Source organism: Lissotriton helveticus, chromosome 6, assembly GCF_964261635.1.
Source record: "Lissotriton helveticus chromosome 6, aLisHel1.1, whole genome shotgun sequence".
Taxonomy (NCBI): Eukaryota; Metazoa; Chordata; class Amphibia; order Caudata; family Salamandridae; genus Lissotriton; species Lissotriton helveticus.
This window is the reverse complement of record NC_136067.1, coordinates 1,851,822,879-1,852,878,753: the sequence shown is the minus strand read 5'-3', so window position 1 is coordinate 1,852,878,753 and position 1,055,875 is coordinate 1,851,822,879. Positions and strand designations below refer to the sequence as shown.

Genomic DNA, 1,055,875 nt, shown 5'->3' with positions numbered 1-1,055,875 from the left:
TCAATTCTTTTTGTGGTCGACATGTTTCAAGCCTTACTGCCTAGCTGGGTCAAGGGGCATTTCTTCCAGACCTTTATATATGACCCTAATATCTTCTTATGTAGCCCTATCTCTGGTGTTAATGGCTATGTAAAATGTTCTGATTTTATATGTGTGAGTGTGCAAGTGTTTCCCGAATTTTAAGAACTCACATGCTCCTAAATAGGAGAAGCTGAATAACATATAAATAGGATTTTTTTATCCTCAATGGAAGAAAAAATAATCGAATGTCACATTTTTCCGTGATCACTTCCATTTTTACTCCATCTACCCTATAACATTTGTGGCAATTTCCTTCACATATGGTCTACCACTGATAATCCATCATTTTGCACGCCAACTGACTAAGCAAGAAGGAATGGGCCTAAGTATTTTGTACATCCGATCAACTTTAGGCAAGACGGAATGTTACCTAAAATATGCATTCCCTTTTCTGTATTTTTCTGCCCAGTATCACACATGAATATTGGGTGCTTTGTTTGGACAACCCTTGTAATGCCTAATTTTTCGACAATTTCAAGATGTCAATAACGTTTTTTGGTATCATTTGTGCATGCATGAGTAACTTCCATGACGTGTCTCATTTATGCATAACTTACTCCCCTGCGTATCTTACTCTTTCATGCATATTATATCATATGTACTTATGAGTCCATAAGATATGCATGAGTGAGCAACATTTTGCATAACGAGTTATATAATGGCTTTAAAAACTACAGTGTCAATGATATCAACACCTTTAGTAAAATAAGATAAAAAGTATTAGAAAATGTATTTTAAATAAATTAACTATAATGTTGGTTATATCACCCATACTGCCTCAACATTACATACGGGCTGTTACATAAATATAAAAATATAAACTGTGCCATGATAATTATGTTATCCATCAAGGATCCTTTTCTATGTTGAGAGCTACTTCCGATCAATGAATATCCTGGTGAGTTTCCAACGGGATATCAAATGTGACCTCCCTATATAGGATTATTGATCATGACCACCCCCTGCAGCCTGGCACTAAAGTCACTCTACTGCTCCTTCTGACAGGCTTTCATGGGGAGTGTTCATTATCACAGTGTGATTGATAGAGCGGACTTGCAACATGACCAATCTCTATGCAACTCTGCTAAACTGTGAGCGGATAAAGGTGATCATGATGCAGGCTGTCCCACTGCCTCGAGTTGTCATAGTATGTATGTGTTCGTGTGGATACCTGCCATTGGTTTGGCTGCCTACAACTCCAATGGTCTAAAAATGAGCACCACCTCCTCCTTCAATGGGCCTATATCCTCTGGGCTGGGTACCTTTCACAAGTCACATCCAGGTAGCTAATGAGCTACCAGTAGCTCCCAAGCAAATATTTATATATTTTATTGTATGTGTGTAGATTTATATATCCAGGCCCTGCCCATGGGCACGGGGAGATTACGTGATTTTCCCAGAATCAAAAGTTGTTGAGCCAAAGATGAGACTCGGACCCAGATCCCGAGCTCCTGAGTTGACTGCTCTGGCCACTGCGCCACATCCTCCCCCATAACAGGTGTCGGTGACAACTGTTATACATGAAAATGTAGCTAGAAAATTATGCTACAAATACATTGCGACATAAATATATCATGTATGATATTAAAGATTGTTTTTATATAACAACTTATTTTTAATTTATTTTACCAATTTAAAGGAGTGAGTTATGCTATAATGCATACATTACACATTTTCACACGTCTATTCACAAAACTTTGAGAAGACACTTACAAGCCTTTGTGAAAAACAAACCTTCTAAAAAACATAACTTTTTCACACTGAAGACACTCTTAAGTATGTTTTTATGTTTAGTGAATCAGTCCACTAGTTTTTTTTTAAAGTTAATAAGTAATGGTTATATTTTATTGGCGTACGGGCAACACGTAATTGCAAATGATGTGGCCAACCAGATGCGGGTTTCTGGCATTTGGCATGGCACTGTAACCTTGTCGCAAAATGCTGAGATTAAGTAATAAATTGCTTAAAGGCCATGTCCAATCAGAACTTGCAATGCGCACCCACGGTCTGTTTGCTCTGTTTGGTGCCACAGGTAAAAGGTGTTTTGGGTAATTTTTTGAGAATTGCGTTGTTGTTAGCAAAACGGCATATAGCATTAACCTCGGAGAGTTCTCTGGGCCCCCGTACTGCTCATTGGATAAAAGATATGATATATTGGAAAGAGACTCTTGAGTTGTTGGCGGCAGAACTTCCGTCTTTGTCTAAGCTCAAAGACTTCTGGGAGCCATTACGACAATACCTGATAGCAGAAAGTCAAGGCGAATCCATATCTGATGACCAAGAGACTTAATTATGTGCTGAGATCATTGCCTTGTGAATTGAGGTAGTATGTCTCTTTGTGTATAACTATGCAACAGGATCAATCACATTTGGGGTGTTGATTTCCTCTGTGTTTCTTGACAATTCTCCATTCTGCGTGGCGGCATTATGAGTTGCTTCTCTCGAAATAATAAAAATAATTTAAAAAAAAATGGTTAAGATCCTTTTCAAAACTAGAATCCACTGTTTCATTTAGAGGTGTGCAGCTATATTAGCTATCCCCAGGACAATAACAGATCCCTGAGGGTGAGGGGGAGGAACGGGTTTATAGATATGGGTAAGCAGCTGACGATGTGGTACTGGAAACCAGCGGTATAAGAATTATGTTTTACCACAGTTATGGTTGATTTTAGATACAATAGGAGGGGCATTTCCTTTGCTTACATTCTGGTCCATGATACACTTGCTACTTCTGTGGAGAGAGCTGGAACGGCATGGACCATTGTCCCCACCACTTACCATGTACATAGCAATCCCCTTCAGCTCATTATCTGTACAATGTTGTACAGACACTTTGATGAATTGGTTTGTTTGGTGAGGGTGGTAGAAACCGTGCTCATGAAGCAGCCACAGTCCCTGTCAGTGTGAACCATTTAAGTTACCAAATTAACCTGTGCTTAATCCTCTGGTAGCTTGGCACAAAAGCAGTCAGGCTTAACTTAGGGGAAATGTGTGAAATATTTATGAAGTAGACACCCCGCAAAACTAGAGTCAATTTTAATAAATTATTCTACACCAGAATGACAAAAATCCATTCAGTAGAAACGGAATTATTAATTTTGAAAGTTTAAGGTAAAAACAAGCGAATAAAAAAAATCAAAGCACCAACCATAGACGCCCAGTCTCGTGGAACGGGTCAAAGTTGAAAACTATGAGCGACTGTTGATGGAATGCATGCTGTCATTGTAAAGAGAAGAGCTGCAGTTCATCCCTGCACAACATGGCAGGCACCTCAAGGAGCCTGCCATGGGGAGAAGGGATCAACAGGGGGGCATGACCTCCAACTGGAGGTCGTGCTCCCATGAGTGCCCAGCTAGGGGCCCCCAAATTCAACTTCCGACAGCCTTTCTGTGTCGGAAAGGCCAGCACAGAAAGGCTGCTGGAATCTGACATTGTAATCTCTCTGGGGAAAAGATCCGCCTTGGGATTATTGGAGGCTTTCCGAATGGCAGATGGGCTCCCTGAGCCCGTCAGAAGCCATTTGGAAATCCAGTTTGGATTCTTTTCCGAATGACTCCATCCAAATGGTTTGGTCGGAAATTAATCCAAACAGCTGATTATGATGCCGAAGGAACGGCTCTGAACTAGGGTCGGAACTTTTTACTACGCCATCATAATTGGCCCCATTGTTTGTTTTTTGGAAGTTGAAAATCTTCATCAGGGTGGGGTTGGAGGCTATAGCCGATGAGGGCTTCACAAGACTGAATATGGTCGAATATGAGGCCAAATATCCCTACTCTGAGGGACCACAAGTTCCAAGTTTTGGATTTTAGCTATCTGGGCACCTTTACCACCACTCACCACAAGGGTCCAATAGTGGGAAGGCATCACCTGGAGGGTCGGGACTCACTCAGGTTAGGCCCATATGCGGTTTCAAGATGGTTGAATCGTTTTCTGTCCCTGAGGCTCTGATCAGGATGCCAACAAACTAGCCCTTTTTTCAGAGTTTTATATAGCGCAATCTTGAACCGAAGGTATCAGGTATCAGAGTGCTTTACATGAGCACCAGTTGTGTTACACAAGGACATATTCATTTTTGTTAGGCGCAGGGAGATTAAGTGATTTGCCCAGAATCACAGGATGTTGAGGGTCATTTCCGAGACCCAAAACGGTTCCCCAGATTTGAGATCACCTGCCCTACCCTTAAGCCCACATCCTCTACCCAAGCCCTTGGAGTCATTCTGGAGGTCCTTAGCTCCCAAAGTGGAACTGGGCTCAAGCAACAGTTCAGGACTCTGATGGTTCAAGACAGGTTTCAGGCAGCAAAACAGGGCTTGCAGGTGCATCAAAGCAGCCCCTTGAAGTACACAGAAGGCCATAGGAGCATGCAGTTCTCTAAAAGTTATTCCACAGCTCCAGAAAGTGAACTGATGAGTGGGTCTAAGAGTACTATTTTTATACCCACTGCCTTCTTTGAAGAAGAAGTTTCTAGAGGATTCCCTTTGAAGTGCTTGGAGTTTCCAGCCTCATCTATGCTGGCTCCAAGCTGGTTCAATGAACAATGAAGTGGTGACAAGACCTTTGCGTGAAGGCAGGACACAACCGATTGATTTGCAGTGGGGCTCTACCCAGCTCAGACGCCATCTTGTCAGTGATGACCCATCCAGGCATACCTAATCCCTCTATTGTTTGGCTGCCTGGGAGGAAAGTTCAACTGCCAACTACACCCTGTCAACTTCCTAAAAGTGGCATTTTCAAAATTGTAACTTAAAATCCGACTTTAGCATTAAAGAGGATTAAAAATTACAATTTCTCAGACACCAAACATGAACTCCCTACTTGCTACTAATCAAAAGTTAGCACTTATTAAAACCAATAAGGCAACCTAATATTATCCTATGGGAGATTAGTGAAAAACGAATTTAGGTGTTTTTCACTACCAGGACATGTGAACTTAAAAGTACATGCCCAAACTTGCAAGTACAATACACCCCACCCTATGGGCTAAATAGGGCCTACCTTGAGGATGACTTATATGTACTAAAAGGGGAGTTTATTACTTGGTAAGGGTCTAGTCTGCCAAGTTGAATTGGCAGTTTAAAACTGCATTTAGTCTGCAATGGTGACCTGGGACATATTTTAAGGGGCTATTTAAGTGGATGACACAATAAGTACTGCAGGCCCAGTAGTAGCAATTTTTTTAAATGCCCTTGGTAATATGGTATACCATTTAATTAAGCCTGGGCGGACAACTACACTACTCTTGTGTAGTTTGTGAAGTTTGTGCTACTTCGCACTACGCAAATTGCACGTAGGACATCGTAAACACGCGTAGCGTAGCGGTCATTTTTTGCTTGCCCGCGATCTTCAACGTCAAGTTGGTGACAGCGAGCAAGCAAAATGACATTCCGGCAAGACTTTTTCCTCATTCCCGATCAGCAACATCAAGTTGGCGATTGCGAGTGTGGAAAATAAATCTCCCGGCGAGATTCTCAATGCGGGGAGGTCAGGTTTCTCATTGTGAGTGGTCGCGTATGCTCGCGACCGCTCGTATTGAGAAACTACCAGTCCGTGTTGAGAAATCTGCCACTCAAGTAAAAATCTACTCGAGCGGCAGAAAATGATAGCTCGCACTATGCAAGATGCTGTTTTCAATGATTCCACAGTGCGGATAAGCATCCGGCACTGTGCAATCATCCCGAACAGTGCTCTAGTGCGAAGTGCACTTTGCATAGCTATGCGTATCGGTACTTCGCGAACTACGCCCAGGGTTACATTTAATAGGGAATTATAGGTAAATGTCATATTCTAATTGTGTGTAAGCAAATTTGACGGTGTTTTGGGTAGAGAACACAAGTACCATAATATTGGCTAGCAGTGGTAAGGTGCACAGAGTCTTAGGTCCTGTTCCAGGGATTCTGCTCGGGAACACAACTATGAATGGAACCATAGAATGTCAATATAAAGGAACTGAATCACCATACCACCTCAGTATCTATGAGTCCGAGTCTGACTAGATATAGTACCTCACTTGCCCTCCTACCTTTACCAGAGTAACAAGTTAATTGGCACCCCAAAACACAACACTCTTGACCCTATCAGAAATCGTGGTAACAGGCCGCACCCTTTCGCTTTCTCACTCCTACTCGTCCCCAATAAGTTAACCATGAGACACGAAGGAAGTTTAGAATATTTACTTAAACTATTGTGCTCTGAAATGCAGTAAAAAATGACACAATTTGAAAACAAGTTAATACTAAAAATACTATTAGCATGGTTAATAATCCATATATCGTGAAAAGCCCAGTTATTTTAATGCACAGCATAACCTAAACACCCCTCCCTTGCTAATGAAGCTAAATAATTATATGAAAGACCTCTTGGATTACTGGCAGACCCCATACCTTAGCATACACAGATGGAGGCTCTACATCTCAGCAGACGCAGTGCACTTGTCTCAGAACTCTCATTCCATGTGTGTGTTTTTGGCTTATGTGCTCATCTATATGATAGGACATGTGTGCACATACACAGCAGCTGCATTTCTATGTTCTGTCTAGGTACTCGTTCCAGGCCTGAACGACATTGTTTGGCATTCTGTTTTGTTCAGACTAAATCCCAACAAAAGAACAGAAAGTGAAAACATATGCAGGTTCCATTTGGAAGGGCAATGTAGCACAAAAGCAAACATGTTTATTTAGTAACATGTGCAAAGGAAAAATTAGGCCTACAACGTGCACAGTTAGGCTAACATAGGGAAAACTATAATAGGTCATGCAGGAAACACACGATAGGCCAACAAAAACAAATTCAGCAAAAACTAAGAGGGGTAAAATTAAAAAGGTTTTGACAGCTTATTAACTTATAAAACCAATTTGCAAGACAGTTATACACTGAAAGGGCAATTATTTTTGGGCTAGACATAGGCTCACATAAGAAAAGAGCATTTTTAAAATTTAGATTTCAGTGAGACAGAAAAGGGACAGGATTTTGGCAGGATGAGCCATCCTGCCAGGATGTTTGGGGCAGAGCTGTTTCCTGCACAACCTATATTTCAAATGTCTGCCTCTGGCTATAAAGGTACCTGACACTAGTCATTTGTAACCCCAGACTACTTGAAGCCTTGGGGAAGGGAAGAATTTTCCAGAACTAGAAGTGGGTGTAGTATAGGGAGTCCCCCCACTGCAAATGCACCAGGTATAAATAAATATTGGCCTCCTGAGCCACTCATCAGTACACTCCTGGACCTGTGGACCACAGAAGAACTGCCTTGTTCTCCAGAGGACTACCTTCTGAGTAAGTCCTGCCGATATTTTCTTAGAGGGAAGACTGGACCTGCTCCCTTCATCCCAGGTGACTTCAAGAGTCAGTTGGCTTACCTCCTGTTCTGAACTACACAGACACATGAAACTCCAGAGGGACCCCTTCAACTGGCCATCTGCACCTGCTGCAACTGGGCATGCCTGGACATGCAACTGGACCTTCCTGAGTACTGCTGGCCTCTGCTAGAGTACCTGATCCCCGAGAGGTGCCTCCCCAGGTCCTCAGAGGGCACTTACCTATAAAGAAAGGTGAAATCCCTACGTTTTTGGGCTCTTTTCAACTGCGAACAGGCTTGTTCCCGATAAGACTCTGCCACCCTCGATGACCGATATGAAGCTTTAGTGAACTCACCTCTTTGCATTACAGCAACTGGTAGCAATTCGAGATCTGCACTGCGCAATAGTGATGACTATTTGCAACTCCAGGTCTGCTCTTCACGCCACAGTGACAACCACCCATGGCGCTCTCCCTGCCCCTCACAGCCTCCTCCACCTCAAACTGGACTCTTCACTTTTTAGACGATAACTTTTTAAGCCGGACTAACCTGGTCCAGTCTGCACTCCGTCGTGGTCAGCCTGAACTTGTGACCTTGCCCCGATTTAGCATGCTCAGATGAACACAAATGGCATTTTGTGCTTTTATGCACTAAAATTACCTGAACTTTTTTTTTATTATATATCTCTGGTTCTACTGATTGCATTTTTGACATTCTGGTATCATTTTTATTTATTAAAATGTAATCTATTTTTCTAAAAATTGGATATTTCTGCATTGTGTTTTTACTTTGCTACTGTTTGAGTGTTGCATAAATACTTAATACTGTGGCTTTAAGTTAAGCCTTACTGATTTTGTGCCAAGCTACCAGAGGGTTAAGCACAAGCTATCTAAGAAGTATGTCGCATTCACTCAGTATTGAACTAGTGCTTATCCTCCACTGATTGTAAAACTCTTTACTCACTGTATGCACAGTGCTTTTCTCACACTCCTTATATACAAAGTACTTCACCCCCAGGCAGCCAGCAATGCTTCACCATCACTCATTCTCTAGTGAGAGCTTCTACCCTCTCATTATCTACATCATTAATTTCCTGCCCAATACTTCAAACCCATTCACTGTAATACGCTTCTTCACCCATGTCTGCACTGTGCCATTTTCCCCCACACCCCACTCATTATTTGGAGAGTTGTTTTCCCCATTATATATATAGTGCTACCCTCCTTATTCACTGTCTGCCCAGTCCTTCGTCCCCCTCACTGCCCCATATCCCTCACTCACTCATTGCCTGCTTAGTCCTACTCTGCCTACTGTCTTCTCAATGCTCATTCTCAGTCACAATCCAGCCTGTGCAAAACCAGGCACTTCTAAAGTCAGATCTCTTAAGGCTAGTATTCTGTTGAACACAAGTAATGACACAGGTAGTGAAGTGAAATAATGGATAGATGTCTTATTTGTCTCACTTGGTTTCTGCCTGTGTATTAACTGTTAACTGTCTTTTTTGTCTGATTCTTGTCTCAATGTCTAATTTAGTTTTTGCCTGTTTCCCTCGTTTTCTCCCGTTTCTGTGCCCCCTTTTCCTTCTGTATCCCTGCTTTGCCGTTCCCGCTGCTGCATCCCCTGTGGCTCCGCACCCCTGCTGCCCATTGGCCGCCCCGATCCCGCCTCCCAGCTGCTCCTCCCTCCCACCTCCCCTCATATGGCAGCTGCACGCAGCGGGCGTGCCGCTGGCGCATGGAAGACACGCCTAAGGCAAGCCCGTCTGCACCCGTCTGCGCCTGGACCACGCCCAGTGCCAGAACCCCTGGCCCACGCAAACGCCACGACACCGGGCTCCGCTACAATGCCAGCACCCTCCACGCACTCAACGCCGGACGATAACACACCTGCTTCCTGGCCGCCCCGAAGCGCACCCAAGGACCCTTCACCTCCCGGAACTGTAGCTTCACCAGCATCCGACCCGCCATTCCACCAACCACGACAGGACGCAACCACATCAGATGCATACTCCTGAACACCCGCTCCGCACGCAAACACGCCGATGAACTCTGGGACCTGCTCGACATATCCTCCCCGGACGTTGCCTTCCTGACAGAGACCTGGATGAACAACTCCTTGGCTCCCGACATCGCCATAGCCATCCCGGATGGCTACAAGATCACCCGCATAGACCGCACCAACGGAGAAGGAGGGGGAATCGCCATCATTCACAAGTCTACCCTCAAGGTCTCGACTAACTCCGGCGATACCCTCAGCACAGCCGAACACTTGCACTTCCAGATCCACACGGATCCCAAAACCATCCTCAAAGGAACTCTAATCTACAGACCCCCAGACCCTGGCCACAGTTCAGCGACTCCATCGCCGACTTCGTCAGTACACACGCCCTCGCCTCCATGGACTACATCCTCCTCGGAGACCTGAACTTCAACCTCGAGAACAACTACTCCACCGCCATGATCGCCAACCTCGCCAACCTCGGACTCAGACACCTCGTGACAACGCCCACCCACTCCGCCGGCCACACGCTTGATCCCATCTTCCCCGCAAGCTCCCACGTCTTCTTCAGCCACACCACTGAACTTCACTGGACCGACCATCGCTTCATCCACTTCACCTTCTGGAAACCCACCACGCACCACCGCACCCAACAGATCCCTCGCAGCTGCTGGAGCAAAATCACCAAAGACCAGCTACCCACCACCCTCGCCGGGAGTCCACCCGCTGACCCCACTGACCCCGCCACCGCCACACATAACCGCCCACCAACACCCTCTCCCCGATCAAGAGTCCCTCCAACAGTCGCACCAACAAGAATGCCTGCTGGTTCACCGCAGACTTCCAAACCTCCAAACAAAACTGCAGAAAACTGGAGAAGAAATGGCGCTATGAATATACACCGGAGAACCAAGCAGCCGACAAGAACGCCATGCGCCAACACCATCACCTCATCAGATCCACCAAAAAGACCTCCTTCAAGGACCGCCTCAACAACAACGCACACAGCAGCAAAGAGCTCTTCAACATTGTGTAGTACCTCTCCAACCCCAGCTCCAACACCAACGACATCCCACCATCGCAAGACCAGTGCAACTCCCTTGCCTCCTTCTTCCACCGCAAGATCACAGATATCCACGACAGCTTCGACAACAAGACCACCACAGCAGCCACCGACACCTCAGACCCCACTGCCACCACCCACAGCGACCCCCTGCTCTCCTGGACTAACATCAAGGTCGACAACACCATCAAAATCATGATCACCATCCACTCCGGCTCCCCGTCAGACCTGTGCCCTCACCACATCTTCAACAAAGCCACATCTTCACCATCGTACCGTATCTCCACAAGGCCATCAACATCTCCTTTGAGACCGCGACCTTCCCGGAGAGCTGGAAGCACGCCAAGATCAACGCCTTGCTCAAGAAACCCAAGGCAGACCAGAGGGACCTCAAGAACTACCGGCCCATCTCTCTGCTCCTGTTCCTGGCGAGGGTCATAAAGAAAACCATCAACAAACAGCTGACCTGCTACCTCGAGGAGAACAACATCCTGGACCCGTCCCAGTCCGTGTTCCGCAGCAACTACAGCACCGAAACGGCACTCATCGCCCACACTAATGACATCAGGGCCCTGCTGGACAGCAGCGAAACCGCGGCCCTCACCCTCCTGGACCTGTCAGCCGCCTTCGACACTGTCTGCCACCGCACCCTACGCACTCGCCTCCACGACGCTGGTGTCTGAGGCAAAGCACTGAACTGGACCACCTCCTTCCTCTCCGGCAGAACACAGAGCATCCACCCCCCCCTTCTAATCCAAAGCCTCCAAGATCATCTGTGGCATACCCCAAGGATCATCCCTCAGCTCAACATTGTTCAACATCTACATGGCCCCGCTCACCCACATCGCCAGACTGTAGGACCTCAACATCATCTCCTACGCCGACGACACACAACTGATCCTCTCCCTCACCAAGGACCCTCTCACTGTCAAAAACAACCTCCACGAAGGAATGAAAGCCATCGCCGAATGGATGAAGAACAGCCGTCTGAAGATGAACTTGGACAAGACGGATGTCCTCATCCTCAGCTCCACCCCCTCAGCCTGGGACGACTCCTGGTGGCCGAATGCCATGGGAGCAGCACCGACACCCACCGCCCACGCACGTAACCTGGGATTCGTCCTCGATTCAACACTCTCCATGACCAAGCAAGTCAACGCCATCTCATTGTCCTGTTTCAACACCCTCCGCATGCTCCGAAATATCTACAGGTGTATTCCCACCAACACAAGAAGAACGGCCACCCAGGCCCTCGTCAGCAGCAGGCTGGACTATGGAAGCGCCCTCTATGCGGAAGCCCCGGCCAAACTGATGAAACGACTGCAACGCATACAGAATGCCTCTGCACAACTGATCCTCGACATCCCTCACCACAGCCTCATCACACCCCACCTGAGAGACCTCCACTGGCTTCCCGTCAACAAGAGGATCACCTTCAAACTCCTCACCCATGCACACATGGCACTCCACAACACTGAACCAGCATGCCTCAGCAGACGACTCACCTTCTACACCCCGAACCGCCAGCTCCACTCGGCCAACCTCGCCCTCGCCACCGTCCCCCGCATCCGAAGAGCAACCACTGGTGGTAGATTGCTCTCCTACCTCGCTGCCAAGTCCTGCAACACCCTCCCTATTCTCCTATGGCAGACCGAAGACCTACTAACCTTCAGGAGGCTACTCAAGACCTGGCTATTCGAGCAGTAGCAGCAACTGCCCCCCCCCCAGCGCCTTGAGACCCTCACGGGGGAGTAGCATGCTCTACAAATGTCTTGAATGATTGATTGATTGATTTGCTTGCTGCATGGCAACTGTGAACTTTGCTGTGATTTTCTGCTACCACCCACATTCAATACCTGGCCTTCCCTTATTACATGTTATGTTTATGCAGAAATTAGTTGTTCTTTACAAGTTTCAAGACTTCTTTGAAAAGAGAACCATATTTCTAATCAGAAGTAAGAGAATTTTAGAATTCAAAATTATTCTAATATAGTTCACTCCTCGAAATTACATAGCTTGGAAAATGCTTCCACACCCAGAGACAGAAAAGAGAGCCAACTTGGAGGAAAAAGGAGTGATATCGCATGAAGGACTAAAAGCTGGCCTACCCTGGACAGGGGCCTGGGACATTATTGAAACACAAAAACCAATTCTCATTGGAAGAAAGGCAAGCAGTCAGAATTGCTCCAATAATCTTCTTTTTCAACAGTTCTGATTCGCTGCATTTCAAGAATTCGTAGGGAACCCAATCACTCACGATATTCTCTAGTTTGTGCACAAAACATATTTAAGTGGTTTACCAAAATTAGGGCCACATTTACAAATGTTTTTGCCCGTCGCAAATGGCCTGATTCACATACTTTTTGGGATGTAGAAATCCTTATTTGCGATTTCGTAACCTATCACCGAATCATAATTGGGTTTGCGATTCAGTATCCGGAAAGGTCATGCTTTTAGCGTCCCTTCCTAATACTGAATTGCTGTGGTATGTGTGAATGTTTTGAGACTGAAATGCGGTCACAAAACATTTGCAATATACCACCAAATTCAAATTGTTGGTCAACCATTCTCAAATGGGAATGGTTGGCCAATGGACACCTTCCCCTCTGTGAATGTTTGTAAAGGCATTTTTAAGAACAGGCAGTGGTCCCATTAAAGAAATAAATAGCTTTACTTAAAAATAATGACAGATATGGTGGTCTGCTGACCCCAGCAGGGCACCATCCCTGTGATTGTAGCTATTCCCAATGGGTCGCAAACCGAGACATACCTCTTTAATATTCATGAGATATGTCTATTACTCTGGAAATCACAAATGAAACTTAAAATATTTTCATACATTTGGAAAATGCAATTAGGAACTCACTATTTCAATGTTTCATACATGAGCCCCTAGTTTCATACACAGACAAAAGAAATCGTGGAGTCTTCTAAATTTTCATTTTGATGAATCTGACCTCAACTCACTAACATCATTATTTTGTGTTAGTTCTTTCGTAAATATTCTTCTGTTATAGAATCTTTGTTTATTAATTCTGCTTTTTAAGATCTGCGTGTATCGCCTTGTAACACCTTATACTTTAGTGTGCACTATAGCAATTAATAAACAGATTGAAACATAAACAATAATGGTTTTATATAAAAAAGTACCTTACACTTTTTTTTATTGAACAGATCATGAGACGTATGACAATGATAATAAATAACAAGGGGTATAAAAATATCATTTGATCAGAACATACAAAACATGAATAAAACCAATACCGTGAAAGTGCTAAAGTACACTGGAAAACCCAGAACAACCTATACTTTACGAGGCAAAATCGCTCCACGGAATATACCGAATTCCAGAACGTGGGCTTTTTTTGTTTGTTTGTTTGTTTTTTGTTAAGATATTAACCCCAGCCTTAAAATCGAGTTAATCCTGCTTAAAATATCGATAAGACTTCTATTCTGTCATACTTTCAAGATTCACTAAGTGTTTCCAAACCGCAGTAAACTACTTTGTAGTGCCCACCCGCCTTGCATCTGCTTCTATAAAAATCCTGGTTCGCTTCATCATGTTTAGCCAATTTGCATTTGGGGGTGCTTCCGCCGACCTCCAATTCTGGAGGATTAGGGAGCAAGTAACGAGGAAGGAAATAGCTAAAAAAGTCTCCTCTGCTTTTGTCAAGTGTGCCCTAAATCTGGTAATGCCGAAGAGGGCTACCTCAGCCTCTGGATCTACCCTCTTCTGGATTGCCCGGTTTATGGCCGAATAAATCTTAACTCAGAATAGCCCTAGACATGGACACGAAAAGAATATATGCAGCTAAGCCCATTCCCCTTTTGCCTGACAGCGAAAGCATCTATTCTCTACTTCTGGTTTACTCTTTCTAAGAATTTCTTGACCAGTGGAGATTCACTTTGGGTACACAAAAGGCGGTGCCAATTACCCACCCTTCTCACTTTTGATCCAAATAGAGTGGTCACCAGCTTAGTCGGGCGCCACTAGGCAAAGGATTATATCTATTTAGAAAATATATGATCTGTAAATATTAAAACTAAACAGGCTACTGCAGTCGCCGCATCTATTCTGAACCTCTTGCCACGGAATTACTCTGTTCTAGATTAAAAAGCTCCCCAGCTCTTCTAGACCACATTCCTTCCAATTTCCAAGGTGACTAGATTGGATTTGAAAACCCAAACTTTTACAATCATCTAATTTTAGATAGTAAAACCCAAAATAACCAGCTTGCTTAAAAAAAGACTTTAATGTAAGGGAATATTCCTGCAGAGTCTTATATCTGGTCCTCTTGGGGAGTTTAGATGTTTTTAGAAATATCGGATTGTGCAAACCAGATTCCTGCAAAATTTTATTAAACAACAAAGTTGTCTGATGAACCATTTGATGCCAGCAAACAAGCTGTTAAATCTAAAACTAAATCTAAATCTAAAAAAATCTCCCCACTTAAAATCTGCTTCAGGTGTTCAAATAGTTTTATCCTATTATTTCAATGTGCCAAAGCTATATTTCAACTTTGCATTATCAAAACTTGTAAAGTGCTCTGATACTCTTGGGTCCAACCAGCTCTATATCAAATGTTTTAAATAAATAAAATAGCTACTTCATAATATGTTCGAATTTGCGGTAATGCGTATCCAGTTGTAGCACCGAGAGTTTAACTCTGGATGCTTTCTTACTCCAAACAAACTCTCTGAGCATAGTTTCTAGCTCTATGAAGTAACTAGTATTAATTTGTATGGGTATATTTGTAAAAAGAAAGACAAGTAGTGGGAGTATGTACATTTTGATGAGGGCTACATGGCCTATCAAAGTCAGTGGTAAAAGCGACCTGTTATCCAGAAGTTTTTAAATTTGACCCCACATGACTCTGTAGTAGTTCAATTTATATAGCTGCCCGTATTGATTAGAGACATAAATCCCCAAATAGCGTATTGGATCCAACTTAAGGGCTTGATGTTTGAGATTTGTGAGAAGGAAATCACTATCAGTATTTAAAATTAGAATCTCTGTTTTGTTTTGGTTTATTTTATAGCCCCCAATTAATTCAAATTGACAAAATTCTGTTAAGACCAGGTCTAAATTTTGGCTCTCAGGACTAAGATATAAAATAATGTCATCCGCAAACAGCTTTAATTTTGACATACCAGGAGTTGGAGCTCTATTTGCTACATTGTCACGGATTTTAATAATTAGGGGTTTGATAAAAAAAAGTAAATAACAAAGGTGAAGCGTACACCCTTGTCTAGTCCCACAGTTTATATTTACTATCCCTGCACGGTGTGCATTTATCATCACCTGAGCCTGAGCCCCCTGATAGATATTTCAGAGCATTTGTGTGACCTGAAGGGGAACACCAAACCTACCCAAACCATAAAAAAGGGAGTCCCAATTAACCAGGTCAAACGCCTTTTCGGCGTCTACCATCATAATGAATGCCGGAGTACAATTATTATTTTAAAAAGTTGAGAGCCTGTATTAAAAACCCTGTATTTGGAGACATCAACTTCCCGGCGATGTTCCCAGACTGGTCTCTGTGAATCACTTCCTGAGCTGAGGGAGTAAAACGCTGGGCCCAAATTTTCCTTTAAATTTTGTAGTCAGCATTAAGAAGGCTGATTAGTCTATAGGAGTTGACGTCCTTGGGATTCTTACCCTTTTTCACAAAGCTAATGATTATAGCTTCTTGAAAGACTGATGGAATAGTGCCACCAGTCTTAATATAATTAAAAAGCTTTGTCAAGAAGGGGGTCAACTCCTTAGCAAATGCCTTGTAAAATTCTATAGGCAGCCCATCATTTCTGCAGGCTTTCGCTCATGTGATTGAATTCAGGGCTGCTAGAATTTCAGCGCCTGATAAGTCAAGTTGAATCTGTTCCACGCCTTTAAGCTGATTATAGTGCTCCATGAAAACTTGAGCAACCCCATCCTTATCCGTCTCTACGACTCTGGTCTTGGGATTTACGACCTCTGTGATTAAGGCCGCTTCCTGTCCGGTCTTATTTGACCCTGCTAACAGTTTACCGACCATTTGGCTTTCTTCATATACACGTTGTTGAAAAGTCAGGGAGCTGTTGATTTCTTCTGTTAAGAAAAATTCCCTTAATGCCTTTTTAGCCTTTTCAAGCTGACCCTATAGATGGGCATTTCTCTGATTTAGGGCACTATCAACTGCCTGCTGGAGTTCAGCTATTTTAAAGCGTCGTGTTTGGACTCAGCAGCCAAAAGTCGATCATTTGCCCACGCACAGCGGCTTTGAAGCCCCATACTGAGAATGGTCCAGCCGTCCCTTCATTGATCCTAAAATAATCAAGTATCCACTCTCTCAAGCCTACTACCTATTGGTGATCTTGGAGGAGGAGACAATCCATCTGCCACCTGGATCTCGTCCTTTTCCCCTCTTCAATTTCTAGATCAAGCATAATAAAAGAGTGGTCTGAAAATGAATTAGCCCCAATTTCTGCCTCTACGTAATTCAGGGACCGAGATGTTAAGAAAACATCAATATGAGATGCTGTCTGAAATTGACGGGAGTAGCATGTATAATTGCATGCAGCCAGATTGGCTTTACGCCATGTATGAATCAGCTGATAGTCGTGTATTATGGCTTCAAGGACTTTTTTAGTCTTTGGCTTCAGTTGTTTCTTATTTTTGTTGGAAGTATCTTTTCTCATGTCTTGGATGTAATTAAAATCCCCCCCAAAAACGATCTGACCGGGGGCTGATCCAGCGGCCTATAGAAAATATATCATAAACAACGCTACCCATCTTCATAACCTATAAATAAAATTCTATACTAAATATGGACCCATTTATAAACCTGACATATTTTGGGCCTACTGAATCAGGTGGTCAGATTAAATCTATATACACATTATCTACAAACTATATACATTTTATACATCTGTGAAAGGAATATTATCATTAGAATAAAACTTAACCATTTAGATGACCACCATTGGCGACGTGATCTAGCTAATAGTAACCTACACTCCTGAATAACCAAGACCAGCTTGTTTGTCAAAAGTAAGATTTTATTTACTAAATTATGGTATATAAGTTGATAGTTTTATAAATGAATTTTATTTGCAATAAAGCAAGCATGATTGTTAAGAAATATGAGAAAAATACAATTTAAGCAAGTGAATCAAAATCAAAATGAATATTTAAAATTTAGCATTTCTAAAACCTAATTCCCTAACTGAGCTAAATAGATAGAAATTAAAGAAAAGTTCTTTGAGGATTCTTACGTGCTCCACGCAAAGTCCGTCAGCACATCACCCTCATCGGAAAGTCAGAAAGCAGCAGCCAGCCCATCCCTAGGGGCATGACTTTTTATACCTTTCTACGCTAACTAAACTACGCAAAGGAAAGTTTTCAGAAATCTTCGACGTCCCATTGGCTGAGAGTGACAAGAGACATGTCACCCACTTTTCAAAACTTCCATTAAGTCATATTTCTTAGAGACCATTGTCCCTTCCGAGTGCAACCAGGAGCTTCCTTATATTGCAACAATTGTATAAAGTCATTCTCGCAGCGTCCATTGACTTTCAATTGACTTCCGCGGATGCCAAGTTAAGGACTGACAAAATGTTCTTTTTCGACCTTGGCCATGTCCGACAGAATGACGATAGCACGTTAGTTTTTGCTTTGTGAACGCAGCTTTTGACGAATAATTTATTTCAGAATGGGCGTCTCAGCACTTTTGCAGAAGTAAAATTCAGCATATTGTAGTTCGGGCAGACAAGGCCCAAAAGCAGACAACTTATGATTTCTAATATAAAACAAACACAAGAAAAGTATTAATGTAAGAAATAATGTAGATTCTGTATCCACCCCAAGATTTACTAATTAATTAACCCACCCGATTAATCAAAATGTTACCTAGCCAAAGCAAACAAATAAAGCAGCGTTTATATCTACCAGTCTCCGTTATTCCATGAGACTCATATGCACCTAAAATAGTAGAAATGACATCACACAGACAAGGAAAAGCAAAACAAGCACATGCTTCTCTTAAGTTTGCAGCAGTTAGTAATGACAAAAACGAAAACAATAAATTATTTTATTATTTTGCACGAACAGAAAAAGATGCAACAATTATGCACGTTTATGAGCACACATGTTAGTCCCCCCATGTGTAAAGTTTAATCTAAGTTGTATTAGCACGACATATCACAAATCATTAATATTATTATTCATGTTATGGAAATGTGACTTCACGAGATTAAACAAAATTTTGTTTTCTATCTCGCTCCATCAACTCCCTCATCTGGTGATTAACAAATCACCACACCACCACTCAAAATTTTGATAATTTAAATTTTTAAGAAATCGATTCAAATTCATTTGTATCAGTAAACCTAAAAGTCTGTTTCTGCATAATCTTTGGAATTAGCATAACGCTCTCTATGTAACTCCTGTAATTCAATCTCCCTTTCTTCTTCTTTTCTGAGTTTATAGATTCTTTTCTTCTCCTTCAACTGTTTCTTTCTTTTATGTAACAAACAACCTATTTTGGTCAAAATAAAAATGAATACTATTATAATCAAAGGTGCCAGAATCTTGCCAAGAATTGAACTTCCGATATTATGAAACCAGTTTTTAATTGCTTGAAACCTTTTTGAAAGTTTCCCTGTAAAATCATCTTCTTCTAAAGGAATTATCTCTGAATGCATTTGTGTAATATTCTTAATATACATTTCAATATTCTTACTTTCATCAGGTATATATGTACAACAATGTTGTACATGTAAAATGCCACAGACTCCTCCCTCTTTTGCTAGGAGTATGTCTAAAGCAAGGCGGTCTTGAATTACCATGGATCTAATTGCAATAACTTCAACATTCACTAATTGAAACCCATCAGCTGTGTCAGTTGATAATCTATCAACTATAGTGGACAATTTTCTGATTCTCCCTGCATTTAGGGTTATACCAACAAAAGGTATTACAGCTTGAAAAATATCTCCCAGAACTTCAGTAAAAGTTTCTCTTTTAACTCTATTTACATAATTATGAATTTTAAACAATCCTTCTGAATCTCTGTCAACATGAAACACTTTAGGAAAAACAATTCCCACATAACAAGTTCCATACCAGTGGTCTGGAAGGTTGTAGTAGGCTTTGTCACCACAAACAAAATAAATCCCAGGAAAGATAGGATCTTTTCCACCTTTAAATCCCCAACCTCCCAAAATCTGATAAGTATCTTCACAGTTACTTGCACCTACAAAATAATTATCAAAAAGTGTATTATCTCTTCTAATGCAAAGTTTTCCACTAACTGGTTTGTCTATGTGAATTGCAATATTTTCAAGCATTTTGCCATTTAATTTCTCATCCTCTTTCTGCCAGAAACCCGACTTAGTCTGCTTGACTAATTCATTCCTCTTATAAATTGCTCTTCTCTCCTCAACCATGTTCAAAAATTTCTTTCCTTCAGCACTTAATTTACATGTTAGATTATTCTTGTAAGCATACTCGTAAGTGAGTTCGTTAGTAACAAGGAAAAATTCTCTCATTTGTTTTGCTTTCTTATGCTTATTTAAAGTATTATCAATCTTAATATTTGCAAAAATTTCATCATAATTTGAATAGTAATATTCTAAACGTCCAGTTTGATAAAATAAACTAGTTAATACACTACATGTTACAGCATAAGTGAGAGGAAGCATATTATATGTTACTCCCTCAGAAACAGAAGCAGGTAACTTAACGCAGACGTAGCAGTCTTTTGCATCCATTACCTTAACATATTCACTCAATAGCTTTGTGAATGTATTACTTGAAAAATCACCAATTGATTTATCTTGATGAATGTTAGGCTGATGATCAATAACTTTTGCAGACGCACTATGTTTAGTTTGGCTAACCAGAGCTTTGCTTGTTAAGTTAACTTTGTGTAATTCTCTATTCATCTCCAAAGGGATAATTACAGCTAGAACCAACCAGAGCAGAACTAAAATGAGCAGACACACCAGAGTCATCTTACAGCATCTTTTAAAAACAGAACACTTTGAAGTGCTCTCCTTAACATAAGGCATTCTTGGTTAATTTTAGCTTAAAAATAAAATAAAAATAAATTTTAAAATTCTAAATTTATATTTACACCCCCCTTTTAAAATAATTTTTTTTTTTTTTTTTTTTTTTAAAACCCTAAACAAGATTTCTTCGACCTTATGTCATACATAAGTTTTCTTCAACTAAACAGTTTTTTTTTCGACCTTGTGTCAACTAACAAATTTTCTTCAGCCTTTTGCCAATTTAATATTTCTGTACCTCAATCATTGTCACTAATTTCTTGGATTTCGTTTTCTTCTTCACTACTATCATATATGTCAATAACAGGTGGAATTACTAAGTAAGTCCACTCAGGAGACTTGTATTTTTGGTTTGGTCTTATTATTCTCTTCCCTTTTCTCGATATCACTTCAATTTTTCTTCCAACTCCAACTTCTTTTCCAGGACTCTTTTGACTACTGATTTCTTCAACTTGTTCTTTTGGCTTTTTAATCAATCTGACTCTCAATCTTCCACCTGGCCAGTAGTCTGCTTTTCTCACGTACTTCTTCTTTGGTTCAGAATTATTTGATTCTGACTTCCAAGTCCTTTTCTTTCTGTTTTCACTTTCACCTTCCACGTCACTTTCTTCAGTTTCGTAGTCTGAAATTTCAATTGACTCAGGAACTTCTCTATTCGGCAATTTCACTCCTTCAGGAACTTCACTTTGTCTTCCATCACTGGTACTTGGTAATTCGTTTTCCTCCTCTTCCTCAATTACCCCCAACTTCCCAGATTTCGGATTTTTGTTCCTTACTTCAGAGTTTGTTCTCTGCCTTTCGATACTCTCCTGGTCTGAAACTTCTTTTTGTTCAGCTTCTTTGTCTTCAATGGAGACAACCGAATCTTCAGTTATCTTTCCTTTTAACAGATTCTCTTCACCTTCAGAATCTATTTCAATTATTTCCAAGTCTTTTCTTGTCAAATTTCCATTCACTGGCACAGTTTCCAGATGTCGACTTTCTTGTCGATCTTCAGAATCTGGAATTATTTCACCTTCTGTTTCGCCTTCTGCTTCAGAATCAGAATCATCTGTGGTATCACTTTCAACGTCAGAACTCTCAGGAGTTGGTACTGGAATAGTATGACTAGGATGAATCCAACGTTTCAATCCTCTGCACTTTACAGCATTAGTAGTGATCAAAATTATCTGCCTAGGTTTCTGCCATCTAGGAGCTAGACAATTCCTTCTCCGATGTACTTTCGTTCTGACCCAATCGCCAGGTCTCAGATCATGTGTCAAAACTTTTTCATCTGACTGAGCTTCAGTTCCCACCTGATTAGACACAGAAGTTACCATATCAGATAACCTTTTACAGTAATCCAAAATTGCACTGTCATTTATGCTCAACAGTTTACCTACAGGTACAAAAGCTTGCCTCATAACTCTTCCCATCAAAATTTCATGAGGACTCAAACCTGTCTTTTTATCTGGTGTACTTCTTAATGACATTAAAACAAGTGGAAGAGCATCAGTCCATTTTATACCTGTTTCAATACACATTTTTCTAATTCTGTTTTTAATTGTTCCATTTATTTGTTCAACTACTCCTGATGCCTCTGGTCTGTATGCACAGTGTATTTTCTGCTCAATACTCAAAGCTTCGCAAATTAACTTCATCAGTTTGTTATCAAAATGGCTTCCTCCATCACTCTCAATAGTGACTGGAAAACCATACCTTGGGATGATTTCTCTGAGCATTAGTTTTGCTACTGTAATTGAATCACAATGTCGTGTAGGGAAAGCCTCTACCCATCTTGAAAACAAGCACACAATTACAAGTACATATTTCAAACAATTGTGTAAGGGCATTTCAATGAAATCCATTTGTAACCTGGTAAAGGGACCACCTTCTCGACCAATTATTCCTGTCCCCACCACTGATTTTCTGTTTGGATTCATTTGTTGGCATGACAAACACCTTTGACAAAAAGATTCAGCAATAGTTCTAAACTTGGTATTGAACCATGTTTCTCTAAAAAGTCTAACCATAGAATCTCTTCCGAGATGTGCTGGACCATGATATAATCTGGCCATATCAGCAATCAAACAATTTGGTAAGACTACTCTGCCATCTTTGTAAACCCACACTCCATCTTCTTCACGTGGTCTACAATCTGATCTTAACCACAAGTCTTTTTCTTCATCTTCTGCTTCATTTTGTAAATCTCTAATCTCATGCCATGTTTCTACAACAGTTGTTAGCATTAATGAATTTGAATCAGTTTCTTTACTTCTCTCCCGATTATATGAATAATTTTTCCTTGCGCAGTATTTAGCTCTTTCATCTGCGAAGGCATTTCCCTTGGAAATATAATCAGTTCCTCTAGTGTGCGCTGCACACTTAACAATGGCAATTTCTTTTGGCAATTGTATTGCTTCGATTAATCTCCTAATGAAAACTGCATTTTTAATTGGTGATCCTGCTGATGTCATGTATCCTCTCTGTGACCAGAGTTGTCCATAATCATGCACAACTCCGTATCCATATTGACTATCAGTAATGATGGTAACTCTTATATCCTTTGATATTTCACATGCACGAATTAAAGCAATCAATTCAGCCACTTGTGCTGAACGAACTCCTTCAAGACATGATGCTTCTTCAACATCTACGACTGTACAAACTGAATATGAAGCTTTCAAGACACCTCCTTCGGATCTTAAGCATGAGCCATCTACAAAGTAGACAAAATCCGATTCAGACAAAGGTCTGTCTTTGATGTCTTTTCTTGGTTTAGTGCAGAATTCCATGACATCTAAACATTCATGTTCTGTTTCAATGTCATCAACAATTTCAGAATCAGGCAGTAATGTAGAAGGATTCAGATTTAAACATCTTGAAATCGAAACATTATCTGCTCCTAGTATGATTTTCTCATACTTTGTCAATCTGCTACTTGTTAAATGTTGAGTCTTACCTCTTGTCAATAATATTTCAACTGAATGAGGCACAAAAACTTTCACTGGAAATCCCATTATGATCCCCTCACTTTGTTCGAGGCTGATACTTGTAGCAGCAACTGCTTTCAAACAACCTGGTAATGCCTTTGCAATTGGATCAAGAACTGCAGAAAAGTATGCAATAGGTTTCTTTAAATTTCCATGTCTCTGAATTAACACAGATAATGCACATCCTTCTCTCTCACTACAATACAGTTCAAAATCTTTCTCATAATTTGGCATACCTAAAGCAGGAGCTTGGCATAAGCTCTTTTTCAGGTTCTCAAAAGAATCCATCTCAGCATCATTGAGAATAATTGGATCTTTTACATCTGACTTTGTCAGTCTTTGTAGTGGTTTTGCAATTACTGAAAATCCACTTATCCATTGTCGACAGTAACCAACCATTCCCAAGAACATTCTGACTTGTCTTTGTGTTCTTGGTGGTAACATTGCTTGAATCATTTTTATTCTTTCTATTGTTACTTGTCTTTTTCCCTTTGCAATTCTGTGACCAAGATATTTTACTTCTTGTTTACAAAACTGTAGTTTTGCTGGGGACACTTTATGTCCTTCTTCTGCAAGGCGATTCAACAGAATTATTGTGTCTGTTACACAATTTTCTCTTGTCTTTGCTGCTATTAACAAATCATCAATATACTGTACTAGCGTAGACCTACCAGGTAAGTCTAGGTCTTCTAATGATCTTTTTAACAATTCGTTAAAAATTGAAGGACTTTCTGTATAGCCCTGAGGGATTCTTGACCATCCGAGGGTCTTACCTTGGAATCTGAAAGCAAATATTTCATAACTGTCTGGATGTAAGGGAACAGTAAAGAATGCATTGCAAAGGTCAATGACTGTATACCATTCAGCATCATGTAGAATCTGAAATAGAATTACCGCTGGATTTGGAACCACAGGACAACATGGAACGACAATTTGATTAACCTTTCTCAAATCTTGTACGATTCTAAATGTTCCATTAGACTTTTTAACTCCCATAATTGGTGAATTACAAGAGCTACTCTCCATTTCTTTTAATACACCTTGCTTGATTAATTTTTCAATTATAGGTGTAATACCTTCAATTGTTTCTGTTTTCATTTTATATTGTGGAGTGTTTGGAAATTCTATTCCCTGTTTCAATGTAATTTTTACTGGATCTACGTTTTTCATTAGACCCATCTCATTTCCAGTAAAATCCCATATTTCTGATTTCACTGTTTCCTTGAGTTCTTCAGGTAAATCTTTTTCTTCAAATGCAGGAAACAATTTTGTTTCTTCTGCTTCCATCATCATCATTGTCATTCTATATAAACCATCTTCCTCCATTGTTTGTAACTCAACTCCATCAGGAGAACAATATATTCTACAATTCATTTTACATAGGATGTCTCTGCCCAATAGATTTACTGGACTACTATTACAAACCACAAATCTGTGTTTGTCTCTGTAATTTCCAATTTCAACTGGTACTGGATCAGTTAAGTCAGTTTTAATTTGCTGATTACTTACTCCGACAACTTGGATGATATCCCCAGAGAGAGGTAGGTTTTCAATTTCCACTGATCTAACAGTAGAACGGGTAGCACCAGTGTCCACTAGAAAAGTGATGTCTACATCATTAACTTTCCCGTTTACAAAAGGACCAGACTGGTCAACCTCAAGAGTGGCTCCAACAATACACTCTTCCTCCTCTCTCGGGCACCGTCAACAATAATCATCAGAATCGCTGTCTTGACTTTCTGCTAATAAAAATTGTTGTGAAGCATTTTGCATTTGAACCCTTTGCTGCTTTTGCTGTTTTTGTGGTTTTATTATCTGTTCACTTCCCTGAAATCCCACGTTTGGATTATATTTTTGAACTCCCCCACAATTCGGAAAAGGTGGTTGTGGCAATTGGTCTTGACGATTATTCACCTGTTGTTGTTGCTGTTGCTGTAACTGTCGCTGAATATTAAATTCGTTTAACCCCTGTTGTATCTGTAGCTGTCGCTGCAGGTCAACACCATTCTGCATCTGTGGATTCAATAAGGGATTCTTTAAGTTTTTAGGAGGATGAGGACACTCGTCTCTCCAATGTCCAATTTCGCCACAATTAAAACAAGGTAATCTTTGTTTCAACTCCTCAATCTTTGGGCTAAATTTCTTTGGGAAATTATTACTTTTAAACTTTCCTTGTATCTGGTTTGTATTTCCAGTTTGAACAAAATTAGTGTTCTTATTACCCATGCTGGCAATCTGTTGCTCAGCCACCTTTACCTGAGCCCACATGGCTTTCTCCTTCAGCTTCTTCTGTTTTACTTCTATTTCATCGCTACAATACTTTGCTTTTCTTAGAATATCATCTACAGATAGTGATTGCCATCCGACAATACTATTTCTGATCATTTCTCCAATTTCAGGTTTTAATCCATAAACAAATCTATAGACGAAATGGCTCATGTCTTTTTCATCTAATTTTTCATAACCACTGTATTGTTTAAAGATTAACAGTAGTCTTTCATAAAAAGAATGAACTGATTCTTTTGTTTCCTGTTCTGTTCTTTCTATTTTAACCCAATCGACTTCTTTGGGTGGAATTTTGTTTTTCATCCAAACAATTACTTTTTCATAAAAATCCATTACAAGTGGATTTGGAGCACCTGTTTCTTTGATTCGCTCAGGTTCTGTTTTTGGCCAACTAATCGATATCTTGCATTCTGTCCAAAGATCAGATGGAACAACAATATCAAAAAATCCATCTAAATCAATCCACAGAACTTTTGACACTTTGATAAATCTATCGACTTGCCTGTACCACTCAACTGGTTTTTCCCTCAATTTTGGAAAGTCATTTGTAAATAACAGAATGTCCTGTCTCGACCAAGGGACATGAACATATCCTCCACCTGCAATTTCTCTCATTGGAAATTGTTTTGACAATTTTTCCAATCTTTCATCTTCCTTCTTTTTCGTCCATTTTACTCTCCATTTATTTAGTTCTCCTAGCTTTTTGATATAGACAATCAAATCTTTAATATGAACTATTCTTCCCATTGAGTTCAAACTCTCAATGTCACTTTCTGAAAAGTCTAATCTGTAATGCTTTGCAAAATTCTTTTGTTTGCTCACATCAATTTCAAGTTCTGCTGCTAGATCCTCTAGTTGATCATATTTGTTTTTCGTTTTCCACTGTATGCTTTTACAAATGAACAATAGTTCATCATCTCGATAGTAGTTTAAACTATCTGGACCAATTGTTCCAATTATTAATTCTTCGATATTCGCTTTTAATTTGGCCACATCAAGTTTTGGTGTGGTTACCCTGGCTTCAGGACTCCCTATATCTGATATAGCACCCATTGGTGTTTTTGGAGATAAATCCTCATTAAAGGTTAAATCAGGCATTCTCGATTTAGAAGTGTTTATTTCAGATAAATCTGAATAAAATTTTTCAGCAGCCTTTTGAATTTCTGTATTTAAAGGAATAGTTAATCCAGTTTTGTTTGTTTCTTTTTGGTTAAATACGGGTTGAACAGGACCAATTGTTACTGGAACTGTCACAGCTTCCATGCCTTTTGTCATTCTTTTTATTAATTCTTCTTTTGATCTTATATATTCATTATAATCAACATCTTCAACATTTCTTGTCTCTCTTGTATAATCTTTTGGAGGTTCTCTTGCTCTTGGAGCCATTGTAAAATGTCTACCTTCATTTCGAGCATTCTCGAATTCTGGTCTTCTAGGAGTTTCAATAATTTCACAATTATTTGGATAAAGTTTAGGAGCTTCATTAATTGGAGGTGCACTCGGTGAAGATTCAGTAGAAACCACCGGAGTAGACCATGATCTAGGAGGTCTCAAAGGCTGATTCTTTCTAGCAGTTGTATATATTTCTTCCATTACTGCATCCTCAGATTCACTTTCCATAGATTTCCCCGTAGGAGTACCCATTACCATTTCATGAATTAAATACAATCCTTCACTCATGTTTCCCTGTCTCCACATTCGCAACCTATCTTCATGAGTTTCTCTTCTCCAAGGTGGATTTTTAGAAGGTCTTTTAATTCCATTAGCTTCTCTTTGTAATTGATACATCTCGTCTTCCCACTCAACTAAAGCTTCAAATTGAGTTGGTCCCGGTTTCGGAACAAGAGCATTCATTTTCTCTCGTAAATTTCTTAAAACTTTTACATTAAATGAACCATCATCAGGCCAAGTTAAAACGCCGTCGTTTTTAGTATAGCGTTTCCAACTATCGAACCATAATACAGTATGATATCCATATTCACCTTCCATATATGCTGCAGGTGTTTTATACTTATGAAGTAGTTTACCACCTCGCGTTTCGATTTTCTTGTCAGGTGAAAATAAATTCTTAAACTTCTGAAGTAATGTTGGCTTTTTCTCAACATGTTTAAAATGATAACTCATTTTTAAGAGTTAAAACTAATTCACAAAATCGTTCGTAAAATATTTCCGGGATGTTCCGAAAAACAACCAATCCGTGCGCGAAACACACCAACAAGCCAATGACAGTTGAGCTACGTCACTTTTCTGCTCAACCAATAAATTTGGAGTTTTTCCGAAAGACCAATCAGCTCACAAGTCGTCAGAGACTCAAGAGCCAATCAGAATATAGCTTGTGACGTAGGTCGCCCAATCCCAGCGCGGCTCTGTGACGTACACAGCAGCTGCGGTTTCTCGTTTCTCACTCCTGGTGCTTACCCCTCCTTCACAAAATCTTTTCACAGCGCCATTTTAAGAACACTTTTCAGTGTAAATTAATTCTTAACAATGACTATTAAGACAACATCTGTTCGTTTCACTATTTAGGATAGTTTACATACATTCAAGTATCCACACTTCGGAATAGACGGCGCTATTCACACTAAGGATAATATTCAATTGTCAGTAGAGTAACCCTTACCCCACCCTTCTAACACGTATAATTATGAACTCGCTTAGCTCTGAACCCACCGCGAAGTGAAAGTTCTAAGAGTTCCACTTGAACATAAAATACAATTCAAACTCGCACTTTCACACTGAAATTTCCCTAATTTCAAACACACATGAAATCCGTACAGGACTCTCACCTGTTTATAGAGATCATGCACCGTTAGCAAAATAACGACGTTATCCGTACAGGGCTCTCACCTGTTTATAGATATGAAACATGTACCCGTACAGGACTCTAACCTGTTTATAAATAATCATGCACCGACGCTAATTTACCCTTCACTCAAGCATGGATATAACTAATACTCTTATCACAGTGAGTTTTATGGAAGGCGCTTTGTCCCTATTCTCATGCTGCTCTAATTTCTTAGAAAACCCTCACTATACAAGATTCACACCTAGCCCTAAAACTGTGCTGCTCGGCGACAACACTATGGTACACGGCGATACCTCTTGTGATACTCGGCGATATCACTACAAACAGAACAGATGGCTTGCGTGACTAATTTCTCGCCACACAATCTATACCGGTATAGCTTACAGATAGCACGAAAAACGAACTCAACATGTGTTAAAACATCGATCCTATTTCCATACCATAACGTTTTAGTAACCCTTAGCAACCACCATATTACCTTGGTTACTCTTAGCAACCATCAATTTCTGCTACCAGAGAATTGATCCAGCGGCCTATAGAAAATATATCATAAACAACGCTACCCATCTTCATAACCTATAAATAAAATTCTATACTAAATATGGACCCATTTATAAACCTGACATATTTTGGGCCTACTGAATCAGGTGGTCAGATTAAATCTATATACACATTATCTACAAACTATATACATTTTATACATCTGTGAAAGGAATATTATCATTAGAATAAAACTTAACCATTTAGATGACCACCATTGGCGACGTGATCTAGCTAATAGTAACCTACACTCCTGAATAACCAAGACCAGCTTGTTTGTCAAAAGTAAGATTTTATTTACTAAATTATGGTATATAAGTTGATAGTTTTATAAATGAATTTTATTTGCAATAAAGCAAGCATGATTGTTAAGAAATATGAGAAAAATACAATTTAAGCAAGTGAATCAAAATCAAAATGAATATTTAAAATTTAGCATTTCTAAAACCTAATTCCCTAACTGAGCTAAATAGATAGAAATTAAAGAAAAGTTCTTTGAGGATTCTTACGTGCTCCACGCAAAGTCCGTCAGCACATCACCCTCATCGGAAAGTCAGAAAGCAGCAGCCAGCCCATCCCTAGGGGCATGACTTTTTATACCTTTCTACGCTAACTAAACTACGCAAAGGAAAGTTTTCAGAAATCTTCGACGTCCCATTGGCTGAGAGTGACAAGAGACATGTCACCCACTTTTCAAAACTTCCATTAAGTCATATTTCTTAGAGACCATTGTCCCTTCCGAGTGCAACCAGGAGCTTCCTTATATTGCAACAATTGTATAAAGTCATTCTCGCAGCGTCCATTGACTTTCAATTGACTTCCGCGGATGCCAAGTTAAGGACTGACAAAATGTTCTTTTTCGACCTTGGCCATGTCCGACAGAATGACGATAGCACGTTAGTTTTTGCTTTGTGAACGCAGCTTTTGACGAATAATTTATTTCAGAATGGGCGTCTCAGCACTTTTGCAGAAGTAAAATTCAGCATATTGTAGTTCGGGCAGACAAGGCCCAAAAGCAGACAACTTATGATTTCTAATATAAAACAAACACAAGAAAAGTATTAATGTAAGAAATAATGTAGATTCTGTATCCACCCCAAGATTTACTAATTAATTAACCCACCCGATTAATCAAAATGTTACCTAGCCAAAGCAAACAAATAAAGCAGCGTTTATATCTACCAGTCTCCGTTATTCCATGAGACTCATATGCACCTAAAATAGTAGAAATGACATCACACAGACAAGGAAAAGCAAAACAAGCACATGCTTCTCTTAAGTTTGCAGCAGTTAGTAATGACAAAAACGAAAACAATAAATTATTTTATTATTTTGCACGAACAGAAAAAGATGCAACAATTATGCACGTTTATGAGCACACATGTTAGTCCCCCCATGTGTAAAGTTTAATCTAAGTTGTATTAGCACGACATATCACAAATCATTAATATTATTATTCATGTTATGGAAATGTGACTTCACGAGATTAAACAAAATTTTGTTTTCTATCTCGCTCCATCAGGGCTCCCCTGAGCAGCTCATTAACCTTCATCAAAGCTGAGGGGTCATCCAGGACTGGGCAATAATAATTAACATAGTTCAATGTAATCCCATTTAATTTAGCCATGACCCATTACCATCCTCCCTGAGGATCTCTCCAGACTTGGACAAACTCCCAAGCCACAATTCTACAGAAGTAAATAGCTACTCCTCTCATAGCCAACCCGGCAGGCGCAAAAAAAGCATTCAAGAAAACTCTAGGAAGAAAGAGTTTAGATGAATTTGTTTTAAGGTGAGTTTCTTGGAGAAAGAGAACTTGGGGCGTAAAGGAGGCCAGCCATCTTATTAACCCTCCATATTTTTGTTTGTTTAACAAACCGTTCACATTTACCAACATAATACAACATTTACTAACCATTTCTATTATTTAAACAGTGACAATAATCAATCAAGTTCAAACCCCTATTTTCCTCTTCCTTGTGCCATGTGCGACTGCTCTTTTTAATGACATAGACCCCCTACTGCCTCCCTCCCCACCCAGGTGCCCCCCCAAGAAATGTGTGAATGCCTGCTGGCTACATCTCACCCCTCTACTTCAGTATGGGTTGCCCTGGATCTGCACCCTGAATTATCCCTCCCCCGACCCTGGAGACCCTTAGTGTCAAATTATACAAATTTTTATTTTGAGGAAGAGATCTCTTTCAGCAACACCTGAGCTTCATCTATATTGGAAAACATATGGAATTACCCTCTCACAAGCACTCAAAGCTTAGATTGCTGGGCTATTGAAGCCTGCGCCCCTTGAGCTTCAAAGAGATATAGTAGCTTCACAAACTCTTTGCGCCTACCACAGACATATCAGCAAATATCCAACATTTGGGGACCTCATTGATAGAAAATTGTCTCTGCTGTATTTCCTTAGCCATAATCTTCTCTTTAATGTGATAGTCAGCAACGTTATTGAAGATAGTACGTGGGATCTTTGAATTGGGCTGGGGACTCGATGTGCCCTTGTTATCATAAGGTCTCAAGTAAATTCGGGCAACACCTAATGCTTAATTAACAACTCAACCCATTGAAGAGTTTGAGATCCCTCACTCCCCTCGGGTACCCAAACTATAAATAAGTTCGAACGTCAAGAATGATTTTCAAGTTCCTTGAGTTTATTCTCCAGAACGATTTTAACTTTCACTGCATCATTCACTCTCAGGAGCATGGTCTTCATTTGATACTCCAACAGGGCGATCCTTGATTCAGCTTCTTGAATTCTAGCTGGAAAACAAGCCACAGCTTCCTCGATTTTCCCAAGACACTGGTGCCGGGAGGCTATCTCATTCTCTTGGGATTTTTTTATTTCTCTTATGTCCTCCAAGATAAGATTCAGCATGGCCTTTATATCGATCTTTTGAGTGTTAGCTCCTTTAGTCGATGATTCGGGCTCGCCCTGTTGTGACTTCCCATCTTGCTTCTGGTTCCTGACTAGCTGGCCTGAGAATTCCGAACCGGCATTACAAGGCATCTGGGGCTGTGTCTTGGGCTGTGCCTGATCCTCCGGATGCTGCACTATGATGTCTTTAGGGAGTATCTGAACTGGCACCAAGGCCTGAGTCTGTGGCGTTGATGATATAGTTTGACCATGCAGAGGTTGACCAGACTTTTGCGATACCAAAGCAACTGTAGAAGGAGCCTACCCAGGCCCCTGGGCCCATGGGAAAGGAAGAAAGAGACTGCGAGGGGCTAGTTGGTGTACCCTCTGGCCCCCCTCTATAAGTTGCTGCAGGTTTGCCGTAGATTTGGCCAGAGCCGGCTAAGGTGCTTTTTTAGAAAATAACAGAAAGTCTTTGGAGTTTTTTATCTCATCCTTGTTTGCCCCTGCTGTAGACTTGAATTAAGGTCAGGTCGATTTGGAGAATGTTAAGCTCTGGCCACCGATGAAACCTCTTTTGCCTGGGCTAAGCGAGTTTTGGCATTGAGCCCTGCCGCAGAGTCAACTTTTGTGATAGCATTCGCCTGCTTCAGATGTTTTCCCCTTTTCCCTTGGATCTTGGGTCTAGTTCGCAAGGTATTCAATGCCCCAGTTAATAATCAAAATTATTGCTTTACACCCAACGAACCTAGACCTGTGGGGGTAAGAGCTGCTGATTCTAAAACCATCAGATCCCCGAGGCTGACAATACAGACAACCCCTCAGCCTATTCTGGTAGCTGAGTCAACTGAGACAGTTATTGCCTGGCAGGCTCACCCCAGCAGACCGGCTTCATCCTTACTGCACCGTAGCCACTTCATCACTTCCAGACTCAGGCACTGAGATTGCCCCAATCACCAATCACCGCGGAGAGTTCAACTCTGAAGCGCCTCACCTCGCGCCAATCTCCGTCCGCTCGTCAGCCTCCAACCCACGGGAATCAACCACCTACAACCACGGTCTCCAACCGCGTCCACCGTCGCACTGCAGGCCCCTTCCGTAGTGAGCCCTGCTATGAGCAACTCAGGATGCCAGCCGTCGTCGAAAAAGCCAAAAACGCTAGCTGACCGAGACATCCGTTTCCATGTCGCGGATGCTCATGTGCAGGAATCGGCGAGCTCCATTACAGGGGGAGGAGCAGCGGCCACCTGTAGCTACGTGGAGGCGGGGTTCTCCACAGCCATCTGTATGTCCCCGTTCAAAGGTAACTTACACCTGGTAGTAATTTAGAGGTGCACTTTACTCTTACACTTTTGAGTAACTCTACTGCTTTTGGCTAGTCACAAAATCCGAGGATAAAGTTAGTTAAAAGTGTAGACTGGCACGTCTACAGCCCCTCAAAAAGGAATTGGATCAAAATAGCTTAAAATATAAAGAAATATAATTTAATGAGAAAAAATATATAACTAAAAACCCTATGAATTATTTAATTATAAAACATTTTAACAACCTTTTTGAATTTATAAATTAATGTTACTGTTAAAATATATTTAAAATACTTTAAATGAAATATATAAATCACATTGAATAAGTATTAATGCATAATAAATATAAATATTGATTTTACTTTATGTAGGAATTTATTTCCTTAATTTATACCTTGGGAAAAATAATTTTGTTTCATTTAATATATTCAAATTAATTAATTAATTATTTAATTAAAAATTAAGTTAATCATGCCGTAGCATTTTGTCTTTTCTTCTTCATTTAAAATGCATACATAACTAATTTACAATAATATTTATGATAACAATATGTTTACAAATTTATCAAAACGTGCATGCTAACTATTAAGGTAAATAAATTTTATATAGTTATATTCAATGTAGAAAGAAAAAATAAAATAAATGCTACAGAACTATTAACTGAAAACTGAATTTTGAATTACATTTTTTATTAATTTAATTGAAAGTTTTTGAAGTTTAAAAACAAAATATATTCCCATGAATAGCAAAGGATTTTTTTTTTATTATGCATCAATAAATAATAATTGTGGTGTATAGATTTACTTTTATTTTCAGGGGCCTTATACAGACTACAGCATTTCATTTGACCGCTGTAGTCATGGTGGCAGTCAGTGGACTGCAAGACTGGTGGTCTACCCGCCATATTCTGACTATGGCGGTCGGACCGTCACAGAACCAAAGCTACCACCAGGGATCCCGATCCCTAGCAGTCTTTCAGTGGTGTGTAGCTGCTAATATGCTGGTGGTGCAGCTGTGACACGGCCAAGCATATTACTAGTTTCCTCACTGACACAGTTTTTATAGTTGACCACCATGAAAGTGTGGCAGTGAGGAAACTTAGGTGGCCCAACTGTTTCCTCTGCACCAGGGGATGCATGCAGGTGGGCTCATGGTGTGCACGCCTGTATGGTTGTGCCCCAGTTCTAACAGGACATGGACTTGACAGTCCTTGCCCTGCAGGGAATTGCCATGGCATTCCAATTGCGGTACCTTGCTAAGGCTCACACATGAGCCTTAGCACGGCACTGCCGTGGGCCAGGTGCTGCAGGACCCCCCACCTGGATTCCAGTTGGAGACCGAGGTTGGTCTCATTATGGGTTTGACAGTCTTGAAGGGGGGCGTTGGCGTGACGACCAGCTCCAGGACCACTAAGCTCCTAATAATGCCCTTACACTTGTAGGTGAGTGAATAGCATTTTGTAATACTCTAGTAGCACTTTTGGAAAATGCAGTCCGTGAAAAGGCACCTCAATATTTAATATATATATACCCCCATTTATACTTAACTGAAACTGCGTTATTTTCTTCTTGGTATTACTTTTGTTCAATCTACTGTAGGATCAAAAATGGCCTTTGGGTGATGATTTTTGCTGGCTTTGTTATATATACAAGCCTTTTCTTAAAATAAACAGGGATCATTCTACACCGTTAAACCTTTACTTATTTTTTTCAAAACATAAGCAGCGTGATCCCTTCACTGTTACAATATTTATTTTTAAAATATTGCATTTGAGTTGCCGATAATTTATAACCCAATGGGTATTTTTGTGGTTCCTTTGTGGTTTGTATTTTCCCCGGCCTCTTGAGCTATTTAATAGTTACACCTTGTTTGTTCAAACTAGGTAATGAAGAGAAAGTGTGTTTTTACTATCAATGGAATTCTCTGCATAACCAAGACATAGTGGTGGTCATTTTTTTATGACAATTTCATGGCAGAGCTTAATAGAGGAAATTACTCTGCCATATCGATGAAATCTTCAACAGTGCCACATTAGAATGTTCCTCCGGTGCAGCATGTCACTTCTGGATTCTAACATTAGATGCAATTGGGTGTGAAAAGTGAAAGTTTCAAAGCAATGGATGTCAGAGTTGCTATTTATTTGAAAAAAAACTGCATTTCAAAAATAACCAGCAAATCAAATAAGTCTCACCTTTGCTGCTGGGCATAACATATTGGCTGTGCCTGTTCTTTTTCATGAGATGTTTTGTCATAAAGCATCCATTGCCACCTGACTCCTGTATACATGAGCGCAATATTGGTGCCATCTTGGAATGTTTCTTTTTACATTACCGATGACCAGGTGGAGACATTCACTTAGCCTGTTCTTGTGACATAAATAATTCAAACTCTGGCAAAGCCAAACGAAAGAGTATTGGGGGCCTCATTGGCTAGCAGGGAGAAAAGAGAGTGGCTTGTGGCTGGGCAATGTCTTGCACAAGGAGGTAAAGTGGAAGCTGCGGCACAAAAATCAGAGAAGGGCTTACTACATAGGAATACTTTAATTAACACCCAATGCAAAAGGTAATGGCAAGGTTGTGTAACTTTTCACGCAACGCGTAGGCTTTCAGGCACTCATTCACAACTACTTGCAACCCTTACAAATGCCAACAGTCAATGGCTGAAGGCGGGCTGACCAAAATACCCCCTTTCTCTGTATTGTACGTGAATGTTGCATTTATGCAGTAGCGTATTGGTAACATGAGTTCTCCGACAGCTGTCTGCAGGCAAACATTAAAAAAGGCCCTTTTTACAATGGAGATGGTAGGGCTTAACATTCCCTGATCTGGCCTCTATTTTTTGTGGGTAAAGCACTATTATGAAAACTGCACTTTGAAAGTCAGAGCATAAGAGAAAGCTTTAATATCACACCCCTAGTTATTATTTGAGAATACTTGCCTGCTCTATAACGCACTGCAGGTTTTATGTATATACACCGGCGAGCTAATAAGAAATGCCAGTGTGCTCTTAAACTCCTAAGTGCCATGAACATTTTCTGCTGTTAGGACAGAAAAGGGAAGGCACAAGCGATTCAAAACAAGATAAAAGGAAGACAGTCAGAGTTTCCATTGTAAAATGCATCTCTTCCGTCTTCTTTTGGCAGCTGTGTGTGTTTGAATGGCCAGATCTTAACTTAATAATAGATCCGCGTGATAGAACATTAAGAGGCTAGACGAGTCAAGTATTTATTTTAAATGCTTTTGTAACAAGACTTTTAAAACAAAAATATTCTGTCTGGGGAAACATTAGAACACACTGAGTTGGGCAATTCATTAATCTATCATTAGGAATGATTTTAGCACTTTAAATATTGAAATCAAGAAATGTAATTGAATGGGTTTGAGGGGTATATTCACAAGAAGGTGACCGCAACTCTCTCCAATTCAACTCCTCTAAAACCGAGGTTTTGTTCTGTCCTGCGAGCCGAATTCCTCGCCTTCTGCCTGTGGAGTTCTGGCCCCCGGAAAACCCAGATAATCCGCTACCTGTTGCCAGTGTTCGCAATCTGGGCGTCATGCTAAATAACAAACTTAGCATGGAAACACAGGTAACAAGAACAGTCGCCACCTGCTCGGCCCTTATGCGCTCACTACGTAAAATCCTGCCATTACTACCACCTCCGGCCCGAGCATTGATAGTCAGGTGTACTATTCTTAGTCGCCTTGACTATTGCAATGCCCTCCTGCTCAACTCTCCTACGGTACTGCTGGACAGACTCCAACGAGTCCAGTCGGCAGCAGCCAAATTGGCCCTTGGATGGACCAGGAGATCCTCGGCCACTGCTGCCTTAGCCGAGCTACATTGGCTTCCCTTGAAGCAACGAATTGCCTTCAAGGCCCTCTGCCTGGTCTTCAAGGCATTACACGGATCAGGACCTAGACCCCTACAACTAATGTTTACTTGGTATACCCCAACCAGAACTTTGCGATCCGCGACCGCCTGCCTTGTAACAGTACCCAGATTTAAGAAAGCCAGGATCGGGGGAAGATCGTTCAGAGTGGCTGCTGCAAAGCTCTGGAACAGTCTGCCTGCCGACATTCGCCAAACTTCACAGCTCCTGCCTTTCCGGAAACGAATAAAAACATGGCTCTTCCCCTAGCTCTCCCCCTCCACCACCACTCCCCTAATCAACTCCCACCGCTTCTAACTCAGGAGTAAGCTTCTCAGCGCCAGGATACCTGCCAGGTGACAGCTGCGCTTTACAAGTGTTTTAAAATAAAATAAAAATAAAATAAAGGTGTGCTATCTACCGCTAGAGTAGCGTTATGCAACTTTCAACATCGCAGTCCATTGCAGGAAAATAACCCTGTGTCAACATGGAATTCACAATGCGGTGGTAGCATGCGATAGACACCAGATAACGCGGCAAATGTCTGCGTGAAAATCAACTCCACGCCACTAAAATGCGGTACGCGAACGCAAAAAAACATGCGGTGAGGCCACAGGCCTGCAAATCCCACGCGACTGGTGGGACAATGCACCATGAAAACCATAGAAAATATACACCAGAAACAAGCCAAAGCACGTAGCAACATGGATGCACCCTGACCCAGTGCAGAGGCCAACTCGAATCCCACAACCCCCACAGACTACCAGCAAGGAGCAACAGGGTCGGGGAAGGCAAGGGAGAAGAGGGAGAGGAAGAATGGGTGCCGACCACAGGAAAACAAGACCAGCGTCACGGAGGTGACAGAACACTGCCAGCAACTGACACACTAGCAGAACACATGGATTTCAGTAGGAGTACTGAGGAGGTCAATCCAGGAGGCCAATAGGCGCCGGCATGAAATGACCACCTAAGCCAGGCACCAACCCGCTGCCAACAGGAAGGCAGCATCGGCGACAGGAGGGGCAGTCCAGCGCCCCCAGAGGAGTTGGAGGAAACCCAGGCCACAGTCATCAGTGTGGAGACGGTGCAAGGAGTAGGGAGTACGGACACAGCGCGAGAGGACCTGACACAACATCAACAGGGAGTGCAGCGAACAGGGACTGGGGGGACGGGGGGAGATGGGCACAATGGTATACATGCACAACGAGGAATAGCACAATGCACACCCACAAACACCCGGGATCATGTCCCAGATCCCCTTGGCACACTGCAGCACACACACATGCACGAACAGCACACCCACAATGACGAAAAGGTGGAACAATGCGCATAGCCGACACTGCAGAACAGAGGACACAACTGGCTCCGCACATGGACAGAAACATGCCCACTACATCTGACAGTGCTGGAAACAGGGAAATGGAAATGTACGCGTACGACCTCACATCCCTCATGTAGTCCAAATGTACACTGTCCCGCAGAAGAATCCATCACCCACAAACAATCACAATGTACATTGCCATGCAGTAGTCAAAAAAACAGAACAATGTGCCAACACATATGTCAACACATATCCCACACGCACTTCTCCTTCACATAGCAGAGGGGCACACAACATCTTCAACAGAGCACAGAACACAACACATCAGTGATGCCGGAAAGGACCACCACACCGTCGACACCGACGCCCTACAACAGGCCATGGATATCTCACATAATCCCCTACCAGGACCCAGCCTGCCAAGCAACTAAGGGGGGAACCCCGAGCCTGCAACAGACCACACAGCAGGAAGCACCTGCAAGCACATCTGGCTCACGACACTTCACCCACCCACACATGGCACCCCAATGCCATGTGTCAGCACGCCAAAAGGAGGTGGCCCAACAGGTGTGGGTGGGGGCCGAACCCATGGAATGCGAACCAGGACACATACATAGGGGTCTATCACCCTTCAGGGCCCACCCACAGCCCACTAAGGAGACCCACACTGCCATAGAGACACATGCAGATGCATATTCACAGCACAGAACCACGCCCAGGGGCGCACAAATAGCAGTCACACACCCATGTTGCCTGTGCGTACGATGGCCCTGGCCACTCCCCTCACGAATTGAGTGGTGATGACAAAGCTACATGTCCATGCTCCAACCCACTGCCTGCGGTGACATGTCTGCATCCGATGTACACAGCACAATGTAAAGTCGTAGGGCCCAGGGCCCACATGCATACTACAAGATCACAGGGTCACACACAGAGATCATGTTGAACTGTCTATGGGCACATGCGCCCGGCACCTTTATTTTACAGGGCCACATGTACAGTGACGCCTGTGCTGGATATGTGTGGCGTGAGTGTAAGCCAACCCACACAGAATGTCCGGTGCTGGCAACCACTTGAACATTGGACACCAGTGCAACGGAAACAGAATACACATGTAATAGAGTAAACTGCTGAGCATCATGGAGTGACCCAAGTAAAGTCCAGAGGATAGCCCACATGCCAACAGAAGTGTCCGTGAGTTGCAGTGCACTGGGCTGTGGGTACTAGAGATGAGCGCGCTCATGTGCAGAAAATATCTCGGATTGTGTCCCTTCGATATATTCCTGATGCAGATGCAGTGGGGTGTGTTAGACCTGCATCGTCTTCCCCAACAAAGTCTTAGAGCCCCCACAATGTTTGAGGTGACATACCTGCGCAACCGCTCCACAGCACAAAACACAATCAGCAACGGACAATGGCCTGCGGTGCACTGAGTCACTGGCACCTGAAGTGCTGAGCAGGGAATCAGGCCAATGATGGCATCCACGACAGGCCTGAGCAACTCCGAAGTCTGTCAGGACCACTGCTTCAACTCTGGCAGATGGCGTTTGGAGGTGGTCCTTGCGGTGGTGGCGTGTGCCTCCTGCCGTGATGCGTCATCGGGCCGGTCTGGACTCGCTTTGGTGTGTGAGGCCTGGTAGGACGTATTTGGTCCCGGAGGCTGTGTACAGCGCAAGGCCACAGAGTAATGGTGTTGATGACCCCAAGGCCCACGCCTCAGGGGCCAGCCTATGTCTCCAGAGAAGGGGTCTCGGACAGGACCAGCACAGAGTTAGTAGCCCAGATGCACTGCTGCCGACACAGGCACCCAGCCACGGGGCAGTGACTGCGGTGCAGTCAGATGGGCAAAGCGAACTGGACGGGTAACCATCAAAGTCCGAGGTGTATGTTTCGGAGTGTGTCAGGGGACAGTGGAAGGTGTCCTCCGGGGCAAGACGAAAAAAAGTTTGATTTTATCCAGAAGCAGCAAATGGAGAAGTGGAATGTGACAGCCTCATTGCCACCACCAATTCCATATCAGCTACATGTTGATGAAAACTCCCCTCTAGTCAATAGGCTCAGATGCCACCACTGTTCGACCAGAGAGTGTCCATAAATGTCGGGGAACAGACTTAGTGGCACCAGGGCTGAGTGGGGATGCAGACTGCGATGATGCCGGTACACTGATATGAACTCCGCCATTGCTGAATCATGACTCTGTGACCTACTGGACCACTGTGTAGGACATAGGCAGCGGTCAACATTGGCCCACAGCCATGTGTCGTTGGTTCGCGATGAACAGCGCAAGTGACACCAGGTCAGTTGTCGGTAGTGTACGTACACCTCCGTAATGATAATCCTCTTCTCTCCGCCAAGATGCAAGGTGTCAACCTCTTACACCTCTCCTTGCATGCATTGATATGTAATCTGCCTTAGCATACTCGATGTTCAGTTCCGAATGCAGAAAATGTTTAATTATGTGAAAATTGGTGCAACAGAACAGTCACATGATTCCTGTGGCCCTGCTCATACCCCCGACTAGGTCCAGAAGTGCTCTTCAGTGGTTCCTTTTTTTTTGTGTCTCATTGAGTTTATAGTTTAGCTTCTATGGAAACGAGGAAGACTAAACCTGAGGTTACCACTCCACAACACAGACTACAATACCACATAATTACTCTCCAAAACACATAATACCACTCCATATAATTCCTATACACTAAATACCACATATTTTCTATTCACATAATTGCACTGCACAACATACCACATAATTCCACCACATACAATGTACATCCACTCTACACCAAAAAACATTATTAAAAAACGTTTACATTTACTCGGCCAATAGCTCTAACTCTCGCAAATGCCAAACCTATACATTGCAAATGCTTCTTTAACTAGTAGTCGTGTTTGCAGAGTGGTGGAGAAAGTGTGCTGGGCCTCCCAACAGGGTTCAGGAATTCCGCTGCGTAGGACTTACAGGAGGTACCAGGAAGGCTTCTTGGCCCCAAAAGTCCCTCAGGAGTAAAGTGGACTTGATTCCCCATCTGGTGGCTTGCCAGGAGGCGCTTTTGCAGATTGTTGGAGAATGGCGGCATGGCCGCCAAAGACATTTTCGCATTCCCACTGTTTGGGACCTACTGGAGGTAACAAGAGGGGTAGTTGGCCATCCTTGGGGGCCAACTACCCCTCCTATTACCTCCAGTAAGTCCCACACAGCAGGATTGCTAAGTTCTCGTAGCAGCCACGCCCCCTTTGCCCACCACTGTGTAAATGCGCTCTCTGGCGTGCTCTTGGACGGGGATTGAAGTCGCCTTCACTGCTGGAGGTCCTTTGTGGCCAACTAGCCTACCTCTTACCTCCAGTAAGCCCCACACAGTGGGATTACTGAGAGGTGGACCCAGGCCATGCTCCCTTTCTCCACCACTCTGCAAACGTGCCTCCTGGCGTGCTCTTTGTTGGGGGATGAAGTCCCCTTGGCTCCTGAGGGTCCCTGGGGGCCAACTCGCCCACCAGGTACCTCCAGTAAGACCCACACAGCTGGATTGCTAAGACTGGTCCAAGCCTACGCCCCCTTTTTACACCAATCTGCAAATGCATTGCCAGCGCACTGCTGCTCGGGGATGAAGTCAACTTGTGTCCTGAGGTCCTCAGGACACAAGAGGACCTCATCGCCCCAGCAGCAGTTCACCAAGAGGCGCGTTTGCAGAGTGGTGTAAAAAGGGGCGTGGCCTCAGACCACCTTTCAGCAATCCCACTGGGATCCACAGGATTCAAGGGGACTTAATCCCCCAACTTAGAACGCGCCAGGAGACGCGTTTGCACAGTGGTGCAGGGAGGGGCAGAGCCTCCCGCGAGACACCCACCAGCTTTTTTTTTATTTGCTTTTTGGAAGGGGAGGTGCGTGGGCCCCTTCCCTTAATTGTTTTTGGGCCTGAGCATTTTCTTTTTTTTAAACAGGAAGGGGGGCCAGATGGCCCCCCCTTCCCTGTGCCACTATTGGATCCGGTGACCCGTCCTCAGGGGCATGGCCACATATTTCTTTTTTTTCTAAAAATATTTTTAAGGAGGGGGGGGCGTGTGGCCCCCGCCTTCCCTGGGCCACTTTTGGCCCTGGGGACCCCTTCTCTTGGGGTCAGCCCTCAAGTTGGGTACTGTGGGGGGACCCCAAAGCCCCCATGGTCCCTGCCGGCTCCCTGGCTCCTACGGGATCCGGCATTGCTTTTGGGCAAGGGGAGCTGCTGGCGTGCAGCTCCCCTTGCCCAAAAACAATCGGCTTCGCTTCATGGAAGCGAGAGCAGATTTTCTGCATAGCAAATGGCAATGTCCCAGGAGTGGGCACCCCAGGACATTGCAGTAGATGGCCCTGGGTGGTGGCGGTCCCCAGGGCCATGGAGGGCTCCAGGAGGGGGTCTGAGCGGCAACTCTCCCAACTTCAACATAGCCTCGGGGAGGTGGCGCTCCCCGGGGGTCCGCAATGGACCCGTGTATTTGCATAATTTGTGCCCTGGGGAGGTGGTGGTCCCCCCACACTCCTCTAATTCTATTGGAGCCCTGGGGAGGTGGCGGTCCCCGGGGCTTGGGGGGGCCCGCCTGGCCCCTGCCCCAATTAAAGCAAAGTCCCAGGGAGGTGGTGGGCCCAGAGCAGCTTGGAGGGGCAGGAGACCCCCGGATGCATTTTTTTTTAAAAAGCCACAGGGAGGTGGCTGTCCCTGGTGCTGCGGGGAAGCCGCATGCCCCCGCACATTATGAGCAAAGCCCCGGTGTGGTGGCGGTCCCCAGCTGTGGGGGACACCTCTTTGGCAGAGCGGCCTTATGCCACACGTGTCCACATTAGTGGAGTTTAAACAATGGGACTCCATAGGCATTTCCATGTTGGGAAATGTTATGCACGGTACCACAATGAGATCCTTTCAGGAGCTCAGAAATAAGTTTGCCATGCCACACACACAATTTTATAAGTACCAACAACTGAGACATGACTTATCCCCATATATTGCACACTTGGAATCTATCCCGGAGTTTAACCCAATTGAGGCAAAACATTTTATGGGAGATTTAGGAAATCATAAAGCTGCAAAGATATATCAAACATTGGTGATGAACCACTTCACGACTTTAGATTCACACTCGGGGGAAAATGGTAGACAGACTTGGGTCCCCTTGATAGGGATGATTGGACAGATGCCTTGGAATCCCTGAGATGTGCTGCCTACAATAGCATCTTGCCTCAAACTTATCCAGTTAAGTATTTGCATCATGCTTTTTTATCAGATACTCTTTGGAGGGAGGGACTGATAGATTCCCCTATGTGCCTGCGATGTGGCAGTAAGGAATGCACACTTCTGCATATGATTTCAGATTGTACCACACTGGGCAGGATTGGGAGGGGAGCTATTCGTTGTTTATCAGAAGTGCTGGGCTGGGACATACCTCTTTCTCCTAAGCTTGTTCTTTTGCATATCAAAGACGAAATTGGAAGAAATATCTATAAAATACACCTATTATTCTAGGGTTTTACCCTGGCAAAAAGAGATATAGCGAGGGAATGGAAGGATCTGGCTCTGCCTAAATTGGGTGCCTGGAAGGCTGGCCTTGACTGGTGTATGAGCTAGGAACAGCCTATTTTTAAGTACGGGGTGCCCGCAGAAGCACTTCAACATATGGAAACATTGGGCAGATTTCAGGGGTCTCCTTTTAGAGCCACCCCCACCACAACCTGCAGAAGTTGAAACCATATGAGGACATATCACAGTACAATAATGTTGCTACACCAGATTATGACATACATGGAATGGCTTGATGAGTACGATCAACGGTCTATTATGCGGTACAAGACACAGTTGTTTGTATTGCTAAGGGCTATCATTTACAGACCTGAATTGCCTATTTTTCTGTTTTATAAATGTAATATACAAGTCGCCTGCTCGAAAACTATTACACTGATAAACCTATACTTTTGCTTCTTTGTAACGAATGTGATTACTTTATTTGGTGACTCAATAAAAAAGAGTTTTGTTTTTGTTTCTTGTGGTCAAATTGAAATGTAGACTCTACATTTAGAGCTTGATTTGGAGGTGGGTTCCTTGTTTGTGGTATAGAATCGGGAACAAAAAAGTTACAAATCCATTAAGAAAGCCAAATTGTTTCCACAACATTTCTCCTCAGAAGAGCTCAGGACAGTAGGATGATTACAACAACAGAAGGAGGTCATCATTACAGAAGTGGATAAATGGGAAAAAGTGGTTTTATTACATACTAATGACTACATATTGGCGGCTACATGCCAACTATCTGATACAAAATGCTATCAAATTTTGGATTATGATCCAAAAGCCTACTAGAGGGCAGATATACGTGGGATTTACTGAATGATAAAGTAAAGAATTATCTTTTTGTCATGCACCCAACCATGCCCACAGTCTACCTGTTACCCATGATCCATAAAAAAGGCCATCCACAACCTGGTAGGCCAATAATCACAGGGATTAACTGTTTTTGAAAATGGGAGAATACATTGATAAACATTTACAACCACTCATGAAGGATTTTCCATTGAATATCTGAGATACCAAGGACCTACTAATCAAAGTGCAAAATATCAACAAGGAACCAGATTTTATTATTGTGACTATTGAACTTGTCAATTGATATACATCAATAAAACATGCTGATGGCATAGAAAAAACACTATGAGCTCTTTGGACAAAACCAGCCAACTACATGGATTCAAATTAGATGATATTGGACATGCTCACCTTCTGTTTTTTGCGAACAAGCATTCAGCTTTAATAAACAATACTATTTGCAAATTGTCGGGATGGTCATGGGTGCAAAATTTGTGCTATCATATGCCTGCATGTTCCTGGGGAGTGTGGACCAATTCTGGCTGTGGGATGATTAATTTTCAGATTACATTACACAGCAAAGAGATGAAGAACTGCTAAAAACCTTACTCAATCAACTTGATGCCAACATTTGGAACATTAAAACCTCAACGTTCTCCACAACTGAAACTGAATTTTTTAATCTTACCATCTATTACCATGATAATGAACTCCAAATGAGACTATACCGAAAAGAAAAACCTGTCAATTCTATACTTCATGTGGATAGCTGTCATTCCAAACACAATGTCCGGAACATTCCGAAGGGTGAATTATTACGCATCAAACATAACTGTAGTGAGGTTGAGGTCTTTTTGAAAAAAGGAGCAGAAATGATAACTAGACTAGAACACCAGGGCTTTTTTTCAGATCACCTTACAAAACATGCAAGAAATTGCTGAGATCAAATGTACTGAGACTCTTCAACATGTAGTTGAGACACCAAAGACAAATCAAGATGAGCTGTGCTTCATTATTGATTACCACAATAGCATTAGCGTGGGGGAAAAATCCTGAGATGGCATTGGCACTTACTGGCTCAAAACCCAAGAATTTTGGATTATATCAAGACCTTCCCCGAAATGGAGTTCAGAAGAGCATATGATCTAAAACTCCTATTGTGCGAATTAGAGATTGTGAATTAAAGAACCACTAAATCTACCTTTCTGGATGGACGTCCCGGTTTTCACATATTTCAAAACTGCAACATCTTCAAATTGGACTAAACAAAACACATAACCTCACTGTACAGACCGGTCAACAGGTAAAAATCACAAATTGGATTGACTGTAACAGCAAATTTACCAAATACATGATTTTCTGCCCATGCAACCAACCTTACATTGATAGTACGGTCAGACTCCTTCGACCAGCATTCAAGAACAGTAACACATTTGCAAAAGGGCACTCATTGATGGATCAATTTCATAATGTACACCTCATGCAGAAATAGAGATCATCAACAAAAACCCAAGAGGGTTGACTGTGAGCGTAAACTCCGCAGAACAGAGAATGAACTGATCCTTAGATACCACCCTGTAAAAAATGGTTTGAACAAGGATGCCAAAATGCATCATTGATGATATGAGGATTAATTTGGAATTGTCTTTATCATGTAATGTTATCTCTTATTGCCTTTTTACTGTCTGTCTAATCACTCTATAGATTACTAATAATCCTTTTTAGAAGGGAATATTAAAGAGATTATCTTTCTACACATAAAGGATTCTTTTCAATAAAAATACAACATTTTTACTTAATTTAATAAATAAAGACTTTCTCACGGTCTCAGTTTAAAGGGCAGAATTCTGCTTAAATCAACATGAATAGCTGTTCCTTCGTTACCCTCCAAAACTTGCACCCTTCACTGGTCCGTGATTGGCTCTTATTAATACTGATCAATTTGAACACACCCTCTACGGTTTTGGCCACTTAGGGCGACTGGAAGGGATATCTGAACTCCATTCAATATTTTACTCTTCTACCCCCGCACCCAGAACATCCCTGGCTTACAATTTTACTCTAACATGAACACAAACTTTCAATCACCCCAGAAACAGAAACATGGCACCCACCATGTGCTCAATGGTATCCTCAGATACCGAATAGCGCTATTAAACTTCTGAGCTTCCCCTTTAATTAATAATCATCCACATACATATTTTCACTTGCTGCCCAAGTACGAATCTGTCGAAAAAAAGCATTACACAATTAGCCATCCTCAGCTTGTTTTGACTGAGTTTAAATATTTCTAGTTCCTCCACTTGAAGATAGCAATACGCATGTGGTAGACCACAAGCTAATCTCAGTTTGCTTTGTTTCAAGTTTTAATATGTATAGTTTCCCCATTGTAAGATGTTAACACCAATGCTGTAGAATCACTTCCGGCTTTGGACCCTGCAGGTTACTTCCGGTAATATACAGACTATCTCAATGAGATGGCGCAAAGGCGTCTCATGGATGACCACAGTTACTTTTCATTGTGACCAACCCTGTGAACTGCTAGCGGCTCCACTCCAACCGACCTAGAGGTATTGCCAGTGATTTTTACTTGCCTTCACATTAAATTGGCACTTCTCCCCCATCCACCTGACTGAGACCTTTTTTTTTCTTTTGTTCCTGGCTTGGATTCCTGGTGGGCCATAGAGGGTTCCGCAGTCTAAGAGGATCAGGCCGTCCAGTTTTCAAGTAAGTAGTTTCTTGGCAATCATGGGGCTACCCACTCGTTTAGGGATAGTATCACCCTGACAGAAAGCTAAACAGCCTTCAAATATATTTTGACTAGGAGGGGTTTAATACGTATTGACCTAAGGATCTTACAATACTTGTGTCACAAGTTCCCTATAGTAAGACTGGTTATGTTACGTTAAACGCATTTTTAAAGTGCAGCGGTTACCCATGGGTGTCCTGGCACTAATCACTTATCCTGAAGGCAAGAATATGGAGGCAATGAGGTTTATTCAGCAAAACGCCAGGTCTTTAAGCCCATCCTAAAGTCTAGAAGATCTGTGGCATTCCTTAGGTGGAATGGCAGAGCATTCCATGCTTTCGCTGCACCAATGGCAAAACTTTTGCCAACCCACAGCGCTTTTTTTGGGTGCAGCACTTAGATCAGCTTAGCCCCTAGTTAGCATAGTGATCTTGTCGGTATATATCACTGGAACAGTAGTTTTAAAAAGTCTGGGCATGTGCCTTGAAGAGCTTTAAAAACCACACATAGCGATTTACAACGCAAACAACTCCTTAAAGGGAGCCAGTGCAGTTTGTTTATTTCCTTGAAGATGGGAACGAATTTGGATGTACCAGTGAGGAGTCTAGCAGCAGCATTTTGTAGCAGTTGCAATTTATTCATACATTTTTGCTGGATATTAAAGTACAAGCTGTTGCAATAGTGCAGCCTCGACAATACCTGTGCTGTGACCACAGTTTGCCCGCTACTCGAGGGTAGGAGTGGCAGTACTTTCCTCACGGTTCTGAACACATAGGCTGTTGTTGATGCTACTGCATTTACTTGCTCCCCAAAGGTAAGTCTCTCATAGACTATTACTCCCAATTTTTTTATCTTCTTAGAAGGTTGCGGGAGGCAGCCCATCGAGTCAGGCCACCAGCTCGGTGTCCAGAAGTTGGCCTCTTTTCCAAACAATAAAACGTTGGTTTTGCCTGCATTGAGATTTAGACAATTCTGTCATCCATCTATCAATTGATTCCATACAGGCTTGGAAGCGTTTATCCATACCCATCTCCTGGCCAGGTAACAGAGACACCACAATTTGGGTGTCATCAGCATACGAGGTGAGACCAAACACAAATGCTCTGATAATGGGGGCCAAGGATGAGACGTACACATTAAAAAGGGTCGGACTCAAGGAGGAACCCTGAGGGACCCCGCAAGGTAGTGACAGAGGTTTGGACTGGTAGTCACCCAAAGCAACAATTTGTACTCTGTTGGATAGAAAGGATCTTAACAGATCCCAGGCTTTTGAATGCATCCCACAATCCTATAAACTGTCCATCAAGATGTCATGATGGACTGTGTCAAAGGCCGCAGACAGATCCAGTAGGATCAGGGCCGCCCTTCTCCTCTGTGGCCTTAATGAGAGCGTACTCGGTACTATGTCCCCCTCTGAAGCCGTACTGGGAAGGATCCAAGCCCTGTGGTGCAGCTAAGAAGGCACTGAGTTGTGCGTTCATGATTTTCTCAACCAGCTTAGCTGGAAGCGGAAGACGCAAAATAGGGCAAAAACTATTAGGGTCCAGGCTTGGCTTCTTTAGAAGGGGCAATATGGATACCAATTTACTGCATGTCGGGAAATGCCTTGTTTCAAACATGTTGTTAAAAATAGATGCCAGTGATGATGCAATCAGATCTGGGGCCAATTTGGCCACCGTTACTGGGCATGGATCAAGGTTGATCCTGATTTGGCTGCCCTGTGAAGCCCATGGACAATGTCAGGGGATACTGGCATGAATTTATCAAACGTAGCAGTAGAGGTCCTTGTGGGTTTAAATTCTTTCCTTACCATATTCAACAGGGCAGCACTGGAGATACTGAAAGTCGAGAAGATAGTCTCTACTTTAGTCAGGAAAAACTTGCCGATGTCTTCACCCAGTTCCTGACTTGATTGAACTTTGGCTGGGGTTGGAGCAGCCAGGCTAGAGATGTTCTAAAATGTTCTTTTACAGAGTTTTTCGCTAGATCAATACGGGCAACATAGAACTTTTATTTAGCTGAGAAAAGGAGTTGTTTATATTTTTGCAGGCCGATTTTATAAAGATTTTTATCCGTTTCATTATAACCTTTCCTCCAGCTCTGCTATTGCCGTTTACAGGTGAGCTTGTGATTCCTCAAGTCTTCTGTAAACCATGGGGCAGATGGTTGTGCTCTTTAAGGAAAGAGAATTTTTTCGGGTGCTAGTTTTTCGCAATCTTTCTCCAGCCATTTTGTGTATACCTTAGTGGCCTCTTCCACTCCCACTGGTACCTGGTCGACTGTGGAGGTGACAAGTTCCTGCAGAGCAATCCCCTCAATTTTATTCCAGGCTCTGGTTACTATTCGGCTTTTCGAGTGGGGCTCATTTGCACGTTGCACCGTTAGAGTCAACCCAAATTGATAGAAGTTAAAATCTCCCATAATTGTGTAAGCATCAGTGCGGAGGCCTTCTTCCAAAAGGCCTCGGAGTGAGTTTAAAAAGCTATTTCTAGCTCCCGGTGTTCTGTATAAGAGCAAGCCTTGTGGATTGGCTCCTCGTCTCTGGTCCTGTTACATGATTGGGCACACAATATGACTTAATCAGTTCACGAATTACGTGGTTGATATCAGCATCATGCCATCACGCATGAGTTTGGGGCACTATGTTTACAGTCTTTAGATCGCTGACCTGGAATCATAGAATATACTCTCACCCAAAAGGCTCCCTTAATTAACTGAAAGTGCTGCATACATATGGGTAGATAATGTTTGTGCCACAGGGACCATTGTAGAAGTTTATTCAGAATTCTACAATAAGTTCTCTAACATACTTGATCCTCACATTCATTCACACATGACATAGTGTTATAATTTCTAGAACCTAGATGTACGAACCAATTTAGAAAAATATATTTTTATCTACTTTATATCCTCATTACCCTATTGTTGTGGATGGTGCAGTGCCCTTTGTGAATTCCTTTTGGACCCCCAACGTCTTATGTACAATTTATATTATTTTTGTACCTATGCATGCTTTTCTATCTTATCATCGTGATTTTTGTGTGATAATTATTAACCTCTCCATGTTAAGGAGCAACATGGATCATTTGTGATTTGTATTTTACTTCACCACAAGCTCTTTCTTTGGACATGAAAATAGGATATAATGATATTGTGTTGAGAACAATGCTCCCCTTTTCAAAATGATAATGTTGGCCGACCAAAATTATTGATTGTTCTCTCATTTGATTTTGGTGACTGTGATATCTTCCGAATGACTAATGGAATTTTAAATTGAATACTTGTCTATTTACAAACAAATTGATATTGAAATTCTTTGTTGAACTATAGTTGTTTTCCATTTGGGTTGTGCTTTCAGAATTCCACCTTGAATTTCTGATCCCTTCCTCTTCTTCGTTTCCTATTTCCGTGCCCTATATGCCAATGACATGATAATTTGCAGGTTACTCTTCTTCTATCCAGTTTCACAATTGTAATTTACATTACCAGCCTGAAGAAAGCCCCAGGTCTGCACGCAAAGAGGGGTCAATACATCTGTTGGCTATTTTCCTTGTTTTGCTCTAGAAGAACTACTTTGGACTGTTGAAAAATATTGAAAAAATCTTCAAGTTACTTTTTTGTTAATTTTTCCATATTATAAAAAAATAATAATAAGACTACTCAGCCATGAAGGTCTGTCCTTCATAATACTCATGTACTTTGCTACATTGGGTTAGGTGTTTCACATTTTAGACATCTGGGTATCATTTTATAGAACCCGCTAAACTAGGACGGACCAATCCTGGGACAGTTTACCCCTTCTAATATTCAAGTCTACAAAATTGGTAATGTTGTTATGGTTGGGTTCTTTTCAAAGTTTATCAGATATTAGAATGCTAGATATTTCTGCCATGGTGTTAATTTCAGGGCTGTGCTGAAATGGCGTAATTTGACTACATGGATTTTTATGGAGTCACATAAAAACTTTGAGAGATTTGCAGAGTTCCACCAGGGGGCAGAAATAGGCATGTTGTGCTGTGATTTAATGCCAGTAGCGCATTTCATGCTGAAAAATCTGTGCAAACTGCAGCACACTGTGTAAAAGAGGGTGAAGCTACTTGAGTTGATTTTGCTGCCACTCATGTAGATTTTCCATTTCAGAGGCAGCCTTCTGACTGCAAATGGTCGTGCCCACCTGCGACTGCCTGCAACAGCCTACATTAGAAAAATCTCACCGGATGTCTTCCGAACAACCAGAAATCACGCAAGGGGATGCCAAATCTTGCTCAAGCTCACTAATTTACCGTGTGACAATTGGTGTTATTTGGCCGGAACACTGCATTACATGGGTAACGTGGAGTTGCCAATATTCCGCCAATTGAATAGAATATTCAGCTTACCTCTAATTCATTTTAAAATGTCAAGACATACCAAAAATGCCTCTACTTCCATCAAGTTATCTGTCTTTTTCTACAAACTACGTTGTGTGATGTCAGATGTCTCAAGAAGAACAAGCATGAAGCGAACAGTTTGAGGACATCTCATCGACACTTTTTGTTATATTTTTGAAAGATATTTAAGCTTGTGCCTTCTATTATTCTTAGTTGATGGGTTAAATATATAATGGTCATTACTGCGATTGACACTGATTTTTTTGGGATTCCCGCAACAAGGGGTGCAATGGCTTTTTTGAGAGCTGAAAATTTGGTCAACGGTATTGCTGAAGCGGGATTCAGGTCTTAATTTAGGAGTTGTCGGTTTACAATCATATGGGCTAATTCCCGCTCTATGTTGTCTCTAAGGCACATTGATCTTTGCCGTTGTTTTAGAGAAGAGGAGTATCAATACAATCATCAGTCTATTTTCAATCAATTAAGGTTTTATTTAATCAAAACATTCATTCCATAGTAGATTATCTTTATTAGATCACAAAATTAAGTTAATCATGTTAATCATTAGAATCTTAATAGCAATATACTTTGATACTAAAGCAATAAACAGTAATAATTGAATAAAAATGTATTAATCATGTTCCATAAAGGAAAGAATACCCAATCTAAGAATAATGGGAGAATGAAGTTAGTTACAACTCATGGAGAGTTCTAGTTTGAGAGAGTGAGATAAAAGCATAAAGCTTCATTGTCAGAGTCATCTCATATATATCAAACATATTGAAGCAGAACTTCACATAAAGAGAGGTGGAAGAAACTCATCTGATTCTCAAAGTACTGTGAGCGTTGTTTAGGATAATTGGAAAAATCGCACGGGTCTGTAGGCTGGAATGTTCACGCAAAAAAAGACTCTCCTACTCTAGGAAAACACACATTTAAGGAAGACATTTTGTAAAGTTTAATAACATTTTATTTAATCCATCGTCTGTAAGCCAATCAGCGTTCGATGCTGTCCTGGGAACATGGTCCCTCCTTATCCTCCCAGTGAAAAATACAATAGCCCTTAGACAACGCTATTAAGTTTTCAACTTTATTATTGCAGTTATGACTTAACATAAGTCAGCTTCACATTCAGGTTTATTTTTTCATATGTTGCAACTACTTCTATCCTTCTAATATCAAGTGTTTAAGCAATAGTCTATGTAAAAGTTGAAACATCTCTATAAGAATAACAAAACATTTTACAGCAACATTTAATGAAAGAAAAAATACAACTTAGTTGAGAAATTGTCAAGATCATGTTTAAATGCTGATTCTACATGTGTGAATCCTTAACTTCCATATTAAATGACAATATAATAATTTATTTAACAGCAAGCTTTGTTTAAGTAGAAACATTCTGCAGAAATAAGTGAAATGTTTTATATATCATTGTCATGAACAGGTCAAGAGTTAAACTTTTTTGTGCTATCTGCATTAATCATTAATCATATTGGTTCTTGATCAAGAAATAAATATTTTGTGCTACATGTATCAAAGTTGTAAATTGCGAATACCTAATTGTGAACTTCTGAGAATCGCAATTAGGTAATCGCAATTTACAATGTATGTTTCAGATCGCGATTCCTAGGGGGGTAGCAAATCGCACTACCTCATTAATATTAATGAGGTAGATTGCACTTTGGAACACCCCTAGGAATTGCAAAAATAACGGGGATGGTGGCCTTATAGGTTCAGCAGACCACCATGTCTGTGGTTGCTTTTAAATACAGGAATCTCTTTTTTTTCGTAAAGCAGCTTGTTTTCCTTAAAGGAAAACGAGATGCTCTACAAAAAGAAAAATGAAAAGTTTTCGTTTCATTTAAGTTTTTAAGACCTGCTCTTAAATAATGCTTTTACAAACATTCACAGAGGGTAAGGGGTCCCCTTGGGTACCCCTTACCATTTGAGAATGGGTTACCACCTACTTGAAGTAGGCTTTAATATGCAAATGTTTCGCGACCGCATTCACGGTCACAAAACATTCATACATACCGTTATGATTTGGTATTTGGAAGGGACGTCCTAAACACGCCCCTTCCAATACAGAATTGAAAACCCATTTTGCGATTCGGTAACAGGTTACTGAGTCGCAAATTAGGGTTTGATACTTGGCAAGAGCATTTTTTGCGTTCACAAATGGGCTGATTCTGAGAATCACCCCGTTTGCGAATGCAAAAATTCTTGATACATGTGACCCTTTATGTGTGTTTAAGCATTCTAAGCAATCAATGTGTCAGGCAGTGTAATTTTAGCCATTTGAGGTCTAGTGCGTGTAAACATGGTAACTGTGTGCAGAATCTTCGCATTGTAACACATTTTGAGTTCATTAAAGCTTGTACGTTAACATTGCACATTCAATTAAACTATTTTATTTTTGGTTTATTTAAATCTCATCACAGTATCTACATATAAATCGTTCTTTTGCATCTGTATAGAGCACAGGGATTTAACAATATTGCGAAGGCTTGGAAGCTGTGTAATAGAGCTTCTTGCCTTGTAATAAAATTGCAAATTCGCCAAGATCATATTAAAGGAGAGTCTCGTTTTTATTAAAGAAAAAGGAGGCAAATATTATCCCACCTCCTATATTTGTTAGCCCTGCCAGTGGCTGATGGGAATATATCTGATTACTTCTAGCGCCAATCTCGACTAGCTAAGCAATGGTTTCAAGCATTTAGCCATCATCTGGTTAAACGATGGTGTATAACACAAGTTGAACACTTATCCAGGGAGGAAGATGACCAAAGGAAAGAAGTTCTGTGGCTGTTTTTTGGCTTTTTTTCATTTTTTTCGTTGGTTACCCTTTGTTTGGGTCAATAACTACCTACAGAGGTTGCAGGAGCATCATTGTGCTCCGCCTGAGCTGCAGTTTATAGGCACTGCAGTAACGCATGACAAGAAAATGTGCTTTGATCATGTATGAGATCTAGTTATGTTTCTATTTCAATAAGGAACCCCTGAAGGATATATTGTGAGCACAAATGGTAGGGTTCTCAATACATATAAATGTGGCACATTGCATGTTTACAGTAGGTATCATTGCAGTTATTGAAGGCATGGAAAATGCGTTTAGCATGTGGGCTCAACCAGATTTTCTATAAACTGGGCTGAGTGTGATTAAAATATCTAATTATACCTCTCCTCTTGGGCAAATGCTAGAGAAAACATTCAAATGTATTTTCTGTTTAGGTATCAATGTTTGACTGAATTGTGAAATCAGATATTTGATGAAGTTACTTTAATGTACATTGGACTGCTTGAGCCATTAAGGAAAAATGGTGCAGCCATCTAAAACGTAGGGCTTCTGAGAATTTCTACTGTAAAGCAGAGAGAAAATATTGCAAAAGGTAGATATTTGGTGAAAGAGCTGGCAGGATTGGGTAGGTAACATTCTCCAATCAGTGGGTAGTGCATATGATAAGACTGGCAACTCACCACCACCTCATTAGAACGCTTCTGATCCTGTGAATATTACACCTGAAGACGAATGCCAGGGTATCACCACAAATCAATCCCAGCTTCTATGTGACTTGGTGGCTATGAAGTCCATTTTTGCCTCACTTGAAGGTTTTGGTTTAAAAAAAAAACGGCTTCAATAAAGGTTTATCAACAACTCACTCTTTGAGGGACCCATCTTGTCTCAGCTATGGACCTCTGTGCTTTAATGTTACTTGTTATTTTTTGCCTTAAAACTTTGAAAATTCATGTCTCCAGTTTCCTTTAACCAACTGTAATGTTTTAGTCTCTTTCTGCTCATGAATTTTTCACTGTTTCTAAATTAACTTAGGAATTGTTTTTTTTTACTTTAAATTGTGTAGTACTGTTTGAACTTTACACAGATTTCTATGGGAGTTGCCTGCTGTGTGTGCCATAGCTACCAGAGGTAGAGCAGAGAGTCTCAAGGAACTGTGCTTTAATCCAATTCGATTGTGTTTTTTAAGTTGATAGGAGACACCCATCCTTAACAAAATACCAAATTTCTTACATCTATAGAATGTTCCAGAGAGATGCTTGATCTTCACACGGCTAATACAATGTCCGTAAGCACACAAATATGCATTCTATGGCAGTCAAAGTGGCAAACACCACAGAAGGACACCAGGCCCCACGCAGCCATGAAGAAACCCATCCTTAGCAGTTCAAAGAGGCACATAGAGTGGATCCATCTAGAGCTCTATGTGGGTAGTTCTAACCTCAGTCAAGTGTCTCAAAGGCACCACCTGCCCCAACCCAGAAATGACTAGCTCACCCAATCCAGAGCTTTTTCCATAAGTGCTGCTGCATAAAGGGTAGAAGCACTTTTGTCAGAACACGAGATGAACAGCTAGTCCTGTGTGCTTTTTGTGGGGACATTTCAGTAATGTTCATGCTCAGGGGCTCCACGATGAGTATGGCAGTCGGGAATTAAAAAATCTAAAGGAAATTATGTGTGGTGCAGGCCCCCCTGATACATGCTCAACAGTCAATGGAAGTGCCTCAGGTGGTAGAGAGGGTTAAGTTTCTGCCGTCAAAGATGACCCATTATCATCCAACTCTAGATGAGGCCTTTAGCCTAAGATGGATCGTTTGCTCTAGAAAACAATGTGACCTACAGTGTTACTTTTGTTATTATCTCCTGTCCCCTGCTTCTACTGAGAGACATGTTCAATTATTTTTGTTTTACACTACATTTAGCATATTAATTAGCATATCAATAGAGTTTTTCCCCATTGCATAAAGAAAACATTGCCACTTGGATAATCGCATCAGGTTCCAAAAAGGATAAGGAGCCGTGGCGGCCGCAACTACCAAAGGGTGGTGGTTGCGCGTGCAGGGGGGAGGGTGGCCTAATAGGAAAAATAATAAAACAGTTACCTAACGTTGCCGGCTGCCTCCTGCGTCGCATCACTCTTGCTAGCCTCTTTCTGGTCCCAGCAGCCCTTGGGACAGACTCCCATCCAATCACTGTGCTGCAGACAATCGCAGGGATTGGCCAGAGCAGGCAAGAAAGACGCTCCACTCAGGTCATGGAGTTTGTGGGGTTTCTCCAGCCCGGCTGCTGAATGCAGCCAGGCTGGAGAAACCTAAGAGCGTATGTGTGTTTTGGTCAGGCTGAGACGGCCGGCCAAACACATATGCATACTTAGGGAGTGCACAAGCACTCCTCCTCCCTCCTCGCATGCCCCACGCCTCCATGCACAAGTTGGCTCAAAGCTGGCAAACGAAAGGTAAAACGATGCTACAGCATCGTTTTATTTTTAGTTTGCTAGCTCTGCGCCAGGCAGTGGGGTGATGCTCCTCCGCCATTGCAGAGGAGCCACCACTGATAAGGAGCAAAGAAATTAGAACTGATCAAATCTAGAGAATTCATTGGAGCTTTAAACACATCTCATGTAGACTGTAGGGTTCTATAGGATTGTTACGAATCATTCCTGAACACCGAATAGGGTTCTCCCCATGTTTGTTTTCTGCATGTGTCAGTGTGGCTATAGGGTATGGTGAAAAGCAAAGCTTTCTTATGTCACCTATTTTTATTTTTACCTACTTACTTTCACTATTTTTTATTTCAACTAACAGTTTTTTGGGAAACCCATATACAAGCTATACAGTTGTTGAATTCAGAAAGATGCCTTCATTTCAGAAATGTATGCACTTTCCTCATTCACCAAAGCATTTAAGACCCCTTTTCCCCACAAACTGCAAGTGCAAAAATATGGAATATTGGTCTCCAATTTTGGGAAATGCAAAAACTGTTAAATAGTGTTTTTAACAGGTTTGCCTATTTCTAAAAGCTTGGAAGAGGGTGATCGTTGCACAGCAAAACATTTGTTGTTGATTCCCAGCACTTAACCGTTTTTTGAAAAACAAATGATGTTGAGATCAGTTTGGGTGCATACTGCTACCCTTGAAACCAACTGACTGACTTCTTGTCTGTATGAGCTGCCCTGTCTGAGAGCTGATAGTTGATTAGCACATCCCTCGCTGTATGCTCAACAAAATGAAGGGTTGCAGCAAGCATAGCTGTGGCTGTAGGTCTTGTGGCTAAGGTGTGAGGTGTCAGCACTGGCTGTTGTGATGAAATGTGTCCAGCACTTGTACCAGTTTCTGATCCATTTTTCACTTCTGGGAGTATATCTTCTGTATCAAATGCATGTGTCTCAGTCTGATCCTGTGCCCTAGGCAGGGTTCTCTGTGAGGGGACACAGAATTTGTTCACCTGAGGGTGTACTTTTCAATACAGAGTATGCATTATGCCTCCACCTGACATGTGGCATTGTTAGAAAAGTGACAGCCAATACCCGGATGCCATCTCTTCTGACCATTAAAATCAAGGATTTTTAATCAACATTTGGGTCAATATATTTGAAAAATGTGGGCATGGTGGGTCAGGCACAGAGGACATGGAATACATTACTCAAACCACATTGTGTTTGGTGTGCCTGTCACCCAGCATGCATTACACTACCCTTGACTATTGCTGATGTGCTATGTTTGTGAAATGATCTAGGGTCTTTTGAGCGGTAGTCAGATTCTGCATTCCCATGCCTATGCTTCACTTGTGCCAATAGGCCCACAACATATGTTAAATGAGTGTTTTGGGTTTCGAGGAAGCTTACCTGAAATGGAGGGTTCCCTTAAAACCTAAAAAGTTCTCATGTCTATGTTTGGTGCTACCCTTGGTGTTGGCGGTGGCTTATTTCTGGGTCCTCCATGTGTTGCACCTGTCTTCTGCCAATTGGTTGGAACATCTTTTGTCCTAGACTTAAGGTCTTATCAGAGCATCCTTGTTTCTTCCACACTTCTTTTGGTCACTCCTACAACATTGACATGGTCTTATATCTGTCATCAAATCTGAGTTTAGTGGCCTTGGGAATGGTAAGTGAGGCCTTCCTCAATATGTGTCATTATCTGCCATACAATATGTAACCAGGATATTAAATTCCTGGTCACTGCATTTTCTGTTTTTCTCCGCATCTTCTCTGTCTTGGCATTATAGGTGGGATTTCACTTTTTACTGCTGTGGTTGGGATCACTGCTCCTTTCCCAGGCTCTCCAGCACTGCCCCTGGGTGGTTTCCTGGGTGTAATGTCATCAGTTACTGCCTGTCTGATAATCACAATATGTGCTTACTGGTTCACAATTTGCGAACCCCGACTGAGAATCTGTGAATCCCTATTCATATTTGTGAATTCTGTAAGTGTGAGTCCCTATTATTTGGTATTTCTTAATACTGCATTCATATGTTGTACAACAGGCATTAGATTTCAAAAGGCGTATCCCTCCGAAGGGTCGAGGAAAATATCTTAAATATCTTATATTAGAAAAAAAAAATATTAGAGATTTCAGATTTCACTTTTGGAAACATATACCCGTTTTTGTATATAGGGATGTTTTTAAATCTGGTGAGTCATTGAATGCTCCAGCCTTCCATTATAGCTCCTATCTTATGCTCACTGATCTCCAGAAGACAACCCATGGAGCAGGAACAAATGTACAGAAATGTGCAATTCTACATGCACGTTTAAAAAAATACACAGAATAAAAAAAGCCTTGCAATCCAGTCGTTTTCAAATAACATATATGAAGGCTTTGAAAATTATGAAGGAATAGCGAATGTTATTACAGATTTGGTACTCTTCGTCGACTTCATGGAGCAGTGTCTCACACAAACAGAATGCTGTGGAAACAACTTCATGATTCACATTGCATACAAGGGCAATCCAAAAGCCCAGTAACTTTTACAATAATGTTCAATAGTTCATTTGCACCTTTATTTCTGCTCTGAAGCATGAAATGCGGCCCAGTTACATTGTGCCTTTGTATGTAGCCTGCATATATAGAGAGCCTGTCTGCAGTACCTTCCTCCAAACAGATGCTGCACACCGGAGCATCCTATCTAATAGACTCTGCATGTGGGTATATTATGAGAGAAAGCAATATAGACGGTACAAGCCCAGGCAGCCATGACGGTTGTGCAACTCCATAGGAAAAGAAATGGACAGAGTGCCATTAATTTGACCTTGCTAAAGTATACAAAACAGTGATGGATGGACTGCTTGAATTAGTCTCAGCCACTGGTAATTACTTGGGCCACATCCCAGTCCATTAATATTTTGCACATCATGCCACCTCAGTTTGGACCCAGGCATATGAAATTCAGTCTTGACCCAGCTCCAATGGCAACATTTCAGTTGAATTCAGACGCAGCCCTGTATAATTACAATGGGCTGAGATTAATTCGAGCATTCCATCTATCACTTTTTTGTATACTTTATTGTGTTGCTCTAAATGGGATGGGTAGGCGTGGTTCCTGTGCAAACTGTGTCACTGGAACCAAGATATACCTGGATGAAGAGCCCTAACTATGGGAAAACCAGTCCTTGGTTGCTTGTGCGCCTGTTCAGGGAGGGTTTGACCTGGCAGTCAGGCTGAACTGTTCCCATTGGAGCAGGGTCAAGACTGATTCGTATATCGCTGGGTCCAAACTGAGGTGGCATGGTGTGCAAAATACCGATGGACCGAGGTGTGACCATGAGTAATTACCAGTGGCTGAGATTAATTCAAACATTCCATCATTGACTTTTTTGTATACTTGAGCACAAGCAAAGGTGTATGGCATATGAATGTATGTGAGTAAGTGAGGCCAAAAAATGATATGTTTTTAAATTTGCGGAGAAAGGACTAACTAACAGAATCAAAGGCCATTTCAAATTCCAAAAGGATGCGAGCACTTGAGGATGATAGTTCATGTGCATGTGCTAGCACCAAGTGTAGACATCAGAGACAATGGAACATACTGTGTCCTGGCATGAAGCTGCATAATTTCTGCACAAAAAAATGGTCACTATCGTGCCCAATATATAAGAAGTATTTTAACTAGAACCTTACCTTTGGTGCTAATGAGTGATATTGGGCACAAGTCGAAGGTTCTTCCATGATTTGGCAGGACTCACATTTGTTTTGGTTTAAGTCTATTGCCTCTATTTGGCGTAACATTGTTCCTATGCTTGTGACCCTGGATTTCTGTTCTAGGGCAGCGAGTGCTTCCTCTAAGAAACCATACATTTTTTAGAAGTTTAATAAAAAAAAGATTAATGTGCCTAGTTCAACAGATTATTATTATTTGCCTATTTGCATAATAATACTTTGTGGTATATACACATACATGTACAATGAAGTATCCCCAAAAATTAAAATAACCCCCACTTTGGACCACCAAAGCTCTAATGACACCACGCAAGTGAAGCAAGTCATCATCGACCATGTGATGAGTGATGGAATGTGTGAGGTAATAAGCAGTGCATTGGGGGCGTACGTTATGGTTAGCTCAGCTAACTCTAACTGCTCAATTTCACTGGCTTTGTACGAGTGAAATCTGAGCCTAACTGTAACGTCCCTTTAAGCTTTGGTTTTTCAGTGAATTTCTAAGGTTTATTTAATTCTATTTCCTAACTATAACGTCCCTGTAACCTTTGTTTTTTTCTGTGAATTTCTAAGGTGTTTTAATGTTCTTTCCTAACTATAATGTCACTTTTTACCTATGGATTTTTTAAGTGCTTTTCTAAGGTTTTTTAACTTTTTTTCCTAAATATAACCACTAACCTTTGACAGTGAGTGTGTGCATAAATGTCTCAATGAGTCTGTGAGTGGGTGTTAAAGTGTCTGAGTGGGCCGGTCAGTGGATGTGTGAATGTCTGAGTAGGTCTGTGAGTGGGTGTGTGAGTGTCTAAGTGGATCTGTGAGTTGGTGCTTGAGTGGGTCTGTGAGTGAATACGAGAGTCTGTGAGTGAGTACAGTAGTGTCTGAGTGGGTCTGTAAGTCGGTGCATAAGTCTCTGGCTGGGTCTGTGAGTGGGTGCATGAGTGTTTTTGAAGGTCTGTGAGTGGATGATGGAGTCTCTGAGTGGGTGAGTGAGTAGGTGCATGAGTGTCCCCCCTATGATGGTCCTTCTGTCCAGCTTGCCAGTAGTCTGCTACCCTCAGCTCATTTCTGCACATTTTTCTGCTTCTTCTCTCCTTGCTCCTGCCCTCTACTTTGCCTCTTTCTACTCGTTCTGCCCTTTTTTGCCTCTTTCTGCTTACTAATTACCTTTATTTTGCCTCTTTCTGCTTATTTCTGACCATTATTCTGCCTCTTGCTGCTGGGTTCTGACCTCTCTTCTACATCTTTTTGCTCCCTTCTGACCTTTATTCAGACTCTTTCTGCTCTCTTCTGACCTATATTCTGCCTTTTTCTGCTCTCTTCTGACCTATATTCTGCCTTTTTCTGCTTGTTTCTGACCTTTATTCTGCCTCTTGCTGCTCATTTCTGACTTCTATTTTGCCTCTTTCTGGCCTTTATTCTAACTCTTTCTGCTTGTTTGTCACCTTTATTTTGTCTCTGTCCATCGTTGCTGACCTTATTCTGTCTCTTTCTGCTCGTTACCCACCTTTATTTTGCCTCTTTCTGCTCATTGCTGACCATTATTTGGCCTCCATTCTGCTCGTTGCTGACCTTTATTCTGCCTCTTTCTGCAAATTTCTTACCTTTATTCTGCCTCTTTCAGCTAGGTTTTTGACCTTTATTTTGCTTCTTTCTGCTCTTTTCCCCACGGACGTGGAATGAGGTTGAAGACCCCCGCTGACTTAGCTGGCTCTCTGCCTCCTGCAGGAGCCTGCATTGCTGCTTCATGGATGGAGTTGTTGGAAAGGCAGTAGCAATCATTTCATCTCCTTCCTTGCCCACATGTCTGCAGGCAGTGAAAGAGATGAAACTTCTGCTTCCAGTGAGTGGGAGCACCTAGAGAGCTCCCACCCAATGGAACTGGAATGTTTGGTTTAGCTTGGCAGGAGCTTTCACAGCTCCCGCCAAGCTGAAGCACCCTAGGACATCTGAGGAGCTGTCCCTGGGGTTGACAGTCCCTGGGGCCATGTATGGCTGCTTGAAGGGGGCCGTGTGGCTCTCCTTCTTCTGTTTGCATGGGTTGCCATGAGGAGGTGGTTGTCCCCAGAGCCAAGAACGGCTCTGGACTTGGAGCGCGTGGCCCCCTGCTTCTTTAAAAAAAGAAAGCCCCGGGAAGGTGGTGGATCCCGGGGCATGGGGGCGTTTGTGCGATCCAGCCGCTCCACAGGGTAGGTGGTGGTCCAATGGGTATAATCAAGCCTGCATGCCCCTGGCCTGACCCACCCGGGACTATAATGTAAAGAACCCAAGAGAACTTACTTTTTTATTTTTATTGTGCCACTGATTCTCAGCTCTGTCAATTTACTGCATCAAAATGGTATACCTACCTTGCCCCTGTTTCTTTAAAAAAACCTCTTTTTGTGGAACTCAGCTGAAGCCGAACCCCAAGATGACTGCCAACACTTCATGGTTGATGTGTTGGTAGCCAATCAGATCTCAGCACAAGATCAGGAGGGTTTGCAGAGCTTTCGTGTCCCTAGATGTCCACATTTGGTTTGTCTTTAATATCTTCCAAACCACTGAACAGAATTGCACCAATTTACAAAAATGTCACTTTCTTGATTAACAGCTACCTTTCTGCCAAAGTTAGTGCAATTCCATTCAACAGTTCAGGCTTTAGTCGAGTCTATTATCTCCTGCAGGAATTACCATGGAAAACACACTTTTGTTTCCCCCCCCTTCTTCTCAGCCCCTGCTTGACGGATCAACCCAAAACTTTCCATGCACAACAGGACTTACTGGTACCCTTATTTTGCAAACGTTCGTGAAGATTCGTCAAAGGGCACCAAAGATGTAGCCTAGTCAAAATACGCTTTTCTATGAAAACTAGGTCGTAACTATAACTATCTCCTGGCAACTTCCAGTAGGTAATATACACACACACACAGACACACACACATATATATATATATTCACTTAAAAAAACAAAGGTTACATGGTCGTCACAGTTAGGAAATAGAATTAAGAAACCTTCAGCAGTTCTAGTTACCTGAATTAACTATAACGTACACCCCACCATACACAGCTTATGACCCCACATATTACATCACTAATGACATTGTCAGTGACATCATTGATGACATCCCTGATGGCATCCCAAATGGCATCACTAATGACATCACTGATGACATCACCGAGTGAGTACAAGTGTTTTTAAGAGTTTATGGGTGTTAAACATATATACAAACCTACTACAAAAGTTACATTAGTATACTAGGTGCAGTACTAATGAGTGATACTGCTTCTAATATATATTAAGGGAGTGGCTGTGTGACTGCATGTATCCTTGTGTGTAAGGGTGTATAAGTGGTTGTATGGGTGTATAGGTTGGTGTGTGAGTAGCTGTGTGGATGAGTGAGATGATGTGCGAGTGGCAGTATTGGTAAGTGAGTGGGTATGTCAGTGGTTGTAGGGGTGAGTGAGTGAGTGGCAGTATGAGTGGCTCTATGGGTAGGTAAGTGGGTGTCTAGTCACTGTATGGGTGAGTGAGTGAGTATCTGAATGGCGGTATTAGTGAGTGAAGTATAGGTGAATGAGTGGCTGTTTGAGGGGGTGTTTAGTTAAGGGATTTGGTGTGTGAGTGGCTGTATTAGGGAGTAGGTGTCTGTGTGAATGGCTGTATGGGTGAGTGAGCATATATGTGAGTGCTTCTATGGATGTGTGAATGGGTATGTCAGTGCTTGTGTGGGTGTGTGAGTGAGGGTGTGAAGGATTGCATGGGTGAGTGAGTGGCTGTGTTGAGATGCTGTACTGGTGTAAGTGAGTGGGTGTGTGAGTGACTGTGTAGGTAAATAAGTGAGTGTGTTGGTAGCTGTATGTTGAATGTGTGGCTATGTGAGTGACAGGTTGTATGAGTGGCTGCATGGGTAAGTGAATGGTTGTGTGAGTGGCTGTATGGAGGTCTAAGCTGGTGTGTGAGTACTGGTATAGGTCTGTGAATGGGCAGGCGAGTGATTGAGTGGGAATAGGCGTACAAGAGGTTGTATGGGAGTGTGAGTAGGTCTGTGAGTGGTTCTGTGAATTATGTCATCGTGATATCTTTTGAGATGTCGTCAGTGATGTCACTGACCATTTCATGAGTGATGTAATATGTGAGGTCATAAACATTGCAGGGGTGTAAGTTATAGTTAACTCATGTAACTATAACTGCTGAAATTCACTGGTTTTGTATGAGTGAAATCCGAGCCTAACTAGAACGTCCCTGTAACCTTTGGTTTTTTAAATTTTATTTCCTAACTATAAAGCCCCTGGAACCTGTGAATTTTTAAGGTTTTTCAAACTCTATGTTCTAACTATAACGTCCCTATAACTTGTGATTTGTTTAAGTGAATTTCTATGTTTTTTTAACTAGCAGTTGCATTTGCAGAGAGATGGAGAAAGGGGGTGGGGCTTCTGGCCAGCTCTCAGGAATCCTGCTGTAACAGACTTACTGGAGGTAACAGGAGGGCTTCTAGGCCCCCAAGAACCCTCAGCATCAAAGCCAACTTCATGTTCCAACCAGCAGTGTGCCAGGAGGTGCATTTGTAGAGTGGTGGTGAAAGGGTGTGTGCCTCCAAAGACCCCTCAGAAGTTTCACTGTGTGGGACTTACTGGAGTTAACAAGAGGGCTTGTTGGCCCACAAGGACCCTTTTGAGCCAAGGGGACCTCTTCCCCAACCAGCAGTGCATTAGGAAGAGTGTATGCAGAGTGGTGGCATTGCCTCCGATAACCTCTAGGCAATCCCACTTTGTGGGATTTACTGGAGGTAACAGGAGGGGTAGCTGGCCCCCAAAGACCCTTGAGAGTCAAGTAGACTTCATTCCTCAACTAGTAGTGCGCTAGGAGGCATGTTTGAAGAGTGGTGGAGAAAGGGGGTATGGTGCAGCCCCCCTTCCAAGTAAAATCCTGGTGCACTACTAGTAGGGAGATGAAGTTGCCAGGTTTCGTTTTTTTTTATTTATTTAGGAAGAAGGGCTGCGTGGCCTCCCCTTCCCTGGGCCATTTTCTGCCCTTGGGGCCCTATTCCCTGGTGCCTGCCTCTTTTTTCATTTTTTTAAACTAAAAAACAGGAGGGGGCTACACAACCCCCCCAGGTCGATTTTGGTCCCAGGGAGCCCATCCCCCAATGCCAGGCCACGTAGCCCCCCTCTCCAAGCCTATTTTGGACCTGGGGACACCATCCAGCAACCCGTAATTTCTTATTTCTTTTTTTTAAACTTGAGGGGTGCCCCCCTAACGGGCTGTTTTTGGCCCTGGGGACCCCATCTCTTGCAGCCTGGCTTCCCTTCTGGGTGCCCTGGAGCCACCCAGGGCACCCACTTTCTGCACTAGAGGCTGTGGGGGAGCCTGAGGCCCCTGCAGTCCCTGTATGCTCTTGCTTGTTGAAAGCAAGCACAGTTTGCTATGGTTTGGTGTCAGCAGTGAAGCTGAAATCAAACCATAGCAAAAAGCAATGTCCAGGGGATGGGCACCCCAGGACATTGGGGGAGGTAGTGGTTGCCAGAACCATCTAGGGCTTCTGAAGGGGGACTGCAGTGCCCCTCCCCCTTTGATAACATTTGCCCTGGGGAGGTGGTGGTCCTAGGGCCTGGGGGTCTGCGAGACCCCCCACATAAATGTATTTAGCCCCAGGGAGGTGGTGTCCCCGGGCTGGGGGTCTGCAAGGCCCCCCCCCACATAATTATATTTAGACCCGGGGAGGTGGTGGTCCCCAGGGCAGGAGGGGTGCATGAGGCCCCCCCCCATATTGATTTAATGAGCCCCAGGGAGAAAGCGGACACCGCTGCAAGCCCCCCCCCCTAATTAGAAATAGCCCCAGGGTGGTGCATTCATTATCAAAAGTGTCCCAGGGAGGTGGCGGTCCCCGGGGCTTTTATAAGCCTTAGGAGGGGGGCCCGTGCGCCCCCCTCCTATGATTAGTATTGCCCCAGAGTTATTTTAAATCAATCGCGGGAGCTTTTTTTTTCTTTTTTGCCACAAATTCTTATATTAAACCACAAATAGGATTAGTATTCTTTGTGTATACATTATTTACAAGTGTTATGATGGCCGCCAATTATGAGATAATGGTGGAATTAAAAAGCATTCCTAGAATAACATTTTATTTTTATGTTCATGCACATTACTACTGAGCAAATGAATTCCCTTGTTATTTAAATATGAAATGGTGTTTGGATGCGCTGACATTGAGAAAGGCGTAGAGCCAAAACGCATCTGTCAGTGCTGCTGTGTGATTTTTGAATAAACGTTGAATATTATCAAGTTCCTGTATGTGCGCTCTGTTGGGCAAAGGAGAAACGATTGCTGCTAGCGATATAAATATACATATTAATCGGCTTAATCACAGAGAAACACAGGCATGAATACATATACAATGATTTGAATTGGATATAATGTATGCATTTTAATATCAGTTTAATTTATTATTTCCTTAATGGTGGAATTTAAATGAATTATATTGTTTCAAAAAATAAGCTGGGGAATGAACAAACAATACATTATAAAAGATCCATACTAAAGGGAAAAATGGTGGATTGAGAAATCGTAATCGTAATATGGTTTTGTATTTCAATCATTTTCCCTGAATTTTCATTGTAAAAAATAAGCATTGCACTGTTAAATTTGGTACTTGATTTACAAAGAGCAAATCATTATGATTCAATGAATGAATTTAAGTAAGGCGATGAAAACTACCAGTCTGTCTTCAGTATTGTTTTCATAGTAGTTCATACGTGAAACACACAAAAAATGTTGAAAAGTTGGCTGTAAACTATGCTTCGGCATTGGTGAGCAAGGCTGCTGGGCAGCCGAAACGCGTACAATGGTGGCCGACAATTAAAGTTCTAGAAAGCATCTACACGCGGCCTCGTCATCCTTTGGGAAAGGAGATTGGTGATTTAACACGGACCCTCTCTTGTGTGGTTCTGTAAGACGACGCGCCCTTTGGTCAGGAGAGCAGCGGGTTTTCTACGAGAGAAATACAGAGGAAATATGAGATGATAATGAAGATAGGAGAACTAGGAGATGATAATGAAGATTCTATCATTAATTTAACTAATATTGTTCTTACGGAACAGGACAAAAGGACACTCAAAATGGGTCTATCTTTCTGCCTGGAGGCAGATATGGATTACGTTCAAACAAGAATTTAATCTCCAAAGTTACTAGAATGCTAAAATTTAAATAACACTTCATTTAGTACCAAAAAAACGAAACAGCCTGAAACACCAACTACAACTATGATGCAACAAGGTGAACTAGCAGTGGATGATATGAATCTAATGCTTGAGTTGAGAGAATTGGAAGATGGAAGCACAAGAGAAGATGTGACTGGAGATGCAGAGACATTCGCACAAGAGTAAGGTGTTAATATTTCAGGAGATTTAGAACCAGTTCACGTTTCATCCCAGTCTCGGATAGCGATGCTACTGATATTTACAGTGATCTGGTGACAAATGAACTCAAGAACTTACACACTTGTACTAGTAATAAAAATCAAGTTTGTACTAGGCCTGGGCGGTGAACTTCAGTCCGTTTGCGGAGTTTGCATAGTTTTCTGCACTCCGCGGAGCTCGCAGAGTGCAGAAAACTCCGCTTCGCGATGGGCAGCGGAGTTTTTCCCCGCTCGCGATCACAAATGGAAACGTGTATTTCGAGGCAATTTTCCTTTAGTAAGAAAGGATCACTGTGCTGTTACTGCTTCAGGCAATTCCGAGCTTCAGCCTCTCCAATACACGTTCCTACATAGGATAATGACAATCTTCTAATGTTTGGCGCCTGGAACCCACTGTGGGGGACAATTCTTTCCTTAGGACCACATGTCCCAGCATGCTGTTCACTAGTGCATCAAGCACGGCCCACTGGGGGCAATGAATAAATTATTGCGTGCATAAAAAGCAAGTCCGTGTGGCACCATGTTTTGAAGAAATCAGCCCCTGATGAAAAGGCAGAAAAGCTTTGAAACGTGTAGGGCATTGTAAATAATTACCGTGATGTCGAGGCTCTGGGTGAACTGATCAATCAATCAATCAATCAATCAGAGTACTTGTAAAGCGCGCTACTTACCCGTGAGGGTCTCAAGGTGCTGAGGGGAGGAGGTGCCACGATTGCTCGAAGAGCCAGGTCTTGAGGAGTCTTCTGAAGGCGAGTGGGTCTTGGGTCTGCCGTAGGTGGGTAGGGTGGGTGTTCCAGGTCTTGGCGGCGAGGTAGTAGAAGGATCTGCTGCCGGAGGTTGTTCGTTGGATGCGGGGGACAGCGGCGAGGGTGAGGCTGGCGGAGCGGAGCTGGTGGGTGGGGGTGTAGAAGCTGAGTCTGCTGTTCAATCAATCAATCAATCATAACACTTGTATAGCGCGCTACTCACCCGGGAGGGTCTCAAGGCGCTTGGGGGAAGGGGTCCGCTACTGCTCGAACAGCCAGGTCTTGAGTTGTCTCCTGAAGGCGAGATGGTCTTGGGTCAGCCGAAGGTGGATGGGGAGGGAGTTCCAAGTCTTGGCCGCCAGGTAGGAGAAGGATCTGCCTCCAGCGGTGGCTCTTAGGATGCGTGGTACGAGGGCGAGGCTAGTGGATCGTAGCTGGCGGGTGGGCGTGTAGAAGGTCAGGCGGTCGTTGAGGTACTTGGGGCCCAGGTCGTGGAGAGACTTGTGTGCGTGGGTGAGGAGCCTGAACGTGATTCTCTTGTTGACGGGGAGCCAGTGCAGGTCCCTCAGGTGGCCGGAGATGTGGCTGCGTCGGGGGATGTCCAGGATGAGTCGGGCGGAGGCGTTCTGGATGCGTTGGAGTCTCCTCTGTAGCTTGGCTGTGGTTCCGGCGTAGAGGGTGTTTCCGTAGTCCAGTCGGCTGGTGACGAGTGCCTGGGTGTTCAGGTAGGCTGGTCCGGCGTTGTGGAGTGCTTTGTGTGGTTGGGTGAAGAGCTTGAAGGTGATCCTCTTGTCGACAGGGAGCCAGTGTAGGTCTCTCAGGTAGGGGGTGATGTGGCTGCGGTGGGGGACGTTGAGATCAGTTGGGCGGAGGCGTTTTGGATGCGTTGTAGTCGTCGTAGGTGTTTGGCTGGGATTCCTGCGTAGAGTGCGTTGCCGTAGTCCAGTCTGCTGCTGACGAGGGCCTGTGTCACCGTTCTTCTTGTTTCGGTCGGGATCCACTTGTAGATCCCGCGGAGCATTCGGAGGATGTTGTAGCAGGAGGAGGAGGAGAAGGCGTTGACCTGTTTGGACATGGAGAGGGAGGAGTCGGGGATGAATCTTAGGTTACGTGCATGGTCGTTGGATATCTGTTCTGTTCCCAGTGTGGGCGGCCACCAGGAGTCGTCCCAGGCTGAGGGGGTGGGTCTGAGGATGAGTAACTCCGTCTTGTCCAAGTTCAGCTTCAGACGGCTGTTCCTCATCCAGTCGGCGACGGCCTTCATTCCCTTGTGGAGGTTGGTTTTGGCGGTGTGCGGGTCCTTGGTGAGGGAGAGGATGAGCTGGGTGTCGTCGGCGTAGGAGATGATGTTGAGGTCCTGTTGGTGGGCCACTTGTGCAAGGGGGGCCATGTAGATATTGAACAGCGTCGGGCTGAGGGATGAGCCCTGGGGGACGCCGCAGCTGATGTCGGTGGCCTCGGATCGGAAGGGCAGGAGGCGGACGCTCTGGGTTCCGCCAGAGAGGAAGAACGTGGTCCAGTCAAGGGCCTTCTCTTGGATTCCGGCTTCCAGGAGGCGGGTCTTTAGAGTGCGATGGCAGACGGTGTCGAAGGCAGCTGACAGGTCCAGGAGGATGAGGGCTGATGTTTTGCCGTTGTCTAGTTGGCGCCTGATGTCGTTTGTGGCGGCGATGAGGGCTGTCTCGGTGCTGGGGTTTAGTCTGAACCCGGACTGGGATGGGTCCAAGATGTTGTTGTCTTCCAGGTGGCGGGCCAGTTGCATGATGATTTTCTCGATGACCTTCGCCGGGAACAGGAGCATGGAGATGGGCCGGAAGTTCTTGAGGTCCTTGGGGTCCGCCTTGGGCTTCTTGAGGAGGGCGTTGATTTCGTCGTGCTTCCAGCTTTCCGGGAATGTCGCTGTTTCGAAGGAGATGTTGATGACCTTCCGTAGTTGGGGTGCGATGGCTGCGTCTTCTTTGTTGAATACGTGGTGTGGGCACGGGTCTGACGGAGATCCTGAGTGGATGGAGTTCATGACCTTAAGTGTCTCATCGTCGTTGGACCAGGAGGTCAGGCGGTTGGCGCTGGTGGTGTTCGCAGGGGAGCTAGAGTCTTGCGTTGTCGGGGCGGTCGTGGTGTTGAAGCAGTTGTGGATGTCAGCGATCTTGCGGTGGAAGAAGATGGCCAGTGAGTCGCACAGTTCTTGTGAGGGCTGGATGTCGTTGGTGCTGGGGTTGGAGAGTTCTTTTACGATGCTGAAGAGCTCTTTGCTGTCGTGTGCGTTGTTATCCAGGCGGTCTTTGAAGGAGGATCTCTTGGCTAATCTGATGAGGTGGTGATGTCTGCGGGTGGCGTCCTTGTGGGCTGCGTGGTGGTCCAGTGTGCATTCGTGGAGCCATTTCTTCTCCAGTTTCCAGCATGCGCGTTTGGAGGTCTGGAGCTCGTCGGTAAACCAGGTGGCTCTCTTGCTGGCGTGGCTGTTGGAGGGTTTCTTTACATTTACATTTACATTTACAAGTGCCTCCTGGAAAGTTTGGGACTTTGGATAAAGAATTGATTACACGGCATCCCGGCCGTGCAGGAAGAGCACCATCTCAAGAATTGGAGAGGCTGAAGCTCGGAATTGCCTGAAGCAGTAACAGCACAGTGAGCCTTTCCTACTAAAGGAAAATTGCCTCGAAACACACGTCCATACATAGGATAATGACAATCTTCTAATGTTTGGCGCCTGGAACCCACTGTGGGGAACAATTATTACCTTAGGACCACATGTCCCAGCATGCTGTTCACTAGTGCAACAAGCACGGCCCACTGGGGGCAATGAATAAATTATTGCGTGCATAAAAAGGAAGTCCGTGTGGCACCATGTTTTGAAGAAATCAGCCCTTGATGAAAAGGCAGAAAAGCTTTGGGACTTTGAATAACTATATATATATATAGATATCCCAAAATTGTCCCAAGACAAAAGACGCACTCCTCATTCAGGTTTAACTTTTTAATTAAGACTACAAATGCGGTATTTGCATTGAAATAAATTCCTCTGCCTTTCGCATTTCGGACTTCCCAGTCCTTGTTCACAGGCTGCTGTGAGGCTTTGCAAGAATGCTCTCCCAAAACCTTAGTTGATATGCAAATTAATAATTGCTGCCCTTCGTTGGGCCTCCTCAAAATGCGTTTTTCAATTGAATTGCATGTTGGGATATGTGGTTCTGTGGCATACTGTATTATCCCTTCGGTGGGTTGGCGCTGCCAAACATTATCATTTTGCATTATCCGCATCCCTCCACTGGGACTTGCAAAGTTGTGTTGTGCTTTGATCAATTTCATAGTCCATTTCCAAACCTGACATTCCATTTTGTGCTATAAACAGTTCAACACGACTACTGACCCACATTCAAATACCTGTGATGGTGCAGTCGTGACCGCAGGACCGCAATCATACTATCTCTTCCAAAATTGTCCCAAGACAAAAGACACACTCCTCATCCAGGTTCAACTTTTTAATGAACGCTACAAACCTGGTTCTTGCATTGAAATAAAATACTTTGCCTCACCGTTTCTGACTTTCCAGTCCTTGTTCACAAGCTGCTGTGAGGCTTTGCTGCCAAAACCAAGTGAGTTTACTTAGTGTGGCTGCAAGCTTTGGCAGCATACTAGAGAGTACAACCTTCTCTTCCAGAAGAAACGAGTAGATGAATGTGCATAAGGTTTAAGTGGTGTCTGTGATGTCCTAAATGATGTCATAGAACGTCATTAGTAATGTGGGAGGTCATAAGCAGTGCCTGCAGGAGGTGTCCAAGTTATAGTTAACTCTGTAAATTAGAACTGGTGAATTTCTGTGGATTTTGAAGATCAAACCTTTAATGTTGTCCTGACATATTCACTTATCTACAATGTTACTTTAACCTTTGTTTTTTTCAATGAATTTTTAAGGCTTTTTTTAAAAAACAAAGCAGATCTTTCTATCACACCTCAACTATACCATTACTTTAACCTCTGTTTTCTTCAATGAATTTCTAGGTTTTTTAAATGTAAAGTAATATTTTATAAGCATGGGTAAAGTCAATCCCCAGCCGCCCAAAGCCTTCAGCTGTGTGTGGCGAGGGGTTGGCTGCAAGACCTAGCATGCGAACAGGCCCTGTGCCCAACCCCTCACAGGCTGCTAATCAGACTCTACACATGGCCTTTGCACAGCTGGTAGTTACCAACAGGGCCTGGTTTGAAGCCAGGCTCTCTGGCTCTACCCACTCGGAGGCAGCCAACCCCGCCCACAGACAGCTAATCCCAGGCTGCATAAGGACTGTCATCGTGAGGGGCATGGGGTTTTCTGCAGGCAGTCACCCAGGCACAGCCTCTGGTCGTGCGTGGCTTGGGGTGAGCTGCAGGGCCTGTCTTGCAGCCATCTCCTGCCTCCAACTTCCCGCAGGCAGCCAACTCCATACTGTGCACAGCCTTTGGCAGTGCACAGCGGGGTTGGCCATAGGGCTTGGACTGCCGGCAGGCCCTCTGGTCAAACCCCCAGCAGGCTGCCAGCCCCACACTGCACACGGCATAGGGTGTGCACAGGGTAGGGTTAGCCTGTGTGCCCCAGAGACCCCATCATCTGGGGGAAAAACATATATATTAAGGGGAGGCAGTGTGGGACCTCCTCCCTAACCCTTATTTGACCCCATTCCCCTGCTTTTATCCTCGCATATTAAACCACTCATTGACTACATTTATCACATCACTAATCACACCTGAATTGCCATCATTGTTGACAGTACTGTGCATAGTGGGGAGCAAGTTATTGTAACCTAAGGCCACAAGTTATAGTTACTTGAGTTAACTATAAATGGTGAATTTAAGTGGTTTTGCTAGCTTCAAATGGTAGATTTTAAATATTTTTTTAATCTATCTATAACATCCCTCAAGCCTTTTGTTTTTTCAGTGAATTTCTAGGGTTTCTTTTAAATGTAAAGCTAGATATTTTTACAATTCTCAACTAATGTTTCTTTAAACTTTAGGTTTTTTATAGTGAATTTCTAGGTTTTCTTAACATAAAGTAAGACGCCTATCACAATGCAATGAGGGGGGGGTGGTGGATTCAGGGCCTGGTCTTTCATTGTCCTTTACTCTGTCCCCATCAAAGCTTTCTGCCTCTGTTCCCCCCTTGCCCTCCATTGTCCAAGTCCAGCCCTGTTTGGCTACTATTCTACCCCTACCCTTCCAGCATGGTTCAATCAATCAATCAATCAATCAGGGAATTTGTAAAGCGTGCTACTCACCCGTTAGGGTCTCAAGGCGCTGGGGGGGGCAGAGGGGGGGGCTGGTGGGATCCACTACTGCTCGAAGAGCCAGGTCTTGAGCTGTTTCCTGAAGGAGAGATGATCCTGGGTCAGTCGTAGGTGGGTGTGGAGGGAGTTCCATGTCTTGGCCGCCAGGTAGGAGATGGATCTTCCTCCAGTGGTGGTTCTTCGAATGCGTGGGACAGTGGCGAGTGCGAGGCTGGCGGGTCGGAGCTGGCGGGTGGGTGTGTAGAATGTGAGGCGGTTGTTGAGGTATTTGGGCCCAATGTCATGGAGAGCCTTGTGTGCGTGGGTGAGGAGTCTGATCGTGATCCTCTTGCTGACGGGGAGCCAGTGCAGGTTTCTCAGCTGGGGAGTGATATGGCTGTGGCGGGGGGTGTCCAGGATGAGTCGTGCAGAGGCGTTCTGTATGCGCTGGAGTCTTTTCTGTAGTTTGGCTGTGGTTCCAGCGTAGAGGGTGTTTCCATAGACCAGTCGGCTGGTGACGAGGGCCTGGGTGACCGTCTCATGGTGTCGGTGGGGATCTACCGGAAGATCTTTCGGAGCATGCGCAGGGTGTTGAAGCAGGATGACGAGACGGCTTTGACTTGCTTGGTCATCGTGAGGGAGGAGTCCAGGACGAAGCCCAGGTTGCGTGCATGGTCCGTTGGCTTGGGGGCGGTGCCCAGGAAAGGGGGCCACCAGGAGTCATCCCAGGCAGAGGGGGATGTTCCCAGGATGAGGACTTCCATCTTTTCTTCGTTCAGTTTCAGCCGGCTGACCTTCATCCATTCTGCGACATCTTTCATTCCTTCCTGGTGGCTGGCTCCCGCGGTGGCGGGGTCTTTGGTGAGGGACAGGGTCAGCTGGGTGTCGTCTGCGTAGGAGATGATGTTTACGTTGTTGTGTTGGCATGCGATGGCTGCGAGGGGGGTCATGTAGACATTGAAGAGGGTAGGGCTGAGCGAGGATCCTTGCGGGACGCCGCAGATGACTTTGGTGGCCGCTGCCTGGAACGGGGGGAGGCGGACTCTCTGGGTTCTACCGGCGAGGAACGAGATGATCCACTCCAAGGCCTTTCCTTGGATTCCGACGTTGCTGAGGCGCTGTATCAGGGTGCGGTGGCAAACGGTGTCGAAGGCTGCTGAGAGGTCCAAGAGGATGAGGGCAGCTGTTTCCCCGTTGTCGAGCAGGGACCTGATGTCGTTGGTGGCTGCGATGAGGGCGGTCTCGGTGCTGTGGTTTGCTCGGAAACCGGACTGCGAGGGGTCGAGGGATCCGTTTGTCTTGAGGAAGGCTGAGAGTTGTTTGTTGACGGTCTTCTCGATGACTTTGGCCGGAAAAGGGAGGAGCGAGATGGGGCAGTAGTTCTTGAGATCCGTGGGGTCTGCGGTGGGTTTTTTCAGGAGGGCGATGAGCTCTGCGTGTTTCCAGCTCTCCGGGAAGGTGGTCGATGCGAAGGAGCTGTTAATGATGTCTCGGAGATGGGGTGCGATGATGGAGGCGGCTTTGTTGAAGATGTGGTGTGGGCAGGGGTCGGTAGGGGAGCCGGAGTGGATGGTGTTCATCGTGCGGATGGTATCTTCGGTGCTGACCGAGGTCCAGGTGCAGAGGGTGGTGGCGGGGGTTGCTGGATTGGTGGTTGGGTGCGTGGTCTGTGCGCCGAAGCTGCTGTGTATGTCGGCGATCTTGCTGTGAAAGAACGAGGCGAGTGAGTCACAGAGGTCTTGCGAGGGTGTGATGTCGTTGTTGCAGGCGCTGGGGCTGGAGAGCTCTTTAACGATGCTGAAGAGTTCCTTGCTGTTGTGGGAGTTGTTGTCCAGTCGTTCTTTGAATGTTATCCTTTTGGTGGTGCGGATCAGCTGGTGGTGTTTGCGGGTGGCGTTCTTGAGGGCTGTCATGTTTTCTGTTGTCTGGTCGTTGCGCCAGGCTTTCTCGAGGGTGCGGCAGGTTTCCTTGGAGTTTTTGAGGTCATTGGTGAACCAAGAGGCTTTCTTGCTGCCGTGTATGCTTGGGGGTTCTTCAGTGGTGCGAGGTCATCGGCGCAGTTGGTGAGCCACTGTGTGAGGTTGCGGGCTGCTTCGTTGGGGTCCGTTGTGTTGGTGGGAGGGTTCTGGCTGAGGGAGGTGGTGAGTTGGTCGGCGGTGATCTTGTTCCAGCTTCTGCGGGGCACCTGTTGCAGGGTGTGGTGGGTCGTGGTTCTCCTGAAGTTGAAGTGGACGCAGCTGTGATCTGTTCAGTGTAGTCCGGTGGAGTGGCTTAAGGCAGATGTGCTTGCTGGAGGAGAAGATGCGGTCAAGCGTGTGGCCGGCGTAGTGGGTGGGGGCGTTCACCAGTTGCTTAAGTCCGAGGTTGGCGAGGTTGTCCAGCAGGGCGGCGGTGTTGCTGTCCTTGTTCTTCTCCAAGTGGAAGTTGTGGTCTCCTATGAGGATGTAGTCTGAGGAGGTTAGGGCGTGTGGGCTGATGAAGTCTTCAATGGCTTCGCTGAATTGTGTGCGAGGTACCGGGGGTCTTAGATGAGGGTGCCTCTGAGGGTGGTCTTGGGATCGGTGTGTATCTGGAAGTGAAGGTGCTCAGCGGCGGTGAGGGTGTCGTCGGAGTTGGTTGTGATTCGGATGGTGTTTCTGTGGACGATGGCGATGCCTCCTCCGGTTTGGTTGACGCGGTCCTTCCGGGTGATCTTGTAGCCATCCGGGATGGATATGGAGATGTCGGGGGCTGAGGAGGTGTTCATCCATGTTTCTGTGAGGAAGGCGACGTCTGGTGATGTTGTGTCGAGGAGGTTCCAGAGTTCGACGGCGTGCCTGTGGACGGAGCGAGTGTTGAGCAGGATGCACTTGAGGTGATCGTTGCTGGTGCCTGGCATGGCGGGTGCGGTGCAGGTTCGGAGGCAGGTGAATTTGCAGGCTTGGCAGGTGAAAGGTCCGTGGGTGCGCCTCGGGGTGGCTCGGTGGCAGGCGGGGTTCCGGCCGGCGTTGAGTGCGTGGAGGGTGGCGGCGTCGTAAGTCCGTCGGGTGAGCTGGTGTCGTCAAGGTCCAGGGGTTCTGGCGCTGGGCGTGGTCAAGGCACGGACGGGCGCAGATGGGCTTGCCTTTGGCACGCCCACTGCGCGCGTCCGCTGCGCGCCCCTTGCGCGGCCTCCATATGAGGGGCAGAGGGAGGGAGGAGCAGCTGGGAGGTGGGAGCGGGCGGCCAATGGGACACCAGGGGGCGGGGCCGCAGGGACTCAGCGACGGGAAACGCAAGGTGACAGGGAGCGGGAAAAGGCGGACACGGGGTACAGACTGCAAACAGGGGCAACAAAGGATAACAGGGCACAAAAGTCACGGGGTACAGAACGGAAAAAGGGGCAACAGAGGACACAGGGCACAAGAGTCACGGGGTACAAGAAAGCAAAAGGGGCAACAGAGGGTACAAGGGCACAAGAGTCATGGGGTACAGAATGTACAGGGGCAACAAAGGACACAAGAGCACCCAAGCTGCAGGACGGAGCTTCGCCGAGGTGGAAGGCGGGCTCTCACGGGCGGCAGTGGCAGCGAGTCACCGGACACCCAGGGGGCTGCGTGGCGGTGAGGTGAGCGACCTGCCTGAAGACAGGGACAGAGGTCACTCTCTCAATCACTGCGCGGCCTCCATATGAGGGGCAGAGGGAGGGAGGAGCAGCTGGGAGGTGGGAGCGGGGTGGCCAATGGGACACCAGGGGGCGGGGCCGCAGGGACGCAGCGGCGGGAAACGCAAGCGGACAGGGAGCTGGAAAAGGCGGACACGGGGTACAGATTGCAAACAGGGGCAACAAAGGATAACAGGGCACAAAAGTCACAGGGTACAGAACGGAAAAAGGGGCAACAGAGGACACAGGACACAAGTGTCACGGGGTACAAGAAAGCAAAAGGGGCAACAGAGGGCACAAGGGCACAAGAGTCACGGGGTACAGAATGTAGAGGGGCAACAAAGGACACAAGAGCACCCAAGCTGCAGGATGGAGCTTCGCCGAGGCGGAAGGCGGGCTCTCACGGGCGGCAGTGAGTCACCGGACACCCAGGAAGCTGCGTGGCGGTGAGGGGAGCAACCTGCCTACAGACAGGGACAGAGGTCGCTCTCTCAATCACTGCACGACCTCCATATAAGGGGCAGAGGGAGGGAGGAGCAGCTGGGAGGTGGGAGCGGGGCGGCCAATGGGACACCAGGGGGTGGGGCCGCAGGGACGCAGCGGCGGGAAACGCAAGGGGACAGGGAGCGGGAAAAGGCTAGCTTACTGTCTGTACTCACCGCCTCCCTGTACTCTTTTTTTCCGAATCCATGCATCTGCCCCCACCACACTGCCCTACATCATTTGATGTGCTGCCACTGCCTTCCTGTTCGCTTTCTGTTCTTGTCTCTACTCCTATCCTCTGTTGTCAGAGTCTATGCACTGTCACTGCCCTCCTGCTTAGCCTCTGAGTTTAGCCTGATGTCCTTACTCTGCTTTCTCTGCCCTCTGATGCCAGCGCGCATGCCCCTGCTCCCTCATATTTGCCACCATGTACCATGGAGCAGCAACTGCCCCTCCAGTACTCGCTGAGCATTCAATTGAGCTGTCCCTGCCCAGTATGGTCAAATGGCTGTTGCTTGTCCCTGCTCCCTCCACTCCTGACTTCCACTGTCCGAGTTCCATGCCCCTAAACCCTATCTCCGGCCCTACATGTTCCGTTATGCTGCCACTCCTTTCTGCCCTCTATGCTCGCTTGTGTTGCAACTGCTCTTCCTGCCCGCTCTGTGTTGCTTGTTATGAAGCCCCTTCCCTTGCTTTCTGCTGTCTATGTCCAGCCCCATCCTCTCATGTCTGCCCTCCATGGTTCTTTGTGCATACCCCTGCCCCCTTCCTCTTGCCCACCATGGCTGCAGTGCTACACACCTCCCTTCCAAGCATGGTCTTTTATGCTGCCAATGCTCCTCCCAACTGCCCTGTCTGGTCAGCTTAATGCCCCTGACCTCTCCCATCTTCCCTCTGTTGTCCCTATGTATACGCTTAAAGGCTTCCTGTTGTCCTCCGTGGTGTGTTGTGCTTCCATTACCTATCCTGCCTGTCTTACAAGGTCAGCTTGTTGCTCCCTCCACACCCGCTTGCCTCCTGCTCTCTGATGTCCATGTGCAGGCCTCTACCTTCTCCCTCCTGCCTTCCATTGTCCTTTGTCATACCCCTGCCCCTTTCCTCCTGCCCTCCATGGTCCATTGTGCTGCAACGACCTCTCCTGCCATCCCTGTATGGTCAGCTTGCTGCCCTTGCCTCTTTATCCCAACCTCTGTTGTCCTTATGTATGGCCCACTCCCCTCCCTATTGCTTTTCATAGTCCATTGTGGCCCAGTGCACTCATGATTGCCCTGTGTGGTTAATTTTGCTGTCACAACCCTGATGCTTTCCCTGTAAGATGAGTTAGGTTCCCCACTGCCATCTTCCTCCTGCCCTCTAATCTCCCAAACCATGTAGATAACATTTCAAACTTGGTGAGAGGGAGATTTTAAAATGAAAATCGTGGGAATTGCTCAATGATTTTCCCCATTGACTTACATTAAAAAAAAGGAGTTTGTAAGTGGGAGACAGCTAAAATAAAGCCATTTTTGGCTTACAAATATTGGGAGTCTCCAGCCTGAATAAGGTCAGTTGGCATGTATGCTTGTACTGCCACTGCCACTGCCTTTCCTTTCTGCCCTCAATGGTCCATTGTGTTGCCACAGCCTCTCTTGCCTGTCCTGCATGGTTTGGTTTGCTATGACTGTCCACCTTTCCCCTGCCCTCAATGTTCTGTTGTGCTGCCACTGCCACTCCTGCCTGCCCAGTGTGGTCAACTTGCTGCCCATGCCACTTCTACCTGCTTTCTGTTGTCCATGTCCATGTCTCTGACCTCTGTCTCCCCATAGTGTTCTATTTTTTGTGTCATCAGTTTTTATTGAGACAAAATTTTACAACATGGGAACAATGTAGCAAAACCTGTAGTAAGCAACAAAAAGCATTACAGTAATAGAAGGGGGAAAGTAGAGAGGGGAGGCTCGGGAAGGAGAGGGGGATAGGGGGGTAGCATTGGCTGGGTACAGATTACCAGGAGGGTCTGTTTTACCAGCCATTCGCCCGACACTGGGCCCCGGGCGGCGGTCACTGGGTAGTGAACAACAAGCAATAATCTTGTTAGCAGTGATGGTAGGGCCCTGGGCCATGACTTCTCTGGATGGGGGAGAGGGGAGTTAAGAGTCTGTGTAGGCCGCCATGCGGGGTGAGGGGAAAATGGAAGGAGGCCATTGCCCAGGCCGTGGGGTGAGGTTGGGTAGGCTGCGAGACCTGTACCATGATTTAGTGGAGAAGCGAGGTGGGGTGTGGTGTGGGGGTCCTGTGTGTCGGACCGGGTGGAGGTCATCACATGCTGGCTTGGTGGGATGTATGGTGTGGGATGTCCCAGGTGGGGAGTTGTGCGATGGGTCATTAGTGCATGGAATTGGCTTCCATTGTGGAGGGAAGGTCCGCATGTCTATGTATCCGACGGGGGAGAGGAGAGGGAGAGGTGGGTGGGGAGGCGGGGAATAGAGGGAGAGAGAGAGAGAGGGCTGCCGACTAGAAGGGTAGGGGGAGCACCACAAGGAAGGGTGGGTGGGATCTGCGAGAGGTTTAGGAAGGGTGGATGTTGGAGGGGAGGAGGGAAGAGGGGGAGGAAAAAGTGTGTGGTGGTGGGTCAAAAAGGGGGAGAGAGACAGGGGTGGGTATGGGGTACCCTGGTTACTGCTAGGGGGCCATCACAGCACGTGGGTGCCACAACCAGGGGAACTGGGTCTAGGGTCACTAAATGAGGCGCTAGTGGCTATCAGCCCCCTTGGCGTGATGTCCTATATTTACAGCGGAAAGAGGGGGCAGTGACGACAAGGCCTACTTTAGGGGGCATCATGTAGGAAGGAGGCCCATGTCTGTGTGAACACCTCAGCCTGATTCTGTATGCAGTAGATAAACAACTCCTGGGACGCTGTCTGGATCACCGCCACCGTCTAGTCCTCCGGAGGGGGGATAGGGTATGGGTGATTGCCACTTGTGAAGGATGCAGAGCTTTACAGTGAACAGCGCCGTGTGTAGGAGGCGGCGTTGCAGACGGGAGGTGTCCAGGGAGTCTCTAAGATCATGCAGGAGGATCATGGGGGGGTGAGTGGCAGCTGAAGGGACATGGAAGCTCCCATCCTGGGACCACAAGAGCCAGATTGAGGGACAGTTGCATAGAATGAAAGTGAAATCACAGTGGGTAACCGGACATCCCCAACAAGTCAAGTGGGGCAGGCGGCCAGCCCTTCGCAGTCTTGTCGGGGTCCAGTATCACTCGTGGAGCATCCGAAGTAGGCAGAATTTCAAATGGACTTCCCGGGCACCTTTGCCCAGGACTTACAAGATTTCAGCCCAGTCCTCTTCCTCAATGGGGATCTGCCCATAGTGTTCTAATGGACAACAAGCTTGCTAACATTCTGTATTTAATTCAAAAGAGTGGCACACCTGCAGTCATCTTGCTGGAATCAAAACTGTAAAACCTAAAGTATTTGCTTTAGAAATGATAAAAATTAGGGTTTTTTTCCCCATAGGAATTATGGTTATTGCTATTCAAAACTAAAATGAGGACACATTTTCTGAGTTCTGAAATATCGACTAAGCACTTTTAAATTATTCACTATTTGCTATCTTTATGATTTTTATTCAGTTGATCACTTGAATATTTCTTGCACTGGGGAGAGAAGGATGTGGTGTTACAGCCACAGCTTCTTACTGTGAAACTGCAACAGCACAACATCCTGTGATTCTGGGCACATCACTTAGGGCCAGATGTAGGTCACCAATTACCGGTCGGTAACGGCCGATTTCGGCCGGTACCGACCGGTAATTGGTTTTCGAGATGTAGGGGCCAATATTTTACAGATTCGGTAAATTTACCGAAACTGTAAATTTACCGAATCTGTAAAATACAGAATCGGTTAATTTTACCGATTCGGTAAAACCCAGATGTAGGTAGCACTGTTTACAGTGCTACAGGCCTCCAGAATTCAGTATTTTACCACCCAATCCAATTGGGTGGTAAAATACCGAATTCAGGTGTGCATGCACATCTGTGCATGCACACCTGTGCCATGTGGCACACAGACATGCCCTTAGGGCATGTCTGTGTGCCACATGGCACACATGCCTGTATTTGGGGTGCTAGAGGGTGTCAAAGTGACACCCCCTGCACCCTTGCTGGAATCGGTATTTACCGAATCTGTAAATACCGATTCGGTAATGCCCATTGATTCCAATGGGCTTCAATGCCCATAGGAATCAATGGGCATTACCGAATCGGAATTTACAGAATCGGTAAATACCGAATCTTAACGATTCGGTATTTACCGATTCTGAAATACCTACATCTCCCCCCCTCTATTTTACCACTTCTTAAATACCGAATCGGTATGATTCGGTATTTAAGAAGTGGTAAAATAGAATTACCTACATCTGGCCCTTAATCTCCTCATGCCTAAAACCAAACTGAATGTGTTCTCATATAAAGCACTCCCATACCTTTGGGTCATGTCACACCATATACAACAGCAAAAATAAAAATAAAAAAGTACGCATTTTGCACATTTCTGTCATTGGTTTAGACCTGGGCTAGGGTTTGGGTGGTATTTGAGCTACATTTATGCCCTTTGTTCTCTAGTGGTTTTTTTAGACACTTTTTGTTATAAGTTCCCTAATTTCCTCCTTCACTGCAGTATCCACAATAGGATATGCTTCCAGTTGTCCACTTCTATTCCGTCAAACTGGAATTCAGATGTGCCACACTTTTGCCATAAATTCATAATGTTAGCACTCTGGTTGCTCATTAAAACTCTGTGTTAAACCTGCACCAGCAAGTCAACTGGCAGTCTGCTGCTGGTGTTGAATGTTAATGTTTTAGTCTGCATGCCGGAGTGTTTTACGTAAATACATGAAGAAAATATTTGAAAACTCATTTAAAATGTGTCCTAATATTTCTTTCTACAGCACTAAGCATAATTTCCATGATTAAGTGAACCCCCATGCCGTTCCTTTCGAAATGAAATATTTTATATTTTACCCGTTTGATTCAATCAAAATGGCTTCAGGATTCCACACTTTTGTCATAAGTAGGACTGTTAGTGCTCTAGTTGTTCTTTAGAACACTCTGGGAGGCTGAGGTAGAACACAGGGGATTATAATGAGAGGCTGCTGCTGTTGGAAGTACGTTTTACTGAGAATGTCAGACTTTACTCTTCTCACATGGCTGAGAAAAATAGAAAGAATTTACAGAAAATGTGCTCTCATTTTTGCTTCTTGGCCACTTTTCATTACCTCTATGAGAAAATCTTCAGGGGGAAACCAGTTTTCTCTCAGGCATGATTCATGAAATCCTAGCAGAGAGTCAGCATTTCTCACAGAGTAAAATCACCTTAGAACACACCAGAAATCCTTTAATTAATATGGTACCATCAACAAATGATTTGTAATGTAACTAAAATCTGTTATCAACCTTTATATGTGCTTCTTTTTGTGACACTCGAATCCAACCATACACTACAATGCATGTTAATAGGGACCATGTCCCAGAGTCATGTAAGTGCTGCCACAGCATGTTGTGGCCAGCCAATAAAGGGGGTCCCGTTAGGAGCCCTCCACATGCCATTTGGGGTCTGGATGTGCTCACCCTGCCCCCTTACATATTATTTGTATTTATTTTTAAGACACAGAGACGAAGTCTTTGAGTCTTGCAATAGCTGCCAAAACATATTGTTCACATTCTCATCGATCAATCAGGATTGACTAGTCTCCTTCAAACTGACCAATCGGAGCATATCTGAACAGCAACTATCCAGATGCAATTCTTTTTAAATGTTAATTTGTCGATAAAAATGCTAAACAGATTACACCAAACCACACAAACCACAATCTGAGGACCAACACCTAGCTTCCTGCCAAATTTGGTGAAATTCCGTTCAGCAGCTTTTGCGGTAGTGCTTCTTAGAAAAGTATATGGAAAATGCATGGGGATTTTCCGTTTTTGGACACCTCCTTTTCCTAGACCCCTGCTTAATGGATCACTCCGAAACTTTCCTTGCACAGACTTGTACATTAGGCAATAAAGAGCACTTTTGTGGAAGGTTTCATGAAGATTCATCAAACAGTGTAAATGTTATTAGCATAACAAAAAAAGGCATTTGCAATGACCACTGTCTCAAAGCTAAGAGTGAAAGATCATCACTGTACTTTTGTGCACGCATATCACCATTCTTTATTTCAGTCATGCATATAGCTCTATTTTCTCAATAATTTCAATAAACGATTAAGTGGAAAAATGACAGTTCTTGATTCTCAATTTGTTGATGACTTCATCCAGTAACGTAGTGATACGGACATACCACCATGCATCCAAAGACAATACATGAGCGCAGAGTTATGGAAATTATATAAACATAAAACCTGATATGAATAAAGAATCGAGTCTCATTTTCTTGCAACAGAAAGCTTAATACATTCAAGTCAAGATTACTTTCTTCAAAATATTTTATTCATTTCCATAAGCTTACTGCTCTGTATGTTTGATAGAGTATCATAACTCAATTTCAGACAAAACATTGCATGATAACAGAGCAACAGTCTATGATAAACATAAGACATTATTTATAGTCACAATGTAGGCACCTGGTGGTCCCATAGAGTTCCAGAAAATCAAGACCTGTGCTAATTGGAATTTCAGCATTAACAGAGCAAACATGTGTTTATGGTAAGCTGTACATATGTATTCTACCTCTGAAAGTGCACCGCCATTATTATGTGTCACAGGTACTGCAACAGAATTGGATTGGCTAAGCGGATGCTGCTCTTGGCATGAGTGCATTGAGGGCTGAACAACAACAGCTTCCAAATCAGAGGAATTACACACTTGAGAAACATGGTTTAGTCAGTGCTACATTTGGAAAGCGTTTTATTTTAGCAAAACATATTTCAAACTTACAGGAAAAAATGATATGGTATTGCTCTGAAGATACAGCTCCAGCGATTAAATAAAAAAAGTCGTATTGTCTTTTTTGCACCATACTTCTTCATTGAACGTACTGATAAACCAGAATGTGGCATAAGTAATTGTGAGCTCCACTATGTGCCTCTTACTCAACACATCCTCTTGTGCAATTTTGGGTGTGATGCTCGTGGGCTGTAAGTATTTGAATGGTCACAGATGTGCACAAGAGCATGTCTAGGTTAGTAGGCGACACATAGAGATACATTATGGGCTTATTTTAAATGACATTGCATTCATTTTGCATGTATAACGTGTGCTTCATTAGTGGTTATGAATACATGTAATATGCATGGCTTCTGCTTAATGATAAGTGGTACAGGCAGCCGTGACAGTAGTGGAAGAGGCAAGCATGTGTGGGAGGTGGCTTTATGAATGGTTCGCACACCATTATCTTACATCATTTGGCTCCTACATGAGAATAAGGAACTCCAGAGCACTATTTGAACTTGTTGGCTATGGGGTTGGTTTTTCAAGAGAGGAATGCAAGCGCCATGCTTCGGCAAATGAGCTTTGGTCTTTAGCCATGCATCTGATGTCGTCACCGACACATTTTAAAAAATACACCGAGGGCCTGATTGCGAGTTTGGCAGACGGGTTACTCCATCACAAACGTGACGGATATCGCATCCGCCATATTACGAGTGTCATCCTAGCCAATGGAACATAATGGAACTCGTAATAGGTATGTCGGGATATCCGTCAAGTTTGTGATGGAGTAACTCATCCGCCAAACTCGTAATCATGCATCATTTAAGTCAGGCAATGTATTGACTGATGGTAAGAGGTTTCAATCAATCTCTTATTCTTTGTACATATGATATATTGCATGATACCTTGGCGACTTCCAGTGCTCTGTGGATGAACAGCACATGACTTACATGAGGCATATCCCACAGGGCTCCACTCATTGTATATCTGCAGGGCCTCCCTTCAGGTGCAGCACTCAGTGCGCCCCTGATGGGCAATCTTGTTTTTTAAGCTTGTGTATCGCCTGGTGCTCCCAGGTCACGTCAACCGTGTACTCGCAGATGCATATCTTATTGTGCGGCATGCTGTAAACCACACCACTGTGTACCCTTTGCTGCACATCGTCCTGTGCCTTTTGCTACACACCATCCTGTGCTCCACGCTTGTACTGAGTACCGCCCTCCTGCACATGAATAGGTGTGCCTTCTAGCTTATGTTCATTGATAACCATTTGTCAGTAGTTCTATATGCATCTCTGTTGAAAATTATAAAAATGGGTGCCTGAGGATTTGTGTGCATGGGATCCTGAATGCTGGTAAACTTTGATAAAGTAGTTGTCTGAAGGTGTGTTGGATGGTGTACATTTTGCCTGCATGTTTTGGGCTTGGAAGTGCTTGCACAATACAGATGTCAAGTGCTTGCATGGTATGGAAGTCATACCTATTAGCACTTACAATGCTTGTCTGTTCTTTTGTTGCAAGCCTGGTGTCAGAATCTTTACATTTCAGGTATGTGTGCTATAAAAGGGATTGCTCATATATGATACAATTGAGCAAATAGTTGGACAAAATTCTGACTTGTAAATTAAGGTGTTTAATTTTATTTTTCAACTAAATGATTATACCCATATATGTAGAAATGCCTCTGTAGAGTTGAATTTTCTGTATATACCTGGTGGCTTTTTCTATGTCACTTGTGGCAGGTTGGTTACTGGTTAGGGATTTACTGGACTGTTGAGGGAGAAAAGAGAAAAGTGTGCAAGATAGCATGACATATAGAAAATGATTTACTCAGTTCTGGTTGATTGGTAAAGGCAATGAGGTTTAAAATCTTCAGCCATTCACCACAACGCTCGTCTTAAGGAGGGTTTACTAAATAAGGCTCCAAGTATATTAAATAATTGCATTTTACAACCTCTCCAAGCACTGTCCTGCTATATATTGTAAAAGTTTTTTACTCTATGGTTTTGGAAATGTGACAACAGTGGGGCGTGAGCATTAAGATGTTCTAAATTATTTGAACCCAAATAAAAAGGAATAAATACATTTGCAGTCATTTTTGCAACTCACACAACTGCATTGCCATTCAGACTGCAGGGATGCGAGTTGTCTTCGTGTCTCTTTATTCGGGCTGTATGTGTAGGGTCTGATATCCAAAGTCAAGCAGGCTTCCTTGCAGATGATTGCAAGGAAGAGGGGAAAGTAACACGATAATACATTTCTCATGCGAAAATAAAACATACAAAAACATTTGATGGCTTTGCAGTGGGTCTTCAGACTATAAGGCACTGGAAAACTTTTCTTAGGCAAAAGGCTGCATCAGAGTTTCTTCCATTTACAACAATGGTTCAGTCAGTAGAGGTCCGTCTTCTAGGCTCAGTTGTTACCTGAAAGATTAAGGAATGATCTCTCAAAGTTATATCATCAGCATTACCAAGGGTAATGCATATCTTTGTTATTCCTATGGCACGTTAGGAAAGAGAGACACTCTGGACACAACGAAGTCATTGAATATTGTGCAATTCCGTATTCATCGACAACTCATGCCCAATATGTCTTGAAGTGACTGATCAATTTGATGCTAACTCCATGTCCCAAGGTTTGTGGTTTCCTTTTAATTGAGCTCATGCACATATTCATAATGGAACTAGCACTGGTTATACGAAAAAAAGAAATCAAACAGTTGGCCAGTCAAAGTCTTGGTGATAAGGAGGCAGGGATCCAAAAATCAGCTCTACTTCATGTTTTCAATGATGGCAATCTCCTCGCTCGCACTGTGTGGCGTCAGGCCATTCAGGTAGATACTATCACTCTTGACGAGAGCTGGCAGCATCTCCTTTTCATTCGTGAGGTGGTTCACTGATAGGGTCCGCTTGCCCTGCGTGAGTTCTTGGGTTGGGCTCATGCCCAGTTCCGCAGAGAGCTTCCTTTTGACAGAGGTGGCCCGCTGAAACTTGTCGTAAATTTCCACACTCAGTCGCCTGCGGGTTTCTTTGAATTCTGCTGAGACGTTGGCTGTCCACTCAGCGGCATGGGCTCTGAACTCTCCCACCTGCACAGCAAAAGTACACAAAAACAGTCAGCATCAGTTCCCACTTACAAGAATTTAGACTTTCAGTTCACACAGACAATTGATTACAAAGTTGTTGTGTTTATAGGTATTAGTATGCTATGGAGTGGAATGTCAATAATGGAATGTGAGAAGGGGTGTTCTTATTACAGAAATCCATGGGAGTCAGTTGGTGACTGACTCCAGGAGCTGTTGGTGCGGATTGTCGCAGTGCTGTCTGGCATCTAGAGAATAAATCTACTTTACCAATATATTTGGCTCTGCTTTGTATCCCCGGCCACAAACCAGGTATCTGCAAATCTTCTGTTTGCTTAGGTCCTTGTGTACCGGTGATTACAAGCCGCAAGGTTCCCAGCACCAGAAATGCTTAAATTTCGGGCCTCTGCCTCGTCCTTTCCCTCGACCACGACTTCTTCCTCTCGAGGTTTGAAACTTCTGTCCAGGGGTCCATTGGCCTCACGGACATGTTTCTTAAAAAATTGGCTGTACAGAAGTGTAGAATTTCTAGATGGCAAATGAGTAGGACTGTTTCTGGGTTCAGAGTCAAGCCTCCGAGTTAAAAATGCCTAAAAATGTGGGAAAATGTTTTTGGTAATGGTGTCCTCTGTTCACAATTCTTCCTTTTTCGTTCTAGCTGCAATATTCGTCAAAGATATATGGGTAAGTCTTGTTTTTGTTGTAATTTCTGGTGTCCCTAGCTAATTTATTTAGTTGTTTCTCTTGTGTAAATATTCTGAATCCAGAAACAGATTTTTTCTAGTGCAGCCAAAGCTTCCTTAGCATTAATGAATGATTGGATATGGATGATTTCTTTCAAGAAAATCCACTATTTCCTTTTCCATTCCTTTCACGCGTTCTAAGGTGGTATCAATAGCTATAACCATCCAGCGACATGAGCAATTATTGCTGATAAAACTGAAACCCTTGTGCTACCTTGGATCATCAGTAAAAATTGGAAGTTAATATCCTAACCTGCAAATCCATAGGAATCGTGTAGGACTGTAAATGATGGATCATAAAACGACTCTGCAACTGGGTACAAATTACTATTTTGTTAAATTTTTCAAGCTTCTCAATCATCTGATAGAGAGTGTTATTAATTGGAATAGGTGTGGACCCTAAAAAAGAGGATCCCTAATAACATTTTTAATATATATTCTTCAGTATAGGTTTATTCGAGGTGCATGTTGCACGGTAACGTACCACTCCCAAGTCTTTCCATGAGCTTTAGGTAGCTTTTGTTGCTTAACACTATGGCTTCCGCAAAACATATTATGCACAGGTCACTTTGAATTTTGTACAGACTATTCTTCTGCCAGTTGAGTGCCTGTCTCCTGTTCTATTTTGCTTTCCTAATTAAGCTCTATTCTTTGTAGGTCATTTGTGTCATTTGTAGGACATCGGTCGTCCGGTTCCTTTTTCTAAACAATGCATTGACACATGCTACTCTTTCAGTAAGGTGAGCAGTATGTTGGTCTCATTCACGTTGATTACTCCTTTTTCTAATATCCTGACAATGCCTATGTCTCGTTATAGATTGCTACAATTATGTCCTGAGGAGGGCATTGTTAAATGATGTTAAGGGGTCAAAACGTCACTTCTCAGTCTTCACCATATTTGCATTGATTGCTGGACTTGGAGAAACCTAACCAATGTATTGTTCGTGGAGTTCTAATTTGTAATTGATGGTCTGATGTCTAAGGCATTTCTTGATTCTGTGCCCTGTATGGTGGTTGTTTTTTGTTACACATTGTTCACATATTTTCGCTCTTACTGCACCTCCACCTGTAGCACCTTTCCAAGTATTGTAATTTTCTTTCCACTCATGTAATGTACAGAAGAAATACATGTAAAAAAAAAATAAAGATCTGCAGTATGGTTATTATGACAGCAAGGTCATTCAGTGGGATAATCCCTGCAAACGTATTACATATTTTAGGGTGTGTGTATATATGACGTTGATTAGCCTAGTTCCAATGGAATACAAAGTGCCATGTGTTTTTCGTCCTGATTTGCCATGAAGGCAGCAGCAGGAACAGAAAATAAACATATCTCTTAAAACCATGTTTACTATCCATAGCTCTTGTTTATTAACCTTCCAGTAGCATCTCAGCAGTACATACGTTGCTTCTGAGGGACTAGCAGTCCCTGGGGGAAAGGGCCAAAGGGTGTGTGATGTGATGTCACTTCCGACACCATTGTCGTTTCTGTGTATCAACTTCCACGAGGGTAACTGTTAAGTGTTCGAACATTTTGTTCCACAGCGTTTCCATACAGTTTAATGAGTGCCTGCTTTGTTGATGCGAAATGCAGCCCTTTGTCTGCATTTGTGATAAGAACAGCCGTTTCGAGGATCTGAATGTCCTCGATACCAAGTGATCTTGGAAAAATTATTTTACATAAAATGAGAGATTAAATTATTCCAACACCTTGCAAGAAGAGTCTTCTTATACGTCATCCAAGTCATTCTTATTCGCAGTTTTTTTCCCCACATGTCCCACAATCCCCAAAGCCCATGTTTTACATTTAATTACTCTTGGCTTCATCGTGAACAATGTCCAGGACTGCAAGTTCCTTAGAAATGTAATACATTTTTTTTTTTTAGAATAACTCATTAAAACCACATCTGTGTTAAAAGTTTTTTGATTGTGTTTTGTCTATTCTTTCCCTATAAATAAAGACTACATAACCAGAAACTGTTTAATGGGGACCTATTTTACTGTATTTTAAACCACAAGGCCGATGTCTAAGTGGTTTTTAAATTTCACCAGGACCCTGAAGTAGCAAAATAAGACCATATTACACACATAACCTGTTGTGTATTTTTTTTATATTACATGTTTAGGCAGGCAGCATGAAAGAGCTGTTTCTTTAAAGGCAGCTAACAATGCGCAATGACTTGATTTAGTATATTTAAGGTGTATTAACCTTTCAGTAATATATTTTTGATAAACCAATGGACAATGCGAGGGTCAGTGGATTTATGTGATTCTGTGGCTACAGCATTTGCCACATAATTATGGATTTATTGCAACTGCCACAAAACGTGGCAGATAATTTGCATAATTTGCAGATTTCATAAAAATGTTGTTTTCTTGCTAAAGCAGATTAAAATGCTGCAAGTGAATGTGGCACATCATTTGCATTTTTACCACATAATTTAGACTACCTTGCTGCATATAGGTCTTCCATGCAACATAATCCTAGTAGCCTTGACAATGGTAAAGCTTTGTAGAGTGGTTTGGGTGCTGTTTTCATTAAGATTAATCCAGCATTTGACAGGGAACTTTAAAATATTGTCCATTGCCCAGGTCTCTTTGAAATTCATATGTTTATACCACTGCAGTTTATGCAGAAAAAGAACCAAAACATGCAATATTATTCGGTATGCTTCTGCTAAGACCCCGTGTGCATTTGTAATGTTGTCTGTTGTTTTCAGTAGATGGCTAACATTGCATTTACCCTGTTCTTAGAGAAAAATGACACACTCTTGAGGAAGTAGGCCACAGACAAAGCCTATATGCTTCTCTATTGATTGACAAGTTTGTGGTTGTGCGAATGGATGAAAGTGTGAAGGAGTCCATAGGTGAAGGGATCACAGGATGAATGGGTGTGAGCACATAATGGATCAATATATGCATCCATGCATGAATGGAAGACTGAGTGAGCGAACTGCTTTATGACTAGGTGAGTGTGTGCATGGGTGAATGTATGAACAAATGAATGAATAAATAGATAATTGTGCTATTGTTGTTCCCTCTGTCTGTCACAACTCAATGTGTAATTTGCACCATCACTCAGAAATCTTGACTGTGCACACAGATTTCCCCCTTCACTCAGTAAATCCGTGGGGCATAATATTCACAAGTGAAGCATTACTCATTAGTTCCAAATGTACGATCAGATCTGCACCTTCACTCAAATATCCTGAGTGAATGTTCAGATCTGTCTCGTTATTCCTAACTAGCTTGAGGGGAGTGCCACTGTCTGCAGTGCCATAGCAATCAGAGAGCTCCACTAGCCACCATTGCACAGGTAAAGGTACTGTAGCTCTTGGAAGCTGCACAGTCATACTTGCCTGCGTTGGAAGCAGAGTGGGAGCTGGTGCTGCACTGCCTGCAGCATTATTGCAGTCATGATTAGAATAGATGTATGCCTTTTGGCATCTAACTTGTGCTACACTTCACATTCTTCTTAAATATCTGAGCATTTGCTGCCATCTGATCGGGGGGGGGGGGCATCAGAGTTCTGGAAGAGATAGCAAGTTCATGAGTGAGAAAGTGTGCATCACTCAAGCTCTGCTGCTCCAGCTGACTCCCAATCAATGCCTGCTGCAGTAAAGCACTGTGCAGGGTAGCAGCACGCCAGTGGGAACAGAGCACCATAGCGGCTGCTGCAAAGGATTTTAGCACTCTGCATGCTGGGTGAGGTGCCCAGCGGGCAGCCGAGAAGTCATCTGGCACTCTGAATGGAAGGCGAGAAGTGGCAGTTTCTGCTTTAGGGCTCTGAAATTCCCACATCTTTTCTCTGATTGAGACCTCTGGTGTTGAGGTTGCAGGCAGTGCGAGTTTCTCACAGAGCCTGTCAGTGGGTTGGCCTCTCTGCAGAGCACGCAGCACACAGCACAATGATCACGTATTCCAGTTGCACTTAAAACTCTGTGTAAATGTGTGTGAAGGGAATGAACATATACAAAAATATTGACAAGTCTACCATAAAATAAAATGCTTGCATATGAGTGAGTGCAGTGTTTGTTTGGGGGTGGTGAAGTAAAGGAGATGGGAGGAAGTGCATTCAGGGCCAGTGAAAAGGGCGCCCAAGAGGAAAGAGATGAGGTTTAAGATATCCAGATGGACGAGATTTGAAGAGAAAAAGACATACATATCTAACAGAAAGTGCACATAACTAAAGACCGATACTCCTTCCGCAGGTCTCAATATTATTTAGTTGCATAATTTCAGATTTGAAAATCTTATAACATCAATTATTTACAACAAAGCCATTGTTGTTACTCATTTGACTTAAACAGCTAACAACCATTGACAAAGCAAATAGTCCTGGCAGGTTTTAAGTGCATGTAAGTCGTTGTTTTATTTATCTGGATGCAATAACAGAAGGCCAAGAGAGAAACCAAAATACCATTCGGGTGGCACACAATTGGAATTACAGAAATGTAGTCTACATGCGTAAGCCTCGCCCCTATAAGAGACCCACACTGTTTCATCACACTTATAGCCTTGTTTGCAAATATGTCTATATGACTGACTGCAGCCAGCAGCTGTGGGTGCTTCCCCAAGCCTGGTTAGAACATTTTCTTCCAAAGTCGAAGCCGCATGCAGTGCAAGACACTGGAAAAGCACACAATGCAGTAACTTTTGTACATATCAATGCAGCAAGATATAGGAAAGTCTTTAATGTGTTTTAATATTTCAAGACTACACATTCACAATTGCTGTATAAACCTTCTTGCTTTCTCGCTATATTCTTTATTAAAATTCTTTGAAATGCACGATTTGTCTTTCTTTAAAAAATAGATCGTGGGATGGTGGAACCCCGAACCCCACGTTTGTCCATCAATCTCGGTTGCTACATAAAAATGATACCCAAGTTTTACACCGTCACCACTTTCAAATATCACCATCCACCACTGAAGTAGAAGACAGACAAGATGGAGACTTGCCCAGTAGCAAGGTGTGAACTGATTGTCCAGGTAGCAGATTCAAGAAACGCTGAGCACTATACAGGTAAAAATGAATAGCCCTAGAAACAGTGGAGAAGACAACAGGTGCTTTGAGTGGAGGGAGGTCTGGTTCTGGGACGAAGCTGCCCACGTAGTGTGGCAGAAACTGACCATCCTGATGGTAGGTGCAAGCGATGCCATGTGATATATATATATATATATATATATATATATATATATATATATATATATATTTTTTTTTTAGTATTATTATTATTATTACATTTTATTTATATTGTGCATGCAAACCAAATGGCTTCCTTGTACTAAGACTCTAAAGTGGAAAAGCATCATGCAAAGTTTATCCCATAAACATCAACCACTTTAAAGCAGCCTTCAAAGCACAGCACACAGCCCAGTGTTATTCACTTTTTCTTTTTTTTTGTGTTCAATAAGTTTATTAAGTTTAAAAAGTATAAGAAGTAAATAAATACAATACATAGTGATACAATCAAAATCCATAGACATAGTACTTATGATTGAATCAAATACAAATAATTCCCGCAACCAATAAAGAGGTAAAATATAAGAAACTCATAAGGGGAATATCAATGAACCAAAATATCCGTAAACAGTATCACTATTATGAATGAGAGAAGTAGAAAGAGAGAAAAAAGGAAAAGAAGACAGAGGGAGAAAAAGTAGAAAAGGAGGTAGCAAGAAGAAAGAAAAAAGAGAAAGGGAAGGGAAGGAACTACTGCAGTACTACAAACACACACTACACAAATAGCAAACAGCAATCAAGTAGAGGACACAAAAGGATACTGGGCAACCAACCCCTTCGAAGGCAAATCCATATAAGCATCCCGAGCTTTCCAAACATAACTAGAAATCGTAGGGGTAAGATGAGCCACATCGACTGAAATGTGCGCGCTGCGTAAAAAAGAAACCCATGCCCACCATGTATGATATGATACGGAAGAAAAAGACTTCCATTCCATTAGGATTATCTTAACGGCAACTGTCAGTAAAAGATCAAGCAATTGCAAATCTAAGATATCCAAAGGCAAGGGCACTCGGGAAGCTAAAGGGCCCAAGAGGATCATGGGGAAGGAAATCTGAAAATCAGTATGAGAAATTTATATGAAATGTTTATTTATGAGATCCCAGAAGGGTTGTAAAAGAGAGCAGGTAAAGAACATATGCAGATAATTGCCAGTAGCCAGACCACAGCTCCAACAGAGATCATCGTCCTTCAAGTGTAACGAAGGCAAACGCGCAGGAGTCCAATGGAGAAGGTTGAGAGAATTTTTTTTAGATTGGGTTAAAGAAGGGGCGATCTTATCACGGAGAGAAAATTTGCCAGTCAGCTGCCAGGTTTCTGGCGAAATATGGTCGGTAAGATCCTTATCAAAATGATGTAACCACTTTTGTTGGGTAACAGTATGTAAGGCAGAGGAAGTGGAAGACAGAAATTTATAGATCTTTGACGCCACATGACCAGATCGAAGCCACAAGGAAAATAACATAACAGTAGGAGAATTGGGCTCCAGGCGTACTTTAGCAAGAGCCACTTTGATTTTTAGAAAAGTATAGAAGTCCAAATTGGAGAGCGAGAACTGTTGAGCTAAAGAGGAAAAGGGCAATGGATCATTATTGGAGTCATATAGATGACGAACTAAAGTTACTCCTTTAGAGGACCAATAAGGGATCAACGCAGGATCAATAACAAATTTTAATCGAGGATTACGCCATAAAGAAGACCACCTCGATTTATGGATCGGGGTAGCCACTTTCTTATCTACAGACTTAATCGCTGCAATAGTATCTAAAATAATGGAGCGTGAAAAAGGAATAGATAAAGTGGATGTGGTTAAAAAGGAGGAAAGTGGTAAGGGAAATGAGAGATGTTGCTCAATAAACACCCAGGAAGGCCTGTGTACAGGAGACGAGGAAAACCACAAAGCACCTTCGGAAGCCAAAAAAGCAGTCTGGTATCTTTCCCAATCAGGAAATTTCTACACATTCACAATTGCTGTATAAACCTTCTTGCTTTCTCGTTAAATTCTTTATTAATTTTTTTTTTAAATGCACGATTTGTCTTTCTTTAAAAAAATAAATTGTGGGATGGTGGAACCCCGAACCCCACGTTTGTTCATCAATCTCGGTTGCTACATAAAAATTATACCCAAGTTTTACACCGTCACCACTTTCAAATATCACCATCCACCACTGAAGTAGAAGACAGACAAGATGGAGACTTGCCCAGTAGCAAGGTGTGAACTGATTGTCCAGGTAGCAGATTCAAGAAACGCTGAGCACTATACAGGTAAAAATGAATAGCCCTAGAAACAGTGGAGAAGACAACAGGTGCTCTGAGTGGAGGGAGGTCTGGTTCTGGGACGAAGCTGCCCACGCAGTGTGGCAGAAACTGACCATCCTGGTGGTAGGTGCAAGCGATGCCATGTGATCTATATTTTATATGAGTAAACCAACAGGCAAGCTTGTGGAGAGGCTGGCCCAGGAATTGAACAGCTGCTGCAAGAAATGCTGGGTGTTCTGCATTTTAAATGAGCAGCCCCGCGAGTAGTAGAGAAGACTTCAGGCGCTCAGAAAGAAGTGGCAGGCTGGGTAAGGAGTGAGTGACATAGGAGCTGAGTAACCCAGCTACAGCCGAAAGAGATGACTGATCCTATGCATGTTAATTAGCATCTAGGTGAGCAGCAAAGAATTCCCTGGCTGCTCTGGATGGAAGAAAGGCAGGCCCAGGAGTGAGAGGCACACCAGTAGCAGCGGAGGTTGGCACCGATCGGTGGTGATGGGGCAGTGGGGGGTGGAGGGCAGGGGAGAAATAAAAAAAAATAAACTTACCTGTTTGCTGCGTCCTCCTTGCAGCTCCTCCTCCTGCTCACGTCTCTCCCCCTCCTGCCGGCAGGAACAGAAAGCAGCCTGGAAGCACCCAGGTTCCCCAGAGCCAATCACAATGCTGCCATGCAGCATTGTGATTGGTCTGAGTGCCATGGCTCGATGCTCAGGCGGGGCATGGGGACCTGGGCATGTTCTCCATCCAGGTGGTAATGCAGCCTGGGTGGAGAAAAGGCAAAGTGTGTCTGACTGTTTTGGCTGCCCTGAGAGAACCCAGCCAAACAATCATGTGCACTTAGGAGTGGGAACAAACCACTCCACGGCTGCTCTGTCAGCCCTGCCCGCCTCCCTCGCAAAGCTTAGCTGCCGTTCTCGAAAAAGGAAAAAATAAAATGAAAATAACTGGGTTATTATATATTTTTTTCTTAAACTGCTGAAAACAGTGGGACGACGCTCCTCCGTGTTAGCGGAGAAGCCGCCACTGACGTGGAGAAATGTGGCTCACTGGTTAGAGCGGCAGACCCTGATGCAGAGATCTGACCCGGGTTCAATTCCTGTCGCGGCAGGGTCTTGGGCTCAATGTCCGCAAACCCGATAATTCTCGCCTCGGTGCCTACTCTAATCATGAGTCCCACTCTGCAACTCTGGGCAATAGCTTGCTTAATCTCCACACCGGCCCTAATCGCTAAGGATGCCTGGCTTCACCTTGGGGTGCCCAAGAATGGGTGCCTCACAGGAACAGGCCAGGATGGGTTCCTCAGCGGTACAGCGCGGGGACACACTGGCTAAGTGTAACCAGGCGCTTTATAAGCTCAGTTACATACATACCAGTAGGTTATATGAATGTAAAGAAAAAGAAACACAGCTCACTCTATTAGAAGGCATATATCTTCAACTAAGATTGCTGCAATCATAGCATTTTCATGGTGGTCATTTTAGAAGAGATTTCCCATTTAATCCAGTGAGAGCACTGCATGCCTGTTCAATGAGGAGCAGTGGAAGTTTTTCCTATGCATTGCACTTGACGATTTGAAGTCTGGGGCTTCAAAGATCAATAACGATACTGTTTCACCTCCAAAGACATGCTGCCAGCACCAAAAGCAAAAACAACAATTGATGGACAGAATGCAGGACAATGTCATACATTCACCCCAGTACAAAGATCTGGGCCTAAATCCATCGTTTTTTTTTCTCACCATGCCATTCCAGTTTGGACCCAGCCATATGCAAATCAGTCTTGACCCTGCCCTGCACTGTTTCCGGTGCAGGGAGGACCTGGCTTGGCAGTTCTGTCTGGACTATTCCCATGAGGTACTGGGTCAAGACTGATTTGCATATGGCTGGGTCTAAACTGGGGTGGCATGGTGAGCAAAAGAACGATGCATTTAACCCAGATCTCTTGACTGGGGATGAATGTATGATTAAATCAGGATTCCGTCCATCATTTGTTTGCTTAGCACCAAAAGCAGCATACACAGAAAGTACTACAAAACAACTGTTTTCTTAGAGAAGGCATTAAAATACCTATACGATGATTACTTGTACCGCAGAACCAATTTAAGCTAGAAAGAACCACAAACGCCTTAGGCTGATCCAAGATGTGATGCACAATCCCTCAACCCATCTATTCAGTTCGTGAAGCAGAATAACCAAAAAGGCAAATGACTGAAAAGCGTTGACCTAAGGCCCCATTCGGTATATTACACGATGTTTGTTTTGTGTTGTGTGTGCCAAAGACATTAGATCTGGTGAAAGCCGTTTCTAGCCAGACTTAAAACGAAGGCACCCCGAAAAACCACGCCTTAAAGCAAAGCAAAACAAACTGTAGAACAAGCCCATAGTGGAAAATATAGGGCGGAAGAGCCATTCAATAGAGGAAAAGAAACAATCCAGCCCATACAGAAAAAAACACTCTAAAGAACATCATGTGGTACTTAAACTGAAATTGAGTTTGTTTCTAAAGCTTAAAGCCCATGGGAAGACTCCAGGTTAGGTGAGAGTACAAAAATAAATATGAGAAACTGAAGACAAATAAGAAGGGCATCAATGGAAGTGCCTGAACTACTTCCACCCTTTCCAGCAAGAGGGAAGAAGGAACGAGGAGGCAAGCAGGCCTCTCTAGGACGGCTTAAACCCTCTTAACTCCATGGGTCACCAGGTCCGTGGCAATAGCAGTCAGGTAGTGACTTGCTGGAGCAGGAGTTCAAACTGACTTAGTAACAATGCTCATCACTACTCAGTAATAGAGGAATTATTGTGTGAGGCTCACAAGAAATCTATTATCTTACATGTTGAGGAAAGCAAGATGGCGGTCGGCTAAGGCGATCACTCGCAATTGCTCGCAGCACTATGACCATCTGAGATCCTGACAACCCCCCGCATCGATAGAAGATGTTGCCTGACATATTATTTGCCCTACAGATGATGCTCAGCAAGGAATTTACTGTTTGCACACCCAAATGCAAGATTGCGTGAGGACAGCAGGTGTTGTTACTTGCCTGCAAGAAACTCTGCCACGCCTTGGGTCGATTTGATTGCTGCCATTCCGGGCTTCATTTACCCGCAGAGATTAAACTAAAGACTGCTCCAGGTACAGCGAGACGAAGAACGAGTGCAACTTCTCTCACCAGCGGCGCTAGGACCATGGATGCAGCGTCATGGGCGAGAGCGGAGGAGAGGGTCCTCCGCATCAGCCTGGGCGCTGATTGCAGACAGCGACCCGGATTGAGAATGCCTCAAAGAGGAAGGGAAGGGCATGGTAGTGCCCCAGCAGTGCCTGCCCGGTCCTACAGTAGCAGAGCTGCTCAGAGCTGTTAAACTGTCTTCTGGGCCTGCGATCACGGCGGAGCCCAAAGCTGCAGGAGGGAATGATGGGGTAGCCAGCGATAAACTTTCCACAAAGGACTATGAAGTTGAGGATAAAGATAAAGACACTCAGAAGGTAGCTCTTGGTTTAATAGACTGCTCAGGGGCACAGGTAAACACTCCCCCTACAATAGTAAACTGGGAACAGCATAAGCTTACACAGACTGCTAGTAATAGGGAAGTGGGTCTCACCATGGCAGCATTACTTTATACCGGGTAGGAGGACCACAGACCGTATCAGGAGAGTTATCTCATTGTTGGAAGTGGCTGAAGTTACAGGGGTGAGATGACTGTAATCCTCCTATATGCTGAAAAAGCCTTCGACCGGGTCTCATGGCAATATCTCTGGGGGGCTCTGACAGAGAGAGGGCTTGGCCCCCGACTTATCACCACTATCTGTGCAATGTATTATAAGCCCTTTGGTTGGCTACAAATAATGGGTAATGCATATGGAAAAATAGAGTTGACTAGAGGGACGAGGCAGGGTTGCCCTTCCTCCCCAATTCTCTTTGCCATGTATATAGACCCATTAATCAATCAGATCCCACAAAACAAAGCAATAAATCCAGTAACAACCAACGGATATGATACCAAGATCTTGGCTTATGTGGACAATATTGCTTTTATTATAGTAGAACCTGAGGAGACAATCAAAGAGGTTGAAAGCATGGCTGGGGAATTTGGGAGCAAATCCGGATAAGTCCTGAACAAAGGAAAGACTCAGATAATCTGCCCTAAGAATTGTAAATTCGAAGACCCTCGAAAAGCTGAATCGCCCATATATCTGGGGGTCAGAATACTCTGGACCATGAATGTGATTTGGCCCACTAACTTAGATCCGGTACTTTGTAACATAAGCACAGAATTAAGACGCTTAGATAAGCGGCATTAAACAATTATAGGGACATCCAATGTATTAAAAAGGATAGTCTTCCCAAAACTGCTATGTCTATTTAGCTATATCCCCCTTGAGATAGCAGAGGTAGCCATAGAAAAGCTGAATGCTTTGTTTACAAGTTTTTTATGGAATTATCAGAAAACCCGCCAGGCGCTAAAAGCTCTGATGCTCCCTCAGAAAAGGGCTGGATGGGTCATCTCAAATTTGCTTTTGTATTATTGGGCTGCTGCACTACAACAGATGGGTATCTTGCTTACAGCTGAAAGTACCAATCCTAATATTTTGCTGGCTATACCTGTGCGCTTTTGGATTGTCACTGCCAATTGAGCTGGCATTAAAGTGGGGGGGCGGGCTTGCTGTGATTTTGAGAGATAACAGGGAAATCTTGTGCAAGAGAATTGATAGCACTAGGATGATTGAAGCACTGTCGATTTGTATTAAAACCTCCCCTGCATCTTCCATCGCAGGACTGCTGGCCTATGGACCCCCAGATACTCTCGCCAGCCATCTGCTTGAGTTATGGGGTACTATTGCAGACCTGTCGTTGAGGCATGCCAATTTTATAGTCTTCTGAGACTTTAATGTCCTTATGGACAATTGTAACTGATCCCTGGCCACTCATCTGGCGGACACTCTTATGGGTGTGAATCTGGTTCAAAAGGTGTGTGCACCCACCCATAAGGCCGACCACACGTTGATCTCATTTTTCCGAATGATCCCACCTTGAAAGTGGAGGCTCCATTACCTCTAATCTGGTCGGACCATTGCTTAGTTCCTTTCAGCTAGACCGGCACTTCATGGCACAATAATGCCAGACCGATGTATGAGGAAAGGCGAGACTGGAGAAAGGTCTCCCCTGTGACTCTGGGTACTGCGTTACAGTCTGCCCACTTGAGCTGTCAGGGGACCCCAGTAGGGACGTATGTACCTTTAACTGTAGGGTCACCTCAGCACTGGACAGAGTTGCACAGAGTTGCCCACTTAAAACTATGAAATCAGCCAGGAAGAAACCCTCTGCCCCCTGGTTCACTTCACAACTCTGTGTGGAGAAAAGCTTATGTAAGAAGTTGGAGCATGCCTGGCGCAAAGCCTACAATCTGGAGGCAAAGTGCGCTTACAGAACAGCTTTAAAAAAATTCCATGGTTTAAAATGTAACACCGTCAGAGACTATACTGCCAACCAAAGTAAGTCCTCTGATAATTCAGTTAAAAAGTCTTTAAGTTTGTCCAAGACTTTATTAAACCGTTGCCTTTGGATAACACATTTCATCCCTTTGCTTCTTTTTGTGAGGACTTATCTATTTTCTTTCAGGAGAAAGTTCAATCGATTTTTCCTCTTTCCCCCTGGCTGGGTCTCCAACCATGCTAAAACGTACTCTGGACCCGCCTAGAATCTGGCCCGAGTTTTGCGCATTTGGCCCAGAAGCATCTCTGCTAGAATTGAGTAAATGTAAATCAGGTTCGCCCGGCGATCCTTGCCCGGCTAAGATTTTTAAATTGCTGGCTGATTGGTTCAATCAGCAACTTAACCCTATTTGGAACTCCCCCCTGATGACGGGCATTTACCCAACCACCTGGAAAACGGCCTATGTCTTGCCAATCCAGCGAAGCTCAAGAATTTTAGGCCTATCTCCCTCCGGCCTGTCCTGGCCAAAATTCTTGAGAAGGAACTCCACAAGCAATTATCTAACTTCCTTGAGTCTAACCACTGTCTTGATGACTCCCAATCTGGCTTTAGATCTGGTTATAGTACACAGACAGCCCTTTTGGAAGTAGTGGAAACTGTACGTGAAACCTTAGACCATGGCAGCTCTGCAATGCTTGTGCTGCTGGATTTATCTGCCGCATTTGACACAGTGTCTCATCGAATCCTGCTCGAGAGACTTGAGTACCTGGGAGTGACAGGTACTATGCTGGCCTCCGCTTGTTTTTAGAGGGCCGGGCTCAGCAAGTATTTCTTCGTCCCCAAGTTTCCTCACCTAAACCCCTCATGTGTGGGGTTCCCCAAGGTTTGGCTCTGAGCCCCACATTATTTAATGTTTATCTTACCCCCCTTGCTTCTCTAGACGAGTAGTGGTAGTGAAAGCTGTCTCCTATGCTGCTGATACTCAGCTGGTGTTCTCTTTTAGAGAACACTCTGAGGCAGCTTTCGACAACTTTAAGAACTGTCTGATCAACATCTCGGCCTAGATGATGGATTGCTGCCTGAAATTAAATACCGACAAAACGGAGGTATTGTTTTTCAATCAACCCTCTCTTCCGCTCTACAATCTCTGCTGGCCGTCGGAGTTAAACCCCCAACTGATCACAGTTGATTCTGCTAGGAATCTCGGGTTTAAATTTGACATGCACCTTTCTTGTAAAGCCCAGATCTGCCAAGTCTCCTCGTCGTGCTTCTGGAAATGAAAAGCCTTGCGGACATTCTTGCATCTCCTGCCTATGGACTGCAGTAAGACTGGGGTCCACGCTATGGTTACATCGAAGTTAGGCTATGCCAATAGCTTATACTTGGGTCTTCCAGCTTATCTGACTCTAAGACTTCAAGTTATTCAGAATGCTGCGGCCAGACTCATTAGAAATGTGCTGTTTCGTCACTGCATATCTCCCCACCTGCGGAGCCTCCATTGCCTGCCTGTCCAAAGGAGGATAGAGTTTAAGGCGCTAACTGTCGCCTATGGAGCTTCCAGGGATAGGAGTCCTGTTTACTTGCGACAGAGACTCCGGAAATATAACCAGACTATGGCCTTGAGATCCAATCTTCAGCAACTTCTTAGGATTCCCCGTATTTCTAAAGTCTGGATTGGTGGTCGAGCTTTCTCATTAAGAACTGCTTCTTTGTGTAACTCCATGTCGGACCACCTTCGTAAGTCAGAGACTGAACAAGTTTTTAGGAAAGCATTGAAGACCTGCCTGTTCGGCCGCTCGTAGTCCACTCCTTTTTTCTTCCTCTGCTGGATCCGCTGTTAGCGCCGGGACACCTGGAGGTAACCGTGCGCTGTATAAATGACCTATTGATTGATTGATTGATAGCTCAATTATTAGTGACTTAGATCTTCCATCCATCGATCACCTAGCTATTGAAAAAGAGGCACACAGGGCTCTCCTCAGACAACTTGAACCTAGTAACTAGAAGAAGACACGCTTCAAGTGTATAAAGGCGGCTTGGAAGATCTGGACGAGGGTTGGTAGATTGCTGAACATCTCAGGATACAATAGGTATATGCTTTTGTGGCATTTGCCGCTCTTTCCGGCTGCACATTATGACGCAATAGGCAGAAACTGGGAACAAGACAGGATTGACAGGATAGCAGACGTGTATAATAGGGCAGAGATCTCTTCATTTGTAGACTTAGTACAATGCTACAGGATAGATAATAGAACACAATTTAAGTATATACAGATTAAGGAATCTCTCATACGTCTGCTTACTGGGTCCTTCAATTTGGACATAATCACAATTTTGGAAATAATCAGCCGAGGGGACCGTAGGATTAGGAGCATTTACAAAATCTTAATTGAAACTGTTCCAGATGACTTAGAGAAAACTGAACTGAAAGGGTAGGGTAGAGATTGGTGATGCTGACCTACATATGTCAATCACGATGGGGATGAAGATCTTTTTATCAGCCAACCTGAAAGCACAGCACTACAAAACAATGTATACTATACATCTGCAATGCTATGTGATTGGGGCAAGAGGTACAATGATAACTGCCCTAGATGCCAAGCAGGGCCTGCTGAAAGTATACCTATGTTTTTCTCATGTAGCAAACTGCTGCCTTTAAGTACCGGCATAGAAGACTTCTGGCAATAAACAATTAACAAGACAATTCCTATTAGCCCACTCCTGATGCTATTGGGATATGATGGCCAGGTTAATTTAGATATGACACCAAGGAATTTTCATATTTATATCAGTTGCCGTGGCCCACTTAATAATTGCTGCTGCATGAAAAGATGCTGATCCCCCTTCGTATCTGGCTTGGTTTAATTGCCTACTGATCATTTATGCGCAAGAAACAACATTGTATAAATGTGAATAGCAGCTGAAAGATCTGGGGGTCCCTGATGACATGACTTAACTATAGGACAAGATAAAACGGGTAGCTCGAAGCCAGGATATCTGAAGAACTAGCATCTGGGCATATGGTCCGCCTCTAGGACCCAGCTCTGATCCTATGTGTTTATGCCTATGAGATATCCCTGAATCTGCGATACGATAGGCCCCAACCAATATGGTTATGCAGTGATCCAGCTAGTGGGATAGGAAGGTTTTAAGCAAAGGGAGAGGGATCCTGGGGATACCGCACTAGTTAACTGGCCGTCTGCTTCCATAGGCTTTCCCACTCCCTATACTTAGCACTTTTTATTAACTTGGTGGATTAAGGAAGCCATGTAGAGATATATGAATTTATGTAATATTGTATGAGGTGAGTAGCCAAATATCGAAATTAAAATATCGACCTACAATAATATCGATGTTTTAATTTTGATGATACAGAATATCGATGTAAATAATTTCGATGGACAGAATATCGAACCTAGGGTAAGTAATATCGATGTTTTTAATATCGAAGTTAGTAATATCAATATCAAATATATCGATTTTACTAATATCGATGTAAGTAATATTGAAGTTAGTAATATCAATATTAAATATATCGATGTTACTAATATCAATATTTGTATTATTGCCATGTATTTTATTAATAATTTAATATGTATATGTGATATGTTTTTTGTTAAGTGTACTGCTACTTTTAAAATATATGTATACATTTTTTATATGTTAATAATGTTTTTTAAGTTAATTTTGTGTTTTAGTACCGTAGCCAGTTGTGGGTTTATAGGGGAATAGGGTGGGAAGTAATTTAATTATACTAAATGAATTATTCATTTTTATGAATTATTAATATATTTTAATACATTTTTGTGTTTAAGTTCTGTAGCGGGTTGTGGGTTTATAGGGGAATAGGGTGAGAAGTAATTTAAATGTAATTTAGTAATAATGTATTTTTAATAATTGGTATTGCTAATTATATTATTGTTAATTATTAATTGGTAATTATTTTGTATTAATTGGCAATTCATTTGTATTAATTGGTAATTAATTTGTATTAATTGGTAAATAATTAGTATTAATTAATTAATTGATAATTAAGTTAAGTGGATTATTTCATTATCGGAGTATGTTGTGCGTTTATAATGGAATAGTGTTGGAAGTAATTGAAATTTATTATTACATTAATTGTTGGGTATTGATAATTTATTGCACATTAATTTTGAATTGCTAATTATTTAAAAATACATGTTTTTGTTTATGAATATTAATTTATTGTTGTTTAATCAATAATTGGCAATTAAATATTATTAAACATTATATATTGATATTTTAATGCCATTATTATTAAGTAATTTGTAATTGGTGATTCATGTTTAATAATTAATATTTTTGGGTATACAACATTATTTAATTGTTCAATATTTGTTAATTGGTAATTACTTTTTATTAATTAATATGTTTTTGTTATTACATTTTGTAATTGTGAATTACTATTAATTAATTATTATTTATTGGTATTTATGATTAATTTATTGTTAATTCATTATTCATTGGTAATTATGTTTTTAAATATTTGTTGGTATTAGTAAATAGTTTATAGTTATCTAATAATTAGTTCATTATACATTTTTTAATATTTTATTTATTTATATGTATGTTGTTTTTAACTTCTACGCTATCCAACATTTTCCCTACTGTTGCACTCTCTGGAGTTGGAATAGTAATTTTTACCCCTACGCTATTCAACACTTTACCTACTGTTGCACTCTCTGGAGTTGGAATAGTAATTTTGACCTCTACGCTATCCAACACTTTCCCTACTGTTGCACTAGCTGGAGTTGGAATAGTAATTTTTACCCCTACGCTATCCAACACTTTCCCTACTGTTGCACTCTCTGGAGTTGGAATAGTAATTTTGACCTCTACGCTATTCAACACTTTACCTACTGTTGCACTCTCTGGAGTTGGAATAGTAATTTTGACCTCTACACTTTCCAACACTTTCCCTACTGTTGCACTAGCTGGAGTTGGAATAGTAATTTTTACCCCTACGCTATCCAACACTTTCCCTACTGTTGCACTCTCTGGAGTTGGAATAGTAATTTTGACCTCTACGCTATCCAACACTTTCCCTACTGTTGCACTCGCTGGAGTTGGAATAGTAATTTTTACCCCTACGCTATCCAACACGTTCCCTACTTTTGCACTCTCTTGAGTTGGAATAGTAATTTTGAGCCTTACGCTATCCAACATTCTCTTTACTGTTGTTTTTTTGGGAGTTGGAATAGTACTTTTTATTCCTTCTGCTATTTAATATTTTTTGTATTATTTAGCTAATGTAGTATATAATTCATTTTGAACTAAATCTTTTTTTTTTTACATAATTATTTATTTAATATTTATGTTATTGTTTTGTGTGTATTGATGTATTTGTAATTTTTAATATTTGTTAATAATTTATAAGTTATTAAAATAACTATTAAATCTGATTATTAATTAAGTATATATTTGACAATATATGTATATGTTTAATTAATGTTTTATAAATTATACATATATTAGTTATTAATTTTAAACATTATAATATATTTATAACTATGTTAATTATATTTATAAGTATTATTTAGTTTATTTTACATATTTTTATTAACTAAAAATAAAACGATAATTTTTCTAATGATATTTTTTATATTAATATTTTTTTTCTTCGATATTTTTGTACTTACCTTGTTGTAGATAGGATGTCGATATTCTTGACATCGATATTTTTGAAACAATATTTTTGTAGGTCAATTTTTTGAGCTTCGATATTTAGTCAGTGATCCGGGTAAAAAAGAAATCTACTATCTTTAGTTCAAGAAACATATGCTCATTAGAGTGGACCAGGCAAGGTATTAAAAATCATCAAAGAGTCAGAAATGTGGGATAAGGCTTGTCCAATCCAAATAAAATAACCATGATTCCTACTCCCAGTTCAGCAGCAAGGTGATCTAGTTTCTGTCTTGGGTTTATGTTTTATAGTGACAACACTATTGCAGGGTACAATGCAACTATAATCTTAAATGATGAAACCTTGTTTAGCTGTAAGCACACCTCTACTCTTTGCACTCCCATCTCAGCCAACTGAACTTAAAATATACCCTCCCCCAAACTACCATTTGGTCCAAGCCGCCATTAGAAAATTGGTTTGCTCTGTCTCCTGGGTTCCTTCTGGTTGGGAAAGATGCTGTGTAAATATTTTCAGGCACAGATGTCACTTTTTGCTGTCCCCTCTGTCTCCTGTCTTGCTTTAAAGCAAGGGCAGAGAGGAAAATATGAACAAAGGCGAGCATGAGGTGTGATCAAGTAGAAAACCGTGTGTTCCTTTGGGATGTACTTCAGCTAAGCTCAGACTGAATTTATTTTAGATTTCCAAACTGCGGTAAAGGAAATAGAACTTTCACTTCAACATTGGTCATTTGATTTTTACACTATGCATTTGGTTTTCACAGCTATGTCCTCAAACTCTTTAAATGTAAATGTTACTGCATATTATAAAATAGCATATGTCTTGAACCAAGGCTTCTAATGATAAGTTATAATTTATAATCACAATCTAAGCTTTAGGAGTGGATAAAGAAACACATCCTCATTTTTTTACTCTCCCTACCTGTGCAGCTGCTTAATCATCTTGCTCACAGAAAGCTACCTTACAAGCATGACAGATCTGGTACAAAAATGGGACCCCCAAAAAACCCCAGTGTGTGTGTTCTTAAGGTAGTATCTTCTCCTTCACCTTGCTTGTTTCCTTATTCTCCATCATACATCACTATCATACTGTTAGATCCAGGTTGATACGTGCATGTCTCTTCACCATGATAATGTCGTTAGTTGGTCACACTTGTGTAATGATACCTCAGGGCTCCCCACTAGCAATAGCTATTGCACCTGACATGTTCAAGTACCTCACTCATACACCCAGGATATAAGCAGGAGTTTTAGTGTCACGTGATTTTTAATTCTTGCAGAACACTCTTTGGGGAAATATAGGGATCAAAGGAGACACATTCTATGCACAGGGGCCCTGTGGAATTAATTGCACCCATTTGGACAACAGTCTTCTTCAGCCACTCAACTCACTTCCTCCCTTTCCTGCCTTCCAACACAGTGCAAGTAGAACCAATCAATGACTGCATAGGGGGACAAGTGCTCCTGAAGCCACATCAGTAAGACTGACGACATTGCCTGTCCCAACCAGACAATCAAATTTCCCACTCCTTTTCCTGACTTTCCACTTACTGCCCATTGAACACACCCCAGTAGCCACCACGGTCAGTCTCTAAAAGTGAGATGTATCCACTAATCCAATAATTCCACCCCTTTCCCATCTTTTAAACGGTCACTGTCAGGGTTACTTTTGCCCGTACACCATCAGCAATGGGTGTCTGAGGTCTAGTTTGGGCCTGTTGGGGCCAGAAAGGATCTAGGGCCAAAAAGGCCTGGCCCCAGGGGCTGGGGTCCCCAAGACCGAAATCGGACGAGGGAAGGAGGGGCTACATGTTCCCGCTCCCCTAATAAAACAAACATTTTTTAAAAAGCCGGACCGGCAAAATTGCTAGAGGCCCCAACCCTTTTCACCACTTTCTGCAGACGCACTTCCTGGCACGCTACATGTTGAGGGATTAAGTCCCCTTGGAAGCTGAGGGTCGTCGGGGCAAAACAAGCCCTCCTGTTACGTGCAGCAAGCCATACACAGTGGAATTGCTGAGAGGTCTTCGGAGGCCACAAACCCTTTCTTCACCACTCTGCAAATGCGCTTCCTGGTGCACTACTAGTTGGGGGATGAATCCCCTTGGATGCTGAGGGCCCTTGGGAGCCAAGAACCCCACCTGCTACCTCCAGTAAGTCCCACATAGCGGAATTGCTTTGAGCCGAAGTAGAGCCTCAAATCTCCTCCTCTACCCTGCCTGGCCTACAAATGGCGGCCGAGCAGGGTCGGCCCGACCAGAAATTCCTGGGCTACATCCTCTCCAGAGGGCATCGTGAAACAGCCAAGGCGAGCCACGCCACTCTCTGATCCCTGGTGACTGCTCATTCCTCGACACTCGCCCCGAGCCTCCCATGCCCGGACACTGAACCTCCGCCTGACCCTAAAATGGCGGCCCTCCTAAGACAACTTGCCGGATAGTTACCGGCCACGCACTCTCTGGGGTCCAGGCGCGGTGGAATCGCACCCTCACCTGTCCGTGAGACCTCCTCCTGCCCCTGATCTATCCCCCAGCTGCTCTTGCTCCAAACCAGAGCAATAACCCCGAACCCTATGACCCACCTGACCAAAAAATGCAGGCCTAACAAAGACGTCTTCAACCTAAGGCTACCAGCCACAACCTCCCCGGGAGCTTTCCTAATCAATGCGATGGCTTTTTGCGCCGGACCACTCCTAGAGACTGCCTACTGGTTCCTGCCAGCTTGCCTCAGGTACTCTCTCACTGACCTGAAACCCTTCATCTGCCCTCTCCATTCCGCCTGACCTCATCAGGGCGGCACAACCAGGACTGCTCTCCTCAGATTTCCCTGCCATCGACCCCCTTGAGAGCTCCCCATCGGAGGCTCAGTCGAGCCATGCAGCACTAGAGACTGCCTCTTGCCCCTGCCCTCTCGCCCTGTTGCCTGCTCCTGAATCCGGAGCGTCTAGCTTTTCTCGCCTCCTCGCCCCGGACTCAACTTGGGCTGCACATCCAGCCTTGCACCTCTCAGTACTCCGCCTCCTCTCAAGGGCACCCGGAAGCCGGCTATGGAAAACCGCGCTACATCAGAAGCCTCCATTCCCTTTCCCCCCCTGTCCCTCACGACCGCTCCTCTTTTATCCCCTCTCTTACTTCTGGACTGAGCTCCCTCCCCCTAATCTCCGACCTGTCCCGGGCCTCCGCTAACAGCTCCGCTCCGCTGCGGCTAACACGCCACGATCCGTCACCCACCCTCCCATCCTCTCTCCGAAAGCAAAAAATCCCTCAAACATAAACTAATCAGACAATTCCCGGAATCCCTCTTTGCCGACCTATACCACTCCTCTGCCCTAGGCCAATTAAAAATGGACCTCATATTCCATACAACCAGACCCACCTAGTGGATATCAGTCCTGAGAGAATGCCAAATCACCAAAACGACTAAGACGACCCACAGCTGCAAACTATCCTTTTACGCCCCCTCCCCCTTACCACTCTGTGGGATCACCTCGGTGACCATCTACTCTAATGGCACAGTCCTGATCCAAGCCAACAATGCCAACCTGGAAGCTTTTGACCTCCTCTTCCCCTCTCTACTAACTATCAGCACCCCCACACTTCTCCCTTCCCTCTGTTCACCCGCCGCCTGGAAAGTCAACCCCCCTTAAGGAACTCCCACCACACTCCGCCTCCTGCTACCCCATCCACTGTAGCGCACCCTCTGACCATCGGAAACCCCCCTCCCTCCAATGTCGCACCCCCTGCTCTACCCCTTTCCCCAGAGCAACCTCTGCCGCGGATCCTCCAACATCCTGTGCTGGGCAACCCTCACCGCAAGCTTTCCCCCGTCATCCTCCCCCTAACAAGAAAAATAGCCCATCTCTCCCCGATCCCTCACTCCCCATAACCCAACCCATCACATCCACTAACAATATAAGTCATCCTAACTCCGCCAGTGCTCGCACGCGCCGAAGAGATAACCCCCAGCTGCAATCCACACCCCGTCAAGAATAGACGGATCGCCGCCTAGCCAATATTGAATGCCTACTCTCCACCTTACTTCAGGGCATGAGTCTCATCCTAACCAACATCTCGTCACTCCCCCTCCACACCTCCTCCAGCCCCTCCTCCCCCCCACACTCCCCTTTAGCCTCCGAATCCCCTGCCCCCGAAGCAGCCAGTCCCCCTCCATATCCCCAGACCCCGAGACCAAGGACGGCTTTAGAAGCCATGTCCCCGGAGGTAGCAATCAAGCTGGCCTCCTCCTATTCCTCCCCTCCAAACCTCGACCTGCACTACGCAATCCAGGTAATCACCGGGACCAGATCAGAGCTTCCTGTCCAGAAACCCCTCAGACCCCCTCCTCCCTCATCACCATCCCCAGGGAACCTATGAAAGAGACCCACCGCACTAACTGCATGCTCATAAATTGCAGGTCTGCCATGAAACACGCTACAGAACTAGCCAAATCCATTCTCACCCATGACATTGACATTGCCTTCATCACCGAGACCTGGCTCAATGACTCCTCCCCTCTGATCCTGGATATGCTTGTTCCTCCGGGTTTCATCAAGAAAGATAGGATAGACCAAAAAGGCGGAGGAGTGGCAATCATCCACAACAATAACCTATCGGTGTACGAAACAGATAACATCATATACAACTCATTTGAATGCCTAACTGCCAACATCAAAACCACCAACAATAACCTGGTGCACTGCCACCTCCTATAGCATCCCCCAGGCAACTCCGTCAGGTTCACAGAACACCTGTCAGACCTAATCGCACATTGCTCTCTCCGAGATACCAATAACGTCATTCTAGGCGACCTTCACCTCCACTGGAATGATAAAAACAGTGCTCTTGTACAAAGCCTAAATCACCTTCTCCTTTCCAACAACCTCACCCAGCACTGTTCTCAAGAGACCCACAACAAAGGAGCTATCCTGGATGCCATCATCGCCAATCATGACGCACTCACCATAGATCACATCCTGCCGGTCGACTGGTGAGACCATCACCTTATCCTATTCCACCTCCCTCATCAAACCTTGCCTCTGCCCTCCATCTCTATCCCCCCTTCATGGTCGAGAAACTTATTGCAGATCAACACAGAGGAGTTAGAAGAGAAAATATCCTCCCGCCTGCCCATCTCCCCAGAAGGCCTGTCTACTGAAGAACTCACAACCCACTACAAGGTTGCCATGTCCTCCATCCTTGATGAACTAGCCCCCTTGAAACTGAAAAAATCCAGGAACATTCCCTCTAGATCCTGGTTCAAAAAGGACATTAATGAGGAAAGAAGGCAACTTAGAGCTTCTGAACGTCTCTGGAGAAAGGACCCCTCCTCCAACCGTCTCGAGGAACTCAGAGCAGCAAGAAGAAAGTACAAACAACAGATCAATAACGAAAAATCAAATTTTTTCTGCTCTGCGCTGGACAAGGCCAAAAACAGACCAGGAGAACTCTTCAACATTATTAAAAAACAAACGTCCAAGCCAACGACAAGCCTCGTCCAGCCCTCAAAAACCTTATGCGCCAACTTCGCCAACTTCTTTAATGAAAAAATCCACTTGATCGAACTCTCTCTGGACCTTAACCTCCTTCCCCTGACAAAGACTGCTCTCCAACAAGAGAAATCTCCACGAAAAGGCAACCAGCAACAATCTAGTCTTCCTTTTACCCCATCTCAGAAGCGGAGATCCTCAAATGTATCTCCTCCTCCAAGCCATTGTCTCACAACCTCGACCCCATTCCCTCTCAAATGGTTAAAGAGCAGAAACTCACTCTGGCTCCACTTTGGCGCAAAATCATAAACAGCTCCCTAAAAACTGGCACTATTCCAGACTGGCTTAAAGTCGGCCAAGTCACTACTGAATAAAATAGGCTCAGACGTAACCGACCTGAATAATTTCAGACCTATCTCCAATCTCCCTTTCCTTGCCAAAGCCCTCGAAAAATGTGTCCTCCGTCAACTGAACAAACATATTGACAACATAAATTTGCTTGACCACCACCAATCAGGTTTCAGAAAAGGCTACAGCACCGAAACTGCAATCCTCAACATCATGGACGACATCTTCAACTCCCTCGACGCAGGCCACTGCTGTCTCCTCATCCTCCTAGACTTGTCAGCTGCTTTTGACACTGTAGACCACAGTCTTCTCATCAAAGCTCTCAAAGAACGGGTAGGTGCAGATGAAGCGATCCTCCAGTGGTTCTCCTCCTTCTTCCAAAACCGCTCCCAAAGAGTGAGAATCAAATCCTTTGCCTCCGAACTCGTACCCGTAAATAGAGGCGGCCCTCAAGGCTCCATTCTCTCCTTTCAACTGTTCAACATATACATGGAACCTCTCACCTCCATTCTGAAAAAAGTGATTATCCCCTTTCATCTATATGCAGATGATACACAGATCTACCTGGAAACCTCCTCCCTTTACGACATTCAAAGACTCAACAATACCCTCAAAGAAGTCCAAGAATGGCTATCAACGAACCACCTCAAACTCAATCAGGGAAAAACCAAGATCCTCCTCGTCTCCAACAAGGAAGAAAACCCGCAAATCGTTGAATGGTTGAAAGCCATTGATACCCTCAACGGAAATCTCACCCTGGCAACCTCGGTCAAATCACTGGGAATCATCCTTGACCACAAACTATCCATATCAAACCACATCAAGAACTCCGCCAAGAGCGCCTTCCTCAATCTGAAGCTCCTCAACAAAATCAAACCCCACATCACTCCCTCCGACCTCAAACAAGCCACCCAATCCCTGGTGTTGTCCAGACTAGACTATGGGAACGCAGTTCTCTCCGGTACAGCTCGTTCTCACCTAGCCCCGCTCAAAACCACCCTCAATGCTGCAGCCAGAATGGTCTCCGGAATCAAGAAATTTGACCACATTTCTCCTGCACTCAGAGATCTAAAATGGCTCCCAGTCAAAGTGCGGGCCAGCTTTAGAACTGCCTGCCTCACACGCTAAGTCCTGCACACAGGGAAACCGGAATACTTAGCCTCCAAACTCAAGAAAGCCAAACAAGCAAGAAGCCTCAGGAGTTCCAACTCCTTCCTACTCATTCCCCTAAAAACGTGTAAACAAAAGACTGCTGCCTGCTCTTTTGCAGGAAACGCTCCGAAAATCTAGAACGCCATCCCAGTCGACTTCAGAACCACTCCTTCCTTTCCAAAATTCAAATGCCTCCTAAAAACCCTCTACCTCAACCACGCCTTCCCGAACGCAATTACGTGATGCTCTCACCTCCACAGGCTGTCACCTGACAGCGCGCCCCCAAAGGACAGCCTTCAGTCATCAAATAACCACTACCCACCTCCTACCATCTCTCCGAACTCTTATCCCCTGGGTCGGCACCGCGAAGGGAACATTTCCAGCATCTTGCCTTTCCCTAGGATTTTAGCCTACCTCTTGACCCCTCTCCCTCATTGCCACACCTCGGCCTCCTCAACCTCTCTACCTCAACGGCGCACCTTTGGCACTCAGCAGATCTGTAAAGCTTCGTTTTGAACTTTTTCTTCCTCAACGGCACACCTCCGACACTCAGCAGAACTGTAAAGCTTCCTTTTTGAACTTTTTCCGTATTCTTTTTCCTACCATGCCTTTGTCTCCTCTTCATCATGTTGTAAAGCGCTCCGATACCCTTGGTCCTGGCTAGCGCTATAGAAAACCTCTAAAATAAATGTAAAAAAATAAGCTGATGGGAGGTCAAGCCCCCTTTCTCCTTCGCTCTGCAAGCGTGTCTCCTGGTGCACTACTAGTTGGGGGATGAAGTCCCTGGGATGCTGAGGGGCTTTGAGGGCCAAGAACTCCTCCTGTTACCTCCAGTATGTCCCACACAGCCCGATTACTGAGAACTGGTTGAAGGCCCACCCTATTCCTCCACCACTCAGCAAATGCACCTCCTGGTGCACTACTGGTTGGGGGATGAAGTCCTCTCGGATGCTGAGGGTCCATGGGGGCCAAGAAGCCCTCCTGTTAACTCTAGTAAGTCTGACACATCGGGATTTCTGGTTCCGGTCGAAGGCCTACGCCCTTTCTCCACCACTATGGAAACTCAACTACTAGTAAAAACCCATTGAAATTCACTTAAAAAGCCAAAGGTTACAGGGACGTTATAGCTAGAAAATAAAATAGAAATATACTTTAAAAACCAGAGATTACAGGGACATTATAGAAAGATTCAGATTTCACTCGTACAAAACCACTGAACGAGTGAGTGAGTGGGTGTGAGAGTGGCTCTATGGAGGAGGGAGGGTGTGTGAGTACTGGTATGGATCTGTGAATGGACATGTAAGTGGTTCTGCGGGTGGGTGGGCATGTGAGAGGTTGTATGGGGATGTGAGTGGTTATGTGGATGATGTCATTTCAGATGTCATCAGTGATGTCACTGACCATGTCATGAGTGATGTAATATGTGAGGTCATAAGCAGTGCACTGTGGGGCGTTAGTTAAAGTTAGCTCAGGTAATTATAATTTCTGAATTTCAATGGTTTTGTACGAGTGAAATCTGAGCCTAACTAAAATGTCCCTGGAACCTTTGTTTTGGATTTTTCATTGAATTTCTGTGTTTTATTTTAAATTATATTTCCTAACTAAAATGCCCCTGTAGCCTTTCGATCTTTAAGTAAATTTCTAACGTTTTCACATTCTATTTCATAACTATACTTTTTGCAGCTGGACGACTCCTTTAGCCTGCCCTCTTACTGATGAGCAAGTTGTTGCCACCCACTCCTACGTACCTTCTGAAGGCCTGTCCTTCTTGTGGTGATTTAAATGAATGGGGTAGAGTTAACTACACCCTGGGCCATTCCATAGATGCCCAAAATGCAACCATATGGAGTTCATGATAAAGAAAACCTGGCACAGCCCAGCACTTGCGCAGCCTGCCACCTTCAAACCCCTCACAACCCTAGAGGAAAATAAAACAGATTTGGTCCATTTTAACACCGAGCAGCAATCATGCATTTCTTCCCAGCTGCTCTGTGTTTTATCTCTTTTTCTTTCCTTGCCCCCAGACTACTAGGTCAACACCCATTACAACCATTAATACCAGCTGCCCCTGCAAAGTATCTTAAACCTCGTTAGTAAAGCATTGCAAGATCCTGCATCAAGAATGCATCACGCAAAGGCGGTTCCAAGGAGCAGGGGGACTGTGATGTGGAGTCCTGCATCACCGTCAAGGATGCAGTCGATGAGAGTCTTATGAATCCAAGTTCTATGTCAAGGATGCATCATACAGCTGCAGTTTGGAAGCTGCGGGTCTGAGTTGAGAAGTCCTGTGTCGTTGTCAAGGATACCATAAACAGGGAGCTTGCGACAGGAGGGCCTGCTTCAAGGCTGCATCGCACTGGTTCCAAAGAACCTGATGGCTGCCATGCAAGGGCAGGCATCAGGGAGGAATCATGCTGCCGCAGCTACCAAGTGGAGCTGTCAAAAGATGTGTCTCACTGCATTGTTTCTACCCAAAGGACAAAAAGCTGGGCTGGCAGAGCATCTTCAGTCCCACATCCAAGGGTCTCGAATTGGGGTGGCAACATGTGGGGTTGGACACACAGCAGACAGTGTTCAGGTGCTTTGTTCAAAGTGGTTGGAGCCTTTTCTATCTCTGATCAGAAGGCCAGCACACTAGCCCTTGGAGTCGCTCATGTGGTCCTGGGTTCAAGATGCAGGTCCAGACTTTCTCAGTCAGGCAGTGGGGCAATAGGGCAAATGAATATCAGTGCTTCTTGCAGAGCAGCACAGCAGTCTTTCTGAGTCTTCCACAGGTAAACAGGTGTGCTGAAGAGTTGGGTCTGAGGGTCCAATATTGACACCTGGTGCCCACTTTGAAGTATGAGAAGGTTCTAGAGAGTTCCACCACCAGAGGTACTTGAAATATCCTGCCTCCTTGCCCTGGCCCGAGCTTGTCTGTCATTACAAAACACTAGTGTCAAACCCTTTGTAAGTGTGCTCAGGCAGGGCCTTCAAGATGAGCAAGTGTGGTAGGTGACAGCTCATCCCCCTCAAGTCAGATATGGCCACCCTGCCGACCACTATGCCCTATGTCTTACTGCCTAGGAGCAATACACAAAGATCAATTGCCAGCTACACCTAATCATGTCACCCAGGATTCCGGCTAAAGGCACCAATTGGTTAGCAGAGAAAATTCCAACTTTCTAAACGTGCAGTTTTTAGAATTGTGACTTAAAATTCAATTTTACCATTAAAAAGGGGGTTAAATTATAATTCTCAACATTCCTACCAGCTCCCAATTGAAAGTTAGCACGTATTTGATGTGGTAAGGTAACACAATGTTATCCTATGGGAGAGGTAGGCCTGGTAGTAGTAAAAGTGAAAAGTAAATGTTCAACTTTTTAAATACACTCCACCAAGCCCTCTGGGCTAGTTATGGCCTACCCGAGGGGTGACTTATGTGTATTAAAAATAAGCTTTAGACCTAGCAAAAGGTTGATTTTTCCAAGTTGATATGGCAGTTTAAAAATGTACATACAGGCTTCAATGGCAGGCTGAGGCATGTTTAAAGGGTTACATAAGTGTGTGGCACAATCAGTGTTGCAAAGCCACTAGTAGCATTTAATCTACAGACCCTGGGTACATGTAATACCACTAGTGCTCAGGCATCTCTCTTTTGCTTCAATGCGAACTTGATCTCGCCTTGCCCTTCAAACTAGTGTCTGTCTCTTGATGTTTTTCGTTTTACCTGCTCATTCTGCCCCCGTGTTGGTAACTGCTCTTTCTTGTTTGGGCCGTCAGTTCTATCTGCCCACAGTCTCTGTTTAACTGGTAATTTTTGCATGCTTTGGTTCTCTTAACCCATTTCGTGCTCGCGTCGGCCAACGGCCATCGTGAGAACTACCTCCCTGGTGCTGCGCACGTCCGTTGGCCGGCGCAGCACTGTCCACTCATTAATTCCGCCGCACTGCAGGAGAATTTGCGCCGCAGTTAAGCAGTTAACTGGTCTCTTCTGTCAGTTGTTTCTCGCTGACTTGATCTGCAGATTGTGTTTTCCTACCTTGCTGATCCTGCAGGATTTTACCGCTCTCCCCACTGGACCTTCCTGCTATTTCTGGACATGGAGCCTGCACCCCCATGCTCCCCCAACTCTCTACTTAATGGCAAATTCTTGCCTCAACCTTTCTCATCACCAGGAACCCTCGTCCAAACTCCTACCACAGCTACACTGCCAACGAACTCTACTCGCTCAACCCTGTATGCCCCCACAAACGCTGCTGCAAAACCACACCTCAGTCCATGGTGGACCCATTTTCCTGCTTTCATTGCCACTTCACCTGCCTCCACACACCCACTACCACCACCCAAACACACACCTTACCCCTTACCAAGTCAGAACTCAAGACCCAAACTCACACAGCACCACACACCCACCCTGTACAACAACACTCACTTGCTTGCATGCTCCTGAACATGCTCACTCTGCAAGCACTTCATCGAGATTTGGGACTTTATTGACTCCAATTGAATCTCCCTCACCAAAACCTGGTTCAACCCCAAATTGGACATCACCGCAGCCATTGCCACTGGATACAAAATCATGTATCAGTACCAACTCCATAAACCAGGGGAAGGACTTCCAATCATCCACAGAGACACCATCAAGTGTACCTCTTACACTGACCCAGAAGCCACATTTATGGAACACCTTCACTTCAAGCTTCAGACGGACAGTAAACCCACTAATAAAAGACACCCTTGCCTACCAGCCCCAAGGACCTCGCACCTACATCAGCAAGCTTCTCACCAACCTCACTGCCCTCATAGCCATGGGCACCAAAGACTTCATACTTCTAAGTGATTTCAACTTTCATCTTGATGACCCCTTTGACTCCAACTCCACAGACTTGCTCAAAGGTCTGTACAACACCGTCCTCAGCTAGCTCGTACAAGGTCCTACCCACATGGTTGCACACCTTGGGCTCAATCTTCTCATCCAGCGACAATGTCGAAGTCAGCCACATCATTCAGCTAATAAGCACAGATCACTCCATTGTCCACTTCCACATAACAGGGCCACCAACCAGCCCTACAGACTCTAGCAACACCCTAGGCGGCGACTGGAAGAAATAAATGGCTCAACATCCTCCAGTTAAACTACCCAGATCGCACAAACGACTTCATCAACAACACAAAAAACGTCCACAAACGGATCATCACCTGCACCAATACCCTGGAGCCCCTGCAAAACAAACCCAAAAGATCCAACAAACAAGCTAGGTGGTACAATACTGACCTAAGAGAATCCATCAGAGTTTGGAAACCGCTCTATAGGAAATGGAGAACCACCTGAGGAACCATTGCAAGAAATACCGGCAAGGCCACACTTAAACACTATCACCTTCAAGTAAAAGAGACAAAGGAAAAGGCCCTGGCGCTGAGAATCGAATCTAGCTTCAACAACTGCACAGAACCATAAGCCATCGTCTAGGAATTTATCAACCAAATATCTGCAACCCAAACCATCACCCTACATAAGAATTCTGAAACAACCTCGCCAACTTCTTCTACAAAAATTCACCAGGATCTACAGCAACTTCGAACCCCACCCAACTCCTATTGACTGTTCCAGCCCGCTAATCTCATCAACCAAAAGATACAAAGCCATAAGAGGAACATCAAGTGCTAAGTAATGTTTCTGAACATCAGGTACAACATTCTACTCTTCAACACTAAAGGAGGGACAGGGGAAATACTAATTGGGTGGTCAGAATGTCCCTCAATGCATAACCTGCTGCCTCTGATGCTTGACACAGCCACCAAGCAGCAAGTAACAGTTCTTGCAAACTATTATTCAGTCAAACAATGAATGAGAACGTGCACAGTTTCCAAAGTTATGACCATAGTGAGTCATACGTTTATCTTCACCACAAAGTGTTTTATTTGGAGGAAAGCTTTTACTTAGACCACCAGTGACCAGACGGACATTAAAACCCTGTTCCCTTTATGACTTTCCATGTTGAAGGCTGAATCAAGTTTTTATAGGTCACATTGTAGAAGTTTCTCCACTGATTGTCAGTTGTATAGTGTCATATTTTAACAGATTGAGCTCAAGATGATGGTTGTTGGACTGACTTGCTCCCACAAAGTCACCTGAGGCATTCCAAGGGTAACAACACTGGGACCGATGCTCTGCAAGGAGCCGCAGTGTAGGCATACCACTAGAATACCATCCTGTGATCTTGAAGACTTGCCTACCATATTTATGGAGGAAACCATCACCAGAGGATGTAGTTTCTGGCTTAATAGATTTCTCCCCATGGCAAGAATTGCTCAGTTGAGACATATATGCATGAACAAGCCAGAGTTTTGTAAACCCCTATAGGAACCATACTTCAAATCCATGTTTTTTGGAGGTATTCTAGTGTACAGTGAACCTACCACAGTTTAACCTGTTCCAGTTGAAGGTCAGGAATCACTCACTGCCAAAGTAATGCCTTGATGCAAGTGACAGACAAGGTTCTCTTTGTGGGACATCTGAGGTTGCAAATGAATAACCATAACTTCTTCCATTATGTTTGCTAGCCCAGTTTAGAGATGTATACTGAGACATTGTTATAAACCTGCCTGACTTGACAGATTTCTAGGTACTGCCTGACTACCAATGGTAATACTGGCACTTCTAACAAGTGTGAAGCTATTGATAAAAAGTATGGAATGAACAAGCTTCCAGTTTCAGGCACCAAGTGCCTTCTTCTTATATTATTTCATTCCACCAGGAATTCCAAGGTGTTTTCCCTCACAGTGGGACTGCCTCAGACGTAGTTTAGCAATTGCAAGATCCCTTTTCCAAATTTGTTTCCCTTAAGAAATCAGGGAAAATCCTTACATTTATACACACATAGGTGATGTAGGTTGAATATAGACTTACATACAATTACTTCAGGTCTTACTACTCATGACAATCACAATAAACACTTTCATAGGACACCCAAAAACCGAATTGTCACGTTGGAGTAGGATGTCCTTCTCCCATATTTGCCTTTCACATATAAAGATGCATAATTTGCTAGAGCCTCTCCTTACCGGTTGAGACTCTCCTCTGTGTATGTTCTGACAGCTCTTCCTCCTAGAGTCTCCTAGAGTCTCACTCTATTGGCAAGTGCAGGGTCTAAAACTACCCTCCTGGGATCGCTATTTACTTGATAATTTCTAGAGTATCCACCTCCCCACGCCTCCCCTAGTGTCACAATCCACTGTATATGTTTTGATGTTGACCCTTTTCTGAACCTCACTCTATTTGCAGGTGCAGAGAGAAGCCAATTAGAATTTCCTTTCTGGGCTCTTCCTTTCTTGAGAACACAAAGCTACATAAGGTTTCCACACTATAAAAAATGGCAGTGGCCCAACTCCTTCTCAGTATTACCTATTATCAAAAGGGACTGGGGATACAGCTCATTCCCTGGATTTCTCCTCCTGTAAACTGAATCAGGAACGTTTCTCAAATACAGGAACTAACTCTAGGTAAGGGGTTATGGTATTTCCCTCTGCATAAGCCCACAATGCACACATACCCTTACTTACCTCTGCTGGGCTCTGAGAAAATAATTTCGGCTTTAGTGGTAGCCCTCTGTCTACCCCATGTAAGATGATAGCACAATCAAAACTCTCCTCTGTATTCAAAACAGATTCCCCCACTAGTGTGTCCTGGCTTACTCTTAAGCAGGGTGGTGTTCGCTCCCTCCCCCAGGTGCAGCTGGTTTTTACACTGATTTTTATTTAACCATCTCAAACCACTTTACCATATTTAAATAATGGTTTACGCCACCGATTCAGAAGGTGTGTAATTTTCCTTTAAATCTACATAAAGTTAGAACTATGCATTTTCTTTGTTATAGATTTTCTAATGGAAAGACATTACATTTCAACTAGAATGACATAATCCCTCCAGCTTACTGTTGTTTTTTATAGATATAATGCATCTTTGAATTTACCTCCTCTGATATAAATTCTCTCCGTTTTATGTGCAAACAAATCAGTTGGTATTATTCCCACACACAAATACTGCATTTACCAGTGTCTGCTAACTCATTTAAATAGCATACACAAGATTTGTATCTGAGCAGAGAGTCTTTCAGGCTCTTAAAACGTAATTGTATATCTGTGGTTTTAATATTTCATTGTGTATTTCATTTTCGTGAAGTCTATATGGCCAGCAGCCCTGCCAAGTACCACACATCAGGCATTAGACTAACGCATTTTAGTGTGGTGGTCCACATCACTGTACTAAAAAGCGGCGCTGAGGCAAGACACAAGCAAGACAAGAGCATCAGCCTTAGAAGCACTCAAACAAGCAGCATGGACAGCGTGCTGATCTGGCAGAGTCTACTCCACTGACTGCACACTGTGCAGTGCTCCCTGATACAGATGAAGTTCACTCATGGCAGTGGGTCGCGCCTGGCTCAACAGCGCTGGCTGCACTCATGGTCTTTTCAAAGCTGCTGGATGCTGAGAGTCACTTAGTCAGGGCTGGCTGTGTATGCATTACGTGACATGGCGTCACATAAGTACAATCACAACAGTGTTTCCATTTGCCAACAAGGAAAGAACGAGTGAGTGAGGTGGCAGTTAAGTTTTTTTGCCACACCGCTGCCTGTGCCACCAGTTTACTGCATGTTGTGCCTCATTATGCCCGACCAAACCTTGGAGGTCACAAGTCATCGCTGCAGAGGATCATGTTTGCAAAAGATCTGACTATTACTGCCTAAGTTACAAAGCGATGCTGCAAAACACTCAGGTCTGTGTTATACATAAATGACATGTAAAAATTAGTAAATATATAATCTAATGTTAGCACCCTGAGCCTTCAAGGATTGACACAGGAGATGATTAGCCCAGCTGAGGTAGTGAACATGGAGGCATAGCAGCCAAAGTTCCATATTGCTTATGTATGACACTTTCATAATTTCAGTGTAGTTCCAAGTGACATTCAACGACTAAAAGAGTGACACTTTCTCAAGGGCAAAATCAAGCAATGAAGAAAAGGAAAACATATAAATATACTAAATTACACCCATTTGAGCAACAAGAAACTCCAAGACAATATTAAAACTGTTGCATAGCACCAGAAACGGAAGGGAATCTTGGTGCCCGCTATGTCTGGCCATGAGATACTGTAGGACACAGTGAGCAAGCGTTTTGCCAGAAAATAACAAGAGTAAGATGCCGCCATCAGGATCCACATAAGGGCACTCCATAGTTGCCAAGTTCACCATTACTATGTGTGACATTTCCATGTTTTCAGGGTACATATGAGTGTCATTTTACCGCCAAATGTGCGACACTTAGAGTGACACTTTCACACGAGTAAAACAAAGTAATGAAGTTAGTGTGAAGAAAAACATATCAGAAAGTACCCCTACAACCAATAGAATAGGAAGCTCTAAAAAAAATTTAAATGTGCAGAAAACCCCCTGAAATGTCACTTACTGCATGCTGGAAAATGTTTGTATCCTGTCTCCCACACATTAATAAGCTTGTGTTTGTTCTAAGATTAGAAGTGTCACATGACATTAGGGCATGGATCTATCTGCGCCAAGTGGTTACTAAGTGCTGAGCTGTATTCCAGTAAGCCTAACTGTGGTGCACACCATTCCCGCTCTTTTTAGGCATGGTACAGAATTAGCAATCCTGAGGGATTCTGTACCATCCCCAGACCCCAGTTTCACATCTTGGCGGGCCCTTGCCAGAAGGTGCCCCTGAGAATATCATGATCCTCTAGACGAGTCATAAATAAGAATGCCTGCTTGTAGTGAAGTGGTCTTTTTGACATGGTCACCCCCTTTTTCGTCTGGGACACTTCGACTGAAAGCACACTGGTTCCTACTAACAAGGCCCCCAGTGTCAGAGCACTTTCCCAAAAATTTGCAATTGCCCCCCCCAATTGGCAAAACCTTTAGCACCCTCTGTAAGTACCTATTAACTGGTACGCTGGTACCTAGAGCCTGAGGTGCTAAAGAGGGTCCCTTGGAGCTGCAGCACAAATTGTCTCACCCTAAGTGACCCCTCACCGAGCACATGCACGACTGCCAGTGCAGGCTGCTTGTCTTGGTGAAGACAACAGTGAAAACATGAGATGTCCCAAATCCCTGTGTGCCATGTCCCCTTCCACGGCATATGATATTTGTAAGCCACCCCTACAGCAGGCCTGACAATCATAAGGTGGGTGTTTAATATTATTTGTGAAGGCCTAACTGCATAAGCAGATATGCCCCTGTGGTCGCCAGTTTGATTACTGCGAATGTAAGTGCGGAGGGAATCCATTTTAAAACATGTGCTGGCCACTTTTGGCAGGAGGACAGGTAGGAAAATTAACTTGATTAGGAGGAGCGCTCACATTCAGCCAGCACCACCCCTAGGGTGGAGCAGGTAATGTGGACCCCTCTTATTAGATTCCTCCATATTCTCTTGCAGAAAATTAACCAACCAGAGTCATGGTTATGCCCACTTCCCAACGGAAGTAGCCATATGAGGGTTTAGCCACCCTAAAGGTAAGTAGCTCATTAGCTACTACCTGGCACTCCCTCCAATGCCCCTAAATTCAGCATTCAGGAAAGCCCCTAGTACCAGAGGAGTAGATAAGAAGATGATGTAGGACCAATGTACCATGAAAGCAGAGAAGAGGAGAAGAGGCAGCTGACGTAGTCGCAGCCCCGCCAGCCTGTCTGCATCCCTCATCGAGAACTATACCAAAGTTGACTCGTCCTGCAGCTGGGACTCCAAAAGCCTGGGAGGACTGTCTGCCTTCAAAAAAGAACCAAGAGTCTCCCTTGGAGTAGCAGATCTGCTCCCCTGCATCCGGCAGGCACCCAAGAACTGCTACAAGGCCTCTGGACTGTCAAAAACCCGACAATGGAAAGCACCAGTTCACCCGTTTCTCCAAGCCCGAATGAAGTGGGCCAATGGTGGCAACATGGTCATCATAACCAGCAGAGACAAAGCCCGCATTGAACTTGTCCACTGTGGACTTTTCACAGCCTGCAGCCTCTTTGTGCAGGCCCCCTCAGCCGGGATCCTCCAGGTGACAAAGATGTGACACCTAAGGAACCTCTGCACCTATCACCCCTGGGCCCTGAAGTAGAGAACCAAATGTACCCTCATGTCCCTGGACATCACAAGAGTTGAGCCCCCTTGCTGGTTCAGCTTGACTGGTCCCCCAGTCCAAGCCAGCAGCCTCTTTGTGACTGGACTGATCCTCCATTGAAGTGATGGGTGCACTCAATGCTCTAATGCACCTCTTCACCTGGCCGCCCCAGAGCCTCCCAAAGTGAGCTGTTGGTGCTCCCTTGGACCTTGCCTCATACTCACATTAAGTCCGGAAGATTGGTCCCATAAGTCACTGCTAAGTACCTGTATGCTGCATGTGTTTTTCCTGCAGAGCTTAACATTACGCAGAAGACTTAATTCGCTATAAAAAAGCCCCAGAGTAATGGGCCCAAGGTGTCCTGTTTTAGAAATTTGGACGCTGAATCTGTCGTTTCCTTTTTGCATTTTGGTAATTGTATACCTGGACAGGGGCCTCTTGCATGAATGACTCGAGTCATTTCTTTTTTAGGCACATTGTGTCGTTAGATTTGAAGTTTTGTTTTCAATTGTGTAACGGACGATGAAAATGCGTGCTGGCATTATTATTTATGACTCGCCTCGAGGATCATGATAGTCTTGGGGGCACCTGCCGGCAAGGACCGCCAAGATGCGAGAGTGGGTCCGCAGTTACGCGAATTGGAAGACTGCTCAGCACTCAGTAGGCACTTGGCACAGACAGGTCCATGGCTTTATGTCATGTGACACTTCTCAACTTAGAACAAACACAAGCTTATTAATGTGCGGGAGATAGGACACAAACATCAGTGGAAATGCACCAAGTGACATTTCAGGAGGTTTTCTGCATATTTACATTTTTTTAGAGCTTCTTATTTAATGCTTGTAGGGGGTACTTTCTGAGATTTCTTATTTCACGTTAACTTCATTACTTTGTTTTACTCCTGAGAAAATGTCACTCTAAGTGTCACACATTTGGCCTTAGAATGATAATTACCCTGAAAACATGGAAATGTCACACATAGCAATTTGTGAACTTGGCAACTAATATGGAGTGCCCTCATGTGAATCCTGATGGCAGCACCTTACTGTTGTTATTTTCCGGGAAAACGCTTGTCTCACTGTGTTCTGCAGAATCTCATGGTCCGACAGAGCGGGCACTGAGGTGCCATCCATTTCTCATGCTATGCAGCAGTTTTAAGATTTTCTTAGAGTTTATCGCTGCTCAAACGGGTGTAATTTGTAATATTTATATTTTTCCCTTGTCTTCATTACTTGATTTTGCTTGCGAGAAAGTGTCCCTCATAGTTTTTGAATGATACTCATATTTACACTGAAACTATGAAAATGCCACACATACGCAATCTGAAACCCAGGCAGCTATGGACCAGTGCTTCATTTGTAAAAAAAAAAAAAAAAAAAGTTGCCGGTGTCCAAATTTATGCTCATAAGGCCGCGGCAGGCACTATCAAAGGTTGGGTTGCATTGTCTAGAATCCAACTCCTGCCGCTTTAATAGACCATCAGCCACTCCCTACCTTTTTAGGCCTTTCTTGCAGGTTGTTTTTCATCGCTGCTTTTTCTCTGTCACTGTCTTTCTGCCATTTTCATCACCTTTCTTTCCCCCATTTTTATTTATCTCACTCTTGCTCTGGAACAACTTGTTCGGATAAAAAATAACTGCTGTGTGCCAAAAATGAGTTTTAGAAGGCCCTACCTGCAAGCTCCTGCTCAAATCCATCACTGCATACCTTGCAAAATGAATTGATCAAATGGGTATATGCATGGAGCTTACACTGTACCTATAACTGGACAAACAATAGAGCGAATAATAACTGATGGTTTCATTCCTGCCCCTAGATGCTATTAACATACAGATACATGCATTAGTTTGACATTAAAGTAGTCTTTATCGGTTAAGGTATTCCTATGTATACAGTATAAGTATTTTCCAGAGTCTGAATCAGAAATCTACAATTCACATTCAGAAAGTGTTCAAAACCTAGAACATTACCTCTTCTTTAGTTTTCTTTGACAGGACCCGCAGCCAGTCTCCAATCATGCTCAGGACTGCAGCAAAGTATGCAAGGCCCACCAAAATCCAAAACCACGCCACTGGCTTGTATAATTCCAGGTACTCAATGTCCGAGTCCTCCCCTACAACAAAAGTCCTAATTAGGAGGGTTATTTTATGACACTTTAACAAACAGCTTCAGTCTACTTATATGACAATCTGGCTTTGTGATTATGTTAAAAAGGCAGCATTTTATTTACATGCACTTATGACTGTGCCATATGTTTTAGTTTTTTAGTAATTCAGTATTGCATGGCTAGGAAAACTGTCACAGTGAGGGAAGATTATGGAGAAGAAATCAGCACGACTAATTGAGCATCTCTTGAATGCATTTTTAATATTTTAACCAGCCCATGTGTTAGTGGTCATCTTTGAACTAGGTTTGCTAAACTAATACAAGCCCTTTTCTAAGCGTCCTTTGCATATGCATGCTCAGGTGCACTTGTGGGTGATCATCTAGAAAAGGGTTAAAAACATGTTTAAATGGATGCCTTTTGATAACACGACAGGTGCCAAAGAATGTATACAAATGTTAAATAAGGCTCGAGGGTGCGGTGGAAGTGGGACACTAAGCAGGGTGGGCTGGACAGCAACAGAAGAGCTGTGTAAAGAGATGGGAAAGCAACTGGCAGAGTGAGAGAGCAGTGGAAGTCTAGAGGGAAGTAGTGCATGAGGAGAGATCAAGAAACCACACACGCTCCCTCTGGAGTGCTTAACCCCTCCCATGCTCATGCCGCAACGTTTGCACGCAGGGCTATTTGCTGTGCTGAACGTTCTACAAAAACGGGTGTGGCCGTGACGAGCTCAGTTCATCATGAGCACACGGCCACCGTGGCTCATGACGAGCTGAGCTTGTCATGGGAATTAGCCCCGCAGGCAAGGGGTTAAAGTAAAATTTTAAAAAGTAGTTCTATGAATCCAAGGTAGATCAGCACTGAAAGAATACAAATCAATCAAAACACTGTGAGATTGAAATGCTCCTACGCAGAATTTACATCGACAAGGGATGAAGAGAATGATCTGTTGCAGGCCCAAGAGAGGTGTATAAAGACTTCAAACTTTAGGAAAACAATGAATGGCCGCCAAGTGAAAGTAGAGATTATCTGTGTTTCCTGTCCTATCCCTCATCATCTCCAAAGTGATTTGGAGTGGATTCAGTTTATGGAACCACAAAGATGACAACAGAAGACAGAAGGCAGGAAAGACCAAACAAGGACCATTTCATCAAGATCTAAACGTTTGTGAAAGTACTGATTAATTAAAAGTCCACAAGGACAGATATGCTAGAAGGAAATTCAATGCAACAAAAATTGCTATTTTCACACTGGGAAAAGGAAGAGAACAACAGAAGCAAAAACCAGCCTCAAGACTTGTAGAAGTATATTCCCGAAGTAGACAGCAATAAAACAGGGAGGTTAAAAACATTTCATTTAAAGATTTATCTACATACAGCAATTGTTCCCAAGGTGCACAGGGTGCTGTTTATAAAGTTGTATCAAACGAATCATGGAAGAAAAAGAGACATCTGCTTAGCGCAAACCCTTGATAGTGGTGTGTAGGAGGAAATGGAAGATACTTTTATGCACTGACCTCCACAATTTGCATACAAACATGTGGGACTACACTCTTATATAACTGAGTGGTTGCCTACCATCAGATCCCATTCAACTTACTCCTATCTCATAGTTAAACTGTTAACCAACAAAGAAAGGAGACCATGTGGTTCCAGCACACTACGAATATCAATATCAACGTACTAGCAATTACAGATAGGCGGAATCTCCCACCATTGGTTCTCAAAATGACATCAATGTGTAGTATCCTGTTCATGTTAATGTTCTGCCATTATCTCTCCTCCTGCTCAGCCAGTGTAAATGTGCTGTGTGCTGCATGGAATGTTGGAGTGATGATGCGTATTGTAACGTTGGGTGCCTGTGAGGTGAAGTGTGACAGTTGGAGAATGGGCTGAGCAGCAGGCAGGCTGCTCATGGTGGGGCTTCTTCACGCGAACATATCAACTTGTACCAGACGTCAATAAATCATCTTAATCGACACCCTACCTGCGTGGACCTCGTTGCTACATTATTTTGGTGACGAGGTGGTGACTAGCTACGTGCTACAACAAGATTTAAGGAACCAGACAAAAAAAGGAGGACCTGAAGATGGAGCAAACTACAGAGCCTACAGATGCTGGCAACACAAACTGCAGACGGAGGTATCCACAGGAAAGGAAAAACTCCAAAGAAGATACAAGGGAGTTCTACACAGAACAACAAAGACGTCTATAAGAAAGAAGTTCCTCACAGAAAAGCAAAGAAGTCAACAAGAAACATGTAAAGATGAAGCACTGTGCCTCTCAGCTCCACCAGTATCATCATCATCTGACAGCCCTAGCCCAGGCGCGCTGTGCTCATCTAATTTACTTACTTGGTACTTTGAATTTTACAAGCAGTGATTCTGTAACACAAGTAAATCCTATTGAGGTTACAACCAGAAGAAAATGGGATTATAGTTATCACATTTTGTGTAACAGTGAGCGCAAAGAAGTTTTATAGAGGCTACATGTTGGAGGAAAATTTGGGATGATTGGTATGACGTCATCCTCTACACACGTATCTGCTCCTCAGTCAACCATGGCTTGCGATTTTGTTTGGAAATCTCACAACGTTGTGCCATCAACATTGTGTCTTAAGTATCTATCAGCTCATGGTTTGTATACATTGCTGCTGACGCAGTGGACTACGCTTATGACCCATTTATGGCATCTTGTTCGATCCAGTCTACATGAAGTGTCATTCAACTACGGGGTTTTCTCTAATGTAAGTTTGAAAAGTTTACATCGTCACCAGAAAACGTAGGAGGCTAATTGTTATGTTATGCTTCAATCTGTGGTGAGTTTTTCTGCTTAGGTCTGGACTTTATGTCAACGTATTCTCGATTTAGAGGCCGGTTGATCTGTTTTGCAGCCTTTTCAAATTTCGAAAAGTATGCATGCATTTTATCTGACGCTTGAAGCCGCCCTAGTCACCTCAAGGATCCTCTGTGGTGACGCGTTCTTCCTTCACGTCAGAATTGCCTGAGTGACACAATTTGGCGCTCAAACTAGCAGAGAGCCACCCGGCACTGCGCATCATGCGTGTCGCCATTTATGGATCGTTCATTTACGAGGTCTGGTGAGGATGGTGTTGCCGTGTGGTGAAGGGGAGTGTACAACACTACTGAGGTATGTGGTAGGCGTATCGCCATTCACGAACTTCTTGTCTCTGACTCTGTCTCTGTTTTTGTTTCTATAACACGCACGCCTTAACCAGCAGGATGGAAGTCATTTCGTGTTCTTTGACGTGTGGCACTTCTCTGGGCTGGCGGTGCACATGTGTGCACAGCTTCTTCAGACTTGGTCACAACCGCACTCAGCAGCATATGATGGGCTGCAGAGCGACAGACTTTCTGTTTCATTTGTAGTAATGACTTTCATGCGTTTTGCATGTGTATTTTGGCCTTATTCCTTGTGCAATTGTGTCAAGTTGTGGGAAGGATGAGCTGATCCTCATGCTCGATGTTCTATTGCATTTTGTGTTCCAGTAAAGTCCCATTACTTGACATTGTAGGCATTGTACTAATTGTATTTGCCTCATGTTTACAAGGGTAATTAGAACCTTGGGGAAATTACTCTGTATCTTGGCTCAATATATTTGGAGTGTAGTTTTTATAGGAGTACTTGGCTGAGGGGTCCTTCTAGTTACTTATCCCTCACTGCTGCATCTAGTTTTAGCTTCTACTATGTTTTTACGTCACTCACACAGTACTTTTGACTTAATGTTTTGAATTCCATTATTTTCATGGGTATAACCCTCGTACAGGGTACCTGCTTAAGGGTCTTAGTCCCATTTATATGGATTTACATTGTCAACCCTTTCACAGGATATCTGTGAATGGGCCTTTGTCCCATTTACTTTGGTTTACCTCCCTTACGTCTCGGGGTAGGTTCTGGGTGTCAGTCCCATTCACATTAGCTTTACTCCCCTGTACCTGGGGGTAGGTTATGGGTTTTAGTCCCATTAACAGTTTCTTCGCTTCCTCTGTTCATGGGGTAGGTCATGGGTCTCAGTCCCATTTACTTTAGCTACCTCCCTATGTTGGTGGTAGGTCATGGGTATCAGTCCCATTAACATTTTTTCCCTCCCCCATGCCACAGGGTAGGTCATTGGTGTCAGTCCCATTTACATTAGCTAACCACCAGTAGCGGCTCCTGGGGGAGTGCTGCGGGCAGTGGGTTAGGGCAGGTGAACGCCAAATGCGTTGCAGAGCACGCAATTTAGTTTGTTTTATTTATTCATTTCTTTACCTAACTCCTACCGGTCGAATGCCGGAGTTTACTACCACCCACCCTCCCCCTCCCCCGCCCAACCCCACCGCCCGCAGCATTCCCACCAGGATCCGCTACTGCTAACCACCCTTATTTCAGGGGTAAGTCATGGTGTCAGTCCCATTTACATTAGCTAACCAGCCTTATCTCTGGGTGTGTTTTATGGGGTGTTAGTCCCCTTTCTGCTAGTGGTTATCCTTACACAAAGGTTGTCCCTATGGGTGTCATTCCCGTCTTACACTTTTCTCAGCACTAAACTTTACAATATCAATCCCCGGTTAGGGTACAGTTTATTCTGAGTCTACTCTTAGACTTTGCTGTTAATCAAATGCATTGCAATGCTTACATTATTATTTTGTCAATTTGAAAATGGGGGAGGATGAGTGATATTTTGTTCTCATCTTCTTTGTTTTCTCGCCTGTTCAGTTCTCCTCGTGATGTCTTATATTCTTTTAATCCTCGGAATCTGGCATTTATTTGGTTGTCAGTCTTCCTTTGTCCCGAGTCTTTCCCTCATTGTAGTTTTTTTGCTCTTTCTCCCCTTTTCAGGAGGAGATCCTGCTTTCTCTTCCCCGTGTGTCTGGGTGTAAGACTGGTGTTTAGTTTGTAGGATGCTATGTCTTTCCTTCTTGCATGCCTGCCTGGCCAGTGGGTATGTTTGGGGGTAGTTATGGTGCTTTTATGTATCCGTTACCTCGCTTTTCCTTGTTCCTTACTTTTGTATTATATTCTATTGGATGGGTTATTCTTCTGTCTGTGTATATTTATCCATTGCTTCCTCTTCAATACCTATCTGTGTTTATTTATCTATTGCTTCCTCTTCACTTACTCCCACCTAACTTTCTGCTCTCTTCTCTTTGTTCTCTACTTTGCATCTTTTCAGCTGCACTTGTGTTCCTCTCTTTTATTCCTTTTCTTTGTGCACATTGTTTTATCTTGTTTCAGGTAACCACACTTATGCTTCTGTTATATAGGAAAGGGGGATGTGTAGTATCCAGTTCATGTTAATGTTCTGCCATTATCTCTCCCCCTCCTCAGCCAGTGTGAATGTGCTGTGTGCTGCATCAAATGTTGGAGTGATGATGCGTATTGGAATGTTGGGTGCCTGTGAGGTAAAATGTGACAGTTGGCGAATGGGCTGAGCAGCAGGAAGGCTGCTCCTGGTTGGGCTGCTTCACAAGAACGTATCCATTTGTAACAGACTTCAATAAATCATCTTAATCTACATCCTACCTGCGTGGGCCTCGTTACTACACAATGTCACCACATCTATTTACAACAATTGCGTGAAAGACCTGCTTAATAACTTTGTCCCATTGAAATGTAAGAAGCAAAGCCCTGTGTCCCTTTGCTTTCCAGAGACTTATTCAAGGAAAGACAAATCTCTGAGAACAATTGACAATACATAACGACAATATCCCTCTTTCTGCAAGAGGATTGAGCTGAGAGTTCCTGCCATTGCTACAAAGATCACATTTGCCCAGCAAAGTCTTCTCACAAGAAATTGTTTTGATTGCTCCAAGAATCATTCTTAACTTTTGCATGAGGTTGTTTAACAACGCAGCTTCTGGTAATGTCCCAGATTCCCTGCGGAAGGATTCTGTCCAGTTCTTCACCAATAAGGTAAAGTGCATTGTACCCCCTCTTCCTCCATCAGACCTTCTAGCAGATTGTGAATTGAACCTCAATATTCAGAATCCTTTGTTCCAGTTCAGTGAAATCAATAGAAGTGAAAGAAAACCTTTGCGGATTCTAATGACCTCAGCAATTTCCATCCTGTGTCAGGACTCCACTTCATTGAGAAGATTATTAAAAGCTAAGTAGCCTCACAATTTTCTTACTACATACAATCTAAGAATTTCTTGATAACCTTAAATCTGGTTTCCAACAGGACTGCAGCACAGAGAAAGCCTATTACAAACTGTTGACAATGCACTCCGCCTCTTAGACTTAAGTAAATTCTGCCTCTAAGATCCGTTACTTGTCTTCAACACTGTCCATCGGATCCCTCTCATTAAGATCTTAAAAGAATGTATCAATATCAAAGAAGATGTGCTAAATTGGGTTTCTTCCTATCAATCCAAACTTAATGTTTAAAACTGAGAATTCCCTATCTACCAAAATTAGTCTGGAAGACGGGTTGCTTGAACGTCCATTATTTCACCAACATTATTTAATCTCTATTTCTGATCCCTTAAAGCCATCCTTAAAAATTCTAGGTTATTTTACCATCAATATGTTGTTGACATGACTAAGGTCCCACCACCAGCGATATTTCTCTGCTCTCCAAAATTCGGAACAGTCGTCCACTTATCGACTTCAACTGAATCTTTCTAAAACAGAGGGTTTACCTCTTCTATGAGTTCGATTCCATATTGATCCTTACACTCCTCTGGATGGAAATGGACTATTGTAGACAAATGCCAAAACACCAGCAGACTAAACCTACAAGGCCAAATATTTGCTACGCCCAAAAACAAATGTTCCCAACTCACACGTTCCTTGGGAATCCTGCAGTTTATATGAGGTCATGGCCTGAAGTCCCTTGCACAACCCATGCCCTCTCTATCCTCAATTAATGGAATTTGTTTCTTACTGCCTTCTAAAAGCCTTCACTTCCCCCTCTGAGTGGTGTTGCATGCAGCCACTCATTTTGTTTCTCAATTCAAGAAATGTGGCTTCCTCACTACCATCCTGATCATACCACGATGGTTCCCTATTTGAGCATGAGCACAATTCAAGATGGCATGCATCAGCTACAAAACCCTCCATACGTCTTCTCCCAGCCACGTAGGTAAGAAAATGAAAATCTCTAGTGATCAACAAGGGCTGCAGAAACCCTTCTACTGCACTCACCTTCATTAAAAATAAGAGTGGTGCACAAATACACTTTCTTGGGTAGGGCTACCAAAATTTGGAATTCTCTTCTACCAACACTTCGTATTATTCCCTCTTCTGAAACTTTTAAAAAGGAAGTTAAATGCCTATAGTTCCATAGGCAATTTGTTTGTGTATGCGAACACTGAATACCCACATTCATCTAACTGACACTAGTTTGCTGATAGCATTTTAGCTACATTGTTATAATTGTTTCTGGCTGCATTATTGTTAGTTAACCTTTGTGTTTGATGTACCAAATGTGCATATTTACTAATATCAAAAAACTTCTTTTTGCTTTGAAAAAATGCTCTGATGCCTGGAGCCTACTTAGCGCTATGTGAAGCTGCATAAATAAATACAGAATAAAATAAACCATCTAGGCCAACATATTCAGAACTATTGATGTGTGAAATGCCTATGCCCAGATTCCTGATAAACTGATTCATGGTCCTGACAAAATGTATTTCTCCACTTGAGGCTTTCCAGAACACACACATGCCATTTGTGTTGGTCTGAATAGTGGAGTAATCCAAATGTATATTTATAGGTCAATTTGTAACACATTTGGAGCATGACATTACAGTACAGGACTTCAGGCTCAGACACAGTTGTAAGAGTTTATAGGTTAGCTCCAATTTCCATTTCAAAGAATAAGCTGATATTTTTAATGAGTATGGAAACAAAATATTGAGTTTGAATTATTGTGTTACAAACATTTTGAAGTAGGCTCCATGCAACAATATTGACAACCACGTTATTTTCAAGGGAAGTATGCATTAAGCAAGTATAGGCAGTTATACATTTACTATACTTAATTCCATATCAATCAATCAATCAATATAAACATTATTTGGTTCATAAATAAACCATTAAAGCGTACACAATCATAAAATTACATAAAAGCTAACAATACACAATCCCAGAAAACATAAGAGCCAGGGATGCAGTGCCACCAAATACATTTGAAGATACACCAATAATTATATAAAACATATTTCACATACACAATACTAAAACCAGATCCTGAGATTAAAATATTAAAAAAGCATTGTGAATGACTCATTTACTCAAAGTGCATAGTGCCTCATGAGTTAAAATACAAGAACTGGTCTCTTCATCTGACAGTTGTTGAAGATAATGGTAGGTCTGAACACAATACCGAAAATTCCTACATTTTAGAAAAGGAACTAAATATCTCTTGGTGTAAATCCTATAAAAATCACAAAAAAGCGGAAGTGTAGCATTGATTTGCTAGAAGCATTATTACATGGGCATACCTCGCTTTCTAATTTTTGCTGATGTCCAAGGGAAAGCAAAGCAAATATTTACTCATGTCGGCTCTAAGCGGAACAATAATGAAAGCACCCAATATCCTCTAGTATTCCACAAGTAACTAGTAGGGGAAAGTTCAAGATTTAGGTGCAAAGAACTTAAAAATTGAAGTTTTCAAACATTCAGCATTTTCCCTATCCACTTGTAACTGAGATGTCAATAATGATTGCTTTAGAGATCCATGTCACATGCCAGTCATTTATTGTATCCGTAGTTAATGCTGCCTCCTTTTTTCCAAACAGAAAGCCACAATCGGGGTGGGGGGGGTAGTGTGAATGTAATCACTCAGATAGTTTACGCCTAATTCCTCGTGGCAAACATAGTGAGGGGTAGAAGGAAGGACAGCCAGAAATTTTCTATGAAAGCAATTTTCTTCCAGCTGCAGAGTTTCATGATCTTTTACACCCAAGATTTTTGCCCCACATGACGTTATTGGGATGCATTGAGCAGTGTAAATCTGCAACAGTGGGGCAAATGCCCTGCTCCAAATGAGAAGAGGAGACTGAGAAGGGATCCTACAGCTCTGGCCAATTTTGCTCTGCATATTGATACATGTGGAGCCCAGGACCCCGATGAGCTAAATGACACACCTATATAGGAAAAGTACCAATACTTGTTAAGTGACGGCTGCCCACTTGAATACTCATGCGTTTAGTGCTCTTGGGGCCACAGGTCCTGAAGAAACATTTGGCGTCATTTGTTGTTAATTTAAGATCAGCCATATAATTTACGAATGATTGCACTAACAGACGCATTACTTTGGGAGTACGAGCGATGAGTATGGTATCATCCGCATACAATGTGATGGATAGTGGAGTGCTTAAGATTAGCTATGGGGCAAGTTTGGTAATGTAAAGAATGAATAACAATGGAGCAAGCGTGTACCCTTGGCGGCCTCCGCAACCAATGCTAATTTGATTCAAAATCCTCACCATTTTGACCGACCTGAATTCTGGCGTTGGTATTAGTGTATAGCGATACAAGTAAGTGCACTAATTTAGCATTGCGCCCCATCTCAAAAAGCAACTGCCACATCTTTGACCAGCTGGCACGGTCAAAGACCATTGACAAATCCATAACGGTGAGGTAAATAGAAGATTACTTGCTCGCCGTGATTTTTCCAATAACTAGGTTCCGATTTAAGCATTGTTCTACTGTACCAATACCAGTGTAAAACCCGTGCTGACATACGTTTAAGATGTTACTCTCTTGAACCTATTCCAATATCCTCTTGTACAGAACTCCGCCAAGAATTTTGGTTGGAATATCTGTCAGTGAAATAGGGTGGTAACAGTGCGGATTAGAACGATCACCTTTTTAAAAAATTGGAATGACACTGAGCTCCCTCATGAAGTTGGTATGGACTGTTAGATTAAATTATTAAAAACGTTTGTCAACAGGGGCGCCTATAGTTCTAGATTACATTTAATTAAATCAATCAGACGCTATCTGGCCCTGGAGCTTTCCCCCCTTACTCTGTTATATGGCAATGGTTACTTCTTGCAATGAAACCTATACTGGTATCCAATGTTACTGCCATCATGGGTGATTCCATATATATAAATGTTCTTGATGTATGTATTTCGTTAAAGTACATAGATGTGAAATTAAGAATAATAATCTATACTTCTACTATATATATTAACTCTAGTGAATTTTGGTTGTCAATATTTTGCTACACTATTTCTATAGTACAGTATTTCTGTAATTGTAAGTGTGACATGCAACTGTTCTCATGGGCAGCAATATTTTATGATCATTTATCACACCAGCCTGATTTTGAGTGTGGTGGACAGCTACTCAATCCATTACAAGTGCTATATGATATGATGCACTTGTAATAGATATCGGTCACATTTGAGATGGAGTGTCCTATGGGGAACTCTAAATCAGGCCCTGAGCCTCTCAAATGGAAGTCAAAATCTTACAGCAGGGTAAGGTCCAAGGTTATCGCCAGTGAGAGTCCCAAAAAAGTCAGATACCTCACAATCGAGCTCCCCCTAAACCTGTTGGTTTCAGTCCAGAGTTTTACTTTCAGACTTTTTCATTCTTGTGTAAATCAAAATCTTCCAGTAGATCAAAGAAGGAAGCAATAGCTAGCCAGGGCTTGAGGGGGCTAGATACCTTTGCCACAAGATCTTGTTGAATCAGTTTTCATCATGGCATAAAGCTACGATTGAAGTTAACCTGGTTTTCTTGTCTGCCATGGGTAAAACAACCCAAGGCAAGCCTTAGCCCCCTGTCCCAGTTCTCTGGAGGTGGTTAAAATGACCATGTTCTGGAAAAGTTACTGTTGGCCACTCCTGCAGCTACTAGTTCTCTGAAAAGGCTTTTAGCACCAAGTCTTCTACATTTCAGTCTACTGCAAGGTTCAATCCTCTGTGCTCAGATGGCCTTCTTGGAGTCGTCAGTCGGCAGTCGTTCTGCTTTTTGTGTCCCTGAACCAGACAAACAGGAGGCCAACACTTGACAGTTGTCAGCAGGATTCTGAAAATCCTGAGTCATCGAGTCCTTTAGTGAGTCCCCTTTTTCCAGCAGGAATCAGGAGTCAGAAGTAAGGCGTCTTCTTCTAGTGGGACTTTCTTCTTCAGGCAGAGTCATCTCGGGTCAAGGAATTCTCTGAGCAAGTGGTGGATGAGGTGCCAGCTTTTTCCTGTGCACTATCCAGTGATTTGAGAAATTCTACCACCCACTCCTCAATATTGTCAGCACTGCATTGTTGCAATACTTCAGATATTACCCAGAAGTCCATTTCAAGATGGCAAAACCCAGCTACTACTAGACAGACCTGTCTCCAGCTCCTTAGCCACTCCTCTATTTAGATGAGCTTGCATCCCACCTGACATGGTCAGAACTGGTTCTTTCCCATGCTATACCTAGAACCTAGGAATGAGTAGGGGAAGGCCTCCTTTGCATATAAATATGTAATGCTAAAGCTGCTCTTAATTCTGCCAACAGTTCCTGTCCACTCCCAGTTGGCTAACCCGTGCTACGTGGTTAGAAACTAACATCCATTTGCTCTTCCTTTATACACAGCTATCCTCCTCTGTACCAGAAGCATTAACTCTTCCAGCCAAGGATGTGTGTCCCAGCCCTGATGGTGTTATGAGTGGCAAACTGACTTTAAGCCAGTTCTGGTCAGGCAGCCTAAAGTAAATGTTTCCAAAGTTAGTGTTCCACTTAAGATATTAGATATCTGAGTTCACCATTAAATCTGATTTTCAAAATTAAGTTGGAAAGAACAAAAGAAAGAAATGTAATTTACCCAAGCAGATATAGGAAGTCACATCTAGGTTTGTTCAGGGATAAATCTAGAAAGGCCTACCCAGTGAAATAACTTTTGTCTTTATTGCATTCAGAGAACTCACTAACCAAAAAATGTAGTGTGTCCTGGTTTTACATTTCAGCACCATGCTCTGTAGGCTTACAAGGCACATTTTATACGTGACCTATCAATACGCAAAAATATGGTTCCAATTTATAGTCAAGGCATGATTCCATGTCATATGTCATTGTAGCTCAGCCATATATTTTGTCATATATGTGGATTGGAAAATACATAGTGCAGCCCGCATTTGACTTTGAACCTACCATGTGATAGGTGCATTCTAGGCACCATTTGAAACAATGGAAAGACATGTTCGGGCTGGACTGTTCCCATGAGGCACAGGGTCAAGGCTGATTTGCATATGGCGATGTCTGAACTGGGGTGGTGTGGAGTGCAAAAAAACGATGGATTTAGGCCCAGATCTCTGTACTGGGTTGAATGTATGACATTGTTCTGCATTCTGTCCATCAACTGTTGTTTTTGCATTTGTCACCCCGAGTGGAATGGGTATGCTCAGACTTGAGTCCCATGCTCTCCACACCACAGGAGTCAAGTTATCCTGGCTGAAGACGGCTGATAGCCAGAAACCGGTCCTAGGATGCTTGATTCCGTTCCAGGAAAGACATGGCTTGGCAGTTCGGACTGTTCCCATGAGGCACAGGATCAAGGCTGATTTGCATATGGCCATGTCTGAACTGGGGTGGTGTGGAGTGCAATAAAAAGATGGATTTAGGCCCAGATCTCTGTACTGGGGTGAATGTATGACATTGGTCTGCATTCTGTCCATCAACTGTTGTTTTTGCATAGTTTGTGAATGCCCACAAAGTTGTGAGTTTGGAGGTATTCACAAACGTTTCTCCAACTGCATCCTAGAAACAGACAAAGAGTTACTCCAGAAATGGGTTAGACTAAACCCCCCACCCCCAGGTTGGGAAGGGGATGAAAATGGAACAGCCCCACACCTAACATGTTTGTAGGGGAACATACTTATCCATGCAGAAAAATGTTTTCCCAAAGGAGAAAAAATGACTTTTGCTGAATATGATGCCTTTCCCAGTACAGAGTTTTGCCCCGAGTATATAGTAAAGCTCCACACGTGATGAATTCTGTATTGTGAAAGTATTTTTCATGAAGAAGACGGCCAAAGTATTAGTACCCAAGAGCATCAGGTAAATCATGATCAACATCACACTTGAAGGACATATGGGCATAGACTTCACCAAAACAAGTGGTAGAGATAATTTTTTCCAGCCTGTGAAAATTTCTGTAAATTAATTTAGTTAGGAGTTGTGGAAATTAATCATGTAAAAATCCATCATCATTGGTATTGGCAACAAAGGACATGCAAAAGTCCATCAAAAGGCTATAAGAGAAAGTGCCACCATTTTGGTGGGAGCTGTGTCTGAGCTCCAATATAGCCTATACAGACAGTTTGACAGAGGCTTATAAGTCTCAGGAAGCATGTATTTGGTTTGTTTTAGGTAGCACGGCCAGAGAAGCAGGCAAACATGAGAAAAGGTGTGACAAGCCCGGCAACAACAACACAGTTGACTAAAAAACTGCCTTATGTTAGTCAAATTTTTGAGCCACTTCAAAAACTCATTTTTTGTGCCCCTTATTTTCACTACCACCCTGGTTGGACTTGAGGAGATCAGACCCACAAACCTTCTGTTCTCCATATGGCAATGTCGGGACACTCTAGTGCTATGCCACTAATCAGTGGAGTTTGAGTTCATCCAAATACCAATGCAAGTCTGCAAAACAGTTATTCAAGATGTGCTTTCTTACAATCATGTTATATAATTCATCTTACAGTTTATCAATTTAAGGAGTTCTGTGCAATACCTACCTGTACACACTGGGTCTAGTAGGAATACTTGGATCTGCCCTGTCCAAGATTTTTGTCCGTTACATTTAGGGTTTGTTATACCCTGTGTCTCCTAGTTCCTTGCTGCTCAGCCTGTCTGAGTGTGATGTAATAGAATGTTCATGAGGGCATGGTTTGGATGAGTGGTCAGTTGGAATGAGTGGGGATGAGCACTAGGAGGCTGTTCTCGGTGGGGCTGTACCATCTTACATGTAACTGAATAAACCTACATAATCTATAATACTGGCTACTGGACTAATTACCTACAATGACCCTACTTAGTTTACAAAAGTGGCGATGATTTTGAAAAGAACCACGCGTGAAGAGACAAGGAATTGCACCACAAACTAAAGGATGATTTCCAATATACCAGAGCAATGCCTTGGATGCCCCATCGGTGTTTTCTACAACAGGCAGCCTACACATTAGAATTTTTGGGCTTTGGACATTATGTGGCTTGAAACCTGTCAGCCTACAGAATTGAAGATTTGATGCTTGACATGTGTGGCTTAAACACAGCCAGCCTACAGGCAGCCTCCATATTTGACATGTTGGTGTATTTGATATAGATGATTTAAACTCAGACATCCTACAGAAGTATGTTTTGGGTACTTAACCTTAATGACTTGAAATCTGACAGCCCGCAGCCTCTGGCAGTTTCTGAAGACTTTAGTGCCAACAAGTTTGGAATAGCAAAAACACACAGTGCCCACTCCACAATTACTCATTCAATATTCAAGAAGGGTAAGAAACCAGTTTATTGTAACCACCCTTAGACAGCATTACTCAGTTTCTATCAATTTATGCTTTTTTTCAAATTTTCAAAAAATCATAACAGAATAAAGGACTACGTATTGGAATATTTACAAGACTAAATACACTTTGTACATACATCAAAAAACAAACATTATTTACACACTAAAAAACGTTTCTGCATCAAACATTACAAAAAATTATAATTACATCACAACCAACCAATATTACAATAAAAAACATGAAGAAATTTTTTTTCCAAGGGGGTATAAGCAACTTAATAGCTTGTAAACGCTTAAATACTGGACCAGCCGGTCCTAGTGTTGTGAAGTTGACAATTTATTCCACCCAAGAAAGACTGCCGACGCGTTTCAAGAACCAGGCACAAAGTCACTGGTCTATCATCAGGGCTGTTTATTCTTTGTATCTGAAAAGATGCAAAGACATTGTTTTACTTGAACAGGCACATTCATAGTGAGTGCCTTTCTCCAATCGTAGGGCAAGGAGTGATAATAAAGGATAGCTACATACCAAAATTGTTTTAAAGAGGGGCGTGATGGTTAATCTTCTTGTGGTCCAACCCGCTAGTTATTGTGGTGGCCAGACAGAGATGTCTAAAAAATATGGGAAATTGGTTTTCAATTTAACCCACTCGGGTCTTTTAATTATCAAGCTCCAGTCAAAGATGTAAAAAAAGGGGAAGCGTACCTTATTTTTTGTGAACTGCCGTAGCGCGGCGAATTTTGCTTGTCCGACATCGCCATCAAGGTGTAATTATACAACAGTAATGGCATAGGTTTCAATCATGTGGTTTTTTCAAAACATTCTAAGTGAGTGGATATAACTCACAGAAGAATTAGCCTACCTTACTGAAGTATCTTGTTCTTAAAGATTTAAAGGGAGAAACCGCAGTCACTGTCCTGTAATAGAACGAAACGCCGATTTCAAAAAAAGATCTCTCATAAATATTGAATGAATGCTCAGACCACGATAAGGCGGTGTTTGTAAATACCTGCTCCTCTGCCAAAGCACGCCCGCGCTCGAGTCTGCTTTCTTTCAATAAAGATGGCCGCCGCACTTTTCTGTTTGTTTTATACTTCCTGGTGCAAAATTGCATTATGGGACTTGTTTTGTACTTCCTGGTGCAAAATTGCATTATGGGACTTGTAGTCGCATTTAATCAAATCGCATATTCTAGGCGACTACAAGTCCCATATCCACTCACTTAGAATGTTTTGAAAAAACCACATGATTGAAACCTATGCCATTACTGTTGTAGAATTACACCTTGATGGTGACGTTGTACAAGCAAAATTCACCGTGCTACGGCAGTTCACAAAAAATAAGGTACGCTTCCCCTTTTTTTACATCTTTGACTGGAGCTTGATAATTAAAACGACCCGAGTGGGTTAAATTGAAAACCAATTTCCCATCTTTTTTAGACATCTCTGTCTGGCCACCACAATAGCTAGCGGGTTGGACCACAAGAAGATTAACCATCACGCCCCTCTTTAAAACAATTTTGGTATGTAGCTATCCTTTATTATCACTCCTTGCCCACGATTGGAGAAAGGCACTCACTATGAATTTGCCTGTTAAAGTAAAACAATGTCTTTGCATCTTTTCAGATACAAAGAATAAACAGCCCTGATGATAGACCAGTGACTTTGTGCCTGGTTCTTGAAACGCGTCGGCAGTCTTTCTTGGGTGGAATAAATTGTCAACTTCACGACACTAGGACCGGCTGGTCCAGTATTTAAGCGTTTACAAGCTATTAAGTTGCTTATACCCCCTTGGAAATCATTTTTCTTCATGTTTTTTATTGTAATATTGGTTGGTTGTGATGTAATTATAATTGTTTGTAATGTTTGAGGCAGAAACGTTTTTTAGTGTGTAAATAAGGTTTGTTTTTTGATGTATGTACAAAGTGTATTTAGTCTTGTAAATATTCCAATACGTAGTCCTTTATTCTGTTATGATTTTTTGAAAATTTGAAAAAAAACATAAAATGATAGACACTGAGTAATGCTGTCTAAGGGTGGTTACAATAAACTGGTTTCTTACCCTTCTTGAATATTGAATGAGTAATTGTGGTGTGGGCACTGTGTGTTTTTGCAATTTAAATATAAGGTCTAGCCCCCACTACGTGTTTATGGACTTATCCCCTTTTGGTTCTCAACAAGTTTGGAATAGGCATGTTCAAGATGTCACCTTTTGGCTATCATGCCTGTGGAGATTACAGCCTTACATCAGAAAGTTGTGAAGAAAACCGGCAGATGTGGCAGTATTTGGTTGCTTCAGGATGTTAGCAGTTTAAGTGGTGCATTATTTGTACATCAATATTACATTATACTGGTGCTGACTGCTGTAGAGATCCTATCCACGATAGGGTGAGTTAAACAAAAACATTGCGGTGATGCTGTGCAAGTGATTTTGTATAGTGCTCCCGCGCCGATGTGGAACTATTCTGGATGCTCTCTGGTGATAATTTCGTACCCCGGTGCATGCAAGGGCATTTGAAATCTTAGTGTTTACACCTTCGAGAATTTGAAGGACGCACTTGTGAAACATTCTACGGCCATTCTGGAAGCAGCGCAGTGTGTAGGGTAGTGTTTTAGGGTTTAGGGTAGTGCTGGGGGGTCATGCAGGGTAGTGTTTGAGTGTAGGGACCAGACTGGGGCTCGGGGGAGGGCCGTGCTGGGGTAGTGTTTTAGGGTAGTGTTGTGGTGTTTGTGTAGTGTAGTGTAGTGTTTTAGGGTTTAGGGTAGCGCTGGGGGGTCGTGTAGGGTAGTGTTTGAGTGTAGGGACCGGGTCGGGGGAGGGTTGTGCTGGGGGTAGTCTTTTAGGGTTTAGGGTAGTGTTGTGGTGGTTGTGTAGTGTAGGGTAGTGTTTTAGGGTTTAGGGTAGTGCTGGGGGGTCCTGCAATGTAGTGTTTGAGTGTGGGGACTGGACTGGGGGTCGGGGAGGGTCTTTCTAGGGGGCAGTGTTTAAGGGTTTAGGGTGGTGTTTGTGTAGTGTAGGGTAGTGCTGGGGGGTCGTGCAGGGTAGTGTTTGAGTGTGGAGACCGGACTGGGGGTTGGGGGAGGGCCGTGCTGGGGGTAGTGTTTTAGGGTTTAGGGTAGTGTTGTGGTCCAGTCTGCTTTACTCCACACAACTCCACTCCACTCTGCTTTACTCCACTCAACGCCACTCTGCTTTACTCCACTCTGCTTTACTCCTCTTCACTCTGCTTTACTCCATACCACTCTGCTCGACTCCACTCCACTCGGCGCCACTCTGCTTTACTCCTCATTCCATAACACATAGGTAAAAGACATTGCCATTTATAATAGCTCCAACCAGGGCTTTAAGTGAGCCGGGTCCTGCAGGTGCTCAACACCTGCAGTTCTTAAAAGCAGGTGCCAAGACGGGTCCCTCTCGGGCTCTCCATTTATACCCTTTGGGTAAAAATACTTAGCTCTGCAATAGTAACATCCATCACTGCTTTTGATGACACTTCAAATAGACTAATTTTTCAGTTTTATATAACGCAAACTTAGAGTGCTTCATATGAGCACCACTTACATTACACCAGGACATTTTCATGTTTTGAGTCACAAGATGTTGAACCAAAGTCAGGCGCATAGCTGCTTTCTCAGCTCTAAAGTTAGCAGCTCTAGACTTACATCACAACCTCGCCCACAAGATCGGAAGCATATTCAATAATATATACAACAAAGTCATAGCTGTTGCTGATTTATCATATGTAGTTTACAGCCATTGAAAAAGCCAATTGTTGTGGCTGTAATGTTACTTGTGTTATATATCTGGATGAATGGACAGACGCAGCAAAACACCAGTGGAGCAGCACACTATGCTAAGTACAGAGTTTTCGCTTAAGTGTTGTAAGGCACGACCTTAATTACATCGGCCACACCCCTATGAGAGACCCCCCTCCCCTCCTCCCAGTTTTTCAATCCCACTTGAAGCCCAGGCTCTATCACAAACAAATACAAGACCGATTGCAGTTTTAATATGCTTGTTTGAAAGTGTATTATAGAGGGTATCGAACTGCTTTGTGCTTTTTTTGTTCCTGATAGGTAAGGCACCAAAGCTTCTTTTAACACTGTTTGTATTATTCTAGGTACTTGTTTTTTTCATGATATAATACTTGCATGGAATTTTAGGGACAGACGTACTTGCCATTTGCACATAAATAAGCTATATAAAATATTGGACTCATTGAATAAAAATTTTGGGACATTTTAACATAATTGTGCAGAGCCTTTGCAACCTGATTCTGATGTGGATGTAGGCTGTTCAGTTTGGGAGGCAGGCAGGAGTTCCTTGCTGCATGAATAGCTCAAGCCCCTCCTGCCTCGGAGTAGCACTATGGGCCGCCTTTGGGCTTGTCTTGGTAGGATCCAGGCTACCATTCCACAGCCGTTCCTAACACTGGGTGGAAAGGAAGCGGAAGCCGAGTTGTTCTGTGGCCATCGGCCGAGTGAGAAGACTAACGTGCTGCTGCATCGGAGTGTGTGCACATGGGTCGGGCTGAGGGAAAGAAGAAAATTGCTCTGTTTCAATGGTATTTTGTTTGGTGGGGTGCGGGTGAGACGTGGAAGTGAGGTGGGTGTGAATTCCCGCCTCTCCTCCATTTTGGGGTACTCTGCAAGTGCTGCGCTTTTGTTTGGAAGGAGGGAGCCCGCATTTCTTTAAAATGCCCTTGAGAATTAAAAAAATGGCAGCGATAGCACAACCGTAATTGACCGACCGAAGGAGTTCCAGAGTAAGCCAGCTTCTGAAGAAGACGAGAGAGACTAAAATAGTGAGTGCCAACATATCCTGTCTTTTAAGGCTCTACCTAAAGTTTGCTACCGTAGTGATGAATCCGAAGGCATAACTTTTCAGAAGCAAAACACAGCACAAGCATAACGGACACGCTATTGATTGCCAAACGAGCCGCAGCGTTACAGTAATACATACTCGAAGAGTAAAACGATACATCGTAACAAGCAATATGCGTTCATCTTTTTAGTGCAAGCCATGCCGGAAACATAATTAACACTCTATGTTGGTTCTCCAATAAAATACTGCAACAAGGCAACCATTATTTCATCCACTGTTGCAGAAAATTAAAAATTTTAAAACAGGTGCTTTTAAATAAAACATGTACTCTAAGGCCCGGACGGGGTTCCAACCCGTGATCTCCGGTTTACGAAACCGATGCCTTACCATCTGGCCACCGCGCCGACATGCGTGATGCACTTCACTAGCTTTCTAGGGTGATGCAACATCCGGGTGCAATCAATGCTTTCTGTTTATATTTGCTCATGGCTCTCCTCTCCTTTTAGTTTGTTTGAGGGGTCATTTGTAACCTTTCTTGAATTCGTGACAGAGGTCCTGTAATTCGAACTGTACCGCCCTGTATTTCAGGAGCGTAACTTATTTATTGCACTTCTCGTGCAAGATTAGACAAACTTTAAATAGGACTTCCGTATTTTTGTGTATGTCTATTAAATGGAAACATACATATGTTATGATTGTTATGTGTCCACTTACAGACACCGTACCACTGCTCTCTACGTCACCAGCTGTCACCACTGGAATGTTGACAGTAAACAGCTGGTGGCCGGCAGAGCGGAGGCGTCCGTTGCGCTCGGAATTCCACGGAGCCTGTGTTGGTGCAAATTCAATGAAGAAGTTCTTATCAACTCATTAAAGGAGTCGGAGTATCTTTACAAATTATGGCGACGTGCACCTACACGTGACTCCACGCAGAGAAAGAAGGAATAACCAAATATAACAGAAAGAAAATATCTCACGAAAAGTGTGGGGGCTGACACCCCGTGTGCTTAGGGGGGGGGTCAGAACATACATGCGTGGCACTCACACACAGAGGGGACACACAGACACTATGCTGGTCTGGACGGAAAGTGCCGAGCCACTTCCGCCCGTTTATTTTATATCTCTCTGGCCACGCCTGGCCAGAGAGTGCAACAATGTGTGCTGGTGCTTCCGGGGCTCAGGAGAGACCCTCGGAGCACTAGAGCGCTACATCCCTTCCCAACTTGGATTTTTGAAAACTTGGATTGAAAACAAAACATGTATAGTTCAGCATCTGAAGTCAGCCAGCTTCTGGCTTGGCTTGGGATTAGGTCTAAGATCATACCTCCATCGTCCTCGGGCTGGTACCTGATCAGCTCTCGGGCTGGATGTTGAAATGCTTGCTTCGCCCTGGTCTGTAGTGTTCAGAGGTGTGGTTTCATCATTGGACCTTCCGGCCCCGGTCTCAGACTCGTATCCTGCTGGTTCTGCTTGGTCAGGGGTGCACTGTCGAGCAGCCGGTATCTGTTTAAACCAGGAGACATTCCTAGTTACCTCCTCTCCGTCCCGGCGAGCTGTGACTGCAGTGCCCCGCGTTTCTTTGACAACCCACGGCTCAGGTTCAAACATGGTGTTGAATTTCCCTCCGGGCCTTCTGGTCCGGATTAGTACAGTCTCACCCGGTGTCACACTTCGGGACTGAGCACGTCTCTTGCGGCTTGCTTTCTCATTTGTTCGTCTTCGCCGTTCCTGAGTGCGCCCAGGGAAGTAGGGTGTCGGTTCCCAGTTGTCAGCCATGGGAAGAAGGTCCCTTCTTGGTCCGGCAAACATCAGCGCCCACGGTGACTGTTGCGTGGTGCTGTGGGGTGTGCTTCTGTACTCCCGTAGAAACAGTTGAAGAGCTTCCTCTGGGTCTTTACCTTCAGCGGTGGCGATTCGCAGGATTTTGTTGGTTGTCCTCATGAATCGCTCCACCTCCCCGTTTGCTTGGGGCCATTGTGGCGTGATTCGGTGGTGCCGGATGCCCAGGTTGTGGAGGAACTCTCGGAACTCGCTTCCCTGGAATGGGGGCCCATTGTCTGTCTTGATGACAAGAGGAATTCCAAACATGGCAAAGGACTTGCTCAGGAGTGGTCGGATGTTGGCAAAGCTAGTCGAGGTGGCAATATCTACAATTGGGTACTTTGTGTAATTGTCAATTAGCACGACAGTGACTCTCCCATCTGGGAAACTTCCAAAGTCAAGACTGAGCCACGACCACGGCGAAGGGGCATGTTCTTCTGTGATGACGGGCGCGGGAGCGTCCGCAGAGCTGGTAATCTGGCATGCTCGGCACTGGCGCACCACGGTGTCGACAGCTTCTTCGAGGTTTGGGAACCAAACCTTCTCTCTCATCCTGGCCTTCATCCGGCGGGTGCCCTGGTGTCCCTCGTGCGCTAAGACGGTCGCCCTTTCCTGTAGAGTTTTGGGGATGATCACCCGGTGACCTCTGAGGATGAGGCCATTGCTTGCCCGGCTCAGATCATGTCGCACTCTCCAGAACTGTGTCAGGCGGGCACGGTCTTCCTCGCTCCATGTGCTGACATTTCGCAGGAAGTTTTCCCAGGACCCCGACTGTATGGCATCTGCCACTCGCTGGACGACCACGTCTTTCACATATTCAGGGACAATGGCGTCTGCTGTGAGGGCTTGTGGGCACGAGGCAGCCGACAGCATGTCTACAAAGTCTTCAGTGGGGCCTTCAAGTTCCGTGTGTCGGCACTCCTCTGGTCCGGGATGTCTAGATAGAAAGTCTGCGGGGTTCTTAGCCCCGGGGCAGTAGGCGAGGTCCATTTGGTACTGCTGCACTTGGATAGCCCAGCGTTCTATCCTCGGGGGTGGATGAGGAGCGGTGCCCTTGAACAAGGGTATCAGAGGTTGGTGGTCTGTAATCATGCGAAAGGGGTGTCCTGAGATGTATAAGTGGAAATGGGCACATGCCCACTTCACTGCCAGGGCCTCTCTCTCGACCTGTGAGTACCTCGATTCAGTCGAGGTCAGTGCTTTGCTCGCAAATGCTAGCGGCGACCATGTGCCGGGTTCGGTTTCTTGAGATATCAGAGCCCCTAGACCAACTGGGCTGGCGTCCACTACTATTTCGGTGGGTTTGGAAGTGTCAAAGTAGGCCATCGTGGTGCTGTCTAGCAGTGCTGTTTTTATCTGGTCAAATGCTTTGGCTTCGATCTCTGTCCATCGCCATGCGATCTCCTTCTTCGTTAGGTTCCTTAATGGTTCTGCAATTGTGGCTAAGTTGGGGATGAACCTCGCACAGTATTGCGCCATCCCCAGGAAGCTGCGCACTTCCGACGCCGTGGTGGGTGCAGGGGCGTTCTTGATAGCCACTGATTTGCGTGGGTCAACAGCGACTCCTTCAGATCCGAACACATAACCGAAGAATTCGATGGATTTTTTGAAAAATTGGCACTTGTCTTTGTGGAGGGTTACGCCATACTGTGCCAGTCTGTGTAGCGTCGCCTTTAGCCGGTGGTGGTGTTCTTCGCTCGTCTTGGCATGGATTAGGATATCGTCGCTGACGTTCAGCACCCCTTGCAGCCCAGAAAGGATTTCTTTGATAGTGTTCTGGAAGATCTCAGCTGCAGATGAGATCCCGAAATTCAACCTCTTGTAACGTCTCAACCCAAGGTGCGTCGAGAATGTTGTGATGTAGCGGCTTTCCTCGTCTAGCCTCAGCTGGTGATATCCTGCATTGAGGTCCAGTTTGGAAAACCACTGGGCGCCGTTTAGGTCAGTCAAGATGTCGTCGACTGTAGGTGTGAGGTGTCGCTCACGGCGAATGGCTTTGTTAGGGATCCTCATGTCAATGCAAATCCGGATTTTTCCCGGTTGCTTCGGTTTCTCAGCTATGACCATGGGGGACACCCATGGCGTCGGTCCGGACACCTTCTCGATCACTCCTTGTGTTTCTAGCAGGTTCAGCTCTTGTTCGACTGCGTCGCGCAGGTGAAATGGCACTCTCCGATGTCGTAGTGCAATCGGCTGCACCGTGGGGTCTATGTGGAGCTTGATGGGTGGGTGCTTGATGGTGCCAAGGCCTGTGAAGAGCTTGGGGAACATTAGGAGGATGTCTTCAACCTGCAGCGCCCGCACTGCGTTTGCGAAGGCAATGAGGCCTAGGTCCTCCGCCGTGTTGCTTCCGACTAACAGGTCGGCCTCTTTGTCGATCACGTGGAACGTGGTTGTGACTTCTTGGTCTTCTGCTCGGACCTGTACTACCATCTTGCCTCGCAGTGGGAGGGGATCCTGACTGCCATAAGTGAAGATCCTGGCTTTGGATGGAACGAGTGCGGGTTTCGGATTTAGTGCTTTGTAATGCTGAATTCCCATTACATTCACCGTGGCTCCGGTGTCGATGACTCCGATCGCTGGTGATCCGTGGATCTGTATCTGGCACCTGGGTTGCGGTCGTCGGTTTCTCTTCAGCTCCTTGACGAAGGACACGAAGTAGCACTCGTCTTCATCGTCTGTGGATGACTCATCATACTGCGATTGCTGTGATCTGTGTGACTTAGTGGAGCGTGATGTTGAGTGTTCATCCAGTGACAGTTGTTTGACTGCTCCTGCTGCTGATCGCCTCCCTGCAGGGTTCCGTCCTCGGGCTCCTCCTCTACACACGCTGGCAAAGTGGTTGGGAATACCGCATTTGGAACACGTCTTGCCACGTGCTGGGCAGCCATCTTGTGTGTGTTCATCCCTGCCGCAGTAGCCGCATGGCGTTTGGCGTCGTGCTCGCGCTGGCCCTCGACCTCTGCTTACTCGGGTCGACATGCGCACGGCATCCACCCGTTCCGTTTTGATCACTGTTCCTGTTTCACGGTGAGGGTTAAGGGCCGCCTCCATCGCGGTGGCGCGGGCGTCAGACAGCTCATGGGACCGCGCAAGGATCAGGATTTCGTCGAGGGATATTCGCGGCTGCCTCAGGATTAATGTTCGTAGATGTTTGTTTCGACAGCCCTGGATGAGTTGTGCCGTGACTTCTTTCTTTTCGTCGTCTTCGGTGCACGTGCTTATCAGATCTCTTAGACGTGCGTGAAACGCGTCCATTGTTTCCCCTTCGCGTTGTTTGGCTTGTCTGAATTTGAACCTCTCGTAGTGGGGGTTCAGCTGGGGGTCGAAATGGGCGTTTAACGCATTGACGGCGGCATCAAAGTCATTGGCGGCACCCGTGTCGGGGAGGTGTCTAAACAGCTTGTATAGTTCCGTGCCTCCGAAATGGAGAAGTAGGGAGCGCTTCACCTCATTGTCTTTCTCTCGGGTAGCTGTGAAATAATTGTTGAGCTGCCCTAGCCACACTGCCCATCGGGGCGCCGCTGTCCCTGGGTCAATCAGCTCGCTAAACGGCGGTAGTGCTTGTAGCTGTGCGTGCGCGGAAGGCGTCGGGACCTGAGCTATAGGGGGCGCTGCCACCTGTGGGGCACCTCCGGTGGCTCCTCCGGTGGCTCCTCCTTGGTCTTGAGACATGCCTGAGTGGGCAGAGCCTTAATTACAGTCCTGGTGTTGATTAGGCTTGCCTTGTGCTTGTTGGTACTGTGGTCGTGTGTGCAGTTGAACTGCCTTGTGCTTGTTTTGTGGGCAAAGCCTTAATTCCAGTCCTGGTGTTGATTAGGCTTGCCTTGTGCTTGTTGGTACAGTGGCCGTGTGTGCAGTTGAACTGCCTTGTGCTTGTTTTACTTTGAGTTCTCGGCGTCCCTTTGGACTGCAGCGTGCACGCTCCGTCGGTGCCTCTCCTCCGGCGCCTAGCGTTGCTGGGCCTGCGTGCTGCCTCGCTTCCGCTCGCGTGTTCACGCGATGCCGGCTTGAAGCCTGTGTCGGCCTCACTCGTCTGCGCATGCGCGCACTTTCCAGTCGGCCGGTCGGGCCTTCCTCCAGCGCTCTCTCGCTCTGCTTCAGAGCGTTGCCGGTGCCGGTCCCCACGCAGCTCCTGGCATATGCTGCTTACCGGTAGGCGATTTCTTTCCTTCTTCGTCGCTGGGTCCCTCGTGTTGGTGCTGGGCCGGCAGTCTAGGCCGCTTCAGGGTTCGGCGTCTTCGGCGCCTCCGTCTTCTTTCGTGGGATTTGAGTGGATCCCACCCTCGTCGCCAGTCTGGGGGCTGACACCCCGTGTGCTTAGGGGGGGGGTCAGAACATACATGCGTGGCACTCACACACAGAGGGGACACACAGACACTATGCTGGTCTGGACGGAAAGTGCCGAGCCACTTCCGCCCGTTTATTTTATATCTCTCTGGCCACGCCTGGCCAGAGAGTGCAACAATGTGTGCTGGTGCTTCCGGGGCTCAGGAGAGACCCTCGGAGCACTAGAGCGCTACAAAAAGCAGAAAGGAAATTCAGGAGGTCAGTCAGTTCAAGAACTCATAAGTTGTTACTGGAAGAATATTTACTTTAAAGAGCGAAAGAAATTTGAGAAATTGACATCTCAACATAATCTGAAAAATAACGAGTAACGTTTGATGGAGAAATTGTGCAACAAGGCATAGTTTAATAATATAAAGAACGTGAGGAAATGTTAATGAAATGAATGGAGATGATGTCCGAATTGCCTACACAGAAAGAATATCTACAGTGAAAATCTAGAAATACCGTTATAACTGTTCAATGGATCTTCAACGCCTCAGCGAATTGTCATATGCCACGGAATTCATGACGTAAGTTCCCAACTGATGAACCCTGACTCAGCTGATTACGTTGCATGTACTACAAGGAGACGTAACGCATACATAGAAGACGGCCACAGGGTCAGGATTTCAGTCTTCACACAACTTGTGACGTATCACGCAAGCTACGCGGAGGCCACACAAGAATTCTAATAAACGATCGGAAGAGGAGAAAATTCAAGACTGAGCGATCGAAATCGAGTGGCTAAGCAGAAATAACAGGAAAGGAAGAAAAATGGAACTAGGAGGTACAATTTCTAGCGTTTGCTAACAAAACATTAAGCTCATTAAAAGAGCACACTCAGCAATTTAAAGACTATAAGAACAAGGAGCATTGCAAGCATAAATTGAGGAGCACTTCAGCGCTTGCATTCATTACTATAGAATACAGACAATGAGTTGAATTAAAACATTAAAAAACATAATAAATAAGGGAAGACAAACCTTATTCATGTTGTGATAAATGAGGAAATAACTATTGAGCACTCATATAGTAACCTTGACACTGGTACAGGTATAAGCAGGCCATAGCCAGTAACATTTAAACAAATAGTGATAAAGGTTGAAAAATTAGCATGGCTTTGGGATACCTGTGGAACCTGACGCCTCCACAAGCATTCCTTCCTGGTAAAGGTGAACCGGAAATCAAATGGGAGGAATGAAAGTAGTATTTCATTAACTATATATCCAATTTTGACGATGATGATGATTTCAAAGTAGAATTAAAAGCACAAGATTTTGAAACATAGCTTAGGAGCTGGAGGTATAAAGATATATAATAGCATTAAAAGGAAGAATAGGGGAGAAGGTGAAGGAGACGTATTTGTAAATGCTACTGATGACGTAAATACCTATTACAAACCCACAGTCTGTGTGGGAGTGGATAGGTACAGGTTCTTCCACAGAAAACAAGGCAAGGAGGAATCAATAGATGACTATGTGCCAGCCCTCAATTGCCGCTTTGGGGATTTACATGAGGAGTTCCTTAGGGACCAGATTGAAATGCAAGGGTCCAACAGTAATATCCAAGACAATTTGTGGGCAAAGGGTGAGTACCCACTACAAAACATATTTAACATCGCGAAGAAGGCGGAACTAACTGGACGCAGTGCAAAAGCAGTCATTTCTGAAAATAAAGAAAAAAGTGAAGGAGGTACAGTAAACAAGGTTACAGACTCAAAAAAGATAACTAAACAGAACAGAACTTATAGAAACTACAAACCAGCACCTGAAAGAACACAGTACTCCAACAGACGGCGCTTTTACAGATGCGGAAGCACAAATCACATGGCAGATGACAAGCAGTGCCCTGCACGGAGTGTGAAATGCACATATTGTAATGTAGTTGGTCACTTCCAGAAGGTGTGTCACAGAAGGAATACTGGCAAAGTAAAAATAGTGACATTTGAGGAAACATCCAATCCAGACACATCTGATGAAGAAGATATAAACACGTTTGTGTTAAATGTAGATGACAAGTGCGTGTCAAGTGTCAATGCGACGGACAAGTCCAGGAAAAAAAAACCAATCTGTGACATGACGATAGGTGGAGTTGAGATTAGTATTGTAACGGACTCTGGTTCCCCGTACTCAATTGTAAACAATGTATGGAAGGAGACATTTGCTCCTCAACTTGGGGAACAGCTAGATAAAGCTGACATCACAATCAAAACATTCACTGGGGACCCCATAGACGTATGTGGATTCAGAAAATTTAATTTTGCCTTCAAGGGAAGAGAGGCAATCTGCAAACTCTATGTATCCGCAGTGGGACCTTCTGAGTTGGGGTAGATGGACCAAGGGGATCTAGGAATCAAGCTTGACCACAGTAGGTCAGATCCAGTCCTGGTTGTACATGACAACGAAGATTACAGCAAGTCCTTGTTAAACAAATTTCCCAGTGTTTTCAATGGAGAAATTGGCGCTCTTAAGGGATACAAGCACAAAATTCAAGTCAAGAGCAATGCTGTCCCAGCAGTGCATAAAGTACGCAACTTGCCATTTTCAGTGAAAGAAGAGATGAAGGCACAACTTGAAAAGCTTCTTCAGGATGGAATAATAGAACACGTCGAGGCATCCGAATGGGTAGCACCATTGGTCGTGGCAAAACAGCCCAACGGCAGCTTGAGGCTGTGCATCGACTTGTGCGATATAAATCGAAGCATAGTGGTTGAGCAATACCCACTGCCAAGGATCAATGAGATGCTAGCAAAAACAAAAGGTGTGAAATGGTTTACGACAATAGACTTGAAATGCGCATATTAACAGGTTCCTCAGCATCGGGAGAGCAAGAAACTTACCACGTTCGTAACGCCTTTCGGATGTTACCAGTTTATTAGAGTCCCTTTTGGCCTAGCCAGTACAGCAGCAATGTTTCAGAGGCTAATGCAAGACATTTTCGAGGGCATCCCAGATTTATTGTTGTTCCAAGACGACATTCTTGTCATGGGAAGGTCTAGGCAGGAGCACAACAACAAGGTAAACCAAGTTCTTGGCATACTTGCAGCAAAGGTTTTGACAGCTGAGTACAAAAAGTGCAAGTTTGCTTGCCGAAAGGTCAACTATTTCGGGCATGAAATAACAGGAGATGGTATATGTCCAAAGAAAGAACTTTTGGAGGACATCAACGACGCACCTGTGCCCAAGAACAAAGAGGAGCTATGATCCTTTCTAGGATTGGTAGAATTTTACACAAAATTCATAAAGAACTTCTCGCACAAAACTTATTCCCTTAGACAATTGTTAAAATTCATATGGGATGAGGATTCTCAGAACACTTTCAATTCTTTAAAAAAAGAAATGTGTTCAACTGTACCATTGCAAGGTTTTGGTCCACTACTTGAAAACATTATTACAACTGACGCAAGCTGCAGGGGGCTGGGTGCAGTTTTAACTCAAAGAGATGCTAGAGGAAAAGAATTTAGTATAGCCTTTGCCTCATGCTCCTTGACCGCGAGTGAGGAAATATTCTCAGTCATTGAGCATGAGGCACTGGCGTGCATCTGGGGCCTTGAACACTTCAGGCAGTTTGTCTGGGGATGCAAGGTTACTCTACGCAGTGACCATAAGCCACTGACAAAAGTATTTACCACTAAGGGATTTTACGCAGCGTCGCCTAGGCTAGCACGGGTATCGGTGCGATTGTTTGATTACAATTATGTTGTAGAGTATGTGCCTGGGGTAAAGAATGTTGTTGCAGACTTTTTAAGCTGCATGCCCATACCAGAACATGAGGAACATGACGAAAGTGATGAGCTGTGTATCGCTAGTGTAAAAGAGGAACTAGAGGGAATCTCTATAGATGAATGGATTTCAGAACAAAACAAGGATAAGATAATGTGTGAAGTGATTGACATGGTAACAAAGGGTTAGAGGTCAAGGAAAGCCTTTTCTGAAAAATCGAGACATTTCTGGAAGTTGAAACATGAACTCTCCCACGAAAACGGATTACTGTTAAGGGGGGAAGAGTAGTCCCACCTAACACGCTAAGAAGGAAAATACTCGAGATCTGCCATGAAGGGAATCTGGGCATCGCAAAAACTAAAAATAGAGTCAAGAACAGTTACAGGTGGCCCGGAGTAAGTCTAGCAGTTGAGAGAGTGGTCAGGAACTGCACCTTATGTCTCAATTCGGACAAATCACAAATGACCTTTAGACCCCCATTACAACCCATTCCCTGCCCATCTATGCCGTGGGAGAGGGTAGGAGTAGACATTGTGGGGCCCATAATGGAAAATGGGGAACAGGTGTATGTTATTGTCCTTATTGACCGTTTCTCAAAATGGCCCGAGGTCAAATTTGTCACTCAAACAGATTCCTTAAGTGTTGTAAAATTTCTAGACGAAGTCTTCACACGAGAGGGACTGAAAAAACCCATTATCAGAGACAACGGGCCTCAGTTCATGTCGGAAACCTTCAAGAGCTACACACAAACAAACAAAATTTGTCACAAAACCACCTCAGTATATCACCCTGCTGGTAACGGGGAGGTAGAAAGGTTCAACAGAGCCATCAAAGGCATTGTTCAACTGGCAAATAGCAATAAATGGGAATGGAAACAGGAAACACTTAAAACCGTGTGGGCGTACGGCCTCACACCGTGTGTCACTACTGGCCACAGCCCGTTTGAGCTGATGTGAGATAGAACTCCCTTGTCCAAGGACAATGTAGGCTGGAACAAGGCAGCCAAAAGGGTCAATTGGTCTACAGAGCAAGTTAGTAGTAAGCTGAAGGCAGCACAAGTTAGTTGTAAGGAAAGGTATGATTTGAAACATGGGTGCAAACCTGTCAAGCTTGGAATTGGGAACACCATCCAGGTTAAGAGAAGCGATCACATTAGTAAGGGAAATTAAGGATTCACACAGCCCCTCTCTGTACGCAAAGTGTACTGCAATTCTGCCTTGCTAAGTGATGGTAGGGTGTGGCACTTCTCTGCCCTTTCGCGGTGCAAAGACACTCCTGTTGACCTTAACAGTGATTCTCAAATCCATACACATGCCTTTGGTAGTATGTTCACTGGATTGTCAGACGAGGAAATGGACTGCGAATCTAACACCCATAACGCAGCTGGGCATTTCTCTCCAGAGCTAACCAATGCCTCTTCCATCCGCAGAGGGCCGTATACTACTAGTACGGGTAGAATGAGTAGAATGTTACCACCCACACCCAACACTGGTCCCACCCATGTCACCAGCAGGGCGGATAGGATGTTATTACCACCTGGTAAACTGGCAGACTATGTTTGTGAATAATGCGTTGGACAAACCTGTACCTGTTGTATTCTTATGATGCCTTATACTTACGTTTGCTTTCCTTCCTTCCTTTTCTTTCTATCTCTCTCTCTCTTTCTTTTTCTCTTTTCCCTCAGGGGGAAGATGTGTTATGATTGTTATGTGTCCCCTTACGGACACCGTACCACTGCTCCCTACGTCACCAGCTGTCACCACGGGAATGTTGACAGTAGGCAGCTGGTGGCCGGCAGAGCAGAGGCGTCCTTCGTGCTCCGAATTCCACAGAGCCTGTGTTGGTGCAAATTCAATAAAGAAGTTCTTCTCAACTCATTAAAAGCGTCAGAGTATCTTTACAACATATTTAGTTAAATTTAAGTGCAGGATTAGGAAAAATATTTTTCCGTAACCCATAAATTAGGGAACAAGTTGTGGCAGAGGAAAGAGGTGGAGTCATGCGGCGCATAGTCTTAAAAAGCGGAGTCCTCACAGTCAACGTATACATTTACATTTTCGAAAATTCGCTGTAATTAAGTTGGTAAGAAGGTCAAATGTGACCGTAAACTTGTTCTGCTTAATTGATTGGCCACAAAGAGCCTGTATTTTGAAATATTTTATGGGTTAAAACGATTTTGCAGAGATCTTTACGTGCCCATCAAATTTCAGTGGTGAATAATGCTCATGCTGGAATTAGCCGAGTTCTGTCTTGTCGCAGTGTTGACTCAGTTTTGACTCAGTTTTGACTCATACGTAGCATAGAGGGTTAAAGTACCAGCTGAAAAAAATCAGTCAACATGCAGGGCACAGATTTGTATTTTACATAGATAGGTAAATGGGCTACGGCTTTTGACAAAGAGATCCTTTTGTTACTTCAAGTTCACCTGTGTTACATTTCGAATCCAGACTTCGTGTTATCCCAGCCATGCCCTCTTAACATTAAATGTCAACAAGTATGGATTATATGTGACTCCAACACGTTATAACCATCATTGTCTTATGCAACATTCTCTGAACATTGATTTATACACTTGTATGATTTACTGTCTCTGTGTGTGCTGTAAAGGGCTCTGACAGGATATACTGAGATAAGAAGTGTAACGCTATCAAATAATTAAAAAATAAATCAATAAGTGGCACTTAAATTGTTATTTCTGTAATTACACATACACACAGATACATTTGGCATTCTTACCGTGCATGCACACAGAAGAGTATTCATTTCAGAAACACGAGAGGTAAAAAACAAGCCTTCCAAGTAAGTACACACAACTGTTGTTCACTAACAAGCATGCAGGTGCACTAATCAAATATCAGCAACTATTGTAAATGTATTTTACAGGCCCAGAGTGAGGTCCCCCTAAAGAAAGCACAAGAGTTCCAAACGCTTTAATCTGAGATTGCAACTTTCCATCTGGACAAACGTTTTGCGAAAATTCAAACGCTCAAGTAAGCCAACGTAAACATACTGTATATATATATATGTATATATATATAAACTAAATAACAATTTAAGGGTTGCAGAATTAGATAACTCATACCAACAATCCTTATTCCATAGGTACTTGAAAACCTAAGGCTTTTTTGATGGAAAGGCCAGTTAAAGCGATTGAAAACCCCCTCCAAAGTTCAGTTACATTAATTTCCATGTGCAATGACAAATATATGTAGAAAGAAGGAAGCTAATGGTCCTAAAACTACTTTCCCCCCCTTTTTTAACTTTCAGATTACACCGTGGTTCAGTCCTGACGATAATCTCCAAAATTCTTAGGGGATTCGTAACGCGTCTGCATTTTCTTTTTCCATCCATGAGGGATTGCAATTAATTAGGCCTGACAGAAACACCCAGACACCCAGTCTTCCCAGCTTTCTCTATCTCACAAACACTACCTAGTCTTCAGCTCTGTCTTTTCTCCTGGTAAGGTTTGAAGGTGGTGGGGTTGGGAGGGTAGAGAGTAGAGCAGGGACGGCTTCTCCGTAGTGGCAACGGAGCGTCGCCCCCCCCCACTACTAAAAGCCAGCAGATGAACAATAAAATGATAATAAAGCAATTTATCATTTTATTTTTCCTTGGATAGGCCAAGTGGCCCGAGTCTATGGCAGGGCCATCCTCTAGGGACAATAGCAGGGAGGAGGAATGGTGAGCACTGTTAGTTTGCTTTTTGGTTTGGCCGGCCAGCCTAGGACGGCCAGACCAACATGCACACTTACATTTCTCTAACCTAGCTGTGTTGTATTTCCAGGTAGAGAAAAGCCACAGTCTCATTTGCCTTAGTGAGTGTTAAACCAGTCCGCTCAGGCCAATCCTGGTGATGCTGTCATGCCGGGTAATAGCATGAGAGCAGCTTCGGGATTGGGTGTGCAGTCTGGGAGCTGGACTGCACTTGTGGAAGAAGCTGGACAGCAGCAGGTAAGTCCTTTTTTCTTTTTTTAAATATCCACTGCCGTACCACTTTCTATTGAAAGCAGCCACTACTGGAGTAGAGGCTTCTACATAGAAAGTTCTAACACCAAATATAATTGAGTTTAAATAGATGAACCAATACAAGATGTGTGTATGCTAACTGATACTGTCCCTCAGCAGCTAGCATTCTCATTTACTTCATTCTTCCTGATTGTCCTATCAGAAAGATTGTAAATGTTTACACGGGTGTGGAGTCACTCATGCTTTCATTCACAACTACAGTTTTCACATAACAAGGTCTCTCACCATTGCAGTGTCCAGTTATCCATGCACTCCCGCTCCTGCTTGCTGCTCTCATGCTCTCCTGTTTCAAACCCTCCCCCAGGCTGTATCATTCTCTCCCAGTTGTCTCCTGCAGTCTACCCAAAGGACTCACGTCCACTTCTCTCAGGAGTACTAATCGGGGAACTGCTGCTGTCTATGTGAGGGGGAAAATCAAGGCAGCCTGGAGCACCATTTGGCGTCATGACAGCAGTAAAAGGTAATCTAGAAAAACATTTAAGGCTCTGTGAACACCTGAGGGAGTAGTGTTGCTCCCATTGCCAACACTGGTGATATGCTGACCCTCACAGAATGTTTTTTTCTTGGGAGCTAGGCCACGATTGCATGATACCCAACCTTTGGAAAACTTTGGCCAAGTCACAAAAAGGGTAATTCTTGGCCATATGTGAGCACGCATGATATGTAGGCTACCTCTGGTAAAATGCTGGGTTGGGTATAATGGTAGGAATTCCTGTCCTGTTGTTGGCTTCCATGATATGATGGTGCCTGTCTTTCACATGTGCAAAGTGGTGATTGGCCGTATGGTTTTGTATTTTATTTTTTAATGTTTATTGGTACCACAGTGGCTACTGCTCTGGGTACCCTTGTACTAGGCACTGATACCGGGGTACCTGCAACCCAGTCTTCTCATTTTCTGTTTTTACCTGTTTTTAATTAAAGTGGGGTGTCCCAAACGCAAAGGCATGCCTATCCTGACCCCTATATGGCCTTTCATGTTTTTTCCTCCTTCAGGACTAGAGGATTGAGATGGCTGACCCAACATTCTCATTTTTGTGGCCAGCGAATCAGGGTCCCCCTTCCACTTTGAATGGGCCAATAGCAGGTTATCTGGCACCAATGGTTCAGTTATTTTTAGTTTTAACTGGTGTTTACCCTAAAATAACATGTACATTTTTAATGCACATGTTCAGCGAGAAGGTATCTTGTTGCCGCGGGGGATAACGGATGGGGACACTCTCTGGAATACCTTTTTTTTTGCATTTTTTGGTGTATGTGACACGGGAAGGTGGAGCGAATCCTCGCCCTGCTCTGCACGGGGCCCTCCGGCACTATGGGGAATGCAGGGAGCATGGACGCCACCCAGACGGACTTCAGAGCCCACAGCATGCCCCTGAAGCTGCCCATGCCTGACCCCGCCGAGCTGGAGGAACGCTTCGCCGTAGTGCTGCATTGCCAACTACCTTTTTTCCTGTCACTCCTTACACTAAAAACCCAGAGCGATGTCGGGTATCCCCACTTTGACGAATCTGATTCGCGTGAGCTATGCAGGATCGGTGACTTATTTTTCTTTTCCTTTTTTATTTTCACTTTATTTATTTTACTGGCCCTGTATGTATTTAAATGCTATGGACTCCTCAACATAGTTGTTTAATTTAAAATGGCCGCTTGCTGGTGTGTTCCCACTACGCTATGACAACTGAAAGAGGACCATAGTCCCTACAATCACTAAACAGAGTAATAGGACTCACCAATGCTGGACACTAACAAAGGACTATATATCCGGGCAACAAGTCATACTAAGGATTCGGCCATCTTCGAATGTCCTCATTACATTGCTTAAGACTGATCTCTCACATATGTACCCCAAAGACTAGACTTTTTGATCACCTCCTGATCCTCACTCTATTCTGGCAGAGTCCGAAATGCATACATGACCGACTCCCGGTGGAGCTGCTCCGACAGCTATAGGGGAGACTGGCTCTGGCACACCGCTATGGCCGTCACCGGACTTTAGATATTTGTCTCGTTTTCTTCCCCGCTGCTGTCTCCTCCTGTGGTTTACCAGCTTTCCCCGTTCTTTCTGATCTTGATTTTCATGTTCATCTGTTTTTTTTGGAACCTTATCTAAAGCCGTTGAGACGACATGGCCATTGCCCGGTGGAGCCGCTTGGTTCGGCTATAGAGGAGTCTGGCGCCCGCGGCCATCACCTACCCAGCCGGACATTGGTGCATGGCACTCCTCGTCCTTTCGCTGCTGTCTCTTTAAATCTTCCTCCGAGGACCTCCTCTCCCTCTCTCAGAATCCCTTTTCTTGTCCCCATCTTCCTTCTCACCCTCTCCTCTGATCCTGACCTGACATCTTGTTCCGTCCTTTGTCCGTTCCTTTCTCCCTGCTCCCACTCATTCCCACGTTTCCCTTCTCTTCTCCCCCTTTTCTCTGACCCCTATTTTCCCTCGCTCCCATTGCACCTTAATATCTTCTGTTTTTGTAATGATCTAATCATTAGATGTATCTGTATAACCTTGTTTTTCCTCTTCCTCGCAACGATCTTTCATGTAAATTTTGTAACGTTTGTAATATGCTAAATGCTAAATTCCTCATGTAACTTGTAACTGGTGTAATTCTACAATTTTGTGGAAACTTATGTAAAGACGTTGAGACGACATGGCCGATGCCCGGGGGAGCCGCTTGGTTCGGCTATAGAGGAGTCTGGCGCCCGCGGCCGTCACCTACCCAGCCGGACATTGGTGCATGGCACTCCTCGTCCTTTCGCTGCTGTCTCTTTATATCTTCTTCCGATGACCTTCTCTCCCTCTCTCAGAACCCCTTTTCTTGTCCCCATCTTCCTTCTCACCCTCTCCTCTGATCCTGACCTGCCGTCTTGTGCCTTCCTTTGTCAGTTCCTTTCTCCCTGCTCCCACTCATTCCCACGTTTCCCTTCTCCCTCTTTTCCCTTACCCCTGTTTTCCCTCGCTCCCATTGCTCCTTAATATCTTCTGTTTTTGTAATGATCTAATCATTTGATGTATTTGTATAACCTTGTTTTTCCTCTTCCTCGCAACGATCTTTCATGTAAATTTTGTAACGTTTGTAATATGCTAAATTCCTCATGTAAAGCGCTCTGATACCTCCGGGTCTAGCAGCGCTATATAAAACTCTTAAAATAAATAAAAATAAATAAAAATAAAATTGTACTCATTTTATCAACCTTAGGATAAAAGGCTGTGTGGATTTGGATTTGAACCCGTTGCAGTGAAGTCATGTAAAGACTCCTACAGTGAATTCTCCATGAAGACAAGAGACCAGCTCATCATGACCTCCATTTTGATGCTAATTTCTCAAAACTGGCTGAACAGATTTACACCAAATAACCAAAAGCAGGTTTTCTCTATAAAGTTCTAATATTTTGCTGATCAATTTTGGAATAATTTCTGCATAACATTCCATAATGAAGCCAAAGTGATAAAAATGCCTTTCCTATGGAAACTCTGGCCAAACTAGAACTAAACTATGGTGACTGTGTAATAAATGTATGATATTCACCACTCAACATGCCATAATATGGTGTATGGTTAGTGAAACCCAACCACACATTCTGTCTCAGTTTATGCTTAAGAAGTTGAATTCACAATGTTATGTGCCTATTTACAAAATACTTTTTTACATTAGTAAATCACTTATATTTCCTTGTCAATTATTACAACTATTCATCAGATTGCCCTGCTACTGGTCTGAAAAATTAGAATATTTCAAGGTAAGAATGGTTGCTAAAAAGGTAAGTGAAACTCATCTTTTAAAACCAAGTGAGTAGCAGCAACTTTGACCACATAACCCAAAACACCTAATTCTCTGGCACTTTCCCTTTGTACTCCTCACCTGCATATCTCGGAAATAGGTTTCTGTTTACCAAATGCAGACATAAAAAAAAAAAGAAGAAACGCCTACTGCATTGTAGGCCAGTTGAAGTACTAATCTGCAGTCATTAAAAAAAACACTCAATATCCCTCTCAGTTTTGCCAGACCCTACTCACAGCCACCGTGCTTCTTGCTTACTATACCATCACCCACTCCCGGCACATCCTAGTAACGCTACTCACCACAAAACATTTTTCTTCTTATTCGCTGCTGCTGGTAAATATTTGATAACCAACAGGCAACTGTATTTCCATTATCTTCAGAAATTGTCAATCTATGTAGAGGCCACTGGAATTATGCAGCTGAAGAGGACCAAATCATGGAGCATAGTTGACAAAATAATGTGGTAAGAAAAGGCACAGATGTAGATGAATGCAGCACATTTTGTGACATATTGTTGCATTTATTTTTTGGGCATTTTTATTGTTGTTGACACTGGCTTAGTGAAGGTTTTACTCCATTAGTACTACTTTCAAACTCAAATACAGCAATAGGCTACATAAAGGTGAACCATCAACCGTCACAAAAGGACTTCTACTATGCAGCAACAGATTAGTAACTCTACTCTATGCCACTCCACTGTACGCCACTCTACGCGACTCCACTCGGTCACTCCAATACATGACACTATCTGCCACTCCATTCTACAACACGCTATTCCACTCTTAGTAATTCCACACTGCAACAATCCACATCACTACTAGTGCACAACATGGCTAAAACATTGGCAAAGCCAATAGATCTTCCATAGGCAAATATCATTAAAATGTCATATCACACACTTTTGTTTCCAACGTCATTTCCTTTAAAAAAAAAATTACAAGTCAATGCCATAAACGCCTTGTACAAACGTGTTTAGTGAATTGTTTTTATAGGTTCTAACATTAATGGAGTCTTGTGGCCAATCAACACAGGAGGAAGTAGGACAATTACTTTTTTATCTGACAACTAATTGAATTTTGCACAATTGCTCATTTTGGGTAACCTGAAAACAAACGGTGATGATCCTGTCTTGTCATGGACCAAGTGGGAATTCAGTCAGGTTCTCGACAATTCAACTGGCTCTCTACTTGCAGGAGATGGGGTCTCCTGGTACAATCCTGTGTATGTCTGGGTTGGCTCCTTTGCTTTGTGCTTCTCCTAGATCTCTTGCTCTGGTCTTCTCACATACCACAATTATAAAATGCTTACTAAATGCATGACTAATGAGTTTGTAACAGGTGTATTCGAATCATTGACTCCCAAGATGGATCACTGACATAATATAGAATGACAAAATATAGACTTACCAAAATATAGTCACCAAAATATAGAATGCCAAAATATCGAATTCCTATCTACAAACAGGTAAGTACAAAAATGTCGAATCCAAAATATAGTCTGTAAAAAATATAGTCAGTCAAAATATCGAATTTTTTTAAATGTCTTAAAAGTAATTTAAAATTAATGAAATAATAAATATAATTAACTAAAACATACTTAAAAATACTCAAATAACCTTAAAATTAAGATATAATTAATTTAAGTTATTAATAAAAAATGTACAATATTTTACCGTCGGATAGCAGGAGGGTAACATTTAATATTACCACTCCAGTGAGTGCAACAGTAGGGAAAGCGTTGGATAGCGTAGGGGTAAAAAATACTATTCCCACTCCAGTGAGTGCAACAGTAGGGAAAGCGTTGGATAGCGTAGGGGTAAAAAATACTATTCCCACTCCAGAGAGTGCAACAGCAGGGAAAGTTTTGGATAGCGTAGGGGTAAAAATTACTATTCCCACTACAGAGAGTCATCCACGACGTTTGTAAGAGACCAAGGGTTCTTCAAAGACTGGTGAACTCAGTAAGTCATGTTTTTCTTTCTCGGGCTAACTTACCATGACCTGCCGACATTATCCTTCCTAACCGTAATTTATTTCCCCCAGAGAACAACTCCACAGGCGCGAGTCCCAACTCAGAAGGGACACCACTCGAACGCCTGCGCATGTAGGTACACCTTGAATTTTGCCCTGTTTTTAAGTTTTCAATTGATTCCATCTAGTGATACACATTTCTGTCTTCCTAGGTGCTCAATGTCACTGTTTTTAATTGTCCTGAGGAAGACCCCAAACTGAGGACTCACCCGCCCTTAACTTGGGGGTCGAAACGTCGACAACATCATCCACACATACACGCCCTACCGAAAACTAGCTAAACTCAGCTCCCGTGTATAGTGTATTTCTAGGGAACAACTGTGATCTGTAATATGACTGGAAATGTTCTGTGAATAAGACAGAATTGTTTATAGGACACAATTCCTTTTCTTTGTCCCTTATTCTTTTCCAAACACACCCTACCCTCCTTTAAATTCCCTTTCTTCTCTGACAATCACCGAGCACTAATTGTAGAATTATACGTAATTTACCATGTATTGTATGAATATGAAATATAGTATATGCGTAACTACAGGAAATCATTGCGAATAGTTGAATTAAATGCAATTTAAATGACACTTACTTTGTGGGTGTACCTTTATGTTTAAGTAATGATATGTTTAACTGTTTTGTAATCGACCACTCTTTTTATAACATTGTACTGACCCAGGTCGATGAGGTAAGGGTTTACCCCATTATTACCTACCACACTACAGAGAGTGCAACAGTAGGGAAAGCGTTGGATAGCGGGAGGGTAAAAATTACTATTCCAACTCCAGAGCGTGCAACAGTAGGGAAAGCGTTGGATAGCGTAGGGGGAAAAATTACTATTCCCACTCCAGAGAGTGCAACAGTAGGGAAAGCGTTGGATATTGGAAGGGTAAAAATTACTATTTCCACTCCAGAGAGTACAACAGTAGGGAAAGCATTGGATAGCGTAGGGGTAAAAATTACTATTCCCACTCCAAAGAGTGCAACAGTAGGGAAAGCGTTGGATAGCGTAGGGGTAAAAAATACTATTCCTACTCCAGAGAGTGCAACAGTAGGGAAAGCGTTGGATAGCGGGAGTGTGAAAATTACTATTCCCACTCCAGATAGTGCAACAGTAGGGAAAGCTTTGGATAGCGTAGGGGTAAAAATTACTATTCCCACTCCAGAGAGTGCAACAGTAGGGAAAGCGTTGGATAGCGTAGGGGTAAAAATTATATTCCCACTCCAGAGAGTGCAACAGTAGGGAAAGCGTTGGATAGCGGGAGGGTGAAAATTACTATTCCCACTCCAGTGAGTTTAACAGTAGGGAAAGTAATGATTTAATATATTATTAAAAATAAATTAAATATCAATACCAATAAAACATTAATTGAAATTAATAACCAATTTAATATTATGTAATAATTAATTCGAAATACAACTACATATTAGTTATTAAAAATTAATAACCCATTCATAATTAACAACTAATTAATTTTCAATAACAAAAACTAATTAATAATAAAAATTAATACCAATTAAAAATTAACAGTAAATTAATTATCAGTACACAAAAAGTATTTTTAATATGTAATTAATTACAATTACATTACTTCCCACCCTATTCCCCTATAAACCCACATCCCACTACAGAAAATACATTAATACAATTATCAAAATTATCAAATATTTAATTAATACAAAATATTTACCAATTTATAAAAAATGAATTGCCAATTAATAGAAATTAATTACCAATTAAAAATTAATTAACAATACATTTTAAATCAATACCAATAAATGAAAAATAAATTTACTTAATTACAATTAAATTACTTCCCACCCTATTCCCCTATAAACCCACAACCCGCTACAGAAAATAAATGTAGAAAATTAACATAATTAACAATTAATCAATTAATACAAATTAATTGGCAATTAAAAATTAATTACCAATTAAAAAATAAATTCAAAATGAATACCAATAAATAAATAAAAATATTGAATTAATTACAATTAAATTACTTCCCACCCTATTCCCCTATAAACCCACAACCCGCTACAGAACTAGAAAGCAAAATTTAATTAAAAATTAATAATAATTGCTAAAAATTAATATTTATTTTAATATAATTAAATTACTTCCCACCCTATTCCCCTATAAACCCACAACCCACTACAGAATTAAAGTACGCAAAAATTAAATAACATAAAATTCATTACTCAAAATACATTAAACATACATTACAACAATTAATATACACTTTTCACACATATACTAACATACAAAACACTTTAAAAAAATTGATATTATTAAAAAATCGATGTATTTAATGCCTATATTGTATACTTCGATATTTTGACTTCTATATTTTGAAAATCGATATTACTTACCTTAAATTCGATATTTTTAACCACTATATTGTGTCCATTCGATATTTTGTCCATTCTATATTTTTACTTAGATATTATGTCCATTCTTTATTTTGGAATCGATATTATGGCTGTTTACCTCCCAAGATATGTAACACATACAATTTAGTCCAAAAGCCATCATTTAAAGAAGCCTTGTGCAAGCAACCAAACTAATAAAATTGCAATAAATTAATCAGAATTAATGCGACTTGTGTTCAATTAACATTCAATTTGAATTCTGCTATAGTTTTACTTAACTCTTGGCAGTCATTGCCATTAGTCTTCAGATATTGCTCACAAGGATACCACTAATCTTCAATTAGCGGTCACAATAAATGAGACTAGCCTTAATTTTGCTCTTGAAATAGCACAATAGTGTTCAATTAACATTCACTTTAAATTCTGCTAGTCTTACCGGAGTCTTCACAATCATTGCCGTTAGTATTCAGATATTGCACACAAAGAACACCACTAGTCTTCAAACAGTGGTCACAGTCAATGAGACTAGCCTTCATTTTGCTCTTGAAATAGCACAAGAACTGCAAAAAACCCTAAAAGAATACTACTAAGCTTCAAATACTATTCTTCTAGAATACTACTAGTCTTCATTTAGCAATCAATTGAAGTGTTCATCATGTATTTGAAGGGTAGTCGAGTAGAACTAGTATTCCCTCATTTGCATATTTCGGCTTGTGGGCATACTACATAGTCTTCATGCATACTAAATTAATACTATATTTTAATAGTAAATGAAAACCGCTGCATTGTTAATGGAATCATACTGTTACATCAGTGCGTTCCTTCAGAACCGCACATTGGTTAACGAGGCCGTGCAGGATATTTTCTAGGTGATGATAGCGTTGAATCCTAGCGACGCAGATTATGCCGGCCTGATGTGTTGTTAAGTCAGCATTAAGGAGAGTTATACCCTGTTGCGCTGGAGAGTCAGTGGCATGCAACTGCACGGAGGTGATTTCGATCCATCACCATGAGGCGTAGTTACGCTAACGCTGATTTGAAGTCAGAGGTGAACTCATACTTTTGTTATTCTAACAGTGGCATCGGTGAGATGTTGCTCACCGATCACATGACTGTTATTAGTAGCTACTGTCATGTGGCACTATGTATATTCCTAATGCTATGCCTATACTTATAGTCACTAAGGTTTCGTTGTAGTGATTGTTTACCATGCTTAACGAGCTGCTGTCTGCTGTGGTGGTGTTGCTTGTGAGAAGTAAGTGGATGAGTTGTACTTTAGGATGTGTGCATATATTTTTTTGTTGGTATTACATTTTCTAATGCACAATGACTTTTCTTTAGGAGTACGGGTGTGTTTGAGTTAGCTATTACTTTGTGACTGTAGTGGTCACTGGATTGGAACATTGTATATTCTTCATAATTCCTTGTATGTGGGGATGATATGGGTTGGATGATACCCTGAGCGAGAGATGAGTCCCTTTTCTGTTGGGTTGGATGATAATCTAAGCGAGCAATGGGTTCCTTTTATGTTGAACTGTCTAGAGTTGTAAGATACCTATAATTTGCTGTAGTGTAAACATGTGTGTTCCTTTGTCCAGCATGATATGCAGCAGTGAGAAGATGAGGGTTCCCTGTCACTCAAGGGTTGTAAAATACCTAAAATTTGCTGTAGCGGGAATGTCTGTTCCTTTGTCCAGCGTGATGTGCAGTAGTGGGAACATGAGGCTTCTCTGTCTTGTAAGTGAGTATGCTGTAGTGGGAACACATGCGTTCCTTTGTCCAGCGAGATGTGGTGTGCTGTAGTGGGAACATTTGTGTTCCCACTACATTTGTGTTCCCTTGTCCAGCAAGATGAGTGCTATAGTGGGAACATTGGCATTCCTTTGTCCAGCCAGAAGACTGCTGTAGCGGGAACATTTGCATTCCTTTGTCCAGCGAGATGAGTGTGGAGTGGGAACATTTGTGTTCCTTTTTCCAGCAAGATATGTGTGCTGTAGTGGGGACATTTGCGTTACTTTGTCCAGCGAGTTTAGCGCTGTAGTGGAAACATTTGCATTCCTTTGTCCAGCGAGAAGTGTGCTGTAGTGGGGACATTTGCGTTCTTCTGTCCAGCATAATGGGTGCTGTAGTGGTACTGCAGCGTGTGGGTTGTGTGTCCTACAGTGTGTGCTTAAGCAATTTCATTGGTTATATACTACGTTATATATATATCTGGTGTTCTCTTTTGGGAGCCCAAGATATATGGGATCCTTATATGTGTGATCTTTCTTAACAATCTAAGTAGGGTAATATTTCTTGTATTTTATGTAATCCTAATTTAAATTCAAGATATGTAATGATTCATTCATTGTGACGTAATTTTATTTAATCTTTTTAATTCTAGGAATGATTCACGGATGTGATCTTTTATACCTTATTTTATTTTACCACCCACGGAATGGAATGAATAATATAATGTAAGGTGATCTTTCCTCTTTATTTAGGATTGGTTGCTTACATGTTGGACAGCTGTAAGTGCGTTATTTTCTTTAACTTGTGCTTCTTGTTGTTTTTAGATCAAGCCTGGCATTAGCAGCGCGCATGTGCTGCCCTCGCCATACGAGGGCTTCTTGGAATCAATATGGTTCACGTTGTGCTCCGCCTGTGTATCCCATTGGTGCGCATCATTTTGCATCACCAATTATGCTATACGTGGTGTTATTATTGCTCCAGAGGCTTTTTAGTACCTCCTGGTTCCACCCTGTCCGCTTTTGGCCCCGCCCACTGGGTTTGGATCTTTCACTTGTGGAGGGACACGGTCTCCTTCAATTACTCGGTAAGGACATGCGCAGTCCGCTTTCATTTTTGTGACCACGCTCGGTAAGCACTATATTTGTTACTTTTTGTAAGTTACATGCGCAGTCCGCACTCACTTTTGGGGCCGCAAGCACTATATTTGTTTTTTTAAGTTTGAGAGAGTGATATATGAAAGGTATGTCTGCTGATGAACAGATGTCTCATGGAGGTTAAATCTCAAAGGTCAGTTACTTATGCCCTGATCAGCATTTCCTTCGATTTTGTCAAGGTCAGACACATGGTTATTTTCTCTGACGTAAGACCCCTATTGTAATTTCCTGTGAAGTCATCACCCGGCCAACAGTCCAGTGAAGTCATTGCCAATTAGGAAGTAAATGTTATTGCACTGGCCACGCATGCAAATGAGAAAGATGTAGTATTGCTATGCATGTATGTCACAGCCGAAGCCCTTTAGAGCATCGGCTGCCTTAGGTGTCTATGAATATAGATTCGGAATATTATCTACATGCCGTGTTATAGGAATAGAAGCTTGGCAGATGTGGACAAATTTCTGATGCCTTACGTGACTCGGTGTGTCTCGCGCACAGGCCACCTGCTGCGCACAGCTTGAATGTGCCTTGCCATGGTTGCATCTTTAAGATTATGCCATTGAAAGTACCCAAATAATGTACATGCACGAACTGTAGCGGGCTTTCAGATCTGTGCATCTATGTTTAATCGCGTAGACCTGCGTAAAGTCATTGCATATGCATGCACATAAGTAAGTTATGCTTATAAAACGCCCCTCCTGCGAACAGTCCTAGCACTTCCACAGAACCTGGTCACCTTCGCTGCATTAGTTGGGAAACGCCTCACTTCCATGCGCCCTACAGATGGTGGCGCTGTCATGGCTTGGAAGAGTTTCTAATGGGAAACATGCAGCCATGAAATGGCGATGCCCGGCCAGGCACCCTCGGCGAGCCAGTCCGTCTAGGCCGAGTCTGGCCAGCCATCTCGTGTCCTTATTTCCGCTGTCTCACCCTGTGCAAACAGTGTATTTTATCTTAAAATGGATGCCTGCTTAGTGGGATGATTGGTGCGCTTTACAAATGCCTGCCTTGTTTCAAAGCAAACTCGGGAGTTAGGCCCTTTTAGGAACGTGGTCTAGGTTAGGCCATATAATAATCATTAAACATCATAATTACCTATCTCACAATATTTAGTGCTACCTTTATTCGAGTTTTTTGTCGAACACACTTTGTTTTGTTTGTACTGGTGTTTTATTTATACCTTCCAATTTATATTTTCTTTAGAGTTTCTTTTTGACAAACTTAATATATGAAAAGAAGTACCAAAGATGGATCAATACTACATTTAACAAACACTTACACGGTTGTTTACATCACCATTTTCACTAAACATTTTCATTATGACAAATTTTGCGCATTACATTTAAAAGTACAAAACTTTATACAAATAGACTTCACAAAAAGGCTTTACACAAGAAGAACAAAAAATGACATTTCGTAATACCACTGGATGAGTCCAAATTCAATTTTTCGACCTGTAGGAGTAGTTTTGACTAAATATTTCCTCAAAACCAAAATGTAATTCCCAAACAGTAAACTCCTATATTATGCCGTTTCGAATCTGGGAGATTCTTGACCCAGATTGTCATCAGGGCTTCCTTAATTTTCTGTACAAAAATGTAGAAAACAAAAGAAGTATTTACGTTCTTTGTATATAAATATAATTTTGAAGGTATAAATAAAATACCGGTACAAACAAAACGAAGTGTGTTTGACCAAAAACTCGAATAAAGGTAGCACTAAATATTGCGGGATAGGTAATTATGATGTTTATTGCCTTGTTCCAAAGGCACAAACAGTGTACTGGGCAGTTAATAAATTAGGTATGACTGTTTAACGGGGAGACCACGTATCCTGTTATAAAAAACAAGCATTAAAAATGCAATAGGTCTCGCCGTTCATTAAGTTAAAGCCATTTGCTTTGCTATACAATACCATTAGCGAAATAAATGGCTTTAACTCAATTAAAGGTGCAACCTATTGCATTTTCAATGCGTGGTATTGTTTCCTGAAGGAAGGAGATGTGTTATATCCTGTGTCTCCTAGTTCCTTGCTGCTCAGCCTGCGTGAGTGTGATGTAATAGAATGTTCATGAGGGCATGGCTTGGATGAGTGGTCAGTTGGAATGAGTGGGGCTGAGCAGCAGGATGCTGTTCCCGGTGGGGCTGTACCATCTTACCTGTAACTGAATAAACCTACATAATCTATAGTACTGGCTACTGGACTAATTACCTATAAGGACCCTGCTTCGTTTACAAAGGTGTTCTACTCTTTTCCAGCTTGAGTAGTAATCTTGTGATGGAAGCATGAAAAATAAAAGGAGGACATATGAGGTTGGTGAGGGACTCAGGCGCGAATGGGGCAGTGAAGAGTAAAAAGAGAAGAAAGGCATAGGAGAAGGACAGCGAAGAAGAGAAGAGCAGGATGCAAAGGGACACATGAGGGGCTGTATGGAAGATTATTGTGATAGGCTCACCTCATGTGAGGCACGTGAGGTATGGAGCTGGAGAGGGTACAGCAGTGCAAAAGGGTTCTGGTGACTAAGCACTAAGCAGAGGGATATAGAAAAGAGCTGAACTGAGTGCATACTGTGCTCATCATAGATCGCTGATACATTACTTCCAAACCTTGTGTGCATATGGGAACAGTAAACAATGATAAATCGCACAGCATCATTTAAAGATGACAGCTTAGTTTTAAAGCAATGTCTGCTCTTGATGCAGTACCCTCAAAATAATTTAAGGAGTAGCCAAGTACACCCTATTAAAACTAGGAAGCAAAACAAAAGAAATACTTTAAATTTCTACTTTTTGTTTATTTCACAAGGCCTGCGCTCTCTGTACTCTCCCACTTTTTAAACTAAAAAACAATGCATCATGGTCCCACTTCAACACTTACAATGAAGATACCATTCTAAAAATGCTTAACGCGCTGAAACCATCCAATCACTTCACTGACCCGCTCCCGGCTAACTACTTAAAAGACTTCACTCCTCTCTTACTTTACCTCTGGACCAAGATCATTAATTCTTCCCTTCTGCAAGGTTCAATTCCAGACACTTTGAAAACGGGGCAGGTCTCGCCTATCCTAAAGAAACCCACAGCGGATCCCACCGACCCTAATAACTATCACCCGATCTCCAACATCCCTATGTTAGCTAAACTCCTGGAAAAATGCGTTAACTTACAACTGAACTGTCACATTGATCGTTTCGACCTGCTGAACCAATTTCAATCTGGTTTTAGAGCAGGTCACAGCACAGAATTAACCATGACTCATATAGTAGATGACGCTCTGAAAATCCTCGACCAAAATGATGCCTGTCTGTTAATCCTACTCGACCTGTCATCAGCTTTTGACACCGTCAAACACGACAACCTGCTGAATCTCTTGAAACACAGAATGGGTTTATCTGGAAGTGTATTTAACTGGTTCGCCTCCTTCCTCCAAATCAGATCCCAAAGATTCAAGGTCAACCAATCCTTGTCCTTCCCATCGTCTGTCACTCTGGGCGTTCCTCAAGGCTCCTCCCTCTACCCCACCCTTTTCAACCTTTTCATGGAACCCCTCACTGATCTTCTCAGCCTCTCCAAAATCCTATTCCACATGTACGCTTGCGATACTCAAATCTACATCAAAATTCTCTCTCTGGAAGACATCAAATCACTCAACTCCACATTACAAAAAACCCAAATCTGGCTGGCCGAAAACCACCTGAAACTTAACTCCTTCAAAACGGAATTCCTTATAATCGCCCTCCCAAAAAAAGTTCAAACTATCACAGACTCGATGAAGCACCTAACAGCTCTAAATGGTCAACCACTCGTGGTCGACTCAGCAAAATCTCTGGGGGTTACGCTGGACAAGAACCTCAACATGCAGAAACACATCAGCGCCTCAACAAAGGGAGCCAACTTCCACCTAAGGACCCTACGAAAACTGAAACCCTATCTACCCGCATATGATTTCAAACAAGCTGTTCAAGCCTTAGTTATACCTCGCTTGGAATACGGAGCAGTAACCCTTTGCGGACTCCCGAGGTCTTCGACAGCCCCGCTGAGAGCCACGATCAACTCTGCTGCGAGACTCATCACAGGTTCTAAGAGAAATGCCCACATATCCCCAGACTTGAGAACCCTCAACTGGCTACCGTTTGAAGCCAGAATTCATTGAAAAATCGCTTGCCTGACACACAAGGCTCTCTACCACAACACTCCACTTTATCGAGCTCAGAAACTGGTGCTCTCAGCGGGCAGCAGAGCTTCCAGGAGTGCCAAGACTCTTCTCCTACAACCGCTACGATTTGCCAAGAAAAAAACGTATAACCGGTCCTTCTCCGGTATGGCTCCAAGGATATGGAATGCGCTGCCCAGTGAAACCAGAATGAACCCTTCCTCGGCCTCCTTCAAAAGAGAAGTCAAAGCTATCCTCATGGCTCAATCCGCATGAACTCTATCTATCCTCTGTACTTTATTACTTGTTTTTCACTTATATGCGTCCTTTGTTTATATTTGCCATTTTACACTAGCATCGCACTGCCTTTTTAATGTTCTTGAATTTTCTAGCACTTCCTTATTACGGGATTCACTATAGCGTGTTATATTCTGTATATATTTCTACTTGTCATGTAAAGCGCTCTGAAACTCGCAAGAGTCTGGTTCGCGCTATATAAAACCTCAAAAATAAAAATAAATAAATAAAATACCTGGTCTAAAAAAAGGTCAAAATGAATTTAAGCCCCTTCAAAAACTCATTTTTTTGGCCATTTATTCCCACTACCACCTTGGGTAGACTTATAGGGATCAGATCCACACACCTTCTGTTCTCCATACGGCAAAGTGTAGGGAGAGAGAGAGGAACCCCTTAAAACAATCAAGGGAATTGAGGTTTATCTAACCTGAAGAAAGGAATTATTCCCTTGAGGTCGGTATAACAAAAAGCTGAAACATAGCATCAAAATTCACAAAAACAGCCAAGAACTGTTGCAATCACACTGATATATAGATTATAACATATTTATTATACATCAAGAATTAAAAACAGAAAATTACATGTCTACACATAACGTAATCACAACGTCAATTAAAAAAGAGCAAACTGATGATAACATAGTCAATTATGACCTGCACAAATGAAAGGACAGACAGAAATAGTAAAACATCAAAATTGTAAAATACAGTTAGTACATCTGGGCTCCCAGATATTGTCACCTATGTATTACTTAAATTTTTTGAAAAAAGAGACTATTCACCCCCAGAGAGTGTCACGGGACTCAAACCTAAATCTACCTTTTTCCCTGGCCTAAATCAATTAGGTAAAAATATAAAGATCTTTGAACATATCGTAGAGGTAGACATTAAAGCCCTCTACAATAAAACCGCGAATAACAAATTTAATAACAACCTATCAAGTGAACAAAGGAAGGCTCTCGCAAATCTACAGAAATGCGATGATCTAACTATAAAGCCTGCGGATAAAGGTGGAGGAGTGGTGGTTTTTGATACCCCCAAATATGAGAATAAAATTCGAGATTTATTAAACGTAAAGGAACACTATCAAAGAACAAAATTCACAGAAAATAGAGGTCAATAACCTTCTAGTTAGGGGGAGAGAGGAAGGATTCATTAGCGATAATGAATACAAATTTCTCCTGAACAATCATCCAGTCACCCCAGCCATCTATGGACTCCCCAAGATCCATAAAAATATAGAAGACCCACCCATGAGGCCTATTATTAGTGGAATCCGCTCTATTTTGGAGCCTTTGAGCCACTATGTGGATTTATTCCTCCAACCCATAGTTAAAAAACAGAGATCCTACCTAAAGGATACATCACATGCAATCACAACTTTCGAAGGTAGAGGGTTCAACAGGGCGACCCAATTTCTGGTCGCCTTGGATATTGAAGCCCTCTACACCAATATCCCACTAAATGACACCTTAGAAGTGATTGCATCTATTTTGGATAGGGAAGATCTGAGAGGGGGCAATGCTCACTTCATCATGTCTTGCATCTACCTGATACTGAAGAAGAATTTCATCCTCTTTAAAGAGGAGCTCTACCTTCAGGTCAAGGGGACCAGCATGGGGGCCACATGTGCCCCAAGCTTGGCATGCTTGTACATAGGCAACTTCGAGGACAAGCATTTCTTCAATGAGATTGCCCCATATTTTGAGAACATCTCCTACTGGCACCGCTATATTGATGATATCATTTTCATCTGGAGCGGTGCCAGAGAGGAACTTGAGAATTTTTTTAAATGGCTCAACCGTGGCGATCCCAATTTAAAATTTACGGTACACCACAGTAACCAAAAAGTCGAATTCCTTGACATAATTATCAAGGAAGAAGAGGGGATACTAAAAGTAGAACTTTTCACAAAACCGACAGATAAGAACACATTACTCCTCTATTCGAGTAATCATCCCAAATCACAAAAAGACAATGTTCCATTTGACGAGCTCTTGAGACTCAGACGAAACTGCAAAAATCTTGAAGATTTCTACAAACACGCAGAGAATACCAAGACTAAACTGAAAAATAGGGGTTACCCCAATAATCTAATTAAACATGCACTTAAACGTGCACGGTTCTACGACAGGGATAGTGTGCTAGACCCACATAGAAACATGAATAAAAAGAATACACCCCTTGATCGGATAGTATTCGTCACACAATACTCCCATGTGAGTAATCAAATTAAAAACATTGTCAATAGACATTGGAAAATCCTGAACCACAATAGTGAAACCCAACTTAACAAACCGTTGTTTTCGTTCCGCAGGAACAAAACTATTAGGAACAGTTTAGTACATACATACATACAAACTTCCAACTGAGAGCCAACGTACCCTAACTGGCAGTTTGGCATCAGGTAACTACAAGTGCGGAACCTGTTTCATATGTCCTCAATGCATCATGGGCAATAGTTTTGAATATAATGGCAAGAAACTCACACCCTCAACATTTAACAACTGCCGCAGTCAGAATGTGGTATACTTACTATTGTGCCCATGTAATTTGGGTTATGTTGGGGAAACTACTAGTAGAGAATTGAGAACACGTGTCTTAGAGCATAAATCTGCCATACGCACCGATAAATACAATGCGCCAATAACAGTACACTTTAAATCAATGAACCATTCCTGTGAAGATATTAGGTGGTTCATACTAGAGAAAATCAGGATAAATAGGAGAGGAGGAGATATTGAAAAAACTAGGAAAGTCAGGGAACAATGGTATTTCTGTCATCTAAACACTATAGCAAAAGGTCTAAACACTAGGGAAGATTGGACCAAGTGTTTATAACTACCTCTGGCCTGTATATACGACGTTGCTCACATAAGTAGGGAATTCAGTTTGCAGATTTTTGCCGCTGTGTCCTACCTGCAAGCAGTCATCTAATAATTTGAATTAGAAACAGAGATACCAGTTTGTAGATCTTTTTCGCTGGGTCCTACCTGCAAACAGCCATCCAATAATTTGAATTAGAAACAGGATTTGGTATTTTCGCGCGGAGTAAAACTAAACCCTTTTTTCTATAGAGAGAACCACTAATCTGCTATTACTTGTCACTCTTGTAGTAATAGCACGTAATACGCCCTTTATGCATCCAATAACATTACGAGTGTAATGCCTGCGACAGAGACTCTAACCGATACCTCGTTCTTTAAATCCATAACCCAACCTCTTAACCAATTATAATTTTTCGTTTTTTTTTTTTTTTTAGAGATTTTCCTTTCAATTAACAGGCGTCATGCAGCTGATATAAAAAAACAGGCAGTACTATGTAAACATGACAACTGCGGACCAAATAGGCAACCGCAATTAAAGAAGAGGGAGGTTTATGGTACGCAGCCGTATATATAAAAAAACAGGCAGTATTACGTGAACATGAAAACTGCGGATCAAATAGGCAACCGCAAGTAAAGACGAGGGAGGTTTATGTCAGGTCCAGTATCGGGCCAATAATGGTTGAGTCCTAGTAGACGCTATATGTAAATCCTTTGGCCCTGGGCCCTCACTTTCTGATTGGCCCAAATTCTTTGCAATTTGGTCCAATCACGAGCCGCCAATGCATATTTAGAAACCGGCGGGAAACCGTGTCCTGTGTATTCGACACGGAATCTCAACTGGCAGCGGGAGGGTACTTTCGTTCAGAGGTAAGACTTTAACCGGGGCATTCACTAATAAAGCCAGAGTAGCTAGCCCTCACCACAATTTACAGAATAACTTTTTTAGCACGGGGACACGCTTTTAGCGTAACTATGCGCTCTATAAATCTCCCTTAATAATAATAATAATGTCTTTCCTTTTCCTTTTTCTCCTCTTGTACACATCAGGCTTTCACGTCCTGATCGAATTGACAGCTACAGCTAAACTAGCCAAGAGATTAAGGAAAGGACTATTTGAAGCCTTTCCTTTCCAGGTACGAATTTGCTTCAACCCTGGAGGCCCTCTAGTGTAAATATTTTCGACTAAGGGGGACAGAATAAATTCCTCACGAATATATGGCCTTTTGTTTTAAACCCCGATAGGCGTTTATCTCTACAAGAAGGAGAAGAAGCCCCCCAATTCCCTCTCAAATTTAGTGAGATTTTCCGTGAGCGCCGGCATAAGCAGGTATGTTATTGTAGGTCTCACAGTATAATCAATACAATTAGGCTAAAATAAACTTCTGACGAGCGTATGGCTCTTATTTATACTCCGCCAGGCTCTAATTTTGAAGAGAAGGAAGGGTTATCTCACCGCTCCGCTTCAACTTAATTCTGTGAGACTCCGGCAGAGCCCCGGCGAGAGCGGGTATGTCATTACAGGTGTGGGGGTCGAACATATTATGCAATGACACCCCTAGCTGTATTACAATTAACGTAATTTTTGACTCAACACTTCTCATATTTAATAGGAGAAGACCCAGACCAGCGCCGATATATGAGTTCACAAGTTAGATAACTGAAGAATGTGATTATCAAGAAATCCGTCCCTTTGATGGTGTACACTAGAAAACAGGTGTTAGTCTATACAGCACTGGCGTTTTTAACCAATAGGGCATACACATAAAATTAGGCAGAACATTACTCTAAGCACTCTCCTCTAATAATCCACAGGATTTTTTCTGGGATTCCCCGAGTTTCGACATTACCGCAACTACAAGAGCCTGAGCACATTAACAGCAGAGAGGCTCAGTCCCCCAAGACATAACCCCAAGGGTAAGAAAACCAATAGAGTTTCCTTTCAGCTGGGTAATTAGAACGATGAGGCAAAAATGTTTTAAGGTTTGCCTTAGGATGAAGGATAGAATCACATAGTGACTGTAGAATAAGTAGAGATTTGTATTGTAGATAATCACATAGAGATTGTTATATTTTGTATGGATAGATGCACAGTTTCATCTAGTGTGTTTTAACCTAGTGTGATGTTACCTAACTTAGTATAGGATATGTGGACCACATCGATAGATATACAGAAGAATTTGAACCCTGTGTAGTATAGTTATTGAGTGTACCCTTAAATGTACACCTCTTATGATGTTATCCAAAGACGTTACAAGATTAACATTTTAAATGTATAAACAATAGCATGTATAAATGTATAATTGCATGTATATTTATTGTAGGGAAAGTATACAGACCCTCCATTACGACAGACTACAAAGACAAGTCTTGATAAAGGTGGACTCCATTTACATATAACCACCGAAACGCGTCAACGCCTTTTCCACAGTACAATTTTAGTCACCTTCACCTATGTCGATATACAAGATTAACAGTTGTAATACATAGGTGACAATATCTGGGAGCCCAGATGTACTAACTGTATTTTACAATTTTGATGTTTTACTATTTCTGTCTGTCCTTTCAATTGTGCAGGTCATAATTGACTATGTTATCATCAGTTTGCTCTTTTTTAATTGACGTTGTGATTACGTTATGTGTAGACATGTAATTTCTGTTTTTAATTCTTGATGTATAATAAATATGTTATAATCTATATATCAGTGTGATTGCAACAGTTCTTGACTGTTTTTGTGAATTTTGATGCTATGTTTCAGCTTTTTGTTATACCGACCTCAAGGGAATAATTCCTTTCTTCAGGCTCCATACGGCAATATCTGGACACTCTAGTGCTATGCTGCTAGTCTGCAGAGTTTGAGCTCATCCAAATGCCACTGCAAGTCTGCAAACCAGTTACTCAAGAAGTGCTTTCTTACAATCAAGTTATATAATTCATCTTAAGAGTTTCTCAATTTTGGGAGATCTGCGCAATACCTACCTGTACTCACCTGGTCTAGTAAGAATACATGGATCTGCCCTGTCCCAGATTTTCCTCAGTTACATTTCGGGTTCTAATATTTTCCTGCATGAGTAGTAAGCTGTTGAGGGAGGGATGACAAATTAAAGGAGGAAAAATGAGGCTGGTGAGGCGACTCAGGGGGAATGGGGCAGTGGGGGAGAGCAGGAAGAGAATGGCACAGGAGTAGGACTGTGAAGAAGAGAAGAGCAGGGTACAAAGGGACACACAAGGGGCTGTATGGAAGAGCACTGGGATAGGCTCACCTCATGTGAGGCAAGTGAGGTCTGGGGCTGGAGAGGGTACAACAGTGCAAGATGGGTCTGTTGATTAAGCAGTAAGCAGAGGGATACAGCAAGGAGCTGAGATGAGTGAGTACATAAGGTATTAGCTATCTTGGATGATACATTATTGACTATATACAAACAATACCATTCCAAGATGGATGTTGGTAAGCACAGCACTGGATGACCATCTTGGAATGGCATTATGCATACTGTGCCCATTATAGATAGCTGGCACATTACTTCTAAACTGTGTGTGCATTTGGAAACAGTAAACAATGATAAAGCACACAGTACCATTCAAAGATGACTGCTAGTTTTAAAGCAGTGTCTGCTCTTGGTGCAGCACAGTACAAATAAATTAAGAAGCAGCCAAGGTCACCCTATTAAAAATATGAAGCAAAACAAAAGAAAAACATTTTATTTCAGTTTTGTGTTCATTTCATGAGGCTGGCAATCACTGCGCCTAGTTTAAAAAAGTTATGGCCACAATATTGTTTTATTTATTTAATGTGAATTTCTATAGCGTGAACATTACCCGAAGGTGTCAGAGCGCTTTACAAAAGAACCAGTTGCGATACATAAGGATTTAGGATAACATGCGCTACATGAACGATACAAACAGGAAACAAAATTGCAAATGTACAAATTGTAAAGTCACTCAAGGAAGATATACAAATTGATAAACTCTAAGAATCACATAGGAATGGTAGCGAGTACAAAGGTCTACTACATATACTAGTGGTTAGAGTTATCTCTATATACATATATATGCAAAGAGTAGATGTTCTCAGGATTCCATTTTACCAGCGATTTGGCTTGGACAAGTATATATCACATATTTACAGATTGAAAAGAGAAATAAAAAAAATAATTTGAAAAAAATAAAGTAAAAAGGGGTAGAGAGTGGTATGTGAGGGAGAAGAGTTGGAGGCTGAGATTGGTGAGAGGAGAGAGGGGGGCCTGAGGGGGAGATGAGAGATAAGGCAGTCTAACGTAAGTGAAATGTCTGAAGGTCAGCAGGATGGAATCCAAGGGACCAAAGGAAAGGACAAGAATCAACAAAATGGTGGACCCGGGTCGTGGGCATCGATGGAAACCATCTCAACGTGGCAAGATGCACCCAGGGCAAGAACGACAACAGGAGAGGGTTCCAAAATGGCGGGGCGCACACGAGTTCCAGTCCAAAAGTTACGAGGGCCAAGTCCAAAGAAAACCAGGGAGCCGACCCAACGCAGAAAGAACAAGAAGGGAAAAGGAGCCAGACAGTCAAAATGAGGGGCATCTTTAGTATTTGCACCTCCTTTCACCACTGCTGCACACACATGATTCCTGGTCTAAATGCTCCCACGCTCCTGTACTGGGCACCACAGTCCACCCGTGTCATTAGCTGGAGGGGTGTTAAAATAAATCCACATGTCTCCACCCAGCTTTAATGCTCGAATAAAAAAAACTGATGTCTATCTTGGCTCTCCCAGGGGGGCGTTAGCGGCTTCGTCATAAGTAGGGGGTGAGCCCTGTAGTTAAAATCCTCTCCCGGTCGTGTAACCTGTCCCGCCTCTCCGCTGTGGCCACGGGCCCCCATCCACACACTGCGGTCGGGCCACACAGGCGGATGGAGGCTGCAGATCCGGTGATCACAGGCTGCACCAGCTGCGGGCGCCCGCCGGGGAAGATGAAAGGGCAGCAGGGGGCCCACTCCTGATGTTGCGGCCCCCGCATTTGTTAACCACATGACCCGCAAACTCAGTTCGACTGGGTTCGCGGGTCATGCCAAATCCCCTATTATACGTTGTCAAGACTAATCATAAAGTGATACAATGAGCGCACAAAAAGTATAATTCAAGAGAAATATTAAACAACACCTTGCAAGGCATTTTCAAGGACAGGCAATAGAATTACACCGAATGAAATGAAGTGCATGAAGAATGCATCACCACAGATCGAGTGTTATGCTGGAAAACAAAATGTTTAACTCTATGTGGCCAAAGATTTTAATGAACGAACTGCAGCGTTTAACTTATATTTTGCACTGAATAATGCTTAGAAACTACATATGACAGAAGACATATGGCAGGCTATAACATTATTGTGAATTAAAAAGCTTATGGTCTACTCTGCAAGCAAGTTACTCATCCTGAATTTCGAAGACGAGAAATTTCGGGCTTTGGAAGCGATGGCATGGATATGGTTGGTATATTATCTGATTACAGTGTGGAGTTGAACATTTAGACTGTTTTGGAATCTATTCTCGAAGCACGTTCTGTTAATTTCATTTTTATGGATTGCTTTTTTTAAAATAAACATTTAACTGTGGCTCCTGAGGAAGTGTCATCACCGCCAAGTGTATTGAGCCAACAATATTATTTTTTTCCAGTAAAAATAATATAATCTGACCTAAATGAATGAATAAAAGCCCTAGATTTAATTTAAGTACAGTGAATATTTTGAATGATGAAACAATTACTTGAGTAGCAACGATTGTGGACTTCATTTGTTTAAATGTAGGTGCAAAGGGGAGTACTAGCCATGAAAAAGGGAGGCTTCACATGAATTAATCAGCTGTAATGCTTGGAATTAACACTTGGCTATCAACTGACTTTAAAACATACTCCTTCCCATAGTTTGTTTAATGTATTTAACTATAGGATTATCTTTACCATCCCTTCCTAGCCGTTATCTGTTGGACTGCTTTAATCTGCCACTTCTAGTAGATTGTCTCACAGATTTGCCATACTTCACTGTTTGCATGAACCGCTGCACAATAGTATCATATCTAAGAGCATCCTGAGAGCACCTAGTTTATTCTGAAACTACGAATAACAAATGCCCTTTTATCTCCTCGGCAATCTTACCCATAACATGGCCTTTTAATGAGGACATTACCCGCCCAATGATGCATCTTCGAGTGCTTTGTAAAATAAACGTGAGCGCAGAGACTTCTTAAGGAAGAGTGCTCGAGCTCAGTGTCTGAGTGGCAGTGTTCCCTCCAGCTGAGGACAATGTCAAATAAAAGAGTGGAGCTCCAATTTGCGTGAGTGCATCCTCTCCACGTGAGAATGTCACAAAAATGTCACGAGAAGGGATCCTGCCTATAATTATCCCTCTTTTGTTCAGGCTCCTTTTTCGCCAATAATCAATTTGAAATGCTAGGTAATTCAAAGGATTTTTTTGGGTTGGTCGATTTGTGAACATGGGAAGCTCATCGTTCAATTCATCCCTGAGATCTTGATACAAAGAAGCAGCTGGTGTTTCAGATTTAAGCTGAGTGAAGTAATTTGAATATTGTACTGTATTGTGTTGCAACTGCATTTATATAGCGCTTACTACCCCTGACGAGGCGTCGAGGCACTTTTACGGGCAAGCCGCACGCTACTCAGGGACCCTTAGAGGATTAGTGTTGAATTAGTACGGTGAAACAGAAAAGTAACTAATATATAACAAGGTCCTGCGCCTTGACTCTGTGGCTGTATCAGATGGCACTAAAAAGCCTAATGCTAATGCTGCCATGCACCGGTTATCTATAGACTCCACCTGTGTGGAATCTGTTTACTTTAATTATAGTGTCTAAAGGACGAGAAATCAAGCTCAGCTTGCCTAAGTCTATTTCATGCTTTCTTCCTTTTTGAATGTGACATTGTAATTTACCAGGTGATCACTGCTGCTGTTTTCTTGTTGAAATGGTAAGCTTTGCACTAGAAAAATAGACATTCCCAGCCCCACTGAACGAGATGTGCTTAATCAAGGCCAACAGTCTGTCCCAGACTGTGTTACATGCAATATATCAAGTCGTGTCACCTGAACAGACTCTGAGAACCTCTGAATCTAATGTACTAGTATTATGAGAGAATCTTTGAAACTTGTCTGTAGTTTTGGTGCTTATCCCACGAACCATGTACTTATGTAGTGAATTAATGAAATCCGTTGCCTAAAATCTCCTAAAAGGATTTGATTTTTCACTGGTGTGGGGCTCAACTTTTCCCACTTTTAGAAGGCTATCTATTCTGGATTTCCTATTGAACTTTACTGACTTCTTTGTACCTATGATTTATATGCTCAAATTCTAACTTGATTGCTGGTCAAGTTTATGGATTTTCATTGTATATTCTTTGAGTAAATCTTAAAAACGTTAGCCTGTATCTGTCATTCTTATTGAGGTTGTTACAGCTTTATTCTAATGTGTAAGATTTATCAAACTACCAACCGCTCGGGCAGCACCAAAGTCTGTACAGGGACTACTCCCGGTCTCAGCTGCTAGCCAGCATTGGACAAGTAAATGTGACACAGATTTGAACTGTGGCACCTGTACCACCAAGAACGGAACCCTACCCTCTTATAACTTAGTTTACGATGTGATGTTATTAAAACCCTGAAAATAATATGAATAGGACCGTCTTTTGACAAAAAGAATGAACTAGAAGTAGGAGTAGAAGTAAAAGTTGCACAAAATCCTAGAAGAAAATGGACCTTGACACACTTTGTAGGGATACAAATGTACATATTTGACTAGTATTAAAGGCAAAGGGGATGAACAAAGCTGAGATACTCCGCCTTCAAAGGGTGCAAAATGCAGCTGTTCGAACGTTACTTGGCCTGCTAAGAAGATGTCCCACAACCAGTGCTATTCATAGACTGCACTGGTTACCAGTGGCGGAACGCATCTAGATTAAAACCCTTTGTGTAGCTCACAGAATCCTAAATCAGCAGGCCCGGACATTTTGATGCATCTCGTTACATTCAATGCTCCCAGTCGGTGCCTACGTTCAAGAGATCAACACTTGGCTGTTGTTCCGAAAACAAGTAAGTTCCGAGCAGGATGGTGCTCTTTTCGTGCCCGAGCCGCAAAGCTTTGGAACTCTCTCCCCATGGGCATCAGTAGCATCAGTAATCATGCCCAATTCCACAAAGCCATTAAAACCTACCTCTTCCCCACCTGAGTGACTTGGGTACTTGCTATACGGTCTCTCCTTAGTGGTTATGCAGCAATTGCGCTGGGACGCCCCTTTGCTGGGAAAGCTGTGCGCTATACAAATGTGCTAACATAACATAACAACGCTGTCAAATGAAATTATAATGTTAATTTAGAAATATTTTCTCAGATTCCTTATAAAGAAAAGGTAGTTAGTACATCCTTACAAACGTAATCCAAAAATGAGGTAACATTTCTTCAGAGTAACACTGCAGCTTCTGTATTTAGTATTTGTACAATTTTTTAAAGAAAAAATATTTCTTCATTGTCATATAGAGGAAAAAAAGGGGGCAAAAATAAGTTACAAAATCAGCAAAAATAAATTTACAAAAATGAATTTGTTGGTGGGTCTAGAATTCCCAAGCTTGGTTAAATTGATTTTACAAGAACTTCTTACGGTGATCATTTCAAACTAGATTAGAAAATGGTTTGTACAATCCAAGGAGCAGGGGTTTTCAGCCCTTACTACTGTGGGAGAAGTGCAATGTTGTCATTTCCTGGTATATGTCTAACTCCTTTATCTGCTTGATATAATGCGAAGGCTCCAAAAGGACTGTGGTCTGTATCAGAAGGGGATTATAGCCTTGTAGGAGTTTACTAAGAGATCTACTATAAGAAAACGAACACAACCTGGGTGAGAGATCAAGTAGCGGGCAATTAAATTTACTTCTTCAAGGGTGGTCTCCACTAGGGATTAGGGTTGAGTTTGATGTAAGATTTACAATTTACAACCACTCCCCCTTGCCCACTACCTTTCAGGTCGGAATGGATGATATTAAATGTGAGCAAACTGTTTTGGTGGGTATATTGTGTTAATCAATATTGGTTACAGATATATAAATATATGTGCATTTATTTAATTTGCAATCTTTAATAAATATTATTTCATACTTAAATTGTTCAAAAACATTTCAACTGTAAGAATAACAAATAAGTGGATCTCAAGAAGTACTTTGAAAAGCAGCTGGTCACAATATATAATATGAACTACCTTGGTTTTAGGACATATTTGTCCAAAATTAACACTACACTCCTAGAGCAACAGCCTTGACCTTGCCAGCATTGAAATCCACAAGAAGAATGTTTGGTTGGGACCACAAAGCACAGTCAATAAATAAAGACTGAGGGGCAGATTTACGTTTCCTGGCGCATCCCACCAAATCAGCAGGGATGCACCAGGAAAATGCGTGACGCAAGTTTACCTTTGCGCCACCACAGATGCGCCGCATTTACAATGCGGCGCTTCATGGCGCAAGGATAAGCAGATGCGTGTCACATCTGCCGGCGTAAGGTTGCCCAGTGCAGGAATTGCATCACAGGCGCAACGCAACTCCAGCACTGATCCCACCCTGCCTATGGCCAACATGGTGCGCCAAGCATTACGGGTGCTTCAAGCAGGCGCAAGGTTTAGACGCAGCGGAGTCGGAAAAGCGACTAAGTAAAATCTTGTAGATTTCATTCAGCCACTTTTGCGAGGCGTTCCTGCGCCGGAACACCACCCCTGCTCCGGAAGCCCACATGAAACCTGATGCAGGTTTCATGTGGCGCCGGGCATTATAATGTGACGCATCTCCCTAGATGCATCACGTTGTAAATACCCCGCAGCATGGCGCTAGCTTTACGTCGCGTCACAGAAGTGATGCAACGGTGGCGCAAAAGTGGCATACGGGGCTTGTAAAGCTACCCCTTTATGACCACAGGCAGGATAAAGAGAATGTTACAGAAGACAGGATCTGCCCACAATGCAACAAGGTAGAGGGAAACACAAAACAGTGTACACCATAAGAACTGCAGCTTAATTTTGTTCGTTTACTCATTATTCATGTTTTATTTCTGGTTTTATTTTGGCTTCATGGGAAGCCGTGGTTGAGTGATATAGCAGTATAATCTGTCCAACCAAGTCATCTCCTTGCACACCATCTGCCACCAACAAGAAAGAATAAACAAATATTTGAAGTATTCACAGAATACACAAGGGAGAAAAAAACATCGCCTGATAAAAACATATATCAAGGAGATTTTAATTTTAGTTGGGCAGTCTGAAAGATTTAACAATCCACATTTGAAAAAATGAATAATTCATCGCTTGCAACACGTATGTGATCTACCCACGCAACTCTTCTAATGTAGTCCATAGGGACAAGGTAAAACTCAAATGCTCAATGTCTCTGGTCAAATGGTCTAACCACTGCACCATGTCATTGACGAAAATGCAGAAACACACAGAGTGCAATATGAAGAAGAGGAATTTGAATTAGCAACAACCAAAGCTGTTTCTATAAAATAAGCATGTAACAATGTTAACACTGTATTTTCACTGGGACACGATGAGGTATTCATTAAAAGAAAGGAGGAATTAGAAATAATATTTGGAAGCTGACAAAACCTCAGGGTGCCTTTCGTTCCTTAAAGATGCTAGGGAAAAAAAATGTGATATCATAAATGTTATTAAACAGCTGTCATCTCGGCTAGTGAGTTGGCTATTGCTATCAATTTTTTGGGGGGAGTTTTATATAGCGCAAACTTGATCTGAGGAGTTCAGAGCGATAACAGGAGCCTTACAGACTGACACAATCATTTTTAGGCATGGGGCGTTTGAGTGATTTGCCCAGAATCACAGGATGTTTGAGCCTCCTGCCAGGTTCCGCAGCTTCAAAGACAGGCTGCTCTAGCTGTTAAGCCACATCCTGTCGCATTTACATATGCTTTTGCTTACTTCATCACTCTTCCTAGTGATTGATTAATTGATCAAGGAAACATGCCTTAATGTTAGCAATACACAAATCCTGCAGCTCCATGTATTGAGAAAAGGTCAGGCAGAGGCTATTCCTGGTAACAAATGAGCAAAGAGCCAATGACGTGGCCAGGGTTGGAGTCAGAGAGATCACAGAAGTGTCACGACATTTGCAAGCCGTAGGCAAGATTACTGCAAAAGGCAGAACATTTCATACCGGAGATGTTTATGCATCGAAGGTGTAAAGTCCCTTTTTGACTTTTCTGAGAGACAACCTGCTGCCAAGAGGTCTGAGGTAAGTCAGTGAAATAGACAACAGTTGCAGTGACAAGAGCAGCTTTGTGCAAACAGGAATAATAGTAAGGGTAGGACTGCCTTAAGGATATTTAGGTGGAAGGAATTTGCACTGTGCACTCACAGGTGCAAACTAAGGGAGCAAAGGTTTGGATAAGGTGCGAGTAAACCATAACTACCAGATTCTTAGCAATGTTTATTTGGGCTGGAAGAGTACTCATACACTCAGTGAGAAATATGGTATGATTGAGAATTGAGTGATCACAAATGAGATTGACACTGAAAATAATGCAGAATTGAAAATGTATATTTTTGGTGCGATAAAGTTGTCACATCTATATATTATATGGATATTGCATGTTACGGGGGAGTTCTATGACCAGATAGAGGAAGAGGCAGAAGGCCGAGATTTTCTAACATACCTAGGTGCTCTAAGGTGACTTCCAATAGCCCTTCAGCAAACATCAAAGCATATTTTATTCATTAAAATATATGGTCACACAATTACCCTTGCCCTTAAACCTCAAATGCTAGGTCTTGTGTTCTTTCATTTGACAGAGATAGCATGTTTCAGATATGTAAAATGAAAGTAGAACCTGTATTGCAAAATTTAACATTATAATATGCAGCCCGTAATTTCCTGCTCAAACATAAGTCCTGTAATGCGAGTCAGTTTAAAGAAAAACAGTTGATAATGTGTGGTAATCCGAAGAAAGATTTCTGACTGATTGAAATAAACTCGAGCTATAAAAATAACTCACATACTGCCATCAATGTCTCCTTTCTGCTAATGGCTATTCCTTTAATGTAAAAAATTGTTCAGAAGAGCTGAGAAGCTAACTTTCCCAAACTACTTTTTGAACAGTAGTTGTAATTCGGCTACGTGACCTGCCTTTAACACAATCTGCTAGCTCAGGCAGCAGACATCACAATGCCATAAATCAATTGTAAAAATAGCTATATAATTATCCCATTATCGACGACTAGTGAAAGGACAGCTTTTAGTACGAAAGTTATACATATATTGCAGGCTCCATTTATTATAATAGCCTTATTTCACATTGATTGATTGATTGATACCCCATGAATTTACTTTGGTGACACTTGTATAACTTTACAATGCCAATCATGTAATTTATTCATAAGGCAGTCTGCACGCGTCCTTGCCCTTTAGACGCGCTTTTTAAATCGGCCCTTTTATCTGAGATGAAAACATGACTTTAGAATAGGTAGCATGAAGTATTCCAAGTTTTATGATTTTTTACTTCGGGGTAACTCAAAAGATAATAGTTACTGAATGACAAAATGTGCTCTCCCAACACTCAAAAATGAGTACAGTGGTCTATTTGTTGACATAAAGATGCCAAAATAGTCTCCAACAACACTGTTTTTTAGTATTAACTGTTGGAAAAGAAATTGGCCAGTGATGGCTGCTGGTGACCAGAAGTTGTGGGGCAGAGAGTAGGTGTAGTGTGTGTGTGTGTGGGGGGGGGGGGGGATGTGGGTAGATTTAAGTGGAAAAGTACAAATAAAAATCACTTACCTGTGTACGGCCGCCACCTCTACTCCGTCCTCTTCTCTTCCTGACTCCCGGCAGCAAACCGGAGCCCAGACTCCCATAAGCCATGATGCTGCTGTCATGCTAGTAATAGAATTACAGCATGACAGCAGTGTCGTGATTGGTTTGAGCGGCCTGATTTGCCACCCAGAGAGTGCCTGGGACTGTTCTCCATTCGGCTGTGAAACATAGCCGGTTGGAGAAATGCTAAGTGCGCATAATGGTTTGGCCGTCCTAAGATGGCTGGCCTAACCGTCATGCGCACTTATGGTGCCCACAACTCCTCCTCCCTGATGACTGCTGCTGTCCATCAGGATAGCAAAGCCCCTCTCACCCTGGCTCAGCACTGAAAAATAAAATGATAATCCCATTGTGTTATTATTATTTTATTTTTCCTTTTTGCAGTGGGGTGACGCTCCTCCCCCTTAACAGAGGAACCACAGCTGAGAAATCCATCTGCCCGGAAGTTTCTTTTTATTATTTTACTGAAGGTTTTGATTCATATCAAGTCACCCATCTTATTTCAAGAGTACATTCTTCACTCTGACTCTGGCCCACGGCCAACGGAACAATTGCTTGGATAGCGACAGCATTACTCAAGTGCACATTTTTTAAGTAACTCAGTGACAATGTACCCACAGTAAGTCCTTCTTATGAGGGTGTGTGCATGTGTCAGCACACACTTACTATAATACTGTTATCTGAATTCTCTTCCCTTGAGTGCTTCATTCTCTTCCCCTTATGTTATCAAGTGTTGAATGGATTTGTAAGGATTTGCAGCTCAATATGTTATTTTGGCACTGACATGCATGTGGAAATAATTCAGTGCATCAGTGAGCCAATTTCGCAAACAGAAAGGCCCATTCACTTTGCTGATAGTTCAGTATGAATGGAGTCAGCCTGAAATAACAAGTGGAACCCACATATGCCATTCCACTCCTCTTTCCCACTTATCACCAGTAATGTGACCTTAAGAAAGTGTGAGTTTCTAGTCACTAGAGTACAACCAATCCTCACTTACCTTTTCTCTCCTATTCTTTGAATAGTACAAGGATGGACCAAGTCTGCAACAAATTGTGAGACGTATATTGAAATTAGGAGAGGTTTTATTGTGAACTTGGGGGAGTTATGCGGCCTCCATTCTAGCATTTTGGGAAGTATCCTTGCCCAGTTGAGGTGTGGGTGAAGTGCTTAGATTTGGATCCCTACGTAATGATGGAGGCTGATTTTTGTTATGTGAAGTGACTGAATGGTTTACCAGTGATACTCTTGTATTCTTCTGGGGAAGAGGGTACATTTGTTATGAGTGTTGCTATAACACAGCAACATATTGGCATATTTGCCAAATTGGAAGCAGCTATTCTCAGATATTGTGAATTTTATCTAAAAAAAATCCAACATTTAGCTGTGTGAGGGGTTCCTGAGGTTAGGAGGCTTGCCCCTCTATCAGCTACTTTAAGATTTACGTTTGGATGCTTACTTAATCAACGAGAGTCCTACGTATGTGACTTTTAACTGATTGGTGTTACTTATGCATTATTTTTGCATGCAACTAGTCTGCATAGAAATAGCTAAGCTAGTGCTTGTCACCTATATTTTCATAGTATGTGGGAAGTAATATATTTCCAGAAAACATCAAAAAGATATGCTTTTGAAAGTCGCACTTATGCTCTCACAGAAATATTCCTATGTCTGTGGTAGATTTCTGAATTATTCTGATATTTACAAAGATTTTAAAGAGAACATATGGAAATCGAGGATAAGACTAGACATCTGGGAGGACTCTGATTTTCTAATTGTTTGATATATATTTGCAGGAGTAATTCTGCTGGACTAGTGTATTTGAACAATTATTTATTCACTCCCAGGGAAAATATTTTGCCCAGTTATGAATATTATTTCTCTGTTCCCTCATTAATTATAATGTTGGTTGTTTGTAATTGCAAATCATGGTAAGGTACGTTTGGGGTACATTTCCAGCTTCAGTTTTTGCTGGCCCTAAGACTGTGCATTTTACCTCTGCCAAACATAGGTAGCATGATTGTGCTCTCCCTCAAACATAGGTAAATTGGCATACACCTAATTGGCCCTTGGGTTCTACTTAAAATTCTTTAGTATGTGGTACTACATGGGCCTGTACACTAATTGCTACAGGTGGGCTTCAGTACTCATTGTGTCACCTACTACAGTATCACTACTAATCATGCCTCCAGGACTGTCCCTGCAGCCTGTGTGTGCAGTTTTAAACTGCAATTTCAGCCTGGCAAAATAAGCCATTTGCCAGGCCTAAACCTGCCATTTTAAAATCTGTGAGTCACCTCTAAGGTGGGCCCTAAATGCCAATAGGCCAGTGTGCATGGAATAAAAAATGTAGGACATATATATTTAATGTTCTACATGTCCTGGGGGGTGAAAAACTCCCAAAGTCGTTTTTACTGTGGCAAAGCTAACCCTCCCATAGGAAAATGCAGGAGTACATGATTATAACAACTTTTAATGCTTAATTTCAGATTGGGAGCAGTTAGAAACACGATTCAAGGGCTTACTTTAATAGTAATTTAAAATCCAACTTAATGACAAAGTCAGATTTTGTATTACTTAAAGGTTTGGGTGTGTAGCAGTGTTTTTTCCTTGAGCAGGATGTCCTGAGAGTTCGTGCCAGCCCTTTCCTGAGGTTCACAAAGTGCTTACCCTGTCACTGGCAGCTGTGGCTCACACCTATTCCGGCCTCCCTTTGTCTTCCTAGTCAGCTTGGCTCCAAACCCAGTGTGGGGGAGGCTGCCCATAAAATGGTTTAGAGTCATCAGAAGGGGGAGTTTGCCCATTATCATAGCCACACCTCTGGGAACACACCGGGAGCTCTGACCAGTGGAATAAAGGTTCGACCATGTTGGAGTTAGGTAGAATGGGGCACTGTGAAATAGAAACACACAGAAAGCCTTGCAAAAGTGGGTAGGTCCACTCCTGTGACCTTTTACCCTGGTTGTTAAGGAGTGGCCAGGAGTTTACCCACCCACAGGCTGGCGCTGGGCATAAATATGGCATCACCAATACCCCCCTGAGATCACTTTTAGAATGGTGGAAGAACAGAAGAAGACTGGTCCTGCTGGCTGTGACCCAAGAAAAGGCTTAAAGACAGGACCAGTTCTCCCTCTTATACCCAGGGCATAGAATTGGACTCCAATGATCATAATGCTGGCCTTCTGTTTGGGCTACAAATATATTGCCAAGGGCCCTACTTCTGGCATCTGCTGGACCCCCAAATTCTGTCCCAAAGCTCCTTGACCTTTGGCAGGTGTCAACGTGTACTCCACATGAAGTTTACTGAAACCTGGCACTAATAAACTTTTTGCCAAATTTTTGCCGATCGGGGACTGCGATCATCCTGTCAAGCCAATGTGATGAAGGTAGATGGTTGCTGGGCCAAAAATCCAGATTGCTCCTACTATGCTCTTGTCTGCAGTAGCAAATCTGTTTGAGTTGAACCTCGTGGAGAAGGTGTCTGGCCTCATAAAGCCCTCTTCAGCTACGGGGAACATCCATTACGACGCGGTGTTTACACCGCACTACCATTAAAACGATGGTTACCACGACTTGCGCTGGAGGGCGCTCTAGGCTAAGGAATAGTAGATTTTCTATTCCAACACCTTCCCTACTGTACGTAGGCTGGTGTTGGAATAATAAATCTTACTATTCCTAAGTCCAGCACCCTACAGCGCAAGTCGTGGTAACGACTTGCATTGTAAAACCAGCGTTGTAATGGTAGTGCGGTATAAACACCGCATTGTATTGACATACAACCTTCAGCTACAGCCTACTGCCTTACCCTACTGGGAAAATCCAAGCTCCAAAAAAGTGACCAAATTCAAAAGTAGAAATGTCCACCGGGCGAAGGCACGAGAAATATCCGGCCAGCAAGGGACTTTCTCTGGGCGAGAAATTCTCATTTCTCCTGCTTAGAGCTTTCTTGCCAAAAGTTAACGGCTTTAATCAGAACCTGTCCAGCAGCTATCGGATGACATGGAGCTCTCTTTGGCCACAACTTGCTGCCTTGTCCAATAAGGATTTTTTACTTCTATCCCAGAGAGTTACGAGCTGATATAATTATTGACAAATGGGGAAATTACAGCTGCCATGGCAGAGTAATTTGCTCTCGTAATGCCATGCCATGGCATATTACTTTACTTCCGTAATGGTGAGTGTCCCCCGCCCTTGCGGATATCTACAGCATTTCCAGGAACCACCATCACAGCGCTTTCTGGAAATGCATTGTAAATTTGACAGGCGGCTCCGTACATCAAACTTACTACTTTTTTTTCATTTACAAAAAAAACCTCCCAATACGGAATCTTCTTTTTGAAAATAAAAAGAACAATGACCACCCTCATCATGTGAGTATTCTTGCATGTCGTCTGGGTCATTTGAAAGTTTTCATTGTCCCTTACCACCAAATTTTTTCAGGACAGTGATGGGCAGTAAAACTGGATATGTGTCGTCCCAATCTAAATGTGGCAGGTGGACACAGAGTCAAACCTCTGACGGCTCTCATGCCATTGGTATGTTGGAGGTGTGCATAGGTGACTACTAGGCCGTCTAAACACGGAAGGTCCACCTGACTCAATGAGGCAGGTGGATATTCAGGTTAGCGGAAAACATAGTCCATTGCTGTTGTGACGGAGTACTCTTTCTGCCAACATTTAAATCAACCCCTAAGTCCTGAGGTAACATTTTTACACTGGGACAAATCTGGTCTCTGGATCTAACCCATGCTCCATTGGGGTCGGCCTTAACTTTTGACTTTGTCCCCATCACGTTCAACCAGATGACCATGGTGGTGATAACTACTTTTTAGGGCTATAAATATTTAGCACCCATACCTCTGGTTCTACTGATTTGTTCCATTTTATTTTATTTTCATTTATTAAAATGTATTTTTTTTTCTAAATTGGTTCGGAATTTTTCATGAGTTATGTTTTCACTTTCTTACTGTGAGGAACTGGAACCCTTTTTGAGGGGGTGAAGCAAGCAGCAGCCACAATTCCAGTCAGGGTGAAAAACCGCAAATTAACCAGGGCTTAACCCTCTGGTAGCTTGGCACAAAAGCAGTCAAGCTTAACTTAGAGGCAATGTGTAAATTATTTATGCAGCACAAACAGTAAAGAAGTGAAATCACAAGAAAAATCCCAAACCAACTAACTAAAATATAGTAAAGTTTAATAAATTATTTGACACCAAAATGACAAAAATCCAATGATCAGGATAGGAGACTTGTAATATTAAAAGTTTCAGTAAGAATAGTGCTTAAAAGCATAAAACGCCAACTGTGGTTATTTGGTAACGCAGGACCGGGACAAAGTCACAAGTTCAAGCCTACCACAATGGAGCGTGGGCCACTAATACAGGGATCAAATTAAGCCCCTTGAACTAAGTACCTTAAATCCTGGTGTTGTGAGGCCCTGCATTGAGGATGCTTCCCACAGTGGCGCTTCTGAGGAGCTTCGGGGCTGCGATGCACGGTCCGGCATAAGGGTTGCATCATGCAGCAACTGTTCCAATGCAGAGCTGTGAGGAGATGCATCGCTCTGTGTCGGTTCTGCTTAAAAGACTACATTTGGGCTGGAAGAGCAATTTCAGGCCGACCTCCAAGGGACCAGGACTGTAGTGGCACCACTTTTGTGTCCATGAGGCTGTATCCAGGAGGCCAAGCCAACTAGCCCTTGAGCCACTCTGGTGGTCCTAGGTTTAAGATGCAGGTCTAGTCCTTCTCAATCAGGCAGCAGGGCAGCAGCTTAGCAGAGTAGCATTGCAGCAGAGTAGCAGTCCTGCTTGCAACAGAGCAGCCAAGCAGTCCTTCTTCTGAGTCTTCCACAGGTCCAGGTGTGTACTGTAGAGGGTTCACTATTGATCACTGGTGCCAGCTTTGAGGTAGGAGAAGATTCTAGAGGTTTCCACTTTCGAAGGATCCAGGAATTTCCTGCCTGCCTGCCATGGCCCCAGCTTGTCTAGGGGCACAAACGACTAATAAGGAAGCCTTTGTGAGTGTGCTGAGTGAGAGTCTTTGTGATGGGCAAGTGTGGTAGGTGACAGTTCCTCCCACCCATCAAGTCAAAGATGGCCCATCCTGCCAAAGCCTATTACACCTTTGTTTCACTGTCTGGAAGCAATCCATCAATACCAACTGCCAGCTACACCTAGTCATGTAACCCAGGATACAGGCTGCAGGCACCAAATGTTTGGGACAAGAAAATTCCAGCTTTCCAAAAGTGGAAATTCCAGAACTGTGACATAAATTCCAACTTTATCATTAAAGAGGGTTCTTAATTACAAATCTTTAGAGCCCAAACTCAACATTCCTATTTGCTCACAACTGAAAGTTATCACTTGGGAGAGGTAGGCCTTGCAGTAGGAAAAATTGAATGTAAGATTTTAAACAGGACATGTAAAATATAAAAGTACATGTGTGACTTTTTAAATACATTGCTCCTTGCCCTCTGGGCTGTGTAGGGCCTACTCTAGGAGTGACTTATATGTATTAATAAGGAAGGTTTATTCCTGGCAAAAGGTGTATTTTGCCAGGTCAAAATGGCACTTTAAAACTGCACCAACAGGCTGCAATGTCAAGCCTGAGACAGGTTTAAAAGGCTACATAAATGGGTGGCACAATCACTGCTGCACCCCTAATAGTAACTTTAATTTACAGGCCCTCGGGACAGGCAGTACCACTTTACTAGGGAGTTACAAGTAAATTAAATTTGTCAAATAAGTGTAAGCAATTTTTACCATGTTTAAAAGACAAAGCACAAGCACTTAGTGCTGCCTAAAAGCCAACAAAAGTGGCCTGAGAACACAGGAGGGTGAAAGCAAAATGTTTGAGGATGACCCTGCCGGGAGGGCCATGTCCAGCACTTACTTTTTGAATACTGCATAAATACTTTACAATGTGCCTTTAAGTTACACTACCAGAACATTTAATACAGGTTTGTATAGGTACTTTTGTCTTTTGTCCCAGTCTCAAACATCTATTGAGTTGTTCACCTATTCACGCTCTTTCCTGCCCTGGAAGTTCCCTGTTATATTGCCACAGATCCGGTGGAAGGATAGCTTAAGTTGAGTATCGTCCACATAGGTAAATATATTCACACCACAACTTTGTGCGACTAGGGCTAAAGAAGCCAGATAGATGTTAAAAAGGGTTGGGATTAGTGATGAACCCTGAGGGACCACACAGGGGATGGCTCTGGACTGGACAGTTAAAGGGGAGTGGAAGACCACATGCTGTCTGTCTGCTAGGAAGGAGCAGAGCTATTTCAGGGCGGGCCCGTGAATCCTTTGTAAAACGATCTTGTGCGACACAGTGTTGAAAGCAGCAGAGAGATCCAATAGCATGCCTACCGCCTTCTGCCCTACAGCAAGGTTGGCTCTGATGTGTTCCGTGACTCAGAGAAGGGCTAATTCTATGCTGAACTTTCACATCAGCTCCTCACACAAAACACTGTGGCATCCCTTAGGAGTCCATTGTATCTCCTCTTTCATTTAACATGTATCTAATCCCATTACAAAACCTGATTGAATCATTCAACCTTACCTGTTAGAACTATGCAGATGACATGGACAGCCTGGAAGACCTTTACAATTTAAAACTTGATGACTGCCTTCAGGTCATAAATCTATGGTTACCAGAGATAATGACCTACAGGCAACTGCAAAAATACCAGCCTACCGCAATATGGCATAATGCACGAGGCCCCTCAAACAATATGCAAAATGCTGCTAAATGACATCTTCTTTGCCTTGATCCAAGAGAACAAATGACTCCAGTCTTGCAATCAGTCCACTTGCTACTTTTAGCTAGGAGGGCAATGCCCAAGGCACTTTACATTGTCCAAAGAGTCTCATGAGGAAAAGAATGTTATACCTACAAGAATAACAATACAAACATAACAGGACATTGTGCTCCAGACTTGCATCACAAGCATCATACCACTTTACTACCGAAATCAGTAGAAAGCACTGCTTTTGCAGTACAAGCCGCTAAACTCTGGAACTCATTACCAGCCAGCACTCAAAGCATCCAGGAAAATATATAAACTTCAGAAGACAGTGGAAAACATGGCTATTTCCAAGACGAACTACACCACCTTGCATCCCAGCAACAGAACCCAGAAACACAGTTGCACTCTTGAGTTCAATTTTCAGCTAACAATGCACAGATTTGAAATACCCCAACCAGTAGATCACTTTTGATAGGTAGGTATGTTAAGGAGAGTTGACCTATGGTTTATCAGGGTATTGTATTATATAGTATGTAATTGCATATGTAAAATTTTCGGCACACACTAATACCATAACTCTCAGTGGTTGGCAGCCAACAGTAACTTTCACCTCCTACATTCACATAAAACATATCTGCTATGGGTGTTGTCTGTCACCAGTACTGTACAGCCAATACACCCGCAATCAGCAAATGAACAGGCATGGAATAATTGAAATGTTCTGTCCCACACTGCTGGTCAATAGAGGATTTCATCCAGTCCACAACTGCAGGTCCCAAAAACTAATACACTACACTTCTTTCCATCTCTCAATGACACACTGGTATTGAATTATAATAACAATCCCACCCCAGCTGTTCTCTCCACTTCTCCTTCTCCAACCATGCCAGCTCAAGCTGACAACTTTAAACAAAATTTCATAAAAGGACCCACCGAGCTGCCAGCATATTGAAATCCATAAACTGCACTTCTGTGTCTCTCACACCTCATCATCCACCACACTGCTACATGATGCATCTTTGTTTCCATCGCACTTCAGAATTACAAAACAAAATGTGCTTTATTTGTGCTTTCATAACTTCTGATATATTTTGAAAAATTGCACCGATTATTTACAGGTATTTTATTTTTTGATGTATTAGAAACAAATTGAAATTCTACAGTCTTTGTCACATAAATCACTTTAAATATCCTCTCAATTTGAAGTCAGAGATAAGAAAAGTAAACAATATCACTATGAAAAAATGAGTAAGGTGCAATTTGTCAGAAGGCAAAGGGCTGGATTCAGAGTTCAGTGGACAGTGACTCCATCACAAACATGAAGCATTTCCTGTCTGCCATATTCCAACTGCCTGTGGTTATAATGTACTTGCAATATGGCAGAGAGGGGGTATCCGTCATATTTGTGATGGTGTAACCCATCTGCTGAACTCTAAATCAGGCCCATAGTCTGAATTTTAAACTCTTTAATCAAAGCAAATGTGGCAAGAGGAAAACACAGTTCAAAGTTATATACTTTCTGGACACCAGCATGGTTTTTTGTTTTTTTGGTTGTGCTGCAGCAGCCTTCCTCCCTACGCTTCTACTTCGTTAAACTGAGTTTTTGATAAATAGTGCCAGCTACCTTGGTCATTTGTGGGGGAGCAAAGATTAACATGGGCTGGCCCATCCCTCAAATGCTCTCCCCCATGACCATGACCTTGGGGCTATGGGTTTTGTCACAATGGCTGTGAGTAGTCAGCTACCTGCAATGCAGCTGCTGCCTAGAGCCCAGTTTAGGGGAGGTTGATCTTCATAAAGACTTGTGATGCCTTTGCATTTTAATGGATTAGGCAAAGTGGTGAAACTTTTTACCAATTTTCAGTAAGATTTCAAAGGACGGCAAAAAAGTTGATTTTAGTTTGGTGTCACTAAATATTTAGGTAGTAGTGACAGCTGTTATTTACCACACTTGCAAGCAGAACCATTATTCTTTTTTAAATAATTCTCAATAGGAAAGAGATTGATTGTGAGTGAATATTTGTTGCATTAACCATTGACGGAATGCATGAATCTGAAGGGGATTTTTAGCTTAGAACAAGCAACATGCACGTTGCATGTGTGAGAGGCAAGTTTTTCAAAGCTGTCTACTTTCCTGGTTTAGTGTTTTTCAAGACCTTTTGATTTTGCTAAAAGTATAGGTTCAATATAGTGATGTATGTACTATTTTGTGAGTTAGCAATGACGGAACTCTTATGGCTTCTGATAAACTCCATAGAACTACGATGTAAACATTAGAACTTAGCGAAATGAATGTTGAGTTCGCTGTTTAAAGCACGCGATTGAAGACGTGCTATAACGTGTGTGGCGTAGTCATTGGTGAGTACCAAGGCTACGGAGGATGCTACAATGTGTTATACTGTGTGTGGCGTAGTCCTTGGTGAGTACCCAGACTAGGGAGGATGCTACAACTGGTGGCGATAGATGATAAGTAACAAGAAAATCGACAGTGCTGTCCCAGAGTTTGCCGTGGTCCAGCAAACTGCTTGTGTGTGCAACGTGGGCCTCTGTCAAAGTGCGGAAATGACATTTGGTGTAAGTGGAGACAAAGCGCAACTCCAGCAAGTGTAAAGTATTTGAAGATAACAAAAGTTTCACTGAGAAGTCTACATATAGTTGATGGTAGTGGCTCCTCCGCCAAGGCGGAGGAGCATTGTTCCATTGCTCTTAGAACAGTGAAAGAGAGAAGAATAAAATGTTATTATCCCTTTTTCTTTAGTTGCTGCAGGGCTGGCTTAGGGCGGGCGGGCGTTGCTGGTAGCTCAGGGAGTAGGACTGGACTATGCACACTAAGTGCACATGTCTGCTTCGCCGGCCAGGCAGCCATGCACACTTTGCTTTTTCCCCAACAGTCTGTAATGGAGAGCCTAGTAGGGAATATGCACATGCTCGCTTTCCCGATCTGAGTGCCAATCCACGGCGCGCAGACCAATCACAACGCTGCTGCATTGCAGCATTGTGATTGGCTCAGGGGAGCCTGTGTGGAAGAGTCAGGAAGAGCAGAGAAGCGGATGAGAGATGCAGCCGACAGAAAAGGTTAGTCAGTTTTTAAACAATATTTTCAAACGCCCATTCATCTCCCACCTCCCGTCCCACCACCCTCATTCCCTACTGCAGTCACTGATAGCTGAGCAACAACCTGCTGGCAAGGACGTAAAAAGAGGTACCCCGCTACTATGAAGCCTAGATCTATACATCATATGCAGTGATAATGTTAAAGGCAGATGCAACCAGGTTTTGAAAGAGCAGCAAATAGTGACAGCAAATTGAAAGATAATACTGCGATCAGAAGTGCTGCAAGGCAGAGAACAACCAGGTGTCAGACAGTAGAAAAAGATGCCTTAAAGCAAAGCGATCCAGAAACAAGAAAGGAGCATCTGCTTACCAGCACCGATTGCTAAGAATCATCATACCACAGCGCTGGGAGAAGAAGTGCCTGGGGTTGTGTTGATGGAGCTGTCCATACCAGATGTGGCACACCACAAAAGCAGCTGGGTGATGGCTCAGAACAACTCCAAAGCTCTCCAGTAAAGTGAAGTGCTCCCATGGAGACCAAGAGGGAGATCAAGGTTCCACCGACTGTCCAAGATGACCCAGAAGTCAGCACAGCATAGGGCCTTAGAGATGGTATGGATGAAGCAGGCAATGTTGGAGAAAACTCCCCCCTCAGGCCGTGTTGGAGAAAACTCCCCCCTCAGTGTCAGACAATCTCATAAATGGTTACAAAGCCGACACTTTCTTGAAACCACCACCACCATTCTTTACCACCAAAAACCTGAATACTGGTGACAGATGGAGTGCTTTGATAGAGACATTTGAAGAATTCATTTATTCGATAGAAAAAGCAGATAACAAAAAGCTTATCACATACCTTAAGAATCTTGCTGGTGAAAGTGTGAAAGAAGTCATAAGAAAATGCCACAAGCTAACTATATTCTGTCAAATCAAAGCAGCTTTGAATCTCTAGTTCAATCCAATGCCAAATGTAGATAACAAAAGTTACATTTTCAGCAAAGAACAACAAAACTTTGGGTAAACCAACAACGAATTTGTTGAGAGACTGGACGCACTCATCAAACACTGTAATTTCAATTCATTTAATGAGGAAGCTTTACATCTCAGAATTATTGACAGGGGCCTGTCAGACTCATTCAGACAACAAATGCTGAAAGAAACGCTTAGTCTGGAGCACGTTCCCATACTGAGTCAGTCATGAACATGAATAGTAAGCCAAAGCACAAGGCAGAGGGACACAGAGGGATGTCTCCATGGAAAAAGAAGTTGTGTTTCAGGTGTGGACTTTCCTTTAGTTTCCACAGGAAGGTAAATGTCCCACCATTGGATAAATCTGCAAAGGCTTTGGGAAGGAGAACCATTTTGTAATGGTTTGCAAGGCGAAGGAAAAAGTAAGTGCGTCATGGCGCATAGACAAAATGGCTGCCTAAAAGTTCCAGAAGCAACGTTCGACACACGCCCACAAGGCCAAGGGACCACACCAGTTGAGGTAAGTTGACACCAAACGAAGTCAATCATCATCTAAATCATCGTCAAAAAGTTCCTCAGTGTCAATGTCCAGTGAAACTGATGAAGATGGATGTACAATGTTGATGTTTACCTTAGAGAAATGTGCGCATGTTGGACTGGCTGCATGTGAGGATAAATACAGGTAACACATTTTTTTCATAACTAAGGACCTAAGTCATTCGAACATTGTGCAATGGTTACACTAAAAGCTCCTAGTTGCTCAATACCTTTCATTATTGACATTGGTGCGTCAATAAACATTATGCCAGGTATAGAAATAAAATGAACTATCTCCATTGCCCTTAGTTACGCCATCAAAAACTAAAGTGTATACATGGGCTGCATTGACACCCTTGAAAAGTCAAGGTTCTTTTTTTAGCAACAATGGAACATAAGAATGGAAAAGTACAAGCACCCATTCATGTACTTTAAGGTACTGCATCAAGTACATGTTTATTCATCTTCAGTACAGCTGCTGATACAGGACTGATATCAGTGAACTATAAAGTGAATGCTCATGTCTAAATAGTAATTCACTTACCTTCGTTGTTTCATGGGTTAGGAAAACTGAAGACTATGAATATACATTTATTTTTTATTTATTAAATTTTTTATTTAAGCTTATAAAGCGCACAGCTACCCGCAGTGGGTTTCCCGGCGCTGAGGGACAGACTAAAGAAGAACTTGCATGCTGATTGTGCTAAAATGAGGCTTCAATTTACTGTTGAAAGAGCCAAGTTTTGAGTCCTTTACGGAAGTGAAAAAGATTGGTTTCTGTCTTTAGGGTCATGGGAAGAGCGTTCCAGAATTAAGGACCCAGATAGGCAAATGAGCGGCCTCCCATTTTTGCTAGCCTAAATCTGGGGATGGAGAAGTCACCATTCCCTGAAGATCTCAGGATACGATTTGACTTATAGGCCTGAATAAGGCCCTGAAGGTATTTAGGAGCGGAGCCTTGTTTAATTTTAAAAACATGACAAAGGGCCTTGAATTTGATTCTATTCGGGACTCTGAGCCAATGCAGGTCGTGGAGAGCTGGAGAGGCAGATGTTCTCCTGGGGACGTTGCGAAGCAGCCGAGCAGCTGCGTTCTGAACAACCTGGAGTTTTTTTTATGGTTGTCAGATCAGCTCCAAGGTATAGAATGCTGCCGTAGTCCAGGCGGGATACAACCAACGCCTGGAGTACCGTTCTTTGTGTGGAGGGGGACAACATCCACAGGATTTTCTGAAGCCATCTCAAGGTGGCAAAACAGATAGAGGCTACCTTTACAGCCTGCTGTCTCATTGTGAGCTTCTCATCAGTGAGGAACCCGAGATTGCGAACTACAGTTACAGGCTGAGGGGTAGGTCCCATATCATTGGGCCAATGGTGGGGGCCCCAGAGATCCTTACCCCTGCCAAGTATCCCAACCTCGATCTTGTCACCGTTAAGTTTCAAGAAATTGTTCTTCATCCACCTGGAGACACGAACCAGACCTTCTCTCAAAACCGAGGTATCAGTGCCCTCTGTAATAGAGAGAGAGAAGATGATCTGTTTTTCATCGGCGTAGGAGTATAAGGTAAGACCGGCTTCTTCTATGATAGGGGCCAGGGGTCTTACGTAGATATTGAATAGTAGAGGACTAATTATAGACCCCTGAGGCACGCCGTATGCCGATGAACAAATTGTAGATGAAGCAGAGGCCGAAAACACCTGAAAAGTGCGGTCTCTTAAAAAAGAGGCTAACCAGGCTAAAGCAGCGCCTTCTACACCCAGGGACCGGAGAGTGGTAAGGAGGATGGAATGAGACACAGTGTCGAACGCCGCACTCAAATCCAAAAGAATGAGGGCAGATGTTTCTCCACGATCGACACTGTGTCTCAGAATCTCGGTAACTCCCAGGAGTGTAGTTTCGGTCGAGTGATGCGCTCTAAAGCCTGACTGGGACGGATGTAAAAATCCAGTGCTTTCCACGAGGTGAGTTAATTGCGTATTAATATGCCGTTCCAGGATTTTCGATAGAATTGGAAGCAGTGAGATTGGTCTGAAGTTAGACAAGTTGGCAACATCAGCTCCAGCCTTTTTTAATAAAGGAACAATCATTGCATGCTTCCAGTCCTGTTGAACGAGAGACTCAGATAATTAAGAGTTGAGAAGTTGCATTAATACGTGACGTGGGCCGGGTTCAAGTAGTTTTAAAATTTTGGCCGGTACCGGATCCCGTGGGGAGCCAGATTTAATGCTATTCAGGCAGAGAGAGAAAGAAGTATCATCAAAGGGTAACCAGTTTGCAAGTCTATTCATGGCAAGAGGCATGTGATCTGGAATCACTGTTGATTCAGATTGAGGCTCATCATTAGATGTATAAGTACTTAGTGAGTCATAGATACGCTCTACTTTAGATATGAAGAATTTTGCAATAGAGTTACACTGAGTCTCATCTAGAGCAGGGGGGGCCGGCACCACATCTGCCCCTGTTAACTTTTTTACCACCGGAAAAAAAGGTACGAGGACAGTTTTGGGCATTGGTAACCATTTTGGCCATTTTACATTGATGGTGATAGTCCCTAAGGGCTTCCTTGTAGGCCGATTTACGAGAGGAAGAGTAAGAGCGCCTCCACTTCCTTTCAAAGTTCTTACAATTAGATCTCATGCGCTTTAAGTCCTCAGAGAGCCAGGGCGCAGGAGTTCGATGGGACATAGAATTTTTGGATGTTAGAGGGAGGAGTACATCAATAGTAGTGCTCAACCATTTAGATACTTCTGAGTTCAACACAGCAGTGGACATATCGGTGTTAGGGAGAGAGTCCATCAAGCGCCTGTTGAAATCAGAGATGTCAAGCTTGTTTCATTGACGTATAAACACGTCCTTACTGCCATTACCACTAGTTGGGGTTTTAGTCCGAAATAGGGAGAAATGTACAGCATAATGATACGACCATTCCAGAGGACGAGCAAGGGAGGAGCATTCAAATGATAGATTGGAGAGAACAGGGTCCAATAAATGCCCTGCAGAATGTGTGGGCCCTGAGTTGCATAACAGGATGCTTAAGGCTGCAAGTTCAGATAAAAACAGTTTGCTAACATTACATAGTTCATCTTCCAAATGGAGGTTCAGGTCACCAAGGATAGTAAAATTGGCGGCCTTCAAGGATAGAGGGGCGATGATGTCTGCAAAGGATGCCGTCCAGCCATTTGCGTTTCCAGGAGGGCGGTAAATCAGAAGACCTGACAAAGTAAACTGGGGGCTGACAAAGATTTTAAAATATCCAGCTTCACATCCGGGCATAGGAAGTGCATCAAAAGTACAAGTATATTTTGAGTTAAGGATTATCGCAATGCCGCCTCCTTTACCAGAGTCTCTGTCCTTCCTGACCATTCTATAGCCATCGGGCACCACCATGGCAATATCTGGCCCAGAGCTCTCACGAAGCCAGGTTTCCATAAGGAACACGGCATCAGGTTTTACATCAACTATACATTTACATATTAATGAGGATGTCCATCCTATTGCACAAAGATTCAGATAAATCGCACTTTACTTACAGGAAGCATTTGAAAAAGAACTCAAATCCTTACTCAAACATGATATCATTGAGTGTGCCACTGGTCCAATGCTAAGGGTTTCTCCCATAGTGGAAGTACCCAAAAAGGACAGTGAAGGAGCTGTACGTGTCTGTGTGGATATGAGTCAAGCAAACAAGGCAATTGAAAGAGAACGACATCCCGGTCCACACATTGCTGACACGATAACACAATTGAATGGTACAAAGCTATTCTTTCTCCTTGATTTTAATTCAGGCTATCATAAGGTGGAAATGGAGGAGAATTTCAGGTACATTACAAACTTTTATATATTTGTCCGTTCAGTTACAAATTACTAAGTTTTGGTGTGATATCAGCTGCAGAGCTGTGTCAAGATGTCATTCGAAGTATCATATAGATTCTCTTGAATGCTTTCAATTACAGTGATTACATGTTGGTTTTTGGAGCTACACAGAAGGAGCACAATAAAGCTCTCATGCAAGTGTGTTGTTTGCTCAATGATGCAGGTTTAACTTTGAATGCTGAGAAATGTGAGTTCCATTAGGAAAAGTTAAAATTCTGGGCATAACACCCAATCCAGCTCAAGTGCAAGTGCTGTCCACTGCTATTATCATGTATCCATGTTATATTTATTCCTTGGCATGGCCACCTACTGTACAAGATATATACAAAACTTTGTCACTGTAAGTGCACCGTTAAGAGACTCGACAAAAAAGAATGTTTCTTTTCATTGGTAACATGAATCCGAGCAAAGCTTCAAGAAAATCAAACAGGCTATTGAGAACACTATGGATATGGCCTACTTTGATCCAAAACTTCATAATGAGGTAGTTGTTGATACAAGACCCATCGGGTTAGGCGCAATCCTTGCACAGTACAGCAGACACCCAAATGCTCAACGACATATTGTGATATAGTGAAGCAGAGGTTTGTCCCAAACTGAACATGCTTATTCACAACCTGGGAAAGAAATCTTATCAGTATTGTGAGTGTGTGAACATTTCCAAACATTCTTATATGGAAAGCCTTTCATGCTTGTGACAGATAATCAAGCATTGCTGACCATCTTTGGCAACCCAAAGACAAAGATGCCTCCTCACATTGAATGTTGCAGTCTATAAATACAAAATACGACTACACAGTTTGTCCAGGGAAAGATCAAAACCCAGCCGACTACTTCTCACAAGTGCCTCTACTGTGTCATGGCAACCCTTCCATGTCATGGCACCCCTTCCTAGACGGCTAAAACGTACATACTCATTGGCAAATCAAGCACACCAGAGCCATTTTACTGGAACAAATTGTCACTGCCACAAATCAAGATAGTTGCAAAAACAATAGTTGATGGACAGAATGCAGAACAATGTCATACATTCACCCCATTACAGAGATCTGGGCCTAAATCCATCGTTTTTTGCTCGCCATTCCAGTTTGAACCCAGACATATGCAAATCAGTCTTGACCCTGTACCCCAAGAGAACAGTCCAGCCCGAACTGCCAAGACCGGTCCTCCCTGGACTGGAAACAAGCATCCTAGGACCGGTTTTGGGCTTTCAGCCCTCATCAGCCAGGTTAGCTTGATTCCAGTGGCATGGAGAGCACGGGACTCACGTCTGAGCATACCCGTCCCACTCGGGGTGACAAATGCAAAAACAACAGTTGATGGACAGAATACAGAACAATGTCATATATTCACCCCAGTACAGAGATCTGGGCCTAAATCCATCATTTTTTTGCTCACCATGCCATTCCAGTTTGAACCCAGCCATATGCAAATCAGTCTTGACCCTGTGCCCCATGGAACTGCCAAGCCAGGTCTTTCCTGGACTGGAAACAAGCATCCTAGGACCGGTTTCGGGCTTTCAGAATCAAGATAGTGACACGTTAAAACTAAAAGACATTATTACACATCAGTCTTGGAACCAGCACACTTGACTTCTTACCAGTGACAGTGAATATCAGAAGTTTAAAAATGTCAAAGATGAACTATCCGTTATTCAGGGAGGCATTATTGTAAAAGGTTCAAGAATTGTTGTTCCAGAGAGTCTGCGACAGCAGATAATTAAATTGGCACATGAAGGACATCATGGAGTCGTGGCCACCACACAAGCTCTCTGAGACAGAGTCTGGTTTCCACACTCGATGAGAGAGTTGACAGAGAATTGAAGTTCTGAGTTGCCAAAGTATGTATGGGAAAGAATTGCTGTTGACGTTTTTGGTCTTCCTGACAATGATCATCACTTGATGGTGACTGTTGATGAATATTCCCGTTTTCCATCGATAGAAGATCTCTCATCTATCACTCAAGAGTCATCAGGAGATAAGACGGCATCTTCACAACATCGGATGTTCCTGCAAATTTAGACTCTGACAGCGGTTCCCCTTTCAGCAGTCAAGAATTTTAGACTTTCTAAGTCATATTAATGTGAAGTATCAGAAGAGCACACCTCTTTGGCCATAAGCCAATGGCCTTATTGAATGCTTCATGAGTACTCTTAAGAAAGCTGTTCATCGTGCTGTTTTGGAAATGCTGGTCCTTGAAACTCTCTTGCATTCTATTCTTCAAGCTTACCATATACTCGTCTCTTGACCATAGGTGACAGCCCTGTAACTTTGATGTTCGTGAGAGCCATTGCTACCATGTGACCTCACTGGACCACCAGAATATCAAGTACAGAGGCAGAAATCCTTGTAAAAGACTTGGATCATGAAAGGAAAATGAAGATCTATGCAGACAAGCTCCGACATGCAAAAGACGTTATTTTCCCTAGATGAGATCAAGTACTTGTCCGTCAATCTAGAAAATGAAACTATGAGGCTCCCTTCAATGCTGAGCTGTTCCATGCTATAACCAGAAAAGAACTCATGGTGACTGACATTGTCCTGGGAACTTCATTACACAAGATTCCTTGCATTGCCAAAATGTGGTTCATCACTCAGGCGCTGATGTCAATGTAGAGACATGGTCTGAAAGGACAAGTGAAAACGCCCTGACTGCTGTTGTTCCCACATCGCAAGCGCAGGTCATGGGTACTTCTACCGCCTGTCCCCAGTTTCCGAAGACATGGTCGGGATGTGTGCTCAAAGCAACACAAAGACTTATAGAAGAACTATGATTATGTATATATTTGTAAACAATTAAAACAATTATTTAACACAGAAGGAGATGTAAAGTCATGTGAGTTAGCAATGACGGATCCCTTGTGGCTCATGATGGACTCCGTAGTACTGTGACATAAGTGTTAGATCATAGCAAAGTAAAAGCAGGTTCGTAATGTTGAGTTCGCGACCCCCGCCTGCCCCGACATTGTCCGTGGGTCCCCCGGAGCCTTACCTCAGCCGCCGCTCCTCCCCCGCGCTCCTCAGTTCACCGCTCCGCCGCTCCTCGCCGCTCGTCACCGCTCCTCCCGCCTGTCCGCCGGTCCTCACCGCCTGTCCGCCGCTCGTCACCGCTCCTTCCCCGCGCCATGTCCGCTGCTCCTGGACGCCGCTCCTCCCCACGCTCCTGACGTCAGCACGCAGATCGCGGCCGGCGCTACTTCGAAGGGACTACTTTTTTTTAAGGTAAATTATTTAAATAACGCATATTTTTATAGTTTATATAGCCTATGTCCATCTGCACACCCTGACGATTACAATGATGTATTGGGTGTGTGGATTGGCGCTGTGGTTCCTGAGTTTACCCGCCTCAAAGGTTCAAAGTTCTTGCTTTATAATAGTAGTATAGATATAATTCCCCGCTCACCCCCCCAACCCCAGATCGTCCAAGAGATAAAGCACAGTCTGTTAACCGGGATTTTATATCATTGCTAGTTTAATGCAGAGGTTCATGACTCAGAGCCCTATTGAGTGTATGTAACGCTGTAGTTATTGAACCGATATTCTCACTGTGCTAGATGTGCTGCTGGTTAAAAGTACTGTGCTGTTTCTGCCCGTGCTATCTTACGAACCCCTCCGTGAGTAAAAAAAACAAATGCAAGGCGCTCTGATGACCTAACGAGCTGAGACACGTCATAGAAAAACCACAACTAAATAAATAAAGCGGGCGTACGGAGGACGTGAAATATTTATAGTTCTTGCCCTCAGACAGGCAGGGGTGAAGAGCTCGCGCGAAGCGTGCTTACAAGTGTGCTCCTAGAGAGGGTTCAATTTGTGTTTTATTCGTGTCCCCGACAAGACTGACAAGTTTTGTGTAAATCATAAAACACATTTCCAGAGCATTCTCAGTCTGCCCGAGGAATCTGCGCCAAGATACCAGCGTTCTCAGTGACTTTAATTACTTTGATTCCCCATTTCTTACATATGTGTTTTCATGAATAACCATACTTGTGATCAGGGTTGACTAATTGATTTGGAAGCCCCGTGGTTGCTGTAACTCTATTGCTGTTATTTGGGCTGTGTTTAAATCATGAGCTAATTCTTAATGGACTTTTAATAGTCGGACAATGTTACCTTGATCACGTGTAACACGTCTTTCTATTGATTTGAATCTAGGTAGACGTTTAATTGTGTGCTAATTTCATCTTTGATCCCCATAACATTTACGATTCAGCTTTTAGGTGGCACTTGGATTCTTTCCGGCAAAATTATCTAAAGTTCTGTGCCACCCTTTTAAGTCATCAGGATATTTATTGTGCATAAAGTAGATGTTTTGCATGATATTCATATTGTGTTTGTTGCAATGGGTTTTATCGCCAGGATACATGGCATGAATATTTTGCAATAGCTCCTGGTTTATTTTGATGGGCACAAGCTGTTTTCCTTCTTGAACAGAGTTATTGTTCTGGGTCTCCACTTGATTGTGTGGTTTTATTTGCTGTTGTTTCTCCACCTCAACTGCTCCAGGCTTTATATTAATGTCTAATGCTTGTGTCCCTGGTTCTGAGAAAATTGTGACCACGAGGGACTGGTTCTGCAGTGCTCAGTGAGCTTTCATTCACATTTATTATTATTATTATGCGTTCTTATATAGCGCTCGATTACCCGTAGGCATCTCGGCGCTTGCCTTGGGAACCCGTGCTGGCTTCCCCAAGGTGAAAGCCAGGCATCCCGCCGCGGGGGGGCCGTAGTGGAGATTAAGCAGACTAATGCCCAGAGCTGCAGAGTGTGAACCCATGATTCGAGTAGGCACCGAAACGAGAATTATCGAGTCCGTGGATATTTGGGCTCAAGACCCTGCCGCGTCGGGAATTGAACCCTGGTCCCGGGTCTGACCTCTGCTTCAGGGTCTGCCGCCTCTAACCAGTGAGCCACACTTCTCCACATTTCAGTCCCAGGTTTTAACTTCCAGATCTGTATTTTCAGTAGATATTTTTTTCTTCTTCCCAAATATAATAAAAAGCGTTTATAGGTTTACCAATGGTAGTGGAATGCCCTCATGTTCAAATTTCACACAGCCTACTGGCAAGTACATTTTGTGACATTTTTGAGGGAATACACCCTCCTAACCAGGCTGTCCCCGCTAACTGTGGCAGGACAATGTTATTAAAAGGGTATAAGCATGAATGAACTTTAGTGAATGGCGGTGCCGTTTCAACACTCTATATGCCTCTTTAAGAGCTAGCTACATTCGCTGGCCACAGTGCAGTGTGACAATTATTTCAAATGTCACCAGCCGCCCCTGGTCTAAAGTGAGTCTCATAGCCTAAGACCAAGTCCCATGAATTTATATTAATTTGCAAATTTGAGTTCTGGCTTTTCATTAGCTCAGCCATAGCGAGTTAGGTGCCTAATTCCAATGTAAGAGGCATATGTTACTGTAACAGAGTTCTCATTGCCTTCTGCCTGGCCTCACCAAGAAGGTCACTCATTGCACACAATCTCTGCCAATACCATACCTATCCAGAGCTTCTTGCTCACTTCTTCCTGTCTTAAAAGCTTCAGCATCCCCATTGACGAACTCCATGTGGTGTGTGAAGTGGTTGTCTCTTTTGTTTTAGGGAGGAATTCAGCAGGCAGACATCACTGCTCCCATGGTAGGATTTAGTTATGTGATTCCTGATCTCGTAGAAGATTTTCTGTGTCACGTTGGTTAGATAGGATAAAAGCTTGCAGTGCAGATATGTAGTGATCCTTGAGGTGAGATGTTCTCCATTCTTTCAAGGTTGTTAATTTAAGTACAAATTAACTGTGTAATTGCCACAACTGTTCTTCATAGCACTTGAATATGGCAGAAGAATGGTGCTATGTAAAAAATAAGTTATCATTGTAACCGTGACCTAGTTTAACTTTCAGTTAGTTCATATAATCCAACTCCTAAGTGGTTTGGGGAAGGGGGATCAGGAGCTGTCTTTTATTGTAGTAGCTCACTACCATCCATTACTAATGTCCTGTAGCTAGATTGTGGGATTGTAGGACTAAGAATTTTGTCAATGTGTGGGGCTTAATAGATCTCTGGGGCGCTACATGGACTCTGTGGGCCAAATTCACAAACAGCACTTTACAGTAAATTTTGTAGTACTACAAAACTTACTACAAAGTACTATTCACAAGCTGCACTTTTGTAGTAACGAAAATGTTTGAGTAAGTTTACTCCTTTTCAGTATTTACAAACTGCACTTTTGTAGTAACTTGCAGTACCAGTGGCTGGCCATGTGTAGTGCTGGACTTGCTACAAAAGTGTAAGTGTCTTCAAAAATGCAGTTTCTGAATACTGAAAAGTAATAGACTTACTCAAAAGTGCAAACCTGCTCAAAAGTGTAAGTTACCTTTATGAATCATGCCCTGCATGCATACAGGTAAAATACGTATTCTGCGGCCTTTTTGTGTAGAGCAGGATTCGAAATGTGTTCAATTTTGCATTGCACTTAATCATATGTACCACAGAAAGCGTTCCCTCAAATGCATTGCTTTATACCTATTTTATTAGAATAATTACTATCCTAAAACGTGCAAAGGAGATATTGATGTATATTATTTGAAAGTTTAAATTCTACTGTTATCTTAAGCACACCACAGTCCAAATACATTTGAGAGAATTATGGGCAGTAGCATATGTTAAAATGGAAAAGCCTTGTTTGCATTTAAATAGAATTTATAATGCAGCCAATAGTTCTAGTTTTGGTTTGAACAGAGCCATTTCCCACATTTTGTATGAGAAAGACAAAAACAAAATTGAACTGCAATACCAATTGCAACTAGCTTTTCACACGCATGCCCCTATTACAATTTCCAATTAACTATTAATCTGAGAGAAAACGCCTTTCAACAAAAGTTCAACCATTTCCAAAAGAATCCTATAATTAAAGCATCCTTGTAGAAGGAATGGATGTTTATGGGGAAATGATGTTTTGCTACTGCTTACTCAAAGACGTTTTCCATGCAATACCGACTTTAGTGATGGTTTGACAAAATCAGTAAATTTTCTAGGCAGGGATTCAAGCTATCAATAACCCTATTCCTCTTACACAAATGAGACAATAACCTAGACTAGGACTGTTCAAAATTTGTCCGGGACGACCATGCATAACAAAAATGTATGTGTCTGCCTGTAACGCAACTGGTGCTCGTGTAAAGCGCTCTGACACCGGATACCTTGGGGTCAGGTTCGCGCTATATAAAACTCCGTAAGAAAAAAAAAATCCAGGCAGAATTGGCACGACATACACCTAAGATAGTGTGTACACAAAACTGATCTAAGTTAAACTCATTTACCTTTAATTGGCATTAAGCATTGCAGCATGGATTCGGCCCTTGTGAACTCTCCTGCTACCATTTATTAATTTGTAATTCTGCTGTTCTAAAAAGTTGAAAAGACATAAGGGACGTTCGAACCCAAATGCTAGTGTTAAAGACCCCATTCACAAACTTAAATTTACATGAGTAAATTTACTCAAGTATAGATCTATTCCTACATGTAGGTGTATTAAGCTACACTTTTTTAAATTGACTAGGTCAAGGTGTAAGCTTACGTCTCCATCCTCTCCAAACAGGCGGTGGAGACTCATAATACCTCATTTAGGAATGCAAAGTTGCCATTAGTAACTTGTCACCTTTTGATGGCGATCACCACTGGGGTGTACATCTCCCCATGGGAAAGTATAAGGACATTTATTGGGATTCCTATGAAGATGATTTGAAATATTTTAATGTATTACATATAATTTAAAAAACAAAAGCATATTTACAGAACATAAACTTTGCAATGTAATTGACAATTAAATAATGCATGGATGTATTGATGCACAATTGTTCACAGTCAAAGCAGTTATTGCACCATCTACACATGCTAGACATCCTTTTGTGGATATCTTAAATGCGTAAAGTTATAGTCATTTTCAGCCCTAAATGTGGGTTTTCTATTCTAAATGGTGTTTTTCGGACCGGGGACTTCAAATTTTCTTAGTCTGGCTGCCTTTCTCCAATGCTTAGTTGTGCCCAATATAACAACCCTGCATTGGGGAAAACGAAAAGCACATTACATTCTCAGTAGTGCACCTGGAAACATGAGCCTTCTGCAACTTTCTAAATCTAATACTAGGAACACATGTGCATTGTTAAAACATATAAATCTGCACTCAGGAATAGGAGTACCCTCCCTCATATTTTTATGTATGCATACCTCCTCTTTTGAATTTCTTGCTCACTGTATGACCCCATACAATCTCTGTTATGCTCATAATATGTTGCATAATAAAGAGCAACAAGCCAAGTCAATAACTATAGACACATTTACTACCACCTCTACTCTGATCCACCCTAGACTTCCTTATTACGTTTTAAAGGAGACACCAGCCACGAAATTGTGTTGTACGGCAAGCACACTGATGTACCAAGGGGTATGTGTTTTGTTCTATGCAAAAAGGCAATTGCATAAATACATTTAAAAAACCACATACTTTACAAGTATGTTTGGCGCCCCACTAAGGTATATTAAAAAAGCCTGCTATCCTGGGAGGAGCTAAACCCCAAAAAATTGCAAAAAGTTCAAATCAACCATTTTACCTGAATCACCCTTTAGGCATTTATCAACATTTGGAATTTATGTTTGACCACAATACGAATAACAAAAAAGTGGGGAAAAATATTTGCAACAGCTCAAAAAAGTTTCACCCTGCTAATACAAATGTTAACCTTTCCATTAAAGCCATCTTAGTATCTCACTCAGGCCAGAGAGGTTGAGTGAGGATCTTTGTATTAACATAAAGATACTTATTGGGAAAGTAATAAAGAATTAAAGAACAGGATGAGGAGAGAAAAAATGGAGACTTTTGATTTGGGAAGGGGTTGAGGAACGGAATTAAAGAGGAGTTTTTGTTGACATTTTACATCAGACATCGCAAGATTAGGAATAAAGCTCTGATACAGAGATGCATATGGACAGCATACCGAGCAGGCACTAGCCGCCCGAATAATAGAATAAAACTGGAATTTTCTGCTGTAATAACAGATGCTCAATGCTGCTACTTCGTCAAACACCTGCCACATTTGGTTATTCTACATTATTTTTCAGAGACGATTTGCCTAAATAGACAGACGAGACAGTATTAATTGTGCAATTTCATTTACTCCTTTAAATCTTTGGGAGTAGCTCTTCTTTCTTGGATAGTCTAGGGGATTTATTTCCTTAAATTTGATTCTGAATCTTGATACAGATAGGAGATTCTGCCAATACAAAAAAAGACCCCAAGATTGACCCGGATAGTTCTTAACCTATTTTACTGTTGACTGTATGTAGCAAGCACTTTGGGTAACTAATCCTGTGAGAACATCTAGCTTGAAAAAAACTGAAAGCTGAAAAATTTTACTCAAGAATTATCCCATCCCATCATAATTTGCCAAACTGAGCTAGGGGGCATCTGCCTTTGGGTCACATGATGCTAAACACAAGTCACAAACCCAGGCACACACAGTAGCAGCACTGGTTTCCACGAATGACATAACCACCGGGTGGATCCATATATTCATCTAGTCAGCACCCGGAAAACGCATTGCCCGACCCTATTAGCCAAAGTTGGCACAATGTTTTGGATGAAAGTTTGGATGGATGCAGGTTGCAACCTCGCCCTTCGGTATTTAATATGTTAGTTCACATTTGTTTCATTTGTTATGGCACATCAGCCAGATTACGAACCCACAAGAACCCAGCAATAATACACCCCCACTCTCTTTCTACATGGTTCCGCTTAAATGTGACAGACTAGCTCCCAAGACGTGACAGCTACCAGAACCTACTCCACCACTTCTATGACAGTCATTAACGTATGCACATGGAATGTCCGGGGATTCTACACACCTTCCCGTAGATACTCAATATACTCATACCTTAAAAGCCACTAGGCCCAAATAGTCCTTCTACAGGAAACACACCTCACAACTCCTGAAATAGCAAACCTGCAGAGGAGATGGCGAGGGCAGTTCCATGCTACCAGATACTCAGCCTTCGCTTGGGAAGCACTGATCTGGATCAGACCAGGCACCCCCTTTCAAACTGAGGAATCAGTGATAGACACAGAAGGGTGGTATATTCTTGTTAAGGGCCATCTGGATGGCAGACAAATACTATTAGTCACCCAACAAAGACCAGACATCATACTTAGATACATTGACTGGCAGACGTTCTAACTGGTGTGGAATACCCTGGTTGTTGGGTGATGACTTCAATTGTGTGTTGGATGTAACTCTTGACTGTTCCTTTTCCCCACCTCGCTAACACACCCATAAAAATAGCCATGAGGGCATTAAATGCCTGGATGGCAACCTGGCAGTTCATAGACGTCTGGAGACAAAGAAATCATACGGACAGGTTATACTCCTACTACTCGAGCTCCAATAGGCTACATGTTAAGTTGGGCAGGCTGCTCTGCACGAAAGAGATCCTAACGGTAGTGAACAAGACTGAATACTTGGGCAGGACCCTTTCAGATCATAACCCATAATTCCTGCAAGTGTCATGGGACACTGCCCATGCAGCCCTCCCCAGGTGGTGCTTACAACCTGAGACACTAGAAGATAAACCATTTCGCGAAGCTCTCAACACAGAAACCATTAATTACTTTAATGACAACACAAACACTGCCTCCTCATTCCTAACAGAGTGGGACGCCTTCAAAGTGGTAATAGGGGGCCACTACCTAAAAACACAAATAGGTTTGAGTAAAGTAATAGAAACAGACAACAGGAAGGTGGAAGATGGGCTACTCCACCTAGAATCTCAAGTGATAGAAGACCCCCTATTGAGACCACACCTCAAATAGAAAAGAACAGAGCATCACAAGTTGCTGGAGAGATTGAGATGCCTCAATCATAAGTCACACTTAGCAGGCATTCACAGTGCTGCAGACAGGGCAGGACGCCTAATTGCATGGCTTATCAGACAAGAGGATGCCCAGACGCCCATAACAGCGATCTGAGCTTCAGATAACACACTACTAAACACACAAAAAGAAATACACTCTGAATTTACAAGACATTACGCAGAGTTCATAAATCCACTACCACTGCATCGCCTAAGGAGATCCAACAAGTCCTTGCAGAAATTGCTCACCCCCAATCAACGATTAGAGTTGGATGCACCGGTCATCCCCAAAGAAATCCTAGCAAGTATACATGCTCCTGGTACAGGAACGTACCCTGGCCTGGATGGCCTGCCGCTCTAATTTTACAAAGCATATGCTACACAGCTTGTGCCTCAGCTAAAAACAGTATACGACGCAGCACTGTCAGCCTCCACACTTATGGCATCACAACAAGAGGCATTACTAATATCTCTTCCTAAACCAGACAGGGGTCCATCGCAACTGGGTTCATACAGACAGTTGGGACTTCTCAACACCGATCATATATTTTTGGCTAGGGTAATCTCGGCTAGGCTGGCACTGCTGGTACAGTCATTGGTGCATCTGGACCATAATATATGGAGATTCTTCTGGCTCCAAGAATATGCAACACATGTTTGGCCCAGCTTGGACTGCTTGGTCCTAGACCCTGAGGAGGTCTTTAGCTCTCTCCAATGGCCCTATCTATTCTCGGTCCTCCGCCAATACGGTTTCGGAGTAACTTTTCGAACCTTGTGAGGCTGCTATACATGTAGCCTCTCATCCGGATCCGCACAGGATGACAAATATCAGGGAGCTTTCCAATAGGCAGTGGAACTAGACAGGGGTCCCCCATTTTTCCTTTACTATTTTCATTGGCTATGGAACCACTTGCGGCACATTTATGCAGGAGGGGTAATGACTGGGGCATTTGCCTAGGTGATGGTCTACACATGGTGTCCTTATAAGCAGATGACCTACTACTATATATAAGGGGCATTGACAATGTGACGGACACCATAGTGGAGATTTTGCAGTGATTCGCTGGGTTGTCTGGCCTGAAGGTGAATTGGAATAATTCATGCCTCTATCCTTTTAAACATGAAGTGGAGGACCCAGGGCTTACGGTCAATGGTGTGTCTATTAAGTGGCATCCCTCATCCTTCTGGTACTTAGGTATACACATATATCACTCTGCAAGAGACATCCTCGATGGCAATCTCACCAGAGCCATATCATCCATCTGCTCCCAAATAAAATTTTGGAATACGCTGCCGATAAACTTCATGGGCAGAATAACCATGTCCAAAATGGTGATACTGCCAAGACTCTTGTTTTACTTCACAAATCCGCCCTTATACGTTCAGGCTAAAACTTTCTGTGAATTGGAACAATTCCATAGAGACTTCATTTGGAACAAGAGTAGCTCTATGGAAGCTATATGCGCCAATGAAAAAGGGGGCCTGGCAGTTCCCAATATGGAACTATACTACTTAGCTGTGCAAGTACAACAGGAGACAAAATGGCTGTCAGGACTGCAATTAGCTGACATGGCCACTGTACAACCACCCTGGTTGTTAACCAGGATCTGCCACTTGTCTCATCCCATCGCCAAGACCCCTACCTACCCCGACGCTGACCTCACTAGCCCTGGCTCCCCACTGCTACAGATGTAGCCTGTATCTCATCCGGCAAAGGACCCCCTATGCACCCGTGCTACTCCTTCTTGGTACCCTGAGTGGAGTGGGTACCTCAAGCAGTGTGCTAGAACCCAAGCATGCTGCTGGGGTACAGACGCTGGGGGACATATACGAAGATGAAACAGTATTATCATTTGACAAGTTAGCTCAAGACACAGACATGCCATAGGGCCAATCTACATTATGCAACTGTATGATATCTGCTCTGACAACGACCTGGGGGGACATGAGCATTGAGCCCCAATCCCATTTAGTAACACAATACCTGCATGTTATGGGAAAGGGCTACCTTGCAGTGCATAGGCTAATGGAAGCAGTACTAACTCACACATTAAGACCTCTAGAGACACTGCGCACCAACTGGGAGGTAAACGGAGGTAGGCCCTGGGAGGAAAAGGCGTGGGGCACGATACTGGCAAACGCTACACAAATTCAGCGGAATGCAAAATTCTGCATCCTTCAGTTTTTGTTATCATTCATAGAACCTATTTATCACCAGACAAAATAAGCAGATACTTTCAACTAACAACGGCAGCTTGCCCCCATTGTGATCAGGTCTGAGCTGACCTTCTTCATATGTTGTGGTCCTGTCCTCTATTACACAGATATTGGCAAGAGGTCGAGACCTGCTTGTCAGAGTGCACGGGCGGCCCACGACTCCAAACATGGGTGGAGTGCATACTAGGTGTGTTCCCCAGGTAAAAAAAAAAGCACAAAGTCACAACCAGATTTATAGATCTAGGCCTAATAGCAGCTAAAAGACAGATCACCCGGAGATGGAAGAATAAACATCCTCCCTTACCAGAGTGCTGGAAGTAGTATCTCCTGGTGTGGACCGAGGCTAATAGCGTAGCTCCGCACAAAGACCCCATAATACAGTACTGGGACACTATATTGGTGACATTACAAAATACGGGGCCAATGCAGGATGGGATAGCATCACATGACAGAGACTGAAGAAGAGATAATCAGTGGTTGCAAACAGACAGTATCAAAGCAGGCATCTAGCCTAGGGTTGCCACAAACCTACTTTGAGAAAAACATGGAGAGGACTGACGCATAAGCAAAAATAACTCATGACTTTGAGACATGAGGAGAAAAGCCAAAAAGGGATGGGAGAGGGTTAAACACAGTAGTAGATGCTTAAATGGCAAATAAGTTGTTTTATTGTGTTGAGTAGTTGAATAGTAAACAGAATCAGAATTGCATTGCAAATATCCAAGTAAAGTAAGCACATCATTACATGGGCTACACATATAGAGCGAGCCCAAACCAGTAATTTACTGTTAGAACCCAAATATGTGAACTATGTTACCGACATTCTTTCGTTATCTGTTAGTTATAAAGTATCAAATAAGAAATGCACAAGTCGAAATAATGGAAATGTAATCTGCCATATGTTGGCACTGATAATTGTGAATTCACACATTGTATTTCACAAGAAAACTATAAAATGCAAATAAAAAGATTTAAAAATAAATAAATAAAGGAGATAACTGAATCTTGTGCAATTATTTAGTGGTTGAACCTCTGGACTACTCAGGAAAGCCTTTTTTTTAACTTTAATCTTTAAATTTGTTTAAAGTATATCACTACCAAAAAAGAGTTTCCAAGCCCTAAGCAGAGCTAGACAGGACATCTCAAGTGAGGAGAGCAGTTAGGTAAGACAAGTTTTGAGAAGCCTACAGAAATGTCCCTCGTTAGGGCAGCTCCACAGTTGCAAAGGAAGGGATTTCGGCAGCTTGGCAGCCTAATATTGAAAAAACACCCACCTGCTCTGGTCCTGCTGTATCTAGGGGTCCGGGGCAGCAGAAAACATGAGTGATGAAGCTGTCTGGTATGACATTAATGACAAATTAAGTGTCAGAGGTAAGTATGGCCAGAATTGGACATGTCTCTGTAGGTGAAGCAGAGTGCCTTTAATTGAATACACCTAACAGTTGGGAACCAATTAAGGGGTCCAAAGAATGCCAGAGATATGGGCTCTGCCCTAGGCAGGTAACCAAGAATGTGATTCTGAATCACATGAATACTGTGGAACAGGGCCTTGTTGATCCCTAATAAAGCACATTACCATAGTCTAGGCAAAAGATGACAAAAGCCTAAACTATGTTCTTTGAGTAGCTATGGGAATCATCCAAAGGAGCCTCTATGACCAAAACATCAGGCAGGCACAGCATTGATCAGGAACACAAATTTGAGCTGGTTGTCAATCCAAAAAAAGAGACTTTCTACCACCTCAGGAGTAACCGGCACAGGGGTGAACTCCCCTGGCCACCATTAGGATCACAATAGGTTACGTTGGTAGCCTACCATTAAGATTTTCGTCTTATTGCCATTCAGTTTTAACAGTTGCTGTCCATGCATTTGGCGACTGCTTGAAGGCAGGTGTTAAGCTGCAAAGTTCCTTTGTCTGCGGCAGGTGATAAGTTGATGATAAACTGTGTATCATCAACATACAAGAAGATGAAAGGCGAAAAGTATGTGTGATGTCAGTGAGGAGTTGAACTTAGTTATTAAAGAACATCGGGCTCAAAGATGACCTCTGGGGAATACCACAGTGGATAGGCCGCACTGTTGAAGTAAAGGTTTTAGAGGTAACTTGAAATGTCATTTCAGCTAGAAAGGAATAAAATCACTACAGGGCAATGCCTGTGATGGTGCATTCCTTGAGTCTACCGAGGTTTGTGGAATGATATAATGTCAAAAGCAGCACTCAGGTCCAATGAAGCCTTGAGTGTGTCAGTGGCCACAAGGTGAGCGGACTCATTGCTGTGGCAGGGATGGAAACCTGATTGAGAAGGATGTAATAGATGGTTGGATTTTAGATAAAGAGAAGGAGTGACCTAGAGATGAGACGGTAGATTGTGGGGAAACAGAAGATTTGGTTGAAAGGTGAAGGGAAGACTGTGGGAGGAAGAGGGGGCTGGAGAATAATTACGGAAGAAGAGCAGAGAGTAAACCGTGGTGACCCGAAGGGAGAGTGAAGAAGCTTAGAATAAATAATTGAACACACGAAGGGAGAAATGACAAGGTGGTGAATTAGATGGTAACAGGGTATTTAAAATGTTACACTAAGGACATATTAGAATGGCACTTATGGATTATGTGCAATACAAAAACGATAGCGTTTAAAAGGAATTGGAGTACATGGTTTTAAAAGTTGGTTGCTAATATATGTTTCATTGTTATTTACAGCATGTTCCCTGACGAAGGACCAAATGGGTCCGAAATGCATTGGATAAATAAACAAACTGCTTGAAAGGAACCATGCTTTAGTACGTGTTTTTGGTTGAGAGGTTTGGATGGCCCGCCATTACATGAGAAACCTGGGAAATTCGCATTTGCCTTGCATGAGGAGGAGTTTGAGAAAGATAACTAAAAGCAAAGTGATCGTGCAGCGCATTACATAAGGATTAAGATATGGAGCGAAAAAGTTTTAGATGAAATAAAGGAAGCAGATGCATTGTTGAAAATGAGGCTGTCGCCACTGAGGTGGGGTTAAAGGAATGCCCCACTATTTTGGTGTTTATGTTTAACACGTGCAGTGTGGGCTTGGCACGAAAAACAGTGAGCACGCCACTCGGAAAAAATTGGGTTTAAAAGGACAAGTAAAATATGGTTGAAAAACGGTGTGCAACCCGTTTCTTATGTGAAATTGTCGAATTTAGCCCCCAGGGGTTAGCACCCAGCAAAAAAATTGTACTTTCTAAAAGAAACAAAGAGGACACATCGCACACTTCATGCGAGGCGGAAAATCTTGGTTCACCTAGCAAGTCTGTTTTGAAAAATAGTCAGTTGGAGATGTGAAATAATTACTTAATGTTGGACATATGACCTATTCACTGTGGACAATTTATTTATTAATGTCTTAATGAGACAGTATGTGCTGCAGAGGCCTGGTCACGCTGGAGTAGTGGCAAAATATATTCCGGTGTTTTATTATGTTAATATAGGGGATTATGGGAGATGTAGTTTTTCCTTAGAGCGTTCATCCAATCAGGTGTAAATTAGTGGGTATAATGAATGGACGGGTCACAGTCATGATGGCGGGAGTTTTTGTATTAAGAAAAGGGGGAGTAACGAAGAAAGGAGCGCTTCTATTTTCAAAAAAGAGAGGAGGATGTTTGCAGTCAAGCAGGTATGCTGAACGCGAAAAGCTGAGAGATAAGAAAGAGGGAGGTTAAAGAGAAGGAGTGACCTAGAGATGAGACGGTAGATTGTGGGGAAACAGAAGATTTGGTTGAAAGGTGAAGGGAAGACTGTGGGAGGAAGAGGGGGCTGGGGAATAATTACGGAAGAAGAGCAGAGAGTAAACCGTGGTGACCCGAAGGGAGAGTGAAGAAGCTTAGAATAAATAATTGAACACACGAAGGGAGAAATGACAAGGTGGTGAATTAGATGGTAACAGGGTATTTAAAATGTTACACTAAGGACATATTAGAATGGCACTTTTGGATTATGTGCAGTACAAAAACGATAGAGTTTAAAATGAATTGGAGTCCATGGTTTTAAAAGTTGGTTGCTAATATATGTTTCATTGTTATTTACAGTATGATCCCTGACGAAGGACCAGATGGGTCCGAAATTCATTGGATAAATAAACAAACTGCTTGAAAGGAACCATGCTTTAGTACGTGTTTTTGGTTGAGAGGTTCGGATGGCCCGCCATTACATGAGAAACCTGGGAAATTCGCATTTGCCTTGCATGAGGAGGAGTTTGAGAAAGATAACTAAAAGCAAAGAGATCGTGCAGCGCATTACATAAGGATTAAGATATGGAGTGAAAAAGTTTCAGATGAAATAAAGGAAGCAGATGCATTGTTGAAAATGAGGCTGTCGCCACTGAAGTGGGGTTAAAGGAATGCCCCACTATTTTGGTGTTTGTATTTTAGATATGCTCATAGCTGCATTTTAATATGCTTTTCGCGCTTGTTGGCAAAAACTGTAAGAAGGATGATCGGCCTATAATATTCAAGTTTGAAGGAGTCCAGTGAGGGTATCTTTAAAGGAGGGAAGACCATGGCATGCTTTCATGGCTGTAATTAAAGACATATTTAGCAGGTTGGTGATGGCTGAGAGAATGACTGAGCTAGCTTAGAAGAACATACCCCTCCCGAAGGGCTGTTCTCGTGCAGGCAATGTCATTTTCAGGCTGTATGTGATTTAACCCCTCGGATTACTGACCAAATTCAATATAACACTACACATATGGTCACTGAAACCATTCAGGGTGGGAAGAATCTGTTATGTAATATAAGGTCTCTACCCAAACACTACATCGAGGTTTGGGACCTTATTTCTACACATGAACCTGACCTGTGTTTTCTCACAGAGACATGGCTCAAACCCCACTCTATCCCTGTCATTACTCTTGGGATCCCGGAAGGGTATAAAATCATTAGATTGGATCGACCTAAGAAAGCAGGAGGGGGCATAGCGATCGTGCATAAAAGCAGCATTGCTGTTTCTATTGTAGATCAATGTTGCAACTCTGCTTTTGAAATGATGGTTTTTAAAATTGGTACGTCTGCCAAGTATAGCAGGACATCGATTCTGCCCTACTTAAATACGAACTTGCCATTCACACTGCGGTAGAACAGATTGCCCCACTTAAAATATTTAAAAGCCGTACTGCGAAAAAACAGGAATTCTGGTTTTCTGAAGAGTTGCGGTGGCTTAAGCGGACCGCCAGGAAATATGAGAAAGTCTGGAGAAAGTCGCACCTGGAGGTGGATAAAACTAACTACCAGATGGCAATAGGCACCTACCATAAAGCCATCCGAGCTGCACGTAAGAGCTATGTTACCTCACAATTGAAGGCGGCAGGTAATACTCCTAAAGTGCTATATCAAATTGTAAACACCTTTCTAAAACCGGTGGCGTGTGAAAGTGCGGACATGTCGTCCCAACAACTATGTGACGACATCTCAGGTTTTTTCACTGATAAGATTGACGTTATCTATGAAAAAATTGAGGCATCTATTCCACCTATAAATAATCATGGCATTCACACGCCGGTACAAGCAGTAGGTGCCAATCCTGACATATTCCTTAAATTTCCGAATATCACCCTCTTAGAGGTAGAGATATTGATCGATAACATCAAAAGTGGGAGCCCTTCAGATCTATTACCAGCGAGATCAATGGGAGTGGTGGGGAGAGTGCTTGGTCCGGAAATTCAGAGCCTGGTGAACCTCTCACTAAATACGGGACGTGTCCCACGAGAGTGCAAAAAGGCTCTAGTTAGACCTATTCGGAAGAACATCGCCGTTCCATGGACCAATCTGTCCAATCTTAGACCCATCTCCCTGCTGCCTTTTTTGGGTAAAATCATCGAAAAGCATATTAATAAGCATCTGTCTAACTTCCTGGAACAATCTGGAAGCCTTGATCCTTCACAGTCTGGTTTCAGGCCGAAATATAGTACAGAAACGGCCCTGCTGTCGATAACTGATGATCTCCGTATGTACCAGGACAGGGGTATTTCTGTTATCCTGGTGCTACTGGATTTATCGGCAGCGTTCAATACTATTTCTCATAAGATCTTGATCGAATGACTGACTGTGAATGGACTGGGTGGCAAGGCGCTGGACTGGATAAAGAGCTTTCTCTTCGACCGCACCCAATGTGTCACCATGGGTGAATTTCGGTCGGATGAGGTTAAGATCACCAAGGGGGTGCCACAGGGCTCATGTTTGAGCCCTACTCTTTTTAACACCTATGTGGCCCTCTTGGCAGATATAACGAGAGCTTTTGGTTTCTGTCCAGTGTCTCATGCTGACGATACCCAGCTGCTTTTTCCATTTAAATCTTTGACCCCGGAGGTTAAACAATCTTTCTCCGAGGGGATGAAAGCAGTATCCCAGTGGATGTCCTCCAACTTTCTTCAATGCAATGTTGGTAAGACTGAGGTGATGCTTTTCGGTGAGGCCAAGATACTATGGTCCCCTGATTGGTGGCCATTAGATCTGGGGCCAGTTCCCGAACCAAAACAAGTAATCAAGAACCTTGGGGTGCGCTTGGAGCCGGAGTTGACAATGAAACAACATGGAAACAATACGGTGGGGTCCTGTTTTCATGTGATAGGACTCCTCCGTAAGATATTCCCGCTCCTTCCGGATTCCATTAGAAGGACTTTGGTTCAGGCTCTAGTGATCAGCCGACTCGATTACTGTAATGGTCTCCTGGTGTCTGCCAATGAAGAGGTGTTGGACCGACTGCAGGTGATACAGAACACCGCAGCCAGGCTGGTCCTCAATGCTCCCCCTAGGTCTCCTTCCAAACCTCTGTTGGAAAAACTTCATTGGTTATCTGTCCGCCAAAGAGTGAAATTCAAGACATGCTGTATAGTACATAAAGGACTACATGACCTAGGACCTTTCTATCTGGCAAATAAATTTGTTCCATATGTTCCCATACAGACCATTAGGTCAAGTGATCAGCTGCTGCTAAGGGTACCCAAGATTAGCAGGACCAGACTGGGCGGCAAGGCTTTGTCAGTGGTGGGCCCTATTTTGTGGAACAGTCTTCCTCTCCAACTAAGACAGTGTTCTGATCATTTTGCTTTCAGAAAACAACTGAAAACTTTTATGTTTCAGGTCTAATTAGTTAGGTTATAAGGTAGTCAAATATCAGTTAAATGTGAGTTTTGGTCTTGTACTATTATTATTGTCCTGGCTCTTGCTTCTGTTGTCTCTGAGCGCGGAGATACTCCTTTGGGAGTTTATTCAAGCGCTTTATAAACCCGCAAATAAATAAATAAATAAATAAACAAGAGAGTACTTGTTCCAGTGGAGAGCCCGACTTGATGTGACAGATCTTGTCCTAAGGGGCACTGAGGATCATCCAAATGCAAATTAAGATTGTCCAATATGTTTAAATTAGCATATTTCAAGGTAAACAGAGAAATAGCATTTGCCAAAGCTGAACAGAAACTCTGTGACCAGTCCCAGGGAACAGTAAATAAAGGAGCCAGATAGAGAAAAATTACAAGACCCAAGGAAAAAATGATGGCTTCACTGTCAGGCAATCAGACATGTAAAAGTGGGTTTACAGATAAGTGCCACACCACAGCGCAATCTTGTTTAGCAATGCAAAACCCAGCAGGAAGGGCGACTAGTACATCAGGTGCAGAGCCAATCGTAAGCCGCGTCTCTGCAAGAGGCATCTAAGTTGTGATTATTACTGGAGTCAAATTAATGTTTAGGAAGAGATTGACAATTGAGACTAGCTAAATTATAAGTAGTGACGTGTTAAGTCATGGAAAGAGAGTCAGTAATCTGTGTGCATTGGTGGGTTTCCGCAACAAATTTAAAATGACAATGCCAACAATACTTAGTAGTATCAGAAGGTTGGAAGCTGTTGTTACAGTCTCTCTCTCTCTCCCTCTCGCTAGGTCAGGGGATACATGTGGTACGAGGAAATTAGGTCTCCGGCAAAGAAACAGTGAGACAGAAAGGGCTCTGCTGCCAGTAGAGCACCTGCTCCTCTCATTGGCTAAACATCTCAGAGATTAGACAACACGTGGAGGAGGAGGGTTCTAGAAGGATCACCCAGTCAGCACAGGTCATAGCTTGGGGCGAGCCTAATACTCATCCTTAGCTGGTGCTTCTGGTGTTTTTCTTAGAGCCTGCCAGCCAACAAAGCTACCTCTCTGAGACACATTGGGCATGCATGATGGTGCAATATGCGAGTCACCCAACACACATGCCTAATGTGTTCCTGTGTCCTGCTCTGCTACTCTACTACCTGCAGAGCAGGCATTGGGAGAACAACACACACATCGGTCAGTCTCCTCCTCTTCCCTCCTCCATGGCTGGAGGGGCAATGCCCTAAACGCCCCCATGGAAAAGCTGCCCCTGCTTGGCGCAAAACTCAGATTCTGGGATAAACAAGGCACCAATACTGTGGCAAAGTGGTTTTTTTCACCCAATTTTTCTAGGGAAGTCATAAGGAGACTGTTAGCAATTAAGGAATATATGATGAGCTGATGAAAAACACTATAAGGTCATATAGGCCCTGATGGGGGAGCAAACATGTGATTTTCCACTCAAACTGCGTTCACACTAGTTTTTTGCTCCAATATACCACTGCTTTGAGCTGGTCGTAGAAGAGGGCACGCTAAGTAGAACATCTGTAAAGGAGATCACTGAAATAGAAATAATGCATAAAAACAGATCTAGATGCCAGTAATGCATTTATTTCACAGTTTGTGCAAACAACAGACACAATCTTAGCAGAACAGCACAATTGGGAACTATGTAGCTCAGTTTTTGCAACTAACGCTTTTGAGACATGGTATACCTGACCCCCAAGACACCTTAAACATTTATTTAAATACAAAACTGTGAACAATGATTTTTCCTGCTGCAAATAGCACTGATCGATGTAGAACAAAGTAAAGTAAAATAACACGTACTAAATGTACTTAAGATATTTTAATGATTGGGCAAAAAAAAATTGTTAGGATCACAAGCTATATCTCTTTTATTCAAATGAAAAATGGAAAAAAAAATCAATGCCTAAAATGCAACTCTTTGAATAGAGTTATTGATACCTGCACACATTCATGTATTGGAATGTGGGAGCAAAAAGAAGATTTAGTTAACAGACCTGCGCAAGTAGATTACCTGGAATTATACCAAGAGTAGGGCATTATAACACCAGAATGAAATGTTATCTTTCAGTCGGTAAATAGCTGCAGCAATACGTGTCTGTGCGCAGATGTTTTTGCATTTTTTCCTTGGCTAAGTGTGTCCGGGGAAACCCTCAAAGCTGGAGGTTTTACAGCAAACACTCTCGTGTCCAGCCAAAGCAGGATTATTTGGAAACTGGAAATGAGAAACACTGCATGCCCTGTGCTTTCCTACAATGAGTCCATGGTAAAAATTCAATTATTCACAAGGAAACTATATAATCCTAACTCTACCCATCCAATAACTAGTTGACAGCAGCGGTCCGTGAAGGTGAGCGGGGTGGAGCGGGGAGGGGGGATGTTGACAGATGATGAAATAGGAATTAATTTTTTATTACAATTTCGCTATTCCATCATCTGTTGACTTCTCGCCATTCCGTACCCGCCCGCCCCACCGCCCCACAACGCTTACCTGCAAGGACCGCCGATGCTAGTGGAACCATCTGTGGAGAAATAACAGACTCAACAGTATCATGGTCCATAAATAAGAATCTCTAGATTTTAGTGTGGATCTAATGTGGTAAGAAAGAGGGGGAGGCCTTGTATGCTTTGCCAATGCGCTAACGCCTCCCTTCGTAATGACAGCACATGTACATGCATTGGAGATGAGCTCTTACCTGCAACATAATCCCCAAATCCAATGGTGGTTAGAGTAATGACCACAAAATAAATTGCATCTAATGTATTCCAGCCTTCTATGTTCTTGAAAATGACTGAAGGAATGGCAACAAACAGTACACAGCCAAATAAAATGAATATAACTGTTGATATGATCCGAATTTTCGTTTGGCTCACATTCCATTTCTGCAAAGAAAACAAACAGAACACCATCATGAAGGGAGATGTTTTTATAAAGTGTAAATTTAGAACAACAATGCAAATGATTATAGTTTGTCAGCAGGACTCAGTTTTACTATTATTAGGAAAATACAACCCCTTAACAGAAGTAGGTTTATTTATTGACACAAGTCACCACAAAACACCATGAGAAAAATCCTGTATCCCGACGAGACCGGAAAATTGTTATTTTCTTTGGCTTTTTACACTTGAAACAACAAGCTAAAGCATTTGGCTCATATATGACAAGCTGTGATAAGTTGCATTCAACGTATTGCCTGATTCAGTTAGATCTATCAGAGAAAAGATTTGTGATGTACTACAAACATTTACTTACTACATTCCAACCTTGTGATTCTCAAAGAGTGGACTATCACAGTGCTGCATGTCTATAGGTCACTGAAAAGTGTAAAGGAGCAGAAACGGATGCAGATTTCTTTGCACTTGTAGGTGACACCTAGAGAATGTTACTAGAAGAGAGTTAAGGGTAGTCAGGGAAATGTAATGCAATTAGAACAGCAACCATATCATCATCACTTCGTGGGCATTTACCCACTTTTGCAATGACTTTCTCACTTATAGAGCTACACCTATATGATCTAGAGAAAATAGCATGGGAAATCTGTGAAGGTCTTTGACAATCTCATCTTTTCACTACTTCTAGAATGCATTTTTTAAAAGATTAAACTACAAAACTAAATTTGATCTGTCTTTCAAATTGATATTGCTTTGACAGCAATTTAAACTGCGCAGTTCTACAAGTAACCAGTGCTTAATTTGAGCGGTGGTTTCTGGTGCTCAGCACCAGCACATCGCTTTTCATGAGCACCAGTTAAGGACATATACAGATTAAGTGATTTGCCCAGAATCACAGGATGTTGAGTCGACGCCAAGACTCGTACCTGGTTCCCCACCTCCTATATTGACAGCTCTGGCCTTTACGCCACATCCCCCATACACATTCCTGGTTAGTAGCTTTTTCTTTTTTAGGCGGCGCTAACAGGAGAAATGGGCTGGTGCAAGCTGCCTCCGACGAGAGCCCCGACACTTATTTTTTTACAAATTAACCACTGCAAATAACTTTATTTTTTTATTTTTCTGGTAGCTGGGGGTAACGCCTGGCACTTCAGTCCTGAGCTCAATCCCACGAGACCCAACTGCATACTTAAGTTCCTACTTTATGTTCTCCCTCCACAATAATTTGGTGGTACGTTCCTACTTCTGTTGAATGTACCCGGATCTCTTCTCGGATCTTCTTTTAGATCGGGGGAAAGCCTGCATAAGTTGTCTGAACTACCTCACGTAAAGAAGAAAAAATAATACAGAATTTACATAGAGAGGGTGTTTTGGTTAGCTCCTTTCAACCACTGCTTGTTGGCAGTGGCATTCACATTTTGGATCAGACCACAAGACAGACATTTGGTGTTGGAAGTGTAGGCCACTACGAGGGATGATCTTATGCTTCTCTGAATGAGTCCTCACAGGTATGGATGAGCAGCAAGAGGCAAAGGAGGATGCAAACATGGCACACTCCAGAATTAAACTTCAAGGAAAGACTGAAGTCAGCAACATGACCCTCACAAATTTAGGGTGACTGCTGCTTGTCACCACAACCTTTACCGGCTGACCTCTAGAGATTGCACAGCCAGGTCTGCATGTGCAAGCAGCTGCAGGGCTGGGGACCGATGTAATTGTAAGGAAAGTGTGTCAAGGTGCTCTACCAGTTTCCCTAAGCTCAACTTGGCTTCCTCTCTTCCAATGAGCAAAAACTATTTTTATATGGAACAGGTCATGCCAAAATCAAGAGTAACACATGTTTCCTTTTTGCAGAGGACACTTGTTTGGTCATATTGAGTATGTGTGTGAGTTTATTTTGAAGGTGTTAAAATATTGGTTGGAATGGGGCTGCAAAATGGAATTAGAAAATCTACAGCAGTGGTTCTCAACCTTTTGACTTCTGAGGACCTTCAATTAATCATTACTGGAACCCAGGGATTCCCCCCTCCCACACCAATCATTATTGGAGTTGGGGACAGTCCGAAGGCCACCCACTGATAAGGGCCCTAGCCCGAGCATTTGCTATGATTTGAACCACAAAAAATACAGAAAAAAATTCAAATACACAAATTACACATTGTATTTCATTTGTAACAAATATAAATAAAAAACAAATTGAATTCAATTAATTATTGACGAACAGACCTGGGTAGACCATTTCTCTCATTTGAATAAAGCCCCAGAATATACGGGGTCAAGTGAAAATGACCAGCCCTGGCTTTTTCCATGCACTTGCACTTTAGAGTTTGTTATAGGAGAAACTGAGCTAGCTATTAATATGGTTAAAAATGGTAAGGCACCAGGCCTAGACAAAGTCCCAGGCGACTTATATAAACACGAGATAAAGGTCTGGGCACCTTATATTAACCACCTTTTTAATATTCTAGTAGCGGGTGTAGATTTTCCTGATAGTTGGAGGGGCGCAGAAATTGTTTTAATTTTTAAAAAGGGTGATAGGAATGATCCGTCCAACTATCGCCCGATCAGTTTAATGGATATTTTACAAAAGATATTTGCCAGGCATATTTTAATACGTATGAATTCTTGGATGGATGAGAATGCCATAGTTACTAAGTTCCAAGCAGGTTTTAGAAGTAGTATAAGTACTATTGATCAAGTTTTTAGATTGTGTTGCCTCTGTTGGAAGTACGTTTATTTAAGGAAAGGGCACATATATGTTGCATTTGTAGACCTTAGGGCTGCATTTGATTTAGTTTCGCGAGATCTTTTATGGGATTGCCTGTATTCTCAGGGGTTGCCAGTCTGCTTACTTCAACAGATCATAAGGTTACATGAACATAACTATGCAAGAGTGCGTTGAGGACCAAACAGAGAATTGACAAAAGCTATCCCGATAATGCGTGGTGTCCGCCAAGGGTGTGTGTTGGCACCCACGCTTTTCTCCCTGTTTGTTAATGATATTCCAGCACACTTGGAGGACTGTAATAATGATTCCCCTAAACTGAATGGAGTAAGGGTCCCCGCCCTCTTATTCGCAGACGACACAATTCTTATTTCGCAAACACCAAAAGGTCTGCAATCCCTTTTAAACTCATTCCAACTTTACTGCAATAACAAGCATTTACAATGCAATAGGTCTCGGGTTAATTAAGTTTGAGCTATCGGCATTGCTTAATGTTGCAACACCAATTGCACCAAAAGTCTATAAATTGTAGGCCAAAAAAATGTGTATTTATTTTTGTAGCAGTGGTGGCATGCTGCGCTTTAGATGAATATGTTTGAAAGTAAAGTGCGCCATACTGCGATTGCTACAATAGTTATTTGTGGATGCGTTAACAATTGATGTGTGCACTGATGGCTGGTGGTGTGTGTGCCTGGTGGAAGTGTGCACTGACGGCTGGTGGTGTGTGTGCCTGATGGAAGTGTGCACTGATGGCTGGTGGTGTGTGTGCCTGGTGGAAGTGTGCACTGATGGCTGGTGGTGTGTGTGCCTGGTGGAAGTGTGCACTGCCGGCTGGTGGTGTGTGTGCCTGGAGAAAGCGTGTACTGACGGTTGGTGGTGTGTGTACCTGGTTAAAGTGTGCACTGACGGCTGGTGGTGTGTGTGCCTGGTGGAAGCATGTACTGACGGTTGGTGGTGTTGCTGAATGGTGAACGTTGCCGTTGAGGGCCGTTTAATGTGAGGGGGGACTGAAGGGTGATGGGGATAGTTTGTTCGATGTATTAGTGAAGTGGGATTTTTCAAATTGATGTAATGTTAAAGAAGTTCAACTTCTTCCCTGTCCGAATAAAGCGTCCATTTACAGTGATGGAGAGCCCAGTTATTGTTCCATATTGGCCGATAGAATATGTACATGGAGCAATCTCAAAGGGTTAAACACATGGAGAGATCAGGAAGGTTCTAACAACACATGATGATCTGAAAAGGAGTAAACAGATAGAAAGATCTGAAAGGGGTCAATACGTTTAGCTATCTTAACAAGAATAAACGTGTGGTGATCCTGAGGAGCAAACACATGGCTTTCTCTGACACTGCTGTGTTGGTGAAGGCCCACTGCTGAAAACCGTTGCAGTAAAGAGACCATGGCATCATCACTGGAAATAAACCAGATTAAAATTAAGCATTACAAAAACCTGAAAAGATGTGTGCGTAATTACAATTCTGTCACAGTAAGCACTTCGGAATAATACTCCTGCTGCAATTTCATTAATATCTCTCTCCTTGAAGGTGTCCGCTTGCTATGTTGCAGCAGAAGTAAGAACACCTCAAATCAATTCAGTTGTGCCCAATTACGTATCACTTCGTGAATTCAATGGGGTAAAAATCCAAATGCTAAATACAAAAGCTGATGCATTAAACGTTTACAACGATGACACTTCCATGCTAATGACTGATAGATCACAAATGTATGTAGCTCTATTCTGTTCGGCGGTCTTCAAAGTTTTTCTGTAAATAATGTTTGCAAGAATAAATTTGATTTAGTTAACACTGCCAATAGCAAGAATACCATACACGATGATACGAAAAATGCCAATGACTCGAGAAACGATCCAAGCAAAAATCAACTTGCTTCGAATAACACTTAAAACTATTAACAACTGTACTCGTTATGCTCATAAAGATCTTCCTGATAACTAAGATGTATTAGTAGAATTATGGTACGTATAATTTTGCACCAGCATGCCAGTGGCACTAAAAAGATGTCAGAACATGGTTTATTATTCAACAGTGCTAACTTTACTCACGGAAGTTACATTACCCGCTACCACCGACCAATGTAGGTACCAGGAGCTCATAGGGGTCTGTCCCCCACTGGTCAGCCTGGGCTCTAGGGGTTTTTAGGGACCACTACAGGGCTTCTCCCTAATGCAGCACAGAGCTCCCCTCAATGTCCCGGCCCCAGAATAACCAGTCACTTCTGGCCTTAGATATGTATGCAGCTCCCACATACCCTAAGCTGTTACTAAACTACCGACCAACACTGCACTTCAGTCCTACATACCCGTGCCTCACACTCATATACCCCTCCAATGAACCGAAATAAAAAACGCATACGGCATCTCTTGTCGATGCCCTAAGTCCATACATAAACACACCGACACTTGCCCTTCCTTCAGCCACCTCCCTTCCTATTCTTTCGTCAGTGCCTACCTACTCCTTATCCGGTTTCTATCTACGCCCTGGATACCCTTCGGTCCCTTCCACAGGTCCCTGCACCCACAGCGTTCGCCACTTCCCAAGACACCTTTGACCCTGAGCCTCTCTTCTGCCGCCCACCCCGGTAGCCCAGAAGTGCCGCTTCATTGGTCCCCCTCGACCCGGAGTACAGCGCGTTACCTGTGCCCTTGGACCGCTGCCGGTCCCTCTGGCCCCGCCTATAACCCTGCCCGGCACCTGCACTCAGCCGCCTCAGCAGCACGCGCACACGTCACGCCTCAGGTCTGTTGCCAGGAGTGATAGGGCGGTCGTTGCGTAGCCTTTCCCAGAGCAGAGAATGCCGCTTGCTGCTCCTAAGTGGTGACTGGCCCTATCAGTCACAGTTTCTTCCCACCTTCTTCCCCTACGATTGGGCAGCTTCCGCTGTCAGTCAGAAACCCCCAAAACACAAACTTTCTGTCTCCACACCGTCCACCTCCACCTGCAGCAGAGGGGGCGGCCACAGTTCGCAGACTGATGGTATTCGGACTCAATGAAAATGAACAAGGAAAGGATAAGCCCCGCCTTAAAACTGCTATTGGACACAATCCCGGTCCATCGCGTAATTTACCCCAATTCTCCATGGACAGGAAGGCGGACCTATGAAGGTTGCATGCCCAAACGAGGAAGTAAACAAGGGAGCGCGAAGACACGCCGAGACGAGGTAGGAAGGGGGGGTCTCTGTGTGTGCGTGCGTGTGTGTATGCGCCGGGGGGGGGTTCTGTATGTGCGAGTGTGTGTATGCGCTGCGAGGGGGGTCTGTATGTGTGTGTATGCGTGCGTGTGAGTCTGCTTCCAAGGAGCCATGGGAGACAGGAAGCGCGCGCGACCTGATCCCAGTTCCAAGGTTGCGCGTGCACCTCACTTGTCTCCTGTCTCCCTTGACTCCTTGAAAGCGAGAATGATCGCAATAGAGTCTCGGAACGACAGATCGCTTCGCGATCTGTTCGCAGTTCCAAGACCTAAAAAAGGCTTGGAGATCAATACGAAGAAAACTAAATGTATGGCCATAAACCCTCACAAAACATTTAGGGGGAATTTATTCATAAATGATCAAAAATTGGAACTAGTGTCGAATCTTACCTATCTGGGTGTTTCTTTAGATTCAAAGCATTCGTGGAAAACCCAAGCAGAGAAGAGTAAAATGATTTTATCTCAGAACACTTTACCGATTTTAAAGAAACATGGGGCGAGTCAGAGTAAGGCAGTATCCCCAGCATTAGAAGTGTTTAAGTTCAAGGCCCAGTCTGCAGCGCTATATGGCGCAGAAATATGGGGGCCAATAGCTGGGAATCTTTTTTTGAGAAGTGAAAACAACTTTTACAGAAGCCTTCTAAGAATTCCTAAACGAACCCCACTTTTACCCTTAATGTTAGACCTAAACATGAAGCGCACAGACCACTATGCAATCCTAAGGCCATTATCCTTCTGGGTGAGACTCTGGCGTACTCCAGAACTCGAAGATTATAGAGATGGTCTTCTTGAAATAATGAGATTGGATTTGCATAATTCTAATGCATGGTTGAAACACGTGCGAATATGGCTTTGTAGAATTGGGCTGGCCCATTTTTGGGAAGAACCTGGGCTTATATAATTGGCAATCTCCCAAATAACCATGCTGGTGGTTCTATGACAAGCAGTTTTTTGGCACGTAAGGATATTCCATACTTTGAGGACTTCTTAGATGAGGTCCGTCCACCTTTGGCCAAGAGCCTATATCTGAAATGTAGGTATGGAATGCTGAAAACTAATGTAAAGCAAGATGGTCTAAGTCCATGGGAATAACATCTACTGAGATATGCATGTGGTGCCAGAATTGTACTAAAGAAGATGATAATCATATCCTCTTTTTCTGTGCAGCATACGTGACGTCCAGGAAAAGATGGATTAAGCCATTGTGCAATGCCATAGGCGTACGCTCATATAATGAAGCATATAGGATCCTGAAAACAGATACCAGACAAGTGATTGTCTTTGGCGTCAGTAGATTCCTATTGGCAGTAAGCTTTGCACGTAAGAAAACAGGTCTGGCCCTATAAGTGTTTAGGAATGTGTTCGAGCACTCTGTATTCGATGGGGTGTTCCGATTTATGAATGGCTGTACAATTATAAATTTATTAGATGACATTATATTGGAACTGTTAAAATTGATTTTATAATGAATATGTTTTGTAATATTGCCTTTTTAACTAAATTATGAATTTTACAGTGTTTATTTCCTAACCCCATCCAACATGTATGTAAATCTGCTTATTCTCCTATCTACAAATGTGCTGTGTATTGCTGTTTCTATGTATCTTTTATGGCTCTAATGTGCCGAAATAAAGATTTATGAAAGAATCCAATTATAAATGTTGGAGCTTTTCTAAATGCAATTGAGACCACTCATCATCCATGCTATTTTCAGTTTGATGCACTTGCACTGCTCCACAAAACATTCTGAGGATGCACATTTTTATTTTTAGTCTCCAATTTCAAATTCCTACAGAATTTACAGTCAATGTTAAAAATTTCAATTGTATATTTAGCTTCTTTATTTATATATACTTTAATAATCTGTTAATAATATTTAATTTTCTAAGTAATTGCAGTCCCCTTAAAGAGGCTTCATGGACCCCCAGGGATCCCCAGACCACAGGTTGGAAACCACTGTTCTACAGACTTCTCTTAGATCACCAAGCCTCAGTGTCTCGCAAATATTGCTGTTGGTCTTGGAATTGGTCTGTATTGCATGCGATGTACACAAACAATTGCTTGCAGTCATCAGTTCAGTGTAATATGATGTGAGCTTCGATGTTTAGGCATATTTTGTAAATTAGTCCTAATACCGAGTTTTAATGTAACTGTAGGATACTCATTAAAGAGATGATTATTCCAGGCTTTCCTATCGAGTGCAAATGTGCTTTAAACGTAGTCTGATGTAGATCACCACATTTCATTTGATCAGGTAGTGAACATTTGCACTTGTACGGATACCACTGACAAAAGAAAATGCAACAAAAAAAGACTATAATTCAGAAAACAATTACTACTTCGCTAAAAGTGGCTCTTAGCTTCTTCATTTGTAAACGTAACATTTTTATTTAATAATCGGGGAGTCTGCTTGTGGATCATAGCATTTATTCATAGGTCTCTCACCTGCATATATTTTAAAGGGTGTAAGCAGAAATTCACCAGATGGAAAACACATCTTTAGATCCAAGAAAGGGAACTCATCTGGGTTAAATTAATACACATACTTAATATACATTTTTATACTTGGAAATTTGTAACACAGAACCGTCCCAGTACAGGCATTGGTGGCTCATCTAGGTCTAGTATTTCTCAGTCAGGTGCTTGTAGTAATGTAAGACTACATATACCAAAATGCACAGTAAAATAGTAGCAACAGGCCCTGGGGCCTATACAAAAACTGCATTTTCTAGTATGTGAAGTAGGACTAGAGGAATACTACTCATGTATTACAAAATGAAATCCACTAAACTATGTGCAGACACCTCCTTCTCCACCACTCCAAGCTTTTCTGTGTGTAAGTGCCAACTATGGGTATCTGGTTATGCTAGACTGAGTCAAAGTCAAAAGTTAAGGCTCACCATATGGAGAATAGGTTGGATACAGGGACCAAGTTCAACCAGGCGGAAAGTTTACCTTCTACTTAGTTCAGTTTCACACAAGAAGCTGTCGTGAATGAGTTTGTCGGCGGTTGGGCTGCATCAAGAGAGGGGCTTGTCGACAGTGGGTGCCGGTGTCCCAGTCTTCAGTCAGTACTCCTTTTTGCTGGAGGGCCCATAGGGCAGTTGTTATTGATGCTAAGAGCTGGTCAAGGATCGGAATTTCATGTTACCAGTTGTCAACAGAAAGAGCTCCATGTAGGCAAAGTCCAGGGTTTGTTGCTGACTAGATCTTGATGACAGTCGGATGTAATTACCGAGTTTGCCTCAGTCAAGTCTGTTCATGAAGGCGAGAAAACTGGGGACTGTTCTTTTCGATCTAAAAGACTCTGAATCTCTGGGTCTTCACCTGGAGTCCAGTGCATGTAGTTTTAAGGTTGGACAAGTACACTTCGAAACCAGCCAATGGTCCAGGACCTTAGGGTACATCTTGAGGGTCAGGACTAACTACAGCAGAGGTCAGCATCTGGGTCCAGGCAGGTCCACTGGGTACTGGCCAGCTATGCATTTGCTGTGAAAGGCCTCTAAAACATTGCTATCTCACTGTAGCTCAAACAGAAGGTAAACTAACTGATCCTGGAGTTATTTCTGGGATTCTAGGTTCAAGACAAGCAGGTCCAATCTTTCCGCAGGCTTCAGACAAGAGGTAAGTCCTTCTTCTTAGACACAACAGGTCCGGGAGTGGTCTGATTTCTCAGGGATACATTCCCAACAGTGATGGAGTGAATGAATAGATCAATTGGTGAGAGACTATGCACAGATGGATAAATGGATGAGTGAGTACATGCATGAATACGTGAGCAGAGACGGTGTGAAAAGAGAGCAGCCAACAATAGGACAATGGCAACCATCATCATCTTGACCTCAGCTATCCATCCAACGCTCTTCATATCTTGCTGCTTATCAATCCATGTGCACACTGTTATGTCCATCTTACATCCACCAAGGCACACACTCACTCATTCGTCCTTCTGACCATTGTTCCATCCACTTATGATCTGTTAGACATTCATTCTCAAATATGTTCATGAACTAAACCGCAGGCCACAGATCCGTGATGGGCGCACATCCGTTGGATACAAATAATTCTGCACCTTTAATCCCTCTAGAGCTTGCAAGTGAGACCGGGTTTATTTAGTCTGGGAGCTCTTGTCAATATAATATATACAGAGGTCAAGCAATAGTCATTGTCTCCCAGTGAAGAGCTATAAAGCTCTATGGTACTTACCGTGTCAACAAGTTTCTTAGTGTTGGAACCATACTCTTTTACTCCACTGGGTTTATAATCATCCAATGATCCACTGATTATCCGTGCAATATGTAGTAGTACTTGTAGGTTCACTAGTCAAATGCTCATTTGCACTTTGCCTTTCACGTAGTGCACGTCGGACGTCCAAGATGCAGTCCAGCACACCCTGCTTGAGTTCCAAGAAGAAGGGCTTTCACCCCAAAATTGGATTCTGATTTTGAAGCCTGGGAAGGATACAACTCAGTGCCAGTCATACCGGCCAATTTCATTATTAAACTCTGATTAGAAGATCTTTGCAGGGATTTTGAATGTCCGGCTTTGTAAAATCGTGGGGCCGTTAATTCATGAGGATCAAAAAGGCTTCCTCTCGGGCAGACAGATGTCAGACTTGGTGTACACCTTAATTAGAGCAGTTGTTTTGGCAACTACGCGCGCCTCCCTCTTTCAATCTCCGCCATCGATCCAGCTAAAGCCTTTGATCGAGTAAATTGACAATACTTAAGTAGGACCTTGAAGGCTTTTGGCGACGGTTTTAGGGAGGACCTTAGGAAAATATATAAAGCTCAGAGGGCTCGGATTTTGTTTAATGGTAGCCTTTCCCCTGTGGTTACGATTGAGCGTGGTTCAAGGCAGGGTTGCCCACTTTCCCCTATTCTTTTCGACTTATATATCGAACCCCTGGCCCAGAGTCTAAGGCAGAATGTAAAGATTACTCCCTTTGTAACAAATGGGTATACGAGGAAATTAGCATTATATGCTGAGGATTTAATCTTATTGTCCTCAAATGTTAATATCTCACTACTGGAGCTCCTACTGAAGTACAGGTTTTTGGGGAACTTTCTGGTTATGAAGTTAATAGTGATAAAACCGAGATTATGGCATGGAACATCACAGATAAGGGGGTGAAGTTTGTTAAGGAGCTAAGATACCTCGGAGTGACAATAACGCAAGATCTCAGAGAGACCCCAAAAATATAACCTGGAAAGAGTTTCTAAGGAGGTGGATATTTTATTAAAAAGATGGCAGAATATCCCACTATCCCACTACGGGAGGGGGAATCTGATTAAAATGTGTGCGCTCCCGAAGTATGCCTTTCTGTTTAACAATAATCCCCTGGAGTTTGGTAAAGGTTACCTGCTTAAAATACAGGGCAAGATTTCCTCCTTCATTTGGGCAGGTAGAGGGATCAGGCTCTTGTGGAAGGAATTAAGATTTAAACTTACACATGGGGGATGGGCTTACCAGATTTTCAGTGGGACTGTTGGGCCGGCCAATTAAAAAACTGTAGGATGCTGCTTTTTAGAATTTATGATCCTGTCGAGGTGGCGGTCGGCCTCCCATCCCTACAATGGAGGTGGTGCCTGCAAAGGCACCTTCATAGGGATTATGATGTTCCTTTCTGACATCCTTTTCATGGCAGTCCTACCGCCATGAAAAGACTGTCAGAAATGGACTTTGAGGGCCCCAAGCAAGGCCCCTGTCCCCCATGGGCACCTGTAAGTGGCCCTGGGGGCACATGTAGTGCCCCGATGCACATTCATGCATTGCATGCCAGGCACCACGTGGTGCCTAGCACAAGGTGCATGAATGGGCATAAACTGCTTTTTGAAATTGCAGCTTGAGATGTGGCCCTTTTTTCAGGTTGCCAGCACAAGCCACAATGTCAAAAAACACTTTTCCGCCCGCACATCCTAATTGGGCGGTCGGACCACAGACTATTTGTTGAGCAGTCTTCGTACCACTGTAATATCGGTCAGTGGTCAAACCGACCGATATCATAGTAAGTGCCAATGTGTTAGGGATAGGTGGTGGGCAGAGGACCCATTGTGAGAAAACTCTGTGGCACACACAAGAGTTTTCCATGTAAAAACAACTAGACATTTTCAAACCCTTCTTTCTCTTGCGCGTTACTTTTTTCACCAACCTGCAAGATTCCCTTGCATGTTATAGGTCAATGTTTTGCTTCCTTGCCCTCAAACTCTTAATCCCATAATTGAACAACAATTGCAAATTTGAATCTGGCAGTAAACGCTTCTTTGTTTCGAGTAGTGTCTTTCATATAAAAGCCCTCTGCTCCCATAACGTATTAAAGGTAAAATAGCATGAAAATGCTGTTAACCAACTTTAAATCAGTCTGCGTTTCTGTCCGCACTGTTCTACAGGCACTTTTATGCAATGAACCATCAATACCCACTAGTCAGTTTATACCGTGAAAGAAAGAGATCATGAGGGTGTTTTCTGCATGCACACCATTGGGCTGATTCTTCAGATGAAGCATAGGAGATCAAAGCACTTGTCCTATTTGAATATGCGATGGAGTCCCCATTTCTAGATGCTATAGTGGCTCCCTTGTGGGTGAATATTGCATACTTATATCTCCAGGAGAATTAAGATTGTTAACACAGTGATTATCTCTCCATTCTTGTGGTGGTTGGATAGGCAAAAATCCTGAGAGAGAAAAATCAAAAGCTCCGGGCTCACTTCCGTCGGCTACACAGATCTGGAGACAGATGCTGGGACGGATGGGGTGGTGGACCACACTGACCCGGGAGACTCCCCTCTGGAATAATGGGCACCTACCACAGCTGGCGGCCTTACAGGGCTTCTGGGGATGGGATAATATTGGCATCTCAGTTCTGGGTGATGCAATGAGGGGGCTGACGCTCAAATCCTTTCAGGACCTTCAGAAAGAATTCCTCATGCCGCAGTCCCAGTTCTATCACTATCTTCAATTTTGGCACGCCCTGTCTTCCAGCCTCGAAGGCATGGAGTCCTTGCCAGAATTCAGCCCATTGGAGGCAAAGGTTTTTATGGGGGACCTAAAAGACCATAAAATCTCCCACATTTATCAGTCCCTGGTTACTCATTGCTCTCACATGCTTCAGAAACTCCGGGGGGACTGGGAGGGAGATGTAGAGCCACTGGTGGAGGAAGACTGGACCGAGGCCCTGGCTGCTCCACGGGGGGTAGCCACATCCATACAACTCCACCTCATCCAGTTGAAATACTTACACAGGGTTTATTTTACACGAGCGCATCTGTGGAAGGCAGGGCTGATAGCCTCTCCTATGTGTCTTCGATGTAGTCGAGAGGAGGGAACATTTATCCACACGGTCTGGCATCGTCCTTCCCTAGACCGTTTCTGGAGGGGGTATTTACCTGCCTCTCTGAGGTCCTAGGGTGAGAACTCCCCCGCACACAGCGATTGGCCCTGCTTCATGTAATGGAAGGAGTAGGAGTCAATATCTACAAGCGGCATCAGATGCAACTGGGCTTTACTCTACCGAAAAGGGACATTGCCAGGGCATGGAAGGTGCCAAGGGCCCCTTCGGTGGCCGCATGGAAGAATGGTCTGGACTTTTGTATGGGGCTGGAACAACCCATTTTTGTTGCTAGGGGGTGCCCGCACAAACACTACAAGATTTGGAAACGATGGGTGGATTATCGGGGCCTGCTGTTGGATCCACCATCAGCAACAGAGGTTCACCCGTTGGGATAACTCATGTGCACATGTTTGAAGTGCGGAGGTGCTGTGTGGGGAGGGGTCCCGAGGGGGTAGATCCCCCTGCTACATTCATAAGCTTTGAGCAGGATTATGAGGACTCAGTACGATTGGTGGGGAGGGATGGGGGGAGGGAGTTGGGGCAATCTTTATATTGTTATTCATGCCTTATTATATCCACATGAAAAATGTCAGTCATGATTCTTGTATGGTCTGATTGTGCAGTTGTCTCTGGCGTACAGAGCCCTGCAATATATGTGCATCATGACAAATAAAATTTGTTTAAAAAAAAAAAAAATCGAAAGCTCCCCCACTGCATTTAAAATTATTCATTTCATTCCTTTAATTTAGGGGCTCATTTCCTCCCTAAAGGTTCCCCTGGAGATTGGTTGGCTAAACTCATAACTTTAACATTAAATGCAATAAGCCTAGAAAAGCATATCTTGTTTTGCTGTGACAGTTCATATCAAGTTGAGAAAATTAAAGACCCATATATCCCACATCAATCTCAACTACAAAATATATGCAAAAAAATGACTGCACGCAGATTGTTGCCAGTTAAACTGAGACTTATCTCTCCCTGGCAAAGTGGTTTCCTAAAGGGTAGACTCGCTGCAGACAACATCAGGTTATTTTGCCATGCATTGGATAAAGTGAAGCTCATTCACTCCCCAACAGATGCACTGGCACTGGATACGGAGAAGGCCTTTGGAAAAGTCTCCTGGTAATTTTTCCATGGCACACGATGCAAATATAATTTGGGGAAGAATTGTATTTGCATGACCATGGTGCTTTACTCTACCCCATAGCAAAGGTTAGGATTAATGGCCACCACTCCCAACTGTTCCCACTGTCACAGGGTACTCACTAGGGATGCCTGCTTTCCTCACTTCTCTTTCTGTTGGTTATTGAGCCATTGCTCTGGACACTTAGGTATTATCATAATATTACGGATATTAACTTAGGCTCTGGCAGGCAATTGGTAACTGCATATGTTGATGATGTCCTATCATTTACCAAGGTACTCATTGGCATCAGGCTGATCCTTTAACAGGGACAAGACTGAGGTCTTCCCACTAAATATCCACTGCACTCCATTAGTGATAGGCAATTTAAGTTTGAAGTAGCAGTAAGAAGTCCTTAAATATTTAGGTATCTGCTTCGGTAGGGACTTGAAAAACTCAATCATCATTAATGAAAATAAAACACTGGCCAAAATAAAAGATTCATTGAACACCTGGTCTCCCAAACATGTTACATTGTGGGGTTGGGCTGACACGGTCAAAATGATGATAGCTCCACCGGTTACCTCCCGTCCAGTCTGCTTCCAGTTGCTCTTTCCCCCTCCTTTTTAAAAACCATGGACAAATACATATTTGAATTCCTATGGAAGGGCAGAAGAGCCGGGTTCTCCAAAAATACTCTGAAAAAGAATAAGCCCAAAGGGGGCCTTATTCTTTCCGTCTTTCCAAGACATCAACAGGCTTTTCTGGTCTCTCAAGGCTCCCCATGGTTTAGAGCACAGGATGTCTGCTCCCCCTGGCTAGACATAGAGGTCCATTTGGGACACCCTCTGCCACTTTATCTCTACCCTCTCTATACTTAACATCGCAAGACTTCCACTGGAACACTCAAAGTGCTTAATGTAAGAAACAGTAATTGCCCTACTATTGATTGGCAAGCGGCTAGTCAAAAGTATGACTGGCTCGGCTATAGCTTCCTTGTGGCATAATCATAAGATTAAACTTGATGTGAAAACAGTATATTGGGAGTCATGGGCAAATAAGGGTGCAAATACCATAGGCGACCTGGTTACTGCGCTTAATCATATCCCGTTTTCTACTTTGCGCACAAACGTTGTCCTCCCTGATTTTGACTTTTACAAGTTTCTAAGATTAAAAAGCACAATTGAAAAATTGGCACTCCCTCCCTTACCTGTTCTACCTGGACCACTTGTAACTTTAGAAACTGGCCATTTGGAGCAACTTTTTTATGAATTACTAGAATCCTGAAAGAATACTTGCTGGGAGGCCTGTCACAGTAATGGGACACATAGAGCCAATCTGCACAGATCTCAATCCTTTCTTAAGCAACATGGAGAAAAACTTGGCAATCTCCCTTTGTAGCAAATATTTACCTCGCACTAGCAAAAAAACAGATTCTGAACTGCACATAACACATACTGGACACCTGCCCGACTCCATGGGGTTGGCTTGACCCCGACAGACACTAAATGGTCCTACTGGATTGGAAGTCAATGTCTGCGAGTTCCTTTAAAAAATGGTGGAAAATGTTATGCTCCGTTAGAAGTTCTAGACACCTATGGGACTTTCTTGATAAGTATTTACAGAAGAGCAAACCGCCTTAGGTAATTTCATGTACATGGAGCATACTAGCGTGCATAGAGCACGTTTTGGGTGGAGGCAAATGATGCTATGGATCGGCTTCAGATACTGTTGGTTCTGTCAGCTTCCCAGAGTATACTATCCTATCATTTTCTTTCTTTTTCTAGTTCTTTCTCTCTCTTCCTTTTTTGTTACTGGGGTTTTCTTTCTCTTTCTTTCTTTATTTTCATGCATATGTGTTATTAGGCACTGGGTTCAGATAATCCAGCATTTCGGGGGTGTATCTTAAACCTATTTTGGGATATGCACTTTTCTAAACCGCCCCTATGTTAATTCGCACATCCTCTCATTGTTTACCACACTGCAATCAGCGATGCTTGGGATGTTCTGGATTACAAATATTCTTTGCTCCCACAATTACCCCTTGTGTACTAAATTCCTTTGCAAAAGTGTACTGTAAATTCTTTTGCTATTGTTTTGACATAAAAACTAATAGGAATGATTGAAAACAAAAAGGAAATAGCGAATAAGGGCATGGGAAGAGCATATCTTAACATTCTTAACTCAGTGGCTTAGAGTTGGTGAAAGGGACTTCAGGTGGGCAGCGAGGCAGGCCTTTGGCACTCTGCTGGAGCTCTATACTCCTCCAGTTTTCAATTAATACAATTTGAATACTTCCATGGAGCCTATTGTCCGTCCCCGGCCACCAGGCTTTACTGAATGGCTAAAGCTCCCGTCACCTCTGCTTTTGCTGCAACATAGCAAGAGGCAGGCACCTTTATAGATGTTGTATGGGATTGATTGGTTGTCACGTAAAACTGAAAGCAGGTCCAGTCGCATCTGTACTTGCGCAGTCTATTGTTACTGATCTCAACATTGCCCTTTTAGGGATTATGGAGGCCTGGGAAGGATGCAGGCCAGCCCGTACTTTTCTAGGAATGAGATTGTAAGTGGCCAAGAAGGATATAGTCCGTAATCCGAAAGCTAAAGAAACCTGGGCAACAGAAGAACAGTGGGCCAGGGGGATGGATTGGTGTTCACAGACCAAAAACCCAGTCTGTAAAACTTGTGGTTATATGAGAAAGCAGCAGAAGATTTAGGGACTTGGCTGGAGTCATCACAATACATTTGCAAATTATCCTGTGTTTTTGTCTTATTCCCTTTGCTTGAGGACTGCAATAAATGACACGTGAAAGGTCAATGTATGCATGTTCCGTAAATGTGCCCCTATTTATAAAATTACTTAAAACCAGCAGTTCAAGCTTGCCTTATATTTAAATACATTGTACCTGTTTTCTATCTTAAAAAAGCAAAATAAAAATATGTATTTAAACAGTAAAGACAATTCAGCAAGAAAGAGTCAGTAGAGATATGTTGAAAGTGACTGGATTGCTAAAATTACATAAAATCACTTTAAACCACATCATTTTAGATATTCTTTGAAAACAGTAAATGAAAATCCAATGACTGTGGTAATCACACTGATTAAAATGTGTAAAACTGGAGTACCTATTATGCGACAAAACAATTTAAAATGCAAACACATGTGTTAACAATATTGAACAAATCATTTGCAATTAGATAACTGTTTCAGAGAGACTCAAAGCTCAAAATAGCACATAAGAGCTGTATTCAGCCGAGTGCTGGTGCTTTAACAAAATTCATATGCAAAATTGATTATAACAGGCTGTGTTACTCTCCCCTGTTTTAGCACGAATGTTTCTGATTTACTTTGTGGTCTGGCAGAAGTTGAAGGATTTCTCAGGGCATTAATGTATCATTATATGTTGATGATTTAGGAATTATTTCCACTGCCTTTTGACTCGTTAGCACTATAGAAATATCATATCCATACAAAAGTCCATCAGTAATCTTAGATCATACTCTACCAGGGTTACATCGTCAGCTGTTGACCTAGAATTCATTCTATGACAGTAAACGTACCGTTATTACTATTATAATGCAAATTGCTGTTTTTGAAAAACACTCAGTAAGTTTACTAGGAGACTTCTGAATTCTTTACTTTCATCTGTGGCCTCTTATTGATATTTGAGCATGACTGTTTAGAGTAATTTAAGCTAGGCTCGTTCTTTGAGAGCACCTAATATCCAACACTCTCACAAGAATTGTATAGGTCAATTCAATGTAATACCATGTATGGAAGCATGGTGACAAAAGAGATAATTAGGTCCTATTTTAAAAATAGCTGTTATTGCTTTGTTTGGAGTTTATCCCCTATGGTATGAAAAACATTTGATTGGACAAAACCTATAGGGTAAATGTTTGAAGCTATCACATTCTCTTTTACACTGTGTGGGGCTTAAATTAGTGCACTTGGAGTTAGGCATGCAGTCTCTTAATCATGAAGCTGAGATTATTGGGGTAAGTGTGTAATTGTTATTATTTTTGTATTTTTATATATTAAATATAAGACATAAGTGTTGAAATATAAAATGCACGTTTATTCATGCTAATAATTGTTGCAATGTGATAATGAAGTCTGCTATTCTGCTTTAATATATTCATATTATTGAACATGAACCAAATCTCAGTTCAGTTCAAATAACGTTATTGCGGCCATCAGGGCCATAAAAGTACAACAGGTTAAAATAGAAATAAATCAATAAAAACATAGATAAAAACATAGTTACAAACTATTAATTGTGAACTGAAATTAAAGATACCAAGTACGATATTAAAACACTGGTGTAACATAGACAAGTGCACATGGTGAAACAACAAGATAGCGCCGGATAGATAATCCACTCTGTGTCAAGCAACTACGGGGGAAAGAACCTTCCCTCTAAGCACCCGCATATCACCTAAGAATTTGACAACAGATATGGCGACAGCCGAGGGACTGTCCACCCTGAGAATACGAAGGGCGTCAGAATAGCTAAGTACACCTAGCAACCTACATATAGGAGTTAACCAGGTGTTGAGGGGAAGGCATACGCTGGACACACAAAGAAAACATGTGGAACACTCTCCTCTAGGGAGTGGCAAAAGGAACACACAGAGGTTCACCCACCCACTCACTTGGAAGTAAAACACCATGAGTGAGAACCCGGTCTCTTTTTCTAGTGACTGTATGAATGATACCTAACTTTCCTGGAAACTGATAACTGTGCTGCTCATTTAGTGTTTTTTAAACAAAAGCACAGTGCCAAGACCTTTTCTGACAATTGATTATTCTGAAAGACTCAATAATCAACAAATATGCTATATTAACTAAGACCAGAGAGTGAAAAGATACAGGGGACTTCGTACTAGAGACTCAGGATAAAACCTGTTCAGAATCATATCATCTTCCTTTGCAGAAGGCTGCAGGAAGATACACTCAGCCTTCACTATGTGGCCTTCTCTGCCTTCCTTTTAATGTAGACAAGAATAATAGATGTTGATATTTCACTGAACATTGGCTTAATTGGTCAGACAAGGTATGAGAGTGTAATCGCTCTTTGAAACTGTAATTAAGCCCTTTTGTGGTGCTATAACATTGTTTAGTTAGCCAAAGAAGTGATGGTGCGATTATAAAATATTATTATAAAGAAAACTTTCATGATTCGACAATATGAGTCAAAATTTATCACTGATCACAATCTTAGTAAACATTGTAGCTACTATTTTGCTGATTTTTGTAATAGTTATCATTCACATTGCATGCAATAGGATAGGATTCTCACTTTAAAAATACATCTTTAAGGTATATTCCTTGTTTCCTAGTGTTTTTGAGTGTGCCTTCGAAAAACACATTTCACTCAGATATTGGTCACTGCGTTGAGAGGTGTTTGCAGTCCAAATGACTGTCTCCCTTGAGTTGGCACATTGATGAAATCCTTAATGAGAGGTCTAGAGAGTCTATATTGAGCTATGTTCTCACATATTGATCCAGAAAACCTTCAAGTGGATTGTCCCGAAAAATCTTCCCTTGTATTGCAGGTCTCTGTCTGAAGCATTTTTGAAGAGGAGAGCATTCAAGGGCATGTTCAAGACTTGATACTTGAAGCAAGGTATATGCCAAAGATTAGCAAAATAGGCATTTGTATCTCTCATGAAAAGAACCAATCCAATCCAATCCAAAAATTCTTTATTTCGGTCTTTTAGACCATAAAAGATACAATAAAACATTCAACATTTAAAAGACATTCACCTGTGTAAAAAACATTGCATAAAAATACATTTCCTTAGGAGTCCAATCAGGAATGGGAGTTACATTACAGTTCATATCAATGTTCAGTCTTTTAGTAGATTTTTCCTAATCTGCCACATGGCCATTAAGAATTTGGCAACTGCAAAGACTATGTGGGGCAGAGTACTTGTTTTCAATATTCTGTACGAATACAAGTGACTCCTAATGCCCAAGTTCCTACATAATGGCGCAAGCCAATATTTCCTTGGTCTGTTGTAGGCTGGGCAGAAAAAGAGGACATGGATTTCCTCCTCATCATGATTACTGCATCCTGGACAGATTTTATCATCCCTCTTTGACCATTTGCAGGTAAAGGTTTTGATAGGCAGAGTGCCTAACCTCCATTGGATAAATAATTTTCTTGCTAAAATGGGAAAAATAATGTCCATAAAACCTTCAAATTGATAAGAATTTTTGGAATCCAGAAAGCGATCGGTTAAAATGCCGTTATTGGGTGCAGACATCAAAGAAGCTAGACTTTTCTCCTTGTATATTTCCACCAGTTTTTTACGAGAGACCCTTTGGCAGCCTTGTTCAGGAACCTCCCATAACTCAGGGAGTCTCAGGCGATACAGTTCTTTCTTTATAAAGGCCATCCACGGGATTCTATCACGCTGGTTCAAGTTCATTACATGAATGAGGTCTTGCCTATAGTGTGCAAGCTCACCGGTGGTCCAGAGCCTATGCCAGAATCTTAATGGCTTTAATTCCAAATCCTCGGCTATAGAAGGGAGACCCACATCTAGTCTTAGAGGGAGCAAGGGTGTGCCACGGGGGAGGGCCAGGAGACGTCTGAGGAAATTGTTTTCTACACTGACAAGTTCTGTCCCTGCCTTATACCCCCATAACTCACTACCATAAGATGCGGCCGCTTTAGCTTGAGTTTTATACATTTCTACTGCCGGGCTAATGGGTTTGAAAGTAGAAGTTTTTTCAACCCTCAAAATTGCCCCTGACAGTTGGGACAGCTTTAGCCGGGATCTTGCTATTTGGGGGTCCCAAGATAAGTTCTCATGTAGGGTTACCCCCAAATACTGGAAAGTTTTTACCCTTTCCAGTCTTGCTGAACCCAGTAATGGGTCAGGTCTAGTTTTAGGGGAAGGATTAAATATCATGAATTTGGTCTTTTCTGTATTGAGCTCTAGACCATGTTGTCTACAGAAAAGACCAAATCCATTTAAAATCTGTTGGATCCCCATCGGGGATTTGGAAAGCAGGAGGGTATCATCGGCGAACATGATGGCCGGTACCCTCCTGCCTGCCAAGAGGGGAGCGTCATTGTCCCTAACATTGTCGAGATGGGATATGACACTGTTAACGAAAAGGCAAAACAGGGTTGGCGCCAAGACGCAACCCTGCCTTACCCCTCTGAGAACTGGGAACCTGGATGACAATGCTCCATCCCTCCCACACCTAACTTGTGCAAAATTGCTGTCGTGGAGCCTAATTATCGCATGTAGCAGATGGGTAGGAACATACAGCTCCTTTAGGACCACCCATAATTTCTTGCGGGGAACCAGGTCAAAGGCTGACCTCAGGTCCACTAACACCTTGTACAGCCTCCCCCCCCCCCGATCCTCACAGTTTTCCAGTAGAGGAGAACGAGGCGGAAAATCTGGTCCATGGTGGACGTGTTTTTCCTGAAGCCAGCCTGGAGGGGACTCAGAATTTCATTATCCTCCATCCAGTCTAGAAGGTGGTCCAGGAGGAGGCGAGAAAATAGTTTTTGGGGGACATCTATGAGGCTGATCGGCCTGTAGTTGGCTGGGAGAAGAGGAGACCCCTTTTTAAAGATAGGCACTATCTCCGCCCCCAGCCAAGTACAGGGGATCTCCATACCTCCAGCGATGGAATTGAAAAGAATAAGGAGGTACGGGCCCCAGATCTCTGGATGGTGTCTAAAAAGGTCGCCGGGCAATCTGTCCAGTCCCGGGGCCTTCCCCATTGCCAATCTCTTTATTGCACTGACCACCTTGCTGAGGGTAAATTCTAGTCCAGCTACAGGATTGGATATAGCATCAGAGGCCACATCATTGGCAAGTTCAGAGGTATCTTGATACAATTTGCCAAAGTGGGCTTCCCTGACAGAAGATGCAATGTTTGGCTCCACTGCAGCTTTGGCTTCTCCTGTGCCAGTATTTACCAGGGACCAAAATTTTCTAGAATCCCTCGCTTCTAGTGCTAAAGAGAGGTCCCGCCATCTGTTCCAATCCCATTCCGACCTTGCCAGTGCCATGGCTTCCCTGTATTTCCGCCTAAGCTCAACAACCTTGCCCTTATCAGAACCTGCTTTTATTGTGGCTATTAGCTCTGTCTTAATCTTTTTACAAGTAGAATTGTACCAGGTTGAGGTTTGAGTCTTTTTCTTCCAAGAGGCTACCACTGGGTAGAAAACCTCGCCTAGGGCTCCCACTAAGTCTACATGGATTTGAGCTAATTTTTCGTTGAAATCTGGGGGTCTAGGCTGGTACATCCATTTCTTTTAGCCTAGGGAGTCCTATTTCATAGATTTTGCTTATACTCTCTTCTGAGTTTGCCAATCTCCCCCATTTTACCCTGCGTCTGTTGGAGCTGAGAACCAGATCCCCTGGATCTTCACTGGGATTGGCGGATAGTAACCCAACAGCAAATGCAGGCTGCGCCATATCTAATAAAAGTGCGTTGTGGTCACTGTCTGATCTTACAACTACCCTAAAATCCTGGACCTTGGACCACAAACCAATGTCTACAAAAATGTAGTCCAGCCTCGATTCATGGTCCTTCCTGTTAAAGGTACACAATGAAGGGATGTCAGAAGGAGTGCGTCCATTACAGGCCCTTAGCGCAACATTTAATGTTAGGACCATAATTTGCACTGCGAGAGGAGACCAAGATTTAGGGTGGGGGGATTGGCATGACGGAACACCCCAGAAGTCATCTTCGGCGGTAAGGGCACCCTCCTTTAAACCTTCCAATGGTTCAAAGTGACAATTAAAATCTCCGCCCATCACTATCTTACAATCAATGGGCAGTTGGCCCAAAAATGACGAAAGATCTTCCAGTGTTGGTGATTCCATGGCCGCACTGACTGGTCGAGAGTACACATTAATAATTGCCATATTTAAAGCATTGGGCCACTAGAGTAGAACACACTGTATGTCCTGCGAGAACGTAGGTACATTGTCCGCATTACACCCAATATGACTGGCTACCCAGACCGCCAAACCACCTGAAGGCCTCCCTTTACCACTCCACCTGGCTTGAATTTCAAAGACTGCATATCCTGCTCTACACAGGGGTTCCCTGGCCCACGTCTCTTGGAAAAGACAGATATCACTGCTGCCTATTAGGGAATCCCAGTCATTTGTGTATAATTTATTGGCAATACCCGCCACATTCCAAGAGAGGACCTTCAGGATTACGGCTGCAGGATTTAATCCCAGCCCCCCAGTTTTCTCTGGTGCATTGTCCGTTGATGGAACTACGGGCCCTTGCAGTGATGTTTCCAAGATAGATGGAACAGTGGGTGGTAAGTTAGGAGCAGGCGGGACTATCGATGTTAGGTTATGACCTGGTGGACTCTGGGGTAGGTCGCTTACTTGGCCCCTGGAGCTAATAGGAGTTAGGCTTTCCTGGAGGGATGCATCAAAATCTCGAATAATGATATCAATATCACCTCTCGCAATCCCCTGTCCTACAGATTCACTAACGATACTTTGGATGCGTCGTGAAGATGCACCCTTTTTGAGTCAATCGACCTGATCGAGACAACTGAATCTGTTGGGGTGTACGTAGTTGCCATAAGCAGAGATAACATTGTGGGTGGGCCTATATCTTGACCCATCAACTGCAAAGCCCACCCTTGTCCAGCCGTCGTCCCTCCTCACAGTTAAGTCACGTACACTAGGATAAAAGTATGACAGGGGGACCAATTCTATGGATGTATTTCCTAAACTCCCAAGCCAATTACAGATGTAGGTAGCAACCTGAGGATTCTTAAAGCTTACAATTATACAATCCCCCACACTTTTCTTAACGGTGTACCCAACCCATGGAACCCTTCTAACCATAAGAACTTCTCCTCTTAGATTAGATTGTAGGGGCCTTTGGATATTTAACCAGCTAATAACCTTATTACGTAGAGAATCATAGGATTCCACCGCGTCACTGGAAAGCTCTGGTACCCCCATCAGAATCACAGTATAGGCTGCCGCCTCTGGGGGCAGGTTAACTGCTTTTCGCCGGTTGTTAGAACTAACTAACCTGTTTGGGCAGTTGGCTGTTTCATTTAATGGTCTCTCCTGGCCAGGTAGGGTGGCCGAAGCAGGTGGCTTCGACCTCCTAGCAGTTGGTACCGGAGCAGTTGCCTGGGAAGGGGTACGGGGGCAGATTGTGGCACGGGGCCTGTGCTGGTGTTTTCCCGGGAAGGAGCTATTGGTAAAATAGGGGCCACAATAGTTGTAACAGTAGGGAAATGAGAAGTCCCAGCATTGTCCCCATGGGCTCCATATGTGCTTGCTCTTGGCCCTGGCTTATCGCCACCACTACCACTTAGTCTTTCTATAGCTAGAAGTCTAGTCTCTATAGAGTCTAATTTAAGGGAGAGAGGATCCAAAAGGCTTTTGAGGATACCAGTGAGTGAGCAGATGAGGTGCTCTGAGGTATTAGGAACAACCCCACCAAAAATTAATGGGCCAGTGTGCGTGGGTATGGGGGCGGAAGGTGGAGTACTCGCCATTTCCATGTCATTCCCTGTAACAGATGTTCCGGGGGCGCCCACGCTATCCTCAGTAGTGTTCATTATGGGATCAACTTTAGCCCTTTTGGCGCCTTTGGGCTTCCTAGATCTTTTCCTTTTCGGGGCAGCATCCTCTCTATGACCCATATATTCTATTGATGTGGGACCGTCCCCCAGAGCCCTAGATGGTACTAGCTCAACGGTGGGGGAGGGCTGCACATCATCAGTGATGCGTAATGAGTCTCTGTCCCTGTGAGAATTGGATGGTGTCCTTAGCTGTTGTAGGACAGACTCTATGGTTTGGTCAATACTATCCATGATTGATAGGTGCGTGGCATCAAGCAAAAATGATGACCTGACATTAGGTGATAACCCTGGTGAAGCCAGATGGGATTTTTCTATACCCTCCGCAATTTGTTTTTCCAACACAGTGAGTCCCTTATTGACCACAGTATTTGCCTTAGCAAGAAAATTGTCCAAAGTACCTGAAACCATGGAAACAGCCTTGCTTCTTGTTTCTCTAGTGGCCATTGTGTTACGTCTGAGCTTCTGTGCCACCAGGCGGATCTGTGAAGGTAACCTGAAAAGTAAGGCGTTGGGGGGGTGGCCCAGTCCGTTCTCTACCGTTCTCTAACGGCCTCAAACGGCCCGCCCGCGCGCGTCCCGCGATGCGCGACCTCGGGTGTGGTTTTGTAGCCTATGACCTCCGGGGGCGCGGCCAACGGGAAGAGTCACCAGGTGCGGCTGGTCAGCACGCCGCTTGGGGTCCTGGGACTCGCAGTCCCGCAGCTACGTCTTCTCCGCACTTAAAGATCCTGCAATCCCCTTGGAACAGGTGAGGGACAGCGAACTCCACGCAGCTCCTCGCAACTTCGAGCGGCTCCCGCGGAGCGGGGGCCGCGAGTCGCGGTCTTAAACACCCAGAGCGGGGGGCACGGGCAGCGGGAAGAGTCACCAGGTGCGGCTGGTCAGCATGCCGCTTGGGGTCCTGGGACTCGCAGTCCCGCAGCTACGCCGGTGTCTTCTCCGCACTTAAAGATCCTGCAATCCCCTTGGAACAGGTGAGGGACAGCGAACTCCACGCAGCTCCTCGCAACTTCGAGCGCCACATGAAAAGAACCATTAGGAGCACATTTCAATAGAATTAAACTAAGGAACTTTCCTTTAAGGATATCCTTCAATAAATGATAGCCACATGATAGATATAAAACCTCACTGTCCAATCCCAACCAGAAAAATCTTAAACACGAATCAGTTTGCTATTTATGATGGTTCAGGACCCTGCTACTAGGAGGTTCAATTTTTCGCTATTAGGGGATTCATACCCCAAACTTTTTACAGTAAAGGAGAAATTAGATTTGGTGCTAAGGCAAAAACTGTGTTTCCACATTTAAGGAACCACATAAATATGGCATATGCTTTTAATCTGCCAAAGAGTTATTGACGCAAGGAAAATCCATCTTTTATTTTCACCCTAGTTCATTAGAAATGTGAGATTATAATTTTTAAATTACAGGTTTTCACCTCCTGTTTGAAATTAAGTCTCTTCCGGTTGCTGTTGCTGTACGTGGATATGTAATTTTGTGTTGTGTTTTTCCTTGTTTTCAAATATAATCTGTTTATATGGATTAGAATTAAGTTGATAGTAGTTGGACTGCTTGCCACGTTTGGCCAGCTGAAGGGCACTAAGGTGTTTTTTGTAATTTCAATTAATCAATTTTCTAATTATTAAGAGGGAGGCAAAGAGTGGGTTATCTCTACGTGAATTGTTTTGAGGCAGCCATTAATGTTGTGCGCCCATCCATTTGGGATGCAGTTGGGTATAAACTGCCTATAAAAGGAATCAGATGCCATGTTTATGAGTGATCTTTGCCAATGTGGTAATATACGCTTTGAGGTTGAAAGGCATACATGGAGGAGCCTTTCAGCAGACTTTGGTGATGTTCAAAGAATATTATTTGCTGTGGCATATCCTTACAAATTGAATGTGATTAGAGAGGAACAATCTAAGCCGTGTTTATGTATTCCAGTTGATAACCTTTTAATGTTTGAGGCAATCCATCAGGGTGTCTGGTTTGGTTGTGGTGGGATTCACTATAATCAATTAGAAACAACACTGCAGAGATGTTCACATTTTGAGCCTTTAAAAGATCGTTTATGACATTCAGAAGAGCTATTCCTCTGTAGTGACAGCAGATGTGCTTACCACCTCCTTTAAGCTGCAGGCTATTAACATGCTTTGTTAATGACATTACAAATAATCACAGATTTTAAAGCTATTGGAAGTAGGAAATCATGGTTCTCTTATGCTTAAACTGATATGAGGCAGTCATAATGTTTGTGAATATTACTGTTTGTGCTATTTTGTTTCAGTTGTAGCTGTGTAGCACTTTTCATACTCTCAATAACTCACGCTATGCCTGACGATAGTGGCCAAATGGATGCCTGGCTGCAGCCTCAAATTTAATGGTGACTAAACAGAGATCAAGCTATTGGGCAACAGTCCTAACATTCAGTCCCTGTCAGGCTAGCCAGACTGTTTAGAAAATGCTTCTTCGTCAAAGACCCTTATCAAGAGCTTGGTGGTGTGGCTTGACAACACTCGCTCTCTGGAATCATAAGCGAGGAAACTTTCGGCCAGTTGTAACAGCCTTTTCCGAATGCTTAGGAAAATTCTATATTTCCTCTCCCTCTTTTCAGAAGGCTGGCTGTCCAGGCATTGGTACTATCACTAGTATAAACAAGCATTTGCAATGCAATAGGTCTCGCATTAGGAAAGTTTGAGCTATTGGCATTGTAAATGACAATATTTTTGTATGTGTTGGTTTTGAAAATGGATACATTAATAGCATTGTTATTTACAATCCCAATAGCTTAAACTTTTGCAAATGTGACACCTATTGCATTTGTAATGCAATATGTGTTGTGTTGAGAGTGGGAGAGCGGGACAGTGGGAGAGTGGGTGGGAGAGTCAGTGAGTGGGTGGGTGGGAGAGTCAGTGAGTGGGTGGGAGAGTGAGTGGGTGGGTGGGAGGGAGAGTCAGTGAGTGGGTGGGAGAGTGAGTGGGTGGGTGGGAGAGTCAGTGAGTGGGTGGGAGAGTCAGTGAGTGGGTGGGAGAGTGAGTGGGTGGGAGAGTCAGTGAGTGGGTGGGAGAGTCAGTGAGTAGGTGGGAGAGTCAGTGAGTGAGTGGGAGAGTCAGTGAGTGGGTGGGAGAGTCAGTGAGTGGGTGGGAGAGTCAGTGAGTGGGTGGGAGAGTCAGTGAGTGGGTGGGAGAGTCAGTGAGTGGGAGGGAGAGTCAGTGAGTTGTAGGGCTGGATTACATTCCATGGCTTCCAATTAAAATTACCATCGGACAATGAATCCAGCAAATAAGGACTTTGGCTAAACAGCTCCCCCATTACCTGTTAAGACATTTTTCATCAAGTATCACTTGGACGCTCATGGACTGTGTGCTTGTGGCAGCTGTATGGGGCATTTGTTATTAGCATGCATAAGCTACTGCTGAAGGTCTTCGAGCAGTTTCCGGTTTTGCTTTATTATGCCTGAACATTAGTATGCAAACTACTAAAGATATTTCAATGTGATTCTCTCGAGGCTCGTTAGTCCCTTATCACATCCCCAAATTCTCCTACAGACTTTACAGACTTTAACTTAGAGATTACTCTCCAGGTTAAGAGGGAAAAAAAAACTAAACATACACGGCGTTCCTGGCGATCAGAATCACGGCAGTAATGGTAACTGCTTTTGCTACTCGAAATGCGAGCCTTAGCGATTTTATTTAGGAGTGGCTATAATTAAACATAATGCATTTTATTTTTCTTGACTGCTGTACTGACCTGTGAACAAAAGAAACTAATTCTGACTGCCAGAAGAGAGCATCATAGTTGCATCCCAGAATCATGCAAGGTCAATAGCCACTGCACAGTATGCCTTTTACAGTAAAATAACAAGGAAGTGTCAGCACAGAAAAGCGGGCGAATAAAATAAAACACAACTTTTACACATATCGAAGTCCTATGTGCTGACGCGGTGCCCAGGGTGATGTGTCTACAGACAGGAAAGGGTTAAAACGCAAACTCACCGCAGCAGCCCGGCTTCAACAGGAAGCCAGGCAACCTTTGTTGGGACGGGGGCGGGGCCGGACACGCGACCGGAGCTTCCCAGGAGGCAGGCTGCAGTGGCTGGCGCATGGCTCCGGTGCAGAGAGAGGAGAGCCCTGCGTGCAGCCGGCGTCCGCCCGGGAAGCCAAGGAGCGGAGTGCCGGTGTCCCTGTGCCCGTTGACGTCGGAAGAGTCCTGCGGAGTAGAAGTCCCGGTGAGTGGGGCTGCAGCGTGTGTATGTGTGTGTGTACGCGCGCGCGCCTGTGTGTGCGTGCGTGCATGCAGAGGGGTGGGGGCTGGATGTGTCCGGTGAGTGGGGCTCCGTGCTTGCGTGTCTGTGTGTATGCAGAGGGGTGGGTGGGGGGCGGCAGCGTGTGTGTGTGAGCGCCCGCCTGTGTGTATGCGTGCATGCAGAGGGGTGGGGGCTGGCTGTGAGTTACTCTGCGCAAGCGCGGCTCAGACGCGCGCTCCCGCGGTCAAAACTGAGACTGCAAAAGCGCGCGTCTGAGTCGTGTCCACTCTCCTGAATACGGGTCACATTAGGTCTGTAGCAGACACTCTCAATGCTCACGCATTGAGAGTACGTCTGCTCGACCTAAAAATAAAGAGAGGGGGATAGGAGTAGATAAATGTCTAGTGCCCGTGCTTCTGAGCTGTAATAGAATCAAAACCACGGGGGTCACTGTTCCTGATAGAGGGGTGTGGAATGGTCAGAAGGGACAGTCAACTAGACAGTTTCTTGTTGCCCTCACACATCGCTAGGGACATCATGCTTCATCATCGGGCGGATGCTCCTCATCAGGCTCACGCTGCAATGCCCTACAGGTCCCCCGTATAGTCACTTTAGCGGAGATCTTTTGTTTTTTTCCTTCAGATGAGTGCAATATGGAGTGTAGAGTGGAGGGTAGTGGTGGTGGGTTAAATCTGGCTAGGCGATGTCACATACATCTTTACTTTTTAGACTCCCCTATCAGATTAAAAAAAAACAATGAGTGTTAGTGCCGCCTATAGGGCCATTAATGTACCTAGGTAGCATAGTGGAGTTGAGTGCGGTTCCATATGTTTCGTGCCTCTTTGGTCTATATAAGATCCGAGGCGCTTCTTCAGGACCAAATGCAAGGGTAAATAAGCTACCTCAGTCTAAATTCACAGATTAAGTCCCCCTATAAAGTACGGATGGTACCTGTGTGTGGTGATAAAAAGGATTGTTCCACTTAGAAGGAAAAGAAAGTATTGAGAAAAAGAAAGAATAATCATATTAAGCACATATCAATGTTAGGCCTACTGTGTGTGGTGTGAGTGTCCTTGCATACCACAAATTGTCCTCATGGGTGGACCATATGCGTGCCCAGGGTTAGGTCCCTGTCATTTCAAATGTACAGCGTCCCTGGTAAATATATGTATAAGTATACAATGCTCATTGTTCCAGCATAGTAGTCAATTTTGAGAGGGTTAACAAATAAAAACTGTATATCAGCGGAAAGCAGTTTTCTTAAAAAAGAGGTGATTATACACAGATTTCCATATTGTGACACGGGTGTAGGAAATCACATTGTGACATATTAGCATTCACCGTATGGCCGGCGCTGTGCTAGTTTACCCTTCCGGTTGTATAGTGAATCAATTACATGCAGTATATGTTAAGAGAAATGCAAATATTGGTGTTCACCCCAGTAGTCACGATGATCGAAGTACATAGCCATACCAGTGGATTGGTCCATTATGCTCTAACAGTCGATGCAGAGGACCCGCATAGTATGCGAGCTGTATATGCCGGTGTTGGGGGCAAAAGGAGACAAGGGGTTAACATAAAAGCGTTAGCCAGATCGTTTTTGGCAGTCGCTACTATCTGTTAGCAATCTTTGTGCACAAGGTACTCACGTATTCACAAGCGCTTCTGCTCCCATACACCTACCATGTCCCTCTGCTCGCCTGGGTCAAGGGTGAGCAGAGGGTGCTGTGTTGTTTAAATGGGTATCTCCGGTGTTGACGGAGCCAAACAGACAGCGCATGCTGGCGCCAAACATGTACAAGTATCAACCCATATCTTTTCTGGGACCTGCACCCATGTGGTATCCTGGATTTTCCGGACCACAACAACGATTCCAACCATTTTACCGACAACCCATCTCCCAACCTTTTTGGGGCAGAGGCCAGGGCAGGGGCAGAGGAAGAAGAAGAGGTGGACAAAAAAAGTACACTGGGAAGATATGAACACACAATGCCAAACTAGTGCCCTGATCACCCTATCACCCCAAGATCATAATAAAACCAGCCGACAAAGATGGAGCTATGGTGATAAGGAACTCCAGTAACTATGAATAAGAAATGTCTCCGACAATCGCCCAACACGTAATATCACAAAAAAAACTGGATCCCACCGACAGACTTATGACAGAAATAAAACATATGGTCTCAAGAGCAGAGACACAACAATTGATCTAACATGAAGCAGAGTTTCTGGTAAATAACTTCCCCAAGATACTTCTATGTATTACCCAAAATAGACAAGAATGTCCACCAGGGAGACCTATTGTCTCCGGCATTGGATCACTTCTGGAACCTCTTAGCCAATTCAGTGATCATTTCCTCCGACCCTTACTCGAGAATACACCATCCTTCTTGAAAGACACCAGGGATGTCCTCAACCTGACTGCCAATGTGGACCACCCAGAAGAGATCAACATTTGATGACCCTTGATGTGGAAGCCCTGTACACAAACATCCCACAGGATGCAACGATTGATGTGATTGATACCTCTCTCAGAACAGCAACACTGACTACCAGCACACCAGTTGACTTTATGATGAAATGGCCCTCAAAAATAACTTTTTCTAATACAAGTCACAACTATACCATCAGATACAAGGAACTTCGATGGGCAGCATATTTGCTCCAAGCCTGGCCTGTATGTAAATGGCCCATTTCGAATCCATTCATGAAAGGGGGTGGTGATGGACAGAGCATCTGAATTAAACAGAACACTCATACCCAGTCAAAAGATCAGGGCTTGATCCATCACCGTTTTTTAGCTCACTACACCATCCCAGTTCAGAACCTGGCTACATGCAAATTAGTCTGTCCCTGGCCCAGTGCATCATGGGAACAGGGCAGGCCAAACTACCAAGCCAATTCTTTACTGGAAAGGAAACAAGCTTCCGGGGACCGGTTTCTGGCATTGCAGCCGTCTTCGGCCCGGCTTGCTTGAATCCTGATCATGCAGTGAGCAAGGGACTCATGTTGTTGTTTGTTTGTTTGTTGTTTGTTTGTGTTATTTATAAAGCGCGCAGCGGCCCCAACGGGGCGTCCCGGCGCTGATAACTCTGACAACAGGAGGAACAGGGTCGGGATATTCGTTTTAGGAGGAAAAGAGGAGGGTTTTCAGGGATTTGCGAAATGTAAGTTCTGCTTGGCAGTTGCGTAGAGCGAATGGGAGCTTGTTCCAGTGTTGCGTGGCACAGACTTCAAAGGTTTTGCCGCCTGCCCGGGATCGTTTAAAACGGGGCGTTTCTAGGAAGAGTAGGGAGTTGGAACGTAGTGCCCTGGATTTAGCATAGGGACGTAAAGTGTTTTTCAGATGGGCCGATCCAGTGAGCATACCCTGCCACTCCTATAGTGGCCAAAACGATTCATGAAAGGGGGTGGTGATGGACAGAGCATTTGAATTAAACAGAACACTCATACCCAGTCAAAAGATCAGGGCTTGATCCATCACCGTTTTTTAGCTCACTACACCATCCCAGTTCAGAACCTGGCTACATGCAAATTAATCTGTCCCTGGCCCAGTGCATCATGGGAACAGGGCAGGCCAAACTACCAAGCCAATTCTTTACTGACTACCAGCACACCAGTTGACTTTATAATGAAATGGCCCTCAAAAATAACTTTTTCTAATACAAGTCACAACTATACCATCAGATACAAGGAACTTCGATGGGCAGCATATTTGCTCCAAGCCTGGCCTGTATGTAAATGGCCCATTTCGAATCCAAGCACATATTTGCTCCCTTTCTACCTATACCTAGCAAATATTACTAACTGGAAATGCTAAATAGACAATATCTGATTTTTGGGGAAAGCGGATCTCTCAAGATGCCATAATTCAGTGAGTGGGTGAACACCCTGAATCCCTTCCTGAAATTTACTAAGCTCAACTCTAACATACAACTACCTTTTCTGGACCTCCTCATTTCCATCGAACATGGTGCACTTCATACCAAACCTTACAAGAAGGAGACTGATTGCATTAGTCTCCTGAAGTTCGACAGCCACCATCCAAAAGCATTACATGAAAATCTACCTTTTGGGCATTTCTTACACATATGCAGGAACTGTAGTAATATGAGAGACTATGCTGCACAAGCCGAAACTTTGAGTAACAACTTCTTGACCAAGAACTACCCACCTAAAGTGATCAAGCAAGCGGAGAAAAGGGCCCGTAACAACAAAAACTTGAAGCACTTTTAGAAACCACGACCAGACCAACGGAAGATACAATGACATGTGTGACAACCTTTATGCCCTTATTGAATAAAGTCAAAAACATCACGATGAAAAACTAGAACATTCTAAACACAGGTGATATGGATCTGTATGCCCATGATTTGCATTCAACAGAATGCAGAACTTGAGTGGTACATACCAGACCCAGATTCAAAAGCAATCATACACAATATACTCTATGAGCACTACTCCCGTTACCGGACACTATCCATGTGGATCCTGCAGTGTTTGCCATTTTACCACAGAACTGATTCTGGCTAATAACTTTGTTGGGACCCAAAAACAGCACATATTGTAACACGAAAAACTGTGTGTACCTCATTACTCGCCAATGTAACCTTCCCTACGTAGGGAAGAACACAAGGGCCATTAAGACAAGAATTGATGAACTTAGAAGCACTATTTGGTGTACACGCAGCACAACCAAGATATGCAATCACTTCCGCAAACTAAAACAAACATCAGATGACCTCAGGTGGGCAATCTTCGAAGCTGATCCACTAAAGAGTGCAACATCGCAATTTAGAAGAGAAGAACGCTGGGTGTTCCAACTTTACACACAAAAACAAGATCTGAATGATGAGAGAACATGGATCAAACTGTGATTGAACATTATGCAACAGACAGAAGATAGACCTCGGGTATATGAGAGCTATCCAATCTAGACACCGCGCATATATAACTGACCGACGATATCCGAAATACCACAACCATGAACTTGAAACTGAGTAAACTTAACATGGTCTACACACCTCAACCTGTATCACACACCCATCCCTGCAGAGGCATGACTATTCATTACTGTGAGGGATAACTACTAGCACATACACATGAATATCCATGTGCCTTCCGCATCATATATACATAAAAAATCCAGAGATCACATAATCTTACTACCATGAGTAATTCCAAGTGACTGATACGATCACACCCACAGAAGACTGGCTCACAGGAGCCTATGATGTTTACATCGACAACACAATCAGGCAACAGCTCACAAACATCAGACCTCTCATTTCCATGTGTGAGACTCGTTGGCACAAACTCACCATGAGGCTAAACACTGTAACTTGTATGAGCACTACACCCAGTCCTGATGATATACTGTTATAACAATAAAATAGAAATATAACAAATAATATGGGAACTACATGATACGCCATTTTACCATTACAAGATGGACACCAGACATGCACTGTCTGTTCGGCTCCATCACCACCGGGGACTCCCATTTAAACCACACACCATCCTCCAATCACCCTTGACCCAGGCGAGCAAGGGACAGGGTCGGTGTACGGGAGAAGAAGCACTCATGAATACATGAGTACCATACGCACGAAGATTGCTAACAGATAGTAGCGACTGCCGCAAACTATCTGGGTAAAGCTTTTGTGTTAACCCCTTGTCACCTTTTGCCCCTGATGCCCACATATATAGCCCACATACTATGCATGTCCCCTGCATCGACTGTTAGAGTGTGTGTATATATATAAATATATATACATATATATATATATACATATATATATATACATATCTCAGGCGGAAGATGATTTACAATTCTGCCAAAATATGGGCATCTCAACATGGAAAGGAGGAGATAGTGGACTAAGAGCACAATCAATGTTTTGGGAATAAAATAGACCTATTCCATGAAATTGTGGTTGAAGATGTCAACAAACTTTCAAAATCCAAAAAGAACAAAAACAAATCATGGAACCTAACACCGGGGGAACACAAGGCCCTGAAAGAACTAAGAGATGATCCAAGAGTTATTGTAAAAGCCTCAGACAAAGGCGGTAACATCGTCATACAAGACCTTGATCAATACATAATGAAGCTAACAGACAGCTACAAAATAAAGATCATTATGAAAAATTGAATAATATTCTGATGGAGGTATTGACTCAGGAATACCATTTGAAATTACAAACATGGAAGGATCAGGTATTGATAAACTTTGAGGAATATATTTACTTGAAGGTTGACCATTCCATTATAGCAACCATATATCTCCTACCAAAGGTACATAAGTCAATCATCAACCCACCAGGAAGACCCATCGTAAGTTCGATTGGATCCCTCCTCAAAAAAACATCACACTTCATTGACATCTGCCTAATGTATTATGTAACATCTTTACCATTGTACCTGAAAGATATGACTGATTTCCTCAATAAAATCCGAGATACCCAATGGAACGATCAACTCATCATGGCAACAATAGACGTAACCTTTTTGTATTCGTCAATTTTCCATTCAGATGGAGTAATGGCCCTCAAACAGTTGTTAAAAACAAGGTCATTGAGCTATCTGGAACACTCTGATTTGCTCATTGAAATGCTGCAGTACTGCTTAACTCACAATATCTATTCAAAGGGGAACTGTTTCTTCAAAGGCAGGGGTCGGCAATGGGTACATCGATTACCCCCACATACGCGAATTTGCTCAGGGTGGTATGGGAAGCTAATGTATTGAACACCAAACACAAACCCAAAACCAAAATCTGGACAAGATTTATTGATGACCTTTTTGTGGTCTGGGAAGGAGAGCAATAAGACCTTGACATTTTCATCCAAACATTGAACAAAAACAACCATAACCTATCATTCACATCTACACTAAGCAAGAACCACGTTATATTCTTAGATGTCAAAGTGTTCATCAAAGACTAGAAGATTTGTACAATGATACATCAGAAACCAACTGCCTGCAATAGTATACTCCACACCATACGTGGGCATCCAAAACATCTAAAGTGGAGTATACCGTACATAAATGAACGACATCGAACACAATTTTGATGAAATGAGCACACGTTTCTTGGAGTGAGGTTACCTGTTGGAAGTTATAAAAACAGCTAGAGCAAAAGTCAAACTTAAACCAAGAGCAGACTTACTAACATCACACAAAGAAAGTCTAGAAGAAGACAAAGAAGAAAATGACATCACACGGCTGATTGTAGACTTCAATAATGAAAATAAAGAACTGAAAGGCATCATAAAGAAAAACAGGGGTTTCTTAATGCTAGATAAGAAATTGAAAAGAAAATGACCATCAAACCCAAGCATACCATACAGAAAAACAGCTTCCTGAGGAGACATTTTGACACATAGCCATCTTGAGATCAAGGAACCTGAGAAGTCCACTTGGCTTAATACCCCTGGATATTGGAAGTGTTCAAAATGCAAGGCCTGCAAACATGGTCAAAACAAGTTATCATATCAACTTCAAAATGGGAAAACAGAACGCATCATTGACCATATTACTTGTGAGTCTAAATATGTGGTATACATTCTGGAATGCCCCTGTAAAAAGCAATATGTGGGGAGTACGATTAATACATTTATTCTAAGAATACTCCAACATTTAAGAGCCATCAAAAATAAAGACTTTTCCTATCCAATGGCGAAACACTTCTCTGAACACCACTCAATAGCCAACTATTGAAATAGTTTGGCCTAAAGTATCTAATCAGGCGCCTTCAGATGGTCCAGAATGCGGCTGCAAGACTGATTAAGCGGGTCCCTTTTCGACATCATGTCTCTCTGCACTTAAAAGACATTCACTGGTTACCTGTTGCTAAAAGGATCGAATTTAAGGCGCTGACGTTGGATTTCTGAGCTACCCATGGCAACTGCCCCAGCTACCTGAAAATGAGACTACATGGTTAAAAGCAGACGAGATCGCTAAGGTCTAACTCAAAAAGCCTGCTCTTCATATCCCGTTTTAACAAGGCCCGCCTAGGAGGTAGATCCTTCACGGTTGGGACAGCAAAATTGTCGAACTCCCCGCCAGACGACCTATGCAACATTAAGGGAGAGCCCGTTTTCAGGAAAAAAATGAAGAGAGGGCAGAATAATGGGTCTGTGGCTATGCTTACTGGTTTTCCATCTGCATACTGTCGATCGCTAAGCACCGGGACACCTCTGTTTGAGGTAGCTGTCACTCTTTATAAGTATCTGTATTATTATTATTATTATCATTATTAAATATTGTGAGGAAGAAAGAACGAGGAGATAAAAGAACATTGGACCAAAGGAAAATGAAATCTCGATATATTCTATCCATTGGAACTGAGAGTCCATTTGGCCATAATCTGGATGCAGAACTACATATACACCTGCAATAATATCATATTTAAGAACTTTTTGATACCTAAACATCTGCATCCAGATTTGAAATGAACATTTTCCGCTAACAGCCACATAAAATATTGTACAGGGACAAAGGAAGAGAAACCACTTATCAGAAAAAGATTCATTCTGAATAAATTCATTGTAAGAAATCTGGGAAAAATGGGGAAAAAGGATAAAAGGGAATGCAAAAAGGCAAAGTTTTGCTTTGTAAAAAATCGTAAGACAGGTGCCATATGAAATACAATTAGGACTTAATCTAATGAACTTTTTTCTAGATTTTAAGTGGTCTAATGTTGAAACTTGAGGATTGTTCTTTATGAAAATATGTACTTTCTAGAAATGTTCATATAACAGTCTGCAAAATGGGAAAATTAGTAAATGCACTAAGCACTTTCGGTGACATATAGATCACATTGTTCCCCCTCATTTTAACACTTATGAGAGAGAAAAAGAAAAGAAGAAAAAGGAATGGCTGGATTTGATCAATCCCCATGAATTTGTTCATTGGTTTTCTTTCCCCTTATTATTCTATTAGAAATAATTGAATATTCTTTTAAAAGTCATCTGATAAGGATTTTATGTCAACAAACAGTTTGATTAACTAATCTAGTACTTTACTGTAATTAACTTCTTTGTACTCAAACTGGGCAGAATATTCACCTAATATTCATCGGCACATTTGGATACATTTTTAATTGCGAATTCTGTACATATGTTTAATCTTTTACAAATTGTATAAAATTACAAATTAATCATTCCCGGATTGAAATGAAATTATGCACTCACACTTTACTGCCGTGAAATTTATTGCTGGATGCACTTTACAGATAGTAATATGTGTAGAAAAAAGGCGGATAGTTGTCGCCATTATTTAAACATGAGGGGTAGTAGTCTAGTATTTGTACAATAGTAGAAACAGACAAAGGGATCTAAATGCATTCTTTCACTTTAAATTGGCAATCTAGACAACGGGACTCTATGGTCTAGTTGAAGGCGGAGAGCCGAAACGCTTAGACCGTCCATGCTCAGTACTATAGTGTATTAAATAAACACTTTTGTTATTTTAAAAAGCAATTTACTTGTGGAATCTACTCATTTGGTGCCGCGAAATCCTCGCCGTGTGAAGGTGTGGATCCTGTTGGAATATATACGAGGTGCCGCCATAGACTGGACTGTGGTTAGGGTCCCTGTTGATGTTTAAAAGGACATTGAAAAGGGTTTCCGGAGTAGCACATGAGGCGAGATTTTTGAATGCAGCACGCATTGGAGGCTACAGCGCACTACATGACCCAGCATGCAGCAAGTGGAAAGAAAGCTGAAATGCGGCGCCCAACAGAGGGTTAAAAAATGGAAGCACCACGAAATTCATGGTCGTGTGAGTGAGCTGTTATTGCCTGAACCTGCGGCGCCTCATCTCTGACGAAGGTCACAGCGGTGACCGAAATGCATTAGTGAAAAGAAGGTGCCGTTTTAAAAAGGAAATAAATATTTCAAACACCGGATGGAGTTTGCGACTCATTTCCTTTCTCCTGTAGAGAGGTTTGTTGAATATATATATATATATATATATTCCCAACACTGGGTCGAAATCATTCGAAACCTTTTTTGAGTGCACGCAACAAAGCCATCCATGGGGTCGAAGTAATTTTAAAGAGTCATTTTATTCAAGCGCTTCCTGCAGCCAGTTTGACAAACGCGTTTCAGCGTTTCCGCCTTCGTCAGTGTCAATCTGAAACTTTACTCATCTTTGTTTGAATAGAAAAAACACCAATCGCTATGTTCCTCGACATAGAAAGTTCCGTGCACTATTTACAAGTGAAACATCAAAAGAAAAAATGGACTTAAACATTTCAATTGCGGCGGCCATCTTTAAATGATGCGACTGGTTACAGTGTATTCTGTGGTTTCATTGTATATAATTTAAAATTCATGATTAATCTTAAATGCAATATCACATACATTCCTGTGTCGCATAGATATTATCTCTATCGCCTTTTAACACACCAATAGTACAATTTATGGCCATTTATCAATTGTTATTCGCATGTCAGTTGTCCAGTCTTTAAGAGCAAATCCAATAAAAAAACGGCACCAACAACATCAGAATCTGAGATCTCCGATGGAGAACAAAGCTTAAGGGTTGTTGAAGAGAGAGCTGGAGTCTCAAGTCCCACATCTTCCAATCCACCAGCCACTGAGTTGTCCCCTTTTGTTCAGGAATACGAACTAATGAGGGGATTGAGACAACGACCTGCGCAACAAGTGCACCCCCCAGAAGTAAAGGAAGGAAAACAAGGAGGGGCAAAAAAAGCCGTCACAGGGCGATCGACCCCAGTGGTCACACAAAGCAGACGAGGCAAACAATGGAGATAAGTGGCAGAGAAAATGAACAGACAGTGATAAATCTGTCAAGCAGAACATTGACAGAAACAGAATGGACCGTTCTCAAACTAGGGCTAACATTTTGTCCAACAGCCGCATATGACTATACACAAATGCGAATTGTATCTTTTCATACGAAAAATCAAACTGATGAAAGTGCATTTTTTACATCCTGGAAGAAAGACTAATGAAACAACGGGAGAAAAAGAATCGTCTGCTCAACTAGTGGGTTCGGATTTGGAAACCATACGTACACTGCATGATCTGAATACCACCTCGGAGGAGATGGAGAGGGGTAATACGCAGCTGTTAGAGGAAACTGGAATCAGTCAAAAAAGCTGCAAAAGCAATGTACGAAAAAAATCGAAAATTATCCCGAGAGCTCCATATGATGCTATAGACACTTTTCAAGAACTTGTGATTGAGGACCTAAAAAAACTGCAGACTGAGAAATTCAATGGTAACAAAAGAAATATGACGAAAAATCAATGGGAAGCAGTAAAAAAACTAAAGGAAGATGATACCATAATCATTAAACCCTCAGACAAGGGGGGTAATGTGGTAGTCCTCAGCAAAACACAATATGAAGAGGAAGCCCTCTCCCAATTGAGAAATAAAGAACATTATATTCCCATTAAACAACAGGAATATTTGGACAGTATTTGGAAGTTTAATGAAATGATATGCAAGTGGAGGGATGTCTTGGGGATGATTGTAGCACGTTTCACCACGCGCTGAGGAAGCACCTGTAACGAGTGGAGCAGCCCCATTACGCCTTTCGGTCCTCATGGGACCTTGATCACATGACACGTTACCAGGTACGATCTCCTCATTTTGAAGTGACAATGCTCAAAAAAACTGCTCTTCATCATAGACATGGAAAAAACATTTTGATATCACAATTGTTGTTATCATAGCAGCACTTTTTACCAACATTGTGCAAAATTAAGCAAAATAATATAAATGATATAAATATCACTAAAGTTCACTGTTAAACCCGGAAAAAAATACCTGGTAAAACCAAACTTTATCGACGCGCCACATTAAAAGGATGCCTCAAAAGAGATTTACAACTGAAATAACACATATACATAAATAATTATAAATATATGTACAGTACTTTTAAAAAATGCATAAGCTAGGAAAAGCATAAATATCGAAGTTTTCCATCATAATCGATGTTGCAGCATTAAAAACCTCAGTATTTAAGATCTTAATGCACAATCATAGACTGTATACAATGATACAAAGCCATGAATCAACAACACACAATAAAGCCAAAGTGGGCAATTATCCATTTAAACCAAGTCTTAGAATAAAGTGCTAGTGCATGAAAAGTGTCACTTAAAAAATCCCTATAAAACCATAATGTGTAAAACTGTGCAAACTGTATAAAAATGTTTAGTATAAAAACATTTCATGAAGAAGCAGCAGCATGGATATATGGGTACATTCTAATTAACAGATGAGGAAGTTACATATCAAAGATGCCTATAAAAATCCTCACTGAAATTTAACCCATTCAGAGTTTTTGTGTCCATTTCTAATATATATTTGGTTTCCAGTTTTCTCAAGAGAGCATCTCGATCTCCACCTCTCCTCAATGGTAGAATCGAGTCCACCACAAAGTAACGCAACTCACATGATTTTTTAGCATGCAATTCATCGAAATGGCGGGCAACAGGGTAAGATGTATCCCCATTGTTGATTGCCCTTATGTGCTGGAGTATCCTCCTGTGGACCTGCAGCCTCGTACTGCCCACTTAGCGCCGGCCACAGGGACACTCTAGCACATACACCGCAAACTCTGTTTCGCAGGTAAGATTTTTGTCAATCTTAGTTGGCCTGCTCCTAAATGGTGTGGTGTACTCCGTCTTACTCACTCCATGTTTGCATGCTTTACAGACTGCACATTTAATAAAGCCTTTGCTGACCGTCAGCCAAGTTGTATTCTGAAGTACTTCAGACTACTTGTGACCAATGAATTCCTTATCGAGCTCGCTTTTCTGAATATTAAATTGGGGGACCTTGTTAGTATGTCTCCCAGAACAGGATAATTTCTTACTAGTGCCCAGTTCTTTTTGACAATTTTTCTAATAGTTTGATGTTGATTACTAGAAGTCATAATACGTTTTGAGGGCTGTACTGTCTCCTGTGAGTTATCTTTAGCTGTTTTGATAGCCAGTGCCTGTGATCTTCCCTGCTCATTTGCTTTGGTCATGGCCTTATCAACTACAGTAGGAATGTAACCTCGTGTGAGAAATCTGGTACGACATTCAGTCTGTGCTTTAATGCATTCATCATCAGTGCTACAGATTCTTCTAATGCGCAACATCTCCCCAAAGGGGATGCTGCGGATCAGGTGCACTGGATGATGACTCGCTGCATGTAATCGCGAGTTAGCAGCCATAGCCTTCCTGTGCAGTTTAGTATGCAGCTGTGTGTTTTGATCAGAATTTCAACATCATAGAAAGCAGATTGTCTCACGACTCATCTGGCCTGTACATTTCTATTTATATATATCCCAAACACAGTTCCACCTAGGCAGCTGAACTCCCAGCGGGTGCATCCGTGGACGACAGGCGGATTCGTCTTGTTACAAAACAACTAAAGAGATCAGAGCACTCTCTGGGTTTTGCAAACTGATTTAATCTGCAAATGCATTTTGGTAGTTCACCTTCATCAGTGCTAAAAAAATCAGTCCTTCATATCGCACAGCCACGCACCCTTTTAAAAATTAGTTCACCTCATTGATGGGGCTCACACCTATCAGAAAATGGCAGTTGTATATTCGCTTCGGCATCTGTACTTGATTGAGACGGGCCTCGATGTCCCACAATGCAACTCATTAGTTGAAATCTTTTGTCACGGCCACCACTCCACTTGTACTTTGCCATTTTCTAGTGTAGCCACTATTTTCTGTCGTGGTCCGACTGTGCATCTCTGCCATGCTACCACTGACAAGAGTCCTGCTGGTGTCCCTCATATGGTTGGGGCACCACAGACTTGAATAGTCTGCGTCCCTCTAGGACATCAGATTCCAGCAGCGGCGGTTCTGGTCTGCCAATTTCATCCCAAACACAGTTCCACCTAGGCAGACCAACTCTCAGCAGGTGCATCCGTGGATGACAGGCGGATTCGTCTTGTTACACAACAGCTACAGAGATCGGAGCACTCTTGGCGTTTTGCATACTGATTTGATCTGCAAATGCATTTCGGTATTTCACCTTCATCAGTGCTAAAAAATCAGTCCTTCATATTGCATAGCCACGCACCCTTTTAAACATTAGTTCACCTCATTGGCGGGGTTCACACATATCAGAAAACCGCAGTAATCTATTCGCGTCGGCATCTGTACTTGATTGAGATGGGTCTTGATGTCCCACAATGCAACTCATTAGTTGAAATCTTTTGCCACCACTCCACTTGCACTTTGCCGTTTTCTAATGTAGCCAATATTTTCTCTCGGGGTCTGGTTGTACATCTCTCCCACGGTACCGCTGACAAGAGTCCTGCTGGTGTCCCTCATATGGTTGGTTGTCTGAACTGGGGTGTCAGAGTGGGCTAAAGAACGGTGATGGATTCAACCCAGATCTTTTTACTGGGTGTGAGTGTTTGATTGGTTCGGATTCTCCGTCCATCACCACCCCCTTTTGTACCGCTTTTGGCCAGCATAAGTGTGGCAGGGTATGCTCAGACGTGAGTCCCTTGCTCACTTTGCCACTGGATTCAAGCAAGCCAGGCTGAAGACGGCTGTAATGCCAGAAACCGGTCCTCGAAATGTCTGAACTGGGGTGGCAGAGTGGGCTAAAGAACGGTGATGGATTCAACCCAGATCTTTTGACTGGGTGTGAGTGTTTGATTGGTTCGGATTCTCCGTCCATCACCACCCCCTTTTTGTACCCCTCATATGGTTGGGGCACCACAGACTTGAATCGTCTGCGTCCTTCTAGGACATCAGGTTCCGGCAGCGGTCACCAGTAGGTAGTTATAGTTAGGACCTAGTTTCCAGAGGATAATCAATTTTTCTTTTCCTAATAACTTTGGTGCCAGTTGACGAATCCCGATGGCATTGCCCAATTCCTAATTTATAATTTTGGGGGCCTGCCCACAGCCCCAGGGACCGCCACCTCCCCGGGTCTATGTGAATAATATGCGGGAGGGCATGGGGACTTCTTTTTTATTAATCTGTGGGGGGTCCCCAAGGCCCCCCAAGTCCCAGGAACAGCCACCCTCCGGGGATTTTCTTAAATATTCGCGGGGGATCACGGCTTCCCCGCTGCCCCGGGGACCGACACCCCTCTGGCTTGTTTTTTAAAAATAATTAAATCTGTGTGGCGGACTTGAGCTCCCCCACATGCCCCAGGGACCTCCACCTCCCAGGGGCACCAATAATGTAAATGCAGGGGTCTTTTACGGACCCCCGAGCCCTGGGACCATCACCTCCCCGGGGCTATGTAAATAAAAGGAGGGGGCCGTCGGGCCCCCTCACGGAGCCTTCAATGGACCTAGGGACTGCCACCCCCCAGGGCCAGCTCCTGCAGTGTCCGCGGTGCCCACCCCCGGGACACTGCTCTTTGCTATGCAGGGTGGGAGCTGTGCCGCTGCCGCCCTGTCATAGCAAACTCTGCTTTGGATTTTGGAAGCGAGAGCAGATTTCCTGCTCTCACTTCCAAAATCCAAAACAGATTGCTTTTCCACAAGGGTATGAGGAGGTGCATCAGATTATCATTATGAAATGTAATAATGTGAGACTTGCTGATCTTAAAACAAAGAAAAAATAAAAACACATCTGAAATCTAAGATGAAAAAAGAACATCAAAACAGAAATTGAATTGAATATGTGAACTTTATTAAATCTCTCTGATAGAGAATCAAAAGGAGTGTGCAAACAGGGGGATGCAACCAAATATATTGGAAGCACAGTAGTACATTGAACAGGACGTCACGGGTGGACACATCACCCCAGAAGCACCCCAAAACATTACCAAAACCAATTACCAATTGGAATTGAATTGATAGGTTGTGCTCAAGCAAACACTGGGAATTATTCAAATATTGAATATGACATTTCTTACTAAGTGGACATTGTCCTTGTAATGACTGGGATGGTAGTAAACCCACTGTACAATATTTACAAAGATACATAGTAGTTATCCAATTATGCACACCAGGAAGCAAAACATCTATTCTCCCCTGTAATACCCTTGGTCTAGTTTGGCCTGAATGATTAAGATACAGCAATTAGTGTTTTTTTTAATCCATTTACTAGGCACAAACCTGGCAGAGGGCCAGTTGAGACCTCTGAGGGGCACAAGCTTCCACACACTTAAGAGCTATATAGCTTAAGAGTTCTCTTCAGGTCTACCAAGATTTCTAATACAAGAATTAATTAGCCTCTCATTAGTCCCCAAAAACTGATGAACCAATAGAAAAATTGTTGTTGACCTATAACTCTTTCTTGTGAACAGACATAATATCGAAGGAAAAATATAGAATGGACATAATATCGAGTGAAAAATATGGAATGGACATAATATCGAATAGACAGAATATAGTGGTTAAAAATATCGAATTGAAGGAAAGTATTATCGAATTTTAAAATATAGAAAGTCATAATATCGAAGTAAGTAATATCGATTTTTAAAATATAGAAAGTCAAAATATCGAAGTAAGTAATATCGATTTTTAAAATATAGAAAGTTAAAATATCGAAGTATATAATATAGGTATTTAAATATATCGATTTTTTAATAATATCTATTTTTTTTAAGTGTTTTTTATGTTATTTAATTTTTGCGTAATCTAATTCTGTAGCGGGTTGTGGGTTTATAGGGGAATAGGGTGGGAAGTAATTTAATTGTAATTAATTAAAAATGCTTATTTATTGGTATTTATTTTGAATTAATTGTTAATTAATTTTTAATTGGTAATTATTTAATTTTTAATTGGTAATTTGTAATTGGTAATGTATTTCATTAATTAATTAATTGATAATTATGTTTATTTTATTAATTTATTTTCCGTAGCGGGTTGTGGGTTTATAGGGGAATAGGGTGGGAAGGAATTTAATTGTAATTAATTAAGTATGTTAATTTTTTAATTGGTATTTATTTTGAATTAATTGTTAATTATTTTTCGATTGGTAATTTATTCGTTTTTAATTGGTAATTAATGTTTAATTGAATAATTGATAATTATGTTAATTTAATAAATTTATTTTTTGTAGCGGGTTGTGGGTTTATAGGGGAATAGGGTGGGAAGTAATTTAATTGTCATTAATTAAATATGTTAATTTATTTATTGGTATTCATTTTGAATTGTTAATTATTAATTAATTAATTTTTAATTGGTAATTTATTTTTATTAATTGATTATTTGATAATTAAGTTAATGTTATTAATTTATTTTCTGTAGTGCGTTGTGGGTTTATAGGGGAATAGGGAGGGAAGTAATGTAATTGTAATTAAGTAAATCATGTTTATTTATTAATTGGTATTTATTTTTAATGTATTAATTAATTGGAAATGAATTTGTATTAATAGGTAATTAATTTCATTTATTATTATTAATTTGTATTTGTAATTGATTAATTATTATATAATACTAAATTGGTAATTTATTTTAATTAATATTTTCTTGGTATTGATATTTAATTAATTTTTATTAATATATTAAATCTTTACTTTCCCTACTGTTGCACTCTCTGGAGTGGGAATAGTAATTTTTAACCCTACGCTATCCAACGCTTTCCCTACTGTTGCACTCTCTAGAGTGGTAATAGTAATTTTTATTCTCCCGCTATTCAATGTTTTCCCTACTGTTGCACTCTCTGGAGTGGGAATAGTCATTTTTACCCCTACGCTATCCAACGCTTTCCCTTCTGTTGCACTCTCTGGAGTGGGAATAGTCATTTTTACTCCTACGCTATCCAATGCTTTCCCTACTGTTGCACTCTCTGGAGTGGGAATAGTAATTTTTACCCCTACGCTATCCAACGCTTTTCCTACTGTTGCACTCTCTGGAGTGGGAATAGTAATTTTTACCCTCCCGCTATCCAACGCTTTCCCTACTGTTGCACTCTCTGGAGTTGGAATAGTAATTGTTACCCCTACACTATCCAACACTTTCCCTACTGCTGCACTCTCTGGAGTGGGAATAGTAATTTTTACTCTCCCGCTATCCAACGCTTTCCCTACTGTTGCACTCTCTGGAGTTGGAATAGTAATTTTTACCCCTGCGCTATCCAACGCTTTCCCTACTGTTGCACTCTCTGGAGTGGGAATAGTAATTTTTACCCCTACGCTATCCAACACTTTCCCTACTGTTGCACTCTCTGGAGTGGGAATAGTAATTTTTACCCCTACGCCATCCAACGCTTTCTCTACTGTTGAACTCTCTGGAGTGGGAATAGTAATTTTTACCGCTACGCTATCCAACGCTTTCCCTACTGTTGCACTCTCTGGAGTGGGAATAGTAATTGTTACCCTCCCGCTATCCAACGCTTTCCCTACTGTTGCACTCTCTGGAGTTGGAATAGTAATTTTTACCCCTACGCTATCCAACGCTTTTCCTACTGTTGCACTCTCTGGAGTGGGAATAGTAATTTTTACCCTCCCGCTATCCAACGCTTTCCCTACTGTTGCACTCTCTGGAGTTGGCATAGTAATTGTTACCCCTACACTATCCAACGCTTTCCCTACTGTTGCACTCTCTGGAGTGGGAATAGTAATTTTTACCCTCCCGCTATCCAACGCTTTCCCTACTGTTGCACTGTCTGGAGTGGGAATAGTAATTTTAACCCCTACGCTATCCAACGCTTTCCCTACTGTTGCACTCTCTGGAGTGGGAATAGTAATTTTTACTCCTACGCTATCCAACGCTTTCCCTACTGTTGCACTCTCTGGAGTGGGAATAGTATTTTCTACCCCTACGCTATCCAACACTTTCCCTACTTTTGCACTCTCTGGAGTGGGAATAGTAATTTTTACCCCTACGCTATCCAACGCTTTCCCTACTGTTGCACTCTCTGGATTGGGAATAGTAATTTTTACTCTCCCGCTATCCAACGCTTTCCCTACTGTTGCACTCTCTGGAGTGGGAATAGTAATTTTTACCCCATGCTATCCAACGCTTTCCCTACTGTTGCACTCACTGGAGTGGTAATAGTAAATTTTACTCTTTCTGCTATCCTACTATCCTACGGTTAAAATATTGTAATGTTTTTATTAATATTACGTTTATATATATATATGTATTAACAAATCAATTTGTATGTTTTTTTTACTTACATTAATTATTTATTAATTTTAAGGTCATTTAAGTTTAAGTGAATTATATTTATTATTTAATTAATTTTTAATTAATTTAAAGCATTTAAAAAAATTCGATATTTTGACTAACTATATTTTTTACATCGATATTTTTGATTCGATATTTTTGTACTTACCTGTTTGGAGATAGGAGTTCGATATTTTTGTATTCTATATTTTTTCCTCGATATTCTTGTAGTTCTATATTTTTGACATCGATATTGTTTCAGTGATCCACTCTTTCTATTGCACCAACTTTGAGGAGTAAGTGCATCTTGTCTGGGTGGTACCTGGGCAGCTCTAATTTGTGTGAATATTTAATCTGCAAATAATGCTCCTTCTTAAGAAGACCTGTTGCAAAGTGTCTAACACTCAAGATGGCATTTACTCAAATTACTACACAGGAGAATGTAAATGATTAAACCATTGTTTTCACTAGGATAACTCTCATTATGGAGTTTAGCGGACATGTACCAAAAAGATGAGATGCAAAAAAGTGGTTGGAAATTGTGTGCCAAACTTTTAATTACGTGATGCAAACTATGTACTCATAGGTTGCATCATAAAGGGTACCATCACACCCTGTTTAATGACGATTACTTAGGCAAGTAGCTATTTGCACCTCCTGATATTGTCTACAAACAAAGGCATGGTCCCCTGATCTACTGCCTGCTCCCTCTGAGGTTGCCAACACCATTCACAAAGGGGATGATGTGGCAAGCTGACACCTTCTCCTTTGTGAATCAATTACAGCGTCCTTTGAGGTGTCTAACTAATTAATGGTTGGCAAGCACAATAGTAGTCACAGACCATTGATACATACTATACTGGAATGCAATCAACAGGGTGGAGTTCCTTTCATGCCATTCTGCATGAGTCGTCAAACCCTTTCTCCATGTCAGAAATGCTTTTCAGACTGGCAAAAGGAGTTTAGTGTGCAACAAAAAACCTTTTGCAGTGCAAACCCTATGATTTTGCGAGTCACGAATTTTGAAAATGCAAAATGACTGTCGCATTGAGCCGTTTGTCATTTTGTGACATTGCCTCAAAAAAATGATCTTCTTCCCAAGGGCACCTTGTGAAGCCCTAAGGAAGCACTGTAAACTTGTCGCACTTACTGGGCAGTAGAAAATGCCATGAAAATCTACTGTGCCTTTATAGAGTACCAAACAACACTAATGATTTTGGCCATTTCTAAGTAGATCCCTAAGTGTGCTTCCAGCGGACAACCTTGGACTGAGAGATTCTTCTTTGTTTCTGTCTGCTTGGATATACAACACAAGTGTCCACTCTTAGATACCCAATGTAGAAGTCAACTGCATCCAAACGAAACAATTGCGGGGCTCATTAGCTCGTCTAAAACATATATTCATTGACCTAATATGTCACTTGTATGGCCAGAAGATGAAACAGTTTAAATGTAGATATCCTAAAAGGTCCCCTCATCAGGTATTTTGTTCTAAGTAGTTGCACAAATGAAATCAAACAGATAGCAAATATTCCATTCTCAGACGATAAACTTTGTTTTTTGACAGCCTTAACTATTATGTATTCAAGCAGTCTGTAGTTCATTTATGAATATATGCAGACCTTTGATTTCAATGTGAGAACCTTGGGCACCAAACGTAAGAAAATACAAAGTTTAATAGCACTCCTACTACCCCTCAAATGTAATCTTGGCTGAAGTTGTCTTGGCAAGGATTGGAATAGTAGAAAAGAAGCCCAGACAGTGTTTTTTTCTTTCTCTAAGGGGAGAAGGAAGGAAGGGGGAGAAAATATAGATTGAACTTAAAACTTTTAAAACTCCAAACTGCGGAAAGAGGGTCTGAGATGCTCCGTCTGACGCTGGTGCCTGCTGCTGGTTATTTTTATTTTATGTTTTTTATAGACTGCACACAAAGTAGCCAATATTACCATTTTGAAAACTCTGAACCGCTCGCTGCTTGGGACTCTGTTGGCAGTGCTAAAGGACCAGGAGTCCCACAACTCTCCACACCTGTGCCTGGCCGCCATATTACCATTTTGAAAACTCTAAATCGCTCGCTGCTTGGCACTCTGTTGGCAGTGTTAAAGGACCAGGAGTCCTACAACTCTCCACACCTGTGCCTGGCTGCCCGCCCGCCCACCAGCGCTATTTGACTTCTCGCGGCCCCCGCTGCGAGGGACGCACGCCGGGCAAAGCCCGGGCTAAGGCCCGTTTGAGCCTGGAGCTTGGTGGAGGCTGGGCTGGGCCCCCCTCCAACCCCCATGCAAGATTAGTTCAAAACTATCTAACTGGCAGTATGAAGTAATATTCCTTTTCTCTTAGAAATACTTGACTTAATTTGGCCCTGATGCCTGGTCGTGAGGGAAAGGGCAGGAAAGCCCCTTCAGGCGGACATGTAGCTGGGACTTTGGACCAATTCATTACAAGGGCCACCTCCGTCCTAGCCCACGAAATTGCTGTCACCGAGCGTCGTGTTTCCCAAGAATTAGAATTTGCTAAACGCTCATCAATGGGTGACTTGATGTTGGCACAAACCCCTGTGAGGGCGCACCGCAAGACAAAAGCTACAGGAGTATCGTGCCCAAATAGTAACTCTCAATCACAGGAGAGGGAACTTCCCTTGATTGAAGGGGATTCTGAACAGTCAGGGCCATCTGCACGTAACAACAAACTGGGACTAATGACTGGTGCCCAGGTAAACAGCAATGAACCAGTAGGGGTGTCCTCGAAAAGACTTGCCTAATCAACCTGCCCAAAACAGGGGGGCAATCCCAAAGAAGAAATGCACAGGGGGTACATTAAGGGGGAAAAACCCTAAAATGCCTAAATTAAACAAGCAAGGAGCTCCAACTACACACCCTAAGTAGCTCTATCAATATCTCCTTCTGCCTACCCTTTAATGCCAGCAGATGAGGTTTTCTGGTTAAAGATTGGTGGCCTTATTACCTCTTCCCTACAACCCTTATTGGACAGACTACTATTGATTGAGGAGAGCCTGCAGAAACTAGGCCATTTGACTTTAACCAATCAAGCTGACACCCAAAGGAATCCTCTAGTGACAGGTCCGGATAAGGCCAGAACAACGAATGGCAATAGAGGCACGGACAATATAAATAAGACTTCTGCCTTTCATGCTCCAGAGTTGAAGGAAGTAACTGTATCTGGGAATCAGGAAGCAAGCTACATTACTGAGAATGGGGGAGCTCCACTGGAAATTCGAGATCCATCTAAGGGAGGGAGAGACGGACTTCTACCATTGAAAGAGAACACAACTACCCAGGGGGGTACTAGAGGACGTTCTAACCAAGAGAATGTATTGACGCATATTGATTTGCCCCCTGAGTCAGTAACCTACGTAGTGGTCTTAGCAGGGGTCCCAGGTCTTTCTGAGGGTACTGTTGAAACATACACCCAATTAAAGAACACAACTATTTATTGGTTGAACTATCAGACCCCTCCCCTTAAATGCCCACAGCCAAATCCTTTTTAGTCCGTAGAGTAAGTTGGGTAGGTAGGAGGAAAAAAGATATAGCAGGAAATTGCATAGTAGTCAACTTTAGATATAGATGGGCAGTCCGCCATATCTGTGGGGGGCCAAACCTAAATGCAAAAACCTCCATTCAGCCACTGGACCTAACCTATTTTTACACAGACTCAACAACTGTGGAGTTGTTTGCTCACCGGGAAAGAACATGGGAAGGGCGACCCCCGTTAGGAATCCCTAGCTTCAGAGATGGCCTGGATGGCCTTGGATTTGTCTCGAGTATTCCCCTGAGAAACAGATACAGTGCTTTGGATATGGTTGACTGACTAGCATTAAATCGTACATCCCAACAGATTGACCCCGACCAGTTAGGAGACCCCATTGTGGCTATGGGGGCTGAGTCATTAGGACCACTCCCAGAATGTTGGGGTACATGGGGCTATAGATAAAGGAAGGGAAATTGTGAATCTGGAATTTGTGAGGCCACAGGTAAAATGGTTGCCGACTCTAAACCTAATAGTGTAACTCTGGGGGGGCAAGAATTGGAATTAGCTACCGAGGAAAAGCCAGAAGCAAGTTTAAAGGGCCTTAAATGTATGTCATGGAATATAGCTGGATTATTGGGCAAACTAGGTCAGCCGGATTGGGGTAACTTTGTGGATGCTCACGAGATCTGCCTTTTTCAGGAGACCTGGGCTCTAAATACCCTCCACAGAGCAGGCTATATAACTTTTAGAGAGCCGGTAGTAAAAGGTGTAGGAGGCAGACCGTCAGAGGGCTTCTGTATCTGGGTGGGTATACACCTAGGGTACACTATGAAGCGAATAGAAACTAATACATCAAATATTTTATGTATTCTTATCTCCAATATAGGCCAATTAGATCTGGCCATTATTAACGTATATTCCAGGCCAGCCAAACATGGGTATACATCTCCCACCCTAGACCATTTGGAAGACCTACTTGCATCACTTCCGGGGAAAGTCCCTCTTGTTATAGGTGGCGATTTCAATTGCCATTTCGAACATCTCAATGGGTTGTCGCTACCGATCATCTCCGAGGAAGATACTGCTTTATCTGTTCCCCTTTGGTCCTTCAAATGACCTCTTTAACACTCACCCACTCATTGAGGGCATGCAACGGACGCTTTCCCGATGACAATCCTGGGCAGTATACATTTAATAAAGTTGCCCAGGAATCCATAATAGATTATATTTTAGTCAGCACCGAAATTTGGCACAAAGTTGCTACGTTTCGTGTCCTCCCACGAGTGGAAAGCGATCATAATCCTCTGGTCCTGACATTAGAAGTAAAAGTATTAGAACCGGGGCAGGCCTCAGTAAAAGATCAATCTGATAATATAATAGTGGTAGATGGAGGTCGGCGTATTCGATGGGGGACAATAATACAGTCATCAGACATGATAATGGACATGTATTCTTCTGTCCTTCCTCTGCTGGAAAAGGCACGCCTTCTGACTCGAACTGGATCCTGTGAGGCAGATGATGTAGAGATGGGAATCGTACACCAGGAACTGGTAGTAACCCTGGCACCTTTTTTTTTATAGTAATAAACCTAGTGAGAATCACCGCCCAAGAGGAAAGAATCCTTGGTTCACCCCGGCATGCAGGGATGCAAAAAGAGCACTCCTGATGAGTCTAAAAAAGGGAGACAGCCAATGTATAAGGGATAGCAGGTGTTTGTTTGAGAAAACAAATTATACGCGAAAACAGAGTGGGAAACTGTAAGATGGCAGGCAATAAAAAGTGCTTTAGATCATAAAGACTCGCGGGCCTTCTGGAACTTAGTCCATACCGGCCGAGCCGAGGGTATAAATACCATCGAGCCTAACATTAGTGAGGAAGCCTGGCGTCTTCATTTTAAGGAATTGTACTCAAGCCCACATGAAGATCCAAATGTTAACGGGAGTTTAACCGCTGCCCAAATCTTATCTTCTCCCGGGGATTCACCAATCTGTACCCTGACAGAGGTGCTCACTGCTATTGCAAAGGTTTTACCTAACAAGGCCCCAGGGTTAGATAGAATCCCAGGGGATCTGTATAGAAGCGAACACGTAGTGTGGGCACCTTATCTACAATCGCTTTTTAACGCAATCCTTAATGGGCTGCCGCTAGCCTCAACATGGGCCGGGGCAGAGATTATACCCATTTACAAAAAGGGATCTCCAACTGACCCTATAAATTACAGGCCCGTTAGCCTTATTGACGTGTCCCAAAATATATATGCTAGGATGTTGTTAGGTAGACTCGACAAATGGATGGAGGACCAGGATATTTTAACCCTCCTCCAAGCTGGCTTTAGAAGTAAAACATCGACCAGTTGTTCAGGTTACAACTGATACACTGGAAGCATATAGTTTTGGAGGGTGGAAGTTTGTACCTCACGTTTGTGGACTTAAAATCCGCATTTGATATGGTGGATCACAAACAGCTGTGGGGCATCTTGTTAGATATGGGGGCCCCACCGTATCTATGTCACCAGTTTAGGCGGCTTCATGAGGGAACATTTGCCAGGGTGAGGTTTGGCAAAAATGGAAATTTGACATCCCCCTTTCCCGTGGAGAAGGGAATGAGGCAGGGATGTGTCCTTGCTCCAACCCTTTTTTCCATCTTTCTCAACGGGCTATTTAAAGACCTTCTTGCCGTTAAGGATATTGACCCACCCAAATTGGCGAACCGTAAAATCCCTGCACTGATGTTCGCGACGACATTCTGCTCCTCTCAAAATCCTCAATTAGGCTGCAGCGTGTCTTAGACGAATTCAGTAAATTCTGCTAGAGGAGGAACTTGGTGATTAATATCAAAAAGACCAAATATATGGTCTTTAACGTGAATACGACCAACTGCCCTGATCCAAGAATGGATGGTAGAACTCTAGAGAGCGTCTCCATTTTCGATTATTTAGGACTAACGCTTAACGACAAAATGGGGTGGGATTCACAAGTCAACGAGTCTCATTTGAAATTAACTCAGGCCATTGGAGGATTTTAAAACTCCAAAAGACCTCTGTTTTAAAGGCCATTAGCCCGCCAGTCGAAATCTTTAAAGTACAGGCTAGGGCGTCCACCTTATATGGGGCAGAACTGTGGGGCCATCGCCCTGCGAATGCCCTCACAGTAACAGAAAATAATTTTATGAGACAGATCCCAACTCTGCCTAAGAACACACCCCTAGTTCCTTTGAGAATGGACTTGGGCATCTGCCCTATTGCAGAGTTAATATCTGCACGCCCACTGATGTACTGGCGTAGGCTCTGGAGTACACCGGAATAGGCCCATTATAGGGATGACCTTAAAGCGGTATTGCCCAGATTGGGTGCAGGTAGAATCCCCTGGCTGGCTTTTATAAGAGATACCTGAAGAGCTATGGGCAGGGAAGATTTATGGACTACTCCCGAAATAATGTGCCTAAAAATGTGAAAAAAATGCCTATCAAGTGCCATGAAGGAATTTAATTTGTCGTGTTTAGTTCAGATGGTCGACTCCTCCAGTCTAACATATGGGTTCCTTGACTTTAAGTGCCAATAGAGGTTTGAACAGGCTGTAGATACCATTCAACCTGTCTTGGCAAAAAAACGTTTCCTCCAATTTAGGTATGGGACGCTTCCATTACACACAAGAACCAACAAGTGGGCAGGTAGCAGTGGTTGCCTCTGCCCTGGTTGTTTAGAGGAGGAAGAAACTGTGATTCACGTGGGGTACTATTTTGTCCGGCGTATAAGAGCCCTAGATCTAGGTGGGTGATCCAATTGTGCAGAAACCTCGGCATCAGAAATTACTTAGAAATTTTTAGGATTTTTAAAACGCATACAGACCCGGTTTTTGTTGTTGTGATCGCCAAATGTCTGTTTGCCATGTGGATTAAGCGTAGGCGTCTGCTTGATAATTGTAATGCAAATATATAACACTCGCAGTGCACCTACCTCCTCCCAAAAGTCTAGGCAGGATATGGCCTTCCCCCTAGGCATTTGTGAATCATACGATAGTTAAATGTCCATTGGTTGCTGAGGGAGATGTTGGGCTTTAGTACATTTTTTATGTGATTTTTATACTGTTTTTATCAACTAGATAAATTATACTTTTAAGATATTTATAGTACTTATATTTCCCACCCTGGTGCATGATTAATGGCCATTGTCTCTAAAAGTGAACTTACAATTGTCTGTGTAATTTGTATTCTTGCACTCTTATATCAATCATTTTTCGAATTTTTGTAAATTGATGGAAAAAATGTAATTTTTAAAGTGTGCTTTTATGGCTGTAATAGCCGCAATAAAGTTTCAAAATCAAGTCATCTTGGTGGCGAAATGTATTGATGGTTTTCTAAAACTACACCCAGAGTAAACAGCAGAGATACAATGGTTTTTGCACCTCTATCACAAGATCCGTTTACTGTTGTCAAACACTCCAATACTCAAGAGGGTAAATGAATTATTGGTGCACTTTTAATTTCATGAACCAGTATTGGTAGACAATCATATATTTAAACTTTTAGACACATTTCTTTATTCTAATTAAATATTTTAACAGAAAATAATCTTTATTTTCCTTCTTTTTAGATCACTGATCCAGGAACACCAATCAGGTTCGACCAGGTCAAAGATTTTACCTTTTGATTTAGTATCGGAAATGGAAGTCATAATCTTCCAATGGGACAAAGTTGCAGGGTGTATACGCTGAAGTTCTCTCGAAGCCAGATAGCCGCTAGATGAAATCCTGCTTAAGCCATTAGTGTGGCGAAAAAAGCTCCAAGCAGAAGAAATTCTTATTTCATGGCCGCAGAAATCCTTGCGTCGGGTGGATGATTTTTGCTCCTTCACATGTTAATGATTCTACCTTCTTACCTTTATTTTATGGAGCTCAGAATTCCCCAGCAAGACACGCCTGAAGCTATATCCGATTAAGTCCTTTCGAAATGAGACACTTTTTCCACAAGGTCCCGCTAACTCTCCAGAGGTCTTGAAGGTCCATAATTTTCTAAATCACAACTTTTCAGAGTTTCTGAAGCAATCCCTCTTGGTAACTTCAAAGGCTTTGAGTACCTCAGGGGCAGCACTTAAGTACCAAGACTCACCCCACCACGGTCCACTAGAAGGGGCTCATTATGGTCCGGTAGCTATTAGCCAGGAGGGCATTTCTGCAAAAAGTTTTCTTGAAGCTTGTTGTGTCCCTGTAGCCACATAGGAGGTCAGCCAACTGACCCTTGGAATCCACTTCTTAATCCTGGCTACAAGTAGGAGTAGGTCCAGCCCATGAGGTCTCCAAGGCTGGTCTCTCAAACAGCAAGTCCAGTGCTCTTCTTTTCTCCCATAGGTCCAGAGAATGCTCTGATGAGCTGTGGCTGAGGTGTCAGCTTTTGAGGTTTTAATAGCAGTGGTTTCAATAGCAAGCCCCAGACACTTCCTAGCAAATGACAATAAAAGTTCCCAAGGACAACCCTTCCCACTCTTGCAGCACATTCTGTTTTCCTTATTACAAGCTGTTCTATTGCAAGTGTACTATTCTGAGGCAAATCTAACATGGCAGGCTCCTTCTGCCCCTGAGGAGAGCACGTGTGCCAGCTAGTTGCGAGCCTATGGAAATGAGAGGACCCCTCCTCCTCAAATGAAACAAAATGGTTGTGAGACCAACTCCTCTCCCATTTGACTGTTGCCAAACTGGCCGCAGAGAGCTCGGGGACAAAAGGATTCTCTTCCCCAGGTCTCCCGTTAACCTTTCAAATAAATAAAGTTTGTAAACCATAGCAAGCTGTCCTTCCTGAGCTGATATATGCCTCATACCTCACACCCAGGTCTTCCTGTGAAAAGGCTTAAGTCATTGTTTCTGCTCTGAGAGCAGTTTTAACCACTAATTAGGGGAAGCACTGGCAGGGCCGTCTACCAGCAAACTGACACTAATTAACATACTGGAGGTTCAGGCGGATACAGTCTAACTTTTTAAAAGTCCCTTTTCCAAAAATTGTATTACAAATGTAACTTCACCCCTGAACCTGGACATTAAAATTGTCAAATATTCCAGTAGCTTGTCCCACATCTGAGACATCAGAGTTATGATTTTGTTCTGAGCTGTATTTTTGCTCATAGTACAGCTACACCCCTTTACAATGAAATAGAATTTAGGGGCCGGTCACTGTAGGTAAATGTCATCATTACATTTTTTGATGCATTCCTTTTATATACTAGACACCCTGCCTTGTGGGATACAAGGTCTACTTAGGGGTAACTTATTTAAAATGTAAAACTATGGACAAAGCTATACTCAGTAGAGTTCTAAATAGAGGTATAGCTTTGTCTAGACACAAGGGAGAACCCAGTATTAGTCAAAATATTACCCCTTCAGGCACAGTGGATGGCACTGTGATAATACTATGCTTACAAAATTTGATAGAAAAGCAGACATTTGAAGTGAGCACATTTAGAGTGTTGCTGTTGTTGAGAGTGCTCTATACTGGAGCTGCTTTCCACCTAAACTTGAGAACTACCCAGAGTTCTCTGCTTCTTTTTTTGCATAATTTATGCATCACTCTATGCCTGAAAGGGTATTGTTTTGAGATATATATATATATATATATATATATATCCAATCGATGCAGGTAGCACACAAACGAGGAAAAACTCTGGAAGTTAAATACGGGCTTTAATAATTTCGAACTCTTGCTAGCAGCAGCCCAACAGAAAACCGGCATTCTTAACAATTCTAGCCAGACGCGTTTCAGGTACGTAAGACCTTTCTTCAGTGGCAGCAAAGACTGGAAGTTTGCGCTGCAACACAACACTGTCATTTAAAACTCACACCTGCCTCAGTGGGCGTGGCACTCCTAAGCCTTCTGGTGCTTGTAGGCTGTGTGCTTCAGTATTCCCAAGTGGGTGCGTCTTTACATTCTTTGAAAATTTCAATGGTGAAAATATCTCTGCAGTGGGTGAATGCAGCCTTTCCTGTTTTTCCGCTGCCTTGCTTTACAGAAGACGAAATGCCCTCTAGCAGACGCCACCCTGACATGGGGTCTGCATCTTCCTCCCGATCATTCCCAGCGCTGTGTATGGCCGAGACGGGCCCGCCTTGCAGCAGTGGTCTTTCCTCAACGGCCGTGCTCGCCGTTTATAAATCCAATCCATGCAGGTAGCACACAAACGAGGAAAAACTCTGGAAGTTAAATACGGGCTTTAATAATTTCGAACTCTTGCTAGCAGCAGCATTCTTAACAATTCTAGCCAGACGCGTTTCAGGTACGTAAGACCTTTCTTCAGTGGCAGCAAAGACTGGAAGTTCGCGCTGCAACACAACACTGTCATTTATAACTCACACCTGCCTCATATATATATTGCCGAAACGCGTCATGCCAAATGCTTTTATTAAAAGGACTTCCCCACAATCCCCGCTGTGTCCTCTGACTTCTTGCAAGTGAAGTGGTCGTTGGGTGATATTTGATGCATCGGCCAGTGGCACATAAGAGGGCCCATCCTAACAAGTTGTCTGAGGCATTGCTGGCAACTGCTCTTTTTCTTCCAAGTGATTGGATTGCCTTGTGACCGCCTCAGAATCAGGACAAGCATAGGGCTGCTGCCAAAAAGCAGTCTGTGACTTCACGGGGTCGGCGTGATCATTGAATCTACGCCGCACAGCCGGGCGGACTCCTGATATTGTGGCTAGAGCGTCTGGGGACTTAAGGAAGCCCTTGATGAACGTTGAAATCGGAACTTTTAAATTTCACACAACCCTCTCTGACCAGGAATTCCAGCACCCACTATGGAGACATCATTTTCCCCGATGGAGTGCTTACCTGGCTGCTCTTTCTTTGGGACCCCTATTATTAGTCCCTTCATAGTTTCCATGACCATACTGAAACTATTTCTATGATGTAACTTCCTGGTGTAGTAAACACCGATGAAGGCTTCCAGCCAAAATGCGTCTGTTTGCGTTCCATTAAAGAAGCGATAACCAAACGTTCCCCCGTGTGAGTGCTGTTTATTCTTTGCCACAGGACTGGGGCGAAAATTTGAGCTTTATGTACTAGCAGACTCCCACAGCCGCTTGCCGCACCCGCCGAAGAGTGCTCTGTATAGAGGTGGGAATCGAGCGAAAATATATATATATATATATATATATATATATATATATATATATATATATATAAATCCGTTTTTTTGCACACACACAAAAAGTTCCTGAGCACTCCCAGCTCCGTTCACCAAAAACGACAATTTACTCCAAATATGCTCACTGTTATTTTATTGTCATAACAGTATCTCCGGCAATACTACTCGACGCGTTTCGCGGCACACGCCGCTTTTTCACGAGATGATTTGGCAAGGTGTTTGTGTATGTTTTAAATAAAGTGCAAGTTAAAAAAGTGATTGTGAAACAGGAAGTGACGTAATACATGTCACTTCCTGTGCCTACCGCTAAGCCTTATGGTATATGTAGTGCATACTTTTTAACCACCCAAATCCATTTTCTGATGTCGCAGTTTGATTCCCTCTAATGGGTACCATTATGTACTGGCGCAGCTGACCCGTTTTGTCATATATCGGACTGTTTTCTTACACCTCAGACAATGGATTTGGGTGGTTAAAAAGTATGCACTACATATACCATAAGGCTTAGCACCTTGCCAAATCATCTCGTGAAAAAGCGGCGTGTGTCGCAAAACGCGTCGAGCAGTGTTGCTGGAGATACTGTTATGACAATAAAATAACAGTGAGCATATTTGGAGTAATTGTCGTTTTTGGTGAATGGAGCTGGGAGTGCGCAGGAACTTTGTGTGCGCGCAAAAAAACGGATTCATTGTGAAGCAGCAAGGCTCTGCTGCACCTGAACTGCACCGCCAGAAGAGCACTTGGGAGTCCTGACTGGGGCCACTCAACTTGTATTTATCAATTGGGCTCAAGCGAACGCCGGCAAATTATTGGAAAGAGGACAGTCCAACCATAAATCGGAAGCCTACCTGCGGAGGAAAATGGGGGAAAACAGACCGGAGGGGACGCAGATCCCAGAATACCATCGCAGGGGATAGCCAGCTTATATTTATGCCTTCGGGGATTTGGAAAAGCAATATTGTCGTAAGCCGGTTGGTTTCAAAGATTGTGGGAAGTCAGCAAAATACACGGGTCAGAATACCCGGGGAATTATTTTCTGTGACTTATACTGACAATTTCCTCACAATTGAATCAGCTCCAAAAAACACAAAAACGAACTTAAGCTAACTAATATTGAAAAATTAACGATTGATTCAGTACAAAGAAGCTTTCCAGCACACTGATGGATAAACGGGAAGTTGACAGGAATGCTGTCATAGGAACATTCTTTGAAGATGGTACACTAACCAATAGTGATGGAACTACGGGGATCAGAAAGCCAGATGTAAAAAACAAATTGAGAACTTGGGAGAAATTATCCAAAAGAGAAATAAATAAATGGTGGGAGGTGGCAGCTTTAAAAAAAATACGTAGAGGTACAGAGAGTCCCACGTGGTTTACGAATTAACCTCATGCCGAACCACCAAGACACTAGCAATGAGTTACTAAGTGAATGGGGAGAATACATCCTAAAATCTTCATTGGGTCTAATGGCAATATTAATTCGACATATTGAAATATCGTTAACAAAAATTACAAAACAACTTAAGGATATGGAAAAAGAATTAGCCACAATTGACATGGATACAGACCTTAACAAATTCAAAGAAGAACTGGAACATTATATCAACAAACATGAGCTGACAGTCAAAACGAGAAAACAAAATAAATTCCAACGTGACAAAGAGGACTATCAGGAGGGCCGCATATTCACTTATGCACGCAAATTTGACCAGTTCAAAAACAATGACGGCTTAAACTGGGATAACGAAACTGGAGGCCTGTCATCATTGACATCCACAGATGCCAGTCTGAGTGGAGAGGAAGGTGAACAAAGGGCCAAGGTCTCTTTTTTAGACGAGATGAAGTTGGCGGTGCAACACAAAAATTGGGAGAAAATGGGACCAACCCCAAGTACATCGAGGGGCAGAGGAAGGGGCCGAGGAAATGCCCAAAGAAACCAACCAGGAGAGGGAAACGAAGGTGCAAGCAATAATTCTGGCACAGGTTGAGTGGTAACAACCACCCGAAGCATGCGGCAAAAATGGAATTAAAATCGGATGAATATCTAAATTCTGAAACGGAAAGGGGAGATACGGGTCAGGAATTGGAAATAATCAATCTCTCCAAAAAAATCCTCACGGAATTGGAAGTAAAAATCTTACAACGAGGTTTAAGTTTCTGCCCAACAAACAAGAAAGACATCGCAGAGACACGAATCGACCTATACAAATATGTAAGGAAAATGAAGCTAGCAAAATTGTTTGCTGAAAATCCAAAAATGGCTAAATACCAAAGACCGAATCCTCAGACAACCATGACCCTACCAGAAAGGATGTGGAAAGTTTCATCACACTAATGGAGCTGGATAGAGGCCCCCAAACTGAAATGGAAACCATTGAAACACATTCGCAACAACTTGGAGCAGGATGCAATAAGATGAAACCAACATCAGAATTTTATCCACAACTGCCCCCAGGTAACAAAATCGATGTCTTTCACGAATGCTTAATAAAATATCTTTATAAACTGTCAAATACCAAAGGAAAGGATAATTTCTCATTTGATGAACGCAAAGCATTGATCAATTTGCAAAATGACAAAACTATTGAAATAAAAATGGCTGTCAAAGGCGGCAAGGTTGTCATTTTGGAGAAAGACGCATACATGCGGGAAGCATATTCGCAACTTAAAAACAAGGATTACTACACAAAATTACAAGGCAATCCTACACCCAAATGGAAGGAGGAACTGGATATGAAATTAGATGGCTGGTTGAAACAAAATCTACTCAATAAGGATGAAATCAAATACCTAAAAACTACACATCCCAAAATGGCCACCATATACTTTCTTCCGAAGGTACATAAACATCCCACGAAACCACCAGGGAGGCCAATAATTTCGGCCAAAGAATCATTATTTGAACCCGTGGCCAATTACCTGGACATATTCTTGTTACCATACATGAAAGGACTAAGGTCATACCTTCAAGACACGGGCGATCTACTAAGGCACCTTCAAGAGACCCCTTGGCAACCAACATAGAAGCTGATTACCATGGACGTGGTATCACTGTATTCAAACATCCAAAATGATATCGGCCTACGGGCATGTGGACACTTCTTGGCGGAACGGAACATTCAGTACACCAACCACAATAAAATGCTCATTGAAATGATCAAAATGTGCCTAGAACAAAATGCATTCACGTTTGATGACCAGATCTACAAACATTTAGTCCATCGTACGCCTGCCTGACCATTGGTCTTTGGGAACAAGACGTTGGCGTGGAGTAGCAGCAATGAAAGATTTCAGAACAAAACTGTAATGTGGCTATGTTACATTGATGACCTGCTATTGGTCTGGGATGGTAGCAACGAAGAATTCAGTGAATATTTTAAGATTTTAAACAGCTCGGATTTCAACCTGAGATTCACCTATGACATAAGTGAGATAAAAGTAGTATTTCTAGATACGGAAATCTATATTGCTAACAATGAGATACAAACTACATTACACCGCAAGGCAACAGCTACAAATTCAGTGCTACACGCACAAAGTTTCCATCAGGCCAGCCTTATCAATAACATTCCCTAAGGGGAGTTCCTCAGGATTAAGCGAATATGCTCAGATGACAAAGAATGGCAGAAACTTCAGAAACAAGCAGTATTAAGATTTAAAAAGAGACTGTACAATCAAGGTATGATCGACACAGCCTTAAGGAGAACTGAATCACAAAACAGAACAGACTTGTTAAAAGAAAAAACAAAGGAAACTGAGGAGGAAAGCCAGATCAGACTAATAACAACATTCTCCACTGGAAACAAGCAAATAATGCATATCCTATGAAAAAATTGGCATATCCTACAGATGGACAGCACAGTAGCGAAGATTTTGGGCGATCATCCGAAAGTCACCTACAGAAGAGCGAAGAATCTGCGGGACAGAGTAGTCCACAGCCACTTTCAACTACCTAAAAAAACGGAAATCTCGTTGAAACCTAAAGGCTTCTTTAAGTGTTCAGGGTGTAAAGTTTGTGAAATTGCAGTGAAGAAAAAAGAAATCCAGATGGGCAACAAAAGAACATGGAAAATTGAACAGCTAATAAACTGTAAGAGTCAGTTCCCGATTTACATCATTGAGTGCCCATGCGCACTAAAATACGTGGGCAGTACTAAAAATGAACTAAAAAAACACATCCTGGAACATGTCAGGGCCACAGTGAACTGTGACCGGAGCAATGCTGTCTAAAGACATATGGAAAAAGAGCATGCCTGCAACTGGAAGGAACTAAAATTCTATGCAATTGAAACAGTGGGACCTCATCCGCGTGGCGGAGACCCCGAAAGAACTTTAAGACAAAAGGAGTCGAAGCACATTCTGAATTTTAGAACTCTTACCCCCATGGTCTGAACCAAGATGAGGAACTGCATTATCATCTCTAATATCCCTGTTCCACACTATGACCATCTGAAATCGGACATTTAATTGAAATTTGCTTCCCGATATATATGTAATTCACATTCACTACCTTATTAGGATACATAGCACACCGCTCAAATTAAGGCTATTTAATCTGATACTGAAATCACACATAACGAGTGACGAGTGAGAGTCACTCAGAGCCGCGCAGCTACAGGAGAAAACCACGTAGGCCATTGCCATAACACCCAATAGAGGGAAGAAGTAAGGTGACAGATGGGGACAAGCAATTACATCATTATGGTTTAAATATATTGCCACAGACACCGAATTCGGTGTCAGAACATAATGTATACCATTAGACCCACTGGAGGGAAGAGGTGTAAGAAAACGGTCCGATATATGAATGACAAAATGGGTCAGCTGCGCCAGTACATAATGGTACCCACTAGAGGGAATCAAACTGCGACATCAGACAATGGATTTGGGTGGTTAAAAAGTATGCACTACATATACCATAAGGCTTAGCGGTAGGCACAGGAAGTGACATGTATTACGTCACTTCCTGTTTCACTATCACTTTTTTAACTTGCACTTTATTTAAAACATACACAAACACCTTGCCAAATCATCTCGTGAAAAAAGCGTTGTGTGCCGCGAAACGCGTCGAACAGTGTTGCTGGAGATACTGTTATGACAATAAAATAACAGTGAGCATATTTGGAGTATTTGTCGTTTTTGGTGAACGGAGCTGGAAGTGCGCAGGAACTTTTTGTGTGTGCGCAAAAAACTGATTCATTGTGAAGCAGCAAGGCTCTGCTGCACCTGAACTGCACCGCCAGAAGAGCGCTTTGGAGTCCTGACTGGGGCCACTCAACTTGGATATATATATAGATATATATATATATATATATATGTGAAACAATGGCCCAGAAGCATTGAGGACGCACTCCCAGTCAGTGAAATCTTACAATTTAATAAAAGGACACCAGCAGCTTCAGTCCGGTATTTGGATCCATTTCTTTTGGATCCATCTCTTTGTTCTCTTCCTGACGCGTTTCGAGGCTTCAGCCTCTTAATCATAGGAAACTTGGGAACTGCACGGAGAGACTCTTGATGCTTTGATTATTTGCATACTTTTAAACCCTCAGTGGGCGGTGTCATTAGTCTTGCATCTCGTGACTTGTAGTTCATCACATGCAGAGGGAAGTGCTTTTTGAAAACTACTGCGCAATCCTTTTTACATGCCTGTGAACAAGGGGCTGCTGCCCTGAAACGCGTAAGGCTAAAGAATTTATTCTGAAGGGAAAATGCTCACTATGTCTCAATAAAGAATCGAAAGAATTCACCTCCCTTTGCGTGCGTCTTCGAACAGGAGGATACATTGCAAGCATATATATATTCACTGAAAAAACCATAGGTTTCAGGCCTTATATAGTTAGGAATTAGCATTAAAAAACCTTTAAAATTCACTCAAAAAACTATAAGTTTTAGGGGTGTTATAGTTAGCTGGATATTTCACTCATACAAAACCATTGGAATTGCTCCTATATAGTTAGTTGTACTAACTATATATCGCGCACCCGCAATCCACTGCTCATGATGTCACATATTACATAATTCATGACATGGTCAGTTACATCACTGATGACATCTCAAATGACATTTTGAGATGTTTATAGATCTATGAATCACTGAGTGGGTGTTTAGAAATTACTATTGGTGTGTCAATGGTTTGAAATATGGCACTTTCTATTTTACAGTGAGTGATGAAATATTATTCTAGTGTGTGATGAGGTGTATTTCATTGTCACATGGATGATGCCAATGCCATCAGTGATGTCATCAGTGATGTCATTTGAGATGTCATCAGTGATGTCATCAGTGATGTCACTGACCATGTCATGAATGATGTAATATGTGACATCATCAGCAGTGGATTGCGGGCGCACGAGTTATAGTGAGTACAACTAACTATAACGGGGGGATTTCAATGGTTTTGTATGAGTAAAATGTCCAGCTAACTATAACCGGTGTGAAACCTATGGTTTTTCGAGTGAATTTCAAAGGTTTTTTAAATGCTAATTCCTAACTATAACGTGTGTGAAACCTATGTTTTTTTCAGTGAATATATATCCACTCAAAAATAATTCGGAGGCCTGGGGCTGTACGTCGCAGCGGTCCTGTATGGGCTCTGGCAGCCCTATCATTCATACACAAACACGTCCCTTCGTACAGAGAGGACCAGGACACTCCGGGCTTTTGCAATATTTTATTCAGCTTGATGCCTCTTCACCAACACATTTCAGCTTTCGCCTTTCTCACAGTGAAATACTGTGCATTCCTGTCCTTTTCACCTGTGCCAGCGCACATTGGGCTGCTGTGCAGCAACGCGGGCACCTTCCTGCACAAAAACAATCACAAAAGGAGTGTTCCTCTTTTCATGTGTGCTGCAGAATGAACCAATTTCTGCATCAAAAGGACACATATTTATTAGGCTATAAAAAGCCACGTAACATGGCTTTCAGTGACCTTATAAATATGCCAGAGGCACATTGTGCCACTGGAACGGAAAAAAAGTGCGCAATAGTGGCGGTAACGCCACACAAATGAGGCCCTAAGTTGCAAATGCATTTATCCGGACAGGACAGGAAGTAGTTACAAGAGTACTATTTTTTGTGCTTTTATTCTTTTGTGAATTGGTCCTGAAACATCCAACTCACTATCAGTACAATTTAAATTAGGGCACAGTTCTTTCTATTTGTAATTCTATACAAATATAAACACCTCATGTTATTCCTATTTTAGATGTCTTGGGGCCAATTCACAAAGGCATGTAAGTGTATATCAATGAATATTACAGAGGTACTACTTTACATACTCCAAAACGCCTTTGTGAATAGCCCCCTAAGAGTAGAAATCACAGTACTTAAGCATGTTTCTGCTGCTGCCTCCGGACACCAGTGCTAAATACAGCAATGAAGTTCACACTAGATTTTCAGAAGTCAAAATTACTAATTAATCACAGTAAAGCTTTCCGTATGGATTTCCGAGAATGGAAAGTCACAGGGCAGCTGGGTCCCTAAATCAGAGAAATCTCAGGGTCCCTATAAATCAGTGCTCAAGGTACTGAATCAGATACGGAAAGACGGTCCACTTAGGCATCCTTGACTCACTTTGTAGAAATGAGTGAGAAGTTGAAGCCTTAACTCAAGGAATGGTGTGTGGTAATAATGGAATTCGTACGGTGTAAATATCAAGCCAAGCATTGTCTTTAGACAACACTTTTTATGAAAACACATGTATTAAATATATTTCCAATATAACAAACATGAAGTTAGTTGAAATCATGAGACACAATACACAACCTAAAAAAACACAAAGGCCCAGGCGAAATCAATGGTGTCCCACCAAACATCCAAGCCCCGTGTGCCAGGCACTGTGTGGTGCCCGGCAAATGGTGCACAGATGTTTGTAAACATGCCTTTTGCAATTGGGGCGTGTGCTGTGGCACTTTTCCAGGCCACAGCACAAGCCTCAATGGCAAAAAGCCTATATCCAACAGATTACACAGAGGTTGGATCCTAATTTGGCAGGCGGGACCGCTGACTACCTGTCGACCGTTCCGGTTCCCATATTAATGGCAGTTGGATTCTCATCCGACTGCACCTGTAATCAACCACAATGCAATGTAGTCCAGTCATGTAAATGCAACGACCATAAGATCAAAAACACTAAACAGATATGATAGTACCAGGACATGATCATAATCTTCCAATACTCATGTAGATTATTGGCCACACTCTTGAAGTTCTTGAGTGCAGAAACCAACATTAAGGATGCATGCTAATCTCAGGGTGTCGAAGTACAAAGGGGGATGGCAAAAGGGGTACTTGAATGAAGAAATAGCTGATCAACGAAACATAGCAAAGCAAACAGTTGCAAAAGAAGGGTGTGTGCTCACCGGCCTGAGTCAATACTGCATCAACTCGATTTGGAAGGGTGGATGTCTGAAGCACTCCATCTCTATCACTTATACATGAGGGGTACAAGTGATGCTTATCAACATTTAATTCCAACACAACTGATTATTTAGCAGCCTGCTTATGTCGCATGGTAATACACAGGTTGCAAGAAGAAGAAGTGCTGGACTTTTTTGTTTGAACATTGGGCAAGATCACAGCAGCCTCCTGGCAGGAAAGAAGAGCCTGTCTTAGTCCTCGCTGGGAAAACGTGGGATCACTTCAGTTCCACATTCTGAATTGCACATTCAGGAAAAGGTTGATTCTTGTCCACAGTCCTAATGATATTCAGTGAACTGATGGAGAGCTTAACATTTTATTCAAATATTTGGTGGAAGAGCCCTACCACTGAAATGTTCAGTGCATCTCACAATTGAGGGTGTTCAGTCGATCAGGATGCAGTCAAGTTTTCCCTCTTCGGAGAGATGTAGATAATAGGAGGAGCTGGTGAACCTTTTTCACCCAAAGGATGGATTTATTATTTATTTTTTCATTTTACAGAGTTTTATATAGCGCGAACTTGACCCGAATCGGATATCAGAGCGCTTTACATAGCACCAGTTGCATTACATGAGGACACATTAATTTTTGTTAGGCACGAGGAGATGAAGTGATTTGACCTGAATCACAGGATGTTCAGTGTCATTGCTACGACTAAAACCCAGCTCCCCAGACTCGAGGTCGACCGCTCTAGCCGTCAACTCCTCTCATATATTATGTGTATCTCCTTGAGACTGGGGAACAGGGGTTATCCTCTGTCAACATCACTCACCCTCCATCTTACAGCATTGTTACATTTTGATCAATATTCACAAACAGTTACGGGTAACCATTTAAGCAGGTACACTACTAATGTTTCCAAAGTCCTTTACCATAAATGATTAACACGAACATTCCTTAAGGGTTGCACCAGAGGTGGTTACATGTTACATTTAATTAAAAATATAAAAAAGGAGGGGCCCCATCTGTCCCTGGTGGCCAATAAATAACTTCTGTGGGTGCATTTAAGCACCCAAAAGTTATAACCCACAGCCACCTTCACACATGGGCGGAATACATGCATGCTCTCCCCATCACAGTGAACCTACAAGAGTGTTAAGTAGGAGAACCAGATCCTGTATTACAGATTGGCCTTACTGTTCTTGTTTGCAACACAGCATACCTTTGAGCAGGTGCACTGGGAGAAAATAGGGATGGTGTGCCCTATTACAATTCATTTGCTGCCCTCGGGGCAGCTGTGAGCCCTCACCTGCCCTAGGGGCGTCCTCATCGGTGAAATAATGACCAGCTGCTTATAAGCCGCATCATGTTTCACAGTGCAGGTGGCATGCCACATGCACTTTAAAGAGGGAAGAGAGATTTCCTCGCAGACAGGTGCAGTTAGTGACTGCAAGATTTGCAGGGTGTCCATGGGACCCTGTTTACCTCCTGCAGAGGGCTTGCCTCAGGTGTCACACTGACAGTGCACCACCTTTCTGTGGCTCATTTTTGGTGCACCTCCTAAAGGCCTGTTTGCCTCTGGCCCCGTGTCATTAATACAGGACCGGTGCAGCAGCAAAGTGATTGCTTCATATGCATGAGGCCATACAGCCACGGATATGAAGAAACACCCTCTGAAGATAGGGCTGGCACTACTTGTGCACCAGCACTATGAGTATTACAGAAGGGGCTGCACAAGCATCTGTTGCACCTTCTGTAATATCATAGTGCCCGCGGGGCACAAACAGCAGGCGCACACACGCGCACACCCCCACACACACACACACACACACACACACACACAGACTGCACCCTCCGGGCAGTGTGTGTAATACAGTCCATGATCTCTAGTTTATGGATTCTTTATGGATTAAGGCTCCACAGACGATTCCATTACATTATAAAAACGGGAAAAAGTTGAAGAAAATTAAAAAATGGACAGCGGTACTACCATTAGTGGACTTTATTCCTTCCGTATGACAACTACTAATATGTAAAGGGTTGAGACAGTTTCGGAAAACATTTTCCTAAAACAAAAGTGCGTTTTGGAGAGAGGTTAATAGCAACAGACTGCTATTTAGAGCAGGGTTCCAAAGCAATTACACGTTTTACTTTTTTTAAAATAATTTTTAAACTTGCATATTGTATTGTTGCCCTCATGCTGATTGCCAAACTGTATACGACGTTTGACTTACATACTTACAACAAACGTATCTTCAACTCTGGCAATTCCTTTTCCAAATATAGTACCTAGTTGATCTCCAACGCCAGCCAGAAGGAAGCCAAACAGCGGAATACCCAGTAAGGCATAAATGATGCAGAATATTTTTCCCCCTTCTGTACGAGGGGATACATTTCCAAACCCTAAAAAAAAAAAGAGTTTAAAGCATTTAATTTAATTTAATTCATTCCAAAAATTACACAATTTCATGATAAAAACTGCATTGTAGAACAACTAATATGAAACACTAAAATACTGAAGTTATACACATCCAAAGGTAAGATTGTCAGTATCCATAGAAAAATGGTAATCACAAGTTTTAGCTGCTTTCAGTGCCTCCAAAGAATGATATCTGCCAAACTCTAACGAGGAACATAACACAAAACTGACAAATTGCTTAGATAATCTCTACACAGCTGCCTTTAAAATGCACATAACGTGGTGAAAGTAATATGATACTGAAAGTCGTAAAATAATAATGACACATTATTATTATTATTATTATCTTAGAATTGGCACTTGAAACAATGAGAATTGTAAAGCTTCTGACTAGTGATATGTCCCGTAGGCTAAAGTATTCAAATGCACATGCAGCTTTCACCTGGTGCATCAATTGGGTATTCTCCTGAGTAGTAAAACCTGACCCTGGTATCCTTACTACGAGTGCCTCCGATTTCTTCCATGGTACCCGCCTCCCCAGAGTTACAGATACCAGGGGGTTACTGGGAATGCAAGAGGGACATTGAAGATCCAAAAAAACGAGGAATGCGGAATTTCAGGTTGAATCAATAATTCAAGGTTAAATTCCAATGGCAATACCACACAACGCCACCCCACTTTCACCTTGAGACTTTTCTGCTTGCAGCTGCAAGAGTCCCCCAGTGAAGCGTGTTATTCTGATAGGACTGGTTCCCTCTGCCACCCACCCTAATGGAATTTAAATGACACTCGTATTGAGGTCGAGATGCTTAACGCCATATTCATCTATCTTGGAGGCATGCTCATCCTGCATATCCTTCTTACAGAGCATACTTTGTAAGCTGGCTCGCTGCTCTTATTGTTGGTTAATGGATTCACTACTATATTACGATCACAAGGTCAGGTATTTCCATCAGGTAATCAAGCGAAGCATTACCTCGTTATACCTAAGTGTAGCTTTATGTCTAAGAGTGCAATATGACCAACACAGTGAGACCTTTTCTGGTTACCTGAGGTAGGAACTCGTGATCCAGAAACCTAGTACTACAAATATGTTTTCGCTAAACAAAGATAGTCCTGGTGGGCTATTTGTTTCTGTTTTGCAATGTATTTAAAGACAATAGACTTTATACCATTGCATGAGTAGAAGTGGTAACGGGTAATGGAGATATATCTTATACCTCAGAAGGTAACCCACCCCAACAAGCTCAATGCTGCACCAAAATTCCATCCTCCACTACTGGGGAAGTCTTGACCCTGCAAACAAAGTATTCTCCTCTATTACTGAGAATGCATCATCTTCCACCCTCACAGCATTCCTTTAAATAGTTACCTGTGCTAAAGAAGCAGTATAACCAATATGTCACCATTTATAAAGCGCACTACATACCCGTGAGGGTCTCAAGGCGCGAGGGGGGAAGCTGCTACTATTCGAAGAGCCAGGTCTTCAGAAGTCTCCTTAAGGTTAGAAGGTCTTCGGTCTGTCGCAGGCGGATGGGGAGGGTGTTCCATGTCTTGGCGGTAAGGTGGGAAAATGATCTGCCGCCGGCGGTCACTCTTCGGATGCGGGGGACGGTGGCGAGGGCGCAGTCTGAGGAGCTGGTGGGTGAGGGTGGAGAGGCTTAGTCGGCTGTTGAGGTACGCTGGTCCGGTGTTGTGGAGTGCCTTGTGTGCGTGGGTGAGGAGTTTGAAGGTTATCCTCTTGTTGATGGGGAGCCAGTGCAGGTCTTTCAAGTGGGGTGTGATGCGGCGGGGGATGTCGAGGATCAGGAGTGCGGTGGTGTTCTGGATGCATTGGAGCCGTTTCAGGAGTTTGGCCGGGGCTCCTGCGTATAGTGAATTTCCGTAATCCAGTCTACTGCTGACGAGTGCCTGGGTGACCGTCCTTCTTGTTTTGGTGGGGATCCACTTGAAGATCTTGCGAAGGGTGTTGAAGCAGGTGGAGGAGACGGCGTTGACCTGCTTCGTCATGGACAGGGTGGAGTCGAGGATGACCCCTAGGTTGCGTGCGTGGTCGGTGGGTGTGGGGGGTGCTACTAGTGAAGTCGGCCACCAGGAGTCATCCCAGGCTGAGGGGGTGGATCCGAGGATGAGGACCTCCGTCTTGTCCGAGTTCAGCTTCAGTCGGCTGTTTCTCATCCAGTCGGCGACTGCCTTCATTCCTTCGTGGAGGTTGGATTTGGCGGTGTGAGGGTCTTTGGTGAGGGAGAGAACCAGCTGGGTGTCCTCAGTGAAGGAGATGATGTTGAGTTTGTGCCGTCGTGCGACGTGGGCGAGCGGTGCAATGTTGACGTTGAATTACGTTGGGCTGAGGGATGAGCCTTGTGGTACGCGGCAGATGATCTCGGTGGCTTCGGAGCAGAAGAGGGGGAGGCGGACGCTCTGTGTTCTGCCGGAGAGGAAGGAGGTGGTCCTGTCCAACGCCTTCTCTTGGATTCAGGCGTCGTAGAGGCGTGTTTGCAGGTCTAGGAGGATGAGGGCCGCGGTTTCTCCGTTGTAAAGCAGGGTCCTGATGTCACCGGTGGCGGCAATGAGGGCAGTTTTGGTGCTGTGGTTGCTGCAGAACCCGGAGTGGGACGGGTCTAGGATGCTGTTCTCCTCGAGGAAGCTGGTCAGTTGTTTGTTGATGTCCTTTTCGATTACCTTCGCCAGGAACAGGAGTAGGGAGATGGGTCGGAAGTTCTTGAGGTCCTTGGGGTCCGCCTTGGGTTTCTTGAGTAAGGCGTTGATCTCTGTGTGCTTCCAGCTCTCCGGCAAGGTTGCTTTCTCGAAGGAGATGTTGATGGTTTTCCGGAGATGGGGTGCGATGGTGGTTCTGGCTTTGTTGAAGATGTGGTGTGGGCAGGGGTCTTCCGGGGATCCGGAGTGGATGTTGTTCATGATCTTGATGGTGTCATCATCGTTGATGTTGGTCCAGGCGAGCAGGCAGATGGTGCGGGTGGTGGTCATGGGAGCGGGGGTCTCAGCGATTGCCAGGGTGGTGACGGCATCAAAGCTGTCGTGGATGTCTGCGATCTTGCGATGGAAGAAGGTGGCCAGCGAGTCGCACCGGTCTTGTGATGGTGGGATGTCGTTGGTGTTGGAGCTGGGGTTGGAGAGCCCCTTCATGATGTTGAAGAGATCTTTGCTGTTCTGTGCGTTGTTTTCTAGGCAGTCTTTGAAGGAGGTCCTTTTGGTGGATCTGATGGTGATGTCTGCGAGTGGCGTTCTTGTGGGCTTTGTAGCTTTCCGGTGTTCGTTCACGGATCCATTTTTTTTTTTAGTTTTCGGAAGGTTCGCTTGGAGGCCTAGAGGTCTTCGGTGACCCAGCTGGCTCTCTTGCTGATGTGGGTGTTGGAGGGCTTCTTGAGCGGGGCGAGGGTGTTGATGCAGTCCTTGATCCACTGTCTGAGGCTATAGGCTGTGGCGTCGGGGTCAGTCGGGTCTGCGGGTGGGCTCTGGGTGAGGGCGGTGGTTAGCTGTTACTTAGTGACTTTGCTCCTGCGGCGGCGAGGCATCTGCTGGGTGCGGTGGCGTGTGCTGGGTTTCCAGAAGGTGAAGTGGATGCAGCAGTGGCCGGTCCAGTGGAGTTCAGTGGTGCGGTTGAAGAACACGTGGGAGCATGCTGAGAAGATGGGGTCAAGCGTTTGGCTGGCGGAGTGGGTGGGTGTTGTGACGAGTTGTCTGAGTCCGAGGTTGGCAAGGTTGTCAATCAGGGTGGAAGAGTTGGAGTCGTCGTTTTTTTTCTCGAGGTGGAAGTTCAGGTCCCCGAGGAGGATGTAGTCCGTGGAGGCGAGGGCGTGTGTGCTGATGAAGTCAGCGATGGAGTCGCTGAACTGCGGTCAGGGTCCGGGGGGTCTGTAGACAAGGGCACCTCTGAGGGTGGTGTTGGGGTCGTTGTGGATCTGGAAGTGCAGGTGTTCGGCGGTGCTGAGGTTTTCGTCGGTGTCTGTCAAGATTTTGAGAGTGTTCATGTGGACGATGGCGATTCCTCCTCCTACTCCGATGGTGCGGTCCTTGCGTGTGATTTTGTAGCCTTCCGGGATGACTATGGTGATGTCGGGTGCCGAGAAGGGGTACAGACAGGTCTCCATCAGGAAAGCGATGTCTGGGGCGTTGTTGGTGTCGAGTAGGTCCCAGAGTTTGATGGTGTGTTTGCGGGCGGAGCGGGTGTTGAGCAGGATGCATCTAAGGAAGTTGGGTTCCTCAGTAGGTGGGTTGGCGAGCCGGATGCTGGTGAAGCTGCAGTTCCAGCACGAGAAGGGTCCTTGGGTGCGCTTCGAGGCCGCCAGGTAGCAGGTGCATGATCGTCCGGCGTTGAGTGCGTGGAGGGTGCTGGAGTCGTAGTGGAGGCTGGCGTTGTGGTATTCGCAGGGGCCTGGGGTCCTGGCACTGGGCGCGGTCCAGGCGCAGACAGGCTTGCCTTAGGCACGCCTTTGGCACGCCAGCGGTGCGCCCGCTGTGCACGGCCTCCATATGAGGGGATGCAGGAGGGAGGAGCAGCTGGGAGGCGGGCAGAGAATGGGATTGCGGGGGGGACGGGCCACAGGGGACGCAGCAGCGGCAAAAGCGAGGCGGGGGTTTGCAGAAGGCAAAAGAGGGCACAAGGGGCAAAAAAGGACAAAAACAACAGCGCAAACTGTGGGATTGAAAACTGGCACGACAACAGTGCAGACAATATCATTATAAACGGGCAAGACAACAGTACCAGATACGGTGAGACAGACAATACCACTGACAGTAACGCTGTAGAATGAGCAGGGCACGAACCAGCTAGTGAACGGCAGCAGCGGGCTCAGGCACACAGGTGGAGCTGTGGGCAGCGAGGGGAGCAACCTGCCTGGTGACAGGGTCAAGGGTCGCTCCGATTGTGAGGTGAAAACCGGTCATTGTACATGGCTGCAAGGACAGAAACATGGTGAATGTTTGGTGCAGATGGTCTTGCCAAACATCAGGCTGGCAGGGCTTTCCCTGCTTATCGAGTAAGGGGTGATTCAATATGCCCACAGGACTTGGCACAGTTCTTTCTCAATTGTTGCACCTTCACTGGTGGTCATTTTCAGGGTTCCCATGAACCCTTCTGCTATCCCATTGGTTTGTGACAATGATCTGTTGGTGTTCAATGGCTAGCTGGGTTATGAAGCCTTTGAACTCTCCAGGTGAAGGGTGGGCCCACATCTGATTTGATGGTCTATGGAATCCTCCACATTGCAAAAATGTGATTCAGCGCCTGGATCACTTTTAATGCTTCAATTGATGAGATCATCTTGACCAGAGGGAGCCAAAAGTATTTGTCCACCAGATCCGGCAGGTACTTGCTTAAGGGCAGTGGCTTGAAGAGGTTGATAGCCTCAAGTTCCCATGTATTCTCTGGTAGGTCTGACATCATTGGTGGAAGTGGCTTCACTGTTGTGGAAAAGCATGTGCACACGTGACATGTCTGCAGCTCTGTCTCCACCATCATGAAGCCTCTAAATGATCCACTGAGGTGGCATAACTTGAACTCCGGCAGAGGGAACGAAAATGGTATAAGGCCTACCTTCCTCAAAACAGGGAATCTTTTATCCTCCAACTAAAGTCATACAAAAAAATGGTTTTACAGGCTAAATCCTCCATCTTTTCTAATAAAATACTGAAATCCAAAAACAAAACTAAAACCATTTTTGAGACAGTTGGAGAACTTTCCAACCCTGAAAGACTAAGCCTTCCATTGGTCCCTACTCAAAATGTATGCAATTATTTGAGTTCCTTTTTTACTGAAAAAATAAAAGTAATAAAAGATGGTATCCCACCCAGTACACAATCGTTCACCAATCCCACGCAGTGCACAATCATTCATCACCTTATCAGAATGAAGGAAAGAATTCTATTTCACTTTCAGCTTTTCCAGCCATCAGTAGCGAGCACCTTTTAGAGTTGATGGCTAGAGTTAAATCAGGCTCTCCAAATGATATCCACCCATCACATGTCAAAAAACCGATATTTTCCCAATTTACGGACACGGCCACTTCCTCTCTAAATCCTGCCCTCAATCAGGGTTGAGGGCCTCACTCATTCAAGGAGGCAGTTGTTGTCCCTCTATCAAAAAAAACACCAGGGAAGGAACCTGCCATATTAAAGAACTATAGACTGATCTCCCAGCTTTCCTATCTTGCTAAACTGCTAGAGACTCATGTAGCGCAACTTCTCTATTCTTTGTTGGATGAGTCTGGTTATCTCGATTCCCACTGGCTGGCTTTCGTCTTACCCACTCAATGGAGACTGTCATTCTCTCTGTGTTGGATGATATGAGGAAAGAGGCAGGCATGGCTCTACTCAGACATTGGATTTGCTTGACCTCTCAGCAGCTTTTGACATGGTGGACCATACTAAATTGGTTGAGCGTGTCAATATGGCAGAATTGCAGGGTATTGCTCTGGAGTGGGTGACTTCCTTTCTTAAAGATCAAGTCCAATTGGACAATATTCCACCGTTCTGCTCAGACAAGGCTCAACTCAGCTGTGGGTGCCTCACGGTTCCTCCCTATCTCCTCACTTATTTAATCTCTACATCTGCTCATTGATTCACTGCCTCCTGGAGCAAAAGGTGAAAGTATACAACTTTGCTGACAATATGCAGCTGATATTGACATTGACAACACCAGGAAATCTATGGTATTTTTCTAAATTCCATGACACTATTAGAGACTGGATGAATGGCCACCAACTGAAGATGATTTCAGACAAAACTGAAATTGTAGTCAGGAGAAAAAAATTACATCAATGGAATCTTTAATTTTGGTCCTTGCAGTTGGGACCCCAATACCACGCCCAAAAAAACAGTGAAAAGTCTTTGAATCGTTATTGATGAAGACCTATCCTTGAAACATAAGATAGGAGTTGTTAGTGTCTTCTGCATGCTTTTTCCAACTCAAGAAAAAAAGGAAAATCAGAAGATACCTGATGGGGCATGCTATTATCCAAATTCTGATGGCATTAGTGATAAGATATGCTAACGCACTCTATCTGAGTCTCCCTTCTGGCCTCAATCACAGGTTGCATCTAATTCAAAATCAGGCAGCCCGGTTGGTTTTCTGCCAGCCGAAACATTGTCATACTAAACCTCTAATGAAAAAGCTACACTGGCTTACTGTAGCTCATGGAACTATCTTTGAATCCGAATGCATTGCTTTTAAATCTCTTCACAGCAAAATCCCTGCCTTAGTATCATCCAGAATCCAGTGTTACACCTCAAATCCTCACCTCGGATCTGAGTATCAGAATCTACTCGCAGTCCCAAAAAGTAAAACAAAGAAGCTAGGAGGGGCTAGTTTCTATGCATTGGTGCCTTACACCTGGAATACTGTTCGCCCAGACATTAGATTATCTACCAATTACATGGGCTTCAGGAAGGTTTTGAAAACAAGCTTTTCAGGCAAGCCTGTGATTAATTCATTCTGACTGAGAGCTGCTGCCTTTATTACCGTAGCGCCCTGAGACCTATGGTGTATGTGCGCTTAATAAATTCCCTTTAACGTAACATAACATACCATAACATAGCATAACATAACATGCTGTCTAGTTTTGGGTACCATAATCCCTCCAATAGACTTTTTTGGGTGGCTACTCTCCTGCATTGGCCCTCATGTATGAATTCAATGATTTGATTTTGAGGACTCCTTGGGACGACGATGCAGGAACCCCTCAGTATGAGTCTATCTTCTGTTACGGCTAGCTCATCCTGGATATTGTAGAAGGTTTTGATCTCTTCAGTGTCATTTCCTGATTCTTTGCTGTGTTTCCATTTTTCTGTCTTGATCAGGTGTTTGTTGATCTTCAGGTTTTTATCCTCGTCTGACATCACAGTCACTTGAAAGATTGAGAGCATTGTGGGTATGCTGGTGCTGACTCTGAATTGAAGGTAGTATTCAGCACCTTACTGTACTGGTTTGGCTTGGTTAACTGTAGAGGGTGTCTCGAGTAGCAGTATGCAGGGTTGTGTTCTTTCCCTCGCTTGTGTACGATTGCATAGTTGTATTCTTACAGAAGTATGCCCCAGCACTTGAGTCTCAGTGGCAATTTTGCTTTGGGGTTTGCCAAAGATCATCAGCAGGTCTTGGTAGACTAGTAAAATGTGGAACCTTTTGCCGTTTAGGGACATGTAGAAGTTTTTGCAGGTCCAGACTGCTGCTATGATCTCCTTTTCAGGTTGTGAGTAGGCTCTTTCAGTATCTGAATGGCTTCTGCTTGTGTATGCTACCATCTCTCGCAGTCACTCTGTGTCATCTGTGTGTTGTGCTTGTTTGGCTACCAGGCCCCACCAGGCTGGTGTCCACTTTCACCTCTGTGTTTAGTCTGGTGTCGAACTATGCCATGACTGCTGTGTACTCTATTACTGTTTTGAAGCTTCAAATGCTTTGTACACACTCAGATGATCATTTGAAGTCTACATTTTGCTCGATCAGGTGCCGGGGTGCACTTATGGTGGCAAAGTCTTGTATGTATCAGGTGCAGTAGCTCGCCATGCCCAAGAAGGATTTCAGTATGCCTACATCTTATGGTGGGTTGGTAGCATGGAGGGCATTGACTTTGTCCCTGTCTGGTGTCATTTGAATGTGGCCAAATGGTTTCAGCTTGATCTTGTGAATCTCATATTTCCCAGTGTTGAGTGTGAAGCCCATTTCTACAAGTAGTCGACACACTCTGTGTAGGGCTGCATCATGTGTCTCCTTCGTGGCTCTAAGCACCAGCATGTCATCTTTGTAGCTGAATGTATTGAATACTGGCTGGATGACTCTGCCAATAAGTTCCTGAAAGATCTCTGCCACCAACAAGATGTCGAAGTTCAGCTGCTTGTATCGGAATGGTACATGGTCTGTGGGGAATGTTGTGAAGTGGCGGCTCCCCTCCTCGAATTCTATTTGAATATCTTTTCCATTCAGTTGTGTGATTATGTACAATATGTGCGTACCAAGGTATTGTTTTTGTTCTATTGCTTTGTTTGGTTGGAGCACATCGACACAGAGCCACACATCTCCAGGGGTGTCTGTTTTTGGCATGACTACCATTGGTGAGATCCATGGAGTCGGGCTCTTGGAGGTTTCAATAATGTATAGTTTCAGAATTCTTATGATTTTTTTCCCTCTGCTTCTTGGAGGTGGAGTGCCTTTCAGCTGTGGCCTTGAGCGACTGAGCGGATTGTCTGGTTTATGTGCAATTTGACGCTGACATCCTTCATTCATCCCAGTCCAATGATTAGCATGGGCAACTTTGGGTCACACCTTGTCTGGCTTGTGCATGGTAGTTAACAGATATCAGTCACATTCTGCTGCTCTGGCGAAGCTTAGGAGTCATATACCTGACACCTATCCTTGTAGCACGTGCTCAGTTGTTTCCATGGTAGATGTCTTGTGTCGTAGGGTTGTTGTAAAGAACCCTAGGCTACCTAGTGGCTTGGACACAGCCCATGTGTAGACCTGAACGTCCATTTGTTTTACATTCAGGGTTGGTTTGAGTTCTTTAAACCTCTCTATTCACATTACATTGAATGATGCTCAGCTGTCAATGATGAGCGGTATTGGTTTACCTTCATGCGAACAACTGGGCACTCGCTTTCTTCCTCTTAAATTTACTTGGTGTATTCCTTCTTGGCATGGTGTACAGTGAGTAGTCCCAGACTTGTTGCTTTGGCTAGCCACAGGACACCCATTGCTGGTGTGCATTTCTCTAATATATAGACTTCAGCATTCACTTTTCGTCTTTGATGCTTGAAGGTCATTGTGAATTAGCCTGTGCATTTAGGTTCTTTCTTGCCCATTTGTAGATTTTCTGATTAGTCTCGACAAGCTGAGGTTTGCGCTGAAGGTGTACTAGTTCTTGCGTGCCCATCACATTCATCGATGTGTTACTATACAACCAAACTCTTTTCCATGGTCCTCCATTGAGAGGTTTACTGTGGCAGTCGGTTTCTTTGGCCCAGTTTCAGAAATCAGTAGGAGGTATCCCACATCATCATTGTCACTGGATGCTGATGTGGTTGATTGGCTGAACAATGATGTGTAGAACCATCATCTGTACTTGGTCTTGATAGTTCATACTTGAAGGCGCTCTGTGGGCCCTATTCACTAAAGTAATCTGAGACAAAATCCTAACTTTACGACTTTCGGTATTCACAAAGCGCATCTGGAGTAGTAAAGTTAGGATTTTGTCTCAGTTAAACTTAAGTTTTGGTCTTAAGTTTAACTTAAGACCAAAACTTAGGTTTAACTGAGACAAAATCCTAACTTTACTACTCCTAAATGCCCTTTGTGAATACCGAAAGTCTTAAAGTTAGAATTTTGTCTCAGATTACTTTTGTGAATCAGGCCCTATGTCTTTATCTTTTGGTCTGCAAATGCCTGTGTGTGTCTTCTGTCTTTCAATTTTGCTGTGTTTCGATCCATTTACCCCGCCTGTCTTGCACTTAGAAGATGGACTTGAAATCGTTTTCCTTTCTGCACCTCTTGCATTTCTGCCCCATGGCTGAGCACTTTCCTTCATGTTGATAGGCCAGCAGCAGCAGTAGCATGTTCGAGCGGGACCTCTGGATGCCAAACTTGTCTGTCTTTGATCTTGGCTTCTTATTTCCTTGGGGCTCACCATTGCCTCCATGGTGGTAACCTTTCATTCAGTCCACTCTTTTGGGCTTGCCATGTCCAGCATTTTCTCCAATGTGTGTATTTCCGTAAGCATTCATCTTTAGAACAGTTTGGACTGTCATCCATCAATTTTCCTCAGTCTCATGGTTTCATCATTGCTGAAATCACTGAATCTGTAGTGCTTGAGGGGTGTTTATAGTTTCTTTGCAAATTCATTCATCGTTTCTCCTTGTTTGGCTTTGTTGAACCTTTCAGAGTCCACATTGCTTGTCGGATCAAACATCGTGGTAAGTGCATCCTTCACCTTCTGGTATGTGACTGCTTCTTCCATGGAGAGCTACTTGAAAGCCTATTTGACCCCATTTTGTGCCAGGTTTTGTAGATATGTGAATACCTTTGCATCTTCCATTTCTTCCAGTATTGAAATCGTCAATTTTTTGATCCAGTCAGCCTACTTGGTGCCAATGTTTTGGTTCTCTGCTGTGTTGAATGAAGGTGGAAGTTTCAGGAAAGTTGCTGTGTCCTACCTGGTCTTCCTTGGGATTTTCTGGTTTCTTCCCTGGTTGTCTGCCTTCTTTGTGTGCTGGGCATATGATGGGTTTCTTCCCACTTTTCAATGGCTGCCCTGTGTGCAGGTAGAGAGGCTCATCCTAATGCAAAATGGCCACCTCTAGCAGCTGCCACGTTAGTAAATGGTGGGTCTCTTCCCAACCCAAAATGGCTGCCCTCTAGGAGTATCAGGAGTGTTTTTCATCTGGGACCCTGCTTTGACTTCTTTAGGTTTTATTTGGTTGTTTGGCTTTTTGGTTTTCTTTAGCAGGTTGGCTGTAAGTCATGTGAGTGCCTTGTGGGTCAAGAGCATGGGCTGCTGGAGTGCACCACTCCTTTGTTTATGTGCCCACTCAGGTTGTGAAGCATTTGGACGAGCTTTTGGGGCATACCACTCATTTCTGAGCTGTGCGATCTTGTGCACTTGGGCTCTGGGTTCAGACACCACAGTTGCAGGGGTTGAGGTTATGCCCAGTTGGGATGGGGAGGGCTGCTTAACAGTGTTTGGGAGTCCCTGGACACAGATGTTGTCAGGGTGGTTCACTACCCAACTCCCTCCATCGCCAGTTGTGATGTCGTTGTGCTGAATCGCAAGGACAGGAAACTGGACACGATAGAACTTATGCAGCTTTTCATTATTCTCCTCTCTCCTGCACAAAGTAAAACTTTTTCACACTGAAGTTACTTCCACTTTCTTCGTGAGATCACATTGTGTGGTAACCTCCAGGCTCAGTCATTTGGAGTCTTAGGGCCTGGCCCCATAAACACATGTATGTGTGCCTTGCAACTGCACTAACTTCAAGCAGAATCCGGGCGTCCTTACACATGGACTCACCTGTCCACACCTCTGCACCCGGTTTCCATTTATTCTTAGCTGCACTCTTACAAGTGCAGACACTAAGGCTGCTGAAGTAGGAGCCATGGCTCTTGTCACCCATCCTTCTATGACTGCCTCTTCTTTGATATGCCCCTCAAGTTGCACACAGAGCACAATTTATGGCCAAGGGTTACTCACTAATCACTGCTACTGAGGTTAATGTATGCCTTGGCACTCTTAGTTAGTATTGTGCTTAGTGCTCACTTGCTGCATTTATATCAATGATGGTTCTCTCTTCTTCCTTTCCTATCTTCTTCCATTCCTACCGCCAGTCTGTACCAGTTGCAGCTCAATATTTATATTGTGCTTGAGTAATAGTGAACATTATGAAATGGGGGAGAAAGTGGGAGGAGCTGAAGCACTGGGAAACAAATGAGGGAAAGAGGGATATGAGGGAGGAAAGAAGAGGAGAGGAGATGACACAGAGAGAAACGGAGGAGAGGTGGGAGACAGCAAAAAGATGCAAACCCACAAGAGGAAAGATACAGTAGCTGAATAAATGCTATATAGAAGCATGCAAAAGGGAAACATTGTTCCCTGGTTTCAAAAGTGAAGGGATACAGTTCATCCAATGAAAAGAAGATGAAACCTAAGTACTCCACAGTAGGGAAAAACACAAGAATAGAGAGAAAAGCCATCAAAGCAGGAGGAGGGAAAATCAAATAGACAGGAATGTGATTGCATCTTGAGCAAGAGAGAGGAAAATAGCCCACTCTACAGATATGTCAAAGTATTTGTAGCAATACGTCTGTAAAACAGAATGATAAAACTGATTGTAGTGAGACCTAACAATTAGGCATTCCTACACAAAGAGTGTGACAGTATGTTACCCAACACCAGACCAAATGTATGGTGTTGTTATTACCAATAATATAGATTATAAAGGTGGCAACACGCTTACGAATTTACAGACCATAAAATTGCAGTAATTATAAAGGAAAATTATATATTAAAATGCAGTCCTTACCAATGGTGGTAATTACAGTTCCAGCAAAGAAGAAAGAACTTCCCAAATCCCAATGACTGTGGTTAGACGTGTTTCCAAGCGGCATAACTCCAGCATTGATAGCTGTCACTAAGTGCTGAGAAAAATAACAAAACACCATGAGAAAATTGAGAAGCTGAAAAGGAACATGCATCCTACAGTTATTTCTGCAAACTCATTTTATCATGCAGAGGAAAAATTCCCAGCACCAGTTATTCAATCCTTTTTTTTTGTTTTTTTTGGGAGGGGTTTGGAGGACTTAGTGAGGGGCAGGAGGGTGCCTCTTAGCTAGCTCTCGGCACCAGGCCCTACCTCCTCCAAGGCCCCACCCCCTCATCGCACGGTGGAACTATTTTGTAAGTAGGCAGGTATGCTATTTTGCAACAACTAACTAAGCTATGACAAGATAAAATACATATATGATGGCTGACCACTTTGAGATACACAAGATTAGTTTTAAATATCACTATGTCCGAAAATGCTATGTTTAATGTGGAAATGGATTCCAATATGACAACCCTCCTAACTTCAAACCAAAATATTATTGTTCTTCAGTCAATGGTTACAAACATACTGATTTTAACCTAAATTTCAAGGTAAAATCCTTCAATAAAAAAGCAACCAAAGATTGTGATATTTTGAATGATTATGGTGACTCATTTATTCGTATACAGATGATATGGAATTGTGTGGTTCATAAGCACTGACAAAATTAAACATCATAGATTGTGTATAGTGCATGCAAATAACAGCATCCTACATATGGGTTCGCATTCAACCAGACTAACATACATAGAGACACCTATTCACACATACAAATGGAGGAGCATGCATCTATAGACTCAGCCAACAACCATACAGGAATCCATGTAAACAGGTCTACAGATATATAGACATCCATGCAACTTACACAGAAAGACCAAGAGGTACAGAGGTAGTCACTCACATATAAGAATAAACACCAACATGCATCAGTAAACATATTACAGCACATAAGGAGACCAGGAACAGTGGAAGGAGCTTTAGTTCTCCAAGGAAACTTTGTTGCAAACCAGAACTCTCTGTATGCACTGAGATACATCTAGATGGTCCTACCTTGCCTTATGGAAGCTAGAAAAAATTCAGAAAGGACTAGGTACTCTTTTATGCAGCAGCTGGCCACACTCTGATCTGAACTGTGTCACATATGTGGGATTATGAGCTGTAACACTTCAAAATTATCAGTGATATGCAGAATGAGACATATATGATGGAAGGAAAGGATGAAGTGGGAGTCCTGTTACTCACTCATGTGACAGAGCGCAGTAGCATTCCTGGATGGCAGATGCAGTACCCAAGGAGCCTGCACTAATGAAGCACGCTAAAGTACTTTACACGCGCATCTGCTCTCATTGGTTTTAAAGTGATCATGTTTTAGAGACTAAGCAGCAAACCCAAGAAGGACACAAAATGCTGATCACACTAAAAAGCACTGTGATATCCTCTCATGAAGTCACTTCATATCTCTGACTGTTAGCATTTATCTCCAACTACCTCATCAAGGACCAACAGTGGGGAAAATGTCCTAAAAGCTTTTGAGATAACCCGAAAGTATGCTAAGCCTACTGTGTAAACTGTAAGGAAATTATCCGTGTGACAAGACCTGTGAATTTTTAGAGTACGTGGTAAGAGTAGTTTTAGCAATTAGAAGGGACTGCCCATCCTGATTGTTAGCATCCACACCTGGAGTCCTCCTGGGAGTGTCCTGGGGTTGTATTGGAGGATAAGCAAATGCCCACCTCAAAGAATGAACATAGCTAACTATATCAAGCACATGCCTGGCATGCACACTTGTGCTACAAGGGAACCTGCCCAAGAAAAATGAAATACAGTTCATTTAACTGCAGCAGTATCCAAATCTATGATAAAAAGGAATTAATTTAACATTTAAGAATGTCAGGGACAGCACAGTACTAACGTGGGTAGTTTCTCTGGAAAAGTCAACTACGTATGTGACTATAAGACAATTGCATACTTTTCCTTCAGGATCTCACAGCCTATTCAGTTATAGAAGGAATCAATATTCTTCTAGCCCTCAACGTTCCCTGTTTTCTATATGGCCAATACATAAACAGAGACTCATGCATACATCTAGGAGACAAAAAAGAATAAGCTCTTGCGCCTAATTCCGCCCATGCATTGACAGACATATTTTGTTACTCACAGGGATGCTTTCAATGTTTTTAATGTTTACACCTCACCTCTCTACAGTTAGTAATGCCAGAATACGTATCAGTAATTTTTATTATGATAAATCATCTTGTTCAATATGGAGGTCCTCCACTGAGAGAGACTAATCCTTGGAGACACAGACCATTCTGTGATGCCAGCGGAGTTAGTTTAGTTCATGAGGAGGGCTGCAAGAGGGAGTTAGCTCTTGTTTTTAATTTTGTGTTTGCATGGAAATGTACAGAGCAGTGACCTCTCAATTGCTTCAGCCACAATTATTTCATAAATAGATCACAAAAAGATTCTGTTAGACCCTCACATATCTTGCTCTTATTGAACAATCATGTGTACCATTCCAAACTCCCTTTATGTCTACAGGATAGACTGGCAAAGACAATTCCAAGGTTTCCAACGCACATCTCATGAAAAAAAACATGCCTCTTGAACCTTGATTAGAAAGGTCATCTTTTTCAAGCAGGCGATAATGTGCTTTTGCCAAAGAAATGTAATCACTGGCATGCTTTGGAACATTAGATAAAGATTGATTCAATTCTCATGGTGTCATGGTGTGACTGGAATTTGCATTTGGGGCCCAAATTGTAAGAAAGATAGGAATGTCAGATAAGACCCAGTCAACTGTCAACTTATAGGTTTCTATATTATCGTTTTCTGTTGGAGAATATAGAGTTTGAAGATATGTATTTTATATCAGGATTCACCTTCCACTCAACATTATGGGGGTCATTAGGATGGCGATGAACCCGACACTGACAGGCTGTCGGTGGCGGGTTCACCGCCATGGTGAGGCCATTTTCCGCCTGCCATATTATGATAGTGGACAGTACTGTGGCGGTCGTAAACATCAACCGCCACATATCCGGTGGGCTCCTTGAGGCCGCAGGTGCTGCGGAGGCCTTTAGCATGTAATACATGCTGGCGGTGCCTAGCAGGCATCGCCGGTCCGATTAGGATGCTGGATCCCCACCAGGCTTTCCATGGCGGTTCACTCACCATGGAAAGGCTGGCGAGGATGGCCTTTGAGGGCCTTTTGCGGGGCCCCCTTGGACAGGAGCAGTTTGTTTGTGCACTGCCTCCCTACATTTCCTTGCACCATGTGGCAGGCATGGCGTGGTGCCCGTCACGTACCTGCCTTTTCCCATTGCGGCGGGTACTGCAGCCAGCAGCACCCGCCGCAATGGAAAATATGCTTTTTGCGGCCGCAATGGTGTTGGCCGCATTGTAATTGCATATGTGGGACTGCTGCTTTATAGGCGGGCGGTCCCCATCCCCAGGACGATGGCAGACAGACAGAAGTCCATCCTCCATCGTAATCAGGGACTATGTCTTTTATTGAAAGAATACATATTGGGCACCAATGCATTGGTACACCAGAGGCACTGTGTATTGACAATAAGGGAGGAACACCTTAATATTAATATCAACAGAAACTGGTGTCACATTAAATGGTAAGGAATGTAAAATATTTTTGTACAAATGATGATTTTGTTCTTACCACAATCAAAGCAATCAAATCTAGTCCTATTGTCCCTATTAAGCGACATAGGTAACTTGGTATGAAATGCCTAACATATTATCAGATTTTATGAACAGGTACTATAGTATATTTGGAAACTGGTTACTACATTGGAAGGAGGCCTGTAAAATGCTAATTGGAATGTAGGAACTCTTTGATATCTCCAGAATTTTCAATTTGACTTTGCTCTATTGCAATTATACACAATAAATGGGCAGAAGACACACCATTAGGGTAACATAGCCGCAGTCAGCACTTTAATTCTTCCTAGATTTCTACAGATTAAAAAACAGAGTGTCAACAAATGACCATTTGCAAATATTTCCAATTGAACCCTCTTCCGTGCCTTTCTGTATGGTCTACAGTCAAAATCTGCCACCTCCCAATCCTAGATGCTGAGTTCCATATAGTCTTTATCTTACAGCTAAATAGATCAATGGATATTAACAGGCACTCCAAATTGGATACTAATAAGGAAGCTTCACAATAGCAAGCTTATGTATGAATTTACAACAATAAGACAAAAGAAAGACCAAAAACCTTGCTTTTGTAACAACAACAACATTTTTATGCAGATCTGTGGCTTGAAAAAAGAAGTTTGTCATAATTGAAGTTACAATCTACTGTGAGGATGAACACTACTGTGAATTGAAAAGTCTGTTGTTTTGATTTTGCACTCTACAATAGGCAGGCCTCATTAAATTATTACCACGTCTAGATAGAAACAGAATGTTACCCTTCAGTAGGATCAAAACAGTCTTTGAATTATGTAATGATGAACTTTGGGATTGTCTTACAGTCCATCAGAGTTTTGTAAAGCATACATAATTGGAATATAATTATATATACATTAATTTACTATCTTCATGACTCAAAGAACTGCAAACTCAGATCACAAGAGAATAAAACATTGAAGGTAATAAAAAAAGAATGTTTAAATAAATAATAGAGGAAGCAAGTACACTTTAGTATGCGAGAAAACAATTTTGAGAACACCAATGGCAGTACAAATATAATGCTTCCAGGAATGTATTGGTGTACTTTACAGTAGGCACATTAAAATGTCATGACTTGGTGCCAGATGTATGACTCTTTCATTAAGCGCCTCGCAATTAGCAACTCATTGCGAGTCGCAAATTGTGAGGCGCTAAATGAAATGTACCACAGTGTTATTACACTGTATTGCGATTCCCAATGGGGTTGCAAATTGCGAGGCTCATTAATATTAATGAGCCTCTCGCAATTTGAGAGCCCATTGAGAATGCCAGCCCTCCCAGGGATGGCGGCCTGCTGGGCTCAGCTGACTACCATGTCTGTGACTGCTTTTTAATAAAGCAGATTTTTTTTTAATGCAGCCCGTTTTCCTTAAAGGAAAATTGGATGCATTTAAAAAAAAAAAAACAATGAAACGTTTTCGTTTAATTTTTTGAATGAATGAATGAATGGCTTTATTTCGATATGAAAATATCATAAAAGCAGAAATACAACAATTTTAAGATCAATAAGAACAGTTACATTCTATTACACAGATAAAATCATATAAAAACAGATAATACAAGCATTAAATAGTCACAGAAAGCCTATTCAAACGAATTAACCATGCCCATTTAAAAAACTTAGACACACCACAAACAACCAGGGTGCGAGTGTCAGATTTTAAAATACGCAGCGCCTCTCTATACTGCCGGCTACCTAACTGTCTGCATAGGGGTTTGAGCCATCTCCGCCTTGGCAGTACATATGCAGGACATTCAAAGAAGATGTGGGGGACCGACTCTACACATGATGGGCAGGTCGCACAGGAGGAGGAGCGCAGGTGAGAAAGTTTCCAACGGGCAGTAATTTTTTAAGGGCAGGCAGTGGTCCCACTATTTTTAGAGACAGTCACAAAGTAGAAGGGGTCCCCTAGGGACCCCTTCCAAATTGCGACTGCATTACCACTCTCTTGAAGAGGGTGGTAATTTGCAAGTGTTTTGCAACCACAATTGCGGTCAAAAAACATTCACACATACCATTGCGGATGCAATTAGGAAGGGAACGTCCCTTCCTAATTGCGACTCGTAATTCCACAATAGCGAGTTGCAAATAAATTGCGACTCGCTATTTAGAAATTGTACATGGCCAACAGTGATTTTGCATGCGCAAATGGGTTCGCAAACCCATTTACGCATGCAAAATACATACCTGCATGAAAGCATATATAAATGAATGATTGAATTAATGAAAGAATGACTGCCCACTAAGAGGGACTTTGTGAACTGAATTGAATGAATTTTCTGCCATCTTTTGATCTGTTGTGTATTTGGTAGATGGGAGAGGTTGATTATGCAGAATGGCCTTATAGTCATGTGGGAACATAATGAGACACTCAGAGTAGGGAAAGACAGAAAATAGGATTCGGTGCTGGGTAAATAGTACTAGGCAGCTAAAATTATATGAACAAACTTTACACGGATACAAAAGATGACAATGCTTAGCACAGAATGTGTATATTATTGAATGACTGGGAGTAAGAAAGGGAAGCTCTGCAGAAACTTATTGGCACTACATCCCTGCAATTCTATCAGTATCCAATTTGTTTGTGATATTAACTTACTTGAACAGACCAGTTCTTCTGCCACTATACGTAAAGGTGTTGCAACATATTATATTTTCTGCTATATTTACATTTTCCCTTGTATTGCTATGGATACATATGCAAGCAAAATATCTGAAAGAACATTGGCACTAAACTAAAGAGAGACCTAAACACAAACCAGTGAAATCTATGCCTGAACTGCCAAGCCAGGTCCTCTCTTAACTGGAATACAAGCAGCCCAGGACTGGTTTTGCCCTAGTTATGGGCTCATCAGCTGGGTTTCATGTCCTGCCCTAAGTGGCATGGGTATGCCCAGACGTGGGTCCCATGTTCACTGTGTAATTGGAACCAAGCTGTACCCAGCTGATGAGCCCATAACTAGGGCAACACTGGCCCAGGTTTTGTTCTAGTAATGGGCTCATCAGTTGGGTTTTATGTTCTTCCCTAAGTGGCATGGGGATGCCCAGACGTGGGTCCCATGCTCACTGTGTAACTGGAGCCAAGCTGCACCCAGCTGATGAGCCCATAACTAGGGAAAAACTGGTCCTGTGTTGCTTGTGTTCTGGTTCAAGGAGGACCTAGCTTGGTAGTTCAGGCTGGACTGTTCCCAACAGGAGCAGGGTCAAGACTGATTTGCATATGACTGGGTCCAAACTGAGATGGCATTATGTGTAAAAGAATGAGGAGTTTGGATGCTACTCGAGCGATTGACTGTGGTTAGACAAATTGCAAGAATTCCTCCCATCACCTTTTGCATGTTACAGTTCAACAACGAACCAAACAGTAATATAACAATTACCCAATTAGTTCACAGAGATCATTTTACAAAGCTAAACAAAAATTACAACATTAATAACAAGCATAGGCCCATTACCTGCTTAGCTGAGTTGATTTTATTTTTCTAAATCATACAACACTGGTGAACACAACCAATCCTGAATTCGCAAGTTTCATAAAGCTAAAGCACATCAAGATGATTTTGAGAACAGGAGTTAGTACTACAGGAGTACTCTTTTACATACACCTCCATGCCTTGGTGAATCGGAACCACATTGTCCAACTTCGCCTTAGTGAAAGTGAAATGAGTCCTTTTCTTTTAAACTAATTGTAGATAAATATTCCCTAAATATTCCCACCGTACTCCGTTTCTAGATGTTTTCGGGCCAATTCATAAAGGCATGTAAAAGTATGTAAAAAAATACTACAGGTGTACATGCTTATGTACTCCAAAATACCTATGCGAACAAACACAAGATGTTTTGAGGTTAATTAAAAAGACACGTATGTAAAACAATTTTCCAGGAGTACCATTATACTTTTCCAAATTTCATTTGTGAAAAGTCCCTGTGTTTGGTCTAAGCCTTTCCCATTTACTAGAATTACTCCTTAAAGGGATGCCACCACTTTTTAGGTTTAAAATGTTTCACTATATATGTTCAACTTACATTATGAAATAACCTTTGCTAGGTGCTACTACCTTGCTTCTAAATCTGTAATTTAACATCTGGGCATAATACACTGTTTCAGAAGTAAAACTATCTCTACTGCTTTCTTAATTAAAGTTTTCATTTGGTTTGCTGTAGCACAGGCTCTACCCTCGTTTGGAATTCAAAGCATGAATATTTTTTTGTCAAGCTTATCAGCCATGCATAACTTATGAATTCGCTCTTCCAAGGTATTTTCAGAAGAGCCCAGGATTCGATAAACACCACCGTATGAAGTGGAGTTGCTGAATTGTGCCCTTCTCCGTCTTATGACATTTTTCTTACGCTTCATTCTATGGCAATTCAATGTTAGCACTTGATATGAGTTCATAGCCCCACTTATTTTCTGCTTCCCGTCTTTAATATCCCTTACTTTTTGCCCCTGCTTTCACTCATGCAGCTTGCTTACCTCTTCTTGCTCCCTGTAATTTGCTCTTGCTACCCTTCGCTTTAAGCTGCTCACCACTTCCCTCTCACAATTACCTCTTAATTCTATATCCAAGCTCCAAACACAACAAACATGGCTGCCCTTTACTGCCCACAGCTGTAGGTGCTGGTAGTATGAATCCAATACTTCAAGTGAGCATTTTGGAAAGCTATTTCTTTGTATTATTTAATATAATTAAACCGTTCCAAATTGGCCACCATGTTGCATCTATGAACAATAGAGTAGTTAACATGGATGGTAAAACTATGACAAACAATTTAAAAAAAATTCAAGATGGTGACCACAGTGAGTCATCTTGCATATAGACCCCATGTGATGCAATGTGGTAGCTATCTTGGGATTCTGTAATAAATAATAAAAACACAGAATTCCAAGGCGGCACTCACATTGTGTCTAAATGCAACAATAATTTACAACAAGGGGTGGTGAGGGACAGAGTCTCTGAATTAAGCAGAATACTCTCACCCAGTCCAAAGATCAGGGCTAGATCCAACACCGTTTTTTAGCTCATTGCACCATCCCAGTTTCAGAACCTGGCTGTATGCAAATTAGTCTGTTCCTGTCCCAGTGCATGATGGGAACAGGGCAAACCAAACTACAAAAGCCAATTCTTACACTGGGAAGGAAACAAGCTTCCGGGGACCGGTTTCTGGCATTACAGCCGTCTTCGGCCCGGCTTGCTTGAATCCTGATGGTGCAATGAGCAAGGGACTCATGTCTGAGTATACCCTTCCACGCTTAGGGTGGACAAAAGGGGTGGTGAGGGACAGAGTCTCTGAATTAAGCAGAATACTCTCACCCAGTCCAAGTGGAAGCTTGTTTCCTTCCCAGTGTAAGAATTGGCTTTTGTAGTCTGGTCTGCCCTGTTCCCATGATGCACTGGGCCAGGGACAGACTAATTTGCATACAGCCAGGTTCTGAAACTGGGATGGTGCAATGAGCTAAAAAACGGTGTTGGATCTAGCCCTGATCTCTTGACTGGGTGAGAGTACTCTGCTTAATTCAGAGACTCTGTCCATCACCACCCCTTGTTGTAAATAAATGCAACAAGACGCATTAAGGTTGCCATCCTTAAATTCTACTTTTTTTATTGTTTATTACAGTCATACTTTTTTAATTAGCCGCCATATTGCGGCTAGATGTGGTGGTTATTTTGGAATGGTATAACTATATTACACAATTCAACAAAATAGAATTCCAAGATGGCTGCCCAGTGGTATTGGCTTTTGCCTGTGATTTATTTATTTACTGAAAGTTTTCTATAGCGCGAACAAGACCGTTGGGTATCAGAGCGCTTAACATGACAAGAATATATGATATATATTACAGTAGAGATATTGGTTGGGAGTGTTTCCTCCCACGCTAGATAAAAGGAAGATAACGGCGATGTCAAATAGATAGAGTACAGTACATGTTTAACAAACGATTCTACAATGTTCTGAGGTAGGATAGGTAATTAATTATATTCTCCCGTACATGATGTTTTTAATGACTTTTTCATAGTCCTTTATGTTTTTCAGACCCAGAGTTAGTATCGCGTCGACCGCTAGTATCAACATAGAGTTGGCGAATTCCTATTTACTTCCCCTATGGTTGTAGAATAGTCATCTTTATGTCAAGGCTTAGATGATGAATTGTTTGTCTATGGAAGGAACTTGCTCATGAGAAAGATCTTAGCTTCCCTCTTAAATGTTGCGGTGTTTGGGATTTTTCTAATGATCGGGGGGAGAGAGTTCCAAATTCTTGGGGCCGCTCCTGAAAAGGCTCTATCGTAGGTTTTTTTCTTCTTGAAGATGGGTGGTCTCAGCATCAGTTCCTTGGCCTTCCTGGCCGGTCTGTTTCTTCCCGATATTTAAATTTTCTGTGCTAGGTATCTTGGTGTGTTGTCGTGAATCGCTTTGTGGGTAATACATGCCATTTTTAGCTGAATTCTAGCTTTGTAGGGTAGCCAATTTAATGCTTTCAGGTGCGGGGATATATGGTTAAATTTCCTCGTTCCTGTGACCAGTCTTGCTGCTGCATTGAGGCATGCTTTTAATGGTGCTGTGGAAATCTTTGGTAAACCTGCTAACGTTGTACACCCATATTCAATCCTCGAGATAACCAGTGATTGTAGTGCTAGTTTTAGATCCGTCTCGGTTAAAAATCATTTAATTTTTCTTAAGTAGTTCAGATGGAAACGGGCGTTTTTTGCCATTGCTTTGATGTTCGCTTTCATGTCTAGGTTCTCATCCAGTGTGATTCCAAGTGATTTCGCCGAATCAACTAGAGTGGGGGTGCAATTTAACGCTGTGATCATTCGTGACCATTCTTTCACTTCTGATTGGTTCTTTTGTGGCGAAATAAGTAAGACTTTGGTTGTATGTGCATTTAGCTTCAGATGATTGATAGTTAGCCATTTTAGTGTCATTTTGAGGGCCTCGTTCATTAAGATGATGTCTTCCATGGCCTTGATCTTGATGTAGATCTGCGTGTCATCCGCATACATGGGGTAAGATATTTTGAAATTTCGCAGAATTTCTGTGAGGGGTTCGATGTATAAATTAAATAGTGATGGAGATAATGTAGATCCTTGAGGTACTCCAATTGTGTTTGGACATGAGGGTGAGAGTGATTGGTTGACCAGGAATCTCTGACTTCTATTCTGTAGGAAGGACTCAAACCATCTCAGTACTTTGCCAGATATTCCCATTCTGTCCTGGAGTCTAATTTTTCATGGTTAACTGTATCAAATGCAGATGATAAGTCGAGGAGGATGAGTAGACAAGATCGGTTTTGATCTAGTGCTTGAAGTGCATCATCGACAATGTGTAGGATTGCCGTTTCCGTGCTGTGGCCTGTTCTGAATCCTGATTGGCAGTCATCTAATAGGGAGAAATTTTCAATATGTTGGCTCAGCTCATTCTGTACACATTTCTCTATTAATTTGGCCAGGAGTGGGATGTTGGTCACTGGGCGATAGTTGTTTGGATCTGTTGGGTCCACTGTAGGTTTTTTGATGATCGGTACTACTTGACCTGTTTTTAGGCATTCTGGAAGGATCCCCTGGGAAAGAGAGGCATTTACGATTTCTGTCCAAATAGGGATCACGATATGGCTGATTTCTTTTAGGCATTTTGAGGGTAGTGGGTCATTATAGTGGTTGTTAGGTTTGATGTCAGATAGCGTTTTAGCAATGTCGTACTGGTTCAATAATTTGAAGGTGTCCCAGTGTGCCTTGTTTTTTAACTTATTGTTCACATCTTTTGATTTAGTGTTGTAACATGATTGTGTGTGGTAGTCAGGGTTGTCTGCTGCCATATTGAGTTCTCTTTCCAGCTTGTTGGCCTTGTCGGTGAAAAAGTTGGAAAATTCTTTGCAGCTTAGTTGCATTTTAATGACTTCTTGGGCAGATTTGGCTTGCTTGTTTGCTTGTTGTTTTATGATCTCAAATAGTTTCCATGGTCTGTTTTTGGTGTTATGTAGTTCTATTCTAATAAACTCCTTTTTTGCGTTGAGGATCTTTTTGTTGTATTCATTTCTGATTCTTCTGAAGGGTTTCAGCTCAGGGGATGATGGGCGTAGTCTCCATTTTCTTTCCGCACATCTCAATTTTCACCTGTCTTCATTCAAAGACCCATTAAACCATGGGTTTTAATCCTTCTCTGTTACTCTTTTCAGTTTTAGCGGTATGGTAGAGTTGACAATTTTCGTTACTGAAGTAGTGTAGTGGTTCGTGAGCTCATCCACATTTTGCACGTTAACAGGTGGGTTTAGGTCTTTCTTGCACCTTTCAATTAGTAGTTCCATGTTCGAGTCTCTGGTATCACGCATCCATCTTTTGATTTTGATTGGTTGAGTAGTCTGTGTCTTCATCCATGTAGGTATCTGGAAGGTTATGGCATGGTGGTCTGACCAGTCGCAAGGCTCTATTGCGATATTTTCCTTTTTTAGAGATTATCCAGTCCAATGTTGCTCCTTTCGAATGCGTTGGTTGTAGACATGCTTGGGATAAGTTTAGTTAGGTTAAGAAGTCTTTCAGAGTGTTGACCTGTTTGTCGTTGTTGTCGTTCCAGTGGAGATTAAAATCACCCAAAAATATGTTATTAGCGTCAGAGTTAGTGTTAGCCGTGATTATCTCCATTAGCTGATCAATGAAGGTGATATTGTTGTTTCCCGGTGGGTGATACAGGGCATGTAGGATGCAACTTGGTTTGTTAGCTGATCTTATATTGAGACCTAGGTATTCGCATGACTCTAGAGGATCGGATTGTATTTGGCTAATTTCTAAGTCCGATCTGTGTATGCATGCTATACCACCCCCTATCGTTTTTTCCCTGTCAAGTCTCACAATGTTGTAGTGGGGGGGCACCAGAAGGTCCATGACTGGGGACGACGATTCAGATAGACATAACAATCCTCACGGAAACATGGCTATTTCCTGGTTAATAATGATGTCGGCTATGTCAGATGCATGTTTAGCTGCTGATCGACAGTTGAGAAGTAGGCATTTGAAGGACTTTTCTGTTGTACATGGGTTCATAATGTGCGATTCGGTGATCAGTTGGACTTGTTTTAGGTTGTTGAGATTGGGTTTCCTCCCATTCAGCTTTGACATTCTGTTGGCGTCTATCGGAACTCTTTTGATTTCCTCTCCTCCAATGTGGTTAGTAGGCCCATAGTCCCGGATTAGGGATAGGGTCTCTTCTTCAGTTAAATATTTCTGAATCCTATTTGGTCTATTTTGTCTTTCTGAAAGAGGCATGGCCTTCTTCTTGCTCTTGCATTGAGATGTATATAATAGTGCTCGACTTCTGTGTGAGTATTTTCCGTGATATCCCCTAGTCTTTCTATTCCTATGAGGGTGCTTAGTAAATCCTGTGATAGGTTGCTCATTTGTGTTTGGAGCTCTGTGATCTTTCTCATGATCCTGGTTGACGTACTGGGATTGATCATCCGTTCCTTTCGAGTTTCACAACTTTTGTTCCTTAGTTTTCGTTCTGAGCTTCTCATCTGGATCTTGTTCTGTTTGCCATTCTATCGGTAGTCTCTTTTACCATTGTTTGCCTTGTTTGAGTCTCTATCTTTGTTTTGTGCTCCTGAATTCTTGTTTGTGGAGCCTAACGTTCTAGGAGATCTTAGTGTAGACGTATTTAGGGGTATAGAAAGGGCGGCTCTTTCCGAGTTATCTATTCCTAAGTTTTCATTTTGTAATTTGCTCATATAAGATGTTTCATCACTGATGTACGGCATCACTTCTTCCCACTGGAGATTACATGTAACATTATACGCGTAACGTGTGGACATTTCTTTTCTCTGAGTAATGATCTCAAATGTTGGGCCTCCTGTTTTGCTAGTGTCTCTTTGTTGAGGTGAGTGATCTGGTTCCTTAAGGTCTCTAGTTAGTATGCTGTCTACGGTTGATTTTTCCCTCTGGGGAGGCTCTCTGTTGCTGATGGCACTTCGTTTTCTCTCTGAGTCATTCCATTACAACGAGACTTCTGTTCTGTTTGTATCTTCTGGTTGCGTGAATTGTTCAGGATCCCAGAGGTCTCTAGTCGGTGTGCTGAATGAGGTGGTAGAGATATAAGAGACTGGGTTATCTTCTGGCGGTCTCTGGGGCTGCGGTTGGTTTGTGTCTCCTATTTGCGAAAATTGTTCAGGTTCCAGGAGGTCTCTAGTTTGTGTCTTAAATGTGATGGCAATATCAAATGGGACTGGGTTGTCTTCTGTAGGTCTCCGATGTTGTATAGGGTTGGTGTCTCCTAGTTGTGAGAGTTGTTCAGGTTCCTGGTGGTCTCTGGTTGGTGTGCCAGTTGTGGTGGTGATGTCAGATGAGACTGGATTGTCTGCTAGCGGTCTCTGGTATTGTCTTGGACTTGAGTTTTCTACAATTATTTTTAATGTTAAGAATATCTTGTCGAATTTTTCCAATTCGTTGTTGGAAGCTTGGATCATCACTATTCCGTTCTTGAAGATAGTTATGCACAGGTCCGCTCTGATTCTAGGTGATGCTATGGTCATGAATTTGGTACCATGTGGGATATTAGTTGTGGATTTTATATTAAACATCTTTATAACGGCATTTTGCCATTTCGCTGTTCTTCTTGTGAAGAATATCATGTCTTTCGCAATGATGCCATTATCCGCGCAGAATGCAGTGTCTGAAATCAGGGTGTCCGGGTTTTTCCTCATAAGGTTGTGTTTGAATTTTTGGGCTGCAATCTTGGAGAGCTTGGCTGGGTATTTTATGATATGAGCGTTCTTGCTTACTAGTTCTAGGTAGTTGTCCTCCATATTTGTGGATTGCAAATGAGTCATATGACTTATATTAAAAATATTTGGGGTGCCCTCCTCTTGTTATTTCTAGTGACGGGGGATTAAGTACGCTCTCTAACATAAATAACTATAATATAGTTTATTATGTTTTATACAAGATTCTTTTTTCATTCATATATAGGCAAGTACTTTCAAGATGTCCGCCAGAATAGCAGTTTTTCATAGAACTGAGGTGTTTTTTCTCTCTTTCTATTATATTAATAGTCCTCTTTCCCTTGCCTTCGTTTGTTTCTGTCATGTTGTATAGCTCCTTTTTCCATTTTTACTCTTCTGCTTGTCCTATTTAATTTGCCTTGTTTCTTTCTGCCATTTTGGGTGTTTTCCCGGGATGTTTTCCTCTTGGAAGAGTCCTATCGTAAGATGGCCCGCGTTTTTTTGTTGACAAGTGCTTTCAGGATTTTTTCCTCATTCTGATGAATTCCTGATATAAGCGAGTCCAATCGTTAAAAGGCCCACTTTTTTCAACATTAAGGGGGTCATTAGGATGGCGGGCGGACTTTGCCCGCCCGCCATCCTGTCGGGGATTGGGACTGTCCGCCATAAGGGCGGGGGTCCCGTGGGGGGTATTAGGATGTGCCCGCCACAGTGGCGGGCACATCCTCATTTTAAGCATTGTGGCGGGCGGTGCTCTCTGCAACGCCCGCCACAATGATAAAAATGCATTTCCGCATTTGCATTTACAAAGCGGCAGGCACCGCACGGTGCCTGCCGCTTTGTAAATGCAAATGAAGGGGGGTTACCACAGGTACCCCCCTGTGTGCACCCCCCACCTCTCCTTCACTCTGGGGGCTCGCAGGGGACCCACAGAGTGAAGACCGCATGCCTTTCCTTGGCGGCATTGCCGCCACGAAATAGCATTGTTAAATGCCCATTGTAATATGGCTGGCGGTGTCTGATAGACACCGCCACCATATTCTTCCTTTTCCGCCCCGGCCGCAAGGCGACCGGGGCAGAAAAGCGGCGGACGGTCTTTCCGTCCGCCGAGGTCCCCCCCGCCATACTAATATGGCGGGGGGGAAACGAGTGAGGATGTCGGGCGGATTGCCCCCGCCAGGCTGGCAATCCGCCCGACATCATAATGGGCCCCTAAGTGTACACAACCATGGCCAAAGCCAATAAAGCATTAGCAAAGTGAATCGGACTGGCTATGCAAATGTTTGTTTATAATTTGGAAAAAGAACGCTGCCCTTCCACAAAGTGAGCACCACTTAGCTATTAAAACACTACTTAATAAGGGCCCTGTGGGCCGGTGTGAACAAAAAGAAAAAACCTACATCTAAAAACTGGAGGAGTACTGCCAGGATTTGATGTTTAATTAGGATGAACTGTGAAAATAACAGGGGGTCTTGAATTGGCCCTATTTGTGGATAGATGAAAATTAAAAATATCAAATTCAATTTGTATTTCAGTATTTGTAATAGAAGCGCATTAGTTAAGTCGGACTGCCTTGAAAAAAGACAAAACGGTTTTAGTCAGTGGTAGACAACCCTGCTACATTGTTTTAATTGAAAAAATGGGGCATGGGGGGGGGGGCTGGCCAGACTTACCAGTGAATTTGCTAAGTACGTCGAGTGAAGAATGAGGGGCTCATTAAGATATCGGGCGGATCACTACCGCCCGTATGGCGGTCGCGATCCGCCAGGATAAAACCACCGCCCGCAGAAGAATTCCCCCAGACACATTACCATGGCGGGGGGTGGCCTGGCGGACAGGAAGACCGTCCGCTGGTTTTCCGCCGATAGGCAATCCGCCCGATTGCCTACTGGCCGGACAAGCAGTTTAAATGGTGGCGGTGTCTGGTAGACAAGCCCCATCCATATTAGTATGGGTTGCCGCCACGGAAAGGCAGGCGGTTTTGGCCCTTGGGATCCGGGGCCCCCAGGGATTTTGGGGGGAGGGGGTGCACATGGGGGGTACCTATGGTACCCCCTTGCAGTTCCATGCACAACATGGCAGGCACCGCCCGCGCAATGTCAAGAATGCAGGATGCACCCGCCAGTGTGGCGGGCGCATCCTACTGTCACCAACGGGACCCCCGCACCAATGGCGGGCGGTCCCGTTCCACCGCCCGCCATCCTAATGACCCTCTGAGTGTGGCAGTGTCCATACTGAAAAAGATGTTTAAAGTAACGCACAAACCAAGGTGCCTTTTAAAAGGGCTAAAAAACCTGGCAACATATTTGGAACGCCTCCCTCGAAGAAAGATTATGGGCAAATTATATGGTTTTAAAAAAGGGATGCGAAAGAAGTTAACACAAAAATGGAGAAAAAAAATCATTTATTGTTTAACATGCTTGGTACAAAAAAGTATGTTTTCTGTGAAGAACGAAAAATGTCTAAGAGAAAGAAAGACCATAATGGTGAACCTTTATCGAGTGTTACTTAGTATCTCACGGCAAGACAAAGTTTTATAATAGTAATATATCATATACATGTCAACTTCAGAATCAGAATCCGAAAAATGCTTTATTCGATTTTAGCAGATTAATAAAATCATAAAAGCAGCAATTAGGATACACAAATTCATACAAATTTACATCAAAAAACATTCCATACAAAATATTAGTGCTTTTACATTTAAAAGTATCTAACAAGTTATAGTGTTCCGCTTCCTCAGAATACTCTTTAAAAGACCAGTAATAACTCCAGTACAAAATTAATTATCCAGAAGCTGTAGATATGAAAAAGCTAGACGACATTTCCGCCATGCACCCTGCTTCAAGTAAGGCTTAAACCATCTTGCACGTTCCCTAACATAAAATTTACAAAATAGGATCACGTGAATGGTGGTTTGCAAAGAAAGATTGTCGCATGGACAGAGCACTAGATCCCTCGACCAATCATTTTTAGTTGGAAAGGTTACTAGGCGATGGAAGGCCTCAAACCTGAACCTGGTCAAAACATATCTATCGAAGCCCCTTAAACAATAAAGCAAATAAGGTTGGATAGTATAACAGCCCAAGGTCATTTGGTGCCGAAACACAGTTTTTTAAATTAATTTCCCCAGCTAATCTAAGCAGCTGGAAATGATTCATGCATAATATTTTTAATTATTTTCTGGATATAGAACAGATTAACTCTGGCTTATCATAAAATTCTGGTCTATTTAAATCATTTAGTAAGTTTCTGACGTAATTTAGCCATGGAATATTACTAGCATGTCAACTTACAACTATGACTATCTGCATATACACACTGCACTTATAGATGGTCAACTTCTAGACTACAGCGAGCTAGCCGCTTTGGCAACTAATAGTAGTCAGAACAAGATAAAAATTACCATATCACATAAAGCCTGGTACAGTGGTGTCCAAATATAACAGGTGATTTCTATGTACAAATATTTGGGGGTCTTAGTTCATTGCACAGCTAGCCAGAAAGACCGCTATTGAGCACATCAAAATACCATGAAGGGAAGCAATAGTTCTGGCCGCTGCGTCAGATGCATTAAGGTACAGATGGATGATTAGCAATAATTTTCTCACTGTGCTTGGGGGTCACAGCTTGTTTTTTCTAGTCAGGTCCATTCTAGGCACAGTGGATTGGCAAAGAAAATTATTGACAGTCATCACAACCTAAATCGGGCAAGACAAAATTCACCGTGACCTGGTGATCCTGTGGCAGATGTGTTGCCTGGTCAAGGGTTTCCTACAGCTGAGCCATCCGAGGCTCTGCCATTGACAAGCCTGCAGTTCCCCCGATTCTTCAAATGTAGGGCAAGCTGAAAGGCTGTCACTGAGAGAGCACCGCGAATATATGGCGTTGCTCCCACTCTAACAAATGGTCTTAATTTGACACAATTTCACAATCCTCTAATGTTGCCGGCCAGGGAAATATCTTCATTCAAAATATTTTTCCCCCTTCGCACATCCATCCAGGGAAATGGTTTTGCGTATCTCTGGACAGAAGGATGTCAGCCTCCCTAGCCATGAAGTAAGGGGAAGCCTATATAAACTCCTGTCAATCTTGCACTGTTTCAAACCACTGAATTTGGAGCTGGTTCCTCCTTTTGGAATTATCTTCCAGCCTAACTGAGTTGCACAGTTTAAACTTCCACCAATAAATGGACAACCACCTCTTCCCCACCCATGCTCTCTCCTCTTCCGCCTTGGCTTCTTTTGGAATGCCCTGAAGCTCCCAACAGGTGATGTACTAGTGCATGTTTTATTAGTTCCCCATCCCACTCCATAAGACAGAGAAAAAAAAAATCCATACCTCTGAGTCATGAAACACTAACACCCCTCATGTTTTCATGCATTGCTTTATAATGGGCCCCTTGAGGTTCAAAACCACCTACTAATTCTAAATGCATGTCATTCTTACTGCTCCTGCACGTGCTGGCAGATACATAAACTGACATCAATATCATTTGATGCAATGTGTATTTAATATAATGTCAAAAAGATCCGACTTGATGAATATGACAAGTGATCCGACATTACACCCGGAGAAGTCGTGCTGCCTGAGCTGGGGGTTCACGGACAGGGCAGCGCATCAATCAGAGCGAGCAGCTGGTGATCCTGCTCGTGGCAGTGCAGCTTCAGTGCACTTATCAGAAAACTATATGTTAGCATTTAACCGTCACCACAGAAGCATGCACAACAGTTATCGACTCACACCGTGTGTAATACGTTCTGCGAGTTTTGGCATTTCAACCAAGAGCAAACTGTATTTTAGTTTTTGCAGTTATACATATACAATTGGGACTATGTGCTCAAAAATACACATATACAGAAGACTGGTGCGTTAAAAAAAGCTAGGACCGTGTCAAGGTGCCACATATAAATAGTGGATAGCTGGCAGCAGTGCTTAATTGTAAAATAATAAAAGCAGAGTCCCATAGATTTACTTGGGAGCCAGCTGCCGATGCTACAGAATGACTGAGTTTGGGGTCAGAATTGGGCAAGAAATAGGGCCAGTCACCAATATAAAAGTGGCCCCGATTAGCGACCCACATGGCTAAAAAAAATGGCCGACGTTTTAATATCAGGCAGGTTGTGAACTTGTAAAGGTATTGCAGGCTGCGTGCATTTGTGTTCGAAAGAGGGAAATAATAGAATTAATTGATGAAATAGAAGTATTATATGTTTAGAGGAGTTCTGACAACTTTTGTGCCAGGTGCAACTGAACCTGCTGCACCATTCAAATCATGACCCTATTGCCTACAAGGTAAATGCACCTGTGTCTGCCTGTTATGTAGTAAAATATTGCAATAGTTGGTGTTTAGAGGGGTTCCTAGAGCTTTGGGCCCTGTGTCATTGAACTTGCTGCAGTATTGAAATCATTACCCTGTTGCCTGCAAGGTAACTGCACTTGCGACTACTTATTTTGTAGTTAAATATAGCAATGTTTGTTTTTAGAGGAGTTCTGACAACGTTTGGCCCTAGTGCCCTTGCACCTGCAGCACCATTGAAATGATGGCCCTAGCGCCCACTAGATAACTGCACTTGTGACTGCCTGTTTAGTAGTCAAATTTAGCAATATTCTGTATTTAGTGGGTACCCTGGAGCATTTGGCCCCAGTGCCACTGCACCTTATGCACCCATCAAATCAAGCCCCTTTCAAATGCAAGATAACTGCAATTGTGTCTGCCTGTCTAGTAGTAACATATTACAAATGTAGGTGTTTACAGCAGTTCTGCCAACTTTTGAGCCCAATGCCACTGCACCTGCTGCACCATTCAAATCATGACCCTGTTATCTGCAAGGTAACTGCAGTTGTGACTGCCTGATTAGTAGTAAAATATAGCAATATTGGGTGTTTAGTGGGGTGTCTAGAGGTTTTAGTCCTGGTGCTACTGCACCTACTGCACCATTCAAATCATGACTTATGACTGCACTGCACCTATGACTGCCTGTTTAGCTGTTAAATATAGCAATATTAGGTGTTCAGATGAGTTCTGATAACTTTTTGGCCTAGTGCCACTGTTCTTGCTGCACCATTCAAATCATAACCCTGGTGCTTGAAAGATAACTGTACTTGTGACTGCCTGTTTAGTTGTAAAATAGGCAAAAATCTGTGTTTAGTGGGGTGCCTAGAGTTTTTGGGCCCAGTGCAACTGCACCTGCTGCACCATTCAAATAATGACCCTGTTGTCTGCAAGATAACTACACTTGTGACTGGCTGTTTTGTAGTAAAATATAGCAATATTTGGTGCTTAGGGGAGTTATGACAACTGTTGGCCCCTGTGCCACTGCACCTGCTGCTCCATTTAAATCAAGTCCCTTTTTACCTGCAAGGGAACTGCAATTGTGACTATCTGTATAGTAGTAAAATATAGCAATACTAGGCGTTTAGAGGAGTTCTGAAAACTTTTGGGCCCTGTGCTACTGCACCTGCTGCACCATTCAAATCCTGACCCTGTTGCCTGCAACATAACTGCACTTGTGGCTGGGTGTTTAGTAGTAAAACATAGCAATATTTGGTGTTTATTTTGGCCCTGGTGCCACAACTTAAATCAAGCCCCTTTCAAGGCAACTGTAATTGTGCCTGTCTGTTTGGTAGTACAATATAGCAATATTAGGTGTTTAGAGGAGTCCTGACAACGTGTCGGTCCGGTGTCACTGCACCTGCTGCACCATTCAAATCACGACCCTAGTGCCTCAAAAGATAACTGCACTTGTGACTGCCAGTTTATTTGTAAAATATAGCCCTAATCTGTGTTTAGTGGGGTGCCTGGTGCTTTTGGACCCAGTGCCACTGCACCTGCTGCCCAATTCAAATAATGACCCTGTTGCCTACAAGATAACTTTACCTGCGACTGCCTGTGTAGTAGTAAAATACAGCAATATGTGGTACTTAGGGTAGTTATGACAATGTTTGGCCCCAGTGACACTCACCTGCTGCATCATTTAAATCAAACTCCTTTTAAATGCAAGGTAACTGCAATCGTGACTGCATGTATAGTAGTAAAATATAGCAATAGAAGGTGTTTAGAGGAGTACTGACAACTTTTGGGCCCGGTGCCACTGCACTTGCTGTACCATTCAAATCATGACCCTTTTGTCTGCAAGGTAACTGCACTTTGGACTGCCTGTTTAGTAGTAAAATATAGCAGTTGTAGGTGTTTAGTGGGGTGCCTAGAGCTTTTGGTCCTGGTGTCATAGCACCTGCTGCACCATTGAAATCAAGTCCCTTTTAAGATGAAGGCAATTGCCATTGCGACTACCTGTATTGTAGTCAAATATAGCAATATTATGAGTATGGAGGAGTTCTGACAACATTTGGGCCCAGTGCTACTGCACCTTACAAATCATGACCCTGTTGTCTTCAAGGTAGCTGCACTTGTGGCTGCCTGTTGGGAGTAAAATATAGCATAGCTTTTGTATATCAAATTTATTTTTAACGTACAATGTTTATTACAACATAATGACCAAATAGATTAGGTTGAAAAAATCAATCCGATAATGCCTAAAAATTACAAAGAAAGGTATTGAGGCATAAATAGGAAATGCTACTAACGTTCTACGGCTAAAGCATCTGCTTTATACAACTAAGTAATAAAAAGCAAGCATTCCAGCATACTGTTAGAAGCTGTCTGCCTCTTCTTTGGGAAGAGATCTTATCTTTGAATTACTTTGCCGACAACACTCAAATCGTCCTGTCAGCCTTCAACAATGGCACCAAAATCGTGGCTCAATTCCATGACTGCATGCTGGCTCTCAGTTCTTGGATGAGTAAGCATTGCCTGAAATTAAACTCAGGTAAAACAGAGGTGGTTCTGTTTGGAAACAGCTCCCCATCATGGTTTCCCTCCTGGTGGCCTACCAATCCCAGTTACCAAGGCTAAAAACTTAGGAGTGTTAATTGATGAAACATTGAACTTCAGGCAGCAGGTCAATGCGATCACCTCCCCTAGTTTTTATCTACCCAAATCAATGAAAAAAATCCTGCCCTACATTCTTGTCCACTCCAAGACGACCGTAACCACCTTAGTCTTATATAAGATAGACTATTGTAATGTTCTTTATTTGAATACGCCGGAAAAACATCTTCACAAGCTACAGACAGTGCAGAACGCAGAAGCGAGGTTCTCCTAGGCATAGCCAAATTCCAATCTGTTACTAAGGATATTCAGGAACTGCACTGGCTTCCGGTAAGAAGCAGCATCACATTTAAGGCCCTGTGTATCACCTATATGGTCGTACGTGACACCAGCCCTCAGTTTCTCAGATAGTTCTTAAAATGGTTCTCCCCCAACAGACCCCTTGATCTGCAGAGGCAAACCTTATGCTGCTTCCCAGAATCCTAAAGGCGAACTGGCATGGCAGAAGCTTTACATCAGGACCCAGCAAACTCTGGAATAGTCTACCCAGCCGCATAAGAGCCCAGCCTACTTTAATCTCCTTTAGGAAGGAGCTCAAAACCTGGTTATTTATCAACTAGGTTGTTTCTTTCTTGCTCAGGACAGTTAGCACCAAGACATATTTGGTATAAGTGCGCTCAATAAATTGTTAGAACACAACATAACATAATATCTTAACAGTAAATGGGGCTTAAGCCGTGTGAACAGCTTTAATAGGAGTATCGTAAATGCCTGCAAAAGTTAAAAAAACAAAACCTTCCACACAAAAGCAAATGAACACAGTAATTTGGCGATGGAAACTGATAAGATATAAGATCTTGATTTCACAGCATGTCACTTTTGTCCATCTCCCGAAAATGTCTGACTCTTTGTATCACTCTTACAGATTAATTGCTATTCTTGCTTTCTGTCTGTCAGTTTTCCTTTCTCTCTCTTCCTCCATCTTTCCCCATTTTCTGCCTTTCTCACTTCCTCTGGGTCAATGTCTGATGTGCAGAATAATTCCAGTTCCCTAAAAAGGTGTCTATGTGCCCACCATCAGCACGTCCCAGCAACATTATGCTGTGGTTGGCAACTGTTGTGCAGCTAGGCAAGTCAGTTACATCTGTGGGGTACACAGACAAAATATCGAGTTTTAAATTTCGATATACAATTATATCGAAGTTTAAATATCGAAGGGACATAATATAGAAGGTAAGTAATATCGACACTCTTAATATCAATATTAGTAATATCGAAGTTTTAACTATCGATGTCAGTAATATCGAAGTAAATAATTTCGATGTTACTAATATCGATTTTTAAATACATTTTGTGTATATTATATTGTATTTATTATGTTTAATAATTTATTTTTAATGTAATTTAATTAAATGTTGTCTTTTAGTACTGTAGCGGGTTGTGGGTTTATAGGGGAATAGGGTGGGAAGTAATTTAATTATGTTAAATTAATTATTAATTAGTAGGAATTATAAATTATTTAATTGAGAATAATTTTTAAATAATTATAATTAATTGAATAATTGATAAATATGTTCTGTAGCGGGTTATGGGTTTATAGGGGAATAGGGTGGGAAGTAATTTAATTATGTTAAAGTAATTATTAATTAGTAGTAATTAATAATTAATTGAGAATTATTTTTAATAAATTTTAATTAATTGATTAATTGATAAATATGTTCTGTAGCGGGTTATGGGTTTATAGGGGAATAGGGTGGGAAGTAATTTAATTATGTTAAATTAATTATTAATTAGTAGGAATTCATAATTAATTAATTGAGAATTCTTTTTAATTCATTTTAATTAATTGATTAATTGATAAATATGTTCTGTAGCGGGTTATGGGTTTATAGGGGAATAGGGTGGGAAGTAATTTAATTATGTAGAATTAATTATTAATTAGTAGGAAGCATACATTAATTGTTATTAATTGGTAAATAATTAAAATTAATTGGTAATTATTTTTAAATAATTCATTAATTGATAAATGTGTTCTGTTGTGGGTTGTGTGTTTATAGGGGAATATGGTGGGAACTAATTTTAATGTAATTAAGTAATAATGAATTATTTTTTATAAGTATGTTATTTCAACCCCTACGCTATCCAACACTTTCCCTACTGTTGCACTCTCTGGAGTTGGAATAGTAATTTTTACCCCTACGCTATCCAACACTTTCCCTACTGTTGCACTCTCTGGAGTTGGAATAGTAATTGTTACCCCTACGCTATCCAACACTTTCCCTACTGTAGCACTCTCTGGAGTTGGGATTGTAATTTTTAATCCTACGCTATCCAACACTTTCCCTACTGTTGCACTCTCTGGAGTTGGAATAGTAATTGTTACCCCTACGCTATCCAACACTTTCCCTACTGTTGCACTCTCTGGAGTTGGAATAGTAATTGTTACCCCTACGCTATCCAACACTTTCCCTACTGTTGCACTCTCTGGAGTTGGAATAGTAATTGTTACCCCTACGCGATCCAACACTTTCCCTACTGTTGCACTCTCTGGAGTTGGAATAGTATTTGTTACCCCTACGCTATCCAACACTTTCCTTACTGTTGCACTCTCTGGAGTTGGAATAGTAATTGTTACCCCTACGCTATCCAACACTTTCCCTACTGTTGCACTCTCTGGAGTTGGAATAGTATTTTTAATCCTACGCTATCCAACACTTTCCCTACTGTTGCACTCTCTGGAGTTGGAATAGTAATTGTTACCCCTACGCTATCCAACACTTTCCCTACTGTTGCACTCTCTGGAGTTGGAATAGTAATTGTTACCCCTACGCTATCCAACACTTTCCCTACTGTTGCACTCTCTGGAGTGGGAATAGTAATTGTTACCCCTACGCTATCCAACACTTTCCCTACTGTTGCACTCTCTGGAGTTGGAATAGTAATTGTTACGCCTACGCTATCCAACACTTTCCCTACTGTTGCACTCTCTGGAGTGGGAATAGTAACTTTTACTCATACACTATCTAAAATGTATTTAGCTTTTTTATTAGTATTATGTTGTTATTAATTGTTATTTATGTGATTATTTTATGTATGTAAATGTATTAGTAATTTATTATTTTTTTATTTTTTATAAGTTATGAAAATAATTAATTTAGAGTTAATATTAATGAAAAATATATTATGTATTATATATTTATTAATATTAATTTGTATTACATTATGTATTAATTTTAAATATTATAGTACATTTTTAAATATGTTTATTACATTTTATAAGTATTCTTTTGTTAATATTAGATTTTTATTTAATAAAAAAAAGACAATATTTTAAAAAAACGATATTTTTGTCATTCTATATTTTTTTTCAATATATTTGTACTTACCTTGTTAGGGATAGGATTCCTATATTTTTGACTTCGATATTTTTGTTCCGATATTTTTGTATATCGATATTTGTGTTATCGATATTTTGTCAGACATTCCATCTGTGGACCTGGTAAACATCAGAGGAACTGTCTGCGAACCACTTGTGGGTCAAGGACTTCAAGAAATTTTAAATAGACATACTGGGATTGAGGAACATCGGCATTCATTTCTAGACCATTCTTCAGACAAAAACAGAACCATTTTAAGTAGATTTTGTTGCTAACTCACCATCTTTGGTATCAATATTGTATCATTTGAAAATAAGTGCAATTATTTTTCCCCTGTAAGTGTCAAGACATTATGAACACAAGTAGAGGGCTATTCTACAACACTTTTCAAAAAAGTAAGGAACAGGGTCAGAGCCAAATTATACCCTTGGGGGATACCTATATTTATGGGAAATTGAGATGTTAGCTCACCTTCCTGGAAATACCTTACAGTGGCAAGGTTGTATGTATTTAAGCTACTGTAAGGAGACCGTTTGGGAAACCCAACTCATCCATAAGGTAGGCTGTGGGACAGTTTCAAATGTTAATTTCATATTGATGAAAGTGCCAAATAAAGGGCTGTGCTTCAAGATTACAACTTTCCATATTAATAACATGTACCTAAAAACCTGATCAATTGCACTTGCATTATCTCTAAAAATCCACCTGATAATGAGATAACATTTTCGAGGCATTTGGCCACTGTTTTATCTCTCTACTACCAATCTTTTTTATATACTCAGGACACATATTGTGAACACCTTCTGAAGGATATCAAAAAATCTAATAGGTCTAAAGTTATTTTGATCTGAAAGGTTGCCTTTCTAATGAATCTGTACAATTTCAACCCCCAGCCATGATTGAGGAAGTCGGGCGCCAGCAGCTATTGTGTTAAAACCAGCACACAAATATGACCCAGCCTCTAAAATAATTTAAATAGACCACCAGGCCAGCACACACATATATGACCCTGCCTCTAGACTGATCACCAGGGGCCCAATTTATCACAGGAGCCTTCCTGGGCTTATCTAGATTATCTCATCCCATGATATCGGAGGGCGCTGCTTCTTTCTGCCCTGTGTTTCTTTCTGCCGCTCAGGTAGATTTTCTACTCGAGCGGCAGCTTTCTCAGTATGAGTGGTAGCAGCCTGGTGCAACCACACGCATTAAGAAAGCTTGCCGGGAGGCGTCCTATCTCTTGATTTTCTCACTGGCATTCACCAACTTACTGTAGGCGAGCCGCGTTCAAGAAACACCTCCACTATGTGGAGGTTGGCAACGTTTTTCTGAAATTCTGTGCTTTAAGCGGAGCATGGAGTGGGCGAAACTCTGCAAACTCTGCCAGAAGAGAAGAGTTTAATGCCCACCCCTAATTATATTCATTCATAAAATTATCAACTCAAACATCAGACAATACATGAGTCAGAAGGAGAAGTGGTCAATAAACTTTAATTTGCATTAACATGCCAAAATGCACATATATATTTGACCTTAATTGCGTCTAATAGAACAATCCATTGTTGCTCCTGGCATTTCTCCTGATTTTTATTTTATAATGAGAACTACTTCTGACCTGTTAAAATAGTCCTGAGCTACCAATGGTTTTGACCAATGTTCCAGCAATGACCACATCAAATACAATCACAATAGTAACCAAACCTTGGAAGATTGGAGGAGTGGCCGCAAAGATGTATGTCACAATATCAAGTGACAAAATAATGTCCTTTCAATATATCATATTGAGAATATTGATCAATACAAATCATGAAAGTATGTAAGTATAGCTGAATTATTCATACATCCACATATACATTTCTTGAAGATACATATATTTTCAAACTAAATATATGTGGTGTGAATTTAAATACATTTTAACCTACCTATGAATACCTTCATGATATTTTGGTAGTCAATATTCTGGACACCGTATTTTGTCTGGACAATATTTAACATGTGATAGTATAGTAGAACTTCAACCATTAAAACACATAAGACAGAGTTACTAACAGCTTAGTCAGGAAAAGTTTTATCAGTATAAAATGCCTCCACATGACTAATTAAATAACATCAAGTACCCAGTGGGACAAAGGAAATACACTGAAACAGTTATACATGTTTTCCACTTGGTTAAACTATCATTCAAAGACAAGCTTTAAATATGTTTTGTATTTCTAATCTTTTTGTTTTCAAACATCAACATATTATTTTCTCATCATATATGATTTTTATCAAATATGCACTTTCTATACTGGGCAAACAAACAGAATACAACCCTGAGAGAATCTCTTCTAAGCCCCTGATAGCCATGGCAAAAACAGCAGGCAATCCCCAGAGAAGTAAGTGCTAAGTTCAAAAGTACCAACTATTTTAAACTAATGAACACAACATAACAAAATTCCCCAAGAAATTTTGCAGAACAGAAAAATATTTGAAAAAAGACACCAAAAAGGTCAGAATATCTTGAGCGTAAATAGAGATAGAGATTTATGAAATTTTAAGAAAAAAGGGTCTATAAAAGGTAAGCACTGTGGAAAAACAATAATTCTCTATGGACCAGGATCCAAGTGCAATTTCAAGCTCACCGTGATGGAGTGGAGGTCAGATACACCTAGTAGGTTATCCCAGTCAAATATTTTATCTTCAGACTTAGCAGTTGATTTAATATTGGGCAGACGTCCCGTTTTTAGCGAGGGTGATGGAGTAAGTTACTCCATCATCATTGTGAAGGGGCCGCCCACCAAATTTATAAATGACCACAAAGCTGACTTTCATTTATAATGCATTGTCAAGGCTGTTCCGATCCATGTATTTTTCTCTTTCGTGAAGGGCTCCATCAGGGAGATGGAACCCTGTAACAAACATGTTCCTTTTTATATCCCCCCCAACAAATCCAGAAATGGGATTTATTTAATGAAAATAAAAAGTGCAATGCTCCCCTCACCATCAGAGTCTTCTCTCATGGCAATGGGAGCATTTATAAGTTTTCACTACCCCCTACCGCTAGGGTTTTCCTGGTGGTAAGGGTCAGTGAAAAATCACCTCTAATTCCATCCAACTAAATCAGGTGGGCGGAAATAAGGGTATGCCTCCTACGACAGGGCAGTCAGAAAGGTTTAATCAAGGCAGAGATGGAGTAGACTAGGCCATGATTAACCCTAAGGTCCACTCACATTTAAATTCATTGGCACACCACCTTCTTGGTGGTAAGGATAGTCCATTGCCGCTGAGACAAGTATCCTTACTGTGAGAATTGTGCTGCATAATATGGTATGGTTGTGCGACCTTACCGTGTAATACACTCCAAAAATGTCTTGTGTCCAGTCAGGCTCATTTTTAAAGCCTTTAGCTTAATACTGGAAATCTCTGGCTTTGAGCAGTAAGGCTTAAACAAGGGAACTAGTGTAAAGCATTTAAAAGCATCAAACAATGAAATAGGAAGGTGACACAACACAAAATAAATCTGACAACAGTTTCTGAAATTAGATTACACTGTTCTGGAGATATGGATTTTTAAGCAAAATGTAAATTTCAGCTGTTTAGTCCAAAGCAGAAAACAAGCATTGGTAACCATATAGTTTGGACATTTTTGAAACATTTGAAATCAGCAGCATAACAAAACTTGAGGGTGCCCCCCTGCAAAGTACATGCCTGGGGCTCCTGATGCTCTGAAAAAAGTTTGGAGCTCGCAGGCCAGGGACCAGCCAGGGCCAGAGGAGAACCCCTCAGAGCTCGGGGTCCCCCGCGCCGTGGGGTCTGCGAGGGCTTTTGTTATGCCAATGTTTAAAAGGGTTGTGTTTGGCTACGACGGCCTGATTGGGGCAACCAAATCTGACAGGGAAAAGGCAGGGGGGCCACTATGGAGTATGTAAACAGTTACATGGTCATCAAAGCAATCCCACGTCCAGTTCCACACTTTACATAAAAACTACCATAATCTTTAATGGAATGGTCCTGATGCTGGTATTGCGTATGCTGAGGATGCTGAAAGATGCTCTGAGTGCTGTGTAAGGGGTGGCACTTGGTTACTTTTTGTTCCCCAGGTAAGGTGGGGTGGCTTTAGCTACAGGGGTTGGAGTCAGGGTCTTTCGAATTTCTCTTTGAGCCACTTGAAGGCCAGCTGCAGTTGGGAAAACTGATCTCCGTGCACTGCTGGTCCAGCTGTGGAGGCTGGTGTCCCTATTGAGCGACCAATCTGGACTCCAATGACGCTCTTGGGTCGGGCAGACTCGGGTGCAACTTTTGGGTATTAAGGATTGGTGTCTTGGGGAGCCCAGCAGCACTCAGCAGATATTCACAGAAAGTGGCTACTTACTTGCCCGAATGTGTTTCTTTAGCTGTGATGGCACTGGTGCTAGTTCTAGGGGGCAAGCCAACTAACCTTCGAGTCACTGGACAGACTGGACAAGAGTTGCCTTTCCTTAAAAGTGACATTAAGTTTGACTTTGACATCTCGAGGCAAGATGGCGGCGTCAGGCTAGAACGCCGTTAGCAGCTCCTAACTGGCTCCAGAAGAAACACGCTGATACTGGGGGAAAATGAACGAAAAAGCCTCAAAATTTAACTATCGGCTGGGAATTTAAATAATATTCCGAGATGACCTCACGATGTCCCGGTATCAACAAAAAAATCAATAAGAAACAGAAATAATATCTAACGCAATTTTAAGTTGAAAGCATGTCGGCGCTGCAGAATAAACAGAGCACCGAGTTAGTAAACTCACCTCCCGGTTGCAAAGCTGCGGTGCTGAGAACGCAGCTCTCGTTGTTTGCCTCCCTGATCGGTTTCACAGTGATACGGCTTCTGACCGCTGGCCGCCCCTCTCCAGGTGTCCAGACTTCCCAACAGCGGCAGCAGCAAGTGGGAAACACGGAGGACGTCGCTTTCCTCGCTAGCATGGCTCCAAAGAATTCTGCCACGGTTGCAGCCGCCGCAGCAAAGACCAGAGCGGCGAAACAAGCTCTCCGTGACCAGGAGGCAATGAATAGACGTGGAGCTGCTCGCTGTGGTGGCAGCCCTGTAGCTGAGGGAACACCGGCTCGGAAGGGTACGACTAAGTCCACTGCCACATCGTCTCCTGCCCTGACCGCCCCGACTGTGATTTCACTGATGCAGCGAGCAGCAAGCCAGAAAGCCTCAGGTAAACACGCACAGCAGGATTCTTTGAAGGCGACCTCTGCTCCCGAGGCCTCTGTGCGGGTGGAGGATTGTTCGCCAGCTGGGACACCTGTTGAACGGCTGGAGTCTGCATCTATGGCAGAGTGTATGGAGGTGCCTCGAGGCTTGGCCCCTGTGGGGCAAATGGAAAGGCAAGGGGTCTCTGCGACGGCCACTCCTGAGACTCCTGGGGCTTCGAATCATGTAGAAATACCAGCGGAACTCCTGATGCCTCAAGCTGTGAAAGGTATGTTTTTAATGGGTGATGGCAGCGCAGTATCTAACACGGGTGCTGCAGTGGCGATAATAGATATCTCAGAAATACCTGTACAGACCCCCCAAAATATTATGGCTCCTCCTACTACTACTGTTCTTACCAGTGAGGGTACTAATGACAATGACAATAATGCCCAACAGAGAATGGAAGCACCTATTACTACACCTATATCCCCCCTGCTTTCACAAAACACCAATAGGGGGCTTGGTACTGATCAAAATACATCTGTTCAGCAAGGCACCATTCCCGAACAAGCAACCACCAAACTGAAGGTAAATGTAGATGTAGGAGTAAATGAAAGGGTCATGGCAACTGATAATGCAACAGAAACTATCGCGATCGATCTGGCTGAGATAATAGAAACAGATAAAGATCTTACAGATCCTACAGACTTCTACTCATTCTCGGAGGATATCAGCTGGTCAGGTGATACAGAGGAGGAGATCGACGAAGCAGAAGAAGATCCCGAGTCAAATAAAAGTTCAGAGACTGACTCAGATCCCCCAAAGGAGACGCGTGACAGAAGGAGGACTATACTCAAAAAGAAAAAAGGAGGACACTATGGGGCAAATGACCTGGCTTGGGATTATACCCCAACAAATCTGGGTTCAAACCAAAGTCCTACTCTTGTAACGCCTCAACCGCCACTCTTAATCCAAACCTCAACATCAGAGCAAACTGACTCGTCAGGAGCTACGCTAACACAAGTCATGGACACAGTACTACAAGCCATTGCATCCCATCGCGAAGAGACATCTAAGGATGGTCGAAAGGCACGAGCTGCATTACAAAAGGTCCAAGGTGTTGTGCGTAAGCTTTCTAAAACCGTAGGTGCCTTCACCGAACGAATTAATGACAGGGAAGATCGTATAGTATTGAACGAGACAGAGGCAGCAACGACTAATGAGCGAGTAGGAGCTCATGAAGCTGAGCTCCAGGACATAAGATGGAAACTTGAGGATTATGAAAATAGGCTGCGTAGAAATAACCTATGCGTCCTTGGCATACCTGAAAAATCTGAAGGCGAGGATTGTCGAGCATTTATTATACAACTACTGCGTGACACCCTTCCTGAACTCGCTAGCTGGGATTGGAACTACGAGATACAGCGGGCTCACAGGGTTCCTCTAACCTTAAAACCCACAGCTATGACAGGGAAATACCCACGAGCTGTTTTAGTCTATTTTGGGAACTTTATGCTTCGGCAGGCCATCTCTGATAAAGTTACACCAGACAAACACCGCAGTAAAGATACTATCTCGTATTGTGTACGCCCGGATTTCTGCCACTTCACAGTAGAAAGGAGGTGGCGACTCAGACAGCTAATCAAACCTTTTCAAGAGAAAAGAGCGGTGGTATATTTGAACAATCCAGCCATACATGGCGGACAAACAAAATTCTTTACATCAGAGATCAAAGCAAAAGAATACCTTGAAAGTATAAAATAAATTTAATTGTAGTTTTGTAGACTACAGTCTGTAGTCTCTACTGGGACTCTAAATAAACCAGGAAGATAATGATTGTAGCACTATATGGATAGAGAAGCTATGAAGACATCCTAATTACAGGATCGAATAGTCTTTCACTGAACGCAACAGTCTAGATTTAAATTAACATTTATAATATTTTATATTTCTCTCCTTCTTTCTCTTTTTTTTCTTTTCTCTTCCTTTTTTGTTTCACAATATTTACATATTTTTTTTCTCCCTTCATTCTATCTATTTCTTTTCTTCTTAATGTTGCATGCTTTTTCTGGTACTGGTTAGGCAGTGCTAATCCCTCATTATAGACTCTTATGGAGTCTAGCTACCTCTTTGGGGGTTGTAAGGGGGGAGGGGTTCGTTGGGGGTGTTGGGTGGGGGTGCGGGGGGGCGAGGGAAAAATGCAGTGTAAAATGAGCAGGTTAAAGGATACTAATATTACTTTGGTAAATAGCACAATTACTTTGGTTCAATGCACGAATTCAAATAATACTACATATCGTCTAAACTTTGAAATAATATTATGGGGAAGCTAAATCTAGGATGTTGGAACGTGGCAGGGCTTAACGACAGGGGGAAGAGGGCTCAACTGTATCAAATAATATATCAAAACTCATGGGACATTATATGTGTACAGGAAACCCATATTCCAATAGGCGAAATAGACCAACTAAAAATCCCTGGGAATAACATTCTGGTCTCAACTACACAGACCTCTAGGATCAGGGGAGTTATCATCCTGGCAAGAGTGACGCTGGGTAAACCAATACGCAAAAAGGCTGACCCACATGGCAGGTGGGCCATTGTACAACTTGACATAGGTATTACCATCTGCTCGATCTATGGCCCAAACCTTGATGATCCCACTTTGTTTATTGACCTAGAACTAGAGCTGGCATTATGGGCAGGCACGCTAATAGTATGCGGGGACCTTAATATAACGATGGGCCATACACAGAATAGACAGTCTCAGTATGCGTACACAGGACGTAAACCCAAAGTATTTAGGACAATACAGCAGTTGATGATTAGTCACAATCTAAGAGACATCTGGATTTTAAAGAACAAAGATGACCCTGGATACACATATTTCTCATATCCTCATAACCAGTATGTACGTATAGACTATATATTGTCGACTGCCGATATTGCCCTAAATGCCGTTATCTCTAAAGCCCCCAAGACGATATCAGACCACAATGCACTTTGTATAACATTTGAAGTTCCCAGGTATAAGAAAGTGTACTCCCAGTGGTCATTTGATCGTAAACTTCTTGCTAATCAGGACTATATAACGCATATCAGACACTGGACTAAAGAATTTTTTGATATTTTTGATATTAATCAATATAGTGCATCTAGGCTGAATGTATGGGATAGCTACAAAGCAGCTTTAAGAGGAGTTTAAGACTTTTGTAGCAACCTGCAAAAAAGAGCGTGATAGACTAATAAATGACCTAATGAATTTAGAACACCTACACGCCAATCAGATACATCACGTGGAAGACACCCTCCGTAAGATCTTAGTTCTTAAAGCCGAGATCAATAGTGACCTTACACAAAAAGCAGCGGAAATTCTCCAAGTAAATCGAAATAAAACATACGAAACTGGAGAAAATGTAGGGAAATATCTGGCTCTTAGAACTCGCCAGACACAATCGCGTAATTCCATCCAAAGTATCGAGTATGGGGGATCGGAACATACTACCCAGGATGGTATAGCAGCATCATTTCAAGACTATTATCAGAAATTATACCAGAATGAAGATAGACAGTCGAGATCTGATACTAAAGAATTTTTAAACAACTGGCTTACAGAGACAAATCTGGGTAAAACCATAGATGAAGCTACAAGAGAAGATCTTGAAAAAGAAATAACTAGAACGGAGGTAGAATTAGCTTTATCAGAACTAGCTACAGGAAAAGCAGCAGGGCCAGACAAAATTCCATTAGATCTTTATAAAATACTGGGTAACTTAATCATTCCATTTCTTCATGGTCTTTTTCTCGGGATACAATGGCATGGTAAACCCCCTGAATCATGGAAACAAACTAACATAGCCATTTTCCCAAAAAAAGATAAACCACCAGAACAAACAACTTCATACCGACCAATATCACTCATTAATTCAGACTCAAAGACCTATTGTGAGAAGTTGGCCTGGTAGGGGATGTTTCCAATTCTGGAACCACCTACTACCTGACCAAACAATCCCCTTATGGTGTCTGGTTGTAAGTCAACCTTATTAGACAAGCTATCCTAGGGGTAGCATGGACTAAGCAGCCTAAAGGCTTAACTTAAGAGGTCGTGTTAAGCGAGCTGTTTTACCACATACAATCCTGTAATACCAAATGAAAGGACACCACACAAGTATATATTATAAAAATATATGTGTTTACTACTAAAAACAATCCCCAGTATTCTTTATGAATAAAGGGGCACAAGCGTTAAATCAAAAGCACTGTTTAAACATACAAGTTGCACAATTATGGATGAGGGCAGGGGGCCACTCAAACCATATACTAAACAAGTGGTATAAGAGAGGCCACTCGAACAGTGGTTAGGCCTAGGGCCTAGGGAATCGCTGGGAGCAGTCAGGACAAGCAATGCTGAAGTCGGGAATGGCCCTCGGGATTCGGGAGATGTGCGGAAAGCGCACGCATGCACCAATGTTAACCAATGGTGCGTAAAAGTCAAATAGTTAAAGTTTAAGGACACTTCCGCTGAACCTAGAGGAACAAAACTTAACACACAGACCCTAGAGGTGTGCACCAGTGTGGGAACACCGGCGGAGCAAAGTTACCTCACCCACAGGAAGTGGGTGCACAGGGTCGAAGTGGCGTCGGGTTTTGACACGCAGGCTCTTGGTGCTTGAAGCTGAAAGGGCTGCAGGCAGGGTGAAGACGAAGTGTCCGGTGGAGTCCAAGAGTGGACTCAAGTTGTAGAGTACCTGAAAGCAGAGGGGACAGAGTCTGGGTCACTCAGCAGTGACCAGGGTGGAACCAGGACGGAACCAGGCAATGTCGGGCGCAATCAGGTGGTCGTCGAGGCGCTTCTCTTCGCTGTCACGTGGGCTCTGGGGCATCTGCGACGTCCAGGAGCAGGTCACGATCTGTCCCACGCAGGCTCTCACCGTCGGTGCAGTCGGCTTCCGGTTTGGAGCAAACAAGCCTTGGTAAGAGCAATCCACGCGGGATTGGAAGATGGCGTCTTACTCGGACCAGGAAGGTCAGAGTCGGGGCTCCCTTTCAGGGGAGCTGGTGTGGATCTGGAGCAACCAGAATCACGAGTCTTCTTTTGTAGTTCGTCGGCACAGGGACCACAAGCCAGCTGGCAAGTGACCGGGCCAACGCGTTGAGCCAAATCGTGCCAAAGGGCCCCACGCAGCACTCGTCGAGTGTGGAGGGCTGAACTTCGGCTCAGGAGTAGCTCAGGGTGGGGGCTTCTCAAACCCCGGTGTACAGCTTCGAGGGTCACTCGTGGGCTGCACGGTCAGCGTCTCGTGGTCACTTCAAGATGGCGTGCCCCACGCTTCCGGTCGCCTCCACGGGTCTCAGCTTTGCATGGACTGTGGATCGGGCTGTTAGAAGCTGGGCAGGCTTGATCTCGTCGATCTCAGTCGCTCGAGTTCCGGCGGGAACTGCAACCAAGTAGACGTCGAGGGCTGGATGGTGCCTGCTGCTGCAGGGTGGTCACTCCTTGACCACAAGGGAGATTCTTCGGGCTTCCACGTTGAGATGGAGGGCGAAGGGTCCAGAATATCGTTTCAAATGTTTCTTCCAGGAAATCTGATGTGCATTGGCACTGCTCCCACTCTTATTCGAATCTGGTGGGCGTGATTACCTGCTAGGTCCCCTCCTATGGGTGGGACCCAGGAAGTGGGTGGTTACACCCCCTTCCTTTGATCCAGGCCGCCCTGGCACGAGGGCTGGAGTGCCCCAGAACCGGTTTGGCCGGATTATGCAAGGGGCAGCCTTGTGCGCCCCAGGCAGTGTCTGGTTTCTTTCAAACCTCCCTGCTACAATACACTATCTCCTGTCTGGAGGGCGGTGACACCCTCCTGTGACAGGAAACCCTTTGTCCAGGACCCCCTTGACTGGGTTTCGGTCAGCTCCAGGGGTCCAGACATTTGTCTGTGGCAGAGGCATCCATTTTGTGGATCTTAAGGCCTTTGGAGAAATCAACCGCATTAAAGTGAAGTAACATGTCTTACCCCTCTAGAGGGGTGGAATGCCATCCCCGTCGCCAGAACTGGCGAGGGGATGGTATTCCAAAGCGTATGACACCTTACACGACATGTTTTGATAAAGCCAAACCAGAGTTGCTAAATAACCGCGAGGATTATAAGGCACTTAATAGTATATGGTATGGCATTATCCTGAAACAGCTTAGGGATTTGTCCCGACGGCTGCAGACAGGCTCAGCTCATGCTAGAGCTCCATCTCACATAAAAACCATGCACCCAGCCTCCAGGATTGGTGAGGCCTGTCTATAGGAGTGGCTCACAGGTTTACATGTGTCCAGATATAGGTTTAGACATAGGTATACTATATCTAAGCAAGGGGTGTGTACACCACCTTACCCCAGCTGAGTGATCAGCCAGTTGTGTCAATTTAAGAACCAGCCAGGGGTGGCAAAAGATATGCTGCAGCCCCTGGTAGGCCTTAGTGGCTCCTGTGCCCTGTGCACCTATAGTGCTTTCTACAGGGGCTGACAAGGAGTCCATTTCCAATTGGTATGTGCCTATAGCACATGTGTCATTAATTTAGTGAGAGAACAGCAGGCTGGGGGTCTGATCAGCAGGCCCACAGCCTCAGTAGTCGAAAACCAGTGAAGCAAAAAGCAAAAATTTGGGGTGACCATAGGATAGCAGACCCTACTCTCCTACACAACCCCCCCCCAAACGCAGGGACATTAAACTAACCTTGACCAGATAAGTCTTCATGTTCTAAGTGGAAGTACCTGGAGAGACCATCTGCATTACCATGGTCAGTCCCTGGGCGGTGCTCCACTGTAAAGTCCATCCCCTGTAGGGAAATGGACCACCTGAGCAGTTTGGGATTTTCACCCTTCATCTGATTAAGCCATAAGAGGGGCTTATGGTCTGTTTGCACCAGGAAGTGAGTTCCAAACAAGTAGGACCTCAACTTCTTTAATGCCCAAACCACAGCAAAGGCCTCCCTCTCAATGGCTGACCAACGTTTTTCTCTTGGGGTTAGCCTCCTGCTAATGAAAGCAATTGGCTGGTCTTGACCATCTTGATTAAGTTGTGAGAGTACAGCTCCCACCCCCAACTCAGAAGCATCTGTCTGAACAATGAACTGTTTGGAGTAGTCAGGACTCTTTAGGATAGGTGCAGAGCACATGGCCTTCTTCAGGTCTTCAAATGCCTTCTGACAGCTAACTGTCCACTGAACCTTTTTTGGCATCTTCTTGGATGTCAAGTCATTTAATGGTGTCACTATAGACCCATAGTTTTTCACAAACTTTCTGTAATACCCAGTCAGGCCCAAGAAGGCTCTGACTTGTGTCTGGGTAACTGGAGGAGCCCAGTCCTGTATGGCCTGGATTTTGCTTTCCAGTGGCTGAACCTGGCCTCCACCTACTAGGTGGCCCAGGTATACAACCTTACTCTGCCCTATCTGGCACTTTGTGGCCTTGATAGTTAGGCCTGCCTTTTGCAGGGCCTCCAAAACTTTCTTCAGGTGGATCAGGTGATCCTCCCAGGTGGAGCTAAAGACAGCAATATCATCCAGATAAGCTGCACAAAAGTCATCCAACCCAGTAAGGACTTGGTTCACCAACCTTTGGAAAGTGGCAGGTGCATTCTTCAAACCAAAGGGCATTACCACAAACTGATAATGTCCACTAGGGGTAGAGAATGCTGTTTTGGCTTTTGACTCCTCAGCTAGTCTGATTTGCCAGTAGCCAGCTGTCAGATCAAATGTGCTCAGAAACTTGGCAGAAGCCAATCTGTCAATGAGCTCATCTGCTCTTGGAATGGGGTGAGCATCTGTCCTAGTGACAGCATTGAGACCCCTGTAATCCACGCAAAACCTCATTTCTCTCTTACCATCTTGGGTATGAGGTTTTGGCACCAGGACTACTGGGCTGGCCCATGGGCTCTCTGATGGCTCAATCACTCCAAGCTCCAACATCTTTTGCACCTCAGCCTTGATGCAATCCCTGACATGATCAGGTTGCCTGTAGATCTTATTCTTGACAGGCAGACTGTCACCAGTGTCCACAACATGGGTACACCAGTCAGTTTGGCTGGGTGTGAGTGAAAACATTTGCCTGTGAGCCTGCAAAACTTGTCTGCAGTCCCTCTGTTGCTGGTCAGTGAGGCTGCCTGCCAAGGCTACTCCATCAACTGAACCATCATCAGGGTTCTGGGAAAGCAGGTCTGGGAGAGGGTCACTCTCTTCCTCCTGTTCCCCATCTGTGGCCATGAGCAAGCTCATGTCCTCCCTGTCTACAAATGCTTTCAAGCGATTCACATGGATTACCCTGTGAGGGCTCCTGGGTGTTCCAAAGTCTACCAAGTAGGTGACTTCCCCTTTCTTCTCAATAATAGGATAGGGTCCACTCCATTTGTCTTGGAGTGCTGCTGGAGCCACTGGCTCCAGTACCCATACCTTCTGTCCTGGTTGGAACTCTACCAGTACAGCCTTTTGGTCATGCCAAGCTTTCTGCAATTCTTGGCTGGCCTCCAGGTTTTTGGATGCTCTTTCCATGTACTCAGCCATCCTGGAGCGGAGACCAAGTACATAGTCCACTATGTCTAGTTTGGGCTTTTTGAGAGGTAACTCCCATCCTTCCTTCACCAAACACAATGGACCTCTCACAGGGTGGCCAAACAAAAGTTCAAAAGGGCTGTAGCCAACCCCCTTCTGTGGGACCTCTCTGTAAGCAAAGAGCAGGCAGGGTAAAAGAATGTCCCATTTCCGCCTGAGCTTCTCTGGTAATCCTTTTATCATGCCTTTAAGGGTCTTGTTAAATCTCTCCACAAGCCCATTGCATTGTGGATGATATGGGGTGGTAAACTTGTAGTTTACTCCACATTCCTTCCACATTGCTTTTAGATAGCTGGACATAAAATTTGTCCCTCTATCTGATAGTACCTCCTTAGGAAAGCCCACTCTTGAGAAAACTGCAATGAGGGCTTTTGCCACCACAGGTGCTGTGGTGGTCCTTAGGGGAATAGCCTCTGGGTACCTGGTGGCATGATCCACTACCACCAGTATGAATCTGTTCCCAGATGCTGTTTGGGGGTCCATTGGACCCACAATATCAATTCCAACTCTCTCAAAGGGGACCCCCACCACAGGTAGTGGTATTAGGGGGGCCTTTGTTGTGCCACCTGACTTACCACTGGCTTGGCAAGTGACACAGGAGCGACAAAACTCCTTGACATCCTCTGACATGTGAGGCCAGTGAAAGTGTGGAACAAGCCTGTCCCACGTCTTGTTCTGGCCTAAGTGTCCTGCAAGGGGAATATCATGGGCCAAGGTAAGGAGGAATCCCCTAAACTGCAGAGGTATCACCAACCTCCTGGTCATGCCAGGCTTGGGGGCTCTAGCCTCTGAGTAAAGGAGTCCCTCATCCCAATACACAGTATGGGTACCTTGGGCATCCCCAGCAGCCTCAGCAGCAGCCTGCTGTCTGAGGGGTTCAAGGGAAGGGCAATCTAATTGAGCCTGCCTCAGGTCTGCCCTTGAGGGTCCCCCTGTCCCCAGAAACTCAACCTGGTCAGGTTCAAGCTCCTCAGAGACAGTCTCCTCTTGGACTGCAGAATCAGTTTCCTCTGAAACCTGATCCTCAACCTGGGGCAAGGTGGAAGGCGAGGCCTTTCCTCTCTTGCTCCTTCTCTTGGGTTGTGGCTGGTCTATTGTCTCAAGATCCACCACTGGTTCAGGAAGGCACTTCTTAGCCTGAGCCCTTGTCATGGCAAGGACATGCTCTGAAATCCCTAGCATTTCTGCATGAGTCCTGTACTCCACTTCTGACCATGCTGAGCTTTCAAGGTCATTGCCTAACAGACAGTCTACTGGTAGGTCTGCACTCACCACAACCTTCTTTAGGCCATCAACCCCTCCCCAGGAGAAGTTCACAACTGCCACACTATGGGAGGTAGTGGAGTTGCTTGCATTGGTTACTAGGTAGCTCTCTCCTAGTACAATTTGTCCAGGGTCCACAAAGCCAGGGGTCACCATGGTGACACTAGCACATGTGTCCCTGTAAGCTTGAGCCAGTTTCTCATTTATTAAGGGAGTCTGCCTGTATTTGCCCAGGTTAGTGGGGCTTACTGCAGTGGGCAACTCAATGTCCACATCATACAGGAGAACTGCCTGTGTAGGGACTCTGACTAGGCCAGATCCTACTTCAATACCCAGGGTCAACCCAGCTACACCCTTGGACTGTGTTCCACCACTGCTTACTGTACTTGGGGTTGCAGTTGCTTTAGGAGCTGTAGTGGTGGGAACTGGATTTGCCTTGGTGCACTCACTGCCCCAGTGTGAAACTGATTTGCAGGTATTACACCAAGGTGTCTTTGGACCTTTGTTCTTCTTCTTCTTGTTACCATTTTGGGAACCACCCTCCTTACTATTAGTTTGGGGGCCTGAAGACTTCTGGTCTTTTTCTTTATCTTTCTGATTCTGATTACCACCCTTCTGGTCTGTTTTCTTCTGGTCACCACCTTGGTTCTGGGGTTTCTGCTTAATCCTTGTTCTGACCCATTTGTCTGCCTTCTTTCCCAATTCTTGGGGAGAGGTCAGATCAGAGTCAATAAGGTATTGATGCAACAGCTGGTTTGTACAGTTATTAAGGATCTGTTCTCTCATCATAAGATTGTACAATCCTGTATAGTCTGAAACTTTACTTCCCTGTAACCAACCCTCCAAAGCCTTAGTGGCACACTCCACAAAATCAGTCCAGTCTTGAGTCTGTGCTTTCTGGGTGTCTCTGAACAACAACCTGTATTGCTCAGTGGTTAGGCCATACCCTTCAATGAGAGCACTCTTCAAAACAGAGTAGTTTTTGGCATCCTCAGGTCTAACTGTGAGGAGCCTGTCTCTCCCTTTCTCAGAAAAGGAGTACCACAAAATCGCAGCCCACTGATTCTCAGGAACCTGCTGTACCATGCAGGCTCTCTCAAGAGCAGTCATCCATTTGTGGATGTCATCCCCTTCTTTAAAGGGGGGCACAATTTTGGTCAGGTTTCTATTATCATAGGCCCTGTCTTTTTCTCTTGGAAAATTGCTGCCACCAGTGACATCTAAGCCACTTAATTTCTGCTCTCTTGCCAAGGCAAGTTTAGCTTGAGCTAAGGTAAGCTTAGCTTGACTCAGGGCTACCTCCTCTCTCTCTATCTGGAGTCTGACAGCCCTCATTCTAGCCCTATGCTCAGCTTTCTGAGAAGCACTCATGCCTCTCTCTGATTCTCTGGAGGCACTAGAAAGATGAGAGTCCCCTGAGGGAGATCTCACTCTTCTGTTGCCTGGGAGAATCACATGTTGGGTTCTGGGGAGGTGCTGGCCCTCTCCATTCCCCAGTAGGTCCAAGTTGGCCTGGCTAAGCCTACCAACTGGAACCTGGCTACCCTGATCCTGTACTTGTGAGTCCCCACCATCTGAGTCCTCATCCAAGTCATCATCATCCTCCTCTTCAGGGGGATCAACTACAGGGGGGTTCCCTCCAGTTCCTGTATCTAGGGAAGCTGCTTTTGCCTTCTCTAAGTCATCCTGTTCTAGGATTTCTACCAGGATTAGGCAGGTGGGGCTTCTGCCCCTTTTTAACCCTCTTGCTTTGCACAAGGCAATCAAGTCTCTGCGGGTTAGTTTGTCATATCCAAAAGTTGCCTGGGTAGGGTCAACTGTCACAGGACTAGACCCTGAGGCCTTTCCTGTGTCAGACATGGTTACTAGTGAGGTGTAAGTGGTGCACTTACCTACACTAAGTGTTTTCCTACTGGACCTTGCTAGTGAGTTGTAGTCAGGGGTGTGCTACTCCCTTCAACCTACAACTACTAAGTTCAGTAGAACTTAATATGCTAAGCTTTTGATTTTATATGTACCTAGAGGTACTTGATGTGATCTTTCAATTTGATATAAAGATTGCAATGGTAAAACAACAGCAAGCTCAAATCCGCACCGCTGCTCACCAATGTGAGAAGTTGGCCTGGTAGGGGATGTTTCCAATTCTGGAACCACCTACTACCTGACCAAACAATCCCCTTATGGTGTCTGGTTGTAAGTCAACCTTATTAGACAAGCTATCCTAGGGGTAGCATGGACTAAGCAGCCTAAAGGCTTAACTTAAGAGGTCGTGTTAAGCGAGCTGTTTTACCACATACAATCCTGTAATACCAAATGAAAGGACACCACACAAGTATATATTATAAAAATATATGTGTTTATTACTAAAAACAATCCCCAGTATTCTTTATGAATAAAGGGGCACAAGCGTTAAATCAAAAGCACTGTTTAAACATACAAGTTGCACAATTATGGATGAGGGCAGGGGGCCACTCAAACCATATACTAAACAAGTGGTATAAGAGAGGCCACTCGAACAGTGGTTAGGCCTAGGGCCTAGGGAATCGCTGGGAGCAGTCAGGACAAGCAATGCTGAAGTCGGGAATGGCCCTCGGGATTCGGGAGATGTGCGGAAAGCGCACGCATGCACCAATGTTAACCAATGGTGCGTAAAAGTCAAATAGTTAAAGTTTAAGGACACTTCCGCTGAACCTAGAGGAACATAACTTAACACACAGACCCTAGAGGTGTGCACCAGTGTGGGAACACCGGCGGAGCAAAGTTACCTCACCCACAGGAAGTGGGTGCACAGGGTCGAAGTGGCGTCGGGTTTTGACACGCAGGCTCTTGGTGCTTGAAGCTGAAAGGGCTGCAGGCAGGGTGAAGACGAAGTGTCCGGTGGAGTCCAAGAGTGGACTCAAGTTGTAGAGTACCTGAAAGCAGAGGGGACAGAGTCTGGGTCACTCAGCAGTGACCAGGGTGGAACCAGGACGGAACCAGGCAATGTCGGGCGCAATCAGGTGGTCGTCGAGGCGCTTCTCTTCGCTGTCACGTGGGCTCTGGGGCATCTGCGACGTCCAGGAGCAGGTCACGATCTGTCCCACGCAGGCTCTCACCGTCGGTGCAGTCGGCTTCCGGTTTGGAGCAAACAAGCCTTGGTAAGAGCAATCCACGCGGGATTGGAAGATGGCGTCTTACTCGGACCAGGAAGGTCAGAGTCGGGGCTCCCTTTCAGGGGAGCTGGTGTGGATCTGGAGCAACCAGAATCACGAGTCTTCTTTTGTAGTTCGTCGGCACAGGGACCACAAGCCAGCTGGCAAGTGACCGGGCCAACGCGTTGAGCCAAATCGTGCCAAAGGGCCCCACGCAGCACTCGTCGAGTGTGGAGGGCTGAACTTCGGCTCAGGAGTAGCTCAGGGTGGGGGCTTCTCAAACCCCGGTGTACAGCTTCGAGGGTCACTCGTGGGCTGCACGGTCAGCGTCTCGTGGTCACTTCAAGATGGCGTGCCCCACGCTTCCGGTCGCCTCCACGGGTCTCAGCTTTGCATGGACTGTGGATCGGGCTGTTAGAAGCTGGGCAGGCTTGATCTCGTCGATCTCAGTCGCTCGAGTTCCGGCGGGAACTGCAACCAAGTAGACGTCGAGGGCTGGATGGTGCCTGCTGCTGCAGGGTGGTCACTCCTTGACCACAAGGGAGATTCTTCGGGCTTCCACGTTGAGATGGAGGGCGAAGGGTCCAGAATATCGTTTCAAATGTTTCTTCCAGGAAATCTGATGTGCATTGGCACTGCTCCCACTCTTATTCGAATCTGGTGGGCGTGATTACCTGCTAGGTCCCCTCCTATGGGTGGGACCCAGGAAGTGGGTGGTTACACCCCCTTCCTTTGATCCAGGCCGCCCTGGCACGAGGGCTGGAGTGCCCCAGAACCGGTTTGGCCGGATTATGCAAGGGGCAGCCTTGTGCGCCCCAGGCAGTGTCTGGTTTCTTTCAAACCTCCCTGCTACAATACACTATCTCCTGTCTGGAGGGCGGTGACACCCTCCTGTGACAGGAAACCCTTTGTCCAGGACCCCCTTGACTGGGTTTCGGTCAGCTCCAGGGGTCCAGACATTTGTCTGTGGCAGAGGCATCCATTTTGTGGATCTTAAGGCCTTTGGAGAAATCAACCGCATTAAAGTGAAGTAACATGTCTTACCCCTCTAGAGGGGTGGAATGCCATCCCCGTCGCCAGAACTGGCGAGGGGATGGTATTCCAAAGCGTATGACACCTTACACGACATGTTTTGATAAAGCCAAACCAGAGTTGCTAAATAACCGCGAGGATTATAAGGCACTTAATAGTATATGGTATGGCATTATCCTGAAACAGCTTAGGGATTTGTCCCGACGGCTGCAGACAGGCTCAGCTCATGCTAGAGCTCCATCTCACATAAAAACCATGCACCCAGCCTCCAGGATTGGTGAGGCCTGTCTATAGGAGTGGCTCACAGGTTTACATGTGTCCAGATATAGGTTTAGACATAGGTATACTATATCTAAGCAAGGGGTGTGTACACCACCTTACCCCAGCTGAGTGATCAGCCAGTTGTGTCAATTTAAGAACCAGCCAGGGGTGGCAAAAGATATGCTGCAGCCCCTGGTAGGCCTTAGTGGCTCCTGTGCCCTGTGCACCTATAGTGCTTTCTACAGGGGCTGACAAGGAGTCCATTTCCAATTGGTATGTGCCTATAGCACATGTGTCATTAATTTAGTGAGAGAACAGCAGGCTGGGGGTCTGATCAGCAGGCCCACAGCCTCAGTAGTCGAAAACCAGTGAAGCAAAAAGCAAAAATTTGGGGTGACCATAGGATAGCAGACCCTACTCTCCTACACCTATGCCAAGATCTTTGCCAATCGTCTGAGTCGGATCATCGAACAGCTGGTCTCCCCCTGGCAGCACGGCTTTATACCTGGCAAAAGTACGACAGACCATACTCGTAGAGTCATCGCCCTTTTTGACATCATGGGAGTAGAGGGAGGCCAGTTGTCGATGATCCTATTAACGCAGAGAAGGCCTTTGACCGGGTCTCATGGCAGTTCCTTTGGGAGATACTAGCTATAAATAACATCGGCCCGGTCTTTATAAAATCTATTAAAGCCCTTTATGTGGACCCTAAGGCAAAGGTCATGGTGGGCGGCTGCGAGTCTGAACATATCAACATCCAGAGAGGCACGCGGCAAGGATGCCTGTGCTCTCCACTACTTTTTGCCCTATATATCAACCCACTAATTCTTAAACTCATAAGAATGAGTTTAAGAATTAATTGAACCAATCAAAGTAGGTATACATAGCACTAAAGTACTCGCTTATGCTGATGACGTGGCAGTAGTAACAACAAATCCCACAGAGGCTATAGCTGAGATCGATGAAGTCGCTCGATCCTTTGGTTTATATTCAGGATACTCCCTGAATAGGGATAAAACGATGGTCATTTGTACTGAGAACACGCCTTTTATCAGCCAATATAGAGTCAATAGTGCAAAATATCTGGGGGTGAATATCTCGCCAACAATTCGCGAAATTAACCGGTTAAATTATGACCCACTTATTAACAAAATTAAAAAAGAACTACTTAGAGTTAATAATCTTCACCTCTCTATAATCGGCAGAGGAAATTACATTAAAATGAGTGTATTTCCAAAGATTTTATATATGTTTCGAGCAATTCCTCTTTTAGTTAACAGAGATACAATCAAAACGTTAGAGTCAGCAATATCTAGGTTTATTTGGAATTACGGAAAAACTAGGAGAGCGCTCCCTAAGTTGACACTACCATATTCTAGAGGCGGATTGGCAATTCCAAACCTAACATACTATCTATGGGCAACCCTCTTACAACAAATGACTATCTTGTTCTCAACCCGAAGCTATATGGACATCAGCCGAGACCTGATTATACCATCAATTTATGAATTAATGTTGGGTAGCAAAGCCAGGGGCTTACTGTTAAGACAAGTTGAATCATCTTATTTTAAAAAGATTAAATTCAAGATTCTTACAGATACTTTAAAAACTTGGAAAAGAGCTACCAAAACACTAACAATACCAAGATATACTAAATATACACCCTTATGGCATAGCTCAATAATACCACTCTATCTTAATGATAATACCTCTAGGCGGTGGGAGAGACTAGGTCTAGTAACAGTTGGTGATTTTCTTGGCAGAGAATGTAAAACTACCTTTGAAGAACTTTGTGTTAAATATCAAATCCCCCCTACAGATTATTTAAAATTCATACAAATCTCCACATCCCTTAGACAGTCGATATTAAATATAGACGTAAAATCCATACCACTTTTAGATCTCATAGGCAAACGTACAACCAGAATAGGCAATATCTACAATTTATTTATAAGGAATCATCCTGATGATCTCGAATATATCGAAACAAACTGGGTCAACAAATTGAATAATGCAAATATTGATATAGATATGTCTCTACATTTATCACCTAAAGTTTTGCTGGCCTCCAATTTAAAAGCCCAGACCTACAAAACAATATATAATCTATACTTTACCCCTTCTAAATTAGTCACTTGGGGATAAAGGGCACATGATCAATTCCCTAGATGCGCATTAGGACCAGCCAATCTCATTCACATGTTCGCGGAATGCCCAAAGCTTGACGAGATAAAAAAATGCATTGTTAAGTTTTGGGCCGAAATCTTCGGACATGAAGTAAGAGCATCATCAACTCTTTTTATCCTAGGATACGATGACTCCTTAGGTCATAGCAATAAAGAAACCTTGGCTATATATGTAGGTACGGCTGTCTATAGAATTATCCTGGCAGCACGGTGGAAAGATCACGACGCCCCTACCTTTCAGGGATGGCTGAATAGACTGCTAGGCATTTACAAACAAGAAACAGCAATTTATAGAACCAGAGGTAATAAATCGAGATCACTTGGCGAACAAATATGGGCTCCAATTACCACCTGGTATGAAAGTCAAAGGAATTAATATTTTTTCTAACTGGAAAACATTATACAAAAGTATTCTTTGTAGATATTCTTTCCTTAAAATTCTTGGGATACTTAAGAGCTTTTCTGAAATGGCGGTGAAATGAATTATGTAATGTTGCAGTACTTATTTAGCTTAATATATTTGTTTAAAACGGTAAATGTATCATAAGCTCTAATTTCTATTGTCCAAATCTATAATCATTCACTTTTATTTCCTATTTCGAACTCATGTTTGTAAATTCCTTATATATTTTTTGGTATTTCTCGTTTATGTATCCTGAAAATCGGCTCAAATAAAAATTTATATAAAAAAAAAAAAGTTTGACTTCGACATCAAGTCATGTTTAATGCCACAATTAATTTGATACTTTGAAGAACACATTTTAGTAGTCCCATTCAGAAGTTAGCTGGGCTGAGGGATCAGCTGGTAACTCTGCCAATGGGGCAACTAACTTTTACACATTAAAATGACAATTTGGAAGTGTTACTGTCAGGTCATATTCAAAGCATATGTCCAACTGAATAATATGCAGCTCCCTGCCTCAGGACTCCTTATGCCTTCCTTAGGGAAGACTTACATATATTGTTAAGTGAAGTACGGGCTTTGCCATTGGCTTAAATGGCAAAGTCGAACTTGCAGGTAAAAACTGCTTTTCCAGGATGCAGTGACAGACTGGGAGCCATTTTGTACTTTGTCCCACACAGGGTGGCACAGCCAGCGCTGCAGCCCTTGGGGGAGGAGGGGGACACTCTGTCTTACATGCCGCTACATGCCCTGGGCATCTTTGGTACCATATACTAGGGACTTATCAATAAGTCAGTTTATGCAAATTGGGGATAGCCAATTCAACATACATTTTGTAAGGGGGTAGAATACTAGCACTGAGATCTGGGTATCAGGCCTCAGTGGACTCTCAGAGTTGAAAGACCTTCAGCTAGTAGTGCAAATAGCAAATAGCGCGAAAAGTGAGGGGGCCTTCAAAATGCTTGTACCCTCACACTTACCACCAATAATTTAAATGAGCCCTTAGTCTCCAACTGTAGGAAAAGCTCCAGTTTAGTCATGCAGCACCCACCTTTTCAGGGTTTTGGGTTTTTTCAATGTGAAGTGGCACTAACTTTATTGTAGATGTACTCCATTTATATATTAGCACTCTGGCCTGTAGGCCTTCAGGGACAATGTAATGGGTGATTTCTGAATAAATATGTGGGCCTGTCTTCGCCAGTCATTGCCCAGAAGAGGCAGAGTCAGACCACCCCTCTTAGCTGCCAGAGTTTGGGCTGATTAATCCCCTACAAGCCATGGGAAAAAGGAAGGCCAATGAGGGGGAGGGAGCAATCTTGAATGTGTTTCGGACAAGAGCCGCAAATGTCCTGGCCAAGGAAATTGAACTTATGGAACGCCGCCTTTCCCTGGAGGAGGTAAGGAGAACATAGTGCCTTGTCTAGTGCCACTGCCAGTAACTGTAACTGTATCTTCGCCAATGTAAGTTGCTGCACTCAGTACGACTACTGATATATCTCCTAGCCCTTCCAACGTTGATAGCATGATTTTAACAGATTCCCTAGTAAAGAGGAAAAGGGAAGTCCCAAGAAAAATAGAGCCCGCATGAGTAAAAAGACTAATCTTGGAGGACAATCCCAGAGACAGGACGATGCTGTGTGCATTAATATGGAGCATACTGTAAAGTCATTACTGCAGCCATTACAGAATAGATTAGAGAAAATAGAAGCGAGTATCTCTCTCCTTATTACACGCGCAGAGTGAGCTGTAGTACGAAGGAAGATCAGGGCATCCAGAGAGAAAGTGATATCTAAATCTCCCATATAGCCCTTTGGCAGATTCAAAGGGAAGGTCAGGAATCAGAGGGAGATAGAAGGAGGGAAGGTGTGATAAAGCAAACCCGTCAAATTGACCTTCCACCTAACCTTTTAGGGTTTAGCCATTCAGTTCAGACTTCTGAGGTACAGACAATGACCTCTATAAATCCTGCACTAGTTCAGGTGAACAAGGGGTCAGATCTATCTGGTTTAAGAGGTAACAAAGGACAGTAGGTGAGGGAGGCAAGGGTGTCGAACAAGGCAAATTAAGGGGCCAAAGGTTGAATCTCCCCCCTGCGGCCTGCCCATATGTTTTAATATTAGTTAATACACTGGAACTAAACCACATGCAATCGGAGACCACGAAGCAGCTGATGACAAAAGTTCCTCATTCACTAAGTAGAAATGCTAGGGTGACCATGAACATATAATAATGGGCAGAAGAGTTTCATGGATAGGTACCGACCCCAAAACTACAGGTGGGGACTTTGTAGTCGTCAATGACAGCCGATTGTTTGAGGACTTGTTGAAAGTATTATCCCGTATTGTCATTACAGGCACACAGATCCATGTTCTCCCCCTGGGGTTCGTTTACCAGCCAACACCTCCTGGGATCAGAGTTAAGGGGTGGGCCAATAGCAGCAGTGCCAATTACTTTTTCCAGTATATACAGTAAAACACAGAATTCAATAGGTACGGTGTTAGGACAAGAAAGAGTTATGAGCGCCCTAGAAGATTTGGAAACTTGTGACTGACTAGATAGTCGATCTCAATTGTCAAAGGAACTTGGGTCAGATTAACCTATTTTGGAAGCACCCCGGGAGGGCCTAAACTGAGAGTAGAGAGTAACCAGAAGTTAAGATTAATTACACAGAACGTTGCCAGATTGAAACATAAGAGGGGTAAATCAGATTGGCTCAGGGAGGTAGTAGGGTTTGGTGTATTATGTATGCAGGAAACTTGGGAAACTAGTCAGGTTATTCTAGATGGGTACAGTTCATATCAAATGCTTGCCACTGCATCTAGAGCAGGAAGAGCAAGAAGGGGCCTTTTAAGCCTGATAGCCAATACAGCAAACGTAAAGGTCTTAAAATATTGGAATTTATCCCCATTTTTTCATATCTTGCTGTGTGAAGGCCGCAACAACTGGGATTGGATTTTAATTGGTGACATGGCAGAAGTGGTCGGAGCATAGGAAAAGGATATAGATTTGTTGGTTGAGGCTCACCCCAATAAGATTCATTTGATGTGGTAAAGTGATTTTAATGCCCATAGTTGTGATGTGATGTATAAACCATACTGTGGGTTAACTGATGAGGGGAGGTGATACCCCATTTTACCCACATTAACTACGGTAATGCACTTTATAGGATGCTAAACATTAAGAATTTAGAGATTCGTTCAGCTTATTACAAAAGATTTTGGTTGTCAGGAAAAGGATTCCACTGTTGATTACATAGTAACATCCAACATTGTGGGCTCTTTGTTGACTGAGGTTACAGTCTTGTGTCTAAATTTCAGTGATCACTCTGTACATGCTTTTATGATGAAATGGGAAGGCAAAAGTAAAATACCTCAGGATATTGTGACAAATCTTTCTTAGCAAGGAGAAATGGATTTACATGAAACTGAGAAAGAGTAGATAAGGAGGAGTTTTTATCTATTATTTTGGCCCAAAGGCAGATGGAAGTGATGGCCTGTTCGGATCCTAATCAAGAGCCGGCCACATTATTGGAAGCTTTCAATGTGCTCTTGGCTGAAATCAAAACTCAACTGGTGAGACAATGTTCCTACAAACCTTCTTCATGAGCAGGGTGGTTTGATGCTGCTCACAAGCCTTAAAATGTTTACACAATGCATTACGTGTGCAGTATAAGGAAGCACGGAGGCTGAGGGCGAGAAAGTTTGAGAAAACACCTGAGAGAATCTGAGATTAGCAGCACTAAGTGAAGATAGCAAGGAATTTTGGAGTTTGATAAAAGTCCCTTTTTTGAAAGACGAAAATGATCCCTCAACAGATGTTCTTGTTGAAGAAGAAATCTGTGTTGAATACTTTTCGAATATATTTGGGCTGGTAGGGCAGCGGGCAGCCTGGTCTTTGATTTGGCCTAGGTTAGGCGTGGATTAGGCCAATGTAATAGTGCTAAGGCTTCAGGACCAGACAGAGTCCCAACAGATTGCTTTTTAAAGCTCCCAGACCTTTGGGCCCCATTACTAACTAGCATCTTTAATTAATGCTATTGGCCCGTTGGGTCCCACAGAGTCACGGGCAAAAACTATACTGATCTCTATTTATTTAGAAGGATGACAAGGCTCTACCTTTTAATGCTGGATTCAGATAATAAGATTATGTAGATCAAACATGTCAAGCACACTTTGAAGGATATTGGTTTATTATATCTGTATGATAACCCCGCTAACTGTATGTTCATTTCTAAAGCTAGAATTAAAGAATTATTTGTCCAGAAAATGAAGTCTGATAGAAGGGACACCACTGGCAACAAAGTAACAGTAAAGCTGTATTTACTGTCCGACCAAAAATCCCAAACTCATTTATTCTTATTTAGCTACTGTGTCTAAGCCTCAGCATTGGTTTAGTCTGATGAGGTTTTGTTTAAATTATATCCCCTTGATGTTAGGTTATTCCAGTAATGTATTTGCCGCAGAAGATTTGACTTTATGTCCTTGTGATGGGAGGTCTTTAAAGAAAGATTTGCATATATTATTTTTTTGTTCTTCCTATCCTGCCCAGAGGAAGAGTTTTATCATTCCCATTTAACTTATGTTTAATGTTAGAAACTACAAACCTGCATTTCACTTTTTTCAAATGTGGGTTGACCCTTTGGTGTGTTCCTCACTGGCATCATTCCTCTAGGCTGTATTGAAAAAATGGCGAGCTGAGACACTTTATGACATCTACTCTCTTAGAGGTTCTTCTATTCTTTTTGTAGGATCTGCTAATTATGTAATTTTAATGACTGGTTTTAGGGATGAGATAGCTTTTTAATAATGCAAGACGATTTTTAAAGATAGTTATTGCTAGTTTTTATTGTTGGTTGATTCATGTTACTGTATCTGAGTTTTAATCTGAATTCTCTTCTTACTGTACTTTATATTCTATGAAATATAGAGAAATGAAGGAAATTGACTGACAAATGATTGAATAAAAAGAAATAGGCTTTTTGTACCTTGCCTAAGCATGTTTCCCTGCCATTTTTCATTACTGTGCATTACCTCCAGCCCTGCCAGAGAACAGTGGCGCTCCTGGTAGAACAAGATTTATGTAATGTATGCAGCTAGTAGGAATATAGACTGCTGCCTACATACAATATTTAGTTTCCTATGCCATAGGTGTACTTTATGCACCATTTATAATGGACCTATAGGGAAGTGAAATAGACCAAATATGGATTTCCATTGAAAAACACACAAGAAATGTACACTGTTCTAAGGGCAGTAAAAATAGCGTCCAGAAAACTGCAATGTGAGGTGTACGTGTAAAAAAGGTGAATTTGCTACAGTCCCGCAACGTGATTTTCCTAGTTTAAATGCATCGCATTGACAGATTTGTCTCCACCTGCTGAGCTATTACCAATACATTCTACAGATGCCCACCATAATGCCAAATATGCCTACATTATGCCAAGGATGCCCAGCAATTCATAGGGTTTCAAGGCTGCCATGGCTGCCCCCTATAATTCTAAGAACTAACACATTATTTCAGTCATGGACATTGTTATTCCAATGATGGCCACACTTATGTGATAAATGGCCATATTTAGGCCAAGCATACTCACAATATGGTAACTTGTGCCAGAGATTAACCTCTTATATTGGGGGCACCATATATATTAGAGGTTCCCAGACACCAGGATTCTACAGTAAGATAATTTATTTCAAGGAGGGACACAGTACTAGCCAGCCACATGCACAGCACATACTCAGTAGCACACACATGCATTCATATACATAGAGAAACTTTTAAACAAATAAACATACATAAATGCACAGGGTCTAAAACAAACAAAGTCATTACCTGTCTCTCAGTCCACCCTCTGCTCTCCTTCGTCCCGATTCACAAAGATAAACGTACACTTTTGTGTAGGTTTACTACTTTTCGGTATTCACAAAGGTACTTAGACCAAAAGTCTAACTTTACTAATAGTAACTTACCGATGTGAATACCAAAATGTAGTAAAGTTTTGAAAAGCAAGATGGGGAGGTAAATTCTTCCTAGTGGCCACTACCAAATTATGGAATTCTCTACTTCATCATGTTACGAGTCTGAAAAGGCACGTGGATTTTAGGAAAACCCTTAAAACTTGAATCTTCACCTTACAAAATGCAGGTTCTTGGAGGTCATGGGAAGAGAGTCTGCTCTGATCATCCGATCTAGCACAGTCTTTAGCACTTTGACACCTTTGGGTATTTGTGTGCAGCTATAAGTTTACTTCATTTCATACCGTGGCACTTGTAAAGTGACCAATCTCCATGTGAGTTTGGTAAATTGACAGTAGTCATGTTGATCGTGCCATTAGGTATAACGGTGATTTTTGTGTGTAAGAGAGTGGCCCTGACATTGGTTTGGCTCAAAACCACTCCAGCAAAATGGAAATATGCAGCACTGCCATCTCTAAAATGGTTAACCCTCTGAATTTCTGGGCTGCACTAAAGAGAGCTACTTCCAGGGTACTGGTAACCTGCCATTAGCCCCAAAAGCTGCCAGTTGTAGACCCCTACTATGCAAGCATGAAATGCTGTGCAGCTGCTTGGTTATCTGCATGTGCAGAACACTTTCTGCCTAAAAATATCCATCTGTGTATGACTTTCTTTATGTTTTATCTCTCCTAATGTGTGGGATTTGCTGCCCTTGTGAGGCTGTATGCGTGTTTGAGACTATTTATGTGTGTGTAGCTCTCCTTGTTTGAAACGCTATGTATGTTGACTCTCTTACTCTTTGAGAGGATCTCCACAGTGTTCTCACAGAATGCATTGTTCTGACGAGGGCACTCAGAACGAGGCACTAAGTGGAACAGTTAAAAATGACTTCTATTGTCATTGTTTTTCTAGCACAAATTAATGTTGCCAAGTGAAAGGTTTTTTTTGTGCAAACCTATATGCAGATTACGCAGTCTGTGTTATCCATACATATGTCTCCTGCACTAGGTCAGATATAAATTATTTTTATACAAGCGTCATCATTTATAAATCGTGAATATTGAGTCTTATGTGTTTTGCATCATTTTCGTTTTTCTTATGATGACACGTTTCATGTAATTTCAGGCTGTGGAAGTGACTGAAGCAGAAAATGTCTCTCTTCAACTGTTAAACTAAATATATGCAGTGCCAGGATGACATACTGGGTGATAGCGCGCCCTACAAATCTGCATAACATAACAGTGTCTTCATGTTCTGTGGTAACAACATTCCCTGTGTGACTTTAAAAACTGTATTAAAAGTACATTGAGCAGGTTTCTTATGTAACTATTGCATGTGAGGGCATACCTCAGATATAGTTTTAATACAGGCCGACAGCCCAAACATATTTGATGTAATACTTTCACAACATTTATGCATGTTACACAAGGAAAAAGTTGAGCAATTTTAACCACCCTTGTACTCGGCTTTCTTCTGCAGCTTCTGAACCTAAGACCCACGTAGGTGGAGCTTCATGGATACTAAAGCATACACTTCATACATTCAATCAGTAGTCTTATCAAGCCCAACTACTCACCCCTGAGGGTCTCAAGGCACTAAATGGGGGTGGGGGGTCTGCAGTTTAGTCAAAGAGCCAGCTCTTGAAGTCCTTCCTGAATTGCGGGAGCCATAGTGATTGCCTGAGGTGTGGATGCAGGGAGTTTCAGGTCTTCGCAGCGAGGTAGGAGAAGGATCTTCCTCCAGCCATGGTCTTGCGGATTAGTGGAATGGTGGCCGGGGACAGTTGGGCGGAGCAGAGATGTCTGGTGGGAGTGTAGAAGGAGAGGCGGTGGTTGAGGTATGCAGGTCCGGTGTTGTGAAGGGCTTTGTAAACACGGGTTATCAAAAAGGTCAACCTCTGACTGAGTTACTGTGTGTCCAGATGTTCTTGGAATACACAGTATGTGTTAAAATACTCCTCACACACCAAAAGGGCCCTTGGTGTCATGCTTCATCATCGGGGTCTTCCCGCCCCGCTGCGGGGCGGGGCGTGCTACGACAAGCGACTGCGCTGGAGCACCTTTCTTTTGTGGGTGCTATGTGAGTGTATTGGAGTGAGTGTCAGTAGGGTCAGGGGTGATATAAAGAGTGATGTTAAAATAATACCTGGCCTTGTGATAGAATTTTTTTTTAATAGTCACAGGCTGGTATAGTTAAAAAGAGTGGATCGGAGAGATAAAGCTAGTTACTGGGCTTACTCTCCTGTGCGGGTCAACATGTTTCGGGGTGCTCTGCCCCTTCGTCTTGACCGGGATCAGATCCCCCTGTCACTCCCTAATGTTTTACCACAAAATAGTGTATGTACAATGGTGTGAGATAAATCTATCAACGTGTGGCGATATACAACTGGACAAGGGGTAGTTAGAGGGTCCAATCAACCCAATGCAGGCTTCGCATCCTCCCTCGTCCGTGGCTTCCATATCACGGAAGCCACGGATGAGGGAGGATGCGAAGCCTGCATTGGGTTGATTGGGCCCTCTAACTACCCCTTATCCAGTTCTGGCTCATGGGGCACTGACTCCATCATTTGTCAGCTTATTAGATCAGAAATTCTGATTGAGCTAGGAAACTGTAGATATAAATTGTATTTCGCCACACATTGATAGATTTATCTCACACCATTGTACATACACTATTTTGTGGTAAAACATTAGTGAGTGACAGGGGGATCTGACCCCGGTCCTGACGAAGGGGCAGAGCACCCCGAAACATGTTGACCCGCACAGGAGAGTAAGCCCAGTAACTAGCTTTATCTCTCCGATCCACTCTTTTTAACTATACCAGCCTGTGACTATTAAAAATATTTTCTATCACAAGGCCAGGTTTTATTTTAACATCACTCTTTATATCACCCTGACCCTATTGACACTCACTCCAAAACACTCACATAGCACCCACAAAAGAAAGGTGCTCCAGCGTAGTCGCTTGTCGTAGCACGCCCCGTCCCGCAGCGGGGCGGGAAGACCCCGATGATGAAGCATGACACCAAGGGCCCTTTTGGTGTGTGAGGGGTATTTTAACACATACTGTGTATTCCAAGAACATCTGGACACACAGTAACTCAGTCTGAGGTGGACCTTTTTGATAACCCGTACTTACAGGAGAGGAGGATGCGCCCACCTAGGTGCCGTTGAGCACCACCTCTTCACTCCCCTTTTTGATACTATTTGGGCTTTGTAAACATGCATGAGGAGCTTGAATGTGATTCTTTTGTTGACAGGTAGCCAGTGTAGGTCTCTCAGGTGGCCGATGATGTGGTTGCGGTGTGGGATGTTCAGGATGAGTCTGGCGGAGGCGTTCTGGACGTTCTGCAGTTTTTTGGGGCGTTTCCATGTGGTACCGGTGTAGAGTGTGTTGCCGTACTCGAGTCTGCTGCTGACAAGTACATGGGTGGCCGTTTTCCTGAATGTGATGCGGCATTGAATTACTATTATTTATGACTTAGTCTTGTGTATCGTTAACATGTGCGCGGACAGCCGAGCATGGCCGAGGGACCGTCATCAGGAGAGGGAAGCCGGGTCTCATTGACCCAAAGCCCCTCTTACTGCAACCATGCACTGTGTTGCAACAAGTAGGTATATAATGAGAAGAAGGCCTGCCAGATTTCTTTATAATAAAGATAACGCTGCTACATCACTAGGGGATGCCAAATACAGTGATTTCTCTTACCCTGGTGCACTTTTACCGTAATATTACGCTCTGCAAATTTGGATGGGAAACCTTTTAAGGGCAGCGCGAAATGTTTGACCCCCAGCCACAAACCTAAGGTTTTGACTTGACTGATGCTGAACAGTTCTCTGGATTTCGATTGGCACGGTATCAGTTTTACAACACCTGTCCTGATAACGAATTTCTTCCTCACACCTATTTTTACGAACATTTAGGTCTTTTTTCCCTGCGCAAACATAAATTTAAATGTCACCATAGCGATATTCCATATTGCCCTTTCATGCCTTCTTTCATTCCTTATATGCACTATTTAATTAGAACATCTTTCAAGAGAAAGCTGAATGCGCTTAAACAACCGGACATAAAACAGTAATTGCATACACCAGCGATAATTTCGTAACTGAGCTGGTGGAAAACAGGCCTCAAAACAATATTTAAATTCGTAATCTCAAACGTCCTTTCATGACGTTAGACCCATTTGTTAATAATTTATCAAAAGTAGAAAACAAAATCTTTTACTTCACATGCCCTTTGGCTTGCATTAAATTTGTCTTGCAGAAAAGTTTCCCTCTTTGAAATATTTCAGTGGCAAAGCAGTTCATTTCAGTATCAGCTAAACTTGGTTGATGTTCTAAAACCCTAGCAAGTGTGCAATTACATATTGGTACATATGCACCAGCAAACTTATCATATTCACATGAACTATTTGTGAAGCCACCTATAGATATAGTACATTAGTTTTTTTTTTTTACATACAGTAGAAAATTGGGCCTGTTCGCATTACGTGTACTTTAATTTGAGCCTCGTCCAATGTACCATTATATCAAGCCCATTAATATCTACCATGAAAGAATATCCTCTCAGCTTTTTCATCAAAAACACGCACTCCGTTTCTTTAAGCATCTTTTTAATTTATGAGAGCCTACCTAAGGCACCTTTATGTGATAATTGTATGTTCTTTAGCCGAGGGGTTGATGGTATCAAAATCGACAAGGATAATACGAGCAGCCGTGTAAATTATGGACGAATCGTCTGGTTAATTTTTCTTTCCTTGTGCTTAAAGCACTTGCAAAATAGCATCCATATTTGCAATTTGGAAAATCATAAGATTATGTTTGCTAATGTGCCTTCTTTTTTCTGGGGCAACTGAATAGCAATTTCTATTAGCCTGGTGTGTGATTAAATAAGTACCCGAAAGAGGTGATAAGATGAATTTGAAGTTGGTTGAACTTAAATTGATACAAGTGATTTTCTTTTCCTTGAAAGTCTTTTTTAAGAGCTGTTATATGCTCAGGCATGGTTCAAATTTTAGTAGCATACCAAAAGGAAATACTGTTGGGTAAAAGACAGGGGTGTGTACAGTGGGTCCACTTGGGCTGCAACCATTTCATCGTATCCAATTAAGATACATTTGCATGAAAAAAAATCTAAAGGAATCACGAAGGTCTTACATGAATCCGGTCCTAGTGGACGTAGGTGAACACCTTTAGTTTAAATGGAGGATTTACACTATACCTCCATGTGTAAAAGCGAATATGACATGCCTGTATTGTGTATGCCACCCCCCCCCCCATTTTATTCAGCCATTTTGTTAATGATTTGGCTGAGTTCCCGTCTGACAGCAGAACAGATGTTCCTCAAGTAGGCAATGATGATGTTGTGTCTCTATTTCCTGTGTAGGAATGTCCTGGCCTATTGAGGAAAGTCTATACCAAGATACCATGATACTTGAATGGTGCGGCTGAAGGAAACCTGCCAGCAATGTAGGGTCAGTGTAGGGGAAACAGTGTTAATATCCAATTTATTGTTTAGTTTTCAAAACAGCTTGACAATGTAGAAACATATTTAAAATACAGCACACAATGACATATAAAAATTTAAAATACACTCTTCCTGCTCTTAAAATCACAGCTATTTCTCCCAGTTATAGGTTTCAATATAAACATATATTAATTTGAAGATGCTCTAACATTTCCTTATTACCAGTCTGTATTTCTGTACTAGTAGCTGAGAGATTTGATCTTGCAAAAATGTTCCCAAAAATTAATCTGATAGGAGAATATAATTGGCTTTGATGGGTTATTCGATCTATGGAGTCTATAATTGTATAAGTAACTAAACAAAACCGTTTATTTCAGCTCAGAGCTTGATGGTGCCAAATTCATGTGGTTCCTTATATCTCCCATATCGCAAATCAAACAGACAATTATCCACTAGCTGTATCAGTGGAATCAGGGAGGTTCTAATGAATGCATTCTACGTTTTTGCTATGCTACCATCAATGGGTTAAAATAGCAAATACTCTTCTCCAAACCTGATCATTATTAATACTTTTTCTTGTTTTGACGCACTCATCTATGTGCTACTAAATTATAATTGTTATCATCAGCACCACTTTGCCTTCAAATGCCTTAATGGGGTGAATGTATGACATTGTTCTACATTCTGTCCATCAACTGTGTTTTTTGCAATTTTCAAATGCCTTAAGGCACGGGATCACAGATAAACCCCTAAATTCTTGATCAAACTTTGTAACAAGTTCTATAGAAGCTAATGCCGCCAATTGTGATTTCTAAATGCATGTTTATATTCTAAGACAGTACTAGATTGTACCGAGGAGTAAATACGTTCATGCATCAACTGTCTCAAGATGAATGTACAAATAACCTCCAGATATTTCAGGTATAACCCATCTATATTTTGACTTAATTAATTTAGCCCCAAAATCCTAATTTTTTGTTGTATTGACCGTTAATTGATTTTGACATTGCATGCTGATAATAAGTTTAACTGCATCTGAAGCCCTTTTTCTGTCTAACCTATTACATCAGCAACATCTTATACATAAGCAGTAATCATTCAAAATAACCCATTTCAGGGATCCTGGGATCTTGCTGATTAACACAGGTGAGTAGAGCATAAGTGAAAATGATAGAATAGTTAGAGCCAATGCACAGCCTTATTAATGTAAAATCGATGAGCAAGAAGCCGTAAGTAACCTTCCCCTATGCCTGCCCCCAGAGGAGGGCAGGACCCATTGATACAAATTGGAGCGCTCTCCCAGGTTTCTGCATGCTAATAATGTGGAAGTCAGCCAGGATGGTCAGCCAGTCCTTGTTATTCCGCTAAACCGCTTACTGTTAAAACCTGCAATATTCCAAGTCAAAAACGAGTAAACTAAATTGTGTACACCCGAGGTGTGGGCCTTGGTGACCACAAAGGAAGGACCTAGGTCCGGACTGCTCAGGAGATCTGTGTCCCCCATTGAGAGCTGTGTATCACTATCTACCTCGGCCCCTAGACTCATTGTTCTGGGTGATGTCTGAGGACACTGGTTAATGACCAATTGTCAATCACAGGAATCCAGCCCTGAAAGTGGTGCGAACCTGTTGAATGTGCTCGGAAAGGTATGATTGTTAGGTGCTTGCCTAGTAGCGTTGGTGGAAGAATCTGGCACTGCAACTAATGCCCTATCCAGGTGGGATGACTTTTGTAGAAACAAACAAGGGAAACCGGGAATATCTTAGTTCCTAAATTAGAAGTAAATTGAGACTGGGAAATTAAATCACTAGCAAGGTAGGGACAATCAAAGTTTGAAACAAGACAGTCACCCTTGTATGCCTTAGGGCAGAGGTCTTCAAACTTTTGTAGGTTGAGCCCCCCCAGCTGATTTTTTTTAGATGTTGGGCCCCCCCACCACCTGACAGAAATTTCTGGGCTCGACCGCCACGCGCACATTCCGGGCATATTCAGCGAATAACATTCAATACAATAAGAGTGCTTAGTAAACTGCAGGTTTGTGAGTAGGTGGGTGTGATGAAATGACAGAGGCTTATTACACAGCTCAATATACCACTTTCCAAGATAAAATTGGGGGCGCATGTTAGTGAAGAGTGGGACGAATGAATGTATGGTTAGTGGTGGGCTTACTGGAGCGAGATTGCAGATTGAACAGTGAGGGGGACAGGTGAGTGAAGTGTCATGAGTGCAGGTTGAATAGTGTGCTTGTGTGACTGCAGGCTGAGGTACAGGGTGAAAAGCGCAAGTGCATTGTGAGTGCAGAGTGTTCACTGTGAGTGGAGGGTAAGTGGGTGAATGGTGTGAGAACATGGTGATCAGTGTGAGTGCAGGGTGAGCGGGTGAATGGTGTGAGTGCATAGTGATCAGTGTGAGTGCATTGTGATCGCTGTGAGTGGAGGGTAAGTGGGTGAATGGAGTGAGTGCATCGGGTCAGTGTGAGTGCTGGGTGAGAGTGAAAGTGAAGGGCGAGAATGAGGAGTGAGTGGTCTGAATGCAGGGTGCATTCCCAGACACTTGAAGTAATTCAGCATATTATTGACGGCAGCGTAGGGTTTCAAATGTGTTTAACTATTGATATTATGGCAGTAACTAGGAATCAGGGTGGAGGAAATAAATAATGTGCTGATCCCTCAACAAACTTCCAGTCTTATGATTACGGTTGCCAGCTCATTATTTTGATGTCACAGATGGTATACAAATAAGCAGTCACCTAAAGCTGTATTTTCAGCACTTGTCTGTGCATACTTTGAACAGCAAATATAAATAGAAAGAACTTTTAATTGATTTCTAGAGCTGCATGAATGATCCATGAGTGATAATAAAAGGGAACAAAGATAGAAAAGGCACATTACAAATGAATCGACAAAAAGAAGGGGGACCGGGAGCTCGTCAACATTACAAATGAATACATACTTCTTATTTATAATCATATTTAGCCATTTGAAAGCTGTTTAAACACATGGCTGGCTGGCATTTTGCGCGCCTGCCTGTGTAATTTTAAAATAAACTTTCAGGGACGTTTTAAGGATTTTGGGGCCTGTGGGCCAAATGTATTTTTGGGGCCCCTGTTCGCACCAGCTTTGATTTTATGATCTAGTCTCAGCTCTTTCATGCCTTCTTTGGTCAAATGCTAAATGTGTGTACATCGGATATTCAGGGACAGTGATGTGTGTTTTCAGTATGTAACACAACAGCAGTTCACTAATATTACTGTAAATAATGTGTCACCACCTCTATTTCTCATATGTGAGGTCATGTATTGATCTAAAATAAACTTTTTATATGGAAGTCGCAAGACACAAACACATTTTGTCTGCAAAATGTATGTAATAGACTTTAACACATTAAAAAAATTAATGATTGAAAAACGATATTTGCAACATTGTGTTTAAAAAGGATTCAAGGTCATGAAGGCAAGACTCTGTAGAATAGAGCGGCCTCTTTCAGTCCCCCCCACCCAACCCCTTTATTTATTTATTTATTTATTTATGCATTGTTATATAGCGCAGACTTTACCCGAAGGGGTCAGAGCGCTTCACAATAGGAACAGAACTGATACATGAGAACATTACAAGTGAACAAATTACAAAAGCAAACGCTAAATTACATGAGGCAAAAGTGCCAATCATGAGCAAACAAATACAAGAGGTAGCAAACGGAGCATTATGTCCCTGGAAACTTTGTCTCCGTTCTGGGAAGAGCTAACTCTCCCAGGAGGGGGTTAATTCACAGAGCTGACATGCTTCAGGTGCAGTGGGAGGCGAGGGGTCTCCTCTGCTAAAACCAAAAGCGTGTCCCACTGCAGCTGAAGCTGTCAGCTCTGTGATTAACCCCCTCCTGGGAGAGTAAACATAACAAAAGAACGGGCAGCTCCTGCCCCATGGATCTCCCCTCCCTCCCCCTTCCACATACCAGAGTGCTTCAAGAAGACTTGCACGGGCAGACGGACGATTACAGGGCACAAAGGTCAGATTGAAGTGGAGTGGCGCCCCCCCTGGGAAGGTGTCGCGCCCCCCCAGGGGGGCGCGCCCCACAGATTGAAGAACACTGCCTTAGGGGAAGTACCAACCCATGAGATTCTCTGTGCCATTAGAAAATGATTCTGAATTAGTTGCCCTAGCCTTGTGTAAGTGTATTACCAATGGTGCACTTTGGCCATGAGCTTGTTGGTAGATTCTTTCAGATGAGGTCTGAGTGCTGGGACATTAACCAGAATGAGCACGAACGGACAAGCCGCAGGTGGAAGGTTAAAGGTTTGATACATGGGATCCCTGTGCTGCGGCTTAGCTACAATGTTAGTGTAAGTGTGTGTTGTCTCTCTATGACCCTGCATTTGCTTATTAGGATCTAATGTGTTCTTGCATGAAGACAGGGGAAGGGTACCTGGAACAATATGCAATGGGTGCCCCCCTCCTAGCTCGGCAGTAGGTGCCGAGGCAGAACCAGGCATGCCCCACCTCTGAAGTGCTGCCCAGCTGAGGGTGGGTAAGCCCGGTAATGGTCGGGGTTGGTAGTGAAAGATGGAATGGGGTTAATACATGGGCTTGACTGACCAGAGGGACAATTGGAATTTATTATCTCCTGGAGTTTCAGCTCAATATTGTTCAGACATACCCGAATATTTAGCATAGATGAAAATCTGGAACAAATAGCCTCAATGGGTGCCTGGGACTGCAATAGTTTAAAATTGTCCGCATCTGGCTCAATACGGGATTGTGGAGGTGTCGATTTCCTTGACGTCTTAGGCTTGGAGGAAGAAGGTTCTTTATGGGGTCCTTTCTTCCTCTTGCCACGTATTGATAATGTAGAAGTATGCTTCGCTGCGCTGGGGTGGTCGGGGGCAAAGGAATGTCATTTGCAGGAGCTGATACAACTGGGGCCAGACTGCTGCATTCGCTATTGCCCTGACTAATGGATAAACCATTTGGCACATGAACTGTGACTGCAAGCATGACTTCAGATCTGTCAAACCTGTTATGGGATCCCTCCCCCACAGAGAGTCTGCACTCGGCCAAGGCGATCTCCTTCAAAATAGTGTTGGTCCCTTTGATCAAAAACGAGTCAGTGCTGGATATAGACAGCCCTGTGGGAGATGTAATGAGAGACTTCTTCTTACTCATCGTTGACAAGTTTTGGATGGCCCAGACCAGGTCTGATGTCAAAGTTTAGGGGGTGGCCTAGCTCAGCCTCCTCCAGGCTCCGACAGGCCTGCCCTTGGCCCAGGCTCAGGCCGGGCACGTCCCCACACATGACCGCACCGCGGGTCCACAGCACGCTTTTAAGCGCGTCAACCAGGAGTCAGGAAATGGCAGCAGGGGGAGATGGGAGTTGAAGCCCTCTCCCCAGCGGTGTTCGATGACAGTGCACGGCTCTCTCCTCCTTAGGCAGACAAACCTTTACAAAGAAAGAGGGTCCGCAGCGCGCTTTTAAGTGCGTCAAACAGAAAGAAGAAAATGGTGGTAGGGGGAGATGGGAGTTATGTTCTTTGCCCAGCGGTCCTTGATGGCAGTGCACGGCTCTCCCCTCCTTTGGAAGGCAAACATTGACAAAGAAAGTGGGTCCGCAGTGCGCTTTTAAGCGTGTCAACCAGGAAGCAGGAAATAGTGGCAAGGGGAGATGGGAGTTGAAGTCCTCTGACCGGGGGTGCTTGAAGCAGTGCACGGCTCTCCTCTCCTTAAGCTTTTAAGCGTGTCAACCAGGAAGCAGGAAATAGTGGAAAGGGGAGATGGGAGTTGAAGTCCTCTCCCCAGGGGTGCTTGAAGCAGTGCACGGCTCTCCTCTCCTTAAGCAGGCAAACTTTTACTTGTGAAGGAAATCAAAGAGAGGACAGGTGGTAATAGAAAAAGTTCACATGTGATGATAAAAGTTCATGCGCTGCAGAAGCTTAATGATAAAGGTTCACATGTACCACTAAAGGTTTTTGATCTGAAAAGAAAATCATCCTGTGAGAGATAAGGGAAAATAAAGGAGACAGTCTTCTTTCCACGTTTGAGGAGATGTGGGGAAGGAGTGGTCTCTAGGGTTTCAGCTATTATTATTATTAAATTAGTTTTGTAACGAATGCAGCTACCCAAAAAGGGTTCTCCTAGCACACAAATTGCTAGAAAAAGAGCAGTCAAGAGCCAAGTTTTAAGATTTCTTCGAAAGCTGAGATAGGACGGGTCATTCTTCAGGGACACCGGAAGAGAATTCCAGATGTTGGGGCCAAGACAAGAAAAGGAACGGCCTCCCATTCTTGCAAGTTTAAATCTGGGAATCACAAAGTCTCCGTGGGCTGTAGAGCGCAGGGGACGAGAAGGAATGTAAGGATGGATGAGCTCTTGGAGATACGCTGGTGCCACACCTTGTCTGATTTTAAAGATGTAACACAGGGTTTTAAATGTAATTCTTTGATCAATTCGAAGCCAGTGAAGGTCACGTAAATACGGCGAAATGGAAGCCTGTCTAGGAACTTGACAAAGAAGGCGTACTGCAGAATTCTGGACTACCTGTAGCTTTCTCAATACCGTTTGTCAGCTACCGAGATAGAGAACATTGCCGTAATCGAGGCAAGAGGTGATGAGTGCCTGGACTACCGTGTGTTGGGTTGAGGCAGGAAGCATCCAAATGATCTTACGAAGCCACCTCAAGATCGTGAAGCAGATGGCAGCAACACCCGCCACCTGTTGTCTCAGAGAGACTATCATCAATAATGATGCCCAGATTACGGCCATAGGTGACAGGTAGAGTAAAGGAACCCATTTCCTGACGCCAGTGGTGAGGGCCCCGTAGGTCCTTGTGCTTGCCCAGGATAAGGATCTCAGTCTTATCCCCATTTAACTTCAAAAAGTTAAGGCACATCCTTTCTGTCACTTGCCGTAGGCCGCACTGAAGGGCAGATGTCGTAGTGTCTTTAGTGGTGGAAAGCGAAAAAAGAATCTGCTTATCATCCGCATTTGAATATAGGGAAAGACCCGCCTTTTCCACAATCTCAGCCAGAGGTCTGACATAGATGTTGAAGAGCATGGGGCTTAAAAGCTATGGGAACGGTTGTATGACGTTACAACGAAGGCTATTACAACGCCTGCCTTTACAACGCGGTTTTTACATCGCAAACCTTTACAACGCATAGCGCTTAGAGGTGCTGGATAGTGATAAGTTTAATTTTCTATTCCAACTCCAGTCCCCGTGGACACTAGAGAAGGTGTTGGATAGAAAATTAAACTTATTCCCTATCCTAGAGCGCCCCCCAGCGCAATGCGTTGTAATGGTTTGCGTTGTAATGACCGCGTTGTAATGGTAGTGCGTTGTAAAAGTTTTGTTGTAAAGGTTGTTCACCCTATAAGAAGAAGGTGGATAAACATCAGTTAAGGGTGTTGCAGGAAGACATCTATTGGTGTAATGATTAGCTCGGGTGCTGGCTGAGAAAGTCCACAGGGCTCCTGCTGGAGCTCTAGAGAAGGGCCCGATGGCGCAGGCCGGGAGACTTCAACAGCACTTTAGGTGCAAATAAATAACATTTTCCTACTAGCCCGGTATTTTTAATTATTTTTCCAAACCCCCCAATCCTATTATTTTCTCATTTGGGTAGGTCCTATTATTATCAGTGCTCCCACGTACCCGTCCGTACAGGAGCTTGTTAGGGTTGCCACCCGTGATAGGACACTACCGCTGTATGAACTGTGTTGTGTGCCCTAACACTATGGACTTGAAAGAGATCGAAATCAATGGCCATATACACACGATGTGCACCCTTTCTAATTGTAACACCAAGAACGTTATTTATTTAGTGAAATGTCCTTGTGGCCTGGCCTACATTGGGCAAACCACACAAGCAGTTAAAATGAGGATTGGACAGCACAAATCACGCATTAGGTGTAGGTACATTGGGGCCCCTCTAGTACAGCACTACATGGAGGCAAACCATAATGAAGAAGAGTTGACTTGGGCAGTGCTAGTTACCATCATGGCGAAAAATAAAACAGAATTAGAGACCAAGTTGAACCGCACAGAAGCAAGACTAATAGAGAGGTATCACACCTCCGATAAAGGACTTAATGAGCGGGATGAAATTTGGGCACTGATCTGAAAACCTGGATCTACTTCATCGTTGATTTTACTCTGTATATCGCTTTAGCCAAGTGTTCTTTGGAATGAGTATGAATTTTGAGAAGGTGAGATATTGAATATTGAAATATATGGACATATGTTATTGTTGCACACATTGTACATATGTGGTCTGGTTTTACCTATACCATTTCTAATTATTGTGCTGTGCTAAACTTTATCATGAGGGATCTGTACTTTGCTGGACCCTGTTTGTAACTGGTCCTTCCATTGTGGGTTGGGCCTGAGATGTTTAGTCAAGATACCGTAATTAGAATGGGAACCCTATTGTGGAAAGGCATGAGCTACAATGGGTGTATGATATTTAGTGGATGACACTTTGGGACCTCTGGCTTTTTTGGTTTGTTTTATTTCTTTGCCTTTTCCTTTATTTGTTTTCACTTTATTTGTGTTTTTTTGCAATTTCTTCTTTCTATGGTCAATGTGACGTTGGGCAGTGACTTGGAATACTGCGAGTGGGTGGGTTGCTCGAGCGCCGGTGGATCAGTACCGGTAACACTCTGTATAGATAGTCCGTTGTTTGTGTCTCCCAAGGGTGGGCGCTCAGTCTGACGTATGACACGCATATTTAGAATGCGCGATGTCAGCCGGCCCGGATGCTCTGGAGTTCAACTGGAGAGGCGCTGGAGCTAATATTGAATATTGAGTGCACGAGCCACGGCCCCGGAGGAGAAATTGAAGGTATTTTTACCATGGTTCGCCGCATTTTTATGTGAGCGCGCAGTACGGACAGTGAGGTCCCCTTCATATTTGAGTAGAGCAGAATATTGAGGGGGGTTGGTGCCGACGACAGCGGAGTGAAGGATAGGCTATGCCCTGACTGTTCTTCTACCGCGAGAGGCTGTATTTGTTTATTTAGGATGTCTTAATTAGGCCAATACGCTACCTTTAACAAGGAAACTCTCTAAGTAGGGCATGGATGTACAGATGGGGATTTTTAGTGGCCAGTACCTTTCGGTTTTTGAACCACCGTGCACCGACACTATGCCACGTTTGGTGACTTGAATTTAGCGCCATGAGGAGATTGTTGTAGGCGACATGTGGAGAAAGGGCCTAGTGATTGATGATGTGTTGTTCCTGTCTTTTCTTTCTTTCTGGGGCCATGACACGACTATAGGAAGATTGCGTGACCCGAGCCATTTCTAAAAAGTGTTTTTCTACCTGGGTGTACATCTCGAAGATTCAAGGTAGGTGTGCCTTGCTGTATTTGAGAAAGCATGTTGGCAGTTAAGGCAGTGGGAAAATGATGTCTCCCCGTTTTTTTTTCTTTCCCCTTCTGGGATGGATTGATTGCCTCTGTATATGTCTCCCTCTTGCAGAGTACATTGGAATTGAGTATAGACGGTGGTCGCCACCCCACCCACTCCTGTGGTCGTGGTGGGGGGGCGGATGTTACCAGCCCGAGGTCTGACTGGGGCCTTTAAGGAATAGGTACTTTTCTTTGGACACGTACTGAGTGTTGATAGTATGTGGCATTTATATGCACTGTTAATCTAGGATATAAGGTGATTCGCTGGATTGGCACTAGCATTTATTATTTATTTTTCGTTGCACACTAGAGTTGTTCACGTGAAGGTGCGGCTGGGGTCTTTTTTGATAGTTTCTTTGAAGATTGATCTTCTCTTATTATTTTCATTTATTGGTGTTATTGTTTCTCTCTTTCCATGATTGAATCACCCATTGACACTGCATTTCCACATGTGGGGGAGACTAAGTTATTGTATTCTAGCAGCTGTAAATTGTGTTTTTCTTTTTGTTTATGTAGATAGAGTAAATATATGTATTTGTTGTTATTAGAGTACCCATGTCCTGATGAAGCCTATATCTTCTGGCTGAAACGCGACCGCGACTGCGTCGACACCTTATGTTCTGAACGGAGTCCCTTGTAAAAATTTAAGGAAGATTGATTTTTTTTCCAAGGCACACCAACACAAATCTATGCTGGGTTGATAAGTTACCCCCCTGGTGCTTCTTCTTTGTTTGGGACTACCATTTTGTTGTATACTCCAGCCCAAATTGAGAGGAGATACATATGTAAATTGGTGTATATAATTCTTGTTTTCTCTAGGGTACTGAGAAGTATGTTTGGTATTGTATAGTGTTTTGTGGATTTGTACATATTGTAGATGTGATGTGTTGTATATAGATTGTATCATTTTGTGATATTGTGCCTCTCTGGCTGTTTGCTCATATATGTGTTTATGAATTTACATATACTTATACTGCGTATAATTCGCATATCACAAGAAAATTCATTGTTTCTTGTTTGAGAATAAAAGTAGATTTATCCCTTTAGTACCTTTTTGTTGCTACTTTTTCATCCTTGGATGTCTCCTGCTCAGGTACGAGAGGGTAATGTGGGCAGAACCCCTAACCATTTCTTCTAGTCCGTCGTAGCACATTCCATTCCGCAGCGGAATGGGATGAACCCAATTATGAAGCATGCCACCAAGGGGTAACCCTGGTGGATGTGGGTTATTTAAAGACCTTTCTTTTCCTCTCAATAAATATCTGCAGGGGAAGGAAGAAAGAACAGAATTCACTTTTGACAGAGTGACTCCCTTTTGTTTTGAGCTGTAAAGTGAAGAACACATGCAAAGTTTGAAACATTTAGGAAAAAACCTTTTCTCCTACTTCACACCTTCCATAAGGAGGTTTTATTTCAGGACGAAGTCCATTTCACTTGTAGTATATAGGGCTTTGTGTCAAAAACCAAAGGTGGTGGCTTGTGATCTCTGATGTAGCATCAATGAAATGCACCCTTGACTCAAATTAATGCAATACAGCCCATAGCACTATGCTTTGTTACTTTTAAATAACTTTCTTGCACAACGTTTCGAACTGGTAAGTAAATAACAAATCAACAGTGTGTAAGTTTGAGTCTCTTTAGTGACTTTGCACCAGTTCATTGGTTTGATAAATCTGACCCAGTATGTTTTTCATAAACTAGGGCCCATCTTTTTAAAAGCGGAATACTTAGAACATTCTATGCGACCATATCAACCAGTTTAATACTGCACTGTTTACATAGATGAAAAGAAACATACCAAGCTACTTTCTACATAACCCTTCTGTTATGAACCACTAGAACTAAGCAACAGGGACAGACTGGAACATTTACCAAGACTTTATTCGTGCCTGCACAAAACACCTTCGACTCATGCAAAATGTTCCCACTAAGGGCCTTATTTACATCTCGTTGGAGGAATACTGCGTCACAAACATGACATATATCCATTGTATTACAATCTCCATAGGATATAATGTGATCGTACCTAGGGGCCGATTAAGATGGCGGACGGATCGCCACCGCCATGCAGGCGGTGGCGATCCGTTCGCCATCAGTGCCCGTCCGCCACCAATTTCCCCCCAGTCATAATATAATGGCAGGGGGGACCGCGGTGGACAGAAACACCGTCTGCCGCTTTTCCACCCCGGTCACCTTGCGGCCGGGGCAGAAGAGGGTTCATATGGCTGGCGGTGTCTTCAAGACACCGCCAGCCATATTACGATGGCCGGATGCAGATGCCTTTCCGTGGCATGGGCTTTGCTTTGGGTTCCCGTTGCGGGCCCCCAGGGTGAAGGGGGGGGGGGGGGGTGCACATGGGGGGTACCTATGGTACACTCCTGCGTTTCACAGTACAACATGGCAGGCACCGCGCGGTGCCTGTCATGTGCTGTGAAACGCACAATATGCATTTTTGACATTGCGGCTGACGGTGCTTTCAGCACCATCAGCCGCAATGTTAAAAATGCGGGATGCACCTGCCACTGTGGCGGGTGCATCCTAATTCGGGGCACGGTACCTCCGGCCTTGTGGCGGACGGTCCCTGCCTGGTCCCTGTCCCTGCCCCAGACAGAATGGCGGACGGACTTTGTCCGTCCGCCATCCTAATCGAACCCTTAATACCGCGGATGGGCTATACGTCACGTTTGGGGGTAGTATTCCCCTCCGCCCGGAAGCTTGTTTCCTTCCCAGTACAAGAATTGGCTTGGTAGTTTGGTTTGCCCTGTTCCCATCATGCACTGGGACAGGAACAGACTAATTTGCATATAGCCAAGTTCTGAGCTGGGATGGTGCAATGAGCTAAAAAACGGTGATGGATCAAGCCCTGATCTTTGGACTGGGTAAGAGTGGTCTGCTTAATTCAGGCACTCTGTTCATCACCACCCCCTTTTCTGAATCAAGATCTAAATCAGGCACTAAAAATATTTTGCCGCTATAGGTAATGAAGGCCAGGCTCCACACATGTAGTAGAATCAGCAAGGAAGCAAGCAGGAGTGAATACATTAGTGACGTCAGCATGTTGTCTGGGTCTCCAGCAATGAAAGACTACTCAATACAAGCCCTCAGCTTGAAACTGGCAGCAGCAACTCCTTCCTTGAAAACGTCCCGTGAGAAACAGTAACGAACGAAATCAATATTGTTTTTGGCCGAGCAGGTGCTAATTACGGCGAAATCCCTTAGAGCGACTGGGATATTTATCGGTGTGGAAGGATGCGGTGCGTGCAGCTGGCGCGTGAGCCGTGCAAGAGAAACATTTGCAGGAACCTCAAGGATGCATTTAGGAGATGAGGATGGACAGATTGCAGGGTGGAAGTGTGTGTGCAAAGGAGACTGACATGACTTGCCTTTTAAAATAACTGGGTGCGGCGGCCATGTAGGAAGACGTCTTAGAAATTGGATGCATGTGGTTCTTACATGCCACTTACATGCTTGATTCTTGCTGCCACTGCCAGAGGGTAACCGACATTGATAATGTGGACAGCGTGCCCTATTTTCAAATGTGCAGGTCTCGTTTTCTGTAGAAGAACCTGCAGATATAACAGCTCCGGAGTATAAGGTGGCGGCTTCATTGAGAGCCATTAATTATGATCATCAAAAAAGAAAAGTTCAGCAGCTCAGATGTTAACTCGCAAGTGTGCATAAGCCTGATAGGAACATATTTGAGAATCACAGAATTAACATTACTGCCACCTGTGACTGCTCTGTCTATTATTAATGCTTGTATTAATGCTGCCTGTAAAGGCCTTGTGCAGAAAATACATCTTGTTGAACTGTTTTCTTCTATACAAAAACAAAATTAATAGGCGCAATACAATCGGGAGTGGTAGCACACGAGGGTGTTGCTGCTCTGGGGACATTGCACTCGTGAAAGGCGGACAGGCTGATTGAAGCCACTGGTTTGTCTTTCTCTGTGTAAGCAGCAATCCAGCCTGAGTTCAAAAGGAAGGCATGGACCACTATGAAGGTAGGGCAGGGAGCAAATGCACTTGAGTGTAGTAGGATGCTTCTCCCCTCTTCTAACCGGCGCCCCAAGGGGCTGCACTGAGTTTGTGCCACTGCTTTTAATATAAAAAGAACCGTTGATGGAAGGAATGCTGAACAATGTCAAATATTCACCCCAGACAGAGATCTGAGCCTAAATCTGATGGTATTTTGCTCACCATGCCACTTCAGTTTGGGCCCAGCCACATGCAAATCAGTCTTGACCCTGAACCCTATGGGAATAGTCAAGCCCAAACTGCCGGGCCAGGTCCTCCCTGGACCGGAAACAAGCATCCTAGGACTGGTTTCAGGATTTCATCATCAAGACTAGCTTGACTTCAGTGGTCTGGGATTACCCGTCCAACTTAGAGTGAGGAATGCAAAAAGAACTGTTGACAGACGGAATGCTGAACAATGTCAACATTCACCCTCAGTCACAGATCTGGGTCTAAATCCATCATTTTGGTCACCACGACGGTTTCGGGGTATCACTCTTTATCAACCAGGCTAGCTTGACTTCGGTGGCATTGCGAGCACGAGACCTACATCTGGGCATAAATGTCTCACTTCAGGTGACAAATGCAAAAAGAACAGCTGCTTGTAATATGGCACAGAATCAAAGGCAATGGATTCACTCATGTGCCTGGGGCCACTGCCCCATGTAAATTAGATCAAGCACCCTTAGAATTGTTTCATTGCACATTTAGGACCTGTGTGAACAATGTTACAACCTGTTGCACCCTTAGCAACTTTCCATAATACAGTCCGAGGAAGTATACTTCCAGATTGTCAAGATAATTGACACACTATCTGTCAAGGGTAAGCTACCACTTACTCTTGTAGGTTTCTTCCAAGTCCTCCGACATGGCCACTTGCCGACGTGCCACGTAGTTCACGTCTGCATTCACCTATGTGGTCACATGCTGGCTTGAGCTGCAGGCTTCTTCTGCATGCTCTTACGCAGTTGTTCATCACCTTGCCATACAGATCACTTCTTCATCCTCCGATAGGGTTATTCATGGTTTCTGGGATCCGCTCTGGTGTTTTCTTCTACCTTCTCCCAACACCAATAGCTCTTACGTCAGGTGCATCCTGTTACTGAAATGCTGATCTGAATTTGCTCTGTACTCTGTTACTCCAAACTGCAGCAGCTTACTTTTCTTTTACTTGTTAAATTATAGTTATGACTCCGCATTGTGCTGTTCTGCTGGATCCCTTCACTATGATGATATGGAAATTATCTAGACATACTGGAACATTCCTTGGCCATGTGTTAAGGGCTCTTTATTAGAGAAGGAATTAGGTGATTAGTGAGCTATCTGATTCATCACAACTTCTCACTGTTAGCTCTGGTGCTTGCTCAGACGTTTTCCCATTACTTTTCTCTTTAATTCGCTGTTCTAAAGACCTGGGATTTTGATTGTTGCCTTACTGAGGTTTCCTCCGTTCCAGTTTGTTCCCTCTAAAGTGTTGAGATTTTCTTCAGTCTTGTGCTGATCCATTTTTTTCTTCACCGTGTTTCCTTTCCAGCATGTGTCCTGGACTCTGAAGTGCCATTTGGAAATGGAAGGTCATAATTCTACACCAAGAAGCATTATCCTTTCTTGCCAAGAAAACCAGCCCTAGACACACTCACCTCACCAATATCCACATAACATGCACATTTATATGAGAATTAATAATGACATCTCCATCAACCACATTCATTATCTTACGCAAATTAAAAACCAGATGACCCAATGACAACTTACACTGAACTAGGCACTCAACAGGCACTGGGGGTGCAGAAAGACAGGGGGGGCACACCATGTATGCACCACCGAGCACTGAGGCACCCCTTAGTTTCCTCAGCACCACCCTTTTCATGGGGGGCTCACCACCATGAAAAAGAGGGCAATGAGGAAACTCAATATGCTTGGCAGTGCAGCTGCTGCGCCGCCAGCATATTGTGGCCTCAGACCACTGCAAGCGTGCCAAGGATCACAGATCCCTGGCGGTAGCAGCAGACCAATGGCAGTCTGACCACCAAACTCATAATACGGTGGTCGGACCGCCGGTTCAGAGGTTGCCGCACCATCACCGTGTGTTTGGCAGTACATTGGGACTGCCAAAGTCATAATCAGACACTTAGAATAATAGAACCTTCAATAAATTATCAAAATCAGGAACCATTGACTGAAGACTAAACACTAAGATTGTAGTTACATTCCTGTATGTCCTTGAGGCTGTGTAATTGCCTGTAATTTGATATTATACTTAGATTTGTCACTCTTGTCTCCTGTGCCTAACTGTATCATTTATGATTGTTGGTGTTGTGGACAAAACATCATCTTAAAGAAAGTGGTTTTGACTAAATCTTTTTGAAAACTAATATTGATGATTTTTTTATGTTGGATGGTTGTTTATTAGTAGGGGTAGGTAGGTACCTACCACTAGTAATAAGGCCACTATCACAAAATAAGGTCCATTCAAAGTCTCAATAAATGATTCACTTGCTCAACCCCTTGGTAGCTCACTGTGTGCAGGCAGGCTTAACTAAGGAGACAGGTATGTAAAGCATATAAAAACATCAATACATTAAATAAGTAGGACACAACACACACTAAAATTCCAACACCCATTTATAAAAATAGGAAATATGTTTATTATTTAAAAAACACCAAAATAACAAACATCCAATGTAGGGAATTGGAGATATGAATTTCTAAAGAATAAACACTTGTTAGTGCCTAAATACCAAAAGTGCCACATTGGGACATCTGGTCACACTTGACCGGACAAAGTCAAAGTTTCAGGCCAACTGAGATGGTGTGCTGGTCAGATACACTTAGCGGTAGGACCGAGTCAGGTTTTGACCTTCAGACTTGGTCACTTTTAGGGAGCTTTTTCTCTTGACATTCAGCGAGGCACCTCATCAGGCCGGCTTTGGGTTTGAGGACGCTGGATTTGGGTTCAACGACGAAGGCTTGGCTCAACACAATGCCTCTGTCAACCCCTGAAAGACTTGTCAACGATGAAAAGCACCAGAGCTTCAGCGGGGAAAACCTGAATCTTAGGTCGCAACGTGGTTTGACATCGCTGGCTTGATTCTGGCGAAGGGTCGGACAACTTCTGGAGCTTTTTCAAAAAAATTCTCCAAATCGTGACAAACTTCTGGATCTTTTCTAGAAGGTCCTTTTGGGGTTCCAAAGTGTCCACGACACCATTCTAAGGATCCAGAAGCTCTGAGTTGCTACTTGGGGTTTTGGGACTATGTCACCCACAATGCATCTGGCCAAGTCCTTTAAGGTACAGCTAAAGGTAGTCAGCTGTTTTCTTCTAGCTGAAGATGATTCAGGTTGAGCTCTTTTAACCGGTTGCTTTCAGGGAGTCCACTCCTTTTGCAATGTTAGGCAAAGTCCTTAGGACTGCAGTTCCAAAGTGTGCAGCAGGTGCAGTTATTCAGAGTGCAAACCTCTTGGTACAGATCAGGGTTCCAGCAGGGTAGTCTGTCTTCTTCTTGTAGTTTGAGGCAGAGATCTGAGTTGCTGAGCAGCTCTGCCACATTTATCCGTGCTTCTGGAGTGACAAGCAGGGGGGCACCCCTCACCAATTGGGTACAGGGTGCCACCCTCATGTATGACAACTTCCTCCAAAGAGTGGCCTATTCTTGTCCCAGAAATCACTATTCTTGGCAACCAAAAATGGAGAAACTCACTCCTAGAGGTTAAGATGTGGCTGAGCCATGCCATTGGCATGGCTAACTTCCCCTAACATTTCCCTTCCAGCCCCTCTGTTAATTCAATCACAGGGGCTCCTGTCGGGCTGAGATTGAAAGAAGTGGGGCTGAGCCTGTGTCTTGTCCTGTCATTCCCTCTTTGAAGACCAGTTTGGCTATTCCGCCCCATCCTGCCTTTTGTTCTGCAGCTGCAGATCTCCTTCCACTAGATGTCCTTCGTCTCTATGCAGGCCACTTCCCACCTCATCAGAGCAGTTTGGCTCAGTCTGTCAAAGGCTTAATAGTCAGAAGAAGCGGCTGGAAGGCTGGATTTTGGTTAATCAGAAAATCATTTCTGTGATAGTTATAACAAATCTAAGCTTGACAAGTTGTTGGATTTAGTCTTTCATTTTTAATACCTTGAAGTATAATTTTATCTCACTCCTGTCAATAGCATATACAAAGTATTTTAAAATGTCCCTGCTTATAATTGCAAGGCACCCTACCACAGGGGAGCCCTTAGGGGTGATTTAAATGGAACAATTAGGACATTAGGTAGGTTAATACTTTGGAAGTACCTTTAAGTCCAAGTTCTATTTTGCATATAATTTAATTTTAAAAGCAGCCTGCAAAGCAGGGCTACCTTTAAAAGGATACAGGCAAAACAGCATTGCACATTTATGTGCATTAAATGTGCAGGACCTCAAGCCTTACATGCCCTACATATACCTGGGGCTTACAGGTGAATATAAATAGTAATTACACCTAATTGTCATATACTTTTTACACAGAGCACTGGACTTGTGTCTTGTTAGCAGAGCAGAGGGCACAATCAGATTCCATTACCACCAGTATCCGTCAAAAATGGGGGTCATCGGGGCAAAAAGGCTGACTTTCTGATATTTTTTATCAAGCATTGGTTTCATCAACCTAGTGAAAGCCTTATATGAAAAATAATCCTGTCTTAAAGCTGTTTTTGGGCTCTTTTAAAGGGAGACTCCTCCCATTTCACCCCCGTTCCTTTTCCCTTTTTTTTAAAGACCCTCTTACCTGCCTTCATGTTCCTTGTGATTCTCTCACTTTGCTCCATATTGATACAATACCATACTCCCTCTCCTATGTTACTTTCTTGTCTTTTACAAACCCCTTACTCTCGATTTTGCTTTATTACTGCTTTACTTCCTTTTTTATAACCCATTACACACCTCCTACTTTACTCCCATTTTTTACAAACCTCTGACTCTCACTCCTGCATTTACAACCTTTTTACAAACCCTTTTTTACCTTATTACCCATCCACTTGCTCACGTTTTTCAAACCCTTTTTCCCCTCCCACTTTACTCACTTTTTAAAAATTTGTTATTCAACTCCCACTGTTATCCTCAAATCAACTAAACAGGAAAGATCCTTAGACTACTCCCTGCTTCAGTTCTTTGCTAGGAACTTCTCAGATATTGCTGCATTAGTTCCTTCTCATAAATCCCTTGTGTAGCACAGAATAAGACTTGTGATGCCCCCAAGTAGTCAACTTATTCCTAATCATGCGAACAAATGCAACTTTAAAGTCAATAAGATGCGAGTAGAGAAGATCTTTGTCAGTGCAACTGTTGTACAAGAACGGAGTCATAATATGGTCTGCGGTTTTGAAAGAAATACAGAAACCAGTCTGAATGAAGTGTAACACGTTTTTCTCATTTACCCAACTCTCTTCCCATACAGGAGTAACTGCCTCTGGTTTTGGGAGTGCTGTGAAACAGTAATTATAGGGTAAAGTCAGAGAGAATTTTTATAGAGTATGTAAAAAGGAACCCTTCAATGAGTCAGGGATGTTTTGATGTTAATAAATAATTGTTATACAAGGGACACAGCCGAGGTGCCCCATAACTTGGATGATTCTTGAACAAAGCAGTGAGTAGCACATTTGGACCTGCAGCCCAGAAAGTCATGTTGGTCCTAAAACGACCTTCCCTTTTTTATATTTACCTCAAGGGCACCTTCTTAACCTCTGGTAGATGTTTTGAAGTAATCCCTGGCCTGTCAGTGATATGTAAAGAGTAGTTATAGTCCTTAAGAAAATTGAGTACTATAGGTCAGATATACGAAACACTGGCTGCAAAATACTGGTTGTAATTTTGTGTGACCTGTATTTTTGCAACCAGTGTGCTATTTTGCAAACCAGCCTCTGTACTATTAGGTCAGTTCCCAAAATACAGTTTCCTAGTAGGTTACAAATGGCCTACCTCATGAATGTTAATTAGGTGGGGCACAAATTACTACCCACTATGAATTAAAGCCATCACAGCAATAGAAGCCTGCTGAGCTCAGCACACCACCATATCTGTGATTGCTTTTAAATAGAGCAATTTAAAGAAATGTAGCCAAAGGGGGCCCTACATAGAAGCTATCTGAATTTGTGGATATATTTCTTCAACCGCTAGTTGTGAATCTACCCTCTTATATCAGAGATACAAGACACATATTGAACTTACTATGCCATATCACCTAGGAGCCAGGAATGACTATGGTGACACTAGATATGGTGGCCCTATACACTAGTATCCAGAATGATTTGGATGTTCAAGCCTTATGTCACTTCCTGGATAGGAGATCAGCAAGTCTGTGGGAACACACAGAGGTGTTAATCACCATGACTGAACTGATACTCCACAACAATACTTTTTATTCGAAGAAGACTAGTACAAACAGATACAGGGTGTAGCCATGGGCTCTAGTTCTCACCTTCATATGCCAACCTCTTCATGGGGTGGCTGGAGGAGGAGTGGATCTGGGGCCAGGTGGAAGTCAATGGAACAAGTCCATCTTATTTTGGGGATGGCATCTGGATGGGCTCACTACTTGAAATACAGGGTTTCTGTGACTACCTTAATAGTAACAATGCCAACATCAGATTCACTATCCACTCCTGCACGACTAAAGTGATTTTTTTAGATGTGGAAATTTACATCGAGGACAATATGATAAACAGTAAAATGTTCTGCAAACCGACATCATGCAATGCGGTCTAACATGCGGCTAGTGCCCATCCACGACACCAGATAAAATCAATACCCACGGGGAGATGATCAGGGTCAGACGAAAATGTAGTGAGGACCCTGACTGTTTTGCTTGCTTACAGGATATGGAACTACGATTTGTATAGAGAGGCTATAAAGCACATGACATAAAGAGGGCAAAGAAAGGAGCCCTAAAGACTAAACTGGTTACTACACTAAGACCCATCCCATCCAAGCAACAACTGACTACACAAGTTAGAATGATCACTGACTATACACATATATTGAATATACTACAAAAGAGTATGAATAAACACTGGCATATCCTCAAGGCGGACAAAACACTTGAGGGATCTATCACCACACAACCACATATCATAAGGGCAAAACACTGAGGTCAATTCTGAGCCCCAGCTAACCAAGAAAAGAGCCTCGGGCCAATGGATCTCCAAATACACTCATGGTTTCTTTAAATGTGGGCAGTGTGGGCAGTGCGGAACGTGTAAGTATGCCCCGGATAAAACCAAGGAGTTTGGCATTGATGCTAACAACAGGTATTCAATTCACACCAACATTAACTGTAACACCAAATTTGTTGCATACATGGTTATATGTAGGTGTGGAAATATCTATGTGGGCAGCACAATCAGATCTCTTAAGGACTACATCAGTGAACACATGAGGGCCCTGACGCATTGCGATGAGAGATATCCAATAGCTGCGCACACACAAAATTGTCATGCACAAGGACCTATTAAGAGTTTCCAATTTTTTGGTTTTGACCATGTTACCAGAAATCCGCGAGGCGGCAACAGGGAACTAACACTAGGGAGACGGGATGCTATGTGGATTATGCACCTTAGAACAGTGGAGGAAGGATTAAATATTGACCATGAGTTAAAATATTTTCTAGGTGGCTGACCCTATTCCTCCTCAGCTCCAATCATATGCGCCTGATATCCAGGGAGGTTCTACCAGTCCCTTTCCCAGTACCAGTTTTCTGGCTACACTCATATTTATCCTTGTCCATAAATCTCCTATACAGATATCTTTTTCTTTTATTCTTGTGGCTCCAGGCCGCTTATCTGGCCCGGCCTTATGGCACCCTACGTCTGACTGGATGGAGCCCTTTCTATCTTCAGCTTCTGAGCATCTCCATGCCGAAACTTAGACTCTTCAGGCAATTTTAGGAGTTATTACTTTGGCCCATTCTTTCTTGTCTTCTGTTCCTTCTCATACACCATATACCCTTCCATACACAATATGGCCTATTAACCGTTATTAAATACGGCTTTGTATTACCCTGCATGCACGACCACAGCATATACTTATCCCAAACAGAGCACCTTTTTTATGCAATTTCATTTTCTAAACCCATCCAAATATGGCGCCACTGTTCACACACTTCCGAGCCGCCTGCGTTGCTAGTCTGTCTTCCAGTTTACTGCGCATTATTTCGGCGGCTGGAGTTTAGCACTGGCAGCATGTGGATTGGTGCACTTGCAACTACAGTTAAGAGCTTACACGGGGCGACCTTTACCCCTTCCATGTGGTCTGGATGTGCTAACACCTATGACTCTATTCCCCACACAATTTGTATGGTTATTGGGTTCACGCTGACTGATATGATTGCTGGGGGCAGATTACAGGACCTTTAAAGGCACGTACATGCAGCCTAATAGGGGTGGCAGAGCAACAGTTATTATCAATCAGCTGTCATCTTTTCCCCTCACAATTTCTATAGTCTTTACATTTACGCGGTTTGATCTGCATCCATTCATTTGACATTAATCCTCTTGCGTGGAATATATACACTGTGCATGCAAAGATCTATACTGCTTTTATCCCCATTCATATCTCTCACTGAGACTAGTTCTACACAGCTCCTTAGCTTATATACTTCTCAAATTTCACAACTCCAATACTTTTCTATTTGCACAGGGTTATTATACCTCGAGTCCTGAGTATCCGTAGCTGCTTATTCTCCTACCACTACCCTCCTTTTCCAGATACACTAATGTGGCATTAGGTAAGTATCTGACATTACTTACCTCTATACCACGCAAGTACTGACTTATGTATGCCATATACCCATGATTAGTACTTTTCCCCACACAAAGGGATATCGTTCCGAGACTCACCAATGCAATTTGTGGCCATTGCTGACCTGTTACTACCATACCGCGTTCACAGGTCTCACTGAACTCTCATGCCGCAGAGGTCAGGCAGGAGGTAAGCTCTAAACAGTGATGCAATCTACTAGCGCATATTTTAACTCATGGTCAATATAATCACTACTATTAAATCTTTACTATATCTTATTTTGTCAATTTATATAGGTCTGTCCACTAAATTCTGTTTACAGACGAGGTACAATTTTCCCTTTTAGAGGGACTAGCTATTTACATTTTTGCTATACCCTCAATCTTGGGGAGTATTCTTTCACCTTTTTCCATTCATTTTTAGGGCTCTAAGGAATAACACCAGCATAGTCCACATATGCCACCTTCACCCTAAATATTTCCAGGATCTTGGACGCACATGCTTGAAATATGTCTATATGCTTGTTCACATGCTTGCGGTTGACACATTTACCATCCCATCACTCTACGCTCCAGTTTCTGTCAATTCTCGGAATGTATGTCACAAGATGACGGTTGCCTCTAACTGCGATTGTTACCAGCATGGGTTTCCACAATGTACTAGAATCAGGACTCATACAGGGTAGGATGGTGCCCTAAGTACTTTTATCTTCAAGCATTTACTTTATCTCTTATATGTATATTGCGTCAAAATATCATGGAACAGCTGTGGTGTTTGTATTACTTCTCTTTTAACCCTGATGAAATCGTAGGGATATTTCCCGGTATACGACGAAACACGTGTTGACTAAATGAAGGTCAGCAGAAGTTAATTAAAACACAAAACTGAAGAAAATAAAATAAATTCCTCTGTTTATTACCTTTATTTCTGTTTGTGATATAACCAAACTGCAAGTGAATTGAGTGGCGTGTGCTTCATATAATTAGTTACTGCTTCCAATCTCAGGATTGTATCAGGGGAGTGGAGTGTACCTCACCCCCATTAAATGTGCCGCGGGTGAAAACAGTGGTCTAACCAAACACGGCTGCAATTATTATATGAGCGCCCAATACCTCACAAACACCCAGCTCCGACGTTATTAATACATTTCAGTTCTATTCAGTATTTGGAAGGGACTCCCTAAACATGCCCCTTCCAAATAACTATACAAAAGGGGGTGGTGATGGACGGAGCATCTGAACCAATCAAACACTCACACCCAGTCAAAAGATCTGGGTTTGATCCATCACCGTTCTTTAGCCCGCTCTGCCACCCCAGTTCAGACATGGCTATATGCAAATCAGTCTGACCCTGCGCCTCATGGGAACAGTCCAGCCCGAACTGCCAAGCCATGCCTTCCCTGGACCGGAAACAAGCTTACGAGGACCGGTGTGGCAGGGTATGCTCAGACGTGAGTCCCTTGCTCACTTTGCCCCTGGATTCAAGCAAGCCAGGCTGAAGACGGCTGTAATGCCAGAAACCGGTCCTCGGAAGCTTGTTTCCGGTCCAGGAAAGGCATGGCTTGGCAGTTCGGGCTGAACTGTTCCCATGAGGCACAGGGTCAGACTGATTTGCACATAGCCATGTCTGAACTGGGGTGGCAGAGTCGGCTAAAGAACGGTGATGGATTAAACCCAGATCTTTTGACTGGGTGTGAGTGTTTGAAATGTTCAGATGCTCCGTCCATCACCACCCCGCTTTTGTACCGCTCTTGGCCGCCATAAGTGTGGCAGGGTATGCTCAGACGTGAGTCCCTTGCTCACTTTGCCACTGGATTCAAGCAAGCCGGGCTGAAGACGGCTGTAATGCCAGAAACCGGTCCTCGGAAGCTTGTTTCCGGTCCAGGGAAGGCTAGGCTTGGCAGTTCGGGCTGGACTGTTCCCATGAGGCACAGGGTCAGACTGATTTGCACATAGCCATGTCTGAACTGGGGTGGCAGAGTGGGCTAAAGAACGGCGATGGATTAAAGCCAGATCTTTTGACTGGGTGTGAGTGTTTGATTAGTTCAGATGCTCCGTCCATCACCACCCCCTTTTGTACCGCTTTTGGCCGCCATAAGTGTGGCAGGGTATGCTCAGACGTGAGTCCCTTGTTCACTTTGCCACTGGATTCAAGCAAGCCGGGCTGAAGACGGCTGTAATGCCAGAAACCGGTCCTCGGAAGCTTGTTTCCGGTCCAGGGAAGGCATGGCTTGGCAGTTCGGGCTGGACTGTTCCCATGAGGCACAGGGTCAGACTGATTTGCACATAGCCATGTCTGAACTGGGGTGGCAGAGTGGGCTAAAGAACGGTGATGGATTAAACCCAGATCTTTTGACTGGGTGTGAGTGTTTCATTGGTTCAGATGCTCCGTACATCACCACCCCCTTTTGTACCGCTTTTGGCCGCCATAAGTGTGGCAGGGTATGCTCAGACGTGAGTCCCTTGCTCACTTTGCCACTGGATTCAAGCAAGCCGGGCTGAAGACGGCTGTAATGCCAGAAACCGGTCCTCGGAAGCTTGTTTCCGGTTCAGGGAAGGCATGGCTTGGCAGTTCGGGCTGGACTGTTCCCATGAGGCACAGGGTCAGACTGATTTGCACATAGCCATGTCTGAACTGGGGTGGCAGAGTGGGCTAAAGAACGGTGATGGATTAAACCCAGATCTTTCGACTGGGTGTGAGTGTTTGATTGGTTCAGATGCTCCGTCCATCACCACCCCCTTTTGTACCGCTTTTAGCCGCCATAAGTGTGGCAGGGTATGCTCAGACATGAGTCCTTTGCTCACTTTGCCACTGGATTCAAGCAAGCCGGGCTGAAGACGGCTGTTATGCCAGAAACCGGTCCTCGGAAGCTTGTTTCCGGTCCAGGGAAGGCATGGCTTGGCAGTTCAGGCTGGACTGTTCCCATGAGGCACAGGGTCAGACTGATTTGCACATAGCCATGTCTGAACTGGGGTGGCAGAGTGGGCTAAAGAACGGTGATGGATTAAACCCAGATCTTTTGACTGGGTGTGAGTGTTTGCTTGGTTCAGATGCTCCGTCCATCACCACCCCCTTTTGTACCCCTTCCAAATACCAACACAGCAAGCCCAAATTGCAATTCAATAAATTGTTACCTAATCTCAAATTGAGGTTTCTACATAACAAATGCCCTTTTTCCTAGCAAATTGCTCGACTCTCCGTATCGGACCTTTTGCGAAAGGCGTTGTACATCTGGCCCACAAAGCGGTATGCAACTGCAAAATGACTTTTTGTGTCTACTAAATCTCATTACTTATTTGGAAAAACATTTTCAGCCATCAAAATGCATTTATAGATCCATTCTGAAAAGCAATTAGGAATAGCCATAAAACGAGCATCCTCTCATAATTGTGATTTGGAATGATACATTTCAATTGTATGAAACCACAATTAAGCTCGGTAACCATTGAGTAATTACCAACACTTCAAAAGAGGTGGTTACAGATTTATCCAACTGGAGCATCTCCCCCTTTAGAAATGGTGCTGGCGATCTGCATGGGACTGGACAATGCCTGATAGGACCTCAACCTGCTCATCCATATGTTCCTAAATATCTCTGTTTTAATGCAACACCAATTCATTTATGCTGTCCTTGTAGGCAGCCATAGCTATGTTTGTTGACAGGGCGTCACAAATGATGTTCCGACTAATTATTATTATTTGGGCAGGCAATGCTGCAAAAAAATCAAGGACTTCTTGTGATGACTCTTTTAGTACATCAGGCCCTACATTATTAGGCATATACATTGGAGTGCTCTAGATTGGTAATAAACCCCCAAACCGTCAGTGGGTCCTTTCTCAACACACTTCAAATAATTTCAGGCATTGCTTTTCTTCATAGTCCTTTTTGACAAGCCAAATTGCCAGCTTTTAAGTGTTTCTAAGCTTTCAAATGTGCCTTAACAAAACATGAAATACAGTCGTTCTGGATACAGAAATCATTTCCATCAACAGAATCAATGATCAAAGTTTTCAATTTTATTACTAAAATTCGAATTACCCCAGCCGGAATCATTTAAAAAAAAAAAAAAAACAATGAACTGAAACAAACAATGAGCACAAAAAAATGCACAAAAAACATTCACATTCCAGTACAATAGACAACAAATTTCCGTTTCTAGACTTACTGATAAAAGACAATGATGGGCAGCTGCGCACTACCCTATACTGCAAACCCACTGAACGAAGCACATACTCGCATGCTCAAGCTCTCCTCCCAGAGCACTGAGGGATTAATTTACGCACACAATTTCTTAGGATACATAAAAATTGTTTTTTCAAAGAGTATTTCTTCAAAGAAGCAGAGGTGCTCAAGACTAAACAGTTGACCAGAGGTTACCCACGCAAACTTATCAACAAATACATTAAGAGGGCATGGTACAGCCCACGTGAGATGCCACTCTCCTCTAACACTAAAAAAGCTCAAACAAAATGTTATGTGTGACCACTTTTTCACCAATTTCTAATGAACTCAAAAAAACGTTATTACCATACCCTAAATTGAAATGAATTAGCCATTAAACACCCACCTTTTGCTTTAAAAAAAGCAAGAACATAAAAAAGCACTTAGTAAGGGCATGCCTTCCTCCTACTAAGACAAATTGAACATTGCATGACCTGTAAGGATCCACACCTTTCCAAACGTGGAGAATGCAGTGTGTGCAAATCCACAATTGAAACAAAAGAGTTTCTTCACAACAATGTGAGAAATGTTTGAACAGAGTTTTCTAACTGCAATACCCAGAATGTTATGTATGTGATTATGTGTCCTTGCAAAATGAATTATGTTGGGCAAACCACGCAAAAAACACGCATCAGAATTTCCCAACACAGAAGTCGAATAAGATACAAGGTGGCCAATGCACCACTGGTGGAACATTTCCAATGGTGTGGACATGATGAGAATGACATTAAAAGGCAAGTTGTGAAAGTCATTAGGGCCCCTATGGGTGGAGGAGATATCTCAGCCATTCTCAACAAAATTGCACTAAAATGGATTCTAAAGAAAGATAGTTTTCGAATAGGACTAAATCGGATAGAGGACTCGTCTACGGTTGTGAGATCATAATTCAAATAACTACATTACTGGCTGAATGTGCTAAATGACCTTGGCGTACCTTCAAACAATATGATTGTGTTAGCATTATGTCCATTTGATTAATTTTGATTACAATATGTTTATTTGCATACCAGTGGAGATTATGATGACAAGCCAATGACTTGGTGCATTACTAGTAATCATTTGTTGCCAGGGCCAGTACCGGTCGGTGGTGGGAGTGCTGCCAGGTGGTGATGTGGGGCGGGGGAGGGGCAGGGTGGGTGGTAGTAAACTACGGAATACGGCCAAAAACTGGTAAGTAAACATGTAAATAAATAAAACGAATTTCGTTGCGCGCAGCAATCGCCAAATGCGATACAGTGTGCGCAACGAAATACATTTTATTTATTCATATGTTTACTTACCTGTTCAAAAAGTAACAAACAACAACAGCGGAACCTCCTAGCTGGCAGCACCTAACCTGATTTTTCTACTCTATTAATAAGTTGCCCACTAAATAAGGTGGGGGCTGTGTGCACACTGTTATAGTACCCACCGCCACAGTACTAGATCCCAACGGGATTTCAACAATTTATAAAAAGAAGCAAAGGTGCACCACCCAAGATCATTCTATCACCAGAAATAAGTCAATTGTCAGGACTTCTTCAGGACTGTTTGTACTTAACAGCCCATAAGAAGTCCTGTATATGGACGAAACGCGTCGGCTGTTCGCTTTGCTGTGTTTTTCTAAGAATAAAAAATAAAGAAAAGAAAAAAAGAGAAACACTGAAGACTTTTTCTGTTCCCTGGATATGGACAATTGACTGATTTGTGGTGACAGAATAATCTTGGGTGGTGCACCTTTGCTTCTTTTTATAAAATGTTTATGTACCTGTATTTGGCCGTATTCCATAGAGGCACCCTTACTCACAAGAATTCAGATCCACTCTAAGAGACCAGCAATAGCTGGGTAGATAGAGTGGATACCTGAGGTGTATCTTTACAAAACCAAATTGGACCACTGTATACTTTTTAACTGCTCATTCCCCATCATTATGCATGCCATACCCAAAAGCTCTGATCAGGATGAAGCCCGAACCTCTGGGGGAAATGTTCCCACCTAAATATGCTTTTATGTTGATATCTAAAATAGAGGCTAGTAGTGATGAGGATACAAATGAGTAAAAAAAAAAATGTCTACCCTAAATTTCCAGAGTAAGGTTTTCATATGATAAATTTGCGGTGCAGTAATTCAGAAGCTGAATTCAGAAGTATTATTTTTCTAAAGTGAAGTTGCACCTTCTGGGCTACCTTAACGTCTTCATCCATTTATCACCTAAGACTTGCTTGTTACATTAAGATGAATGTTCCCATCATTAATAACTCTGCATCACTATATGTCTCCAACACCCTACCGACCAGAACTATGAGTTGCCTAATCTAAAAAATGTGGTTCTTGAGAAAAGTATTAATTTAGACATCTATCCACAGTCAGGATTTCAAAAACTCCAACCACCAGCCTTCAAAAAACACAGACTGAACAAAGGAAAGATAAGGGTTCATGGTGACTATACATAGATTGATAATCCCCCCCAAGCATATTCACACTTTGCTACCTTGTTATGTTATGTTGATATGTATAGTGCACAAATCTCCTGGGAGGGTATCCAGGCACTTGAGCAGGTGAGTAGGCGTGTGGTCCCCACCGCAATATTCAAAGACCTTCCTTAGACGAAGAAACTGAAGATTTGTAAATGTTGGGGAAAATTAACCATTTCTAGACTTCAGGCTTCATGTAAGCACACAATATTCAATTTTGCACCTACTACGTTCAAGGCGAGAACATTGAATTTAAGATTGTCACTAATGTGCAATATAGACTTTATACATTTGTTTGCTTTGCTAGGTTGCAATTGCTTGGGTCAGTGGTGTGGGAGGTAATGGTAACACATCAAAACAAAGTCGCTTTACATTGCGAAATGGTTTTAAAAAAATGCAGTTATTTATTCTTCTTCTGCTGTATGTTTATCTGCAATGTCAAAGCGCACAATTTCTGTGTTGGTGTCATAATGGGTTATAATGGGTTATTCCAATGTATTACTGACAGATATGCTGTGCCGTTTACCTTTTATCTTGGATACTGGTGATTGACAATACGATTGCTGCAAATTATTTTTGCACAAATTATGTAGTGTGAAACAACTTGATTGATGTCGTTTTAGAGCATCATTTTCAACACATCAGTCAAAAAGCTACAGTCCTTGAGATTTATTCAGCCAAAGGTGTTAGTTCTGCTCTTTATGGGGCCGAACTTTGGGGCTCATCCATTACCGACGCTTTGCCAAGATCAGAGAATACATTTTGTAGAGCGATTATGTCTCTCCCGCAGGGCACCCCTACAGTCCCGCTAATGTTGGATTTAGGCTGCCGCCCAATTGATGACGTTGCAAAACTCCGTCCATTATTGTTATGGGCACGCATGTGGCGTGTGGAGGAACTCAGCAGATATGCCCAAGGCCTAGCAGAAATCATGTCACTACCAGGGTGGCATAAAATTAAATGGTTGAGGGATATGAAGATCCTGCTAACAAATTTGGGCTTGAATGAAGCATGGACGAATAGAACTTTACCCCTGAAGCTAGTTCTTAAGAAGCTCTATTGGGATTGGATCCTTTCTCAGAGGAACACTAGTACCACCATGGGTAGACTCACGGAGGACTTCCTGAAGTTCAAAGATCAACCCAAACGGGAATTGTACCTTGACATTATTGAAAAACCTTTTGACAGGGCTTTGTACTTCAGATTTAGAACAGGAACCCTTCCCCTCAATTCTTTCACTTCACGTTGGAAATCTCGCGTGCAAACTACAGAGCTTTGCCCAGCATGCCTTGATAAGCCAGAGACATTGGCACATCTTATGTTTGAGTGCAGAGAGTACACAATACCCAGGAGGGCTTGGCTCAAAAACTTATGTCGGCAGCTGGGCACTAGGAGCCATGCGGTAGCAATCAGGATACTAATATCTGACAGCCGTGCGACCTACGCTTGTGCCTAAGCCAAATTTTTATCATGGGCTTGTTCCATTCGAGCCAAAAGGCTAAAATTGACTGTTTAATTCTATTTTAAATTCATTGCTCAAATGAACTGCCTTATGAACTGCCTTGTAAATTTGTAAAAACTTAATGAACTAAAAGGCTAGTATCGTTTTCTTAAACTTTTTAAAATTGATTGCTTAATGCACTGTTTTGTCTTGTTTGTCAATCCTTTCTAAATAGGTTAAATCTTTATTGTATGTTTATGCTCGTTTTTAAAATTGTTCTATTGTGATTTTTGTGCTGCTTTTATGATAATTTTTTATCGAAATAAAGCCTTTTTGACTTGACTTGACTTGACTTTGCTACCTTGTTATGTTATGTTGATATGTATAGTGCACAAATCTCCTGGGAGGGTATCCAGGCACTTGAGCAGGTGAGTAGGCGTGTGGTCCCCACCGCAATATTCAAAGACCTTCCTTAGACGAAGAAACTGAAGATTTGTAAATGTTGGGGAAAATTAACCATTTCTAGACTTCAGGCTTCATGTAAGCACACAATATTCAATTTTGCACCTACTACGTTCAAGGAGAGAACATTGAATTTAAGATTGTCACTAATGTGCAATATAGACTTTATACATTTGTTTGCTTTGCTAGGTTGCAATTGCTTGGGACAGTGGTGTGGGAGGTAATGGTAACACATCAAAACAAAGTCGCTTTACATTGCGAAATGGTTTTAAAAAAATGCAGTTATTTATTCTTCTTCTGCTGTATGTTTATCTGCAATGTCAAAGCGCACAATTTCTGTGTTGGTGTCATAATGGGTTATAATGGGTTATTCCAATGTATTACTGACAGATATGCTGTGCCATTTACCTTTTATCTTGGATACTGGTGATTGACAATACGATTGCTGCAAATTATTTTTGCACAAATTATGTAGTGTGAAACAACTTGATTGATGTCGTTTTAGAGCATCATTTTCAACACATCAGTCAAAAAGTCAACCGCATTACCACCAGAAACATGCTGGCTCTAAATGCACAGACTCAAATATGAAGGAAGAAACTGTAACTGTGCTGCTGGGCACCTGCCTAGTTTTAACTTAGAAAACATTGAACGGGAAGGTAGGACACCATGAGGACATATTTTTTGCTATTTAGCCCTGCCTCCCTATATAACGAGCGTGCCGCATGAACACCAGGGTATTTCCTTTACTTTTATGCTACTGGATGTTCCACATTGTTTGAGTACTCTATTCTGCATTATTTTAACCTATGTCGATCCTCCCACAGGGGCGGTAGCCCACTGAAATGCTGAAACGTTGAACAGTGGGTTGGTTCCTTGTCCTTCAAGTCGATGTGAGGAGTCTTTTCTTAGTTGCAGAATGCATACAAAATCCTCACACAACTCTGCATAGTGTAGCAGAGTCATGCAATAAATGTTAGATTACTAGACGCAAATTTTACTAAAAAATACATGAAAAAATAACAGATGGCTCTAGGTTACAATAACCAATTAGTACAAATTTATTACAGCTCAAGTGGGAGACGGAAAGGCTCTATTTGATGATAAGTGGCAGACAAGGTACGGCTCAACTTCCCAGCCCTGCCAGCTTGTGCACTCTCTCAGACTTCTGCAGATGCTAGCACTGGTGAGGCTGAAGTGGGAGCAGTCAGACAGATGCTCTTCAGTCTCAACTCTCCTATAGGAGGACTGTCCCCAACAACCTATCTGCCAGTATTTGAAAGACCGGAATTGGCTCGAAAGATCCCCTCACGCCAGCAAGACCAATATTTTCAGCTGTCGTTTTTCATATAACACAACTCATCATTCTGCAAGTGGTATTCTGGCAATATGAACCTGCTGTCAAGGAGCTCGCTCACAACCAAACAAAGATAGAGCACGAGCTACTCTAGGCTAGAAATGATTTGTTTTTAACTGGTTTTTGTATGCCTGACCTTGCCCCCACACACGTACCACAAAATTCTATCTGACAGTCTTGACGTGTATTATTTCCTAACAGAGCATCACTCTGTAACACGACTTCTATGTGGCACACAGTATTTTGATGGCACTGTTTTCTCACACAACAGGGTTCTTATTTTTAATTGTATAATATTCCAGACGGCTATTATTACATTTTCTGACTCAGTATTTATCATGGGTATTACTTTTTGCCTTGGGTTTCAAAATGAGATGATTACTGAAATTAAACAAACTGGACGTACAACGTTTTTATCAGAAACAGGAAAGATTTTGGAGCTGCTGAGGACTAATGCATCGCGGAAATTGTCAATTTATAAATAATTTTTTCATGTTGTTATCAAGGCCGTCTGTTTCTCAACTATTTGGGGTTTACATACACATTGGTAGGAAACAGAATCGTGAGAAGTAAGAATTAGTATATCTGAACAGAATTATCCAAACAATTTTCACAATCCCAGCGGCAACCGCCAGAAGAAGAGTGCAGCTGCCTAAGGGTGGGGAGTGGTGGGGGCTCGTTTAGTCTCCTTAAATGCTAGGTTCCGCTAAGTTCGATTCCCTGGTCGAAGTTAACTCAGCCTTTCATTCTTTTAAAGATGATAAAAAGGAATATCAATATTCTTGGGTAATAACCACTGTACGTACCTAAAGCGCTTAGACAACTGCACAAAGGTAGGAAGTGCTACATAACAATAAAGTAATCAAAAGAAGCCTTGCCTACATGTTGCGATAACTTGTTAATGCTGAAGTTTAATGAATGGATGCATCCTTCACAAGAAACAAAGAGATGATACTCCATCCATCAATCAATCAATCAATCAATCAGCATTTATAAAGCGCAAAACTATCACCCTAGGAGTATCTGGGCTCTGTGTCTCTGTCGAAGAGCCAGGTCTTGAGTCTTTTTCTGAAGTCTGCCAGCAAGGGGGCTGTACAGAGCTGGAGGATCAGGTCATTCGAGGTCTTTGCAGTGATGTAGGAAAAGGAGCAGCCAGCGCTGCAGCTGTGACGGATGTGAGGTGTGCATGCAAGGGTGAGTGAAGTTGAGCGCAGGTGTCTAGGGTTGGTGGAAGTACAGTCAATGGTTGATGTAGGTAGGTCCGAGGTCAGGGAGGGCTTTGTAGGCGTGCTTGTGGATCTTGAACGGGCATCTCTTATGGATGGGGAGCCAGAGGAGGTCTCTCAGGTGGGGGGCAATGTGGGTTCATTTGGGGAGGTCCAGAATGAGTCTGGCTGCAGCATTCCGTATGGTCTGGAGTCTGTTGAAGAGCTGGGCGGAGATACTGGCGTGGAGGGCCGAGCCATAATCGAGGCTGGTGGTGACGAGGGCCTGAGTGACAGTCTTTCTGGTGTTTGTTGCGATCCAGCTGAAGATTCTGCAGCGCATGCAAAGTGTGTGGCTGCAGGAGGAGGTGACTGAGTTGTCTTGTCGTCCCATGGTCAGCTGGCTGTCGTGTATGATGCAATCTTGCATGCATGGTCTGTCGGGTGGGTCTGAGTTCTGTAGGCCACCAGCTGTAGGAGAGCCCATATCCATTTCGTTATTAAAAACAACCTGTGTCTTCTCTGGTCACCTGGATGAAAGCAAAGACTAAGCTACTAGGCTGTAATAACTTATTGCAGTTAAGCTCTGAGGTCACAATGTCTGCTGCCTGAGACAGTAGCCAGGCAAAAAGGCAGGGTACACAGCACAATTGTAGCCTCAGATTAAACAAGGAAAACTGAAAATAGATTTTTCTTCTGCTGATGTATTTTTTCTAAAAAATAAAAAAAAAGAGTGGTCAACAGAATGGGATATTTATGGTAACACGTTTATGTTTTCCCATGCTATACGGCATTTAAAGAAAGATAGCATTACTCAATGTTTCTAAATATCCTGAGCATTTCTTTACCCTGATTGTAATATCTTTTTGGAAGCATGTCTAGCTGGTTTTTGGTGTATTTAATTTCTCAGTTTAGATTTTTCTTTTAATCTTCTTGTGTACAATGAACATGAAAGAGCAAGACACTAAGGATTCAAGCAGTTACTGGAAAGGGTGAAGGTACGTCTGTTAGGCCTGATATTCTTGGTATAGTATTCACCCAAACTTTTTGTCTACACTCTTCCTGTTTGCTGAATTCAATTTTGATGCTGTTAGGACTCTGCACACATTACCACTGCTAACCAGTGAAAAAATGCTTGTGTTGTATCCCTACAGCATGGTAAAATTATACTAGTTGGCCTGCAGCAATCATTCTGCCATCCACTGAAGTAGTCTACTAAATGATGACTTCCATGGGTCAGCTGGCAAACCTCCTATCAGAGCTACAGGGACACAAGAAGTTCCAGAGGACTCCCTCCAATTGCCCAGCTGACATGCTGCACTGGACTTGCCTGACCCTGAAACTAGGCTTGCCTGGAGTGAGTTCTTAATCTCTAAGAGGTTTCTCTCCCAATCTGGAACCTGTGGCTGGCATCTGTTGAGCTCTGCCAGTGAAAGAAGGTGAAATCCTGAAATGTTGAGCTCTTTGCGATTGTGAACAGCCCTGCTTGCGCCAACATTCTGCCACCCACGACGTTTGCCAATGTGAAGCTCCGGTGAACTTGACTCTTCGCGCTACATTGACTGCCAGAGACTACCTGCTACCACAGATCTGCACTTCGCAGAACAGCAACAACAGCCTGCAGTGGCCACCCACACGAAGCTCCAGCAATGATCGCCTGCGTCCAGATCTTGATGCCACTGCAACGACCATCCGCGACACAAGGCCTGCTCTTCTTGCTAGAGCAATGACCATCTGTGATGCTCTCCCTGATCCTCATAGCCACCTTCTCCATGAATTGAACTCCTTGCTCTGGACTTTGAGCAGGCATCTGTTTCAGCAGGACTAGCCTGGTCTCTGTATACGACCTGCACTTCATTACAGCCGGCCTGAACTTGTGACTTTCCCCCGGTTGAGCCACAAGCACTACTGTGAGTAGCGCATTGTACTTTTAGGTGCTATTTTAACACAACATTTTAAAATGTAATATCTCCAGTTCTACTGATTAGATTTTTGTTGTTGCAGTATCATTGTATTTTTCTTGTGTTGTGTTTTCACTCTATTACTATTTGTATGCATAAATATTTCACACTTTGGCCTCTAAAACTGACTGGTGTTGTCCAAGCTACCAGCAGGTTAAGAACAGGTTAATGTTGTGCTTTCTGTGGCTCCCCTTGCCAAGGTTGTGGTTGTTTGAGTGGAGCTTCTATCCCCTCAACCAATAGCAGTGACCATGTATTAAAAACAGTAATATAACATATGCCATACATAAGGAGGACATTGCAAATCATCTCAGAGTTCCATAGCCTTATAAAGAAACTCTTTGGTGACTTGAAATATCATTGTATGTCCCATATATAATTGGCATGCTTAAAAGTGATAACCGCATATAGGCACAGGGAACTTGTACTACTCTACAAAAATGAAGACACAGAATATACCTGAAAAAAGACGTCATTATCATTTATAAATAATAAGCCAATCCTCTTTTTAGAAAATCTAGCAAGAACGCTCTTTTAAAGTAATTAGACTTGTCTGGTTCACTGTTTGTTTGTGCCCAAAAGGGACACCTAATGTTATTGCATAAAATCAATCTAATTTAATAAGCACAAGATGGGAGCACCCACTGAGAGAGCTAGGAGTGGATAAGTGACAAGGCATACTAAAATGTGTTTACCACATCAGTGTTTTTAAAGCCCTAACCCGTTCCATGTGTCGGACGACCAGGATCCTTCCAACGACACAGTGTGTGCTGGCGTCGGATGTATCCCGGCCTTCCTGGCAACCACCTACGGGGAAAGTACTGGTGCTCCCCATGTGCCACCCTTATTCATACCCGCACTGGGGATGGCAGCGCAAGAGCTTCCGCTGCCCCCAAACCTCACGCCATCTAATGACGTCAGCGTACACTTCGTGCTGACGTTATTAGAGGTTGCCAGACGCACTGAAAGCCATTTGCACTGGGGCTCCCCCATGTGCCACCCTTGCTTCCGCTGCCCCTAGACCTCAAGCCATCTAATGAGGTCAGCATACACCACGTGCCTACGTTATTAGAGGTTGACAGATGCACTGGAAGCCATTTCACTGGTGCGCCCCCATGTGCCACCCTTGTTCATACCCACACTGGGGATGACAGCGGAAGCCATCTAATGACGGTGCTCCCGCACGCACTGGAAGCCATTTGCTTCCAGCGTATCTGGGAGAAGGTGAGTTTTACCTTGGGAAGGGGAGGTTTGTAACAAAGAGGTATCGGGGTAAAGGAAAGGGTTTTCCTTTCCTCCGATGTCTCTTTGGAGCATTCCTGTGGCATGATAGCGCATTTCGCCGCGATCGTGCAGCAGGGATGTCCACTAGACACCAGGGATTTACATTTTTTATGTTAATGTTAATGTTAATTGGAATTTGTTGAGCGCTCGTACGCCCGAAGGCTTCATGGCGCTATAGGAAAGAACCAGGCAAGGCAGTCAATAGGTGGAGCTGTACTAGATCAGTAGTGAGCTTGAGAGAAAAGCCAAGTTTTCAAGGAGGTTCTGAAGCTGAGGATGTTGTCATTCAGCTTTAGGTGGAGGGGGAAAGAGTTCCAAAGAACAGCAGCAAGGTGGTCGAAACAACTACCTCCGAGGCGCTTCCTTTTGAATGGGGGTACAATCAAAAGTGATTTATAAGTGGATCGGAGGTGACGGGAGGGGCAGTATTTTTTTAATAAGTCTCTGATGAATAAAGGGCCAGTGTCATTCAGAGACCTGAACAGAATACACCCGGCCTTAAAGGCCACACGTTGCTCGACTGGCAGCCAGTGTAGCTGCTTAAGGCCAGATCTGATGGATTGCCTCCTGGGTATATTCAGAAGAAGCCTGGCGGCTTGGTTCTGAACAAGCTGGAGACGTTTGAGCTCTCCAATTTGGAGGCCGAGATAGAGACTGTTAGAAAAGTCCAGCCTGGACAGAACCAAGGAGATGACGATCTGTGTGAGGGCTGCTGAGGAAAAGAAGCGGGCGATTTTTTTTATTTTCTTCAATTGGAAGAAAGTAGAGGATACCACTGCTCCGACCTGTCTTTTTAGCGAGAGATCCTCGCTGATGAAGATACCTAGGCTCTTGACCAAAGATGACTTAGATGGGGGGGCGCCCATACTAGTAGGCCAGAAGCTAGGATTCCAAATAAGTGAGCTCTGTCCGGGCAGGACCAGCTCGGTCTTGCCCGGGTTGAGCTTCAGGTGATTGCAGCTCATCCAACTCAGTATGTGGGACATAGTTCTTTGAAATTCAACCACAGAGTCCTTGGTGTTAAGAGGAAAGATGAGCTGCAAATCATCCGCATAGTTAAAAATAGTTACCTTTGCATTCCGAAGGGAGTGCAAAAGGGGGCGTAGGTATACGTTAAAAAGCAGGGGAGATAACGAGGAACCTTGTGGTACCCCGCAGGTGGTAGGTATAGTGGGAGCAGAGAAGGAGCCCAATCTGACCGATTGTGTACGGCCCGTGATGAAGGAGCGAATCCAGCTCAATGCAGGGCCCCTGAGACCTGCCTGTTCGACACGGTCGACCAAGATGGTGTGGTCGACCGTGTCGAACGCAGCAGAGAGGTCCAGCAGCACAAGCGCCTGATGAATTCCTGCATCTGCGTTCCGCCTCAAAGTATTTTGCACCGAGAGAATGACCGCCTCGGTGGAATGGCAAGGTCGGAACCCTGCTTGATTCGGTGCCAGATACTCAGATTTTTCCAAAAAGCTGGAGATACTTTCACATACATGTGACTCCAGCAGTTTGGCACAGTATGGCAACAACGATATGGGTCTGTAATTGATGGGATCTAACGGGTTTGCTCCTGCCTTTTTTATGAGGGGGACGAGGAGAGCTTTTTTCAGATTGCATGGAACTTTGCCCTGTACAAGTGACCCATTCAATATAGAAAGTAAGCACCCAGGAAGATTGGTGCCCACTTCTTTCAGGATGTGGGGGGGACGAATGTCATCAGGGGAGCCAGTTTTGACTTTAGTTAAAAGTTTGAGTAAATTAACATTGCCTATGAGGGGATAGGAGTCTAAGGTGGCAGAGTTGTAAAAAGTGTCAACAAACAAAAGAGGGGGCTGAGTGATGGGAATACTTTGTTTGATAGTACAAATTTTATCAAAAAATAAAGAGTTGAGTGTGTTACAAAACTCTTGGGTGGGGACCATTGGAAGAGAGGTTCTATCGCTAGTGCTAAGATTTTCCACAATGTTGAACAGCTCCTTTGACTTGTTTTGGGCCTTAAATTTTTTTTCCGAGAAATAGTTAGTTTTACATTTTAGAATGAGATTTTGGTAATCCCTGCGAGCCTTACAAAAGTTGGCTCTGTCGTGTCCTGAATAGGCTGTACGCCACTTGCGCTCCATTTGACGAGCCTTAAGTTTGAGGGTTTTCAGATGAGGTGTAAACCACCTGTGAGCGTCATTGGGGCGAGAGCGAGAGAAGTTGATACAGGGAGCATGGGCGTCAGCTGCCTGGAGTAGCCACTCCGAGAAAACTTCTTCTGATTTTCCTATGTCCTGATCAAATGAGGGACAGGTAGAGGTTAGCGATTCAAGAAAGGCTGGGATATCAACATTCTTCCACATTCTTGCCTTCCCACCTTGTTGAAACACAGGTTTACTGTTTTTTCCAATGGTCATGATGAAGTTGATCAGAGAGTGATCCGACCAGATGCAGGGCAAGATGGAGTTAACGGCCAGAGAGATGTTTTGAGACCAGATTTGGTCAAGGCTGTGCCCTTTCTCATGAGTAGGGAGGTGAATGTGTTGGATGAGATTAAGGTCTAGAAAGATTTCTTTCAGTGTAGCTGCCTGAGAGTCAGACTCCACCGAGTCCAGCCAGAGATTAAAATCACCCAGCAGTACAATTTTATCATGGGAAATAATCAGAGGGGCAAGTTGTTCCGCTAGGGATGCAGCAAAAGTGGGCATGTTTTGAGGGGGGCGATATATGAGGATCACAAGAAGTGATCCAGTGTCCACATCCATTTTCAAAATTAAATTGTCTGATCCTGTCAGATCAAGAGATGGTAAAGGAGAGACTTTAAGGTTTTTGCGAAGAATCGCAGCAACCCCTCCGCCCCTTTTACCGGCTGGCCTGTCGACATGCAGTATATAGTAATCAGCGGGAACTGCCGCCAGGATGTCGGGTAAGGATGCCTCATTAAGCCAAGTCTCAGATAGACATAAAAGATCAGGTTGTTCGGCCTGGAGCAGAAGGAAGATGTCCAAATGGTGTTTTATCATGGACCTGGTGTTTAGATATAAACATTTGAGAGTGGTCTGAGGCTCATGTGGGGATAAGGGAGCAGACCGTAGTGAGGGCTTACAAGCTTTAGCAAGCATAAAATCAGGCTTTAAAATACCATACGTGGCGGCGCGCTTTAGAATGTGAGCGGGTGGGGAGAGACTGGCGCTGTCAGAGGGTCTTAATGACAGCAGCGATGCAGCGGTGTATTTGTAATTTTGACCAGGGGTTCTGGCCCCGGGCCCCGGTCTGCCGCGGACGGGCGCAGACGGGCTTGACTTGTGCGCGACTTCGGCGCGCACTCGTCGCGCCCGCTGCGCTCGTCCGCTGCGCTCCTGGATGCACATTGTTTATATGGCCTGCCTCCCGGGATAGCTAGACCGCTAGGTCTGGTCCGGCTACACCCAAGATGGCGGCGCGTCTCACCCTCCACACAAACGGCACCAGCCGCGATGGAACGGGGCGGACGACAAAAGAAACAACAATACAGTCAGTGAGTGGTGACAGGCAATACTTTTAGTGAATTTAAAAAGAGATTTAAAATTTTCCCTCGCGCTAGCGCCTTAATCGCGCTAGAGCGACAACCGCTTCAGCAGAGTGACTGCGCTGCAGAGAAATGCTCAACAAGGTTCACGAGGGCCAGGCTGCTGCCACCAGCCAAGCGTTCGAGTGGCCCTGATTCGAGGAATGTTTTATGGCCTGCCTCCCGGGATAGCTAGACCGCTAGGTCTGGTCCGGCTACACCCAAGATGGCGGCGCGTCTCACCCTCCACACAAACGGCACCAGCCGCGATGGAACGGGGCGGACGACAAAAGAAACAACAATACAGTCAGTGAGTGGTGACAGGCAATACTTTTAGTGAATTTAAAAAGAGATTTAAAATGTTCCCTCGCGCTAGCGCCTTAATCGCGCTACAGCGACAACCGCTTCAGCAGAGTGACTGCGCTGCAGAGAAATGCTCAACAAGGTTCACGAGGGCCAGGCTGCTGCCACCAGCCAAGCGTTCTCGAGTGGCCCTGATTCGAGGAATGTTTTATGGCCTGCCTCCCGGGATAGCTAGACCGCTTGGTCTGGTCCGGCTACACCCAAGATGGCGGCGCGTCTCACCCTCCACACAAACGGCACCAGCCGCCATGGAACGGGGCGGACGACAAAAGAAACAACAATACAGTCAGTGAGTGGTGACAGGCAATACTTTTAGTGAATTTAAAAAGAGATTTAAAATTTTCCCTCGCGCTAGCGCCTTAATCGCGCTAGAGCGACAACCGCTTCAGCAGAGTGACTGCGCTGCAGAGAAATGCTCAACAAGGTTCACGAGGGCCAGGCTGCTGCCACCAGCCAAGCGTTCTCGAGTGGCCCTGATTCGAGGAATGTTTTATGGCCTGCCTCCCGGGATAGCTAGACCGCTAGGTCTGTCCGGCTACACCCAAGATGGCGGCGCGTCTCACCCTCCACACAAACGGCACCAGACGCGATGGAACGGGGCGGACGACAAAAGAAACAACAATACAGTCAGTGAGTGGTTACAGGCAATACTTTTAGTGAATTTAAAAAGAGATTTAAAATGTTCCCTCGCGCTAGCGCCTTAATCGCGCTAGAGCGACAACCGCTTCAGCAGAGTGACTGCGCTGCAGAGAAATGCTCAACAAGGTTCACGAGGGCCAGGCTGCTGCCACCAGCCAAGCGTTCTCAACTCAAATTTATCAATTTCGTCAATGTTGTGGAGCGGCCCCTTGGGGACGGGTCGCTTCCCTCTAGGGAGCAAGTATTTTGGCCATTTCGCCCCCTTTTTTTTTTAACAACATATTTTATTGAATAAGCATGAAACAGTACAATAATGAATAACACAATAGAAAAATGTTCCTGAAGGAGTTATTCCATATTATTTTTACAATTTGTTAAATATTGTCACAGCTGTGAACATAAATTCCAAAGCACTCGAGAGATACATACAATTCATTAGTTATTCTATTGCATTATGTCAAATTGTATTTCATTTGCATACGTATAAATCATATGACATTCCATATACGGCAACATTGAATGCGCCATGGTTGCCCTCAATGAAAACTCTTTTATCTTTAATGGTGACTTTTATGGTCAAATTAAGGGTGTCGCAATGGGGGCAATTTTTGCCCCGGACATGGCAAACTTGTATGTGGCTGCATTTGAAGAGGAGGTCATTTATAAAAACAATCCCTTTGAACATCACATCAAAGAATATTTAAGATACATCGACGATGTATGTTTCATTTGGGAAGGGCCATTACAAAAGTTAAAGGACTTTCATGATTGGTTAAATGTACAAAACAAAAACCTACAATTTACCATAGAATACGACAGGGACAGCGTACACTTTTTAGATCTCAAAGTATGGAATGATGAAGGGAAACTATCGACGAGTCTTTTTACAAAACCCACGGAACGTAATACACTATTAAAATACACAAGTCATCACCCACGGAATTTGCGTGATAATCTCCCTTTTGGGCAGTTTTTGCGGATTAAACGAACCTGCACAAGACGAGAAGATTATTTTAAAGAGGCAAAGGTATTGCAGACTAAACTGTCTATGAGAGGCTACCCTTACAGACTAGTAAAGCGTTCGATGAAATGAGCGTGGTACTACAACAGACAAGCCCTATTGGAACCTAAGATAAAACAAGATGCCTTGGATGATTCTATTACATGTGTCACTACATTTGGATCAGAATCCAATCTGATCAAAAAGATAGTGACAAAGAATTGGCATTTAATTCAGAAAGTCGAACCTCAGCTTTCACTACCGCGTTTTGCATTTAAAAGAGGACGTAATCTGAGGGACTAGCTTGTGAAGGTGTGCAAAGAACCACCCATACACTCGCGTAGCTAGGGGGGGGGGGGGGGGGCGAGGGGGGCGGTCCGCCCCAGGCGGCAATATTTTGGGGGCGGCGGCCTTTGTAGTTTATTCTCACTGACTGTAATTGGCGGCTGGAGTGGCATTCGGAAGCATTCTCGCTTCCTTCCCAGCATTTCGCTTTAGGTACGAGGCGCACAGGCTCAGTAAACTATACCGTGTGCAGAATATTATTATTAAACTCTGACTCAAAAGTGAATAGTTCTTAACAATGCAGTGGGAAGCAGTGTTTGAAAGGCGTGTCAGTCCGACCTGCTTGCTGCTTTGAATATTTATAGACAGGTCGTTTATCAGACAGGAGTGGAGAAGGCGGATGGAACCTGCTGTCTGATTTACAGAGGGCATGGATTTCATATCACATACTTTATTGTAAAGTTAGATTTTGGTAAAGTCGGGCAGTGCTTCGAAGCCCCACGTTCGCTGCTGAGACAGCTCAGGGAGTGAAGTGCTTTTTGCCCCAGTGATGTTAGTTTCCCTGCGGTGAGCTCAGGCATTGTATTAAAGTTGTCTGATTCGGTACTTGTAAGTAATATTGTGTTTTATGCTTTTTTACTGCTGAATATCTGGCCATGAGATGTTAATGACACCAGATTGCCGACTCCTACACCAGGATGTGTCAGACAGAGACTGTAAATACACGCTGGCAGTCCTGTGTACATTAGGGGTGCCTATAGCTTACAAGCTCTCCTTTGCTGTAGACATCACGGGTACTCAAGGCTGTCAGTAGTTTCACTCCTATTTTAAGTGTGATAGTGTGTGTAGTGTCTGTGTATTGACAATCTCATGCCACCCTCTAAGGTGTGTGAGAATTTTCTGAATCAAGTGAGTGTTCTTCACAGCAGCTGGGCTCAGTAAATCATTAGTTAAATATCTGCTCTCTGGGCTGGAGCAGGCTGAGAGTGCTACAATGTAGCAAATATGCCCGGCAGGCGCCACGCAGCTTTAAAATGCACCACCACACTAAGACTGACTAGGAGGCCCGGTTTTAAATCCGGATGTGACGACCATAGTGCCTCGTCAAGTCTTGAAGGAAGAGGAAGTGAGGTAGGTCAGATTCGGCGGGGAACTTCAATCTGAGTCCGAGTCAAGTGACAGTCAGTCCTCTGTGCGCTGCTGACTGTCTGCGCAATAGAATACATTTATGAAAATGTTGCATGCTGCTGTGTGGCGCACTCTGACTCCTCTGCCCCAGGGTCAAGAGAGCCTCTCTCTGTAGCACCACTGAGGCCACTAACGTGGGAAAACTGTACTAATGTCTGCCTTGCGGCTGGTCGCCTTGCGACTGCCTTGTGCCCCGAGAGAGAGAGAGCCTCTTCCGGTGCCCCTGCCTTGCTATGGACGCCAGCAGCACTGAACCGAGACAACACGGAGAGCAGCACTGGAGCCATTCTGGCACATTCAGCGTTTCCCACTCTCTGGTAAGGTTGTTAAATACTGCCATACTGGTCATTTGTTCATGTTGATTTAAAACTTAAGCATGACAAAATTATTTCAAAAAACATTGTCTTCATAACGTTTATACTTTTTACATTGGACTTTGTCTTTATTTACTTTAATTATGAGACAAACTTCACAGCTTTAGAACACTGCAAAGTATGCACTGATGAGGGAAAACATCTCAGCTTTTTGTATGACCCTGAGCCAGGACAATACCATACCGATCATGCCAGTAAAAACAACAGATTGGTGGTAACCCTATAGTGACTGGTACAGGAGGACCTACCTGGGATCTACTGCAGTAACAGTGAGCAATAGTGAAGTGAATAATCCAAAGAGGCCAGTCCAACCCTGGTCAGGCTCAGGTTCTTCTTAATGGCAGGAAGGTGAAGCATTTTCTGCTGCTTTTGGGCCAGTCCAAGCCTGGTTGGAGCTTCTTATTATTGTGGTGGGGAAAAGGCTTGAAATTACATTTTTGTCAGAGGGTGGCTCTGAGTGTCACTTAACACCAAGTACGATAATGTGGCCCATCCATAGCTGCTTCCTGTTGTGTGTTTCATGTGATTTGTAACACTGTGAAACCTGATTTGTTAAGCCTAAACACTTTGGATGCTGAGATTAATAGTTTTCTCATTTCCTACCAGAAAGAATGCACAAACAATATCCACAGTACAAAATGCACCTAGTTATGAAATGCATATGTGTTGTGATCAATAGGAAGTGCTCTGCAGCAGTTTAAAGATCTTTTTCGAGTTTCTCACAGCTCAAAAGGGTATAATTTGTAATGTTTATCCATTTCCATGGACTTCATTGCTTGGTTTTGCTTGCGAAAAATTGTCACTCATAGTGGTTGAAATGTCACTCATAACTGCACTGCAATTTAAAAAATGTCACACTTAGCAATCTGAAACCTTGGCAGCTATGCCGACGTGGCTACCACACAGTGACACTTGCTGGGATAGGGAAGCAGTTGAGACTCGGACCTATGTGTGGGAAGGGGACACATTGCATTGGGTATGATGAATGCTGCGGTGAGCAGGATTTGAGGGTGACTGCACCCACCTGTGGAATTGTTCTGTGCGGGTGGTGGGGTGGGACATAGGCCGTTCGGCACATGGGTCGGGCGATGATAGATGGGCCCAGACTGTGGCGGGGTGTGGGAAGCCCTGGCACGATCTCAATTGCCTCGGGCCTATACCGTGGATTCATTAGAGACAGTTGACTCACGGACTCCGGCCGCTGCAGTGAGCATGTGCGTAATGGCATGGTTGCTGGGTGGGCCTTGGGAGAGACTGTGGAACGCGTGTGCCGATCACAGTCAGGCAGGCTGACGGATATGTTTGGAGGTATTAGGTAGAATCACACCGGCATAGTTGGACGAGTGGCCTTGGGGTGCTCTGCGGCTGCGAGTTCAGATGGTTGGCACTTGCTTGCACTGGTTTGTGGACCGGTGTGGAGCTGGCATTCCGGTGATACATGTGAGAAATATTTGTGCCCGAGGTTTGACAGTGGGGTGAGATCCGAAATTCCAGTCGAGACTTGGCCTCGAACGGTCACGGGACTGCGGATGCCAAGGGCGGCAGTCTGTGGGATGGCCCCGGGCGCCACAGGCTCTAGCTACGCCCCTGCACCCATAAGTACAATTCAGAGCATTTGGGGCTTAACGGCCGTAGTGGGACATTACCCCTGCGGATCCTGTATAGCATGTCAAACCACGTGTGTAACAAAGTCTTGCTGCATTAATGGTAAACATTGGACGATGAGACAGCATACAAATTGTTTGACCAAAAATGTTATATAGTGTATTAAATGCCCATGCTCCCTATACTACATAGGAATAACTACTCAAGAGGTTAAGAAAAGGATTATGCAACACCAATCGAGAATAAGGTGCAAAATTGAAACAGCACCTTTGTTGGAACATTATCTTAAAAAACAACATTCCCCATGTCACATCCACTGGTTTGTTTTAGAAACAGTAAAACAATCAAAAAGAAGACGGGATGTGGATCGTCTGCTCACAGAAAAAGAAAATAGGTGGATTTGGTCTGCCAATACTGTTGCCAAGGGATTAAATTCCTTTGTGGAATGGCAAGTATTGTCAACTCTCCGCTAACTTAGAACATCTGTCTGAACCCTTTTGTTATGAAAACTGAGGTAGATCTTGAGTACTGGATGACCTTATTTTGCGCAATACCATAATTTAAGGCAGTTTCTTTACACTGGTGAAATAGAGATATTTATTGCGGATAACCAGGCTTGGTTTATCGCATTTTTCATTTTTTGACATTTTAACAATGGTACTGTGGATTAATGGGCGGCTGCTCATGTTGACTTTACGGGCAATTGTACAATTCTATCATTAATTAGTGGTGTTGAATGCTGTGTCTTTGCTTATGGTTGTTAGAATATGAGTGAGGTCCTGACATGCGGTGAACGGAATATATATGCAGTTTCAATCACACGATTTAAATTGCGCTTTAAGCGTAGACTGTACATGCAGGCTGCCTGACCTCTAGGCAGTTGTCTATGGAGAGCCAGGCAGCATTTAATATCCCAATATGGCGGACACGTCACGCTGTAGCCCACGAGATCGCGAGTGCTAACTATGAACGCCAGGTAAACACCGAAAGCGGCTAGCGTTGGTTGCTGTTGTAACACGGAGGGTATTGAGGCGATTTGTTCGTTTAAAAAGAAGTAAGTCCTGATTACAGATGGATTTAAACATTGAAAAGCTTAGCTAATTCGGGGGTGAGAAACAGGAGATTAATGTGACTCCGTTGCTCCGTTTTACTACAGACCCAATGAGGAAGATTCATTTTACCTCTGTGACAGCTTATGAACTGTGAGTAACCAATTTTTTGGTGTACGAGTCTTATGCTTAAACGATGGATATATGAGTAGGTGACCTCATATTCTTTTATTTTATTTAGAGTATATTGTACAAAGAGGCAGAAGGTAAGAGTGAGTGTTTTGGAAATTCCTAAATGAGCAAACAACAAGTGAGACATGAACGTCATTAATGGATGGTTCTCTTATCGTTTCCTGTCATGTAGAAATAGAGAAGTAACACTGTTGTAAGTATTTTGGTGTAAATATTGAATTTATTCACTTGCGGTGTGGGTGCATGTCATTTTGGGGCATGACCACATGGTTATATCGGTGTATATAGGTGTATATATAGGTTTTTAATCCCTTGGCACAATGTTTTGACACTTAGTAGATTGGTGTGAGCAGACTATTCATATTGTGTTCTCGAGAGTATGTATATATATGTAATTCTGATTGGTTGTATATCATTTCGTGCTAGGTTCATGGTGCAACAAGTGTCCTGATGATGGTCTCGGTGATTTGTATGATACGAGACCGAAACGTCGACGATACGACACTTCTTTGTAAATAGAATCCCTGGACTTAAATGTGTATATAGTTGTCAAACAATGTGTATATATGGTAGATATGGAAATACTATCCATATTATAGACAAAAAGTGTCAGTAAGTACTGTACATGTCAAAGAACTGAGTAACAGTACATCTTTTGTGTTGCCGTATATGGAATGTCATATGATTTATACGTATGCAAATGAAATACAATTTGACATAATTCAATAAACTAACTAATGAATTGTATGTATCTCTCGAGTGCTTTGGAATTTATGTTCACAGCTGTGACAATATTTAACAAATTGTAAAAATAATATGGAATAACTCCTTCAGGAACATTTTTCTATTGTGTTATTGATTATACCCAGTTCCTTGGGAATATTGGGTTACCCTATTAATTTTGAAGACAGTACAATAATGAGCATCGCACCACATATTGCCACATCTTACCGAATCGCCCCCCCCCGGTGGGTAAACCTAGCGAGGATATAGCTGCCCATAACTGCCAGTAGCATAGTCTGTGGCGCGGATGAGGCCATCGTCCATTCAAAAAGTACTGTGCCCATAGGCCTTCAAGCTATCATTTGCAAAGAATACAAATCATACCAAACACATATACAACCAGGAACCTCCCCCCCACCCCCGTAAGGCTCGATAACATGAAATATTATACAGCGTAGTACATCATTGGCCTACCAGGAACCTCCCCCCCCCACCCCACCCCCGTAAGACTCGATAACATAAAAGATTATACAGCGTAGTACATCATTGGCCTCAGCCTAGCCCTTTTGGTGTCATCCATTGAATTACACATCATCCTCGGTCGAAACTGTAACCCTCCCGTATTGCCCGTAATGGTTGCACTTCAAACGGAGAAGCTTTCATCAAACACGACTTCTGTATGGGATCACTCCATAGTTGCAGGGCTCTGCATCCCAGGGACCTCTGCCGCAGCCCTGTAACAAGCACAGAAGGGTACCGAACAGTGGAGGACGTAGTCCAGACAACCAGGGCGCTGAGTCTAAAGAGCCATTATCAAACATAACTCCTCCCCCACCCCAACATGCGCAACCGTTCACTGGGTTCGAGTCACAAAATAAGGTAGGAACATAGGGCAAGAGTAGTAAATGCGCACAGAAGCCGGTCCACATGCCGCCCCTACCCATAGGCCCTGCCCACCCCCTTCCTCCCCCTCCCACCCTCTCCAGACCCCCATACACAGACCCCTGCCATCAACCCCAGGGTGTTCAGCAGGCGCAACCGGGGCATCCAACCACAATCCTCTATACTCACCCCACCTTTTCCATATCCTATAATGTTTGCGTGGGCAGCCACGGGCCAGGAAGATGGGTTGTTCCAGCCCCATATTAAAGTCGAGGCCATTTTTCCAGGCCGAGAGCGGCGGATCCTGGGCATCCTTTCATCGCCTAGCAATATCACGCTTTGCTAAGGTAAGCCCCAGGACCAACAGATGACATTTATATGCATTGCCCCCGACCCCTTCCATGACATGCAGAAAAGCAAGCTGTGGGGTACACGAGAGGGTCCACCCCAGGACCTCCGACAGGCACGAAAAGACCCCCCGCCAAAAGCGGTCCAAAGCGGAGCAGGACCACACCGTGTGCAGGAACGTACCTTCCTCCCGACCACACCGTAGACATTCCGGGGAGGCCACCATCCCCGCCCGCCACAGCCGGACCAGTGTGAAGTAGACCCGATGGAGATATTTAAACTGAATGAGCCGGAGACGCATGGCTATCGCCGCCTCCCACGGAGCAGCTAGGGCCTCCCTCCAGTCCTCCTCCTCCAAGGCATCCACATCCTCCTCCCATTTCCCTCGCAACCCCTCTAATGTCGGAGCACTGTGTGTGACTAGTGATTGATAGATCTTTGAAATGTTCTTGGTCTCTAGATCTCCCATGAAGACCTTGGCTTCGAGGGGGCTAAACTCCGCCAGTGTGTCTATACCCTCCAGACAGGCGGACAGCGCATGACGGAGCTGTAGGTAGCGAAAGAACTGAGTTCTCGGCATGCCAAACTCCCTCTGAAGCTCCGTAAAGGACTTGAGAGACCCTTGCCTCACCACATCTCCCCAGGTCGAAACCCCAATGGCATCCCATCCCTTAAAGCCCTGTAGAGCCGCTAGCCCTGGGAGGCGCCCATTGTGCCACAACGGGGTCGCCCTCGTCAGAGTATTTCACCACCCTATACGTTTCAGAGACTGTCTACAGATGCGAAAGACCAGCCGCGTAGCCGGCGGCAGATTCTTCTGCAGTGGGGCAGAGTAGAAAGTGGTTTGTATTGTGTGTGGATCCATCAGGTAGAGCTCTAGCGCGTATGCCGGGTCACCTCTGTCCCCATACCACCATTCATTCAGCACTAGGAGATGGGAGGCATGGTAGTAGGAGAGGACATCGGAGGTCGCAACCCTCCACAGTAGGTAGAGAGAAAAAATTTGCGTATTGCCACGCGCACCACTCCACCCCCCCAAAGGAACTGCCGCATCATCCACCAACGCCGGACTGCAGGACAGTGACCGCTGCTGGGATCTAGATTTCCTGCTACCCCGCCTGCGATGTCTCTGCAAGCCCTGCTGCAACCCTTCGCTCAAGGAAGAATCAGAATACCGACCAGGCGGCATATGGGCCCTCACCTGCACAGTTTCGTCTGTCCACTTAAAAACGTCCTCCGGGGTGTCAAAGAACAAGGTACGGGACTGGAAGACCACACGGAGGCGCGCCAGGAACAGCAGGGCATACGGCAACTTGAGCTCCCTCAGCCGTACCTTGGCAGCCAGAAAGGATTGGCGCTGCTGCTGCACCAGGCGTGTGTAGTCTGGGAACACCATGATCCGCTGATTGTCGTAGAGCAGAGGTTCCTTGGCTCGAGCCTGCTTCAGAATTGTGTCCCGATCAAAGTAGTTCAGGAGCCGCGCTATGACCGGGCGCGGCCGAGCACCCACCGGCGGCTTCTGGGCTAGGGCCCTGTGTGTCTGTTCAACCACGAAACAGTGGGATAGGGCATCCGGAGGGAGCCAGCTCTCCAACCACTGCGTAAGGAATCGCTCCATATTGCCAGATTCACATCCCTCCGGAAAACCCACAAAGCGCAAGTTGTTGCGCCTGGCCCTCCCTTCGGCGTCCTCAACCCGCAGCGCCAGGCCCTTCTGCGTACTCTCCAGCTTCGCCACCCTCTGCTTCAGGATAGTGACCATTTCGGCCCCTTTTGGGGCTAGATTTGCTAATTTTATTTAGGACTGTCTGCCCTACTAGGCCACCAAGGATGCGTTTATTTTTGCAGTGTTGGGCAGCAGACCCTTGGGCAAGGGTGTCTTCCCTTTTGGGAGTGAATGTTTTGGCAATATTTTTAGGGCTATCTGCCCCCCAGCTTGGCTGGTGGATTGTGTTTGGTCTGCCGTATTATTTACATATGTGAATGGAATGTTTTATTTCTCCTTTTTATTGTAGTGCAAAACTTTTGATTTTGTTGATGTGATTCCTGTTTGCGGTTTCAGCAGTGTTCATCTGCAGTTTGCGTAGTTGCATGTGTTTGGTAAGAAACACTATTTTGTCCTGTTTACTGTAAATGACTATCATTGTCATGAATGAATGAGTTTTTTGTAAATGGCATCATACTAGCAGCATACTTAGATTATGTTTTTTATTGTGTGTGGAATTCTCCATGGATTTGTGCCCAATGTGTATTGTGTCGTCTTATGTGTACTTTTATTTAGTTTTTTCTTTTTTAGTGAGATATGGTTGGTCCTACCTGTGTCTGTGCAGAGTAGGTGGTGGTGAGCCTAGTTGTCTCTGGCAAGTGAATGGTATCATTTTTTAGTATATAGGTCTTTATGATAAAGCCACATTTTGATTATTACATATTATAGAAGTGTTTGTTGTTGACTTGTTTGCCAAGTTACCTTTATTAGTAAGAATTATGGCTAACCACAGGAGTACTGCTCAGCAGGTTGGTGGTATGCTTTTTGAATCTTCCATTGACCATGATTATGAGACTGACACTGCATCTGAGGCACAGGAGGAAGTGAAAGATTCTGGCTGCAAATTTCCTGTCCAAGAAGAATCATCTGATTGAGGACTGGAGCCGCAAGGATTCCCATTGGAAGTGCCTGCTTTTAGTGGTGCTGTAAGGTGTAGAGCGAATTGTGAAAATGTTTTGCTTATAATTTTTTTCAGTTGTTTATGGACAATGTATTTTTGGAAGAGAATGTTGAGCAGACTAATTTGTATACTGAACTGTATTTGAGGGACAACAGGTCCAGACTTAGGCCCCGCTTGAGAGCTACCCAGTGGACTCCCAAAACTCTGGATGAGATGAAGACGTTTGTGATTCTTTTACTAAAATTTGAGGTTTGCAGGGGATTCTGGATAGGAAAACATTGTGAGATCCATGTAAGCCACACCTCCCTGGACTTCACCGGGTGTCTAGTATTCAGAAATGTCTGGGTTTGGTAGTTTTCTCTAGATTGCCACTGAGCCCATGACCAAATACACAGGTGACCCCCTTGCAAAACCAGGTTGTTTTCTGATATATAATATTTATGTCTCCACAATACGTTTGGGCCCTTCCCTGCTTGGCCCACCCACACAAGTGAGGTACCATTGTTATCGGGAGACCTTGGGGGAATGCTTGGTGGTTGGAAATTTGTGTCAGCCCAGTGATCCCACAACTTTCTCACACAGAAATGTGAGGAAAATGTAATTTGTTTACCTAAATTTGAGGTTTGCAGAGGATTCTGGGTAGGAACACATTGGGAGATCCATGCAAGTCACATCTCCCTGGACTCCCCCAGGTGACTAATTTTCAGAAATGTCTTTGTTTGGTAGTGTTCCCTAGATGCCCGTCAAGCCCGAGACCAATAACGCAGGCGACTCCCTTGCAAAATCAAGTTTTTATGTGACCGATAATTTTGAAGTTTCCACAGTACGTTTTAGGTAATTTCTTGTTGCGGACAATAGGCCTACGCACACAAGTGAGTCACCATTTTAATCATGAGACTTGAGGAAATACTGCATGGGTGGAGGTTTGTGGCTCCCCACCGAGTCCATGACTTTTCATCACAGAAATATGCGGACAATTTGTTTTTTTGGCAAACTTTGAGGTTTGCAAGGGATTCTGGGCAACAGAATCTGGTGAGAGCAGCACAAGCCACCCCATCCTGGATTTCCCTGGGTATCTAGTTTCTAAAAAGTACAAGTTTGCTAGGTTTTCCATAGGTGCCAGCTGAGCTAGGGCCCAAAATCCACAGCTTAACACAATGCGAAAAAAGTGTCCGTTTTCACTGGTAAAATGTGATGTGCCCACATTGCGTTTTGGTCCATTTCCTGTCATGGGCACTAGGCCTACCCACACAAGTGAGGTACCATTTTTATCAGAAGACTCGAAGGAACGCTGGGTGTGTGGAAGTTTATGGCACTACGCAGATTCCAGAACTTTCTATCACAGAAATATTCAGAAATGTGGTTTTTTTTTTACAAGGTTTGTGATTTGCAAGGGACTCTGGACAACAGAACCTGGTGACAGCCACACAACTCACCCCATTGTGGATTACCCTGGGTGCCTAGCTTTCAAAAATGTACAGGTTTGCTAGGTTTCGGCTGAGCTAGGGTCCAAAATCCACAGTTAGGTGCATTGCGAAAAAAGTGTAATTTTTCACTGGAAATATGTGATGTAGCCCAGTTGCATTTTGGGCTGTTTGCTGCTGCGGGCACTAGGCCTACCCACACAAGTGAGGTACCATTTTCAACTGGAGACATGGGGGAATGCTGGGTGGATGGAAGTTTGTGGACCCCCACCAATTTCAGAACTTTCCATCACAGAAATATGAATTGGGAGAATTAAGGGAACATAAAGTAGTAGAAAAAGTGTTATTACCAATTGAATTTCTATGCAATTCTGCCTTACAAATATAAGACAGTATGTAAAAAATAAGTCATTTTGAAAAATACCCTCTAATTCACATTTTAGTATGGGAACCCACAAATTCAGAGATGTGCAAATAACCACTGCTTCTAAACTCCTTAGGTTACTACCATTTAGGAAATACATAGGTTACCTTGATAGCTAATTTTCTCTCGTTATATTTTAGAACGTGAATTGCTGTATACCAGGCACACAATAAAAAATCATTGCAAGGCACCGCTCAGTTTTTGGTTGTGGGTACCTGGGGTTCTTGGTGAACCTACACGTCCTATATATTCCCGGAACCAGAAAGGTCCAGTGAACGTAACAGTATATTGCTTTCAAAAATCTGCCATACTTAGAAGAAGTTACAGGTGAAAATGTACGTACAAATGGCTGTTTTTTTCAACTCAATTTCAATTGTTTTTTATTTCAACTGTTACTTTTCATAGGAAAACCTTGAAGGATCTACACAAATCCAGGATCCATTATTGGTTTCACACCCATTTCTACCACTAAATAGAAAGAGGTTGAAAGCACAAAATATCCATGAACCCTGGGCACCTTTAGAATCTTCAAGATGCTGTTGGAAGAAAAGGAAACACATTTGGTGTTGGATACCTTATGTGGACAAACCATTAGGGGGACCTAAGCGCGACCTGCCCCAAATAGACAAAAAAAGCTTAGCACAGCTGGGTGGGGAGGGGGTGATAGGCCTAGCAGCGAAGGGGTTGCTGTTGTTTATAACAACACTCTAGCATTAATGGATGTTGCCAACTGACATGCCTTCTTCCCCTTTACTTTTGTTAACTGTAAATACCGCGTCCTTGCAATAGTTCAGTAATTTCACTTCACCTCCTACTTTATGTTTGGGTTTCCACAAGCATTGCTTTTCTTCAGCCTTAACTGATAGCTTCTCTTGGATCACAAAGAAGTAATAGCAAACTCATTTTAGCCCTCTGTTTCTCTTTCTCTTCAACTGTGTGTTAATTATACATCAGCTGTGAATTGCATTAACTGCCAAACTCTCACAGTGTTTCCACAAACCAGTAGCTTCTGGCAGTTTGTTTACAGCATGTCTTATTTTATTTAATGTGTCCAGTAACATTGCAATCTATGACTCCGCATGATTGAAGGGTGGAAATGCCCTCATTAAATGGTCACAGCATTTAGTTAATTGCACACCGCCAGCACAACATTCCTGCTTCTCAGGCGGTGGAAAAGAAAGAACCAGTGTGAGAAGTAGTTAGACTGCATATTCAATATTCTTTAAAACAGACAGGAATACAAACATGTTATACACAGCAAAAAAAATGGCGATTAAAAAAAAAAGTCTCCTTTCCAAAATATATTCAAGTGGTCAGGTAATATGTCTGCTAAATAAGAACCACATCTAATTCACAATATTTATGCTTCTAACAGAAGAAACAATTTAAGTTATGTTAGTACATTTTGGGATCTAAATTTTTTTTAAGATTTTGCATAATTATTCACTTTACTATTTCTTAGTCAGTAAATTAGAAAACTGTGCTTAATCAGTTTTCTCAAAAACAGGGAAAATTCACATGTAATATAAAGATGTAAATAATGGAATAAAATTAAAAATACCACACGCATTCCTGTCAACCGTTTTGTATGTTTAGTGTATGCCAAAATATCAATAGACTATTAATTAAAAGGCTGTCAACTTTATTTCTTGCTAATTGCATGCTTTATACTATGCTCAAAGCAGGTATTGTCTATGGTGGTAGATCCAGTTCGCAGTCTCATGATTCTAGGAACACTTAGCAGGTATTTTATGGTGTAATCAATCGTACACACTGTCAACTACTACTGCAATATAAATGAGAAAAAAATCCATACACTAATTTTAAAACAGTATTTTGGGTCTCTTTATTACATTTTTCCCTGAAGAATATACCTTTGGTCGATATTTAAAAAATCAAATACTAATTAAGGGTGAAGGTTTATCTTTAAAAAAAACAATGATAAATGCAGTTAAGTAGCCTATTTACATTGAGAGCAGCAGCTTAGAAACTAAGGAAACTGGGAAATTAGAGAGTTAACTGTAGGTGCAACTTAACATCCTCACTGTGGTCTCTCAATGACCATCTGATTCAGGGGTAAGAAGGACCGGGGGTGTCAATAAGTGTCTGCTGGTGAATCTGTGCGACGTCCCTCCCCCTTGTGTTTGATGAGTGTGAGGTAAGTATGTCTCTCCTTTGAGATGCGTACTTTCTTGGTGAAATGTGGGGAAACTATGCAGTCTATAATATTGTGACCTATACTTCACACATACCCCAAGGACTGTTAAATACAAGAATTCCCAAGATCTTGGTAAGGGCATACATAATAACTAAGCAGGATCAAAGCAGGATCTGGTGAACTCATTCATGGAGTACACTACAGCCTAATAATGTAGGGTTGTTGTGTGGCGTTGAAGCCTTGATTGATGGTGGTGATATCCTGGCCATGGCAAGCAAAATAGTGAATATGTTTCTGGTTAGTGCAGCTGCCTGTGCCACAATCCCACGAGAGAATTGAGGGACTAGAGATGGAAGAATGAGCTGAATAGCAACCATTTGATGGATTAAAGGAATGTAGTCTAGGGTTGAAATCAAAAGGTAAAGGGAAACTCTCAAGCTATCTCTCTGGGTAAATACAACAGATATGTAATTCCTGAAGCAGGGGTATTCCTCAGAGGGTGGGTGACTGACCTCCATAGACTTGAAGGAAAAGGGCTCCCCCTGGCCCCTTCCTGGCTAAGCAGAAGCAATCCATCAAGCCCTTACAGTATTTTTATGATCTACAAGTGGAAGTTAACCAATATGAATGACAATATGACAGCCAGAGGGCTCCCGGATTTCGATTTGAAAGTTGTGCAATCTAATAACAGTGAGGTCTCCTCCTCACCACATACAATTCAGATGTATGGCTGGCAGCAGTGTGTAGACTCCAACAGCACAAACGATTAGCAGAGGAACGCCTCATCTTTGGATCAATCCCTCAAATTCCAAGGCATGCCTCTGCAGCAGAGTTCTATAAGCCTTCAAGTACTTGTATTGAATTTTTTAGAAAAAGACAAAAAAAATCAGCCCACAAAATGCAATCACAAAAACTATGTTAAATGAAACACAGACATGTTGATTTTATTTTCATTACTTAGAACTGTATTAAACATTTTTATGATAATCAGTGTTATTAAACATTGCACTGTGTGAATATACATTTGATTAAAAATATTTTTGATTTTTGGACAAAGAAGATACATCTGCTTTATATGTGTTAAAACACTCAAACCTTGAGAAAGCTGGCATGGCCAATTTTTATATTTTGGTGTAGTGACAATTTGACAAATCAGTAAGTCTGCCTGAGTGTGGCCAGACCTTGTGTGGAACCTCATTGTGTGCACAGACTAATACTGTGAGCATCGGGTGTTAAGGTGCATGCAGGGGCTTGGGTGCACACACTGCGCCTGGACAAAGGTGTAGCATGCGTGAGGTTGATGAACACAAAGGGTTGGACGTAGGGCTTGATTGCAGGCTATGCCCTGCGGCCAACCGCACATAGCCAACCACACAGGGCCAAAGGCTGTGGCTGGCATTGGGTTGGTATTACGGATGGTAATAAAATATTACTTTATATTTATTAAGCCCTAGTAATTTACTGAAAAAAAACAAAAGTTAAAGTAACATTATAGTCAGGTGAAAAAACTTCAGTGGGAACGTAAAATTTTAAACAAAAATAAACCACTGAAATTCACCAGTTGTAGTTCTCTCAAGTTACTATAACTCGTGCTCCAAAGTAACTCTAACTCGTGTCCTCACCTTGCACTGCTCATTTCCCTCATATTACACCACTCATGGCATGATCTATGACATCACTGATAACCTCACCCAAGAGGTCATAAATGATGTCAAGACTGTGCATGGCAGGGGCGTGTTATAGTTACTTTAGAGCACAATTTAATTATAAATGGTGAATTTCTGTGAATTTTGAGTTTAAAACATTACATTGTCACTGACATTCTCACCTACCTATAACAATACTTTTTTTTTTAATAATCTTTATTCATTTTATACTCAAAAACACTGTACGGCTGTAAATATGGCATAGTACAGTACATATTGTAGTACATCTCCATTTGCATTATTGTGCCCACTAGGTGGGGGGTAGAATCGCCATATCCAACATTACAGGTAATCAATAACGCCATTAATTTACTTCATAGGCAGTCAATGAATGTTGATGTACGAAGCTGTAACAAAACATGATATAAAAAAATAAATATAATACCACCTAACAAGTGTGCCTGTCCTATGGTCATCATAAATATGTTACCGCTAAATGTGTCGCTTATGTCGAGAGCGAACTACCAGGATCCTTCTGTGGTGGGTGCTAAGATGGGAGAATAATAGTGGAGGAGTTGTGCAGCTGCTGTGCTATTCGAAAGTGCAGTTGGACCATGCAGAAAGTGTAAGACAGCTCTGTCTATTTGCCACACCTGCGTATGTGTAGCCCAGCATTCCACTCGTGTGTGCGCCTTAGTGTGGGTGCTTGGGTTATCTTAGGTGTGGCATCCGGTTGTGGCATAACTGCTACTGATACATCACCTGTTATCGTCTGTATCGTGGAGGCTAGCTTCTATAGTGGTTATGTATTGTTGCCAGTCTACAGGTTGCACCCGAGACATTGGGCGTGGGGCCTAGGATGCCAGTGTCTCATGTTCGGCCACCAGGGCATGTCGGAGCGCGGTCAGCCAATGCCTAGTGGAGGGGCCTGTTGGGGACTTCCAGGCCATAGTCAAGGAGCGTTTGGCCAGGACCTGCGCCAGGTCAAGGAATTTGTTTAGGTTCTTACAGCGTGCATTCCTTTTAGTATGTGGCAAGAGTTAAAATTGAGGTTCCCGTTGCAGCTGTCAGTATATCAGATACTTTCCCATAGTACGTTGTGATGCGAGAGCACGTCCAGACCATATACATAAAGTCAATGCCCGAATCATGGCACCTAGGACGGATATCAATGGAAGTCGGGTACATTCGCACCAGCCAGTGCGGGGTTACGTATGTGTGATGTAAATAGTTGAATTTCAGGAATTTCAGTCTGGCATTCATTGAGGTGGTCTTGGGATTTCCCATGCATTGTTTCCATTGCTTGTCTGATTTCGGTGGAGAGTGCCATTGTCCAGTATTCGCGTAATGGGGTTAATGAGGGGGCTGTGTCTGTTCTAAAGGAATTGTAGATGGCCGTGATGGCTTTCTTACCTGACCCATGTGTCAGTAGTGACTGAGGGCCTTCATAGGTTAATGGTACCGTGCTGATATCCCCGCAGATTCGCGTTGCCTGTTATGTTAGTGTCGTGTAGAGAAGAACATTCCAGGTGGTACACCATAGTCGTTCATCAAAGTGGCAAAATCGCATAGGGCGGAGTAAACAAATAAGTCTCCCCATGTTGTCAGGCTGTCTGGCTGCAATTCGGCCAATTACAGGTTTTTTAGACAGGTATATGACGCTGGTGACATCTCGATAGGGAGATCTGGGGCATACGGTGGAGTGCAGCGTTTGGCTATTACGTAGTTCGACCAGACATTGCGGGCTGCCCATAACAAAGTGCAGCCCACAGTCCTCTGGAGCTGAGTTTTAGTGCCTGACAGCCACTCAAGAAGATCTGATTGTGATAACATCATTGCCCAGGTATCTAGTTCAACTTCGTTCTTCCATTCAAGCCAGCGCATGGGCCACTGGAGCTGTGCAGCGCATAGTATAGCTCGTAATCGGGCGCTCCTACACCTCCCCCTGAGATAGGGAGATGGAGCCTTGAGAGTGCTACCCTTGCTCTGGAGTTGCTCCATATCAAAGAAACTAGCAATGACCATAGATCTGTGAATAGTTTCTGAGGCAGTCTATAAGGGAGAACAGTAAACAAGCATTTACAATGCAACGGTTTCGCCTTTTAAAAAGTTAGAGCTATTGACATTGTTTATGACAAATTTTTATCTCAACTGGTAAGCTCATTCTGCACATTAAGTGACTGCTGCTGAAATCTCTTGTGCCCTTATGGCAGGGCCAACTCAGCCCTTCATATTGCCAAATTCATTAAATTGAGTAAAGACTTTGCTACATTTGTACAAAGGCAATTACAATGATTGACAGACTCCATTATGGACTGGATAAATACAGTCACTTTAAAATAATAAATAAAAACATATGACAGCAGTGACATAAGGAAAAAAAACTAACAGATCAGCATCTAAACATCACATTTCATTTTTGTCAGCAACAATTAGAAAGCCTACAATTTTACATCCTAACCCCAAGCCTGTTGTCCCTCTTGGAGATATAATCTAGATGTGCCATACATGGCAATAAAGTGGCATTTAAGCTAGACCGGAAGACTAGATGTAATGCATTTCCCTTGGTGTTATCCGACTGGCAACTTGTCTCAATCAAGATAAACTTCAGTTTTCATCCCATCCCATCTTATATTTTATTTGCTTTAGAATGCCTCTAAAACGTCGTTTTTAGTGCTGGGCTGAGTTATGATCAACTGGCCCACATTGACCCAAGCGAGTTTGATAATAGGATAAGTGACACAATCATCTCATTAATTTAAGGACCTATCAGCCAGTGGAAGATTGGCACTGTCCACTTTTGCACCCACCGACAAGTCCAAAAATGTTTGCCCATGGTAGATATATAGGTCTTTTTTTTTTAACACCTGTTCATTAGTGCACATCGCTCTTGTACTAACCCTGTGCACTGCATCAACTATACAATATGTAGCCTGGCACCCGTTATTTACAGCACAGATGCACACACACCCAGGCACGCACCCCCACACAGATGCGCAAACATACACAGGCGCGCACACACACACACAGATGCGCACATACAGAGGCACACACACTCACAGATGCACACATCCAGGCACGCACCCCCACACAGATGCTCACACATACACAGGCGCACACACACACAGATGCGCACAGGCACACACACTCACAGATGCACACACATCCAGGCACGCACACACACACAGATGCGCACATACGCCCAGGAACGCACACACACAGATGTGCACACATACACAGGCGCACACATACACAGATGCGCACACACCCAAGCAGGCCAGGCAGGCACACACACAGATGCACACACACACTATACACAGATTCGCACATATGGACAAGAATGGAAAGTTAAAGAAAACAATGGGAAATAGGAAAACCTGCTCGTAGGCGCACGCACGCTTGTAAGTGAAGGTCATTTATGAGCTCAGCTGACGTACTACGTTGCACCTCGAAGGAGTGACTAACACAATTGGAATATTCCGAGTCATAATTAACCTATAAAGGTTCACTTCGTAGGACGTGGCAGCAATTGCAAATATTATCGATAACAGCAGTTTAATCAGCCTCTCATCTCATTGAAAATATATGAAATTGTTCACCCTTTTGTAGAGTCTCTGAAGTTCCCAGGTCGTGAGTGCACTGCTGCTTCATGAATCGATGCACTCTGCAGCAGCTGAGGACAACCACTCCTGCGGCTGCCGCGGTCCGAGGCTCTTTCTCAGCCTCGCCTCAAGTGTGGGGTCAGGTCAATCCGGTCGTGGAGCCTGGATAAATGTAATCAACAAATACTGCCACTGTGCGAGGGCCTCTCAATTTTGCTAGCACTTTCACAAGCGAAGACTGCCGCCGGTAGTAATGATAATCCCGCTTGCGGGATCATAAATGCTTCAGCGCCATGATTGCCCACTAGTGTAAACTCCAAAACATGTCACCTGTTCGCGCCGCAGACATTCGAAGTCTGCGGCGTCATTGGGCAGCCGGGCACAAGGCGCTGAATCGACGAGGTTTCTGTACTGCCGGGTCCGGTAAAAGTCTTAGTCAGTGGCGTCTGAAACCACTATGCTAGGGGGCGCCGGATTTTTTTTGCAAGCACTTTCACATTCATACACGTGCGTACTACTGGCTGCTCAGCACCAGCCGCCACACATGTGCCCGCCGCCCCCAAAAGAGGACCGTTCGGGCATCACACCCGCCGTTGTTTGCACCCCCATGGGGCAGACACACACTGCACACACTGTGCATTCACGCTACCCCTTTGCACCCGGCACTTAATGCACTGCACTTACAAGAACGCATGTGCACCTTTAACACTGTATCTGCCCCCAGCAAGGCGTGCTTTGCCACTGCCCCATTACAGGCACTAGCCCCCCAATCCTAAAGGCTCGACAAGTGCACAGAGAGCACTCGCCTTCTCTGGTGCCCCTTAGCGCTGTATGCCCGGTAAGCACTTTGCAGCACTTCGCGCTCTATGGCACTTTGCTCCAACGACACTGCCAGTACTGCACCCCCACCCCCACCTCCACCAGACCCTGGACGCACTCACCTGGGGTGTCAGCCAGCAGGCAGTGCAGCGGCAGCACGCCCAGCACCAGCAGCAGGAGGAGGGAGCCCCGGCCGGCTTCCTGGCTCCCCGGCGGCCGCAGCATGTTCCTCAAGCGCCGGCTCCTTCCTCCTCTCCCAGGCTCCTCCAGTGCTAACTTTTAGCCGGTCCTCCGCTCCTGCTCCCGTAAGCCCTCCACCCTCGCCCGCTGCTCCCTACTTCCAAGTGAGGCGGCCGGAGTGGCAGCACTGCAGGCCAGTCCCGCCTTGCTTCACCCGGGTGCTGCGGGAGTTCCTCTCTGGGCTCCCAGTCTGCTGTCACCCAGGAGCAGCGCAGACTTCCAGCGCTCCCCGTGGCTCCTCCTCTCGCGCTGTGGGCGGGAAACAGAAACACGGGGGCCGACCCTGCAGCGGCACTGAGCAGATGCTGTGAGCCCGGGAGGGAGAACCAAGGAGCCCGCGCACACCTCACCACAGCCAGACAGTGCCCTACCCACGCGCTCATCCGCCACTCACTAGAAGTGAGTATTACGCATTTGAGAGGGAGGCCCTCCCACCCATGGTGTGTTCACGTAGTCCCAAAATGACACTCGTTTCAGACAGTACCGTGCCAACCAAGCACGCCTCTGTGTACCGGTGCCGCCACATCAAAAGTAGCCACGTCTCTGATTTCAAAGAAATGTGAAAATCCTACTGTTTGTTTGAAAACGAATGCATTTATACTAGTGTTTTATCACCAGTCTCATGATGTTTGTGATTTGCACCATCAGCTGCCAGTCATTTAGCGGAAAGGCAGCAACTAAGAAAACAAGTCAGGTCCCGGGCCGCGCTGTGATTGGCTGACGTCACGGGGGTGTCCCGGCCGGCAGCCAATCACAGCGCGGCCCGGGAATGACGTCACGGGGGTGTCCCGGGCCGGCAGCCAATCGCAGCGCGGCCCGGGACAAAGGGGCGGGGCTTAAAAAAAGCACCAGAAACGCCCCCGAATCGCGTTTTCGAGAGAAAACGCGATTGACAGCCTCTGCCGCCCAATGGCTAGCCTCCATTTATGGAGCTAGCCAATGATAGGCAGAGGCGGGTCATCACCCCAGATAGAAATCAAGAGGTTTTGCTAGCGCATGCGTACTTCGTACGCATGGCTAAGGCAAAACCTAAAAAGTACAGGAGCCGAGGGAGGAGGAGCATCTTGGACATGGCTATCCAGCCCATGGAGGATGGCGAGAGGGCGGTCTGGCACTGGTGATCGCCTTCCCCAGGTTACCATCTATCAGATCAGACGAGGAATGGTAGACCTGGACTCCCAAGTATTTAAATGAGTTGTACGCTCTAGCACGAGGGGCATGAGGTTGTCGCTGTCGCTGTTCTATTGGGATGGGTGACATCGGGAATAAGACAGACTCATCCCAGTTGACTTTCAAGCCTGACAACCGTGCATGGGCTGCTAGTAGTGCAATTAGACCTTGGAGCCCCTATCTGATTGCATAGATAAATCAGTGTGTCATCAGCATAAAGGGACATGATGTGCCACTGCGTATGCACTCGTACGCCCCATTCCATGATGTGACTATGGAGCGCACAATCCAGGGACTCCATGACTAGGGCAAAAAGGATTGGTGAGAGTGGGCAACCCTTTCTGGTGCCGTGCTCGAGGTCAAAGGATGGTGATATAACGCGGTCCGTCTTCACCCGGGCTCTGGGGTTAGTATATAATATTTTCACCCAGCATATAAATTTGGGACCTATGCCGAATCGAGCCAGCACCGCCAGTAAGTAATCCCAGCCCAGAGTGTTGAAGGCCTTTTCTATATCAAAGGCTGCTATCCAGTGTTGCCGGGGTGCTGTTTGGGCCCATTTTAAGAGTTTGAACAACGTCCAAGGTTCAGTCCTGTGCTCCTGCCCGGAACAAACCCATTTTGGTCCATGTGGACCAGTAGGGGAACAGCCTCCATCAGCCTGCGGGCCAACAATTTCCCAAGATTTTATAGTCTGAGGTAAGAAATGACAACGCCGGCTATGAGTGCATTAGAAGGGGGTCCCAACCAGGTTTTGGGAGGACTATGAGCACCGCCTCACGGAGAGAAGGAGGCAGTATGCCTCTATCGAAAGACTCTTTAAATATAGTGAGCAACCTGGGAGCCAAATGGGTTGAGTATGCTGCATAGAATTCCGTAGGCCAGCCATCCATTCCAGGGGTCTTTAGGGCCGGACTTGTACTTCCAGGCACCGGGCAATCCCCCGGTAGGCTGGATGGGGTGGGGGCCGGTTTTCCATCAGGGGGCCGGTTTTGTGGCTGGGGCGGATTTTCAGTCCGTCCATGAGTGACGTGACTCACTTCAAGAGAGAATTCTGACTGACTGTCTGTCCGAGTCTGACAGACTGACAGACAGTCTGTGTGTCAGACTCAGACAGGCAGTCAGTCAGACTACTTCGAGTCTGCTCTCTCTGTAGTGTCTGCCGAGGTGCACCCGATCAGCCTCCCCGGTACAGGGAGTGGACACTGGACAGCCTGCAGCTGCAGTGAAAACAGCAAAGCCTACCCAATATTCAGGAGGAGGAGGAGGTGCTTCTGCGCAGCGCGCCGAATGATGCACTGTCTCCTCCTCCGCAGCGCGCATCTGCGCGCCTCTAGGTGTGCCTGATGTCATCAAGATTGTGCCGCATGTGCATTGGCCCTAGCGCAATTAAAAGTGTGCGTGACTGTCTGCCCTGCAGCATCACAAGTGACGACTGAGACACAGAGGCACTCAGGGCACTTGACCTGAGCTTTCGGGCCATAATTTAATTATTCCTAGGCCAGCCATAGCCCCCCCTGTGTCTGCAGCAAGAGCCAACATTAGGGGAGTTTTACTGGCACCAATTAATGATTCATGGTGATGGTGGCACAGTTAGCACTGGGCGAGTGTCGCGCCTCGCTCAGTGGTGGTGGATTTAATTTAATTTGATTGATTTGCTAACTGTGTTGTTGTGACCTCATGACTTGTTGTGAGCAGGGCGGAGGCAGTGCGGAGCGAGGTGGCCTCACTGGTCTGAGTTGCGCGCTCAGCTGCTTAGCCTGTCACAGGACCGTCGCAGGTGCAGGCAATAAATCAAAAATTGTAATCATGATGATGATTCAATCATGATCGTGATTACAATTTTTGATTTGGTGCACATGGTGCGGGTGGCCAGGCCGGCAGGCCTCAATTAAAGTAGGAGAACTGTTACTGAACTAAGCTAACAGAGCTGCCAGGGTTTTAGATAGGTATGTGTGACATTTTCATAATGTTAGTATCATAGGGACATTTCAATGGCTAACAGGGAGAGCCGAGCCAAGGGTCTGGCTGCTTGGTACCTAGTAGAGCCCGTGCATGAGCCGAGCCCGGACATCTTATTGCATGTAAATCATGCAATAAACCTTGTATGAAAATATTATAGTCACTGCATAATTCAAACAACTACACTTCATTAACACGCGGCAGTGTTTCACATTAGATGACATCACTACAGTGACAGGCTTTAATTAACAGGGACCACTTTTAAACCTGTAAGTAGATATGTTCATGTCCCTGCCTTGACGGCAGTGTCACTGGTGGGATGAGAGGCAAAGTACTTGTCACTTGCAGCCTATATGCCAGAATTCTGTTATCGTGCAGCAACACTACAGTGTATTCAATTAAACGCAAGCAGTTTTTGTGGCATGCTGCAAACACATAAATTTGAAGGTCTTCTCATAAGTGACAATGAAGGCGGGGTAAAATAAAGTATTTGTCAAGGGTCACAACATTTGGTGAAGCGAGGAACCTGGTATTGATTCCAGGATTTTTTGGCTCCACATTGTGGGGTTCAACCTCGACGCAGGCCTCTCTGTCTCTCGCCCGTCTTGCATCGAAGATCACTCTCCTGTGTTTAATTGCGGTGCATGAGGTTAGAGCCTGGTGGCAGGCAGAAGCCTCATGAGGGATCTGCTAGTTTTGGGCCCGAAGATCAAAGAGAACCAAGAGCTGAGCCGGAGTCCGTCATGAGTGACATTTTCTCGTGAGCAGATTCAAGCAAGGAAGATGAGGGAAACATATAATTATGACAAATCACACCCATTTGAGCAACAAGGGACTCTAAGAAGTTAACTGGTGCAAAGCACCTGAAAAATACGCAGCCAGGAAACAAGCATTCTGTGACATTCAAATACTTTGACTATTATATTTGCTGGGTGATAGCACAAAAACGTGTTTAGATTCAATGGCACAATGACACTCTTTCAGGCACTTCTTCAGTTGAAGTTCTCCGACGACTAGGATTGAAACAGGTTGGAGAATGAAACCTGTATGAGTAAAGAAAGAGTGTGGAAACCTGCTAGGGACAGGATCGATGGAAATGTAAACAAAAATGTAAACTTGCAGCAAGGTGGGGAGGGAAAGCTGCAGGAGAAAAAGAGTGGAACCTGAAAACGAAAAGGAGGGAATCCTATAACAGAGTATGGTATTCCTTTTCCTCCTTCGTTACTATGTTTTCCCTTTCTCTTCGCGGAATACCTCTACTCCTAACCTCTCTCTAAAGAACCATTGTTCGAACTCCGAACCCAGGTGGTAGTCTTATCTGTCCTGCACTGACTTTGTCAAGCCCCTGCTGCTCTAACTGGTTAGACGCCTCAATTAATGTATGCCTGCTACTGCTGGGATCTGCGAGTGCATGTCAGATCACAAACTGAGCCGGCCAGCTAAATTATTTATTGCTTCACGTGTCTTTCAAATATAGTTTCAAGTCCCTTGCTTCACTGAAGTTCTTTAACGTATGTCTCAAGTGCCCATGTTTAAGGATAATTATGTATGCCTGTCGTTGTGCGTTGCTGGTCTCACAAGTCGCTGTCTTCGAGGGAATTCCAGGTGTCATGTTAAAGTACATGGTAGGTGAAAACTAACCATGGTGAGGTGGCAAATAAAAATAACAGGTGTATAGTCGCGGAGGAGTCAGTCAATACACACTGTTCTCATGGGCTCGCTCGAAGGACAGATGCTGGCAACACAGCACGCATCATGCTGCATGGGCAAGGCAGCCTCAGTGAGCAGCTGACTGAGTGCGCTCTAAGCGCCAAAAAGCAAATCTATCAGTGGGAGATAGATTAACAGAGTGAGGCACTACACTCACACTAATTTACTTAGTTTGAAAGGCGAGCCACAGTGACAGCAATTGGTTGACGCCAGCCCGCCGCCGCCTCCTCATACTCTGAGTCAGGCCTTTTGCAATGCTGCATTCAGATTCACTCAGGCTCCGCTGAGCTGCAGTGTGTGCTTTGGGCTCCAACGGCCGCCAGCAATGCCCCGTGGAGTTGGCCGGTCTGGCAGTCATGGTGCTCACCATAGTTTTAATTTACGCCCACAGCTAGCAGGGTCTCCCTGTTTCTGCTTTCTGGACAGGCATAGAGCAAGTAGATGGCTCCCTTCTGTAAATGGCTGACCTTCTCACTGGAGGCGAGCCTAGAAAATCAAAAAGCAAAAGGAAAATAGCAGCAGTTGTTTTGCCCCAGGCAGAAAACCCAGTGTTCCGTCAATCGCAGCAGAAGAAAAAAGCTATTGCCTTTTGCAATATTTGTAGCCCTGCTGCACAGCAGCGTGACTTCTGTGCATCGAATTCATGGATGAAAATAGAGATGAAAAAAAGATTCATCGATGTAGCCTGTTGCTTGTGAGAGAGCAGGGAGGGAGACGTCTTAGAGGGAGGGAAGGAGTGCAGCATGGATGGCATAATGACTTCCACCCCTGACCCCACATTCCCACCATCAAAATTAAAATGTGATTTGCGGCCAGCATGGCTGCCCAAACTCACTCCACTCCACTGTGCAGCGCAGAACCAGGATGAATCAGCCAGGGCTGGCTGTGGTCTGTGGAGAGATGTTCCCATAACAGGAACCCTTTTCACAGGCAGGACCAGACCGGGGCTGTGGATAAATGTTCCCAGAGCATTAATAATCATTTCCACAGGCAGGGACAGGCCAGGCTGAGGTCTGATGGTAAAGTTGTGGCTGTGGTACACTCTGGGTGTGATAGATGTTGTTGTGACAGTGGTGTCTTCGGCAGCAACAAGTGTGTGCATGCCACAGATGTGTGTTTTGCTGTGATGAGGTCTCTGCTGCATCCCTGTGCTGTGTGGTGTCCATCACTGTCCGTGCTGCGCATCATGATTTATTTGCTTTGTATCACTAAGCATCCGCCCTGTACTGTGTGTTGTGTGACTGTTTTCTGTGCTATGTGTCATTGTGCTTTTGACCTGCGTTTCACTCTATCTGTGCTGTATGCTGCAGTGTCACCGTGTGCGTGTTTTATGTCATTGTGTCATTATGTATGTATTGTGTGACACTGTGTCTTTGCTGTGTGTCACTTTGGTTCTGTGCTGTATGTACATCTGATTGACAGCATGTGTTTGACTTGTATACCACAGTGCCATTGTGTGTGTTGTTTATACATATTCATAGTAAGTAATTTATTCGATCAATTTATGATCATTTACATCACCAGGTAAAAACATACTCGTAGAAATACAAATCTAAAAGAAACATTTTACAGCATCATTAATTTCATAATTACTATACAAAATTAAAAATAATTTTTACTATGTCATTAATATAAAATTCAGCTATACAAAAAAGACAATTGCAGTAGTTTCCAAACTACTTAATAGCCATGAGTGGAGTAGTTCTCTTGGGTAGCTAACATTTTACTTACTTAATATTTCTTGGGATATAACTATCACTGTTTTTCTGGCTGTGACATGTATGTGTGTCTATCACAGTGTGTACACTGTCTGTCTCTGTATGATTGCATCCATCTGGATTTTGTGTCTAGCTACATTGTGTCCTAAAATGGCACCACCATGACTGTGTCTGCCTCTGTCTGTGTCTTAATGCTTGTCTGACAGTTTCCATGTGTTTTAAATGTCTGATTGCCTCTTGTTTGCCTTTCTGCGCATGTGGTTATTTTTGTGTATCTGTCTGGTGCTGCCATCTCTGATTGTTTAAGCACAATTGGGTACATATGACTGGGTGAGTAACCTGGTTCTCTTTAAGGTCATCATCTACTATTTACAGTGCTTTGAAAGTTGATACAATTGAATAAGTAATGAAAAATGTGCTGTAAAATGTACCATTTCGGTCTGTCTTTTTCCAAAATTTTCTTGGGGGGAGAAGCCCCCCAAACCTCCCTAGTAGTGGTTAGGCTCACCCCCCAGTAAGTGGGTACCGAAGGGTCCCCAAGGAAGGCTGGGGTTAATTTCTGAAGGAATGTGGATTGCCCGTAGTTAGGTGCATAAAGTGAGACCATGGATAGTGGACGACCATCTAAAGAGCCTTCTAATTTTTCATAACGGCACTGAGGGTCAACACGCGTATGCATGATCTGTAGTGGGGTGCCTGTAGTAGGACTGTTAGCGCTTTAGTTGTTCTTTAGAACACTCTGGGATATTCTGTCATTGGGCTATACTTGGGCTACATCTGGGTGATATTTGGGCTACATTTGGGCTCTTTTGTCTCTGGTGGCCGTCTTGGGAGACTGCATGTCAGAATTTTTTTATGAAATAGAAGAGGATTTGAGAAGTCACTCAAAATGTGCCCTAATTTTTCTTTTTGCAGCACTAATAATACTTTCTATGGCATAATATACCCCCTCATTTTGTTCCTTTTTAAATTAAATGTTTTAAGAGTTACCACTTTATTCCCATCACGATGGCTTCAGGTGTGCTATACCTTTGTAATAAGTAGGACTGTTAGCGCTCTAGTTGTTATTTAGAACACTCTAGGAGGCTGCAGTAGAACACAAAGGAATCAACTGACAGTCTCTGTCCTTGTTGGATGTACATATTTTACTGAGAATGTCAGACTTCATTCTCACATGACTGAGAAAGATAATGTGAATTTACAGAAAATATGCTTTCAGTTTAGCTTATAGATCCCCTTCCAAACCACTGTGGGAAAATCATGAGATATTAGTTTTCTTTCAAACATGATTCATGATATCACAGCAGAAGGCTTTTTCACATGGTAAAATCACCTTAGAACACACCACAATTCCTAAAATGAGTATGGTACCATCAACAAATGATTTATAATGTAACTAAAGTCCTAAAACCCTCTATTAACTACAATGCATTTTAATGAGGTGCTATCATGTATATTGGTCCCAAGATGGCTGCCAACACTTCTTGGATGAAGTGCTGACAGCCAATCAGATCAGATGTGTGGTTAGGCTCCGCCCAGATATATATATTTTGTTGAACCTAAATTACTCAAAATCCACTGGAGCACATATCTTGAGGCATAGCAAAGGCACATCGGGCTACCAGTCCCTACAATTTGCCAAGTTTTGTGGAAATCCATTCAGCCGTTCGGACTAAAAGTGAGTCCAACCGCCCTATGGAAATTAACATGGGGAAAACACGTTTTGGGACCCCCCCTTTTATCTCGGCCCCGCTTGACGAATCCCCCCAAACTTTCAGGGAAGGAGCAGAGCGTGGCCTATTTCGAAGCATCTTGGTCTTCGTAGTTGCACCAATGAAAACTCCAGTGAGTCCAGCCTGAGTTGTATGTTAATGAAAGTTCCTTCACACGAAGGAGCGAGTATGCAGCAGGATGATTAGAAGGTGTACATCCCCCCACTGTGGTTTACTATGAATCAAGCATGCCTCACAAAAAACGGATTCACTGGAGGATAATCAGTGCAACTACAGAGACCAGAAGGCCTGTGAAGTGGCCACGCCCACAGGGGCGGCGAATGTCAAATTTAAGTAGCTGCACAGCACCGGCTTTGTGATGCATTTCAACTGCTGCCATAGAAGAAGGGTCTTATTGACTTGAAACGCGTCTGGCAAATTTGAGGTTTTATTTTATGATGACATCTCTCATCACCTGTGTGCAGCCTTCATGTGCAATAAAGAAGCAATTCAACCTACCTGAAGTGGCTCTTCCTCAAGGGGAGTAACTCTGTTTTGATACTTTGGCACTGAGGGTCAACACGCGTATGCATGATCTGTAGTGGGGTGCCTGGTGCCACCCAGATCAGGGAACCTCTGGCATAGCCTGAATAAGTTGTGCCTATTACTGTACCCCTCCATCGTTTGCAGAGCGACTGCAGTGTTTGTTACATTAAATGTGTATCTTGAAACGAAACTATGGCGATTTTGTATCTGTGTCAGTATTGATAAACTTTGTGTCGCTTGACACAACTGGCCAGGCTGCAAACATTCTAGGTTAGCAATAGGTAATTATTCCCATGCATTTACAACAATAAGAGAAAGAGACAGTAAATATACATTCCCCGCATGCGGCAAAGAGATGAATAGCACATGTAGGACAACTCCACGCGGACACATGCTATGGACTGGCATTTTGTGGTACACTATAAACCAACCCCCCCACCACAGGCCATATATATATATATATATATATATATATATTTAGATTTGCGCTGAAAAAGAACAAGTTAAAGTATTTTTTTAAGTAAGTAGTGTCCAAGATGGCACCGTGAGCGGACGCATATCCAGTTCACTCCGTTGCGACCACCAAAACATCCTGCATTTAATCCTCGTGGATCAGCCAGCGTCCCTCAAAATCACTGCAAGACACACACGGGCGTCCAGCAATCCAGTTCCACCCTTCGGAAGCAGCTGAGGTAAGGGGCAACAAAACAAAAAAGCAGAGACTTGGGCCCAGGATTGCGGCACTTTCCCCACCAGACCTCCATTGTGTGAACACCCGGCTGAGGAAGCGTGATCCGCTGAGGACGACCCTCCTCGATATTGCTTTGCACCCGCAGGCACGTGACTGCGGTGGGAGACTGACACGGCGGGGCACATCCTAGCTGAGTGCCCTACTATTTCTCTGATGCCAGGAGGGCTCCTGTATGCCACTTTGGGGACGAGCCCGACCATGGATCAAGGTAGGCCACCCGCATCTTGCACCCCCTGTAATACCTCCAACCTCGAGCCTCTCACCGGCAAGGGCACCTGGGGCCAGATCCTCATCAGTGGGCACCTCCCCATATCAACAGGCCTATCAGACTATTCCAAAAAGGACCGGGCCATTATTAATTAAACTGCGCACTCCTCTGGCACTGCAAGACCTACGAGGCCTGACCAACCTTGGCGCTCACTAGACATGCTGCGGATCGGCATCGGGCATGGCCCTGCGGCTCCTGTGCTGGGCTCTCTCGGCTGCACCCCTGGTTGCTTCTGGACTGGCAAGGCTCATTCATGCTCGGAGGAGGTATCGTGCCTCGGCAGTGACAATTTCCTGCAGTGCGCTGGCGCATAGTGGCCCTTTACCGCATTAGCGCTACTCTCCGTCATCATTAGGCCAGAGAGACCTCCCCTTGCCTAATGGTGAACAAGTAAGGAGGAGGGAGAAGGGAATACACAGCGACTCCTCAACTGGCAGGCTGTATTGCCCCAACGCCTACACTGGAGACACCCTGCTTCAAGAACCCGGATGAGGCAACGCACCTTTCCACTGCCCTGTAATTGACCTGTAATTGACCCCCACTGGACAATTGCTGCACAGGGCCGGACATTCTCTCTGCCTTGCCCTGCCACGCACTACAACAGACACCACTACTCAGTGCCTTGTCCCTGGTGCTACCCATTGGGGGCAAGGACCGCTGATATCTTCCCCTTGACCTTGGGTCTACCCAGCAGTGGGATGCAGGTGCCAGTATGCCCTTTTCCCTCCCCTTTCCTGGAACTAACAGAGTACAATTACCATCAAGATGGGCAAGAGAAGACCTGAGAGGCAGCAACCACCGACAACTGACTCACTGGGCCCATCATCTGGCGCTGTGGGCGCCGACCAGTCAACAGTGGGTCAACCGATACCACAGGCTGATCTTTCCCATCGCCTCTATGAGCTAATGGCGGCAGTGATGGACATTAAATCCACCCTGGTCCTTAAAATAGATACGCTATGTGCAGAGCTTACTTTCCTGCGAGAAGACCACGAACAGTTAAAAGACAGAGTAGAAGATGTGGAGTCCACAATTGCAACTGTAAAGCCCTCAGTTTCCGCAACCGTGGCCCAAATCAAGACACTGCAAGAGGAGGTGAATTACCTTAAAGATCGTGTTGATGACCAAGAAGGCAGGTCATGCCGGAATAACGGGCGCCTGGTGGGTCTGCCGGAACGTGTCGTGTATGGAGGTATACCTGGAAACCTGGTACTCGGATGCCATCCTCCAAGGCAGCGTATGCACAAGGGGGTATACCCATATAGAGTCACTGGGACCTGGGTTAGATATGTACTAGAAGGAAAGGGTCCCAGTGTATCAAGGGAACTAATTAAATCATTGAAACGTAATCATTCAAAAGACAAATGTATTCAGATCCACACGGTTTAATTCACAGTGGGATGGAGTATCATATACACATAATAGAATGCAATAAACTGTATTTAACGTCATACAGTGCCCCAAAGTAGGAAAAGGAACGTGATGGTGAGGATAACGTGAAGTGAAGGGATTAGGTGACAGTAAAATCAGTTGTTTAGGCATATATACGTGACACCAGTGTGGTGGCAACAACTTGTATATCACAAAATAACTCGTTTGAAAAACAGCATACTACACCAGGTACAACATATATACAATAATGGTGTGTAGTTGCCACAATAAAACCAAACAGTCGACGTTTCGACCCTCTTGAAGTTGCAGGATCGCTTTAACCTTGCTGTAGGGTCTTCATCAGGACCAGGGGGTGGGGGCAAGGGACCGCAAGTCTGTTGGTTGTGTGGCTCTCGGATGGCGAATATCGTAAGTTAAAAACAGGTGGATGTGAGCCGCATCATATGGCGGCCGTTCATCCGATGGCGCTGGACCGGATTGCACAGTCGGCAGTCGCAGGCTTAATGCTCTGCAGGGTGGGTCGATTAAAGCGGCAACAAAATTGCACAGTGATCGTAACTATTCAAGGTCGGTGAAGGGCTCTGTGTTAATCCATGAGCTGCATCGCGCTCATGGATTAACACAGAGCCCTTCACCGAACTCATCTCGCTTAGAAGCCGCCGACCTTGAATAGTTACGATCACTGTGCAATTTTGTTGCCGCTTTAATCGACCCACCCTGCAGAGCATTAATCCTGCGGCTCACATCCACCTGTTTTTAACTTACGATATTCGCCATCCGAGAGCCACACAACCAACAGACTTGCGGTCCCTTGCCCCCACCCCCTGGTCCTGATGAAGACCCTACAGCAAGGTTAAAGCGATCCTGCAACTTCAAGAGGGTCGAAACGTCGACTGTTTGGTTTTATTGTGGCAACTACACACCATTATTGTATATATGTTGTACCTGGTGTAGTATGCTGTTTTTCAAACGAGTTATTTTGTGATATACAAGTTGTTGCCACCACACTGGTGTCACGTATATATGCCTAAACAACTGATTTTACTGTCACCTAATCCCTTCACTTCACGTTATCCTCACCATCACGTTCCTTTTCCTACTTTGGGGCACTGTATGACGTTAAATACAGTTTATTGCATTCTATTATGTGTATATGATACTCCATCCCACTGTGAATTAAACCGTGTGGATCTGAATACATTTGTCTTTTGAATGATTACGTTTCAATGATTTAATTATCCTCCAAGGCAAGCACTCCAAGTCCTTCTCCGTAGAGCGAGCCTATAGAGTCCTGGGGGGCCCTCCTTGACCGGGCTCTCCCCCCAGGCCGGTGGTTGCACGCCTATTTAACTACTGTGACGGGGACCATATCCTGAAAGTCACAAGGGCCTGCGGCCCATGGATGATCAAGAATGCAGAGGTGCAAATATATCCGGACTACACGTTATAAGTACAGCGCTGCATGGCATCATTTATGAATGTTAAACACTGCCTCCACGAACATGAGATAAATATGCGCTACAATATCCAGCCTCATTGCGAATACAACATAAAGGAACCACGATCTTCTGCCATTCTCCTGAAGATGCCTTGAACTGGGTGGAACAGAATGGAGAGGCGCCTGTTCCGAGATCCACAGGGACTCACACCCGCAATGGAAAAAGGCCACACATTGCAGACACCGCGGCCAACCCCGTGGGCATCGCCCCACCAAAGCACAAGTAGCACAGGAAAGGGAGCAAGTTCTCAACAATGACATACAGCACGGAGCCGCCACATCCTCTCTCTGCTCAGATTCAGTAATGGAGGCATCCCCGGACCAGGTATATTCACTATCTGACTCACAGCAACAGTTGATGCTGGGTGACAGCCCCACCGTGACACCACAAACTTCAGATGATCTGAGTTAACCACTCGTGAAACTGAGACTCACAGGAACTGCGTAATCCATCCTCGTGGAACACTACATCTAAGCAGGAGGTGACCGCCGGATAAAGGATTTTACCACCCCCTGATCGGCTTATCCATGAACACTTTACTATGGTGGCCAGGAGGTAATGGCGGGCCTGAGCGAGAATCTACGCGCCCCACACACGATAAGTGTCTGTTATAGACTTCTTTTGAGTTCTGTGATTTATTGGTTTCTTTTTCTTCTTACTTTGCTGTTTGCATATAAGTGCATATGGCCTCTTGCCCGTTGGCAATTAGGCCTGTGGTGGGGGGGTTGGTTTATAGTGTACCACAAAATGCCAGTCCATAGCATGTGTCCGCGTGGAGTTGTCCTACATGTGCTATTCATCTCTTTGCCGCATGCGGGGAATGTATATTTACTGTCTCTTTCTCTTATTGTTGTAAATGCATGGGAATAATTACCTATTGCTAACCTAGAATGTTTGCAGCCTGGCCAGTTGTGTCAAGCGACACAAAGTTTATCAATACTGACACAGATACAAAATCGCCATAGTTTCGTTTCAAGATACACATTTAATGTAACAAACACTGCAGTCGCTCTGCAAACGATGGAGGGGTACAGTAATAGGCACAACTTATTCAGGCTATGCCAGAGGTTCCCTGATCTGGGTGGCACCAGGCACCCCACTACAGATCATGCATACGCGTGTTGACCCTCAGTGCCAAAGTATCAAAACAGAGTTACTCCCCTTGAGGAAGAGCCACTTCAGGTAGGTTGAATTGCTTCTTTATTGCACATGAAGGCTGCACACAGGTGATGAGAGATGTCATCATAAAATAAAACCTCAAATTTGCCAGACGCGTTTCAAGTCAATAAGACCCTTCTTCTATGGCAGCAGTTGAAATGCATCACAAAGCCGGTGCTGTGCAGCTACTTAAATTTGACATTCGCCGCCCCTGTGGGCGTGGCCACTTCACAGGCCTTCTGGTCTCTGTAGTTGCACTGATTATCCTCCAGTGAATCCGTTTTTTGTGAGGCATGCTTGATTCATAGTAAACCACAGTGGGGGGATGTACACCTTCTAATCATCCTGCTGCATACTCGCTCCTTCGTGTGAAGGAACTTTCATTAACATACAACTCAGGCTGGACTCACTGGAGTTTTCATTGGTGCAACTACGAAGACCAAGATGCTTCGAAATAGGCCACGCTCTGCTCCTTCCCTGAAAGTTTGGGGGGATTCGTCAAGCGGGGCCGAGATAAAAGGGGGGGTCCCAAAACGTGTTTTCCCCATGTTAATTTCCATAGGGCGGTTGGACTCACTTTTAGTCCGAACGGCTGAATGGATTTCCACAAAACTTGGCAAATTGTAGGGACTGGTAGCCCGATGTGCCTTTGCTATGCCTCAAGATATGTGCTCCAGTGGATTTTGAGTAATTTAGGTTCAACAAAATATATATATCTGGGCGGAGCCTAACCACACATCTGATCTGATTGGCTGTCAGCACTTCATCCAAGAAGTGTTGGCAGCCATCTTGGGACCAATATACATGATAGCACCTCATTAAAATGCATTGTAGTTAATAGAGGGTTTTAGGACTTTAGTTACATTATAAATCATTTGTTGATGGTACCATACTCATTTTAGGAATTGTGGTGTGTTCTAAGGTGATTTTACCATGTGAAAAAGCCTTCTGCTGTGATATCATGAATCATGTTTGAAAGAAAACTAATATCTCATGATTTTCCCACAGTGGTTTGGAAGGGGATCTATAAGCTAAACTGAAAGCATATTTTCTGTAAATTCACATTATCTTTCTCAGTCATGTGAGAATGAAGTCTGACATTCTCAGTAAAATATGTACATCCAACAAGGACAGAGACTGTCAGTTGATTCCTTTGTGTTCTACTGCAGCCTCCTAGAGTGTTCTAAATAACAACTAGAGCGCTAACAGTCCTACTTATTACAAAGGTATAGCACACCTGAAGCCATCGTGATGGGAATAAAGTGGTAACTCTTAAAACATTTAATTTAAAAAGGAACAAAATGAGGGGGTATATTATGCCATAGAAAGTATTATTAGTGCTGCAAAAAGAAAAATTAGGGCACATTTTGAGTGACTTCTCAAATCCTCTTCTATTTCATAAAAAAATTCTGACATGCAGTCTCCCAAGACGGCCACCAGAGACAAAAGAGCCCAAATGTAGCCCAAATATCACCCAGATGTAGCCCAAGTATAGCCCAATGACAGAATATCCCAGAGTGTTCTAAAGAACAACTAAAGCGCTAACAGTCCTACTTATTACAAAGGTATGGCACACCTGAAGCCATCTTGATTGGAATAAAGTGGTAACTCTTACAACATTTAATTTAAAAAGGAACAAAATGAGGGGGTATATTTTGCCATAGAAAGTATGATTAGTGCTGCAGAAAGAAAAATTAGGGCACATTTTGAGTGACTTCTTAAATCCTCTTCAATTTCATTAAAGAAATTCTGATATGCAGACTGAAACATGCACTTTGAATACCAGCAGCAGACTTCCCTGGTGAGCAGTAGCTTTACTACAGTGATCTAATGAGCAACTAGAGTGCTAACATTCAGAATTTATGGCAAATGTGTGACACATCTGAATGCCTTCTTGATGGAACCAAAGTAAACAAGCATTGAAAATGCAATAGATCTCGCCCCCGTTTAAGTTAAAGCCATTCTGTTTGTAATGAGGTGGCTTTTTAGCTTTGCTTTTATTAGTGTTTTTTTAAACTTTGATGTAAATAACATGCATCTGTATGCATATATGTATATGTATGCATGCATTTATATTTGTATTTATATAGATATACAGATTATATATGTTTATATATGTATGTATATACATACACATACATATATAAATGCATATGCATATATATGCATATATATATATGTGTATATGTGTGCGTGTAGAGAGAGGTAGAGAGGTAGAGGTGTAGAGGTAGAGAGGTAGCGGTAGAGAGGTAGAGACTAGACTAGTAGAGAGAGAAGTAGAGAGAGGTAGAGAGGTAGAGAGTAGAGAGTGAGTAATAGAGAGTAGAGAGTGAGTAGTAGAGAGTAGTAGAGAGCAGTAGAGAGAGTAGCAGAGAGTGAGTAGTAGAGAGTAGTAGAGTGAATAGTAGAGTGAGTGGTAGAGAGTAGTAGAGAGTAGTAGAGAGTAGTAGAGAGTGAGTAGTAGAGAGTGAGTAGTAGATAGTAGTAGAGAGTAAGTAGAGTGATTAGTAGAGAGCAGTAGAGAGTGAGTAGTAGAGAGTAGTAGAGAGTGAGTAGTAGAGAGTGAGTAGTAAAGAGTAGTAGAAAGTGAGAGAAAGAATAGTAGAGTAGTAGAGAGTGAGTAGTAGAGTGAGTACTAGAGACTAGTAGAGAGAGAGTAGTAGAGAGTGAGTAGTAGAGAGTAGTAGAGAGTGAGTAGTAGAGTGAGTAGTAGAGAGTTAGTAGTAGAGAGAGTGGTAGAGAGTGAGTAATAGAGAGTAGTAGAGAGTAGTAGAGAGTGAGAAGTAGAGAAGTAGAGAGTGAGTAGTAGAGAGTGAGTAGTAAAGAGTGAGTAGTAGAGAGAGAGTAGTAGAGAGTAGTAGATAGTAAGTAGTAGGGAGTGAGTAGTAGAGAGAGAGTAGTACAGAGTAGTAGAGAATGAGTAGTAGAGAGTGAGTATTTGAGAGTAGTGGAGTAGGAGAGAGTAAGTAGTAGAGAGTAGTGGAGAATATTCGAAAGTTTGGCACAGCACCACTTGCACAATATGTCCAATCAAATCATATCACTTAGAGTCCTTATTGAAGCGCTGAATCTTGGTGTATATTCAAATGCTTTTATTTTCCTTAAGTTTATGTACCACAGCCAGCTGAAACGTTTCATTCTGTACAACAGAACTTCTTCAGGGCGTTCTTATTTCCTTCAAGTTATGTCGGTATCCTGTTGTCATATAACTAGATATTTCTTCCAAATGTTAGACGAGACGTAAGAACATTATTATTCAAAGTGACTAGGTATCAATTTTACCCACACAATTCGGGCAGACTTGAGTAATTTATAGCATCCTCAAAGTCAGTCTTTCAAAAATTCCAAAGTATAGGACATGATAATCCAAATCCAAATGTTTCTCAAGAAAAGTCATTTTCAATCGTTCGGAATATCGGTGTATGGGCAGATATGACCCAGGGACCCCCAGTATGCAAGGGGAATTAGTCCCCCCTCTGCAAACGCGCCAGTGGCCTGGGTTGCAGAGGTGTAAAAAGGGGCATAGCCTCATTACAGCTCTGTGCAATGCAGCCCCTGGCGCATACTGGAGGTTCCAGGTGGCCCTCAGGGACCCCTAGTATGCAAGGGGAATTAGTTCCCCCTCTTCAAACATGCACGGGGCTGCGTTGCAGAGAGGTGTAAAAAAGGGTGTGGCCTCATTACACCTCTCTGCAATGCAGCCCCCTGGCGCATACTGGAGGGTCCTGGTGGGCTAGTTGGCCCCCAGGGACCCCCAGTATGCAAGGGGAATCAGTTCCCCCTCTGCAAACGCGGCAGGGGGCTGTGTTGCAGAGAGGTGTAACAAGGGGCATAGCCTCATTACACCTCTGCAATGCAGCCCCCTGGCGCATACTGGAGGTTCCAGGTGGGCTAGTTGGCCCCCAGGGGCCCCCAGTATGTAAGGGGAATTAGTTCCCCCTCTTCAAACATGCACGGGGGCTGCGTTGCAGAGAGGTGTAAAAAGGGGCGTGGCTTCATTACACCTCTCTGCAATGCAGTCCCCTGGCGCATACTGGAGATTCCGGTGGGCTTTCAGGTCTAATATAGTTAGGAATTAGCATTAAAAAAAACTTTGAAATTCACTGAAAAAAACATAGGTTTCAGGCCTTATATAGTTAGGAATTAGCATTTAAAAAACCTATGAAATTCACTGAAAAACCATAGGTTTCACACCAGTTATAGTTAGGAATTAGCATTTTCAAAACCTATTAAATTCACTGAAAAAACCATAGGTTTGACACCAGTTTTACTGACATAAAACCATTGAAATTCCCACGTTATAGTTAGTTGGACTCACTATAACTTGCGCGCCTGCAATGCACTGCTGATGACGTCACATATTACATCACTCATGACATGGTCAGTGACATCACTCATGACATCACTGATGACACCATCCTTGTGACAGAGTGACAGACCTCCTTTCAGTGTAATGTAACCCTTGAAACACATATTCAAAAATAGAAACAAAAATTTTCAAATAAATAGAGCTACCCATACCAGTTACAACAACCAATTCAGTAATACTACCATCTATATACACATCCACTCATTCACCAACAGTTCTATATAGTCACTCATACATATATTCACTCATCATATGTAGTGAAACACCTATACATCCTGTTACACACCGACAGTCACCCAAAAGTTACTCACACACATATTCACACATGCAAATAACCTATTCAACATCCATTTATTTGCATATACAGCTATACACACACTACCACCTTACTTCTAAGGAAACTTACACATACTTACTCTCTTAAACAATCACTTATAGAAACACATACTTATTTAAACAAGAACTCTTTCAATCTCTCACTCTCACATATACTCACTTATACACATCAATACTCACATATACTAGATTAAAACATATGTAGTTACTGATAAAGACACTAGTGAGACAGTCATTCACTTACTAACACACACATATACACACTCATCCACCCATACAGTCCTGCACATATGCTGTCTTCAAAACACATACAAACAGTGAGTCAGTCATTGATGCATCTATGTGCTAAGTAACACCCCCACCAAACCATACAGACACTCATACTGATACTAAAAAAACATCTAATAACCCATATACACACACATGTAGCTACTCACCAACCCATGCAGCCACTTATACACAAAGTGAAACACTGATACAAACATTTAAATATTTAAACAATACTCGCTAATATATGTATTCACTAAGATATACTTAAGCCTACAACCAATCAATTTATTTAAAAAAAAACATCCATTAAGACACTTATTTAAACATTTATTCTTCCATCGACCTTTACATATACATATATAAAACATATTTATTTTTCAGAAAGACACACATTCACTGGATGGTGTCATCAGTGATGTCATGAGTGATGTCACTGACCATGTCATGAGTGATGTAATATGTGACGTCATCAGCAGTGCATTGCAGGCGCGCAAGTTATAGTGAGTCCAACTAACTATAACGTGGGAATTTCAATGGTTTTATGTCAGTAAAATTTCCAGCTAACTATAACTGGTGTCAAACCTATGGTTTTTTCAGTGAATATATATATATATATATATTCATAGAAAAAACATAGGTTTCAGGGGTGTTATAGTTAGCTAGACATTTCACTCATACAAATCCATAGAAATTCCTCTGTTATAGTTAGTTCTGCAAACTATAACTCGCATGCCCGCAATGCACTGCAGATGATGTCACATATTACATCATTCATGACATGGTCAGTGACATCACTGATGACATCTCAAATGACATCACTGATGACATCACTGATTACATCATCCAGTGAATGTGGTTTAGTTTGAAATTTACATCTGTATTATATATATATACACCAATCTGTATTGAAGATTGAGTGGATATATAACGGTCTGGATGGAGGATTTAGTAGCTATCTGACTGTCTGTTTAAGTGAGTAATTACAAGTGTCTCACTTAATACATGGATTAGTAACTAAACTATGTGAATGTGTGCATCATTGTCTCTGTTGTTGTATAACATGCTGCATCAGTTGGTCACTAACTACATGAGTGTGTATATTAGTTGGGTGAGTATTTGTATGGGACACGGAGTTTGTGTGTGATTGGTTGGGGTGTGTGTAACTATGCATAGATGTGTGGATGGTTGATTGACTAGGTGCACAGGTTTAAGAGTGCATGTGGAAACAGTTGTTTGGGGGACTGAGTGTATTTATTTGTGTGTTGGCGAGCGAATATATGTTTTAGTTGTACATCTTCAACAAAGTAAAAAATAAAAAGCGTTGAATGTAAGAGTTCAATTCAATTCAAAAACTTTATTCGATCATTGATTAATGATCATAAAAGTACATACATACATAAGTGATAAAACATGAGGATATATCAAATTTTAAGTTAATCACATATCAAAAAAAGGTGCTTTTCCTCAAACAAATCGATTTTAAAATAAATACAGCAGTAAAAAAACAGATGTCCTGTGAATCAAGTCCAAATAAAAGCCCCATGGCCGATACAATAGTGGATACATTATATTTTTTGAAAAGCGGTTTCAGATATATTTTTCGGAGGTGAAGATAGAGAGGGCATAACAATAAAAAGTGCTCCGTACTTTGTTTTGTGGTCCCATCACACGGACAGGGGGCAGTAGTATAGGTCTTCATTACAGGATAAGCGACAAGCAAATGAACAATCCCCATCCGTAATCTTGTCAATACATATTGGTGGGATCGGATAGTGACCAATTTAAAATATCCTGAAAGCCCCATTTCTTCCTTAGTGTATCTGTCGTAAAAAACATGTGTAGAGAACTGGGCAATAGCTGCGTTACGCTTCCCCATGCTAACCCTCAAAAATTCATGTTTAAGCTCACTCTTCGGTATATCTAAAACACAAAAAGGGTTATCACGCACAGTAAGATTAAAAACATCACTAAATGTTCGAATAATATAGTTAAGCCAAGGGATGCGGGAACATTTGTCCATATGAAGACAGTCTAAAATAATTTTTCTTGTGAAACCAGTCTGTTCCTTAATCCATATAGATCTCCATACTAACAGGGGTCTTAATCTGATCAAGTCAGATAGATGTTCTAGACCAACCTCCTGATGGATCAGCTTTGTTGAGGCAGAAGATGGTAAACACAGGAGTTTTTTTACAAATTTGTTTTCCTCAACCTGGAGCATGTTGTTATTACAATGGCCCCACACTCCTGAGCCATATAGGGCCAGAGCAACACATTTATGGCGGTATAAGTACAACATGTCTGGTATCCGTCTTGAGCCTAACTTGGATGCGAACTTAAATATGCCAAAAGAACACTTGGCCATTTTGGCTCTTACATTAATCATTTCAGGTGTCCACATCCCCCCTCTGTTAAAGGTGATACCTAAATAACAAAATTTGTCCACCACTTTTATAGTTTGGTCCATAACTGTAAAGGGCCTTAAGTTTTTAATTTTCTTCCCACAGGGCATTATAAAAGTTTTTGAATTATTAATTTTTAATTTTCTCCCATTAATAAAATCTGCAAATTTATTCATAAGTTTTTGCAACCCAAGAGGTGTTTGTGAGAGCAGAACCGCGTCATCCGCGTAAAGCAATATTGGGATGGAAAGGCCATCAGCAGTCGGTGCATCTGCACTGATGGTCCGTAATTCCGACTCGATTGCGTTTATAAAAAGGGAGAAAAGAAGAGGTGCAAGGACACATCCCTGCCTAATTCCAGAACCTACTTTGATACTGGGTGTACACTCCCCCGATTGCCCGTAGCGTATCTTAGCCGTCAGATTACTATAAAGTTGGGCCAAAAAATAGATAATATCCTTTGGAGCACCCATGTCCAACAAGGTTGACCACAGAAGACCATGATCAACCAGGTCGAAGGCACTGGTCAGGTCGGCAAAACAAAGAAACAACGAGCCTTGTATAGCCCTTGTATATTTGCATATAATAAGATCTAAATTAATGCATTGTTCTATGGTGCCTAACCCCTTGCGGAATCCATACTGAGAATCCGCAAGGATCCCTTTATCTTCTACCCATTCCTCCAGACGACTCAGTAATACCCTACTCATAATTTTTAGGGAAGCAGTGAGGAGAGAAATCGGGCGGTAGTTTTTTGCCTCACCCCTCTCCCCTTTTTTATACACCGGGATAATGATTGATTCCCCCCAGATCTGTGGGGCCGCAATCATTGCAGCTGCATTAAAAACCTTTGTTAACAATGGACTCCAGATAGAAACCTCGGCTTTATAAAGGTCAACGGGTACCCCATCAGGGCCCGGCGCCTTTCCCCCCTTACTGGCCCGGATGGCGGCATCCACCTCAGAGACTGTGATATTAAGAGGTAGGGGGATAAAAGCCACGGTCTCCCTATCACCCTCTACAACTAGTCCTTCAGGGTTAAAAATGCTAGTAAAATGAGCCACCCATTGTTCCTCAGACACCTGAGCAGACATTACCGGGGCTTCTTCATTTTGGAGGAAGGGACTATTGACAGTGGACCAGAAAAGCTTTGCATCCTTAAGATCCACTGCCTTAGTCAAGTTGTTCCAGGCCTCTTCCCTTAGTTCCTGTTTTCTATCCCTCAGATGAATTGAGTATTCCCTTCTAAGGGTTTTAACTGCTTCCTTATCCCTGGGTTTACCCTTAAGAGCAGCTTTGAGTTTTTGTAAGGAGTTAGTACATTCCCTATTAAACCATCCCCCGTTAATCCTAGGGCCCTTTGGTTTTCTTCCAGTTAAAATTTGTGCAATGTTTTTATTAATGATGTCCAAGCTAGCTAGAATATCAGCATTATCCTTTTCGGGTTCAAGGCAGCATTCCACCTCGTCTATACAGGCAGACACAATGGTACATAGTAAACGTTCCTCATTTTGCCTACCCCATTTAATTCTAGGGCCATTAGGTCTATGTGGAACTACATCTGTCACTGCACCATGTGACGCCTTTACTTTATCCCCCCATAAGGAGAGATACATAGTTAGACAGTTATGATCGCTTAAGGCTGGGTCTACTATTACGGGTAAGGAACACAAAGCTGTAATACTGGAGGAGGCAATGAGGTAGTCGATAACCGTGGCACAATTCCTACCAATAAAGGTCGGTACCGAGTTACCCTCACTGTCTACGCCAGGTAACATAATGCATAGATCCATTTTAAGCATAAGAGTGTTTAGAGATTCCCCATAAACAGAATGTAGAAAATGGGTCTGATCTTCCCCCACCTCTCCCCCATACCCACACACCCCTTTGCCAGCAAATGGGCACATGTGAATGTTGAAATCTCCGCCCCACAGAATATCAAAAGACACATCACTGAGCCCATGTAGCCTTTCCACCTCCGCTTCTAGTTCATCAACCATATATGTTTTTGAATGGTTAAAGACATTGTTATAATGGTTTATTACTAAAACATTTCGCCCATTCCTGTGTTGTAACCACAACAGCTGGGAGTGCAGACCAACAATCCGGTGGGTTTTCACTCGAACCGGTAACCTCACAGAGAGCAATATCACCATCCCACCACTGGCTCTCCCCATGTTGGATGGCTGAGCATGGCAATTATAGGCAACATACCCATCAAGATAGACATCTACGGCCGCCCAAGTCTCTTGGAGACACAAGATGTCAAATTGGGTTATAAATTCTAACCATCCTAGACAATCTATCTTATTATTCCACCCAGCAATATTCCAACTCGCCATCTTATATCCCCGTTCTGTTAAACTAACAGCCTCCCTAGATGGTGGGGGTAGGGTATGGATGTGAATTACTTCCCCTAGCACGGGGTCTTCAGACAGTCGGGTCGGAGTTGTACTTCCATTAGCCGGGGTAAGAATATCTGAGTTACAATGAAGCTGCCCAGAATTACATGTATTACCCCCAGAGCTACAAGTAGCATTGTACCCATTGAGTTGGTTAATATCAGTTGAGCCTTTTTCCCCCGTGCCTGCACCCGTATCTCCCCCTGTGTCTCCACAGAATTCCTTACCCCCCTCCCCTGTGGCTCGATGGCATCAATCGCAGTCTTCCAGGCCACTAAACACGTCAAACCTGTTGGTGGTGTCTAGGGGTGTAAAAGGTTTAAGATGATCCATTCTCCTGTGTGTTAGGGAGTTGTACCTTGGTCCTACAGTATTCCACCCATACGGATCTACAACTATGGGAGGTTGCTTGTCGTTAAAAATAGATCCATTTTTGTAGACAGGTGGACGATATGGGTTTGAGAGCATTTGCCTCAATAAGGGGGGGGGGAGGAGCTCGCCTTGATGGATGATTGGGTGGAAACACCACTGAGCGAGGGTAAAAATATGTTAGGGGACGAGGGGTAATAGATTTACTACCGTGGTCAGAATGCCAGTTAAGTATAAAATGAACAGCATTCTGATCTCTAAAATTAATGACCACTATGTCTCCCTCAATATCTTTGGATCTTCCTCCCAGCCAAGGAAGGCGGCGGACATGGACAATTTCTCCATTGATATTATTTACAATAGGTCTGTGTAGACTTAACCAGTGCGATATTTTATTTTTCAGCTGGGCAAAGCCCTCCCGTTTGTTCTTCTCTAGCTCTGGTACCCCAGTAAGAACTACTACAAAGGGTACAGCTTCTGGTGGGAGTTCTGGAAGGGGGCCCTTATTATAGTTACCTCGAGCCGGCCACTCGTTTCCTCTAACTCTCGTCTTAATCCCTGGAGCTTGACCAAGGTTATTCGGCTGTCCATTAAACGTTACAGCCGGGGACAATGTGGGTTTACTTTTAAGTACAACAGGGTTACTCCCTGGTGTGCTTCCACTCATATTATTTGAAGATTGAGGCAAGATGGTAGTCTGAACAGGGGTTGGTATAGTAGTTATTGCGGGAATTCCTGGTGAGGTAAGTAAAATCGGAGTTGGTATAAGGGGATTAGGCATCACTTTATTAATCCCTATCTTGATTCCCAGTTCATGTTCTATCTTCTCAAGTCTATTTTCTAGTTTATTGAGTCTGTCTACGATAGCCAGAGTATGGGTCCTCAATATAGACTCTATACTATCGATCAGGGCACCATTTGGTGGTTCCTGTAGCGTCACAACTGCGGGGGGACTGTCGGCGGTGGAGATAACAGGGTCTATAAGGGGGGTTACGCATGAATGCGTAGGTGATATAACTATCCTTCCTTTTTCTGTTACTTTAACCCGTTCTCCCCTAATACTGTCGTCCTTTTTGATGCCAAAGTCTGCATGATTAATTTTCCTCTTTGGAAGGTCGGATTTTTTACGCCTTTTTGTCGGAGGAGGGCCATAAATTTTAACTGGTGTGACTTTTTTTCCCCTACTTTGAACTGCTTTAGATAGTTTAGGAATAGGGATAATTTGTGCATTGGTTATAACAATAGATTTAGTTGTACTAGGAGTGGTAGCAATAGTTGGCAATTTACTAGTAGTGCCTAAGGGTTCAAATTCACTCGTAGATGTTCCCTCTCTAAATATTAGAGGGATGCTGTCCTGCGAGGGGGTACAGATATTTTCTGTAAGAGTTCCGTCCCCCGTGGAGCTAATTAACACTGGTGAACCCGGAAATGGTCTATTCTTTAGGCTTTCAACCGACCGCCGTCGCTCAGCCCGAAGTTCTTCAAGGGTGGCGGTGGTTGGAGAATCCAAAAGAGTTTTCTTAAAGTAATTATCTAATTTCCCATTTATCAAACTCACAGGTTTCTCAGGGCCAACCAACTCCGGGGTTAGTATTTCAATTGACATAATGATTGATAATATAATATAACCCCGCAAGCACTTACACAAGAGTCCTAGGTCGTTTAGTAATCGACCAGGGATTATGGCCCAGTCCAGAGTCTTTAGGCCTCTGACGGCCGCAGACGGTCCCGCCCTTGTCCCGGGCTTCTCCCGGCGAGCTCCCGCGCGCTCCCGCGCAGCAGTATGCACACGTTAATAAATAGCTATTACGATGATCACCCGGTCGTTGGGGGCGGGGCGGGGAGGGAGAGCAGCCCAGGTGGAACGGGCGGGGTTACTGGGACTCCTGGGAAACGTAGTCCCAGCCCTCTTGCTCGCAGCCCTCAGCCCCTGTCTTACCCCAGCAGCAGCTATCAGCCCACAAAGGAAAGGAAAGTGCCCCTCTGCGAAGCGGGACCCGCGCAGCGGGTTCCGCGAGGCGTTGGAGGAGAGGCAAAGAATCCACGGGCAATCCGGTCAGCAAGGCAGGTTTATCAAGGTGTCCCACGAAGTGCAGTGAAAGCCGGTATTTGATCACCCGGTCGTTGGGGGCGGGGCGGGGAGGGAGAGCAGCCCAATGTAAGAGTTGGTGTATATAAATAAGTATATGTAAGAGTCAGTGATTGTGAGAGTAACTATATGAATGAGTGTACAATTGTAATGGTGATTTTTTAGAGGTGTATCAGATTGCCAATTGGATGATGTCATCAGTGATGTCATCAGTAATGCCATTTGAGATGTCATCAGTGATGTCAGTGATATCACTGACCATGTCATGAATGATGTAATATGTGACATCATCACCAGTGCATTGTGGGCGCACGAGTTATAGTTATTAGCAGAGCTAACTATAACGCCCCTGAAACCTATGTTTTTTTTCTGTGAATTTCTAAGGTTTTTTTAAATGCTAATTTCTAACAATAACGTCTCTGAAACCTATGTTTTTTAGTGAATTTCAAAGGTTTTTTAAATGCTCATTTTTAAGTGTAGTAGTAGTTATACCTATTTGTGTACTGATTTTCTAGTGTTTTAACTATTTATTTATAAATATTTTATTTATTAAATAACATTATATATTTTTTTGAAAATTGCACAAATTTCTTTTTTTTAAAATCTAACTGAAATATTGTTCAATTTTTTGTTTTATTTTTTTATTTTAATATATTGATATTATTTTCTATTTAAATTAATTTTTTTCCCCAAAAATTTCTGAGTCGCGCACCGAAAGCGTACACATCACGGTGGTTGAGCGGATTCTAGCCACCATTTTAGAAAAGTCATGAAGGATCCGCGTACGGTGTGCGACGGCTGCGTGTTTTTCAGTTACATCATATACATTTAATATTACGTGATGTGCGCGGTTGGTATGCGACCAGTCCGCAACTCAAGCTCCCGTGCATTCGTGACACATGCGCATTACGGTACGCGATGCTGGACTCCAGTGGCATGGAGAGCACTGGGAGATTTATTTGTTATGAAGTTCCCTAATTTCCTCATTTACTACAGTCTCCTCAGTAGGAAATACTTTCAGTTCTTTTACTTTGGTTCCATCAAGAAGGCATTCAGATGTGTCACACATTTGCCATAAATTCTGAATGTTAGCACTCTAGTTGCTCATTACATCACTGTAGTAACCTACTGCTGACCAGGGAAGTCTGCTGCTGGTATAAAAAGTGCATGTTTCAGTCTGCATGTTAGAATTTTTTAATGAAATAGAAGAGGATTTGACAAGTCAAAACGTGCCCTAATTTTCCTTTCTGCAGCACTAATCACAATTTCTATGGCAAAATGAACCCCCTCATTTTGTTCCTTTGCAAATTAAATGTTTTAAGTGTTACCACTTTATTCCAATCAAGATGGCTTCAGATGTGCCATACTTTTGTCATAAGTAAGACTGTTAGCGCTCTGGTTGTTCTTTAGAACACTCTGGGACATTCTGTCATTGGGCTATACTTGGGCTACATCTAGGTGATATTTTTGCTACATTTGGGCTTTTTTGTCTCCGGTGGCCATCTTGGGAGATTTATTTGTTATGGCGTTTCCTAATTTCCTCATTTACTACAGTCTCCTCAGTAGGAAATGCTTTCAGTTTTTTTACTTTGATTCCACCAAGAAGGCATTCAGATGTGTCACATATTTGGCATAAATTCTAAATGTTAGCACTCTAGTTGCTAATTAGATCACTGTGGTAAAGCTACTGCTCACCAGGGAAGTCTGCTGCCGGTATTCAAAGTGCATGTTTCAGTCTGCATGTTAGAATTTTTTAATGAAATAGAAGACGATTTGAGAAGTCAAAATGTGCCCTAATTTTTCTCTCTGCAGCACTAATCATAAATTCTATGGCAGAATGAAGCCCCTCATTGTGTTCCTTTGCAAATGAAATGTTTTAAGTGTTACCACTTTGTTCCAATCAAGAATTACTTTTGTCATAAGTAAGATTGTTTGCGCTCTAGTTGTTCTTTAGAACACTCTGGGACATTCTGTCATTGGGCTATACTTGGGCTACATCTGGGTGATATTTGTGGTACATTTGGGCTATTTTGTCTCTGGCGGCCTTCTTGGGAGACTTATTTGTTATGAAGTTTCCTAATTTCCTCATTTACTACAGTCTCCTCAGTAGGAAATACTTTCAGTTTTTTACTTTGGTTCTATCAAAAAGGCATTCAGATGTGTCACACATTTGCCATAAATTCTGAATGTTAGCACTCTAGTTGCTCATTAGATCACTGTAGTAAAGCCCCTGCCCACCAGGGAAGTCTGCTACTGGTATTGAAAGCACATGTTTCAGTCTGCATGTCAGAATTTATTTTAATGAAATAGAAGAGGATTTGAGAAGTCAGCAATTCAGGCTGTAGCTGCGACTAAAGGCTCATATGGGAAATTGCATGGAGAAAACACGTTTTGTGACCCCCTTTTTACTCAGCCCCCGCTTGACAAATCACCCCCACGACCCCCGCGACCGTTTTGGGCAAGTGTTGCCTGAAAGGAGTAACCAGGAATCAAGAATAAAGATTTAACTTTGCCTGCAGTTCCAGTGGTTCGTGATTCTTTTCATAGCAGAAGCGGTGACAATTGGCGCTGTGAGCTGACGAAGTATCTGGGTGATTTTTTCATATATATATATATATATATATATATATATATATATATATATATATATATATATATATATATATATATATCAAAGAAGTTTATTATTGTTAGACCTGGCATCCTTGGTCCCCTGACATTTTGCCTTCTGTCCTCCTGTTTAGCTGACTCCATTTTTGCTGGCTTTAGAATTCTGGGCAGTTTAATACTGCTACCCTTTGCTAAAGTGCACATTATCTATACTCAAAACATGGTAACACTGGCTTATCCCCAACTGGCATATTTAAGTTACTTAAAAGTCCCTAGTAAAGTTCACTATATGTGCCCTGGGCTTTAAATTAAATGCTACTAATGGGCCTGTAGCACTGATTGTGCGACCCCCTTCAGTAGCCCTTTAAACATGCCTTAGGCCTGCCACTGCAGAGCCTGTGTGTGCAGTATAAACTGCCATTTCGACCTGGAAGTTAACCTATGAGCCAGGCTAAAACCTTCATTTTCATTACATATAGGTCACCTTTAAGGTAGGCCCAAGGCAGCCTTATGGGCTGGGTGCAGTGTATTAACCCCTTCGGCGCTCATGACGAGCTGAGCTCGTCATGAGTCGTGCCGCTCGCACGCTGATGACGAGCTCAGCTCGTCATGTAACACAGCTTTTGGAAAAAAGCCGCGTGGTGCAAAAATAGCCAAAGTACGCATGCGGTTAAAAAGATAGGACATGAACTTTCAAGTTTTACATGTCCTGGTAGTGAAAAACTGCTAAGTTTGTTTCTCACTACTGCAAGGCCTATCTCTCCCATAGGTTATTATTGGGATTTCCCTAACACATTTTTTGTGTAATGTCCAATTGGAAAATGATTGAGATTTGGAGTTTGGTGTCTCTGAACTCACAATTCAAAATCACAACTTATGGTGAAGATGAATTTTAAATTGAAAATGCCACTTTTAGAAAGTTGGAATGTTCTTACTTTAACCATTGTGTGACTCTGCCTGTCTCTGAATAAACCTCTGGGGTGGGTGACAGCTGGGATGGGTACATTCCCTCTAGCTAGTCACTCCCCTGAGTATACAATACAACATATACCCATACTACTAGGAGGCAGCAGCACCCATTGTGCCACCCACTAAAGTAGCCCTTTAAAACATGCCTCAGGCCTGCCACATAGCCTGCAGTGTAGTTTTAAGCTGCCATTTCGACCTGGCAAAATAAACCTCAGGCCGAAACCTTTTTTAAACTAATGTCACTCCCCAAGGTAGGACTTAACAGGTTGCGGGGCAGGGTGCTAAGTATTTAAAAAGTTGGACATGCGGGTTTCAGTTTTACCTGTCCAGGCACTGAAATACTCCCAAACTAAACTCGTTAATCTCTGTTGCAAGGTTTACTGGCACTACTGATTTATTTTATTTAATAAGTGCTAACTACAGTTCGGGAATAAATGGTTCTGTCGGGTTTCGAAAATATTTCTTTAGGCAGTATAATTACTCAAAAACTTAAACATACAATGTAAAAATTTATTGTAATCCAAACACAAACCATATAGGGTATTTTAAGAGCTTTTATAAATTGCTTCATTCATAAAAAATACCCAAAATTACATTTGCAAGGCTGTCCAAGAATATATACATTGTGACAATATGTGACAGGCGGTGAAATTTAGTGCTCAGTGCTGTGGTGACTGTGTAATATATACAAAGGTGAAGGGAAAATGGGTGTAGTGGCCAGAGAACAAAATTATTTCAGACTACTCTGCGGACTAAATTAATAAGTCTCTTCGCAGGGTATCTTGACTGGTCCACAATTCAGATTGTCGACGTTTCAACTCAGGGTCTGCACTGTTGGGGTGTCAGTGCCGGTCTTCATCAGGACTTATACAGTGAAAGGACAGCCTAAATAAGTACAGGAGGGCTGATGGGGTACCACTGAGAAGACTTGTAATGATGAGGCTGTTATCCTAGCCGGAGCCCGGAGTCCCATTAACAATGTGAGGCTATATTCAGATGAATATAGCCTCACATTGTTAATGGGACTCCGGGCTCCAGCATTTATATCCTAATACGTGATTGCCCAGGTTCTGAGGGATACTGGGTTACCCCATTGTATATAAACAACTACAGTTCGGGGGCAGATAGGAAATTTCTGTTCACACTGAAATGAATTATAATTTAAAATCCTCTCGTGGGAACCCCTTTCAGAGGGCCAAAGGGCATACAGGGGCTAAAGGCCCAACCGTAGGGGCTGAGGCATTTTACACCTGATGCCCCAGGGCACGAGCAACTATGGATCCGAGGAACTAACTCTCAGCGGTAGCTGTGATCAAGCAGTCAAAGATCCATTATGAGGAGATGTAAATATAGGTCAGTGAACACGACTCATAACTCAAAGTGCATACAGTATGAACAATAAATCAATGTCCGGTGAAATACTTGCTTTTAGAAGAAAAAGTCGTATTTTTATTTCTAATGCTACAGATGCGAAGGAAAGTCATTCATTTTTATTTCTAACTGTAAACATGCAAAGGACATTCAGAAGAAATAACACAATCCCCTTGAGGTTGGGGTTCTAGTAGTTGTTCTAATTCCTGTTCCACCCTCTTTTGTGTAGCATGCTCATGGTTAGCCCCCATTCACTGGTGGCCACATCCAGAGAATGCTCAATATTAGGCTGTATTCAAGAATTCACCCTTGGCTCTTCAGGTTTTAGTCAACAGTGTCTATGGTGCTGCAGCACCGTTAGCAGCGAGTCCCCCAGGGCACATCAGGCTCAGTTCACTTCTTACCCGCTCTCTCTGCACAGAAGACTTCGGAATGGAAGTACTGGCTGGGAAGTGCCTAGAGAGCTGATGCAAATTAGTATCCAGGAGATTCAGGGAGGGAAAATGTAACTTTATGAAAGTCATTATTCCTATACATTTACCCTAACTTTACCATTAAATCAGACTTGTAATAAATATTGAAAATAAGGGTTGAATAATTTTTCTATCTGGCCCCAAACCAGAGACAGCAGAATTAATATTTTAACCTGTACTCTAGTTTTCTTAGGGGGCAGCTTGAACCTTTCACAGTGATAATAGTTTGTCGGGATTGCCCTAAAGGGATATGGTATCATTACATTTCTACATGTCCTACTTTTAAATACCTTGCAATTTATCTTTTGGGCTACAATGCCCACATAGAGGTGGCATATTACTATTTAAAAGGGAGGTTCCCCCCGGTTAAAAGGGTTATTTTGATAGGTTGGATTGCAGGTTTAAATTGCAGTATTCAAGTATTCAGGCGACATTGGTCGGATATGAGCCATGTTTTTACTAGTGGATGGCACACTAAGTGCTGGAGTCTACAGGTGAAATTTAACCTGCCTTGCCATGCATGTTGTCCCAGTTCATAAACTATGGCCTATAAAGTGAATTAAATATGTCAGTCAGGGATTAGCCAATTTTACAAGTTTTAGGGGATCAGAACACATACATTGTCACTGGACTGCAGCGCCCCAGTGTTAGGAGTCTAAAAACGAGCAATATAATTGAGTTGACCACGGATAAAGGGGCATTTTCTCACAACTACCAAAAATAAAAAGAAATACTTTGGGGAATTTCCATGTATTGCTGTATTAATATTGCTCAAAATGCTCTGTGCTGCTGTACAGTGTTCATATCAACGTTTCCCTTAAAATTAAAAAGCTGATATGTGCTGATATTTGAGGTTGTTTTGTAGAAGTCTACCTTTTAAAGTGCAGTATCTTTGGATTAACTGAATTATTATAGCTATATACCCCATGTTTACAGTATTTTGAAAAGTATGACAAAATAAATAAAACTTCTGATTTTGATTAGTCACACTCCTTATATGCACTCATATCACCTATGTAAACTTTATCTAGTGGTAGCAAAAGGCCTTTGCAGATATGTCTGCCACTTCTAGGCAATTTGCTATATTCATGATTTGTTAACCCTGAAGTATTGTCAGCTGACAAACTTCAAAGATTTGGAGCTCAGGACAACCTTCTCCCATACCAACCTCATAAATATATGTGAATAGTAACCTATGTATACAGGGAACATCTCAGCTATCGGTGAGCCCATTTCAACATGGGAAAGGGTGCAGATGTGTCAAGATGGGCAAAGGAAGCTCTGTGGCTCTATAGAGCCAGTAGTGAGCTTGCTTGGGGTAAAGTTTGAAGAGAGCTGGGTGAAATATTTAATGGGAGTTTAGAGCGGTCATCTTTGTTGGCTGTAGTGCCAAGCACTCTGAAATCCCTTTCATGGCAAATCATGTTTCTGAGTCATTAGCTTGGTGACATTGTGACAAATCAGAGGTGTAGAAATTGACACACCTTTGGTTTGATTTGTCTAGGAATTGTTGTCAATCACTAAGCACTCTTGAAGCCATAAAGATGACCAGACTACAACAGAAGAGAACACTGCAGGTTATTCACTGGTGGAATATCCACTGATCTGACAGATGACAGAAATGGACTGTGGGGAAAATGTTTCCCAAACTTAATTTGAATGTCTTAGACTGAGAAGCTCTGGTGTCTTAAAAGGAAAGACTATTGCTGACCTACTAGATCTAATGAATCCTGGTTCTAGGTATGGAAGGTTGCATGCCATTTGGAACTTCTCTGTGAAAGTGTGAGAGCTAAAGAGGTCATGAAGAAAAAGGAAGCTATGTCCTTGAGGAAAAGAACCAGCAGTTCAGTTGGACCTGTTAATTCGGTTGAGGTCTGGAGGAATTGTGAAAAGCCTTCTCACAATTTGAACCAAAGATATTGTGCAAATATTGTTTAAATGAAGTTTAGAGACCTTTGGAGTACCAGGGAAGGAATTATGGGATGTTTCTTCAGGAGGAGTATGAAGAAAGTGCCAGAGCTAATAAAAAACGCTGCAAAGTTCACAAGTTATGCTTCCTGATTTGATTATGAATTTCAAAGCTACTGCAGGACCATGAGAAAAGAGTTGTGTTCTCCACCCTTGCGGAACAGTGCTCAGCTACAACTTCCATCTTTAATGTGCTAAAGATTACAAAAATCCAGAAAAGTTTCTAAATGTGAAAATAAACTTTTTCAACCCTTTGCTTACCTTGGTCCATTGCAAGTTAAAGGCAAATTGTGCATAGGTTCTGGTCCCCTGTAACATTTGGAGTGAGGCAACTGCTTGGGGTATATTTACAAGGGGATAGCGTCACTTTTTACGACCTTCTGGTAGTGCCATGCCCGTCTCCATATTTACAAAGCCATGTTAAGAGGCGCCTTTACATGCATCACTTTGCATGAAAGGGGCCTGCAATGGGTGTTGCTGTGGGCGTTGCACCGAAACACCCACTGTTTTTGATGCTGCCCTAGAGTTACAAGGATCTGCAAATCTGAGGCAGTGCCAAAAACTAATGCCATGCAATAGCAGGCACGGTGCAATGAGGAGAAATACTTTTATTTCTCCTTGTTTTTGCTGTTTTATGTGTGCTGCATTCTGCATTCTGCAGCACACATAGAAAGAGCAAACTGTCATTAATGATTGTTTATGTGCCAGAGGGTGTCCCTTCTGGCACATAAACAATCATTAAATAATGACGATTGCGTGCTGAAGAATGTAACACAAACGTAGCAAATCGCCATTATTGATTGTTTATGTGCAGGAAGGGACATCTTCCTCCTCGTAAAAAAATCATACCCTTGCACTACAGACTGTCACCCATCCACGCCACCTAACCCCCTCCTCCCCCCCCCCCCGCTACAACATTGCTGGAAGGACACTTCTCTACTTCACAGAAAGTGAATGGTTTTGGCTTTGTGGCTCAGCATAGCATAACATTCCATCTTTAAGTAACTTTACAAAAAAGTAGTACAGACCCTGATCACTTGTAAGCAGAACCTTTACTGATGGGGGCCTGTATAATAATTTGTGTCCAACAGAATTATTTTTTTAACAATTGCATGATATAAATGTTACAGTTTTTCTGTAAAGCATTTAATAAAATATTCTTAATAGGTCCTGCTTTCTGAGGAAGCCCTCATTTCAGTGAAGAGGCCTGCATTAACTCTTAGATTAACATTGGCATCTATTGAGACAATATTCCTTGGTGTTATTAGAGGGTTATCTTAGAATTGTACCTTATAATTCATACAAAAACCACAACGATAAATAGTTATGATATAAACAACAGTTAGGTTATAATGCGATTAACAGAGATGTGTCTCCTATGCTCTAAACCGATGAAACTCTTTCAATGTTTATTTCTTCAGAAACTGCTTGAAGTACAGATGGAAAATGAACCACTAGGCAGACAGAAAAGCTCATCTACAAAAATACAGAGGCAATTTATTATTGAAATAGAAAAGCTCTCTAATGGAGTGTGCACAGTTAAGATCAATAAATAGCAGGTCGAGATTCGGAAAACTAAAATGTAAAAGGGATTTTGGCATGGTTTGGAGACACAATCAGGGCTGCCGTTTTTCAAGGTTGATATTTCTATTTTGCCTCCCTTGAACAGGAAACTTGTTATATATTAATATTTTAATATGGCATTCAAGTTATATACCTACAACACTTTTATTTAAATGCCCTTCATCATTGCCAAATATAATACGCTAGAATTGTTAGTATACTAAGTATTCATAGTTACAAATTTTACTTGATTAGCCATTTTGTTTCCGTTGCCTAGCCTTTGAAGTTCAGTAATTAACGCCAAAAACCCAATTTGATTATTTAGCCCCATACAGTATTTGGTACAGAAACCATCAAAGGAATATATGTTGTTCCATTGTTTTAGCTATTGCAATTTCATATTACATAGCAGGCTTTGAAAATTCGCAGGTGGATATTTTTACATGCATGGCAGTGTGACACATCCCTGATGCAGGACCACACAGCTCCTCTGCATCAATGCTGCCCAATGCTTCCTCAACACAGGACCTCACATCACAGCCCTGCAGCTCCTCGAACCGCCATTGCCCGATCCATCCTCAATGCAGGACCTCACATCACAGCCCTGCAGCTCCTCGAACCGCCATTGCCCGATCCATCCTCAATGCAGGACCTCACATCACAGCCCTGCAGCTCCTCGAACCGCCATTGCCCGATCCATCCTCAATGCAGGACCTCACATCACAGCCTGCAGCTCCTCGAACCGCCATTGCCCGATCCATCCTCAATGCAGGACCTCACATCACAGCCCTGCAGCTCCTCGACCCGCCATTGCCCGATCCATCCTCAATGCAGGACCTCACATCACAGCCCTGCAGCTCCTCGAACCGCCATTGCCCGATCCATCCTCAATGCAGGACCTCGCATCACAGACCCGCAGCGCCTCAGAACTGCTGCTGTGTGACGCATCCTCCACAAAGGCACTTGCACCAACCTCTGTGCAACGCATCCTCAAAGCAGGACCTTCCTATGCTCCACAATCCGGATTTAAGGTACTTTGCTTAGAGGTCTTAATCTGGTTCCTGTATCTGGCCCACACTGGACCACGGTCAGCCTGAACTTGTACCATTGCCCCGGTCTGCCGCAGCCAGATATCCACAGTTGGCACTTTGTGATTCTAAGCACTGTTTTCACTTAAATCTCTAAAATTGCATTTCTCCAGTTCTACTAATTGGAGTATTGTTGATTTAGTGTCAAATCATTTATTACATTTTACTTTATTTTTCTAAATTGGTATGGGATTTGGACTGTGTCAATGCGCTATACCGCACAATAGCATTTAAATTAAGCCTCAATCAAACATCAATGTGAAGTATGCCTGATATTTATTAAATATTAGAGACGAATGGAACTTTTGTTATTAGGTTAGAAAAGAAATGTACAAATCACTGATTCCCCTATCCATTGCTCATTGATATTGGGATCACATCCATTCCAACAACTGAATGTTGGCATTCTTCTTGCAAACTCCATTTGTGCTTTCACAAATTCCCCTCTTTTAAACCGAGTTCGTGGAGCCACAGGGCAGGAAGGAGATGCAGGGTCACAACTGTGGCTGTTGGAGGTGGTTGCCTCCAGGGTCGAGGGGCCAATCTACAATGGCTCTGCAAGTACACCTGTACACACTTGACTCCCAGAGTAGAAACGACTAGCAGTCATAGGCTTTAAAGGGAGGTCGTCAAGAGATGCAGGGTCTCAGAGCTGAAATGGTCAACAACAGACACAATAACTTACTATCAATCCCAGTGCATGTCTTTGGTAGAAAGATATTGCAGCAAAACGAAATACTGGACACAGTTATAGAGGTTGAGTGATAGAGTTCTACAAACACATTTACATGGCTCTAGCCAAGTGTGACAATCTTACACCATCTACAGTGTTCTAACACAGCTGCTATCTTGCCCACAACATCTACACTGTTTTAGTAGTGATCTAAGCATAAGCAAGAATCAGGCACAGGTGTAAACTTATTGCTAGGTTGTGCAAGCAACTCCTGTGCTTGGTAACCCGTAGGTCAGGTTGTTCAGTTCTTGAGCAAATGAGCTCCCGCTGCCTATTGTTAATCTTCCGAACATGTAAGCTTACCTTTCCAAGAAACAGTCTGTCAGCCTTTGATTTGAGGCCTCAGTTCTTTGTTCAGTGGGACGTGGCTTGGAATTGGGATTGGTGGAGCGCTCTTCATGGTCACACAGCCAACATTCTTAATGGCATGCACAGGCTCTTACCTGCACGGGCCGCTCCTGGACCTTTCCAAGCTCGGTTCAGCGCCAGTTACACTCTAAGTACAAAGTTGGCTTTTCTTGGTCCTCTACATACCCGAAACATAACTGGGCCTCTCCTCCTATACGTTCTCTCCTTCTGCAGGACCTGTCACTCTCCTTCCCTTTCTGAGCAGACAGGCTGGCTACTGGGTGCTAGGCAGACCCGCAGCTCTCCAGCAAGTTGCATGGATTTCCGGCAATATCTTCTTACCTCTGGAAGAGTGAGTATTAGCTAGACAGCAGCTCTTCAAGTACTATGTGGAGCAGTTCCTTCCTTGGACAAGGAGAAGCTGGAACTGGGATAGTTTGGATCTCACTAATATATTCATTCTCTTCACAGGCGATGTTGTGCCACTGTTTAGAGTCCAGGAACAGGCCAAAGTAATTCCATTTCAAATTAAATTTTGTGGCTGCAGTTCCGCCACAGTCTTTGTGCAAGATGATGGCATTCAGAGCAGGTAGTGATAATGTTTGCTTCAAACAATAGTGTCCAAGACATGGCACAAAGGAGTATGATGACACTGCATCTGGTTGCCCTCAGCCTTCCTAAAGTAGCAATCAGGCAAAGACAAAATGAATGTCCCTGCCTAGAAATCTCATTACTCACAACAAGAAACTCTGCAGAGTTACCTCCATTCTACCGTCAACTAAATGTCAGTGTTCAAGAAAGACTAATCAGCAACCCCCTTCTAAAATATTCTGTAACAATTCTTAAGAGTATCAGTGTCTCCATCTTCTCGCATTTCAGCATCTGTTGTTCCTTTCTTCAGCTCCAGGAATGCAGGAATTTCACTTCCATTGTTTGGGGACGCTCTATTCCATCCTGCATTGTGCTATGTCAAACCAGGGTCATTCCAAAACGCAGCCCACTGGCCCTAGCACTCCTACTCTCACCACAACACAGTCCTGCTACCATCCATGTCTTACATACAGAATGTCAACATGCACAAAGGATATATCCATGAGGTCTGAGCGTTACATCTAAGCAAAACTTTACACAAGTGGGGCCGGTAGGCACTGCACTCTTCCTGAAGCAGCAGAATGTTTGTACAATATTATGAATCTACATAAATTGGCCTGCTGCAACAGCTTGATATGAACAGTCCTGTGTCAATAGCGAGGTAACATGTAATGTGGGTCAGAGAACAGATTATTTACCTTGGATACATGGCTGATAGGCCTAGGCCTCCTCGCACATTCTAGATTATCATGTCAAATGGGCCAACAGAAAGTGAGATCACCAGTTTCACATACAGTTATGTCACTCATGGCAGAGGTATACACCTGTTTAACAAGTAGGGCCACATTCCTCAGTGCACATGCTAGATTATCATGTCATCTGGGCCAACAGAAAATGAGATTACCAGTTTCACATTCAGTGTTGTCTCTCATTGCAGGAATACACACTCATTTACCAACCAGGGGTCATACCTGTCCAATCATTATCAATGCTCTTCCCCTCTCTCTCCTTCTCTCTCGCTCTTTGTTGCTCATTCTCTGACTTTCCCTTTGTCTTTCTTTCTTCCTGGTACATTTGGCTATGTTCAAAATGTCAACCCACACAGGAAAACAGTTTCTGTAAAAGGTTTCTGGGATGGGTTTCTGAGTGAGGTATTATGTGTAGCCTCAAAAGGAAACAAGACAGTTAATCTGGACTGATTCTAATGAACTCAGTTCCATTATTGCAGGAGTCTGTGCTTAAAATCCCCTAGAGCTGAGGTCCTTTCAGATTCGCAGCCCACAGTTTACTGAGATATAATCTACTGGCCTTGTGCTTTCCCAACAAAAGCAGATATAAATATCTCTTTTGGCAAGGTCAACACACATGCATCCCCAATTCTAGAGTTAGAGGATGTAAAAACACACCATAACAAAGTTCCTCTGGAAGGTGGCAGAATGTCCTACTGTCACAGGTAGGTAGTGTATATTGTTTTCTGTGTGCCAAGCTGGTTCTGAGGCGTCTGTATTCCTTTCAATGGTTTTAAAAGTGAAACATAATACTATAGGCTGTAAAAGAAAGACTGTGTAACGAAATCTGCATAAAAGCTTCCCATGTGCCCCACTCCTAGTTTTGCCTATACCAGCCGATCCAGAGATATTTTGCAGGCCAAACCGTGTCAACATCCGACTTGAATAATTACACAAAGAAAGACCTTCGGTACAGCTAGTGATCCTAAAATCCAGCAAATATGGTTTTAACTATCTTCCCCCAAATCACAGTAAATTGGGAACACATAAGAGGTGAATGTCTTCTTCCACTGTGTTATTATGACAAATGTTTGTAATAATTATAACTTCTATCTGCCAGTTACACTCTGCAAGGATTCCAAACTTAGCATAATGTATAACTATCTAAGGGAATGGACATAGAGTCATCAAAGCAATCCTCTTTATCAATCAGTATTAAATAGTAGCAATATTGAACACCCAGCTTTAAATTAAACATCATATTGAATTCTTTAGTATTGTGTAGATAATAGTATCTCCTTTTAATTTCAATTGCTGATGATTTTACTAAACAGTCAGGGACTGGTTGAGATCTTGGAAGACAGGGTTACTCCCGTCCGTCAAATTAAAATGTCATTTTATCCTGTGGAACTTGTAATACAGCAGACAGGATAGAGTATTCCATCGGCCAAGATCGTAATCAGGCCCTCAGTTACATAACTGTCCCGTACTTAAGAATGCATTGCAAATATCAACCAACTAAGGAAACAACTCTGCTCCCTCAAGCCTCATTAGGTATTGTAAATCTCCTGATTAAAGACCACAAGTTATACCAAAAGACTAAATGTTTCAATGTTGCAAATTATTCTATGCATGCTACTCGGATATATGACGGTACAACGCGTACCGTCACAACGCATACCTTTACAACGCGGCCGTGACAACGCAAGTCGTTACCACGACTTGCGTTGGGGGGGCGCGGATTTCGAATAGTTTAATTTACTATTCTAACACCAGTCCCCGTGGACCCTAGGGAAGGTGTTAGGATAGTAAATTAAATATTTTTAGACCTTGAGCGCCCTCCAGCGCAAGTCGTGGTAACGACTTGCGTTGTCACAGCCGCGGTGTAAAGGTACCGCGTTGTGAAAACATCGTTGTAAACGATGTTTACAATGCTACTCCTAACATATTTCTTGAGGGTATTAAGCGACAAGAACTTGTGATTTTGGGCCCTTAAAATACTCTACTCCAGTTATTTCCATCTTCATTGCAAGCAACAGAACCTGTTCCGTGACCAAGTTATTTGGCGGGACAACCATAGGGCTAAATTTCTCTTTTCAACATACCGTAGCTCAATAAATGGAGCTAGACGCCACCTCATGTTAGTAAAAGGTGTTGATGGAAATATACATGATCAATACATGTGCTGTATACTTCACGATGTTTCCACATTTTTCACTGTGGGTGGTTCAGTTGCAACAAATATTTAATCTCAACCCCAAAGTCATTGAATTTGGAACCCTGCTCAAGTGGCACACCGTTTATCCTGAAAAGTCTTCTCAGAGTACGCTTCCACTTCAGAAGAATCTTGCTCTTAAAAAATTGAGTAAACTTGTTTTTTCTCACAATAGTCCTCAAATACAGCCAATAAAGAAGGCAGATATTTTTAATGGTATGCTGTTCATACTGAGCCATTTGCATACAATAAATACAGAATGTTAACCCTATTCATAAGAACACATAAGTGTTTGCTCTTAAAATATGGGAAAGTGGGTCGATGATACAAATATAAAACAGCAAGAGTGCTTACGTGGAACTCTGTCTGACACCTTTGTAATCAATCAATCAAACATTTATAAAGTGCAGCAAATCACCCATGAGACAATGGTTTGCTCATACGAACCTCCAGGTCGTGAGTTCTCTCCTGAACTGCTGGAGCAACTGTGTGGTCTTGAGGTGAAGGGAAAGGTAGTTCCCTACCTTGGCCCCCAGGTGCGAGAATGAGCGTCCTTTGCTGTTGGTTCAGTGGATTTGCGGGGTCAGTGAAGTAGAGGGAAGCACATCAGTGATGTCATTTGAGATGTCATCAGTGATGTCATGAGTGATGTCAATGACCATGTCATGAGTGATGTAATATGTGACGTCATCAGCAATGCATTGCGGGCGCGCGAGTTATAGTTACCTGAACTAACTAGAACGGGGGAATTTCTATCGTTTTGTACGAGTGAAATGTCCAACTAACTATAACGCCCCTGAAACCTATGCTTTTTTCAGTGAATTTCAAAGGTTTTTTAAATGTTAATTTCTAACTATAACATGCCTGAAACCTATGGTTTTTAACCCCTTCGGTGCTGATGACGGCTCCCGGTCATCATCAGTTATGGTGGGCGTGTGCTGATGACAACCGGGAGCCGTCATGACCACGCCCGCGATCGGAATGTGCCGCACAGGCGCAGAATTCCGGCCGCAGCCAGGAGGTTAAAGTGAATGGATATATAAATATATATATATAAATATAAACAAATAAATAAATATATATGTCCAATCCCACTCACGAGAAGAAAGGCCCGACACTTGCTCAGGGGCAAATGTGGTATTTATTCAAAGATATTGCAGTTTTGCGCATAGAAGTAAGTCTCCAGTCCGTGAAATGCTCAGGCAAATGCGTTTCAGCCATCTCAGCTTTCATCAGTGCCGGTTTCACTTGTGCGAGATGTTACACCTGGGAGCCTATTCAAAAGTTTGGATGTCCACTCCCATTGGATGGCATGCTAGGCTCCTCTGCTTTGGATTCACTCCATACGTGGCGCCAAACTACTCTGCATCGGTCTTTGCCTTCAGCTGCGGGTGTCCTTTAAGTAAAAGGGCACTAGTGCACCAAGTGGTACCCCAATCCTGTTGGCCTTGAAAAGCAAATCCGCTGCGGCTGCCTGCATGGGTGAATATGATTGTAGGTTCAAATGTTTGCCCCTTAAAGCAGTTGGAAACTGCATACTTTCTTCCCAGTAAAAACAATCACACAGTGGCAGTGTCTCTGCCGGGGGGCTACGTGCTGTGTTTCTCACTTCGCCGTCCAAAGTTTGCAAGCAGGCGCGTTGCTCCAGATCGAGAGTGCGTGCCGGTTGCCAGTGCCTGCGATCTGGCAACACATAGGTCCAATCCCACTCACCAGAAGAATGGGCCGACACTTGCTCAGGGGTAAACATGGTATTTATTCAAATATCTTGCAGTTTTGTGCATAGAAGTAAAAGTCTCCAGTCCGTGAAATGCCCAGGCAGACTCGCTTCAGCCACCTCCCTTTCATCAGTGCTGGTTTCACTTGTGCGAGATGTTACACCTGGGAGCCTATTCGAAAGTTCGGATATCCACTCCCAATGAATGGCATGCTAGGCTCTTCTTTCGCATTGGATTCACTCCATATGCAACCCCAAATACTACTCAGCACTGGTCTTGGCCTTCAGCAGTGGGTGCCCTTTAACTAATAGGGCACTCGTGCACCAAGTGGACCCCAATCCTGTTGGCCTTGAAAAACAAATCCGCTGCAGCTGCCTACATGGGTGAATATGATGGTAAGTCCAAATGTTTGCCCCTTCACGCAGTTGAAAACTGTATACTGTCTCCCCAGTAAAAACAATCACACAGTGGCAGTGTCTCTGCTGGGGGGGCTACGCGCTGTGATTCTCACACCGTCGTCCAAAGTTTGCAAGCAGGTGCGTTGCTCCAGATTGAGAGGACGTGCCGGTTGCCAGTGCCATCAGGCAGCAGTCAGAGCTCCTTTCACAACATCCACATGCACAGAAAGACACAGCACCTCCAAGGATGTAATTTTCAGGAAGCTATAATTGATTTATTTAACTATACCAGCACCAAGGTGCAAATGACCTACGTATTTCAGTCGTAGCCTTTGACAGGGCCATACAGAGATTGTGTAGAGTGTACCTTTTAAAGGGGCAGAAGCCCCTACCCACACCTCAACAAAATCGTTATTAGCACAATTGAGACACAAGCCAATATTATATACAGTTAAGCATTATAACTCAGAAACCATCCACTAAAGATGAAACGACAATCATTTCATACACAGGATATTGCTCCTATACCAATTATGTATCAGTTCATTTTTGCAATGTTCTATTTCTTATTTATTGTAATCGCAAATTTAGTACAGATCAAGTCAGGAGAGAGAGAGATAATTTCTGAAATGAGAAAAATAAAGAGAGAAGGGGAATGGAGAAGTTCCCATTTCTAAAAAGAGGAAAAGAAATCATTCCAATCTACACAGTTCTTTAATAATTTCTTGAACTTTATCTACTGTTTCAATGACATTGTTTTCAATGTTCTCCTCTCAAGTCTAGGCGCAAAAATGTTTATACCCCAATAACTGTTGCATTATTGAATTTAGAATCCACACTACAAGGAGCACACAAGAGTTCTTCTCCAATGTCATTAAGCGTGACGAAGGAGGTATTCTCAAGCATTTCTATTTAGTCTCCACTGTCAATTTATTTACATGGATTTTGCAAGCAATTGATTGTTACCCATTTCTGAAGTAACTGTCCTTAGAATTCAAAAAGTTCATAGTGCATGACCTCTTTTTCAAACATCCCTAGTTAGTAATAATCCCCACTATAAAATCGTTTCCATAAATATTTCAAGCCTCTGAATTTGAACCATTTCTGGAGTAGCTACCCTTAGAGTTTATAAAGTGCATTATGCATTGTCTCACTACAGTACATGATGCATAAACCATATATACTTCTATGATCTCTCTTCCCACCACAGAAAGATTTCACATTGTGCAGATTTAACTACCTATCATTCCACGAAACAATTGCTCTTACAATGTTATCAAGTGCATTGAAGTTGTTGCCAATTAAACCAATTTAAACTGAGATTCAAGACAAGTCTCAACAAACACTCTTCAATTAGAAATTATTGCACATTGCTCATAAGACAATAAATTACCACACCACAGTACTAAAGTAGTCATGAATTCTACTACCATCCAATGCACAAGGTTCTTGAGTAGCTGAAATATATTGCACCACATATAACCATTTTACAGTGTAATTAAGAGATTATACCAACACCCGAGTTCAATAAAGTGCCATGTGCCATGAATATCCACCAAAGGTCGGAAGACGAAAACAGTGCAAAGTATGACAGCCTCTTAAGTCCGTCAAAGTGCAATGAGCAAAATGATAAAACAATTTTCACATTGCAATGTGAAGCATGATACAGAGTAAGAAGAGACTTTGCATCATACAGAAATTCTAAAAAAAACAGCATATTACTCGAAAAGTTCATTGTTTCCATCTCATTTCTCTTGTCAGGATCAAAGACTCCTTCACCTATAAACTCAAATAACAAATCAACTTGATATAATTTCATCAAAGACACGTTAAGAAACCTTTCCCATTTATCGATTTTACACTATACGGGAGTGAGGAAAAGGAATGGAAAAGATGGGAGGACATTCTCCCTGATGTCATATTACACAATGTTCCATATACACTGCCATGGTTCAATTAAGGTGTACGTATAGCTCTGCATCTGTATTTAATGCCCACAGACTTTATGTGCTCATGGAAAGTATCCACCTTGATTTAGCTCTCCATAGTTTCATCTCCCTATCATCACCTCCTAGGTTCAGAAAGATCTGTTGGATTCCATAGTATACACATTTTTCAATATCCCCATAGTGAAATTCCCAAATGTGTTTTGAGATGACATATGTGCAATCTTTCATTGTAACAGCTCGAATGTGCTGCAGTACTCGTAGCTTAAGTTCACTGATTGTACTGTATACATATGACATCTCACATTTGCATTCCAGAACATACACAAGTGCACTCTCAAAGTGGATATGTTCATTGATCCTCCTTGGTCTTCCATCAAGCAATTTTACACCCTAAAATACACCAATACACCCTACCAACGTTCCTCTGGAAGGTGGCAGAATGTCCTAATGTCACAGGTAGATAGTGTATATTGTTTTCTGTGTGCCAAGCTGGTTCTGAGGCGCCTGTATTCCTTCCAATGGTTTTAAAAGTGAAACATAATACTATAGGCTGTGAAAAGAAAGACTGTGTAAAGAAATCTGCATAAAAGGTTCCTATGTGCCCCACTCCTAGTTTTGTCTATACCAGCCGATCCAGAGATATTTTGCAGGCCAAACCGTGTCAACATCCGACTTGAATAATTACACAAAGAAAGACCTTCCTTACAGCTAGTGATCCTAAAATCCAGCAAATATGGTTCTAACTATCTTCCCTCAAATCACAGTAAATTGGGAACACATATAAGAGGTGAATGTCTTCTTCCACTGTGTTATTATGACAAATGTTTGTAATAATTATACCTTCTATCTGCCAGGTACACTCTGCAAGGATTCCAAACTTAGCATAATGTATAACTATCTAAGGGAAGGGACATAGAGTCATCAAAGCAATCCTCTTTATCAATCAGTATTAAATAGTAGCAATATTGAACACCCAGCTTTGAATTAAACGGATCACTGACTAAATATTGAGGGACAAAATATAGACTACCCAAAATATAGATTCCAAAATATCGGCAGACAAAATATCAAATTCCTATCTCCAAACAGGTAAGTACCAAAATATCGACCCCAAAATATCGTTTATATATATATATACACATTATAAAAATATCGAATTTCTTAAAATTAATGTAAAATTAAAAAAAATAATAATAAATAGCTAAAATATACTTAAAAATACTTAAATTACCTTAGAATTATTAAATAACTCATTTAACTTATATAAAAAATACAATCATATCTGTTAAAACATATATATATATATATTAACATAATATTAATAAAAAATACACAATATTATTACCGTAGGATAGCGGAGGTGTAAAAATTACTATTCCCACTCCTGGAAGTGCAACAGTAGGGAAAGCGTTGGATAGCGTAGGGGTACAAATTACTATTTCCACTCCAAAGAGTGCAACAGTAGGGAAAGCGTTGGATAGCGTAGGGGAAAATATTACTATTCCCTCTCCAGAAAGTGCAACAGTAGGGAAAGCGTTGGATAGTGTAGGGGTAAAAATTACTATTCTCACTCCAGAGAGTGCAACAGTAGGGAAAACGTTGGAAAGCATAGGGGTTAAAATTACTATTCCTACTCCACACAGTGCAACAGTAGGGAAAGCGTTGGATAGCGTAGGGGTAAAAATTACTATTCCCAATCCAGAGAGTGCAACAGTAGAGAAAGCGCTGATTAGCGTAGGGGTAAACATTACTATTCCTACTCCAGAGAGTGCAACAGTAGGGAAAGCGTTGGATAACCCAGGGGTAAAAATTACTATTCCCACTCCAGAGAGTGCAACAGTAGGGAAAGCGTTGGATAGCGTAGGGGTAACATTTACTATTCCCACTGCAGAGAGTGCAACAGTAGGGAAAGCGTTGGATAGCGTAGGGGTAAAAATTACTATTACCACTCTAGAGAGTGCAACAGTAGGGAAAGAGTTGGATAGCGTAGGGGTAAACATTACTATTCCTACTCCAGAGAGTGCAACAGTAGGGAAAACGTTGGATAGCGTAGGGGTAAAAATTACTATTCCCACTCCAGAGAGTGCAACAGTAGGGAAAGCGTTGGATAGCGTAGGGGTAAAAATGACTATTCCCTCTCCAGAGAGTGCAACAGTAGGGAAAGTGTTGGATAGCGCAGGGGTAAAAATTACTATTCCCACTCCAGAGAGTGCAACAGTAGGGAAAGCGTTGGATAGCGTAGGGGTAAAATGTACTATTCCCACTCCAGAGAGTGCAACAGTAGAGAAAGCGTTGGATAGCGTAGGGGTAAAAATTACTATTCCTACTCCAGAGAGTGCAACAGTAGGGAAGTGTTGGATAGCATAGGGGTAAATTTTACTATTCCCACTCTAGTGAAAATAAATTAATATAATTCACATAATCAATTAATCAATTAATACAAATTAATTATCAATTAAGAATTAATTAATTACCAATAAAAAATTAATTCATACAAAATAAATACCAATTAATTAACATATTTAATTAATTATAATTAAATTACTTCCCACCCTATTCCCCTATAATCCCACAACCCGCTACAGAAAATAAATTAATTTAATTCACATAATTATCAATTAATAAAAAATATTTATCAATTAAGAATTAATTAATTACCAATTAAAAATTAATTAACAATTTAATCTAAATAAATACCAATTAATTAATTAACATATTTAATTAATTATAATTAAATTACTTCCCACCCTATTCCCTTATAAACCCACAACCCGCTACAGAATTAAATTACACAATAATTAAATAACAAAATTTATTACTTAAAATATATTAAAAATTCGATATTTTTAATAAACTATATTATGTACTTCGATATTTTGACTGTCTATATTTTTAAAATCGATATTACATTACTGACCTTCAAAACGATATTTTTGATGTCTATATTCTGTCCATTCGATATTTTGTCCATTTCATATTTTGGACTCGATATTTTGATTTGTCTATATTTTGGATTCGATATTTTGACCATTTACCGAATTAAACATCACATTGAATTCTTTAGTATTGTGTAGATAATAGTATCTCCTTTTAATTTCAATTGCTGATGATTTTACTAAACAGTCAGGGTCTGATTGAGATCTTGGAAGACAAGGTTAACCCCATACGTCAAATTAAAATGTAATTTTATCCTGTGGAACTTGTAATACGGCAGACAGGATAGAGTATTCCATCGGCCAGGATCGTAATCAGGCCCTCAGTTGCATAACTGTCCCATAGTTAAGAATGAATTGCAAATATCAACCAACTAAGGAAACAACTCTGCTCCCTCAAGCCTCATTAGGTATTGTAAATCTTCTGATTAAAGACCACAAGTTATACCAAAAGACTAAATATTTCAATGTAGCAAATTATTCTATGCATGCTACTCCTGACATATTTCTTAAGGGTATTAAGCGACAAGAACTTGTGATTGTTGGACACTTAAAATACTCTACTCCAGTTATTTCCATCTTTATTGCAAGCAACAGAACCTGTTCCGTGACCAAGTTATTTGGCGGGACAACCATAGGGCTAAATTTCTCTATTGAACATACTGTAGCTCAAAAAATGGAGCTGGACGCCACCTCATGTTAGTAAAAGGTGTTGATGGAAATATACATGATCAATACATGTGCTGTATATTTCACGATGTTTCCACATTTCTCACTGTGGGTGGTTCAGTTGCAACAAATATTTAATCTCAACCCCAAAGTCATTGAATTCGGAACCCTGCTCAAGTGGCACACCGTTTATCCTGAAAAGTCTTCTCAGAGCAAGGCTTCCACTTCAGAAGAATCTTGCTCTTAAAAAATGGAGTAAACTTGTTTTTTCTCACAATCGTCCTCAAATACAGCCGATAAGGAAGGCAGATATTTATAATGGTATGCTGTTCATACTGAGCCATTTGCATACAATAAATACCGATTGTTAACCCTATTCATAATAACACAAAAGTGTTTGCTCTTAAAATATGGGAAAGTGGGTCATTGATACAAATATAAAACAGCAAGAGTACTTACGTGGAACTCTGTCTGACACCTTTGTACTCAATCAATCAAACATTTATAAAGTGCAGCAAATCACCCATGAGACAATGGTTTGCTCATACGAACCTCCAGGTCTTGAGTTCTCTCCTGAACTGCTGGAGCAACTGTGCGGTCTTGAGGTGTAGGGAAAGGTAGTTCACTACCTTGGCCCCCAGGTGCGAGAAGGAGCGTCCTTTGCTGTTGGTTTAGTGGATTTGTGGGGTCAGTGAGGTAGAGGGAAGCAGATCAAATGACATCAGTGATGTCATCAGTGATGTCATTTGAGATGTCATCAGTGATGTCATGAGTGATGTCAATGACCATGTCATGAGTGATGTAATATGTGACGTCATCAGCAATGCATTGCGGGCGCGCGAGTTATAGTTAGCTGAACTAACTATAACGGGGAATTTCTATGGTTTTGTATGAGTGAAATGTACAACTAACTATAACGCCCCTGAAACCTATGCTTTTTTCAGTGAATTGCTAAGGTATTTTAAATGCTCATTTTTAACTATAACGTGCCTGAAACCTATGGTTTTTAACCCCTTCGGTGCTGATGACGGCTCCCGGTCGTCATCAGTTATGGTGGGCGTGTGCTGATGACAACCGGGAGCCGTCATGACCACGCCCGTGATCGGAATGTGCCGCACAGGCGCAGAATTCCGGCCGCAGCCAGGAGGTTAAAGTGAATGGATATATAAATATAAATAAATAAATAAATATATATGTCCAATCCCACTCACGAGAAGAAAGGGCCGACACTTGCTCAGGGGCAAATGTGGTATTTATTCAAAGATCTTGCAGTTTTGCGCATAGAAGTAAGTCTCCAGTCCGTGAAATGCTCAGGCACCTCGCTTTCATCAGTGCTGGTTTCACTTGTGCGAGATATTACACCTGGGAGCCTATTCGAAAGTTCGGATATCCACTCCCAATGGATGGCATGCTAGGCTCTTCCTTCGCATTGGATTCACTCCATATGCAACCCCAAATACTACTCAGCACCGGTCTTGGCCTTCAGCAGTGGGTGCCCTTTAACTAATAGGGCACTCGTGCACCAAGTGGTACCCCAATCCTGTTGGCCTTGAAAAACAAATCCGCTGCGGCTGCCTACATGGTTGAATATGATGGTAAGTCCAAATGTTTGCCCCTTCACGCAGTTGAAAACTGCATACTGTCTCCCCAGTAAAAACAATCACACAGTGGCAGTGTCTCTGCTGGGGGGGCTACGCGTGTGATTCTCACACCATCATCCAAAGTTTGCAAGCGGTGCGTTGCTCCAGATTGAGAGGACGTGCCGGTTGCCAGTGCCATCAGGCAGCAGTCAGAGCTCCTTTCACAACATCCACATGCACAGAAAGACACAGCACCTCCAAGGATGTAATTTTCAGGAAGCTATAATTTATTTAACTATACCAGCACCAAGGTGCAAATGACCTACGTATTTCAGTCGTAGTCTTTGACAGGGCCATACAGAGATTGTGTAGAGTGTACCTTTTAAATGGGCAGAAGCCCCTACCCACACCTCAACAAAATCGTTATTAGCACAATTGAGACACAAGCCAATATTATATATAGTTAAGCATTATAACTCCGAAACCATCCACTAAAGCTGAAACGACAATCATTTCATACACAGGATATTGCTCCTATACCAATTATGTATCAGTTCATTTTTGCAATGTTCAATTTCTTATTTATTGTAATCGCATATTTAGTACAGATCAAGTCAGGAGAGAGAGAGATAATTTCTGAAATGAGAAAAATAAAGAGAGAAGGGGAATGGAGAAGTTCCCATTTCTAAAAAGAGGAAAAGAAATCATTGCAATCTACACAGTTCTTTAATAATTTCTTGAACTTTATCTACTTTTTCAATGACATTGTTTTCAATGTTCTCCTCTTAAGTCTAAGCGCAAAAATGTTTATACCCCAATAACTGTTGCATTATTGAATTTAGAATCCACACTACAAGGAGCACACAAGAGTTCCTCTCCAATGTCATTAAGCGTGACGAAGGAGGTATTCTCAAGCATTTCTATTTAGTCTCCACTGTCAATTTATTTACATGGATTTTGCAAGCAATTGATTGTTACCCATTTCTGAAGTAACTGTCCTTAGAATTCAAAAAGTGCATAGTGCATGACCTCTTTTTCAAACATCCCTATTTAGTAATAATCCCCACTATAAAATCGTTTCTATAAATATTTCAAGCCTCTGAATTTGAACCATTTCTGCAGTAGCTACCCTTCGAGTTTATAAAGTGCATTATGCATTGTCTCACTACAGTACATGATGCATAAACCATATATACTTCTATGATCTCTCTTCCCACCATAGAAAGATTCCACATTGTGCAGATTTAACTACCTATCATTCCACGAAACAATTGCTCTTACAATGTAATCAAGTGCATTGAAGTTCTTGCCAATTAAACAAATTTAAACTGAGATTCAAGACAAGTCTCAGCAAACACTCTTCAATTAGAAATTATTGCACATTGCTCATAAGACAATAAATTACCACACCACAGTACTAAAGTAGTCATGACTTCTACTACCATCCAATGCACAAGGTTCTTGAGTAGCTGAAATATATTGCACCACATATAACCATCTTACAGTGTCATTAAGCGATTATACCAACACCCGAGTTCAATAAAGTGCCATGTGCCATGAATATCCACCAAATGTCGGAAGACGAAAACAGTGCAAAGTATGACAGCCTCTTAAGTCCGTCAAAGTGCAATGAGAAAAATGATAAAACATTTTGCACATTGCAATGTGAAGCATGATACACAGTAAGAAGAGACTTTGCATCATACAGAAATTCTAAAAAACCAGCATATTACTCGAAAAATTCATTGTTTCCATCTCATTTCTCTTGTCAGGATCAAAGAGACTCCTTCACCTATAAACTCAAATAACAAATCAACTTGATATAATTTCATCAAAGACACGTTAAGAAACCTTTTCCATTTATCGATTTTACACTGTACGGGAGCGAGGAACAGGAATGGAAAAGATGGGAGGACATTCTCCCTGATGTCATATTACACAATGTTCCATATACACTGTCATGGTTCAATTAAGGTGTACGTATAGCTCCGCATCTGTATTTAATGCCCACAGACTTTCTGTGCTTATGGAAAGTATCCACCTTGATTTAGCTCTCCGTAGTTTCATCTCCCTATCATCACCTCCTAGGTTCACAAAGTTCTGTTGGATTCCATAGTATACACATTTTTCAATATCCCCATAGTGAAATTCCCAAATGTGTTTTGAGATGGCATATGTGCAATCTTTCATTGTAACAGCTTGAATGTGCTGCAGTACTCGTAGCTTAAGTTCATTGATTGTACTGTCTACCTATGCCATCTCACATTTGCATTCCAGAACATACACAAGTGCACTCTCACAGTGGATATGTTCATTGATCCTCCTTGGTCTTCCATCAAGCAATTTTACTTCTGTTCTGTTATCTCCACATTTACAGGCTTTGCACTTTGTACATTTATGAAACCCACATTTATTGGGAAGTGTACAACCACTAGATTTTTCTCGGTTTGGTATGAAACTGTGACCCAAATGGTCACCAACAGAGTGCATTTTCTGATCTGATACGTTATACCCAGGTGATTGTGTACAATATCTTTGAGATCCCCATCTTTGTCCAAGTTCTTCCAGTTGCCTTTAATTAGTTTTTTACCTCCTTCTCGGATTTTAAGTGCATGATGTATCTGATTTTTTGTACCCTGACCATATACTTAAAAAAAACAAATGCTACAGTGATGTTATAATTAGGCTGACATTTCACTCGTACAAAATCAGAGAAAATCAGCACTTATAGATAAATGAGCTAACTATAACTCACTGCCCCGCAAAGCACTGCTTATGACCTCACATATTACATCACTCATGACATGGTCAGTGACATCTCTGATGACATACCAAATTATTAAATGAGAAGAGGAGCTGAGTGTCATCAGCATATGAAATAGGCGTAAAGCCACAGGTCATGAGGAGGTTATTCAAGGGAGCAACTTAGATGTTGGACAAGGTAGGGCTCAAACATGAGCCCTGGGGTACTCCCTTGGTCAGTTCCATCGTCTTTGACCGAAAAGGGCCTAAATTGATGGTGTGAGAACGGGAGGAAAGGAAGCTCGTCATCCACTGAAGAGCAGGTCCTCTGAGTCCAATGTCCTCCAATCTCCTGAGCAAGATCTGGTGGGACACGTGTCGAACACAGCAGAGAGGTCGAGCAGCACGAGAATCATTGAATGGCCGTTGTTTAAGGTCATCCTGATATTATCCGTGACCTCCAACAGGGCAGACTCCATGCTATATTTGGGCCTGAACCCAGATTGAGAAGAATCCAAACTACCAGAAGATTCGACATGGTTGGACAGATGTTTATTAATGTATTTTTCTAATACTTTGCTCAGGAGAGGTAGTAAAGAAATGGGTCGGAGATTGGAAAGATCTTCCATAGGGACGTTGGTGTTCTTACGGATAGGGATGGCCTGTGCCACCTTCTATTACAGAGGATGATAATTATCTCTTAGAGATAGGTTGAGAAGCATGCCTATGGGCGAGGACAATTGATTAGAAAGGGAGACAATGGCTTTAGCTAAAATGACGTCAAGGGGGAGCCAGATTTTACTGTGCTTAGTAAGGCTTCCACATCCTTGGAAGTCATAGGGGGAAAGCTCTCCAGCAGCTGTGTTTTTGCAGATGCCAATGGGTCAAAAGGCGTGGCATCCGGTTGGTGGCTCCCTGAGGGAGAGATCTTATCATAAATGAGCTGAATTTTCTGAGTGAAATACTGAGCAATAGCATCGCAGAGAACTTGGGAGGAGGCCTCAGGATTGTCACAGGCCTCGGGACTGGTGAAGGACTTGATAATCTGGAATAGGGTTTAAGGAGAATTCTCTGGACAGGCTAGCTATAAAGCAATAAGGCTTCCCGCACCGCCTTTATATTATTATGGTAGTTGAAGAGGGTTGTGCCTGGGTAGTGTCTGGGTGAATGGATGAGTGCAAAGGTAGTGCCCGGGTGATTGGATAAGTGTATAGTTAGTACGTGGGTGAATATATATATATATATATATATATATATATATATATATATATATATATATATATACACATACATACATACATACATACATATATATATATTCAACAAGCTAAAAGTAAGGTAGACATGACAGACAGACAGACACTACAAACAGAGAAAAATAACCAGACAACAAAAAAACAAGGAACAGGCATTGTGAGATTGATCACCAATTATTCGGTGGCAGCGAATAAGGTGAGGGCAATAATGCTAAGAAACTGGAGCATTCTGAAGTCAGATTCAGTTATAGGTAAGGAATTCTTAGATCATCCTACAATCACTTTTAGGAAAACGAGATCCCTGAAAGACAGATTGGTGCAAAGCCATCTGGCCAAAGAGAAATCACGAAAGGGACTACATACCATGCATGGGTCGTATCCTTGCGGCAAATGCAAGGCCTGCAGTTCCAGTAGGAGAGTTCTTTCCTATCAAGTACCAGATAGAACTTCGAAGACCAAGATTTCTAAATTTATGACCTGTTCCATGACCTGGGTAGTATACTGTCTGGAATGTCCATGCAGCTATCGCTATGTAGGCAGCACAGGGAATGCAGTAAAGAAACGAGTGTTGGAACATCCACGGGCCATTATAAACAAGGATGAGAATTATCCTGTGGCCCGACACTATGCTATCTATCATAATAGCGATAAAAATCTTTTATCCTTCTTCTGTCTGGATTGCATGCCACCTGACATCAGGGGGAGAGATTACAAGAAAAGACTAAGACGTCTGGAATCCAGGTATATAATCGAACTGCAGACAAAAGCACCTAAAGGGCTTAATGCGGGGGAGGAGCTGATATCTCACTTATAAATCCACTTCTTAACTTTAACTATGAGCAGTAACAGTGTCAGGGAAAGCACCATGAGCAACTCAAATAGTTCCCTATTAATTTAGCTGTACTGTACGACCAGGGATGGGATCCGTTTTTAATCACCTAGTAACTAGTAAGTTGCAGGGATCGAATGAATGTAATACCATTGGTGTTTTAATTCCTTTTTTTGCTAGCCCATTTAGGGCTTGATTGATATGGTGGATTTCATAATCCCTAACATGAGTTATGTTGAAAACAGTACTTGCGTGCAATTGAATTTAAATATATACCAGAAATGCGAAACATGATTTCAGAGTACTTCTCGAGGCGATTAATAATTACAGTTGATAATTGCCCATCCAGGGCTGAATAACATGACCACACTGTGTGTAAATGACGAAAATAACCTCGAGTACTCATGTATATTAGCATGGAAATATTTATATTGCACATTGATTCTATTGATTTTCGTTGTATTATAGTTTAGCCACTACAAGATGGCGCTTAAGGTTTGGACTTTTTAGTCCGTTATTTATGTTTTGTATTTGCCTTTATCAACTTCCGCCTCACCGACGCCAGTTGACACTGACGAAGGCAGAAGCTGAAACGCGTTTGTCCATTGTGCAATAAATCTAAATTGATTTAATCTACTGTGTGTGCTGGTCTGGTCAATTCCTTGGCCGTGGAGCGAGATATATATTAACATATATATATATGCCGCTCGTAGACGCGAGGAGGAGGAAGGAAATTGGACTCTTTTGTGCCCTGTATAGTGGAAGGTTGCAGCGGGAATACCAACATCAGCACCGGCATACCAGCGGGACTGCGAGTCCCAGGCTTCCAAGCGGCTGAGTAAACGCCGCACCTGGAGACTCTTCCCGGCTGGACACGCCCCACCGCCCTGAGCTGCCAAAACCGCGACTCGCGGCCCCTGCTTCGCGGGAGCCGCTCGTAGACGCGAGGAGGAGGAAGGAAATTGGACTCTCTTGTGCCCTGTATAGTGGAAGGTTGCAGCGGGGATACCAACATCAGCACCGGCATACCAGCGGGACTGCGAGTCCCAGGCTTCCAAGCGGCTGAGTAAACGCCGCACCTGGAGACTCTTCCCGGCTGGACACGCCCCACCGCCCTGAGCTGCTACAAAACCACTCCCACAGACGCGCATCGCAGGACGCGCGCTGGCCAAGCCCAGGCAAAGGGCGGGCCGTTTTAGGCCGTTAGAGGCCGGTAGAGACCGGGCCACCCCTCTGACGCCCTGCCACTTCACTTCTCTTCTCCCCCTGCCTGGGGTTCACGTTCTGAAGGCGCCCTACACAAAAATATTTTTAAAAAATGGCCTCCAGAGAATCCAGAAGCAAGGTTGCCCATTTGGTCTCTGGGACTATGGATACATTTCTCTCCAAGGCTAATGCTGTGGTCAACAAAGGACTCACTGTGCTGGATAGACAAATTGAGGAGGATGCAGATAATCTGTCCTTGGCTTCGCCGGGTTCCTCAATTAATGCCAGTACACCACTACTGCTTGATGCCACCCATCTGTCGCTTTTGGACAGTATTGACCAGACCATTGAGTCAGTCCTACAACAACTAAGGACACCTTCAACTTTGCATAGGGATAGACACTCATTATGCCTGTTCGGGGTTGTAGAGCCCTCCCCCAATGCCGACTTTGTAGAGTCTGAGGCAAAGGAGGGGGGACTGGAAGCAGCTTCAATAGAACACAAGAGTAGCAGAGGGGATCACGCGTCCAAAAGGAAGAGGTCAAGGAAGCCGAAAGGCGCCAAAAGGGCTAAAGTTGACTTAATAATGCCTACTCAGGATGACAATACAGACATTGTGGCCTCTCCTGGGCTATCACCCACGAGGAATAGGACGGAACCCTCCAGCCTTCCACTTCCCTCATCCTTATCTGTGTACACTGGTGGGGTCCCTTCCAACACTGCAGATCTGCTCACTAGTTCATTAACGGATATCACCAGAAATCTCCTGAATCCCATGTCCGTTAAATTGGACTCTATAGAGGCCAGATTGACGGTCATAGAAAAATTCTATACTAACAATGGTGCTGATTCTGGGTTGGGAGTAAATTCACATAGGGCCTCTATGGGACCAGTCATTCATCCCCCGTTCCAACCACCCAGGTCCCAAATCCTTCAATAGTCCCGTCGGGGGAAGCCCCCAATAACAGTACTGTATTAGTCCCCCAACCGGATCCATTAGCGCCCCTAATGATGAGGCCCCCGATACCTGCTCCCAGAAGGTCAAAACAACCCACTCCGTCACATCAACCTAGACAGGAGAGACCAGTTAATGGGCAAACTGGCTGCCCTTCTAGCACTAACACCAGGCGTAGGACAGTTAACTTACCCCCTGAGGCAGTAGCCTGTACCGCGATCCTGGTGGGAGTACCAGAGCTTACCGGTGGCGCAACGGAACCGCAGGATTCCCTACGCAATAAGGTAATCAGTTGGTTAAATATCCATAGGCCACTCCCACCCAATTTAAAAGGAGATGTTCTTATGGTTAGAAGGGTCCCATGGATTGGGTTTACTTCTAAGAAATGCGTGGGGGATTGTATAATTGTCAGCTTTAAAAGTTCACAGGTTGCCCCATACATTTGTAACTGGCTTGGCACTGTGGGCAATACCTCCATCGAACTGGTCCCTCTCTCATATTTTTATCCAAATGCATGCAATTCAGCTATGAGGAGGGACGAGGGCTGGACCAGAGTGGGCTTTGCAGTGGATGGCTCACGATATAGGCCCAAGCATAATGCTCTCCCTATTTATGGTAATTTTATCCACCCAAACAGATTCTCCTACCTTGATCAGGTTGATTGACCACAAAAGGGTGTTACCCCACAGGGTTCCCTAAAAATTGTCATCGGGGATGTAAGTATGGGGGTGGCGAGAGCCGCTTGTGAGACTAACAGCCGGGTGCAGGAATCCCCTGTAAGGAGAAGTTTATCACTTGGAAGCCCCAGGGGCCAAGTAATCAATTCACCAAAGAGTTTGACGGGCACTAATTTGATCTCGGTAGCCGTGTGTGCCCCGTCCTCCACACCAGTTGCTCTAGCTGTCCCGGAAATATTTGACCCTCCCATAGCCACTGCATCAATTACATCTGATGGGGTAGGATCTAGGGCATGCATCCAATGTATGAAGGTCGTTTCATGGAATGTGGCGGGGATTGTAAATAAGGTGCACACAACTGACTGGGATCTCCTGATAGATGGCAGTGATGTCTGCCTCTTTCAGGAGACGTGGGCGAGGGAACCCCTGAGTAGAACGGGCTACGAAATTTTTGAAATTCCGGCCAAGTGGAGTGGCAAAGGGAGGCCCTCGGGGGGCCTGGCGATCTGGGTAGCCAGTCACATTGGATGCCAGGCGGAAAATATGCCTACGCTCTCGCAGGACATCCAGTGTGTGCTGCTCAGATGGCCTGGCCCAATAACTTTGGCAATTATTAACGTATACTCGCGCCCAGTTGCTATGGCAATGGAATCATCTACTCTCGATGATCTGTCATCCTTTCTGGGTCAATTGCCAGGTGACTATAAGATAGTGATGGGTGGGGACTTCAATTGCCACTTTGAACCCTTAGAAGGATTAAAGGAGGGCGCCCTCACTACTGAGGACGATTTTTGGGGAGTTCCACCATGTTCATCTCCCCATCGCCAAACCTGGTCCCCGCTTGCAGTACAGATCATGTCCCTTACTTTAAATTTTGCAATAAGGGCCTGCAATGGGCGTACTCCGTCCGATACCCCCTCATTGTGCACCTTCAATAGGAAGGACCATGAGTCGAGGCTAGATTATATTTTTATAGACATTAGCATGTGGCCCAAAGTCCAGGATTTCAGGGTGATACCTAGAATAGACAGTGACCACAATGCGCTCCTACTGGAGGTGCAACACCCCGCACCTGTAGCTGGGTCTTCAACTTCCACTACTAAAGACGACCCTGGGAACTTGGTTCTCACCACAAATAGGCGTCGTGTAAAATGGGGGAAGCTGTTAAATGCGGAGGGTAGCATGAATAAACTATATGAAATAGCACTCCCCAGGTTTAAAGAAGTGGATGATCCTATAGATCAACTGAGACCCATAGATTATAATAAGAAACTAGCTCAAATTCATGCGGAATTAGTGAGTGGTCTTGCTGAGGTCTTCTATCCAGTGGTACCATCACGTAGGAAAAAGACTCGAAACCCGACCTGGTACAATTCTTCTTGTAAGAAGATTAAGACCGAGCTAATTGCTACTATAAAAGCTGGCTCCAATAAGGGTAAGGTTGCAGAACTTAGAAGGGATTACAAAGCGGCAATGAAAACTGCCAGGGCTGAGTGGGATTGGGACCGTTGGCATGACCTATCCGATGCCTTGGATGCTAAAGACTCTAGGAAATGCTGGTCCCTGGTGAATACTGGGACAGGGGAACCCAAATCAGCAGTGGAGCCTAATATTGCCTCCTCTGTCTGGGAGGCCCATTTCGGGACACTATCAAGACATTACCCTATTGTCTGATGTTGTGCCCTTTGAGGTCTCTGCTTCTTCTGAAGCGGGCCTGGAACTCACCCTTGGCGAGGTGGTGAGTGCAATGGAGAGATTGGCGATGGGGAAGGCCCCTGGTTTAGATAGACTACCTGGTGATCTCTTCAGACACCATCCTGAGATCTGGGGCCCGTACCTCCTTATCCTCTTTAATGCCATCCTAGGAGGTATGGCGATCCCCTGTTCTTGGCTGGGGGCAGAGATTGTCCCTATATATAAGAAGGGCTCTCCTCTGCTCCCAGCCAACTACAGGCCGATCAGCCTTATAGATGTCCCCCAAAAGCTATTTGCTCGCCTTATTCTGAACCACCTGCTAGACTGGGTGGAGGCCAACGATATCTTGAGTCCCCTCCAGGCTGGCTTCAGGAAAAATACGTCCACCATGGATCAGATTTTCCGCCTCGTCCTGCTTTACTGGAAGACGGTAAGGATAGAGGGGGGGAGGCTGCACATGGTGTTCGTGGACCTGAGGTCAGCCTTTGACCTAGTCCCACGTAAGAAACTGTGGGAGGTCTTGAAAAAGTTAGGGGTACCCGCTCGGATACTAAACATTATAATTAGGCTCCACGACAACAACTATGCGCAGGTCAGGTGTGGGAGGGTTGGTAGCCTGTCATCAAGGTTCCCTGTTCGCAGAGGGGTGAGGCAGGGTTGCGTATTGGCGTCGACCCTGTTTTGCCTCTTTATTAACAATGTTATATCCCACCTGGAAAATGTTAAGGACAATGATGCCCCACGTCTGGCAGGCAGGAGGGGGCTGGCAATTATGTTTGCCGACGACACCCTCCTGCTGTCCAAATCCCCGATGGGGATTCAGAGGATTCTGGATGGATTTGGTCTTTTCTGCAGACAACATGGTCTAGAGATCAACACAGAAAAGACTAAATTCATGATATTTAATCCACCTAAAAAAGCCAGACCTAATCCCATCTTGGGTACTGCCAGCCTTGAGAGGGTAACAACTTTTTTGTATCTGGGAGTAACGTTACAGGAAAATCTATCCTGGGACCCCCAGATAGTAAGATCACGGCTCAAGCTGTCTCAGCTGTCGGGCGCAATCTTGAAGGTGGTAAACACTTCAACCTACAAGCCTATCAGTCCGGCGCTTGAAATGTACCAAACCCAAGCCAAGGCGGCCGCAACTTATGGGAGTAAACTATGGGGGCACAAAGCAGGCAAAGAATTAGCAAGAGTGGAAAATAACTTTCCTAGACGCCTCCTGGCCCTTCCTCGAGGCACACTGCTCTTGCCACAGATTAGATATGGGCTTCCCTTCCATTGCTGAGGAGTTAGAGTCAAAGCCGGTGAGGTTCTGGCATAGGCTCTGGTCCACCAATGAACTTGTTCATTATAGGCAGGACCTTATTCATGTCATGAACCTGAATCAACGTGATAAAATCCCCTGGCTCGCTTTTGTAAAAAAAGAACTGTACTCCATGAATTTATCCGAGCTATGGGAGGACCCCGAACAAGGCTGTCGTAGGGTTTCGCGCAAAAGTTTGGTCCAAATTTATAAAGATAATAGACTAGTACTCCTGTTGAACGCACAAAATAGCGGCACTCTTACAGACCGGTTTCTGGAATCCAAAAATTCCTATGTATTTGAAAGTTTTATGAATTTTATTTTTCCCATCCTTGCGAGGAAACTGTTTGTACAATGGAGGTTAGGTACTCTGCCCACTAGAACATTCACTAGCAAATGGCTGAAGGGTATTGATAAAATTTGTCCATGCTGTAACACTCACGAGGAAGATGAACTTCACATTATGTTTGTCTGCCCTGCCTATAGCAAATCCAGAAAATATTGGTTAGCGCCTCTTTGCAGAAACTTGGGGTTTAGTAATTATTTACATGCATACAGAGTAATGAAAACCAGCACTCTCGCCCATATTGTGTTTGCGGTGGCTAAATTTCTAATGACAGTTTGGCAGATTAGGAAGAAAAAACCCTCTAATGTGTGGACATTGTTATGACCTGTTTTTAACCTCTTTTTGCCTTGATTAGGTGGGAAATCAGCTGTAAGAACTGTATGAAATGTGTTTTTAATAAGCTAAGTTTTAATGTGTTCTGTATGTATCTTTTATGGTCTAAATGACCGAAATAAAGAATTTTTGGATTGGATTGGATATATATATATATATATATATATATATATATATATATATATATCCAGCAAAGTCTCTCACAGTTCGAAGAGAAGATGAGTCGCACACAGTACACGATATGTTGACAGCATTTATTTTCGGAGCAGTCTGAGGCACCTAACGCGTTTCGTTTTTCCTGAAAACTTTCTCAAAGGTAACGCCCCAGTTGGTCGGAGTCTCATGTGGTTTGGGGGAAATGTTTATATTTCATCGCCAGCCCTCTGGTGGACGCCCACAACGTGGCGCTTGCTGGGTATGATGGTCCCTGTAGTCCCACATGATACTGTGCCTTTTGTGATTTTCCTGCACAGCGTTGGTGATTGTTTGGACTGTCTCCCTGGAACGTCTGAGCGTTTCCAATGTCGTGTAGCTCCCAATTGCTTCCCGTCATTTAGGGGATTGCAGGGGAACCATACCCGGCTCCAGTGTCAGGCGGCAGCCCATTTCCCCTTTGTCATCGGTTTTGCCGAGTCCTAGTCTGTTGTGGTCCCAGTCGGGGAAATGTGGCGCTCTGGCTGGTTGGTGCGTTTCTCTGCGACCGGACCAGGTCGCTATATATCCAGCAAAGTCTCTCACAGTTCGAAGAGAAGATGAGTCGCACACAGTACACGATATGTTGACAGCATTTATTTTCGGAGCAGTCTGAGGCACCTAACGCGTTTCGTTTTTCCTGAAAACTTTCTCAAAGGTAACGCCCCAGTTGGTCGGAGTCTCATGTGATTTGGGGGAAATGTTTATATTTCATCGCCAGCCCTCTGGTGGACGCCCACAACGTGGCGCTTGCTGGGTATGATGGTCCCTGTAGTCCCACATGATACTGTGCCTTTTGTGATTTTCCTGCACAGCGTTGGTGATTGTTTGGACTGTCTCCCTGGAACGTCTGAGCGTTTCCAATGTCGTGTAGCTCCCAATTGCTTCCCGTCATTTAGGGGATTGCAGGGGAACCATACCCGGCTCCAGTGTCAGGCGGCAGCCCATTTCCCCTTTGTCATCGGTTTTGCCGAGTCCTAGTCTGTTGTGGTCCCAGTCGGGGAAATGTGGCGCTCTGGCTGGTTGGTGCGTTTCTCTGCGACCGGACCAGGTCGCTATATATCCAGCAAAGTCTCTCACAGTTCGAAGAGAAGATGAGTCGCACACAGTACACGATATGTTGACAGCATTTATTTTCGGAGCAGTCTGAGGCACCTAACGCGTTTCGTTTTTCCTGAAAACTTTCTCAAAGGTAACGCCCCAGTTGGTCGGAGTCTCATGTGGTTTGGGGGAAATGTTTATATTTCAACGCCAGCCCTCTGGTGGACGCCCACAACGTGGCGCTTGCTGGGTATGTATATAAGCTAGATGCCCAAAAGAGATTGACTCGCACTCGCGGGGGGTTCAAATCCAAGTCGGATTTATTGCACAAGAAATCAAACGATAAGACGCGTTTCGGCGGTACGCCTTCATCAGTATCAGGCGGCCGCCATGACGCTACAGTATATAAACAGGATTACAATGAATGTTACTGCACAAAATCTCGCGGGATCTGCCCCATGCAAGCACCATTTTGGGATCAGGCCATCACAGTTAACGAAACGATGAAAGAAAATTAAACACAAAATAAAGTATTTACATTTTCAATGAATTAAGCCCTCAAATGGGCTTTTGTTAAATAGATGCTGCGGTAGAAAATTTCATTCAAAATCACATTAACCGCACAGATGTAGTTATTCACAAGTAAAACTGTACTTAATCAGTCAAAAAAATGGTTACTGCGATTAAATGAAGCAAAAGCACCCATTAAAAAATGCATATTTCATCGTTTCAAACCTGAAAGCTCAAAATGCAGCAAAAAAATGTCATGAATAAAGACAAATATTATATACAGTATTTACAGGTGTACTTTCAGTTCCTCCCCCATATTAAGTCCCAGAGGTGTTTTAGTTGCTAAATCAATGATATATCGAGACTCTAGTCTCCTTAAGCATTTGGCTCTGTCTCCCCCTCTGGGATCTCGAGGCACATGATCAAGGCAAAAATAACTCAAGAATTTGCGATCACTGTTGTGGTGAGTTAAAAAATTACGGGCTACTGGATAATTACTGTTGTTATTTTGTATTGCCCTCTGGTGTTCTAAAATGCGGATTTTAGCAGGGTGTATTCTGCTCCCTATATATTTAAGTCCGCACGGGCAAGTAAGACAGTAAACCACAAATGGTGTCAAACAATTCATAAATTTCTTAATGGCAACAGGATCGTGCTTCCCTGGTATGGAATAGCTGACAACTTTCTTGCTATCCGCGCAAGCCTTGCATTTATTGCAAGGATAGAAACCACCTATACCCTGTATGCCTCTGGCAGCAGGGGGCAAATGGCTCTGTACCAAGTGATCTTTAAGTGACTTGGTTTTGCGAAATGTTATGAATGGTTGAGCAGGAATGTCACGACCAATGACAGGGTCAGATTTCAAGATACTCCAATTAGAGTACATAATCTTATTGAGGCTCTTTGATGCGTTGGAAAAATTTGTGATGAGCCTCTATACATATATATATATGTATATATATATTCACTGAAAAAACCATAGGTTATAGACCATATATAGTTAGGAGTTTGCATTTACAAAACCTTGAAAATTCACTGAAAAAACCATAGGTTAGAGACCATATATAGTTAGCTGGACATTTTATTGACATAAAACCAATGAAATTCCATATATAGTTAGTTGCACTAACTATATATCGCGCACCCGCAATCCACTGCTGATGATGTCACATATTACATCATTCATGACATGGTCAGTGACATCACTGATGACATCACTGATGACATCTCAAATGACATCACTGATGACATCACTGATGACATCTCAAATGACATCACTGATGACATCATCTAGTGTCTGTGTGTTTTTGTAAAGTTTAAATATGTTTTACATATTGAAGAATGAGTGGATGTATGGAAGACTGAGTGTGTGTGTGGCTGGCTGGGAGGTGTGTGACTCTGTGCATATCAATGTGTACTTGTATCAGTGATTGTATAAGAGAGTAAGTATGTGTTAGTATATGTGTGAAAAGTATGGTGTTCTGTGTTTAACTGTATAGATGAGGAAATCGAAGTGTGATTGATTCTTCACAGGACTGACTAGGTGTATGAGTGCATATGATAGTGTTGTAATAATGAGTGACTGTATGTATGAGTGATTGTATGGGTGAATGAGTGAATGTGTGTGTAGACGTAGGAATCAGTGAGTGCGTATGTAGTAACTGGTATTGGTGTGTCATGATGTCATCAGTGATGTCATTTGAGATGTCATCAGTGATGTCATTTGAGATGTCATCAGTGATGTCACTGAAGTATGGTGTTCTGTGTTTAACTGTATAGATGAGGAAATGGAAGTGTGATTGATTCTTTACAGGACTGACTAGGTGTGTGAGTAACTCCATGGATGAGTGGCAGTGTGTGAGTGTCTGCATAGGTGTATGAGTGCATATGATAGTGTTGTAATAATGAGTGACTGTATGTATGAGTGATTGTATGGGTGAATGAGTGAATGTGTGTGTAGACGTAGGAATCAGTGAGTGCGTATGTAGTAACTGGTATTGGTGTGTCATGATGTCATCGGTGATGTCATTTGAGATGTCATCAGTGATGTCATCAGTGATGTCATTTGAGATGTCATCAGTGATGTCATCAGTGATGTCATTTGAGATGTCATCAGTGATGTCATCAGTGATGTCACTGACCATGTCATGAATGATGTAATATGTGACATCATCAGCAGTGGATTGCGGGTGCGCGATATATAGTTAGTGCAACTAACTATATATGGAATTTCATTGGTTTTATGTCAATAAAATGTCCAGCTAACTATATATGGTCTCTAACCTATGGTTTTTTCAGTGAATTTTCAAGGTTTTGTAAATGCAAACTCCTAACTATATATGGTCTATAACCTATGGTTTTTTCAGTGAATTTCATTGGTTTTTTAAAAGCTAATATCTATAGCTGTAAAATATATTCTTTATTACGTGACGTATCACGTAGCCACGTGAGACGCCTCATGACGCGTCGCATAACCGTGACGTATCGGTCTGCAGCGCAAACAAATTACTAATATATATTTTTTTTATGCAAATTTCAGGGAAAATGGAAAGTGAACAAAAAATTTCATTTGAAATTGTCCTTCCTGAGTCCAACACAGAAATCATTGATCCAAATGAGATTGAATTTATGGATGAAACTTGGGACCAAGAACTACTGCAATGTGTACAAGCAGTAGATAACCTCCTTGCAAATGAGGACATTTTACAACCTCAGAGACTACAATGTATATTCCATGATAATTATGAAATTTCTGACAATGAAATGTTAGAAAGTTTAATAAATTATGAAACACAATAAAAAATGCTTAAAAAATAAAAAAAAATAAAAAATAATCAACAAAACCAACAATCAATTAACATACAGCATTTGAAAAGTCTATCATTCATTTTTCATTGTAGTACGCTCCCCAGAACGCTTCCCGGTTCGCGTACCGGGCGCTAACCACGAAAAAAAAAAACAAAAAAAATTTTTTTTTTTTTGCCCCGCGGGACCTCTTTAAAACCTCCACATTAAACCTAGGGGGTCAGCGAGGATCTACTATGCCCCCTTATAGTTATTTCCCCCTTTGTTTTGGCCTCCTCTTGTCTCTCGATCCTACCGAGAGACAAGATGGCGGCCGCTCCGGACTGTTTAGAATGTTGACAGACACCGGAGAGCCAATCAGCTTCGCTACGCGAAGTTCCGTTACGCGAAAAGTACGCGAACCGGGGCGCTGCCTGGTCCGCGCTTACAGATATATATCTTTTTTTGACCGTTAATTTCTCAAAATCCACTGCAGCACATATATTAAGACCTACAAAAGGCACATCGGGCTACCAGTCCCTACAATTTTGCCAAGTTTCGTGCAAATCCATTCAGCCATTCGGGCTAAAAGTGAGGCTAACCGCCCTATGGAAAACTCAATGTTAAAAACACGTTTTGGGACCCCCCTTTTTTCTCGGCCCCCCCTGGACCAACTCCCCCCAAATTTCCAGGGGCTGCTCAGAAACAAAATGTTCCATTTTCCTGAAAATTTCAGCCAATTCCGTCCACAAACGCCAAAGTTATTAGACATAGAATTTTCAAAAATCCCATAGGGAAAAAATCCTAACTATATATACCTACTGGCGACCGCCAGTAGGTAATGAAATCTCGCCCCTTGATGTATCAACACCACACTGAAAAGTAGATCTCGGTGATCAAATTGTGCCTGGAAAATAATTTCTCTCTCTTTAACAACGCAACCTACAGACAAACACAGGGCACTGCAATGGGCGCCTGTTTTGCTCGCAGGTATGCCAACCTTATGATGGGGTGGTGGGAGCAGCAGGTCTCCAATAGCATTCAAGACTTCATGGCCCATGTTGTCTTGTGGTCTTGTTACATTGATTATTTATTGTCTGGAAAGGAGATCATGATCAGACACTCACATCCATTTCAGATCTGAATAACAATACATATAACCTCAGATTTGAGGGTCACATTAGTGACACCCAGTTGGAATCTCTGGATGCCCAAATGTCGGGAGTTGGGAACAGACTAACATCTACACTACATCGCAAAAGCACAGCAGGTAACACTCTGCTGTATGTAGAAAGTAGCCATCATAGGAACCTAATCAATAGCATCCCCTATGGGGAATTCCTAAGAGCACGCTGGAATTTCAGTATGGAAGAAAGCTTCCAGGAGGAATGTATTGTCATGAGTCAACGTTACAGGGAGAGAAACTATAGGGAGACTATCTTCAATACGGCTCCAAATAAAGCTAAAAAGGTGAATAGGGAAACAGCACGTTACCTCACTGGGAGATTCTTAGAACTGAGGCAACACTGACAAACATTTTGGAAGAAAGCCCTAAAGCATCTTTCAAGCAGAGTCCCTCTTTGAGTGATAAGCTATGCAAGAGCAAAATATCTGAAAGTAAGTCTACCGCCAGTAACGTGATAGGCCTCTTCACCGGTACCTCTTGTACGGCTTGTAAATACAGTCAAAATGTAAAACAAGCATTTTCACCAGCAATGAAAGCACACGGTTTAATTGATAAACATCTGTCCTGTAGGTCAGACTAATGTATCTATGTTCTCACATTCCCTTGCGAGAAATCTTATGTGGGCAGCACCATGTTTCCAGTGAAAAATAATAATACTGTAACACATGAGAGCTATCCAGAATAAAGATAAGCAAAATCCTGTGGCCCCCCACTTTGAAGAGAAACATGACAGCAATAGGAATCTCTTATGTTTCTTTGCCATATATTCCATACCTAAACTCAGCAGAGGTGGGGGTAGGGTGAGAAAACTATGCCAGTTAGAATCTAGGGGCCACATGTATCAAAATGGGAAACTGCGATTACATAATTGTGATTTTCTGAGAATTGCAATTGGGTAATCACAATTTCCAATGTATGAAACTCCATGAGTTTCAAATACTGATTCGTAGTGGGCTGCAAAATGACCTATCTCATTAATATTAATGAGGTACACAGCAATTTGTGGCTCCCTAGAATTCACAAAAATCCAGGGATGGTGGCCTGCTGAGGTCAGCAAACCACCATGTCTGTGAATGTGTTTAAATAAAGCAATCTTTTTTTTGAAAAGCAGCCCATTTTCCTTAAAGGAAAACAGGATGCTTTACAAAAAGAAAAATGAAAAGTTTTCCTTTCATGTTTTAAGAGCAGGCAGTGGTCCGTGGGACCACTGCCGGCTCTTGAAAAATGCTTTTACAAAATTGACAAAGGGGAAGGGGTCCCTTGGTGACCCCTTCCTATTTGCAAATGGTTTATCACCTACTTGGAGTAAGTGGTCAAATGCGAATATTTTGCAACCGCATTTCGCAAAACATTCAAATATACCGATGCGATTTGGTATTAAGAAGGGACACCCTAAACACGCCCCTTCCTAATACCGAATCGCAAAACCCAATTTGCGATTCAGTAACAGGTTACTGAATTGCAATTTGGGTGTAATGCATGTGAAAAGTCTTTTTTGCATTTGCAAATGGGCAGATTCAATGAGGCCCATTTGCGCACTCAAAAAGGCTTCATGCATGTGGCCCTAGATACGTTATAGAACTGAATAATAAGATACTGAATGGTTTGAATTCAGATGAAGAATTGTCTATACATCTAGGAGATTGAATTTGAATATGAACTCATTGTGTTCTGTCTCATCTGTTTGTCATCCTCTTTATTTTGCTGGGTATGTAACATCCTCTTTAGTCTGAAATTAATAAATTTTCTTTCTTTTTCTTTTTCTCTTTCTTTTTTCTTTTTCTTTTCTCTTCCCGTTCTTTCTCTGGATCTGGTTACAAGTTGATTCATGATCTTTCTCTCTCTTTCTCTCTGTTTTGGCTGCCTACTCCGTTCATCATATAGATCATTCCTTTGCATTAATATGTTGTTTACTGTTTTGACATTACTAATTTAACTTTTAAATGAATAGTTTTTCAACTCAAATTGTATATATTGATTTTAACAGGTTAATGTGTTCTGTTTGTTTCACATAGATCATTCCTTTGCATTAATATGTTGTTTACTATTTTGATATTACTGATTTAACTTTTAAATGAATTGTTTTTCAACTTAAATTGTAAATATTGGTTTTAACAGGTTAATGTGTTCGGTTTGTTACACATAGGACTCACCGTCAGACGGTTGACTGCATGTGGGACATACAGGGAGCACTGCACGCAATGATTGGCGCTGACCATCTCCCTTCCCAAAGTCTTGGAAGGCTCTAGGATGTGACCTCACTCAGCTTATGAGTTATTGTACACAATTAAACATCCAAACTGTATAGGACGGCTGTGAAAGCTTACCATCGTGACATCCTCCTTGAAAAAATGGTTTATTTTGCAAAGAGGATTGAGGCTGCCACTAACTCGTGCAAGGAGATTTTCACCATCGTGAGGGAATTTACAGCCCCACGCACTAATGTGACCCAGGCAGCTCCTTCTGAGCCGTGGGTAAGTGCCCTTGCCAACTTTTTTACCACCAAAATAAAGTTGATCCAGGACTCTTTCCCTCTGAGGGCGGCTGGAGTATCTCCCTGCACTGAGGGTGAATCAGATCTAACAGCCTGCCTGGGTCCTGTCCTAGTAGACTTTCCGCCACTTTCAGCTTCCTCGTCTTTGGAACTTATGGCCAAACTTAAATCTGGGTCGCCTCTTGACCCGTGCCCTTCCAAATTTTTGGCGAAAATGGCGGAAGTCATTAATCCGTTGGTGAACCCAATTCTGAATCTTTCCTTGAATGGGGGGGGGGGTGGTCCCGCAGGCCTGGAAGCAGGCGATGATCATTCCTCTTCTCAAGAAGCCTGGTTTGGATCCTGAGGCTTTGGTCAACTACAGGCCCATCTCTCTCCTGCCTGCTTATGCTAAGATCTTGGAGAAGCACGTGCACATTGTGCTCTCCAATTTTCTAGAATCCCACTATCTGCTGCATCTTACCCAATCTGGCTTCCGCGCCAACGTAAGCACCGAGACGGCGCTTTTGGAGGTGTCGGAAGCTATCAAGGAGGCACTGGATTCAGATGGCAAAGCTATGCTTGTGATGCTTGACCTGTCGGCGGCTTTTGACACCGTCCCCCATGAGGGTCTCCTCGCCAGACTTCATGAGATCGGTCTGAGGGGGACGGTGCTCAGCTGGTTCAGATCATTCCTGGCTGGCCGCCGACAAACGGTCTGGGCCTCTCCTAGCTCTGCCGTGATGCCGCCACTGGGAGTCAGAGTCCCACAGGGATCAGTGTTAAGCCCGACTCTATTTAACATCTTTATTGACCCCCCTGGCGGCACTGGCGGAGTCCTTTAGTGCCCAGATCGTATCCTATGCCGAGGATACCCAGCTCCTCTTTACGTGTGGAAAAGGAGCAGATTTTGATGGAGGGAGTATCCGTGGTTGCCTTGGGGCTGTTTTCAACTGGTTTCAGCTTAACAGCCTCAAGTGCAACTCGGATAAATCTGAGGTACTCTTCTTCGGCTGTCGGATGGATCCAGTTTGGCAGGAATGGTGGCCTGTCGATATGTTTCCTCCAGCGGCCTCTTCCCAGTTAGCCAAGAATTTGGGGATTAAGATCGATAATGGCCTGACACTGAGATCACAGATCCTGGGTCTAACAGGTACATGCTTTGGCCTTCTTAGGATGCTCCGTAAGTTTCTTCCCTTGCTCTCGGAAGATCATAGGAAGGTTACGGTGCAGGCCTTAATTGGCTCGAGATTGGACTATTCCAATGTCCTTTATCTCGGCCTGCCGGAGTATCTCTTGCAATGGCTGCAGGTGGTCCAGAACTCGGCTGCACGGGCCATTTTTGGCCTGCACGGACGAGCTAGAACCTCCGGCCTCCTGCAGTCACTTCATTGGCTGCCGATCCGGAAGCGGATTGTTTTTAAGGCCTTGACCTTGGCCCACAGGCTCTTCACGCTTCTGGAGCGAAATATCTCCAAAAGAGGCTAGCCTTTTACCATCCTGCTCGATCTCTGAGATCTGAGTCTTTGTTTCTTGCCGTGGTCCCGCGAGTAAAAAGGGCACGTATTGGGGGCCGGTCTTTCAGGCTGCTGGCGCCACAGCTCTGGAATACTTTGCCCTTGGTACTGCGTAGTACTTCCAATCTGTTGGCCTCCAGGAAGGGCCTCAAAACTTGGCTTTTTGCTCTTTAGTTACACTCTTTTTCTGCTGGCTGGGTCTTTTATTCTCCTTGCTGTGTTATCTGCTACAGGTCTACAATAAAAGCGCCGGGACACTCCTTGGAGTAGCCGTGCGCTATAAAAGACTTTTATAACATAACATAACAAACTGCCACCATAATTGACATATTTTCACCCTCACCTTAATCAAAGTCAAACACTAGATGTCCAAATACATCCTGCAATTTAACCAATTCAAAACGGCATCCATCCTGCTTGACACAGGTGTGCAAACATATTTGATTACAAAGTGACTGATAAACTCAAAGAAGAAGAATGCAACCCAACTCTGGGCACTTTAGTGATTTCAGTGGGTTTCATCCTTTGCCCTTCACATTATATTTTCCCACATATTAACTTATTTATTTCTTTTGAAATTTTATTCGGTGTTAATTGAGGAATTTCCTTTTCATGTCAATTTTTTCACTTCTAAATTGTATCTTTGTAGTACAGTTTAGACAATCATAAATCCAAGAAACTGTTACCTCTCAACTGGCTACATTGGTACCTTGCCTTAAAAATGTATTAGTCTTGAACTTACTATTCACAATATTATTTCTTTGTCTATATAAAGAATGTTTAATCATTTCATGGACAGTATCAAAGTAGTGTAAGAAAACCAATATTGAATTCTATGAAAACTTTCCAAATTCGGTTAACGTTATCAATATACCTAGCACAATATTTTAAGTGTTCCTTCTCTAGGTTAATTAAAAAGATTATTTTCAGATTCATTGGACCGTAAAGATGCTTCTTGCAATGACAATAATTGTAATGCATCATCATATGTATATATATAGTGCACTATAGTTACATCACAGGCTTCATATTTGAGAAATTAATACTCCTCTGCCTCGCTAGTTTCTGAATATATAATCTGAGTAACAGTACTTCATCTTCACTGTACAGACATTGACCATTCTGTGTAGCCTCCCTAGATATTGTATGATTTTATAAGCTGAATTTACTTGCATATTTTGTCTCTGGGCTCTGAAAGGCTGTTAAACCGCCCCACAGTAACATAGTAATAAAGACCAATTCCAATTGGCATGTCTACCAAGTTCAACAGTGACATAAACATTCAATGCCATATGTGGTGCAGTAGGGAATCACTCCACACACGAGCTACTTTAAAAGCATTGCTTCAGGACTGCCATCATGCCTAGCACTTGTCAAAATAAATATTTTTGACATGTTGAACAAGCCTACTATTAATATTAGTTAAGTCACCTATAAATAGTGCACTGGAGCTCATGAGGTCTGGTTGCATTATTTACAAAAGTGGGACATGCAAAGATGGACTAGATATGTCTATGCAGTAAGAGGAATCAAAAGTGTTGCTAACGCTGTCTTTCTATTTAGTTAGGGTTTATCTTAAAATAAAAATACAATTTACTAAGTTCACTTAGGCAAGAGCTAGCGATATCATCTTTGCAACATTGTGATAATTATACAATGCCTAATTAATTGGTGACATTCTGTAGATTATTGTTGCAATTACCACAAAGTAGGACATTCCTAAAAGCTGGTTATGTCAGGCCCCTGCTCTTGCACTGGCAGTAATTAGATTTCCCTTGCTTAGAGTAAGATATAAGTAGTGCCCATAAGTAAAACAAAGGGCCTTTGGGAGCAATGGGCTTTCTGGTAAATCTGTGGTAAGAAAACTGTGAGAAGGTAAATATAGGAACATATAATAATAGCTATCTAGGTTGTGTGGGGAGGGGAAACAATTATATCTTACAAAGGGCAAGCAGGAACCCAGTAAATGCATGTTTATAATAAACAGAACTCTCTTGTGAGCTTGCTATTGGAGCTTGTCTTCATCATAGTCAGACAGGCTTCTAACACATCAGGAGGTGCCCCGGGCCCAGACCAGTAAGAGTGAGATTCATGCTGGTAGGGAAGGGGAGGTTCTCACTATAGTAGGCGAGCTCCAAGAGTACTGACAGAAGTCTCCAATGTGATTCCATTGTTCTGCTTCTTTAAAAGAACAGCAGTATATGGATTTCTGAGATTGTTTGGCTGTAAAGTAAAGAAACCACTGCTAAAAGGGATCTACCACCATCACATTTAACACCTGTTGTGGATCTACAAGGTGAACAACTTAAATATCCCAGCATACTTGGCAACCAATGTCATGATCTCCAGTGGCTTACACAATAGCTGAAGCCACTAGAAAACACAGGAAGGAAAGGAAATCAGGCCTTCTAAAGCTATTAACATGGGGTCTGGAAATCCATGCTAGTGAGGCATTCTCCTTCCATTATCTATTCGAAAGGCGTTCAAGATCCACGCACGCAAAAAAAAAAAAGCTTAGGGCCGGAGGGACATTTTTTCCATTTCTCAATATTTTGGCACTATGATGGATGTACTAATCGATCACAGAGCATAAATGACTTTTGTAAGGATAGCCCATTGGTATTCATGAGAAAGGGATTTGTGGTGTTGAGTCTTTCACACTGTATTCCACGTTCTATATTCCTTTGCTAGAGGGTGTGGAACGGAGGGTGGCCACAGTCAAAGATCGTCATGTCTGGTGCATGCCTAATGACATGACCTGTCTGAGCATTTCTTTGAACAGTCATAGGAAATAATGATGACTTTTATATAACCAGAGAACTATCAGACCAGTAGCAGCAAGTTTTCCTTGTTGTTTTGCATTAGCTGTTGCCAAGACTGAGTCCACTGGCCCGTATGCACAGAAACCTTCAGCACAAGAGCAGAGGAACTGTCAGGGCGAGCCCGAGAGGCCAACTTTATTACATGCTGCGTGACGAGGCAGGTTCTGCAGATCAGCGCATGACCAGTTCGCATCTCCACATGCGAGTCATCCGTTCAGTCCAGGTCGTGGTCAGTGCATGTCCAGGCGCAAGCCAGCTGCTCATTCAGCCAGAGGGTGTCTACTCAGGTGTCCACGAGCACCCCTTGTGTCTTGAAGCAATGTCGTACAGTGACGTGTTTGAGAGTTAGATGCACACCAGGGGCTTATGCACATGATTTTGAAAATATTGAACAAATTTGGCATTGTAGCAAATTTTTAAATGGGTGAATTTGTAAAAAGTAGCATTGAATATTTAGGCATTGTGATATCTGAAAAGGTAGTGGAACCCTGAACTGGTCTTGTGGAAGATATTACAAAGGCGCCCTGTCCAAAGAGCAAATTGCATCCTTTTAAGGGGTTTGCAAATTTTATAAAAACATTCTCGGCCAAAATTGTACATTTGAGAGAACTGCTCAAGAAAAAGCAAGTGTTCTTGTGGAGTGAAGAGTGCCAGGATGAAAATGCAGCTCTGAAGAAAGACATAGTCCCTGATGAAGTTCTGGCACAATTTGACTCTACCAGGGAGTGCATCATCACAGTAGACACGAGTAATGAGGGCTTGAGTGCCACTCTTGCTCAGAAGAAAGAAGATGGAGGTGAATCAATGGTGGGGTTTGCGTCTAGGTCTTTTAAGGAAAATTAGAAAATAAAATTCTGCTATACAGAAATAACTATTGGCTTGTTGTTGGGTGGTGGAACAATATAAAGGTTTTATTTGGGGGGAGGAAGTTCATGCTCAAACCCAATCAGAAGTCATTTGTTAACATACTTGGAGGTTCAGTGATAAAGGAACACATCCCTTGGCTGGCCAGACTGAGCTCCACATTTTTGAAATGTAATTGCAAGATTGAGTGCCTTCCGGGAGTAAAAAACACCATAACTGGTTATTTATCACGTTCCCCAGGTCCGATCAGGAACAATCAATGAATTGGGAAGAGGAGGATGGGGAATATTTGATAGCCACAGTGGATGTGTGCCAGGGAAATGCATTTACTGAGGATGAATGGATGGTCGTAATGTTAGTTGATGAAGATCTCGAGATTGTCAAAAAATATATCAAACAGAGATGGCCCAGAAGGAAAGGGTTACCAGTGTCCATTCAGTCTTATTTCAAGGTAGCAGAGTTGTGGATTGAGAAAAATGGAATGTTAATGAGGGGTGACAAACTATTTCCTCCCAAGGGTTTAAGGGATTAGATAATATGCACATGAAGGATATATAGGTCAAACCATCACAAAATGGAAAATTAGGAACAGTGATAAGTGTCTGGGAATGGACACAGAAATCATTGCAAGCGCTACAGCTTGTGTTATATGTGGCAACAGTAACAAAGGGATGAAGACAGAGTCTGTACCATTGCAGCCTTGAAGTCTACCTGAGGGCCCATGGTTTAAGTTGGTAATAGATTTTTTTGATCCATTCAATATGCTACCACAGAGATGTAAATTCACTACGGTGGTGGTAGACTACTACAGCAAGTGGTGGGAAGTAGGCTAAATTTAAGAGCCCAATACTAATGTGGTGATAAAGTTCCTGAAGAAATTTTTTTTGATAGAGGGGGGTCCAAAAGAAATTGTATCCGACAAAGGAGTACAATTAGTTTTGCAAGAAATTAAGGATTTTCTTGAAGGCAATGCAATAAAATGTTAAATGTTAAATGTCGTATACTTGTAAAGCGCACAGCTGCCCCAGCAAAGGGACGTCCCGGCGCTGTATACCGCTGGGGAACCCGTCCTGGCTTTCCCTGTGGGATGGTCCCTACTGGGAGTCCCCAAGGTGGAGCCAGGCATCCCCGGCGTTGATGGGGCCGTTGTGGAGATTAGGCAAGCTAATGCCCAGAGTTGCCAAGTGGGACCCCAGGTTAGAGTAGGCACCAAGGCGAGAATTGTCGAGTCCGCTGACCCTGGTCCACGACCCTGCCGCGTCGGGAATTGAACCCTGGTCCCGGGCCGACTTCTGCTCCCGGGTCTGCAGCCACAAGCTCATTGCGTTATATCACCTCCAGGCCAATGGACTTGTTGAGAAAATGATTGGCATGTTGATGGAGTGCATTCAGTGGGCGGTCCAAAACAAAATTGAGTTGAGTGATGCAATAGAGAGTATGCTGTGGTCCCATCGTACATGTCCTTATGGTGCTAATGGATTATGTCCTTTTGAAATCATGAGGGGACAAGTCCCAATGTCAAAAATATGTCCTGCATGGTTGAGGGGTTTTCATCAGAAATCCGACCGTGCATTCTTTTTAGATAAGATTATGCGACCAACAGTTGAGAAGCTTCTAGGTAGAATGAAAGAAAGATATGATGCTAGACACTATGGGGCCTATTAGGATGGTGGTTGTATTTTTTTCGGCCACAACCGTAGCGGATATAGGGTCCGAACGCCATGCGTGCGGTGGTTCCGCCCATCGTATTATGATGTGACCGCCGCACACTTCCAGCAGTCCTGCCCTTTGTATTATGATCGGTCGGATTCCGCAGCGTTAACATTGAGGTGCTGCGTCACGAAAACTAGCATGTTGTGCATTTCACTGCACTACGTAGCAGGTACTGCACTGTGCCTGCCACTTGGTGCAGTGAAATGTAGGTGGGTACCCGTCCAGTGCACCCACACACCCCCAACATGAGGGGGGTCTGAAATGGGCCCCCAAACCCAATCCACATCAGCCTTTCCATAGCAGAGAGAGCGCCGTGGAAAAGCAGGCGTCTGCATGCATCCTAATCTGGACAACGGGAAAAGCTAGGCACCGGCACCATTTTAACAGTCCAGCTCCACGGGCGGATTGCTACTTGCGGAAAAGTGGCAGACAGATTTTCACACTGCTGGGGTCACCACCGCCATCATAATCTGACTGTGGTACGGAGGACTCTGCCGGCCCAGCGGTGGCGATCCGCCCGCAATAAGCCCTAAAGTGGCTGACTGCAATAGGGGCAGTTGGACAGCTGACAGGCCATCATGGGAGGTCTGACTGCCGTATTCTCATACTGGGGGTCAGACCATGAGCTGTCGGACACAAGACTGTTGGCTCCACCAGGATCATAGATCCCGATGGGGCGGTGGTAGGAGCAGCTGAAAGGCAGTTGCTGGAAAGAGATAGGGGTGGCCCCAAACAGGGCACCCTGCCATTGTAGGCCACTAAAAAGTGGCACTGGGGGGCACATGTTGTGCCCCCTCTCACCTCCGTTGATGTGCATGGCACATGGGGCACAGACATGCAGGAGGCGCTGTATGGCAGAGGCATGTGCTGCCGCACTTTTCCCTGGCCTCAGCATGCCCCAGCTATGGTACTGATGCCTTTCCTACCACCAGCCCAGTGGTCGAATCGAAATAAGGTGGTTGAACTGCCAAATGCTTGTCAGGTGGTCCTCTGACAGCCGCTATGGCGTCCAGCGGTCCAACTGCCCACCATCGTAATTGCCCCAAAGTTCAGGAGTGAGATTAACGAGGGGGATTGGGTACATATAATAGATTCCACCCCTGTTCAAATTCATATCTCCTGCAAGGGTGGATGCTGTATCCAAAAATGTTGTTCACGTGAAAGAATGCGAATGGTGGAACAAAAGTAGAGTAGTAAAGGTTTTTTCTTCTGGTACATAATGTGATGGTTTTGTAATTCAAGTTGACCATCCAAAACTTGATTCAAACCCTAGTGGACTTTTGTTCTTCATGCAAAAGCAAACAAAGTGAGGGGGGTGGGGGTCAAAATCAAAGACATACCATGGTGCCTAGGTTTTGGGCAAATGTTGGTGTCCTTATTCATGATATTAGGTTATGGTTAATATATGTTTTTGTATTGTGTGTTGTAGATTTTTCCACATGGAAATCTCTTGGCTTCTAAGCATTAATGAATCTTTTTATGAGTATATTTATGCAGGCGTTACGTTATTTATTAATGTATGTATGGCATTTGGTGTAATGTGTTATAACCACTATAGGATTTCTTCTGCATACCCCAACAAATGCCTACAATGCAGCAACAGAGGCTTGCGGGGGTTGCAGACTCCTATCACTGCATCTACATATGCACAATTCTGACACTGCAGCCCCCTACCACTTAAAGGGACGGGGCAATTTTTATAAATAGGATGTCAAGATACAAAAGATCATCGGGGTAGGGCATAAATCACTGTCTGCTCATCCAATGTCCACAACCCACATTCACAATGTGAAAGTTATCCATCCTAAAACCTTTTGAAAGGATACCACCTCTTTTGCGGTGTCACTATCCAATCAATGGGTTTGCAATCTCAGATAGCTTTGTGATTCATACCTTTAGCACATCGAGAGTGGTTTCTGAGGTCACAAAGCCTACAATTTTGCATGCCTTAGGCTTTGCAACTGCAAAACACTTTTCTTCTCCAGTCCCTAGCTGCATTGGTCTCAATTAATTAAAGAATATGTCCAGGAAAAATCATGCCCTCCACATTCTCAGTTATTATAGCTAGAAATGTCCGACTTAGTGCACTATCCAGCCCCCCTATTGCTGTAAGCACCCTTTCCTCCAAGCTGCCTTCTCTTTCTCTTCCCCTGCACCTCCTTTGATGGTGCTCCACGTTTACTACATACCTCTTCTCATGTAGAGCGGTTCATTGGTTTGTACATATGATTGTGTTAACAAAATCTTTATACATGCACAGCCACAGTTTTATTTACATGATATTAAGTCAATTGAAAATACAGTCCCATTTCCAACTAAAAGGGAGTTGAAAGATATTATTTAGAACTCTTTGGAGGGGTTTTGTAAGGTGCCACTATATGGTCTTCACGTTATTGGTGTTTACAAGTATTTGTTTGCAAGCAAATACATTTATCATAACTTATCTAACCAACAAAAAGTAGCACCTACTATATCCCTAACACTAGACCACATTCAAAAAGTGACCCCTCTGACCTGAGCCCAATTAAAAGAGAAGTTCCTCTTGCCCTGTGCAGCGTTCAGCTGTCTTATAGCTATGTTCGCACTTAACAAGTAAATATTGTTTTAAAAATATCGAGAATGTAAATAACAAAAATAATCAAAAAAACACATTGAACACAAAAATATAGTTTACATAAACATAGTTAAACATAGTAAACATTAAATACATTAACATTAAACAGTAATATAATGTAAATTAAATATATTTAAATAATGTATAATCATTTAAAATGTAATGCTTATTAATATATATATATATATATATATGTATATATATACACATATATATGTGTGTTTGTTTATTTAAACAAATAATTTAAAACTATTATTAAAATAATAATTAAAATGTATGTTACATTGTACAAAAATGTTAAAACTAAAAAAGAACAAATAAATATATATTTGTATATATATATATATATATATATATATATACCATGAATATAGCGGTATTGTCCATACAGGGCTCATTTGTTTACATAATTTGTCATGAATTATATGATGAAGGACTTTAAATCATGTATTGCGGGATAATAGTTTATTATTTAACTAATTTGATTAGTAACAGTGAAATGGTTGTCTTTTTGATTATATAGAAAACCACTTCAAAATGGCCGCCAAAGAAACAATGATGTTTTTGTCCGCTCTTTATGTTTATGAATTCACAGAGAAAAAAATGTGTGTAATTATCTTTTTGAACGCTTTAAATGGGGGCAACTCTTGTAAATCAGGTTGACACAGGGGAAAAGGCACGTTTGCCGAAACGCGTCCTGTTTGTGCAATAAACTAACTGTTTATAACCTTCTACGCGAGTGCGGCCGCTTCCTTCCCTGGTGTGGGAGGGGGCTTCTGGAGCAGATATATATATACGAGGAATTCCACCTGGCTTTGGGTGTCATGCACTGTCATGCACTGTCATTTCTACCCCCGTAGACATTTGGACTGCAGCACGTAGGTTGAGACGGTGCGGGGACTCGAGGAGCACTTTGCTGACATTGCAAGAAATCACTTTTTCCATCACCGCAATGCCTACATCCCGCCCATCCCACAGGGACCTCATTCCTATCGCCACTTACCTGGAACTTGCCCGTGCATTCTGGGTGTTGTAGTCTGGCGCTACACGGCAGGCAGCAACAGGTGGTGTTTCATCACGATAGGGGGCAGAGCCGACTTTCTTCTACAAAGAGGGCGGCAGGTTGGAACATTATGCAAAATTGGAAGCTGAGTGAAGTTCTTGGGCGCTGAAGAAGGCACGATTTGCCGAAATGCATCCGCCATTACTCTGCCAATAAAGCTGCTTCCTTGTTACTCCCCCGACGTGGCCTCTGCTCCTTTGTTGTTTTAAGGAGTTTACTTTATATATATATATATATATATATATATATATATATATATATATATATATATTCCGTCACAAATACCTCCTATTCTTGAAGTAAGCCAGGACACTCGGAATCCATATGTAGAATTTTATTTCTGCAGGTAAAAAAGTGAAACGCGTCGCACTTTTTCACCTGCAGAAATAAAATTCTACATATGGATTCCGAGTGTCCTGGCTTACTTCAAGAATAGGAGGTATTTGTGACGGAATTTAAAGGTCGGTCGGTGGCCTATCCAGGACCGCTCCTTGACAGCCCTAGTGCATGTACCGGCATTGGAGGAAAGAATATATATATATATATATATATATATATATATATATATATATATATATATATATATATATATATATATATATATATATATATATATATATATATATTTCCGCACTTGTGCTCCTGCTACCACGCCACGCCATCAATCCTCAGCCAACAAACGAGCAAGAACACGGAAGACCCAGAGTGCAGGTGAGTTTTATTTTGCAGTACACCACGCCAGGATAATATATATATATCTACAATAAATTGCAAACTGTAGCAAATAAACTGGATATATTTCTATACATCATAACAGTTTAATTAAGTAAACAAAATAAAAACCTAAAATGTTACTACAAATATATTGCATATTACAAACAATATAACAAAAGCATACAATTGTAGGAATAATATATATACTAATTCCACTCCAATCTCTGCAACAGTAGGGAAATCTTTAGACTCAGTAGGGGTAAAAGGTGCTATTCCCACTCCAGTCACTTCTCTCATACCCCTACAAATCTCACAACCTGCACCTACAACTTAATGTAATTTGAAAAAATACACAAGTAACATATTTATCAATTAAATAATGAATATAAATTAATTATTAATTAGAATGTATTTACTTTTCACCCTGTACCCCTATAAACTCCACAACCTACTACAGCACCAAAAATTCAAAAAAACTATTACATTTAATGTAAAAACAACTAAATATTTGCAAACTATAGCACAAATGATTAACAATAATTATACTAATAATTTATAGCATATACAATTAAAATATATAATAAAATACATCAAAATAATAAAAAAATTATATTTTTAACAAAGATCTTTTTGTAAACGATATTAAAAACATAGATATTTTTTAAATCGATATTAACAACATAGATATTTTTACCATCGATATTACTTACCTTAAAGTAAATATTCTTGTCAGCAATAATTTTGCACAGGAAGTTTGTACATCACGATATTTAAAACTCGATATTTCTGCTCCACAATATTTTTTTCGATATTTTGTCTTAATACCTTAGGAATCATCTATTGTTCATGCTTTATAGGCAAAACCAAAATACATAAAAATAAATTTCAACTTTTGGCACACAATGTAGTCTGAAGTAACAGAAACTATCTTAGCAGAAGGAGAGGAAAATTCTGTCTCACATTGAATGGCTTTTATCCTGGAAACTATTACAAACATTTCAGATTGAAAAACTTTAGAAACCTCAATTAGATTGCATGTTTACTGATTTTGGAATTGTTACGATAAATTCAGGCATCAATAAGAATAGTTGAATCAATAGCAAGAAACTCAATGCAAGCTAATCTGCAACTCGTGGTTCCAGTAAACCTTCCCAAGACAATCTATGCTTCAGACCTGAATTTTCTATGGCAGATAAAGTACGGCTGGTTGATGTAAACAGAAGTAACTTATGTCATGAGTACGATCAATAGCAAGAAAATCAATGCAAGCTAATCTGCAACTCGTGGTTCCAGTAAACCTTTCCAAGACAATCTATGCTACAGACCTGAATTTTCTATGGCAGATAAAGTACGGCTTGGTTGATGTAAACAGAAGTAACTTATGTCATGAGTAGGATACTCGCTTTCATGGGTGAAAAGTACATCTGCTTTATTTACAAATCTTCTTTGCTGAAACAGTGCCTGTTAGAAGACACAGGTGTTAAATGTATAGTATATTGCGAGAAAACATACAAATGTCCCCTATGCTTGTATTATACACATGTTTCAGGTTAGGATTTTGTATAATTTTTTTATTCAAATTTTTTTAGTATTTTTTTAGCTGAAAGGTTTTCCCTAATAAAGCTTTCCTTCTCAAGTATCCTGAAGGTGATCATGTATAGGCACTTAAGACTATAAAGGTGTCATCTCATTGTCCGCTCTACTCCACATTGAAGTGAAGTATGGTTCAATGAAATGCTTTTTCATAGAGGTTTCCAGCACTGCTAGACAGTAGTCTGCTTCACAGAACATTTTGCAAACATCTTGCTTCAATGTTCAGCACATTTATCTGACCGAACAGTAAGGCACTTTCCTGCATTGACAGCTCCTGAGGAACATCACACTTAACCTCGCCTGCCCTGTTCCCTCATTAAATCAGATGACTTGTGATCATGATGATTTAGCAAAAGTTGCACCTCTTACATATCATGCGTGGCAGACATCTCTCCAGATGACCATGAAAATACACCGGGTTTCATGACCACATGGTGCTTAAAATGGAGTTTTACTAGGACAAGAAGCCATTCAAAATTAACGTACAGAAAAACAGATTGAAACATCCCCAGATTACAGTCTATCAACTGGCCACACATTAAGCCAAACATCATGAACTAACAAACCAGTTATTTTGTACATATTCTTAAAACTGTCTCTCACAGTCAATGATTTCTTGTGCATGATCTATATGCTTACTTTACTACTTTTTCATACACTTTCTAGCTGATTTTTGAACTCTCTAAACAGTGGGAGTTAACAAGACATGAATTGACAAGAAAGGCGTGTGCTTCAATAGCATTAATCTTGAAGGCCCTCTTAGATAGACTGGGCTTGAGTAGCAGAATATGTCACCTCCTTTCCCTCTCAGTAGAAATTACAGCTGACCAATTAGAAATCGCTTCTAATGGGTACATTTGTGAGCTTGATGCTGGATCAAATACTCGCAGTCCAAAGATATGGCAAATTCAACTGGATAAATAAAAATTTAAAATGAAGCCACTAAACACCATTAGACCCTAATAATCAGTTCCAGGACACAATATGTCTCAACTGGAATCTTATCAATAATGCAGATCAGTGGCTCTTCAACACTAACTTTCACAAAGTGGATCTAGCAGAAATAATTTGTATGTGGTCAATTTAAAGTTTCATCAGAGCTATGCCTATACACTCCATTGTTAATCTGATCGTCATGAAAACCATCACAACAAACCTCTTACCCAATAGTTGCTACGTCAGCAGTCTGATCTGTGTTGTTAGTAGCCTTTTCAGTATAATTCAACATAATGAGTCTGTATAAATATCATAAGAACTCCAAAAATATCAAAGCAACAGCTGACAAACTTACTACCACCGTTGAAGGCCCAACATAAAATGATAACATGGCTGAAACACCATATGTTTCCATTCATTACCTGGATGAGCACCTCAAGTTCAGTGGTGTTGATACATGCGTGCTCCTCTACAAAGGCATGTTTTTGAATGAGAATGGTAGTCCTCTGTGAGCTCTCATGTGGTTGCTCCAGTGCTTTAAATACAGTAGCTCCAATGATAAGGTACAAAACGACCACCAGAAATATGGTTGACACTGTCTTCCATCTCATGACACTGGATATATCGCTGTCTTCAAAAGTAGACAGCACAATGGGCTTGGTAGAAAAGGAGAGTCTTGGCTTGGCGTTGTGAGTGGCAGATTTAGGATCCAGTAAGTCAGGTGCCGCCACTGAAAAAAAAGAGATTAGCATCAGGTAACAAGAACATGGACACTGAAAAGATTCTTCTCTTCATTCGTGTGGTCTGAACATAAAGTACCAAATAAATCAAAAGTAGTGCATTACCTTTGGTATCATACTCTTAACACATTCAAAAACAATTAGATACATATCGAAATTAGTGCAGCATGTTTTACTAAGACAGGAAAAAAACAAATATATCTACTTTTTCAAGATATTTTGTGGACTGTCCCAATAGTTAGGTAATAATAGATTTACATTAAATACTGTAACAAACACTACCGCAGAAAGATTTAAGTGTCGATCTCAGACAAAAAGACAAAGAAAAAGTAAGAAAAAAAATCTGATTGCAAAATAAAATATTAGAAAAAATGAAACGTAAAAAGACCTTAGTGCTTCAGATGTCATGAAACAAACATTTCATGAAGGATTTTGGAAAGGAAAAGTATCCCTAAAACATTTTCTCCTAAAAGTACTACTGAAGCATTGAAATTTGGTGGCAATCCTCTTTTTCCAATCATGACAATTCAATTGTTTCTTTTCTGCTCACTGTGTATTGTTCTGAATCTAGTTTAATGTATTTAAGAATTTTTTAGCAGCTTTGTATAACACAAGTAAGATTTAAACAGATGACAGAATTCTTACAATATTCATAAATTGCATATTTATAGATATAGAAATGTTCAGCATATACACGGTTGCATTAAGAGAATGCATGGGATGTTTACATTTAATGAAAGAGGAGAGAGTGGACAAGTTACATACATTTCTAGAAATGTAAATATGGTATTTAATTGCATTAAAACATGAGATGTACATAGGGGAGACGTTTGGTTGACCAGAGGACAGAGCAGTCAGCATACAAGGTGGAGGTAAAATCCACTATGAGGTTAGGGCGCTCATCAGCTCTTTCGGAAGTTCTTTTTTCTATTTATTTTAAATTCAATAATATGTAATTCATAAATACGTAATAAAACATGTTAACCTGTCTACAGTAGGACAACATTAATTTATGTAATAAGTAAAATCAAACATTTGAAAAGAGTAGTAAAGGTTATAGCTTAAAAAATATCCAAAATAGCTAACATTTACAAACAATAGCAAGGCGCACATGCCATTAGTACTGGCCATGGTGTCGAAGGTCTGGTACAATGGACAATGGACATTTTTTTTAACACGCTGGAAATTGCATTATAATAAATAACTATTCATCAAACAAATAACATTTAAACAACTGTGCTGAAGAGGGATGAAAAGGGGGAAAGGATGTCCTAATGATATTAATCTAATCTTTTTTATAAATTACGCATTATCTTACAAATCCAAAAAACATCATGCCATGCTTTGTGAAATTTTGCAAGATTGTTTTCACATCTAAAGTTCAGGTTCACTCTGGATGTTAACGCAGATAGTTCTGCTAACCATAACATATGTCTAGCTTGTTTCTCCTCTTTTAATTAGACAGAATAACTTTCTTTCCCACCATTACTGCTCTTACAATCCAGGCTCCTTTATCGGAATCCGTCAAATATACTTGTCTCAGATAATTAAATATAATGAATCCTCTTCAAGGTTGCACGAATAATCCAGTACTCAAAATAATTGTTTCTGAGCCCTACTTGAACACTGTGGAAAACTATAGAGCAATTAAAGATCAAGAGTGACAGGTTATGATCCGATGACCTGGAGTATTATATTTCCAACAGCTGCCATTATCATGATGGAGTGACCTATACATCTTTCCTGTAGACCAATACGATTGTCACAAGATTCTTTGTTATGTCAGTTTAAGATGGATGACTGGGAAAATGTTGTTCACACCTAAGCAATGTTGTAAACAGGCCATGGAATCTATTTCCCATCAAGTCTCTATAACTCGGTCAGACCGATATTGGGCATGCAAATTAATATCTTGCATACAGTATGCCGTATTTTTCTAAATATTAGATTCTGGCATTGGTTAAATGCAAGTTTCTGAAGCAAAAATTATTGCAGAGACTAAAGGGTCAGCATCATTTGCTCTTCTGTGAATTTACCGCTTCTCTTATTTGAGGCATATTTTCATGTTCTGAACTGAAGTTTTTGTATGAAGATAAAGTTCTGAGGAGATGTAATTCCAGACCCTGGGGGCACTTATTGATAAAGATGGTTTCGACTTGTTTCCTTCTTGAACTTCAGAGTTTCCAGCTGAAGGGTGGCTGAGCTGCAATGTTTTGGGTGTTACAGAACCATAATCGAAAACTGTGAAATAAATAGATAAATAAGGGAATTCTCATACTCCAAAAACTACACTCGCTCGCCCTGCACACCCACATCAACATCAAGACGAGCTTCATCTCATGCAGGCCACACGAAACAATGCCCTAGTATATTAGCCTAGAAAATAACCACATCACTAAAGGGAGTATTAGGAGTCTGGTGGTCCACGGACTGCCAGACTCATGGGGGGGGCTCGAAAATAACCTCACTTAGGGGCTAATTACGATTAGGATTGTCAGACTGCCATTCCTCCCACACAGCCACCAGGGATCGTCATTCCCTGTCGGTGTTGTGGCGGTCAGGAAGCCGCAATATGCTTGGCGGGACCGCTGCACTCCTGCCAAGCATATTACGAGTTTCTTCTCTGCTGGCAGTGTAATGGACAGAGAGGAAACAAAGGGGGCCATACAGGGCCCCTGGTGCCTCACGCCCTGTGGATGCACACAGGGGGGCACAACATGTGGCCTCCTGTGTGAAGGCACACCAGTTCCATCACTTTATAGTCCATGACATGCAGGAACTGTTTTTGGCATTCCCATTGCGGTGCCCTTTTTCTGTGGCACCACCGTGAGAACGCCAAAAACCAGCCCACCAGAAAGGAAGAAACTCCTAATCTGGCAAACGGCCCAACCATAGCTTCGGCAGTGCGGCGGCAGGGTGGCGATGTCATAATCAGTCATATAGTCAGCAACACGCAAGATGCTAGGTCAAAGCCACAATACAAACTAAAAACTGAAAAAAGGAAAATGGAATACAGGCTTTCTCCATGTAGACTCCCACAATCTGAAATATCATCCCAGTCAACATCATAACTTCTCAAACATCCTGCACGCCAGAGATGATGTAAAGACTCAACACTTCAGAGAACACTACATCTATAAACAATGGGAAACACTTGCTTGAATATTATGCCTTAATACAGGCTGCTGGTTTGAGAGAATGTTTTTCTTCATTGTGAATTTTCCTTTGTGATAAACAAGCAATTAAAATCTCTAAAATATATTGTAGATAGAATGAAGAGGCTGGAAGGAAGGCATACTGTTGCCTTTTTAAGTTAACAGAGATGTGATGGACTTATTGCAGGTAATAATCCATCTCACCACAATGAAGAATGTTTCAAGGGCATGCAAAACAAAAAACATTCAGGTTACAGCAGTTTCTCCAAAAAGAAAGATTAGAAAATGAAAATCAGCTCTTGTATGGAAAACTATTTTAAAAGCCGGTTCAAGTATATATTAGAGGACATGCCTTCACTTTAAAGTAAGAGAGGTGGAATTCAATGAAAAAATCTTATTATAATTGGCTTGTTTTATATACATTAATTCTAACTACAAATACATTTCAGTATTCGGAGGATTAAATAGGCAAATATTTTAAATATGATGCCTTAAACATATTTTGTAAAATTTATTTTTATTCAAATTTTTTGCAGGAAAGGAAAAGAGAGGAAAGTGAAAGAAAGAAAAAAGTCTCATACAAGCGACAATTTCGCCAGAAGTCCCTCACAGGGGAAGCTGTAGTGAGCACTCAAAGACATAAATGGGAAGTTGCAGGGTGGGGTGGCATGACATGGTAACAGAGTTCAGTTCGTAAGTTCAATGCATGCCAAGGAGTTCTTAGGCGTAAATCCATGTGTGGCCTGATGGCCGGCAGAGGAAAGAGCGCTGCAAATGATTCAGGAGTCCAACATCCCCTAGTAGCTAAGTAGTGTCGCAACAATTAACAAACCCCGTTCCCAACTAGTTCCCCCCCTCCCCGTCCCCCCCCCCTGGTGGTGGCAACAACAACAACACTGTCGCGCCATACAAAGCCTCAGAAGCACGCAATCTGATTAAACTTGGAACAGGTGAAGTGCGCGGAACGTAGGTGGGCATACTGCCGAAGGTAGGCCACGTGACAGGAAACGGACCAGAGGACCCCAACGGAACAGAAAGTTTTTAAAATTGCCCAGGAAGATGTCCGCCATTCTCTCCATGCTCAGTAAACCCCAAAGCCTCGCATGCCACAGTGAGGAGGCCGGGGCAAGTGGTTTCTTCCATGCTGCTGCCAACGTAAGCTTAGCGACCCCCAAGCAAAGCCACAAGATGCGTTTATCCGCTTTAGTTTGATGTTCCAACATCGGATCACGGAGTCCCAACAGGACATGAGCCATGGAATCCGAGATCGGATATCCCAAGATATCCTTGATGTGGGAAAGAATTTCAGCCCAGAAAGGGCGAATGATCGGGCAGTCCCACCAGATGTGGCGGAAATCTCCCAGTAGGCCACAACCCCTCCAACACCTATCCGAAGAAGCTGGAAATATTCGGTGGAGCTTGGACGGGTAAAGATACCAATCGTGCATGGTCTTTAAGTGGGCTTCCCTAAGATTCACCGAGTGATTGTGCGTCATAATGTCACTCCAAAGATGCTTCCATTCGTCGTCAGAGACGTCACGGCCCAGAAGGACCTCCCAGTGTTCCATGTAGCGGGGGCGTGGAGAGACCGCAGTGGCCAGCAGCAGCCCGTACAAGAAGGAGATTGTCCCCTTCATAGCGGAGGTGTGGAGAAGAAAGGACTCGAATGGAGAAAGCGGCCGGGTAGCGGCCTCGCACACCCCCGTTGATGTAGCCCAGAGGAGAAGTTGGTTGTGGCGAAAGCGCTCAGTGACCGGAACCCCATAGTCACGCATGCAGTTGTGAAACGTGAGTGGAGCCACCCCATGGAACAAATGCGTAAGCGCCCTACAGCCTCCCTCTCTCCACAGCCTGAAGGGCCCCTCCTGCAGCGCCGGCGGAAAGGCCGGGTTGAAGTGAATGGGGGTGAAGGGGGATGGAAACGTGGTCCAGCGGTCATCGCCGGTGACTGTGTCCCACACCTTCAGGACTGTGCTAGTAGGAGTGCTAATGTAGGCATTCTTAGGCCGGTCTACTTTGGGTTTCCAGATCAAGTCCCAGATCGACCTCCCAGCCACACTCCTATCCATATGCAGCCAGTGTTTCTCTGAGAGCTGCTGGGACCATTCCACTATCACACGTAGCTGCGCGGCCTTATAATATAAGAGCATGTCAGGGAACCCCACTCCACCGTCCTTTCTCGGTCGTCGCAGTGTCGTGAAAGGGATACGGGCCCGTCCACCCTGCCAGACAAATCTCAGCATCAAAGTTTTTAAGCGCCGAAAGAAGTCCATCACCATAGGAACGGGGAGGGCCTGGAAGAGATAAAGGAGCTTAGGCAGGAAGACCATCTTAAGGGCATGGATCCTGCCAAGCCATGAAAGGAATTTCGGTTTCCACCGGTCCAGGTCTGCTCGGATCGCAGCCAGCATTGGGGGGAAGTTAGCCGTGAATAAGGACCCCACGGTGGGCGTCAGGCGTACTCCCAGGTATAATAAGGAGGCAGATGCCCACGGTAAAGCCGTGAGCAAGCGTACTCGCTCCACTTCCGCTGGGGGGAGAGTCAGGTTTAGTATGTACGACTTGTCAATGTTGACCTTGAACCCTGCCACAGCCTCAAATTGGGAGAGCACCTCCTGAACATGCGACAAGGAGTGGGCCGGATCCCCCAGTGACAATAGCACATCGTCCGCAAAGAGGGAGATTTTGTGCTGCTCCTCCGTGAAGGGAAGGCCCTTGATCTGTTCCCTCTCCCGTATCGCAAGTGCCAGGGGCTCGATACTCAAGACAAAGAGGAGAGGGGAGAGGGGACAACCCTGCCTCGTACCACGTGAGTGAGGGAAGCAAGCAGACCGATGACCGTTAATCAGCACCCTCGAGCTAGGGCTGCTGTAATTAGCCCGAATCATTGTGAGGAATTGGCGCGAAAAGCCAAAGGCGGTCAGGGTGCGAAACATGAATCCCCAATCGACACGGTCAAACGCTTTCTCCGCATCCAGCCCCACCAGTATCGCCGGGATGCGAAATCTGGTGGCCTTCTCTATCAAGTGCAACACTCGCCGCAAGTTGTCATGTGTTTGCCGCCCCTTAATGAATCCGGACTGGTCCGGATGGATAATGGCCGGCATCAGATCCTGGAGCCGGCGGGCAATGATAGAGGAGTACAATTTAGCATCCACATTTAGGAGGGCTATCGGGCGGTACGACGCGCACTTGGAGGGGTCCTTCCCCTGTTTGGGGATCACGGTGATCATGGCCTCGGCCATAGTTCCAGAGGTCTCCCCAGTGGTCGCCATTTCGTTGAAAAGGGAGACCAGGCAGTCAACCAGTTCAGTCGCAAACGATTGGTAGAAGAAAGCAGTATAGCCGTCCGGTCCTGGGGCCTTGTTAGGCTTCAGGGCCTTAATAGCCTCTAGTACCTCTGCTCTGGAAAAGGGGGCCGTCAGCCATTCATTCCACGCTCCAGAGACCTGCGGAATGGGGAGGCCAGTTAGGAACGCGTCTTGAGCACCCTGATCCAGGGAGTCACCCTCATATAGTGCAGCATAGAACCGACCAAAGATGTCCGCCTTATCCTCATCCCGATGTCGCACGGATCCCCCCGGGTCCTGGATTCCCCCTATATATTCTTTCTCTCTTTTTTCACGGAGTTGACGGGCTAAATGCCGTCCCACCTTGTTCCCTTGCGAGTATGATATGCGCCGTAATCTCAGGAGGGTGAACTCAGCACGATTGGCGTAATGGGCCTTCAATTTCCCCCTGACAGCCGTCAGCGGCCGGAGCGTCGCTCGAGAGGGGTTCAACTTGTGCGCCCGTTCTAAGCTGTCGAGTTCTGCCTCCAATTTCTCCCGTTCCACCCTCCTCAACCGATTAAGGTTCGCATTGAGGGCTATGCAAGCGCCCCTCAGGGAGGCCTTGCAAGTGTCCCAATTATTGAACACCGACGTGTCCGAAGCCGGGTTGAGAGTCAGGAACTCCCTGATGGCCTTTCTAAGCTCCCGACAAGAGGTATCATCCCGGACAAGTGCCGCTGGGAAGTACCATTTCCGAAAGCCATCCCCCCTCACCGACCACTGCAGCATGAGTACCAGTAGGCTATGATCCGAGACAGATAGCGGAAAAACCTTGGATTCACGGACATCCCCCTTGAGTGCCTGGCTCAAAAAAATATGGTCTATGCGGGAGTAGGAGTGGTGTACGTGGGAGAAGAATGTATAATCTCGGGTCTGGGCGTGCACGGTGCGCCAGCCATCTATCAGCCCCAGTTCGCTCACCTGATCTTTCATTGCAGTGGAGAAGACACCGGAGTCCGTCCTCTGGGCACGGGAGCTGTCTAAGGGTTTGTCCCACACCATATTGAAATCACCCATGGTAAACAAGTGTCCCTCCACAAAGTCCCCCACTTTATCTAACAAGCCCTGAAGGAAGCTGTTCTGCTGAGCATTGGGGACATACAGCACCACAAACGTACACAAACGGCCATAAAGCAACCCCTTGACCACCAACCATCTGCCCTCCTTATCACAACTCACTCCCATGGGTTGGAATTGGAGGGATGCCCTGAAAAGAAGAGCCACCCCCCTGTGCTTGGTAGAGGCAGAAGATCTATAGATGAGGGGGAATTTCCTGTGTGGGAGCCGGAGCTCATCTCTGCGCGCCAGGTGGGTCTCCTGGAGACCCACCACATCTAGGTGATGGTCTAACAAGTATTTCCAAATCTTTTGGCGTTTCTGCGGGGAGTTGAGACCTTTCACGTTCCACGTGCCAATGCTAAGAGGTATGAGGAGACTTCAGACCCCACCGCTTCACAGACGCTAAAGCAACACACCTCCGCCCCTTCCATACCACATACATCCAATCCCCCCCTCATCAGGCCCTCTTCGCATACACCCGACCAGTCCCTCCCCTCCCCGTCGTCCGCTCCCGCTCCTAGTCCCTCGTGACCAACAGACCCGGATCCACAGCAGACAGGGGGAGATCCCAATCAGATTACCGCACCCTAGAGCGCCATGCGTAAGAAGCACATTACTCAAACGCCAATGAACCGTTCCTCCAGGAAAAGTACGACTTGCAGCAAGCATCCAGCAGTCACCACCACCACACAGCCCCCCCATCCCACACCCCAACTACCCCTCCCCTCAACCCCCTCCTCAGACCCGCCCCCCCCCACCACCCCAACACACCAGAAACCCATAGAACGAAACAAAACAGTCCCCGAAGAAACAATCCCTGAGTGTAGTAGTCCGTAGGACTTCCCAAGGGCTGGGGTCGGGAACCCATCTTAGGGTCCCCCAGGGCCAAGGACCGGGGTGTCTTCTCAAAAAGTACAAACATACCCTCGGTACCGGAGTTCACGCGCCCCTCCGGCGCCGTATGGCCAGCAGCCCGAAGATCAGGCCGCCCCGGAGCTCTGCTGGGAAGACATCAACGTCGCTGAAGCCACGGACGCCACTGCGTCTCCTCTCTCCTGCAGGCTAGTCGTGCGGTCAGGCCGTCTGCGACCCGCCTCCGAGCCCACTCTGTGCCATGATGAGGATCGTCGCCGTCTCCGCGAGGATGGGCTGCCAGCTTCAGGTGCAGGAGTCGTGTCAGCAATGCCCAGAAGCTCCTTCGCCTCCTGGAGAGAACGGATCTGCGCCAGCCTGTTTTGCCATCGAAAGACAATACGAAAGGGATGACCCCATGAGTAGGAAATGTTATGTTCTCGCAGGTAGGCGGTCACCGGTCGGAACTCGCGCCTCTTTTGGAGTGTTGTGACTGCCAGATCCTGGTAAAGTTGAGGACGATGCTCGCGGAATTGCAAGGATGGAATGTCCCGCGCCTTTCTCAGGATTCGCTCCTTTAGCTGGAAGTCATGCACGCAGACTAGTATGTCTGGGGGCGGTCCACCACCACGCCTGGGCAGCCCCACCCTGTGAACCCTGTCCATCCTGATTTCTTGCAGGTCCTCTTCGTCCAGTATCTGCAAGAAAAGTGCCTGCACATAGCCTCGGAGGTCACCCGCTTCGCCGTCCCACGGCACCACCCGTATGCGGATGTTGTTCCTACGGGAACAGTTCTCCAGGTCTTCCGCATGGGCCTGTAGGTCTATGTTCTGCTCCATAAGCCGAAGCACGTCCTGCTGCAGTAGGTGGACATCGTTCGCCATGCTGAGGTCGTGATTCTCCAATGTAGCCACCCTCTCTCCGATTCAGTCGACATCCCTGCGCACCTCGCGGAGATCTGATGCCAGTTGAGTACGAAGCTCAGAGATATCCTCCTTTATAGAAGCGAAGAGTTCCGTCATGAAAGCCTTGGTTGCAGGGGCCTCATCATCCTTCTGCCCGGGCGAGGCACTAGGGCCAGGAGACGCTGGGGGCTGGGAACCCTTGGACGGTCCTTCCCTACCGGGCTTCCCTTTGCACTGCGAGGAGGCCATCGCCGCCGCTCTTCTCCGTCAGGAAGGTAAGGCGGGAAATCACTGTTCAATAGATCGGAACTCCGTCGATATGACCGTAGCCTGTCGCAAGCGAGGACGCCGCCCCAGTGTCAACAGGTTAGTCCAATGACCCTTCAATAGACGTGGAGGATCCAGGCGGTGTATGTCGTCACCACCCCGTGTCCCCAGTATGAAGACGGGCTGGACCCCGGGGAAGGCAGATCACCGTATCCAGACACGGATCCCAGGCCTCAGCCGCACATCCAACCAGGCGGCCACAAAGCGCCGATGCAGGGAGATATGCAATGGTCAGAGACCCTCCGTTCCACTCGGGGCCCTCAGCTCAGGCTCAACCCTCCGTCGGGACTGGGACTCGAACTCGCAGCCGCACAATCACCTCTTGCTGGACACCGCAGTCACGCACTGACCGTCTCCCCAAAGCGCAGCGCCTTAGCGCTTAGTCCAGTTCACCTCCTTCAGCTGGGGGGGGGCAAGACTTACCCCCGGAGGCCGATCGATCCCTGGCCGCCCAGCACGTGATCCGGGGAGTCCCCGGGGGGGCACTCACGCCTCTAGTTGTTCCACCTCTGTGCGCCCGGCAAAGCTCATCGACTGTCCCTGGCTGCCCACCACGTGGTCCTGGGATTCCCGGGGGGCACTTGCGCCTCTAGGTGCTCCACCTCTGTGTGCCGTGCGGAGCTCCTCGCCCAGTCAATGCCACCAATACACCGGCGGTGCAGGGAGCCCAGGGTCACGGCTATCTTCGGGGCACGTTCCTCCCCCTGTGCGGCATCCAGGGCGCTGTGCTCCCGCACGAGCAGGCCGTGAGCCCCCCCCCGCCTTGGACCGTGCCCCCCTCACTCCTCCAGGGATCGCTGACCAGTGCCAGGTAGGGCTCCGCCACACCGGCAGCAGCCAGCACTTCCAGCGCGATCCTCAGCAGCCCGGCCCGCCTTCCGTGACTAGGCCACAAGCCCCGGTATTGCGTAGGCCGCAGGCCGGGAGTCGCCCTCTCCGTGTCGCCAAAGCCCCGCCTCCGCTCCGGTGCCGGAGGCCGCCGCTGCGATGGTTGCTACAAAAGGGGGGTACCTCGCCATCCGCTGGAACCCGGTCGGCACTCCAGGCCCGCCTTGGCCCACAGCACCCCTCAGCGCGGCCGGAACTCCCCCGGCCGCTCAGCGCTGCCGACCGGTCTCTCGGCTCGTCTGCTCCAGGCTCGGCGCCGCTCTCGGGCACTTCCACCGCTCGCTCGGGCCAGTCGTCGGACAAGACCCCCAGTGGATGCAAGGGCGTCCAGAAAGCCGTACAGGAGCCCGGGGTTAAGTGCTGGACAAGGCTATGACTGGCCCGGCGCCGGAGGGACTTAAAACATGTCCTACTCCGCCGCCATCTTGGCCACGCCCCCCTTAAAACCTTTTTTAAATGCTGCGGAAGTTAATTGAAATACATATAATCTAAACTGTTCTTAGTGATGGAAACCAAAGAGAGTAAACTAGCTGCTTCCCCCGCTCAAAAAAAAATAATCCCCAAGCCTACATTCATCCTATCTATGAATGAATAATAATAATAATAAGACCATTTATTAAGCGCCTGGTTACACCTATGACGGTGTGTCCCCGCGCTGAAAAACTACTGCTCCCAGATGAAGCTAAAACCAAGATGCACTAAATCCCAGAAGTGTCAGGGTACATTACTTGGGAAAGAGGTGAGTTTTTAGGTTTTGTCTGAATCTTGTTTCGGAGGGCTCCATCCGAAGGTTCAGGGGGAGGGCATTCCAGTGCTTGCTAGCCAAGAAGCGGAAGGAGCTACCTCCCATTCTGGACCTGTAAATGCGGGGGAGTTTGAATAACATCACTCCAGCGGATCTAAGATTTCGAGTAGGGCGATGGGTGATAAGGAGTCTTTGCAGGTAGTTAGGGCCTTTTCCCTGGGCAATACGATGAGCCATGCATAGTGCCTTAAATTTGATACGCTCCACAATGGGGAGCCAATGGAGTTTGCGCAATGCCGTTGTACCGGATGCCCTACGTGGAAGGTTCAGTACCAAGCGGGCGGCAGCATTTTGGACACACTGAAGTTGTTGAATGCATTTTTTGCTCAGGCCAAGGAGAAGGGCATTGCCATAGTCCAGATGCGGCGTGACTAGGGCGTGGATAAGTTTCTTCCTGGCACCAAAGGGGAGCAGGTCGAGAACTTTGCGGAGGGTTTTTAGAATTCCAAAGCATTTTCCAGTGATTTTGCTGATTTGTTGCTTGAAAGACAACTCCGCATCAATCATGATTCCCAAGTTTCTTACAGCCTCTGCTGGGCGGGGGATTGGCCCTAAATCCGTCGGCCACCAGTCCTGCGACCAGGTAGAGGGCGATTTACCTATCACTAGCAGCTCAGTTTTTTCGCCATTAAGGCGAAGGCAGTTGTTGTTCATCCATCCAGCCACTGCCCGCATACAGTTGGAAAAATTAATGGCTTCCTCAGGCTGGTTATTGGCAAGTTGAATTATTAATTGGGTATCGTCAGCGTAAGTGAAGATATCCACACCATAGGATTCCACAATATGTGCCAAGGGCTCCATATAAATATTAAACAGCGTGGGGCTCAGACTTGAGCCCTGTGGAACCCCATGCCTTAACTTGCGGGGGGATGACTTATAGGGAGGGCAATGTACCTGAAAACTCCTGTTTTCCAGGAAGGATCTTATCCATTCCAAGGCTGGGCCCACAATCCCCATGTCTGAGAGGCGTGACAGCAGCGTTGAGTGCAGCACGGTGTCGAATGCTGCACTGAGATCTAATAACACCAACGCTGCTGTCTGCCCTCCTTCAACAAGTTGTCTCAAGCGTTCTGTGGAAAACAGAACCGCAGATTCAGTTGAATATCCTGCTCTAAAACCTGACTGGGTTGAGTGGAGGCAGGAGTTCTCTTCGATGAATTGCATAAGTTGCTTATTCACAACCTTCTCCACAACTTTCCCACAATAGGGGAGAAGAGATATCGGACGGAGGTTTTGCAGTTGAGAGATCTGAATATTCGCTTTCTTTTTCAGGGGTATAACCTGTGCGGTTTTCCAGGCCTCCAACACATGGCACTCCTGGAGAGAGAGAGCGATAAGTTGTTCAATCTGCTCGATCATGCCATCAAGAACTCCCGTACATCGATTAGGGGAGATAACATCCAGAGGGGATCCGGAATGAATTCCTCTCATAATCGAGAGCAGGTCAGATCTCTTAGGGACTGAGAAGGTTGTCAACTGGGGCTTGGTATCGGGAACCTTTCTCACTATTAAATGATGGTCATGTGGGCTGTTTGTGAAAGTAGCATGTATTTAGTCTACTTTGTTCACAAAGAAGTCTGCAATCTCCTCACATAACTCATTAGAGTATGTGTCTCGAGCCTCAAGTCTGGTGGGGACCGTGAGCTCTTTGTATATTGAGAAAAGTTCCTTAGTAGGATTTTTAGCTTTTTTAATACGTTCTTTGAAATACACACCTTTAGCTGCTCTAATAAGTTTATGATAAATTTTTAATTCATTTTTATATTTTAATTTGTCCTCCGGATCATAGTTTTTTCTCCATCCTCGTTCAATGTTTTTACATTTGGCCTTAGCTTCCTTGAGTTCTTTGGAGAACCATGGAGCCGTTTGAGTCTTTCTGACAGGGGGTTTAAATGTCCATGGTGCTACTGTGTCCAGAGCCCTGGACATCCATTTTTCATAGTCTTCCCATGCCTTAAGTAGGGTATCGCTGGAGGGGGGAGGTTCTCTCCCAAGAGCAGATTTAAACTTTTCTTCTGAAAAGCTCTTCCAATCTCTGCGTTTCACGGGTTTAGAATTGAGCACATTAGAATTAATCGTGCTACATTCCAGTAGAACATTTTGCACCTCAAAAGGGATGACAAAATGATCAGACCATGTGATCTGTAACGGGATATTCATTTTGAGATCTTCCCAGTTAGCAAACACAGGGTCTAAGAGATGGCCGAGTTGATGAGATGGAGATAGTGATTGAAGTGTTAGTGACAAAGAATTCAAGGCTTCTACCACGGCCTGTGCCTCTTTACATTTAAAATCTTCAAAATGAAAATTAAGGTCTCCCAGGATGAGAAATTTCTTATGTCGAAGAGCATGTTGCGTTATTAGTTCAGTCAGCTGAGTGGCAAATTGAGAAGATTTACCCGGCGGCCTATATATTAGAAGTCCATTGATGCTACTTTTGGGACTGATCTTTATCGAAAAAAAACCACTCTCACTGTTCGGTAGAGTAGCTTTCTCTAAGGTACAGTGTAGGTCGCTCTTATGCACTATAGCTAGTCCTCCTCCTATCTGTTTTTCTCGATCGATTCTGAGCAGGCTGTATCCTACCGGGACCGCCTCTAAGGTTTCTGGAGTCGAGGCTGTGTCAAGCCATGTCTCGGTTAAAAAAAGTACATCGAGATCCCCATCTAACACCATGTCATGTATCTCTGATCTGTATTTTTTGAGGGATCTACAATTAAGTAGTGACATTTTCAAGGTCTTCCCTATTGGCTTATCATCCTTTCCTTTCTTAATGGTGAAATGGCAGGACGAGCAATGCATCGTGGGAGAGTCTACAGACATAGTGTGGCAGCAGCTCTCGTTAATATTGGGGCGTATGGCAAGCAAATCATTGGCAGTGTACCTAATATGTGTCCTGTTGGTTATGGCAATCTGGGTAGAATGGGCAGGGGTTCTGGCCCCGTGCCCCGGACTGCCGCGGACGGGCGCAGACGGGCTTGCCTTTGGCGTGCCTTCGGCGCGCCGCCGGCGCGCCCGCTGCGCCCGCCCACTGCGCAGACGGGAAGTTGTCATCCTTATATCCTGTTGGGGGAGGGATAGGAGCGTCCTAACAACTGGACCGCTACCTCTTCCTTCCTTCCTCCCCAAGATGGCGCCCGTTGTAACCTGCCGGCGTCAGCCCTAAAATCGGCTGCACCGGTCAGGGAGAGTCCTCGGGGGGCCTCGGGCCAATGTCAATCTTGCCACGAGGAGATCGTGAGTGTTAGCAGCTAAAAACGAGCTGGCTAAAATATATACAAATTTTTAAAAATAATGCTGCAAACAATTCTATATCATCAGTTATTTGTCAGAAAATAAAGGGACAGTGAAGAGAGCCCCCGGCTTTCCGCCTCAGGGGTGAGAAGTAGTAAATCTGAATTAGGGCGGGAGGGCGAGGTTTAAATACCAATTGCACTCGGGTAGCGTCCAACAACTGGACCGCTACCTCTTCCTTCCTTCCTCCCCAAGATGGCGCCCGTTGTAACCTGCCGGCGTCAGCCCTAAAATCGGCTGCACCGGTCAGGGAGAGTCCTCGGGGGGCCTCGGGCCAATGTCAATCTTGCCACGAGGAGATCGTGAGTGTTAGCAGCTAAAAATGAGCTGGCTAAAATATATACAAATTTTTAAAAATAATGCTGCAAACAATTCTATATCATCAGTTATTTGTCAGAAAATAAAGGGACAGTGAAGAGAGCCCCCGGCTTTTCGCCTCAGGGGTGAGAAGTAGTAAATCATAAGTGAAGCACTGATGGCATGACTCTCTATGACAATTGGAAAGTAGGTTGAAGGTCATAAAACCAGAGAATACCATTATTGTTAATAAAAACATCATAAATAGCTGAAAAAACGTACAGTGTTGAAATATTACACTGTATTATAATTGTATTTATATAGCGCTTACTAACCCTGCCGAGGCATCAAAAAGCTTTTCGGCGATTAGCACGCTACTCAGGAACCCAAAAAGGATTAGTAGTGGAATATAGTGAAATTTGAGTGGTGGACATGTGACTCTGTTAGTTGGATTGAAAAGGATAATGCGGGTAATGAGGTTTACAGACGAGGGGAAAGTCTAGAAAGTGTTTATTAGGAGATCATAGTAGTAAGATGAGGTTTGGGATGAGTATAAGGAGAGATGGAGAGAATAATCTATAGAAATGGATAAGGGAGATAATAGGAGTAAAGTGAGCTTTAGGATGAGTCAAAGGAAGGATTGGTGAGGGAGGAATTTAGAAGGGTTGTTTGGGAGATCAATGTGAGAGACAGTAATTTGTGGGCTATGTTGTGATTAAACATTTGCCATTAATAATATGTGCAATTGATATAGGACCTGTAGAGACATCATCTAATATTTACAAACAAATGCCTGACATGTTTTAGGGTCTGCACTGCAAAAAACATCCTTAGGAAAATGCCGCCTACCATCAGGCTAAAACTGTCCAATTCCATCATTGGAGCCACCCACTGTCTTCAGTTGTAACACTTTGCTCTATCCAGCAAGTGGGATGGTCTGCCTACTTCAGTGTCTCCTCTTGCATCCCCTTAACAATACATGTTCAAATAAAAGCAGGCTGTTTTGGTTTTCAGGTGCTCTATTGAATTTGATTTCATGACTTGTTCCAAAATGTACTGCTATATAGTGTGGCCCAAGTCTTTGGAAAGAGTTTTTGAAGACATATAGCAGTAACTATATAGCCCTGCTGATATACAAAGGGGTCAGATGTTGGGGCCTTTACCATCTTGCATCCATGGTTAAGAAACAACATTATTAAAACTGAACGAAAATCGACTAAAAATAAAGCAATTTTAAAAGGAAAACTGTTTTTCAAGTTGACAACAAGGCGAACAGACCTGTTGTCACACAACATTTTTACTTACTGTTTCATTCAGATCCATACTTGGCAAGGAAGGGGCATCATCCCATTGATGTCTCTAAAGTGCCAATAATGATTCCGATTGTGTGGGGATCAATATTTAACCAGGGGCCACTGGCACCATCTCATCGATTCCCACATGCTGACAATAATTATTGTCCTTATATGAGGACCAGTATTGTATCACTGGTGGGAAATGCATATAACCTGTGGATGCCTATAGTTGCCAAGAATCTCCAACTTATGCGAAGTACAGCATTTTACCAGGGCATGTATTGTGCATGATTGATTGAATGCTCACAAATTTCCAAGAATTACATCATATATGCAAGGTTAGGCATTCTACTTGGGAAGAACAATGGGTTTGATTCCATGGATGCCCACAAGGTGCCATAAACTACAGGGGTATTTTATCCCTCATGTATATTCTGAAATGTGTGTGGCATACACAGTAACACAAACAACATGTATCTATAACATCTCAATCAGAAACTGCATCATCGTTAGAAAAAGCTTCTTTTTCTGTAGTCACTCAGATTGTTGTTTGCTGGCAGGTATTGCTGTTTGTTTTTTAAATCTGCACACTGAGGCACTGCTGATCAGTCCCCGGTGTATGTGTTTTGATCCCTTAAACATGGTAACACTGGTGAATTCACAATTGGCATATTTAACTTTCAATTAAGGCTATAGAATATGGTGTAGGAAATACACCAATAGCATTGAGGTTACATTGCCCATGTGGATTGAAGCACGTATTGTGCTATCCACTAGGCTGGCAGGGAAACATGACCTCAGGCATACATGTGTAGCTTGACTGCTGCAACGTTTAATCCTGTAGTCGAACCTGTAAAATATCCCTTTTAATATAGGATAATTCATCCCTAAGTAGGCCCTATAACCCACAAGAAAGGGTGCGCAGTATTTAAAAGTGGAACATGTGAGGATTTATGGCTGTCATGTTCCTACCGTGACTAGCCCCTGACAAGCTATGTCACTGTATGGGGCTGTAGCAGTTTAAATGACAGAAACTGTTAAAGCGACCGGCAGCCGTGAGGGGAACGGCTTTCCCGCTCTCTGCCACGCCGTGAGGGAAACGGCCAGACCAACGCGACCAATGCGAACTACCCTTCCCAGCTGCCCCAGGGAGGCGAGCAGCATTCGCGTCACCAGCGCGCCCGGAGGCGCTTAAGTAAACGGAGCGTCCTGAGCTCCAGGGGGCCAACAGTTAAAGCGGACCGGCAGCCGTGAGGGGACCGGCTTTCCCGCTCTCTGCCACGCCGTGAGGGAAACGGCCAGACCAACGCGACCAACGTGAACTACCCTTCCCAGCTGCCCCAGGGAGGCGAGCAGCATTCGCGTCACCAGCGCGCCCGGAGGCGCTTAAGTAAACGGAGCGTCCCGAGCTCCAGGGGGCCAACAGTTAAAGCGGACCGGCAGCCGTGAGGGGACCGGCTTTCCCGCTCTCTGCCACGCCGTGAGGGAAACGGCCAGACCAACGCGACCAACGTGAACTACCCTTCCCAGCTGCCCCAGGGAGGCGAGCAGCATTCGCGTCACTAGCGCGCCCGGAGGCGCTTAAGTAAACGGAGCGTCCCGAGCTCCAGGGGGCCAACAGTTAAAGCGGACCGGCAGCCGTGAGGAGAACAGCTTTCCCGCTCTCTGCCACGCCGTGAGGGAAACGGCTAGACCAACGCGACCAACGCGAACTACCCTTCCCAGCTGCCCCAGGGAGGCGAGCAGCATTCGCGTCACCAGCACGCCCGGAGGCGCTTAAATAAACAGAGCGTCCCGAGCTCCAGGGGGCCAACAGTTAAAGTGCACCGGCAGCCGTGAGGGGAACGGCTTTCCCGCTCTCTGCCACGCCGTGAGGGAAACGGCCAGACCAACGCGACCAACGCAAACTACCCTTCCCAGCTGCCCCAGGGAGGCGAGCAGCATTCGCGTCACCAGCGCGCCCGGAGGCGCTTAAGTAAACGGAGCCCCTCTCGCCCCGTGAGTCGCGCGCGGGAGCCGCCCGGGAGAAGCCCGGGACAAGGGCGGGACAGTCTGTGGCAGTCCGGGGCAGAACGAGGCTGGGCTGGGCCACAAACCTTGGCCTGAGGAAGTTGGGTTCTACCCCGACTTTACCTATCAAAGTCACAATGAGATTCCATTTACTTATGCTTGAGAATAACGGTTGTTAATTGCATCGCTACATATATCTCCTAACTGATAGTGGGGGTGCAATACTTTTGAACTAATTGGGGATTGTCTTACAGTAAGTAGTAACATGTCATCCTTAAGTGCTCTACCCGTCCTTGGTACTTTGGATAACTACTTAGTAAAAGTGGTTAAGAAAATTAATACTGAAAGACGACAGTCCTTGGGGTTAAGCAGTGAATCTCCGTCATCTATTATGTGTTCCTCTTCCCCGATCGGCTTGGGCCAAGGTGATCTTAGTATTAGTGATAATAATGACCCCCTTGTTTTGGAATTGCCTGAACCTGTTGAGTTGGATTTGGAGGTTTTATCGGACCCTATTGCACAGCATCCTCCAACCCCCGCACCTAGAGTGGTTAGACAATGCAGAAAAACTCAGTTGAAACGCATAGGTACCCGCTCAACAAGAAATAAAGCAGTCACACCCACTACACCTATTAAAAATCTAGAAAAGGCAGATGACTCATTAGTAGGACCTAGCACCATCAAACTGGATGACGAACAGCTTAACAAATTGGTGGGCCTTATTGATTCAAAGATAAAGGGCATTATAAAACCTTTAGTGGCTAAACTGGACCGGATGTACGCTGAAATAAAAAGATTGGGGGGTCTTTTGGATAAACATAAGGGGGCACCAGGTGCGCCTGATGGCGCTCCTGGCCTAGGTAAGGACAGTGGTGAAAGTTCAGTCACACCCCTAGTATGTCCTACAGTACCCATAGAGTCTTTGGCCCCTTTAAACATTCCTATTCAGGTCCCAAAAGCGACTGGTGCTACCTTGGGGGTGAAACAGGGCCCCAAGGTCCCAGAAGGGAGAACAGGCCCTCACTCACAGCCCTTCAAGAAGAGAGAGTCAGCTTTAAATTTACCAGTTGAGGCATGCCCCCATACTATCATTCTGGCGAATTTTTCGAAGATCAAGGAGGGTCAAAATGAACACTGGTCTTCGATAAAAAATAAAACGCTCTTCTATCTCTCTAGTAAAACAGATTTGGGAGAATACCTGGATGATAATATCTTGATGGTTAGAAGGGTCCCTTGGGTGGGCAATACTAAAAAAAGCCTAGAGGGAGACTGCGTGGTTGTAAGCATTAGATCCCCAAGGTTGGTCGAGGACATACTGAGACAGGCAGGGTCATCTAGAATCGAAAAAGATTATGTAAATCTTCTCCCGCTAGGCTTCTTTTATCCACCACCTCAAACCAGGCAAGCGAATAGGAATTTAGGCAAAGGGAGACTGCCCTATGACTTTGCGGTCCCCGTTTTAAATAGATTTGATATTTTTTCAAATTTGGGTGATAATGAATGACTAGGTAGCCAAAAAACCAATCTTGCTCCTCTTGTCGTGATTAATGTCCCTGATGCCACGACAACGGTAGAATCTACAGGTTCCAGGGATCTTAATACATCCATAATGGCAGATACTCCAGGCTATCAAGACCGCTCTTTAAAATTAATGACCTGGAATGTAGCTGGTCTCAAAAATAAGATAGATGATCCAACATGGAGAGAGTCCATTAGTATGTATGATATAATAGGCCTTCAGGAAACGTGGGACGTGGGTGACATCTTGAGCCTGGATGGTTACACGTGTTACCACATTCCTGCGGTCAAACCTAATATGGGGAGGGCGAAGGGTGGCTTGGTCATCCTAATTGCAGCTACTATTCTAGGGGTATACACACAGTTAGACACCGGTTCACGGAATATCCTGGCTGTACAAATTAGTTTGAGTGGGGTGGGAAGGATTTTAATTGTTAATTTTTATAACTCGTATGATAGAGTTACCACGACTGAGCACCTGTGCATATTAAATTTGTTTTTGGAAAACTATAAGGAGGCAAATGATAGCCACTGTTTTCTCGTAGTTATGGGAGACTTTAATATCCATGGATGCCCGGACGAGTGTCCATCCTTAGATCTATTCGGCCCTGTTGAACAGGGAGACGTTCATTTCGAACATTCTGAACAGGGCGGTCTTCTTGAGACAATCCTGGCAGACAACGGTTTGATGCTCCCTACATTGCGGGATAAGGAGATACCCACATTTAAGGGGAATGGCTGTCATTCATTTATTGATTATATTTTCATTAGTTTAACACTGGGGGATAGGATTCTTGAATATTCGCCCGCGTGGTGACACTTTAGTGACCACAATCCAGTAGTTCTGAGTCTGTCGGATCTGGTCGTGAAGTCTACGACAGTGCTAAATAGAATGGACAGATCGGACATTTGTCCGACAGATCAGGCCCACAGACTCAGATGGAGCAGGGTTATACCGGGAGACTTTCATTCCAATTTATTATCCACAGTAGGTTCTGAGTTGGAAACCTGTCTGAACCTGGAGGCAGAGAATGAGGGAGTTTTAGCGGCTTACTCAATTATCTGTGCCCAGGTTTCTTCAGATCTTAGTCAAACAGGGAAAGCTAAGGTATCTGCTGAACAAGGGTGGTTTGATCACAACTGTTCAGCAGCTAACCAAAAATTAAAAGCTGCCCTAAATTGCAAACCAGTGAATAGGGCCATGGTGGCCCTATTAAGGAAAAGCTATAAAAAAGCCCTGGACACAAGAAGACGGGAGATTAGGGTAGCTGCCTGGGAAGACCTAACCTCAGTAGACGTACTCAGAAATAGTGCCAAATTCTGGGCCGTCGTTAATAAACCTTTTTTTCAGGACTCCTGTAATGACCACTTCGATTGTGGCATCCAGGAACAGGCGTGGTGCTCTCATTTTAAGTCAGTCTATGAAGGGGTATCTGAGCTAGAGGTAACAGAGGCGATCGGGAAAATGACCAGTAATAGGGCTCCGGGTCCCGATGGCGTCCCTGCCGACCTCTTTAAATCTGATGTCAAGACCTGGGCTAGAATTTTAGTCAATGTTTTTAATAGGGTTTCTATGGCAGATATTCCGGACACTTGGTCCAAATCTGTCATAGTACCCATCTTTAAGAGAGGAAATAGGGGGGACCCAAGTTGTTATCGCCCCATTTCCCTCATCGACGCCGCAGTTAAAGTGCTAGGGCAAGTAGTCCTTGGTAAATGAACAACTTGGTTGGAGGACACGGAAACCCTTTCATGCTTACAATATGGGTGCAGGAAAGGTTGAGGCACAGTAGACCAGTGCCTCAACCTTTACCTGTTAATAGGGAAATACACTATTGCTAAACGGGGCACCTTGTATTTAGCATTCATGGACCTTTCCTCGGCCTTTGATCGAGTGAATAGGCCCAAGCTTTGGGAATTGCTTCTCAAGCTAGGAGTTGACAAAAATATTGTGTATTTTCTTGCTGATCTACACAGGGACCTTACAGCCACAGTTAGGTACGACCGTTTGGGAAATAGTACAGGTAAGATCGCGATCATTAATGGTGTTAGGCAGGGCTGTATCCTGGCCCCCTTACTTTTTACTTTATACATTAATGAACTAGGGGTCGCCCTAACTGAGGCATGTAAAGACTTACCAAGGGCCGGTAAATTCCCCATTCCGGCATTATTGTATGCCGACGACGCTGCATTAATAGCACGCACAGCTGTGGGGTTGCAATGTCTTTTAAATTCTTTTTCTAGTTTTATGAAAGGACTGAATCTAAGTGTAAAGTTTCCTAAATCTCATGTAATGATTGTGGGGAGTAAACCAAAAAAAATTAAGACAATGATTTGCGAAGAAAATGTTTTATCCAGGGTGACAAGATTTCCCTATCTGGGGGTAATTTTTGATGATCACTCTACCTGGTTACCCCAGTTAGTTGCCAAACGAAATGCTTTCGCCAGGTCCATCCTGGCAGTACGGGATTTTGCTCGTAAATTGGGTGTGAAGCCTATGGAGGCAGTGTTGAAAATCTATGATGCTAAATGCACTGCTATAGCGATGTATGGAGCTGACTTTTTGAAATCCTTGCTATGTGTTCCTCAGTCTACCCCGGGTTATATCGTTCATCAAGAGTGTGGGGTTGATTATCTGGAGGATCGCATTGCTTTAGCACCGCTATTGAAGTGGATCTCTATATGGCTGAACCCTGAATTAGAGCTGAATCATGACATTTTGAGGGACTGTTTATCTTTGGATCATGGTCAATCTATTCCCTGGCTGAGTTATATTCAAAATTTGGCAGCGAAATTGGGCCGACCGGAACTATATTATTCCCCGGATAAACTGTTGAAAGGGGACATCAAATGGGTGAAAGATACATATAAACAGTTGGCATCTCTGGATAGAGAAGAAAAAGAACTATGTAAACCATCTGTTAGGGCTCACCAAATGTTAATCACCAATGATGGTATAGAACCCTACTTGAGTCTCGTCAACAATATGCACCATCGATTTTTATTGACTAAATTTAGACTGAACAAATTCCACCTTCTCCTTACTGATCGTTCAGGATGGACTAAAGACTCGGAGCTGGAGATTTGTTCTTGTGACGGTTTCTCAACTAAAGACACTATACATTTTATCTTTTTTTATAAGCATTTGTGTCCTATTCGCAAAAAAATGTATCATTCCCCTTATCAAGGACAAGGGCTTCAGACAAGTTAAACCTGCCCTTTTATATTTACAGTTGTTGTCTACTACATGGGAGATCTTCAATGTAGCAACTTTTTAAACTATTGCTTTAAGACTGAAGAGGAAAATTAATTGGATAGATTGCACATAGTGGTATATATAGGCCTAAAATTCAGCATTTTGTTTAATGTTTTTTTAATTGGCTCTTTGCCGGTTTTTATCTTCTTAATTATCATATTTATAATGTACATTTTATCTGCACATGATTTTGTTTTGATAAGGTTTGTAAATTAATGTATCTTTTTTTTTTTAACCAAGGTCTTGACTTCGATGAATTTTGTAGTACACTTTTATGGTTTTTGCAATGAACCGAATAAAGTACTTTGACTGACTGACTGACTGACAGAAACTAGGTACAAATAAAATTCAGCTTTTAGTCACTTGGTATGGAATAAGCTACATAGTCCACTCAACCTCTGTGTTAATTATTTAGTAAAAACCCACTTCAGTAATAAAACTGGATTTTTTTATGATTTTGCAGGAAAATTCATTTTTGAACGTCAGCCTTTGCCTGGCAAATGCTCCATCCGGCTTATTAGCATTAGCCTGTCTGCAACTGCCCTCCCTATCAGTGCTTTCCCCTTAACGCGGTGTAAACACTACTCCCACGGCAAAGACAATAGCTTCAGTTTTTTGGCAGGAAGACAAGGCTATGAGGTACATGACTTATCCTCCCTCAGGAAAATCAGTTGAGGAGGGTTCAGGAACTTCATTAAATTGGAAGAGACCAGGATGCATCCTGCCTAATCATAGCGTAAAGTAAGTTCAGTGGAAAAGGAGAGCTGATCCTAGATCCAGCTTTGTGTGGTTGAGGAGGACAGGACTAGTCATGTTCCCTAGAGACACCTCTAGGTGGGTCACCAGACTCCGGGGTAGAAAGGTTCTGCTAACTGCATTTACCCAGTGATTGGTGTACTGCGGGATACTTGCAGTAAAGTAAACAGGTTGTGCTGCAATAGGGTGAGGTTTGTCCTAGTGTCATCCACATTCACTATCTAGTGAACTGTACAAATGTGGCACAGCTCCCCCACCTCCCCAGAACACATCTGGACCTGCTCTCTGTGACTTATGTGGAGACCTGAATAGCTAGACCTTGACCCAATACCCAGGTCTAAGTAGTGGACTCTGAGGGTCTGTGTGCTGACCTCGTGGTGAGGACGTCAAAAGCTGCAAAAGGCACTTTTCATGGAGTGACCAACTTACTTACCATTTGCAGCAGACCTGGACTAGACCCTGCAAGTGGCCTCTGCTGCAGTGAGTCCTGGCCCATATGTGCTGTCCCTTAGGTCCTGCAGTATAACAATTCAGCAATAGGATATTCTCTAGAAATGTGAACCTTTTATTGACTTAAAATACCTGCAGAGCTGCAGCAGGATCACCCAGCAAAGGTATCCAATATTGCTGTGGCCTCCTAGGATACAACCTGCAGCCTTTTCCTATGTGGAGTATCTTTAGCTCCAAAAAGAGACTAATTCTAGAGGCACAAATCATGATGGGGAAAAGGGTCGATAGTATGCGGCAATGAGAGTTTTTCACTGGGTGCACGGCCGGCCCTAGGCATGTGCAAAGTGTGCTCCGGCACAGGGCTGCCAAACTCCAGGGGCCGCCACGACGAGGATCGGAAGGATCAATGATACATCGTGGCACTGGCGGCCCCCTGGCAGGATTAGGCGGTCTCCGGCTCCGACCCCGGCTTCCAATACTAAGTTCCGACATTCACAGTTCCAAGCGCCTCAGGCTCCGAGTCCGCACCGACCTCGTTCCTGATTGGGCAGCAGGGGCGCCGGGGTGTTTCAAATCATCATGACTGTCACCCGGCTGGCTGGCACAGACCCCGGAAGCCAAGATAGAGTGATCTGCGGCCGCGCGCAGACTCAACCTAACCTGCTGCTTGACTTCCCCGCGTGCGTAACTAACTTGTGGGACTGGTGGCGTATGACTCTCTCTGCACAGCCCAGCCATTTGGTGGTCTTCGACGTCGGAGTCGGACAAAAGCTGAGCGGCCCCTGAGCTCAGACTGAGAATAAAGTGAAGAAGTGTGAACGCACCTGCTGGGTAAAGGGTTGAATAGATCCATTCTCTCAGATGATTGATAATGATATTTCTGCACACTGTTTGTGGCACTGACTGACTATCGCGACGCATCATGGCAAGCAAGCGAGTCATATTATGAAGATAGGTAGCCGGGCGTGAGTGTAGCTGTTAATGCTTGAGATCGGAGGGGCGAGACTATCGCGACGCGTCATGGCAAGCAAGCGAGTCATATTATGAAGATAGGTAGCCGGGCGTGAGTGTAGCTGTTAATGCTTGAGGTCGGAGGGGCGAGACTATCGGGACGCGTCATGGCAAGCAAGCGAGTCATATTATGAAGATAGGTAGCCGGGCGTGAGTGTAGCTGTTAATGCTTGAGGTCGGAGGGACGAATTTACTGTAGCCGGGAGTTTTGCCGCATCGAGGTAGGCCGCCCGCTGTCTGTCTTCCAGTGGCAGCGCCGGCCACTGATTTCCTTTAGGCCCCTCTCCGCCTGTGCCTGCAGGGCCTATTATAATAAAGGTGGAGTCGGGGGCTGTACTATTTTGCATTAAATTAAGCGGCAGTATATGGCTGGCTCCCAGCCAGCGGAAGGCCTAATCATTGCTGAGTATTACATTTCGGAATCACTGACACTTTCTCCGAGGGGGGTCCGCCGCATATTCAATTTGCCGGTGCCGCATCCATCGACTCGTAGGCCGCTGTCTGTCTTCCAGTCAGTGGCAGCGGGCGCGGCCTCCCATGTAAACTGGTGGTGATTGATTTATTTAGGCCCCCTGCTGCGCCTGTGCCAATGAAGGTGGAGAGAAAGGGTATTTCTGCACTATTAAGCGGCAGACAGTTGAAATATGGCTCCAAGTCCCAGCGACTCCTGGGGGCCCCTAGAGCTCGTGGGGCAGGGGAGCGACCGGGCCAACCCGAGCGCTTTCAGTTTCAAACAGCCAGGCGCTGGCCCCGGTGGAGCGCGGAGAGCACCTATGGTTACTCCAGGGGAAGGAACTCGCTGCTATCTCTCTCTCTAGCAGTCCTGCTGTCCGTTACTGGGACTCACCCAGCTCTGCCAGAGCACCTCACTCCTCAGCTGGGGCGTCCCGTAGACACATGTGAGATACATAGAGAGGGAGGGGGGTTAAAGGTACATGGAGAAGTAGAACTAGAGTCAGGTTAAGAGAGAGGGTGAAGTGAAGTAAGGAAATAAGGAAATCCCATAGAGTATTTTTTAAATTTAATTGCCACCAACTGCCGGAGAGTGCTAGGGTTAAGGCTAGATTGGGCACGCCAGGCATGCACACCAAGGGGCAGATTTTCTTTATCGCAATGCAGCACAGCAATAAAAGTTACTGACCTGCACAAGGGTGAGAATAAAGCAGCACAGAGCCGTATATATTAGATATGGCCTGCTGCTGCTCACTACTCGCTCGTCACATTACTTGTCCTGAACTGCGTCCCCAGGGCAGCAGTGGGCGTGGCAAGCACAGGGAGGTCAAATTTACTATTCTAACTCCACATTTTTCATTTGCCTGCATATCCTACAGTCAGTTTTTGCATACATTGTAATGTATCATTTTAGGACCCTAGTGTAATTTTCCCGATTAATGCCCTTTGCCCTTATATAGGTATAGATCTCCATATCCTTATATAGGCATAGAAATCATAACCAATGACTGATTATTTCTCTGTGGAGGGTTGTGCGGGTCCGGTGCTCCAGTCATGGCCCTGGCACTGCAGCTGTCTGTGCGCCCAGTCCCTCATGTCGTGTGTCACAATGCCCTCCTCCTCCTAAAGTGTATCGTTCTGAGACAAATTCGGAAGGGTAGGAGCAGCCGCAGGTACTGGTTAATCATCTAACGACTTTTCTGGACGTATTATTAAAACACCTTCCTGAGCTCCGCCCCGTCCGGACCCCCTCTTCCGGGGCCCCCACCTACGCTCCCTGCACAGGGCCACCATGAGCCTAGAGCCGGCCCTGCTGAGTGAGAAGTTTGCATTTTCCCACTCAGAAACTTGTCCTACCAAAACCTACTTCTTCAGAGGGATTTAGCTAATGAGTCTCCGACTTCGAATAGATCACACCCGATACATTCTCAACCTTGCCCCACTGGAGGATTTCAACTTCCAAAAAGTAGTTTAAGTAAAAAGGTAAAAAAATGCTGACCGGAATGATCTGCTTGGTGTATCCGACCTCTGTTCTATTGCAGTCTGACTGAAATTCTGCCTAGGTCCTGGTTAACTGTGAACAGTGACTTTTCACTGGCACAACAGTGGCACACTGCTCAGCACTACTAAACTGTCATACTAGCAGGCCTGCTGGGTTTCAGAGATAGCCGTTTGTAAGTTCAAATTTTGATAATTGATGTTTTATTCGCTGAGCGAACCATCTTCATTTGTCATTACTGAGTACCTCCTGATCCCTTCAAGCTGTTTGGTTTCCAGAGTGAAGCAGTGGCTCAAGTGTGCTCCCAGACCATTTCAAAGTAATGTAGAGAAAATAGATAGAACCTATTCACTTGTGATGCTGGTCAGCTCAATGAATGACTTGACTGACAAATCTATTAAATATTGCTAACATTATGCCCAATTCATAAAGATTTTCATGTGAGTAATTGTGCCTTGATGCTGAATTTCCAAGATGTAGTCACACTTACTCATTAATTTAAAAAAAAATAGCTTTGAGAAAAGGGCATGTTTGATGTCAGACACCAGTCGAGCAAGATGAATGTGTGTGGTCCACTTGTCTTCAAGCAGGGATTTGATACTGCTCAACTGCTGTTAACAAAAGAATCATAGGCAAGCTTAATACACAAGTTCCACAGTGGTGGATTACCTTAGAGCCTGGTAAGTGACAGGAGACACATCGCCTTTGTAAATGCATTTTACTGTAGGCCGAGAGGGGCAATAAAAAGAAGTCTTAAGGCTCTTTCATTTCATAACTATAAAGGGGTTTTGCAGAAACGAAAGGATGGAAGCAATGCCTCTTTGCATATAACACAGAAGTCTCAAAGATATGTAACAGCACAAAAATAAAATATAGCAGTTCCTGTTTGGTGTTCTCTGAATGCAGCATGCAATCACTGAAGCCATTTCTGTGATTCAAGGGGTTTTCATTTATCGCAGTATTTCTCTGTTGGCCCATCATTCAGCGCCTTTGAGCCCTATTACTGGGGCTGGGTGCTACAAGCTGCTACAGGTTGCAAAGGGCCCCTCACTTTTCTGTTCCCGTGCCTCGCTGCGCGTTACCACTTGTGCCGCTAATTGTTACCAAGTGGGCGGACTGTCAGACGTTAATTAAGGTTGACAGGCAGCACCAGTCCACTGCCATCTTTCAAGGTAAATTGACCTTTAATATTTTGAACAAAATTATGCATTTAGAAGAGGATATTTTTCTTTTAGACCCTACAACTGGTTCTAATCAGTTTGGGTATTTTTGCTGAAAGTTAGTAACATGAATTTCACCTTTGGACTTCTTTGTTGTGGTGTAACCAACATTAACTAAGAAGAGCATAAAGCTCTACGTAGCTATATCTGATTAGCATTTTATTCAATTTGGAGAATATAAAAACAGCATCTTGCCACACGTGGTATTTTTTTGACATCTTGCATGTTGGTCGTTATTTCATGTTGCTGTTGGGATCATAATCCAGATAGCTAGGGAGGGGCAGAAATTGAATCTGTTTCCGGATCACCATTTATTACTCATACAAACTCTGCGAGTATTGCTAAGAAAATGGGTCTTATGAGGACATACTGCTAGTGTTCATCTTGCTAAATTAAAAGACATATATTTATAATTTCCTTGAATTTATGTTTCCAAGAAACCACAATGAATTTAATTCAGTTAGAAGCAAAATCAGGAAGAAAGGAGTTAGCGACTCCGGCATTCACATAAAACAAAGGATGCACAATCTTAAAGCAATTGCATTATACAGTTTATTTAAAGAGCTTCATAAATTGATGCATGTCATTTTTGGCATTTTGAGTTTTATAATAAATGTTATGCTATAATATTAGCAGAAACACTTTCCATTCGTTGTATCAAAGGGTAAGAGTTTTGATGCTTGCCGATTGTCAAAATATCAAATGGCCTTTTCAGTCTGTTCTTAGAAAATCATGTAATTGATTTCTTAGTGAAGACAGTGTGTTATGAATAGGGTTCAATGAATCTGAGGTGGACGGCTACCATGGAAATATAATCGTGTTTCACAAACAGACTGTTCATAGCACAGGAGATGCAGAGCACCCCTAGAATAAATCGACTAGCAAGTTTATCATAATATTAACTTTTTGGAAGAATGTAACAAAGCATCAGTCCTGAGGTTACAAGTTGTTCATGCGACTAGTGGAAGAACGGATGCAATGCTAGAGGCGCCAGCGTGTTGTGAAATTTCAGCTGCAATGTAGTAGGATTCTAGATTGCTGCCACTCTCTCCTGGACAATTGGAGGCCTTACACTTATTGCAAAAAGAGACATTTTCCATAGAGACAAGCAAAGTTATTTTCTGGGAACAAGAGGCATTGGCCCATTGAATAACCTTCTTGGCCAACTATTCCAGAAGTGGTGACGGTGGTCAGTGTCCTGTGAATGTTGCAGCCACTGATTGTATGCTGTGAAGATGCCTTAACACTGCCTGACAGACAACAAACACTAAACATAAGGTCCGGATGACATTTTGATTCAAAAAATATATACAAAGTGAATCACTAACTAATTGCTTTGCCACATCATTCATGTCATATTATATGGTTCAGAGGGGAGAAAAGTTCATTTGCCGTGGACATGTATGGATCAGTGGTAACAGTAACAACAATATGTCTGGGAAAGCTTTGTGGGCCATCTTCCACTTCATAATATTGGAGAAGCACTGTAGGAAGGGCATTCTGTTCATCACCTTTTCTAAAGTCCATGTAAACTCTCTCAGTGACCCATTGAAAAGGCCAAACAAAATCTTCTCACATCAAGAAAGGATCAGTTTTTGAAATTTTTCGATCTTAGAGCTTTTACTGAACCAATGCCGTCCAAGAGTTCTATTTCCACGGCACAAGGTTTCTCAACCAACCTTGAAAATGCCTTTGAAGAGAGCATGAGCTATATGTGTAGATAGATTTATATATGCCAAGATACCCTCTAAAAAGTGGCATCATCGTCTCTATGAGTCACAAGAAAGACCTAATTCCTTATGCTCAATCATTGCTGGATTTAAACTGAAAAATGCAAAACATTCAAATCCATCGATTTAAAGAAAGATCAGGCTTCTTCAAAACCTATCAAGCAACATATCAAGCAATGTACAGATTTTATCCGTGTAATCAGTCACTAATGAAATGTGCCATGCAAACTATTCTTAAATAAGGATTAGTTTTCAAAGAAGACAATACTGAATGCAATAACTAATCACAAGAAATCTGTAACAATTCCACCACACAGCTGGAAAAATAGTGATAAACTCACAAGAATATCACCTAGGCTAATTGTGAGCTCGAAGGAGTTTAAAATGCGATGCAATTGTGGCTATCATCCAAGGCTGCTAGTGAGCAAAGGCCTTCAGAATACAAATGTCATTAAAACGCATGGCCATGAGACATCCAGCAGACCAGAGCGCATTTGAGGCTTCTTTGGAGAAGAATCCTTATTACTTCACTTTGTAGTATGCTAGTCCACTTTCACCCTGAATAATTCTACCACTCTTGGGAGTATGACATTGCTGATTGTTGGCAATTGAAGCATGTCACTACATCTAAAAGTGGGAATATTTGTAGACTGATTTGCCTCTGTCTCTTTTTATCTACTGGAAGTGCTTTGAAAATGTCCATGCATCAAGATAAATTCACGATTCAATTAGCTTTACCTCTAACCATCACATAAAGATCAGAAGGACATCTCAGGCAAGATTTCTTTCCCAATGTATCTTCTGGTCCCTCCTCACTCAAATACTTGTCCTTTTGTCTCAGGAAACCTGGGTTAGTCACTAACACGTACCTGTTATTTGACATTTAAATTCAGAGACAAAATGAGTGGCTTTGGGTCGATACCAATGTCTGAATTATAGTAAATCAAATATTGTCGGATGGAGCCTTTGTGAAAATGCCTATTTTTGGATAGTCATCTCCAAATTCTGTGGCTGATGCTGCTGCTTTTCCTACTCTGTGCACTAGGACCCTGTTAACCAGGCCCAAGACAATGTGTTACAAACCCTAAAACATGGTGAATTGGCTAACACCTTATTGCCATGTTTACCTTTCCTAAAAATCCATAGTATATGGTGTTCAAAGTATACCTATGACATGGAAAGTTAAATGTTCACCTATAGATTACAGCACAACTGTGCCATCCACATGTGTGCCCAGGCAAACATGGCTCCAAGTCTTCCACAGTGGCCTGGCATTTGCAACTTAAAACTGCAACTCAGCCTATCAAAATAATCCCTTTTGACTTGTCTGAACCCTTCTTTAAAGGAATAACCACCACAAAATATGTTTTCAAGCCTATTGGTAGGATGTATAGTATTTTCAAGAAGAACATGTAGAAAGTTAATATTAAAAACTAAAAGCTATTTTAACTGTAGCAAGACTGGCTGTTCCATAGAGAAACACTGCGATGAACTAATCATTTTAATAATGCTATCTTCGGCTGGGAAACATCTAGAACTGTCATTATTGGACTCTGTAATATATAGTGGAAGCCAAATAGTCAAGAAAATGTACTTTTCTTGTCCCCCCAGTCAGGCTGCCTCTGATCTCAGTGGGAAGGTATTTGCTCTCAGAACTGGTCTACAGTGACCACAGGAAAGGGCTTTCTTATCTCCTGGGCCAAACGTCTGGCGTGGGTACACAGGATCTGCACAAGAGGAGAAGGGTATCTCTGTCTCAGATTTAGGCATAGAGGGACTCTGTGGGATTGTTTGCAGAAGAGCATACTGGAAATGCAGCATAAAGTAGACAGGGTAACCCATAGGAACTTTTATCACATTGTTTAGGGAGGAGTCAAGAGTCACATCACCCACAGGCTAATGCCAGGATAAATCTGGCATCCCCTGGTCTCCTTTTCAGACCTCTGTGGATCTGCAGGATAACAGAAGAAGGACCGCACCTTCAGTTTGAGACCTGAAGGACTGGACCTGCAACCACGTGTACCCAGGACAAAAAAGTGAACTTACAGGATCAGTTTGATCTGACATCCTGTGTAAGCTACCGGGCCAGAAAATGCTACAAAAAGCCCTTATGTTGAAGAGCCCACCTGACTAGTTCTAAGTGGACATACCTTGGATCCTACTGGTGTATTCTGATGACGTGAGTCTTGACACCCAAGTGCCAAGTTGATCCGACCAAGATACATTGCTGTTGGGCTGAAGATTCAGGTTTCTCCCACTGAGGCTTTCTGCATCAGCAAATCTGTTTCAGTGAGACCTCATGGAGAAGGAATCCCCCTTGTGGAGCCCTCTGTAGCTTCAGCCTGCAATCCTACCCCACCGTATGAATGCAAATTCCAAAAAGGTAAGTTACAAAGTCAGAATGTAGAAAACGTGCCTGGGGTGAAGCACCCAAGGTCTCTGGCTGACCAGAGGACTTCCCTAGGTCAAAAAATTTCATTTTCCTGCTTCGAGGTTTTCCCACTGTTGCACTTGGCCCTTCCTGCTGGGTCATCCACAGACTTGTTAACTTCACACTCCTGTTTTCTGAACCTGTTTTTGTTGGCTTTTGGGACTCTGTGCACTTTACCACTGCTAACCAGTGATAAAGTGCTTATACTCCCTCCTTATATAAGGTAGAATTGGATTGTTTGTGGGTTTCCACTACTGCAAGGCCTACCCATCCTGTAGGATAACTTTGGAGTTACATTATTCCATTTTATAAGCTGTAACTTCCAAATGGATACAGGTTACCAGCTCATGTTTGGTGTCTTTGGATTTGATATGAAAATACTCTCCTATGGTAAATTCAGATTTTAAATTGCAATTCTGAGAATTACATTTGTAGACAGTTGACATTTTCTTGCATTGGCCACTTAGTGGTTGTAGCTTTCATCTGGGTTACATGACTGAGTGTAGCTGATATTTGAGCTTTGTGTATTTCTCCTAAACAGCTACTCACAACAGTGGGCTCAAATATGCCTGGGTGGGTCACTACACAGATTAAAGTTGCATGTCATACAGAGTGGAAATGCTAAAGACAAATGCAACCAGGTCTTGACAAACCAGTGCATGTTAAATTGTAAATTGATGTGCTATGAAGCAGAGATAAACAATGTGCTTACGAAGAGACATTTAAGCGCAAAGCCAATTGGATATCATAACCTTATCTGTGTATCAATTCATTCAAATACAAAGACTTGTCTACTTACTGAAACAACTAAAGAGAGTCATAAGACCACCACCTGCTCCGGCATTGCCCCAGAGGCAGAGTCGGGGTTGTGCATGCAGAACTGTCCATAAATAAAGTTGGCCACTACCAAAAGTGGGAGCTCTGGAGAGCAAGGGCGAGGCCAAAGCTCCTCCAAATATAATTTATGACCCTGAAGTCAGCAAGTCACAAGGCTTTAGAGATGGTTTGCATGAGCAAGATCAGCAATAAGTATTAGAGAGACCATTTTTGTCCTCCAAAGGTTATTGTGCTGCTGCTTTCTTGAAACCGCCATCATCATTTCATTCTGCCAAAAAACACAATATTGCCAGTGGATGAACTGCTTGGATAGAGACTTTTGAGTATTTCATAGATGCACTAATGAAATAGATGACTAAAAGATTATGAAGTATCTCAATAACATGGCGGGTTAAAGTGTAAAAGAGGCCATACAAAAGATACCACAGGATGGTGAAGTGACATACAATCACATCAAAGAAGCCTTGAATGTCAAGTTCAATCCAGTGACAAATGTAGATTATGAAATATACATCTTCAGTCAAGAACGTCAAAAAGTAGGTGAAACTGTGATTAATTTGTTGAGACTGTATGTTTAATGAATTAAATGATGAGGAAGCTACACGTCTCAGAGTGATAGATGGAAGTCTGTCAGATTCTTTTAGATGAAGAATGCTAAAGGAAACTGTGACTTTAGAGCAAGTCCTCACAGCTGCCTGTGCGTGCTAATCGACAAGCGGCTGATATGGTGGCCAGAGGTGCACAGAGTGTGTTAGTCATGAACATAAATAGTTGGCCAAAGCATAAAGCTGAGGGGTTCAAAGTGATGTCTCCACAGAAAAAGAATATGTGCTTCAGATGTGGTTTGTAGCTTCCACACGAAAGTAGATGCACCACCATTGGACAGATTTGCAATGGCTGTTGCAAAGCCAACCATTTTGTGACGGTTTACAAGGTGAAGGGATAAGTAAGTGCATCACAGCATGAAAAGAAAAAAGTGACAATGATGATGTTTACTTCAGAGAGGCATGCACATATAGGACTAGTCGAATGTGAGAAAAAACACAGACGAAAGATAGACTGATATGAAAAAGACCTGCAAACATTGTTCAAAGATTACCCTGAAGATAAATGAGTGTTCGATACCTTTTATTATTAACAGAGGTGTGTCCATCAACATTATGCCTGAGGAAAATATTGTAGATGGTCTCTATCACCACAACTTACGCAAATAAGAACTAAAGTATACACATGGGCCCCGTCGATACCTAAAGAAAGTCATGGCTCATTTGTAGCTATGATGTAACACAAGAAAACAGTGGTGCAAATGCCTATTCATGTACTTGAAGGTACGGCTTCAAGCCCCTGTTTGCATTTTGTATAAATACTGGACCTCAGACGCAAACTCTTCAGTATGCATCTTTGTAGCATCGTTTAAATACAGAATGACGGAACTCTTTTGGTTCATGATGGACTCCGTAGACCTGTAACATGAGAGTTGGAGGGTAATGAAGTGAATGCAGGTTTAGACCATTGACTTCTTGCTTACATGCTGAAGGATACAGACGTGTATAACTACTCTCCGTGTGTGGAGATGTCATTGATGAGTACCTGGGCTGGGTAGGCTACTACAGCCTGGACCTGTGGAAACTCTGCCAGGAAGAAGGAGTTCTACTGTGAAGGACTGCTGCCCCGCTGTGTAAAATAGTAAATGAGAGGGACCCCTTTTACCACGCCAAGGGAATAGGGTACTATCAACAAGTAAAAACAGGTTTTCCCTTGGTTCCTATAGACTAGATGAGAGGCAAAAATTGAGCTTGCATCTCACCAGTTGCAGTTTTAAAATAGATTGGTAGAAATTATTAAAATCATACAGCAAAATAGATCACAAACACCATGTACACGCAAAATTCCCTTACCTAGTTAGGGGCACACATAAATTGATACTAACCCCTTCAATGCTCAAGACGGAACCCAGCCGTCATGAGCTACGGGTGGCCTGTGCGCATGACGGCTGGGTACCGGAATGACCACACCCGCGATTGGAATGTCCAGCACCGGGCTGGAATTCCAGCCGCAGGCAAGGTGTTAGTAGGCAAAAAAGCAGACAATACACTTTGTCATTAGATTATACACATTCGTTTAGACAAGTTATCACTAGGACCTGGTAGGAAAAGGATGTTTTCTAATATCTACAGATCCAGTCACTTTCACAAATTGTGTGAGTAGTGCGTTGACACGTTTCAATGGTATTACTGTTTAAATCCCATCTTCTTCAAGACAAACTCTAAAAACTCTATATGTTGCACTGTTTGGTTGCACCACAAATGGATCCTGTGTGAAACAAATACATCTATTTAGGCATACAACTACAATAAAATGCCATTTTTATAACTGAAATGCACAAGAAAACTGAATAAGAGGAAGGGGGAATACTCTCTATATTGCACTGTTTAAATGCAATGAAATCAGGGTCATTTATGACAAGCAAGTACATCTATTGATGCGATTGCAGCACATGCCTACAATATACAACTGATCTTTGTATTCCTAAAATATGTAACTAAAAAGCACAACAAATCTAATCAAGAAAAAATACTCTCTATATTGTTTAAATGCCATGAAATGAGGGTCTTATGTGTCAAGCAGCTACATCTATTGAAATGGTATCTGTAATACACATTGCCAAGATACACAGCAATATCCTTCATCGACAAACAAACAGTAATACCATTGAAACGCGTCGACGCACTACTCACACAATTCGTGAAAGTGACTGATCTGTAGATATTAGAAAATGTTCTTTTCCTACCAGGTCCTAGTGATAACTTGTCTAACTGAATGTGTATAATCGAACAACAAAGTGAATTGTCTGTTTTTATGTTTTCCCCTTACTAGGGAAGGGAATTTTGAGTGTACAAGATGTTTGTGATCTATTTTGCTGTATGATTTTCATAATTTCTGCCAATCTTTTTTAAAACCGCAACTGCAAATAATATTTTGAATAAAAAATCTTTTGTACTGATTTAATATTGTAATAATCTTTGTTCTTGTCTTCTGTTTCTTATTGGTTGTCCATTGTGTGGGCATTAAGAATATCTCTATTCTAGCCTGTGGTGGATGGTGAGATGCAAGTTTAATTTTTGCCTCTAATCTAGTCTATAGGAACCAAGGGAAAACATATTTTTACTCTCCCTGCTGTATTAACTGGCTGTCTGCTGCCCTATTCCCTGGGTGAACATGACTGGACTTGCACCTGTTGAATGCAAAACCCCCAGAGTGACTCCAAGAGCTAGTTGGCTGGAACCCTCACTAGAGCCTCAGGGACAGATGGCTCCAACAATCTTGAACACAGCACCTGGACTCTACCATCTGTGAGTTCTACCAGACCAAGTGGTGGCACCCCTGTCCTGGACCCTTGAAAGTAGGCATACATTTGCTCCATCAGCCCATATGTGGATCTAGCAGAACCAACACATTTCCTCTGCTTCACAGCATAAGCCAGAGCAGATTCAGCTCACTGCCTCTGGTGCAAGCGTTGTCACAGTTGAAGGACTCCGCATTGACCTCACATTAGAGCCATAGCTGTGTGAAGCTTGGCCGATGCAGGCCATCACACCAATACTCTCTCGTCGATGGCAGACCTCAACCCAACACAGGTTCTCATATTGAAGCCTTGTAGCTCTAAGGAACTGATGCATCACCGTGACTGTGCGATGCACCCTCATTGCCAGACTTTGCATCGCAAGCCCTTGTTGACGGGATACTCGATGACAATGCAGGACCTCGCAGTTTATCCAAATTGACGCAACGCCTCGGTGGCGCTACACATCCTCGACAAGGGCCTCTCAACACTCTGCAACCATGATTTAAGGTACTCTTGTTCTGTGGGCCTAACTGGAGCCTATAGTGAGCCCTCCCTCCATCACATTTGGCCGAAACTTGTGACTTTATATCCACAGTTGGCCCTTCGTGCTTTTTGGCGCTATTTTCACTTAAATCTTTAAAATTGCATCTCCTGTTATACCGATTGAATTTTTGTAATTTTGTCTTTTTGGTCTTGTTTTATTGAATAAAATGTACTCTACTGTTCTAAATTGGTATAGGATTTTTCTTGCATCTTGATTTCATATAATTACTGTTTGAAGAGCTGTATAAAAACTTCACATATTCTCTAAGTTAAGGCTGAATGTTCTGTGGCAAGCTCCCAGAAGGTTGAGCAAATATGAATCGGTGGTCTGCTTGCACCTTTTTTTTTTCTCCCTCTTTGTTTTTTTCTCATTCGCCTCTAACCACAGCTAACTGGAAATCCGTTTGTCATCACTGTTGCTCATTTATGAGAGGTAGGACTTTGGGGGTAATACCCCACCCATCTGTCATCCGCCTACCAGTAGCTAACCAACTTATTCCTGTTACTGACCTCTTGTTGTTAATGAGAGGGTGGTTGCGCTCTCTACTGATTCCCAAGAACCAATGCTGTTACTGAAGGCCGACCTTAGATCTCAATACCCTGGCGGCCCAATGGTGGTAAGGGGGTCCAGCACAGTCTGAGAGCTTCCCATGAGGCTTAATCATTGGACAAGCAAAGTACTAAAAAAATTTAAAAATGTGTGATCAAAAACAAAACACAAAATAGTGATGGCTGTCTATGCTGGGGACCAATTTAACAGGCAGTACCAAATGGCTCTCTTTTTGCTATTTTTTAATCCGGCCAAATCAGTCTTAGATGTTCTGTACAAAGAAGAAAGCCAATCTGACTGTGTGGGAGGTGAGGACTCAACTCATCTCTTGCATATTTCCCATCTGGCCAGCAATATGGCAAAAAATAAAAAACCTCTGTTGGGGCCTGTGATATTACTACGTATGCCAAAGATTATTAAACTCAGGGAAATGTGCACTTTGTGTCCTAAAATAGTCGTTAAGGAATTCTCAACTTTTTCCCAGAATTCCGCAATGGCAGGGCAGGTCCAAAACATATGTGTATCGTGGGCGTTTTCCATGTTGCATTTTTTACAACTAGCAGGTGGACCATTGGACTTCTTGGAAAGTCTTGCCGGGGACAGATGTGTGGTGAAGTAATGGTTTCTTCTCAGCCAGGCTAGCTTCACAACTGAGAACAAGGTGTTGTAGGAGGATTGGAAAAACAATAGAGGAGTAACCCCTCGTGGGTAGAGAGAGAAGTAACTCTCTAATCATGAGCAATAGTGCTCTGGCTAGCACGTTTTGCCCCAACCTGTTACTGGATAAAGCATATCCTTATAGAAGACCCCTCACTCACCAACCTGGTTGGTGACATGCTTCATCATCGGGGTCCCACCCCATAGGCCGAGTGCCTACAGGGTGTGCTGCGACACCTGATTACAGTGGAGCTGGTTTCGTTTTTATGTGTACAAGACTATCAAAGTTGTGTATTAAAAAGGGCCAACACTACTCACTTCAAGATTTATTCTTGAGCGCTTGAACCCTTATTAAAACTAAAGTGTGGCACCTTTGCCTAATTAGGAAGGCTTCGGTGTCAGAAGTCGTGTTAAAATATATAAAAATAGCAAAAGTGTGCTATGTGAATGTGAATATACAAAATAAATGTTTAAAAAGGTCTACATGTTTCAACCCAAACATGGATTTCAAGGGTTTTCGTCAGGACCGTAGGTGATTTGAACTGGGTGGTCCGCCCGCGCTAAGGAGCGTCCTGCCCTAGTTCAATTAAGAGATCTTAAATAGGGATCTCGTGAAAAAAAGTGCGTTTGTTCAATTTTTTGAAAAAACCTGCAAAAACAGGGAAACAAAGAACAGGAGGGGTCACACACAGGGGTAGACAAAATAGATTGTACCACATATAACATAGACATTCAGGGTTATTCGGACAATCAAAATATCCACGCGTGGAATCATACCAGTATGTCACTTGAGTGGTTGTTAACATATCTATTGCGTGTGTGGCAACAGAACTGTAGTGAAAAAATGGCCGGGAAGTGCCTTTTGATTAAAGGGCAGGCGCCAAATGAGGGGTGTCGATATGCTTTGGCGTCTGAGATACGTGGAAAAAAGGGGTCGGTAAATGGGAGAGTGACCTGTTAGCGTGCTGCGCTGTGAACGGCTGCCGAGACAACTGTGACTCGTCGTGAAAAGCCGTCTCAATGATATTATAGTAGCTGGTTATTTGGTGCTTACGCTTAAAAGCGAGACTCTCGCTTCATGGGCACCAGCGTAACCAAGTAGACAGGATTCCGTCTCCTGTAAATGAAAAACAAGTTTCCAATGTCAGCGCTATTGATAAAGCGCATTGACAATCGAGTTGTCCCAAGACAGAGTAGTAAATACTACAAGCGATCGTTTCCGCTTGGCGGTCCCTCAAAGTGTACTTACTTGTCGCTTCTGTTCATCAGACCGATAAACCTACTTGGTTCTTGCTCGGCGTGCCCCGTGGAGTGTCTCCGGTGCCTGTTTGCCGGTAATGTGAACACTTCCTTGTTGGGCGTGGCCGCGTCACGTGTGATGAGCACGTGGTAAGATGTTGGCCAATCAGAATTTTTAGTGAACATTGTTGTAGGACTGGCCTAGGTAAAGCAATGTGTACATTGCTATGGTAACAGTGCAGTGATCACGAGCGGACAGCGCTCGAGTCTGCTGAGCCATGGTTCAGGTATATTTGTTATCGTTTTCCTAAGCAAATAAATGGGAGTCAAAGGCAATATTTACAAATGGTTGTTATACAGAGAATAGTTTCAGGACACGGGAAAAATCGCCCTTTCTACAGGGACTTTGGTAAAACAGGATGGTTATGTGAGAAATCCGTCTGGTGAGGTCTAGACTGATATATTCCCTTATGCCAGCACATTGTTCCACGGAATATTGTCGTTTAAACCGGTTTTGTGCGTGGAAAGTCGATAGACCCACCTCTGTTCCTTCTCATATAGGCGTTTGTCTAGGTTTGTGCCTGGTTGTACTTGTTCAATTATTGTCCATTTTATGTCATCTGCAGTGTGACCCTGCGACAAAAAATGTTCCGTAAGTTTTGTATTTGTCTTTTTGCACCTGATGGTGCTTCTGTGCTCTCCTATGCGGAGTTTTATTTTTCTACTGGTCATTCCTACATAATGTAATTCGCATGGGCATGTCAGTCTGTAGATGACATTCTCGCTGTTGCAATTAGTCTGTCCTCTAATTGTCCATACCTTGTTTGGTTCCAACAGTAGTGTTTTTGTATTTGTTGTAAAAGGACAGACACTGCAACTTCCGCATTTGTAGTGACCAGTTACCTTGGGTAGACCCCATAGGTTGGTTTGTGTTTCTTTCTTCTGTTGTACTACAAGAGGTCTGGTGTTTACTACGGCATCCTTTATGCTTCGCGCTCTTCTGAAGGAGAATAACGGTTTGTTCCATCTCAGGTTTCCTGTATTCAGAATATTCCAGTGTTTTTTTACTATTCTTGACACATCATTGGATATAGTGTTATATGTTGTCACACATGTTAAAGGGATCTCTTCCGGGATCCTTTCCTTTGGTTCCAAAAGCGCTGCGCGAGGCTGATTTCGGGCTCGCTTCTGGCTCTTCTGGAGGATTCTGTTTGGGTAACCACGGTTTTGGAGTTTCTGGGAAAGATCTTTGGCTTGACTCTTATAGTCATCCAGTTCGCTACAGTTCCTACGGATCCTCAGGTATTGCCCGTATGGTAGGTTTTCACGTAGGGGTCTGGGGTGGAAGCTTTCGAAACGAAGGAGATTATTTTTGGCAGTAGGTTTGTAATGGGTAATAGTGGTCAGTTTCCCATCTTTTTTTGTGATTTTTACATCTAGGAAGACCAAAGTGTCACTGTTTTTTTCATATGTAAACTTTAGGTGATTGTCTCGAGTGTTTATCCAATTGAAAAAGGAGGTTAGTGATTCCTCTGAGCCTTTCCAAATGGTTAGCACATCGTCGATGTACCGGCGCCATATTAGCAGATTGGAGCTATAGGGGTTTGTATCGCTAAGAATGTATTTTTCTTCAAAGTCAAAAACATACAGACCCGCTATGCTCGGAGCAAAAGAACTGCCCATGGATGTCCCACCCGTCTGTAGGAATATTTGGCCCTCGAACTCAAAATAATTCCTTTTCAGTGCTAGCCTAGCACACTCGAGAATGAATTTTTTGGGGGTTCGCGATGTCCATGTTTCTTTCTCTAGAGCTCTTTCTAGTACTTCCAGCGTAGCATCTTGAGGGATGCTGGTGTACAAGCTCTCGATGTCAAAACTCACCAGGATGGTGTCATTATCCACAGTGAGTTGATCGAGAATTTGTAAGAGACTCTTTGTATCTTGTAAGTATGTGCTGGTTCTCTGTACCATGGCTTTGAAAAAAACATCGCAAAATTGTGATAGTGGTTCGAGAACTGATCCCAAACCCGAGACAATTGGTCTACCTGGCGGTGGTATTCGGTTTTTGTGTATTTTAGGGAGGGTATAGAAATAGGGGATTTTCCCTTCGCTGTTGCAAAGGAAATTTGCCTCCTGTTTAGATATATATCCCTCTGTTTCTCCATATTCCACTAGCGATGTTATCTCGCTTTTCAAATCCTCAGTCGGATCCACTGGTAGTCTCCGATAGCTATTGTCATCTGCTAGAAGTCGAAGACATTCGGTTTGGTAAGCTGTGCGATCTTGCACAACAATTCCTCCACCCTTATCTGCAGGTTTTATCACAATTGTGTCACAGTTCCGCAGGGTGTCGAGGGCAACCCTTTCCTGATTAGTCAGGTTCATGAATTGTTTCTTGGGTTTCGTATTCTCAATGTCATTGAAAACAGCCTGCTCGAATGTGGAAACTTCCACCGGTATTAAGTGTGGTGGAGGGTTGAAAGTGGCTTTATTTCTCAGGCCTGTTTCATTAGGATCTGGATTCTCCTCAGAGATTGGCCTTTTTTCGAAAAAGGCTTTTAATCTGAGTTTGCGAAAAAAAGACGATAGTTCGCAATGCAGTCTGAACTTATCCAGACTCGCTGTCGGTACAAAACCTAAGCCTTTATTTAACACTGATTCTTCGGCTGTGCTTAGCGGTCTAGTTGCGAGATTGGTTATTAGGTTCTCCGGTTGCTTGGTCCTGCTTGTTGCGGCTTGGACTTGTTCTGATTCGTGCTCGGATCTTCCGCTGCCCAATGTACTTGAGCTCCCTGGTTTTGGTTTCTTCGTTTTCCCCTTCCCCTTCCGCCCCGGTATAAAAAAGGGGGGGTGTAGGGGTTTGGTTGGAAAAACGGCTGCTGGAAGGGTGGTTGCCAGCCGTACATTGGCATATTTTGTGGGTGGTAATAAGGATCGGGTGGTCCTTGCATTGGTACAGGTGCATAATGTGACCAGTTCCCTTGTCCTCTACCCCGTCCTCTCCCTCTTGGTTTGGGGTTACTTCCTCCAGAGTTTGTACTTGAATTGGAAGTATTGCTTGAAGCATTACTGGAGGCATCTGAAGTGTCTTCTCCTTTTGATTGAGGGGTAAAATCTGGGTCGGAGTATGGGTATGTCTTGATATACGAAAATTTCTTTAGATCCTTCTGGAATTTTTGCACTTTTTGCTGGGTTAAATTATCTTTATAGTCTGTCATTTCCTTGTTTAATTCTTCCAGTTTTTTCTTAAAGCCTGTAATCGTGGTCTTCATGTGGCTTTCTGTCACCTGAATCTCGACTTGTATTTTTTCGGACAGTCTTAAGGCTGTCTTTAATATCAAGACGATCCAATCGTGTGTGCAGTGCCATGCTATGGCCGCCCAGTCTTTTCGAAAGGCTTCGTCTTCAAGAAAAATGCGAGGTGCATTTGAAACCAGTAGCCCTTTTGGAGCCATGCTGTTGCTCAGGTATTCTTTTAGGATTGTTCCATGTAAGATGGTCCTGATTCTATTTCTCTTCATCTCTGTAAGTTTCTCCCAATCTTTAGTTGTTGAAATGCTTTGAGCTATATTTGCATCTGCGAACACAGATAGGTCACTCATGATCTCATCGACCTCTGCAGAGGTATATGAAAGACCCTGGTTTTCGGCCATGTTGCCGGTGGTTTTTTTTGGCAAGTGTAGTGTGGTGTCTAATATGTTTTATATAGCTCTCGCAGCTGCGCGCTGCCTAAATCTTCACAACAATGGAGAGAGGGAGGGAAATTTAATAATGCTAGGCACTATGTGAGGCGGGAACTCCTGGTCCCCCAATTAATCTGAAAAAACAATAGAGGAGTAACCCCTCGTGGGTAGAGAGAGAAGTAACTCTCTAATCATGAGCAATAGTGCTCTGGCTAGCACGTTTTGCCCCAACCTGTTACTGGATAAAGCATATCCTTATAGAAGACCCCTCACTCACCAACCTGGTTGGTGACATGCTTCATCATCGGGGTCCCACCCCATAGGCCGAGTGCCTACAGGGTGTGCTGCGACACCTGATTACAGTGGAGCTGGTTTCGTTTTTATGTGTACAAGACTATCAAAGTTGTGTATTAAAAAGGGCCAACACTACTCACTTCAAGATTTATTCTTGAGCGCTTGAACCCTTATTAAAACTAAAGTGTGGCACCTTTGCCTAATTAGGAAGGCTTCGGTGTCAGAAGTCGTGTTAAAATATATAAAAATAGCAAAAGTGTGCTATGTGAATGTGAATATACAAAATAAATGTTTAAAAAGGTCTACATGTTTCAACCCAAACATGGATTTCAAGGGTTTTCGTCAGGACCGTAGGTGATTTGAACTGGGTGGTCCGCCCGCGCTAAGGAGCGTCCTGCCCTAGTTCAATTAAGAGATCTTAAATAGGGATCTCGTGAAAAAAAGTGCGTTTGTTCAATTTTTTGAAAAAACCTGCAAAAACAGGGAAACAAAGAACAGGAGGGGTCACACACAGGGGTAGACAAAATAGATTGTACCACATATAACATAGACATTCAGGGTTATTCGGACAATCAAAATATCCACGCGTGGAATCATACCAGTATGTCACTTGAGTGGTTGTTAACATATCTATTGCGTGTGTGGCAACAGAACTGTAGTGAAAAAATGGCCGGGAAGTGCCTTTTGATTAAAGGGCAGGCGCCAAATGAGGGGTGTCGATATGCTTTGGCGTCTGAGATACGTGGAAAAAAGGGGTCGGTAAATGGGAGAGTGACCTGTTAGCGTGCTGCGCTGTGAACGGCTGCCGAGACAACTGTGACTCGTCGTGAAAAGCCGTCTCAATGATATTATAGTAGCTGGTTATTTGGTGCTTACGCTTAAAAGCGAGACTCTCGCTTCATGGGCACCAGCGTAACCAAGTAGACAGGATTCCGTCTCCTGTAAATGAAAAACAAGTTTCCAATGTCAGCGCTATTGATAAAGCGCATTGACAATCGAGTTGTCCCAAGACAGAGTAGTAAATACTACAAGCGATCGTTTCCGCTTGGCGGTCCCTCAAAGTGTACTTACTTGTCGCTTCTGTTCATCAGACCGATAAACCTACTTGGTTCTTGCTCGGCGTGCCCCGTGGAGTGTCTCCGGTGCCTGTTTGCCGGTAATGTGAACACTTCCTTGTTGGGCGTGGCCGCGTCACGTGTGATGAGCACGTGGTAAGATGTTGGCCAATCAGAATTTTTAGTGAACATTGTTGTAGGACTGGCCTAGGTAAAGCAATGTGTACATTGCTATGGTAACAGTGCAGTGATCACGAGCGGACAGCGCTCGAGTCTGCTGAGCCATGGTTCAGGTATATTTGTTATCGTTTTCCTAAGCAAATAAATGGGAGTCAAAGGCAATATTTACAAATGGATCCGTAGGAACTGTAGCGAACTGGATGACTATAAGAGTCAAGCCAAAGATCTTTCCCAGAAACTCCAAAACCGTGGTTACCCAAACAGAATCCTCCAGAAGAGCCAGAAGCGAGCCCGAAATCAGCCTCGCGCAGCGCTTTTGGAACCAAAGGAAAGGATCCCGGAAGAGATCCCTTTAACATGTGTGACAACATATAACACTATATCCAATGATGTGTCAAGAATAGTAAAAAAACACTGGAATATTCTGAATACAGGAAACCTGAGATGGAACAAACCGTTATTCTCCTTCAGAAGAGCGCGAAGCATAAAGGATGCCGTAGTAAACACCAGACCTCTTGTAGTACAACAGAAGAAAGAAACACAAACCAACCTATGGGGTCTACCCAAGGTAACTGGTCACTACAAATGCGGAAGTTGCAGTGTCTGTCCTTTTACAACAAATACAAAAACACTACTGTTGGAACCAAACAAGGTATGGACAATTAGAGGACAGACTAATTGCAACAGCGAGAATGTCATCTACAGACTGACATGCCCATGCGAATTACATTATGTAGGAATGACCAGTAGAAAAATAAAACTCCGCATAGGAGAGCACAGAAGCACCATCAGGTGCAAAAAGACAAATACAAAACTTACGGAACATTTTTTGTCGCAGGGTCACACTGCAGATGACATAAAATGGACAATAATTGAACAAGTACAACCAGGCACAAACCTAGACAAACGCCTATATGAGAAGGAACAGAGGTGGGTCTATCGACTTTCCACGCACAAAACCGGTTTAAACGACAATATTCCGTGGAACAATGTGCTGGCATAAGGGAATATATCAGTCTAGACCTCACCAGACGGATTTCTCACATAACCATCCTGTTTTACCAAAGTCCCCGTAGAAAGGGCGATTTTTCCCGTGTCCTGAAACTATTCTCTGTATAACAACCATTTGTAAATATTGCCTTTGACTCCCATTTATTTGCTTAGGAAAACGATAACAAATATACCTGAACCATGGCTCAGCAGACTCGAGCGCTGTCCGCTCGTGATCACTGCACTGTTACCATAGCAATGTACACATTGCTTTACCTAGGCCAGTCCTACAACAATGTTCACTAAAAATTCTGATTGGCCAACATCTTACCACGTGCTCATCACACGTGACGCGGCCACGCCCAACAAGGAAGTGTTCACATTACCGGCAAACAGGCACCGGAGACACTCCACGGGGCACGCCGAGCAAGAACCAAGTAGGTTTATCGGTCTGATGAACAGAAGCGACAAGTAAGTACACTTTGAGGGACCGCCAAGCGGAAACGATCGCTTGTAGTATTTACTACTCTGTCTTGGGACAACTCGATTGTCAATGCGCTTTATCAATAGCGCTGACATTGGAAACTTGTTTTTCATTTACAGGAGACGGAATCCTGTCTACTTGGTTACGCTGGTGCCCATGAAGCGAGAGTCTCGCTTTTAAGCGTAAGCACCAAATAACCAGCTACTATAATATCATTGAGACGGCTTTTCACGACGAGTCACAGTTGTCTCGGCAGCCGTTCACAGCGCAGCACGCTAACAGGTCACTCTCCCATTTACCGACCCCTTTTTTCCACGTATCTCAGACGCCAAAGCATATCGACACCCCTCATTTGGCGCCTGCCCTTTAATCAAAAGGCACTTCCCGGCCATTTTTTCACTACAGTTCTGTTGCCACACACGCAATAGATATGTTAACAACCACTCAAGTGACATACTGGTATGATTCCACGCGTGGATATTTTGATTGTCCGAATAACCCTGAATGTCTATGTTATATGTGGTACAATCTATTTTGTCTACCCCTGTGTGTGACCCCTCCTGTTCTTTGTTTCCCTGTTTTTGCAGGTTTTTTCAAAAAATTGAACAAACGCACTTTTTTTCACGAGATCCCTATTTAAGATCTCTTAATTGAACTAGGGCAGGACGCTCCTTAGCGCGGGCGGACCACCCAGTTCAAATCACCTACGGTCCTGACGAAAACCCTTGAAATCCATGTTTGGGTTGAAACATGTAGACCTTTTTAAACATTTATTTTGTATATTCACATTCACATAGCACACTTTTGCTATTTTTATATATTTTAACACGACTTCTGACACCGAAGCCTTCCTAATTAGGCAAAGGTGCCACACTTTAGTTTTAATAAGGGTTCAAGCGCTCAAGAATAAATCTTGAAGTGAGTAGTGTTGGCCCTTTTTAATACACAACTTTGATAGTCTTGTACACATAAAAACGAAACCAGCTCCACTGTAATCAGGTGTCGCAGCACACCCTGTAGGCACTCGGCCTATGGGGTGGGACCCCGATGATGAAGCATGTCACCAACCAGGTTGGTGAGTGAGGGGTCTTCTATAAGGATATGCTTTATCCAGTAACAGGTTGGGGCAAAACGTGCTAGCCAGAGCACTATTGCTCATGATTAGAGAGTTACTTCTCTCTCTACCCACGAGGGGTTACTCCTCTATTGTTTTTTCAGATTAATTGGGGGACCAGGAGTTCCCGCCTCACATAGTGCCTAGCATTATTAAATTTCCCTCCCTCTCTCCATTGTTGTGAAAAAAAAGTTGTAGGAGGATTGCCATAACTCCACCCAATCTATCTCTGGAATGGATTCCACCCACAAATCACAAGCTAGTCTGAACTCCCCATCGATGGCCTCCTCAATTCTTCCCTGCTAGCTTTTTTACCAGATGGTCTTCTAAAGTATTCCCCAGCCCATTTGGTTTGTTAAGATTCTGGGACCAACTCTTTAGTTGTAGATATTTAAATCTGGACATGCCCTCTTCCAATTTCTCATTAAGTGTTGCCTAAGGTGAGAGAGAGCCCTCTGTCGCTAAATCTCACCATATTGCTAACCCTGCAGTTTTTAAAGGTACAGCCAGCATATCTTTCATGCAACTTGGTGACCCCGGGCTATCCCACAATGGAGCTAACCTTGAATGGTATTCTAGACACGTTATTTTTGTTATTCTAGACCATATTTGGGCTGCACCCAATAAAACCTTCAGCCTTACTTTTTGAAAGAATTTGTTGTTCATCCAATGCCTATCTGACATTTATTTTTTTAGTTTTATATAGCGTAAACTAGACTTGAGACATTGGGTATCTGAGCGCTTTACATGAGCACCAGTTTCGTTACAGATGGACACATCCCTGTTCCTTTGTTAGGCATTGCGGAGCCCTTCTCAGATACCATCTGCTGCCTAGCCTGATGAGGGACTTTGACCTCCATTTTCAAGACTAAGTCCAAAGGTAAAATCTCCAACCTGGTTGCTGCATCCGACCTGCATCCATTGCACCTAGGTCTCATCTATCATTATGAATTGCTTCCATTTGTAGTTTTTTTCATGTCCGTTGACATTTTATATCCTAAAACAACAACAAGAACCACCTTTAGGATAAACAAGCATTGGAAAAGACACTAGGTTTCGCCTATGCAAAATCTATTGGCTTTTTCAATGCTTTTATATATGTTGCATAGCAGTTGAGCTTCTGTGCAACGTGGCTTAAATGGAAAAAAAAGCGCTTTGAAACAGTCAATGCTGGCTGTATCATAGCGCTTTTTTCTTTTTACTTTAAGCTATGTTACACAGAAGCTCAAATGCTGTGCAACATGTAAAAAAAAGGACAAAGCCAATAGATTTTGCATAGGCAAAACATATTGGCTTTGCTAACACTTGTTGCCAGTTGTGCTTATAAAAAGGTCAATCTCACTGGTGTTTCATGCAAAGCAGTGATGTGGTCTTTACAGCGGGGAGGAGCAATTGATCTACATTTGAGCAAAGGTTTATCAAGATAACTATTGTTTCCATATTAAACAAGATATTGACAATCGTTAAAATGAAGGTACAGGTGTTTTTTAAGCTAAAATATGTTTGAACTCTTAAAGAGGACAAAGAGCAATCTAAAATTCACTGACTGTTTACTATTACTGACGTCAGTGGTACACAGAGGAAGTAAGGAATTGGACAGCAACTTTTGTCATATTGATTGAGTGACAGTAAAACATGAATCAACCTGGTCGGTAATTGAACCAGGGCACGCCTGTAGACACTTCAATTTCCAAATGTTATTCCATGTGAGAATGACAGCTATGATTTTTGTGAACATTTATACAGTAGACAAAAGGGAAGGGGAGAGTTGAGCTTGGAAGTTATTTCAACTGAATTGCTTTACATGAGACTTCAGGCACTGTGCAAAAGTAAAAAAGAAAGAATACATGCTGGCCAGTGAAAGGACACTGGCCACCAGAAGCAGTACTTGATCAAAGCTCCACAGCATGTGTGAAGAATCGAAGAATCCGAAAAGTAGGAGGAAGCGAGAGGCCAGGAGGAGCTGTAGACCAATAAGAAGCAAGGAAAACAGACCCACATGGAAGCCAGCCAATGGTAAGTAAAGAGATGCTGACCAATAGGCAGGCAGGCAGGAAATGAGACCCACGTGGGAGCCAGCCAATGGTAATTAAAATAACGTGGGAACCAGCCAATGCTTTTTAGCGGAAAGTAATGGGTGGGCTCTAACACATTTAAAGACTTTGTATTCAATACAATAGATTTTACAAGGACAGCACAAACACTGTGCAGGTGAACCTAAGAAGACACTAAAAAGGCAGAAATCCAATAAAGGGATCGGAAAATATGAATTGTTTAAGTTTTAAAATTAAACTATTTTGTGAATAGGGCCACGGATAACCTGACTGTGGACTGGGACATGGTATCTGAGTTTCTGGTTGTAAACTGTATCCTCTTTTATCCTACTGGTGGTTCTTGTTATTGTTGCTTTAGTAGATAAAATGCCCACGGACATAAACAACAACAAAGGGAAGCAATTCATAATGAAACAACCTAACCAAACACAACAAAGCTAAAGTATTTATTAGCAGTATACTATTATATGTTTGTGTTCATTTGTTTTTTTTAGCTTCCTAGTTTTAAGCGATCATTATTTTCTCTCTTGGGCTTTTAATTGGGATGCACCACGCTGCAGGGACGGCTCCTCCAGTATGGCGGAGAAGGTCAGCCGGAGGAGCGTTGCCCCACTGCCCGCAAAGGCAAACGAAAAATAAAATGATCTTAATACAGATCATTTTTTGGTCCTGTGGCTGAGTCTTGAGGGTGGGGCCACACATTGCAGCAGGGGGAGGAGGAGTGGTGAGCCCTGCTGTCAGTGCGCATGACGGTTTGGCCGGCCATCTTAGGACGGCCAAACCATCATGCACACTGACATCTCTCCAACCCAGCTGTGTTGCTGCGTGGAGAATTCTTTCAAAAATGTAAATGCATGATCTGATAAACATTTTCGATGTAAAAGGTGAATTAATTCCTACTTGTATATCTTGTGTATTTACTTGGGCATGAATAACTTTTTCTTTGAAATGTTAATTGTCAGTAGTGTTCTTTAACATATCCTATCCAGTTCCTACGGATTGTTAGGTTTCGCCATTTTTGTCTAGGGGTGGAGGGATCAGGAGGCACAGGCTCCCAGGCCCCAATGGAGCGCAAAACCAGTGTACTCCACCCTCTCTCATAGTGATAGCAGCCAGGGCCGGACTGGAAACTTGAAACAGCCCTGGCAAAAATTAAAAATTCAGCCCGCATGGGCAGACGTCGTAATGTGCGCTAGAATAAAAGCAACTCTTTCAAGTTGCGGCCGGGATCGGTAATGAGCACCACCGTTCCGAGAGGCTGAATCCGGCCTCCAAGTGTCAATACCGGCCTCCTGGGGCTCCAGCCTACCGGGGAATTGCCCGCTTGCCCGGCTGGCCAGTCCGGCCTTGATAGCAGCGTTGGGATTGGCCACAGGGAAAGGTGGGAGCTTCAGCCTGTGCCCAGAGGAGAAGACCGGCAAGTGGAATAACAGAAGGTACGTTTTTTTTTTTATTGTTTCAGCCACCTCACGCTGAACCCCTGCACTGCATACCACATTTCCCCTACACCAGCCGCTTCTGCCACATTGTACGTATGTATATATTATTTGTGTCTGTCACAATATGAATATTATTTTCTAAAGCAAAATGTTAAGGAAATGCTACAATAATTTTTCTGTAAGTAAAGGATAGAATGTGTGTGTAATTAAGATTCAAAACTGACTTTAGAATGAGGATATTTGATAACGCCACATCGCTAGTGCAGCAGGCATTAGTCTACTTTCTATATTGTCACAGAAGCAGTACTAGTGCTTGTTTGATGTATGTTGTGCACAGAGCAAAGCTTCTGTAAGTTCTGTTTCTACAGTTATAAACTAAAGTCTCTTTTTTAATTAAACACTGTTTTAGAAGCATGTTCTCTGCTCTCCCACAAACATTAATAATTCAGCCTGAGTTTCCTAGTTAGATGTGTAATGTTAGAACGTCAATGTGCTATAGATTGTCGTTAGAAGGCAAAAAGAAGATCCTTGACAGCGGTTTAGGTACACCTTTGTTAAGTGAGTAGGTCTCTCTTCTATATTTTCACAGAAATAAGACTAGTACTAGTTTGCTGTATGTTATAAACATAGCCAAGTTTATCTAGGTTCTGTTTTTACCGACAAGTACTAAAGTGGTTTCTTAATAAAACACTGCCTTTAGAAGCTTGCCTTTCTCTGCAGTGATATACATGTGATATACATTTTAAATGTATATTCCTTTGTGGTTTGTAGGGGTTCCGGTACCCCAAGAGACACACAACCATTAATATAGTCACTCAGAATGTTCTAGTTAGATGTGTAAATATTCGAACATCGATGTGCTATAGATTGCCTTTAGAAACCAATAAAAAACAGGTATTTGACAACAGTTTAGCTGCACCTTATGTGAATTATGGTTAAGGCTCCCAGTGTTCTATTTTTACTGATTTTACATTTCAATACAGACAGAAAGCCATCAATTTTCCTGCCTGTATTTATGTTCAAATATGGATAGATATGGAAAATAGGTTTTCTTTGAACAATTCTTACTAATACCAATCATGAGTGCCAGGTCAATAGCTGTGTAGATTGACAGGTAGGTGAGTTAAAAAAATTCAAAAAAGATTTTCTAATGAAGCTTAACTAACTACTGCAATAGAATAGTTTCAAATGACTATGTTGTGCTGTAAATGGCTAAAACACTTTACAATCCATATTTGTAAAGGGCAACCCCTTAAGGTTTCAAGGCGCTGGTGGCCGTTGGAGAGATTAAGTGAGCTATTGCCCAGAGTCACATGATGCTGAGCTGAGCTGCCACAGGCAACTGCACTTGTGAGCCCCGTGCTCCGGAGTCAGTGGCCCCGGCCGCTGCGCCACACCTCTCCCCACTTTGGACATACAAATATGGATTAACCTTTCTGGGTTAAATAAATGTAGAAATATGCCCATTGCGGCTTCAATTTTTACACTAAGCACAAAATAATGATGGATAAATACCGATAAAAAGAGCAAAAAATAAATATGTATGAATACAGATGGAAATTTCCCAAAAATAAATGCCATGTAACAGGGTGCCCTAATTATGGTTCACAGAAATAAAGGCACGGCCCAGGCAGGTAAGCGCGGCTTGTGTGGGAGGGGATTCGTCATATGACAATGAAGGAAACTTAAATTAAAAAAAAAAGAAAAACCATGGTTTTCTTTTCCTTAATTTAAGTTTCCCTCATCGTCGTATGTCCAAACACATTCTCTGCCCAATTAAAATGAAGCCATGAATCATCCCTACTGCCCACACTATTTATTCACTGAGAAAACAATGATTGTTTTTGGTACAGACTGAATAGGAAATGTGAATTAAGATATGTTAACCTTTATAAAATATATAGGTGCAGATTTACAAGGAACTGACGCATCTGCATAGATGCTTCAGTTTCCTTGCATCAGCGCGGAATGTCCTTGCGCCACCATGGATGCAATGTATTTACAATACAGTGCTCCATGGCGCAAGGCTTAACAGATGAGTCAGTAATTCTGAAGCATGTGTTGGCGCAAAAGTGACTCATCAATGGAGTTGCTCATGAAAGTGACTCAACTCCAGCAATGCGCCACAACAGATAGCTGAGTCCCATTCAGAAAGCCCTGCGTCATTACTTACGCCTGGTCTGAGCAGGAGTAGGGATTTTGACGCAGTGAAGGCGTAGAGTGATGCAGGGAAATCTTGTAAATTTCACTGCGTCAGTTCTACAAGGCTTTTTGTGAGGGAAAGCCCACCCTGCATATTCATACCTGACGCAGGTATACTGTGATGCAGGGCTTCAGAATGGGACGCATCTCCCTAGATGTGTCACGTTGTATATAGGCCACAACATTTACCCTGCGGCTGTGTCACAAAAGCGCCGCATCGGTGGCGTAAAAGTCATGCAAGGGGCTTGTAAATCTGCCCCATAATATTTTTATTAACATGAAAAAGTGAACATTGCTAAAAACGACAATAAAGAATGTATATATTCTCCAACTGCATTGTATTATATATGTGCATACAATTCTGCATCACATCTATTATATGAATGTCAAAGTCACTAGCATTTCCTTGACTTTGTTTATAACTACATTAGAATACAGCTGAGTGTAATTACAAGGGTAATTTTACACAGGTTCCAGTCACAAACTGCATTTTTTTAAACTAAAACAATGCAGTAGTAAATACTACTTTACTTACTACAAAATGCAATTCACAAATCCACGGGCACTATTCACAAACTACATTTTGTATTACATAAACTAGTACTACTTACTGCAAAATGAAATTCACAAACCTATGATGGATCTGATTCATAAATTGGATTTTGTAGTACGTAAAGAAGTATTACTGTACTACACTGAGTGTAAAATACCTCCACCTTTCCTATATTTTCTATGTGAGTAGCCTCACACATGCAAATTTATTTTGGAGTAAATGTAGACGGGGTCAATGGTGATGGCTGCAAAAAGAACATTCTTACTACTAAATTGGTGGGGTTTAGGGATGAGTAAGGGGGTTAAAGAGGGTTAGGCAGGGGTTTTGAGTTGGGTGGGCATGCACTTACAATATAGTAAGCCAATTCCTATTCACAAGCTGCACTTCTAAGGATACTATAGCCAAAAAGGACCGAAAACAGTAGTAAGTGTACTCCATCTCAGAGCTGGATTAACTCCAGCAGAAACGACAAACCACTGATACTGCTACACTCTTCTTTAGAAAATAATGATGGTAGGGCATTTTTAAATAATGCTCCATAGGAAATAGTGTTAAATTAAAATATTTAAGCTAGTTAAAAATATAGGTATATTACATTTAAAGATGATGAGGTACTTCATAACCATGCAAACAATCTACAGGAAGGATTCATATGTCACCTTCAGGTGCCCCAATATTTTTCATTCTATAACCAGTGGGAGAGTACCATCCATGTATTGACTACAGAGAATGCAACACAATCACAGTACGTAACAAATATCCATTGCCATTAATGTTGGTACTATTCGGCCAGATAAAGACTACTAAAGTATTCTCAAAATTGGGCTTGAGAGTTGCCTATAATTTGGTTCGCACCCATCAAGTTGGCCAATAGAAGACCGCATTTCATATTAAAAAAAACATTGTTAGCAGGATTTGAGAAACACCTCTTTGAAACCTCCAGTAGTACCTTTTGGGGGTTTGAGATATCATTTCACAGTGAACAAGTTGATCTGGATAAAGTCAAAGATGTGCAAAAATGGACATCTCCCAAGTCAGTCAAAGAGATTCAGTGATTTCTATGTTTTGCCAATTTCTACTTACATTTTGTTATAAGACTTTTCAGACATAGTACAACTTGTATCCAGACTCACACATAAAGGAGTTCCATGTGTTAATAACCATCCTTCAAGAAATAAGAGATCTCAAATCATCACAAGCATTTGAAATATCTCAACTACATAGCAGGCTAACAAAGATGGAGGAGAATCTAGGCAATCTTCCCAGAAGGGTCACAGAGACAGAAGCCCGGGTTTCAACATTGGAAGATACCGTCACCTCCATGCAGAAGGATCTCCACGTGCTGAATAAAAATAAGTCTCAGATGGAGTCAAAATTACGGGACTTAAGAAACTTATAATAGAAGATCTAATCTACGCCTCGTAGGAATTTCAGAAAGGCTGGAGGACGTAGAAATGGTGAAATGGACTGAGGCTACATTGAAAAAGGCGATACCTGAGTAACAAGGCAACCTAACGATCATGAGAGCACACACAGTACCTACACATCAACCTGCTAATCTTAAATTCCCGCGAACCATCTTAATGAACTTTTCTCACTGTAGGATTAAAGAGCGAATTTTGAATGTGGCAATCTCTAGGAGAACGTTTAACACCAATGAAGTTAAGAACTTTAGAATCTTCTCAGATATCTCAGCTGCCTCGGCTCATAGACGCAAGGACTTTGTTAAAATGATTGACTCTTTCAAGACCAGAGGTGCGCAAGCGATGATTGTCCAACAGTCCAAATTAAAAGTAATAGCTAAAGGAAAAATTGTTATCTTTACGGACACACAAGAAGCCCAGACATTCTTGGAGGGTCTTAATACATAAGAGAATGAGAACTAGTTAAAAGCCGAGAGAGTCCAGAAAATTTTAAAAAAAGCAGGTTTTTTCTTTTTTCAAATGGGCGGATGTAAGGTGAATCAGGAAGCACAAAAGGATGCAACAAGATGGTATCCAAAAAGAAGAAGAAGAAGGAGGGAACGGCAGTGGGACAGCGGGGGTTTCCTTTCCCTCTAGAGGAAGTGGGGAGGGGGGGTGAAGGGGGTGAAGCAGTGAAAAAAAGAGAGTTCATAGTTGGAAAATGGAAGAAAAAGAGACAGTAAGCTGTATAATAGTCTCAATAGTAGCAGTAGGGCAAATAATGCTGATAAGGAAAGTTATTTCATTGAGGTATCGCTTTTTCTTTATTCATGCATAGTATTTTTTATGATTGAGCATTGCACTTTAAGGCACTTTAATACATATTGGTTTAGTTTACTAAGTTGCTGTAATATATGCGCGAGATGCACCTTAATGTTCTTTGCACACTTTGAAAATGACAAACTGCGAGATCTTGCAAATCAATGCTAGTTTTGCACAATTGCCATAGGCTTAGGCCGGTTGGGTCTGTGCAATACTTGCATAATCTGTACTGTAGATATATTTTGTATAGCTGCTTTGAGAACTACGCTACTTGCATATTAACGCTATTTTTGCATAATTGCTATACTGTTTTTATCGGATGTTTTGGCCCAATACTCGCGTATTTTGCAGATTCAAATGTGGTTTTGCTAGCAGAGCATGCAATAGTTAATTATGGTGTATTTGTAGCAATGCTGGGAATTGCACTATGCCTATTTTGCACATTCTGAATCTATCGCACTTACTGCACTTTAGAAATTCCTCTTTTGCACATAGAGTCCAAAACTGGAGCATGGTGAGAAATAAGGTGACATTCCTCTCTTTAAACGCAAACGGATTGAATAACAGCTGTAAGAGAAATGCTATAGAGAGTTGGCTAAAACATCTCTGCCCCGATGTGATCTTTATACAAGAGACGCACAGGACCTTATCAGACTCTAGCAAAATCTTAAAAAACTGGGTGGGATATAGTTTCTCATCTGTATCAGGGACGGCGCAGTGGGGTGTGAGTATTTTTATAGGTAGACATGTTCGGTTCCACATTGAAGGCTCGCACTCAGATATGAGTGGTAGATGGGCATTCGTTCATGGGAGAATAAATCAAGTAAACATAGTACTTGCCACAATATATGCGCCAGTTATAGATGACCCACTGCCTATTTTACAACTAAAGCAAGCATTGACGGGTATACCAGGTCAAATAATATGGGGAGGGGATTTTAATTTCTTACAAAATCCCATTGTCGATTCTACCAGAAAAGATCGGCGCCAAAATAAACCAAAAGTTGCCATAGCTCTACAGGGGTGCAAGACAGATTTGGGCATATTGGACAACTGGCGCTTTCAAAATCCACTTAAACGTGAATACTCTTGCAAATCTGCAAAATATGACTCAGCGTCCAGGTTGGATTTTTTTTTTATCTCACATGGTCTTGAAATTAGTAGATACAAGCATTTAGCAAATGTATTCTCAGATCATGCACTAATTAAGATGGAAATAAATATAGGCAATATAGAAAAGGAAGTATCAAAAAGGTGGTACTTCAATAAATTAAACCTAGCAGAACCGCAATGGTGCATAGAAATTGAGAATGAGATAAGGGTCTTTTTTAACCTGAATAGAGGCTCGGCCCCAATCAATGTAGTATGGGACGCCTTTAACCCCACACTGAGAGGCCTAATCACCTCCAAAGAAATACCAAAACAGAAGGCTAAAATGGAGGAGAGAGCAGCACTACAAACTAGTCTGGCCCATGCAAATCAAGAGCACTACAGAAATAGGACCCCAGCTACTAAACAAGATGTATTGAATGCTAAAAAGAAAATGAGGGAATTCTATTATGAGCTATGGGATGCAGCTAGCAGTCTATACCTGCAGAAAAACTATGAAGAGAGTGAGTACACGGGGAGACTGCTAGCCTGGCAAGCTAAAGAAAACCAAGTTCGTAATAGAGTTGACTGCTTATATGATACAGTAACCAAAGCTCGTATGAAGCCCACATCATCTATAGGTGAGATGTTTTTTGATCTATCAGACCACCGAACAAGTTACATTGGAAACAATCCACGAGTTTTTACAGGAATTACAAATGCCAAATTAGGAAACAATTTTAAGAGCTGCTCCTCGCTGAATTTACAAAAGAAGAGCTAGACCTGTCTATAAGCTCTCTTCCTAATGGAAAAGCCACCAGAGAAGATGGTATTCCATGTTTTCTGCAATTCTGAGCCCTGAGCTTTTAAAACTTGCCAATTATCTATTACAAGCAGGGACCCCACCTGAATCCTTTCGCACCGCAGTAGTAGTCAGTATTTTGAAAAAAGAAAAAGATAAAGAAAATGTAAACTCATACAGGCCAATAAGCCTGTTAAATGCGGACTACAAAATATTCACCAAACTGCTTGTAAATTGTTTAAATAAGATGGTAGGATCACTCATTGGGGCAGACCAGTGTGGTTTCATAGCAGGGAGACAGCTCCACACTAATACAAACTTTTTATTGGAAGCCTTGGATTTTTTTAGTATCAACAAAGTAGAGGCACAGATCTGGTTTTTAGACGCCGATAAGGCTTTCGATCTTGTCTCGTGGAACTGTCTCTTTGCGATCGTGGAGAGGTTCGACTTTCCGAATGAATTTGTATTTTTATTAAAGTAACTTTATAGACACTCTCAGGTGCAGATTTTAATTAACTCAGTAAACGTAGGGACTTGTCAAATCAACAGAGGCCTTCGGCAAGGCTGTCCCCTTTCCCTGATTTTATTAGCTTTATTTATTGAGTCACTGGCAATTGCAATTAGGTCGAAAAGAGCTCATACGATACCAATTATAGGAATGACTAACATAAAACTTTATGCTGATGGTATCGTCCTATTTTTTAATACAAAGATAGCCAGTCAGTCAGAAATTGTGAAAGTATTCTCGAACTTTCAAAAAATAGGTGATATAAAATAAATAAAACCAAAACAGAAATTATATAATGTTATTGCACCGTAAAAACTTTATTAACTGAGTTTAGGCAGACTTACAATACTCACCCCAAGAGATATTTAGGAATTTATATACCAGAAAAAATATTTATTAAATCATACCCCACTATTGAAAAGGGTGAGCTCTCAGCTAACACGATAGAATCAACTCCCACTGTCAATAATGGGGCGCGCTGCTCTAATTCGAATGTCCATGCTTCCACTTTTTAACTTCCTTTTTAGGTCAGCTCCATGTGCAATACAGGCCTCTTTTTTTAAGCAGATAGCTAGTATGTTCTCTTCTTTCTTATGGGCAAACAAGACACCAAGGCTGGCACTTAGCATTTTAAACTCTCCGGTCACGGAGGGAGGACTATCTCTTCCAAATATTAGAGACTACTACTATGCGACACTTGCACATCACAGTTTTAGGTTTCTTTTTTTAGACACTCAAGAAGCAGATAATTTTTTTATGAAAAAGATCATAAGGGAACTTAACATTACCGACCCAGTGACCAGTACCCTAAGAAAGTACGATATAAGACCCTACAATGGCTATTTAAACAAAAAGCCCAGCTCCTGACATATTATGATATCCTAAGAATTAACAGCTCAACTAGACTTGTGAATATGCATACAGGGGAAATTGGTATCTTGGACAAAAATACATTGAGATTGTGGAAAGAAAATGGATATGATAAGATTCAGGATTTTATTGAGGGGAACAGTTGGAAAACATGGGGAGAGATCGAAATGGGGCTTCAACACTCTAATACAATCTTAAAATGGTCTTTTATTAGACTAAATGCTACTCTGGCAAAGTTTGATATGGGTAAACTATCGTATAAAACATATATGAGTGAAGCTCTGAATGGCCCCACACAGCGGAAGGTCAGTACTTGGATAAAAATCTTTAATGAGAACAAATTGTCTCTGTTGTATGAAAAGATCAGGGATAGATGGAGGAAAAGAGAAGGCACACAGATTAGTAAACCAACCTGGGATAAATTAAATAAATATAATGCAGTTATATTCAGAGGAGCAAATTTTAAACAAATGCAATTTTACTCGAAATGGATGATTTATAGAACACCCTCTTTTCTCCATAATATATACCCCCAAGTAGAAGATAAGTGGTTCCAATGTGAGGAGAAGGGCAACTGGAAACACGTTACATGGGAATGTTCCAAAATACGGAACTTATGGGAGGAGATTGAGAAATATCTCAGAAATACAATAGATCTCCAAATCTCACTTAATGGTTCTATCGCAGTTCTGGGCTTCTCCTCTGTTGCCTCTTTACACGATTAAAGTTTATTTATTGCCGCCTAGTAGCAAGATCCCTAATCCTGCAACCGTGGAAAACAGATAAAGTACCTACCTTTAATGCATGGAGATTAAAACTATCTAAAATACAAGGGATGGAAAAGAAATATGCATTAAGATCAGGAGCAGTGAGAAAATATGAGAAGTATTGGACCATGTTTGAATCCTAGGTCTTCTGGTGTTTCTCTGTACTTTGTTAAAGACAAGATCTGGATTATAACTGTCGGTGGGTCTAGGATTTTTTAGGAACTTACTTATTTGATTAAGCACGTTTGCACTTTATTGAGATCAATTCAACATTTTTATTTATTTTTTTCTCTTCTTTCTTGCACTTTTCCCCTCCATCAAAAGGAATAGTGGTCATATTATTGTGTCTGAATTTCTAGATTTTGTGGGGTTTCTTCTGTATTTTATCTAAATAAGATCTGGAATTTTGATGTAGCACTGCACTTTAAGGGAATGATATTTTTGTTCCTTGATTATAGGAATTGTGACTGCACTACGGAGTACCTCTAGTTTTCTATGTAAATAAGGGGTCTTTGATAACCTTTTTGCATTTTAAATAGCTGGAATTTTATATGAGACTTGTATGTATCTTATATTTATGTCTGTGAACTCTCAATAAAAATATATTTAAAAATAAATAAATAAAGGAGTTCCATTTCAATAGGGTGCAGAACAAGACAAACACCCAAATAGCAAATTAGCATTCATTGTGGAGCCCTCCTCTCACAACAGAAACCTAAGTCTGGGGCTTCCATTAGCATACGTATCATAATCTATGATAAATTCGGGGATCAATTACACTTTTTATTGAGAACTCCTTACCACCAAAGAGTTATTGGTCATTGGAGACATTATTTTGAGGTAAGTAATCATGTCATCACCCTTTTGTGCAAGACACAAGAACTTAGGTTACAGAGAATCCAATAAATATATGAACATTTGACATATAAGGTGTGCCCTTTTCCTTTATAGATTTATGAGATGCTTTGTCACCATAAGGAGGAGAACAGAAACATATCATCAGTCATCCCTCCATATTGTTTGTAAAAGGATGAAGTGTAAAATGTGGAGAGACAACCTTGCAAAGGTTAAGGTAAATAACAGTAGTTATTCAATCCCTCAGATTAGACTGCACAAGAGCCTTATCACAGGAAATTAGAAAATTAACTTCTTTAGCACAAGAATAACGTCTTTATTTCTGATCCACATTTGCAAAATCTATTTATAAATTAGTAGCACAATCTCCAGTTGGAGGACATCAAGGAATATAAAGCACTAGAGAACTACTAACTCAAGAATACTGGTGGTTAGAAATATGGGGAGAGATTGGAAAGTGTGAACAAGAGTGTGTCATCTGTGCACATGCCAAGGTAACCCAAAATAAATGTATCCTATTCTTACAACCCTTGCCCGACCTTAGCAACCTTGGTCACAGATTTCTATGGATTTTCTAATTGCTCTGTGACCATTAGAATGGATGACTGTATTATTAGTAGTCATAGACTACTCACTACAGCACATTGTATTTCCTTCGAAAAGATTCAGACAGCTCCTGATTTAGCCACATATCATTATTACAGATCATGGATCACTCCTTTCAGCTAGATTTAGGATTTCTTTTTTCAAAGGTTTGTACATTTCTTTCCACAAGTTGCAATCCCCTAACCGATGGAAAAGCAGAAAGTCTCATCCTGGCACTTAGACAATATTTAAGATGGTTTCTTATGCACCATTCCATGCAATGGGTTAAATGGGGCCGTACAGCAGAGTTCTCATATAGCAGCATCTGTCACACCTGATTAGGATATTTCCAGTTCTACTGTTTGCCTGTCTTTCGTCCTCTCATTTGGCCAACCATCTTTTATGCTATTCCGGACCCTGCTGTAAAATCATTGCTTAAACACATTCTTAAGCTTCAGGAATCAGATCTTTTACATTTGAGATTTGCAGAAGTCAAATGCAAGAGGTTTGCAAAAAAGTGCCCCAGGCCTAGTCCAGTGTTCAAGGTGGGAGAAAGAGTCTGGCTGTCCACTGAATATTTATCTACTCCAGGGTCTCACCTTACATTCTCTCCAAGATGTGTAGGTCTCTTTCCCATCACAAGGTTTCTAGGACAGCACTGTCTTTGGTGCATTCAGGCTGAAGTCCATGTCTCTGTGGTCAATAGGGCTGTTTTCTCTACTTAAGTCATTCCTCCTTCTCCTCCTTCTATGTTAGTTGATGAAACACTTGAGTACAAAGAAGTGGAAACTTTTGCTTCTTCGTGCATTAGGGCTCAACTGTACGACTAGGTGGTTGGGAAGGATGTGATGTATCTGCTAGTTCTTGGGAGGCAGCAGCTTTTGTCCATCGCCCAAGATTAGTGAGAGTATTTAACAAGATGCTTCATAGTAAATCCAGATCCAAAGAGAAGGGGGTGCTTTTGGAAGGAATTGGGGAACTGTAGATGTACAAGATTAACACACCAGAAAATGACTGAAAAATACCAAACTGTAGGAAATGGAGGAATGGGTAATGCAAACTACAATCATGCACGACAGACACATCCAGGGTTATTTCAGCATTATACTACACCAGCCACTGCAGGGCCAATATGTGACAAGGGAACTTCCAGGTCAAGTTTGATAGAGCCCTATTAAGATTCTCTGTCTTGAAAATTGGTGCCTGGTAACAGCTGGTGATATGACTGACTCGCTTTTGCACCTGATATAATTCCTGCATGGTAGTTGTTTTTTTCTCTCATGGGTATCCTCAGTCCCTTCTGTTCTCCTTCCTGCTTGCCTTAGCTTCTGTGTTTTCCTTGAATGCATGTACAACTCAGCTTCACCAGTGCTGCAGAGTTCATCCCTTCTTTGTTTCTGTGGCAAGTTTCCAGGTTTGCCATGGAGTTAGTTATAGTTTGACAACTTGCTGCTCAGGGTAAGGTCTTATGTTCATGCATTGTGACTCCATGCTTGTGGCTGCGTACTTACTGACTTAGCTCTCTATTTTTTGACATAGAAGTTGTGATTCACATTTGCGATCTATATTGCTGCGCTATCCTGTAAACTAGAGAGTCCAATGCAGGTCTTTTACCATTCAACATTCTACAGTGAGTACCTCTACTCTCTCTCTTTCTCTGTCTCTCACACACACCCTTTTCCCCTGGGATAATGCTTCCTTCATTTTACCAGTGTAAAAATGGGTGAACTTCCATGGGGAGAAGGTAGGATTGACCATACCGACCAGTATTCAATATAACCAGGACTCATGACATGTATCTAGAGACCTCAGCAAACCAGAAAAACACGAACAGCACTATGCTTCCACCAACTGCCCTCTCACTTGTCAGACGTGGGTCTCTGTGGAACCGCTCTGACATGGACTTCTAGGTTGCACTGACACAGCGCTCAGAGAGCTGCTGTCAATCCTGTGGATGGGGATGTGGAGAAAAGGTAAAGAGAAGGGAGGGTGAACAGAAAAGGGGGTTTGGATGTTTTTATTTTAAATTTGGAAGGGGAAAGTGAAAGTAAATTCCAAATGTAGTGAGCAGGCTGCAATAGACCAGGCGCATTATTTATGAAAATATGATAGGGAAGGAGGGTGGTGTGGGGGAGACGGAAGACGCAAGGCATAGACTCAAACTTAGGGGCAGATTTCTAATATCTCAAACAATGTATTGCAGTCATTTGGGCTGCTATGCTTCACAATAAGGCTTCCTTGTGTTATGAACCCTTTGGTGCAAAAAAGGGGAACGAAAAATGTTCCTACTTCTTTGTGCCTGCCTCAAGGAGGTGCAAGCCCTGTCTAAAATTGGTTAGATAGGGTTTTTCATCTATTACCATGTGTAGTTTCATGTGAACATGTTTGCTAAACATTGGATGTCCCCTTGACACAAAGCAAGATAAAGTAGCGCTCAGAGCAGACTACTACTTTGTTTTACTTTAAAGTAAATGTAGGTGTCATTTTGAGTAACAGCTCCAATTCTATCACTCTCACTGAATTTCCTTTAAGCGTGTTTCTAAAAAGTTGCCTTGTGTTCGAAGTGAGTGCTTAGAAGAAAGTACATCATTGTTTGGGTTTCTGATATCTGAGTTTCATGGTTCTTTACATTTTCTTTATTTTTTAGAATGAAAGGGCATACCTCTACTTTGTTCAATGCAGGTTCTTTCATTTTATACTGAAACACAGACTAATTCAAATGAATCAATTATCTCAGTATTTGCCTCCGTTTACAAAGGATCAGCATGAACCGCTTCTTTCATTCAATATTTTCAGACCGGATATTCTTCCTTAATTCAATTGTTCAATTAGTTTAATTTCCAGACTTGGAGTGTGCTAACCTTGTTGGAAAAGTTGATTTGAAATGGATGAATGTTTCACAGGAACACATTATTCAAGTTTTAGTTAAAAAATGCACATTCAACCGTTGTAAGTGCTCTCGAGCACAGGCCAATAACAGTATTGATTCCTGTAGAGAGTTTTTGAATATGTATCTAATTGGAAACCAATTATATTTCTATTTCAAATCTCTGTGTAAAGTGAGAGAATCATTGATGTTACAGCGAACATGGTTTTACAAATGTCTTAATGGAACGTTCCCCTACCAAAATTTATGAATCTAGGTCACACATCTTTGCCTATTCAATAGAGGTGTGCAAAATGATGGGACTTCCCTTCTACGACTTTTAGGCAATCATATAAAAACGTAATAGATTTCTATTTGAATTTGAAAAAAGTCGGCAAAAAATGTGCAGGTGGAGAAGATATCAATAAAACTTTTTGTATTTTGCCAAAAAAAGTGAATAATCAATATGTGTTTATTACCATATTTTGAATAAAAACAAAGTGACTTTTACCATGAATATGTGAGAATTTTGCTCGTGGCATGATTTAAAATAGAAAGTTCACAATTTCATGGAATTGCAAAATGATAGACTTTATCCTGCTTCCCTAGGCGAATCATAATTTCACACACAACGAACCAGAACCGCTGAGTAAAATACTTCTTGAGTTGAAAGATGACGTTCAGATGTTCAATAGTAACATTGCCATATTTTTCCTGAAGAATTAATTTAGAAATTTTGAAACTTAAATTTACAGTGATGGTGACACAAAAATACAGTACTTCCTCAACACTTTCCAACTGTGTTCCTGTCATAAAAGTGGTAGTTCGAAAAGCCAAGATCTTTTCTAAGTTGGATTTAAATGGGGCCTATAGTTTGATATGAATAAGAGGAGATGAGGAGTGGCAAACAGTATTAAACAATCATGGCCATTAGGAGTATTTAGTGATGCCATTTGACCTTTGAAGGCTTCAGCTGCCTTCCAAGGTTTTATAATTTAAAGCTTTAGAGATCTGCTGGATAAGTGAGTCACATTATACCTAGGTGATATTTTGGTATGCTTGAATTCTGTAAAGAACTTAGATAATAGAGATGGATGGACATATTTAAGGAAAACCCCCTTATATGTTACAGTAGAGTAGTGTCTGTTTGGAATGTCGTTTGCTTCCCTTTTGGGATTCAGTATATCGGTATCAGGAACAGAAATGGACCCTGTAAAGACCAAGTGCCAGATTGATATCTTGGCAGAAAGGAAACTTCGTTGCAACTGAGTTCCCTCACCGTCAAGACCGGCCTGCTTCCACCAATTTAAGCGGAAACTACTCTGTCTCCACTATGGTCAAACTCCTCTGACAGCCTGACGGAGTAAGGACTGTTAAAGATATGGCTATATGTCCAACCGCCTAATTTGGATGGCAAACATATAGCTGTTATTCAATTCCAGTCACAGGCAAAAATCTGGCAGTAAGGGGCATTGAAACGTGATCGATGCCCACCTCACCCTGGAAGGAAACTTCTATGGCAAGGGGGGCATTGTTTTCTTTTTCTTTTCAAATAGAAATTCCACCTTGTTACTTTGATGTATGGCTCCATCATGTTTGATGGAGCCGTCTACCAAAGTTACAATGCATTAGCAGAAAAAGCTGTGACAGCAGCTTCTGTCAATGCTTGACATGTTCTCTGGGCGGGTGCACATTACAAAATTTGGTGCGTGGCACATCCATCTGGGCAATAGAGGATAGGATGTCTACCAAAAAATAAATTGTTCCCCAAATCTCTAATACAATGGCCTACTCCTCACATTGAGCTAAGAAAGTGCACCAATTCCATGGTTTCACCAACTGATATAGACATTCCATTAAAGATCTTTTCACTTATGGTTCTTTCCATCACTAATTGAACCAAGAAGAATGCATTGTATAACCTGGATCTAAACAAGAAGAAGCATTTCACAATCTTAATTGAATCTATACAGTAACCCTGTGTTACAACAGCCATTTTGGGGCCACTTCTTTATCACAGAGACTGATGCATCCGCCTGTGCCATCCTAGTAATGCTTCCTCAATGCCATACCAGCAATAAGCATTCTCTGGTGTACAGTACTTAATTACCTGCGCCGGTGGAGCACAACTATACTATCAATAACAGAGAATAGTTACTGATAAAAGAAGCCTTTGCACCTTGGCAGCATTATCTTGAAGGGGTACAACATAAGATTAATATTTGGACTGATCATAATAATCTTATGGACCTCATTTATTATTTGGCGAGTGTCCCGTCGTTACCCCAGGGTGAGAGAGTAAATTACTCCATCTCCGTGGTGGAGGGACTGTCCGTCAAATTTATAAATGATCCCCAAGCAGGCAGACATTTGCAATGCAATAGCTAGAAAAGCCGTCATGGCCGTTCCTGTCAATGCATATCACTGTGTGGTGCAGGGCTGCATCAGCATGAGTTTACAGCCAAATCCTTAGCTAAACTCCACAGACAAACCCCATAAAATGGAGCTCTGTTGAATCTCCTCCAGGAATCTGTGTGCATGCTTACGTTCTTCTTTTTTTTAATTTGTTTTAAAAGGAAGGCTCCAGTAAGGTGACAATTCATTCACTCTTAGTATTTTCAAGTGAAAAAATTAAAGCCGCAAGTCAGCGTAGTCTCAGTCACACTGTGGTCGTCTTGTTCGGAACGAAAAAAGAAGAACGTAAGCATATTGATAAATAATCATCTGCATGAATATGTATTAGAACCATGACTGTGATGCTGTTTAATCAGCCCTGAAGAAGTCCGGTAACGGACGAAACACGTTGGCTATCTGGCTTTCTGCCTTTTCAAAAAAGAAAACTGAATAAAGAATTGAATCAAAGCTGTTTCTTTGGGAAAACAATTAAATACTTTGTATTCTACAATACTGTTATTTCACAGAATTTAAACAATGTATAGAACTCTTGAAGGGTGCAGACCAAATTCCGTGTGTATGTTGTAAAGGGAATAGGGTTTCTCGTTTCCCTTTTAGGATTATATAGGGATTACGCTCCTGTTACTAGCACATTCTGTAAAGACCTAAGTGTGCTATTCTAATTGTGGTGCAGGCGTCTTTGCCTTAATCCCTAAATTGTTGTTGCTCAATCGCCATAAGTAATTGTACGAGTTTGCAGAAGTTTTTTTTCTTCTGAGTGCAAGTGCCTTATGTGTTTATAGGAAGTAAACTTATTTGCTAAAAATTCAGATTTGTTAGTAGACATTCACCACAGAATTAAAAATAATGTCTTTGTGTACCAGAGGCCAGTACAGTCTCCGTAAAGCTGATGAAGCAGTGTCATGTTTCTTTAGGCCACAAGCTAGTTTAGCAGTGGTATTTTAAATCAGTTGGATCTTTGAAATCATTTTTGGAAGCAGCCAACAAGAGTATATGTATGTTTGTAGTCAATGTGAGATTGAATCAAGGCATTGGCTAAAGGGATATTTAAAGCTCGATCTATAACTAACAATAATTTCCTTATAGTTCTGATATGAAAAAACACAGTTTAGCTTCATAGGAAATTTGCTGGAAGACAAAGATCAGAGTCATAGTATATCCCCAAATTTCGAATAACAGCAGTTGCTGAAGGGGATTTAGTTTGAGGTGAGAATCATCTGCATTCATTTAGAATGTAGCCCCATCTGATGGAGCAGTTGGGCCAAAGGTCTCATATAGATATTAAAAAAAACATCTAGACAGAATAGATCCCAGAGGGACTCCACAGTAGATGGTTTTAAAGTCAGATGAAAACAGATGGACCACCACTGCATGCGGCTGATTAGTCAGAAAGTTGACAATACATGAAGTTACCTTTATACCAGCCCCTTCCAGTCTACCAGACCCTAAGTGTACAAATGCCTGTATAGATCTTCTATCGCCAATATCACCACCAGCTCCTTACTCCCATTATGGGGAAGCCTTCCCTGATAGGGGTCAAGTATAGTACTAGACTAAAAGAATTCTGATAGCTGCCGAAAAACATTAATTTCTATCAATTTGGCAGTGAATTTAAATAAAGAAATAGACCAAAAATGTTCAATTTAGTAGGACCCAGAACTGTTTCTTTAGCAGTGGTTTACCACAAGTTGTTTTCACAACAGTAGCACTATACAAGTCTTAAATGAGCTGTTAAAATTGCTAATAAAGCAAGACTAAGAGTGGGAACAATGCGTGCATTAACATAGCTGGATAGGGGTGAGCCTGAGGGTCAGATTCCCAAAATGTATTCTAGCAATTTAATTTCTGAGATAGGAAGTCATTCATCAAAAATACAATCGGAAGGAAGAGGCAGAACTAGTAAATCAATAAGGACCAGTCTAGGAATGACTTCTGCTTCAGTAGAATTCCGCATGATCCTAATTTGCCTAGAAAAAAATGAGAAAGATTTGCAAAGTTGAGGAGAGGAGGCAACAATTGTTTGTGCTGTATATGGGCTCCTGTATTTATTTTATAATTTAAAATAATGCCTTCATTAAATTAAGGGCTCTCTCTAATTGTTAAAGACAACTGTATAGTATCTCAATTTTAGAATAATATTCCAGATCCGTAGCAGAGTATACTTGCTTTAGTTTTGATCAAATGTCTCAATACAGGTTTGAGGAGGTAAATAAATTAGACTGACCACTATTTGAGATTCCCTGAAAGTAATCTGAATGTCCAAGTAGTCATATTTTTGGATGGGAAGCATTTTTATTTGCCTGGTTTGTAATTTTTCGAGAAAGATAATGATGATGCCACCCCCTCATTTGTTGATACAATTGACTTGTATAATTTTAAAGCCAGGCAGAATCATTTCATCTGAAAGCAGATTGCAGGGTAGCATAAGCCAAGTTTCTGTAATAATTAGGATATGTAATTTATGTTGATCAACAAAGGAAACATTTCAGATCTATGTGCTAGAGCAGAGAGAACATTACGGAGCATGGCATATATCTAAGATTGGGTTCTTAACTTAGATTCCCTTTATCAAATGTTCTGTAGTTAACTTAAATGGTAAATAGATGAAAATGTCATCACATGTTTGGCTTTTAGTTTGTTTAATGTAACAACATCTAAATCTAGATTTCGGTTCTCTAAGCAAGTAGTTGTAATTTAGTAAAACAAAACCTGTCCCTATTCATCGCGATGTTAGCCAATAAGGAAGAGGCAACATGGCGAGCTCTGGGTATCGGCCCAGTGAGGATGGGTGCAGACAGGGTTCCCTTAGGTGTGCCAGACGTTTTTCAGCTATACTCATCTGCTGCACATTCACCCAGCTGTATCCATTTTATAGAGTTAGGGTGGACGGCAGGGTCTAGACCACCAACATTTGTTAGTCCCAAAATGCCTCAGATTGGGCTGCAAAATGACATGGATAGGCCCAGTGATCAAAATCTAAATGCGAAAAGAGAATAGTGCAAATGCAACACAAGTAACGGCATATAAAAATGCCGATATTAAAATCATGTACAGTAAAAACAACACCCTTATATACAGAAAATAAACCAGAAATTCCTATGCTTAAGCAACAAATGTATTGTAAGGAGTGTTTGCATCGCATTTTTCAAATTGTAAACAAACAATTTCCTTGGATCACAATGCTATTAGGTTACCCCTTAATTTCAGCCACCAACCGAATTCAGGTAAGTGATGCTAATTGTATCAACAAAACTAAAAGAGGAGTAACATGGCTACACAAATTAAAATAACTTTGCGCAAGCATACACAGCAGTAAACATGGGGCATATGAAATAACATTACTATTATGCCCCAAACCTTTTCTCACCTGATTCTTTTCAAAATGGGGCTCCATGGAGTTTCCATGGGAAATTGGAAGAGTGGACCTCCACACCTTTAATCTAAATCCAATACCTTACGAATACATCATTAACAGCTTCAAACAGTGCATGTTTGTTCTTTCACTTGTGGAGCAGAAAGCGTTAGGAAGGGTCCTCTGCCCAGGCTCTCCCAGGTCCACCAGAGGGGCCACCACCCTAATCGTATAACAGTCCAGAAAAGCCCTACCTTTCTTCCCACCTCCCTTTCCACCAGCTTTTCTGCTACGCCATGTGGCACCATTTGCCCAAAAAAGACCTTTGGTGCTGTGTTATTAAAGCAAAGGAGGTGGCTTTGTCTCTCTTCTGGTTTATGGAGCAGGAACTCAGGGAAAGTTTTACACAAAAGGTACAGGTATACACCCTCCACTTAAAAGGTGTGGCTCATTACTCTTTTAGCCTTGATCCTATATCAGTCAACATAAGGTTACATAATTATGGTGTTAGGTTAAGCAACATACACAGCATAGCACTGTGACTACTGGTTATAAGGATGTGCATGTCCTCAGCATAGAAAGTGCTACTACTCTGGATTTGAAGTCACTTTAAAACAGTTCATGCAGCTAATATAGCTATTCTGTTCTGCTTTCCAGATACTTCCAAACAAAGCTTGCATTTCCTACTTTCACACAGTTTTAGCCTGTGAAGGTGGGGTACTTTCAGTTCATCCTACAGGATCACTAACATTATGAGAAGACAGGGCTAAAGAAATATAATTCTTGTTGAATGATTTCTTCAAGGACATATCTACTACAAGAACCAATGATGTCTCTAATGGAGGTTCTCATCCCCGTTATGGAAAGCTATTTTTTATATCTTTAAAAAGGGTAGGAATATGCCACGCTTGTGGAATGAAGCCACAGTGGCCTTGATCTAGAAGATCTTTGCCAAGATTGTAGCAGAGAGGTTAAATGGAGTCATAGGTGACCTGTTGCATGGGGATCAAAAAGGCTTAATCCAAGGGAGGGGGATTCGAGATCCGACATTTAATCTGATCGGAGCTATAGACTTAGCGACACTCCATAAACTACCTCTGGCTATTATTACGTTGGGCACCACAAAGGCGTTCGACCGAGTTATTTGGGTCTATCTAATGCACGTACTGAGGCTGTGTAACCTGGGAGAAAAGTTCTGTAAGGCAGTTTGCTCAATCTATCAAACCCTGTTAGCCAGAATTTTAGTGAATGGGAACCTCCCCCCTTCAGTTGAAGTTCAAAGGGGAACAAGGCAGGGGTGCCCATTATCACCCTTGCTTTTTAATTTATATATAGAGCCCCTAGCCGAAAAGATTAGAAGACATATTGGAATACTCCCCTTCAAGCATAAAAACTGAGAAAAAAAGTGTCTTTATATGCTGATGATATGATGGTGTATACATCGGACCTAGATACCGCAATCGCAATCATATATAATGAAGCACAACAGTTTGGTCGGGTATCTAGTTATGAGATCAACAAGTACAAGACAGAGTGCATTACCTGGAATTGGAACTTGAATACCCCCACAGTAAAAAAGTCAGATAAGATATTTGGGCATTATGATCACACAGAATATCGAGGACATTACAGACATCAATCTATATGAGGTTAGCAAAGAAATGTGTAATTCCCTAACGAGCTGGGCATATCTACCTCTGACATTAATCAGTAGAGTCAATTTAGAAAAAATGATGATTTTACCAAAACTCATTTTCTTGTTTCAAAACATCCCCCTAGCATTTAAAGAAGAGGGTCTAAAAAAACTCCAGGCAAAAATAAAAAGCTTTATATGGGCCTCTAAAGGTAAAAGAATATCCTGGAAAAAACTATGTAGAAAAAAAAAATAAGGGAGGATTGTGCTTGCCGGACCTAGTTTTCTATGCAAGGACATTCCTAATGAGGGCAGGAAAAATGTTCATGAGAGAACAGGACAGCTCAGACATTGGGCGAATGTTCAAGGAAATGTTACTAGATTTAAAAGGAGGACAACAAGCTTTTATTTATACATTCGGAGATCCGAGATTCTTCAATAAGTATGACTAAAGTCCTTAAATGGGTTAGCCTCCACTTGGTTTAAGATCTGAAAGTTATTGAAAATCAGCTACTATAGCGCTATGGCGTCTATTTGGGATACCCCAGGCTTGCCCGAATGGACCAGGGATTCTTTCGTAACCCTGTTAAAAACAGCTGGGATATTATGCTGAGCGCAACTCATACCAGAGGGCTCCCTGTTGTCATGGGACAACTGGAGGTACATTACGGACAATAAAATATAAAAATTTAAACACCTGCAAATATGGAGTCAGGTGGTTGGTACAACAGTTGGTTTCTGTAATGAGCTGGAGACGATCCTGAGGAAGAAAATTGGGAAGAAGAAAGAGGTGGCGAATTTATATTGGCTCCTGATAGACCTGGTAGATGGCGACTTCAATCTTCCATCGCAGCTGAAGAGGGAGTGCTTGCCGGGATGTAGCACGGAGGAAATATGGCAAGTATCTTATAATCGTTTATACTCCACAGTTCAAGCTGCAAACCTAAGGAGAAATCATCAGGCACATGCATCAACCATTTTTGTAAGCGCAAATGGTGCGATTTGCAAAAATCGGCCATTTGAGCCCGCAAAAAGGGCATTTGCAATGCATCAAGGTTCAAGGCACTCACAATTTGAGAATTTGCATTTAATTGTGATTTCTCAAATTGCGATCTTAAATGCAATGAAACAACCACTTAGGAATAGCAATTTCGCTACTAGGGGGTGCAAATTACCATCAAGTTCAACTTGTTGGTAATTTGCAAACACTTTGAAAAATGCACTAAAGTGCATTTTTCAAAGTTGTAGGTAACACACACACATGCCCTTGGGGCATGTGTTTGCGCAACATGTGTGCACAGAGCAATTTCAGGGGTGCAACAGGGTGGTACTCGCAAATTGCGCATGCAATCTCCCATTCATTCATATGGGCCTGTAGGCCCATAGGAATGAACAGGAAGGCTTTCCTTAATTGCGACACGCAATTTGCGAGTCACAATTAAGGAATGTTTGGGAATCCCTGATTTCATAGCGATTCCTACATGCATAGGCTTTTGCAATCCCTTAATTGCGATTCCGTAATAATCACAATTAAGAAATCGTAAAATCCTACATTGATGCATGTACCTGCGTTTCTTTTGTTTCCACAGGGTATACTGATCTCCTTTAAAACTATCCAAATTTGTGAAGGGTGCCATTCCGTACTGTCCTGTCCAAAATGCCATCAGGAAAAAGCGGATGCTGAGCATATGTTTTTAAGGTACCCATTGTTACACCACTTTTGGGCCTCTGTAATCAGAGGTATGGAAACCATATTTGGTTTTGTTATTCAGGTGAGCATAATCCTGGTATTTTTTTTTCTGAATTATGAATTATTATCAGTAGAGGAAAATAAACTATGTTTTTACCTAATCTTGCACGGAGAGAAATCTGCAAATGCTGGATCAAAAATATTCCTCCGACATTTTTAGATTGGTTAACTTCTATAAAATATACGATGAAGTTAGATAGGGCCGCATGGAAAAAGAAAAGTAAGAAAAAAGATTTTGGGCTGCCCTGTGCGGATTAGCTTGATACCTGTAATACTAGGGCTATAACAGTCCAATGATTACGCCTTTACATTGGGATACTTTACCCCTCTGGTCAGTTCTGGGAACCGCATAAAGAGAGGAACAGAAAAAAAAGAACCCATAAACCAAATAATAGGGAAGTTTTCTTGATAGAGTCTTGAAGGAAAAGGTAATATGTAATTGATTGGATATTGGAAGAATCTCTCAGACAGAAATGTAAGGGTTTGAAATCTTTATAAGGCCAGTAAGTGTATGAATGAAATCACAATGGATTTTGCTCAACAATTGAGCATTTTGAGTTCACCAAACCTCATTTGGACATCAATCATGCATCGGACACTGAGGGCCTGATTGATAAAAGGTAACTTGTGGCCAGCTGAACTCACCCCCAACCCTCACACAGAACCTTGGAATAATAAGCAACAACCAACTCACCATGACTCTCAATGTGGTCTCCCTTCCTACTTCCACACGCTCCAGATGCTCATGAAGATCTTCAAATGACTCCCCAATGCCTGCGCTCCTCACCAGCAAGCTGGACTACGGCAATGCCAGAATCAAAGTTCATCTAACCAGAAAACCTCAGACCATGCAAAACTCAGTGGCTAGGATCACCCTCAACCTCCCACCCCATACTCACATAACCCCACACCTCAAAGAGCTGGCTCCCAATCCACAAACAAGCACTCCTGCACACATGCAACGCCTGACACAACATTAGGCTCAAGTATTTTAACTACTGAATAAAATTCCACAAATGTAACAGACACCTCTGCTCAGCCTCACTCCTACTTGCACCCCCCCAATCCAGATTTGGCAGTCTATGAGAAAATCGCAATTTGAGAATCACAAATCCAATGGGTGCCAGGGTGTCCAAAGGACACCTGTTGCACCCCTGTAATGTGCCTGTAAGTACATGTGGCGCATATACATGCCCTAAGGGAATGTCTGTGCGCCATATGGCACGTTGATTTTTTTAAAAAAAATGCATTTTGACAGGAAATCGCAAAATACCATCTGCTTGAAGTAGGTGGTATTTTGCGATTCCTTAAGCCAACATCGCAATTTTAAAAGCACCCCTACATAGCATTTAAGGAGTCGCAAAATTGTGATTCCTTAAATGCTTGAGCAAAATAAGGAATCGCAATTTTTGCAATTCCTTATTTTGCTAAGTGGCACCTACATACCAAAACGAATTTCGGCGTTACTAATTGCAAACGCCTACCTACATATGGCCCATGGAGTCCCTTTACATGAATATTCACCATGTGGAATGCATGAATGTGATTAAAAAAATTGTAGAACATAGGACCCATCCACACTCAGTCCCAGCTTCCTTATTTTATAGTTCCTGACCCTATGTTTGACTAGAAACTTCTTTTATTTTGAAGACCACTACTACCAACAGATCAAAGGTACATCAATGGGGGCCATTTTTGTCCCCAATTTTGCTATACTATTTATGGATGCCCTTGAGTCCAATACTATTTTGTCTAACACCAACCACTTCCATAGCAATATCCTCATCTGGAAGCACTACATAGACGACATCTTCCTGATCTGGCAAGGCTCCATAGACACTATAATTGGGTTCCGCAACTGGCTTAACACAAACTGCAGGAGACTCAAATTCACACTGGTACAAAGCGGATCAGAGATCGCCTTCTTGGGCCTTATGATAAAGACCTCCGAGAGTGAGCTATTTCACCAACACACTGAACGAAACACTCCTCTTTCCTACACTAGCCACAACTCAAGGGCATTCCCCACCCTACTCCCAATTCCTTTGGATCAGAAGAAATTGCCTTCTCAAACAGGACAAGAGGCCAACACCTTGTCCAACAAACTGCTAGCTAGAGGATATGTACACGTGCCTGTTAATATTACAGATATTATCGGTTCACAAATAATTGGACACATTAAAACCAAAAATAAAAGCCACTGATAGGGCACAACCTATACGTCTAGTGACTAATTTTCATCCGTGGTCCCACAAAATATACAACATACTGAAGAAACATTGGCATTTGTTAACATCGGACCAGACGATCAGTCAATATATTTCAAAATATCCCTGTGTCACATATCGCAAGGGTACTACTCTAAGAGGATTAATTAGTCCTAGTTATCCTATGACCAAGAGTAGGGATCGAAATTGATTAAACAATTTGAATTGTGGTTCATTCAAATGTGACAGATGTAGTATGTGTAGACTAGCTGAACAGGGTGTTAAGGAATTCCAATATAATAATTCACAATCTTACAGAATCTACCAACATATTGGCTGTGGGACTAAGTATGTTGTTTATATCATCAAATGTAAATGCTCTAAAATCTACGTAGGCAGTACGATAAAATGCCTTAGGGAACGTATAGCTGAGCATTTTAGAGCATTAAAAAATGTGGATGGACGCTATCCATTAGCAATTCATGCTTGCGAATGCCCAAGTTAGAGTAACAGTAAATCGTTTTCCTTTTACGGTATAGAAAGTATACCGAGTGATGTTAGAGGAGGAAACAGAGAATTGCGTCTGCGACAATGTGAAGCACGCTGGATACTCAAATTACGTGCAGTTGAGCAGGGAATCAATGTTGACTCAGAATTACAATACTTTTTGGGTAGATGATTAGAACCTTTGTATTTCTCTTCAGTTCTAAATGTCAGTACAAACTTATATGAAGAGTTACAACGGATCAATATTGTCCCTGTTCCTGTCTGGTTACAAATGAATATTAATGTGTATGTTTTCCTTTAACTTTATGAAAGACTGTCAAATTTGTTTATTTGCTGATTGAGGTTATAATTGCTCTTTATAATAGATCACACAATGTGTATGTTATATAATTGATATATGGGGTTTGACACCTTGCTATACCCTGGGATATATCAATGATACTCCCTTCTTCACATCTAACTTTGGGCTTACTCTATTCTCTTCACCTGTTTACCTCTTATAGTGACTGCCTAGTTGTTTTTTTTTTATATATAAACTTTTCTCTCAATTGGTAACTAAGTACTTGTTCTGACCGAGCAATCTTATCTGGAGGTTGGCTGTTGGTAAGCTAACCGCTTGCCCCATATTTAACAATTATTGATTATCAATAGTGCCTAGGTAAATAATCTAAATTAGCCTGGGATAATCTGGTGTGTTGATACTGAGGGGATTGTTCTGGTAGACCTGTTGTTATTGGCAATTTTCCCTGATGTAAGACATCCCCGGTTTTTCTTTATTTTTCCTATAAATAATTATAATGTTGTTTGATTGTAGCTTTCCCTTGTGAATGCTGATTTACGAATAGTATCGCATTAGTAAATAATCGGAACCGGACTGTTTTAATATGGCGCGTCTGCAGTTTCAACTACCTTGGTTGTTCAGTCTGTTTTTGTTGTCGATGGTTTTCTGGATAAACAGCCTATCCAAGAAATGCGCCAGTGTTACACGCCGTATTGGAATAGGATCGGAGACACGCGCTTGCATGGAGAACCTGGAGTGAGTGTAAATAAAGGGTCCGATAACGATAAAGGACTTAAAAAATATCTGCATTACATAGTGTACCTCATGTCAGACTAGTTGGGGGCCGTAATTGTTGTTTTTGTGATCTTCCCTATTATGCGATGTTGTGAATTTATATTAACGATAAAAAAGCTCCCTGGTCGGTAATGGCATACTGATAAAGATTTAGAATAAGTCATTGTATGTACACGGTGTTATTTACAATTGGGTACAAATCAACCTTTTTGCTCGGTTCATTTTCAGATATTAATGATGGTTCCATAGTATATAGGCTGACATTGCCTGAAGTTATTTATCGCAAAATTAAATAAAGGAAGACTGTTACTATTGGGAAGTTGAGAAATCACTTGAAGGGTAAGAGAGCGCGATTACTGAACTGTACAATTGGGTTGTTTTATAACTACTTACAACAAGAAGATTTACAAGTCTAAATAACTTGTATTATTTTAATTTTTCCTATAGAGAACTAAATAATAAAGGTCCTTGACTTGATCCTGTTTTGTATGATATTAAGAGTGAGAACGTCTCAGGGAGAGTCCTGATTACTTTTATGAGGTATAGGAATTTTAGTACCTTGGTGTTTTTTTAGCACACACTATAACTATTGCACTGATTAATATTTAAATCACAAATTGGATTGCAACTATCATTTGTGGTATTGGTGTTTGTGAGGTATGTTTTCCAATTGTTTCTTTTCCTTCACGGTTTTCCTTTATGTTGGCTTTCTTTGGTTTCACAATTTAGGCTTTATATTTGGTATTTTTGGGTATCCTTTTTCCTGTTTATTCCAATAGTCACTAAATTCCTTGGTGAACTATTTTCTTTTCTTTTCTTAATATACTCCCCATTGTATGGGGTTTATAATTGGGTACATATTTATTGTTACAGCCCTGAAGAAGTCATTGGGTAATTCCCCTTGACGAAACACGTGTTGGCGTTTGGCTGTTGTGTACTGTATCAAGATTGTACTGCTGTATCCACAAGTCTTCGTGAACATCCATGGACTAAGAAAATAAAAATAAGAACTTTTCATACTTTGGATGCGCTGATATGGACAATTATTTGTGAACAGATATCTGTAATATTAACAGGCATGTGTACTTGTGCTCAGGGAACCTTTTGTGTTTTGTTCTATTGTGACAGCAATTACTCGGTAATTGCTGTTTCCTGACAGCGTCAGATGGTAGCTGTCTTTGGTTCCTTTTGAAGCCACTCAAGAATATATGTTCTCTTCACTATTTGCTACATGGGCTATGCGCTGGTAATACCTCACCATCTGTTGCTATAATTTGTTCTTAGCTAGAGGATATCCACACAAACTAGTCAGATGCTCCTTGAAAAGAGTGTGATATTGCCCAAGGGATGTATTGTTAACCCCCAAGAACAAAAAGAAAAGTGATCGACTTGTATGTGTTATCACGTTTTCCCTGATTTGCAACTAACTCAAAAAATGCATTCTTAAACATTTGCCAGTACTCAATTCAGGGGAACTAAGCCTTGAATGCCCGCTCTTCACATTCCGCAAAAGCAAGAGCATAAAAGACCATCTTGTCAGGGCAGCATACCCCCTAGAAAACAGGCCATACACTCCCTCACCTTTGGGTAGTGACCCCATTGTTGGGATACCCAAAATGTGGTAACTGTAGTGTTTGTTAATTTACAGTTAAATCTAAGGCATTTGTGCATTGGAATGTCAGATTTACCTTACAACAATTCTCCAACTGCAACACAATGAATGTCAATTACGACATAATATGTCCTTATAATCAAGTACACATCGGCCAAACTACATAACAAATCCACGTACAGGTTCGCCAACACAGAAGTCGCCTGCGATGCAAAGTTGCCAATGCCATGCTGGTCGACCACTTTATACAAATGGGACACACTGAAAATGACCTTTGTTGGCAAATCATCACTGTGATCAAGCCCTCACCCAGAGGTACTGAAATCGCAGCTGTACTCAACAAAGAGGAACTCAAGTGGATTCTGCTTTTCAACAGCCTACATACTGACCTAAATCTTACAGAGGATTGGACCTCACTCCTCTGAAAATACCAAAAAATCCCATGTACTTTTGAACTGAACTTCAACCTTGGACTGTAAGCTCCTGTTTCCTTGTTGCCTAGCAGAACAACTATGATAACTTGAGCTATTACCAGTGCAATTCTTACGTTTTAACTTTATTATCTGACATGTCTAATGTAAATGTGACCATTTACTCTCTACGTCTTTCCTTAATCCTGGTTATTTTTTTTTTTTTTTATCATTGTGATTGAGATTTATGATTAATTATGGCCATCACAGCACTGTATTGAGCCAGTAAATTAAAGTTGCAAAATTGGATGTATTTATTATAATTTTGTCTGACCCATGATAGACCGTCCTTTCTTCCCATTCTCCCCATTGCCAGACCCGTTTTTCACTCACTTAAGAGGGCTGCCAGCTTTAGCCCGTGTTTTTAAACCCATGTATGGTCAGCACAGCAGTATTTATGCTAGCACCGTAAGCACTCACACTGCCTGGTTACACTCAAGCTTATCCTGCTCATAGTGGTCCACATGTGCCCAGTCATTATCACCGCAGTCTTCAGTGCAGGCTTTTGCTGGTAAGTGCCCCCACGTTCCCTGAACTCGAACTCGTATCTCCTTGTCCACATTGTGGCTAATGCTGTATCCTTACAAATCTTTCTTGTTTCATCATCGCTATCATATGCTCCCACCTGGGCTTGCACTCCTTCGAATTTCTCTACTGAATTGATATCGCCCAGAATTTTATTTCACGGTTAGCAGTATTCTACTAGTCACCCCCAATTTCCATTCACTTTACATGCCCGGTCTAACAGATTCTTCCAATATACTTAACTTTAGTGGTCTCTGCTCACCTTCGAAATTCTTCCCAAGCAGTCATGGACATCCAATATGCTATGTAAGTGTAACTATGCCCCACTCCAACCTCCTCTCGGCTCTGCTGCACTCCTGACTCTGTAATGCCAGTTCTGGTATTCTGCACTCCCCTCATGGCAGGTCACATATTCAACAGCTCCTCCAGCATTCTGTCACATGCTCAATTCACTCTGTATGTCCTGCTCCTTACTATTCCTTGCAGCATAAGTCTCTATCAGCTGCATCTCTACCAACAAGGTCTCTGCCTCACCACTACTTCCTCCGAACACACGGTGCATAGACCTGTTTTCGTCCACACTGATGTCCACTCAGGACATTACTCACGACCTATGGGTCAAGTGACTACACAGTATGCTTAGGCTCTTCAATCACACCAATGACCCTGGTCCCCCTGATATAAATACCACAAGGGTCCTTACCCTGTTCTTTAATTTCAAGCTAGGCAAACTCCTTCGCATTTTGCATTGTGTAGATCTTCGCACATGATTATGGGTCCTAATCCCAATTTTCCCTAGGCAGCTCTTTTGCCTTTTAATTTTTCTCCGTATATCTGGGTCTCATGTGCGTCTGGCCCTAGACACTCAATTCAACTATTCCTAGTCCGGAAGAGTGTTCTGCACCATACCACTTTAATTATTGCCAACTAACTCTTCCCTTTCCCATCTCCTCCTTTCCTTCCTTTTCTTTTTAATTAGTACTAGGTTACAAATGTCGTAACCCTTTCTCAGGTATAACTCTGTGGGTTCTGCTGATGATCCTATTATTTCACAAAGGTTCGAAACGTCACTGACTCTAGTGCTTGGACTCAATTGTAACAGTGTCCATTACACATGAACATTGGTACTCGTGGGTGGTGACTATAACCATTGTATTTTATTTGTCACACTCATATGCCTGAGCTTTCAAGTCTAATTTGACTCTTTTTTGTTTGCTTTTCCCACACCATTGTTCTTTTATTGTGCATAATAAATATTTATGAATAAACCATTTGGCTAACATACATATGCCTCATAGGGGTACATTCGATTGTTTGTATGCTTTCTGTAAGGGACCCCTGTTCCTTTATAAATAGATGAACCCCTGGCTCCTTATTATCCATGGGTTTCACTTGCTTAACATAAACAAGCAAATACACATAACATAACATAACATGACATAATGTTGCTTACACATTTGAGTAAATGTACACTTTTGAGAAAGCGGACTACTTTTCAATGTTCACAGACTCCAAGTGTGCATTGCTGCTAAACAAAACAGTAGTAAGTCCAGCACTATAATGGCCAACCACCGGTACTGCAACACCCTCCAACAGAAGAAAAAAATGCAGGCAGGGACTTCACATAAAACCTCCTAGAAAATAGTACTTTAATTAATTAATTCAAATTGTTATTTATTATTTAAGTATAACATATTCTTGTTTAAGTATATATACTCATTAATAAACTAATTTGAATTACAAAAATAATGCAGCAATAAATGTTAACATGGGTTATTCAGTTTTATTAAAATTAAATGTTACTTAATTGTATACATCACTTGCAATATTTATTAATTCACATTAAAAATAATTCTTTAGGTGGGAATTTTTTAAAATGTAAACTTTAGAACAATTAGTGTAGTTTAATATGATATATTTCCATTAATTACAGTAAAAAATAATGTCATGTTGTAGCATTCAATAGTGTTGTAGCAGTTTTTCATTCTACATTTAAAGTAAACATACAACTGGAACTTAACATATTATTTGACATAAAAATATTTTTAATATTTATTTTCTTGTTAGAGAAACTTCCTTATTTTCCTCATACTTTATCATGCGGAGATCTCCGCCTTGACTGCAGAGTCTCCCTTTGGTCAAGTATAGGAAGATATGAACTATAAATGAAAATATTCATTACTACCTAAAGAAAAAGATAACCTAATTTAATGTGCATTACTAATAATTAAATAATGTGCATTAATAATAATTAAATAATGTATAGAATTAATTAATTTCACTTTTTTATCAAATTTATAGCTACATCATTTTTTCATTCAAAATATGTTATTGCAATATGTACTGTTTGATGTAATTTTTACTATAATTAATATTTATTTCTATTTTTAACTATTTTAGATAAAATAATTTATTTTAATGTAACATTTTTTCCTTTGGAGTTTTATTTTAAGACCATAGCTTAAATATGTTCTATGTAGAGGTGCTGCACTTTCAGTGGTTGGTCATGTGTAGTGCTGGACTTACTGCATTTTTTAGTAAAGACTTACACTTGGAGTTTGTGAATACAAGAAAGTAGTAAACTTACTCAAAAGTTTAAGTTACCTTTGTGAATCAGGCTCTGAGTAAGTAATTAATAAAATATTTCTGCTCTAATTTATAAAGGTCATAAACGGAGGCAGTCCCATGATTTAGGTGCCAGATGGCAGATCAACTGAAACAGCAGACACCATAATAAGCTACAGTATTTTGTGGCAGCATGAGAAGAGCACAATGTATTCCCCTTGCATTCCTAGAATGGCACCTCAATCCTAGTTTATAAAAGTTCTCCTCTCACCAGCAAGCCAGCAAGATGAAGCTGTAGGTCAGGAGGGAAACGGATCAAGAATGTCAAAAACAGACCCAGTATGAGTTTATTAGAAATGGAAAACGGTGAAAGCCGAGAAATGTTGTGAAAACACCTGGCAGGTTGTAGGTTTCCTAGAATGCTACTACACATTTCACATGGTTTCAATAGGGTTCTATGCATTGGAGCTGTAGGTTTTTGTTGCTGAGCAATGCTAAAAACATTTCCTGGAATCCTTGCGTATGGATTTGATTGGACAGTCACTCTCGCAAATCAAACAGGCTGGGTTTCATGTGATAAAATCTTTACGTATCACTAGGCAAGTTAATGCCAATGTTTGTGCTGCTCCTCCTGTGTGTACCCAGGCATTTGGCTCAGAATAAGTGCCCTTTTCGTTATCAGGAGCTTACTCTCATCTTTCTGAATAAACTATTTTCCCTTGACCATGTGGGATGCTTGCACTAAATTCCACTACCCTGGGGTCCAACTTATGAAACTGTCCTCCACAGTTCAGGAAGGAAGGTTTAGTCAAGCATAAAAAAGAACAACAATTCTTTTCTTGATTTAACTGTTACTTAGGGGCCGATTACGATGCATCGTGGTGCAAAAGGGACCGCCCGCCATAGGTGCGGCGGTCCCGCAAAATAAATTAGGATGCGCCTGCCACACTGGTGGGCGCATCCTGTATGTTTACATTGTGGCGGGTGGCAGCACCCGCCACAATCTAAAAATACATGTTTCACATTTGCATGTACAACGTGGCAGGCACCGTGCGGTGCCTGCCACCTTGTACATGCAAATGTAGGGGGGTACCATAGGTACTCTCCACGTGCAGCACCCCACCCCTCTTGGGGCCCGCAACGGGCCCCCGAAGGCATTTTCCGCCTGTCTTTTTGCGGCGGAAACTCCACCACAAAAGACAGGCATCCAGATACCCACGGCGGTGCCTGCACGGCACCGCCTCCATTGACCCCCTGTGCCTGGTCCTGCAAGGCGGGCAGAACAGGCCCGCCTTGCGGGACCACGGCGGACGGTTCGCCGCGTTACCTTTTCCCTTCCCACCGCCATCCTAATATGTCAGTGGGAATTTTAAGGGTGATGGCGGTGAATCCGCGACCATGGGCCGGCGGGCCTCACCGCTGGCCCGGCGGTCGCGGATTCATCGCCATCGTAATCGGCCCCTTAGTGTAGTAGATCAAGCTTGGCATTTCGTAACAGTATATGCCTCAGTTCACCAGGATAACACTCTTGATCATTCCATAAAATTGCATATGTCTCCATTTTACCTGAATACAATATTTCTAAGTTCTTAGTGATATATTGTGGGAAATAAAAGGTTGCTTTAGATCTATTTTGAGATATCAAAGACAACAAAAGTCTCTGTATAGTGGAAAGAGTATGTCTCTCCTTTGTAACCTTTCTGTTCTACTTTAAAGAATAGATCACTGGGAAGTCAGAGTAAGGATGGGATTTGGAACCAGTACCGTGCTTCTGTCCTCTGTGAAAACAACCCTACTGCCACCACAGATAATCAACCAACTGATAGACCATTCTGGTTCCTTTGCCCATCAACAAGCCTACCTAGAAATTAGAACTCTGGAAGGGAAGATCCTAGACAATGACATTAATACGTATGTGTTTATTTATTTGTATGATTCAATGTCATACGGAAACTTAAGAACATCATTCTCTGCCGCCAAGACACAAAAACAGTTTTACCCTGAATGTATTTAAAACAGTTGCGGTATACCTTTATTTCTTAGTTGGATCCTATTTGATAACTTTAACTGTAAAGTGTTGCTAACACAAGCTTCAAAATTAATGTCAGCATTACACCTATAAAAAATGTATTTCCTCCATTTTATATTAGTAAAAGACTCTGTTATTCGTATATTCTTATGTCATTAAGTTATTCATCTATGCTTCTATGCATCTTCAAATTTCTTCCCATTCCATTATACAGCCTTGAGACAAATCAATGCTCTCTTTCCAAAAACAACTTTCATAGAATGTTCTCTCTATTACTACTAGTCTAGTACATCTGGCTTCCTACACATATGTTCCTAGAAATAGTTTATAATTATTCCCTGCTATGTTCATCTAAACAACTGACAAGAAAGGCTCTCTTAAAAAGTTACCATTCTCTCCAGACTATATTATAATTAAGATAACATAAAGCACTGCATTTCCAGTTGTATGTTAAATAACAATGCTGTGCAATAGTAGTAAATATGTGTCTGAATTGTCAACAATCTCTTAAGTACTATCTATTGGTGTTTCCATTTTGCAAATATAGCTATATTTCCTATTGTTTTACAAAGGCATGATTGCTGAAAATAAGTTGATATATTGTCCCCGGATATCTCTTTTTGAGTAGGCTCAAAATAGACTTTTAATATGCATGAAACATAGAACCAATCCTCTAAATTCTGACATGGTTTGAGGTCTGAGACTGCTTCTTGTTATGCATCTCCTGTTGTTCACAATTGAGAAATATATATTCTGGAAGCTCCTTATTCATGATGGATTTTAAAACACACTCAAAAGCAGGTCATTTTTATTCCTACCGTTTGCTACAGTCGAAAGGCCTGATAACAAGTAAAGGTGGTATATATTGCATCTGGTAAATAATGATACCCTAGGGTTTGTTATTTATCGGGTGTGATAAATAGCACCTAATATGAGTTATTGGGGAATGACATGTGGATTTTGGTATTTAACACACCCAAATCTGCATGATACAGTAAATACCATGCACGTAGCCCCTGTTAATGTTGAGCAGGTTTGACCTGCCAAACTTTAATGAATGTTGCGATATTTAACGCATCTGATAATTATTGGATGAGTTAAATTAAACAAAACTTGTACAGGGCATAATTAACTGCCCAACTTGTAATCTGGACAATCCTAACTATACTCAATTTGTGTCTGTAAGAGAGTATACTATGAAAACAATTCATATAAGTGAAATTATATAGTCTAGAGGCACATTCAAAAAGCAAAGAAATCATCAAATCATAAATTGGGGGCCACCGAAGATTCGTTAAATTGCAAACATCAATTTATTCACACGTTGAGTATTATTCATAGAATGAAATACATACATATTTAGAAGCATAATATGTGGCACGTCTCCGCTTTTGAAATGATCCAGTATCAAAAGAATTTGGCATTTGGCTAGAAGGTCTCACACCGCTCCAACTCAGTGGCACTGTGGGGTGATTTATCCCCGACCCTGATGAATCCACAGGAGTTTGATGAATTTTGAACTATGCGCAACACAACCATGAAGTAGTCTCATGAGTGTTTCTCACCACGACCTTCGTTCTGGTCCTCCTTCCCTGTCCTGAGGAAGACCTGCAGCAGAGGAGCCTACTTACCCTTTTGCGTTAGGGTCAAAACGTCGACATCCCCCAAGTGGGCCTACACCCAACTTTTACTCCCCTCATTTCCCAGTCACAGATGAAGTTGCACTGTAAAAAAATTTACGGAAATTGAAATTGAGTACAGGGGTAGGCCCAATATTGTAGGGATGCCGGCCCTGTCAGGAATTCTTGTCGGATCCCAGTTGCCATAACATATTTGAATTGTTTTCTATATGCCTCTTGATCTTTATCTCCATTTCTTTTCTCCACATGAGCACTTACTTTCACACGTTTCTTTCTCCCCTTGAAAATAACCGCGTCAATATTACATGCTGCATATTATGCTTCTACATATGTATTTCATTCTATGAATAATATTCAGCGTGAAAATAAATTGATGTTTGCAATTTAACTAATCTTTTGTGGCCCCCCAATTTATGATTTCATGATTTCCTTGCTTTTTTTTAATGTGCCTCTAGACTATATAATTTCGCTAATATGAATAGTTTTCCTAGTATACTCTCTTACAGACACAAATTGAGTATAGTTAGGATTGTCTAGGACCAACTGTTTTCTTTATCGATCGATACCCAGGTCCTTTGACACTTTACTGGGTTACCCCATTTATAATGATGGTCAACTTGTAATCTGGGTCTAAGTACTCACAGGAACTTACAAAATATGACAGGTGTATAATTATATATTTATAGATATATTCTCATAACAGAATCTACCCAAATTGACATTACATCTATTCTATTCCATAAATGGCACTGTGTACATGGCAAAAGGTTATTGGGAAAATTGTCCATTACCAGTATACTTGGTTCTTAGCTGCTTAGGAGGTGACAGAATACTGCTGGTAACAAATGTTTCCTGAATATGAATTTCACCTCAACAATATATACCAAACCCCAGCAGACTCAATCAAATGATCTTTCAGTGTCAAAGATTACTACGACAAAGTGTATTAGATCTCTTTAGGCAATATGCATCACTGTAAAAATCAAATCAGTGTACTGGGTAACAAGAATACCTTGCATAACTGTATTTTGCTCATTATAACAAGTGTAGTAATTACTTGTCGAATTCTGTAAGTTACACTTTTTTAGTACCTTGAAGTCTGTATTCAGAAAATAAAAATTGTTTGAAGTGCTTTCAAAGTAAAAGTGTGTGTTGGTGAATAGTAGTATCTTGACATTGTTGGTGAAAATGGATTCAAGGGGGTTCCACAAAGAGGTTATATATCAAGGGCAGAGCCTGGAACCCTGGGGTACTCTGCCTAGAGAAGGGGAATTTCTGGGTGATTGTAATTCCTACATGATTTAATTCATTTTGATCGCATCACACTAGTGATTAAGTATCGTTAAAGGATACACATGGACGTTTCAGAAGATCTCATGGCTCAAACTTTGAACCAAGTGAAATGACTAGTCCCTGCTCTACTGCAGGTACCATATTTATGTCCTATCCTGGTCTAGCATCTCTATTTAAAGGCAAAACATAAAAAAATCACCATATGCATCTTTGGCTTGTTGGCATTGTCTAACAAAGGATCCGGATCGTTTTCAGGTATTCCTTTCCTGTTAGTTGAGTGGTCTTTTGTGCAGGATTTCGGATGTTTATCACCTCTGTGCAGCTCCCTCACCAGCCGTGGTGGGTTGTTTTGTGGGGGAGCTCTAATATTCATGCCCACTTCTTGAATTTCATTTTCAACACCTTGACAATAGCTCAACTAATCGTTTCTTGGTTATAGATAGACTCAAAACCGCTAATAACCGACCAGTTTGGATCACTTCTTAAAGTGCTGTACTGAATGATTGGTGCTGTATTAGAAGGGGCAGTTGTGATTCTGATAGATATTGTGTCGGAGTTTAAGAATAGGTGTGTCAATACCCTGTGCACCATTCATAAAAAAATCACTGACTAACACGAATAAATGTGATGAGTAGACTGCTTGAATTAATCTCCCAGAGTCAATTTTTATATGACCACAGGAGGACCGGACTACCACGTTCACCTGTACCTGGCTTAGCCCGGTAAGTGACTGTCTCATGCAGGCTTCCTGGAACTCCTGCGGTCATCTGACAGCGGAGTCCTGGGTGATCCAGAGCATGAGACTGCAATGAAGCATCCGAGAATCGGCCAGCAGGGGGCCCGCAGCCATGGTGGCTCACTTTCCTCATTACTGCTCCTTGCCCTGATCAGCATGGATACATGTTCAGCCTTCTTGGGGGTTGAGAGCTAGGTAGCCCACACTTTCCCCAGACACTTCCAACCCTGAGCCTCACTGCTCCACTTCACACACAGTTGGAGCAACTTAACCTCGTAACATTTAGCTTAATACTCCTGTCCTGTCCTGTCTGGGCTTTTTCGTTGACCACGAAGGGTCCGATTATGAGTCCGGGGAGCAGTATCAAATGAGGTTCAGGCAGTGGCTACAGGTACAAACGCAGCCGGGCCTTCATCTGCCCCCTTCCTACAACATGGTGAAGCATGGAATGCTCAGCTCTGTCTGTCCAAACCCTTCCGAAGATCCTGGAAGCCTAGCCAATCCCACTACCTGCCCTGCACCCTTCTACAGCCCCTTGCTCCCATTTGTCATCTGCTCAGAGTATCTAATTCCTCATTCAGGGGACACAACTTGTAATGCACAGTGCATGCATGCAATTATTGGTGTGAATCTGCGATTCCTAACTTAGGGCCTTATTGTGACTTTGACAGAGTGGGAGCAGGATGGCTTCCCTGCTGCTACACCACCGAAAACAAAATAGACCACCCGCGGGATTCAGACTTGAATCCAGGTTGGGCAGTCATGCTGTAGCGGTCCCACGGAGGTGCCTGTTTAAAGGTTCATTCATAGCAGACCTGTAACAGGCATGGCAATGGGAAGTCGCAGCATATTCCTGCACAGGAAGTAATGCGCCATGTCATGCACTCATTCCTGTGCAGGAACTGGGGGGTGCAAAATACAGGGCGGCACATCATCCGTCCCCCCCTGCATGTACCCCCATGAACAAAGGTATCAGGGGGCCCTATAGGGGCCTCCTGAGTTGCCTCACCTCCATCCTTTCCACAGCAGGCCCACCGCCATAAAAAGGCTGGAGGTAAAGTAACTGGTAATATGGTTGGCAGCACCACCAGCATATTGCTCTGCCTGACCACTGCACCACTGCCGCGGGATCCAGGGTCCCCAGCGGATACAATGGTCTAGTGGCGGTCCAACCGCAAATTTCCTGATAAGGCGGGCGGACCGTCGCCACATGTTTGGCGGACCAATGGACGGCCAAACTCATAATAAGGCCCTTGGTAATTTGATACCCCTGCAGTGTGCAATCTAACCTGAATGACTTGCAGGTCCTGAAATGCACAATGAGCTTCTTTTAAAAGAAAGTAACTTCTATTTAAATTAAACAGCTTTTATGACTCACTCTTACATTTTAATCAAAATTAGAAACTTTCTGAGTAACTTCTTGATAATCTTTAGAGATGACCTATCAAAAATTATATAACAACAATTGCTGGTGGCATTGGACAGTTGAGGGTGGTCTAGCTGGCTTTTTATCTGTTCTTACTTGGAGATTACTTTTTTTTTTACATTAGGACGTTGGTGCTCTCAGACCTAGAGGTCAGTATTTCCTATTCATGGGTGGTCTGGGTAAAAGCGCGGAAGGAGGAGGGTGTGAGCATAAGTGTTCTGCCAGCAAGACAGTGCTGAGTTACTGGGCACAGTGAGTGGGATGGAGCATAATATATTCTTAGCAGACAGCCATCCCTCTCTGTGGTGGGACGGTGAGGTTGTGTGGACTTGAAAGGATTGACAAGTGTGCTACTCACTAGTTAAACAGGCCCATTGTTTCTCTTTATGCAGCAGGTACTTTTCCTTAGGGCGAATGAATATGGCTGATGGCCTTTGAGGAGGCGGTTGTAGTATCCACCTTCAGCCTACATGTAATTGAACGTAATCTTTGAAAAGTGGAAGAAGACGTGAGCACCCATCTTACAGATATCAAGAAATTAAGCAAGCAGCCATGCAGCTGATGAAGTCAGCATACCCCTAATAAGCTTGAGTGACGGCACCATCTCTATGTAGGCCTAACCCCTTCTAGCAGCCTGCCTTTCCCCCACATATTCTGCTGGTGACAACTGCCCTCAATTAGAGGCAATGGTGGGTCGCTGCAGACATCAACACTGTGGTACAAGCACTGCCATGCTGACCTGGTGGACACCCCTGGGTCTTCACGAACCACTGAGATTACCTACCCTGGTGTATTTTAGCATCCCAGCACATGGGGAATCAGCATGATCCCCTTTTTGTTGGGTGTACTTGCGCACCTCCTATAGCAAGGATTACTTTGGTGTATTGGGGTGTGGCGGTGACAGTAGCTGTCTCAACTTCAGCCGTGGTCAGGAAGTCTGCAGAGATTCCCCAACCTCCTCTGTGTTCAAAGTAGTCTGTGGGGAATCCCTGTGGATTTCCTGAATCTCAGTGGTAGGTAACAAAGGGATCACCAGCAGGTCATAGCTAGGGGTCTTACTACTGCACCATTGATTTTCTTCCTCCCCTTTGGGCTATATTAACTTAATTCTATTATTGCGAGTGAGTGGTTGGTGGGTTGCTGGTTTATACGGAGGTGTGGTTATTGCTATCTGATTGGTAGTTTTACCCCCTCTGCCACTGCCTTGCACTTGGAAGCTGGACAGCAGAAGAGCTTAACCTTTAATACAGTAGACCCTGTGGTCTCATCTGCTAGGACCAAAATATTCCTGGTAATGCCCGGTTACTCACCGGTAATCTTCATTAACCCGAGTCCTGGTCTTTCTGTACTATTCCTGGGACAGTCCCTCCCTCCCTGGTTTCTGGTTATGGTGATTGTTTTTGTTTTTACCTTTCTTTAGTATTCTCAGGCTGACATAGTGACGTGCTTCCCCCTTTATGCATGCTGGGTAGGCAGCGCCACATTGGGGGTGGGGGGTGGAGTATTTTGGCCTTAGCTAGGTAATATATTCTGTGGAGCAGGCGAACTGCTCATGGATAGAGTTGTAGGAAGGTCAAACGGACGAGGAGGTAATGGAAAGAGTTGAGTGGTTGTGGCGAAGGAGATGGGCAAAAATAATGTGGTGCCATGGATTAGCCACCAAAGGGGCACGAGGAATTAGAGGGACATAGTCAGCAGAGGGTACTGAGGCAAGTCATGGCTTTGGACAGCAAGTGGAGTAGGATGAATAATCACGTCCAATACTTATTGGTATCAGAAATGACACATATGAATTTGAATACTTTTACCTGACTGTGAGGTACTTTTAAGTATTCTAGTAAAGAAGGGGACAATACTACACTGGTGTATATGTTCTCAATGCTAATCACTCCTGCTCATGCAAAGACTGATTTAAAAATGCTAAATTAAAAACTGAACATATACCTGTTTTCCTATATTACGAGCTTTCGGTTAAACCTAAACATGTCTGAGCCTTTAAAATATCAGGATATGAATCCTGCGCATTTTAGATTCGTTTCAGTGCGAAAAGCGATGCGATGGTTGGGCTGCGGCAGCATCCACGCGAAGTGGGTCAAACAGCAGAGCAGCAGGTGTGTGGAATGTGCGGTGAGCCGGATAACATTCCCGTGGGGAGGGAGGGGGTGCCCCCTCTCAACCTGACGAGCAGTCTTTACTTTAGTGTTTGTTGTGAACGTGCGATTGCAGCCGGGAGAGCTGCGCAGACAGACATTCTGCACAGTCTGGCACCTCAGGAGAGAATATTGCGCTGTTAAATAGAATGTATGTGTTGCGGTTATTTTTAATGAATATATTACTGCACAAATTGCATATGCATTCACCTGGATAAGGCGCAGTACTTGAGAAAAAACAACAAAATATAAATTCTGCAATAGGGTAATGTAGCAAGGGCCATACACAAAAGTATAAAAAGCATTGGCAACTCGTATTTAGAACCTCGCCCTGGGTATTAAATATATAAACACATCATGCCAAGTCATTGAGAGACAGGTGGGGTTGTGGAAATGCCCGCTGTGACAGGCCCGACCCCTGCCTCCGAAGGAAGCAATTGCCTTCCATGTGGTAACTCCACTGAAGCCCATCGGTGTGGGGGAGGGAATGCACCACTGGGATTTGGCAAAGTACCTAACACAGCACAAAAGACGTCAGCTGAGCCCGCATCGATCCTGTTCTTGTGTGATTGACAAGTATAGTAGCACATTTCCTTCCTCCTCTCACACCCTCGGCAGCCCACGGTACCATCTGCAGGAGGAACAAATAAGTATCCGCGCCAAGAAGTCAGCGCCTAGTGCGTATACTGCCTCGTCGAGGATAATAAGCGCTAGATAAATGGAATTTCGATTTAAATGCGTGAGGACATGCACGAAGCAGGCAACCACTCAAAGCTCACCTCCACACGCAAACTGGGCGTTTTTCAAAATCACACGGACAGGTGCGCACAGTAACGTCTCTCAGAAGTGGGCGCTCGCAGGTGCACACGAGCGGCCTCAAAACGCCTGCGTTCATTCATTGTGAGGAGAGAAAAATCACTTAATCAGTGTTTCTAACACAGTAAACGATGGAATCCCGATCAAGAAGACCACTACACCTGCTGAACACGTAAGAAGTATCAGTCCCATACATTGCAATACGTCCAGCACAGGGCAGTACAGTGCCGGGGACAGGGATGCCCTACGCACACCTGAAGCACACATGCACACCTAGACGTACATCGGTGAAGTGCTATAAAAGCCACAATAACCACAGCACTATTGCAAAGTATACCGTCGTGGCCATCCATGCACAACGAGGCTCCTCGTGTAATCCACGCACAGCGCTCCCCTCTGTGGGAAACCAGCGATGGGCCCCTCACAGAATGCTCCCCGCAGCCCGGGAGCGCGCGAGAACACTCACTTCTTATTTCCACGCGGACTGGACTCTCCTCCGTTCACAGGCAGGCATGTTTCAAAGATAGGGTGCTCGCTCGCGGCCAGGGCTGGGTGGGCGGGCGGTGTGCTCCGGTGCGGAGGGGCGCGCGCTGCTCGCGCGAGCCGTCTGTGGCGCGAGGCAGGCGGAGGGGGTCAGAGCGTTCCGGGAAGGAGCAGCAGACGGCGAGATCCGCGCGCCGCCCTGTTAACGGGGGACCTGGGGGGGCGTCTGGTACTCGGGGTCTTGGTGTCTCCTCCCCAGTGCTGGGGCGGGGTTCTTCCTCTGCCAGAGCCACGAGGGGCTGCTCGCAGCCACCCGGCAATAGAAGGGGCCTCCTGCGAGGGGTGGGGTCTCCTTATCTCGTAGGAGCCTCGGGATGGAAAGAGGAGGATGCTGCGCCCGGCCAGCATCCAGGCCCCCTGGCTCATTTGCGCTTTGAGGACTTCCTGTCATCTTTGCACAGAATCGTGCATATTAACCGGCCTCTCTGGTCCCTCCCGCGGTTGGAGTCTCCCCTGCACAAGGTGTGGTTGCACAATCCAATCATAAGCAACTATCCCTTCCTCGCGGTAAGAGGGGGTAGTCATAGCTTCCCAGGCTAGTGGAGGGGCAGTTCGGGTCCGCGGATTTAAGGTGGTTTGATTCTTGGAATATCCCAAGGCACATAATGTTCTTCCAGGTACATGTACATTTTGCCATGATCAAGACACGCGGTCTGTCCCTCATCGGAGGCACAGGTGTTTTGAGCCTCACACGAGAAGGAGAAAGAGAGTTTTGTGTAGTCTCCGTTGCACAGAGGGCAACATATATCAAACATTTTGCATTCGCAAACGGTGCGATGCGGTCAAATCGGCCGTTTGCGAATGCAAAATATTATTTCATATTGGGCCATATGTATCAAGCTAATTAGCATTCGCAAAGGCCGAAATTCTGCGAATTTCGGCCTTTGCGAATGCTAATTTGACAAATGGTATGTATCAAACATGTTTGATGCAAAATAAGGAATAGCAAAATTTGCAATTCCTTATTTTGCGATTGCACTTAAGGAATCGCAAATTTTGCGATTCCTTAAATGCAATGTATCAAACAAAAAATATAAAAAAAATGCCATTAAGGATTCGCTAATTACCACCAACTTCTAGTTGGTGGTAATTTGCGTATTCTTTTCAAAAAGCTTTTTTCCAAAAAACAAAAGGTGCCATATGACGCCCATACATGCCCTTAGGGCATGTATGTGTGCCATATGCCCCCAAATGTCTTTTTCAGGGGTGCAGCAGGGTGTTCTTGAGACACCCCTGAAAAAATTCCTAATTTGCGATTAGCAAATTGCTAATCGCAAATTGCCCCTTCATTCCTATGAGCCTCCTGGCCCATTGAAATGAATGGGTAATTTGCGATTAGCAATTTGCTAATTGCAAATTAGGAATGGTAAAGAATCGCTATTAAATAGCGATTTTGTACATACATACCGTTTTGCGAATTCCAAATAGCGATTCCTTAAAATTCGCTATTTGGAATTCGCAAAACGGAAGTATGATACATATGGCCCATTGTCTGAAAGGCTCTGAAGTCGCAATTTTAGGTAGTCACAAAAATGAGGATTGCCTAAAATTGCAACTACATATAATCGACGGTAACCATGTGCTAACTTTGGAAAATGCAAAAAACTGCATTTTTCAAAGTGCCATGTAGTGCACACGTGTGCGTTTTAGATGTGCACATTTATTTTTTAGGTGGGTGTTTCAGGGGGACCTTAGGCCCCCGGGCACCCTTGGCTTTGAATTACCTAATTTGCGATTACCAATCAGTAATATCAAATTAGCCAATGCAAAACCATTCGCAACTATGGGCTCATAGGAACGAATGCAGTAATGTTACTTAATAGCGATTCGCTATTTACGGAATCGCTATTAAGTAATATTACGGAATCACAAAATCTTTGACGATTCCTTACATATGTAGCATTTTGCGATTACCAACTAACGATTCGGTAGAAATCACTATTTGGTAATCACAAAATACTTATTTGATACATGTGGCCTTGAATACCCTGTGTCTTCTCTCTACCTCTCGTAAGCAAGGTAGGTGTGCACCATCAATCAAGTAGCAGACCTTTTGTGCTACCCCACTCCCCTGCAAGTGTCTTCTAGCTCAAAAATACGAGAGAGAAACAGGGTCTTTCATACTTATTCACAGATAACCTGTCATTGCTCAAAAGTTATGTTGTGCCTCACCACACAGCTACCCTTGGATATGGAAGCACACGGTGGGGAGGAAGAGGTGCCCGAACAAGAAGGAATTCCTATGTCATCACACTGTTGCCTCTGACACCCGCTGTTAGACCTGGCATCATTGGCGTGAGTCTCCCTTCCATTTTGTCGGATTGCTTCCTCTGTTTTTGATATGTTTTTGCTGGTTATCCCGGACGGCTACAAGATCATCTGGAGAGACCGCGTCAACCAGACAGGAGGAGGCATCGCCATCATTCACAGGAACACCATCCGCATCACGACCAACACCGACGACACCATCGCACCGGCCGAACACCTGCACTTCCAGATCCACGTCAACCCCAAGACCACCCTCAGAGGCACCCTCATCTACAGACCCCTGGGACCACGCACACAATTCAGCGAGGACATCGCCGACTTCATCAGCCCGCTCGCCCTCCCCTCAGCCGACTACATCCTCCTCGGGGACCTCAACTTCCACCTGGAGAACAACGACGACCGCAACACCACCACCCTGCTGGAAAACCTCGCAAACCTGGGACTCAAGCAGCTGGTGACCACCCCCACCCACCTCGCCGGACACACTCTCGACGCCGTCTTCTCATCCAGCAAAGACATCGCCTTCAGCCACGCCACAGGACTCCTCTGGACGGACCACAGCTGCGTCCACTTCACCTTCAGAAGAACGACGACCCACCACCACCAGCAACAGGTTGCCCGAAGAAGCTGGAACAAGATCACAGCCGACCAGCTCGCCGCTTCCCTGAGTCAGCACCCTCCCGCCAGCTCAGCGAACCCCAGCCAGGCCGCCGACAACCTCACGAAGTGGATCAGCAACTGCGCGGACGAACTCGCCCCTCTGAGGACCCCGCCCAGCAGACCCGGCAGCAAGAAAGCCCCATGGTTCACCGACGAACTCATGAGCTCCAAGAAGAACTGCCGAGCCCTCGAGAAAGTCTGGAGAAGGGAACCAACACCGGACAACATGACCACCCTCAAGCTTGCCACCCGGAAGCACCACCAACTGATCCGCGCCACCAAGAAAACTGCATTCAAGGACCGACTGGACAACAACGCACACAACTGCAAGGAACTCTTCAACATCGTGAAAGAGCTCTCCAACCCCAACGCCGGAAACAACGACATCACCCCATCGCAAGACCTCTGCAACTCCCTCACCTCCTACTTCCACAACAAGATCGCGGACATACACAACAGCTTCAGCATTCAACCATCGCACACAACGACCGCAGCAACGCTGCCCACCACCACCCTCCGCGCCTGGACTCCGATCAGCACCGATGACACCGTCCGCATGATGAACTCCATCCACTCCGGATCTCCGACCGACCCCTGCCCTCACCACGTCTTCAACAAGGCCGACGCTGTCATCGCACCCCACCTGCGGGACATCGTCAACACCTCCTTCGACACCGCCACCTTCCCGGAGAGCTGGAAGCACGCCGAACTCAGCGCTCTACTAAAGAAACCAACAGCGGACCCCACCGAACTCAAGAACTACCGCCCCATCTCGCTCCTCCCGTTTCCAGCCAAAGTCATCGAGAAGACTGTCAACAAACAGCTGGCCGCATTCCTCGAGACGAATGGATCCCTCGACCCCTCACAGTCTGGCTTCCGAGCCAACCACAGCACCGAGACCGCCCTCATCGCTGCCACCGATGACATCCGAGCCCTGATGGACAACGGAGAAACAGCGGCCCTCATCCTCCTAGACCTCTCCGCGGCATTCGACACTGTCTGCCACCGCACCCTAGTGCAGCGCCTCAGCAATGTCGGAATTCAGGAGAAGGCACTGGAATGGATCGTCTCCTTCCTCGACGGAAGAACACAGAGAGTCCGTCTACCACCGTACAAGTCAGAGGCCACCGAAGTCATCTGCGGCGTCCCTCAAGGATCCTCGCTGAGCCCCACCCTCTTCAACGTCTACATGAGCCCCCTCGCGCCCATCGCACGCCAACACAACCTGAACATCATCTCCTACGCCGATGACACCCAGCTGATCCTCTCACTGACCAACGACCCCGCCGCTTCCAGAGCCAACCTTCACGAAGGGATGAAAGATGTAGCCGAGTGGATGACGACCAGCCGCCTGAAACTGAACTCAGACAAGACGGAAGTCCTCATCCTGGGCTCCTCGCCCTCCACCTGGGACGACTCCTGGTGGCCCCCCGCCCTGGGCACCGCACCCACACCGACAGACCACGCAAGCAACCTGGGCTTCATCCTGGACTCCTCCCTCTCCATGACCAGACAAGTCAACGCCGTCTCCTCGTCATGCTTCAACATCCTGCGCATGCTACGGAAGATCTTCCGGTGGATCCCCACCGAGACCAGGAAGACGGTCACCCAGGCCCTCGTCACCAGCCGACTGGACTACGGCAACGCCCTCTACGCCGGAACCACCGCCAAGCTCCAGAAGAGACTCCAGCGGATCCAGAACGCCTCAGCCAGACTCATCCTCGACATCCCCCGACGCAGCCACATCTCCGGACATCTGAGAGACCTGCACTGGCTCCCCGTCAACAAGAGAATCACCTTCCGTCTCCTCACCCACGCACACAAAGCCCTACACGATCAAGGCCCGAGCTACCTCAACAACCGCATCAACTTCTACGCTCCCAAACGCCACCTCCGATCAGCCAGTCACGCCCTTGCCGCCGTCCCCCGCATCCGAAGAACGACAACAGGAGGAAGGTCCTTCTCCCACCTGGCCGCCAAGACCTGGAACTCCCTCCCTCCCGACCTGCGCCTGACCCAAGACCACCTCTCCTTCAGGAAGAAGCTCAAGACCTGGCTGTTCGAGCAGTAGCAGCACCCCCCCCCCCCCCTAGCGCCTTGAGACCCTCCGGGTAAGTAGTGCGCTCTATAAATGTCCTTGATTGATTGATTGATTGGTTATATGCTTTGGGTACTGTGCAACTGCTATTCAGTGCCACAGTGCAAGTGCTCCCTATGTTAAATTGATGTAATAATTAGTGATTCCATGATTGGGTTATTTGATTTACTTGTCAGACCCTAGTACAGTGCACCATATGTGCCTAGGGCTTGTAAATCCAAAGCTGCTGGTGGGCTTGCAGCACTGGTTGTGCCACCCACAGAAGCAGCTTGTAAGTGTGTCTCAGGCTTGCCATTGCAAGGCCTGTGTGCAGTTTGTGACTGCCATGTCGACTTGGCAAGTGCACCCACTTGCCAGTCCCTAAACCTTCCCTTTTCTTCATATCAGACACCCCTATGGTAGGCCCAAGGGAAGGGTGCATTGTAAGTATAAGGTAGGACATGCCCTGGTGTGTGTAGAATGTCCTAATAGTGAATTACAGCCATTTTCGTTTTTCACTATTGCAAGGCTACCTGTTCTCCATAGGCCAGAATGGGCAGTTAGATTATTACATTTTATAATCCTAACTGACTCAGGGAACAAGGTAGAAATTCAAATTTAAGGGCTCATTAGGATGGCGGACGGACTTGCGTCCGTCCGCCACCCTAGAGGAGGAGGGACCGTCCGCAGGGGCTGCGGCAGTCCCTCCAGTGCAATTAGGATGTGACCGCCAGGGTGGCGGTCACATCCTCTATCTTTAACATTGCGGCGGGTGCAGCTTCAAGCTGCACCAGCCGCAATGTTAAAAATGCATACATTGCATTTGTATGCAGAAAGCAGCAGGCACCGCGCGGTGCCTGCCGATTTCTGCATACAAATGCAGGGGGGTACCATAGGTACCCCCCATGTGACATTTTAAATCGAAGGAGATGCCAGATAAGGAGGTGAGTGAGTCAGAGACACCACAAATTATAGAGGACGTTGCAGCCATAAGTGTGGAGTCTTTAAATCTGACTAACTTTAATATCGTAGAGATCTCAACAGAACCACGTTTGTCCTCCTCGCCATTATTCGTTATTCCAGTCGCTATTTACTCAGGACAGGGATGTAGAAGTGGTGGAGGAAGAAAGAGCAAAACAGAGTAAATCACTGTGCGAGGAAGACTCTGCCCAGAGGGTATTTAGTCCGACCGGGAAAGTAAGATTGGAAAACCCCTATGCCGCCCAAATTGATTTATCAGGCCTCCCCCCGCATAGTCTGGAGGTGACGGGTTCCTCCAGTTTATCTATGCTTGAGGTTATGCCGATGCTGCAGAAAACTTTGCAGGGCATTTTAGAGGTGTCAGTATTATAATAATGAAATTTTAAAGACACAAAGTAATCAGTTTAGGAATATAACTGGGGAGCTGACATAGATTAAAAGCCTAATGCCCTCCCTAGTAAGATCGGTAGAAACACAGGAGGGAATCATTGCAGACAGGGGGATAAATGCGGATAGAGGGAGTCGACCTAAGGAGGATGAACCTTCAGTATATATATCCCGTTTGCCTATGATTATAAAGAGATACAGGGAAAGGAGGGGTATAAAACTAAACTCCTGGAGGCAAAGTAGGGGGAAAAAGGCCCCATCTAAAAACCACCAATAGGAGAAAGGGAAGGGGGTAACTTTGGATCCAAGGTTAAGTGATAAGGTTGTAAGGCCAGAAACAAAGACGCTAACCTTTATAGATACAGGAGTGAGTACCTGCAGACCTGAGGGACAAATAAGGTGGGAACCAGGAAAAAGTTTGGTAAAGAGTGCTGAGGGCACTTTGAGGATATACCCCGGGGAAAAGGAGGACGTTCCATCAGAATGGGGGAGGGGGACGTCCGTAGTTGCAGGGCTTAGTAACCTCTGTGCTGGGATAAGGCGTAGGAATAGAGGCAGAGAAGATTTATCTTGCCAAAGAAGGGAAGAAATGCCAGAGGAAAGATCATCGGATATGCAGATACACAGGCCCTTAGATACTTGGTTATTTGTAGAACCAACAGGACAGGAAAAGGGAGGGAAAAGAGCAAAGAAACTAAACCTCCTAAATCGTTCCCAACTCCTCTCTTCATTCGCAAAATGCCCTAGCTTAAGATACGTTAGTACAGAAGATCTAAAGGAAGTGGGGTTCCAGACGAACACAAAAGGAAAAGAAATAACAACGTTTTTACTCCACTCCGCACTAATAGAAGTTGCAATGGAAAAGGCAGAAGCTGAGATGCTAAGGGAAGGAATTAGGTTGATAAAAAGAGAGGATGTGCTGATGGTTAAACAAGGGAAACCATTCCTAAGGAACCATGCGGGGTTGGGAGAAAGGCAAATAAAAATGATCAGTTCGGGACGAGGATGAAGGAAGCCCTTGAAATCACTATAACCCCTAAAAACTCAGGGTGGGAGAATGCAGATGTACTGGCCGGGAATAGGTTTAGAGAATTGGGATATATATGGATAGTGAGGAAGACCGGTACCTGAGTAATGTGGATTAGGATCTAGGGTCGTCGCACAGTTTGGCCATTCTGTCTTGGAATGTTAATGGATACAAAAGAATAATGGTTCAAGAAAGCTTTAAAGAGATTCTTAGGAAGACCGATATTGTTTGTCTACAGGAGACTTGGCTGTGCGACGAAACCCTTGTTACGGAGGGATTTACGCACCATGTAAAACCAGCTATAAAGAATTTATTAGGTAGAGCATCAGGCGGTCAATTGACAATAGTTTCAACAAGGATAGCGAGAGATATAAAATCCTTGGAACTTAAGTGTAACTGGGCGTTAGGTAGTAGAGTGTTGTCAACAAATAATAACGCAGGTGGGGAAGATCTATGCATTATAAATGTGTACATACGCAAAGGAAGAATAAATGAGTATAAAGTGGATTTGGAACGATTTAAAAAGGACCTGGAGGGCTTACAAGATATATATCCTAGAGTTGTGTTACTGTTATTGGGCGATTTTAACCATAGACTAAACCCACAGAAAACTGACTCCTGGCAGAGGGAGCTGCTAAGAGTATTTAATATAGAGTTTGCCAAGTTCCCAAGGTGTGACAGCTCAACCCATGATGTGGAGCTTGGTAGGATGCTGGGGGCCCTGGGCCTGCTCTGTGCCAATGCTAGAAAGGAATTGGATCGGCCAGCAAAGCATACTTTTAAAATAGGGCAGCAAAAGTGATCCATAGATTATGCATTTATTCAGGCATTGGAGCTTTTATCTAATTAAGCATTTGAAATAGGTAGGGCAGAGGGTAGTGATCACTACCCACTTCTGATAGAATTAAAGTTAAATAGGGCACCGCAGAGACAAAAAGCGTTACAAGTAGAGGTTGAATACCATAAGCATCTTACAACCAGGATTAGTGAGGAATATATAAAGAAACTGAGTGCACTCCAGTTAACAGTGGGGGTAAAAAAATTACCACCAGGAGAGGATATATCCTGGTATGAGGATATAATAAAGCAGCTGGTAGAATGCCTCAGAATAAAAATTAAACGGGGTAATCAAGGCCCACAAAGTAAAGCTAAAGTAAACCCCAACAATAATCCATAGTTTGACGACGATTGTCGGAAGGTAAAGGCCGCTATTAGGCGGCACGAAAGATGCCTCAGAGGTAGTTATAATGATGTATATTCTCTAGAACTTAATAAATTAAAGATAAAATATAAAGCAACTATCAGAGAGAAAAAAAATCTTATAAAGATAAGTGCCGGCCGAATTTACTAGAGGCAATTGAAGACAAACACGTCAAAAGTTTTTGGAAAATGGTACAAGAATGTACAGGGAAAGTTGTAGGGACATTGCAGTGCTCCATTTTGGAAGATAAGTGGGTAGTCTATCTTGAGGAAATCTATGGAAATGGCCAAGAAGAGGGGACATAGGATTAAATAACTGGCCAAGGGTTAGGGAAGATGTGAAATTGCATTTCTCCCCAAGCCATATTAAAAGCATAATATCTGGGTTAAATTTAACACGAGCTGCAGGACCAGATAATTTACCAGCAGTAGTTATAAAAACTAATTCAGACTGGTGGGCCGAGTTTTTCTCGAATATTTTCCAGAGGATAGTGAGTACAGGAACTCTGCCAGTTAGTTCGAAAGGGGCGATCGTCAGGCCAATACATAAAAAAGGCGACATAAACTGCCCTAAAAACGACCGCCTAATAAATCTCCTGGACATAGGAGAAAAAGTATTCTCCAAGGTAATACTGGGATTGTTTAAGGAGTGGGCATATGATAATCAGATAGTACCCCCAGAACAGGGTGGGTTCAAAGAAGGACATTCGACGGCGGACCACTGTTTTGCCCTCTGGTCTATTGCTTGGAAGTCTATGGAACAGAGAGGTAATTTATTCTGCTGTTTTGTGGACTTCTGCGTCATTTGATCTTGTGGACAGGGAGTAGCTGTGGTCAACCCTGGTAGGATATAAAATACAGGATGACCTTCTGGCCCTGATCCAGGCCTTACACACTGAAAATTGGGCCCAAATAATTTTGGATGAGGAGGGAGGTCTGTCTGGGAAGATCCAGATTGGAAATGGATTGAGGCAAGGGTGTGTGCTTGCCCCTTTACTCCTTTCCCTGTTCATAGCCAATCTACCTCGAAAATTAAGAGAGGTTAGAGGGGCTAGCCCGAAATTGGGAAGAAACCATGTATCCTGCCTACTATATGCAGACGACCTGGTGATTATGGACCAGACGGAGATAGGTCTTCAGAGAAAATTAAACATGTTTAAAGAATATTGTTTGATTAAAAAATTAGTAGCGAATATGGAGAAGACCAAAATTTTAAGTTTCGGGAGGAGGAAAACAAAGTTCTCTTGGTATCTTGGTACAGAACTTCTCGAGAGGGTAAATGATTACAGATATTTAGGAATGTGGTTCATGAATAATTTAAAATGGTACACCCATTTGGAAACCTTAAAAGTGAGGGCAGCGGCCTCGGTGAGGGGCCTAAAAAGATTTAACAGTATATATGGAGAAATGTCAGATAGACCGGTTATAAAGGCCTATCTAGCAATGGTCCCTCTACAATTTTTGTACGGGGCAGAAGTACTTTACTTAAGTGACAAAATCTGTTGGGATAAAGAAGAGGGAAATACGCTAAAAAGCTTGTTCTCGCTGCCAAAATCAACTATGATACAAGCATTGAGATTAGAGTTGGGAATTACCTCTTGGACCTTAACAGCCTGTATGGCCCTAATACGTTTTTGGCAGCGATTAGGGGCAGAGGAGTGCCATAAAATTTCCCAGTGGTGTAAAGCTGAAATTGCAATTAGTGAGCTGTCTTGGGCAAAAGAGACAAGCCTCACTAAGGGAAGCGTATAGAGTGCTAGGTTTAGAGCTATGCCCGCAGCTAGGTCACCTACAAATAGATAAGAAAGAACTTAGGTCACTGGCCCTCGATACATCCCGCATATATGATCAGGAGTATCTTTTGCTAAAAAGCTCAGTTTCCCACATGATCTTGGCTTGGGAAATGGACCAACATTACCCTTATGTAGATAGGTTACCCAGCTACCATTTAAGACGTGAGGTGTTACAAGTGCGAATTGGGATAAATCCGTGTCATGCAAATAATGGGGCCAAAAACTTCATGATAGAATATAATGAGAATTGCACGTGCACAATGGGTACCCGCTGCGATGTTTCACATGTTTTATTTGACTGTATGAAATTTTTAGATATACGAAAGGAGCTCTTATGTTCAATATTAAAAAATATAGAATTATGAATAGAGTGCAAGCTGTCAACCTTCTAATGGGTTTGATGAACTTCAACATAGCCTGTGCCATGGGGAAATTTATGTGTAAAGTTAAAGTGTTCCTCAAATGTACAGAGTAATTAACGTGTGTGTCCCCTGAAGATAATATTAGATGGTGTTTTAAAAGGACAACAGTAACGTACTTAATCTATCGGAAATATTGGATATATAGGGAAAAAATTAGATTTTTATTAATTTTAGAACTATATGTATTTTTTATATTTATGGTCATGTGTCATTTGAGGTGTGACGCACATGTGCTATAACTTTTAGAAATTAATTTGCCTATGTTTTTAATAGAAGGAATTTGTGTAATGTGTATACTTTTATGGTTGTAACAAACTAAATAAAGTTGTTATTGATTGCTTGATTGCTGTGCTTTCCCTCCACAATGCTGGCTCCACCTCCTGTGGGGTGTCAGATTTTTTTTTTCTGCATATTTATATAGCGCGAACTCGACCCAAAGGTATTGGAGCGCTTTTCATGAGCACCATATTTACATTACACATTCAGGCACAGGGAGATTAAGTGATTTGCCCAGAATCACAAGATGTGGACACGACCATGAGGCTTGAACCCTGGTCTCCAGCACCAAAGTGCTCAAGAACTGTTTTGGACTAGGCAGAGGCCTCTCTGCCTTTAGAGAACAAAGAGAGAAGTAGTATAAATATTGGGACCCAGACCCAAGGACTTTAGATCACTTCTGGGAACAAGACAAACCTTTTGCCAAGGAGAAGAACCAAGGAAGTTGCAGGAGTTTGGACTGCCCCTCTGCCAGTGTGCTGTTTGCTGGGTTGACCTGCAGTGGTTTCTTCATTGCCAAAGTAAAGGAGAAGGAACTTTTTATGAACTTTCATCATCTTGCATTATTTTACTCAAGGGCTTGTACTTGTGCTTGCCTCCTTCTGAAGTCTCAGGGACAAAAGACTTAATCTCCAGCTCCCCTCTGAATTTCCTTGCTGGGAATTCTATCTGCAGAAGCCTGCGTGACGCTGGGAGCTGGAAGCGCGACGCAACGAGAAGAAGCGTGTCGCCGCCGCAGTTGTAAACGTCACATCGCCGGAAAAGCGTGCCGCCACCGCATCTCCCAGGAAGCGTGTCTTTGTCAAAGCTGTCTGTTGTAGCATCTTTGGAGAAGCGTGAGGCTATCGAGAGGGTCGCCATTGAATCACTGGAGAAGTGTGTCGCAGGGTCTGTTGCGGCTCCAAAGTACAGAGTCGTCGCAAGGCTGCCAGGGTGTCTACGCATGGTCATTACATCGTTGCATCAAGGGCGCCATCTTCTCGCATCGCACCACGACTGTCGCATCGCATCGAGGTGCCATCTTGCGCATTACAACCGGGCCGAAGGCCGAGAACCTACGCATCACTCCCGCAACGGTAAGGATCACGACGCATCTCCTACTCTGCGCAAGCATTGAGGCGTGATGCATCATCTCCCCCGGAGCACGGAACCGATGTATCTCCCTCTGAGAGCCTTTTGTTTATTGTGCGTTACGTACCTAGGTACTTTGTTGAGAACTGTGTCGCATTTATCACCAACTTGAACTAAGTAACTTTTACCATCTTTAAGTCAATCTTAAGTACAGTATTGTGGATTTTTGTCATTTGTGGTCTTGTGTTCAGTCTATATAAAGCATACTTCTTTTTATAAAACCTGTGTTGTGTCCATTTGTAGTGTTTTCACTGTATTACTGTGTATATTCACAAATGCTTAACACACTGCCTCTGAGATAAGCCTGTCTGCTGGTGCCAAGCTACCAAGGGGGTGAGCAGGGGTTATCTAGGAGTGTAATCCCCTTATCTTGACTTAGAAGCAAGGGTCCCTATTTGGACAAAGGAGAATACCATTGCCAACTAGTGACCCCTAGTTCTAACACCCACAATTTGCAGTAGTGCAGTGCAATGTCCAAAAAGTTTTAGCATGTAGATGGATTTTCTCTCACCTATAGCTACAGTTATGCTGTGTTTCAGATGAATGTATGTTGCCATCAAGCACTGATGTATTACACTATATCCCAGTCACACAGCACTCTGGGCCGGATGTACGCAGCCATTCATAATTTCTTAAAAGGCCATATCGCAATTTTCGGCCTGTCGAAAATTGCTAAATGGCCTTTTCATATGTGCAAAGGCACGAAATCGGTGCCAATTTGCAATTTCTACCTGTTACAACTTGAAAATTGCGACCACAATGTAGGAATCGCAAATAGGGTTATTACCGTTGTGCAATTCCTAAAGCACATGTACAAAGCATTTCCTAATTGCGAATTGGGCATTTTCCGAAATGCAATGACCATCGACTCAAAGTCGATGGTAACCATGTGGAAGAAAAAAGCATTTAAAATGATTTTTTTTTAAGGTGACATGAAGCGCACATATGACCCCAGGAAAAATGTGCACTTACATGTGCACTATAAATTTCGGGGTGCCTCTAGGGGGATGTGAAGGCCACAGGCACCCTTGGGTTAGGATTTTCTAAATTACAATTACCTATTAGGAAATCACAGTTTTGGAAATGCAAAACCAAGTGAGGCTTTTTCTACAGGTAATGTATGTATATATCTGCAGTGCCCAAAATCAATTTAGTCATTCAATTAACATAATAAATACTAAAACAGGACCTTCTCCTATGCAAAAATCAATCAATTATATTTGCAATTTCATTACATATCATCACATAGGAGCGTGTCAACAACATGTATTATTCTTAGTGACACTAGTGCAGGCGGCTCAGTGTGTGAACAAGGTGCAAATAGTGACCATGTAAAGACTAAAACAACAACTCTTTGATCGGAACCCCGCTGTCAAAATCACTATGGCACAGTCTGTTTTACAAATTACAGTCCTTCCCGAAATCCAATCTAAGATGTAGACAAGGGATCCTTCTATCGATATTTCAGCCCTACAGCTATTCACAGAGTAGAAGGAGACATTGCTATTACCAAGGAAGATTATTACAAGGAGGAAGAAATACTTAAAAATGCATTATTTAAAAACAGTATCACTGAAGGGTGTTCAATAAAGGCATTGTATTGCCCCAGAGAATCACTTCTGACCCCTAGCAACAGGAGAGGATAACAGAGAGTGGATAGTTATAGTCAGTACATTCAAACCTATGAACAAAACAAATACAAAAAATCATCAAAAGTCATTGGCACCTGATAGCGGAAACAAACAACCAGCCTCCACCTTTTGCCTTTCAACACAAAAAAAATATTTGGGACCTTGTGGTAAGAGCACACAGAGAATCTCCTCAACAACACACACTGAGTGCTTTGGAATCTCCCAGAAGTGTTGGGACATTACAAATGCAATAAATGCCAAGTATGTCAGTTCACAGACAATACTAAAGTAATTGTGATTGGATAAAATGATTACAAACTTAGATCTTTTTTAATTGTAACTTGAGAAATGTAATCTATGTTATCCAATGTCCATTTAATCTGAGATATGTATGCCAAACACCAGGGGGTTTATTAGGATGGCGGGCGGACTCCAGTCGGCCCGCCACCCTAGCGGTGCAGGGACTGGCCGCCAGTGGTGCTGCTGTCCCGCTGTGCCCATTAGGATGCTACCGCCACCATGGCAGTCGCATCCTGTATATTTAACATTGTGGCGGGCGGTGCTGTATTCAGGACCGGCCACAATGTTAAAAATGCATGTTGTGCATTTGTATGCACAATGTGACAGGCACCTTCTTCAGCTAAGAAAGTCTCCATTCCCAGGTTTCAGAAAGTCAGATGGGGCCGACGGTCCATTTCCGGGGTTGCTGCCAAGTTATGGAACTACCTGTCCGCCCGCATTGCTAAACTTGACTCCTTTGCCTTGTCTACAAATCATAAAAAACTTGGCTTTTCACATCTTAGGCTCTCAGACTTCTCTGTGATTACGAGCTTGGTTTTCAGGCATATAGCTTAGATTCCCTTGGGTTTAATGCTCTCTATAAGCTAATTTTTAATTTAATTTAATTTAATTCAATTTCACAATACTGAAGAAATATGGTGGCAAGGTATAGTAGGGGTGAAACAGTACATCACGGTGGAGACATAACAGATTTATTCAAAGGGAATGTAAACAGAACGACACACTACAGAGTACAACACACGGACTGAATGATGTCCATGATCTTCATTGTGCGGCTACAATCAAAATGATGATGCACATCATACCCATGCAAGTGAGGTGATGGACCCCATATTTGGTTCAGAATGTGATGACAAAAATTGTTGCAAGTGAATCTCATAACTGCTTACCTGGGAGACACTGGGTTGGACAGTTTTTTTCTACTCTATCCATAATATTAATGGATTTTTTATTGGGAGCCATAAGATCAACATATGCACATATGAACTAGACAACTTGACTTAGCGTACAATAGGTTCTTATTGCTTTCATGTTGTACATTTCATTTATGACACATAGGGTTAACAGAGATAGGATAAATATACATGCACATGTGAATTATATTCTCTAACTGATGTGCCATTAGTAAGGCTCCCTGTTTTCCGTTTTTACTGATTTTTACAAATAAATACAGACAGAACACCATTTATTTTCTTGTCTGTATTTATTTTTAAATGTCGATAAAAACGGAAATTTGGTGCTTTTTGAATATTTCTAAATACACTTTGCCATGACTGCCAGTTCAATAACTGTGTGAATTGATGGGTAAGGGGGGGTAAAAAAGAAAGGAATTTTAGTCAAGAGGCTTAAACAACAGTAGCTAGGCACAAGGCTGATACTGAAATGTGCATATTTTCATATAAGTGCATTGATTCATCTTCTGCAGGTGTTCATATCACTGAAACTTGGCAGGCATTCAAGAATAACTGCATATTTATTGGGTAAATGAATGTGGACATATACCAGTTTCAGCTTTATTTTTTTCACAAAACACAAAGTAAATATGGATGAATACAGTTAACTCCTTCGCTGCGGCGGCTATTCCGCCCCAGCGCTAACGGTCGCGGGCGGGCGCCCGGCTCACCTGCGCTGGTGACAGAACCGTTCCGTCACGGCTCGCGGGTGAGCTGTGCTCATGACGGAACGGTTCCGTCACGGCCCCGCCCGCTTAATGAAACCCGCCGCGCAGGCGCGAAATCAACGCCGCGCAGGCGCGGCGGCCGGGCCGTGACGGAACCGTTCCGTCATCAGCACAGCCCACCCGAGGGGCGTGACGGAACGGTTCCGTCAGTAGCGTCGAATGTGTTAACCTCATAAGTGCTGCGCACGACCAACGGCCGATGGCACCACTACCTCCGTAGTGCTGCCGTCGGCCGTTGAACGTTCCAACTGCACCTGCGCAATGTAACGTCCAGCACTGGAGCTGGACGTTCCATCGCAGCTAAGGTGATAAAGTTGACAAAAAATAAATACGGATAAATACAGACGGAAATGTCAAGAAATAAATACCATAAAACCGGGAGCCCTAGTCATATGTTACACATCTAGAAATATGAGGCATTGTAAAACAAGTGTATGTGAGGACTGTTGTTTTGAAGTATGATAAAAAATAGTTTGTCCGTATTACTACAAGTTATAATAATATATAAGAACAGTTTCAGACATGTAAGATACAATTGATCCAAGAACTGGGACATTCTCAAATGCGATCCCCTCATTGGTAACAAAATTGGTGAAAAACCCAGTGTCACATTTCGCAGAGCCAGGTCACTTAGAGATGTCCTGGTCCGCAGTGACATTACTCTTACCACAGGCATAAGAGAGCACAATCTCTAGCATTTCTTCCATTGTGGCCCCTGTAAGGCCTGTAAAAATAGCCACAGCAAAGAAAAAAAATATTACACCATCAATGATAACACCTGCGCTATCAATCAGTCTCTAACTTGCAGTTCCCAGTTTGTGATATATTTTCCAGAATGTCCCTGCCATTTGAGATATGTGGGCAGCACCACTTTTGCAGCCAAGAAATGAGCCCTTGAACACCTTAGGCCATTGATCATTGCAATCCTTAGTACCTGGTAGCCAAACACTTCTGTGAGAAACATTTTAGTGAGAGTGTCAAGTTGATTTTTTCATGCTATCGAACAAATTGTGAATAACTCCTGAGTGATTGATCACACTCTTAGGAAAATGGAGTCTCAATTGATTATTTAGCTTGACACCATGAGTACTGAAGGCCTTAATTTCGGATGAGGTACTGAATATAGTTCTGCCCAATGAGTAAAATATCATATTTTACTACTTGTGTGGCTCTCCTCGAGCCATTTGATGTACTGCAGGATTAGTTATGTACTGCGCTCTTTCTCTGTGCGTCCCTCTTTTTTTAAGATACTGTGTCTTTATTTCTCACACTGTTGTGCTGTTTTTTCTTACATGCGGAAAGAAAGAGGCACTCATTGACGACCACGAGAATCAGCTGGACGGGACCCTCAACCCTTTTCTACAACTTCACTGTTGTGATGTTTTGTTCCACACAGATAAGATTTCACTGTCCTTTTTTCACTTTATGTACTTTTGACCATGGAACAATTTGCAGCAGTATTCTTTCATTTTTTTTATTCCTTTCTGAAGTTGTTATTTTCTTTGTGTGCCTTCATACAACAGCCTCATGTTTTGCCACATTTGTGACAATATGATATATATGTTTTTTTACCTCCTTGTACAGGACAGTTTTATTTTTTACCTGTTCAGTTGTACATTTTAAACTTTGTCATGTTTTCTATAGGATTCTATAGCCAGACATAAGGGCTTGATTGATACTCATTTGCTTTAGCCTGGCGCCTCTATGTATTTCCTTCAGTTCTTAAGAACTCATCACACGTACATTGGTTTCAGTCCACTGGGGGTGACATTGTCTCTGTGGTGAATTTTTGCCCTCTGTTCTATCCACAGGCAATTGATGGATGGCTTGTACATATATGTCCCACTTGAGCTAGATCAGTTTTTATTACATTTGGTCAATGTGACATTTCTTGTCTATTATTGTTTAGTGGCATGTGCACTTGTTCCATTTAGCAATTTCTGTTTGGTCCACTTAATTGTGTATACATCTGCACCGTTCAATTATTCAATTAATTATTTATTATTATGATTTAGAATTCCAAAGAATTCCACATAAAATACATTTTAAAAACACAATTCCATATACAAGTAATTGCAAGTAAAATTACAAATGATCATTTTCATATAAAAACATAAGCTTTAGGAAAACTAGCAGCAGAAAGCAATAAAGTGCACATGCTTAGTTCTAAACTTAAAAGCGTGGACATGAGGACTAAAAGTCGGAAAAAGAAGAAAAGTGCAAGTGCTCTGTGCATCTTCTTTAGGAAATTATCTCAACCAATACTAGCAGCAGACAGTTTTTACAAAATGTGCAATACAAACTGCACAATAAAGTGCAAATGCTCTGGGCAGCCATTATAGATCGCGCTTTACCAACCAATAACTAACAGCAAAAATATCCTGATAAAGTGCACATAAGAACCTGGCCATGAGGACTGAAAAGTCTAAAAAAGTGCGAGTGCTCTGAGCATCTTTTTTGGGAGAATCCCTTCCAGCCATTACTAGCTGCAAAAAAGTTTCTACAAAGTACGCGATAAAGTGCAAGTGCTCTGCAACTATCAATTTCTTATAAAGTGCACATACACAATTGTAAACTTAACTACTCATACTAAGTGGCCAAAGACCCCGGGGAAAGTACAAGTGCTAAAAACTGTCAAATCTCTAAAGAGTTTTACAATCTTAATAAATATTTATAAATTCTTTAAAAAAACAATTTTTTTTTAAAAACATCAATTCAGATGGGGAGATAGGAGACAATTTCGGGCCTGTTCCGCGGTAGTAATGTTATACTTTAAAAAGCCAATCCTTAAATATCTACGTCGTATTACATGTAGTGCGGGGCACACTAATAAAACATGATTCAAATCTTGTATACACCACTTACATAGCTAACAATGCCTTTCATTTTTTGGAATGCCCTCCCAGGAACCTGTTACAATTCTTAGGGGTAGCAAATTCAGTCTCAATAATAAAATCACCCTACGCACTCCGTGTTTCAGGTTCCATAAGACATACGGTTGGGGATTTTTAACAATGCTACTCCCCACAATGCAATCCAAGCTTCTGTTTGCTGAGCACATTTTAAAATCTCTTTCCCGAGACACCACATATATTAATTTCTTAATTATCTTCTTTAAGGATATTTTACTAAGAGCCGCTGCCCCATCCATGTCTAAAACAAACATTATTAATGCTTTTAGATAACTCTTAAAAATTGCACTTTTTCCCATCATGTTTACAAATATTTTCTGTGCAAAGCTACTTAGCAAATTGTCAGAACCATTTATCAGTGCATTACACCACCTTAGACTCGCAGCCATTGATAACACATATGTAGAGAGGAGACCAAATTTGAGTCTAAGCGCTGCAATCGGTGCTGCGCGATTTAGATTACATATTTGGCGCCAGATCTTTCCTTCCACTTTCTCGTATTTGGCCCACTCTTGTGCATCTATAGTTTCACTAGCAGAGTTGGTGGAATTTTTATTTTATAAACTGAAACGATATGTGAGAAGTGTCTGTTACCACACTGGGTGTACGGACGATTAATTGCAGAGGCGTGCGAAATCGCTTTACCTTTGCAATGCTCCATGTGTCTATTAGCTAAACACCTATTTGTAAATATTTTTCCTAAATACGAATAAAAGGTTACCACTTCCAGTTTTTCCTTTCCCAAAAACCAATTCAAATTTTTCCTGACCGTACAACCTTGATAACTAAAAATCATCACTTTGCTTTTTGCAATATTTATTTTTATATTATACTCTTCTGTATTCTTAACTAGCTCAGACAATCGTCTTTGTAGCCCAATTGGGATTAAATCCATTATTATTGCATCATCTGCATACAACAGACAACTCAGTTTTAGGCTACCTATTTGAGGAGGATCCCCTTTACTCTGCCCCACTTTACTCGGCAGATCAATAATATAAATGGAAAAGAGTAAAGGGGCCAGGAGGCACCCCTGCTACAACTCATTATATGTGCTTATTTTCTTTGAGAGACCTTGTGTACCCCCCAATAAAACCTTTGTCCAGGTCGAAGAATGGAGAGCAATTATTAATCTTAGGAGATTCCCTGGTATCCCCTTGGTGACCAATTTCCTCCACAGCTTTCCCCGGTCAACCCGATCGAAAGCCGTGGAGAAATCTATAAAGGCTGAGTATAACGGGACCCCCCGACCTACTGGATATTTTTCGGATAGAGTTTGCAAAATGGAAATGTTATCAAGTGTGCCACTATTCTTACGGAATCCGGTTTGTTCCAGAGGAATATAGTTATTTCCGAATGCCCATTCTTGAAGATGACTGAGGATACTCTTTGCAAACAGTTTCCCAGTTGCATCTAAAAGGGAAAGTTGTCTAAAACTAGCCGGGGAATTTTTAGGGCCCTTCTTATATAGCGGGACTAGTATACTTCCCTTCCAAGATTGTGGGATATCCCCATAATTATAGCAGTTGACAAACAGCGGATGTAAAACTGTTGCCCATTCTTCACAATCCTGTTTTATTATGGCTACAGGTACATCATCTGGGCCCATTGCACTAGAGTATCTTGCCCCTTTGATGTAACCTTCAATCTCCATACATGTCGGTGCTCCCAAGTCACCCCCCCGTTGGTGGAACATTAATAGTTTCTACAATCTGTTCAACTGAGTGGTTTGGGGCATACAGCTGGGAAATATAATTAAACAATTCGGCTTCTGGGATTAAAATAGGTTTTGATTTTTCTCTCCCATCACAAAACTTTGCTATTAAGGCCCAATACTTCCTAGTATCACCAGATAAAGCCACTTCGCGTAACCTAACCCATTTTTCATCTTCAACACTCCTTTGATCTCATGCTATTTTCCTTTTCCGTACCTGTTTTAATCTTGATATCTCCCTCTGCCTCTGTACCCTAGTTTCTCTAAATTGGTCTCTAAATAAACCATTAATTTCCTGGTTAAATTTTTAAATTTCCCATGATATTATTACCATTGGGGGACCCCTCGCGACTTGTTTATTCCTTCCTAATGTTCTGATTGCTGCCAATACCCTCTCGTACCTCTGGACTTGTGCTAAAAGCGATATTCTTAAAAACCCTCTTAAAATTTGGGAGCGACTTATATGACCAGCAAGTACGGCCATTATTTCGAGAATAAGAAACATTATCCTTCCTCTGATTTCAAAGTTCAGCCTTCTCACTTTTTATGACCACGCTTGCCGCTAAAATATTATGGTCGCTCAACTTTGTGGCGACTACCTTGAACTGTGTGCATGCACTAAATATTTTAAAGGAGACTGACATATAATCAATTAAAGAATAGCCATATGTCCCGTTGAAAGTGTAAGCAGCAGGGGAGTCCTCTGGGAATCTACCATTCAGTAGTACAAGGTCTAGATTCCTAAGATTTTGCAAAAATAATAGGCCACGTTTATCAGATTCTAATTGGGCCGGATATACGGATTCTGGGATAGCCCAAACCTCCTCCAGGTCCGGATTAGAGGAAGACGAAAATGCACTATTACATAGCTTAGCATTAAAATCACCTACCATCATTTTGCGTGTACATTCTGCAGTGTTGCCTAAACTTTGCACAAAGGTGCAGATAGAGTCAACCAATGCGTTAGACGCCCTCCCTGGGGGAATATACACATTTGCCAATAATAGAAACATCGCTTGCCCCAAGTTATCTTCTCCTATTTTCAACTTTACTCCAATGCAGCAATTTGATGGATGTTTGTAGATCACGGGATCCCATGCGATGTCACAACTAAGTAGGATTGCTAGGCCTCCACTTGCATGCCCTTTTACGGATTTTTTTGCTGTACTACAGTATACATAGAAGTTATCAAAATGGAATTCTTCCGCCGCCCACGTTTCCTGGAGGCAGATTATCTTGGGGTCTAATTCGACTAGTGCCTTGAGCTTATAACTTGATTTTCCTAACCCCGCCACATTCCAGGATACGATGTTCCCCAAATGGCTACCTCCGCTCCATGGGCTTTATGGTGGATGTTTTTGTCCCATTCAGAGCACCTGCAACCCAACTCCACTTTGTTACTTCATCATCCCTGTTCACGAAGGGGTTCAGCCGGACTTCTGGTGCTAAAATATTAATTTCTCTAACACCCGCGTTTCTTCCTACTGTTATTTCTATGTCTTTGTAATTTATGGGGGTATTTATACCCCTATAATCAGGGGAACCATACCCTTGCTCCTGACGAGTTTTTCCAAGGCTTTCAGATGGTACTCGGCAAGGGGCAATGGTGGGAATCACATCTATACCTCTCTTCCTAAAACCATCTGCATTAGCTAAAACCAGTGCTGACACTACCCCTGATGAAAATGTAGCTTTAGCGCTGGGGGTGCATAAATAAACCAATTCCAAATCTTTACTAGTTATTAACCCCAGATCCTCTATTTCAGTCAAAATCTGTAGAAGGGCACTTCTATTCAGCAACATTGGTTCAGCTTCAAATAGGGAGATAAAAGTTAAAAACCAACTCACTTGCCCGACTCCCGGACCAGTTTTCCATATTTGTTTGATAACAGGTTGCCCTAAGATTAAATCTCTTTCTCGTTTACCCCCATTACTATTAACAGCCGTAGTCACTCTTCCCCCCCAACTATCCCCTGGCTAGACTCAGACCTCATTGATGACATATCATGCCCACAGGGGTGCCATGAGATACCTCCTGGAGCTATGTTTTGATCTATTACAGGAGCACCTGAATTATCCAGTACGCTTCTTAATATAAGGTCACTACTTGTGTCGTGATTTAACCCACTTTCTTCCTGACCCTCTTGGCACAATGGAGCGGTTGGCACTAAATTCAAGCTGTTCTGCTGATTATCATATTCAATGTAGTTTGGCCCAAAGACCTTGTGTTCTCTTTCCTAGGAGGGGATATTGAACCATTTACTACTTCAATCACAGACTGGAACCGCAATTTTTTCTGTTTACGTTTCGGGAAACGGCGATTCTTCATCTACTTCTTCCCCCTACAACCACTTCTAGCGTTACCTTTACACATTATTGAGGCCTCTCCTAAGGGTACACAAACTGAAATGTTAGCTAATTCTTCAGGTAACTGACTACATGTTTTTTTTAACTTTTTTAAAAAATTGGGTAAACACGTAGGGGGTTAGGAACTGGAGATATCATTAATCCTAAATTTTCCCCCATGGTAGTGACCTGTCCACTCTCAAAATGTTTAGCTCTTGGAGAACTTATAATTGGATTTTCTTCCTGGGATGCGCTTTCAATTCCCACATACTTTTCTTTAATTTCCCCCACCACTAGATTCGTATCACTATTTTGCATCCCATTGCATATTTGACATATTCAACTGGGTCCTAGCGGGGCTTTTTCTGGGTTATTTAGAGCTTGCTTAATCTGTTTAAGGCCTTGAACCCCTACCAATATGGGCGAGAGAACTTCCAATATGTGATCGGTATTTAATGTACTTTTTTCCAACAACAGTAGAATTGCGGAGAGGATTCTCTCTAATGTATAGAAAATCTCCCTAGTCCCCCCCGTCCAGGCATTTTCACTTGCAATCATAATATTCCCTGCCCCTTTATCTTCCCCCTGAACCACTGATACTCCTGATATCCTTTCAACAGAAAGATCTAATAAATCAGCAGCTTGGGATAGATTAGTGGGTGTACTGCTATATATAGTAGGCATATGTGTTTGAGCTACTGTTCGAGCCGAATACAATTCTGAGTCAGTGTACAGTTCTGGATCCATCTCCGAAGTCTCAATCTTTTTCAGCTGCATTATTAGTTCTGCGTTTTTTTTCCATTTGCCTAGCAATGTCCGGTAAGGTGTAATCCTCCATTTGCAACTGCCCTGATCTGGAGCAGGCTTCAGTCCGCTGTTGCACTTTAAAAGAGAGATCACTTGATTTAGGCGACAGGAAACCAAGCACAGATCTCTGCACACCTCTTGAGCCATCCATAAGGGACACTATACCTGCCAGTGGAGATAATGGAATGGCTTCCCTTATTTCAGCGTTCTTCTCCAGAAGGCCTTCTGCTTTGTCCATTGACGAATCCATTTCCGATTCTGGAATGCTACCTACCCTTTCTCCTTGTCGTACAACAATTTCGCATGGAGGCTGAAAAACGTCCCTTTCACCTGGGGGCTGTACGATTTTCCCCCATTATCCTGGTGTATGATTACAGTGGGGTAAAGAACTTCTGAGTTAATACACCAACTCTCCAACCTGTTCCCTGCTGTCACATGGGTGTCCATCGATTCTTCTCCTGAAACCTCCTTTATTTCCTCCTCTTTTAGCCCCTTCCCACGCTTTGACCACCTTACCCCTTTTGTGAACATTGACATCACGGATGGTTGCGTTTTCAGATGTAAGAGGTGATCCCTGTTTTTCCGGTGACAGATGGTTTTCTGGAGCTTAAGGATACTCCTTTTGCTCAAATGACAACTTTCTGAGCTTACTACTGTTTTTACTATTGTATTTGAATGCAAACACCTAGATGGCATTACCAATACGAGAAAGACTCTTACTGTTTGCTGCTGTGCTCCTTTCCCGCTTGTGTAAAGTAGATGGAATAAGATGAGGAGGTAGAGAGGTTCGTGTTCTACAAAGGAAGGGCCAGCTTGGGGAAGCACACAGCAGCCTCTCTCCCAAGATTTATGTCCTCGGACAGCGTTCTCCCCACACCGATGAGCAACACCCACTGCCACTACCACGCTCCTTAATGCCCTATGAATCCTGCACAGGGGGGCACCCGAGACTGGGGAGCACCCAAGATTCGTGCCTAGTGGCCTCACTTGATCAACGCACGGCTCTCAGCACTTCTGTGGCTCCAACTCCGTACTGCTCAGCACTGCTCTCTCCTTAAGCGGCCCGTTTGAAAGTGATTACTGCAGCAGGGTTGCTCGCAGCATTCAAGAAAAGCATTCACCCCCGGCCGCTTATACTGTCAAGTTTCACAAGTTTCGCCGTCGCTGTTGCAATCCCAAAGCCAAGGTAGCTCTGATAGATAGATAGAGAGAGCCGGAGAGGGTGGAGAGGGGCGGTTGGCGTTTAGCAATTTACCATTTTGCCATTATGTTCGCTGTAATTATCCTCTGTCCGTACACACTCACCGGGCAGCAGGGCGCCGAAACCCCCCCTCTCTTCCGCCCGTCTTTTAGCTTGTCTCAAGACCAGGGCTTTTGGTAATGTTCGGTAATATTCCCCCGCAGCTCGTGGCTCTCAGCTCCCGTGGCTCCCGTGGCTCGTGGCTCTCAACTCTCGCTGCTCTGTCGCTGCTCCGCCAGCCTCTCGCGCACATAGCCAATTCTGCACCGTTCAGTTTGAAGTATAGTGTAGCCTTAACGAACTGTGTCACTCTGACACCCTGAACCTGTATTGAGTTTGTATCGTTCATGCCACGGTATGTTGTCTTTTAACAGTCATTTCCTGACTGTGTGGTTATTTGCAACATTGTAGCCCTTAGAAATCGTATACTTTATCCACTGGTTAGAAACGTTTCTATGCAGCTCATAAGCTGTGTGATTAAGATAATTTATTTAGTTAATTTGTTGCTGTTACCCTTTATTTTACATTGGTGGATGAGACCTTATATGTATTGCTTACTGTGCCCATATTGTTCTTTAAATCGAGGTATTCATTGGATGTGTTCATTTTCATTGTTTATCTAACCACATGTCCACTGCTACGCATTCATGTCTTTATGGGAGCAAGGTTGCTGTGAGGGCTGAAACATGTCATCTCGGAGTAAACCCTCTTTCTACACCACACACTCCTAAGTGAGTGTCATTCTTTCTTGTTGCAGCCTGCCTATCCCATCTGCATGCTCATCTGGCACAAAGCTCTACTCCTCACCGGTTAGCAGTCCCTGGAAATATAAGCATTTGTTTTTCAGGAGCGTATAAATAAATATGGTAGTAAATGAAAAAAGAACACAACAAACTTAATGTAATATAAAATATACTTTTTAATAATAGTGTTACATTCTAACTGAAATTCTTTGTACTGGTTCCCATTCTGAATGTTTTAAATCTAGTGGCAATAAAACTAAAACTGCAGACGACACTATCAATTCATCAAGTATTCAACATTTCTTTGGTTTAACCTGTAAAAGTGGGGGCCAAGATGGCAGCAGAGTAACAACAGGATCACAGAGCTCTTCTGCCTGAAATATATAATACGATACAGAAAAGGGGGTGGTGATGAACAGAGTGTCTGAATTAAGCAGACCACTCTTACCCAGTCCAAAGATCAGGGCTTGATCCATCACCGTTATTTATCTCACTGCCCCATCCCAGCTCAGAACCTGGCTATATGCAAATTAGTCTGTCCCTGGCCCAGTGCATCATGGGAACAGGGCAGACCAAACTACCAAGCCAATTCTTCACCAGAAAGGAGACAAGCTACCGGGGACCGGTTTCTGGCATTTCAGCCTCTTCGGCCCGGCTTGCTTGAATCCTGATGGAGCAGTGAGAAAGGGACTCATGTCTGAGTATACCCTGCCACACCTATAGTGGCCAAAAACGATACAGAAAAGGGGGTGGTGATGAACAGAGTGTCTGAATTAAGCAGACCACTCTTACCCAGTCCAAAGATCAGGGCTTGATCCATCACCGTTATTTATCTCACTGCCCCATCCCAGCTCAGAACCTGGCTATATGCAAATTAGTCTGTCCCTGGCCCAGTGCATCATGGGAACAGGGCAGACCAAACTACCAAGCCAATTCTTCACCAGAAAGGAGACAAGCTACCGGGGACCGGTTTCTGGCATTTCAGCCTCTTCGGCCCGGCTTGCTTGAATCCTGATGGAGCAGTGAGAAAGGGACTCATGTCTGAGTATACCCTGCCACACCTATAGTGGCCAAAAACGATACAGAAAAGGGGGTGGTGATGAACAGAGTGTCTGAATTAAGCAGACCACTCTTACCCAGTCCAAAGATCAGGGCTTGATCCATCACCGTTATTTATCTCACTGCCCCATCCCAGCTCAGAACCTGGCTATATGCAAATTAGTCTGTCCCTGGCCCAGTGCATCATGGGAACAGGGCAGACCAAACTACCAAGCCAATTCTTCACCAGAAAGGAGACAAGCTACCGGGGACCGGTTTCTGGCATTTCAGCCTCTTCGGCCCGGCTTGCTTGAATCCTGATGGAGCAGTGAGAAAGGGACTCATGTCTGAGTATACCCTGCCACACCTATAGTGGCCAAAAACGATACAGAAAAGGGGGTGGTGATGAACAGAGTGTCTGAATTAAGCAGACCACTCTTACCCAGTCCAAAGATCAGGGCTTGATCCATCACCGTTATTTATCTCACTGCCCCATCCCAGCTCAGAACCTGGCTATATGCAAATTAGTCTGTCCCTGGCCCAGTGCATCATGGGAACAGGGCAGACCAAACTACCAAGCCAATTCTTCACCAGAAAGGAGACAAGCTACCGGGGACCGGTTTCTGGCATTTCAGCCTCTTCGGCCCGGCTTGCTTGAATCCTGATGGAGCAGTGAGAAAGGGACTCATGTCTGAGTATACCCTGCCACACCTATAGTGGCCAAAAACGATACAGAAAAGGGGGTGGTGATGAACAGAGTGTCTGAATTAAGCAGACCACTCTTACCCAGTCCAAAGATCAGGGCTTGATCCATCACCGTTATTTATCTCACTGCCCCATCCCAGCTCAGAACCTGGCTATATGCAAATTAGTCTGTCCCTGGCCCAGTGCATCATGGGAACAGGGCAGACCAAACTACCAAGCCAATTCTTCACCAGAAAGGAGACAAGCTACCGGGGACCGGTTTCTGGCATTTCAGCCTCTTCGGCCCGGCTTGCTTGAATCCTGATGGAGCAGTGAGAAAGGGACTCATGTCTGAGTATACCCTGCCACATCTATAGTGGCCAAAAACGATACAGAAAATGGGGTGGTGATGAACAGAGTGTCTGAATTAAGCAGACCACTCTTACCCAGTCCAAAGATCAGGGCTTGATCCATCACCGTTATTTATCTCACTGCCCCATCCCAGCTCAGAACCTGGCTATATGCAAATTAGTCTGTCCCTGGCCCAGTGCATCATGGGAACAGGGCAGACCAAACTACCAAGCCAATTCTTCACCAGAAAGGAGACAAGCTACCGGGGACCGGTTTCTGGCATTTCAGCCTCTTCGGCCCGGCTTGCTTGAATCCTGATGGAGCAGTGAGAAAGGGACTCATGTCTGAGTATACCCTGCCACACCTATAGTGGCCAAAAACGATACAGAAAAGGGGGTGGTGATGAACAGAGTGTCTGAATTAAGCAGACCACTCTTACCCAGTCCAAAGATCAGGGCTTGATCCATCACCGTTATTTATCTCACTGCCCCATCCCAGCTCAGAACCTGGCTATATGCAAATTAGTCTGTCCCTGGCCCAGTGCATCATGGGAACAGGGCAGACCAAACTACCAAGCCAATTCACCAGAAAGGAGACAAGCTACCGGGGACCGGTTTCTGGCATTTCAGCCTCTTCGGCCCGGCTTGCTTGAATCCTGATGGAGCAGTGAGAAAGGGACTCATGTCTGAGTATACCCTGCCACACCTATAGTGGCCAAAAACGATACAGAAAAGGGGGTGGTGATGAACAGAGTGTCTGAATTATATAATAGACACCGGTGGCGCTCTATTCCACCTTATTTTGACCTTTCTGCTGTCCTGAAGCTAGCTGCGGAGTGGAGAGGCACTGGCGTGTGCCTTTTGTGTGTGCAAGGCCTATTCCGTGGACTGTGGCTGTCTCTTCTGTGGCAGGCGAGTACGCAAGATGGCGGCCACTGGGAGATTGATGTGAAGAGGACAAGAGAGCGCAGCTGCGGAGTGCCAGAACCCTTTCTCATGACGCTTCGGCGTAGCACTAATGTGGACGGAGCCTGCTGGCAGTCGGCGGAGGGGGCCCTGGCTGACTGGAGCCTGGAGGTGGGTGCACGGAACGACATCCCCAGGCTTGGAGGCCTGAGGGGACACCCTCACCGCGACCAGATGAATAGGCCAGTGTGGTTTGACTTGCAATGCTTTCCAGCCCCTCTCAACTCACCCGGCTACAAACCCGTTCCCCTGCCTTACTCGGGAGGCCCAAGATTCGAGAAGGAGCACATCTTTCCACCCCTCATCTTTCTGCTTTGGAGTTTGTCCCAGTATCTTTCGACACCCACACGTGTCTGAGCCACGAACTTGGGTGCATACTGCTCAGGCATGGAGATACATCTCTCTCCCTACTATGGTGTCAGGTTTTGTGCCTTCTCGCTTTGGTTGCAACTGCTGGGGACATCATCTGTAACCTGTAAGTCGATTGGGGAGAGAGACACTTGCTGATTGGTTCTGACTGAGAAGCAGTTCCACACATGGGGTGGCTTATTTGATTCTCTCTCTCTGCAGCCCCATTTGGAGATAATGGGGCCATGATCTATGCAGCTTCAGCAAATGGGTACATGATTTCTGATCCTGAGAACGATTGACCTTTAAGGCAAGCGGCTCTACAGTAGAGCAACCCTGAGCATTATAATCTATACAGTACCCTAGCCAGAATATTCACTTACTTACTGATGCTTTAGGTTTGTAGTGCATCATGCAACGGAGCTCCTTCTACTGCGAAGATCGGATATGGTGGTGCTCCGATGCCACAGACTTTTATTCTCACTGCTTCTATGGTTGACTCTCAGGCGAGAGAGCACAATTAGCATGTTGGTTTGTTGAACGTTTTAGTCTTCTTTCCCCTACACTACTTCTCAGCACATTTGCTCTATTCACTACAGACACTCATGAGACATAGGGGTGGAGATTATTTTCTTATCTTTTAGTTCAACTGTCCATATTGGTAGTTCAGAGTTCATGAACACTGTTTTGCATGCTTAAAATATTTAGTCTCAATGTTCTGGGTCTTAATGCCCCAGTGAAGAGCCTCGCCCATCTCTCTCTGGTTAGGGAGTCCAAATGTGACATTTGTCTCCTAAAGGAGACTCATATACTTCAGAAGGACTGGACTCGATTGCACTCCTACTGGTATGCTTGACAATTTTTTTCTCCTCTTAGCAAAACACTTTTGAGGCAAGGTGCTGCAGGTAGAAGCTGAGATCAAGGGCAGAGTACTGTCGATGGGCGTCTCCCTGCCTTCCCGTATAATTACAGTAGCTACGATATACGACCAGACAGGAATCCTTTATATTAGATGCGGTGGGCCGGGTTTGGCGTCTACTGACTCAGATATTTTGATTGGCTGGGACTTTAATTTGGCACCTAGCACACAATTGGATAGATCAATCCAGAGAATAGTTCAGACTGGTGCCTTCACAGAAACAGGCCAACAATGGCTTGCAGATATGGGTCTGGCCGATGATTGACACCTCCACCATTCTACTGACAAGACATATACATTATTCTCCACTGTCCACCAAACTTATATTGGATAGATTTCTTCCTCACTATGGTAGCAGTGGATGCTGGGATAGGCACTGCGGCTCTATCTGATCATTCACCCATTACTTTGGCCCTGCGTATCCCGCTGTCGTCTCCCCAGATTGGTACTTGGCACCTTAATCCCAAATTACTACAATATGAATCCATTAGACTCACAATTGAGGAGGCGCTGAGCTCCTTCCTTGAATTGTACGATAATTCTGACACCCCCATCGCACTGCTTTGGGACTTCTTGAAAGCTACACTTAAAGGGACTTTTATAGGTATATTGGCTAAATGTAATTGGGAGAGACGTGAAAAGAGACTTGTCTTGGAGGAGTGGGTAAGAGACCTTGAAGGGGAACACTGACACACAGGTTCACATAGAGTGAAGAGACAGCTGATGACAGTTCACAAAGAGTTTTGGGCACTTGATGTAGACAGAGCAGAATATGCATTATTGTGCACTAAACGTTATTGTATAGGTGGCAATAAGCCCAGGCACCTTCTTGCACACAGTCTGTCTACACAGGTCCTTACACGGAGCATTACTGGTTTAGAAAACTCTTATGGAGACACAGTTTATCAGGTTTCCCAAATTTCACAAGAATTTGAACGGTTTTATTTATTTGACATTATACACTGCTGAACCGCTTGATCTTACTGGGGTTCAGCAATATCTTGATGCAATACATAAGGACCTACTCCCCACACTGCCACCCTGCAGATGGAAAGTGACATTTCAGTTGAGGAGGTTTTGGCGTCGATTTTGTGGCTACACAGTCGATTTCTATAAAGTATTTGCCCCTAAATTAGCTCCTATTTTCACTTACTTTTCAATTCATTTAGTGCACCTGAGACAATTACTGATACCATGCGAGATACTTTGATAACAGCTCTACCTAAACCTGAGAAGACCCTTAAATACTGTGCGTCAAATTGATCCATCGCCTCCCTGTTGAATTTGGATGCCAAACTTTTCACTAGCTTTCTAGCTGTGAGATTAGCCCCTTATATGCAGAGCCTGATTGACCCGGATCAGGCATGATTCATTCCGGAACTGGGGGTGTCAATAACACCAAACACCTATACCATCTTATTGATAAAGTACATCGTCGGCACACACTGGCCGTACTCCTTTTGGTGGTTGCTGAAAAAGCTTTTGACAGGGTTCACTGGCCATTCCTCCACCTGGTGCTCGACAAGGTCAGACTTGGTGCCTGTTATCAGAAATGGGTGTGGTGTAGTTATAGTGCCCCGAGGGCACGTGTGAGACTAAATGGCATATTATCGAACCCCTTCCTTGTCACTCGTGGAACTAGACAGGGCGGCCCCCTCTCACCATTTCCTTTTGCGTTATATATGGAACCCTTCACAGAAAAGGTAAGGGACAGTCCCGTCATAGCTGGTATATAAATGGGAGGCAGGGAACATAAACTGGTTATGTATGTGGATGATGTGATGGTTGCTGTTGTAGTGTGTTTATCTAGGTACCTATATTGATACTCCTATTTCTGACCCTTGTCCGGTTATTAATTCACTAGTGTCCATACAACGGCACAGACCCGTCTTCAGATTAGGTCATAGCGCATGCTGTCACATTAAGCATGCACTATCCCTTCAGCCCCCTAGAGAAGCACACCGAGTTCTCAAAACAAATCAAACCTCCAACAGACCTGGGAAATCCCCACGACCATTGTTTTGATTTCGCTCGAGAACTCCTGCAAAGAATGTAAGAACGACCAGTCCTTATGACATTCTTGCTGACGTCTTATGTCCATCCTTACGTCAAACACGGCACCTTTCAGGTATAAATATACCGACGTTGCCCTAAGCAAAGACACGGTGGTGACGAGCTTGGAGCAGCGCTACTTGCCGGAGAGCCCAGCTGAAGCAGAAAAGCCCACGGACGCTGCCCCTCCCTTTTGACGCGCTGAGAGAGACGCTGCCCTTTCTCCTGTCGAGAAATCCAGCCTCCGGCGTTTCCAGCCGCCCTCGCGGCTAACTGGGATATTGAGTCCTGAGACAGAGATACCAACCCTCCAGCCTTCCAAATCCCAGGTACTGAAATGACTAACCCCTTACAGAGAATTCTTGAGTCAGATTCGTGGCAAAGCAAACTTAACTTAAACTGCTACTTACTTACTCCCTCCCGAGTATTAGGCTTAGGTCAGGTACACCGGGGTAGGCGTAGTTAGAAGCACCAGTTGAGTACGATTAGTCAATGTATATATGTATGTATATCTTTTATCCATTTTAGTATCATATGGCTAAGAAACCATATAAATGCTTTTACAGTATTATTTTATAATTCTGTTTTTACTGTATGCACTTTACTTAACTATAAGTATTGCAATAATAACGATTCATTTCTCTTGTATGAGAAAAGAGATTGATGAATAAATAACATCTTTTTTTGAACCACGTCCATCTCTTATTTCTCTGCAAACTGGTGAAACTGAGAATGCACATACTGACTGAGTAAAATAAGTTGTCTTTTGTTTTCACACGACTCTGGAGATATACTCTTGATTAGGGGAGAGCAAAGTTGTCATGTTCTATGGTTGTCAGAAACTAAATCCCTTCTTGTCTATCCAGGGAGGTTAAACTCCTCCTTGTCTATTCGAGAAAGTTTCTAGTGAACTCTGAGCTAGCTGGCACACATAACTTTAAGTCTAATATCGTCAGTAGAAGACCTAGTTAACCACAGTCCTACGTCTATACTATTGAAGATATTATTCCAATGCGCAGAGCCTATTGGGAAAATAGGAACTGCACTACATGGCGCCCATCCAAACCGTTGGGCGCCATGTAGTGCAGTGGAGACTCCTATGTATGGTTTTTGGTTTATTCAACGTTGAAGGATACAGTGTTCCAAAATATTGTGCATCTAATCTTTGTTTCCTTGAAAACCTGATCTGCAACAAAAACCCTTCTTGACAGTAAAATGTCAGAAACTGAAGAAGATAGGGAGGCAGCTAGAATAGCAGCTCAACTCCTAGAGGAAGACACAAGTCTCCTACAACAAGACCCGGGTGCAATACTCATCCCGGTCAGCATAAGGAAAACTATAACCTTAAAACTTATAGAAAATGGACTAACACCGAGAGGTGGTACAGTCATATTCGTAATTGAGGCACACGAATATCGGCAGACAGAGGTATTCTATTCATGGATAAATTTTCCAGCAGCAAACGCTGTAACAAAGGAGTTCCATTATTACAAGATAGAGGAACCTCCGGATGAGTACACCCCTTTCGAGGAGGTGGAAATACCACTCAAATACCAAGAGCACCTGCTCTGGTTTAAAGGCGCCCTAAAACATAATGATCACATCACCAGGCTCGGTCCACTAGGTAGACCAGGAGCAACGTGGCCGGTTCTAGCCGGATACACACCACATCCAGACATTGAAAAAATTTCAGTAACAGAACTTTTAACACAGTTAAAACAACTGATTAAAATACACAGACAACTAGTCCAATATGTAATGCGGACTTCAACAGTCCAACCAGCTATTAAAATTCCACAGCTGACCCCTCATCAGGGGAACACAAATAAAATCACACCACAGAACATACAGTCCTGTCTAGGTAAAGTACCCATTAAATGGGAACAAATTCCATTCTGGTTAGCACAAAAAATCACTCAAATAGAGGCGGTATTTCCAGATACCACATCTGTGGAGAAACACAGAATTCTGACTATCTGTCTCCCAATGGGGATCGCACCACATGTGGAGGACTGTGACACTTGGGGTACAGTCTTTGCTTCCATTTACACAAAAACACATGGTGTTCCGTCCATGGCGGTAATACCAGAAGTGCTAAAACAGATTCAAAATGAATACGGTCCAGAACCTGCTTTAACTCTGGGTATGAAATTACTGAAAGACTTCAAGCAGGTCTCGGTAATATTACTAGCAAACATAAAAGGGGAAGCAGCAAATGTGGCGATCTGCCAAAGATTGAAGGAAACAGATATAGCAGACCAACCATTTGAACTTGCCAGAATCATAGAAAAATCCTATGAAGAACTATGAAGAGATAGTTTGGGTGGGAAACCAGTGAAACCCCAACTAATAGAAAATCCTGAAAAGGTATTTATTAAAAATAATCTAAACACTTCAAAAAAGAACTGGGATGGAAATAAACAATCCACTCCCAAAGAAAAAAGATTCCAGTCCAGAGGAAGGTCTCCTCGGCGGAGAGAAAGATCTCCGGACCAAGGACACAAGTCTCCCCAGAGGGAGCCCTCTGAGAAAAAATACAACCTTAGAAATAGGGATAATTTGAAGAAACCTGATAGATATCAAGATATTGATACACGTCCCTCTCGATCTTTTCAGACTTCCTCGCAGAAATCGGAAAGAAGAGGACGGTCAGAACACAGGGAAGAGCTCGTCAAGTCCAAAGACAAAGAACCTGCTCATCAAAGTAAAAAGTTACAATTTCCAAAGAAGAAGGTAGCCAGCATTAAAATAATAAAACATGCCGAGGATCCTGAGGACTCAGCTGAAAAACGGAGAGTGGGCTCAGACAATGCTAGACAGCGCAGCAGAAGTGAGCATAGCTCGCAAGATCCTGATGAATCATCTGGAGACAGTGGACACGAATGAATACATTCAAGTAGAAACTGCAGATACTGCCATGGCGTTTCACCCAATAAGGATTAGGCTATCGACATGAAATACCCAGTATGAATAATGCGTCATATTAACATGTAGAGACTATTTTCACTTAAAATGTAGACCCCCAGCTCTCGGCTGACGTCTGAACTGTTATACAAAGATTTGCGAGTCTTTATCGGCACATACGCAATTGGCATGCTACATTCTGACCAGGGTCCTGCGTTTAGCTCTCGGGCTTACAAGGAGGCCATGACCAGCATGGGCATTGCATTGCGGTACTCTTGTCCCTTTCATCCTGAGGGAAACGGAATTGTGGAAAGAAAAAACCGTGACATAAAGCAATCTATAACAGCTAAGGTATTAGGTTCAGGAGCTGGGTGGGTCAAACATTTAATAAGTGTTCAACGTCGTCTTAATAATCTGCCAAGAAATTCTCTGAGAGGTCTCAGTCCGTACGAACTATTGTTTGGGACTAGAATGCTAATCCAGGACCTTGATAGTCAAACTTCAGTGGTTAAAGAAAAATGCTTTGATATCAAAGATCGTTTGGCTATTTTACAGGACTTAAACAAAAAGAGAAAAGACCTGAGCAACATAAAGTTGAAGCAACAGCCAACAGCCACTGAAGAGAAACCACCTGTCCCAGCAAGGCCTGTCTGGATTCCAAAAATCGGGGATCTGGTCAGAGAAAAGATCGCGGTGAAGAAGGAATTTGGGCCTTCTTACAGAAAAGCAGTTCCTGTCTTGTCTGTCAACGGGACAAGATCAGTAGTACCGAGTTGTATCCATCGACCTGGTTAAACCACAATCATGTGGCCGATAACAAGTAGTAGGCCAAGTGGACTCCCAAGAAGTAGTAGAACACCAAAGTTTGCTACAAACACAGAGGTTCAAACTGAAAGACTAATCACAATTGATACACCTACAGTAAAACAACAATGACTATGCAACAAAGCCATGGAACTTAAACCTCTTGAAACCCAAATTAAAATCTTAAATCAAGAAACACCAGTCTACAATGATGTAACCACAGACTATGTTAATGAAATAAAGAAAATTCCAAAAACAAAAAGGAATCAAGAAGCAATTGAAACAATTGACAGAACAGCATCAGGCTACTTCATCAACTTTGATGATTTTTCTGAGGATCCAAGTGAACCTGAGGAACATCCGACAACAAAAACTTTTAAAGACAAAGCAAAGGAACTCTTTCATCAACTACAAGAAACCTATCTGATTTCTCCATGGATTGAACTTTGGGTGGCACTAGGAGTATTCATCCTCAAACTTTGGCTCATCATGGTACTATGCTTGGGACATTTCATTGAGGGAAAATATGTTACAATGGACACAGCAAGTGAGAACATCAACTTGGTCCTGAAACCACACAAGTCTTCACACATAGAGAAAAGAGAACTTTCTTCAGTAAACTTCACAGCCAATCCTATACCCGGTGGGGTAGCATGGGACAAAACTGATTACGAAATCTATGGTCCGGTTGAGCTTCTGAAGTATCCTCATCAATTTAAGATTTCATTAAGTGACTTTGTAAAACCAAGCACATTTGCTGATGATTGGGACTTTGAAAGTATTAATGATATGATGTCTGATCTAGTAATGTCAGCTAAATTTACAGAACATGATTATTTGCAAGGTTCATCTAATTACGATCAAATGTTTTGTCATAACCATTATGGTAACCATTATCTGCATAAATCTACTCAACCTAGAAAGGTTTTAAAATTTAACCAATGGGAACATTGTGCAACTCCACCAAAAGGCAGTTCAAAGACATATTTTGATAAATATTCATACTTTTCAGGGTTCAACACAAGTAATGCAGAATCATTTTATTTCAAATTGTTAAATAAGACAGGAGTGAAAACCATGCTTACAAACACAAAATTAATATATTCAGACTCATTCTTTGAAAAAATGAATACCTTCGGTTTTGATTTCTGGAACAATAACATTGAAACGAAAACGATCTGGGGCACAAAAGATTGGCAAGTGCAAGGTATAGAATCATTATTTAGAGCCTGCATGATCCCAGAACAAATTATATTTTTGAATGATACAATTCAACAGACATCCTGTCTTGGCCTAGCCAAAATTAAAGACTTAAATAAACCGTCTATTCCAAAACCAACACCTACCAGTAATAGCACTACGGATGTTGAGATAGACGTATCCCATATTTTAAACCAAAACAGACCACATGCTGATTGGAAAAAATGGTTGATCTGGCCACAGACACAAATAACTGTCAAGACAGATTCCTGAACAAAATACAGGGGTTCACATTGACCAGGCCAGACCCAAGATACTCCCAGAGACAACATCCAGGGATTGTAACTACTTATAGTGTGGGAAAACTCTGCCTTCAATGGCTACATACATCCACACTGTCAGAAATTAAGCAACACTTAACTTTACTTAAAGAAGGTGCTGACTTGCGTGATTTCATCATGGGACCACGCAAACAGCGTCAAAAACGTTTCATAGCGGCCTCTATAAGTGCAGATTACAACGAAGCTTGGAAAGTAACTCAAATTGAGACAGCAGAAAAAATACGGGAAATTGACCGTGTTAATTTGGAAAAATCACTTTCTGTTGTAGACAATGGGTTAATGACTCTGTCTTCCAGAATATATTCACTGGACAGTATTGTATATTCTGCAATCGATATAATAGAACAAGACTTACTGATGTTGCAACACGGTCAGTCTCAATTACGTTCTATTGTACAGCTTGGCTGGACGTTACAAAATCTGCGTTCAGGCTATGTGCCTTGGCGTCTAATCAACACAACGTCACTATTTAATATCTTTAACCTTACTGATAAACAAATCAGTTTGGCACAAAAGGGTGCTGACTATACAATTCTGAGCATTGAAAAACTTGAGAGATTACCACTAACAATGTCAGAACGACCTGTCATTGAATGGATAATACATGGGATAATAAATATTCCGATAACAACTTTCCAGTTTCAATACTGCCAAAAATATATACAGGCAGGCCAGTATGAAAGGTTGGGTAAAGGATACATTAAATCCACATGGAACTTGCCCTATACACACACATGTGTCAGTAATAACGGACAGAGTGTATTTCTTAGTGGTAATAATTGTGAAAGATCGCTAAGTGGCATACTTCTGTGTCAGGGTATTAGTTTGCATGGGGCCTGTGAAGGGACTTCAAATAACCTTTCATTTCACCAGTTAGGCACACCTGCAACACAAATAGAACCATTCTTTAGAAGACTTTTGAACGGGAGTTACATTCTAATTGTAGATCACAGATGTTGTGGCTTGCTGCCAGGAAAACCTTATCTCATAAGTGTGACTTCCAGGGTCATGTGCTGTGAAAGAGTATTGTTCCTGAATGATGCTCCAGACAGGGAGGGAAGGTTATGGCCCAGTTTAAAAATCTCTTCTATTCGAATTGATACTTTAAGCAGAATGAAGACTGTGCTCCTACAGACGCCAACCCAATTGACGTCATCAAAAGGAACGTATGATCTCCAAGTTGCAAGGACAACGGCACAGATTCATTCAATGTTATCAACAAATTGCCCCCTACACTTTGCAGAAATGTTGAACGAAATCTTAAATATTTCTGATACAAGTGGTATCGCCAGTGTATTTAAGACAGTTTTTTTCAGGCGCTTTAACACCATTCAAAGCGATCCTGGGTATTTTTCCAAATTTCGTCCATTCCATCTTTGGCAGACTTCCACTCCTGTTGGGACTCGTAGCAGGCATTTTATTCTTGCTACTCTTGCTTCGTTATGGCAAGCCATGTCACAGACAAGACTTCAGCTATAATGGAAGAAACGATCCTTGGCTTAGCCCGGCTACGAGATCTAAATATGACCTGGTTTCTTTCATTCAGACCCATCTGGCAGAATTGTGTTATGCCTGTATTAAGATGCATGCTATGCGGCGAAGAATGCGTGTTAGACACCTGTCTTACACTACAATCAGACGTACCATTGGATGCAGATACTTTGTTGGGTCCGGTAAAGGCTCATGCATTGTGCTGTCCCCAGCGGCTACCTATCCTGGTGACGGCATTCGTGGAAACTTCACCACTGCGATTGAAGGGTAGTGAAGTACAAGATGAAAGCAGCATCGACCAGGTACGACCTTCTGTAAGCAGTTCTGATCAAACCATCAGTGAAAGCAATCATGCGCGTGACTGCATGGTAGTGACATTTTCTAACCTAGTCGAACTCTCACCTGAAGCTGTAGACTGTTTTTTCGAGAATCTATCTGAAATGATGTTTTCACCGGAACAGAGAGAATGATTTTAAACAAACTTGCACACGGCGTTCCCTGAACTCTGAATTTGGCCTTCAGTCTTTTGAAAACAAAGTGACTGTGAACTATTTTTTCTCTTCTCCTCTGAATAGCAAAAACTTTTTTCCAAAATTCCAAAATATTTACCTTTTTGGTACTTATCTTCTGCTTAAAGTAAAACTATTCTTAGAGAACAGAACTTCTATTCTTAGGAATACTAGAGTAATTACATTACCTCAACCTCTAGTTTATATGCAATTCATTGTGTTTATATGTAATGAGATGGTCTCGCAATTTTTCTTCTGTATCAAGAGCCATTTCATGTGTAATTTCGCAAATCATTCATGCTGATATAAAATGTGCATCTCCTTATTGAATGATGATACTGCTTGAATGCATACAGTACCTATACTAATTTCGTGCATTTTGCATACGCCATTTTTCACAAAAAAAAAAATAATAATATATGTTTTTTGGGGTGGTCCGGTATACAAATGCACTGTTAGTTATGTTTACTATTGCTTAGGTTAGTAAATATGTACATAATTTCGTGGAGTGGGTGTAGTGTGTTTATCTAGGTACCTATATTGATACTCCTATTTCTGACCCTTGTCCGGTTATTAATTCACTAGTGTCCATACAACGGCACAGAAACCCGTCTTCAGATTAGGTCATAGCGCATGCTGTCACAATAAGCAAGCACTATCCCTTCAGCCCCCTAGAGAAGCACACCGAGTTCTCAAAACAAATCAAACCTCCAACAGACCTGGGAAATCCCCGCGACCATTGTTTTGATTTCGCTCGAGAACTCTTGCAAAGAATGTAAGAACGACCAGTCCTTATGACATTCTTGCTGACGTCTTATGTCCATCCTTACGTCGAACACGGCACCTTTCAGGTATAAATATACCGACGTTGCCCTAAGCTAAGACACGGTGGTGACGAGCTTGGAGCAGCGCTACTTGCCGGAGAGCCCAGCTGAAGCAGAAAAGCCCACGGACGCTGCCCCTCCCTTTTGACGCGCTGAGAGAGACGCTGCCTTTTCTCCTGCCGAGAAATCCAGCCTCCGGCGTTTCCAGCCGCCCTCGTGGGTAACTGGGATATCGAGTCCTGAGACAGAGATACCAACCCTCCAGCCTTCCAAATCCCAGGTACTGAACTGACTAACCCATTACAAAGAATTCTTGAGTCAGATTCTTGGCAAAGCAAACTTAACTTAAACTGCTACTTACTTACTCCCTCCCAAGTATTAGGCTTAGGTCAGGTACACCGGGGTAGGCGTAGTTAGAAGCACCAGTTGAGTACGATTAGTCAATGTATATATGTATGTATATCTATTATCCATTTTAGTATCATATGGCTAAGAAACCATATAAATGCTTTTACAGTATTATTTTATAATTCTGTTTTTACTGTATGCACTTTACTTAACTATAAGTATTGCAATAATAGCGATTCATTTCTCTTGTATGAGAAAAGAGACTGATCAATAAATAACATCTTTTATTGAACCACGCCCATCTCTTATTTCTCTACAAACTGGTGAAACTAAGAATGCACGTACTGACTGAGTAAAATAAGTTGTCTTTTGTTTTCACACGACTCTGGAGATATACTCTTTAATTAGGGGAGAGCAAAGTTGTCATGTTCTATGGTTGTCAGAAACTAAATCCCTTCTTGTCTATCCAGGGAGGTTAAACTCCTCCTTGCCTATTCGAGAAAGTTTCTAGTGAACTCTGAGCTAGCTGGCACACATAACTTTAAGTCTAATATCGTCAGTAGAAGACCTAGTTAACCACAGTCCTACGTCTATACTATTGAAGATATTATTCCAATGCGCTGAGCCTATTGGGAAAATAGGAACTACACTACACTGTCACACAGCACACTTGATGCAAGAATTAGATATATTTTGAAGAGTATCGAGTATCAAGGTCAAACTGGGTAAGACAACTTCTGAACCTTTCTATCCCTCACACAGACAGAGCCCTCATCGAGAGCCTGTTCCCTTTCCCCTGGATATCGGGGGGGGGGGGGTCCCCTATCTATGATTACAGATTTGCTCCACCCTTGCGGCCACTGTAGAGGGAAATTATGCCGCACTTCTAGACACAACCAAAGCAAATTTACAGTCATGGATGGGCAAGATCATTACTTGGATGGGACGGTTGGCGGAGTGAAAATGACTTTGTTGCAAAAAATATTATATGCTATGCAGAGTTTGCCATTGCAGCTGCCCCCACAAGTTATAGGCCGAATGCAACATCTTATAGAGTGCTATATTTCGAATGGCAAACAGGCACATAGGTCAAAGCAACAAAGTTACTGGCTACTAAGGAAAGGAGGATTGGGCATTCCTCATTTAACTAATTACTACCAGGTAGCACAGTTGTGATATAAGGTGGAGTTGTCCAGGTCCGAATTGGAGAAACAGTGGTGTTTCATTGATCAAGGCATTGCTGGAATTCATATTTGGAAAATGCCCTCACATCCCCGGATACATAGACCGATGGGGGTTTATATCTCTCCAGGTATCAGAGCTACGGTGAGCGTTTCGGAAAGGGTACAAACTGTAAAGGGGCTATCTTTCCTCCTCTCACCACTGGCCCCTGTCATTGGCAACCCAGAATTCCCCCAGTTCTCCGGGATGGGCTTTCACACACTGGAAGGGTGCGGGCTGTAAGAGAGTGGGATAAGACTCCCCCTTATGCTTACTGGCAATATCTTGCCACCACACATAGTATCACACAGCCCCATATTAAACCACACGCCAGCCGTCGCATCACTCCCTTTGAGAGATCGCTCCTGACCCGGGCATCAGATAGGAGTATTTTGGACTTATATTTATGCTTTCCTTAATACACCTTCAGTTAAGCCAGTCTTGGCGCAACAAGTTGGGAGGTGGAATGTGAACGCTCCTTTACGCCTAAAGAGTGGGCTGACATTATTCAATGTGCCCGCACCTCTGCTAGTAATGTTGGAAAGCAAGAAACACTTTTAAAAATAACTCACTATTGGTTTAATAACCCACATGCTTGACTAAATGGAAGCTGGCTGAGACTGATCAATGTTGGAGACATTGTGGACAGCAGGCAACACAAACACATATTTTATAGCATTCCCCTGCAAAACAAACTTTCTGGTCTGAGGCACTTAACGGCATGAATGAAATTTATCACACTGTTTTACCAGGTTTACCTAGTTATATTTTAATAGGCCTCCCCAATTCTCTCACATATCCATTGCACTCTGCATGTGGTGAACTATCACACTAGTACTCTGTGCCGCCAAACAATCTATCTTAGCTAAATGGGAGGCAAACGTCACTCTGACTAAATTAGAATGGCTACACAACCTCTGGGCTACATTGGGCATGGAAAACTGACTGCAATACTAGACTGGGTGGTACCTAAATTCAATAAAAACCGAGTATACAATATCTTTCCCGGGAGTTAAGGGAACTAACTTGTCCAATTTATTTGCGTAAACTTCATCGTCTATTCCCTAACAATGATGCATCCGGCCACAATACTTCCACCCCTTAACGCTATGTTTCTTTAGCTTAAGATTGGCTGTGATGATCGTTTTTCCACCAAGAAGCAGTATGTGTAACTCTGTTGGTTTGTTATCCCCCCATTTCTTCCTCTGAACTCATCATTTTGCCCTTCCCTCATAAGCCTACAGGATTCGCCCCACAGGCCAGTGGATGTAAGTGCGGGCTGTATGTATTGTTCATTCTAAAACTCTATAAAAACCAAACCAGTAAAAGTAGATACCTGTTTGTCTGCTCCCACTCCACCTAGTAAAGTAGGTCTCCATCCTGAGTGCAAACCAAGGGCAACGCTGGATACCAAATGAATAAAGAGGCGCCATCACTATTTAATAGACTGGAGGGGATATGAACCTGAGAATTGATCAGGATAAATGAATAAAGAGGCGCCATCACTATTTAATCGACAGGAGGGCACATGAACCTGAGAATTGATCTTGGGAGCTGATAGGACATGTTCACACAGCAAGTTTGCAATGGAACTTCCACCTACAACACCCATATAAACACAAACCTGTGGCCGGGGCTCTGGGCATGGCTGCCTAGTGGCTCTTTCGCAACATACAGTCACAGAAGAAGTTGCAGGATGATAAGTAGAGGCCAGGAAAGGATTAGTGGTTTTCTATTAATGTTTGTGCTCTTGTATAGTCCTTTACACCCCCATCATTCCTCTATCTGTGCAAAAGAAGTCCCACTCTTGCAAGACTTTGACCTCTCATGAGGTCAGGAAGCATTTGGGCACGGCTGGCTATAGAAAGCCGCACCCGGTGGTAATCATTACCAGTTAATAGACTTTACCTTGAGGTGGGGGTTGAGTCTTCCAGTACTTCAGTGACGCTCCACTGCTCGGGCCTGTTGTTCCCGCCATCAGAATGGCTGATCTACTGCATCCAGATAACCTGAAAACCAAGATAGTACAGACTTCCATTCTTCACACACAAGTTAACATGCAAACGAGCAGTGCAAGCAAGGCCATACTTAAAGTCCCTGGGAGGGGGCTCTCCCACCAATGATTTTTCTTTGTCCTGCAATCCATGCCAGTCCAGTTCAGCTTGGTATTCATAATATCTGCAGAGTTTTAGCAAACAAGACAGAGACATTGACGCTAGCAACTTTGAACTTGCAACCAACGCATTGTAATCACAAGTGTAACTTTGATTTTGAAAACAGCACATTTTGTGATTTAAAAGCACAACCTGATAACTGATTCAACTGCAGACCTTGATATATTTTTGGAAAACTGTTTCTTGCTTGCCTTTGATTTAGCAGAAATGTAATTTATTTGTAGGAATGCATTATAATCACACTTGTCACGTGTAGAGCGCACCCGCATATAATACTTTGTCGTGTTAACATAAAGTGTTAGGATCTTGAAATGTAATAACATAAAATATGATGTTTTTGGCTCCTTAAATGGAAAACATGATGAGTTGATGTATAAATCAAATGTAACTGGCAGAAAACAGAAACGTGAAGAATTTGTGTTGTACCACTGATAACCATTCTTTATTAAATGTGTTTATTAATTGTGTCGTTTTATATGTAGGTAGGAATATTACTAAACGTGCTTTATTTCTATGTAATTTCATAAAGCTCATACGCCATTTCTCTTATGTTGGTGGAATCTAGTAGGCTTAAAATGCATTTCCCTGGAAGCTCTTGCCTCACACCTTTTATTTCTTTCCCTGTAGGACGCTTAAGTAGGGATGTCACGTTAGCGTTATATTCACTGACCCTCGATGCAGGAAAATTTGAACTCATGCTTTTTGATCCTCTGCATTCTATTTATTTAGTTAATTGCTTTGTGCATGTTGCACCGACTCAACTTTATTCGCAGATTTGGCTTTATGTTGATTCCAATGTATTTCTACACTCTCATTTTGAAGTGTCTCTATGTGTATAAGTACCACCATGTCATTATGCGAGTCGCAAATTGCACTCAATTGCAAGTCGCAATTTGCAACTCGCAAAATGACATGACAACAGTGTCAGAGACCTGAAGCCTTTCCAGAGGGTAGAGCAGTGATAGCTTGGCGTAGTTCTTGTGCAGTAATGGTTTCCGACATGAGATCTGATTCTAATTGGCTAAGTAGGGCTAAAGGAAGCTCATCTAGGTAATTCTGTATTGTAATTTCGTTTGGAGTGGATTCTGGAGTATATAAGGTCCTATAAAAATCTGCGAATTGTTCCAGTATGTCATAAGGTTGATCATGTAGTAGATTGTCAGAGCCCCGAATGTTAGCAATTATAGTACTGGCTCTATCTTCCGCTGCTTTATACGCCAAGATTTTCCAAATTTTATCCCCGCCCTCATATTGTTCGATCTTATATTTGTGTAAATTAATACTATTTTTTTTTATAAGTTTTGCTTTTATTTCTGATTTCAGTTGATTTAATTTAAAGCATATTTCTACTGCCGTTGGCAGATTAAGCAGTAGCGCGGTTGACAGCAGTGCTTCTTGAGCAGAGATACTTAAGATCGGAGATTCATTAAGCTTTTGACGTTCGAGATTTTGTCTGAGCACATATCCTTGCGTGAATCCCCTGATGCTTGCCTTACAGGCGTCCCAGACTATGTTAGATATGGCAGAATCTTGGTTAATTTCTATGAATTCAGTAAGATGAGTTCTTAGCTGTGAGATATAAGCAGGATCTGTTATCAGATGTCTAGGAAAAGAAAATGATCTGGTGCAAGTATTTCTGTGTAAAGTGTAAAAAGTCAGCATTATAGGATTATTGTCGGAAGAGATTCGGGGGCAAACCTCCATTAGACAAGAGTTTAAAAAATTTGAATTAGCGAAAGCCATGTCCAGACGGGAGCAGAGTTTATGGGGTGTAGAATAATATGTGTAGCCTGGAGAGTTTGAGTATAAACATCGCCATGCATCTTTGATGTTATGAGTGCGGCATGAATCTAAAATTGAAGCTCTAGTTTTACACATCCCTGATCTAGTAGTATCTAATTGGTAAACCATAATGAAGTTAAAATCCCCCATTATAATAAGTTCCCCATCCCAGTCCAAAAGTTTTATATTCAAGTCATCAAAGATCCTAGGTTCGTCTTGGTTCGAAGCATATATCGCACAAATGACATATTTATGATTTTCAATATTCATTTGAGCTATTACCCATCTGCCATCTTTATCGTAAGCGGTTTGTAGAGTTTCGGCTTTAAATCGTTTGTCTTTGAGAATCGCAACCCCTCTTATTGATGCCCCAAATGTAGTACAACCAACAATATCATAGCCTAGTTGACGTAATAATTTTTTATCTTTGCCAGCTAGGTGCGTTTCAGAGAGTAGTATAAGATGGGGATTTTGTATTCTTAGTTCTTCAGACACCAGACGTCGCTTATTTTTGCTATTTAGCCCCGCCACATTCCAGGCCAGGCATTTTATTTTATGCATTATAAGTAAGACAACCAACATAATAGTAAACCAAGTGGTATTTTCTAATTCTAAAGCCGTGCATGAGTGAATTTTTATTTATGTTTTTATCATTTATAACAAGTCTCCTTCTCAGGTTGCAAACACATTTTTTCCATTTTTTTACCCACCCACCCCTCGGAGAGTCGAAGAATCCCACCCTCCACCCCCCTGTCACCCACCCACGACGGGAACGGACCACCCTTCAGGTTCTACTGCCGTTGGAGAGGCAGCTTCTGCAGCAGACTGCCTGAAGAGTCCTACCACCACCCCCTCCGAAAAAATTTGTATCTCCTAGAGCTTATATTCCTTAGCTTTAGCCTATTGAATCAACAAAATCAGAGCAAGAAAAACATGGTATTTTTAACTGAGTAATAAGGTCTGAGGTTTTAGCTTTTACTTAGTCCAGAAAGATAATGTTCAGCTTCTCTGGGATCGTTAAAGAAGTGAATGCGCCCGCCTTTCATGACTTTCAGGCGCGCTGGTTCTTGAAGAAAAGCTTGGCCCCCCACAGATTTAATTGGGTCTATCAGTTTGCGCAATTCCCAACGTCTGTCCATTGTAGCTTTGCTAAGATCAGACCTGACAAAAAAAAACAGGTTCCCTATAACTATAGGAGTATTGGGGCGCGCTTTCTGCCATATGGCCTGTCTCAGCAAGAAGTTACCCCAAAAAATGTGAAAGGGACGTGGGAATTTGCTCTCTTTGTTTTTTTTAATTAGGGGTAAACGGTGTGCTCGTTGGATTTGGGAATCCCAGTCCCAGTCGGCTAGGTCCGGGAAAGCTTTTTGTAGTAGACCCACAAGAAACGCTCTCGGGTCTGACCCCTCTGATCCTTCAGGCACTCCAAAAAGTCTCAGATTTGATCTTCTTTGTCTATTTTCTAAATCCTCAACTTTGAGTTGAAGTGCAGCTATCTGGGTGTCATGTTGGTTTACCACTGAGTGTGTACGAGTTGCTGATTCCTCTACACCTGCTACTCTGTGTTGAAGCTCTTCAATGTCCTGCGAAACCCCACAGAACTTGGAGGTTAGTTCTGATAGAGCAGATTGTAGTTTGTTGTTATCTTCACGCAATTGTAGATAGTGCTCTTATGCTTCAGCACGTTGGTTAGTTAATATCTGAAGTATTGTATCAAACTGAGTAGAATTCGGTAGAAGGGATGTTGTTCCTAGTCGTCGAGAGAGGTGCAGCGGTCGAATTTGAGGCGGTTAAGGCGATAGACATAGCTGAGGTGTTGTCATCGACAGTTAAGTCTGTAGTGTTACCTCTCCTCTCTCCATCTGTAGCTGGCAACCTTACCTTGGTTGATGCTGAGGGGTCACTAACTAATAAGGTTGCTGGAGTAGGTTGTAACATATATGGAGACGTATTTTGTTCAGATATGGCCTTAGCAGATACGCTGAGTGGTTCGCTTATAGTATTGTTATCTAGGAGAATTGAGCCACCTAACAGACCGGAGGTTGGATCAGGGTCCGTAGGGCTTGTCCCAGATAGCCTTAATGTCATGTTTTTAACCAGCCCCTTAGCCTCTATCCATTTTCTAAGAGGGCTTTTGTCGACCAGAATTTTCTTGGCGGACGCTATGTTGTTGATAACAGTTCGGTTTAAGGTGGTGCTAGCTTTTTTAGTCTTGAATTTGCTTTTTGTTTTACGTCTTCTAGTCGCCAAGGGTTTTGTTACGATTTCAGATGGATCAGCCGATTCTTCTTCTTCCGTCTCAATTTCATATTCGTCGTGAGAGCCCAAGTCTGCACTTTCTTCGCCTGTCACCACTAAAGAGTTTTTATGCTCCTTTTGTTGTAATCTTATACTGCTGTGTCCTGTATCATCTAAATCAAGTATTGGCTCGGTGTCAAAAGTTAATGGTAGTTCTGTGAATTGTATAACATTGAGGTTGGATGCCTTAGCCTCATCAGTAGTTTGTATATTTAAATTAGTATTTTTCCTTGTAGTTTCCTTTAATGGTTTATTTGTTGCTGTCTCTTGATCTTTTGATGATAATGTATCATTTAGACCACTATTTACGTCAGTAACTTCCAGGGTTATTTTTTCAGATACATTAGACACATTAATTGGGCTAGCGGGGATGTTTGTATTGTTAGGTACATCAGTTTTAGCCACAACGTTTCCTGTCAAACACCCCACTAGAGCCCCCATCTTAGTTTTTTGTTTGACAACATTTTTTACGTTTTGTTTTGATGAAGAAATGTTCATATCAATCATATCAATTTGCCTTGAGTGACATGTTGGAGGCTTACCGGGAGCTAATTTTCCAGTGCTTTTGTCCATGTTCTTGTCAGCCAGCGCCTCCGCCGTAGAGAGAGTTTCTTTGAGGCTGTAAATCGCTGTCTCTCCCCCTGAAACCTTAGAGACCAGGGAGGCTGCATAATCCGGAGGTTTGGATGCTGGATCCGTGGCTCCCTTTGTTAGTATAGGGTTAGAAGCTGGAAACGCCGAAACCTCATTTGGTGCAGTTGCTGCATTTGCGGTCTCCGCCCCCGTTCCCGTACCTGTTGGAGGTAGGGGAGGTGCTGCCGTGGCTGCCAAGGTCGTTATGCCTGCAACCCCCGTGCCCGTGTCTGTGGAAGAGGGAGCGGTGGCAGCTTTGGTGTTCCGCGTAATACGCGGCGGGTTCTTGGGAGACATAGCGTGCAGCCACCAGGTGCGGGCAGGTTGAAGACCTTTCCAGCCGACCTCCGATCCGGAGAGCAGGCTGTGGATCTGTGTGATTGAGCGTCTAACGGTCCGGGAGAGATTCGAGAGCCAAAGCATCGGCGAGCGATTTTCTTTTTAGAAGCCGATTTGTTATCCGTAGTGCAATCTGTGTCTCTTGTTCATGCTCTATAGTCGATTCAGAAACAGCTGTTTCTCCGTCTCATTCGGAGGGGGTGAGGAGCTCCAGGGTTAGCTGCCGCCGGCTCACGTCCTCACTCCGCCATCTTGGACGCCTAGATTTATAAAATTTGCTTAGAGGAACTCGCACCTTTGTTATTACGGGTAATGCAACTGATTGGGGAAACCGGAAAGGCCCCCAAATCTTGGAATAGAGACAAAATAATATTCTTTCTTAAAAAAGGCAAACCAAAACAGGAAAGAGGGTCATATAGACCCATCTCCCTGATCAACACAGATGCAAAAATATTTGCAAAAATTTTAGCTACCAGACTGGCTCCCCTTATGCCTAAAATGGTTAACCCACAGCAACACGGGTTTGTTAATGGACAGGATACTACTACACACGTCAATATGGCTATTACAGCATTTGACGTGGCTGAGATCGAGTCCACCCCACTCGGTATGATACTACTGGATGCCGAGAAGGCTTTTGACCGAGTGGGGTGGGACTACTTATGGCGTGTTATGACTAAAAGGGGGTTTAATGGATATTTTCTAAAGTGGATAAAAGCTCTATAAGATAACCCCTCAGCTTGCATTAGCTATGGGGGACTGACTTCTACAGATTTCTTGATATTGCGGGGCACCCGCCAAGGCTGCCCTCTATCACTGTTATTATTTGCCCTTTCACTTGAACCATTTTTACACTCCCTTCAAATACAACCCAAAATCATACCGTTTAAATCGAATGAACTGGTGCTAAAAATAACAGCATATGCTGACGACATTGCTATATATTCTTCTGACATTATCCAAACTCTAGAGGGAATTAACACAGAGGCTCTTAAATTTGGCAAAGTATCCGGGTATAAATTAAACTCAAACAAAACACAAATTATAGCTAACTACACACCAACAACAAATGTCCCTGAGATATGTAAGACCGCTACTTATTTAGGTGTTAAAATTACGTCAAATACGAGAAATAAACAATCTTAACTACAATGAATTAATTAAATATACCATCGCCACATTAAAAAAATGGCATAGATTACCTTTGAACTTAATTGGCAGAATTAACCTCATCAAAATGAAGATACTTCCCAAATTCTTATACTTATTTCGCTCCATCCTATTTGCTCTAAATAACTCCTTTTGTAAACAGCTTGATGGGATTTTCAGTAGCTTCATTTGGGGATATAAAAAAGCCAGAAGATCGCTGAAGCTTCTTAAAAATAACACAGACAAAGGCGGCTTAAACTTTCCAGACGTTAAGTTATACTTCTGGTCGTCGTTTATCAGACGCCTCCGATCTCTGCTATACAGTGAAGACACTTTTTTTTTCCATGTATTTATGTTAAAATCTGAATCTAATATGTTTTTACTGCGAGTTAACGACCCTAATCATTATAAAAGGGTGAAATTCAAGACCGCCAAAGATATTATCAGGATATGGGCTAATATTTTGGTCTACTGCAAAACGTCTATTTATCATCCGAAACTACAGCTTTGGGACAACCCTGGTCTTCCGGGAATATTCAACGATGGAACGGCCCGTAGATGGTCAACCCATGGTATTAATACTTTGGGGGACCTATATGGCGCACAAGGGTTTCTAGACTTTCATACTCTACAAACCCTTTACAATCTGACGGAAAACATGAGGTTCAAATATATACAAATACATGATTTCTTAATTAGAAAGAAACAGCTACTTAACATCCTGGACTCTGATATTTGGAATTGTTTATACTCCACTAAAAACAAATCAGTGATAAGCGAGGCATATAAATATTTCTGTGCTGTTAAAATTGATGACTGTTTTCAACTAGCTCAAAAATGGAGCAGTAAAACTGGTTTAAATATAACGTCTAAGCAAATTATATGCTCTTTAGCTAACATCAACAATGCTGTACGTTCATCTTGCTTAAGACTACAACAGTTTCGCACAGTTTGTATGCTATATTATACACCGGAAAAGATCTCAAAATGGTCCCACAATAACATTCAAGGGGACCGCACCAAATGTCCCAAATGCCTTGCTTATGCAGCAGACCTAGAACATATGCTGTTCTCTTGCCCAATGCTAAAGGACTTTTGGGGGGAAATAATTAAAATTCTAAAAATCAAAAAAGATATTTCTACCTACACTTACCGCATCAACTGTACTATTTGATTTATATCCTACTTCCCTACCCCAATCCGCCCTGATAACAGTACTTATGTCCTGCGCTAAACTTACATTGGCGAGAGCTTGGATCTGTCCCAAACCTCCTAACATCTGGGAATGGTGGTCATTAGTTAACGAAATTCGCTCTATGGAACTCGGGTTAGCTAATCTTAGAGGAGCACGCTCACGAAAAAAATTTGAGAAGATATGGGGCGACTTTATTGATGCCCCTGTGTTTGTTTAAGTGTCTGCTTAAGCGGAGAAGAGGAGAAAGGAGATGCACTTGCCTTTTTTTTTTTTTTTTTCGTCTTCCCTTTCTTCAGCCGACCATTATCTCACAGATGTATTGATGCACTGATATACATTTTTTTCTATGGCTCCGATAGTATTATTCATGATAGTATTATTCATGTATGTACAAAATGAATTATTTTGAAATGTGTTCCAAGTGGAAAACTGAAATTAGCTTTTGTTATGATTGTGCTATCTATACTTTGTATCTTATCTTATGGATTTTGTTATGTCTCTTTCATCAGCTTGCAAATAAAAAAAAATTAAAAATTAAAAAAAAAAAATTAAGAAAGAAAAAAGACAACAGTGTCAGAGAAATCGTTTGCGATTCTCAATGGGGTCTCAAATTGCGAGTGTCTCATGAATATTGATGAGGCATTGAGAATGGCTGCCCCTCCCAGGTATGGCGGCCTGCTGGGCTCAGCAGACCTCCATGTCTGAGACTGCTGTTAAATAAAGTAGTTTAAAAAAAAAAATGCATCCCTTTTTCCTTAAAGGAAAACAGGATGCATTTTTAAAAAAAAGCAAAATGAAACATTTTCATTTCATTTTTAAAGGGCAGGTAGTGGCCCCTGGGACCACTGCCTGCCCCTAAAAATATTTTCCCCTGCATTTGCAAAGGGGAAGGTGTCCCCTTGGTACCCCTCCCCTTTGCGATTGTATTACCACCCTCTTGAAAAGGGCGGTAAATTGCGAGTGTTTTGCAACCACAATTGCGGTCGCAAAACATTCTTACATGGATTGTGGGGTCGCTATTAGGAAGGGAACGCCCTTTCCTAAAAGTTAGTCACAAAACACTATTTTGCGAGTTGCAAGTTATTTGTGACTCGCAAATTAGTATTAGCACATGGCCCAGAGAATTTTTGCATGCGCAAACGGGTCGCAAACCCGTTTGCGCATGCAATTTACTGTCGTACATCTGGCCTTATATGTCCAGAGAAATTCTTATTGAATTAATTGACTTTGATAACATTTTTCTCCCCCCTACGCTTACATGCTGTGAAAAAAGAACCATCAAATTGTGGTTCTAGAACAGATCTAGAACTTATGGGCCTGGCCCTTTCACTTTCATTAGAAAACATAGCACTCCCAAATGCATTAACATCTTTGAGGTTCCAAGGAAAGAGCCTATTCCTGATTGTTGAACTTCGTGGAAGAAGTTCCAGTGCATTCTCTAGGTAGTTAGCAGGAAGAAGTGGGTAGAGAGTAGTGGGAGTTAGGTCACTCCAAATACTCACAGATAATTCTTGTTTCCCTTTAATTCCTTACAATTTCCTGTTCTTGTTCCACCACCAAATCCTACTTCTCATTAGTTTGAAAGAGGAGTATGGAGTGGTAAGCTCCGTTTTGCCTAGTCATCTGGTGACTGGATTTGGGTGGGAGTAAGATCACATGCACACTCCCAATGTGTTGTTTACCCCCATGCATTTGACTGGATGGCTCTTCCATCCCCGACCCTGTATAGCAGCCAACAATGGAGAGAATACCCACGCACAATCAGACCAGATCAATAAGAAGCATCAGAGAGGAAGACTTATTTTCTTCTTTCAATCCCAGTCCCATTTATGCCAGTGGGTTGGCTGATCCTCAAGTACCAGAAGGTGTTGGGAGCAGCTAGTTCTTGGGTGGAGTAGGGAAACAGCCTCAGAGATCACTAGCCAAAAGGTTAGAGCCCAGAACCTGCCACTGCGCCACATCACATACTTTTGTTCTTTGGAGCACTACTTCAATTATGTGCATTTGATTTCTGATGCAGCATAAATTTCACTCTTTGTGCTCCATTACTTTTACATGTGTACATGTTTTCTTTCGTTGATTGTATATGAAGAGGGCCATGGTTTGGCCTCTCCCCTAATGTATTTTTATTTTTTTTCGATCAGAATCACTTTGTGTCTCTAACAGGGAATGGTAAGGGCCTAAGAGAACAAGAGGTGTGGGCAGGGATAGAAAAGGGCTGTGGGAAGGTGCAGGTTGGGTGGGGACTAAGAGCTGTGCTCCCAGGGACAACTACATTCAAAGAAATGTACAGGAAGGGAGAAGTTCAGACAGAGAGTGGTGCAGACTGGGAGAGGTGAAGGGAGGGAGAGTGGCGAGCAAGGAGGGAGATACTGGCAAGGGTAGGTCCAAAGTGGCAAAGGTGAGAGCAGGATGAGGTGCAGGCTTGAAGAGGTGTCGGCAGTCAGAGAAAGGTATGGGTAGAGTGAGGTGCAATCTGACAGAGATGCATCAGTGAAAGTATGGGGAAGGAGAGGTGCAGGCTGAGAACGTAACGTGTGAGAGATGTAGGCTGATAAAGGTGCTTTCAGTAAGAATTGAACAGATAGGCTTGGCCTGAGTGTATGCTGAAAGACTGTGGAAAGGGAGAGGTGTAGAGAGAGAGATATGTGTAATACGGGCTGGCTGACAGGTGTGTTGGCATGCAGAAGTGCATGCAAAGAAAGATACAGGTAGGGAGATTCTTAGGCGAGGAAAGGAACAGCCAGAGAGGGGCGAGGGCAAAAATACCTAAGAATAATTGCTAAAAATGTTTTTAGCTCAAGTATTTCAGTTTATCTACGTATGTTGAGACACTCTTACTTTTAGAATGAGGAATTGATTTAGCTTCCTAAATTGTTTACATGACACAGATATATGAAAGGAAGCTATGGCTAGCATTTGCTGCTTTACTGGTGAAAACATAATAGCCTATCCTGTGAAAAAGAGAAAAAAAATTGCGCACAAAACAGATCATAAGAATTAATAGCACTGTTGTGTAACATTTGAAATGAAACTAGGCCATAGCACTATGTGTTCACTCTGTAAATACAACAATATGTTATCAAGACAATACAGTAAAACAAACCAATGATCAAAGTATGAAAGGGATTAGAAGGGCTACTTATGCCCCCATCATCCAAACCAAATAGAAGTATAAATAGCTTTGGCAAGACTGCACATCCAAGCAATGGTAAAGCATGGAAAACTTAACACGTAAGGATGTCAAAAAGCCAACGCCCCTGTGACCAGATCCAAGAAAAAAATTGTGACGTTTCCTAATAGGATTCAATGGATCTAGGGACAATGTCAATGATGTGAAGCCAACAATACGACTTTTATTTAATGTGAATATAATATACTTATAAAAGCTTTAGAAAATAGTAAATCAAGATGATTTTGCTATTCTCTCTTACTTGATTCATCAAACTTGAAAGAGTAAAAAAAGTGCCTGTGCTCGGATTTAAATAATACCTCAATAAAATCAATGGCACTCAGAGACATGTCATTTACAAGGCCTGCATGTTTGAAAAGATAGAATTGCGTAGGTGTTAAAGTGATGTTCACGTGATACTCTTTCTGGTTTAAGAGAATACCTATTGTTTCATACCGAATTAATCACAAAACTAGAGCATGTCACACATACACTATCTGCTTGATATCAAGACATGAATGGCAAATTTGAAAAATCCATATGCTAAAAGTTTATGCTTCTTTTTTGTGTTCAAAGTATTTTATTCATTTTAATATGAGGGCAAAACAGGTATATATCATTGCCATACAAATACAGAAAGGACATTTGAAACAATCAAGTCAAGCAAATAGTTTACAAATTACATACCAAGTGTTGTAGGTCAGCCATGGAAAATCACGTATGAGAGGCAATTTCAGTCATATACGCGAGAACAATAATATACATATTATCAATATGAGGTACTACGGATCTGTGTAATCTCATATGATTATCCTCTTAGTATGACAAGCAGAATGGAAGGTATCCATTTTATGTAATTTGTACGTTTAGTAACTCTCAAGTGTACCGTACCAAGCAACGTTAGTCCTAAAGAAGTATCGCCTTTATGTGTACGATAAAAATATGTGAGAAAACTGGAATAGAGGGAGAGGGGAAAGGGAGGTGAGTGGGATATCTGGAACCTAAGCATGAATGAAGGGTCAGACTCAAGGTCCAGGTGGAGGATGAGCTAACAACCCATTTGTACCTAATTCTATGTTTCAATCTAAGGAAAGCCATACAGCCATAGAGATTGGGGGAGGATTGTAATTTGGATTGGAGGCTGTGTGCGCCTTTGAGGTATGATACCCATGCCTACCATGTGTGATGAGATAGGTGATTAAATGATTTCCATTCAGAAAGGAGAACCTTCACTGCATTAGTCAGAAGAAGGTCTGACAGCCATATCATTGGCGTTGAGATTCAAATTGGTCACCGAAGCCCAGGGGCCAAGAGCTATTATGGGGAAACTCAGTGTTATGAGTATGTTAAAAATGGCGGTTAACTGGTTCTGAACTTGACGCCACTAGGGCTTTAAGAGTTGAAATTTAAAAAAACATATGTTGGTGAGAACCTGTTGTTTGATCTAGCATTTGTCGTTCTCCTAAAGGCTCAATTTATGCAGCCTAGCCGGGGTCCAGTGCAGGAGATCCATTGCGAAGAACTTAGATTGCTTGAGAGAGGTGGCAATGTTATTACAAAGCGAAATTTTGCAAATTTTCTGCCAATTATCATTAGTGATGTGGTCAGAAGCATCAGTGTTAACATTTTGGCCCATTTTACTCGTAGTAATGAAGTTTGGGTAAAGCGTGGGTCAGAGAAAAATGTGCACATTTTGAAGGCAATGTGATCTGAGTAGTGCCATATCGCCAGGTGGGACGGTAGAGATGAATGCTTGGTGAGATTAAGCTTTGAAAGCATTACTTTAATCTTCAGGAAGCTGTAAAAGTCTAAGTTAGAGAGGTTATATGTTCTGGCCAAAGCTGAGAAGGGGTGTGGGTCATTGTTGTGATCATATATTTAGTAAATTAGTCTAATGCCCTTGAAGGCACACACATGTGCAGTATGGGCATCTACACCTTAATTTTATGGTTGTGCGATAATGAGGCCCATCTGGAATTGTGGATAGGTTCAGGTTGTCTTTTGTCTAGCAATTTTAGGACATTCGTCATGTCTGAAAGTTTTCGGTTTGATTGAGGGGGTATACATTTCGACATTGTGATGAACTAAGAAATACCAAAGAGGTAACACATGTCACGTTCTATCTCAAACCAGCAAGGTGTATTGAATGATTCTGAAATTAGCCACGCAGCGCCTTGAGCAGCCAGCAAGGCTGATTGATATAGGTTGCAATTCTGTAAATTACAGCCACCCCAGAAAAAACTTGACCTAATGGTCCCTTGTATAAGATCCTTACTCTTTTATCACACCAGAGGAATTTTAAAGTTATCGATTTCATGGGAAAGGGATGAGAAGAGTTCTAGGGGTAGCATAGAGGACACAAAAATCACTATTGGAGCAATCATCATTTTTAGAGTTTGTAACCTACCCACCACAAGATGTATTTGGGTGACTGGATGACAAAAAATCTCTAACTTTGGAGATTGTCCGTGATTCATTATACTGTGGAGTTTCTGTAAGATTGCTACAGAATCAAATCCCCAATTGTTTAAGAAAGTAGGGCTACCATTTGAGACCTGAATCACCTAAATGTGAAGGAAAGGGCAATTGGTTGAGGGGGAAATCATTGGTTTTATTCTTATTTGATGTGTATCTGGAGACCTCGTAAAACTATGAATAATGTTGGTGATAATTGGAATTGCATTTTCAATATCCTCTGAAAAAAATAGCTTCTTTACCAAATTGGAGACTTCTATTTTCAGGAACAGCATTTGGTAACATGAGGAGGGGATCGATGGCACGTAAAAAAAAGCAATGGGAAAGAAGGCATCACTGCCTTGTGCCGTGGTGCAGGTAAAAGTATGAGGAAGTGGAGCCATTTATCCTAATATTTGCTTTGTGGTTCACGTAAGGACCAACATAATATTAATATAAGATTGGCCTAGGTTATGGGACTCCAGAACATAATGACTAAGGGCCAAGAGGATTTATCGAAGACCTTTTCTGCATCAAGGGCGATGTCTGCTGTCTGGAGTATGGAAAAGTAGGACTTTTCACTATTAAGGCAGAATGTGTGAATATTATCTCTTGCGAGACACCCTTTAAATAAACCTGTTTGGGAGCTATGAAGGAATTTGATTATGTGAGTCTCTACCATGTTGGAGAGTATTTTGGCACAAATGTTTGCAAAGGTTTTGGCTTCCATATTCAGAAGTGAAATGGGACGAAAGTTCTTAGGGTCCGAATGATCTTTGCCCTCATTGGGCATAACCACAATCGTAGCTTCAGAGGCCGTTCCAGAAACTTTGCCTTGAAGAGCAAAGTGATGAAGGGTATTTTTGAAGTGACTGATGATGGAGGCCGTGAATGTTTTCTGCACCAAACTGATTTTATTGCCTTAATGTCTCTCCTCTGTTTCTAATGGTCACTGTATCCGCATCAGATTGAGGCAGTAGGGAGAGAGTTGAGAGATACTAGACACTGATTTGTCGCAAGTCGATTGAGGTGTGTAGAGTTTATCAAAAAAGGCTTTATAGATCTCAAGTATTTCCTTTGTTTTGAATTTCTGGGAACCATCTTGAGCCACAATATGTGTGTTTTGGTTGTTGATGTTATTGAATTTGAGAATGGTGGTGAGAGTTTTGCCTGCCCTGTTACGAAATAAAAGATGTTTAGATTTTTGTGTGTGTACACTTAGGTATCCCCTCTTGCTGATAATGGAATTCTAAGTGTATTCGAACTGTGCAATATCATTAAGTAGGGTCTTGAAGTTAGAGTGCGTAAACACTTCTTTTGAGTTCGCCATTTTTAATGCACAGTCGTTTATCAATGTGTCCTTTTATGGCGCACTTATGTGTGTCCCATTGTATTACCAGGGAGCTAACTGTGTTTTATTTTTTATTAATAAAGTATTCTATTTCCTTCTGTAAATCTGCAATGTCAGAATCTTTTTCTAGAATGTCTGTGTTTAGACTCCAAATTCAATATCAGCTTTTATTAGGGCGGTTTAAAAAGGATATGAGGACCGCAGCATGGTCTAAGACAAAGATGGGATGTATTTTGGTGTTGTCAGCGACTTTTAGAAGGGAGGTACCTACCAGTAGATAATCTATACGAGAGAAACTAGAGTGAAGCTGGGAGCGAAAAGTAAAATCGCTACCTTTGAGGTGACCTATTTTCCAGACATGTGATAGACTGTATGAGTTACACAAATTGAGTATCTATTTATGGTCCCTATGTGTTCTGAATTTAAAAGCAAGTGGTCATCTAGAATAGGATCCATTGGAAGATTGAAATCTGCAGCCACAATCATTTTAGAATCAGAGGGGATGTCTTCTAGTTTCTTATTTAGTGTACGCCAGAAGAGTGGATCATCTACATTGGGGGAATATATGTTCATGATATAGATATCATGAATCCTGTTATTCAGTCTAGTGAGTACCCATCGACTATTGAACTCATGTTCTGACGCAATTACTGATAGGCCAGATTTTCTGGAGAATAAGGTAAGTATCCCATGTTTTTATCGCATGCTTCAGGGCAAAGCACTTCAGACACCCAGCCTTTCCTCAATAACAGTGCTTCTCTGAAAGCTATATTAGTTTCTTGGTGGAGTACTATGTCGCCATTTAATTCCTTACAATAATGAAGGATTTTTGTCTTTTAACTGGGTGGTTCAGGGGGCCACTGGGAGACCTTACAGGACACCAGGCCTCTCAACAGGCATTTCACCCTGGGATTAGATAACCCACTCGGCAGAGAAATTGGAGGATGGATAGGGTAAACTAACAAATAACTTGGGGGAGTCCGTTATGGCTCCAGGGGGACCCAGAGCCAGCATAGGGCACCTTCCCACCAGGGTATGTCTCTAAGAGTCATTGCACAAGGGGGGAGCTGTGGTGAAGCACAGATATGCTGGCTAAACCTGGTGTGGAAAGCCGGCTGGGGAGATAGGACATGCAGGTGAGTTAAAGAAAAACCATGTGAGGACCTATGCAGGATTGAACAAACATATCTTTGAAATGTTAACTTGAGCATATTAAATATTAATTTGCAGAAAGAGAGAAAAACAAATAAATCCAACCAATGGTCTCTTGATATTACCGTATTTTTATTTAGTGCTAATAATCACCCTGTGTGCCTAACACGTTGGAGGCTCTATGGAACTTCAGGTAGATCCACCATTGATACCACGCGCCAAGCCACTCTCCCCAAGTTTATGCTTTGTTCTGTCTGGATATACCTCACATCAGTGTTGTTCTAAATGGCACTAAACACGTTTGTTTAGACTCCATTATTGAAGCAAAACAAACGATGAATACATTTAATTGTATTACGCAAGCTCCTTCAGACAGTTTCCAAGAAACTATTGGGCATATGTACAAGAAACTGACAGATTCCGGTGTTAGGCTAAAATAGGTAACGCCGTGCTCCATCAGTTCCAAAATGCAGGGATGCGCCGTATTTACAAAAATACTGCGCACCCTTGCTTTTCTCCTAGCGCCGGCACCCTTGTGCCATGTTGCAAGTTGGTTTATGTACAGGGAGGGATACCTTCCTGCACACAAACAATCTTTACAGGGGGGTTGCTGTTTCTATTTGTGCTGCAGAATGCAGCACACATGGAAGAGCAAAATATGAGGAGAAATAAAAAAAAAATCCTCATATCGCCTGCTTAAGACCCGGTATTCTCAGGCGATATTTTTGGTGCTGCCCCATACCTTGTAAATTTGAGGCAGCATCAAAAGCAACGGGTGGTCAAACATCTATTGCACAATCCTTTTTTCTAAGTGCTGCATGAAAATAGGGGCATTATTTACAGAGAGGGATTAGGCCACGTTATGTAAGTGGCTTAACGACGCCTTGTAAATAAGGAAAATGACTTAACGCCACCAGAACATTACAAAAAGTGAAGTTCTGATGATGTTAACTCCTTGTAAATATGCAGCTCTATTTCTTTCTAAATGTAATTAATGGGTGATGCATCGGGTGTTCCCCAATGGTCTAACAGGACTCCAAGGCGTTTATGCAGGAATAAGAGGCAAGCCACTTCAGAGGTGATTAACAGATACAGGTGGAGTGTACGTCAATCTTGCAAACACACTCCGCATCTGAAGCAAGATGAGGATACTTGTGGCTGTGGGAGTCAAATTCAAATTTCAAAGCTTTATTCGGTTATTGATAAACAATCATAAAAGCATACAGAAATAAAAGTTACAAGATAAAATACACAATAAAACATAAATCTCAATAAATGGGACAACTCAATGAGAGACAAGTATTCGACCCAACAGGGGAATTTTTACAGATAGAACATACATTAGAAAACCAGGCTTTTCCTGTGGGACACAGCTTTTAGAATAAAAGTAGCGGTAAAAAAACAGATATCCAAAGAGTCAAGTGCAAATAGTAAAGTCATGGCATGGGCAGTAGTGGACACATGATATTTCTTAAAAACAGGTTTGAGGTAACATAGTCGGATGTGCAAGTATAATGGGCAAATTAGCATAAAGTGCAATGTGCTTTGTTTGGTGGTACCATCACACGGGCAAGGGCTTGAACAATGTATTTTCATCCGTGGAAATGCCACCAAGTTATGGACAATACCAAGTCTCAGCCTGGTGAGAACAAACTGGTGGGATTGTTTGGTAATTTCTTTTAAATACATAGGCATGTCCCTGCCAACCTCTTTGTTAGAATGGTAGAAAACATGGGTTGTAAGATGGCTACATTGGGCTCTATGCAAATTAGATTTGGTTCCTAAATAAACTTTTTTAACCTCCTGTTTGGGAATGTTAACGGCACTTGAGGGGTCAACTAGAATGTCCAGATTGAAAGTTTCTTTATAGGACATAAGAACGTATTTTAACCAGGGGATCTTGCAGACGTTATCCAACCGAAGGCAGTCTAGGATAATTCGCCTGGTGAATTCAAGTTCGTCCTTTGCCCAAATTGACCTCCAAACCATAAGGGGTCTCATGCCCATTAGATCTGTCAGATAGTCTAACCCAACCTCATTATGAATCAGTTCGGTGGATGCCGAAGAGGGGAGACACAAGAGTCTCTTGAGGAACTGATTCTCTGTCACTAGCAGGTCCCCATGGTTACAGTGTCCCCATACACCTGAGCCATAGAGGGCAATGGAGGCGTATCTATGCTTATAGATATTTAACATGTCTGGGATGCGGCGACTGCTCAACTTTGAGGCGAAACAAAATACTCCCGAGGAGCTTTTGCCCATCCTTGCCTTCACATTTAAAATCTCAGATGCCCAAGACCCACTACTATTAAAATTTACGCCTAGATAGCAAAATTTATCCACAACCTCTATTCTGTGGTCTTTAAATTTGAATGGTTTAAGTTGTTTCATCTTTTTCCCACAAGCCATAATGAAGGTCTTAGAGTTATTAATTTTTAATTTTCTCCCCTGAATAAAATCATAGAAATAATTCATAAGATTTTGGAGGCCGTTTGGGGTTCTTGAAAGAAGGACCATATCATCGGCATATAACAATACCGGAACTGGATGGCCATCAATCCGCGGTGAATCAGCTTGAACCCTTTTAAGTTCGGACTCCATAGAGTTTATAAAAAGGGAGAAAAGTAACGGGCCAGCACACAGCCCTGCCTTATGCCAGATTTGACCCTGATCTTGTTGGTGCATTCCCCTGCCCGGGGCGAATCTGGGCTGAAAGCTTGGTATAAAGTCTGGCCAGGAAGTAGATTATTGCAGTTGGGGCTCCCATTTCAAGTAATGTGGACCATAACAGAGTATGGTCCACCAGGTCAAATGCGCTTGAGAGGTCAGCGAAACAAAGGAATAAAGAGCCCTGTTTCGCTTTAGTATATTTCCCTATAATGAGGTCAAGGTTGATGCACTGCTCGATGGTCCCAAGGCCTTTACGGAAGCCATATTGAGAATCCGCAAGAATTTTGTTATCCTCTGCCCAATCCTCCAATCGCGCTAGTAAGACCCTGCTCATGATTTTAAGTGAGGAATCCAGAAGGGAGATAGGGCGGTAGTTCTTAGCCTCACCTCAATCTCCCTTCTTGTAGATCGGCAGGATTATGGATTCACACCATGTAGATGGTGTACTATCACTAACAGATGCATTAAACACCTGGGTAAGGAGTGGACTCCAAAGTGCCTGGTTAGTTTTATACAGGTCAACCGGGACCCCATCCGGTCCCGGTGCCTTCCCACCTTTGCTCTTACTAATGGCAGTTTCAACTTCTTGGATGGTAATCCCCAAAGGTAGCTTAGGATTAATAGGGATGGCAATAGAGATGTCATGGGCCCCCCTAACCGGGTCAAAAATTCCAGCAAAATGTTGTACCCAGTTTTCCTCGCTAACTTGGGCTGTAAGTGTAGGGAAATCTTCCTTAAGGAGGAAGGGACTATTGACCATGCTCCAAAAAAGCTTACTATCACGCAAGGCTGCTGCTTTTGTCAGGTTATCCCAAGCTTGTTCCCTTAACTCTTTTTTTCTACAGATAAGTTGCTTTTTGTAGGTCGACCTAAGGTGTGCAATAACATCCCTGTCTGTAGGATGTTTTGACAGTGCGTGCTTGAGTTCTTGAAGAGATTTAGTGCAAGCACTGTCAAACCATCCTACCGTAGCCCTCTTTGATATGTCCTTGGAGATGGTAAGGGACCTTTTTATTATAGTACCAAGTTCCTCAAAATCAGCAATGATGCACCGGGCGGTAGCATCATAGTCCGGACATTTAAGTATCACTTCCGACCCTGCTTCCACAATTTTATGCAACAGCTTTTCCGAATTGTCTCCACACCATTTGATACGGATGCCGTTTTGCCTGCAGGGGATTATGTCTTCTATAATCATGCGCTGATCACAGGGAGGGGGCCCCCAGATAGAGGTCAACATAGTGATGGCGTTATGGTCACTGTTGCCAAAGTCTACAATGTTCGGGACTGAACAAAATGAGGCAATATGTACAGATACCAATATGTGCTCAATAACGACGGCGTATTCCTACCTACAAAAGTTGGAATGATATTACCCTCATTATCTGTAGCCGGGTAATGAATCAGTAAATGATGGCCAAGCATAAGGGAGTTAAGTGATTCGCCGTAGGGGGAGTGGGTAAAATGTGCCCGGTTTTCCCCGTCAAACCCGCATACATTGGTAAAGGAGTGAGGACAGGTACGGATGTTAAAATCCCCTCCCCAAATGATATTGTAAATCTTATGAGTATCATCACAAATTTTCCTCACTGCTTTATCGAGCTCATCCACAACAGAGGTATTTGTAACGTCAAACATGTTAATCTAATGGTTAATCAACAATGTTTCATGACCCCTTTTATATTCCAAAATTAAAATTTGTGAATGAAAACCCACAGTCAGATGCAATTTCACACGTATAGGAAAGTTCATAGAAAGTAGAAATACAAGCCCGCCTTTAGCCCTGCCCATGTTGGACCTTTGTGCAGGGTTATTATAGGACACAAAACCATCATAAAAGATGTCAGTTGCTACCCAGGTCTCTTGTAAACATAACACGTCGAACTGGGATAGGGATTCACCCCAACCCAGCGACAACGTTTGTCGATTCCATCCTGCGATATTCCAACTAGCAAGTTTAAAACCAGAGAGACACGTTGGATGATTAATAAACTTGGGGGCGCTAATAGGCCCAACGAACGGAGTAGTTTCATCGGGAGTAACCATTAGTGTGGGGGTGAGTTATAGTCACAGAATGGAGTATCCGGGGGCATCATAACCGGTCTTGCATTAAATCTTCTATAAGTGCCCTCCGCTCAACCCTGGTCCAGTCGTCTCTACCTCGGTCATGGTGCAGATGGTTAGGGGGAAAGAAAAAGGACACTGGTAACGTCTGGATAGTGGAATCAAAGGATCTGTTAAAGCCTGCACAGATATGTGAGACAGTTCTGGGATCTCTGAAGCTGACTGTTATAAAGTCCCCATTTATAGATTTCCTAGTTTTACCAAGCCAGGGTACCCTTCTAACCATGATGATTTCGTTATGAAGGTGAGCCGGAAGGGGTCTATTCCAGTTCAACCATCTAACAACTTGACTCTTGAGAGATTGGAAACTCTCGGCTTCCCCGACTTCCAGCGGGGGAGCTCCAGCCAGAACTACCGTAAAGCGATTGGCCTCAGGCGGCAGATCAGGCCGTCGCGGTCTAGGGGCTATCTGGTCAGGGGCTGAGGGAACTATTTGGCCATCAGCCGTAACCCCGTTAGTATTAGTCATAGATTGCACTGGCCCTAGAGGTAGCAAGGAGGGGGGGGTTTAATACCATGTTGGATGGGGATGGGAACTGAAAGGCCTGTTGGGGGAGATGGCGGGTTAGGGGCGTCTTTAGCTAAAGAGGGGCCTGGGATAGTAGGGGTGATTTGAGGGATACCCTGGGTATTGGGTTTAGTGGATTTAGCCAAAATGACATCTGTGCATTTCTCGATGTTAGCAAGTCGAAGATCTATCCGTTCAATTTTGGACTCTAAGGGGAACAGAATTGATTTAAAAAGTGCTCCCAAATTTTCAAGTGTTAACTCCGTACTGGGCGATGGTTGGATTAGGCCTAATGTAGGGTAGGGGATATCATGTATGTGCTTGGCTGATTTAGACTTTCTACCCGATTTAGTGTGGTAGGATCTCTTGCGTTTGGTTGCGGCCCCTTCATTGACCACATTTGAGATATTGTTACAATTGGATTCTAGCTCCGAGGAGATAGACATATTATTAACAAGAGCTATATCGATTTCTGGGTTTATTTCATTAACTAGAATGTCCAAATCGAGAGCCCCCGAATTAGCCTCCTTGAGTGATAAAGCTTGGCCCGTCGCATCAATGTCAATAGTGTCAGTGGGCCGCTCAGGGGTTTTGGCATTGGCTAATGTTCCAAGGGAGGATCTCTTTCTAGCCGTTAGTTCCTTAGATAAGCGTTTTTCAAGGACATTTATTTCAGTGTCGATTAGGGTATTGGCTCTGATCAGAAATTTTTCCATACCTCCAGCTATAGTGCCTCCAGCTGAGGACGACTTGCTCTTTGATTCACGACAGGACATCTCCCCACACTGAAGTCACAGAGATGACAGATGCAAGAGGGGTGGCCCGGTCCGGTCAGGCCCGGTCACGAACGGGCACAAACGGGCCCGCTCTTGGCCCGGGCTCCGCCCGGCAACGCTCCCGTGCAGCGGGATGCTGTATCCTATAAGTAGGGGGGGTTACGGGCTGTAGGCGGAGCAACAGGGAGAGCGGACCAGGTGATGGCTCTAGGTCAGGCAGGGACTCCTGGGAGATGGAATCCCTGCAACAACGCTTGCAGCCCTGATGCGACCTGCCAACAGAAGCCCACGGTCCTCAGCTCCTTCCAACCGTCCTGATTGCCTCCGCCCCAGAACACGAAGCGGCACCCGCGAAGCGGGTGCGGCGAGGTAGGGAGAAGAAATGCAGCAGCAGCAGTTGTCCCAGCACTTAAGACTCCTCACGGGACCACGTTATCCAAAGTAATCCCACAAAGAGAGTGCAGGCTGGCGGTTGAAATCCCCTCGGGTGGGCTGTAGGCGGAGGAACAGGGAGCGCGGACCAGGCAATGGCTCTAGGTCAGGCAGGGACTCCTGGGAGATGGAATCCCTGCAACAACGCTTGCAGCCCTGATGCGACCTGCCAACAGAAGCCCGTGGTCCTCAGCTCCTTCCAGCCGTCCTGAGTGCCTCCGCCCCAGAACACGAAGCGGCACCCGCGAAGCGGGTGCGGCGTGGTAGGGAGAAGAAATGCAGCAGCAGCAGTTGTCCCAGCACTTAAGACTCCTCACGGGACCACGTTATCCAAAGTAATCCCACAAAGAGAGTGCAGGCTGGCGGTTGAAATCCCCTCGGGTGGGCTGTAGGCGGAGCAACAGAGAGAGCGAACCAGGTGATGGCTCTAGGTCAGGCAGGGACTCCTGGGAGATGGAGTCCCTGCAACAACACTCGCAGCCCTGATGCGACCTGCCAACAGAAGCCCACGGTCCTCAGCTCCTTCCAGCCGTCCTGAGTGCCTCCGCCACAGAACACGAAGCGGCACCCGCGAAGCGGGTGCGGCGCGGTAGGGAGAAGAAATGCAGCAGCAGCAGTTGTCCCAGCACTTAAGACTCCTCACGGGACCACGTTATCCAAAGTAATCCCACAAAGAGAGTGCAGGCTGGCGGTTGAAATCCCCTCGGGTGGGCTGTAGGCGGAGGAACAGGGAGCGCTGACCAGGTAATGGCTCTAGTTCAAGCAGGGACTCCTGGGAGATGGAATCCCTGCAACAACGCTTGCAGCCCTGATGCGACCTGCCAACAGAAGCCCACGGTCCTCAGCTCCTTCCAGCCGTCCTGAGTGCCTCCGCCCCAGAACACGAAGCGGCACCCGCGAAGCGGGTGCGGCGAGGTAGGGAGAAGAAATGCAGCAGCAGCAGTTGTCCCAGCACTTAAGACTCCTCACGGGACCACGTTATCCAAAGTAATCCCACAAAGAGAGTGCAGGCTGGCGGTTGAAATCCCCTCGGGTGGGCTGTAGGCGGAGCAACAGAGAGAGCGAACCAGGTGATGGCTCTAGGTCAGGCAGGGACTCCTGGGAGATGGAGTCCCTGCAACAACACTCGCAGCCCTGATGCGACCTGCCAACAGAAGCCCACGGTCCTCAGCTCCTTCCAGCCGTCCTGAGTGCCTCCGCCACAGAACACGAAGCGGCACCCGCGAAGCGGGTGCGGCGCGGTAGGGAGAAGAAATGCAGCAGCAGCAGTTGTCCCAGCACTTAAGACTCCTCACGGGACCACGTTATCCAAAGTAATCCCACAAAGAGAGTGCAGGCTGGCGGTTGAAATCCCCTCAGGTGGGCTGTAGGCGGAGCAACAGAGAGAGCGAACCAGGTGATGGCTCTAGGTCAGGCAGGGACTCCTGGGAGATGGAGTCCCTGCAACAACACTCGCAGCCCTGATGCGACCTGCCAACAGAAGCCCACGGTCCTCAGCTCCTTCCAGCCGTCCTGAGTGCCTCCGCCCCAGAACACCAGGCGGGACCCGCGAAGCAGCACTCGCGAAGCGGGTGCGGCGAGGTACGGAGAAGAAATACAGCAGCAGCAGTTGTCCCAGCACTTAAGACTCCTCACGGGACCACGTTATCCATAGTAATAACACAAAGAGAGTGCAGGCTGGCGGTTGGAATCCCCTCGGGTGGGCTGTAGGAGTCAAGAGATGTTCCACCTTCACATGTTGAGAAATTAATGGAAAGATCACCCAAGGCCTATCTTGGCAAGTTCTTGTTTGAATTCTGAGGAATGCTGAATGCGGTTTTTCACAACTGGAAAGCATGGGCATGGATTTATTGATTCTTAACCATGCAAACCTTCATTCTGTACTCATAAATCATAACATTCCAGTATTACCCTGTGACCCCCATCAGGGGTGGCATAGTATCAAAATGCAATAATACCACACCTGGTTTTACTGATACTAGGTGGAGCTATCACACTTGTACAAGGCAATTCCAAATTGCACCTCTGCAATGGGGAAAATCACATGCAAAGTATTATTACCACAGCGACTTTTGTCTGCTTTATCTACATTTTAGTCCGATTTCCGGGCATATTTGCACCTGCTTTTTTCAGGTAACAAAGACCAGTTTGTGTATATTCCTATTTTGGGGTGAAAGGGAGTTCTTTATGGAACCCATCACTACCAGGGATCCCCTCCCGCTAGGGGATTTATTAACAACGTTATTGGACATTAAACCTGCTATATTCAGGCTCATTATATTTGCTTAAGTATGGCATGTGATACTCTATTTCAAAATTCAATGTACAGGGCAATCTAGTTGAGGCAGGCCGTAAATTCAGATGGATGTATATTCATTATTCGCAAAAGTGAGCTTAGAAACAGATTTGGAGTAAATACACACAAAAAGGGCTCGAAAATGAATAGTAAACTATCAACTGAGTAAAATGCACACAGCAAATCATCAGAATAGTAGCGCACCTAGTCCTAGACCTCTGGTCCTGGCCCCCCTACATAATTGTGACCGCTGCAGGGGAGCGCGTGTGAACCAAGACCTCTGGTCCAGGCCATCACTCTCCCCAGCAGCTCAGTCGCATCGATGCTCCTGGGACTCAATCGCCTACCCTATACAGGGTTCGCACCTGCTACCGGCACCTCAGCCCGCCCCTTAGCTGGTGCCTCCACAGGTCACTGCACCACCGTCTCTCAACTTGCCACCTGCTCCCCCTCACTTTACCCGCTCTGCCTGGTAACTGTATTTGGCATCTATTTTACTGCGATTATTGTCCATTACTGTTTGTAGTGTCCATTGTTGTATTTCCCTTCCTCTGTGCCCATCGGCTCTCCCGATCGTTTGGTTGCCTGTTTTTCATCCCCTTATCGCAGCCCCTTTCCCGCCTCCACTCCTCTGGTCCCGCCCCCCTACATAATGGCGACCGCTACGCAGTTGCGCTCAACTGGCGCGCCACTGGCGAGCCGAAGGCAAGCCCGTCTGTGCCTGTCCACACCTGGGCTGCACCCAGCGCCAGACCCCCTGGTCCCCGCGAGCACCACACCAACCACCGCCACTACGCCGCCAGCACCCTCCACGCACTCAACACCGGACGACCAAACACCTGCTTCCTGGCCACCCTGAAGCACACCAAAGGACCCTTCTCCAGCCAGAGCTGCAGCTTCACTAGCCTCTGAGCCGCCAAACCGCCCACCATACCAGGACGCAACCACCTCAGATGCATACTACTGAACACCCGCTGCGCACGCAAACACGCAGTCGAACTCTGGGACCTGCTCGAAACATCCTCCCCGGACGTCCCCTTCCGGACAGAGACCTGGATGAATGCCTCCTCGGCACCCGACATAGCCATTCTGGACGGCTACAAGATCAACCGCAGGTACCGCACCAACGGAGTAGGAGGTGGAATCGCCATCATCTACAAGAACACCCTCAGGGTCTCGACCAGCACCGACGACACCCTCAGCACTACCGAACACCTGCGCTTCCAGATCCACACTGATCCTAACACCATCCTCAGAGGAACTCTTGTCTACAGACCCTCAGTTCAGTGACTCCATCGCCAACTTCGTCAGCACGCACGCCCTTGCCTCCACAAACTACATCCTCCTCGGAGACCTGTACTTCCACCTCGAGAACAACAACAACATCAACTCCACCACCCTGATCGACAACCTCGCCAACCTCAGACTCAGACAGCTCATCACAACGCCCACTCACTCTGCCGGCCACATGGTAGACCCCATCTTCTCCGCAAGCTCCCACGTCACCTTCAGCCACACCACTGAACTCCACTGGACAGACCATAGCTGCATCCACTTCACCTTCCGGAAACCCACCAAGCACCACCGCACTCAACAGATCCACCGCCGCAGCTGAAGCAAAGTCACCGAAGACCAGCTAAACACCACCCTTGTCTGAAGCCTACCCTCCGACCCCACCGCCACCGCCACCCGCAACCTCAGGCGATGGATCAACGACTGCGCCAAAACTCTCCCTCCCCGATCAAGAAACCCTCCAACAGACCACAAACAAGAAAGTCAGCTGGTTCAACTGGGACCTCCAGGTCTCCAAGCAAACCTGCCAACAACTAGAGAAGAAATGGCACCACGAACAGACACCGGACAGCTACGCAGCCCACAAGAATGTCATACGCAGACACCATCACCTCATCAGAGCCGTTAAAAGGGCCACCTTCAAGGACCACCTCGACAACAACGCGCACAACAGCAAAGAGCTCTTCTACATCGTGAAGGAACTCTCCAAGCCCAGCTCCAACACGAACGACATCTCACCATCGCAAGACCTGTGCGACTCCCTTGCCACCTTCTTCCATCGCAAGATCGCAGACATCCATGACAGCTTCAACAACCAGACTGTCCCGACAACCACCGACACCGCAGACCCCACAGTTACACCCACATCGATCACCTGCTCACCTGGACCAACATAAATGACAACGACACCATCAAAATCACGAACACCATCCACTCCGGCTCTCCGTCAGACCCATGCCCACACCACATCTTCAACAAAGCCAGTGCCACCATCGCACCCCATCTCCACAAGGCCATCACCATCTCCTTCGATACACCGACCTTCCCGGAGAGCTGGAAGCACGGCAAGATCAACGCCTTACTCAAGAAACCCAAGGCGGATCCGAGGGACCTCAAGCACATCCGCCCGATCTCTCTTTTCTCGTTCCTGGCAAAGGTCATCGAGAAGACTGTCAACAGACAACTGACCCGCTACCTCGAGGAGAACAACATCCTGGACCAGTCCCAGTCCGGGTTCCGCAGCAACCACAGTATCGAACCTGCCCTCATCGCCGCCACCGATGACATCAGGGCCCTGCTGGACAACAGCAAAACCACGGCCTTCATCCTCCTGGACCTATAACCCGCCTTTGACAGTGTCTGCCACCACACCCTACGCACACGCCTCCACAACGCAGGGATCCAAGACTGGGGTCTGGAATGGACCACCTCCTTCCTTTCCGACAGAACCCAGAGCGTCCGCCTCCCCCTATCCATTCCGAAGCCTCCGAGATCATCTGCGGCGTACCCCAAGGATCATCCCCCAGCCCGACATTGTTCAATGTCTACATGGCACCGCTCACCCACGTCGCCCAACTGCACGACCTCAACATCATCTCTTACACCGACGACACCCAGCTGATCTTCTCCCTCACCAAGGACCCCCTCACCGCCGTCGCTGAGTGGATGAAGAACAGCTGTCTGAAGCTGAACTCTGACAAGGGGGAAGTCCTCATCCTCGGCTCCACTCCCTCAGCCTGGGACGACTCCTGGTGGCCGACCGCACTGGGAGCAGTACCAACACCCACCTACCATGCACGCAACCTGGGGTTTATCCTCGGCTCAACACTCTCCATGACCAAGCAAGTCAACGCCGTCTCATCCTCCTGCTTCAACACCCTTCGCATGCTCCGCCAGATCTACAGGTGGCTCACCACCGTAACAATAAGAACGGTCACCCAGGCCCTCATCAGCAGCAGTCTGGACTACGGAAACACCCTATACGCAGGAGCCTCGGCCAAATTCCAGAAACAACTACAACGCATACAGAACATCTCTGTATGCCTGAACCTCGACCTCCCTCACCACAGCCACATCACACCCCACCTGAGAGACCTGCACTGGCTTCCCGTCAACAAGAGGATCCCCTTCAAGCTCCTCACCCACGCACACAAGGCACTCCATAACACCGGACCGGCATACCTCAACAGACGACTCACCTTCTACACCCCGAACTGCCAGCTCCACTCCACCGACCTCGCCCTCGCCACCATCCCCCGCATCCGAAGAGTGACCACCGGCGGCAGATCGTTCTCCCACCTCGCTGCCAAGACCTGAAACACCCTCCCCATCCTCCTACGGCAGACCCAGGACCTACTAACCTTCAGAAGGCTACTCAAGACCTGGCTATTCGAGTAGTAGCAGCCCCCCTCCCCCACCAGCGCCTTGAGACCCTCACGGGTAAGTAGTGCGCTTGACAAATGTTCTGATTGATTGATTGATTGAGTCCTATTATTTAGCTGGTGCCTTTTTACATCAAATGCCACTACTTTTCTAGGAGAGTGAAAACATTACTTAATGACGGGACATTAGTTTCAGGCATTGTGGAACAGCATGCCAGATTGAGGCAGAATGCATGTATTTAAAGGACTTATGAGTTTCTCTCTCCACCAAGCTCCGCATGTTTCATGACAACAGTGTGTGGAAGCAGAAACCATATGCAGTACCTCTGTGTATACACGCAGTCCCTGCTCACTCAGGATAGCAACATAATGATGCACGTACAACACCGACATGTTTATTTCTTTAATTTTGTATTGATCTCCTCTGACTTACTTTGCTCTTGTAAAAGTATTAACAGTGCTAGACAGGAAAGTCTAATTATTCAGGTGTAATCATTTACCATCAAGCATTTCTTATAAAAAATGGATAAAAACGCTTATTATTGCCTTTTATTATCATTCAACCGTTTACATGAATAAACTGCTTCTTTTGAGATGTCAATATAGTCAGTAAGATTTGAATAGTCTTTTTATAGAGTCACATGATTAGAAGAAAACATTTTGATAAGCATAAACAATTAGCCGGTCAATAGTCATGTGAGGTTTCTTAAAAACAAAATGAGCTTAGAAATAAGCATAAATTCGCCTGGAAAAGGTTATTGGAAAAAAATAATAAAAAATACCTGAAACAATCCAATCTCTGTAATACCTGTTGCTACTTTTAATCCTTGCACTTCAAAGGCTTAACACACTTTGGAATAGGTTAGTTATCCTTGCGTGTCAGAAGGAAGCTATTCATTACTATTTGTATAAAAATTGTCGTTATTTATCATAAAAAAGTAACAATCTGATATTTTGTTATTTAACCTCCAGGTCAAAATCAAAGTGAAAATGCGAACTCACTGTATATATCTACCAGAAAAACAAGTCAATTTAACACATTTTTCTGTTCATAATGCATGACAAACACGAGTTAAGATGCAGTCTCTGCTAGAGCGCCAAGTTATTCTGAAATTTTTAGGGGTGCATCATAATCACCGATAGTCAGCACCCGCATATTTAGAGGAATGTATAAACGTGTGATCATTAGAATTGTAGTACTTAAGCAGCATATGTTAGTGCAAATAGAAATGTAACCATGTCATTTATGAAGAGCAATGTAGTGTTTAATCGAAAGAGTATTTTAGATAATGCATAAAGAATCAGTTCAGGTATAAAAGCTATGCATTAGGGCTAAACGTGCACCATAATAAAGTCTGCACGTGTAGTCTCCTTATTCATGTATGCAGAGTAACAAAATGAATGCTTATAATGTGCCTTGGGAAATGTATGTTTAAACGTATAAAAGTCTAAAGGATTTTCTATGCTTTGTTATGAGAGGCCTTTCCGTGATTTCTTATGTTAGCTGAATTTCCAGGCCTGAAATGTATTTTTCCTTGGGAAGGCTCTTGGTCGAATGTATTCAGTAGAATTTGTGTGCGTGCAAGGTTGCTTTGCACACATGCTTTTTGTTGCAGGTGCAAGGACACACGTCTTATTAGGCAGAATAACTCTTTGTTTTAGGAGTTAGGATGGTAGGAGAAGCCGCCATGGGAGTGTACAGGAATGCAGATATGATACTTTCAGCAGATAAGGTGCCTGTAACCCAAGGACACTTCAACGGTTTTTGGATGGAGTCAGAGTTTCCATGGAAAAGTACGAGAAGGAAGACCTGTCCGAAGGGGCGTGTAAAGGGCGTGTTTTACTGTTTCGTGATTTTGTATTAGGGTCAGTGCCCCGGAGGGTGGAGCAATCGAGGATTAGAGGGGAAGCTGGAAGGAGCATCTTAGAACAAGCTCTGTAGCTTTTGCTACTTACCTGTGCAAAGTGAGCGCACTTCTGAGGAAGTCCTCACTACTGACACCTTTTTCTCTCTTGCCTGGGGATGATGCTAAGTAGGGATGTCACTTCAGCGATAGCCTAGTGACAGATTAATTCTTTTCTTTTCTAGGTTAATGAATACTAAGATAGAGATTGGAGCAGTCATTGCGTGCCTAATTCTTCTAGAATTAACTATTCTTCTTATTCTGAGTCGGATGAGACTCTTGCATAGGTTTATGCTTGTATTAGTGCCTATTTATTTTCTCAACTTCATGCTGAGGTGTTTGTATGTTCAGGTATTTTTGGCTTTGTAATAAATCCTTGAAAACTTTATTTGTTGTCAGTGGTCCTTTGAATTTGAGTTGATTGGTCAGTTGAAAATTGCAATTGGAAATGGTTTCTCCCCTTTACACTTCTTAGCAGATAAAAAGATCCAGCGGATTGTGGATTTTTAAGATTTGTAAGACGAGACAAAAGATAAGATAAAAATCCGGCGTTGTCATCTCTACGCAGAAATCTATTAACTGAGCGCAAGTCACCTCTATGGTAACATTCTACTCGGTTGTAGTGTTTCAAAAGTACATGTGTGCTAAACATCTGGCATACACTTAAGGCCACTGGAAATAGATGAATCAACATGCATTTGCGTTTTTGGCATATTTTGGGAGTTGCCCATTGGCCACACAATGCACCATCTGCAGGACAATGCGCATATTTGAACATGAACAAATATTTCTAGATCTAGCGAACGAAACGTTACTAAAAAAAAAGCAAAAAAAGCAATTTAAGACCATTTGGAAAATGTTAACTGGTTACTTTTCAGTTGCTGACTGCTAAAGGATTGAAACTGAGCTAATGGGGTGTGACTTAGCGCTGACTGTATTAAAAGGTTATGATCTGACATAATAGCAAAATAACAGTCACAGACTGTGCTCCATAATTAGCCTTTTCCAATTTAAATTTTGGCAACACTACTGCACAGCTTAGCCCTCCATTGTTAGATAATCCCTGTGGCTCTGCTTATAGTTTTTATCATTGACATAGGCAGGCCTAAAATTGGACAGGAAGTACCTAATAATCAAAGCGGAACTGAAGGACTTCACTATGTTCAAAGTTTTGAAGTCTCTTGTCATGGGCTCAGGTACCAACAATTCCTACAACATGACTGCAGAAGGAAAGCAGGTACCAATAGGAGAAGACCCAATAAAAATGGAAGTCCCCCCACCATTGCTTCTGTTGATAACGGAAGAGACAAGCAAGGACAATGTCAGGAAGGGACCTTCTCCTTTCTCCTGGCAATAGAACTCTCACCGACACCAGTAAGGTAATGGTGCTAGAAGATAGTGCCAGAGATGTAAGATGACGGTAGGTATATGCTAGGTAGCCAGTTACCTAGAGGTGTACTTGGGTAGTAAGCAACAGCAATTAAAACAAACTATTGAAGCTGCCAACAACCTACACAAAACCTTATCTGTGTGTGAAACGCTTTTGCTACTGCCAACTTCTTAATGATGCTAGTGGTGCAAGGTATATTCAGAATTGGAATATGAGCAGATACTTCAGTAACAGTGATGGCTGAACCTTACTTTTTTGCCTGTTGAAGAATCATTTAAAAAAGTAGAGTGCATGGCACTGGAAGGTGATGCCTCAACAGTGTCTGCCACTACTATTCCTGCTGAAGTGTTTCCATTAGACACAATAGTTCTATGAAAGCCCTTTTTTCAGCTCCCCGGCAGCCACGTTTCTGCCAAAGATTGTATGCAAACTAGTTCACTCCAAACAGCTCTTATGCTCCTACTCCACAACAAAGTAGGTTCTTGTAAAAAATCAAATGATGCCCGATTCACTAAAGTGGGTGGAGGAAATACATACCCGCCGATTAGCAGTAGGACGGGTAGAAGCAACTGTCCCTGGTTTTCCTGTTGATGTCGCATACACTGCCTGTATTACCCTTGGTCTCAGGCTTCATGAAGCAGATCTGAAATTATATGATATGATAGAGCACACTGCTCCCTGAAAGGGCTTCCTGGTGCTGGATTCTAGATCGAGATAAAGAGGATCACTTCAGAGAAAAGTAATGTTTTGAGTTTTGTTTCTGAAAGAAGAGTCTTTGGTGATAAGCTGGATATCAAGGTGCAGCTTGTTTGGAGGCAAGCTAGAAAAGGAGCATCTACCTTGCCTGACAAATGGTACTCAGGCAAGTTTGTAGTTTGGAGAGCGCAGGTCCCGAGAAAAATGCTAGGGATGAATGAAGTTGCGTAGGTAGGTATCACCTTTATTAGAGAGAGCCCTAAAGCCCAAGTAGAGGGCTTTGAAAATGGAACACTTGGCAATGGGCAACCAGTGAAAATCCTTGAGGTGTTCAGAGATAGAATGATGGCATGAACGTTTGCGAATGAGACGTGCAAACATGTTTTGCACTACTTGAGACTAAGAGTGCTGAAGAGGGCAAAGCAGGTAGCAGCAACATTACAAACATGAGATGTGAAAGGGAGGTGATAAGCGAACCAGATCCGTAGATTTCTTATGGCTGTCAGTGGGTTAGGGAGCTGGTCAGGTTCAGAGAACCACCATTTAGGGGACCAAAAGAAGGTTGGTTACCAAACAAAAGGATTTCGCTGTTGAGTTTTGGGCAGTTGGAGTTCAACCATTTGGCATGCAGGAATAGAACATGTCCTAAATGTTGTTTTTTTGTAAGTTCAGAAATACGTTTATTAAGGTAAATGCAAGTTTCAGTACAAAAAACGAAATAACATTACAAAGTCACATGAATCAAGTTTTGAAAACAAAGAGAGAATAGGTGTACATATAGTTAAAGTTTGTCTGTCTAAAAGAAAAGGATGAATGAAAATATATAGATACAGATACGAGGAAATTCCAATTCACAGAATACAGAAACTTATGATGCAAAATGAAAATGATCTAGCATATAAAAAACATAATGAAAAGAAAATCATGGAGGTTTGGAAACTTCTTGTTGTACAGCGGTTAAAAAAGAGGAACGTTTAGCACTAGCTTCAATAAACATTGTAATAGGTAACCACAGATACAGACGTTTCTTGCCATGGTAATAGGGTACACAAGTGCTGTATCTAATCTAAGATTATAACAAATAGCATACCACCAAGCTTGATAGGATAATTTGGTAAAGTCTTTACAATTTTTAGTAATCTGCTGAGAGGCAACAGCCAGTACTATTTGTGTATTAGAAGTACATTCTGACCAGACCGGAGATAAACTTCCCAGAAATACATTTGAAACAGAGAATGGATATTTGGAATGAAAAATTAAATTTATTTGTGCCTACACCTTCTCCCAAAAACCATGGACAAGTGGGCATGTAAAAAGTGAATGATGTAGATCCGCATGTTGGGAAGAGCATGACCAACAGTCATCCAAGGTATCAGCATGTCTTTTATGTAGAACAATTGGAGATAATAAAAGTCTATTATATATCAAAAAGAGTGTCTGTGTAGTATTGGCAGCTCTTGAGGATTTTCTGAATTACTCCATATCTTATTCCATGTGTTTATGGACCAATTAACACCCAAATCTTGTTCCCAGGAGAGTTGCGTTTTTGTTTTTTCTCGTGTAGTGCATGGACATTGTAAATAATTGTAAATAACAGAAGCCTTGGAATTGACTTGTAACTGGGAGTGCAATTTATCAATTGAAGAGGGGGTAATGGGATTAGTGGAGGAGTTTGAAGGTACGCATCGTGTACGTGTATAAGTAGTCAAAATAGCTTGTTTTAAGAGTGCATATTTTGAATGGAAGGACATTGGTAAGTCAAAAAGTCTTTTAATCTGTGCAAAATACATGATCTGATCCTGTATATAGAATTGATGTATTCAAATTAGACCTTTTTTCCTCCATGATTTCCAATAGAAGGCCTTGTCACGTATCACGTTATTGTGCCATATCGTAGATTTGGAGAAAGAATTCCAATTGATATAATCTGCTGAGGATGTGGGTTTCAGAATTTTGGATGTGTATTTAATTATGGGGGTTGAAAGGTGTTGTGGTTTGCGAGAGAACGAGAGGTATTCTTGAAAGGAAAAAGGATAAAGAAAAGAAAAGAAAGTTTGTCCCATAAAAGATAATTTTCAGAGGAATGGGAGAGCCATCTTGATGCTTGGCTGAGCAAAAAATATTTTTGATATCTTGGAAAATTGGGAAAATTCACACCTCCTTCTGACTTTGGGGGGGGTCAATTTTGATAAGGATATGTGCGATTTTGTATTGCTCCATAAAAAAGAGGATAGCAAAGAATTTATTTTCTTAAAGAATTTTAAGGAAATGGATATTGCAATATTGGAAATCGTGTATAGAACTATGGGGGACAGCATAATTTTAATGGTATTAAGACGACCCCACCAGGATAAGTAAAGAGGGTGCCATTTAGTAGTTAAAGAAGTTATTCTCTGTATGCAGTTATCCATACATCTTGAAATTGTGTTCGAAATGGATGAAGTAAAATGTAGACCCAAATATTTAATGTATTGAGGACACCACACAAAGTTTGAGTGAGCAAAGACCTCTTTATAAGTATATTTTGCTAAGGGTAATATTTCACATTTATCTCTTTTAATTTATACCCAGAAACAGCTGCAAAGGCGTCTACTTCATGTAGGAATGCAGGAAGAGAAAATTGGGGTTGTGAAATGAGTAGCAATATATCATCAGCATATGCTGCCAATTTGATGTGAATGTCGCCGAAATTAAAGTCCTGAACATGTCCTAAATTAATTACAGGTTATCAGAGAAAAACTCTATAAGCTGTGTGTCATAGGCAGATGAGATGATTCTAAAGCAAAAGGAATGTCCTAGGGTTGCAAACACAGCAATGCAGAATAAGTAAAGAACATTGGGCTTTAGGACAATTAGGGAGGATCCCTGTAGAGCATCCTCTAAGAGGGGAGACGGAGAACAGCACTGAGTCCTTAAAGAATGGGGCCTATACAATAAGACAGTGAAACCAGCACACATCACAATTACAGATGTAAGAACTAAGAAGGTGATTTACCAGAATAGATTGTAAAACTGTACCAAGAGCTGATGAAAGATTTAAGAGTTTGAAGGTGGCAGTGCTCCCATGACCAAAAATGGAACTATGATCTTTTGTTACTGCTAGTAGAGCTCATTCAGTACTGTGCTGGGGTCCAAGGCCACATTGAAACAGCCCAATCTTGAATTAAACTCAGTCAGTCAGTCAAAACCATTTTATTTCGCCAGTTGATAAAAAAACGGCATAAAAAGTATTCTACATGCAATAAGATCATGATATACAGTTAAAAACAATTCTTTAAAAAAGTACAGTAAAAAATATACAAAAGTGAAAACACAGTGCAAAGGAAGCAGGGCTTTCAATTCATTAATTATAGATAATGCTTTCATCTCTTTATGGCACATCGAAAAAACAGGGCCAAACAATAACAAGTGAACAGATCAGCAAGCTGTTTTAAAAAATAAAGGGACGGTCGGAATTGCCTCAGCCCATATGCACGCAGGATTGGACATACAAATTTCTTCCTCTCCTCACTATAAAATTTACAAAAAAATAACAAGTGTAGATCACATTGAATAGATGAGGAGTCACATGGGCAAAAGGATAAAGCGTTCACAGAGTATGTATTGGCAGGATAGCCAAGCATTAAAGGTATGTAATTTATTTGAAACCTCATTAAAAGGAACCTATGGTGAGAGTGAGTCACAAAGAATAAGTAATTAAAGCCTAGTGAATTTATTTAGGGGTCTAGATGGTATTGTCTCATCCTTCATTTTGAGCATTCGGCTACCCAACTCTTTTCTTTCTGCTTTTCAATTAAATGTTTTTTCAGTTCTAGCCTCAAGATAGTGTTACAACACATTGGATCATCAACTAACTTGGGATGGCCAATAGCATACAGGCTGTTCTTAACAAATTGCAACTATTTTATTCTGTGCGACCCATCAAGCATTAGGCAAGCCAATAGGATTTCCTGTGTTAACTTCAAAGTTTCCCTTCTCCATACTGAATGCCACAGAAGAGGGGGGCAGCATAAATCTGGTCTGAGATAAAAGGGACATCCAGTTCAGTATGGCAATTATAGGAGGAGCAGGATTGGGGAACCCCGATCAAGCGTTTCCAGAATTTGTTTTCTATTGATTGGAGACTTGATACAGTTGCTACTCCCCATACTGCTGCTCCATATATTGCCACTGACAATGTTTTCACTTCATATATCTATTTTATGTTTTCTATCGGTTTAGACCCCAATTTCTTAATGAAGCTAAAGATTGCCCCTGTAGTTCTTTCCATCATAAGACCTCTGTTCGCCCCCATGTTATGCCAGGTGTTTTTTGAGTCGAAGAGGCCCCCAAGTAGCAGAAAGAATCCACTACTGCCAGTTTCTTAGCATCTATATTCCAGCTAGGAAGGTTTCTCAATCTAGCTACTGCCAAGAGCACACATGATTTGATTTCATTAACTTTCAGGTCTAAGTTAATCATGAATCTTTCATAAGTGTCTAGACGTATCTGTAGCGCATTGCCTGTCCACGCCAGCAATACCGCACCATCTGAATAAAGAAGAAGTGACACCGGAGTAGAATTTATGATGGGAACATCACTGGTTGATCCCACCAATGCAGCTTCCACACCATTAGTGTAGAGGGAGAACAAAAAGGGCGCAAGCACACATCCCTGCCTGACACAGCGGGCAAGGGGGAAGGGCCCTGAACACTCCCCCTCTCTCCCCATGCGCACACAGGACACAGCTGGGGAGTACACCTCCCAGTTGAAATTAGTTATATTTTTATCTATGCCCATATTATCCATTATGGACCATAGCTTCATATGGGCCAATCGGTCGAAAGCAGCCGACAGGTCCATAAAAGCCATATAAAGTTGGCCCTCCTTAGCTGCTGTGTGTTTTGCAATCAGCAGGTTTAAGTTTAAACACTGGTCCACTGTCCCCTTATTCTTTCTAAATCAATATTGAGTTTGAAATAATATCTTGTTTTCCTCAGCCCAGTCCTCTAACCTATTTAATAAGAGACGGGCAATTAGTTTTGCCGTACTATCTAACAGTAATATTGGGCAATAATTTTTCGCTACTGCTCTGTCCCTATTTTTATAAGTCGGAATAATCACAGACTTTTTCCAGGAAGGGGGGACATGTGTTTTTGATAGAGTGTTAAAGACATTACTGAGCAACGGGGCCCAAAGCTCCTGATTTGTTAAGAAGAAGTCTATTGGGACCCTATCAGGCCCAGCCGCCCTCAAGCTCCTGCACTGATTCAGCGCTATTTTCATTTCGTCCAAAGTGAAAGATAGTTTGGGACACTCGATTTGAGACTGGCAGGGTACTAGCACTGCAGTGCCCTCTCCCTCTATGCCAAATACCCCCATAAAGTAGCTCATCCAATCATCCTCTGCCACTTGCTGGCCTAAAGTGGGGTCTGACTCATCTTTTAGGAACGGGGCATTAATTATGAGCCAGAAGTCGCAACTTTTTTTAGTATAGCTGCTTTTATTACACTGTCCCTTGCCTCCTCTTTTAGAGCCCTTGATCTGTTCTCTCTTTCTGTTTTATAGATGAAACATAGATATTTTACCAGCGAGGTATCTCTTAGGTTTGTTCAGAGGGCGGTACAGAGATTTTTGACTGCTTTACTGCAATAGTCATTAAACCAGCACCCTGAACCCCTGCCCCTTTTATTTTGTACAAGGGCATAAAAGATTTGCATTGATTGTAGATAAAATTAGCTAAAAGGCTAAAGAGGATTCCTGTGGGTGTGAACATGGCTCTAGGCAGATTAAAATTTCCTGGGACATGGTAGCCACAATACTATGGGTACATTTTGGTATGTCCAGCTGATCCCACTTCAGGATAAGATAGATTTTCCTTACAATTGATGGCTTTGGGACTCATTTCGCCTGGAAGGAAACCTTTTTAACGCACGGTATTTGACAACTAATGACCGCGTTATCACTAAATGGGTAAATTGTTGTCTTGGTGGTGGAAACGTGTGATCTTATATGTTCAGAGGCCACAACAAAGTCAATCGTTGTCTTATAGGATCAGGCAAAGGAGTTATATTCTAATTGGCCTGTATTAACATCTGCTGGATTGATTATCTCAAAATTGTGGATCACTAATAGTCTATTTAGAGCACTGCATAGCCATTATGGGTGACGGATCGGCTCTCTTTGATAATCCATCATGCCACAAACAGGAAGCTCTGTTCTATTACATGTATGGGCATTAAAATACCCCATCCATTAAATATCTAGAGGTGCAAGATGGTATTCCTGCAAATGAGCTATATCTTTCTCAATTAATTATATCACCCCAGCCATGTCTCCAGAAAAGATATTGTTATCCAGGTTAATTAAGGGTAAGTCTCTTCCATGCTAACCTTCACCCACAAGGATAGGATAGCATGATGATGTGTTTATAAACTTTTTTACCGTAGGCCCACTTTTACAGGCTATTAAGGTCACAAACCCCTCTTGTGTGCGTCCTGCTCTAGACCGGACTGCAGGTGTCTGAAGAACTAAACTCATCTATATTGATCATTTTAAGTTTGCATGTTTCTTGTAAACACAGGATATCATAATTTCATACAAGTCGTAGCCATTCATGATCCTGGGTTTTCTGCCTATATCCCGCTATGTTCCATGAGATGAGTTTTAAATTGTGCAACTCTTGGTTCGGAGTAGGAATTGTAATACTAGCAGGTAGAGTATCTAGGGGCTGGGGCTCGGTTTGGGTAGAGAGTCAGTCACCAGCATCAAGATAAGTTAATGTATCGTATCTGTTTTTTGTTGGAACTACTGGCCAATCATCAAAGAGTCAATTTTCGTTTTTATATCGGGGAGCCCTGGCTTGTGGAATATTGGTATTCCCTAATGGTTTGTAAAAAAGAAAAAAAGAAGTGGTAATGAAAAAATGTGGGATTCGGTTTGAGGGGCATTTGGCAATACATTCAGAAGATGCTCCACCAATCTGTGGTTAATAAAGTTTATTAAGACACAATCCCTCCCAATTGATTTTGTGCCATGGCCAATCCATTTTACCCGCCTAGCCATTATAATGTGGTTGTAAAGTCTAAAATCCCCCATACCATATTTATAGAGCCAATGCAGGGCCTAATCCACCACCAGGCCCCAGGCAATGGGTGAATCCTTTCCCTTACCCCCAGGGCCAAAAGTCTTTCTGCCCCCCGGGGGCAGATTGATGGTTGTTACCTATAATCTTCCGGGAGGGAGGACAGAAAGTCAACTAGCCACCAGGGAATTAAGCTAAAAATACAGTGACAATTTAACATTGGCCCATTTCTCCAAAAGTTTGGTAGGAAATGGTACATATGATATTGGCCTGTAATTACAAACAGAGGTGCAATCAAATGAAATCTTTTTCAGGAGGGGAACCACCATTGTATGATTTCATTTAGAGGGAAATGCTGGTGAATGCAAGGAAAAAATTATAAGCTCAGCGTGAGTGGAGACTGGTGCTATAGCAGAAGTGTTGATCCCACCACCATCCATAGGTGAGCCTGAATTGCTAGAGGAAGGGACATTTAAAGCTCGTTGGTAGAGGTGACAAATGCAAAAGAACGATGGATTAAACCCAGATCTTTGTGACTAGGGGTGAATGTTTGCCATGTTCTACATTCCATCCTTCATTTGTTCCTTTTGTTTTTGTCGTCCTAAGGGGGAAGGGTATGCCCAGACATGGGTCCCATGCTCAATGCGCCACTGGGTTTAAGCTAGCCTGGCAGATGTGGGGTGATGCCCTGAAACCAGTCCCAGGATGCTTGTTTCCGGTCAAGGGAGGACCTGATTTGGCAGTTCGGGCTGAACTGTTCCCATGAGGAACTGGGTCCATACTAGGGTGGCGTGGTGAGCAAAAGAACAATGGATTAAACCCAGATCTTTGTGACTGGGGGTGAATGGTTGCTTTCTTCAGCATTCCATCCATCATTTGTTCCTTTGGCTTTTGTCGCCCTAAGTGGGAAGGGTATGCCCAGATGGGGGTCCCATGCTTACTTCGCCACTGGATTCGATCTAGGGTTAACCCTGGGTGAAAAACTCCACTCTGCTCATTGAGTTTGCGCATTTTTGGCAACTCCGCGTTCTGCCTAGAACACAGAGTTACCAAAAACTCCACGCTCCGCACTGGATCAAAGTTTTTTTGTGTTCGCCTGCTCAAAGTGTGTTTTCGTGCACACAGAAGTGACTTACCGGGATTCCTGTGATCGCCAACGAAATTTCCCATCCATTCGCGAGCTGCATGAGATTTGGTAGCCGGCCGCACAGTCATGCGAGAGTGTGCGATCAAGAACACATCATTCGGGCACGTCATCGGACTTCCGTGAACATTTTTTGAAGATTGTGATCCGAAAACACGCAGAATTTGCAAGCTGGGGAAGAATCTCCGCCGAGCAGCATCAAAACCTTCTCGAAATGATGATTTGGATTTTAAAAACTCCTCAGATTGACATTTGGCTGTACTTTTTTGTGCAAGGAGTTCTTTTTCTTTTTTTACTTTTTCCTTAAAGAGGAAGGAAGTGCTCCAGTGTCTCCAACTTCCTATTTGTGTCCATCAGGCTCCTCCCAGTGCTTTGCCCATCTCCTGTTCACTTTTCATTTGGATTTGGAGCTGGAAGGATCCCTCTTTGTGTCTGCTGCATCACATATCATTGGATTTGAGGACTTTGGAATTTGAGATATTACAAGTAAGTTGGAAAATGTATGTTGTTTGTTTGATTGGGGCATTGTACCTGCATTTTTTTGTACTTTTTCATCGTTTTTTAAATGTATTGTGGTGGGTTGGCCTGTAGTTTCAGTAGGGGCCTAGATATTTATTTGTAAGTAATTTTTCTTCTTTTATAAAGGAAACATGTTACAAAGTTCACTACATTTTCTCCACCTTTTGAAATCCATTTGCAATATTTATTTAATTCACTAGCCCAGTAGGCCCAGAGCTACTCATGGGTGCGTGGAACAATTGTTTCTGTGATGTCTATTGAATTTAAACATTATTTAGGACATGGATGGCATTGGATTGAAATGCAAAATGTATTTTTTTTGGTTTTCCACTTTTTATGTGTGTTCCCCATTTCGTGGCTCATGAGAGCTCCCGGCCGTCATGAGTCACAGTAGGCATGTGCTCATGATGGCCGGGAGCCGTCAGAACAGTGCCGCTCCGCACACGTACGTTTAATTCCCCGCCTGTGTGGGCGAATTGATCAGTGGGCGGAGTTCTAATGGCTCCCAGCCGTCATGAGCACACGCCTACTGTGACTCATGATGGGCGGGAGCAGTCATGAGCACCGCGGCGCCACGCTCCCCCCAGCCCAACCAGCACAGCAAAAAAATTAACACCGCAGTGAATGGGTTAAATAAATGCCTTTGTTGGATGTGTGTGGTTGTAATTCGCAAACATTTTTAGCCCTGTGGATTTTCGTTTTTGGCGTTATTGCATTAAAGCTATGTCATTTAGCATGCCTCCTTTGTCTGGCCAGTGTGTGAGATGTGTTCGTAATAGTTGGCCAGCATTTGCTTTGGCTGAGTCTCCCTGTGTGGCTTTGTTTTGGTCCAATATTTTTAATGCGTCGTATATTATGTGGATCATGGCCGATTCTGTACTGTGCCTTGATCGAAAGCCAGATCGGAATTTATCGAGCAGGTTGAAGTGGTCAATGTGGTTGGTGAGCTGCGTATGAACACATTTTTCTAATAATTTCAAAAATGTTATAAGGGATCTGATTTACCTGCTCTCCAGATAGGTCTGAGAAAAATTGCATCTTGGATGCAAAACACCTTTCTCAGACTAAATGAAGATAAAACTGAGGTTATTATTTTGGGAAAAGAACAAGACCTCTGGGGATCGGAACATTGGCCCACTGAAATGGGCATTCTACCCCAGTCGGTACATCAAGTTCGTAACCTGGGTATCATCATTGACGATGACACAACTAATTGGGTGGCTGCGACATGCTTTACTATTCTGAGATGGTTGAAGAAAATTCTGTGGATGATGCCCCTCTCTGTCCAACGTACATGGGTTCAGGCCTAGGATACGTCTAGGCTTGACTACGGCAACGTTCTATACTTAGGCTCTAATAAAACCATAACACGTAGGCTACAGGGGGTGAAAAACACAGCAGCCTAGGTACCCAGGATGGTGTCAGCTACTGACTCTCTTCACAAATTACACTGACTAAAAGAGGAGAACCGTATACAATTTAAGGCCTTCAGCTTTATGTTTAACATTAAATCCAGAACAGCCACTCAATACTTGCAATCTTTAATCCAGCTGTACAGTCCTCCTCGTCTTTTGCGTTCTGCTGGACAGTCTAAATTTGTTGTACCCAAAATTAAACTGACCAGGGTGGGCGGTAGTTCCTTTTCTTTTTTGGGACCCTCCCTTTGGAACTCTCTTCCTATCTTTATACGGGAGGAAACTGTCCTTAGTTGTTTCCGTAGACAAGTGAAGACCTGGTTGTTGAATCAATAATTTCTACTTACTCTATTTCTCCCTACCTGCCGGCGCCGGGAATCCCCTTGGCATACCTGTGCGGCTTATAAATTTAAAGTAACATAACATAACACTTGCTTTGATAGAGAGGGAGGTGCATGTTCAGCGGCTCCCTCTCATTCAAAGTAATGTTGGCTCCCACAGGAGGTGGGGAGTTGGCAGGGATTGAAGGGGCCTTCAGGTTCCCCCTGCGGTACCCATCAGTGGAGAGTGGATGGGACCAGGGTGCCCACAGTCTAGGCCAGGCCCCAGGGGATGGGGTTCCTAGGGCTTACATCAGCCCAGTGGGGAGTCTGCACGTCACCCTCCAATTAAATTTCAAAACAACTTTTTTTTAAAGGTGGGCCCTGGGTACGGGGGTCACACCCCCCCTCCCCCATTCCTAAAAAAGGCCTGCCCCCCGGGATGGGGTCTCCGGGGCTGAAACTGACCCAAGGAAGGGGGGGGGGAACGCGGACCCACTTCCCTAATAAAAGAAAAAAGTGTAAAAAAGAGACAGACTTTCAAGTTTCCCGAGGCCCCGCTCCCTTTCTCCACCACTCTGCAAATGCACCTCCTGGCACTCTGCTTTTTGGGGGATGAAGTCCTCTTGCATGCTGAGGGTCCTTAGGGTCAACAACCCCTCCTGTTACCTCCAGTAAGTTCTACACAGTGGTATTGCTGAGATGTCTTCATATGGCCACGCCCCCTTTCTCTGCAAACAGGCCTCTTGGCACATTACTGGTTGGGAGATATAGTCATTGGGGGCCAAGAACCCCTCCTGATTTTTTTTTTACTTAAAAATGTACTGAAAAAACAAAGGTTGCAGGGACGTTACAGTTACGCTCAGATTTCACTCATAAAAAACCATAGAAATGTATCAGATTGTCACGTGGATGATGTCATCAGTGATGTCATTTGAGATGTCATCAGTGATGACACTGACCATGTCATGAATGATGTAATATGTGACATCTTCAGCAGTGGAGTGCGGGCGCGTGAGTTATAGTGAATACAACTAACTATAACGGAGGAATTTCAATGGTTTTGTACGAGTAAAATGTCCAGCTAACAGCTAACTATAACACCCCTAAAACCTATGTTTTTTTCAGTTAATATAGATATATATATTAAAACTTCGAGGAAGGTTCTGACCGAAACGCGTCAGTGTGCTGTGGAAAAATAAACTTTTTGATTGATACCCCTGCGAGTGCTTCCTACGTCCTGCGGGTGATTGCCGCGTTGGGAGGCAGAGCGGTACTGGTTTTGCGAGTGCACCCTCGCAACGGGAGCACCCGCCTGTGAGTGCGACGCTTTGGTGCTTTCAGAGCTTCAATATATATATATATATATATATATACACTGAAAAAAACATAGGTTCCAGTGACATTATAGTTAGTTGGACATTTCACTCATGCAAGACCATAGAAATTCCCCCGTTATAGTTAGTTGAGCTAACTATAACTCAATGCACTGCTGATGACGTTAGTGATGTCATTTGAGATGTCATCAGTGATGTCACTGACCATGTCATGAATGATGTAATATGTGACATCATCAGCACTGCATTGCGGGGGCGCGAGTTATAGTTACCTCAACTAACTATAAATGGGGAATTTCTATGGATTTGTACGAGTGAAATGTCCAACTAACTATACCAGCCCTGACTATAACGTGCCTGAAACCTATGGTTTTTCAGTGAATTCCAATGTTTTTTTAAATGCTAATTTCTAACTATGCCTACAAAGGTAGGACATGTGAAGAAAAAGGAAGAAAAGCACAGACTAATGCTGAAAGAGTCAACAGAAGTCCAGAAACGCGAACAAAAGTGCAGGAAGAAGCAAGAGATGTGCAGAAAGAACCAACAGAGGAGCAGAAAGTCCTCCTGTGCCCCCAACTTTTCACTGGTGGGTACTGGTGGCAACTGACTCTGACTAACCAGGACCGGAGCCAGTGCAATACTAAAAGACACTTAGAATACAGTGAAAAACACCTACATACACTAGGGAACACTATGCGTTGGGGTAGCCCTGTGATTAGCATGACCTCCTCTGTATTTGCCATGAGTTAGTGCCTGGGTAATTGCATGAGTAAATGGGTACTGAGTGGATGATTAGAGTACTGCAAGGAAAGTGCATGTTAAATGTATAAGTGCTTGGGCTTTGGCAGAGTGATTAGATAAGTGCATGGTGCTGGCTGGGTGATTGGAGGAGTGCATTAGTAGTGACGAAGAGATGGTTGGACTGCATCAGTAGTGCTCAGGGGATTGTAGCATTGCATGTGTTAGTGCCTGGGTCATTTCGTGAGTACATGGGTAGTGACTGGATGATTAGAGTGCTGCAAGGACAGTGCATGGTGATTTTATAACTGCCTGAGTTTGGGCGGAGTGATTGGATAAGTACATGATGCTGTATGGGTGATTTGAGGAGTGCATGGGTAGTGACAGAGGGATTTCTGTATTGCATGGGTACAACCTGGGTAATTGGAGGAGTGACTCAGTACTGTGTAGGTGGTTAGAGGTCTGCATGGGTAGTGCACAGGGGATTGTAGCAGTGCATGTGTTAGTGCCTGGGTCATTCCATGAGAACATGGGTACTGACTGGAAGATTAGAGTACTGCAAGGAGAGTGCATGGTGAATTTATAAGTGCTTGGGTTTTGGTGGAGTAATTGGATCAGTACATGGTGCTGGCTGGGTGATTGAAAGAGTGCATGGGCACTGACAGGGCGATGGCTGGACTGCATGGGTACTGCTCAGGGTATTGTAGTAGTGCATGAGTTAGTGCATGGGTCATTGCATGAGTGCATGGGTAGTGACTGGATAATTAGAGTGATCCAAGGAGAGTGCATGGTGAATTTATAAGTGCTTGGGTTTTGGCGGACTGATTGCATAAGTACACACATGTCAAATCAGGCCCCGCCCCCTCTCTGCAACACTGTGCAAAAGCACCCCCTGGAGCATTGTAAATTGGGGACAGAGATGCGTTTCAAAGAGGTGTTAAAAGGGGCGTGGCCTCTCAACACCTCTCTGCAACGCAGCTCCCTGGTGCATACTGGAAGTACCTGGTGGGAAGTTTGTCCCCAGGGACCCTCAGGATTGAAGGGGACATAATCCCCCAATTTACAATGTGCCAGGTGGTGCATTTACACACTTGGTATGTCAGGCCCCGTCCCCTCCCATCAGCACTGTGCAAACGCACCCCCTGGCGCGTTTTAAGTTGGGGGATTAATTCTCCTTAAGTCCTGATGGTCCCTGGGGGACAATTAGCCCAACAGGTACCTCCAGTTAGCGCCACAGAGCTGCGTTGCAGAGAGGTGTAAAAAGGGGCGTAGCCTCTGAACACCTCTCTGCAACAGAGCTCCCTGGCGCATACTGGTGGTACCTGGTGGGCTAGTTGGCACCTAGGGACCCTCAGGATTCAAGGGGACTTAATACCCCAACTTAAAAAGTGACACAGGGCGTGTTTGCACACTTGTCACATCAGGCCGCACCCCCTCCCTACACCACTGTGCTAACGCACCCCCTGATGCATTGTCAATTGGGGGATTAAGTCCCCTTGAGTCCTGAGGGTCCCTGGAGGCCAACTAGTCCACCAGCTACCTCCAGTAAGCGCCACAGATCCGCGTTGCAGAGAGGTGTAAAAAGGGGCGTGGCCTTTCAATACCTCTCTGCAACACAGCTCCCTGGCGCATACTGGAAGTACCTGGTGGGCTAGTTCACCCCAGGGACCCTCAGGATTAAAAGGGACTTAATCCTTAATCCCCCAATTTACAATGTGCCAGGCGGTGCGTTTGCACACTTGCTATGTCAGGCCCCACGCTGAGGGTCCCTGGGGGCCAACTAGCCCACCAGATACCTCCAGTAAGCACCACAGAGCTCAGTTCCAGAGAGCTGTAAAAAGGGGCGTGGCCTCTCAACACCTATCTGCAACGCAGCTCCCTGGCGCATACTGGAAGTACCTGATGGGCTAGTTGGCCCCCAGGGACCCTCAGCATTGAAGGGAACCTAATCCCCCAATTTACAATGTGCCAGGGGGTGCATTTGCACGCTTGTTATGTCAGGCCACGCCCCTCCCTTCATCACTGTGTAAACACACCCCCTGTCCCTTTTAAGTTGGGGGATTAATTTCCCTTGAGTCCTGATGGTCCCTGTGTGCCAACTAGCCCACCAGGTACCTCCAGTTAGCACCACAGAGCTGCGTTGCAGAGTGGTGTAAAAAGGGGGCGTGGCCTTGGACCACCTCTCTGCAACACAGCTCTCTGGTGCTTACTGGAGGTACCTGGTGGGCTAAATGGCCCCCAGGAACCCTCAGGATTCAAGGGTACTTATTCCCCCAACTTAAAACATGCCACAGGGTGCGTTTGCACACTTGTCATATCAGGCCACGCCCCCTCTTTGCACCACTGTGCAAAAACACACCCTGGTGCGTTGTAAATTGGGAATTAAGTCCCCTTGAGTCCGGAGGGTCGCTGGGGGCCAACTAGCGCACCAGCTACCTCCAGTAAGCGCCACAGAGCTGCGTTGCAGAATGATGTAAAAAGGGTGCATGGCCTTGGACCACCTCTCTGCGACACAGCTCCCTGGCGTTTACTGGAGGTACCCAGTGGGCTAGTTGGCCCCCAGGCACCCTCAGAATTCAAGGGGACTCAATCCCCTAACTTAAAACGCGCCACACGTTTGCACACTTGTCACATCAGGCCACACCCCCTCCCTGCACCACAGTGCAAACGCGCCCCCTGGAGCATTGTAAATTGGAGGATTAAATCCCCTTGAGTCCTGAGGGTCCCTGGGGGCCAAATAGCCCACCAGCTAACTCCAGTAAGCGCCACAGAGCTGCATTGCAGAGAGGTGTAAAAAGGGGCGTGGCGTCTCACAACCTCTCTGCAACGCAACTCCCTGGCACACACTGGAAGTACCTGGTGGGCTAGTTTTCCCCCAGGGACCCTCAGGATTGAAGGGGACTTAATCCCGCAATTTACAATGTGCCAGAGAGTGCATTTGCACACTTGCTATGTCAGACCCCACCTCCTCCCAGCACCACTGTGCAAACGTGCCGAAATAAAAAAATAAAAATAAATCTTTTTTGGGACCCCCTGATCAGGCCTAGGGGGTCAGGGTGTTTATTCCCTGCCCCCTTCTCTTGGCTTCTACCGAGCCTCAAGATGGCTGCCAACACTTCCTAGTTTGGAGTGTTGGCAGCCAATCACAGTGAAACTTGTGCACTGGACTTAGGCTCCGCCCAGATATCAAAAAATGTATTTTTTTAATTTCTCAGCAACTAATGAACGGGTTTACACTATTAAAAAAAAGGTCGCTTACTGATCCAAGCACTACATTTGTGCCAAAGTTGGGGTAATTCCGTTCAGTAGTTTTGGCTGTAGCCTTGCACAAAGTTTCCTATGGAAAATTGAATTTTTGACTCCTATTTTTTGAATTTCTCAAAAACTACTGAACTGATTTTCACCAATTAAAAAAAAAAGGTCGCTTTCTAAACCAAGCTCTACCTTTCTGCAGTTCGGACTGTAGCACGTTGCAAAATTTCCTATGGAAATTAAGATTGGGAAAACACGTTTTGGGACCCCCCTTTTTTCTCAGCCCCCCTTGATGAATCACCCTCGAACTTTAAGGATAGGAGCTGACCTGGATAGACTATTTTTGGGGAGAATTTGGCAAAGATTCGTCAAATGACGCCAAAGTTATTAGCAAATCAAAAAATGCTTTTCAAATAGAAACTAGGTTGTAACTATAACTACCTATAACTACCTATATATATATATATATATATATATATATATATATATATATATATATATATATATATATATATATATATATATACATACATACATATAGATAGATAGATAGATAGATAGATAGATAGATAGATAGATAGATATATATATATATATTCACTGAAAAAACCATAGGTTATAGACCATATATAGTTAGGAAATAGCATTTAGAAAACCTTATTTTACTCACACAAAACCATTGAAATTCCATATATAGTTAGTTGCACTAACTATATATCGCGCACCTGCAATCCACTGCTGATGATGTCACATATTACATCATTCATGACATGGTCAGTGACATCACTGATGACATCACTGATGACATCTCATTTGACATTACTGATCACATAACTGATGACATCATTCATGTGATGATACAATGAACCTCTTCAGACTCTAATATAACCTTAGATACACTCAGTGTAAACAGACACTCACAGACTGTCACTCATCCATGGAGTTACTCACACACCTAGTCAGTCTTGCAAAGAATCAATCACACCTCGATTTCCTCAACTATATAGTTATACACACCTTACTTATTGGAACATATAATAACACATATTTACTCTGTTATACAATCCCTGATACAAGTTCACAATAATCCATACAGCCACTCACACATTCACTGGCTCTTATGCACAGTTATTTATATATGTCAACTATCACATGTACTGTGTTTTACATATGTACTTACTTTGACATGTAGCACTGAGATATCCATTCACTCACCAATACACTCATGCACACAGTCAACCGCCCATACAGATGTTTCCACATGCACTTTTGAACCCATACATCTAGTGAATCAACTGCTCACACATCTATGCACAGAGTCATACACCTCCCAGACACCCACACACACACTCAGTCTCCCATACAAATACTTGGGCAACTAATCAATAACCCATATAGTTAGTCATATAGCTAATGATCAACACATGCATCAGATTACAAAACAACAGACACAATGATGCACAATTTAAAACAGTTTAGTCACTAACCCATGCACTCAGTGAGACACATTTAATCACTCACTTATACAGTCAGTCATGCACCTACTAAATCCTTCATCCAGACACTTATACATCCACTCATTCTTCAATATGTAAGACATATTTTAACTTTACAGAAGCATACAGTCACTGGATGTTGTCATCAGTGATGTCATCAGTGATGTCATTTGAGATGTCATCAGTGATGTCATCAGTGATGTCACTGACCATGTCATGAATGATGTAATATGTGACATCATCAGCAGTGGATTGCAGGTGCGCGATATATAGTTAGTGCAACTAACTATATATGGAATTTCAATGGTTTTGTGTGAGTAAAATAAGGTTTTCTAAATGCTATTTCCTAACTATATATGGTCTATAACCTATGGTTTTTTCAGTGAATTTTCAAGGTTTTGTAAATGCTAATTCCTAACTATATATGGTCTATAACCTATGGTTTTTTCTGTGAATTTCATTGGTTTTTTAACAGCTAATATCTGTAGCTGTAAAATGTATTCTTCTTTAAATCCAAAAATATATTTTATATGTTTATGAATAATTTTTTTTTAAAATATTTTTTTTTCTTCGTTCCCGCTTCGCGAATCGGGAAGCTTCCCGTTAGCTGACCTTGATGCCGCGAAATAGACCGCGAGCCGGTAAACGTTTCTTTACCGCAAGTGCCGCGTTAGAAAACAACATCGTGACGCCTCCCGTCCGCATGACGTTCCACGTTGTCGCTTGATACGTCATATGACGTGCTACGTTAGCGAACTGGTACGCGAAGCGAGTGCCAAAGCGCAGGTTTCTGGAAGCAAACAGGGAGGCCCTGCAAAGCGCTTAACGTAAACACAGCAAGTCATGTGACTTGGTAATAACACTTTTCATTGGTTCATTTCACTTTTGGTTTCCTAATGATGTAAGACTAGGTCATATAATCTAAAATGAACACTTTTGATTGGTTGAGAACTCTTGTTTTTCCCAAATGATGAAAACCCCTTCTTCTTTCCTCACTCTGACTTTCATCATTGTGAGAGAAAGACCCTTTGTGATCACTGAGCAATGGCTTCTTTAGTAGCTTCAGCTGGTGCTTCCCCACCACCTCCACCACATCCAAGGAAGAGTGGACCACCTGCTCAAGTTGTAATTCAACAAGAAGAAGAAGAAGAGGAACAGGAGGACGAGCACGAAGAGAGGCAGTTTTTGCCTGAGCAGCCCAAGACGTCTCACCGGAAAGAAAACTTCATTTGGCAATTTTTTAAAATTCCCAAAGGTCAGAAAAAAGTAAATGCAAGATACGTAACTTGCCTTATATGTCAAGATAGACTGTCCAGAGGGACCGACAAAAAATACAGTTTCGGAAACTACACAATGCATCGCCATATGACTAGGTGGCATCCTAACAACTACAGTGCTGCACAGTTTCGGAACGACCTAGATAATCTCCCTATTATGGCCAGAAGATCTGTTGTACCGGAAGTAACGGGACCAGAGGGCAGGGAGATGGTGCCAAATATACAAATGAGATTTGGTGAAGTAAAACACACCTGCGTATTTTGCGATGGATTCATTTCCTACGGAGAAAGAAGCATCACTCTGATCAACAGAGCTATTGACTATCATATGCAAGTTTGTCCGAAACGCCCAAAATAATAAATACTTCTTTTTTTTGTTTTGTTGCTCCTGTTGAGCCCTTTACAATGAATCGTTTTCATTGCCCCCTCCAAGAAAAACCCCAAAAAATATAAAACTGTTCCGAAAAATTCAAAAACAGTAAAAAAATGTTCAGAAAAATAAAAAAAAAAGTTATTTTCAGAACTACCTCCCCGTTATTAAAAAATTGGTACAATATTTGGAACTGTGCCAACCTCTATTTCTCTTAGTTCGCTTCCTAGTTCGCTCGCTGGTACGCGAACTGGAAGCGAACCAAAAACAGTAAGTATAAGGGAAGGAAACACACACTTATGTTAAAAGAAAGACAGCTATAGGGGAGTAAACTAGAGATACTATTACCCATAATCCACTACTGATGATGTCACATATTACATCATTCATGACATGCTCAGTGACATCATCAGCAGAGGATTGCGGGTTTTTTGGCAACATGCCTTATCCACGGTTTAATAACGCTGCCTTTTGCTTTATATAAGTTTTCAAATTGTATGAAATATATACCAATAGGTCTTTATGAACCTTTAGGTAGTGCTTTTGTTCATGAGGTCTGGTCGCTTCCATACACATACAGATGTTTCAAAGATGATCAAGAAGTTTATCTGAATGGAGAGGAATGCACTGAGACGCCAGATCATTCACTAATGTGTAGGCACATACAGTTACACGATTCATGCAACAAACACCGACCAAATATGGCTTGCGTGTTGCAAGGCACGCCAGTTCCTGCTATCATCCCCACGTTCAAGTTGTTGGAAAATTGTAGTTATTTGATGCTCAATAATGAAGATTGTTCTGAGTTAATTAAAAGTATTCCTTTTATCGTAACAGTAAGTGAACGGGTTATTTGCTGCAGAAATGTTCTATTTCCTCCCACACATGAACATAGGGAGTTTTCAATCTGGCCACAAATACCAACCTTGGGACACGTTTCAACGGCATGACAAGAATAAGAGCTCTTTTGTCTCAGAGAGAGGTGGCCTTGAGTTCGGCCCGTGAAACTTTCCTACTTCACATAGCGAACACCCGTACACAGGTTTGCCTTTCAATTTCAGCAACATGTTTCCGACTATCTTTAACGCATCCTCCACAAAATCCCTGGCACACTTTTTTAAAGTTGTTACCAGTGGTCTCGTGACTTCATTTGAGAAAATCTTTGGAGTCATCCCTGCTCCCTTTCATTCCATTTTCTCCACTCTGGTTCGTGGATTGCATTTTTACTTGCATTACCAGCGGACGCTCTTGTGCTTTTTTACATTTTTAAATATGGATGTCCCTCCTATGCAACCTCCGACCCTGCAGCTGCTGACACTGTTCCGCAATCGCATGCTAGAATATTATGGCACAATGCCGTTGGCGATATTAAGCACGGCATATGGATTATCTTTTCGGTTCTCCTACTTCACCTGTGTCCAGCCTGTATTTCACTGCCTGACCTGTGATTTCGATTGGGCCATTGATTTGTGTCTCTGCGGACCGGTTTCTCCTGACGTCGACTTTAATCAGCTGATGACTCCTATCATTACTCACGAGTTGATTTGTCCTGGCGAAAGGATTATGGCTGTGGCATTGATGCATGGACTACTTGGTCCCTGGAATTTACTGGCGGCAGCACAGTCTTTCTTGGAACACAGCTTTCTTGAAAACCCACCGAGCTGTCCTCTGATGGTGATAGAGGATCCGGTGCTGGGAGAGCACGTATGTTCTTTTCCGCTTTTAAATTGGATGGCTGAACTGTTTTCGGATGAAGACGGTGACTTCCTATTGGAGGCTGTTGCAGCTTATTTTGCATACACAGTTATGTCATAGACCTTTTTCATGTTTGATATGCTGAGTACTAGCATTTCATTGACAATTCATTGACTTATTTGTCAAGTTTTTATTATTTACCTTGCCTATTGGCTTAAGACTCGATAAAGTACTTGGCTGTTTTATTTTTCTTTAGCATTGAATTTTCCTAGTTTTTAATGCTTTACCTTGCGGACCGTCCACATATAAACTTGCAATCTGCTCTCATGAGATGGCACTTCTATTATCTTATTCAGTTCGTTTCCGGATCATGAGGAGGTGTCATCTAGGTCCTGGATATCTTTACACCGTGTTAAGTTAGCATGGGCTCATTACCGGTTTAAACGCCATTTTTCCTTTTTTGCAACTTCTGCACACGACACTTAGTTGTTGCTTTAGCTTTCCACCTAGTAGTTCATCGTGGTTTACATGAGAATAATATGTTATTGGTCTACTATCTGCTTTACTTGTTAAACTATATCTGTACAGCGAGTGCTAAAGTTTCAAGAACAACACGATACAGAATTGTTATGAGGTCTGATCTCCACGACTTCATACTCATAACATAAGTGCAACTTCTGCCAATTCTGGGCATGAGGCGGGTTTTATATTGCTTTGCCGAACACACATACACAACAGTTGATGCGGTTCACATGAAGAGAGAGCTGGTGTATGCTGATGTGATTCCTTCAAATCTAAGACACTAAAGTATGGGCACGCCCTAAACCAACACAAAGAGACCTTCTTAGCAAATAATATAATATGTGTATTAGGGAGGGTGAGATATAAGCAGCCGCGGGCCGTGGAGGGAGTTACGATGGGGCAGGGAGGCGGGGAGGGGGAGAAGCAGGGTGGAGCCCTCTCTACCTTGCCCCTCCCCCTCCCCGCCTCCCTGCCCCACCGTAACTCCCTCCACGGCCCGCGGCTGCTTATAAGTGTTGCTAACTCTTATTCATTTACAGCATGTTAACATACTGTCACCATTCGCTTTTTATGTACTAGTAACTATGCTGGTAATTTTGCTACTGATAATATGTGTACTTGTATTCTCCACCCTGCTTCTCCCCCTCCCCGCCTCCCTGCCTCACCGTAACTCCCTCCACGGCCCGCGGCTGCTTATAAGTGTTGCTAACTCTTATTCATTTACAGCATGTTAACATACTATCACCATTCACTTTTTATGTACTAGTAACTATGCTGGTAATTTTGCTACTGATAATATGTGTACTTTTATTATCTAAGGTACTACGCCTGAGAAGACGGCATTAGTAAATAAACATTTCAAATACACATGTGTTCTTCTTAACTCCATGTTCTGGTTTCTAAGAAATATATAACGACCGACTGTTCATGAGTTCCACGTATCCTGAGGTACTATAAGTTCATATTCTGGATCGTCTAAACATTGAGAGTTTGTTATATCCAATGTGACACTGTACCTAGCTTGCTAAATAGTTTTTGATTACTAAGGTGAGTTTTGGGACACCCTAATTCGCCGAGGTTCCAATCCTCTGTCCACAGTTCTGTGTGAGAACAGAAACCCTGCGACAGGGGCACCCCCGACCCTTGCTGGAGCTTCATCACACTTGCGATACAACTCCAGCAATGCGCCACCTTTACGGCACAGATACATCACGCATCTGTGCTGTTTTTGCCCCATGATGCGCCGCATTGTAAATGCAGCACACCATAGGTGACGGAACAGCGGCACAGAATGACTAACACATCCCTGGTGATGCGCCAGTCATCATAAATCTATCCCTATGCTTCTTATCTTGTTAGAGATGAACCGCCATATGTATCATCAAAGTTATTTGCATTTCCTAAATAGCGAACTTTAAGGAATAAATAGCGATTCTTTACCATTCCTAGTTTGCGATGAGCTATTTGCTAATTAGCCGAATGTAGCCCAATGAAGCCCAATGTAGCCCAATGTAGCCCAAAGATGGCCGCCAGACACACAAAAAAACAAATGTAGCCCAAATATCAGCCAGATGTAGCCCAACTATAGCCCAGTGACAGAATGACCAATCAGCTTCGCAAACCTCCGTTACGCGAAGCGGAGCGCTGTTACAGATATATATCTTTTTTTGAACGTTAATTTCTCAAAATCCACTGGAGCACATATATTGAGACCTAGCAAAGGCACATCGGGCTACCAGTCCCTAATATTTTGCCAAGTTTCGTGCAAATCCATTCAGCCGTTCAATTATTATTTTTATTATTTTTTTTTGCCCCGCGGGGCCCTTTTAAAACCTCCACATCAAACCTAGGGGGTCAGCGAGGATCTACTATGCCCCCTTATAGTTATTTCCCCCTTTGTTTTGACCTCCTCTTGTCTCTCGATCCTACCGAGAGACAAGATGGCGGCCGCTACGGACTGTTTGGAATGTTGACAGACGCCGGAGAACCAATCAGCTTCGCTTCACAAAGCTCCGTTGCGCGAAAAGTCCGCGAACCAGAGCGCTAACCGGTCCGCTGTTACAGATATATATCTTTTTTTAAACGTTAATTTCTCAAAATCCACTGGAGCACATATATTGAGACCTACAAAAGGCACATCGGGCTACCAGTCCCTACAATTTTGCCAAGTTTCGTGCAAATCCATTCAGCCGTTCGGGCTAAAAGTGAGGCCAACCGCCCTATGGAAAACTCAATGTTAAAAACACGTTTTGGGACCCCCCTTTTTTCTCGGCCCCCACTGGACGAACCCCCCCCAAATTTTCAAGGGCTGCTCAGAAACAAAATGTGCCATTTTCCTGAAAATTTCAGCCAATTCCGTCCACAAACGCCAAAGTTATTAGACATAGAATTTTCAAAAAACCCATAGAGAAAAAATCCTAACTATATATACCTACTGGCGACCGCCAGTAGGTAATATATATATATATATATATATATATCAATCCACATTTGCCACGCAAATAGACCTGGACCTTTGCAGGGCGGCCAGTGATGCTGGTGCGAGGCTTCCAGGAAAACATAAAGTCCAATCCCCCTTTCCTTTCAAAGAGGCACACCGGCTCTGGCTGGGTTGCAATAATTCATTTATTTAGTGAAACAACACGAAGGCAAGAGGCTTCCTTATCCCAACGTTTCTGCTTGTGAAAGCCTTGGTCACGGGAGGCAGTCTCTGTATTTTGAATTCCACCCACGTGGTCTGCTTTTAAACAGCGTGGGCCGTATTCTCTTTCAGAGTGCGCAAAGGAAAACTTGAAGGCTTTGAATGAAAAAGAGCATTCAGTGCTCCAACTTCCTTGTTTTAATGCCCTTTCCAATGCGCAAAAATATTGTCAGCTTCATTGCACAGTTCGAAATGTTAGTAATTCACTCACTTGATTAAAAGCAGCCCCAGCCTGCATTTTAGGATATGCATCCTTCTGCTCCCAAACTCGCCAGCGCCGAAAACAGGGGGCAAGCAGGTCAGGTTCAAACAGTAAATCAATCCACATTTGCCACGCAAATAGACCTGGACCTTTGCAGGGCGGCCAGTGATGCTGGTGCGAGGCTTCCAGGAAAACATAAAGTCCAATCCCCCTTTCCTTTCAAAGAGGCACACCGGCTCTGGCTGGGTTGCAATAATTCATTTATTTAGTGAAACAACACGAAGGGAAGAGGCTTCCTTATCCCAACGTTTCTGCTTGTGAAAGCCTTGGTCACGGGAGGCAGTCTCTGTATTTTGAATTCCACCCACGTGGTCTGCTTTTAAACAGACTTTGCTGCACCCACATGGGTTTTATCATTGCTCCAAGAATTGTGCCTTTAAGTTCCAGCATGCTTAGTGGTTGGCACCCACGTGATTAGCCCACCTGGGATGAATTGCTGCATGCATTTAAGATGTTTTGGGAGCGTTCAGCAGCACACCGTGTTGTTTCCCTCTGACGAAGGAGCTGCCCTAGCTCTGAAACGCGTAAGGACGAAATTTGAATTTGAACTGTGACAAGCTGGTGTTTAAATATTAAAGCGGTGTTACAACCAACCTGCTGCCGGAGTGTCTTCACCTCAGGGCAAACTGTTTTGGATATATATATATATATATGTGTGTACTCATCTCACAACCCAGAGATCCTTCTCCAAAGACGAGGCGAACGCAAATTTTCGTGCTGAATATTTTTATTTCTTTTTGCCCAGCACCGCCGCCACAACGCGTTTCGGTCCTACTCGGACCTTGATCACATGACATCTTACATGGGGCAGGCCCCAAATTTAAAGTGACAGTGCATGTTAAGTGAATAAATATGGACAAAAGACTTACAATATGCCATGTATCATAGTAACTGTAAAATACATTTTCTTTTTATACAGAGCAAAATCCATCCTCTCTGCAAATCATCAATAAATATATAAAATATTCATGATAAAACCAATTTGATTAGTTTAGCCAAAAGAAATTGCATTCATCAAACATGATTAATTAAAATCTATGTAAAAATGTCTTTAACTAGGCAATATTCCAACCCTTTCTCAAAGTTGATAACATATGAGAACGAAAAATCTTATACTATGTAAAGTGGATAGTAACAGCTTTCAATTATGTTCATGGCTTTGTACATGTGATAATGATGCCCAAGTGGGCATTCATTATAATTTGTCCATAATAAAGTGCAAAGTGTATCTTCAACCATGTGCAAACCCTAAAACCTAGTATATACAAAACAGTGATTAAAATACTGTAATCCTATTTGGGCGGTCAGTGATGATAGTTCATTAATAGACATATAACAAAGATCAATAGATTGAATTATGGGAGACTTTCAATTATATTTATAAATAAGTAAAACAATCTTCACTAAAATTCAATCCATTCGGAGTCTTTGTGTCCATTTCTAGTATGTACTTTGTTTCCAACATTCTTAATTTCATGTTCCGATCACAACCACGTCTCAACGGGGGGATACAGTCCACCACGTAATATCTGAGCTCCTCAGGGTTCTTGGCATGTACCGCTTCAAAGTGACGGGCAACTGGGTGAGATTCATCCCCATTTTTGATTGCGCGCATGTGCTGGAGTATCCTCTTGTGGCACTGAAGCTTGGTACTTCCCACATACCGTAGGCCACAAGGGCACTCCAGCACATACACTGCAAACTCTGTCTTGCACGTTAGTTTTTTATCTATTTTGATGGGCTTGTTCTTAAAAGGGCTGTGATATTCCGTCTTATTCACACCCTGTTTACATACCAAATATATATATATTCACTAACAACAGTCATGGGTCTCCTAGCCTCTTTGTGGCGGTGGGCTCGAGATGAGGTCGCAACCCTCCATAGGCACTCACAGAGATTTCTCCGTACTTCTGTACAAAATCCCCTCGAGCCCAAATTTTTCTTGAAGCGTGTGATTTATTTAATCATGCAAATAGTAACGCCCGACGCGTTTCGTTGCCAGAGCACCTTGGTCATGGCTCAGGGAACCGTTTGCAAAGTAACAATACATATAGTGCAACTTCATAGTAATTGAAGTAGGACTACTATGTCTCTACGCTCAGTTTTTTGGCAGACATATTGTAATGATGTTTAAAACGCTGTACGATGTCAATAAAGTTTTACAAAGAGAGACATTTTTTCTCATTACTTGTGTATACATGGTGATCAAATACTACTGAATATAATTAGTACTTAACACAAACTTTCGAAAAATTGTGATATCGGTGTAAGCAGGTAATGAGGTTGTACACAGTGATAATTCACATGATAATGACAAATTCGGCCACTTTATGTGACAGCATTGGACCCAACTTGATGTTCGTGTGGGAAATTATAAATCCTGATATTCTGCCCCAGTGGGCTTATGGCATTGATAATTCCATTGTAATTTGTTTTAATGCAATGTATTACAAGGTAATATAGTCTTTCTTTGACAAAAATATACTGTCCAAAAGTAATTTTCAATTCAGCCCCAGTGGGATTTTTCTAAAAGACAATACATAGTTTGGTATTACACTATATAATTCTTGCTTTAATCCCACCAAGCTTATCTCTTAATGACTTTAACCTCACGTGACATCTTCACAAGTAGTCTAATTGCCTTTTCTTCAAATATATATATATATATATATATATATATATATATATTACCTACTGGCGGTCGCCAGTAGGTAGTTATAGTTAGGATTGTTTTCCATAGGGTAATCGCAACATTCTATTGGGAATAACGTTGGCGCCGGTTGAGGAATCTGCCTGAATTTTTCCTCAACCTTGCCTCGCGGCTCTCCGCTCCTTCCCTGAAAGTTTGGGGGGGATTTGTCAATCGGGGGCCGAGATAAAAGGGGGGTCCCAAAACGTGTTTTCCCCATGTTAATTTCCATAGGGCGGTCGAACTCACTTTTAGCTCGAACGGCTGAATGGATTTCCACCAAACTTGGCAAAATTGTAGGGACTGGTAGCCAGATGTGCCTTTGCTATGTCTCAAGATATGTGCTCCAGTGGATTTTGAGTAATTTAGGTTAAAAAAAATATATATATCTATAGGCGCGCCCCGGTACGCGTACCGGGCGCGTACCATCGCGCCACGAGAGTTCGCGAGCGGAAAGCTGATTGGCTCTCGGGTGTCTGTAAACATTCCAAACAGTCCGGAGCAGCCGCCATCTTGTGTCTCGGTAGGATCGAGACACAAGAGGTGGCAAAAAACAAAGGGGCAAATGACCAAAAGGGGGCAGGGTAGACCCCCCCTGACCCCCTAGGTTTGATGTGGGGGCCATAAAAGTCTCCGCGGGGCCCAAAAAATTTTTCACGGGGGGAGCACCTGGTACGCGCACCGGGGAGCGTACCGGGGAGCGTAGCATGGGGAAAACTCAGTTCATTCACTGCGTCAACTCTACGACCCTTTCTTGCGTCAATACACTCCTTTTGCATACATTACACCTGACGTAGGTATAATGTGGCGCAGGAGTTTACAAAGTGACGCATCTACCTAGATGCGTCACTTTGTAAATATGACTCAATAAGGAGCATTTTTAACAGCACTGGTGCGTCACAAAAAGTGACGCACCGGTGGCATAAAAGTGACGCATGACCTCATAAATGAGGCCTTCAGTCTTCTACTCATGCGTCATATTAAATATATGACGTATTATGTCGCAAGTACTTTTAGATACGTCAGTATTTCAGACGTATCTGTAAGCGCAAAAGTGATGCATTGCTGGAGAGTGTCACAAAAATGATGCAACTCCAGCAATGCATCCTTTCACATGGGACCAGGCCCCATGTGAAAGGGCCTGCATCAGTCTTACGCCTGCTGTGGACCAGGCGCAAGATTTGGACGCAACAGCGTCATAAAAGTGACGTAGTGATATCTCATAGATTTTACTGCGTCACCTGTACGACCCTTTCTTGCGTCAATACGTCCCTTTTGCATACATTACACCTGACGTAGGTATAATGTGGCGCAGGGGTTTACAAAGTGACGCATCTACCTAGATGCGTCACTTTGTAAATATGACTGAATAAGGTGCATTTTTAACAGCACTGGTGTGTCACAAAAAGTGACGCACCGGTGGCGTAAAAGTGACGCATGGCCTCATAAATGAGGCTTTCAGTCTTCTACTCATGCGTCATATTAAATATATGACGTATTATGTCGCAAGTACTTTTAGATACGTCAGTATTTCAGACGTATCTGTAAGCGCAAAAGTGATGCATTGTCGGAGAGTGTCACAAAACATGATGCAACTCCAGCAATGCATCTTTTCTTACCCTTCCACACCCCCGTTCCTTTTCTACATTTTGTTTGAATAACCACATTCCCCATGTTCACTCTCCTTCTCCTTACTTTCATTCCCAACACTCACCTTCTTTCAGTCCCCCTACTTCACTTCCTTTCTCCTCTCATACTTTTCTGTTCTTTCTTACTGATTTTCCTTTCATTTATCAATGCACTCCACTTCACTTACTCTTTTTCATTTTTTTAAGAATATAGCTCTTTGATGAAAATTGGAGGTAGTTCTGAAAATAACTTTTTTTTTCTTCTTTTTTCTTTTTTTAGAACTACAACAAAAACAGGGAATGGAAACTGCTCAACAGGAGCAAAAAAATAAATAAATAAATTAGGGCTGGTAACGGCAGTGATGGTTCTCCAAAGCTCGAACCATGAGCAGAACACTTTGCTCCCCACAGGAAAGTAGCTGATCACAGTATCTGCATTTAAGGGCGCCTCTGTTAAATGCAGGCTGAATGTTCGGAACCTGCTCTTGTGATCTCCCCCTCACCGATGGTGTTCGTCCTCCGGTTGATGTAGAGGCCCCATCACTGGGAACCTTTTGTGCCAGAGCCCTGACACTTTCCCGGGCAAAATTCTGAGGGTGCCTTCTCTCCACATGGCGAATCATTGTGGAGTTTCCAAAAGAATATTTTTTATTGGGGTTAACCCGTGACAGAACTGTGTGACAGATCCTGCACTCCACTTTTGGAGCATTTACCTTCTTCTGGTGATCAGGTTTGGAAAAAAAATTCCAGCTGAAATGTTCTTAGTATTTTGGCTGAGGAGGCTCTTCATCGATGAATTAATTGGAGTCATCTTCACTGCTGGATGGTCTGGCAGCCATGATAATCCAAGATATCCAACAAAGAACCGATAGCAAAACAGGCAGGTCTTTCAGTCACAAAAGTGAAAGAAGAAGTGAAGGAAATGGATGGGGATTTCATTCTTTATAAAAAAAATGTTAGCAACCAATGAAAAGTGTTATTTTCAGGTCACATGACCAAACGCGCTTACGCTGCGCGCCCCGGGGTGCTTACGTAGCGCATTCGTATGCGCGTGGGTGCTTCCGGGTGCGCTTACGCCGTGCGTATCACGCAGACGCGGCTACGCGATACGTTACGATGTTGTTTTCGTTCGGGGCAATAGCGCTAACGGGACGCTCACCGGTACGCGCCCCGGGGCGCGCCGTAACACTGCGCTTACCGGTGAGCGCACCGGTACGCGCCCCGGACACATTTTTTTTTTAAACTATTACATAATTATACAATATAAAATTCAATTCAATATCACATTTCATACCTATAGAGATTTGCTATTAAAAAACCTATGGAATTCACTGAAAAAACCATAGGTTTCACACCAGTTATAGTTAGGAATTAGCATTTACAAAACCTATGAAATTCACTGAAAAAACCATAGGTTTGACACCAGTTATAGATAGCTGGAAATTTTACTCGCATAAAACTAATGAAATTCCCACGTTATAGTTAGTTGGACTCACTATAACTTGCGCGTGCAATGCACTGCTGATGACGTCACATATTACATCACTCATGACATGGTCAGTGACATCAGTCATGACATCACTGATGATACTATCCAGTGAATGTGTGTCTTTTTAAAAAATAAATATGTGTTATATATGTATATGTAAAAGTTGATGGAAGAATAAATGTTTAAATAAGTGATTACTTGGAAGTTAAAAAAAAATGATTGGTTAAGTGGTTTATTAAGTGTATCTTAGTGAATACATATATTAGAGAGTTGTGGAAAAGTAAATTTTGCCATGTTCTGTGTCCCTACGAGTCCTCCATCATATGTTATCTGTGCATGATTAATATGCATATGTTATTCCCCATGTTCGATTAAAAACGCAATTATAGTTGTGTCCACCTTTAGTATGTCAGTTTCCAGTTCTCGTGAATACTACGAATATCAGGCCTATGTAAAGCTACGTTGCCACGTTTCTCAGTGTGCACGTTATTCCATTGTAAAGTCCCCGTTTCTAGGCCTCAAAAGGGCCCGGACACCAGTTTTCAGCTCCAGTCTCCTGAGCCCTCGCTGAGGAGCGATACAGCCCCCACCTGTATCCTCGACCCTTCACTTACTTCCTGCCTCGCAGTGCCCGGCTCAGCTTGGCTCTGCCTCTGAGTCTGCCAAGAGTATGTTATGATTCGAGTTATCAGTACAGCCCTCCTTCTCTGCATTCCTAAAGCTACTGAATCGCATCAATAGTTTCCGTCATTGTCTAGCCTTCACGTCTCCACGGTAGAGAAATACTGTATTAATGGTCATTTAATATTCTTCATCACGCACTACATGTAGAATAATGCATGCTCCAGTCTTAGAATCAAGTTAGCCTTTACCCCGATAACTTCTAGTTTATATCAACATGTTCTCTAAAACATCAGATACTAGATACTGTTTAGGTACATGTCGCCCTGACTCTCCAGACTTCAGTCTCTGCTCCTAGCACAGAGTTCGAAGCCCCCAGCTTCTCCTAGTAACACGTCATTGCCAGCTTGCGCGCACCATTAGGTTAGAGGTCCCGGCTCCTTAGGTAGCCCCCTCCATGTTTCCGCCCCATTCATGACATATTCTGTTACGTCTGCATCACATGTCTATGTATACGCCCTGTTACACCTCTTTTCACCCTTATCTTTCGCGACTGCTACGCGTCACGCCTATTGCTCCTCCCACTGCTACGCCTATTGCGATGTAATGCTATGTGTTTGCGTTATGTATATATGCTCATGTACTGTTATTAAAAAGTTATCCCTTCCTAGCGCGCTCATCCCAGATTCAGCCCCAGCAGCTGCTGGGCCTTGCCATCCTATTCCTATGCAGGTTGTCCTGTTCCTGTCCTTATGCTGTATTAAACCTGCAAAACTCCTACTACCTCGAATCTTGACTCTTATTTATTGAGCTATCTGTTATTCATTTATTCATCCAAAAATAGAGGTATTATTTATTTATTTACCACATAATGGCGCCCGAACAGGCACTTGCCCTTTCCCCACGCGTCGGTGAAGCCACGCCGACCCCCTGACCCTCTGCAGCCGTGACGGAACCATACCGTGCACGTGCAGATATTTCTGCTTCAAGTATCCCTCAGGCCCACGGAGGAGACGGAGGTGGCGGTCCAGCATCCAGACGAGACGGTGGAGGAACGCGGCGAGTCCCGACCAGAGCCCAAGCCGAGAGTCCAAGGTCCGAGGTATCCGGAGGCCCACCTGTAACAGAAGTCCGAAGTTCGTCCGTCCGGCGTCGAAGCAGTCCCGTCCAGTCCGAGGCCTTCCGTTCTTGCTGCCCGGTGAGTACCGTTACTGGGGTAGTATCTAGACAGGGTCAATTTAATTGACTCTGGTCCGTGGGTTGGTGGTACACAGTCCCACAAACGAAGTGTCCACTCCGGTGGATACGGGTCCTGACGTGTCTCTGTATGAGACCGGTAAGTTTCGTACTGTTTCAGCAGTGCATCTAGTTTCTGTTCCAGTCAGTTCTGTTCTCGAGAAAATTCATGTATTCCATGTTCCGTATTCCAGGTAGTATTCTGTTCGAACTGTTATTTTAAATGTTCTTCATGTATTTTAATGTCGTGGTATGAATGGGGAATAAGTATCGTGTTCATTGTGTATTGTATTGTGTCTAGATTACAGTCCAGTCATGCCCTTGTTTTCTAAGTTACGTCAGTTAAAAACTAGAAAGGGTCTGCTGGAAGCAGCAGTTCCAGTTCCGCCTAGGGACAGTCCAGGTCATTTTATGTATCAGAAGCATGGCATAAGTGCCATATTATATCTAGATTTATGGGTAGAGTATACCAAACAGTTAGAAGAAAAGTATAGATGGCCCGTATCGGGTACATGGGATGCCGAGTGCATCATGCGAGTAGAAGAAGCATTATGGAAAAAGAAAGCCAGACAGTCACAGAAAGATGCCATCGAGTTATGGCGCAAAGAATCTCATAAAAGAACCGAAAAAGAAATCAGAAAGTCAGAATTAAGTAGAGAATCCTTAGAACGAGCCCAAGAAAGGGAATTAATCGAGATTGGTGAACGAGTTAAAACCGAACAGTCAGACAGACAGAGGCATGCTCTTATTAAGGGTATGTATCCTCTTCTTGCCGAGGGCCTGCCAAAAGCGACCCCGGAGGCATCCAGTAACTTTCCGCCACCATTAGTTCCGACCAAGCTACGTCACAAACCGACTGCAGCGGATATTTTTATTTCGTCCTATTTGGACGACACAGTCCCAGAATATGCAAATCCTGTTCGCGCTCCGCCAGCCCCTGTAAATCAGGCACTTCCCGCTCTTCCAGACACCGGAGTACCTGTTACGGTACCCCCGGTCCAGCCCGCCATACAAGTCCAGCCTGCATTTCCATTTCCCACTCTGCCAGGAAGAAGAGCATCAGTAGACGACTCTAGTTTAGGGGCCGCAGGAGGAGGTCCTCCTCAAACCCCGCCGCCACATAAGCGTTTAACGACAGCCGAATTACACGCACAAGCGTCACAGCGTACGCCCAGACATCAGTCTGTAGCAGAAATAAGAAAAGCCCTTAATGAATGCGGCTATGATCCAGTCCCAGGCGAGGATAGTATGGTTTTATATTCATTACGTGTAAGAAAGGTGGTCGAGTATCTAGTCACCCTACCGAATATGAAAGAAGATCTAGACAGAATATATCGTTTCATCCGTACAGGGAATGATCCAGAAAGTATTAGTGATGTCATGTGCCAAAGAAAAGCTGAAGTCCAGCTCATGTTATTAAAGTTTTTGATTAATTGTCTAATACGAGAACAAGATTATCCGACCAAAGATCAAGCCGAAATGAGAACCCTGACAAAGTGGAGTGATAATATAGCCGAGGGTAAGCACAGGACCATCAGTGCTATAGAGAGTATGTATAAGAAGATTCGTAAAGAAATAATAAGGATACACGAACAACGTAAAGCAGCACAAGTAAGCGAGAAAGAAAGTAACTCTGATACTGAAGAGGTAGATGACGAGAATCCCGACAGAATAGCGTATGTAGGAAAATCTAGATTTCCAGATCGCCATTTACACCTAGAACACAAGTCAATTTTCCATCATCCAGCACCAGAACAAGGTTCTCTAGAACAAATATTCCAAGCTACCGATCACATTCTGAAATCACGAATCGGTTATAGCGAGTTAAGTACTATGCATGAACAAGAACTAGCCCGATCAGCAGTCCGATGGATTACTGATTCTACCACTTTTCCAGACGAAATAGTGGCACAAATGTTTCTGAAAATGCCCCCAGCCGAGCAACGACTGGCGGGTATGTATATGATTCAGCACCTCATTACATTGTATGAGGGTCAGCACTCTGATCCAGGCCCGTTACATGATATCCTGAACGAGTTACTCCAGTATAGATGGAAAGGTTTAGGTACCGATTTAATTAGTGTCATTCTAGAACAGCGTCACAAATATAGAACGTTTTTGAACCCGCATTTTGTTCATGTCTCACCCCCAGAAAGTAAACCCTTTTACATAGAGAGACAGAATCCGTTACGAGAAGTCCACCCAGTTAGAGGAACGGGTGGCGAACTAGAACGAGTGTTTGTTTACACTCCGATTACCAAGATGGAACTCTTAGAGATGAAAAAATTAATCCCCTGTCATGATAAAGATCCAGCAGGGTTCCATCGAGAATTAAAAGACATGCTCCGTATGGGAGAATACACGTATCCAGATATAATTAAAATGTTAAAGGTTCTGCTGCCCGCAGGGGTGTATGAAAAGCTCAAAGAAAAAGAATGGGAGGTGGGAGAGAAAAAGATCGATTGGGCAGTTCTAGAAGCTGAAGACAAGGCACGAGTACCAGGTACCGGTCTTGGAGCGAAATGTAAAGAATTACCTGAATTATTGATTCAAGTTTTACCCAGATTATTGACAACTAGAAAAGAAGACTGGGATGCAATCTCAGCCTGTAAACAGAAACAAGACGAAGACATTAGTGATTTTTATTCTAGATTTGAGAAATGTTTTAGCATCAATAGTGGCCTCAAGACAAGTAGTGAGTCATACCCTCATCTTTTTGTTACTAAATTAGTCGAGAATTCAAGCCCACAAATTAAAAATCGAGTTTTGAAAGTCGAAAGTACCTGGCAAGCTAATACCCCGTCCCAGATGTTACAGATGCTCCAATACCACCAGAATAGAATCAGGGAAGAACAAGAACACGAGAGAAAGCGTATGAAAGACACGAAAATGAAAGTACTAGTTGCACAATCTATTCCACAAGACAGTCAGAAGAGGGGTCCAAATCAAGCCAGTCATCCCGCAGCTCCCGTTAAAGGGAACTGCAATTATTGTAAACAGCCAGGTCATTTTATAAACGAGTGTGCAGTTCTGAAACACAACATAGCTACTGGTAAGACTAAAGAAAGACCACGTCCGCCTAGACAAGAACAAGTTTCACAGATTCCTCAGCCACAGAATGCACCACAGACAGTTACAGCACCGCAGCCCATCGCTGCAACACAGCACGTTACACAGCAGATGTACCAGTATGCACAGTCTGAGTATCCAGAGTATCAGCCATATTCATGAAACAGCCTAGAGAGGGAGGTAGGCTTGCCTCTCATCGAGATACCTGTAGATCAAGAAGGTCCCTATGTTCACAGTCAAGTATTAGGGAAAGACAGAAAGTTTTTGATTGATACAGGGGCAAGTAGGACCACTATAAGTCACGCCGAAGTTCCAGGGGCTCCGCTCTCAGGCTCAAGAAATGTTTCCCTTGGATTTTCAGGAAAACCCATTGTAAATGAAATATCAAAGCCAGTTACTCTAGAAGTAGGTCCATTGTCCCGCACTACTGATCTGTTACTTACTAAGTCATGTCCAGAAAATCTGTTAGGTATTAAAACACTGAAAGAGTTAGGTGCAGTTATATGCTGTTCCCCAGAGGGAATACGATTGTTCCTACGTGACTTCAAGGGTCACTATGTATTACGAGATTTTGATCCCAGATTGTCTAATGTTCCGCAGCATCTATGGGCGCAAGGTCCAACTGATGTTGGTTATATGCAAATCACACCCCATCGTGTGACTCTCAAGCCAGGTGTAGTGTTACCACGAATCAGACAGTACAGATTGCCACCTGAGGCTGTAGCAGCCTTATCCAAAATTATTGACGAGCTCATCGCTCACGGAGTGGTTGTAGAAACTGACTCCAATGTATGCAATTCTCCGATCATTCCAGTCATGAAACGTACTGATCCGAATGCACCCCCAGTATATCGATTAGTGATTGACCTACGAGAGCTTAATAAATGTATTATTCCCCAGTACCCAGTTGTCCCAGATATCTCTTCCCTGTTGACAGCCATTGATTCCGAAGCCTCATTTTTTACAGTCATAGACCTCAAGAATGCATTTTTTAGTGTTCCCATTCATCCAGACAGTCAGTTTCTTTTCGGATTCTGTTTAAATGGAAGGAGCTATATGTTCACACAAGCTCCTCAAGGTTTCACAGAAAGTCCTAGTATTTACAGTCAAGCACTTAAGAGACAACTGGACAACATTCACATGCCAACTGACACTGCCCTGCTCCAGTATGTCGATGACCTCCTGATCACAGCCCGTTCTGAACGTGCTTGCGAGCGAGCATCCCTTACAGTTTTGTATTTCCTTGCCGAGATGGGACACAAGGTGTCCCCTTCTAAGCTTCAATTCTGTGTCCAGCAAGTGGTCTACTTAGGACACTTACTGTCCAAGAGGGGTAGGCAGTTGACACCAGACCGTATCCAGTTAATAGCGAGTCTTCCTCAGCCCAAGACCCAGAAGGAGGTACGTGCTTTTATCGGCCTTACTTCTTATTGCAGACAATGGATTCCTCAGTATGCATTTCTAGCCAAACCACTGATACAGTTAACGACACAGGAGGCAGCCGTATCGACTGTCCTCCCTTGGTCATCTGAACATACACTCAGTTTCAATGAGTTAAAGAAAGCCCTATGTCAAGCTCCAGTTCTAGCTACACCGAACTACAGTAAGCCTTTTACACTTTTCGTCACAGAACGTGAAGGTACAGCATTATCTGTTCTCACACAAGATCAAGCAGGACAATACAAGCCTTGTGCTTATTTTTCGAGCACATTAGATCCTGTAGCCCAGGCTCTGCCTGCGTGCCTCAAGTCAGTTGCAGCCACAGCACTAGCTATCAGACAAAGTGATTCCATAGTATTAGGACATTCCTTGACAGTACAAGTTCCACACTCTGTGGAAGTTCTTTTAAACCGAACACAAACTCAGCACTTGACAATTGCACGTTTAACAGGTTATGAACTGACACTGTTCCAGCCACACATAGAAATCAGACGCTGCAACATCCTGAACCCTGCTACACTGTTACCATCAGTTACTTTAAGTCCGGACACACACGACTGTGTGGAAGTAGTTAATATTACGACAAAGCCAAGACAAGATCTGACAGATATTCCATTACCAGATCCCGACCTGACACTTTATGTGGATGGTTCATGCATGAGAACTAGTACAGGAGAACTAGTCGCCGCGTATGCAGTGACTACCGACACCGAAGTTATTGAAACACACCGTATTGACACCCTGTCCGCTCAAGCAGCAGAGCTAGTTGCTCTGACTCAAGCCTGCATACACGCCAAGAACCGGAAAGTTAATGTTTACACAGATTCACGCTACGCATTTGGAGTCGTACACGACTTTGGAGTGCTATGGCAGGAGAGAGGTTTCATGACTTCTCATGGAACCAAGATTCAGCATGGTCTCCTTATTCAAGCTCTGTTAGATGCAATACATTTACCGACATCAATTGCTATCATGAAGTGCAAAGCACACACGAAAGTTACTGACATTATTTCCCAGGGTAACGATCTAGCAGATCGCACAGCCAAGCTTACAGCACAGACTCCAGACATTCCAGTTAACATGACACACACTCCAGATCCGACTACATGTATGACAGTTAAGGACCCTACTCAAGATGTCATAGATATCCAGTTACATGCTACTCCCGAAGAAATCAAGAAATGGTCCGAACAAGGAGGGGTCCAGACAGATCAAGGATGGTTAACAAAAGGAAAAGCCACTTGGTTTCTCCCCGACTCTATGGTTCAAGTCATTATCAATACCACACATAGTCCAGCACATTTAGGAGAAAAAGCTATGTTAGACAGTATCCAGAACATTTGGTTCAACAAGCATTTACGAGCTGCAGCCAAGCAGAAAGTCCGTACCTGTATGATATGTTGTCAGTTTAATCCAGGTAAAAGTGTCCAGGTGGAACAAGGGGGATTCCAACCTCCTGACCACCCTTTTGAAGTCCTCCAGATGGATTATATTCAGATGGAGCGATGTCGAGGTTTCAAGTATGTCCTTGTAGTTGTATGCGCTTTGTCCAGGTGGACAGAAGCATATCCAGTTCCAGATTACACAGCCGCGACCACTGCCAAGCAGTTGGTTCGTGAGTTCTTCCCCCGTTATGGACTCCCTAGGGTCGTATATTCTGATAACGGCCAGCCATTCTCCTCAGAGTTAATGAAGCATGTTTCCCTGTTGTTAGGGTACCAGTGGAAGTTCCATTGTGTACGCCATCCTGAAGCAGCAGGTCTCGTAGAGAGACATAACCAGACTCTGAAAATCCGCATCGCCAAAGTATGTAAAGAGAAAGGTGTGGACTGGCTAGTAGCTCTGCCAGTTGCTTTGTTCTATATGCGCATGGTCGCACATTCCAGATCAGGTCTGTCCCCGTATGAGGTCGTTTTCGGCCGCCCCCCTAACATGTGGGGTACTCCTAGACCCCGAAGTATTACAGATGTTTCAAGTAATATGCTGACAGATTACCTAGCTTCCTTGATGTCTGCCCTCAACTCTTGTCGTTCACAGGTTGCCGCCGCATTTCCAGACAATACCGAGGTGGCACCGCATGAAATCGTGCCAGGATCCATGGTCCTGGTTCGCAATTTTGACCGCTCAAGTCCGCTGGAGCCTCGCTGGAAGGAGCCCCGACAGGTCCTCCTCGCCACCCGTACAGCCGTGAAGTTGGAGGGACGCAAAGGCTGGGTGCACCTTTCGCACATAAAGAAGTTTTATGGACTGAAACCAGTCTCAAAGAACATTTCCCAGGATTCAAAGGACTGCCAAAGTATTGCTACGAACCCTTCCCAGTTAGAGAAAACTCCGCAACAGGAGTATAAACTCAAGTTAAGGTCTAGTAAAATAAGTCAGCCAGTTTGATTGTCTAAGTCCTCCCCTAGGTGAAACGGTTAGACTGTTTCTGACATGTATAAAATAGACCCCCATAGTGAGAGAGTTAGTCAAAACTCAATCCGATGTATCGTTTTCCTATGTTTCATATTATTTCTCAGCATTATGATTTCCTGCACCAGTTATGCATTTTATCTGTATTTTTCAGTTTCTCATGTAAATAAGTCTGCTAATGCTACAGTAGAACACACGTTTAGTGATCTGCCTCCTCATGAACTCTCTTACCGCCTCGCTATGCGAAATAATTCTTTCATCCGCATGTTACATTATTCACACCAGACCAGCAATGCCACAAATTGTTGGGTGTGTGGTCGACTCCCCCCTTTCCAGACACCGAAGGGAGTTCTGCCACTTTTTCCTTATCCTTTTTCACATAATGGTTCGTGTGGAGCATGGTCCACGTTAACGTCATCCTCAACAGATATGTCTTTTCTTAACAGTACGTGTTTTCCAGACAAGCAAGGTCTCCCCCACAGAACCGGGTTAGATCTAGAAAATGAAGTGTACAATTTAGGTAATTATTCTTCGAATTTCATGGTCCTGAATGTTCAGTCTGATTCCACTCCAGACTTACCTGCTATTTCAGTACTACCAGTCAAAGGCGAATTATGTGTTAGAAATAATGGTTCCGTACATGTAGGACATAGTGATTGTACTACTATTGTCAAGTATAGTGACAGTGGGAAATCTATTTTCAAAGCTTCACGTCATTCTTATTTTATTTGTGGTCAGACCGCATATGTTCGTCTGCCCCTCGATTGGGAGGGAACCTGTTACATTGCCTTCCTACTGCCACCAGTTTTCCTAGCCCCACCTGATTATCATAGAAACACACATTTAGTACACATTAGACATAGAAGGGAGATCGAGTCCCCAATTGTCGATTATACTGAAACTGCTCTAGAACAGTATACAGATTTCAATAGAGGTTTTTTCTTCTTTATAGGACCTATCCAGAATAGTAAGTTAATCCGTAGGTTAACAAGAACCCTTGAAGTAGTAGTCAATGAAACTGCCTCTGCTCTAGGTAACTTAACCGAAGAGCAATCTGCTATGAGATTTGTAGTTTTACAGAATCGTCTCGTCCTTGACGTCATATTGGCCGATAGGGGCGGGGCCTGTAGAGTCATCGGATCTAGTTGCTGCATTTTCATTCCAAATAACGCGCCGTCTGTTTATTCAGCTATAACCAGACTCCATAAAATTGCCCATCTGTTACACCAAGATCCAGGCACCTGGACATGGTCCGGTTGGTTCTGGAATATAATTTCCGCTTGGGGATGGAAAGTCTTGTCTTTTCTAGGTATTGCAGTAGCGATCATATTCAGCTGCTGCCTCTGTATACAATGTGGCCCTGCGATCTGCGGCATTTGTGCTACCTCTTGTATTCCTAGTCCCAAGCCCCGTTCTAAAACACGTTCCCAGAAAATTCGAGACGAACAAATGATACTGTATGAAATGATAGATGGTATCATGAATATTGATGTTTCCTGATGGAAACGTAGTGACAAGGAGGGAATGTGGAAAAGTAAATTTTGCCATGTTCTGTGTCCCTACGAGTCCTCCATCATATGTTATCTGTGCATGATTAATATGCATATGTTATTCCCCATGTTCGATTAAAAACGCAATTATAGTTGTGTCCACCTTTAGTATGTCAGTTTCCAGTTCTCGTGAATACTACGAATATCAGGCCTATGTAAAGCTACGTTGCCACGTTTCTCAGTGTGCACGTTATTCCATTGTAAAGTCCCCGTTTCTAGGCCTCAAAAGGGCCCGGACACCAGTTTTCAGCTCCAGTCTCCTGAGCCCTCGCTGAGGAGCGATACAGCCCCCACCTGTATCCTCGACCCTTCACTTACTTCCTGCCTCGCAGTGCCCGGCTCAGCTTGGCTCTGCCTCTGAGTCTGCCAAGAGTATGTTATGATTCGAGTTATCAGTACAGCCCTCCTTCTCTGCATTCCTAAAGCTACTGAATCGCATCAATAGTTTCCGTCATTGTCTAGCCTTCACGTCTCCACGGTAGAGAAATACTGTATTAATGGTAATTTAATATTCTTCATCACGCACTACATGTAGAATAATGCATGCTCCAGTCTTAGAATCAAGTTAGCCTTTACCCCGATAACTTCTAGTTTATATCAACATGTTCTCTAAAACATCAGATACTAGATACTGTTTAGGTACATGTCGCCCTGACTCTCCAGACTTCAGTCTCTGCTCCTAGCACAGAGTTCGAAGCCCCCAGCTTCTCCTAGTAACACGTCATTGCCAGCTTGCGCGCACCATTAGGTTAGAGGTCCCGGCTCCTTAGGTAGCCCCCTCCATGTTTCCGCCCCATTCATGACATATTCTGTTACGTCTGCATCACATGTCTATGTATACGCCCTGTTACACCTCTTTTCACCCTTATCTTTCGCGACTGCTACGCGTCACGCCTATTGCTCCTCCCACTGCTACGCCTATTGCGATGTAATGCTATGTGTTTGCGTTATGTATATATGCTCATGTACTGTTATTAAAAAGTTATCCCTTCCTAGCGCGCTCATCCCAGATTCAGCCCCAGCAGCTGCTGGGCCTTGCCATCCTATTCCTATGCAGGTTGTCCTGTTCCTGTCCTTATGCTGTATTAAACCTGCAAAACTCCTACTACCTCGAATCTTGACTCTTATTTATTGAGCTATCTGTTATTCATTTATTCATCCAAAAATAGAGGTATTATTTATTTATTTACCACAGAGTAATGTTTAAATATTTAAATATATGTATTAGTGTTTCACTTTGTGTATAAGTGGTTGTATGGGTTGGTGAGTAGCTACATGTGTATGTATATGGGTTATTAGATGTTTTTGTTAGTATCAGTATGAGTGTTTGTATGGTTTGGTGGGGGTATTACTTAACACATAGATGCATGAATGACTGACTCTCTCTTTGTATGTGTTTTGAAGACAGCATATGTGCAGGACTGTATGGGTGGAAGAGTGTGTATATGTGTGTGTTAGTGAGTGAATGACTGTCTCACTAGTGTCTTTATCAGTAACTACATATGTTTTAATCTAATATATGTGAATATTGATGTATATAAGTGAGTATATGTGAGAGAAAGAGATTAAAAGAGTTCCTGTTTAGATAAGTATGTGTTTCTATAAGTGATTGTTTAAGAGAGTAAGTATGTGTAAGTTTCCATAGAAGTAAGGTGGTTGTGTGTGTATAGCTGTATATGCAAATAAATGGATGTTCAATAGTTTATTTGCATGTGTGAATATGTGTGAGAGTATCTTTTGGATGACTGTCGGTGTGTAACAGGATGTATAGGTGTATCACTACATATCATGAGTGAGTATATGTACGAGTGACTATATAGAACTGTTGATCAATGAGTGGATGTATATATAGATGGTGGAATTATTGAATTGGTTGTTGTAACTGGTATGGGTATCTCCATTTTTTTGAAAATTTTAGTTTCTATTTTTGAATATGTGTTTCAAGGGTTACATTACAGTGAAAAGAGGTCTGTCACTCTGTCACAAGGATGGTGTCATCAGTGATGTCATGACTGATGTCACTGACCATGTCATGAGTGATGTAATATGTGACGTCATCAGCAGTGCATTGCACGCGCAAGTTATAGTGAGTCCAACTAACTATAACGTGGGAATTTCATTGGTTTTATGCGAGTAAAATTTCCAGCTAACTATAACTGGTGTCAAACCTATGGTTTTTTCATTGAATTTCATAGGTTTTGTAAATGCTAATTCCTAACTATACCTGGTGTGAAACCTATGGTTTTTTCAGTGAATATATATATATATATATTCACTGAAAAAACCATAGGTTATAGACCATATATAGTTAGGAATTAGCATTTAAAAAACCTTATTTTACCCACACAATACCATTGAAATTCCATATATAGTTAGTTGTACTAACTATATATCGCGCACCCGCAATCCACTGCTGATCATGTCACATATTACATCATTCATGACATGGTCAGTGACATCACTGATGACATCACTGATGACATCTCAAATGACATCACTGATGACATCACTGATGACATCTCAAATGACATGACTGATGACATCACTGATCGTCTTATGACGCGCTGCGTTAGCGCACCCGGAAGTGCTCCGGTACGCGAACCGAGGCGCGAAGCGCAGCGACCTGGAAGCGATCCGGGGCGCGTTCCGCAGCGCGTAACATAAGCGTGAGAGGTCATGTGACTTGTTAATAAAACTTTTCATTGGTTCATTTAACTTTTGGTTTCATAATCATGTAAGGCTAGGTCAGGTGACCTAAAAATAACACTTTTCATTGGTTTAGAACTATTGTTTTTCCCAATGATGAAAACCCCTCCTTCTTTCCTCACTCTGACTTTCATCTTTGTGAGAGGAAGACCTTATTTCATACTAGAGCAATGGCTTAATTATACATGTTAAATGGTTTATTTTTGCTGTTCTCAGAATGTATCAAATTTCACTAAAAACAGTCACTTGAAGGTATTCATCATATAACAGCGGGAAAAAAAAACACAATCAAAATGATTGTGTTTAAAAAACCCATACAACATAACAAATCAGAATTCAGAACTCCTTAAAGTTAACTTACTTTCCATGACGTCAAAGGATGTCCTATGAACAGCTTACACTCTGTTGTGCTGTTATTACTTTCAGCCCGCCACTTTCTGAAAGAAAACCTCCATCGTTTTGAAAAACATGTTACATACAATAAATGACTTCTTGCTCTCTACCACAAGTTTCCAGAAGGCCAAATCTTGTCAGAGCCATTTATAACTCTTGGATTTCTTGTAAGCCAATCCCGTCATTTGGCATTTCCGCAACTTTCAGAATTAAAATGTTGAAGATCATTTTCACAATCCTGGACTAGTAATATCTTCCCCTTCTTCCTCAGTCATGTTCTACATTTCCTATGACACTGATACTGCTTACTATGAAGCAGACTTACACTACCTCTATGACTACTACAATTATTTAATTCTCTACATCACTTTTAATCACAAAGCAATGTAAAACAGTAGACAGCATTGCAGACTTACATTCCCTCTACTCTATGTTTTGATTGGCTGCTTCAATTAGCTTATAAAAAGAAATAGTTTTTCTGAACTCATTCAAAGTGCACTTATTTCTCCATGACGTCCAGTCTTATGGTTAGAAGTTATGTCTCTGAACTACACTTATCCTCAAGGCCAAATCGTGTAGGAGCCATTAGAACTTCTTGAAATTCCTCAGAGCACATCCCGAGATTCTATCCCTAAAATTTTGGTTTTAAAAACACCAGGTAAGAGTTTTTAAGGTCATACGGCAATTTTTTTTTGAAAATTAAAACAGAATCATTGCAGAATGACCAGCCATTTCTAGACTTTAAATAAGCTGTGTAATGTCCTGATGTTATTGAAGGACCGTCATGATATATAATTGCTGCAGTTACAAAAGTCCTTCCTGATATTGACAACTGCGAAGCCACAAAATTTTTAATTAAAGTTGTCAATTTTGTTCCATCAGGCCTACATCGTTGGAACATTAAAATGACATACTGGCCATATGTTTGTATAAATAATGTGGACATCATTTCAGATTTACAGTGGCTACACTCCATGTTGTGATCAGCTGCTTTTACTAGCTTATTAAAGGAGACTGATTTACTGTCTGGCAAAGTTAAATATATAAATCTTTCTGAGTCTACACTAGTAGTACTTGATACCATACAGTTCTCGCAGTCATGCTGCCATTGATAAGAAAGCCCAAACAGCTGATCTACATCTACACCTTCAGCATGCAATACATCAAGCATATACATTAAAAACTCCTGACAATCTTGCTGAATATTTTGAGAGAATTGTGTTTGGCCTGAACATCTGTCTAACAGATTTCGAATTTCAGACACACTTTCTATGTTTGTTCTATCAGTGCTACATTTTTCTAAGACAGAATTTAACAAACTGCAAAATCTTTGATCAGAATTGACCACAATCTCTTCTTTTACATTTTCTAGAGAAAACAAAACATTAACCACTACATTAGCATAGCAGTTGACACCAGAACTGTTTTCAAATTGAAAACCAACAACATCTTCAACAGAATCCTTTTTGTTTCTGCTTATAATTTCAGGTTCATCGACTTTTCGTCTTTTTGCTACAACCTCCCTAGTATTGGTCACATTTCTTCGTTTCCGGCCTACCACACGTTTCTCAAACAAAGGATATTGAGGCAAATGTGGCGCATACTCTCTTCTTAACCTATTGTATTCCTTAACACAATCTAGATCCGCACAAATGTTTGTGACATCACACTCAATCAAGTACAATCCCGATAAAGTTCTAACTCGTGACAATGCCACATATGCCATACCCTCCTTGAACACAGAACTGCCAATATTCACCAATGCACTGTCTACACTTAAACCTTGCGATTTATGGATTGTCACCGCATATGCCAAGCAAACAGGAAACTGCTTACGGCGAACATATAAGTCTTTTACAAGCAAAAATCTAGCAGAACAACGACCAATTAGCTGTACTTCCTCAATGCCATCAAATTTAATTTTTAAAAATTCAATTCCATCTCTATTTCTGTATTTCACAAAATCAACAACATTACCCATTGATCCATTTACCAGACCTCTTTCAACATGTAAATTCCTTCTTAAAATTATACGGCAGTTCAAGCACACATTCAGAGTCTTTTCAAAACCTGCAGTTTTAGATATACTCTTCTCTAATGAATCCAATTTTGTTTTCAGATTCTCAGACAAAATATTTGTTGATCCCAAATGCTCTACTCTGTCAATAGCTTCCAGTTTCACAATCTCTTGCTTTTCTAAATGCAACATTTTGTTGTTGAATTTGGCACATTCTGCAAGAGTTGGCATCAAACATATTCCAGATTTCTTCTCAGTAATTTTCTGAAAAATATTCTCAGGCACAACATCTTGTTCTGGATATAAATTTGACAGTAATCGTGCATGTAAAGCTTCTTTCCCATGCTCGGTCACTTTTCCAATTCTAACATCTTGTAGAATAGTCTTGTAAACTTCATCCTTCGCCTGACGCATATTTTCATGCAGTTCAGCATAATTGAAGTTTAACCATATATTGACGTTGCCAATGCTGCCTAGGCACTTCCTGGTATCTTCATGCGTGAGCATTTTGAACACAGGTTGCCCTTTCACTGGTGTCAGCTGCAGAAGATCTCCGAAAACAATGATGTGTTTGCCACCAAATAACACATCATACTCTGTTTTGAGAACTTCTTGCATTCTCAAATGCACAACGGCAAGCATGACATTGGAAACCATGCTTACTTCGTCAATGATAAGAAGTTTCATTTTCCTCAAGATTCTTGAAACTTCAAAACAAGCATCTCCAGATAGCTTGTGATATTGTAATTTGTTGTCATGCTCCACTGGCAGCATCAGTAAACGATGTAAAGTAATCCCTTTAATGTTATGTGCTGCCAGTCCAGTTGACAACACAAGACAGCGATGACTCTGTCCTTTCCTGCAAATAACATGAAATTACTTTAATAAGGAAACTTTTTCCAGTTCCCGCTTCTCCACTCACGTACAGTCGGACAGGCTTCAACGACGTACATGAGCACTCTTTCTTGTCATGACTTAATCCATGATCAATTTGCATGGTAACTTCGTCATATATTTTCCTCTGCTCAACGTTGAGTTGTCTTTCCAACTCTTCTAAGTTAACCGCATCCTCCTGAGCATGTGCCATGGCTCTTTCCACTTCATTCATAGCAGTGGCAGCTTCATTTTCGATAACAGGTCCTCCTAGTGGATCCTGACTCAATGAAGCAGAACTCTGACTGTCCTGAGAACTGTCTCTGGCAATCTCGGCTGCAATCATTGCTTCCTGCTCAATTTCCGCATTCAACATTTCTACATATTTGGGAAAAGCAGGACATTCTATGGTCTCCTTGGCGGCATTGAAAGAGTCTTCGTAACAGAGAAAATCTCCAAGCAGTTCCTCTTCTGCACGCCAAGGCTTGAAAAGTTGCAAAAGTGCTAAATAGAAAAACTCCTTTTTTTCAGGAGATTCGCCACTCAATTTTCGATGGTTTACCAAGTGGCATTTTCTTTGCTTGACCAGACATCCCTCACTTCCTATTACAGCATACACTCCTTTCTCAGTATCTTCTTTGATGTTCCTCTTGAATATGTAATTTTGAAGAACCTCATATAAACAAACATTCTCGAGGTGAATGCTTCGATTTGGATAATATGTATCCAACATGTTGGTCTTCAAAATGTCGGTACTGTTTGGCTCCTTTTCCGCCAAATACTCAATTTCCCGCACAGGTTTGAGAACTCGATTACGCGTTGCAGCAAGACCAAGACTCGCCCAAATGATACTCCTGGACTTGGCATAGAGACTTGCTGAAGACAACCGGTCAGAACATTCGTACGCTCCAATTTCTCGATGCGACAACATCTTCAGACTGAAACTGTACAACTTCTTGCTGAGGCTCTTTTCATGGGAAATGTCCTCCCACATATCCTTCAATTCTGTCTTCTCTTTTTTGGTGATGTAAGACGTCACATACCGAGCCACAGCCATACAGTTATCAGCCACAAACTGTATATCCATGTTAGCATTCCACATGGACAAAATCGGGTTGTAGTCGTTGATGTACTTGGACTCTTCGTTCCTCTTCAAATTGTATGTGTTTTTAGGTGATTTCTTCATCACATTATGTCGCAGCGAAGACATCAAACTGTTTACTCTTCCTTTAGAAATCACCGGTCGTGGAAAGCCGAAACGACATTTGGTGTAGAACTTGTCCTTGTTTCGGAATTTACGACGACAGTACTTTCCACATCGATGGCTTTGGAAACGCAGAACTTTTTCTCTTAGGCTTTTCTTCTCCTTTGCGTTTGGAACAGCACACGTAGAATACTCTTGTATAAAACTCATCACTGAGTCTTCTGGATCCGTTCCAAATTTAGGTGCATCCTTGATCCACAGCAACATATGTATATGAGGAGCACCTCTTGCTTGGTATTCCTTTCTCCAGAAGAAATCCAACACCTCTCCAAGAGGTGGATTCTTCTTATTCATGATGAAAGACATCATAGCTTCAAATCTATGATTGAAGTACCTACATACATTGACTGGATCCAAAGAGCACAGTTCTCCGGGTGTCTTGAATTCGATGTTTTCTACGTTAGCATTTGCCTCTCGTAGAAATTCAAGTAAGTCTTCCCAGCCATACTCGGCACAGCTCAGAGTGAGGAACCATGTGGGAGTTCCTAAGTTCCTCAGCATACATTTTAAATCACCATGACGACGGTACCAGTACTCATTAGTACCACGCTGACACGCCATGAGATTAATCAGGTGAGAATCCAAAATACTGTCTTGGACATTGACTTTATCCATAAAGTCACTTGCCGAGATGTTTTGCATGTGTATACCACTTTTCAAGATGTGGTTCACTGCATATGACAGTCCAGACAGATCGCTTTCAAACAGGAGATGAAACAAATAGGGAATGCATTGTCGAAACCTAGCATCTCCTGCATACAATCGCAAAGTCCGGTATTCAGAAGCAGGAATTTGATGAGGTCGCTCATCATATCTTCCTCCCTGACCTGTTGGAAAAAGCTGTGGGAAACACCGAGCTTCCAAACTTTCCTCCCAAACACTAATGGGACTCCCTTTGGCTTGTTTCATTTGAAACAACTCAATAGCATTCCCCATGACTTCCTTGGAATGCAAAGGATGAACACTATAATGTTCATATATTTCTTCACTAGTAGAGGGTTCTACTTTCTCAATTTGACCAGCACACAAATCGCTATCCTCTTCCTCACTTACTTCCTCTTGTGCAACATATACATTCTTATAGTATTTATTATTTTTTTTCAAATACAATGTTGCCTTTTTAACTTTCCTAACATCCACTAAATCTTGCCATATTTTCTTATTCTTTGTCGGAACCCCATTAACTAAGATAACCAGAGGTTCCTCTTCCACTTTTTCTACTCCAATTGTGTTAATGTTTTTCTTCAAATCTAGAGGCAAATAAACAACTCTTCCCTTTAATCCTCTCTGTAAATCTGATGGAGGCAATTTCCCTGTCTTTGGCTCCATTCTTACAATAGCCCGAAAGGGATGGATACTTTGAATCAAAATAGATTCATAAGTATTTAAATCCTTCAATTCAGAAGGAATCTCAACCAATTCCAGATTATTATGAACTGCTCTAGCAGGCATCTGGTTTTGATTTAATTTGCAACAACAATAAGTACACACACGTTGATCCAATCCCAAATCAAAACAATTTTCTACCATCAAGTATGTTGTGAAATCCTTCCATTCACTATTATTTTCCCTTTCACTTTTTGCATATAAATCCAGTAACTTAGTCTGATTCTTATAATAAGTGCGTCGACAACACACACAAGTGAAATTTGGCCTCTCACTTGATTTGACCTGAAACGTCGCAATTTCCCTCTGGAAATTATCTGTACTGGAAACCTGTACACTATCTTCCACATTACCCGCTTCTTCTTGGTCAATTTCAACATTCTCCTCTTTACTTCCAAAGTAACAAAACTCAATTTCTTCACATATATTCTTCACATCTATTTCAGAACCATGCAAAAGAGCAGCGCATAATTGTTTAAGCATAATTGCTGGACTCCTAGCATAATACAACATTCTAACTAATTTCCTCACTTTATTATGATGCACTGCTAGCATCCTGAAATGATGAAAAACACTCTGGCATACTCTCCTGGAAAGACAAGCCAGTGAATGACCATGCAAACCTGTCACTTCTCTCACTCTGCAAGGATCTAATTCTTGCAACAACCTCATTTTCTGCTTCAAACTTTTCTTATTAAATGACCGTACAAAATCACAAAGCAAATTGATGGAATCCTGTCGCACACTGCAAATACTACTACACTTCCAGGTGTACACAGGACCCTTAGCACGTCTTCCTATCATGCACAGAGTTATCTCTTGCTCTAGCAGTAACATTTTTGATTGGCCTTTCCTTTCCGTTTGAATTGCTTCTCTTTTTCTGGACTGAAACATTTTCTGTAGTAATATTTTTTTTACTACAAATATTTCTTACGAATGTTTTTGTACTCTTACCCAGTGCTTTCTTGGTGACTTGACGATTTTTTTTTGTAGAGGACTGCTGCTGTAAATGATGGACCTGCTGTCTTTGACGTTTTGTAGCCTTTCTCATTCTCTCCTTAGTTGGCATTCTCAAAATTTGAAATTATCTGCAGTTGAATCTTTGGTAAAATATAATAAAAAATGTTATTAACCACTATTACCAAACAGTAAATCAATAACAGTCAACAAAAACTTAACACACTACTTAACATTTTTACATATAATATTTTTTAGTGCTTTGGCAAATTTAGAATACAGAAATAGCAGAAAAGAAATGGAATTCTTCTTCATTTACCTGTCCTGTTTTATATGTGAATCTGATCTAATTTTATGAGCATATTTTAATATTTTATTGAAGACACTACACATAACCTGTTTTTGAAGGTGTGTTTAATTTAAAATTAAACAGTTTACATTTTTACTTTTCATTTATTGTAAATTTTAAAAATAAATGTTTATAGTTCCATAGGCTCAAGCAGGTCAGCTTCCCACCCTATGTCATATAATTCGGACAAATCTGCATCCTCATCACGTTCTTCTTCATCCTCAGGATTTAAATCATCCAAGGGATCAACATCCACTGATGTTTCAATTACGAGTTCAATGATGAGGTCGAAATCAACTGATTGCTGATTGTCGCTCATGTTGATGTTGTCTTTATCTTTAAAGAAAGATAACAACAATGAGATGTTGCAGAGTAAGAGACAAATCTCAGAGATTATAATAGTAAAATTGTTTAACAAGAGTAACATTTTGCAGCTATTATTTAGCCATGTCCAGCGATGCTGAGCAGGTGAAGCCTATGTCTAATTTTTCAGTGAACAGGACTCATCTCTTCTTAACCTCGGATAAGCCTCACCGACTCTGTGTCCCCTGCACATACTTAAATGTAAAGGGGCAGATTTATGTTAAATGGCACATCCCCAGGCATGCACCAGTTAACGTGCACCACTGCTCTGCCACCCATGGTGTGCCGCATTTACAATCAGATAGGAAAAAGCTGCGTCAAAACCCTGCGCCTGCTTTAAGCAGGCATAGGTCTTGACACAACATTGTGGAGATGGGGCACCCCTGAGCCTTGCTGGAGCTGCATCGCACTTGCGATACAACTCCAGTAATGCGCCACCTTTACGGCACAGATGCGTCACGCATCTGTGCCATTTTTGTCCCATTGTAAATGCAGCACACCATGGGTGGCGGAACAGTGGCGCAGGATGACTGGCACATCCCTGGTGATGCGCCAGTCATCATAAATGTATCCCTAAGCTTCTTATCTTGTTACAGATGAACCGCCATATGTATCATCAAACTATTTTGCATTTCCTAAATAGCGAATTTTAAGGGATAAATAGCGATTCTTTACCATTCCTAATTTGCGATGAGCAAATTGCTAATTGCAAATTACCCATTCATTTCCATGGGCCAAGAGGCCCATAGGAATGAAGGTGCAATTTGCGATTAGCAATTAGCTCATCACAAATTAGGAATTTTTCCAAAGGTGCAGGGGTGTCTCAAGAACACCCTGCTGCACCCCTGAAAAAGAAATTTGGGGGCATATGGCGCACATACATGCCCTAAGGGCATGTATGGGCGTCATATGGCACCTTTTGTTTTTTGGAAAAAAAGCTTTTTGAAAAGAATTCGCAAATTACCACCAACTAGAAGTTGGTGGTAGTTTGCAAATCCTTAATGGCATTTTTTGCATATTTTTTGTTTGATACATTGCATTTAAGGAATCGCAAAATTTGCAAATCCTTCAGTGCATTCGCAAAATAAGTAATAGCAAATTTTGCTATTCCTTATTTTGCATCAAACTTGTTTGATACATACCATTTGTCTAATTAGCATTCGCAAAGGCCGAAATTCGCAGAATTTTGACCTTTCCGAATGGTAATTAGCTTGATACATATGGCCCCAAGTGAGGCCTGTCTTGCAACATGGTGCATCTTTTGCATCACTGCTGCATCGGTTTCATGTGGCACGTTTTTTTTACACCATGACACATCTGCCTAAATGCATCAATTTGTAATTTTGTCGCCTCATAGCAAATCTTTTGCACCACCGCTGCATCACAAAAGTGACGCACAGTGGCGCAAAAGAGGCATACACCTATCATAAATCTGTCCCTAGCATTTTAAATGATTAATTCAGGATGACGATAAGGTGTGGCCTATCCAGAGGTTTGTTTAAGGTGAGGCCTACTCAGGATTGCAGATTAAGGTTACGCTTGATGAAGAATACAGAGGAGATAATACATGTAAAGGCCTACCAATGAAGTAAGTAATGTCCACTTTATTGCGCCAGTCATCATAAATGTATCCCTAAGCTTCTTATCTTGTTACAGATGAACCGCCATATGTATCATCAAACTATTTTGCATTTCCTAAATAGCGAATTTTAAGGAATAAATAGCGATTCTTTACCATTCCTAATTTGCAATGAGCAAATTGCTAATTGCAAATTACCCATTCATTTGCATGGGCCAGGAGGCCCATAGGAATGAAGGTGCAATTTGCGATTAGCAATTAGCTCATCGCAAATTAGGAATTTTTCCAAGGGTGCAGGGGTGTCTCAAGAACACCCTGCTGCACCCCTGAAAAAGAAATTTGGGGGCATATGGCGCACATACATGCCCTAAGGGCATGTATGGGCATCATATGTCACCTTTTGTTTTTTGGAAAAAAAGCTTTTTGAAAAGAATTCGCAAATTACCACCAACTAGAAGTTGGTGGTAATTTGCAAATCCTTAATGGCATTTTTTGCATATTTTTTGTTTGATACATTGCATTTAAGGAATCGCAAAATTTGCAAATCCTTCAATGCAATCGCAAAATAAGGAATAGCAAATTTTGAATTAAGGACATTTTAAGTCATTTCCCCATGTACAGTGTTTTCAAATTATGATTTGAAAATCGTTTTTAGGGAAAAGGAATGGTTTGTAAATTTATGACAAGGACATAATGGTGTATGCTTCTTTATAAGGCATTTCAGTGTCTCTGATGTCATTTTTCCCATATTACATTAAAAGACCTTTCCCCGTGGAGCACATTCCTTGTAAATATGCTCCCACCTGTGCATGGTAAATTTAGATTTTGACTGTTTGAGTTACATAGCCATGTTAAAAGTGACCCAAAAAAGTTGCAAAGGCTTAAAAAAAACACTTTCATGTGTCTTAAGGACATTTTAAGTCATTTCCCCGTGGGCAGTGTTTTGTAAGTGGCGCAAAAGAGGCATACACCTATCATAAATCTGTCCCTAGCATTTTAAATGATTAATTCAGGATGACGATAAGGTGTGGCCTATCCAGAGGTTTGTTTAAGGTGAGGCCTACTCAGGATTGCAGATTAAAGTTACGCTTGATGAAGAATACAGAGGAGATAATACATGTAAAGGCCTACCAATGAAGTAAGTAATGTCCACTTCATTGCGCCAGTCATCATAAATGTATCCCTAAGCTTCTTATCTTGTTACAGATGAACCGCCATATGTATCATCAAACTATTTTGCATTTCCTAAATAGCGAATTTTAAGGAATAAATAGCGATTCTTTACCATTCCTAATTTGCAATGAGCAAATTGCTAATTGCAAATTACCCATTCATTTCCATGGGCCAGGAGGCCCATAGGAATGAAGGTGCAATTTGCGATTAGCAATTAGCTCATCGCAAATTAGGAATTTTTCCAAGGGTGCAGGGGTGTCTCAAGAACACCCTGCTGCACCCCTCAAAAAGAAATTTGGGGGCATATGGCGCACATACATGCCCTAAGGGCATGTATGGGCGTCATATGGCACCTTTTGTTTTTTGGAAAAAAAGCTTTTTGAAAAGAATTCGCAAATTAACACCAACTAGAAGTTGGTGGTAATTTGCAAATCCTTAATGGCATTTTTTGCATATTTTTTGTTTGATACATTGCATTTAAAGAATCGCAAAATTTGCAAATCCTTCAGTGCAATCGCAAAATAAGGAATAGCAAATTTTGCTATTCCCTATTTTGCATCAAACTTGTTTGATACATACCATTTGTCTAATTAGCATTCGCAAAGGCTGAAATTCGCAGAATTTAGGCCTTTGCGAATGCTAATTAGCTTGATACATATAGCCCCAAGTGAGGCCTGTCTTGCAACATGGTGCATCTTTTGCATCACTGCTGCATCGGTTTCATGTGGCACGGTTTTTTTACACCATGACACATCTGCCTAAATGCATCAATTTGTAATTTTGTCGCCTCATAGGAAATCTTTTGCACCGCCGCTGCATCAGAAAAGTGACGCACAGTGTCGCAAAAGAGGCATACACCTATCATAAATCTGTCCCTAGCATTTTAAATGATTAATTCAGGATGACGATAAGGTGTGGCCTATCCAGAGGTTTGTTTAAGTTGAGGCCTACTCAGGATTTCAGATCAAAGTTACACTTGATGAACAATACAGAGGAGATAATACATGTAAAGGCCTACCAATGAAGTAAGTAATGTCCACTTCATTGTGCCAGTCATCATAAATCTATCCCTATGCTTCTTATCTTGTTAGAGATGAACTGCCATATGTATCATCAAACTATTTTGCATTTCCTAAATAGCGAATTTTAAGGAATAAATAGCGATTCTTTACCATTCCTAATTTGCAATGAGCAAATTGCTAATTGCAAATTACTCATTCATTTCCATGGGACAGGAGGCCCATAGGAATGAAGGTGCAATTTGCGATTAGCAATTAGCTCATCGCAAATTAGGAATTTTTCCAAGGGTGCATGGGTGTCTCAAGAACACCCTGCTGCACCCCCTGAAAAAGAAATTTGGGGGCATATGGCGCACATACATGCCCTAAGGGCATGTATGGGCGTCATATGGCACCTTTTGTTTTTTGGAAAAAAAGCTTTTTGAAAAGAATTCGCAAAATACCACCAACTAGAAGTTGGTGGTAATTTGCAAATCCTTAATGGCATTTTTTGCATATTTTTTGTTTGATACATTGCATTTAAGAAATCACAAAATTTGCAAATCCTTCAGTGCAATCGCAAAATAAAGAATAGCAAATTTTGCTATTCCTTATTTTGCATCAAACTTGTTTGATACATACCATTTGTCTAATTAGCATTCGCAAAGGCCAAAATTCACAGAACTTCGACCTTTGCAAATGCTAATTAGCTTCATACATATGGCCCCAAGTGAGGCCTGTCTTGCAACATGGTGCATCTTTTGCATCACTGCTGCATCAGTTTCATGTGGCACGGTGTTTTTTACACCATGACACATCTGCCTAAATGCATCAATTTGTAATTTTGTCGCCTCATAGCAAATCTTTTGCACCGCCGCTGCATCACAAAAGTGACGCACAGTGGCGCAAAAGAGGCATACACCTATCATAAATCTGTCCCTAGCATTTTAAATGATTAATTCAGGATGACGATAAGGTGTGCCCTATCCAGAGGTTTGTTTAAGGTGAGGCCTACTCAGGATTGCAGATGAAAGTTACGCTTGACGAAGAATACAGAGGAGATAATACATGTAAAGCTCTACCAATGAAGTAAGTGATGTCCACTTCATTGCGCCAGTCATTATAAATGTATCCCTAAGCTTCTTATCTTGTTAGAGATGAACCGCCATATGTATCATCAAACTATTTTGCATTTCCAAAATAGCGAATTTTAAGGAATAAATAGCGATTCTTTACCATTCCTAATTTGCAATGAGCAAATTGCTAATTGCAAATTACCCATTCATTTCCATGGGCCAGGAGGCCCATAGGAATGAAGGTGCAATTTGCGATTAGCAATTAGCTCATCGCAAATTAGGAATTTTTCCAAAGGTGCAGGGGTGTCTCAAGAACACCCTGCTGCACCCCTGAAAAAGAAATTTGGGGGCATATGGCGCACATAAATTTTAACAACATTCCTTTACGTCAAAAACGATTTTCAAGTCATAATTTGAAAACACTGCACCCGGGGGGAAATGACTTAAAATGTCCTTAAGACACATGAAAGTGTTTTTTTAAAGCCTTTGCAAGTTTTTGGGTCACTTTTAACATGGCTATGTAACTCAAACAGTCAAAATCTAAATTTACCATGCACAGGTGGGACCATATTTACAAGGAATGTGCCCCACGGGGAAAAGTCTTTTAATGTAATATGGGAAAAATGACATCAGAGACACTGAAATGCCTTATAAAGAAGCATACACCATTATATCCTTGTCATAAATTTACAAACCATTCCTTTTCCCCAAAAACGATTTTCAAATCATAATTTGAAAACACTGCACATAGGGAAATGACTTAAAATGTCCTTAAGACACATGAAAGCGTTTTTTGATTGCCTTTCCAGCATGGTTGGGTCACTTTTAACATAGCTATGTAACACAAACATTCAAAATCTAAATTTGCCATGCACAGGTGGGAGCATATTTACAAGGAATGTGCCCCACGGGGAAAGGTCTTTTAATGTAATATGGGAAAAATGACATCAGAGACACTGAAATGCCTTATAAAGAAGCATACACCATTATATCCTTGTCATAAATTTACAAACCATTCCTTTTCCCCAAAAACGATTTTCAAATCATAATTTGAAAACACTGCACATAGGGAAATGACTTAAAATGTCCTTAAGACACATAAAAGCGTTTTTTGATTGCCTTTGCAGCATGGTTGGGTCACTTTTAACATAGCTATGTAACACAATCATTCAAAATCTAAATTTGCCATGCATAGGTGGGAGCATATTTACAAGCAATATGCTCCACAGAGAAAGGTCTTACATTAAAATGGGAAAAATAACATCAGAGACACTCAATTGCCTTATAATGAAGCATACACCAATATGTCCTTGTCATAAATATTATAACCATTCATTTTCCTCAAAAACGATTTTCAAATCATAATTTGAAAAGACTCCACAGCTCCTATGCACAATAACACCCTGTCAGTACTAATACTTCACGTTTTCTCCAATTACATTTTCTCAAAGAAACAAAATCTATTTGTAAAACACTTGAGACAAAGCAACATTTGAAGAACACAACTTTCTTCATAATTTTCTCCTTAAAGCACACTATTCTCTATCTAAATTAAAGAAATCTTTTCTCACCTTAGCAAATACTTTGAGTTTCAAAACAGTCTCAGAAACACACCAATTTGTCTTCAGCAGAGCAAAAGGTATGCACTCCAGAGTCTGCAGCTATCAAAAGCACAGAAATGCTGTAATTCTTCACACATATCTCTCATGTCACCCAATCAAAACTCTTCCCTCACTTTTTTCAAATCAAAACCCTTCCCCCCTCTGCCATTTCATGCCTTTTCTGCATGGCAACCACCTCTTGGAAGACGTCTGGTGTTTGCAAGTTCACACAACAATGTTGCAATTGAACTCTGAACTCTCAGTGCACCTCATATCCAGTGCATTCTTTCCATTAATGATTTTTTCTTGACCACTCAAAATACATCTTTCAAACAACTCATCCATGCACCCTAACTTTCTGTTTTCAGCAATCAAAATCCACCAATCACTGTTACTGCTTCATTAACACAGAAACTCCACAGCTTTTTTCATTTTAAACTCTTATTTTTTCAACTGCCATTTCATTGCCACACTTCATCTGACTGCAGGAGAAGCTTCTCTCACCATGTTTTCTGTCTGGATTGTTGGACATAGTTACATCTATTGGGCTCAGAGGTATGCTGAGAACAGGAATTTACCTAACCTCAATCTACAAGATGTGGAAATTAAGTGGTTTGGCCACAGAGGATTAAAATGTCACCAATTGATACCATTGGTGAAAACCTTTATGCATTTGCCAAAACCTGACCTGTTAATTGTGCACTGTGGAGGTAATGATTTGGGCACTTTGACTGGGGTAGGTCTGGAAATGCTTTTAAAGGACACCTTTGAGCAATTGATGGCGCTTTTTCCTCAGACTGCCTTGGTATATTCAAATATATGCCAAAGACAGAAATGGAGGTGGTCAAACCAATTTTGTCCACAAATTGAGAAGTCGAGGAAGCATGTAAACAAATCTGTTTCAGCTTACATGAGAGACCATGGAATGAGCTCCCTGTACAACAATAACTTGCGTTACTACATGCAAGATATCTACAGAGGAGATGGAGTTCACTTCTCAGATGAGGGCAACAGAATTTTCATTCTGAATTTAAGACTGTGCATTGGTACCTACTTATAAGTACCTAAATGTACCATAAACCCAAAAGCTCTTCTCAGAGCTACCCTACATCTGATCACTCACAATTATTATTTTACTCTAACATTTTTCACTAATTTTCAACAAAGTACGCTCCCTGGGGCGCTACCCGGTACGCGAACCGGGAGCTAACCTCGCTAAATTTTTAAAAAAATGTTTTTTTCTCGCACATATGGGCCTCCTCAGCCACCCTCAGAAAACCTAGGGGGTCAAGATAAGTCTACCGTGCCCCCTTCTACCCATTCTGAACATTATTTGCCCTCCATCTTGTATCTTAATTCGACCGAAACACAAAATGGTGGACTCCCGTAACGCTTAAGGTTCGCGAACCGGGGCGCTCACCAGTTCGCGTACCGGGTCGCTCCCTGGGAAGCGCACCATCAAAAAAGGTGGGAAAGTAGTTTACAGAAAAGCGACTGGAGACAATTTCACCAAATATAGATTAGCTCATACTACATACCAATGCCTACCATTTTCACAAATTTGATTGAAATTCCATTTAACCATTTAGCCTGTAGACCTCTCTAAATACCCTGAGGTAAATTACTTCACAAAACACATCTGAAGTGTTGGAATTGACAACCAATTAAAATGTTACTTTCATTTTCTACTTTTTGTACCTGACATTTGATTGGCTATGTACCTGAATATATATAAAGGAAGAGAGAGAAACACAGCCATTTTGACTACTACTTCCTGAACTACATTGCAAGATCATTTTCACTCACAACTTAAACTTCTTTTTAGAAGGTGAGATATTATTTTATACATTTGAAAACATTTTCAGATAGTTATATACTATCCCTCTGTAAGAGTTAGACATTGAGAAAGGCTTCTTTATTATAATTATGGATTGATTTAGGTTTCTGTGGTATAATTATGAATTTACTTAGGCTTCTTCACAGGCACTTTTTAATAGTACTACTTCACGCCTGAAACCATACAGTGCCCATAGATTACTTCTCTGTTATAAACTCACAAGTACCTGTCTGAACTTAAACCCAACAGTGCCCTATCTCTACTGATATATTTATTTTTTATGCAAATTACAGCAATAAAATGGAAGGTGAGCAGAATGTTTCCTTCGAAATTGTTCTGGAGAACAACACAGAAAAAGATATTGAGGACAATGATGACTCAGATTTCATGGATGAATCACGGGACCATGAATTAGTTCAATGTGTAGAATCTGTGGATCATTTACTTCATTATGATGACGGTCAAATGTGGGAACTTATGTTCACTCAACAAGAGGACATATCGGACAGTCAAATGCTAGACGTTCTATTAAATTTTGAAAAACAATCCGAAAAATAAAATTGTATGTAATATTAAAAAATTGTTTGAGTCTTTAATCATTTTTATATGTAATTCATAAACTAGTTAAATGTTAGAAATGTTATTAAATTTTCAAACACAATCACAATAATAAATAATTGCTTAAAAAATAAAAAAAATAAAAAAATAATCAACAAAACCAACAATCAATTAACATACAGTATTTGAAAAGTCTATCATTCTTTTTTCCTTATAGTACGCTGCCCAGAACGCTTCCCGGTTCGCGAACCGGGCGCTACCCACGCAAAAAAAACAAAAACATTTTTTTTTTTTTTTGCCCCGCGGGGCCCTTTTAAAGCCTCCACATTGAACCTAGGGGGTCAGGGAGGATCTACTATGCCCCCTTATGGTCATTTCCCCCTTTGTTTTGGCCTCCTCTTGTCTCTCGATCCTACCGAGAGACAAGATGGCGGCCGCTCCGGACTGTTTAGAATGTTGACAGACACCGGAGAGCCAATCAGCTTCGCTTCGCGAAGTTCCGTTACGCGTAAAGTCCGCGAACCGGAGCGCTGCCCAGAGCGCGCTTACAGATATATATCTTTTTTTAAACGTTAATTTCTCAAAATCCACTGAAGCACATATATTGAGACCTAGCAAAGGCACATCGGGCTACCAGTCCCTACAATTTTGCCAAGTTTCGTGGAAATCCATTCAGCCGTTTTGGCTAAAAGTGAGGCCAACCGCCCTATGGAAAACTCAATGTTAAAAACACGTTTTGGGACCCCCCTTTTTTCTCGGCCCCCCCTTGACAAACCCCCCCCCAAATTTCCAGGGGCTGCTCAGAAACAAAATGTTCCATTTTCCAGAAAATTTCAGCCAATTCCGTCCACAAACGCCAAAGTTATTAGACATAGAATTTTCAAAAATCCCATAGAGAAAAAATCCTAACTATATATACCTACTGGCGACCGCCAGTAGGTAATATATATATATATATATATACTAGCAGCCCGTCCCGACGTTGTCCGGGTATGAAATAGAATGTGTGTATTGTGTGTATTCAGATGTGGTCATTCGCGTGTTCCCCCGCTTGAGGCCCAGCTGCAGCCCTGGTTTATGTTAGCAGGCGCATGTAATTAGTGTAGTGATCCGCCGCCTGAGCCTGGCTGATGTTAGCAGGCGCGTGTAATTTGGTTTAATGTGATAGTTCAGCAACAGCGCGCATGAGAGGCTGCAGTAATTGTCCCCGCAGACACGCTCAGTCGCGTGTGCCCCCGCTTGAGGGCTAGCGGCGACCGTCTAACAATTAGAATTGTGTGAGTCTTGAATGATTGTTTCCCACTGTTCTTACTTTTTTATGATCCACACCGACGCTCTTCGGCCCTGAGTGCTTTTTTGGCGCACCCAGGCCGAGCCACACACTGCGTTCGGCCCTTTCAGACGCACCCAAGCCAAGGCACACACTGCATTTGGCACCCCCAGTATGTGTGAGACAACGGGCAGTCCCCCAAGGGAGTCTTGCGAATGGTTACTTACCACGCTTCGAGGTGAACGCCTTTGTGACGCCCACAGCACACGGCCACAGCAGACGATCTGATTAATGTACGACGCAGATGGCATGAAGTGCGGAACGTAGCACACGCCCCCAGCGTTTGTCACCACCCCAGCGTGCCCCTTGATGCGGCGCAATTGGCGCTTCACATGGCATGAAGGGCGGACACACGCCCACAGCGTGGACACACGCCCACAACGTTTGTCATGGCCCCAGCGTGCCCCTTGATGCGGCACAATTACGACTCACATGGCATGAAGGGCGGAACGTACCACACGCCCCCAGCGTTTGTCACGTCCCCAGCACACGCCCACTGCAGAACGCAGACACGCCCACAAGGGACTACTTTGCTGGCACAGTTCTTCTACCTTTTAAATGTATATGGTGGCCGTCTGCATAGCCTATGTCCTTCTGCTGCAACTGCCCTTTCCAACGCTGTATTGGGTGTTGTGATTGGTGCTGTGGTTACTGAGATTACCCGCCTCAAAGGTTTGGGCTCTCTCTTTATAATATTAGTATGGATATATTCCAAACCAAGTTGACTCCTGTTGACGCTGGTGCTCTGATTTACACGCAGTGCATTTCCTTTCGGCAGGGTCCAGCGGATAATTAATTGCACAGATATCCAATCCTTCGATTGAAAGAGTAGGAAAGCACACATTCGAGTATTTTAGGAATTACAGCGACTTTATTTTTGACGCTTGTCTTGCCCAACGCGTTTCACCTTCTCCAAAGGCTTATTCACGGGTAATGAGCCCTGACAAACAGACTTCTTTTATTTTCACCATAAGGTCACTTCCTATTTTTTTTTTTTTAAAGACAAGTGAATTGTGGTAGTGGTGGTTTGTGAATTAAATACAATAAATACCTTTTTTTCCAGTTCTTTTCTGTGTTTGGTGCTCAGTGTTTTTAAAGAAAAAACTAATAAAGAGGGTAGGTTTGGCAATTTTTAACGTAGTGGTTATTGTGTTTGCACCACAGTTAGTCATACAGTTTTTTGCTCTCCAGTGAGCCTTGATTATTTCTGTGAAGTTTCAAATGTTGTTTTTATTGTCCATCACCTCGCAATTCAGTCCCACATTGTTTTTTATTATGTATTCATTGTTCTATCTCGCTCCCTAGTGAGCCGAGTTAGGGATCCTTTCTTCCCTTTTTAATTTTATGTTGTCCTCTCTGGTGAGCCAACTATGCGGGTCTACAATTTGAATATGTTGATGTTTATAGATGGACATACAGTTCTTCATTTTGATTCAGTCCTCTTGGTTCTAGGGTCTAAACGTAAGAATATGTTTGATTCTCTTTGTCGGAGACTCTTAGTCCGATCTCCTCCTCTCTCAGACACTGGTACTTGTTCTAATGCACAGTATCTTAGGCTTTCCCAATTTCCTTAGTGGAATTTCTCCATTATGCCTTGCAACTGCATGTGTGCGGTCTTTGTGGATCGTTGCTCGAACATGTTCTAGGATGCGTTTCTTTGCCTCAAAGATGGTGCTCCCTATATACTTTTTAGGGCAGGGGCACTCTATCATGTAGATTACATGTGAGCTCCTACATGTTAGATGTTGGTGTATCTTCCATTTTTTACCTTTTCCAATCTTGATCTCCTTTGTTGGGACCGCAATTTTGCAGACTTTACAATTTTTACACAGCCAGAATCCCTCTCTTTGTAGCCATGTTTTGTTCGGAGCCTCCGTGAAATGACTATGGACGATTTGGTCTCCTATGATTTCTGCCATGGTTGGGTCCAATTTAAGAATACTCCAGTGTCTTCTGATGATGTAATTAAGCATTCTGTTTTCTGCACTATGGGCCCGATGTAGTTAAATCTTTTTTACCACTTCTTAAATACCGATTCATTCCGAATCGGTATTTAAGAAGTGGTAAAAAAGAGGAGGGCAGATGTAGGTAATTTTTACAATTACCGAATCGGAAGGATTCGGTATTGTGGTGAATCTGTCACACCAGTATAGTTATAGTTGAAGCCCATAGGAATCAATGGGCATTACCGATTCGGTATTTACCGATTCGGTAAATACCGAACTTTGCAAGGGTGCAGGGGGTGTCACTTTGACACCCTCTAGCACCCCAAAGACGGGCATGTGTGCCATGTGGCACACAGACATGCCCTAAGGGCACGTCTGTGTGCCACATGGCACAGGTGTGCATGCACAGATGTGCATGCACACCTGGATTCGGTATTTCACCACCCAATTGGATTGGGTGGTAAAATACCGAATCTAAAAGGCCTGTAGCACTGGAAACAGTGCTACCTACATCAGGAATTTTCAGAATCGGTAAAATTACAGATTCTGTAAAATATAGCCCCCTACATCTCAATGACCCATTTACCGGTCGGTAACGGCCGAATTCGGCCGTTACCGACCGGTAATGGCCACCTACATTGGGCCCTATATGTTGTTATGAATCTGATTTTATTATCCATTTCCTTTTCTTCCTTTTTGTTCAAGATTTCTTTTCAATCTTGATTCATAACTTTCATTAGGCATTTAGTGACAACTTTCTTGGGATATTGTCGATTTCAAAATCGTTTGCTGGCATTCTCACTATGTTTCAAGAATTCCTTCTCACTTGAACAGCTTCTTTTGAGTCTTAGGAACTCCCCATAGGGGATGCTCCACTTTAGATTTTCTTCGTGGAAGCACTCTCCATGTAACGTAGAGTTGGTAGCTGTACTCTTTCTATGTAGCGTTGTTTGTAGGGAGTTCTGCTCAATATATATTTCTGTGTCCAGAAATGTTACCTTTTCTGAACTGATTTCAAATGTGAATTTCAAGTTTGCTGGAGTATTATTTAATATTTCAAAGTATTTTTCAAAGTCTTCTTTGGTACCGTTCCAGATAATTAGCAGATCATCAATGAATCTGAGCCATAGAATGCGTTTCTCTCTCCATTGATAATTCTCAGTATTCCATGCCAGATGTTGCTCAAACCAACCCATTGTGAGGTTGGCATAGTTCGGGGAAAAAGAAAATCCCATCGCGCATCCTCTTATTTGCTTATAAATCTGTTTATTGAATAAAAAGATGTTATTATTCAAGTACAATGAGATCATCTCATTTACCATGATGTTGTGGTCTTTGTATTTGATGTTACGTTTTCCCAGATAATATTTGCAGACCTTTGTTCCTATGGAGTGTTCTATATTGGTATATAATGAAACCACGTCCATGGTTATTAATTTGTAAGTTGGCATCCAGACTACATCCTCCAATTTTCTGAGAAGGTCTGTCGTGTCTCTAATATAGGAGGAGAGTTCCTTCACCAGTGGTGATAAAAAGTGGTCAACATAATTTGATATTGGTTCTAACAAAGATTTCTTTGCAGATACTATAGGCCTTCCTGGCGGCTTCTCTCGATTTTTGTGCACTTTGGGGAGGCAATAGAAAGTCTGTAGAGTAGGATGTTTTCTATCCAGATATCGTTGTTCTTCTGCATCTATTAGACCCTTCTGATACCATTCTGTTAAATGATTTCGCAATTTATTTTGCAATTCTTTAGTTGGATCATTCTGCAATCGTTGATAACATTCCTCATCTAAGAGTTGTCTTTTAGCCTCCTCTATGTACTCCTTTTTATCGAGAATGACGATGTTTCCTCCTTTATCCGCCGGTTTTATTTCAATCGTTTTATCATCTTTGAGATTTTTCAATGTTTCTCTTTGTTGTGTCGTCAAGTTGTTTTTGCCGATATACGGCTTCATCTTATATAGATCTTCCACTACTGCCTCGTGGAAGATATCTATTTTGTTCCCAGGTGGTAAGTTTAGGTAGAATTTAGAGTTTAACTTGAGACCACTTTCACTGGCTCCGCGGCTGCTGGGTTGAGTGCGATGTCGGGGAATTGCGACATCGCGCTCAACCCAGCAGCGGCGTACCCTGCCCCCGGATTTATTCCAGCCCGGACTGGCCGATTTACTCAGCCTCAGCTCGCTGCAATTTGAATAATTCTGCTCAGACCCGGCACAATTGACATCTCCCAAGCTCTCTCGAACAGCACCATTCATTCACCGCAACCCCGTCCTCAAGACGATCCCAACTAAAGTGGATCGAAACATTCGTCGACAACACACAGCGCAATCATTGGCGCAACTTCCTGCAATGGCTTACTTGAATTATCAATTGTAAATCATATGTTATCTGACTAACATACATATTTTAGCCATTGCTTTTCATTACACTGTATATTATTCCACTCACTTCACCTGCGCTGTTTTTTTCTGTGCACCATTGTCACCTGCGTCGCCACCTTGTTTCACCAATACACACTGAGCACCAAGTGCAATTTGGGTTGCGTCTTGATTTACGTCTATACACTTTCTAAAAACTAAATTGAGTCTCCTTCTTCATTGCTAGTAATGCTTTTGGCATACATACTTAACTGTCTGTCCATTGATACCTCGTGGGATATTGTTTGTTCATTGTATGCTTTGGCACTAGTCGGCATGTTGTGCACCAGCGCAGGCAGAGAGCAGAAATGTGCCATACAATGTTAAATATGGAGAATTCCTGCCCTCTACCTTTCATGCAGCACAGTGCAGTAAGTCAGTTTGCTGCTTTGTTTGAAATGTTGATAAAAAAGCCCTTGATGTCTCTAGCCTGTACCTGGGTCACATGACTGGGTGTAGCTTACAGTTGAGCTTTGTGCAGTCTTCCTAGACAGTCACACACAATAGGGTGCTTAGATATGCCTGAATGGCACTTCACTGGCAGGATGAGAAGGAGGAGCTGGGCACAGGCCCACTTACACTAGAATAGGCTGAGACCTACCTCCACACAAAGGGCTGCATACCCTTGTAGTTAATTTGGAGACAGTTCAGGAAAGCAGGATGCCTGGGGACTTTGAAAGGAAACTTCCACAAGCTTCTCCCCCACTTCAAAGGCACAACTGGGTTTAAATACTGCCCTCAGACACTAACTGTTCAGTACACTTCTGGACCTATGGGTACTCTGCCAAGAAGAAGGATTGCTGTGCTGATGAAGATCTGCCACTCTACTGGACTGTACTCTGCTTGACAGCCTTGCTGTGCTGCTGTCTTGTTGTGCTCACCTGCTGCATGTTGCCCTCCTGCCTAGGTGAGAAGGATTGGACCTACATCTCTTGAACCCAGAACCCCAGAGTTAGTTACTCCAAGTTGGTTGACTTCTTGACTTGTCTCGTCTCAGGGACAGAAGACTTCAACAACCTTGCACCCGCACCTGGGCTCTGCCATCTGTGAGTCTACTCTGCCAAGTGGTAATCCCCCAATCCTAGACCCCTGAAGTGGGTCTAAGGTGCCCTGCCAGCCTCTGTGGACCGCGTGGAACCGACATATCTCCAGGGCTGATTGGAACAAACCCGACCAGAATCGATTTATTGCTGCTGCTGCATGGATCGGTACCGACGCAAAGACCCAAATTGCATAGTAGCCGATTCCGGTATCGGAACCCCTGTTGTGTGATCCACCATCAGTGCAGGCCCTTGTATCTTTCACTGACAGCAGCCTCAACAATGAGGCTGGACTTCATATTGCAGCCTCACAAGTCATTGGAACTGATGCATCGCCTCGAATGTGCAAAACATCTCTGAATTTGGACTTTGCATTACAAACCTTGTTGACAGTATCTTCAATGGTGAAGCAACAGGACCTTGCACCGCAGCCTTGCTACATCTCAGAACTGACGCATCACTTCGGCTGCACAACAAATCTTTGATGCAGATCCTCGAACGCTCCGTAAACCAGGATGAAGGTATTTGGTTCAGCAGTACTAACTTAGTCCCTGTAGCCAGCCTGTGCTTAATTGTGGGTGGCCTGAACTTGTGAGTTTGTCCTAGTCCGGCACGTCCAGATATCCACAGTTGGCATTTTATGTCTTTTGGTACTATTTTTACTAAAATCTTAAAAATTGGATATCTCCGGTTCTACACATTGGATTTTTGTCATTTTGATCTTGTTTTATTTTTCTAATCCTTTTGTAGGCTCCTTTGGGGGAGAAGATTTCACTGTGTTAAAGTTTTATGTGTTGCACAAATATTTTACACATTGCCTATGTTGAGCACAGGTTAATTTAGGGTTTGCTTGTGACTTCACCCTGATAAGAATTGTGGCTGCTGCTTGAGAGTGGTATTCCCCCTTCAACCAGTAACCCAATTTCTTACAATACTTGTATAATACAGAAGATTTTAGGGCTGAAATTGCAGTTGCAGAATTAATTCACACTTGTACATTAAAAAAGAAACACCTCTTTACCTGTGCTTATCCCAAGGTTACAGGCTAGTCTTTAATGACTGTTATGATTGAATTGCAAGTACCTTAAATAGTCAGCATATTACAAGTACAGAGCACAAATGAAAACCATTATTCTAAAAGACTTCAGCAGTCCTCAGCAGGTAAATCGTTTTCCAGTTAGGACTGACAATTCAGAGATGAATTGGCGGTACTTCGCCGCAATATATTTTTTTCACAAGAACATTTATCATGACGGTTGAAGCTAGAGATTCTCAAATAGCCAACGGAAAGAAATGAAAAGGTTATAGTTAACTTGCAAAAGGAATTGATGGCTTATTGTTTTTTTTTCAAATAGTCCATTTAAAAAAGAAAAAACAGTATTCAAATCAAAGGAAAATATAGTGAAAATAACTGTTATATTAAAACAAGAGACTAGAAAAGCAAGTTATTCTTTTATAGGAAAACGTATGCATAGTGGGAATCCCCATATATACCACAACAGGGAGTATGAAAACATATGTTAAATGCTGCTGGATGATTTATTTTTGGACAGCTCCGATCTCTCTTCTATCTTTGTAGTAGAATGAATTTACCAATCCTTGGAAGCCGCCCTCCCCCAGGGGAGTCAGCCAGACTAATAATTGCTAGTTATTGGGCTATAAACATGCAAAACAAATTAGAGCACCAGTACAGAGAATCCATGATCTCAGTCTTCCCTGATTTCACATTAGCAGTACTAGGATGTAAGAAAACATTTACACCCATTCAGAAAAAAGTATAACAGATGCTGTTGTCATGGCTTGTAACAAGTTTGCCCCTGCTTGCATCCAACTCCTGCTTCTTGGAATTATTAGCCACCCCATCCACCCTTTGCTCATGGCATTGCCACTCAGCAAGTCATCTGTGCTGCATGCCAGGAGTCACACAACCCAAGACTGTATGCTGCCAATAATTAATCACCATCCTCAGTAGTACAGTCAGTCCTGTCGCCATGAGAGCACCCCAGAAGGGGGAACATCCTTTACGACGCGGATGTTACCCCGCAGTACTGTTACGACACGTCTTTTACAACGCAAGTCGTAACCACGACTTGCGCTGGAGGGCGCTCTAAGATAAGGAATAGTAGATTTACTATTTCAACACCTTCCCTACTGTACGTAGGCTGGTGTTGGAATAGTAAATTAAACTATTCCTAAGTCCGCACCACTACAGCGCAAGTCGTGGTAACGACTTGCGTTTGTAAAAAACGCGTTCTAACGGTACGCGTGGTAATACCACGCGTTGTACCGCCGTACATCCCCCCAAAAGAAGAGACAATCTTCCCCATCTGAGTGGCAGACTACAACAGGAATCAAGGATCCCATAATTTGAGGGTCTATTGAAGGATTAGTAGATCTACTCCAGGATTCGAGAATCCCACAGTCTATAAAAGCCACGTCCATGGCATGGCCAAGTGCTACGATTTCACCCTTGTTGCTACGAGGACGCCTCCGCTTGGGCTCTGCTTTTTACCTGTTCTTCTGCTTGGGCTTAACTCATAATCTGTTTTCCTGGCTATCCAACCTGAATTACCTTTAAGTGGAACAACTTCCCATAAATCTTCTGTTTGTGACACTTCTTAAAATCCTTCTGAAGCTTTACCTCAACTATTTTCCTTACATCCTTGGAATTAATTGAACTCTCCCAGTGGTGTCTTCAGAAGCCTCTGGTTAGTGAAAGCTAGGGAGAGCTAGATTTCACTTGTTCAGATTGTGGGACTATCGTTGTGCCCCTGCAATGTCCCCTGCGCCTACATACTGCAATTCGGTCATCCCCATTGTTCTATTACAAATGTCTCCTGGGCCTCCACAGTTTTATAAGCAGATCCTGTGTGAATCTTTGTTTCTGACTGGTATCTCTATCTGGTTCTAAAGCATTTTCAACTGCTCATGACAATGTTTTGGGTTCTAACAGGATAAAGGTACTGTGGCATTGACATGTTCAATGTTTAATATACTGCAACAGTCACTCAAACAAAATTTTAATATGGATCACCTCCTCTATGTTACCATTCATTCATGAAATGTACATAAAATAAAAAGCTGTATCTATTTTAAGTTGCTGTAAGAGCAGAGAATAACAGTATTGTTTTGTTATTTTTAGTATAAAAGAGCTGCCACTTGAGAGAAAGTGCAGAAAATCCAAGGGTACCTCCATCTGATGAGATGAGCTATGTGACTACAAAATGACACGGTGTCTTCTCTCATACCCTTATCCCTGCCCCCCTCCCCTCTTCGCTGTCAATGCTGAGCACAGACTTAGCTATCCTTTACACCGTTGATGAGAAGACTGATGATTCCACCTCAATTCACCAGTAGTATTTGGATCTAAAAAATAGTGGGGATGAGTCTGACATCAGTTACCTTTCTTCATATTATTCCAAACAAAACTAAAAGTGACTGTGAAAGGCACAACATGCATAATCACTGACCCTGAATTAGCATCCTTCTTTTTGTAGAAAACAGAGAAGACATTGAACTCATACCCTACCTATTTCATCAGTCAAGAAGGGGCAAATCAGAATGAAGGGCAAATGAGGTTTAACAATGATCAGCCAAACTTCTCTACCAGCACTAATTTGATGACTGTTAGACTTTTACACACAGCTTATCCATTTGTTCCTCTGGCATTTAGAAACCTCAGAAGTTTGATTGCAAGTCTGAGAGATGCTTGAATGTATTTTCACTAATATTATTCAGGTGATAGAGCTCCTGCTATATGTAAACTATGTAGTGTGGGTGCAAGACACTAATGGTGAATGCATGGTGATCCTCTCTTGGTCTTCACCCGCATGGGCAAAGGGTAATGTAAATCAGAAAGTGAGACTATATTTCCCAAACGCAAGGTCATCATTAAAGGGACTCACAAAACAGATTACAGTTTAACAATTAGGCTTAAACATGTCAGGTACTTTATTCAATCCAATTTGGCCTAACACACCTCTCTTGAATAGTATTGGTTAGGTCTTCTGCTCTTGGGTCTCCCATGCCAACTGCCAAACATACATCTATATCTAATTTTACCAATGCTGTTTTATGTGAAGTTTACGAAAATGTGATCTTTCCATTTAGGCGGATGTAAATAACTTAAGGACTCTTGTTATTAACCTTTATGTATTTATCTTTATTATGGTTGGTCATAGGATTGGAGTAATCAAAAAGTTCCTTTAAAATTATATTGTCTTTTGGGAGGTTGATTGTTGTCGTAGTTCGATGGACTGTCAGGTCTACCCATCCTTGTTATGTGACTCTTCTTTCCTCTCCCTCTTTTTCCCAGGCTCGTCGTGAAGCAGGATGGTCCTTTGGCAGAAAAGAAATGTTGGGAAGTAACATAAAATAGTACACACTGGCTGCTTCCCTCTTTCTAAGTCTTGGTCTGGAGTACTTTCCTTTCTTAGTTTTTTATGGCTATTTTCTCTTCAAACTGTTTGTTTCTTGAAATAAAAAACAAAGAGAACATCTTTGCAAATGTCTTTTTCAAGGCTTCTCTTTTATGTCCTGGTACGAGCACAACAGAAAACTTTACATAAAGTCTTTCTGTGAAATAAAAAATATATAAAGTATTATTTGTGATTCAAACCTTTCCCCCTGTAATGCCAGAGCCAGTAACAGCCTTGTGAATTATATGGATGATGGGCAGGTGTAGAAGTTTCCTAACTCTCTTCCTGGGCTTTGTTGTCTATCTTCCACCCTTCCTCCTTTAACCAGTTTCAGAACATGCTTCTCCCCTCCACCCCTGTACTACATATACAGCTCCTAAACTGGGCACCCGCCGGGGATTGCCACACCTTTCTAGGAGAGTGGCAGGAGCTAGTAGTGTCACCTGCCCAGTGGTCGAAGTGGGGGGAAAATAGATGGGGAACTGTGGACGGAGAATCAGAGGGTGAGACTAACCGGAGGATTGGGTCAGTGGGCGGAGGCAGAGGTGTGGCTAGAAAGAGCAAATCAATCAAATTTTTAGTAGTTGCTTAGCATTTGACTACCCAATTACAGCTTATTACATTATTTAATTCAACCAAGAGATACAGGTTTATTTAAGATTTAATATGATTTATTGATATTAAAATACATTCACAAAGTGGAATACGTTTCCAAACACAGAATGTCCCAAATACACTTAAAAGTGGAAGCACAAGCCATTTGCTCCGAGCCATGCAGTTTCTGTCATCAACACTTCTCCCTTTTTCCACAAGAGCAGTTTAAACCTGAATGGCAAAATATACTAGTTTTCAAATGTTTTCTATATAATTGTGACTATTTGCCACATACAGCATCATCTGCTGCATAATTTGACGATTTTAACATTTTAACTAATACAATGTTTGTAGCTCAAACGGATCAAAAGCTACTAAAAATGTAACTTGTGTTTCTGCGAAGTGGATAGCCTTTTCAAAGGTTGACTGATCACCTTTCTCACTGCTGAATTTGTATGTTGCACTGGTACTAATGAGACAACATCTTTGCAGAGACTGTTAGCATGTGTAAAAATGTCAAAATGTTAAAGTATCAGATAATATATGGCATACTGCTGCAGCGTTTCTTTTGCAGCATAATTTAGTCAACATTGTGGCATCATTTTGTCCTCCATTGCTGCATAATTGCAGTGGACCCAAAGCAGGCAGCACATGTTACAGTGCTTGTGCATGAAGCAGAGAGACCGTGAAGTTCGTGAACTTAGTTTGGTGGGCATGCAAACCCCTGCATTGCCAACCCCTGGTGAGTTGCAGCTACTATTGCTTAAACAAAGCTAATGGCGGTACCAATGGATGATGTGAACTGGCCTCAAGGGTTTTAGCGCTGGAGGAGCCCTGTGTGACAATGTTTGTTGGTGTCCCCCAATTACTCCCTGCTCCACGGTGTGCTGTTTCATAGGCCTTCCCGCAAGACTGGAGGTGAACTTCAGCATTGATGGTGGTGGACAGGCCTTCAAAGGTTACCCTACACTTGTCACCGCTATGGTCGACCTGCTGGTGCTAAGACACTAGGGCTTCTAAGGTCTAGCATGGGAAAGTGCTCCATCAGGAGATTAGTCTAGTGGACTGGTCATGAAGGCTGAACCTGGTTCCCCAGTTCCAAAGTTGTCCGCTCACCATAGTGCCACATCCTCTCTGCCACTGATCACCATACTGCCACTGTCTAAGTTCCATTTTTATGGCTGCATTTGGTGAACTGAAAAATGTTAAAAGAAAGATTCAAAAACATGTTGATGTTTTCTTTTAATAAAACTTGATTACAAATATTTTAGGACAATCACTTTTATTAAACATTGCAATGTGTGACTGAATGAAATATACATTTGATTTTAATTATTGGTGATTTTCTGATAAAGATAACAGGTCTGCTTTATACATGTTTATATGCTAATCCCTTTAAAAAAGCCAACAGGTCTTTTTTATATTTTGGTGTTCCGACCCTTTGACAAACTTAGTAAGCCTGCCTTACTTAAAATAGGTCCCTGTATACTGCCACACTGGGTGAAACGCGCACTGAATGAATGAATGAATGAATGAATGAGGATTTATAACGCGCAACTTAGCCCAAGGGAATCAAGGCGCCAGACAAGGCAGATATCAAAGTAACAGGTCTCAGATCACCGGGTACATAACTATGAGTAGGCCTCTCGGAAAAGCCAGGTTTTCAAATCCTTACGGAAGCATGCCAAAGATGGTTGTCCTATCAGATCGGGAGGAAGGGAATTCCAGAGTTTAGGTACCAAGGTGGAAAAGGCCCTGCCTCCCCATCTTGCTTTGGCAATCACTTTTATTAAACATTGCAATGTGTGACTGAATGAAATATACATTTGATTTTAATTATTGGTGATTTTCTGATAAAGATAACAGGTCTGCTTTATACATGTTTATATGCTGATCCCTTTAAAAAAGCCAACAGGTCTTTTTTATATTTTGGTGTTCCGACCCTTTGACAAACTTAGTAAGCCTGCCTTACTTAAAATAAGTCCCTGTATACTGCCACACTGGGTGAAAGGCGCACTGAATGAATGAATGAATGAATGAATGAATGAATGAATGAGGATTTATAATGCGTAACTTAGCCCAAGGGCATCAAGGCGCCAGACAAGGCAGATATCAAAGTAACAGGTCTCGGATCACCGGGTACATAACTATGAGTAGGCCTCTCGGAAAAGCCAGGTTTTCAAATCCTTATGGAAGCATGCCAAAGATGGTTGTCCTATCAGATCGGGAGGAAGGGAATTCCAGAGCTTAGGTACCAAGGTGGAAAAGGCCCTGCCTCTCCATCTTGCTTTGGCAAATCTAGGAACTAAAAGAAGATTTTTGGTAGATGACCGAAGGGCTCTTCTGGGGATGTAGGGAACTAGGAGAGACCTGATGTCCTCTGATCCAGAGCCATAAATAGCCCCATGGGCTAGGCAAAGGAGCTTAAAGGAAATCCTAGACTGAACGGGCAGCCAGTGCAGGGCTTTCCTGGCCAGGGAAGCTGAGGAGAGCCTAGGGAGATTGAGAACCAATCTGGCTGCGGCGTTCTGGACCATCTGTAGGCGGTGAACAAGACTCTTGTTCATACCCCCATAAAGCGTGCTACAGTAATCTAGTCTCAAAGAGACTAGAGTCACAGTGGCCTGCTTCCTCGCATCAGGAGAAAGATAGGATCCAATCTTTCTAAGGATCCTGATGACACCACAGCAGGTGGACACAGTCCTACTGACCTGCCGGTCAAATGAGAGAGTGGTATCAATCAGGACCCCTAGGTTCCTGGCGAAGTGGGAAGGGAGAGGGCAGTCTCCGAGGGAGTCCGGCCACCAGTCTTTTGACCAGATGTCCTGGCCACCCCCAAAGATCAGAACCTCTGTCTTTTATCCGTTGAGGTTAAGGAAGGTTTGGACCATCCAGCGAGAAACTGCCTCCATACAGGATCTAAACTTGAGGGCAGAATCATTAACCGATTGCGTTAGGGAGACCATGATTTGTGTGTCATCAGCATACGACAATACCTCAAACCCATAGGATCTTACCACCCTGGCAAGTGGGGCCACATAAATATTGAAAAGGGTGGGAATTAGGGAAGATCCCTGGGGGACCCCTCACTGCACAGGGATAGAAGGGGACAGAAAATCACTCAATTTCACTCTCTGCTCCCTTTGATGGAGAAAGGAGGCTAAGAGACTAAGGGCAGAGCCATCAACACCTATCTCCCTGAGCCTGGAAACCAGGACAGAGGGTGACAGAGTGTTGAAGGCTGCCGTAAGGTCGAGTGGGACCAAGAGGGTGATATGGCCCCTGTCAACCTTCGTGCGGATGTTATTAGTCACCACAGTAAGGCCGGATTCAGTGCTGTGGGCTCGTCGAAAACCATGCTGCGAAAAGTCCAGCAGATTCGAGTCATCCAAAAAGGTGGTAAGATGGTGGTTGAGATGGACTTCCAATATTTTAGCGGGGGCCGGTAGAAGGGAAATAGGTGGAAGATTTTTCAGGACCCCAGGGTCCAGGGAGGCTTTCTTCAAGAGTGGCTTAACCACTGCCAGTTTCCAGAAGAGGGGGAAAACCCCCTCAGCGATGGCAAGGTTAAGCACCTCTAGAAGGGGGGGGCAGAATCACCTCCCTGCAGGACTTCAAGTAATAACGTCCTGGAAAAAGCAAACACTCAACATAATGCAAGATAATGTGAAACAGGTGAAATGTAAGCAGGAACAACATGGTTACTTTAACGTTTTTACACTTATTATTCAGAAAGCAATGAGTGTTTGTGTCTGAAAATGTAAGGACATGACTACAGAAAACAGCTGATAAGGATCGCATTAAACACTTTCCACTCGGGCATCAACCAGGTATTGCAGTATTGCAGTACTTCCAGGAATGGTGCACTTTCCCACCTGGGGAAAACAATGTTGTTCAAAGAAAGATGAGAAAACAAAAGTAGCACTTCACTGGTAAACTCTGTAAAGCAGCGCTAATGTGTTTGGGTATGAGTAAAATCAAGCGAGCCACTTTGTGAGCACTCTGTCTTGCTTTATTTAGTTTTTTTGAACATTTTGAACCTTTTATCTCTCTCCACCCCAAGGCTGCACTTTGAAATAGAAAAATGTCCATAAAATATGACATTTCCAGCAAAAGTGTTTTTCTTTTTGGATCCATTTCATGAAGGAACAAATAAACGAAAGGAGAGGAAAGAGAGGGTAAAGACCGTTTCTTGAAATCACGGGGCCTCATTTATGAGGCCCCTTGCACCATGAAGACGTCACTTTTTGTGATATTCTGTGGCGCAGAAGCTTCTGCGTGATATTTATCAGGCAGCACTAAGCCACTTTTTTGGGCTTAGTGCTGCCTGATAAATATCAGTCCCTTTAACGCGGTGTTCTGCGTTAAAGGGGCATGCAATGGGTGTTGCTGGGGGCGTTCCGAGCAACACCCATGGTCTTTTGACACTGCCCCATTGTGCAAGGGTGCCTGCGTTGGCGCAGGCAGCCTACTGTGCGCCGGAGCAGGGGAAAAGGACAGGAATGCGCCATATCTTATAGATACGGCGCATTACTGCCCTTTTCTTTTGCCGTAGGGAAGCGCAGCAGGAAGGCCTGCTGCGCTTCCCTACGGCAAAACCTCTTAAATGATGCACTTGGTTTTCAGTAAGTGAGGAGGAGCGAGACAGAAAGAGACGGAGGAAGAGTAAGAAAGAGAGGGCAGCTGCCATCGGCAGAGCAGGAGAAGTGGACACTGTCCATGTCTTCTCTGGCAAGAAGGAAAAGACAGAGTCCCTTTCCTTCTCTGCCCACCAGCCCGTCCCCGAATGGCCATGAAAGCCGAGCCTTGTCTATAATCCTTGGCTATTTCTGCTGTTCTGGGACGCGTGTTTAAAATAACAAAGTAGAGGAACGGAATCTATTAAATTAAAAAAGTAGGGGCACGCCGTGCCTTGCCGATCCCGCCCACTTCGACCACTGCACCTGCATGATCTGGGTGCTGAGGCCACTGTTCACTCTCCAGCTTGGAGCAGTCTTCAGCCTTCGAGAGATTCTCCTGGTGTTTCTCTACAGGTGCCTGGCTGCATCCTTATTCTTCGTGGTTCCTCTTCAGCTCTCATCTCTTCTCTCTTATGTTCTCAAGTCTTCCCGCACAGCCACCACCAGGCTCCTTCCTCTCTGTCAAAATTGTTCTCCTCTTCCCCTCCCATTTATTTCTCTTCTGGATTTAAACCTGGAGGGTAAGAAGCAAAAGTCCTTCCTTAGTGTTGTAGTGTGTTTATCTAGGTACCTGAATCGATATTCCTATTCTTTGCCCTTGTCCGGTTATAAATCATTAATATCCCTACAACGGCATAGAAACCCTTCTCATAATTCAGTCATAGCGCATGCTGTCACATTAAGCAAGCCTACTCCTCCAGCCCCCTAGAAAGCACACCGAGTTCTTAAACAAATCCAAGCCTCCAGCAACCTGGGAAATCCCTGCTGCTTTGTTTTGATTTCGTCCGAGAACTCCTGTAAAGCACTGTAAGAACGACCAGTTCTTAGTGACATCTTTATTGACGTCTTATGTCCAGCCTTACGTCAAACCCGGCACCTTTCAGGTATAAATATACCAACGTTGCCTTAAGCAAACACACGGTGGTGATGAATCTGGAGCAGCCTCTACTTGCCCGAGAGCCCAGCTGATGCGAGAGCCCACGGACGCTGCCCCTCCCTTTTAACGCGCTGAGAAAGGCGCTGTCTTTTCTCTTGCCGAGAAATCCAGCCTCCGGCGTTTCCAGCTTACCCTTGCGGGTGACTGGGATACCGAGTCCTGAGAGAGAGATACCAGCCCTCCTGCCTTCTAATACCCAGGTACTGAACTGACTAAACCCTTACAGAGAATTCTTGAGTCAGATTCTTGGCAAAACAAACTTAACTTAAACTGCTACTTACTTACTCCTTCCCACGTATTAGGCTTAGGTCAAGTATACCGGGGTAGGCGTAGTTAGAAGCACCAGTTGAGTACGCTTAGTCAATGTATATATGTATGTATCTATTTTATCCATTTTAAAGTATCATATGGCTAAGAAACCATATCAATGCTTTTACAGTATTATTTCATAATCCTGCTTTTACTGTATGCACTTTACTTAACTATAAGTATGCAATTGTAGCAATTCATTTCTCTTGTATGAGGAAAGAGACTGCTCAATAAATAACACCTTTTATTGAAAACGCCCGTCTCTCTTTTTCTCTGCAATCTGGTGAAACTAAGTACGCACTTATTGACTGAGTGAAATAGCTGTCTTTTGTTTTCACACGACTCTAGAGATATACTCTTATTCAGGGAGAGCAAAGTTGTCATGTTTTATGGTTGTCAGAAACTAAATCCCTTCTTGTCTATCCAGGGAGATTAAAACTCCTCCTCGCCTATTCGAGAAAGTTTCTAGTGAACTCTGAGCTAGCTGGCAAATAACTTAAGTCTAATATAGTCAGTAGAGACCCAGTTAACCTCAGTCCTACGTCTACACTACTGAAGATATTACTCCAATGCGCAGAGCCTATTGGGACTATAGGAACTACACTACATGGCGCCCAACGTTTGGTAAGGCGATAAATCTAACGCAAGACGTTGGAGTAACTCAGTCGTGCTTTTTCACACAGACCCTTTTTCCCGTAAATACTCCAAAAGACGTCTGGAGAGGGTAAAAGGTTAAAAATCTGCCGGAACTTAGTAGGAAGAAATTTCTATGTATAGTTTTTGGTTTATTCAACGTTGAAGGATACAGTGTTCCAAAATATTTTGCACCTAATCTTTGTTTCCTTGAAACTTGATCTGCAACAAAAACCTTTCTGTCAGTAAAAATGTCAGAAACTAAAGAAGAAAGGGAGACAGCTAGAATAGCAGCTCGTCTCCTTGAGGATGACACAAGTCTCCTACAGACTGACCCGGATGCAATACTCATCCCGGTCAACATAAGAAAAACTATAACTATTAAAATTATAGAAAATGGACTAACATCGAGAGGTGGTACAGTCATATTCGTAATTGAGGCACATGAATATCGGCAGACAGCGGTATTCTATTCATGGATAAACTTTCCAGCAGCAAACGCTGTCACACATGAGTTCCACTATTACAAAATAGAGGAACCACCGGATGAGTACACCCCTTTCGAGGAGGTGGAAATCCCATTAAAATACCAAGAGCACCTGATCTGGTTTAAAGGCGCCCTAAAACATAATAATCACATCACCAGGCTCGGTCCACTAGGTAGACCAGGAGCAACGTGGCCGGTTCTAGCCAGCTACACACCACATCCGGACATTACTAAAATGTCAAGCGAAGAACTCTTAGTTAAAATAAAAGAATTAACACAGGCATATAGAAACTTAGTTCAAGTGGCAACTGAGGATATAACTTTCCTTCAGAAATTGAAAGAAACAGATATAGCAGAACAACCATTTGAACTGGCCAGAATCATAGAAAAATCCTATGAAGAGCTAGGAAGAGATAGTTTGGGTGGGATACCAGTAAAACCCCAACTAACTAAAAATCCTGAAAAAATATTTATTAAAAATAATTTAAACACTCCAAAAAAGAGCTGGGATGGAAATAAACAATCCACTCTCAAAGAAAAAAGATTCCAGTCCAGAGGAAAGTCTCCTCGGCGGAGAGAAAGATCTCCGGACCAAGGACACAAGTCTCCCCAGAGGGAGCCCTCTGAGAAAAGATACAACCTTAGAAATAGGGATAATTTGAAGAAACCTGATAGATATCAAGATATTGATACACGTCCCTCTTGATCTTTTCAGACTTCCTCGCAGAAATCGGAAAGAAGAGGACGGTCAGAACACAGGGAAGAGCACGTCCTAAGACAAGGAACCTGCTCATCAAAGTAAAAAATTACAATTTCCAAAAAAGAAGGTAGCCAGTATTAAAATAATCAAACATGCCGAGGATCCTGAGGACACAGCTGAAAAACGGAGAGTGGGCTCAGACAATGCTAGACAGCGCAGCAGAAGTGAGCATAGCTCGCAAGATCCTGATGAATCATCTGGAGACAGTGGACACGAATGAATACATTCAGGTGGAAACTGCAGAGACCAGATTTAGCAAACCTCATAAAATATACGAAATAACATTACGTATAGAGGGAGATAAGACTAGGAAAATAAGGGGTCTATTTTGGGATAACCTCTCAAAAGGCTATGACATCCTTTTAGATGAAAAAGACTGGCCACCGGAGTTTGTCAGGGAGTGCCCTCATGGCGAAGAAATGATTATGCCTGCCTTCTCAAATCACATTCCAATTCATAAAAAATATACACTTGCAAGAAAGTGGGCAGTAGCCCAAGCTCCTGCATTATATAAAAACCATGTTGGATGGGATGAGGACTCTCCTCCTCACAAAATCCAATTAAAATGTCAACCAACTGCACAGAGGCAGTACCCAATTAAGCAAGAAGCTAAAAAACAGGTTAGGGAGATCTTAGATCAACTTGAATACCAGGGGGTGATTGAAACTTGCACCTCACAAATGAACAATCCTTTGTTTCCTGTCTCCAAGCCAGACGATTCATATCGTCTAGTTTTGGACTACAGACATCTAAACTCATGTTGCAAAACGTTTGCAGTACAAAACTCACATAGTGCAGCACTAATGAATAACATTGTGCGCAAAAAATACAAAACAACATTAGACATCTCTAATGGATTCTATTGTCAAAATATAGCACCTGAAAGCAGGTATTTGACCGCTTTCTCAATAATGGGCTCGCAGAAAAAATTCTGTCGACTCCCACAGGGGTTCAAGAACAGCCCAGGATTATTCTCAGCAAGAGTAACAGAGTTACTACAAATATATGATGATGAGGCATCATCTTATGTCGATGACATCTATCTAACAGATGAGGACTTGGATACTCACTTGAAAAGAGTGAACACCATAATACTTGGGTTCGCAGCAGAGGGTTACAAATTCAACTTTAAAAAGTCACGAATTGCCCATCTAACTGTCCTGTTTTTAGGGTATGAATTATCAAGTGAAGGCAAAAGCCTGGCAGACAATTTCTTAGAGAAATGTGCTGTAATCCAAGCACCAAGAACGCTGAAAAACTTACAATCAATTCTAGGTTTCCTGAATTTCGGAAGAACTTATATTCTAAATTATGCAGAGAGGGTTAAACCTCTCTATGAACTAATAAAACCAGATTTTAAAACAATCAATTGGACTCAAAAACACACAGAAATTTTGAGATCATTGCAAACAGACATGTTAGCTAAAACAAAATTGCAAACACGCGATAACACACGCAACCTTGTAATCCGGGTCATCCCAGGAAGATGCGGATTCACATACCTAACCTCTAATGAGGGGGAAACGGTACCAATAGCATACAAATCACATTTGTACACAGAAGCTGAAAAAACATTCAGTATTAAGGAAAACATTGTACATGCGGTTCAAACAGCTGTAGCAAAAGAAAGAGACCAAGCCGAAGGCAGACGGATTACTGTTATAACAGCAGAATCAGCCTTTGAGGCATTAACAAGCCCATGTAATTTAACTACCGTGGCATTAAATCCAAAATGGATACAATGGGAAAATTCTCTTGCTACAGACAAAGTGAAATACTATTTTGGCCCAAACATGAAAAGATTAAAAAATCTAGAATATGAAAGAGAATATCCTCTGCCAATTGACATTCTGCCCATACAACAGTACGCCTGTGTAATATATACAGACGGATATGCACAACCCTCAGTTTGGGGAAAACAAGCCTATAACGTCACATGCGAGATTGTTAAATACGTGTGGCGCGGAGGTAAATTGAGACCTCTGGTAACAATATCACACTCTGTAGAGAACAATTCAGAACAACAAACTGAAATAATAGCGTTAAAAATGGCGCTAGATAATGCCGATCGCGAATTCCCGACACTAATAGTGTGCGATTCATATTACTGCGTCAAATCATACAATAACGACTTGCAGAAATGGGTTCAAAACGGTTACAAAGATGACACAGGTGCCACAATAAAGCAAAAATCACTTTGGGAACAAGTAGTTCTTTTACAGAAAGAACTACCAAAGACTCACGTGATTCATACACTGAGTCATGAACGTGATGGCGTTCACGTTTCAGGGAATTCATTGGCTGAGACAGCCACAGCGGAAGCAACTAAGCCGGCTTCCGTAGCTACAAAAAAGCGTTCAGGAAAATACGTAGACGGGGAAACGATGCTGGGGGTAAAAAGTCATCAAAAGGCGACTTTGCAGCGCTACCCGTCAACTATCCACTCAATTATACATACATAATCGATGCAAACTCCGTTCCTTTTGCTCAAATCCCTGGAGTGGGGGATAGGGTAATTCCAAACACGAACATGAGAAACTTATTAATAGCAGACGCACATATGGGTGAGGGTCTAAGACACCTTAAGATTAAGGAATCTCTGAAAGAATTACAATCAATATACTGGTGGCCGGGAATGAGCCTGCAAAACTACAAATTTGCATTTTACTGTCAAAACTGCAACAGAGATCGCAGTGGCGAACTGCCCGGAGTATTACCATTGCCCTTCTTTTAGATATCACAAGAATATCAATATGAAATACCCAGAAAAAATGCGTCCAATTAATATTATTTAAGACTAGTTTCACTTAGAATGTAGACCCCAGCTCTCGGCTGACGTCTGAACTGTTATAAAAGATTTGCGAGTCTATAGCGGCATAAACGCAATTGGCATGCTACACTCTGACCAGGGTCCTGCTTTTAGCTCTCGAGCTTATAAGGAGACCATGACCAGCATGGGCATTGCATTGCGGTAATCTGATCACTTCCTTCCTGAGGGAAATGGGATGGTGGAAAGAAAAAACCGAGACATAAAGCAATCTATAATGGCAAAGGTATTTGGTTCGGGGGTTGGGTGGGTCAAACATCTAATAAGTGTCCAACGTAGTCTTAACAATCTGCCAAGAAATTCTCTAAAAGGTTTCAGTCCGTACGAACTATTGTTCGGGACTAGAATGCATATCCAGGATCTCGATAGTCAGACTTCAGTGGTAGAAAGAAAATGCTTTGATATCAAAGATCGTTTGGCTATGTTACAGGACTTAAATGAAACAAGAAAAGACCTGAGCAACATAAAGTTGAAACAACAGCCAACAGCCACTGAAGAGAAACCACCTGTCCCAGCAAGGCCTGTCTGGATTCCAAAGATTGCGGATCTGGTCAGGGAGAAAATCGCGGTAAAAAAGTAATTTGGGCCTTCTTACAGAAAAGCAGTACCTGTCTTAGCTGTCAACGGAACAAGATCAGTTGTACTACCGCCCCTTGCTGGTAAAAAGGAGAACCGAGTTATATCCATCGACCTGGTTAAACCACAATCATGTGGCCAATAATAAGTAGTAGGCCAAGTGGACTCCCAAGAAATAGCAGAACACCAAAGTTTGCTACAAATCAAGAGGTTCAAACTGAGAGACTAATCACATTTGATAAACCTACAGTGAATCAACAAGGACTATGCAACAAAGCCATGGAATTTATGCCTCTTAAAACCCAAATTGCAACAATTCGTCAAGAAACACCTGTCTACAACGATGTAGCCACAGACTATGCTAATGAAACAAAGAAAAATGCAGAAGCAATTCCAACAATTGACAGAACTGCATCAGGCTACTTCATCAATTTCGATGACTTTTCTGAGGATGCGAGCGAACCTGAGGCACAGCCAACAACAACAAAAACTTTTTAAGACAAAACTAAAGAACTCTTTCATCAACTACAAGAAACCTATCTGATTTCCCCATGGATTGAATTTTGGGTGGTGCTAGGTGTACTTTTCCTCCTGCTTTGGCTCATCATGGTGCTATGCTTGGGACACTTCATTGAGGGAAAATATATTACAATGGACACAGCAAGCCAGAATATCAACCTGGTCCTAAAGCCACACAAGTCTTCACACATCGAGAAAAGAGAACTTTCTACAGTAAACTTCACAGCCAGCCCGATACCCGGTGGGGTAGCATGGGACAAAACAGATTATGAAATATATGGCCCGGTCGAGCTCTTGAAGTATCCTCATTAATTTAAGGTTTCATTCAGTGACTTTGTAAAACCAAGCACATTCTCTGATGATTGGGACTTTGAAAGTATTAATGATATGATGTCAGACTTAGTTATGTCAGCAAAATTTACAGAACATGACTATTTACAAGGTTCATCAAATTATGAACAGATGTACTGCTACAATCACTATGCTAACCATTATTTGCATAAATCTGCTCAACCTAGAAATGTTTTAAATTATAATCAATGGGAACATTGTGCAACTCCATCAAAAGGTAGTTCAAAAACATTTTAAGAGAAATTCCCATACTTCTCAGGGTTTAACACAAGTGAAGCAGAAACGTTTTTTTCAAACTGTTAAATAAGACAGGAATGAAAACCATGCTGACAAATACAAAATTAATCCATTCAGAAACATTTTTTGAAAAAATGAATACATTTGGTTTTGATTTTTGGAAAAATAACATTGAAACAAAAACCATCTGGGGTACCAAAGATTGGCAAGTGCAAGGTATAGATTCATTATTCAGAGCCTGCATGATCCCAGAACAAATTATATTTTTGAATGACACAATTCAACAAACAACCTGTCTTGGCCTAGCCAAAATTAAAGACTTAAACAAACCGTCTATTCCAAAGCCAACACCTGACAGTAATAGCACTACTGATGTTGAGATAGACGTATCCCATATTTTAAACCAAAACAGAACACATCCTGATTGGAAAAAATGGTTGATCTGGCCCACAGACACAAATAACTGTCAAGATAGATTCCTGAATAAAATACAGGGGTTCAAATTGACCAGGCCAGACCCTAGATACTCCTAGAGACAACATCCAGGGATAGTAACAACATACAGTGTAGGAAAACTCTGCCTCGAATGGCTACAGACATCCACACTAGCAGAAATTAAGCAACACTTAACTTTACTTAAAGAAGGTGCTGACTTGCGTGATTTCATTATGGGACCACGCAAACAGCGTCAAAAACGTTTCATAGCGGCCTCTATATATGCAGCTTATAACGAAGCTTGGAAAGAAACTCAAATTGAAACAGCAGAGAAAATACGGGAAATTGACCGTATTAATTTGGAAAAATCACTTTCTGTTGTGGACAATGGGTTAATGACTCTGTCTTCCAGAATATATTTACTCGACAGTATTGTATCATCTGCAATAGATATAATAGAGCAGGACTTACTAATGTTACAACATGGTCAGTCCCAATTGCGTTCTATTGTACAGCTTGGCTGGACGTTACAAAGTCTGCGTTCAGGCTACGTGCCTTGGCGTTTAATCAACACAACGTCATTGTTCTCTATCTTTAACCTTACTGATATACAAATCAGCTTGGCACAAAGAGGAGCAGAATATACAATTCTGAGCATTGAAAAACTTGAGAGATTACCATTGACAATGTCAGAACGACCTGTCATTGAATGGATAATACACGGAATAATAACTATTCCGATAACAACTTTCCAATTTCGATACTGCCAAAAGTATATACAGGCAGGCCAGTATGAAAGGTTGGGTAAAGGATACATTAAATCAACATGGAAATTACCTTACACACACACATGTTATAGTGAAAAAGGACAGAATGTATTTCTTAGTGGTAATAATTGTGAAAAATCACTAAGTGGTATACTTCTGTGTCAGGGTATAAATCTACATGGGGCCTGTGAGGGGACTTCAAATAACCTTTCATGTCACCAGCTTGGCACACCTGCAACTCGAATAGAGCCATTCTTTAGACGGCTTTCGAACGGGAGCTACATTCTAATAGTGGACCACAGATGTTGTGGCTTGGTGCCAGGAAAAGCTTATCTAGTAAGTGTTTCTTCCATGGTCACTTGTTGTATGCAAGTATTGTATCTGAACCACACTCCAGACAGGGAGGGAAAAATTTGGCCCAGTTTGAAAATCTCTTCTATTCGAATTGATACTTTAAGCAGAATGAAGTCTGTTCTTCTACAGACGCCTGTGCCCTTGACGTCATCAAAAGAAACGTATGATCTCCAAGTTGCAAGGACAAAGGCAGAGATACATAACCTTTTATCAACAAATTGCCCCTTACACTTCGCAGAAATGCTAAACCAAATCTTAAACATTTCAGATACGAATGGTATCCAGAGTGTATTTAAGACAATTTTTTCAGGACTGTTGTCACCTTTTAAAGCAGTCCTGGGCATCTTTCCTAATTTTGTCCATTCGATCTTTGGCGGCCTTCCACTCCTGTTGGGACTCGTAGCAGGCATTTTATTTTTGATACTCCTGCTTCGTTATGGCAAGCCATGTCACAGACAAGACTCCAGCAACAATGGAAGAAATGATCCTAGCTATACGCTATCGGGACCGCATAACTAAAGTCCTTGGATTAGCCCGGCTAAGAGATCTGAATATGACCTGGTTTCTTTCATTCAGACCCATCTGGCAGAATTGTATCTTACCTGTGTTAAGATGTATACTGTGCGGAGAAGAATGCGTGTTAGACGTCTGTCTCACACTACAATCAGAAGTACCATTGGATACAGATACTTTGCTAAGTCCTGTAATGGCTCATGCATCGTGTTGTCCCCAGCGGTTACCTATCCTGATGACGGCATTCGTGGAAACTTCACCACTGCGATTAAAGGGTAGTGAAGTGCAAGATGAAAGCAGCATCAACCAGGTACGACCTTCTGTGAGCAATACTGATCAATACATCGATGATAGCAATCATTCTCACGACTGCACAGTTGCGGCATTTTTCCAACTTGGTCGAACTTTCACCTGAAGCGGTAAACTACTTTTTTGAAAGTCTGTCTGAAATGATGTTCTCCCCTGAACAAAAAGAATAACTTTTAAGCAAACAAGCACTCAGCGTTCCCTGAACTCTGAATTTGGCCTTCAGCTTTGAAAAACAAAAGCTTCTGGAAAATATTTGGAACTGTTTTGGCTTCTTCCCCTGAAAAATGTATTTTTTTCCCCAATTCCAAAATATTTACTTTTTTTGGCACTCATCCTCTGCTTAAAGTAGAACTATTCTTAGAGAACAGAGCTTCTATTTTTAGGAACTCTAGAGACAATATATTACCTCAGCCTCTAGCATATTTACAAATAACTGTATTTATATGTGATGAAATGGTCTCGCACTTTTCTTTTCTGTATTAAGAGCCATTTCATGTGTAATTTTCGCAAAATCATTCCGCTGATATATATGCATCCTATTTTATGAATGATTACTCTGCTTGAAATACTGTACCTATACTCATTTTTCGTGTATTTCGCATATGCCATTTCAGATACAAAAAATTTATTTTGGGGTGGATCGGTATACACATGCACCGTTAGATATGTTTGCTATTGCTTAGTTTAGTAATTATGGACATGAATTCGTGGAGTGGGTGTAGTGTGTTTATCTAGGTACCTGAATCGATATTCCTATTCTTTGCCCTTGTCCGGTTATAAATCAATAATATCCCTACAACGGCATAGAAACCCTTCTCATAATTCAGTCATAGCGCATACTGTCACATTAAGCAAACCTACTCCTCCAGCCCCCTAGAAAGCACACCGAGTTCTTAAACAAATCCAAGCCTCCAGCAACCTGGGAAATCCCCGCTGCTTTGTTTTGATTTCGTCCGAGAACTCCTGTAAAGCACTGTAAGAACGACCAGTTCTTAGTGACATCTTTATTGACGTATTATGTCCAGCCTTACGTCAAACCCGGCACCTTTCAGGTATAAATATACCAACGTTGCCTTAAGCAAACACAGGGTGGTGATGAATCTGGAGCAGCTACTACTTGCCCGAGAGCCCAGCTGATGTGAGAGCCCAAGGACACTGCCCCTCCCTTTTGACGCGCTGAGAAAGACGCTGTCTTTTCTCTTGCCGAGAAATCCAGCCTCCGATGTTTCCAGCTTACCCTTGCGGGTGACTGGGATACCGAGTCTTGAGAGAGAGATACCAGCCCTCCTGCCTTCTAATACCCAGGTACTGAACTGACTAAACCCTTACAGAGAATTCTTGAGTCAGATTCTTGTCAAACCAAACTTAACTTAAACTGCTACTTACTTACTCCTTCCCACGTATTAGGCTTAGGTCAGGTACACCGGGGTAGGCGTAGTTAGAAGCACCAGTTGAGTACGCTTAGTCAATGTATATATGTATGTATCTATTTTATCCATTTTAAAGTAACATATGGCTAAGAAACCATATCAATGCTTTTATAGTATTATTTCATAATCCTCCTTTTACTGTATGCACTTTACTTAACTATAAGTATTGCAATTGTAGCAATTCATTTCTCTTGTATGAGGAAAGAGACTGCTCAATAAATAACACCTTTTATTGAAAACGCCCGTCTCTCTTTTTCTCTGCAATCTGGTGAAACTAAGAACGCACTTATTGACTGAGTGAAATAGCTGTCTTTTGTTTTCACACGACTCTAGAGATATACTCTTATTCAGGGAGAGCAAAGTTGTCATGTTTTATGGTTGTCAGAAACTAAATCCCTTCTTGTCTATCCAGGGAGATTAAAACTCCTCCTCGCCTATTCGAGAAAGTTTCTAGTGAACTCTGAGCTAGCTGGCAAAAAACTTAAGTCTAATATAGTCAGTAGAGACCTAGTTAACCTCAGTCCTACGTCTACACTACTGAAGATATTATTCCAATGTGCAGAGCCTATTGGGACTATAGGAACTACACTACAGTGTGTTTCTCTTTCTGTTTCTCTATATTGTATTGTTCCTTATCTATGTTAACAATTGCTTCTCTTTTTAAACGGGGCCGTGCTTTGCAAATAGTCATCAGAAGCACAAGGATGTGGCCTAACGGGTAGAGCGGTCGACCTCGAAGCTGGGGAAACATGTTCGAGTCTCAGCAGGGAGGCTCAACATCCTGTGATTATGGGCTAATCACTTAATCTTCCCGTGACTAACAAAATGAGCGTGTCCGTCTGTAACGCAAATGAATGTGTCTTATGAAGCGCTCTAATACCTTTGGGTCGAGTTTGCTCTATACAATCTCCCCCCTCCGAGCCCATTAAAAAAGCCCTCAGGTAAATTATAATCGCTGTGACAGTGAGATCATTTTCTATGAGGATTGTTAAATGAGTAAGACGTTAAGTGTTATGTATGTTACTTCATCTGTGATTGGGTTAGTCAGAAATATGTTCATTGATGGTTGGGGTGACATTGTAGGTCGAGTGAGAAAACACACTTAAGTTGTAATCAAACTGGGGGCGTGGCTTGCGCGCCGGCAGAGGAGGACGGAATCCCCGTGAGCTCCGCGTTGGACTCGACCCGCAGATGCCGTGAGAGCATCTTTCCTCACTTCCTGTGCTGCTGAAACGGCTCCAGGGTCCGCGGAAGATACCACCGTCATGAAGAAGCTGTTCTGGGAGGATTTCGTGCTTTGTAGCAGCATTTCCGACCAGCGGTAATTTTTTTTCCTTTTTACCACGACGCGGACGGCCGCCATTTTGGTTGCCTGACAGCGTACTTTGCATTGCGGTTTTATTTACCGCCCTGTCTCCTCGGCTGTGTTTTGGTGCATTTACGACCCACTGGCATTCCTCATTCAAATAATCGCGCTGCTTCATTAGTGAGCTACAACTTCCTGCCTTCCTGTAGTTCCAGCGTCTTATTCAGGTGTACTCTGACAGAAGTACGTGCCGCCATTTTGTGTTGTGCTGCCTTCCAAATGATTACCACATGACTGCTACAATTTTTTTGCCTTTCATGTTTTGGCCCTCCTACTCGCTTTTTTCCATGAACTGCTCCATATTGCCGCACCCTATGATGTTGGATGTGTTTATTTTCACATACTAATGGGACATTTCTCTGTCACGTTCTCTCACAGCTTGATGACAGCTTGTCATATGTGTTACGTGGATTATTCTTCCAACATTTAATTTTTAGCTTGTCCATTGTTGCCGCTAATTGTCATATTTACTACCCTCTGACTGGGTTTTTGCTGCAAATAGTGCCAAGTTTTCCTCGGTGCGGGGTTCGACGTCTCTACCTTTCTAGTCAACCTTGCTTTGTGGCTTCTATTAAAGCTTTTACCATGGCTCATGATTCCAAACTTTTACAAACTGGCACTAAACCTAAACGACCTAAAAATGATCCGCCCTCACCCATCAAGTCCTCCTCCAATCCGGTTCTGGACTCCATCCTTGAAGAGGTTAGAGGCCTTCAACCGTTCATGATTGCCACAAATGAACGACTTAAGCAAATAGAAGACCGCTGGGTTCTCATGGAGGGCAAAATTGTAACTTTGGAGCAAAGGGTTAGTGACTTTCATGATGCATCTACTAAAATTCCCCTGTTAGAGCAAGAAATCCACAAGCTCAAGCTCCACACCGAGGATTTGGAAAATCGTAACCGGAGAAACAACCTACGAGTTTATGGTATTCCGGAAAATGTGGAGGGGTCCGACATGGTGTCTTTCATGCAAAAATTCTTACAGGATCTATTGGACCTCCAACCTACGTCACAACCTCTTAACATTCAAAGGGCTCATCGACTTGGTCGTATTAACTCTACTGCTGGAAAACCTTGTGGCATTATTATGCTCCTTCTTGAATTCACGGAACTAATGTCTGTTCTAAAGGCCGCCAGACTTAAAAGACGTCTCCAGTGGCCCGGTCATAACATCTTTATCTAGCAGGACCTTTCAAATGCAACAAACGCCCGAAGGAAAGAATTCTTGAATCTACGACCCCTCATGCGTCAACTCAACATCCAATATGGTATTCTTTATCCGTGCTTCTGCAAGATCACACACAATGGACGGACCAGATCCTTTGATGATCCTCAACGACTTCATTCCTATCTACAGAGTATTTCTACTTCAACGATGGACACTGCTATCTAATGTTATTTCGCGTTTCTTCTTCAGAAGCTCTCCTATGTTGCTTTTTCTCTTCTCATTAACGTTCCTTCCTCTTTCCATGGCCGTTCTTTGCCTCCGTTCTTCCGTCTTTATCCCAATTTTACTATCCTTGCTCTTACACTATTTTTTTTCTTATCCATATTCATGTCCTTTCTTCTCGGTAGCTTGTGGGGTTATGTCCCCTCGCTGGTACATCTGTGCCCCTGATGTACTGCTTGTTCTTTGTTTCTCCGCTCAGGCATCTTTGCCTTGATCGGATTCCTTTTTTCCCTCTTCTATTTGTCCTTTTTTCTATCTCTCCTCCGCTTTCTTTTTTCTCTTTTCTTCTTACTGATTTATTTCTCCTTCTCTACAATATTCTATATTTCTTTCCCTTTGCAATCTCTCTCTCGATTACTTTTCTTCGTGATGTACTTTGCCTTGTTGATCAAAACCTACATTTGTTTTTTTTGTATGTTGAGAGCTCTCTTTACATGTATCTTATGTCTTTGTTGTCTCCATTTTTGTAGTGATTCCCCTGCCATGTGTGCTCTCCGCTTGTCGACCATCATTCCTCTCCTCCATGGTATGTAACTTTGTTTCTTGGAATGTACGAGGTCTTGGTCATCCTGTCAAGCGTCAAAAGGTATTGTCTCATTTGTCCAAAATTGGTTCTCAAGTTGTTTTCCTTCAAGAAACGCACTGTTCTGATGTTGAATCGCTTAAATTAAAAAGACAGTGGGTGGGGCAGGTTGTATTTTCTCCTGCTATTGGTAAGAAGGTGGGAGTTGCTATTTTGTTTCACAAAGCTTTGAATGTTCAAATCATTTCATCTCAACATGATGATAAAGGACGTTGGGCAATGGCTAAGGTTGTTCTTCATAATAAGACTTTGGTTTTGCTCAATATTTATGGTCCGGTACGTCCTGACCCTGAGTTTTGGACTACTATTAAAACTTTGATTTCTTCTATTGATTGCCCGACTTTATGATTACCGGAGATTTTAACCAATGGTTAGACCCCTTCTCTGATCGATTATCCTCCAGTAAATTCCAACCTGACAAATCCCATAAGAGCTTCCAATCTGCCATTTCCTCGCGTCCTTTATATGACTCCTGGAAATTGTGTAACCCTGATGTGTTGGAATATACTTTTTTCTCTTCTGTTCACCATACCCGGTCCAGAATTGATTACATTTTGGTTAGTAAATCTTTACTCCCCTCCATTCAAAAATCTTCAATAGGTTCTATTTGTATCTCTGACCATGCCCCTGTTTCTACTTCCCTGGATCTTTCCCTTATATCCTCTAAATTTAGTCGTTGGAAGTTTACCGCCTTTCTTTTATCAGACTCAGTTTTTTTTAAAGAAAGTGCGAAATTCTTCAATGAATTTTTTACATTTAATAACCCCTCTGATACCTCCATTCCCAATAACTGGGATGCTTTTAAAGCTGCGTTCCGAGCTTTTACTATATCCTATGTTGCCAAGAAAAAGAAACTCAATAAGAAGAAATACGATGACCAACTAAGTCAAATTAAAAATCTTGAGCATTTGTATTTCTCTTCCAAATCTTCCTCTTCCCTTCATGACTTAATTGTTGCCAAGACTGAACTCAATAAGATTATTACTAATGAAGCTTGTAACACCCTTCTTAAAATAAAATCCAAATTTCATGGTGGCCAAAACAAAGCGGGGAAAATGTTGGCAAACTACTTGAAAATTAAGTCTGAATGTAAAACTGTAGGCCCCATTTTCAATGACTCTATAAACAAATTGGTTACGGCAGATGAGGACATCACTGACGTATTCCACTCCTATTACCATTTCTTATATACTGACGATACCCACCCCTCTGATGTGAACTTATTCTCCTTTTTTGACAGCCTCCCTTCTCCCCCATCCTTACCAAATGAGTTTGCACTCCTGGAAGACGACATTACTATCCAAGAGGTAACTAGAGCCATTAACTCACTCAAACGCTCAAAGGCTCCTGGTCCGGATGGCCTGCCTGTAGAATTTTACTCCTCGTTTCATTCTTTTTTCGCTCCTAAACTACTTCAACTTTTTAACTCTTTTATTTTGAATGCGAAGGCTTCCGGCTCCTTTTTAGATGCACTGATTATCATCATCCCGAAACCTGATAAAGACCATACCCAATGTAAAAAATTTCGTCCTATCTACTTAATTAATTATGATTGTAAAATTTTTGCTAAAATTCTTGCATCTCGACTTGATTCCCTTATCCCTCATCTAATCAAAACGGACCAAGTGGGTTTTGTAAAAGGCAGGCTTGCTGCGGACAATGCTCGTATGTTCTCTAATGTCATTGCTCACAGCAAACATCAGAAGGTCCCTTTAGCAGCATTGTCCTTACATGCTGAAAAAGCGTTTGATCGTATTAACTGGCAATTTCTGTTCCGCACCCTACATTGGTTTGGTTTTGGTCCCTCTTTTATTTCAATGGTTAAACTGCTCTATTCATCTCCACGTGCCAGCATTTTTGTTAACAACCAATTTTCCAAATTCTTCTCCTTATCTAGAGGCACCCGACAAGGCTGTCCCCTCTCTCCCCTATTATTTGTTTTATGTCTTAAACCCTTCTTAGAAAGAATTCGCTCTAACCCTGCCATCACAGGTTTTAAATTGTCTTCCACTGAAACTAAATTATCTGCATATGCGGATGATGTCCTAGTCTACATGTCAAATCCTGAATCCTCTCTCCCACCTTTTATGGAGGAGGTTAGAATGTATTCATCTGTCTCTGGGTATAAATTGAATCTATCCAAAACAGAAGTCCTCCCACTTAACTCACTATGCTATCAATTCATGTTCAACAATACTGATTTTGTTTGGTGCCCCTCTAAAATCAAGTACCTTGGCATTTGGTTTGCTACCTCCTTGAAAGCTACCCTTAAATTCACTTTTGAGTCCCTCATGAAGAAAATCACCTCCCTTCTTCAACTCTGGTCCCCATTGTTTCTATCCTGGTGGGGCAGATTGGACACGATTACAATGATGATTACCCCCCATGTTCTGTATACGGTTTCTATGCTCCCTTTCAAAATCCCTATTTCATTTTTTTCACATATTAACACTCTTTGTTCTAAATTCCTATGGAACAACAAGCATCCCCGTATCTCTTTGCAGAAGCTGACTCGCCCTAAATCTGAAGGTGGAGTTCGCTTTCCTAATTTTAAATTGTATCACTCTGCCTTTCTGATAAAACAATCCTTTTCTTTGGCCTAGGATTTTAATGAAATCCCAGTGCCCTCATGGGTTCTTCTAGAACGCTCTTTGCTGAAAGATTTTTCCTTTCAAGATATTGTTTTTATGTCAAATTGTACTTTTTTAACCAAATTTCCAATCTTAAAATATTCACAAACAGTATTATACAATGTTTTCTCTTCTAACCTATCCTCTTTGCAATGTTTTTTCTTATCTGTTATTTGGTATAACAAATTTCTTCGTTATAAAGGCAAATCATTTTATTTTAAGCATTGGAAAGAAAAGAATGTTTTATTTGTACATCAATTTTTTGATAAGGAAGATATCATTCCGTTCCCGAAATTGCAACAGTTATTTCATTTACCCTCATCTTATGTTTCTGAATACACTATTATCACGACTGCTATTCAATCACACTTGGATACCCTCTCTTTGCCTGCTGTTTTATCCCCTTTTGTGCCTACTTCTTCACTCTATCCTCTATTCTCCACTCAGCAACCTAAGGCTGCTCTTGTTTATACACTGTTACTGTTCACTGATACTGTCCGTACTAAATCAGTTGTTGAGATTGCATGGGAAAATGATCTTGATATTTCGTTACCTGTCTTGTTGTGGGATCGAATTTGGTCCAAATTGTTTAAAGTTTCCCCTGCTGCTCGTATTACCCAATCTTTACTGTTCATATATCATAGAGTCCTTTTAACCCCAGTAAGTATTCATAAGTTTTCCTCAACCTCTTCTTTACTCTGTTGGTCCTGTTCTAAAGATACTGGGACACTTAAGCACTTGCTTTACGACTGTCTCCCGGTCTTATCCTTCTGGAAGCATGTTTGGAAGATATGTATGCGAGTTTTTAATTGTTCTGCTCAGCTATCGTTACAGACGATTTTTCTGGGCTCGTTGTCTCCGGACGTTGATCTTACCTCTTCTTCTGCAAGATTGTTGGACTTGTTTATTTCTCTTGCATTTAAAGTTATTTTATTATGTTGGAAAGATAATTCTAAAATTTCTGTTCCCACTTGGTGGAATTTTGTTTGTGATGAACATAGGATTGCTATTGCTTCCTCCTCTTCTGTTCACCTGAAAATTAAATCCGATCTCCTTTGGCTCCCGTTTACCACTTATCTTTCCTCCGCCACTTTTCCTTGAATGGTTCTACGTTTTCCCACTTATTGTTTCCTTTCTTTTTCTTTCTTCTCCTTTTGTCTCTTTTCTCTTTCCTCTCTCTTCTCTCTTTCATCTTTTTTTTTTCCTTTCTTTTTCACTTGTCTTTCCCCTTTTTCCTTTTTCCACCTTTATATATCTCTTTTGATTATCATTTGGTTTTATTACTCAATGCAATTGTTTCGGTACACATTATTGTATATTATTAGTTTTTTCCTTGAATGGTTCTACGTTTTCCCACTTATTGTTTCCTTTCTTTTTCTTTCTTCTCCTTTTGTCTCTTTTCTCTTTCCTCTCTCTTCTCTCTTTCCTCTTTTTTTTTTCCTTTCTTTTTCACTTGTCTTTCCCCTTTTTACTTTTTCCACCTTTATATATCTCTTTTGATTATCATTTGGTTTTATTACTCAATGCAATTGTTTCGGTACACATTATTGTATATTATTAGTTTTCGACTTATTTATGACCTTTGTATTGTAGTGAATCCAAAAATGCTAATAAAAACTTCTTAAACAAAAAAAAAAGTTGTAATCAAACTAAACAAATGTATCAGCTGTACATTACCCCTATTTTCCTTCCCATTCTAAACTTAGTGTAGGAAATTGTTTAAAAACAAATATGGCAAAGACTGCAGATTTGAGATTGTACTCCCCTGTTCAGGTGTTGCTTTCCTTCTTTTAACCTCATAAACCTGTGTCTTCCACTACCCTTGCTCAGTGGGTTAAATGAATCATGGCCCTAGCAGGTACTGACACCCACTCTTTTGGAGCTCAATCTGCTGGAGGAGCTCTGGCTTCTAAAGCCTTCTGGGCGGGTGCTGGATTAGAGAACATTCTCAGATCAGTAGACTGGTCTAGTGGTTCTACTTTGCAAACCTTTTATTGTACGCCTGCTATCCATGTAGCAAACTCTGTTGTTAATATGCTTTAAACAAACGAAATAGAACCCATCGGTCATGTAATAACATTTTGATTTTGCTAGCTTTAGTGGAGTTTTCAACATTCTGCCAAGTTAGTTCTCCAAGGTCTATCTACACCATCAGAACTACATCATTTGGAGTATTCCACGTGTTGGCAACCTTCTAAACAGTCGAACACCCTTTCAGTTACTATGTTGGACTTCGCCAAGGACCTTTTTGCTCTGTTGCTGGCCATTTCTATTGTTCTTGTTATTATACCTATGTTTTGTTATCCTTAATCCGCTTTTGCAAGAACAGAGAAACTGTTGTTCGCAGTTAAGACAGTTATTCTGCTTAAAGACTGCCTATTGGTTTTTCCTTTATGACTTCATTTTGTGTTTCTTTTCCTTTCCCGCACTTTAGTTGCAGCCACCACTCCTTCCCCAGTGACGCGTGGGGACCCCAGCCCACCCCCCCTTTGTTTCAGCTTCAAGCTGAAAGCAAGAAACAAAACGATAATAACGAACATTAATCTCCTTTTATTTTTTGCATTCAGCTTGCAGCTGAAGCAGTGGGGAGACGCTCCACTGCCTTAGCGGCGGAGCCGCCACTGGATCTATGAAGTGAGGGTAATTTCAGGAATATATTAATAGGGAAACAGGCAGACAAGCCTGCAGCTTTGAGTGGCGACATTCAGAGAGAGTAAGGCATGCAGAGAATGGAGGACAACAAGATTCAATAGGAGAGAGAACAATCAATATTTTAAATGAAGGTACATTTTTTTGTAGGGTTTTTGAAAATGTATATAGGACAACATAACAACATTCCTCTCCATTTAAATATAAGTTTACTAGTACGCAGGTAAATGGTGCGATACAATCAGACTGAGCTGGGTTGTACATTATCAGGTGTGATGAATGCTATCCAATTACGAGTTTTCCCCTGGGCCAGTTAGGCATAGATAGGCATAAATATGCATATAACATGCATATTTTGGTGCTACTCAGACCAAATCAGCCCATTCCGGAATTTTCCAGCCATTTTTTTCACCACTAAATTTCATCAGGTTTGACCTGCCGAAATGTATCCAGGGTATAACATTTTTAACGCAATACTCAAACATTTCCGAAACGTGTTGTAACCTGCTGCGCTTCACTGTCACACCTACACCTCAACATTCTATTAAACACAGGACCCCTGTACCTCAGACCTACCACAACATTAAATAAAAGTAACAGGCTGACAATTAACTATAATGTTTAATATCCTTCCTAAGCTGTAGGTATGCTTATATAACCAGAGCTCGTTCAAGGCACTACTAAGGGTGCTAATAATCAACTATTTTCAATCTGTATTCTTCATGATGTAATGGTCTTTTGAGTTTTTATAACTGGAATTGTAAAGTATGTGCGCAAGAAAGCAGGTGTTCCTTATATATCGCACATGAGCAGATGACACAGAAATGCCAGTAAATACATTTCTTTGAGTGACTGCAGGTGTGACATATACATCTTCCATGGCAGCTTCTACGATATTTAGATATTTTGTGTTTCTTTACAAGCCAATTTCGCGTCAAATTCATTATTGCACGCACCTCAAACAACAACAAAAAGGCAACTCTTTAACCAGCATGGCACATATCCGTCGCCATGTTTTTTTGCCCCTCATACGTGTGGGTTTTGTTCTATTTTGCGAGCATCTTGCGTGGTGTAATCACGCTGCCTGGCTCTTTTCATGTAACTGTATTCAGAAAATTGAGTTTAACAGCTCCGCCAGTCACGGACAGCTCTGCAGGGACAGGAAGGCCTCTTTCAAATCCCTCGTTCAGAGGCACTCACAGTGCTGGTATCAAATGATCAAATGAATGCAAGCCAGATAATCGCAGCAATAATCTAATTTGCCATGTCACTGAACGCTCTACACGCACAGCGCATCTTGTCCTGTCCCTACAACTAGTACAGACCAAAATATAAAGCAGGAAGAGTTTCTCTCACGCGTAAGAGTCTGACGCAGTTAGTATTAGCGGGAAGTTGACACAGGGTAGCTATGACGCAGTCACGAGGGTCAAACTCAGGGCACGAGGTATCAACCATGAGCCACTCAGCTCACAGCGTCATCTTTCGCCTCGTTTTATCAACTTATCTTTTTTACACGGGGAAAAACTTTATTGCGTCCACTTAATTTTTACTTTATGTGCATCAATTATAGTCATAGTAAAACATCTGGTGTCTCTCAGATGGACACCATCAGATTGGAGGGGAATAATTGCAGAAAAGAACAAGCATTTGCAATGCAATAGGTCTCGCATTAGGAAAGTTTGAGCTATTGGTCTTGTAAATGACAAATGTTTTATTTATGTGTTGGTTTTGAAAATAGCGAAATTAATAGCTTTGTCATTTACAATGCTAATAGTTTTAACTTTCGCAAATGTGATACCTATAGCATTTGTAATGCAATGTGTTGTATTTACGTGACTTAGATGTATTGATATTAAAAATAACAATGGCTTTTAATTTTTTTTTATTAATACTTAAATAAAAGTTATTGTAATTTATAATGGCAATAGATTAAACTTTTGTAAATAACTTTTGTGAAGATTATGTTCAGTGTATTTGAACAGCCTATTAAATGGGAAGAGAAGTAAGGCATGCCTTCAGGATACTAAATCATATATATTTGTCAATAATGCGGCAAATAATGGTATAAATAAAACTCAAATATAAAATACATCTTAGATATACACACTTTAGGAAACTGGAAAAGAGATACCCTAGACAGCCTGGCATAGCTGCTCCGGAAGGGCAAGAGTAGAAGCAGATCGCTCCTGATCACCAGCCAATATTATGTTTATTAGGATACCCCTGTAATCTCAATATTGTGAAGATAACACTCCTTTTGGGGGAGTTTCACTTTAAGAGACTGTAACATTCATATGGTGTATGACTAACTAAAACTAGCACTCAGTAATTGCTGCAGCACTCTCACTAGAGCACTCGCAGTGCCGCAGCACTCCCTCTCACTAGAGCACTCGCAGTGCCGCAGCACTCCCTCTCACTGGAGCAATCATTCACTGCTGTAGCACTCTCTCTCACTGTAGCACTCATTCACTGCTGTAGCACTCTCTCTCACTATAGCACTCACAGTGCTGCATCACTCTCTCTCACTGGAGCACTCAGTCACTGCTGCAGCACTCTCACAAGAGCACTCGCAGTGCCGCAGCACTCCCTCTCACTGGAGCACTCATTCACTGCTGTAGCACTCTCTCTCACGTTAGCACTCATTCACTGCTGTAGCACTCTCTCTCACTGTAGCACTCATTCACTGCTGTAGCACTCCCTCTCACTGTAGCACGCAGTTACTGCTGCAGCACTCACTAGAGCACTCACAGTGCTGCATCCCTCTCTCTCACTGGAGCACACAGTCACTGCTGCAGCACTCTCACAAGTGAAGGGCGCCCACACGTCACTGAGGCTGGAGGACCCCAACACAAGCTGCAGGAAACCCCCGAGTTGTGTGACCATGTTTTCAAAGTAAACCGGAGAGTAGCACTCACTGATAGTACCATCTCTTACCTTCTCTTATTTCATGGGCTTAGATATGGCAGCGGCGCTTTATGAAGCGCTATTTGACGCAGGAGTTATTATTACCTGAGGAAGGAGGCGAAAAGGCGCGGTGAATGGAGCTGGGAGTAGCAGGCATTGGGGCTGAGGTACAAAAGGGAGTAGGTCAGGACAGCACAGGGTAGAGGTGAAGGGGGGAAAGGAGGAGGAGGGAAGAAAGGGCAGAACCGGCTGGGAAAATGTATGGTGATGTGTGGGCAGGGAGAGCAATGGGCTGCGAAGGTTGATGGAGCGGAGCAGCCGGGGAGAGGTACAGGCATGGAGGGGTGCAGACCGAGACATGTGGGCAGAAACAGGGAAAGGGAACTGTGCGGCCAGGAAACGGTATGGGCTCGGAGAGCTGTGCGCTGGGAGAAGGGCTGACAGATAACTACGGGTTGGGAACAGGCTGGGAGACCTGCTGGCAGGAAGATGTGTTGCAGGCTTCGCCGTGAAATGGATCCAAAAAAAAATATTTTTGTTACCCATGTTCTGAAGTACTTCCTTCGTTTTCATATGACTGTGATTGTGTTTGCTATCCGGTTGCTTTAATACTTGCACATGTGGAGTGAGACATTCAGATTCAGGCACCCGATTGTGGAACTTTTGTCTTCACAGCCTGCAGTTCATCACAAATACAACTACCTTTAAAAACGAGTCCTCACCGCCTTCCCTCGGACGGTCCTGGTGGGCAAAATCCAAGTCACAGGGGCAGTCCGAGCCTGGAGAAGCGAGCTCCGTGTGCCGGCGCCGCTGAAAGCTGATCTTGCGGCGACCCGGAAGCTCTTGACCGGCCGGCCAATCCGCTCGCGGCCGACCGGAAGTCCCGCCTCCCGAGGTCCGCGAGCTGCGAGCTACCGGCGCATGGAGCGCCCTGACGTCCGGGGTAGCCCGGGTCCCCAGGAGGGGGCCGGGGAAAAGGAGGAGTGTGGCGCCTGTTGCGGGGCTCCTCTGACCTGAGGGAGCCCCGATTTAGAGGATGAGACGCGCCGCGCCGTGAGGAGCCCCGCCGGAAGAGCGCAGTCGGTGAGTGGGGCCCAGGGCTGATGTGAAGTGCGTGCGTGCCTGTGTGTATGCCTGGGGGGGTGGGGAGGTGGGAGTGTGTGCGCGCGTGTGTGCGTGTGTGCGCGAAGGAAAGTGTGTGCGCATGCGTGACTGTGTGTGATTGAGAGAGAATGCGAGGTAGGGGATAGTGTGCCTGTATGTGTGCCTGTATGTGTGCCGTATGCCTGCGTGTGCATGCGCGCGCCTGTGTGTGTGTGTGTGTGTGCGTGCGTGCATGCAGAGGGGTGGGGGCTGTCTGTGTCTGTGTGAGAGCCAGGGCTTGCACCACGCATGCGCAGCTATCAGACGCTCACTCCCGAGGTGAAATCCGACCTCGTCAAAGCGCGCGTCTGGTAGCTGTCCACTCTCCTAAATACGGGCAGCATAAGTTGTCGAGCTGATGCATTCATGCTTCGCATGAATGCAACATCAGCTCGACCTAAAGGACAAGATAAAAGACATCTCCGTTTCTGGACCCATGGAAGGACATCCCTGTATCCATCATACTCGCCCCATACTCCCACAATTTAGGCCACAGCTGAAGTCACACCTACTTAAGGAACACTACACCAAGACAGAGTAACCAACAACCCTTTTCTGGACTCATCTTCCCATCTAAGCATCTTTTCCATGAATCCTTGCCTTTGACCCTCTGCAGCATTCCACTGCCTAGTTACATATACAAATACCACATGCATAAGTACACACATGCAGTGCTATCATATTTTAATGAAAATATTCCAGAAAGAAATATTACTAAAAGTTACAGTGCAAATGAGTATGCCACAGTACCACAATAATAAACTCCTTCCTTGGAAACATGACACAGTATATCAGATATTATCAGGAAAACAAATAATACAATTCATACAATACCAGCGATAAACTTTAAGCACATCAGTAACGGATCTGTAGCACTAAACCTTATTGACTAATCTTCTTATTTAAAAATAGGCTGAAATAAAATGTACCCACAATGCTGTTTAATCTGTTTAATAGTGGGGGTAATTTACAAATAAATTGTTAGTGCAGGTTAACATAAATGTAGTTCAGATTTTTCAGATACAGGAAATAACCCGTTTTTCAATCTATATCTATACTAATATAATAAAGAGAGAGCCCAAACCTTTGAGGCGGGTAATCTCAGGAACCACAGCACCAATCACAACACCCAATACAGCGTTGGAAAGGGCAATTGCAGCAGAAGGACATAGGCTATGCAAACGCCCCCATTTACATTTAAAAGGTAAAAAAAAAGTGCCAGCAAAGTAGTCCCTTGTGGGCGTGTCTGAGTTGTGCTGTAGGCGTGTGCTGGGGGCGTGACAAACGCTGGGGGCGTGTGGTACGTTCCGCCCTTCTCATATTGTATGCTAATCCCACCTTGCTCCCTTTAAATACCCCTGCACCCCATAATCATAACCCACCCTTACTCCTTAAAATACCCCAACACCCTTAAACACTAACCCTTCTTAACCCTATAAATATACCCTGTACCCCAAAACCCAAACCTATCCCTAAACCCTAAAAATACCCCTGTACCCCAAAACCCAAACCTAGCCCTGAACCCTATAAATACCCCTGTACCTCAAAACCCAAACCTACCCCTGAACCCTAAAAATACCCCTGTACCCCAAAACCCAAACCTAGCCCTGAACCCAAAAAATACCACTGTACTCCAAAACCCTAACCTACCCCTGAACCCTAAATTACCCTTGTACCCCAAAACCCAAACCTAGCCCTGAACCCTTAAAATACCCCTGTACCCCAAAACCCAAACCTACCCCTGAACCCTAAAAATACCCCTGTACCCCAAAACCCAAACCTAGCCCTGAACCCTAAAAATAACCCTGTACCCCAAAACCCAAACCTACCCCTGAACCCTAAAATACCCCTGTACCCCAAATCCCAAACCTAGCCCTGAACCCTAAAAATACCCCTGTACCCTAAAACTCAAACCTAGCCCTGAACCCTTAAAATACCCCTGTACCCCAAAACCCAAACCTACCCCAGAACCCTAAAAATACCCCTATACCCCAAAACCCAAACTTAGCCCTGAACCCTAAAAATATCCCTGTACCCCAAAACCCATACCTATCCCTAAACCCTAAAACTACCCCTGTACCCCATAACCCAAAACTATATCTGAACCCTTAAAATACCCAAACACCCCAAAACATGTACCTCAGTACCCCAAAACATATACCCCTATACCCATACTTACCATATCCAAACATTAAAAAAAACATGCTTTTACTATTCATGCATTGTATGCGTGGTGAAAGCATATAAAATGTAAAGCCATGTGTTTTAATGGCATTGTAGAGTCACGATACTTTTGTAATGAAAGTATGCGGAGTGATGGTATGCGGAAAGAAAGTTGCGGAATAATGGGTGTTTACCCTCCCCCGGTAAGTACATTGGTGGCACGGCGGCCCACATCTCCAGCAACATACTAACATTTTTTCACCACCCATTTGAAAAATGCACATGTCTCTCTTATTGATGGCCAGCACCGACATACACTTTTAGACACATCTCCAGCAACATACTCAGCACCAATCACAACACCCAATACAGCGTTGGAAAGGGCAGTTGCAGCAGAAGGACATAGGCTATGCAGACGCCCACCATATACATTTAAAAGGTAAAAGAACCGTGCCAGTAAAGTAGTCGCTGGTGGGCGTGTCTGCGTTGTGCTGTGGCCGTGACAAACGCTGGGGGCGTGTGGTAAATTCCGCCCTTCATGTCATGTCTCATATCGTGTGCTAATCCCACCCTGCTCCCTTTAAATACCCCTGCACCCCATACTCATAACCCACCCTTACTCCTTAAAATACCCCAACACCCTTAAACACTAACCCTTCTTAACCCTATAAATATACCCTGTACCCCAAAACCCAAACCTATCCCTAGACCCTAAAAATACCCCTGTACCCCACAACCCAATCCTAGCCCTGAACCCTTAAAATACCCCTGTACCCTAAAACCCAAACCTACCCGTGAACCCTAAAAATAACCCTGTACCCCAAAACCCAAACCTACCCCTGAACCCTAAAATACCCCTGTACCCCAAATCCCAAACCTAGCCCTGAACCCTAAAAATACCCCTGTACCCTAAAACTCAAACCTAGCCCTGAACCCTTAAAATACCCCTGTACCCCAAAACCCAAACCTACCCCAGAACCCTAAAAATACCCCTATACCCCAAAACCCAAACTTAGCCCTGAACCCTAAAAATATCCCTGTACCCCAAAACCCATACCTATCCCTAAACCCTAAAACTACCCCTGTACCCCATAACCCAAAACTATATCTGAACCCTTAAAATACCCAAACACCCCAAAACATGTACCTCAGTACCCCAAAACATATACCCCTATACCCATACTTACCATATCCAAACATTAAAAAAAACATGCTTTTACTATTCATGCATTGTATGCGTGGTGAAAGCATATAAAATGTAAAGCCATGTGTTTTAATGGCATTGTAGAGTCACGATACTTTTGTAATGAAAGTATGCGGAGTGATGGTATGCGGAAAGAAAGTTGCGGAATAATGGGTGTTTACCCTCCCCCGGTAAGTACATTGGTGGCACGGCGGCCCACATCTCCAGCAACATACTAACATTTTTTCACCACCCATTTGAAAAATGCACATGTCTCTCTTATTGATGGCCAGCACCGACATACACTTTTAGACACATCTCCAGCAACATACTCAGCACCAATCACAACACCCAATACAGCGTTGGAAAGGGCAGTTGCAGCAGAAGGACATAGGCTATGCAGACGCCCACCATATACATTTAAAAGGTAAAAGAACCGTGCCAGTAAAGTAGTCGCTGGTGGGCGTGTCTGCGTTGTGCTGTGGCCGTGACAAACGCTGGGGGCGTGTGGTAAATTCCGCCCTTCATGTCATGTCTCATATCGTGTGCTAATCCCACCCTGCTCCCTTTAAATACCCCTGCACCCCATACTCATAACCCACCCTTACTCCTTAAAATACCCCAACACCCTTAAACACTAACCCTTCTTAACCCTATAAATATACCCTGTACCCCAAAACCCAAACCTATCCCTAGACCCTAAAAATACCCCTGTACCCCACAACCCAATCCTAGCCCTGAACCCTTAAAATACCCCTGTACCCTAAAACCCAAACCTACCCGTGAACCCTAAAAATAACCCTGTACCCCAAAACCCAAACCTACCCCTGAACCCTAAAATACCCCTGTACCCCAAAACCCAAACCTAGCCCTGAACCCTAAAAATACCCCTGTACCCCAAAACCCAAACCTAACCCTGAACCCTTAAAATACCCCTGTACCCCAAAACCCAAACCTAGCCCTGAACCCTATAAATACCCCTGTACCTCAAAACCCAAACCTACCCCTGAACCCTAAAAATACCCCTGTACCCCAAAACCCAAACCTAGCCCTGAACCCAAAAAATACCACTGTACTCCAAAACCCTAACCTACCCCTGAACCCTAAATTACCCTTGTATCCCAAAACCCAAACCTAGCCCTGAACCCTTAAAATACCCCTGTACCCCAAAACCCAAACCTACCCCTGAACCCTAAAAATACCCCTGTACCCCAAAACCCAAACCTAGCCCTGAACCCTAAAAATAACCCTGTACCCCAAAACCCAAACCTACCCCTGAACCCTAAAATACCCCTGTACCCCAAATCCCAAACCTAGCCCTGAACCCTAAAAATACCCCTGTACCCTAAAACTCAAACCTAGCCCTGAACCCTTAAAATACCCCTGTACCCCAAAACCCAAACCTACCCCAGAACCCTAAAAATACCCCTATACCCCAAAACCCAAACTTAGCCCTGAACCCTAAAAATATCCCTGTACCCCAAAACCCATACCTATCCCTAAACCCTAAAACTACCCCTGTACCCCATAACCCAAAACTATATCTGAACCCTTAAAATACCCAAACACCCCAAAACATGTACCTCAGTACCCCAAAACATATACCCCTATACCCATACTTACCTTATCCAAACATTAAAAAAAACATGCTTTTACTATTCATGCATTGTATGCGTGGTGAAAGCATATAAAATGTAAAGCCATGTGTTTTAATGGCATTGTAGAGTCACGATACTTTTGTAATGAAAGTATGCGGAGTGATGGTATGCGGAAAGAAAGTTGCGGAATAATGGGTGTTTACCCTCCCCCGGTAAGTACATTGGTGGCACGGCGGCCCACATCTCCAGCAACATACTAACATTTTTTCACCACCCATTTGAAAAATGCACATGTCTCTCTTATTGATGGCCAGCACCGACATACACTTTTAGACACATCTCCAGCAACATACTCAGCACCAATCACAACACCCAATACAGCGTTGGAAAGGGCAGTTGCAGCAGAAGGACATAGGCTATGCAGACGCCCACCATATACATTTAAAAGGTAAAAGAACCGTGCCAGTAAAGTAGTCGCTTGTGGGCGTGTCTGCGTTGTGCTGTGGCCGTGACAAACGCTGGGGGCGTGTGGTAAATTCCGCCCTTCATGTCATGTCTCATATCGTGTGCTAATCCCACCCTGCTCCCTTTAAATACCCCTGCACCCCATACTCATAACCCACCCTTACTCCTTAAAATACCCCAACACCCTTAAACACTAACCCTTCTTAACCCTATAAATATACCCTGTACCCCAAAACCCAAACCTATCCCTAGACCCTAAAAATACCCCTGTACCCCAAAACCCAATCCTAGCCCTGAACCCTTAAAATACCCCTGTACCCTAAAACCCAAACCTACCCGTGAACCCTAAAAATAACCCTGTACCCCAAAACCCAAACCTACCCCTGAACCCTAAAATACCCCTGTACCCCAAAACCCAAACCTAGCCCTGAACCCTAAAAATACCCCTGTACCCCAAAACCCAAACCTAACCCTGAACCCTTAAAATACCCCTGTACCCCAAAACCCAAACCTACCCCATAATCCTAAAAATACCCCTATACCCCAAAACCCAAACCTAGCCCTGAACCCTAAAAATACCCCTGTACCCCAAAACCCATACCTATCCCTAAACCCTAAAACTCCCCCTGTACCCCATAACCCAAAACTATATCTGAACCCTTAAAATACCCAAACACCCCAAAACATATACCTCAGTACCCCAAAACATATACCCCTATACCCATACCTACCTTATCCAAACATTAAAAAAACATGTTTTTACCATTGATGCATTTACAACGAATTTCGTTGTAAATATATGCGTGGTAAAAGCATATAAAATGTAAAGCCATGCGTTTTAATGCATTGGGTAGTCACAATACTTTCGTAATGAAAGTATGCGGAGTGATGGTATGCGGAAAGAAAGTTGCAGAATAATGGGTGTTTACCCTTCCTCGGTAAGTACATTGGTGGCACGGCGGCCCACACCTCCAGCAACATACTAACATTTTTTCACCACCCATTTGAAAAATGCACATGTCTCTCTTATTGATGGCCAGCACCAACATACACTTTTAGACACACCTCCCGCCACAAGTTCTAGAATTGCGAACTTTAGAGCTGGGGAGCTACGTTTGAATCTCGGCATCAGCTCAACATCCTGTGATTCCAGGCAAATCGCTTTGTCTCCCCGTGCCTACCACAAAGGAATGTGTTCTTCTGTAATGTAAATTGTGCTCATGCCATGTTGTCGAGTTTGCGCTATATAATATTGCAAGGAAAAATAAAGTAGGGAAACTCGAGTTCACACACTACTGAACGCGCACTCTTAAGTGCATCAGCAGTGCACTGTGAATCGGAGCGTTTCACAGGCCTGTCACAGATAGGAAATGCTATCAAAACGAAATCCTACAAAACAATATACTACTGGCCGGCAGCAATTCATACCCGGACAACGTCGGGACGGGCTGCTAGTCATTTATATATTAGAAAAAAACAGTAAAAAAAATAGCTGGTGAAAATAATCTCATGAACATGTATGCTGTGGTAGAGTCAATTTGATGCGTATCCATTCCAGCATGAAGAATATGATCATTTAGATAGATTCTTCCTATAGGATGTAACTTGTTTGAACGCTGAGGCTATATATAAATTAACAATATATGTGTAATGAAATATGGTATTTTTTAAAAAGATAATTGCACCTAGGAAGATATTTTGTGGATACAATTGGCGATCAGTATTAAATATAACATTACATTCACACGATAACTTTTGGCAAAAAGGTTTAACATATTATATTCAAACAACGTATGAAATAATGTACCACTTACACCTTAATGTGACCAACAGAACTCACTTCCATGTCATGGCCACTGCACCTGCTTGGCATGCAGCCCATTGTAAAAATTAGTTCACTCTACATGCATTCACACCTGGGCATTGTCATAAACATCCTGTTTTGTGTCCCCTTTTTAAGGCCCGAATTCCCCTTTTTTAAATTCCTCTTCTGTGAACGGTATGTGCTAAATTATTCATTAAAAAGTGGATACCTGTGATCAAATCAAGCACACATTATTTTCCATATTGTTCTGTCATTGTGCATATAATAATCAATCTTACATTAATATATTTGTAATATTTCATCATTGCTTTTGATCATCTTCATGTTTGTCAGACAGCCTTTCCTTCTTTGACTTGCGCAGGAACTGGAAGACCTAATTTCCCAATGCCCCACCTGAGAAACACCTCTGACACTCTAAGTCCATAGTGTCCGAGAATGTATCCTGAAGGGGAAAGGGGAGTTGGATAAAATAACAAACAATAAGGAGAGACTGCCTCTGGTTATCTGTTTCCTGTACACTCAATGTTCTCCTCAGCGTGGTATTCAGCCTTGGTTTATGGTGTCCTAGGAAACTAAACACATAGAGATATTAGCTCTCCTATTCTATAATTCTAATCTACTTATTACATAATGTATTCTATGATCGTTTATATCATTGTACATACCTAGATAACATTAGGCGATAGCTCCTCTCCTATTATTCATTTTATGCTTCCAATTACTGTGGTCACCTTCTGATAATTATTTCTTTGTGTGTTTTTCTTCAGGAAATCCGGAATTCATCAATACAAGGTAAGTCTTTTTTTTTAGGATTTCAGTTCCTCTCTAACAATATTATTCTTTAACGCTTTTCTCCTCAAGAATTTTCCTGATGTTAATTAGAACAATATGCTGTCGATAATGACACTATAGTTTTAAGTATTAAAGAATATTGTATTTAGCTCTATGTTCTTATTCCCACTCGATGAGGAGATTTGTGTTAGTTCTCCGGCACAGAGACTGGCTCTATTTGCTATTCAGGAATAGCGTAGTCTCTTAGTCTTGCGCTCTCCTCACTGCGCAATAGCGACAAAGGCCTCACTGTGCATACTCCGTGACTCGGCACTCTCTCTCCTCAGGGTGCATGGCAGAAGGAAGAAGAGCAGCTCTTCTGGAACGGGAGACAGACTAGTTCTTCCAATACACATACGAAAACTAACACAACGAAGAACTTGAAGAATCTCTCCCCTAGCTAGATACGCGTTTGAGAAGCCCTTGACACGGTTCTAGAATTGCGAACTTTAGAGCTGGGGAGCTACGTTTGAATCTCGGCATCAGCTCAACATCCTGTGATTCCAGGCAAATCGCTTTGTCTCCCCGTGCCTACCACAAAGGAATGTGTTCTTCTGTAATGTAAATTGTGCTCATGCCATGTTGTCGAGTTTGCGCTATATAATATTGCAAGGAAAAATAAAGTAGGGAAACTCGAGTTCACACACTACTGAACGCGCACTCTTAAGTGCATCAGCAGTGCACTGTGAATCGGAGCGTTTCACAGGCCTGTCACAGATAGGAAATGCTATCAAAACGAAATCCTACAAAACAATATACTACTGGCCGGCAGCAATTCATACCCGGACAACGTCGGGACGGGCTGCTAGTCATTTATATAATGGAAAAAAACAGTAAAAAAAATAGCTGGTGAAAATAATCTCATGAACATGTATGCTGTGGTAGAGTCAATTTGATGCGTATCCATTCCAGCATGAAGAATATGATCATTTAGATAGATTCTTCCTATAGGATGTAACTTGTTTGAACGCTGAGGCTATATATAAATTAACAATATATGTGTAATGAAATATGGTATTTTTTAAAAAGATAATTGCACCTAGGAAGATATTTTGTGGATACAATTGGCGATCAGTATTAAATATAACATTACATTCACACGATAACTTTTAGCAAAAAGGTTTAACATATTATATTCAAACAACGTATGAAATAATGTACCACTTACACCTTAATGTGACCAACAGAACTCACTTCCATGTCATGGCCACTGCACCTGCTTGGCATGCAGCCCATTGTAAAAATTAGTTCACTCTACATGCATTCACACCTGGGCATTGTCATAAACATCCTGTTTTGTGTCCCCTTTTTAAGGCCCGAATTCCCCTTTTTTAAATTCCTCTTCTGTGAACGGTATGTGCTAAATTATTCATTAAAAAGTGGATACCTGTGATCAAATCAAGCACACATTATTTTCCATATTGTTCTGTCATTGTGCATATAATAATCAATCTTACATTAATATATTTGTAATATTTCATCATTGCTTTTGATCATCTTCATGTTTGTCAGACAGCCTTTCCTTCTTTGACTTGCGCAGGAACTGGAAGACCTAATTTCCCAATGCCCCACCTGAGAAACACCTCTGACACTCTAAGTCCATAGTGTCCGAGAATGTATCCTGAAGGGGAAAGGGGAGTTGGATAAAATAACAAACAATAAGGAGAGACTGCCTCTGGTTATCTGTTTCCTGTACACTCAATGTTCTCCTCAGCGTGGTATTCAGCCTTGGTTTATGGTGTCCTAGGAAACTAAACACATAGAGATATTAGCTCTCCTATTCTATAATTCTAATCTACTTATTACATAATGTATTCTATGATCGTTTATATCATTGTACATACCTAGATAACATTAGGCGATAGCTCCTCTCCTATTATTCATTTTATGCTTCCAATTACTGTGGTCACCTTCTGATAATTATTTCTTTGTGTGTTTTTCTTCAGGAAATCCGGAATTCATCAATACAAGGTAAGTCTTTTTTTTTAGGATTTCAGTTCCTCTCTAACAATATTATTCTTTAACGCTTTTCTCCTCAAGAATTTTTCTGATGTTAATTAGAACAATATGCTGTCGATAATGACACTATAGTTTTAAGTATTAAAGAATATTGTATTTAGCTCTATGTTCTTATTCCCACTCGATGAGGAGATTTGTGTTAGTTCTCCGGCACAGAGACTGGCTCTATTTGCTATTCAGGAATAGCGTAGTCTCTTAGTCTTGCGCTCTCCTCACTGCGCAATAGCGACAAAGGCCTCACTGTGCATACTCCGTGACTCGGCACTCTCTCTCCTCAGGGTGCATGGCAGAAGGAAGAAGAGCAGCTCTTCTGGAACGGGAGACAGACTAGTTCTTCCAATACACATACGAAAACTAACACAACGAAGAACTTGAAGAATCTCTCCCCTAGCTAGATACGCGTTTGAGAAGCCCTTGACACGGTTCTAGAATTGCGAACTTTAGAGCTGGGGAGCTACGTTTGAATCTCGGCATCAGCTCAACATCCTGTGATTCCAGGCAAATCGCTTTGTCTCCCCGTGCCTACCACAAAGGAATGTGTTCTTCTGTAATGTAAATTGTGCTCATGCCATGTTGTCGAGTTTGCGCTATATAATATTGCAAGGAAAAATAAAGTAGGGAAACTCGAGTTCACACACTACTGAACGCGCACTCTTAAGTGCATCAGCAGTGCACTGTGAATCGGAGCGTTTCACAGGCCTGTCACAGATAGGAAATGCTATCAAAACGAAATCCTACAAAACAATATACTACTGGCCGGCAGCAATTCATACCCGGACAACGTCGGGACGGGCTGCTAGTCATTTATATAATGGAAAAAAACAGTAAAAAAAATAGCTGGTGAAAATAATCTCATGAACATGTATGCTGTGGTAGAGTCAATTTGATGCGTATCCATTCCAGCATGAAGAATATGATCATTTAGATAGATTCTTCCTATAGGATGTAACTTGTTTGAACGCTGAGGCTATATATAAATTAACAATATATGTGTAATGAAATATGGTATTTTTTAAAAAGATAATTGCACCTAGGAAGATATTTTGTGGATACAATTGGCGATCAGTATTAAATATAACATTACATTCACACGATAACTTTTAGCAAAAAGGTTTAACATATTATATTCAAACAACGTATGAAATAATGTACCACTTACACCTTAATGTGACCAACAGAACTCACTTCCATGTCATGGCCACTGCACCTGCTTGGCATGCAGCCCATTGTAAAAATTAGTTCACTCTACATGCATTCACACCTGGGCATTGTCATAAACATCCTGTTTTGTGTCCCCTTTTTAAGGCCCGAATTCCCCTTTTTTAAATTCTTCTTCTGTGAACGGTATGTGCTAAATTATTCATTAAAAAGTGGATACCTGTGATCAAATCAAGCACACATTATTTTCCATATTGTTCTGTCATTGTGCATATAATAATCAATCTTACATTAATATATTTGTAATATTTCATCATTGCTTTTGATCATCTTCATGTTTGTCAGACAGCCTTTCCTTCTTTGACTTGCGCAGGAACTGGAAGACCTAATTTCCCAATGCCCCACCTGAGAAACACCTCTGACACTCTAAGTCCATAGTGTCCGAGAATGTATCCTGAAGGGGAAAGGGGAGTTGGATAAAATAACAAACAATAAGGAGAGACTGCCTCTGGTTATCTGTTTCCTGTACACTCAATGTTCTCCTCAGCGTGGTATTCAGCCTTGGTTTATGGTGTCCTAGGAAACTAAACACATAGAGATATTAGCTCTCCTATTCTATAATTCTAATCTACTTATTACATAATGTATTCTATGATCGTTTATATCATTGTACATACCTAGATAACATTAGGCGATAGCTCCTCTCCTATTATTCATTTTATGCTTCCAATTACTGTGGTCACCTTCTGATAATTATTTCTTTGTGTGTTTTTCTTCAGGAAATCCGGAATTCATCAATACAAGGTAAGTCTTTTTTTTTAGGATTTCAGTTCCTCTCTAACAATATTATTCTTTAACGCTTTTCTCCTCAAGAATTTTCCTGATGTTAATTAGAACAATATGCTGTCGATAATGACACTATAGTTTTAAGTATTAAAGAATATTGTATTTAGCTCTATGTTCTTATTCCCACTCGATGAGGAGATTTGTGTTAGTTCTCCGGCACAGAGACTGGCTCTATTTGCTATTCAGGAATAGCGTAGTCTCTTAGTCTTGCGCTCTCCTCACTGCGCAATAGCGACAAAGGCCTCACTGTGCATACTCCGTGACTCGGCACTCTCTCTCCTCAGGGTGCATGGCAGAAGGAAGAAGAGCAGCTCTTCTGGAACGGGAGACAGACTAGTTCTTCCAATACACATACGAAAACTAACACAACGAAGAACTTGAAGAATCTCTCCCCTAGCTAGATACGCGTTTGAGAAGCCCTTGACACGGTTCTAGAATTGCGAACTTTAGAGCTGGGGAGCTACGTTTGAATCTCGGCATCAGCTCAACATCCTGTGATTCCAGGCAAATCGCTTTGTCTCCCCGTGCCTACCACAAAGGAATGTGTTCTTCTGTAATGTAAATTGTGCTCATGCCATGTTGTCGAGTTTGCGCTATATAATATTGCAAGGAAAAATAAAGTAGGGAAACTCGAGTTCACACACTACTGAACGCGCACTCTTAAGTGCATCAGCAGTGCACTGTGAATCGGAGCGTTTCACAGGCCTGTCACAGATAGGAAATGCTATCAAAACGAAATCCTACAAAACAATATACTACTGGCCGGCAGCAATTCATACCCGGACAACGTCGGGACGGGCTGCTAGTCATTTATATAATGGAAAAAAACAGTAAAAAAAATAGCTGGTGAAAATAATCTCATGAACATGTATGCTGTGGTAGAGTCAATTTGATGCGTATCCATTCCAGCATGAAGAATATGATCATTTAGATAGATTCTTCCTATAGGATGTAACTTGTTTGAACGCTGAGGCTATATATAAATTAACAATATATGTGTAATGAAATATGGTATTTTTTAAAAAGATAATTGCACCTAGGAAGATATTTTGTGGATACAATTGGCGATCAGTATTAAATATAACATTACATTCACACGATAACTTTTGGCAAAAAGGTTTAACATATTATATTCAAACAACGTATGAAATAATGTACCACTTACACCTTAATGTGACCAACAGAACTCACTTCCATGTCATGGCCACTGCACCTGCTTGGCATGCAGCCCATTGTAAAAATTAGTTCACTCTACATGCATTCACACCTGGGCATTGTCATAAACATCCTGTTTTGTGTCCCCTTTTTAAGGCCCGAATTCCCCTTTTTTAAATTCCTCTTCTGTGAACGGTATGTGCTAAATTATTCATTAAAAAGTGGATACCTGTGATCAAATCAAGCACACATTATTTTCCATATTGTTCTGTCATTGTGCATATAATAATCAATCTTACATTAATATATTTGTAATATTTCATCATTGCTTTTGATCATCTTCATGTTTGTCAGACAGCCTTTCCTTCTTTGACTTGCGCAGGAACTGGAAGACCTAATTTCCCAATGCCCCACCTGAGAAACACCTCTGACACTCTAAGTCCATAGTGTCCGAGAATGTATCCTGAAGGGGAAAGGGGAGTTGGATAAAATAACAAACAATAAGGAGAGACTGCCTCTGGTTATCTGTTTCCTGTACACTCAATGTTCTCCTCAGCGTGGTATTCAGCCTTGGTTTATGGTGTCCTAGGAAACTAAACACATAGAGATATTAGCTCTCCTATTCTATAATTCTAATCTACTTATTACATAATGTATTCTATGATCGTTTATATCATTGTACATACCTAGATAACATTAGGCGATAGCTCCTCTCCTATTATTCATTTTATGCTTCCAATTACTGTGGTCACCTTCTGATAATTATTTCTTTGTGTGTTTTTCTTCAGGAAATCCGGAATTCATCAATACAAGGTAAGTCTTTTTTTTTAGGATTTCAGTTCCTCTCTAACAATATTATTCTTTAACGCTTTTCTCCTCAAGAATTTTCCTGATGTTAATTAGAACAATATGCTGTCGATAATGACACTATAGTTTTAAGTATTAAAGAATATTGAATTTAGCTCTATGTTCTTATTCCCACTCGATGAGGAGATTTGTGTTAGTTCTCCGGCACAGAGACTGGCTCTATTTGCTATTCAGGAATAGCGTAGTCTCTTAGTCTTGCGCTCTCCTCACTGCGCAATAGCGACAAAGGCCTCACTGTGCATACTCCGTGACTCGGCACTCTCTCTCCTAAGGGTGCATGGCAGAAGGAAGAAGAGCAGCTCTTCTGGAACGGGAGACAGACTAGTTCTTCCAATACACGTACGAAAACTAACACAACGAAGAACTTGAAGAATCTCTCCCCTAGCTAGATACGCGTTTGAGAAGCCCTTGACACGGTGCGTCTCAGGAAAACTCCTCAGGTGAAGTGCGTGAATTTTCGGAGCCGCGCACTCCTAATAGAATCTTGAAGCATTTTGGACAAAAGACTAGAGCGCTCAATCTTCAGCAATGTCAGCCATCTTGGAGTTCGTGCATCTCCAAAGCTGGCTCCAGGAAACAGGTTTTCTTGTCTTGGATGTCAAATGTGTCCTCCCAAACACTGTTGCACATGTTGGGTTTGTATACAAGAATCCTGACAGTGTTCCACCATAATTTCTGAAATTTTGGAGTTTCTAGAAGGATGATAAGGACATATTACATCTGTTGTCTTTTCAAGGGACACCTGCCTGATAGAGTAAAAACAGCTGTAAGGGCATTAGGCCATTCTTTGTTGACTATTTATTCTAACAGTCTTCACTAACACCTGGAATAATCCATGAAAACAAGGCTGAGAGGACTTCACAACAAGCAATCGGAGAGACAAAGGCACAATTGTGCACCCACCATAACTGAAGCTGCAAAAGACATGGCCTTCACTAGCTGCCTGTCCAGTGGCACAATATATATTGTGCTTGTCATGCGCACACTCAGATGACTTTTGTGAACTTATTGCTCTGGATTCAGGAATACTGATCCGAACCATCCCTGAAACTCAAAATAGGCTTTTTTATTGTTAACATGCTACTAATGTGCTAGAAGTACTGTAGTGCTTACAAGTACTAAATGAGGGTGTTAATACTATAGCTTACGTTGCACTAATGTTGGAGTATTTTTTATTGTTTACGTTACTCATAAACTTCCTAAATACCTTACGGCTTTTATTAATGGTGGTAACAATTCATCTCGTGTTAACGAGACAAGGGTTTTAATTTTAAAATAAAGGGTTTTAAAAGTATATCCCAAATTCTAGTGATCTTTGAGTGTGCTGTTCATTTATGAAAGATGATTTGTTGTTCCACTAACTGTCCCTATCTCATGTCTTATGGGACTGAACACATATTACACAAACATTCTAATATAATAGTAATAATAATACTAATAATAATAATATATAATAGTAATATAACAATAATATAATAACACTAATAATACAATAGTCATAATAATAATATGTAATCTATACTAATATAATGAAGAGAGAGCCCAAACCTTTGAGGCGGGTAATCTCAGGAACCACAGCACCAATCACAACACCCAATACAGCATTGGAAAGGGCAGTTGCAGCAGAATGACATAGGCTATGCAGACGCCCACCATATACATTTAAGAGGTAAAAGAACCGTGCCAGCAAAGTAGTCCCTTGTGGGCATGTCTGCGTTGTGCTGTGGGCGTGTGCTGGGGGCGTGACAAATGCTGGGGGCGTGTGGTACGTTCCGCCCTTCATGCCATGTCTCATATCGTGTGCTAATGCCACCCTGCTCCCTTTAAATACCCCTGCACCCCATAATCATAACCCACCCTTACTCCTTAAAATACCCCAACACCCTTAAACACTAACCCATCTTAACCCTATAAATATACCCTGTACCCCAAAACCCAAACCTATCCCTAACCCTAAAAATACCCCTGTACCCCAAAACCCAAACCTAGCCCTGAACCCTATAAATACCCCTGTACCTCAAAACCCAAACCTACCCCTGAACCCTAAAAATACCGCTGTACCCCAAAACCCAAACCTAGCCCTGAACCCTAAAAATATCACTGTACCCCAAAACCCAAACCTACCCCTGAACCCTAAAATACCCCTGTACCCCAAAACGCAAACCTAGCCCTGAACCCTTAAAATACCCCTGTACCCCAAAACCCAAACCTACCCCTGAACCCTAAAAATACCCCTGTACCCCAAAACCCAAACCTAGCCCTGAACTCTAAAAATAACCCTGTACCCCAAAACCCAAACCTATCCCTAAACTCTAAAACTACCCCTGTACCCCATAACCTAAAACTATATCTGAACCCTTAAAATACCCAAACACCCCAAAACATATACCTCAGTACCCCAAAACATATCCCCCTATACCCATACTTACCTTATCCAAACATTAAAAAAAACATGCTTTTACCATTCATGCATTTACAACGAATTTAGTTGTAAATGTATGCGTGGTAAAAGCATATAAAATGTAAAGCCATGCGTTTTAATGGCATTGCGGAGTCACGTTACTTTCGTAATGAAAGTATGTGGAGTGATGGTATGCGGAAAGAAAGTTGCGGAATAATGGGTGTTTACCCTCCCCCGGTAAGTACATTGGTGGCACGGCGGCCCACATCTCCAGCAACATACTAATATTTTTTCACCACCTATTTGAAAAATGCACATGTCTCTCTCATTGATGGCCAGCACCGACATACACTTTTAGACACACCTTCCGCCACAAGTTCTAGAATTGCGAACTTCAGAGCAGGGGAGCTACGTTCGAATCTCGGCATCAGCTCAACATCCTGTGATTCCAGGCAAATCGCTTTGTCTCCCCGTGCCTACCACAAATAAATGTGTTCTTCTGTAATGTAAATTGTGCTCATGCCATGTTGTCGAGTTTGCGCTATATAATATTGCAAGGAAAAATAAAGTAGGGAAACTCGAGTTCACGCACTACTGAACGCGCTTAAGTGCATCAGCAGTGCACTGTGAATCAGAGCGTTTCACAGGCCTGTCACAGGCCTGTCACAGATAAGAAATGCTATCAAAACGAAATCCTGCAAAACAATATACTACTGGCCGGCACCAATTCATACCGGGACAACGTCTGGACGGGGTGCTAGTAATAGTATAAAATAATAATAACAATGGTATAATTCCACATTTGTTACGGGCAAACTTATCACCCTTACGGGTATCCAGGATCAATGAGTAGTGTTTGGGCTGCAGTTCAACTTGTTTTCTGAATCGGGCTAGCACACTGACTGAGACCTGAGCACCTGGGGTTCATAAATCCAAACCCGCAGCTCTGGAAGGCTCTAGAGAACATAACAGCCTAAGCTATAAAAGGTTAGCAGCAAGGTTCACTTGAGTTTGGTGCCAAGCATTCAGATTGCAATTCTGCTGCTTTTGGGGCTGCTCTGAACATGGACAATTCTATAAGTGAAACCTGTGTAGTGATATTTACGCCCGCAATAACTGTAAAGTTTCTTTGGCCATTTTGGGGCTCAAGATTATGAAAGGAAAGACATGCCCTTTTTTGTTGCTCAGCTCAAGTGGGTGAAGAGAGGCGATCCTGAGCAGGAAACTCAGAAGAAGAAAGAGGTGGTTCATGTATGACAGCAGCTACTTAATCCTAGAAGTCAAAAACGTGAAGTCCTCTTGGATAAGAGTGTGGGGAGGCCCCCTAGTTCTGTGAAGGTCATGAAAAGAAACTGGTGGACAAACAGTAATGTTAGCCAGTCTTGCAAAGCCTTGTAGGCACTGGAATCTTACTGTTATGTTTTGAATTACTAAGCATGTTAAAAGTTAGGATTCAAGACTTGTAGGCAACAGCAGAATGGTACATTCCATGTGAACAATTGCTGGAGATCTATCCAGAATACCAACATAAGAGTAGGTGGCCAAGTGCGAATGTGGCTACTTTCATCTGTATTTTTAGAGTTGTGCTTACATTCTAACTTGTGAAATTTCTTTCAAGAAATAACCATAAGAGAAAAGATACTTCTTCTTTACATAGCGAAGATAACTGCTCGGCTAACCCATATGGTTATATAATGGTAATGTGTATGTTTGACTAACTACTGCTTACAATCCACTGAGATCTACAACTCATCACTATCTTGTCTTACTCAAGACCTGTTTCACTGGTATACCCTGCCCTCATCCATCCTTTTTGAACCAATTTGGGTAATTACTATTCAGAGTGGGTGGGGCTGAAAGGTGGGATTCTGGAGGTGTGCCTCTCCTGAGGAAACAGGCTCCTATAACTTGTGCCCTAAAGGTAACTATAACTCGCGGCCCTGCCATGCAGTTTTCTTATCAATAATTTTATAGCAAATGTTGCACTGATGTTAACATTGATGTCATAGAAGATGTGATGAGTAATGCAAAATATGGGGAATTAGCAGTGCATGGAGAGGGCGTGAGTCATGGTTACCTTAGGGCACAATTTATAGTTACTTCAGATAATTCTAACAATATTTATTGAATTTGTATGTTTTTTGTGTGTAAAATGTTAACCTAACTATAATGTCCTTGTAGCCTTTGGATTTTTTTGTGAATTTCGAAGGTTTTTAAAATTGTATTTCCTAACTATAACGTCCCTCTAACCTTTGGTTTTTCAGTGAATTCCAATATTTTTAAATCATAAAGTAATATTTAGTTAGCATACGTTAATCCAACAAAATGCAGTAAACCCCATGCTGCCCATGACCTTTGGCTGTGCGGAGTTGGCCACAAGGCCTCAACCCCCGCCCTGGCTGCATGCAGCCCTCCTCCCGGGCCTATTTCTGCCCAGGGTGAACCCCAAACTCCGTGGGCTGTTACCTTGTTTTAGGTGGAGGGGGTATGTGACTCCCTTACCGGGGCATATTTGGCCCTATGGGACCCCATCGTCCTGTCCTGGCCATATTATAAAGTGGAAGTACGCAGCCCCCCTCCCTGGGCCTACATTGGCCCTGGGGATCCCATCCCACATGGTCTGCCCAGTAAATGTTGGGTGCCCTGGAGCCCACCAAGGGCAGTTAGTTCATATTTAAAAGGGAGGGGGGGCACACTGGCCCCCTACCTGGGCCAATATTAGGCCCATGGACATTATCCCCCAGAACCTGCCCAGTATCCAGAGGTGGAGAGGGCCATAAAGCCCCTCTCCCCATTCCAACACATGCCCCAGGGACACAATCCCCATCTCCAGTAAATGGTGGGTGCACTGGCCCCACCCAAGGCACCGCTTGTTTTGTTGCATGGAACCGCAGGGGATCCCCAATGCCCCCGTTGTCCTTGGAGGTGGGGAGCCAGCATTGGTCTGGCATCCAGGAAGTAGCACAAAATGATGCTCCCTGCATGCAGGAGCATTTTTTCCATCTGTTCACAGCTTCAGAGCAGGCAGGGAAACAGATGAAAAGTCCAAATCAGTGGACCGGGGGCATTTTTATTGCTCCCGCCTGCTGGGAGCGGACTTACTTTTTGCTCTTGCTTGGTGGGAGCTTTAAACTGTTCTTGCCAAATGAGACCAAACAGAAGTTTCCTTGCCCGCAATAGGGTTTGGCCGAAAATGCACTCCCCTCCCCCTAATTATGTATGGCCAGGCCCCCGGGCCGGGAGGGGGTCATGTGGCCCCCTCCCTCCTTATTCTATTAGGCCGGGCCCCCAGGGATTTGGTCCCGAGGGTCGAAAGTTGGTACAGGATGTTATAAATTGAGTTGTTTCCCTCGTTTTTTTGGGAATGGTACTTCAAAGCTTTTCATGTTTTCAGAGTTTATGCATGCTTTGCTCATGCCATGTTGTCGAGTTTGCGCTATATAATATTGCAAGGAAAAATAAAGTAGGGAGACTCGAGTTCACACACTACTGAACGCGCTTAAGTGCATCAGCAGTGCACTGTGAATCAGAGCGTTTCACAGGCCTGTCACAGGCCTGTCACAGATAAGAAATTCTATCAAAACGAAATCCTGCAAAACAATATACTACTGGCCGGCACCAATTCATACCGGGACAACGTCTGGACGGGGTGCTAGTAATAGTATAAAATAATAATAACAATGGTATAATTCCACATTTGTTACGGGCAAACTTATCACCCTTACGGGTATCCAGGATCAATGAGTAGTGTTTGGGCTGCAGTTCAACTTGTTTTCTGAATCGGGCTAGCACACTGACTGAGACCTGAGCACCTGGGGTTCATAAATCCAAACCCGCAGCTCTGGAAGGCTCTAGAGAACATAACAGCCTAAACTATAAAAGGTTAGCAGCAAGGTTCACTTGAGTTTGGTGCCAAGCATTCAGATTGCAATTCTGCTGCTTTTGGGGCTGCTCTGAACATGGACAATTCTATAAGTGAAACCTGTGTAGTGATATTTACGCCCGCAATAACTGTAAAGTTTCTTTGGCCATTTTGGGGCTCAAGATTATGAAAGGAAAGACATGCCCTTTTTTGTTGCTCAGCTCAAGTGGGTGAAGAGAGGCGATCCTGAGCAGGAAACTCAGAAGAAGAAAGAGGTGGTTCATGTATGACAGCAGCTACTTAATCCTAGAAGTGAAAAACGTGAAGTCCTCTTGGATAAGAGTGTGGGGAGGCCCCCTAGTTCTGTGAAGGTCATGAAAAGAAACTGGTGGACAAGCAGTAATGTTAGCCAGTCTTGCAAAGCCTTGTAGGCACTGGAATCTTACTGTTATGTTTTGACTTACTAAGCATGTTAAAAGTTAGGATTCAAGACTTGTAGGCAACAGCAGAATGGTACATTCCATGTGAACAATTGCTGGAGATCTATCCAGAATACCAACATAAGAGTAGGTGGCCAAGTGCGAATGTGGCTACTTTCATCTGTATTTTTAGAGTTGTGCTTAATTCTAACTTGTGAAATTTCTTTCAAGAAATAACCATAAGAGAAAAGATACTTCTTCTTTACATAGCGAAGATAACTGCTCGGCTAACCCATATGGTTATATAATGGTAATGTGTATGTTTGACTAATTACTGCTTACAATCCACTGAGATCTACAACTCATCACTATCTTGTCTTACTCAAGACCTGTTTCACTGGTATACCCTGCCCTCATCTATCCTTTTTGAACTAATTTGGGTAATTACTATTCAGAGTCGGTGGGGCTGAAAGGTGGGCTTCTGGAGGTGTGCCTCTCCTGAGGAAACAGGCTCCTATAACTTGTGCCCTAATGGTAACTATAACTCGCGCCCCTGCCATGCAGTTTTCTTATCAATAATTTTATAGCAAATGTTGCGCTGATGTTAACATTGATGTCATAGAAGATGTGATGAGTAATGCAAAATATGGGGAATTAGCAGTGCATGGAGAGGGCGTGAGTCATGGTTACCTTAGGGCACAATTTATAGTTACTTCAGATAATTCTAACAATATTTATTGAATTTGTATGTTTTTTGTGTGTAAAATGTTAACCTAACTAAAATGTCCTTGTAGCCTTTGGATTTTTTTGTGAATTTCGAAGGTTTTTAAAATTGTATTTCCTAACTATAACGTCCCTGTAACCTTTGGTTTTTCAGTGAATTCCAATATTTTTAAATCATAAAGTAATATTTAGTTAGCATACGTTAATCCAACAAAATGCAGTAAACCCCATGCTGCCCATGACCTTTGGCTGTGCGGGGTTGGCCACAAGGCCTCAACCCCCGCCCTGGCTGCATGCAGCCCTCCTCCCGCGCCTATTTCTGCCCAGGGTGAACCCCATACTCCGTGGGCTGTTACCTTGTTTTAGGTGGAGGGGGTATGTGACTCGCTTACCGGGGCATATTTGGCCCTATGGGACCCCATCGTCCTGTCCTAGCCGTATTATAAAGTGGAAGTACGCAGCCCCCCTCCCTGGGCCTACATTGGCCCTGGGGATCCCATCCCTCATGGTCTGCCCAGTAAATGTTGGGTGCCCTGGAGCCCACCAAGGGCAGTTAGTTCATATTTAAAAGGGAGGGGGGGCACACTGGCCCCCTACCTGGGCCAATATTAGGCCCATGGACATTATCCCCCAGAACCTGCCCAGTATCCAGAGGTGGAGAGGGCCATAAAGCCCCTCTCCCCATTCCAACACATGCCCCAGGGACACCATCCCCATCTCCAGTAAATGGTGGGTGCACTGGCCCCACCCAAGGCACCGCTTGTTTTGTTGCATGGGACCGCAGGGGATCCCCAATGCCCCCGTTGTCCTTGGAGGTGGGGAGCCAGCATTGGTCTGGCATCCAGGAAGTAGCACAAAATGATGCTCACTGCATGCAGGAGCATTTTTTCCATCTGTTCACAGCTTCAGAGCAGGCAGGGAAACAGATGAAAAGTCCAAATCAGTGGACCGGGGGCATTTTTATTGCTCCCGCCTGCTGGGAGCGGACTTACTTTTTGCTCTTGCTTGGTGGGAGCTTTAAACTGTTCTTGCCAAATGAGACCAAACAGAAGTTTTCTTGCCCGCAATAGGGTTTGGCCGAAAATGCACTCCCCTCCCCCTAATTATGTATGGCCAGGCCCCCGGGCCGGGAAGGGGGTCATGTGGCCCCCTCCCTCCTTATTCTATTAGGCCGGGCCCCCAGGGATTTGGTCCCGAGGGTCGAAAGTTGGTACAGGATGTTATAAATTGAGTTGTTTCCCTCGTTTTTTTGGGAATGGTACTTCAAAGCTTTTCATGTTTTCAGAGTTTATGCATGGTTTGCTCATGCCATGTTGTCGAGTTTGCGCTATATAATATTGCAAGGAAAAATAAAGTAGGGAAACTCGAGTTCACACACTACTGAACGCGCTTAAGTGCATCAGCAGTGCACTGTGAATCAGAGCGTTTCACAGGCCTGTCACAGGCCTGTCACAGATAAGAAATGCTATCAAAACGAAATCCTGCAAAACAATATACTACTGGCCGGCACCAATTCATACCGGGACAACGTCTGGACGGGGTGCTAGTAATAGTATAAAATAATAATAACAATGGTATAATTCCACATTTGTTACGGGCAAACTTATCACCCTTACGGGTATCCAGGATCAATGAGTAGTGTTTGGGCTGCAGTTCAACTTGTTTTCTGAATCGGGCTAGCACACTGACTGAGACCTGAGGACCTGGGGTTCATAAATCCAAACCCGCAGCTCTGGAAGGCTCTAGAGAACATAACAGCCTAAACTATAAAAGGTTAGCAGCAAGGTTCACTTGAGTTTGGTGCCAAGCATTCAGATTGCAATTCTGCTGCTTTTGGGGCTGCTCTGAACATGGACAATTCTATAAGTGAAACCTGTGTAGTGATATTTACGCCCGCAATAACTGTAAAGTTTCTTTGGCCATTTTGGGGCTCAAGATTATGAAAGGAAAGACATGCCCTTTTTTGTTGCTCAGCTCAAGTTGGTGAAGAGAGGCGATCCTGAGCAGGAAACTCAGAAGAAGAAAGAGGTGGTTCATGTATGACAGCAGCTACTTAATCCTAGAAGTGAAAAACGTGAAGTCCTCTTGGATAAGAGTGTGGGGAGGCCCCCTAGTTCTGTGAAGGTCATGAAAAGAAACTGGTGGACAAGCAGTAATGTTAGCCAGTCTTGCAAAGCCTTGTAGGCACTGGAATCTTACTGTTATGTTTTGACTTACTAAGCATGTTAAAAGTTAGGATTCAAGACTTGTAGGCAACAGCAGAATGGTACATTCCATGTGAACAATTGCTGGAGATCTATCCAGAATACCAACATAAGAGTAGGTGGCCAAGTGCGAATGTGGCTACTTTCATCTGTATTTTAGAGTTGTGCTTACATTCTAACTTGTGAAATTTCTTTCAAGAAATAACCATAAGAGAAAAGATACTTCTTCTTTACATAGCGAAGATAACTGCTCGGCTAACCCATATGGTTATATAATGGTAATGTGTATGTTTGACTAATTACTGCTTACAATCCACTGAGATCTACAACTCATCACTATCTTGTCTTACTCAAGACCTGTTTCACTGGTATACCCTGCCCTCATCTATCCTTTTTGAACTAATTTGGGTAATTACTATTCAGAGTCGGTGGGGCTGAAAGGTGGGCTTCTGGAGGTGTGCCTCTCCTGAGGAAACAGGCTCCTATAACTTGTGCCCTAATGGTAACTATAACTCGCGCCCCTGCCATGCAGTTTTCTTATCAATAATTTTATAGCAAATGTTGCACTGATGTTAACATTGATGTCATAGAAGATGTGATGAGTAATGCAAAATATGGGGAATTAGCAGTGCATGGAGAGGGCGTGAGTCATGGTTACCTTAGGGCACAATTTATAGTTACTTCAGATAATTCTAACAATATTTATTGAATTTGTATGTTTTTTGTGTGTAAAATGTTAACCTAACTATAATGTCCTTGTAGCCTTTGGATTTTTTTGTGAATTTCGAAGGTTTTTAAAATTGTTTTTCCTAACTATAACGTCCCTGTAACCTTTGGTTTTTCAGTGAATTCCAATATTTTTAAATCATAAAGTAATATTTAGTTAGCATACGTTAATCCAACAAAATGCAGTAAACCCCATGCTGCCCATGACCTTTGGCTGTGCGGGGTTGGCCACAAGGCCTCAACCCCCGCCCTGGCTGCATGCAGCCCTCCTCCCGCGCCTATTTCTGCCCAGGGTGAACCCCATACTCCGTGGGCTGTTACCTTGTTTTAGGTGGAGGGGGTATGTGACTCCCTTACCGGGGCATATTTGGCCCTATGGGACCCCATCGTCCTGTCCTGGCCATATTATAAAGTGGAAGTACGCAGCCCCCCTCCCTGGGCCTACATTGGCCCTGGGGATCCCATCCCACATGGTCTGCCCAGTAAATGTTGGGTGCCCTGGAGCCCACCAAGGGCAGTTAGTTCATATTTAAAAGGGAGGGGGGGCACACTGGCCCCCTACCTGGGCCAATATTAGGCCCATGGACATTATCCCCCAGAACCTGCCCAGTATCCAGAGGTGGAGAGGGCCATAAAGCCCCTCTCCCCATTCCAACACATGCCCCAGGGACACAATCCCCATCTCCAGTAAATGGTGGGTGCACTGGCCCCACCCAAGGCACCGCTTGTTTTGTTGCATGGAACCGCAGGGGATCCCCAATGCCCCCGTTGTCCTTGGAGGTGGGGAGCCAGCATTGGTCTGGCATCCAGGAAGTAGCACAAAATGATGCTCCCTGCATGCAGGAGCATTTTTTCCATCTGTTCACAGCTTCAGAGCAGGCAGGGAAACAGATGAAAAGTCCAAATCAGTGGACCGGGGGCATTTTTATTGCTCCCGCCTGCTGGGAGCGGACTTACTTTTTGCTCTTGCTTGGTGGGAGCTTTAAACTGTTCTTGCCAAATGAGACCAAACAGAAGTTTCCTTGCCCGCAATAGGGTTTGGCCGAAAATGCACTCCCCTCCCCCTAATTATGTATGGCCAGGCCCCCGGGCCGGGAGGGGGTCATGTGGCCCCCTCCCTCCTTATTCTATTAGGCCGGGCCCCCAGGGATTTGGTCCCGAGGGTCGAAAGTTGGTACAGGATGTTATAAATTGAGTTGTTTCCCTAGTTTTTTTGGGAATGGTACTTCAAAGCTTTTCATGTTTTCAGAGTTTATGCATGCTTTGCTCATGCCATGTTGTCGAGTTTGCGCTATATAATATTGCAAGGAAAAATAAAGTAGGGAGACTCGAGTTCACACACTACTGAACGCGCTTAAGTGCATCAGCAGTGCACTGTGAATCAGAGCGTTTCACAGGCCTGTCACAGGCCTGTCACAGATAAGAAATTCTATCAAAACGAAATCCTGCAAAACAATATACTACTGGCCGGCACCAATTCATACCGGGACAACGTCTGGACGGGGTGCTAGTAATAGTATAAAATAATAATAACAATGGTATAATTCCACATTTGTTACGGGCAAACTTATCACCCTTACGGGTATCCAGGATCAATGAGTAGTGTTTGGGCTGCAGTTCAACTTGTTTTCTGAATCGGGCTAGCACACTGACTGAGACCTGAGCACCTGGGGTTCATAAATCCAAACCCGCAGCTCTGGAAGGCTCTAGAGAACATAACAGCCTAAACTATAAAAGGTTAGCAGCAAGGTTCACTTGAGTTTGGTGCCAAGCATTCAGATTGCAATTCTGCTGCTTTTGGGGCTGCTCTGAACATGGACAATTCTATAAGTGAAACCTGTGTAGTGATATTTACGCCCGCAATAACTGTAAAGTTTCTTTGGCCATTTTGGGGCTCAAGATTATGAAAGGAAAGACATGCCCTTTTTTGTTGCTCAGCTCAAGTGGGTGAAGAGAGGCGATCCTGAGCAGGAAACTCAGAAGAAGAAAGAGGTGGTTCATGTATGACAGCAGCTACTTAATCCTAGAAGTGAAAAACGTGAAGTCCTCTTGGATAAGAGTGTGGGGAGGCCCCCTAGTTCTGTGAAGGTCATGAAAAGAAACTGGTGGACAAGCAGTAATGTTAGCCAGTCTTGCAAAGCCTTGTAGGCACTGGAATCTTACTGTTATGTTTTGACTTACTAAGCATGTTAAAAGTTAGGATTCAAGACTTGTAGGCAACAGCAGAATGGTACATTCCATGTGAACAATTGCTGGAGATCTATCCAGAATACCAACATAAGAGTAGGTGGCCAAGTGCGAATGTGGCTACTTTCATCTGTATTTTTAGAGTTGTGCTTAATTCTAACTTGTGAAATTTCTTTCAAGAAATAACCATAAGAGAAAAGATACTTCTTCTTTACATAGCGAAGATAACTGCTCGGCTAACCCATATGGTTATATAATGGTAATGTGTATGTTTTACTAATTACTGCTTACAATCCACTGAGATCTACAACTCATCACTATCTTGTCTTACTCAAGACCTGTTTCACTGGTATACCCTGCCCTCATCTATCCTTTTTGAACTAATTTGGGTAATTACTATTCAGAGTCGGTGGGGCTGAAAGGTGGGCTTCTGGAGGTGTGCCTCTCCTGAGGAAACAGGCTCCTATAACTTGTGCCCTAATGGTAACTATAACTCGCGCCCCTGCCATGCAGTTTTCTTATCAATAATTTTATAGCAAATGTTGCGCTGATGTTAACATTGATGTCATAGAAGATGTGATGAGTAATGCAAAATATGGGGAATTAGCAGTGCATGGAGAGGGCGTGAGTCATGGTTACCTTAGGGCACAATTTATAGTTACTTCAGATAATTCTAACAATATTTATTGAATTTGTATGTTTTTTGTGTGTAAAATGTTAACCTAACTAAAATGTCCTTGTAGCCTTTGGATTTTTTTGTGAATTTCGAAGGTTTTTAAAATTGTATTTCCTAACTATAACGTCCCTGTAACCTTTGGTTTTTCAGTGAATTCCAATATTTTTAAATCATAAAGTAATATTTAGTTAGCATACGTTAATCCAACAAAATGCAGTAAACCCCATGCTGCCCATGACCTTTGGCTGTGCGGGGTTGGCCACAAGGCCTCAACCCCCGCCCTGGCTGCATGCAGCCCTCCTCCCGCGCCTATTTCTGCCCAGGGTGAACCCCATACTCCGTGGGCTGTTACCTTGTTTTAGGTGGAGGGGGTATGTGACTCGCTTACCGGGGCATATTTGGCCCTATGGGACCCCATCGTCCTGTCCTAGCCGTATTATAAAGTGGAAGTACGCAGCCCCCCTCCCTGGGCCTACATTGGCCCTGGGGATCCCATCCCTCATGGTCTGCCCAGTAAATGTTGGGTGCCCTGGAGCCCACCAAGGGCAGTTAGTTCATATTTAAAAGGGAGGGGGGGCACACTGGCCCCCTACCTGGGCCAATATTAGGCCCATGGACATTATCCCCCAGAACCTGCCCAGTATCCAGAGGTGGAGAGGGCCATAAAGCCCCTCTCCCCATTCCAACACATGCCCCAGGGACACCATCCCCATCTCCAGTAAATGGTGGGTGCACTGGCCCCACCCAAGGCACCGCTTGTTTTGTTGCATGGGACCGCAGGGGATCCCCAATGCCCCCGTTGTCCTTGGAGGTGGGGAGCCAGCATTGGTCTGGCATCCAGGAAGTAGCACAAAATGATGCTCACTGCATGCAGGAGCATTTTTTCCATCTGTTCACAGCTTCAGAGCAGGCAGGGAAACAGATGAAAAGTCCAAATCAGTGGACCGGGGGCATTTTTATTGCTCCCGCCTGCTGGGAGCGGACTTACTTTTTGCTCTTGCTTGGTGGGAGCTTTAAACTGTTCTTGCCAAATGAGACCAAACAGAAGTTTTCTTGCCCGCAATAGGGTTTGGCCGAAAATGCACTCCCCTCCCCCTAATTATGTATGGCCAGGCCCCCGGGCCGGGAGGGGGTCATGTGGCCCCCTCCCTCCTTATTCTATTAGGCCGGGCCCCCAGGGATTTGGTCCCGAGGGTCGAAAGTTGGTACAGGATGTTATAAATTGAGTTGTTTCCCTCGTTTTTTTGGGAATGGTACTTCAAAGCTTTTCATGTTTTCAGAGTTTATGCATGGTTTGCTCATGCCATGTTGTCGAGTTTGCGCTATATAATATTGCAAGGAAAAATAAAGTAGGGAAACTCGAGTTCACACACTACTGAACGCGCTTAAGTGCATCAGCAGTGCACTGTGAATCAGAGCGTTTCACAGGCCTGTCACAGGCCTGTCACAGATAAGAAATGCTATCAAAACGAAATCCTGCAAAACAATATACTACTGGCCGGCACCAATTCATACCGGGACAACGTCTGGACGGGGTGCTAGTAATAGTATAAAATAATAATAACAATGGTATAATTCCACATTTGTTACGGGCAAACTTATCACCCTTACGGGTATCCAGGATCAATGAGTAGTGTTTGGGCTGCAGTTCAACTTGTTTTCTGAATCGGGCTAGCACACTGACTGAGACCTGAGGACCTGGGGTTCATAAATCCAAACCCGCAGCTCTGGAAGGCTCTAGAGAACATAACAGCCTAAACTATAAAAGGTTAGCAGCAAGGTTCACTTGAGTTTGGTGCCAAGCATTCAGATTGCAATTCTGCTGCTTTTGGGGCTGCTCTGAACATGGACAATTCTATAAGTGAAACCTGTGTAGTGATATTTACGCCCGCAATAACTGTAAAGTTTCTTTGGCCATTTTGGGGCTCAAGATTATGAAAGGAAAGACATGCCCTTTTTTGTTGCTCAGCTCAAGTTGGTGAAGAGAGGCGATCCTGAGCAGGAAACTCAGAAGAAGAAAGAGGTGGTTCATGTATGACAGCAGCTACTTAATCCTAGAAGTGAAAAACGTGAAGTCCTCTTGGATAAGAGTGTGGGGAGGCCCCCTAGTTCTGTGAAGGTCATGAAAAGAAACTGGTGGACAAGCAGTAATGTTAGCCAGTCTTGCAAAGCCTTGTAGGCACTGGAATCTTACTGTTATGTTTTGACTTACTAAGCATGTTAAAAGTTAGGATTCAAGACTTGTAGGCAACAGCAGAATGGTACATTCCATGTGAACAATTGCTGGAGATCTATCCAGAATACCAACATAAGAGTAGGTGGCCAAGTGCGAATGTGGCTACTTTCATCTGTATTTTAGAGTTGTGCTTACATTCTAACTTGTGAAATTTCTTTCAAGAAATAACCATAAGAGAAAAGATACTTCTTCTTTACATAGCGAAGATAACTGCTCGGCTAACCCATATGGTTATATAATGGTAATGTGTATGTTTGACTAATTACTGCTTACAATCCACTGAGATCTACAACTCATCACTATCTTGTCTTACTCAAGACCTGTTTCACTGGTATACCCTGCCCTCATCTATCCTTTTTGAACTAATTTGGGTAATTACTATTCAGAGTCGGTGGGGCTGAAAGGTGGGCTTCTGGAGGTGTGCCTCTCCTGAGGAAACAGGCTCCTATAACTTGTGCCCTAATGGTAACTATAACTCGCGCCCCTGCCATGCAGTTTTCTTATCAATAATTTTATAGCAAATGTTGCACTGATGTTAACATTGATGTCATAGAAGATGTGATGAGTAATGCAAAATATGGGGAATTAGCAGTGCATGGAGAGGGCGTGAGTCATGGTTACCTTAGGGCACAATTTATAGTTACTTCAGATAATTCTAACAATATTTATTGAATTTGTATGTTTTTTGTGTGTAAAATGTTAACCTAACTATAATGTCCTTGTAGCCTTTGGATTTTTTTGTGAATTTCGAAGGTTTTTAAAATTGTTTTTCCTAACTATAACGTCCCTGTAACCTTTGGTTTTTCAGTGAATTCCAATATTTTTAAATCATAAAGTAATATTTAGTTAGCATACGTTAATCCAACAAAATGCAGTAAACCCCATGCTGCCCATGACCTTTGGCTGTGCGGGGTTGGCCACAAGGCCTCAACCCCCGCCCTGGCTGCATGCAGCCCTCCTCCCGCGCCTATTTCTGCCCAGGGTGAACCCCATACTCCGTGGGCTGTTACCTTGTTTTAGGTGGAGGGGGTATGTGACTCCCTTACCGGGGCATATTTGGCCCTATGGGACCCCATCGTCCTGTCCTAGCCGTATTATAAAGTGGAAGTACGCAGCCCCCCTCCCTGGGCCTACATTGGCCCTGGGGATCCCATCCCACATGGTCTGCCCAGTAAATGTTGGGTGCCCTGGAGCCCACCAAGGGCAGTTAGTTCATATTTAAAAGGGAGGGGGGGCACACTGGCCCCCTACCTGGGCCAATATTAGGCCCATGGACATTATCCCCCAGAACCTGCCCAGTATCCAGAGGTGGAGAGGGCCATAAAGCCCCTCTCCCCATTCCAACACATGCCCCAGGGACACCATCCCCATCTCCAGTAAATGGTGGGTGCACTGGCCCCACCCAAGGCACCGCTTGTTTTGTTGCATGGGACCGCAGGGGATCCCCAATGCCCCCGTTGTCCTTGGAGGTGGGGAGCCAGCATTGGTCTGGCATCCAGGAAGTAGCACAAAATGATGCTCACTGCATGCAGGAGCATTTTTTCCATCTGTTCACAGCTTCAGAGCAGGCATGGAAACAGATGAAAAGTCCAAATCAGTGGACCGGGGGCATTTTTATTGCTCCCGCCTGCTGGGAGCGGACTTACTTTTTGCTCTTGCTTGGTGGGAGCTTTAAACTGTTCTTGCCAAATGTGACCAAACAGAAGTTTTCTTGCCCGCAATAGGGTTTGGCCGAAAATGCACTCCCCTCCCCCTAATTATGTATGGCCAGGCCCCCGGGCCGGGAGGGGGTCATGTGGCCCCCTCCCTCCTTATTCTATTAGGCCGGGCCCCCAGGGATTTGGTCCCGAGGGTCGAAAGTTGGTACAGGATGTTATAAATTGAGTTGTTTCCCTCGTTTTTTTGGGAATGGTACTTCAAAGCTTTTCATGTTTTCAGAGTTTATGCATGGTTTGCTCATGCCATGTTGTCGAGTTTGCGCTATATAATATTGCAAGGAAAAATAAAGTAGGGAAACTCGAGTTCACACACTACTGAACGCGCTTAAGTGCATCAGCAGTGCACTGTGAATCAGAGCGTTTCACAGGCCTGTCACAGGCCTGTCACAGATAAGAAATGCTATCAAAACGAAATCCTGCAAAACAATATACTACTGGCCGGCACCAATTCATACCGGGACAACGTCTGGACGGGGTGCTAGTAATAGTATAAAATAATAATAACAATGGTATAATTCCACATTTGTTACGGGCAAACTTATCACCCTTACGGGTATCCAGGATCAATGAGTAGTGTTTGGGCTGCAGTTCAACTTGTTTTCTGAATCGGGCTAGCACACTGACTGAGACCTGAGCACCTGGGGTTCATAAATCCAAACCCGCAGCTCTGGAAGGCTCTAGAGAACATAACAGCCTAAACTATAAAAGGTTAGCAGCAAGGTTCACTTGAGTTTGGTGCCAAGCATTCAGATTGCAATTCTGCTGCTTTTGGGGCTGCTCTGAACATGGACAATTCTATAAGTGAAACCTGTGTAGTGATATTTACGCCCGCAATAACTGTAAAGTTTCTTTGGCCATTTTGGGGCTCAAGATTATGAAAGGAAAGACATGCCCTTTTTTGTTGCTCAGCTCAAGTTGGTGAAGAGAGGCGATCCTGAGCAGGAAACTCAGAAGAAGAAAGAGGTGGTTCATGTATGACAGCAGCTACTTAATCCTAGAAGTGAAAAACGTGAAGTCCTCTTGGATAAGAGTGTGGGGAGGCCCCCTAGTTCTGTGAAGGTCATGAAAAGAAACTGGTGGACAAGCAGTAATGTTAGCCAGTCTTGCAAAGCCTTGTAGGCACTGGAATCTTACTGTTATGTTTTGACTTACTAAGCATGTTAAAAGTTAGGATTCAAGACTTGTAGGCAACAGCAGAATGGTACATTCCATGTGAACAATTGCTGGAGATCTATCCAGAATACCAACATAAGAGTAGGTGGCCAAGTGCGAATGTGGCTACTTTCATCTGTATTTTTAGAGTTGTGCTTACATTCTAACTTGTGAAATTTCTTTCAAGAAATAACCATAAGAGAAAAGATACTTCTTCTTTACATAGCGAAGATAACTGCTCGGCTAACCCATATGATTATATAATGGTAATGTGTATGTTTGACTAATTACTGCTTACAATCCACTGAGATCTACAACTCATCACTATCTTGTCTTACTCAAGACCTGTTTCACTGGTATACCCTGCCCTCATCTATCCTTTTTGAACTAATTTGGGTAATTACTATTCAGAGTCGGTGGGGCTGAAAGGTGGGCTTCTGGAGGTGTGCCTCTCCTGAGGAAACAGGCTCCTATAACTTGTGCCCTAATGGTAACTATAACTCGCGCCCCTGCCATGCAGTTTTCTTATCAATAATTTTATAGCAAATGTTGCACTGATGTTAACATTGATGTCATAGAAGATGTGATGAGTAATGCAAAATATGGGGAATTAGCAGTGCATGGAGAGGGCGTGAGTCATGGTTACCTTAGGGCACAATTTATAGTTACTTCAGATAATTCTAACAATATTTATTGAATTTGTATGTTTTTTGTGTGTAAAATGTTAACCTAACTATAATGTCCTTGTAGCCTTTGGATTTTTTTGTGAATTTCGAAGGTTTTTAAAATTGTTTTTCCTAACTATAACGTCCCTGTAACCTTTGGTTTTTCAGTGAATTCCAATATTTTTAAATCATAAAGTAATATTTAGTTAGCATACGTTAATCCAACAAAATGCAGTAAACCCCATGCTGACCATGACCTTTGGCTGTGCGGGGTTGGCCACAAGGCCTCAACCCCCGCCCTGGCTGCATGCAGCCCTCCTCCCGCGCCTATTTCTGCCCAGGGTGAACCCCATACTCCGTGGGCTGTTACCTTGTTTTAGGTGGAGGGGGTATGTGACTCCCTTACCGGGGCATATTTGGCCCTATGGGACCCCATCGTCCTGTCCTAGCCGTATTATAAAGTGGAAGTACGCAGCCCCCCTCCCTGGGCCTACATTGGCCCTGGGGATCCCATCCCACATGGTCTGCCCAGTAAATGTTGGGTGCCCTGGAGCCCACCAAGGGCAGTTAGTTCATATTTAAAAGGGAGGGGGGGCACACTGGCCCCCTACCTGGGCCAATATTAGGCCCATGGACATTATCCCCCAGAACCTGCCCAGTATCCAGAGGTGGAGAGGGCCATAAAGCCCCTCTCCCCATTCCAACACATGCCCCTTGGACACCATCCCCATCTCCAGTAAATGGTGGGTGCACTGGCCCCACCCAAGGCACCGCTTGTTTTGTTGCATGGGACCGCAGGGGATCCCCAATGCCCCCGTTGTCCTTGGAGGTGGGGAGCCAGCATTGGTCTGGCATCCAGGAAGTAGCACAAAATGATGCTCACTGCATGCAGGAGCATTTTTTCCATCTGTTCACAGCTTCAGAGCAGGCAGGGAAACAGATGAAAAGTCCAAATCAGTGGACCGGGGGCATTTTTATTGCTCCCGCCTGCTGGGAGCGGACTTACTTTTTGCTCTTGCTTGGTGGGAGCTTTAAACTGTTCTTGCCAAATGAGACCAAACAGAAGTTTTCTTGCCCGCAATAGGGTTTGGCCGAAAATGCACTCCCCTCCCCCTAATTATGTATGGCCAGACCCCCGGGCCGGGAGGGGGTCATGTGGCCCCCTCCCTCCTTATTCTATTAGGCCGGGCCCCCAGGGATTTGGTCCCGAGGGTCGAAAGTTGGTACAGGATGTTATAAATTGAGTTGTTTCCCTCGTTTTTTTGGGAATGGTACTTCAAAGCTTTTCATGTTTTCAGAGTTTATGCATGGTTTGCTCATGCCATGTTGTCGAGTTTGCGCTATATAATATTGCAAGGAAAAATAAAGTAGGGAAACTCGAGTTCACACACTACTGAACGCGCTTAAGTGCATCAGCAGTGCACTGTGAATCAGAGCGTTTCACAGGCCTGTCACAGGCCTGTCACAGATAAGAAATGCTATCAAAACGAAATCCTGCAAAACAATATACTACTGGCCGGCACCAATTCATACCGGGACAACGTCTGGACGGGGTGCTAGTAATAGTATAAAATAATAATAACAATGGTATAATTCCACATTTGTTAAGGCAAACTTATCACCCTTACGGGTATCCAGGATCAATGAGTAGTGTTTGGGCTGCAGTTCAACTTGTTTTCTGAATCGGGCTAGCACACTGACTGAGACCTGAGCACCTGGGGTTCATAAATCCAAACCCGCAGCTCTGGAAGGCTCTAGAGAACATAACAGCCTAAACTATAAAAGGTTAGCAGCAAGGTTCACTTGAGTTTGGTGCCAAGCATTCAGATTGCAATTCTGCTGCTTTTGGGGCTGCTCTGAACATGGACAATTCTATAAGTGAAACCTGTGTAGTGATATTTACGCCCGCAATAACTGTAAAGTTTCTTTGGCCATTTTGGGGCTCAAGATTATGAAAGGAAAGACATGCCCTTTTTTGTTGCTCAGCTCAAGTTGGTGAAGAGAGGCGATCCTGAGCAGGAAACTCAGAAGAAGAAAGAGGTGGTTCATGTATGACAGCAGCTACTTAATCCTAGAAGTGAAAAACGTGAAGTCCTCTTGGATAAGAGTGTGGGGAGGCCCCCTAGTTCTGTGAAGGTCATGAAAAGAAACTGGTGGACAAGCAGTAATGTTAGCCAGTCTTGCAAAGCCTTGTAGGCACTGGAATCTTACTGTTATGTTTTGACTTACTAAGCATGTTAAAAGTTAGGATTCAAGACTTGTAGGCAACAGCAGAATGGTACATTCCATGTGAACAATTGCTGGAGATCTATCCAGAATACCAACATAAGAGTAGGTGGCCAAGTGCGAATGTGGCTACTTTCATCTGTATTTTAGAGTTGTGCTTACATTCTAACTTGTGAAATTTCTTTCAAGAAATAACCATAAGAGAAAAGATACTTCTTCTTTACATAGCGAAGATAACTGCTCGGCTAACCCATATGGTTATATAATGGTAATGTGTATGTTTGACTAATTACTGCTTACAATCCACTGAGATCTACAACTCATCACTATCTTGTCTTACTCAAGACCTGTTTCACTGGTATACCCTGCCCTCATCTATCCTTTTTGAACTAATTTGGGTAATTACTATTCAGAGTCGGTGGGGCTGAAAGGTGGGCTTCTGGAGGTGTGCCTCTCCTGAGGAAACAGGCTCCTATAACTTGTGCCCTAATGGTAACTATAACTCGCGCCCCTGCCATGCAGTTTTCTTATCAATAATTTTATAGCAAATGTTGCACTGATGTTAACATTGATGTCATAGAAGATGTGATGAGTAATGCAAAATATGGGGAATTAGCAGTGCATGGAGAGGGCGTGAGTCATGGTTACCTTAGGGCACAATTTATAGTTACTTCAGATAATTCTAACAATATTTATTGAATTTGTATGTTTTTTGTGTGTAAAATGTTAACCTAACTATAATGTCCTTGTAGCCTTTGGATTTTTTTGTGAATTTCGAAGGTTTTTAAAATTGTTTTTCCTAACTATAACGTCCCTGTAACCTTTGGTTTTTCAGTGAATTCCAATATTTTTAAATCATAAAGTAATATTTAGTTAGCATACGTTAATCCAACAAAATGCAGTAAACCCCATGCTGCCCATGACCTTTGGCTGTGCGGGGTTGGCCACAAGGCCTCAACCCCCGCCCTGGCTGCATGCAGCCCTCCTCCCGCGCCTATTTCTGCCCAGGGTGAACCCCATACTCCGTGGGCTGTTACCTTGTTTTAGGTTGAGGGGGTATGTGACTCCCTTACCGGGGCATATTTGGCCCTATGGGACCCCATCGTCCTGTCCTAGCCGTATTATAAAGTGGAAGTACGCAGCCCCCCTCCCTGGGCCTACATTGGCCCTGGGGATCCCATCCCACATGGTCTGCCCAGTAAATGTTGGGTGCCCTGGAGCCCACCAAGGGCAGTTAGTTCATATTTAAAAGGGAGGGGGGGCACACTGGCCCCCTACCTGGGCCAATATTAGGCCCATGGACATTATCCCCCAGAACCTGCCCAGTATCCAGAGGTGGAGAGGGCCATAAAGCCACTCTCCCCATTCCAACACATGCCCCAGGGACACCATCCCCATCTCCAGTAAATGGTGGGTGCACTGGCCCCACCCAAGGCACCGCTTGTTTTGTTGCATGGGACCGCAGGGGATCCCCAATGCCCCCGTTGTCCTTGGAGGTGGGGAGCCAGCATTGGTCTGGCATCCAGGAAGTAGCACAAAATGATGCTCCCTGCATGCAGGAGCATTTTTTCCATCTGTTCACAGCTTCAGAGCAGGCAGGGAAACAGATGAAAAGTCCAAATCAGTGGACCGGGGGCATTTTTATTGCTCCCGCCTGCTGGGAGCGGACTTACATTTTGCTCTTGCTTGGTGGGAGCTTTAAACTGTTCTTGCCAAATGAGACCAAACAGAAGTTTCCTTGCCCGCAGTAGGGTTTGGCCGAAAATGCACTCCCCTCCCCCTAATTATGTATGGCCAGGCCCCCTCCCTCCTTATTCTATTAGGCCGAGCCCCCAGGGATTTGGACCCGAGGGTCGAAAGTTGGTACAGGATGTTATAAATTGAGTTGTTTCCCTCGTTTTTTTGGGAATGGTACTTCAAAGCTTTTCATGTTTTCAGAGTTTATGCATGCTTTGCTCATGCCATGTTGTCGAGTTTGCGCTATATAATATTGCAAGGAAAAATAAAGTAGGGAAACTCGAGTTCACACACTACTGAACGCGCTTAAGTGCATCAGCAGTGCACTGTGAATCAGAGCGTTTCACAGGCCTGTCACAGGCCTGTCACAGATAAGAAATGCTATCAAAACGAAATCCTGCAAAACAATATACTACTGGCCGGCACCAATTCATACCGGGACAACGTCTGGACGGGGTGCTAGTAATAGTATAAAATAATAATAACAATGGTATAATTCCACATTTGTTACGGGCAAACTTATCACCCTTTGGGTATCCAGGATCAATGAGTAGTGTTTGGGCTGCAGTTCAACTTGTTTTCTGAATCGGGCTAGCACACTGACTGAGACCTGAGCACCTGGGGTTCATAAATCCAAACCCGCAGCTCTGGAAGGCTCTAGAGAACATAACAGCCTAAACTGTAAAAGGTTAGCAGCAAGGTTCACTTGAGTTTGGTGCCAAGCATTCAGATTGCAATTCTGCTGCTTTTGGGGCTGCTCTGAACATGGACAATTCTATAAGTGAAACCTGTGTAGTGATATTTACGCACGCAATAACTGTAAAGTTTCTTTGGCCATTTTGGGGCTCAAGATTATGAAAGGAAAGACATGCCCTTTTTTGTTGCTCAGCTCAAGTTGGTGAAGAGAGGCGATCCTGAGCAGGAAACTCAGAAGAAGAAAGAGGTGGTTCATGTATGACAGCAGCTACTTAATCCTAGAAGTGAAAAACGTGAAGTCCTCTTGGATAAGAGTGTGGGGAGGCCCCCTAGTACTGTGAAGGTCATGAAAAGAAACTGGTGGACAAGCAGTAATGTTAGCCAGTCTTGCAAAGCCTTGTAGGCACTGGAATCTTACTGTTATGTTTTGACTTACTAAGCATGTTAAAAGTTAGGATTCAAGACTTGTAGGCAACAGCAGAATGGTACATTCCATGTGAACAATTGCTGGAGATCTATCCAGAATACCAACATAAGAGTAGGTGGCCAAGTGCCTGTATTTTTAGAGTTGTGCTTACTTTCTAACTTGTGAAATTTCTTTCAAGAAATAACCATAAGAGAAAAGATACTTCTTCTTTACATAGCGAAGATAACTGCTCGGCTAACCCATATGGTTATATAATGGTAATGTGTATGTTTGACTAATTACTGCTTACAATCCACTGAGATCTACAACTCATCACTATCTTGTCTTACTCAAGACCTGTTTCACTGGTATACCCTGCCCTCATCTATCCTTTTTGAACTAATTTGGGTAATTACTATTCAGAGTCGGTGGGGCTGAAAGGTGGGCTTCTGGAGGTGTGCCTCTCCTGAGGAAACAGGCTCCTATAACTTGTGCCCTAATGGTAACTATAACTCGCGCCCCTGCCATGCAGTTTTCTTATCAATAATTTTATAGCAAATGTTGCACTGATGTTAACATTGATGTCATAGAAGATGTGATGAGTAATGCAAAATATGGGGAATTAGCAGTGCATGGAGAGGGCGTGAGTCATGGTTACCTTAGGGCACAATTTATAGTTACTTCAGATAATTCTAACAATATTTATTGAATTTGTATGTTTTTTGTGTGTAAAATGTTAACCTAACTATAATGTCCTTGTAGCCTTTGGATTTTTTTGTGAATTTCGAAGGTTTTTAAAATTGTTTTTCCTAACTATAACGTCCCTGTAACCTTTGGTTTTTCAGTGAATTCCAATATTTTTAAATCATAAAGTAATATTTAGTTAGCATACGTTAATCCAACAAAATGCAGTAAACCCCATGCTGCCCATGACCTTTGGCTGTGCGGGGTTGGCCACAAGGCCTCAACCCCCGCCCTGGCTGCATGCAGCCCTCCTCCCGCGCCTATTTCTGCCCAGGGTGAACCCCATACTCCGTGGGCTGTTACCTTGTTTTAGGTGGAGGGGGTATGTGACTCCCTTACCGGGGCATATTTGGCCCTATGGGACCCCATCGTCCTGTCCTAGCCGTATTATAAAGTGGAAGTACGCAGCCCCCCTCCCTGGGCCTACATTGGCCCTGGGGATCCCATCCCACATGGTCTGCCCAGTAAATGTTGGGTGCCCTGGAGCCCACCAAAGGCAGTTAGTTCATATTTAAAAGGGAGGGGGGGCACACTGGCCCCCTACCTGGGCCAATATTAGGCCCATGGACATTATCCCCCAGAACCTGCCCAGTATCCAGAGGTGGAGAGGGCCATAAAGCCCCTCTCCCCATTCCAACACATGCCCCAGGGACACCATCCCCATCTCCAGTAAATGGTGGGTGCACTGGCCCCACCCAAGGCACCGCTTGTTTTGTTGCATGGGACCGCAGGGGATCCCCAATGCCCCCGTTGTCCTTGGAGGTGGGGAGCCAGCATTGGTCTGGCATCCAGGAAGTAGCACAAAATGATGCTCCCTGCATGCAGGAGCATTTTTTCCATCTGTTCACAGCTTCAGAGCAGTCAGGGAAACAGATGAAAAGTCCAAATCAGTGGACCGGGGGCATTTTTATTGCTCCCGCCTGCTGGGAGCGGACTTACTTTTTGCTCTTGCTTGGTGGGAGCTTTAAACTGTTCTTGCCAAATGAGACCAAACAGAAGTTTCCTTGCCCGCAGTAGGGTTTGGCCGAAAATGCACTCCCCTCCCCCTAATTATGTATGGCCAGGCCCCCTCCCTCCTTATTCTATTAGGCCGAGCCCCCAGGGATTTGGACCCGAGGGTCGAAAGTTGGTTCAGGATGTTATAAATTGAGTTGTTTCCCTCGTTTTTTTGGGAATGGTACTTCAAAGCTTTTCATGTTTTCAGAGTTTATGCATGCTTTGCTCATGCCATGTTGTCGAGTTTGCGCTATATAATATTGCAAGGAAAAATAAAGTAGGGAAACTCGAGTTCACACACTACTGAACGCGCTTAAGTGCATCAGCAGTGCACTGTGAATCAGAGCGTTTCACAGGCCTGTCACAGGCCTGTCACAGATAAGAAATGCTATCAAAACGAAATCCTGCAAAACAATATACTACTGGCCGGCACCAATTCATACCGGGACAACGTCTGGACGGGGTGCTAGTAATAGTATAAAATAATAATAACAATGGTATAATTCCACATTTGTTACGGGCAAACTTATCACCCTTTGGGTATCCAGGATCAATGAGTAGTGTTTGGGCTGCAGTTCAACTTGTTTTCTGAATCGGGCTAGCACACTGACTGAGACCTGAGCACCTGGGGTTCATAAATCCAAACCCGCAGCTCTGGAAGGCTCTAGAGAACATAACAGCCTAAACTGTAAAAGGTTAGCAGCAAGGTTCACTTGAGTTTGGTGCCGGGCATTCAGATTGCAATTCTGCTGCTTTTGGGGCTGCTCTGAACATGGACAATTCTATAAGTGAAACCTGTGTAGTGATATTTACGCACGCAATAACTGTAAAGTTTCTTTGGCCATTTTGGGGCTCAAGATTATGAAAGGAAAGACATGCCCTTTTTTGTTGCTCAGCTCAAGTGGGTGAAGAGAGGCGATCCTGAGCAGGAAACTCAGAAGAAGAAAGAGGTGGTTCATGTATGACAGCAGCTACTTAATCCTAGAAGTGAAAAACGTGAAGTCCTCTTGGATAAGAGTATGGGGAGGCCCCCTAGTTCTGTGAAGGTCATGAAAAGAAACTGGTGGACAAGCAGTAATGTTAGCCAGTCTTGCAAAGCCTTGTAGGCACTGGAATCTTACTGTTATGTTTTGAATTACTAAGCATGTTAAAAGTTAGGATTCAAGACTTGTAGGCATTAGCAGAATGGTACATTCCATGTGAACAATTGCTGGAGATCTATCCAGAATACCAACATAAGAGTAGGTGGCCAAGTGCGAATGTGGCTACTTTCATCTGTATTTTTAGAGTTGTGCTTACATTCTAACTTGTGAAATTTCTTTCAAGAAATAACCATAAGAGAAAAGATACTTCTTCTTTACATAGCGAAGATAACTGCTCGGCTAACCCATATGGTTATATAATGGTAATGTGTATGTTTGACTAATTACTGCTTACAATCCACTGAGATCTACAACTCATCACTATCTTGTCTTACTCAAGACCTGTTTCACTGGTATACCCTGCCCTCATCTATCCTTTTTGAACTAATTTGGGTAATTACTATTCAGAGTCGGTGGGGCTGAAAGGTGGGCTTCTGGAGGTGTGCCTCTCCTGAGGAAACAGGCTCCTATAACGTGTGCCCTAATGGTAACTATAACTCGCGCCCCTGCCATGCAGTTTTCTTATCAATAATTTTATAGCAAATGTTGCACTGATGTTAACATTGATGTCATAGAAGATGTGATGAGTAATGCAAAATATGGGGAATTAGCAGTGCATGGAGAGGGCGTGAGTCATGGTTACCTTAGGGCACAATTTATAGTTACTTCAGATAATTCGAACAATATTTATTGAATTTGTATGTTTTTTGTGTGTAAAATGTTAACCTAACTATAATGTCCTTGTAGCCTTTGGATTTTTTTGTGAATTTCGAAGGTTTTTAAAATTGTATTTCCTAACTATAACGTCCCTGTAACCTTTGGTTTTTCAGTGAATTCCAATATTTTTAAATCATAAAGTAATATTTAGTTAGCTTACGTTAATCCAACAAAATGCAGTAAACCCCATGCTGCCCATGACCTTTGGCTGTGCGGGGTTGGCCACAAGGCCTCAACCCCCGCCCTGGCTGCATGCAGCCCTCCTCCCGGGCCTATTTCTGCCCAGGGTGAACCCCATACTCCGTGGGCTGTTACCTTGTTTTAGGTGGAGGGGGTATGTGACTCCCTTACCGGGGCATATTTGGCCCTATGGGACCCCATCGTCCTGTCCTGACCGTATTATAAAGTGGAAGTACGCAGCCCCCCTCCCTGGGCCTACATTGGCCCTGGGGATCCCATCCCACATGGTCTGCCCAGTAAATGTTGGGTGCCCTGGAGCCCACCAAGGGCACTTAGTTCATATTTAAAAGGGAGGGGGGCACACTGGCCCCCTCCCTGGGCCAATATTAGGCCCATGGACATTATCCCCCAGAACCTGCCCAGTATCCAGAGGTGGAGAGGGTCATAAAGCCCCTCTCCCCATTCCAACACATGCCCCAGGGACACCATCCCCATCTCCAGTAAATGGTGGGTGCACTGCCCCCACCCAAGGCACCGCTTGTTTTGTTGCATGGGACCGCAGGGGATCCCCAATGCCCCCGTTGTCCTTGGAGGTGGGGAGCCAGCATTGGTCTGGCATCCAGGAAGTAGCACAAAATGATGCTCCCTGCATGCAGGAGCATTTTTTCCATCTGTTCACAGCTTCAGAGCAGGCAGGGAAACAGATGAAAAGTCCAAATCAGTGGACCGGGGGCATTTTTATTGCTCCCGCCTGCTGGGAGCGGACTTACTTTTTGCTCTTGCTTGGTGGGAGCTTTAAACTGTTCTTGCCAAATGAGACCAAACAGAAGTTTCCTTGCCCGCAATAGGGTTTGGCCGAAAATGCACTCCCCTCCCCCTAATTATGTATGGCCAGGCCCCCGGGCCGGGAGGGGGTCATGTGGCCCCCTCCCTCCTTATTCTATTAGGCCGGGCCCCCAGGGATTTGGTCCCGAGGGTCGAAAGTTGGTACAGGATGTTATAAATTGAGTTGTTTCCCTCGTTTTTTTGGGAATGGTACTTCAAAGCTTTTCATGTTTTCAGAGTTTATGCATGCTTTGCATTTACCGCAGGAATAAAGATCTTTCTGGTCAGTACTAATGTTGTTCTTTCTAGTCATGATGTCACTATGTCCCACACATCACTTAGTGACCTGTTTCCACGATATGTGATAGCTAGTTTGAAACTCACTATTTCACCCATGACCTTATTACATTTTAGCAGGTTCCAATTTTCTGTCAGAATTTTTCTTAATGAGCTTGAATTCCTATTGTAAATAGTGATCAATCAATTGTTTCTACAAACTGTGGGGTATATTTACAAGCCCCTTGCGCTGCTGGTAGCTCACCTTTCCCACATTAAAAGAGAAGCACTGGCAGCACAAGGAGTTTTTAAATATACAATATTTAGTTCATTTTCAGGATTGCTGCAAAATGTGCTTTTATGACCATTATGGAGTCATGCTGAGAAGTGCTGGTTCTCTTTGCACCGGACAGTACCTGCCTATTTAAAGCACTGCATAAGAATAAACCTATCACAATGAAAAGGGAGAGGCTAGATACACCCACAAACAAGAACAACTACCTTATGTGATTATCTGTCTTATTTGGCTTTCATAAGATAACCAATTAATATCAAGTCTATTGGTTTATAAATTAACAGTTTTTATATATTTTCTGTCTACAACTCCATCGGCACCCAATGAAAACTAAGCATATCTTTTGATGAAACTGCACACCTTACGGTGCACAAAGTCACACTAACCAAGAAGCTCACAACATGTATGCATTAATTAAGGAAACTAAACTTACAGGATCAGGAGGCATTATACATGAACATTTGAAACAATTGGAGTTCCTTATGAAACAGGAAATAAACTATTGATTATATGCAAAAATATTGGTTCAATACTGTAAAGTCAAAGTATTCTTTTAAAACCTACACTGTGCAAGGAAAACAAGCAGGTCATTGAAAAGTGGCATTCAATTCTGAACAAATGTTCATTAGATTTGATTTTGCTATTAGTAGAAGAATTAGCGTAAGTCATCACAGAGTTGAAAGAGGAGGGGCCATATTATCAAGCCTGGGCAATAAAATTATCGCCGCTTTATCGGCAGGAAACTGCAGCTAAAGTGGCGATTATGGGCTTGATAATAGGCTCTATGGAATTCCAATCGACGCCCATGTTAAATATGAAGGACATCTAAGATGAGCTTCGATCAGAATTCCATAGAGCCTATTATCAAGCCCATTATCGCCACTTTAGCGGCAGTTTCCTGCTGATAAAGCAGCGATAATTTTATCGCCCAGGCTTGATAATATGGTCCGAGATTCGTAAACTTAAAACACATCTCACAAGTTGCATGGAGGAAGACCCTTGGGACAAAACATCAGAGGATCTAAGCAAAACAAGTAGCATGAATGCAATATAAATGAATGATAGAAAAATGTGTACGTTTAGCCAAGACACAACTGTTTACAAATTACGAAAGGTTTGTACATGGGCAGAAACCCAAGCCTAAAACGAGTGTTAGGAGGCAGCACAGGCACCAAGTCAGAAGAAAGCAATACCTCAGGTGAAGGTCACCGGGAGGTTTATCAATACCACAAGCTAACACTAAGGAAAGTCATGTTGCACAACATACTTCTGAAGAGAGACCATCTACTTCAACAGACCTGACTTTTTTGTCAATCAGCCCATCATAATACAAAATCAGGAGAGGGCAAGGAGAGAAACCCAGAAATACCATGTCGGAACTTGAGGAGTCAGGCAAAAACCATGTGATTAATTTGTCCTCTTTCAAACAATCTCAACATCACATAGCAGTTCTTTCCCAAGGGTCATCCTTAGTTCCTACACATCAACTACTTTGCTTGACAGTGAAAAAGTACATTCAAATTTATGGGCACACTTCGCTGAAAAGTATTCTTCCATTTACATCATAATACTCACATGCTATAAAATCAAAATATATACAAGGAATTTAAAAAGAATAGTACTCAACTAGGACGCATCTCACATAAAACCACTGGACAAATTTGGTTCAAGCTGATTTAAAGAAATAAAAATGTTACATATCTAAACAAATGAACTTGACTATGAAAGACTTGAATATGATCAGGTCTTTGGCTAAGCAATGTTACATTACAATTCAGACAGCTGATAAAGGCAGAACATTAGTACCAATGGACACTGCAATCTATAATCGCATAGTAGAGCGCCACTTTAATGATAGTTTGACATATCAAACTTGATCATGACCCTACTGGAGAGTTTCAACAAACTCTAGAGATCATTTTGAATTGAGCAGCAGAAGTCTTCTGGATTTCTACCAACACCAAGAATTTCTTGTAGAGGTATCTTAGTGCAGGAAATTTCAAAAGGGTAAAAAATGACTCTTTCCAGAACCCTTGAAAATACTGAGTCTTATAGGTGGCCCAGGACACTGGCCGTGAAGATTTTCCCTGAAAGCAATTTGATGATAGTTGCTCTGAAAGTATCGGGAACCTTTTTTGAGGAGTGGCACAACAATGCTTCCAGACCTTGTACGTGGAATGTGGCCAGTTTCACAGCAGTAGGAAAAAAGAGGGCTGAAAAACTTGCTCCAGCCCTTGGGATTACCCTGACGAATTTTGTACGAGTATCTTGTCTGGAGCCATTGCTGACGAAGCTCTTGCCTTCCTTATGTATAGTTCAATTTGCTTTGCAGATGGAGCCATTATTTGCTTGTCAGATTCTTTCAGCGGCATGAAGACAAGAGATTTGTTATCACTTGATTGACCGGGTTTATTCCATAAAGTTCAGAAAAAGACATTTACCACGTCACTGCCCGGCAGGTACTCCCACCACCGGCCGCGGCTGGAAAAACCCCACAAACAACTCTGATCTTCTACTGGAAATACAAACCACCCCATTACAGTATTTGGTAGATCAACATAATAAGCTAACCACTGGAAAGTCTAAATCTAGAACTGATGTACAAAAAAGAGAGGACCCAGATCAAGAAATAACTCAAACTGAGGGGAAGACACATGTCTCGTGGTTTGTTATATGTAAATATAAACATCAACTTAAGTATTACTGAACACAAAAGTAACATTCATAATCACTCTGACGAGTCAGTAATAGCAGTTCATTTCAAAGTTGAACTACAAGATTTCTCAACTGAAATAGCAAGTAACTCACCAAGTAATGTATAATCCTGAATGTGACCTACATAAGAAACTGCTACAGCGAGGACTGTATTAAATTAAAAGTTTGGCTACTCTTCATCCTAAGGGATTCAATGATCATGTGAAAATGGCCTTTTTTCGTATCCATATAAATATGCTCCTAATACTTTCAAAAATCCTCATTACTCTGGACCTGATTCACAAAAGTAAACTTTGACCAAAAGTGTAAGTTTAGCCCTGAAGTCTAAGTTTAGACCTAAAGTTTAACTTTACTTGTGGTAAAGTTAGACTTCTGGTCAAAGTTTAGACCAAAGGTTAGCTATTAAAGTTAGACTTTTGGTCTAAGTTAGACTTTGGCCTAAACTTAGACCAGAAGTCGAACTTTTTTACTAGTAAAGTTAGACTTTAGTAGGGTGCGCTAGGTGGCGCACTAGCAACATGGCCGCACTGGTATGAGGCTCCTGCAGCCCGGAGCAATTATCCGGTTATTTACCCTACTTCTGGTCCCATCAGATGCCTGAAATTACACAGTCTGGTGGAGGAACCCCCAACTGGACTCTTTGAAAGTTTGAGGTGATTTGATTCTGCCCTGACCTCGTGGCGCCCTGAGAGAGATCTGTCCGAGACGAGAGGCGACCTCTGGGGTGCCGCTGCTGGGGACCCGGCAGACACGAGAGGCCGAGGCTGCGCTGTGGCTGACTAGGCCTCAGACGAAGAAGCAGGCGGGAAGATCGAATGTGGCGGTTTTAAGTGAAGCGGGCCGCTGGTGCGCGGTCTGGAGCTCGGTGGCAACGACCTCCCTGGATGATACCCGTGGAAGGTGACTGGGGGCAACTTTGAGCAGTGGGGGCGGACTGCTACGAACTGGGGGCTTTCCTAATGACCAACGCTTGCCTGGGAGGCATACATGCATTGCGGAGCGCGCAGAGGACCCTGCCCTGGGGGAGCCCAATGGAAGCCAGGGGGCCCTAGGATACGTGAGACTGAGCGGCGGCTACAGTGATCGGCTGTGGCTCGGCCCCCCCCCGGAGCAAATTGCTGTGCGATATATTAGCGCCAGAGAAAGGCGTTGAGGGCAGCTGCTGGGAGCAGTGCCCCCTTCCCCCCTCCTCCCCCCCCGCAGCTGGACAGGTCCGCAGCTGCCCTGAGGTGCCATTTATGAACAGGCGCGAGTACCGCCATTTTAAGAGGAATCAGAGTGGCAGACGTCCTTGGGGGAGCCTACTTCTGATCCTGAGCAACGAGGATTTTACGGACTACTCTTCGTATACTATGCTACCTGGCTCTGGTGGAGATATCTGAGTTGGGTCTAACAAAGCACCACTAGTCCTACAGTATTGGTTGACTGATTATCCTCCCTCTCGGGGAGTTGCTACACTGCTGTTGGAATGCTGTTGGCTGACGACGACGTAGTCTGGTAAGGGCTGCTCAGAGCTGCGCTTTGAAAGGGCCAGATATAACTTAGCGATATTGCCCATTGGTGTGCCATCATGGGGAAGCCGGACACCAGGCAGCCCAAATTGAATTTTGAAGCAAAGCGCAGCACACGTGGCGTGCCCGAAGAGCACAAACTGGAGGCGGAGGGCGAGGCCCAGAATGCGACTATGGTAAAAACTAACGACGTGCAAAGTATACTGCAAGAAGTCCGGCAAGGCTTTGCAACCATAGTGGACAAAGTTGACCGCATGGACGCAATTGCACACAAATTGGAGGGCCATGAGGACAGAATTAAAGAAGCGGAAAGGGGCATTTCTGATTCGGAAGACACGACATCCCGACATACCACACAACTCGCCCACATGGATAAACTACTGCGAGTCATAGCTTCCAAGAATGAGGATTTGGAAGCGCGCAGTAGGCGCAATAATATACGCGTAATAGGAATTCCGGAGTCCACAAATACTGGGCGAATGGAAGAATATGTAGAAAAGATGCTTCTGTCAGCGATAGGGGCAGAATCATTCTCGAATCAATTAATCGTGGAGCAGGCTCACAGGTCGCTTGGGCCGCGGCCACTCCCGGGAGCTCATCCAAGGCCCATAATAGCAAGGCTCCTGAAGTACAGAGACCATGACGTTGCCCTACGCGCAGCAAGGAGCAAGCAGGCCCTGTCCTATGACGGAAACACGTTTTCAATCTACCCAGACTTCACTCCCATAGTACAGGAGGAGAGGCGCAAATTTCTAGATGTCAAAAGTAAACTGAGAAAGGCGCAGATTGACTATGTGTTACTGTACCCAGCGCGGCTCAGAGTTACTCATCAGGGCAAACAACATTTCTTCACCAACCCGCATCAAGTTAGGGAGTTCCTCAAACAAGTGAACTGACGGAGCAATGTCGGCCTCCCAGCAGTCTGCATCAACGGGCGCTGAAGAACACTCGCAGTGATACGCCTCCGCATCAGGACTATTTAAGTATTACCTGTTATTGTCTAAAATATTGGGAATGAAACTGTACCTAGACTTCAGAGACTATATGGTGTAACATTTTGATGGGACTATGGAGATGTACCTGCAGTGTACCGGGCACCCCCAGCCCCCTCTTTTGTAGTCCGATGGGCACATTCGGGAGGACTCAACGGGGAGGGTGTTTTCTGTGCTGCCACCTAGAAATGTCCCCCAACTGGTGTTCCCCCGGGAAAGTACAATGCATGACGTTAGTTGGATTTGTATTGTTTTTTTTCTTTATTTTTTTACAGTGGTTGCTGTATTTGGTTTGGTTTGGGGAAGTGGGAGGGGTGGGAGAATGGGGACCTGCTACACTCCGCCTGGAACACTCTTTATGGAAGGGAGGCGAGGGAGGAGACATTGCATATTGGTTTTGCAACAGGACTATGCTATTAAACTGAATATACTCACATGGAATGTCAGAGGGTTGGGTGACCCGCGAAAAAAACACCATATACTCACTTATCTAGACAGGCATCAGGTGCACATAGCAATGTTGCAAGAGACGTATTTTGGCCCCCGTGGTGTACACACCTTTGCCAGTAGATGGGCTGAGCACAGGGTCTTTTCCTCTTATTCCACATATGTGAAGGGTACGGCCATTCTCATTTAGAAGCGCACACCCTTCATGCTAGCCAGGACCACCTGGGATACACAGGGGAGGTATTGCCTTGCATGGGATAGGCTGGCCTCTGATTAGGTGACGCTGGCCTGCTGCTATGGGCCGAATGTTGATGACCCGATTTCTAGATTGAGTTATGGGCGAAAATAATTGGCATAGGCTCCAACCATATTATTTGGGGAGGGGACTTCATCATTGCACGCACTCCGGATGTTGATAGGTCTCACTCTGCCCCCCCATCACTATACTAAAGCGCGTACTATCCTACATGATACATTGGTTGAGTATGGCTTGATAGATGCCTGGAGACATATGCAGCCCCATAAATTGGAAGGAACACATTACACGGCTCAGGCAGCATCATGGGCACGACTGGACTATTTCTTTTTATCCAGGGGACTGTGCCCGGCCATCTCTCGGGTCCAACACTTGGCTCGTACATATTCGGATCATGCGCCTGTCCAGCTTACGTTATCCTGCGCAAATTTTGGCCCGCCATGTAGTAGTTGGAGATTGCAAGCCAATATTTTTTTAGACACAGTCTTCCAGGAAGAATTGAGGGAGGAGATAGGAGACTTTTTTGTACGGAATAGAGACTCAGTGGATAGTTTGGAAACCGTTTGGGAGGCTTTCAAAGTCACACTCAGGGGGTATTGCATATCAAAGTGAGCGGGGTACAAAGAGATATTATGAACACACTGCGTACACTTGAAAAAGAGCTCAAGACACTGGAGACTTCCCTCGCTTCGCACCCTGATGACCAAACACAATCGAAATTCAGGGAGATGCTCACACTGTACATGGATGCAGCTCATAGAGAGTCGCAGTTTACAGGGCGTTATTGGATGACCCGGCGATATGGTGAGGGGGAAAGGCCGGGCAAGGCTCTCGTAGACACGATTAGACGACCAAGGTACACAAACTACATACTGGAGATTGAGGGTCCGGGAGAAGTGCTTTACAGAAATACTACGAACATACTTAATGCATTCACCGCACACTATGCAAAACTGTACACCACACAACGAATGGATACGCTTGATCTGGATGCTTATTTGGGGGACGTTACACTGGGATGGCTGAGCGATGTACAGCAAAAGTTTCTATGTGCCCCGTTTGAGCTGGATGAAGTGAGGGAAGCAATCATGCATATGCAATCTGGGAAAGCCACTGGAACGGATGGCATCCCCATTGAATTTTGCAAAACCTACATAGATCAGATGACCCCAATATTGAGTGAGGTCTATGAAGATGCTCTAGATACTGGTCACCTCCCTCCTCTATGAGAGAGGCCCTCATTACCTCGCTTCTGAAACCCGGGAAGTTACCCCAAAAGTGCGACTCCTACAGACCTCTATCTCTCCTTAATAGTGATGTAAAGATATTGGCCAAAATCATAGCTACCCGGCTCAGCCTGTTAATGGAAAATTTAATTCTGCCTGATCAATCCAGCCTTGTCCCTGGAAGGGCCACGTCCCACAATTTGCGGACACTCTTTACTGTGTTAAAGAATGTCTCCCCGGAGTTGCCAATGGCGGCTGTTTTTTTAGAAGCCACAAAGGCGTTCAACTCCATCGAGTGGGATTATATTTTTGGGGTGATGCTGCGGATGGGCTTCCCCCCCTTTTCATATCCTGGATCCAGCTCCTATATGGTTCACCGGTCGCCAAAGTGCTTGTTAATGGCAAAGTATCCCCGGCTTTTCCAGTTTCAAGGGGCACCCGGCAGGGATGTCCCCTATCACCTTTATTTTTGTGCACTGGCAGTTGAACCACTGGCGACCAGGTTATGGCAACACCACCGGGACAGAGCATTGAGATGCAATATGAGGCAAATATTGATCTCTTTATATGCAGACGATATTACGTTACATGTCCGGGATCCACAGCACAATCTCAATCCAATCCTTAGAGAATTTATTGTGTTTGGGAAGCTGTCTGGTGTTCAAATCAACTGGGGCAAGTCTTGTGTTTTTCCATTGACAACCGCAACATCTCGCTTTCCATTGGACTATCCACTGGAATGGTGCGAGGATGAGCTGAAATATTTGGGCTAAGCATGGGCGAATTTTGCGGATTCGCAATCCGTGAAATTGCGTATTTACAGATTCGCAATCCGCAAAATCCGCAAACTCTCGCGAATTTTGCGGATTCCTTTTTTTGTGTGTTCGCAAGTGTTTCTAACATTTCGCAAGAGTTTTTTACCAGTTCGCAAACGCGAACTTACTTGTCGGGTAGCAACGGTCGCGACCATGTTGTTTCTACGTCTGGTTCATCACAGCACCCTCTGTTTCACCACTGCCACCCTCTGTTTCACCACTGCCACCCTCTGGCTCACCCATGCCACTCTCTGGTTCATCATCACTGTAGATTATGGGGGGAAAAGCACACCTGCCCTGCCTCAACTGACATGAATTAATTTGGGGCTGATGAATGTGTCACTGAATTTGAGCTGGCACCTGTTTCCTTAGCTGTAAGTGCTTCCTCATTAATGATGAGCTTGAACTTTTGCACCTGCCAAGTGCTTTCAGTTTTGTAAAATTCGTTAGCACACCTGCCCTGCCTCAACTGACATGAATGAATTAGGGGCTGATTAATGTGTCACTGAATTTGAACTTCCAGGCTGGCACCTGCTTCCTTATCTGTAATTGCTTTCTGTTGCAGTGTAATTTTTTTTAACAGGACCTTCGTGGCATACTTGTAGCTATTCTCTGAGCCTGCTGTGAGGGTCAGAGCAGGGTCATAGAATAGTTGCAAGTAGGCAACTGAACTCTGAAGGGGCCCCTCAGGAAGCACTACAGGGAATGGTTACAAATGATAAGATTGAACTTTTGCACCTGCTGAGTGCTTTCAGTTTTGCAAAAATCGTTTTTCTGCAATCTCGCGCCATTTGCGTGGCGCAAATTTCGGCAAGATCGAATTCGGAAGCCGTAAACTTGTGCGAATATACGATTTGTTTTTTTTGCGGCGTGTTAGTTCAAGCCGCTTGTAGCGCAACATTTGCGAAGTTACCCTAGCGGTCGTACATGGGCACGGCCATCTTGTTTGCGTGACGTATTTCCTTTTCCGGGCGCTATGTGTAATCTCGCAAAGTGTGCGGCTCGCTAGTACATGTTTGCGTGTGATCGCGGGGGAAATCTCACGCGAACTTACCCACGCGGTCGTGAACGGGCGCGGCCATCTTGTTTTTCATTCATTGCTATGGTTCTGGGCATGCTTTCTGTATCCTCTGTCAATCTCTGCCATCCTTTGCTTGTTTGAAGTTTTTTTTAATCTATTTTACTTATTATCTATCCCTCTATTTTTCTAGCTCTATATTTTTGTGTTTTCTGCTACTTTTGGTTAATTTTAAACTACTTTTTAAAACTCTTTTCTTTTCTTCTTCCCTATTCTATTTCTTATTTATTATTTACCTTCCTTTCTGCCCAGACCAAGGTAAAGAGAGCCGGGAAGCAGCCTGAGAAGGGGAAGGGTCCGGCACCCCGTGCCCGGCTCCCGTGCGGGCGTTTGAGGGGGGAGCAAGTTATAGCTCGGGGGATTTTTAGCGCGGAGGGGGTGGCCGCACTAGTGTTTTATGTCCAGCGCCGCCTCCCCAGGACCATCGTGGCAGGCGGCAAGATCGCTAGCGGCTACGGGCTCCGGGAGCGCCGGAAACGGTGGGAGAAGGTGTGCCGGGCCATGTTTCAACACTCTCGGGTCCGGCGCACCTTCAACCAGGCCACCCACCGTTGGACGGATCTCCTGGACTGGGAACGCGACTTGCTGGACGTGCTCGGCATCGACATCCCCGGGCTTGGTGAGTAGTAGTAGCTATTTCTAGCTATTTCATCACTACTCTGTTTTCTCCCGCTCTGTGTGTTATTATATTGCAAATTTTTGTTTTTTACCAAGAGCAATAATGCTGCCGATTACATTGTAGGTAAATTATATTTCAAAATCTTCTGTGCATTTCTGGTGCACTGCTCTCCTTCTCAGTAGCGTTGCTACTATGCTTATTTGTTTTCGATTTTGTGTTCATTTCATTGGCCTGAGAAATTATGTATGAGTGTAGTGTAAAGAACTGCGTAATGCAAGACACTAAGGTTCAGATTTTCAATTATCGGCGCATCCCTGCAAAGTAGCAGGGATGCGCCAGTAATTGTGCGCCACGCCACCACCACCCATGGTGCGCCGTATTTACAATGCGGCGCACCATGGGCCCAAAACGTCACCGAAGCGTTACGCATCTGTGCCGTAAAGGCAGAGCATTGCTGGAGTTGCGTCGCAACGATGGCGCAGCTCCAGCAATGCTCTGGGGTGCCCTATCTCCCCAATGCTGCGTGAAGCCGTACGTCTGCTTCAAGCAGGCGCAGGGTTTGAGTCACGCATCATTGTCCTAAAAGTGACTGATTGAAATCTTGTAGATTTCCCTCAGCTACTTTTAGGATGCATTCCTGCGCAGAAACGCCCTCCCTTGCGCCGGAACGCCCCCTGATGACGCAGGGCTTTACAACGTGATGCATCTCCCATATGCGTCACGTTGTTAATATACGCCGCACCGTGGCGCCTCTTTTGTTCTGCCGCTGCGTCACAAAAGTCACGCAACAATGGAGCAAAAGAGCCACAAGGGGCTTGTAAATCTGCCCCTACAGACTCAAGTCCAGTCCTTCTTTTGTACACCTGGCAATAAGAAGAAATAGTGGTGGTGGATTGATAGTTTGAGTATTTTAATGACTGGTTAATGTAGTAGGAAACTTTTTAGTGTTGTCGCTGATCTGCAATCACGATGGAGTTTGTCTGTCACTTCGCGTGCTGCGGACTGCTGCCTGCCAGTCCTAGGCGAACCTTTTTAGTAGTTTGTTTAGTGAGTTACATAACTTTCCAAGTCGACGGTTCGCAAATCAAGCAATACTAATATCGTAGTAGACCACATGAGATAGGTCAATATATCCCGTGGAATAGTTGTCTATTTGCTATTTCGCCAAAATATTTTGTTATTGTTCTTTTGAAATGTTTGATTTGGTTGACAACAATCATCCATGTTTTCGGGTCTTTCTTTCTTTCATGTTGTACATCAGCTCCCCCCAGGGGCAAGAGGACAGAGGAGGAGGGGTTACCGGCTGCTGCTGCTGTTCAAGGCCAGGATCGGGCAGGCGAGGGCTCCTTTGCTGGCCCCGGTAAGTTTTAATTTTAATATAGAGTACCTATTTTTTCCTAGCGTTCCTCATTCGATTTTTTCTAAATCGTCTTTGATCTTCTTGAAGACTGTATCTAAATTCTTATCCTGCCTCTACTATGACTTCCTGTGGTATTACTAGATTATTCTTATTAGTCTGTCTGTGTAGCTAACTAAGATTGCACAGTTGGCAAAAGGTGTTAAACGAAACTCCCATTCTAGTCAGCAATAGCTCTATGCACTGAGTGCAGTCCTCTAGGATTGTCCATAATGTCTTTACAAGTCTTCTAAATGTTTATGCTTTGACACTTACCAACAATAAAAAGGTGAATGACCACCAAGAAAGAATAAGATACTACTTTACTTTTGGTTTGGATAGGAGGACAATCCATACTACTACTGTTGCAGGGACAAATCTGCACAAACAGAACTATGGACACTAAATAGTGCATTGTTTATCAATTATAACAGGCGCAGGTAGACTTTCCACATACCTCAGTGATATCAGAGTCATTTAACTCCCGAATTCATCGATGATTGATCCCCAATGATGATTATCCAACGCAGGACAAGAGTACAGAGTCAGAGTCCAGAAGTGTCAGAGGCACGGACTCATGCTTGGAAATTGCAAAACCTTTTGCTCATTCACTCTCGACCAAAAACCACAGAGTCTATTTAAGTTTTAAAGCTTTATTAAAAGTAAAAATATTTATTAAAATCAAGCTTGTCATCAAACATAAACGGTTGATTAAAAATGGGAAAGTGCTTAGTGATTTATTTCACACATTTATTGTGGGCGAGCCGAGCCCTCACCTGGTTTGAACTTTAATTTTTCTTTTTGGTGCTGAATCGTTGGTCACTCCATCCTAGTGATGATGATTTGTTCTTAGAAGTGAAGCTTCTGTCTGTTATGAGAAAAATGGTGCGTGTTAAAAAGCAAGCATTCATCAGTTGTGCCAAAAAGTGCAGCAAGACAACACCCTTCCCTGGAAAAAGGGACATTTTTACTTTAGAGTAGACAGTCACAAATTATTAGATTGGTTTCTGTATTCACATTTCTTCATTCCTAGACAAAATACTAGTGAGTGGTGTATGTCTATGACATCTAACATTCTTAAATGTACTTTGTAGGTGGAACATCTGGTGCTGGGCCCAGCGCGGAGGTGGAGGAGGACACTTCTGGGGAGGAGGCGGTGCAAGTGCCGGACGAAACTGCTGTGCGGGTTGCCACGGTAGTGGCGGGCAGTGGTAAGCTCTTATATTCCTTACTTATTGAGATTGCAGACTGCATAGTGTGCTCTCTTCACGGGTGTAGTATATATGTTCTACAGTTAAGTTACTATACTGTTAAGCAGACTTTCAAATTTAGAACAAAGTTTTTTATCAACCAGGTAGTAGCCTCCTCTAAATTTACTTCAACTCAGCGGTGATTTTTTTTTCGAGAATCCAAATCTGATATGAGATTAACTTGATGGATGGGATGAACGAAAAGCGAAAGGAGGGTGTAAGTAAGTGTGGAAGGACGAGCAAGTTAAAAGTAATGATGACTGACAAAGAAGAATGATACGCGTTTGATTGGTGCCCGAGATGGCTGGGAAGGAATATGATGCATGGCTGGGTGAAAGATGAAGCAAGGATGGGTGGAAGGAGAACAGCCTGGGTGGGTGAAACAGAAACTGTATGTGTGCGCAATATATGCTTTGGTTGAAATTCAAATGCAAGTCAAGCACGGATGTATGGCTTGCGGTTTTCCAAATAAAATGAAAAGGTTGTTTTCCCGTGAGAAAACGTAAGGTTTGTCCAGAAGAGAGACATGAAGAAGAATGATTGACATATAGTTTGAATGAATGGATGCCTGAATCATGGTACTATCTGACTCGTAGATAGCATATGTGTATCTAGAGAGAGTAGATGGTCACTGGATGAACTAAGTGTTACTTTGAAGAGCATATAACACCGCACCCGCACGTTCGTCCCAGTGTAGGAAAGGCAAGGAAAAGAAGTTGCAATTTTGTCCGAATACTACCATGAATAGTAGCAGTAGTTTGTATTGCAAGTACAGCATATATCTGGCTATTACGATGGCCACTCACTACCTCTGTTAATAAGTTTAGAAGAACTCGGTCATTCATGTGTGAATGTATCACTGTTCACTCAATAAAAAGCAAAGCACCTAAAGTCATCCCATATGTAAGCAAATACATACCATGTGCAGTGATAGATAATCAGATTATTTATCTTCTTCATTTTCCTTTTCTAGTATTCATTGGCACTGTAGGGTGAAAGTTAAATTAATTAAGCAGTAGCCCTTGTAACAGAGTATTCTCAGTGCCACCCGTAATAGAAAAGTAAGAGCATCACCACCTGCATGTACTGGACTGGTACAGTAACACAAGTCTGTCTCACTCATCATGGCGGGCGTCTGTTTTTCTCGGGTGCAAGTTGACTGCGCTGGCATTATGCCGGCTTGCAGAAGTTAACATACCAATTTTGCTAAACAAGAGAGAAGAAGAAGAAGAATAAGACCGGTCTACTTTTTTTTACTGTGTCACTTTGAACTATGCAATAAAGGTCTTGGGAAAAAAAAAAAAGACTGGTGTACTGTCATAGTCGACTCTAATGGAGTGAGTCCATAGTGCTCGTAGAATTGATTCCTTAAACTCCCACTAATGTTAGAGCAAGGATGAAGAAGTGGGAGGTTAGATAGATACTGGCCACAATAGTTATGTACTGCGCTTGCAAGTTGCTAGTTTTACTGTGACACAACTTTCTGCTGAATCATTTTGTGTTAATCTTAAAGAGCATTGGTTACAGACTATGTCTTTCTTTCTTCATATAGATGCTCCTTCCAAACCAACACGGAAGGAGCTGGCTAAAAGGGCCCGGCAACGGAGGCTGGAGGCCACTGTCGCCGAATATCGGCGGCTGGTGGGCCAGGAGGAGCAGGACACGCAGAGTACGTCGACAACATCCACTGCGACACGTGTATCCCACACCGCGCTCCCTGGGTCAGCCAGTCAGCGCAGCAGGTCTCCAGCGGTACGGAGCCGGGGTACCGCAGCCCCCCGCCATCGCCGAGCAGCAAAGAAATCAGCTGCCCCCCACAGCAGGTGCAAGGCACGCGTGCACAGCCTTTCACTTAGGGTGTCCTACCTCAAGCAGGAGCTCCTCATCACCAAAACCCTGCTCGAGACCCTCCGCAAGGAGCATGCTGACCTGGCCCGAAAAGTCAACAGCAGCCAGCAGTAGGAGGAGACAGTCCCTTGCCCCTTTTTTAAAGACTTCTGGGGGGTGGAAATTGGGAGTTGGGTTTTCTACTTTTTTGGACTAAGTTTTCACGGATATTCGTTGGGGTTTGGGAGGGGGGGTGGGTTGGGTCTTGCGGGAGATTATTTATGTTAGGGATATATAAATATACTTTAACCTTTATCTTAGCATACGTGTTTTTTACTGCTTTTGAGGCTGGTGGGTGGGGGTTTAACAGTAAGTTTGTTTTCCTGAAACTTAAGTGGCATCTTGATTCAAGTTGTGTAAGTACTAGTAATTGCCCAAATGTTTTCAAAACTAAGTGCCTGTCACAGAGTAAGTGAATTCAATAGTCCTAGGACCGTCAGTCTCTCGTCTCTCCTAATACTCCATTATACTACCTCCCCCCAAACGCTTATCTTACCTGTAATTTGTGTTTGGAAATAGGGCTAGGCACAGGGCTGGCTGCACGGGAAATGGCGATTAAGGTTGGCAATCCTGGGCGGATGAAATGTCATCATTGCGGTGGTACTTGTGGTGTTACACAGTGGCAGTTGCAGCATCTGAAAAAAAAGAAAATGAAACCTTGTTTGTCCTTACCGTAGCATTAGAACGGTACGATAGAGAATATAGCAGGTGACAGTACACTAGAACAGTGCCATAAATGTAGTCGAACAAATGGTAAAGTATTGAAAGTACTTGCGTTGAATTTCTTTGACATTGGCTACTACTACAAGAAATAGTACTGAAGGTGAAGGACACAGCAGCGTAATATTAATTTGCCACGTCTAGGAGGGGGATGTTCTTGAGGACCAATCAAGTTGATGGCACACATGAAAATATGCTTTCATTTGCCAATAGTGACTCAGTGTCAAGCTGAGTAAGAATATATCCTCGGGTTCCTTCACCAGCCTGTTGCTATGACCTTATCCTCCCCAGCAAGTGTGTGGAATTATTGCTGTAATTTAGTCACACATCAATCAAAACCACACAGCCCGGGGGAAGAGGGTTAGGGTTTGGAAAATGGATGGGAATGGGGGTTTTTGGGAAAGTTTTGTTGAGAGAAGAAAAAAAAAGCACAGCATGGACAAACAATAATTGAAGATAAACAAATCTTTGGGTACTAAGCTATCCATAAATTTTGTAAGTGACATAAAGGAAGTACATGCACTACTGCATGCATGGTTACTGAAAAGTAAGTAGTACTTTCCACAACCGTGAATGAAAGAATGCGACAGTACAGGGCTGCAGTAATAATTATGCGTTTTCACTTGCCTATCTCTGCACTCAGAGAAACACTTCTTACATTAAATTAGGTTTAAAAAATAGCAGAACTAAAACCTATAGAATGCCTGTAGGGATGAATTTAGAAGCAGAGATCAAAGAAATGCAGAGTCACACACATAGAAGTTCACAGCAATAACATTACTTAAAAGATAATTAGAAAGGAACGGATACTGTATCTGTATGTTTTTGTAATTGTCCTGTTGAATTTGGTAAGTTGCATGCATCCAACCATTCCTCTTATTAGCGGGACTCCTCCATTCCATCTGACGCTCCGTCCATCAATGTTGGTGACCAGAAGACACCCTGTCCACTGCCTGCCTGGCGGATGCTGAATTGCGGCTCGCTAATGTGAAGCCTGACTTCATCCTTTTTTTCCCATTGCACAGGCTGAAATCCGGCCTGTAATTATTGATGGAAAAACAGGAAGTGATATTAGAACACCACTGACAAATAAATATAAGGTATGTACGCTGTGTAGTGCAAAAAGTCACACTTTGAGTTTCCTAATAGACAGTACAATATTTTTGAAAGTGCCTACTCTGTCTGAGTCTCCTTTTGAAGGATAAATAAGTATGGGCAAATTAATTTAGCGGATCTTTCACCTCAAGCTAGGTGTACTGTAAACTGTGTTTTAGAACAAAATTAGACCTTCCCAGCAGTGCTCCCAGACCCTTACTAAACCCAGTCGCAAAAATGTAGAAGACCCCCAATCAGATCTCCAAAAACGAGGCCTCGTAGAAAATGGTGACAAAACGTACTTGGAAAGTAAAGTAGGCCCAAATCCCCCCTTACCCACCATGGATTGAATTCAAACCACTTGCAAGCAAGCAAAAGTATCCATACCCAGCATTGCTCCGAGACTCGCAAACCCCCCCACAAACACCAGGAACCCCCACAAATAGACCCCCGAAAACGGTAGAGTGAGCGAAATCTCAGAAAATGCAAAAACTTTTCCCCCAGGGATTGTCTCCAAAACACTTTCTTTCCAGTATTAGACCTTTCCAGCAATGGCCCCAGAACTGTCAACCTGGGCGAAAACAAGTTTAACCCCCCCAACAAGCCAAAAGGAAAAACCCGGGAAAAGCCACACTTAAAAAACTTTGGGCCTACCTGGAATTCAGTCCAAATGCGCTCTGCAGCTAGGCCCTAACTCCCCTTTTCCACCATGGATTTCCTGAAAAACAAATGCAATCAACATTAGACTGTGCCAACAGTGCTCCCAGACCCCAAAACCCACCCACAACAACCTAAAAGCCCGCCGAACAGCACCCCAAAGACAGGCAAGTGATCAAAAGCGCAACATCTTTTTCTGCTCCGATTTTCTCCAAACCACTTTTATCCGGTATTAGACCTTCCCAGCAATGGCCCCAGACCCGTCAACTCACCCGCAAAGAAGTAGAACACCCCCACAATTGCAGAGTCTTTCTTCATTGGGTGTAATCCAGCCATCTGCTTTGAGGGAAATAGGAGTCTGGAGGAGGAGGATAGAGGAGCATGTTCTTGTGAACTTGTGAACCTGAGGAATGCAGACTGCGGCACCTTCAAATCAATAAGCAAATAAGTGAAGACAGTTCTGCTGATGGGCTTGTTTTTGTGATTAGGTGATTAAAGTTTTTTTATATAGATTTTGCAAAACAAAGAAAGACAGACACACAGGAATAAAAGTGAATAAGGACGAAAAATAAAGTTAGTGATTCATTGACTCATTTTCAGTGCTCGGTGTCAGGGAAGAAGAGCTTGTCCTCAAACTCTGCTAATTCAGACGGGAGTAAGTCAGTTAACAGGGAAGAACTTCCCTCATCTAAGTTGGTGTCCTCCTCGTCTTCCTGCGTGCATTCTCGTATTTTGTAATCTGGTGGTATGAAGTGCTGATTCATCTTGATCATTGTTAACCTCTCCACATTTTTGGGCGAGAGGCGGGTCCTTTTGGAAGTTACAATGCCACCAGCAGCACTGAAAACACGTTCAGAAGACACACTTGTGAGTGGGCAAGACAAGTAATTTATAGCCAGGTTGGTGATCTCTGGCCACACATCTGTTTTCCCATGCCAATACGCCAATGGGTCATGAGAAAGATGGACCTCTGTTGAGTCATTCAGATAGGCCTGCACCATCGACTCAAGGTTCTCCAGGGTTCCTCCACTTTGCTTACTTTTTTCTGGGACCATTTCAGAAGCAAACCCAAGCTGAGTTAGCCAATCCTCTTCTTCACACAATATTACTGTTGTGTCTGGTGCAGATGATACGGTTGCTGGTGTCGTTAACGGCTGAGAGGGAAAATCACTCACTTCTGCCACAGCCACAAATGCAGAAGTGGATTTTTTTGACCGCGGACGGCCTGCTGATGCTGATGTACTGCCTTTTCCTTCAGTTTCCTGCTGTTCTCTTTCAAACCGAGTGGCTGACACAGCTAGCCAATGTTTGTACTTTGTGACATCTGCGTCATCAAAAGGAAAGAATACTCTGCCTGCCACTGCCTTTTTGTACCGTGGATCCAGAATAGTAGCACAAATGTAATGCTGTTCTGTGTTGATCATTTCAAGACGATCATCGCCAAGTAGGCGGTGTAATAACTTCTCCGCCAACTCACATGCTTCTTCCTTTCCATCTTTTTCAAACTTAGAACACACCGCCTTCAGTCGGTGCTCTAGCATGCTCAACAATGGGATAGCTTTTCCCAAATTACAGTCCTCCCTGCTGACTGCACGCGTGAAGACCTCAAAAGGACGAAGCATGTCTGTCAGGCTTTTAACTAGGTCCCATTGCTCCACCTGTATCCTCATGTCTATCATAGGTGTACCCAGTTTAAAGAAATACTGATCGACTACCGCATACTGCTCATACAGACACTCAAGCATGTAGAAGGTTGATTTCCAACGTGTTGCCACCTCCTGGATGAGTGCTTTCACTGGCAATTTGCCTTCATGTTGCAGGCACCTCAGCTGCTTCCGGGCCTTAAAAGAATGGGTGAAATGTGTGCACATTCTTCGGCAGGTGGTCAGTAACTCGGAGACTGGACTTTCTTCACTCAAGAATTTTTTAACAACCAGGTTTATACAGTGCGCCAGACACGGCACTCTGAAATAGTTACCCATATCCATGGCCTTAACTACATTGGCGCCATTATCTGTGGAAACATAATCAATCATGCGTTTTCTTTGGGACTGCCATTCAAAGACATTTGTGTTAAACTCATGCAAAATGTTTTCTCCTGTATGACTTGGCTATTGTTGCATGTTTCCGAGCAGCTTTATAAACTTTGTCCGCGTCAACACCTGCGTTTATCTTTGCTTTAACCCCTGAAAAAGAGACCCAGTGTGCAGTGATGCACATGTAATCAGTGGCTGCGCAACTGGTCCACATGTCTGTTGTCAGATGTATAGTGTGAACAGCACTCTTCTGCAAAGCTGCCCCAATCACCTCCAGCACATCTTCATGTAAATAAATAAAAAAATAAAATTGATACTTGTATAGCGCACTACTCACCCGCAAGGGTCTCAAGGCGCTTGTACGAATACCGCTGTGGAACCCATCCTGGCTTTCCCTGTGAGGTGTCCACTCCTGGGCACCCCCAAGGTGGAGGCCAGGCATCCTTAGCGTTGTGGGGGCCGTTGTGGAGATTAAGCAAGCTATTGCCCAGAGTTGCAGAGTGGGACTCCATGATTGGAAAGGCACCAAGGCGACAATTATCAGGTCCGTTGAATTTTTGAGCCCAAGACCCGCCGAGGCGGGGAATTGAACCCTGGTCCCGGGCTAGACCTCTGTATCAGGGTCTGCCGCTCTAACCATTGAGCCACACTTCTCCACTTCAGTGCTGGAACCGCAACTCTGGCAAAATAGAACAGGCTAGGAAGCTTCCATGTAGGGCAGAGCGTTGCCACCATTTCAAGAAAACCCACCCCTTCCACAAAAGAAAAAGGGAGAAGGTCCAGAGCTAGCATTTTAGCCAGCTTAGTGTTATACAGACGCGCCATTGGGTGGTTGCGTTCATATGGCGCTTCTGAAAACAACATGCTTCTAATGGTGGGCTGGACCATTTTACGGGATGATGATGACTTCTGCGACCCAGTTACGCTCAATGATGATGAACTTTTTCGCATTGGTGTCTCACTCTCTCCCACACTCTTAGTGTGGCTCATATATCTTGCAGGGGATGTGCTGCTGACAGGGGTACTGGGTGTAACTGAAGAAATGTTTGACGCTTCTTCCTCCTCGTCATCAGCAGATGAAACATCAATGGATGCAATTTGTTGACTTGCAATTCGGGCATCCTTGATCTCCCTTAGGTGCGCATGCCATTTGACAGTGTGCTGTCTCTCAAGATGACCTCTCTGGCCTCCGGTACCATAGTTGGTACCAAGCTTACCACGACTAACTCGAACCTTACAAATGGTACAAATGGCTATGTTTTCCCTTGTTGGGCTAACACTAAAGAAGTCCCAAACTGCGGACTTCAAATGTCTGTGGGGGCGGAGGAGGCCATACTGGGAATGTTGCTAATGCCAGATGAACTGGAGGATGTGGGTTGCCGAAATTTAGTACGTTGTGCACTTACAGCACCACTAATTGAGGAAATGGAGGTCGAGGTGGATGGAGGTCCCTTCTGGCGAGAAAATATGGAAGCTGTAGGTGGTGGTGTACTAGTTAACTGCATTTGTAGTGGTGGGCCCATTCCCACGTCGCCATCATCATCATCACGCTCAGCAGCATTTCAGGCTAGGGTTAAAATGTCTGTTTGCTGCATGCCTGCTGAGGCTGGAGTGACGTGTATGATGACTGCGTCGTCGTCGTGAGAGTCTTCATCAGCAGGAGTATACGCCACTTCTTGTTCAGCATCATCATCACACTCCATAACTCTGAGACTTTCGGGGACCTTCCTTTTACGCTTAGCTACCTTTGTCAGATCATGGTGTGCCTCACTCTCAGACGGCCGTGGTGGTTCCCAAGTTTCATCCATATCATCAGAAGGAAGGGGGCTTGAAGAAGAAGTAGACACCATCCTTGATCTTTTCCTTGCTGGGGATCTGGAAGACAATGAATCATCAGGAGGAGTGGCTTCCTCATGTGATACCTCGGCTTGAATGTCGATTTCCTGATGTGCCCCTACTTTGGGAGGAACAACTATTGTGGGCACTTATGCCGCTCCATGCACTTCTGCTTGCTCCTCTCCTTGCGCCGCCTCTCCTTCCACATGCACTTGGGCTTGTACTTGCACATGTGGTTGTTGTTGCGGCTGTGGTTGATGAACACTCGTCAGATGAGTTACAACAACCTGTGTTGATTGAGGGATGCTGCTACTTTCTTGCGATGAGCCAACATCACTGGTCGATGGTGATTGAACAACTATACTGGCTGCCTCTGCAGCTCTCCAGGGCTTGGACCTAAGTTGGCGTGGTGGTGGTGGCACTGAGCCCAATGGAGCGGAGGTGCTGCTCCCAGCTTGGTCCCCAGCAGACCCCGCTGCTGCTGCAGGCGTACTTTTTTTCCCCAAAAAAATGCGGCGGTCGGCACACCAGTCTCCTTGGTAAGTGGCGCCACTTGCTTCTTCTGCTCCTTACTGGCAACTTTCTTGTTAGAGGAGCTACGGGCAACTTTATTTGGGGCCATCTTCTTCAGATGTCAGAACAGCAGGCCGCAGTTGCACAAGTTGCAGAGATGTCTGTGGCCACACGTGACGTTATGCTGCATACACCGCAGCAGGACTTCTTCCTGGCACTGATGAGGAACTATGAGGCTGATGATTCGTCTTTCTGCACCTAAAAGCAAACGAAGCCAGAGGAACATCAGTTAAATAAATGTTGCATATGTAGCGCTTCAATTAATAGTTTGCAAGTAAGCATTTTTATTATACCCACCCCCCAAAATGGAAAGACCAATAAAATGCACCACTGACAGAGTACCCCTGGGCAAAATGGATGAAAGCATGGCAGACTGGGTGCAGGCCTATGACACAACAAAGCACACTGCCTGGTTTCAGAATTGCCCCCAGACCCCCACCCACATGGCCAGGCCCTGCCTGGACCAGGACTCAAAATGGCCCCCACCCACATGGCCATGCCCCATCAACACCCCAAAAAATCGAAAAACACACAAAACTCACCACAATCCAATGCCATCCATGCCCTCCATGATCTCTACATTCAAGACACCCCACAGAAAGACTAGGCCCATGCACCACTGAGTACCCCTGGGCAAAAGGCCCCAACAACAGCCAAAAAATAGAAAAACACACAAAAATCACCTCAATCCAATGCCATCCATGCCCTCCATGATGTTTACATTAAAGAGACCCACAGAAAGACTAGGCCCATGCACCACTGGGTACCCCTGGGCATAATGGATGAAAGCAAGGCACATTGGATGCAGGCCTATGGCACAAAGCACACTGCCTGGATTCAAAATGGCCCCTTCACCCCCACCACATGGCCCTGGACCAGGCCTTAAACTGGCCCCCACCCACATGGCCATGCCCCATCAACACCCCAAAAAATCGAAAAACACACAAAAATCACCACAATCCAATGCCATCCATGATGTTTACATTAAAGAGACCCCACAGAAAGACTAGGCCCATGCACCACTGAGTACCCCTGGGCAAAAGGCCCCAACAACATTAGCCAAAAAATCGAAAAACACCCAAAAATCACCACAATCCAATGCCATCCATGCCCTCCATGATCTTTACATTCAAGACACCCCACAGAAAGACTAGGCCCATGCACCACTGAGTACCCCTGGGCAAAAGGCCCCAACAACAGCCAAAAAATCTAAAAATACACACAAAATCACCACAATCCAATGCCATGCATGCCCTCCATGATGTTTACATTAAAGAGACACCACAGAAAGACTAGGCCCATGCACCACTGAGTACCCCTGGGCAAAAGGCCCCAGCAACAGCCAAAAAAACGAAAAACACACAAAAATCACCACAATCCAATGCCATCCATGCCCTCCATGATGTTTACATTAAATAGACCCCACAGAAAGACTAGGCCCATGCACCACTGAGTATTGAAATTCAACAAAACAGTTGCATCATGCACCCATAACTAACCCTGGTCCTACTGTATACTGTGGCTACCCACAATATATTTTATTTAGTGTTCTGAAAAAGTTCCAAAATTGTAGTTGCAGCAACTGTAATGCCCCAAACAAACAACATCAACTTACTTGTGAAATTTCTAATCCAAAAGTGATCCAAAGAAAGTCAAAAAGGCCTCAAATCCAAATATCCAGCAGCATCCACAAAAAGTAATCCTTCCAGGTCAAGATCCAAATCAAAGTGACCAGGACATGAACAAAGCACTGGGAGGAGCCTGCTGGACAGGAACAGGAAGTTGGAGACTGTGGGGCACTTCCTTCCTCCCACCCCCCCAAATGGACTCCTTGCAAAAAAAGTGCAGGCAAATGTCAACCTGAGGAGTTATTCTGATAAAAATCATAATTTTCAAGGTTTATGCTGCCTGCTGGTGGATTTCTTGTGCGAAATTGCAAATTTTGCAATCTCGCAATTGCGAGATTGTCGCTGCCCGCCGCATCTACGTGTTCGCAAGTGTTTACTCCAGCGATGCGTGATCACGGGCCTTTATGACGTACTCGCGTTGCCAAACTCTCTCTGTGCAAGGTGGCAAGCCGCGATGACGTAATCGCGGTCGACAAACTCCCGCGGGATCCCGCAGCAAGGACCAAAATGGCGCAGCACACGCAAACATGGAGAAAAACAACTCTTCAAACGCTGAATGACGGTAAGTGAACGCTGTGCGCCGCAAAATTATATAGTATTCCATTTGGCAAGTGCGACCAAGCAAATAATCCGCTTCGCGCGGATTTGCGAATTTTCGGCAAATTTGCTAGAGTTCGCGGATTGCGAATTTGACGAACATCCGCAAAATCCGCGAGCGGAACGTATTTTACACCCTCGCATTCGCGTTACGAAGGATAGGGATGAGCTAATGCAATTGAACTACGGCACGACAATGATGCGTATAACGGAGAGCGTGACCCGTTGGATCACACTTCCACTCTCTATGGCAGGGCGGGCATCCCTCATCAAAATTGTGATACTACCACATTTGCTTTATCTATTCCTGAACATTCCTTTTTATCCAGGGTCATATTTTTTTAAGACGCTTCGATCTGAATTACTACGGTTGGTATGGGGAGGCAAGCAACCAAGGTTGTAGTGAATGTCCTCATCCCGCCCTACTCCAAAGGGGGCTTTGGAGTCCCTGACTTCGAATTGTATTATTATAGCGCGCAGGCCCATTATGCCTACTTTTGGATACACCAACCCCGTTATATGCCACAGGTGGCTGCGGGACATTGTCTGGCACATCCAATTCCTATAGAGAGGGCACTGTATAACACACCGGTAGTGAGGGAGAAACCACCAACTACGCTCACTTGTACTATTACGGCATGGCCTATATAAGTCGGTCACTGCGCACCCCACTGTTGTATTCGCCGCTCCTCCCACTAGTATATCACCCCACTATGCCTCTGCTCCAGGAGGTGTATTTCATAAGTTTCAGGAGTGCACGCACATCAAGACTTGGGGGGGCCTGTTTCTTTTTTTTTTATATTAAATTTTATTGGCAGGAGTTAACAACCAAAACAATGCATACATGGTAATAATACATCAGGCAGAAAGGAGAAAAAGAGAAAAACAAATTTAAATTCATTACATCCATCGATCTTAAAAAAAGAAAAAACAATATCTTAAAACATAACACCAACAATGGGAGAGGAAAGAAAAACAAGTACAGAGAAAAAAGGAGTAAACAAAAAGAGAATTGTTGAGATGCTAGTCTTAGGACAGACAGATTACGCATAAACATGAGTGGAATACATAAACTAATCCTATAATTACAATTTCTCAATCAGTTAATCCAATCTTCAACCGGTGCCCAAATCTTAGATGCTGTCTCCCTCCTCCTTCCACCCTTTAAAGAGAAAACTGACATTTCAAGCCTATGGATAGCTAATAATCTAGCTCGCCAATTCATGAAGGTAGGAGCTTCGGGGGACAGCCATTGAGATGTTATACAAAGCCGAAACTGGGTCATGGCTATAAATAAAAAAGCTGATCTATGTCGCGAATTCCAATCTTCATTAATCCCAAAATCCACTCCGAATAACACCAGCTCTGGAGACAGACTACAATTAATCTTAAGCGTAGAGTTGATAAAGCGCTCAACGTCTGCCAGAAAACCAGAAAGGGATGGGCAAGTATAGAACATATGAATAGAATCAGCAGCATATACACCACACCTTGCACAAGAATCTCCCTTTCTACTACCCCATTTTGAGATCTTGGCAGGCGTATAATATAAATCTAACATTGCCATATAGCTTTGAGTTCTAAGAGTCCCAGAAGCCAAAACCTCACTGGCAAGCTCCAGAACTGGTGTTAGATCAATGCCAGTCCTTCCAAGCTTACATCCCACTTGACACCTTGCGCCAATAGATCATCAGGCAAAGTAGATAGTAGATACTGATACAACACACCTATTTTACTTCTTTTTTTAATTAATTCTATAACAGGTAGTTTACCTAATACAGTAGGTGCGCCCTTCAGATATTTATGTATAAAGCTTTGTATCTGAAGATATTTGAAAAAATCACGTGATAAGAACTTCAATTTATCTTTTAAAGAGACGTAAGAGAGAAATTGACCATCCCTGACTAAATCCCCAATAACCCGGGCACCAAATGCTTGCCATCTGACCATCGTTTGATCCTGGAATATGCCAGGCAATATGTCAGGGTACAAATTAAACGTATCCAAAACCCAAGCAATTCAGACACCTAATATGCCAATTTCTGATGCCCCAGTTGTTACAGAAGCTATATATCTTGGGGTTCGCATAACTGCCGCAGTGGAAGCTATTCCGGATCTAAACATTCTCCCGCTGGTGGAGGCGGTTAATATCAAATTAGAGCGATTAGACCACCTTCATCTTTCTTTATACGGCCGATGTAGTGTTCCTAAAATGATAATCCTCCCGAAGTTTCTTTATTTGTTTAGGACGATCCCCTTAGAATTAACACAAAGCAGTCTCAGTAAGGCAGATCGGATCTGTAATAGATTTTTGTGGGGTATAGGAGGTCATGCCGGGCAGCTAAGTTGATGTGTCTCCCACGGGCTCGGGGTGGTTGGTCTGTACCAAATCTTTTACTCTACTATTGGGCAGTTATGGCTCAGACGCTGGGTGTACCGCTACTTGGAGATAAGGCAGTTCTGCCATTATGTAATCGTCCAACTATTTCTGAGATAGGCCTAGGCGCTGAGGCCAAGGGCATCTTACTGGATGTACTAGAACTTAGTTACTATAAGAGAACGAGATTCAAGGTCATAATGGCTATGTTTGCCATTTGGCGGAAAATCAGGCGGAAGTTATGTATCCCTAATTTGAATATTTTTACCCCTTTTAAAGCTACTCGGGGGGACATGTTTCATGACGGACAATTCCGGAAATTGAAGCATATATTCCATGAAACACCCCAAACGCCACTTGATGTTTTCCTATATATCCGTCGCGGCAGGGAATCAGGGCGCTCATTCCGGATTTTCCGACTGAGCCTGAAGTCCTTACACCATTGCAACTAACCCTTCAAAACACCTCTGCAAAGCACCTTGTTTCATCGATCTATCACATAGTGCACACGCAGAGAGAAGAGCCACAGGTGTTGGCTAGGGAGCCCTGGGCTACGTATTGTCAGACGACCAATGGGAATTTTGCTCGCTACAGACAGAGCAAGTGTCGGCTAGTAGCAGGCTTCGCATTATCCACTATAAATTTTTACATAGATTATATTACACTCCTGCTCGATTGTACCGTTATAAGCTCAGGGACACAGATAAATGCGACAGATGTGGCTCGGTGGGGGCAGATTTCCTGCATTTAGCTTGGAATGTCCCGTGATACACGAATATTGGAAGCTGATTTTTGTAGCTCTAGACTTAATGGTGAACATACACATTGAGCCCACACCACTGCTGGCCCTGCTGGGCTACGTTGAGCCACTACAGGCGGCGCATCGCAAATATGTAGCACTCGCACTGCTTATGGCCAAAAGACAGGTGGTGTGCAGGTGGGGTAGGGGTAGGGCACCAAAGTTTAAGGTATGGATTAATGACCTTGTGCATTGCCAGGAACAACTCACCACATACGCAGAATTATTACCTAGCATTTCCAGACCCAGGGACATCTGGGCACCTCTGACATGTTACCTGTTGAAGCACCCACGAGACAAAACCCGTACTACAAGCGCATAGCTGTTAACCAAACATAACACGCGCTCCCAAACACACTTTCATACAATGAGAAATTAATGAGCTGTTATGGATGTAGCGTCACCCTGAGATATGTAAGGTACTGAGCTTTATGAGGCATTTAACGCATGGGGGATCGGCAACACTTTATGGACCTATTGTAACATACTGGTGGATATGACTGATAATGCATGTAGTGCTGTGCTAGTATACATCGAAGACTGGAATGTATATTGCTGTGGACTTCTTTTTTTTTATAACAATGATGCCTAAAAATGTATTCATTATCTCTGAAAGAATATGTACAGGTACTGTTTATAATCACTATATGACGCTTTAGATACGAAGTGGTGTACATGTGTAGACTCTGTATGTTTATGTTATCTGTTCTGTAATGACAAAATAATAAACAGAAGTAAAAAAAAAAAAAGTTAGACTTTAGGTCTAAGCTTAGACTTCAGGACTAAACTTACACTTTTGGTCTAAGTTTACCTTTGTGAATTGGGCCCTTCGTTTAGACCTAAAGTTAAACTTTAGACCTGAAGTCTAATGACCTGAAGTCTAAATTTAGACTTCAGGTCTAAAGGTACACTTCAGGTTGAAAGTTAGACTTCAGGTTTAAACTTAGACTTTAGGTCTAAACTCTAACTTTACTATTAGTAAATTTAGACTTTTGGTCTAACTTAGACCAAAAGTCTAACTTTAGTAATGGGAAAGGTATACTTTTGGTCTAAGTTATACTTTTGGTCTAAACTTAGACCAAAAGTCTAACTTTACTACTACTAAAGTTAGACTGTTGGTCTAAGTTAAACTTTTGGTCTAAACTTAGACCAAAAGTCTAACTTTAAAAGTAGTAAAGTTAGACTTTAGATCTAAACTTGGACGTCAGGTCTGAACTTAGACTTTTGGTCTAAGTTTACTTTTGTGAATCAGGCCCTAGATTTTAGATCTAAATTTAGACTTTATGTGCAAAGATAGACTTTTGGTTTAAACTTAGACGTTAGGTCTATACTTACACTTCAGATCTAACTTTACCTTTGTGAATTGGGCCAAGCATGTGTAAGTCAGTCATAAATCGGAAAGTTTTGAATCCATTAATTTGGTTTGAATATAGTTCCTATAAAGCACGAAACCCCATTTTGGTTTCTTAGCAAGCCAGGTTGTCTCTTCCTTGCTTTTAGACAATTGTTTTGTTTCGACATTACTACAAATGAAAATCACGATTGATATGATTAGGTTAATGAAGCAACTCTCATGTCACAGAGTAGCACGCCAGATCTTGAATTAGAGACACATTTCCTTAATTTGTGAAAACAGACTACATACCACACACTGTGCACAAAAATGGAAAACAATTAACTATATTTGGTAGAGCTGGTCAGGCTTGTGTATTTTGCATTAATGTCCGAACAGATCAAGGCTTTTGAAGATAAGTCTGATGCAGTCTTTTAAGTAAGGGGTTTCAAACACCAGATGTACAGTGAGAGTTTCCAGTGAATCCGCCAGCACTTATGATGCTCTCCTGATCGTTATCATTTGTCCTCTGTGGCACATCAAAGCTCGCCTTGCAGACAGATTGCCATTCTATTCATCAGAATGTCATTGCTCTTCGAGAGAGCACGCAGAGCAATAAAGTTCCCATGGCAGCAAAAACAAATACACTGTTAGGTAAGGGGAGGTATCCAGGCCTCCTCCCAGCACAGCATTATTATTCAATTTGGTGCAATGTTCGGGAGTAAATTGAAAGACAAGATGGCATGAAAACAGAAATTACAGTGTATTTATTTTGAAACGTTGTTTACAAAGGCAGCCTTCTCATGTGTGCACACACAAGGAACATTTTAGTCTTTTAGCATTTGTATTATTATATTTTCTAATTGTGGTTATCATGTGTATGCATGTCTTATTTTAATCAAATTATATATTATCATGGTATCCAATTAATTGCTTGCATTGCTATGGGGCTATATTAGGACATTAAGGTTATAATTTCAGTAAACTATACAGAGCCTAGATGCCTCAATGAGATAGTCTCAAAATAGGAGTGTCTACATTTGTGACAGTAGCAAGTGATTTCTGTGACCACATCTACAAACTTCAGCCCTGATTGACGAAACAATCGGTTTGCGTGAAAATGAGAGAGCAGAACAGCACCATATCTACTAAGATATTGCCACCACTGTCACTCCACACCCTCTTGCTAGGTCCTTGACCAGTGATGGAGCACTTACTGAAAGGAGCCCTCTGGACGATTCAAACAAGGCTCGATAGTGATGAATCAAACTCAGTGATTCTGATCATGAAAAGTGAGATATGGGGACAGAGCAATAGATGGGAACGTTCTAGCCATCCCCTGAGTGGGCAAAGGTCTAAACTTACGCAAAGCTCCCCTGTGTGTGTCTGAATCATTCCCAAATTATTGACTAAAAATTACTTGATATGCTGATTTTTCCTAGATCCCAGGCTTGAAGTGAATCCCTGGCTAAATCTTTTCACCTTTTAGGAATGGGGCAAGTCTTTAAACTTAGTAATAGAGCTGAAACAATGTGTCCCTGGTGCACCCTAGAAGCCCATATGTCCACAATGGCATTTCCAACTTACTAAGAGCTATATGCGGATTCAGATTTTATTGAGGTAAATACCCAGGAACAGCCATCATCAGGCGGAATATAAGCGAGCTGCTTTCATAGATTTGTAAAGTGAGAGGTAAAGACACATTATACAAAGAGAAACAAAGTAAATGAAAAAATGGCAAAGTAATTTATAAAATCCACAAATCAAATTCAAGGCTAGGTCATGTATTATACCCTAATGATGCTGTAATACACCTTTATACAGAAAAAGCAAACTATTTCAAGAATGCCCCTGAACACACTGTCACATGATCTACGCAACACAGAAGCTGTTTGAGGAGCTACAACCCATGCCCATCAAAGCAAAAAGATCTGCAAGAAAGTCATTCCTGCCATTAACCGTAATTGACTCATTAATATATTCAATATTTGGCCAGAGAATGGAAGGTACTCTGGTTATTCAAACCTGCCTCATGGGAAGAATTAGAAAAAAAGTGAAGGTGCATAACAAACAATTTTCCTCATAAATCAAAATTTCAAAGAAAGAACAATAACAGCAAAGGTCTAGGCACTCACAGTGCTCCAGTAGCCGATGAACTAGGGGCAGATTCCACTTCTATGGATGTCGGTCTCCCAACCCCATCTTTCCACCCACTTGCTGATTCTTTCACCATTTTTATTAATGCAGATTTAATTAGCACAAACTCGACCCGAAGGTATTTTCTAGCGCTTTACATGAGCACCGATTAAGTTACACATTCAGGCACGGGGAGATTAAGTGATTTGCCAGAATCACAGGATGTGGACGTGATCCCGAGGCTCGGACCCTGGTTTCCAGCACCTAAAATCGGCAATATAGCGGCGGACCACATCCTCTCCACATCCATTGTGGGTAATGTAGAGTCCGCAAACGTAGACCTGTAGCCGGTGCACCTGGACAAAATACCTCATATTTTGTCATCGGACATGGGACACTTACCAGCTGGATTTCATTGATGTATTTCCAGGAGCCTTTTCTTCCCACCCATTGACATGCCTCACATGCATACGGTCACAAATGCAAACAATGAAATTCACAAGAGGGAGAGAATACATTTGCAAATGCAAACTGTCAAACTCATCATTCAATTACCAATATGCACATGAAGGAGTGGATAGATTAGGAGACAAAAGTTTCAGCAAAATAATGCAAACAATATACATGTGATGGAGTGGATAGATGAAAAGACAAAAGTTTCAGAGACAAACTTTTCATTTGCAAATAATTTTGCAAAGTATGAGTCAGAGAAATAATAAAAACCCAAAGGATCTGTGATATACCACCCCCCTTGCCAAAGAGATGGTGAGAGTCCCCTGAAATAGAGTCAGAAAACAAAGATTTCAGGGACAGGAACGGAACAGGATAGGAACAGCTAGGCCTCTCTGCAAAACCGACAAACAGCGACTCTTCACCCCTCTCTTCTCTCTCCAAGCAAGCTTGCCTAACCACACCCCCAATGGCACCCCAGTTATACCCTAAAACCTATATGTCCAACCCACCTTAGTTGAAACAATTCACATGATCTGACTTGCCATTGGTCAATTTAGGAGGTGGTCTGTCACACCACTGTGACTTCATTCATAATTTGTACATGCTGATTGTTCTACATCCTTTTTCATTACCTAATATTTGACTCGTTCATACAATTTAATACATTATACATTTCAACATTTTCACACGTATTTCTCAGCAACATCCCCGGAAGATGTCTCGGGTTCCACAGCCAGTTTCATCCGCTTGGCAGACATACAATGTTCTCTGTGCTGCAGTCTTGAACCTTTACACTTTCTCTGCAGCGCTCAGCACTTCTGTCTACTTTGGCAGGTCATTTCTCGCTCATCTTCCAGCCACTCCTCTATCCGGACAACTTTAGAGTAATGGAGACCCATTCAGGTCACTATGGCAAATGGAACATAATATTCATTAATTAGACAGAAATGCACTTTTCACTGTTTACCACCCACCTTTGCACTATTCCCTGTTTCATGTTTTCCTAACAGAAGCCTAAGGGAAAAGCAGCATTATTTAGTATTTTTAAAGCAAGATGCTAAAAGATGTAAATTGCAGCCTAGTCATGCATTATTTCTTGTTTCCTTCAAAGCACAATGTAAATATGGAAATATGGTTTAGTTATTTCATGCATTTATTCGCATTAGTGCATGCTTTCGCAAAGCGTTTTCCCTCGTGTTCATGTGATTTGTATATCAATTTTCACACTACATACTGTTAGTATGTATTATGGGGGAGTTAATTCGAGCAGGTTTCTTTTTGCGAAAATCCTGCTCCATCAAAAATGGTTGTTGTAACCTTATAAACTAGACATTACTGGGTTGCTCTGAGGATTTTAAAGACTGATACGTCAAATACCATTGTTTTTGCTGTAAGCAGGTTTCTGTTGAAGGTTTGGTATAGGCAACAGAAATTCCAGACTTAGACTGTTCGAGTGGTTTTTATATTAACAGGGATGTAATCAACAGAAGGGCAGCTTGGATGCTGTTTACAGGTATGCTCTGTTATGATGCTTGATGTACCTGGCACAAAGCATTTTTATGGAAGTTTTAAACATGTTGTTTTTATATGTGTAGTGGAGAAAACTTACTTTATTCATTGATTGTTATTTATTGATTGTGTATACTTTGATGGTTTGGATTAACCGAATATATCTAACTAGAAGTTGATATGTCTGTGGTCAACCTTTTATTCCCTCACATTGTTCTTATGTTTTATTGTTTTCTTTTGAAGGAAAAGCACGAGGCAGTTTATTCCCTTTGACCAGCTTCTTTAAGAGAATGACTATAAGCTGAAATAAATATGGTTATCCCAGTTCCAAGCCTGAACTAATGCTCAACTATCTGAGTTCTATTTCCTTTAGATCAACTTGTATTATTCACACTATTCTAAATTCAAGTGCTGAAACATAAACTTGTGATGATTTTCCGTGCCCTGCAGCCAATAGGAGGACATTAAAGTATGTATATAGATGTCAAAGCTTGATTCCAGACAAAGGGCCAGATGTAGGAGCCCTAATACCGGTCGGAAACGGCCGATTTTGGCCATTTCCGACCGGTATTAGGGTTTTCAGATGTAGGGCATGCATTTACAGAATCGGTATTTTACCGATTCTGTATTTACCGATTCGGTAAAATTACCGAATCGGTAAATACAGACTCGGTAAAATACCGATTCTGTAAATGCAGATGTAGCTGGCACATGTCAGAGTGCCACAGGCCTTCAGAATTCGGTATTTTACCACCCAATCCTATTGGGTAGTAAAATACAGAATTCAGGTGTGCATGCACATCTGTGCATGCACACCTGTGCCATGTGACACACAGACATGCCCTAAGGGCATGTCTGTGTGCCACATGGCACACATGCCTGTATTGGGGGTGCTAGAGGGTGTCAAAGTGACACCCCCTGCACCCTTGCTGAAATCGGTATTTACCGAATCTGTAAATACCGATTCGGTAATGCCCATTGATTCCTATGGGCTTCAATGCCCATAGGAATCAATGGGCATTACCGATTCGGTATTTACAGAATCGGTAAATACCGAATCTTACCGATTCGGTATTTACCGAATCTGAAATACCTACATCTCCCCTCCTGTTTTTTACCACTTCTTAAATACCGATTCGGTATGAATCGGTATTTAAGAAGTGGTAAAAAAGATTTACCTACATCGGGCCCAAAATCCGGTATTAAAAGCACAAAAATGGAACAATGACTTCCTAAATTCACGTGCGTTTGTTATTTTTTGTGACCAGTCCGTGCCTGAAGTCTTTTTCAGAAGTCATGGCAGACACTGCTAAATAACAAATGTAAATTAAACATAAAGACACAAAAAAATCACTATATGTCCATATTTTGGAAATAAAGATTGTAATATATTGACTCTATTTAAGATGCCACTACAATGCTCCTGGCCTATGCGAAGCTGTCAGCAGCAGCTATTACAATCCCTAAAGTAGATAACAGTGAAAGATGAAAAGCAGAATGACCTGCAGAGATGTATTGACCTGTGCAAAATGTCAGATAAATATCCAAGTCTGAGGTGCATTTGATTGACTGGGACCAAAGCCTAAAGATAATCTGTCAGAAAAGGGCCGTGGACAAATTGATGGTTAGGGCTTCACTGCAGAAGACATTTGAGTTTCAATTCTCAGGTCACAGAAGTAGCATGTCTTAATTATGGTGTTTATTCTGAACAGTCGAGGTTGGTTTTTCCCAGATGGTTTGTTAGAGTGGCACAAAAATACTCTCTATCGACAAAGAAATACTGCCGCCAAGATTTGGCCATTGAAATCACACTGTGGAAATCTCAAGCACTGCATTATGCAAATGGGAAAAAATGGCACAGAGCGATTTTTACTGCTGATAATGTCTTTGGTCAAGCTCCCACAAAAAATGTTGTGTGTGAGTTATACTAAGCATGATGTAGCAATGGGTCATGGTTCAAAGGCAGTGCAAGCTATGTCGCAGTTCTTTGCCTGACTTTAGTTCATATTGTATTTTTGTGGAATCCCACAAGTGTTGGAATGGTGGTTCTCATCCCACTATGCCAACTTGGAATAGAACATCAGGGTTTTCATTCCTCGCAACACAATACTGATTCATTGCTCCACTCGCATCAACTTTTGGCGCAAAATTCCTTTTTTGGGCAAAAGTTGGTTGACGATTTCATTTGTTGTGCATCTTCACCAGTATCTACGTTTAGTAAATCTGGGCCTTTGTTAGTTTTTTCTTCCAACTAACCATTCCTTTGTGGAAATTGTTCACTTTTGTTTTGAAACTTCCACAGAATGTGGCCAGTGGATATTTTGTTTAGCGTCTTAAAACAACGACCCCAGCACCTTAGGCACTGCAGGGAGAATGCATTCTTCAATTCTGCATAGGAGGCACAGCCCCAGGTGGAGCTGCTAGAAAGTGCCTATAAAGAAAGACAACCTGAACATATAACAAACGTACCTCCCCCACATTAGCGTTGGCATAAAAGAGGGTACAAGTAAAACCGCCAACACAGGCCATGTGGCTCTGTCAATACTTAAGGGGCCCATTCGAATAATAGCAATAGGATGGGGCAGGATGCCATTAAACCAAATTTGGTGCTCCCAGGCTGTAGGAAGATGCTCAAGAACCACATATGGGCGATAAGACACAGGAACTGCAGCCACTGTATAAGTATGAAAACAGCGGGGAACGTAACCCAGGAGTAAAAAAGCTCCAAGGGGTATGTAGGGTCTGCCTTGACCACAAAATCAATAGCAGATCCCGCATTAGGGACTCCATGCTGAAACAAGTGTTAAGTAATCGCTGTGCGGCAATGAGCTTGAATCTCAACGGGATAAGTCATAAAGCAATAGCAAGGGATTCGAATGGTAGCACAAAAGTGGGTATAAAACTTCTAAAATTCAAGCTTGAAAAACCTATGAAAATATATAGTCCCTACAAACTGTGGCGGTAAAGCCCCTTCACCATGAACGTCTCCAGGAAATGATGCAAGGGTATTGTGGACAAGCCCAAGTGCTACTCAGGTGTCTTGCAAATAAGTACAAGACCAACCGTTGGCTACGCCATGTTGCAGAGATTCTGCGGAATCATAGAACTATGCTTGGGACCATAGAAACGTAGTAGGCATTCATCCTACAACCTTAGTACCCATGAACCCTGGACCGACTAGCTATAGTTTCTCACTGGCCCTCCTACTCACTCACAGAGGAACAAGTGATTAGGCACCCCAAAACACAACACTCCTGACCTTCCCAGGAATCAGGGTGACAGGTCACACCCTTTCACTCTCACCCTCGTACTTGTCCACAATAAGATCTGACAGACACACGGGGAAAGATTAAAATGTTTATTTTAACTATTGTGCTCTAATATGCAGTATACGTGCCACAATAAGTAAGAAAATGCCTAATTTCAAATACTGTAAGCATAGTAAGTAATCCATAAATCATAAAAGGAGCTGTCATTATATTAGACAAGGTAGATGAATCCCCTTCCCCTTCTACAGAAATGATCATATATAAAAATATATGTGGGTGTTTGCAGCGGACCCAGTATACTTTAGCATGCACAGATGAAAGTTCTACATCTCATGTGTGGTCATTATCGCCTCTCTGAATACCTCTCTCTAAGTGTGTGTTTTACATATCTGTGCATACCTATACGACAAATAGCATGTGCTCCCAAACAACTGCTGCATTCTTGAGTTTTGTCTAGTTGCTAGAGCTTGACCAGAACAGAATAACAAGGGGCATTGTTGTTTGACCTTGTCTACGGTGTTCAGACTAAATTCCAGGAAAGAACAGAACGCAAAAACAACAGCAGGTACTGTGTGAAAGTACAGTGTGGCACAAAGCAAAAAATGTTTGTATAGTAACATGCGGAAAGCAGAGCGCAGCCTCCAATGTGCTCAGGCTAACATAATTAAAACAACAATAGGCCTGCACGGGACACATGCTATCATTACGGTAAAGACACCAGTGTGGATGTGACAGCCTGTTGCCAAGAAGGAAAATATAATACTAATGTTTATCCCGTATATTACAGCTGATGAACTTTTAATGTAATAAAGAATTCAGAGCACAGCTGTAACCTGTGAATGACTTAAGGTAGTTACTGACATAGAAGCAAGTGATATAGCTTGGGTATTTTCTTGCTTATATCACAGAGGTTCTATTTGTATTTCAGCTCAAGGAAGCCCCATAGTTTCAACCATCCATAGACAGTCAGAAATACTGAGACTGGCTGAGGATATCAAATGTCATATTGGATGTAGTGTGTTGGAATGTGAAAGGTGAAATACTAAAAGAGGTTATTCTTGAGTTAGATATCAACACCTCTGCAGAGCAGGTTGAGCCCTGTTGTATGAACAGGCAGAGTAAACTTATCTAGTGGCTCTGTTTTTCTCTCAGTCTCTTGTGTCCCATTCCCCTTTCTTCAGATCCACTTCCCACCAGCATAGTATCCCTTGCATGATTACCAGTTGCTTTGGACAAGCGAAGATATTAACATCGCTCGTGTTGATTACAGATTGCAAGATCAGTGCAAATCTGACAAGAACGAACAGAAAAAACATAATATCAGTTTTGTTAGAGCTTAAATGAAGAGAAGGAGTGGCCATTCAAGACTAATGACAAGACTGCAACTTTTACCTTAAAAAAGAAAAAAGTTGTCACTACCTTACCAGCATGTTATTCCAGCTTATTCGGAGAATTAGAACATCTGCAAGCTGGGCCAGAGATATGGTGCCTGTTACAGATTAAAAATGTCAGCAGAACAATGAAACATTTAAGCACAAAAGAATGGACTTAGGTGGCTGGGGAAGAAAGCGCACACATTCCAGTCTTATAATAGTTCCACTTGTTTATATATAAAGAATATCCCAGTTGTCCGGTGCTCAAGGAGGAGGAAGAGCTGATCTCCCTCTTCTGGAAGACGCCCAACTGATAAAAAACAAGACCTCTGAGCACTCAAAATGAATCAACGTAGTGAGTGTGGTAGTAACAGTCTTTATTTTCACAGAAGTTCCTTAAGTTCGCCCTTGCAAACATGTATTTTTTTCTCCTGCTGGAAATCTGGAATCAGGCTTCTTCAGGGCTACAATTACAAATGTACAAGATTTCAGGGAGGAGTCCCTTAAGGAGAGAGGCGTATGAAACCATCCCCCGGGTCACAATGGCCTTAGTCACCCTGTGCTTGAATTGTTAAAGTGATCTTTCTTATTCAATAATATACAGTATTAGTCTTAACAGACCATTCTCTATGGTAATAGTCACAGTGGGGTACCTGTTAGTGTATTTCACTTAGGTCATCTATGTGGTCCCAAAGCCTCATAAAGGGTCCATTCATCCAAAGCTGCCAAAAAATAACAATGTGAGTAATTAGTTTGGGGTCATCACCAGTGTTTGGATGAATAAGAAAGAACAGGGCTCACCTGGTCTGGTGTCCCTTTGATATAACCTATGTCCTTGTAGAAGTCACATGTTCATAACAATATTTGCTAAAAGTACATAAGATCTCCATTTTAGTGATATAATATAATAGATTTCAATGATAGGGATCAAGGCAAGTAGAATCTCTTACCTTGATGTGTCCACTCATTGTGAGTTCTAGGTCATTATTCTAATATTAATTTTTCAATTCCTTCAAACAAAGTATGCCCCAGTCAGTGGCTGTCATATATCTCCCTAGTCATTAAACTCTAAATATGGCATAATGTGCATTATCTAACACAGTAAATGTGTCACCACCACGTGATCTGTGTGCCAACGTAAGCTGGTCAATTCCCAGAGTGTAAACCTGGCCGTAATATAACAGTTCAATTCAACTGTATATGCCTTGCGCCATGTAAATCATGTGTATCATGCATTTTGAGGCCATGAGCTTTATACCAATTGTAATTTATTTATTTTTATTTAAATTATTTATAAAGCGCTAACAATCATCCTGGGTAGGATATCACGGCGCTGAGGTTTGGTGCTGAGAGGTACGATAACCGCACTGATTACTAATTACTCTAGTTTAGGGAAGAGTAGTGTCTTTAATTGTTTCCTAAATGATAGGAGACAGTCTGTCAGTCTGAGACTGGAAGGTAGTTCATTCCATTTGGTTGCAGCTAGATGAGAGAAAGCCCGCTCTCCCATCCTAACAGTCTTCACGCGGGTAGTGTTTGCTCTTCCTAAAGTTCTGGAACGAAGGTTCCTTGATGGTCTATGGAATTTGACTTTATTGTGTAGAATAGTAGGGCCTGTATTGTAAAGTACCTTGTGTGTGATACACAGTAGTTTGAAGTTGGCTCTTTGTCGCATTGGGAGCCAATGTAGCTCTCGCAGGCAACTTTTTGCCGAATCATATCTCTTCCTATTGCATACAGCCTTTGCCGCGGCATTTTGCACTATCTGCAGTTTGGAGAAGAGATAGTCTGCCATTCCAACAAACAGAGAGTTGCCGTAGTCCAGTCTGCTTATCAGCAGCGACTGGACCAGGGTCTTCCTACACTAAGTCGGAATCCAGGGGAAGACTCGTCTGAGCATTTTCAATAATGCAAAGCCTCTGCCACAGACAGTGGAGACATGTGATTTCATGGACAGAGCACTGTCCAATACCACACCCAAGTTTTTCGCTTTTATGGTGGGATTTGGGGGCAAGCCCAGGTTACTTGGCCACCAGCTGTTGTCCCAGAGCTGGGGATTTTTGCCAAACAGGAGGATTTCTGACTTGTCTGCATTTAATCTCAGACAGTGCTCTTGCATCCAATTGGCCAGTTCAGTCAGGCAGTTTAGTAGTCGAGTTTTAGGATCATCTTTCTCATCAATGGTGACCATCAGCTGGGTGTCGTCAGCATAAGAACACATTTCAACACCCCACTTTCTTCCAATGGCTGCCAATGAGGAAACAAATACATTAAACAAGGTTGGGCTTAATGAAGAACCCTGAGGAACCCCATATTTAATGTTTCGCGGGGGAGAAATAAAATCACCCAGACACACTGATTGTGTTCGATCCGCCAAAAAGGATTGTAGCCATCCCAATGCCTTGTCTCGAATACCTTTGGCTTCCAGGGCTTTCAGTAGTTGGTCGTGTGGTACGGTATCAAAAGCCGCTGATAAATCCAAGAGTATCAGGACGACTGTCTTACCATGATTCACCTGGGCCCTGATAGTATCCGTCACCGCCAAAAGTGTTGTTTCAGTACTGTTGTTCGCCCTGAAACCTGTCTGAGAGACATCCAACAGTTCATTGGCTTCCAAATAAGTGGATAGCCGTCTATTGACCAGTTTCTCCAGCACTTTTGAGAGGTAAGGTAACTGGGATATTGGTCGATAGTTGGCAGGGTTGTTTACATCTAATCCGGCCTTTTTTACTAGTGGGGTGACTAGTGCCTGCTTCCAAGATCTTGGAAATGTAGCGGAGCATAAGGAAAGATTAAGTGCTTTCGTTACAGCAGGGCAAATTATAGGGGTTAGCTGAGAAAAAATGTGGTGCGGACATGGATCTAGTGGGGATCCTGACTTAACTTCGAGCATGACTCTGCCTACCTCGGCTTCTGAAAAAGGGCCAAAACTTGAACAGATAATTTGAGTTGTAATAACATTAGTAATTGCTTCCCTATAATAAATCACAACCGGTGCACAGCGTAACTCCAACCGTGTGCGCATTATCAAAAGCTGCCTCTCTAACAACATGTACATCCAACAATCGACCCGTGACCACAGTGAACGCAAAACCAGCCTATCCATGTGTAGTCCACAACACACAGTTCTGGTCTAAGAAGAGACCAGTCCTCGAAAAGGTCCATGTGCCGCCTAGTACTTTTAGTGATAAGGTAACAGATCTGCAAAAAAGGTGAACCCATACAACACAAAAATTGTCTGTACATTCTTTATCGCGATATTCTCTCTTCCCAAAGCTGCAATTCCTACATGCAACTCCCAACATGATGACAAGGCAAACACAATACCAAGAAATGATACGCATACCTTAGTAGAATGCTCCTGGCCCTTCACGTTGTATTGTCGGGAAAAAGTGGTGTGCTGAATAAGCGCCATCTTGAAATATCACTCTATATATGGTCAGCATACTTACGTTTTTACTAAAGTAAAACAAATTATTACCCTGCCTATCCTAAATATATTGTGTCTCCATGTCGAGTATTATGAGTTTGTGCATTCTGTCAATGCTGATGTGTCAACCATCCTTCTTAATCGAGCGCGGTAAAGGTTAAGCGTTGTTTAATTATTGAGTAGTTTGGTTATTGAGTATGTTGTCTACCTTGTATAGCCTGTCCATCAAGATTTAGATGGTACCATGGGAAGTCCCCATGGAAAAGTGAAGTCATTTTGTCCAATTTGGTTGCCCTGATGAAAAACTAAACTCTAAGAGAGTGTGAAGTAATATATTATTTAGAACCCAATTTGGCATCCAAACATACTATATTCACAATTTCATGCATTGCAAACCTGCAGCGTGCCTTCCATATTACAACATTGGTATCTGTCATGCGCCTGGTGGTACCTAAAAATCACAGTAGTATTCTAACATCTGTGTTCCTTCACAACCTTGCTACCCTCTGTACCACTGACTAGGGACTTTAGTTAAATTAAAGTGTGTAATCATTATAAAGATAGAAAAATAAACCAAACATCCCCTTTAGGATCATAGAGGGAAGGACATGGAGAGAAATGCAGGTAACATTATTTAACTGTCATACTTCATCAAATTTCATGTCAGAAGTTTGGACATCCATCCATTCCTTCTTCATTATGCATTGTGCGCTATTTCAAAGTCTCAGTAGTACTAACATATTTGTATTTTATCAAATCCTTTGTACCCTACAACTGGGGCTTATTGTCAAATTAAAATTGGATTGTCCAATATATATATCTTTATAGAAGAAAAAGAAGTAAGCTCAATGTCACCCTTATGAAACAGGGATAAAAGGACAAGGAAAGAATTACAGGTGTCATCATTGGTCTGTCATACTCCATCTTATACGGGTTTACATGATATTTAACAACATTGGAAAGATTTTGCCAGGAGTTTAAACGTTCCTTCTACATAATAGTTTGTACACTCCTGTGAGTAAGATATGACTGTGTAGACGTAGAATAAAGTAAACTTTATCAGTCTCCTAAGAAATACTGTGATTCATGATCTATGTTTAAACCCTCATCAACAGCTTTCAGTCTCATTATACATAGGGCTTACTGTTGTCTCAGTTGTTGCACCGTTTCCACTCCTCTTTTCGGCTGTCCTGTTTCTATACCATGGAATTGAAAGCCCCTACCGGTGATCATGTTGCTCGCATTTCAGAATGTGCAACACAAATGGATATTTCGTGTCTCTCTGTTTGACTGCTCTGAAATGTTGCATTAACCTATCTTTAACTGGTCTGAGTGTGCTGCCCACCTATATCTTATTGCATTTGCATATTAGGAGACACACTACCGACAATGACATGCAATTTATCTTGTCCTTGATGTAGTAGGTAGGGTCGTTATTGTAACTTAATGACTTCAGATCCCTGGCAATCCTACACATTGTGCAGTGCGTGCTTTTGTGAAAACCTATCATATGTGACATAAAACTAAGGTTTCTTACAAAAGGGAATGACACACACACAGAAGAGACTGCGTATGATAGAGCACTTAAACTAGATAGGCAAGAGATTCTTAAGAAGGACAGAACAAGGGATCGCACATACTCCGACACGATTACATTCATTACTACAAACGGTAGAAACATAAACAAGGTCCAGAGGGTGTTCAATATTCATTAGCACCAGCTTGGAGATGATGCCAAGATTTTACCATATATTATGAGACATCTGAATATTACATTCCGGAAAGGGGAGACCATTGGAAATATAATTAGCCTCAGTTATCCAGGTACGAACAACAGGTTGCCTTAGTGTATCATCTTCCTGCAGGGTTTTAAAGGCCAATTTCTCCTGGGGGGGGTTAGATTGTTCATGGTCATCCCTGCTCTTCTATATATTTGCATCAGTGTTATTCGATCAAAGTCTCTGCACACATTCCTAGAAACGTGTCACAATTATTATGTGGAGTGAGATAACGTGTCCATTTCGATTTTGGTATAGACCCACTACCCTTACAGCAGCCTGTATCTATGCCTTGGGCCATAACCGCACTTCGTAAACTTGTATCATTTGCCTCTTCTGCTGTTAATGAGAGGAGTGTGGTAGTGTCAATCACATCCTGTTTGGAGAGAATGATGTATGAGATCGTATCTGTCATTTGTGTTTGATGCGTAGTACGCGTCACAAATTATTTTTAAGTTTAAGTTTGCGCACAAATTTAAAAAACAAATTTTTACAAGATCAAACATAAGGTTAACAAAAGGACATAACCCTGAGCCTTTCTTCATGAATTTATTTATTTCTGGTGTAAGTACCTTGCTTGACAGGTTCACAACTTTAATATCAGATATTACTACTCAAGACTTTTGCATATATGTTTCGGGTTCATGACCTTTTCTGTATCTCTACTTTGTCTCTGGACTGATTTCTCTTCTTTTTCCTCTTCTGGTCTTTCTCTGCTCTTGGACCGGGTATTACCATTTAGATTGCCTATTCGTATACAACATAGTTCCTCAAAAAAACTATTCATGCTTGTATTGGAAGTATCCTCCACTCGGTTGGGAATACTCTCACTATCACTGGAGGGTACGCTGGAGGAGCTGTTGCTGACAGTATCAGTGGGATTCTCAGTTGCTCCACCTCGTTTTTTCACCAGATAATCAAACTTCCTAGCAAAAGTAAATACTCTCCCACCCAGGTAGGAGTTCTCATCTCTTTTTTCTGGCTTTACACATTTTAATCTCATTTTGGTGCCTTTGTAATACATTGTTTAAAATGTCATGATTATTTTGAGTAGGGTCTGGCAAATTCATCTCCTGTATTTCTTCTTCCAAGTCCCTAATTTCTTATTGGAATCTTGAGATCTTTCTTTCAGGATTAACTATCAAGATCCATATAATGTTAATTTAACTGTGAGTTAATTCCTTTTCCCACTCAAGTAGGAGATCCTCATCTTGTTTGTCATATCTTGGGATTTTGCTTTACCTCAAGCCTGTAGATATTCTATTAAGCTTCATTTACTGTGTAAGAGTGACTGCATCTCAACAATTAGATAGTTAGTTCATTTTAAGTTTTTTTAATTTCTTGAAATTTTCTTTCAGTCCTTCCTTTCTGACAACCTTGTTGGGTTGTGACATGCCCATGTTCAGGTTGCTAAATAGCGCCTCCTTTACTTTCTCTTGATCCAATGTATCTGACATTATTACAAAGCACAGCAACAATAACAGTCACGATCAGAGTGGTGCCTCTGCCCAATTTATATATAAAAGAATGGAATTAGGTGGCTGGGGAAGAGAGCGTACACACTCAAGTCACATAATAGTTCCACTTGTTTATATCCAAATATTCTCTCAGGTATTGGGTGCTCAAGTAGGAGGAAGAGCCACCTGATGTCCCCCTGCTGGAACAAGTTCCAATGATACAAAACAAGATCTCTGAGCACTCCAAATGAATCAACTCAGTGTGCGTGGTAATAACATTCTTTATTTTTACAGAAGCTTCTTAAGTTTGCTCTTGCCAACACGTGTTACATCTCCCATTGCAAAATGTTGCAGCAGACTTCTTCAGGGCTACAAATGTAAATATATAAGATTTCAGAGAGTAGACCCTTAGGTAGGGAGTTGTAAAAAACCATCACTGAGTCGAAATTACCTAAGTCACACCGTGTGTGAAAGGTTAAAGTGATCTTTCTTAGACAATAATATATATTATTAGCAATAATAGACCATTGTACATGGTGTTAGTCACAGTGGGCTGCCTGTTAGTGTGTTTCACTTAGATCATCTATGTATTCCCAAAGCCTCATGAAAGTGCTCATTCACCCAAAGCTAACAAATAAAAGTAATGTGAGTCATTAATCTGGGTTCATCACCTGTGTTCAGATGAATTGAAAGAACAGGGCTCACCTGGTCTGGTGTCTCTGTTGGCAGTATTAAACAGATGAAATTGTTTAATATGCATAAAAGTGGAATGGTGTGTTTCAAAACAAAGGGAGGGGTGACATTTTACAACCAGAATACTATCAGATTACAACAAAGGGATAAAGGAAGCAGATATGCAATAGAGAAATAGGCAGGCCTGATGAGAAGTGCTAAGATCCATAGACTGGACTCACCTACAGTGGAGAAACAGGTGCACAAACATGCCCCTTCAACCCTGGGAGATTCTCTTGAGGCTAGAGAGGTTAGTTCTGGGTGCAGAGTGTGGATGTTAGTGGTGTGAGGGTTTGCATCTGCAGCACACACTCAACACAAAGAACACAGTTTTATTGTAAAATATCTATCTCCAAAAGCACTTAGCTGATTCCGATGATCCTGGTGTCTAAAATTATATAAAAATCTGTGTTATTCTTCTAAATTGGTCTTCGATTTTTTTTTGGAGTGTGTGTCTCATTAATTGACTTTGTGTGTGCAACAAATGCTAAACACTACCCTCTGATAAGCCTAAACTGCTCGACCTCACTGCCCCAAATAGAACACTTGAGATTATTAAAGATAAAGTAAGCCCTGAAAACCAATGGTCATCTGGACTTTTTGCATGGTGCAACCCTACATTGGTACACTACATAAAAAGCCAGCATCCCATGTTATGTTTAGCCTCCTACGTTACAGCTGATAAACTTATTAAGCTTTGAAGTATTCCGAGCACATCAATAACGTGTGAATCACTTAAGGTGCTATGCTTTCAATTTGGGTCCGCTGGGCCAGGATGTTCTCCTACGATCCATTCCTCAGCAGTTTTCTGTGACAACAGCCCTGTTTACCACTATCAGAAGGACAAACACAGAAGGTTCGTGTAAGTAAAGTCCAACTTTTTTTTGTTTTGCCGCAAGTAATTCCAGCCGCAGGATTTTTTAACTCTTTTTACGTGTGATGCAGTCTTTGTTCCTCGCATCCACGGGGACTGTAAACACTTGACGTATTTTAACGGGACAAGTCTGAGGAATCCTTACTTGTCAGTTTTACTGAACGAGAAACGCCAAGCTGGTGACTTACGGCTGAGACGATCTAGGGAGACCTCGGGACTCGCAGACGAGCATAGTGAAGCGGACTGACAGCAACGCTGCCGCCGCAGAGCCAGAGAGCGCGGAAGAGCAACCGCCCTGACACTGTGCCGGTAGGGTAGCGAGCGGGGAATCGTGTGGAGCGGAAGGAGCGTCCAAACTGCCTGGTGAAGGGTGCGGCCATCGGCAGTGGTTGCGTCAGAGGGCACCGCACATTGGCTGCATTTAAATCAGTGCGCACCCTCGAACCTGGTGCACTGCTGCTCTTCTGACCGGCTCCTACTGTGTGCAGTCCTGCAGGTGTGCTGTGCTGCCCCCGCCTTCTTCCTCCTGGTCCCTGAGGTGTTTTTTTTAATTTCCTTTCTGTGTCTGGGGCAGCCACAACATCCACCGTGAATACGATGCCTGATAGCTACGGTACTGGTGCAATGAGGGGCCCAAGATCTGAAGGTAGATCGAGAGAGAAGGAGACCCTGAGGTGCCCCGCCTGACTCCAAAATGGCGGCCGTCCCTCTCATTTTCAGTTATGGCTCGGGGGCACCTCAGAGGGACCCTGAGGGGGGAAAGCAGTAATAGCAGGGCCCCGGGAAGGGTCTTATCAAACCTTGAAAAGGGCCTGGATGTGGGGACCCACAGGGCTTTGCACTCCTTGCCTGACCTTAAGATGGCTGCCAGGGGAGACTTTTCATCACGAGGAGCTCTGAACCTGGAGTCTGTCCCTTCCTCACCTCTCCTCTCATCATCTTTGTCCCAGGGGCCAGCTGGAGAACTTTGCGGAAGGCTCTCCCCAGTAACACCAGGACTGATGCCTCTCCTGACCTTACTTCCCTCCTCCTCCTCCTCCTTACCCCCTACCCCTCTCGAGTCTTGACTTTGGATCACCTCCTGTTCCTCTCTCTATTCTGGTGGAACCCGAAGCGCATACATGGCCGATTCCCGGTGGAGCTGCACCGACAGCTATAGGGGAGATTGGCTCCGGCACACCGCCATGTCAGTCACCTATATTTACCTAGAATGGTGCAAAGAACCAACCCTGGCCACAGGTCAGTTTAAAGGATGGAACCCCAAAAGTTGCAGTCGCCGGTAGGCTAGCAAGTGCAGATTCAGAATCAGGACAGGTAAAGCCAAATTGGTTAAGAACAGGACCACCAAAGGTTAAGACTGGCACCCGCAGTTAAGTTGCAATGCCTGCGCTACTCACTCTCTGCAGCTAACAGCTTACTAAGGCCAAAGTTTCACCAGCGAACCCCTTTGCTATCAATCAAGCTCAGACGAACCTGCTACTCCTTCCGTGTGACCCTTTCTAGGTGATATCACACCAAATGTTTTGCTAGCGAACTCTTTGCTATCATGTATTCATACATTCATACAGAAAATTCCTAATTAGTGCTTCCGGTTTTACCTAACCATGCACTTATTTACTACAGGTAAGTGAACTCACTGCAGTGTGGCTTCCATTTACCACCCGCTATTCTGCCCCCAGGGATTCCAGATGAAACATATAACAGGACGAACAATTTTGGTTAATACATAAAATCAATACAATCAATAATACATTTCAAATAATGCTAAAATATTTTCCTTAACCAACTAACTAACTACCTATTTTAACTTAACCCTAACCATCCTCTGCTACCTAAACAATATACTGATAGAGCGCGCAGGTCACCCGAACAATATTTTTACCATACTCACCTGGGCCCATATACAATAAACATATAACTTATTCAGGTAACCTTTGCGTTACTACCAGATAATTTTTCCCTAACTAGGGGCCAGATGTAGGTAGGGTTTTACCGGTCGGTAACGGCCGAATTCGGCCGTTACCGACCGGTAAAAGGAATTTGAGATGTAGGGGGCAGAATCGGTAATTTTACCGTTCTGTAATTTACCGATCTGTAATTTTACAGAATCTGTAAATATACCGGTCGGTAAATTTACAGAACGGTAAAATTACAGATTCTGTAAAATCGATATGTAGGTGGGACTCTGATGAGTCCCACAAGGCCTAAGAAATCGGTATTTTACCATCAAATTCAATTTGATGGTGAAATACCGATTCAGGTGAGCATGCAAATGTGTGCATGCACACCTGTGCCATATGACAGGCAGACCTGCCCTTAGGGCAGGTATGCCTGCCATATGGCCCCCGAACCTTTTTTGGGGGTGCTAGAGGGTGTCAAAGTGACACCCCCTGCACCCTTGCCAAAAATCTGTATTTACCGATCGGTAAATACCGACCTGTAATGCCCCATTCATTCCTATGGGCTTCAAAGCCCATAGGAATGAATGGAGCATTACAGGTCGGTATTTACCGAATCGGTAAATACCGACTTTTAAAGATTCGGTAAATCCACATCTGGATTTACCTACATCTCGGTACATCTATTTTACCGACTCTTAAATACCGAATCGGTAAAATTCGGTATTTAAGTGTCGGTAAAATAGATTTACCTACATCTGGCCCTAGGTCCTGTACCATTAACTTACCAACCCTTGTTGCCGGTACCTGTAAACCTATTGGATCAGGGATTTAGTTTTAAAATAGGCAGCGAGAATTAACATTGCACTCATATAATAAACACAGACTCGGGAACGTTTTAACTCTTTATCTCAGTTTCTTAAATGGTCATGATCCAAAGATTAAACACCAAAAGACTTTCAATTATGAAGATCAGAATAAAAATGTAAGTATGCAAAAGATGTATTAAACTAGTTTCAACCATTTAGCAATAGGGAGGGTAAAGAGAGAAGGAACATGAAATATGATTCAAAAATGTAACAAAAGGGAGGGTAAAAAGGGAACATATGTCAAACTTTAACAATAGGAAAGGTAAAGAGAAGGAACATGATATGCAAATATGCAGCAATTAAAATATGTAGCGATTAGGAAGGGTAAGAGAGAGAAACAAATCAATGACGAACCCACATGGATTTTATATTTACCTAGAATGGTGTGAAGAACTAACCCTGGCCACGACGGACGGAACGCCGAAAGTTGCAGTTGCAGGTAGGCTAGCAGGTGCAGATTCAGAATCAGGACAGGTAAAGCCAAATTGGATCAGAACAGGACCACCAAAGGTTAAGACTGGCACCCTCAGTTAAGTTGCAACGCCTGCGCTACTCCCTCTCTGCAGCTAACAGCCAGAACCCCGATTGGGTTATCGATTTCCCCAACAAAGTGCTTCACCAGCACTTCAGCTCCCAGAACCCCGATTGGCTTATCGAATCTTCTGACAGAGTGATCCGCAGCCCTCTGCTCTTGGTCACCTATTGAGTGCGTTGGGTCAGTGACAGGTCAGCTATTCGGACAAGTCGGACAAATTAACTAGCTAAGCCTACCCTAGTTATACTATTTTCCAGGTCAGTGTACCACCCCCCAATGTTGCAAGTGTAAGGATCACAAATTTTGATTGGACAAGGAATGAGGAGAGGTCATCACACCATACCAAAATGACACTTTTCTTTTGAATATTCTATTAGCGTTCCAGCCCATCAATTTTTATTTTCCCATGCCACCCGACAATGAATGTTCTATTATTTGTTACATTTTAGTTCATATTAGAATTCTGTTTCCTCCGTAGAGTTCAGGAGGTGAGGTTCCCAGGCGGATCTTGGTCAAGACTGTCCCTGGCACTGATTCAATGCCATGACTAGATGGATTTTAGACTCTGGTGCGCAGGCTCAAAGGTTTCAATATGGAGTTCAGCAACAGGCGTCAGGCCCAACATTGATTTACATGTAAGAATAGAAAAGAAACAGTTTGAGAACACATAATAAAAGAATGCACTGTATACCACTTGTCTCTACTCTATTCCCATTACTTTATATTTAACTATTGCGTTAAGGTTAAGCAGAACGAACAGCTTAGCAAGAGCAGCGGTGCAAGCCGGACTTCTGACATTTGTCTCGTTTCTTCCCCACCGCTGCTTTTGCTCTTTAATTGTTTTCCCGTTGAGACCGTTGAGACCTAGCTGTTTGGCTGATGCCCGGTGGAGCTACCTGATAGCTAAAGAGGAGATGGACTGTGGACTTCCTCCTCGGTCGTCACCTACCCAGCCGGACTTTGGGCAGACCCTCCTTCGTCCCTCCATTCTATCCAGCTCCTACTCCTTTACCCCACCCCTTACCCTTCTAAACTCCATTTATTTCATCTTCTACACTCTTGAAATGTTTTTCTAGTGTTTTTCTAGTAACTGATGTAACATGTAACTGAAGATTTTATAATTTCTGTGGAACCTTATGTAAAGCGCTCTGATACCTCCGGGTCTAGCTATATAACATTTTTTTAATAAATAAAGGTATTTGCTGACATAGAAACAAGTGTTTTATTTCCTTGCATATATTCTAGAGGTTTCATTTGTATTTCACTCCAATGAAGTCAAAGAGTTCCAATCATCCATAGAGAGTCGGAATGACAGAGATTGTCTGAAGATATAATTTGTCATATTAGATGTAGTGTACTGGAACGTAAAAGGGGAAATGATAAAATAATGTATTCTTGTGTGAGATATCAAAACCTCTGCAGAGCAGGTTGATCCTTGTTGTAAGAACAGACAGAGTAAAGATAGCCAGTGGCTCTGTTTTTCTCTTTCTCTTGTCCCACTCCCATTTCCTCAGATCCACTGCCGACCAGTATAGTATTCCTTACATGGTTACCAGTTGTTTCAGAGAAGCAAGGATGTTAACATCATCCTTGTTGGATCCAGATTGCCAGGTCACTGCAAATCTGACAAGAACAAACAGAAAAGAACAGAAAATCAGACAGTGAGTGACCATTCAAGACTTATGGCAAGGCTGCAGCTGTAGATAGAACTGTGAACTTCTCAGCCAACAGAGTTTTTTAAAGGTGGCAAAAGAGATTGTAGGTAAAAATTGATAGAAACCTAGGGATCATGAAATTTGCAAAGGAGTGTTCAAATTGACTGAGCTATCAGAAATACCACAGTTTAGAGGGAGAGAGAGAGAGAGAGAAGATCCTAGGCCGGTTTAGTTACTAGAGGCATTGTGAAAGATGGAGCAGAAACATGCAAGTGCAGAACCTAAAATTCTAAACAAAAGAATGTTGGATCAGAAACTAGTGAGATCAGTTGTATCAAATTCTACTGATAGGGCAAGTAAAGGTCTAAGAGTGGCTAGCTTAGAGTGGTGGGTAATGGAGATGAGACTGTTGAGATGTAAATGAGATTCGAAACAATAGGGCAGCTGATTTTAACCAATGAGTTTAAGGTATTTGTGGAGAAAAAGAAGAAAGTGATATGGGTTGAAAACTTAGCATAGTAAAAACAGCTGCTTGCTTGAAGTTTTAGAAATAAATTCAAAGAAGTTTCAGAAAAAGTACCCCTAGCTGCACTAGATGGACCTGCCTTGCTTCTTAGTCACCTCTTGGGGCACATCTGACTTTTGCTGCCTGCCATCTGTCAGTACTTTGTGTATAAATCAGGCAGTATAAGATATGTAGAAACTTTCCTTATTCATGTCCTTTATTACTCAGTAGAAGGAGTTGGATTTTCTTTGGGGAACTGGGCAGAGGAGAATAGGAACGAAAGTCTAGACCACTAGATGGATATACTCACTTCTGGTTTGGGTCTGCACTTCTGGGTTGACAATGGCAGCACAAGTACATAAACCCTTCAGTCCTATACCTGTGCCAAGCAATGAATTGTGTAGTTGTTTGATTCTCCATTGATGACAAGTTTATTACCTTGTTTTCTAGTCCTTCGCTTATTTTGTCTCCCTTCAGTTCCCTCGCTCTACCCCGCTAGAGATTTAGTTCCTACATCCTTGCTTATTTGTATGTACATGTTGACTTCTGTACCACAAATCCTCTGGTTTACCACACCTTGAATCCTGGTGTTCTCCACCGGTTCCTGGCAGGTATGAAGGGAGAGCTCGCCACAGCATCATTCGTCGTGGAGTTTGGTAAATTGCTCAGACTCCTATTTCATTTATCTACCATTATCCGTTTACTCTGGTCCTAACCTTGTGCTCGCTCTTCTCTTACCAATTGTTAAGACCAGGTACCAGAAGTCCTCCTGGCGGAACCAGCTCATGAAGACAGCTGGCCTCTGTCTCTCCCTCTCTCTTTCTCAGCTCCCTTCGCTCCTCTAAAGCATACAGTATTAGAGCAATAACAGGATAGGGGGGGCCGCTCGGCCCCCACGCACACATGGCTGGGCTCGGCCCCCTCACCCGCCCTGATTGGTCCGTGGGTCCCGCCATTGACCCGGAAGCCGTTTTTTCACTTCCGGGTCAAAGGGGCGGGACCTTTAGCAAAGGGGGGGTTTAAGAGCCTGGGGAGCGCGGGAAGCGTCCTCTTTGTGCCCGCGCTTCCCAGGCTCGCTCCTCGCCCCGCTGTGGGGCTTGTAATTTTCTCTTGTTGTATCTTGCAGGTTACCTGGTTGCATCGACGGTCTGCATTTCGAATTGACCCGAATGAGCAGGATTCGCGATTGATTGCATTCGGAGGTCCAGGGGAGAGCCGAGTTCAGCGGTGCGGCGAGCTGTGGACGAGTGCGAGGGAAGCTGTGGACGCAGAGAGCGAGGGGTTACTTTAGCAGGTTTTTGTGCGCGCAAGGTACGTGGCGTGTGCGCTGCGGCCATTTGAGAGCTGGCACAGCGGAGCGTGTGCGTTCATCGGCATATGGAGGACGAGTGACGCGGGCAAAGCAGGGTCGGCCGGGTCAGTGAATGGATGGGAGATCAGTGCGGGGTTTCCTAAACAAGTTAACTGTTCGCTGTGAGTTTAGGCGGGGGCTGACTATGAATCGAGTTGCATAGCTTGGATAATCACTTGAGGAAGCAGGGCAGGTCAGGGTGATTTACTTAATCTCGCGGTGCCTGCTAAATGCATTGTACTCTGTTATTGAATTGGTGATAAATGAAGCCCGGGTATAGCGAATTCAGGTCAAGTTTGTACTATATAAAATTTTGTGAACAGCTCGTTTTGCATTAGTATACTTTTTACCACATCCCAGAGGGGGGTGAGTCCTGGCAAAATCACTTAATCGCACGGTGCCTATCAAATTGTTTGAACAGCTGCTCGTATTTGCATTAGCATACTGTTTACCACAGCCCAGTGGCAGTCTCTTGATAAAATAATCAGTGGGGAGCTAATTGTGTGTTTAAATCAGTCGGTGGGTTTTAATAACAATTGAGGCAAAGCATTTAGGAAGCTTTTACACAGTCAGGGACGTGACATTCCTCATTTTGCGTAGCTCGAATTCGGTCTAACTATTTTCTCATTTCAGGCTCAAAGACAAGGGCCGCTATGGACCTGGTAGCTGGGGAGCTCGCGGTGGACGGCGGATTCCGAGGACACGGGCAGGCCAGCATTTCACTGCTTCTGGCGGGCCGCGGGGCTAGAGTTCGCTCGCCCAAACACTCCAGGCTAGCTGGTGTGTGCGGTCACAGTTGCGTGGGGCTTACGGACAGCCTGTGAGCCTCCAACTTGGACAGGTACAAGGCACATTGTGCCAATAACTAACGCACTGAGCAGTGTAGGTGTAAGAGCAGTATGTCTGCCAGATGGGGTGCAGGGAGTGTGAACGTGGAGCTAATGTTTCAGACAATGATGCGCAGAATGTCAGCAATGGACAAGAGATTGGGGAAAGTGGACAAATTGGGTAAGACTGTCGCTGAGTTGGGTGCGAGGGTTGATGCACAGGCAGGACCGACAGGAAGGCCTAAACGGACCATAGTGCAGTCCAAAACAAGGGGGGATTTCGAGACACCACCGAAACGTGCCAGAACTAAGAAAGTTGGCGGTCTCCCCCCCCAGGCCCATAGTGGGAGAGGGGTCCCCGTGGCCAGTACCGAATGGAGCGCCTGTTGCACCTCGGTCACCAACGCCTGCCCCGCAACTTCCAGTAAGCGTGCCGATAGCGCCAGTTATGCCACCCATTAACCCAGTCCCCGTCATTCTCCTGCCCCCAGTCGCGCCACCGATTAACCCAGTCCCGGTCATTGTCCCGCCGGTACTTCCAGCAAGTCTCGGTCAGGTGCCACCAGAACTAGCGGCACAGATAGCAGCAGTGCTTCCATGGTTGGGGATTGGGGGAATGTTACCTCCCGCAGCAGACCCTTCAGCAGAAGCGCAGAGAATGGTTGCTCAAATCTTGGCGGATGAATGGGTTGAAGAACTGTGATTCTCAGCTAATCCATCCCCTTCAGTTCCACTTCAGAAATCAGCCAGGCAAAGATCTCTGTTCCATCAAAAGAGCCACTGCCATGGTGGCTCCATGAAGGCTTTAAACGTTTGGCAGGCAGCTGTGATGATTCATTCGACTACTAGGCAAACTTTTTTCATATACATAAACAAGTTCCCAAAAGTTTGTTTTTGTAAAATAAAAACCTTATAACCCTGATACCCTGGGAGTTTCCTCCCAGAGTGGGGTCAATTTTTCACTTCTTCTGTTCAGGAATGCCAGGCTTTCCCTTGTGGTCTTGAATATAAAAAAAATACATCACACTGTCTGTTCTGATATATTTACACCTGTGGCTCAAATGGGCTTTGGTGTTAGATTTCCACTGGCAGACCCAGCGGGGGTCGGGAAACCACAGTTGGAAACATGACAGTCCACCTGACTCTGATTAGTGTTGATCATCAGTTTGTGCTTGGAAAAAGCGCCCACCATGTAATTTGCAACATAATTAACGTACAAACAATGCTCCCTGACTTTGGGTGCAAGTTTACAGTACCTCTGCATAGTAATGGAGACTCCACCACAATGATGTACACAGTAGGATTACTGAAACAGAGTATTTTCTCATAAGGTACCTTGCCCCATGGTAGCGGAAAATGCCTGCTGCAATGTAGCGATCTAAGAATATGGAAGAAATTCTCAGTGGAATGGAGGCTGGACCTCAGCTACACTGGCAACTGGAATGTCCATCCTCAATGCTTGAGAATGATTCCTTATTCTTGCCCTCACCATGAGTATAGTTTCATTGCTTGAATGGACTTTTAAGATACTCACAAACCTTCAGAGTTTTTGCATCTTCACAATCTTTTTTTGTTGGGCAGCCATACATGAATAAATCCTTTCATGGTCCTGGTCGGAATGTTGCTCTAATGAGTGTTCACCCGAACTCATAGATGGTCTGCAAAAATGAATACAATCTGCTGGTTGAAAATTCTTGAATCAAGATCAGTGCATGTTACTTATGTTATGTTATGTGTATCTTTAATGTGCACTATCACCAGCGAGGGTGTCCTGGCGTCGAGCATGTATGTGTGCCTAGTCCTGCCTATAGTGGGTTGGATAACTGAAAAGCCAGGTCGTGAGCTTCTTGCAGAATTCAAGAAGAGAAGAGGAGGACCTGATGTGGAGTGGGAAGCCACTCTATGCTTTAGGAGCAATGTAAGCGAACTCTGTATTCCTCACCTGGTTTAATATGTGCGTGGAATGTGTTATGAGTAGGGGTCCTGGTCCAGTGGACCTTCTTGAGGTGTGGTGTGTTGTCTTATGTTACGTTTTGTTAGTTATACGAACAATCACACAATGTTTGTCAATTAGGCTTCCAATTAATATAATAATATTGTATACACAAATACATTCAGTGATGTGCATCAATACTAGTGCAATAGGGATATATAATGATCAGAAAATGTGTATTGTGTATAGTCCAACATCAACATGGGAAGTTGCCATTTCTAATTCTCATATTTTGCATTGGCAAATCAAACCTTATCAGACTGTGTAACTAGTTAAAGACATCAATATCACTTCTTTCTTGTGAAGCACATACTTTGAGCACCAGTGAATGATGTATATTTCTAAGGCCAGATTTTACATTTCTCATATACAAGAACCTGCAGAATTAGAAAATTAGGCTTCCAATTAATATAATAATATTGTATACACAAATACACTCAGTGATGTGCATCAATACTAGTGCAATAGGGACATATAATGATCAGAAAATATGTATTGCACATAGTCCAACATCAACATGGGAAATTGCCATTTCTCATTCTCATGATTTGCATTGGCAAATCAAACCTTATCAGACTGTGTAACTAGTTAAAGATATCAATATCACTTCTTTCTTGTGAAGCACTTACTTTGAGCACCAGTGAATGATGTATATTTCTAAGGCCAGATTTTACATTTCTCATATACATGAACCTGCAGAATTTGAAAACTAGACCTACTCATTTGCTAAGGAGTTACAAATATGCAGAAAGGGAGGGTTGAATGTGGAGATAAAAAAGACCAAGTCGGAGATGCAAAGTATTTATCTTATCACATGACATAGGAGAAGGTGCAACATTTATATTTATATTCATTTGTAATTCCTCTATTTTGCACTTGTGAATAGTCCTCTGTCTTTTCCTTCTCTGCATGATGCTCCAGAATGGCACCAGTGAAATGATAGCAGGCAGTACCCCTCTGCATCATACATCCTACCCGTTGTTGTGAATTGATTTAGATTCCGTATGCATTTCCAGATTCATGCCCTTATATAGGTACAATTGACATGTTGCCCTTATATACGCATAGAAATCCAGTCCTTATTTAGGCATAGTCCGTGCTACCCAAATACAGGCATGGCTACTTCCATCCGTTCATCTACGTCATCTACGTCTAAGTTCTTGGAAAACCAGACTCTTAAGCTATTAGGGACTTCCCCTTGCTTGGATATTGATTTCTCCAAGAACTCATTTATTATGCATGAACATCTATTCCTTAGGGGTTCATTCATGACGTTCATATGCCCAACTTTACATCAATACTGGCATTCCTAAACACCTTCAAGGTATAAATATACCTTCACTTGCTCTGGCAAAGCACAGTGTGGTTCGGAGCAGTTCGACTACCTACTTGCACGACGCAGCTCGCCATAGCAAGTCCCGAAGGAAGCCAACTCTCCAGCTGATGCACTGACTAGACGCTGTCATCCTCCTGCCGAGAATCCAGCTCTAGTGTTTCTGACTCCCCTTGCGGGGTGTTGGGAAATCGAGTCCCGGGAAACAGATACCAACCTCTCTCATTCTAAGGTATGGAGCTGATTAGAACCTAGAGAAACCTTTGGCAATTCTTGGCAAAACTAAACTTAGCTAAAACAGCATCTACTTCTTCCCTCGTACTAGACCTAGGTTAGGTACACTGGGGTAGGCATATTTTAGAAGCACCAGTTGAGTATTTTAGCCTGTGTTATTTATGTATATATTTATATATATTTCATAGCAACAGACAATGCTATTACAGTATTATTTTATATTACTGTTTGCGCTGTACGCATTATACTTTGTATTCTGTCTAATGATTGTAGCAGTTCATATCTCTTGCATGAGAAATAAGACTGTTCGATAAACCCTTTTTATTGAAACGACTGTCTCTCTATTTCTATGCAACTCTGTAGAAACGAAGCATGCACAATTGACTGAGTGAAATAGTTATCTATTGTTTCCACGACTCTGAAGATATTGTTTTGATTCTAGGGGAAACAAAGTTGTCTTGTTTATGCGGTTGTCAGAGACAAATCCCTTCTTGATTATTCGAGAACGTTTCTAGTGACCTCTGAGTTAGCTGGCAGACACACAATTAAGTTTAATATACTCGATAGAGACATACTGACCTCAGTCCTATCTCAAATCTATAGTGTATGTTATTCCAATGCGCAGAGCCTATTAGGGATATAAGAACTACACTAAACCATCACAAGCAGCTTGATGCATTACTCAAGTTCAAATCCACTAGTTATTTTCATTCTTTGACAACTTTGCTGTTCCTCTTCTGGACTCGTGTCCCTTCTTAAAGTCATAGTCTAGGTACTGAAACCCATTTGATTGTCTCTAAGCATTACAATACCTGACCTTTCAGGCTATGACACGTTCACTCCTCTTCAGCTAACTGCCTACCCCCTGGGGCGATATTGTTCCTCAATACCGAATGACCACGTTTATTTCCTTTTTGGCGTTTTTGCAGTTTTAAATAGTGTGACCATGACCCAATGGATGTCAGGGCAATCTACATGAGTACAGGTTAGGTTTTCATGCAAGTAGTTTACATTACAACAGTTTCAAGGATTATCACAACAATGTAAATATTACTCATGAAGGAACACTTCACTAAAGAGACAGATTCACTAAAAGCTTCATATAGATCAATTTTTGTATAACATGAGCCAATTGTTTGTTGCAAAGATGGCCATTAAAGCTCTTGTAATGTATTATGCCCTCTATGCCTTATAGACTTATAATTAGATGGGCAAGAAAACATAGCTACCAGTGTGGGATGATTTATCCATGATTAAGCAGGGGCTGTAACTCTGGAAGAGTGCAAAAATGACTCCACCCCAAGAGATGTGTTAGGAGAGCATTATAATCATATTGCACTCTCTTGTGTTCTGTGTGACTAATGTTGAAAATGACAGTGGTGGTATTACATATTTAAAGTATTCCTGAGAACTAATGCAATATATTTGCTTAGAGATGGAACTTATAGAATTGTGACTCTTTGTGAAGTTGTTTGTAGGAGTGTTCACAGATAAGTGAACATAGTAAAGTGCTCTGACATCTCTGGGTCCAGCCAGTGCTAAATAAAACCTTTAAAATAAATAAATAGTGGTGTGTACTAAAAGAAAGTTCTTGTGCTTTGATGTTCTAAACTGAATGATCATGTTATTACTGTATTAATTCTAAAAGCTACATGTTGAGAAACGTTGATTTATTTGTGTGTAGAGAAGTGCACCTAATGTTGCCCATGCACATTTTAACTTAGCGTAACTTGAGGGCCTGATATGCATTTGGCCTAGAGCTCATGTTTCAGTTTAACATTCCAATTCATATTTTATTCTTGCTGTAGAAATGTTGCACTTAGTTTGTGTTCCCACTGTAGGTGGACAAGACTTCACTAGTAGAGAGAAAATGGTCTTTGTTCTTAGTAGATAGTGAGGCATGTGAAGCGGCAAGTGGTACAAGGAACGCAATAACAAGATGGGAGGTGAGTTCTCATAGGAGAAGGAGATGAGACCAAGGATGGCCATAGTAACGATTTATGGGAACAGCAAGATGGTGTGAAGAAGCCAATGTGTGATGGAAATTACCAACCCCAGTTTGTGGGATGTCCTTTGGATAATATTAATGTTTTGAGGCAACATAGTAAGGGATAGCTAGCTTTTTGACTTAGGATTCCTGGAGGTGCAGACCTCTGCTCTGGTTACTGTGGCTTTCTGCTACTTGACCCATGTTAGATCTCCTTTACAGAGGAATCAGACAGCTGACACCTTTCTTTATTCTATTCTTTTTGCTTTAGTTTAGGGTTGCCACTTTAGAGTAGAATAGTGTAGGGACAGATCAGTACTCATGCTTAAGTTAATGAAATCTGATGCAACTTATATCACTAATAATGAGTTAGTTGTTTTCTTTTTGTTATATTGAGTGAATTGCTTTAGAGGATTTGCTTCTCACTATTTACATTTTATTTCTATACAATAATGATCAGGCTGATATGCATTAATCTGCTTTTGAATTTGAATTTGGAATAAACTTACTAACTGGAGCCTTGGCGCCGAACTGGGATATTGAGTAAGATAAACTGACTACAATGTAATTGGATATTGAATTAAAAGTGCCCTTCACCTCACCGCTCATGTTGCACAAAAAGATCATCAATTGAGTGCTATTGTGCAAATGGGTCCAGGCTCCATCAACTCTGTCATGTACCAAGTAGTAGGGTGGGCGGCATATGTCAGTGTTTGATTTTCTGGTTCTCAGACTGCATTGAATGCAGTCCAATGCAGACACAATTGATGGAGATGGTCCTGCAGAACAATCTTTCTTCATCCCCCAAGGATTCTAGAGTGGTTTTTCCTGCTGACCGGAGCTTTGTCATGGCACTCGGGGGACCAAAACATCAGAAGTCAAGTAGCAAAACAGAAACCTATGGACCGGCAGCAGTGTCCCAACTTGTAGTTTGTCACCTGCTAGACACAGAATGTCTTCTATGATTATTGCCTCACTTGCTATTTTTCCACACTAAACTGAGTTAAATTGTTTTTATTCTATTTGCTGATTTGCACAGATCGCTGACCTTCTTTTCATTTTTCGTTTGACTATTAAAACTCACCGGCTAGAGTGGGTGGCCACCCTTTTGAGGGGTTGACATTCTAGTCTTTCTCCTCCCTGATCAGTATTCAAACCGTATGGTAGCATGAGCGCACAAGGCTTCTATGGTTTCTGCCTCACTTGCCATTTTGCACACTAAACTAAGTGTTTTGAATTGTTTTTGTTCTATTTGCTGATTTGCACAGACTGTTGACTGCCTGTTCATTTTTCGTTGACCAGTTATACTTGCCAGTTAGCATCAGCGATTTTGAGTGGTTGACATTCTAGTCTTCCTCCTCCCTAATCACTATTTAAACTGCATGACAGTGCAACTGCACAGTGGGTGCATACACCGGGCATGCCCGTATGCACCCGTCCGCAAGCGGATTGCGCCTTGCACCAGGACCCCTGGCCATTTAGATATACAGAGGTACTCATCTGAAGAACTGTTTCAAATAAATAAAGTAAGCAGATAGAGGGTTGTTATATTTTTGATTTGAGTAGCATGGGAGAATAATTGGATGTACAATAACAGATCAGGAGATGTTCTATAGACCTTATAGACCTCCTTGACTGAAAGCTACATTTTTACATGCCTTCCGCAATCTTGTGGCATCAAGCATCCATTATCCTAACTATACAGTTTTTGGGGATTTCAATTCCCATTAAGAACCAAGATCCAATCCTGTTACATGATATTTTGAACAGCTTTGATATGAATCAGAGGGTGAAGGATGTTACACACAAGACAGGCCACACTTTGGGTGGACGTTTCTCCAATCATCCTGTTGCTATGGTAGATGCAGTTTTGACAATAATCTGCTCAGATAATGGTACAGTCCATTTTAAAATTAAGTTCCCATCTGTTACACCAAAATCAACTAATACTGGAAAGACTAGAAACAGCCCGGCCTGGAATAAGATGAGCAATAATGACGTGGAACAAAGTCTTAAAGCATCATTTCCAACACTCTCAAATAATTCTAATGAGCTGTAGTGTTATACACTTTGTGGTTGTACATAACAGCCTTCGACCTGGTGCCAGAGAAAAAGGTTACAACCTTTAGAAATGCTCCACCTGCACCATGGTTTTCCACTAATCCTAGAGAGTTAAAACGAAGATGCTGGAGACAAGTATGAATCTGGCGAAGTAGCCATAGTGTGATTGGAAAGATCAAGTAAGAACGCTTGATCCAGTAGTAAAAAAAACCTATTATAGAGGTTAAAACTAAATACTACACTGAGAAAATAACCCTTGCCGCTCATTCGTCGAAAGAGTTGTTTAAAACAATTAGGACGTTGGTGTGTCCTAATTCCCAGCCTGGTCTTCTCAGTCAGATCTTCTGTGAAGGACGGGCCTCCTTCTTTAAGGTGGAATCAGTCTATAAAGATTTTGACTCAATTTCTTCTCTGCCTAACCGTATGCTTGAGTCTGCTACCCAGACAATGAATGCTGCTGGATTAGATAGCTTTCCTTTTCTGTCAACTGATCAAGTTGCAAAGTTTTTTAGGGTCACCAAATCTGAAGCCCACCCAAGACAGTTCATGACATGGCTGTTACGATAGCCCCAGTCATGAGGTCTAAAAGTCTCACTCTGTACGGGGGAAGTGCTTCGGTAGACCACAGTTGTTGTCAAAACATTGGGAACCTACACTTCATTTTATGGGCACCCTTTCTTTGGGCCAGGTCAAGGTAGATTGGAATCAGAGGGGAACTTTGCTGGAAGATTAAGAAAGGATGTTACTACCCCCTCAGTTCTGCTCCGTAAATCACTGAGCTTTGGTGTTTGGTATTATATATTTCTAGTGTTAAAGCCACTTTTCCTGACACTGTCCTTTTGTTGATCTTGGTTATGTGGGAGGTCGCTGAATAAGTGAGATATGTGCTTTCTCAAAGTGAGGGGCCGAGCACAAGTTTGCCTAAATAATCAAAATTGGAAACCAGTTCAATAGGGCCATCCCAAACGGACATACATTGCTTGAGTATCTTCGGGGTACCGTTGAACAAGACCATTTACATAGTATTTGAGTCTTTTAAGTCCAATCCTCATTCATCACAAAACTGTTCAAAATCATTCAATAGCTGCTAAAGCCCTTGGGGAGACTTTGATAAGAATAGTATCATCATCAAAAATCAAAGTATCATCAAAGATAAGGGCCAGGCCCTTCTCTCTCCGCCTTTTGTAGTGTACACCCATCTCTGTCAAGTTGCCCTACTAGCCCATTTATAAATAGCGAGAACAGGGAGGGTGTTAAAACGCGCCACTGTCTAACTGAATGCCTAATCATAAAAGGCTCTGTTAGCTGCCACTCTTCACCCCATCTAAACTGAGTCTTGTTAGCTTCATGGAATCTCATCAGGATGGCCAGTAAAGTTAGTGGAATCCCCATCTCTGCCAGCACCTTCTGAGATTTGCCCTTTGGTACCAGATCAAATGGAGTACGCTAGTCCACGAACCCTACATACAGCCTGCCCCCTTTTACTAGCACTTCTTTTAAATACAGATGAAGTGAAAGACCTTGTCCAGGGTACTAATATTGGCACAGGACCCAGCTTGGCAATCGGCAGAATATTGCCTTCTGAAATCCATTCCTGGAGATGGGCCAAAATCTGTTTACAGAATATTTTCATCAAGGAGTTCATTAAACGAAAAAGTCTGTACCTACCCGGCTTAGCCCTATCCCCCTTCTTGTAAATCTGTAAAATCTCTGCCTATTTCCATGAGGTAGGATCGCCATGCCCAGGAGGATGGCATTTGAGAGAAAATTGATATAGACACCCCATACCACTGGACCTTTCCTGCATAAATCATTTGGAATTATGTCCGGACCAAGGGCTCTTGCTGGAGTACAAGAGCCAATCACTGCTTGAGTTTTCCTAAGGGAAATTACAAGAATTTAACTTGTCCAAAAGGCTACTGTTATCCTCTTCCTCAATGCTTCCACAAGCATACAATCCCCCAAAGTGGGACACTCACTTGCCCGGCTGGACAGAGAATTCCAAGGCATTCCTGGGGCCTTTCAGACATAGTGAAGTTTTCTTCCAAAATTATTTATTATCCTTGGCTACAAGGGCTCTATGCAGGGAAGACCAGGGCATTCCCATTGTCTCTTTATGTGATCTAGTCTCTGTATATAATTGGCTCTACACTCCCCCAAATCACAACGCAACTTGGATTTTGCTAGTTGAAGTAACTCACTACTTGCCTTCCTACAATTCTGGTTATACCATGCTGGTGGATGAGGCCAATTTTTCCCCACCTTTTTAGGTTGACCCAGGTTTTCCCTAATCTACGTGTAAAGTGTCTCATGCAAGGATTTAATATTCTCTTGTCTATCTTCATTAGATCGGTCAGACAGCAAGGCCACCTAGATACTTTATTCTTGACAATTTCAAGAGCCAAAAGATTTTTCTCCACCCAAACCCATCTTATCGTTCTTAAATGTATTGGCTTGGGAGAGCATGGCCAGAATTCTGAGGACCGTATGGACAGGTTCTATCTCTCTAAAATTAGAGCAAATTAGGCTCAGGTCATTATGGTCACTATCAAATCTTTCTTATCAAGCACAACAGGCCAAAGTCTATAATTGACCGTAGAGTAATCGATCCTTCTTAAGTGGCCAGATCCATTTGCAGTCGGAATTTGTCCTACCATTGGTAGTCCTCAAGAGTGAAAGGGCCAACACCTGGGCTCTTTTTTTGTCCATCTGAAAGTAGGTTATTAACAGTGGAAGTTTCCAAGTTCTATCATATTCTGCGGTCAAATGTAATGGGGTGGAAGCAAAGGGCTCAACAGTGCAGCTGAAATCCCCTGCTATCAATAGAGGGTTACTGCCCGTGTAATCCGTGAGAGCATGGTCAAGAGCCACTACAGTACTATGCCCCACTCTATTGTACACACTAAAAACCCTGATTTTCAAACCAGAGGGAAAGGCACGGTCAATTGCTAAGATATCCAGGGAATCAACTGGAATAGTTACAATTTTGCAAGGAAGTGCAATTTTCCCCCAGATCACTAGGCCAGCCGATGGTGTCCCGTTCCCTTTCTTAACCGCATTCTTGCGGTAAGAAGTATACCCACTCTTATATAAGGGGGTCAGACTCAATGTTTCTTGAATCAGACACATCATGGAAATCTATAAAATTGCCCCATTCTTGCTCTAGGAGAATCCGGGCAACCTCGGCAGCATTCCACACCAACATCTTTAGATGCACTAGGGGTGCTAGGATGAACCTGGATTTCAAACACTGGTTCACCCCTACCAACCTCCTGTATATCAGTCACATTTGCACTAGCCTCCCATCTCAAACCTCCACAGCCATTTCCTTGAACGGCTGGTAGAACAAGCTGCTTCATATTTAGCGCCTCATCTACCTGTTGTTTGACAGGAGAGGGAACTGGGGGATTGGATAATATATCCCCGAAAAACGTCCAAGCTGTCATCACATTCTCCTCCAAATTACCCACAACCTCATCCTGTAGTCAATCCAGGGTGTTGACAATCCCACTGGCCATATCTCACCCCTCTTCTGAGCAGAGCTACTAATCAGGGGGCTGTCATCTGAAATTTCATGATACTTAATCGTAATGGATGTGTTGGCAAGCGGGATTGTAAAAAAAATCTATGGCTGTTAAGCCATTAAGTATGGCTTTAAGAACAAAACATTCTTTATCTGTATCAAGAGTCTTCCTCGGAGTAGTTATCCTTTCAACCTGATCATTGTCATCCCTTATGATAGAACAGCAATGGCGGATCTCCCTAAAACAGTGTATGACCTTTTTTTTGAGTGAGTCATGATCTTCCCATTTGCCAACAGAAAGTTTGGGGGCCTGCGTAAGGAAGATTGCATCTTCCATCCTCTGGGCATGGTTCTTGATATAAAATCCATTTTCAACCCCCCCCCCCCCACACCCCCTTCCATGAAATTGGGCAAACCTCTTGTCAAGGGACTTACCCTCATCTAACACCACCACACCTCTATCAAGCACTCTTCCCAAGCCTCTGCCCTGTGAAGCTCCTCGTTGTTTGATAGATTTATTTCTTGTGATGGAGCGTAAATTGTTGAAAAGCGTTTACCTCTACACAGGTCTCTTTACTAACCATATTTATGACTAATATTAATAAAGTTGACAATATAATGAGTTAAAATAGAAACTTGAAAAGGTTCAACTGCATCGTAAAAGAATGTAGTGTTCAAAAACCTTGCTTTATAAATATTGACAACAAATAACTTGAGTGATGAATGTGTGAAATAACGAAAAATAATTAATAGTGCAAAGATAAATGTGATACAGATTAAAGCATTATGTGTTGATAATGAAATTAAATATGCATAATAATGTTTAAGGATTGCTAAAGAATCACAAGTTATTGAAATAACAAATGCTAATGCGCCCAGCAGTTTGAATCTAATAAATGATTTCTGTAACCTATAAAGAAAAATGTGAAACATTAGAATTGACAAGTAAATAATGTGCTTTTGAAATATATGTCTTTGAGAAGTTTTTCTAATCAATGTGTGACAATAATTCACATGCATTGCAAATTATTTTTATTAACGAGTTTGGTTATAGTGATTAACGTGACAGTGATTCAATTAAATTCCATGTAGGCTTCAAAAATGTTTTATTCTGCTGGCCTGTGCAAGAATATAGAAAAAAGTTATACTGAGCAGTCACTCTGAACGCTGTGAGAACTTTTCGTGAAGGTGCTTTTTAGCAAAGGATGTTTCTTCCTATCGTACGTTGTGTTCAGAGACTTTGTAACCATAGATAGCAAACCCAGGGAGAGTACTCGACTTTGCAACAGTATCTAAAGAAAGGTTTCATGAAACTTCCATGGGAAGGATGAAAGTTATTACAAACAAACTTTAACAAATCGAACTATATTTAAAATGGATTACCTAAACTTCTGGATTTCTTAGATGATGTATTGATCACACCAGGAGCAGACCATTGAAAGGAACAATGAGCATTCAACAATTTGGCGAAGAGAAACATTTGTTGGTGTAAACGGAGAACATTTTGAGGCATAATTGCCCTGCAAAGGAGGGGGCTTGCGAAATGTCTTATTCCCTGCACGGCATGCTGAAGGACTGAATCCTGACTTTCCTTAATGCCAAACTATGAACTGAACTTTCTTGACTGCGAACTCGAAATCTGTACTTTGTCGGCTGGCAAAGTTTAGCAGAGATTAACCTTTCAGCTGAAGTGTTACTGACTCCAACTGTGGCATTTTATGCTACAGGCTTTGACAGACTGAACCAAACTACCTTACTTGGGACCATAATATCAAGGAATGGCGATAACATTATCACCACTTTTGCGGCAGGAAACTGCTGCTAAAGCGGCGAGAAGGGGCATGATAATATGCCCTTATGAATTCCCATAGAAGCCCAGGTTCTGCCGTTCCTTGATAATATGGCCCCATGTTTGTATGATTCAAGACCTGTAATTCAAATTGAATTATCTTGTATTTCCTCTCTCTCCCTCTTTCCCACATCGAGTCACCAATGTATACATTCTACTGTAATGTGTTTTGAGACTACATGTGTTTATTTGATGTATTAAATCTAACAGCAAATGCATTTATTTCTTGTTTCTGTCCATTCTAAAGAGGCTTAGATGAATGTTTTTTATGAACTATCTTTATCTATTTTGTCTCATTCTTTTAGTCATATTTCTCGTCTCATGATATATATTTCATCATTTACCTAAGGAATATTTGAAATAGATATGTTTGTCATGGGAATTTCATATTCCAGGCCCTCATAATGAGATTGCCCCACATTCTTTCAGGTCCTAGCCCCTATTAGCTCAACGAAAGATTCATCGGAGGACCTCCTGTAAGTGATATTGTATTGAAGTGAAGATAATGTTCAAGGGCCTAGTTTGAATTGTATGCAATTAAATGGTGTTATCAGTTTTTGCACGCTTTGCGCTGGATCACTAGGCCTAATAAAACCACCTGTGTAATTTGGCGAAAATTGGCAGGGTGGCAGAACGGGAACAGGGGGAGTCCAGTAGCTTCTATCAGTGACCGACACGCAGTCTAACTGCATAGGAGGGAAACGGGGGTCTCCCACTGGGCATCGACATTTAGAGACCCCATGCATCTTCCTATGAGTATCTTTGCCTGGGTTGCTGGACTCTGAACCTGATCTTTGATCTGCCTCCCCTCCAGATATTCTACAACTTTTCTCAGGGCTGCTACCTCCTCCTTAAGGCCATCAATTCTGTCCCTTAGGCTATGGAACAACGGCAGAGCTTCTTTATTTATAACATCCAACAAAGGCAAATTTCTCCCCTGTGGACTGCTCTCCTCTATAGAAAGAACAGCTCTCTCTTGCGGCACTCAATCTTATCTACCACCTGAACGCCTGGGGACTGCTCTAGGATGCAATGGTGTGGCTCTACACTGCTTCCTCCACTGCTAGTGCCTTCGCCAGTGTGAGTGTGAGTGCTCCGCTGAGCTTTATTAAACATTTGTGGACTGCGTTTAGTGGTTTTCTTAGCAGGAGGGGGAGTAGGTGTAGCCTCAGTTGGCTATGGAATTGAAACACCAGGGGTAGTAGATATAGGGGAATGAGCAATGGCTTGGCAGTCGGACAGCAAAATATCAATCCTGTCCATAACATCATTACTAGTTTCTCCTGGGGACTATTTAGTGAGTGAATTACCATGAGCCACATCCTGGGCTTTCCTTTTGCACATTGCAGTGCCACAACAACAGAACAAACAGAAAAAGGCAAAATAAAAGTCAAAGAGGAGCTTCATGGGCACAGATAGAACTTTTAAAATTTAGAATCATTAAGCCCCCAAGACCCAAAAGAAAAGGCCAACGCAGGGTGTACTTTTCTTCCAACTCCACAAGTATTAACAGCAAATTGGGTACTCAGCTCACAAATAAAAAGAAAGCAAGAGTCAGTACAGGTCAGGGAGCTGTGGTCATGTGTTTTAGACAAACTAGTTAAAGGTATGATGCTGGAACACAAAGGTTTGCACAATATTTGGCCTCAAGATAACAGGAACACTTGACGTTCCAGGAGGGCCAAGGGGAGGCCCTGCCCTGTCACCTCTTGTTGCCAACAGGAGAAGGACGGGTGCGGGCTTTGCCTGGACCTGACCTACACACATCCTGCGCAAGTCCTGCACTGCAGGAGAAGTAGAGGCGCTTTATAGTGCTAGGACCAGGCACAGGTGAAGGTGGTTGCAGGGCCACCTCCTGGGACCTTGTGCAGACTGAGAATTGCAGTCCACGTTGAAAAAACAGCTGACCAGCGTCCCGCGCTGTGGGAGAAGAAGAGGTGATTTATAGCGCTAGGACCAGGCATAGGTGATGGTGAGTGCACAGCAGCCTCCTGGGGCCCTGTACAGGCTGTAAATTGCAGTCCCCCTCGAGAAAACACCTGATCAGCGCCCCGAGCTGTGCGAGAAGAAGGAACACTTTATACCACTAGGACCAGGCACAAGTAAGCATGGTTGCAGGGCTGCATCCTGGGGCCCTGTGCAGGATAGGAATTGCAGTCCCCCTCGAGAAAACAGCTGACCAGCGTCCCTGCGGACCAGATCTAGACTTCAATCGAACTTGTTGCCCCATGTCATTTATTTTTACCTATTGTTATTTCATAGTGTTTGTATAGTATAATTTAGGGTAGGTTTTAGTGTAGGCAAAGGTGTGTGTGGTTGTAGTCATTTTTAAATTTGAGGTGTGATTTTTTTCTTAGTTGGGTATATGGGTGGATAGGTTATTTGGTGGGTGGGAAGTTAGGCTATGTATTGAAAAAAAAATAATACAAAAAAAGTTAATGTTTGTTTGGATTGCTATGTTTACGATAGTTTGTGTATAGGTGTAGGTTACGGTGTTATTGTGTGAAAATGTGTATTAAGGAAGGCGGGGTTGATGTTTAACATGTCTGTTGTGGTCTATGTGTAGAGCAAGATAAGTTAAGCTAAGGTCGTTTTTAGATAGATTTTAGGATAAGGTAGTGTCGTTTAGGAAGAATAGTTTAGTTTAGTTTTGGTTCAAGTTAGATAAGTAAGTTAGCTTAGTCTATGTAGTTATATGTATGATACATTTTATTTCTAAATTGTGCAGCAATCTTTACTACGTAAAATGTGGAGAAGCGTGGCTCAGTGGTTAGAGGCGGCAGACCCGGAAGCTGAGATCGGCCGTGGACCAGGGTTCGATTCCCCGCCTTGGCAGGTCTCGGGCTCAAAAATTCCACGGACTCGACAATTCTCGCTCCGGTGCCTACTCGACTCACGGGGTCACACTCTGCGACTCTGGGCAATAGCTTGCTTAATCTCCACTATGGCCCCTCGCGGTGGGATGCCTGGCTTTCACCTTGTGGATACCCTGCTGGGGTATCTCACAGGGGAATACCAGGACGGGTTCCCTAAGCAAGCGCTTAGATACCAGGTCGGTGATTTGCGCTATATAAATACATGTACATTTACATTTACGTACAAGTGTACTTCATTATTTACTGTGTAGGAGTTGTCAGATCTGCTTAGGCTGTGTTAAGTACATGCAGTAGGATTTGCAAGCAGTGTTTGTAGACATGTGTGACTAGGGGAAACACCTATGGAGAGGAACTCGTGAAGTTTGGCATGGAACTTTAGGGATCTTCAAATATAGTTGAGCACTATAGCAGGCACTCTTGCTGGGAATGGACACACAATAAAACAGGTATTCACCTACTGCTGCACTGTGTGTGTAAGTCATGCAGCATGCATTGAAGTGATGATTATGTCACACCATTGTCACATATCAAGGATATTTTGGGTCACACACTGATGCTAGCCACATACACAATCACCGAGCACCATTTTATTGTCATAGCATTGTTGTTTGCTGCCTGGTAGCCATGGTGGTGGGCCCCACCTGTGGTGTGACTTTATTTACCCTTACCATTGACTGAATGCTCATTGTTGCACTTCATGTATGTGACCTTGGGAAACTACTTGCTAGTTCAGAAGCACATATGGTTCACATATACTATTGTCATTGGCCTGTGCAGATGTTGCCATGGGTCTATTGAACACAATTCCATTTTGATAATAGGTTGTTATGTTATGTTATGTTATTTTAACGTATAACTCGCACGGATACTCATGTGTGTCCCGGTGTGATACCAACAAAAAGGGAAAGGTGTCTGTTTAAACAAATAGATGTGTTTTTGAAATGCTTCTTAAATACCACTGGGTCCTGAATATTGCGTACGGCAAGGGGCAAGGCCTTTCTTGTCAATGAATTACCACCAAGCCTCTGGTATTTGAATCGAGGAACCAGCGCAAAGCGGAGGGACGTGGAGCGCAGCTGTCTAGATGGAACATAAAAAGGAAAACGTTTTTGTAGATTTAGTGGTCCAAGCCCATGCAGCGCTCTGCGAGCCACAACCAATGATTATTACTTAACCCGTTCTGCAATAGGAAGCCAATGCAGTGAATGTAGATGATGTCGCACACTGCTCCTGGTGGAAATACCCAGAAGTAGTCTGGCCGCCGCGTTTTGGACAACCTGAAGCTTTTTTAGTAGGTAGCCCGGGATGCCAACGTAAAGTGCATTAGCGTAGTCCAACTGGGACAAAATGAATGCGCAGGTCTCTGTTTCTCTCGCTGCCTGGGGTAGAAGAGGGCAAAACTTCCTTAGAGTTTTGAGAAGGCCAAAACAGTTGCCGGCCAGCTTCTTAATATGGTATGAGAAAGACAAGCTCTCATCAAACCATACCTCCAAATTCTTGGCGGGTTTCTCTAGAGGTTGGCACTGGGAGGTCAGGAGGCCAAAGAGATTCTTGGAAATTAGGAGAAAATTTCCCGTAGAGGAGAATTTTGGACTTCTCCTCATTGCACTTTAGCTATGCAGCTGCTAACCATTTAAAAATGTATGCGAGGCAGTGATGGACCGAAGAGACCGTCTCATCGTTATTGTCTCAAGTAAATAGCAGCTGGGTATTGTCAGCATAGGCCATCACCTTGGCTCCCAAGCTCTCTGCCAAGTAGACTAATGGTGTAACAAATATTAAAAAGAAGGGGGTTAAAACAAGACCCCTGTGGCACCCCAGTAGACACAAACTGTGTAGAGGAGGAGCACGGGGCAACCAGATCTGTTGGACCCGGTCTTCTAAGAAGGATCTAAGCCAGTTCCAGGCGGTGCCCAACACACCTATCTCGGCGAGTCGTGAGAGGAGAAGAAAGCGCGGGACCGTGTCGAACGCCACCGAGAGGTCTAGCTTGATCAGTGTTGCCCTCCCGTTGGCGTCCAGACACTCCAGAATAGCCTCCACGACCTCCACCAAGACCAACTCGATGCTATGGGCAGCCCGGATTGAGCAGGATGCAAGGTACCCTCCCTCTCAATAAACTCAGTGAGTTGATTATTGACAACCTTTTCACACACTTTAGCCAACCCCGGCAAAAGGGAAATAGGTTGATAGTTTCCCATATTGAGGGGATCAAGTGATTTCTTTTTATAAGTGGCAAGATCCTAGCCTGCTTCCAGGCCGCTGGAACACAGGCTGTCTGGAGAGGTAAATTGATAATGCAATTTACCTCTGTGTTGATAGTTTCTGCTGCTGCAGCAAGCAGTCTAGCGGAACAAGGATCAGAGGGTGAGCCAGACTTTAAGCTCCTGATAATTCTGAAAGAGTCCTGCAGATCCATTGTCTTAAACGCATCCAGGCAGTGTTCAGCCCTGGGTATTAGAGTCAGGACAGATACCACAGTCTCATTATCACCATAAGAAAAGGCCACTTGAATATTGTGGATCTTATCCAGGAAGAAATTTGATAAAGTATCGCCCTAGGTGTCAGAGGGTAATAACATGCTAGTGTAGGCCAAGGGAGACGTGAAACTCTGAACAATCGAAAATATTTCTTTTACGTTGTTTTTAGCAGAGTCAATTCGACTAGGGTAGAATTGTCTTTTGGTTGTGTCTTTAGGGTCACCACATCCACCGTGGTATACTTAGTCCAATCAATTCCAGTGAGAGATTTTATTTACATGTGAGCCAAGGGGCAAGTGGCAGTCCTTGGGGAAACAACCGCAACATCGTTTGTGAGCTAATGGATGTCCAGACAGAGTCCATGGGGGATACATGTAATGGGACATGTGGAGTAGAAAGGTGTTTCAGTGAAGAAGAGGACCAAATTGCTATTAGGGAAGATAGGCCACAGAGACAGTCCACAAATGGGTAAGATGAACAGGTGGGAAATGGAAGACAGTACCAGTTGAGAAGTACACTGGCATGCAGTAAGCACAGGTCAATAGAGAAACTGGCCATGTGGCACAGAGAAATGCTACCAGACAGTTTTTTGGGTGAAAAGAAGGGAAGTCCATAACTTCATCCTCTGATGTGTGTGGTGCCTCCAGTGAGGGGGGTGTTGTCAGTGCTGGTGGCAATGGAAGCACACCCACATTTCAGGGGCTGAAGATGTGGATCCCCTGTCCCCAGCAGCATTTCTCTCCGCTAAGGCACCCATTTTAGCTATGTAGGAGTCCTGCTTCCACTCCAAGTACTCCAGCATGTTGTGGATCACCTCCAGCTTGTTGGCAACCTCGCTGGTTCCACTTAGGAAGGGCAGGGCAGTTGTTCGTGCCTCTGCCTCATGACACCAGCGATATCAAGTCAAGTCAAGGAAAGCTTTATGCAACTGCTGTTATAACAATCATAAAAGCGCAAGAATAAAAGCAAAATTGCATAATATCACAAAATTAACTACATAAAAGCAGCAATCCAAATAATGACAATAAAATATCAATTAATGTTAAAACTGCAGTAATAAAAACCATAAAAATGTCAAAAGTCAATTCTACTATAGTTCACTCATCGTCATGATTTTCCTTTGTGCAATACCTTCTTGAAGAAAACGGTAGCCTTATCAATGCTGGGCGGCATTGGAACCGTCCCTGTAGTTTTAAAATCGGAAATATCCATGCTTTCCTCGAAACTACATACAATTTACAAAATATAACCAGATGAATAGTGGACTGAGTAGAGTGATTGTCGCATAGACATAAAGGCAATACCTAAAGTCCACATTTGTAAAGCGCACAATCACCCGTAAGGGTCTCTAGGCGCTGGGGGCCGTCGGGAAGATTAAGCAAGCTATTGCCCAGAGTCACATGGTGCTGGGCTAACCTGCCGCCGGAGCCGGGGATCGAACCGTGGTCCCCAGATTCCAGCGTCAGTCGCCCTGGCCGCGGCGCCACACCTCTTCCTCTAATACCTGTAACCAATTATTGATTTTAGGAAAGGTCACAAGTCTGTAAAAAATGTCCAGCCTGAACTAAGTTAATAACCGCCTGTCCCAAGTGCCAGGTACAAAAGTAAGGTAAGGTTCCATTTTAAAGGTGGTTACAATTAACTGATGTTGCTTTACACTGGGTTTAACAATTTCTCCTGTCATTCTTGTTGTGGCCAATAGCTGAAGACACTCCTTTCTTAGGGCCTTTCTAGAAATTTCGTGTGTGGACCTAGGATCAGTAAAGTATTCTGGGTGATCAAAATCATTCATAAAGTCACGCACGTACTTTACCCAGGGGATCTTTAAAGTCCCTTCTAGTTTTAGGCAGTCCCTATTTAGCTTCGGTTGATTCTTTGTCCAGATCCTGTGCCACAGGAGAATTAGTTCTAACTTAATAAGACCAGAAATGAAAGAAAGACCCAGTTCATCGTGGCAGGTATAAGATGGTGAGCTGGCAGGTAGCAATAAAATATATCTTAAAAGCGAGTTTTCCACAGTTTGTATGGGTTAGGTATTAACAAAACCCCACACACCTGCCCCATATATTACGTTGGCGATGTATTTAGCCTTTTAAATTTGAATGAGCTCCCCTGGCGGCTTCCTTACCAATTTTCTAGAGAAAGATGCCAGGGCTGCAGTTGTCTTAACAAGTGCCTGTTTTTTTGCAAGAATGGCTTGAGCCCACAAGTCGTCTTGATTGAATAAAATTCTGAGGTAAGAAAAACTCTTAGTCTGTTCTAATTTTCGCCTGTCCTCAAAATACTTTTCATCCTCTGGGGTCCACGTCCACAGCTCATTGTATAGGTCTTAGAAATAATAATCTTTAGACCAAGATCCTCCATAAATGCATTAAAACTATCTAAAACCCTCTGTAGGCCTAATTGTGTTTTTGACATTAATACTGCGTCATCTGCGTAGAGGAGAGCAGGTATAAGGCGCCATTCACAGAGGGAGAGTCTTAATTATGTCTAAGGAGTGCTGGGGACAATCCGTTAATACATAAATAAAAAGGAAGGGGGCTAGCACACAACCTTGCCGGTCCCCCTTTTTAATGGGAAAGGCAAATGTGAGCTTGCCACCCAGACCATATCGCACTCTCGCCATTGCATCACCATACAAGCCCCTTAAAAAATGTATAATATGAGAATCAACCCCAAGTACCCAGAGAGCCTCCCACAGTCTCTTGTGTTTTACAGAATTGAATGTCGCTGTAAGGTCAGCGAAAACCAGGTACAAATTGCCTTTTTTGGCTCCTATATATTTACCTATCAGTAAGGCCAAATTTAGGCTCTGCTCAATCGTCCCTAAGCCTTCTTTCAAACCATATTGTATATCTGATAGGACCGAGTTCTCTTCTGCTCAGGCTTGCAGGCGTTCAAATATAACACGTCCTGCTACCTTGACCATTGAATCTATTAAGAAAATAGGTCTGTAACACCCGGGATCATCTCGGTCCCCTTTTTATAAAATTGGGACGATGATGGATTCCCCCCAAGTCGTTAGCGTAGGGGACATACAGCTAACATTAATAACTTGTGTTATGATGGGCCCCAGAGGACGATATTTGACTTAAACAAGTCCACGAGTACCCATCATGGCTAGGCGCCTTACCACCCTGGCTCGCTAACAGGGATCTTTCCACTTCCCCCAAAGTGAACCGTAAGTCTGCATAATCAATGGTCTCCACTGGCATATCGCTAACTGGAAGGCAAGAATTTGTTTGCCCATTATACACCTTTGAGAAGTGTTTGGTCCAAGGTTCCTCAGGTATAGCGATTTATATTGTGGGGTCACCTGCGGGTTGTAAAAACGGGGTTTTCACCGCTCTCCAAAAGGCAGCACTATCTTTCATTTGTGCCGCACACTGGAGGGATTCCCATGCTTCCCTTCTCTGTGCACATCTCTTTTCCTTGAGAGCCAGTATGTATTCTAATCTTGCCAGTCTGACCTTAATGAGGTTTCTCAGTTGTCTGACCAGCTCGTGCTTTAGATTGGTAAGTGCTTGTATACATTTTGTGGTAAACCACCCCTGTTTTATAGCCTTGTTTCGGGATTGTACAAATCATAGCTCCCTGACCCCGGCTGCTATTTGCTGGAAAGACAATAAAATATCATCCTGTGGGGCTGTTTCACTCAAACAATTATCAAAGGATGTTTTACATTTTGTTACTAGCTGCTTAAGGATAGCATCAGGATCAACCTTTGTCCAACGCAGAGTGTACCCATTGGTTCTATTGAGTACCTTGCCCGTCAACTGTATGGCGTTATCGGGCCTGGCTTGCTTATGTAAGGGCAAGTTGACCTCTAGACATAAGGGGAAATGGTCACTGATGGGATTGTCACCCACCATAAAAGAGAGCAACCTAGATGTATGATTGGGTGAAACCAATATAGTCTATTGTTGAGGATAAGCCTCTTCCATTGAATGTATAAGACATCTGAAAAGTTCTAGCCATTAGGTCATTCACGAAACGAAGCTCAGTACTCACAATCAGTTCATTATACATCTCCCCGTCGGTGTATGACAAAAATGGGTGCCACATATACCATCATCATCATCATTGCCACAAATCCTACTATCCTCATGTGTACGTAAAGCACAATTAAAATCACCCACAAAGATTATCAATGTCTCTTTAGGGCTGGCATTAATCTGTAGGTTGAGGTCGCTGTCAAGATTTCGTATAACATTGCCAAAGTTATCAGGGGAGATGTTATTATAAAAATTAACCATGATAGTACAATATGTCGAATTATGATGTAATTTTACACACTGATAGTAAGTGTTCCTGTTAGAACTGGCTATTTCTGGTAGGCTAAGGCTGACGCCAAAGCCAGGCAGAAACCACCATTCTAGTCAGGGCAAGGGAGTCACACGCCAAGATAACCCCTGCTCACCCCCTTGGTAGCTTGGCACGAGCAGTAAGGCTAAACTCGGAGGCAATGTGAAAAGCATTTGCGCCAGCACACAACAGCAACAACATCCTAGGCACACCACAAAAGGAACTCCACATAAAGTTATATGAAAATAACTTTTGTATTGTCAAAATCACATCAGATAGAAATCACACATGTACATTGTGCCAACTGGCACGGGCAATATTCACCAGGGATTATCTACAAGACAGGGCCACATGGGCCACTGTCAGAATCAACACTTTTAGAAATAGAAATACTGTCAGAAATTAGAATAAAAGGATATAAAATCACTGTAGCAAAAATTAGCAAAAATTGCACAAAACCAGTAACTACTGGTAACAGGTAAGTACCTCCTACGCAACCCTAAACACCTTAGGAGAATGTCAGGCAGGGGACCAGGACCTCACTAGGACCACCTGTACTAAAAAGAACAACCACCTAAATATAAAATACATCTAGGGGTATAAGCAACAACACATTACACATGATGCATCACAACATTCAGAGGTGTAGGGAAGGAAAAACACATGATGCATAAAACATACATTCAGCGGTGTAAGAACAAGGCACACGATGCATCAAAACACATTCAGAGGTGCAGGGAAGGAAAAACACATGATGCATAAACCAACACATTCAGAGGTGTAAAATCAAGGAAGACACATGATGCATAAAAACATTCAGAGGTGCCAGACCATAACTCAATAGCGCAGAAACACATGATGCCCAAAAACATTCAGAGGTGTAAGATCAAGGTGCGTAATCATATTAAATGCATTACATTTCCTAGCACCACATCACATTGCGCAAAACTCACATTAGGCAATTACCATCACATAGATAATCACATTGCGCCTAAATAACATCACATACCAGCCCCCATCTAATAACGGGACTAAAGAGCCCTGTGTCCAGAATGTCAGGGCGCGCTGCCAATGCAGTCACCTAAACGTTGCAGGTGCCCACTACTTGCTGGGCACCTGGGAACATCACAAGACCTAAATGGTGCAGCTGCCCACTAATTGCTGGGCAACTGGGAAGCAGAACTGTGGCAGGGCTCTCACTAGCCCTCAGGGACCCAAAACTGTGCCAACTGGGAGCCTTCTAGGCTCTGAACAGCGCACGTTGGAGCCACACAGGCTCTGGACATCACACATGTCCCAAACGTTGGAATCCCCCCTCTGGGGACTCGTGAACAAAAGTAATGCCCTGTCGGAGCACTCAGGCTCCTAAAACACTCATGGGCCTTCTGGACCCCCACTGGGGCCTTTTAACAAAAATAAGGCACGTTGGAGCCTTCGCGGCTCGAGAGGAAATATGCCCCGTCGTTGGAGTCCCTCGGGACTCGGCGCACAAATACAAGAGGCCCTGGAGCCTCGGAGCGGCCCACTGTCAACTGAGGCCGCTCTGAGCAAAGCAACACTGCACCCGCACTCACGAGTGACGGCGGGGCTCCTCTCGTGCTGCTCCGCTCTGGGTCATTTCAGCGCTGCGGCGGGGGCAGGCACAGCACTGTGCCTTGCGCCCCTCCTCTCTTTGTCTGCACCACGGAGTCCCCCCAGGCCCGGCTCCACTTACCGGGCGACTTCTTCTCACGGCACGCCAACTTCCAGCGCAGGCTCTACCACACAGACCGGGGCTCTCACTCACTCACTGGAGCCCCGGTGATGACGCGTCTCTCCTTCCGGTGGGCAGCCAATGGCAGCACGGCCCACCGAGATGAGCCCCCAACAGTGGCCCAATCACCTCGTGGCTCAGTGGACGAGCCTCCCGCAGCCCGCCAATGAGAGCGCGGCGCCTTCGGTTCTTCGGCCGCAGCTCCGGCGGAGGTCCTCTGGCGACTTTAAGCCCCGGGCAGCGGCGGTGAATTGGAGGCAAATGCCGGGTGGGCACCGGCTTGGACAATAAAAGCGCTCCCCAAGCGCTATAACCAGAATAAAGCGCTCTTAAGCGCCAAAGGACAATCCACAGCGCTCCTAGCGCTAGAACACAGATAGAGCACTCCCAGGCGCTATGGGGGAAATACAGCGCTTCCGGGCACTATGAATACAAATTAAGCGCTCCCAAGCGCTAGCAGGCAAAAGGAAGGATAAAGATGGAGCAACACAGCTCCCAGTAAGGAAGATCCATCAGCCTCGAAGTCCATCAGATATCCAGGGGCTGGGCAGGGCTCAGGGAGGCAAGCCTTCCCCTGAGCCCAAGCAGCAGCACGCCCCTGGTAGGATTCAAGTCAGAAACAAGAACATTTTGGAAGGGGACACAGCCCCTTTTTATACTATAAAATCCTTTGTCTAAAGGGTGCAGGCAGTGTGAGAACCAGCTAGAACTGGTTATAGGGAACTCCTTTCAGTGTGAGGGGCAGAGGCGACAGCCGCCCAGCGGGAGGTGGAGCCAGCATTGTGGCAGACAGGCACAGCCTCATTCACTCCCAGGTGCTATCTCCTCCCACTTCCCTGGCAGCAGATGCAGCCTTTCATCCACGGGCTGACTCAGACAACCTCCTGGGGGTTCCCCAGCCCCTGTCATCCTCAAACCAGACAGTCAATCCACAAGCAGGCCCAGGCTCACTCCTGGAGCCAGGCTCCAGCCAATCACACTCCAGGCACAGATTACACAAATATGCCAACTTCTAAAAGTGGCACTTCTACAATAGACACAATCATGCCGTATATACCATTGCGCAGCATTCAATCTCACGAGTTCGTACATACCAAACTCGAGCCTGCACTCCCCACACATCAGGAACTACCATGGGCATACATATTCCCCATTCATTCCTATGGGAGGGCAGGTCACTCACCACACATACACAGAGAGCTCACACACTTTACACTGTACCACAGTGAAAAAGTGCGCAAAGGCCTAAAATCACCAACACCAGGTTCCAGAAACAGGCTAGGAAAAAGCAAAAAGTTGCGGGGTGAACCTGCCAAAAGGGCCAGGTCCAACAGTTCCCAATTTTGACTCTATTTTATCCAGTGAGAATTTATTTGAGATATACATACAGAGCCCTCCCTTCGCTCTTCACCCTCGTTCCTTCACTGTGGGCGTGTGTAATGTTTAATATCCGTTTAGATTAATTGTTTCGCTAACCAATGTTTCCTGAAAACATAATATATCATGAGCAGAGATGAAATCACTCCATGTTTGGTTATCTATCTTACTACGGAGCCCTGCAATGTTCCAAAACATAACCTTGCATGGCAAACAAGCACCGCTCAGCATAATTCTCTGAGCAGACAAGGTCAGAGGGGAGGGCTGTTAATACTTGGTGGTGCTTGGGCCTCGGATAGTAAATCACATGATTCCAAGAGGGTAACTATGGGACTGCTCGTAGCATCTCTCTCTGTGACCTCCCTTTCATTTATCGCACAGGGTAACCTAAGAACTGCGATGTCACCCAGGGACTGTTCCAAGCCATGGAGCAGTGTCTAATATTGCCACTGAGGTGTCCTTATTGGGCATGAGGTACCTACAGACTCCCTCTAGGGTGCCTGCTGAGGTTCTGTGATTCTCGAACCAGACTCCATTTTGTTCGAGTAGTTCATGACGCCATTTTGTGTTGCCCTCACGTAGGCCCGTGGAGGTAACCGAACGAACAAAGTTGCATGGGCTTCGTTATTCATGTACGCATTAACTAGGCCTTTTCTGACTTGAGAGTGAACTACAGGACGCTGACCCCATCACCTGAAACTGACCCTTTTCGAAGCCAATTTCCCTGGCTGATCGTTGTCTGAGATTGCCAATCAATGTTTAGGATATCGTTATGTACATATCTTATCCTATTCAGCATCTGAACTGTTTCCTTTTCTTATGACTTTTCATTACATGGGTAGTGCTTTCAATTATGATTTGATTTTGATTTGAATGTACTTTATTCGATAAAAACATTTATCATAAAAGTCTGTACATCCCTATACAATCGTAATTAAAATTCCATCAATCCATTGTACATACAAGCATACATAGACCATTTAAAAGACAGATAAAAAATATATATGTACAATAAAACACATAGAAAATCTTATAGAAAATCTTATATAAGTATAAAACCTTTATCAGTCCATAGTCAGAACTTTTTAAGGGGGGGTCGCTTTTAACAGCCTTAGTCGAGTCTGCCAAGCGCTACCCAGAAACTTTGCTACCCCACATACTACCATCACTGATGACGTGTTGGTGATCAAGACACGTAAAGCCATCTTGTGGCACCTGAGGCCCAACTCCTTACAGATTGGTTTTAACCAAGTTTTCCTAGCGGCCTTGTAAGCAGGACATGCAAAGAGAAAATGGGCCATTAGGGGCAAAGCATCCGGGGCAAGAAGAGACGGGGGAGCCTGACTTTTTCCAACCGGCGGTGATTGCGTTCACCGGGAGGGTCCCAACCCGGGAGGGTCCCAACCCTCAGCTTTAAGTAGAGAGATCTGTCCCTGGGTTTTTGTATAAAATCCAGGAATGGTTCCAAACTCCTCACAGGTTTATGTGACAGAAATTTCTCAGTGAGGGTCCCCCATTCACAGTTACATAGCTCTTCCTGCTGTACCCAGTTCCAATATATCCTCTTTAATATTTGTTTCGAGGGAGGACATTGGCTACCCCAGGCTTCACCCAGCCCAAGTTTCACGACCAACTGCCTGAGATTACCCAACCACTTGATCTTATTTCCAGTGTTGAGTTTGATTAATTCATCAAGGACAGTTGCGTAGTTTGCCATCTGTGGTGTTCGTCTGAGGCGAGCCCAGAAGAGAAGCGGGCGCAGGCAGACTATGTCTCTTAATGCTCGCTTCCCCATATCATGAAGCAAAGGTTTGACAGGCGTAGAAACAGGGAGTGAAACCAAGTCTCTTAGAATTTTTTTTCAGATCTTACTAGATCGGCAGTGTTCTCCGACCCCCATAGCTCTGATCCATGGATTGCCGATGACAGTGCCTTCCCTGCATACATCTCAAGGGCAGGGGCTATGGGTTTACTCATAGACTCTTAAAATTGCACCTGAAGCTCTCTTATGGTTTAAAAGCATTTTGGCCATATGATCTTTCCAGTTCATCCGGCTGTTCACCCTTACCCCCAAATAATCAAAAGAATCTACCATCTCCAATGGAGTGCCATTAAGGGAGATGTTGTTCCTAAACCTCTTTGAGGGTGACATGGCCATCAGCTTCGTTTTAGAGGTGTTAATAGTAAGGCCATTCTCATCACAGAATGAGCTAAATCGATCTAACAACTTTTGGAGGCCTGCTGGGGTTTTAGATAACAGGAGGGTGTCGTCTGCAAAGAGCAGGGTGGGCATTTTCTCCCCCGCCAGGACTGGGGCGTCGGCCGAGATCTCCCTCAGATGGTCCACCACCCCGTTTACAAATTGGGAGAACAAGGTCATCGCCATCACACAGCCCTGGCGGACCCCCCTGCTCACAGTTACCCTCTCTGTCAGCTGCCCATTATCCCCCCATCTAATCCTAGCATAATTCCACTCATGCAATTTCACAATGAACTCAAGAAGGGCAATGGGGAAGCCAAGTTTATGCAATACCTGCCATAGTTTATGGCGTGGCACCAAGTCAAAGGCCATCTTGAGGTCTATGAATGCCAAGTAAAGGCTACCTTTACCTATCGTAACGATCTTCCAGTACACAGCAAAAACTCTGAATACTTGGTCCATTGTACCCACCTTTTTCCAAAAACCCGCTTGGAAGTGGGAAAGAATACTCTTTTCTTCTAGCCATGACCCCACCCTAGCGTTAATGACCCTGCCAACCACCTTTTGGATCACGTCAATCAAACTGATCGGCCTGTAGTTAGCAGAGTCATTTCTCTCCCCCTTTTTAAATACTGTCACAACCTCTGCACCCTTCCACGAGTCTGGGACTGGGTAGCCCCTTGTAATTAAATTCATTATTCGGGAGATGAGGTTTGTCCAGGTTTCGGGGTCATATAAAAGCAGGTCCCCCGGGAGACCATCAGGGCCTGCTGCCTTACCCGGGGCTAAGTTCTTTACAGCCACCTGCACCTCGGTAGTGGTAAATGGTTCCTCAGGAGCCTGGAATTCTGACCCGGGATCAACAGGGCTAGTCATCGGGGGACCTGGTTTAGCTCCACCACAATACAAGTCATGAAAATGTATAAATCATTGCTGTTCTGTTATATGGTTAGAAATGGGGTTATTTCCCCTTCTGCTGGCCTTATTAATTAAATCCCAAAATAACGTAGAATCTTTCTTCTGGGATGCACATTTGAGATCCTGCCAGTGTTGTACCTCCCATATCTTATCCTATTCAGCATCTGAACTGTTTCCTTTTCTTATGACTTTTCATTACATGGGTAGTGCTTTCAATTATGGGTTTGTCCGGCTTGTAGAAATCAAATTTGGGACATTCCTAATAAATAACTTGTGGGTTGGTACAATGTAAATCGAGCTTTTACGATGTGATAATGCGTGGGAAAATGTATTTCATTCGTCAGTGTTTGTCGCAGTGGGTGTGCATTTATAATGAGTAAAATGTGGATAAAAAGTGATGTCTTGCTCTATGAAAGTTGAGCAGTCTCCCGAGTTGTACACTGTGTTGTATTGCTAGGATTACTGTTACTAGCTGCAGCTAATAAATTTGATCTTTGACGCCATCCAGAAGTATTCCGTGTCTCTGTATACCAAGACAGGTGAATCCGAAGACTTTCGGCGTGCCCCTGGCGCCGCTGGGTTCTAAACCCCGGTTCTTCAGTTGGCGCCCCACGTTGGGCCACTTCAGCGGTACCGGTCCAAGCCCGAGGATCGTGAGGAGCAACGTGAGGAAATTCTGGAGGAAGGCCAGGCACTTCATCGACCCCTGTATGTCGTCTGTGGTCCGAAGGTTTTTGCTGCGAGTCTTCCCGCTTTCCGACGGCTACGAAGGACTGCTGCCCTGACTGTCGCCCTGTCTTGGACCCTCGATTGATGATTTGTAGAGCGAGACGATAGACGGTCTTCTGGTTGCGTGACAGATATTGTGGTTAAGTACAAGTGGGTCGCTCCCACGACTTTGTTTTGTTTCTTGGTTTTGATTCGGTTATTGCAATAGTCGAAGCCGAGGGGCTCGTATATTTACGAGTGTATCGATAGTTGATAACCCCTTGAAGTTTGAAGCTAGATTAGTGAGCTATAAGATGCCTGGTCTTAGCAAATTTAGGAAATGGTTTAGTCGTGGTTCCAATAGGGATTCCCGATTGGAGTATTCGTGTCCGATACCTCCGGTTGGAACTCCGACTTACGAGCTCTATTCAAAACATCGAGTGGGTTCTATTACCTATAATGAAGTATGGGTTCGCTATACAAAGAAATATGGTGTTTTACGATGGCCCCAACATGGTAGTGTCGAATTAAATATTTATGTAATTTGGAAGTTACGTTATTTAAGAAGAAAGCCCGGCCGGCGATGTTTGACTCTTTCCGCCTTTGGCATAAGGAAGCCAAACAGCGTGAAATTAAGCAAGCAAAGAGAGATAGGAAAGATAAGAATATGTCAGTACTACAAGCTGCTAGGCAGTTTAAGGAAGACGAAGAAGATCGTGCGAGTGAAGTCTCAGATAGACAACGTTGCATGGCCATCGATAAATGTTATCCGGCCTTGCCGCCTTCCCTTTCAAAAGTGACTGAAGACCCTGAAAAAGATCCTTTGATGTCTCATTTACTGAGATTACCACCCCCTTATGTGCAAGGTGCTACTGCACCTCCATTACCCCCGGTTGTTGCACCCTTTGTTGTTCAGCCCCCTGCTGTTGTTCAGCCACCCGTTGCTTCACAGATGGTTCTCCCTCCTACGGTGCAGCCCCCTCTAGGGCCGCCAACTTTGCTATCAGCTTTGCCTCAAGCTCTTGTACCTTACATTCCTGTATCTCCGACTCCTGCTACTTCTGTCCCTACGCCTCTGTCACCTCAAAACACTCTTTCTCCTGTCCTTATGGCAACTTCTTCTCCTTCTGCTCGAAAACGAATGACTGAGACTGTTGCTAGTCTTTTGACTCCACTCTTTGGGTCACTGAATATGACCCCTGTTTCGGAACGAAAGCAGAGTCGTAGTCAGCTTCCTGGTCCTGAAGAGCGGGCAGTGTTGGATCTTTTGGCTCGTAGATGGGTTTTAAATGCTTCTAGGTATAATTTACAAGCGGTTATGGGTGTTTTCTTACAGTGGGAGCCGCCTACGCAAAGGTATGTTTTTGATGTAATGTGTACTTTTCTCCGTCAGGAATGGGAAAATAATGAGTTGGGTCCGATTCCGCAGGAAGAGCTTGATGTTCAGTCCGAATTTGCTAAAGGGACGATAGTGGAGTCTGAAGTTGAGGAAGCGGTAGAGACGATACTTGTTTTTAGGTCTAGGCTTCCACCTCAGACATTGTACAAACCTGATTCCTCTGTTAGGAGAAAAGTGAAGCAGTATCCTATGAGAGAGGTTCCCCCCTGTATGGAGAGAGGCAGTTGTTGCTAATGCTAATTTGGGGGTTCAGGCTGCACCGGCTTATTTTCAGCGCGTGTGGGTACATGTCCCTTTGAAAAGAGCAGAGGTCTTGGCTCTTAAGCAGACCTTGCCTGACCCCCGTAAAAATCCTGCTGGTTATTACAAAGAGTTGTCCCAGACAGTTGATGTGTGTATTATGAATTTAGCTGACATAGATATGTTGATGGGCAATGTAGTTCCTCAACCTTTGATGGGCGAAGATCCGTCATGAGGATCATGCGCCAGAATTAGGAGATACGTGGGTTAATATTACTGCTGCAGATGGTCGGCAGGTAGGAGGTGCCAAACCTGAGCCCTTGTTTGCAGAATTACCTGGTAGGATTATTAATTTAATGAAAACTATGATGCCTCCTTTACGAGTGAATTGGGATAAGTTAGCAGCATGCAAACAAAAGAAAGACGAGAGTGTGTCTGATTTCTTTACTAGGTTTGAGGAAACGTTTATCGATCATAGTGGTCAGGACATGAGCACTGAAGGTGGTCAAAGGTTTTTCATGGACAAATTTGTCTTTAATTTGCTTCCCGAACTTTCTAATAAGTTAAAGGACTCTGAGAGTTCATGGGCTGTTTCTTCGTCGGCCCAGATATTGGCTACTGTACAATATTATGAGAATAGGGATAAAGATGAGAAGGATAAAGTAGAGAAGAAGACTAGATACCTAAAGACGAAAGTTCTTTTGCAGCAAGCTTATCCGCCTCGTCCGAATCAGCCTCAGTTTCAGCAATCCCCACAGTTTCAGAGATTGATACAGAAGCCCGAGTTTTTCGCTCCGCGATTTCCGACAGGACCTAATCAGTGTGCTTATTGCAGAGAAGAAGGTCACTTCAAGAGTAGTTGTCCGATTTTGTTACAGCGTGCGAATGGTGTATCTGGTCAGAGAGGTCATGGTGGTTTCCAACAAGCTCCTAGGGGTAGGGGACGTTGTGTGTTTCCCCGGAATGAGCGTTCCTTTCCCCCGCAGAATTCTACGAATTGTTTTGACAGACAGAATGTTCCGACTGTTCAGTCTGCCCAGTACTACACTGATGATTATTATGTCGAGAGTGAGAGTGCTGGTTATAATGATAGTTAGGAGAGCCATGGGCAAAGAGAGGGAGTAGTGTCAGTTCCAGTAGACCAGAGTGGACCTTATGTTGAAGTGATTACATTAGGTGTGGCAGAACCTTTTCTTTTGGATACTGGTGCGACAAAGAGTTCTATTATGCACTCTAAACTTCCTGGCACACCTTTGTATGGCTTGACCAATGTTTCAGTAGGATTTTCTGGCGCCCCAGTTTGTAATCCGGTTTCTAATCCTTTGCCCCTTTCTATTGGTCCTTGTGAATTGGAAGCTCCCCTTATTCTGACGACTGGTTGTGGTGACAATCTGTTGGGTTTGGACTTGCTGAAAAGTTGCACGCGACATTACATTGCTCTCCTTCGGGAGTACATCTTACGATGGGTAAGAAAGTGATTTCCGCGATGTATTTGTCTAAAGATTGCCTTCCACTGGAATTGCGTTCTCTTCCTGATACACTTTGGGCTACGGGTCCTAATGATGTTGGTCTCTTGCAGATTCCACCCTATGTTGTCACCCTTAAGTCAAATGCTAGGCTACCTCGTATTCCTCAATATAAAATATCTAGTGATGGCGAGAGAGCTCTGTTAGAGATTATTTATGATTTGGTTGAGAAGGGTGTAGTTGAAGAAACGAGAGGTAATGTGTGTAACAGTCCTGTTCTGCCTGTCCTTAAGCGTACTGATGCTTCTCAGCCACCTGTGTATCGGTTTGTGATCGATCTTCGAGAGGTCAATAAGATTGTTGTGCCACAGTTTCCTGTTGTCCCGGATATCACTGCTTTGTTGACTCTGATCCCTGCTTCAGCTGCTTGGGTTTCAGTTATCGATTTGAAGAATGCTTTCTTTAGTATTCCGATCGCAGAGGAAAGTAGATATTTTTGGCTTCTCTCTAGGAGGCCGCCGCTTCCGGTTCAAACGTGCTCCTCAAGGTTATTGTGAAAGTCTCTCCATCTATAGTCAAGCGTTGAAAACTCAGCTTGATAATTTTGTGTTGCCTTCTGGTGCTACTCTTATACAGTATGTTGATGATCTGCTGGTCGCTGCTGATGACGAAGAGATTTGTAAAGAAGCTACTCTTTCCTTGTTACGACATTTGTCTGACCTTCATCATAAAGTGTCACCTTCAAAGTTACAGTATTGCCGCCAAGAAGTAACCTACTTAGGTCATCTCTTGTCGAAGGAGGGAAGACGATTGACCCCAGAACGAATTCAAGCGATTGCCCAAATGACTGTGCCGTGCACACAGAGAGAAGTGCGTGCCTTTTTAGGTATCACCTCGTATTGTAGACAGTGGATCCCGAATTTTTCTTTGTTAGCAAAACCTCTGTTGGCACTGACTCTTAAAGATACTCCGTATCCTCTGCCTTGGTCTGACGAATGTCAGAAAAGTTTTTCTGAACTACGTGATGCATTGTGTTCTGCTCCGGTGTTGGGTACCCCGGACTACAGTAAACCTTTTACACTATATGTACACGAGAGAGAAGGTTGTGCATTGTCAGTGTTGACGCAACTATTTGGAGACAAGCAGCGCCCATGTGCGTATTTTTCAGCTACGTTAGATCCAGTAGCTAGGGCGTTGCCGAGTTGTCTGAGAGCTACAGCGGCAGCGGCTGTTTCTATTCGACAGTCTGCTGGTTTGGTATTGGATAATACGTTGATTGTGATGGTCCCACATGCAGTGGATACCTTATTGAATAGGACGAAGACTCAACATCTTACTAGTGCGCGTTTGTCAGGGTATGAGTTGACGCTTTTGGCTAGCCATGTGCACATCAAAAGGTGCAATGTGTTGAATCCAGCTACGTTGTTGCCGATTTCTGTAGAGACAGATGTTCAGGAACAGCATGATTGTTTTCTCGGACAGAGGAGGAAACGAAGGCTAGAGTTGATTTAAAAGATACTCCTCTTTCGAACGCTGATGGTACCTTATGGGTAGATGGTTCGTGTTTTAAGCTTTCGAATGGAGAGTCGACTGCAGCATATGCTGTCACAACTTTACATACAGTTGTTGAAGCAGCACGTATAGCACAGAATTCAGCACAAGCAGCAGAGTTAATAGCATTGACTAGAGCGTGTGTGTTGTCAGAAGGAAAGCGAGTGAATGTTTATACTTATAGTCAGTATGCGTTTGGTGTGGGGCATAGCTTCGGCCGCTTGTGGAGAGAAAGAGGATTTCTTACTTCCCATGGTACGAAAATTCAGCATGGGCAATTAGTGAATGAACTTCTTGAATAACTTACTTTGCCAAAGCAGATTGCAATTGTGAAGTGTAGTACGCATAGAAAGGTTGTGGATGATGTGGGTCGAGGGAATGCATTTTCGGATGAAGTTGCGAAAGAAACGGCAAAGGATATGACGAGTCGAATGTATGTTGCGGGCCCTGCTAATTGGGTTGTGGCTGGTGGAATGTGTGAAGACACAATAGAAAGCGTGAAGTTGATTCAGTCTGAAGCTACATAAAAAGAAGTGAGTGTGTGGAGAGAAACTACGGGTACGTTGGATTCGACAGGTTGTTGGGTTGAGTTGTCGTAGCACAAGCGATGGTTGTTGCCTGATGCGTATGTGCTCCCAGTGGTCACTATGGCTCATGGAATGGCTCACATTAGTTTGAAAGGGATATGCAAGTTTTTGGCTCCAGTATGGCAGAATGCTGGAATTCCTAAATGTGCTGAGAATTTGGTAAAGCATTGTATGATTTGCCTGATGTATAATCCTGGAAAGGGAACTCCAACTCCAGCTGGTCATTTTGCTCCTCCAACGTATGCGTTTGAAGTGATACAGCTAGATTACATTCACATGGAGAGATGCAATAACTTAAAGTATGTCCTTGCGGTTGTTTGTGCCTTTTCCAGATGGATAGAGGCCTATCCTCTAAAGGATAATACTGCCTTGTCTACAGCCAAGGTTTTGCTCAAAGAGTATTTCCCTAGGTATGGTTTGCAAAGAATGGTATGGAGCGACAATGGGAGTGAATTCGTGGGTCAAATCATGAAGAAAGTGTGTGCGGGTTTGGGTATCAATCAGAAATTTCATGCTGCAAATCACCCCCAGTCCGCTGGACTTGTTGAGTGCTATAACGGCACTCTGAAATTGAAGTTAGCTAAAATACAAGCGAGCTCTGGTCTTACATGGCCAGATGCTTTCCCATTGGCCCTTTTGTCAACAAGGACGACAGTGCATTCTCGTGTGGGACTTAGCCCATATGAAATTGTTTTTGGTCGTCCGGCCAATGTTTGGGGTGTGCCAAGGCCTAAGAAATACAGTGATATCGAGTACCCTATGTTGGTGGATTACTTACATGACTTGACTGCTAAATTACGTGTTCTCCACCAACAGGTCTATGACAGTTTACCGACAGCGACTGCGGATCCAGGCCACACAATTCAACCTGGTAATTATGTGCTCACCAAGAATTTTCAATGAACTAAGAACTTGGAGCCAAGGTGGACTGGATCGCGTTTAGTATTATTGTCGGCTCGGACTGCAGTTAGGGTATCTGGTAAAAAGAATTGGGTACATGGTACCCATTGTAAAAAGGTTCCATTGCCCTTACCGTATGACAAGTGGGTGCGGGGAGGTATAGCTGATTCTGAATGTGAAAGAATTACTAGATTCGTACCTTTTAGTGACGCACATTTGGAATGGACTCAGTCAGAACGTGCGGACAATGACATTTTGAAAGCTGCTGTGCCTAGCAGAGAGCGCTATAATCTCAGACCGAGAAAGGACAAATAAAGTTTGAGAAAGGACAAATAAATGGACAAATAAAATTTGAATTTTGTTGTGAGTTACACCCTTTTTCAGACAAGAGACTATTTTTCTTTTTCTTTTTCGAGTCACCATCCGGACTCAGCTGCAGGGTCGCGGTACAGCCTTAAGGGGTGAGCCGCGAATTGACGAAAGGTTTGTGGTTCTTGGTCGTTAGTACGATCTTGACGCACACTTAAGTGAAGAAGGTAATAGCCGTGAGCAGCACGTTAGAGGATGGAGTCTTTTGGATCTGAAAAAGATGTTGAGAGAATTGATTCTAAAATGAAAATGTGTACATTGGTTCGTAGCAAATGTTTTTTAATATTGTGTTTCTTCATGCTTTTGAATATTGCATTGGCTTGTGTGGGTTGGATTGTCTACATTACACAACAGACGCTTGTACCTATGTCCCAACCTACTCTTTCTTTTCCTACTGTTTCTCCGTATTAGTTTCACACGTTGCCTGAACATCAGCAGACACGAAGATCAGAATTTGTTAACATTTCATTTATACAGTTGTTGCATCAGCATCAGCTAGTAGTAAATACCACAAATTGCTGGGTATGTGGTCTTATGCCGCATACGACAGATAAGGGAATGCCATATTTGGTTTTGCCTTTTTCGCCTAATTGGTCAGTGTGGGCACTCCAAGCAATGTTTATTTATGCGAATGAAGCATCTCCTTTACGTTCCGTCAAAGATAATGCGAGTAATAATGCCTTGATACAGGGAATAGTAGATATGATCAGAGATATCGATGCGTATAATGCTATCCCTAAAGATGAAGTACGAGCATATATTGGTTGGAACAAGACTGGATATAGCATTAGCCTGACAGAGAAGGAGAGACGAAAAAGGACTCCTCCTATTTGGATTGTACCCCACCGAGGTCATTTTTGTCTGCAAGGTAATGGTCAGAATCCGAGAGCTCAGCTTGGTAAGAGTGTGTGTGTTCACACCTATGTCTATGCAGCCCAGAGTTCTCCCCCATTCGCGCCAGCTAAAGGCACATATTTTGTTTGTCACGATAGAGCATATACATGGTTGCCACCTGAATTTTCAGGTACATGCTATGTGGCATTTTTGCTTCCCCCTACATACACTGCTGTTTTCAATTAAGCATGGGCGGAAAATCCGTTACGCTCGCGGATTTTTCGGATTTTCGGTAAATCCGCAATCCGCGAACTCTCGCGGATGTGGCGAAAATACGCAAATCCGCGCGAAGCGGATTTTTTGCTTGTGTTCGCACTGCTCGCGGTCCGCGACGCGGGCAGCAACAATCTCGCACTCGCGAAAGTACAAAAATTACAATTGGGGAGGGGTGAAGGAAGTGGCCCAGTCTCCAACTTCCTGTTCCTGTCCAGCAAGCTCCTCCCATAGGGGTGGGGTGAAGGAAGTGACCCAGTCTCCAATTTCCTGTTCCTGTCCAGCAAGCTCCTCCCATTGCTTACTCCATTTCCTGGCCACTTTGAATTCGATCTTGACTGGGAAGGATTACTTTTTGTGGATGCTGCTGGAGATTTGGCTTTGAGGCCTTTTGGATTACTTTTTGATTCGACATTTGATTTCACAAGTAAGTTGATAAGTTGATGTTGTTTGTTTGTGGTGATTTTTGTGTGTGTTTTATGTTTTTCGACTTTTTGGGGTGGGTTTGGGGGCTGGCTATGTTGGTGGGAGGCCATTTTGAGGCATGGTCCTGCAGGTCCTGGCCATGTGGATGGGGTCAATCGGGCCACCCAGTCTGCTCTGATTGCTTTCATATGCCCAGGGGGCCTAGAACTCCCGCGGATTACCCGAAAATCGGATTTAAAAAAAAAAAAATTGCCTGTGTTCGCACTGCTCGCGTCCCGCGCAGCAACAATCTCGCACTCGCGAAATAGTAAAAATTACAATTCTGCACATGAATTGAAAACTACCAGGCTTAGTTATGGGTGCATGCATGATACAACTGTTTTCTTTAATTTTAACATTATTCTGGCCAGGGCATGGATGGCATTGGATTGTGGTGATTTTTGTGTGTTTTACGACTTTTTGGGGTGGTGTTGGGGGCTTGTTATGTGGGTGGGGGCCATTTTATTGCCTGGTCCCGTGTGGGTGGGGGTCTAGGGGCCATTTTTAAGCCAGTTTGTGTGCTTTGTGCCATAGGCCTGCACCCAGTGTGCTCTGATTTCATCCATTATGGCCAGGGGGCCCAGAATCGGTCTGTTCGCGGATTTTGCTGGTTTTTCGCCACGTTCGCGCCATGAAGCAACAATCTCGCACTCGCGAAATTGAAAAAATTGCAATTTTGCACCAGAAAACCACCAGCAGGCAGCATAAGCCTTCTGAAACTTGATGGATGGCATTGGATTGTGGTGATTTGATTTGTGTTGTGTTTTTTTACTTTTTGGAGTAGGGGTTGGGGGCTGGCTATGTTGGTGGTGGCCATTTTGAGGCATGGTCCTGGCCATGTGGATGGGGGTCAAGCGGCCATTTGGAAGGCAGGCAGTGAGCTTTGAGACATAGGCCTGCACCCTTTTTGCCTTGCTTTCACCCATTGTGCCCAGGCGGAGTCAGGGGTACATGAAAGTACAACCCTCTCTGTGTGTGCTCTCTTGGATCAATGTTAAATTCCTGTTTCCCAAAAATTTAGCAAATCCTAATTTTGAAATTTCCATATTGTGTGGTGTGCACGTGTGTATTCATAAATGCCTACTTGCAAACTATTTATTGAAGCGCTACATATGCAACATATATTTACTGATGTTCCTCTGTCTTCGTTTGCTTTTAGGTGCACAAAGTCAATAACTCCGCATCATCGTTGAGCATCAGTGCCAGGAAGAAGTCCTGCTGCGGCCTGTTGTTCCGACATCTGAAGAAGATGGCTCCAAAAAGAGGTGCCCGTAGGTCCTCTTGCAAGAAAGATGTCTCTACTAAGGAGAAGAAGAAGCAAGTGGCACCACTTACCAAGGAGACTGGTGGCTCGACCACTACATTTTTTTGGGAAAAACAAAGGCCCACCATGAGTGCTGCACAGGTAGCCTGTTTAGTTGTTTTTTATTTATTTATTTATTTATTCAAAGTTTTATATAGCGCGAACAAGATCCTTACAGATATCAGAGCGCTTCACAAAGACAGGGTAGGGGAATGAAACAGAGGTAATGGGAGCAGTATAAAGGTCATTAACATGGTAGGATAATAATAACATACATAAAGCATATCAATATACAATCAGGTAAACAAGTAATATAAGACGGCACAAGTCATTGAACCCACTACAGAGGTGTTCAGGTACACATTGGGTGTGTGGATGGCTTATACCAATGTTTTAGTATAGAGAGAACACTGAGTGGGGGCAACGGGAGAGTGAACCAGTAGACCAACGTGTATCATATATTGGTCGGTAGTAAGGGAGTAGCGTAGTAGTGCCCCCATCAAGTAGAAGTATAGTGCCAAAGGACTAGGTGAACAGTGCTACAAAGCAATGCAGAGTCTCTGATTCAGCACCTATAAGGTTCAGGAGATCTTGGCCAGAAGGATGGTTTTCACCTCTTTCTTGAAGAGTGCAGTGGAGGAGATAAGCTTGGTTTCAGGAGGGAGCGCATTCCAGATCCTGGGTGCCATCCCAGAGAAGGAGCGCTTGTATGTTTTCTCTTTCCGGAATCTACGAGGTTTCAGGAGTAGATTTTTTGTACTTCTATTGGATCTCGAACCTCCTGATATAGACAGCTTTTGAGCGAGGTAGTTGGGTGCATTGTGGTGCACGGCCGCGTGTGTCATAACTGCAATTTTTAGCTGTATTCTGGCTTCAAAAGGCAGCCATTTTAGAGATTTTAAGTCTGGGGATATATGCGAATGTTTTCTTGATCCAGTAATGAGTCTCGCGGCAGCGTTCAGGGAGGCTCTTAAGGGTGCTGTTGTGGATAGCGGGAGTCCGCTGAGGGCCACAATTCCGTAGTCTATTCGAGGGATGACTAAAGCTTGTACAGCAGTTTGGAAGTCTTCGGCAGGGAGGAAGGGTTTAATTTTCCTCAGTGTGTTGATTTGGAAATTAGCTGCTTTTGTGGCTTTGCTAACGTGCTGCTGCATGTTGAGCTTGGCGTCGAGTGTGATGCCTAGGGATTTCGCCGAATCCACGATGGTAGGTTGGACATTGAGTGCTGTTAGGTTATTGAGCCAGGTTTGGGTGGTGGCAATTTTCGCCGGGGGTGAGATGAGTAGGAACTCAGTTTTCAGAGCATTTAGTTTGAGGTGATTCAATCACCAACGACCAGTGATGTTGGTTCATCGCAAGAAAGTAGCAGCACACCATCAACACAGGTTGTAACTCATCTCACAAGTACTATTCAACAACCAAAGCCGCAACAACAACTGCATGGGCTACTAGTACAAGCACAAGTACATGCGCAAGGAGCTGGCCGAGAAGGAGCTGGCCGAGAAGGAGAAGGCCGAGAAGGAGAAGGCAGAGAAAGAGAAGGCCGAGAAGGAGAAGGCCGAGAAGGAGAAGGCCGAGAAGGAGAAGGCCGAGAAGGAGAGGTCCATGGAGAGTTGCAAGTAGAGGTCAGTGAAGAGGCCCATGTAGCGGCGCATGGAGCGGTGCAAGTGCCCACAATGGTTGTTCTTCCAGAAGTAGGGGCACAGGAGGAAATTGACTTTGGAGCCGGGGTATCATGTCAGGAAGACGAAGGCACTCCTCCTGATGATTCATTTTCTCCCAGCTCCCCAGCAAGGAAAAGATCAAGGAGTGTGTGTAGAAGTTCCTCTTCAAGCCCCGCTCCATCAGATGATGATCTGGATCTAGATTGGCAACCATCTCCGACGTCTGAGAGGGAGGCACACCATGAGCTGCGAAAGGTATCAAATGTTAAAAGGAAGGGCCCCGGAAAGCTCATACTTATGGATCAGAACGTCGGACTTGATGAAGTGGTGCATTGTGATGTTGTTGAACAGGATGACAGCAATGACCTAGTCATCACACACGTCAGTCCAGCCACACCGGCCATGCAGCAGACAGAAATGTATACCCTATCCCGACGTCAGGCTGAGCGTGACCCTGGCGACGTGCCACTGGTAGCACCACCAATGCAGTCAAGTAGTACAACAAGTTCAACAAAACCTACAGCTCCCATATTTTCTCCCCAGAGGGGGACTCCATCCAGCTCGACTCCCTCAAGTAGGGTTGCTGAAATAATTGCACAACCCAGTAGATGTCTGCAAGGCTCATCCACCACTGCTTCATCTGGCATTGGCAGTATCATCTCGTGCGCCAAAACCAGAGGTTTCAAGTCCCCAGTTTGGAACTTTTTTAGTGTCCATGCAAAGTATGATAACATAGCCGTTTGTTGCATTTGTAAGACTAGCGTTAGCTGTGGTAAGACTGGTACCAACTATGGAACCGGAGGCCAGATAGGTCATCTTGAAAGAAGGCACGCTGTCAAATGGTTTGCGCACCTAGCAAACATCAAGGGAAAGCAATCCCAAAGGGCAAGTGGCCAAAATATACCCATACTAGGTGTTTCATCTGAAGATGACGGGGAGGTAGAAGAAGCGTCAGACATGTGTCCGGTTGCACCCAGTACCCCTGGCAGCACCACACCCTCCGGAACACATAGGAGGCACACTGAGAGTCTGGGAGACACACCAATGCGGAAAATGTCAACACTGAACAGAAGTGGGTCGAAGAAGGCATCAGCATCATCCCGTAAATTTGTCCAGCACACCATTTCAGCCATGTTCTCCTCAGATGTGCAATTTCAACGCAACCACCCAATTGTACGCCTGTATAACACTAAGCTGGCTAAAATGCTAGCGGTGGACCTTCTCCCTTTTTCGTTTGTCGAAGGTGTGGGTTTCCTTGAACTCGTGGCAACACTGGCCCCTAAATGGAAGGTTCCTAGCCGGTTCTATTTTGCCAGGGTTGCTGTTCCAGCACTATATAAAGAGGTGCTTGAGTTGGTTGGGGCTGCTTTGCAGAAGAGTGCTGTTCACACTATACACCTGACAACAGACATGTGGACCAGTTGCCAAGCCCTTGATTACATGTGCATCACTGCACACTGGGTCTCTTTTTCAGGGGTTACAAAACAGATAAATGCAGGTGGTGACTTGGTCGAGATTTTTAAGGGTGCTCGTAAACATGCAACATTAGCCATGTTTGGCATGGAGAAAAGTCATACTGCAGCCAACATTTTGGATGACTTTAACAAAAAGGTCTTGCAATGGCTGCCCCCAAGAAATTGCAAGGTTGGTTATGTTTCTACTGATAATGGCAGCAATGTAGTTAGGGCCATGGAGGACGGTTTCTATTTCAGAATGCCGTGTTTGGCGCACTGTATGAACCTTGTCGTGCAAAAGTTCTTGAAAAAAGAACTTGCAGTCGACAAAATACTGACCATCTGCAGAAGAATATGCACACATTTTAACCATTCGTTTAAGGCCCGGAAGGAGCTGAGGCGCAAGCAAAATGAATGTAGTATGCCAGTGAAAACACTTATCCAGGAGGTGGCAACACGTTGGAACTCAACCTTCTACATGCTTGAGCGTCTGCACGAGCTGTTTCCAGTAGTCAATGAGTATTTCTACAACCTGGGTGGTGATATGACAGAAATGATGCTAGCGGTGGAGCAATGGCAGCTAGTTAAAAGCCTGACAGACATGCTTCGTCCTTTTGAGGTCTTCACGCGTGACGTCAGCAGGGAGGACTGTTCTTTGAGCAAAGCTATCCCATTGTTGCTGAAGCTCGAGCACCAAGTCAAGGTGGTGTCTTCACAATTAAAAGATGCTGGAAAGAATGAAGCATATGAGTTGGCGCAGAGATTGTTACAACGCCTAGTTAGCAATAAACGGCTTGTAAATATCAAGAAACAACAGCACTACATTTGTGCTACTATTCTGGATCCACGTTACAAAAAGCCATTGTTTGGCAAAGTAATAATTCCTTTTGAAACATCAGATGTTACAGAGTACAAAGGTTGGCTAGCTAAGTCAGCCATTTGTTTTGAAAGAGAGCGGAAGGAAACTGTAGGAGAAGACAGTACTACTAGTGAATCAGCAGGCCATCAGGCGTCCCAAAAAAGCACTTCTGCATCTGTGCCTCTGGCAGAAGTGAGTGACTTTTCCTCTGAGCCGTTAACCACACCAGCAACCGTATCATCTGCACCAGGCCCAGGCGATATGTCTGAAGCGGATTGGCTAAGTGAGCTAGGGTTTCCTCGTCCCAGAAAGGACACAGAAGTGCAAAGTACAGGAATGCTGGAGGACATTCTTTCAATGGTGCAGGCCTATCTGGATGACTCAACAGCGGTCAATATTACTGAGGACCCATTGGCGTATTGGCATGGGAAAAGAAAAATATGGCGAGAGCTCACCAACCTGGCTATCAATTACTTGTCTTGCCCACTCGCAAGCGTGTCTTCAGAACGTGTTTTTAGTTCTGCTGGTGGCAGTGTGACTTGCAAAAGGTCCCGCCTCTTGCCCGCAAATGTGGAGCGGCTCACCGTGATAAAGATGAACCAGCACTTCATACCACCAGATTACAAAGTACGAGAATGCACGCAGGAAGAAGAGGACACCGACCTACCTGAGGAAAGTTCTCCGCAGTTACCAGAAGTAAGCATGGGCGGATCTAGCGGATCTCGCGTACGCGAACTTGCGGATTTACGGATTCGCAATCCGCGAAGATCCGCGAACTCTAGCGGATTTGCGGATTTTCCCGTTTTTTGTGTTGGCGCGCGTTCGCGCCGATTTTGGGACAAGTTCGCAATTGCGAACTTACTTTTCGGCTCGCAACGGCCGCGACTATGTTGTTTCTACGTCTGGTTTAACATCTCTGGTACATCCTCACTGCCACCCATTAGGTTTATTTATCACTGTAGATTATGGTGGTTGAAAAAAGCAAGCACACCTGCCCTTCTTCAACTGCCATCAATTAATTTGTGGTTCATTAATGTGTCAGTAATTTTGAAACTTCCAGTCTGGCTGGCACCTGCTTCCTTCCTTATCTGTAATTTGCTTTTTGTTGCAGTGAATTTTTTTTTCACAGGACCTTTATGGTCTACTTGTAGCTATTCTATGAGCCTGCTGTTTGGGTCATAGCAGGGTCATAGAATAGTTGCAAACTCTGGAGGGGCCCCTCAGGAAGCACTACCTTGAATGTTACTAATGTTAAGTTTGAACTTTTGCACCTGCTCATTGCTTTCAGTTTAGCTAAAATCGTTTTTTTCTGCAATTTCGCGCGTTTTTTGGGGCTCGAATCCGTGCGAGATCGATTTCGGAAGCCGCGAATACGTGCGAATACAAAATTGTTTTTTGTGCGACGTGTATGTTCGCGTGATCTTGTGCGTGTTCGCGAGGCGCTTCTAGCTATACGTTTGCCAAGTTACCCTATCGGTCGTACACGGGTGCGGCTGTCTTGTTTGCGTGACGTAATTCCGTTTCCGGCCGCTATGTGTAATCTCGCAAAGTGTGCTGCTCGCTAGTACAATTTTGCGCGTGCTCGCAAGGAAAATCTCGCGCGAACTTACCCACGCGGTCGTGAACGGGCGCGGCCATCTTGTTTCTCATTCATTGCTATGGTTCTGGGCATGCTTTCTCTATCCTCTCTCAATCTCTGCCATCCTTTGCTTGTTTGAAGTTTATTTGATCTAATTTTACTTATTATCTATCCCTCTATTTTTCTAGCTCTATATTTTTGTGTTTTCTGCTGCTTTTAGTTACTTTTAAACTACTTTTTTAAACTCTTTTCTTTTCTTCTTCACTATTCTATTTCTTGTTTATCATTTAACTGTATTTCTGCCCAGACCATGGTAAAGGGAGCCGGGAAGCACCCTGAGAAGGGGAAGGGTCCCGCACCCCGTGCCCGGCTCCCGTGCGGGCGTTTGAGGGGGGAGCAAGTGGTCCCGCGGGAGATCTTCAGCGCGGAGGAAGTGGCGGCACTGATCTTCCACGTCCAGCGCCGCCTCCCCAAGACGATCCTGGGAGGCGGCAAGATCGCGACTGGCTATGGCATCCGGGAGCGCCGCAAGCGGTGGGAGAAGGTGTGCCGGGCCATGTATAAGATCTCTGGGGTCCGGCGCACATATAACCAGGCCACCCACCGCTGGACCGATGTCATGGACCGGGAGCGGGACTTGCTGGACGCGCTCGGCGTAGAGGTCCCCGGGCTTGGTGAGTAGTAGTAGCTATTCATTTACTACTCTGTTTTATCCGGCTCTGTTATTTGCAAATCTTTGTTCTTTACCAAGAGCAATATTGCTGCCGATTAAATTGAGGTAAATTTTATTTCAAAATCTTCTATGCATTTCAGGTGCACTGCTCTCCTTCTCAGTAGCCTTGCTTGCTACTATGCTTCTTTGTTTTGTATGTTGTGTTCAGAAGCATTTCATTGGCCTGAGAAATTATGTATGAGTGTAGTGTAAAGATAAGAACTGCGTAATGCTAGACAGTAAGGGTCATATTTTCAATTACCGGCGCATCCCTGCAAAGTAGCAGGGATGCGGCAGTAATTGTGTGCCATGCCACCACCACCCATTGGCCCAAAACGTCTCAGAAGCCTTACGCATCTGTGCCGTAAAGGCAGCGCATTGCTGGAGTTGCGTGCCAACGATGGCGCAGCTCCAGCAATGCTCTGGGGTACCCTATCTCCCCCCAATGCTGCATCAAGCCGTACGTCGGCTTCAAGCGCGCAGGGTTTGAGTCATGCATCATTGTCCTAAAAGTGACTGATTGACATCTTGTAGATTTCCCTCAGCCACTTTTAGGATTCGTTCCTGCGCAGGTACGCCCTCCCTTGCGCCGGAACGCCCCCTGATGGCGCAGGGCTTTACAACGTGATGCATCGCCCATATGCCCATATGTGTTTTTTTTTAATATATACGCCGCACCAACACCATGGCGAGTCTTTTGTTCTGCCGCTGCGTCACAAAAGGCACGCAACAATGGAGGAAAATGAGCCGCAAGGGACTTCTAAATCAGCCCCAACAGACTGAAGTCCAGTCCTTCCTTTAGACACATGGCTATAAGAAGAAATAGTGGCGGTGGTGGGTGGATTGATAGTTTGAGTATTCACTGATCTGCAAGCAGGATGGACTTTGTCTGTCACTTCGCGTGCTGCGGACTGCTGCCTGCAGTGCCAGGCCTAGGCAAACCTCTTTAGTAGTCTGTTTATTGAGTTACATAGGAACTTTCTAAGTCAACGTTCCGCAAATCAGGCAATACGAATAACGTAGTATACCACATGAGATAGATCCCGTGGAATAGTTGTCTATCTATTTGCTATTTCTCCAAAATATTTTGTTATTGTTCTTTTGAAATGTTTGATTTGGTTGAAAAATCTCATCCATGTTTTCTGGTTTTTCTTTCTTTCATGTTGTACATCAGCTCCCCCCAAGGGCAAGAGGACACAGGAGGAGGGTGCTGAGGATGCAGGGCAGGATCGGGCAGGCGAGGGCTCCTTTGCTGGCCCCAGTAAGTTTACATTTTAATAAACAGTACCTATTTTTTCCTAGCGTTCCTCATTCGATTTTTTCTAACTCGTCTTTGATCTTCTTGTAGACTGGATATAAATTCTTATCCTGCCTCGAATATGACTCCCTGTGGTATTACTAGACTATTCTTATTAGTCTGTCTGTGTAGCTAACTAAGATTGGACATTTGGCAATTCCATTGGACTCCCATTCTATTCAGCAATAGCTCTATGCACTGTCTCCTTACTGACTAGATAGTGTGGCAGAGTCATTCAGCTCCCGAAGTCACCGATGATTGATCCCCAATGATCTCTAGATTATCGTACGCAGGACAAGAGAGTACGGAGTCACAGCACAGTCAAGAAGTGTCAGAGGCACTCATGCTTGCAAAAATTCCAAAACCTTTAGCTCATCCACTCTAGTCTGGAGGAACAAAAACCACAGAGTCTATTTAAGTTTAAAAGCTTTATTAAAAGTAAACACATTTATTAAAATCTACTTTGTCATAAAACTATTTAACTGAAAACGGAAAAGTGGTTAGTGAGTGCTGACGATTAATTGGACACATTTCTTGTGGTCGAGCCGAGCTCTCACCTGGTTTGAACTTGATCCTGGTCGTGTTCTTAGGAGTCAAGCTTCTGTCTGTTAGGAGAAAAAGTGGTGCATGTTAAAAATCAAAAGCAAGCATTCATCAGTTGTGCATAAAAGTGCAGCAAGACAACAGCCTTCCCTGGAAAATGGGACATTTTTACTATGGAGTAGACAGTCACAAATTATTAATTGTATTCAGTTTTTTTAACATTTCTCCTAGACCAAATATTATATAGTAGTGAGTGGTGTATTCTAACATTCTTAAATGTACTTTGTAGGTGTAACATCTGGTGACGGGGCCAGCGCGGAGGTGGCTGTGTTGGGCGAGGACTCGGAGGACTCTGGGGAGGAGGCGGTGCAAGAGCCGGTGGACGGTCCTGTGGGGGTTCAAACGGTGGTGGCGGAAACAGGTAAGCTATATATTCCTTACTTATTGAGATTGAAGACTGCATAGTGTGCTTTCTGCACGGGTGTATTACAATTACAAATCAACCAGGTAGTAGCCTCCTCGAAATGTACTTCGACTTAGCTGTGAAGTTTTTGGTGAGAAGAATCCCAATAAGTTCTTAGACGAACGTGATGGATGGGATGAACGAAAAGCGAAAGAAGGGTGTAAGTAAGTGGGACGCGAACTTGTATGATGGCTGGCAAAGAAGAACGATATGTGTTTGCTTGGCCCCCGAGGTGGCTGGGAAGGAAAGAATATGGTATGGTGCATGGCTGGGTCAATGATGAAGCAAGGATGGGTGGAAGGACAGCAGCCTGGGTGGGTGAAACAGAAACTGTATGTGTGCGTATACTTTGACTGAATGGATGCCTGGAGCATGGTATTCTCTGACTCTTAGATAGCACATGTGTATCTAGAGAGAGTAGATGGTCGCCAGATGAAGTAAGTGTTACCTTGAAGAGCATGTACCACCGCACCCGCACGTCCGTTCCAGTGCAGGGAAGGCAAGGAAAAGAAATTGTAAATGTGTCCAATACTACCATGAATAGTAGCAGTACTTTGTATTGCGTCTGCAATCACAGCATATATCTGGTTATTACGGTGGACACTCCGTACCTCTCTTAATAACTTTAGTTTACTTGTAGTACGTCATTCATGTGTGGGTGTATCACTGTTCACTCAATATTAAGCAAAGCACCTAAAGTCATCCCATATGTCATCAAATACGTCCCATGTGAAATGATAGATAATCAAATTAGTTAGCTTCTTCATTTTCCTTTTCTAGTACTCATTTGCACTGTAGGGTGAAAGGTAAATTAATTAAGCAGTAGCCCTTGTAACAGAGTATTCTCAGTGCCACCCGTAATAGAAAAGTAATAGCTTCACCACCTGCATGTACTGGACCGGTACAGTAACGCAAGTCTGTCTCACTCATCATGGTGTGCAACTTTTTTTCTCGGGTGCAAGTTCACTGTGCTGTCCATGTCATTCTGCCGGCTTGCATAAGATAACGTACCAATTTCCCTAAACAAGAGAGAAGAAGAAGAATAAGACTGGTGTACTGTCATAGTCGACTGTAATGGAAGTCCATAGTGGTCGTAGAATTTGTTCATTAAACTACCACTAATGTTAGAGCAAGGATGCAGAAGTGGGAGGTTACATAGATACTGTCCTCAATAGTTATGTACTGTGCTTTCAATTTGCTACTTGTACTGTGACCCAACTTTCGGCTCAATCACTTTGTGTTATTAATGCTAAGGAGCATTGGTTACAGACTATGTCTTTCTTTCTTCATATAGTTGCTCCTTCCAAATCAACAACACGAAGGGAGCAGGCTAGACTGGCCCGGCAACGGAGGCTGGAGGCCACTGTCGCCGAATATCGGCGGCTGGTGGCCCTGGAGGAGGAGGAGGACACGCAGTCGAGCGGGGCAACAACAACATCCTCGACTGTGACCACTGCATCCTCCTCAGTGACTAAGCCAGCGGGACCGAGCCGGGCTAAGAAAGACAACCGCCACCGCCAAGCAACAGAAATACCAGCTGCCCCCCACAGGAGCTGCAAGGAACGCCAACACCGCCTACGAGTCCGAATGTCCAACCTGGAGCAGGAGGTCCTGAAGTATAAGAACTTGGTTAAGGGCCTCCGCTCCGAGCTTGCCACCCTCCGCAAGGAGTATGATGCCCATGCCGCAAAATGCCCCAGCACCAGCACCCTCCAGTAGTGGAGTGTCCCTTGCCCTTTTTTTATAGACTTTTGGGGGGTGGAATTTGGGAGTTGGGATCGTTTTGGGACGTTTCAAAGACAATCGTTGGGGTTAGGGTGGGTGAGGGAGATTATTTTGTTAGGGCTACATAAATATATTTTTAAACTTTATCTGACCATACCTGTTTTTTACTGCTTTTCAGTCTGGTGGGTGGGGGGCGGGGGTGTAACAGTAACTTTGTTTTCCTGAACAGTCGTAGGACTTTAGTAGTACAACCGTCAATCTCTTGTCTACTCCGAAATAATACTCCATTATACTACCTCCCACCAAACGCTTATCTTACCTGTAATTTGTGTTAGAAATTAGGGCTAGGCCCAGGGCTGGCTCCACGTGAAATGGGGATTAACGTTGTCAATCCTGGGCGGGTGACATTTCCTCATTGCGGTGGTACTAGTGGTGTGACACAGTGGCAGTTGCATGCCTATGGAAAAAAAGAAAACGAAACCTTGTTTGTCCTTACTGTAGCATTACAACGGTTACGGTACGATCGAGAATATAGCAGGTGACAGACAGAACAGTGCCATAATGTAGCCTAACAAATGGTAAAGTATTTGCTTGCAAGTATAACTAGTACTTGCGTTGAATTTATTTGACATTGGCTACTACTACTAGAAGATATAGTACTGAAGCTGAGTAAGTCTAGAAGATATCCTCGTATTCCTTCACCAGCCTGTTGCTATGACCTTATCCTCCCCAGCAAGTGTGTGGAATTATTGATGTCATTTTAGTCAGACATCAAGCAAAACAACACAGCCCGGGGGAAGAGGGTTAGGGTTTGTAAAATGGATGGGAATGGGGGTTTCTTTTTGGGTAGGTTTTGTTGAGAGAAGAAAAAAAAAGCAGAGCATGGACAAACAATAATTGAAGATAAAGACAATCTTTGGTTACAAAGTAAAGCTAAGCACATGCAGTCACACTCATAGAATAATACAATGGATACTGTATCTGTATTGCGTATGTTTTTGGTGTTGTCCTTGAATTTGGTAAGTAAGTTGCATGCAGCAAACAATTCCTCTTATTGGCGGCACTCCTCCATTCCAGCTGACGCTTCGTCCATCAATGTTGGTGACTGACCACTGACAGAAGAGAAGACACCCTGTCCACTGCCTGCCTGGCGGATGTTGACTGAAACCCGGCCTGTAATTATTGAACGGAAAACAGGAAGTGCTATTACAATACCACTGATAAATAAATAAAAGGTATGTACGCTGTGTGGTTCAAAATGTGACACTTTGATTTCCCTAATAGACAGTACAATATTTTTGAAATTGCGTGCTCTGTCTGAGTCACCTTTTTAAGGATAAATAATTATGGCCAAAATATTATAGCGGATCTTTCCCCTCAAGGTAGGTGTACTGTAAACTGTGTTTTAGAACAAAATTTGACCTTCCCAGCAATGCTCCCACCAAGACCCTTACTAAAGCCAGTCGCAAAAATGTAGAAGAACCCCAATCAGATCTCCAAAAACGATGCCTAGCAGAAAAATGGTTACAAAACGTACTTTGAAAGTAACAGTAGGCCCAAATACAGACCGTGGATTGTATTCAAACCACTTGCAAGCAAGCAAAAGTATCCATAGCCAGCATCGCTCCAACAGTGCTCTACAACACCAGAACTGCGTTGCAATAGAACCCCCCGAAACACATGCAATCCTGCTGCTAGGGCTAACCCTAACGAACCCTAACTTACAAAAAGTGCCAAAACTGGTGTTTCCTTCATGATTTTGTCCAAAACACTTCTATCCGGTATTAGACCTTCCCAGGAATGCCCCAGGCAAGACCCGGCAACCCACCCGGAAAAAACCACCCGACAACACCCCCAAACAGCGAAAAAGCTAAATCTCATACTTACAATATCTCTCGGCCTTCGGTCCAAACGCGGCGCTGTGCAGCTAGGTCATCATCATCATCAATCATCATAACTCCTGTTTTCCACCACGGATTTCCTGAAAAGCAAATGCAATCAAGATTAGATTGTCGCAGCAGTGCTTCGACAGAGACCCCGGCCGCAACCCACCCACGAACAGCAGGAAGCCCCCCAAAACGCTACATTGAGCAAGATGACAGAAGAAATAGCAAAAAAAAGGCTGTTCCTTCCGGATTTTGTCCAAAACACTTCTATCCGGTATTAGACCTTCCCAGGAATGCCCCAGGCAAGACCCGCCAACCCACCCGGAAAAAACCACCCGACAACACCCCCAAACAGCGAAAAAGCTAAATCTCATACTTACAATATCTCTCGGCCTTCGGTCCAAACGCGGCGCTGTTCAGCTAGGTCATCATCATCAATCATCATAACTCCTGTTTTCCACCACGGATTTCCTGAAAAGCAAATGCAATCAAGATTAGACTGTCGCAGCAGTGCTTCGACAGACACCAAAAATTACCCACAAACACCCGGAACCCCGCCAAAGAGCACCTCAAAGGCAAGCAAGTCAGCAAAAACGGCAAGAAATTTCCACCTCATATTTGGTCCAAAACACTTTTGTCCATTATTAGAGCTTCACAGCAATGGGCCCAAATCCGTCAACTCACCCGCAAAGAAGTACAACACCCCCACAAGTGCTGAGTCTTTCTTCATTGGGCGTAATCCAGCACTCTGCTTGGAGGGAAATCGCAGTCTGGAGGAGGAGGATAGAGGAGCATGTTCTTCAGAACTTGTGAACCTGAGGAATGTAGACTGCGGCACCTTCAAATCAATAAGCAAACAAGTGAAGACAGTTCTGATGATGGTCTTGTTTTTGGGATTAGGTGATTCAAGTTTGAATTAAATTAACTGTGCAAAACAAAGAAAGAGAGACACAAAGCACACAGGAATAAAAGTGAATAAGGACGAAAAAGAAAGTTCTTGATTGATTGTCTCATTTTCAGGGCTCGGTGTCAGGGAATAAGAACAAGATTTCGTCATCATACTCTGCGAATTCAGGCTGGATGAGGTCAGTGCCACCGAACAGAGAAAAAATCCCCTCATCTACGTTGCCGTCCTCCTCGTCTTCATGCGGCGTGCTTTCTCGTACTTTGTAATCTGGTGGTATGAGGTGCTGATTCATCTTGATCATTGTCAGCCGCTCCACATTTTTGGGCGAGAGGCGGCTCCGTTTGGGAGTTACAATGCCACCAGCAGCACTGAAAACACGTTCAGAAGACACACTTGCGAGTGGGCAAGACAAATAGTTTATAGCCAGGTTGAAGAGCTGTGGCCACAATTGTTTTTTGCCATGCCAATACTGCAATGGCTCCTCATTAAGGAAGACCTCTGTTGAGTCATTCAGATAGTCCTGCACCATCGACTCAAGGTCATCAACTGTTCCTCCACTTTGCTTACTTTTTGCTGTGCCTGTGACATTTTTTCGAGAACCATACCCCATCAAACTTAGCCAATCCGCTTCCGCAGCCACTGTTAGTGTTGTCACTGTGTGTGGTGCAGATGATCCAGTTGCCGGTGTCTTTAATGGCTGAGAGGTCACTTGTGCCCCAGCCACAGGTGCAGAAGTGGATTCTTGTGACTGGGGATGGCCTGCTGATGCTGATGCTGATGTACTGGCTTCTCCTTCAATAACCTGCCGTTCTTTTTCAAACCTCTTGGCTGACCAGGCTAACCAATGTTTGTACTTTTGAACATCTGCATCAGCAAAAGGAAAGAATGCTTCGCCTGCCAGCGCCTTTTTGTAGCGTGGATCCAGAATAGTAGCACAAATGTAATGCTGATCTGACTTGATCTTTTGAAGACGTTCATCACCACGTAGGCGCTCTAATAATTTCTCAGACAAAATTAAATGGTCTTTTTTTTTTTCATCTTTTTCAAACTCAGAAGACACCGCCATCAGTTGGTGCTCCAGCATGCACAACAATGGGATAGCTTTTCCCAAATTACAGTCCTCCTGGCTGACTGCACGCGTGAAGAACTCAAAAGGACGAAGCATGTCTGTCAGGCTTTTAACTATGTCCCATTGCGCCGCACTCATCCGCAGGTCCTCCTTCTGAGATGTACCCTCTGTGAAGAAATAGTGATCGAGTACCGTATACTGCTCATACAGACGCTCAAGCATGTAGAAGGTTGAGTTCCAACATGTTGCCACCTCCTGGATGAGTGCTTTCACTGGCATTCCACGTTGAAGTAGCAGTCTCCTCAGATGCTTCCGGGCCTTAAAAGAATGGCTGAAAGGGTTGCACATTTTGCGGCAGGTGGCCATTACCTCGAACGCTGTACTGTCTTTATCACTCAAGAATTTTTGAACTACCAGGTTGATACAGTGCGCCAAACACGGCACTCTAAAATAGTGACCCTGCAACATGGCCTTAACTACATTGGCGCCATTATCCGTGGAAACATAACCAATCTTGCGTTTTAGGGGGGATAGCATGTTCAAGACCTTTTTGTCAAACTCTTCCAAAAGGTTTTCTGCTGTGTGACTTTTCTCCAAGCCAAACATGGCTAGTGTTGCATGTTTCCGAGCAGCTTTGAAAACTTTGTCCGGGTCAACACCTGCGTTTAGCTTTGCTAAAACACCTGAAAAAGAGACCCAGTGTCCAGTGATGCACATGTAATCAGCGCCTGCGCCACTGGTCCACATGTCTGTTGTCAGATGTATTGTGTGAACAGCACTCTTCTTCAAAGCTGCCCCAATCGCCTCCAGCACATCTTCATGTAGTGATGGAACCGCAACTCTGGCAAAATAGAACCGGCTAGGAACCTTCCATTTAGGGCAGAGCGTTGCCACTAATTCAAGAAAACCTACCGCTTCTACAAAAGAAAAAGGTAGAAGGTCCACAGCTAGCATTTTAGCCAGCTTAGTGTTATACAGACGCGTCAGTGGGTGGTTGCGTTCATATGGCACGTCTGAAGTAAGCATTGTTCTAATGTTGCCCTGGACCAAGCATTTACGGGCTGATAATGACTTCGTTGACCCAATTTTGCTCGCTGGTGAACTTTTGTGCGTTGGTGTCTCACTCGCTCCAACACTCTTAGTGTGCCTCACATTGGGTGTGCTGCTGACAGGGGTACTGGGTGTAAGGGAAGTGTTTGACACGTCTTCTTCTTCTTCCTCCTCGTCATCATCAGGTGAAACATCAACGTTTCCTTGAATTTGCCCTTTCTTGATCGCATCTAGGTGCGCAAACCATCTGACAGCGTGCTTTCTCTCAAGATGACCTCTCTGGCCGCCGGTACCATAGTTGGTACCTGACTTACCACGACTAACTGCAAGCTTACAAAGGGTACAAATGGCAAACTTTGGATTTTTTGGACAAACAGTAAAGAAGTCCCAACTGGGGACTTGAAGTGTCTGTGGGACCTGGAGGAGGCGGCGATACTGGTGGTGGTGGTCATGAAGCTAATGCCAGATGAAGTGGAGGATCTGGATTGCCCAACTTTTGTACGTTTTGCACTTTCACCGCCACTAATTAAGGTCGAGGTTGACGGAGGTCTCTTCTTGCCAGAAAGAAATATGGAAGCGGGACGAGTTGGTGTACTACTTAACTCCAATGATTGTGGTGTTTCCACTGCCTCCTCATCGACAACATCATCATCATCATCACGCGCAGCAGCTCTTCGGGCTAGGGTCAAAATGTCTGTTTGCTGCATGCCCGCTGGGGCTGCAGTGACCTTTATGATGACTGGGTCGTCGTTGGCAGAGTCTTCATCAGCAGCAGTATCCGCCACTTCTTGTTGAGCCTCATCACACTCCATAACTCTGAGACTTTGGACGAGCTTCCTTTTACGCTTAACTACCTTTGTTGGATCATGGTGTGCCTCACTCTCAGACGGCTGTGGTGCTGGTTCCCAAGTTTGATCCGTATCATCAGAAGGAGGTGTGCTTGAAGAGGATGTAGACACCACCCTTGATCTCTTCCTTGCTAGGGGTGTGGAAGACAATGAAGGATCATCAGGAGGAGTGGCTTCCTCAAATGATACCTCGCCTTGATTGTCGATTTCCTGATGTGCCCCTACTTCGGGAGGAACAACTATTGTGGGCACTTGTGACCCTCCATGCACCTCTGCTTGCGCATCTCCTTGCGCTGCCTCTCCTTCCACATGTACTTGGGCTTGTACTTGCACATGTGATTGTTGTTGCGGCTGTGGTTGTTCAACACTCGTCAGATGAGCTACAACAACCTGTGTTGATTGAGGGACATTGCTGCTGCTTTCTTGCGATGAGCCAACATCACTGGTCGATGGTGATTGAAGAACTATACTGGCTGCCTCTGCAGCACTCAAGGGCTTGGACTTAAGTTGGCGTGGTGGTGGTGGTGGCACTGAGCCCAATGGAGCGGGGGTGCTGCTGCCAGCTTGGTCCCCAGCAGATCCCGCTGCTGCTGCTGCAGGCATACTTTTTTTTTACTCCCAAAAAAAGGGGCGGGCGGCACACCAGTCTCCTTGGTAACTTGCTTCTTCTGCTCCTTACTGGCACCTTTCTTGCTAGAGGAGCTACGGGTTACTTTTTTTGGGGCCATCCTCTTCAGAGCAGGTCAGCAGGCAGCAGTTGCACGAGTTGCAGAGGGTTCTGTGTCCAGACGTGACGTCGCGTGACGTTATGCTGCACACACCGCTGCAGGACTTCTTCCTGGCACTGGTGGTTCTCTTGAGTCTTCTTGTGCACCTAAAAGCAATGGAAGACAGAGGAACATCAGTTCAGTTATACACCCCAAAAAATCGACAAAACACAGAAAAATTAGCACAATCCCATGCCATCCATGATGTTTACATTGAAGACACCCCACAGAAAGACTACGGACATGCAAGTATGCAACACTCACTACCCCTGGGCATAATGGATGAAAAGTAGGCAAAATAAGTGCAGGCCTCAGACACTGCCTCTCCTCAAAATGGCCCCTTACACCCCAAGCACATGTTGCCTGTACCAGCCAGCACTCAAGATGGCCACCACCACCACCCACATGGCCAGTCCACATCAACAGTACACCCCCAAAAAACAGAAAAACAGCCAGAAATCACCACAATCCAATGCCATCCATGATGTTTACATTAAAGAGAGTGAGACCACACCACAGGCACACTCAGTCCATGCACCACCACCCCTGGGCAAAAGGCCACACCAGCAGCCCCCCAAAAACGACCAAAAACAATAAAATAAGCACAATTCCAGCCCATCCATGGCCTCAATTATGTTTAAATTCAAGAAGACACCCCACAGAAATACTAGGCCCATGCAACACTCACCACCCCTGGGCAAAGGGCCACACCAGCAGGCCCAAAAAAACGACAAAAAACAATAAAATCAGCACAATCCCAGCCCATCCATGGCCTCAATGGTGTTTAAATTCAAGAAGACACCCCTCAGAAACACTAGGCCCATGCAACACTCACTACCCCTGGGCATAATGGATGAAAAGTAGGCAAAATAAGTGCAGGCCTCAGACACTGCCTCTCCTCAAAATGGCCCCTTACACCCCAAGCACATGTTGCCTGTACCAGCCAGCACTCAAGATGGCCACCACCACCACCCACATGGCCAGTCCACATCAACAGTACACCCCCAAAAAACAGAAAAACAGCCAGAAATCACCACAATCCAATGCCATCCATGATGTTTACATTAAAGAGAGTGAGACCACACCACAGGCACACTCAGTCCATGCACCACCACCCCTGGGCAAAAGGCCACACCAGCAGCCCCCCAAAAACGACCAAAAACAATAAAATAAGCACAATCCCAGCCCATCCATGGCCTCAATTATGTTTAAATTCAAGAAGACACCCCACATAAATACTAGGCCCATGCAACACTCACCACCCCTGGGCAAAGGGCCACACCAGCAGGCCCAAAAAAATGACAAAAAACAATAAAATCAGCACAATCCCAGCCCATCCATGGCCTCAATGGTGTTTAAATTCAAGAAGACACCCCTCAGAAACACTAGGCCCATGCAACACTCACTACCCCTGGGCATAATGGATGAAAAGTAGGCAAAATAAGTGCAGGCCTCAGACACTGCCTCTCCTCAAAATGGCCCCTTACACCCCAAGCACATGTTGCCTGTACCAGCCAGCACTCAAGATGGCCACCACCACCACCCACATGGCCAGTCCACATCAACAGTACACCCCCAAAAAACAGAAAAACAACCAGAAATCACCACAATCCAATGCCATCCATGATGTTTACATTAAAGAGAGTGAGACCACACCACAGGCACACTCAGTCCATGCACCACCACCCCTGGGCAAAAGGCCACACCAGCAGCCCCCCAAAAACGACCAAAAACAATAAAATAAGCACAATCCCAGCCCATCCATGGCCTCAATTATGTTTAAATTCAAGAAGACACCCCACAGAAATACTAGGCCCATGTAACACTCACCACCCCTGGGCAAAGGGCCACACCAGCAGGCCCAAAAAAACGACAAAAAACAATAAAATCAGCACAATCCCAGCCCATCCATGGCCTCAATGGTGTTTAAATTCAAGAAGACACCCCTCAGAAACACTAGGCCCATGCAACACTCACTACCCCTGGGCATAATGGATGAAAAGTAGGCAAAATAAGTGCAGGCCTCAGACACTGCCTCTCCTCAAAATGGCCCCTTACACCCCAAGCACATGTTGCCTGTACCAGCCAGCACTCAAGATGGCCACCACCACCACCCACATGGCCAGTCCACATCAACAGTACACCCCCAAAAAACAGAAAAACAGCCAGAAATCACCACAATCCAATGCCATCCATGATGTTTACATTAAAGAGAGTGAGACCACACCACAGGCACGCTCAGTCCATGCACCACCACCCCTGGGCAAAAGGCCACACCAGCAGCCCCCCAAAAACGACCAAAAACAATAAAATAAGCACAATCCCAGCCCATCCATGGCCTCAATTATGTTTAAATTCAAGAAGACACCCCACAGAAATACTAGGCCCATGCAACACTCACCACCCCTGGGCAAAGGGCCCCACCAGCAGGCCCAAAAAAAGGACAAAAATCAGCACAATCCCAGCCCATCCATGGCCTCAATGGTGTTTAAATTCAACAAAACAGTTGTATCATGCACCCCTAACCAACCCTGGTCCTACTGGATACTGTGGCTACCCACAATATAATTTATTTAATGTTCTGAAAAAGTTCCAAAATTTTACTTGCAGCAACTGTAATGCCCCAAACAAACTTACTTGTGAAAGTTGATTTCTAATCCAAAAGTGATCCAAAGACAGTCAAAAAGGCCTCAAATCCAAATATCCAGCAGCACCCACAAAAAGTAATCCTTCCAGCTCCAGATCCAAATGAAAGTGACCAGGAGATGGACAAAGCACTGGGAGGAGCCTGCTGGACAGGAACAGGAAGTTGGAGACTGTGGGGCACTTCCTTCCTCCCCCCCCCCCCAAAATGGACTCCTTGCAAAAAAAAAGGCCATGCAAATGTCAACCTGAGGAGTGATTCTGATAAAAATCATAATTTTCTGAAGGTTTATCCTGTTTGCTGGTGATTTTCTTGTGCGAAATTGCAAAATCTCTATTTCGCAAGTGCGAGATTGTTCCTTTCCGCCGCAACTACGTGTTCGCAATTGCGAACTCTCGCGAGGTGTGCTGTGCAAGGTGGCAAGCCGCGATTACGTATTCGCGGGCGCCAAACTCCCGCGGGAACACGCAGCAAGATCTAAAATGGCGCGTCACTCGCAAAGAAAAACAACTCGGCAAACGCTAAATGACGGAAAGTGAACGCCGTGCACCACGCCGCGCGCCGCAACCAAGCAAAAAATCCGCCGCGAGCGGATTCACGGATTTTCGACAAATTCGCGAGCGTTCGCGCATTGCGAATTTGCCGAAAATCCGAAAAATCCGCGAGCGGAGCGGATTTTACGCCCACAACTGAATTTGCAGAGTATGAGGACGAGTTCTGCTTCCCTGACAGCGAGTTCTGAAAATGAGTCAATGATTCATTAACTGTAATTTTAGTCCTCCTTATTCACTTTTATTCCTGTGTGTCTGTCTTTCTTTGTTTAGCAAGTGCTTCATCACATTCACAACAAAACTGTAATCACCCCATCACAACAACAAGCCCATCAGCAGAACTGTCTTGATTTTGATGCCGCAGCATTCCTCATGTTCACAACAGTTAGTTGACAAGAACTCAGTCCTGGTCGTCTATCCTCCTCCTCCACTCATCCTATCCATTTCCAGTAATGCTAATGCCTGGATTCTGCACAATGAAGAAACTTACGTTGAGTCTCCTAAAGAGGGACTGGAAGTAGTGAGTCCTCATTTAAATACATTTTTCTAAGTGTGACTTTTTTTCCCCGATTTGCATTTTTGGCTGTTTGGGGGTGTCAAACTTGTTTGCGCTTGGGTTTACGGGTCTTGGCTGGGCCATTGCTGGCAAGGTCTATTAAGGGATGAAATTGGTTAGGCATTTACTTTGGAAAACATTTGGCCTATTACACGTGAACGTTTAGGCGTTATTATTGCTCGCTTGCCTGTCTTAGGGGTGCTGTCTGTGGGGCTTCTAGGTTTTTGTGGTGTGTGAGCACCGCTGCCACATTTCTAATGTTGATTGCTTTTGTTTTGCAGAAAATCCACGCCGGGAAACTCCAGTTGTGGCCCTGCTGCAGAACGCTTTAGGACTCTGTGAATTCCAGGTGGAGCCAGCCCTCAAACACAAATTACAGGTAAGATAAGCGTTTGGATGGGAGGTAGTATAATGGAGTATTCGGAGAGGCGAGAGAGTGACAGTGGTACTAGTAGTAAAGTCCTAGGGCTCTTGAATTAACAAACTCTGTGACAGGCATTTACTTTGGAAAACATTTGGCCTATTGCACGTGAACCAACACGATGACAGTGTTCAGTTAAATGAACTTACTGCAAAACCACCACCCACCAAGCTCAAAAGTAGTAAAAAAACAGGTATGCTCAGATTAAGTTTGAAAAAGTATATTTATATCCCTAACAAAATAATCTCCCGCAAGACCCTCCCTAACCCCAACAAATAAATAGTCCTTCAAAAGTCCCCAAAAAACCCAAAAGTCTCTAAAAAAGGGGCAAGGGACACTCTAGGGATGCAAGGTGTTGAGTTTGGCCTCTAGGGCATCATGCCTTAGGGCCAGGGCATCGTACTTCTCCTGGAGGGTGGCGTGATCTAAGCGGAGGCCCTCCACCACATTCTGATACTCGTTCCATTTCTGGACCTCCGCCTCTAGGTCGGACACTCTGCGGAGTGCACGGCACAAGCGAGCCTTAACAGTACTGTGAGGTGCAGCCTTTGCTGCTCGGCGGTGGCGTCTTCCAGCACGGCTCCGGTTCGCTGGAGCACTGCGCTTACCGGCAGAACGTGGGGTCACGGAGGAGGATGCATGTTAGACGGGGACCCAGAGGGTCGGCCGAATACTGGGGGAGAGGCCTCCGATGAGGGCCGTCTCCGGCGATCGTACAGACAAATCACTTCCCTCCCCACAGATAGACACCACACAAGGATGAGATCAACACTCTTTATATAGGGTTCTTGCGGCAAGGTTATCAGCGGTACAGGAGATTCAGGACTCGAGGGTCCTCTCAATTCTAGTCTCTGTAGGGAAAGGGGGTAGCGGGACAGTCTTGGTACCGGATCGGTACAGGAGGTGGCAGGAGGGAAGCTCACAATCCTCGAGCTTAGGAGTCTGCAAGGTCGGGCCGCGGCAGCGCCAGCATGCCGAGGCGATGGTTCAAATGGCATAGGGCCGCGGCAGCGCCAGCCGGCCAAGATGATGGTTCACGTTGCAGGGGGCCGCGGCAGCGCCAGCAGGCCAAGATGATGGTTCACGTTGCAGAGGGCCGCGGCAGCGCCAGCAGGCCAAGATGATGGTTCACGTTGCAGAGGGCCGCGGCAGCGTCAGCAGGCCAAGATGATGGTTCACGTTGCAGAGGGCCGCGGCAGCGCCAGCAGGCCAAGATGATGGTTCACGTTGCAGAGGGCCGCGGCAGCGCCAGCAGGCCAAGATGATGGTTCACGTTGCAGAGGGCCGCGGCAGCGCCAGCAGGCCAAGATGATGGTTCACGTTGCAGAGGGCCGCGGCAGCGCCAGCAGGCCAAGACGAAGGGTTCACAGAGCAGGGCTGCGGCAGCGCCAGCAGTCCGCCAAGGATGAGTTCTTCTCGGTGTCTCTCGACTCCAGGATACAACTGCCTTCCTGGTCTGGGGCTGCCCCAGTTATAGGTCTGGTTCCCTTTGATGTCCGGACCCTCGCGCCTTGAGGTCGGGAGGTCCGGAATGAGGGAGTCCCGACACCCAGCAGGGGGTTGGAGCCAGCGCCCAGGGAGGCCGGGGGTGATCGACACCTGGCGGAGGAGAGCCGTTGACGCCTTCTTCTTTCATTGACCTGCCAAGTGGTCTCTTTACCTCCTGTGTGGAGGTTGGTGCCTCGATGTCGGGGCCGGGCCAGGCCCAGGGTTGGGGTCGAGTCGAGGCCACGTGGCCTCGTGTTGTAGTGTCCAGAGATGGCTGCCGGGCCGGGGCCATGGTGCTGACGGGGACCCGGCCAGCCGGTACGGGAGGGTTCAGGAGCTGGAGTCCCGGTGTGGACGGGTTGTGGATTACCTCGGGGGGTTGCCGGGGTGGCTCTTGCTGGGGATTCAGGGAGAGCCGGGGTCCGGGCCCTGTTGTGCGGAGGGGGGGACGGCCCAGCTACGAGGCCTGTCCAACAATGCAGATGTTACTTTTGATGCACTGGAGTGCGTGTCGTCCCCCTCCAGTTCCACCAGCCGCCGATATTGGGCAACAGTGGCATCCAGCCTCCGTTGCCGGACCAGTACAGCCTTCATACTCCTGCTCGGTGTTGAGGTTTTAGTATTAGCAACTATATGAAGAAAGAAAGACATAATCTGTAACCAATGTTCTTTAAGTATATGATTAACACAAAAAGATTCAGCAGGAAGTTGTGTCACAGTACAACTAGCAACTAGCCAGCGCAGTACAAAACTATTCAGGCCAGTATCATGGGCGTCCGCAGGGAGGGGCAAGGGGGGGCGCTTGAATCACCATTTCCCTTCCCACAACTCACTTGTATCCTTGGTTTGGTGCTCTTTCATATGAAAGAGATCTGGCAGAAGTGAGTGACTTTTCCTCTGAACCGTTAACCACACCAGCAACCGTATCATCTGCACCAGGCCCAGGCGATATGTCTGTTTCCCTCTCTCTCTCTCTCTCTCTCTCTCTGTCTCCCTCCCTCACCCTCCCTCTGGCTCCCTCCCTCTCTCTCTCTCTCTCCTTCTGTCTTCCTCTCTCTCTGTCTCTGCCTCTATCTGTCTGTCGGTCCCAGCCTGCTGTAATTACCATATTTTAATTTGTCACTGGGCCACCACTGGATACACATCATATCCTATCTAAGAGTCAGATAGTACCATGATCCAGCTTACCTGTACTCGCCACCGCCACTGTCTCCTTCCTCACAGTCTGTACTTCTTGGTCCGACTCCTCTTGCGCCGCATTCTCCCCATAGCTGTCCTCGGACTCAGAGTCAATGATCACCACCACATCCGAGCTGGCCCCGCCACCAGATGTTCCACCTACAAAGTAGATTTAAGAATGTTAGATTACACCACTCACTAGTATTTGGTCTATGAATGAAGAAATGTGAAAACAACAGAAAAATTAATTGACTGTCTACTCTAGTCTAAAGTAAAAATGTCCATCCTTCCAGGGAAGGTTGTTGTCTTGCTGCATTTTTTTGTCATAATTGATGAATGCTTGATTAATTTTAACACACATCATTTTTCTCTGAACAGACAGAAACTGGACTTCTAAGGACAAGAGCAACATCAACTTCAAACCAGGTGAAAGCTCGGCTCGACCAGAAGAAATGTGTTCCATTACTCATCAACTCAGCACCAAGCACTTTTCCATTTCCAACTACCTTTATTTTAATATATGTGTTTACTTAAACTTTTAATAAAGCTTTTAAACTTGAATAGACTCTGTGGTTTTTGGTCCTCCAGACTAGAGTGACTGAGCGAAAGGTTTTGCAATTTTTGCAAGGAGGATTCCGTGCCGCTGACACTACCAGGTTTATACAGTGTGCCAAACACGCCACTCTGAAATATTATTACTCTGGTCTTTGGTGTCCATAGTTCAGTTTGTGGAGAATTGTCCCTGCAACAGTAGTATTATTGATTTTGCTCCTATCTAAACACTATTTCGAAAAAATTAAATTAGGAACGCTTGGACAACAATAGGTCCTCTATATTTAAATGAAAACTTACTGGGGCCAGCAAAGGAGCACTCGCCGCCCTGGCCTGCATCCTCCTCCTTTGGAGCCACTGCATCCGCTTTTTCTGTCCGCTTGCCCCTGGGCGGACCTGACGTACAACATGAAAGAAAGAACAGAAAACATTGATGATTGCTGCTTGTCGATGTCCTTGTCAACCAAATCAAACATTTAGAAAGAACAAGAACCAACTATTTCATCCAAAATGAGGGCTACAAAGGAAGGACTGCACCTGAGCCTCTACTCTAGGGGCAGATTTACAAGCCCCTTGCAGCTCTTTTGCTCCGTTCTTGCGTCACTTTTGTGACGCAGCGCCACAACAAGAGAGGCGCCATGGTGTGGCGTATATTAACAACGTGACGCATATGGGAGATGCATCCCATTCTAAAGCCCTGCGCCATTAGGGAGCGTTCCAGCGCAAGGGAGGGCGTTCCTGTGCAGGAACGCATGCTAAAAGTGGCTATGGGGAATATATAAAATTTCAATCAGTCATTTAGGACAATGATGCGTCACTGAAACCCTGCGCCTGCATGAAGCAGACTTACGGCTTGACGCAGCATTGCTGGAGCTGCGCCATCGTTGCAACGCAACTCCATCAATGAGCCGCCTTTACGGCACCGATGCGTAACGCTTCGGTGACGTTTTGGGACCATGGTGTGCCGCATTGTAAATACGGCGCACCATGGGTGGTGCTGGCGTGCCGCACACTTTGCAGGGATGCGCAGGTAATTGCTAATCTGACACTTAGGGGCATACTTACGAGTTCTGAGCTGGACACCTCCAGATGTGCACCAGAACAAATGCGTAACGCAAAACTAACCTTGCGTCACGGCAGATGCGCCGCAATTACAATGCGGCAAACCCTGGCGCAAGGGTAGGCAGATGCGTGACGCATCTCGTGACGAAAGAGAGGCGCATCTCTAGAGTTGCGTCGCAGGCGCGATGCAACTATAGCAATGCTCAGGGCTGCCCAATACTCAACATACCGCATCAGTCCTTACGCCTGCTTCAAGCAAGCAGGCATAAAGAATTGACGTAGCAGCGTCGCGGAAGTGCCTGCGTTAAATCTTGTAGATTTCACGCAGGCACTTTTGCGAGGCGCACAGCTGCCTGACCGCCACTCCCCACCCCCCACCCCCCACTGCGTGGGAACGCACCCATTGTGACGCAGGCCCAGGCCTTAACGTGGCGCATCTCCTTAGATGCATCACGTTGTACATGACTCACAGGGATGCGCCACGTTTACGTCGCTGTGCGTCAGGTAAGGCAGCGTAAACGTGGCACAAGGGGCTTGTAAATCTGCCCCTTTGTGTCTAGCATTACGCAGTTCTGTAAAATACACTCATACATTACTCAGCCCAATTAAATGAACACAAAATAGAAAACAAATAAGCAGTGGCACCGCCACAGAGAAGGAGAACAGTGCACCTGAAATGCACAGAAGATTTTGAAATATTAATTTACCTCTGTTATCAATGTAATCAGCAGCATTATTGCTCTTTGTAAAAAAGTTAAAGCAAACATTTGCAATATAACACAGTCACACAGAGCAGGAGAAAAAACAGAGTAGTGAGTGATGAAAAAATTGCTACTACTACTCACCAAGCCCGGGGACCTCCACTCCCAGCACGTCTAGCAGGGTGTACAGTCATAATATCGAGTCTTTTATTTCGACTGGACAGAATATCGAGTAAAAAATATAGAATGGACATAATATCGACTAGACATAATATAGACAACAAAAATATCGACTAGAGAAAATTAATATCGAATAGAATGGACATAATATCGAATCAAAAATATAGAATGGACATAATATCGACTAGACATAATATAGACAACAAAAATATCGAATTTAAGGTAAGTTAATAATAATTTTTATTTTTTGTGTAATATAAGTCTGTAGCGGGTTGTGGGTTTATAGGGGAATAGGGTGGGAAGTAATTTAATTCTAATTAATTAAATATGTTAATTTATTTATTAATATCTATTTAGAATTAATTGTTAATTAATTATTAATTGGTAATTAATTAAAATATAATTGGTAATTAATTATAATTGATTAATTGATAAATATTTTAATTTTAGTAATTTATTTTCTGTAGCGGGTTGTGGGTTTATAGGGGAATAGGGTGGGAAGTAATTTAATTATAATTAATTAAATATGTTAATTTATGTATTGATATTTATTTAGAATTTATTGTTAATTAATTATTAATTGGTAATTAATTAAAATATAATTGGTAATTAATTATAATTGATTAATTGATATATATTTTAATTTTAGTAATTTATTTTCTGTAGCGGGTTGTGGGTTTATAGGGGAATAGGGTGGGAAGTAATTTAATTATAATTAATTAAATATGTTAATTTATTTATTGATATTTATTTAGAATTAATTGTTAATTAATTATTAATTGGTAATTAATTAAAATATAATTGGTAATTAATTATAATTGATTAATTGATAAATATTTTAATTTTAGTAATTTATTTTCTGTAGCGGGTTGTGTGTTTATAGGGGAATAGGGTGGGAAGTAATTTAATTATAATGTATTAAATATGTTAATTTATTTATTGATATTTATTTAGAATTAATTGTTAATTAATTATTAATTAGTAATTAATTAAAATATAATTGGTAATTGAAAATAATTTATTAATTTTTAAATTGTAAATTAATTTATTGTTAATAGGTAATTAATTAGTATGAGTAGGCAATTTTTATAATTAAATAATTTTATTTTGTATTTATAAATAAATATTTAATATTTGTATACACTTTTTTAATATTTTAATTATTTGTAATTGGTATTAATATTTATGTTATTTATATATATTTGTGAAGTATTTACTTTCCCTACTATTGCACTCTCTGAAGTTGGAATAGTAATTTTAACCCCTACGCTATCCAACTACTGTTGCACCCACTGGAGTGGGTATGCAACGTTTACAACGCTACTTTTACTATGCACTACCATTACAACAAAACTTTTAAATTGCAAAAACTTTTACAACGCATACATTTACAAAGCATGTTTTTAAAACGCAGATACCGTTACAACGCATACTATTACAATGTAAGTATTAGTAAGTATATAATTATTTTTAAAAGGTTATATGTTTGGGATTTTGGGTAAAGGGGTATTTTTAGGGTTCAGGGTCAGTTTTCAGTTTTTGGGTAAAGGGGTATTTTTAGGGTTCAGGGTCAGTTTTCAGTTTTTGGGGTAAAGGGGTATTTTTAGGGTTCAGGGTCAGTTTTCTGTTTTTGGGGTAAAGGGGTATTTTTAGGGATCAGGGTCAGTTTTCAGTTTTTAGGTAAAGGGGTATTTTTAGGGTTCAGGGTCAGTTTTCAGTTTTTGGGTAAAGGGGTATTTTTAGGGTTCAGGGTCAGTTTTCAGTTTTTGGGTAAAGGGGTATTTTTAGGGTTCAGGGTCAGTTTTAAGTTTTTGGGTAAAGGGGTATTTTTAGGGTTCAGGGTCAGTTTTCAGTTTTTGGGGTAAAGGGGTATTTTAAGGGTTCAGGGTCAGTTTTCAGTTTTTGGGTAAAGGGGTATTTTTAGGGTTCAGGGTCAGTTTTCAGTTTTTGGGGTAAAGGGGTATTTTTAGGGTTCAGGGTCAGTTTTCAGTTTTTGGGGTAAAGGGGTATTTTTAGGGTTCAGGGTCAGTTTTCAGTTTTTGGGGTAAAGGGGTATTTTTAGGGTTCAGGGTCAGTTTTCAGTTTATGGGTAAAGGGGTATTTTTAGGGTTCAGGGTCAGTTTTGGGTTTTCGGGGTACAGGGGTACTTTGTAAAAATAAAGTAAAATTACATTTAAATTAAATTTATTTAATAAAATTAAATTATATTAAATTATATTATAATATTTTTTATTAATTTATATTCAAAAAATTATTATATACTTACCAATACTTACGTTGTAATGGTATGCGTTGTAAAGGTATATGCGTTGTAAAATCTTGCGTTGTAAATGTATGCGTTGTAAAAGTTTTTGCGTTGTAAAAGTTTTGTTGTAATGGTAGGCGTTGTAAAAGTATGCGTTGTAACGTCATACATCCCTGGAGTGGGAATAGTAATTTTAACCTCTACGCTATCCAGCGCTTTCCCTACTGTTGCACCCACTGGAGTGGGAGTAGTAAATTTGACCTCTACGCTATCCAACACTTTTGCTAATGTTGAACTCACTATAGTTGTAACAATACATTTTAAACATTTTCTAAAATGTTATATATGTTTATTTAATAATATGTTTATATATATATATATATATATATATATATATATATATATATATATATATATATATATATATATATATGTGTGTGTAATTTTTGGTGATATAATTTTTTAAATTATATAAATTATTTATTAAAATTACATTTTTTTATTAATTATTTCTAAGTTTATATTAAATATATTTATTACTATATTAGTTTTAACTTAATTTTAAGACATTTAAAAAAATCGATATTTTGACAGTCTATATTTTTGTAAGTCGATATTTTGGAGTCGATATTTTGGTACTTACCTGTTTGAAGATAGGGAGTCGATATTTTGTCAATCGATATTTTTGACTCGATATTTGTGTATCTCGATATTTGTGTCGTTGATATTATGTCAGTGATCCGTCTAGCAGGTCGCGCTTTCGATCCAGGATATCGGTCCAGCGGTGGGTCACTTGATTGTAGGTGCGCTGGACCCCCGTGATGTTAAAAAGGGCCCGGCACACCTGCCCCCACCGCTTCCGTCGCTCCTGGCTGTTGGTATAACCAGCAGCGATCCTGCCGCCTGCCGCGATGGTCCTGGGGAGACGGCGCTGCACATAAAAAACGAGTGAGCCCACCTCCTCAGGGCTGAAGATCTCCCGGGGCACCACCATTTCCGCCCTCAAGCGGCCACACGGGAGCCGGGCATGGGCTGCGGTGCCCGTCTTGGGCAGCTTGACAGCTGTCTTCACCATGTTCTGGGCAGGTGTTAGCAGTAAGGAGGGAAAATGAAAAAGAATAAGAGTAGGGAAGAAGGAAATAAAAGTTTAAAAAAGTAGTTGAAAAGTAAACAAAAGTAGCCTAAAACACAAAAATATAGACCTAGAAAAATAGAGGGATAGAAAAAAAGTTAAATAGATCAAAAAAATATCAAAACAAGCAAAGGATGGCAGAGATATACAGAGGATAGAAACACCATACTCAGACACATAGGAATGAATGAAAAACAAGATGGCGGCCCGAACACGTGCGTGTAAGTAAGTTCGCACGTGATTTCTCTCGCGAACTCGTGCGAACTTGCATTCGCAAGGCGATCATTGCGCGAGATTACACATAGCGGGCGGAAACGGAAATACGTCACGCAAACAAAATGGCGGCGCCCATACTCAACCTTGGGGTAACTCGCACGAGTTCGCGGCTTCCACGGTCGATTTCGCACGATGCCGCGCCTCGCGAATAGGGCGAAATTACCGAAAAACGAGTTTTGCAAAAGCAAAACCAATGAGCAGGTGCAAAAGTTCGAGCTCATCATTTGTAACCATTTACCTGTAGTGCTTCCTGAAGGGGCCCTCCAGAATCCGGTTGCCTACTTGCAACTATTGTGTGACCCTGCTCTGACAGTCACAGAATAGTTACAAGTATGCCATTGCATCCTGTTATTGCAACAAAAAGGAAAGGGAGCAGACAAGCAGGTGCCAGCCTTCATTAATGTCAGTTGGGGCAGGGCAGGTGTTGTTGTTTGCAAAACTTAAAGCACTTAGCAGGTGTGCTTGGCTTTGCCACAATAATGTACACTCACTGGTCAATCAGAGGGTGCTGTGATGACACCGAGGGTGGCATGGGTGTGCCAGCCAGAGGGTGGCATGGGTGAACCAGAGTGCCAGTGTTGACAGAGGATGGCAGTGCTTTGCTTTGCCCCAATAATGTACACTGGTGAACCAGAGGGTGCTGTGATGACACAGAGGGTGACATGGGTGAGCCAGAGGATGGCATGGGTGACCAAAGAGAGTGCCAGTGGTGACAGAGGGTGGCAGTGATGAAGAAAGCCTTGCAAACAGGCTGGGCACGTAGAAACAACAAGTTCGCAAAACTGGCGACCCGACAAGTAAGTTCGCAATTTGCGAAATTGTACAAAACCCTTGCGAACTAGCAGAAACCCGTGCGAACACACACCCCAAAAAAAAATACGCAAATCCGCGAGAATTCGCGGATTTTGCGGATTTTCGCAATCCGCAAATACGCAAATCCGCAAATTCGCGGATTGCAAATCCGCAAAATCCGCCCATGCTTATTTTCAATTACCATAAGACAAGATATGGTAGAGGTGTCATCGATGCGAGAGATACTGTCGCACAAGAAGCTGGAGACTTCTTTAAGGGTTTTGTGCCCTTTTGGGGTCCTATGGCCAATAGTAGGAATATTCGACAGCTTACGAGAGTGGTTGAGGCCACTATAAATGAAACTGCAGGTGCTCTTAGCAACATTACAGCTGAGCTTCAGACGGATCGTCTTATGACGTTACAAAACCGTATGGTTTTAGATATTATACTTGCAGATAGAGGTGGGGTATGTAAATTGATCGGGTCTAGTTGCTGTGTTTTCATACCAGATAATGCCCCGACAGTGTACCAAGCCATCATGAAGTTATATAAGTCCGCTGAGTCTATGCATGTAGACGAAGGGAACTGGTCATTGACTGGATGGATTTGGGCACTGTTGTCCAGATGGGGATGGAAGGTTCTGATGTTCCTTGGTATGGCTTTAGCTATCCTTTTCTCGTGTTGTTTGTGCATCCAGTGTGGTCTCGCCATTTGTAGTCTTTGTGCTATGATGTGTGTGAGAAGACCTGTCCCGAGAGAAGCGAAGGATAATAAGATGATGCTACAGCAACACCTTGATGACCTGATGAGAATAGACATAGACCTGGATTCAGATTGACATGAGTTTAGGTTATTGCCTACGTAATGGCAAAAGGAGGGGCTGAGGTTCTGTGATTCTCGAACCAGACTCCATTTTGATCGAGTTGTTCGTGACGCCATTTTGTGTTGTCCTCACGTAGGCCCGTGGAGGTAACCGAACGAACAAAGTTGCATGGGCTTCGTTGTTCATGTACGCATTAACTAGGCCTTTTCTGACTTGTGAGTGAACTGCAGGACGCTGACCCCGTCACCTGAAACTGACCCTTTTCGAAGCCAATTTCCCTGGCTGATTGTTGTCTGAGATTGCCAATCAATGTTTAGGATATCGTTAACTTTAGTTGCCTTGTACATATCTTATCCTATTGAGCATCTGAGTCGATTCTAGCGCGTTAGAAACCCACAAATAATTAATTAATTAACTGTTCCTTTTCTTATGACTTTTCATTACATGGGTAGTGCTTTCAATTATGGGTTTGTCCGGCTTGTAGAAATCGAATTTGGGACATTCCTAATAATTAACTTGTGGGTTGGTACAATGTGAATCGAGCTTTTACGATGTGATAATGCGTGGGAAAATGTATTTCATTCGTCAGTGTTTGTCGCAGTGGGTGTGCATTTATAATGAGCAAAATGTGGATAAAAAGTGATGTCTTGCTCTATGAAAGTTGAGCAGTCTCCTGAGTTGTACACTGTGTTGTATTGCTAGGATTACTGTTACTAGCTGCAGCTAATAAATTTGATCTTTGACGCCATCCAGAAGAATTCCGTGTTTCTGTATACCAAGACAGGTGAATCCGAAGACTTTGGGCGTGCCCCTGGCGCTGCTGGGTTCTAAACCCCGGTTCTTCACTGCCACGGTCTCCATCCTCACCCGTACCGCCTCTACCAGCTCCCGCTGGACTACTATCACACAATGTTGGAATTCACTTTGTGGGTTCTCGGAGTCCAGGGCTGGGGGTGGGCTGGTTGGTGGTGTTTATTGGGTGATAGACGGATCCTCTGGAGATAGTGCGACACTGTCTGCCTTTCTTGTGACCAGAGATGGTGACCACATAGAGTACAGGAGTTGCTGGAGAGTGTCTTGGTCAAGAGTTGGCAGGCTGTCATCGTCAGCAGGATCCTCAAACAGGACAGGCAGCTGGTCAGGATTTGTTGGTACATCCTCTGCAATAAAATAGATATATGTTGTTCTTAATCTGTGTTAGACGGTGACATGAGTAATGTGTTTGACATTTAGACTCCCTACTAATTCACAGTCAGGTCTACATTGATGCTTAGAACATCTGTTCCTCATACGTTTAGAGGCCAGACTGCAGGGTATTTGTCTTTCCAATGCAGTATCTCTACATTGTTAACACAACCACTGTGACAAGGCTGACTTGTCGCCTCTTGACACATTGCAACACAGTTACACAGCTCGCTGGCCCTGCCATTCCTGCACATGTGATATGAGGTACAGTCCACCTCTGCTTTGGTGAATGGCTTTGTTTTTCATTAAGCCTATACGGATTGTGTTTTGACATTTTAATACCACTACAGTGCACATTGCACCTAGTCCCCAGGGTGCCTGGATTCCTTGTGACCAGTACTCAGTCCACAGCTTCTGTGAAGGTGAAGTGGGTTTGCTCATGGATTAGTTATGATTCTGTAGTCTGCCTTTCATACAGTACACTATGGCACGCTGTCTTGTTGTGCTGACTTGCATGCACATTGTGCATTCATGTGGCCAAGGTTCAGTTTTTCACTCATATCCTGCACACCTCTACACAGCTTCCAACCTTGCTGCACTACAGGAATGTGTGAGGGCATATACTTGCCGTGGGTTTCCAATTTGTTTATACTCATCTGATTTCATAACATACACAGTGGGCTTCACAATTGTGGACAGTGGGCACTGTGCAGCAACTATGACGGGATGGGTCTAGTCAAACTAGGTAGATTGCTAACACTGACACTCAGGCATTTCATAATTGACAGAGTAGGCCATCTGCAGAGTTTCAGACATCTTTTTACACAGGCCCCCTCATTTGTACGTGTATATGCTTCCTCTTGCAATCCTGATTTTAGACCAAGGACTCAACTTACTCCAAACAGAGATGGTACCCAGATGATACATTGACTCTGATGTGCCTACAACACCAACAGTATGCGTGACCATATCCAATGGACCGACATGACTGTCTGTTTTTGAGGGCTATAGGATGAGCTGTAGCCCACATGGAAGTACTGCAGGAATTGCAGACATGTACCTACCTCGGTATGCCACACAACTGCGCCCTTTCAACTCAGCCTCAAACCATCCCTGACTCCTGCCCTTTGTGGTGGCAAACTAGTTTATCCTAAACCTTGACAGATCCCTGTTTCACATGTTCCGACACACATGGTAAGACATTTTGCCTTCAGACTCCCTCCTGCCATGTGATACATCTTCACCCAGGGCCACATCACATGTGGGATGTGCTTGTACAATAATCTCTTCTCTGTCATCCCTTCCCATCTGCAACACAAGTGTGAGACTGTCAGACACAGCGTTCCATATGTCTTGGTCAGGCAACCTTGCAGTACACATAGCCCTTCTCACCTCCTTGCTATGCAATGTCTCCCTATTTAGACACAATGGCAGTTCGACATGCAACGCCAGCGCATACAATGAACTACACTACCAGGAGACCACCACGGCCACACACCATCTTTTGTTTCAACACACATGGGTCCTCATTTACAAGAGGCCTGCATTGCTGGAACCTTACTTTTTATGACGCTCCAGTAGCACAGGCCTCTGAATCATATCTCATAGATCTTGTTAATAGATCGAAACTCTGGACAGTCCTTTTGAATTACGGCTTAGACGAGCCCCTTGTGTACTTTTTGGCTTACCTGCACAAAGATCTCAATGCTCGGGTCAGAATTGGTCAGGGGGGTGAAGTGACAAACATTATAAAAGTTCGAAGGGGGGTTAGACAAGGATGTGCTTTAGCCCCCCTCCTTTTTTATCATTTATATTAACGGCCTGCATAAAGTCCTTACCCCTCTTTCTCTTGACGTTCCGAAAATCATGGGCAAATCTCTCCCTGTTCTGCTTTACGCAGATGATGCGGTCCTTATGAGCCGCACTCCGAATGCTTTACGCATTCTGGTGAAGGGATTTGTCGATTACATGGAGTCTCTCGACCTAAAAACTAATTTTAAGAAATGTTTTATTATGTCCTGCGGCCCTAATAAATGACAGTTAGGTAGCATTTCGGTGGGCGCAGACAAACTGTGATCCACTAATAGTTTTCCCTATTTAGGGGTGGTCTTTGCTGCGAACAACTCCTGGACTGAGCACATTGCTCACTCCAGGGGTAGGTTCTCAAAGGCCATTAATTCAATTCTTAGCCTACCCCGTCCCAAACATACTGGTACTATATCTGCTATCTTAAAAATTTATAAAGTCCAGTGTACCCCCGTTGCCACTTATGGCACGCAGGTATGGGGTGTGGCCTAGAGTGGACCCATTCAACTAGAAGAGAAGAGATTTCTCAGGAAGATGCTCTGTGCCCCTATTTCCACCAAACAATATGTTTGTCATAAGGAGCTAAATCTGAATTTTATCGAAGATTTCATTTGTGCCCGCCCTGCCCTTTTCTGGCTTTCTATCTGGAAGAACCCGGCGGCATCACTTACTAGAGACATTATTATTGATTGCCTCAATTGCGATAAATGTATGAATATTCCTTGGCTCTCCGGAGTGTATAATAGCCTTTGCAGCATTAATAAGGGAGTATTTTTACTAAGTATACTGCAAATAATCTCCCACATAAAAATGAATTAAGAAATGCTTTATACGCACTGTATGACCAAGAAAGATTAAACAGGAAATCCTTAAAGACTACATATCTGGCTTATGATCTTTCAACCTTACCGATGCCTTGTTATCTGAAACTCTCAATGAGTCATTGGGTGCGGGGTTATTATTCTGCTTAAGTGCAGGCACAATCAAATTTGCACTTTGTTTCCCCCTCGGCCATCAGAATGAACCTGATTCTCTGCCCTGTCCGTGTGATGGCTTGAGTGGTCAATCTGCGTTGCACTTTTTATTTTTCTGTAAATTTTACATGAAATATATTAAATGTTTTTTAACTCCGTATTTTAAAAAATGTAACCCAATTAGCTTGGAAAATGCTTATCTAATGATATTAACTATGGATGACACTGAACTCATATTTCGCACTGGCACTTTTCTGCGTACAGCTGTCCGAGCAAGACCGACTATGCTTGACCCATGAATTTGTATGTATTATGTGATCTTATGATGCTTTCTTTTAATTGTTCAGTGATTTTTCATGTACTCGGTCCTGAGCACACCGCACAGCTGTCTCTGCGCTGTCAGCGGACTTCCAAACAATTCACGGCGCCATTGCCGGCGTGCAGATAGGCCACGCCCCCTTGGAGGCCACGCCCCCTGCTCCCTCTTCCTCCATAAAAGTAAGTGTTTTTGCCATACGCGCAGCGGACGGGCGCAGCGGGCGCGCCGAAGGCGCGCCGAAGGCGCGCCTAAGGCAAGCCCGTCTTCGCCCGTCCTCGCCAAGTCATCGCCTCTCGCCAGTCCCCCTGCTCAAATTACACAGACGGCATTTCACTATGACAAAAACTATCTCCTTGCACTTAACCCGGGCCTACGCTGTGACAAGCTAGAGGGTTGCATTGGACAGACTGGTCTTCAGTGTAAATCCTGTAGCTTAGTTATATCTGAGCCGAGCCTACCTCGACATAAAGCCTACAGAAGAAAACATACTTCGCTCACGATATCTCAGCTTAATGTTAGGTCCCTGGTAAAGCACCATCCTGAGGTTAATACTCTATTGACCGATGAGAACCCAGACATACTATTTTTGTGTGAAACCTGGCTCAAGGATGAACTAACCAGCATCCCTAACCTTACGTTACCGGATGGATTCTCTATGACATCCATTATTAGAGACTCAAGGGGAGGCGGCATTGCCGTAATCTACAGAACGCCATATACTTGTTCATTTCTGAAGGAAGACATCACGGGATGTGAGTGTGCACGTTTTAAAATTACCACAAGCCCTCATTTCTCCCTCTCTGGCCTTTTTATTTATCGCCCCCCGGGGCCCACCTCTAAATTTACGGAGGAACTTTTAGAGGTAGCCCGCGCTCTGGTTACGAGCTCTGCCAACTTCACGATTCTGGGAGACTTAAACCTCCACTTTGACTCCACCTCGGATCCGACCATCAGTAACCTCTTAGCGGATCTAACAGCCTTACAGCTGATCCCCCTTATACAATCCACTACTCACTCTGCTGGTCACTTACTCGACCCGGTATTCACTAATATCCCGGAAGCCAGAGCTGATCCTCCCAAACCCATGGGCTGGACGGACCACTTCCTCGTCACATTTGTGATATCGGCCGATACCCTACCCAACAGGGTCTCGCCTTCCTCCTGTCTTAAACGGCCCTGGCACAAACTCCAAAATAAGGATTTTCCCGCTATCTTAGGAGAACCTAACTTCACAACCACTAGCGACATCAATACGTCGTATACCGCTTTTCAGGATTGGATCACCAAAGGACTCGACACGCTTGTACCGGCCAAATGGACCAAAGGACGTAGCATCCCCCTCTAATCCATGGTACGACGAGAACTTGAAACTTCTTAGAAAGGAATGCAAAAGAGCGGAACGTCACTGGAGAAGAGATTATAGGGACACGGAAAAAGCTTTTTACCTCACCAAACTTAAATCGTATCATAAAGCTATACGCGCTGCTCGCGCTTCCTTCTATGCCAAGGAAATTGACTCCAGCCCCAACCCTACGAAAACGATTTTTAAATTGGTCCAAAAGCTACAAAACTGTGGCAATCCTGCCTCATGTATCTCATCCACTCAGCAGTGTGAGGACCTCGCCATCTTCTTCATTGAAAAGGTGAGGAAGATTTATAACACCTTCTCACAGAATCCCTCTGACTGCACTAGCCCTCCCAACTCTTCCTCTAAAGGTTCCAGACTCACCTGTCTGCCTGCTATCTCTCACGAGGATCTAGCTAAATTCTGTAGAAATGTGAAATCCGGTGCCCCTTCAGATCCCATGAGACCAGCTCACTTCCTAGAGGCTCTGGGCTTCTTTCTTCCTTCTCTGGCCATGCTCCTTAATCTCTCCTTCTCATTGGCTACGGTACCTACATGTTGGAAACAGGCATGGGTCACTCCCATTATCAAAAAGCCCACCCTGTACCCCACAAAGCCGGAGAACTACAGGCCCATCTCACTGCTCCCCTGGGTGTCCAAACTAGCAGAAGCCCATGCTAATACCGTACTATCAGACCACTTGGCCCAAAATAACTTCTTGGACCCCTCCCAACACGGCTTCAGGCCAGGGCACAGTACAGAGTCCGCCCTTTTATCCACCACCGAACACCTCCGGGGGATACTGGATACCGGTCGAAGTGCTGCGCTGATACTACTCGATCTCAGCGCAGCCTTTGACACGGTCTCCCATAATATCCTACCGAGTCGCCTGGAAAACATTGGGATCAGTGATCTGGCCCTTGAATGGTTCCGCTCGTTCTTGACGAACAGATCCTTCCGTGTCTCAGCACCCCTGTTCACCTCCCAATCTCACTCTATCGGCCAAGGGGTTCCGCAGGGCTCTGCCCTCAGTCCATCCCTTTTTAATCTGTATATGCAGCCCCTTGCGTCAGTGTCCAAAGAATGGGACCTCACGCTGGTGTCGTACGCCGACGACACACAGCTGGTAATCACCCTCACTGAGGCTCCCTCAACCTCTGCCACAAGATTTAGGGATGGACTGGCTGCAATCGCCCAGTGGATGACGGCTAACTGCTTACAATTGAATGCAGGGAAAACCGAGGTGCTGCTCCTGGGTAAGAACCCCAGTTGTTGGAATGACCAATGGTGGCCCCCCCGTGCTGGGCCCCATCCCTCCTTCTAAATCTCTGGTTAAAAACCTAGAAGTATGGTTGGACTCTTCGCTGAACTACCAAACTCACACCAAAAGAGTAGCAGCGACATGCATTGGGCTGCTGAGAAGCCTCAATTCCATTCTAGGCTTCTTTGACCCCAAAACACGTCAGCTCATAGTCCAATCCACCATCCTCTCCCGGTTGGAACTATGCTAGCGTCCTATTGCTAGGCGCTAACAAAGCCGAGACAACCAGACTTCAGCGAATTCAGAATTCAGCGGCTAGGGCAATAGTCGGCCTTCCCAGAAGATGCTCCGCTAGAGCCACCATACATAAACTCCACTGGCTCCCTGTGGAAGCCCGTATTCAATTTAAGGCCCTCACCACTGCTTTCAAAATCCTCAAAACTGATGGCCCCGAATTCCTTTGTCCGCTCCTAACACAATACACCCCCCTACGCAATCTTCGCTCCATGGGTCAACATTTAGTAGTGGTCCCCCGCACGAAACTCTGCCGTATCGGGGGTCGCTCCTTCAGATTATTGGGAGCAAAACTCTGGAACTCCCTTCCCCTGAACATCCGCAGCCTTGACAACTTGTCCGCTTTTCGCAAAGCAATAAAAACTCACCTGTTCGCTCTACTGTATGCTTCTGCTCTCCCTACCCCCCTCCAAGCAGGTTGTGCTATGGGTCTTAGCGCCGGAACGTCCCGTTGCTGGGGCAGCTGTCGCGCTCAACAAACCCGTAACATAACATAAAATAACTTGCACTTTTGTGGATACCTTGATATCCGAATAAAGTTTTTATTGAATTGAAAATTGATCTCATAGATATTCTACTTCAAAGAGGCTTTCCATGAGCATTGCATTTGGGTTTCCATGCAACACCCATATATTTTGACACATTCCCAGATTTACAAGGCTCTGTCAACCCAGGAATGCATCAAAACTGTGTGCCTCTTCAGGCGAGGCGTAAAAAGGGGAAATAAATGTATTTCTCCTCTTTCTATGTGTGCTGCAATCTGCAGCACACATACACACCTCCGTTGATTGTTTAGGTTCAGGAAGGTGTCCCTTCCTGCACAAAAACAATTGTGCCAACAACGCAGACACCATTACACCATGATGAAAGGGTGCCTGATTACTGCTAGGCACTCATTTGTAGGCTAGCACAGGCAGAAAGGGCAGGAATGTGCCGAATTTCATTAATATGGCACATCCCTGCCCTTTCAGTTTTAATGCAGGGCAGTGCCGCAAGAGGTCTTGCTGTGCTACCCTTTGCCAAAAAGTTCTAAATTAGGCCCCCAGTCTGATTTTGTTAATGATAGAAGTTTGGCAGGTCCCTACCATAGTAGCGGACACCTGTGTGCTCTCACCCCCTACGTCGGGACAGCTGCATGCTATGTAGTTTCATGCAGTTTATTATACATGTGACTCTTGGCATGTTCCTATGTTTTAATCCTTCACATGCACCACACCTGACCCTCCTCTCAAGTGTGCAGTTTCTCCTCTGACAATCCCATTGCATGCCATTGATTTAGAGTCCAGATTTGTGCGTATGGGCTCTATTTAGACATGGTGCAAGGTGGTCTGCTCTGTAACAGTCAGGTTGGGCAGGGTTAGTATCCATGCATTTCCACTACATGTGCCAGTATACAAAGGTGAACCTGGACTGGTGCTGCACTTCACACATGGAAGGGATAAAGTTGAGGGAGCTGGACTGAGCGGTGCCATATGCGACTAGGCAGTGTGGCTTACATATATGTGATGTTTAATGGTACATGACCCAGATTCCAGCCGTGTTGCCCTGCACACTGGGCGCTGGAGCCCTGGGACTTAGCTAGCTGCACTGCACATCATGACCTTTTTCCCCACATTGCCACTTTTCTTGACTTACCCTGTAGGTCTTATTGTTCCTCGTGGGATGCACTGTCCTGTCCCAGAACTCCTGCAACCAACTCTTCTGGAATGGCAGCCACCCCCTACACCTCCAAGGCATCCAGCTCCTCCTCTGTTGCCGGGCTTCCTCCTCTGGTGTCTATGGCTGCATTCAGGTTGTTAATCAGCTTCTCCTCCATCCTGCACTTTATGTAGTGCCAGCATTTCTTGCAGTCCTCTTGGCTAGTCCCACGATGTTGATCTTTGCCACTATGAACTTTCCTAATGGACATTTTGAGGTGAAAAAGAGGTGATGTTGGTTCTCTGTCACCTCAGTGATCAAGATGAAATTCCCCTCCTCACTAAAGTTGCTCTTTCTCTTTCTCTTCCCCTGGGAATCTGTCTGGACATTCTGGCTGGTGCTGGGGTTGTTCAGGTTGTTGTCCTGTCTGCTGCTCTCTTCTCCCCGCTACATGGCTGCCTTCTGTGAAGTGTTGTAATAGAACAGAGCCACCCAATAATCCCCCCGGGACTGGGCATCATAAATAGTAGAAGCAAAATGTCCAGGAAGGAACCATTATAGTACTAATTCCCTGTTTTTTGTGTCATAAACATGAACACTTAATTTTTGTAACCCTAGGGATTCAATGAAAAATACTATAATTGTGTCAAAAATATATAAATTCTTTAATTCTCAGTATATAGGTAGCTTTTCTCAAAGGTAAAAGTTTGGCAACAGAAATACTACCAGAATAATCACAATAAATACAGTGGTAGTATAGAAAACACCTTTCGCATACAATGTGGACCTATGATTCAACCACATTTGAGTGAATTAACACAATACAATTGGTAGATTATATTCCACTAACTTTGATGATTATGCAAAAAAGGTGTCGTGCACAGACGTTTCGGTCCCCGTTGGTCTAACCGATCCTTGGGACCATCTTCAGGACAAAACAGTTGCACAGGAATATCTAATATAAACACAATAACAAAAAAACGTAAATAATACCCTAAGGTACAAGGAGAATTATGTAGTCCGCTCACAACATGAAGAAAAACAAAACAACCAGCGTCATGCAGCCAGATAAAACCGGGACATGCCACCGCATAGTAGAAACACCAATCACCACATCACCAATACTGTGAGAAATTCAAACCCATAAGTGATATAACCAAACCATAATTCAAAAACGACATAAATGTCCAATAGGAATATAGAATGTAGCCGGGCAGGTTCTAATTACTCACATGTCTCACGAATCAGACCCAGTCATAATCTAGTGAGGAATGAAACAATGCATTAAGCATGTCGTAATAGGTTGGTGAATACCAGCGCCTCACACTAACAAGTGTACCACAAAGACATTACTCACGTTCAAAACAAGCCAGACTGGTCATCTATAAGATAACAACAAAAACCTAGTTACCAAGGTGTACATCACATTTGACCAACAACCAAGTTGATACAACACCCAAGTGTAAAATACTCCAAAGTAACTTATGTAACGGAAAGCCACCATACAACCTGGAGGTATAAAGTATTACATACCACCATTAGTCTTCTGACAAATAAATTAAATAACGAATAAAGAAAAGAAAACCTAAATTAAACATAGAAATTCTTACTTGTCTGTCCGGACATTCTGGCTGGTGCTGGGGTTGTTCAGGTTGTTGTCCTGTCTGCTGCTCTCTTCTCCCCGCTACATGGCTGCCTTCTGTGAAGTGTGGCAATTTTTTTCCCAAAGCGTCATTAGGTTGTGCCCCCTGTTATTGTCAGCAGAACCTGCCTTGTTGTAGCACAGGGTTGTGCTATTAGACATGTCACTCCATGGCTTTATTTTAGACATTTAAACCCCAGACAAACATCTCTGCACTCATCCACACAAACACACAGGCGCATATACGCAACACTGCCCCTGGCCCTAGCAAGGGCTGCAGACTTACGTATTTCCAAAGAGTCCACTCTAATGACAAACTGTGTCGCCAAGCAGTTTTCTCTCGGTTTTAGTTTTTAGTGGTGAAAGTGTACTCCTGCGCAGCTGCGCAGACACACTCCATGTAGGCGAGGGAAGTGATGTCAGCAGTGTTTGTTTTAGTGCCCGCCCGAGGCGGAATCCTGCCCTGATTGGTAATCTGCTTAGGGCACAGATCACAGGGTACTAGTACAGGGGCCAGGCAGCATGATCCGAGGGGTAGGAGAAGGCATGGGCCGTAACTATAACCACAATATGGGGCACAGTTAGACACACCCCATGTCAGGCCACAAAGAACATGTCACGCCATATGGGGAACACTCTTATGGCAAGGTCAGGTTAGTTTGCTGCAGTATAAATCATCAACTCAAAAAAACACTTTTTTGAAGTGAAAGAAGAGGCTGAGATCTCAACCCAAGACGTTCTTGGCCCTCTAAACACTGATCAGCTTCACCTGCCCTTCGTGCACAGTGCTTGTGCTGAGGAAATATTTGGTTACACCTTTAACTTTGGAAGGGATGTAACCTCAAGTAAGCTGGTGCTGAAGGTTGAACATTGCATCGAGTTTGTACAAAAAGCACACTAGGAACTGCTGACACAACACAGTCTTTTCACAAGGGCAATCAGCCATCCATCCAGGCCACAAGTGGCTGAACTTAGCAGCATGCCTCCTGAAACCTTTAGTTTGGTTATTGGATCCTTCTAAAATGATGTGGCCATCCTCAGAGGCAAGTCAACCAGCTACCAGAATGCTAATTAGCAAAGTGTCAACAACTTGTTGGGGTGTGACCATCATACAAGTAAACACAAGAGAGAATACCCCACTATCACCAGGGAACAGGGTACAGTGACAGTTTAGTAAAAAGGGAAATCCCTGGGTGTATACTAAAGTATATGCGTGTTATATTGCTGTATGGGTTCTAACCAGTCATACAAACATTCCTCATAGGTACATTAAGGGGAAAATTCATAAAAATAAAACATTAGATAAGAAGTTCCACACTAAAAGTGAACGTTCACAATCTCTTTAATATTTTTATAAAAGTAAAACCTCTTTTCACAGAAAAATAAATTAAAAATCCAAAGAAACCACTCTTTGGACAAGTACAATAAAAATTCAGTGAGCAATTAATAACAATTCATTACACATAAAAAAACATGGTATCACAATCATCAAAATTATGTAACAAAGGAGAAAAAATGATCAACACTAATACAGTGCACAAAAATGATTGGATCCTTTTCACAAACCCCCTATCACTGTGGCCTTGATATTTTCCCGCCACTACTAGTATAGATCCACTGGTCTTTTCTTTGATGCTGGTGGTGCAGTAGACAGTATCAAAAATGCATGGATATCTGCTACCTCCTTGACCTTGTTTGGATTCTAGAAGCAAATGCGTCGACGCGTTTCAGTGTTATAGTACTTGATGTTGTAACACCTTCATCAGAACCTGCCGTCTCTTTGGGGTCACCGGCTTCTAGACTTATATTTAAAAGTCTCTGTGTGGGTATATAGAAAAAGAGACAATATCACTATTCTGGGGGCATGTTATCACATTTCTAGTGTAGAGCATCTTATTTCTTATCCCCAAATTGGTCAACTCCGCCTTATCTAGACTCTCTTGTTTTTTGGTCTTTTGTTTGGACCATCTTTTCCCTTCAGTTTGGCCTATTCACAGTTTCATCAAAACATTTTTCATCAGGTGCATAGGTGGTCAGGCACTACACATTCCCATTCTGTTGTGACAAGTATTATTTTAAACAGGATTCATATTCAAGCTTTTCTCCTCACCCTTTAAAAACTCGGGTGGCTGTTGCCACATGTGGCCTTTCCCTCCGTTTCTTTTTAGTGTGGAAGCAGCTAAGGGCTTTCATTCATTCTCACATTCATAGTGCCATTCATCCTTCTGTCATCTAGTGTTGCTACCTATTTTGGTGTCCCTCTTACCCCATAAATCTTGTAAGATTCCCCTAGGAAACACCGCCGTCAGGAAGCCTTCTCCAGACGCCCACTGTAGGTTTTTGTTATACCTATGGGATAACAGTTTACTTTACTTTCATTAATTTATCTTAAATCCTATATTTATACCACTCAGAGCATTTGTGGTTTCCTATATTTACCTCCGGGGTGATGAGAACTCACAGATTAAAAATCTTTCTCCTGTTCTATGATCAGGTGGGCTAGGATCCCCTCTTTTTATCGATTTTTTGTCAAAATTTGTAAATATCTGTGTAGGCAAGGGGGTCATAATTAGCCGTTATCATTCTATGGGTGGCAACCTATCTTATACAGTTCAATCCCCTTCTTTCTTACCTTTATATAATTTAAAACGCTCTCATGAACGGGCATATATCGATTTTTCTTTGCTTTGGAACTGGATATGTTCTGTTGGTAAGAAAAGTTTATTTAAATTTCCGTTGCTTTTCAGGGGTCTCTCAAGTCTACCCTTTAGTTCATTTCTATCATGTATCCCTTAGTGGGTCTCTTGGAAATGCCTTTATGGCAAATATGGGCTTATGTTCTTATTTGTTCAAATAATGCCCCTCCTCTTTGGGGTAACCCTTTTATCTAAATTCGCAGGCATCTTTTATCCGTGTTTCCCCTCCGTTTTTTTAGAAAGGGATAACTCGTTAGCTGTCTTGCCCTACACCTTACTGATTACGATGTCTGTGGGGATAACATGTAACTAGGGAATTGATAAGATGCTGCCCTGGATAACACGCATTGTCATGGACTGTGTTCCCGTTCTATCCATGCATTGCCCATGAAAAAACGGGTCTCTACGGTATGTCAGGGTTGCCGCGATCCTTCTATGGCTTTCCCTGCCATTGTAAATTAACCTCGTACTTCCCCCGATCTACGGAGGTTCTAACCAAAGCCCTCCCGTTTCTGCTTACCTGCTCGGAAAATTGTCAGCGCTTCTGCCGCGTTCTTCTCCTTCTCTGAGAAGACGCTGTGGGCATACTATTTTTATAATGCGATAATCCCTGCAATTGTTTGCAGCTGGGGATCGCGCATGCTCAGTTCTGTTTGTTTTGGCCCTCCATTATCGGCGCCATCTTAGAGTGATGTTTATTTCCGATGTGAATGTATTTGATTTATATAGCGCACGAATCACCCGAAGGTCTCAAGGCGCTTGCTTAGGGAACCCGTCCTGGTATTCCCCTGTGAGATACCCCGGCAGGGTATCCACAAGTTGAAAGCCAGGCATCCCGCTGCGAGGGGCCGTAGTGGAGATTAAGCAAGCTATTGCCCAGAGTCGCAGAGTGTGACCCCGTGAGTCGAGTAGGCACTGGAGCGAGAATTGTCGAGTCCGTGGAATTTTTGAGCCCGAGACCTGCCGAGGCGGGTAATCGAACCCTGGTCCACGGCCGATCTCAGCTTCCGGGTCTGCCGCCTCTAACCACTGAGCCACGCTTCTCCACCGATACTGTTGATGAAGCGTGACGTTATATACCCTCCTACGCTATTGCATTCTACTTTTATTGGCTTTATTTTATTTCTACAAGGAAGTTTTATACTTATATATGATCATTTGTTATTTGTCTAAAACTTAAACTTATCGTGGTTTTAAGGCAATAAAAGTGGGTGGTATATGATCTATTTTTTTCCCCGGAAAGACGAACTATTTACCACCCTTTTGGGTATATGTGGAAAATTAGTACGGTTTGGTAAACATTATCTGCGCCATCTTGCCTTTTCCCCTGATGCCACACTTTTTGTCGTGCGCACCCGCCATTTTAGGTGCCTCGATCAGAACCACCCCTTTGCATGCCGCAGGCCCCCAGCATAGCCCTTCGCCCTCACAAAAGCCCGCACGCTGACAACCCCCGCTCGCACATGCCTTGGGTCATAAACCCCCCTTCAGCGCAGCTCTGCTTCAGAACCCCATCCTGTTCCCAGCGCGACACCTCCCTTCATTCCTTTCATGGTCCCAGGCCCTTTTGATACAAACCCCCTTTTCCTGTGTGCCCGTTTGTCTCCCTCGTTCCCAGGCTGACACCTAGCTCTGCCGATACTGTTTATTGCCCCTCCCCGTACAGTAGAAAGCTTCCCTCATCAAAGGACCCCCGAGTTGATTAAAGCCCCCACCCTATGAGATCCGATCAAACCCCCACATTCCTTGAATCGGCGGAATGTCCAGCTGCGCGATAATCATCACCTGTTGTGACCGGGGTGGGGACTTCAACTGTAAATGTGTGTGGGAACGGGCCTGAAGGGGAGATTCCGAGAATGTCTTTCCGTACATCAAAGCATTGCCAAGAATATGTTGTATGTAATAAAGCAATAAACCTGTGTATAAGAGGCCAGGCCTCAGAGATGCGGGTAGAGCACCTCATGACGATACCTGCTGTCTGAACTGATGTGTTCTCCTCCGGAGAGAATAAACCTCGTTTCCTGCCTTCCCGTCTCCAGCGCCTGCCTCTTCATTGATTAATATTTCGTGGGTTAAAGAGGCGATACCGCCGGGCAAATATCGATTGTCCCTGACCTAGTTTAAACAATTGGCGTCCCAAACGTGGGGCCCATCAGCGACTCGTGGATCCAGTGGGAGAGGTCCTGACGACAGAGTGAACGACTGCAACGATCGGGAGAGCTCTTGCCCAATAGACCCCCGTCTGGCAGCCGATCATCCGAACTTCACTAGTTCCGAACAGACCTCTCTCGAGTGATCTACGGTCCTGACTGGGAACCATCAGGAGTGCTGCGAGGAATACAAAGAAAAGAGGACGATCGGGCGCTGGATTCGGAAGATAAGAAACTGTCCATACGGTCCGGGTAAGGTCGTGTAGACACGACGAATCACGAAATAATTGTTTAATTGTTCAGAAAATACTAGTATTACTCTTTGTTGACTTATTTGGAGATTCACTGTCTGCAAGCGGAGAAACAGTAGGCTCTTTCTCCTTTTGAAAACAGTGAAGGATAGGTAACGCAGCCGTCGTGCCTATCTTTCTCCCCCACTGAATTGATTATTTATTAACGGCCACACTGATTAACTGTTTTTGACCCCGAGCTACTGTTCGCGGATTGTTTTCTGGAGATTCTCTGTCTACAAACAGGAAAGAACAGGTTCCCCTTTGCAGATAGCGAAAGGGTAGAGGACGCAGACCTTTTGCGAATCTACTTATTCTTCCCACTGGTCATTTTTTGTTTATTTGATATTGGTTCATGAGGTATTCACTGCCTGCAAACAACGTAGAATAGAAATATTCTGTCTAGTCTTTGCACACAGTGATAAGATAGGCAGTGCTGACTTTTTGTCCCTCGTTGTGAGCTGTCATGTCTGTCTTCTCCCCACTGGTCGATAGCTGGTTCAGCCCGGACCGTTTATTAGAGGTGGATCATCTAGCTCCGCTGGAAGGCACCCCTAATAAAGACATGTTCATAAACTATGGATTAGTTACCATAGCCTATAGTAAACTATGGCACAGGTATACCAAAGAAAATCAAGAGAAACAGTGGCCACTGATAGGATCCTTCGATCTTGATAAAATAGAAACGTTAGAAATAGCCCTTCGTGATAATAAGACAACGCTTATTATGCTCGACTGTCTCGGTATGTGGCGCAAAGAAGCAACGCAACGAAAGAAAAGAGACGAGGACAGAGCAGGTAAAGGAATATATCGACAGGACGACCCCAGGATACAACGTCCCGAAAGTAATCCCCCGACACTACGCACAGGACGGCCAGATTTAGGGCAAAACCAATGTGCTTTTTGTAGATATGCCGGGCACTGGAAAGCCCAATGCCCGACTCTACTGAACGCGAGTAGGAGCAGAGGGCCGACAGGAATAACAGGCCGGCAGAAAGGGAAAAGGCGCGAGACAAAAATGAATCAGACTGACATGGACAGGCCAGATAGAACCACCACGTTCGATTATGCCAGATGGCACAGATTTCGCCAGGCCGATTTCAGCGACATGTTCGAGTCCTCATAGATCAAACAACGCTAAGACGACAAACCCAGTCTAGCTCTAAATTAACAGACGACAAACCCCGAATAAAGCAAAAAGAATAATGTACACACGTGACCAAGCATTCTTACGTTTAGCCAAGTAGGGAAAAGTTTAGGGTATTTCGAGGTAAGGGTTACACAAGTATCCTTCGCCGAGAGGACTAGGGATATTGCCAATGTTTGAAAACCTACTACCTCCTTTTTCCGCATCCTTATAGGCATATAACTAAAAAAACTGCCCCATTGCTCTAACGATAAGTATGCGCAGCATACAGATAAAGATAATTATGGCCAATAACTGTTTTTTGTGTTTGTCTTGGGTCTTTGTATATAATACTTGTACTGTCTCCCCGTCTGAGTTTTGTGTGTACGTGATGCATGAATCTACGTCATCCCTCTGCCTGTGTTTCCGTGTTACTTAACTTGTGTTAACAGAAGCTTTAGCATGAAACAACCTGGAAAGAAAGGAATGGGAAAACGAAATCCGCAGGCCACTGATGAACTTGAACTTTTATTTAACATAACGAGCAAAAAACAATAACAATACGTAATAATAACACCTATTAATGCCCTAACAACAGGAAACGTTAGAAACAAGAACGGTAAACTGTAGAAAATGAAAGTCAGCAGAACATCCCCCCACTCTGGAAACTTCCAAGGTGGGGCAGGGTTGCGGCTACGCCCAGCCGGCAGCAACCCATATAAGGCGGGTCCTGCTGCCAACAGTCGGCCAGGAAATCGTAACATAGGGTGGAGCCGAAGGAGAGACAGGGGCCAGCGGGACCCGGCCGCGGTGGCCCTTGAGAGTTTCAGGTAGTCCCGCCACATGCCCTCCCGGTCCGCCCACCAATGGCCAGGGACTGGGGCCAACTGGATCCGGCTGCAGCCGATGAGCCAAGGAACCCGTTCATGGGGCCAGAGCAAGGGACGTCCGGCCGACATCCACCGGAAGCCCGGCCCAGAGAAGGACGGGACACTTCTTTCTTTTCTCCTCCGTAATGGCAGCAGCAGCACGCCAGGCGCCACTTGAATAATGGCTGCAACAACTCTGGGGGGAGGGATGTCTTGTACATACCTCCGCGGAAATTAGTCCAGGTCGGGCTGGGAGGGAGAGGCGACGCGGACGAGCCTCTCCCACCTCCACGGATAGGAGGTTTCCCAGCCCCCGGCCCGGCGCCGAACTCCTCCAGCCAGGCGGTGGTGCCGATACCTGCGCGGCACCGAACATGCCATGGTGGCGCCCCAGTACTTGCGCAGCACCGAACATGCCATGGTGGCGCCCCAGTACTTGCGCAGCACCGAACATGCGCCGCAGGTGGCCATACTTCCGCAGCACTGGGCATGGGACTTGTGGAGCACGGGATGTGGAGAGGCCATCGTGCATGCCCATGAAAGAGAGCGGCATGGAGTGCACCGGGAGAGGGAGACGGCGCGAACGAGTCTCCCTCGCCCCCCCCAGGTGGGGGCACCACAGCTGCACCCTAGCCGAACGTCCTGCTTCCACAACACGGAGTTCCATTTCCTTTTTGTCCCCAGAAAGGTCTCTTCCACTCTTGCAGACTCGACGAGGGGAGCTGCTGCAGGGCCTCAAAATGGCGTCTGGGCTCCCTGGAAGGCGGGTCTAGGCCGCTAGAGTAACTTTGACCAGCAATGTAACTCGGACGCTTGTCCACCGGGGCACGAGCCCCCACCTCCGACAGCATCTCCACAGCTTTGAAGATTCTACAAAATTCCCAGGAGCCCTCGGCTCCTACAGGCTTCCGGTGAGGAACAACTGCCTTGATCGCTAACGAAATAAGCATGACATAGCCACTCCTTCTGTTAGCATGAATTCTCGAACTGCCGAAAAGGACTCTGGTCCAACTGCCGGTTGTAGGAAACATTTTTCCCTGACGCTACTTCCGGACTAACCCGGCCCCGCCCAAAATGGCGCCGGTATCAATAGGAACTTACGAACACCTCGTGGTGTTTTCTTTTGCTAAAAAGACTCGATGTTCCGAGATATGTTATGATCCTTTGTACACCTGACGGAAAAGAGGGAGGATTCACTCGACGAACATGTAACAGGACCACGTGAAAAATGTTTTTTTCAATGTACTATTCATTATGATATTATCATAACTGACATGTAACTTCGCTTATGACACACACACCCATGGTATACCTATAGGAAATTTGATTGCAACTAGTCCAACTGTGCTTCCAATTATGAAATGAATGCCCCTTGATCCCTCGACTATTCAATAGACGTTTTAGTTCCCTGCCAATGAATGAATGAACCTTTTTAACACATTTTTAATCCTGCAAAATAGCCCCCCCCCCTACTGTACGCACTTTAGTCATTGCCGTATCCGGCCAACCCCGATCACACGGTCATATCAACATGCTGAACGATTGTGCAAATAAAGGTTTTCCAAACTATGAACGGGTATTGCATGCTTTATTTAAAATGTGGGATCAGCGGGAGAGTTTTTTCTGTGCACCCTACTCTGCTCTCTCTTTAAGGTTATTAGAAGATAATTGCCCAGCCCCGGATGGAGGATCGAATCCAAGACACGATACTCTGCCGTCAAATATGCGACTGACTCAGGGACTCGCGCATGGAGAAAGACCTCGACTTCTGGGGATGGGTAAAGTGAAACGGTGTAAATGATGGGATATAAAGGATGGGTAAAATGAAACGATGTAAAATGATAGAATACTATAAAGACACGACACTCAAAGGTACTAGGGAACAGAGTTGTCCGAAGAACTGATAAACCTTAGAACATCACAGCGTTGAAAGAGATTTAAGGACCCCGATAGCTAAATACACCTACCAACTAGAAACCTCGCACTAAGTGCTTCTGATTCTCTAACATTTCCCTACTCACAGCCTATAAGGACACACTGCCCCCACCCCCCCCTTGGCTCCAGAAACCAAAACCCCAGGGATTCTATCCCGAGGAGATAAGACGAGTATGAGGTAAGTAAAAGACTTTTGTACCCGTGCTTTTTGATATGCTCGAATGTTGTCCCCCTCCCCTCTTTTCCTCCCCCTACAGGCCACATCGGAATCATGACCGAGGTATGGTGAAGATCTGAAGCCTCGCCATGTCTGATACACGAAGCGGACTACTCGATGCATGTCCTCTGTACCCGGCCTAATGCTCGTCCATCCCAAACTGCATGCTTTCAAAATTCTAACACGGACCCGTAATGTCTTATGTTGTGTAATGCGCTGAATAGCCTATCTTAAATACACGGCCACTCCCCATGTCGCACGTGTACTATTTAGCCTGTTGTTGCACATCTCTCCCATCTCTCTCTCTCTCTCTCTCTCTCTCTCCCTCTCTCCTCTCTCTCTCTCTCTCTCTCTCTCTCTCTCTCTCTCTCTCTCTCTCTCTCTCTCTCTCTCGCTCTCCCGAACGACTAGCACCTAAATTGGCAAACCGCCACCCCTAGTGCACCACCCAATTGGCTCCAAATACCGCAAGTATTTGCACAAAATTTATCCTAAATAAAATCACCCTGACGCCGTGTCACTACCTCTCCTTTCTGCTAAAAATTGATGAAACCGAGAATTGACCATAAGGGAAAGGACAGGTAAGACGACTGAGGTTCCCTAATCTGACCCGTAATAAGGGAACTACATGTCAGCGACTCCTGTGTTATAAAGAGAGGCCTCAGATAACGCGACCTTCCCCGTCCCGAATTGTCGCAATACCCACACAGTAAAGGTGATCGAAACATCCCCATCTTCCCAGAACGCCCCCAGTTTCGTATCAGCTGCCCCAGACGAGAGTTTTAAACCTGTCCATTCACCCCCGGTTGTAGGAGATGGGTCGATTTACGACTAACGCAGGCCAGCCGTTGTTCCTAGAAATGATTTGTTGATAAGCAAACTACAGAAGTTTGGAATTCGAGAAATATCACTAAACGCTTACCAACTGAACTGTGGCCTTCTGCTAAAATAATGTCCTTATAACACAAAGCAAGACGATGGTCCCTTACCACAGTTTTCTATGTCCCTAGTTGTTTTCCATAAAACCCCGTTTTTTTTTTAATTAAGTAGTCAGGTTGTAAGAGGCCATGTAGAAACTAGAACGATGTTTGCAAAATTAAGATTAGACCGAAGTGAAGAAATCGTTGCAATGAACCCTGTTGAAAGTAAAATGTTTAGCTGAAAGGCAGGATGCATTGATAGAATGAAAAATGTTTAGCCTATGTTCATCTCTCAGAAAGATACCTATCAGACCATGGTGATAGCACGTTGCGCCTTTTTTAATATAAAGCCCAGGAGAACGGTATAGCTTTGTAAGGCTCGTACTAGGAAGGTGGGTCTCCGTCAGAAGAACTGACGTAACTGTAATGCAATAAAAGGTACCAGGTCTCGTATCACGACCAACAAACACCAAAGAAATAGTTGCGAGGGAAAGTTATAGTAAATCCAGCAAGCCCATCATCAGTCATTTATATGTTAGTTGTGAACCCCAATATAACGGACGTTTCTCATTTACTTGGAGCTGGGAGAGAAATAGACTTATGTGGTTACCTTCCTCTGCCAATTCTCTAAAGACTGTCTTTTCAAACTCATTTAAGGGTACGACTGTCGGAGGAAAGAAGGACCGGATGTGGGAGCACGTGGCCTGACTACAGATTATGGAACATCTGCGACATTGGCCAAGGCGAGACCGCGACAGTAAGGAGCTGCAGGACGAGGCACTGTTTTCGACAAAATGAGAGGAAAGGGCTGACCTGATGCCCCTGCTCGATGTTCAACGTATGCCGAAAAGTCCCCGCTCTCTGAACTCGGTCATGAGCCCGCCTACCTGAAATTTTCCGTCCCCCTAGTCTGTTCCCGATCTGGCCCTGCTCCATCCCCCTTTTTCTCCGACCTACCCTAAGGACTGCTCACACACATATTTCTTCCATCTGAACTTTGTGACAATCAACTCAAAGGACACAGGGCGAAAAGGACCTTTTTGACCAGAAACGCAAGGAAAAGGTCGTGCCCTGCAACGCGGGACCTAGAATAGAGCCGGACCCGTAGCTCCACCGCCGGTGCTCCACAGTGCCAACAGAAAACGACAAAGAATACTGAGAACTCACTAACTTCGAACATTGATAACCTTAATTATCGTTACTACTATGTCTCATTTCTCTCCCAGCCACCATTGTATTGATTATGCTCCAACCAAATATGAACAGAACTTACATATGTAATGACATATCAGTTTACATTCCGAACGACTATAAGTAGCTATGAAATGTACTCAATGCTCTCACTGCAGAATCATTTTTTGTCCGATATTGCATTACTATGACTTTCCTGCAAACGAGTTTTTATCGATAGACCCGCCTCCTAAGACGAAAGATTTTAAATGTAATGTTTAGAGCTCCTTCACCTGGGTATCTACTTCTTTTCTTATAACCCCCACAGTAGACATGAATAGGAAATAAGCCAGCAAGATGTCTTGGATATGTTAAAGGGAGGACTGTGGAAAATTAGTACGGTTTGGTAAACATTATCTGCGCCATCTTGCCTTTTCCCCTGATGCCACACTTTTTGTCGTGCGCACCCGCCATTTTAGGTGCCTCGATCAGAACCACCCCTTTGCATGCCGCAGGCCCCCAGCATAGCCCTTCGCCCTCACAAAAGCCCGCACGCTGACAACCCCCGCTCGCACATGCCTTGGGTCATAAACCCCCCTTCAGCGCAGCTCTGCTTCAGAACCCCATCCTGTTCCCAGCGCGACACCTCCCTTCATTCCTTTCATGGTCCCAGGCCCTTTTGATACAAACCCCCTTTTCCTGTGTGCCCGTTTGTCTCCCTCGTTCCCAGGCTGACACCTAGCTCTGCCGATACTGTTTATTGCCCCTCCCCGTACAGTAGAAAGCTTCCCTCATCAAAGGACCCCCGAGTTGATTAAAGCCCCCACCCTATGAGATCCGATCAAACCCCCACATTCCTTGAATCGGCGGAATGTCCAGCTGCACGATAATCATCACCTGTTGTGACCGGGGTGGGGACTTCAACTGTAAATGTGTGTGGGAACGGGCCTGAAGGGGAGATTCCGAGAATGTCTTTCCGTACATCAAAGCATTGCCAAGAATATGTTGTATGTAATAAAGCAATAAACCTGTGTATAAGAGGCCAGGCCTCAGAGATGCGGGTAGAGCACCTCATGACGATACCTGCTGTCTGAACTGATGTGTTCTCCTCCGGAGAGAATAAACCTCGTTTCCTGCCTTCCCGTCTCCAGCGCCTGCCTCTTCATTGATTAATATTTCGTGGGTTAAAGAGGCGATACCGCCGGGCAAATATCGATTGTCCCTGACCTAGTTTCAACATATATTTCTTTGTTATTCTATTTTCCGCTTCCATAAACGGGCCATTGAATTTACCTACCGGTATGGGGTGATTTTGCCTCCTCGGTTAGAGTAATATGGGCATTTGCATGTACATGCCCGGAATGTATCTCTCTTTCTCGTATATATTGTTTTTTGCTTTAAGTACATGTTTATATTTTACTAGGTCCTACATTGTCTACTCAGTAATTCTACAATGGGAAAACACACTAGAAGTGAACCGTATCGGGTGGAACGAGGGCACTTCTAGCGTTGTTGTATCTTTCACTCGTTTAGAGTCCCTACTTTCAATGTCTTATACTGTTTCACTAATCCTCAAAGTGTACATTTTATATTTATTCAATCCTATATTTCTTTCGTATGTGGCCCTTACTCCTATATGCTCCATTTTATCATTCTATTTAAGAATTTAGTAGGACTCATTTGTGGATCATATCATATATATTCCTTTGTATGTATCTCTGGTTCTTCTGTCTATGACTATATCTTAAATTAAGGTTTCCCACTCTTCCCTTGAATTTAGGCCATGTTTGATGGTATCAAATTTAATCATGAACCATTGCTCCTGCTGTTTTCTTCTTTTTGAGCTATCTCCCAATCTGGGTTGTTCCTTGATTCTTTCCAAGATTACCCATCTGATATCTTTTACATTATGTCCTTGTTCCTTCCAGTGATTAACCAATGGTGCATTTTCTTTGTTGTTTTTGATCGCTGATTTGTGCTCTCCTATTCTTAACCTGAGTTCCCTACCTGTTTCCCCTATGTATCCCTGATTACATGGGCATAGGATTAGGTATACCACATTTTTTGTTCTGCAGTTGTTCAGTGTGGTAATTTTCTGTATGGCTCCATTTAGTTCCACTTCTTTGGTTACTAAGCAAAGTTCACATATGCAGCAATTGCCGCATTTGTGATTCCCTACTGCCTTTGTTCCTGTCATAGTCATTTGTCCTTCTATTATGTCGTCTCTATAAGTGTGTACAGGATCACTGACATAACCTCGACAGACCGAATATCCACTGTACAAAATATTGACGAAAAATTATCGACTACAAAATTATCGATTGCCTATACCTAAACAACAAAACACAAAAATATCGAAACCACATTATCGACTAAAAAAAACAACGACTACTACAATATCGACTAACAACATTATCGATTTCTAAAACATCGATTATCACATCTTTAAATGAAAAACTGACAAAATATCGAATACTAAAATATAGATAGCACATTTATCGTTTTTTTTAAATATCGAAATTACTACATCCTTGAATAAATCACTGTATTATCTTAAAATGTAGTCATACTATTCATATTTATTCACTAATTGTTTCTAAAAAGCTATAAAACATACTATATATTTTCCTAACATTTATAACACAAAATAAATACAAACATACATTTTATAATACATAAACAATGTTTCGAACAACTAAACATTTCTTACTGCAAATTATATATATTCCTCCACTTTAAAAATATAAAGATAACATTACCTATACAAAATAAGGCCTTACACATTAAATAAACGTTAATTGGCGTCACCCATATAAGGAAAGCAATTAGTATAACAGGTTAAAAAATTCAAATCCACGAATTAAAACAGACTATCAATTTAAACAACCAATCCTACTTCAGAAACTATTAGACTAATACTATATAAACAAGATTACAGCAAACTAAAAATGCAGCCTAAATCTCCTAACTAAAGGAAGACGAAACTCTGCAGGATTTCTGAAAGAAAACGTATTGACTTCAAAATAAAGACAGCTACACCTATATAAAGTAAGTACTACTACATTATTTTCCATCGAAAATGTAACTCTCAAACCTCACACCTATGTTTAAAAGCCAAATACCTAAAATATATGTTTTTTTTTACTATTTATCCTACAGACAAAAAGAAAATACAGAAGACCTAGACAACACCTGGACATCAAAAGTTAAATATAAATAAGTAAGTATATAATTTAAATGTAACTTCGACATTTAATAGATAGGTAACTAAATAGAAACTAGCTAAAAACCTCTACCAAAATATCATAAATAGTTCTAAAATATTTGTACACATTTTCTCAACTTCCACAGGTACAAAAATATATACACAGAAAATAACAGTTTGAAGAACATCAACACCTGAAAAGAACTACTTGAAATCATAAAAAGATTTACAGGTAAATCAGAAATGTGTTAAACTGTATTATTAGAATACAACATTATTTTTTGAACAAATGTAATGACATTCTCTTTTAATTACCTCCTAGCACTACAATACAAGCGTGACTGAAGGAGCTAAATTCATTTATTCACAAAAAGGGAAAATGCTTCTTTGTTACATGGGATATGACTACACTCAAGAGAAACAAAAAGATTTGAAAGTTTTTTGGAAGTGTACGAAATATTATGCCAACAAATGTTATGGTAGAGCTATAACTCAGGAGACTACTGTTACTTATACTAAGGAACATAATCACCCACCCAATGTAACAGAAATAGAGATTAGACAAATGCTAGATTCCCTTAAAGAAGCTAGTACTAGTACTGATCAACCAACAACTGCTATTCTAAAACACCATTTAAGTGTACTTCCCCAACATGCTTCTAGCCAATTACCATCTATCGATTCCCTAAAAAAAACTATAGCTAGAAAAAAAAGAGCAACATGCACTACTCCTCCCACACCAAAAACTTTTGAAGAAGTGCAAATTCCCCCTGAACTCTCTGTAACTCACAATAACGATGATTTTATACTCTATGACAACAAATGTAAAGATAAAAGAATTATACTGTTTGCCACAGCAAACAACATGACTAAACTTACCCAATGCCAAACTTGGATGATGGATGGTACTTTTTCTGTATGTCCCAAACCTTTTTATCAATTATACACTATCCATGGTCATTTCCAAAATGCTAATATTCCATTCCTTTATGCCCTTCTACCAAACAAACAGCAAGCTACCTATCAAGAAATACTAACTGAAGTCAAGCAACATACTAACAACTATTTTCCACAAAAAATTATCATTGACTTTAAAAAGCTATGATAAACACCATCCTTAAAACATACCCACACACAGCAATACAAGGTTGCTATTATGATTTTAACCAATGTATCTGGCGACATCTACAACAATCTACCTTGAGTATCCAATACGCCACTGACAGCACTTTTGCTTATCAAATAAAAAAACTCATCGCCCTAGCCTATGTTCCACTGACAGATGTAACTGAGCACTATAACTTGTTAATAGACAGCCCCTACTATAAAAGAAACGAAGAAAGACTAAGCCCTATGCTTGACTACTTCGAAGACACATGGGTAGGACGGCTACACAGATCAGGCCATAGAAGACAACCCAAATACCAAATAGCTTGGTGGAATGTCTACCTTAGCACACTAAATAAGGAAGCAAAAACAAACAATGCAGTTGAAGGATGGCACAATGCCTTCCAAGCAACTACAGGCCGAGGAACACCTACCCTTCACAAATTAATACAATCCTTACAAAAAGAACAGAGTTACCAGGAGCTCCGAATGGAGCAATCAGTAACTTTGATCGGACCTAAACTCACCAAAGAAAGGAAAAAAATGTATAACACACTCCAAAGTCAAGTTACCCTCTATCCAACTAGCAAAGGACTAGACTATCTATCAATGATTGCAAAAACTATTCTTTAAAACATAACATAACTATACACGTGACATTAAGCTTTTTTTTTTTAAAATCCTTAATTTTTACATGTAACAATTTGCAATTAAATTATCAAATACATAATATTAACATATATAAAATGTATTTAGATAATGTATTTACAAAATGTTACATACAACGTAACTAAAGCAAAAATTAAAACAGTTTCCCCACCCATAAAAAGTTTTGTAAAAAATTACCTTTCTGTTGCACCTTCAAACGTAATCCAATTCCAAGCAATCCATACGACACCATAGCAAAAACCCATTCAATCCATGGAAGCCCAAAAAAAAATGCAAAAATACAAGCAAATCCATAGCGACTCCTCTCCAATGTAATACACACGATATACCATTGAAAACCCGAAAATAGTAATTTGTAAAAAAAAACGCTCCTGCAAAACGTGAAAACCAAAACATTTGTGTGCTAAAATAAGAGTATATAATACTCGTCACACAACTCTGATCGAAAAAGAAGGACCTCCTCAAAAACAGTAAAACGCGACGATAACCTTGAAAAAATAAAATACATACCCACCCACACAAAAACACCCATACATATATAAAAAGACATATTTATACACCAAACATATTATCTTTGTAACATTTAAACATATTAGCTCACGTCACACACCTACAACTAAAACGCGGTAAAAATTAAATATCGTACACTCTACCTAAAACCGAAAACACAATCTTCTCTTAATAACCCTATGTACATAAACTTAAACACACCACACATACACTAACTAACTTCATTAACTTATAAAATACAATAAAAACAAACTTACCCTCTCTAACGCGAAGCAGCATCCAACCGCGATCTGTTGAAGCACAAAATAAGCCTAAATAACATTACGGGGTTAAAAAGTAGTCCCTGTATACAGCAAAAACCTCATTAATTTCTATATTTCAACACTTTAAAAAATACACTGAGTATTATATTAAGTGTAAATAATTATTTAAATTGTAAAAAATTATTTCTTAAATATTCATTACTTTCAAATAATTATTCAACTGTTATCTGTTACTTTAAATAATATGTTATTATTTATATATACATGTTGAAAATAATCTATATGTTAAACAAATGTGAATATATAACCTTGTTACAAATAATTTGTTTATAAAAATAGCTCATATTAGTTTAAACATTATGTATGTATCTAAAAATGTATTTGTGTGTTTATCTATGTTAAAATTAATATTATAAATATGTTAAATATTCATAATATTAATTTGTAAAAAAAATATGATAACTTTGTAAAAAACAAAAATGTTACTGTTATAAAACAAATATACATATTTATCTATGACAATATATTCAATGTCTATGTGAATAACATAATTGTTATTAAATGAAAAGTACATATTACCAATTTGTTTCTTTAACTAATTTAATTACAATATATGTGAATAAACATATAAATATTTAAATATCATTTATTTGTTAAAAACATATATATGCACTTCATATATTTTTTGGGATAATAAAAACTGTTTACATACAATTTTCAATAGAAATAACAAATACATCTCTACTTACAATTTATTTTGTATATGTTAATAAACTGTTTTTCATTTATTCCATTTAACCCTGTGTATGTTTCCTTCTTTATTATTCTATATGATTATTAATTGCATATGAAATATTCTATTTAAAAATGCATTTTAAATTTTAATAAATGTAAAAATGTATTTATCTTTTAACTACTACAATAACAATAATTATCATTAATACAAATTTTTTATATGTAATTTTAAAACTTTATTATAGTATCCTACCAATAATAGTTATTTGTATTAAAAATCTTTTCTTATTTACACAGCACCAATTATAAACTCACAAAACCATACTACACATTAAAACCATACAAATTACAATTCCCACTTCACCAATTGTAAACTCATGGAAGGTGCTGGACACAGAACCCATACTAATTACTATTCCCACTCCACCAAGTATAACATCAGGGAAGGTGCTGGACACTGAACCCATACAAATTACTATTCCAACTCCACCAAGTATAAACGTAATTTTTAACCTGTACCCCTGTACCCAAAAACCCCAAACTGACCCTGAACCCTAAAAATACCCCTTTACCCAAAAACTGAAAACTTACCCTGAACCCTAAAAATACCCCTTTACCCAAAAACTGAAAACTGAACCTGAACACTAAAAATACCCCTTTACCCAAAAACTGAAAACTGACCCTGAACCCAAAAAATACCCCTTTATCCAAAAACTGAAAACTGACCCTCAACCCTAAAAATACCCCATTACCCAAAAACTGAAAACTGACCCTGAACCCTAAAAATACCCCTTTACCCAAAAACTGAAAACTGACCCTGAACCCTAAAAATACCCCTTTACCCAAAAACTGAAAACTGACCCTGAACCCTAAAAATACCCCTTTACCCAAAATCTGAAAACTGACCCTGAACCCTAAAAATACCCCTTTACCCAAAAACTGAAAACTGACCCTGAACCCTAAAAATACCCCATTACCCAAAAACTGAAAACTGACCCTGAACACTAAAAATACCCCTTAACCCAAAAACTGAAAACTGACCCTGAACACTAAAAAAACCCTTTACCCAAAAACTGAAAACTGACCCTGAACCCTAAAAATACCCCTTTACCCAAAAACTGAAAACTGACCCTGAACCCTAAAAATACCCCTTTACCCAAAAACTGAAAACTGACCCTGAACCCTAAAAATACCCCTTTACCCAAAAACTGAAAACTGACCCTGAACCCTAAAAATACCCCTTTACCCAAAAACCCAAAACTGACCCTGAACCCTAAAAATACCCCTTTACCCAAAAACCCAAAACTGACCCTGAACGCTAAAAAAAACCCTTTACCCAAAAACCCAAACCTATAACATTTTAAATATAATGATATACTTACAAATACTTACGTTGTAATGGTATGCGTTGTAAAAGTACCTGCGTTGTAAAAAAATTCGTTGTAAATACATGCGTTATAATGGTATTTGCGTTGTAAAATTTTCGTTGTAATGGTAGTGCGTAGTAAAAGTTGCGTGGTAAACGTTGTGTACCTTTAATAAATATTATTATTTCCTTCTTTATTATTAAATTACTTCCCACTCTATTCCCCTATAAACCCACAACCCGCTACAGGAAATTCAAAATTTTATTTAACATAATTAGCAATTAATCAATTAAATTAAATTATTTACCAATTAAATTATAAATAATCAACAAATATTTTTTAAATAACAATTAATTAAATATTACTAACAATTAATAAATTTACATATTTAATGATTTATAATTAAATTACTTCCCACCCTATTCCCCTATAAACCCACAACCCGCTACATGACATAAATTATTTAAATTAACATAATTACCAATTAATCAATTAAATTAAATTATTTACAGATTAATTTTTATATAATTAAAAAATATTATTTAATTAACATTTAATTAAATATTACTACCAAATCATAAATTTACATATTTAATTAATTATAATTAAATTACTTCCCACCCTATTCCCCTATAAACCCACAACCCGCTACATCACATAAATATTTAAAATTAGCATAATTAGCAATGAATCAATTAAATTAAATTAATTACCAATTAAATATTATATAATTGAAAACTATTATTTAATTAACAATTATTTAAATATTACTACCAAATAATAAATTTACATATTTAATTAATTATAATTAAATTACTTCCCACCCTATTCCCCTAAAAACCCACAACCCGCTACATGACATAAATTATTTAAATTACCATCATTACCAATTAATCAATTAACTTAAATTAATTAGCAAATGAATTTAATATAATTCAAAAATATTATTTAATTAACAATTAATTAAATATTACTACCAATTAATAAATTTACATATTTAATTAATTATAATTAAATTACTTCCCACCCTATTCCCCTAAAAACCCACTACCCGCTCCTAGAAATTATTATACTATTTGAATAAATTTTTATATTTATTAATTGTTTATAAAAAAAATTCAATATAAATACATAAAAAAATAACATATATTTAATCATGACTGTCGATAACACAACTTTCGATATTCTTAAAACCGATATTTTGACTTTAGATATTTTTAAACTACTATAAATAACAATATTTTTTACTATCGATATTACTTACTCGATATTTTTTCAATCGATATTTTTTAACATACATGAAAATCGATAATAAATACATCGATATTACTTACCTCGACATTAATGCCATCTCGATATTCTGGAGTCGATATTATGTCCAGTCGAAAATAAAAACTCGATATTTAGACTACACACCGTGTGTACCAAACTACATCTGAGGTTCTTGTTCTTTCTGTAGGCATACAGGGGACGTTCTAGGATAGTCTCAGCCCCCTCATTTAGAATTTTCCAGTTGTGATTAATTATGTTCTTAACCTGGTTTGCCACTGCTGAATACTGGCTTACCATGACTATTTTTTCGTTAGTTTGCTTCTTCTCTTTTTTGGTTAAAAGACAGTCCCTGTCGTAGAATCTTGCCCTTTTTAGAGAGTGGTCTATGAGTTTTTTTGGATAGCCCCTATCCTTGAATTTTGAATTCATCTCTCCTGCGTGGCGATAGAAGTCCTCAATGTTGGTACAGTTTCTCCTTAACCGGAGAAACTCCCCGAAGGGTATTGAATCTTTCTGACTCCTAGGGTGGTAGCTGTTGTAATGCAATACAGTATTGCGGTCTGACTCCTTCTTAAATAGTTCCACCTTCAGATGTTTATCTTCACTCTTTATGCTTATGTCTAGGAAGTTTACTTTAGTTTTGTTGTATTCGACAGTAAACCTAAGGTTTGGATCTCCTAGATTCAGCCAGGTGAGAAAGTCTTCCAGGAGATCTACTGTTCCAGACCATATAAAGAAGATATTTAGGTTTAAGGAACTTTGGTAGAGAAACAGAAATCATATATCCGAGATACTTCGGATATGATTGCCAAGACAGAAGGCGTAGAGTTTGATGGTGTAAATGAAATCATGGTGACCCTCGATGTAGAGTCACTCTACACCAATATTCCGCAGAAGGATACCATCGAAGTAGTCAGGACTCTTCTAGAAGAGACAGAGATTGTAGGAGGGAATAAGGATTTTATAGTGCAATGCGTCTCTATGGTTCTTCTAAACAACATCTTTCTTTTTAAAAAAGATCTCTACCTCCAATGTAAGGGGACCAGCATGGGCGCTACCTGCGCGCCAAGTCTGGCCTGCATCTATGTTAGTATGTTTGAAAACAAACACATCTACAACGAGGTCAGTCCATACTACGAAAAAAATCGAAACTGGACTCGTTTTATAGACGATATCTTCTTTATATGGTCTGGAACAGTAGAGCTCCTGGAAGACTTTCTCACCTGGCTGAATCTAGGAGATCCAAACCTTAGGTTTACTGCCGAATACAACAAAACTAAAGTAAACTTCCTAGACATAAGCATAAAGAGTGAAGATAAACACCTGAAGGTGGAACTATTTAAGAAGGAGTCAGACCGCAATACTGTATTGCATTACAACAGCTACCACCCTAGGAGTCAGAAAGATTCAATACCCTTCGGAGAGTTTCTCCGGTTAAGGAGAAACTGAACCAACATTGAGGACTTCTATCGCCACGCAGGAGAGATGAAGTCAAAATTCAAGGATAGGGGCTATCCAAAAAAACTCATAGACCACTCTCTAAAAAGGGCAAGATTCTACGACAGGGACTGTCTTTTAACCAAAAAAGAGAAGAAGAAAACTAACGAAAAAATAGTCATGGTAAGCCAGTATTCAGCAGTGGCGATCCAGGTTAAGAACATAATTAATCACAACTGGAAAATTCTAAATGAGGGGGCTGAGACTATCCTAGAACGTCCCCTGTATGCCTACAGAAAGAACATGAACCTCAGATGTAGTTTGGTACACACTTATAGAGACGACATAATAGAAGGACAAATGACTATGACAGGAACAAAGGCAGTAGGGAATCACAAATGCGGCAATTGCTGCATATGTGAACTTTGCTTAGTAACCAAAGAAGTGGAACTAAATGGAGCCATACAGAAAATTACCACACTGAACAACTGCAGAACAAAAAATGTGGTATACCTAATCCTATGCCCATGTAATCAGGGATACATAGGGGAAACAGGTAGGGAACTCAGGTTAAGAATAGGAGAGCACAAATCAGCGATCAAAAACAACAAAGAAAATGCACCATTGGTTAATCACTGGAAGGAACAAGGACATAATGTAAAAGATATCAGATGCGTAATCTTGGAAAGAATCAAGGAACAAACCAGATGGGAGATAGCTCAAAAAGAAGAAAACAGCAGGATCAATGGTTCATGATTAAATTTGATACCATCAAACATGGCCTAAATTCAAGGGAAGAGTGGGAAACCTTAATTTAAGATATAGTCATAGACAGAAGAACCAGAGATACATACAAAGGAATATATATGACATGATCCACAAATGAGCCCTACTAAATTCTTAAATAGAATGATAAAATGGAGCAGATAGGAGTAAGGGCCACATACGAAAGAAATATAGGATTGAATAAATATAAAATGTACACTTTGAGGATTAGTGAAACAGTATAAGACATTGAAAGTAGGGACTCTAAACGAGTGAAAGATACAACAACGCTAGAAGTGCCCTCGTTCCACCCGATACGGTTCACTTCTAGTGTGTTTTCCCATTGTAGAATTACTGAGTAGACAATGCAGGACCTAGTAAATATAAACAGGTACTTAAAGCAAAAAACAATATATACGAGAAAGAGAGATACATTCCGGGCATGTACATGCAAATGCCCATATTACTCTAACCGAGGAGGCAAAATCACCCCATACCGGTAGGTAAATTCAATGGCCCGTTTATGGAAGCGAAAAATAGAATAACAAAGAAATATACCCAAAAGGGTGGTAAATAGTTCGTCTTTCCGGGGGAAAAAAATAGATCATATACCACCCACTTTTATTGCCTTAAAACCACGATAAGTTTAATTTTTAAACAAATAACAAATGATCATATCTCAGTATAAAACTTCCTTGTAGAAATAAAATAAAGCCAATAAAAGTAGAATGCAATAGCGTAGGAGGGTATATAACGTCACGCTTCATCAACAGTATCGGAAATAAACATCACTCTAAGATGGCGCCGATAATGGAGGGCCAAAACAAACAGAACTGAGCATGCGCGATCCCCAGCTGCAAACAATTGCAGGGATTATCGCATTATAAAAATAGTACGCCCACAGCGTCTTCTCAGAGAAGGAGAAAAACGCGGCAGAAGCGCTGACAATTTTCCGAGCAGGTAAGCAGAAACAGGAGGGCTTTGGTTAGAGCCTCCGTAGATCGGGGGAAGTACGAGGTTAATTTACAATGGCAGGGAAAGCCATAGAAGGATCGCGGCAACCCTGACATACCGTAGAGACCCGTTTTTTCATGGGCAATGCATGGATAGAACGGGAACACAGTCCATGACAATGCGTGTTATCCAGGGCAGCATCTTATCAATTCCCTAGTTACATGTTATCCCCACAGACATCGTAATCAGTAAGGTGTAGGGCAAGACAGCTAACGAGTTATCCCTTTCTAAAAAAACGGAGGGGAAACACGGATAAAAGATGCCTGGGAATTTAGATAAAAGGGTTACCCCAAAGAGGAGGGGCATTTTTTGAACAAATAAGAACATAAGCCCATATTTGCCATAAAGGCATTTCCAAGAGACCCACTAAGGGATGCATGATAGAAATGAACTAAAGGGTAGACTTGAGAGACCCCTGAAAAGCAACGGAAATTTAAATAAACTTTTCTTACCTACAGAACATATCCAGTTCCAAAGCAAAGAAAAATCGATATATGCCCGTTCATGAGAGCGTTTTAAATAATATAAAGGTAAGAAAGAAGGGGATTGAACTGTATAAGATAGGTTGCCACCCATAGAATGATAACGGCTAATTATGACCCCCTTGCCTACACAGATATTTACAAATTTTGACAAAAAATCGATAAAAAGAGGGGATCCTAGCCCACCTGATCATAGAACAGGAGAAAGATTTTAAATCTGTGAATTCTCATTACCCCGGAGGTAAATATAGGAAACCACAAATGCTCTGAGTGGTATAAATATAGGATTTAAGATAAATTAATGAAAGTAATGTAAACTGTTATCCCATAGTGTTAGAAACTGGACCTCTGGCTGGCCAAGGCTTGCGCCAACGTCAGTCAGAGACCACCACTTCCAAGACAGGGCAAGGGAGTCACACACCAAGATAACCCCTGCTCACCCTCTAGGTAACGTGACGCGAGCAGCAAGGCTAATCTCGGAGGCGATGTGTAAAGCGTTTGCGCGCGCACCCCAGCGACAACACCCTAGGCCTACCACAAAGGAAACTCCACACAAGGTTATATCAAAAATAGCCTTTGTATTATAATAATAATAAAAACACATTAGATAACACACACACTGTACAATGTGCCAACAGGCACGGGCAAGATTTACAAGGGATTATGTACAGGACAGGGCCACCTGGACCACTGTCAGGGGTATGCACTTTTTAGAGATAATACTTGTAGGTATAACACTTAGCACATAAACATATAATGAATGTAGCACACAAAATAGTTACATGTAGCATACAACCAGTAACTACTGGTAAAGGGAAAATACCTCCTACGCCACCCTAAACACTGTAGGGAAATCACGCAGGGAACTCGGACCTTATCATCAGGACCTATGGAAGGAAAACCTATCACCTAAGCACGTCACATTTAGCAAAGGGAAGGAAACCTAAAATAATCACCTAAGCAGGTCACTTTTAGCAAAGGGGAATAAACCATAAACAATTACCTAAGCAGGTCACTTTTAGCAAAGGTAATATCAAACAATCCTCTAAGCAGGTCACTTTTAGCAAAGGGGAATAAAAACATAAAGAATCACCTAAGCAGGTCACTTTTAGCAAAGGTAATAACATAAACAATCCTCTAAGCAGGTCACTTTTAGCAAAGGGGATAAAACATAAAGAACATGGCACATGAGGTATTAAAACACATTCAGAGGTGCAGGTAGAGCATTTGCGCAAGAATCACATCAGCAATAAATCATAAATTGCGCAGGGTGCACGTAGCACAACACTAGAATTGGGTAAACACACATTACAACGCATTTTTTACAACGCACTACCATTACAACGGAACTTTTACAACGCAAATACCATTACAACGCATTTATTTACAACGCATGTTTTTACAACGCAGGTACTTTTACAACGCATACCATTACAACGTAAGTATTGGTAAGTATATAATTATATTTAAAATGTTATATGTTAGGTTTTTTTTAAAGGGGTATTTTTAGGGTTTAGGGTCAGTTTTGGGTTTTTGGGTAAAGGGGTATTTTTAGGGTTTAGGGTCAGTTTTGGGTTTTTGGATAAAAGGGTATTTTTAGGGTTCAGGGTCAGTTTTAGGTTTTTGGGTAAAGGGGTATTTTTAGGGTTCAGGGTCAGTTATGGGTTTTTGGGTAATGGTGTATTTTTAGGGTTCAGGGTCAGTTTTGGGTTTTTGGGTAAAGGGGTATTTTTAGGGTTCAGGGTCAGTTTTCAGTTTTTGGGTAAAGGGGTATTTTTAGGGTTCAGGGTCAGTTTTCAGTTTTTGGGTAAAGGGGTATTTTTAGGGTTCAGGGTCAGTTTTCAGTTTTTTGGTAAAGGGGTATTTTTAGGGTTCAGGGTAAGTTTTGGGTTTTTGGGTAAAGGGTTATTTTTAGGGTTCAGGGTCAGTTTTCAGTTTTTGGGTAAAGGGGTATTTTTAGGGTTCAGGGTCAGTTTTCAGTTTTTGGGTAAAGGGGTATTTTTAGGGTTCAGGGTAAGTTTTGGGTTTTTGGGTAAAGGGGTATTTTTAGGGTTCAGGGTCAGTTTTCAGTTTTTGGGTAAAGGGGTATTTTTAGGGTTCAGGGTAAGTTTTGGGTTTTTGGGTAAAGGGGTATTTTTAGGGTTTAGGGTCAGTTTTCAGTTTTTGGGTAAAGGGGTATTTTTAGGGTTTAGGGTCAGTTTTGGGTTTTTGGGTAAAGGGGTATTTTTAGGGTTCATGGTCAGTTTTGGGTTTTTGGGTAAAGGGGTATTTTTAGGGTTCAGGGTCAGTTTTGGGTTTTTGGGTGAAGGGGTACAGGGTAAAAATAAAATAAAATTAAATTTAAATTAAATTAATTAAATGAAATTAAATTAAATTAAATTAAATTAAATACAAATACATTACATTATATTAATTTTAAATAATATACAATTAAAAAAAATATATATACTTACCAATACTTACGTTGTAATGGTATGCGTTGTAAAGGTACCTGCGTTGTAAAAAAATGCGTTGTAAATACATGCGTGGTAATAGTATTGGCGTTGTAAAAGTCCCGTTGTAACGGTATGCGTTGTAAAAACATGCGTTTTAACGTCATATATCCCTAGAATTGTCCCCCAGGCCAACTGGCCTCGAAAGGGCTGGAATGCCCTGAGTCTCAATGTCAGGGAAGCTGCGCAGGCAGCACAGCACACAAAGCCTAAACGTAGCAACTGTCCACTAAGTGCTGGACAGTTGTAAATCACAGGTAGGCAAACGTTGGAGCCTCGTGGGCTCAAGAACACAGGAATGGCGCCCAAGAGCTTCAGTGCTCTAAAACGATGAAATGCTGTGAGCCTTCTCTGGGCTCGCAAAATCAATATGCTGGCACTATAGAGCTTCTGCGCTCTAAAACAATGAAATGTCCCTCAGAGCCTCTCTCAGGGCTCTCAAATCGCTGTGGGCATGGAGCCTCTCGGGGCTCGAAATACAGATTGCCCCCAGGAGCCTCGGGGCTCCAATCACAATTGTGGGCTTCGTTGGAGTCCCTCACGGGGGACTCAGGACAAGGACAAATGCCCCCCAGAGCCTCACAGGCTCACGAACAGAATGCCCCCAGGAGCCTTGGGGCTCCTCAACACGGGTGTGGGCGGTGGGGCCCCTCACGGGGAACCCTCGAAGACGTGGGGCGCTTCTGAGGGGAGACCCCCCCCTCTGGGGGACTCGCGACCCTGTAGTGCCCCCTTGAAGCCCTCGTGGCTTCACTCTAGGAATGAGCGCGAGGTCGCGCTACCGGGCCTCACTCACCGGGACTCTGGCAGGCGGGGGCTCCTCACTGGGACGGCTCCTCTTCACCGGCGGTAGGCAGAGGTCCGGGGCTCTCCTCTCTCGGGAGCCTCGGCAGGACGCTTCTCGGCTCCGCTGCGGGGGCGGGACTTCCGGTCGGCCTCTCCCGGGCCGCGCTGTGATTGGCCGGCCGGCCCAATACTTCCGGGTCGCCACGGGCAGCGCGGCGGCTCGTATCAGGCAGGCAGGCGGGCTCTCAGCATCCGAGGAGTGGGCGCCCTCGTGATGATTTAAATATCCAAGGACGGGGCAATGCCGGGTGGGCACCGGCTTCCCAATTAAATATAAAGCGAGGTAGGCACTCGCGCTGCGCCGCAAATTCAGGCAAATGCCGGGTGGCACCGGCTCGAGTCAAAATAAAGCGCTTGGAGCGCTAGAAGGCAAATCAAAGCGCTAATCAGCGCTACAAGGCAAATAAAAGCGCTTTCAGGCGCTCTGGCATAAGGTAAAGCTCCAGCAAGGTCTGGAGGCAGGCAGGGGGGCAAGGCAGGGCCAGAGCCAGCACACTGGGTCTCCAGGCAGGTAGACAGGCCAAGTGGCGGTCCTCCTGGCCCCAGCAGCAGCAACAGCCCCCTCTGGCAAGGATCCTGGAAGAGAACAAATTGCAAGGGGACACAGCCCCTTCTTATACTGTGAAATCCTTTGTTTGGAGGTGTAGGGTGGGGGAGAAACCAGTCGCAGCTGGTTTGGGAGTACCCTTGATGGCCCAACCACCCCTTTCATTCACTGGGGAGGCTAGGGTCGTTAGACAAACCACAGGGGGGCGGAGCCAGCATTGTGTGGGGAAAAACCCAGCCCATCCAGGACCCAGGTGCACTCCTCCCACACATCACTCATGCTGATCTCACACTCACCACCGGGCAGACCCATCCAGACTTCCTGGAGCCTGGCATGCCAGCCAGCTCCAGCCAATTACGCTCCAGTATCCTCACTGCACACATACATCAATGTCCAGAAGTAGCACTTCCTTTCTAGACACATACAAGCCGCACATACCATTGCGCAGCATTCATTCTCACGAGTTCACACATACCAAACTCGAGCCTGCACTCCCCACACATCAGGAACTAACATGGACACACACATTCCCCATGCATTCCTATGGGAGGGCAGGCCAGCCATACTACACTTTACTCTGGGGCACAGGGAAAAAGTGCGCAGAGACCCAAAAATCACTACACAGGGTCACAAATAAAAGCAAAAAGTTTAGGGGTGAACCTGCCCTAAGGCCCAAGTCCAACACATAGGTATAACAAAAACCTACAGTGGACGTCTGGAGAAGGCTTCCTGACGGCGGTGTTTCCTAGGGGAATCTTACAAGATTTATGGGGTAAGAGGGACACCAAAATAGGTAGCAACACTAGATGACAGAAGGATGAATGGCACTATGAATGTGAGAATGAATGAAAGCCCTTAGCTGCTTCCACACTAAAAAGAAACGGAGGGAAAGGCCACATGTGGCAACAGCCACCCGAGTTTTTAAAGGGTGAGGAGAAAAGCTTGAATATGAATCCTGTTTAAAATAATACTTGTCACAACAGAATGGGAATGTGTAGTGCCTGACCACCTATGCACCTGATGAAAAATGTTTTGATGAAACTGTGAATAGGCCAAACTGAAGGGAAAAGATGGTCCAAACAAAAGACCAAAAAACAAGAGAGTCTAGATAAGGCGAAGTTGACCAATTTGGGGATAAGAAATAAGATGCTGTACACTAGAAATGTGATAACATGCCCCCAGAATAGTGATATTGTCTCTTTTTCTATATACCCACACAGAGACTTTTAAATATAAGTCTAGAAGCCAGTGACCCCAAAGAGACGGCAGGTTCTGATGAAGGTGTTACAACATCAAGTACTATAACACCGAAATGCGTCGACACATTTGCTTCTAGAAGCCAAACAAGGTCAAGGAGGTAGTAGATATCCATGCATTTTTGATACTGTCTACTGTACCACCAGCATCAAAGAAAAGACCAGTGGATCTATACTAGTAGTGGCGGGAAAATATCAAGGCCACAGTGATAGGGGGTTTGTGAAAAGGATCCAATCGTTTTTGTGTACTGTATTAGTGTTGATAATTTTTTGTCCTTTGTTACATAATTTTGATGATTGTGATACCATGTTTTTTTATGTGTAATGAATTGTTATTAATTGCTCACTGAATTTTTATTGTACTTGTCCAAAGAGTGGTTTCTTTGGATTTTTAATTTATTTTTCTGTGAAAAGAGGTTTTACTTTTATAAAAATATTAAAGAGATTGTGAACATTCACTTTTAGTGTGGAACTTCTTATCTAATGTTTTATTTTTATGAATTTTCCCCTTAATGTACCTATGAGGAATGTTTGTATGACTGGTTAGAACCCATACAGCAATATAACACGCATATACTTTAGTGTACACCCAGGGATTTCCCTTTGACTAAAGTGTGACCATCATACAACACTGTTCAGCCGCATTACCATTCCTATTATGCTTGTTTCATGTACATGTTACACTGCTAATCTCTTCGTTAATTTCGGCATATGTCCCTGTACTATCAGTTTACATGAAAATAAATGCTAGGGTCACTTTTTGAAACAGTGGATATAATCGCATTTTAAGAAGGACTTAAGACATCAACACCCCATCCAGACCACCACCATCCACATGGGCTCTAAATACAGCGCCTAATAGATTGTCATTGTAGTTCAAATGTATTTATTTTATAAAGTTTTATATAGAGTGAACATGACCCAGATGGGTATCTGAGCGCTTCACACTTGGCGGGTAGGAAATAATAAAGGGAAAGACAGACATCAATTAAGTATACAAAACAAGAACAATTACAAAGGGGGTATTACAGAACATCACATTAGCTAGTAAAATAGCAAACTGGGAGAGGAGCAAACAAATAATTATAGGAGTTTAACAACCGACTCTGGGCTTAAAGTTGTAAGTCCAATACCTTAAAATAGACGATCCAAACCCATTTAGGGCAAGAACTGACTCTGGGCTTAAAGTTGTAAGTCCAATACCTTAAAACAGACGATCCAAACCCATTTAGGGCAAGAACTTGTTCATAAGGAATTTTTTTACTTCTATTTTTACAGCAACCGTGGAGGAGATTCTGTGGACTTCCGGTGGGAGAGAGTTCCATATCTTTGGGGCAGAACATGAGAAAGTTCTATGACACAATCTCTTTTTGCGAAAGATCTGTGGTTTCAAGAGGAAAGAGTTAGCACTTCTTGAAGGTCTACCGCCTTCAGATAATTCTAGCTTTAGAGCCAGGTACCTGGGGGTTTTGAAATGGAGGGCTTTGTGAGATAAGCAGGCTATCTTTAGCTGTATTCTTGCATCGTAGGACAACCAATTTAGGGATTTTAGGACTGGGATGGATATGTGAGTGTTTCTTTTTGTACCCGTAAATTCCGTAATCAATCTGGCAGTGGCATTCAATGAAGCCCTTAGTGGGACCAAGGTATATTTGGGGAGGCCACAGAGCATAGCACTGCCATAGTCTAGCCTTGGCAAAACAAGCGCTTAGACCACCTGCTTGAAGTCAGCTTGTGGAAGGAATGGTTTGAGATTACTGAGTACCCTCATCAGGTGATTAGCACCCCTGCACACCTTACTAATATGATTCTTCATGTTCAACTGCTTGTCCAGGGTGATTCCGGGAGATTTGGCTGACTCAATAATGTGGGGGGGAGCAATTGAAGGCAGTGAGGTGCTTACTCCATAGGTCTAACTTGGGGGTGTGATTCAGAGGAGAAATGAAAAGGAATTCTGTTTTGGAGGTGTTGTGCAGGAGGTGGTTCTCAGTTAGCCAGTTTTGTGTATTTGCTAGGGTAGTGTTGAGTGATGTGAGGTTTTCAGGGGAGGTGATTTTCAGGTAAAGTTGTGTGTCATCCGCATACATAATGGAAAAGAATGTTCGTGGAGTTTAGTGCATTAGCTAATGGTTCCAAGAACAAGTCGAAGAGTAAGGGAGATAGTGCGGACCCTTGTGGGACCCCCATGGAGACTGACGAGAGCTGGGATAGAGATTGATTCACCTTAACTCTTTGGGATCTATGGAGAAGGAAGGAGGAGAACCGTTGCAAGACCGGACCAGAAAGGCCCAACCTGTGCTCCAGAATGGATGAGAGGTTGTTGTGATTAACAGTGTCAAATACAGAGGAAAGGTCAAGGAGGATCAGGAGGCAAGATTAATTTTGGTCAATCATTTATTAAATGTCATCCATAACGTGAGTGAGTGCCGATTCAGTGCTGTGACCACTCTGAAAGCCAGATTGATGTTGGTCCAGGAGTTGGAAATTCTCAATGTGCATGCAGAGTTGTGATTGGAAGCATTTTTCTAGGAGTTTGGGCAGAGTGCGGATGTTGGAGATAAGGCAGAAGTTGTTTAGGTCAGCTCTATCTGCATTAGTTTTTTTTAGAATAGGTGAAACCTGAGCTGCTTTAAGGCAATCAGGGATCATGCCTTCTGACAGTAAAGCACTGACCATCTTTCTCCAAAGGGGGATGACGGCATCCTTGATTTCTTTGAAGACGGATGGTGGCAGCGGGTCGGTGAGGTGATTAGATAGGTTGATGCTCTGAAGAATCTTGTTAATCTCTCTTTCGCTGAGGGGAGAAAAGGTGCACCATGAGGCATTGTTATTGGTGCTCAGACTTAACGAATCATCATATAATGGATATTGAAGTATTAAACATGCAAAGCTGCATTTTTTATTGCAGTTATGTCATTGTGCATGGTAAGATTCTAAGAGTACTCCTAGAATCGAGCCCATTCTAAAAATACACCTGGATGAAATTGTGCTGGGAACACATCCGACATTTGTTCCTAAATCTATATCCTGATTCCCTTTAAATTAAACTATTGTAGTTTAGTGGCTGTTTTTAATTGGTGAGTGCTTTAGACTCGCTGAAGCTCACTGGGAGCTTATTGAGGGTAGGTCTTTGTTTGGGAATTGTGTCACAGCCGTAAAAAAATGCATTTCACCTCCTGTGATTTTATCAGGGTCAGAGGCATTGGGATGCCACTTTCTATGAAAACCCCTGGTTCATGGGGCGTGGAGTCTGGCTCTCACCCTCCAAACTGATGTAGATGGTTGAAAGGTAGGCATTATGCTATATAGGCATAAGTTTGGCAGAAGGTGAGAACATACATCAAAACGTGGTCCAATTAGTCCTTCTCAATCATGGAATCCCATGTGCTTCTGCTAGCACTGTGGGCTAGAGGCGCAGTTACTGCCAGGCTTGCTTCACATAAGCAATGACTATAAGTACAAAGTGCATGTCAATGCACCACTTGCAGGTTTCTAAAACGCATAAATAAAAGGTGTTGTCATTTACTATGCCAATAGCTAAAACTCTCGCAAATGTGAAACCTATTTTGTTTCTTAAATGTTTTTGAAACTTGATGCCCTAAAAAGTGATGGTAGGGTAGTTAGCATCACTTTGCATGCCACTAACCAGCCTTACCTCAGTTTTGCTGTTGATGCGTCAGTTTCCCCTACCACATAATTCGCGGCAGCATAATTTTTTTTTTAGCTGTCTGATACTTACGCCATGGTGCCCCATACCGTAAATATGGCGCATCCATGACGTTTAAAAATGACGTCGTGAATTGTAAATCATTTTGACACAATGCAGCAATGTGTCAGTTCTTGTAAATGAGACACTATGTTGGATGGTTTGAAAAGCGTTTTGAACTCCTCAGACAATCGAGAATTTGTTTTCTTAAATAAATAAAAATAAACAACACAAGTCCAGCAAACCACTTCTCCCCGGGAAGTTTATCAAGTCGAGGCTGCTGCAATCGTGCTTATTTAAAAAGCTTTGTGAGGAGGTGAGGAGAATCCATATATCACTACTTCTACACACCGATGTACTTTGGCTGTTGAGGGGGAAAATGCTGCCAAGACTTGTGAAACTCCACAACGAAGGCATTGTAAAATGTTTCTAGAGAAAAAATGCGATTACAGGAATCGTTTGCGGTGACGATTTTGTTCTGAAGCTCCAAGAGCGAAAGGGGTCGATATATTTACTGCTCACTACAAAATTCAGCGTTTTATCAAAAAAACTTGTGTGGTGAGAAAACAACACTGAAAACCGCAAGCGCAGTTTTGAAACATTTGAAACATTTATCATCGAAAAAGAGGCAGAACCCGCTGGTGGTGTAATCTCCGCGATATCGGTACATTTGAAAGCGTTGAAAGAAAATGCTGCTTGGTGCGACCTTGAAGTGATGAAAAACTGTTTGCAAAAGACCCGGATTGTGAATCCATTTCAGGGCAACATCACGGTTGGGATATGGAAAAAGGCCTACGAAGAACTCGTTGATCTATCTGAAGACACCTCGTTAAAAATGAATTTCAACTACCAAATGTTTACACAGCTCTTGCACTCTGTTCAACAAATGTATCCAACTCTTTCCACTGAAGCTTTGAAGCTTTCGCTCCCGTTCACATCTTCATACATCAATGATGTTGGAATTTCGAGAATAGCAGGAATCAAGACACAATTTCGAAATAAGCTGTAATCGTCGAACTATCGCGCCTGAAAATGACTGGGAACAACCGTGGCCGTCAATGACATCAACAGAAACCGGAAGCAATCGCTCCCTTCGCATACATCTTGTTATGTTAAATACATCCATCATCTTTTTGTAAAATTATGTTTACATTCAATAACAACTGTCAAGACGCAGTATTCTTTAAAAAAATCATTTAAAAACCGCTCCCAAAAGCTATGTGGGTCACAAAAGCTTATTGTTAACAAAAACTCAGGTCGTGGTTCCAGAAAGTTTGGCAAACACTGCCATCAAAGGTATTGTGGACACTGTTGGGGTTGTCCAGTTAACATTGTTCACTGGGCCTTGTAGCAGGAGTCGCCATAGTTTGGCCAAGTACAAGGAAAGACAGACAATTATCGACAAGTATATTTCTATTAAATAATGACTGAAAATAGCAATGGTGACCTTGGCAAACAATCCATGAAAGATTTTCCACTTTCTGACATCAAGAGAAAAAATTATTTGATCATATAAAGGTCACATGTATTTATTCACACGTTCCCTGGGACAGCAGGAGTAAAAGGCCATAACTCCCATGTTCGGCCCAGTTATCTCTGCTTACCCGGTGGCAGCGTCGGATTGGTAACGCGGGCATTCGGGGAATGCCCGAGGGGCCGATGTCTGAGTTCTGCTGTGGGCTTCTTTTTTGAGCAGTCTGGGGGGCCATTTGGGCGCTGTCTCTATTGTTTGAAATCAGCCAGCGGCCCAGTGGGTGTCTGAGTGGCCTTTCTAGAGGCTGATGGGCGCTCATTACCTCCGTTTAGCAAGAGGTGTCTCTCCCTTTGTCTCGCTGGCCAGCCCATTAATGTGTGCACATACTGGGTGGGGGGCGGGGGCCCGAGTAGAAGTGGACTCACTTGTTTCACCACTGTAAACTAACACGTGCATTTTGTTCACCCCCCTCCTAACGTTTTTTTATAAGATGTTATGTTATGTTATGTTATTTTATTTTATATAGCGCGCGGATGCCGCAGCCAAGTGGCGTCCCGGCGCTTTGGAGGATTGAATAACACAACACATCAAAGAAGATCAGAGAAAACCAGGGTCTAAACTGTGGAAAAGAGGAAGGTTTTTAAAGCCCTCCTGAAAGGGAGCAAGTCAGGGATGGAGCGGATAAGCAGTGATTTGAGGAGTGATTATGCAAATGCGGGCCGATTTCTTTTTTTGCGTGCCCGGGCCGATTTTCAATCCCAATCCAACCCTGCCCAGTAGCCATTTGAGAGGTGTTCTGACACCCGGCATCCATTATGTTCCTAATATGTTGACAGAGTCGCATAGCCCAGGTAGCAAAGGCAATTATGCTTTTTGTCATGGTTTTGTGCCAGCAATGCTCATGGCTGCTAGTGGGTGCTTCAGTTCCGCTCCCTAAGTGTTGCAAAATTATGGAGTTGCCTCCTGACAAGAACAAGAAATATCCTAGATCATTTGGATTTCAGCAAGAAAATAAAGAGCTAGTTAATCCCAAGTAGATTATGTAGAATCACACCAACCATTGAAAAGGTCCGGTCATCCACACGAGAATTGTGGACATCAAATGAATCAGGACAATACCCACTCATAACCCAGAAAATATTTCCACAACAATTGTGGCAGGCACAGCCACATGCACAATTATCAATCCACTTCATTCCACCTCAGGCAGCTACACAACTACAGGGACACAAGAAGTGGAATCCCCCACTCATCATGACACCAAAGTTCGCCCTGCATAGATCACAAACCAAACACTTTCAGCAAAACATACGATGGCATACATCTCTTTATCATTCTATTGTTTAGTCCACTTGGTTCCTCTACAGGTTTAAGTGAAGTTGCAGCTAGAGGGATAAGAGGCCTACTCTGGCCATTAAACAAACAACACCAAACCACGACCTCTAACATCGGCCACACAGCAATTGAGCATCTTTCCCACCAAGCACACCCCACGATGTACCATGCTACCTCTCTAGTAATACACTTTGGTGCCTTTTGAGTGCTATGCAAGGTGGCATACATGGAACTAGAACAAAAGCAATGCTTTAGAATGCTTTTGAATTATGTATTTATGTAAGAATTTCTGGTTAAAATGTTCCTATGAAGGTTGGGCAAACCTGTGAAGAACACCTAGAAGAATTTGATCATGACTTTATAATTACTTGAACATTAAAAGGCAATGGCTTTTCTTGTGCACTCCCTTCCTCCCATGGCACATCACCCCCTCTAATTTTGTACTCTTGCAGAGTCTTTTAAACACCAATGCTAAACCTGGCCTCAAAAACGGTCAGTGCAAATGATATTTGAACAATGTATCAGGTGTATTTTTATGCCCAATTTATATGTATGTGGTAAATAAAATGAGAAGTAAAATGCTTTGACATATTTTTCACCTGCTTTGCACATATTACAGTCAGAAATGGGGTTATTAGTTGAAAGGGGTGGAAGCCCCACTCAAATAACATGCCCAGTCCTTTTCATAGTGAACCACAAAAGTCACTAAATAAGCCTGTGCTTAACCCTTTGGTAGATTGCCACAAAAGAATTCAGGCATAACCTAGAGGCAATATTTCAAGTATTTATGCAGCACTGAAATAGTAATAAAATGAAAACACCAAAACACAAGAAAAATCCAAAAACAATTTAGAAAAAATAAGCACAATTTAATAAACACCATGACTCCAAAAGAAACAAAATATTTGAATCAGTAGACCAGGGATATGGGTTTTTAAAAGTTTAGTTGAAAATAGTATCAAAAGCCCCAAAGAGCCAACCGTTATCTGGTCGCGCTGGACCAGAGAAAAGTCATGAGTTCAGGCTTACTGAAATGGGATGTGGGTCAGATACAGGGGCCATGTTCATGCAGCTGAAGAGTTACCTTATCAAGTCCAGTGCAAAGAAGATCTCATGTTCGCATTGGCGCGGTCTGCGAGGCAGTCGTTGATGACACAAGGAACATATTGTGTGCCATGGATGGTTGGTGCTGCACCATACCATGGTGAGCTCCTTTTAGGGATCAGGACTCACTCCAGCAGAGGCCAGCAGCATGGTACAGGATGGTCGAGGCAGTTCCAGTTTGTGCTGGTCAGTTGGGCAGTTTCATGGAGGCATCTGGAAGCTTGCTGTGTCCCTGTAGCTCAGACAAGCAGTCAGCCAACTGACTCTAAAGCCAATTCTGGGGAGCTTGGATTCAAGGCTAGCAGATTCAATCTTCCTACTTCAGTCAGCAGTGCAATCCTTCTACTGAATCTTCCACACATCCAGGAGTGCTCTGATGAGAGGTTCTGAAGGGTCCATGTAGATACCTGGTGCACGCCTTTGTGTGGGGAATTCCCTGTCCTACTTCCAAAATTGGTTCTGGTTAGTTTTTCCGCTCTACCTGGTTTTGATTCCAAGCTGTTTATGTGGCAAAGGCAAGGGTGGGACTGCTGTAAGATTTCTTTGTGTGTGCTGCAGACAGGAGCCTTTGAAATGTAAATAGGGCAGACCCATTCACCGTCATGTGAATCTGGACACATGCAGAAGGGCACATTTGGTTTAGGCAGCAAAATGCCAACTTTCTCTAAGTGGAATTTTCTAAATAGTGACTTAAAGGCTGACTTTACCTTTAGAAATCATTTTAAATTACAAACCATTTGAGTGAGAACAGAATTTCTCTATCTGATCCCAAACCGAAGTTACCACTTAATAAGGGTAATAAGGTAACTCAGTGTTATATATGGGAGATTTAGTCTTACAACAGTGAAAAATTATTTAAGAAATGTTTCACTCTCAGGACACAGCCATATGTCCTACCCTGCACACTGCCCTATGAGCCATTATGCCCACCGAAGCGGTTACTTATAACTATTAAAAAGGAAGGTTTAATCTGGCAATTGGTTTATTTTGCCAGGTCGAAATGTTAGTTTAAACTGCACTACAGGCTGCAGGGCCAGGCCTGAGGCATGTTTTGAGAAGCTACTTTGTGGGGTGGCACAATGAGTGCTCCTTCCCACAATTTAATTTACAGGCCTTAGGTAAAATGTAGTACCGTTTAAGAGAAACTTGTAAATAAATTAAAGAATCCGATCAGGTGTTGGCCAATTTTATCATGTTTTATGGAGACCAGAAGCACATAACCACTGGTTAGAAGGGGAAAAGACCTAAAAGCCAACACAAAGTGATTCAGCAAGGATGGCAAAAATCTGTGCTGACCTTTGCAGAAAAGGCCATTTGTTCAACTTCCTGACCCACTTTTTCATTTTTATGCATTCAGTTGCCACCAGCTAAAGTGCCTGAGCCAAAACGAGAGCACACTTAGGTCATAATATACATAGGTGCTAAAATGGATGCAGTCAAGAGAAATCCTTTTGGCATCTATCACGTGCGTGCGTGTGTGCGTATCTATGTACAGGTTACTGATAGAATACATGATCTTTAATAGTCTATTTTTAATACTTCATTAAGAAACTAGAACATTGAAGAATTTCGTTACTGAGCACATTTTTTTAATTCTGCAAAATGTATTGCACACTGCACATGCCAATTAAAACCACCGAGAACAGACACGCGGCATAAATCAATAATTCATATTGCATTAGTGAAATATTTCCATCCAAACATTCTAATTTTATCCTCTGAATCATCATCAAGCTTACTAGACACTTGAAAAGTAAAAGCGTTTTTCTTACATTTTCTATGTTTCTAGTTGTTTCATTATGTCTGAGAGGTGTCCATTTTAGGCCAGTCCTTTTATCAAACATATTAAAATCCACATTCAAGAACATCGATTGATAACTCATAGGACTATGGAAAGGGATGAGAGTCCAGTGATGTATGAGGGGTTGCTGAGATCTAAACGATTTCTGAATTCATTGACGTTCAAAAGTGTGTACTGAAAAGATGCAAACTTCCCACCACTTTTAGGGGGTCCACCGCTCGGCTAATGAAGAAATTAAGGTGTCTGCATCCCATCATACACCACTGCATTGCAACATTCTACCCGCCATACTCTGAGGTAAATTCAATCTTCACACCTATTTTAAGCATGGAATTCTTCTTTGCATCCATTTCCTGTACGAGGATGCATTTCAATCAAACAATAGAACAAGTTAAATAAACACCAGCAGCTCATGTTCCATTGAGCATGATTCTTCCCGTTCTTCCACAAGAGGATTTTTTTACGCAGATAGCAGAATCTCACACATTTTGTGTACTAATTGTAACGCGAAATCCTAGAAATTATACAAGATTATGCTGGGATATAATGTACATTGCACCTGACCCTTAATTTGTAAATCGGAACATGATATATATATATATATATATATATATATATATATCTTTTTTTGCAATCCTTAATTTCCGGTTATGGAGTACAGGGCTGTCGCGGGCGGTACGAGCCAGAATACCGGCAATTCTCCATATGCTCTCCAAAAGTACCAGTTTTTCTCAGAAACCACTCGGACACTCAGATTGCTGCAATTCATTTATTTAGCAAGTGTTCATGCAATCAAGGCGTAAAGCCGAAATGCGTCATTTTTTACTTGCTAAATAAATGAATTGCAGCAATCTGGGTGTCCGAGTGGTTCCTGAGAAAAACGTGTACTTTTGGAGAGCATATATATATATATATATATATATATATATATTACCTACTGGCGGTCGCCAGTAGGTATATATAGTTAGGATTTTTTCTCTATGGGATTTTTGAAAATTCTATGTTTAATAACTTTGGCGTTTGTGGACGGAATTGGCTGAAATTTTCAGGAAAATGGAACATTTTGTTTCTGAGCAGCCCCTAAAAATTTGGGGGGGTTTTGTCAAGGGGGGGCCGAGAAAAAAGGGGGTCCCAAAACGTGTTTTTAACATTGAGTTTTCCATAGGGCGGTTGGCCTCACTTTTAGCCCGAACGGCTGAATGGATTTGCACGAAACTTGGCAAAATTGTAGGGACTGGTAGCCCGATGTGCCTTTGCTAGGTCTCAATATATGTGCTCCAGTGGATTTTGAGAAATTAAGGTTCAAAAAAAGATATATATCTGTAACAGCGGACCGGGCAGCGCTCCAGTTTGCGTACTTTTCGCGTTACGGAGCTTTGTGAAGCGAAGTTGATTGGTTCTCCGGCGTCTGTAAACATTCCAAACAGTCCGTAGCGGCCGCCATCTTGTCTCTCGGTAGGATCGAGAGACAAGAGGAGGCCAAAGCGAAGGGGCAAATGACCATAAGGGGGCATAGTAGATCCTCCCTGACCCCATAGGTTTGATGTGGAGGCTTTAAAAGGGCTCCGCGGGGAAAAAAAAAAAAATGGGGAGCGTACTACAAGGAAAGAAGAATGATTGACTTTTAACTTATTGTATGTTTATAGACTTTTTTTTAACTTTTTTTTCTGCTGAGTGATGTCTCGGCCTATCTCCACGGGATGCAGTCCCTACCATCTCGGCGTTTAAGCCCAGGGGGACCGGTAGTGTGGGAGAGATAACGGGGCATATTATCAAGGGGGTTTATCTCCGCCTTTGTGAAGCGAAGCTGATTGGTTCTCCGGCGTCTGTAAACATTCCAAACAGTCCGTAGCGGCCGCCATCTTGTCTCTCGGTAGGATCGAGAGACAAGAGGAGGCCAAAGCGAAGGGGCAAATGACCATAAGGGGGCATAGTAGATCCTCACTGACCCCCTAGGTTTGATGTACCATTTTGCCAAGTTTGGTGTAATTCCGTTCAGCCATTCAGGCTGTAGACGTATCTAAATGTCCTATGGAAAATTGCATGGGGGAAACACATTTGAAAGTGTTGAAATTTAGAACCAATTAAAATGTTACTTTGGTTTTGTATTTGTGTGTGATGAAAGTTAATTGGTTATGTATATATCTAAAATGAGAGGAAACCACAGCCATTTTGTGATACTACTGTCTGAGGTACATTTGTGAGGAATTTTTGGTGCTCAATTTCTGGTGTTTGATTTACACAGTACTAACGCTTCTCCTACTTTCAAAAAGGTGAGTTGTTAATTTTTAAGGGGAACTATGTTGTACACTTTAAGATAATTTGAAAAATGTTTTCTGTTATTTATTTACAGTCCTTCTGTTATACTAAATACTTGATAAAGTTAGTTTTATATTATGTATTACTAAAAACGATAAATGAAAGTGATTATTTTTTTCTGCAATTTACAGCAAGAAATTTCAAAATAAAATGGATCACAATGAAGAGACCGTGGCAATTTCTTTTGAATTATCCACTACATTTATTGAAATTGACAGCACCAATAATGAAATATTCTCACAAGGAGGAGATGACTTGAATGATTTTTTTGATCAATCTCTTGACGGCGAATTTATCGAATGTTTGGAGACTATAGAGTTACAAGAATCATCATTGCAGACTTTTCATGAGGAGATTCCTGATGAAATGATTGAAGAGGAAATTCCTGATGAGGACATGTTACTAGTTCTTTCAAATTATGAAAATTCAGAAGAATAAATTTATATTTAGAAATCAAAAATTGTTTGAGACATTATTCATTTTTATTTTTAATTTATGAGGTTGTAGCGAAGTGATTGTAGTATAAAATGAGACTTATAGTATAGAGTGCAACATTTTTATGTTACATAGTAAGTTTACTCATATTTACTTCCCTTCTCCCACTATATTATCTCCAATGTGTATTTGACATCTCTTCTTCATCTCCGGCCTCGACCGGTAGTGTGGGAGAGATAACGGGGCATATTATCAAGAGGGTTTATCTCCGCTTTTTTGGCTTTAAAAGCCAAGAAAGCGGAGATAAAATTATCTCCGTATTACCTAGCTGTCGCTAACACCAGTTAGCGACCGCTAGTAGGAGATAGCGACCATCTTGGGCCCCACTTTGCATGTCAGTGATATTTATCACTAATGACATGCAAAGTGGGCATGCCAAGATGTTAGCGACTGGAAACAGTCGCTAACATCGCTATCTCCTATTACCAACTTTTGGAGATATTCGCGCTAAGCTCGAATATCTCCAAAAAGTAACACCTGCCCTGAGCAGTTCTTAGCCATGTTATCCAATGGGAGGTGGATAACATGTCTAAGAGCATTAGCTCGGTAATGCATGAATATCGCTGACTTTTCAGCGATATTCATGCATTGTGGCCGTTTTTCATCGCATTTGCGATAAACCTTGATAATAGCAAGGTTTATCTGCGATAATTTCTGACGATGCTTAGCGGTAAAAAATTCGTCATTTCCCGCTTTTCTGAATCGCTAGACGGACCATCCCGCCGCCGGACATAGTGAGCCCTGCCAATTATCCTGAGGCAGGGAGATCTTTTAATATTACCTTCCCTACCTACCAACACAGCCTGAAAATCTCTCTCGCACCATCTATACCTTCGGAACATAAGATCCAGCTTCCGTTGAAGCCATCCAAAACAGCCCAGCTTGTAACAGATCACATCATAAGATCGCAAATTGGGGCCAAGAAACTGAAAATAACAATACTGAATCAATAGATATCTAGAAATCTCTTGGGAAGAACTCGACTTTTTGAATCCTATCCAACACTTCTCCATACAAAGGGTTCCGGCCGGCGGGAACTAGTGACTCACCCTCTTAGTAACCAGCTTCTGACATACTTGATCTCAAAAGAAGCGCAAAAGAAATAGAAAATCGACTTAACCGGTGCTCTAAATAGATCCTCAGAAAATTGTGTGGCTACTCCATGAAGAAGGCGCTGGCCGCCGAAACGCGCGTAGAGACTCATTCTCGCCACTTATCTATTATAGATAAACATATTTTTTAATTTGTGCTTTTATTTGTTTGTGTATAATATATTTTTTAATAAACAACATGTTATGTAAGAATTTTAATCTTTAAGATCATGTCATGCTAATGATTTGCCAACTTTGTAATTGTTTAATAAAAAATCCAACTCTTTTAGCCAGCCTTAGCCAATTGTTCATTTATCTCATTATTACTGTTATCCAAATATTAGTTGCCTAGGTTGTTGCCTTTCAAATATATCATTTTCCCTGATCTAGGAATTGTACTCAGGGGGTCCTTGCTAAATACACGTCATATTTATCACTAATGACATGCAAAGTGGGCATGCCAAGATGTTAGCGACTGGAAACAGGCGCTAACATCGCTATCTCCTATTACCAACTTTTGGAGATATTCGCGCTAAGCGCGAATATCTCCAAAAAGTAACACCTGCCCTGAGCAGTTCTGAGCCACGTTATCCAATGGGAGGTGGATAACATGGCTAAGAGCATTAGCTCGGTAATGCATGAATATCGCTGACTTTTCAGCATTGCGGCCGTTTTTTATCGCATTTGCGATAAACCTTGATAATAGCAAGGTTTATCTGCGATAATTTCTGACGATGCTTAGCGGTAAAAAATTCGTTGCTAAGCATCGTTAGCGATAAATATCGCTTAACTTTGGTAATATGCCCCAACGTCTGTTAACGTTCGATTCGAAGGAAATCAGGAAGTGTTGAAAAACATTGTCTGCGCCATCTTGCCTGTTTTCAAATGCCACACTTTTGTCGTGCACGGCAGCCATTTTAGATGCCTTGACCAGACCCACTCTCTGCACGCTGTCGATCCGTAGCATGGCTCCCCACCCTCGCAAGCATCTCCCCCAGGCACTGGTCACCCCCGCTCTCTGTCTTATGCATGGGCAATAAACCTCCCCCCATCTGCGCTGCTCTTCCCTGAGAATCACACTCTGTGCCCGCCCGACACCTCCCTTTCGCCCTATTCACTACCGCACCCTCTGACACTCCTCTTCCTCTGTGTCCGATTGTCCAGGCCGGTCCCAGGCTATCAGCTAGCCCTGCAGATGTAGTTTATGGCCCCAGCTGTAAAGAATCACCCCTCTTCAAAGGAGTTATAGTAGATCAAGGCCCACACCCGATGAGATCCGTCACACCACACGCGTTCCTACTATCTGAAAACCATCCTGTATTGTGATTGGGGAGGGGACCGAGCCTGAAGCGGAAGATTCCAGGGATGACTCTTTGTACATCAAAGTTTTTACAATTATGTGTCACATTAAAAATATATAGCACTCCAACAAAGTAGTAGGAATATAAAACTTTAATAACTTATAAATATATACAACAAAACAAAAACAGTAAAAACATTTAAACATTTTTAGGGAAAAAGAAGGAACAATGGTCAGTAGCGGTCGGTTGTGCGAATAGTCCCAAGGGAGCACAACGTCCAGATTTCTGGACAGCACCCAGGTGATGATGCCTGGGTGCCGCACTGATTTGGGTATCCGGCGTGGGGCGTCCCGAGGGGTGGGTCGTCAGTAGCGGTCTGTTGTGCGAATAGTTCCAAGGCAGCAGAACGCGCTGAAATGTGGATGGCACCAAGGTGATGTCCAGTAAGTTGCCGCCCTCCGAATAACGGCGTGGGGCGCCCCGGGGGGGGGGGGAGGCAGTCCAAAGTTCCGTTAAAAGGGCAAAGGAAAGGATCGGTGGTTTGAACCATCAGTCAAAAAGGGGAGGGGGTGCAACAATTTTTCCTACCGGGTCACACTGTGCTTTCACCGGAACTGATCCGAACTGTGGTCTGCAGGATTCTAGTCATTCAAACTGAGGCTGGCGCCAGCATGGGAGCGCCGATGTCCCGCGGCTACAGTTTCGTCACTCCACGGGCGATCATGGCAGTCATTCCCCATCGGGGGTGTCTGCGGGGGTCGGGGACTCCCGCGGCTCCACTAGAATCTTCAAGGTCGTGGAGGACTACGGTGGTGGAGTCAACCAGTGACCGGGCCATTTCTTTATGCTGGGCCCGCTCTTGCCAGGTCGACCGCCATTTTGAGAGTTCGGTAGCTACCGGCGATCGCGGGGTCCGATGAGCGGACGGGCTCCACCCTGCCGGGCGAGACGTTGCAGCATGGCCACAGTGGAAGAACCCTTTTCCGGGCGCCTGGAGCGCTGAGGGTGCAGCTGGGAAGCCTCTACCTGGGGAGGCGGGAGAGGCCTGTTCGCACCGTCTCTCCCTCCCAGTGCACCCCACGGCGTCTCGCTTGACATTTGTTATGGCCGGACCAGGCGATGAGGACGAGGGGGGGGGGTCGGAGGCATGTGCAAGACATCCCCCCCCAGTGTTGTCGCAGCCATTATAAAAGAAAGAAGAAATGTCCCGTCCGTCTTTGGGCCGGACCTCCGGTGGATGGCGGCCGGACGCCCTTTGCTCTGGCCCCATGAACGGGTTCCTTGGCTCATCCGGTGGGGCAGGCCTTGGCATGTGGTGCCTCTCCTGGGCCTTTCGTGCAGTGGCCTCTCCACTCCCAGGCCCTCCATGGGTGCTGGCCCAGACTGGGAGAGAGAGGGTCTAACCTGCAATTCTCCAGGGTTACCGCCACCGCGGCCGGATCCCGTCGGCCTCGGCCTCTGGTTGATGGTGGCCGGACTGGGGGAGGGGAGGGTCGAGGACACAGACATTCCCCCCCTTGCAACTCTCCAGGGTTGTCGTAGCAATCCCCCTGGCCGGGTCCCATTGGCCTCGGCCTTTCCTCCGGCTACACCCTACGTGATGATCTTCTGCCGACGGTTGGCAGCAGGACCCGCCTTATATGTGTTGCTTCCGGCTGGGCGTAGCCGCAAACCTGTTGCACTTTGGAAGTTTCCAGAATGGGGCGGATGTCTGCTGACTTGTATCTTTCCCAGTTTGCCGTTATTTGGGCGTGGCAGGCGATGGGACAGACACGTTTTGGGGCAGTGAGGGGCGATGAAGCCTCGTTGCCTTGTGGCCGTTGCAATGTCACACTTGGTTTCTCTTACTGTTTTCAGGTTTCTTATTACGGGCTTACTTCTAACGTTTCTTGTTTCTAGGACAATAATAGGTTTTATCATTACGTATTGTTATTGTTACTTTGTTTGTTATTTAATAAAAAGTTCATCAGTGGCCTACTGATTTTCGTTTTCCTATTCCTTTCTTTCCAGGTTGTTTCATGCTAAAGTTTCTGTTAACAGGATACAGTGATCACTTCGTTATTATTGCATATGTCCTTTTCACTAGGGGTGCTCTCTGGTCGGGCCAGATGACCTATCTCTAGTAAATGGTCCGGGTGAAACAGGTGCATCAATCAGTGGGGAGTAGATAGGCATGACAGATTACAACGGGGGACAAAGGTCCGCATTACCTACCCTTTCACTACTTGCAAAGATTTTCCTACGTTTATTTGCAAACAGGGAATACCTCCAAAAAGAACCAATTCCCAAACAGTCAATGTTCGGGCAAACAATCAATCAATGAGGAACGAAATATGCACGATGTGTTAAAGGTTTGCGTTACCTACCCTTCACTATCTGCAAAGGGAGAGAGAATATTCCTATTCTTCCCCGTTTGCAGGCAGAGAAGATCCTTAAGAGAACCAACTTCGAACAATTCAATGCTCGATTCAATCAATCAATCAATGGGGAGAAAAATAGGTATGACGGATTACAATGGGGACAAAAGTCTGCATTTACCTATCCTTCACTATCAAAGACTAAACAGAGTATGGCGATTCTGTGCTTGTTTGCAAATGCTTGGATAACAATCAATCAAATGGAGAGAGAAGCAGGCACGACGGATTACAACGGGGGTAAAGGCCTGCGTTAACTACCCTTCACTATCTGGAAAGAGAGAGTACTCCTAATAGAAATGAGGGGGGGGGCAGCATTGAAAGCAGATCAGTGTGCATAAACACGAAAATGTTTTTTCTTACCACGTACTTGACAATCGACAGCTTATGATATTTGCTATTAAAAAACCATTGAAATTCACTGAAAAAACCATAGGTTATAGACCATATATAGTTAGGAATTAGCATTTACAAAACCTTGAAAATTCACTGAAAAAACCATAGGTTATAGACCATATATAGTTAGGAATTAGCATTTAAAAAACCTTATTTTACTCACACAAAACCATTGAAATTCCATATATAGTTAGTTGCACTAACTATATATCGCGCACCCGCAATCCACTGCTGATGATGTCACATATTACATCATTCATGACATGGTCAGTGACATCACTGATGACATCACTGATGACATCTCAAATGACATCACTGATGACATCACTGATGACAACATCCAGTGACTGTATGTTTCTGTAAAGTTAAAATATGTCTTACATATTGAAGAATGAGTGGATGTATAAGTGTCTGGATGAAGGATTTAGTAGGTGCATGACTGACTGTATAAGTGAGTGATTAAATGTGTCTCACTGAGTGCATGGGTTAGTGACTAAACTGTTTTAAATTGTGCATTATTGTGTCTGTTGTTCTGTAATCTGATGCATGTGTTGATCAGTAGCTAAATGAGTAACTATAATAATAATAATAATAAGGCCATTTCTTAAGCGCCTGGTTACACCTGTGACGGTGTGTCCCCGCGCTGAAAGACTGCTGCTCCCAACTGAAGCTGAGAACCAAGAAGCAGTGAGTTCCCGGAGTGTCAGAATACACTTACTTTGGAAAAAGATGAGTTTTTAGATTCTGTCTAAATCTTGTTTCGGAGGGCTCCATCCGAAGGTTCAGGGGGAGGCCATTCCAGTGCTTGCTAGCCAAGAAGCGGAATGAGCTGCCTCCCATTCTGGACTTATAGACACGGGGGAGTTTGAATAACATCGCTCCCGCGGATCTAAGATTGCGTGAAGGGCGATGGGTGATAAGGAGTCCTTGCAGGTATTTGGGGCCTTTTCCGTGGGCAATGCGGTGAGCCATGCATAGTGCCTTAAATTTAATACGCTCCACGATGGGGAGCCAGTGGAGTTTGCGTAATGCCGTTGTGCCAGATGCCCTACGTGGAAGGTTTAATACTAAACGGGCGGCGGCATTTTGGACACATTGAAGTTGTTAAATGCCTTTTTTGCTCAGGCCAAGGAGAAGGGCATTGCCGTAGTCCAGATGCGGCGTGACTAGGGCGTGGATAAGTTTCTTCCTGACACCAAAGGGGAGCAGGTCGAGAACTTTGCGGAGGGTTTTAAGAATTCCAAAGCATTTACCAGTGATTTTATTGATTTGTTGCTTGAAGGACAACTCCGCATCAATCATGATTCCCAGGTTTCTTACAGCCTCTGCTGGGCGGGGGATAGGCCCTAGTTCCGTCGGCCACCAGACCTGTGACCAGGTGGATGACGATTTACCGATCACTAGTAGCTCAGTTTTATCGCCATTAAGGTGAAGGCAGTTGTTGTTCATCCACCCAGCAACTGCCCGCATACAGTTGGAAAAATTAATGGCTTCCTCAGGTTGGTTATTAGCAAGTTGAATTATTAGTTGGGTATCGTCAGCGTATGTGACGATATCCACACCATAGGATTCCACAATATGTGCCAAAGGCTCCATATAAATATTGAACAGCGTGGGGCTCAAACTTGAGCCCTGTGGAACCCCATGCCTTAACTTGCGGGGGGATGACTTATAGGGAGGGCAATGTACCTGGAAACTCCTGTTTTCCAGGAAGGATCTTACCCATTCCAAGGCTGGACCCTCAATTCCCATATCTGATAGACGTGACAGCAGCGTTGAGTGCAGCACGGTGTCAAATGCTGCACTGAGATCTAATAACACCAACGCTGCTGTCTGCCCTCCGTCAACAAGCTGTCTTAAACGTTCTGTAGAAAACAGAACCGCAGATTCGGTTGAATAACCTGCTCTAAAACCTGACTGGGTTGAGTGGAGGCAAGAGTTCTCTTCAATGAATTGCATAAGTTGCTTGTTCACAACCTTCTCCACAACTTTCCCACAATAGGGGAGAAGAGATATCGGACGGAGGTTATCTATATGGGTTATTCATTGGTTGCCCAAGTATTTGTATGGGAGACTGAGTGTGTGTGTGGGTGGCTGGGAGGTGTATGACTCTGTGCATAGATGTGTGAGCAGTTGATTCACTAGATGTATGGGTTCAAAAGTGCATGTGGAAACAGCTGTATGGGCGGTTGACCAGGAAGACCGTCACCCAGGCCCTCGTCACCAGCCGACTGGACTACGGCAACGCCCTCTACGCCGGTACCACCGCCAAGCTCCAGAAGAGACTCCAGCGGATCCAGAACGCCTCAGCCAGACTCATCCTCGACATCCCACGAACCAGCCACATCTCCGGACATCTGAGAGACCTTCACTGGCTCCCCGTCAACAAAAGAATCACCTTCCGCCTCCTCACCCACGCACACAAAGCCCTACACGACCAAGGCCCGAGCTACCTCAACAGCCGAGTCAACTTCTACGCTCCCAAACGCCACCTCCGATCAGCCAACCACGCCCTCGCCGCCGTCCCCCGCATCCGAAGAACGACTACAGGAGGAAGGTCCTTCTCCTACCTGGCCGCCAAGACCTGGAACTCCCTACCGACCGACCTGCGCCTGACCCAAGACCACCTCTCCTTCAGGAAGAAGCTGAAGACCTGGCTGTTCGAGCAGTACCGGCACCCCCCCCCCCCAGCGCCTTGAGACCCTACGGGTATGTAGCGCGCTTTATAAGTGTCACTGATTGATTGATTGATTGACTGTGTGCATGAGTGTATTGGTGAGTGAATGGATATCTCAGTGCTACATGTCAAAGTAAGTACATATGTAAAACACAGTACATGTGATAGTTGACATATATAAATAACTGTGCATAAGAGCCAGTGAATGTGTGAGTGGCTGTATGGATTATTGTGAACTTGTATCAGGGATTGTATAACAGAGTAAATATGTGTTATTATATGTTTCAATAAGTAAGGTGTGTATAACTATATAGTTGAGGAAATGGAGGTGTGATTGATTCTTTGCAAGACTGACTAGGTGTGTGAGTAACTCCATGGATGAGTGACAGTCTGTGAGTGTCTGTTTACACTGAGTGTATCTAAGGTTATATTAGAGTCTGAAGAGGTTCATCGTATCGTCACATGAATGATGTCATCAGTGATGTGATCAGTAATGTCAAATGAGATGTCATCAGTGATGTCATCAGTGATGTCATTTGAGATGTCATCAGTGATGTCATCAGTGATGTCACTGACCATGTCATGAATGATGTAATATGTGACATCATCAGCAGTGGATTGCGGGTGCGCGATATATAAATAGTGCAACTAACTATATATGGAATTTCAATGGTTTTGTGTGAGTAAAATAAGGTTTTTTAAATGCTAATTCCTAACTATATATGGTCTATAACCTATGTTTTTTTCAGTGAATATATATATATATATATATATATATATATATATATATATATATATATATATATATATATATATATATATATATATATATATATATATATATATATATATATATATTTCCACACAATCCACTCCAATTTTCTGTTGGAAGAATGACCAGCACACCAATATCGTAGATGATGAATTTTTTAATCTAAGCCCCTACCCCCAACAGACGCGGTTTCGCCAGAAGGCTTCGTCAGTGTCAACCTGTGCAATATTCCACAACGCCATTTAAAGCCATTTTCCGCATTACCTTCAACAACATAAAAAACGGTTTACTTGCATTAAGAAGGTAAGCGTGGCAGCCATCTTAGAGTGTACAAATATGCAAACAATTCCTGTTAGCCAGTCGGCGTTATGTACGCTACAGTGCTCTAGTGCAATTTAAAAACATATGTAGCAACAAGTTACTCTTTCATCATGTAAATATACAGTTTGAGACACGTGGATTGAGCATTTCAACCAAAAGGCACAAAAAAAATAATATATATATATATATATATATATATATTCACTGAAAAAACCATAGGTTATAGACCATATATAGTTAGGAATTAGCATTATCAAAACCTTATTTTATTCACACAAAACCATTGAAATTTGCATATATAGTTAGTTGTACTAACTATATATCGCGCACCCGCAATCCACTGCTGATCATGTCACATATTACATCATTCATGACATGGTCAGTGACATCACTGATGACATCACTGATGACATCTCAAATGACATCACTGATGACATCACTGATGACATCTCAAATGACATCACTGATGACATCACTGATGACAACATCCAGTGACTGTATGTTTCTGTAAAGTTAAAATATGTCTTACATATTGAAGAATGAGTGGATTTATAAGTGTCTGGATGAAGGATTTAGTAGGTGCATGACTGACTGTATGAGTGAGTGATTAAATGTGTCTCACTGAGTGCATGGGTTACTGACTAAACTGTCTTAATTTCTACATCATTATATCTGTTGTTCTGTAAACTGCTGCATGTGTTGATCAGTAGCTATATGAGTAACTATATGGGTTATTGATTGGTTGCCCAAGTATTTGTATGTGAGACTGAGTGTGTGTGTGGGTGGTTGGGAGGTGTATGACTCTGTGCATAGATGTGTGAGCAGTTGATTCACTAGATGTATGGGTTCAAAAGTGCATGTGGAAACAGCTGTATGGGCGGTTGACCAGGAAGACCGTCACCCAGGCCCTCGTCACCAGCCGACTGGACTACGGCAACGCCCTCTACGCCGGTACCACCGCCAAGCTCCAGAAGAGACTCCAGCGGATCCAGAACGCCTCAGCCAGACTCATCCTCGACATCCCACGAACCAGCCACATCTCCGGACATCTGAGAGACCTTCACTGGCTCCCCGTCAACAAAAGAATCACCTTCCGCCTCCTCACCCACGCACACAAAGCCCTACACGACCAAGGCCCGAGCTACCTCAACAGCCGAGTCAACTTCTACGCTCCCAAACGCCACCTCCGATCAGCCAACCACGCCCTCGCCGCCGTCCCCCGCATCCGAAGAACGACTACAGGAGGAAGGTCCTTCTCCTACCTGGCCGCCAAGACCTGGAACTCCCTACCGACCGACCTGCGCCTGACCCAAGACCACCTCTCCTTCAGGAAGAAGCTGAAGACCTGGCTGTTCGAGCAGTAGCGGCACCCCCCCCCCCCCCCCAGCGCCTTGAGACCCTACGGGTATGTAGCGCGCTTTATAAGTGTCACTGATTGATTGATTGATTGACTGTGTGCATGAGTGTATTGGTGAGTGAATGGATATCTCAGTGCTACATGTCAAAGTAAGTACATATGTAAAACACAGTACATGTGATAGTTGACATATATAAATAACTGTGCATAAGAGCCAGTGAATGTGTGAGTGGCTGTATGGATTATTGTGAACTTGTATCAGGGATTGTATAACAGAGTAAATATGTGTTATTATATGTTTCAATAAGTAAGGTGTGTATAACTATATAGTTGAGGAAATGGAGGTGTGATTGATTCTTTGCAAGACTGACTAGGTGTGTGAGTAACTCCATGGATGAGTGACAGTCTGTGAGTGTCTGTTTACACTGAGTGTATCTAAGGTTATATTAGAGTCTGAAGAGGTTCATCGTATCATCACATGAATGATGTCATCAGTGATGTGATCAGTAATGTCAAATGAGATGTCATCAGTGATGTCATCAGTGATGTCATTTGAGATGTCATCAGTGATGTCATCAGTGATGTCACTGACCATGTCATGAATGATGTAATATGTGACATCATCAGCAGTGGATTGCGGGTGCGCGATATATAAATAGTGCAACTAACTATATATGGAATTTCAATGGTTTTGTGTGAGTAAAATAAGGTTTTTTAAATGCTAATTCCTAACTATATATGGTCTATAACCTATGGTTTTTTCAGTGAATATATATATATATATATATATATATATATATATATATATATATATATATATATATATATATATATATATTTCCACACAATCCACTCCAATTTTCTGTTGGAAGAATGACCAGCACACCAATATCGTAGATGATGAATTTTTTAATCTAAGCCCCTACCCCCAACAGACGCGGTTTCGCCAGAAGGCTTCGTCAGTGTCAACCTGTGCAATATTCCACAACGCCATTTAAAGCCATTTTCCGCATTACCTTCAACAACATAAAAAACGGTTTACTTGCATTAAGAAGGTAAGCGTGGCAGCCATCTTAGAGTGTACAAATATGCAAACAATTCCTGTTAGCCAGTCGGCGTTATGTACGCTACAGTGCTCTAGTGCAATTTAAAAACATATGTAGCAACAAGTTACTCTTTCATCATGTAAATATACAGTTTGAGACACGTGGATTGAGCATTTCAACCAAAAGGCACAAAAAAATAATATATATATATATATATATATATATATATATTCACTGAAAAAACCATAGGTTATAGACCATATATAGTTAGGAATTAGCATTATCAAAACCTTATTTTATTCACACAAAACCATTGAAATTTGCATATATAGTTAGTTGTACTAACTATATATCGCGCACCCGCAATCCACTGCTGATCATGTCACATATTACATCATTCATGACATGGTCAGTGACATCACTGATGACATCACTGATGACATCTCAAATGACATCACTGATGACATCACTGATGACATCTCAAATGACATCACTGATGACATCACTGATGACAACATCCAGTGACTGTATGTTTCTGTAAAGTTAAAATATGTCTTACATATTGAAGAATGAGTGGATTTATAAGTGTCTGGATGAAGGATTTAGTAGGTGCATGACTGACTGTATGAGTGAGTGATTAAATGTGTCTCACTGAGTGCATGGGTTACTGACTAAACTGTCTTAATTTCTACATCATTATATCTGTTGTTCTGTAAACTGCTGCATGTGTTGATCAGTAGCTATATGAGTAACTATATGGGTTATTGATTGGTTGCCCAAGTATTTGTATGTGAGACTGAGTGTGTGTGTGGGTGGTTGGGAGGTGTATGACTCTGTGCATAGATGTGTGAGCAGTTGATTCACTAGATGTATGGGTTCAAAAGTGCATGTGGAAACAGCTGTATGGGTGGTTGACTGTGTGCATGAGTGTATTGGTGAGTGAATGGATATCTCAGTGCTACATGTCAAAGTATAGACATATGTAAAACACAGTATATGTGAGAGTTGACATATATAAATAACTGTGCATAAGAGCCAGTGAATGTGTGAGTGGCTGTATGGATCATTGTGAACTTGTATCAGGGATTGTATAAGAGAGTAAATATGTGTTAGTATATGTTTGAATAAGTAAGGTGTGTATAACTGTATAGTTGAGGAAATGGAGGTGTGATTGATTATTTGCATGACTGACTAGGTGTGTGAGTAACTCCATGGATGAGTGACAGTCTGTGAGTGTCTGTTTACACTGAGTGTATATAAGATTATATTAGAGTCTGAAGAGGTTCATCGTATTATCACATGAATGATGTCATCAGTGATGTGATCAGTAATGTCAAATGAGATGTCATCAGTGATGTCATCAGTGATGTCATTTGAGATGTCATCAGTGATGTCATCAGTGATGTCATTTGAGATGTCATCAGTGATGTCATCACATTTGGTACAAGAAGTTGGCTATCCATCTTTTCCACTTGGCAACCTTTAATGCTTTTATTGTGTTCCAGAAATCTTGTCCCCAGTCAAAGTTGACTTTTGTAAAGTTTCAGGAGTCTGTAAAAGGCAGCCTTGTTTTAGTGGAACAGGCAAGTGTTCCTAGATTTGGAGTGGTGGAGGATGTTGCCAGATTGAAAGATCGCCACTTTTCTGATCATATTCCTCCTACACCCTCAAAAGACTTTCCCAGTCGGAGATGTAGAGTCTGTTGGCGAAGAGGTTTGGGGAAGGAGGTTCGCATGTACTGCCCCGACTGCCCTTCAAACCCCGGGCTGTGTGTACCTGCTTGTTTTAGATTGTACCACACGCAAAAGAATTTTTGGGAGTATCAATGAGTGGTAAAGTGAACTGGTTGGTCTTTATTCTGTAATAGTTATTGTTCAGTTTCAAAGTTTGTATTTGTGTAGTCTTTTTAGATTTAGTTGTCGAGTTAGTAGATTTGTATCAATTTGCAATTTGTTTTTGTTTCTCTTTTATTTAAAAAAAAAACTAAAGTATGATGTTGGTTTGCGTGTAGTGTCCATTGTCTGACTGTGTGCATGGTTTGGCGCTTGCCTGGTGTTGTGTTTGGATTTGTCTTTGGCTGGTGGTGTTCGTGGAGTGGTGTTTGACTGGTGGTGTGTGTGGAGGGGCGCTTTGCTGGTGGTGTGCATGGAGTGGTACTTGGCTGTCTGTGCACGGAGTGGTGCTTGGCTGGTGGTGTGTGTGGAGTGGTGCTTGGCTGGCGGTGTGTGTGGAGTGGTGCTTGGCTGGATGGTGTGCGTGGAGTGGTACTTGGTTGCTGTGTGTGTGGAGTGGCGCTTGGCTGGACGGTGTGCGTGGAGTGGTACTTGGCTGTCTGTGCACGGAGTGGTGCTTGGCTGGTGTTGTGTTTGTGGAGTGGCGCTTGGCTGGTGGTGTGTGTGGAGGGGCGCTTGGCTGGTGGTGTGCATGGAGTCGTACTTGGCTGTCTGTGCACGGAGTGGTGCTTGGCTGGCGGTGTGTGTGGAGTGGCGCTTGGCTGGTGGTGTGCGTGGAGTGATGCTTGGCTGGTGGTGTGTGTGGAGTGGTACTTGGCTGTCGGTGTGCGCTGAGTGGTGTTTGGCTGGCGGTGTGCATGGTCTGGTGCTTGGATGGTGGTGTGGGTGGACTGGCACTCGGCAGGCGGTGTGTGAGTAGTTACTTTCTGTTGGTCACTACACACACTGCTAGTTGAGTGACACTCCACACAGTCCATCATTTTGTGTAGTTGCAGTGTCCGAAATGTGGGCGTGTGAAAGTGATGGGCCCTTGAATGGCACTGTTTGCTGGTGTGAGTGTTGGAATGTGATGGGTCCGCGGCTGGCGGTGTGAATGTTTTGTATGTGTCACGCGTACGAAAGGTGTATGAATGGCCTGTAAAGAGGTTGGTGCCTTGACGTGGCTTTACAGCTCACGAGCTGTGAGTCCATGGTTCAGTTTATCATACTTTCAATTATACACAGTGTATTTCATTTTTGTGAAATTACTTGCGTATACAATTGTATGTACTGAATCATCACTCACCCTCATGCCAAATCCAACCAGTATGTGTGTGTGCTTGCGGATTAGATGGGTGTGCAGTAATAATTGTTTTTTTTCTCTTTCTGCAGTAGGGTGTACCTTGCCCCTTATTGTGATTGTTGTTATGTGTTGCTTTTCCATTCGGATGGTGTCAATGGTCTGGTTTGTATCAGGTATGAAAGGTGCGTGAATGGCCTGTAAAACGGTTGGTGCCTTGTCGTGGCTTTACAGCTCACGAGTTGCGAGTCACTGGTTCAGTTTTTATGCATTTATTTATTGACAGAGCATTTCATTTTTTTGAAATATCTTGTTAATAAAATTTTATGTACTGAACCATCACTCGCCCTCGTGCCAAATCCAACCTGTATGTGTGTGTCTTTGAGGAATAGATAGCCGTGCTTGAATGTTTGACTTTTGAGTAACTCTGTTAAGGTGTGGTATCCTTTTACTCGGGAGAACAAGGGGAACGCAGGGTGGTAGGACTTTTTTGCCGGCACGGCGATCCCACGGCAAAAAGTTTGGAAAAGTGCTATTTTTACCTATTTTTAAGGTTTGCAAGGAGTTCTGGGTAGGAAAACATTGAGGGACCCACACATGCCATACCTCCCTGGACTCTCCCGGGTGTCTAGTTTTCAGAACTGTTTGGGTTTGCTACTTTCCAAAGAATACCACCCAGCCCCGGGCCAAAAACTCAGGTGCCCCCCCCCCCCAAAATCAAAGTTATATTGCTTGAGGGTTTTTTATATTCACCACCGTACGATTTGGACCTTTTCCTGTTGCAGCCACTATGGCTACCCACGCAAGTGAGGTACCGTTTATATCGGGAGACCTGGGGGAACGCTGGGTGGGAGGTAATTTGTGTGAGACCACTGATGCCACGCTTTCCCAGACTACAACGTGTGAAAAAATTGATTTTTTTCTGCTAAAATTGAGATTTGCAAGGGATTCTGGGTAAAGGAACGTTGGAGGATCCACGCAAGCCATGCCTCCTTGGAAGCCCCCGGGTGTCTACTTTTCAGAAATGTGTGGGTTTGGTAGGTTTCCATAGATGGCTGTCTCGCACGGGGCCAGAAACCCAGGTAACCCCTCTTGCAAAAGCTGGTGAATTTAACAATGGTGAAAATGTTAAGTCCACCAGCTTTTGCAAGACGGGTTACCTGGGTTTTTGGCCCCGTGCGAGACAGCCATCTAGGGAAACCTACCAATCCCACACATTTCTGAAAAGTAGACACCCGGGGGCTTCCAAGGAGGTATGGCTTGCGTGGATCCTCCAACGTTCCTTTACCCAGAATCCCTTGCAAACCTCATTTTTTGCTTGGAAAAAATCAGTTTTTTCACACGTTTTAGTGTGGGAAAGCGTGGCATCACTGGGCTCACACAAATTACCTCCCACCCAGCGTTTCCCAAGGTCTCCCGATAAAAATGGTACCTCACTTGCGTGGGTAGGCATAGCGGCTGCTTTAGGAAAAGGCCCAATTCATACTGTGGAGACCAAAACATTACCTTTAGCCAAATAATCTTATTTTTTGAGGGGGTCACCTGAGCTTTTGGCCCGGGGCTTGGCAGGCATCTTTGGAAACTACCAAACCCAAACAATTCTGAGAACTAGACACCCGGGGAAGTCCAGGGAGGTATGGCATGCGTGGGTCCCCCAATGTTTTCCTACCCAGAAACCCCTGCAAACCTGAAATTTTGGTCCAAAAACCCACTTTTCCATACTTTTTTGGGTGGGATCTCGCTGCCGGAACAAATGTCCTACCACCCAGCGTTTCCCTTGTTCTCCCGAGTAAAATGATACCTCACTTGTGTGGACGGGCCAAAGTCATGTGACTCAGGCTGGGGTGCTTAATTTGTCAAACTTAAATATGACTAAAAACTACTTTTTTCAAAATTCATTTTTGGCTTGTTCTGTTTTGGGGCACCCACACAAGTGAGGTATCCTTTTACTCGGGAGAGCAAGGGGAACGCAGGGAGGTAGGACTTTTTTGCCGGCATGGCGATCCCACGCCAAAATGTTTGGAAAAGTGCTATTTTTACCTATTTTTAAGGTTTGCAAGGAGTTCTGGGTAGGAAAACATTGGGGGACCCATGCATGCCATACCTCCCTGGACTCCCCCGGGTGTCTAGTTTTCAGAACTGTTTGGGTTTGCTACTTTGCAAAGAATACCACCGAGCCCCGGGCCACAAGCTCAGATGCCCCCCCCCCAAAATCAAGGTAGTTTTGCAATAAGGTAATGTAAATTCACCACCGTACGATTTGAACCGTTTCCTGTTGCAGCCACTATGTCTATCCACGCAAGTGAGGTACCATTTTTTTCGGGAGACCTGGGGGCACGCTGGGTGGGTGGAAATTTGTTGATCCACGCAGATTCCAGAACTTTCCACCACAGAAATGTGAGAAAAATGTGTTTTTTTGGTCAAATTTTTATGTTTGCAAGGGATTCTGGGTAACAAAACCTGGGGGTAGGCAGACGAGTCACCCCATCCTGAATTGCCCTGGGTGTCTAGTTTTCAAAAATGTATAGGTTTTCTAGGTTTCCCTAGGTGCTGGCAGAGCTACGGCGCAAAAACAAAAGGTAGTCTTTTTGTCCGAATCGTGCTAAATTTCACTGGGAAATTGAGGTGCGACCATGCTGCGTTTTGCGCTGTTTCATGTCGCAGCCACTATCCCTACCCACGCAAGTGAGGTACCATTTTTTTTGGAAGACATGGGGGCACGCTGGGTGGGTGTAAATTTATTGATCCACGCAGATTCCAGAACTTTCCACCACAGAAATGTGAGGAAAATGTGTTTTTTTGGTCAAATTTTTATGTTTGCAAGGGATTCTGGGTAACAAAACCTGGGGGTAGGCAGACGAGTCACCCCATCCTGCATTTCCCTGGGTGTCTAGTTTTCAAAAATGTATAGGTTTGCTAGGTTTCCCTAGGTGCTGGCAGAGCTACGGCGCAAAAACAAAAGGTAGTCTTTTTGTCTGAATCGTGCTAAATTTCACTGGGAAATTGAGGTGCGACCATGCTGCATTTTGCGCTGTTTCATGTCGCAGCCACTATGCCTACCCACGCAAGTGAGGTACCATCTTTTTCGAGAGACCTGGGAGCACGCTGGGTGGGTGGAAATTTGTTGATCCACGCAGATTCCAGAACTTTCCACCACAGAAATGTGAGGAAAATGTGTTTTTTTGGTCAAATTTTTATGTTTGCAAGGGATTCTGGGTAACAAAACCTGGGGGTAGGCAGACGAGTCACCCCATCCTGAATTTCCCTGGGTGTCTAGTTTTCAAAAATGTATAGGTTTGCTAGGTTTCCCTAGGTGCTGGCAGAGCTACGGCGCAAAAACAAAAGGTAGTCTTTTTGTCTGAATCGTGCTAAATTTCACTGGGAAATTGAGGTGCGACCATGCTGCGTTTTGCGCTGTTTCATGTCGCAGCCACTATGCCTACCCACGCAAGTGAGGTACCATTTTTTTTGGGAGACCTGGGGGCACGCTGGGTGGGTGGAAATTTGTTTATCCACGCAGATTCCAGAACTTTCCACCACAGAAATGCGAGGAAAATGTGTTTTTTGGTCAAATATTTATGTTTGCAAGGGATTCTGGGTAACAAAACTTTGGGGTAGGCAGACGAGTCACCCCATCCTGAATTGCCCTGTGTGTCTAGTTTTCAAAAATGTATAGGTTTGCTAGGTTTCCCTAGGTGCTGACAGAGCTACGGCGCAAAAACAAAAGGTAGTCTTTTTGTCTGAATCGTGCTAAATTTCACTGGGAAATTGAGGTGCGACCATGCTGCATTTTGCGCTGTTTCATGTCGCAGCCACTATGCCTACCCACGCAAGTGAGGTACCATCTTTTTCGAGAGACCTGGGAGCACGCTGGGTGGGTGGAAATTTGTTGATCCACGCAGATTCCAGAACTTTCCACCACAGAAATGTGAGGAAAATGTGTTTTTTTGGTCAAATTTTTATGTTTGCAAGGGATTCTGGGTAACAAAACCTGGGGGTAGGCAGACGAGTCACCCCATCCTGAATTTCCCTGGGTGTCTAGTTTTCAAAAATGTATAGGTTTGCTAGGTTTCCCTAGGTGCTGGCAGAGCTACGGCGCAAAAACAAAAGGTAGTCTTTTTGTCTGAATCGTGCTAAATTTCACTGGGAAATTGAGGTGCGACCATGCTGCGTTTTGCGCTGTTTCATGTCGCAGCCACTATGCCTACCCACGCAAGTGAGGTACCATTTTTTTTGGGAGACCTGGGGGCACGCTGGGTGGGTGGAAATTTGTTTATCCACGCAGATTCCAGAACTTTCCACCACAGAAATGCGAGGAAAATGTGTTTTTTGGTCAAATATTTATGTTTGCAAGGGATTCTGGGTAACAAAACTTTGGGGTAGGCAGACGAGTCACCCCATCCTGAATTGCCCTGTGTGTCTAGTTTTCAAAAATGTATAGGTTTGCTAGGTTTCCCTAGGTGCTGACAGAGCTACGGCGCAAAAACAAAAGGTAGTCTTTTTGTCCAAATCGTGCTAAATTTCACTGGGAAATTGAGGTGCGACCATGCTGCGTTTTGCGCTGTTTCATGTCACAGCCACTATGCCTACCCATGCAAGTGAGGTACCATTTTTTTCGGGAGACCTGGGGGCACGCTGGGTGGGTGGGAATTTGTTGATCCACGCAGATTCCAGAACTTTCCACCACAGAAATATGAGGAAAATGTGTTTGTTTGGTTAAATTTTTATGTTTGCAAGGGATTCTGGGTAACAAAACCTGGGGGTAGGCAGACGAGTCACCCCATCCTGAATTGCCCTGGGTGTCTAGTTTTCAAAAATGTATAGGTTTGCTAGGTTTCCCTAGGTGCTGGCAGAGCTACGGCACAAAAACAAAAGGTAGTCTTTTTGTCCGAATCGTGCTAAATTTCACTGGGAAATTGAGGTGCGAACATGCTGCGTTTTGCGCTGTTTCATGTCGCAGCCACTATGCCGACCCACGCAAGTGAGGTACCATTTTTTTTGGGAGACCTGGGGGCACGCTGGGTGGGTGAAAATTTGTTGATCCACACAGATTATAGAACTTTCCACCACAGAAATGTGAAGGAAAATTTGTTTTTTTGGTCAAATTGTTATGTTTGCAAGGGATTCTGGGTAACAAACCCTGGGGGTAGGCAGACGAGTCACCCCATCCTGAATTGCCCTGGGTGTCTAGATTTCAAAAATTTATAGGTTTGCTAGGTTTCCCTAGGTGCTGACAGAGCTACGGCGCAAAAACAAAAGGTAGTCTTTTTGTCCAAATCATGCTAAATTTCACTGGGAAATTGAGGTCCGACCATGCTGGGTTTTGCGCTGTTTCATGTCACAGCCACTATGCCTACCCATGCAAGTGAGGTACCATTTTTTTCGGGAGACCTGGGGGCACGCTGGGTGCGTGGAAATTTGTTGATCCACGCAGATTCCAGAACTTTCCACCACAGAAATATGAGGAAAATGTGTTTTTTTTGTCAAATTTTTATGTTTGCAAGGGATTCTGGGTAACACAACCTGGGGGTAGGCAGACGAGTCACCCCATCCTGAATTGCCCTGGGTGTCTAGTTTTCATAAATGTATAGGTTTTCTAGGTTTCCCTAGGTGCTGGCAGAGCTACGGCGCAAAAACAAAAGTTAGTCTTTTTGTCCAAATCGTGCTCAATTTCACTGGGAAATTGAGGTGCGACCATGCTGCGTTTTGCGCTGTTTCATGTCGCAGCCACTATGCCTACCCACGCAAGTGAGGTACCATTTTGTTCGGGAGACCTGAGGGCACGCTGGGTGGGTTGAAATTTGTTGATCTTCGCAGATTCCAGAACTTTCCACCACAGAAATGTGATGAAAATGTGTTTGTTTGGTTACATTTTTATGTTTGCAAGGGATTCTGGGTAACAAAACCTGGGGGTAGGCAGACGTGTCACCCCATCCTGAATTGCCCTGGGTGTCTAGTTTTCTAAAATGTATATGGTTGCTAGATTTCCCTAGGTGCTGGCAGAGCTACGGCGCAAAAACAAAAGTTAGTCTTTTTGTCTGAATCGTGCTAAATTTCACTGGGAAATTGAGGTGCGACCATGCTGCGTTTTGCGCTGTTTCATGTCGCAGCCACTATGCCTACCCACGCAAGTGAGGTACCATTTTTTTTGGGAGACCTGGGGGCACACTGGGTGGGTGGAAATTTGTTGATCCACGCAGGTTCCAGAACTTTCCACCACAGAAATGTGAGGAAAATGTGTTTTTATGGTCAAATTTTTATGTTTGCAAGGGATTCTGGGTAACAAAACCTGGGGGTAGGCAGACGAGTCACCCCATCCTGAATTGCCCTGGGTGTCTAGTTTTCAAAAATGTATAGGTTTGCTAGGTTTCCCTAGGTGCTGGCAGAGCTACGGCGCAAAAAAAAAAAGGTAGTCTTTTTGTCCAAAACGTGCTAAATTTCACTGGGAAATTGAGGTGCGACCATGCTGCGTTTTGCGCTGTTTCATGTCGCAGCCACTATGCCTACCCACGCAAGTAAGGTACCATTTGTTTTGGGAGACCTGGGGGCACGCTGGGTGGGTGGAAATTTGTTGATCCACGCAGATTCCAGAACTTTCCACCACAGAAATGTGAGGAAAATGTGTTTTTTTGGTCAAATTGTTATGTTTGCAAGGGATTCTGGGTAATAACACATGGGGGTAGGCAGACGAGTCACCCCATCCTGAATTGCCCTGGGTGTCTAGTTTTCTAAAATGTATAGGGTTGCTAGATTTCCCTAGGTGCTGACAGAGCTACGGCGCAAAAACAAAAGGTAGTCTTTTTGTCCAAATCGTGCTAAATTTCACTGGGAAATTGAGGTCCGACCATGCTGGGTTTTGCGCTGTTTCATGTCACAGCCACTATGCCTACCCATGCAAGTGAGGTACCATTTTTTTCGAGAGACCTGGGGGCACGCTGGGTGCATGGAAATTTGTTGATCCACGCAGATTCCAGAACTTTCCACCACAGAAATATGAGGAAAATGTTTTTTTTTTGTCACATTTTTATGTTTGCAAGGGATTCTGGGTAACACAACCTGGGGGTAGGCAGACGAGTCACCCCATCCTGAAATGCCCTGGGTGTCTAGTTTTCAAAAATGTATAGGTTTGCTAGGTTTCCCTAGGTGCTGGCAGAGCTACGGCGCAAAAACAAAAGTTAGTCTTTTTGTCCAAATCGTGCTCAATTTCACTGGGAAATTGAGGTGCGACCATGCTGCGTTTTGCGCTGTTTCATGTCGCAGCCACTATGCCTACCCACGCAAGTGAGGTACCATTTTTTTTGGGAGACCTGAGGGCACGCTGGGTGGGTTGAAATTTGTTGATCTTCGCAGATTCCAGAACTTTCCACCACAGAAATGTGATGAAAATGTGTTTGTTTGGTTAAATTTTTATGTTTGCAAGGGATTCTGGGTAACAAAACCTGGGGGTAGGCAGACGAGTCACCCCATCCTGAATTGCCCTGGGTGTCTAGTTTTCTAAAATGTATATGGTTGCTAGATTTCCCTAGGTGCTGGCAGAGCTACGGCGCAAAAACAAAAGTTAGTCTTTTTGTCTGAATCGTGCTAAATTTCACTGGGAAATTGAGGTGCGACCATGCTGCGTTTTGCGCTGTTTCATGTCGCAGCCACTATGCCTACCCACGCAAGTGAGGTACCATTTTTTTGGGGAGACCTGGGGGCACACTGGGTGGGTGGAAATTTGTTGATCCACGCAGGTTCCAGAACTTTCCACCACAGAAATGTGAGGAAAATGTGTTTTTATGGTCAAATTTTTATGTTTGCAAGGGATTCTGGGTAACAAAACCTGGGGGTAGGCAGACGAGTCACCCCATCCTGAATTGCCCTGGGTGTCTAGTTTTCAAAAATGTATAGGTTTGCTAGGTTTCCCTAGGTGCTGGCAGAGCTACGGCGCAAAAAAAAAAAAGGTAGTCTTTTTGTCCAAAACGTGCTAAATTTCACTGGGAAATTGAGGTGCGACCATGCTGCGTTTTGCGCTGTTTCATGTCGCAGCCACTATGCCTACCCACGCAAGTAAGGTACCATTTGTTTCGGGAGACCTGGGGGCACGCTGGGTGGGTGGAAATTTGTTGATCCACGCAGATTCCAGAACTTTCCACCACAGAAATGTGAGGAAAATGTGTTTTTTTGGTCAAATTTTTATGTTTGCAAGGGATTCTGGGTAATAAAACCTGGGGGTAGGCAGACGAGTCACCCCATCCTGAATTGCCCTGGGTGTCTAGTTTTCTAAAATGTATAGGGTTGCTAGATTTCCCTAGGTGCTGACAGAGCTACGGTGCAAAAACAAAAGGTAGTCTTTTTGTCCGAATCGTGCTAAATTTCACTGGGAAATTGAGGTGCGACCATGCTGCGTTTTGCGCTGTTTCATGTCGCAGCCACTATGCCTACCCACGCAAGTGAGGTACCATTTTTTTGGGAGACCTAGGGGCACGCTGGGTGGGTGGAAATTTGTTGATCCACGCAGATTCCAGAACTTTCCACCACAGAAATGTGAGGAAAATGTGTTTTTTTGGTTGAATGTTTAGATTTGCAAGGGATTCTGGGTAACAAAACCTGGGGGTAGGCAGACGAGTCACCCCATCCTGAATTTCCCTGGGTGTCTAGTTTTGAAAAATGTATAGGTTTGCTAGGTTTCCCTAGGTGCTGGCAGAGCTACGGCTCAAAAACAAAAGGTAGTCTCTTTGTCCAAAGAACGTAAAATTTCACTGGGAAATTGAGGTGCGACCACGTTGCATTTTGTGCCGTTTCCTGTCGTAGGCACAAGGCCGACCCACACAAGTGAGGTACTGTTTTTATCGGGAGACCTGGGGGAACGCTGGGTGGGTGGAAATTTGTTGATCCACACAGATTCCAGAACTTTCCACCACAGAAATGTGAGGAAAATGTGTTTATTTTGTCAAAATCTTAGCTTTGCAAGGGATTCTGGGTAACAAAACCTGGTGGTAGGCAGTCGAGTCACCCCAACCTGAATTCCCCTGGGTGTCTACTTTTCAAAAATGTATAGGTTTGCTAGGTTTCCCTAGGTGCCGGCAGAGCTAGGGTGCAAAAACTACAGGTAGGCACTTTGCCAAAAAAGGGTCAATTTGTAACTGCTAAATTTAGGTGTGACCACGTTGCATTTTGCGCCGTTTCCTGTCGCAGGCACAAGGCCGACCCACACAAGTGAGGTACCGTTTTTATCGGGACAGTTGGGGTAATTCAGATTTGTAAATCAACTGTTATTACCAATTGAGCTTTCATGCATTTCTCCCTTTCAATGAAAGACATTGTGTAAAAAAAAAATCTTTATGAAAAATGACCAATAATTCTCATGCTAGTATGAGTATTCCCAACTTTGAAAATGTGCAATTATATACTGTTTCTGAACTCTATAATTTGTACCCAATTTAAAAATACATAGGTGTCTTTCATACAGATTATTCCATGTATACATTTTCCAAGACAAAGTGCACTATACCCAGTAAATGAAAAAATACCATTGCAAGTTGCTGCTCAGTTTTTGGATCTGGGTTCGTCGGGTTCTTGGTGAAACTACAAGTCCTATATATCCCCACAACCAGGAAAGTCTAACAAATGTAACGGTATATTGCTTTCCAAGAGCTGTCAAAATTAGAAAAAGTTATAGGTGAAAACGTTGAGACAAAGGCTGTTTTTTTCAACAAAATTTCAAATATTCCAATATCTAACTGTTAGTTTCTATAACGAAACCTTCATGGATTTAGACAAATGACCCCTTTCTGAATTCAGAATTTTGTCTACGTTTCGAAAATGTGAAAAATTTCGGTTCTCTGACAAAAGACTGTCATTCCCCGAAAGCTGAGAAAATGGAGATTTCAGCCCCACAAACCCTTTTGTGATACCATTTTCAGGGAAAAACCCAGAGGCTTTCATTTGCAGCCCGTTTTTCCCATTTTTCTGAAAAAAACTAAAAAATCACTATATTTTGGTTAATTTCTGGGACCCCTCCAAGGGAATCCACAAACCCCGGGCGCCTTTAGAATCCACATGATGTTGGAAGAAAAGGACGCAAATTTGGCGCGGATACCTTATGTGGTCAAAAAGTTACAAGGGCCTAAGCGCGCACTACCCCAAAACGCCAAAACAAGGCTTAGCACAGGAGGGGAAAAGGCCTAGCAGCGAAGGGGTTAATAGCAAATATCAAAAGCTTTAAAATGTATTCTTCTTTAAATCGAAAATATATTTTATATGTTTTTAATACAATTTTTTTATGTATTTTTTTTTTTTTTATTATTTTTTTTTGTTTCACTCCCGGTCCGCGAACCGGGTAGCTTCCCGTTAGCTCAATTTGGTGCCGCGACCCGGTCCGCGAACCGGTAAACGTTCCGTTTGCGCAACTGCCGCGTTACAAAACAACATCGTGACGCATCGCGTAAGCGCGACGTATGGCATTGCCGCGTAATGCGTCTTATGACGCGCCGCGTTAGCGCACCCGGAAGTGCTCCGGAGCGCGAACCGAGGCGCGAAGCGCAGCTCCCCGGAAGCGATCCGGGGCGCGGCGCGCAGCGCGTAACGTAAACGTAACAGGTCATGTTACTTGTTAATAAAACTTTTCATTGGTTCATTTCACTTTTGGTTTCCTAATGATGTAAGGCTAGGTCATGTGACCTAAAAATAACACTTTTCATTGGTTTAGAACAATTTTTTTTCCCAAATGATGAAAGCCCCCACCTTTTTTCTCACTCTGACTTTCAACTTTGTGAGAGGAAGACCTATTTTGCTTACTAAAAAATGGCTTCAGTAGTAACTGCAGCTGGTGCACCCCCACCACCACCACCACCTCCTAGGAAGAGACGACCACCTCCTCAGATTATCCTTCAGCAAGAGGAGAAAGAAGAGGAAGAAGAGGAAGAGGAGCAAGAGAGGCAGTTTGTGCCTGAAGAGCCTAGGAGGTCCCATGTCAAGGAAAATTACATCTGGCAATTTTTCAAATATCCCCAGGGCCAAAAAAAAGTAAATGCCCGCTATGTTACCTGTCTTATCTGCAAAAAAGATCTGTCCAGAGGGACTGATAAGAAATACAGCTACGGCAATCACACCATGCATCGCCATATGGATAGGTGGCACCCTATAAATTATAGTGCTGCGCAGGTACGTGACCTGCAGGATAACCCCCGTCCTGTGGCCAGTACATCAAATCAAGAGGCAGTGACGGGACCAGAGGCGAGGGAGACGGTCCCAAATATCCAGCTGAAGTTTGGGAACGTGAAGCAAGTGTGTATTTTGTGCAGCCAATTGATTTGCTACAGGGAGAGTAGCATACATTTAATCAACACAGCTATTGACAATCATAAATGTCCAAAACGCCCCAGAAAATAAATAATCTTTTTTTTTTGTTGCTCCTGTTGAGCCCTTTATAATGAATCATTTTCGTTTCCCCCCCCAAAAAACAAAAAAAATATAAAATCGTTCAAAAAATACAAAAAAAGTAAAAAAATGTTCAGAAAAAAAATAAAAAAAATATAAAACAACAAAAATAATTTAAAAAAAAGTTATTTTCAGAACTACCTCCCCTTTATAAAAAATTGCTAGAATGTTTAGCACTCTGGCAACCTCTATTTCTTTTGATTCGCTTCCCGGTTCGCGCTCCGGTACGCGAACCGGAAGCGAACCAGAATAAAAGAATTTTTAAAAAAAAGAAGAGTAAGTATAAGAGAAGGAAACAGAGAGTAATGTTAAAAGAAAGACAGCTAGAGGGAGTAACACAGAGATACTGTTTAATAGATCTATTGAATTTGAATTTGAATTTAAAATATTTATATAGCGCTACATTCACCATACGGTTTCTTGGCGCTTGTGGAGACTAATTTAGCAGTAGGAACAAGGAAACCAGTGGGGGGAAAAATTAAAATCAGATTACATTAGGAAAAGCCTGGGTGAACAAAAAAGTCTTAAGATCTTTTCGGAAAAGGGAATAATGTCTGGCCAGACGTAGGTGATCGGGGAGGGAGTTCCAGAAGGATGGTGCCAAGAATGAAAAATTGGCTCTGCCCCATTTCTTACGTCTGTAGCGGGGTACATGGAGAAGAGATTGGGTGGATGAACGGAGCTCACGGGCTGGGGTATACTCTTTTAGAAAGGAAGAAATGAAGGCAGGAGCCGTGCCCTGGCGCGCCTGGAAAACCATGCAGCCAGTTTTAAAAAGGGATCGCTCCCTAACAGGTAGCCAATGTAATGCCTTCAGTAAGGGGGTGGAATGATGGGAACGGGAGAGACCATACACCAATCTGGCCGCCTGGTTTTGAACCAGCTGGAGCTTCTGCAAACTATACGCCGGAATGCCGTTGTATAGAGCGTTGGCGTAGTCCAGCCGGGAGATCACCAGAGCGGACATGATTAGTTTAAGTGCAGAAGGAGAAAAGAAACGAGAGACAGAGCGGATAGTTCGAAGAGCAAGAAAACAAGAAGAAACAACAGAGTTAATTTGTGAATGAAGATTAAGTTGGTTATTGATTTTAATGCCCAAGGTTTTAACTGAGGGAGAAGAGGTGGGAGGGGATCCTAGAGAAGAAGGCCAGAATAAAGAGTTCCAGGGACTGGAGGGGCCACCCGTAAGGACCAGTTCTGTTTTATCAGGGTTCAACTTCAGATGGTTGTGGTCCATCCAGTCCCTGATGAAAATCATAGTAGTCTGAAAGTTAGAAATAGAGTGGGAAGAAGGGGAAAGAGAAAAGATAAGCTGGAGGTCATCCGCATAATTGTAAACGGTGACCTCCAGTTGTTGAAGTGCAAAGATCAGAGGATAGATATAGAGATTGAACAAAAGAGGTGATAAAGAAGAACCCTGGGGAACACCACATGTGACCCTGAGTTGGGTGGCTGAAAAGTCCCCCAGCCGAACCGAAGGCGGCGGAGAGATTGAGTAGTACCAGGGCCTGGTAGTTGTTTTGGTCCATACCCTCCCTTAGGTTGTTCAGGACCGACACCACAACGGACTCGGTGGAGTGCCTAGGTCGAAAGCCTGCCTGGCGAGACGCTAGGCCTCCATTGGCTTCTACATGGGCACTGAGGACCGATGTTACATGTCGCTCCAGCACCTTGCCCAAATAGGGCAGAAGGGAGATGGGGCGATAGTTAACTGGAGCAGAAGGATCCGCGCCAGGCTTCTTCAAGATGGGCACTATGGTGGCAGATTTGAGAGCTGGGATTACCACACCCTGAGCCAGCGAGCTATTGAGGAAGGAAATTGGCGGTTTGGGGCAAGTAGAATAAATTTGTTGCAGGATGTGAGCTGGGCAGATGTCTGCCGGGGATCCAGACTTTACTTTTGGAAGTATTGCGAGGAACACTTCTTCGGTAAGCGGGGGAATAGAAGAAAGACAACCGTGAACAACCGGGGGGTGGGGCTCAACAAAGGTAGGGGAGGGAAGTGGGATATTGGCTTTAATGTTACTAATTTTTTCCAGGAAATAGAAATTCAAAGAATCACAGAGGGTCTGGGTGGGGGGAGGCTTAAGTGTAGCCCTGTCAGAATAGGCCAAGTCATGAATGATGGAGAAAATCTCCCTAGGTTTGTTTTCCGCCACCAAAATTTTGGCTGAAAAATATGCAGTTTTGGCACCTAATATGGCCCTTTTATAGTCACTCAATAAAGTCATGTAGTGTGTTTTTAATAGAGGGCAGTAATCCTTTCTCCATTGTCTCTCGGCCCGCCTGAGGGTCAGCTTTTTTATCTTTAAGTCATCGCCGAACCACCGATTTGACTCCTTGGATCTATGATTGATATCCGACGTAATGGGGCTACCGTGTCGCAGCCTCCAGCAAGCCAAGTATCGATGGCAGCGGCTTGAGAGACAGAAGGTAAACCCTCTAGGTTAGGCGCAGAGTTCAAAAGGGAAGAAGACAATGCAGGGAGGTCTACCCAGTTCCAGTTCCGCGCCCTGGTGTTTTTGGCAAGCGGAATTTTTGCTGCCGGCTTAAGGCAAAGGGAGAAGGAGATCAAAGCATGATCTGACCAGGGGCATGGGGACACGGACATGGAGGAGACCGAGATATTAAGAGACCAGATGTGGTCTAGTACATGACCGTGAATGTGTGTAGGGATCTGCGAGTGAGGGACAAAGTTCAGGGATGCAAGTGAATCAGAAAATTGCTTAGAAGCAGAACATTCATGAGGGTCTAAGGGCCAATAATTAAAATCACCTAATACTAGAACTGAGGCATGATTAATCGCTAAAGTGGCCAATAAGTCCTGAAATGCTGGTAAAAACAAATGGGATGGCTGGGGAGGGCGATACATTAATAAGCAGGTAAGCGGGGGAGAAAAAGCAAGAGAGCGTGTCACAAGGTGCTCAGTGGGAGTAATGGGAGAGGAGGAAAGGAGTTGAAAATTGTGCTCCGTCCGAGCTATAAAGGCCACACCACGCCCTGCCTTACCCCCTGACCGATCAGCACGAAGGGCCACATAAGATGAGGGAAGAGCGGCCAAAAGGGAAGGCAGGGAGGACTCACAGAACCATGTTTCTGTTAAAAGTAACATGTCAGGCTGGTGGGTATCGAGCAGCACAAATAACTCCTGGTGATGCTTTACAGCCGACCTGGTGTTAAGTAAAATAACAGACAGGGTGGGGGGAAGGGATGGGGAACCTGGGTCGGGAGCAGTGGACAATGGAGGAGTTATGTGGGAAGGGATGGTGTGATAAGGGGTAGAATTAAGGCCGAGAGCAGAAATGTGCCGAAAAATAGGCACAGGCAGAGGCCAGTCACCCTGAATAGAGCGTAGTACCTCAGATGAATAAAAAAGGGCATTAGGACGCGCCCCGGGCCCCAGTCGGCCGCGGACGGGCGCAGACGGGCTTGACTTAGGCGCCACTTCGGCTCGCCTTCGTCGCGCCCGCTGCGCTCGTCCGCTGCGCTTCCTCATTGGGTACGTTTAAATAGGGGCGGAGCGCGGTGGGTGTGGCGCCGAGCTGGGTCGCCTGACGAGCCCAAAGGAAGATGGCGCCCACACTCCACCGAGCCCTGACAAGGTAAAGTTAAAAGTTGCACTCCTGTTGACTGGGAGATATTTTAAAAACAATGATGCAGTCCAGCGCCACAGCTCTCGTTCAGCAGGGCGTAGCGATCAAATTCCACCAACACAGTCTCGTTCCTGACTGCAGGCGCGAACCCTCTTTCACCGGGGTCGCCTGCTTCCAATAGCGAGTGAAGGGGGAAGCCACTCCTAAGTAGGGGCGGAGCGCGGTGGGTGTGGCGCCGAGCTAGGTCGCCTGACGAGCCCAAAGGAAGATGGTGCCCACACTCCACCGTGCCCTGACAAGGTAAAGTTAAAAGTTGCACTCCTGTTGACTGGGAGATATTTTAAAAACAATGATGCAGTCCAGCGCCACAGCTCTTGTTCAGCAGGGCGTAGCGATCAAATTCCACCAACACAGTCTCGTTCCTGACTGCAGGCGCGAACCCACTGCCACCGGGGTCCCCTGCTTCCAATAGCGAGTGAAGGGGGAAGCCACTCCTAAGTAGGGGTGGAGCGCGGTGGGTGTGGCGCCGAGCTGGGTCGCCTGACGGGCCCAAAGGAAGATGGCGCCCACACTCCACCGAGCCCTGACAAGGTAAAGTTAAAAGTTGCACTCCTGTTGACTGGGAGATATTTTAAAAACAATGATGCAGTCCAGCGCCACAGCTCTCGTTCAGCAGGGCGTAGCGATCAAATTCCACCAACACAGTCTCGTTCCTGACTGCAGGCGCGAACCCTCTGCCACCGGGGTCGCCTGCTTCCAATCCTATGCTTCCTATTTACCGAAGAAAAGATGGAAGAGGGTATAATTGTGAAAAACAAAATAGATAAGGAAGTGAAAGAAAAAAAGGAGAGTAGAAGAATAATAAACAAGAGTTTCTTAGAGAATGTGAGTGAATGTTCAAATTAAGAAGAAAAACAGTAAAGGATGTGGAATGAGAGGTAGGGATAGAACCGGACTAAAAGAACAATCCTGAGGGAAAGTGTTAAGAAAACAGTGAGCGAAAGTAAATAGGAATAAAACAAGATGTATGATAGTGACTAAGGTTAAAACATGTGGAATAACAGAGAGAAAAAACAGAAAGCAGAAAAGAAGAAGTGACAGAAAAGGAATGATTGAAACAGCAAAGAAATGTAAATAACATAGGGGCATATTATCAACACAGGCGATAAAATTATCGCTGCTTTTATCGGCAGAAAACTGCCGCTAAAGCCGCTTTTGCGGCAGAAAACTGCCTCTAAAGCCGCTTTTGCGGCAGTTTTCTGCCGATAAAAGCAGCGATAATTTTATCGCCTGTGTTGATAATATGCCCCTTAGTGTGCTTGAACTACAGGGAGAAAGCATAATGAACAAGTAGTGAAAGAGTGATGAGTCAGAGATAGTGAGAGTAATAGAGACGGAGTGAGTGAACAGGAGTGAGGAACTATGAGAACAGAGGGACTGAGAAAAGGAGTGGAAGGAGTAGAGTAAGTAAGTAATAGAAAAAGGAATGAGGGAAGTAGCAAAGGCAGGAAACTGAGGGTTAAAGAAATGAAGCAGTGGAACTAATAGAAGTTAAATGTGATAGAAATGTAACGAAAAGAGTACAAAACACTTACCTTATAATTGTCGTTAACTTAGTCACTTGTTTTTTTTATACTTTCAATCTGTGAAAGAAAGAACAAAAATTTGAAAAATATTAAAACATGTACTTAAAAATTAGAAAATACAAGGGAAAAGATTGAAAATCATCCAATTTTACAAAGAAATAAAGTTAGAGATAAACATGCAGAAAAAAAGAGAAAGAAACGGTGATAGACAGTCAGAGACAAAAAGAAATTGTAATAGAGTAAATTAGTAAGAGAAAAAAAAGGAAGATACTTTCAGTGACAGAAAAGAAGGATAAAAGAGAAAACTAAATTGAAGTTGTGTAAGCTACTAAAAGAAAGTGAGTAAGGTAAACTATATAAGGAAAGGGTGAATAAGGAAAAGAGAGTGAGGGAGAGAGGAGACAGAGGAAGTGAAGGAAAGAGTGTCAGATACAGACTGAGTGAGGCAACAAAGAAAGATAAAAGAGTGAGGGTGAGGTATACTAACTGATTGCACCAAAAAAGGAGAACCCAAAAATATTTAATTTAGAAAACAAAGGGAGGAAAGATAGAAAAAACAAGCGAAGCAGACGGTCTAAAAGCTGAAAAATGGTGCAAGGGAGAAAAGAAAAAAGCAGAGTTGGATTAGGGAAACAAAGGTTGAAAGATAAGTGGAGTTAGATAGCAAGGGTGAAAGAGAATAAAACAAAAGGCAATGTGAGTATGCAAGGAGGATTGATAGAAGGTAGTAAAAGATGAGTGAGCATGAGATAAGATGAGTACAAATTAAAATTCACTATACAAAGTACAGAATTAATTATACATGTTAAATGGTTTATTTTTGCTGTTCTCAGAATATATCAAATTTCACTAAAAATAGTGAGTTGAAGGTATTCATCATATAACAGCGGGGAAAAAAACCACAATCAAAATGATTGTGTTTAAAAAACCCATATAACATAACCAATCAGAAATCAGAACTCCTTAAAAGTAACTTACTTTCCATGACGTCGAAGGATGTCCTATGAACAGCTTATACTCTGTTGTGCTGCTATTATTTTCAGCCCGCCACTTTCTGAAAGAAAAGCTCCATCGTTTTGACAAATATGTTACATACAATAAATGACTTCTCGCTCTCTACCGCACTTCTCCTCAAGGCCAAATCGTGTAAGAGCCATTTATAACTCTTGGAATTCTTCTAAGCAAATCCCGTCATTTTGTTTTTCCGCAACTTTCAGAAAGAAAACGTTCAAGATCACTTTCACAATTCTGTACTAGTAATATCTCACCCTTCTTGCTCACTCATGTTCCACATTTCCTATGACACTGATACTGCTTACTATGAGGCACACTTACACTACCTCTATGACTACTACAATTATTTAATTCTCTACATCACTTTTAATCACAAAGCAATTTAAAACAGTACATAAAATTATATCAACTCCTAGAATCATTATAGGCCAGTTACCTATCCAAAATTCTCTCTTCTGAAAACAGAAAGTAAGAATATTTTTAAGTCAAAATGCAACATTGTTTCATAGTCAAATGTGAATCATTTCCGAAACATCAGCTTTTTTTACATTTTAAATAAGCTGTGTAATAAGCGGATGTTGTCAAAGGACCATTATGTCATATAATAGCTGCAGTTACAAATGTTCTTCCTAAAATCAACGACTGTGTAGCCACAACATTTGTAATTAAAGTTGAAAACTTACTTTCATCAGGTTTATATAGTTGGAATTTTAAAATGACATTATAACCAAAAGTTTGTACAAATAATGTGTACAGCATTGCAGACTTACATTACCTCTACTCCATGTTTTGATTGGCTGCTTGAATTAGCTTATTAAAAGAAACAGTTTTTCTGAACTCATTCAAAGTGCAGTTATTTTTCCATGACGTCAAGTGTTATGGTAAGAACACCGTTTGCTTTGGGAAATACTCTGTTGTCCTTTAACTAATCCGTGCCCACCACTTTCTGTAAGAAAACCTTCTTTTTTTTCAGGAACTACTTAAAACTCAAAAATAACTTTTTACTCTGTACTACACTTATCCTCAAGGCCAAATAGTGTAGGAGCCATTAGAACCTCTTGAAATTCCTCAGAGCAAATCCCGAGATTCTTTCCTTAAAATTTTGGTTGTAAAAACACCAGGTAAGAATTTTTAAGGTCAAAATGCAAATTTTTTTTAAAAGTTAAAACAGAATCATTGCAGAATGACCAGCCGTTTCTAGACTTCAAATAAGCTGTGTAATGTCCTGATGTTGTTGAAGGACTGTCATGATATATAATTGCTGTAGTTACAAAAGTCCTTCCTGATATTGACAACTGCGAAGCCACAACATTTTTAATTAAAGTTGTAAATTTTGTTCCATCAGGCCTACATCGTTGGAACATTAAAATGACATACTGGCCATATGTTCGTATAAATAATGTGGATAGCATTGCAGACTTACATTGGCTAAACTCCATGTTGTGATCGGCTGCTTTTACTAGCTTATTAAAGGACACTGATTTACTGTCTGGCAAAGTTAAATATATAAATCTTTCTGAGTCTACACTAGTAGTACTTGATACCCTACAGTTCTCACAGTCATGCTGCCATTGATAAGAAAGGCCAAACAGATGATCTACATCTACACCTTCATCTTGCAATACATCAAGAATATACATTAAAAACTCCTGACAATCTTGCTGAATATTTTGAGAGAATTGCGTTTGACCTGAACATTTGTCTAACAGATTTCGAATTTCAGACACACTTTCTATTTTTGTTCTATCAGTGCTACATTTCTCTAACACAGAGTTCAGTAAACAGCAAAAACTTTGATCCGAATTGATCACAATCTGTTCTTTTAAAGTTTCTAGAGAAAAGACAACATTAACCACTACATTAGCATAGCAGTTGACACCAGAACTATTTTCAAATTGAAAACCAACAACATCTTCAACAGAATCCATTTTCTTTCTGCTTATAATTTCGGGTTCATCGACTTTTCGTCTTTTTGCTACAACCTCCCTACTATTGGTCACATTTCTTCGTTTCCGGCCTACCACACGTTTCTCAAACAAAGGATATTGAGGCAAATGTGGTGCATACTCTCTTCTTAACCTATTGTATTCCTTAACACAATCTAGATCCGCACAAATGTTTGTGACATCACACTCAATCAAGTATAATCCCGATAAAGTTCTGACTCGTGACAATGCCACATATGCCATTCCCTCCTTGAACACAGAACTGCCAATATTCACCAATGCACTGTCTACACTTAAACCTTGCGATTTATGGATTGTCACCGCATATGCCAAGCAAACAGGAAACTGCTTACGGCGAACATATAAGTCTTTTACAAGCAAAAATCTAGCAGAGCAACGACCAATTAACTGTACTTCTTCAATGCCATCAAATTTAATTTTAAAAAATTCAATTCCATCTCTATTTCTGTATTTCTCAAAATCAACAACATTACCCATTGATCCATTTACCAGACCTCTTTCAACATGTAAATTCCTTCTCAAAATGATACGGCAATTTAAGCACACATTCAGAGTCTTTTCAAAACCAGCAGTTTTAGATATAGTCTTCTCTAATGAATCCAATTTTGATTTCAAATTCTCAGACAAAATAATTGTTGCTCCCATATGCTCTATTCTGTCAATAGCTTCCAGTTTCACAATCTCTTGGTTTTCTAAATTCAACATTTTGTTGTTGAAGATGGCACATTCTGCAAGAGTTGGCATCAAACATATTCCAGATTTCTTCTCAGTAATTTTCCGAAAAATATTCTCTGGCACAACGTCTTCTTCTGGATACAAATTTGACAGTAATCGTGCATGTAAAGCTTCTTTCCCATGCTCGGTCACTTTTCCGATTCTAACATCATGTAGAATATTCTTATAATCTTCATCTTTCGCTTGACGCATATTTTCACGCAGTTCAGCATAATTGAAGTTTAACCATATATTAACGTTGCCAATGCTCCCTAGGCACTTCCTGGTATCTTCATGTGTAAGTAGTTTAAACACTGGTTGTCCTTTCACTGGTGTCAGCTGCAGAAGATCACCAAAAACAATGATGTGTTTGCCACCAAATAACACATCATACTCTGTTTTAAGAACTTCTTGCATTCTCAAATGCACAAAGGCAAGCATGACATTGGAAACCATGCTTACTTCGTCAATGAAAAGAAGTTTCATTTTCCTCAAGACTCTTGAAACTTCACAACAAGCATCTCCAGATAACTTGTGGTATTGTAATTTGTTATCATGCTCCACTGGCAGCATCAGTAGACGATGCAAAGTAATACCTTTAATGTTATGTGCTGCCAGTCCAGGTAGAGCGGTGACAACACAAGACAGCGATGACTCAGTTCTTTTCTGCAAATAACATGAAATTGCTTTAATGAGGAAACTTTTTCCAGTTCCTGCTTCTCCACTCACGTACAGTCGGACAGGCTTCAACGACATACATGAGCACTCTTTCTTCTCATGACTTAATCCATGATCAATTTGGTTGGTAACTTCGTCATATATTTTCCTCTGCTCAACGTTGAGTTGTCTTTCCAAATCTTCTAAGTTAACCGCATCCTCCTGAGCATGTGCCATGGCTCTCTCCACTTCAATCATGGCAGTGGCAGCTTCATTTTCGATAACTGATCCTGACTCAATGAAACAGAACTCTGACTGTCCTGAGAACTGTCTCTAGCAATCTCGGCTGCAATTGTTGCTTCCTGCTCGATTTCCGCATTCAACATTTCTAGATATTTTGGAAAAACAGGACATTCTATGGTGTCCTTGGCTGCATTGAAAGAGTCTTCGTAACAGAGGAAATCTCCAAGCAGTTCCTCTTCTGCACGCCAAGGCTTGAAAAGTTGCAAAAGAGCTAAATAGAAAAACTCTTTTCTTTCAGGAGATTCGCCACTCAATTTTCGATTATTTACCAATTGGCATTTTCTTTGCTTGACCAGACATCCCTCAGTTCCAATTACAGCATACACTCCTTTATCAATATCTTCTTTGATGTTCCTCTTGAATATGTAATTTTGTAGAACCTCATACAGACAAACATTCTCGAGGTGACTGCTTCTATTTGGATAATATGTATCCAACATGTTGGTCTTCAAAATATCTGTACTGTTTGGCTCCTTTTCCACCAAATACTCAATTTCCCGTACAGGTTTCAGAACTCGATTACGTTTTGCAGCAAGACCAAGACTCGCCCAAACGATACTCCTAGATTTGGCATAGAGACTTGCTGAAGATAACCGGTCAGAACATTCGTAAGCTCCGATTTCTCGATGCGACAACATCTTCAAACTGAAACTGTACAACTTCTTACTGAGGCTCTTTTCATGGGAAATGTCCTCCCACATATCCTTCAATTCTGTCTTTTCTTTTTTTGTGATGTAAGATGTCACATACCGAGCCACAGCCATACAGTTATCAGCCACAAACTGTATATCCATGTTAGCATTCCACATGGACAAAATCACTGGGTTGTAGTCGTTGATGTACTTGGACTCTTCGTTTCTTTTCAAATTGTATGTATTTTTGGATGATTTCCTCGTCACATTATGTCGCAGCGAAGACATCAAACTGTTCACTCTTCCTTTAGAAATCACCGGTCATGGAAAGCTGAAACGACATTTTGTGTAGAACTTGTCCTTGTTTCTGAATTTACGACGACAGTACTTTCCACAACGATGGCTTTGAAAGCGTAAAACTTGTTCTCTTAGGCTTTTGTCTTCCTTTGTCTTTGGAACAGCACATGTAGAATACTGTTCTATGAAACTCATCACTAAGTCATCCGGATCTGTTCCAAATTTGGGTGCATCTTTGATCCATAGCAGCATATGTATATGAGGAGCACCTCTTGCTTGATACTCCTTTCTCCAGAAGAAATCCAACACCTCTCCAAGAGGTGGATTTTTCTTGTTCATAATGAAAGACATCATAGCTTCAAATCTATGATTGAAGTACCTGCATACATTCACTGGATCCAAAGAGCACAGTTCTCCGGGTGTCTTGAATTCGATATTTTCAATGTTTCCATTTGCCTCTCGTAGAAATTCAAGTAAGTCTTCCCAGCCATACTCGGCACAGCTGAGAGTGAGGAACCATGTGGGAGTTCCTAAGTTCCTCAGCATACATTTTAAATCTCCATGTCGACGGTACCAGTACTCATTAGTACCACGCTGACATGCCATGAGATTAATCAGGTGAGAATCCAAAATACTGTCTTGCACATTGACTTTATCCATAAAGTCCCTTGCTGAGATATTTTGCATCTGTATACCACTTTTCAAGATGTGGTTCACTGCATATGACAGTCCAGACAGATCGCTTTCAAACAGTAGATGAAACAAATAGGGAATGCATTGACGAAACCTAGGATCTTCTGCATACAATCGTAAAGTCCGGTATTCAGAAGCAGGAATTTGATCAGGTCGCTCATCATATCTTCCTCCTTGACCTGTTGGAAATAGTTGTGGGAAACACCGAGCTTCCAAACTTTCCTCCCAAACACTAATGGGACTCCCTTTGGCTTGTTTCATTTGAAACAACTCAATAGAATTCCCCATGACTTCCTTGGAATGCAAAGGATGAACACTATAATGTTCATATATTTCTTCATTTTTAGAGCCTTCTACTTTCTCAATTTGTCCAGCACACAAATCGCTGTCCTCTTCTTCACTTACTTCCTCTTCTGCAACATATACATTCTTGTAGTACTTATTGTTTTTCATCAAATACAATGTTGCCTTTTTCCTAACATCCACTAAATCTTGCCAGATTTTCTTACTCTTTGTTGGAACCCCATTAACTAAGATAACCAGAGGTTCCTCTTCCACCTTCTCTACTCCAATTGTATTAATGTTTTTCTTCAAATCTAGAGGCAAATAAACAACTCTTCCCTTTAATCCTCTCTGTAAATCTGATGGAGGCAATTTCCCTGTCTTTGGCTCCATTCGTACAATAGCCTGAAAGGGATGGAGCTTTGAATCAAAATAGATTCATAAGTATTTAAATCCTTCAATTCAGAAGGAATGTCAACCAATTCCAGATTATTATGAACCGCTCTAGCAGGCATCTGGTTTTGATTTAATTTGTTACAACAATAAGTACACACACGTTGATCCGATCCCAAATCAAAACAATTTTCTACCATCAAGTATGTTGCGAAATCCTTCCATTCACTATTATTTTCCCTTTCACTTTTTGCATATAAATCCACTAACTTAGTCTGATTCTTATAATAAGTGCATCGACAACACACACAAGTGAAATTAGGCCTCTCACTTGATTTCACCTGAAACGTGGCAATTTCCTTCTGAAAATTATCTGTACTGGAAACCTGTACACTCTCTTCCACATTACCTTCTTCTTCTGGGTCAATTTCAACATTCTTCTCTTTATTTGCAAAGTAACAAAACTCAATTTCTTCACAAATATTCTTCACATCTACTTCAGAACCATGCAAAAGAGCAGTGCATAATTGTTTAAGCATAATTGCTGGACTCTTAGCATAATACAACATTCTAACTAATTTCCTCACTTTATTATGATGCACTGCTAGCATCCTGAAATGATGAAAAACACTCTGGCATACTCTCCTGGAAAGACAAGCCAGTGAATGACCATGCAAACCTGTCACTTCTCTCACTCTGCAAGGATCTAATTCTTGCAACAACTTCATTTTCTGTTTTAAAGTTTTCTTATTAAATGTCCGTACAAAATCACAAAGCAAATTGATGGAATCCTGTCGCACACTGCAAATACTACTACACTTCCAGGTGTACACTGGTCCCTTAGGACGTCTTCCTAAAACCTCATTACCTAACACCTCTTCTGCCTCTGTTGACACAAGTTTTTCTTTTTCAACCGGACAACCATCTTTCACCTCATATGCTCGACCACTGGTGTCAACTGCATGCACCAAATCATTATCCTGGAAATAACTCTCCTCATTAAAAAATGCCTCACAACTTGAACTATGCATCCATTCTCCTGAAAAAACTTTACAAAAATTACTACGATTAACTGTTCTCTTCCATCTACTATTTGTTTTGAAATCATAAATTACCTTGTTTAGTTTCCTAATTCTATTGATTATCAAAATAAATAACTTTCGCTTAATTTCGAATGCCTGATCAATAATTTTCTCAATGTTTCTCTTTCTCTTATAAAAAGCCACTTTCTGTTGACGTTTCTTAATATTTTTTAACAAATTGCCAATTATCCTGTTGCGGAACATTCGTCTACGAATGTCCCTAAACTGATTTTTCCTTCTACTACCATGCACAGAGTTATCTCCTGCTCTAGCAGTAACATTTTTGAGTGGCCTTTTCTTTCCGTTTAAATTGGCTCTCTTTTACTGGACTAAAACATGTTCTGTAGTGATACTTTTTTTTCTGGAAATGTTTCTTAGGAAAGATTTTGTTCTCTTACCCGGAGCTTTTTTGGTGACTTGACAAGTTTTTATTGTAGAGGACTGCTGCAAGCATGTAGTAAGCTGCTGTGTTTGACGTTTTGTAGCCTTTCTCCTTCTTTGCTTCGAAGGCATTGTGTAATTTTGAAATGATCTGCAGTTGAATCTGTGGTAAAATATAATAAAAAATGTTATTAACCACTATTACCAAACAGTAAATCAATAACAGTCGTCAAAAAATTAACACACTACTTGTCAATTCTACATACAATAATTTTTAGTGCATTGGCAAATTTAAAACTCACAAATAGTACCACAGAAATGGAATGCTTCTACATTTGACCTTTGCTCTTTTATATGTGAATCTGAACTAATTTTATTAGCATATTTCACTGTTGTATTTAATTTTAAATGAAACGGTTAACATGGTTACTTTTCATTTCCAGTAACTTTTAAAAATAAGTCTTTATAGTTCCATAGGCTCGAGCAGGTCAGCTTCCCACCCTATGTCATACAATTCTGACAAATCGGCATCCTCATCATATTCTTCCTCATCCACAGGATTTAAATCATCCAAGGGATCTACTTCCACTGATGTTTCAATAACAAGTTCAATGATAAGATCGAGATCAACAGATTGCTCATTATCACTCATGCTTGATGTTGTCGTTATCTTTAAAGAAAGAGAACAACAATGAGATGTTGCAGAGTAAGAGACAAATCTCAGAGACTATAATAGTAAAATTGTTTAACAAGAGTAACATTTTGCAGATATTATTTAACCATGTCCAGCGATGCTGAGGAGGTGAGGCCTATGTCCAAGTTTTCAGTGAACAGGACTCATCTCTTCTTAACCTTGGATAAGCCTCACCAACTCTGTGTCCCCTGCTCATACTTAAATGTAAAGGGGCAGATTTATGTTAACTGGCGCATCCCCAGGGATGCACCTGTTAACGTGCGCCGCTGCTCTGCCACCCATGATGTGCCGCATTTACAATGCGGAGCACCATGGGGCAAAAACAGCACAGATGCGTCACGCATCTGTGCCGCAAAAGCGGCGCATTGCAGAAATCACGCCGCAAGCGCGACATGACTACTGCAATGCACAGTGGTAAGCCACACATTGCATGGTGCATCACTCCTTATGCCTGTTTCAAACAGGCGTAAGGATTTGATTCAGCAATGCCATAAAGCTGACTCAGTGAAATCTTGTATATTTCACTGTGTTAGTTTTACAGGGCTTTCATGCAAGTGAACGCCCACCCTGCAACAAAACGCCCACATGAAACCTGACGCAGGTTTCATGTGGCACAGGACTTTACAGCGTGACGCATCTGCCTAGATGCATCAAGTTGTAAATATGTCGTAACATAGCGCATCTTTTGCGCCGCTGCTGCGTCACAAAAGTGACGCAACGGTGGCGCAAAAGAGGCACACGGCCATCATAAATCTGCCCCTAACATTTTAAATGATTGGTTCAGGATGCTGATAAGGTGTGGTCTATCCACAGGTTTGTTTGAGGTGAGGCCTACTCAGGGTTGCAGATGAATTTAGGCTTGTTGAAGAGTACAGAGGACATAATACATGTGCAGGCCTACCAATGAAGTGAGTCATGTCCACTGCACTCTTGAACAAAGGCCAGACCTCCTCTGTCTCCCTGGGCAGGCCTAAACCTCATCTGCACAATGTGATTCGTAATGTTAGGAAACACAGGTGATGTAATTGAAAAACGTGCAATTTTTTTTGCTCATTTCACAATCACATCACCTGTGTTTCCTCAGCTTAGGTATCTCATTGTGCAGATGTAGTTTAGCATATCAAACAGTACGCAGAAGATGAGCACTGTATGCAACAACTTTGACACTTACAGAAGCCTCAGCTTCTCCATGCCCCCTACACAGTCCTAAATATATACATTTTAAGCTGACGGTATCTTGTTGCAGATGAAGTGAGGCCTATCTTGCAATATGGTGCATCTTTTGCACCGCCGCTGCGTCACAAAAGTGACGCAACGGCGGCGCAAAAGAGGCACACGGCCATCATAAATCTGCCCCTAACATTTTAAATGATTGGTTCAGGATGCCGATAAGGTGTGGCCTATCCAGGGGTTTGTTTGAGGTGAGGCCTACTCAGGGTTACAGATGAAATTTAGGCTTGTTGAAGAGTACAGAGGAGATAATACATGTGCATGCCTACCAATAAAGTGAGTCATGTCCACTGCACTCTTGAACAAAGGCCAGACCTCCTCTGTCTCCCTGGACAGACCTAAACCTCATCTGCACAATGTGATTCGTAATGTTAGAAAACACAGGTGATATAATTGAAAAACGTGCAAATATTTATGCTCAATTCACAATCACATCACCTGTGTTTCCTCAGCTTAGGTATCTCATTGTGCAGATGTAGTCTAGCATATCCAAGAGTACGCAGAAGATGAGGACTGTATGCAACAGAGCAATGTACATTACTCACCTCCCTTGACACTTACAGAAGCCTCAGTTTCTCCATGCCTCCTACACAGTTCTAAATGTATATCATTATCATCATAGTGACTATGAAACTCTTGCAGAACATATTGTGAAACCTTAATGACTTCAAGAAACGTGTTTTTAAACCGGCAAACAAGGAAAATTATTCTCACATATTCATGGTGGAAAGTAAAATATTTATTTAAAGAAGCAGACACCATTATGACCTTCTCACAAATGTGAAAAGCATTTCTTTTTTAAAAAAAAACGATTTTCTGGTCATAATTTGAAAACACAACACAGCTCCTATGTAGAAGCACATCCTGTCAGTACTTAAATTTGCCAAGCACACATGGGGGCGTATTTACAAGGACCTTGCACCACGGGGAAATGACTTAAATTAAAATGGGGAAAATAACATCAAAGTGACTCAAAGGCCTTGTAAATATGCCCCAAGCAGCCTATGAAACTCTAGCAGTACATATCAAGAAACCTAATTGACTTCAAGAAACGTTTTTAAACACATCAAGTAAACCAATTATTCACCCACATTCATGGGGAAGTGACTTAAAATGCCCTAACACACATGAAAGCGTATTTTTAAGGCCCTTGCACCATTTTTGCGTCACTTTTAACATGGCTATGTAACTCAAAGAAACAAAATCTAAATTTGCCAAGCACACATATCAAAAAACCTAATTTACTTCAAGAAACGTTTTAAACACATCAAGTAAACCAATTATTCACCCACATTCATGGGGAAGTGACTTAAAATGCCTTAACACACATGAAAGCGTATTTGTAAGGCCCTTGCACCATTTTTGCGTCACTTTTAACATGGCTATGTAACTCAAAGAAACAAAATCTATTTGTAAAACACTTGACACAAAGCATTATTTTAAATACACAACTTTCTTCATAATTTTCTCCCTAAAGCATACTATTCTCTATCTAAATTAAATGAATCTTTTCTCACCTTAGCAAATACTTTTTGAGTTTCAAAACAGTCTCAGACACACACCAATTTTTCTTTAGCAGAGCAAAGGGTATGCACTCCAGAGGCTGCAACCAACAAAGGCACAGAAATCCTGTAATTCATCACACATATCTCTCATGTCACCCAATCAAAACTCTTCCCTCAATTTTTTCAAATCAACACCCTTCCCCCCTCTGCCCTTTCTGCCTTTTTTCCATAGCAACCACCTCCTGAAACACCTCTCATGTTTACAAGTTCACACAACAATATTTCAATTGAACTCTGAACTCTCAGCACACCTGCATATCCAGTGAAATCTTTCATAAAATGATTTTTTCTTGACCATTCAAATTACATCTTTCAAAGAACTCATCCATGCACCCTAACTTTCTGTTTTCAGCAATCAAAATCCACCAATCACTGCTACAGAATCATTAGCACAGAAACTCCACTGTTTTTTTCATTACAAACTCCTACTGTTTCAACTGCCATTTCATACCCACACTTCATCTGACTGCAGCAGAACCTCCTCTCACCATGTTTTCTGTCTGGATTGTTGGACATAGTTACATTCACTGGGCTCAAAGGTATGCTGATAACAGAAATTTACACAACCTCAATTTACAAAATGTGGAAATCAACTAGATTGGCCACAGAGGATTAAGATGTCACCAATTGATACCATTGGTGAAAACCTTTTTGCATCTGCCAAAACCTGACCTGTTAATTGTGCACTGTGGAGGAAATTACTTGGGCACTTTGACTGGGGTAGGTCTGGAAATGCTTTTAAAGGACACCTTTGAGCAATTGATGGCACTTTTTCCTCAAACTGCCTTGGTATATTCAAATATATGCCAAAGACAGAAATGGAGGTGGTCCAACCAATTTTGTCCACAAATTGAGAAATCGAGGAAGCATGTAAATAAGTCTGTTTCAGCTTACATGAGAGACCATGGAATGGGCTCCATCTACAACAATAATTGGCGTTACTACATGCAAGATATCTACAGAGGAGATGGAGTCCACTTCTCAGATGAGGGGAACAGAATTTTCATCCTGAATTTAAGACTATGTATTGGTACCTACTTATAAGTACCTAGAACTTACACAGAACCCAAAAGCTCTTTTCAGAGCTACCTTAACTATGATTACTCTTTTAAAATTTCAAATGTACCTTTTTTCACTAATTTTCACTTTTGTTCGCTTCCCGGTTCGCTACCCGGTTCGCGTACCGGCAGCTAACCTGGCGAAAAATTCAATTTTTTTTTTCTTTTTGGACATATATGAGCCTCCTCAGCCACCCTTAGAAAACCTAGGGGGTCAGGATACGTCTCCTGTGCCCCCTTTTACCCTTTCCCAACATTCTTTATCCTCCATTTTGTGTCTAAATTCATCCGAAACACAAGATGGCGGACTCCAGTTACGCTATCGGTTAGCTTCCCGGTCCGCGAACCGGGGCGCGCCTCTATCGCGAAAAAACGGAAATTTTTATTTTTTACCCCGTGGGAACTTTTATTGCCCCCTCATCAATCCTAGGGGGTCAGGAGGGGTCTACCTTGCCCCCTTTCATTAATTTCCCCTTTCGTTTTTCTTCACCTCTTGTCTCTCGATCCTACCGAGAGACAAGATGGCGGCCGCTCCGGACTGTTTAGAATGTTGACAGACACCGGAGAGCCAATCAGCTTCGCTTCGCGAAGTTCCGTTACGCGTCAGGTACGCGAACCGGGGCGCTAACCGGAGCGCTGTTAGAGATATATATATTTTTTTGAACGTTAATTTATCAAAATCCACTGGAGCACATGTATTGAGACCTAGCAAAGGCACATCGGGCAAACAATATCTACAATTTTGCCAAGTTTCGTGGAAAACCATTCAGCCGTTCGAGCTAAAAGTGAGTCCAACCGCCCTAAGGAAAATTGCATGGGAAAAACGCGTTTTGGGACCACCCTTTTTTCTCGGCCCCCCCTTGACGAAAACCCCCCAAATTTTCAGGGGCTGCTCAGAAACAAAATGTTCCATTTTCCTGAAAATTTCAGCCAATTCCGTCCTCAAACGCCAAAGTTATTCGACATAGAATTTTCAAAAATCCCATAGGAAAAAAATCCTAACTATATATACCTACTGGCGACCGCCAGTAGGTAATATATATATGTATATATGTATATATAAAACCAAAAACGCCCAGAAGCTTGAGGCCGCACAGCACTGCAGGTGGGTAACAACATCTATTTAAGCCAAGCAGGCAGCTTAACATCCCTTTGAAATCCATGGCCTGACGCGTTTCGATGCCGCTGTTTGCATCTCCTCGGAGGCCGTGTCAGCGGAGGTGATTTGTGGCTACCGCATCCCCCCTGGGTGTTTGCGTAATAGGGGGCTTCAGTGCTCCTCCTTTGGTGGCAGTTCATTTTTAAATGCACTCTGGGATTTGAGGTCTCATTTTGCCAATTAACGCCCTCTAGTAGGTTACCTCCGCTGCAGCTAATTATGGACAATTTTACTCGGCCCTCCATTGAGCCTTGGATGAGACTCTGCCGGCTTCATTAAAGGTGACCTGCAGCTTCGGAAAGAGGAAACTTCCTCTCTCCTAATGCCCATTAGTTTCGGGCAGTGCGATCCAGTGGCGGTGCGTCCTTTGGGGGTGCTGGGGCGTTGCCCCACTAATGCCACATAGCCCCATTGCAGTAATATAATAACTCTCGCAGCAGGGTTGTCTCGCACTCAACGACCGAAGCAATCTGCCCTTTAAGGGGGTGGGGCAGCACTCAAGCCAGGGTTTGAGTGACAGCAGCACGCACTAAGCGCAGCTGCTGCCATAGTGCGCATACTCGATTTTGGGCTGGTCATTTTTATGACCAGCCCAAACATGCGCACCACAGACACCTACAGTAGGAGAGCGAGGGGGGATCAGAGAGGCAGAGGGTTGCTTCATGCAGCAACCCCCGGTCTCCTAATGGGTGGGCCGTATCCCTGCTCTAGCCAATCCAGGCGCTGCTAATTCAGCGCCTGGATTGGCTGAGACACTGCGCAGCCAGGGCTTAGAGGCATAAAGCATTGGGTGCTGCCGTCTGTCAGGGCGGCATAGGCATTTTCGCGGGCTCCTTGCCCTTATCCTGACCGGAACCATCACTAGGCTGCACCGTACCTTTCAGGGGAGCCATGCGGGGGAAAAGAAGATCAAGATGCAGCAGTCCGGTTCTTGAAGATCGGCTCCGAAGCCGCCACCTGGCCTCCCGGAAGTTTCAAACAGCAAGAGGCTACGTCTCTGCAGAAACCACCAGCTCCTCATCAGGTAAGACGGGCTCCGTTAAAAAAAAGTTAATCCACAAATATGCGAGAATCACTTCTCCAAGTCTCTAAATTCCTGTCAAATTCCTCTTCCTCCCGCCGTTTTTCTACAGTTACCCGGCTGAACCTTTCTTTTCTTGCTCTCCCAGACCAGGCGCCATGCTAAAGCTCGTAGACTTCAGCAGGTCGCTTAGCCCAACCAGAAAATCACATACTGTGCTTAGTATTTCAGTTATTGGCAACTATTTATATTCTTGGAGGGGCCGGAGTTTGCAGTATTCGCTAGGATTCAAAATGCTTAAAAGTGCATTTAAGGGTGGCACTGGTTTTCTGTTGCATCACTCACTCAGAGTCGACATGGTGGGGTGGCTCAGTGAGTAAAACACTTGGGGGCAGATTTATGAAGGCCTTGCGCCGCCGGTGCGTCATTTTTAACATGGGAAAAAGTGACGCACCGGCGGCGCAAGGCCTTCATAAATCTGCCCCTTGATGTTGAAACAACACAGCCCACTCATCCTCATACGGTCGGTAAACTGTCTGTCATTAAATTAAATACTAGTTACCTCTCGTGCGGAAACGGATGCATTTGTCCAGGCGGCCTAGGTAGAATGTGCAAAAGGAAGAGGTAGAATTCAGCACATGGGGAATGAAAGGGGTGGAATGACTCCCAGCACTAACGGAGGACAAGGGGAGTGACAGACCCTGTCTGTGCACTGGTGGAGGAAGAGAGAAATCAGAGAGTATATGTTGAAGAAGATGAGTGGAAAACCAAAGAGTACAGTGCGACAAAGAGAGGTGATAAAAAAAATCACAAGTAATAGAGACAATTTAAGAGAGAGAGATGCAGCCTGAATTTGAATATGAATATGCACTGAATTAGGACATTTGAATATGCACTGAATTAAAACATGTATGTGCTCCATGCGCAAATCTTCTTCACATAACTAATTCTTCCTAATCTTTGATGCACATTTCTGGTAGTAAATAATCAGCACATTGGGAAATTAATTTGATGGTTGATGGTAGATCCGATTTATGGTGCACGCGCACCAATGTTATAATAGTAGAATAAAGTGTGGTAATATTCCTGCATACTTTTCCTCTGCCAAGTGCGTCTAGTTACCGTAATATATGTAAATGAATACCCTGAATAACTTTGCCCTCTTTTGGGCTTTCCAGTGGCTGATTCCACTGATTCACGTTCGCACTCTTTTATGCCTTTGTTTGAGACAGTGTGAGTCGTTTTATAACGCAATGTATGCAGTTATCATGCCTCCTATTCTTTTCACCCAATCTATTCTGAGTTGATACTACATTCTTACCTTGAAACGTAGGATGTGTCCATTTTAATCTGTAAATTGCCCCCTTTTCATGACTTATTTCTTTTGTTCAAATCATACTTTTCCATTTATCACGCTCTCTGATTTCTCAGGAGTGTTAACCCCGCATTATTTGTGTTTGCTATGATTGTTATGCTACTTTAAGAAAGCCTCACACCAATTGCGTGACACTTAATACCCATTCTAAGTGTATCCCATCATCAATTTAAATCTTACATTTTAATGTAATAACTGCACTGTCACAATTGCTTTATTAACCTTCCTGCTTTCTCAAATTTCCTTGAAAATGCACCACTTGTCCACTCTTTTTTCAAAATTTTCTCAGAGGGTGAACCCCCCCTAAGGCTGTTTGGGATCTCTCGCTACGGTGTAGTATGAAGATCATTTTACGCCCCCCACTTTCAAATGTCACCAGCCGCCACTGGTGCGATCCCTCTGCGGCCTGGAACCGCCGCATAATATGTAACCAAAATCTCCCAGAAGCTTGAGGCCGCACAGCACTGCAGGTGAGTAACAACTCTATTTAAACCAAGCAGGCAGCTTAACATCCCTTTGAAGTCCATGGCCTGACGCATTTCGATGCCGCTGTTTGCATCTCCTCAGAGGCCGTGTTTGCGGAGGTGATTTGTGGCTACCGCATCTCCCCTGCGTGTTTCCGTAATAGGGGGCTTCAGTGCTTCTCCTTTGGTGGCAGTTCATTTTTAAATGCATGCTGGGATTTGAGGTCTCATTTTGCCAATTAAAGCCCTCTAGTGGGTTACCTCCGCTGCAGCTAATTATACATATGTATATGACACTGGAGCAAAAAATAGTTGGCGCATGGAAGGGATTCGGACAGGAGTACATCCTGACACGATCTTGCAGAGGGAAACGGCATTTACAGAGCTTACAACATTTAACTAAGAGCAGCGGTATTTCACTCACCTGACTGTCTTGAAATGAAAACCCCCATTTCCAACGTGCTTGTGTTGATAAACTGAACTTTGCCAGGGATTGAAATCATGCACAATGCACACTGGGACCAGTAGTTCGTGATGTGCAGTCACGTGATGGACAAATTCAAATTCTGCTCGCACACACCTGGGCGCTTGTATTCCAGTCTGTGAAAAAGGCATGACGCCGAAACGTTGACGCATGGGAGCAGGCGCTTCGAGAGTATGAAATGAAATAAAGCACGTTTTACCTGCATTGGGCCTCACCTCGTTTGTTCTGCTTGAAAGGTATCCAAGAGGCTGCCCTGTGCCCCTTTCGTGAGGCCGCCCTGAAGGGTCATG

General features: G+C 43.2%; 1 protein-coding gene across 2 annotated transcripts; it reads right to left on the bottom strand.

The window, feature by feature from the left end:
* Positions 1–84,763: 84,763 nt before the first annotated feature.
* Positions 84,764–613,458, bottom strand: KCNK2 (potassium two pore domain channel subfamily K member 2). Of its 2 annotated transcripts, none has more exons than XM_078649782.1 (7): positions 613,057–613,458; positions 519,743–520,050; positions 315,048–315,162; positions 301,845–302,005; positions 231,104–231,290; positions 127,492–127,634; positions 84,764–88,316 (listed from the first exon to the last, which is right to left on the bottom strand). In XM_078649782.1, coding segments are annotated over exons 1-7 (1,233 nt in total). In that variant the 5' UTR covers positions 613,058–613,458; the 3' UTR covers positions 84,764–87,998. The 2 variants fall into 2 exon arrangements, with proteins under 2 accessions (XP_078505908.1, XP_078505907.1); XM_078649781.1 differs by lacking the exon at positions 613,057–613,458 and adding an exon at positions 612,289–612,365.
* Positions 613,459–1,055,875: the final 442,417 nt, after the last annotated feature.

What these genes read in the sequence shown, in the direction of transcription:
- KCNK2 (XM_078649781.1), bottom strand. Translation starts at nt 612,364, where the DNA reads ATGTGCTACTATACTTGTCAATCACACAAGAACAGGATCGATGCGGGC. An exon ending in AACTTGAGGTGCTCATCCAG is followed by an intron (nt 315,163 to 519,742) that starts GTAATGAATGGA and finishes TATTTTTCTCAG; the next exon opens with CACTTAGTGACAGCTATCAA. An exon ending in CAAAGAAAACTAAAGAAGAG is followed by an intron (nt 88,317 to 127,491) that starts GTAATGTTCTAG and finishes TTTGCTGTGCAG; the next exon opens with GTGGGAGAGTTCAGAGCCCA.